This window comes from Schistocerca americana, chromosome 1 (genome assembly GCF_021461395.2).
Source record: "Schistocerca americana isolate TAMUIC-IGC-003095 chromosome 1, iqSchAmer2.1, whole genome shotgun sequence".
Lineage (NCBI taxonomy): Eukaryota > Metazoa > Arthropoda > Insecta > Orthoptera > Acrididae > Schistocerca > Schistocerca americana.
The window spans coordinates 20,858,368-21,885,370 of NC_060119.1; the positions used below are offsets into that span (position 1 = coordinate 20,858,368).

General features: G+C 43.5%; 4 protein-coding genes, 1 non-coding gene and 1 pseudogene across 10 annotated transcripts; 2 read left to right on the forward strand and 4 right to left on the reverse strand.

The window, feature by feature from the left end:
* Window positions 1-62,536: 62,536 nt before the first annotated feature.
* Trnap-ugg lies at window positions 62,537-62,620 on the forward strand. Its single transcript has one exon. It is a non-coding gene; the product is annotated as a tRNA-Pro (tRNA).
* A 66,967-nt stretch (window positions 62,621-129,587) lies between these two features.
* Window positions 129,588-545,329, reverse strand: LOC124623105 (carboxypeptidase E-like). The gene is made up of 13 exons (XM_047148899.1): window positions 545,268-545,329; window positions 544,930-544,966; window positions 431,707-431,887; window positions 297,417-297,613; window positions 267,444-267,605; window positions 262,000-262,062; window positions 247,704-247,867; window positions 232,246-232,385; window positions 216,633-216,772; window positions 207,784-207,910; window positions 199,489-199,673; window positions 172,960-173,045; window positions 129,588-129,966 (listed from the first exon to the last, which is right to left on the reverse strand). The coding sequence occupies exons 1-12, from the start codon at window positions 545,327-545,329 to the stop codon at window positions 172,965-172,967; spliced, it is 1,539 nt and encodes a 512-aa protein (XP_047004855.1). The 3' UTR covers window positions 129,588-129,966; window positions 172,960-172,964.
* Window positions 545,330-546,022: 693 nt separating this feature from the next.
* Window positions 546,023-546,140, reverse strand: LOC124558520 (annotated as a pseudogene).
* Window positions 546,141-555,271: 9,131 nt separating this feature from the next.
* On the reverse strand, window positions 555,272-619,526 carry LOC124623139. The gene is made up of 2 exons (XM_047148933.1): window positions 618,822-619,526; window positions 555,272-555,373 (listed from the first exon to the last, which is right to left on the reverse strand). Exons 1-2 carry the CDS (start codon window positions 619,524-619,526, stop codon window positions 555,272-555,274), a joined length of 807 nt encoding a protein of 268 aa, XP_047004889.1.
* Window positions 619,527-838,784: 219,258 nt separating this feature from the next.
* LOC124545857 (NAD-dependent protein deacetylase sirtuin-1) lies at window positions 838,785-894,677 on the reverse strand. Of its 4 annotated transcripts, none has more exons than XM_047124840.1 (12): window positions 894,498-894,636; window positions 893,621-894,089; window positions 888,006-888,165; window positions 882,272-882,432; window positions 877,639-877,883; window positions 874,168-874,361; window positions 869,201-869,307; window positions 868,942-869,100; window positions 868,663-868,821; window positions 852,593-852,710; window positions 849,353-850,278; window positions 838,785-840,361 (listed from the first exon to the last, which is right to left on the reverse strand). In XM_047124840.1, the coding sequence occupies exons 2-12, from the start codon at window positions 893,661-893,663 to the stop codon at window positions 840,129-840,131; spliced, it is 2,505 nt and encodes an 834-aa protein (XP_046980796.1). In that variant the 5' UTR covers window positions 893,664-894,089; window positions 894,498-894,636; the 3' UTR covers window positions 838,785-840,128. The 4 variants fall into 4 exon arrangements, with proteins under 4 accessions (XP_046980796.1, XP_046980790.1, XP_046980782.1 ...); XM_047124834.1 differs by having other exon boundaries at window positions 888,006-888,168; XM_047124826.1 differs by lacking the exon at window positions 893,621-894,089 and having other exon boundaries at window positions 894,498-894,677.
* On the forward strand, window positions 894,652-916,754 carry LOC124545887 (40S ribosomal protein S24). 3 transcript variants are annotated; one of them, XM_047124857.1, is made up of 6 exons: window positions 894,652-894,738; window positions 894,999-895,067; window positions 895,261-895,470; window positions 906,181-906,297; window positions 916,458-916,532; window positions 916,648-916,754. In XM_047124857.1, exons 1-5 carry the CDS (start codon window positions 894,736-894,738, stop codon window positions 916,467-916,469), a joined length of 411 nt encoding a protein of 136 aa, XP_046980813.1. In that variant the 5' UTR covers window positions 894,652-894,735; the 3' UTR covers window positions 916,470-916,532; window positions 916,648-916,754. The 3 variants fall into 3 exon arrangements, with proteins under 3 accessions (XP_046980813.1, XP_046980806.1, XP_046980821.1); XM_047124850.1 differs by having other exon boundaries at window positions 894,684-894,892; XM_047124865.1 differs by lacking the exon at window positions 916,458-916,532 and having other exon boundaries at window positions 894,684-894,892.
* Window positions 916,755-1,027,003: the final 110,249 nt, after the last annotated feature.

Consider the following 1,027,003-nt stretch of genomic DNA (forward strand, 5'->3'; position numbering starts at 1 on the left):
GTGAGCTGCGACAGTACACGTTTTCTGTGTGATACAAATGGTAGCTCTTAGCTCGTACCGCCAGATGGATGGAATACAGCTTACTGCTTTTTCTTCCACGACATCACACGCATTATCGCAGTACTCCATTCTGTTGCATGCAATGCATCTCCCCAAACGAGCAGGGTACCGTGAAGCCTAGTAAAGCTACTAACGTTGTTCTGCCTTGCAGATGTACTGCATCCCTGTACGTGCATAAATACAAAACAAAATTAGTAAAATAAATACTCTGAAATGCGCTGCTACTTTCCCCAAACTGGTAAGTAGCACTACAGGAAGCAGGTCAGCAGTCTTCCGCAACTCAGCATAAAATGGCAGGGTGCCACCTCAAATGGCTGAAACCGAATGAGAACAGTTACGTGTCTGTACTGGGATCCAGTGAGGCCATGTATCTGTGAAACTGTGCATTTGTACGCATTTGACATTTGAAGGTTAACGAATCCACAAGACTACAAAAGTACGAGTGGCTGATGAGGCAGCTGTGATCAGTAGATTTATGAGAGTCATAAATGAGGTATCGTTTGGCAAAAAGCTGCAGATTCCTAAAGGAATTGTTAAAACCCAGCAGACAGGACCAATGCACACTGTAGAAGTGGTATATCAAAAGTTGTAGTAGTTATGTTATCCAGGTCTTTGCCATAAGCTGTCCCATTCCATTTGCACTTCAATGACTGATGACAAAGGGAGTATGTATACAACAAAGAAACTTCCATTCAGGGAAATAAGACTTTGGTAAGTACCGTATGTTATGTTTCAAGCATATGCTTTGCTTTTTACCACACAATACCTCATTTGTGCCTCTTTGTGAATCTGCTGTCCATTACAAAGTGATTTGTGTGCTTGTGTTCTTTAGATGTGTTAGCCTCCAAGCATGACAGCATACAAATGTAGAGTCTTACAGATAAATGACCTTCTTTCTTGATGTCATTTGTTATCTGAGCTGGGGCACTCCCTGGTTTGCAGTCAACTACTTAACTTGTGCTGCTTGAGGTTTTTACCGCGCTGCATCTGCTTGATAGGTTCTCAGGAATTGCGCCGGATAGTATTGTAAAAACTGCACAATATTTCAGCGAGACAACTGCCCGCCGTCATCAGGTGCTACTGTCGCGTTGCTGAGAAGCTCACCAATTTATATGTTGGCTTCCTAGAACAGCACAGGCGCCTGCGGTGGCATATCGAAGACCAATCGTGGACAGCGTCGAATACCAGAGCCCTCTGCTGGACCCCGTATACGCGCATGAGGTGTTAGCGTGTGATTTAAGCATCTGGGCTAAGGTTTCCCATCTGCGTTGACTCGGCGCAGTTGCTAATCTGCGGCTGATGATTCCTTAGTGCCGCCAAAGCTGGCTCCCAGCCTTTGCTCAGGTGAAACCCCGTGTCTCTGTTTATAAGGTCACTGCTTATACATACACTCCTGGAAATGGAAAAAAGAACACATTGACACCGGTGTGTCAGACCCACCATACTTGCTCCGGACACTGCGAGAGGGCTGTACTAGCAATGATCACACGCACGGCACAGCGGACACACCAGGAACCGCGGTGTTGGCCGTCGAATGGCGCTAGCTGCGCAGCATTTGTGCACCGCCGCCGTCAGTGTCAGCCAGTTTGCCGTGGCATACGGAGCTCCATCGCAGTCTTTAACACTGGTAGCATGCCGCGACAGCGTGGACGTGAACCGTATGTGCAGTTGACGGACTTTGAGCGAGGGCGTATAGTAGGCATGCGGGAGGCCGGGTGGACGTACCGCCGAATTGCTCAACACGTGGGGCGTGAGGTCTCCACAGTACATCGATGTTGTCGCCAGTGGTCGGCGGAAGGTGCACGTGCCCGTCGACCTGGGACCGGACCGCAGCGACGCACGGATGCACGCCAAGACCGTAGGATCCTACGCAGTGCCGTAGGGGACCGCACCGCCACTTCCCAGCAAATTAGGGACACTGTTGCTCCTGGGGTATCGGCGAGGACCATTCGCAACCGTCTCCATGAAGCTGGGCTACGGTCCCGCACACCGTTAGGCCGTCTTCCGCTCACGCCCCAACATCATGCAGCCCGCCTCCAGTGGTGTCGCGACAGGCGTGAATGGAGGGACGAATGGAGACGTGTCGTCTTCAGCGATGAGAGTCGCTTCTGCCTTGGTGCCAATGATGGTCGTATGCGTGTTTGGCGCCGTGCAGGTGAGCGCCACAATCAGGACTGCATACGACCGAGGCACACAGGGCCAACACCCGGCATCATGGTGTGGGGAGCGATCTCCTACACTGGCCGTACACCACTGGTGATCGTCGAGGGGACACTGAATAGTGCACGGTACATCCAAACCGTCATCGAACCCATCGTTCTACCATTCCTAGACCGGCAAGGGAACTTGCTGTTCCAACAGGACAATGCACGTCCGCATGTATCCCATGCCACCCAACGTGCTCTAGAAGGTGTAAGTCAACTACCCTGGCCAGCAAGATCTCCGGATCTGTCCCCCATTGAGCATGTTTGGGACTGGATGAAGCGTCGTCTCACGCGGTCTGCACGTCCAGCACGAACGCTGGTCCAACTGAGGCGCCAGGTGGAAATGGCATGGCAAGCCGGTCCACAGGACTACATTCACCATCTCTACGATCGTCTCCATGGGAGAATAGCAGCCTGCATTGCTGCGAAAGGTGGATATACACTGTACTAGTGCCGACATTGTGCATGCTCTGTTGCCTGTTTCTATGTGCCTGTGGTTCTGTCAGTGTGATCATGTGATGTATCTGACCCCAGGAATGTGTCAATAAAGTTTCCCCTTCCTGAGACAATGAATTCACGGTGTTCTTATTTCAATTTCCAGGAGTGTATTTCAACCACCTCTTTGATGATGGAGTCCCAGTGTGTGGAAGCATACGAGAGGATCTTGGTTTCTTTATAGTTCATGCCGTGTCAAGGCAGTGTTCAGCAACCGCAGATTTCTCTGGCTGACCCAACCTCGCGTGATGCTGCTGAAGAAATAAGGGGAGAGGCTTGCAGATCAATAACCAGGATGCCTGCACCCAAGCAGAACGTCACCATTAAAGAAAGACGAGCGCTTCATTCTATAAAAGAAGACAATGATATAGTAATTTTACCAGCTGACAAGGGTAACACCACTGTTCTTCTGCCTGCTACATCTTATTTTGGCAAGATGATGGACTTACTACATGATACAGCATATCGTCGTCTCCAGAAAGATCCGACGGATGCCGTACAATGGAAGACATCTGCTCTCCTCAAATTCAGCCGACTTCCTGACCATCTGAAGAAGAGTTTAAGAGAACGAGTACCAGTTCCGCCACACCTTTATGGCTTGCCAAAGATACATGAGGAGAATGTTCCGCTTTGCTCTATTGTCAGTAATATAGGTGCCCCAACATACCACCTAGCTAAACATCTGGCTTCTCTTCTGAGTCCCATGGTGGGGAAATGTGAACACCATATTCGAAACTCAGAAGATTTTATACGGCGACTGGAGAACCTGCACCTAGCATCTACCGACTTGCTAGTGAGTTTCGATGTGGTTTCTTTGTTCACACGGGTGCCTCTGATGGACTCATTTACAACTCGTAGGAGCTAAGCTGGAAGAGGACATCGTATACCTTTTCAAACACGTGCTTACCTCGACTTACTTCTTATTTAACGACCAGTATTTTGAGCGGACTGACAGTGTTGCTATGGGTATCCCTCTGTCTCCCATAGTAGCTAATCATTTTATGGAAGATTTCGAGGACAAAGCACTTAAGACGGCAGTTTTGAAACCCAAATGTTTGTGGAGGTATGTAGATGATACGTTTGTGGTATGGCCGCATGGGACAGCAACACTTCCTTCTTTTCCGGAACATCTGAACTCCCTCCATCCAAGCATCTGTTTCACCATGGAGGTAGAGAAAGATGGTTAGCTCTCGTTTCTGGATGTTTTAGTTCGTAGAAAATGAGACGGCTCCTTGGGTCACAATGTGTTCCGGAAGCCTACGCACACAGACTTGTATTTACAAGCTACAAGCTGTCATCGTCCCTCATGGTGCAGCAGTGTATTACAGATGCTAGTGCAGAGGGCTAGAGCTGTCTCAGATCAGGACAGCTTATCAACAGAGCTTAGCCATCTCTGCTCTGTGTTTGCCCAGAACAGGTACTCCGAGAAGCAGGTCCGGAATGCATTTCGACCAGCACGCTCCAAACCTCAAGAACAGCCTGAAGAAGCAGAGAACACCACGGGGTTGTTTTCTCTACCATATGTCGGTGGCGTGTCTTTTAAGGTGGGCAGAATATTCAAGAAATACCAGTTTAAATGTATTTTCTGGCCTCCAGCACAAGTGTAATCAATGCAGGGCTCTGTTAAAGACTACCTCGGCCTGAGGAGACCAGGAATATATAAAATCCCGTGCCACTGTGGGAAGTCTTATATTGGCCAGACGTGTCATACGGTTAAAGATGCGAACATAAACGTCACCCATGGTTGGGTCAGCCAGAGAAATCTGCGGTTGCTGAACACTGCCTTGACACGAGACACGTCATGAACTATGAAGAAACCAAGATCCTCTCGTATGCTTCCACATACTGGGACTCCATCATCAAAGAGGCGGTTGAAATACGTATAAGCAGTGACCCAATAAACAGAGACACGGCGTTTCACCTGAGCAAAGGCTGGGAGCCAGCTTTGGCGGCACTAAGGAATCGTCAGCCGAAGACTAGCAACTGCACCGAGTCAACGCAGATGGGAAACCTTAGCGCAGATGCTTAAATCGAGCGCACATACGGGGTCCATCGCTCCCGGCCGCATTTTCCCGCGCCGGGGTGTGCTTCCGCAGACCGTGACCCGTTTCTCCAGCAGAGGGCTCTGGTATTCGACACCGTCCACGATTGGACTTCGATGACATTATGCCCCGCTGGCGCCTGCAGTGTTCTAGGAAGCCAACATATAAATTGGCAAGCTTCTCAGTGATGTGACAGTAGCACTTGAAGATGGCACGCAGTTGTCTCGCTGAAATATTGTGCGGTTTTTACAATATTAACCGGCGTTAATTCCTGGGAACTTATCAAGCAAGTAGTTAACTTGTTTTGCAATAATTTTTCTACCAAGTTTATTGCTGTCAGTGGCACAAGTATTTCAGTTTCCTCACTTCATTTGTCTAAATTCTAAGATCAAGACGCCACAGGAAAACTTTTAGTGTCAGTGTGTCCACCCAGAAATAATTTAGGTTTCGCATGACAGCCTACACTGCTGCAAATTCTGAGCCAAACTCCACCAGTTCTCTACCTTATATGGCACTTCACAAAACTGACAAAGTCCAGTAGATGTAGATGCCATACTGTTGCCCCAGATGACACAGCTTCCTCTCATGACATAGCATTGCACTATCTGGTCTGCCTTCACACAGGCTTCACATTATCTAAGTGCTACACCCCCTTGCTGTGTCTGGGCGCCCCACTCCCTTGCACCAGAAAAAAAAATTCTTTTGTTCTATAGAGGCTATGATAAAATACACCAAAATAAGTAAACTAATATGCCAATCAAAATGTTACCAATAATTTTTTTATTTATGTTAGTTTACGTATCCAGGACTTAGACTACAGATCTTATTTGATGCAAGGATCGGGCAGGTACTGCAGTCCAGATGATGTGTGTCCTGTAGGTCGTAACACTCCTGTAATTCCTCCTCAGTGGTGTAGCCACACTTCCTGAGGTTCACCTTGTATCTTAACACTTCTTGTATAATCTTAATCAAGAGTTCTCACTTGTTGTTTTCTCCCCCCCCCCCCCCCCCCCACCCCATTCCTAAAAAAAATTGTTGGAAATTAAAAATTAACGTCAGACAGACATACAATCATTGTGTTTCTTGTACTGCGATCACGCTGTACTTAATGGTTGTCATATATACTGAAGCACCAAAGGAACTGGTATAGGCATGCGTGTTCAAATACAGAGATATGTAAACAGGCAGAATACGACACTATGGTTGTCAACGCCTACACAAGACAACAAGTATTTGGCACAGTTGTTAGATGGGTTACTGCTGCTACAATGGTAGGATCAAGACTTAAGTGAGTTTGAATGTGGTGTTATAGTCAGCACACGAGCGATGGGACACAGCATCTCCAAGGTAGCAATGAAGTAGGGATTTTCCCATGCAGTCATTTCACCAATGTACCGTGAATGTCAGGAATCTGGCAAAACATTAAATCACCAACATTGCTGCGGCTGGAAAAAGACAACAGAAGAGATTTGTTCAACATGACAGAAGTGCAACCCTTCCACAAATTGCTGCAGATTTCAATTCCGGGCCATTGGCATGTGTCAGTGTGTGAACCATCCAATGAAACATCATCGATATGGGCTTTTGAAGCTGAAGGCTTGATGACTGCGTGACACAAACCTTTACACCTTGCCTGGGCCCGTCAACACTGACATTGGACTGTTGATGACTGGAAACATGTTGCCTAGTTGGACGAGTCTTGTTTCAAATTGTACTGAGCAGATGGACGGGTCCAGGTATGTACATAACCTCATGAATCCATGGACCCTGCATGTCAACAGGGGACTGTTCAAGCTGGTGAGGCTCTGTAATGGTGTGGGGCATTTGCAGTTGGATGATACGGGATACCTGTTATGTTTAGATATGACTCTGACAGGTGACACGTACATAGGCCCCTTTCTGATCACCTGTATCCATTCATTCCCATTGTGCATTCTGACAAACTTGGGCAATCCCAGCTGGACAATGTTAGACCCCACATGGCCAGAATTGCTACAGAGTGCCTCCAGGAACACTCTTCTGGGTTTAAACATTACTGCTGGCCACCAAACTCCCCATTGTTCAGCATATCTGGGATGCCTTGCAATTTGCTGTTAAGAAGAGGTCTCCTCCCCCTTGTACTCTTACAGATTGGTAGAGAGCCCTGCAGGATTCATGGTGTCAGTTCCCTCCAGCACTACTTCAGACATTAATCGAGTCCACACCACGTCGTGTTGTGGCACTTCTGCATGCTCGCAGGGGCCCTACATGATATTACACAGTTGTACCTATTTCTTTGGCTCTTCATTGTAGTTTCCAGAGTCAGTAATTATATCATAAACATATAAATCTTTAGCATTATTATTATTATTATTATTATTATTATTATTGCTATGTACTAATGGTATCACACACTGCTGTGTGTGGTGGTGCTTTTTCTTCATTTGTTGGGGTTAATGGTTAAAGTTAATTAGAATTATACAGTGTCTGACAGCTAATATATAGTGTTCCACAAATATATTTACTCTTTTACGGTTCTCGAGAAATGTAATCCATTGATATCTCCTTGACCACTTCCTCAGTTTCAAAAATTAGTGCCTAATTATGTATTGTAAAACAGCTTCAGAAATTTTTAATCTAGCTTAAAATTCCCATTCAGACAGTGTAAGTGGTTTCATCGTAGCTCAACAGATACTAACAGTGATGCATACAAATCCATATTGCAAATTTTTCTCCATTTTCCCCATCTTCATTATGAGACACTGTTGCTACTATCGTCACATCTTGCTACTGTCGTCACATCTTGCTACTGTCGTCACATCTTGCTACTGTCGTCACATCTTGCTACTGTCGTCACATCTTGCTACTGTCGTCACATCTTGCTACTGTCGTCACATCTTGCTACTGTCGTCACATCTTGCTACTGTCGTCACATCTTGCTACTGTCGTCACATCTTGCTACTGTCGTCACATCTTGCTACTGTCGTCACATCTTGCTACTGTCGTCACATCTTGCTACTGTCGTCACATCTTGCTACTGTCGTCACATCTTGCTACTGTCGTCACATCTTGCTACTGTCGTCACATCTTGCTACTGTCGTCACATCTTGCTACTGTCGTCACATCTTGCTACTGTCGTCACATCTTGCTACTGTCGTCACATCTTGCTACTGTCGTCACATCTTGCTACTGTCGTCACATCTTGCTACTGTCGTCACATCTTGCTACTGTCGTCACATCTTGCTACTGTCGTCACATCTTGCTACTGTCGTCACATCTTGCTACTGTCGTCACATCTTGCTACTGTCGTCACATCTTGCTACTGTCGTCACATCTTGCTACTGTCGTCACATCTTGCTACTGTCGTCACATCTTGCTACTGTCGTCACATCTTGCTACTGTCGTCACATCTTGCTACTGTCGTCACATCTTGCTACTGTCGTCACATCTTGCTACTGTCGTCACATCTTGCTACTGTCGTCACATCTTGCTACTGTCGTCACATCTTGCTACTGTCGTCACATCTTGCTACTGTCGTCACATCTTGCTACTGTCGTCACATCTTGCTACTGTCGTCACATCTTGCTACTGTCGTCACATCTTGCTACTGTCGTCACATCTTGCTACTGTCGTCACATCTTGCTACTGTCGTCACATCTTGCTACTGTCGTCACATCTTGCTACTGTCGTCACATCTTGCTACTGTCGTCACATCTTGCTACTGTCGTCACATCTTGCTACTGTCGTCACATCTTGCTACTGTCGTCACATCTTGCTACTGTCGTCACATCTTGCTACTGTCGTCACATCTTGCTACTGTCGTCACATCTTGCTACTGTCGTCACATCTTGCTACTGTCGTCACATCTTGCTACTGTCGTCACATCTTGCTACTGTCGTCACATCTTGCTACTGTCGTCACATCTTGCTACTGTCGTCACATCTTGCTACTGTCGTCACATCTTGCTACTGTCGTCACATCTTGCTACTGTCGTCACATCTTGCTACTGTCGTCACATCTTGCTACTGTCGTCACATCTTGCTACTGTCGTCACATCTTGCTACTTCTCAATAAGGTATTTGTCCTTTGCATTGTTGTGTCAGTCACTGTAGCAGTCAGGACTGTCACAAGCAAGGAAGAAGAGAACTGGCGATGGTCAGCGGCAAGAATCCAAAAGTGATGTGTACATTAAACTCTCAAATGATTACAATACTTCATTTCTAAACAGAAAATAATTCCAAAAGTGTTTGCTTCTGTCTTTGTCTTACTTGGTCTTCCACAAACTGGTATTGCAGCTTCATCAAGTGTTTGTTGTATTCAGTGTCTCCTATTCCTTTTTACTGTTCCAGGTTGATTTGTAGGTGTCTTATTTCCTAAGATTATCTCTTAGTTTTCTCTGGTTTCTTATTATTTTCTTTCCAGACTTACTTATCTCTCTAGTCCGTGTGTTCCATTCTTTCCATCACTACTCATGGTACTCTTCACTTTCACTCTTAGATACTGACAGTATTACCCTAATTTCAGTGATGTTCCTATTCAGTTCCCTGTTAAGGACGATGCTATCCACAAGTGTGTTCCTTTTACATTATGAACATTTCATTTCTTGTACCATGAATTGTGAATTGTCAGGCTGTATTTCTTGCAGAAATCCAATAGCCTTCTTTTTTCAGTATCTTGTCATATTCATTTCTCTCTGTGCCAGTCTGGGCAGAGATTTAACCTACGATGATCATATTTTGGCCATTTACTTATGTCAGTATTTCCTCCTCGATGTTGTATTTTTTCTGACTGACAGAGCATGTACCTGCAGTACCTAAAGATTCTGTCTCTTGATTGACATTGTAAACTACTTCTTCCTGTCACTCTCCTTTCTTTGCAAGTCCATTTCACAAGCCTCCACCCACTTTTCTTCATATTCTTAGTTCATTTCCAGTCCAGTACTGCCGAAAACATCTAATCAGCTTGTTTCTTTCTTGTCCCCCCCCCCCTCCCCCCTACCCACATTGTCTCTACCAATACTAAGATGTTAGGTTTTCGTCATTCAAGCAAATGTAAGATTTTCAGTTTTCCATATTAGACACTATAGGTTTAGCATTTCATTTCTTATCTGTTTGTACAGCCACGTCCTTTTCCTTTAAATCGAACATTCCCAAAGTGTTTTTGAATATATATGGAAAGCAATGCATGACTCTTACTATCTTGCAAGGCTGATGTAGCCTCACCAGAGCCCTGTCTCCTGATATTTTGTTTCGAGATTTCTGTGGGGCCTTTGCAGCTATCTTAGTGGCTGCAAAACATGTATGGTCACCAGTTGACTTCACCCCCTTTTGCTGTTGTTGTTCTCATCATATTGTGAATCCAAAATAGTTTCTCCATATCAAAATTATTATAAATCAAATGAATACTATAAACTTTCATAAAAGAAGACCAGTGAGCTCTGTACATGACACAGAGACAACCTATGTGCAGTGTTATGTTTGGGCGTCTTCTTTTAATGCTCTTTTTTCATCAGACGTGCCGGTACAGTGTATCAGTGCGCATCATCAGAAATCAAGCACTGCCTGATAATGTTATTCAAAGTTGTAGTTTGTATTTTAAATGTTGTTTCTCTAAACTGGATATGCTTCCATTGTGTTTACTGGCATCTGAACAGGAATTTTTTTCGCTCGTCTTCATTTTTCACAAAGGTCTCTGCTTCAAACATGGATATTGTGGGGTTGAAGTTTACAAATGAAAATCTTTCCTTCTTTCATATGTTGTTACAGTGCACATTTGTTTTGATATGATAGTTCTCTTTAGACACACATTTCCAGTTAGCCTAATTTTTAAAAGTTTGCTCTGGCATGTACTGCTTGATTTTCTTTACTACGTTGTCCATATATTCTCTTTCTGTCAAAACATATTTGTGAAAGTTGTAACTGCGAAGAGGCCTATGCCCACTTGTGTAACACGGCTCACTTACTCCACAGCTGATATGAGAGAACGCAGCTCAGCTCTTAAAGATTGTCAGCTCTCCCAACTGCATGTGTGAAATGAGCTCGTGGGAGAAGTAGAAACATATTTGAAGCTATTTTGTAAGATAGAAAATTTTTCAGCTGTTAACTGTGCCACACTTGAATTAGTCATTTTATAAAAATTGTGTTGTAATTATGTGATATAGCATTATGTGGGACATGAATGCACCAAAGGCAAACCCACCACTAGTCTTGTCAGAAGGGCAGTGTAAAATGGCCACTAGGTTCCAACCAGAATAGTAATCTACGAGGGTAAGTCAATTATTATCCGCTATTTAGTTCTATTTTTGTTTATTTTGGTAGTACTGTCCTTTTATGTTGATGACACATGTTTTGTTTATTTGTTGTTATATCTTTGCAGTTTTCAAGCTGCTAGGTTAGTTTCGTTATCGCTGGCGTGCTGTTAATCATGGCAGCTGTGCTGTCTATTTGCACCAAAGAAGAGCAACGTTCAGTGATCCGTTTTTTGTGGTCGGAAGGCGTATCAGGGGCTGAAATTCATTGAAGACTTTCGGTACAGTACGGGTACAGTGTTTTGTCACAATGGAGTGCCTACAAACGGATTGAAAAATTCCGAAGTGGTTGCACAGGTGTTATACATGATGAAGGAGCTGGACGACCGTTTACAGTCACAAATGAAGAAACCATTGAGCGTTCACATGAACTGATTCTCTTGGACAGATGATTAACTATTGACGAAGTGGCACGTCGTCTGCAAATTAGTCATGATTGTGTCTACGAAATCATCCCCAACAGACTTGAGTTTCATAAAGTTTGTGCAAGGTGGGTCGCAAAACAGCTTGCATAAACAAACGCACTAGGACATCTCCAAAAAGAAAGGAAAAAAAAAAAAAATTGGATCACTATGGTAATGAAGGGGATAACTTATTAGACAGGATCATTACTGGTGACGAAACATGGATCCATCATTACGAGCCGGAGAGTAAACAGCAAAGTATGGAATGGACACATTCATATTTGCCATGCAAGAAAATGTTAGAGACCCAACCGTCTGCCTGAAAACTGATGCATACGGTTTTTTGGGACGCACAACGTCTAGTACTGGAACATTATGGGGAACGGGACACAACAATATAAAGTGTATGTTACAGTGAGATGCTTACTGCCATGCTAAAGCCTGCAGTTCGAAGCGAACGCCGGGATTGCTGTCAGAAGGTGTTGTGTTGTTGCACGACAATGCCTGTTCACATACTGCTGCCCACACTGCTGAAATTAAGGTGCCATCGATTTGCCACAGACGAAGCAGTGGAAGAAGTGGCGCATTCCTAGCTCACAGCTCAACCGAGAACCTTCTTTTATGTGGGCATCAGGAAGCTTATACAACGATGCACCAAGTGCGGTGAAACGTAGGGAGACTGTCGAAAAATGATGTTCTTATAAGTTTCCTATTCGATTAAAATAAAATTTATAACTACTATGCGGATAATAATTGACTTATCCTTGTACACTCTCCCTCTAACAATAGGAAATTCAGAGTGGATTAAGAAAAATATTATGAAAATGGTACCAGTTGTATGTATAATGTCCACATCAATGTGGATAATGGTGTGCAGAAGGCAATGGAAACCTCTGCATTAAAGACACATAATTTTTATCCACAGGACATGTGGCCTGTAATTAAAACAAAGTGTCACGATGATCGCTCTGTGGGCAGAAGATTCTGGACTAGTCTCCCATTGGGATCACCAGGAGGAATCTGCCAAGGGGGCTGTGATATTGGGAAAAATATTAAATAACCAGTGAAAGGCTAATGTTCAACAAATTGTGTTGTGGAATGACAGAAGTTTGAACATGGTAGAGAAGCTAGAAACTCTGAAATGGGAAATTCTAAGGCTCAATCTAGATATCGTAGGGGTCGGTGAAGTGCAGTGGAAAGATGATTAGGATTTCTGGTCAGATGAGTGCAGGGTAATACCAACAGCAGTAGAAAATGCTGTAACAGGAGTAGAATTTGTTATGAATTGGAATGTACAGCAGAGAATGTGGTACTGTGAACATTTCAATAATAGAGTAGTTCTCATCAAACTCGATAGCAAACCAACACCAACAACAATATTTCTGTTATATATGCCAATGTTGCAAGCAGAAAATGAAGAGATAGAGGAAACAGATGAGGATACTGGATGAGATATTCAGTACATGAAAGGTAAAATCTAATAGTCTGGGGGGATTGGAATGTGGTTGTAAGGCAAGGAATAGAAGAATGACATAAAGGGGAATATGGGCTATGTGGTCAGAATGAGAGTGGAGAAGGACTAATTGAGTTTTGCAATAAATTTCAACTAGTAATAGTGAATACCCTGTTCGATTATCACAAGAGGAGGTGGTATACTAGAAAATGGCTGGGAGATTTGGAAAGATTTCAGTTATCTTACATCATGGTCAGACAAAGATTCTGAAATCAGATATTGGATTGTAAGGTGTACCCAGGAGCAGATATAGACTCAGATCACGATGTAGTAATGATGAAGAATAGGCTGAACATTAAGAGACTAGTCGAGAAGAATCAATGCACAAAGAAGTGGGATACAAAAGTACTAAGGAATGAAGAGATAAGCTTGAAGTTTGCTGAGGCTGTAGACACTGTGATAATGAATAGGTCAGTTGAAGAGGAATAGATACCTCTGAAAAGGGCAATTACTGAATTTGGAAAGAAAATCATAAATATAAGGAAGGTAACTGCAAAGAAACCACTTGTAACAGAAGAAATACTACAGTTGATTGAGGAAAGAAGGAAGTGTAAAAATGTTCAGGGAAACGCAGGAGTACAGAAATGCAAGTCACTTAGGAACAAAATAAATGAGAAGTACAGGGAAGTTAAGGTGAGGTGACTGCATGAAAATTGTGAGGAAATTGAAAAAGTAACAATCATTGTGAGGAGTTACTTAGCTTACAGAAACGTAAAAAAAGGGGTGAAATTAAAAGGAAGAATGGTATCATTAAGAGTGCAGTGGGTATTCAACTGTGACATGCAGAGTAGAATGTGGATTGGTGGAAAAAAGTAAACTGAAAGCCTCTGTGAGGGGGAGGACTTGTCTGGTGTCATGATGGAAGAAGCAGAAGTCAGCACAGAAGAGAATGTCATCCAGTATTAGAATCAGAATGTAAAAGAACTTCAGAAGACTTAACGACAAATATGGCACAAGAAGTAGATAACATTCCGTCATATTTTTTAAAATCATTGGGGAAGTGGCAACAAAACAGCTATTAACATTAGTATGTAGAATCTGAGACTGGAGATACACCATCAGACATTTGGAAAAATATCATCCACACGATTCCAAAGATAGCAAGAGCTGACAAGTACAGATTATCAGTGTATCCAAGCTGCTGACAAGAATAATGTTCAGGAGAATGGAAAATAAAACTGAGGCTCCATTAGATGACAATCAGTTGGGCTTAAGAAAGGTAAAGGTGTCAGAGAGACAGTTCTGACATTGCGATTGATAATGGAAGCTAGACTGAAGAAACATCGAGACACATTCGTAGTATTTTTTGGCCTGGAAAAAAGTATTCAATAATGTAAAATGGATGTAAGATGTTCAAAATTCTGAGAAAAATACGGATAAGCTGTAGGGAAATGACAGGTAATATCCAATATGTACAAGAACCAACTGGAAAATCAAGAACGAAGTGCTCAAATGAAAAATGATGTAAGACAGAAATGTACATAGTCCTTTGCCCCTGCTGTTCAGTCAGTATGTCAGTCAGATAAACAAAAACAACACATCATACTGAAGAATCCAAAAGCACCAACACTCAAAGCAATGGTTGGAATGAAAGAAAGGTTCAAGAGTAAGGTTTGCTGGCGACATCGCTATCCTCAGTGGAAGTGAAGGTGAATTACAGGATCTGTTGAATGTAATTAACAGTTTAATGAGTATAGAATCTGGACTGAAGGTAATCTGAAGAAAGATGAAAGTACTGAGAAATAGCAGAAATGAGAACAGTAAGGAACTTAACATCAGAATTGGGGATCACAAAGTAGATGAAAGTGAGGAATTCTGCTATGTAGGTGGCAAAAAACTCAAGATGAAAGGTGCAAGCAGGACATAAAAGGCACACTAGCACTGGTAAAACAAGGCGTTCTTGGCCAAGAGAAGTCTGCTGTTGGATTGCTACATAAGTTCAGTGTTTTTTCATAAGTTTAATAAACACAAGAGAGATTTTAATTACAATAATATATTCTACTTCACTATTTACAACAGTCTGCCAATGCTGGGGTAATATTTGATTCCGAAACTGTAGAAATCACATGGTTTTGACACGACAAACTTGTCAACCCATGTTCAGAGCAAATTTTCATCTGGAGAGAAAGTGCATCGATGGTTGTTAGATAGAGAGCAGAAAAGATGAAAATTTATTATTATTATTATTTTTTTTTCTCTTGGAAGCAATTTGCAATATACCACACCATTACTGCTCCACCAGATGCATAATGTTACCTTTCCTGGATGCGCACAGGCCTGACCACTACGGTCGCAGGTTCGAATCCTGCCTCGGGCATGGATGTGTGTGATGTCCTTACGTTAGTTAGGTTTAAGTAGTTCTAAGTTCTTGGGGACTGATGACCACAGATGTTATGTCCCATAGTGCACAGAGCCATTTGAAACATTTTGAACCTTGTTTGGACTCAACCATTCCTTTCTTTTCCTTGTGTGAGAACAAAAACATCATTTTTCGTCAACAGCAAACAAACAGGATAGGAATGGCCAGCGTTGTTCACGAACGAATTGCTGATGACCTAGCAAAGATGCACATATGGCCACCCACTGATTTTTGTGATTTTGGCTTACAGCATACAGTACCCATACACCTGAGTTTTGAACATTCTCATTGCATACAATGTAGTGGTGTACATGTTCCACTTTTAACCCGCCCATGCTTGCCTGGTGGCCAGGCGGGCAGGCCGCCGCGCGTTGTCAACAGAACGGGCAGGCTGCTTCACTCCCAGCCAAGCCAAGCAGAACCCAACCCTGGCAGGCTGCGGGAAACTTGCTTGCCTGCCCATATTACTGCTGAGCTGCGCTACGCAGCCGTTTAGTCTACGCGCGTCATTGTCGTATTATGAATGTTAATCAAAAGTTTTTATTTTACCTGAGCACCAAAAGACAAACCCCAACATATATACACAGGGTTATTACAAATGATTGAAGCGATTTCACAGCTCTACAATAACTTTATTATTTGAGATATTTTCAAAATGCTTTGCACACACATACAAAAACTCAAAAAGTTTTATTAGGCATTCAAAAATGTTCGATATGTGCCCCTTTAGTGATTCGGCAGACATCAAGCCGATAATCAAGTTCCTCCCACACTTGGCGCAGCATGTCCCCATCAATGAGTTCGAAAGCATCGTTGATGCAAGCTCGCAGTTCTGGCACGTTTCTTGGTAGAGGAGGTTTAAACACTGAATCTTTCACATAACCCCACAGAAAGAAATCGCATGGAGTTAAGCCGGGAGAGCGTGGAGGCCATGACATGAATTGCTGATCATGATCTCCACCACGACCGATCCATCGGTTTTCCAATCTCCTGTTTAAGAAATGCCGAACATCATGATGGAAGTGCGGTGGAGCACCATCCTGTTGAAAGATGAAGTCGGCGCTGTCGGTCTCCAGTTGTGGCATGAGCCAATTTTCCGCGGGCTACGTGTGAAACTTGCCCGCACGCGTTCAACCGTTTCTTCGCTCACTGCAGGCCGACCTGTTGATTTCCCCTTACAGAGGGTTTCAGAAGCTTTAAACTGCGCATACCATCGCCGAAAGGAGTTAGCAGTTGGTGGATCTTTGTTGAACTTCGTCCTGAAGTGTCGTTGCACTGTTATGACTGACTGATGTGAGTGCATTTCAAGCACGACATACGCTTTCTCGGCTTCTGTCGCCATTCTGTCTCACTGCGCTCTCGAGCGCTCTGACGGCAGAAACCTGAAGTGCGGCTTCAGCCGAACAAAACTTTGAGTTTTTCTACGCATCTGTAGTGTGTCGTGACCATATGTCAATGAATGGAGCTACAGTGAATTATGAAATCGCTTCAATCATTTGTAATATATATATATATATATATATATATATATATATATATATAAATTTCAGGTAAAAAAATATTGGGTTTTATTTGTATATTCTTCCTTTACGCGTGTATTTCAGGCTTCTTATCTATATACATAAAAATTATTTGCCAAATGTGTTGATAAGCGTAAAACTCGAGAACGGGTGGACCAATTCGGCTAAATTTTTTTTGCTGTGTTCGTAATTCTCAGGACAAGGTTTTTATGAAATAAAATTTTTCGAAAATCAACCGAAAAATTTGAAAATTTGACAAAAACTGAAAGTGCGTTTTCATTGTGTCCGTGTGTTTGTATTGCATACAATCTTGATGAAATTTTGCACACTATACCTTGAAACCAAGAGAAGGTCACAGTCTACATAAAATTTGGTATGGTGCATGGCAGAGGTTCCTTTACATAACGGAATTCGACAAATTGTACGTATTTATTCCGATCTTGATGAAATTTGGCACACTTGTTATTCAAAGCAGGAAGAAGGGCGCTGTCTGCTTAAAATTCTGAATGGTGCATGGCGGAGGGTACTTTACTTACACACTTCTACACCAACCTACAATTTTATTCCGATCTTGAAGAAATTTTGCACACTAGATCATCAAGAGGAACATCACTGTCTACATAATATTTCGGACAGTACATTGAGTAGAGTACCTTACAAAAGATTTTGACATCGTTTGCGGGTTACCATGAAAGTTCACTACGTACGCATGTTTCCATGGAGAAGGTTTTTGAATATTTACATGTGCATGTATATATGAGGGACGTGAAAGGGAAGCAGTGGTTGAGAAGAGAGTAAGACAGGGTTGTAGCCTCTCCCCGATGTTATTCAATCTGTATATTGAGCAAGCAGTAAAGGAAACAAAAGAAAAATTCGGAGTAGGTATTAAAATTCATGGAGAAGAAATAAAAACTTTGAGGTTCGCCGATGACATTGTAATTCTGTCAGAGACAGCAAAGGACTTGGAGGAACAGTTGAATGGAATGGACAGTGTCTTGAAAGGAGGATATAAGATGAACATCAACAAAAGCAAAACGAGGATAATGGAATGTAGTTGAATTAAGTCGGGTGATGCTGAGGAATTAGATTAGGAAATGAGATACTTAAAGTAGTAAAGGAGTTTTGCTATTTGGAGAGCAAAATAACATGATGGTCGAAGTAGAGAGGATGTAAAATGTAGACTGGCAATGACAAGGAAAGCGTTTGTTTCTGACGAAGAAAAATTTGTTAACATCGAGTATAGATTTAAGTGTCAGGAAGTCATTTCTGAAAGTATTTGTATGGAGTGTAGCCATGTATGGAAGTGAAACGTGGACGACAAATAGTTTAGACAAGAAGAGAATAGAAGCTTTCGAAATGTGGTGCTACAGAAGAATGGTGAAGATTAGATGGGTAGATCACATAACTAATGAGGAAGTATTGAATAGGATGGGGGAGAAGAGAAGTTTGTGCCACAACTTGACCAGAAGAAGGGATCGGTTGGTAGGACATGTTCTGAGGCATCAGGAGATCACCAATTTAGCATTGGAGGGCAGCGTGGAGGGTAAAAATCGTAGAGGGAGACCAAGAGATGAATACACTAAGCAGATTCAGAAGGATGTAGGTTGCAGTAGGTACTGGGAGATGAAGAAGCTTGCACAGGATAGAGTAGCATGGAGAGCTGCATCAAACCAGTCTCAGGACTGAAGAGCACAAGAACAACACACACACACACACACACACACATATATATATATATATATATATATATATTTGTGTGTGTGTGTGTGTGTGTATTTCTTTTAAACGAAATGTTTATGATCTTTTTGAAATTTGAGAGCTGTCTGACACATTCACAGTCATCGTGTTAGACAATTCGCGCACAGCAAATGTCGTTTAACAGTTGCAAACCATTTTTGGTTGAGCGAACGTGTTATATTGGCTGCAATAAACCTTGATGTTAACGAAATGAATTTTCAGGTTCAAAATATGACACCTGGCGAATTGCTGACATACAAGTCGGTTTATTCCATTACTAACCAAGATGATGTAGTCAACTATCCTACGGAATTTTTAAATTCGCTGGATTTCCCCGGATTACCGCCTCCCAATCTGTAATTAAGTCGGATTGGCAATCATTATGTTGCGAAAGGTAAACCAGCCACGTCTTTGTAATGGCACCCGGCTTGCGGGGAAGAAGTTAAAGAACAACGTAATCGAAGTCACAATTTTAAAAGGAAAGTACAGAGGTGAGGACAGTTTGATTCCAGTATCACTAAGATTCCGACCGACGTGCCATTCGACTTTAAACGGTTATAATTTCCAGTGCAGCTTACATTTGCCATGTCGATAGATAAATCGCAAGGGCAGTTGTTATATGTTTGTGGCATCAATCTTGAAAATCATGTTTTTCATATGGCCATTTGTATGTCGCATATTCCTCTGTCGGGACACCTTCAACTTCATTTGTTTACGCACCAGAAAACAAAACTATCAATGGTGCGTATCAAAAAGTATTAATAAATGCTACCTATCAATAAACTTTGACACTGATTCACTGATCACCACAAAAGTTGACAGATATATATGAGTTTTCATAGATAGGTGAAGAGGAGATGAACTGAGGTGGCGGTTTCCAACAGAGAGAGGACGAGGAGAAGGATAGAGGGTGGGGGAGATGGGCCAAGGGATGGGTTCAAAAATAGTTCAAATGGCCCTGAGCAATATGGGACTTAACTTCTGAGGTCATCAGTCCCATAGAACTTAGAACTACTTAAACCTAACTAACTTAAGGACATCACACACATCCATGCCCGAGGCAGGATTCGAACCTGCAACCGTAGCGGTCGCGCGGTTCCAGACAGTAGCGCCTAGAACCGCTTGGCCACTCCGGCCGGCCAAGGGATGGGGAGGGGGGCGGAGGTGATCAGAGAGATAGTAGGAGAGGACTAAATGGATAGAGAGAAAATAGGGGAGGGAAGATGGACTACGAGAGTATGGAATAAATAAATGCCCAGGCAACGCAATGCAGTCTGTGCTGCACTTTTCAACACCGAAACGGATGGATATTTGTACTAAAGAAGTGAACCTCCACCCCCCAAAAAGAAGATTGGTCACCTCCCCAGAAGAATAAATTATCTACGCCCCTATTAACCACTGTACTGCAATGAGAACCAAATTAAGATTTTGTAAGTCTAGATTCTTTAACTTTAGTATGTTTCAGCCAAGTATGACATCAATTATATAAATATTTAACTACGTTTCCAGGATGTATTTTACTGGTTCTGTGAATTCATTCGAAGTTGGCAAAATCATTCTAAATTGCCAAAATGCATTTTAACAAAATCGAAGGACTTGTTTCGTATCCAGTTCGTCTAAAAACTATAGTACTGGGAATACAATGGCGACCCTGAGCCATTTTCGCGGCTCCTACGTTTGCGTCATGAGAGTCCACACTTGTAGTCTAGGTCTGCGTCATGAGGGACCATATTTCGGACCATCATGATGCAGACTAAGACGACGAGTGTTTACTTGCATGATGCAAACCTAAACGACGACTGTAGACCCTCGTAACACAGACGTAAACGACGAGTCTGAATCCTCATGACGCAGATGTAGATGCTGTGGAGTGTGTCTCAGTGTTTACATTATATTCCTACTACAATACATTCATGGAAAAAGACGCTCTTCATTTTAGGAGTATTTGTAGTGTCTAGGTCTTCAGCATCTTGACTCTGCGTGTGGGATTCCCCTTAATATAGAAATACAAGAATAAAATTACATTTTGACGCCCAGAAAGCACAAGAAAGAAATCTGCACTCTTAATTAGTAAATTTACGCCCAAACTCATAGTTTCCTGTTTAATGTTCTACTGTATTCTTAATGTGTCTGCTGATTAGTGTTTGAATTAATTATGACGAGATCGTTAAGTCTGTCTGCATTAAGACGTGATCGTTTTTGCTAATTAGGTTTCCAGCGCAACTAAAAATTCTCTCACTAGAGACACTAGTGGCTGGTATATTTAACATTTTTCTTGCCACACACGCAAGTCGTTGGGAGTTATTTTTCCACCACTGTAGAATATCTCCCTCGTTCACACAGTGTTCTTGCATGTACCTGCTGACTTCATCATGTAGGAAAGGAGGCTCTTCTGCTCAGTCCTCAAATTTCGCCATTTTGTACGGCCCTGGATTTGTTTCTTGGGTGCTGTGATTGGGCACTTGCACTGAAACTGTACAGGTTCCAATTAATATTTGCCGAATAATGTGAAGATCGTACTACACATAGTTGAAATTATAATAGTTTTTAGATGATGCTCTCATTTATCGTCCAGTAAAGTCACCAGAAGATCAAAACTAACTGCAGGACGATTTAAATAAAGTATATATTTTTGGTGTGAAAATTAGCAGTTGGCAATAAATAACGACAAGAGCGAGGTTATCCCTGTGTGCCATCTTCCAACTCGTTTCGAATATTAGGAGCTTACCTTCAGCACACATCTGTCGTGCTGCTTGGTAAACTTCAATTTTTTCATCCTCAGTTAACTTTCTTAATGTGCGGCAGTTAGCCACCATAAACGTTGCAATTTTATGCAACATACTAACGCACATTTTCTGTTCTAGGAAGGCATCGGCGGCTTGTTTCAAAGGTTTGATGTCCTGAAAATACATTTTCTCTTCTCTTGAAGTACGAAACCGTAGCCCGCACTGTATTAAGAATGGCTAATATATTTGGAACATTTTCTTTCAAAAACTGTTCGCTCAGAACATGTTTCAAGACTGTGTTTATACTATGAGCCATGCATGGAAGACGCTGATATATTTCGGGAGCTTTGACAATGTTACTGCCCTGGTCTGTGACAAACGTAATTTTGGCAATGTCTTCACGAGAAACACCCATAGTTTCTAAGCCATCTTCCAACTCGTTTCGAATATTTGAGCCAGTTTTTGGGCAGTCAGGAAACGCAGAGCACATTAGTACATATTTATTCAAACGCCAGTCTGAATTTATGTAATGTATTGTCACGGACATGTAATGCACCCCTTTGTAATTGTCTGTCCATAGATCAATTGTACTGGCACATATACCAGAACTAATCGCATGCACTATATCTGGGAGCATTTTGCTGCACACTTTATCAGCTAAGGTTTGAACTTTCCTAGCTACTGTCACTTGGGAAGGCATAACATTTTTAATATCAACTGAGCCATATTTTTTACCTATGTCGATCAGTGTCTGCCCTAAATTAAGAAATCTTTCTCCCTCTATACTGCTAAATGGTCTCAGGTCCTTAGCACACATTTCGACGCACTTTTCGGCCACTAAATCTTTGTCCTCTTTCGAGATATTTACGGAGTGAGGGAACTGCTTGTCAAATTTGCACACATGTCGTAACATACTCGAGGTTCCCGAATAAGTACTTAAGAGCTCTTTACATAGTCTGCATTGAGACACACCTACCGATTTATTTGAAGCGGCCTCATAAACACACGAAAACGTTTCCCATGCGGCACTTGTGCACTGTTTCGTTACCAGCATGTATTCGCCAGTTGTCAATTTTTTTTCAATCTCACTAAAGTTCGACCTATTCATTGTGCTGCCTCCACCGTTGCGATAAATGAACTGCAGGCTAACTACCTGGCTACTCTGGTCACGGTAGCTTGACAGCGCAACCTGTTGTCAGGCGCAGCAAGCTGAGCGGGTCCCGTGAAGCTTGGCAGGCCTGCGGGAACCCAGGTAGCCCGGGCTTGCGGGAGCCCAAGGCGGCCGCATTGCCCACTATGCCTCAGTACGCGCGCACTCTTGTGTTTACGTCGCGGCAGGCTGACCTGCATGAATGGCTGCAGAGCAGCTAGGGGCAAGCAGGCTGCAAGGGGAATTTGTACACCTCTAATACAATGTTCATCACACTTGCCAGTTCTCGAATACATTGATGTGGATCATTGTGGATTAATGCATTTAAATGATCTTCATCAAACTCCAAACATTTTCCTGAATATGAGAACTTACTAATATCAAAACGATGCTCCTCAAAATGAGAGAACCATTTTCTCGACATGCTCTGTCCAGTCGCCTTTTCCCCATACATGACACATTTTTTATAGCTACCTCCGTTGCTGTCAACCCTCTATTGAACTCAAGCAGAAGAATATTTCGGACATGTTCTGATTTCTCCACTTAGCACCTCGTTTTGTGCATCCAAAGCTCCGCTCACTCTGTCCAAATGACAAAATGTAAACTCGAATAGCAACAGTAAACTAAATATAAAAAATGTAAATCAATAAATAAACCCATAGGAACCAGAATACCAACATGCTAAAGAGAAACACTACAAATCTATGCACCAATCCAATAGTATCAAACATAGACCATAATTTGAGGACAAAATTTCTGAGAATGTACATTTGGAGCACAGGATTATATGGTAGTGAAACATGGACTGTAGAAAAACCGGAACAATAGAGAATTACAGCATTTTTAGATGTGGTGTGTCAGACGAATGTTGAAAATTAGGTGAACTGATAAGGTAAGGAATGTGTAGGTTCTCTACAGATTCATTGAGGACAAAAGTATATGGAAAACACCAGCAAAGAGGAGGGACAGGGTGATAGGACATTTGATGAGACATCATGGAATAATTTTCATGATGCTACAGGGTAAAACTGTAGTAGAGGAAGACAGAGATTGGAATATATCCAGCAAATAATTGGGGCTATAGGCTGCAATTGTTACTCTGAGATGAAAAGGTAGGCAAAGAAGAGGAATTCGTTGCAAGTCGCATCAAACCAGTCGGAAGACTGGTGAACCAAGTACACACATTGTGTGTCAGACAAATGCAAAGTTGAGCACAGTCATAGATTGCATAAAAACTTTGACAGATTAAAACTAGTAATGTCTGAGTACCAAGCATCGTTAGTGAATTACACGTTGATGAAACTTTCCCATTACTGTGTCCTTAAAAACATATACCAATTCTGATACATGCTTCTCTCTGCCCCGCCATGAAAAATTGTGTGTGTTTTGTTTGTGTTCAGATCATTTTTTTTATATTTCGATTGTTGCTAAAATTTTATTATAATCCAATAAGGATAAATAAAAATTAGGACATCGGTCAACATCATCATTTGCAAACGAATCTGTTTGATATAAACGCTCAAATGTCCACAGTGTTACGCCTTTCAATATGATCCCAAGACAATACTTTAAGAGCGGAATTCGGCAGAAGATACGGAGTGAGCCCTCATGATGTCAGAGAGAAACAGAGCCTCTAAGACATTGGTAGGTGTACTGTGTCGTGATAAGCCCTGGCACAATTTTGACAATGTTATCCTCACTTAACAGTACGCAATTCATTCTTATACAGTATTTAAGAAATCTCGAGGCAGCATCATTTCTACCCCATGTGGATTCCTACAACTATGTTAGAATGCTTGTAGAAGTGGATAGTTCCTGTGAATTATTATGGGTGGAGGCTACACTCAACAACCGAGCTAGGTTAATAATTGGCTCCTTTTACCGACTTCCTGACTCAGCGGCATTAGTGGCAGAACAACTGAGAGAAAATCTGGAATACATTTCACGTCAATTTTCTCAGCATGTTATAGTCTTAGGTGGAGATTTCAATTTACCAGATACAGACTGGGACACTCAGATGTTTAGGATGGGTGGTAGGGACAGAGCATCGAGTGACATTATACTGAGTGCACTATCCGAAAATTACCTCGAGCAATTAAACAGAGGACCGACCCGTGGGGAGAACATCTTGGACCTACTGATAACAAACAGACCCGAACTTTTCGACTCTGTAAGCGCAGAACAGGGAATCAGTGATCATAAGGCCGTTGCAGCACCCCTCAATATGGAAGTAAATAGGAATATAAAAAAAGGGAGGAAGGTTTATCTGTTTAGCAAGAGTAATAGGAGGAAGATTTCAGACTACCTAACAGATCAAAACGAAAATTTCTTTTCTGACACTGACAATGTCTAGTGTGTATGGAAAAAGTTCAAGGCAATCGTAAAATGCGTTTTAGACAGGTACGTGCCGAGTAAAACTGTGAGGACGGGAAAAACCCACCGTGGTTCAACAACAAAGTTAGGAAACTACTGCGAAAGCAAAGAGAGCTTCACAGCAAATTTAAACGCAGCCAAAACCTCTCAGACAAACAGAAGCTAACCGTTGTCAAAGTTAGCGTAACGAGGGCTATGAGTGAAACGTTCAGTGAATTCGAAAGTAAAGTTCTATGTACAGACTTGACAGAAAATCCTAGGAAGTTCTGGTGTTACGTTAAATCAGTAAGTGGATCGAAACAGCATATCCAGACACTCCGGGATGATGATGGCATTGAAACAGAGGATGACACGCGTAAAGCTGAAATACTAAACACCTTTTTCCAAAGCTGTTTCACAGAGGAAGACCGCACTGCAGTTCCTTCTCTAAATCCTCGCACAAACGAAAAAATGGCTGACATCGAAATAAGAGTCAAAGGAATAGAAAAGCAACTGGAATCACTCAACAGAGGAAAGTCCACTGGACCTGACGGGATACCAATTCGATTCTACACACAGTACGCGAAAGAGCTTGCCCCCCTTCTATTAGCCGTGTACCGCAAGTCTCTAGAGGAACGGAAGGTTCCAAATGACTGGAAAAGAGCACAGGTGGTCCCAGTCTTCAAGAAGGGTCGTCGAGCAGATGCGAAAAACTAGGCCTATATCTCTGACGTCGATCTGTTGTAGAATTTTATAACATGTTTTCTGCTCGCGTATCATGTCATTTTTGGAAACCCAGAATCTAGTCTGTAGGAATCAACATGGATTCCGGAAACAGCGATCGTGTGAGACCCAACTGGCCTTATTTGTTCACGAGACACAGAAAATATTAGATACAGGCTCCCAGGTAGATGCCATTCTCCTTGACTTCCGGAAGGCGTTCGGTACAGTTCCGTACTGTCGCCTGATAAACAAAGTAAGAGCCTATGGAATATCAGACCAGCTGTGTGGCTGGATTGAAGAGTTTTTAGCAAACAGAACACAGCATGTTGTTCTCAATGGAGAGACGTCTACAGACCTTAAAGTAACCTCTGGCGTGCCACAGTGGAGTCTTATGGGACCATTGCTTTTCACAATATATATATATATATATATATATATATATATATATATATATAGACCTAGTAGATAGTGTCGGAAGTTCCATGCGGCTTTTCGCGGATGATACTGTAGTATACAGAGAAGTTGCAGCATTAGAAAACTGCAGTGAGATGCAGGAAGATTTGCAGCGGATAGGAACTTGGTGCAGGGAGTGGCAACTGACCCTTAACATATGCAAATGTAACGTATTGCGAATACATAGAAAGAAGGATCCTTTATTGTATGATTATATGATAGCGGAACAAACACTGGTAGCAGTTACTTCTGTAAAACATCTGGGAGTATGCGTACATAAAATTAATTGTTGGTAGGGCGGGTGCCAGGATGAGATTCATTGGGAGAGTCCTTAGAAAATTGTAGTCCATCAACAAAGGAGGTGGCTTACAAAACACTCGTTCGACCTATACTTGAGTATTGCTAATCAGTGTGGGATCCGTACCAGGTCGGGTTGACAGAGGAGATAGAGAAGATCCCAGGAAGAGCGGCGCGTTTCGTCACAGGGTTATTTGGTAAGCGTCATAGCGTTACGGAGATGTTTAGCAAACTCAAGTGGCAGACTCTGCAAGAGAGGCGCTCTGCATCGCGGTGTAGCTTGCTCGCCAGGTTTCGAGAGGGTGCGTTTCTGGATGAGGTATCGAATATATTGCTTCCCCCTACTTATACCTCCCGAGGAGATCACGAATGCAAAATTAGAGAGATTCGAGCGCGGACAGAGGCTTTCCGGCAGTCGTTCTTCCCGCGAACCATACGCGACTTTAACAGGAAAGGGAGGTAATGACAGTGGCGCGTAAAGTGCCCTCCGCCACACACCGTTGGGTGGCTTGCGGAGTATAAATGTAGATGTAGAACTGTGAATTTAAAATTGACCAATTTTTTTAGGCGTAATTATACCTTTTATTTCTTTACCTAAAGAAAAAGTATTTGTTGTTACCATGTCAAGATCACATATTGTATTTTGAATTTAACTTTTACAACTATTATTTCTGCTCTAGTTATCAGAAATGGAAATATTTAATGTTACTCTTTTACAATAAGATGGGATATGAACCTTCCCTCAAAGTCAAAAGTTCACGAAATACACACACATGCAGCATTTTTCTTTCATTGTAGGGTCATGATGACATAGAAGTTGTCACCATTCCCTTTGCACTCTTGCTTTGAGTTTTGTTCTTGATAAATTAATAAATTTTATTATTTTCCTTCGATCTTAAAGCTATTTTTCATATTTAAATATACTCAGTGGATCTGCAACTACCAAATGGCTACTGTATAATTACGTTAGAATTTTAGTCTCTTAATGCTGTATGGAAAATTCACTTTGTCACACACACCTCTATTTCCTTTACCGTGTTCAGTAGGAGGCAATAGTGCCCGAAAACATGCAGGGGTTTGTTACGTTTATTCCCTCTCTAAAGTATTCATTTCAAGCCGCACGTCCTCAAATGGTGCACGGGTTTGAAACGCAAACTGTTCCTCCAAACACTCAGTGAAGGCAATGCAAGAACATAGCCATGAAGTTCGCGCGTGTATTTCGGGTTGCTTGCGTTTCTTCCGCCAGTCACGTTTGTATTTTCATTGTGCAGCGGCTGAGGTTACGTTTTTAGCGTGTCCTGTCCATTAATACGGAACTTCAGAAGGTGGTGTGTTGGACAATTTTGAAGTTTAAATTATGATGGAGACAAGGGGTGGCTTCTGATATAGTACCGCTGTGTCGTGACATCATTTTTATGAAAAAGAAAGAAAGAGAAATCTATGCGAACTGCAAATGAAACATTGTTTCAGAGTACGTATTCTCTGATTTGAAGAGGCGCATTTGGCCGTGTTTGCTCTCGCGCCTCTGAAGCTTGGTGCCAACTGCAGCATGTGCACCGTCTGCCGTCATGAGTATCGTGTGAAAGGCTCAGCCGTCGGTTTATACACGCTCCCGTAAACAATCAAACGTGTTTGACAAAATCGCTTTTATCTAGCCACGGATTTGCCAAGCAAGCCCGTACACGTTCGAGCGATGTTCGTCAGTGTAACATCACTTTGAAAGAAACGCTGTTCGTGTGTGTTTTGATCCACAAATGCGAACAGAAGCCCTGGCATTGACTTTATCAATGTTTTTAAACAAAAAGAAGAAAACTAGGCTGTGGTCTAGGGAGTGGCTTAAAATGATATTTACCCATGAAAATATGCTGAAGGAAACATTACTCACAGTGCCTGACTATTATATCAACTTTCTTCGAATGAACGATAAAACTTTTTAAAACTTAGTAAGTCCTTCCTATGAGAGGAAACTTGCCTGTCAACTTCGCTATTCTAGCCACAGATATGTCAAACGAGGCGGTACACGTAGTAAGAAGTTTGTCAGTTGAACCTTATTTGTGAAGCAGACACTTTTCGTACATGTATTTTGGCACTATTGGGAGTAGCTACAAATGCAGATAAAGCATTTCTAATATTGCCTCTGGCACTGTATTTAAAGAACAAGAAATCAAGACGCCGTCCAGGGAATGATATAAAATTAGAAATATGCAACTGGACACGGGTTAATGGAAATGTTTCACTCAGAACCTGATGATTACATCAACTTTCTGCACGTGGACCCTTGAACGTTTAATAACTTATTTAGACACATGCGAAAATTTATTCTCGTCTACTTGGACTTTTAATGGCAGGTCATTAAAATACCGCAAAAAATAGCCCACATCGTCCATGGAAGAGTAGGAGAACTTCGATTTCTTTTATTTCATTCTACTGCGCTTATATGTCACTGTATGCGTAAAATATTGATCTTGTTCATAACCTCTTCATACTTTTATATAGCTGGGTATGATATGGTACCCCTACCATTTTGGCAATTATCAGTGGTATTTTGTTTTTATACTTGATCGTAGTTTTCATAGTAGCGGAAACTCACGATACAGTGGGATAAATTGTAATAAAACAATTTTTCGCTGAACATATGCGGCGAAACGTCAACACAAACAACGTCCGACATCTTTTGAAAGTTAATTAATCAAAATTTCTCTGAGTCAAACACAATCTATGCTTGACAATCATGTCAAACTGCACTGTACGCGGTCAAATACTTGGCAAGCATAATGAATTATGACAAAATGTCTGATCGTTTACGGGGCCTTTTTCATGATATAGGTGGAGCTGCAGAGATCTACGTTCCTAGTGCCAGAGAGTAGTGAAGTGCAGCACCTACAGCGGCATGATCTGCCATCTAGCGACCATCGGGGCTCACACGTCTTACGTCTTGTAATCCAGTGTTATAATCTTTTTGTAAGTTAATACGAATGCGAATCGTAATCGCAAATTAATGCTCAATTAAATCGAGTACAGAAATAATGCACTTAAATATCGTTCTAAATTGCTACATATAATTTGAATATAATTATGCCCATAGATTTCGAGACTAAGAGACGTTATTTGAATACCTGTATATTTCATATCATTTGGGTCATTGGTACAGAACAAAAAAACTAACATATTCACCACCTGTTGAGCATCTGTTTCCCAAACAACAGCGTAGTATGTCTGTTTATACTTACTACATTCCTGTAATACAGTTCTGTACAAACACGTTGTAGTTTAAAACTGTGAAGTTTCATATCAGCGCACACTCCACCTCATTCTGGAAACATCCCCAGGCTGTGGCTAAGTCATGTCTCCGCAATATCCTTTCTTCCAGGAGTGCTAGTTATGCAAGGTTCGCAGATGAGCTTCTGTGAAGTTTGGAAGGTGGGAGAAGTGGCACTGGGAGAACTGAAGCTGTGAGGACGGGTCGTGAGTCTTGCCAGGGTAGCTCAGTTGGTGGAGCACTTGCCCGCAACAGGCAAAGGTCCCGAGTCCGAGCCACGGTCCTGCGCACAGTTTTAATCTGCCACGAAGTTTCGTATCAGCGCACACTCCGTTGCAGAGTGAAAATCTCATTCTGGAAACGTAGTTATTGTGAGGTCAGGTATTTGAAACACTATAGTGTGTGTGTGTGTGTGTGTGTGTGTGTGTGTGTGTGTGTGTGTGTGTGTGTGTGTGTGTGTTACCTGTAAGCGAAAATTCAGTTGACTGTGAAAGCAGCAAACATGAACAAAATAACTGAGTTATTAAAAATGCCATTTAGCAATAGGACTCACAGTGAAAAATTTCAGATAAAAGCCCTGAATCTGCATCAGCAAACAAAAAAAATCGATGCCATCTGTTCAATCCAGAACTTACCAAAAGAACAAATGAATTTGTGGCTGTGAAGAAAACAACGCTGGTTTTCGGTTTCCTTGTGTGTTATTTGGAGACGATCAATGGTGTAATAGCAGAATAACTGATATTGGGTATACATGGTTTGAAATGAAAGTACATGAAAAGTCGAAGCGACACATCATTAATTTACTTAGTCATTCATTTCGGAGGTTCGAGTCCTCCCTTGGGCACGGGTGTGTATGTTGTCCTAAGCATAAGTTAAAGTTAGATTAAGTAGTGTGTACGCCTAGGGACTTATGACACAGTTTTGTTCCATAGGAACTTACCACCTCTACCATCACTTTCACTTCTAGGCAAAGCCAACATTTAGCAGAAAATAGATTCGTAATATAGACATACCATTGATAGCCACAACAAATGTGTAGAAAAGAATACAATTATTAAACTATACGAAATAAAATCGTCAACTTCTCAAGGGTTTGCATTAGGATGTTCAAACTGCATGGTTGGCCATGGGGCATGATGGGAATTAGTATGTGCAAGCATAGTTTGGTTTAACGACGAAGCCGACTTTCATTTGGATGGGTTCGTCAATAAGCAAAATTGGCGCATTTAGGTGACTGAGAGTCCGCATTTTCTGATCGAGAAGTCTCTCCACCCTCAACAGATGATACAGTGGTGTCATGTACAGTCACAGAATAATCGGTGCGATATTCCTTGATGGTACGGTAACTACCGAACGGTACATGAAGATTTTCGAAGATGATTTCATCCCCATTATCCAAAAGACCCTGATTTCGACAAGATATGGTTCATGCAAGACGAAGTTCGACCCATCGAAGCAGGAGGTTGTTTGATGTCTTGGAAGAGCACTTTGGGGACCACATTCTGCCTCCGGGATATGCAGAGGCCACTGGCATGAGCCTCGAATGGCCGCCATATACTCTATATCTGAACTCGTGTGACTCCTCTTTCTGGAGGTATATTAAACACAAGGTGAACAACAACAACAACAACAACAACAACAACAACAACACAACAACAACAAAACTATTGCCGAGCTGAAAACATCCATTCATGAGGTCATTGACAGCATCAATGTTCAGACACTTCAGAGCGACATGCAGAATTTTGCTATTCGTCTGTGCCACATCAGCGCCAATGGTGGCAGGCATATTGAACATGTCAGTAGTAGGGCGACGGGGGTGTCACAACATGCTGCATTGTTGCTAAATCTATTTAAGATGGCGGTGATGACGTCATCCAAGATGGCGGCATGTAGACTTGGCAACAGTGTGTGACATCATCCAAGATGGCGGATTTTGGCGGGAAAATAGGCCAATTGTGCTACGGTCACTAACCTAACCCTCAAGAAAAAATGGCGGTAAGTTTGAATTTTGGCGGGGAAAATTGACCAATTGTGCTATGTCCACTAACCTAAGCCTCCAGAAGCAAAAAATGGCGGTAAGTTTGAATTCCAACAGGATAATGCATGAAAAACCGTACTTGTCTTTATTATTATTCATTATTATTGATTATCATTTATTAACATTCATTATCAATTATTATTATTTAAATAGACCAATTGGGCTACGTCCACAAACCTAAGCCTCCAGAAAAAATAGGCGCCAAATTCCAACAGGATAATGCATGCGAAACCGTACTCCTCTTTTATCATTATTATTATTATTATTATTATTATTATTATTATTAGTCGTAAAGCTCCCAACATGGAAGACGCTAAGTAAAGATGGTTCACTTCTGGGGCGTCTTAGTCTTCTTGTTTGCCCACTAGGTCTTCATTCTTTGCGAGAATTCAGCTTTTCTTTCTTCGCTCCATTTTGTTCCAGTTCTCGGCGCTTTTGTCTCTGGTTTGACCTCCCATTTGTCAACTTTAAGTTTGAAATTGTTTCTTTTGTTCATGTCTTCAGTAGTAATGTTGGCTAATTCCAGATCTTTCTTTACATTTTTGATCCATTCTCCTCCATTAACAAGGGATGCTACGTATCTTACTATTTTTTTTGTAAGTCTGGGATCGGGAAGTCTCATTATGTGGCCATAGAATTTTAGACGCCTCTTCCTCATGTCTATCTCTATGTTAGAATATTCTTCAATTTTAGAATTTTTCTGTAATCTATACCCCTCTTTGGTCCATCTTAGTCCCAAAATTTTCCTAATGATTTTCCTTTCCTCTTTCTTCAGGTTTTCCATATCTGTTTTCCTTGTAAGTGTCAAGGTTTCGCTGACATATAGCATTATTGGTTTAATTACCGACTTATAATGTTTAATTTCTGTATTTATAGATAGACATTTTTTATTGTAAATGTTTTGGACCAGCCCTAGACCCCTACGAGCTTTTAATATTCTTTCTTGTTGCGAGTATTTTTCAGAAATTATCTCTCCTAAATATTTAAAGTATGGTACCCTCTTAATTTCTCCATATTTGGTTTGTAACTTAGAAATTTCTAGATTTGTTGTTGTAAACACCGTTTTCTCAAAAGATATTTGTAGGCCAACTTTTCCTGCACACTCTTTTAAGGTTTCTATCTGTCTGACTGCCATTTCACTAGAATCTGCCATTATTGCAAGATCGTCTGCGTAGGCTATGTAGGGGATTTGTAGGTCATCTTTTTTGGTTCCCAGTGATATTGGTTTCCAGTACTTTTCTTTTTTGAGTTCTTTTTCCCATTCTGCCATGACTCTATCCAGAACTAAGTTAAATAACAGAGGTGATAATCCATCACCTTGTCTAACCCCAGTTTTTATCTCAAATGATTTTGAAAGTTTTCCCATGAATTTCACTTTGCATTTTGTATTTGTTAATGTCTGCTCTATGATGTTCCGTGTCTTCTTATCCAGTCCTTGTTCTTCAAGAATTTTAAATAGTGTGGGTCTGTGAATTGAATCATATGCCTTTTTAAAGTCGACAAAGACATATACTGTAGGCTTCCTTCGCATTTGTCTCATCCTTGTAATCAATTTCAAGTTTAAAATTTGTTCTGGACATGATCTGTTTGGTCTGAAACCAGCTTGGAAATCTGAGATTTTGGGTTCTAGCAGTTTTCTTTCAAGAAGACAAGCTGATAATATCTTATATGTGACGGCAAGTAAGGAGATTCCTCTATAGTTGTTCACATCCGATTTATCCCCTTTTTTATGTAACGGATGTATTAGGGCACATTTCCAATCTTCTGGTATTTCTTCAGTAACCCATATGTTTTGAATAATTTTAACTAGCTCATTTCTTGAGTTAGACCGTAGACTTTTGAGAAATTTGGCTGCAATTCCATCTTCTCCTGATGCTTTGTTATTTTTGAGTTTGTTTATGTGTTTGATAATTTCTTCTTCAGTTGGCGGTACAGAGTCTTGCTGTTGCGGGGCAACAAAAATCTGTCCCAACTTCAAATTCCAACACCATAATCTATCACACGTACGAAATAGCCCACATTCCCACTCTCCCCCCCCCCCCTTCTTCCACTGCTAACCTATCAAAATCGCGTCAAATAATAAAAAATTGCACTTGTACTAACGTAAGTCACCTCCTGTGAATCGGCAGGAAAGGATGATCGAAGTCTTTATTTCAATAAGTACACTTGTTCTCCATCTCACTTAAAACACACATCTTGGAGATGGCAGCTGCACCCAATGTGCTCACCGCGACGTTCACACAAGAACTGGTTTAGTTGAAATCGTCACCAGCAGAGGGACCTACTCATAACTGCCACGGTCGCCGCAGGTAAGGGAGCGACCGCATACCCCCACGTCACGGCCGGTCTAGCGTTCTCGTCAATAACAACAACAACATATTTTGCCGGACAGGGGAGTGTACCCCCTCCCCAAAGCAGCACGTTGAAACCTGCACATCTCTACGCAAGAAAGAAAGAAAGAAAGAAAGAAAGCCAGCCAGCCAGCCATGCCACACGTTTCCCGCCAATTTTCTTCCTGCAGGACACGTTGCAGCCTGTCCATACCTACCTCACGACCACCCTCGTAAAAACTTGTTTTGCCCACAGATGCTGTGTACACGTTTCCCGCCAAAATTCTTTTTCCATAACAAGTTTGTACCTGCCAAGACCAACCGTTCACCATTTACCAAGTATGTTTCTCAGACAAAGAACGCACTGTCACGCTTTTCGCGCCGAAAGCTATTTCCTTTAGACTGGAAACTCCAACAACGGCACGTATGTTCGGCCCCAACTAAACTGATCACCCTATTCTCATTATCCACACAATATCCTTCCATTACCAACACACTTCTGTATACATGAGCGATTGCACGTCCCTAGTCGAGTGTACAATCAATTTAATTTAACACAAATGCCCATCACTACTTAATTAAATCGACCAATTAATTAACCTCTCTCGTCCGAAAATGCAAAGTCCACATCGACCTCGACTCAATTTTCGTCCCCCTGGACTTCGAATGAAATAGTTAAACTCTCCACCGACCACTACACCCCCTTACCGATCCATGTTTATTCGCTAACATGTACTAATGCGCACTCCACTTCTAGCAAACGGAGGCTAACCCAAGTCACCTTCGCCTCTCTCTCGTGCCACGAGCTCGAGGCCGCCCATGTCACAGTCTCCACTTCATACTCTCGTCCGACATACTCCTCTGTAAATATTCTAACTATGAGCCGAATACGGTTGTTCAATCCACGCCATCTAGGACATGGCCAGAGCACGCCTTCCTGTGCTTAAGCCGACAACATCGCTCGCTCCACATGTAGTTAACCGCGACAATGCAATCCATCGCGCGCTCGTAGCTACTCCCCTCTGCGAGTCGTTCTAACGCGAAGTTTGCAACTCAAATCCCCATCTGCACAAAATAAGGACAACCAAATTCTATATACCTGTTCACAAATACTTAACCTTCTCTTTACCAAGGAAAAAAAAAGAGCTAACAATATTCATCTCCAAAAACATTTGCTTAAGCGCCATTCTTAATACTGTCAACATCCAATTACACCTATATAACACACTTTTAATAATAAATCACCCATCCTAACACACTTTATTATCCCAAATCCTCAATTCACTCTCCATTCTGAATACGATCAATTATTTTTCGATAATTTTATAAAATGCTCTGCTCTCCCCCATGTCCTGGAAGCATCTGCGTAGTTCAGCTTTCAGCCACCAGAGTTGCTAGTGAACTCATTCACCACCACCACAGAATCCTCAACTCCCATTCGTTCATCCTAAGATCATGTGATACTACGTCATCACACTTATATCAGGAGTCACCCCCCCCCCGCTCATCTCTCTCACTCGTCCATGGTCCGCAACATCATTCGTTTGTTTTCTTGTTTTTTGCTGCTGAATAAGATGAAGAGAGCTACCTCTACCAGCATGGCCTGATCAGCCAAGAGGTCCAGGGTCCACGATACGCCATTACCGAGTAAGTAAATAATTTCCATTTTTTCATTATCCATTTTCCTGTATATCTTATCTACTTTCCTTATTAATTATATATCTCGTTGTTATAGTGGACCTCGCACATTTTATCCTCGATGGCGAGGAATGGACTGGAACGCAACAGGCTCCCCAGCCTCCAGTGCTCGACGGACAGCCTGACTTGCCTTGTGAATATAATTTTAACTGTAGCCTGTTCATCGTTTATATTAACCATTTAAAAATTTGTTTTCTTATTTCCTACTTCTTATTTTTTTTTCTTTCTTTCTAGATCACTTACGGCAATTCCAGCTAGAGTTATAAGCAGAGCTCGGGGCTTTCCCACGTAGCCCCCTACATAATTGGGTTCAGCCCCCAGCTCCAGAACACCACCACTCACTTGAGTATACTGAAAAATAAATCTTCTTTCACTCTATCTATCCTTTTTTTTTTCAAAATAACTAAAATTTTTATCTTGTTCTGTTACACGAAACCCGACTGATGATCTCGTAGTGTTGATCATGAGATTGAGGCCATTCAATGGCAAATAGAACAACAACAACCACAACAACAACAGCCCACTAGTAAGTTTTATTTTTTATTTAAAAATACCATTCTTTAATAATAATAATAATTATTATTATTATTATTGTTGTTTTCATTATCTTTCCTTTCTCAGACGTTATGTCTGGTTAAAAATGGAAAGTGACGCGGACCTTGATCAAGTGTGACTTCCTTTTAACTGTACAGTATATGTTACATTGCATTTAGGAACTTTCAGGTAATTGAACATTTATTAATAATTACAGATTTCTGTAGTTGTATGTATACGTTTGGATGTAGCTGTATTGCGTTGATGTACTGGTGGATATTGTGTGATATAACTCCTGTAGTTGATAGTACAATTGGTGTAATGTCAGCTTTATCCCGATGCCACATGTCCTTGACTTCCTCAGCCAGTTGGATGTATTTTTTCTCCTGTTTTTGTCTGTATATTTGTTGTATTGGGTATGGATATTTCGATTAGTTGTGTTAATTTCTTCTTTTTATTGGTGAGTATGATGTCAGGTTTGTTTTGTGGTGTTGTTTTATCTGTTATAATGGTTCTGTTCCAGTATAATTTGTATTCCTCCAGTACATTTTGTGGCGCATACTTGTATGTGGGAACGTGTTGTTTTATTAGTTTATGTTGTATGGCAAGTTGTTGATGTATTATTTTTGCTACATTGTCATGTGTTCTGGTGTATTCTGTATTTGCTAGTATTGTACATCCACTTGTGATGTGATCTACTGTTTCTATTTGTTGTTTGCAAAGTCTGCATTTATCTGTTGTGGTATTGGGATCTTTAATAATATGCTTGCTGTAATATCTGGTGTTTACTTTCTGATCCTGTACTGCAATCATGAATCCTTCCGTCTCACTGTATATATTGCCTTTCCTTAGCCATGTGTTGGTTGCGTCTTGTTCGATGTGTGGCTGTGTTAGATGATACGGGTGCTTGCCATGTAGTGTTTTCTTTTTCCAATTTACTTTCTTCGTATCTGTTGATGTTATGTGATCTAAAGGATTGTAGAGGTGGTTATGAAATTGTAGTGGTGTAGACGATGTGTTTATATGAGTGAGTGCTTTGTGTATTTTGCTAGTTTCTGCTCGTTCTAGAAAGAATTTTCATAAATTGTCTACCTGTCCATAATGTAGGTTTTTTATATCGATAAATCCCCTTCCTCCTTCCTTTCTGCTTAATGTGAATCTTTCTGTTGCTGAATGTATGTGATGTATTCTATATTTGTGGCATTGTGATCGTGTAAGTGTATTGAGTGCTTCTAGGTCTGTGTTACTCCATTTCACTACTCCAAATGAGTAGGTCAATATTGGTATGGCATAAGTATTTATAGCTTTTGTCTTGTTTCTTGCTGTCAATTCTGTTTTCAGTATTTTTGTTAGTCTTTGTCTCTATTTTTCTTTTAGTTCTTCTTTAATATTTGTATTATCTATTCCTATTTTTTGTCTGTATCCTAGATATTTATAGTCATCTGTTTTTTCCATTGCTTCTATGCAGTCACTGTGGTTATCCAATATGTAATCTTCTTGCTTAGTGTGTTTTCCCTTGACTATCCTATTTTTCTTACATTTGTCTGTTCCAAAAGTCATATTTATATCATTGCTGAATACTCCTGTTATCTTTAGTAATTGGTTGAGTTGTTGATTTGTTGCTGCCAGTAGTTTTAGATCATCCATGTATAGCAAATGTGTGATTTTGTGTGGGTATGTTCCAGTAATATTGTATCCATAATTTGTATTATTTAGCATGTTGGATAGTGGGTTCAGAGCAAGGCAGAACCAGAAAGGACTTCATGAGTCTCCTTGGTATATTCCACGCTTAATCTGTATTGGCTGTGATATGATATTATTTGAATTTGTTTGGATATTAAGTGTGGTTTTCCAATTTTTCATTACTATGTTTAGGAACTGTATCAATTTAGGATCTACTTCGTATATTTCCAATATTTGTAGTAACCATGAGTGGGGTACACTATCAAAAACTTTTTGATAATCAATGTATTCGTAGTGTAGCGACCTTTGTTTAGTTTTAGCTTGGTATGTCACCTCTGCATCTATTATCAGTTGCTCTTCACATCCTCGTGCTCCTTTGCAGCAGCCTTTTTGTTCTTCATTTATAATTTTGTTCTGTGTTGTATGTGTCATTAATTTCTGTGTAATGACTGAAGTTAATATTTTATATATTGTTGGTAGGCATGTTATGGGGCGATATTTTGCTGGGTTTGCTGTGTCTGCTTGATCTTTAGGTTTCAGATAAGTTATTCCATGTGTAAGTGTATCAGGGAATGCGTATGGGTCTGCAATGTAACTGTTCAATAATTTAGTTAGATGTGAATGTATTGAGGTGAACTTCTTTAGCCAGAAATTTGCTATTTTATCTTTTCCAGGGGCTTTCCAATTATGCGTAGAATTAATTGCTCAGGTGACTTCATGTTGCAAAATTATCACTTCAGGCATTTGTTGTATCATCTTGTATGTGTCTGTTTCTGCTTGTATCCACCGTGCATGTCTGTTATGTTGTACCAGGTCTGACCATATGTTGCTCCAGAAATGTTCCATGTCTGTTATGTTTGGCGGATTGTCTATTGTAATGTGTGTGTTATCTATTGTCTGGTAAAATTTCTTTTGGTTTGTGTTGAATGTTTGGTTTTGTTGCCTTCTATTTTCACTTTTTTTGGATCTTCTAAGTCGTTTGGCCAATGCTTGTAATTTCTGCTTCTTTTCATCTAATTGCTCTATCACTTCTTGCTGTGAGATTTTACCTAACCTTTTTCGTTTTTTGTCTGATATTTCATTTCTTATAAATTGTGTTAGCTGTCCAATGTCTCTTCTCAGTTTTTCTATTCTGATCTGTAGCCTGTGTTGCATTGCTGGTTTTGTGGGTTTCTTCTGTGTGTTGGTTGGTTCTGATCTCTGCCTAGTGTGTATATTTAGTGTAGTGAGTGCTCCTATATAAACCAGTAGTTGTAACTATTCCATAGTTGTATTTTTATTTATTTTGTTGTGTATGATTGTGTTGATACTCGTTGGTTGGGTTGTTTTGGGGAAGGCGACCAGACAGCGAGGTCTTCGGTCTCATTGGATTAGGGAAGGACGGGGAAGGAAGTCGGCTGTGCCCTTTCAAAGCAACCATCCCGGCATTTGCCTGGAGCGATTTAGGGAAATCACGGAAAACCTAAATCAGGATCGCCGGACGCGGGATTGAACCGTCGTCCTTCCGAATACGAGTCCAGTGTGTAACCACTGCGCCATCTCGATCAGTCATTGATAGTTGTTATAATTGTTTCGACTTGTGGGGTATTTGGTGGTCTATGCAAGAATGGTCTAATGTCTGTATTTGTGTCTTTGTATTCTATATATGTCAGCTGAAATTTTTCTTCTATATCTAACATGTGTGTCACTTTGTGTTCTATTTGTGCTTGTTCTGGTGGCTGTCTTAAGATTTTGTTTTCCTCTGATTGATTAATTGATGGGTGTTGTTCTTTGTTTGTTTGCTCTGGGATGTTTGAGTCCCTTACTGTATTTTCTTGTTCTTCTTCTGATTGCACATTATTTTGATCCAGTATTTGTTGTACTTGTTGTTTGATGTTTTCTAATTCTGACTGGGCTATCCTGTTATTTTTGATTATTACACGAATCTGATCAGCCAGTCGTTGTTCTGTTAAAAATGTTAATTCTGGGTATCTGGTAATAAATGTTGTGTATACTTGTGATCTGTATCCAGTTGTGTTGGTTCCTAAGTTTGTTGCTTGGTAATAACAGAACATGAGGTGTTGGTTAACTTCGTCTGACCATCTTCATCCTCTGTCTTTGTTTTCCTTCTAGGGTGGTTGCAGGAAGCATATCCTGCAAAACATCTCTAATTGGATTTAAATCATTTGCCATGGTGCTAGCAGTGTCGTTACCATTGTGGACGGGCATAGGGTTCAAGCGTCATCCCCGACCGTGACAGCGCTTGTCCGAGGCTTCATTAGTTCTGTCCTGAACCAACTAATCACACTAAAAGGGGGGTTAGACCTATTAGTGGTTTGTTCTTTTTGTCGCCTTTTACGACTGGCAGAACATACCGGAGGCCTATTCTTTTCCCGGGCCTCCACGGGATTTATTATTATTATTATTATTTCTGTTCCTCTAACAATTCTATTTATAAAATATCTTGTTTGTTTGTTCTATATGATTATACACAATTAATGGACGATGGACTCAATAAGATTTTTGAGGGGGCAGTAGACTGCCCTGATGAATTGTTCACACCTTGGAGTCAGTGCCAAAAAGGTAATTAGTCCCTCTCCTTATAACCATGTGTGTGATCGTTAGAATCCACGTACGTATACAATGTACTTATTTACTTTATCTCTACAGAGGTCGACTCTCAGCAGCGCCCCCGGAGACGTGCATCACCGGTCAAAGCGCCCCTGTTCGGCGCACGCGAAACTGCCGCCTCTGTCGAGGTCACCGAAGCCGTGCCCGACCGCTCCCGCGCTGGGACTCCCCCATGCCACCACGTGCGTCAGCCGCCGGCACGGCCCCGCCCCCGACTGCTCACACTGGGGCACGCTCTCTGCCCCTCACCATCGTGCGAGGTACACCACGCCTCACCTAGTTATAGCAATAGTATTAGTGATCATTCTGTGGCTTGTGGCAGTTTTCTAACATGCCCTTTTAGTCAAGTAGATCAGGTTGGTGACACCATACCGCAGTTACAGTACTTGGCAATTGCCGACGCCTTTGAGGAGCGAATTCAGTCACTAGGATCGAAAACTCGGCAGGGGGATACCACAATCCTGTTGGATTTTTTAAACGCGTGCCTCCCTGTCCTGGAAACCGAGCTCCTCAAGGTAGTCGATAATCCGTGTTACCCCACCGTTAAGTGCATTGCAGTGCTATGCATTGAGTTATCGCACCACCCCCCCCCCCCCTCCCCCCAAAAGATCAGTGTAGTGATGGAGAGACCGGCATTCATTATCTTTGGGGGGATAATGGCGTGATAACGTGGAGCACATCGATCGCCGAGTGGTTTCGTAAATCCACCTTGAGTGTCATATTGGGCCGGTTTTCCGAGATGGAAGTCAAAGGCTCAGCTAAGGCACTCAGCAGAATTCTACACCTGGACATCCATATACATGTCCACGGTCCGTTAAATGGAGATATAGCTCACAAGAGGGCGTGCATTAATGTCCAAAATAGAAAAGATCACGCTTGTTTTGCATGCTCAGTCCTGGCTTGCGAAAGAAAGTATAATTATAGAGATTGCCCTCATCGTCCAGGTACATACAAAGTCAGTGAACCCCCTGTGGGTCTGGGGTAAGAATAGGCCGGAGGTATTCCTGTCTGTCGTAAGAGGTGACTAAAAGGAGTTTCAACCATTTCGGCCTTCAATGTGATGGTTCCCATAGGGGTTTAACCTCCATTTTTTAAAATTCTACAGAAGTACGAGCCTTTTGGGGAAGGACACCTTATGTGGCGTGTCACCGGTCCTCAATGCACTAAGACCTTGGCACTCATCATCGTAACGGCGTCGTAACTGCACCCACTGTTCATCAATTTGGGCCTAAACACCTGATGGCTTGCACAAGTTGCGCCCATAGTGCGTCCCCATCTGCACCTACGATCATGATGGACTTTCCATGGCACCCGAAATCCAGCACGGTAGCCAGCCTGTTGTGGTGGGGTCGTCATGTACCGTCTAGGTTGTAGCCCCCTGACAAGACAGAGATCGTACTGCCGATACCTGCACTGCACCCTCCCCACGTCAGCCAAGGAGTAGATGCCCGTCTACCTGGGGCATCAGGACTCCCGTCAACGGTCATCCTGCCAGGTGGCCCTTGCTGAGGCTGGGTGGCGCCCGTGGGGAGAGCCCCTGGTTTGAGTGGGTGGTACCGGGGCGGACGTTTCGCAGATGAAACGTCAACATGCATCCGGTCACTCTGCGGCCGCATCTTCTAAGAGGAAAGGTTCTGTCTCTGGTTCTGGTACTTCTGCCTTTCCCCCCATGGCCACTTCCTGGGAGGAAGGACAGGCCCGCCGGCTTGGGGAGAAATACTTCCTCCGCCATTTAGTCTGTTCTCGAACCGATGGGGGGATGTTCGCCACCTCCAAGCCCATGTTCTTTGTACAGCATATCGAGGATATCTTCAGAGAAATTGAGGCTCTTGGTAAAATGCGTTCGGGGTTCCCTCTCATAAAGACCACCTCCACTACACGGCGCTCAATATTACACAGGGGATTATTTCCCATCGGGACCTCCTGCTGCAATCTGATGAGGAGCTCAGGGCCAACCTGGAGTGCCTTGGCGTGCATTTCGTCCGGCGAGTCCAGCGCGGCCACAAAGATTGTTGCATCGACACTGGAGCCTTTATCCTCACCTTCGAGGGGGATGTCCTGTAGAGGTGATGTGCTACCGGTGCGACGTGCGACCTTATGTCCTGCCTCCTATGCGATGCTTTCGATGTTTGCACTTCGGGCACATGTCGTCACGGTGTGAAGCTGAGCCCCTTTGTGGCGATTGTGGACGTCCTCTTCGTGAGGGACATACATGCACCCCACCACCTCGGTGCGTCAATTGTCCTGGTCTCCACTCGCCTAGATCTTTTGACAGCCCCGCATATCAGAAGGAGAAGAAAATACAAGAATTGAAAACATTGGACCGTCTGTCTTATTATGAGGCCAGGAAGAAATATGACCGGCTCCATCCTGTGATGTTGACAACGTCGTTTGCTTCGGTCGTGTCCACTCCTTCCCCAGTATCCTCACCCCTATCCTGTCTCCCCTCCACCTCCTAACCCCGTCCGGGGTCTATGCCTCCACCTCCCAAATCCCTCCCTTCCAAATCCTCCTCCCTTGCAGCCCCTACCCCAGGGCCCACCCTTCCTCCTCCTCCTCCGCCGCCGCCGCTCCCACTTGAAAAGCGATCCTCTTCTCAGGCGTCCATCGGGAAAACGTTACGGACCCCGGGGAGGACTTTCTTGGGGTCCAGCCCCCACAGCCCACCATCGCTGTGACTCATTGGTCTTCCAAGAAGGCCTCAAAGATGTAGTCTTTATACCCCTCTCCACCCCGGCTCGTTTCATCTGATTCTCCATACGACAGTCGCTGCTCCCGGCCGTCCTCAGTTTCGCCAGGACGATCTGCTCCCAGGCGCTCAGCTAGCCTGTCATTGGCAGATGATGCTGCCCCTCCTACGTAACCCAGGAATGTGGCCGCAGCTGGCGATGACTGGAACACGATCTGCCTCCCGACGGTTGTAGCGATGTTCCCTCGAAACCTTAAGAGTTTACTCCCTATTCTGTTGTCTGGGGTGGCCTGCGCCGGCTGTCAGGCACTAAGGCCCGCTCATCTATACCTGGCCTGACTTTAGGTAATGAGGTACTTGTGGGACCTGTGGATGTCTCCAATGCCTTCGGCCGTTTTATCACGGAGGTTTCAAGCTCCGCCCATTACCACCCTGCCTTCCTTCCCAGAAAAGAGGCGGAAAAGGCTCAGCGACCTTCCTTCCACTCGCTGGATCTGGAAGATTAGAATGCCCCCTTTACCATGCGGGAACTCTAACGTCCACTTACACTGTCCCATTCCTCTGCTCCGGGGCCAGATGCCATTCACTTTCAGATGCTGACACACCTTTCTCCGGCAGGCATATGCTTTCTTCTTCATACCTATAATCGTGTCTGGACCAAAGTTCAGGCCCCCATGCATTGGCGTGAGGCCGTCATTATCCTGGGAAGGATAGACACCTTCCTTCTAGTTACCGCCCCATTTCTCTTACAAGCTGTTTCTGTAAGGTGATAGAGCACATGGTTAACGCTAGATCGGTTTGGATTCTTGAATCTCGACGGCTACCTACCAATGTTCAATGCGGCTTTCGTCGACGCCGCTCCGCTGTTGACAACCTTGTCGACGTTCATCATGAACAACTTTTTGCGAAAGCGCCAAATGGTAGCTCTGCCCCTTTTTATTGATCCATTTTTAACATATCGAATGTGTAGGGTATGTGTGGGTTCCGTATTGCCCGACATCTTCCTCCAGGAGAATGGAGTGCCTCAGGGCTCCATTTGGAGTGTAGCCCTTTTTGCCATAGCGATCAATCCAATTATGGATTGCATTCCACCTAACGTCTCAGGCTCTCTCAGGGTCAATGACTTCGCAATCTACTGCAGTGCCCAGATAACATGCCTCCTGGAGCGCTGCCTTCAGCGTTGTCTTGACAGCCTATACTCATGGAGTGTGGCTAATGGCTTCCGGTTCTCTGAAGAGAAGGCGGTTTGCATCAACTTTTGGCGATATAAAGCATTCCTTCCACCATCCTTACATCTTGGTCCCGTTGTTCTCCCATTCGTGGAGACAACAAAGTTTTTAGGGCTCACACTGGACAGGAAACTTTGTTGGTCTCCGCATGTCTCTTATTTGGCTGCCCGTTGTACACATTCCCTTAATGTCCTCCGTGTTCTTAGTGGTTCATCTTGGGGAGCGGATCGCACTGTCCTGCTTCGCTTATATCGGTCCATAGTCCGATCAAAGCTGGATTATGGAGCCTCGTCTACTCGTCTGCTCAGCCACCCCTCTTACGCCATCTCAACTCCATCATTGGCGGTTACGTCTTGTGACCGGAGCATTCTATACTAGTCCCCTCGAGAGTCTTTATGCTGAAGCTGCCGAATTACCATTGACCTACCTGCACGACATACTGCTTTGTCGGTATGCCTGCCAGCTGTTGTCAATGCTCGACCACCCCTCTTATCAGTCCCTCTTCGATGATTCTCTCGACCGTCAGTATGGGTTGTATGTGTCTGCCCTGCTGCCCCCAGGAGTCCTCTTTCATCGCATGCTTCGACAATTGGATTGTGCCCTCCCTACCACCTTCAGAGAGGGTGAGAGCCTGACACCACCTTGGCTCCAGGCTCCAGGTCACATTCATATTGACCTCAGCTCGCTCCCGAAGGAGGGTACTCCATATGCATTGAATTGCTCATGGTTTGTCGAACTTCGTGTGCGACTTGTCAGTAACACCTTTATTTACACTGATGGCTCCAAAACTGACGATGGTGTCGGCTGTGCCTTTGTCGTCGGGGACACCGCCTTTAAATACCGGCTCCTCGACCAGTGTTCAGCTGTACGGCCGAGCTTTTTGCTCTCTATCAGGCCGTTCAGTACGTCCGCTGCCACCGCCATCCTCCGAATGTACTCTGCTCTGATTCACTCAGTGCTCTTCAGAGCCTCGGAGCTCCATATCCTGTCCATCCCTTAGTGTAACTGTTCCAGCAGTCCCTCCATTCATTTGCTGAAAATGGCTCTCCTGTTAGCTTTATGTGGGTTGCAGGCCATGTAGGAGTGCCTGGGAATGAGGCTGCTAAGCTGCGGCCAAGGCTGCAGTCCACCTGCCTTGGCCAGCCTCCCTTTGTGTCCCATCGTCTGACATTAGTGGGGTTGTTTGTGAGAGGCTTGTGTCATTATGGTGGGATACTTGGTCGTCACTTCAAGAAAAATAAGCTCTGTGCCATAAAACCGTTCCCAACAGGCTCGGACAACCTCCTCCCAACCATCTCGGTGAGAGGAGGTCATTTTGGCCAGGTTGGGCATTGCCGGTTTAGCCACTGCTACCTGCTGTCTGGTGGCCCCGCCCTGCAGTGCCCTTGTGGTCATGCACTGACAGTGCACTATGTCTTATTGTCAATTATTTTATCTGCATCTTTGTAAGAACTTTCTGGTGTTCCCCCGCTCCCCCCCCCCCCCCCCCCCCCCTTGAGTTTTACCAGATTATATGTGCACTTATATTTGTGACTGGCCGCTAATGACCTTAGTAGTTGAGCGCCCTAAAACGCCACAAATAATTAAAAAAAGGTCAGTGATATTAGCACACATTATAACTTTGATGGTATTGAGTTCCCCGTCAAGATCCAGGACATACCTAAATTCAAGGCACAAAATACCTGAATATCAGTACACGTTTATGGCCTGGAGAAGAAAAGCAAGTCAGACGAGCAAGACAAGCATATCGTAGTCGGCCCCCTCCATTTCTCAAAATTTGCCGGTGAGCATGAGCTGCATGTAAATATGCTTCTCTTTTCTGAAGGCGACATTTATCACTATGTCTGAATCAAGGACATGTCCCAACTCCTTTGTTCCCAGTTAAGTGACAAACGGTGTAAAAAGCATATTTGTTTAAGATACCTCAATTATTTCTCCTCTGAACAGTTATTAGCTACACATCTAGTAGACTGTACCTCCAAGGATGCGGTACATATTATTATGCCTACTGAGGAAAACAAATTCATAAAGTTTAGGAATGCTCACCACCAGGAGCGGTGTCCGTTTATAGTGTACGCCGACTTTGAGTGTCTCCTCGCTCCCGTGACCCGCTGTGAAGGCGATCCTACGGCCTCCCACACCACCTTTATAGAAAAACACGTACCGTATGTGGCAGCGTACCAAATTGTATCGTCATGACACCAACCTTAACCGATACAAATCTTACGTCAGGGATAATCCCTCAATGTGGTTGCTCTCTGAGCTTGAAAAATTTTCACTGGAAGTTGATAAGCTGTACAGCAAATCGAAGGAGAATGAAGATTTGTATAATAACGCCACCGAGTGTCATATTTGTGCGCTGCCATTGGACAGAAAAGCGGAAACTCCTCGTAGGGACCACTGTCATCTTACAGGGAAATTGCGTGGCGCAGCTCACAATGCATGCAATTTGAAGTACCAATTACCTAGGCACATACCAGTTTTCTTTCATAATTTAAGTGGGTATGATGCTCATTTTCTAGTTGAGCACTTGGCGGATTTCGGTTGGGAGAAAAATCAGGTGAGTGTCCTACCTGAGAGCGTCGAGAAGTATATATCATTCTCCAAGTGAATGACGTCAAGAATTACGCTGCGCTTCCTAAATACACTACGTTTTATGCAGGCACCACTACAGAAACTTGTTGAAACTCTACCTCCGGCAGATATGCATATCACTCGAGCTGCATTTCCCGACGAGGAAAAGTTTCAAATTGTGACTAGGAAAGGGGTTTTTCCATACGAGTATGTGAATAGTATGGCCAAACTCGACGAAACCAGGCTGCCCGACATAACTGCATTCCCCAGCAACCTCACAGGCGACACCACAACGAATGCAGAGTATGAGCATGCCGTGAATGTCTGGCAGGAATTCAATATTTCTAATTTAGGAGAGTACGCACGTCTTTACATGGACAAAGACGTGTGCTTGCTTGCGGACGTTTTCGAGAAGTTCCGGAGTCTGTGTATGACCACATATTATTTGTACCCTGCCTTTTATTACACGGCACCTGGATTGTCTTGAGACGCGATGCTTAAGAAAACGGAGTGCAGTGTCTAATTATTGACCGATCCTGACATGCTTCTTTTCTGTGAGCGAGGGATCCGTGGGGTCTATGCCAATGTATTCATAGACACATGAAAGCAAATAACCCACGGATGTGTGACAGGTTCAATGCATCCCTCGATTCAAGTTATATATTGTGTCTCAATGTGAATAACTTATACGGGCACGCTATGATGCAATGGCTGCCCATTGGCGAGTTTATGTGGCTGTCCGAAGATGAATGCAAGCGATTACGTGGAAAAATCAGGGGGGTATGGCCGCCGATTCTGATACAGGGTATGTTGTGGAGGTAGAACTCAAATACCCTATTAGTTTGCATGGCGCGCATCGCGATTTGCCGCTGTGTCCAGAGCAACTAGTTCTGCGAGGAGGTTCCACGCCGAAAATGATGACAACGCTGGGGGACAAACAGAGGTACATCATTCACTACCTTAACCTCCAGCAATGCCTCGGCTTGGGTATGGAGCTGGTTAGAATCACCCGGGCCGTCTCCTTCAGGCAGTCCCCCTGCTTGAAGGAGTATATTGATCTGAATACGAGACAGAGAACTTGCGTGTCGTCTGACTTTGAGAAAGATTTTTATAAATTAATGAATAATTCAATTTTCGGTAAAACTATGGAGAATTTGAGGGAACGACGTGAAGTTTTTATTAGACTGCAATGGGATGGGCGTTATGGCATACGAAAATGAATTGCCAGACCAAATTTTAAACGAGTCACCATTTTCAATAAGAGATGGCTAAAACTGCAGTAGAGTTTACTAAACCTATCTATGTGGGGATGTGCATACTAGACCTATCCAAACTCCACGTGTACCGCTTTCATTATGAGTTCGCGAAAACTCATTTTGCAGATCCTAAATTACTTTATATGGATACAGATAGTTTCATCTAATGGGTGAATAACTGCGATCCATGTGAAGTAATTAGGTACCACGCCAATGAATTCGACACGTCTTCTTATGCGGCCGATAATCCTTATGGTATTGTTCCTCAAAACAAGAAGGTTATCAGTCTCATGAAAGACGAGTCGAATGAATTGCCAATTGTTTGTAGGTCTTCGGTGCAAGATGTATGCATATCGCACATTGGAAGGTCCCACTCAGAGACGAGCCCTGTCTATCGAAGACTACCTGCAGTGCCTACGTGGTGGTGTTCGCGGTGCTGAGCTGCAGCCGCCGCATATTGTCCGGCAAACTAGTATTCGATCGGTAGCTGCAGTTTAAAATCGGTCTGCCACCTCATGACGATAAAAGGGTCATCTTTGATGATGGCATTGAAACTCGCCCGTACTCACACTACTCACTTGTAGCGAGAGAAGGGGTGGGGGACGCTGATTGAGAGGGAGAGAGAGAGGTAGATAGATAGAGAGCGAGAGAGAGAGAGAGAGAGAGTGAGAGAGAGATGGCAAGTGTGTCTGCAGAGTAGTAGTACGACCCCTTTATCATAGTGTAAATACTGGATGAGAGTGTTTTGTAGTGTGTATCAGCTTGCGTACTTCTGTGTATCATTGAGTGTGTGTGAATGTGTGCGAGCCTGTGTTCAAATGGCTCTGAGCACTATGGGACTTAACATCTGTGGTCATAAGTCCCCTACTTAAACCTAACTAACCTAAGGACATCACACACATCCGTGCCCGAGGCAGGATTCGAACCTGCGACCGTAGCAGTCGCGCGGTTCCGGACTGAGCGCCTAGAACCGCTAGACCACCGCGGCCGGCCGAGCCTGTGTTACGTGTGCATCTGTGTAAATATTATTTACTCTATCAAAGAAAACAAAAATCATAAAAACAGAAAAAAACTAAAATAAAACCATTTATAAAAAAGTCTTTATATGTATTTGTATATTTTTTCGCCACTATTACTAGTCAATGGCTATATGACTGAAAACAGATAAAATTTTTACATCTCTTATAATCAAATAGAAGAAGAAGAAAATACAATTTTTGCAGTTCGTATCTGCTTCGATCTTAGTAGTTGTAAGTTTCACCTGCTGCTAGCCATCCAGTCAGAACTAGTTTTATAAGAATGTGAGTTCCACCAATTAAGTGTGTGTGTGTGTGTGTGTGTGTGTGTGTGTGTGTGTGTGTGTGTGTGTTTTGAACTAAAAATACGTTTCCATTTAGTTAATAAAGTGTTTCCGGTGGAACTTCACTATCGATATAATTTACCTTGTAAGATACTATAATTACGTTCTAGTACCTCTGCTTTAGTTTTATATACATACATATATATATATATATATATATATATATATATATATATATCTGCACAATGCTTATATATTTATGAATAATGTAAAAACACCTATCTCCAAAGATCTGAACTTTCATATTTTTACTTGAAGACAAATAATGTATCTGTAAAGTCATATAACGTGAAAAAAAAGTGAATCATTTCACTGTAAACTGATATGTCGCAAACAATGTTAAAAAATCTGCATTGAATAATAAATTCAATTATTTTATTGTAAAAAAAATTGCCCAAGTTTGTTACTATTTCACCCTCATACGTTGCACTGGCACAGAGAGAGACCTATAAGGTTTCTACTGATTTAAAGACAGAGACGAAATCTGAATGATGCGTGCTGGACTTGGTCCGCCAGTCACAAACAGACCCCGCCACTCTCTTTGTGGTCCCGTCACTTTAAGCGGCGCAGCCGACCCCAGCTGGCACCCTCTCTTTCGGGTGCTGTCACTTTCAACGGTTGACTCATCTCAGCGACGGTGAGGTGGAAGCAGGTAAACTGGCTCAGACAGCTCCAGTGGAATGCGCTTCGCGCACGGTATCACCAGTAAACTTACTTCTATGGAAGTAGGTGTCACAGAAAGAAAACAACAAGAATCCTTATGGAAAAAAATTATTTATTTATTTGTAAGCCATTTTAACAGTAATTTTACATTTTCACGTGCAGACACAAAACTATTTTTTTCTTCTTCACACATTCGCTGTCTAAGTTGATGGATAGGTGGACAATCGTAGTATTCCGGGTTCTGGACAGCCACATATTTGAAAATTCGGCGCAGCCAGCTACTCTTCTCATCGCCTTTAACGTAGATTATTGTCTCCTTGTGATCAAAAACTGTCAGTACTTGCAGCAAATGTTTATAAGAGGTGCCAGGGTCATCCCACTTAATCCCATGATAGAATTTTGTCAGCCACATCGCGCTCCTGACTGTCTTGTTGCACTTGACGTCTTTAAATGGTTTTTTCGCAATTCAACTCTTGATACAAATGTGAATGCTATTAATGCACAGTCTTTAATTATGAAACGCCTGCACTCATCATAGTAAAATCCTTGAACGTCAGCTACGATCGTCACACCTTCAGGTAACAAAGTGATCTACGCTAGAGCTAGCAGAGTGCGTATCAATTTATACAACTCGTTGCACTACACCAGTGAGCAGACAGTAGTTAACGAGACGATCATGCAGAATGAGAGCATATGCCAAAGTGTGATCAGGGTAGTTTGCTGAAGATTCAAATTCAATCTGTACATCTATAGGCCCTGATTTAATTATCTCATTCTGTTTTGGACAGTCAATCACGATTATTAGCGCTAGCTTCTTGAAACTCTGTGGGCTGAGTAGGCATCCTTCATTTTCAACACCTCCGTAGTAAGATGCTCGGAATCTCGCATACACGTCAAATGCCAGACTGTGTACATTGCTGTCCCACTGTCGACGCAGATTCTCATATGGGTAGTATTCTGAATTCAAGCAGACTCTGGCGTTAGTTAACCTGCAGTGGTCTTTGATACATTAGCACGCCTTTGAGTTTGAAATGATGAACCGATGTGCTTCCAACTGCACTGATGTTTTAATAGCCCAAGTATGTGTGGATGCTGTAGGTCGGACTGCGTATTCGAAAAGCTCCCATGATTGGAAAGTTAGTGGTAGGTAGGTGCCAGCATTCAGAACTTTTAAGAGCTTCAAGAGCTCATCGGTAATGGTGATGTGAGGCATTTTCCATGATATGCTATTAAATTTGATTTGAACATCCTCTGCAGCTGTTTGAGAGAATGAATTCGCATCACTTGCAATTCTCACCAAAATAAGTTACTGTATAGCGTTGATAATTACTCGCTGCATATCCTCAAAATAACCCATAAGCATTTTTAGTGGCACGCACGCGGTAAATCGGCTTTGTCCACCCTCCCCATCCATTGCATCTATGAACCACCCAGCATTTTCCAAACTGTTTGAATCAGAGGGTGAGGCTGAAACGTACGTCTTAAGGGCTGATGTAATACCAATACTGCGTGTGCGGTCGATTTCATTTCCGTTGAGTTCATAGCGTATCTCTCGAAACAGGAATGGTACGGCATTTCGAGTGAGCCTTGAGAGCGCTACGGCAGCCCCGTCAGCTTTCTTAAACGTGCAGTCCAGACAGAGGGAGCTCTTGCTAGGCAGTGTTACCGCGTCCTGATGCTGGATAACAATCCTAATTTCATCATTTTTGTTAAATGTGCTTGAGGCGTAGGGTTTGTGTCGGTGGTATTCATGACGAATAATTCGGTCCTCATACTCTACTGACTGAGTTACGTTGAGCGACGTCATTCTGCGGTTTTAAACCTGCTGAAACGAGGAACTCGTAATTAAGGCGTGTTATCACCTTGCCCTTCCGCGTTGCACTGACCTGGTGTGCTAGCTTTATACCTTATTCCCATCTCGCCTTAGATGCAGGCGTACAATGATCTCTTCTCCTCTAAAATTAACAAGCTGATTATTCTGGTCCACAATACGCAGTTCAAGGTAGTCCAGTGTCTGAACAGTCACCGGGAGATATATAGCGTTTTTGGGGGCTTGAACTATTTTATACCCTGTGCCGACTGTAGGAAAGAATCCGTAAACTGAGTGAATCAATTTATCGTTCAGGTATGAGTTTGTTGCAATATTACACTCAACGTGGATTGTACTCACTGGGAGTATATCTACAGCTTGATCCGATGCGTAAAATTTACTTCCGTCCTTCACCAAAACACAATCCATCGCAAAACCTAGTAGTGGACCAATTAAATGTCTCTGTGTAAAATCTATCGTAGCACTCTCTGTCCGTTTTTCAGATTTAAGGGTATCAATGTTTGCCAGTAGTTCAATACCTTTTCCTGACTGTTTTAAGAGTTCGTTTTAATCATCAATATCGTAGGCACCAGGTTGTATTTGTAGAATCTCCTTCCGGCCGTCAATTTCAGGATGTAGTTTATTGTTGCTCTGTGTGATATTTGGAATGCTATTATACGTCTCTAGACCAATCAGGGCAATACTCCAGTCCCCTGCACTTAAATCAATCGGCGGAAAGTAATTTGCGCAAAATACTGATCCTCGCTCTTTTAAAGTCAGAGTGTACGACATTGCATCTGAACATGAAATGATGGTCATGTGTTCAATGACAGCTCTTTCATATATCGCGCACATGATCTGACGATGACGCAGTCTAGGGGGGGTTCGCCGTCGCTGTGATGAGGAACATAGCGCAGAGATGACCACAGAGATACGTGTTAAAGTCCTGATATCGCCGGACATTGTAGAAGACGCGTCTTTTGCTGGTGAAGTAGCGCTGTAATTCTTCAGGCGGCTGTAAATCGCCGAGTGAATCGAAATACTGAACTGTATTTCGACTTTTCTTAATATACGCAGCCCAATGGGGCCCTGGACCGCCAGCAACATCTAAATTTACAATTCCGCACTCATTAGTCCGCCACATGGTCTGCGGCGATGTATTCCGCATAAAGACGCCGCGGAATCCACAAATGTGAAGTTTTTCTTTAAGAATTTTAACTAGATCTTTATTCGTGAGTGCTCCGTCGGGTAGAATAACTAACGGACTTTTTTTTTATTTATGAAGAGACCTAGTCCTTTCCTGTATGGTTTCAAGTAGAGGCCTTTTCCGATAGCTGCTGCCTCCATAGCGCGATTGTGTCTTCTGGCTTCCTCTAGTTGGGCTTGTGCATTCTGTGCGTTTTTGACCGTTTTGGCGACAGCTGCGGCCCCGCCTGTGAGTGAACCTACAGCAGACAGGGCTGCAAGGGCTGGAATGAGGAACGGGATAATTCCGCCCAAAGTCTTTGGTAGTGGTAGGACCCTAGGTGGTTTAATTGAATTCGTGTTTTTCTTCTTGTTCCCACCATTCAACACACGTTTAGCTGCAGACATCGAAGTGACAATACAGTTTTTCAAACAACCGGGTTTGTTGTTCTTCTTCCTGTTCTTCTTCGCTCGCAAAGCTGTTTACGCTGCTTTCATAATTCGTTTGAAATTCATCACACCCAAGCCCAACTTAATTTTTCCACGCATGGTTTTATCAACCACGAGTGCAGCAACGCGTTGGCCTATTCCGAGATCTGTTCTTCGCCTTATTTGCTTGGCTTCATCTGCTAATATCCGGTCGGCGACGTGGCGTGCTGGGAGATCCTTATTTGCTGCGTATGCGAGGTCGTGCTCAAGGCAGGCTTCGTCTAGTAGGTTAATACCTTTATCACCTCGTGCCAGGCGTTTCTGAGGCTTTGTTCCAGGCCCACAGAAGTTACCTCCGGCAATGTGCAATTCAACAGGCAGCTTGTCGAGAACACCACCTGCACCTCTTATTATGATGTGCCTCCTATCGTGCATGGTACGCTACTGAGGAGATAGAGGTCTACTCTCCCTGTTATATACTAACTTGTCAGCTTCGATCCAACTGTTTTCTGATAATGGAAATCCTAGCCATTTAACCAATGCTCTACTCCCACGACGTCTTATCTCGCACTCGATGAGAAATACATCTGGTTCAGAACTCTTCTGCAATTCCCCGTGTAAAAGCATCCTGCAATTTCTTCGCCCTTTCCGTCCTTTAAGATATATGTCATAGAGTTGGTTCGCTGCACCTTGGATGCTGTGAATGTCTCAGCCGACCAATTTGTTAAGTACAATTTCTCGAACGCTGTCTTGTGTTTTGAAATACGTACTAAGTCGCCTATATTGAACCTCTGTTTGCGAGGGACGAGCATTTTAATTCGGAAATATACTGTGTCCATGAGTGAATTATCGCAAACATCGATCGGTCTCATTTTTATTGTACTATGTTTGGTTCGAATATACTTTGCAATTATCTGTGGGAGGATATCTACCCACTTGTACGAACCACGAAGATTAAACTGCATCCACATTTGAGCTTTGACTGTTCTGTTCAACCGCTCGACGATACTAGCTTTAAGGTGAGTAAACGTGGAGTAGTGGTGTATGGCCATACCGCTCCATTACAGTGTTGAAACGTTCATTGTAAAACTCTCCACCGTGATCAGTTTGAAGATTGGCCAGGCATCGATTCGTTCCTGTCTGCAGCAAGTGCTCAAACACCACAGCAACATCTCTACCGGTTTTCGTTTTCACAGGTAATGCCCATGCGGATTTAGAGTATGTATCAATGAAAGGTCTCTGTTGGATTCCTTTCATGTTACTTTCTTAAATCTGTTGTCATTTACGGCATAAATTCCTCTTCTAAATTTACTGTGGCGTTTCTGAGTATCTGGGAGGAGACTGAGTAGTGGAACGTGTTACTTTGACACACAAACAAGCACGATCTGTCACACTACTACACTTTAAAACACAGTTTATATGTAATTCATGTCACACAGTCTCATACGGAACCTACAGCCGCTTTCTTTTAATACTGTATATGATAAGAAACTGTCATCCCCCTTCCCTTCTGTGTGAAAGAATGAATGAGCAAATGTATTTCTAGTTGCATGCTGGATGGTAGCAGACAAGCCTGTCTGCTAGAGAACAGTAGGACCAACGTCGGAACAGGTAGCTACGCTTTCTAAAAGCAAAGAGGTTTCTATCCTTAGTATGGTCCTGTCCGTCCCTTGTCACGTTGGTATAGGAAGCTGCCTCTCTGGTCACTTCCGTTTGTATTTGTGAGGCACCCCTCAGGAAGGGACCAGGTCAGTCTGTCCGTGGCGAGCGTCTGAAGTGGTAAGATCTCCGGCTAAGCGCGTGTCTACTAAGTCCGTAGGACAATGGATTTCTTAAGTTCAGCCTAACTGAATATTTAATCACCTTTATTTCAGGTTTAGCTCTAAAATATCTAATGTTATCTTAAATTGCAGGGCAGTGTAACTCGAGTGTGAAGTTCAGGATATACTCCGGTAGTTGCTTTGTCACTACTTTGTGAGTAAAGTGGAACCACGTGTTGATCAGTAACTCTAACTAGCATCATCAATCTTCAACGCGAATGTGCGGGAGATTATAACATCTCATGTTGACAATATTTTTTGATATAGCAACTTTTCTTTATGTTCAACCCACGTGGGGTGTACTTTGTGAGACCAGTACCACGTGCTTATACAATTGTTTGACCCATCAGGTTATTAGTAAGACGATAGTAACCAGTTCGAGGTTTTTCTTTTGTAAATTGCGATTCGATATAATTTATTTTAATTATCAAAACTATTGTGGAGTTACACTCTTTGTGTAAACCAAGTTGACGACGTGAAGCATGTGGTGTAACCATCAAAGTAGCCCTCAGCTATTCTTTTCAGGAAGATTTCACGGAGAGTTAGTATGAATTTAGTATACCAGTGTGTGGTAATTACATGACGGACAGGATTGTGCTACGAATATAACTTCTTTGGGTGAAAATTGAATCGGTTGGTTGTGGTTAATTTCCTCTTGCATATGTTTCAACGTTCTTCGTGTGTTATTTTATGAATGCAGTGTTGTATGCAGTCTCCCAATCTTGGCTCCATATTTGATGTGTTCCGTAAGATTACAAACTCACATTTCCACAATCCTAAATAAGGCACCAGCTTAGTTACGACTCACGTTTAATATGCTGAAATTTCAATGATCAATGTTAAAATAAATTTCCAAATATAAACTGATTTATTTCTTTTTATTTAAATTCTCTTTTATATATACGTATATATATCACCGGTTGTCGTATGACTATTAAAAGATTATAATTAATGTTAGTCTGGTTGGGGACTTGGTAAGCTAGACTGGATACCTGGTGAAACAGTTGCGCAGTAATGCAAGGTTAACTTCCCCAGACAGCTCACAGTTTTAACCCGCTTTTATTGTCTATCAGCACCGCTTTCATAGCAAATTAAAGCAACAACGTTACACATGGCGACCCTGTTCTGTGATTCCGCTAGACTCTGGAATCTCTGAAACGTTAGATTGCGAGCGTTGTATAATCTTAATTTTTTTTTTTCCCTGCAGCGCTCAAACAACTTCTGCGTTGTTTCTGAGCAGACTTTCAAATGATTCACGGCGTTGTTGAGCGGCGTTGTGTTGTTTGTCTTGTTGTTTTGTTTTCTATATTTGTGTATTTCATGTGTGTGTGTGTGTGTGTGTGTGTGTGTGTGTGTGTGTGTGTGTGTGTGTGTGTGTGTGTTTTTTCTCGCTTGTAAATTGCACTGTTCCGATCAAAGATAAAAATTTGTTTTGCGTGTGAAAAAGTGCGTATTAGGTTGGGTACCTTTCATGTAACTGTCGTAATTTTTGGGGGATACATTTACCGGGTATAACTTGAACGAATGCAGACACGTAACCAAGCTAAAAGTAGGCAGTCCAACAACTTAAGCAACATGGACCAAGGGGATAATTTGATTTCGAATACTGACGCGTCGGACAGTTCCGAAAATGCAATGGGGAATACTTCAGACGAAATCCAAAACGGGACGAACGGGCTCACAGCAGAGCCAGAAATTAATTTGCCTCCTACTAAGCAAATTGATTTGGCAGAACTCATGAAAGCCTTATTGCAACAAAATAAAGAAAACGCAGAGAAATCAGAAAAATCGTTCCGAGAATAAAAAGAATCATCTGATAAATCGATCCGCGAGCTAGGCGAACAAATAGACGAAAAACTAATCCTGCAGACAAATAAAGTCGACAAGCCGGTGCAGAGAGTGTCCGATGATATCTCACAAAGAATAAACAATTTGGCAAGTGAAATAAAAAGTGATATTATGAAAGAATTAGGCCGTACATTTGAACAAATCGATGACCGTCTGCAAGCCTTAGAACAGGGCAAGCGGAGTCGCGATGCGGAATCGAAAGAGAGAGAGGTACAGCTACTTAGGAATTCCCAAGCGCTGAGAGAAGAATGCCAAAGAGAACACCAGCAGGTACTGTCGAGGGTGCAAGAGGCAGAAACGCATTGTCCCACGTCCGTTAGCAACACAGCAGCAGACAACAGTCAAGCGATTCACGCACTGGAACAGCAAGTAGAACAATTGAAGCAGACTGAGGCGGAGGACAACAGACAAACACATGATAAGATTGCGGCATTAGCGGACATCGTAGGCACGATGAAGGTGATGGAAAGCGAGAACAAAACTACACCGGTAGCGGCCGCAGAGACCGAAGAAGTGCGTTCACTTCTTAGATTTCAGAAGGGACAGTTCGAAGTGAACAGGCGGCACAAAGCTGTAACAGGCGAATTACAAGAACGCGTGGCGCATCTGGAAAGTCGCATTGGGTGTGATTCCGAACTCGCCAATAGCGCTAAAAATAGCCGTACGAACAGTGCAGAGAGGGACTCCGGCCACGAGGGAGATTTTGACGACAGGGAAGAACGTATTTTGAGGGGCAGACATGAGAAAAATAGAAACATTCAAGGACCTCGCCGGGAGGAAATGCGGGGATTTGATTTCAAACATTTCCTTACGGTGAGAAAGTTTGAGATATTTCGAAATTCGCAAAAAGGAATACATCCACGAGCATGGCTCGAGCAATTTGAGTTCTGTCTTCCCCCCGACTGGGCAAGTTCACATAAGATAGAATATATGTGTGGCTATTTGGAAGGCGAACCGGCGATTCGCATGAGGTCGGCAGCGCGTCACTGCAACTCCACTCAGGAGTTTCGACAAGCCTTTCTGTCCGCCTATTGGTCGGAAGCGGCACAAGATAGGGTCAAACATGGCATAATTATGCTGCCAAATTTGAACCAGTCTGGTTTCGGCAGCCCAGCACGACTGTTTGACCACATGCTGCAGGCAAATCAATTTTTAAACGACCCATACGGGCCTGCGGAACTAATTAGGATATGCATCACCAAATTGCCGATGCACTTGCGCCACGTCATTCTTGCGGGACGATGCAAAGAGGACGTGGAAACGTTTAAGACTCTTCTCCAAGAGTTGGAATATAATATAGCAGAATGCCCGCCTAATCGGGCACAAAGTTATCACGGGGCACAGAAGCGCGATCGCAGTCGTGGCCGTAGTACTAATCAACGGCGTGACTGGTCGTCGCGACGCGAACGAAACAATAATCGGGACCGGCCGTATAGAAACTGGGGTAACAGTCGCGAACACAGGTGGAACAACGGAAATGATCGAGGACGTGGACAGGATCGTGAACGCAACAGTTACGGCAACCAGAATCGATATTACGGTGAACACGGTGGGAATAGGACTGTAGGCGGAGCACCTCATGATGTTGAAATTCGGCCGGCTAACCCTAGACATAATCCAGCAAATGGAAATGAACAAAACCGGCAGTGACAAACGATCAGCGCAAAAGGCGCCCAATCGGAACAAATGAGCGACATGGGAAATGAGTGCGTACGGTATATAGAAAGGGAAGATATTAGAGAGGATTTGTTGCAAGAAACTAAGAGTGCGAAAATTTCGGGAATAAATCCAATCGTGACAGTTGCAGTAAACGAAATATGTTTGAGAGTGTCATTGACACTGGAAGCCCTTTCTCGATAGTGAGCGAGGCAGCATTTCAAAAATGCGAAGGGACTGGGTCTTGGCCCGTTTTTCAAGTGCGAGGCGTAAAGGTGAAGGGCGCAATCTACGGTAAGAGCGTAGAAATCCGAAGGCAGACTCGGCTTAATTTTACCTGCCAGGGAAGAGAGTTTGAGTACAACTTCTTTTTGCTCCCAATGCTGAGTGTGGCAATGGTTTTAGGAAATGACCTCATGAATGCCCACCATGCAGTAATTGGCATGGGTGGAGGAGTAATGACAGTTCAAGTTGGGGATCAGCCAATTAATTTAGTATTTGATGAATGCATATTACGTGCCGAGTCAGAAATTAGTTGCCTAAAATTTCAAGCTCAAACAGAGTCGCAGCCCAGATCGGAGCTACTCGTGCACTATGTAAGTGAGTCGTGCTCTACGTCTGGTGAGCAGGGGAAAGATGTTGTTTTTGCTGATGCACTGAGAAAGAGCATCGCGGGTGTTAGAACCACGGACAGGGAAAAGGAGAAATTGTATTGCCTACTTAGGAATCATGAACGGGTATTTTCTGAGACTCCGGGGGTGATTAAGGGTTTTACTTACCAATTCAGAGTACGTGACCATCAGAAGTTTTCTGTTAGATCATACCCTATTCCCGTGGCGTATAAAGCCCAGGTGGAGAAGGAAATAAACAAGATGTTAGAACAAGGAATAATTGAGCGGGCAGTAAGCTCGTACAACTCACCCTTGCTTGTCGTACCAAAACGCGACAACTCGGTTCGTTTGGTACTAGACTCGAGACAGATAAACGCAAATATTATGTCGGAAACGGACAGGCCTGAGAGCCTTGAGGAACTCTTACAACGTTTCCACGGGATAAAGGTACTATCATCTGTCGACCTCCGTTCGAGTTTTTGGCAAATCGCGCTACACCCATCTTGCAGATTATATACAGCGTTCCTGTGTTATGGAAATTGTTTCCAATTCCGGCGTCTCCCGTTCGGACTAAACGTCTCATCAGCTACTTTTATAAGGGGACTAAATAGCATTTTACCCGATGATTTGAAACAGCAAGTGACAATTTGCGTGGATGACATATTAATTGCGGAAAAGTCGTGGGAGGATCATAATGACGTTCTGAACAGACTACTGGATGTTTTTGAGGTGTAACAGTCAACCTAGATAAGTCACAGTTCGGACGAGAGAACATAAAATTCTTAGGCCATATTTTCTCAGCAAATGGAATACAACCAGACCCGGAGAAAATTGTGGCGATAGCGGAGTGTGCAATGCCGACAAATAAAAAACAGTTGCGAGCAATCTTAGGCCTGTGTAATTTTTATAAGCGGTTTATAAATTTTAGTGTACTTGGTACACCCCGTCTATGTGGACTAACAGGGAAGAACGCTTTGTGGGTCTGGGATCAAGAGGCACAGGATGAATTTTATAAATTGAAAAAGGCATTGGTAGAGGCTCCCATCCTCGTGCACCCCGACCTGACGCAAGAATTCTGTTTAATGACGGACAGTTCCTTGTCAGGATTAGGTGCGGTACTGTTTCAAACGGAAGGAAATGATGATATTATAACTTGGAAAACAATCTCGTTTGGGAGCAGGGTGCTCTCTCGATGTGAAAAAAATTATTCCGTGAGAGAACTCGAAGCACTCGCGATAGTTTGGGCATTCTCAAAATTTAGGTATTTCTTATTTGGGAGGACCACCAGGGTGTACACCGACCATCGTGCACTCCAATTTCTTATGAGCACAAAAATCACGCATGGGAGACTAGGACGCTGGGCACTATACCTACAGGAATATAATTTCACTGTAGAATACATTACGGGACAGAAAAATGTAATTGCTGAGGCTTTATCGCGCATTCCTATAGGTTTGGTTCACACAGAAGAAGGGGAACTCGGTGAAAACAATTTTAGCATCCTATACTTACAGAATGTAGCGTTCGAGAACTTTGTTACCACCTCTTTAGGGAGTATAGCGGACGAACAGGATAAGGACGCAGTACTGAAAGATATAAAGAAGAAGTGGGAGGACAAGGAGAATGTAGGAATACGCCAGTACTACTTAGTGCGCAATAGAATACTATTCAAGAAACGAGCCCCGGACGACTCCAGATGGGTGTTGGTGATTCCGGAGGAACTCGTAAACAAAATTATATGGTACATACATTTGAGTTATGGTCACTTCGGAGCACAGAAATGTTGTGAAAAACTGAAGGAGACATGCTATTTTAATAACATGCTACGGCGTATTCGTTGTGTACTTAGAGTGTGCGGACCTTGTCAGCGAGCAAAGGCGGCCACAGTGACGTATGCTGCATCATTGCACCCGATAATACCAAGCAAACTTTGTGACCTCGCGGCCGTGGATCTATTTGGGCCACTAATACGATCTAAAGCAGGTTTTGCATATGTTTTCGTAGCGGTGGAGCTAACCTCCAAGTTTGCGTGTCTGACTCCGTTGAGACGAGCCACAGGAAGGGCAGTGGCAACTGCATTTGCAAAGCAGTTTCTGCATGAAGATGGGCGTGTGAAAAGGGTTATCTCGGATAATGGACCACAATTTAGATCGCAGTACTGGCAGCGGATGCTTCGAAGGCGAAGAATTGATCCTATATATATGTATCACCCCAGCTCGAACCCCAGTGAGCGTATTATGCGTGAATTAGGAAAATTATGTAGGTTATACTGCAGTCGTGATCACCGATCGTGGGACACACAACTAAAAGGATTTCAGAACATAATTAATGAGTTGCCTAATACGTCAACAAACCTTCCGCCAATCACTGTGCTAAAAAACAAGGAGCCCCCGAGCAAAATCAAAGAGGTGCTGCCTTGGCCACTACAGCCGAGACTACGCCGGAACGCAATTGTTGACTTAGCTTTACGCAACATCAAGCGTGCAGCAGAAGCCAGAGTCAAGGCGTATAAGAAAAACGTGAGAAAAACAGTGTTTCATGTAGCACAAAAAGTTCTTATCAGGTCACACAAGCTGTCTAACAAACGGTCAGGTGTCTGCAAGAAATTTTTTAATCTCTTTAACGGCCCGTATCGGATAAGGAAGATTCCCCATGAAAACGCCATAGAAGTTGAAACTCTTCGATATATAAAAATCACCAGTTGTCGTATGACTATTAAAAGATTTTAATTAATGTTAGTCTGGTTGGGAATTTGGTAAGCTAGACTGGATACCTGGTGAAACAGTTGCGCAGTAATGCACGGTTAACTTCCCCAGACAGCTCACAGTTTTAACCCGCTTTTATTGTCTATCAGCACCGCTTTCATAGCAAATTAAAGCAACAACGTTACATCAATAACCATTAAAAAGTATTTGAATCCATTATTGCCGGCCCGAGTGGCCGAGCGGTTCTAGGCGCTACAGTTTGGAACCGCGCGACCGCTACGGTCGCAGGTTCGAATCCTGCCTCGGGCATGGATGTGTGTGCTGTCCTTAGAACTACTTAAACCTAACTAACCTGAGTTCTAGGGGACTAATGACCTCAGCAGTTAAGTCCCATAGTGCTCAGAGCCATTTGAACCAATCCATTATTATGAGGTGAATATCGATTCATATCTACACGATCAGTTTGCCAGAGGTCATCCAGCCCTTTAATCATGACATGCCTACGAGAGTATGTTTTGCGTGCTGGCTCATGTTCTATCTATCTTAACGGTCGAATACTGGCTGGTGAATTCTGCGATTAGGTCATTATTATGCAAAGCTATCTTGGCGATGGCTTCAGTAATAGGTTTAAATGTTTCGTTTAGTGTTTGCTCGCAATCTATATGTCCCAACTTCAGCAAACGTACTTTCTCTCGAACTTCTTTGCGCTCCCGAATGACTTTATGCTTTGTCAACATCTCGAAGGATACTAATCAGAGCTCTGAATATCACGTGGTTTTATATATGCTTTGTTGTACTTCTTCTTCTCCTTTTTTCCTGCACCACCTTCTTCAATAACAACGGCCGCGGCTTCTATCTTGCCCTCAATTACGCTAATTCTGTTCTCTATCTGGTTTTGGCTAATGGCAAGAAGTTTCTGGGTGTCCTTTAATTCCCTTGCAACTTTAACTAGTCTCAAGATTTTTAAATTTGATATCGGTGTACATTCGGGCATTCTGTCTTTGCACACCTAATCTCTCAGACTGAGCGTCTGGCATGCGTGCGAATTTGTCCATGGTGAAGTGTTAACTGATGGGATAAGGTTGAAAGGTCTGTTGGATTCCTTTCACGTTAATTTCTTAAAACTGTTGTCATTTACGGCATACATAGGGTCAAGCATGGCATAATTATGCTGCCAAATTTGAACAAGCCTGGTTTCGGCAGCCCAGCACGCCTATTCGACAACACGCTGCAGGCGAATCAATTTCTATACGATCCATACGGACCTCCGGAACTCATTAGGATATGCATCACCAAATTGCCGATGCACTTGCGCCACGTCATTCTTGCGGGACGATGGAAAGAGGACGTGGAAACGTTTAAGACACTTCTCCGAGAGTTTGAATATAATGCAGGAGAAAGCCCGCCTAATCAAGCACAAAGTTATTACAGGGCACAGCAGTGCGACCGCAGTCGTGGCCGTAGTACTAATCAACGGCGTGACTGGTCGTCGCGACGCGAACGGAACAACAATCGGGACAGGCCGTATAGAAACTGGGGTAACAGTCGCGATCACAGGTGGAACAGCGGAAATGATCGAGGACGTGGACAGGATCGTGAACGCAACAGGTACGGCAACCAGAATCGATACTACGATGAACACGGTGGGAATAGGATTGTAGGCGGAGCACCACATGATGTTGAAATTCGGCCAGCCAACCCTAGACGTAATCCAGCAAATGGAAATTAACAAAACCGGCAATGACAAATGGTCAGCGCAGAAGTCACGCAATCGGAACAAATGAGAGACATGGCAAATGAGTACATAGGGTATATAGAAAGGTCAGTGAGGAGTAGAGAGAACGGTGAAGAGAAAGAATTGATTAGTTTACATTTGTGATATGTGAATTTTGAATAATATGTTGGTAAAAATAATGATAAAGATGTTTCTATGTGATTGATTGAAGTGATGTTTTAAATTTTTTTTCTTTCCTTGTGCAATTAGGATTTAGGTTGGTTCAAATGTGAAGGTAGAAGGTTTCATTGTGAACGAGTGAAATGCTGTTTATGGTTTCTTTTGTGTAAATTGAAAAGAGTCGCTCCTGAGAGAAGCAGGATCAGTGTTGAATTAATGCAAAACTCGGGGGAATATTCGATCTGTGGGTATTATGGGTCTGACAAACCCAGGTCCCCAGCAGTTAGTAGCCATGTTTCCGATGTTCTGCTTTCAGTGCTACTATCTATCTATTACTATTCTATATCTGTCAGTATAAATGAGGATCTCTTACTATAGTATGCGTGCTGTATGAATATTTTAAGATAGGGGAACTCTGAGAAAGGAATGAGTAAGTTTAGAATCTTGAAAACAGGATGCAATAATACGATTGTTTAACCATTGGCTTCCCAATATGCGATTATATGTTAATGTTGATGATATATGTCTTTTTTGTTCTTTATAGCTGAGTATGTAAAGTGCTGTCTGTGGATTTCGTCAGTATATTGATTCCCTTCAAGGTGAAAGAATAATTGTGGTTTGTGTAATTTACGTGGCCCTGAAATATTATTGTGGTAGTCAAATACGAGCAGTTTTCCAGCAAATGGAGAATGGAACAGAAATATGGATCCTTTTTGTAGTCTTGATTGATGTTGAGCCAGAGCCTGAAAAATTACTCTGCGTTAGTACTTGTCCTAGAAAAGTGACCTTTATATGTTTTGCTGATGCTGTGAGCATTACAGCTTACTGTTTTCGCTGGTGCGGGATGCACTGAAGCCTATACGAGTTGAACTGCAGAAATTTCCCTCTAAAGGTAGAGGAAGATTCAATAATTTTTATTCTGGGACCGAAGGAAAGCTTGGTTTAATGTAATAAGGATGAAGCAAAACATTTGTCATTTAAACTACAGGAGGATTCGGATCTTTTGTGTCTGTTGTAAGTTCAATATGTTAAGATGAAACTGTTTTACAGAATAGAGGTGACCACAATTTTGCCATTCATGAGAAATGAATTCAGAATGACCACCACAGGCGAAATAACTGATTTGGAAGCGAAAGGTAACTTAAAGAAGGAACGAAATGGGTAAGAAAATGTAGTATAACCTTCTCAGAGTCATCTGTGTGATTAATTCTTGTCATAACGTAATTTTAGATGAAATTGTCTTACTGTTTTGTGTGTAAACATATGAGTATGATAAATGTATAATTGCGAGTCTCTTATCAGGTGTGTCAACTGGTATAAATGTTTTGACGTGTAAATAAGCATTGTTATTTTTACTATGTATGTTTAAGGAAAGTTTCTCCATATTTATCATGTGACAAGACAATTGCTGCGAGCATCAAGAAGAGGACGAATTAGAACAATGTTGTAGTGGTATAAACACTGTGTTGAAGTAGCATTGAAGTAGCTTGTTGGATTAACTAGTAGTGGATTGAAGTAAAACGTTGAGTAATTCATGTTTATGGGTAATTAGTTTGTAGAATAGACAATAGGTATGCATGTGTGTCTGTAAGTAACAAGTGAACCCTATGCTGTCCTGACCTATACTTGCACAAGGCATAATCCTATTCATTTTAGTGAATTAATGAGTAGCGTTTCATTTATTATAACATAAGTGAATTGTTTAAATTTGAAGCATACCACATTAGTGATGTGGATTTAGATATTATATTGTCAGTTCATTTAATTTTTATTTTTACACTGTCAAGTCACTTCACCTTTTTTTGCCAAGTCATTTAACTTTTAATTTATATTGTCGATTCATGTAACTTTTTTATTTGGGAAAAAATTAAGTCTCACTTTTGTTCTTAAAAATTGTGAAAGACAATACTAAGTGGTATTATGTATGACATTTTGTAATCACATAACTATGATGAACAATTTCTGTGAATGTAGTTTAGAACGTGAAAGCGAACCGGCTAAACTCTTAAGAGACAGCGCGAGCAGCGAGGAGGAGGACTAGTTGTAAACTGGCGGGTTTCCCAGCAGGACACACTGTCAACCGGGCCACTTCTGAAGAGCGCTTGACAACAAAAGAAGGGTGCGGGGCAAACACTTTCCCTTGCACCCGGAGCTAATGGCCGACTGCACCAGTGCGACCCTTCGTGGAGGCAATGACCTGAGATGGCCAAACGGCCCACCGCGTGGAAATCCATCTGCACCACACGCACGCGAACGTGACGAGACAGCCGCGGTGAAACGACAGAAGACAGGGGATAAAGGAGTGTGGAGCCTTTTGACAGGTACTGTCCAGAGAAACTTGCAGGTGTCGACGACGACTACCAACATTTCTTGGCGGAAGCCCATTTTCAGGCGACAGTAAATCATGGTTCGGTGTTCTCTGATTGCTAAGGGTGGCACAAATAAGAGCCACTAAGTGTTATCCTTGCCCAGGAATATCAAACCGCCGGCCGGAGTGGCCGTGCGGTTCTAAGCGCTACAGTCTGGAACCGAGTGACCGCTACGATCTCAGATTCGAAGCCTGCCTCGAACATGGATATGTGTGATGTCCTTAGGTTAGTTAGGTTTAATTAGTTCTTAGTTCTAGGCGACTGATGACCTCAGAAGTTAGGTTGCATAGTGCTCACAGCCATTTGAACCATTTGAATATCAAGCCGGCGAGCCAATTGAGGATAACTCAAGAATGTAACAACACAAGGGGCGTGGAGCCTTTTGACACGTACTGTCCAGAGAAACTGGCAGACTTCAACGACGCCTATCAACATTTCCTGGCGGATGCCCACTGTCAAGCAACAGCAAATCATTGTTCAATGTTCTCTGGTCGCTAAGGGTGGCACAAAGAACAGCCATTAAGTGTCATCCATGCCCAGGAATATCAACCTGGCGGGTAAAACGAGCATACTGCACAAATTTGACAACACAAACATGGAACCAAGTCGAGATGTACGTGACATGGGCCACTGAGAGAAACTTCATGAGAGGGCAGAGACGGCGGGATTGCACGGAACAGATGGACAAAAATCCCCACTACAAGCTGCGGCGACGAACCCCCCCCCCCCCCCTCCCCCTCATATTGTGCCTCGGAACAGTGGAATTGCTGTGTGTGCCAGGGAACAGTGATTATACGGTTCTTAGTCCACTGCATATACATGTGTTTCCTTCGGAGAAACCTTGACTCATGTATTTTGCAGGGGTTCGATTTATTGGTAGTTTTTTTATTAGACTGACTTGTATTTTGCAGGTGTTCTATTTATTGTTTTTTTTTAGGCTTTGACTCTTGTATTTTGCAGGTGTTTTATTTATTGGTGTTTTTCTTAGGCGTTGACTAATGTACTTTCAGAGCTGTTTTATTTATCAATGTTTGTTATTGTGTGATGTATTATATTTGTGATATTTTGTTTCATAAATTCATTCATGTGGCATTGCTTCGTTTATCAGTCAGATAGCTATTCATTCTCATTGGACTGCGATCGATTAGCCTTTGCATGGGGCATATTTACAGTGAGGAACCCCATAAGGGTAACAATCACGTTAACGACACAGTGATCACTGTTTGCTAACTAACTGAAATACAGTAGTGCTATTAAATTAGTGCCACAACGTTATTTTGATTCTACAAATTATTAGTTTAATAAGATTTAGATTTTTTTTGCGATAACCACTTTGTAAAACATGTTTTTTCTCTTATCAGTTTTTTGCTTTTGCGGATTGTGCATTGTAATGTTCTGCTTTATAATACTGATATTATTTTCATGTTTTTTTTAATTGCTGTGGAACCTTTGCTATTTTCATAAATTTTACTTGTTAATAAACAGTCATAAATTTTCCTGTGATCAGTTGGCTCTTGCAATGAGTAAATACTGGTGAACTCCATTACGGTAACAACCAGAAATTTTTTTCATATTAATGACACAGGGACCATTGTTTTTACTTGCTGACTGAATTAGGTCTACACTATCTTTTAAATAGGTGCCACAAATTTTATTTTTTTCTCTTTGAAATTGGTAGATTCTAAAGATGTGTTGAAATTTTTGTCTTTTACCAAACAGCTGGTGACCTTTTGCCTTTTATTTACATTATTGCTTTAAGTTGGGTGTGTGAAGCCTGCTTGGGAATGTCCTAGCATGGCCAGAAAATGCCCTGCACAGTCTTTTTCCGGAGCATTCGGGTTATGAATGGTCTCTGTTGGATTCCTTTCATGTTACTTTCTTAAATCTGTTGTCATTTATGGCATACATTCCACTTCTAAATTTACTGTTGTGTTTCTGACTATCTTGGAGGAGACTGAGCAGTGGAACGTGTTACTTTTATGCATAAACAATAACCATCTGTCGCACTACTACACCTTAAAACACAGTTTATATGTAATTCATGTCACACAGTCTCATATGGAACCTACATCCGCTTTCTTTTAATACTGTATATGATAAGATACTGTCATCCCCCTTCCCTTCTGTGTGAAAGGATGAACGAGCAAATGTGTTTCTAGTTGCATGCTTGATGGTAACCGACAAGCCTGTCTGCTAGAGAACAGCAGGACCAATGTCGGAACAGGTAGCTATGCTTTCTAAAAGCAAAGAGTTTTCTGTTCTTAGTATGATCCTGTCCGTCCCTTGTCATGTTGGTGTAGGAACCTGCCTCTCTGGTCACTTCCGTTTGTATCTGTGAAGCACCCTCGGTAGGGGCCAACGGCAGTCGGTCCACGGCGAGCGTCTGAAGTGGTAAGATCTCCGGCTAAGCGCGTCTCTGCTAAGTCCATAGGACAATGGATTTCTTAAGTTCAGCCTAACTGAATATTTAATCACCTTTATTTCAGGTTTAGGTCTAAGATATTTTATGTTATCTTAAATTGCAACGCAGTGTAATTCGAGCGTGAAGTTCAGAATATCTTCCAGTAGTTGCTTTGCACTACTTTGTGAGTAAAGTGGAACCACACGTTGATGACCCGTAACTCTAACTAAGATCATCAATCTTAAACGTGAATGTGCGGGAGATTATAACATCTCATGTTGACAATATTTTTTGATATAGCAACTTTTCTTTATGTTCAACCCACGTGGGGTGTACTTTGTGAGACCAGTACTACGTGCTTATACAATTGTTTGACCCATCAGGTTATTAGTAAAACGATAGTAACCAGTTCGAGGTTTTTCTTTTGTAAATTGCGATTCGATGTAATTTATTTTAATCATCAAAATTGTTGTGGAGTTACACTCTGTGTGTAAACCAAGTAAACCACGTGAAGCATGTGGTGTAAGCATCAAAGTAGCCCTCAGCTATTCTTTTCAGGAAGATTTCACGGAGAGTTAGTATGAATTTAGTATACCAGTGTGTGGTAATTTCATGATGGACAGGATTGGGCTACGAATATAACTTCTTTGGGTGAAAATTGAATCGGTTGGTTGTGGTTAATTTCCTCTTGCATATGTTTCAACGTTCTTTGTGTGTTGTTTTATGAATGCAGTGTTGTATGCAGTAAGATTACAAACTCACATTTTCACAATTCTAAATAAGGCACCAGTTTAGTAGTGAATCAAGTTTAATATGCTGAAATTTTAACGCAACAATGATCAATGTTGAAATAAATGTCCAAATATAAACTGATTTATTTCTTTTTATTTAAATTCTTTTATATATATATCACCGGTTGTCGTAAGATGACTATTAAAAGATTATAATTAATGTTAGTCTGGTTGGGAATTTGGTAAGCTAGACTGGATACCTGGTGAAACAGCTGCTCAGCAATGCAAGGTTAACCTCTCCAGATAGCTCACAGCTTTTAAACCGCTTTTATTGTCTTGAATATCAGCACCGCTTTCAGAACAAATTAATGCATCAACATTACAAGGTATTTTCGTACGTGTATACATGGAGAAAGTCATTCAGTTTACGGGTTTTATCAATAATGAGAAAGCCATATTGTGAGTGGTTCCAGCAATCAGCACATATCTTTACGAATTCATTGGATGACATGTCGGTCCCTAAGTGAGCATGGTAAATGTGCTTTAAATTGAGGTTGTCTTGTTTGATGCTATAATGAGATTTGTGTTGTCCCTCACCAGCTGGTTTGGGATCCTGGAATACGTCTGACTCAGATAAAATCAACACCCATATGACGGCCAAAGCTGAAATATTTACGGATTTGATCTTGCTTTTCAACAGAGACATCGTCAAATACGAACGTAGTGTTAGGCTTTACCTCTTCAGGTGGGGGGACGTCGTCGCTTTCACTGAAGGCTCTGTACGTTACACTGTCTATTCCATCTAATATTTTCTTCAGTAACTGGTACCTGGGCTGAACGAGTGTCTTGGAGAAGGTGCTCGAAGCAGACTCCGTCTATGTGCGTTAACGGAGCCATGAGGCCATTTGTCTTACCACAGCTGGATGGGCCTACAATTATAGCTCGTATGCTGTCTGGAAGGAGTGGTCCATTCTTGTTGGTCTTCTGGTCTTGGTCATCATCACATGACCAGTCACCTACAACAAAGCCCTTGAGGTGAGGGTGTTTCACCCAACCCGCCATGATACGTACTGTGGTAGGTCAAGGTGTGGAATACGCTTTTATATGATTAAAAATATGTGTGTGTGTGCAGTCACTAAAGCGCAGTCACCTAACCAACTGAGCTACAACGGCGACACAATAGAATGAACTCCAGATGGTGTATTTAAAGGGAAGGCTGTCATATAGATTAACGTAGGTGACATTTTGTCTTGACAAATAAAAAACACGCAATGACAAATTTAATATTATAAAATAATATATTTATTTATTAAATTATTTACAAATATGATCAGCATGAGAAAAAATCAGTACATTCTTCTTTAAGCGGTGCAGCAGAAGTACAGTATTTGGAAAATAGCTGCTTCTTGTATACTTGAAATTCAGCACGTATATCTCGTAATGTTATGGGTGAATTGCTATAGTCCAGTATTCCATCAGTAAATTTGAGTTTGACGTTTTCGACACTTATTCGAGGAATAGCACAAGACCTGTGCACTGGTGTTATACACATACTAAAACAATGTTCTATATCATCTATGTGGATGCTACGTGTGTGAAGCCAGTTAATGTCGGTGTATACTGCCTAAACATATGGGCACCATCTATTTAGTCTCTCTATCGTACTAGTTAGAGCCATGTCTAAATTGAACAAGTTATCAACAGTGGGGTGATGAATGAAAATACTATAACCATCAGCACTTTTAATTTTTAGTGTAGCATCATCATACATTGATAGAATACTCACAGTTACACTGCCACAGTACATGTCCTGGTAGTAGTGGGATGGATAATATTCGGTAGTCATATGATTGTTGATGTGTGTTTTTTAATGACACAGTTCATCCCACTCGTAGTCAGAAAATTTCACTTTCATATTTTTGAGCACATTTTCCAGCACTAACACAGTTGGGAGGCTACTGTATTGTGAAACTTCAAGTCCTACATGGATACATTTTGAACCACTAACTGTTAACACATTGCTTGAGGCGAATAGTGAAGCGGCGGTTGGTATCTACTCATCCATGACATCCACACCAACGCGGTTAGCCTGCTGTTCTTGCACTGATGGCGGGACGTCCCTTGCGAGATTATGATCAGTGGACGGTGCGTACAAAGGAGCCCAGTACTGTGAAGCCCCGTGAAGCGCAGCCTCTGGCACCGACATTAACACCTGGCTATCCTGCTCCAGCGTGCTGGGAAGCTGAGCTACAGGATGCTCCATGGACGAGTCCGAGGCCTTCACATGCGTGGACCAGGACATGCTGGGACCTGCTGATGCTGGCGTCACGGGCAGAGCTGCTGGAGGACCAGGTCGAATATCCATAAGAAATGATGTGATGTTGGTACAGAAATAATAATAATAATAATAATAATAATAATAATAATAATAATAAACGTCTGAGAAAGGAAAGAAATAATAATAATAATAATAATAATAATATTCCGCTGTGGTGGTGACTGACGCTCCATCTTCACCGACTGGAAAAGAGATGGAGGAGCTGCTGAGTGCTCCTTATATAGAAGCCAATTACATCATCATGATGCTGTGCTGCTATTGGTTGAATGAGGTGAACACGTAACCTATCGAAGTGCCCTCTAGCAGAGAACTCGTGAATTAACGAGGCTATGGACACACTGCTGCCAGCATACCACTCTCATCATGGTATTGGTCGCTCAGCTTCATAACGCATCGTGAACGATAATAGAAGTTGTCACGTGAAGAATAGCATTTCTTTAGCCAAAAAATTGAATTTTGTGTCTTAGTGTCTAGGGTATATATAGCATGAGACATTCAAATGAAAAGGGAATATCAAGTGAATTTAGCAAGTCAATTCAGTACCAAATGTGGAAGTGATTGCACTGTCACAGTGTTGCCTAATGTTCGTGACGATGTTGCCAATTCTCAGCTGTGCTAGGAACAGCTCTGTAGCAGTATCTGAGGAGAATCCCATGTCATAGGAGGATACGGACAGGAGGCGCGGGGTTTGGTTAATATGCAGCGTTTTCTCCTACCAGTTGTGTCAAACATTCAGGTGTAAAAACTTCCATCACGATTACAGTTTCCCACTAAATATATACGAATAAAACACTTACCCTGTTACTTTGTGACAAAATATTATTTCAGTACAATAAAAAGTCTTTGGAAATCAACTTTGCCCAACTGTCACGAGAAGTAAGAAACAAACACTTTGCACTTCGAAATCGATTGCATCTATGTGCAGTCTTGTGATCATACAAGTAGAATTTCATGAACTGGACGAGAATGCAGAAAAATGTTGGTGGGAATGGAAGCTATAAGAAACACAGTTAACTAATTATTCTGTGCCACGTAATAATCAATACATTTGAAAATTCAGAAGAGAAGAAACTAAAAATTATGCCCATTAAGACAGAAATTGATGTGCAGATGCGGGCACTGTGCAGATCTGCGCTTTTTCATCTTCAGATCTATACAAATAATGTATACTAACCAGCGTATTCATTGCTTTCGTAATGTTTCCCTCTTGTTTAGTCTTCTAATGATGGACTGGATTCACACCCATGAGTCTGATTGTTTCTTTGTATCCTTCCATCTACTATCTTTGTGTGTTATTGCTCGGTGCTCGAAAAGCAAAATGTTATGCCTGCTCCCACGAGGTATTAGAACGAGGTCGCAAGAAGGCTAACAAAGTATAATCAAAATACATTGAGATGCCAATTTGTCTGTCGTCATGGTGTTAAGTCGACAGAAATAGTTGGATATTATTGCCTGCATCACCGGCATCCCATTGTTGCCAGCTCTTACTGAGATTTTCATATTACTCTGAACACAAGACGCCGAGATAAATGTGTATATTCTCCGTGACGAAACATCCCACATTCCATTGATCCTGATCCATTCGTTACATGCATCGGTAGCAATGAGTGATAGGAAAGTTGTTGTGAGGTGACGAATAACGATAACAAAGGTAGTAGTAACAAATCAGTAATCAAGGATGTCTACTGCATTACAGGCTATTGTTAACGATTAACAAAATAACCAAGAAAGGCTGAGTGTTTAATTGGCGCACTGCATAGGTGTTCTTACCACTTCGTTACTGAATTCTGTTCTGGTTGTTTGCAGAGGGAAAAGACAGAACCCTGTAGCCATACATATCGCTAGTACAACCTATCAGCTATCCTTGCTTTACATCACGAGACGAATATGGCGTCACCGAGCTGATATTTGAAATACATTTCTGTTTTCTCTCTCTGTCTCTCTTTCTCTCTTTTTCTTTTAATTTTTTAGGGAAAGCATCAAGAAGCGCGAGTAATAAGCAAGCAGGCATATACTCTATTTACTATTATTTTCATCGGGTTATACACTCCTGGAAATTGAAATAAGAACACCGTGAATTCATTGTCCCAGGAAGGGGAAACTTTATTGACACATTCCTGGGGTCAGATACATCACATGATCACACTGACAGAACCACAGGCACATAGACACAGGCAACAGAGCATGCACAATGTCGGCACTAGTACAGTGTATATCCACCTTTCGCAGCAATGCAGGCTGCTATTCTCCCATGGAGACGATCGTAGAGATGCTGGATGTAGTCCTGTGGAACGGCTTGCCATGCCATTTCCACCTGGCGCCTCAGTTGGACCAGCGTTCGTGCTGGACGCGCAGACCGCGTGAGACGACGCTTCATCCAGTCCCAAACATGCTCAATGGGGGACAGATCCGGAGATCTTGCTGGCCAGGGTAGTTGACTTACACCTTCTAGAGCACGTTGGGTGGCACGGGTTACATGCGGACGTGCATTGTCCTGTTGGAACAGCAAGTTCCCTTGCCGATCTAGGAATGGTAGAACGATGGGTTCGATGACGGTTTGGATGTACCGTGCACTATTCAGTGTCCCCTCGACGATCACCAGTGGTGTACGGCCAGTGTAGGAGATCGCTCCCCACACCATGATGCCGGGTGTTGGCCCTGTGTGCCTCGGTCGTATGCAGTCCTGATTGTGGCGCTCACCTGCACGGCGCCAAACACGCATACGACCATCATTGGCACCAAGGCAGAACCGACTCTCATCGCTGAAGACGACACGTCTCCATTCGTCCCTCCATTCACGCCTGTCGCGACACCACTGGAGGCGGGCTGCACGATGTTGGGGCGTGAGCGGAAGACGGCCTAACGGTGTGCGGGACCGTAGCCCAGCTTCATGGAGACGGTTGCGAATGGTCCTCGCCGATACCCCAGGAGCAACAGTGTCCCTAATTTGCTGGGAAGTGGCGGTGCGGTCCCCTACGGCACTGTGTAGGATCCTACGGTCTTGGCGTGCATCCGTGCGTCGCTGCGGTCGGGTCCCAGGTCGACGGGCACGTGCACCTTCCGCCGACCACTGGCGACAACATCGATGTACTGTGGAGACCTCACGCCCCACGTGTTGAGCAATTCGGCGGTACGTCCACCCGGCCTCCCGCATGCCCACTATACGCCCTCGCTCAAAGTCCGTCAACTGCACATACGGTTCACGTCCACGCTGTCGCGGCATGCTACCAGTGTTAAAGACTGCGATGGAGCTCCGTATGCCACGCCAAACTGGCTGACACTGACGGCGGCGGTGCACAAATGCTGCGCAGCTAGCGCCATTCGACGGCCAACACCGCGGTTCCTGGTGTGTCCGCTGTGCCGTGCGTGTGATCATTGCTTGTACAGCCCTCTCGCAGTGTCCGGAGCAAGTATGGTGGGTCTGACACACCGGTGTCAATGTGTTCTTTTTTCCATTTCCAGGAGTGTATAATGCAAAAATACACGTTTTAAGTGTATTATTGAGTAATTTCAGTTATTGATAGTCTATTCGTGAGCTTGCGTGCATTCAGTGGGGTGAAACCTATCACAGAAGCAAGCAAAACATAAATATTACTTGCACCATGCGCAACCCACAAACGAAATCTCGCTGCACTGACATATTGTCTCATATATTGCTCGGAAAGCATATCTGATTCATGTTGCTAAATACAGCTCTATCGGATATCAATGTGGATGCGTACCAAGTGTATAAAAGTATATCCTGAAATACACAGAAAGGCACAAAGGGGTATTCGACTGAAACATGGGCATGAACAAGATTGTAACTGGGGTCGACAGCATCGTCGTCCACACCTTGACAACTCGAACGATGACAGTGCTCGGCCGGTTACTTAAGTTTACTGGTATCAAAGCTACAGCATGAAAACAGAAAAATGTTAATAACCTGAAGATCATTAACTTTGGAACCCATAGCAAAGTAAAGCAGTCATCAGTTAGAAGGTTGATTTGAACACCACAGTACTTTAATAGGCACTGTCCTGTTGGAGGTGGTATGCCGATGCTTTCCTCCGACCTTTTGAGTTGACTTGCCTAGGCAGTTAATAGGGGAACCTACAGTTTAACGTGGCTTACGGACCACAGTGCAACTCCGCATTTTTGACATCAACAAACACTACTCGTGGGGAAATAAGTGTAAAATGGGAGATAAAATTAGTGGGACTGACCAGTAATAGAACCCGAGACCTTCGTGCTCCTAGTCTTGCTATTTATCACTTTGCCGCCATGTAGCCACCACTGTGGCTTCTGCTTGGCAATAAAATTAAGGATCTCTTGTTTGTGCCTGCGTTGGCACTTGCGAGTATTAAATTTGAACTAATATAGCGAAAATTTTGAACTTGAATAGCTTACAATGAAAATCTTTGTTTATTGCAAAGGAAAACAATTGATTTTATAAAACATACTCTGTCATACACAACTTGAAACAGGTCACGTCGACCAAATCATATGGAATAACTGACAGCGACGTATATCGGAAGGCAGTAAGATCCCTTAGCTTTTTGTTTGGCAGTATGCGGCAGTCATTTCTAGGAGCAAGTAAATGAAGAAAGACAGAGCATTTTTGTTATCAAGTGACGTCTTCATCAATTACTTCAGTGTTAATGAAATCTACGAGTAACTGCTGATGTTTGATATTAACACGAAAAGAATTCCGTAGACAGGGAAAGAACCTGTACTTGGGCAACTACTTCTACAATGACCAAAAGGCATTAAATGATGTTCAAGCACATATGTTACAGCAGCACCATGAAGAAAATGATAGTAATAATGACGGTAATGATCGAATTATCCGGTAATTTTGTAGGCTAAGTATATGATCCTTTACAGCACACTCCTGGTGCTGGGAAATGTGGCCACAATGGTCTGGAGGAACGAACTATCACAGGTGCAATGCGTGGGTTCAGGCATTTACTTTTAAGAGGCACAAACAGATTTACTTTACCTCTGGTAACCTTAAGAGAAAGACGTTATAATCCAGAATCCGCATTAAACATCACGTTCCTTCAATACCAATGTGATTAGATTAGATTAGATTAATATTTGTTCCATAGATCATGAAGACGACATTTTGTAATGATGTGGAGCGCGTCATTTGAATGAAAGATTTCTTTACAAACCATGATGCAATTTCTTTATAATAATTATTTACTTTCTCTCTCTCTTTCTTTTTTATATTTATCTCTATCTCTCTTTCTCTCTCTGTCCCTCTCCACACACACACACACACATATTGTTTTTTATTTTTGTTTGTTGTGCTCGACTATCGGCTAACCACGAAAACGTCCATGAATGAGTTTCTTAGTTATGAGTACACTTACGAAAGAAATATAAAAACAACTATGAGAGTTACTGATTTATGATGCTTAGTTTACAGTCAGTTCTGAGTATTATTAATTACTACGCTCCAGTCCCTAAACCTAGTTATTGAAATGCGAATCAGACGCATTACGTATTCCAGGGGGTACCAGCCGCGTCTCTGAGGTACCACCTATGGTCACTTCCCAGCCCTCTCTAGGAACACATCGGTTCGTCCTCTTTCTGTTGGTACTGTAACTGACACTTGGCAACAAGGCAAGGTATGGTTGGCCACTCTGTGATCGACGAGTTACTTCCTGGTGTGCACGGAAGTAAGCCTCAAAGTTCACTTGATTTTTCCTGTCATTTATCGCTTGAGGTGTAACAAAAGATTGTAAATTTACGGTTTTCAGCCCAGGAAAGTCGTTGCACGTGGAAATCGCAACTAAGCGATTTACGAGTTCAAATCACCTTCGTCGTAAGGTTATCGTGGGTACTTTTATTTCATTTCTTATAATACAGTGCACAATTTTCCTAGGGTTTCTTTTAGTGTTGTTTAAACAATAGTAGACATGAGAGAGAAATTAATCAACTATATATGCGAATTCTCTGATGTTAACTATGTTTGGAAGGTAGGAGACGAGATACTGGCGGAATTAAAGCTGTGAGGACGGGGCGTCAGTCGTGCTTGGGTAGCTCAGTCGGTAGAGCGCTTGCCCGTGAATGGCAAAGGTCCCGAGTTCAAGTCTCGGTCCGGCACACTGTTTTAATCTGCCGGGAAGTTTCGTTATCTATAACAGTCTGACAATGCACATGCAGTGTCTTGATTACATGTAGAAAATTTGTTCTGTTTTAAAGCTGTCAAACAAGGTTTGAAGAAGAATAAAATGCCACTACCACACGGCAGCTAATGTAGAAAATACTTTTTTGACGTATTTTGGCACGATGCGCTCTCCCCATACATAATACAAAAGTTTCGAGATGCATCTGCTGCCTGGCCGTGTATTAAACCTGAAAGAACAAAATGTCGCAGTAGTTGGCCCTTTTTCCACATGCAACTATTTGTGTCGAAAAGTCAAGGGAATTATGTTCAAAGTTCCTTTAGATTGATAACTTCAGCAGACAGCAGAACTGTGTTTAAAAAATGTGGCACTGAATATATTCGAACTCGTGACGTTTTGTCTACGGTGCAATACACTTGCCATTACACCACTAGCTGAACCGTAGTCACAGCACCTCCAGAAGTCAACAACTATTTCTCCAGAACTTCTGCATTCCCATGTGTTGTGAGATAATGCGTATGGCCGGATGTAGACTTCTGAGACAAAGTCAGTTACAAAATAGAGTCGAATGTATGCACTGGGTAGCCGAGGCAGCTAGTTCATGGCGATTCGGTCAACCAAGTAAATAAATGTACTGAACATGCTGCAAACCACTACAGGGAGCCTGTGTGTCCGAATTCTCATCCAGTGTGGCACAACTGCGTTACAATAGAAAAATGAGCCACAGAGCAAGGGATTTGGTGGTCTGTTGGATTGCTGATAGATTCATATATTCGTGGTCTGGGTTCGATTGCAACTTCTGCCAATGAATTTTGATAGGGAGAGACAGATTCTACTCTCTTCTGGCTACGCCAAGTGAAGAAGGTATAATGGCATTGTGGTCCGAAATTCACATTAAACATGATATTCCTTCTCTACCAAGGAGACATTAGGTTGAACCACGATAAAGTCAGGAGTGGCGACATGTAGAAACTCTATCACCAGTAACCTTTCTTATACTAGTTATTTATTTCTAGTGATGAAACAAACGATATGTAGGATCACAGGACACTTACTTCACCTTTTATTTGAGCTTCTGTATGTCGATAAAATTGGTTTTGAACTGGGAATGCAACTCAGACCGCCCTTAACGCAAAACTGCAGATTCATCAACATCTCCACGTATTGCTCGTGAATGGGTTCGAATCCTGGACCGACACTAAAGTTTTCATTATGTATTATCAAGCTCTAGCATGAGAACACCTATCTGCTGGTGTATAATAATTTTGATTTTTAACGTATTTTCATTCATTGTCAACACTAGCGATATCTGACGTTTTGACTCCCAGTGAGAGACAGAACTATTTGCGAGATCACTATAAGTTCAAGGATGTTATTCCGAGCTGCTGGTGGAGAAAAATTCGGTAGCTGACGTCTCTTTGTGTGTAGTCAACAACGATATGTGTGGGGTTTCGGTTACCTGTCACCACTGAACTCTTCGTCATATTATTTCTAGTTCAAACATGCTCACATGTCGCTGCTGGTGTAACAAACCCATACTTAACGTTCGTTTTCTCTAGAATATAACAGCGATAGCTGCCGGGTTTGAGTCCTGGGAAGGAAAAAATTAATGTTTCGTCTCGTCATTTCAGTTAAAACATCTTGCTACTGCCGACAAAATCCGATATGTCAGAGTTGATTGTGCTTCGATAACAATCCGATTAGGTTCTGGATTCGAATGCCTGACCAACACAAAGCTTCACCTGGCGGCATTTCAAGTAAGTTACTTGTGAAGATGAAATATTTAACATCTCTCGTAGTTCGATAACAGGGACAATAGATTCTGGGTAGGAATTCGCGTCCGTTTACAATTTTTTACGCTATGTAATTTAAAGTTGATATTTCCTAACTGATACTGTCTAAACTCGAGGTATATATGCCTATTCAGGAATGACTTTTAGTTTCCGTCAGTCACGAAATCTTTGTTTTGTCTGCATGACCTAGGTTTGAATCCATACGCAGAACGAGACGGTTCGTTGTGTAATTCGAAGTTCATACATATTCTCAACTAGCATCTGGTGAATAACTTAAATTTTTAATGTCATTTTGTGTTAAATAATAAGTACGGTATGTTACTCTGAAGAGGAAATCATGAATACGACGAACTTACTACGTGCATTACCTATCTGACGTAATAATGAGAGTGGTAACATTTCAGGTATGTCATTTATTGTAATAAATGTGTGCTTACAAGCCTTAAGGACAGTCTTATCTGTGATAAGGTGTTCCCTGATATTTGTAGTGTCGTGGTATTACTTTACATCTTGAGTGATTGCGATACAGAGCAGTGTTTTCTGGTGGTGATTTGTTGGAACCAAGGAGCGTTTAGAGGACCTGCTAGACAGCTGTGTCATGAGGGTTGTATGCGAATCAGGCGAAGTGCAATTCAGGTCGTTCGGATACTTTTGAGCACGACTGTACATGTTTCACATTGTAACAACCGACCTAAAATGTTCAAAATTACCTTCGTTCTGTATTTTAATTTAATAACCTACATGTTACCAACAGTTCGTCAAAAATTGCGAGCCATATGTTTGTGACTATTACAGCGCCATCTATCACAAAGCCATAGAAGTGGTCCAACTAAAACATTCATATTTATTTACGTACTACACGAATATGTAAAAAAAATGGGGGTTCCTATTTAAAAAAAAACGCAATTGATATCCGTTTGACTTATTGCAGCGCCACCTAGTGGGCCAACCGTAGCGCCATCTCGTTTCCCCCTTCAAGCTAGACAAGTTTCGTTCTTTGCAGTTTTTTCGTTTGACGCTTATTTCATGAGATATTTGGCCCGGTCACGATCTACGTGTTCGGGCCAGAGGCAGTTAGCTCCGCGCTCTTGTATGTGCAAGTGCTGAATAAACCTTGGTTAAGTGAAGTTAGTGTTCGTCATTCATCTACTTACACCTTCCTCTACGTGACATTATTCTGGTGGAGACGCTGGGTATTGGAACTCGTGATAGCGCACATTATCGACGACGCAGTGGCTCCCATCAAGCCACGACAAAGCCGCCGTTTACGTGGCGAGAAACGCGAATTCGAGCCATATTCAACAGATAGCAATCCATCGGAGACAGAAGAAGAAGAAGAAGAGGACGTTACGATAACAGCAACTGTGTGCCACCACATGAGACATCCTTCCGGGTTCTCTGGTGAGGATGGCCAAGATCCAAACGAGTGGCTGGAGGTATATTAGCGTATAGCCAAATTTAACAAATGGGACGACGCCGTGTGTTTGGCTAACGTGTTTTTCTACTTGGAAGGCACTGCCAAGCAATGTTATCAGAACAACGCGGAGAAGTTCACAACCTGGGAAGTATTCCAGGCGGAACTACGCAAGTATTTCGGCGACACACAACGACAGAAGTGCAAGGCTGAAGATAAATTAAAATGCCGGGCACAACGTCCAGGAGAAACGACAGCATCCTACATTCAAGACGAGTTCGAGGTGTGTAATATAGTGGAACCTAGGATGGAGGGGGAAGATAAGATTGCACATCTCAAGAAGGGTGTTGCTGAGGACATGTATCAAGCCCTACTCTTGAAGGAGGTTTCGACAGGAAACGACTTTATAAAATGATGCCAGTATATCGAGACAATGTATCAAAAAAGAATTACACGCAAGAAGTTTGATCGGCCTCCAAACGTCGTATCGATGTCTGTGATGAAGGAAAAAACTCATTCCACAAGTGTTATTCGTCAGATAGTGAGAGAGGAAGTTCAGAAGGCACTTGGATTGCACGGCGAGCAAAAAACCGAGACGCTTCAAGAGGTCATAAGGGAGGAAGTGGAACAGACATTGAACCCAATCTCTCGTCCTTCATTTCCCTTTAAAACGGCGGCAAGGCCAAGACCAAGGCGGAGTTACGTTCCTACAATGCCGCATGAGGAGCCTGTTTGGGCACCAAGAAGACCGATGTCTGGAGGACCCAGGCTAACCAACGAGCATGTTTCCACTGCGGACGACCGGGACATGTGGTGCGCTGCGCTATTGTCGAGAAAGGCGGCGGATATTTGATGACGCCCGCGCCAGAAGACAGCAGACCGATCTTAGTCGACGCCAACTCCGGAACGACGAAGATGAACAAGAAGATGTGGGTGCAAGCCAGCCGCTGGAGAGGACGCTCCCCAACACGCCGATCAAGGTCTCCATTACCATTTAGAAGCTCCAGCCGATCACCTAGCCACCGCAACCTGGAAAACTAAAGGGTGCGACCTTTCTTGGAGGTGAGGCCGCCGAAGAGAAAAATCCTCCGCCGTCGATCACTACAAAAATGTTAGGAAACTACGTCGATATCCTCATAGATGGCCGACCAGCCCAAGCTCTTGTGGAATCTGGAGCATTATATTCAGTCATTTCGGAGAAGTACCGTCGTCAGTTGCAGAAAACCGTATTCGTCGACAGCAAAACATCTCTGCTGAAGGTGGCTTATGGGAAATATGTAAACCCTACAGGAAGATGTACCATTCGTGTGGGTATAAGTGGCCATACACAGCCCTTAGAATTCATCGTCTTACAAGAGTGTAGTCATGACGTCGATCACTACAAAAATGATAGGAAACTACGTCGATATCCTCATAGATGGCCGACCAGCCCAAGCTCTTGTGGAATCTGGAGCATTATATTCAGTCATTTCGGAGAAGTACCGTCGTCAGTTGCAGAAAACCGTATTCGTCGACAGCAAAACATCTCTGCTGAAGGTGGCTTATGGGAAATATATAAACCCTACAGGAAGATGTACCATTCGTGTGGGTATAAGTGGCCATACACAGCCCTTAGAATTCATCGTCTTACAAGAGTGTAGTCATGACGTCGATCACTACAAAAATGATAGGAAACTACGTCGATATCCTCATAGATGACCGACCAGCCCAAGCTCTTGTGGAATCTGGAGCATTATATTCAGTCATTTCGGAGAAGTACCGTCGTCAGTTGCAGAAAACCGTATTCGTCGACAGCAAAACATCTCTGCTGAAGGTGGCTAATGGGAAATATGTAAACCCTACAGGAAGATGTACCATTCGTGTGGGTATAAGTGGCCATACACAGCCCTTAGAATTCATCGTCTTACAAGAGTGTAGTCATGACGTCGATCAGTACAAAAATGTTAGGAAACTATGTCGATATCCTCATAGATGGCCGACCAGCCCAAGCTCTTGTGGAATCTGGAGCATTATATTCAGTCATTTCGGAGAAGTACCGTCGTCAGTTGCAGAAAACCGTATTCGTCGACAGCGAAACATCTCTGCTGAAGGTGGCTTATGGGAAATATGTAAACCCTACAGGAAGATGTACCATTCGTGTGGGTATAAGTGGCCATACACAGCCCTTAGAATTCATCGTCTTACAAGAGTGTAGTCATGACGACGATCACTACAAAAATGATAGGAAACTACGTCGATATCCTCATAGATGACCGACCAGCCCAAGCTCTTGTGGAATCTGGAGCATTATATTCAGTCATTTCGGAGAAGTACCGTCGTCAGTTGCAGAAAACCGTATTCGTCGACAGCAAAACATCTCTGCTGAAGGTGGCTAATGGGAAATATGTAAACCCTACAGGAAGATGTACCATTCGTGTGGGTATAAGTGGCCATACACAGCCCTTAGAATTCATCGTCTTACAAGAGTGTAGTCATGACGTCGATCACTACAAAAATGTTAGGAAACTACGTCGATATCCTCATAGATGGCCGACCAGCCCAAGCTCTTGTGGAATCTGGAGCATTATATTCAGTCATTTCGGAGAAGTACCGTCGTCAGTTGCAGAAAACCGTATTCGTCGACAGCAAAACATCTCTGCTGAAGGTGGCTAATGGGAAATATGTAAACCCTACAGGAAGATGTACCATTCGTGTGGGTATAAGTGGCCATACACAGCCCTTAGAATTCATCGTCTTACAAGAGTGTAGTCATGACGTCGATCACTACAAAAATGATAGGAAACTACGTCGATATCCTCATAGATGACCGACCAGCCCAAGCTCTTGTGGAATCTGGAGCATTATATTCAGTCATTTCGGAGAAGTACCGTCGTCAGTTGCAGAAAACCGTATTCGTCGACAGCGAAACATCTCTGCTGAAGGTGGCTTATGGGAAATATGTAAACCCTACAGGAAGATGTACCATTCGTGTGGGTATAAGTGGCCATACACAGCCCTTAGAATTCATCGTCTTACAAGAGTGTAGTCATGACGACGATCACTACAAAAATGATAGGAAACTACGTCGATATCCTCATAGATGACCGACCAGCCCAAGCTCTTGTGGAATCTGGAGCATTATATTCAGTCATTTCGGAGAAGTACCGTCGTCAGTTGCAGAAAACCGTATTCGTCGACAGCAAAACATCTCTGCTGAAGGTGGCTAATGGGAAATATGTAAACCCTACAGGAAGATGTACCATTCGTGTGGGTATAAGTGGCCATACACAGCCCTTAGAATTCATCGTCTTACAAGAGTGTAGTCATGACGTCGATCACTACAAAAATGTTAGGAAACTACGTCGATATCCTCATAGATGGCCGACCAGCCCAAGCTCTTGTGGAATCTGGAGCATTATATTCAGTCATTTCGGAGAAGTACCGTCGTCAGTTGCAGAAAACCGTATTCGTCGACAGCAAAACATCTCTGCTGAAGGTGGCTAATGGGAAATATGTAAACCCTACAGGAAGATGTACCATTCGTGTGGGTATAAGTGGCCATACACAGCCCTTAGAATTCATCGTCTTACAAGAGTGTAGTCATGACGTCGATCACTACAAAAATGATAGGAAACTACGTCGATATCCTCATAGATGACCGACCAGCCCAAGCTCTTGTGGAATCTGGAGCATTATATTCAGTCATTTCGGAGAAGTACCGTCGTCAGTTGCAGAAAACCGTATTCGTCGACAGCAAAACATCTCTGCTGAAGGTGGCTAATGGGAAATATGTAAACCCTACAGGAAGATGTACCATTCGTGTGGGTATAAGTGGCCATACACAGCCCTTAGAATTCATCGTCTTACAAGAGTGTAGTCATGACATCGATCACTACAAAAATGTTAGGAAACTACGTCGATATCCTCATAGATGGCCGACCAGCCCAAGCTCTTGTGGAATCTGGAGCATTATATTCAGTCATTTCGGAGAAGTACCGTCGTCAGTTGCAGAAAACCGTATTCGTCGACAGCAAAACATCTCTGCTGAAGGTGGCTTATGGGAAATATGTAAACCCTACAGGAAGATGTACCATTCGTGTGGGTATAAGTGGCCATACACAGCCCTTAGAATTCATCGTCTTACAAGAGTGTAGTCATGACGTCGATCACTACAAAAATGATAGGAAACTACGTCGATATCCTCATAGATGGCCGACCAGCCCAAGCTCTTGTGGAATCTGGAGCATTATATTCAGTCATTTCGGAGAAGTACCGTCGTCAGTTGCAGAAAACCGTATTCGTCGACAGCAAAACATCTCTGCTGAAGGTGGCTTATGGGAAATATATAAACCCTACAGGAAGATGTACCATTCGTGTGGGTATAAGTGGCCATACACAGCCCTTAGAATTCATCGTCTTACAAGAGTGTAGTCATGACGTCGATCACTACAAAAATGATAGGAAACTACGTCGATATCCTCATAGATGACCGACCAGCCCAAGCTCTTGTGGAATCTGGAGCATTATATTCAGTCATTTCGGAGAAGTACCGTCGTCAGTTGCAGAAAACCGTATTCGTCGACGGCAAAACATCTCTGCTGAAGGTGGCTAATGGGAAATATGTAAACCCTACAGGAAGATGTACCATTCGTGTGGGTATAAGTGGCCATACACAGCCCTTAGAATTCATCGTCTTACAAGAGTGTAGTCATGACGTCGATCAGTACAAAAATGTTAGGAAACTATGTCGATATCCTCATAGATGGCCGACCAGCCCAAGCTCTTGTGGAATCTGGAGCATTATATTCAGTCATTTCGGAGAAGTACCGTCGTCAGTTGCAGAAAACCGTATTCGTCGACAGCAAAACATCTCTGCTGAAGGTGGCTTATGGGAAATATGTAAACCCTACAGGAAGATGTACCATTCGTGTGGGTATAAGTGGCCATACACAGCCCTTAGAATTCATCGTCTTACAAGAGTGTAGTCATGACGTCGATCACTACAAAAATGATAGGAAACTACGTCGATATCCTCATAGATGGCCGACCAGCCCAAGCTCTTGTGGAATCTGGAGCATTATATTCAGTCATTTCGGAGAAGTACCGTCGTCAGTTGCAGAAAACCGTATTCGTCGACAGCAAAACATCTCTGCTGAAGGTGGCTTATGGGAAATATGTAAACCCTACAGGAAGATGTACCATTCGTGTGGGTATAAGTGGCCATACACAGCCCTTAGAATTCATCGTCTTACAAGAGTGTAGTCATGACGTCGATCACTACAAAAATGATAGGAAACTACGTCGATATCCTCATAGATGACCGACCAGCCCAAGCTCTTGTGGAATCTGGAGCATTATATTCAGTCATTTCGGAGAAGCACCGTCGTCAGTTGCAGAAAACCGTATTCGTCGACAGCAAAACATCTCTGCTGAAGGTGGCTAATGGGAAATGTGTAAACCCTACAGGAAGATGTACCATTCGTGTGGGTATAAGTGGCCATACACAGCCCTTAGAATTCATCGTCTTACAAGAGTGTAGTCATGACGTCGATCACTACAAAAATGATAGGAAACTACGTCGATATCCTCATAGATGGCCGACCAGCCCAAGCTCTTGTGGAATCTGGAGCATTATATTCAGTCATTTCGGAGAAGTACCGTCGTCAGTTGCAGAAAACCGTATTCGTCGACAGCAAAACATCTCTGCTGAAGGTGGCTTATGGGAAATATGTAAACCCTACAGGAAGATGTACCATTCGTGTGGGTATAAGTGGCCATACACAGCCCTTAGAATTCATCGTCTTATAAGAGTGTAGTCATGACGTCATTCTCGGATGGGACTTTTTGAAACCTCAGGCAATTATAGAGTGTGGTCGCTCGAAGATTATGCTAGATGTGATGAGATAGTGTGGACAGGAAGATGCGCATCCGAGTGTGTGGAGACTATGTGTGCTGGATGATCATTCCTGCAGTCAGCGCCAGAAAGGTAACTGTCACGTGTCATGCGATGCGTCAACCCTTTGATCTTGTAGTGGAATGTAAGAGAAGCATAGCACTGAAGAATAACTTGGTCATCCCAGGTTCTTGTCGTCTCGATTAAGAATGTATTTGGTGACCTGTGGATAGTTAACTGTCGCGGAGAACCGCAGATCCTTCCAAGACGCATGTGCGTAGCAAACGCTGAGCCCTTAAATGAAGAACAACTGAGCGTCATAGAAACCTCCCATGCCGAGTCTGTGGACGAAAGTAGCGCTACCACTAAGAGACAAGATCTTCTGGCTCGACTATCAGTAAGGAACATCAGAAAAGCTACTTGCCATTCTTCAAGAGTTCTCTGACGGCTTGAATCCATAGGTGAAGAGCAAATTAGACAAATCCACAGTGAAGTACCGGATAAGCACTGGAGACCAATAAGCCAGAGAGCATACCGTGTGTCAGCAACGGACCGTCGAATAATTCGCGACGAGGTAGAGAAAATGATGCAGAATGACATCATTCAGCCTTCGCGGAGCCCATGGTAGTCACCAGAGGTTCTCGTCAGGAAGAAGGATGGCAGTTGGCGCTTTTGTGTTGATTACAGGAAGATTAAAAAGATAACAAAAAAGGACGTTTACCCTCTTCCACGAATTGACGATACACTAGATTGTCTGAAGGGGGCTGAGTTTTTCTCAGCCGTGGACATGTACTCGGGATACTGGCAAATCGAAGTAGATGAGGCTGGTCGCGAGAAAACTGCATTCATCACCGTTGAGGGCCTGTATGAGTTTAAGGTAATGCCGTTTGGTTTGCGTAATGCACCAGCAACTTTTAAACGGATCATGGATAATCTTCTAAGCACCTGAAGTGGACGATGTGTCTTTGTTATTTAGATGACGTTACAGTGTTCTCAGAGACATTTGATGAACATGTAAAAAGACTGAGTGTCGTTCTTAAGTGTCTCCAACAAGACGGACTGAAACTTAATCCAAGAAAGTGTCTCTTTGGAGCAAAAGAAATCAAAATTACTTGGACACCTTCTGTCAAACGAAGGTGTGCGGCCAGACCCGGAAAAGGTGAGAGCTATAACGGAATTTCCTATTCCTAAAAGTATTAGAGATGTGAGAAGCTTCCTCGAATTGTGTTCTTATTACCGTCGTTTTATCAAAGACTTGTATCAAAGCCAGGCCACTCGAAGAGTTGTTAAAAGCCGATGCTAAATTTATGTGGAGTGGTGCTCAACAAGATTCTTTCGATGTGCTGCGAAAAGCTCTGACGACTGACCCTGTACTTGTTGTGTATGATGAGAGAGCACCTGCAGAACTACACACAGATGCCAGTGGGTATGGGATCGGTGCTGTTCTGGTGCAGATTTCGGATGGAAAAGAGAATGTTATAGCCTCTGCTTCTAGGACATTTACAAAAACCGAGAGAAAGTACTCAACTACAGAAAGAGAATGTCTTGCTGTGATCTGGGCCATGTGCAAATTTCGACAATATCTCTACGGAAGGCCATTCACAGTTGTTACAGACCATCATTCACATTGTTGGTTGACAGGTCTTAAGGATCCAACAGGACGACTCACCATGTGGACACTACGTCTTCAAGAGTACGGTATGACATTACCATTGTATACAAAAGTGGAAGAAAACACCAAGATGCCGACTGTCTCTCAAGAAACCCTGTGCAAGACCATCAATGCTTTGATCAAAATAGTGACTGTCTCGTCGCACTCCAGGATCTCTCTAATGAGCAGAAGAAGGACGCCAAGATATCTCAAGTTATGCTTGCCTTAACTCGGTCAGAGGATGTGAATGAACAATTTAAGGTAGTTAATGGATTACTTTGCTAGAAAAACTGGACCGGTTGAAAAGAGGTGGCTAACAGTGATTCCTTAAACACATGCGTTTGGATGTTCTACAGAAATTCCATGACACACCTGAGGCCAGACATTTAGGATTTATTAAGATATACGATAGAATCCGCAAAAGATTTTTCTGGTCAGATTTATTTAGGAGTGTCCGCCACTATATGTTGCACTGTCGAGAGTGCCAGAGGAGAAAGGCAGTTCCTCAGAAACCACCTGGCCGACTCATACCAATTCCACCAGCCGAAACGCCTTTCCAGCGTGTTGGGATTGACCTCCTCGGACGATTTACAACGTCTGCTAGTGGCAATAGATGGATTATTGTTTGCACCGATTATCTGACATGCTACGCCATTACAAAAGCAGTGAAAACAGCTGAAGCATCCGAGGTGGCCAAATTCATTGTATAAGACAATGTATTAAAATTATTATCCGTTAATTACGGATCGAGGGAAAGTTTTTCAATCGAATCTCGTGACAGAGAGAAACTTTCGGTGCAACATTACTCATCACATTACGACTGCCTACCATCCGCACACTAACGGGCTTGCTGGACGCCTTAATAAGACCTTGGCCGACATGCTATCAATGTTCAGCAGTGTTGAGCAGAGCAACTCGGATGAGGTTCTATCTTTCGTGACGTTTGCCTACAAAACCGCCAAACAAGACGCCACAGTATTTACGCCAGTTTTCGTGGTGCATTGGCGTGAGGCGACGACGATGGACACTGTGTTTCCGTTACATCCTGATGACGTGGACGACGACTGCATCGGCTAGGTGTTAACCAGAGCTGAAGAAGCTCGGCAGCCGGCTGCGATGACCGAGCGGTTCAAAGCGCTTCAGTCCGGAACCGTGCTGCCTCGGGCATGGATGTGTGTGATGTTCTTAGGTTAGTTAGGTTTAAGTAGCTCCAAGTTCTAGGGGACTGATGATCTCAAACGTTAAGTCCCATAGTGCTTAGAGCCATTTGAACCATTTGAATCTCGGCAGTTAGCTCGACTCCGCACGCTGGAGGCTGAAGAAAACGATCGCCGAAGGTACGACGCGAGCCACCGCCCTGTTGCCTACCAGCCTGGTGACCTCGTCTGGATCTTCACTCCTGTTCGGAAGGTCGGTCTCTGAGAAGCTCCTCAGGCACTACTTTGGACCTTACAAGTTGTAAGACAGTTGTCTGATGTTGCTTACGAAGTTGAAGATTTCGACCCCGACACCAGACGATGAAAGATGAGAGATACGGTCCACGTCCTTCGAATGAAGCCCTGCAAGGATCCTGGAACAAAGGGAAAATTCGAAGCTGCAGCCACAGGCAACAAGCGGAAAGGTAACGAAGAGCGTAGCGGCGAAGGAAGTTCTAAGATCACTGCCAGGGCGAACATCAGTCATCAGGAGTCGGAGTATGCAGGACCGATGACTCGGTCGCGGACTAGGAGGACGTAACACCGAGACGCACAAAAAGCTGAGTAGCACCGTGGTGTGGTAGTTATGATACTGAACTCTTGCATGGAGGGTCGTATGTTGAAAACTCACCTGGACAGTACAGTTTTAATTTCTGTATTCGGTTCGAGTACATTCTAGAAGTATCCACATATGTCAAGAATCATTATACTGGAAATTTCTGTAGCTGTATATATACTGTATGTGTTCTGGCCGGAGGTGGCCGAGCGGCTTTAGGCACTCCAGTGTGGAACCGGGCGACCGCTACGGTCGAGGGTTCGAATCCTGCCTCGGGCATGGATGTGTGTGATGTTCTTAGCTTAGTTAGGTTTAAGTAGTTCTACGTTCTAGGGGAGTGACGACCTTAGAAGTTAAGTCCCATAGTGCTCAGAGCCATTTGAACCATTTGTTCTGGCCGGAGGCAGTTCGCTCTGCATCTTATATGTGCAAATGCTAAATAAATCTTCGTTAAGTGAAGTTAGTGTTCGTCATTCATCTAATTACACCTTCTTCTACGTCACAATATAATGTATGCTCAGATAATGGATTCTATCATGAAAATGTTTGGGAAGAGTTACAGCAATGGGGGAAAAGAAGTAATGAAGTAGATCTGTTTGAAAAAATTCCGCACCTTTGTCTACACTACGCTTACCTTTTACTTATTGTGGACGGTGTCCTTCGAAATACACTCATCCAAAATTGATGCACCGCTCCGAATGCCATTTCCTCTTCGGTAATCAGTCTTCGTACGCCTCTTGCAGGATCGCAAGAAGCGGCATTGGCGAATTTTTTTTATCTACTGTATCGTTTCAAATCTTCGTCCTTTCGATGGGGATTTCAACTTTGGAAAAAAAAGTCCGCGCGGGCCAGGTCTGGAGAGTGCGGAGAATCATGCAGCAAAGTCATGACGTTTTTTGTGCAACAGGGATAAACTTGTAGGTGCGTTATCGTGATAGAAGAGCCACGAATTGCCTCCCCATATTTCGGGTCGCTTCCGTCTCACATTTTCCTGCAGGCATCGTAAAATGTCCCGATAGCATCATTGATGAACGGTTGGTCCCTGTGGCACGAATTCGTGATGAACTAGTCCTTCAAAGTCAAAGACAAGCATGGCTTTGACAATTGACCTGACCTGACGAGCTTTTTTGGTCTCAGAGAACATTTCTCAGCCGATTGTCCACACTGAGCTTGATGACCTAGTGCCCCATTTCAGTGGGGGAGGGTGGACGGATCCGGTACCCTGGCCTGGCCCACCAGAGTGCACGGACCTAGACGACAGCGGCTAGGCGGTCTCCCCCCCCCCCCCCCCCCCGCCCCCCCCCCCCCCCCGACAGAGCCGGGTTAACCCACGTGAAGACCTGGGCCTAAAAAAAATTGTGTGGCCTCTGCTTACTTCGTTTGTGTCCGAGACATTTCTGTGGTGGAAGTACAGTAGCAAAAGGTACGCACGTACTTCTACGACATCAACCGTGCCACGCGTTGGATGATATTATTCCTAATACAGCTTTCCAATTGCATTTAAAAAACACACAAAGTTACCCTATTGTATAAGTGAAATAAGTTTTTGAGGTACTCATTTTTTATTTCTTTCTGTGCGTTAGTCCTAGCAAAAAGTCGTTTATCACATCGTGAAAGTCAAGAGAACTGCATACCACAAGTTCAATTGATAACAAGACGAGAGTGGAAATGGCTTCTTCTTGTATTGTAATTTGATGTCGATAAGGGCTACTTTGGAGTATCCTCTGTCAGCTTCACAATTTGCGATTGGTATTGAGAGGAAAGTCCGGTAAGTTATCGTCACATTCGGGAAAACATCACCACGATCTTTTTCAACCATTGTTTGACATAGTTCGACTAGTGAAATGTTTAGCAGGTTTCCTTCATATATTCACTAAACTGAAGAATTTAGCAACGAAAAATTTTTCATAGATATCTCCTCGGTATTTTTCAAAAATTTTTGACGTTTCTGTTAAGAGTTCTTTACTATATTGTTTCTTAAACGTAGGAAAATATCGACTATTTCTCAGTATTTTTCTTCTCGCTCTTTTAGTCTTGCTTGTACTGTATCAACAACTGCAATTAACACCACACTCAGTTCTTCTGATTTTCCTCCACCAGGAAACCCTTTTGTTTCGCATTTTCTTTCGTCGCTGTATTCTTGTTCACTTAAGTTCCTAGCTCGGTATTCATCAAAATTTTCCCTAACATGGCTGAAAAATGGAATTAATTATCGCAATCAGCTGCTTAAGTCCACTCCAGGCTTTTGCAAATATTTGTTCGTTTTGTCCACTCGCGACAACACGTCATCGCGGAAAATAACCAATATTGCTGTCTCCAGTTTTTTAGTTTTCTTCCGAAGCGGTTCTGCCTCATCTCTTGTCGCTACTTTTTCTTTCCTATTCTCGACAAATTTTGCAACTGACACGTACAGCTGTATTGCTTCCTCACGTCACGACCATCTAGTATCGGACAATATCTTAAGTCGCCCATTATTATTCACAAGAATGCGCTAACGGTACGTAGAATCTACAAAAACCGATATGATCGTAGCAAATTTTCAAATAAAATAAAATAAAAACCAGCTGATTCTAACGATTCTTCAGCATTGTTTTGAACCACGAGGTTTAACGTGTGCGCAACACAGGGCATATACAAAGTCTTAATGAAATCAATTCCTTTACCTTTCGACTTAAACCCGAGTATTTCCCAGTCATGTTATTGGCATTATCGTAGGATTGAGTACAACAGTCATCTATCTTAATATTGTCTTTTCCAAACGGATCTAGGACACCTTCCTAAGACTGTATGGGAACAGAGCACAAAAATCTATCAATTCTTCCCTCGAACAGCACCTCACAACAACGGCTAGTTATCTTCAAGTGACGCGTCTACTGTTGAATGTACAACCAGTACGTAGTATTTTGCTGTTCGAATTTCTCCAACTATTTTACTCAATACCTCGTTTCCCATAAGACTGATGAATTCTTCACAAATAGTCTTGGACAAATATGACTTATGGCCACGACTGTCAGAGCCATGTTCTTGGATGTGTTGTTTCACAAAAGGGTCAAAATGGGCAATTAGCCAAGAGAACCTATATAGTCACCGTTATTTGGGGCTCCATAAGTTTCGTTATGGTACGAAAAGCAAGTCCTATTATTGCCAAACGTTTAACTACTTCTGTTTTAATTGTATGCTGCAGTCTACTGTCGATACGTCCCTCATTCTTCGTTATCAGAAACCACGTCATTGAATTTTTGTGTTGATTAGCGCTGTATTCATGAGACGTTTTTTCTTCGAATCACAAAATCCACGGGTTGAAAATGGAATATGCATGTTGTCTAAGTCCATGCTGTGACTGAACAATTTACAGAAAATACGAAATACATTTCCTGTAGACTCGGGACACATCTGACTTTTCTTTCATTTTTCTCTCCATTTAGCAGTTTTATAAAGAACAAGTTTTTGGAAGCGTACCTTTTTTGTGATTTGTAGACACAATCATATTTACTTAGACCATCTAAATTCTTATTAAAACAGTCTAAACCGTCCGCTAAACACAGTTGCACGAAATCGTTTTTTACATATTTTTTTTCTATTCCACTGGATCTCTCTCTAGAGTTGGGGACTTCAATAATGTACTGTTTGTACTGTAACTGGTTTCTGTTTTATGAATGCCTAGTTCAACATTTGCATTCATCACCGCCTCAGAAAATACTGAAAATACTGCTCCACAGCAATTTCAGACTCATCAGAACTTGCCAGATACTCCGTAGAAGTAGGCACAGGTGCAGGGGAATCTGGTTCAGTACAAACTTCACTAACATTGCTAACGGAATAGCGTTTCTTCATAAAATACGAAATCACTTTTGGCAGTAGTTTCACAAATATTTCTACGCTTTCCTTTTGCTGGAACCACCAAGAAACATTCTCACGCGATGAGATTCCATTTCGAGACCAGATAACCAGAAATGAAGCTTTAAGTTGAGTTACACACTAACTAATTAGAATCAACAACGTCACCCCACGTAGAAATAACAGCCAATCTGCAAATATAGTGAAGATCAGAACGGTCCAAACAATACTGGCATACGAATTAACAGTTCAGCTGTACAACAATAGAGCGGCGTACAAAAGAAGGGACGGGCGAGGGGTTACCGCATCTCACAACGCACAAAAGTTTTTAAAGTACACCCACCTACTGTTGTGGTTAGGGAAGTCTACACGCTCCACGCATACGGAATTTATAAATAGACGGAACTTGTTGATATGAAAGCAATGTATCCTACTTCGCAATTCTGCAGCGACTTAATTTTCCACTGGATTGGGACTGGGTATTTTACAACTACATGATACTGCAGAACACTTCTGTTCAACGAGGAAATATGAATCACGATTCTGATTAGACACCCAGCTGAGAACTCTATCAAGAGTGGGGGCCACCCCGTCCATCTGGAGGCCCGGGTCTAGAGTCCCACTGGTTCCCGATATTGTTATGTCTAGGCTCGTGTTTACATTCTGGACTTGTCATTCTGTCGTGTTGTCTTGTTCGTCCGTAGCCATTGTGAACTTTCGTGGTTTCGGTGACTCTGTCGACGCCCTCGGCCGCTCGGACTATGTGGAAAACACGGACATGGAAAAAGGACAGGTTGATAGGACGTCTACATCTATATCTACATAGATTATCCTCAAGCCACCGTAAGGTGCGTGGTGGAGGGTACCCTGCACTACTTCTTCTCATTTCCCCCTCATGTTTCACTCGCAAAGAGGGAGAAACGATTGTCTGTATGCCTCCGTATGAGTGCTTATTTCTCCTATCTTACCTTCGTGGCCCGTACGCGGGATATATGTTGACGGGAGCAGAATCGTTCGGCAGTCAGCTTCAAATGCCGGTAATTCAAATTTTCTTAATAGTATTTCCCGAAAAGAACGCCGCCTTCAACATCTACATCTACATTTATACTCCGCAAGCCACCCAACGGTGTGTGGCGGAGGGCACTTTACGTGCCACTGTCATTACCTCCCTTTTCTGTTCCAGTCGCGTATGGTTCGCGGGAAGAACGACTGTCTGAAAGCCTCCGTGCGCGCTCGAATCTCTCTAATTTTACATTCGTGATCTCCTCGGGAGGTATAAGTAGGGGGAAGCAATATATTCGATACCTCATACAGAAACGCACCCTCTCGAAACCTGGCGAGCAAGCTACACCGCGATGCAGAGCGCCTCTCTTGCCGAGTCTGCCACTTGAGTTTGCTAAACATCTCCGTAACGCTATCACGCTTACCAAATAACCCTGTGACGAAAGGCGCCGCTCTTCTTTGGATCTTCTCTATCTCCTCCGTCAACCCGATCTGGTACGGATCCCACACTGATGAGCAATACTCAAGTATAGGTCGAACGAGTGTTTTGTAAGCCACCTCCTTTGTTGATGGACTACATTTTCGAAGGACTCTCCCAATGAATCTCAACCTGGTACCCGCCTTACCAACAATTAATTTTATATGATCATTCCACTTCAAATCGTTCCGCACGCATACTTCCAGATATTTTAGAGAAGTAAATGCTACCAGTGTTTGTTCCGCTATCATATAATCATACAATAAAGGATCCTTCTTTCTATGTATTCGCAATACATTACATTTGTCTATGTTAAGGGTCAGTTGCCACTCCCTGCACCAAGTGCCTATCCGCTGCAGATATTCCTGCATTTCGCTACAATTTTCTAATGCTGCAACTTCTCTCTGTACTACAGCATCGTCCACGAAAAGCCGCATGGAACTTCCGACACTATCTACTAGGTCATTTATATATATTGTGAAAAGCAATGGTCCCATAACACTCCCCTGCGGGACGCCAGAGGTTACTTTAACGTCTGTAGACGTCTCTCCATTGATAACAACATGCTGTGTTCTGTTTGCTAAAAATTCTTCAATCCAGCCACACAGCTAGTCTGATATTCCGTCGGCTCTTACTTTGTTTATCAGGCGACAGTGCGGAACTGTATCCAACGCGTTCCGGAAGTCAAGGAAAATAGCACCTACCTGGGAGCCTGTATCTAATATTTTCTGCGTCTCATGAACAAATAAATCGAGTTGGGTCTCACACGATCGCTGTTTCCGGAATCCATGTTGATTCCTACAGAGTAGATTCTGGGTTTCCAGAAACGACATGATACGCGAGCAAAAAACATGTTCTAAAATTCTACAACAGATCGATGTCAGAGATATAGGTCCATAGTTTTGCGCATCTCCTCGACGACCCTTCTTTAAGACTGGGACTACCTGTGCTCTTTTTCAATCATTTGGAACCTTCCGTTCCTCTAGAGACTTACGGTACACGGCTGTTAGAAGGGGGGCAAGTTCTTTCGCGTACTCTGAGTAGAAACGAATTGGTATCCCGTCAGGTCCAGTGGACTTTCCTGTTGAGTGATTCCAGTTGCTTTTCTATTCCTTGGACACTTATTTCGATGTCAGCCATTTTTTCGTTTGTGCGAGGATTTAGAGAACGAACTGCAGTGCGGTCTTCCTCTGTGAAACAGCTTTGGAAAAAGGTGTTTAGTATTTCAGCTTTACGCTTGTCATCCTCTGTTTCAATGCCATCACCATCCCGAAGTGTCTGGATCTGCTGTTTCGAGCCACTTACTGATTTAACGTAAGACCAGAACTTCCTAGGATTTTCTGTCAAGTCGGTACATAGAATTTTACTTTCGAATTCACTGAACGCTTCACGCATAGCCCTCCTTACGCTTTGACATCGTTTAGGTTCTGTTTGTCTGAGAGGTTTTGGCTGCGTTTAAACTTGGAGTGAAGCTCTCTTTGCTTTCGCAGTAGTTTCCTAACTTTGTTGTTGAACCACGGTGGGTTTTCCCGTCCCTTACAGTTTTACTCGGCACGTACCTGCCTAAAACGCATTTTACAATTGCCTTGAACTTTTTCCATACACACTCAACATTGTCAGTGTCGGAAGAGAAATTTTCGTTTTGACCTGTTAGGTAGTCTGAAATCTGCCTTCTATTACTCTCTTCCGAAGCATCTTGTAACAGCTACGTTTTGTTCGAACTACCGGTAACAAATCTAGCGGCCTCCTCTGGATTGCTTCGATGTCGTCCTTCAATGCGACCTCGAACGGACCCCAAACACTCAAGCAGTACTCAAGAGTAGGTCGCACCAGCATCCTATTTGCGGTCTCCTTTACAGGTGAACCGCTCTTTCCTGAAATTCTTCCGATAAACCAAAGCCGACCTCCCTGCCACAGTTCTCACACGCTCGTTACATTTCACGTAGCTCAGCAACGTCACGCCCAGATATTTAAACGACTTGACACTGTCGCGCAGGACACTAGCAATACTGTACCTGAACATTACAGCTTCGACCTTCCCACTCATCCGCATTAACTTACATTTTTCCACATTTAGGGCTAGTTGCCATTCATCACACCAACTGGAAATTTTGCTTAAGTCGTCTTGTATCTTCTTAGAGTCACTCAACTTCGACACCTTACCGTACACCACAGCATCATCAGCTAACAACCGCAGACTGTTACCCACTCTGTCCTCCAAATCATTTATGTATATAGTACTGTCACAATTCCCTGGGGCACTCCTGACAGTAACCTTGTCTCTGATGAACACTCGCCGTCGAGGACAGCATATTTAAGAAGTCTTCGAGCCACTCTCATGCCTGTGAACTTATTCCATATGCTCATACCTTCATTAATAGCCTGCAGTGGGGCACCGTGTCAAATGCTTTCAGAAAAATCTAGAAATGTGGAATCTGCCTGTTGCCCTTCCTCCATAGTTCTCAGTATACCATGTTAGAAAAGGCAGCCTGAGATTGGCACGAGCGATGCTTTCGTGGAAATAAGCTGATTAGCCTCAAGAACATGGAAAAACATAGCAATAGAAATACATAGTCCATAACAATCGATAAACCCAGAAGGAAGCTCCAAAATGAAAAGGTCATTACTCCCGAAGCTGACAAAGGAAATACAATTGTCCTTATGGTCAAACAACACATCAACAATACACGAGAGTTTGTTTTACAAAATAACATTCAAAATTGATATCAGATCCGACAAACAGATTTCAGGCTAAGGTAAAAATATCTTTAAAAATATAAACTAAATACTAGATGACAGTGAAAAAGTTATATCCTGACCCATGTTGAAATTAATATCTCATACTTCTAAAACAGATGAAGACAGAACTGTAAGAAACACCTCACAATTAATACAACTTATAAAAGACATAAAAATCCCAGAAACATTAAACATCATAGAAGAAACCTGAAGAGTGATAGCCAACTACCAGATGAACACATCAGTTCCTGCAACTGATCACTGAACAGAATTTCTGTCGCTTTAATAATGAGTGCTATTTAGAAGAAGATGGGCTACCAATGGGATCGCCAGTGCCAGGTAACCTAGCCAACATTTCTATAAACCTTGTAGAAAACCTGATTTTTACAAACATTAGCAAAAAGAATTACAACATACTTTACTGGATCAGACACATGCATGATATCTTTTGTTTAACTGATGAATCTCCAACAAAATTGATCAGTTGCACACAGAATAAACACAATACACAAAGAGTAAGATTCACAATGGAAAAGACACACATAGATATCATAAAGCAGGAATATACTGTGATGGATGATATGTGGGACAAACCAGCAGAACATTCGATACCTGGAAGAAAGAACACATCAGGGCATGGAAACATGGGAATAAGGCAAGAAGCGTGTTGTATGAACCCGGAATAACACCTAACCTGCGATTTTTGGCTGGTTAGAGAACTTAACCGGGAATAAGTATTCAAGATGGCAGGAATAGCGACAGATGCAGTTGCAGACAGCAATGACGAGATTTTGTCTGAACTGTTAGTGAGAATGTGGAAGGATGAAAAAGTGAGGCGACGCAGATTCGGACTTTACATCCAGATTTCGCTTATCAAAGGACGAGGTACCTTCATATTTTCAATCTTGTACGTGAGAAACTGGAGCATATGACGAACTGATGACACTATGCCTCTGTGTTTTCTAAAATAATACTGCTTGTTTGTAGTATTATGCATTTGGTTTATTTACTTCGTGAATTCCGTCGTGTTATTGATGTAAATCAGGCACTATAAAATGTTGATCCGTGACAAAATGGTTTCATTTATCTGGTATGTGTTCTTACAATTCCTGCAGTAGTGGAAAGGGATGTTTTTTTTTTTTTTTATTTAGGAGTGTCTTAATAGACATAACCAAATCGAAGAACCACATCATTTATGGGTACTATTTGTATTAACTGCTATTTCAGTTTTAGACAAAACCATTGATTCCTCATGTAGCAAAACGTTTTGGTACATGGTTATGTTCCAATTTGTTTCAGCCACATTACTCTGTTTCCTATTAGAAATGACCCTTTTTTGTAAACACCACGGCAGTGTCAGAACAACTTTAGCCTTTTACTGAATCTATTAGGATTACAGGCCCATTAACGCTCCACAACAACAATCTTGTCTCCCAACAGTATTAAAAAAAACTGGATTGTTATCTTCTTATCTTCCCCTGAATGTTAAGTTATTTTGAGTGAGGTGACTTAAACTGATATATTCTATATTGTACCTCTGTGAAGTACCATTTTTCTGAAACTGGTGGGTTATTATGAACGATAAGAAAATGTTTGATAGTATTCTAATGTCCAGAGTTTACTCTGCCACATCTATAGCAGAAAATATCGTTCACTCTCATCAGAGCAAAAAAGTATGCAACACCTTGAATTATTCCTACAAACATATAAAGTATTTGTGCTTATGAAATTAATTTTAACACAGTAAAATTAGCAGGGAAGTCAGTATTCTTAAGAAAGCTATAGGATATGACTGTTGTGTTTCTCAGTTATAGCTATTAGCCACATTACCACATCCACACTTATCATAAAGTAATTGTTATGTGTGTCATTAGAACAAAAGTATTTGCCATCTGACTAACAGGGATTCTTCAGTTATTAAATCTGCATAATTGTAACAGTGGAAGGAGTGGCTAACAAGTTATGTTTTTAAATTTCTCTTGAATTATCAAACAAATTATCTCATATCATACCTTTTCTTTCTTTCTGAAATGACTGGTGGAACAGAGTTTCATTGGTGGAACAATGAAGTACCTACTACTGACACTCAAATATTTTGCCTTTGGTGGTTTTTTCTGTCCATTGGGGACTTCATTGACATTAGCAAGGGGACAGCCAGCAGGATTGTTAAAAGAATGTGTGTGACACCGGACAACATGTTCAAAGAGACATCTCTGTTAATTATTTCAGTTTCCTCATGTAATTAATGAAAATAAAACACACACATGTATTTGGAATAATGGACTTTTATTCAGAAATATTCTGTTTTATTTGTATTTTCTGATCCAAATTTCGAATTATTCAGAAATAATCTTTCATTTGTATTTTCTGATCCTAATTTTGAACTTTATGCTCTTTTTTAACTTCATGCTACTTTTGAAGCAGCACCTTCTGCAACTCTGCTAATTCTTTCACATTTGAGGGTATCTATTTTTATTCTGAAAACAACAGTGACAGTTTTGAGATGACTATAGAAAAGGAAGTGTCACACCTACAGTTACCTCCCCTTCCCTCCCAAATTACGTATAGCCGCTAAAGATGATTGCAAAAACCAAAGATATCTACGAAATCTTTACTATTTCTGAAACATTTACAGTGAGATACAATAACAACCTCCAATTTGGGTATTTTCCATACGCAAATTCTACCCTAGAATTATGAAAAAGATTATGGTTCTTTACTATAAATGTTGGCATCTTGTTCTTCATATACAGGGTTATTACAAATGATTGAAGCAATTTCACACCTCTCAATAACTTTATTATTTGAGATATTTTCACAATGCTTTGCACACACATACAAAAACTCAGAAAGTTTTTTTAGACGTTCACAAATGTTCGATGTGTGCCCCTTTAGTGATTCGGCAGACATCAAGCCGATAATCAAGTTCCTCCCACACTCAGCGCAGCATGTCCCCATCAATGAGTTCGAAAGCATCTTTGATGCGAGCTCGCAGTTCTGGCACGTTTCTTGGTAGAGGAGATTTAAACACTGAATCTTTCACATAACCCCACAGAAAGAAATCGCATGGGGTTAAGTCGGGAGAGCGTGGAGGCCATGATATGAATTGCTGATCATGATCTCCACCATGACCGATCCATCGGTTTTCCAATCTCCTATTTAAGAAATGCCGAACATCATGATGGAAGTACGGTGGAGCACCATCCTGTTGAAAGATGAAGTCGGCGGTGTCGGTCTCCAGTTGTGGCATGAGCCAATTTTCCAGCATGTCTAGATACACGTGTCCTGTAACGTTTTGTTCGCAGAAGAAAAAGGGGCCGTAAACTTTAAACCATGAGATTGCACAAAACACGTTAACTTTTGGTGAATTGCGAATTTGCTGCACGAATGCGTGAGGATTCTCTACCGCCCAGATTTGCACATTGTGTCTTTTCACTTCACCATTAAGAAAAAATGTTGCTTCATCACTGAAAACAAGTTTCGCACTGAACGCATCCTCTTCCATGAGCTGTTGCAACCGCGCCGAAAATTCAAAGCGTTTGACTTTGTCATCGGGTGTCAGGGCTTGTAGCAATTGTAAACGGTAAGGCTTCTGCTTTAGCCTTTTCCGTAAGATTTTCCAAACCGTCGGCTGTGGTACGTTTAGCTCCCTGCTTGCTTTATTCGTCGACTTCCGCGGGCTACGCGTGAAACTTGCCCGCACGCGTTCAACCGTTTCTTCGCTCACTGCAGGCCGACCCGTTGATTTTCCCTTACAGAAGCATCCAGAAGCTTTAAACTGCGCTTACCATCGCCGAATGGAGTTAGCAGTTGGTGGATCTTTGTTGAACTTCGTCCTGAAGTGTCGTTGCACTGTTATGACTGACTGATGTGAGTGCATTTCAAGCACGACATACGCTTTCTCGGCTCCTGTCGCCATTTTGTCTCACAGCACTCTCGAGCGCTCTGGCGGCAGAAACCTGAAGTGCGGCTTCAGCCGAACAAAACTTTATGAGTTTTTCTACGTATCTGTAGTGTGTCTTGACCATATGTCAATGAATGGAGCTACAGTGAATTATTGAAATCGCTTCAATCATTTGTAATAGCCCTGTATATATGCTCAATATAATTATTAATAATCACATCACAGAAACAAGATTTAATGTAAGCCAATAACTGCAAAAGTTGATGCAAAATAATTCAGCAAAGGTACTTTCTGTAGAAACCCCTTGCTGCTGTAATGAATTAGTAATTCTGAATAAATAAAACAGAAAACAGCAAGCTAGCCAATAACATCTCTCAGGATTATCAGCCAAATAAGTCTCAATGATGTTTATTTTGTCACAATTGGAGACTCTGAAACGACCAACAATTTCACAGAGCAGACCGCATTTCACAGTTATTTTTATATTATGTTCCTATTTGGACTATGGCGTCCTTCCCTTGAAAACTTTAGCAAATAGTAAATTTCATTGTACACGACTTGGAGCTTAACATTTCAGGTATGGGACGCCACCGATTTGTAGCCTCTGCTACCTTTTCTAGGCAATTGTTGTCCGCCCCCGGTAGCTGAGTGGTCAGCGCGACAGACTGTCAACCCAAAGTGCCCGGGTTCGATTCCCGGCTGGGTCGGAGATTTTCTCCGCTCAGGGACTGGGTGTTGTGTTGTCATCATCATCATTTCATCCCCATCGACGCGTAAGTCGCCGAAGTGGCGTCAAATCGAAAGACTTGCACCCGGCGAACGGTCTACCCGGTGGGGTGCCCTCGTCACACGACATTTCATTTCATTTCACTTACGTGTTTCTTTCTTAGTAGAAAAAAAATCGAACGTCTGTTGTAGCTGCTCTGTCGATCTGTGTGCAGTTGTTTATGAACGGAAACTTGCATATTTTTTTCCGAATTCTATTCTGAAGTCCAGAAAGATCTCTTATTGGTCAAACAACAAATACCTAATGCTTTAACTAATTTTACGATAGTTCGTTATACTGTTATACATGCAAGTATCCTACAAACTTAGTTAAATGTTTTGCACTAATGTTCTAAATGAATGAGAGAGCAGATGTCTTCGTGTTTTTATTATATTCTTGAACTCATCTATATTCTATAGCATTTACCAGCCTCGAAATATCCTCAAACCAATAATTTTGCAATCTGGAACGCGTATCGCTCACTTTAGACATGTTATTTCTGCAGACGACGACTAAGGTAAATATGAAATGACGTAGCGAAAATACCCAGTATGCTCGTAGGATGTTGCCAACTAAATTGGGCGGGAATGCTATTCCGGGAATAAATAAAGGGCGAATAAAATGGAGTACAACGCGCGCTGTGTTTAGCCTATTCCTCGGCTAGTTATCTCTTCATTTAACCCGAGATTGTACAACTGGCCCAAATAGTCGCAGAAAAAAACAGTTGAAAGGAAAATCTTAGAAAGTCGGCAACACTTAGAGAAACAGATGAAGTGCTGTATGTCGAAAACTGACAAAAAGGAAAAGCACAAACTCTTAACCAGTTTGCCACTTTCTAGCTGTTTCGCTTAAAAATAATGAATTAGACGCTAATCTGTAAATACTTTTCCTTATTAGACACCGATCTGTGAGTACTTTTTCTTTTTATTGTAAGAATCTCAACGAACTGTTTTAAATCTATATCCCATAAGCTCAAATGTACGTGCAAATTAAAAAATGGTGTAATATTTCGGGAAATCCGCTGAAGTTGCCTTGTAATTAAGGCGACACGCGTCTGACTGCACAAGATAAATACAAAACTTAATGTATAGCATGCTAATGCGTTTTTCTTTTGACCTACTGTAATATATTTACATATTTAGTGTCACGAGAAACTTCCGCGACCATACATTTGACATTACTAGTGTTTTCGCGTGCGTATTTGTTGTAGCAACTCTGCGAAGATAATTTTTTTGCTATCCTATTACACTGAAGCGCCAAAGAAACTGGTATAGGCATGCGTATTCAAATTCAGAGGTATGTAAACAGACAGAATACGGCGCTGCGGTCGGCTACGCCTATGTAAGACAAAAAGTGTCTGGCGCAGTTGTTCGATCGGTTACTGCTGCTACAATGGCAGGTTATCGAGGATTAAGAGAGTTTAAACGTGGCGTTAAAGTCGGCGCACGAACGATAGGACACAGCATCTCCGAGTTAGCGATGAAGTGGGGATTTTCCCGTACGACCATTTTACGAATGTACTGTGAATATCAGGAATCCGGTAAAACATCAAATGTCCGACATCGCTGCGGCCGGAAAAAGGTCCTGCGAGAAAGGGACCAACGACGACTGAAGAGAATCGTTCAACGTGACAGAAATGCAGCCCCTCCGCAAATTGCTGCAGATTTCAATGCTGGGTCATCAACAAATGTCAGCGTGCGAACCATCCCACAAAACATGATCGAGATGGGCTTTCGGAGCCGAAGGTCCACTCGTGTACCGTTGATGACTGCACGACACAAAGCTTTATGCCTAGCCTGGACCTCTCAACACCAACATTGGGCTGTTGATGACTGGAAACTTGTTGCCTGGTCGGAGAAGTCTCGTTTCAAATAGTATCGAGCGGACAGACATGCATGGGTATGAGGGCAACCTCATGGACCCTGCATATCAGCAGTGGACTGTTCAAGGTGGTGGAAGCTCTGTAAAGCTGTGGGGCGTGTGCAGTTGAAGTGATATGGGACCCCTGATACGTCTTGATAGGACTCTGAAAGGTGACACGTACGTAAGCATCCTGTCTGATCACCTGCGTCCATTGCTGTCCATTGTGCACTCCGACGGACTTGTGCAGTTCCAGCAGAACAATGCGACACCCCTCACGTCCAGAATTGCTACAGACTGGCTCCAGCACCACTCTTCTGAGATTAAACACTTCCACTGGCCACCTAACTCCCCAGACATATCTGGAATGCCTTGCAACGTGGTGTGATGCCCAGCGTCTTGTACTCTTACAGATTTATGGCCAGCCCTGCAGGATTCACGGTGTAGTTTCGCTCCGGCACTACTTCAGACATTAGCCGAGTCCATGCCACGTCGTGTCGCTGCACTTCTGCGTGCTTGCGGGGGCCCTACACGATATTAGGCAGGTGTACCAGTTTCTTTGGCTCTTCAGCGTAGAATTGTGATCACCTAACTACATTTATTTTTGGATAATTTTGTTTTTATGATTTAGGGCCAAAGACTGTGGTGGTCCATATAACACGACAGCACCTTTGTGAGGTATTAATACTAACAAAAATAATGAACAGTGCTTTCTGTTTTTTATGTTTTCTTTTACTTTGTTTATAAAATAATTGTTACCGATATCTAAGTTTACTTACCACAGTGTGAAAACAATCATTGAAACTTAATCACGCAATAAAGGTATGAGATGATACAGGTGACAACTGTGTGTACTGCAGAAGCGAAGCAATGTGTTCCGCCAACAGTGGTGATTCCACGACAAACAGAAACTGTTTTCATACACCTGATGCAGTGTACTACCACAAGACGGAGGTGGTGAGACGCGTTCGCGAAAACTTTGGGACACCCATAAGTAGGTGTTAAATGTGCTTCCCAAGGTCCATAAATGACAGATTAATTTTGTGGTAAGTATGCTTCCCAAGCCCTTCCAGAAACTACTTTGGTGGTAACCGTACTTCGTAATAACCAACACATACTTTCCACAGTACTGAAGGCTATATTTCATAACTAAAGGAAAGTACAGCTGGTGTAGCGGACTGCCACTAGATGCCAGGAGCCTACGCATTCCCTTAAACGCCATAAAGAAGTACATCGAGTGGGCGGTCGTGGCTATCGATGCACGACTCACGGTCAGATCCAAAGTTGCGTCATGAGCCGTACGGCTGTACCTAACTATGTAATTTCCGTACAGGGGAATGTTGCCGCCGGGCATCAGCGGATAAATACGATGCTGCTGGTGTTAAACAGGGAGATGTATTGTCACCATCGTTGTTCAGTATAGCAGTGGACGAAGTGATCAGGCAGTGGAGAGCAATAAACGGGGAAATGGGAATACCAAAGACCCATGTGGGGGACAGAACAGGGTTCAATTGGACCGCCTAGCCTTTGCAGATGACATAGCAATAGTAAGTGAGACGGAAGAAGACGCAAAGACACAACTCGACAACTTAAGTAAGGTAGCCAGAAAGGTGGGACTGAGGATCGCCTATAACAAGACAAAGACATTAAACACCACTGCAGACTGGGAAAGACCGGAAGGCACTGTGCAAATGGTGGACAAATTTAAATACCTGGGAGAATTTATAACAGGAAGGAACAGGAGCAAGGAGGGAATAACAGAGAGGATAAAGAAGAATGAGGTCAGCCTTCTGCATGACGAGAGAGGTATACAATAAAAAGAATATATCCACAGAGGCAAAGATAACCCACTACAAGGCAACAGTGAGGAATGCAGTATTATATGCTGCTGAGACGATGACACTAGGAAGAAATGGGGCAGAACAACTAGAGAAAGAAGAGAGAAAAATACTAGGTCTCAAAAGCGGTGGAGAGAGGTGGATGGGAAGACCAATGGAAGAATTGTACCGGAACATGAGAACAATATCCGGGGAAATCAGACTCAAAAGGGCAAGGTTTGCTGGGCATGTAGTTAGGATGAGTATGGACAGAATGACGAAGAGAGTGTGGGAAACAACAGGGAGGACAAGGGGAAAGACAGGAACCAAGTGGGTTGTTGAACTTCGGAAGGAGTGGTTGGAATTGGGGATCAAGGTCGAAGGAAAGGAAAATTGGAGGAACAAATATACACCGACAAATATGCCGGAAATCAATGACAGAGAAGAATACAGGAAAAGATTAGAATCTCACCAGCGGAGCCGCCAGAAGAAACGGAAACTGAAGATCCCGGAAGAAGAGCGGGAGAGGAGAAGAGAGAGAATGAAGAGGTTCTGGGAGAAGAAGAGGAAAATGCAGTCCACGAAGGGGCTACTCGTGGTCCTACAGAGGCCGTAACGCAAGAAGAAGAAGAAGAAGAAGAAGAAGATACTGCTGCGCCTGTATTGTTAAGAAGAACGAACGCTCTGTGATGACTACGTCCGTTGTGAAGTACATAATAGAATAAACCACAATAATACCAGGCAGCGACTTTCAATTAAAATGTCGTTCCCTGTAGAGAAATTACGTAATTTGTGCAAGAGTACAGGCTGTGAGCCAGGAATGTCGACGTATGGAAGTGTGGATACTGTCGTGAGTCGTGTACAGAAGGCAAGACGGTTAAAGCAAGGCAGGAGGTCCGGGTCCTCTTTCTCTTATACAGCTGGTGGCTGTTTGTATTCGTAACGATGAATACGTTTCATGGATAAAGTAGATGCCAACTGTCAAAGAGCGTGTCTTGTAATTTTTGTTCGTAATTGTGTTGCTTGCTTGAAAAATTTACCACTTAGTATTCTTATCGACTAAATGAACTAAAAATGTTTTCGCAGTTCAGATAACATATTTAAAAGGAAGTTTGCTATCAAATATAATTAAAAAGTTTGAGCAATGATGCCGATGGCTCACACTTGAGTTCTTGTAAAATCGTTTTTGCCTATGTCACTGCTAATGCACAAAATAGCAAGTAGGGGACTGATGACCATAGATGTTAAGTCCCATAGTGCTCAGAGCCAAAATAGCAAGTGTGTAACCCACCAAAAAAAAAAAAGAAGAAAAATCACGATTGGAATTGAAGAACGCCTACCACATGGCAATGAATGAAACAGATGCCGCTGAAGCGGAGAGAAGTAGCAACATCGCTGCGAGGAACTCGCCACACAGTCGCAGCGGCTGCGTCAGTGGCAATAGACTGTGAGGCGCGAGGCGCTGCTGGCGGCACTGTCGGAGAGTCTACCTGACGGAGCAGTAGGCCACAGCAGATCGGGTAAGGCCGACAGAGAGCACAAGGTAAAAACACACTCGTTGTCCGAAACATCGTTCGTTAAGAGTGAATTCCTCTGCTGTTTATTCTACTCACTGTAGGAAGTGATCACTGAGTGGCACTTTTTACTATAGGAGATGTCTGTCGCGAAACGTCCACTGTGAGTTCAGTAACGATGTACGTTTCCATCGCCCCGCCCCACTTGTTCGCGAGATGCCACTGATCAGAACCGGCCATTCTGTTCTGTAAAGTTAGTATCGTGCCCGGCAGGTAATAAGGAACACGGTAGCACACCCGGGGACTCACCGCCCAGTGGTGGCTGCCGCTCGGCTGCAGTGTACGCTGCCCGCCCCACCCACTGCTGCACTCTCGCTTTCCACGCAACCGGTCAGATGCCTCTCCAGCTCCAGCTACTGCTCGGTGTCGGGTGCTTCTACTCACTCCACACCAAACTTTCTTAATACAGGGTGGAGCACGAAATGTGTTACCGATTGTTTCTTTCACAATTTACGACGCACATTAGATATCCCGCTGGGATCTCTACAGCAGTACCAGCAGAGCTTGGAAAAACAAATGAGTTACGAAATGACGTGTAATTCGCGATACTGCCGCTAGGAGACTAGTAAGCAGCAATGGCTGACAATGGAAGACTGACGACACAGCAACGATCGGCAATTGTGTTACTTTTTCGTGAAACGAAAAGCCTTGTTGTGACTCAGAGGCGTTTTCGACGATGGGTCCCTTGCAAGAAGACCATCCACAGGTTGTACGATAAATTTGTACAGGAAGCAACAGTATTGGAAGCGAAGCGACCTCGGCCTAAGCCTGTTTGTTCGCCGGAGAATATTGAAGCGCTACGAGTTGCTGTACAGAGAAGTCCCGGGAAATCGTGAAGAAAGGCAGCAGTGCAACTGGGAATATCCAGACGCTCCGTTCAACGCATTCTTAAAAGTGACCTCCACATGGACCCATACAAGGTGACCTGTGCACAGAAGCTCACTGAAGAACACAAGCAGCAAAGACTACTGTTTGCTCAGAGGGCGGCGGATAGGGAAGAAACTCTCAACAACGTTTGGTTTTCAGACGAGGCGCATTTTCATTTAGACGATGTGGTTAACGCTTTTGGGGCACTGAAAACCCACAAGTGCTTCATGAACGGCAACATTATGCTCCGAGGATTACAGCGTGGGCAGCAATTTCCAGTCACGGACTTACTGGACCCTTTTTCTTTGAAGAAACTGTGAACAGCGAGCGTTATTTGAGCATGCTTCGCGATAGCTTCATTCCACAGCTTCTTGCTACTGCCTTGCCCTTCAACACGCAGTGGTTCATGCAAGATGGAGCAAGCCCACATACTGCACTGTGTTGGAGTTTTTACACGAGCATTTCAACATGCGGATCATTTCACTCAGGTTTCCAGGTCGCTTCGATGACGGACAAAATTGGCCCCCCAATAGTCCAAACCTCTCAATCCGTGTGGCTTTTTTCTTTGGGGGTACCTAAAGGAAAAAATTTTCCCGAAACGTCCACGTGATTTAATGGAGCTCAGAAGACTTATTCTTCAAGCTTGCAGTGAAATTACGGAAGACATGTGCCGTAGGGTAAATCAATAACTTCAGTGTTCGTTTCAAGGAAATTAGGAAACGAAATGGTGGACATATTGAGCATGTGCTGAGTTAGAACAAATCTCCATGGACGGCTCTTCATTGTACGATATGTTCCTTTCAGATTATATTGACAATAAAGTTTATATTCAAAAACAAAATGGTAAACATTTCGTGCGCCACCCTGCACTTTCTCCGTAATATTGCGCTTCTTTTCAACAATTCAATGCACTATTTTGAAATTACTGTTTCGTCAGCAATGTCCAAATTTATTCCTGGCTGTTGCACCACTCGGTAACCTTTTCAGTCTTCCCTTTCATATTTTATGCGAACGTATTTGACTTGTTACCTTTTCCGTGTCAGATACAATAAAACGTATCGGCGTGTTGCAAGAGGAAACAATGCCGGTCCAACCTCTAACAAACAACACATCGCATGTACACCGCCTGTATCAGATGTCTGTAGTCCCCCCAGGGCTGCACGTGTCTGGTGCGCAGCAGCCCACCTTTGTGGTTCTGCGTCGTCCAAATCCGACCACACAGGGCACAACTGTCGAACTCACCTGATCTTGCACGGAGGACACCTTATAGCCAGCCTATGAATTCTGACAACGAATGTACTATGAAAATAACGCTCTCAGGAAGCTATTACGCTTGCGAAAAATCACAGACAAATCTGGCGATGCTCTGCACCCTCCAGTTTCGCAGGTGTATATTCGTTACATCTGTTGCGCAAAGCTCGAGCTGCCTCGATCTGAATTTGCAGTGCACTCACAAACATAATTATCCACAAAACTGAGGCAGTACGACGTCGGAGCAGTAAAACATCCCACTTACCTGCACACAGTGTAGTAATGGCGTTGTGACTGGCGTAAGCTTTGTGCATTGTCTCGCATCGTGTAAGCCTGTGAATTTGCCAGCAATCAAAACTACTTGTATTCAACGAAATTTCTACATGGTCTTCCGTCAATACCTTCATGTGAGACTCTTTCAGAATAACATACGCCAGAATTTCACATCTCTCTTAACTATTATAACCCATAACTTTATCTTGCCCTACTTTCTGTCTGACCATTTGTATCACTTTGGACTCGTCCACCTATTTCGAAAGAAGATGTGTTTGCTGTTCCAAAGTACACAGTATTTTTGCTTAGGACACAGTTTGTACGCCGGCCGCTGTGGCCGTGCGGTTCTAGGCGCTTCAATCCGGAACCGCGCTGCTGCTACGGTCGCAGGTTCGAATCCTGCCTCGGGCATGGATGTGTGTGATGTCCTTAGGTTAGTTACGTTTAAGTAGTTCTAAGTCTGTTAAGTCTCACAGTGCTTAGAGCCATGTGAACAGTTTGTATCCATCCACCAGACTTTCCAAACGCTGTGGTTTCTCCCACAGCCCAACGAGTTACTTTACTTTGGCCAACACCGTACCACTGAGTCACCGCGGTGGACGCCGCTCGCCTCTGTCATTCTGCATTAAGATCGATCTGCTGAATTCAGACTTGAATGTCTCGTGATCCACTACTCGGATCACGTTGGCATTTGCACCAGTGTTGTTGTGATCTTCAGCCCAGAGACTGGTTTGGTGCAGCTCTCCATGGTACCCTATCCCGTGCAAGCCTCTTCATCTGCGAATAACAACTGCAGCCCACATTGTTCTGAATCTGCTTAACGTATTAACTTCTTGGGCCCCCTCTACGATTTTTACCCTCCACGCTTCCCTCCAGTACTAAGTTTGTGATACCCTGGTGCCTCAGAACATGTTCTACCAACCGATCCCTTCTTCTCGTCAAGTTGTGCCACAAATTGCTCTTCTCCCCAGTTCTACTCAGTACCTCCTCATTAGTTACGTGATCTACCCATCACCAGTATCCAAATAAAATTCCCTATGCAGCTAGATGTATTTATACTTGCTTAGTTCTTTCTTGCCTCAGTGATACAGATGGCCGTACCGTAGGTGCAACCACGACGGAGGGGTATCTGTTGAGAGGCCAGACAAACGTGTGGTTCCTGAAGAGGGGCAGCAGCCTTTTCAGTAGTTGCAGGGGCAACAGTCTGGATGATTGACTCATCTGGCCTTGTAACACTAACAAAAATGGCCTTGCTGTTCTGGTACTACGAACGGCTGAAAGCAAGGGAAAACTACAGCCGTGATTTTTCCCGAGGGCATGCAGCTTTACTGTATGATTAAATGATGATGGCGTCCTCTTGGGTAAAATATTTCGGAGGTAAAATAGTCCCCCATTCGGATCTCCGGGCGGGGACTACTCAAGAGGACGTCGTTATCAGGAGAAAGAAAACTGGCGTTCTACCGATCGGAGCGTGGAATGTCAGATCCCTTAATCCTGCAGATAGGTTAGAAAATTTAAAAAGGGAAATGGATAGGATAAAGTTAGATATTGTGGGAATTAGTGAATTGGCAAGAGAAACAAGACTTTTGATCAGGTGAATACAGGGTTATAAATACAAAATCAAATAGGGGTAATGCAGGAGTAGGTGTAATAATGAATAAATAATAGGAATGCGGGTAAGCTACTACAAACAGCATAGTGAACGCAATATTGTGGCCAAGATAGACACGAAGCCCACGCCTACTACAGTAGTACAAGTTTATATGCCAACAAGTCTGCAGATGATGAAGAGATTGATGAAAATTATGATGAGATAAAAGAAACTATCCAGATAGTGAAGGGAGACGAAAATTTAAAAGTCATGGGTGACTGGAATTCGACAGTAGGAAAAGGAAGAGAAGGAGACGTAGTAGGTGAATATGGATTGGGGGTAAGAAATGAAAGAGGAAGCCGCCTGGTAGAATTTTGCACAGAGCGTAACTTAATCATAACTTGGTTCAAGAATCATGAAAGAAGGCTGTATACATGGAAGAAGCCTGGATATATTAGAAGGTATCAGACAGATTATATAATGGTAAGACAGAGATTTAGGAACCAGGTTTTATATTGTAAGACATTTCCAGGGGCAGATGTGGACTCTAACCACAATCTATTGGTTATGGACTGTAGATTAAAACTGAAGAAACTGCAAAAAGGTGGGAATTTAAGGAGATGGAACCTGGAAGAAGAATGGGTAGCTTTGAGGGATGAAGTAGTGAAGGCAGCATAGGATCAAGCAGGTAAAACGATGAGGGCTAGTAGAAATCCTTGGGTAACAGAAGAAATATTGACTTTAAATGATGAAAGGAGAAAATATAAAAATACAGTAAATGAAGCAGGCAAAAAGGAATACAAACGTTTCAAAAATGAGATCGACAGGAAGTCCAAAATGGCTAAGCAGGGATGGCTAGAGGACAAGATGTAGAGGCTTATCTCACTAGAGGTAAGATAGATACTGTCTACAGGAAAATTAAAGAGACCTTTGGAGAAAAGAGATCCACTTATATGAATATCAAGAGCTCAGATGGAAACCCAGCTCTAAGCTAAGAAGGGAAAGTAGAAAGGTGCAAGGAGTATATAGAGGGCCTACACAAGGGCGATGTACTTGAGGACAATATTATGGAAATGGAAGAGGATGCAGATGGAGATGAAATGAGAGATATGATATTGCGTGAAGAGTTTGACAGAGCACTGAAAGATCTGAGTCGAAACAAGGCCCCAGGAGTAGACAACATTCCATTAGAACTACTGACAGCCTTGGGAGAGCCATTCCTGACAAAACTCTACCATCTGGTGAGCAAGATGTATCAGACAGGCGAAATACCCTCAGACTTCAAGAAGAGTATAATAATTCCAATCCCAAAGAAAGCAGGTGTTGACAGATGTGAAAATTACCGAACAATCAGTTTAATAAGTCACGCCTGGAAAATACTAACGCGAATTCTTTACAGACGAATGGAAAAACTGCTAGAAGCCGACCTCGGGGAAGATCAGTTTGGATTCCGTAGAAATCTTGGAACACGTGAGACAATACTGACCCTACGACTTATCTTAGAAAATAGCTTAAGGAAAGGCAAACCTACGTTTCTAGCATTTGTAGACTTAGAGAAAGCTTTTGACAATGTTGACTGGAATACTCTCTTTCAAATTCTGAAGATGACAGGAGTAAAGTCGGCCGTAGTGGCCGGGCGGTTCTAGGGGCTACAGTCTGGAACCGCGCGACCGCCGCGGTCGCAGGTTCGGATCCTGCCTAGGGCATGGATGTGTGTGGTGTCCTCAGGTTTGTTAGGTTTAAGTAGTTCTAAGTTCTAGGGGACTGATGACCTCGGAAGTTAAGTCCCATAGTGCTCAGAGCTATTTGAACCATTTTTTGAACAGGGGTAAAATACAGGGAGTGAAAGGCTATTTGCAATTTGTACAGAAACCAGATGTCAGTTATAAGAGTCGAGGGACATGAAAGGGAAGCCGTGGTTGGGAAGGGAGTAGACAGGGTTGTATCCTATCCTCGATGTTATTCAATCTCTATATTTAGCAAGCAGTGAAGGAAACAAAAGAAAAATTCGGAGTAGGTATTAAAATCCATGGAGAAGAAAGAGACAGCAAAGGACTTGGAACAGCAGTTGAACGGAATGGACAGTGTCTTGAAAGGAAGATATAAGATGAACATCAACAAAAGCAAAACGAAGATGATGGAATTTAGTCGAATTAAATCAGGTGATGCTGAGGGAATTGGATTCCGAAATGAGACACTTAAAGTAGGACATGAGTATTGGTATTTGGGCAGCAAAATAGCTGGGGGTGTTAGAAGTAGAGGGGATATCAACTGTAGACTAGCAGTGGCAAGGAAAGACTTTCTGAAGAAGAGAAATTTGTTAACATCGATTATAGATTTAAGAGTCAGGAAGTCGTTTCTGAAAGTATTTGTATGGAGTTAGCCATTTATGGAAGTGAAACATGGACGATAAGTAGTTTAGACGAAAAGAGAATAGAAGCTATCGAAATGTGGTGCTATAGAAGAATGCTGAAGATTAGGTGGGTAGACCACGTAACTAAAGAGGAGGTACTGAATAGAACTGTGGAGAAGAGGATTTTGTGGCACAGCTTGGCTAGAAGAAGGGATCGGTTGGCAGGACATGTTCTGAGGCATCAAGAATCACCAATTTGTTACTGGAGGGCAGCGTGGAGGGTAAAAATCGTAGAGGGAGACCAAGAGATGAATACACTAAGCAGATTCAGAAGGATGTAGGTTGCAGTAGATACTTGGAGATGAAGAAGCTTGCACAGGATAGAGTAGCATGGAGAGCTGCATGAAACCAGTCTCAGGACTGAAGACTACAACAACAACACAACAGTTCTTTCTTGCAGTATTTTAATTTATCCAATTATGGCCGATGAGTACTGTAAGCGTGGACAGCGGACCGCTGTACCACTGCCGTGTCTGAGTTCAATTCATTTAATCAGTAGCAGTTTATGAGCAACCTACGTGTTTTAGAAACTTTATTCGTTGAAGTTAGCTGCCTGTAGTTTTTGGTACAATGTTTGGATTTGGTGCACCTTAATGAACTTAACGTTATTTTGTATTTGGTAATACAGATTGCACGATTTTAAATTATCAGAATTTCTAACGTGCTACACGGACGAGCACTAGACGGAGGTGAGCGCAGTTGGCTTGTCGGAGGTCGAGCCCTTCTGGCTCCCTAGGTGTCGCTAGCTGTCTGCTGTTTCCCCACATGATGCAGTCTGGTGCAAAGCTAATGGAAATGATACCGTCTAACATTAAAACAGTAATTGCGATACCCAACCAGTTCAGCTTATTAGCTACTTTAACCATACATAACTCGGGATACATATTCGAGGACTGGGAGGTTCTGTTAGCTTCGCGGCAAGTAGCAGTGCTCACTATGAAAGTGCATCGCAAATAGTGTGGTAGGCTGCAGCAAACTGTGTTTGCAAACGCAGGTAGTTCTTTTTTTTTATTACCAGTGTAATCGAATAAATACTAACTCACCAGGAGCAGATAAACAGCAGGTTTTTTTCAAGTAGGAGCTTTAATCCTGATTCACTCAGTTTAATTTATATGGTGTACGCACGAATAGCACTAAGATATGAGGTGAAATTACTGTAGATGAATTTTAAATGATACGCTTAGTGTTTTTATGAATACACTGTCTTTCTACATCCCTGGATTTTCTCGTTCTCGATAAGGGATCTACGAAACATAACGTACGAATGAATGAATATGGCAGAGAATGCAAAAATGGAATCACACCAGTGACTCGTAGAAGTTAACTGTCAGTGGATTCTAAACAGGAGTAGACAGCTGTTGGTGTATGGCATTGTGTTATAGTTTTATTGGTCATCTTGTCTAATGTCTTACGAATGAGGTGCTTTTATAGACAACTCAATGTGTATAGTTACACTGCAGAACAATTTCGTCGTACGTGCTCCAGTTCTTTCAAGTTCTACCCAGCAATGTCAGAGCTGAGAAAACTCGCTTTGACGTGGTGTGCCGGTCGCAGTGTCCACAAGACGTACCGCTAACGTAACGGAGGTCAAGCACCAGGCGACCACTGCCGTATAACCTCCGAGCGGGGAAAGCGCTTCGCAAATTCCGCAGCGCCACGTAACGGGGTGCCACGAAGCGGCACATCCCAACTGGAGCGCCAGAGCGCCTGCTACAGTCACACGAAAACGCGCACCCTGCGATCCAGAATACTTACTGTTACCGCAGCGAGGCAAGCCCCCGGCCGACTAACGCCACCGTCTCCACGATAGCCGAGGCACCGCCAGCCCTTCTGCGTTTGTGCCTGGCCGCCATTCGACGCCCAGAGACACTTCGTAACTCTGTACACTCAGCCTAATTAAAAAAAATGTTGTTTCAGACAGCATTGTGTCACTGCCGCTTCTGGGCATAAACTGGACCGTTCCCCCACATTCCGCGCCCAGCTTCCTGTACAGAACACAATGTATAAGTCGAACGTGTTTTTTTGCGCACATTTTCAAATTCTGGAGGTGGCAGGGGTAAAATACAGGGAGATAAAGGCTATTTACAATTTGTACAGAAACCACATGGCAGTTATAAGAGTCGAGGGACAGGAAAGGGAAGCAGTGGTTGGGAAGGGAGTGAGACAGGGTTGTAGCCTCTCACCGATGTTATCCCATCTGTATATTGAGCAAGCAGTAAAGGAAACAAAAGAAAAATTCGGAGTAGGTATTAAAATCCGCCGGCCGGAGTGGCCGTGCGGTTCTAGGCGCTACACTCTGGAGCCGAGCGACCGCTACGGTCGCAGGCTCGAATCTTGCCTCGGGAATGGATGTGTGTGATGTCCTTAGGTTAGTTAGGTTTAAGTAGTTCTAAGTTCTAGGCGACTGATGACCTCAGAAGTTAAGTCGGATAGTGCCCAGAGCCTTTTATTAAAATCCATGGAGAAGAAGTAAAAACTTCGAGGTTCGCCGATGACATTGTAATTCTGTCAGAGACAGCAAAGGACTTGGAAGAGCAGTTGAACGGAATGGACAGCGTCTTGAAAGGAGGATATAAGATGAACATCAACAAAAGCAAAACGAGGATAATGGAATGTAGTCGAATTAAGTCGGGTGATGCTGAGGGAATTAGATTAGGAAATGAGAGACTTAAAGTAGTAAAGGAGTTTTGCTATTTGCGGAGCAGAATAACTGATGATGGTCGAAGTAGAGAGGATATAAAATGTAGACTGGCAATGGCAAGGAAAGCGTTTCTGAAGAAGAGAAATTTGTTAACATCGAGTATAGATTTAAGTGTCTGGAAGTCGTTTTTGAAAGCATTTGTATGGAGTGTAGCCATGTATGGAAGTGAAACATGGACGATAAATAGTTTGGACAAGAAGAGAATAGAAGCTTTTGAAATGTGGTGCTACAGAAGAATGCTGAAGATTAGATGGGTAGATCACGTAACTAATGAGGAGGTATTGAATAGAATTTAGGAGAAGAGGAGTTTGTGGCACAACTTAACAAAAAGACGGGACCGGTTAGTAGGACATGTTCTGAGGCATCAAGGGATCACAAATTTAGCATTGGAGGGCAGCGTGGAGGGTAAAAATCGTAGAGGGAGACCAAGAGATATACACTAAGTAGATTCAGAAGGATGTAGGCTGCAGTAGGTACTGGGAGGTGAAGAAGCTTGTACAGGATAGAGTAGCATGGAGAGCTGCATCAAACCAGTCTCAGGACTGAAGACCACAACAACAACAACAACATCATTTAAAATTACGAGTAATACACTTCATACATTTAAATGTTCTTCAATGGAGTAGAAGTAGTGGCAGTGTAAATATTAATTTAAATATAAGTTTTGACTGCAGAATTTGCTCTTATCTTTTTGGAAGTTTGTTATAAAGTTTAACTCTATATGGAAATTACCTCTTTGACTCATAGATGTAATGTAACTTTTTTCTTTTCTCTGATGCAGTGATCAAGTTTTTTTGCAATTAAATGTCCTCACCCATTACATTTATTTTATAGAAGATCAGGGTTCCCGTAATGCAGATAGGTGGTGAAGGAGGAATGCAGTGTCTTACGTGAACTGCAGGGTTGGCATCCAAACGCGATATTTTGCAGTTCGAAAGTACTTTTAGAGTTTTTCTAAAATATGACCTCACATTTAAAGTGCGAATGAAAGTAAGCCTGATACACATTTTTTCGCCGGCCGGTGTGGCCGAGCGGTTCTAGGCGCGACCGCTACGGTCGCAGGTTCGAATCCTGCCTCGGGCATGGATGTGTGTGATGTCCTTAGGTTAGTTAGGTTTAAGTAGTTCTAATTTCTAGGGGACTGAGGACCTCAGATGTTAAGTCCCATAGTGCTCAGAGCCATTAGAACCATTTTTTGTTATTTCTTCACTACCTAAGTATTACATGTTTTTATTAAAAATGAAACTGCTTTTTAATAAAAAATGTATCAGATGACATCCCACAATCATCCAATTTAAATACGGATGTACGAAGATATTACATGTTTATCTATTCTGCTCGTAGCGGTCAACAAATCCTGCGTAACTGGCGAGTAGTCCGTATTCGGGGCCGGTTTTTTGTGCGCCACCTCATATTGTTTCACTGCGATCAGTCACATACCGCTGCAGCTGGCTAAACGAGGTTTTGCAGAATCACGAAAATTACAAGTGTGTGAGAATTCTGTTATGAAGAAAAACTCTGTACTCCAGGGGGGAGGCAAGTGCCGCTCTTGGCGCCTTCCATCTTCAGTAACCTATGCTGCTAATTTTTCATAAGAACCATATAACAAGGGCAAATCAACGATGAAAGAGTAAAAATGAACGGTTCCCAAAAAAGACCGATCACCAGTGAATTGGTTCCCAAGGACGAACGTGTTTGCCCATCCTACCTCTCGCTGCCACTAACTGAATGCAACTTTCATGTAGAAAAACATCGAAGGCATCACTTCTTTATACTTCCTCGGATTTATGGGATCAAAATGCGCTCTGGAGTCGAAATATTTATTACTTTCGACTCAGGTTGAAATACAACATCACTTGAAAAAAATTTCGCTTACCAGGTGATGTCTGTGTTCTTGAGTATGCCTCCCCGTCTTTAAGCTTGCGCTTTCTGCAGTATTGTTCGCTGAAGTTTTTGTGCATGCGTTCGTGGGACGCACCTCTTGAAATCGTGTATGACAATTTTTCACCATTCGGCATATATCTGCATTCGGGTGACAAAGCACATCTCTCGGTGACGCACTGGCCTAGACAGCAATACACACACACACACACACACACACACACACACACACACACACACTTAGCTGACGAAACGAGATTTATTAGTGCTCACCCACGATGCGTCTGTAGATTGTTGAACGTATAAAACAATGTGTAATAATTATAAATTATATGCCATACAACCATGTGTCTGCCTCATTACTGCCGGCCGAAGTGGCCGTGCGGTTAAAGGCGCTGCAGTCTGGAACCACAAGGCCGCTACGGTCGCAGGTTCGAATCCTGCCTCAGGAATGGATGTTTGTGATGTCCTTAGGTTAGTTAGGTTTAACTAGTTCTAAGTTCTAGGGGACTAATGACCTCAGCAGTTGAGTCCCATAGTGCTCAGAGCCATTTAACTAGTTCTAAGTTCTAGGGGACTGATGGGCTCAGCAGTTGAGTCCCATAGTGCTCAGAGCCATTTTGCCTCATTACTAACATAAAAGTTCTTAATTAAAAAGTGAACAGGTTAATTTTATAACTAGGTTCTTAAAATATGAGGCCTATTGAAAGTTGAAAACTGTTTCAGCAGGCAGATGAAACCTGCTCACTGTCGAAGAACGGAGGGCGGACCCAATGGAGGTGTTGATGGCGAGTTACGATCCCGGTGGAGCCTTTTCTTCGCACCCGTTAGGGGCTCACGTTGGACACGTGAGCGAAATGCGGTAGGAAGCAGACTACTAGTGTAAACACAAGCCTAACCGAGGAAGAAATGCTTGAGAGTTTACAGTCTTTCCGGCAGTTGGCACTTCACCCCCCCCCCCTCTCCCCCCTCCCCTTCCACGGACGTGGCCTTCCCCTCCTTGCTAACGGTGTCGCGGACTTTGCAAACGTGGGTTTCGCCACCTGTGACTTCGACGTGCTGTTTCAGACCTCAAATCTTTAGCCGTGAATTTTCAGGCCGTTTTAGTAATAAGAACGTTTTATCCAGGCACACAGGAGATAGGTAAGCTAAATCTTTATTGTTATTAATAATAATATGCCTTGGCTCGGCCGAATCTCCGAACTAGAGCCACAGTGCTCGGTTGCCCCAATGGCTTCCCTTCTTGCTTTAACAGAGCAGTCTCTGAGTTCTCATAATTTGGTATTTTTACGAGGAAATGTACACATTTATCTTTCAAATTAGAAATCCCTCTTAAAAATTTGGTAAACAGCTCTCTTTTTCCAGCTAGGCATTCGTTTTTTTGATATCCATATCTGTTTCGTGAGGTGAGAAAGAATGTGTTCAGTCGCGATTGAGCCATTCGTAATTTTTAAACGACCTCGGCGTTTGCTCTCTTCGGAACTCACCCACAACCAGCTGCTGTACTCTCGTCGTGTTTTCTGTGGCCCGGTAGCGGTGAGTATCCTCGAGAAGACACGGCTTCCTTTTCGTTGTAATTATTTCCGTTACAGTGTGTACAACTCGAGGGACTTGTAACTTAGCTCCACGAAACTATACGGAACCGACGGCTGTCGGCGGGGCAACTCCTCTACTGGCGGCGCCAACGCGCCCGCTGCAGGGCACCGGTACATTCCCGCTCAGGCTGCGGAGAGGCGCGGATCGCTGCTGCCGCCGTTGCTGCTCGAGATGTCGGGACGCGGGAGGGGGCGCACAGCTGCAGCCCCTGGCTGCTCACGCTAGCGGGGGCGTCCGGCGACAGGGAGGAGAGGAGGACTGCAGCGCGGTGCCTTCGCTGCCAAAAGCTCGGCCACGTCGCCGAGCACTGCAGCGGCGCAATCGCGTGTTTGAAGTGTGCGCAAGCACACGACACACGCGACTGAAAGAAGGAGGAGGACACCCCTGCGCTCGAGAGTCCTGCGCCTACAAGAGGAATTGGCGCGGCCCGGACAAGAAGCGAGTGACCACCAGACATCGAGAGGTGGTCTGTCGTACAGAAGACGTCGTCTCCAGGCGTCTAAAGGACGCTGTCTTCAAATCCACCACGGCGGAAGAGAGGGCGGCCACGTTGGCGGAACTGGGCGAGGCTCGGCGTCAGACTGCTGTGCTGACGCAGGAACTTGGCCCAGCCAAAGAAGACTCCGCCGCAAGAGAAGAGACCGCCACCCAGACGAGTGCCGCTCGAGAGGAGGAGTTCGCAACGGTGGCCACGCAAACCGACGAGCGCGGCGAAGGGGAGGCGACACAGCACAAGCACACCGAGGCAGCTGCACAAGAGGAAGAAGATTGGGAGGAAGCGCCATTCCTCCCGCTTCCGGACATGTACAGCGCCAGTGCTGTACTGAAGAAGATTGCTAGTTCGATTCGCGACGGTACATACCCCCACCACGAAAATCCCTATCCTTTTGTCCCACCAAACCATCCAAAACCGCCACTCCCACATCGAGCAGTTAGCTATCCAGAAGGCCTTACAGGACTTTCCACGGAGGATTATGAGCTCATTAATTCCCACCCTATCTTCACTGCAACGCAGACGCATTGTGTAACCATTTACCTGGTTTGCGGAGAAGAACTGAAGGCAGAGTACGCTACGTATCAAGCCGACACCGAGGAACAGTCCTCAGTCAGCAGTAAGAAGAAAAAGACAAAGCCTCACATCGACAAGAACCAGAAATAGACTATCGGCACTCCCTGCCACTTCCAGATACAGTCAAATAGTCCAAGAAACAAGTCTCATCAAGATTCTTAGGGGAGTAAAGGCCAACAGGCCACAAACTTCCATTTAAAGTTCCTCACAGAGAGGAAAGTCAAAAAGGAGCAGAGAGAGAGAGAGAGAGAGAGGGCAGGCTGCCCCGGTGCAAAGTCTCCCGCGGTAGCTGCAGTAGAGTCGCAGGCGCCGCCTCTGTACAGTCCACGCAGCCTTCCTGGTCTTGACCGAGCCCCTCTGTGCTCCCTCCCACGGGGTGGAGGTAACACTTGTTCACTTTTAAATGTGTGTGTGTGTGTGTGTGTGTGTGTGTGTGTGTGTGTGTGTGTGCAGTACTGTAATTTCGTCAGATACTTGAGCACTCTTTGCACAGGGAGAGATGACGGACGACGCCTACATTTTGTATGATATTTATGAATTGGTTCTCCATTCAAAGAAAGACATAATTTTCAGCAGACTGTTCGATGCACAACTACGTTGCGCACAAACAGACGGTGCACACTGCACGCACTCCTCGGAAGTCGTACGCCGTTCACATTTAGACGTGGCGCGTTCCACAGGCGGCTGGCCAGGAACAGTGGTGTATGCCTCGGTTCTGGTTGTGCCGTGGCGTGAAACTTGTGACGTGCAGTCACTAGCAGCATGTGTGCACCTGAAGCCCTGTGGTTTGAAAGTCATGCACCACTCGAAACTGCGAAATGCGGAACTGCACTCAGCTGATGTTAAAACTGCTGCGACGGCATCCGAAAAGCCACAGGGCGACTCCAGGGTCGCACGGTGTACCACTTACCGCTGTAACATACTCGTGTCTGCCCTTCTTTCTATTCTCACTCCACGATGACTCTAGCCGAAAAGCCTCATGGGGAATAATCGACACATTGCGATCCAGACAAATTCTGACAATGACAGCCGACTCCTATAATGATTTCCTATTATGTGTAATAATTGGGAAGCAGACACTTTTTCGTTTTACACACGATTTTTTATTTCCTCTCCTTTTACTGAGCGCTATCCCGCCTAGTTCAAAAATGTTCAAATGTGTGTGAAATCTTATGGGACTTGATTGCTAAGGTCACCAGTCCCTAAGCTTACACACTACTTAACCTAAATTATCCTAAGGACAAACACACACACACCCATGCCCGAGGGAGGACTCGAACCTCCGCCGGGACCAGCCGCACAGTCCACGACTGCAGCGCCCGAGACCGCTCGGCTAATCCCGCGCGGCGACCGTCTAGAACGAGATGTGCTGTACACGAGAATTCTGCAAACTTATTTTTATTTAGTTCAGCTGTCTGTGAACTGTGTAAACGTCTTTACACGAGTGATCACATTGTGCACGTTTGTGGAGCGACCTGCTGAGCACGCGGCCACCACGTGGCCAACGTGCGCGGCAAAACTCCCTGCCTCGCGAGCTCGCGGGCAGCGCGTTACGCTGTACGAGCGGCTACTTACGATTTTTACTATGCCAGAAAATTATGCGCAGGAGGCATTTCTGAACACAAAAATGCTCTCTATTTTGAACTTTGCTCGCTATCAAATATTCCGGGGGTGGTGTTATTCCAGTTTGAATGTGTGGATCCTTTTAGCATTATGCACCTTTTAGCACAGCAGAAAAACTGGTTCAAATGGCTCTGAGCACTATGGGACTTAACATCTGAGGTCATCAGTACCCTAGACTTAGAACTACTTAAACATAACCAACCCAAGGACATCACACACATCCACACCCGAGGCAGGATTCGAACCTGCGACCGTAGTAGCAGCGCGGTTCCGGACTGAAGCGCCTAGAACCGCTAGGTCACAGCGGCCGGCAGGCACAGCAGAAAGATTCTAAAGTCTTTGTCAGGTGTGAAGATGACGCGCGCTTCAGTAGGTAACCTTCTACAAAATCGTGTCTCGTTGATGTTGAAGTGAAACCTGGTTAAGGGGACTTGTACGTAATAAGTGTAAAAAATTCGTTTTTGTTTTAATTTTGTCTTAAAACATCCTCTGAAGTTTTCTGAACGAGAAACAGTTTACTTCCAGGAAAGTGGATCACACAAAGTACCAAAATTAGAGGAAATTAAAAGTGGAAGTGGCTGCACGCACCACGACGTACCCATGCCACAGTCAGCTCTGCTAAAAATAACGTTTTGTTCTCGTGTGTTTCGCCTTTATGACGTTTTCGTGCCTTAAGTTGGCAAACCTGCGAAATCTGTACCGTTGCTTAACTTTGGTTTACACATAAAGTTTAGTCATTGTTCGCTGTTATTTTGGCGCGAATATTTTGTTTACAGCGAAGTAATTGTCTGCCTGAGTTTCTTATTGTGTTCGTGAGTTTCTTGTTCCGCTTGAAAGCAATGAGAAGAATTAAGAAGTTCGGTGTTAAACAGCGTGTATTTTATGGAAATCGATTCACCAAACTGAAATATTAGGACAATGACAATTGACATAGAGTCGCCAACTATTGATTCAGGTTGTGTTATTGTTGAACTATGCTCTCTCTGAACTAATAAATAAAGCTTTGCAGTGTAGGGAATGTGGCAACAGTCGTGTGAAGGTAGTTGTGGAGATACGTGCTAGAAGAGGTTGTTAATAAAAACTGAGAATTGTTTGAAATTTTTGTGATTTAAGCGAATGTGGTAACCAAACAGAGAGCGTGTAGCGCAGATATTAAACTTGCTTATGCTATGAAATGTATAGGCACAGGGTACTGAAACGCACAGATTTTGTAAGCTCCTCCTACAAGTTTTTACAGGTACAATAAAATTATTCTATAGACATTAGAATAAGTTGCAAATGATAGAATGAAAAATGCTGCTCAAGAAAGCGTAGACATCAAAGACAGCAATACATGTATGTCTGCAGCTCTGGCAAAGAAGAGGCCATGGTTGCCTAAATGGTGCGGTGACAGCTATCTCCTTGGACAATGGTAAAGTTCTAGATGTGGATTGTATTACCAAGTACTGTCATGGCTGTACTAGTGGAACTGAAAATCATGAATGTCTGATTAATTTTAATGGTTATAGTGGAGGAATGGAATCTGAAGGTGCTACGAAGATATTTTGCCAGGTCAGTGCAGAACTATGGCGTGATGTATACACCGTACCTAGGAGGTGCAGACTCAAAAACTTCGGAATCCAAACCTTATGCAGACACAAAAATTGAAAAAACAGAATTTGTTGGACATCTCCAGAAATGGGTAAGGGAAAGAAATAAGTTGATGGCAAGTGCATTACTAGACGTGATCGATTTACAAATGAAGAAATAGACAGGTTGCAGTATTATTATGGACAACCATGTTGTTGTTCTTGTTGTTGTTGTTGTTGTTGTCTTCAGCCCAGAGACTGTTTTGATTCTACTCTATCCTGTGCAAGCTTCTTCATCTGTGATTAACTGGCTCTGAGCACTATGGGACTTAACATCTAAGGTCATCAGTCCCCTTCTGCAACTACTGCAACCTACATCCTTCTGAATCTGTTTAGTGTATTCGTCTCTTGGTCTCCCTCTACGATTTTTCCCCCACCACGCTGCCCTCCAATACTAAATTGGTGATCCCTTGATGCCTCAGAACATGTCCCATCAACCGGTCCCTTCTTCTAGTCAAGTTGTGCCACAAACTCCTCTTCTCCCCAATTCTATTCAGTAACTCCTCATTAGTTATGTGATCTATCCATCTAATCTTCAGCATTCTTCTGTAGCACCACATTTCGAAAGCTTCTATTCTCTTCTTGTTCAAACTATTCAACGTCCATGTTTCACTTCTATACATGGCTACACTCCATACAAATACTTTCAGAAACGACTTCCTGACACTTAAATCTATACTCGATGTTAACAAATTTCTCTTCTTCAGAAACGCTCTCCTTGCCACTGCTAGTCTACAGTTTATATTCCCTCTACTTCTACCAACCTCAGCTATTTTTCTGCCCAAATATCAAAACTCATGTCCTACTTTAAGTGTCTCATTTTTTAATCCAATTCCATCAGCATCACCTGATTTAATTCGGCTTAATCCCATTATCCTCGCTTTGCTTTTGTTGATGTTCATCTTATATCCTCCTTTCAAGACACTGTCCATTCCGTTCAACTGCTGTTCCAAGTCCTTTGCTGTCTCTGACAGAATTACAATGTCATCGGAGAACCTCAAAGTTTTTATTTCTTCTCCATGGATTTTAATACCTACTCCGAATTTTTCTTTTGTTTCCTTTACTGCTTGCTCAATATACAGATATAATAACATCGGGGATAGGCTACAACCCTGTCTCACTCCCTTCCCAACCACTGCTTCCCTTACATGTCCCTCGACTATTATAACTGCCATCTGGTTTCTGTACAAATTGTAAATAGCCTTTCACTCCCTGTATTTTATCCCTGCCACCTTCAGAATTTAAAAGAGAGTATTCCAGTCAAAATTGTCAAAAGCTTTCTCTAACTCTACAAATGCTAGATACGTAGGTTTGCCTTTCCTTAATCTAGCTTCTACGATAAATCGTACGGTCAGTATTGTCTCACGTGTTCCAACATTTCTACGGAATCCAAACTGTTCTTCTCCGAGGTCGGTTTCCACCAGTTTTTCCATTCGTCTGTAAAGAATTCGCGTTAGTATTTTGCAGCTGTGACTTATTAAACTGATAGTTCGGTAATTTTCACATCTGTCAACACCTGCTTTCTTTGGGATTGTAATTATTATATTCTTCTTGAAGTCTGAGGATATTTCGCCTGTCTCATACATCTTGCTCACCAGATGGTAGAGTTTTGTCAGGGCTGGTTCTCCCAAGGCTATCAGTCGCTCTAATGGAATGTTGTCTATTCCCGGGGCCTTTTGTTGACTTAGGTGTTTCAGTGCTCTATCAAATTCTTCACGCAGTATCATATCTCCCATGTCATCTTCATCTACATCCTCTTCCATTTCCATAATATTGTCCTCAAGTACATCGCGCTTGTACACACACTCTATATGCTCCATCCATCTTTCTGCTTTCACGTCTTTGCTTAGGGTTGGTTTTCCATCTGAGATCTTGATATTCATTTCTCCACATAAGTCTTTAATTTTCCTGTAGGCGGTATCCATCTTACGCCTACTGATATATGCCTCTACCTCCTTACATTTGTCCTCTAGCCATCCTTGCTTAGCCATTTTGCTCTTTCTGTAGATGTCATTTTTAAGACGTTTGTATTCCTTTTCGCCTGCTTCATTTACTGCATTTTTATATTTTCTCCTTTCATCTGTTAAATTCAATATCTCTTCTGTTACCCAAGGATTTCTACTAGCCTTCGTCTTTTTACCTAATTGATCCTCTGCGGCCTTCACCATTTCATCTCTCAAAGCTACCCATTCTTCTTCTACTGTATTTCTTTCCCCCATTCTTGTCAATGGTTCCCTAAAGCCATAAGACAAAATAAAAATGACCTTCAGGGAATTAAAAAGGCAATATGGGCTACCTTCTTCCATAAATCCTCCACAGATGACAACCGATGTTATGCACTCTGCCCACCTGGCAGAGGGCTGTTACTCAAGGTGAGACCTACAGCCATAAACATTCTTTCCCGTTTGCTGTGATGGTAGGATTCAAAATCCAAATGGAAATTTCAACAATTGTACATGGGAACAGATAGCAAAAACTGTTCTTGTAGGACTAAATACTTGGAAAATAGGTGCGCTAGGTGCTGTTCTATGTTTCAATGACGGTGCAGTGTCAAGGCGTAATGTTACAGAACTGATGTGAGTGCCTGGTGGACTAAATATGCATAGAGCTCTAATAGCCATTGAACAAAGGAGAAAAATCGGTGTTGGAAAGCACCAAAGAAGCAAGAATGAGAAGAGGTGTGAAAAAGAGAAGGGAAACAAGATGAATATGGACCTGGGATGCATTAGTGCCGTGGAAGCAAGTTTTAACTTTAGCTTGAATTTTCCGGAAGTTCAATTATTTCATGTTCTGGTAGACTTTGGCTAATAACTATTGAAAATAGAGAGCTGAAATTTTGTATACTGTGTTTAAAACTTGCTTAACTAAAAATTACACAACTCTTGTGACTTAACTTTGAAAATAAAATGCTTATTTGAAGAAAAACGCTGAATTCATTTCCAAATTTTTTTATAATGGTAAAATTTTGTTGTACCACAATTTAAGACAGCACCACCTTTCAATAGCCCGCTTTAAAGATAATAGTGTAAAGGACTTACAGGCAAAAAAATAAACCTTCAATTTTGTTTGTATTTTAAGTAATGTGTATCTCCAATCTACATACGTAATGAGCATGGTTTATTTCACTTGAAACAAAAAATACAATTAGAAAAAAGTGTGAGAGCTTAAGCGCGGCTTATTATTGCTGTTGTTAGTGTGGACTTTGCTTTTCGCTCTTTAGCTGCAAGTGTAGAGAACTTTCCACCTCGTGATGTATTGGCTTATGTATTTATGTTGTGATCTTATTGACCTATATGGACCTATTTGTACAACAACGAAGTGTTAGTAAGAGGGCGTTTTGATGTTTCAAACAATAATAAGACAGATGAAATGGACTTTTTGCCAATACTGACAATCGGTGAATGCGTACTTGTTTTCATTCTCTCTCCTCCCCCCCACCCCTCCAGCTTTATTTCATGCAGGTGTGAATTCCTCTTCCTGCTCCATCACCTGTGACTGAAATACCAGAAAATTGTGGCAAGTAGTGCAACATTACAACTTTTGCTTTAACTACTTTTATCGATGTTCCTTCCCGCCAAGCAACTGTGTAAAACTTGTCATCACTTTTTCATCTAAATTAAAAATCACACAACTGATCCTCTTTTCTCTGCTTTTGTTAAGTATTGAGAGGAGTTTATTGAAATTATTTACAAAAGTGCTACCTTGGCAGGAAATCCTCTTTCCGTTCAATTCGACTTTCGGAATAATTTACACATTTTTGTATTTATTTTCCTCAACATGAAACAGTAAAACGAAACATTTGGCATTCTGGTCTCTTAACTTACTCAGATGTGTATAGGATGACGGCTCCAGAAGCGGGAGCCGCCAATTTCTTCAGGTCATCTGCCGGCATTGTTGTGAATTCAGTACAGTTGTACCACCTGGGATGCGTAGCACAATCCATTGGAAATAAAGTAACAAACGTCACAACAAAACAGTACCAGTCAATAATACACAACCAAACAATTCCACATCGTAGCATCCTACGTTACTTGTGGAACTTAAGCGTCTATATTTTTCAATAATATCTCGAGAGTGCTTCGGAAACAATATTTTATTTCGAATAATTTAAGAACGTTAACAATCTGTGTGGCTCACAATATCTTTCTCTAGTTGGAAAATACAACTCAGTACATGCAATTTGTGATGACTTTTTAATCTGTAGAAGGTGTGAATTAATGGCATCACAAATAGTGTAGTAAATAAGATTAAGTACCAGGGAAATGGTGTTGTGCGATCAAAGTTTGCACAGTTGCTACAGATCTGTGTTGGAGAGAAGGTGTCGCTGAAAGGGAAGTGTGAGGGCAGGGCAGGGCGTGGCAGCGCCGGCTGGCTCAGAGGGCGGCGGGCCCCCTCTGGCGAGCAGACGCCCACGGCCACAGCTGATCCGCCAGCTCCAGGTCCGCCGGCACCTGCAACGAAATGGAGCAAGTGAAGGCACGCAACCAGTACACAAACCGGGCAGCAATGGTTCAAAGGGCTCTGAGCACTGCTGTGGTCATCAGTCCCCTAGAACTTGGAACTACTTAAACCTAACTAACCTAAGGACATCATACACATCCGTGCCCGAAGCAGGATTAGAACCTGCGACCGTAGCGAGCAATTGTACAGATCGACGGCCGTGAAAGAGAGACAGTGGCTGAGGAAGCAGCTGCAAAGGGCGGCAGCGTCATCCCCGTCGCAATACCGAGGTTAACCCCTCACTCCTCTGCAGAGGCTGGTCTTAGCACGTACCGTGAGAAAGCAACTTCAAATTGACGATGGCTGAAAAGGCCGTCGCCGGTGGCGGCGCTCTGCTGTGAGACGGCCTCACCTCCCGCAGGAGTACGCGGTCCTGCCGCGCGGTGCGGTGTCCACACGTCCAGTTAGCCGCACTGCACGGACTCGGAGTCGTAGTGGCGCGGCTGCAGCGTGCCGCCGTCTTTTTATAACGACATCCCGACACAAATGGATTCCCGACGCACCACATCCCAATCGGCGTCCATCTGACCCACAGCAGGCCGCGGATCGGGCCACAGAAGACGTCGGACACGGCCCACAACAGACTGTGGATTTGACCCACACACCACACCGTGGATACGGTCTACAGCTGACCGTGGATTTCGTCCACGGTAGACCACGGATCGACCCGTGGCGCTCTGCGAAGGTGACACGTGTCTTTTTGTCGAGCATTCGATTCTCGAGTACAACCAATATTTAGCTATTCTGGAGCTGGGTTTTGATTTGGAAATTTGTACGATTGTGTTTTGTTCTTCGAGAAGAGTCTGGAGCCCAACGGATCTGAGGCTCTCGTTCTACGTGGCAGTTTTGACCTGAGACTGTGTGCTGATCCCTGTTTCGACCCGTCCCGTGGTTCGTGCCTTAGGGTGTCAGGCTGCAACACAACAGAAGTAATTAATGTTGCACTGTATTTTAATCTTATTAATTTTGTCATTTCACCTGTAACAGCCGTGTAGTTGGTTTTACTTATCAGTAGAGTCGCAACACGGCTCGTAGCGGGCCCGGGCCAGTGGAAGGAGCGACAGAGGGGGGAGGAGGTGCGGCCCGCCCACACAGCACTTCCCAGCAGACGGGCGGGGCCGCGCTCTGCCGTGCCAGTGGCGTGCAGGGTGCATTCCGGAGACGCGAGCTCAAACCCCTACGCGCTGTCCACACTTAGGTTTCCCGTGGTTTCCTAGAATTTTTAAGCCGAACGACGGTTCCTTCAACAAAGCCGTTGCCGATTCCTGGGTGCGCCTCCCTAGTGTCGTACGAGTGCTCCCATCTCTAATGTCCATCTCTGTGGACGAGCTCGCCCTCCCACGTTACAAAAGCACGCGAGCTTTTTTTGATACTTTGCGAAACATTCAAGTCTTCACAAAGCGCCAAGGAACAACTGACTGCGACAGTTACAAATAAAATGACAGTAGGAAGGTAATACAGAAATGAGTAGCTCGCCCTAAATACGGAACTAATGCAAAATGAGATTGTCACATTTAAGAAAGAACAAATCTGATTTTCATCCCTTAGTTTTCTGACTAATATAGACCTGAAGGTACTGGTGAAACTTAAGGAAAAAAAGTGACACTTATTTATACATTAATACCGAGCGAGGATACTGTCCTAGGTGATTAAATTTGCAGTTGTGCCGCCATAGATACTATGTGCAGGAAGTGAAGAAAGGTCCGTGCTTTTCAAGTGAAGGACGCTGGGCAAAAGTCGAATCTCTTTTTCGCTGTGCCAGGTTGTTGCCACAAGTCTGTCTGATGGGCATTTTTCGACACGTGAAAACCCCTTAAGCAAAACGCTCTGTCTCCATTTATAAGGTCACGTCTTAATTTAATATCAAGTGCTTGCTCAACAGCACCAACCCAACAGCTGAAAGTACACGCCACAACAACTGTGTTGATGACAACCCCTACCAGTGGTACGTCCTGCAGTGGCACATCTGTTCGGCTGCTGTCTGTAGGCGTGTGCGACGCTCGCGCCCTGCACGACGCACTCTGGGGATCCCCCGGTGGTGTGGCCAACGCCGGACGCGTCACAGCCGGGCGCAATACGCAGAAACCGGCCTCGCGCAAACCCACACCCTAGAGGGCCCTACTCCCACACTGTGCTCCAAACACACAGTTCACATCGTGTTTCTCCAGGGTACGATCAATCCGCATTCTCCGTAACGAAAAAAGGCCGTAGATTTATGTTTCTACCGAAATATTTGGGCTTCATTTGATGACTCATTCGACAATTTCGCCGTTTTCTTGGGACTGGCTGGACGGTGCTTCTCGGTCGAGTCTAACTGAAAATTTCGATGTCTCACACTCCAGCATTCGCTTAAGATTGAACGTTTCCGTGGCTCGGAGTGCTGTGATCGCTCGCACCGAGAAATTTTTGGACGACGCAGCTTTATCCGTGTTAAGGAGAAGTTTTAAGTTTTCGCAGACGCCCAAGGACGTGACTATTCTCGGTCGTATAATGCTGCTGCGTTCCTGTCTTTTTCTAAGCAGATTTGTACTCGTTTCTTTCGTCAGTGAATTGAAATACACTGGAGGAAGAAAATCTCAGTACGAAGAAGGACTTGTCCGACATAAACGAAAGTTTATTGGCTTGGCGCCAGCAGTACGGTAGTGGCGCCAGTAGCGCCACTATGAGGGCACAAATCAGGTTTGCTTCAAACACGCGTGAGCGTTAACTTACTTTTGAGACTGTACACGTTGACTTGGCGTCAGTCAAGAACGCCTTTAAGGTGACGAAGACGCCGTTACCGGCACCTCAGTGAGTTCGGACGAGGTCGTGTAACGGGGCTACGAGAAGCCGGATGTTCCTTCTGCGATAGTGCAGAAAGACTCAGAGTGAACGCAGCCGCTGTACGTGACTGCCTTCCGAGAAGAAGACCGTTGCGATCGGCGCGCCATGCTGCGTGTCTCAGCACCTCCAGCAGTGACACGACGAGAGCAGATCCGAGCCAGATCCGCTGTTGCGTGCACTCCACACACACACCAAATCACCGCCATTTGCGGCCTCACTGGAGGACAGGCTGGATGCCAGTTGTTTACCCAGTGCCAGTGACGGCGAGTTGAGAGCCTGCAACCATCGTGTCTGCAAGCTGGACACACTGGACCCACGCTTGCAGTTACGACCTGCAGGGCAATTTCGTATGACCGCAGGAAGCACTACGCGCACTGACTGCAAATTTGTACGTCAGTCTGGTGATTCTAGTTGTCGTGTTGCCATTCACGAACAGCGTGCCAGAGGGTGTTTTCGCTCGCCCACATAGCACTGTCTTAACCCGACCTGCCCTACACACTGAGGACTTGTCGCCTCGGGCTGCTCGATCACCAGATAGATCTGCCTGCAATCGAGCGCACACGGCACACCGTCAGAAGGCAACCCCGGCGTCATCCACAAACAGCGTCGACCGTCGCTGTATTGACTGACCGAGCGCAAGAGGAATGCAACTCCCAACTCACCTACTGACACCCGGTATATGTACAACACAATGCGCGCACAGTTGCATGCTTGCATTCGACATTCTGGCTGTTACACCGGTTATTAATGTACCAGCAATGGCTTATCTCGTGTGAACGACTTAAATATGTTACCTAGAAAAATGTATTCTAGAAATTTTATTGCTCTACATTAATAATTGTTTGGCGCTGCGTTTTTTCCGTTAGTGTATTTGTGCTATTACACAAACTTTCTTGTTAGCTGCCTTCGTCGTGCACGCACTCGTTTTCCCAACTTGTGTGGACACCCTTTCAGAGATGTCAATTCCTCTTGAGGTGAGCTGCCTACTGTGGTATTCGTGATCACAATCTCTACAGATACGCACTGCCTCGGTACTGTATTCCACTTTTTTGGACGTTGATACGTCTGGCCGTTTCATTTAAACTTCAGCCCATAGTTCATCATTACCAAATTGTGATTTGAGTCTATTTCTGCTATTCGGTACTCCTTACAAACGAATATTTGGTTTCTGAATCTGTGCCTCGCCGTGACATAATCCAGCTGTTTTCTACCCGAGTCCCCAGCCCTTTTTCTAAGTAGAGTATACCTCCTCTTGTCACTTTTGAACAGCGTATTTGCTATTACCAGACTGAGGTTTACTCCAGAACTCTATTAGTCTCTCTCCTGTCTCATTCCTCCCCCGTGACATATCTTCAGTTTCTTCCCGTCTCACAGGCATTCACTGCCCCCTGATTATTGGATTATCATCTCCCTTTACGTACTGATTTACCTCTATCTGTCTCTTCATGTTCTGCTTGTGACGTCATAACTGAATTACGGTTGGTTTTGTCTCCACTCTGATGAGAACAACTCTATTACTATATTGTTCGAATTAATTGAGTCTGCGACCTACCATTCTATTCATAACGAATTCTACTCCCGCTAGATCATTTTCTGCTGCAGTTGATGTTATCCTGTGTTCATGTGATAAGAAATGCTTATCTTTCCACTCACCCTTACTCCAGCGGCAGCACCGCGAGAAATGAGTGCTGGAACACGAACGCAGGTGCCAGGCCAGCCTGGAGGCTGCGCTGCTGTGTGTGGCCACGAACGACAGTGCCCTCAACAAGTTGCGAACGTCAGTCGTGGCCACAACAGCGAGCGCTCTGTGTATCTCTGAGGGCGTCACTGTAGGTCGCAGTTGACTGAATTTCAAAGTTGGCTAATTGTTGGCGTTCGCACGCTGCGTGCGTCCAAAACCGAGGGAGCCCAACTGCTCGGTGTTTCGAGAGGCACCGTATCGAAGATTTATATCGCGTATAGGGAAAGAAGTTAGGTTTGTGGTTTGTCCAATCTCTATATATCTAGACTGAGCCTTTGCATTTCCTAGATTCCCTGACACGTTCAAATTTCTGTCATTCCACGTTCCGTCTCGTGGAACGTCACCCTTTCCTACTTCTTCAGTCTCTTGCCCACGTTCACCTCCCCCGCTAGCAGTCCTCTCTCGGAGGCCCAAATGGGGCACTAATCGGCAAATCTTTACCAATGAAGAGGACATCGTGATATTTTTTTTCTTCAGTTGCAGGCCACACGATCTGTGTGTATTTCCGGCAGTGGTTGCGGTTGGAAGGCCTTTCGCCCCGCCCTTCACACGCGGCCATCTGGCAGCGCGGATGCGCAGCTGGGGAGGGGAGCGCGCAAACAGCTGACGCCTCGCTTAGCCTGGCCAATGTCACTATTGACTTGCGTGCTATTGCGCTATTTCTGCTATAAAAATGACTTTCGACGTGGAACTTTTCACCACTGAAGTAGAACGTCGCCCTCTAATTTGGGGTTCGAGAAACAAGCATTACAGTAATAAGATTGAAAAACGTAATGATTGGGAGGAGATGTGTAAGAACTTTGTTCCTGACTTCGAAAGTAAAACAGTTTCGGAGAAAAACGAAAGTGGTATGTATTATTCTGTTCATTTATCATTAACATATATCTTATATTTTTGGGAACATTTTGGGTAAACAGTGCTCTTTTCCTCTTACAATTTTTATAAGAAACCGTCTAGAGCGCAAACTTTGTTTTAATTTTCATAAGCAGTAACAGCACCTGGAGGCATCCGTAGCACATGCTCCATTCCACGCCAGCTGTGGTATTGCCTGAAGATATCCACCTATGGATTGAAACTAGTTGCTAATAAGTAAATAATTCAAGAACTTAATCGCATTTATTATTGTTATAATACCGTCAACCGGTTTCAGCCCGACGTAGGGGTCATCTTCTGGGCGTTTACACCATTGGTCGACTGCTGGTGGTGTCACTCCTGTCTACATAACGTCAGGAAACTATGAAATAACAGGTCGGCGGTATTATAACAATAATAAATGCGATTAAGACTGTTCTTGAATTATTGATTAATCATACTAATCGCTGCTTCTCTCCACAACCATGTTGTTCAAAAACAAAATAGTTGCTAATAAATTCAAAAGTTTGCGCTCTAGACTGTTTTTTTTAATAAAAATTAGAATACATTTTATATCTTGCTCATTTCCCAAGTAAGAGTACCTTCACTGCTAACAAAGTAATCAGAAAATTTGTCTCGTACACTCACGGCATAGCGGCTTCTTACGGGCATGGTGCTCTCTACATCGTCCAACCCAATAATTTCTAATGTTTCTTTTTTCTCTGTCAAATTTTTTTCACTGTATGGACGTTGGCATGTTTTCTTCCTGACCAGTGTCTCGCACATTTTTGATATAGTTGAAATGCCACATTTGAAGGAATAATGTAGCTCTGTAAATGTACAGTCTGTAGCGAGGTACCTCAAATCAGATAGTTTAGTTTTTTTGCAGCAACATAGTTACAGAAGAAGTGGAAAAACATTCGTGACTGTTACACAAGAGAACTCAACAAGAGAAGCCTCAAAAAGTGGTTCTCCTGCAGAAACCAATAAAAATACGTATATTTCGATATGCTTAATTTCCGATCACCTGTCACTGCCACTAACCACCAGAGTTGGAAGCAGCCGATGCGCGTACTGATGAAGCAAATAATTCTGATGTACAGCATGGAGTTGCCTCCAGTTCCCGTAAGAAACAAAAGATGACACACGAGGAGGAATTATTTCAGGTACTTCCAGCAAAGATCAAGAAAAAAACGCATCAATGGTCGAAGCAGATTTTCTACTATCATTATTAGATGATTTGAAATCTGTGCCACAATATTTGAAAATGGACGATAAATGTGAAATAATGTCAGTTTTGAGGAAGCACAGCAGACAGGTCTTACAGTTCACTAGACAACTATAATTTTCAGTTCACTTCACAAATACCAATGCGTGTATACTCATATTCACCCATAACTGTACCTGCATCTAATCCAAGCACATGTACATCAAATCGTGATGCCACACTTTCATCTGTATCATCTGATTCATCAGTGGTGGAGGAGGAGGATATTAGTGTTTTAACGTCCCGTCGACAACGAGGTCATTAGAGACGGAGCGCAAGCTCGGGTTAGGGAAGGATTGGGAAGGAAATCGGCCGTGCCCTTTCAAAGGAACCGTCCCGGCATTTGCCTGAAACGATTTAGGGAAATCACGGAAAACCTAAATCAGGATGGCCGGAGACGGGATTGAACCGTCGTCCTCCCGAATGCGAGTCCAGTGTGCTAACCACTGCGCCACCTCGCTCGGTCATCAGTGGTCACTGTCTGGGTAGCGAAATATCACATTTTTGGCTTACTGTATTTTAATATTACACATTGGAGCGAATTACTGATAAACCAACTTTAAGAATAACGGTATATGTAAAATAAGCATTTTATTTACCTTAAAGTAATCATCAGTCTTTGCTCTGGTGAAATACTGTTCCTCATTTGCGTATTTTGCCTTGTGAGATTTGGCCTCAGCATAGCACATAATTCATCAAAAGATGTCACAGACATTCTGAAATAGTTAAATGAATTTTGCAGGGTTGTCCGTTTCCCTTTCGAATATTCAGTAGGGGATGAATCCAGTATTTTCTCTGACGTCGGCCTGCGTCTGTATTTCCTTTTCAAGAACAGAGCGCAAAGCAACACTTGCTCGTCAGAATCCGTTTCGGAGCTGGCTGGCACGAGCGCACAGACAGCTCCCGCCACAGAGCAGCTGCTTGCTACCTGGCGCTTCAGCGGCACGGTTCAGCCGCGCGACAGTGGCGCGTTGCACCGGTCGAACCGGTGACGAAATTTCCAGTGTGAAAGCAGCTTTAGGGCGAGGCTGCCCTAAACCTCCGTTCTCTTTAACAAGGCCATTGCCGATCGTATTAATTGGTTCATAATATGTATCGTAAATAGTAACTGCAATAGATATACTCACAAACATGCAGATCTGTTTTATGGAAATAAACCAATTGTTCACGTTCCTACAAATGGAGGATGTAATGCTGAAGTCGTTATTAACTGTGAACGCCATACTGAAGCAAAATTATTTCACGATTAATAAAGCTGATGTACATAAATTGGTTAGACAAAGTGGCTGCGTTAACCAAGTCCGACAGGAATGTCTGGCGATGTGGGGTCAGTGGCTGTCGCACAGTGCCTTCCCTTTCCTCGCCGCCTTCCGCTCGGCGGGCTGCCGAGTGTGGCAGGCGTATAGTCCGCCTGCGTTCTGCTACTGTACCGCATATTAGGAGCCCTTCCCGTCCCATCCGTGAGTGGAGTAGGGCAGTGAGGGCGCTGTTGTCTTAGCGATCCCCACGTTAGTGATGCGTGGGCGGTTGTAGCATATTCCTAGGGCCGTCACCTACACTAGGTTCTAGAAACGTAGTAAGCAGGTTTTCACGGGACAGTTTGCGTCTGTGTGGAAGCGCCTGCCAGCTGAGTTCTCTCAGCAGTCCCCCACGAGCCAAACAAACCTGCCTCCATTTGCCTAGGTGCAGCACCCCCGTTAGTCCTGGCCAGTACGGCTCCTACACACTCGAGCGGTGTTGTACGACGGGTCGGGTCGGCCGAGTGTCCCGTTTTGTTTTGAAGACGGACAGCAGCTCAGCAGTGAGCCGGGGTCTCGCGCCTCCTGCTACCTGCCAGTCCCTGGGGCAGGCCGCCGCATCGATGCCGCCCCTCACGTCAGCACATCGATCGGTGACGTCAGCGACGCGGCAGCTGAGCGTCTGCGGACACTGCGCGGCGTGGCGGAAGGCGTGGGAAAAACCGACGGCGATACTTTAGCGCTGAATAACCGGTGTTTTTCGGTATTTCTTTGGTCTCAGTTGTAACAGGCTTTTAAAATTTTTCACTAATAACAGGAAAAAATCGGCATACGAGTTTCCCGCAGCAGAAGCGCAATTTTTTTTTATTTTTAGGTAACAATTTTTTAAATAAAACTATTTTTACAAATGCAGAATGTTCATTTTTAAAATTTCTGTTGCTTTGAAATACTGGGTTGTTATATGAGATGAAGAATGTGGTCAATGCTATTTTAGTAACAATGCCAACTGTTGGAAACTAGCAACAAACACAGTATTGCTGGGACAATAACGTACCTGTTGCTGTGTGTTGTGGCCTGTTACACGGTACGCAAGTGTGTGCAGTGAACGAGACCTGGCCTGTGCTGCTGTTTTTCGTTCTCGTCTTCAGATGGTCGTACTGCAGAACGGTGCGATACTTTGTAAGTGTTTTGCGAAGCACAGTAGCAGTGAAGTAGAACGCAGCATTCGCTTTACAAGATTAATAACGGGAGGGAGCATAACATATTTGCGACACGAAGTAAGCGGAAAACATCCAGAATGTGCCTTGGGAGAGAAAGTAAATTTGATTGGTACACCTAAAATGTTACTGATCTACTATAAACATTCGATAACAACTGAAGCCTTACTTCTGTGTTTGCTTTCGGGTGAAAAACTGATAGCATCGAAAAGTGACGTCACAGGGAAGTCAGCAACTCGTGACCTCACACAAAATCGATTATTTGAGAAACCGGTTATTTTGACCGGTTTTTAACAGTCAGGTTAAACTGGACACGGAAAATAACGGTGTAACCGAAAACCGGTCGATTCGGCAATAGCCGGCATCCCTGCGTGGCGGTGCTGCGTACCTCCAAGCATTCTGTGATGGCGCCCCGCTGAGGCCGATCGGCACAGGACGTGCAAAGCACCGCTTCAGCTCGCTGCTTTCTCGCGCCATAACCTACGAACCGCGGACGAAGGGCAACAGGCACGTCGTATGATCCTAGATTTCCGGAAAGCGTCGACACGGTGACCCACTGTAGACTGTTTAACCGATGTCCGATCTTACGGGACTGGTTCACAGATATGTGAGTGGTTGGTAAAGTAGTAGAACTCAGTGGGTTGTCCTTGAGGACCAGTGTTCGTCAGAGACGAGGGCATTGTCAGTGGAGCCCCAGGGAAGTGCGGTAGGACCGCTCTATTAGTCTGTGCACAGGAATGACGTTACCGACAGGGTGGGCAGAGGCTGTCTGCTGACGGCGCTGTATTCTTCGTCATCGCGCGACTTTAGGAGGATACAGGGTGACTGGAGAAAAATTTATAGCTGGAGTGATGAATGACAGTCAGGTCTACACGTAGGAAAACGTAAGTTGATGCAGGCGAGTAAGAAAAACAACCCTGTAGTGTTGGAATATTGTGTTACCGCTGTGATGCTCGACCCGGCGACGCCGTTCAAATATGTAGGCGTAACGTTGCAAAGCGATACGAAACGGAAGGAGCACGTAAGGACGGTAGTAGTGAAGGCGAGTGGTCGATTTGGGTTTACTAGGAGACTTTTAGAAAGGTGGAGCTCAGCTGTAAAGGGCTCCGCGTATAGAACTGTGGTGCGGGCCACTCGTGACTGCTGCTCGAGTGCCTGGGACTAACGGAAGACACCGGAGCTACTCTAAAGCGGGCTGCAGATCTCTCGCCGGTAGAGTCGGCCATCACGAGAGTGTTACGAGATCTTTTGTGGACTCGAAAGTGAATCGCTAGAGGGAAGACGACGTTCATTTCGCGAGATACTGCGGCTTTTGCAGCTGAGTGCAGAACGATTTTACTGCCGGTAACGTTAATTTCGCGTAAGGATGCGAAAAGGAGACAAGTTAGCATCGTACAGATGCAGACAGATAGTCGCTTCTTCCTTTGCTCCCTTTACAAGAGGAATAGCAGAGGAAATGACTAGTTAGGCTTCGGCACAAACCGTACCGTGAGTTGCAGAGTATGTGTGTAAGTGTAGACGTGCAAACATTCCACAATGTGACGTACGCGCAGGCTTCCGGCGAAACGGAGTATTACCGCCGTCAAGTTGTCTCGGCACGTAAGTTTCGACGCAGCTATCGGAAGGGTTGGCGAGGGGGAAGGGATGGGGGCGGGGCGGCGAACACTGGCGTCGTCTGCTGACGTCACAAACTGACCTGCTGCAACGTGCCACTGGTCTGCTCCACAAGCTCATTATGGACTCTGTTTTGGCCATTAATAAACTCTACTACCGTCACTGCTAGGTTCTTTTTAGCAGTATGCGTGGCGATTCATTCACCCTTGCCACGCGTTCCATTGCGTGTTAAGCGACTTTACATCAGGCGTTACCTCGACAGCTTAGCTGAGCCGATGAGGAGGCGTGGCGTCCGCTCCGAGAAGTGTGGCGCAGCAGCCACGTGCGCCTACAGCAGCAGGCGCCAGCGTGGCCTACACTGCCCACGTGTCACTGCTCGATGAAATTTGGACGACACTTACAAACAATTGCTATTCTACACCGTGCGAGGTAACTGAAAGAAACGCGTAGTGAGACGAACAGAAATGACGCTTTTATTAGGACTCAATAATTACACCGACCTCCCCCCATGAACCATGGACCTTGCCGTTGGTGGGGAGGCTTGCGTGCCTCAGCGATACAGATAGCCGTACCGTAGGTGCAACCACAACGGAGGCGTATCTGTTGAGAGGCCAGACAAACGTGTGGTTCCTGAAGAGGGGCAGCAGCCTTTTCAGTAGTTGCAGGGGCAACAGACTGGATGACTGACTGATCTGGCCTTGTAACACTAACCAAAACGGCCTTGCTGTTGTGGTACTGCGAACGGCTGAAAGCAAGGGGAAACTACAGCCGTAATTTTTCCCGAGGGCGTGCAACTTTACTGTATGGTTAAATGATGATGGCGTCCTCTTGGGTAAAATATTCTGGAAGTAAAATACTCCCCCATTCGGATCTCCGGGCGGGGACTACTCAAGAGGACGTCGTTATCAGGAGAAAGAAAACTGGCATTCTACGGAAAGGAGTGTGGAATGTCAGATCGCTTAATCGGGCAGGTAGGTTAGAAAATTTAAAAAGGCAAATGGATAGGTTAAAGTTAGATATGGTGGGAATTAGTGAAGTTCGGTGGCAGGAGGAACAAGACTTCTGGTCAGGTGAATACAGGCTTTTAAATACAAAATCAAATAGGGGTAATGCAGGAGTAGGTTTAATAATGAATAAAAAAAATTGGAGTGCGGGTAAGCTACTACAAACAGCATAGTGAACGTATTATAGTGGCCAAGATAGACACGAAGCCCATGCGTACTACAGTAGTACAAGTTTATATGCCAACTAGCTCTGCAGATGACGAAGAAATTGAAGAAATGTATGATGAGATAAATGAAATTATTCAGGTGGTGAAGGGAGACGAAAATTTAATAGTCATGGGTGACTGGAATTCGACAGTAGGAAAAGGGAGAGAAGGAAACATAGTAGGTGAATATGAATTGGGGCTAAGAAATGAAAGAATCATGAAAGAAGGTTGTATACATGGAAGAATCCTGGAGATACTAAAAGATATCAGATAGATTATATAATGGTAAGACAGAGATTTAGGAACCAGTTTTTAAATTGTAAGACATTTCCAGGGGCAGATGTGGACTCTGACCACAATCTATTGGTTATGAACTGTAGACTAAAACTGAAGAAACTGCAAAAAGGTGGGAATTTAAGGAGATGGGACCTGGATAAACTGAAAGAACCAGAGATTGTACAGAGTTTCAGGGAAAGCATAAGGGAACAATTGACAGGAATGGGGGAAAGAAGTACAGTGGAAGGAGAATGGGTAGCTTTGAGGGATGAAATAGTGAAGGCAGCAGAGGATCAAATAGGTAAAAATACGAGGGCTAGTAGAAATCCTTGGGTAACAGAAGAAATATTGAATTTAATTGATGAAAGGAGAAAATATAAAAATGCAGTAAATGAAGCAGGCAAAAAGGAATACAAACGTCTCAAAAAGGATATCGACAGGAAGTGCAAAATGGCTAAGCAGGGATGGCTAGAGGACAAATGTAAGGATGTAGAGGCTTATTTCACTAGGGGTAAGATTGATACTGCCTACAGGAAAATTAAAGAAACCTTTGGAGAAAAGAGAACCACTTGCATCAATATCAATAGCTCAGATGGAAACCCAGTTCCAAGCAAAGAAGGGAAAGAAGAAAGGTGGAAGGAGTATACAGACGGTCTATACAGGGGCGATGTACTTGAGGACAATGTTATGGAAATGGAAGAAGATGAAGATGAAATGGGAGATACGATACTGCGTGAAGAGTTTGACAGAGCACTGAAAGACCTGAGTCGAAACAAGGCCCCGGGAGTAGACAACGTTCCACTAGAACTACTGATAGCCTTGGGAGAGGCAGTCCTGACAAAACTCTGGGGAGCAAGATGTACGAGACAGGCGAAATACGCTCAGAAGAATATAATAATTCCAATCCCAAAGAAAGCAGGTTTTGACAGATATGAAAATTACCGAACTATCAGTTTAATAAGCCACAGCTGCAGAATACTAACGCGAATTATTTACAGACGAATGGAAAAACTGTTAGAAGTCGACCTCGGGGAAGATCAGTTTGGATTCCGTAGAAATGTTGGAACACGTGAGGCAATACTGACCTTACGACTTATCGCAGAAGAAAGATTAAGGAAAGGCAAACCTACATTTCTAGCATTTGTAGACTTAGAGAAAGCTTTTGACAATGTTGACTGGAATACTCACTTTCAAATTCTGAAGGTGGCAGGGGTAAAATACAGGGAGCGAAAGGCTATTTACAGTTTGTACAGAAACCAGATGGCAGTTATAAGAGTCGAGGGGCATGAAAGGGAAGCATTGGTTGGGAAGGGAGTGAGAAAGGGTTGTAGCCTATCCCCGATGTTATTCAATCTGTATATTGAGCAAGCAGTAAAGGAAACAAAAGAAAAATTTGGAGTTGGTATTAAAATCCAGGGAGAAGAAATAAAAACTTTGAGGTTCGCCGATGACATTGTAATTCTCTCAGAGACAGCAAAGGACTTGGAAGAGCAGTTGAACGGAATGGACAGTGTCTTGAAAGGAGGATATAAGATGAACATCAACAAAAGTAAAACGAGGATAATGGAATGTAGTCGAATTAAGTCGGGTGAAGCTGAGGGAATTAGATTAGGAAATGAGACACTTAAAGTAGTAAAGGAGTTTTGCTATTTGGGGAGCAAAATAATTGAGATTGGTCGAAGTAGAGAGGATATAAAATGTAGACTGGCAATGGCAAGGAAAGCGTTTCTGAAGAAGAGAAATTTAGGTGTCCATGTTTCACTTTCATACATGGCTACACTCCATACAAATACTTTCAGAAACGACTTCCAGACAGTTAAATCTATACTGGATGTTAACAAATTTCTCTTCTTGAGAAACGCTTTCCTTGGCATTGCCAGTCTACATTTTATATCCTCTCTACTTCGGCCATCATCAGTTATTTTGCTCCCCAAATAGCAAAACTCCTTTACTACTTTAAGTGTCTCATTTCCGAATCTAATTCCCCCAGCATCACCCGACTTAATTCGACTACATTCCATTATCGTCGTTTTGCTTTTGTTGATGTTCATCTTATATCCTCCTTTCAAGACACTGTCCATTCCGTTCAATTGCTCTTCCAAGTCTTTTGCTGTCTGTGACACAATTACAATGTCATCGGCGAACCTGAAAGTTCTTATCTCTTCATATATATATAATCATATTGTCTACGAATAAATGTGTCATTTCTGTTTATCTCACTGCCCATTTGTTTCAGTTACCTTCTGAACTGAACTTTGCACTCCTCGCTCTGTACGGTCTATGTTTCATTGAGCTGTGTTACTTGGCAGCGACGCATCACGCAAAACTTACTCGTCGTCAAGTTTTACACACCACTGTACCTCTAGAGCTCCAAACAGTTCAATAGCAGCGTCCGCTGTCGAGAAGTCAAGTTCGGCATGTAGAGACCACCGCCACGTGAAGGTGTGGCGAGTGAGACGCACGCCACGCCCGGGCCGTGTAGTGGGCGACCACTGGAGGAGTGGGCCGCGCGGCGCGCACAGCCGCGCTGGACGGCGAGCGACGCGGCGCGCGGGGCACGGTGTGCGAGGAGACTCTCTGTACCACACTCAGGGGGCCAGCCTTGTTTGTACAATTTCGACACACGTATTGTAATACTTTCAATTACATTATCAGTCGCGGCTGTCAGAATAGTCGGTAATGGGTAAGAACGTTATCATCCAGTTTCTTGTCACGTAATGCGACGCCTTCAAAAGCAGAATTCCAAAAAAATGGCTTTGAGCACTATGGGACTTGACATCTCAGGTTACATCAGTCCCCTAGACTTACAAACTACTTAAACCTAACTAACCTAAGGAGATCAAACACTTCCGTGCCCGAAGCAGGATTCGAACCTGCGACCGTAGCAGCAGCGCGGTTCCGAACTGAAGCGCCTAGAGCCGCTCGGCCACAAAGGCCGACGCAGAATTCCATTACGAATGATTTTCAAAATAGCTCGCAAATCAAAATCTCAATATATTTGTTCAGATCCTCGTATACTCTCATTTTCCATCAATTTCGCATCACAGGTCGAACAACATTTTACTACAAGTGTCTAGATTTTTATATACGTACGTCAACTTACTGTTTTCTTACAAGGAGACCGCCGGCCGAAGTGGACGAGCGGTTCTAGGCGCTGCAGTCTGGAACCGCGCTGCCGCTACGGTCGCAGGTTCGAATCCTGCCTCGGGCATGGATGTGATGTCCTTAGGTTAGTTGGGTTTAAGTAGGTCTAAGTTATAGGGGACTGATGACCTCAGCAGTCAAGTCCCATAGTGCTCAGAGCCATTTGAAACATTTACAAGGAGACTACAAGGCACTAGGATATTTGTTAAGTTTCCATACTTACTGTACACCAAGTTCAGATGTCAAATATTAATCACCGAGCGAGGTGGCGCAGTGGTTGGCACACTGGACTCGCATTCGGGAGGACGACTGTGCAAACCCGCGACCGACTATCCCGATTTAGTTTTCCCGAGATTACCCTAAATGTTTTCTTTGACAGGCCACGGCCGACTTCCTTCCTCATCCTTCCCTAATCGGCTGGGACGGATGACCTAGCTCTTTGGTCCCCTGCCACAAATCAACCGACCAACTAAATATTAACCCCCCCCCCCCCCCCAAAGCAATTAGATGCGACTCTCAAAAAGTCTACAAGAAATGGATTTTGCATTTTTCCGACGTTATCTAATATCCTCAAGAAAGGTGCAGTGTTAGGCAGGCAGCGCAGCACTGTGGTACGTTGTTCGCCTGCCATGCTCGGGGCCTGGGTTCTATTCCTGGCTGATGCACATTCTTAAACCAAGTTACATCTTTCGTGAGCACTTATGTGAAGCGTAAAATACGTAAAGATGGGGAAAAAATCGGTAGGTTTCGAGACTGGTAATTCCTGGATTGCTGCCTCGAGTCTCATTTTGGTCATTATTTTTTTCGTTTCTTCTTCGTTCACTTCCAATACCTTTGTAATTTATAAATAAAATTCATCAAATATATGCTGATTAACACGTATGTAATTCTCATTTTATAAAAACTCACCTATTCTTATTTATGACTACATACTGCACACAAAAATCCAGTTTTCACTACAAATGTAATTTCTCCACAACTGACTTTTCGTTTCAGATTTTTCGGTTAAAGAAACCATCACAAATTTATTTTTTTCATCTTAATGTATTTCACGCTTCACGGAAATTCCCTAAGGCCGTGTCCTACGCAAAGCGTCAGAAGCGACCGACAGCGAGCGACGTCTGGATACGCGACCCCCGGCAACGAGCAGCAGCATCGGGGGGAGAGCTCGGGTGTCCTGCGTGCGAGCGACATCTCCCGCTACAAGATGGTTTCCTACAGCCGACCAGCTGTTTCTGTAAAACGGCGCCCCTAAACTGTACAGTACTGTAGCTCGAGACTAAGGCTGCAAAAATAGCTTTACTTAGGAAAATAAAGTGAAAAGGAATGACGTTCATGAAATTTACAAATGGAGGAATCTTCCTGGAGCACGATCGAGAACTTTTAACAGCCAATAAACGCAAAAGAATGACTTACTACGTTAAATATTAGAAAAAGGAGTTGGGCACGCTAGAGCCATCTATGGTGTAACGGTAGCATACGGGGTTTGAAATTGCGATTCAAAGAAGGACCTGTGTTCGGTCCCGATGTTTCTTACATTTCAGCTGCCTCAGCTACAATTGTGTATACTAATTTTTATGTATATTGTTTACACTGCATCGTCAAGTACATTTTTAAGGTCTTCCGAAAGTACTTGATCTTTAAGTTTGTATCCCAGCACAACACAACATTAAATTCCTAATGAAATACAATGAACAACCACGAAATTTTATTTGAATTAATCTAAATAGCCTGTATAAGTAAAGCATACAAAATTTCCGAGAAGAAAGTCACACATTTTGTGAAATGATTTGTCTAGAAGTATGAAATCAAAAATATTAGAGAAACATTTGATGCACCTCATTTCCTGTTTATGATTTTGAGCATCATTCAAAGGCATGTCGAATGTTTCTCTGATCTACTTATTTCTTTCTTTCACATAAATCATTTCACAAAATATTTGACCGATTTCTTTCATTTTTTATTTTCACGTTTTGTTCAGAAAGCATGATCTTGTTGACACCTTATTTGCCTTCCTAATGTTTTCTGCTCTCGAAAAACCTAACTTTGGTAGTTGATTCGAAGGAAGTCTTTCTGACATTTAAATATCGCACCAATGTATCTTTTTATGTGCAAAATAGCTACGCCTTGTACAGATGAACTTTTCGACACTTCATTTACATAGCTTGCAGCAGCTGTTCGTGAAATATTTCAATTTTTCCTCTAATTAAGTTTTCCTTACTTACCGTGATCACTTTCAAGCAAAACTGGACCTCACGCTGGTCGCTTTGATACCCTGTCTGCCTGTTTCTCTCTCTTTGTTTGGCTGTGAAAATTCGGACAATATCTTATTGTATAATCTATAGGGAGTCTTGTTTTCGCTCTGCTCACACGTTTGACAAAAACGTTTCGAATGTTAACTATACGAAAAAATAGTTCTTTCTGCGTGCTGTCATAAACGGTTCAAGGTATCGAAACGCCGACGATTTTTACGACCACTCGATTCCCGATGTGCAGGAAAGGATTCGGACGTGCCGCGAGCGACGCGCCCGCGGAAATAACCAATATCTCAAGAATGAAAAGAGATATCATTCCGCTCACACCTTTAAATATAATTTACATATATTGGTTACATTTCATACGCAATAATATACGGCCTAAAATGAACTATACGGAAAGTCTACGCAACGCCATTTTACCTCTGCAAACTCTTAAAAATTTCGTGCAGACATGTACTCAGTTTCGTGCAGCACAGTAATTATGACGAATAACGAAAATAAATTCAGACTTTCATCGAGCAAACATATCAAGCTGCAAGATAAGGAGGAATCAAATTTTTCACCGAATAGTTTTCTTAAAATCGGATGATAAGTATTTCATAGCAGCCGTCGCGTCCGCTCCACTGCTTCGCCGAGAAGACACGTACGTGGCTGTCGCTGCCTCCCTGTGTCGCACGTGCTGCAGCGACGGGGTTCAAACGCCGCCAGTTGTAGCAGAGGACAGGCAGGGCGTAGGACACTTCCCTGTTCTGTCGTCTGAAGCTGTTGCGCTGTCGCTCACTTCAGTAGGATGCGGCCTAAGAAGGGGAGTCGGGTGGTTCTATCTTGGCCATGTTACGTTACATGACTTTAGAAACATTTTTCTCCCTAACCAATTGACATATAATAATGATTTTTTTTGTCGTGTTCCTTATATCTTTATCTTCATTTCAAACTGATAAGTCTTATAAACAATGAAAACATCCAGAATGAGATTTTCACTCTGCAGCGGAGTGTGCGCTGATATGAAACTTCCTGGCAGATTAAAACTGTGTGCCGGACCGAGACTCGAACTCGGGACCTTTGCCTGTTCTGCAAGGTTCGCAGGAGAGCTTCTGTAAAGTTTGGAGGGTAGGAGACGAGGTACTGGCGGAAGTAAAGCTGTGCTTGGGTAGCTCAGTTGGTAGAGCACTTGCCCGCGAAAGGCAAAGGTCCCGAGTTCGAGTCTCGGTCCGGCACACAGTTTTAATCTGCCAGGAAGTTTCATATCAGCGCACACTCCGCTGCAGAGTGAAAATCTCATTCTGGAAACATCCCCCAGGCTGTGGCTAAGCCGTGTCTCCGCATTATCCTTTCTTTCAGGAGTGCTAGTTCTGCAAGGTTCGCAGGAGAGCTTCTGTAAAGTTTGGAAGGTAGGAGACGAGGTACTGGCGGAAGTAAAGCTGTGAGGACGGGGCGTGAGTCGTGCTTGGGTAGCTCAGTTGGTAGAGCACTTGCCCGCGAAAGGCAGTCCCGAGTTCAAGTCTCGGTCCGGCACACAGTTTTAATCTTCCAGGAAGTTTCAATGAAAACTTATTTTTAAAAAAATATTTTTTTGAAGTAGCTATAAAAACTGTAATTTTGTTTCACTTTAATTAAATTCATACCATAGTTCTTTAAAAGATATTCATATTTCCTCAGTTTAAATCAACAACTAACAAATAAGGAACGACTTAAAAAATCATGTTGATAACATTAATAGCAGCCAACAAAAATGTTCCTAGCCATTGAAAAACACATTTGTCGGGGAAACGCAAATAAAGATGCGAGCAGGTGTGCAAAACTATAGGCCTATATCTCTGACGTCGATCTGGTGTAGAATTTTAGAACATGTGTTTTGCTCGCGTATCATGTCGTTTCTGGAAACCCAAATCTAAAAATGGTTCAAATGGCTCTGAGCACTATGGGACTTAACATCTGTGGTCATCAGTCCCCTAGAACTTAGAACTACTTAAACCTAACCAACCTAAGAACATCACACACATCCATGCCCGAGGCAGGATTCGAACCTGCGACCGTAGCAGTCGCGCGGCTCCGGACTGAGCGCCTAGAGAACCTACTCTGTAGGAATCAACATAGATTGCGGAAACACCGATCGTGTGAGACCCAACTCGCTTTACTTGTTCATGAGACACAGAAAATATTAGATATAGGCTCCCAGGTAGATGTTATTTTCCTTGAATTCCGGAAGGCGTCCGATACAGTTCCGCACTGTCGCCTGATAAACGAACTAAGAGCCTACGGAATATCAGACCAGCTGTGTGGCTGGATTGAAGAGTTTTTAATAAACAGAACACAGCATATTGTTGTCAATGGAGAGACGTCTACAGACTGGCGTGCACAGGGGAGTGTTACGGGACCATTGCTTTTCACAATATGTACAGGGTGAGTCACCTAACATTACCGCTGGATATATTTCGTAAACCACATCAAGTACTGACGAATCGATTCCACAGACCGAACGTTAGGAGAGGGGCTAGTGTAATTGGTTAATACAAACCATAAAAAAATGCACGGAAGTATGTTTTTTAACACAAACCTACGTTTTTTAAATGGAACCACGTTAGTTTTGTTACCACATCTGGACATATAAACAAATACGTAATCAGTGCCGTTTGTCGCATTGTAAAATCTTAATTACATCCGGAGATATTGTAACATTGGGGCATAGTCCGTGTCCAGATGTGCCTTCGTTGGTAGACGTCAAATGAAAACGTTCTGCCCCGACCGCTGCCTTCGTGTCCTTCAGAGTTTTTGTAGTATTCCTCCTTATAGCAAGGCCATAATATAGTTGTATTTGATTTACAGCCTCACCAGTAAGGCGACCACAACCCCCGATAGTTTTGCCGTCGGAAGTTTTGTTTTCCCAAGTTTCTATTTCAGTTTCCTGAGGCGACTACCCATCCGCTTCTGGACGTGACCGTAACATTCCAATTTCTCAGTTCAGAAGTCCGGACAATATGGCTTGGTCTCTCAAACCTTAGGGTAAGAAGCACTGTCCCCGTCTCCTAAATAATACTTGTACCGCACTCCGTATTTCGGCAGCGATTCTTGGAACATTTCCACAACTCGTTTTACCTCCATTCCTGCACTTACTCCAGAGTAGTTAGCTAGGAAATCAGGATAATGATTGTTGGTCATTCTATTTTCGCATCTGCAATACTTGGATAAAATTTTAACATCAATTACCTTGCCCGTCTTTTCGGCTATTGCAGTTACAATTCCATAGAGTGAAGTGTGGCGCCTACGTTACCACGATTCGTCTAATATTGCTGTCACGTCTCTATTACCATCATTTTCACCGACACTTTCTTCAACAGCAGCCTTCATACTCTCTTCAGAGATCTCTTTTGCAGCATCTCGAAGCATCTTATTGTAATATTTGAAAGCTGGCGGAGTCGGCAAGTTCATTACACCGCAGAAAGTTTTCGCTGCTTCTTCACATTTTCCAATACATCGGAATGCGTAGGCTAATCGAACATTCACTTCTAATTGTTTAGAGTCTGGTCAGCATGGAGAATTAGCAGTGGACACTTCAAAAGAACAGTCACTGCGCTTTATTACTACCGGTATTTGTAAGCCTAGCCTGGTTCCAGTAGAGACGTTATGGGATCCTCTACATTTTACGCACACCGCAATTTGGCTGACTAGGTTACCTAAACTGTTGATATTAACAATATCATAGCAACCTTCTTCTTTTCCATATATCTCACATTTAGCCAAGTTACAGGTACGCTTCTTAGAAGAAGAGCTTGTTTCAGAAACACAAGCAGCTTCAGTACTGGCACTATGTCTACGCTCACCTCCACAGTGAACTTCCACTTCAGATTCGCCACGATGCAAAAACTGTTTTTGGTTACATCTCCCCCCACTTAACTCACGTTTTCCTTTCATGTTTTGTACTCGCGGCATTTTTACATAATATAAACTTATTTGCTGAGGTCTAAACACTGAAATACGAATATCGTAAACAAACTTCACTTTCAATCACCACAAACAAAGAACTGAAAACAACAAAGTAAACTGGCAGCTGTTTTCATCATTGTTGCCAACAGTATGTGATCAGTGCTACCAACTGAGCTCTCAAACAGCTGTACTATAACAAGTAGTCACTAGCGAGTAAAAAGAAGGTCGAGTTCACGAAAAGTGTGCGTTGCAGGGTTTTACCAAAACGCTTGTAAAACGGAAACCACTCAACATAAATTAATAAATTTGGTAGGAATTTAAACCCAAATACATGCGTAACAAAAAAAGTGTAAAATACGAAATTAAAAAATTTTGAACCAAAGAACCATCCGACTCCCCTTAAAAATGTACACCAGCCGCGGATCGAACCCAGGTCGCCATACTATTTTAAACATATTAATTTAGCATTTAGTGATCAGGCAGGACATTACGACCACCTACCTAACAGCCGCTGTGCCCACCTTCGACACGGATAACGGCGGCAGCGCGTCGTTACGCGGAAGGCGGCCGGCTCTCGCTGAACAGACGAGGGGCGGCGAGCTCTGACGGACGCCACGTACAGGCACACCCCAGGTGTGTTCCATCGGCTTCAGACCTCGTGAGCTGTGGGGCCAGCTCGTTAACATGTTCCTCGAACCACTCCACCAGCTTCCTGGTCTCGTGCCGTGGTGCATTATCTTGTCGCAAAATGCCACTGCCGTCGGAAAACAAGATCGTCATTGACGTCAGGAAACACGATCGTCACGAAGGGGTGCGATACTCCTCGGCCACCACGGTGCCACTGCACCCACGGGTGTCCACGTGAACGTTCCCCACAGCATAACGGAGCCGCCGCCGCCGCCGACTTGCCTCCGTGCCGCAGGCGCTGCCCGCACGGAAGACGACGGATTCGGGCCCTCCCATCGGCACGGTGAAGCAGGTATCGGGATTCGTCACACCGTGCGACACTCTGCCAATGTCCGCTGCTGGTGGCCACGTGCCCGTTTCAGACGTAGTTGTGTCGACACTGTGACGTGGACGGGCCGTCGGCTGCGGAGGCCCATCGTTACGAGTGTTCGGTGCACTGCGTGTTCCTGTACACTCGCACTCTGCCCGTCATTAAAGTCTGGTGTTAGATCTGACACAGTTCGCCGCCTGTCCCGTTTTACCTGTCCGCCCACTTTAAGATGTCCGATATCTGTAATTCCACAACGTGTGGAATGTGGTCCCATCTTACTTTCGCCACGTGTTGAAGACACCCGCCACAGCACTCCTCGAACACTCGACAAGTCGCTCAGTTTCCCAAACGCTCGCGCCGAGCCCCCGTGCCATCACAACCTGCCCCCGGTCAGACTCACACAGTTCGCGCGCCTTCCCCATTCCACACACGACCAACACACTCACTAATACTACACGAACCGTGCGTGTGTCTGACTAGCAGTCATTCCTCGCCACGTGAGGTTTTACGTCAACATATTATCATAAACTTTACGTATTGGAATCTCGAGAAAATTCACGTACGTAATCCTGTGCTTAGGATGACGACTATTTTCCAGTATTTGTACCACAAGTGTGTCAGACAGTTGTCCGTTAATTTAAGTTCAAAAACTGTACATGAATTGCGTGCGCCATGATCCTCGTTGCCGCGCGTCGCTTTGCTTTGCGAAACTTTTTGCATTTAGGTATCGTGACGTTCGGAGCCTGCACATTGGGTAGGTGCGTTCTACTGATCGTGTCCCTTGCTATGTCGCGTATCGCGATAAATTTTGGGTACTCAAACGATGTTCGATTGGTTCTCCTGATTACAGCTTCCACATGCGGCCGACCGTTTTACTGGATGGACTAGAACTTGCAGTTGGTCGCTATTTTCCGGTTTATCACTTTTACCGAGTCGACCTGGCGCCTTCTGCTATTATTTTCATCGCTAAATTTTCCCACATGGTTTTCCAGTTGTGCTGCGGTAATCACAGCGCCCATTGTTAGGGACTGATACTCCTTTGTGAGCTGTGGCCATTTTGGAAAGTTTTCCTTGTGTTAGGACGTCTGCTGGTGTGTAACTTTTATTGAGACAATAACTTCGGACGGTGTTTACGTAGTGCGAGATATTTCAGTACGAGCCGGTGCTGGCTGTGATGCCGGCCGAGCGTGGCCCGCCTTCTATTACGCTTTTACTTCGGTTCACGAGCACTGCTGCGCAGTTTGTGTGCAAGCCTGTTAGTCCCACTCCATCCTCATTTTAGACGAGGCCGCATGTCTGGAGAGAAACTTAACAAATCCCACCCCTTCATGTAAACAAAGATATCGCTTCCTGTGTAGCCATTCCTATTTTTTTGGGCCCCCCTCCTACTTTTTGGGCACCGGGAGGACTTGGTCTAACTACCATGCTTTTGCGAGTATTTGCGTGACGTTTGAATTTTCCTTTCGTAGCTACATTTCTACCTGCGTGGATTTTTGCTAACGCAAATAGTGTCGTGCGTTATTTGTCATAATGACGCTTAAGCACTTGGTGTTGATCTTTAGCAACAAACCAATTGCGCTGTATATTCTGCTTATTATTTCAGTTGGCGAAAGACAAAACATTGGGCTTAACAATTGCATGTTTGATTTTTCGTACCGTCGGAGGACGTTATATAAACTGTGAATATCCCAATTCATCGGCGTTAGCTCTGCATATGAACCGTTCACTTCGTATTGAAACTCCTTCACACTCAAACATATTATGGTACGGAGGCTAGATAAGGGGCAACCTTGCCTGACCGATCTGTCAGTGGGAATTTTCTTACTTAGTCTACCGTCAATAATGATTTGTGACGCACCATTGCCCAAAATATTCTGAACTGCATTCGTGAACTTGGTGCCAAAGACCATTTTAATCATGACATTTCCAGGTATTTATGAGTAATCCTACCGAAAGTATTTTTAGTCTCTTAACAAATTCGCCACTTTCTCTAACATGTTGGTCTTTATGTACGAAATAAATATTTGCTAGTAAAGAGTCGAATATCTTTCTGTCCAGAAGCGCACATTTGATTCGGACTAATTTCATTGTTTACTTTAATCTCCTAGCGAGGCACGGAATGATTAGCAACAGTCAACGCTGAGTAATGGTATCGGACGTAGATTCTAAATCTTGTGTTTCCTTAGTTTTTGGTATCCTCTTCGAAATTCTTCCGGCAGTCGGCACAATTACGGATTCCATTAGCAATATCTAGTGAAATTTCCCCTAAAATATTACAGCGTTTCGCATAAAACTCAGTAGGAACGCCTGGAGATTTTCCTTTAGAACTCGCTTCGACTGCTTCCTAAATGTCATTTAAAGTGGAAAGCCTCGTTAAGATGCGTCCCATCATTCCTCTAAACATGTGAGGTGTTTCCTTGTGCGTTCGATCATACCTCGTAAGGATGTGAAGAAAACTGTTTACTGCGGATGGTTGACGTCGCTTTCCTTGAATTGGTTTGTAACGTGGATGGTGACTTCGGTTTTGAGTTCATACTCATCCATAGTTTTCTGGCCGTTAACTTTCTCCACGTTCTCATAAAGCAACTCCTGCGTCTCTCCTGTTCCCTGTCTGAGCAGCACACTGGAACAGGTGTTTCCACCTCGCCACCTGGCGGGTGACTTCTTATCCATTTTCTCTCGGAGGTCACATACAATTTTTACCTCAATTTTGTCTTATTTTCGGAAGTAAGTTCGTCATGACCGTTAGTATGACTCGGTTCTGTCGGGGTTCAAAATTCGCCGCTTCGAGATGGTAACTGTCAGCCAGTGATTTACACTCACTATACTTGTTTGGAAGGGGTTTCTGATCATTATTACTAATTACACAGTTAAAATCGCCACCGATGACAAGTTTGTTATTATTTCTTCGAATTAACTGGCAAAGTTCTTGACCGAAGAAACGGCTTTTATTAGATTTGTTTTCACGACCGGATGGAGGATAAACGTCCACTAGTGTTGGGTCATGATTGTAACAAACGATACCGTGTCCACTCGGCGGAAGTTCTACTTCTTTACTTCAGTGTCACCATGTATTACAATGGCGGTCGATGTTAGAAACTACTGTGAAGGCGACAATTTGATTGACTGCGTGGATTGTGACTTCTTGTACTAATGCTATACCACATCTGACCTCCCTTAACAAGTTTTTAAGGGCTGCTGTCTTAGCAGCATTGGATATCTTATTTATGTTAAGACTGAGAATATTGCACCTAATGGTGGCTATGCCGACGTGTCATTGTCTGCAGCACCCTCCACACTTGAACTGTATTACCGAATGGAGTGGAGATCAGGTGCCTGAACAGGTTTCTTGGCATATCGGTATCCAGAATTCGTTTTCCATTTTACCTGATGGGAATCGTGATTCTTAAGTTTGCCTGATAGAATTTGACTCGATTCCCTAGCAGACTGTTCGTGGGTGACATCTTTAATTTGACGTGGTTCTGTAACAGGTTGTTCGAGTGCATCATTTTTTAATTTCAGAGGGCGCAGGGACTTTACCGCGCCTTTCTGCCTTTTTCTGTGCGGTTTCTCTGCTGCATTTTCGACGTCTCGGGCACGTCAGTTTCAGAGGTACGCTACGCTGCGCCTGTGGGACCGGTTCGTCACAGTACGTCTTAGTTTGCTCTGTGTTTCCCTTTCTGTTTTCAACTTTCAGATTAGATTTTGTTTCATTGGGTGTATCTTTGGCTTTGGAGTGAGTTTCTGTAACGTTCGCAGCCGATGATGGGCTCCGTATTGAGGGTCGTGTGGTTTCTACACTTGCTGCTCCTGGTTTCTCAACTTCCGTTACCATATCGTGCCTCGTGCACTACAGCCTGTAAGCATTACATTATCGTTTCTACATCTGCATACATACTCCGCAATCCACCATACGGTGCGTGGCGGAGGGTACCTCGTACCACAACTAGCGTCTTCTCTCCCTGTTCCACTCCCAAACAGAACGAGGGAAAAATGACTGCGTATATGCCTCTGCACGAGCCCTAATCTCTCTTACCTTACCTTTGTGGTCTTTCCACGAAATATAAGTTGGCGGCAGTAAAATTGTACTGCAGTCAGCCTCAAATGCTGGTTCTCTAAATTTCCTCAGTAGCGATTAACGAAAAGGACGCCTCCTTTCCTCCAGAGACTCCCACCCGAGTTCCTGAAGCATTTCCGTAACACTTGCGTGATGATCAAACCGACCAGTAACAAATCTAGCAGCCCGCCTCTGAATTCCTTCCATGTCCTCCCTCAATCCGACCTGATAGGGATCCCAAACGCTCGAGCAGTACTCAAGAATAGGTCGTATTAGTGTTTTATAAGCGGTCTCCTTTACAGATGAACCACGTCTTCCCAAAATTCTACCAATGAACCGAAGACGACTACCAGCCTTCCCCACAACTGCCAATACATGCTTGTCCCACTTCATATCGTTCTGCAATGTTACGCCCAAATATTTAATCGACGTGACTGTGTCAAGCGCTACACTACTAATGGAGTATTCAAACATTACGGGATTCTTTTTCCTATCCATCTGCATTAATTTACATTTATCTATATTTAGAGTTAGCTGCCATTCATTACACCAATCACAAATCCTGTCCAAGTCATCTTGTATCCTCCTACAGTCACTCAACGACGACACCTTCCCGTACACCGCAGCATCATCAGCAAACAGCCGTACATTGCCATCCACCCTATCCAAAAGATCATATATATAGATAGAAAACAACAGCGGACCTACTACCACACTTCCCTGCGGCACTCCAGATGATACCCTCACCTCCGATGAACACTCACCATCGAAGACAACGTACTGGGTTCTATTACTTAAGAAGTCTTCGAGTCACTCACATATTTGAGAACCAATCCCATATGCTTGTACCTTAGTTAGGAGTCTGCAGTGGGGCACCGAGTCAAACGCTTTCCGGAAGTCAAGGAATATGGCATCCGTCTGATACCCTTCATCCACGGTTCGCAAGATATCATGTGAAAAAAGGGCGAATTGCGTTTCGCAGGAGCGATGGTTTTTAAAGCCGTCAGCAGCTGCACGCGTACTCTTTCTAGAACAACCAGTACGCAAGTGGTCAGTAGAATGACAAATGAAACACGTCTGCGGCTGCCCGCTGCACGTTACGAACGCTCGGTTTTCCGCAGTTAATACGCGACACGGAATGTCTGTTTTTAATTCGATTCGAACGTTTCGTACAGCACTGTCGGTTTGAAATGGCCAAGTGCCAGACCATTTATCATTTTGAGTTTTCAAAACGGTGCCGCACTGTTTAAAGTTCCACGCTGTTATCCCATTTGGGCATTGAAGACATGCATATATTTTGGATTCCAGAACCTAATGCACTACAGCAACATTACTGGCAGATCCATTTTTTAAGGTGCTTGAATCTCCTCGAACTGCCACCTGCAGTCACGAGTTTGTCACAGTTTTCAACACCTTCGGATTTTTCTTTTAATATTTTATCTCATATTCTCTGCAATGTGTTCTAACAAACCCAATGTATGCCCTTTATTTTCTCGGTGTATTACTCTGCTTCTGTCATATATTGCCTATGTGTGGGACGCTACATATACATTCGTTTTTGTCTTTTTATTCTACGGTGTACTTCGCGTATGGGTCTTTCTTCACTTTCTCTAGGCCTGCATCAATCATGAAAGCAGTGTAATCGTTACCAACAGCAATCTATTTCACTACGTTTCAGTTCTTGTTGTATGTTTTCTTGGTTCAAATGTATTTTAGTTTGCCTATGTAGCACTGATCTATATGCTGCCTGTTTATAGATGTTTGAGTGACATGAGGTTGCAGCGATTGTGCTGTTGGTCATTGTATTTTTCCTATAATACACTCTGTTGAATACGTGGAGGTTAAAACAAGGGAGGCGGCGATGCAGACTGACGCCGAATGTCGTCTTGAAGTCAGAGTGGCCGGCGCCAGCCGCCATCTTAAATAGCCCGAAGCATTACCAGAATACTGAAACTTGCTGGCAGATTAAAACTATACGTCAGACCGAGACTCGACCTAGGGACCTTTGTCTTTCCCGGGCAAGTGCTTTACCAACTGAGCTAACCAAGCACGACTCACGCCCCGTCCTCACAGCTTTACTTCTGCCAGTATCTCGTCTCCTACCTTCCAAACTACAGAAGCTCTCCTGCGAACCTGCAGAACTAGCACTCCTGAAAGAAAGGACATTGCGGAGACATGGCTTAGCCACAGCCTGGTGGATGTTTCCAGAATGAAATTTTCACTCTGAAGCGGAGTATGCGCTGATATGAAACTTCATGGCAGATTAAAACTGTGTGCCGGACCGAGACTCGAACTCGGGACCTTTGCCTTTCGCGGGCCAGTGCTTTACTTACTGAGCTACCCAAGCACGACTCACGCCCCGTCCTCACAGCCCTACCTCTAAGGCAAAGGTCCCCAGTTCTAAGCTAAGAAGGGAAAGCAGAACCACCTGTATGAATATTAAGAGCTCAGATGGTAAACCAGCAAAGAAAGGAAAGCAGAATAGTGGAAGGTGTACTTGAGGGCAATGTTATGGAAATGGAAGAGGACGTAGATGAAGATGAGATGGGAGGCATGATACTGCGTGAAGAATTGACAGAGCACTGAAAGACCTTAGTAGAAACAAGGCCCCGGTAGTAGACAACATATCGTTAGTACTACTGATAGCCTTGAGAGAGTCAGCCAAGACCAAACTCATCCATCTAGTGGGCTAAATGTATGAGGCGAAATGCCATCAGACTTCAAGAAGAATATAATAATTCCAATCCCCAAGAAAGCAGTTTTCGACAGGTGTGACAACTACCGAACGGTCAGTTTAATAAGCCACGGTTGCAAAATACTAACACGAATTCTTTACAGACGAATGGATAAACTCGTAGAAGCTGACCTCGGGGAAGATCAGTTTGGATTCCGTAGAAACACGCGAGGCAGTACAGACCCTACGATTTATCTTAGAAGATAGGTTAGGGAAAGGCAAACGTACGTTTCTAGCATTTGTAGACTTGGAGAAAGCTTTTGACAATGTTGACTCGAATACTCTCTTTGGTTCAAATGGCTCTGAGCACTATGGGACTTAACATCTGTGGTCATCAGTCCCCTGGAACTTAGAACTACTTAAACCTAACTAACCTAAGGACATCACACACATCCATGCCCGAGGCAGGATTCGAACCTGCGAGCGTAGCGGTCACGCGGTTCCAGACTGAAGCGCCTAAAACCGCACGTCCACACCGGCCGGCTATTCTTTTTCAAAAGCTGAAGGTGGCATGGGTAAAATACAGGGTGCGAGAGGTTATTTACAATTTTTAAAGAAACCAGATGGCAGTTATAAGAGCCGAGGGCCACGAAAGCAATTATGTGAGGCCTGATATTGGAAACCTTCAAAATTATCACGCATTTATGACTTACGCAGCAACCAAGTCAGCCTACATTCCTGTACACAATAGTACGAGATTTGAACACTATGTGTTTTGTTTTGCGTGGTCAAGTCGTTAGCGCGCTGGAATGCCATGCGAGAGGTCACGGGTTGGCGCACGGATGGCTTAAAAAAAAAAAAAAAAAAAAAAAAAAATTCCGCTTCATATATGCAACACGTTCTGAGACATTGTTATTCGTGTAAGTTAAGATTTTTCTGCAATATTCGTTATTACTTACGTGTAAGAGCGCACTTGCTCAGTAATGATTTCGTGATTTCTGTGTGTTTAAAAAACGAAATACGAAATTGCTGTGAGTGGAACAACCGACCTTTATATTTTTTCTTGTCAGAAATAATTCACTATTTTTCCGAATATGTAGCGATTTCCTAGCATGCGGTTAGACAGGAATCTAAGAGCACAACTTAAACTGCTGGGAATGTAACTAGCAGCAAGCATTTCATAATCTTGTTTGTCACGACTGTAAATGTGCGATCGAATCCTCAACAACAGTAGACAGAGATGAAAGATCACCGACGTATATTTTTACACTGTAGCACCATACACGAAAATTTCCATTCAGGAGATGTATGTTACAAACTTCGACGAACTGCAGGAGCTCTCGTAAATGCGTTTTTACAATTTTGTTTGTAAGACCCAAATCATTGACGTATCATATAGGGAAGTGGGCTACTTAATCATTTGGATCTCTAGGAGCGAGTTATAACCACATTCTGTTTATCTTCTTATTCTTTGAAACTCTCAGAATCATTTTTTCGGGTGTTTTTATAGATGTATTAGTACAATGTGGTACTACACACTATTCCTAACTAATTTTCCGAAACGTAAAATCCAAAACACGATGTCAGTGCGAATGAGAATAAGATGACATAATGCGGCACGGCATTTACAACAATCTGCAGAATACTCTATCGTTATTCTGCATGCACACTGCGCCTGACACTGTTAAGGAAGAGGCAAGGGCGATGAAGGCGGGCACCTCAGCTCGATGGAATGCGGCGTCATGCGTTACGGCAACGTAAACGCAATTTTCGGTACTTCCAAGAATAGCGCACCTGTGTCGTCTGCTAGCCGCTTTGTGTTCGTGGCGCTGTACGCGCTGGAGTGCGCATGTGCGGCCGCTTGCTTTTGATTGGCTTGCGCGACGTGAACCGACAACAGCGCTTCGGTTCTCTAGACTGAACGGTATCGCTTCCGAAATGCATACTGAATGATGCAGGAGCTCTAATTCGAGTACTAGACCCATCGGTGCCCTTGAGTACCGAAACGATCGGCACAATGGCGGAAAGTAGAACTGTCTGAACTCTAGTAAAATGGTTCATTCTAACGTGCGATACACTAGGAGGGGTCCGTGTGATACACTGGAATGTCATTCGTTCAAACTATTTCAGTGAGCTGAAGCTTCCCATTTAATAACAAATTGTTTTCTTATCATTAATTCTTAATTAATTGTTATTCTTCTATTTAGGTTACCACTGTTCTGAATTGCAGACTCAACAGTTAGTTTTTTTATTACGACACTAGTGTAACCGTATATATACATATAAAACTACAAAGAATGAAACTCGTCTAGCTTGAAGGGGGAAACGGCGCTATGGTTGGCCCGCTACATGGCGCTGCCATAGGTCAAACGGATATCAACTGCGTTTTTTTTAAAAATAGGAACCCCCATTTTTTATTACATACTCGCGTAGTACATAAAGATATATGAATGTTTTAGTTGGACCACTTTTTTCGCTTTGTGATAGATGGCGCTGTAATAGTCACAGACGTATAAGTACGTGGTATCACTTAACATTTCGCCAGTGCGGACGGTATTTGCTTCATGATACAATACCCATGTTAAAATGGACCGTTTACCAATTGCGGAAAACGTCGATATCGTGTTGATGTATGGCTATTGTGATCAAAATGCCCAAAGGCCTGTGTGGTGTGTATGCTGCTCGGTATTCTGGACGACATCGTCCAAGTGTCCGGACCGTTCACCGGATAGTTACGTTATTTAAGGAAACAGGAAGTGTTCAGCCACATGCGAAACGTCAACCACGACCTGCAACAAATGATGATGCCCAAGTAGGTGTTTTAGCTGCCGTCACGGCTAATCCGCACGTCAGTAGCAGACAAATTGCGCGAGAATCGGGAATCTCAAAAACGTCGGTGTTGAGAATGCTACATCAACATCGATAACGCCCGTACCATATTTCTACGCACCAGGAATTGCATGGCGACGACTTTGAACGTCGTGTAGAGTTCTGCCACTGGGCAGAAGAGAAATTACGGGACGTCGACAGATGTTTTGCACGCGTTCTATTTAGCGACCAAACATCATTCATCAACAGCGGTAACGTAAACCGGCATAATATGCACTATTCGGCAACGGAAAATCCACGATGGCTGCGACAAGTGGAACACCAGCGACCTTCGCGGGTTAATGTATGGTGCTGCATTATGGGAGGAAAGATAATTGGCCCTCATTTTATCGATGGCAATCTAAATGGTGCAATGTATTCTGATTCCCTACGTAATGTTCTACCGATGTTACTATAAGATGTTTCACTGCATGACAGAATGGTGATGTACTTCCCACATGATGGATGTCCGGCAATAGCTCATGTGCGGTTGAAGCAGTATTGAATAGCATATTTCATGACAGGTGGATTGGTCGTCGAAGCACCATGGCTCCCACGTTCACCGGATCTGACGTCCCCGGATTTCTTTCTGTGGGGAAAGTTGAAGGATATATGCTATCGTGATCCACCGACAACGCTTGACAACATACGTCAGCGCTTTGTCAGTGCATGTGGGAACATTACGGAAGGCGAACTACTCGCTGTTCAGAGGAATGTCGTTACACTTATTGCCAAATGCATTGAGGTTGACGGACATCATTTTGAGCATTTATTGCATTAATGTGGTATTTACAGGTAATCACGCTGTAACAGTATGCGTTATCAGAAATGATAAGTTCACAAAAGAACTAGTATCACATTGGAACAACCGAAATAAACGGTCAAAATTACCTACGTTCTGTATTTTAACCTAAAAAAACGTACCTGTTACCAACTGTTCGTCTAAAATTGTGAGCCATATGTTTGTGACTATTACAGCGCCATCCATCACAAAGCGAAAAAAGTGGTCCAAATAAAACATTCATATTTCTTTACGTACTACACGAATATGTAATAATAAACGAGGGTCCCTAATTAAAAAAAACGCAGTTGATATCCATTTGACCTATGGCAGCGCCATCTAGCGGGTCAACCATATTCTGAAATTTTAATACGTCGTAGAGTGAAGAAGTTAACGATATGGTGAGGCTTTCCTTAAATATTTGTGCCACGATCCACGTCAGAGGTGGCAAGCGTTCGTGTCAAGTCGTTAAAAAGTTCCATCAGTTGCTACACAGGGCGATACGCTTTACTGGGCTTCACTCGCGGAAAGATCATCTTCCGGCAAAAGAACTGCGTGACGGCTGAAGAGTCACGAATAGGAAGGCAGGGATCGACTGTAGCGACGTGGAGGGGTAGGGGTGGGGGTGTGGACGGGTCGCGGAGCGCGGCGGTCCGCGCCTGCAGGCCCTCTGCAACCCTGCTGCACTCTGCACGTGCACCGGACACGGATTCTGTGAAACGTCTCGTAACAGTCGAGTAAATGTTTTTACTGTCTGACTTGCGTACTGCTGTCCCTGTTACAAACCGCGTGCCAGCCGGAATGTTCTGTGGATCGCGAACAAAGACTAGACTAGCTGATTGGGCATGTTAAACGACTGGACTTTACTAATATTAGGAAGGGATATTTTTATTGTTCTAGTTTCATGCGTCCTAGTGTTTATGACGTCTGTGTTGTGAACTATGTTTCGTACAGTGATATAATTCTGCACGTACATTCAGTGACATGTGGAGATACCGTCTGCAAAGTCTGTCGCGAATGGAATTAGTAGTGAAGAACTAAAAAAATAAAAGGTCGTGTTGGAAGATGCTAAGTGCTCTCATTCCCAGATCATGGATGAAGAAAGTAGGGGCATTTCTGTGCCGTCAGTTGGCGCTGTCTCGAGATAACCGCACGGTCTCTAGCTGTAGTCCTTGCCTTATTGTGTCAAACTCTAAACATAAGCGCATGACTTTAAATGAGTACATTATGAAAGCATTTTCAATTTTTAAAGTCGGTCAGTGTTAACATGTAACATTGAAAATCAAAGTTCTGATGGCGCTCGAAACTGTCAGACAGACGAAGTGCAGCACGCGGTACACGAAAATGTTCAAATGTGTGTGAAATCTTATAGGACTTAAGTGCTCAGGTCATCAGTCCCTAAGCTTACACACTACTTAACCCAAATTATCCTAAGCACAAACACACACACCCAGTCCCGAGGGAGGATTCGCACCTCCGCCGGGACCAGCCGCACAGTCCGTGACTGCAGCGCCTCAGACCGCTCGGTTAATCCCGCGCGGCCCTGATACACGGCGGAGGCAGAGCCGCGACCAGTGGTTCTGGACGAAAAACTGCAAATGAACATTTTACACACATCAAAAAAAGTTTAGCATCACCTGGGTTCCGAGTGTACCGGAACCTATACAAAAAATTCCGCCATTTTTATTGCTCATGAAAACCACACATTACATGTTGCACCGCCATACAGCGAGACCTTCAGAGGTGGTGGTCCAGATTGCTGTACACACCGGTACCCAGTAGCATGTCCTCTTGCATTGATGCGTGCCTGCATTCGTCGTGGCATACTATCCACAAGTTCACCGAGGCACTGTTGGTCCAGATCGTCCCACTTCTCAACGGCGATTCGGCGCACATCCCACACAGTGGTTGGTGGGTCGCGTCGTCCATAAACAGCCCTTTTCAATCTATCCCAGGAAAGTTCGATAGGATTCTTGTTTAGAGAACATACTGGCCACTCTAGTCGAGCGATGTCGTTGTCCTGAAGGAAGTCATTCACAAGATGTGCACGACGGGGGCGCGAATTGTCGTCCATGAAGACGAATGCCTCGCCAATATACTGCCGATATGGTTGCACTATCGGTCGGAGGATGGCATTCACGTATCGTAAAGCAGTTACAGCGCTTTCCGTGACCATCAGCGGCGTATGTCGGCCCCACATAATGCCACCCCAAAACATGAGGGAAGCTCCACCTTGCTGCACTCGCTGGACAGTGTGTGTAAGGCGTTCAGCCTGACCGGATTGCCTCCAAACACGTCTTCGACCATTGTCTCGTTGAAGGCATATGCAACACTCATCGGTGAAAAGAATATGATACCAATCCTGAGAGGTCCATTCGGCATGTTGTTGGGCCCATCTGTACCGCGCTGCACGGTGTCGTCGTTGCAAAGATGAACCTCGCCATGGACGTCGGAAGTGAAGTTGCCCATCATGCAGCCTATTGAGCACAGTTTGAGTCGCGACACCACGTCCTGCGGCTGTACGAAAATCATTATTCAACATGTTGGCGTTGCTGTCAGGGTTCCCCCGAGTCATAATCCTTAGGTAGCGGTCATCCACTGCAGTAGTAGCCGTTGGGCGGCCTGAGGGAGGCATGTCATCGGGAGTTCCCGTCTCTCTGTATCTCCTCCATGTCCGAACAACATCGCTTTGGTTCACTCTGAGACACTTCTCTTGTTGACAGCCCTAGCTGGCACAAAGTAACGATGCGGACGCTATCGAACCGCGGTATTGACCGTCTAGGCACGGTTGAACTACAGACACCACGAGCCGTGTACCTCCTTCCTGGTGGAATGACTGGAACTGATCGGCCGTCACACCCTCTCCGTCTAGTAGGGGTAGGGGCTGCTCGTGCGTGGTCGTTTACATCTATGGGCGGGTTTAGTGACATCTCTGAACAATCAAAGGGACTGTGTCTGTGATACAATATCGACAGTCAACGTCTGTCTTCAGGAGTTCTGGGAACCGGGTGAGGCAAAACATTTTTTGATGTGTGTATATCCTGCTCTTAAGAGTTTCAGAAGGAAACTAGTGAAAAGGACAGATATGGGTAACAGTAAACGAAAGAGTGTGCGCAAATGTAGTGTTGAGTTGTGCGCACTTGCTGAGGCCGCGCACCCGGCTGATTTGTTGCCGGCCTAGGCTCAGCTGGTGGAACACACGGGCGTCAGCCGCGCGTACTCGTTCGCCAGCGCGCACTCGCCGATATGGCGGGCGGCGTCGTGTCGTCTCTACTGAACATCTGGGCGCGCACTTGAATCGTGCGTGGGCCGACGGTAGAAAGATCGGGTGACCGCGGTGGCCGAGAATCTACTGCACGGCGATCGTTCCAATGCCCGATGTAACTTCCAGTGACTGGTACTACGGATTTTCAAATAGCTGTATGTCGGATTTTAAGAAATGGGAATATCTTTACGTTTTTTGTTCAAAATCGTCAGAAGTATAACCCTTCACAGCGTATAACTCTGTTCCTGCCTCACGCTATGGTCAGCGTTTGCCTGCATCGTATGCACTTGTAGTCCAGAGTCGCTGTAACAAAAAAGTTACAGATTTCAGGCAAGGGACCTGAGAGACACCTACGGTGGACCGTCGTACGGGGACAGCCTTCATTCCAGAACGTACGAAGTGTCACTTGCCGACTGTATGCGCTGTCACTGCACACTGGACAGCAGCGGTAAATGTCGTAGCGCAGCAATTAGGTAGCTCTGGACAACGGTAGGCAGAAGAAGACAGCTTATAAAACACTAATACGACCTATTCTCGAGTACTGCTCGAGCGTTCAGGATCCCTATCAGGTCGGATTGAGGGAGGACATAGAAGCAATTCTGAGGCGGGCTGCTAGATTTGTTACTGGTAGGTTTGACCACCACGCGCGTGTTACGGAAATGCTTCAGGAACTCGGGTGGGAGTCTAGAGGAAAGGAGGCGTTCTGTTCGTGAATCGCTACTGAGGAAATTTAGAGAACCAGCATTTGAGGCTGACTGCAGTACAATTTTACTGCCGGCAACTTACATTTCGCGGAAAGACCACAAAGATAACATAAGAGAGATTAGGGCTCGTACAGAGGCATATACGCAGTCATTTTTCCCTCGTTCTGTTTGGGAGTGGAACAGGGAGAGAAGATGGTAGTTGTGGTACGAGGTGCTCTCCGCCACGGACCGTATGGTGGATTGCAGAGTATGTATGTATGTAGATGTAGATGTAAGAGAGCTTGCGTCCACAGCTCGTGGTCGTGCGGTAGCGTTCTCGCTTCCCGCGCCCGGGTTCCCGGGTTCGATTCCCGGCGGGGTCAGGGATTTTCCCTGCCTCGTGATGACTGGGTGCTGTGTGATGTCCTTAGGTTAGTTAGGTTTAAGTAGTTCTAAGTTCTAGGGGACTGATGACCATAGATGTTAAGTCCCATAGTGCTCAGAGCCATTTGAACCATTAAAAGAGCTTGCACTTGAACAATTTATTCAAGTTTCAATTTATAAATGATGAAAAAAATTCCCGTTCCCCGGTATTGCGTCCTGTGAGTAGAGTGCAAGACGCCGCTTCGGACAGCGCCCGTTTGCTTGCGTCCGTGGCTGCTGTACACGGAGGCGACGGAAGGCACTGGGCGGCGATACGCACGTGCGTACGTGGCGACGGTGCACAGGCCGAGCTGTCGTCTGCACTCGGACGGCTCGTACGAAAACGTACGGCTGCCGCACTGTGGGAATCAACACAATTTGAACGCGGAACTGTACTTGCAGCTAGACGCACGGGACATTCCACTCTGGAATTCGAAAGGGAATTGAGTATTGCGAGATCCGCAGTGTGGACAGTGGCGAGATGGGCGGACTGGAGGCGCCGCCTGCCAGCCCGGAGGTCTCCACCTGGCGATCGAGGGCAGCGGCGCCTCCGTAGGGCTGTCAGTGCGTGAAGCCAACCCCACAAGTGGACGGGGCCGTCTCTGTCGGACCCTGGACGACTGGAAAGACGCCGGCCCGGCGAGACACGGCCCCATACCAGCTGCTCGGGGCTGACCGTAGAGTTTGGGTGTGGCGCGGACCCGAGGAAGCCGCCGACCGAAACTGTCGACCAGGCACTGTGGAGGCTCCGTAACGGCGAGGGCTGTCTTCACGTGGAATGGACTCGGTCTTGTGGTACAACTCAACCGATCATTGACTGCAAAAGGCTGTGTTCGGCTACGTGGAGACGTAACGACGATGGAATTTTTACCGACGACAATGCGCCACGTCACAGGGCCACAATTGTTCGGGATCGTTTCGCAGAACATCTGGACAATTCGAGCGAACGGTCTGGCCACCCAGAGCGGCCGACACGAATTACGCCGAACATTTGTGGGACGTAATCGACGGGTCAGCCGGTGCACGACATTCTGCACCGGCGACACTTCCGTGGCTCAGCAAGTCTGCAGAGAACTCGCGACGACTGGTCGAGTGCCCGGCACGCCGAGTCGGCGCGCTACGGCTGGCTGCAGGAGGGCTCCCACGCCGGCAGCTCTCCCTCACGACTTCGTCCCACCTCGATGTATGGCTCTGAGCACTATGGGCCTTAACATCTGAGGTCAGCAGTCCCCTACACTTACAACTACTTAAACCTAACTAACCTAAGGACATCACACACAGCCACGCCCCTAGGCAGGATTCGAACCTGCTACCGTAGCGGTCGCGCGGCTCCAGACTGTAACGCCTAGAACCACTCGGCCACTCGAGCCGGCTCGGTGTGTGCGGCAGGTCGGATGTGACGGGCTGGTGTTTTCACGATGCTCCTAAATCGGCGGTTGTCGGAGGCCGTCGGGCTAATTTTGGATTTTCGCGTGATGATCGATGGAACCCATTTCTGGGAAAGTTACTAAGGCGTTCTCGAGAAGCGATATAAATGGGAATAGGAAATGCGCAGTGGAAATGCCTTTACTCAGCTCCCGATTCGAACTGGCTGAAAGGCCTAAATGTTACACGATTTCGTAAATCGGTCTGGAGACTGGGAAGTGGAGGTCGGTGCTCGGCAGAAGCAGAGCCCGCCGCGGCGTGGCCGCAGTACACGGCACGCCCTCTCGTCGTCGACGGAGCTGTTCCTTCCAGCAGGGGGGACGCACAGATCGAGAAGGTGCCTCCGCGTCAGTCGTCGTGCGCTTTGAGGTGAGTCGTTCGCATATTCTAGGCGACTCTTGCCGTCTCGGACGGTACAGAAGCTTAATAGGTGGAGAGTTGAAATTAAGTTGTGTAGCCAAGCAGCTGGGCGGAAAGCGACATCTAGAAAGTGTTCTGAACAGGAAAAGAACTCGAAAGTGGGGAAACATAACGTTCACCACATTTGTGAAGGCTCTGGTACATCAGGATGACTGGCAAAAGAACGCTAGGAAGCAGTTACGAAAACTTGTACGTTTGCGAAGCACCCCGTGTACCAGAATCACCTCCGTCCTGGCATAAAAAAGCCAGTAAGCAGTACTTGTAACTTGTATATAGCTAATGCCCACCTACCACAACCCAAAAAAGACCCAGTACAGTGATTTTAGCTACAAGGTCTACCATCCTTATCACTCGAACGAATTATTTTTGCGAGTTGTAATTTACCCCTAAAATTTGAGATAACATTTTGCCTACTTGTGGTTTCCAGTAATACTGTAATTTCCGACCATAGATGTCGAAGTAGATGGCGATTGCGAAATCTTTCACTGTCAGGAAGCTACAGACTACTTTTTCGGGTTGAACCTATCAGCATCTCACAGTCCGTTTTTCCTGGGTCAGAATGTCGGACGATTTGACCGACGAGAACAAACTGACCCGAATTGACCCACGTACGGTCGGCGGGCGAGATGCGACTGCACTGTGCCCGTGCGTACCGGCCTCAAAGTGCCGGCGCGGCGCGGCGCGGCGCGGCGGCCAGCCGGCCCCTCTGGACCTCCACTCTGGACTGGCAAGGAGTCGGCCTGCCCCGCAGTGCTGGAACGACGGCAGGCCTGCCAGCCGCCACTCTGTGCAGCGGCGCGTGCCGGCCGCGGGTGTCGGGGCGGCCGCGGCCGAGTTATAACACTGTTAACGCGCAACACGCGCACAGTCTGAGGACGGCGGCGGAGGACCCGGACGAGCGATGCGACGTCTTCCCGGCGCATTTCCAACTTGTAGTATTCTCGCGTCACTTAGTAACTCCTCGACTATACTGCGGCAGGCAGACTTTTGGAGACGCTCACGTCGTTCCTGTTGACGTACTGGAGCGTGCGCCTCAAGGAGCCGGCACACCTGTCTGTCCAAGTATCGCGGACAACCTGACGTGCGACCCGGGCGCACATCCGACAGTTCTGCAGCCCACTACCTTCCTTAGTGTGTTCTAATAATGAAACTGTAAAATGGTCGCGTCCCATTGAAAATATATCCGATATACTGATTGCAGGTAATGTACGCACCGTAACACGGAAGAATAAGCTTACTTGTAAAACTTTGTCTGCTTGTTTATCGCCCGCAACAAGCTAATCTCAAAAAATACTAGACGGGTTTTCGTGCATTTATGACAGGTAACTCGATAGAGGCTTTATTTCATCAGAATCGGATTACGGGAAAAGAGATACCTCAAATGGAATGGTTCAAATGGCTCTGAGCACTACGGGACTTAACATCTGAGGTCATCAGTCCCCTAGAACTTAGAACTACTTAAACCTAACTAACCTAAGGACATCACACACAGCCATGCCCGAGGCAGGATTCGAACCTGCGACCGTAGCGGTCGCGCGGCTCCAGACTGAAGCGCCTTTAACCGCGTGGCCACACTGGCCGGCATACCTCAAATGGTTCCATTGGCTCTGACAAGGGAACCTCCCCATCGCACACCCCCTCAGATTTACTTATAAGTTGGCACAGTGGATAGGCCTTGAAAAACTGAACACAGATCAATCGAGAAAACAGGAAGAAGTTGTGTGGAACTATGAAAAGATTAAGCAAAATATACAAACTGAGTACTCGATCGCCAAGATAAGCAACATCAAGGAGAGTGTGAGCCAGGTGCGCCGTGGTCCCGTGGTTAGCGTAAGCAGCTGCCGAACGTGAGGTCCTTGGTTCAAGTCTTCCCGCAAGTAAAGACTTTAATTTTTTATTTTCAGACAATTATTATCTGACAAACTCTTATGTTTTCATCACTTTTCTGGGAGTGATTATCACATCCTCAAGAAAACCTAAATCGGGCAAAGTAGAAGAATGTTTTTACCCCATTCGCCAAGTGTACAAGTTATGTGGGTCGACAACATATTCCTGTCACGTGACGCACATGCCGTCACCAGTGTCGTTTAGAATGTATCAGATGTGTTTTCCTGTGGAGGAATCGGTTGACCTATGACCTTGCGATCAAATCTTTCCGTTTCCTATTGGAGAGGCACGTGCTTTCGTCTACTAATCTACGGTTTTGCGGTGCGGTCGCAAAACACAGACACTAAACTTATTACAATGAACAGAGACGTCAATGAACGAACGGACAGATCATACCTTTGCAAAAATAAAAAAAGTAAACCTTTCGCTCGAGGGAAGACTTGAACCAAGGACCTCTCGGTCCGCAGCTGCTGACGCTATCACGAGACCACGGCGCGCCTGAACTCACGCTATCATTGATGTTGCGTATCTTGCGCATGGACTACCCAGTCTGTATATTTTGCTTATTTTTTTCATAGTTGCACAAAAGTTGATCCTGTTTTCTCGATTGATCCGTGTTCAGTTTTTCAAGGCCTATCCACTGTGCCAACTTATAACTAAATCTGAGGGGGGTGCGATGGGGAGGTTCCGTTGTGAGCACTATGGGACTTAACTTCTGAGGTCACCAGTCCCCTAGACCTTACAACTACTTAAACCTAACTAACGTAAGGACATCACACACATCCGTGGCCGAGGCAGGATTCTCTCGGCGACCGTAGCGGTCTCGTGATTCCAGACTGTAGCGTCTACAACCGCTCGCCCACTCAAGCCGGCAAAAATACCTCAATTTAAAGTTTCGGGAGCTCTGGTCGGATAAGTAGTTGCGACGTTTATCCCAGCGACACGATCGTCACGCCGCAGTGGACGGCATTGCCAGTCTCGCGTTTTCCCCTACTGACAGCAGTACTTTCGAACGTGTACGTCAGTGACCTAAATAAATGCTGCAATCTCATCGTTACGAATACGAGCCGACACTATATTTACTCAGCTATAATATACGGCTTTACTGATTTCGCTTTGTGTATCGAAAACGTAACGAAATTGCTTCGCTTCTTTCGATAAGTCTATTTATATTTCACTTGTTGCCTAGAAAAAAGTTTTTTCACTTTCGTTTGTGATTTCTGTTCCTACTTCTTACATTTTGATTTTCTGTTTTTTACGAATAAAAATGCCTACAAGAGAGTCGAGGCTTTCGGAATACACCAGAATCGCTAAAAGACTGAGCACTATGCGCCTCGAGGATCGAATGGTGATCGCGAGGGGGACATTTTGCGGCTCGGGAGCATCAGCTCTGTGGAAACCCCTACCGAAGGAGACGCACGACGTGACCCTGGTCGAGAGTGACGCGCACTACCTCGCTGTGCGACGTGCCACGTGCAGTGTCACCCCGCCGCAGCCACCTGGTGGCGCTGCCGCCCGTGTGGACCGGGGGCTCACCATATCAAAGTAAGAGAGTATACCGTAGCAGCAGAAACCGAATGCGAGATGAATTTTCGTCTGTACCTTTCCGTGCAGTACCAGAACGTAACAGAGTTAGAAACTGTGAAACAAACGAAGGAAATGCGTTAAAGCTGGTGTTATTTTTGTTATGCTAGACGTGCAGTAGGCAGGGAACAGCGGCACACTGACGGCACGGAAACGGGGAGGGAGGGAGGGAGGCAGGGAGAAAAAGAGAGCTGAGACAGAGAGATACAGAGAGCGTGTAAGCGCAGGTGCAGTGCGTTGGCGGGGCGCGCACACGGGTGCAGGGCTGTGCGCTGTGCGCTGCACGGCAGTCTGCGGTTTACACCACCTCACTGAGCTGGCCTGTCAGTTCCGGCTGCCGGCGCCGCTCCCACGGGCCGTATTTCTGCCGGAATGCGGAACACGGCGGCCGCTGTTTCCCTGTAGCTGCAAAGCGAAACACTGCCGTTACGAAAAGGCACACAGGCGAGCTGGAGCTTCCCGCACCAGGCTGTCTTCCAACTGTGCCAACTGTATCTCGACTCGTTGAGAAACGTGCGTGCTGCGCGAGGGCGGCGGCCGGGTCACCCCCTCCCACTCCACCACCCGCACACATTCACTTTCACGAAGCTCTAGTACGCTCTAGTACAAGTTAATTCTTACAATAAATTAAAAACAACAAAATTCAGCCAACACCACACGAACACCGTAAGCTTGGCGTAATTTCGAGCGCGAAAAGATGTCCGATGACCGGCAACAGCGCCATTTGTTCCTCAAATCCAGTATGGAAGTCACTTACTGAAGCAATGTCTCATTGTTAACACCTGCAGAGCTTAGAACGAAGTTGGAGTACCTCGATGTGTAACAGTAGGTATGCAAGGGGCGTTCTGGGGCACAGTACGTGAGTGATGACGTAGTCGTAATGATCTTGACCCCGGACCCGTCACGGCGAGCAAAACTCGGTCGGCTGCGCTCTCTGCGTCGGCTGGCTCGCGCCTACGTGCCCTCCCGTGGCTCTGCTGAGCTCAGTACGGCTCCCCTGACCGTACTATCCGCTGGCTCAGCAACGCCGGCCGCGGTGGCCGAGCGGTTCCACGCGCTACACTCTGGAACCGCGCGACTTTTTTTTGGGACTATTTGTAAAGCTACTCCATACGGAATGCTAACTGCGAAGGATGGTCAGTGCAAATGTGCCAAAATTGGAAAGCAAAGATTGCAGCTAAAAAGAAGAACCACTTTAGATATATAGAGGAAATCGTCCATAGTGCTTCGAAGAAAAATGACATTGCCTTGCTTGGTGTCTTTTTGCACGTAAATAAAAATGTACGGATGACTTCTGACATTTCTCGTTCTCGACTGAATAACTTACATTAGAAAATGAGCAGTTAGAAACGTAACATTCTACGTTTCATTCATAATCCACCATGTCATTACATCGAAAACATACCAGTGTAGAAGTAAAATTTTTTCCTTCCAACACATCATCGCGTGTTCAGCCTCTTGACCAATAAATCATCCTGCCTTTTAAATAAAATTACTACAAAAAGCTTCTGTGTTCCCTAGTTGCGAAAATGGACAGCGTCACATTCGTGTACGTCCTAGCCAACTCTGCTACCGTAGCTGATGCTGTCGGCTGGATTAAAAGTGCTTCGAATGAGGTGAAAAACGGAACAATTATAAGATGCTTCATTAATTCCAGTTTCCAGTCTTCAGAAAACGTCACAGTGGAGGAGGAGCAGCTGGTGGCACCAGGGGCACGAGCGCAGTCAGGTAACGCGGGTTGCCTACACTGGAGGCAAGCTTACGTTCAGGGACCACCCTGCCGTTCTCTACCGATTGACGGGTCTGTCCCTCTGGGAATAATTCACCCTTCAGAGAAATCCCCCCAACCCTTCCCCTCCACCTCCACACCCCCTATGGGAACTCCCCTCGCCAATACAAGCACACTTTTGATATCAAATTAATTAAAAAAATGAATTAAATCGATCAGTTAGCTCACCGCCCCCTACTCTAGGAAAACCCCAGCCGTCCCCCTCCCCTCCCCCACCTGGAAATTGGCGAGTTCACTGGCTATTTGCAGGGGAATTGATTGCAGTGTATGGAATATTGTTTAAACAATTTTGGGTAGACAAGGCAATGTGTAGAATATTGTTTATTTATTTATTTAAAGCATTTGTCAGGAAATTGAGTGCAGCCTATGGAATACTGTTTATTGAAACGTTTTGAGAACTGACAAGGCAGTTTGGAATATTTAAACTACTGCGGGGCTTTTTCGTTCTGATGACCGTCAGTATGACTCAGGCCACGCAGTTACAGTGTTGTAAACCTCGGGACTGCGAAGCGCGCGCCGTTTCCCCAGCCGCCAGGCCGCACCACGCGCCAGCCACGTTGCGTGCACGTGGCAAAACCCAGCTCTGGCCGTCTTGGAGATATTCCCTCACTCTATCGCAATGACTGGCTAATTAATTAAATCAATACCCATTAAGTGGGAGAAGTATTCCTCGCATCGTATTGATGGATACTAGGATAGGAATATTTAGCGGGATCTGATTCTGCAACAACCCGTTTTCCATATCCTACTGGCTCCATTTTTCCCGTTGCCTCCTGTCGGTGGATTCTGGTACGAAGTCCATAACGTTCCATGTAGCTGTGAAATTTGAAATTTTACCTGAGTTGCATGCTACACCCATAATCGATCTGTCAGAGGGGCTGGACTGGTGCGTGTGTTCGCGATACCACTTTCGGAAACAATAAATTGCTCTATCAGGAATCTGACATCGTGATTGAGTTTTTAAAACACTATAGAATTGCTAAAAGGTATCCCCCACCTGGGTGAAGCTCATGTCTGAACCCTCGACCCCTCCCGGCCCCCACCCCCTTTTCTCATCACCGAGGAATGGAAAGAAGTGTGGTTAGTAGCCACCGCTTGACGTCCCCTGCATATGTGACTATCGCAACCGCACTGCCACGCAGGACAGAACCCCCCAACGTCCTAATCACACATCGCTTTACTATATGCCACCGACTGTGGACCGCATATCGGCCTCCTTCGATCTCGCGGCCCCACTCGCTTTCTGTCTCTTCTGGATTTCTCTAGAGACCACTCTCTGATTGTGCGAACCAACATCTCCAAACATGCACACAGAGGTTTTCGTCTCTCCTGAGAATACTGCGTCCCTATTGGGTGATGCTGGAGACAATTTCGATATCAAAAGTAGAGTGAAATAATCTGTTTTGCACTACCGTATCAAATTAGCTGTTCAACAACTTTACAGGAGTCTAATTGATCACTTAAAACAGGCACCTCCAGCTTACAATGACCCTTCTTCATAATAAAACACATTTTCAACATTTGAGTATCATAAGCAAACAATAAGGAAATCAAGTCATGAAATTTCCGCCAAAAAGATATCGCAGCGCTAATTACATCCGAGATCTTGTATGCACTGACGTTTTGAAGCAGAAACACCCCCCTCCACCACAACGTTTCCTCTAAACATGTCAGCTGAAAAAATCCTACTGATCTGACAAAGTCGTGATCGCGAAGATGTGCCATCTGCTGACCGCTTGTGGTGAATATTCGCTGATACACCCACCACACTCAGTCTTCCCGCGCAGCACACACGTGCCCTTCCCGCACCCGGCCGCCCGCCACAGGCTGAGCTGACCCGCAACCTGCAACCCTCAACCTGCAACCCTCGACCCGCAACCCTCGACCCGCAACCCCCAACCTGCAACCCTCAACCCGCAACCCCCAACCTGCAACCCGCCACCACCGGCCGCCGTGCACTCACCGGCGGCTGCGGTCTATACCGTAGTTCCGTCCCCGGCACAGATTCCTCAGTTTAAGAAAAATCCGTGACAGGGGCGCAGTTTTGTCGATACACCTACAACTTCTGACGTGAAATGTAGATTCCTCCCTTTTATGCGAGTTACTTTCCGAGATAGAACAAGTCGGGGTATACACACGTTTTCGCATTGCTGAAGTATAGTCACTTGTTGTGAAAATCCTGTACAACACTATGGCATAGGCTGTACTTCCTCTAAGTACTTTATCATCACGTAGAAAAAAATCTGTTCTGTGTCACAGGACAAGAATATTACATTCCTTTTTGGCTGTGCTGGGATGCACCTGTGTCACTGGATGCCGTCCTCACTTTCGAACTCTCTCAAAGTAACCAAATCTCTCATCACACACCGAGTCTCTCATGGCAACAGCAGAGAGAAGTCGTAAATATCGGGCTTATGCTGTGAATTATTTTATAAATTCGGCAGCATATCTCGTTTCATTGCATTACATTGGTCACGTCTCCCTGTGTAGGTGATGGACTGAACCTTCGTTAGAGGATATGGCCACAGCGATAAAACGCCCGATCACCGCTCCCACTCCCACTGCCAAATCGTGTGTGTGCTGCCCGAGCCGTCGCTGCCACCCACCAGACGGCGCGTCTCTAATATCAAATCGACAGGCTAGCTAATTAAATTGACCACAAGAGTCACTTTGAACGGCGAGTAATTTCGTTTTTTCAACAATCAGAGTACACTCACCCTGGAGGGAAGAGAATGTTCTTTTCGAGGAGCGCTACTGACAACTCACATTGTAAGCTAGCTGTAGAAGGATTTTGCCGCCGGCAGCATACATTTTGCGTAACGACCGTGCTATTAAAAACACAATCACAACGACTGTGTTACCGTCACCCTGCATAAAAAAACTGTCATGGTTCTACAAACACACACAAGACTGGCTGACATTACCTATGTTAAAAAATATACATACTTTATAAATGAACGTATGGTATTGGGGACGAATGAAGTGCTGTCCCACACAAATACCGCAACATTACATATATACAGTCATCGTCGGGTGTGTATTAACAGACCGAAAGTGTGGATGCAAGTCACCAGCAGTGAAAACCCATAACAAAATTATTATTATCACGGAATTTAGAAAGTGATTCGATTATGCAACGTGGTATTAAGCCGATATTTTCAACTCCCTCTTGCCGATGCTAGATATTTCCCACAGTAACAAACACCATTTCTAACGCATTCTATCACGAGACCATGTAGACAGTGTAACAGAGGTTCTACGATATATCAACGGCGTTATAGGTGAGGGAAGCTGATAGTTGATTGAGAATGATCACATACAGTAGATGGTGTGCTATGTGAGGAATCACTTAAAAATGCAACGCTACATTGAGATGATAAGAAAGGTACAAAATCCAATGACCAAATACACTGGCTTTTCAGATTTCTGTCAGAAATGGTGTCTGCGATTTGGAATCAAGTCTCTCCAGTCAACTACATACTTGCGCTGGACCCTGTGAAGATGTTCAGTGATTACAGGCACTGGTGAATCATATTCATAAACGTCTCATGTCTCGAAACGAGACATTTTCAATCAACTATCATACTCTCTCGGCTATAGTCCGTGCGTATACTGCAGAACCTCTGTTACACTGCCTACATGGTATGGAGATAGAATGCGTTACAAATATTGTTTGTTAGAGTGGGAAACATATAGCAGCGGCAAAGAGGGAGTTGCAAATATCGGCTTAATCCCATTTCCTTTAGCCAAATCACTTTCTAAATTCCGTGATGAGGGTGATTTTATTACGAGCTTACACTGCTGGCGACTTGTATCCACACTGTTGGTCTGTTAATACACACCCCACGATGACTGTATGTGTGTAATGTTGAGGTATTTGTGTGGGACAGCACTTCATTCGGAAGCAATACCATACGTTGGTTTATAAAGTACGTATAGTTTTCACCACGAACATCGTCGTCCACTTTTGCGTGTGCCTGTAGGACAAAGATCGCTTTTACGCTGGGCGCAAAGTGAGGCGCGCAAAGCGTGTGTGTCGCGGCTCAGGGCAGCCAGCGCACATCACCAGACCAGGTCCGAGCAGGACCGCGACTGCGCCAGCCTGCTGTGGCAGACTTCCTGGCGCCGTGCAGTGCTGCGGGAGGTGTCGGGGGGGGGGGGGGAGGATAGGCGGGTGGGAGGCCACTCCTCCCCCCCCCCCCCCCACGTGCTAACGTCGACAGCGTGCGTACGGGAGTACTAGTATTGGCCATCCCAATGATACAGCCCTACTGTATATTGCACTTGTCACTGAGTAGTGCTGCATTTTTTCGTTAGTCATAATATTTTTCACTTATTTACGCCTGTACAGTTTATGTTTTGTTTTTTCTTTTGTCAAAAGAACGCCCAGATGAGCGACTCGCCAGCCATTTGCCACTGGATTATATCTTCTGCCTCCACAATGTTTTCGGGTCGCAAGAACGTACGGACGATTCATCGCGAGGATAGTAAATAAGGATTTAAGGAATATTAGAAAATCATGAAGCAAGGCAGGAAAGCAAAACAATGTTATCTACATGCCGCACACTATGATATCGTATCCACACGATCTGTTATAAAGATTCGAGAAGAGGGAATTTCCACATGTGTATTCCCGGTAAAAAGCGTCCAAGATTTGAAATATACAATCCTCACTGGATTACTTGGATATGGATGTTATAAGAGACATTACACTACATACATGTGGGCATCAGACTTCCTTAGATATCGATGCAATAAGAGACATTATTATAGGGTGGTCCACTGATAGTGACTTGGTATCAAGTAACATTCCGCCAGTGCGGACGGTATTTGCTTCGTAGTACATTACCCGTGTTAAAATGCACCGTTTACCAATTGCTGAAAAGGTCGATATCGTGTTGATGTATGGTTATTGTGATCAAAATGCCCAACGGGCGTGTGCAATGTATGCTGCTCGGTATTCTGGACGACATCGTCCAAGTGTCCGGACCGTTCACCGGATAGTTACGTTATTTAAGGGGCTCCGGAAAGGCTCAAAATCATGAAAAGTTCAATTTTTACTTTTTTGCGTTTTCCGAATCTGCAGACTATTACCTTTTAATAGATATATAATTTATTCAATTCCGAAGACTACAACTATTTTTAAATTTTTTTTTGAAATGTGTTCTACATGAGCGTGACCCACTGTGGCGCTCTTAAAGTGCTGTCAAATGGTGTTATTATTAACGTCTGTGTTCATCAGGTACATTTTAGTGATGTGAGATAAAGTATGTGTTGTGGCTAACCTGTGATGGTTCAATATATATCGCTGGTGTGATTGTCGATTGTTTCATGTTTATTTACTCTGTCGTTATCTCGAAAATATTCGTAATTAATTCTGTTTCTTGAGTCTCTGTTTTGTTGGAGTATAATAATGAGTAAAAGTAAAGTTATTAGATATCCTCTGAAGGCTTTTAAGAAAAGGAGAAACGTTGGAAAGCCAAAGGTATGTGTGATTACTGTAAACAATAAAGACGATAACCAAGTGAGTGAACCTAACCTCTCAAGTACACCTGCCCATAGCAGTCAAAGTGGGAAAGAAAATACTTCACAGAAGAAGCTTGGTTCAATGAGTGAAAATTATGAATGTTTTATGGGCGAATCGGACGTGAATGAAATATTTGATATGTCGGTTCTCAAAGGAATTTTTTCAAACTGTGTAAGATGTATTCATTGTAGTGAAGTTGGTCTGGAACTCTCCATAATAAAGCACGTAGGACTTGCTAGTGAAATACAACTGAAATGTGATAAGTGTTCATACATGACCACCTTTTGGAACAGTGTTGCAGTAACTGCAACTGAAGAAAATGGTAGCAAACTCTACGAACACAACAACGAGCGATGCTTGCTTTAGACAAGGAGCGCCTTCGGGCTGCAGACAGGTCTGTAAAGAGTCTAGAAATACAAGCAAGAGTAAACAGGAGGAGGAACAAGAAGAAGCTGGAGGAGGAGTTTGCAGAGGATGATGATAATCCATCCTATGGACCTGGAATGCACTAAAAAGTTAATCCAATCTTTGTCGCTCGATTCCCAAAACTTTTATTTTCTCATACTAATTACATGTTTTCTAAGGATCTTCCAAACATATTTATTTCAAACTTTCAGTAAATATTACACAGTACATTCTGCATAATTTAACACAGCCTTTTTCCAAAAAACTGTATATTTTTGAATATATAAATAAACAATTGCAAAAAAATGTTGTGAATTTTCATTACAATTGAAAAAAAACATCTTTAATAACTGAACTAAAATTTTGTAAAATCCCTGTGTTAAGTTGTAGCCCATAATCCAATAAATAATCTGTACAAAGTTCAACTTCCTACCTCAAATACTTTGTGAGGAAAGATGTAATTTATAAGCGTTATTTTAACATTGCAAATATAGGGCGTTCCGGAGCCCCTTAAGGAAACAGGAAGTGTTCAGCCACATGTGAAACGTCAACCACGACCTGCAACAAATGATGATGCCCAAGTAGGTGTTTTAGCTGCTGTCGCGGCTAATCCGCACATCAGTAGCAGACAAATTGCGCGAGAATCGGGAATCTCAAAAACGTCGGTGTTGAGAATGCTACATCAACATCGATAACACCCGTACCATATTTCTATGCACTAGGAATTGCATGGCGACGACTTTGAACGTCGCGTACATTTCTCCCACTGGGCACAGATTTTTTGCATGCGTTCTATTTAGCGACGAAGCGTCAGTCATCAACAGAGGTAATGTAAACAGGCATAATATGCACTATTGGACAACGGAAAATCCACGATGGCTGCGACAAGTGGAACATCAGCGACCTTGATGGGTTAATGTATGGTGCGGCATTATTGGAGGAAGGATAATTGGCCCCCATTTTATCGATGGCAATCTAAATGGTGCAATGTATGCTGATTTACTACGTAATGTTCTGCCGATTTTACTACAAGATGTTTCACTGTATGACTGGCGATGTACTTCCAACATGATGGATGTCTGGCACATAGCTCGCGTGCGGTTGAAGACGTATTGAATAGCTTATTTCATGACAGGTAAATTTGTTGTCGAAGCACCATACCACGGCCCGCACGTTCACCGGATCTGACGTCCCCGGATTTCTTTCTGTGCGGAAAGTTGAAGGATATTTGCTATCGTGATCCACCGTCAACGCCTGACAACAAACGTCAACGCATTCTCAATGCATGTGCGAACATTACGCAAGGCGAACTAGTCGCTGTTGAGAGGAATGTCATTCACGTATTGCCAAATGCATTGAGGTTGACGGACATAATTTTCAGCATTTATTGCATTAATGTGGTATTTACAGGTAATCACGCTGTAACAGCATGCGTTCTCAGAAATGATATGTTCACAAAGGTATATGTATCACATTGGAACAACCGAAATAAAATGTTCAAACGTACCTACGTTCTGTATTTTAATTTCAAAAATCCACCTGTTACCAACTTTTCGTCTAAAATTGTGAGCCATAGATGTTTGTGACTATTACAGCGCCATCTATCACAAAGCGAAAAAAATGGTCCAATTAAAACATTCATATTTCTTTACGTACTAGACGAATATGTAATAAAAATGGGGGTTCATATTTTAAAAAACGCAGTTGATATCCGTTTGACCTATGGCAGCGCCATCTAGCGAGCCAACCATAGCGCCATCTGGTTTCCCCCTTCAAGCTAGGCGAGTTTCGTTCCTTGTAGTTTTTTCGTCTGACGTTTATTTCGTGAGATATTTGGCCCGGTAATGATCAATGGACCACCCTGTATACTACATACATATGAGCATCACATTTCCACTGCAAGCAGTCGAGAAACCGCCACGAATGACACTGTTTTAATTGGCTTGTCGTGACGAGAAAAAACATTTCAGTGGCTGCATATACAATATCAGCATTACTACACTAATTATACAACAGGCTACACAAATGAAGACGTGGTCGGTATTATTCGATAAATAAAAGTATCCTGAAAGAGTGTTGTATTTGATTTATTTACTTTTTTGTAATGCAGTGCTGACAAAGCAGAGCTACATTCATTTCTTGTTGTCGCGTGCATTATTCTCTGCTACTGATAGTACACAGACCATCGTGTTGTGCAGAAGAAAAGTTAATAGAGACATTCAGGGAACGCAGAAAGCTTTATGATGCCTTTTGCATCGGGGGTGGGGGATGAAAATAAAATACCTAGATATATGGCTGCAATGTTTTATAATTCCTAAAATAAAGAAAACGGATGTTCGATCATCGCCTGTCTGAAAAATACTCACAGTTTCTGTTTAGTTGCAGTCGGCTCCTATGCATTACGTACATTTGAGTCAATGGCGTGTTATATAATTCCATGTACTACATAAAACTGCTTTCTAGTCGTTTTGAATTAATTTGTGAAATCAGCATCACACAACATAGTTTCAAATTGTCTACATCTTTTCTTTTCAAACAAGATATACATTTGACGATTTCAATCTTTTATTCATTGCCGAATGAAGCAACACTTCATTTTCAGCATTAGTATCCGAATCTGATTCGGAACTCGAGACTAACGATATCAACTCTTTTATTCGCTAATGGAATATTTGATGTTTTCAAGCAGTAGCTCAGTGGCAGGCGTGTGGCACGCGTGCGTCACCCTGGCTGAGCGTCACGCTTCACACGCGTCTCGGTGTGCGCCGGTCTGCACGACACGTGGCGACCGGTCGAAGCCCTGGCACGTGACACGTGTTACACGCGTCTCCAGTTGTGCTTAGGCTTATGCAGAGCGACAGTAACACAGTCGTTGTGATTGTGTTTTTAACAGCACAGTCCTTACGCTAAATGTATGTTGCCGGCAGTAGAATCCTTCTGCGGTCAGCCCAAAATGTCGGTACTCAGTAGTGTTCGTTGCCAAGAACATTGTCTTCCCTCCAGGGGTTCCCACGTTAGCTATCTGGTCAGTATCCGCTGATTGTTGAAAAAAGGAAATTACTCGCCGTTCAAAGTGACTCTTGTGGTCAATTTAATTAGCTAGCCTGTCGATTTGATATTAGAGACGCGCTGCCTGGTGGTGTGCCAGCGACTGCTCGGGTAGCACAGATATGATTTGGGAGTGAGAGCAGGGTGGGGTTCAGACATGAGCTTCACCCAGGTTGGGGATACCTTTTAGGATTTCTATAGTGTTTTAAAAACCCAATCACGATGTCAGATTCCTGACAGAGCAATTTATTGTTTCCGAAAGTGGTTCAAAAAATGGTTCAAATGGTTCTGAGCACTATGGGACTTAACATCTGTGGTCATCAGTCCCCTAGAACTTAGAACTACTTAAACCTAACTAACCTAAGGACATCACACACATCCATGCCCGAGGCAGGATTGGAACCTGCGACCGTAGCAGTTGCGCGGTTCCGGACTGCGCGCCTAGAACCGCGAGACCACCGCGGCCGGCTCCGAAAGTGGTATTGGGGACACACGCACCAGTGCAGACCCTCCGACAAATTGATTACGGGTGTAGCATGCAACTCAGGTAAAATTTCAAATTTCACAGCCACATGGAACGTTATGGACTTCGTACCAGAATCCACCGACAGGAGGCAACTGGAAAATGGAGCCAGTAGGATACGGAAACTGGGTTGTTGCGGAATCAGATCCCGCTAAATATTCCTATCCTAGTATCCATCAATACGATGCGAGGAATACTTCTCCCACTTAATGGGTATTGATTTAATTAATTAGCCAGTCATTGCGATAGAGTGAGGGAATATCTCCAAGACGGCCAGAGCTGGGTTTTGCCACGTGCACGCAACGTGGCTGGCGCGTGGTGCGGCCTGGCGGCTGGGGAAACGGCGCGCGCTTCGCAGTCCCGAGGTTTACAACACTGTAACTGCGTGGCCTGAGTCATACTGACGGTCATCAGAACGAAAAAGCCCCGCAGTAGTTTAAGTATTCCAGACTGCCTTGTCAGTTCTCAAAACGTTTCAATAAACAGTATTCCATAGGCTGCACTCAATTTCCCGACAAATGCTTTAAATAATTAAGTAACCGATATTCCACACACTGCGTTGATCCCATAAACTGCTTAAATAAACAATATTCCACACATTGCCTTGTCTACCCAAAACTGTTTAAACAATACTCCGTACGAAGCTAACTAGACACTATAAGGGAGGCCGTTTCCGGCGGGTGTGCGGTCGAGTCTGCCACAGTGGCTTTCGCGCCGTGACGTCATGCGGCAGACAGCGGACAGTGTGAGAACGGCGCGTGTACAATCGAGACGGAACGCGACGCTAAATAATTATTGTAGCAGCGTAGCGAGAAACGAAATAGATGAGTAAACATACGAGTAACCGTTCAGTTGCAAACTGTAACAATTATGGATGTAAAACTAGTCGCGTAATATATAATCGATTCCCTAAAAATGCGGTACAAAGGGAGTGGGCAGCCCATTGCAAGCCATCAGGTAAAATGAACTGCTCAATTCATTTTGTTCTGGAAGAATTAAAGAACGAGCCCCTTGGTTTGCCGAGAAAAAAGAAGCTGAAGCTAAAAGTAGTTTCATAACAGTATTTGCCAAACTGGTTTGGATATGTACGTACAACAGTGAAGCTGCCGATGATGTAAGCGGGATAAATATACTGCCATTTATTGTTGAACTGGTTAAACTAAATTACAGTGCTGATTTCGTTAACTTAAATCTCATCAAATGGCATGTGTTTAGTGTGTGGGTAGATAGTTATCATTCCTCACGTGTCACTGATAAACAGTTAACCACATTTTTTGTTATTCCTGCAGGCCGTACGTGGACGAGCTCCACGCTGTGAAAATAGAGATGTTCGGAAGAGATCAGTTGGAGCCTTGGATTCTGTGTCCTCAAGAAGGAAGCGGGTCGAGTAACAAATACGGTGCCGATCTGTGAATTCACTGACGAAGAAATAAAACGACTGAAAACAGAAGAAGAAGTTTTGAAGAAAAAAAATCCAGTGTTAGAAATGATCCTAAAAGAACGAGATGGAACCCCTGAAACGGCTCAAAGCTGTCAAGGCGCGTTGTTAAAAAAAAGAAAATTAAGTCAGGTCACCTTCCATTCAGAAAGCTGTACCACTCAGCGACTGTTGTATTGACTTGTAAATTATAAATTCCAGCGATCAGTCGCCCTTTTCTGAATTTTATTGTGCAGATCTAGATTTCGGCTAGAAGCTAGCCATTCTCAATGCTAAGAATACAAGAAGTACATAGTTAGATGATGTCGTAAAAAGTTGCAAGTAATGACTTAACTCATATGGTTTGTATACATGCAACTATTATTGTCGCTCAATGCACGTAATGCCTGTTGGTCGGGCTTCATCAACAGTTCATTCAATACTTCTGTTTGCGGAAGGCAGGCTGTATGGAGAACAATCTAGATCTCCACAATAAATTTTTTTTAAAAAAAAGGACGACTGATCTGTGCAATCTATAATTTACAAGAAAATTAAGTGCAATTGTGGAAGAAAGTATGAAATGTTTCACTCTGAGACAAATTCGCTGATTGTTACAAGGCAACAGACGGGTTAAATGGAGTTCCCAGGATATTGCCAATGCACTAACTTTAAAGTCACTTTCTCGAAAAGCTTACACGTATTTGAGGAAGCACAGCATTCCGTTGCCCTGTAGTGCGCAACGCATCAAAATTCAACTAGAAATTATAAGTGCAAACCAGGCGTCTCGGAAGAAACTTTCATAATTTTGAGAGCAAATACTGTGCTAGAAAAGAAAACTGCGCTGTTGCGCAAAATTTCGGGAGAACTACCCGATATCTGTAACTTCCTGCCACAATATTTCGGAGCAGAGTCTTCTGGCTATCTTCGGGTGATACTGGCAAAAACGCACGGAGCTCTGGTACTTAAGGAAGTTACTGACAGTTCTTCCGAAATTTTGTGGAACACTGTGTACGTCGGGAAGGTTTTAAACCTCACAAAACCGTGCTGTCTTTTGACGAAATAAACGTTGACGGCCGCATCTGCTATGATGCGGCGGAAGGCAAGATTTTAGGACCGCACAGCAATGTCCTACTTGTGATTATTCGTGATTTAAGTAAGTCTTGGAAGCAGCCATTTAATCATGATTTTGATGTGACAATGAATAGTAACCTGCTCCGAGATATAATAATCAAAGTTGAAAGTTCAGGGTTGCATGTTGTGGCCGTAACGTGTGATATCGGAGGAAAAAATTCTAGAGTGTGGAGCGAGCTTTGCGTCGACACGTTCAAAACATCTTCCACAAATCCAGGGAACAAGGGAAGGAAGATACGGGTTTTCTACGATGTGCCTCACTTACTGACGCTTCTTAAATGGCCCTGAGCACTATGGGACTTAACATCTGAGGTCATCAGTACCCTAGAACTTAGAACTACTTAAACCTAACTAACCTAAGGACATCACACACATCCATGCCCGAGGCAGGATTCGAACCTGCGACCGTAGCGGTCGTGCGGTTCCAGACTGTAGCGCCTAGAAGCGCTCGGCCACTCCGGCCGGCCTGAAGCTTCTTAGAAACCACTTTTTGGATGAAGGAGTAATCCTACCTAATGGAACTTCAGTAACGAAGAAGTTAATCGAGGGCCTTTTAGACAGTCCGAAAGCAACCTGCATATAACACACCACTTACCAAAAGCTCACATCAGTGTCACAGTTAGAGCGTGAGTAAATGTTAAGATTTATTTCCACAGCGCATGGCTAAAGCTCTGTTGTACGTTCTAGGAAAGGACGTTCTAGGAAAGGAAGTCGATGATGTGTTCGACGTTTCGAACTCTAGAGTTCCCTTTGAGCATGGCACCCCTCTTCGTAGTGGGTTTGGTCCGAATCTTCCAAGCCAGAAGAACACTTTAACAAGATTTAGAGATTTTTGCCATGATTATCGCTTTGTAAACAGAAAGGCTTTGTTGGCGTTTCAAAAGGGGTTTATTATTTACATCACATCACTATTAGGACTGTTTGAAGAAGTAAGTAAAGACAAAGGAAGGCATATCCTAACATCCAGACCGTTTTTTTTTTCTATAACAACCCTTCAGTAGTCGAGGTCAAGAGCAGAATTCGACTTCTTCTTTTAACAGGAAGTGCACACTACGTGCCTTTATCAAGCAGTACATCGATGAGAGACTCAGTAGCACAGCTGCTACAGACGCCGAAACGCACGATGACGAATTCGTGAAATTCATTACCAGTGAACTTTTGTGTCGACGTGACAGAGGAATGCTCAGCGTGCAGTAGTTGTCACATTGCGCACATTACGGAAGAGGAAGTGTGGTGTCACCGCCAGACACCACACTTTTTGGTGGTAGCCTTGAAATCGGCCGCGGTCCGTCAGTATACGTCGGACCCGCGTGTCGCCACTATCAGTGATTGCAGACCGAGCGCCGCCACACGGCAGGTCTAGTCTAGAGAGACTCCCTAGCACTCGCCCCAGTTGTACAGCCGACTTTGCTAGCGATGGTTCACTGTCTACATACGCTCTCATTTGCCGAGATGACAGTTTAGCATGGCCTTCAGCTACGTCATTTGCTACGACCTAGCAAGGCGCCATATTCAGTTACTATTGATATTGATATTGTGAATCATGTACCTTCAAGAGCGACGTTCATCATTAATGGATTAAACTTAAGTATCAAACTAATTATGTCCGCTTTCTGAATTCTCATTCCTTGTCATGTTGCAAACAAACTGAATTATTATATCTAGTGTGGAATTACTTTTAGTTATGTATTTGTTAGGGGAAATTTATTTATCACTTCAACAGCGTTTAAATTTGTTTCCGGAAGGCACATGCTATATAAAGCTTCGTGGAAGTTTGCTTTGTTATGGCGGCCGGCGGTTATCTGCCTGCTGACGTCACGCGAGAGTGACCAATCACTGTTTCTTTGTCGTGCTGGCCCCCCTGATTCCATCCACTGGATTCCCTGGAAAATAGCTGCTCACATGAGTCTTTTTCCTCACAGATTTCCAGGTGGAGAGGAGAGTTTAGTTAATCCATTGATTTAATTAGTAAGCCAAGTAATTTGATGTCAGAAGTGTGCTTGCATCGACGAGGGGAGTTTCCAGAGGTGTGGGGGAGGCAGAAGGAGAAGAAGCGGAGGGAGGGGTGGGGGGTTTCTCTGAGGCACGGGCTATCAGCGGGGGGTCATAACCCACTAAGCAGAACATTAGGTTTCCTGCTGAATGTATGCCTGCCCCTACTAACAAACCGTGTTCCTGCCGCCCGTGGCCCACTACTGGCGATCAATCAGTAAACATCCCCAGTGACCTGTGCGACACTCCCAGTGTTGAGCTGGACGTTTCTAGAGCGAATGAGGGAACTGAATGCTTTAATAGTGGTTACAATTGGGAAGATGTTGCTGCTGAAATGGAACATAAATTCTCATTGTAGTGTTTACTGAGAATGTCTCTATTACTCCAGAATTTTGTGTTAACACTACAAACACAACATCTTTACATATGAACTGTCTATGCTCACCATCATACAAACTCTGAGTGTGTGCAATGATTCACACCTTGAGACTCCATTGTGAAATGGTCTAGGTACGGTACCTGTTCATTTATACAGCTCGTTGCACAACACTGGTGAGTGGGCAGTAGTTGATCACACGGTCATGTAGAACTAGAGCATACGTGGCAGTGTGCTCTGGGAAATTTGTGGAAGATTCAAATTCAATTCGCACATTTATAGGTCCAGACTTAATTATTTCGTTCTGTTTCGAGCAGTCTATTATGATGATCCGTGAAAGCTCCTCGAACTTATGTGGACTGAGTAGACACCCTACCTACTCCCCTTTGGCAGTTTCATAGTAAGAACCATGAAACCTTGCATACAAGTCATAAGCTAGACTGTATACATTCTGATTCCACTGCAGATGTAAATTGTCATATTTAGAGGTATGCATGCAGTAAATCGCGTGTACTCCACCACTGTTCTATCATCTGGATCGTCTATGAACCATCCCACATTTTCTAAACTATGCAACTCGGCGAGTGATGCAGAGACGTATGTTTTAAGGGTCGATGTTATGCCACCATTGCGTGTACGGTCGATCTAAGACCCATTGAGTTCATAGTGTATCTCTTGGAACAGGAAAATTAAAACATTACATGTAAGCTTGGATCCCACTATATCACTGCCGTCGATTTTCTTGAATGATCCCTCTAGATATATGAAACTCTTGCATGGAAGCGTGAGTGCGTCCTGGTACTGGATGATAATCCTAATTTCATCGTTCTTGTTAAATGTGGTTGAAGCGTGCGGTTTATGAGCGACGTATTCCTGATGTATAATTCTCTCATCATACTCTACCGGACTCGTTATATTGAGTGAGGACATCGTTGCGCGGTTTCAAGCCAACTGATTTAAGAAACTCGTAGCTCGCACGTGTTATCACTTTGCTGTTAGGTAGCGAAGTGACGTGCTGTGGATTGTGTGCACTTGTTTTATACTATATGCCCATCCCCCTTAGATGTAATTGTACAATGATCTCCTCACCACATAAGTCAACAAGTTGGTTATTCTAGTCCACAACACACAGCTGCAAATAATCCAATGTCTGAGCTGTCACTGGAAGGTATATTGCATTGGCATGGGTCTCAACAATCTTATACCTCATTGCAACTGAGAGGAAGAAACCGTAAATAGTGTGAATCAATCGTTGAGACAGGAGTTTCTTGCAGTGTTACACCCGACTACGATTGTGCATACAGGAAGTATGTCCACAGTCTGATCTGACTTGTAAAATTTACTTGGATCCTTCGTCAAAACCTGTCCTTTTGTGAAACCCAGCAGGAGCCCTATTGAACCTTTCTGGTTAAAGTCAGTCGTTTCATTTACAGTCCTTATTTCAGATTTAACTGTATTTATATTTGCATGTAGTTAAATACCTTTTCCAGACTGTTTTAAGACTTCGTTTAAATCGTCGATATCGTATGCACCCGATTTTATTCCAAAAATATCTTTTTCACCATTAATATCCAGATGCAGTTTGTTGCTAGTCTCAGTGATATTTGGGATGGTGTTGTATGTCTGCAGTCCAATCAATACAGTACTCCAAACACCAATACTCAAATCAAATGGTGGGAAGTAATTTGCATGCAATACAGATGATCGTTCTTTTAACGTCAAAGTGTACAACATTGCATCTGAACCTCAACTGATGAAGGAATGTTTAAAGATCCCCCTTAAACAGCATGCTTCTTCTTCTTTGCAAACGTCAAGAGAAACATAATGCATAGATGTCGCCAGAGGTATGTATTAATGTCCTGATAGCGCTGGTAATTGTAGAACACACGTCTTCTAAGAGTGAAGTATCTGGTGGTTGCAGTTCAGCAAATGAGTCGAAATAGTAGACGGTATCTACATTTTTCAAAATAAATGATACCCAGTGGGTGCTGGGGCCTCGAGCAATATCTAAATTCACAATACCACATTAACCAGTTTTCAACATAGTCTTCAGTAATGTATCCTGCATAAACACACCACAGAATCTTGGTATGTTGAATTTGTTTCCAACAAACTTAAGAAGATTGTAACAATACTAGAGAAGGAAAGCTGCTACTTACCATATAGCGGAGATGCTGAGCCACGATAGGTACAACAAAAAGATTCATACAATTATAACTTTCGGCCATTAAGGCTTTTGTCAGCAGTAGACAAACATACACAATACACACACACACACACATACTCAGGCAAACGCAACTTGTACACACGTCTGCAGTCTCAGAGAACTGTAAGCACACTGCGAGCAGCAGCACCAGTGCATGATGGGAGTGGGGACTGGGTGGGGGTAAGGAGGGGGCTGGGACGGAGAGGGGGAGGGGTAGGATAGTATGGTGGGAGTGGCAGACAGTGAAGTGTTGCAGTTTAGACGGAGAGTAGGAGAGAAGGTGGGGAGGGGGGAGGGGGTAAGTAGTGGAAAGGAGAGAAATAAAAGAAATAAAAAGAAATTAAAAGACTGGGTGTTGCGGTGAAATGATGGCAGTGTAGTGCTGGAATGGGAGCAGAGAGGGGATTGGGTAGTTGAGGACAGTGACTAACGAAGGTTGAGGCCAGGAGGGTTACAGGAACGTAGGATGTATTGCAGGGAAAGTTCCCACCTGCGCAGTTCAGGAAAGCTGGTGTTGGTGGGAAGGATCCATATGGTACAGGCTGTGAAGCAGTCATTGAGATGAGGGATATCATGTTTGGCAGCATGTTCAGCAGGAGGGAGGTACACTGGTTTTTTGGCCACAGTTTGTTGGTGGCCATTCATGCCAACAGGCAGCTTGTTGGTTGTCATGCCCACATAGAATGCAGCACAGTGGTTGCAGCTTAGCTTGTAGATCACATAACTGGTTTCACAGGTAGCCCTGCCTTTGATGGGATAGGTGATGTTAGTGACTGGACTGGAGTAGGTGGTGGTAGGAGGATGTATGGGACAGGTCTTTACACAGACATACAGAAAACAAGAGCAAACGCTCTCCAAATGTGGAGGTGACTGCATACAATCGAGTACAATGCTATACTATGCCTCTCGCTCAGCGCATTTGGACTGAGTTATATTGGTTACACATACTATTACTGTCCCTTCAAGTGTATCTTTCTATATATGCCACCTACTTGTCAGTAGCTGGCGTAGTGAGTATCATGGCAGGGTGGGTGAAACATCCTCGTCACAAGGACTTTGTTGTCGGTGACTGGTCCTGTGAAGATGCAAAAGAAGACCTGAAGAAGAAGAACAGAATTCTCCTCCCCGATAATATACAAGCAATTACTGTAGGTCCATCCAATTGCAGGAAGACTGACGTCCTCATGACGCTGCTAACACATGTAGATGGAGTCCGATTTGAACATGTTTGTGTATTCTCAAAATCAGTTTCAACCCAAGTATCAGCTATTACAGGAGATATTACATACACAACATTCGGTGAATGCGGTGCTACCCCTCCACCTGAAGAAGCAAAGCCAATCACTGTCTTCATATTTGATGATGTTGCTGAGGAAAACCAAGAGCAAATTCGAAAATATTTCTGTTTCGGTCGTCACATGGGTGCTGATGTATTTTATCTAACCCAAACATATTCCAATATCCTGAAGCAGTTGGTTAGGGATAATGCAAACCCCATTATAGCCTTCAAACAAGACAATCTGAATTTAAAACACATTTACCAGGCAAATGTCGAACTGACAGGTCGTTCAATGATTTTGTAAAGATATGTGCTGATTGCTGGAATCATTCACAGTATGGTTTTCTCATTACTGATAAAACAAGAAAATTGAGTGATGGTAGGTACAGGCGAAACTTTCGAGAGTTTCTGAATATATAGCACGGTAAGAGAGGATAGTACATCAGTATACGCTGCACCATGGACAAATTCGTGCGTATGTCTACCTCTCCACCCGAGAGAATGGATGTACACAGACAGAACATTCGCCTGTACCTGGATGCGAAAATTCAGGCTATTGTGCATAAAGTTGGAGGTATGCGCAAGGAACTAGAGACGTATTACCAGACTCTTCTGAGAATGGTGAATGTGTTAAATGAGTTAGTTAATGAAGTCCGCAAGTAAGTAGCCGACTTAACTGAAAAGGTTGAGCCTATTGAGGGGGAAACAGATGTAGAGTTTCTTGTTGTTGAGAAAGGGCAGCAGGCACATAGTAAGAGGAAGAAGAAAATGAGCGGATGTATAAAGCCTAACGCTGCGGAGATGTCTGATTAGTATACACCAAGATGTCAACAAAGCAGAAACTGATTCAAATGCCGGAAGCAGTTTGTGACAAATTACAGTTGCTGAGGTTAGGGCACATGGACCGACAGCAAACACTAAAGAGAGACCTTTAAGCTGGTTGCTGAACCTCTCGCCCGCCCCCGGTTAGCCGTGCCGTCTAACACACGGCTCTCCGGATTGGGAAGGAGCGCCTGGTCCCCGGCACGAATCTGCCTGGCGAACTTGTGTCGAGGTCCGGTGAGCCGGCCAGTCTGTGGATGGTTTTTAGGCGGTTTTCCATCTGCCTCAGCGAATCCGGGTTGGTTCCACCTCAGCTACACTATGTCGGCGACTGCTGCGCAAACAAGCTCTACACGTACACGTTCACCACCATTACTCTACCACGCAAACATAGTGGTAAAATGTAAATGTAAATGTCATGTTACTAGGGCCTCCCATCGCGTAGACCGTTCGCCGGGTGCAAGTCTTTCGCTTTGACGCCACTTTGGCGACTAGCACGTCGAAACATAAGGGTTACACTCATGTGGGGTGAGATGTTCCCTGGTGGGGGTGGGAAGGGGGGGAGGGGATCCAGCGGGGGCCAAAACGCATAATAACCCTGAAAGAGAGGTTCGGTGTGGGGCGGCAGAGGAGTAAAGTGGACTGCGGTAGTCGTCAGGGGGTTGTGGCGGGGACGGAGCCTCTCCGTCGTTTCTATGCCGCCAGTTAACATACATACATACATACATACATACTGAATCTCTCCGACAGCTCTCAGCAAAAACAAAAACGCACGATAACGATGATGTTGCAACTGGCGAATTCATTATCCATCACGCCCCTGGTGAAATAGATAGAACATTTGCCATTAGCAGGGGAAGACCGTACATGTTGGGTATGCATCCTGTAACTGTAACTGATGACATAATACAATTGGTGATTTGCGGTTTGAGAGAACACCTGGCTTAATGAATCTTATTTCCCTAAGACCTACCAAGAAACCTGTAAATTATTCAGTTAATGATAGGGAAATGCGCTGTGAAATATTGCACATTACTGATGTACATAAGATCGCGAAAAGCCTGAGCAACAAGAAATATAAAATCACTATAAAATCAATACTTGAAGGCGAAAACGGCAACAACAACAACAACCACTACAGCAGCAGCAGCGATGACTTTATTGACATATTGCATAAAGCAGTGAACAATCGAATCCCGCAGTATACATATTATGACGACCCCAACGAGCTACTAGATCGACTACGGCTGCTCATGGCATCAGCTGGTGCAGGCAGTACAGCTCATTCGAATGAGGCTGTTTCAATAATCTCTGAGCATAGAGAGAGAGGTATCGTCGAATAAGTATGGAGACAGTAGTTCGAGAACTGCACAAGAAAAACATACTCTCATAGGCATGTTATGATTAAAGGTTTGGATGACTTACGGCAAGCTGATCTCGTAGATATGAGGGAATATTCACATGAGAATAATGGATTCAAATATATTTTAATGGTTATCGATACATAGTCCAAATTTGCTTGGGCATTACCTGTTAAAACAAAAACGGCTAGAAATGTCGCAGATGTTTTTGAGTGTTTGCTACAGACAGGGATGAATCGATGCCCAGACAACCTCCAAACTGATCACGGCGGCGAGTTCTACAATAGGTATTCCAAGACCGTGATGCAGCGGTATGGAATACATCACTACTCGACATTCACTCACCTGAAGGCGAGTATCGTGGAGCATCTGAACAGAACAGTAAAAGGTTGACTGTGGATGCGTTTTAACCTTCGAGGCTCATACAAATGGACGGATATCCTCCCAGAAATAATTGCTCAGTTTCATCGAACCAAACATACCACAATAAAAATGAGACCAATCAATGTTCGTGGTAATGGACTCATGGATACGGTGTACTACTGCATTAAAATGCTGGATCCACACAGACAGAAATTTAATGTAGGTGATTTGGTACGTATCTCAAAACGCAAGATGGCATTTGAGAAATCATACCTACCGAACTGGTCAACAGAGATAATTACAGTTTCAAAGGTGCAAAGAACGAATCTTAGAACATATAGATTGAAGGATGGCGAAGGTGAAGAAACTGCAGGCTGCTTCCACACCGAGGAGTTGCAGAAAAGCTCAGAACTGGATGTTCTTCTCCTGGAGAGACTCGTAAGACGCCGTGGAAACAAAGCAGTAGTAAAATGGCTCGGTTTTCCTGCTACACAAAACAGTTGTATTGATGCCGACTATTTGCTATATAATGAGCATGCATAGTCCACAAGCACCGCAGTAGCTTAACATGTGTGCTAGGAGATGCATTACAGGATGTAGTGGTATTGTAGACAAACTGTCAGTGGGATTACACAACTACTGTGGACCTGGGACACAGCCTCAAAAAACGCTTGGCACAAGGTGATAAGGGGCTTAATCTGCTTGACGGAGCATGTATGGAACATGACACTGCAAATAAAGATCTATCAAGTCATCACGTTGCAGATGCGATGCATCGCAGCATTTGCAGTTGATAACACCTGCGAGGAAAAACTAAGTTGGGTTCAGGAGTGATGAATATCAATTGAGTTATGAATGCTGCACGTTGTGCACTAAACAAGAAGAAGGACAAGGGTGGGAAGCAGACCTGTTTGAAGAACTGTAATCTGACTGCGATGTATGCAGCTAAAAATGTACTGAAGCAGAAAGATGTGGGAAGAAGAAGTCCCTCGCTGCTGGTGCTGCAGCTACAGCCCGAACGGTCAAGAACGTACAAAACTCCCAAGCACATTTAGAAGAGGCAAGAAGACATAACCTCATGACGGAAGCCGCAGCCATTGGAAAAGGACTAAACTTGAAACCATACACGAAAGGGCTTAGTCTATTCATAAATTAAAAAAAGCCCATTAGCGGTCCTACCAGATCGACCACTCACAAATACTAATCTTACAAAGTTTGTTAGAAACAAATTCAATATACCAAGATTCCGTGGCGTGTTTATGTGGGATACATTACTGAAGATTATGTGGAAAACTGGTGAATGTGGCATTGTGAATTTAGATGTTGCTGGAGGCCCCAGCACCCACTGGGAATCATATGTTATGAAAGATGCGGATAAAGTCTACTATTTCGACTCATTCAGTGAACTGCAATCGCCAGAAGAATTACAATGATACTTCACTCACAGAAGACGTGTGTTCTACAATTACCAGGACTATCAGGACTTTAATACGTACCTCTGTGGACATTTATGCATCATGTTTCTCTTGACGTTTGCAAAGAAGAAGAAGCATGCTATATACGGAGCAGCTTTAAACATTCCTTCATCAGTTGAGGTTCAGATGCAATGTTGTACCGATTGACAGTAAAAGAAAGATAATCTGTATTGCGTGAAAATTACTTCCCGCCAATTGATTTGAGTGTTGGTGAATGGAGTATTGCATTGATTGGACTGCAGACATACAACACCATCCCAAATATCACTGAGAGTAACAACAAACTGCATCTGGATATTAATGGTGAAAAAGATATTGTTGAAATAGAACTGGGTACATATGATACCGATGATTTAAACGAAGTATTAAAACAGTCTGGAAAAGGTATTAAACTAAATGCAAACATCAATACACTTAAATCTGAAATAAGGACTGTAAATGCAACGATTGACTTTAACCAGAAAGTTTCAATAGGGTGCCTGCTGGGTTTCACAAAAAGCCAGGTTTTGAGGAAGGATACACGTAAATTTTACAAGTCAGATCAGACTGTGGACATACTTCCTGTCTGCACAATCGTAGTCGGGTGTAACACTGCGAGAAACTCCTATCTCAGCATTGACATTGACATTGGATTATTTGGAGCTGCGTATTATGGACTAGAATAACCAACTTGTTGACTTTTGTGGTGAGGAGATCATTGTACAATTACATTAAGGGGGGATGGGCGCAAGGTATAAAACAAGTGCATGCAATCCACAGTATGTCACTTCGCTACCTAACAGCAAAGTAATGACACGTGCGAGCTACGAGTTCCTTAAATGAGTTGGCTTGAAACCACGCAATGTTGTCCTCACTCAGTATAACCAGTCCAGTAGAGTATGACGAGAGAATTATACGTCAGGAATCCTTCTCTCATAAACTTTATGCTTCAACCACATTTAACAAGAACGATGAAATTAGGATTGACATCCAGCACCAAAATGCACTCACGCTTCCATGCAAGAGTTTCATATATCTAGAGGGATCATTCAAGAAAACTGAGAGCAGGGAAACAGTGGTATCCAAGCTTACACGTAACGCTTTAGCATTCCTGTTCCAAGAGATAAGCTATGAACTCAATGGGTCTGCGATCAACCGTACACAAAGTCAGCATAACATCAACCATTAAAACATACATCTCTGCATGACCATGTGATCAACTACTGCCCACTCACTGGTGTTGTGCAATGCGCTGTATAAATGAATAGGTGGTGCGCCATACCTAGAGCAATTCACAATGGCATCTCAATGGGTGAATATCATTGCAGAGGCCCAGGGTTTCTATGATGGTGAGTGTAGACAGTTCATATGTAAAGATGTAGCGTTTGTAGCATGCACACAAGATGCTGGAATAATAGAGAAATTCTTAGCAAACTTTGCGTCACCAAGTTCTTTCAAGTACGTGAAGTGTGCTAAGACATGGAAGAGTGCAAAGTGATTAAGAGATTTCTACCATGCAATTCACTGGGATGATCCTGGCATACCCTATAAATGTATCGTGACAGCGCTTAATTTATTCGATCACATGGAATATACATGAAGGGGAAGAAGACATAATGGATGCATCAAATGTTTAAGTTTGCTGTTATTCAAGACCTGGAATTCTAGCGGTGTCCTTCTGTCCATCAATTCAAGAACATGTATTAAAAAAGTGTTGTTGTGTCTCCTTATGAAAATGTAAAATTACTTTTCAGTTCGATCAGAAAGAAATGAATTTTTACCTCACAACCTCTGTGTTCTTTTTTCTTAACCTTGCTCCCATTGTAGCAGTGTACAGTTTTTTTAACGCTGTGGTTTTGTTCAAGTACAGGGTGCGCGGCGTGAACGAGGCTGCAGAAACGATCGTACTTTGTAACTGCCGCTCTCGCCGTGACGTGACTACAGACAAAACAAGTAGTGTACTTGCTTCCCGGTGTTGCGACTGGAACCGACCGACTGTGTGTCTCACTCCGCCGCATAGGCTCGGCGCATGCCCGGTTGCTTACGTTTTCGTGGGTGTCGATCGATTGACAACCACGAACAGCGTGAGGCACCGTGTTACACATCCGACGTCAGCGTTCACGAGCGCTCAGGATCGACGTCGTGCTACACTTTTTTTGGTGTGTATGTACGTTTATTTCTAAGCCTTTACCACGACATTTTAATTATCCTATTAACTTTTTATTCACTCTCGTTTTTTTCTCGTTATTCTTTTTTCATTTAGAATCATTGCACACGGTATTTTACTACTGTATGTGTGCTATCTGTTCTTCTGCACTTGTCCACACCAACAGACGCCACACATTCGTAATTCCGTAACAGTATGACGAAAGTGAAGTACCGATGTCAGCCGCACGAGGGCATAGAAATAATTGAGTGACGACAGGTGAGAATTTGTGGTGGGGCGGGTCTCGAACACGGATGTCCCACTCGACGTGAGCGGTCACCTGCCTCGAGCACGTCCGGTATCCGCCCACGCCTCGCCATCGTCCCCAGGTCTTAACTTGTAGCACACCACTGCCGGAATACTGTGCGAGAAGTTGAGGAATTGGCGCGCATGGGAGGCGTGCTCGGATAGCGGACGTGCTGGAGGCAGGCGAGCGCTCACGTCGAGCGGGACATCCGTGTTCGAGACCCGCTCCACCACAAATTCTCACCTGTCGTCACTCAATTATTTCTATGCCCTCGTGCGGCTGACAACGGTACTTCAGTTTGGTTCAAATGGCTCTGAGCACTATGGGACTTAACTTCTGAGGTCATCAGTCCCCTGAAACTTAGAAGTACTTCAACCTGACTAACCTAAAGACATCACACACATCCACGGCCGAGGCAGGATTCGAACCTGCGACCGTAGCGGTCGCTCGGATCTAGACCGTAGCGCCTAGAACCGCACGGCCACTGCGGCCGGCATTATGCAGACATACTGCTATTAATTTGGCCAGCCGATACATAACGATTTATACCAGAAACCTGAAAACAATTCGTGTCGAGAGTAAGACGGAACAGGGGCGGAATACTGAGAGAGCGGTGCGTCGGGTGGTAGGCAGTCGCCCGCTTGCTCACTGCACGACTCTGTGAGGCGAGCAGTCCACGAGCTGCAGGCCGGTGCAACTGACCTGTGTCCGCGGCATGGGCGGCCCCTGGGCCAGCGGCATGAGCGCGAAGTCGAGGCGGCGCGCCTCCGAGTGCGGCGGCAGGTTGGTGACTATGGCGCGGCGGCTCTGCGGCTGGTAGCCCTGGCGAGAGGCCGTCACCACGTAGGCGCCGGGCGTCAGCAGCCGCCAGTAGTCGCCGCCGTGCACTGCGGACACACACATGTGCTGAGCTCAACCCACAAGCTCTGCACACACGCACAAATTACTAGTATTTAGTGCACTCGAATGCATCTTATCGATTCCTTTTCTTCTACAGGTGGAGAAAAATTGTGTCACCATATTTTAACCCTGGATAGCTGATGCCAGTTGTTGTTGTTGTTGTGGTTGTTGTAGTCTTCAGCCCTGAGACTGGTTTGATGCAGCTCTCCATGCTACTCTATCCTGTGCAAGCTCCTTCATCTCCCAGTACCTACTACAACCTACATCCTTCTGAATCTCCTTAGTGTATTCATCTCTTGGTCTCCCTCTACGATTTTTACCCTCCACGCTGCCCTCCAATACTAAATTGGTGATCCCTCGATGTCTCAGAACATGTCCTACCAACCGATCCCTTCTTCTAGTCAAGTTGTGCCACAAACTCCTCTTCTCCCTTATTCTATTCAATACCTCCTCACTAGTTATGTGATCTACCCATCTAACCTTCAGCATTCTTCTGTAGCACCACATTTCGAAAGCTTCTATTCTCTTCTTGTCTAAACTATTTATCGTCCACGTTTCACTTCCATACATGGCAACACTCCATACAAATACTTTCAGAAACGACTTCCTGACATTTAAATCTATACTCGATGTTAACAAATTTCTCTTCTTCAGAAACGCTTTCCTTGCCATTGCCAGTCTACATTTTATATCCTCTCTACCTCGACATCGTCAGTTATTTTGCTCCCAAAATAGCAAAACTCCTTCACTACTTTAAGTGTCTCATTTCCTAATCTAATTCCCTCAGCATCACCCGACTTAATTCGACTACATTCCATTATCCTCGTTTTGCTTTGGTTGATGTTCATCTCAGGAACCAAAATTACTTACGATGTGTAGGTCGACAACGCACCATCTTTAAACTACGGAAACTTGGCGCCGAGCGCTCCGATTGGCCGCGGGGTCGCCCCGTTGCCCGTTCGTTAGTTGACCGGCAGCGCTACGGCTGTCTGTTCACACATACAAATGCCCCTCGGCCCGTCACTGCCCCAACGTGATACGCGCACGTGTCGAACAGTTCTGGCTGTTTTCTCCACCTCACGTCAGAGGCATTCGCAAGTAAGCTTCACTTCGGCACACACGCATCACCTGCGATTTAGTCACACAGTAAGCATGGTGGTACGATATTCGTTTGAGGAACAAATAGATATGGTTTGTTTGCGTGGCCATCCTCCGCAGCAAGCATAGAAATACTTGTTTTGCAAATAAAACCGCCTTTTCCTCCTGCCACATAATTTATTTATCCCTTACGCATTTCGCCTTTTTCTTGTTCTAAGGCATCATCAGTGGGGTCTATCACGATACAGTTTTGTTATTTTTAGATTATTAAAGAGTTCACGTGACGATTATTTATTTATAAAGTAATTACTTCCGACTTGCTCATCTGCGCTTCCTCTCATCTGGTTTGGAGGCCGCCCTACCACTTTATTACCGACATACAAGCACAGCTTTGCGTTCTCAACTTCTTCACGCTGTTCACCATGTTTCTCCTTCTTTTCTGTGGTGTACTATCGTTTTTTTGCCACTCGATATAACTATTTCGTCGGACACAGCTTTTAACAACGTAAGTATTGCAACTCCATTACGTGTTTCCTCTTCTTTGGCGTGTCTACCTACTAGTTGTCAACTTAACGAAGAATATGTTCAAGACTAACTTCTATTCATGATGTTTATACCGTGTGTGTGTGTGTGTTTGAGAGAGAGAGAGAGAGAGAGCTAAACAATTTTTTTTTTTTTTTTTGGAGGTGTGGGTATGTTGGTGGTTTGAATTTTATGGTGTTGAATATGAATGTACTAGCCCTTAGCGAGTGGTTGAAAGCTTTAGTGACAGCTGATTTGACTTTTCGTTTCAATATTTTGCTTTGGTATTCTGTACGTGGTAATTTCCTTGCAGAGTTAGGTGTTTTTATTGTTGATTGTAATTATTTTCCTGTCATCTTCTCTAGTGGTTGGTTTGTAGTCATGTTCTCTTAGGTGTTCTACATATGTGTCCCATACTTCCAGGCTCTCATGTGTTCTTCGTATCTGACATCAAATGTTCTACCAGTTTGTCCTATGTATCTGCCTTCACAAGTGTTATACAGTAGAAGTAGATGATATATACCTACTTTCTGGCATATGTCTCTGTTTTTGTCAGTTTTGGGGAGTATTTTTGTATAGAATAGTCTGTTGTGTATGCTATGTATATTCCTTGTCTTTTGAAACTGACCGAGCGACGTGGCTCAGTGGTAGCACACTGGACTCGCATTCAATCCCGCGTCCGGCCATCCTGATTTAGGTTTTCCGTGCTTTCCCTAAATCGCTCCAGGCAAATGCTGGCATGGTTCCTTTGAAAGGGCACGGCCGACTTCCTTCCCCATCCTTCCCTAATCCGATGAGACAGATGACCTCACTGTTTGGTCTCTTCCCCCAAAACGACCAACCAACCAATTTTGAAAATGTTGCTGATTTTGTGAGTGAGTTTGTGTTTGTATGTGATTGTGTACCAGCTTGTGTTTTCTTTCAACTTTTTCTGCTTCTCCTGTGTAGTTGTTATAAGACTGCGTCTTTCTGTTTGGTTCTGTTGTGTTGTTGTCTGTGGTTTGGTGCTTTCTGCTTTTATTTCACATTTAATTTTGTTGTTTAGCTTTGTGACTATGTTTTTCTTGTAACCATTATTTTGTGCTATCTCTGTTATTATGTCCAGTTGTCTTTGGTGTCTGGCACTGTGCTGAATCTAAGGAGCATGTGTCGCACTGCTGCTTGCCTTTGTGAGTGTGGGTGGTTCTGGGATTGGGGAATGATGTAATGTCCGTTGCTGTAGGTTTACGGTAAATTTCAAACATATGCTTATTGTTTTGTTTTTCGATTGTTATATCCAGAAAGTTAATTAGCCCCAGGATAAGCAGAAAAAGATGAAAAAAAACCACAAGATGGTACATAATGATATACAATACAAACTCACTCATAAAATCGCCAACATTTTGAAAAGACAGGGGAATAAACGTAGCATACACAACAGACAATTCTATACAAAAATACTCCCCAAAACTGACAAAAACAGAGACATATGCCAGAAAGTAGGTATACATCATCTACTTCTACTGTATAACACTTGTCAAGGCAGATACATGGGACAAACTGGTAGAACATTTGATGTCAGATACGAAGAACACATGAGAGCCTGGAAGTATGGGACACATACGCAGAACACCTAAGAGAACATGACTACAAACCAACCACTAGAGAAGATGACATGAAAATAATTACAATCAACAATAAAAACACCTAACTCTGCAAGGAAATTACCACGTACAGAATACCAAAGCAAAATATTGAAACGAAAAGTCAAATCAGCTGTCACTAAAGCTTTCAACCACTCGCTAAGGGCTAGTACATTCATATTCAACACCATAAAATTCAAATCACCAACATCCCCCCCCCCCCCAAAATAAATTGTTTAGCTCTCTCTCTCTCTCTCTCTCTCTCTCTCTCTCTCTCTCTCCACCTCTCTCCCTCCCTGTTGAACATATACTCCGTTAGGTTGACAACAAGTAGGTAGACACGCCAAAGAGGAGGAAACACGTAATGGAGTTGCAATACTTACGTTGTTAAAAGCTGTGTCCGACGAAGTAGTTATATCGAGTGGGAAAAGAACGATAGTACACCACAAAAGAGAAGAAGAAACATGGTGAACAGCGTGAAGAAGGTCACAACGCTAAGTTGTGCTTGTACGTATGTCGGTAATAAAGTGGTAGGGCGGCCTCCAGACCAGATGAGAGGAAACGCAGATGAGCAAATCGTAAGTAATTACTTTTTAAATAAAAAATCGCGACGTGACCTGTTTAAAAATAACGAAACTGTATCGTATAGGCCCCACTGAAGATGCCTTAGAACAAGAAAAATCGAAAAGCGTTTGAAATAAATAGATGAAGTGGCAGCAGGAAGAGGCGGTATCATTCACAGAACAAGTATAACGAGACACGGCTAGGCGACGGCGATGCGCGTCAAGCTCGACGGTGGTACGAGGGACGGTACTCTGCAAGACGCCACCCACACCCACAAACGTTTACAGCAGTCCACCGACGACTTAGCGAAACAGGCTCGCTAGCAGGATGTGACGGTGATGCTGGAAGTCCTCGATGACGACGGGATGCTGCACTTGAAGAGACTGTTCTCCAGCGCTTCGAGGAAGTACCTGACACAAGTACTCGAGCTGTCGGACACGAGATGAGGGTCACTCGTCGCTTAATCTCGATGTTTTGAGGGCTGACGGCCAGCACCCATTTGCTTACCACCCTGTCCTATGGCGGACTATCAACACAGGCTAGGGTTTTGCCGACGGTTTCTGCGACGGGTTGCACCAGATGCTGACTGCCCCGCCATTGTGTTGTTTACCGACGAGACGGCCTTTACGATACTCGAAACTTTCATTACTGGGCGAGGGGAAATACTGACGCCACGTACGTCCACGGACACCAGGAACGGTTTTTGCTCAACATTCGGGCAGGCATTGTGGGTGACCATCTGATTGGGCCGGTCCGTCTACCTTCTCGACTTACTGGGGCAAATTATCTTCACTTTTTGTAAGAAACTCTACTCGGTCTGCCGGATATACGGCTACGCATGTGGTTGCAGCACGATGGGGCGCCTGCACATATCGGTCGTGCTGTATGCACATATTTAAATGAACTCTTCAAAGGCGGGGTAACTGGCTGAGTTGAACGCAGGACGTGGCCCCCGCGGTCACCAGACCTCACGCCATCGGACTTTTTCCTGTGGGCATTCTTCGAGGTTCCAGGTTCCCACCTGGATGACAACCACCTAGAAACGAAGAGGAACTAATGGATCATATTCAGCATACCGCCAATCGTATCAGGCCAATGCCAGGAATCTTTGAAAGAGTTCGGCAAAACACCGTTGGACGTTACCAAGCTTGTATCGCGTCAGAGGGTCGCCAATTCGAGCACCTGCTTAAAGTAAACAATGTCCTAGGTACAAAAAAGGCCCTTTTCAGGGCCGACCTGATTTGTAACAGACTTCCTGTACGCGAACTAACAGCTGTTGACGAGTTTGTTCCCGGTACTTCTTATCACGAAGCAACAGTGGATGTGTCGGGACGCCGGCGGATTCGCCCCCAGGCCCCCAGAGTGGGAGGCTGGCGCGCCGTCAGCGAGCGTGCGGCCCGCCGCCATCTCCGGCAGACAAAGCATTCGCGGTCACGCGTCGTCCAGAGCATCCGGCAACAGGGCAATCCGCGGCCAATCGGAGCTCGTGGCGCCAAGTTTCCGTACTTTAAAAATTGTGCATTATCCACCTACACAACATTAGTAATTTTGGTTCCTACAGGCATCAGCTATCTAGGGCTAAAATTTCGTGACACAATTTTTCTCCACTCTGTATAGGTCTGCTAACTGTAGTTGTGTTCCGGTCTTAGTGACTGTTAGTAATCACGCCATCTTTCAAAGGAACTGTACAGGGTCGTTTTGATTCTGTGTTGGCACACACCAATCTCTGACCGAGGACGTTTGCCAAGCTTTACAACCTTCATTGTGTCAGGGTTAGCAAAACCCTCGTTTTGTAGCTTTGTGCACGTTATCCGTATACTTGTATTCTGAATGTTTCGACGAGAGTATGGTTTCCTCCATGCTTAAATGCGCTACGAGAACTTTCTGCTCATTGGGTTCCTACAAGCTACCGCTTTACCGATTTAATAGTGGGAATGTATTGCACTTTCTTATTGTATCAGTACAATAGTACATAGTGCAATATGAGTAATGTTTTGGCACTTTCACTTTTTAAAATGTCGCTAAAGTGTTTCATTGTCGCCATTGTATAGAGTTATGATTTAATGTCTGATTCGTGCCTCCTACTTTGTACACTGGACGACTGCAGTAAGGTCAGTTTGTCTGTGTTATGAGACAAGTAAAGGTTGTCGTGGCGCTATCACTCTAGCGTGCTAACAGTCGCTGCTCCAGACCACGCCCCAGCACTGCCACGTCTCGCTCCTCCTGCCCACGTGTGACAAGTGTGTTCTGTTCTCGTGGGTAGGACAGTGTCCTCTGCACCACTGATTCGTTGGTGATGTTAAGATCTATCTTTTGAGTGGATGCCGTCTCACTTAATTCGTGTTCCTTGTAACGAGACAGAACAAGACCGTACAATAAATAATATTAAAATATTGACTGTCTTGCTCACAAACCGGTACCTGTTAAACTCTCTTGATATTACTTAGATGATTGATGCCGATCATAAGAGGGCTGAAATACGTACATTGCCAGTTTCGTGGATAACGCTTCGACGTAGAATTTCCTCGACGACTCCCCTTGCCCAGTTGTTTCAGTTAAGTGAATTGCCAGGTGTCTTCCTTATAATTCCTGTTTGTTAGGAGTTGTAAGTAGTTGAACCAGGCTACTTGCTACACACTCATGTACCGTCAGATCTCATTATCAGCCCAGTAATATCCAGCTAGATGAGCTGGAAGAGATGCAACGTACCGTCAAATCTCATTATCAGCCCAGTAATATCCAGCTAGATGAGCTGGAAAAGATGCAATCTCTTACTGGTGTCCACGGAGTTTTGGTGCATCGTTCAGTGAACTAATCTCTACTGGCCACAAGTTTCGAACTTTTTCAGCTGTACATAGTAGCTTTGTTGTCGTCCCACGGAGGAGGGGGGGGGGGGGAGGGGCGACCGACAATCTGTACCCACAGTGTCGGTCTGCTGGCAGTGAGCCGAATGGTGCGCCGCACGGCCACCAGATGTGTGCTGCGCATTTGGAACAATAACAACGATGATCTATTACGAGTCGCGGGGTTTTATGCATTATATTGGCTGATTCGACAAGGAGCTCTCTGTCCCTTATATACGGATACTGTGCTAGAGCAACTTTCCATTCCGTCCCTATATTTCACGACGAATTCACTTATTTGGGAACGAAATCGCGACCTCGTACATAAGACAGCAATGAGTTATCAGATAATGGAAGTTGTGTAATCGAGGGTACTATACATTCTCCGAAAGTGCTAACCAGATTTTAGAGAGTGAAACACCGCCAAATTTATCCCTTTTCGGATCTGCGATAACAGAAGGGAAATCACAGGACAATGTCAAGTTCATTCCAGTGTCTCTCTAATTAATATTGCTATTGCGAGAGGCTTGTCGTTGCTTAGCGACTACTTTGTCAGAATTCATCTGCGTGAAAACAGAATTAGTTTCCTCACAGGTACGGAAGGCACATTACCCGATCGAGATACCTGTGCAGCGGTGTGACGAGTGACAGCACGGCCTGTGACGGGGGCGGGCAGTGAGCTGAAGCGACGGCAGGGGGACAGGGCTCAGTCACTTCCACTCAGCTGGGTGTTCCCAGAGGAGGAAACCCATCAGGGGCGTCTCAGCCCTTCTGAAGCTACCCCGGCCGACTACTGGTGGCGTAAGTGTCGAAGGAACGACCGTAGCTAAACCGAGGCCGGGCACACCTCAGCACACCTCTGGGGCCATCGAGCATCCCAGAGGGAACGTGTAAAACATCACCAGGAAGAACCACTCGCGATTTCCGACGTGCTACCAGCAGTCCATCTCGCATCACGACTTGACGAGTCTCGCACTCGGCGTGACGGTACAGGGGGCAGTGTGTGCTCCCCTCATAGTGCCGAATACGGAAGGATGGGGACACACTTTACAGCACAGAGCAGGAACTGTCCTGACACCGCGACTGAATCAGTATTACAATCCAGCCTGTCACAAAGCGGCATCTGTCAGCGAACGGTTTGTGGACTGTGATGTTCCTGAAGTGCACCGGCCTGCCCACAGTCCCGACACGAATCCGGCAGAATAGGTTTAGGATGAGTCGGGAGGTCGGCTTCACTCGAGACCCCGACGGCCGGCGTCAGTGCCCTTCCTCCGCCTTTGAGGCGCAACGGGTCACCATTCCCAAGCAGAGATTCGGGCACCTCACCCAATGTATCGTCAGCAGAGTTCGAGCCACCGTGTAGGTGAAGGGTGGGCGCATCCCGTACTGATGTCCGAGCACTTTTCGTGGACACAGTACGCTTTTGTTTTTGAGGTAGGGCCGCTCACCTGAGGTGACGTCGTGTCGGATGTGGACGGGCTGTCCGCTGGTGACGTTGGCCACGTGGATGACGGCGTTGGCGAGCGGCTTTCCGGTCAGCGCGTCCGTCACCACGCCCTTCAGCCCGATGTGCGCCTGCAACAGACACACACACACACACTCAGCCGGTCGTCGTAACAACCAACCTGACGCACTCAAACACAAACACAAACACCACGATCCGTCAGCAGCCGTAGCATACGCGCGCTGCCGTCGTTACGCTCTCGGAGGCAGGTCCTACTTATGTACAACCCCTGATAATGAAGTCAGAACAGTCTATCGGGCAACACTGGCCACTCACAACGCTGCACCTGCGTAGCGGCCGCTGTTGGCAGCCCGCCCCCACCGTAGTTCGGCTAAGCTCCGTGTGTCTTCCGTGTTAAACCTGTCGGACGAAGTGCCTGTTTAGTGCGCCGGTTCTGAACCGAGAACAGGACGATGAACGAGCAAAGGATTTTGTTTCGAGCTTGGCAAGACAGCGAAAGAAACGCGTGCACTGCTGGTACGTGTTCGTGGGCTGAGGCACACCCCGTGAAGTTTGTGTACGAGTGGTTCGCCGGTATTCGAGGAGGCCGGGAAATTGTTTCTGACAGTCCCCGTAGCGGAAGGACATCAATTACGAACGACTGTCGATTAACAGTGCGCACCATAGCGGATGAACTGCAGATGAACCGTCAATCCGTGCGACAAATCCTTACCCACGGGTTGGGGAAGAGGAGAACGTGTTGTCGTCCTGTGCCACATCACCCGACTGACGATCAGAAGCGGGCACGTTCAGAGGCTCCACACGATCATGTCCAAATGATGGCTGCCACACCCAATTTCTCGAACCGTATTGTCAGAGAGGATCAAACCTCCTGTCTCCGGTACGACCCTGAAGCGAAACGGCAAAGCATCGAATGGCGTTCTCCGATATCACCTCGTCGGTAAAAGGTAAGAGCCGAAAAATCACGCATCAAAACGATGTTCGCCACGTTCTTCGACAGTGAAGGCATTACCCCCGAGGAATTACTACCCGTAGGTATGACGTTGAACGCTGCACGGTAGGATTTTGACCCGTTTCGTGCAACGTCTACGCAGGTTACGACCTTAGTACGCACAACAAGGTTACTGTCTTTTTTATTCATTACAACGCTCACCCACACACAGCCAATATCGTCAAACAGTTCATGGCAAAAAAGTTCCACCATACTCGCCGGATCTCAATCCTCCAGACTTCTTCCTATTCGCTCGACACAAACTCGCGTCGAAAGGAAAGAAATTTGACGATATTCCTGACATCCAACGAACATGGCGCGGCTTTTGAACACCATCCCCAAGGAAGACTTCGTACAAAGTTTCCAGGGCATGTATCGCAGAGCTCAGCGGTGCATAGTTATGGAAGGTGACTATTTCGAAGGGCAGTAAGGTAACTGTAGTTCATAGTTCGTCTATGTTGGTATTACAGGACTATTAACCGAACTTTATTGTCAGAGGTTGTATCAGATAGCTTATCACTAAGTGTAAGTTACGATAAATGGAAACGTGAGATATTGTAATGTACAAACAGGTATCGACGTTTTTCTTAATCGTGCATTAGTTACGTAGCTTTTTTTCCTACAATCGTTTACAGTCGCAGTCTCTACAGTGTTGCGTTCTGATTGCCGCGGTGTTGATACGCAGTGTGAAAACAGCTGACGCTCTATCCTGCTCCGTAGCGAAAAACGCGCGCCGAACACATTAACAAGTTCACGGAAAAAACTGCTCTGAAGGTTTCCGAGGAAGTGTACTCTTAACAAGTTAGGGTGTTCTTAAAACGGGCTGCACAGATGACTCGGTAGTATTCTAGAATGGTAATGTGGAACAGTCAACGGACCCATTGTGTCTCGGTTTGGTCTTTCTTTTTTTTTCGTTCAGTTTTAAATACATACATACCTTAAATATAAAATGCATTGTATTTACGCCGATTAAGAGCTATCTAGCCATCTTTTTATCAAAGATGCCCATCTTCTTGCATATCAAATGAAAAATTCCACTTGAAATTTAAAACACAAACTAGGAATCCTTGATATTTTGTAAAAGATTGTCAATAAAAGTTATTTAAATTAAGAAAACATAATAAATGTTTGGGACAAAAATGAAAAATCCAAGTATGGAAAATAGAGTACTTCTCTTTGGACCGTGTCTACTATTTTATACGACAGATGTGGTCTTATACGAACCAGAGAGATAAGCGTCGTAGAAATATGGAAAACAATAATTTCCACCGCATCGAGCACTCGGTACAAATGCTGCATTTATACATTTGCCACCGTACCAGTGCAATATGAACCCAACAGAACTGATCTGGAGCCATGTTACGGGATAGAAATAACGAGAGCTAACGCACGAGGCTTTGTGACACAGCATTGCCGAACGCCGACGGGACGCAGAACGGCATGTCCAAACAAGAGGGGAAAATTTGGCGCTCGGGTGAGATTACCAGACGACTGATTCAGTACTGGTTTCAGTAGCTTCAGTACTTAACTATATCGAGAAATCCCTGCAATAAACTTTTCCTCCACACACAGCTGGCTCAGAAAAATTACCCTGTTTTCAAGTTAGGAGTTTTCATCGCAGCTGTTTTTAATTACAATACTAAGATACCTAAGAACGAGAGCAGGCTGTGCTTGTCATCTGGCCCCCTAAGAAGCGCGCGCAAGTGCTGGAGTTCCGCAGAATATTATTTCATTCTCTTTAAAAATTATATTGTATTGTATTCTTTCTCTGATCGTCACATTTTACGTTTCACATGACTGCAGGTTAGTCGCCCCAGATGGCCGGCAAGTGTTGTTCTCTGGTTCGATGCGGCGGTAAAGCCGTTTCCCGGTGTTATCGCCCGGTAGATCTAACTGTACTCGCGACACCTTGGCTTCTGCCCCACGTGAAACGAAATCCAATAGGATTCCAGCAGACACGGAAGAATAGATGCTACAGAGTTAACATCTGGTTCATTCTTCTTCTTGGTCGGCTGCGCGACATGCATGCGGGGAACGCAGTAAGTGCAGTAATGTCCACGTGCACACTGGGGAAGTTAATGCTACTGATGTGTATAAACACGACCCGTGGCGGTCTCATTAACATTTACTTCGCAAACAAAATGCACCGGCAACATCAAAGCACACTCCGACGCGGCTTCGGCCTACGCGCTGCCTGAGTTACGGAAAGGGCAGCTGCGTAAGGCGACAGCGAGAGGCGCTTCTCACGACGGCCACTTGCGGCTGGCCGATGCAGCCCGTATTTTTCACGTCGCTCGAATGCAACTTGAAATGAACAACTCTACGAAATTTTTTGTCCCAACAGTTTCTGAGCAAACCACCGCTAAAGTTGAGAACGCACAACCGATAGATAACTTCTTTCCTCATCATCATATATTTTGCTACAAATCGAGGAAAAAATTGTTACTGCTAATGCTTACGTACCCACAAAGCAAACACTGTTCAACGAAACTGCCGCAGGCGGTGCGAAGGAGGCGAAGGCTACGACAGGGGAGCAGAGGACCTATGTTCGATTCCCGAATGCACTGTGCTTTTATTTGATTTTAATTATTTATTTATTTCTTTTATCTCTCAGCACTGACATTGGGACTAATAGGATGATTATAAAGTTAGATAAATCAAAAAGGAATAAGAACGAGGTCGGCAAATCAATTTCTCAAACGGCTTGGATTAGCGAAGAATTAAAATTTTTAGCCTCGATGTAGAAAGCAATTCCGAGTAAGACTGCTGCGACTTGGTGACGACGCAGAAAAAACAGCCGAAGTGCGCAGCTCGTTTGCAGCCTGCCGCCCAGCGGAGCTCTAATAGCGAGGCTTGTGCAAACCCAGCGGCAAGTGGCCAGTCGCGCGGATGCTACAACGATTCACAGCATAGTTCACGATTAACTTGCAGCTTCGATTTTTCAGGCGACGTTATCCTATTCGCAGTATTCAGTAACATTAAATGCAAAAGAAGAAATATTTTAAATGTAAAACCGGATTGTTTTCCGCTTAATCTTCAGACGGGACGATAAACACGCACCAAAAAATGTTTTGCATCACCCCGGTTCCCAGAACTCCTGAAGACAGACGTTGACTGTCGATATTGTATCACAGACACAGTGCCTTTGACTGTTCAGAGATGTCAGTAAACCCGCACAAAGATGTAAACAACCGTGCACAAGCAACGCCTATTATACGAAGGGGGTCCGATAGCCGATCAGTTCCAGTCATTCTACCAGGAGGCAGGTACATGGCTCGTGTTGTCTGTAGCTCAACCGTGCCTAGACGGTCAATACCGCGGTTCGATCGTGTCCGCATTGTTACCTTGTGTCTCAACAAGGGAAGTGTCCAGGTGTCTCGGAACCAAAGCAATGTTGTTCGGACATGGAGGAGATACAGAGAGACAGGGACTGTCGATGACAAACCTCGCTCAGGCCGCCCAAGGGCTACTACTGCAGTGGATGACCGCTACCTACGGATTAAGCTCGGAGGAACCCTGACAGCAACGTCACCATGTTGAATAACACTTTCCGTGCAGCCACAGGACGTGGTGTCGCGACTCAAACTGTGCACAACAGGCTGCACGATGCGGAACTTCACTCCCGACGTCCACGGCGAGGTCCCATCTTTGATACCGCGACACCGTGCAGTGCGGTACAGACGGTCCCAACAACATGCTGAATGGACCTCTCAGGATTGGCATGACATTCTCTTCACCGACGAGTGTTGCATATGCCTTCAACCAGACATTCGTCGGAGATGTGTTTGGAGGCAACCCGGTAAGTCTGAACGCCTTAGACACACTGTCCAGCGAGTGTAGCAATGTGGAGGTTTTGGGGTGGCATTATATGGGGTCGACGTACCCCGCTGGTGGTCAGGGAAGGCGCCGTAACGGCTGTACGATACGTGGATGCCATCCTCCGACCGATAGTGCAACCATATCGGCAGCATATTGGCAAGGCATTCGTCTTCACGGACGGCAATTCGCGCTCCAATATTGCACATCTTGTGACTGACTTCCTTCAGGATAACGACATCGCTCGACTAGAGTGGCCAGCATGTTCTCCAGGCACGAACCCTATCAATCATGCCTGGGATAGATTGAAAAGGGCTGTTTATGGACGACGTGACCCACCAACCACTCTGAGGGATCTGCGCCGAATCGGCATTGAGGAGTAGGACAATCTGGACCGACAGTGCCTCGATGAACTTGTGGATAGTATGCCACGACAAATAAAGGCATGGATCAATGCAAGGGGACGTGCTACTGGGTATTAAAGGTACTGGTGTGTACAGCAATCTTGACTACCACCTGTGAAGGTCTCGGTATATGGTGGTACAGCACGCAACGAGTGGAACACGGGTTCCGGCCACATGTCGCGCTAGCTGCGCCACTGGTGATTTGTTGAACAGCGTTCACGTTTGGGGTATACAAGTGGCAGCCGTAACTGTCTGTGGTTACCACACTGGATTCGCATTCGCGAGGACGTCGGTTCCAACACGCTTCCGGCCACCACGATATGGATTATTCGTGATTTCTCTAAATCGCTTCAGGCAAATTCCAGAATAATTCCTTTGAAAGGGCGCGGCCGTTTTCCTTCCCCATCCTTGATAGCATCCGAGCTAATGCTCCGTCTCTAATCATATCGATGTCGATGGAACGTTAAACATTTTTTTTATGCCGCGTCAGGGATTTTAGGGGTAGATCGAGGTTTCCACAAAAACATGAGGGTGTCGAGCGAAAATGTCCTAGAATCTTGCATATTAGGTTCTTCTCATGTGGACGCCAAAAATGAGCCGAATCTGTAGGAACCGCTGTTTGTGTCGATGGCGCGCTGCAAAGAGCCCACGCGGCTCTCGGTCGGTGCTTGACGACGACCCGTCTCTGTAGAAGAACGTCGCAGAATATACATGAAGCCCATCACCTCTTGACGCAAGGGCTAGAAGCTCACGCTCGGCATAGCCAGATATTATTTAAACTGAAGGTGGAGGAGAGAGGATGGAGAGGAAAAATAAAAAGAGGGAACTGACGGTATCAGCTGCGTCAGAAATTAATGGGGAGTGAGCGGTGACGAGTGAAGCCAGACCTCCCGCTCGCTAGGCGGCCGCAGATGCCGGACTGCCCCGGCGCTAGGCGTCCCCCCTCCGCCCCCCCCCCCCCCCGCCAGATATGTTTATTTTCACGAGTGCACATCATAATAGTGTAATATGGAGCTATAGTTGGTAAAACTGATATATGGACGTGAAAATGACCGTAAGTGCGCAACTAAGTGGCAAAACTATCACCACAGCATAACTCTAATAATGGTGCTTCATCTTTTTTGATCTCCAACAGTACAAACATGTACATGAGTGTATAGACACTTGAAGATGGGCGCAAGCCCGAAACCGGTCGTGTGACGAATGAACAACCTTTTATTGTGACTGGTAGCGGATATTTTTCTACAACACCATTAAATACAATGTCATGCGAGTAACAACGCGAAAAGGCCAAATATTTTTCTTTATGTCGTCACAGGAATCAGCCGCAATCGTTGTATACCCGGTGGAGAAGCCGTACGTGAAAGACCGGATACACGTTATCTTCCAGCAGCCGAATACCGTGCTGGCGTTCATCGCAACAAATCGCAGGCGCATCGCTGATAAACTCTCGTCCGACTGGTTGTCAGGTTTTGTTGGCGCCGCGATCGAGTCTCGCAGCAGGTGAACGCGCTCGACGCGAGGCGTGCCGCGTGCCGTGCCGTGAAATCACGAGCCTGCCTCCGTCGTTTCGCTAAGGCATCCCTCACACGGGGCGTAGAAGCTCGTGCGCAAGTGGAGCTGTACAAGTTTTGTGACGCCAGTTCCCGTGGTTGCGCGTTGACGAACCACTGCCGCGTGTGAAACACGAAACGAGTCCTACGCCTTTTCGGCCAAGTCCGAGGAAACGTTTAACCGATAAGTCGAGAAGATTCTCTACGTCATAAGCAGGACTTGGGAGCTGCCGTAATGGATTTTCTCGGTTTCTGTTAAAGCCCGTATTTCATCGGTTTTACACTGTCAGAAAAAAATTTCGCAGCACGAGTAAATAATTAATGTAGAATAATGAAATTTCGTTTGTCTAGGTAAGATATTTAAGCGATTAACATGGCAACATCGCAGCTTACTGTATGTGCGAGATAAGCCACTGCAAATGTGAAATGCTCGTACATTAATAACGGATGTTACCACTAGAATGTCGAATGCAAGCATGCAACTGTGCACGCATTGTGTTGTACATATACCGGGCGTCAGTATGTGAGTTGGGAGTTGCATTCCTGTTGCGCTCGGTCGGTCAATACAGCGACGGTCAGTGCTGTTTGTAGATGACGGTGTCCCGTGTGTGCTCCATTGGAGGCAGCTCTGGTGATCGAGCAGGCCGACGCACTCTGTAGAGCAGATCTGGTTACAAAAACGGGCGAGCGTCATCCTGTTGGAAAACGCTCCCTAGAATTCTGTTCACGAGTGGCAGCACAACAGGTAGAATCACCGTACTGACGTACAGATTTGCAGTCAGGGCGCGCAGATAACCACAAGGGTGCTTCTGCAGTCACACGAAATCGAAGCCCAGAGCACAAACCAGGTGTAGGCAAAACCGAGGCAGCCGCACAAAGAACTTTATCACTATGAGGTCGCACCCGCACTCGTCTGGATATACGCATTGATCCGGTAGCTAAGGGTGTCCTAAAGCTGATTTATCCTCGCCTGAGTCTACTCGGTCCTCGATTTCCTCTAAACTGCCACTGGGAGAGAGTAGATGTCCGAGATGGGGACAGTCGTGCAACGTGTGGACGAGCGTTGTCCTCTTGAAAAATTGCACTACGATACTGTCGCGTGACAGGCAACACACGAAGACCCGTGCTGTCTGCAACGTACAGCTGCGTAGTCAGGGTTCTCCCAACCACAGCCAGCCGTGAAATGAAGTCACATCTGATTCTTCCCCACGCTGTGCCTCTACAAAACACTGGAAGTACAACAATACGGCGATCCCCGCTCGTGGTGGTGAGACGCGGTCCACTACAACCTTAGTGTCGAGCACACTCGCCGTCACGTTCTCGTGCGGTCCAACGTCCGGCCATTTCACATGCCACTGGCCCACAAGTCTGGATCTGCCCCTATTAGACCTACTAGCCAAATGAGACCCGTTTCAAACTCTCTGGTGAGTGTCGATAATGCTGTCTCACACGAGTACGCAGCACCTCGCGTTTCTTCAGTGTGACCAGCTGACATCTGACGGCGCCGTTCACACCCCTCCAGCACCCTGCCAGGCCTGGCAATGGCACTGAACGAGGACAGCGGTGACACACCGTGGGGGCCGTTCTGTCTGTCGCGGAGAATCGCGTATCCATCATTTAGACACCTGCCGATGGTCTGCACGTGTTTGAAGTTGCACGGGCATCTGATCACGTCTTCTGTGAGCTTCACTTTTGTCACAGCCAGTGGGCCATCGTGTGCAAGCCTTGGAACATTGGATCGCAGCTCAGTATTGATTTGTTGATCCCAAAAAAGTTCTATATATTGGGGTGCATAACACATTTTTAAACATTGCTTATGAATGTGTGTGTACACACCCACACACACACACACACACACACACACACACACACACACACGACGTGCCATAAATGTGACAGCAATACTGCAGTAAACAAATGGTCATTTTTATTTTTGCAAGAGGGCTTGCACTGCTTAGAGTATGACATTTTGCGCTTTCTCGTTTCAAATCTCGCATTTTAGATTTTCTGAAATTTCTTGTAGTGAACAGAAACACAGATATAGAGGCGACAGCTGGCGTCGACCCACCTGCCAGATGTAGTGGATGAGGGCGTCCTTGTTGTTGAGCCACTCCTGCTCCAGCGTGTCGGCAGGCGGGTACTTGTCGCAGCCCAGCTCCAGCGTGATCTCGAAGTCGTTGGTGGCCAGGTAGTTAAAGTCTTGCATGCCTGCAACAGACGCCCGAGTCACCAGTTGCCGAGACGCCTAGCACTGTGGCACTCAGAGGGGTGCAGTTCTTAGTAATGTGACTCAAAGTTACGTGCAGTCATACGGTTCAGCAGTAAGTTATTACTTAATACACTCAAAAGTTTGCATAACTATTTTCTATGTACTATCAAGTCGAGAGAGATTCAGAAGTTATATAATATTATTACTTAGCCACTAATGTATGTGTGGGTTATTTTAATTTTGAATTGTGTAGGTTAGAGTCATAACTCACATGCTCCAAAATAATGAAAATTGAGATGCCGACATATTCTGATACAGCTTTATACATAGAACATAGTTCACGAAACAGTTATTCACATTTGGCACAAGATTCCTGAGAAAACCGGTGTTAAACTTCATGGTTAGTTTCAAATGTCTCATGATCCGCGGGATCTTGTGAATTTTGTCCCGTACCTCATCTTGACCAATCAGCGATTAACTCACTCGTCGCCATTTTCTTTTGTAATAGTAAATATTGATGCCAGTGGAGTGTGTTTTCTGTTTTGTTTAGTCATTCTGGAGAATATAATCCAAGATAGCTGTTGGAATAAAACTGATTTGAGACACAAGTCATGGAAGAAAACGTTTCACCCGTTGGAGAAAGAGGAACGCCAAGGTAACGTTCACACCATTCAGAAATGTGGAAAAGTCAGGAAGCCAAACGAATGAGGTTAGAATATCCTGTTTTCTTCATTGTTTTCAAATTAAACTGATTCTTGTTATTGGCTTCATTTGTTCCTCCACGTAAGAATTTATAGGACTCTTTCTTTGGAACACTGTAGAAGAGAAAGTGGCTTGCAGTCTGAACCAAAAAGTGTTGCATATCGAGTCGCAATACGATAGGTGCCGCGAAACCAACATCGTCCAAACAGCTCAGTATCAAAACTCACAAGATCCAAAATGAGGATTGTGAAAACGTACATGTTCCATAGCTCATTAACAAAACTCACATGATCCATAATATAACCTTAAATAATTGTAATTTCTCAATAAGCAAACATAATCTGAAATATACATAATGATTTATAGCCATTGTTCTTGCACATACTGATGTCTATGTATGGGACATGCGCACGATGCATCTATAACACGTTTTTAGTCATTTGTGAAAATTTATGTTTTTGGAGCATGTGAGTTATCCTTCTAACCTACTCAATTAACTCCTCACAATATATAATTATTAATTTTCAACACGATGGTGGTCACCTTTATATAGGTTCCTTTGTACAGAAGGGGGTGCTGTGAGCCCGAGATACTGCTGCCGAGAGGTAAATGGCAGTTAGGACCAGCTAGGTGATGGAAACCTGTGTCACGTTTGGCCGCTACAACACGTGCCTCAGCACACTTCAGGCTGACACAGGTCGGCAGGTGAACCGCCGCGACCTGCCACACTCGCTTCCCCGTGCTCGCCCCTCGCTCTATTGTCGCTCATCTCCACTCTATTGTCGCTCATGTCAAGAGACGGCCACTTTGTAACTGTTTTAACTGATACTTTTGTTAAAAGATGAAATCTGATAGCCAATCCTGGAACACTCATTCTCTCCCGTTTCAGTGCAAAAGGTACTGTGTGCTTCGTGCTTCTTTGGCGTGCAATTACCTGGTCAAATCAGCTCTCCTCCTGGAGTTGTGACTGTGGCGTGGACCCCGATCTTCACCTGCGTCGCTATGACTGACCTTTAGTTATTAGTAAACAACATAATCACTCGAGTTAAATCTTGGAACCTTGCCGTATTAATAAGTAATCCCCGACATACAAAGCGTAATACAATCTGAAGACACTTCGCAGGCCGGCCGCGGTGGCCGAGCGCTTCTAGGCGCTACAGTCTGGAACCACGCGACCGCTACGGTCGCAGGTTCGAATCCTGCCTCGGGCATGGATGTGTGTGATGTCCTTAGGTTACTTAGATTTAAGTTGCTCTAAGTTCTAGGGGACTGATGACCTCAGACGTTACGTCTCATACTGCTCAGAGCCATTTTGACACTTCGCACGTATGTTTTCAATCACTGTACTAGCTACATTATGAAATATATAAAGGTAAAACGATTTATAGACAAGTGTCCATTTTGTTTTCAAGTGTTAACAAGTTGAGATACGTATACGATTAGTGCATGCTGATGCTATATCGTACATTGCATTGCACCTATAAATTACTCATCTCACTTGGTGAGCTACACAACTTAATCGACATTTGTATTACTTTACTGAACTAATTAACTGATGTTAATATAAATATATTTCCGAAGGGATATATGAACTTTCCAGATACTAGTGCAGTGGAATAGTTCCATGTTTATCTGGCGACAGAAACAATTGAGACGCTGAACACATATTCTATAATTCAAAATGGTTCAAATGGCTCTGAGCACTATGGGACTTAACTTCTGAGGTCATCAGTACCCTAAAACTTAGAACTACTTAAACCTAAGGACATCACACACATCCATGTCCGAGGCAGGATTCGAACCTGCGACCGTAGCGGTCGCGTGGTTCCAGACTGTAGCGGCTAGAACCGCTCGGCCACTCTGGCCGGCTATTCTATAATTATTTGTCTAATTATACTTACGAATTTGCACTTTCGAGGATGTTATTCTACATTTTGACTTACAACATAATGATTTTACTACGGTACATTGATAATCTTTACTTATGGCCGTCTGACAGCAACTGAATAAAACACAATTGTAGTGCCATACGCGTTTCGTCTTTATTTTCTGCGAGGCATCGTCAGTGCTCTGGAATATGTACATATGTTTGCTATTTAATTTACATTTTGGTCACTGTACGTTTAGGTTATAAACAGTTCTGCTGGTTGGTATTTCCTATTAAGTAGTAATATTTTGAACTGTACTTACAGGTTGCGTGGATGATTTCCCACATATTACGCTCCTGTTGCATTTTTGGTGTTGTTCTTCTTCTTATAAATGCCAAATTCCGGTTTTTCCCACATTTCACAGCTCTGTGAACTGAACATGCAATGTCTTGGTTTGTGTTGCCGACTGTCAGATGTTATTGCCAAAGATCGAATGTTATTCCCAAACTTTCGGGTGTAATTATTGAAGTACCTGTGATCTGTTTGTGTATGCATTTATGTGTATGTGTGGTTTTTGCTTGTTTTGTGGGCTGATATTGTGTGTGTGTGTGTGTGTGTGTGTGTGTGTGTGTGTGTGTCTGTGTGCACGTGTGTGTTTGTGTGTCCAGAAGGCGAAGGGGGAAGAGTGATTTTTTTTTCCCTGGTTGTGTGAGAGGAACTATTTTTTCGATTTTTTTATACTATCATTTCCTTTATTAAGTGTAGTAGGGAGCCTGTGCTGATGTGTGTTTGTTCATTTATCACGTGTTTGTTTTCTGCTATGGCTTTCTGGATGTTCAAGTTTTCTTGCGTTTGTATAAGATGTTTATCATGGTTGCTTATTCTCATTATATTCATTTCTTGTTCCATGTTTGTAGGATGGTGGTTGTGGTGTTTTAAATGTTCTGCAAATGTGAAATGGTTTGTTTCGTACTTCCAACAGCTGGTATGTTCTTTGTATCGTGTTTTAAAATTCCTGTATGTCATGCCTATGTATACTGCATCACAACTTTGACATTCAAGATTATATATTCCTGGTTGTTGGAATTTGTCCCTCTTCGTAGCTGGTTGGCTTAGGTGTGACTGGAGGGCTTTTGTTGGAATTTGTCCCTCTTGGTATGTGATTGGAGGGTCTGCCCAGACTTACATGCTATTTGGAAGCCCTGGCTCTTTAGGATGTTTGCAACTCTGTGTGTTAGTTAATGTGTGTAGGTCATAGTGTACCATCTGGTTCTGTTCTGTGTGGTGTTATCTTTGTGTGTGTTTGTTGAGTGTGTTTGTAAGTTTTCAACTTGTGAGTTCTCCTGTATTCTAGAAATGTTGTTTTTGAAACAGCGCGACTGTCTTGCTTGCTCTCTTCGACTGGTTCAAAATTCAGCTCGGTAGTTTTAGGAAATGTTTGCAGTAAAGTAGCTATTGTGATCAATGAAACTTCTACATCCAAGACTGAGGAATTTCCGTGCCATGCAAGCAATGTGGACGGACGGTGATAGATTTCTTTTTTTTTTTGGAAGCCTTATTTTGACTTATTTGTTTTCAGTCACATAAAATAGGAACACGATTTGTTAAACATTATTCTACTAGTGAAGTGTAGAATTTTAAAGTTTTTTCAGAAGTTTTTGATGAGAAAATAGCTAACGAACTGAATGTGGACCCCTGTGAGAAGAGTGATGCAGAGCCTAACCCAGGATAAGGACAAGGAGAATCTGCCGCACAGTGTAGTCGATCAACCTCTTAATCAGCCTTGCTGTTTCAAAAAATGGATGCAGTATCAAGGATGGCGTCCGCAGTGTCGACGAAATTCTGTCAACACTGTGTCCACAGCACACGCTAGGATTTCAAGAAAACAAGACGCTCTGCCGTTGGCACAATACGTTACAGCGAGGGAAATTTTGGAGCAGCACAACGCACTGTACTCCACTAAAACTGTGATGTCCCCTTTAAATTTGAGAACTAAAGTTAGCTCAAGCAGGCTTACCAGAAGGGGAGTGCGTTTTAGGTAATGAAGTTTTATCAAAAACCCAAGCGCAAGATGCGCTGTCCAAAACTGCCCGTCAGCTTTCTGACAAAGACAGCAAAAGAAAATGATGCATGATCAGTTCGAAACATAGTGAAAAATTCCTGCAGACGAATTTGTTGCTTGGCAGTCTGAAAGAAACATGTAAAGAACCAAAGCTATTGATGTGAAGGTGGTAGGAGTAGTTTCGTAGACAACAAATGAGGTCGCATTTGAACGGGACTGTTCAATAAGTAAGCTTCAGGCTGAATTAAGTAACAGTAAGGACAAATTAGGACATTACTTTTCACGATGACGTGATGCTGAATTAGCTGAAGTAAGGAGCGTGGTGCACGACAGTCAATTGGTTGCACATGGCTTAGAGGTTGTGCTCTGTTCCAAACTACCCGCTAATAGGCAACAGGAAGCACAATATGAGCTGATGTGTCCGTCATTGAGTGAATCTTTATAGAAGCTGCGCTGATTTCTACTTGATCACTGCTGGAAGAAGATTTAATAAGATGTAGATAGTATCGAGTGTTTTTACCTAGCAGAAAGATTTTTAAGGTAATTCTGTGTAGTAGAAACATACTCATGCTCGACGTTCAGAAGTTTGGGGATTGGTTGTACGTAAGGGAATCCTACCCTCTGGGCTACGGAGGCAGGTGAATATCGCCACACCTACGATACATTTGAGAAGTCCTTGGCAACGTTCCACACAATTTTAGATGAAAGTTCTGCTGGTGATGTGGTCTGATCAAAAGAGTGTGAAATTATTAAGATGCCCAACTTACCCATCAGTAACTGTAAGACCATGGGCGCTGAAGGCAATAGATCTCAAAATAACAATACAGCGCTCCCTCCTCCCCCCCCCCCCCCCCCCCCCCACATATGAAGCTGAGTAATGTAGCAATGTAGCGACTGAACACACATTTGTAGTACTTGAGAGTTGGGCGGTGAGCTGTATTACACGCTTTGGACGCCTGTAGAAAAGGAACACAAATATCGTCGTTTCTTCCGCAAAATCTCACTTGCTAATAACTTACACTGACCGTGGTGAACTCTGCCAGGCAATAAAAGTGAAGTCGATCAGCAATGAGAGTGACAGTGTAAGTAAACTGCAACCTGACTTAATTAGCGTTCTGTGAAGTGAGAAGCACATTATGGATAAAGTAAATGTGTCTTCGTATTTGACCCTAAACCACCCGGTCTGATTTAATAAGAATTTTGTTAACATATTTAGATCCCTGTTTTCTGCATGTCGTGCATACACATAGACATGCAGAAAACGGGGCTAACGCTCTCCGAATGTGGAGGTGGCTGGACACAGTCGAGTACAGGGCTGCATTACGCCTCCCGATCAGTGCATTTGGGCTAGGTCTTGGCGGCTGTGCTACATTTACAGTCAAATTTAGAACACAGAAAGAGGTTCTTATGTCGTGATCGCATGGCTAGATCTGACCTAAAATCGATATAATTCCGAAAAAAGACGACGGATTAGGTATAAATTGACAGAATATACACCGAAGTGCTGTGAAATTGAGGAAGTGTTTGGGTAGCTTCCTGTTCGCGCTGAACAATTTGAGCATCTGAGCACGTATGCGGCAACAGGAGGAATCCGGGAAAACGTCGAAACGAATGGAATCAGAGAGATGGTCAATTTTTTTCCGTTGAGGCAGTACTATACTGTATGCGTATTGAGGAACCAATGATACACGCGAGTTGACTACTGTATTTGATGCTTTTCAGGAGGACAAACAACGATTCACGTCTAAAATTACTAGCATCTGCATTGAAGGATAACTGAGAGTGGACGGGGTGATCGACTGGGATACAGCTGTAACGAGGTACGATTTAATGGTTGACTGATATCATTCTAGAAAAGGAGGAGTTGCCGCAGGTTAATTTTTTTCCAGTGTGACATAGCCTTCGTTCTACTCGTATACAGCCACGTGTTCTGTATGTGGATTAAAGCACTGTCTACTTGCGATCGTTAACGGTAAACCTATCGGTCATCAGAGGACTTCCATCTCATGTGTGATTAAACGTGACACATTGCTCTAAACGAACTTTGATTTAAGCGATCCTCCTGTCGCATCCTGGGTGTAAAATTGAGACTTCAGCGCCATAACTAAGTAAGCGATAGGAGCTTGTGAGGCGCTGCAATCCTCGTGTACACAAATGGCCGACACATGTGCTGTTTACAGAGTTAGTGATGGAAAGACTTGTAATTTTCATATGGCGGAGGCTGCTGCTATGTGTTTATCTGTTTCGTTGTACGAGGTATCCCCCGCTACTAACCATCATTTTATATAGGTCCGATGCAGGCATAGTATAATTTCTGAATCGTGGTCAGATGTGCACATTGGACACTATACGTCTCCGTAAAGCTATGTAGTGCTCGTATCATGCAGAGCAAATGTTTTACGGAAGTAGTTTTGTCGTTTTACGGTTCGATGACATAGTTTATCGTAGAAAAACATCAATAGCTTTGGTTCTTTACAGGTTTCTTTCAGACTTCCTGGCAACAAAGTCATCTGCAGGAATTCTGCTCTATGTTTCGAACTGATCATGCGCTTGAAATATATTTCTCACACTGTAACATTAACGATGCTACAATTCCATACGTCTGATAAGTCGCAAACGCACACGAGCTAACACGTTGTATCGTTGTATCCTTAGGAGTGCGTGTGTTTATGTTCTCTCTCTTACAAATATCTCCCCGGAGCCGATCCTAGACTGTAGAGTTGATAGCTTGGTTGATTTACGTAAAGATGCGTCGAACTCCATCCGTCTGGGGCTCCATCGCGTATAAAAATCAATCATTTGTTGTTCATCTTAACTGTCTGCTATTATATGACGGCACTTTGAAATCTGTTACTATACATCGATAAGGAGTGCTAAGCTCCTCGACATGGTTGCATCTCGAGAAATCTCGTGCACTTGGACGGGATAGGAGTCGGAAAGCTCAATTTTGTTCACGAGACGTGGAGTATAGCGGTCTTCTTCTGGTTGGCTGCAGATTAATTCGCTAACGGTGCTGCAGGTAAGGTTGGTCAATGACAGTGTGATGAGGGTCTTTCACTCTCTAATTTTGCCCGAAAACAGCGAGAATGCTCTGTGACTCCCATACGCAGAGAGATAGATCGTAAATTAAACACTATGCACGAGGTGATAGAGATTGTGGAGTGCTGTCAGGTATACTTTGACGATTTATGTGATAGAGAATTAAGACTGAATGGACGTACTGCTCAGTCATCTATCCATGTTCGCAATGACACTCACAACGTGGATAGGGCATGGTTTAGCTACGATACTGAAATTGGGGAAACATGCTGTCACATCATTGGCCGCTGTTGAACTTAGTGTAAAATTCTTCGGGCTATCAAGTGTGCTTCTTATTATTAGAGTACATAGATGGTGCCTTTTCCATCCCATCCTACCATTCGTTAGCAGGTAATGATTGACTGATATGGCTTGTTTGAGTTGGGGAAAAAGTTTTGGTGGATGGACAGCAACTTCTGGGGGTTGCTACAGCGAAAATAAGAGGAATGAGTTGAAAGGGAACGCATAGCCGTCAGCTATTCCATCAGTGTGAGCGACGAGTCTACATGTAGAGTTCGTGAAGCACCTTCGGACAATAGTTTGGAGACCTACAGCAAGTCTTCCAGTTTGCTTGTGTTGTAAGTCTCTTTTATTTAAAATCAGCATATGTGTGGCATGTTATGGGTCCTGCCGTAAGACACAGAAGGCAGTAGCAGCAGCAGTTTGAGGTGTAAATTGGGAGAGGGACTGTATATGCCGCTAGGGATGCTTGGCTGGCTGCGCGCTGTGCTATTCTGGGGAGTATTGTGCATTCTCCTTCTCTGCACTAGATCGCAGAGCAGCTGGTCGTCATTGCACCAGGATCGGTGCCTAGTTGACTTCTAAATGGGATGAGCTTCTATAGTTCGTAATATTTTTCTGTTGGGGGGTAGAGAATAACTATGTTAACATGGTGGGCTGACTGATTTGAATGGGCGCGGATCTGTAGTACTTGTATGTAGTTCGGGGACGTGCCACATTGCGCGCATTTCCGCCGAATGGTCAAAACACGCTCCTGTTGCACTAACTAAGGTCGTTCTGTTTCTACATGGGTTGAAGAAGGTGGTGGATATGTCTTTCTCCGACGTTTGCTCAGTTCCGACTTAAATTGGACGATCACATTCACAAAGCTGTAGAAATGGAATCAGTTGCAAGATGCGTACGGGGTCACTAAAACGAAGTTGGAAGTTTACTGTAGCAGCTACGTTCGGGAAACGTTACTCGTTTCGAGATATGACAGTGCCAGAAATATCATTCAGTAGCGGTTTTAATAATTAAAGGAACTGTCAGTGGGATCGAACGCGGGTATGTGCTTGAATGGAACGACCAGATTCCAAATGACTGGCAACATTTCTAGCGGACAGCGTGACACTACAGATCAGGGAGACTAGTGTACATTTTTACGATCTCAATCAGCACATCATCTACTACTACTACTGTTTGTGTTCCTTCTCAGTCAATCATCGGCTATAACTCAGAGGATATATCGCTGAACATCTGATATGATCTCGAGACAGAATGCGCTAGAAATGCTATAGAATTATTTACCTTGGGCTGTGTCATGGAGTCGCAAATACCGCTTACATACCACGTTCCTTAGCCGATTGACTTTCGAATGCGGTAATTTTATCACTAGGTTGGATCGTGGGCTTACACATTCCTACGATCACCGCTACGGTATTTGTCCAGAAAAAAGAAAACTAGCTAGTTCAGAGGTAATGTCATACCACAATTTGTAAAGCGGGTATAGCTTTTAACATGGATACTTGTGTGCACCTGTAGAACCAGGAGCACGTGTGGGAGGAACATGCAATAGTTGTTGCGATCGGGTTTTTCTCTTTAGCATCTGGTCGATAACGTCTCTCTTTCTATGACATGCTGGTAGGACTCGCAAGAAGAACATAAGGGACACGCACACACATCTCTGATTTCTGGTCCGTATTATTTCACATTGTAGGCAATGATTTATTGACCAAATATTATAATTAGTAGTAGTGGTGGTTGCGTGATATGTCCGTATTTGAGCATCAGGTTTATAAAGTATGTGTTTGTGGAAAGGAGATGACTATGCCCTGTTGTAGGGAAGGTATGGATTTGATTTGGAATACTGTGATAGCAAATGGAAGAGTATGTCCAGTCATAAGGCAGGTGCAGATATTTCCATTTCCAGAGGCACCGCCTTCAGTAGGGTGTACTTCCGATACTTAGCTCATTGTCGAATGATGTTCAATTGAGACCGTGATCATAAGATGGGCAGCTTTCGTGATCAAGTAGAAATTTGAGAATATTGTGGATGGAGATGCATTTGAGGTGGACTGTTATTCACTTCCATGTAAATTGTTCGGTTGACTGCTTCTGTACATTTCGGGCCTTTATTTAGTTGAAAGAAGATCGATTGTGGTGTATCCATGTGGCATGTGGAAAACATGTTTTCCTGTTCTCTAGACATGGGAACGACCTTAGTTGGCTTGTAAATTATAGGGATGTTTTGGAATTTGTTAGATCAGCGAGATCAAAGATCGGGCTTCTACTGCCGTGTGCTTGATATCGAGAAGTACGCGAAAATGATCTAATATTATGGCCGAAATAGGTGTGTTCTTGTAATACAAGAGTCTGCCTGGAGATGGGTGTAGAAAAGCAAGTAAGCATACAGGGCCGGACCAGAAACAGTAGCTCGTTTGTACCGAGGGGAAACGAGATTGTCTTTGCACATAAGTTGTGAGAGTGACTTCGATTGAGTGACGCCTTTCTCATGTAAAAGGGGTGATTTTGCATGCCACAGGATAGGAATTGTATGTTTACTACATCGAGACGGTACGCATTGACATATTGCTGAGTTGGAGATCGGTTTCACACACTAATATTCAAGCTCCTGCCATGAGTGGGAGGACAGCGTACATGAGTAGTTTTCTTTACATATTTGATGATGTGTATGGCACTTTGCGAGGTTTAGTTGTTGGTGCAATATGGCGAACAGTGTAAAATAGTTTATTGCGGCTGAATGTCACGTCTGCAGAAAGAAAGAAAAGGTGGATGGTGCTTTCCTAGGACTGGGGAGCATCGTGACATACAGCTTGTACGAGTGTAGGCATACGATAATTTTTCAGGTGCTGTACAGATACAAAAGATAATTGCAGTGTTAGTGTAAAATGTGTATATACTGGATTGTTAAGTTAGTGTTGTTTATCTTGTGGCATGACTAGAGAGGATGACTGTGTGTGCTACAGTTAGGGACGTATAGATTGATCACATGGATAATCGAGAGAGATTTCTTATGTTGAGAATTATGTGTGCTATAGACAGTAAAATTGGTTCGAGAAGCACAGCCGTCAAGGGGAGACATTAACTGTACAACGATGGGTGTCAGACTGTAGCAGCAATAGTAATATTTAATTGTAGTTACACCAGCACATATGTTCCTGGCTTCCAATATCGTTGTGGGTATGGTGTGTATTTGATGATCTATAAACAAGTTTAAGGGTTTAATTGTAATGGAATTTAGCCATCTGTGGAAAATAATTTTACCTCTGAAAGTCCCAGAAAGAAGAGGTGGATGGTGCTTGGATACCAGCGGCATCAGTAATTCGGCGAGTAAATTCGATAAGAGCAAATGATAATGCTGGATTCATTCACATGTTTTGTGCTGGGATATGGGAGCCTTTACACAGCTGTGTGAACATTTGCATATGTTGAGAGCAGGATGGGTATCACGTGATGGAGTGGGTATCACGTTAGGTCCGCGAGGAAGATTGCATTGGACGCTACTGTGCGTTATTTTCGTAAAGAGGTTCTGTTAGGGCAAGAATTTCCGTGCATACAGGCTGAGAGAAGACTACTAAAAAAGAGCACGCTAAGTATTTCTGGGGGACCATGGAATTTACTAGAGCTCGACTTGGTTATTATTTCAGATAGCAATGTGGCTTGAATGTAAGATTAAGAATGTTGTGTTTGCGATGGTAAGTAGGTATGCGCGGCGAGCATCAGTAAAACGTCGCGTATGGTCCATTACGATCGCTAAAAAGAAAGCAGGTTCTGCTATTCTGGAGTGGATTCCTGCAGTGTCTTCACCGGATCGCACGGTTAGAGTGAGGGTAACGAGGGAGGTCCCATGCACGTGGCCCTGCGTGGTGTGCGCACACTGTAAACAAGATCGCATCATCAACGGCGCCGTCATACGACTTTCGCCTGTCACGTGTGTCTAGGTGAACACGTATTTGGCTAGGAATTTCTCAGAAATGAAGTACGAATGAGATGTCGCCACCTCATGCTTGCGGGGCCTGTGCGTGGTTTGACAGCTGAAGACCGCGCCACGTCGTTGGGGTTGCCTGTGCGCTCTACTGGACAGGGGTTGGCGGAGGGTGCTTGCACGTGTTGGTTGACTTATTTTGCGAGCAGGTCTGTAGGCTGTGCTATGCGTTATTTGGACAGCTTACGTGTACTAAGTGTGTTTAGACATAACTGTGCTGAATTATTTAGGAGTAGTCTGAATGTCTGTACTTAAATTGTTTGTGTAAATTAGGAGTTGTTTGTGTGTATGCAGACTGTGTATTGTGGCCCCAAGCATAACATTGTAAGATAGCAGATTTTGCACCTTGCATGATGCTAAATCAGTACTAAAACACCGAATAATAATTGATAATTGGCCCACCGGTAGGAGAGAATGGACACAGAAAAGGAAGTTGTATGTGTCATGTCAGACTAACGAGATGGGCTCAGCGGCTGCAACACGGCCGGAACCCCTAAGGAAGTTGCTTATGTCACGTCAGACTAACGGGATGGCCGCGGCCGGTCCCCTTTGTCGGCTGGCACTTCAGACCACCAAACACGTTCGGAGAGGCTGGGCCATCACAACAAGAAGCGAGAAGGAGCTATATGCGAAAGAGAGAAAGACGATTTCGCGCCACAGTGGAAAATTTGCGGAAGACTGTGACGGAATTGGCGCAGAGCGCGTAGAGATACGTGTTAAAAGTTTGGCGGCAACAGTAACCGCGGGAGAATTCTGTGTCGTGGTTGGGTACAAACGCGCACGGATACATGAAGTCTGTGTCGTGATTGGCTACCAACGCGACCGGGTCCATGCGGCGAAGAACGGCCAGGTTTGCAAAAACTCTGAAGGAGGACTCTGGGGTCGGCTGTGGAGGAGAGCAGTCGCGGTGTCTTGCTGCCCTGCTCGGGGAGCGTGGAGAGAAGTAGGTTTGAGAAGTTGCCGGCATTGAGTCCAGTGGTTACTCTCCAAGTCTGAGTAGTTCAGAGCATACGACTCCACATCTGTTCCTCTGAGGAGGGAAACAGATTTGTACTAACTTGTGGTGTTCATATGCAATCTGAAGAGTACCTTTGCTGCCGCGCACTTGAGTCGACCAACTACTCTTGGCATATGTGCAAGTAGCTTGAGTATTGACTAGTGACGAACTCCGCAATTGAACACTTACGTACAGGAGTTTACGGGCGCAAACCACGTCCACGTTGGAGACTAAAGCCAAGCTCGCTCACGGGAAAGACGGCACCACGACGTTGGCTGGGCCGACCGTCGTAATCATCACGGAGAATTACGCTGATATTAGCAATCATCAGCCAAAGTAGGGAACTGTAATTCTAAATGAGTTCGTATTCCGCCAGCTCTTTGACTGGCGCTCTCTGAGTCTGTGCCCGTTCAGGCAGAACTGCAATAGAGTCACTTGCGGGTTCAGTGTTGACTTAAGAGTTAGGAAAAGAGGATGCATTGTGCCAATGATAGGTTACTTAGGTTAGCGAGTGTATTGTATTCTCATGTTGTGCTAGAAATATTGCTCATCCTGTTCTGAATAAATCTTAATTTGGTATCATATGCTAATCACCGCACTATTGATTTCGTAGCTAGCAATCACCATTTTTTGTTTAATAATTAGAGTGTAATGATAATTTCGATGCAAATGATACTGGGGGCATAACCGCGCGTTTAAACAGAGCCAACTTAAGTCAGATAGCAACTCATGGTCGACTAAGACTACCAATAGATATTTTTCAATATGTCGATAATTATACAATAAACCCCTCATAAGTTGCAACGTGACGAGTATTTTGCGTCAGTATGATAAATATATTCGATCCCTAAACAAAATATTCCAAACTAAATAGAGTGCACTACTTCTTTACTCTCCCCAGCAGCCCAGCGGAATCTGAGCCATTTTCGCGCCATTTTCCTCCTACAGACCACAATCTGGGATTAGGTCACAGGAGGGATGACAGTATCCTGTGGTGGCAGTAATGTGTAGTAGGTCAGTTGGAGTCTAGATCTTGTGGTGAAGACATTGATTGGAAAATAAAAAGTTATGCCCTTAATAGAGAGAGTCGTTTCCCCGCTATTTTGCCCCACCATCTTGGATTACGTCATGCACTATGCACGTTAGCACACGTTAGTGCACGTTAGCCCGACAACATGGGCTGGTGGGGGGATGTGGCGGATGGTTGATTCCAGGTCCTAGGTTCTATGAAGTCGAATCACGTGACTAATGGAGTATCGAACAGGAGTGCAGCATTCTAAGGATGGATGGGAGGAGGGGGGGGGGGTGCTAGGTCACGAATGAACACCGCGCTGATAGTGGAAAAATGTGGAACTTCTCATTTGATCATTGAATATTGGAATTGTAAATTGAGTTATGAATATGATTAAAACTGAAATGGAATTGAGTAGTTAGGTAATTGATAGGTTAGATGCGCAATGTTGGTGTCACTTGTGTTCAGTTAAATTAGTTAGCATATTTACAGAATGCTGTGTCCGGTGCGACTATTAAGGTGCGGGTCTGAGGCTGTGGCGTTATCAGTCGCTACAGAGATAGCAGACGATGTCGTGTCGTCACGGTAGCGCCCTCTGGGCTCTGGAGCTCGTGGTGAACACACTGCGTGCCGCCATCTCGAATAACGGTGCTTGCGTCATCACCTGACACCAGGAGAGCGCCCTGTGGTGGCAGTTGGAGTCCAGACCCAGTGGGGAATAAAGACAAGTACTATTTTCCCGCCATTTTCTTTTTTCTTAGTGTAGATAAGAGTGGTGTGGTGCATTATCCTGCTGGAATTTGAACTTCGGGCCATCTTCTGGAGGAGGGGGGCGTGGCACTTTCCCGCCAAAATTCAAACTTCCCGCCAAAATGCGAAATCTCGATTGACGTCACAGCCGCCATCTTGGATGACGTCATCGCCGCCATCTCGGATAACGGTACTTCGGAATGAGAGCGGTCTCGTTCCAATACTCCCATCGCTAATGTGGCTGAGAATTCTCATCGCTTTCTGCCGCCACTGCCATTCTTTTTGAAAGGCCTGTGACTGTAGATCGCTAGACTGTCTTTTCTCGTGCGAACGGACACTGGACCTGTGAATGTCCTTTGTACCAGAAACAAAAGCGAAGGGTAAACAGTGCTGACATCACGATTCTGCCGAAATGAAGAGAGTTGTGCCGACTGAAAAGTGCCACACTGCAGTACTCACCTCTCTGTGACCGACAACTGGTCCGGGAAAATTTAATAGACGTAGTAGCAGATAGTTCTGTTTCTAATTGCAACTAGGGATGTACATAACTTGTCGTATATTTGTGGTTTAATCATTATGACACACCAACCTAAGCTACTTTGATGTACGAATGTGCCTGAGGTCAGAAATAAATAAACGCCTCAGAAGGGTCGACGGCGTCATCCTTGTTACTGACAAACCTCTCTAAATGGTGACCACCACCGAGCTGAAAATTAATGAACAGGAAGGAGACACACCGCAACTGGAAGTAAGCGAGAAGTGCTCGTCGGCTACTGACCTCCCTGGACGCTGTACCAGGCTGCGCCGTTGGTGATGCCGCCCTGCTTGCCGAAGCTGAAGTCGTCGCCCCTGTCGCAGCCGGGGCGGCTGCGGTTGGCCATGGTGGCGTGCTGCTGCGCGTAAGACAGCGCCAGGTGCCTGCGGACACGCAAGCGCACCGACCAGGGGGCTGTAGGGGCTGCAAACTGGAGGCAAACGTCACAAGACGGAGCAACGAGAAGAAAACGACCGATAAAATATCTCGTATGGATAGTGATCCCACGGGCCTCTACGAAACTGTTTTGAAAATTTAATGCCGTAAGTGAAAAATGTACCATTTTTATAAGGGTGGTGCACACCAGTAGCCATCCATCTGACTTTTTCTTATCACTCCGTACCTCGTTCTATCCACGTTTCTGAATTGGCACGTACGAATACATTTTATGTTTACACAATTGTAAGTAGACAGTCTTTCTCTGAACTTAACAAATGCGTATTCCATTTCACAGTACCATTAACGTATCTCATCATTAATACTGACAGTCGCCCTAAGGGAACTGACAATCAGGCATTTTGCAGACTGTACTACCTCGGTTGTTCTCAATCTATAGCTGGGTTCACTTGCTGCAACGCTAATAGTGTAAGATCTAGGAAGGTGTTAACAAATGCGTCGCTAATTTGCTCTCTGTCAGATGCCTGACGTGTGTGCGGTGGGTGCCTGTCAAGTCACGCTGTGCTGTTTCTGACACGTGTTGTAGTGTGTGCTGTGGGACAGACGGCTGCCCACGTGCAGCATACACGGCCCCGTGGCGTACGTCACAGCACGTGCAACTGCCGGTCGTACCAGTTGCAGCTACCGCCTTACACTCTCGGTAACGTACCACAAATGTAAGTGCTCTACTTTTTACATGTACACTGAGACAGCCGGGCGTTGGCGACATTTGTCGGGCGAGGCAGCTGATGTGGCGCCGCGAGAGGCCCCGACCAGTGGCTGTCTGAAGCTGCAGCTGCGCCCTGTTGAGGGAGAGTGACTCGAGCAGGCTGCGTCTGAGTAGCGGCGGCGGGGCGCCGCCAGCCTGCCCGGCTACGTCCGCCTGAGTACCGCTGCCACAGGTCTCGAGCTGGAAGCGAGGGGAAACGACGGCCGGGATTTTTCCCCAGGGCACGCAGCTCTCCTGCATTATCGAGGGCTCGGATGGAAAACCAGCACCAAGCAAAGAAGAGAAAGCTGAAAAGTGGCAGGAATCTACAGAGCACGTGTACAACCGAAATTATCTTCAGTGTAGTATTACAGAAAGGGAAGATACGATACTGAGAGAATAATTCGACACAGCAGTAAAAGAACTCGAAAAGTGGAAATAACACCAACGAATGAGACGACATTCATCCAGAAGCACTGACATCTCTGGGGGAGTCAAATGGTTCAAAATGGTTCAAATGGCTCTGAGCACTATGGGACTTAACATCTATGGTCATCAGTCCCCTAGAACTTAGAACTACTTAAACCTAACTAACCTAAGGACAGCACACAACACCCAGCCATCACGAGGCAGAGAAAATCCCTGACCCCGCCGGGAATCGAACCCGGGAACCCGGGCGTGGGAAGCGAGAACGCTACCGCACGACCACGAGATGCGGGCGCTGGGGGAGTCAGCCGCGACTAAACCATTCCACCTGGTGTGCAAATTGTACTAGACGGGCGAAATACTCTCAGAGGTGAAGAAAAAGGTTATAATTCCAATCCCTACGAAAGCAGGTGGTGACAGGTGTGTATATTACCGAACTATGGTTGTAGAATAGCGACACGAAGTACAGGTATTTACAGAACATTCAAAAATCTGTCAGAAGCCAACATCAGGGAAGATTAGTTTGGGTTCCGCAGAAATGCATGAAGACGCGAAGCAATACTGACTCTACGAGTTCTCTTACAAGATAGCTCGACCTACATTTATAGCATTTGTTGTGTTACAGAAAACTTTTGACGATGTTGGCTGTAATACACTCCTAGGAATTGCGAAGGTATCCAGAATAAAATACAGGCAGCAAAACGCTATTTACAACTTGTACACAAATCAGATGGCAATTCTAACACTCGAGGCACATAAAAGGGAAGCAGTGGTTGAGAAGCGAGTGAGACAAACCTTCGAGGACTGCCAATGATCGTGCAGTTCCGTGAGACAGCAAAGAACTTGGAAGAGCAGTTGAGCGGAAGGCGTAGTGTCTTCAGAGGAGCGTATAAGATGAGATAAACAAAAGCAAAATAATCAGATGAGTGGATTTATATGAGACGCCGCTAAGGGAATTAGACTAGAAAACGAAACACAGAAGTAGATGATTCTCGTTATTTGAGCAGCCAAATAACTTCAAAAATGCTTCAAATGGCTCTGAGTACTATGGGACTTAACATCTGAGGTCATGAATCCCTTAGAACTTAGAACTACTTAAACCTAATTAACCTAAGGACATCACACACACATCCATGCCCGAGGCAGGATTCGAACCTGCGACCGTAGGGGTCGCTCGGTTCCAGACTGAAGCGCCTAGAACCGCACGGCCACACCGGCCGGCGGCAAATAACTGATGGTGGCTGAAGTAGAGAGGATATAAAATGTAGACTCTATTGACAAGAACAGCGCTTATGAAGGAGAGAAATTTGTTAACATCCAATATAGATTTAAGTGTTAGGAAGTCTTTTCTGAATGTATTTGTCTCCAGCGTAGCCACGTACGGAAGTGAAACATGGACAATACACGGAACAGAAGAGAAGAGAAAGGGGATTCTGAAATGTGATGATACAGAAGATCCCACGCCCGGGTTCCCGGGTTCGATTCCCGGCGGGGTCAGGGATTTTCTCTGCCTCGTAGTGACTGGGTGTTGTGTGTTGTCCTTAGGTTAGTTAGGTTTAAGTAGTTCTAAGTTCTAGGGGACTGATGACCATAGATGTTAAGTCCCATAGTGCTCAGAGCCATCTGAACCATTTGTCACAGAAGAATGCTGAAGATGGGTAGAGCGCGTAATTAGTGAGGAGGTGCCGCGCTGGGTAGCCGCGCGGTCAGGGGCGCCACGTCACGGTCCGCGCGGCTCCCCCCGTCGGGGGTTCGAGTCCTCCCTCGGGCATGGGTGTGTGTGTTGTCCTTAGCGTAAGTTAGCTTAAGTTAGATTAAGTAGTGTGTAAGCCTAGGGGCCGATGACCTCTGCAGTTTGGTCCCATTGGAGCTTACCACAGATTTACAACATTTTTAATGAGGAGGTAGTGAACGGAAGTGAGGAGAACAGAAATTTGTGGCACAATCTGAGTAAAGGAAAGGACCAGTTTACACGACTCTTTAATAGACGCTGACGGATCACCTATTTAGTAGTGGACGGAACTGTGGGGTGTAAAATTGCAGAAGGAGAGCATGGGAAGAACACAGTAAGCAGGTTCAAGAGTATGTAGGTTCCATTAGTTATTCGGAAAGGAGGACCCACAGGATAGGGTAGCACGTAGCACTGCATCAGAAGACCACAACGACAGCAACCTGTCGACCGCTAGACTGAAAGTGATGTCCTGGAATGGCGTGATCCGTTTAGTATCTCATACTTGGGGCAGCGTCGATCGTTCGATTCGTGGCCACCAGAATACAGTAGGCAGAGTGCGGGGTCTGAACCTGCAGAGTACACCCAGCTTCGTCGGCTAGAGCACTATCTGCTGCCACGGACACAGCCCAGACAACTGTGACACTGCACAAGAAAGCCAACATACTGCTCTAAAAGGGAACAAACTCCGCGTGTACACGCATTTTGACGCTCAATATTTCTTTTTCTGAGATGACCGTCGAGACGTTCCAAACAATTTCTCGTGTTGCACACGTAAACACAAATGTCGGTTATTCACTGGACTTTGTACCAGGCTGTGAGCAGCCACGAGCGGACCAGACCGTCACAACCCGGACTGAGGCGGGCCCGGCAGGAGTCGAGTCTGTGGCGCTGCCGCCGGTCGCAACTCTGAGCAGAGTTTGTCGGCGCCGCGGCAACTTCACAAGCCCGTGGTAGGCCGCGAATCCAATAGCGAGCAGTTGCCCTGCGGGACGCCGGTACTACACTATATCAAATTTCTTTCACAATTTGGTTTCCCAGATATATTTCTCAGTTTTATCCATTTCTACGAGTATTTATTCTGTGACTGTACTACTTTCGTAAAATAAAGAACAACCGCCTTCAGTCACAATCATTTCAATGCACGATGCATATCGAGATCTGGGGTGCTTCAGGTGCTTCCACCATCATGTCGATTATTTTTCCAGATTTAGATTAATTCTGCTCCTAGTAAGGTTAACAAAGCGGGTACATTGTAAATATAAGTTTACAAAATTAATACAAATTGAAAAATAGCTTGCCATTTCCATTGAAGCACATACGATTTCTGAAGCACAGTGTGAATAAACGTGTTTGTACGTTTCTAAACACTTTTCGTTCTATAGCACACAAGTAGAAACAAGTCAAGACGTTTAAAATGTAAAAATACTGCATTTCTACAAATACATAAATGTTATTCTTTCAGCGGGATTATTAGTTATACAGGATATCATTTACAAAACAATATCTGTGAATAGGTCAATATGGATTATGTTATCGAGTAGTTGCACTATTAAATATTTGTTTTATTCTTCGTACTGTGTGTGCAAGACGCTGATGCTTTTAGATTTAACCACTTTGACACATCCACAATAGCCAACCACATGTACCTTAACTGAGTCTTCTGAAAACATGTTGATTGAACAGCGCTTAGAAGACACAATTTTTTCAGTAATTTTAAAAGCTGATTTTTTCCTGAAGAAACAAATACTTAACAGTGCAACCATTTGATAACACAGTCCACATTGGCATATTCACGAATATTTGTTTTGTAAACGACACAGTAATATAATGGCTTTGTATCTCCTTTGAAGCAATAACAACTGTGTATTTGCAGAAAGGTAACATCTTTACATTTGAAATTCTTTGACTTCTTTTCACTTCTATTTACAAAATAGAGAACGAAAACTGTATACAAGCTTATAAAAACGTATCCTTCACTGGGAACAGTAAGCTGCAGACAGATGTGATTGATTTGCTGTATTTCACTGCATGACTGAATACCATTACTGTTATTCTACATGGTAATTATTGAATTATCATTTTACTACGTATTACAACAGAGAATATTTTGCAATTAAGTGTGTAAAGTATGTTTTGAAAATGGGTACATCTTTTTGTATAAATCTTGTATCTAAAATGATTAAAAAATTAGCTCAGAGCGTTATCGCATAACGAAACATTTTCCTTCATCCAAGCGGTAGCACGAAGGGGGTATGAGGACACATAACTTATTCAAAATGGCAGCTGGGTTTTCCCCACCCCAGTGACATCACACTCCCCTTAATCCCCTGGAAATGGTGGGATATCTTGGCAGAACACAGGACAATTGGCCCCGCCTCCACTTACCTAACTTCCCCTTCTCCCGCCCCTCCTGTGGCGTCACCCCTGAAAGTGGCAGGAAAAGCTCACCTGGGCCAACCTAATTAGTGGAAATGTAGGGAAATGGTATTCTGTGCTGAAGAGGTAGGCAGGGTATTTCACTTATTTATTTAATATTTTTTTTACAGCTAAATTGAACTACCTCCAGTAATCTAACTCAGGGATGTGTGCATTCACTTCGATGTGCAGGGATCGAATGAGCTAGTTCGCCCTACACCCACCAGAGAGTGCTGTTGGCCTCCCCCCTCCTCCCCCGCCTCTCTGCCCCACTCCCATGCCGTCATGCACCCCCCACCACCACCTCTCTCGAGCCAGTGTCATGACACGGTCAGACTCTGACCAGCTGTCAGAGAGGATGGTCAGGTCAGGGTACTTCACTGATTTTCGGAGGTAACCTGAAGTAATTATACACCTACCAGATGTCAATTATGGAACTAGATGAAATAAAATTGTCATAACTTCTGAACGGTTTGCATCACGACGTCCAAACTACAAGACTGGCCACGGGGCAAGATGGGAATTAGTATCAGCATGCATATGGGCCTTGTTATTATCGGTCATTTGCCTGTAAAAATGTCACGTTACAGCGTGCCTGAGCGTGTAGCGTTAGTGAAGAGCTACTATGCGAGCAGTAACAGCCCAGCTACGACTCAAAGGAAGTTTGTGACCGTGTTCAAGCTGAAGACAACCGGTCCAAGTGTGTTAACAATCAAGAATTTGATTCGCAAGTTTCAGAGAACGGCTAGTGTTCGTGAGGACTGTGTTGGCAATGTCGGTCGTCTGAAACGGATGAAAACGCCTGAAAACATGGAGAAGACACGCACTGCGTTTCGAACCAGCCCCAGAAATTACATCAGATGAGCTTCACAACAGAGGGGGGGGGGGGGGGGGGGGTCCAACCGGCAGAGACTGTGACAAATTGTTGCTGAAGGCCTGCATCTCTTCCCACACAAAATTCAAACCCGTCAGCGACTGAGCCCCAGGGCCGCGGAACAGCGGTTGTGTTTGGCCAACACTATATTGTCTAAAGAGTTAACGACCAGGACTTGATGTGAATATGGTTTGGTTTAGCGACGAACCTCACCTTCATTTGGACTGATTCGTCAATCAGCAAAACTGGCGCATTTGGGGTACTGAGAGTCCGCATTTCGCGGTCGAGAAGTCTCTTCACTCTCAGCGGATGGCTGCCTGGTGTGCAATGTCCAGTCACGGAATAATCGGTGCGATGTTCCTCGATGGCACGGTCGCTGCTGAACGGTACGTGAAGTTTTGCAAGATTATCCCATCCCCGTTATCCAAAGTGACTCTGATTTCGAGAAGATACGGTTCATGTAAGATGGAGCTCGATCACAGCGAAGCAAGAGAGTATTTGATGTCGTGGAGGAGCACTTTGGGGACCGCATTCTGACTGTGGGCTACCCAGAGGCCAGGGGCATGGCTCTCTATTGGCCGCCATATTCTCCGGATCTGAACACATACGACTCGTTTTAGTGGGGCCTCGTCTATAGACAACGTGTACAGCAAGAAAACCAAAACCATTGGCGAGCTGAAAAGAGCCATTCAGGAGGTCATCGACAGAATCGATGTTCCGACACTTCTGCGGATAGTGCAAAATTTCGCTATTCGTCTGCGCTACATCATCGCCAATGACGGCAAGTACATCGAACATGTCATAACCTAAATCCGAGTACCTGTAGTGACGTTTACATGTTGAATAAAGTGTGTGCACGCCTGAGTTTGTAACTAATTTACATTTTTTTCATACAGTTGAATAATTGTCGCCCTGTACACGCACAGAGCTACGGGACAAGTGCCTGTGGTCGAGGTACAGCTCAGAATTGACGGCATCACACAGCTGGTGTTATCGTGCCGGAAAAAATTCAGAAAACCACTCGAAACTAGTAGGAGACGGACTCAAAGCAAACAGACCCTCTACACAGGACGCTCCCTTCACCTGGAAGTCGAAATAAATGAAACACTGAAGGAGTTTAGTTTATATTTTCTGCTGGAGTCAGGGCTGTTAAGGCATTTATTTTTTATTTTCTTCACTTTTCGAATCAAAGTTCTACAGTGGGAACCCCACACTGCTGTCTAAGCACATATGGGAAAATCAGGAAAACAGATCGTGAAAAAAACGCAGCAGATCGGATGTCCAAAAGATGCTCCTAGAATTCGAAGCACTGTCCTACAGACGAGAAAAATGGCTGGAATTTTCGGTATCCTACGACTGCTGGTCTGGAGATGCTCTAAAACCACAATGGTGGGTGGGGGCAGCGCCCCACCTGTCTGAACAAGAGGAGGATAGTCTGGCTGGAATCACCTCTGGAGATTCGAACAAAGAAGACGTCACGTGACTCTCATATTGCGCGGCTCTTTCCGTAGGTGCCGTGTTCTGCCCCTGTCTTGTTCAAACCAGACTGTCACAAAGGATGTCTTGTGGCTGACTTCCTGTGAATGAAGCATCGTGATTGGTTCTTACTGAAGTTACCCCCCAAAATGTTGTTGGTGGTGTGCGAGCACTGTTCTCCACTTTCTACAGACGGACAGATTACGAGAACTTCAGAGGAAAAGTATTTTTATACATCGGAAAAAAATACAGCAGTCATATTGCACTGACAGTTAAGCAGTGTAAAAGTGGTCTACATATCACGGATATGGAGACTTGCCAAAGACAGTCAATAACACTGCAATGTTACTGTCGAAGAACGATAGAATTTTTCGCCGTGATACCGATCTCTAACCAGGCTGTATCACCATAGACAATTATACCAGCACGCCATAGTAAACACAAGTCACGTCATCACTTCCGCATATTGCATATAGCTACCGACCGCCAGGCACTCCTAGACATATGGCGAAGACACACAGGTCGCAAAAAAAGAAGCACATCCGCCGTATGCAGCCGCAGTGCTGGGTATCCCGTGCCTTGCGAAGTACGTCTCGAGGCTGCTCTTCTTACTCCTCTGCCCCCCCGCGGCACCCACAGTGGACAGCAGCGACCACTGTGCGACCTGGTGTAAGTAGGCTGGGCGGCTGGGCGGCTGGGCTGGTTCCCCCCTCTCCGCCAGCGCTACTGCTCCGGGCCGGGCCTGCTCGCTGCAGTGGTTTCTGCAGCGAGTTGCGACCATCCCCGGACTCTGGGACTACAACTATATTTACGTTCTGAGCTCTGTCGACGAGAAATGCTTCATCAATAGCGAATTAATGTATCCATCTCGAAACACATTATCAGCTGCAATATCTGATTTTACACGCCAAAAAATGTTTGCGACACTTTTATAGTAAAATCATGAATTGTAAGAAAATTTCGAATACTTCATTTATTTTCACATGGTTTGCGCAAATGTCACACTACTTATGCGATTGTTCTCAATATCAACAGCATAGCAGTACGCTACCGATCGCCTGCACAGTATAATTTGAAGATAAACAGCGAAAATTAAGTCTTTAGAGAGGCGAAACTTGAACGTGGGACGTGCTGCAAACCACTTGTATCATCTTTGTAGAGTTTTACGTGAAAAGTTGAAAAAGGTGAAAACTGGTATTCCACACGTACTTTTTTAACGAATATCGATGTCAATGATATAACAAGTACTTTACAAAGTCAACTAAAGTTTTAATACTCATATGTGTTCCTCATGTCTAGAGCTCAGCAAATGTCTGTTTCACTGCGATGCAAACAACACATCACTGTCGATGTTCTCTCAACCAAATAAAGACGGCTTACGCGTACTGTAGGTTGTGGCAGTATATCTCACACTCGAAAAGGAGGCTTCTGGAACTCTCGCAGCTGCGGCACGGAGAGAGAGAGAGAGAGAGAGAGAGAGAGAGAGAGAGAGAGAGAGAGAGAGAGAGAGAGAGAGAGATACTTGTAACACTTTGTCTCAATACAACCGCAACAAAGAAGTGCAACGTCATTGATCACACCACGTCACAGTCGAACAAGAGGCTTCTGTTTCCGGTCTGCAAAAATCAGTCACAGAAGGATAAAAGACTCAAGAACAGGACGCTTCCTGCAAACCGTTAAACGTATTTCTCGGAAACACTCGCCCCCTCCAACTGGAACAATGGCGAAATTGCTGACTGTTCGTCACGGATGAAGAACTGAATGGACAGCAGCGGTGTGCTTCAAACATTCTGGGTGTGCTGGCACTGTATGAAAGTGATCCTCCACTAAGTAAAGTCACGCTCGTGTAGGAAAGACATCAGGCTGGTCAAAGCTGCTCTATGATGCTTCTCACTGCCGATACCTAACGTTTAGCACTGAAATATCGCTTCCTGTGCATATTCCCGTTCGTCGGATTCAGTTTTTCACATTATCAAGCGTTACTTCCTGTTAAGGTTTTCCAGAACAATTCCACTGCAGCCTTCAGCTAAAATACCTGCCGCAAACTTTTATGGTCTGTCGTTCATTCGAATTAGCATCACGTGAGTGCTGTTCACAATATTGCTTTCGAAAAAATTAGTAGGAACGCTGGGTTGCTCTGTAAGCTAGTCCACATCAATCTGACGACGGACTTCACTCGAAAATGCCTCCTAAATGCGCTTACAGATGGTTTACAGAGGCGGCGCGGGATTACCCGAACGGTCTGAGACGCTGCAGCCATGGACTTTGCGGCTGGTCCCGGCGGAGGTTCGAGTCCTCCCTCGGGCATGGGTGTGTGTGTTTGTCCTTAGGATGATTTAGGTTAAGTAGTGTGTAACCTTAGGGGCTGATGACCTCAGCAGTTAAGTCCCATAAGATTTCAGGCACATTTGTTTGGTGCGCAGTGACTGCCGGGCCCGAGCAACAACGGCCACCAGCGGTCGTCAACGCAACTGCTGGCTGCGCCACATGGTTTGCGGAGTGACAACAGCCAAGTATGTACTCAAGCTCACCTCACGTGTACAGATGGGCGACAGCAAACACAGGCTGTCTCAGCCCCAGAACAACAGCCGTGTGTGTGTGTGTGTGTGTGTGTGTGCGCGCGTGGTGAGAGGCCAACAGTCGTCTCCGTTCATAAATAACGGACTCTGTCGACCATTTCCACAGACAAACTCCTTCCTGAGCTCTCTAACCTTCAAGTTGTCAAAACTTTCGACAGCAGCCTTCCGTAATACCGATACTTCCAGAGCAGTCTGCCATTAATTCTAAAACCCTTCTCGGAACCTGCAGCAAAGAAAACGAGGCAATACCTGTCGAAACCAAACAATTCTTCGCAAACAAAATTCCTGTCTAGAATATCTCACGAAGAGTTAACCGTTAAGCGTCCTGGCTTCAAAGACACTCCTGATCTCTGAGGGCCATGCTTTCCGTAAACCAAAACATTCCTGCCTTGTGAACAATAGCAAAATAACTGTCCACTGACCATTTCTTCTCAAATGCATATTCCCGCGTCGTATTCGTACCGACCGAATAAGCACACGTTTTCACACCGCTAAAGTATCGTAAAAGTCAAGTACAACTGTATGTCATCAGCTATAACGGATGAAAAAAAAATTCTCTCATCCCGACTACATACTGGCAATATAAAAATGTCTCTAACAACATTTCGTCCTGCGCACATTTCGGGCAGTAAATGGACGTTAAAGGTCGGCAGGCTGGCAACACTGTAATCACGTGAACGGTAACTAGCTCTGCCAGGAGACAGAAGTAGGGCTGTGCTGTTGGTGCACTGAAGAGTGTTTGGATTAGCAAACAGGAGGTAGTGCATTATTTGTTTTTATTTGCTCGGTATCTGGCTGGCGTCTTAACTGTCACAGCGATTACAGAGGGTCTTTTTCGAGAACAGCTGCACTTGCATATTACGAACACCGATTTGGAAATACAATCGTTTTCATTGGTCAGCTTTTAAAGAAACATTTTCCATGTCGTGGACGCGAATTGTTTCACATCACCTACAAGATTTTAAACCTGTTTTCTGTGAACCTTCCGCAAATGGTCTAATGGTTCTAATGGCTCTGAGCACTATGGGACTTAACATCTGAGGTCATCAGTCCCCTAGAACTTAGAACTACTTAAACCTAACTAACCTAAGGACATCACACACATCCATACCCACGGCAGGATTCGAACCTGCGACCGTAGCGGTCGTGCGGTTCGGGACTGAGCGCCTAGAACCGCTAGACCTCCGCGGCCGGCCGCAAATGGTCCCATCGATTAATACCAACTTACCACATTCAAGTCCATTACAATCCGTTAGGGCATTACGTCACCGGTACGCTAGCGACGGGATTTGCAAATAATTTCGATGGGACCAGTGGCGGAGGGTACACAGAAAACAGGTCTGGAATCTAGTGGATGCAGTGACACTAAACAATTCGCGTCCACGATGTGCAAAAGGCTTCTTTAAAAGCTGACCAATTTTTATTGGTCGGACTTGCATTTGTCTGTTGGTAGCACGAAATTCCAAATGTTTTGTAGAAGACCCACTGTAATCGCTGTACGACCATTAAGACGCCAGATACCGTACCGCTACTACTTTAAGCAAATAAAAACAAATATGCCTGAACCCAGAATAGGACCCCCAACCTCCTGCATGCCAACCCAGAAAGACTATCCACTACACCAATTGCGCAGCACTACTGCTATATCCTGACAGAGATAGTTACCGTACATGTGATTACAGTGTTTCCAGATTGCCGAGCTCTAACGGCCATTTACTGTACGAAATATGCGCAGGACGAAATTTTGTGAGAGACATTTTTGTATTGGCAGTATGTGAGGAATGGCACAAAGTCCGGGTGGGCGAGTTTTTCCTCACCCTGTACATTACTTCTATGCTTACTACACTAGAAACACGACAGTGTGCGGTGTCGGAATCTTCGCTAACAGCACAATGATTCGTGGGAAGTACTTCATCTTTATTCGAAATGGAGGGTACCTCCCTAATACGAACCTAACAGTTTGACAGAGTTTGCATTCCATCATTTACATTGCTGTAACAACCTGTCACGTCCGCGCATAATTCAGAGCTATGGCGAGAGATTAAGGGGAGATTCAGGACTTAAGAACAGCATTGCTCATGTGTTACCTCCACGCACTGTTCGATAATGAACCAATCGTGATACTGTATTCCATCTACAGCAGGGTATATGCGCAAGGGCAATACGCATATGCATGGTGGTAATTGTTTATTTAGAAGTAAACCCAGTTCCTACGCACTTATCCAACTATCGTACATTGAGAGCGAATTAAGAGACGAGTAGAAGCCGGAAGAAATGAATGTCAATGTTTCCTCCGGCAAGAGCAGTCGTCTTACTGCCTCCTACACTTCGATCCAAATTGTAGCGCCACGGCCAGTGTCAAGGATTTGCGTTCATTCGCGTGCTAGACAGTCACTTACTTCTTAGTGGGTGGATCACACCCGCCTTAAAAATCGGTGCTGATGAATTTCATCGTGATATATTGTTCTTCAGCTGTAGTAGAATTACAAATTCATTTACTGGAATCTTAAGCAAAGCAAGACGAGCACGGGGAACTGAGAAGTCAGAGAGGTAAAGCAGAAGAATATGCCAGGCTGAGATTCATGTGCCGCTTCACCCTGAGCCCACGGCCGTCGCACGAGGCGGAGGGCCTGCCGCGTGGTGGTCGCCGTGGCGGTGTGGCGCTGTCCTGCCGGCTGCTGTCGGCTTCCGTGGCCTGAGGCCGGCAGTGCCCCGCACGCCCAGACCACCACCGTCCCAGCGCTGTCGACACTAGCACCACTGAAATTTGACGACTACTGCTGTCAGCTGTCAGCTGTACACACATTACACTGCACTGGGGTTTCGTCACTATGTCTTGACATCAGCAGGAGGTGGGATACTGGTTTTATTACACTTCTTATTCACTTTGGAAAAATGAGTGACCGGTTTAGTGACTGTGAAATATGAAAGTGACAACATTCAGAATACAAACTTCTCACTCGATATCCTGGTGTTCTTCTGTTATCCCATTCTGAAGGAACAATGACGCTGTGTTTGATAACAAGGTGGTACCCGTCCTTACGCCACGTCGCAGATCTCCGCCTAAGAAATGTCACGAATGGTGAACAAATTTCTTTGCGAAAGTAATTTGATACAGTACCACCAGCCTTATCCATTACTCTTTCTTAGTGCACTTCCTCGTCTCGTACAAATTTTCAGTTTGTCACAGCAGATTCATTACATTTCATCCAATCTGATTCAGTTCACAGATCTTAAAAGTATTGCTGATACATAGAGCTGTAGTATAAAACAAAAAGGAAAAGATGAAATAAGTGTAAAACACGGAGAAAGAGCAAACAGAAGTTTTTTATGTGAGATGATATGGAAGATAGGATGCGTGAGAGAAGTGTTATGCAGTGGTATAAAGCAAGAACCAGAGGAAAATCCGAGACAGACAAAGAGATTGCGAGGCATTCTGAGTTTTCAGCGGCTGCTTCTGCAGGTAAAATTGCCACAGTGTTGAAGCTGGCTCGTGATTCGGGGGACCGATGCGTCTCTGGAGCGACGCTGCCTGCAGTGGGGTCGGTGTGCGCAACAGCTGCGGGAGACGGGAGACGGGTCGCACTGCAAAGAGCAATTAAGCGCCTCTCCTCCCCCCCCACTAACACGTCTGGGTCAGAATTAGGGGGAGGGGGCCGGCACGGGGCATAACCGAGGCAGCAGCGCGGTCCCTGCAGCCGTCCCTCCGAGGCTGCAGCCGCTGACCGCACTCAACTTGCTGGCGCACACCCACTGTCTTACCGGCTCTTCTGGTAACGCGTTCGAGGAAGACTACGTAAGATTCGCTTTGATGACACAGACACCTTCTCCCGTGGTCGCCTAACTGGCACCGCGTAACACAGGGAGTGGCAGCTGGTGTAGGACGTGGACCACCACATACGACAGACAGGCGCACACAACTCTGCCTGGCGAGAACTGCCCGTCCTGTGAGCCGTCTCCCTTCTTCTCCGGCGCCGTAACCCCGGTCGAGTGCGTACGGTGAGAGAAGGGGGGCAAATTGTCATTTCCTGCAGTTCTCACGCACATGTCGTCCCAGGCGACATCATTCCACCAATACGAAGACAGTCCTGCGCTGTGTAAGAGACACACACACACACACACACACACACACACACACACACACACACACACAGGTGCAACAGTTTGCGTGCCTCGCTCCTACGTCACCGCTGAATCAGTTTACGATACTCACCTTCCTGTCTAACAGTCGATACATTCGTATCACTAACACATTAAACTTTTTAGGACTAATTCTTAGCAACTAATTAATATGGAACGAACACACAGCTGGTAAATAACGGAAACTGCTAACAGGCTGCACCTGGTGTCTACATCCTTCTACCACTGCCCTCATCTGGCCCGTCCTAGCTTGTGTCGACAGCGACCAGGTGTCTACAGATTCCCCGAAATCGTAGAGATTCCCCGACAAACCTTCTCTTCTCGGTGCCGGCACACACGGCACCCCAGCAGCCCCAGTGTCGGCCTGAGCCGCCCACCTATCCCCCTTGCGCACACATCCGTGCCTCGTTCATCCTCTCCCGCCGGAATCTGAACCGACCCCTGTATCCGGCGATGAAATCCGCCCTGGGACGGACGTACTCTTCCACTCGGACCCTGTCGACAGTGCTCCATCTGACGCCACCACACAATTTTCTCCCTCCAATATCCCCCCACTCCACAATAGCTGTTAGTCGCTTCCTGCAGCTCTACAGGGTAGAAGTCCTCATTTCATTTCCATTTTGAACACGACCATTTATTATGCACCCCCTACATCACGTTTCACCACTGCAGCAGCATGATAAGCTCTGATCATATTTTTCACTATTCTGCAGTCGCCTAAAAATTTTAAAACGTACACTCTTTCACGAATATGTATTTTCAATAATAAAATCTGCCAGATGTGGGCTGTATGGCTAAAAGTTTTGTGAGACGTGTGCAACTGGTGTGTGGAGGGTGACGTTGGCTGGCGCCAGTGCGCCCCCTCGTAACGGGAACGCAGAGAGAACAGAATGTGCCAGGCCGGCCAGCACCCACCTGAAGGTCTCGTCGTCCGGCGTCTCGGAGTACTCCTGCGAGGCGCCGGAGCGGCTGTAGTCGAACGGGTAGTTGGCGACGAGGTCGCCGCCGTGCATGTTGGCCGACAGCACGAACGGCACCTCCATGATCAGCCGCATCACGGCGCGAGTCTCAGGCTGCACCTGCGGGCAGGCGGGCAGGCGGGCGGCCGCGTCAGCCCGGGGGCTCTTCGCTTTCATACTCTGATGCCTGTCTCAGCTTATACACAGGACGAGGCACTTATAGTGTCGTGACCATGTTGCTCCGCAACAAAAGGGAAAGTCAAAAATCTTTTCATACCAAATTACCAGCATTTTTAAAATAAATGGGATTTTCCTCTTCGGAAATGGAAAGCATATTCAGTTTTCAGTATAAAAGTTGTGGTACATTTACCTGCTAAAGGTGACAGATGACGTCATAAGGGCAGCTGCAGTTTGCATCAAAATTCTCTGACACGAAGCGGCCATTTCTTGTGTCTCGACCACACTTTTATTATTTCCGAAAACACCTTACCCGTTTCGACAACCGGTCATTTCCAAAGGCTACAAAATACAACACAAAAAATGGCTCTGGGCACTATGGGACTTAACAAATGGTTCAAATGGCTCTGAGCACTATGGGACTTAACTTCTGAGGTCATCAGTCGCCTAGAACTTAGAACTACTTAAACCTAACTAACCTAAGGACATCACACACACATCCGTGCCCGAGGCAGGATTCGAACCTGTGACCCTAGCAGTCGCACGGTTCCGGACTGAAGCGCCTAGAACCGCTCGGCCACCGCGGCCGGCAAAATACAACGCAGAACTGATATCAGATGACATGAAAATGTGTTACATTTCAACAGTGGTAAGAGACATAGTACGACGACTAGAAAATGGCTTTCTAGCTCACCGGTGTTATATTAAACTGATGGTTATATACATTGTATCACGTCAACATTTCCAATCGCGAGGCAAGTGCAAACTGCTACCGAGATATAATTTTGGAAACCGAGTGGACTAAACCGCTGAACTGACGTATGGGGGTTCCAAGACTGCGCCTCTCATACTGTGTGAATTTCCTGTCTAGACATTCATTTGCTCCCCCTGGCGGATCCAGTGACGCAGTCGCGCCACCTCTTCCTCAGAAGTGAATACCACATGCCTCTACAGTTTATAGATTCTTAAAAAAGTGACATTTATGAACTTTTACTCGTACTACTGATTTATATGTTGTAAGTTGTCAAAAAAATTGTTTGTTGACAAATAGTTGGCCCCAGCGCCAATCAGCGCGTTCTTCCAATGTACTGATTCCGACCACTCAAAAGATCTGTTACACATTACTCTGTGAACAAATATCTTTTTGTAAAACACTGCAAAGTGATTTCCATGTTTACTGACGAATTTGTTTTCTACGATGTAAAGATGAAAATTGCTGTAAACAAAACAAAACGTGCAGCATGTGTACCACGTATCCAGCGACCCTAGAAGTTTACTCCATTCGGTTGCCAAAGTTTTCCCTCGGTAGCAGTTTGCAAAAAATGGTCCAAATGGCTCTGAGCGCTATGGGACTTAACTTCTAAGGTCATCAGTCCCCTAGAACTTAGAACTACTTAAACCTAACTAACCTAAGGACATCACACACATCCATGCCCGAGGCAGGATTCGAACCTGCGACCGTAGCGGCCGCGCGGTTCCAGACTGTAGCGCCTAGAACCGCTTGGCCACCACGGCCGGCAGCAGTTTGCACTTGTCTCTTGATTGAGAATGTTGACGTCATACAATGTACCTAATGATCTATTTTACAATGATTGACATATCACAGGTATGCCTGAGAGCCACATTCTAGTCGTTGTACTGTCCCTTACCAGTGGTGAAATGTAACACACTTTCATATATATCGGTACCAGTTTTGTGTTGTATTTTATAGCCTTTGAAAATGACCGAATGTCGAAACGCTTAAAGTGTTTTTGGAATAAGCCAGCAAATAGTTTTCGCACACTGCGACTTCTCTCTCTATTTTCATTTTGTTATTGTTATTCAAGGGAGGAAATTTATTTTTAAAGTGGTTTGTTGATATTTTACTTGTAATCGCATAACGATACTCATTTTTATACAGGGTTGTTGACATCGCTACGAGTTTATCCAGCGCCAATTTAAATCCCACAAGGACATTACGTACTCTTCTCAGTTAGCCCCACTTCGTTTTGTACTCACGAATGTTTGATACACTATTAATGGCAGAACAAATATGATTCACATTTATAGTGAAGCTCGTAAGAACGCGAACTTATTCTCTGAATCGGAAGGTCTCGCGCCAAGAAAACATAATGGAAGACGAACTGCTACTGGGGAAAATTCGGAAGTCGCTATATTGGCTGCAGATGCCACCAATCCTTACGTTTTGTTCGCGTCAGTTGGAACATCATTCGGGAATTTCACAATGTAGTCTTCTTCGAATGCTTAATCGTAATAAATTACATCCACATCACATTAGTCTACATCAAGCCCTTCATGGGGACGATTTGCAGTGACGTGTTGAATTTTGCCAACGCGCTCTAGTGCAAATTGAAAATGGTACGTTTTCAAATATTTTATTTTCTGATGAGTCGATATTCTCCAACCATGCTCGAGCGAACCGACATAATATGCATTATTGGTCAGTGGAAAATCCGGGATACTTGTGGGAACTTGAAAATTGAGCATCAAAGGCAATGGAATTCTGGAATTACGTGTGATTGTACCACACTTCATTGAAGGTAAACTAAATGTCGGGAAACACGCAAATTTTTGGGACCAAGAACTTGCAGTGTTGCTTGAGGACGTGGCTCTTGTGGAACGGCGTGCCATTTGGTATCGACGCCACGGTTGCCCATCTCATAACTCGGCTGTACCTCGAGGAATCCTGAAGAGAGACCAACCTGACCGACGGATACGACGCAAGGCCCTGCCCCCGGACGTCTCCCCTGCAGACTTTTTCTTACGGTGATACTATAAGGACAAAGTTTACCACGAAATGCCGACCATACCAGAGAATCTATGTCACCAATTTAAGAACGTCTGTGCAGGAATCAGAAAAGAAATGTCGAGGTGAATTCAAATCTATTTTGAAGCGCGTTTTCGGAAATGCATCAATGTTTTGTCGTAACTCTGAGCATTTACTACACTGAAATTGATTTTAGCGTTAGCGTGCAGTGTACGAGTATTGTACATACTGTGCGTGAAAACCATTTGCTGACTTATTTGTCGCGTTTACATCACCTCTCACCCATAGGGGGTAAATGTACTGCAGCTTTTATACTCAAAACTGAATGCCCTTTCATTTTCGTAAAAGAAAATACACCATCGCATTTTTAAAAAAAAGGAATTTAATCTCGACAAAAACACGGAGAATGGCATTTTAAGGACCAGTTACGATGTAGAAAACATTGTCGATTTTCCTCTTCGTTTAGGAGCAAAATGGCTAATACACTATAAATTACTGTCATTCTCTATGAGCGATAGAATTAAGCACTTTTACTATTTACTATTTGTTATTAATATTATTATTTTGTAAATATAGAGTGTCAACAAGAGCTGAACAGCGTAAAGCATCGTACTGTAGCTGTGAATATTTAAACTTCTGCTTGTCTCATCCAAAGGTGACCCTCAAAAATTCCGAAAATTTGTTGCTCACAGTAAAGATATAGTTCATACGTGACTTATTATTTTATGTTTTTATTTATAGATTCTACTACACTTTATAGATACAATAACTGACCGTTGCACGTGGAAATTACCTTTACGGGAATTTTTATGCCATTCTTTTTGTTTTTTCTGTTCTGGAAATTGAACTACTTGAACCGAGCTTAGCGCACTATGTTCCCTTAACTCCATTGTTCCTGTTGCTATTGGTCTAACGTTTAGATGGCTACCTATACGCCACTCTACATGTAGTTATCCTGTGGTACCTTTTCCAGTGTGTCGCTTTACCGTGACAGAATTCATTTTGATTCTTCAGTTTCTCCCGGCGTATTTGTTGCTCGAACAGTCGACGGGTGTACTGCCGGTCCATAGTGTCCAACGGGCACAATATTTCGGCGATCAGCCGTGTCGCCATCGTCAGGTGCGCTGACGAACTGAGCTCCCGAGGGCGGGCGGCCGTCCTAAATCCCCTCCCCGCGCGGGCCGCTCTCTCTGCCGTCCGCGCCCGCGCGCCGGGGGTCGCGAAGACGTGGCCGTCGGAATCTGTCGTAGCGTCGATGTGCTTGCTACGTCCGCCCTGGTCGCCAGTTCGTACTTCCTGCTGACAGTCTCCTTAATTACATTCAATGCCGGGTTGGACACTATGAACCGGCAGTATACCCGTGGACTGTTCGAAAATTCATTTTGTTTTAACAAATTTTGCAACTGCCTTTAACGCCTGGTGTTGTTTGTGCTATTACAACTGCATATACTACTACTGCTGCTACTATTATTATTATAACCATTACTACTGCTGGTAGTACGAGAACAAGGCAAGTATTAGAAAGAAAAGAACGCCCTATTACTAACGCCACCACCGCTACTGAGGCTCACGTCGACCAGTGCTGGCTGGTACCACTGCGACCACAGTGTGGCTGACCACCAGCGCACAGTCAGCTCCTACCTGCACGTAGCTGGGCTCCTCTTCAAATTCTGCGCCAGGTCAGCCCCGCAGTCTCTCGCTGCCTCCAGACCACACAGCACGTGCTCGTCTCCCTCCCCGGGTCTTCTCGTTGTTATCGGGCAGGTTTGCACGCACAACCCTCCCGTAGAGCCACCGTAGAGCTGTCGTTTCCTGTTGCATTTCCAGTCGCGGATGGTCCGCGGGAACGACGACTGGCGGTACGCCTCTGTGTGGAGTCTAACCTCTGTGATTCTTACCTTCGCGCTCATTTACAGGGACATACGTCAGGAAGAAATATGTCCGCAGCTCGTGGTCTAGTTGCTAGCATTGCTGCCTCTGGATCACGGAGTCCCAGGTTCGATTCCCAATCGGCTTGCGGATCTTCTCTGCCCGGAGACTGGGTGTCTGTGTTGTCCTCATCATTTCACTCTCTTCAACATCATTATTCGTGGGTGGCGACAGGAAGGCCATCCGGCCACCCCTTAAACTAACAACGCGAAATCCTTTCCTAACACTGCCGACCCTGCGCTGATGCAGGGTACGGGTACAAGGGAAAAAAAGGAGAAGAAGACACGAGGAAGCAATATATCGGTTGACTCTTCCAGGAAAATGCGATTCGGAACTTTAACAGTGAACCGTAACGCGATGCAGACTGGCTCTTTCCAGCCTCTGCCACTGGGGCTGGCTGAGCATCTCCATGACGTTTCCGTGTTCCGTAAGTGAGCGTGTAACGAAACGCGCTGCTATCCTTTGGATCTTCTCCGTTTTTTCTATCAATCCTATGTGCATGGGACCCAAATTGACAAGTAATTTTCAAGTATTCGTGGGACCAGTGTTTCGTAAAGCACCTCTTTTGTTGATGGACAACATTTTCTGAGATTTCTTCCAATGAAACTCAGTATGGATGGAGTCTGTCTTCGCTGCGATTAGTTTAATGTCGTTGTTTCTTTCAAATGCCTCTGTACACGCACTCATAAATGTTTTGTGGAAGTAATTTCTTCCAGTGATTTTCCTGCAATCGTGTGATCATACAATAACTAACATTTCTCTTAACGTATACGAGAAACGTCACGTTTGTTTAAGCTGAGGCTCACTCCACCGAGCTCAGGCCCCCTGCATTTCTTCCTGCATTTTGTCAGAGGCTCCTAGCTTTGCGATACCTCTGTGTACAGCAGCAATATCAGCGAAAAGCCTCGTGCAACTTCTGATGCTAGGCCCTATCACATTTATATATACAATCAGGTTACAAACGTCACGGTACAGCGATATGCACACATACAGATGGCAGTAGTATCGCATATTCCGTATACAAAATATAAAAGGGCAGAGCTGTCGTCTGTGCTCTGGTGATTCATGTGAAAAGATATCTGACAGCAGTAGGGCAACAAGGAGACGAGAACAATTCGGCAGTGCGGGTTGCCTACATTAAGGGGCAAGTTTACATTCAGGGGCAAACCTATTGTTCTCTTTTGATTGACACGTTAAGGTCCCTGGGCATAATCCATCCTTTTGATTGGCAGGTAATGACCCCCCCCTGGCGAAAACCCATCCTTTGGATGGACAGGTCCTTAGCATATTGTTCTACCCTTCCGCCTTCTCCTCTCAAACCCTCAGGAAACCTCCAACCCTCACTCCCCCCTCGCCAGTATAGGTGCACTTTCATGTATGAGCCCCTTCCCATTCTATAAATTTGATTGCCTACTTAATTAAATTGATGTACTGATTAACTCCTCCCCCCCTGACAATTCCCCAACCGCCATTCTTCCTCTACCTAGAAATTGGCGGCTCTATAGTGGAGAGGAAGGATGACACGACAGGAAATTCAATGACAGAGCTGAAGGTATATTGTTAATTTATAAAAGATTCAGTTTGCAGAGGCTGAATGTCTCTTGCTCATCATTCTCAAGTGTCTGTTGAATATGCAGGTGTTGTAAAATTCATCAAAAAGAAGTAATTAAATCGATCGCTTTTCTTTTTATGTGATCACGCTAGTAACACAGTACTGAAACACCCATCACAAGTAATTACACGGTTGAAAATCTCTGGATCATGAACCACGCACCGTCCACTGGACTGCACCCAGTACCGGTTCGCGCCACTGCACTGCACTCGGCGGTCTGCGGAGCGGCACGCCACGCACCTGTGCTGCAGACCGTGATAACTGAGGAAAGATACTCTTCTACCTGACTAAAGAATACTTAGAGGGAACACATCCTATGCCACAGCCCTGTACAGGATTTTCGCAACAGTTAACGATACTCTGACGATGTGAAAACTCGCATCAGCGGGAGAAATCAACATTTTGCGTCAGGAATTCGAGGTGAATGGTCAACGACATCTTTCTCTCGGATTGGGTACTTTTTTTTTTTAACCGGGTGGACTATGTGGGGGTGGGATTGTTTCGAACTACTGTATACATCCATGCTGCAGCTGCTCCTTTCGCAGTGCACCGCGGCTGCCTGCAAGGGCGGTCTCGAGGAGTCGGCGACCGGAAGACCCGGATTTCCTCAGCAACTGAGGCGCCTACCTGCCTGACCTGTCCCGCGACAGCGGGGGCTGGCCAAGTGTCCAGCGTGGTGGGTGGGCGTGACACAAGCGGACGCGTGCGTGTTGCGTGAGGGACGTGTGCACTGGGCGTGCTGGCGACACCTCAATTCCTGCCACTGCAGCCACCCCGGAAGCCCTCCCCGGCGGGCCGGTGCTCTCTGCCGCGCACGCGCGCCCGCCGCTGTGGCCCCGGCTGCGGCTGTAGTTTGTCCCAGGTGTGGGGCGCGGGTGCGTCGCTTTGCCAGTGTTTCCACCTGTCTTCCGTATCTAGCGTCACAGGGCACGCAGAAATATTTTCCAATAAGGCCACACCTTCGACCTGCAACAGTGTAATTACGTAATTAGGACATGTAGTTTCTGCATGTGAACTTTTCTCACCAATGAAAAGTGAGATCCAGCTCCTGCAAATCGAATTTTATAAATAAACGGTGTATCCTGTGCTATTTAATTGAATTTGTTGTCGCGAGATGTTTTGTCTCCAGCACATACAGCAGCTCAGAGCCAGTGGCGGGATCCATTTTCAGTCAGGAATTTCCCTCGAAAGAAAGGCATCACGCGTGCGTCGGTATTGTGCAGGGGTTTACCGGGTAAAGGCTGCGTTGTTTGCAGTTCGGCCCGACTGCGACCGAAGGCACGTGCAGACCAGGCAGTGGCATGTTACAAAAGCAGAACTAGAGAGATAGAGAGATAGAGAGAGAGAGAGAGAGAGAGAGAGAGAGAGAGAGAGATAGCACGTGTTTCGACGGGAATTTATCGGATGCCTTAGCCAGCCATCCGGTCTGTCAGTCGCGGGATGCGAGCAGTCACTGCTGGAGAGGCGCGTGGCGTGTCCCTCTGCAGACCGCCGAGTGCAGTGCAGTGGCGCGAACCGGTACTGGGTGCAGTCCAGTGGACGGTGCGTGGTTCATGATCCAGAGATTTTCAACCGTGTAATTACTTGTGATGGGTGTTTCAGTACTGTGTTACTAGCGTGATCACATAAAAAGAAAAGCGATCGATTTAATTACTTCTTTTTGATGAATTTTACAACACCTGCATATTCCACAGACACTTGAGAATGATGAGCAAGAGACATTCAGCCTCTGCAATCTGAGTTTTTCATAAATAAACAATATACCTTCGGCTTTGTAACTCAATTTCCTGTCGTGAGATTCTTCGTCTCCACCAGAGAGCCGCCATTTTCCAGGTAGAGTAATGAGAGAGACGAGGGAAAGGTTGCGATGTTTACCAGAGGTGGAAGAGTTAAGTAAGTGATCAAGTCAATTAAGTAGTCAATCAAATGATAAAGTGAGAGGGGGCTATTCGAATAACTCAGACCTGAAGTTGTACCTGTATCAGCGAGGCGGAGGGGGAGGGTTGGTGGTTTCCTGATGGTCTGGGAGGAGGAGGCGGTGCGGAAGGGGTGGGGAAATAACAGGTTAAGGCTGTATCAATCAAAAGGATAGGTTATCCCCAGGGGTTCAATACCTAGCAATCAAAAGGATGAATTAACCCATAGGGGGTCTTAATGTGTCAATCAAAAGATAACAATAGGTTTGTCCCTGAATGTACTCTTGCCCTTGAATGTAGGCAACCTGCACTAGCAAACTGTCCTCATGTCTTGTTGCCCTACTGCTTGTGAAGTGAATATGGATGCACAGTGGGATTAACAAAATTTGAATGCGGAGCGGTACTTACAATTCGACACGTGGGACACTCCATTTCGGAAATTAAAAGCGAATTCAACATTCCGAGATCCACAGTGTCGAGAAGGTGCGGACAATACCAAATGTCAGGCATTACCTCTCAGCAGTGACAACGCAGTGGGCGACGGCCTGTACTTAGTGGCTGAGACCGTCAGCGACTGCGTAGAGTTGTCAGTCCTAACAGACGAGCAACACTGAGTGAAATGGCCACGAAAAAGAATGTGGGATGTACGGCGAGCGCATCCGTTGAGAGAGTGCGGCGAAATTTGGCGTTATTTGGCTACGGCAGCAGACGGCCGACACGAGTTGCTTTGCTAGCAGCACGACATCGCCTGCAGCACCTTTCTTGTTCTCGTGACCATATCGACTGGGCTGTAGACGGCCGAAAACCGTAGCCCGATCTGATTAGTGCCGATTTCAGTTGGTAAAAGGTAACGTTAGGGATCGAATACGGCACGCTCCCTGCGAACCCCTGCGCGCAAATTGTTAACAAGACACTGTGCAAGCTTTAGGTGGCTCGCTAATGGTGTGGGCTGTGTCTACATGTCTCTGGTCCAACTGAACTGACCATTGACTGAAAACGGTTGTGTTCGGCTAGCTGCAGCCCATTTACAGCTATTCGTGGACTTGATGTTGAGAAACAATGATGGAATTTTTATGGATGACAATGTTTTATGTCATTCTGGGCAATATCAACGAATGATTTGGTCGCCCAGATCGCCAGACACGAATCCCATGGAACAGGAACGTAATGGAGAGGTCTGCTTGTCCAGAACATCGTGCACCGCAACAGTTGCGCAATTATGGACGGCTGTAGAGGCATTATGAGATGTTCCAAGACCTTTGTCATATCAATGTACTGTGAGAGATAATGGACCTATACCTTTCCGTTTGTGCATACCCGAAGTTTCTTGTAGTTCTGAAGGCTTCTCTCTGTTTAGACTGGCGTTCTGTGTGCTGTTTGCTAGAAACTTGTCAGTCCAGTCACGCAGTTGGTGTGATATTCCGCACGGTCGTATTTCGTTCGTCAGGCGGCAGCACGGAACTGTGACGAACGCCTCCTGGAAGTCGAGGAAGACGGTACCCACCAGGTGGCGTCTGTCTGGTGCTTTCTTTGTCTCGAGGGCGAACAGAACGAGCTGGGTTCTACACGGTTTCCTGTCTCCAGGAATGTCGCGATCCGCGAGCGTTAAACGTGTTCAGAAATTCTACAACAGACCGAAATGATACAGGCCTATAGTTCTGTGTGTCTGTTGGGAACGCTTCTCGAAAACGGGAATGACTTGCGCTCTTTCCAGTCATTAAGAACAGTGCTGCAACCATAGGATCGAACTGATATCCCATTAGGTTGAGCGACTTTTCATCTGTTTAGCGATTTCAGTTGCTTTTCTGTTCTGACTTATTTCGATATCTATTATTTTGTCGTCCGTGCGACGATTTAAAAGAGGGACCACAGTGCTATCATCCTACGTGAAACAGTTTTGGAAGAAGACGTTTATTATTTCGACGATTTCTGTGTCATCTTGGGTTTCACTGCAATTACGGCCACAGAATCTCTCGATACACGGCTCGGGATCCGTTTACTGATGTAACATACGACCAAGACTTTCTGGGATTTTTTGTCAAGTCGGCAGAGAGAACTAGGTATTTTAGTTTCTCTTTCTTCGGATCTAGGACTTCAGAGCAGTTTCTCTAACTTCCTTGCTACCTTACTGTTTTTTCTGTTTCATAAAACCCGTCGCGTCTCGCTCACGTTTCTGTACGTTCCTTCAGAGTCTGATTTGTCACTCGTATGCCACGCCATTTTAAATAAACGGTTAGTTCTAATTAGAATTATTTAACCAGTTTTATAGAGCAAGCTACCAACACCAGGAACGAAAAAAATGTATTTAAAGAGTTTATTTAATTTTAGAAAGTGACATTCCGACACCATTAGCAGAAGAGGCTTACGTCAAGCACGCAAAGCATTGCGGGCCAGCCAACCAGTGCAACCCGAAGACGTGAAACACAACACAACACAACACAACACCGCGGCCGTGCGAGCACCACCCACACCCCAGACACAGAGGGACGCGCGCGGCTGCCGCTGCTGGAGCTGGAGAGGGGGAAGGGCGGTGGCGGCGCGTCTGCAGAGCACACCAGAGCTCCGCAACAGGAGAGCACACGCACTCGGCGAACGACACGCCTCAGAGTACACGGTAGCGTTAGCTGCGCAACTTATCGCGATACAGAGGGCGTCTCACGTAAGGCACGACCCGCTTTTGTTGCAAAACGGTTCTAGATGTCGAAACAAGATTGTCGCCAAATGATAGTACTCACGGGGGGCGCATAATTTTGTTAAGCTGTTGATACATGTAACTCTTATATCGAGCGAGTTAAGTTACTCGGGTGTTTGAGGTTCTTCGGTATACTGTTCTACAGGTTGTTAATGTTGGCACTGAAGCGTTTGGCAAAACTACCTCAGGAATACGCACGAAATATTGAAATTAGGTAACGAAAGAGGAACATATGAAAACGCAACAAATGAAGCAGTGACAGGGCAATACAGACGTCTAAAAATGTGCCTGACGGAAAGTATAAAATGGCAAAACAGCAATGGCTAGACGACAGATGCAAAGATGTAGATGTACGCATCAGTAGGGCGAAAGATAGAAGCGGCTTATAGGAAAATTAAAGATACACTATGTGATCAAAAGTATCCGGACACCCGCGAAAATGTACGTTTTTCATATTAGGTGCATTGAGCTGCCACCTACTGCCAGATACTCCATACCAGTGACGTCGGTAGTCATGAGACATCGTGAGACAGCAGAATGGGGTGCTCCGCGGAACTCACAGACTTCCAACGTGGCAGGTGATTGGGTGCTCACTTGTCTCATACGTCTGTACGCGAGATTTCCACACTCCTAAACGTCCTGTTTCTGATGTGATGGTGAAGTGGAAACGTGAAGGGGGCGTGTACAGCACAAAATCGTACAGGCCGACCTCGTCTGTTGACTGGCAGAGAGAGCCGACAGTTGAAGAGGGTCGTAATGTCTAATAGGCAGAGATCTATCCAGACCATCACACAGGAATTCCAGACTGCATCAGGATCCACGGCAAGTACTATGACAGTTAGGCGGGAGGTGAGAAAGCTTTGATTTCGTGGTCGAGCGGCTGCTCATAAGCCACACTTCAAGCCAGTAAATGCCAAACGGCGCCTCGCTTGGTGTAAGGAGTGTAAACATTGGACGATTGAACAGTGCAAAAACGTTGTGTGGAGTGATGAATCACGGTACATAGTGTCGCGGTCCGATGACAAGGTGTGGGTATGGCGAATGCCCGGTGAACGTCATCTGCCAGTGTAGTGCCAACAATAAAATTCGGAGGCGGTGGTGTTATGGTCTGGTCGTGTTTTTCATGGAGGGGGCTTGCATCCCTTGTTGTTTTGCGTGGCGCTATCACAGCACACGCCTACATTTATGTTTTAAGCACTTTCTCGCTTTCCACTGATAAAGAGCAATTCGGGGATGGCAATTGCATCTTTCAACACGATCGAGCACCTATTTATAATGCACGGTCGTTGGTGGAGCGGTTACACGACGATAACAACCCTGTAATGGTCTGGCCTGCACAGAGTCCTGACCGGAATCCTATAGAACACATTTGGGATATTTTGGAACGCCGACTTCGTGCCAGGCTTCACCGACCTACCGACATCGATACCTCTCCCCAGTGCAACACTCCGTGAAGCGTGGGCTGCCGCTCCCCTAGAAACCTTCCAGCACCTGACTGAACGTATGCCTGCGAGAGTGGAAGCTGTCATCAGGGCTAAGGGTGGGCCAACAGCATACTGAATTAACAGCATTACCGATGGAGGGCGCCACAAACTTTTAAGTCATTTTCAGCCAGGTGTCCCGATACTTTTGATCACATAGTGTACGTCTGGAAAAAAAGAAGGAGTTGTACGAATATGAAGAGCTCAGATGGCAAACCCGTATCAAGCGAAGAAGGGAAAGCGGGAAGAAGGAAGCAACGCACGGCACGGCTACGCGTGGGAGATTAACTCGAAGAGAATGTTGTAGAAATGGACGAGTAACAGAATGAAGACGAGGTGAGAGATATACTGTGACATATACTGTGATGAAAACTTCACAGAGCACTGAAAAATAAAAGTCGGAACAAAGCATGGCACTGCCTACTAACTACTGAGATCTTTGGGAAACGCAGTATAAATACGTATTTTAAAACGGAAAAGAAAAAATAGAGAGCAATGAGAAGACGTTAAATTTCTGAACATTTGTTTGTAACGGGTGGAAACTGTTTAAGAGTGCACGTCGTCTAATATTAATCGGAAAAAAATTATAGCAAGTTAAATGGAACAGTCTAAGAAGGAAGGGAAAAATATAGCAGGTTCAAGTAGAAGAACGAACATATTTTTAGAATTGAGTTGTTTAAACAATAAACGTTTATGGAGTACAGAGATTGAAAAGAAAGGTACATACAGCAAAACGGCTCACTGCAGCTAAAGCGTCACACTTATCTTTGTAGAAGAATTTGCTGTCTGAGAAAATATTCTGCTTCAGGGCATCCGCACGTTAAACGACGTGTTTTCTATACGATTTGTTGTAATAAAGTGGTCATAAATGTCTGGATATGCTACGGTAGCACGAACACATCTCTGCAGATGCTCCACTCGACGAAGGCGTGAGAGAGTGTTTCTCTACTGTGTGTCTCCGAAACTGGAACGGAAGCATAATTTTAGTTCCTGGCTAGTATTCGAAATTCGGTTCGCATGCTCGAATTTGTTTTCGACGACATGTTGCCTACGAGTTCTCCGTAGCGCGTTAACCGCCCTCGAATGCATCGATGACTTCACACTGCTCTTCGGGGCTTTCTCCGTGCGTTTTTGAGAGTCGGTACTCGAGTGAACGCCGCCTTCGGAAGGGAAAGCCCTGTGTCTGCAGCACTGTACACACGCGCCAGTAGCTGCTACAGGGCGAGTAATCAAAGTTCAAGGACACGACAGGGACTAGCAGAAAAGTCCGGGAAACGTGGGTCCTGAACGCCATACCGTACGAGCTGCGAGCACTTGTCGGAGTAGAACAGACGTGTTGAGCAGTGGCGCAGACGAACAAGTGCTCCTGGTTCTTACGATACGCACTTGGCAGCCCAGGTTTACTGGACAATTTTTTCTCGTTTCGGTGGAAACTCGTAACTCTGAAAGTACGGAAAACAGAGAGGTTGCATTAGTAGAGGTTTATTTCACAGCATCGAAGACGAACAAGTGCTCGTAGCTGTTACGGTACGTACTTCGGAGGCCACGTTCGTTATACTCTTTTGCTTGGAATGACGGTTCCTGCCGTCCCTCCGGCAGCAGGGGGTGGGAGTGCGGGGTGGGGGACCAGTAGCGGCAGCCGGGCTGGGTGCTGCGCTCTGCTCTCCTCTCCTCTTACCTTCTTGCAGCGCGAGTCGAAGCCGTAGTAGATGTCCCGCGGCTGGCCCTTCAGCTTGGCGCACTAGAAACGAAATGACACAAATACAGCTGGTTACGGCACACACCTCGGCCGCTAGGTTCGCTTGTCGCTCAGACCTGCAACACGACTTTCCACGGTGAGAACACTGTTAAGTTGTACTCTACGCTTGGACAACATGTCACGTAAATGGCCGATACAGTACGTTTGACACCGGAAGATATGAAAAGGAATCTTTTAAAGGCGCGTAGACGCTACGCCAACGGAGGCCGGGATCTGCTCTCCGTGTGCTGGAGGAAACCGGGCGGGCCCGTCTAAGCGGTCGGCCTCGGCTGGAATCCCCCCCCCCCCCCCCCCCTCCTCCTGAAGCTGCCTACGGTGTCGGCTGCTGCGGTACACACCTGTTGCTTTTCCAGAACGGTTCTGTTTGTTCAAGTTTTTCAGGACAGTCACAAGTCGCACGTACTATCTTTTATTGACCGGTTTCGCTCCTTAATTTAAGAAGAGGAAGTGTTTGATGAAACTCTGGAACTTTTAAAGTACAGTGGTTGGCTGCTAAATTAAAGGGCGAACCCAGTCAATGAAACGTACCCAGTGCGACGTGTCGTTGCACGAAAATTCCAGCAGCTGCTGCTTCCGCCTGCTCTGGCTAACGGCCTGAATTTACTGCGTTTTAAAGTAGTGTAGCATAGCGTGGAATATGGAGAGAGCATTAAAGCTGATACGGTTTTGTCGTGAACGGGAATGGTTATGAGACCGTACGGACTGCTATTATAAAAGTAAACCAAAGAGACTAGACGCTTGGAAAGTGATGTGCACGATGTGAAAAAGGAAAAGCTGTCTTCATCGACATCTTTTCGTCACGAACGACAAAGAGAAACAAATAAAACTGGGGGCAACTATTAACTTTGTGCTGCAGGCAGAGTTCTCCTAAAAGACGTCTAGTCTTTCGAAATTTCAGTGTGTACACAATTTAAGAACAGTTTCAAATTTGTAGCCTCAACTGGGAAAGCATTAGGAGGTAGCCCATATTCCAATTCAGCTCTGACCTTAATTTTGTCTCAGCACACTGCTTCCTACTTTTTAAATGAGAGATCGTCCACCAGCGTCGTCTGTTCTTCTCCTTCTTTTTCTGATGATGAGCTTCTTCCAGTAACATAAATACTGCAAATGCGACGAGCGCTAAATCCTCTTCTCCGCTCACAATACCGGCCGGCGAAACTCTCGTTAAAACGCTACTTTGTAACGATAATAGGACGGCAGCAACGACGACGAGAAGGCGAACGCGAATGCACTGGCGGCCGACGACGCTGTGCCGCCGCGTCGTCGCCGGCCTGCGCTCGGCTCCTGTGTGCGCGAAGTAAAGAATGCCGCACTCTGAGCTTCAGTGTTGTATTTCCTGGTGCACAGACCGTCTTCTTCTGAAGACGTACCGAGCGAGGTGGCGCGGTGGTCAGCACACTGGACTCGCATTCGGGAGGACGACAGTTCAATCCCGCGTCCGGCCATCCTGAATTACGCTTTCCGTGATTTCCGTAAATGACTCCAGGCAAATGCCGGGATGGTTCCTTTGAAGGGGCACGGTCGACTTCCTTCCCCGTCCTTCGCTAATCCGATGAGACTGGTGACCTCGCTGTCTGGTCTCTTCCCCCAAACAATCCCATCCAATCTGAAGACACCATACCGTGTACTGCGATCAGGATGAGACAGTCGTTCTCGAAATGTCTCCCCACGCCGTGACTGCCCATTTTTCGGCGACATAGTTTCTTCAAGTAGTCGTCGTCCAGCGAGGCGTGGTGGAGAGCTTCTGCGACGTCCCGGAGAGCTACTGGCTGCCTGCGGCTGGGGCTGCTTCGTGCCGTGATGCGGCGGACGTGCCTCTTCCGGCACTCGGTTCTGTTAATAGTGTGTCGGCAAGTTCCGGCGCTCCAGACTCGAGTAATCGTCCTCAGATTCCTCGAGATCGCAAACAGCGCTCGCGAGATGATAAATGAGACTGCAGGCGAGAGAGAGATCAGCTGGGCGGGCGTGTAGGTTAGGAAGGCACGGGCCGAGAACTCGAAAGCCTCGTACGTGAGCCCATTCCACTGCTTTTAGTCGGCCACAACTATTCCGATCGTACTTCACTGTAAACAACTCGAAGCCATCGCGTTGCAAAGGCGCCTTGTCTGGGCGCCTTGTCACGGTCCGTGCCGCTCCCCACGTCGGACGTTCGAGTCCTCCCTAGCGCATGGGTGTGTGTATGTGTGTGTGCGCTGTCCTTGGCGTAAGTTGGTTTAAGTTAGGACAAGCAGAGTGTAGGCTGAGGGACCGATGACGTCAGCCGTTTGGTCGCATAAGATCTTACCACACTTTTTTTTTTTTTTTTTTTTGCCTTGCAGAGTGTGGCTCTGCAGATTAGACAGGCTTTTTGAACAGGCATCTGCTTACGTCGTGGTGTGCTCGCTTTCGCCCTAGTTGGATCAGCCTGCTCGAGTGCACTACACACCAACGTCCCATCCTGCCCCGTCTGCCCGTGTGTACTCGCCCTCCCACGCTGGGGCGTATATCAGCAAACAGGTGCGTAGCTCAGCCCTCGCTCGCTCGGCAGAATCCAGACAACTCGCCGCAATACGGTACGAGAGCGTCGTTCACTGTCTGCATTACGCCCCCACCCCAGTCCGTTTCCGCTTCGTCTGGGTCTCTCTCGCTCTCGCGACGGGGATCGGCCTGAGCGGGAGCGCTGCCGCAGCCTCTCGGCCCACAGACGGCCGCAGACTGACAGTCCGTAGTGGCGCGGCGCGTCTCGGCGGCCACAGTGTTGTAGGACGAGGGCTGCGGCACGGCCCCGCGCGGCTGCCGCTCGCTGCATTTGTTTACTGGAAGGATGCGGTTTTTACAGTAAACGGGCACCATTTCTGGACTTTGCCAAGTCCTCGCGCGACTTGCAAAACACTCCCGACGTACAGTTTTGATTTCTGGCACGAAAGACGTTATTTCGTGCACGAGTGTCGAAGACTTGCCCAGGCTCCTGACGTGGTCTCTGCTGCGGCGAAGCAAAAATCGATTCGATATTCCGTGCTCCTGAAGGATGGAGAAAGTTCAGTTGTTGGGGATGGATTAAAATAATAAAATTTTCTCGATCTGCACTTACTTGTGATCCATTTTCTAGCGACACGTTTCTTCATCGGGCACCTGTGTACCGACAGTCTACCAGTTCCATACCGAGCGAGGCCGCGCAGTGCTCAGCACACTGGACTCGCATTCGGGAGGGCGACGGTTCAATCCCGCGTCCGGCCATCCTCATTTAGGTATTCTGTGATTTCCCTAAATCACTCCAGGCAAACGCGGAGATGGTTCCTTTGATTCCTTTGAAAGGGCACGGCCGACTTCCTTCCCTCATCCTATGAACCGATGACCTCGCAGTTTGGTTTCCTCCCCCCAAATCAATCCATTCGGGCTCCACCATCAGTGTGTGATAACCAAACGCTTTTACGGTTTATGTAAATATGAAAGGATTCGATTTTTAGCGAGGCAACTGATGCAGAAATGAAACAGTCTGTAAGAGCAGTGTTGCACTTCCGTGACTTTAAACTGGCCGAGGTCGCTAGCGCATGCTTGTGCTATGGCGCTCCACCTGGCGCTAAGCTGACTCGAATGGTGGTGGCGTAAAACAATGTTCGCTCCATTACTTGGTCGGCAAGGGCAGGAGAGGTGGTGGACAGCGTCCCGCACTAAAGTCCCAGCCTCTGCGCAGCGCCACACCAGCTAAGGTCGCGCGGCGACCACCCGCCTGTCGGACGGGGAGGCACCCTTCTGCCACCCTCTGCCTTCTGTCATCATCATCACACGGCACAAACATTACACTACACTCTCCACCCACACAATACATACCTATAGTGTTACAAATCTTTCATGGAGCATGTTGCAAGTAAATAACAAAAAACTCAATATTGCATGTAACGACAACGTCTACTTTTCAAGTTCTCATTTTAGTTGAATGACGTTCACTGATTCATTTTTTGCCTTATAAATACAAAAATTTGGTTAAAATCTTTTGTCGAATCATTTCACAATATGCTGAAGTTCTGCGAACCGGAGTAATTTTCACGCCTGAGTTAAAGAGTCGAAACTGAGTTACTGGCAAGCAGACTCCTTTCCGGGCAGTTGAAATGTCGCCTCCTCTCGAAACACACACACACACACACACACACACACACACACACACACACACACACACACACTGACGATATTATTCCTGCAGGCTGGCGTGTTATAATTGTGTAAAACCTGTTTCAGTACTTTTTGGCACAGTTGATATAACGTTATCAGTAACGAGGTCAAGTACAGCGAATCGACGGCAAGGTGGGTCACGAAAAAGTTAACGCGACAACATAAGGCAGCAAGATTCAAAGTGTGTATAAACTTGAAAGAAGGCTACGAAAGACAAGGTGACGCTGTCCTAAAAAAGATTTAGTATGTGACGGACCTCGGAGTCAACTTTTCAACCGGCGTTCAGCAACAACAAGGAGGTCGGAGAATTACTGGAAAAGTGGCTCACACAACAACACGAAGACTTCTTTGCATCGACATCGATATAGTTCATCCCGACTCCAAGTGTAGACATATACCGGGTGATCAAAAAGTCAGTATAAATTTGAAAACTTAATAAGCCACGGAATAATGTAAATAGAGAGGTACAAATTGACACCCATGCTTGGAATGACAAGGCGTTTTATTATAACCAAAAAAAAAAAAAAATACAAAAGTTCAAAATATGTCCGACAGATGGCGCTTCATCTGATCAGAATAGCAATAATTAGCATAACAAAGTAAGACAAAGTAAAGATGATGTTCTTTACAGGAATTGCTCAATATGTCCACCATCATTCCTCAAGAAAAGCTGTTGTCGAGGAATAATGTTGTGAACAGCACCGTAAAGCAAGTCCGGAGTTATGGTCACGCATTGGCGTCGAATGTTGTCTTCCAGCATCCCTAGTCGGTCGATCACGATACACTTGCGACTTCAGGTAACTCCAAAGCCAATAATCGCACGGAGGTCTGGGGACCTGGGAGGCCAAGCATGATGAAAGTGGCGGCTGAGCACACGATCATCACCAAACGACGCGGGCTAGAGATCTTTCACGCGTCTAGCCATATGGGGTGGTTCTAATAAAACCCCATGTCATTCCAAGCATGTGTGTCAATTTTTATCTCTCTATTTACATTATTCCGTGGTTTATTAAGTTTCCAAATTTATACTGACTTTTTGATCACCCGGTACGTGGGCATTATGTTAACAAGTAGTAACAGTCTCATCTTGTAAAAAAAAACCACTTTTTTCAGCATCTATTTGCGTCTTTAACTATCGAATGTCCGTACAATACGTGAAACGTTCTTTACTCATTGTTAAAGCTAAGGTAATTTCGCTGGCTGGCTGTACTCACGGGCTCGGCGAGGCGCCGCAACTGCAGCTGCGCGAGCAGGTGGTTGTTGTAGTCGATGTGGGCCTGCTCGTAGCTGAACATGACGCGGTCCAGGTCCGGGAAGTTGCGGTTCAGGTCCACGCTGTTGTTGTTGTAGCGGCCGATCAGGTAGTCGGTGCCGCCCTGTCACAAAGAACAAACCCAGCTGACGGCCGGCAAACTCTTCTCAGAACCCGAGCTCCCGGAATGTTAACACTAATGCAATGCTGCACAAGGTCTGCGTTCTGGGAGAGTTAACGGGCGCACCTGGTCGGTACTTTCTCGACTAAAGTTTCTACGACAGATTTTTGAGGGAAAGTACGACTCGTTGTCCTGAAAACGGTATCGGATCTTAAAAGAAAGCCATTCTCTAATGCAACGCGAAGAGCTGCTAATAAACAACACCTTTAAGAAATTGTTACAGCAGCGTAGTTAAGGATGGAATGAACTTGTGTCGCTGTTACTCAGTGCTGCAACCCGCTCGTATGAGTGAGCTGCAAGACACTAGGAGTGGAGCGGGCTGCCCGGGATCTCGCACACACAGCAATTGCAACAGTGAGGAACAATATTTTTCATTGTCCGTTTCTAGGGGTGGAATGCCACTAACCTGAGTACAACGTCCGTTTCTGTGTTCCCTGGACTCACGCTATTATGATGCCACACACCGTGCCATAACAATTTTATGTTGCCTGATGACAAGTTCTCGGAAGAGAATGTTTGTTTTCTCAGCAGCTCTCTCTCTTACGTAAGAATGATTTTCTTTACGTATTGGCGCGCAATGTTGGACCACCTAGTGTCAAATCTGTCATTAATGGGATCATCTGCTTTCGTTTTTCATAACTGGCGTAGTGGACAAGCAGTGCTTTGCAAAACAGCAAATGAGAATTCGGGAAGGAAGTGTACATTCCTCCTCTCTTTCATTTACTCTCGGGACTCCCGACCTCCCTTTGCTATTGTCTCACCTGAAGCCCAATGTCGAGTCGTCTACGTGATCGAGAAACAGACGGAACTGCATCATATTTATACAGAAAAAGGAATATCATAAACCTGAGAGTCAGCTCGCAAACACTACTTAAAAGGATACGATGGACTGCATTTCCAAAATGTAGAAAACCTGTATGGGATGTGACTATCAACTATGCGTAAAAGCGAGAGTGAAGAAGAGGCGCCAGAAGGAGACGCCGCTGGAAAGCGCTGCAGTCAGCCGCCACTGCTGCACATAATGACGAAACTACAGCTCCAGAGAGGGCTGGGGTGGGGGTGGGGGGTGTTTGGGCGTCGCGAAACCTCACCGCCCGCCCCCAGACAGAAGGCGGGCACTGCAGTAGCGCCCCGAATCCGTCTGAGCCACACCCACCCGCCCCTCGTTCAGTGCACTCGCCTGGAAAATTGTCACAGAGGCAGGAGACGGACACCTCACGCTGTACGGCACCCACACAGTTTAACTCGACACTCACGCCAAGTTCACGTCTTCAGGGTTCAGTACGTTAGTCGCTAGAAACAGAACCCTTATAGGATCAATGTTTGTCCATCCGTCTGTCTGTCAGACTGTTCAAAGCCCTTTTTTCCGGAACAGGTCGACGTATTAAGTTGAAATCCGTGTGACTTAATGAGGTCAATGGTCTCTCGGTGGTGTAATAAAAGTTAGCTTCTAAGTCTAAGCACTGAAAAGATAACGCCATTTGTGTCACATATTTTGATACTCACAAAGACAATGTTCAATACGTACAAGGTAATTCCTGTTGGCCCAGATTCGTGAAATTTGACAAGAAGGAGGGCTCCGCAGTACAACCGAAGGAAAAAAAACAAAAATTGCAAATTTGTAATTATATTACACGAAAAAATTGTCATTTGTTGTTAGACTGTCTGTCTGTCTGTGTGCGTGTCCGTTAAGACCCCACCTTGCCACGTACCGGCAGCCGCGCTCGCCTCGCCGCCGCGACGCCGCTTCGGTACGGGAACACCAACTCTCCCTAGTTGCTGTCGTATGACGCAGGTGGAGACTCGTTTGGCGCTGCAGCATTTCTGACGAGTCTTCGTACGTTTTGAGAAACACGACTTGAGTAAATCTCCCGTTTGCCGTGTTGCTCGTTCGCTAAGCACCTCTGCTCCCCCCGCCGCTGCTTCGCTACGACGCCAGGTGCCGCACCGCACCCCTCTTCACCACAGAGTACCGAGTACCGAGTACCGAGTCGTGCACCGCGTGCTGCCTTCCGAGTACGTGTCACGCACTCTGATACTCGCAAATTCAGTCGGTAAAACGTGCAGGGTACTTCCCCTCCATGTAGAAACGTGAAATCTGGCACGAACAAAGGCTCCACGGTACAAGTAGAGGAAAGAGATCGCGTAACTGTTAGCCTATGTCCGACGGAAAAATACTTGTCTTGTCATCTGTTACCTGACTCTAAAACTGAAATTAAAACATTCCGGAAAGTGTTGGAATTCGTGGTATCGATGCCTTGCCGGTTTTAGTGCCGATGACAGGCAAAAATCGTCGTCATCTTCGACTCGCGGAATGGGTGAATTGTCTGGGTACGTAATTAAGTTTGTACGGGACCCTCGGTGTGCGACTTCTATTCAGACCTCCTGGCCAGTTTTTAGGGTTGCGTGCCTCAGTCGCTGAAAGGGGCACACTCACACGATGACTGTGCTGTCCCTCCACCCGACCGTCTATCTGTCGGTCGGTCGCTCCGGATCCCTTCCTTTCGGGATCGAAACATCTGTCGCGTACTGACTCTCGCCCTGTAAAAGCTTGTAACACAATGCGATCCAAAGATACTGCCATTTGAGTCACACATTTTGGCAGCTTCCCAGTGGCCATGTCAACAACAGGCGAAAACAGTCGAAGTTCTCGACCCTGCCACGACCCCCTGGTGCTGTGACGACCGCTTCACCTTCTGCCTTCTGTGCAGAACTAACAGCCAACATTCTCAAGTATTTGTTAGGTGTATTCCAGTGTCTGTTTTCCCCAACAGTTTTTGCCCTTTACTAACACCGCGGAAGTTATTCTCCGATGTTTTAAAACATTAGGAGAAAGGCCAACATGTCCACAATTTAAAACAAATGAGATACAAAATGGAAGGTACAAGTAGGATAAGAAAAACTAAATGCATCACGGGACACAAGTGAATCTAAACACGTCCCATAACATAAGCCCACGAAAATACAAAGTTCAGAATAATCCCAATCTATCAGTATATACATTTCGTACAAAGAATATCTAGTCCATTACGAACAAAAGGAACCGCTAATTCCAGTCACGTCAATTCTGTTCCATTTATTGTAAGATATTCCAGTGCAGACCACCTGTTACCATCAGTCTGTGTTTCTGCGCTCCTTCCTATTAATATTAATAATTATTTTACGTCAGTGTTGTAGTGAGACAGTAAAATGGATGTAGAACGTATTTTTGTGAAGACTACAAACAAGACTAGCAGAACGGGGAAGAAGAATGATTCACAAGAGGAACATTAATGTTTCACTTGTCAATTTGTAATTTTTCCCCCTGATGTCACATACCAAAATTGTGTATTATAGCAAGCTTTATAAAATAAGATGTATGGCATTTTCAAAAAGAATATATTTGCTTTGAACATCATTCAAAGCCGAACATGTCCAAATGGTTCATGAAAATGAGAGCATGGCCATTTTTAAATGTACTGTTTATTTTCATTGCAGATGTGATTTACAAATACGAACTGCATTTTGGCACTGAACTAAAGGTGTTTGCATTGCAATATGTTATTTTCAGTCATATATAAGTTCAAGTAAATCCTACGTTCACTGTGAAAAACTGCATTTGGTACACACGTTCGCCTTTGCATGTCACCTCTTCCCCACACATCCTGTCACCCTGCCTCTACTACGACTCACAGTGCATTTCCCACTTGTTAGTTCCCCACCGCTTCTGCGGAGAAGCTCCTCATTGCTCACATTTTTATCAGTCCACTTAACAGTCACAGTCCTTCCGTAACACCACAGCACACCTCAAATTCTGTGACACTCCACTGTGCTGGGTTTCGCGCAGTCCACGATTCACTGCCACAGAATGCAGTGCTCCAGGCGCACGTCCTCACAAACTTCAGTAGCTGGACAAAGTGGGCAAAACTCCATGTTGCATTGTTGTCAACTGTACTCAAGATCGCGGATCCAACATGGCGGACACAAATGTGGCTACATGACAGTGACGTCATGGTGGGAAGTTCAAATTTTGGCGGGAAAATAGCTCATTGGGCCACCTCCACCATCCTCCTGCCCACCCCTCTCTCTCTCCTCTGGAAAAGGACTCAGTCTGTGCTGGGTTGCCGGATAGGATGATCGTAAGTACGCACTGTCTATTTAAACGATTTGAGTTGTCATAGATAGTGGCTCCATCCGGTGTGTTCACCATGCTGAGGTCCGGAGTCCAGCTGACCTAATTCACAATACCACCACCACGCGACTGTGTCGCCCTCTGCCTCTCCGCTCGCGTGACGTAATCCAACATGGCAGTCTGGGGAAATATTGCGGGGAGAGGACTCAGTCTGTGTCTAGTCGCTGCACTGCAAGGACGGACGCAATTGCTTACTGTGTCCAGTGGACGAGATGTCTGTGCTGGACACAGACGAGTGTATTAGGTGTAACCGTGCATCTGAGGATAGAGTCAGTAGCAGTGACATTTGGTGAAGACGAATTCGCTTCATGAAACAATGAATATGCAGCAGGATGGGGCTAAGTTACACTTCGCAACTCACGCTGATAAATCCGTGTGCTGTAGCTGTAGATCATTCGATAAAAGTCCAGTCTTCCGAAGCGCAAGAAGCAACCCGTCCACCCCAGCGCCTCAGCTGCCCGCTGCAAGAGAGGCTAGAGGCTACTCGCCGGCTGACGGCGCGGCCACGCAGTAGCCTCAGGGCTAAGGTCTTCCTATCACGTTGGAAATAGCCGCGGGCCCTCCTCCTCCTTACCAGCCCCGCCGCACTGACACCCTTTATCATTGAGCATGAACTGCTTTGGGAGGTACTAGACCTGCTGTTGTGCAACATTGTCACATACATAACTTGAAGATGGCACGGGAGCTACATGTACCACTGCACAAAGAGAGGGTGAGAGATAGCTTTGCAGATGATGCGACAATATTTAAACAATCACACGTTTTATTCCATGGAATTCCACCAACGTCACAACTGAACACAGACCCAAAAGAAAAGACCGCGGTAAACTTCTAAAACCGGCCCTGAGACACTTGACGTGCTTTTGTGGGAAATACCCCTACGTTGATCACGAGTTGCTTCAGGATTTACTAAATCCAACTGAACATGTCTCTGAATACACTTTCAAAATAGATCAGTGCACAGTAGTTTGCGTCAATTTTGCGATGTATAACGCCACTGACTATAAAGAAAAGGTCGCTGCACACTTGTGAAACCTCCCTGACACACTTCACATACTTTTCCGGGAACGGATCACAAAACCGATATCAGCTGCAATATCTGATTTTACACGCTAGAATGACGATATTTGGAAGTCGAAATAAATATCTCTGTAACTCTAGAAACAGCACGCTTTCCTCTTCTCGAGTTTTAGCTGCTTGCTTGAAGGCACTGCCAGAGACAGAAAAATGTCTGTATCCTACAGCTGCTGTGGTTTTCATCTCTTTCCTGAAACGGTGAGTGGGGTAAGTTTATATTTTCTGTTCCTGCAGTCAGGGACGTTATTTTCCTCACTTCTCGAAGCACACACTGACGTCCAAGCACAGACGGAAAAATCAGAACAAGCACACAAACAGAATTCGAAGCACTGTCCTACAAAAGAGAAAAGTGGCTGGAATTTGACGTAAATTTTCGGTGTCCTACAGCTTCTGGTCTGGAGATGCCCTAAAGCCAGTGGTGGGGCGCAGCATTCCGCCTGACCAAACAGGACGAGGATGGTCTGCTTCGACTTGCCTCTCAACACTCGAACAAGGAAGACAGCACATGACTCTCAGATACCTTGCCCCTGACTTGTTTGAACCAGTCTCTAGAGGTTCCTTAGTCCTGCACAAAGCATGTTTTGTAAATGAAGAATTCTCGTTGGTACTTATTGAATTTACCCGCCGAACTGCAGCTGCTGCTGCCGGTGTGGCAGCACTATCCACCGTGCCGTTTTCTGCAGATGAGACTTTCAGCGGCAAAAGTATTTTGTACAGATCGAAAAAAATGGTTCAAATGGCTCTGAGCACTATGGGACTCAACTGCTGAGGTCATTAGTCCCCTAGAACTTAGAACTAGTTAAACCTAACTAACCTAAGGACATCACACACATCCATGCCCGAGGCAGGATTCGAACCTGCGACCGTAGCGGTCTTGCGGATCCAGACTGCAGCGCCTTTAACCGCACGGCCACTTCGGCCGGCGATCGAAAAAAAACTGCAGTCATATTGCACTGACAGTTAAACAGTGCAAAAGTGGTCTACAGAGCATGAAAAATGGAAACTAATGCCAAATGCACTTACTCATGTACACTGATCTCATGCTGTCGAGGAAAGTTTGAATTTTTTCGGTACGGAACCCGCCAAACTGCTGCTGCTACCGGTACTATTTTGAACAGATCGAAAAAAAAAACAACATACAGCAGTCATATTGCACTGACTGTTAACCCTGCAAAAGTGATCTACAGATCATGATATGCAGAAACTTTTGCCAAAGACACTTCCACAATTACACTGCTCCGGTACTGTCGAGGAAAGCTCGAATTTTTCAGCGTAAAACCCGTCTCCAACTGGGCTATATCACCACATACCATATCGACGTAGTAAACACATTTCGTATCCTGCACCAAACAAAATCATCACGTCTGCATCCTGCATATAGTTATAAGCATAAAGTTATAGTACTCGGGCGTGCATATGATGCAAAGACAAATTCGAAAAAAACCACAACCACGTGCACCGTACACACAGTCGCAGCACTAGGCATTCCCCGCGAGACTGGTCAGAAACCCACCGAGTCAGCCGCCCACGCAACGCGAACACCCTGGCCTGACGCGCCATCAGAGCGCAGCCACTCTCCAAACTGGTGTGCAAATGCTGGGCTGTTTCCCCTCGGCACAAAGGCGTTACTGTTTGCGGCCGCGACCTGCACGCTTGCTTGCTGCCGTGCTTTCTGGGATTACAAGAACATATGTATTTTCACATAGTTTTCCACAACGTAGACAATTTACGCGATTCTTGTCCATATGAAACATAAAGCAGTGTGCCACCGATCGCTTGCACAGTACAGTCCCGAAGATCAAGACTAGGAATTATACGGAAACCCGAAACTTGAGCAAGGTGCAGCAAGATGGGACGTGCGGCAGTCCACTCAGTAAGCGAAACTCTCGTCTCGTCTCGTCTCGTAGTGAAGTGGCGCAGGGCCGAGGGAGAGCGGCGTGCCACCCACACACGCCTCCATATCCGCACCCAGTGACGCCTCTGCATGTGAGGATGGCACGGCGGCTGGTCGGTACCGTTGGGCCTTCGTGGCCTGTTCGGACAGAGATAACTAGAAACTTATCTCGTCTGCGAAGATCTTTACGTGAAAACTCGAAAATAGAGGAGACTGATTGTTCCACTTGCGAATACCGATGCCAATGTCAATTCCAAATCATCCTTCTACTTCACTAGGTGTTTCTCATGTCTTAGAGAACTACCAAACATCTCTTCCACTTGTCTTTCACCATCTAGATGCACACAACACACACTACAATCGATGTTCTCTCAACCAAATGAAAACAGGAAATGTGCAGAACCAGTCTGGCAGACAGTTTATATGGGAGGGAGTAACTGTCCAGCGCAAACATTCGCCCGTATTGAATCATCTCAAATTCCCACGGAGAACAAACGCGATCACGAAGGCTGCCCGACACACAATGAGTTCGCTATTCACCCGCCTGGAGGGCGGCACGGTTAGGTCAGCTACGTTCCTGTACTCCAGCTGGCTTCTCCAGTTCGGATGCCTCCCTCCGTAAGTCGGAAATGTCAATCGTTCCGGGCACAGCCCACCGCTGCCACGTACCTCCACCCCCTCCCTCCACCCAGCCAGAATTGTCGTAGAAAACCAGCCACTACATTTTATCACTGAAGTTACAGTTAAATATTACGATTGCAGCCTCAATCTGACGACATTCGACAATGAGCGAAGTAACGGTAATACCTCCTTCTGACGACTGTGGCTCTGGAAACACAAATATCTGTACCATTCTTATGACTGGACATAATTTTCCACATAAAAAAATCTTTCATTCCGCTTAAGGTTATCACTATTTTCCACGTCAAATCCACACGACAGGACAAAGCCATTTTATTTGCACATGTCGGAATACACACACACTTTATGAGCCCGCTGATCACAGCGAATCTATCACACATTAGGGGACGACGAATAATACTTCGCCAATAACTGAACGCTGGTGACACCAAACACTAGTGAGCAATGGATAGGTCTGTCTCATTTGTGTTTCGTGTTAGTGGTACCAGTGTGTCTTGGAAAGAGGTGCGTAATCATTTTATAAGCGACCACCTATTAAGAAAGCACTACTGCAGCGGTTATGTTACTGTCACAAAGGTCTTGGTTCTGCCGACGCACACAAATATCCGTGTTAAAAATTATACAACCTTTAGAAATCGTGGTATGGTATTGCTTCCGAATGAAGTGGTTTCCCCACAAATACCGCGACACTAAATGTGGACGGTGATCGCTGGGATGTGTGATAGCAGTGTGAAGGCGCGAGGTGCTCGTGGCCGGCGGTGTAGGATCGTAACGAGACGACCGAATTCGCAAAGCGATTCAGCTGAGGAGTGGAATGTGATATGACGCCGGTATTTGCAAATCCCTCATGCCGCCCCTACAGGGTTTTCCCATCTGTGCTTACACCCCAGTGTGTGTGTTTCGAGAAGTCAGGAAAATAACGTCCCTGAATCCAGCAGCAGCAAATATACACTACCGTTTCAGAAAAGTGATGAACACGACAGCAGCTGTTGGATTCAGACATTTTTCTCTCTCTGGCAGTGCCTTCAAACAAGCAACTAGACTCGAAAAGTGGTAAGCGTTCTGTTTCTAGAGGTACAGAGAGATTTATTTCCACGAGCAAATATCGTTGTTTTGGCGTGAAATTCAAATATTGCATCTGATATCTGTTTCGGGGTCTGTTTCCCGCAAAAACGTGCGAAATGTCTCAGGGAGGTTTTACAAGTGTACAGCCATCTTTTCTTTGGAGTCAGTGGCGGTATACATCGCAAAATTGACGCAAACTACTGTGCAGCGATCGATCTCGAAAGTGTATTTGGGGAGATCCTCAGTTGGATTTAGTAACTCTTGAAGCAACCCATGCTCGAAGAGAAGGGCATTTCCCACAAAAACGCGTGATGTGTTCCAGGGATGGTTTCACATGTGTTCCGCGGTCTTTTCTTTTAGGGCCTGTGTTCAATTGTGGCAGTGGTGGTATTTCTCAGAATAAAACGTGTGTTTGTTTAAATATTCTCGCACCATCTGCAAAGCTGTCTCTCTGTCTCTCTCTTTGTGCAGTGGTACATGTAGTTCCTGTGCCATCTTCAGTATGTATGTGACAATGTTGCACAACACCAGACGTAAAGCAGTTCGTGTTCAGCGACAAAGGGTATCCTTGCGCCGGGGGTGGGAAGTAGGAGGGGGGACGCGGGTACCTCCAACGTGACAGGAAGCCAGCAGTTCCGCGGAGCCTCCGCGCACATGGGTAGCCAGGCGGCCTCTCTGCGAGCGGGGCGTCTCGCCTGTTGCGCTTCACAACACTGACTGCACTTTTATCTGCACTTGCAGCACACGCACTTATCAGCAAGAGTTGCGAAGTGTAGCTTAGCCCCATCCTGCTGCATATTCATTGTTTCATGAAGCGAATTCGTCTTCACCAAATGTCACTGCTACTGACACTGTCCCCAGATGCACGGTTACAGCTGATACACTCGTCTGTGTCCAGCACAGACATCTCGTCCACTGAACACAGTAAACAATTGCGTCCGTCCTTGCAGTCCAGCAACTAGACAGAGACTGAGTCCTTTTCCTGTAATTTTTCCCCAGACCGCCATTTTGGATCACGTCACGTGAGGGGGCGAGGTAGAGTGGTGTGGTGGTGGTATTGTGAACTAGGTCGGCTGGACTCCGGACCTCGGCACGGCGAGAACACCGACCGAACCTCCTACTGTCTATGACACCACGAATTGTTTAAATAAACAATGCGTACTTACATCCATCCTACTCGTGTCTGCCAGCCCAGCAGAGACTGATTCCTTTTCCTGGCAACTTCCACATGGGCGAGGGGAGGGGAAGAGGGGTGGAGAGCAGGATACTGGAGGTAGTCCAACTGACGTAGTTTCCGGCCGAAATTTGAAGTTCTCTCCATGACGTCACTGCGACGTTGCCAGATCTATGCCCGACATTTTAAATAAATTTGGTAATAATGCAACGTGGGGTGACGCCCGCTTTGTCCCCTACAAACGTCTCCCTCAGATTAAGCCTTACGTTGCATGCTAGCAGACTTCTCTTAGCGACAAATGGCCTCTCCGCACATGCTGCTCTGCTTCGTATATCCGTCTCGCTTCCTAAAGTGGTTCAAATGGCTCTGAGCACTATGGGACTCAACTTCTGAGGTCATCAGTCCCCTAGAACTTAGAACTACTTAAACCTAACTAACCTAAGGACATCACAAACATCCATGCCCGAGGCAGGATTCGAACCTGCGACCGTAGCGGTCGCGCGGTTCCAGACTGAAGCGCCACGGCGGCCGGCTCTCGCTTCCTCCTTCCGAGGCAGCACAGATCGTGCACTTGGCCTACTTCGATGCTGAGGAAAACGTTGGTAGGATATTCAACGGCGATATGGTCCCAACAAATTGGAACGACGAGGCATACATATCTACAACTGTATCGGTACCTTCACCGCAGAAAACAAGACATTCAGTAAAATTATCACAAACCACACTGAAAAATATATTTTTTGATCAACTAAAGAAACAGTCCGGCTTTAGAACTGAACCGTTTGCAAATGCTGCACGAAATTAAAACAACTGAACAGAGAGTATGAACCAGGACCGTGTCTGAAAACATATTTTTTGCGAAGGCTTCTGCCTCAGGCCCAATTAAATCTCTACCCACGTCCTTGACAAATAAGGTATCGATTGAGACTGCGTTAACCCACTGAGAGAACTGCTATAGCTCACATCAGACTCGGTCAGTGTACTGAGAAACGTACAACTGGAAGATGAGTCAGACATCGAGGGTCTGTACCAAGGAAACTATTCTTAGGATCCTCCTTCTGATCTTTAAAAAGCGAATGCGAAGAAGGCACACTTTTTGGTGGAATACATTCGCACCTTCTCCGTTTTGCTGATGATACCGTAACGCTTACCTCCAGTGCAGACCAGTTTCGACAGCGAATGGGGAGAGCTTAATGGAGAGTGTTCGAAAGCAAACTTTATAATCCCTTACAGTAACTTCAATATTGTGTACAAGTTATACACTGAAAAGAAGGCAGCGCAAGTTAACAATGAAGTTATGCAAGCAGTTGTTGAGTTTCTGTTTTTTAATTTTTAGAGTAGTTAAAGACAGTGAGTCAGCGGACAGCAAAAGAAGTTAAGAGAGGAGTAAAACTGGCCTCACGTGCATCGCTAAAACTAAGCCTGAGACGCGCCTCATAGCGAACTTGCGCGTCTTCAGCCGATGTGCTGTTTCCACCTTCTGTACAGTGTTTCGGCGACCAACCCAGTCGTCTTCCTCAGGTGCTGCGAGTTTTGCCGTTCTGTGTACTCGCTGTGTCGACTAGGGCTGTAGGTAAAATATCGATACATCGTTATAACATCATTTTCCCCCACAAAGTATCGATATACGTCGGGGATATTTTCTCCGATATATCGATATCAAAACGGCAATATGAAGTGCAGATATTTTTGCTTTACATTTTTTTTTCAGTCTTCGGTACATATTTGAAGTTGTTCTTTTGAAATTTGGTAGAACATAATTTTACTTTTTACCGTGTGAAGGAGTTACTACTTTTTGAACCTTCAACGCGACCAATCTTTCTCTTTGACTGTGTGAAGCAAGTATAGGTGGCACAAAAGCAGAAGTCAGTTTGCAATGGGTGGGTGGGGGGGGGGGGGGGGGGGGTACCGTAGTGAGTGGAATAACAAGATTTCCAGTGTGAAGAATTTTTAACGCAACTAGTGCGTTGTTTCTTCACATCGGCATTCTTCAAAAACAATGGCTGAAAACGATGACCGAAAATCTAAATGACAAGATTGGTCTTTGGAATGGGCGGAAACGTGTGAGAGGAACTGCAACATTTAGCTTCGCCACGCAATTTTGACACTACAACTGCTAGGTCGCTGGTGTTGACAGAAACGAGAAAAACAGGTATGTCAACATAAAGTGTTCCGGGCAAATTCGATATGTGACGAAACCGAGCGACGGACCCATCGTACGTCTTCTGTTGTGCCAGTTACCTGCACTTACCTTTGTCAGCAAAGTGGTTGTCTGCGAAGTGTGAAGGAGCACCGTTTTCCTCTCAGTTCTTCAGAATAGGGAGGGCTGCTAGTTTGTTGGCGTACAGAATATCTAATAATAAATCAATACTTAAATATACAGCTCTGAAACCGGCAGTATATTTACAATGTGATGCCGATGTTGTTAATGGTCGGAACGCCGATATTATCTCTGTCAATACATCGATAGTTTTTCTTGATATATATAGAGATCCGATATTGATAATTTTATAAATATCGATATATCGGACTCCCGGTATTTTTAAAAATATCAACAGTCCTAGCCTGGACTCCAGCCAGACTGTCAGCTGTTGACTGATCGCAATGCGAGGGGTTCTAGACCCAATGTGTCAAAAGGCTGAAACAGCAGGGTTGCATTCCTTATGTCGGAGTCTCGGATTACGGAATGAGAGCAAGACATCGGAGAATATTCTTTAGAAGTGAACGAAGTAAGAGGTCGAATGTCAAGGAGGGTTAGAAGTCGAACTGGCAGTTCCGGATCGGCCTGGGGAATTCAGATGGGGAATCGGGTGGCTTGTGACCTAATGGGTTGGTGAAATGGTGCGGTGAAGACTGAGCTTTTTCATAAAATGTCTGTGCTTGTTGGTGAATGATAGTACGAATTTTCGGAATTCGGAGGTCGGCTGAACGACTAAATTTGGTAAGTAAAGGGGAGCATCTATTGCAATGTGGAGAAATTTATTCTCTATAATTTGAACTTTCTTGAAATTGGTGCCAGCTGCTAAGAAGCAGATTGCAGAGCTATAACTGATTTTGGACAGTAGAAAGACTTTGTAGATACGAAGTTATGTTGTGACGGTGAGTGACTGCCTTTTGACTAGAGGATGCATTTGATATAGAAGGAGATTGTGCTTATTGCACACATGATCGACGTAGTGTTTAAATGTGAGTTTTGAGTCGGTAACGAGGTCAGGATATCTACTGTTTGATTTCCGCGGTTCGATGGTTCCTTCTGAGGTGATTTCTACATCCTGAGGTACTCTTATGTTGGCAACCACATTACAGCTTGAGTTTTTGCCACGAGTAACACCTACATCCGGCTAGCCCGAACTCACAAATCGAAGACGAGTCGAACAGGACGGAGTCGGATTAGTGTGTGTGTGTGTGTGTGTGTGTGTGTGTGTGTGTGTGTGTGTGTGTGTGTGTTGCAACTAGTGTCGGTCTCACGGCGCTATTTATAGCCAAGTTCGATTTCCGACGTTCACTGCTCCCTTTGATGCTCTCCTGTTGTACAGAGCACGGACTGATATTCCGTGAAACGCAGATTTCCTCGACGTTTCGCAACTCTGACGAATGTGACGGTAGTCGAGCTTTAAATACATTGAGTCTTGGACCCCAGGCGTTATTCAAACCGAAAACGCATCCCTGTGTGTTACGGTTTCTGACGTTTGCCACGCCGGACACTTGCCACGATTTTACCTGCTCCGAAGGGTTGGGCCCCTTGCCTCCCCCTCCTCCTCCTCACCCGCGCCCGACCCCTGAAACCGCATTTACTAACTCCACTTTAGTGACACTGTCATCAGTAACACTGCCGTCGCTGTCGCTCAGTAAAGGTACTTACTGAGCCTTTCCGTTGGTTTACTTAACATAGGACGAGAATCTCTTTGGATTTTCCGCCACATTCCGTTGTGGAAACTGTTAAATACATCTCGCACTGATATCCGCCGCAAATTGCGAGCATCAGTAAAACTTCGCCAATCTTGGAGGTTTTGCGTTCGTCTAAATTATACGTGCCTTTTTCGGTGCTATTGCAGCAGCTTTCTGTCGTGTTTTGTGTACCGTGGGGGATCAGTTCCGTATCTTATTAATTTATTTTATATGAATCTCTCGAGCGCTGTGATACTATTTCTTTGAACTTAAGCCACATGTGGTCTTGTTTGGAAGGATCGGAGGCTCTCTTTTAGAAAGACGCCAACCGAATTTTTAGCTACTTTTATAAACAGATATATTTCGCGTTTAGTTTTGGTGAATTTCTTTGTTACGGAGTTGAGCCTCGTTACGACTGTGTTCACTAATCCCTATATCCGTCGTTATGCTCAGGATTATTTGTGGCTAAGAGGTCAAGTGTGTTTCGTAACCATTTACAATTTGAATGGCCTCGTGAACTAATTGTTCAATTTAAAAAAAAAGTATTTAGAACAATTACAGAAGTTGTTTTTTTCTATCTACAATAGGGTCTGACAATGTATTTTTGTCAACATACGGAAGGTAGATTGAAGTCACTCCCAACTATAATTGTAGAATAGGGTTCCTATTTGTGATGAGACTCAAGTTTTCTTTGAACTGTTCAGCAACTGTTTCATCTGAGACCGGGGGTCGCTAAATGGAGCCAGTTATTAATTTATTCCGGTTGTCGAATATAAACTCTGCTCATACTAACAAGGGAACCTCCCCATCGCACCCCCCTCAGATTTAGTTATAAGTTGGCACAGTGGATAGGCCTTGAAAAACTAAACACAGATCAACCAAGAAAACAGGAAGAAGTTGTGTGGAACTACGAAAAAAATAAGCAAAATATACAAACTGAGTAGTCCATGCGCAAGATATGCAACATCAAGGAGAGCATCAGCGTAGGAGTTCCGTGGTCACGTGGTCAGCGTGAGCAGCTGAGGAACGAGAGGTCCTCGGTTCAAATCTTCCCTCGAGTGAAAAATTTATTTTCTTTATTTTCGCAAAGTTATGATCTGTCCGTTCGTTCATTGACGTCTCTGTTCACTGTAACAAGTTTAGTGTCTGTGTTTTGCACCGCAAAACGGTGCGATTAATAGACGAAAGGACGTGCCTCTCCAATGGGAACCGAAAACATTTGATCGCAAGGTCATAGGTCAACCGATTCCTCCACAGGAAAACACGTCTGATATGTTCTATACGACACTGGTGACAGATAATAATTGTCTGAAAATAAAAAATTAAAGCTCTTCACTCAAGGGAAGACTTGAACCCAGGACCTCTCGATCCACGGGACCACGGCGTTCCTGATCTCGCGTTCTCCTTGATGTTGCCTATCTTGCACATGGACTACTTACTTTGTATATTTTGCTTATTTTTGTCGTAGTTCCACTCAACTTCTTCCTGTTTTCTCGATAGATCTGTGTTCAGATTTTCAAGGCTTATCCACTGCGCCAACTTATAACTAAATCTGAGGGGGGTGCGATGGGGAGGTTCCCTTGTAAGTCACAGGAACTATCTGCTTCAATGTCACTTGTGAGCTGGAACACACATTACATTATTTTTCCTTAAGTTGTACTTCTTGTTTCTGTTGTGCAGACCATTACAATTACGGCTTTTCCCTCAAAAACCGAGGATGCTTTCTCTGTGACCTTATAAATAGCAGAGCTAAACAATGTAGAACAAGAACGTACGTTACAAGCACAGCATTGTGTATTACTTCATTTCTTTATTTCTAACATTTTAAAATTGTACGTCGACTTTAGATGACATGTCAGTCATAGATGTTCTTATCTCTATTTAGTGAACGTATCTTCAGTCACGTTTTGAACATTGTCTCGCTACACCTTATTAACTAATGTTTCGCCGCAAGGGATATCGGATTTTAGAGAATAAATTAATATGGAGTATGTCGTTCTTATTTTAAAACATTCACATACCCATTTCTTCTTTCCTTATTGCCTTTTGGGCGTGCAGTTGTAGTAATTAAAGTAGGCACAAATGCAGTGATCAAAAAGAAATGATTAGCGTACATTCGCATTCTCTTTACATCGTTCCTTTCTTGTTGCTCCTTGCTGATGGACTGTTTCTATAACAATCAGTAAACGTGAAAGGAAGCTACCGTACAGACAGAGGGATCTATATTTATACTTGGCAGAACTAATTACATACTGACATAATCGTCGGTATTGCTTTCGTTTCCCAAAAGTTATAAATATTTCGATTTCGGAAAAGAAACTCTGTATTTCGCCAAGATGTCGAAGAAGAAGGTCCCTTACGCACTGGGTGTATCGAGTAAGATGTGGAGACGGCGGTTTGAAAGCGGACAGAAGAAGTACCAGGAAGGGCGTCCCTTACCTGAGGGATCGCTACTCAAGCTAGCTGGAGAAGGGGCAAGTGTGGCAAATGCCCGGCGTGGTAAATGTACGGCGTGGCAAATGTCCGGCATTCTTCCTGACAGACTGGGCACTTGCGCCGCCTCCGCCGCCGCCGCCCCCGCCGTGACCCACTTCACGACAGCCGCTCTGTTCGACTGTTTCCCTCCTCTGCTGTCGTGACGGACTGCTCCACGCAAGGCATGCCACATTCACACCGAACGCGGCGCGCACCGAGCTTTCCGAGACCTATATCGTCTTTAACATTACAAATAATACTTTTTATCTTCGTCGAAGGGAGCGATATAAACTTGATACTGGGCCAGCACGGGACACACAAGCGACTCTCCGTCCCTCTTGCTCGGCCTCAGTCGCATGCTCTTACTCGGGCGTTCTCCGTTCTGACTGCACCGCCGGTTCAGTCCGATGTTCTGAGCAGTCATTTTCCCTCGGAACGCCAGTCGCAGGCGTTGCGATTCACCGACGCGGCTCTCCTTGTCTGGAAGTGTTCGAGGTCTCTAACACACAAGTTCTTCGCGACGGATGTCGATATCTCGAAGCGTGGGTCCTGGGGTCAGCGTGTGTAGGTCTACTGTATGCACGGTGACCTGGGGATCTTTCCGGTCTTCTCTTAATTAACAGACCAAGGAAAGGTGTTGGACCTCTCGTCTGGAGCTCCATCGTGAATTTTATGGTACGACGGACAGGATTTAAATGTTCTAATAACTCCTAAGCTTTTCCGCTCCATGTAGTCACACCACAAAAGTGTCGTCCAAGTACCAATAGAAACACATCGGTCTCAACACGGAACACAGCGCATTCTAGGGCCTTTGCTCCAGAGTGTTCCGTGTACAGGTTCGCCACGACCGGCGATAAAGGAGTGCCTATCGCCAATCCATCGCTTTGCTCTAATATTTTCCGTCGAACAGGAAATACGTTAATGTCAGAATGTGCCTAAAAAGTTAAGCGAAACAATCATCGAACTTTCCGTGACGAGTTCCGAAGAACCAGAAAGCTTAACTCCCGTAAAGAGAGAGAGAGAGAGAGAGAGAGAGAGAGTATCAAAATATCGCCGACTATCACGTCTCTCTCGGCTGGAAGACTCTGGAGCACCGGTGTGGATCCTGTACATGTGCCGCCGCCCCGCCCTGTGTCTACGGTTTCAGATGTCATAATGGCCGCACGACCACAATTAACAGACAACGGTCGCAGACTGATAAGTGGAACTAGATGCGTGGGATTTTCCATTTTGGAAATCGTTAGAGAATTCAATATTTCACGATCGTCAATGTGAAGACTGCGCCGAGAGTAGCAAACCTCAGGCAGTGCCTATCCTCTCCTCTCACCGCAGGCAACACAGTGGCCGACTGCCTCCACTTGACGACCGACAGTAGAGGCCTTTGACCAGGGTTGTCAGGGTTGACAGGCAAGTAACAGCGAGTGAAATAACCGCGTAAATCAACGTGGGACGTACGATGGACGTAGCCGTCAGGACATTGCGGCGAAATTTGGCATTAATTGGGTGTACCGTCACGGACTAAAATATCCCGTGACGAAGCGCGCCGCCCTTCCTCGGATCTTCTATTAATCCAACTTGTAAGGGGCCCCAGCAGATCAACAATACTCAGTAATCGGCCGAGCGAGAGTTATGTAAGGCACTTCTTTCCTCAACGATTATGTTTCCACGAATTCCTTCGACGAATCTCAGCCTGTCATCGGCTACTCCTGTTATTTGTTTGATGTAGCCATTCCACAGTAGGTCACTGCAAATGTCTCCAGTAATCCGCCGACTACAGAGCACAGGACTTCTTCTTCTATGCGTGCGCGCTATGTTACAGCTACATTCGTGGTCGATTTGCAGCCACTGCACACTCACTGACCCCCTGCAGTTCATCAGACTTCATTGTTGTTACTTTGTAAGAGAGAGCAACTGCGCCATCTGCAGAGCCTCGTGGGATTTCCGACGTTACCTACTGCTTTGTTTATGCACAGATTATATATGATTAATGGCATAAACGCATGCAGTTGAAAATACACAATATTATAAGCAAAAAAGTCTCAGTAAATATAGGTCGCAAACGAACCATTTGCAAGAGAATTGCGACTTTGTGGCAACCAGCCAGAACTGACGTGGTCCTGTTTAAATACCACATACCGGTCCATGGTGTATTCTTTGTTTATATTTTCGAGAAGTGGAGCTGTAAACAGAACAGATACGTCAGTACAGTACAGTACAGCACAGTCTCAGAGTGCCCACTCATGTCAGTTGTTTACAGAGAGACATTTTGCTGTACGACTCTCAGTGCTAACACGGAACATAACAGTAATGAGGAGTATGTGGATACACATTTGACGTACTGCAGGGCAAATGGCAGTGCACAGGAGACCGAACACAGTTGTGCCGCGAAGGGTAACGTATACGAAGGCACGACCAAAGTCCACTGTTTGTGAGGGCGAATCAGTAGTTGGGCAATGCATTTTCTGATACAATCTGTTAGTGTGGGCCGCATACATTCAGGGGCAGATTTGACTGCTTTATGATCCCCTCCCCATCCCCCTCCCCTTAATCTATTGTTCTGCAAAGTGGTTTACGACCCGCCAGTGATTGATTTATGACCCTCTGGGGACAGTCCATCTCTCAGAACCCTCTCCCTCCACCTTACCACATATCCCCTTTCTCTTCTCCTCTGGAAGCTTCCAACCTTCACCCCTGATGCAAGCATAGCATAATTTCGGAAGCATAATTGGATGTCAGAACTGGGCACCACACACCTCCGGAAGTATATTGTGCGTATATCACAGAGAATCTATGTTTTTCTTTCGTGTAGAAGGAAGTAGTTGTATTATCTTAAAGCTTGTCACGGTAGGGAGTGGGACAGAAAACTTGCAGGGTGGTCAGACGATCCACATATATGCTCCGCATTAGAGTATCGGGAGCGTTGCACCCCCCAAACGTCTAATATTTCGGAAACCACGTGGGTTTAACAATATAGCACATTTAAGTGCACAACTGTGTAGTCTTAGTAGTGCATGTATATATGTTCCTCTCTTGTCCATACTTTCTTGGTACTGACCCAAGACACTAGAACGATAACTTAGAATTGATAGCACAACTGATTTATGTAAAATGCTTCAAACTCCATCTGTCTGGAGCTCCATCATGCTAAACCACACATTCTTCTTAACTGTCTGTCATATCACAGCAAAACCCTCATATGTAGCATACACCGACATGGCTGCTAACATCCTCAACATGCACACATCTGGAGACAACTTGTGCGCTGTATAGTTGGTGTGGAGAGTCTTTGCTGCACAGCAATCGTGGACTCAGCTTGCACTGTTCCTTCATGAGACACGGAACGTAACAGGTATAGTGCCCTCCTACTTCTGGTCAGTTGCAAATTATATCGACGACAGTGTTGTGGGGAAGGTTGGTCAGAGGCAATGTGGTGACATCTCTCAATCTCCAACTTTATGCTATGAATGCGAGAGTACTCTGTGACTCCCATCCACATAGCAAAAGGTGGGAAATCATAATCGTAAAGTACACAATGTGATCAAAGTGCTAGAAATATGTAGATAACCTAACTGCATCAGTATAGGACGCTGTCAGGTAGACTTTGGTGTATATATCCAAGAATTAACAATGAATGGACATACTGCACAGTCATCTATCTACATTCGCAATCTAGAATATTGTACTCACAAAATAGTGCAGTGGTGGTTTAACAATGACACAGAAATTTCGAAATACGCAGCCGTGCCGCTGGTTGACATTGAAATTACGGAAAGCTACTAAAATTGCTAAAACTGGTCGTACCATCAACTGCGGTACACTGCTCCATATCGACAGCGTCTTTTCAGCCTCATTTGTCTACTGGCACGGTGTTGATTACCGCATAATGATTGACTGACACCAATTGTTTGAGATGGGGAGGATCATGGTGGGAGCAACGCCTTCAGGGGATGGGCAGCACCGAAACAGTGATCGCATATATGGCTGCAATATGAGCAATGGATGCTTTTGGTCTGTTTGAAACGGAACGCCAAGAGATCTGCTTCCCACCACTGTGCAAGATGAGACTTAGTGTTGAGGTCATCACCTTTGGACAGCTATTTGGAAACGCTCCTTAATGCCACAAACTGTTCCAGTTTCCATATGTTGCGACGCTTTCCACATTTCTGTCAATAAGAAACACCGACTCTGTCTATTATTCCAACCACCCTGTGTGTTGTGAGAGCAGCACGATTTACACCAAGCAATGTCCAGCAGTCTGTGATAGCCAATGGATCGAAATGTGTTAATGTCAGATCTCGAAGTCATGTAGAAATACAAAATGTCTGGCTGCGTACACAGCTGTAGTCATACACTGCTTCGACGTGGTACAGCAAAAAAGATGTATCAAACTGCTTATGAAACAACACAAGAACACTCTCCCTGCGACTGATAGTCGGTATGGTCTTCCTCCAGTACAAGTGACAAAACTTTACACAGGCCCGTGGAAGCAGCTTCGATCACTGGTCGTTGCTCCAATGGACCAATACAAATATATTTAATGGGATAACCACATATAGTCGATATCATCACGCAGATGGTATTTGTTTGCTCGATATATCAAAAGAGAGAGTACAGTAAAATCTTATTGAGCTTCCTATCAGATGACGTTAGCAAAGTTATTATAGTTCGTAGTTTTAATCCACTGGATGTTACAAAAAATAATGAGGGGTGGGGGGGGGGGGGAGAGAGAGAGAGAGAGAGAGAGAGAGAGGGAGAGAGACAGTGTGCTGTCAATCAAGACTCGGTCACCATTACACTGTCACATTTGTAGCTGGTAATCACAGGAATACGATAAAGGAGATTAGGTCATGTGCAGAGTGATATTTATAGCCCGTCATTTGATATTAGTGAATTTTAGGTGTTATGCTTCTGAATTTCTTTGTGCAGTCTGCGTTTACTCTAGATGGTTGTGAATTTCCTTTCAGCCTTCTAACAAATGGAACAGTGCTGTTGGAACGCGATGGGTTTTCGAGAGAACTAGCAGGTGTCTGTAATTTGGCAGGGGACATCTCTTACTGGTCGAAATCAGCTGCACTCAAATGCTATACATCGAAGACTGGAAAATTTGTGACATTACGACAGGAGAGCGATACTCTGATGGAAGGGGAGTTGATAGGTGAACTCCTATACCGTTTCTTGTAAGTACTGTGGGCAAACATATTACAACTTCACATTTGTCTTGCAAAGTGACTGCAATGAGAAAGTTATGGGCTAATACGAAGGTTTCTACAGAGAGACAATCAGCAGCAGAAGTTCCGTCTTTTGTTTTCTAGATAAATGAGAGACTACATTCGTCTGTGACTTTGTGTGCATAGAGGTAAATGGGTCGAATACCATCTTAATAGGTAGACTACATTTACATTCTATACGCTTACTTTGCAAGCCATGGTGGAAGGTATCCTGTACCAATAGTAGTCATTCCCTTTCCTGTTCTACTCGCAAATAGCGCGGGGGAAAAAGACTGCGGATGTGCCTCCCTATGAGCCCAATTTCTTGTATCTCATCATCACGGTCCTTACGCGAAATAAACGTTGGCGGCAGTAGCAGCCTCTTGCAGTCAGCTTCAAATGCCAGTTCACAATAGTGTTCCTCGAAAAGAACATCATCTTCCCTCCAGGGATTCCCATTTGTATTCTCGAAGTATCCGCCAACTAATTTGGTGGGAGTCATTAGGAACGCTTTGACAGGGCTGTATTCTGAGGGAAAACTAGGTCTGCAGATTCACATACGTTTGGTTGAAATGGTTCAAATGGCTCTGAGCACTATGGACTTAACTTCTGAGGTCGTCAGTCCCCTAGAACTTAGAACTACTTAAACCTAACTAACCTAAGGACATCACACACATCCATGCCTGAGGCAGGATTCGAACCTTCGACCGTAGCGGTCGCGCGGTTCCAGACTGTAGCGCCGAGAACCGCTCGGCGATCCAGGCCGGCCATAGGTTTGGGATGTGGGAGTAAGTAGAGAGGTATTTTGTTATTGCTCACTGCATCAGCCTTTGTGGGGTATTTCGAAAACACATATGAGAACGTTTTGGTTTGCAGGAGGGGTGAAGGAAGCATATCGTTCAACATCCCAGCGACATTTAAGCGTCCAGTTCTGTGAAGGATGGGAAAACTTTTGTGACTGTGGAATCATTAACAGCTGTCCAGCACAGTGAGCGGTGGGTTGTTGGCCAGGAGCGGTAAAGCCCTGAGACGCGGGTGTTCACGATTCGGTAGCAGCTGTTCACATTGAGTCCGGTAGTGGAGGCATTGTGGGGGTGGAGAAGAGAGTGAACATCCTAGAACTCCCCGTAGACTGACAGGTGTCAGCATGATTAGTTCGGGTGCAGTACACCAGAATTCTAACACAGGACACACAACAGGACAACTGAGAGACAGAACTCAATTAGCATGGGATGTCTTCAGCTATTTGACGAAGGAACCACTGGTTTTGGTATCAGAGCAAGTGACTGCCTAGCCTGTGGGAAGTCTGCTGGGACTTGACGGAGGCACCTGTAACCGTTGCCGGCTCACTCTGTGGCCAACTGCGGCCACTGGCAGGACCATCAGTTCGCAGGTTGAGGGTTACAACGGTGCCTCGTGCAGAAAACTTATACGCTAGTGTATTTAAGAATGTTTTTAGCTGCTGTAGGATCGTCTTTAGAGTTTTAACGCGATGTATTTGCGCTCATTTATTTTATTTTCAATTTATAAACAATATTCCTGCACAATTTATTTTCGAGTGTATTTGCGTTGATTTGTTTTTACACTATGTACTTGTGTTCCATGTGGACCTGGGAATACTGCGGCGACAGGAAGTGGGCACCGGAACTGAACCCTCGAGAGCCCTGCCGTGCACTCTGAGACACATGCCTGCAGCCCGGTGTGCTGTGAATTCGAGCGACAGTGCAGCGTCTTATGTGCAAGTGTATTTCAAACAAATTATTTAAAGCAACATTTGCAAGCTTACTGAAGCGTCGAACGCTTTACCTAATTTGTTAATCGCCTAAATGCGACAGCCGGCTGTGTGGCAGTTGACAGGGGCGGCCGCCGCGTGCTCCGCCACCGCAAGATTTGCGACAGTGGTCAGTTATGTCGACCATTTTCCTTGTGCGATTGGAATAAAAAGTGATGTATTTAATTGCTTCTTTTCGATGTATTGTACACTACAGAATGACGAGCAAGAGAGATCCAACCTTCGGAATTTGAATTTTATAATTAAAGCATATACTCTCTGCTATGTAACTGAATTTCCTGTTGTGAGATCCACCCCTCCAGCACAGGCCCGCCAATTTCCAGGTGGGGCAGGAGGATTTGAGGGGAGGGTTAGGAGGTTTCCGAGAGGGAGAGCGGTTAATTAATTGATTGGTTTAATTAATCAGTCAATCACATCGATAGAGTGGGAGACCGAAAGTAGACTTGAATTGGTGAGGGGGAGAGGGGAGGGTTGGAAGTTTCCAGAAGGATGGTAGAGGGGGAGGGGTGGGGAGTGGGAGGTTTCTCAGAAGGGAGTATCATCCCCAGAGGGTCATAAATCGACCCCCAGTGGGTCACAATCCACTTAGAAGAACAATAGGGTAAGAGGAGGGGGTCATTAATCACTCAAGTTTCCCGTGAATCTATGCAACCGGCACTAACAAAATGTACCGAAAGATACATTGCCCTATTACTTATATCAATGTCTCTGAAAAACTGGAAGCCTTTGACACGTTGTGGGAGCCGGTAGGTCCGGACGAATTACACGTGTGCTCGAATTTGTAGTGCTGGAAACAGTTGAACACTCACAGACAGAGAGACTTGCCACACAAATTCCTCAACCGACCCACAGTAGTTTTTGGACAATTATGCATCACCAGGCAATGTACCTGGACCACCTCCAATGAGTTCAATGTCTTAGTGAGGCAGACTTTGTTCCTAGACTAACGTTCTATAAGTGGATGGCAGGCCGCGGTGGCCGTGCGGTTCTAGGCGCTGCAGTCCGGAACCGCGGGACTGCTACGGTCGCAGGTTCGAATCCTGCCTCGGGCATGGATGTGTGTGATGTCGTTAGGTCAGCTAGGTTTAAGTAGTTCTAAGTTCTAGGGGACTGATGACCTCAGATGTTAAGTCCCATAGTGCTCAGAGCCATTTGAACCATATAAGTGGATGTAGCAATAAGTTGTAGGCAACACTACATCTGAGAACATTTTATTTACAGGTGAAGCACGCTTAGCTTGTGATGGTATATTTAATTACTGTATTATCACAGTTCTCATGTTTGGAGTCATCTAGGCTCCTACCCACACGCTGCGCATGAGGTTCACATCAGCTACGTTACTCATCGAATGTGTGGTTAAGGATAACAGAGTGTCAACTTATTAAGCCATATATGTTACCAAACAAACTGCCGTCAGTTTCTGTGGCATCGTCTTGTAGTACTGCTTTACGATGTCCCCTCAGAGCAACGCCACAGGATGTGGTACGTGCACGACAGAGCACTGGCAAGCTCTGTTGCTACGGCCAGATGACATCTGATGCAGTGAATGCCAAAAGACGGATTGTGCGCGGGGGACCTGTGCCGTGGTCTCCGAGGTCGCCTGATATGAACTCCACGGACTTGTGTGTTTGGGACCAGCCTAGAGATGTAGCGCGTGCCGCTGCGGCCGACACGGCTGAAGAACTGGAACAGAGGCTTCTCAATGCTTGTCAAGAGTTTCGAAATGATACAGGCGTGCTTGAAAGGATTGGAAACTCATTGTGGCTATGGGAACAGGGCTGCATCCCGGTACGAGGACAACACTTTCAACACCTCGTGTAACTACGAGTACAGTCACGTAAATGCTGTCGTGTTCCCTTCAACCGAAGTATATCTGATGACGTTGCTTAATGTTGTACACTAATGTCTTCTTAATGTTGTTCCAGGCTGGTATGAGTTTTACGCAGAGTCAGCCCAGTGGTGGCTGGTAACCAAAAAGTCGCAGCCAGCTAGCAAACGGTTCCTTTGCGGACTTAATGTTTACTGAGACTTTCAGCTGTGTGCGTTTACGCCATTAATTATGGCAGTGCACACTCTGTGTGTTACAAACAGTAACTATCCGATCACACTTCCCTGGAGCGCTCCTGAACTACCTGTGCATCTGTCGATTTTGTTCCGTGTCCGTCTGCTTAGCCGAGTGCTAACGTGTTTGCGTACTACGCAGCGGGCGCAGGTTCGATTCGTGCCCGGGTTGGAGATTTTCTGCGCCCGTGGGTTGGGTGTTGTGTTCTCATCCTCACCGACGCGCAACCTGGCGCCACCTGGGGTAGCACTCAGCACTCGCAGCCCGGCGCCGCCGGTCCAACTTCCCGGTCAACAATGCCACACGATCTCCCCCGTTAACAGCGAACTGTTGAGCTCTGATCGCAAGGAAGTCTTAAGTCCAGTCACAAATCTGGTCCAATACTCGCCGAGTTCGTATGCCTTTCAGTGACGACAGCACGGAATCGTGTCAAATGCCTCCCTGAATGAGGCACCAACGTGAGCGCCGTCGTCCAGGGCGCGACGGATCTCGTGGACGTGAGTTTCACAGGGTCCACGTTCGTTTTTATAGACGAGTTTTTCGTTGACATCTTGGGTTGTCGGGTGTTCTGCCGGATATCAGCGCCGTACTTGCACGATATTTCGGTCACGTAGCTCGTGGCCTTCATCAGGTGCGACCTGAGACAACACTTCGCACCTGATGAAGGCCACGAGCTACGTGACCGAAATATCGTGCAAGTACGGCGCTGATATCCGGCAGAACACCCGACAACCCAAGATGTCATTAGATCGCCGGGAAAGCCTGAAGAGTTACATCAAGAGTTCTTCGTTGTCTAACAACATCATAACGCGCGAGCATAAAACGTTTTCTATAATTCTACAAAAGATTGAGATCACTGACATGGGCCTATAATTATGTGCATGTGTCGTACGATCCTTGCTGGAAATGCGAATAAACATGACTTTGTTCCAGTCGCTAGGTACACCTCGTTACTCCAGAGAACTACAATAAACTGCTGCTAGAAGGGGAGCACATTCTTTCGCACAACCTCTGTAGGATCTTACAATTGTCTCAGATAGTCCGGATGCCTTTCCAGTACCAAGTAATTGCAGTTGTTTTGCTATTCTGCAATCACTTACCTCTGTGTGTGCCATTTCGGCGTTAATGCGATGACTATGCAAGGCGGCGTTATTTTACCTCCTTATATGATCAATCATAATGGAAGAAGTAAAGTCTGCCATAGCTGCAATGAAAAATGGCAATGCGGTAGGTACAGATACGATACCGGGAGAAATATTAAAATGCTTGAACCAAGATGGAATAAGAGAAATATTGAGATTATGTAATAAAATATATGACAGTGGTGAATGGCCTGAGGACTTTCTGACAACAGTAATGATTCCATTACCGAAAAAACAAGGAACCAAGAAATGCGGCGAGCACAGGACAATCAGCCTCATTCCACATGAAGCCCAAGTGATGTTAAGAATAATTAATAAAAGACTTGAAAAAGTAATGGAGGAGAAACTTGGCGAGGAGCAGTTTGACTTTAGACGGAATACGGGCACCAGAGATGCAACAGGTCTCCTACGAATCTTGGGAGAAAGGTTTACCGAGAAAGGAAGAGACCTATATATGTGCTTCATCGATTTAGAAAAGGCATTTGACAATGTGGTTTGGAACAAGGTGGCGACTATAATGAGGGAAAAGAGAGTGGACTGGAAAACCAGAAGACTTGTAAACTCATTATATCTTAATCAAAAAGTTTCAATTAAAGTGAGAGGAGAAAGTACAAACTGGAACAGACTAGGTTCGTTTGTGGGATTAAAGGGACCAGACTGCGATGGTCATCGGTCGGAACAGACTAGGAAAAGGAGTAAGACTAGGATGCTGTCTATCACCAACTCTTTTTTTGAACCTCTACTTGGAAAATATGATTGACCAATGCTCATCAGATGACAATGGCTTATAAATTGGACGAAGAAGAGTAGGGTGTTTCAGGTTTGCTGATGGCATGGTCCTTTTAGCCACAGGGGAAAAAAGAATTACAGGATTTGGTGGACACCATTGAAACTAACGGAAAAAAATATGGAATAAAAATTAACACAAATAAAACAAAAGTATTGGCACTAGGAGGAAATAATGAAATAAAAATTATGCTGAATGGAGAAATACTAAACAAGTGCAAAATTTTCAGTATCTTGGGAGCACGATAGACACCGACTGGAAGCGCATCACAGAAATTAAAACAAGGATAGCAAAGGCAAAAGAGGCGTTTTATAAGAAAAGAAGAATTTTCAGCAGCGGTCTGGACAGAGAACTCAGGAAGAGACTCATAAAATGTCTTGCATGGAGTGTTCTTCTATATGGCGGTGAAACGTGGACTATGAGCAAGAAAGACAGAGGAAGGCTGGAGGCTTTTGAGATCTGGACAAGGCGGAGGATGGAAAGAATAAGTTGGATGAACAGAGTGAAAAATGAAGAGGTACTGAGAAGAGTGGGAGAGAAAAGACAGTTACTAGATGTAATAAAGAGAAGAAAAAGAAATTGGATTGGGCTTATATTAAGAAAGAATGACGGACCGATAAAAACAGTTTTAGAAGGTTATGTAGAAGGGAAAAGGAAGCGAGGAAGGAAGAGATTCCAGATACTGGGTGACATGATGGACGGTAAAACATAACAGCAGCCTTAAGAAGGAAGCAATGGATCACAGAAAATGGAGAGGCAAAGGACCTGCTAATATAGCAGATAACTGATAATGATTACATGATTAATAAACATAATTACTTTGGTCTATTAGATTAAAATAGTTATATTAAGTGGAATTATCAGTTTATTTATCATATTGGCTGACACTGGACAGTTTCACAGTAACAATTGTCGCACTGCATGGTTTAGAAAAGTGATTTTTTGCGTTGGCTGGTACAGAGAGGGATGCTGAGGAAGCAACGGACTTTGGGCAGGTCAGGGGCGCGCTGGGAGTTTCTAAGCAGCTGAAGGGCAGACTACTACTGGCCGTCCTGTGGAGTGGCTGGGCGAGCGCGGCCTCCTTTTGTCAGGGCTGTAGGCGGAACTTGCAGTGGGGCAGTAAAGGCAGCCCTCCGACGAGAATCATCTGCAGTTTTTCAGCCCCGTCGGAATGCGTCTCCTATTGCCACACAGGCACCTGGGAGTCAACGGTTAAGAATTCCTCCCACGCAGAATGCGTAGCACATTCCCACCGCTGTATGCGGGGGCCTCGTGATAGGCTAAACTGACAGGTGGATACTGCTTTAAACTGCTCGAGCAGCTTCTTGAATATTTTATATGAACTGCTCGGGTTTGGTCAGTGGTCTCGCGTCTAGAAAGAGCGGGCTGAAATCAAGTTGTGGTGAAAACCGTCACTGGCTGAGTCGAGAGTCCACACTAGTCAACTGGGGAGTGTCTGGAGGGTGTCCAGCTGACTCACATCGCTGGAGAGCATATAATTTGTTTGAGACATTGCTGGCAAAGCGTCCAGTGATTACTCTCAACCTCGGCCCGAGAAAGTGCCGACTGTGACACCTGAAGCAGAATGCAAGCGCAGGAACAAACTGGTGCTTCTCCGTGCAGCTTTAGGCACTCCGAAGTGCTCACTTAGGAATGTGCACGCGAGTCGAGCGTCTGCTCCTGGCAAGTATACAACCAGACTGTCTCGACTCTCGAACTGTCTCTTTACTCGAATAACTCCGAACGCACGATTTTGGAGATTCAACCGCGAGTACTCTGTGTAGTTAAATTCATATTTCCACATCACATCACATTCCGCCCCAAGGACGACCGCAGCTTTTCACAGGCGACAAAGCACACGTGCTTTCCACTCGACTAGTCCAGGTGATACACGCGCCATGGCTCGACAAATAGGGAACCGTAATAATAAATGTATTCAGTTCCACTAGATTGTTGTCTGATTTTGCAATTTCCTCGAGTTTTTATAATACATTTCTCGATAGCATCCTACTATTCTTATTTAAGTAGGCTTAATCTTTACCCCCACTGGCCCTGAATAGGCTATTCAAGAACATTAATCAGTTATGATCAGTTAAATATTTTTTGTCTAATCTCCGAGGGCGGTCAACCGCACAGGCCGTGTCATATCGCGAGATGTTAAAATCACGACCCACCCCAGAGTTACAATTGAAAGGAGATATTGTATTACAGTCTTCAGTGGTGAAACAGTTTCAGAAGACTGAATTCAGTATTTGGGCCTTTCTTATGTCATCCTCTACTCGGGTGACAGTACGGTCACAAAGTCGCTGAACAGATTATTTAGATTCACTTGCTGATTTTACAGAAGACTTTTTTAAGGTGGCTGGCTGTCGACTGACCGTGTCGGTGGCGAGCTGCCAGCCGTCGGGGTTCATGCTGGGCAGCAGGTGGATGCGCGTGGAGCTGATGAGGCGCGTGATGTCGGCGTCCTCGGCCAGCCACTGCTCGCACAGGTGGTCGGCCAGCTTGAGCAGCAGCTCGCGGCCCAGCACCTCGTTGCCGTGCATGTTGGCGATGTACTTGAACTCCGGCTTCACTGCAACACACCGACGACAACTCCGTCTAGGTTACTGCGGCGACGCTGAGGCGGGCAGTGGTGGATAGCGTGCAAGGTGGTGTACCGTTCCTGCCACTAGGTTAACCTCTGAACCTGCAATGCTTCACTCGTATAAACAACGTTCGTATAGGACCGAAGAAATGAAACAGGTGTTGTGACTGCCCTCTTCCCTGACAGATGAGCTGTCCTTTATTTTCAGGTCGGTCTTATTTGTTTTCAACTTCATCATCTGCATATAACTTACTTTACCAAATATTGACCCTTTCGCTATCACGCATCTCGTTAATGCTCGAGCACCTTATACCAGATCGTATGAGTCCATTTTACCTAGCGTGCTTGCAGCGATGCAAGCCGAGTTTCTTAATTTACCAGTAGTCAGAGTGGTCCGAGGCTAAATCGCTGGCCTACTCAGGCCGTCACATAATCTTATAGGATGCTGCGAAAACCTATGGCAGTGAGAAGGCAATGGGGTTTCTCGATACAATTTGACCTCAAAATGCTGATGTCATCGTTGACCTCGAACTGTTGGCTTGACCTGGATTGAATGCCATCATTGACAACCCAGAACTTCCAACTTGACCTTCATCACACGATACACGTGTTCCAGCTCGAGCCGACGGTTCAAGGTCATCACCGATGTCGAGCATCTAAAGTCAGCGATTATCTTCATGCAGGTAAGAAATGCTACACGCAGGTAGGAAACAAGGTTATTATACTGTCGAATACCCCATTTCGAATACTTTAAATATCACCTTGGGTGGTGATGTTTAAAGTATTCGAAATGTAGTTCACTGTCAATAGAAGACTCTTTAAATTTTTGGTATGGTAACGAATAAGAAAACAAATATTCTTCTACAAAATATTAATTTATGTAAATGCATTTTCACAAAGATAAACTCTTCATTTATTTTTGTTTGATGTGATTTTAATAACATCCAGCTTGATTTTTAACATGTAATTTAAAGCTATACCTAAATCATCTAATTCTCTTTCTAACCAGTAAATTGACAGAAAAACGTATGTTCTCAAATTCTTACACACATCTAACTTTTTCCCTATAAAGTATCTCTGTTATGGCTTCAACAATTAGCACCATGCCTTCCTGCAATTCTTTTAACCAAAAGCCAACAGGGATTTTATTTCCCGTATTATAATATCATTAAAGAATTCCATCTCTTCTTGGGTGCACGTTCTCTTACATATTCGTCCAGAATTTCTCCATAGAATAGTAAGTTTATACCTGCAAACAGGTTTTCATTTCCAGAATGAGATTTCCACTCTGCAGAGGAGTGTGCGCTGATATGAAACTTCCTGGCAGATTAAAACTGTGTGCCGGACCGAGACTCGAACTCGGTACCATTTCCTTGATGGCAAGTGCTCTACCATCTGAGCTGCCCAAGCACGACTCAGGTGCCGTCCTCACAGCTTTACTTCTGCCAGTACCTCGTCTCCTACCTTCCAAACTTCACAGAAGCTCTCCTGCGAACCTCTCAGATCCAGCACACCTGGAAGAAAGGACGCTGCTTAGCCACAGCCTGGGGGATGCTTGCAGAATGAGATTTTCACTCTGCAGTGGAGTCTGCGCTGTTCTAATCTGCCACGAAGTTTCAGGTTTCCAGTTGCTAAATGCACGATGTCCAGTCCATCACATTTAGATACAATGTAACCTCCTTTGAAGCACAATGGATGTTTCTCAACACAGTGTTCATGTGTCGTTTAATATCGTAAACAAACCTCACATCCATTATTTTCTGCGAGTACTCCAAGATATGATAACACTGCAGTACTATTTGCAGTAAATGCTGGTATTTTGCATCCCTCATTCCATATTTACTCATATAATGCATTTAAAGTAATTTGTAAGCCTTGCCTGGCCCATTGTTTTCACAATAGCAGTTTATACTCTTTCTTTCCGACAGTTGTTTTTACCAATACTTCTGTTTTCTTTTTTCCGTTTTGGCCTCTTCCATTTCCAGTTTTCCATTGCTCATGTGTAACACATTAATTGCACTTAGGGAACTAATTTCTTTAATAGGAAATGGCTTAAGCGTGTTCAATGACTTTATTCTGTTTCTTAACATCTGCAGCATAACATTTTTCGTCCCCGCATGGACGTCCACATCGTGCACTATTTCACCTCCAAGTATTTAACATAAATGGATGTCGTCATCGTTAAGTCATACACAGTAGATTCTACTTGCCCTTGGGGAAAAAATAGCTGCGCTAGTTTCCCTTTGCTTTCAGCCGTTTGCAGCACCAGCACAACAAGGCCATGTTGGCTGATGTTACAAGGTCAAATCACGCAATCATCCAGACTGTTGCTTCTGCAACAATTGGAGAAGGTGGTGTCCCTCTTCAGGAACCACAGATGGTATGCCTTCTTCACATACAACCTTCCACTGTGGCTGCAACTATGGTATGCTAGTTTGTATGATTGAGGTACACTCGCCTCCCCACCTCAGGAAGGTCCTTGGTTCATGGGGGTGTCCCATTTGTTACCTATCAAAAATCCTGAAAAGTCTCCTATTTAGATGATCTACAAGTGTTTTTTCAAGGGTATGGTGAAATTACTTGACAGTGGGTAGTTTAGCAATCCCGAACAGCTTTTAAAACTAGGTAATAGTAGGTATGTATATATGGACACCAAAAAACGCCTCTCTATCGCTGTCTGATGAATTTAGTAAATAGAATTCAACTTATCTTACAGGTCGATAATTAAAAAAACTCGAAACTTTCCAAGTTCACGATCCTGGTTGGCTGTTAGAAAAGATCATGAAATTATATGTTAAGATTTTATATGGGAAAGCACAGAAATTTAGAAAGAAGTGATTGTAAAGAAAAAAAGTCGTGATAAATGCTGAGTCACAGAGTAGTATTTGATTGCTTCAGATGGTAAATTATAGCTGGATTGCACTAAGCAAATTATACTCTCAGCCTCATCTCTAATTATCCTAAGTTATTACTTTACAAATATTTCGTTTCCTATTGAACTGAAGCATGTTGTAATATTTCAGAACAACAGAAATGTGTCTGTCAATGTGAATGGTACTCAGTACTCTGAGCATAAGTGGATCGTTATGGGATGGACAGAAGAACTTAAAAAGAGTTAATGTAACTCCACTGTATGTCTCAAAATTTGATAAACGTGAGCTACATGTGAATCTGTTAATACTGCAGGTCGAAACTGTGGAAATTTTCCATTTTTGTTACAAAAAGACCTTTCGAGGCTCGCACATAGCACCATAATTATATGAGTGCTGCTTGTGTTTTTTCATTCTAAAGAGATGTTGGCTGCATATTTAGTTGATTGTATTTATTTTAAACCAGTTATCAGTATCATGCCCAAAGAAAAGAAAAAATACATGAAATTCGACTCATATAAGAAGCGACTAAATATTTAAACACCGAATGCTTGCTGCAGCTGTGTGTTAGTGACAAAATTCACAGTTAGCTATATTTAGGTTTTGAACTGTACAGAGGTACTAACTGTGTGAAATGGTTTAGCAAACTGCTGTATCTGATTGCTGACTGGATAAAAAATTCTTGAAGCAAAACATGCACATGATTATTAGCCTCGATGATGAAAAAGCGTTCTAAACAGCAGAAATTTGCCACATCTGCAAGGAATGGTTCAAGCAAACTAATGTGAAACATAAACATCATTGTCATATTGCAGGCAAAATTCGGGAAGCTGTAGATGATAGCTGTAATTGAAATTTACGACCTAATTCTAGAAAACCTATTATATTTCACAATCTGATGAATTATGATGCTCATTTTATAGTTAAAGAACCTATGTGAATGAGAGAAAGAAACTGACGATAATGAAATGATAAAATTGCATTGAGGTATCGTTTCTGTGATAGTGGAAAACGTGGTAAAGTATTAAACATTCAGTACATCTATTACAAAATTTTGGTTTACAGATTCCTTCAAATTTCTGGTATGCTCTGTAGAAAAATGTGCCTCACATTTACAACCACGAGAGCTGAAAACAACGCGGAAGTATTTCCCTGACAGTACGAAATTTAATTTTTATCAGTAAGAAAGGCGTATTCGCGTACGAGTATGTAACTGAAAAATTCGTTTTGCTGGATGAACACTGTCGCCAACTGAAACATTCAAAAGCTTGCTCAGCAGCGAAACACAACCAAAGAAATATTTTGTGCAGGCGCTGCTGAACAGCTTGTAGGAGGGCTGTGAACTGCGTCGTAAGCCACACAGCTGTACCACTACTTTTATTTATGACAGTCAATTTCGACCGAACACCAGACTAACTTCAAATCTCAAAAAGCAACTCAGGTAAACACTGTCACACGTGTAACTTACATAATCTTCCATTACTGTAATTAAATGTCTGTGACTAAGAGTTACGTACTGACAACATCAGAAACGATTATGTCCACCCTGTTCTCACATTCTGAACAATAGAAATTCTAAACAATCATAGACTTTGAATATCAGAGACTGTGAAAAGTGTGGAATTTATTTCAATGCAAGCCATTAGGGGATTACTCTGACCTATATCTAAAATCTTACGTCTTGGTTTTGTCCGAAGCGTTTGACAACGTCTTTGCACTCTGTCTTAAGATATGCAAACTGGAGCAGCCCATCAAGTGACTTCATTTCGGTTAGCACGGGATGTTGTTGTTGTTGTGGTCTTCAGTCCTGAGACTGGTTTGATGCAGCTCTCCATGCTACTCTATCCTGTGCAAGATTCTTCATCTCCTTGTACTTACTGCAACCTACATCCTTCTGAATCTGCTTAGTGTATTCAACTCTTGGTCTCCCTCTATGATTTTTATCCTCCACGCTGCCTTCCTATACTAAATTTGTGATCCCTTGATGCCTCAGAACATGTCCTAAAACCGGTCCCTTCTTCTTGTCAAGTTGTGACTCAAACCCCTCTTCCCCCCAATTCTATTCAACACCTCCTCAGTAGTTATGTGATCTACCCATCTAATCTTCAGCATTCTTCTGTAGCACCACATTTCTAAAGCTTCTTTTCTCTTCTTGTCTAAAGTATTTATCGTCCATGTTTCACTTCCATACATGGCTACACTCCATAAAAATACTTGGGTATCTTCTGGTTGCTGCAGAACAATTTGTACATGCTGCAGCAAGAGGAATCCGAGAAAACGTCGACATGGAAGCAAAGGGAAGCAGTCAATTATTGTCCGTTGAGACAGCATTATACTGTATGTCTATTGAGGTATCAGTGTTACACGCGAGTTGATTACTGTATATGACGCTTTTCAGGAAGACAGAGAACCATTCATTTAATGCATTTGCAGTCACGTGACATAGTCTGCGTTCGACTCACATACAGCCATGTGTTCTGTACATGATTTAAAGCACTGTCTACTTGCGATCGTTCACTGTAAACCTCTCCTGTATCAGATGTAATGTGACACATTCCTCTATACAAACTATGATTTATGTGATGCACTCCACCCCCCCCCCCTCCCCTGTCTCATCTTGGGTATAAAATCGAGACTTCAGCTTCATAACTAAGTTAGCGATATGTGCTTGTGAGGCGTTGGAATCCCCTGTGTATACATTTGCCTGACAGAATGAGTTGTAATTTTCACATGTCGGGCGCTGCTGCTATGCGTTTATCCGTTTCCTTGTAAGAGGCTTTCCCCATTAGTAACGGTCATTTTATATAAGGGTTGATACACGCATAGTATAATTTCTGAACTGTGATCGGATGTGACCAGTGGTCACTACACGTAACTAGAAAGCTACGCTGCTGGCCATTAAAATTGCTACACCACGAAGATGACTTGCTACAGACGCGAAATTTAACCGACAGGAAGAAGATGCTGTGATATGCAAATGATTAGCTTTTCAGAGCATTCACACAAGGTTGGCGTCGGTGGCGACACCTGCAACGTGCTGACATGAGGAAAGATTCCAACAGATTTCTCATACACAAACAGCAGTTGACCGGTGTTGCCTGGCGAAACGTTGTTGTGATGCCTCGTGTAAGGAGGAGAAATGGGTACCATTACGTTTCCGACTTTGATAAAGGTGGGATTGTAGTGTATCGCGATTGCGGATTATCGTATCGCGACATTGCTGCTCGCGTTGGTCGAGATCCAATGACTGTTAGTAGAATATGGAATCGGTGGGTTCAGGAGGGTAATACGGAACGCCGTGCTGGATCCCAACGGCCTCGTATCACTAGCAGTCGAGATGACAGGCATCTTATCCGCATGGCTGTAACGGATCGTGCAGCCACGTCCGGATCCTTGAGTCAACAGATGGGGACGTTTGCAAGACAACAACCATCTGCACGAACAGTTCGACGACGTCTGCAGCAGCATGGACTATCAGCTCGGAGACCATGGCTGCGGTTACCCTTGATGCTGCATCACAGACAGGAGCGCCTGCGCTGGTGTACTCAACGACGAACCTGAGTGGACGAATGACAAAACGTCATATTTTCGGATGAATCCAGGTTCTGTTTACAGCATCATGATGGTCGCATCCGTGTTTGGCGACATCGCGGTGAACGCACATTGGAAGCGTGTATTTCAATTACTGTGGACGCTAGTGAAGACGATGTGCTATGGAAGGCCACTGGCGGTGCTGCAGGAACTGCATCTGTTTCTGATGTGGACTCCTTCGAGGATACCAGTAATAATGACATTAGTGAATAATGATGAGCAATGCCTGTAATGTACGGTACGTTTGTTTGCATGTCATGTAGGTTACGACGTTAGGCGTTCTTTTTTGATAACGACTAACTCACTTAGCAATCGGTCACTTAAAAATTGGTTTTGTTTTGAAACTTCATATATACGTCCATTCCTGTGTCAAATAAATTTAGTCTACCAGTGATGCGGCCAAAGAACTCTTTTTTTTATGATTTTAATTTTTAAAATTGGGATGCGCATTACATACGATGGCGCATTACAGTCACGTAAATACGGTAAAGTGTAAAGCCAGTAGTTCCACATCATCTGAAAGAAGTAATCGTTGAAATGGTCACTCTCCCAGTCATTAACATTCGTTTTTCCCTCGACACGGGTAACTCGGCTGGACAGGGCAGCAGGCCGTCTACAACCTCGAGATCGAACCACTCTGGCACCCACATCGAGCTAATCAGGAAAACGTCGGCCGACTTAAAATTAGAGCAGTGGCGTTATCCTGTTGGGAGAGAGGGTAGGGGTGGGGAGGTGGGGGGTGGGGGACGGGGTCGCACGCGCACGTGGCGTGTTTGCAGGTCGGCGGTGACGTCGGTGGCTGCGGCGTGTGGGCGTGTGGGAGCGTCGTGCGCGGGCGGCTGGACCGGCGAAGCCCTGCCAAGCGGGCCGCAGCGTGCCAACTCTGCAGAAGTGAGAGCAGCGTGAGGAGCACCCCGAGGCAGTGTAGCGTGGCGGTGACGGTGGTTCTTGAAAATATGTGTATGCAGGCTGCTTCACTAAGATACATGCAGGGTGAAAAGTATTTAAACCGACAAACTCTGGGAGGTTGTAGGGGACATCAAAACAAATATTTTTCCCCGAATGGCATTTTTTCCTATGAGCAGTATTTAAACCCGTAGAGGAAGATTTCTCTGGTAGCAAATTAATTAAACCAACAAACACTTTTCCATTTTTTTTATGACCAAGAGACAACACACTAGCACAACGAAATTTCAATTAAAGTAGATTTTCTAAAATGCCCCCATTGACACGTAAACAAACGTTACACCGTCGACCCACGTTCTGTCTGACACAGGGCAAAAACCCCAGGAGTATCCTGAATTGTTCCTGCCGCTGCTACTATACTGGCAACGAGATCCTCTTCTGATGGAACAGGAGTTGCATAAACAAGGTTGCGCATCTCTCCCCACACAAAAATGTCCAGAGGGGACATATCTGGGGATCGAGCAGGCCACGGTACAGGACCACCTCTGCCAATCCACGTTTCTGGGAACCGTCGGTCCAGGAATCGACGCAGACGACGACTGAAATGTGCCGGCTCCCTGTCATGTTGGAACCACATGCGTTGTCTTGTAGGGAGCGAGACGTCTTCCAGCAATTCTGGCAATGCTCTGGAGAGAAAATTGTAATAGTGCCTGCCATGTAATGGCCTAGGTAGTAGATACGCCCCAATTAAACAGTCCCCAACAACACCGACCAACACATCAACGAAGAACCGCACTTGATGAGCGCTAGTAACTGTGGCATGTGGGTTATCCTCACTCCAGACATGCGAGTTGTGCATGTTGAAGATTCCATCATGCCCGAACGTTGCTTCATCGGTAAACAAGACAGAGGATTGAAATGTAGGATACATTTCACTCTGTTCCAGGTACCACTTCAAAAACTCTGCTCTGGGTGGATAATCAACTGGCTCCAGGTTGTGGACACGCTGTAAGTGAAATGGACATAACAATTGCTCCTGGAGGACTGTTCTTCCATTCATCTGATTCATCCCCACGTGACGAGCAATTGCACGAGTGCTGATTGTAGGATCCCTCTCCACATGCTGCAAGACAGCTTCCTCACCTTGCAGCGTTCTTACCGTGCGACGGCGTCCCTGTCCAGGTAATCTGCTAAATGACCCGGTCTCAAGCAGAAGTTGGTACACAGCAGCAAAGGTCGCATGATGCGGGACACGGCGATTAGGATATTGTTGTTGATAAACCCGCTGTGCAGCTCGTCCGCTGTGGTGCGCTACGTAGTACGCAGCAACCATATCAGTGTACTCACTCCAGGTGTATCGCTCCATTAGTAAACAGAGACAATGCACCACTACACTGGTGGACAGCAGTTGCCTACAACTGAAAATCGTAATACGGCCTCTTTAAATAATCCTCATAGGAAAAAATGACATTAGGGAAAAATATTTGTTTTGATGTCCCCTACAACCTCCCAGAGTTTGTCGGTTTAAATAGTTTTCACCCTGTATAAGCGAAACGGGCTGCTAGACAACGATGAATGTGGAAGGCCAAGTTTATGCCAATGCTGCCAACTCTGAGAAATATTTTATGCAAAATTTTAATTTACAAAATGCCAAAAATATAATAAAGTTTATGGGAAAAGCTGAAAAATATCTTAACACAATTACCTCAACTACAAAAGGATAACTACGTCAATAAACTACTTCCAGAAAGGTGACAGCGATTTTCTTCACCGATTTTCTGAAACCTCACACTGATACGCCTAATACACTGCCAGTCTACATCGTACGTCCAAACGACCGTCTCTTGTGTGCAGGCAGAATCTACTTCCATTGCTGAAGACCGCTGCGCGCCGTTCCGTAGTCCCACGGCCGACGACCAGTTCAGAAGACTCGGTGTGACACGCCTGGGCCCACGAGCCCTCTCACCTGTGCTGTGGTAGCCGTGAGACCCGCCGCTGCTGTCCTCTCAGTACGACGATCCCGGCGGCCGCCTGTGCTGCTTCAGAGCCCGGACCCCCGTCCAGAGGTGCGAGAATCTTCGCGATACCACCGACGCCAGCCAGCACTGGCGCAGAGTGTCCAGCTCCGGACGGGCCAGCCCGCCACTGGGGAGGCCGGAGTCTGACCGCTTTCAGACTCGTTCACTCGGCTTTGCTCGCTCAACACGTTTGCACCGCACCGAGCCTTCCGGCTGCCAGCATTCCGTTTTAAAGGGCAGGCACAGGTGGCGCCCTCGTAGCTGTGCCGCTGCGCCGTCTGTCGGCGGACGTGTTTGAAGTCATTGTCACTACATATGGTGTCCCCCAGTGTGCCGTCGTCGCATCAAAACCGACCTTGTCTTTCCCAGGTGTACTAATTCCTTTTTCTTGCAGTGTAGTTTCCTCACTGAAATATCTGCCGACCCATCAGTTAAAATACCGCATTCGTGGTCTCGAAGGCCGTCAACTGATTCTCGATGAGATATCGTGTCAATACTTTTTGTTACACTTGTACATTTTGTTTTCTGTAGTCGCTAGTCGGCATTCTGGCTACCGCTATTTCTTTTCATTTTACACACTTGTGATAAATGGTCAGTGGTCGAAACTGAATGGCGTTCAGTCATGTATAAGGGACACTGAAATGAGAAAGGGGCAGACGAAAACAAAAACACATGCCGTAACATTAATTCATCAATCCCACTGTGAGACGAGACGGTCGATGCCTTCGTGGAAAAATGTTTGTGGCTACCTACAGAACCGTGGTTGTACCCAGGCGTGCACGTTTCCGTTCGAACCAAATCAGTGGCGACTAATTCAGAGCTCCAAAAATGTGCGCTGGTCCACATGCTGCCGAGACTGTTTCGACTACTCTGCAAAGATTTCTCTGAGAAGGCTTTAAGCATCCTCCACACAGTGCTGGTCTCCCCCTGCGACATTTCCGTATTTTTGGGGCCCTGAAGAAACACATTTGTGGCCATCGATTTGCTTCGGGGGAAGAGGCGAGAAAACGTATTTCCACGAATGAATCGTGTCCTGTGTGACAGTGGGATAAACGTATTAACAGTTATGGCGATTAGTTTTGAAATATTGAACAGATTACTTAATTTTTGTCTATCTGCCTCGCTTTCATTTCACTGCCCCTTATAGCTAGTATTATTTCAGCCTTTTTCGTGTTCAACTCCTTTCTATTTTGGAGAAATGAATCTTTGCCTGACCTTTTAATTATTTAATTCGACTGACCTTTTAATTATTTAATTTGAAATTTAACGTGTTCTGAAGGTGAAACATATTGTTTTATGAAGCAGATTTTAGCCACAATATTGCACTTGCAAGACTTACAAAACGCTTTTGTGGAGTTGTTTGAAGGTGAGTTAAACCAGTCTTATCGTTCACACACGAACTCGAACTCTGAACGACTTCATTTCGCGGTCAATGTCGAAATATTACTTGCGCAGTGTAATTACTAGTCGACGTCACCAGCACACACGAATTAGTTGTTAATAAAGAACAAATGACCTCTGGGATTGTCCTATCGAACGACAACGAACGACGTCGGATGTCAGAGAAGCACGACGTTATGGCACGAGCGCCGCGACACGTCGAATGTCGATAAAGCTGTGCGGCGGCGCCGTGGAAACTAAAATCTTTCTAATGGCGCAATTTCTCTTTTTTTTAACCAAAAAACACGTACTCGTTAACTTATCAGAAAAAAATATTAATAAAATTACGTAACACTAAACTGAATTTATTTCACGCTACATCGGTCGAAAACGTGCTAAACGTAGCCATAAAAATGCTAAATTCCCAACAATGGTTTATGCTGCAACTTCGCTGCTCGCACATCGCTGTCGGTTATTTGAGTGTGTTACTTTCAGTGGTGTGAAGAGGAGGGTGGCACCGAAGCAACCAATCACACCTGAGCAGTCGCAGTTGGCCAATAGCGTGGCCCGCCACGTCCCCAGAGTTCAGTGCTTTGGATTTTTCTCTGTCTGTCGCTAGTGCGAATGTGGGTGCTTCTGAGCGCATTCGGAGCACGCCCACAACATTCTCACACGATCTGAACTGTGCGGCCATCAAAGAGGAGAGCCGCTGAGGGCTCCCTTCGCACGGGCGGTGGCCACGCCGAACGTTCGTGGTAAGCTTGTCCCAGTGTCGATGTCTGCCATTTCGATCCTTGGGGCCTGTCACAATCTGTTCGTGTACTGAAGCACAGTACGTGGACCGACGTTTATTTGGACTATTTGCTCGTTTCACTGCTCTCTATTCGCCGCTTTCGTTTGTACCTGTAAGAATGAAACACCGACTATAAATGACGTAGTGGGTTAGGCCGGCCGAAGTGGCCGAGCGGTTCTAGGCGCTACAGTCTGGAACTGCGCGACCGCTACGGTCGCAGGTTCGAATCCTGTCTCGGGCATGGATGTGTGTGATCTCCTTAGGTTAGTTAGGTTTAAGTAGTTCTAAGTTGTAGGGGACTGATGACTTCAGAAATTAAGTCCCATAGTGCTCAGAGCCATTTTTGACGTAGTGGGTAACAAGTTCCACGGGGCTTCTCGCGTACGATGTCGCTATACAGGGTGTTACAAAAAGGTACGGCCAAACTTTCAGGAAACATTCCTCACACACAAGTAAAGAAAAGGTGTTATATGGACATGTGCCCGGAAACGCTTACTTTCCATGTTAGAGCTCATTTTATCACTTCTCTTCAAATCACATTAATCATGGAATGGAAACACACAGCAACATAACGTACCAGCGTGACTTCAAACTCTTTGTTACAGAAAATGTTCAAAATGTCCTCCGTTAGCGAGGATACATGCATTCACCCTCCGTCGCATGGAAACCCTGATGCGCTGATGCAGCCCTGGAGAACGGCGTATTGTATCACAGCCGTCCACAATACGAGCACGAAGAGTCTCTACATTTGGTACCGGGGTTGCTTAGACAAGAGCTTTAAAATGCCCCCGTAAATGAAAGTCAAGAGGGTTGAGGTCAGGAGAGCGTGGAGGCCATGGAATTGGTCCGCCTCTACCAATCCATCGGTCACCGAATCTGTTGTTGAGAAGCGTACGAACAAAAAATGGTTCAAATGGCTCTGAGCGCTATGGGACTTCACAGCTATGGTCATCAGTCCCCTAGAACTTAGAACTACTTAAACCTAACTAACTTAGGGACATCACACAACACCCAGTCATCACGAAGCAGAGAAAATCCCTGCGTACGAACACGTCGACTGAAATGTGCAGGAGCTCCATCGTGCATGAACCACATGTGTCGTACTTGTAAAGGCACATGTTCTAGCACCACAGGTAGAGTATCCCGTATGAAATCATGATAACGTGCTCCATTGAGCGTAGGTGGAAGAAACTAAAATGAGCTCTAACATGGAAATTAAGCGTTTCCGGACACATGTCCACATAACATATTTTCTTTATTTGTGTGTGAGGAATGTTTGCTGAAAGTTTGGCCATACCTTTTTGTAACACCCTGTATACGGAACAGCCGCGACGGTACGAAATTGATTAGCCGAGCGGTCTGAGGCGCTGCAGTCATGGGCTGTGCGGCTGGTCCCGGCGGAGGTTCGAGTCCTCCCTCGGGCATGGTTGTGTGTGTTTGTCCTTAGGATAATTTAGGTTAAGTAGTGTGTAAGCTTAGGGACTGATGACCTTGGCAGTTAAGTCCCATAAGATATCACGCACATTTATTTTGGTATGAAATTGTTGCGACATACGAGAAGAGCTGCAGACGATCTACACCTGCTGCAGGGAATGGCAGCTGATCTTCAACATAAACAAGTGTAGCGTACTTCGCGCAAACAGGCAGAAAGATCCACTATTCTAGGATTAAACAGGCACTGGAAGCAGTCGTAGCCATAAAATATCTACGAATCCGGGTACAGAGCGATTCAAAGTGGAAAGAGCACGTAAGACCCATCTCAGGTAAGCCAGACGTCAGACCGTGTTTCCTCGGAAGAATCCTCAGGAAGTACGGTCTACCGACAGAGCAGTACTCGAATGTCGGTCGTCAGTTTGGGATCCGTACCGGACAGGTTCGATAGAGGAAACAGAGGACATGCAAAGAGCAGAAGCGCGTTTCGTTACAAATTCCGCAAGCTCCAGCGGCGAGCGTTCTGCACCGCAGGGTGGTTTACTTTTCCAATTGTGGCAGCATTCGTGGTGGCAACGCACAGCCAATCGACATAGCGCTTCTGCCTCAGCTGGCAGGCGCCGGCAGCCAGTGCCCTCTGCGGCTGCGGCCTAGAGAGCCTGTGTGGGGAGGGAGGGAGTGGCCAACCGGACGATACGGCGGCCATTTTTCTGCCAAACTGCGGGCGGGACTTTTGAGTGGCCAGTAGTGGAGTACACACTCACCGAATCAAAAGCACAAGACAATATGGCGAAATCATTCGTTAAATGCCTTTCTTTACAGCTGTAATATACTCATAGTAGCCTACTACGCACAGCACACAATTCGATACAGTGGCTGTAAAAATTATTCGTTACTTGCATTTATCTCCTTTAAAGTTCGTTTACTAGACATCTTGCAATGAAAGTAACGTAAATAAAAAAATATAGTGTGTAGCATTTGTTTTGTATCGGAAGTGCATAATGCTAAACATTTGACGTACTTTTACTGCGTCAGATGAATGAAAGTCGTAAGCAGTTGTTTACTTGTGATATGCAAAAAGTGGGAGACGTATTAGTACCTCTTGTCACGCCTTCAAACTTTTTGCATGACACAAGTAAACAACTGCTTACGACTTTCTTTCATATATATACTCAATACCTCTTGTAGATAACAAACGAAAAATGTTAAATGCAGGCTACTGTAATAACGACTAAATACAACAAGAAAACTACTGTATCCCTTATACCCCAAGTAAGTAGGCCTATTAAAAACTGTCTTCAAGAGTACCTACAATTATTTACTACGAATAATGGTTCAGCAACCACGACAACTGCGGAAAACGTGCTTACAACTTGACTGCGTCAACAGACAGGCAATAATACTGAAACCAAAATAATGCCTAGTGATCTGATTCGGAACGAAATAAAGTTTGACGCTATAAAGTCGAATGAGAATGCACAACAACTGCAGGAACTTTCCGTTTCCAGCAAGGACTGTCAGATATCGGCTTCAGAAAAGCTTGTGATGCTACCAGTATGCACGAACTGTTAAAGAAATCACAAAACGCTTCATTATTTCAACTCGTATTCAAGATCGCAAATGCTAATTACGTACGAAAAACGATATACAACTAAATCGAACACGCATGCACAACGCATAACAAGTCTCTCAATAATTGAAATACCTTTTAATCGTTTCCAAAAGTCCTCTGAACTTCAATTCAACTCAAAAGCACGGCGAACATAGGAAGCGCGAGAGACGTTTGGCAGAAAAATGGCGCCGACGCTAATCGACCAGTCACGGGCAACTTCACCTGTGGCCACTCTCTCTGTATACAGGCTCTCTACCGCGGCCCGTCCTCAGTCGCAGTGTTCCCACAGTCTTCAGTCTCAGTCAGCCTCCGACACTCCGCTCGTGCGTCAGCAGTGGGAGCCTCTCATTGCACGAGGCTCGCTACTTCTTGTAATAACTCAACTTTACACTGCTGTTTGTCCTTTCCTAATACTTCGGGAAAGCCGTTAAATAAATAAAACTTGTGTCTACCGTACTGATCTGCTCGCTAGTGCTCGTGTGCAGTCCCCCTGCACCACTGTGCGGCCCACCTTCCTCCACATGACAACTTCCCCGCGTGTACATCTCCCGCAAAGATCACGAAGACAATACTAGAGAGATTCGAGCTCACAAGGATGCTTACCAACACTGGTTCTTCTCACAAACAATTCGGGACTGGAACAGGAAAGGGGCCCAAGTGACAGCGCTACGCGAAGTGACTTCCGTCACACAGTGAGAGCAGAATGTCAGCTGCGAGCCTCACCGCGAAGCAGGTGGTTCTGCCTCAGCAGTGGGACAGCTGCCTGCAGCTGCATCTTCGAGCCATCAGAAACTCTTTGACTTCGACTGCCCTATGTCGCCTGCAGCAGCGCCATAAGCTACTCCTCGCAACAGACATTTTTCCGAGCGAAGTCTACTTTCAACAAACGCCACGGTAAAGTAATGGTATGCGAAACTACATCACCTTGCTGACTTCATCTGAAAAAATACGTGCATTTAACGGTCTCATGGCAAGGAGAGGAACAAAGCTCGCCAGTGCCGAATGGGCGCCAATGAAGATAAGTTTTGTGCTATATAATGGGGCAGCCTTTGAAACAAAAAAGGGATACAGACACACACACAAACACACACACACACACACACACACACACACACACACACACACACACAACGGCTACGAAACCTCTAATCGCATCCTAACACAGGCCAAATGCACTACAGCCAGCCGCGCACACAGAAAGTGCCATAAAATCTGTTAATTAAGTCCGAATCTATCTGAAATCTACTGTCGCGATACTTTATATAATGATTCCAAGAGGTCTGGTACTACAAGGTGAACAGGTCGACCTACATCCACGTCGTACAATGCACGTAGAAACTGACAATCTACTAACTGAATCGGAACCGCTTAGGTTGGTGACTAAGTCTGTAGTGTTTCCTATAAGTTTAGTAAGAACAACGATACTCTTCAGTTACTTTAGTCATCGATAATTCTTTCTCCTTCACTATTTACAAAAGTCTGGCAACAGAGGGTAAATTTTCGATTCTCTCACTGTACAAATCACCTGGATTTGAGGCGAAGAATTCATCGACCGGTGTTCCGTATACATTTTCATGAAGAAAGCAAGTTCCTCGAAGGTAGTTCAGCACAGTGCGGAAAAGGTAAAAAGTTAAGGGCGCGAGATGTGATCGTCTGTTTTGTCACTCCGGCAGAATGCGGGCAGGCGTTCACCCAGCCTGTTCTTGTAGTGTGATGGCATGACGTCTCGATTGTCGACAATAAACGTCAGCAGTGACGGCTACGCCTCGGGGAAGAGCTCGTGGTACATCACACTGCCACTGTTCCATCAGATCTCCCACATTATCGTTTGTGGGTGTGCACAGGTCTTTGCATGTGCAGCTGCTGCTTTGTTTGGGCTCAACAATTCCCTTCTTTTCCTTATCTTAGCATAAAGACACATTTTCTCCTGACCAGTAACGGTACAGGATAGGAACGGTCAGTGTTGCTCTCGAGCCAGTCAATGACGAGCAAGCAGAGATGCACATATGCCCCCCCCCCCCTTACTTTTTGTGATTTTGACTTAAGACTCTGCGACAGTACTGGAGCAACAATGGAACCGCCCCACTTTGTTTGTGTGGGTTGCGTACATTCGGGAGCATATGCCCCACCCTTACCCCAATCCCTGAAGACACAATGCGTTTTCCACAGCTGGACTGAGGGCATCTTCCCCCTACACTACCCTATCCACCCCCATCTGCCCCTTCATCCCCACCTGTGGAAATGGCAGGTAATTGAAATTTTGGCAGGAAACTAAAAAATGCTGGGAGTTTCAAACTTACTGGCAGGAAGATCCAATTTGTCTGTTCACCTTGAGGTTGAGAGACCAGCTGACCTAGTTCACAACACCACCTCCAGAGAGTGCTGCTGATCGTTCACTACGACACTGTCCCATCCCGTCCCGTCCCATCCCATCCCGTCCTGTCTAGTCATGTCCCCTCCCTACCACAACTGGAAACTGGCGGAAAAGGCCTCGACCAGTGCTGGGCTACTGGACAGGATGGATGTAAGTCTTTATTTCCATATGCAGCGCAGTATATCGTTTATTGAGACAATTTGAGTTGCCATTGGTCAAGCACTAGGCAGGAGCTCCATCCAGATTTGCCGATAACTACTACATGTGGAGTGGATATTCTCGCCATGAATCTAGCGTGGGTGCTCCAACCAGTTTAGCCAATAGCCCTATTAGGTTAGGATGGGTGGTGGTAATAATAATAACAGGACAGCAAGCAATCACTGAAGTGCACAGGAGTAGCCTCCTTCTGTTCTACAGGTGAATACCTGCTGGAGGTGGAGAGACCTAGCACTAGAAAGTTGCTCCAGCCGGTCTAGCGAATACCCCTATATGGGAAGGACGAGTAATACTGACAGGACAGCAAGCTATTACTGAAGTACAGGGGAGTAGCCCTCTGCCGATCTACAAGTGAATATCTGCTCCTGGGATCCGTAATAATAATATTAGAACAGCGACCCACAGTCCCATTGCGTCTGTAAAACTCTTACTCTACTTACAGTACACCTGTAGCAACATCATTTCAGAATGAAGCTCACTTATAACTATTTACAAGTCGCAAGTCGGACCCTAGGAACATGGGAAATACATCGTAAAATATTTTCTATGAATGCAGTGCTCGTTACCTTACCTCAGCAGGGTGGCGAAAACAGAAAGCTGAGCAGCCAACTACAGTCACCTCTGGTCTAGGTCTAGGTCGAATCACCCACACGAAATGTAGATTTATCCCACTTCTACGACTTATTTTCGAAGATAGAAGAAATCAGTCTGTACACATGTTTTCATATCGCTGAAGTATCGTTTCACGTTGTGTAAATCCTGTACAACACTACGGCATGAGCTATATTTCCTCTAAGTATTCTCTCAGCTCGTAGAAAAATCTGTTCTTATCAGCTTAATATCTGCAACGTCCTGCATCACAGGACGAGAATATTAAACTCATTTCTGGCTCATGACAGAGTGCTAAGAGCGTATGTTCCACAATCATTATTCTCTTTCTAATACCTTCTTGCTATGGACACCAGATACTGGAACAATACTTCAGAATTGTTAGCACAAGAGATTTACATAAAATGTTTCAGACTCCTTTTCCAAGACACTGGTAGAGATTTGTGAGGCACTGGAAACCTTGTGTGTGTGTGTGTGTGTGTGTGTGTGTGTGTGTGTGTGTGTGTGTGTGTGTGTCTGTCTGTACATTTGCTTGACAAGTGTCCTGCTTATGGAAATAGTAGAGGATGGTGTGTAATTCCACATGTGAAGCACCGATGCTGTGTATTTGTTTCCTCATAAGACGCATTTTCGATTGCTCTTGTTGTGGTTGTTGTGGCCGTTCATCAGTGTTGCCTGTCGGTTGTGTAGTGCTTCGGCGTGCCTGCGAAGCGGGCGACCCGCGGCTGCAGGCTGTCAGTTTGGTTGCTGATACTCTAGGCGCCGTGATGTCTGGTGGAGAAGGCCACAGCACAATACCCACGGTCTCTTTGAAATGGAACACCGATACATCTGCTATGCTGTCACTGCGGAATACTACTGTATGAAAAAGTTCCACAACGCCAAAAAACTCTTCCACTTTCCATATGTTGCGACGTTTTCCACATTTTTGTCAATAAGTAACGCCGTTTCCGTCTTTTATTTCAACCATCCTGTTGTTGTGGTGGCAGAATGGTTTACACCATGTAATTTCCAACTTTCTATGACAGCCGATAGATGAATACGTTTGTATGTCGGTTTAGCACCTGACACAGACGTCGAACTCATGGTAGAAAAACAAAATATATGGCTGTGTACACAGCTGTAGTCATACACTGCTTTGATGTGTTACAGCAAAAACATGTATCAAACTGCTTATGGAACACAACACAAGAACTCTCTCTTTCTGATTGATGGTTGATATTGTCTTCCTTCAGTATAGGCGACAAAACTTTCCACAGATCCGTGGAAGCAACTTCTATAACTGGTCGCCTGCTCCAGTACTGGACCAGTACACGAATATTTAATGGGATTACCACATATGGCAAATGTTACCACGCAGACAGTATTTGTTTGCTGATATATCAGAAGAGAGAGGAGCGGTAAAATCTTATTGAGTTCTCTACCGGGTGACGATAGCGAAGCTTATTCAGCTGTGTGTTACAAAAATAATGAGGACGGAGGTAGAGGGAGAGACACCATTGTACTGTCATATTTCTAGCGTGGTAATCATAGGAATTATATAAAAGAGACTACCTAATGGACAGGAGGGATGTTTATAGCCAGACATTCGATATCAATGAATTGTAGGTATTATGCTTCTGAATTTCTTTGTGCAGTCGATCTATGCATGGTTATAAATTTCCTCTCGTACGTTAGTGTGCTGTTTTCCTCGTTCTGAAAGCTCGCTACCTATTCAGCGGCACGCAGATGATTAGACGGTCTTCTGGCTAGTAGAACAGTGCTGTCCGAGCGTGATGGGATATCGGGTGAATTAGCAGAGGTCTTTATCGTGGCAGGGGACATCTGTTACTTGTCGAGATTAGGTGGATTCAAATGCATTCTATCAAAGACTGGAAGATGCGAGAGAATACGGCAGGTAACCGATAATGTGACGAAAGGGGAGCCGCGTGGTGAGCTTTATTACATTTCTGCTAAGTATTGTAGGCACACATATTACACCCTTACTTCTCGCGAAGTGACTGCAATGAAAATTAAGCACTAATACGAAGGTTCCTAACACAGAGAGAATCAGCAGCAGAAGATCCGTCTCTTGTTTTCTCGATAAATAAGCGACAATATTCGTCCGTGACTTTTGTGTGCCTATAAATGGATGGCCTGACATCTTAAGAGGTAGACTAAATTTACATCTATATGCAAACCACTGTACAGTGTGTGGTGGAGGGTATCCTGTACCACTACTGGTCATTTCCTTTCCTGTTCCACTCGTAAAGAAATGGTTCAAATGGCTCTGAGCTTTATGGGACTTAACTTCTGAGGTCATCAGTCCCCTAGAACTTAGAACTACTTAGACCTAAGTAACCTAAGGATATCACACACATCCATGCCCGAGGCAGGATTCGAACCTGCCACTCGTAAAGACATCGGGCGAAAACGACTACCTCTATATACATCCCTCTGAGCGCTGATTTCTCCAACTTAACCTCGTCCGCAGCTTGTTGTCTAGTGGCTAGCATTGCTGCCTCTGGATCACGTGGTCCTGGGCTCGATTCCCAGCCGGGTTGGGGATTTTCTCTGCCTGGGACTGTGTGTTTGTGTTGTCCTCATCATTTCATAATCATCACCACCATTCGTGACAGTGGCTACATTCGATTGTGTAAAAATAGGACTGTGTGAAAAAACTGGGACTTTGTGCGAGCGCTGATGGCCGCGCAGTTGAGCGCCCCACAAAACCAAACACGATCGATCTTAGCTTCGCGGTCCTTAAGCAAAAAAATGTCGTCGGGCGTCAGCTTCAAATGCCAGTTCTCAGTGGTGTTCCTCCGTAAGAATATCATGTTGCCTCCAGGGATTCCCATTTCAGTTCTCGAAGTATCTGGCCACTAATTTGGTGGAAGCGAATAGGAACATTTTGAGGTGTGGCAATCAGTGGACAGGTATTTGTTATTGGTCACTGTGTCAGCCTTCCTGGGATATTTCGAAAACACATATCACTACGTTTCGGTTTGCAGGAGGGATAAGGGAAGCATATTGTTCAACACAGCGACATTTAAGAGCCCAGTCCTGAAAGAGATAGGACAACTTTACCAAGTCCGGAATTATTAATAGCTGTCCAGTACAGTGAGCTGTCGGTTGTTGGTCAGGAGCGGTAAAGCCCCCACGCATGGGAGGAGGTTTACAACGTGGTCGCAGCCGTTCACATTCAATCCGGCAGCGGAGGTGTTGTGGGGCTGGAGAAGAGGGTGATTTGTTCAGGAGCAGCATGCCAGAATTCTAAGTGGCTTACTTCCACTAGCATGATAAAACAACCAAGAGACATCACGCAATTAGCGTTGGATGTCTTCAGCTATTTGACGACGGTTACCACCTATTTTGGTATCAGAAGAAATGACTGCCTAGCCTTTGGAAAATCTACAAAGACGTTACGGAAGCGTCTGTAATGGTTACCTGATGAGTGTTATCTGACTGCAGCACACAAAAAAGAAGAAGTTTTTTCGTTGCAGGGAGATATTTTAACGGAATTTCAATTTCCCACATACACAGGAAGAGATGATCATCGTAATAAAATCAGCTATATTATCGGGTTTTTATATGTTGCATAAACCTGATATTCAAAACTTCTCTGTGCTGTTGCCTCGAGAGGCTTTGTATGTGCTGAGACATTTGTTTACTTTAAGAGAGTTTGAAAATGAGGAGGCACCCTGTGATAGGGTAGAGCACGCTCTTAGCACTCTGTCACGAGCCAAAAATGAGTTTAACATTCTCCTCCTGTGATGCGGGACGCTGCACATAGTAAGCTGATAAGAACAGATTTTTCCACAAGCTGAGAGAATACTTAAGAGGAAATATAGCTCATGGCGTAGTGTTGCACAGGATTTACACAACGTGAAACGACACTTTAGCGATATGAAAACATGTCTACAGACTGATTTCTTGTATCTTCGAAAATAAGTCGTACAGGTGGGTTAAATCTACATTTCGCGTGTATTGTTAACAACATTCCTGTCGCGGGTTGTTTGAACCAAAGAGTGGCCGCGCGGGGTAGCCGCATGGTCTGGGGCGTCTTGTCGCGGTTCGCGCGGCTCCCCCCATTGGAGGTTCGAGTCCCCCCTCGGGCATGGGTGTGTGTGATGTCCTTAGCGTAAGTTAAGTTAAGTCAGATTAATTAGTGTGTAATCTTAGGGACCGATGATCTAAGCAGTTTGGTCACATAGTCCTTACCACAAATTTCCAAACGGAAGAGTCTACGCCAGGGATGGGACTAGTGTATACATCCCACCCGCTGGCGCTCGACTCGCATCGTGCCGCGGTCGCTGGTGGTAGCGACGAGGGGCTCAGGCAGCGACAGGAAGTTCCAGACCAGCCTGGCCTCCAGCGAACAGTGGCTTCTCAGCTGGCCGACTCTCCAGGTACACAATACTGTCGGTAGATGGCGCTGACCTAGACCAGAGGTCACTGTAGTTGGCTGCTCAGCTTTCTGTTCTCGTCACCGTGCTGAGGTAAGGTAAAGAGCAAAATATTGTACGATATATTTCCCATGTTCCTATTTGCTTGGATTCGACTTGCGACTTGTAAATAGTTACAAGTGTGTTTCATTCTGAAATGATGTTGCTACAGGTGTGCTGCATGTAGAGGAGAGCTTTTCAGGTGTAATGGGACAGAGGGTCGCTGTTCTAATATTATTATTACCCATCGTTAAGTTCCTTCCAGCAGCCGACGTTTGACTGATGACTTTGTTAGACGATGAGTCACTCTCTCGTCTATTTTCATATTCAGGACTACTCTTAAAGTTGTTAGTACATCCTGGTCTTTTTTTTTTTTGTGAAACGACAGTAAGTTGTCGATATGAGCAGGCATTAATGGGCGCATGTACATTGTTAATACATGCAGAATGTTAATTGTGGCTTTCTTTTGAATAGTGTTTTCTGGAGTTCAGAACCGACAGACAGTTAGGTTGTTTAACAGTATATCTCACAGTAGACATTTTGACCTTGGAAGCCATGTACAGCTATTGAGCAATATGTCGAAGCACTTACCGGGGACAGCATGCTGGTCCCAAGAATTTGTCGCACCTGTGTGTAGACAAAAGAGGCGAAATAACTGCCTACCTGGGTTTACCTCTTGGGCGGCTCTCGCCACAGCAGGGACAGGGACACAAGGGAGGAGTACGTCAGCTGGCCAAGGGGTTTCGACAGAGTCGTAAATGCCCATTGTGCAAATGAATGGCGGCCATAAAAATTCGTGCGTTGCAATGTTCACAGAGGACAAGACGCCATCACGGGGGCTGTCTGGCGTTGTCGTTCCTGGGAAGCCTCGGGCCTTCAGAAGCACTTTACAATGGAACACAACATTTATGCCGCCTCTGAAACTGACTATGTCGAGGCACGAAAGCACTTCTCTTAGTTTAGTCGAGGCTCCTGCTCTGACATGCTGTAATGTTCAGCCTGTCCAGATAATGATCTCTATGATAAATACGTTTTTCACTTTAGGCGTAAATGGAAACTGGAAACACGCTACCAAAAGCGGCCACGGGAAAAACAAGTTCACAGCATAATGTCTTCTCCTCCTTGCACATGAATTTACGAGTCAGGGATTGGTTGTTCCTCCAGAAAAAATAATATTATTAACTTTGATTAGGACTGGCTGGTGGGTAGAGCAGACGAGTTAAAAGGTAGACATGGAGCTTGTGGAGTCTTGTGGTTGGCGCGAAACTCTTGCGAGGATGGCTGCACGAGTGCTTTTGGCAAGTTTACCGCGGGCCGGGGTGGCCGAGCGGTTCTAGGCGCTACAGTTTGGAACCGCGCGACTGCTACGGTCGCAGGTTCGAATCCTGCCTCGGGCATGGATGTGTGTGATGTCCTTAGCTTAGTTAGGTTTAAGTAGTTCTAAGTTCTAGGGGACTGATGACTTCAGAAGTTAAGTCCCATAGTGCTCAGAGCCATCTGAAGCAAGTTTACCGAGCTTTGGTGAATAGCGAGAAGTGGAGAGACTTGGTCTTCAAATTCGGACTCCAATCTGTAAAGGAGATTCTGGCCTTGTCTCTTAATGTAAGTGGGTTGCTCTTGGGACTCTCGTCCTGTGCGTGACTTCACACTGGCATTGGTCTTGATTGACGACCTGTGGTGGAGTCTTAGCTGTACCAACAGTTTAGACCTGTCATTTCGGACAACTCGCTGTGCTGAGAACAGTCTTATTCATAACAGGTCTGCCGCCTTGACATTTGATCTCCTTGTGTGCACTACCATATGAGTTAGTAAAAGTCGTCAATTCTATGATCGGCAAATGGGAGAGTCACGCTGGAATGAGCCAAGACTTTTAGGGCTCAATCAGAGAGTAACTGCAATCCGCCTAACAGGTCACCGGCCCACCACACAGCATAGTTTGAGCTGCAATAGCGAACTGCAGGCGCCGGACATCGCTATGCTACAGACGCTTGCACCATAACCGTCACCTAAGACAGCGCTACGCATCGAGAAAGGGGTAGAGCATTGTTGCTGACTTGTTACGGCAAACATAATCACAGTCTCACCACCTGTTCTCAGCTGCACCGACGTAGTATAACTTCTGCGTAGAATAAACCCATCAAAATCTTTTCAGCGTTAGATAATTTCAGATTGCATTATCCCACTTTTGAGAAAGGGTAAATAGATTAATGAGACAAACCTTAGTCTTTGCCAACTAATCGCCACCCATTAGAGTACTAACTATTTGTAAAAGTCTATTTGCATTGCCAACAGTTCACGATTTATTTGTCATCTCGCTTAACTTGTGTTGTTTATCCTATTTTACGATCAATAAAGTTTGCCCATAATTTTTATAAATGATTAATACCATGCTGATATATTAATCACCTTTCCATCATTGGCTGCAATAACGTCAGGGCCATAACGACAGGGCCACCAGTTCATTAAATTATTTCAGCATTAAAGTTTTATTTAGATTCTGAAAGCGATAACTTGCAATGCAGGCGAGCAACAGCAATCACTGTCAAAGCACAGCATCAATTTAGCAGATACATGGGTCAGGTAGACAAGTTACGAGTTGACGTGATTGCTGTCACGGCCTGCAGCCTTTCAAATCAAACTGCAAGACCAGTGTAGTCTTTCAATTTTTCTGTCGTTTCAGCAGCAGGAGTGGTGGTGGCGCGCGAGGCTTCGGCAATGCCAGCCACTCACGATGGCGCGACAACAGGAAAATCGTCCGGCAGTTTCTCAACCAGTGGCCACGTAAGCGTCAAGAATTTCGCACCGTGTCCACACTCTATAGAGCAAGTCTGGTTACAGCAGCAGTATGTGGGCGAGCGTTATCCAGTTGGAAAACACTCATTAATGGCAGCACAACAGGTCGAATCACCAGAGTGACGTCCAAATTTGCAGTCAGTGTGCGAGGGGTAAACACGACAGCGCTCCTCCTGCTCTCATACGAAATGGCTGCGCAGGTAGACTGGAGTTATCTAGCTGTAGGTCCAGTGTATCCAGCGTGCGAGCCCTCAGCTGGTCTCCTCGTAGCCCGTACACGGCCGCCACTGGCACCGAGGCAGAACCGCCTTTCTTCAGAAAACATAACAGGCCTCCACCCGCACCCCCACTGGGCTGTCGCTTGACACTGCTGAGGCTGCAAATGTAGGTGGTATGGGATCAGTGGAATGCACGCTACAGGGCGTCTGCTCGGAGCCGTCCTTGAAGTAACGGATTCGTAACAGTTCCTTGTTTCGCTGTGCTGTCAACTGCTGCTGCAGATGCAGTAAGATGCGCCACAGCCATACGCCGAACACAGTGGATGGTCTTCCCTCTCGGTAGCGCCATCTCACTGTTCGGAGCCTGTACTTGTTGCGAGCCGGCCGAAGTGGCCGTGCGGTTCTAGGCGCTGCAGTCTGGAACCGCGAGACCGCTACGGTCGCAGGTTCGAATCCTGCCTCGGGCATGGATGTGTGTGATGTCCTTAGGTTAGTTGGGTTTAGCTAGTTCTAAGTTCTAGGGGACTAATGACCTCAGCAGTTGAGTCCCATAGTGCTCAGAGCCAATTGAACCATTTGAACTTGTTGCGACCATAGATCATCGCGATCAGCACTGTCATAAAACGAGTACAGTGCCTACATTCCTGCCAAGTCTTCCTGCAGTACCGCGGAAGCAACATCCACCTCCTCGTAACCTTGCTACACAATCTCGTTCAAACTCACACGGGACATATTGGGTGTGAGGTCGCAAAAGGCCAATAATCTACACGCCATTTGATACCCAACATATTGTTTACCATGCAAGCACAATTTTGACCGCTGATGGCAACAAGGGGCGGGAGTGGACGTAACCGATGGTGAGCACAGCATGAGGGGGCTATGGAGCGTAGTTGAACTGCTTAGTCGACGAGAAACTCACAACAGTGCTGCAGTGCTAGTGGTGTCGACACAAAGCGATAAACAAAGGAACGATAAACAAAGCAAACATTCCAATACATTTACAACAGTTACCAAAGTTGACGTTTCGTCAGAAAGGAACCTGAAGAATTTCGTAGAGTGAGAAGGGAGAAGCAGATGAAATACTTGCGTTCCTGCAAGATGAGTCAGCGGTATGTGTCGCTCGACTGTGCAGACAACGTACATGGGGAGTACAACGTTGATGATACGTGTTTAACGAGTAGAAGTGATATTTAGACATGTAGTTGATCATCCTGGTCGGACAGGGAGTCACAAATCCCGTCTCAAGTGAAACGAAGGAAAGGACAATCGTTGTCGAAGCAGCGGATACCAAACATAATTATGTACATTGAAGATCATCCTCAGCATATTGAAAGAACAGTTACCAACAGATTTCGATGAAGTCCGCAGCAATATGACCGTCTAGCGCATAAGAAAAACCACGGATATTCGAGGGAGGACAAGGCGCGCTCGTTACAAAAATTGGTGTTTACATCTTTCAAGGATGTGCATGATAGTACATCAGATTGCGTGTGACATAGACTGCACTGATTGCGAGGGAAGACAACGAAATTTCAAAAACATCGTCAAACTGATGACGCACAGCCAACTGCGGAATCGGCCTAAAAATTTGTTGATGAGATAAACAAACCTATTTATGTCACGGCAAGCAAGAGTGGGTAAACGGGCGTAAAATAACTACAGCTATGGCGTGAACACGCCTTTTGGCCAATAGCTCGTTAAAACAACTTGTTTTTGCACGATTCCTGGCCTGCACATAAAAATCATACTCCTTTAGAGCAAACTATCCCTCCAGAAAAGTGTGTGACACTGCAGTTGGTACTACTGAACCACTGGACATATCCAGCCTCTGCTTATTTAGACTTCCATGCCTACTAAACGTATTATCGCAGTACTTCCAGCTATGCCTTAAAGAATAGCCAGTTCCACGATATGCTCCACAACAGACTGTTTCACATTCAACTGCATGCCATCACATTTCATCAGTTCTCAAGAGCCCGTTACACCAATGGTTCTATATGCCTTATTTACGAGAGGATACCTAGCTGAACAGTTAGTAACTGCCAAGAAGTTCGCCTTCGATCTCGACGGTGTGAACATTTCCGATGACTGTAGCGCATCGTTTTCATTTGGTGTTCGTGGTGCAAGTTACTGGTTTCTTTTCAACATTTCTTGAATGTCGACAATATGCCATTTGTGAGGTGTAATACATAAATCCCACAGAAGTTCGATCTCTGCACCTTCTGCACACTCATTTCTGTCGCCCTCCCGCTGCAAATGGTGAGTCGTTGGCAGCCACAGGCGCGTCGTTCTAAAGGGCCAGAGGGGCCTGGCGTCACGAAAAATTTTGTGAGGTTTTTTTTTCAGTTTTATATCGAGCAGTTCGATATGATATAAGTGTGACGCAGTAGGACTCTTTGGCGCAGAGACCCACAGAGTGTATCACTGTGCAGTGATGAACCAGTTTTTCTTCCCCCACAGCATTCGTGGAAAGATGAGGGCTTGACGCAGGTGAACACTAGCCCCGTACTCCCCCCACACTGCCGGCCTGGAGTCACAGTGATGCGACAGACAATTCCCCTCATTCTCCTCGCCGAAGCACAGCCGTGGGGCAGCCAAGTTGGGCCCCGGTGGCCGGCCACCGCACGTGGGACCTCGTGGCAAATGCCCCTAAACCTGCAGCCGTAGTCACGTTTCCCTTTCCCCCCTACCTCGGCCATCGCCCGTAGTGCAGCTTATTGCCGGCTCGAGTGAACCCAGTGAGCGGACGGCCTCACCCACACTCCTCCTCCCCCACCCCAGTGAACCCCACTGCCCTGCCCTGCCCTGCCGCTTTCCCACCTGTCAAGTCTTCGCCACGTTTAGGGCCAGCTACCTAACAGTAGTTACTGTCATGTTCGTTACTATACTCCCTCCCCCCACCCTCTACTGCCATTCATTCATCAACGGGATATGTGGAAAACAAAGAATAAGGGCACCTCTCAATGTTGTTGTTGTTGATGTTGTGGTCTTCAGTCCTGAGACTGATTTGATGCAGCTCTCGATGATACTCTATCCTGTGCAAGCTTCTTCATCTCCCAGTACTTACAGCTACCTACATCCTTCTGAATCTGCTTAGTGTATTCATCTCTTGGTCTCCCTCTACCATTTTTACCCTCCACGCTGCCCTCCAATACTAAATTGGTGATCCCTTGATGCCTCAGAACATGTCCTACCAACCGATCCCTTCTTCTAGTCAAGTTGTGCCTCAAACTCCTCTTCTCTCCAATTCTATTTAATACCTCCTCATTAGTTATGTGATCTACCCATCTAATCTTCAGCATTCTTCTGTAGCACCACATTTCGAAAGCTTCTATTCTCTTCTTGTCCAAACAATTTATCGTCCACGTTTCACTTCCATACATGGCTACTCTCCATACAAATACTTTCAGGAACGACTTCCTGACATTTAAATCTATACTCGATGTTAACAAATTTCTCTTCTTCAGAAACGCTTTCCTTGCCATTGCCAGTCTACATTTTATATCCTCTCTACTTCGACCATCATCAGTTATTTTGCTCCCCAAATAGAGAAACTCCTTTACTACTTTAAGTGTCTCATTTCCTAATCTAATTCCCTCAGCATCACCCGACTTAATTCGACTACATTCCATTATCCTCGTTTTGCTTTTGTTGATGTTCATCTTATATCCTCCTTTCAAGACACTCTCCATTCCGTTCAACTGCTCTTCCAAGTCCTTTGCTGTCTCTGACAGAATTAGAATGTCATCGGCGAACCTCAAAGTTTTTATTTCTTCTCCATGGATTTTAATACCTACTCCGAACTTTCCTCTTGTTTCCTTTATTGCTTGCTCAATATACAGATTTAATAACATCAGGGATAGACTACAACCCTGTCTCACTCCCTTCCCAACCACTGCTTCCCTTTCGTGTCCCTCGACTCTTATAACTGCGTGGTTGGTTGGTTGGCTTGGGGAAGGAGACCAGACAGCGTGGTCATCGGTCTCATCGGAGTAGGGAAGGATGGGGAAGGAAGTCGGCCGTGCCCTTTCAGAGGAACCATCCCGGCATTTGCCTGGAGTGATTCAGGGAAATCACGGAAAACCTAAATCAGGATGGCCGGACGCGGGATTGAACCGTCGTCCTCCCGAATGCGAGTCCAGTGTCTTACCACTGCGCCACCTCGCTCGGTCTTATAACTGCCATCTACTTTCTGTACAAATTATAAATAGCCTTTCGCTCTCTGTATTTCACCCCTGCCACCTCAGAATTTGAAAAAGAGTATTCCAATCAACATTTTCAAAAGCTTTCTCAAAGTCTACAAATGCTAGAAACGTAGGTTTGCCTTTCCTTAATCTTTCTTCTAAGATAAGTCGTAGGGTCAGGATTGCCTCACGTGTTCCAACATTTCTACGGAATCCAAACTGACCTTCGCCGAGATCGGCTTCTATTAGTTTTTCCATTCGTCTGTAGGGAATTCGCGTTAGAATTTTGCAGCTGTGACTTATTAAACTGATAGTTCGGTAATTTTCACATCTGTCAACACCTGCTTTCTTTGAGATTGGGATTATTATATTCTTCTTGAAGTCTGAGGGTATTTCACCTGTCTCATACATCTTGCCCACCAGATGGTAGAGTTTTTTCAGGACTGGCTCTCCCAAGGCTGTCAGTAGTTCTAATGGAATGTTGTCTACTCTGGGGGCCTTGTTTCGACTCAGGTCTTTCATTGCTCTGTCAAACGCTTCACGCAATATCAATCCTCCCAATTCATCATCTACATCCTCTTCCATTTCCATAATATTGTCCTCAAGTACATCACCCTCTACATACTCCTTCCACCTTCCTGCTTTCCCTTCTTTGCTTAGAACTGGCTTTCCATCTGAGCTCTTGATATTCATGCAAGTGCTTCTCCTTTCTCCAAAGGTCTCTCTAATTTTCCTGTAAGCAGTATCTATCTTACCCCTAGTGAGATAAGCCTCTACATCCTTACATTTGTCCTCTAGCCGTCCCTGCTTAGCCATTTTGCACTTCCTGTCGATCTCATTTTTGAGGCGTTTGAATTCCTTTTTGCCTGCCTCATTTACTGCATTTTTATATTTTGTTCTTTCATCAATTAAAGTCAATATTTCTTCTGTTACCCAAGGGATTCTACTAGCCCTCGTCTTTTTACCTATTTGATCCTCTGCTGCCTTCACTATTTCATCCCTCAAAGCTACCCATTCTTCCTCTACTGTATTTCTTTCCCCCATTCTTGTCCATTGTTCCCTTATGCTCTCCCTGAAACTCTGTACAACCTCTGGTTTAGTCAGTTTATCCAGGTCCCATCTCCTTAAATTCCCACCTTTTTGCAGTTTCTTCAATTTTAATCTACAGTTCATAACCAATAGATTGTGGTCAGAGTCCACATCTGCCCCAGGAAATGTCTTACAATTTAAAACCTGGTTCCTAAATCTCTGTCTTACCATTATATAATCTATCTGATACCTACTAGTGTCTCCAGGGTTGTTCCATGTATGCAACCTACTTTCATGGTACTTGAACCAAGTGTTAGCTATGATTAAGTTATGCTCTGCGCAAAATTCTACCAGGCGGCTTCCTCTTTCATTTCTTAGCCCCAAGCCATATTCGCCTATTATGTTTCCTTCTCTCCCTTTTCCTACTCTTGAATTCCAGTCACCCATGACTATTAAATTTTCGTCTCCCTTCACTACCTGAATAATTTCTTTTATCTCATCATACATTTCATCAATTTCTTCGTCATCTGCAGAGCTAGTTGGCATATAAACTTGTACTACTGTGGTAGTCATGGGCTTCGTGTCTATCTTCGCCACAATAATGCGTTCACTATGCTGTTTGTAGTAGATTACCCGCACTCCTATTTTTCATTCATTATTAAACCTACTCCTGCATTACCCCTATTTGATTTTGTATCTATAACCCTGTATTCACCTGACCAAAAGTCTTGTTCCTCCTGCCACCGAACTTCACTAATTCCCAGTATATCTAACGTTAACCTATCCATTTCCCTTTTTAAATTTTCTAACCTACCTGCCCGATTACGGGATTTGACATTCCACGCTCCGATCCGTAGAACGCCAGTTTTCTTTCTCCTGATAACAACGACCTCTTGAGTAGTCCCCGCCCGGAGATCCGAATGGGGGACTATTTTACCTCCGGAATATTTTACCCAAGAGGACGCCATCATCATTTAATCATACAGTAAAGCTGCATGCACTCGGGAAAAATTACGGCTGTAGTTTCCCCTTGCTTTCAGCCGTTCGCAGTACAAGAACAGCAAGGCCATTTTGGGTAGTGTTACAAGGCCAGATCAGTCAATCATCCAGACTGTTGCCCCTGCAACTACTGAAAAGGCTGCTGCTCCTCTTCAGGAACCACACGTTTGTCTGGCCTCTCAACAGATACCCCTCCGTTGTGGTTGTACCTACGTACGGCTATCTGTGTCGCTGAGGCACGCAAGCCTCCCCACCAACAGCAAGGTCCATGGTTCATGGGGGGGGGGGGGGGGGGGGGGGGGAGGGCACCTCTCAGTAGAGTCCTGTATTCTGGAGCTGTGTGGTCGAAGCTCTACTACTCATACAGTGATTTTAAATTTAGTAAAGTAGACTGTTTACTTAAAAAGCCCTTTGATTGGTAGAAATGATAATTAATCGAAACCCCCAGCTGCCAACAGGTGTTGTTGATATACTTCAATGGGGACAGCTGAAAATGTATGCCCCGACCGGGACTCGAACCTCGGTTTCGATTTATTACCATTTCTTTCTAGAGAAGCTGCCTGGTCACCGTTGGTTTCTGTTCTTTCGGAACAGTTAGGATATTCCTTTTATTTGTTAAGTATGAAAGGGAAGCTGGAAATCGAGCAGTTAGGCACACGTCAACCAAAAGATTTCTTGGTGTCTCAACTCGACAGAAAAAAGAAAAGAACTTTCTGCAGCAAGTGGTTCTGTGAAAAGTCTTGGTTAACAGTGAGTGAAGAGAAACAAAAGCTATTTTGTTGCTGGTGTTGGTTATATGGTGGTGAAGGATTGTGGGCAACAGTTCTCTGTAAGGATATAAACCATTCAAGTGAATGAATTAAGGGACATGAGGAAAGTGGACTACATTTAGAAAGTGCTTGTAACTACAAAATGTTTGGCACAATTAACATTGCTGCTCAGATTAACACGTCATATGAAATGTCAATGCAGAAACCTGATGAATGAGTTACGAAGAATACACACATATTACATAGAATCGTACAGTGCTTATTGTTTTGTGGAACTCGCGAATGAGCGCTAAGGGCTGACTCTGAGAAATGGGAGTCAGCAAACTAAGGCAATTCCTTAGATTTGTTATCTCTTCTCGGAAATCTTGACAGTGTATTAAATAACCACTTAGGAGTTGTAGTATTTCCGTATGTAAATACGTCACACATGAAACAAAATGATCTTTTAGAATGTCTGTATCAAATTTACACTGAAGAACTGATTACACATAGTAATCATTCCATTTTTGTTTCTGTACAGGTAGGTGAAACAGCAGATATTACGTGCAGAAGTTAATATCTCATTATACTGCGGTATATCAAGGGGATGCAACCTGTTGAAAGATTCCTTTCCTTTGAAAATGTTAATGATGCGACAGTATGCGGGCTTAGCGAGGTTCTAAGGGGAAGTCTGACACCGTTCAGTGTTCAGGGAAGACGCACAGCTCAGGCGTGCGGCGGCGCCCACTCTGGTGCTGAGCACTTCCCTGCATGCTAGCTGTGTCCACCGCCGTGTGCACCAAATCAATTTCGTTAGTCATAATGCTTTTAATGAAAACATAAGGTCTGTTAGGTCGTTTTTCGCAAATATTTCTAGATTCACACCATTTTACTCTTCGTTGCCTAAACGAAGTGATCTATTACAGACACTCTGCAACTAGACAATTCCTTCAGGCTTTTCATCTGAATGGAACTTTGAATCTCCCATAGTAACTAATGTTCAAGGAAATAAATTACACTGATTGGAATGCTTTGATAAGATTGAAGAAGAAAATTCTTGGGATGATGTTACAATAAGAGAAGTACTTCCTGTAAGAAATTTGCTTCACAGTCACGACTTTTTGGTCCTTCTAGATTTTTCTACGAGATTATAAAACATGTTGGTATTTTATACAACACAGTTCAGATGCAGAGTACAAATTCCATTAGTATGTCCAATGCATTACGTCATTTTGAGTCAGCTGTTTCTGAAATACGAGTGAACGCTGATGTTGAGTTTCTGAAAACGAGTCTTGTTCCTTCAACGAAACGTTCCAAATATAGCACTGAAGTGTGTGTATATACTATCAGCAATATAATATAAATGAAGGTTATATAATGAGCACCTCAGAACCATTACGTTATAAACTAAGTTCTTATATGGGCCCCACTACGACAGTGAGCACGAGATGCCACTGTTAGCAGCTAATATTTCTCCTGTCACGGTTGTTAATACAACGCTTTCAAATGAGCCTTACTAAAGAAAGAACTTACGAGTACGGGGGGAAACAAGGACACTACGTCACTCTGCATTGTTGCTAGATGTAGCCAAGATGGCGGCGATGAAGTTTGTATTCCTTTTTGCCTGCTTCATTTACTGCGTTTTTATATTTTGTCCTTTCATCAATTAAATTCAACATTTCTTCTGTTACCCAAGGATTTCTACAAGCCCTCGTCTTTTTACCTAACTGATCCTCTGCTGCCTTCACTACTTCATCCCTTAGAGCTACCCATTCTTCTTCTAATATATTTCTTTCCCCCATTCCCGTCAATTTTTCCCTTATGATCTCGCTGAAACTCTGTACTACCTCTGGTTTAGTCAGTTTATCCAGGTCCCATCTCCTTAAATTCCCACCTTTTTGCAGTTTCTTCAGTTTTAATCTTCAGTTCATAGCCAATACATTGTGGTCAGCGTCCACATCTGCCCCAGGAAATGTCTTACAATTTAAAACCTGGTTCCTAAATCTCTGTCTTACCATTATACTCGTATAATCTATCTGATACCTACTAGTATCTCCAGGATTCTTCCATGTGTACAACCTTCTTTCATGGTTCTTAAACCAAGTGTTAGCTATGATTAAGTTATGCTCTGCGCAAAATTCTACCAGGCGGCTTCCTCTTTCATTTCTTAGCCCCAAGCCATATTCACCTACTACGGTTCCTTCTCTCCCTTTTCCTACTACCGAATTCCAGTCACCCACGACTATCAAATTTTCGTCTCTCTTCACTACCTGAATAATTTCTTTTATCTCATCATACATTTCATCAATTTCTTCGTCATCTGCAGAGCTAGTTGGCATATAAACTTGTACTACTGTGGTAGTCATGGGCTTCGTGTCTATCTTGGCCACAATAATGCGTTCACTATGCTGTTTGTAGTAGCTTACCCGCACTCCTATTTTTCATTCATTATTAAACCTACTCCTGCATTAGCCCTATTTGATTTTGTATTTATAACCCTGTATTCACCTGACCAAAAGTCTTGTTCCTCCTGCCACCGAACTTCACTAATTCCCACTATATCTAACTTTAACCTATCCACTTCCCTTTTGGCGCCTTTTCATAAACTCATCAATTAGAAGTTTGAAAGCTGCGTCACTCCGCATTTGTAACGTTATGGCTTCTGTTCTACTTGGTCATTCAGTACAAATGAGTGAGACCTATGGTAATATGGAACATTACGCAACTGCCCTGAAATATGAACATCACAACTAAACGACATGTGGAGACTTAAAAGTATGTTTTTGAACTTAATACACTGTATACTTAACGTGTTAATTTTAGAAATATGTTACACCAGACATAGGTACATATTACCATTAGTTATTACAAGTTGAGGCCATAGTTCTGGGTCTACCAAGTGGCGACATGAAATATCCGTATTTTCTACTCCTATGTGGAAATAGAACAGATAAGAAGCACTTTGTACAAAGTAGAAATTTCCACGAGTCACCTGAAGCCAAACTTAATGCAAGTATTTTTGAAGGTGCTCACGTCAGGTAGCTTATGAAACATCCATAATTCGATGAGAGTATGAAGGATACAGAGAAGAAAGCCCAGTTAGCACTGAAAACAAAAAAAAATTTCTTAGCAGCTATAGCAGCCCATACTATGAAAATGTGGTAGAGGAATTCTTGCAAAACTTCCAGATTATTGGCGTTCATATGTCAATAGAGAGGCACTTTCTCAGGGCACATTTACATCACTTCCTGGACGAATTTGGAGATAACAGCGAGGAGCAGGGTGAGCGCTTCCACAGAGAGGTGGAGGAGAGGTACCAGGGTTGCTTGCATGAGAACATGCCTGTGGTGTTTCAAACCAGATATTACAGATGCACAACACATACGGAAGTCCTTGAAAAGAGCCTATCTTTTATAAAATGATGTTAATGTTTGATCTTATATTCGTAATTTAGGCTTCATCCAAAGTCAAGACCGTTTTCAAACAATAATGAGGACAGCTATCAAAAAAATGTTAAATGTCGTATTTTAAAAAGTGAAGGAGCAATAAAATCTGAGCTGACTCAACAAAATAAGATACATTTCTGAATTCAAGGTGCACGAAATATTGAGAATCAGCTTGTTAACCTCGAGCTCAAAAATGACGCAGACTAGAGAGATGTCTCAATTAACGATCCAGTTTGACAACGCTGTAGACAGAGAACCGCTGCTCTAAGTGACGTCAAACCTGAACAGCATATTACTGACGCAGGGCGAAACGTCAAGGAATGAACAGATTTCAACAGAAATTTGACCAATAGGTAGCGCTGTGCAGTGACAAGCGCGCGTCAGACATCCAACATGGCTGTCTCCACGACGGATCGCGGGCTCTTTTTACACTACTGGCCATTAAAATTGCTACACCACGAAGATGACGTGCTACAGACGTGAAATTTAACCGACAGGAAGAAGATGCTGTGATATACAAGTGATTAGCTTTCCAGAGCATTCACACAAGGTTGGCGCCGGTGGCGTCACCTACAACGTCTTGACATGAGGAAAGATTCCAACCGATTTCTCATACACAAACAGCAGTTGACCGGCGTTGCCTGGCGAAACGTTGTTGTGATGCCTCGTGTAAGGAGGAGAAATGCGTACCATCACGTTTCCGACTTTGATAAAGGTCGGATTGTAGTCTATCGCGATTGCGGTTTATCGTATCGCGACATTGCTGCTCGCGTTGGTCTAGATCCAATGACTGTTGGCAGAATATGGAATCGGTGGGTTCAGGAGGATAATAAGGAACGCCGTGCTGGATCCCAACGGCCTCGTATCACTAGCAGTGGAGATGAAAGGCATCTTATCCGCATGGCTGTAACGGATCGTACAGCCACGTCTCGATCCCCGAGTCAACAGATGGGGACGTTTGCAAGACAACAACGATCTACACGAACAGTTCGACGACGTTTGCAGCTGCATGGACTATCAGCTCGGAGACGATGGCTGCGGTTACTCTTGAGGCTGCATCACAGACAGGATCGCCTGCGATGGTGTACTCAATGACGAACCTGGGTGCACGAATGGCAAAACGTCATTTTTTCGGATGAATCCAGGTTCTGTTTACAGCATCATGATGGTCGCATCCAGGTTTGGCGACATCGCGGTGAACGCACATTGGAAGCGTGTATTCGTCATCGCCATACTGGCGTATCACCCGGCGTGATGGTATGGGGTGCCATTGGTTACACGTCTCGGTCACCTCTTGTTCGCATTGACGGCACTTTGAGCAGTGGACATTACATTTAAGATGTGTTACGACCCGTGGCTCTACTCTTCATTCGATCCCTACGAAACCCTACATCTCAGCAGGATAATGCAGGACCGCATGTTGCAGGTCCTGTACGGGCCTTTCTTGATACAGAAAATGTTCGACTGCTGCCCTGGCCAGCACATTCTCCAGATCTCTCACCAATTGACAACGTCTGGTCAATGGTGGCCGAGCAACTGGCTCGTCACAATACGCCACTCACTTGATGAACTGTGGTATCGTGTTGAAGCTGCATGGGCAGCTGTACCTGTACACGCCATCCAAGCTCTGTTTGACTCAATGCCCAGGCTTATCAAGGCCGTTACTACGGCCAGAGGTGGTTGTTACGGGTACTGATTTCTCAGGATCTATGCACCCAAATTGCGTGAAAATGTAATCACATGTCAGTTCTAGTATAATATATCTGTCCAATGAATAGTCGTTTGTCATCTGCATTTCTTCTTGGTATAGCAATTTTAATGGCCAGTAGCGTACAAGAATGGTGACTGTGCAGCAGTAGCCTTGCGCAAGTTCCAGGCATTCGTGTGATGCTTGCTTATGGTCTGGAGAAAATAATTACAAAATTCGAAAAGACTTGTTCTATTAAAGTGCAGTGTGGCAGATGGAGGAGAGCAGATGATCTAACGTCTGTCAAAGATGTGGCCACAGCACTGCAGGAGCGGGCGAGCAAACGTGCAGCGTACGGAGAATTGCCCGAACGCTGAACAGGGTTGCGGGCACGGTGAACAAAACACTGCATTGCTGTCCATGAAAAACCACCCGCGTGCAGCAGTTGCTTCCTGTTGACTTGCCAGCAAGACAAACGTTCACCCTGGAATTTCTTGCTTGTGTGGAAGTGGACAACGAATGGCCACGAAAGATTCTGTGGAGAGACGAAGCCCGTTTTCATCTCCAGCGACACGCAATTACGCAGAAATGCGGAACATGGGAAACAGAAAGACCGTACACACGTGTTGTTTCTCTATTTCAACTTGTGGCAGAAAATGGGTGACAGCATACTGAACACGTCTTGCGCCAGTCATTTTGATTTATATGCGGTTTTTGGTAACAGGACAATCGAAAATCGATGCCATTTTGCTTATTATGTCGTTTTGACCTCAGGACAGTTAAAAACCGATTTTTTTCCATGTGGTACGGCGCTAGCATGGTGGATGGACTTAGCTAATTAACTGTGGTACAACTCCTGACTGCCGGACTTGTGCACTCACACACATTGAACATCACGCACACGGAACAATGAGGATGATGATGTGATGCGCAACTCAAACCGTAGCCGTGGTATCGCAAGTCATCCGTCATTTGTAACAGACCACATTCACGTTAAGAGTCTTACGGCGCTATCCACTGGGAAAATTTTCGTTAATTTTTTTGCTTTTTTTCTATGACACGCTATTCTAATTTTTCATCAGTATGAGCGATGGTTCTCTTTCTACAGAGTTTTCAAAGCGGAGTTTTAATTATGGACACCGTATTTGTCGGCATCTAAAGTAAATTTAACTCTTAGGAGTGCTTTGAAGAAGTTAATGATTTTGAGTACAACCAGATCAGCAAGTGAAACATTCGATAAAGAGCACAGACAACAAAACGACGCAAGCTTTCGAAATGTGGTTGAGCCAGATCGCTGGTCGATCATCAGCGATCGGCTTGTTGTCTTTGGTGCGTCCCCGGGCATGAGCATCTCTGCGTTTTCGGCTGGGGCGCTCGTGACGGAGGGGCAGTCGGTTTGGGGCGGCCGGTGAGACTGGCCGAGTTGTGGCTCGGGCGTAAGCACACGTGTGATGTGTGTTACGCTGGGGCTGTTTGCTAACCGTGAAACTCCTGCGGCGGTTACTGGTTGCCTGGAAGGCATTTCGTATAAACTGTGCCGAGCCTCGCAGTGAGAGAGGAGTCCGGAGTTGGTGTTGGCCGAGATGTTTGTACAAACTGAGGCGCCCGTGTGAGAAGCACGGCGTGGGCCTGTTGGCTGCTTCGCCCTTCTGGCAGCCACCGCGAGCGGATGTTCGGCCGGAATGTCTACAGGTTGTGGTGAGCGTAGTGTGAACAAGTTCCCGTAGGATGTGCCCCCAGGCTGACTCTTAGCCTGTGTTATTTGTGGGTGCCGACCCCTTGTCTGTTACTGCTTCCGGGTGTCCTGTAAGATTTCACAGCAAAACTGTGTTTTTGGGGCATTCTGTGTTCGTGGTTCAGCCTTCGCCTAGAAAGGGGAAAGATTTGGAATTCCTTAATCCAATTAAGAAAAATTGTTCTTTCAGAATAAGCGCCTGTTTCTTTGCGACACTACAGTTCAAACAGGAGTGGCGTAATGTTAATGAGTATTTGTCAAATGAAGTGTATGAATGTCTTGCTGTTTTCTGGGGCACGCAGCTGTGTTATTGAACTCATTTTGAAATGTTATGTTGGTTGAACGACTGCTCCCCACTTCAGTGTATTCTTTTGAGTAGTATAGTAAGGTTTTTTGGATATTTGTCAGTGGGGTGTATTGATTCAGTTTTGTTTTTCTCTTTCTTTGAATTACGGTGAATTCTTTAGTTTATCTGGTTATTGGCTTAACTCGCGCTTCACGCATTAAATCAGCTGTTTTTAAAATTGTTCTTTTGTTCTTGTTTAATGTCAGACAGATTCAACTGTAACTTCATTTACGTTATTTGAAATAAATGTGTTGGACTGACCTTAATGAATTACGTGCAATCGAAGTAAGGGACCGAGTCCTTCATTAGTGCTTAACAGTGGCGCGTGGTTCGGGTTGCGAGCTCCGTGCTCGTACCAGTGGTGCTACAGGAAATTATTGTTTCTAGGAATGGTGGATCAGATGACGTTGGGAAAGTACTGAATGAGAACGAAAACAAACGATATTATGGACGAGGTTTACTAAATGAGAGACACACGTTGGTGTGTGCTATGGTCGACGCCGACGTGCAGTAACCTCTCACAGACGGCAGGTGGCAACACTAGCAGTGGAGTGTGGCAGGGGGGACGCGGAAAACAGTGCAGACGTTGTCACTGTGCTGAAATGGAGCGATGTCTCTGACGTCTGAAAGGACGGCAGGATTGGCTTTTGGGCCAATAGTGGAAGCATTTCCAAAACGGCTGTGTTTGTAAAGTGTTCGCCTGCCGCTGTAGTCAGAGTATATCGTGCACGGCAAAATGGCGCCATCCGGAACCGGCAGCGAGACATCTGTGGTGTGCCACGGCCCACAGAACGACAGCTGCGGAGGCGTATAGACTAGGGAGCAGCTGACCGCGCAGATGAGCCGACACCCACAGGGGCCAGGTGTACTGCTGTGCACGTGGCGTCACCAAAGACTGGCTTTCTTAAAGTAAGTAAATTACATCACAGATATAGCGTAACTAAGAAATCACAAGGTTATCATTAGGGAAGGAACACAGCCATGCGACCAGCTTTTGATTTATTGCAGGAAAGTTGCATCGTCACGACGGACAACGCCAAGTCAGTACGGTTCGGTAGCCACGAACTCAGTGAAACAGGCGAGGCGTGGCCAGCCGACAGCGACGCCGCCGCCTCGCCTGCGGAGGCGAGAGCTTAAACGTGGCGTGAGGTTCGTCTAAACAGTGGAGAACCTATCTACGAGCCAGATATACTGGCAAATGAAAAGAGGCACCAAATAGTACGCTTACCGCCTTACCGTTGCCAGTACGATCCGACAGATCTCATTTCAGCCCATGTTATGGGAGAAGTAGCAGCGAAAAACAACACGTTTAAGATCGCATATGTTGAGTGCTTGCTTCTTGAGGCTTTGGAAAACGTTACAAAATCGAACACTGGCAGAAATGTATTGAATGTGCAGATAGTCTACGGAAAGAAGACTTAGAAACAGAAGTCGTTTGAGACACCGTAGTCCAGCGTATAGTCATCAACTGCAATGATGACTGTACAGCTACAGACGATGAGATTATCGAAGAAAAATGCGGATAAGAAAGATGTGATGAGGAAGATGACACAAGTGAACAAAACTCAGATGGGACATCTGAGACATTTCGCATTCTTTTCTCAATTTACTGTGCATGAACATTTCGTACCTAACAAAATATTTTATTGTAAATGAATTGTATTGTTAATGTCTTGTATTCATTCGCAGCCAAAACCCACATGCACAAACAAGTCAGAGAGGAGTCCATAGCGTACTGGTATGCTCAGTGGCTGTGTAATTATTTAGAAAACATGGTAGGTATTTACTGCAATGAAAGTGCTGCACTGAATATGTCAAAAAATATGGGTCACGCAGCAGTGGCCAGAAGACTGGAAAAGATCAGTATTCATCCCCATTCCAAAGAAGAGAAGTTCTAAAGAATGCTCAGATTACCGAACAATCGCACTTATCTCACACGCTAGCAAAGCCAAGTTGAAAATCGTACAAAATAAACATCGCCAATATCTAGATCGACAGCTACTAGAAGAACAAGCTGGATTTAGGAAAGTAAGAGGAACTAGAGATCAAATTGCTAACATTCGGTGAATTATGGAAAAAGCAAGAGAATTCCAGAGAGATGTGTACCTCTGCTTTATTGACTATGCCAAAGCCTTTGACTGCGTCGATCACAACAAATTATGGAACGTATGAAGAAGATGGGTGTACCAGATCACCTCATTCATCTGATACAGAGTTTATACCTTGACCAAGAAGCCACGGTGACAACTATGTATGGAACAACGAAATGGATAAAGATTCAGAAAGGGGTCCGGCAAGGCTGCATACTGTCACCGTACTTATTCAATCTGTATGCAGAACATGTTACGAGGAATGCGAGGCTAGATGAAGGAGGAACAGGAATTAAAATAGCTCGAATAAATGTAATCAACCTCAGGTACGCGGATGATACGATCCTGTTGGCGGAAAGTGAAGAAGAATTGATAACACTCTTGCTGAAGGTGAAAGACGAAAGTGGAAAGGCCGGTCTTAAGCTGAATGTAAGGGAAACGAAAATTATGGCAACTACACCTACCAATTCGTGGGATATAGCAGGAGAAACCATGGAGGTAGTGACCACATTCAGTTATCTCGGTTCCCAGATCTCTGCTGATGGCGACTGCAGCCATGAAATACGGAGACGCCTGTTGCTCGGTAGACAGGCGATGTCAAACCTTGACAAGGCTTTAAGGTCCAGAGGTATAACAATAGCAACAAAGATCTGTATTGTGAGGGCTATGGTCTTTCCAGCTGTGATGTATGGATGTGAGACCTGGACCATTAGAAAGGCTGAAAGGCGAAGAATTGACTCCTTCGAATTGTGGTGTTGGAGGAAACTTCTTAGAGTTCCCTGGACTGCAAAGAGAACCAACATATCAATACTGGAGCAAATAAAACCAGATTTCTCCCTGGAAGGTGTAATGTTAAAACAAAAGCTCACCTACTATGGACACACAATGCGAAGGCATGCTTCGCTGGACAAAACATTAATGCTGGGGAAGATTGAAGGAACTAGAAGAAGAGGACGTGAGAGGATGAGATGGATTGATGGCATCACAGAAGCAATGTGTTTCAACCTGGAAGGTGTACGGGAGAAAGTGGAAGACAGGAAGAAGTGGCGTGATTTGGTTCATGGGGTCACGAAGAGTCGGAACCGACTAAACGAACAGAGAGAGAGAGAGAGATAGCGAACAGCAGAGCTTTTACATGTACCACAGAGGAATGTTGGTGTATATCCCGCAAAAGCGCGTTGCCCCAGCGTGGCTTGCGGCCTGCCGGCAGCTGCACGTGGCACGATCGGTGTGCCGCAGAGAGAGACAACGAGCCAGGGAGAGAGAGGTGTGGGTACTCGCCGTACGTCGGGCGGGGCTCAGCGCAGTCGTGTGGCCGACGCCACGGCACCAGCACACGGCTGCTTCCAGAGAGCGCGGAACTCCGGCGGACGGAGCGTGTGCGAGAGTTTTTCAGATACGCATAGCGCAATCTGTGACAGTGTATTTATGTCGATCCTTTCATTATCGGGATACAGAATAGTACTGCAATTGTAACATTGTCTAAATTGATTAGGCAGTATCCTAAACTGTAAATAAACCACTGCAGTATTGCAACAGCAGCTCATAAACAATATTCCACACATCATTTAATTTGTTTAAACACCAGCGTGAATTTCGAGGTGTACTGTAATTTCAGAGATGAATATACAATAAATATAAATAAACTGTTTAAACAATGCCTTATGCACGTCATATTAGCCTACTGTCACGAGGTTGTACCAATCCAAGACCCCAACGCAGACTGAGCGAGTTTTCCTGCCGCTTCCAGGGGCAGGAGGGGGTGGTGTCACAGGTTTGGGGGGCTAATGTCGCACGAAGGAAGGAAGGGCTGGGGAAAACCCACGACGTCATAAGCGGGTGGGCGTAATTAATCGATCAATTTAATTAGTTTGCATAATTATATTGACATCAAAAGTGTCCCGGAGCGTAGGTCGTCCCACCACTACAGCTTCCTTTGCCGCCCGGTCCCGGCGACGCCAGGTTCCCCCGGCCTTCCCGCGCACGCGGCCGCTGTTCAGGCAGAGGCGACTGTGCAGCTGCAGTCCTATAACCGTTCGTGTGTCGCTGCACTGTCGTAGTGGACAATGGTCAGCTGCCGCATTCTGGGTGTTTCAAACTGCGCAGGTGTCTATTTCGTGAGGCTCCAAGTAATGTAAAGTACCCCAGAAGTTGCTGAGCATGCCGTAGGTCTTCCTCAGAAATCAGCTCCAGAGCAAAATGATATCGTTCTGAGCGTTATTGCTGAGGAAAGTTTCTTCGCTAGCCGACGAACTGCAGGGAGCGGAAATTGTCGCGGCGCCACTGCCCCATTAGGTGACGGCTAACGATGACGCCTCGCCGTGCTCGGCAGCTGTTTGGCGATTGGGCGGCGTCGTTAGTCGGCCGAGGGCAGATAAGCTCTTATCTGTAGGACAGCGCGACGCCCGTGCGGCCGTGACGTCAGCAGGGGGGAAGTGCTGCGGCTCTGCGGGAGGGGTCACACTCCCTGCACGGACACGCGGCACTGACTACAGCTGAGTCGGCGGCCATTGAGCCAGCTTTCCAGTACACCACCTCGCTCGGAATTAACAGTGTCTTCAACCTGTCGGACTCACGACGTACTCCACCGGCTCTCTACACGTCAGCGACACATAGGGGCAACGGGCTCCATCGTACGAATACAATACGGACGTTTTTAAAGAATCAGTAATTGTTCACGCGGCGCACACGAACAGCGAGAGATGTACAGTGGAGTGACAAAAGCCACGGCACCACGACGCGCACACGTGTGCAGATGGCGCTAATATCGCGTGCACAAGACATATAAGGGCAGTGCATCGGCGGAGGTGTCATTTGTAGTCAGGTGCTCCGTGTGAAAAACTTCCCGACGTCATGATGGCCGCAAGAGGGGAATTAACAGACTTTGAACGCGGATTCGTAGTTGGCGCTAGACGCACAGGACACCCCGTGCCGGATACCGCCAGGGGACTCGGCGTTCCGGCACCGACAGTGTCGAGAGTGCGCCGAGAACAGCGCAGGTCCGGCGTCGCGTGCCACCTCCCAGCACGCACCGACACCCGCCACTCGACGGCCGACAGCAGCGGCGTCTGCCTAGGGTCGTCAGTGCTCAAAGACGAGCTACACTGCATCGAGTAGCCCCACAAATCAATGTGGGGAGTACGACGGACGTATACGACAGGACAGTGCGACGAACTCCGGCCTTAGTGGGTCACGGCAGCAGACGACCGATGCGAGTGCCTTCGCTAACAGCGCGACACCGTCTGCGATGGCCGTGCTGGGTTCGTTCGGAGGGCAGACGCCTGTCACACCGTGGCCCGCTCGGATGAGCCCCTGTTTCAGTCGGTGGTAAGGTTCGAGGGTGGCGCTGACCGCACGAGGGCAGGTTGTCAACAAGGAGCCGTGCAAGCTCGTTGTGCCTCCATAATGTTGTGGAGGGTGTTTACACCGAATGGACTGGTAGTCACTAACTGCAAATGGTTATGTTCGGCTGCTGCGGGGTCGTTTGCAGCCATTCGTGGACTTTACTTTCGCGCACAAAGATTTTTATGGATGTTACCAGCTCCAGTTGTTCGAACATTTATGGGAGATAATCGAAAGGTCAGTTCGTGCACAAAACCCTCCACCGGCAACACTTCCGCAGTTATGAACGGCTATACGTGGGGCACGGCTCCATATTTCTGCGGGAGACCTCCAACCACGTTTCGACTGCACGGCACGTGTGGCTGCTGCAGTACGCCGGGAAATAGCAGGTCCGACACGATATTAGCAGGTCTCCCACGACTTTTGCCACCTAACTGCATATTTTATGAATACAGTACGATTTAGAAGGTGTGTGAGACGTCAGAGATTCGAGAGTAGGGTACAGTTTCTTAGACCTTTACTACTACAACTTGCAGGTGCACTTTCCGGAAGATTCTGGCTACGGACTGCACAAGCAGCACTTGCTATGAGATCTTAACCTACACACGCAATTCTCAGTTACTGTTTGCTTCCTATTCGATAATGTAAGTTCGATGTAACCGTGACACGTACTACTCGTGTAATGTAAACGTGATGCACTCTCGAGACGCAACACTGACGCAATATTGTGTTCGTGGTACGGTGTGCACGCCAAGATACCAGTAAAGTAAAGTCAGGTATAGGAAAGGAAAAAAGCTAACCTGTGGCAATCGCGTTAAGCTGCACTCCGTGGTTTGTCGCAGACGATTCAGTAAAGCCGTGCTCACAAAGGACGTGAAAGCGCTCGTTGGTGAGGAAGTGGAAAAAGCCATAATGTAGAATTTCACCTTACACAGGATTTCGCTGCTCGGAATTCTGAATAGAACAAACTCAGATTTTTGATTTATGAAGAGGAGAATGGTCAGTGAGATATGAGATATCCTTCTACACCACAAACAGAACTCGGCGGACCCCATATTCGATTTGGTGTTGTTTCAGTCGAAGGTCACGTACGGTAATGTTATATTATAACTTATGTCCTATCAGTATAGAATTGTGTGCAAAACGCAATGGCGGAAGTATACGGGGCAGTGAAACGGAAACCGAAAGGCCGCCACAACGGCCCCACGGAGTGGCTCCGTCCAAGCGTGATCCACGACACGACACGCGTCGAGGCGTCTGTCCCACTGGGGGGGGGATCGCCTCCTGCTTGGCAGAACGCGGCACGCCGGTGCCGGTGCCGGTGCCGGTGCCGGTGCCGGTGCCGGTGCCGGTGCCGGTGCCGGTGCCGGTGCCGGTGCCGGTGCCGGTGCCGCTGCCGGTGCCGGTGCCGGTGCCGGTGCCGCGCGGCCGCACCCTCCCTCGCACGACCTCGCCTCAGTGAAACCGACGTCGTCGCACGTCTCTCTCAAAGCAGCTGAAGAGGAGCGAGTCGCACGGTGAAAGACGAGGGCGGCGCGTAGCATGTTGCACCGTCTGCCAACCACATCGGTGCAGCGCAGCCTTCGTGCAGCCGGCAGGGTGCTTCCGTCCGGCAGTATTCCTGTGCGTTTCGACTTGCGGCGCGTTGCAGTTTCTGCAAAGTGTCTTCGTGGCGCTGCTCTTCAATTGTGGTTCCACACTCGAGGAGCGGAGCGGCCGTGCAGTCGAAGGAGGAGGTGACCGTGACGGTACCGGAACCTGCGCGGACAGCTCTGGATTTGTTTGGCGGAGAACACGTGGGATGTTCCCACTGTCGCCTTTTCCGCTGGCCCTCGGGCTGTCGGACGGAATCATCCCGTTGCGAGGTAACATCCGCCCCCACACTGCAAATTGGGCACAGTTGCGCTTCAGCGATTTGGTTGGGAAATCCTCCGTACAACCTGTATCTCTGACTCCGTGGTTTTCAGATCTTTGGCAAACTGAAGAAAGACACGCGTGGAGATCGGTTTCACTCAGACGAGGAGTGGAAACGGTCGTACATCCGGCAGCGCAGACTGCGTTCTACGAAACAGGAACTTCAAATGGCTCTGAGCACTATGGGACTCAACTTCTGAGGTCATTAGCCCCCTAGAACTTAGAACTAGTTAAACCTAACTGACCTAAGGACATCACATACACCCATGCCCGAGGCAGGATTCGAACCTGCGACCGTAGCGGTCTCGCGGAAACAGGAACTAATCGTCTCGCCTCCCAGAGCGACAAATATTACTTTCCAATGGGACTATTCCGTGGTTTGGTTTTCATCTGAGTGCCCTTCATAATTTCTGCACGACGTGGCACTGCGGAGTAACATCGCTCGATAAAAATTGAACCGTACACAGAACAGTTTCAATATAGTACACACGGTAAGTGAAAGAAATACACAACACGACGAACACAAATGACTCGTTCATTCGCAGACAGTAATTTCAGTCAAGTCACCACGACTTATGAACGTCACCTGGACGATATGAGAAACAGGACGTGGTTCTCAACAGCGTGCTCGGCCACCACGGACGGCAGAGAGTGCTCTGCAGAGTGGTCCGGAGCTATGTTCTTGTGGTAGGGCGTTCCACTGTTCCGGCAGAGCGCTCGGACACTGCCGAATGATCCCCCCAGCACAGCCCACACACACTCGGTGGAACTGGAGTTGGAGGAACGGGCAGGCCATCCATCTCCCTTAATATCATCTCGTACGGAGAGCTTCTCTGCCTGCGGTGTTCTGTGCTGTCGCTCTTTCTCATTTGTAAAAACCAAGTCGGGGCAGAATGCGCCCCTTAAAAGAAGCACACAGGGAACGAGTAATTAGTAGGGAGTTGGGGTTACGAGGAAACTTTTGATTTCAAATTGATATGCAAATCAATTAAATTGATCAATTAATGACTCTCAACCCCGCCCACCATATCGCCCGACCACGCCCATCCCCACCCCCCGATGACGTCACGAGTTTTCTTCAGCCTGCACCTGTGACCCAGCCCCCTCCCCCCCCCTCTCCACCCTCCCCCTGCACCATCCTACCTTGTACGCGGGAATTTCGATTTTTGGCGGGAATTTCGAATTTTGGCGGGAATTTAACTGTCCCGGGGTTGTGCTGACATCCTACCCCACCTCCCACTGGGGAACTGACGGGAATTTAAAGCTGGCAGTGCTCTTCTGGGATGCGAACCCTGGTCCTCCTGTACAGAAAGCTGAAGTGCACACAAATAACACAAACCACCAGAGGAACTTGGCATTGACAGAAATTAAAATGGCGGTGCCCTTTCCGGGACTTGAACCCTGATTCTACTGGATGGAAAGCCCAAGTGCATGCCCCCCCCCTCCCCCCCAACACATAGAAACTGTCCAGATGCCGCAGAGGAATGTTAGGTTAGTGTACTTTATTTATTTTGGTCTGCAAACTGACGCAAAGATCGACCCTAATTACGTAACTAATCAGCGATATTGGGCATAATTACGCAACTATATGCATAGCGCTACACAAGGAAGGCCTAAAAACGCAATACACTTCAAAAACTGACGATACCATACAAGTGGTGTTATCCTGCTGGGAAAAAATTTCGCAATACCACTCGAAACTAGCGACACACACACTCAAACTCTACCCTACACCTACAAGCTGGCGGAAAAAAGGCAGGGGTGTAAGGCACTATCTTTATTCTTTTTGGCAGAAACGACGGTCAACTGATGAGATGCTGGTGTTGGACAGAGACGAGTTTAAAAAGTGCATACAATTTAAAACGCATACAGTATCTATCATTGTTTGACATCAGAGTTCGCTACAGATGCCTGCTCAAACACCACCTACAGCCCACGTAACCGATGCCAACACACGATACCTCAACTGATGGAAAAAAAGTGTGTCACAGTTTAAATTACACTTCCAAACTGTTGTGAAAAAAACCAGCACTTGTAATGAACGGGTCATAGTGCAGCACACGTTCTGTGGAAAATCGTCGTCCTAAAAGACTGCAGAGGGGGCTGTTGTTGAACGTGCGTTCTCCTCGGTAGGCGTCCGCAAACTGCCGAAAATCGAGGCCCTCTTCCTCCCTCCCTCCACCCCCTTCCCTCCATCCACCTACAGGGGCGACAAAGGTTTCTTGAAACGGCCAGATGTTCCGCCTCGCGCCTCGCGCCCCCGCTACCACCCCTGTAAGGCCGCTGCCGGCACTCGGCTTACCACCATCTGGCCTCCGCCTTAAGGCGACGCTCCTACACCAACACGATAGCGTGCAAAGTCAAGTAAACAATTGCAACTTGTTTCGTCTAAAATATAGCGACAACGCATCTAGAATCAAGCATCTATTAAAAAACAGCGAAACACAATTTCGACGATGAGAAATGTCCTCTTTCCACGAAAATAGGCGCAGTCCATTTACTTTTTGTTGTATGGGTATCACGGCCGGGTAGTGCGCAAGAAATTTTGGGTCAGTGAACTAAATCGAAAGAAACGTCTTCATTTTGCGGTGGAACATAGATTCAAAAAGGAAGCTCCTGTACAATATCCCAAAACAAGTTAAGGCCGCTCCTCAGGGTCCAGACATTAATCCTATTGCACACCTTTGGAAAGTACTGGAAGATAGCATCACTAGAAGACGCATTTCTAACAAGAAAGACCTAAAAGAGACACTTCAAGACGAATGGGACAACATTCCAGCCTCTCTGACGGCAAACTTGGGCAAGTTGATGGCCAGACGACTGCAGGCAGTAATAGCTGCAAAGGGAAACCCCACTAAATATTAATTTTTGTAATTGAAATCACATTTTCAGATCGTAAATTACGAAAATATGAGTGGGCGTGAGGACCAAGAAGATGAGATAGGAGAAACGAGGGCGCGTACGGAGGCGAGTGGAACAGGGGGGAAAGTGACAAGTAGTGTTACAGGGTACCCTCCGCCGCCACGCACCGTACGCTGGCTTGCGGAGTGACTACGTGGATGTAGGTGTAGAACTAGGAACGGGCCTTAGTTGCGCGTCCCCTGCCTCGTCGCTAGCAAAAGCCGGGCAGGCGGGGCCGCCCCCACCACCTGCTCGGCTGCAGGCGGCCGTGAGAAGTGCGGCCAGACTCTGCCTGCCGCAGCTCGCCACGTGTGTCCAGACTACCTGCGTCACGCAGCGGTGCTCTAGCACCGGCTACGACGTTTCCCGGCCACGTGCTCACTTTACTAACTCGGCGACCGTACCGACTTCGCATCACCGATTTGGTCCTTATTGACAGGGTATGTAGGCCACCACTAGGACTTCAACGTACAGTATGTGAACGGGAAGACGCAACTCTCAACCGTTTTCCAGAATATAGAGTTTCAAAATTTTAGGATTCTTGTATACTTTCTATGGTCGCAACTGTCGAGGATCTCGAGGGTCTCCGCAGCGGAGAGTCTACGCACTTTGTTCCACAAGCGCGACGTCTCTGAATCGAATCTCGGTGCTGGTATTTCTTTTCATACCGACGTAATTCTGTCAACAGATTTATTATTACGGTGCAAATTATCAGCCTCTAATGAAGCATTTAACACTTTAAAATTTTGGAAATGAGGTCCCACTAAACGTGCAGCATGTAGCAACAGTTATTATTCTCTATGTTTCCATTGTCAATTTCTTGCCGATTCCCGCAGTCCTCCGTAGGTTACACATTACACTTGTCACTAAAGTAGATACAGCAACATAAATACAATGAGTATGCCGCTTTGATTGAAAGTTCTCGGCGTATCTTTTCTTCCATATCTCCTTATGGAAATCTTTTTTCCCCTTTTTTCAGAATAAACTTTATGAAAATAGTAAATGAACCATTAGATACTAATGACTTTCACAATTGTAATAAATCTGTTGTTAGAATTACGTGACAATAAAGAAAAAAAAAACACCAGCAGCGAGATGCGACGCAGCGACCTCGCGCTTGTGTAACTACGTGCATACTCGTTAGGCAGCGGACACCTTGAATACCAGCGACCGTACATAGTATGTAGTAAGCACGCCTAAAGTTTTGAAACGCGATCGCCTCGAAAACAGTTGAGAGTCGCGTCTTCCTGTTTACACAATATGTCGAAATCCTACACATACTATCGATAGGAATCAAAGACGGGGAAGTCCGTACGGCCCTCAATTAAGCGCCGGCAGGGAACTGCATCGAAGTGTTTCCGTGAAGTCGGCGTCAGCCTGGGCTTCCACTGCGTCGCTGTCGGCCGCGTGTCCTGCTGCTGACGTGGGGCGCGGCCGCTGGCGACACCACACGTCACTACCTCCAGCTGACTGGCGGGTTTCCTTGTTCTTCCACACTAGAGGGAAAAGACTCTAAACGAACTTCAGTTTCTTTGCTTATTGTTTTTGCAAGAGATCTTCTGCGCTTTTGTACTGTGAGCTAACCAGTGTGTTCAAATGTGTGCGAGTTCCTAAGGGTCCAAATTCCTCAGGTCTCGAACCTCCGGCGGGAAGGGCCGCGGAATCCGTGACATGGCGCCTCTAACATCGCGGGAACTCCGCGCGGCTAACCAGTGTCGTTCAACTACGTCACCCAAAACACGTCGTGCGAGTTTCGTGAATGGGACGAGGCGTGTGACTTGAAAATATGGTACTGAGAGTATGCGAGTAAACAATAGTGTTTTTCGCACGTTGGAGATGACTGTACGTGTGAATAAACAAAACTAATACAATAATTTTTAAAAAAATGTGCTTATGAAGCGCGATTTTCGTAGCTACGTCACTGATTAATTTTCCTCCTTTCATCTAAAGTAGTCTAGCGGTTTTATGAATGTGATGTTCGGAGAGGGCGTGGGGATTATGGTGAGCAGGACAGTTACGCGAACGTTTCTTCTCTTCACATGTAATTGTACAGTGTCGCCAGAGAGTAAGGACTCTGATGAAATCAGTGTGGGCCACTTCTTCTCTTCCTCTATCTTCATCATAATCGAATACAGTTATGTGTACAACATAAAACAGTTGTGCTTTATTATTTCCCTGCGGTTGACATTCTTCTTTCTTCCTCATCGGTATTTCGTCCGATTTTCAGCCTGTGGATTTTCTATCTTCCAAGGCGACATTACTTCTTCGTTTTGATTTTAGGGATTGCGCTTATCGCTGAAACAACCGGATGTCGGTTATATAGGTTTTTCAACGCCACTTCAACATGAGTATTACACCTGACTAGTTTCTGAAATAACCGGCTGACGGTGATTTATTCGTATTAGTTTCTGTATTAAATATAGAAAACCGAACAAAGACGGAAAGTTTTGACTCCCTCAGTTTTATGACAGACAGAATCAAAATATTACATTAATTGGCAAATAAAAGAATAGTCTCTGCTTTTCTCGAAAACTTTCAAGTGCTTGACTACAACATTCTTAAACTGATTCTAATATCATGACGTAATCGGGGATCACGCCAGTATTGCGACATTATGAATCCTCAGTGCTAAATGCTAAAGAGTGAAACCCGGGTTCAAGGACTCTATTTCTCGTGTTAATTTGTCCGTTTTCATGGGCTACAAGCAGATAACGGCATGTTGTGTAGATACAGGCACCAAGTCAGCAAAGTTCTATTTTTATCATAAACTGTAAATGAATTGTTAAGTTTCACGTTTTCTCCTCACGTAACAACGCAAGTGCGTTGTGCCCCCTCCCATTCTTAAACTTTTAAAGCAAATGCAGCATTGCCCTTCACTGATTTCACACTTCGCAAAATACTTCCAGACTAGGGATAAGGGCAGGGCTATTATATTGTCACATAAAAGAAGGTGTAATTAGATGAAGAACACTAACTTCAATTGTTGTTGTTGTGGTCTTCAGTCCTGTGACTGGTTTGATGCAGCTCTCCATGCTACTCTATCCTGTGCAAGCTTCTTCATCTCCCAGTACCTACTGCAACCTACATCCTTCTGAATATGCTTAGTGTATTCATCTCTTGGTCTCCCTCTACGATTTTTCCCCCACCACGCTGCCCTCCAATGCTAAATTTGTGATCCCTTGATGCCTCAAAACATGTCCTATCAACCGATCCCTTCTTCTGGTCAAGTTGTGCCGCAAACTCCTCTTCTCCCCAATTCTATTCAATACCTCCTCACTAGTTATGTGATCTACCCATCTAATCTTCAGCATTCTTCTGTAGCACCACATTTCGAAAGCTTCTATTCTCTTCTTGTCCAAACTATTTATTGTCCATGTTTCACTTCCATACATGGCTACACTCCATACCAATACTTTCAGATACGACGTCCTGATACGTAAATCAATACTCGATGTTAACAAATTTCTCTTCTTCAGAAACGCTTTCCTTGCCATTGCCAGTCTCCATTTTATATCCTCTCTACTTCGACTACCATCAGTTATTTTGCTCCTCAAATAGCAAAACTCGTTTACTACTTTAATTTACTACTTCAATTAACGAAGGTTTATTCAGCACTTGCACATAGAAGAGCGCGGAGCAAACTGCCTCCGGCCAGAACACATACAGTATATATACAGTTCCAGAATATTCCAGTACAATGATTTTTGACATTTGTGGATACTTCTAGAATGTACTCGAACCGAATACAGAAATTAAAACTGTACAGTCCAGGTGAGTTTTGAACACACGACCCTCCACGCAAGAGTACAGTATCATAACTACTACACCACGGTGCTACTCAACTTCTTGTGAGTCTCGGTGTTACGTCCTCCTAGTCCGCGACCGAGTCATCGGTCCTGCATACTCCGACTTCCGATGACTGATGCTCGCCCTGGCGGTGATCTTCTTAGAACTTCCCTTGCCGCTACGTTCTGCGTCACCTTCCCGCTTGTTGCGTGTCGCAGGAGCTTCGAAGTTACCCTGGGTTGCAGGATACTTATAGGGCTTCATTCGAAGGACGTAGACCGTATCTCTGATCTTTCGTCGTCTTGTGTCGGGGTCGAAATCTTCAACTTCATAAGCAACATCAGACAACTGTCTTACAACTTATAAGGTCCAAAGTAGCGCTTGAGGAGCTTCTCAGAGAGACCGACCTTCCGAACAGGAGTGAAGATCCAGACGAGGTCACCAGGCTGGTAGACAACAGGGCGATGGCTCGCGTCGTACCTTCGGCGATCGTTTTCTTGAGCCTGCAGCATGCGGAGTCGAGCTAACTGCCGAGCTTCCTCAGCTCTGGTTAACACCTGGCCGATGTAGTCGTCGTCCACGTCATCAGGATGTAACGGAAACACAGTGTCCATCGTCGTCGTCGCCTCACGCCCATGCACCAGGAAAAATGGCGTAAATCCTGTGGTGTCTCGTTTGGCGGTGTTGTAGGCAAATATCACGAAAGGTAGCACCTCATCCCAGTTGCTCTGCTCAACACTGACGAACATTGATAGCATGTCGGTCAAGGTATTATTAAGGTGTTTAGTAAGACCGTTAGTTTGCGGATGGTAGGCAGTCGTCATGTCTGAGTAACGTTGCACCGACGGTTTATCTCTATCACAAGATTCGACTGAAAAACATTCCCTCGATCCGTAATTACCGACCTTGGGGCAACATGATTTAATAAAATGTCTTCCACGATTAATTTGGCTACCTCGGATGTTTCGGCTGTTTTCACGGCTTTTGTTACGCTTAGTGTGTCAGACAATCAGTGCAAACAATAATCCATCTATTGCCACTAGCAGACGTTGGAAATCGTCCGAGGAGGTCAATCCCAACACGCTGGAAAGGCGTTTCGGCTGGTGGAATTGGTATGAGTCGGCCAGGTGGTTTCTGAGGAACTGCCTTTCTCCTCTGGCACTCTCGACAGTGCGACGCATAGTGACGGACACTCCTTAATAAACCTGGCCAGAAAAATCTCTTGCGGATTCTATCGTATGTCTTAATAAATCCTAGATGTCCGGCCTCAGGTGTGTCATGGAATTTCTGTAGAACATCCAAACGCATGTGTTTAAGGAATCACTGTTAGCCACCTCTTTTCAACCGGACCAGTTTTTCTAGCAAAGTAATCCATTAACTACCTTAAATTGTCCTTTCGCATCCTTGGGCCGATTTAAGGCAAGCATAACGTGAGATATCTTGGCGTCCTTCTCCTGCTCAGTAGAGAGATCCTGAGTGCAGCGAGACAGTCACAATCTTCATCAAAGTCTTGATGGTCTTGCACAGGGTTTCCTGAGAGACAGTCGGCATCTTGGTGTTTTCTTCCACTCTTGTACACTATGCTAATGTCATCCTTTTGAAGACGTAGTGCCCACCTGGTGAGTCGTCCTGTTGCATCCTTAAGACCTGTCAACCAACAAAGTGAATCATGGTCTCTGTAACAACTGTGATGGCCTTCCATAAAGATACTGTCGAAATTTGCACATGGCCCAGATCACAGCAAGACATTCTCTTTCTGTAGTTGACTACTTTCTCTTGCTGTCCAAGAAGCATAGGCTATAACCTTCTCTTTTCCATCCGAAATTTGCACTACAACAACGCCGACCCCATACCCACTGGCATCTGTGTGTAGTTCTGTAGGTGCTCTCTCATCATACAGACCAAGTACAGGGTCAATCATCAGAGCTTTTCGCAGCACATCGAAAGAGCACCACTCCACATAAATTTCGCATCGGCTTTTAACAACTCTTCAAGTGGCCTGGCTTTGATACAAGTCCTTGATAAAACGACGGTAATAAGAACACAATCCGAGGAAGCTTCTCACATCTCTAATACTTTTAGGAGTAGGAAATTCCGTTATAGCTCTCACCTTTCCTGGGTCTGGCCGCACACCTTCGTTTGACACAAGGTGCCCAAAGGGACACTTTCTTGCATTAAGTTTCAGTCCGCCTTGTTGGAGACACTTAAGAACGACCCTCAGTCTTTTTACATGTTCATCAAATGTCTCTGAGAAGACTATAATGTCATCTAAATAACAGAGACACATCGTCCACTGCAGGTGCCTTAAGAGATTATCCATCATCCGTTTAAAAGTTGCTGCTGCATTACGCAAACCAAACGGCATTACCTTAAACTCATACAGGCCCTCAACGGTGATGAATGCAGTTTTCTCGCGATCAGCCTCATCTACTTCGACTTGCCAGTATCCCGAGTACATGTCCATGGGTGAGAAAAACTCATCCCCCTTCAGACAATCTAGTGTATCGTCAATTCGTGGAAGAGGGTAAACGTCCTTTTTTGTTATCTTATTAAGCTCCCTGTAATCAGCACAAAAGCGCCAACTGCCATCCTTCTTCCTGACGAGAACCTCTGGTGACTACCATGGGCTCTGCAAAGGCTGAATGATGTCGTTCTTGATCATTTTCTCTATCTCGTCGCGAATTATTCGACGTTCCGTTGCTGACACACGGTATGCTCTCTGGCTTATTGGTTGATGGTCTCCAGTGCTAATCCGGTGGTTCATCTTCAATTTGTCTAATTTGCTCTTCACCTGTGGATTGAAGCATTCAGAGATCTCTTAGTGAGATCTGGTGATAGTCGAGCTAGAAAATCTTGTGTCGTAGCACTAATTTCGCCCACAGATTCGGCATGGGAGGTTTCTATGACGCTAAGCTGTTCGGCAATTATCGGCTCAGCGTTTGCTACGCACATGCATCTTGGAAGGATCTGCGGTTCTCGGCGACAGTTAACTATCCACAGTTCACCAAATCCATCCTTAAACGAGACGACAAGAGCCTGGGATGACCAAGTTATTCTTCAGTGCTATGCTTCTCTTACATTCCACTACAAGATCAAAGGGTTGACGCATCGCATGACACGTGACAGTTACCTTTCTAGTACTGACTGCAGGAATGATCACTTCATCCAGCACACACAGTCTCCACACACTCGGATGCGCATCTTCCTGTCCACACTATCTCATCTCGTCTAGCATAATCTTCGAGCGACCACACACTATAATTGCATGAGAAGCTTTCAAAAAGTCCCATCCGAGAATGACGTCATGAGTACACTCTTGTAAGACGATGAATTCTAAGGCCTGTGTATAGCCACTTATACCCACAAGAATGACACATCTTCCAGTAGGTTTTACATATTTCCCATTAGCCACCTTCAGCAGAGATGTTTTGCTGTCGACGAATACTGTTTTCTGCAACTGACGACGGTACTCCTCCGAAATGTCTGAATATGATGCTCCAGAGTCCACAAAGCTTGGGCTGGTCGGCCATCTATGAGGATATCGACGTAGTTTCCTATCATTTTTGTAGTGATCGACGGCAGAGGATTTTTCTCTTCGGCGGCCTCACCTCCAAGAAAGGTCGCACCCTGTAGTTTTCCAGGTTGCGGTGGCTAGGTGATCGGCTGGAGCTTCTAAATGGCGATGGAGACGTTGTTCGGCGTGTTGGGGAGCATCCTCTCCAGCGGCTAGTTTGCGGTGATGGTGATCTACGTCGTCCTGCATCCACATCTTCTTGTTCATCTACGTCGTCCCGGAGTTGGCGTTGGCTAAGATCAGTCTGCTGTCTTCTGGCATGGGCATCATCAATTATCCGCCACCTTTCTCGACAATAGCACACCACATGTCCTGGTCTTCCACAGTGGAAACATACTGGTTGGTTATCCTGAGTTCTCCAGATGTCAGTCTTCCTTGGTGCCCAAACAGGCTCCTCAGGCAGCATTGTAGTAATGTAACTCCACCTGGGTCTCGACTTTTTCACCGTTTTACAGGGAAATGAAGAACGAGAGATTGGGTTCAATGTCTGTTCCACTTCCTCCGTTATGACCCCTTGAAGTGTCTTGGATATTTTCCTCACCGTGGAATCCAATTTCCTTCTGAACTTTCTCTCTCACTATCTGACGAAGAACACTTGTGAAATCAGTTCCTTCCTCCATCACAGACATCGGTACGACGTTTGGAGGCCGATCAAACTTCTTGCGTGTAATTCTTTTTTGATGCATTGTCTCTATATAGTGGCACCACTTTATGAAGCATCTGCTGTCGAAACCACCTTCAGGAGGTTGATACATGTCCTCAGCAACACCCTTCATGAGATGTGCAACCTTTTCTTCCTCCTCCATTCTAGGATCCACTATTTTACACATCTGTAAGACGTCTTGAATGTAGGCTGCTGTAGTTCCTCCTGGACGCTGTGCCCTGCACTTCAATTTATCTTCAGCCTTGCACTTCTGTCGTTGTGTGTCGCCGAAATACTTGCGCAGTTCCGCCTGGAATACTTCCCAGCTTGTGAACTTCTCCTCGTTGGTCTCATACCATTGCTTGGAAGTGCCCCCCAAGTAGAAAAATACGTTAGCCAAACACATGGTGTCGTCCCATTTGTTAAATTTGGCTATACGCTCATATACCTTCAGCCACTTGTTTGGATCTTGACCATCGTCACCGGAGAACCCGGAAGGATGTCTCATGTGGTGACACACAGTTGCTGTCATAGTGACGTCCTCTTCTTGTTCTGTCTCGGATAGATTGCGATCTGTTGAATATGGCTCGAACTCGGGTTTCTCGCCACGTAAAGGGCGGCTCTGTCGTGGCTTGATGGGAGCCACTGCGTCTTCGATAATGTGCACTATCACAAGTTCCAATACCCGGCGCCTCCACCAGAATAATGTCACGTAGAAGGAGGTGTAATTACATGAATGGCGAACACTAACTTCACTTAACGAAGGTCTATTCAGCACTTGCACAAACAACAGCGCTGAGCTAACTGCCTCCGGCCCGAACACATACAGTATATATACAACTACAGACCATTCCAGTAGAATGATTCTTGAAATTTGTGGATACTTCTAGAATGTACTCGAACCGAATATAGAAATTAAAATTTCACAGTTGACGTTAGTACTGAACTCACGAGCCTCCATGCAAGAGTCTAGTATCATTAACCACTACCGCACTATGACTGAGCTAGTAAGCTGCTTCTGTGACAATATACCGCAACTCATGTGGGACGACTCCACCGTGAAGCCGGGCGAGACGAGGCGATCCACACACTGCACGCTCACGCATACCGTCCTGAAGAGTAGAACATGCAGCACGGTAACAGGTTCACTATTGCCTCAGCAACGGTGCACCAGTTCTTATAACACCTGTCTGCTGCTCGTCTCTGTCGGCATTGTTATTACAAATAGCACCACCGATCGCTTTCCTCATTACCTACAATAACGCAATAGTTTTTCTATAATAACGCAATATTTGAAAGCAATCAGAATTTTAGATATAAAAATTAACCGTTCTTTAAAACAGGTTTATTTAAAAACAAAAAATTTTAGCTATTCTCCTTTTGCTAATTGATATGCCGGTTTTTTTTTACCCGTTTATTATGAAAAGTTAAAACACCTGTTATAATCGAGAGCAAATACCGAAAAATATCGGTTATTCTGAATTACAATACCGGTATCGGTTTTAAGCGGTACGGTTTGCCCGCTCGTATTGGATTTCGACCGACATGCGAGGACTTCGACTTTCCTCTGGCTCCTAACGACGCGCCACCCGAGTTTCGGGAAGTACCGTAGCACGTGACGTCAGCCGGTCGCTTCCTGGAACTCCAGCAGACCTCTCCGACTTTCGTCACTGGCTGCACGGGACGGCGGCGGCTCCGGGGCACTCTTCTGCTCTTCTGTGCTCACCTCCCACAACCCACGGCGTCGTATCCACATGTTTCATTTCCTACTTCTGGGTGCTTTACTTATCCGCTAAGTTGGAAACGACTGTGACAATCGCAACTGAAATGGATGAACGTGTAAATGTCGGTTTCAAGAACATCGTAAACTATTCTGACTCAAGCGCTTTAAAAAATCTGAAGTATAGGCAGGCGGGATAAAAGTTACAAAACACACGAGACAAATAAAACACGTGACCATCCTCCATACCGCAGTGAACACCAAAAACCTCCATTTACCAGTGTAGCTGAAAATAATTTTTTTTCTCCAATGTATTTACATAAATTTAAGGAGCCACCAAGAATGGTTAGTGAGAAGAAAGAGCAAAAATCCCAGCACCAAAAAATAATTAATGTAGTGTAATGAAATTTCGGGAATCTATTTCTCTAGGTAATATATTTAAGCGATTAACACTGCAATAAAGGAAACAAAAGAAAAATTCGGAGTAGGTATTAAAATCCATGGAGAAGAAATAAAAACTTTGAGGTTCGCCGATGACATTGTAATTCTTTCAGAGACAGCAAAGGACTTGGAAGAGCAGTTGAACGGAATGGAGAGTGTCTTTAAAGGAGGATATGAGATGAACATCAACAAAAGCAAACCGAAGATAATGGAATGAAGTCCAATTAAATCGAGTGATGCTGAGGGAATTAGATTAGGAAATGAGACACTTAAAGTAGTAAAGGAGTTTTGCTATTTGGGGAGCAAAATAACTGATGATGGTCGAAGTAGAGAGGATATAAAATGTAGACTGGCAAGGGCAAGGAAAGTGTTTCTGAAGAAGAGAAATTTGTTAACATAGAGTATAGATTTAAGTGTCAGGAAGTCGTTTCTGAAAGTATTTGTATGGAGTGTAGCCATGTATGGAAGTGAAACATGGACGATAAATAGCTTGGACAAGAAGAGAATAGAAGCTTTCGAAATGTGGAGCTACAGAAGAATGCTGAAGATTAGATGGGTAGATCATGTAACTAATGAGCTAATGAGGGGGTATTGAATAGAATTGGGGAGAAGAGGAGTTTGTGGCACAACTTGACTAGAAGAAGGGACCGGTTGGTAGGGCATGGTCTGAGGCATCGAGGGATCACCAACTTAGTACTGGAGGGCAGCGTGGAGGGTAAAAATCGTAGAGGGAGACCAAGAGATGAATACACTAAGCAGATTCAGAACGATGTAGCCTGCAGTAGGTATTGGGAGATGAAGAAGCTTGCACAGGATAGAGTAGCATGGAGAGCTGCATCAAACCAGTCTCAGGACTGAAGAGGACAACAAGAACAACATTGCAAGATCACAGTTTAATGTATGCACCAGATAAGCCATTGCAAATGTGAAATGCTGGTACATTAATAACCGCTTCAACCGACAGGATGTTGAGTGCAAGCATCCAAACGCGCACGCGTGGTGTTGTACGGGGCCGGAATGCCAGTTTGTACGATGGAGTTCCGCGGCTGTTGCACTCGGTCGCTCAATACAGGAACGGTTAATGCTGTTTGTCGATGACAGCCGAGTTGTGGCGTACGTGCTGGACTGGCGGCACGTCTGGTCATGGAGCAGGCCGGGGCAGCGCGGCGACGCTCTGTGCAGCGTGCCGAGCTGCGGTAGCGGCGCGGGGGCGAGCGCTATCCTGTTGGAAAACACCTCCTCGAATGCTATTCGTGAAAGGCAGCACAACACGTCGAATCAGCAGACTGATGAGCAAGTATGCAGTCGGGGCGCGTCATACGAAGTCGCACCCCACTCCATAACTCCAGTGTGTGTAGCACGCAGACAGTGTGGCTGCAGGCGTTCCTCTAACCAGCACACAGCCATCAGTGGGTCCGACGCAGAAGCGGCTTTGGTCAGAAAGCACAACAGACCTGCACCGTGCCCTCTGATGAGCTCTCTCTGGACACCATTGAAGAGGCAAATGGCGGTGGTCGGGGATCAGTGGAATGCGCAGTACAGGGCGTCTGGCTCGGAGCCGTGCTTGAAGTAACCAGTGTGTAACGGTTCGTTGCGTCACTGGGCTGCCGGCGGCTGCTCAGACTGTTGCTGGGGCTGCAGTGCGGTGTGCCACAGCCGCGTGCCGATCACGATCGTTCTCCCTCTCGGTGGTCCGGTCCTCTTGCGCCCGTACATTCTCGTGACCGCCGCTCCAGCAGACACCCACAGTGACTACATTTCTGAAAAGTCTTTCTGTAGTATCGCAGAAGGAACATCGAACTTCTAGTAGCCCTGTTACACAATTTCGTTCCAATTCAGTGAGGTGCTGATAATGCTGTCCTTTTTGCCTTGAAGCCATTCTCGAGTAATAACGGCTCACCGCGGCCACTCTCAAAGCTAACTAACGCTCTCCACTGTTACACTGTGCATTTAAAGCAGACCTTTATTCGCATCCTCACAGTGGCGTTACTAGCGCCAGTCTTAGAAGACTGGCGCCAAATCTTCATAGACACCAACTTTCAGATGTAGAAACATGCGTACCAACTCGTTCTTCGTGTGAGATTTTTTTCCGCGGTCAGTAGAATTAACCATTTTGGACAAAGACCAAAATCCCTAATTACATACTGGATCTATCATAATTAATGGTGTAAACGTATAGAGTTGAAAGTACAAGATACTAGAAGCAAGAAGTCTAGTAAACTTGAGCTGTAAAACGCATAACTTAAGAGCTGTGAGCACTTAGCACCAAAATAATAAAAAATTGTGCGGTAAACATGAACTCTAAAACGCATACTTTAAGTGCTATGAGCAGTTGTTCAGTAGAACAGACGTGTTTCCCACTAACGAAGATGTCCGGGTCCGCGTAGCCCTTAAAGTATGCGTTTTACAGCTCATATCTACTAGGCAGCTATTTCGTGTTTTGGTCCATGGTACCACCTCCCGAAATATGGAAAGCAAAGAATCTGCTGTAGAAGAGAATTGTTTCGCGATATCGAAGATGTGCTCACAGCTCTTGCAGTACGCATTTGACAGCCCACGTTTACGGAGATTATTTTGCTTCTACGAGAGTGTACTTTCAACTATATGCGTTTACGCCAGTAACTACGATACATCGTGTATTCTTTGCAACTGATTAGAATGTACACTACTGGCCACTAAAATTGCTACACCAAAGAGAAATGCAGATGATTAACGGGTATTCATTGGACAAATATATTATACTAGAACTGACATGTGATTACACTTTAACGCAATTTGGGTGCATAGATCCTGAGAAATCAGTACCCAGAACAACCACTTCTGGCCGTAATAACGGCCTTGATACGCCTGGCCATTGACTCAATCAGAGCTTGGATGGCGTGTACAGGTACAGCTGCCCATGCAGCTTCAACGCGATACCACAGTTCATCAAGAGTAGTGACTGGCGTATTGTGACAAGCAGTTGCTCGGCCACCATTGACCAGACATTTTCAATTGGTGAGAGATCTGGAGAATGTGCTGCCCAGGGCAGCAATCGAACATTTTCTGTATCCAGAAAGGCCCGTACAGGACCTGCAACATGCGGTAGTGCGTTATCCAGCTCAAATGCAGCAGCATGGACTATCAGCTCGGAGACCATGGCTGCGGTTACCCTTGACGCTGCATCACAGACAGGGGTGCCTGCGATGGTGTACTCAACGACTTCCCTGGGGGCACGAATGGGAAAACGTCATTTTTTCGGATGAATCCAGGTTCTGTTTCATGATGGTCGCATCGGTGTTTGGCGACATCGCGGTGTACGCACATTGGAAGTGTGTATTCGTCATCGCCATACTGGCGTATCACCCGGCGTGATGGTATGGGGTGCCATTGGTTACACATCTCGGTCACCTCTTGTTCGCATTGACGGCACTTTGATCACTGGACGTTACATTTAAGATGTGTTACGACCCGTGGCTCTACCTCTCATTCGATCCCTGCGAAACCTTACGTTTCAGCAGGATAATGCAGGACCGCATGTTGCAGATCCTGTATGGGACTTTCTGGATACAGAAGATGTTCGACTGCTGCCCTGGCCAGCGCATTCTCCAGATCTCTCACCAACTGAAAATGTCTGGTCAATGGTGGCCGAGCAACTGCTCGTCACAATACGCCAGTCACTACTGTTGATGAACTGTGGTATCGCGTTGTAGCTGCATGGGCAGCTGTACCTGTACACGCCATCCAAGCTCTGTTTGACTCAATGCCCAGGCGTATCAAGGCCGTTATTACGGACAGATGTGGTTGTTCTGGGTACTGATTTCTTAGGATCTATGCATGCAAATTGCGTGAAAATGTAATCACATGTCAGTTCTAGTATAATATATTTGTCCAATGAATACCCGTTTATCATCTGCATTTCTTCTTGGTGTAGCAATTTTAATGGCCAGTAGTGTATTAGTGCAGCGTGTGTGCGTTCTACCTGTCCCCACCATAAGGGGCAACGCCAGATGCCTGTGTGTGTGTGTGTGTGTGTCGTGCTGCGAACTCTTCACCGGTAGCCCGATTGTGCGTTGAAGTAGAGGGAACACTAACACTGTAGCAGTATTTTGTCCGTAACTATTGCCGTTGGTTTGTTGACAACTGTACTGTGAGTTTACAATAAATATGTTACACCGTTTTCTGTGTTTCTGCCGCTATTTTACGTTGCCACAGTGGTAAGAAATGCTCCTGTCCATAACATTAACCTATTTTTATCGTAATATTATTTGTCTACACTTTGTATAATGTAGTTTTCGTTGACAGATGACACAAAAGAGTGACATGTAAGCGCTGGAGGACCGAAAACACCTAAATGTCGTAGTGCACAGTTTAGATAAAGTGAAGTGAAGTAAAAACAACGGATGCTGAGAGCCGTTCATAGGAATTATGCCAAGTTGCGCCAACGGAACCGCCTCGTTTTCTGGTTCGCTGCTGTAGTACAAGGTGGAAGTGTTACGCTCTGGCCTGCGCGCCAAACCTCGCACTTCCGACTGTTAATTACTCGAGTTACGAAATTTATGTCCATATTTGGTTTACAATGGTATGGGCGAACCTGCTACGCAAGCTAAACATCGTTTCAGTATGAACTTTTAGAACACATCTGAGTTTCTAGAATGAGCCAAATCGCTTCGTATGCCGTCGGCTTCAGTCGGGTAGAGCGACGTGGGAGGAGGTGCGCGGAACGGCTGCGTCAGCCGGCCTGCCGGCCACGTCTCAGACGGCGAGTCCGGTGCGGCTGCAGTGTAACCTGAGATACTTTAGTGACATCTGCTGCTCTGCTGGAAAGCGAGAACCAATACTAACTTCCTGTGCGATTACTACCGTAGACGCACGTACTACTACGCAACAGTATTGTTGAGTTTGCAACTTTGTTTGAAGCAGTGTGCGTAATAAAAAAATAGCTGGCATCTCTTTCAAGTACAGACTTTATTATTTCAGCAAGAGACGGGCTCAGGCTGTCTACTGGTAGTTCCGTTTAAACCGCGCAGCGAAAGCAGCGGACTCGAAGATCTGCGTGCTACCTCTGTGCTGGGAGTGCGGCGTGTGGCATGTCTGTGGAAATTTTTAAAAGATTGAACACCTTGTGGACGGAGCAGCGACAGTTAGCCAGGCGGGACGCTCGTGCTGTCCGCAAATATTCGCAGCTGGCGGTGCGCCCTCTCTCGTGGCTTACGGTTGCTGAGCCGTCTGTACTCTGCTTCGACTCCCGCGCTGCCCTCGCCCGCCACGTGCACCCCCGCTGGCCCACCGGTCGCTCCAGGCACACACTGCGCACCACTATCAGAGGCTCCAGCAACTGTCTCCAACTGCGACGCAACTGTGCAGACGCGCGCCGCCCTGCGACCTCACCGTCGGACTGCCACGTTCCACACGGCAAGGCTCTTGACGCCATTTTAGGAGAGTCTTCACTCCATCCGATCTGATCGTGTAAGCGTAGAAAAGTTGTGGGATGATTTCAAACACATAGCATCGACAGCAGTTGAGAGATATATATACCACATAAATTAATAAGTCACGGTACTGATCCCCCCATGGTACACAATATGAGTCAGATCGCTGTTGCAGAAGCAGCGAAAAAAGCATGCCAAATGTAAAAACACGCAAAATCTCCAAGATGGTTCAAATGGTTCTCAGCACTATGAGACTTAACATCTGTGGTCATCAGTCCCCTAGAACTTAGAACTACTTAAACCTAACTAACCTAAGGACATCACACACACCCATGCCCGAAGCAGGATTCGAACCTGCGACCGTAGCGTTCACACGGTTCCACACTGAAGCGCCTAGAACCGCACGGCCACACCGGCCGGCAATCTCCAAGAGTGGCAAAGTTTTGCAGAAGTTGGAAATATAGCGCGCACTTCAATGCGAGATGCTTTTAACAATTTCCACAACGAAATTCTGCCTCTAAGGCGCTGCAGTCGTGGACTGTGCGGCTGTTCCCGGCGGAGGTTCGAGTCCTCCCTCGGGCATGGGTGTGTGTGTTTGTCCTTAAGATAATATAGGTTAAGTAGTGTGTAAGCTTAGGGACTGATGACCTTAGCAGTTACGTCCCATAAGATTTCACACACGAAAGAACATTTTTGAAATTCTGCCTCGAAATCTGGCAGAAAACCCAAAAAGATAATGCTCATACATAAAGCACACCAGTGGCAAGACGCAATCAATACCATCACTGCGCGATAACATCAGTGAAGTGACTGATAACAGTGCCACGAAAGTAGAGTTATTGGATATGGCTTTTATAAACTCCTTCCCCAGAGAAGGCGAAATAAATATTCCAGAATTCCAATCAAGAACAACTGCCGAGATGAGAAACATAGAAGTAGATATCCTCGGTGGCGCAAAGCAGCTTAAATCACTTAACAAAGGCAAGGCTTCCGGTCCACATTGTATAACAGTCAGGTTCCTCTCTATGGTGGTACAATAGCGCCATATTTAGCAATAATATACAACCGCTCGCTCACAGAAAGATCCGTACGTAAAGACTGGAAAATTGCTCAAGTCACACCAATACCCAAAAAGGAAAGTAGGAGTAATTCCTTGAATTTCAGGCCGATATCACTAACGTCGATTTGAAGTAAGGTTTTGGAATATATACTATATTCAAACATTAAGAGGTACCTCGAAAAAAACGACTTATTGACACATAGTACGGATTCAGAAACTATCGTTCTTGCGAAACACAAGTAGCTCTTTATACTCACGAAGTAATAACTGCTATCGAGAGGGGATGTCAAATTCATTCCATATTTTAAGATTTCCAGAAGGCCTCCGACACCGTTCCCCACTGCGTGCCTATGGAATATCGCCTCACTTGTGCGGCTGCATTCGTGAGTTCCTGTCGGAAAGATCACAGTTCGTAGTAATAGACGGAAAGTCATCGAGAAAAACAGAAGTAATATCCGGTGTTCCGCAAGGAAGTGTTATAGGCCCTCTATTGTTCCTGATCTATATTAACGACATAGATTGCTTGCAGACGGTGCTGTCATTTATCATGTTGCAAAGTCATCAGATGACCAAAAGGAGTTGCAAAATGATTTAAATAAGTTATCTGTAAGGTGTGAAAAGTGGCAAATGACCCTGAATAAAGAAAAGTGTGAAGTTATTAATATGAGCACTAAAAGAAATCCGCTAAATTTCTATTACGCGATAAGTCACACAAATCTAAAGGCTGTAAATACTTAGGGATTACAATGAAAAATAACCTAAATTGGAACGGTCACACAGATAATGTTGTGGGTAGAGCAAACCAAAGACTGCGATTCGTTGGCAGAACACTTAGGAGGTGCAACAGGTCTACCAAAGAGACTGCTTACACTACGCTTGTCCGCCCTATTCTGGAGTACCGCTGTGCAGTGTGGGATCCACATCAGGTGGGACTGACGGATGACATCGAAAAAGTACAAAGAAGGGCAGCTCGTTTTGTATTATCGCGAAATAGGGGAGATAGTGCCACAAACATGATACGTGAACTGGAGTGGCAATCATTAAAACAAAGGCCTTTTTCGTTGTGACGGGATCTTCTCATGAAATTTCGATCACCACTTGCCTCCTCCGATTGCGAAAACATTCTGTTGGCACCCACCTCCATAGGGAGAAATGATCATCACGAAAACATAAGAGAAATCAGGGGTCGCACAGAAAAATTTAAGTGCTCGTTTTTCCGGCGCACTGTTCAAAAGTGGAACAGTAGAGAGACAACTTGAAGGTGGTTCAAAAATGGCTCTCAGCACTATGGGACTTAACTGCTGAGGTCATCAGTCCCGTTGAACTTAGAACTACTTAAACCTAACTAACCTAAGGACATCACACACATCCACGCCCGAGGCAGGATTCGAACCTGCGACCGTAGTGTCTCGCGGTTCCAGACTGTAGCGCTTAGAACCTCTCGGCCACTCCGGCCGGCGAAGGTGGTTCATTGAACCCTCTGCCAGGCACTTTATTGTGAATAGCAGAGTAATCACGTAAATGTGGAAGTAGAAGGTGTCGATACGTGCGAAGGAAAGGCCAGAGCACACTGGTTCACGTGCGCTGTAACGTGGTTTGGTGACGTCACGCTGCCACCAAATTCCACTTCACGCCGCCCACGCGCGTCACCCAGCCCTCTGCGGCGTCGAGAGCACGCGGGTTTCCTACGCTGGTCGAGGGAAGCTCCGAACACGCCGCCGCTCAGAATGGACGGGAGGTGGTACGAAGGGCGTCAGTGATACCGCCCCTCCCACGAGACCGCTCGTTTTCACACAAACGACATTTTGCAGTGCGATGAGAGACAGGACGAGGTTCGTGACAAATTTTGCCCCTGCCGACACCGGCGGACGATTCGCCGTTTTCTACGGACTTCTTTGGGATACATCTCTTGCAGAATCTCGCGAACTCAAACGTAATCAGGTATTTCCAATGAAACTCGACTCGACCGCCTTTCACACTGTATCTTCAAAGCTAAGGATCAAAGCAGCCAGCTAACTGAAGTAAGTATTTCTTGCCTCCAGCGAAGCAGCTGATTCGGTTCCAAGCTTATTAACGAAGGTCAGATAATGTGGGGTATCGTGGAAAAGTTTTTACTCGAATCGACGATTTCATCGTATGTTATCTTGCACGAACTATCATTCGCAGAAGTAGAAGTAACTTCAGGTGTTCTCCAGGGAAGTGTCTTGGGGCCCTTGTGGTCATGTTCTATATTAATAGCCTGGCAGCCAACAATAACACCAGACTTTTTGTATATGACGCAGTTATCTATAACGAAGCGCAGTCTGAAAAAAAGCTGCATTAATATTCAGGCAGATCTTGAAAACATACAGGGTGTTACAGAAAGGTACGGCCAAACTTTCAGGAAACATTCCTCACACACAAAGAAAGAAAATATGTTATGTGGACATGTGTCCGGAAACGCTTACTTTCCATGTTAGAGCTCATTTTATTACTTCTCTTCAAATCACATTAATCATGGAATGGGAACACCCAGCAACAGAACGTACCAGCGTGACTTCAAACACTGCGTTACAGGAAATGTTCAAAATGTCCTCCGTTAGCGAGGATACATGCATCCACCCTCCATCGCATGGAATCCCTGATGCGCTGATGCAGCCCTGGAGAATGGCGTATTGTATCACAGCCGTCCACAATACGAACACGAAGAGTCTCTACATTTGGTACCGGGGTTGCGTAGACAAGAGCTTTCAAATGCCCCCATAAATGAAAGTCAAGAGGGTTGAGGTCAGGAGAGCGTGGAGGCCACGGAATTGGTCCGCCTCTACCAACCCATCGGTCACCGAATCTGTTGTTGAGAAGCGTACGAACACTTCGACTGAAATGTGCAGGAGCTCCATCGTGCATGAACCACATGTTGTGTCGTACTTGTAAAGGCACATGTTCTAGCAGCACAGGTAGAGTATGAAATCATGGCGGTGAATGGAGGAAGTACAGTACATACTGACGAAACTAAAATGAGCTCTAACATGGAAATTAAGCGTTTCCGGGCACATGTCCACATAACACCTTTTCTTTACTTGTGTTAGGAATGTTTCCTGAAAGTTTGGCTGTACCTTTTTGTAACACCCTGTATAATAGTGGTAACGTATTGACAACTTGCTTTAAGTGTTCAGAAGTGTAGAACTGTTCGCTTTGTAAAACGCAGAATCGTTGTACCCTACGACTCCAGTATCAACAAGGGCACTTCCAATCACTCTGTTCCTATAAGCACCACGGAACCATCATAACTGTAGGATCACAAGGCAGCCGTTGACTGGGAGCTCGTAAAAGGGTCATCACGCTTGCGTCACTCGGCTGCCCACGTACTGTACACCGTGCACCTTCAATATTGGCAGCTGGTGGCAACAGGAGGCGGGGCTAAAGCACAGCGCGAGGCTACGGTGCCCGAGTAGCTACAGTGCCAACGGCGTTGATACAAACCAGAGCAATGGCAACGACAATCAAAAGAAACATTGCGTTATATGTACAACAACAGTCCCCGAAGGTGACACTCACTCAGAAAGGAACCCAACGAATTTCGCAGAGTGAGAATGAAGTGGCAGATAGAATATTAGTGTTTCAAGTGAAAGTGATACTGAGACGGGTGTCGATATATGTAGTTCTTCATCCTGGTCAGACAGGGAGTCACAAATCCCGTCTCCAGTGAAACGTAGGAAAGGACAACCGCTGTCCACGCGGCGTGTACTGAACATAATTACGTACGTTGAAGATCACCCTCAGCATAGTAAAAGAACATTTATCAACAGATTTCGAATAAGTCCGCAGCACTATGGCCGTGTACCGCATAAGAAAAACCACGGATATTCGAGGGAGGACGAGGTGCACTTGTTATAAAAATTGGTGTTTGCGCGTTTCGAGGATGCTCAATAAAATTTACAAGATGTGCCTGATAGTCACCCTCTGCGTTATGCACATCAGATTCCGCGTGACACAGATTACAGTGATTTAAACGGAAACAGTGGATGGTTGCATAACTTCAAACAGTGCTACGGAATTGGAAGACGTCAGATGACGACGTTTGAAAGAAAACGTCAAGTTGAGGATGCACAGCAAACTGCGGAAACGGCCCCAAAATTTGTAGACCGGATAAGCAAATATATCCCGTCCTCCAGTAAGGAATTTGTTTTCAACTCAGAGCAGTCGGAATTCGAAGAGGAAAGCTGTATGAAAGGCACTCAGGAAATTAGAGGTACCAAGACAGTTGCATCGAAATCAACTAACATCAATGTCTCAACGCATTGTATACAATTACGCCGACTGTACATGTGGATTGTAAACTGGCTGGAAAGTTATTGGAGATGTTCTGCCCCCTACGATTGTTTCCCGTGTGCGTAATCTTGCAAGGGCAGTATGGAATATTTACGTCAGAGCAGACAAGAGTGGGAAAATGGGCGTAAAAAAACCACAGCTATGGTATGAGCAGTGCTTTTGGCCACTATCTGCTCAAAATAACTTGCTTTTGCCCGATTCCTCGTCTGGGTATAAAGGTCAAGCAAACTATCCTTCCTGAAAAGTGTGTGACACTGGAACTCCGGACACATTCAGCCCTCGGATATTTGTACTTCCGTGCCTATCACACTGTCTGCAGCTACTTCTTAATGGATAGCCAGCTAGACGACAAGAGCCACGACACACTGCTTCGCTTTCGGTTGCATGCCATCGCATTCCATCAGTTCTCGTAAACCCGTTACATCAATATGACTCTATATGCGTTTTTAAAGAGTGGATAGGTAGCTGAACATCCTGCACAGTTAGTAATTCCCAAGGAGTTCTCCTTCGATCTCGATGGTGCGAACCTTAGATCAGTGGGGCACGCCACTTTTCATTCGGTGTTCGTGGTGCACGCTAATGGTGTGCTTGGAACATTTCTTTAATATCGACAGTGTGCTTTTTGTGAAGTGTTATAGATACACCCCATAGAAGTGATTTTGTGTCGACTTCCCGATGCAGGAAAGTAAATCAGGTGTCAGACATGCGGTTCACTGGTAGGACTTTGCGGAAATGCAGTGACTCCACAAAAGAGATGGGTTACAAAACAGTAGCGCGACACACTCTGTGTGAGGGGGTTGTGGACTGACACAAAGAACGGCCACCGGCTGATCGGCCGTGGCGGAGGTGGCTGGCGGGCTGCTACCAAAGTGTGGCTGCAGACTTTGAAGGAGGAGTCTAGGACTCAGCACAGCCCCTCGCGTGTCGTGGGAGTCACGACACGCGGCGAAACACTGAGTGGAGCGCTTTTCCCGCGCCCCGGAAGCCAGTGGAATACGATGCAGCCCTGATGAGCGCTACGATGGGAACTACCCAGTGCCGTGGAGTACAGTTATAAACGCAGATGAGTAGATTAGCTTCTGCACGAGATTTCTAATAGTGTGTCTGGTGTTCGCTGTTGTAATAAAATACGGTGGTACGGAATATGGTGAGCTGCTGTAAGGGGTATGAAGAGCAAACCTGCAGTATGGCTTCTTTGATATGCAACTAGCATACCTCGGTGCTTAAGGCTACAAGTCTTTCTTGCACTAAAGCCCACTTGTTCTGGGATCACGAATAGCTCTGTTTTCCCCCCTCAGTCATTGTAAGATACAGCACAGCTACATATTTCTCAGTGGCATACCAAGGAAACGGGCCGATCCTGTTTGCTCTCGTCCAGTGTCTTACACGAGCGGACGCAACTACTCGGCAACTGCAGCAGCGGGTTACTTCTTATGGGCCAACAATGTTATTAACTTGCCTGTACAAGTCCTCCTCCACCACCAATTCCAAAAGTCAAACGTTTGGAAAACGGCTGTGTTTTGTTCTCCGTGTTGCCTCGTGGCTTTCTTATCTGTTTTCATGTCGTTCAGTAAAAGTTTTGCCCGGCCGGCGAGGTTGGCCGGGTACTCGGGGCCAGCTGCCTGCTGCTTGCCCGTGCTCGCGTCGCCTTCGTCGATCGTCCCCTGCTCCGGCTGATCCTTCTGTACACGGAACTCGGTACGTACCGTACTGTTTGGGGCGTTTTCTGCGAAAAGGATTCTCTGTTTCTGACTTTGTAGTATCATTTTAACATGGCAGACGTTGTTTCACACGTTAAACCTTATAGGAAGATTGTTCTGTAGCGCCTTGCAATAACTGTCCTCGAGCAGTATCTGGTAATGTCCACAACTCTAGTCCAAAACTGGAAAATCCAGAGTCGGCGTTATATTTTTCGGGACATTCTGCCCTAAAATCCATAGTACCTATTTTAAATAAATATGTACGGTGTTCAAATATTGCAGTTACAGAGTTGTAGGACTTGTAGAGGGGAGTGAGTACATAATATTTTGAACAGAAAACCATCTCCGGAAACTCACTACAATGGTTTCAGTTCGGATGTGTAACGCACCCAGTCTGCTGAGGAGAAAAAAATTCAGAGCTCTGTGTCCTGGTATACAGTAGGGTAGACAGGATGACGTGCCCTACGTCAGACGTTGACGTCACGGCACATAGCGTCTGCCTCGCTGCGAGCCCTATTCAGTGCGTGTACATCTGCGACACAGTAAACGCGGTCCGGAATGCACAGACACGCTTCTCGTGCACGGGGAAGCTCTAGGCAACGGAAGAGCTGCCGGTCGGCTGTACCACGAACGTTTTCCGCAACGCAGCACGCCATCGCACAAACGCCGGCCGGAGTGGCCGAGCGGTTCTAGGCGCTACAGTCTGTAACCGCGCGACCGCTGCGGTCGCAGGTTCGAATCCTGCCTCGGGCATGGATTTGTGTGATGTCCTTAGGTTAGTTAGGTTTAAGTAGTTGTAAGTTCTAGGGGACTGATGACCACAGCAGTTAAGTCCCATAGTCCTCAGAGCCATTTGAACCATCGCACAAACTTTTTTCTCGAGCCACGCAGCGGCTCCGACAAACAGGTACCTACCTACAGCCTGAGGAGGCGGGACTGCGGTGCTGCACGAGACCGCCGCACGCCCCACTTTGTTGCAGACGTACCGCGCCGCGCATCAGAGACTCGGTGCAGGAGTACTGCAATAGTTGCGCGTCTGGGACGTTCTGCGTGAGCAACACTTACATCCGTACCACTTACGAAGGGTACACGCTACGGGTCCGGTCGATTTTTCGCAACGCGTTGCCTCACAGACGAATACTGTGTAAGTTCACCAGGGACTGCGTTCTGAATTCGCGTTAACAGCCATGTCTGGCCAGACGAAAACACTAGTCCCACACGTGTCGATCGACGACGGCGCGCCGCCCCACTCCTCTGGTGCGGCTCACAGACAGCTCAGTAGGCGGCACGCTGGCCGAGGTGGTCCAGCCGCGTGGCCGCCGCGATCGCCCGGTTTAGCTTGGATAGACCACTTCTCGTGGGGTGGTATGCAAAGTTCAGTCTACGGGACTCCTTTGGAGCCACAGGAAGATCTGCTGGCCCGAGTTGTGGGACCTGCGCTGGAAACCGAGCAGACACCAGGTGGCTTGCAGAGTGTCTACCAGAACACGCTTCGCAGCTACTGTGTCACGACGTTGCAGCCGTCAGTAGTGTTCTGTACGTACAGTACGCTGCATCCTTTTTTGTTTCGGAATAATGTAAACACGTAAATACAAACAATTGTGCTTAACTGATAAATGGATGTTTCGTTGAGTTTTCTTTCGAATTATTACCTAATAATTATACTGCGCCACACCTACGAGGAGAAGTGTATGGCTTAAACTTCTGAACTGAAACCGTCGTAGAACGGAAACGCTACGTTTCTGGACATGGGTCGCTTTTCAAAATATTTTGTACTCACTCTCCCCTCCCCCCCCCCCCCTCCTCCCCCTGCTAGTCCTAGAAGTTCGTAACGGGAATCTGCGAACATCCTGTAGAGCCAGTTGCCTATTTGCCCCAAACGTTATCAGTAACCACCAGACACTTAAGTTTTTTGAGACCAGCCTTAAATATGCTTACACTAAATAAAATACGAAGTCAAAGCCTATCCTAGCGGCGGTGCGGCGCAGACTCCGCACTGCCGGGCGGGACTGGGGCGCGAGGCCGGCACACTGGTACCGAGCGAGGTGGCGCAGTGGCTAGCACACTGGACTCGCATTCGCGAGGACGACGGTTCAATCCCGCGTCCGACCATCCTGATTTAGCTTTCCCGTGATTTCCCTAAATCGCTCCAGGCAAATGCCGAGATGGTTCCTCTGAAAGGCCACGGCCGACTTCCTTCCCTAATCCGATGAGACCGATGACCTCGCAGTTTGGTCTCTTCCCCCAAACAACCCAACCCAACCCGGCACACAGCGAGCGGTACTGTGCCGCTCTCTCTGCGCTCCTCGCATTCCGTTCGTTCGGCATACAGAGAGAAACAGAATACAGATGTAAAAATACCATCGGTTGCTGTATCTGTATATTCGTGCAGTATGCTTCCTTAAACTTCTTTATACTTCTTGCTTGCGCTTACGTCATTAACTTGGAGCGGTCCTCGGTTCTGACCTCTCTACTAACAAATGCCCGACAGGCCGGACTCTTGCACATTCGGCCGAACAAGGCGGCAAAATGCCGCACACTGGCAACCCTACCACTAAGCCAGGAACGGTGCGCGGTCGAGGGTGCCTCGTACCGGTACTAGTCGTCTCCTTCCCTTTCCTGCCTGCAAACAGAGCTGTGGAAACCGACTGTCTGTAAGCCTCTGTATGAAGCCGTGGCAGCACCGCCTGTAACGCTGAGATGTTGCTGAAGTCGTTCCACCGCATTTACGAGATACGGATGGTACCTGTAGAACGGCTCAAGCTTATCTCGATAAACCTAGCAAAGAAGCCTAATGCCATCACAGTCAATACACAGCAGTCGGCTTAATGAAGCGTCAGAGTCTGAAACCGCCCACGCCCGTGGGGATAGAGCGGAGACTGGGGCAAACACCGGCGAAGCACAGCCCGGCTTCGGGAGAGGTCTCCCAGCAGAGGACGCCGCGTCTCGACCAGCGAGAAGATACTATGGGAACCCACTTGGCAGTCTCGAACACCACATACTTACTGATCAGCACCGAGTAACAGCAGCCGACACAAGTCTGTACTAAATTCAGACGGCTCGTATCAATGTTCGAGACATCGTAACTCTAAAAGGACGTATAAATTGTCGGCGACCCTTCTGAACTGATATTCTGAAGCTGTTTTTCAAAAAACACTGCATTACATCGAGACAGGAATCGAGATCAATGGTGCGCAGATAAACACGAGCTACTGAGCAGATGCCTTACAGACCTCCTTCAGCTGCTGATGAACAGAATTAGCGTCTCAGGTAAAGATATTCGTCTTAAGGTGAAAAGTCAGGTTTTTCAGTCCCAGTTTCCTTCCATAACATATATCTTCCGAGAAGAATTTGCTTTGATCAAAGCAGACATTCTTCTTTTAACAGCTGCACAAGTTTCGGTGGGCTCTCCTTTTTCGGCAGTAAAGAGTTTGAACGTGCAAAAAACAGAAATTATTTGCACTCGTATCAGGGGAATGAATCTGATATTGATGAACTTGAATGGAAACATACTCGAAGGTATTAGTAGAAACAGATATTAACTACATGGGTAACCGCGATAAAGGTATATAATAGCTGGAAACGGCGACATTACAGTAAGTCAGACAAGCCACATTCAGTCGTCTTCTTCACTCAAAACACTTTGGCGAGCTGTGACATGCTGTGTATTACTGGTGCCACTACAGTGAGCGGAATCTCGGACATTTGAAACCGCAGTGGTAAGCATGCCGAAGGCTTTTGTAGTGTCGTGTATAGCTGCGCGCTAAAGATCCGGCGAGTACGCCACGTTAGCGTCGAAGAGGTACTTAAATGTGTTGAGGAAAGTCTTAAAAGTCGTGTCGTTTGTAGTTAAGTTGCTCGATGCATCGCTTGGCGCTGGTGTGTCCTGCACGAGTCTGTGAACCTCTGAACAGCTACTGCCGCATCCACCCAGCTGAACACGCGTACCGCAGCCAACCCCACACTGCACCTAGAGGTTTTTTTTTTTTCACTCTTCCCTCAATCAGTGAATTGACGATTCCTAATGCTTCGGGGTGCGTCCTCCAAAACTGTCCGTTCTTTCGGCCAAATTGAGTCTCGACTTTCTTTTCTCCCAATTTCGATTCATTCTATGTAATATTCAGCACCGACATGTAGCACCAAATTTCAAATGTTGCATTCGCTCCTTCTCAGTATCGTACTGGTCCAGGTTTCACTGCCTTACAAGCCTGCACTCTAGAGAAACAGTTTCAGAAACGGCTGAAAGTCAAATGGTTCAAATGGCTCTGAGCACTTTGGGACTTAACATCTGAGGTCATCAGTCCCCTAGAACTTAGAACTACTTAAACCTAACTAACCTAAGGACATCACACACATCCATGCCCGAGGCAGGATTCGAACCTGCTACCGTAGCGGTCGCGCGGTTCCGGGCTGCAGCTAGAAGTCACCAAAAGCAGGAAAGCACCGCGTTTTGGGTACACCCTTCGAAACGAGAAGTACAGTTTCGTGAAACCCGTCACAAAAGGGCAGGTATAAAATGAACGTTGAGCGGACGCGGGGAAAGTTTCACGGTGGCAGTGAGTCGGAGGGGGCCACACGCGGACGTGTGCCACACAGTGCAGTTTAACGCCCAATCAGGCGGCAGGTGCGGCGCCAGCTGTCGCTTGTTTGCGCAGCGGGTCCGGGCCGAAGGCTGCAGTGACGCACGCGCACCAGCTGCCAGCCGCCGGCGCTCCGCGGCCCTCGTCCGTCTCACCTTACGTGCCGCGCTCCAACGCGCATCCGTAGCAGCGCTACACAAAACAGGCGGACACTTTAAATTAAGGCAGGCACGTGGAGACCGACTGCGGTGTGCCGCGTCACTTGCCGCTAGAGACGGCAGCCGCCGAGCACAAGTGTCCTCTGCTGCTCCTCATCTCTGCGGTACACACACACTGAGGTGACTAAAATCGTGCGGCAGAGATAGGCACGTATGAGGATGGCGGCAGAGTCGCGCACACGAGGCACGAGTGGGCAGTGCATTGACGGACCTGCCATTTGCACTCGGCTGATTCACGTGAGAAAGCGTCCGGCGTAACTATGTCCGCACGCCGAGATTTAACCAACCTCGAACGCAGTACGGTAGTTCGAGCTAGATGCGTGGGACGTTCCGTTTCGGAAATCGTTTCGGGAATTCAATACTCTGATGTCCACACTGTTAAGAGAGTGTCGAAAATACCAAATTTCAGGCGTCGCCTCTCTCACCGACAAGTCGGCGGCCGACGGCCTTCAGTTAACGACCCAGAGCGGCGGCGTTTGTCCAGAGTTGTCAGTGCTAAGAGACAAGCAAAAATCAATGTGGGACGTACGACGACGGCATCCGCTAGGACAGTGAGGCGAAGTTTGGCAGCACGCCATCGCTAGCGGCGGCTCTCCTGGGCTCGTGACCGTATCGGTTGGAATCTGGAGGACCGGCAAACCGCGGCCTGGTCGGACGAGTCCCCGTTTCTGGCGGTAACAGCTGACGGTAGGATTCGAACGTGGCGCTGACCCCACGAGGCCGTGGTCCCAATTTCTCAGCAAGGCACTGCGCATGCTGCTGGTGACCGCATAATGGCGTGAGCTGTCTTTTCGTGGAATGCACTGACGATCATTGACTGGAAATGTTATGTTCCCACAGTCGGAGATCATTCGCATGTTTCCAAACAAAGATGTTCACCTTCCCAAACAACGATGGAGTTTTAATCACGCCTGCAAAACAAATACTGCGTGTAGCACGAGCCCTATTTTCGGATGCATACCGATTTCCATCCACGAGTTTATCTTGTTCCACGTAGTTCATATTCAGTAAGCGACGTCTATTTTTTGTGCTCCAAACTCATGTTCTTCGTACAGGATAACAGTTCCATGAGACATTTCTATTTTCAGCCATACGCAGCTTTCCCTGTACTCGACGGATCTGCGGAAAATGACGGTTTACACCAGTGGATGTCCAACGTTTCTCCTGAAGACCCAACACTGGCGTTGACGGGCGGCACCTAGGACCACGTATCTACAGACTCCATTATTACTTAGTAACGTACATACACTACTGACCATTAAAATTGCTACACCACGAAGATGACGTGCTACAGACGCGAAACTTAACCGACAGGAAGAAGATGCTGTGATATGCAAATGATTAGCTTTTCAGAGCATTCACACAAGGTTGGCGCCGGTTGGGACACCTGCAACGTCTTGACATGAGGAAAGTTTCCAACCGATTTCTCATACACGAACAGCAGTTGACCGGCGTTGCCTGGTGAAACGTTGTTGTGGTGCCTCGTGTAAGGAGGAGAAATGCGTACCATCACGTTTTCGACTTTGGTAAGCGTCTGGTTGTAGCCTATCGCGATTGCGATTTATCTTATAGCGACATTGCTGTTCACGTTGGTTGAGATCCAATGACTGTTAGCAGATTATGGTATCGGTGGGTTCAGGAGGGTAATACGGAACGCCGTGCTGCATCCCAACGGCCTCGCATCACTAGCAGTCGAGATGACAGGCATCTTATCCGCACGGCTGTAACGGATCGTGGAGCCACGTCTCGATCCCTGAGTCAACAGATGGGGACGTTTGCAAGACAACAACCATCTTCACGAACAGTTCGACGACGTTTGCACCAGCATGGACTATCAGCTCGGAGACCGTGGCTCCGGTTACGCTTGACGCTGCATCACAGACGGGAGCGCCTGCGATGGTGTACTCAACGACGAACCTGGGTGCACGAAATATTTTATAATTATAAATCTTGAGAATTAGAAATCTAAAAGGATTCATTTTTTCGAATGAATCCAGGTTCCGTTAACAGCATCATGATGGTTGCATCCGTGTTTGGCGACATCGCGGTGAAGGCACACTGGAAGCGTGTATTCGTCATCGCCATACTGGCGTACCACCCAGCGTGATGGTATGGGGTGCCATTGGTTACTCGTCTCGGTCACCTCTTGTTCGCATTGACGGCACTTTGAACAGTGGAAGTTACATTTCAGATATGTTACGACCCGTGGCTCTACCTTTCATTCGATCCCTGCGAAACCCTACATTTCAGCAGGATAATGCACGACTGCATGTTGCAGGTCCTGTACGGGCCTTTCTGGATACAGAAAACGTTCGACTGCTGCCCTGGCCAGCACATTATCCAGATCTCTTACCAAAAAATGGTTCAAATGGCTCTGAGCACTATGGGACTTAACTACTGTGGTCATCAGTCCCCTAGAACTTAGAACTACTTAAACCTAACTAACCTAAGGACATCACACACATCCATGCCCGAGGCAGGATTCGAACCTGCGACCGTAGCAGTTGCGCGGTTCCGGACTGCGCGCCTAGAACCGCTAGACCACCGCGGCCGGCTATCTCTTACCAATTGAAAACGTCTGGTCAATGGTGGCCGAGCAACTGGCTCGTCACAATACGCCAGTCACTACTCTTGATGAACTGTGGTATCGTGTTGAAGCTGCATATGCAGCTGTACCTATACACGCAATCCAAGCTCTGTTTGACTCAATGCCCAGGCGTATCAAGGCCGTTAATACGGCCAGAGGTGGTTGTTCTGGGTACTGATTTCTCAGGATCTATGCACCCAAACTGCGTGAAAATGTAATCACATATCAGTTCTAGTATAATATACAGGGCTATTAAAAATGATTGAAGCGATTTCATAAATTCACTGTAGCTTGATTCATTGACATATGGTCACGACACACTACAGATACATAGAAAAACTCATAAAGTTTTGTTCGGCTGAAGCCGCACTTCAGGTTTCTGCCGCCAGAGCGCTCGAGAGCGCAGTGAGACAAAATGGCGACAGGAGCCGAGAAAGCGTACATCGTGCTTGTAATGCACTCACATCAGTCGGTCATAACAGTGCAACGACACTTCAGGACGAAGTTCAACAAAGATCCACCAACTGCTAACTCCATTCGGCGATGGTATGCGCAGTTTAAAGCTTCTGGATGCCTCTGTAAGGGGAAATCAACGGGTCGGCCTGCAGTGAGCGAAGAAACGGTTGAACGCGTGCGGGCAAGTTTCACGCGTAGCCCGCGGAAGTCGACGAATAAAGCAAGCAGGGAGCTAAACGAACCACAGCCGACGGTTTGGAAAATCTTACGGAAAAGGCTAAAGCAGAAGCCTTACCGTTTACAATTGCTACAAGCCCTGACACCCGATGACAAAGTCAAACGCTTTGAATTTTCGGCGCGGTTGCAACAGCTCATGGAAGAGGATGCGTTCAGTGCGAAACTTGTTTTCAGTGATGAAGCAACATTTTTTCTTAATGGTAAAGTGAACAGACACAATGTGCGAATCTGCGCGGTAGAGAATCCTCACGCATTCGTGCAGCAAATTCGCAATTCACCAAAAGTTAACGTGTTTTGTGCAATCTCACGGTTTAAAGTTTACGGCCCCTTTTTCTTCTGCGAAAAAAACGTTACAGGACACGTGTATCTGGACATGCTGGAAAATTGGCTCATGCCACAACTGGAGACCGACAGCGCCGACTTCATCTTTCAACAGGATGGTGCTCCACCGCACTTCCATCATGATGTTCGGCATTTCTTAAACAGGAGATTGGAAAACCGATGGATCGGTCGTGGTAGAGATCATGATCAGCAATTCCTGTCATGGCCTCCACGCTCTCCCGACTTAACCCCATGCGATTTCTTTCTGTGGGGTTATGTGAAAGATTCAGTGTTTAAACCTCCTCTACCAAGAAACGTGCCAGAACTGCGAGCTCGCATCAACGATGCTTTCGAACTCGTTGATGGGGACATGCTGCGCCGAGTGTGGGAGGAACTTGATTATCGGCTTGATGTCTGCCGAATCACTAAAGAGGCATATATCGAACATTTGTGAATGCCTAAAAAAACTTTTTGAGTTTTTGTATGTGCGTGCAAAGCATTGTGAAAATATCTCAAATAATAAAGTTATTGTAGAGCTGTGAAATCGCTTCAATCATTTGTAATAACCCTGTATTTGTCCAATGAATACCCGTTTATCATGTGCATTTCTTCTTGGTGTAGCAATTTTAATGGCCAGTAGTGTAAGTTAGTGTGTGGTGAACACCCAAGAGGCTATATAGCTGTAGTAAGTTCCCCACCGGCCCCCGACTGCCGACCGTCAGAATTCGGTAAGCAACTGTTCTCTGTCTGAGACTGCTGCCGCCGTCAGCGACGCCAAACTCCCACGCCCCACTCGCCTGCTGTGTTGCCGGTGTGAGCGAATGGTTAATTGGTTAGAAACTGTAGCTGTACCCTCCTGTCTGTGACTGCAGGCTTCCTCGGCGGCGTCTGCTCGAGTCATCGGCCGAGGGGCGCAACGTGTCAGTGGATTCCACGTCCGCCACCTTCAAAGCGTGGTGCCGGCGTGACGCTGACGCTCCCCAGCTTTCCCTCCTCGGCACGTTTGGAAGTATTGTAAGTAGGCTGTTTAGGTTTTTATGTTGGTAACGCCACGTAGCGCTCTATATGTAAATCACTGACTGTGCTGTGTGCAGTCGTCTGTGGCTGGTTTGCATTGTTGGAATTTGCTATTGTAGTGTTGGGCAGTTGGCTGTTAACAGCGCGTAGCGTTGCGCAGTTGGAGGTGAGCCGCCAGCAGTGGTGGATGTGGGGAAGTGAGATGGCGGATTTTTTAGAGCGGACGATGAGACCAAGAGATGAATACACTAAGCAGATTCAGAAGGATGTAGGTTGCAGTAGGTACTGGGAGATGAAGAAGCTTTCACAGGATAGAGTAGCATGGAGAGCTGCATCAAACTAGCCTCAGGACTGAAGACCACAACAACAACAACAACATATATATATAATGACTTTTGAACACTATTAATGTAAATACATTGTTTGTTCCCTATCAAAATCTTTCATTTGCTAACTATGCCTATCAGTAGTTAGTGCCTTCAGTAGTTTGAATCTTTTATTTAGCTGGCAGTAGTGGCGCTCGCTGTATTGCAGTAGTTCGAGTAACGAAGAGTTTTGCGAGGTAAGTGATTCATGAAAGGTATAGGTTATTCTTAGTCAGGGCCATTCTTTTGTAGGGATTTTTGAAAGTCAGATTGCGTTGCGCTAAAAATATTGTGTGTCAGTTTAGTGTTGATCTGAATAGGTAAAGAGCGAAATGTCTGAGTACGTTCAGTTCTGCTCAGCTGTTGGAAAAATCAAATAATGTAAGAGGTTTATCAGCACAGTCATTGATAAATTTTTCTAAGGGGACGTTTCAGTATAAGCATAAAGACGCTGTTCCAGTGGGGGAGAGAAGATAAACCTTACGTATACGAATTGTCGTTGGGTGATGCGACGCTGATACCCTGTGTCTTCTCCGAGAAAATTATTTTCGCAGCAGGTCACACCAAAGTGTGAGTAGTGAGCGGGTTGGCTGGGGATAATCCTTCCTTTTGACTGACACGTCCTTAACCTATTGTTCCCCCACTCCTGCCCCTCCACCTCCTCCTCCTAGTTTGATTGAACGATTAATGAAATCCATCCTCTGCGAAACCCCATCCCTCTCCCTCCCGGAAATTGGCGTGAAAATACTCAGTTGATTGGTCATTTGGAGGGAAATCCCTTACAGTGTATGGAATATTGTTTAAACAATTTAAACAGTGCGTGGAATATTCTTTATTTAAACAATTTATGGAATTGAAGGTGGTATTTGGAATATAACTCATTTATTAAGTTAAAGAATTTGTCGCGAAATTGACTGCAGTCTATTGAACACTGTTCATTGAAACAATTTACAGGATACAAGATCGTGTGTGGAATACAGTTTTTTAAAAAAAAGAATTTGTCAGAAAATCTATCGCAGTATGGAATATTTAAATATTTGCGGCGCTTTTTTTTTATACTGGTCGCGCTTGGGAATCCTGAGGAGGCTTAGTTTATATTTCCTGGCAGAGTCAGGGATGTTAATGCTCTTATTATTTATGTTCCTCCCTTTCCAAAGCACACTTGCGTCTAACCACGGGAAAATCAGAACAATTACATATCTAAAAGTTCATAATATAACTCAAAACACACCGTGACTCTCTGCACATGGACAAATTACTGCAATCTCAGCGGCAAACTATTTTGTACAGATCGAGAAACATACAGCAGTCATATCGCCCTGACAGTTAAATCCTACAAAAGTAGTCTACAGATCGTAAATGGAATGAAGTGCAGTACAGCAGCCGCCATATGGGGTCTCCCGTGCACGTCTCTATCGTCAGGGCACCGCAACGAAGGTAAAACTGCCCAGTGTCCTAATTAGAGATCACGTTATTAAATACCACCGACCACATATCGGCCTCCTTTGATCTCGCGGCCGCCTAACAAAGTATCAACTGGCGGCATTGTGTTGATCGGGAAATTCGGGACTTGCTAGCTCTCTGTCTCTCTCAGTTTCGATATTAAAAACCTTTCAAATTAGGTGTTTAACAATTTACAGCAGTCAAATAATATTGCGTATCAGAAAAAAAACACACTATGCAAGTCAAGTAATGAAATTTCCACCACAAATGGATCGCATCGCTAAATACATCTTGTACGCACCAACGTTTGAGAGCACAAACACCCTCGTCCACCACAACGTTCCACTAAACATACGTGATTTTTTTAAAAAAAAAAAAAAAAAAAAGAAATCCCTACCGACCACCACGCAAACCAGCGAGCGAGCACGAGGCGCGAGCCGTTCGCCGTCTACAGGGCGCGCGCAGTACAACTGTCGGAAACAATAAACTGAATCAATCGGCGATTTCACATCGGGATTGGGTTTTTCAAAATAAAATAAATTCCCAAATTGTTTCTGTCCGCTGCATTCGTAACGAGGGAGGAAGCTCCGTGATAGAACGGAAACATCAAATACCACTGCAATACAGAGTCCACTGCGATGTATTGAGAAGCACTAAACGCGACACAGTTAAACCAGAATCCAATCTGAGGTCGTCGTGGCTAGATGTTAGAGATCGTTACTAATCGGAAATCTGAGTTCGCGACCGATTTTGTTCAAGCACTATAGAATTCCTAAATTGGTTCTCTTCGCCTCATTCAGAAGGAGGAAGGACTACTGCGCGACAGAATAGAGACAACAGCAAGTACCACGGCAAGACAGAGTCCACGGGGATGTACTGAGAAGCACTAAACACGACACGCTTAACCCGCGACCCAGTCCGTTGCAATAAGCTCTCGTGGCCGGATGCCGGAGGCAGCTGAAAACACTCGCATACCACGCGCGCTCGTGTCCCCCACGCCCACACGGAGCGCACCACCGCAACGTCCAGGGCTGGCTGGAGTGGTAGGAGCAGGTCCGGCACAAACAAACACCTCACACTTTCAACCTTCTCCCGCGCCACGCACGCGTCCGCGTCTATTCCCATTCACACAGCACACTGGTCACTCCGCTGCCGTGGCACAGGTCACACACATTGGTTTGTACCTCGAACATGTCAAAGGCTGAGCTAATCTGTTACTTCCGGTGACCGCCCTTGCAGGCAGCCGCGTTGCACTGCGAAACGAGCAGCTGCAGCTTGGACGTGTACAGTAGTTCTTATCAATGCCACACCGACATAGACCCACCAATTTAAAAAATATAATTTACCCAATCCGAGGCAATGTTGTTAGTTGACCATACACCTCGAATTTCTCACACGAAATGTAGATTCCTCCAGTTCATACGAGTTATTTTCGAAGGTAGAAGGAATCCGACAATACACACGTTTTCACGTCGCTACAGTATCGTTACTTGTTGTGTAAATCCTGTACAGGACTATGGCGTAGGCTATATTCCCTATAAGCATTCTTTCATCACGTACGAAAATATATTTTCTTATCTGTCACCTCACGCATCACAGGACTAGAATATTAAACTCATTTTTGGTTCATGACGGAGTGCTAACATCTACCACCGTCACAGGACGCTTCGTCACTTTCGAACTCTCTCTTAACGTGTCCAAATGTCTCAGCACATACGCAGTCTCATAAGCTAACAGCACTGAGAATGTTTTGTACGACATATCACTTAATAAATTCAGTGACACATCTGATTTCATCACGATGGTTCTCTCTGCCTGTGTAAGTTGACGGTTAAAGTATAGTTAAAAGATATCGCCGCAACGAAAAAAACACCAAGTGTAGAATCATATCCGTGGTGCCCTAGCCACCGCCAGGTGGCATGTGAGATTGATCACGGGAGTCACTTTGCATGACGAGTAATGTTTCTTTCCAGTAGTCGGATTACACTCACCAGGTAGTTCAAAGGGGAATCCCTGGAGGGAAGACGATGTTCTTTTCGAGGAACACGACTGCGGACCGACATTTGAAGCTGATCACAGAAGGCTTCTACCGCCAGCAACATACATTACGCGTAAGGACCGCGCTATTAAAAACACGATCACAACGACTATTTTACCGTCACTCAGCATAAAAAAAACGGTCTTGGTTCTACAGATACACGCTGACATTGTTACGCTTCGTGGCAGAAATGCTCTATGTGATTTGGAATCAACTCTTTCCATTCAGCCACATACTTGCATTGCGTCTTATGGAAATATCTTTCAATGATAACAGCCACTAGTGAATCATATTCGTTGCACTATGATATCTCCAAACGAGTCACCTTTTCCGAACATATCATATGTCGAAACGAGTCATCTTTTTCGACCCTATCTTCTACGCAGAGTTAATGTGAGAGGACCGTGTTTTCACCACTCGGTGGAAATGAGGACATGTTGTCGTAGTTCCGCCAACGGTGTATGACGGTAAGGTCAGCACCAAAACGAAGCTTTCTCCTTCAACAAAGGTAGTATAAACGACGCTATGAACTGTTACGGTGGTGTTTGTTATCGGGTAAATTAGGAAGCCTCCACATCACACGGAAACTGGAAGACGGACTTTTGAGGTTCAGTTTTATTGAGGTTCTAATATGTATACCACAAAGGTCTGTACCCACCTTGTCTAATATAGTAACTAATAGCACATGTTATATTATTAGGCATAAACATATATTCACTGTACACTTCACTACATTGTTCAATCAACTCTTCCACGTTAGGTTTATAGTACCACAATTCTTCCACGATAATTACAGCTGCTGACGCATTAATTTTGTTTCCATAAAATTTCCTTGCAAGAATATCAATTCGTGCATCCGTATCAGGCGATGCATTCACAAACTACATAAAGGTACAACAATCTCAATCAGATCTGCGTCCCTCAGAATGCATTCAATCTGTCACCCAAACATTCTTTCACCGTTATTTTGTACCATCCCAACAGAGAAAAACTACGAATTATAGGAGCTACGCTAACTTCAACCGACAGAGAACTCGAAAAGATTTTTACCACATCTCTCTCTCCAGACACATCTAAAACAAATACCGTCTGCGCTCCAGCGTCGAGCACACGTGGTGATCCTATTAAATATAGAGGTATTAATCCACTGAAGCAAGTGGCCAGTGATCAATGTCGCATGCACGGACCAGTGTGAAGATTCATCCCCTGCACCGCAGGAGGGCCCTGTCCCACAGACTGTGTGTCGCTGTTTTGCTGTGTGATACACTGACTTTTCCTGCTGTAACACGCTTTGTACATTGCCATACATTTTGTTTTTCCCGCCACAACTTCCAAATCTGTGTCAGGTTCTAAAGTGACGTTAACACGTTTCTATCCATTTGCTACCACAGACAGCTGGACATCGCATCTCTCAGAGAAATTCGTGTTGCTGCTGCTCCAAAATCACACACACTGGGTCACTGAAATAAAAGACAGTCACAACGTAAGGAAACTGGAAAACTTCTGCGCCATTTTGGAGCGTTTGCAAAGTGACGAGGTGGTGACTGACGAGCTCTACATGTAAACTCATTTTTCACGCTGACGGGATAGCTGATGGTTCAGTGTTCTGTTTCGACTGATTCTTCATATGGCAGTCATGAACGCGATCACTGTTTCGGTGCTAGTCATCCCTGCAAGGTGTTGCCCCTCCATCAAGACCCTTTCTCCATCTCAAACAAGTGATGTCAGTCAGTCATTATGTAGTAATGAATACCATACCAGTGGGAGGATGGGATGGAAAAGAGACCAATTGATAATGTCATCAATTTTAGTAATTTTACCAGTTTTTTACAACGCCTACCAGTGACACGGCAGCATGCTTCCCAATTTCTGTATCATCGCTAAACCGCCCCTCCTCTACTTTGCGAGGACCACTTCAATGTAGATAGATGACTGTGCAGTATGTCCATTCATTGTTAATTTTCGAACATATACACCACAGTATACCAGACAGCAATCTATATATTTCTAGCAATTCGATCATAGTGTGTAATTTACCATTACGATTGCCCATCTTTCCCTATGTGGATGTGAGTAACAGGGAATTCTCACTTACTTAGGATAAAGTTAGAGACTGAAAGATCTCATCGCATCGTCTTTGACCACCGCTCCCTCCAAACTGTCACGGATTTAATGCGGAGCTGACCAGAAGTTGCCCGCTACGTTCCACGTCTCGTGAAGCAACAGGGCGAACCGAGTCCGCAACTGCTGTCCCGCACCCGTCCAAGAGCACAAGACTTCTCCAGATGCGCGAATGTCGAGGAGGTGAGAACTCCTTACCGGTGTATAATAGATATGAAACTGTTGTGATGATATAATAGACGGTTAAGAACAAGAAGTGAGTGGTTTTTATGCCTAATGGAGCTCCAGGTGGACGGAGTTTGAAGCATTTTACGTGAATTAACTGCGCTTTCAATTCTAAACTATTGTTCCAGTTTCTGGGGTCAGTACCAAGAAGGTATTGGTAAGACAGAACATACACACATACACTCCTCAGGCTACACATTTCTGCGCTTAAAACACTCTATAATGTTAGATCGTTGCGGTTGCCTAATTATTAGTCGTGTGGAATGCAACACTGTTACTATTACAATGTAAAAAAATGTATTTCCAGCGCGTGACATACATTCTCCTTGCAAGTTTCCGTACGATAAACTATGGTAACAAACTGTAAAATGAAAAAACTGCTTCCTTAAAACATCGATTCTTGTGGTACATAATCGCACTATAGCTTTGTACAGCTGCACAGCGCCCACTGTTCATATACGAAGACGTTTCAGAAAATTATACTATGCTCGCATCAGTCCTATACAAAATGATCGTTAGTAACGGAGAACACGTCTTACAAGAAAAGAGACAAGCGCACATCAGGGGTGTTTGTCACGTGAAATTACACGTCATGCCACCACTAACTCTGCAAACAGAAAATCTGCTAAGCAGGTGTATATACGGGGACTGTAGTACTTCACCAACACCTGTCACTAACTTAGAATCACTGTAGTTTTGACAACGAAGGCTCGATTTTGTGCCCAAGATGCAGCAGGGGGGTGGAGTACGTCGCATAAATCTGCGTTCGTCTAGACTCCAGAGAAAGGCACCGAAGCAGGATGGACATGTTTCATCATCACGACATATGAGATCGAAGTCCTCGGATGACTGAGAGGTTTCCTGTTAACGATCGCATACAGAATACGCAGCTGTGTACGAGTCGAACGCAGGTTGCGCCACACAACTGATGCATTCCGACACAACAACGGAAAAAAGGTCAGGGACCTGCAGCAACATCCTCTCTCTCTCTCGAATGCGTCATCAATCTACCACGAAACCATACCTCGTTACAATTCCATCTCAACCGACGACTCCAGTCAGCACCTGGAATGCAAACCGCATACATACCCGAGATGGTGAATTCGAGCAGTTTCTCTGAGACGGGGCAATCCGTATATGCCTAGTCTCGGAAACGAAACTTGAGCCAGAAACACAGTTACGTGTAGCGAACTACATACGCCACCACGCAGATAGGCTAACACGAGGAGAAGGCACAAATATAGGGTGTTACAAAAAGGTACGGCCAAACTTTCAGGTAACACTCCTCACACACAAATAAAGAAAAGATGTTATGTGGACATGTGTCCGGAAACGCTTAATTTCCATGTTACAGCTCATTTTAGTTTCGTCAGTATGTACTGTACTTCCTCGATTCACCGCCAGTTGGCTCAATTGAAGGAAGGTAATGTTGACTTCGGTGCTTGTGTTGACATGCGACTCATTGCTCTACAGTACTAGCATCAAGCACATCAGTACGTAGCATCAACAGGTAAGTGTTCATCACGAACGTGGTTTTGCAGTCAGTGCAATGTTTACAAATGCGGAGTTGGCAGATGCCCATTTAATGTATGGATTAGCACGGGGCAATAGCCGTTGCGCGGTACGCTTGTATCGAGACAGATTTCCAGAGCGAAGGTGTCCCGACAGGAAGACGTTCGAAGCAATTGATCGGCGTCTTAGGGAGCACGGAACATTCCAGCCTATGGCTCGCGACTGGGGAAGACCTAGAACGACGAGGACACTTGCAATGGACGAGGCACTTCTTCGTGCAGTTGACGATAACACTAATGTCAGCGTCAGAGAAGTTGCTGCTGTACAAGGTAACGTTAACCACGTCACTGTATGGAAAGTGCTACGGGAGAACCAGTTGTTTGCGTACCATGTACAGCGTGTGCAGGCACTATCAGCAGCTGATTGCCCTCCACGGGTACACTTCTGCGAATGGTTCATCCAACAATGTGTCAATCTCCATTTCAGTGCAAATGTTCTCTTTACGGATGAGGCTTCATTCCAACGTGATCAAATTGTAAATTTTCACAATCAACATGTGTGGGCTGACGAGAATCCGCACGCAATTGTGTAATCACGTCATCAACGCAGATTTTCTGTGAACGTTTGGGCAGGCATTGTTGGTGATGTCTCGATTGGGCCCCACGTTCTTCCACCTATGCTCAATGGAGCACGTTATCACGATTTCATACGGGATACTCTACCTGTGCTGCTAGAACATGTGCCTTTACAAGTACGACACAACATGTGGTTCATGCACGATAGAGCTCCTGCACATTTCAGTCGAAGTGTTCGTACGCTTCTCAACAACAGATTCGGTGACCGACTGATTGGTAGAGGCGGACCAATTCCGTGGCCTCCACGCTCTCCTGACCTCAACCCTCTTGACTCTCATTTATGGGGGCATTTGAAAGCTCTTGTCTACGCAAACCCGGTACCAAATGTAGAGACTCTTCGTGCTCGTATTGTGGACGGCTGTGGTACAATACGCCATTCTCCAGGGCTGCATCAGCGCATCAGGGATTCCGTGCGACGGAGGGTGGATGCATGTATCCTCGCTAACGGAGGACATTTTGAACATTTCCTGTAACGCAGTGTTTGAAGTCACGCTGGTACGTTCTGTTGCTGTGTGTTTCCATTCCACGATTAATGTGATTTGAAGAGAAGTAATAAAATGAGCTCTAACATGGAAAGTAAGCGCTTCCGGACACATGTCCACATAACATATTTTCTTTCTTTGTGTGTGAGAAATGTTTCCTGAAAGTTTGGCCGTACCTTTTTGTAACACCCTATATATATATATATATATATATATATATATATATATATATATATATATATATATATATATATTAAAGACTGCCTTAAGCACCATGTTGTGGAGCTGCCAAGACTTGGCAAGGTAGAAGCCACGCCTGTATCATCGGATCACGGGGTCCTGGGTTCGATTCCCGGGCGGGTCGATTCCCCGGGCGGGTCCCCGCATGAGGATTGGGTGTTTGTGTTGTCCTCATCATCTCATCATCATTCGGGTAGTGGCGAGATTGAAAATGGAAAGACTGGAACTTTTACAGGCGCTGATGACACGATGTTGAGCGCCCCACAAACCAACATCATCATAATCACGGCTGTATCAGTAAAGGCATCGTTAGGCGGAATCACATTCGTGGCAGCATACCACCACCAGCCAGACTCCTGGATCCAGTGGTCTTTGCGGCCTTGTTATCCGCCCGCCACAAAATCTATATCGCTGGTGACGTCGGTGGCGAACACGTCGAATGGAACTCCCGAGACTAACCGACGCAGGTGGACGACGTCCGGCAGCAGAGGGCAGTGCAGCCGCGGCGTCCCCCAGCCCTCACCCTGGAGGCGGCGGCCGCCCACAAGTGCTGAGGGGGGTGGGAAAGCACACGGCGAGTCGCCACCTCACGATCTGGACGTCAGAGGGGAGCTAGTGCGCAGCCGTCGGTGGCTGCTCAGAACAGTAAACTGGCAACAGTTGAGAGGGCTCGCTCGACGACGTCCCACAACTTGGAGACACAGGCACGGAGGAGGCTGTCGGAAGATTTACTGCTGCTATAATACAGGCGGTGAAAATGCATCCCCCAGAGGCCCACACTTCTGGAGCCAGCCCCCCCCAGAGCTGTAGTCCACAAAAATGGAGTCTCCCGCGAGTGACAGATAACTAGAAATGGAGCCGCTCAGCGCCACCTAAACAGGCCCCCAGGAAAGAGCTGCAAGTGGCTGCGGAAGAATGGATAGGGAAAATAGCCACCCTACAAATAAATGATGGGTCGACCTGGTAAATGACCAAGTACTTCCTAATGAAAGGTCGAAGCGCCCCTCACCTACAATTCGGCGGCGGTCTGCGAGCCTGACGCCAAAGCCAGTGCCTTGGCCGACGTTTCACACCTGTAGAGGATCCCACCGAGGAGGAGCACATACGTCTAGTGCAACAACGCCTTCCAGTCTCCTTCGAGTGGAACCAGGAGCAGACTTTAGGGGGAAGAACTAGAGTCCCAATTCAAGCAGTTAAATCCCAGAAAAGCCGGCAGCTAGAAAACGCGATACTTACGCAGCTTCCTCAGATAGCCCTTCGCCCCATCACCGCAATATTCAGTCAAAATATACGGACTGGTAACTCCGTTCTGCACGGAAACATGCCCTAACAGGGAAATGACATGCGGCTACCACAGAGCAATAGGCCGATTAACCTTCTAGCAGCAGTCTCGAAGCTATTCGAGCGCCTATACTCTAAGAGGCTAGTGTTTCACGTAAACGCCGTGGAGGTGATGGCGCCGCAACAATTCGCCTTGTGATGCGGACACAGCACTAAACAACAGCTGCTGCGTCTGGTGGGGGAAGCGATGAGTGCCCTGGAGTGTCGAGAGCACGTAGGGGCGCTGCTCCTTGACGTCTCCAGGGCTTTCGACTACATGTAGCACGAGGGCCTCCTCTACAGACTCCTGCCTCAGTGGACGAACGTTCAATGTCCGTGCAGTAGTGGCCATATCTACAGCGAGGCTCGTACTGGTGGCAGTGCCGCAGGGGTCTGTTCTCGGCCCCCTGCTATACTCCCTATACACCTCCGACACGCCAAAGGCGAACACAGTTTGGCTAGCACTATACGCGGACGACACCGCGCTTTGCACTACAAGTACGAATGCGAATCTCACGCGCCGCCGCCTGCAGACGGCATGTGAAGCGCCCGAAATATATTGCTTATAAAAGTCAGCCAACCATCTTTACGAGGAAAAGGGCCCCGATTGACTTGGAGCCGGCGAGGATCACAGGAGGCCCCATCCCACGGACCTGCGCCGCAAAGTACCTCGGAGTGACCTCGGACAGACCCGTCGCATGGGGGCCGCACGTCAGGGAAGTTAAGGGAAAAGCGCACGGAAGAGTGTATTGTGGCTGTACCGTATGAAGAAGCCCTAGTCAACCCTACCCACACGCTGCGGTATCAGTCTACTTCTCGCCCTCACCTCACAGGTGATGGAATACGAGGAAGTAGAATGAGGCAACGTGGCAGACTGCCACATTCGAAGGCTGCAGGGCCTCCAGGCTAGAATACTTACGATGACAATGAAATTCCCACGTGACTTCTCCACTAGGGAACTCCGTAAGTCAATAAAGGAGAGAATACAGCAGAATATTTAACTGCATTATCAAATAACTGCATTATCAAATATGAGTGCATTCCCTGTCAAAACAAGTCTACTGATATCACGCAGATGCTTCAGTTTCTGGCCGGCCGTGGTGGCCGAGCGGTTCTAGGCGCGCAGTCAGGAACCGCGCGACTGCTGCGGTCGCAGGTTCGAATCCTGCCTCGGGCAGGATGACCTTAGCAGTTAAGTCCCAAAAAAAAGAAAAAAGAAAAAAAAGGAGGAGGAGAGAGAGAGAAAAGGAGAAGGAGGACACGGTCACGAATGTTTACTATGTTCTTGTTGTTGTGGTCTTCAGCCCTGAGACTGGTTAGATGCAGCTCTCCATGCTACTCCATCCTGTGCAAGCTCCTTCATCTCCCACTACCTACTGCAACCTACATCCTTCTGAATCTGCTTAGTGTATTCATCTCTTGGTCTCCCTCTACGATGTTTACCCTCCACACTGCCCTCCAATGCTAAATTTGTGATCCCTTGATGCCTCAGAACATGTCCTACCAACCGATCCCTTCTTCTAGGCAAGTCCAAATGTTGTGAATGTCATTTTTCCGCGACCTTTTTACGTTCTATTACAACAGACTTAATTTAATTTCATATTCCTTGCCATAAATAACTACCGCATTTAAAGATGACGGTATCTACAATGCGCATTTACGAATCCATGCTATTTCCGTCTGAAATTTATATCATAGCAGCTGACAAGTACCAGGCACGTGAGTTATCAGCACTGGAACTGGCTGAATCCTTCTGAGCAAACTTCGGAAGACCCGAGGCTACGACCGACAGCCGTGTCGTCCTTTGCCGACTGGTATCACTGGATGCGGACATGGAGGTGCACGTGGTCAGCACGCCGCTCTCTCGGCCGTTGTCAGTTTTCGTGACCGGTGCCGCTCTATTTCACTCAGGTAGCCCCTCAATTGCCCTCACGTGGGCTCAGTGCAGCCCCGACTGCGCTCGGCCGACAACGCCGGCACGGGAAGACAAACAATCATAAAATAAAACCGCCCCCCCCCCCCACCCTCTCGCACTCTCTAGCCTCGCAATGGCCATGCTACGCTCCTCTCTGCCCCTGAGGTAAGCGGCCAACTTCACTTTGCTCACGGCCGAAGTCTCCAATGTCATTTAAAATTAGGCACCTTGGCATTTTTATTTGTTGCTGAGCAGGAAAAGTACACCGTTAAGAATCTCTCAACTCTAGTTGACGTTGTTGGATGCTGCTGTTAGTTGCTAGATGGCTATTATTATGAGATACGTCTGAGAACCGCGCGCTACGCGAAAACTTGATTCGGGAAGCATGCAGTTTTACGCCCAGTAGTCTAGAGTGCCGCTACCACGCCCGCAAATCCTGTACAGAAATGACTTGGGGCTTCACCTGCATCCTGGGGCCTTACAGCTGTTAAACAACTGAAGCCGCTTTGCGACGCACGTGGTGCCGAACTGGTTCCTGTGTCACTGCGGCCGCCGAGTAATGCCGAGACTCCTCGTGAACAAGCACTTGAAGGCACAATTTAACATTTCGGTTTTTGTTTTTCGTTTTTACATTTCGCTTTGTGTCTCGTGTGCATGTGTCCATTTTTCTTTACTTTTTGAGGGGGGCAAAGTCTTTTCCCTCATTGTTAAAAAAAAAGTACGCAAGAAGCACCAAGTTATTAACTACGATAAGAATAGGCTCGCTTTCGGGGAGATCGTGCTATGAACAAATATTTGTTCTGCGAAACGTAAAAGAACAGTGCAAAAAGCTCAACTGTCAACAGCACCTAAACCTCGTTAATTACAAAAAAACCTTTATGAGCATTCTCCGAGAATTACTATGGAATATTCTAAATCTATATGGAATCCGTGAGCAGGTCACTGATGTTTTCAGATACCTGTATCCAGATTCGTGCTGTTGTTTGTAAACAGATGTTTCTTTAGCATTCTGCGAGGCGACAGAGAAGAATGCGTTTTCTCATATTTTCATATTAGTCGTGTATTTCATAATGACAAATACTATGGACAACTCCAACACGGGCAGACGTTGGGACGAGCAATGTAGGCCTACGGATCTGGATTTTGCTGATGACATCGTTCTTCTGTCAGAAACACGCCAAAGTTTCTAATGACTACCAAGCTACACGTAATGGGCCACTTCTGTTGGCGCAAAAACATGGAGACAAGACGAACACACCGTGTATAAAAAATGGAAATATATCTAAATAAATTACAGTGCAATATAAGGCACAATAAGTTGTCGACCGATTTCCATACGTCGGCAGCCTTGTCTGTAGTAACGGGGACGTATATGCCGACATCTGCAGTCTTTCACTGAATCCCATCCGTACGGCGTTTGAACTCTGTGTAAGTACGTTCACTATGCTACGGCTCAACTCCGCTATCATTCCATCGTGTAAGATGTGGAAATGTCAGGAAAATCAGAACAGGAGCTCCATGCTTTCGTGAATGTTGAACATCCGTTATCCCGACCACGTTTCAAATGCCGAATTGCTGAGAAGACGTGGTCTACGCAACCTGCACAAAATCATTGCTGATAGAAGACTGCAAATTCCGGGGCATGCTCTCCAGACGGAAGACGAAAGAATCCCCAAGTCAGCACTGTCGTGTACGAACAATAGTTGGATACACAAGTTGAAATCTACCCGCAAATAAACTTTTGCAAAGGATCTTCAATGCCTGGACACGAACACGAACTGAATTCTGGAACACATTCTCATTTCGCATAGAATAAAATCCTTCAGACGGAGGAGGTTCTACCGACGAATCAGCACGCTTTTAGAAAGCGCAGCTCGTGGCAAACCCAGCTTGCCCTCTTCTCGCACGATATCCTGGAAACCACGGAAGAAGGGCAAGAGGCAGATTCCATATTTCTAGATTTCCGAAGAGCGTGTGACACAGCGTCCCACTGCTGACTCATAACGCAGATACGAGCACAGGAAATTGGTTGTCAGACACGTCAGTGGCTGGAAGATTTCTGAAGTAATAGAAACCGGTGCGGCATGCTCGACGGCGACGGAAACTTCAGGAATGCAGAGGGAAGTGTGATTCATGATACACGACCGCTGTTGTTGTCTGTCTGCGTAAATGACCTGACTGAGCGACCTGCGGCTGTTTGTTGACGACGGCGCTGCGGTGTCCGTGGAGGTGGTGACGTCGAGTGACTGTAGGAAGACACAATAAAATTTAAACAAGATGTCGCTACTTGGTGCGATGAATGGCAGCTCGTTGCAAATACAGAAAAATTTACGTTAATGCAGATGAGTTGGTAAAACAATGGCATAATGTTCACATAAAGCAACCGTATTGTGCTGCTTCACACAGTTATGTCGATTAGCTATTTATGTAAAACACTGCAAAGTCATGTGAAAGGGAATGAGTATGTAAGGACTGTAGCAGGGAACGTGGATGGTCGACTCGGGTTTACTGGGAGAGTTTTTGGAAAGTACTGTTCATTTGTAAAGGCGACCGCTTACAGGGCACAACGGAAACCCATTTCTTGAGCACTGCTCGAGTGTTTGCGATCCGTAACAGGTCGGACAGAAGGAAGACATCGGAGCAGTTTGTTGCCGGCAGCTTCGAAGGAAACGTGTTACGGAGATGCTTCGGAATCCGTGGAGGGAGTCTGACGTTTCGAGGTAGACTATTGAGAAAATTTAGAGAACCGGCATTTGGAGCCGACTGCACATCAATATTACTGCCGTGAATGTACAGTTCAGCTAAGGAACAGGAAGATAAGATACGAGAACGGAGCGAGATATAGACACTCGTTTTTCCTTCGCTCTGTTTCCGAGTGCAACAGAAAAGGAGACGGCTACTGGGCTGCAGCCACTGTGGCGCTGCACAAATGTCGACAGCGATTGTTTTCACTTGGCACCCTCTGTTTCTCCTCGGCGTCCTTTACGGAACCGTCGAAACGAGTACCGTCACAACTCATTCATTTTGGACAAGCTATCTGATGAGATGGCAGCAGTATTATAAGCTACAAGTACAGAATACATTTCCTTAATCTCCCATTTCGTTCGTTGTCATGAAACGGTAGGCGATAATAAAGCTGAAATAGCACAGCTGACCAACACGTAAGAATCGTGTTCTAATTTGTGAAAGAATGTTTTCAAAATCGTCTCATTTGGACAGCTTCATTTGAAGCTCTGTTAAAGTCTCGTCCCGTGTGATAAACGCCTCCTACACAACGCTCGGTTTCTGCTGTACGTTGCTCGTCGACACTCGGGGTGCCCTCTAGGCTAACGACAACATTGTCGAGAATGGACATTTCATAATATCGCCAGCAGATTCTGGTCGAGTGTGTACTGGCTTCCAAAATATGCTTCACTTAGCGCTCATCATTCCCAAAGCACATTCAATTAATCGTCACAGTCTGGAAAAGTATTCGTAAAAATATTCTTTCCCCGGACCTAAAGCCTATCGACTGTAATAGTTGATAAAATGGATATGCCTCATCTCCGATGAACACAGAAGGCAACACACCGCATGTCTTTGCTAGTGGAGAGGCTGGCAGTATAGTAATATCCCCTTCCTACGTCGGGCGAGATTCACTAGATTCTAATTACTAGAAGAATTAAATGTATGACATCTTTACTTCCCACATCACCCGGCATCGATTATAATGAATTTCCTGTAAGGATCAGCATCTGCTTGTGAGACTATTGACGAAAATGTCTCTTAATCTTTAACACTGTACGAGAATTTTCTGCGAGTTTTAGATGAATGTGTTTTCTGTCACTATCACTCACTGCGTGTGGAACGTTCCGTAATTTGTATAAATCATTAACAGTATTTACAAAGTCATCTTCAGAACGCACTCGTGAGTTGTGGCTGGAGGCAATCCCACAATACTTTGGTAGTTGACTGCCCAGTTCTCACAACGGCTACGAATTACTTTAAGAATGTCGGAGCCATGTCTTCTGGGTTCTAACAACCCGTGACAATTCTTCTTTCACTGGCTACCGATGGCCCTTAAAAAATTACATTATTCCACTGTAAAATATCTGTAGTTACTTGAATATGCCACTACATAAGGAAGTTACGGACAGTAGCCTCCTCTCCTCTTTGTGTGCCACAATTTGCCAAAATCTTGTTTCGATGTCTCAAACTGTTACGAATATTTCATTCTCTCTTTATCATCTGGGTGTGCTAGAGGAACAGGGTGCACTACATACGGCCCATTTTCTCGAGAATTCAGTATGCTATAGAGCCCATCGAAAGTGTAAAGAACACTTCATGATGTTTCCTACATTTGGTACGTAGCAAAATATGATCTAACCGTGCACCAAACCCAGATTCATGATGGCCTCTATTTTTCGTTTCAGTCTATTCGCTTTGCAGTACCTCGTTTAATTTTGAAATATCACAATAAGTACGACGCTTAGCGGAATGATAAGCAGTTCATAACAGAGGTGCCGAGTGAAGCTACGACATACATCGGGCGGGCGGCCGGGCCGGCTCGCGCGCACCTCACGCCTGCTCCACTGCAGTCCGGGACCACAGCCGCTGCCACCAACTGCCAACAGTGCACCAGCTCTTCCGCACAACCCGAGTACAATCTATTCATTTAAAGTGCATTTGCATCGGCTGAACTTTCGCTTGGCTCTCCTTTGACCACTCTCCACGCACTTATCATTAGCAGCGAGGAAGTAACATTTGGCTACTCGGAACACAGCAACATAACAGTGCGTATGTACAGGTAGATGCAGAAGCAGAAAACATGGCGATTAATCGAGTTCTCTGCAGGAAACTCGTTGTCCGATGTGCTATCCAGCACTGCAGGAACAATGTCAAATTTATTATTTCTTTACTCCTGGCTCTATTCGCAATACACTTTGTATACAGTATCTGCAATGAAGAGCCCAAGAAACTGGTACACCTGCCTGATATCGTGCAGGGCCCCCGAGAGCACGCAGAAGTGCCGCAACACGACGTGGCACGGACTCTACTAATGTCTGAAGTAGTGCTGGAGGGAACTGACATCGTCAATTCTGCAGGGCTGTCCGTAAATCCGTAGAAGTACGAGGAGGTGGAGATCTCTTGTGAACAGCACGTTGTAAGACATCCCAGATATGCTCAATAATGTTCATGTCTGGGGAGTTTGGTGGCCAGCGGAAGTGTGTTCCTGGAGCCACTCTGTAGCGATTCTGGAAGTGTGGGGTGTCGCTTGGTCCTGCTGGAACTGCCCAAAACCGTCAGAATGAGCAATGGACATAAATGGATGGAGGTGATCAGACAGGATGCTTATGCACGTGCCACCTGTCAGTCGTATCTAGACTATCAGGGGTCCAGTATCACTCCAAGTCCACACGCTACTCACCATTACAGAGCCTCCACCAGCTTCAACAGTTGCCTACTGACATGCGGGGTCCATGGCTTCATGAGCTTGTCTCCATACCCGTACACATCCATCCGCTCGAAACAATTTGAAACGAGACTCGTCCAACGAGGCAACATGTTTCCAGTCAACAACAGTTCAATGTCGGTGTTGACGAGGCGTAAAGCTTTGTGTCGTGCAGTCATCAAGGGTACACGAGTGGGTCTTCGGCTCTGAAAGCCCATATCGATGACGTTTCGTTCAATGGTTCGCATGCTGGCACTTGCTGATGGTCGAGCACTGAAATCTGTAGCATTTTGCGGAAGGGTTGTACTTCTGTCAGTCTTCGTTGGTCCCGTTCTTGCAGGATCTTTTTGCAGCCGCAGTGATGTCGGAGATCTGATTTATTACCGAATCCCTGATATTCACGGTATACTCGAGAAATGATCGTGCTGGAAAATCCCCACTTCATGGCAGATGCTGTGACCCATCGCTCGTGCAACGACTATAACACCACGTTCAAACTCACTTAAATCTTGATAAACTGCCATTGTGACAGAAGTAACCGATCTAGCAACTGCGTCAGACAATTGTCGTCTTATAGAGGCGTTGCCGATCGCAGTGCTGTATTCTGCCTGTTTACATATCTTTGTATTTGAATACGCATCCCTGTACCAGTCTCTCTGACGCTTCAGTGTATAGAAATCACTTAACAGACGTGTAAAATTATATCATTGTACGACACAATGTTCAGGAGATACGATGTTAGCAACATGTAACAAATTTTAAGCGTTATCGGGAAAAGTGATACTGACAGCGAATTCTAACCTCACTTGTATACGTTTGACTAGCGCAACCTGCGAGAGTTAACAGTTAAGCAAACGTAAAATACGTGGTAAATTAATGTTACACTACAATATCTGAGTAAATCAGTGTTACAATACAACTTCGGTTTACTTAGCAGAAAGCTAAAACTCACCTCGCCGTCTGCTTAAATTCCTTAGCTTGTTGTGGGCTTTTGTGATCGTATTCTGTAAGCCCATCGGTTTCTATAAAGTAGTGTTGTGCTTTACATTCTGAACTCTCATTGCTAGCTAAATGTTTTGTTTTTTACCTGCATCTGTCAGTGTACAATACTCAGTATTTACGTTTATTAGTGTCATTTAGACTCGATACATTTAAGGTAGCAGTTTTTATAGTTTTATTACGTCATTTTCGCGTGTACGTAAACGATTGTTTACATTATAAATACCAGGGATAATCAATAGGTGTAGCTTACCGTAGGTTACAGTTAAATTCGTTAATAATGTTCTGTAGATAGCCCATTCCAGTTTACTGTAGGTCACTATTTTTTTATATAGTATTCACTGGATAACCCCTAGCAGGAGGAAAATAAGCACCAGATCTAGCTTCTATCACACATTTTTATTGTTTTTCATTGTTGATTGTCCTTTCTGCCAACTAAAGTGTAGCTGTTAACGTTGTGTGGCAGTAGGTTTCCTTAAGTTTCTTATAGTAAGTCACATATTAGCTAGATGGATAGGGACTGTGTCTGTTGTGTGCGGATGCAGGAGTTGGCCACAGTCCAAACGCAGCTGGAAGCTTTGTTGGCCACAGTCAAAAGGCTCCAGAGTGCCACCTTGAGGTGCAGTGGGGATGGGGTGCCTGGGGCAGCGTCTGCTGCACTAGATGTGCAGGGGGGATGTCACAGGCCTCTGTCACTGAGCCGACCTCAGGTGCGACGGAGCCGGCCGGCTCACTCTCACCTCAGTGTGGGAGGTCTCGAGCCCCAAGGCGAAGGCTGCATGGGGGACACAGGCTCCTACCAAATCCCATGCACTTTGCTAACAGATTCAGTGTGCTATCTGAGTCTGGCGGGGAGGGGGGAGGCTGAGCGGGATCAGAAAGCACCTTCTGCCAGGATAGTGGCCACTCCTTCAGCAAGGTCCGGACAGGCACGTGGGGATAGGGGTTTGTTACTTATTGGGAGCTCCAATGTTAGGCGGGTCACTGAGCCCCTCAGGAAAAAGCGGGTAGGGCGGGGGCCGCGCGAGATTAGCCGAGTGGTCTCAGGCGCTGCAGTCATGGAATGTGCGGCTGGTCCCGGCGGAGGTTCGAGTCCTCAGTCGGGCATGGGTGTGTGTGTTTGTCCTTAGGATAATTTAGGTTAAGTAGTGTGTAAGCTTAGGGACTGATGACCTTAGCAGTCAAGTCCCAGAAGGTTTGACACACATTTGAACATTTGGTAAGGCGGGGAAGAAGTCCAACATTTACTCGGTGTGCTTGTCCGGGATGTGGAAGAGGCTCTTCCGGCAGCTATCGAGCGTGCGGGGTGCAGCCAGCTGCAGATCGCTGCACATGTCGGCACCAACGATGCCAGTCGTCAGGGTTCCGAGGAAATCCCTGCGCCCTTTCGACGGCTCTCGACGAGTGGAAGCCAAGCTGACGATCTGCAGCACCGTACCCTGGGTCGACAGGGGTCCTCTGGTTTGGAGTCGAGTGGAGGATCTAAACCAGAGGCTATGTCGACTCTGTGACGAAAAATGGTTATAGATTCCTCGACCTGCACTATGGGGTGGAAGGTTGTAGGACGCCCCTCGATGGATCAGGGGTGCACTACACACAGGAAGCAGCTACAGGGGTAGCACAGTACTTGTGGCGTGCACATGGGTTTTTTAGATTAGGTTCCTCCCCACGAGAAACAAACTGATGGCCCGAAAAATTACCAGTTCATGACACTGATGTTGGTGTGCCAACTATAAAAATTGTTAGTTCGCCTAAACAGGTCATTCCAAAGGATTTAAATATGCTAAATCTCTTGTTAGTAAACTGTTGAAGTGTCTGTAGCAAGATCCCCGAGTTACTCTCCGAAATAAACGGTAGTAATGCCAATATTGTATTAGGTACCGAAAGCTGGTTGAAACCAGACATAAATAGCAGTGAAATTTTTAACTCGCGCTGGACAATGTTTAGGAAGGATAGGACTGGCGCTATAGTAAGTGGTGTGTTCATTGCAGTTAAAAGCTGTTTAAACGCAGTTGAGATCCATACTGTATCGGACTGTGAAATAGTCTGCATAAAGCTGTCATCAGACAAGGAGTGACCATTGTATTAGGATGTTTTTATAGACCACCAGCATCCGCAACAAACGTCGCAGAACGTTTCATGGAAAGTCTTGAGTACATAGGAAATAAATATCCAAATTATCCATTAGTTATAGATGGAGACTTTAATCTGGCGTCATTAACTGGGAAAATTACATGTTTATCACAGGGGGCAGAAGTAAAGACTCATGTGAAGTTATTCTAGGAGCGCTCTCAACATGCAACCTCGAGCAACTGGTTAGGAAACCAGCTCGAGATGGGAACATATTAGAGATCTTGGCGACAAACAGACCTGATCTTTTTGAGGTAGTTAGTCTAGAAGAAGGTATTAGCGACCATAACGTCGTTATGGCTTCTATGTCAGTCGAAGTTGCAAAAAAACAGCTGAAACTTCCCTTTTGAATGAAAAGAAAGACTGTGCTGGTAAACTTCTATGTTATTTGATACAGAAACAGCTGAGTAAAACTGAACGTACTCAGACATTTCTCTCTTTACTTATTCTGATCATTTCTAAACTGACACACAATATTTTAGCGCAACGCAATCTGACCTTCAATAATCCCTACAAAAGAATAGCCCTGACTAACAATAACCTATACCTTTCATGAATCACTTACCTCACAAAAATCTTCGTTACTCAAACTACTGCAATACAGCGAGCGCCAGTGCTGCCAGCTAAATAAAAGATTCTAACTACTAAAGGCACCTAACTACTGATAGGCATCGTTAGCAAATGAAAGATTTTGATAGGGATCAAACAATGTATTTACATTAATAGTGTTCAAAAACTGTTCACATCCAATTGCTCAACACTACACAAGCGAATATTCCAACAATGAGTCCAACCAGCCACAGACTGCACACAGCGCAGTCATTGATTTGCATACAGAGCGCAACGTGGCTTCACCAACATAAAAACCTAAACAGCCTACTTACACAGCGTAGAGTTTTCTTGAATGAGATTTTCACTCTGCAGCGGAGTGTGCGCTGATATGAAACTTCCTGGCAGATTAAAACTGTGTGCCCGACCGAGACTCGAACTCGGGACCTTTGCCTTTCGCGGGCAAGTGCTCTACCACCTGAGCAAATAACATAGATGTTTACCAGCTTTACTTCTGCCAGTACTTCGTCTCCTACCTTCCAAACTTTTAGAGTTTTCTTGTTTGGGAAGGCAAATAAAAGTGTCAATATTGAATATCTTCATAGTCAGCTCCAAGCATTCACCACGGGACACAAAGATGTTGAGCATCTTTGGTCGGAATTTAAAGGTATTGGCCACCACGTGCTAGAGAAATATGTGCCTAGCAAAAATATAGGGGAGGGAAAGGAGCCACCTTGGTTCAACAAACATGTTAGGAAGTTGTTGAGAAAGCAGAGAATTTTGCACAGTCCTTTTAAACGTAGTCAGTTCCACTGAAAAACAGAAATTATGCGAAATGAAAGCAAGTGTCCAAAGGTCAATGACAGATTCTTTTAACGAATTTGAAAGCAATACTTTATCTGCAGATTCTAAAAATAACCCCAAAATATTTTGGTCAAACGTAAAGTCTATGAACGCTACAAATAATTCAATACCTTCTCTTGCTGACAGTACGGGTAATGTAACGGATGATGACAAACAGAAGGCCAAAATTCTAAACCTAACTTTCAAAAACTCGTTTATGGTGGAAGACTGCAGCACCATTCCTCCTTTCAATTATCGAACAAACGCAAGGATGGCTGACATAGTGTTTAGTGTATCTGGGATCGTAAAACAGTTAAGACCCTTAGACGCCAGGAAGGCATCTGGCCCAGATGGTACCACTGTAAGATTTTATGTTGACTAGGCTACAAATATAGCACCATTCTTATCCATCATCTATCACAGATCATTGGAGCAGCGGAATGTTCCACGGGACTCGAAGAAGGCCAAGGTCATAGCAATCATAAAAAGGGTAGAAAATCGGATGCACATAATTACCGGCCAATTTCATTGACATCCATTTGTTGTACAATCATGGAACATATTTTGTATTCGGACATAATGACCTTTCTAGACTCTGAGAAGCTGATCTGCAGAAACCAGCACAGTTTTAGGAAACAGAGGTCATGCGAGACACAGGGCTACCTCCTTGTGCATGATATACAACAGGCTCTAGATACAGGCTCCCAGGTCGATGCCATATTCGTCGACTTTCGAAAGGCGTTAGATTCAGTTCCGCACTGTCGCTTGCTCCAAAAAGTGCGCGCTTATGGTCTATCCGATGATATATGCGATTGGACAAAAAGTTTTCTAACAGACAGAGAGCAGTATGTCGTCCAGAATGGGGAGACTTCAAGAGAAACAAGCGTAACATCAGGTGTGCCCCAGGGCAGCGTAATAGGTAGCTGCTTTTTACGATTTACATAAACGATTTGGTTGATGGTATTGACAGCGGCATTAGACTGTTTGCCGATGATGCTGTAGTCTACAGAAAAGTTGTATCACACGAAAGTTGTGAACAAATCAATTTGGATTTGCAGAAAATGAATGTGTGGTGTAATGGTTGGCAGTTATCTCTCAATATAACAAAACGAAAATCCCCATTAATGTACAAGTACAAAATATATGCCCAGTCTTTGTAAGCAGCGGCATCCATCAAGTATCTGGTTGTGACTATTCGAAATGATCTCAAATGGAACGATCAGATTACACAAGTAATGGCTAAGGCAAACTCCAGATTGCAGTTTATTGGTAGAATCCTGGAGTGATGCATTCCTTCTACAAGGGAAATTGCTTACAATACGTTAGTTCGCCCAGTCTTGGAGTATTGTTCATCTGTATAGGAGTATTGGGGCAAAGAGAATTCTACCCCACACTCCATTGTTGCCAGATGTAGTCAAGATAGCAGCAATGACGTCATGCAAGATGGCGGTGTGTAGACTTGGCAAGAGTGCATGAAGATGGCGGCCATGACATCATTCAATATTGCTCATTTTGGCAGGAAGTTTGAATTTTGGCGGGGAGATCGATCAATCTGGCTACCTCCACTAACCTAACAACCTCCCCTCCCCCAGAAAATGGGGCAACAAATTCCATCAGGATAATGCATTACACCACAGTTAGCTCTACAAACCAAAGAAAATGGCGGTAAAGAAAGGTCACTTGGCTTACCTCCACAAGCCTAAGTCATCCGACTGCCACCTCTTCCTGGGGATTGGCGCAAAGTTTGAATTTTGGCGGTAAAGAAAGATCACTTGGGGTGTCTCTACTAACCTCAAAAAACGGCGGGAAAGAAAGGGTGCTTGGGCTACATCCACTAACCTAAGTCTCCCGACTGCCACTTCTTCATAGGGATTGGCGGTAAAAGGACTTGGCCTGTGCTGGAAATAAGTCTTTATTATTTTAAAGGACTTGGCCTGTGCTGGAAATAAGTCTTTATTATTTTGCATTCACCAGTCTTTATTTAAACAATTAGAGGCAGTATCACCATCCAGTGTGGTCGCCAGGGGTCTGGACTCTGACCCAGTATACAGTACCTCCACCAGAGAGCACTCTCATCTGTGACTTAATCCAAGATGGCCGCCATGACGTCAGATGATAATGTAAGTACCGTTATCCAAGATTGCAGGAAACAGTGTGTTCGCCACGAAGTCCGGGCCACCAGAGGGCGCTGTCGTCCCTTCCGTGATGTAACCCAAGATGGTGCGGGAAAAAGGCGGGAAACAATGTGGTCACCATGAGGTCTACACCTATTACAAAGTACTGTCACCAGAGGGCACTGTCATCTGTTCTGTGAGATAACCCAAGCTTACTGTCTGGAGGGGAAAATCACTCAGCCTGCGCTGGGCAGCTGGAGAGAGGAAGGAGTGCGCTTTATTTATTGTGGAACAATTTATTTAGGGAGGGATTTTGAAAGATAGTATATTTATAACACTGATACAAAATACATGCTCTGTCATGCTTGTGGTCATGCCACACAGCCCGCAGACCTGTAAACTACTCCTAAATAACGCACTACAAACGACTCCTAAATTACCAAAATTATTTCTGTACACAGCACACAGACCTGCATTATTTAAATGCAGCACACTGATGTGTGGACACACTCAGTACTTGTAAACTGTCCAAATAATGCATAGCGCAGCCTACAGACCTGCTCGCAAAATAATGCAACACACATGCACAGGCACCGCCTGCCGCCCCTGTCCACTGGACCGCAAACCTCCCAGAAGTCGAGATGCACCAGCAGCCCCCATGAAATCACACACAGGTGCCGCAAGCATGAGGTGGCAGCAACCTTTTCAAACTTGACACCTGAGAAATTCCTCTCTAAGTATGTGTTCACCTAGACATCGTTCCTAATGCAAGCGGATGGGAGCGAAGACCTATTTGCAGAGTGCAGACCCTCCAAGGGGTGCGCACCCATTGACTCCATCTAAAAACACTCCTCAAACATGCTTGCTGATCGTCAACTTACGAAATCATGCTCTGCACACCCGTTCACAAAATAATGCAACAAACACCAAAACAACTAAGAAATTCTCAAACCATAATGCATGTCTAACGCTCACAGCCCTATAATCCTGCCAGAATTCAAATTTCCCACCAAAATCAGCCATACTGAATGATGTCATGGCTGCCATCTTGGATGAAGTCATGCACTTTTGCCATGTCTATACACCGCCATCTTGTATGACGTCATCGCCGCCATATTGGATGCATCTGGCAACAATGGAGAGTGGGGTAGAAACCTCTTTGCCTCAATACTTATGGGACCCCTACCAGATGGGTCTGATTCAAGAGATTGAGATGGTCGAAAGAAGAGCGTGATGATTCGTGACAGGTACATTTACCCATCACAAGAGTGTTTCTATAAGATTTGTAACACTTTCTATAAGTTTGATGTGAGACATACCTGCTGCTAGACGACGTGCTAAATGGAAGGGGCTGCTCACTAAATTCGAAAATCCGATTTTTGCCAAGTACTTTCAAATCACGCAATGATCACCATTCAAAGATAAGGGAAATTAAAGCTCGTACTGAGGCATTCAGACAGTCGTTTTTGCCTCATGTGATCCACGAGGGGGGGGGGGGGATTTTTAATTTGGCGCGAATAGTGTCTTACGCCACACACCACATGGTGGCTAGCGGAGTACATATGTAGATGTAGATTTAAAACCTTTCCTAAATGTCTTCTCACTTACATACTTGAAGGGAAATAATTAATAAATTATTTCATTTATAAAGGATAGTTGCTACTCACCATATAGTGGACATCCAAAGTCACAGATAAGCACAACAAAAAGACTGTCAGAAAGTAAACTTTCAGCCAACAAGACCTTCATCGAAAATACGCTATGTATACACACACACACACATACACACACACCCAAACACAGGATAAGGGGCAGGACGGTAAAGTGGTGATTGTCAAAGTGTACAGGAATGAGGTGGCGAGAGGGTAGGGTAGCTAGGTGCAGTCCAGATTAGACAGAGGGCAGATGAGGGTATTGGAAGGGGAGGGGGGGTAGCAGAAAAGGAAACAAGTAAAAGGACTGAAGATGCATTGGTGGAACAGAAGGCTGTGTAGTGCTTGTATGGGAATGGCGAAGGGGCTAGATGGGTAAGTACAATAACTAACAAAGGCTGAGGCCAGGGGTTTTTGGGAATGTAGGATAGATAGACTGCAGGGAGAATTCCCACCTATGAAATTCAGAAAAGCTGGTGTTGGTGGGAAGGGCCCAGGCTGTGAAGCAGTCACTGAAATGATGAGCGTTGGGTTGGGCAGCATGCTCACCAACAGGGTGGTCCGGCTGTTTCTCAGCCACAGTTTGTCGGTGGTCATTCATGTGGAAAGACAGCTTATTGGTTGATGTGCACATGTAGAATTCAGCACAGTGATTGCAGCTTAGCTTGTAGATAACATGACTTGTTGCACAGGTAGACCTGCCTTTGATGGGATAGGTGATGGTTGGCTGGGTTGTTTAGGAAAAGAGACCAAACAGCAAGGTTATCGGTCTCATTGGATTAGGCAAGGACAGGGAAGGAAATTGGCCATGCCCTTTCAAAGGAACCATCCCGGAATTTTCCTGGAGAGAATTAGGGAAGTCACAGAAAACCTAAATCAGGATGGACGGACGTGGGATTGACCGTTATCCTCCTGAATACGAGTCCAGTGACTGACTGGAGTGGGTCGCTTGCAGGGATATGGGCCATGAGACAAGTGGTTGGGAGCTCCTCAGTGCGAGTACACTGAATGCAATGGAAGAGTGGCACAATGGTTCTATGCCTTTTTCTACAGCGACACCAACCATGGCACAATATCCTCATCCATCCCTATTCAACCTCTGCTTCTGTCCTGGGTCATACTGAGTCATGAGGGGAACGCTCCTCTGTGGCCAGATGGTGAGATTTTGGGAGGTAGTGGGTGATGGGAAAGGTAAGGCGCAGGAGATCTGTTTCCGTACAAGGTTAGAAGGGTAATTACGGTCTGTGGAGGTCTCAGTGATACCCTCAGTATATTTTGAGAGAGGTCGCTCGTCACTACAGATGCGACAGCCAAGGGCAGATAGGCTGTATGGAACGGACATCTTGTACAGAATAGGTGACAGCTGTAGAAGTGAAGGTATTGCTGGTGGTTAGTAGGTTTAACATGGACAGAGGCACTTATGTAGCCATCTTTGAGGTGGAGGTCAACATCTAGGAAGGTGGATTATTTTGCTGAGCAGCACAAGGTGAAACGAATGGGGTTCTGAAGGAATGTGGATAGGGTGTCCTCATCCTTGATCCAGATCACAAAGATGTCATCAACGAATCTGAACCTTGTGAGGGGTTTAAAATTCTGGGTGTTTAGGAAGGATTCCTCTAGATGGCCCATGAATAGGTTGGCAAAGTATGGTGCCATGTAGGCGCCTGTAGCCGTATCCCAGATTTAATTGTAGGTAATGTCCTTAGAGGAGAAGTAACTGTGGGTGAGGATATAGTTTGTCACGGCGACTAGGAAAGAGGCTGTTGGCTCGGAAACTGTCAGGCACTGGTAAAGGTAGTGTTCAGTAGTGGTAAGGCCATGGCCGTTAAGGATGTTAGTGTAGAAGGAAGTGGCATCAATCGTGACGAGCAGAGCACTATGTGGTGAAGGAACAGGAACTGTGGAGAGTCAGTGCAGGAGGGAGGGCGGCTGGCGGGGTCCTTCTGCCAGGTAATCCTTGCAGTTCGAAACAACAGTGCTGGAGCCTTTGTCATCAGGTAGGACTGTAACGTCGGTGTTGTGCTATTCTGCGACTCAGCACCTCCGCCATAATATTGTTATATTCCATCCTGGATTTATCATTGTTTAATTCATTTGTAGAGTAGAGCCACACATTTGAATCTGTTTCATACACGGGAGTTAGATTCTTTAAAGAGTCAGGGTTTACTTTTGATCAAGAGTGGGGCAAATGAGTGTTTTGTAAGGGATTTATGTCGTGGATGAATTAAAGATATGCTTCACATTCTTCCAATGCATCTCAGTTTTTCCTGCACTTACCACCTTTACCTCAGTCTATATCGCTCCGGACGTTAATTGCTGGGTATTTTACTGTTATTACTGGGTGCAGTGATTTATTACGAATAGAGGATTTCTCCGTTCGTTTACGCGCAACACGTTACACGCACTCACGTTAGACGGCCAGTTGCCACCTCGGTGACCCTGCCCCTGCTGCTCGTCCCATATTTCGCTGCAGCCGTCTCGTCTGGCGTCGTAACTCTGCTACAGACATCAGCGACGTTCACGAAAATCATCGCGGAGCCTCCCGCCCTATCAGTACATCGAGTATAACAGTACGTAGAAAACGGTAGTTGTGCTGCAAGTCTCATCTGGGGTATCCTCGAAGTTACGTTTGCAATCTATCTGCAAGCAAAGCTCGAATTCGACCTCAGGATGGTGAAGAAAGTCTGGTTCGATGCAAAACAGCTCACCGAAATACGATGGACGCCGGATTAATGTGATGGCCAACGGTGAACGACCTGTCGGGGGATCGAGACACTGTACCGAGTAACTGTGAAAAGTTAACTGAAACGCTTCTGACTAGTCGACGGACATTGTGTGAAGCCTTCAGTAGCCGGCCGAAGTGGCCGAGAGGTTCTAGGCGCTTCAGTCTGGAGCCGCGCGACCGCTACGGTTGCAGGTTCAAATCCTGCCTGGGGCACGGATGTCCTTAGGTTAGTTAGGTTTAAGTAGTTCTCTGTTCCAGGGGACTGATGACCTCAGATGTCAAGTCCCATAGTGCTCAGAGCCATTTGAACCATTTTTGAAGCCTTCAGTAGCTCGCGTACTGTGGTAATGTTGTCAAATTATTTACTGTGAGGACGAAAGCACGCATTACAGCTAGAGGATCAAAGCACACATTAAAACCAACAATGAAATAATATATAGACCCCACATTGTTCGAATACATCGTTGTTTTGTTTAAAACTGTGTGTATCGGTCCAGTACATTTCCCTCCGAAAGAATTTTTAAAAGGCTCTATCAGCGAATTTTAGACAGCGAGACGGTGCATCAGAGCGACAGTGGGAAATAACAGCAACTGTTGAGAATTAATTTGTTCGTTTTGGAGACAACTTATCAGCGTCTTCCTGCAGATCGAGGTACACCTGAGGCGCCACAGGTCCTGCGACAGTCAGCTGCACGCCTCAAGCGAGCAAGCCGGCACACTTTTCCGGTGGCAACCATTATTCCCGACGCGTCAGTGACTATTTACATCGAAACCAGACATTACGGTGCAGCTTTCGTGTAAAGATAAATGACAGTAAAGAACGTTCAAAATGAAGCAGTTACATCAGAGCAACAACAATAAAGTCAAATTTATATTCTAGTTCACACTCAAACGCACAGCTCTCTCACGTCGCATAACCCCATCAACGGCTGGATATTTGTAGCTTCATTTTCCTCCACGCCTGCTTCAGACACACAGTACTTTACTTATCTTTATTGACTGCCACAATAAATCGCCTTGCGAAACACGTATGGGAGCGAGCCCCGTAAAAGATCCATAATCGGCGGGACCACCCTTGTAAAGTCGCCAATGAATCAAGTCGGTCGTAAATGCGCAGTGGCAGAGAAACGCCCCTCTACCCGCCACACGGTTACCGTACCTCGTCCTACACAAACCGCCCGTCACGGCACCAGCCACAGCCACCCGACGACCACTGCTGCTCAAGTGCCAGTGACGTCCGCCCACCGTGAGCCACGTGGTCGTTCGGACCTCCTTTGTCTCCTGAAATCCAGCACACAATTTGTTTGCGCCGGAGCCGCTACCGGCACAGGGCGGGATGGAGCAGTGGACAACACGCAATATTCGCATGCGTGAGGTCGTCGGTTCGAATCCCCATCCAGCCATCCAGATTTCGTTTTCCTGTGACTTCCAAAAATCGATATTATGGCTGTTGCAGCTAAAAGGAGAGGGACGATTTCTCTCTCCTTCTCTGCCCTATGCGCACTCAAGTGTCTCCGTCTCTTAGCAGCGTGGCGGCGCCGACGCGACTTGAAACTCTAAATTTACTTCTTCTCACATCGGCTACTCGAGCTAGTTTCCGCTAAGACAAAGGCACTTCTAACCACTATCGGTTTCAAATGGCCACCTTCCTCCGCAGTACGTTACGCTCGTTGCACGGCCTCATACATACTTGATCTGGGAACGTAGAGCTTCCGACGGCATTCTTCTCTAACACACTTTCAGTAAACCGGATGATCAAAAAGTCAGTATAAATTTGAAAACTGAATAAATCACGGAATAATATAGATAGAGAGGTACAAATTGACACACATGCTTGGAATGACATGGGGTTTCATTAGACCCAAAAAAATATAAAAGTTCAAAAAATGTCCGAGAGATGGCGCTTCACCTGATCAGAATAGCAATAATTAGCATAACAAAGTAAGGCAAAGGAAAGATGATGTTCTTTACAGGAAATGCTCAATATGTCCACCATCATTCCTCAACAATAACTGTAGTCGAAGAATAATGTTGTCAACAGCACTGTAAAGCATGTCCGGAGTTATGGTGAGGCATTGGCGTCGGATGTTGTCTTTCAGCATCCCTAGAGATGTCGGTCGATCACGATACACTTGCGACTTCAGGTAACCCCAAAGCCAATAATCGCACGGACTGAGGTCTGGGGACCTGGGAGGCCAAGCTTGACGAAAGTGGCGGCTGAACACACGATCATCACCGGACGACGCGCGCAAGAGATCTCTCACGTATGAGGTGGAGCGCCATCGTGCATAAATATCGTGCCGGCCGGTGTGGCCGAGAGGTTCTAGGCGCTTCAGTCTGGAACCGCGCGACCGCTACGGTCGCAGGTTCGAATCCTGCCTCGGGCATGGATGTGTGTGATGTACTTAGGTTAGTTAGGCTTAAGTAGTTCTAACTTCTAGGGGACTGATGACCTCAGATGTTAAGTCCCATAGTGCTCAGAGCCATTTGAACCATAAACATCGTACGTTCCAGCAGGTGTTTATCAGCCAGGCTGGGGATGATGCGATTCTGTAACATATCGGCGTACCTCTCACCCGTCACAGTAGCAGTTTTGCTGTCCATCGCCATCTGTCGGACATTTTGTGACCTTTGCTTTTTGTTTGTTCTTATAAAACCCGATGTTATTCCGAGCATGTGTGTCAATTTTTACCTCTCTATCTACATTATTCAGTGGTTCATTACGTTTTCAAATTTATACTGACTTTTTGATCACCCGGTACTTCCCGAGACAATCAGAACAAAATGTGCAATTTGTGTGACACTCTACCTCGTCTTGTTGCACATTCTGACCTCTGCAGCATCTCTGCACGACACATATTTCAGGAGATATGAGGTCATAAACACTGAGAGGCGTAAAAAGCTGCTGCATCACGTATGACGTGTGTATTTATTGTCTCTCTGTTACTACCTTGATTCGCAATACATTTCGCGGACAGTATCCACACACACTGCTGAACGTACCTACAAAATTATATCATTTTAATAGCCTTAGATGAGGAGATACACGTATGACGCCGTAAACACTGACATGCATAAAAATTGCCGCATCACGCATGACGTTTAAATTTATTACGTCTTTCTTACTGGCTCTAATTGAAAAATATTTCGCAGACAGTATACACATATGACGCTGAATGCAGATACAAAATTATATCATTTACGATACGTACTTCACGAGATATGATTTCTTAAGCACCGAGCTGCGTGGAAACTGAATGGGGAAAATTGGTAGAGATGCACGTGAATCATAGGAACAAATATGTGTGAAATGTGTTTAACATATGTGAAATATGTGCGAAACATACATACGACGAAAAAGTCACAGGTAAAAACCTCCTGCTAAACCCATCTATCGATTTCAACTAAAGTTCGTACACATACACACAGCTGACTACAGTCATCGGATAGGGATACGCACATATACATACAGATGGCGGTAGACTCGCGTACAACAGGTATTGCACTGGTGGAGCTGTCACTTGTACTCAGGTGATTCACGTGAAAAGACTTCCGACCTGATTATGGTCTCACGACTGAAATTAATACACTTTCAATACAGAATGGTAGTTGGAGCTAATCGCGTGGGAAATTCCATTTCGGATATAATTAGGGAATTCAGTATACCGCGATCCATACCGTCAAGAGCGTGTCGCGAATAACAAATTTTAGGAATTACCTCTCACCACGGACAACGCCTTCACTTAACGACCGAGAGCAGCGCGGTTTGTGTAGAGTTGTCAGTGGTAAGAGACACGCAACGCTGCGTGAAATAATCGCACAAATCAGTTTGGGTCGTACGACGAACGTCTCCGTCTGGACAGTGGAGCGAAATTCGGCGTTAATGGGCTGTGGCAGAAGACAGACAAGGCGAGTGCGCCTGCTAACAGCACGGCGTCGCGTGCAGCGGCTGTGCTGCGCTCGTGGCCGTGTAGGTCGCACCCAGACGACTGGCAAACCGTGGCCTGGTCAGATGGGTCCCCGTCTCAGTGGGCAGGAGCCGATGGTAGGGTTCGAATGTCACCAGAGCAGAGCCCACGAAGCCGCGGACCCACGTGCGAGGTGGTGATGGCTCCGTAATGGTGTGGGCCGTGTTTGTGTGGAAGGGACTGGGTCCTCTGGAGCGCCTGAATCGGTCACTGACTAAGAATGGTTACGTTTGGTTACTCTGAGGCCACTTGCAGCCATTCGCGGACTTCGTGTTCCTACATAATGATGGAATCTTTATGGATGACAATGCGCCATGTCACTGGGCCACAACTACATCTACATTTATACTCCGCAAGCCACCCAACGGTGTGTGGCGGAGGGCACTTTACGTGCCACTGTCATTACCTCCGTTTCCTGTTCCAGTCGCGTATGGTTCGCGGGAAGAACGACTGTCGGATAGCCTCCGTGCGCGCTCTAATCTCTCTAATTTTACATTCGTGATCTCCTCGGGAGGTATAAGTAGGGGGAAGCAATATATTCGATACCTCATCTAGAAACGCACCCTCTCGAAACCTGGACAGCAAGCTACACCACGACGCAGAGCGCCTGTCTTGCAGAGTCTGCCACTCGAGTCTGCTAAACATCTCCGTAACGCTATCACGCTTACCAAATAACCCTGTGACGAAACGCGCCGCTCTTCTTTGGATCTTCTCTATCTCCTCTGTCAACCCGGCCTGGTACGGATCCCACACTGATGAGCAATACTCAAGTATAGGTCGAACGAGTGTTTTGTAAGCCACCTCCTCTGTTGATGTTCGCGATTAGTTTGAAAAGGACTCTGGACAATTCGAGCAAATGATTTGACTACCCACCGAACATTTACGGGACATAATCGAGCTCAGTTCGTGCATAAAGTCCTACATTGTCAAAGCTTTCGCAATTATGGACGGCTAAAGAAAGAGGTAGCGCGGTTCAGTATTCACGCAAAGCGTTTTCGGCGACTTCTTGAGTCAGTGTCAGGTCTAGCTGCTGCACTGTTCCGGGCAAAAGGGGTCCGACACGACAGTAGCGTGAATCCCGTGACTTTTGACACCTCAGTGTACTACGGGGGCGAGGATCAGCGACATCATATTGGGACAGGGTGATAACGTGGACAGAGAAGAGGAGACGAGGAAGAAATGGACAGAGCGGGGAAGAAATTGTTCAAATGGCTCTGACCACTATGGGACTTAACATCTCAGGTCATCAGTCCCCTAGAACTTAGAACTACTTAAACCTAACTAACCTAAGGACGTCACACACATCCGTGCCCGAGGCAGGATTCGAACCTGCGACCGTAGCGGTCGCGCGGTTCCGGACTGAAGCGCCTACAACCGCTCGGCTACACCGGCCGGCAGGGGAGGCTGGTTTTGAACACCAGGCACGACATGCTGTGCTCCTGCGATGCAGTCCTGCAGATCGTGCGCCCCAGTCACGTCTTGTAGGCGACAGGGCTGGCGAGCGTTCTACGGGGAGGGCGGGAGAGTGCCGAGACTCTGGCGACTGCACGGAGCTGTTCAGGGACCGCCGTCGCCCACTGCCCTGACACTGTGTCAGCTCGCCCGGTAATCAAGCAGAGATCGAGAGGCAGCTACGCCGTGCCGAATGCAACAAGTACAGTTCCCAGAGGTGTGAGCTTTAATAGTTTTACGGTTTAACAACTGAAGACAATTTCGCCATTTCCGCCGACTGTCTTAAGCAGGCTTTCTTGGTACTACACAAAGAATGGAACATCGAACGGCGCTTCACGCCTACCACGCTAGTAGGTCACTCCCAAACTTCAACGAAAATTGTGGGTCTTCGTGTCTGCAGATAAAGTCGAACATCATTCATTTCCCAGTCATAAGATCCCGCAGTACTAATGAGTTCTTTGAACGATAACCGTTATTAGCGCCACATGTGGGCCGTTATGTGTAAATGACATGCGCTGTGGCGGTCTAACTGTCCACTCGAAAATGGCTTTGTTAGCGGCGAAATTAGTCTGTCGCCCAAATAAAGCTAGTCCTCGCAAATGGCAAAAATGAATTAGTACAGATGTAGTTACGAGTCCTTTGGGTAAGCAAAACTTAATTTTTTGAGTAGACCAGTATTCAATTGTCAGTGAACAATCTGACTCTCACACACAATTAGAACCCTTTTTCTTGTCTGCGTTAAGGGCACAGACAACTGGCCGTACCACAGCTGCAACCACAATGGAGGGGTCTCAGTGGAGGAGCGGGGCAGATCTGTCGTTTCTGACGACACGCAGCAGCCTTTTCAGTGGCTGCAAAGCCAGCTGTCTGGGCGACTGACCGATCTGGACTTGTAAAGTTAGCCACCGTCGCCTTGCCTGGCTGATACTGCGAACGGCTGAAAACAGTGGCAAACTATGGCCGTTATTTTTTTTTCCTTACCACATGCAGTATGGTTTAATGAAGACGGCATCAAATGGTTCAAATGGCTCTGAGCACTATGCGACTTAACTTTTGAGGTCATCAGTCGCCTACAACTGAGAACTAATTAAACCTAACTAACCTAAGGACATCACACACACCCATGCCCGAGGCAGTATTCGAACCTGCGACCGTAGCGGTCACGCGGTTCCAGACTGAAGCGCCTAGAACCGCACGGCCACACCGGCCGGCATGATGGCATCATCTCCGGCAAAATATTCTGCAGATACAACAGTTCCCCATTCGTATCTCTGCGGGGACTACCCGGGAGCATGTCATCATCAGGAAAAACAGAACTCCATAAAACGGGAAGTAGAATGCTGGATCCATTAATCCAGTAGGCAGGTTAGAGACTGAAAAACGGAAATGGTTACATTAAAGTTATGGTGGTAGTTCGGTGACCGGCGGAACAGGATATCTGGTCAGGTGGGTTTACGGTTATCAACACAAAAACAAATAAGTGTAGTGCAGCAACAGAATTAACAATGAAACATAAAAATGTGGGTAAGTTTCTATGGGCAGCATTATCGTAGCGAAGGTAGACTAAGCCAGCACCCATCAAAGCGCCACAAGTTTATATGGTGACTAGCTCCACTGATGATGACACTGAAAGAATGCATAAGGAGAGAAAAGAAATTATTCGGCTGGTTATGACAGACGGGAAGACAATAGCAATTAGTAAGAAAGAATAGCAGGAGAACGTGGACTGCGGGACGGGAACGAAGAGAGATGCTGCCTACTAGAATGTTGCACCGAACACAATTTAATCATTGCTAATAAAAGTTCAAAAAACAATTCATCTATGTCAGACACTTTTTATTTACTCCCGCAACGCGTTTACAGAGTTTATACCCTCATCTTCGGTGGAAAACAGCAAAATCTTCTTACATGCGTACCACCTGGATGCTGCTAGTTATTTGTATTGCTTTCATTTTGCAACAAAAACTATAACAGACATTTGTTATCATCATATGGCACTACGATTATACAGTTGACATCGTGATAGAGTTACCTACAATATGTTCCAGTGTGCAGTACTCTGCAGTTCGTCATAAATGAACATTTTATACTTGATTTTTCATACAAACTACTAATATAAACACAGCAAAGATCGTAGCGATGTAAAGATATGGTACCTTGCCTCAGAGATCATTCATAGCTAATGAACATTGTGGATCCGAAGTACAATAGTAATTATAAAATTATTTCTTCAAAATGGTTCAAATGGCTCTGAGCACTATGGGACTTAACATCTATGGTCATCAGTCCCCTAGAACTTAGAACTACTTAAACCTAACTAACCTAAGGACATCACACAACACCCAGTCATCACGAGACAGAGAAAATCCCTGACCCCGCCGGGAATCGAACCCGGGAACCCGAGAATTATTTCTTCCTTAGAACATCTGGTTAAAAGTATTACATTGCAAAATATACACTGAAGCGCCAAAGAAACTGGTATAGGCATGCCTATTGAAACACAGGCAGAATACGGCGCTGCGTTCGGCAACGCCTATATAAGACAAGAAGTGTCTGGCGCAGTTGTTAGATCGGGTACTGCTGCTACAACGGCAGGTTATCAAGATTTAAGAGAGTTTAAACGTGGTGTTCTAGCCGAACGATGGGACACAGCATCTCCGAGGCAGAGACGAAGTGGGGATTTCCCCGTACGACCATTTCACGAGTATAGTGTGAATATCAGGCAACCGATAAAAATTCAAATCTCCGAATCTCTGCGTCCGGAAAGAAATCCTGCTAGAACGGGACCAACGACGGCTGAAGAGACGCCTTCAACGTGACAGAAGTGCAGCAGTTCCGCAAATTGCTGCAGATTTCAGTGCTGCGTCATCAACAAGTGTCAGCGTGCGAACCATTCAACGAAACATCACCGATATGGGCTTTCGGAACAGAAGGCCCACTCGTGTACCCTTGATGAGTGCCCGACACAAAGCTTTACGCCTCGCCTGGGCCCGTCAACACCGACATTGGACTCTTGATGACTGGAAACATGTTGCCTGAAATACTCACTAACTACCTTGACATAAATTATTCAATAACAACAGCCCATGTATACAAGACATTAAGTTTTACAAAATATATGTTGATGATATTCTAATAACAACAGAAGGGGCAAGCAGACAAAATGTCAGTCAATTTACCGGCACGAACAAGAACATTCAGTTCACTTGTGAATATGGAAGCTAGAACTAAATAAACTTTTTGGACCTCCCCATCACTAGAAAAAGCAATGAATACATGTTTATTATTTACAGAAAATCCACAACTACACACGAAAATATCCGTGCTTCTCCATGCCACCCACACACACACACACACAAATTAGCGGCCTACAGATCCATGTTGCACACAGCACATAAAATGCCACTAAGTAAGGAAACACACCAAAATGAAATTGATGTCATCAAGCAGATATCATCCGCAAATGGTTTTCAACTTACACTCATGGAGAAAATGTCTAAAAAAGTCAGGAAAGGAACAGACAGATACATAAATAAGAACAACAAACAGACAGACACCAGGACAGTATGCCTTCTCTACTTTGGTACTATTTCACAAAAAATTGTTAATGTACTGATCCCATGCAACGTAAGACTTGCTTTCCCCACAAACAATAAATTAGATAATAGATTGCCACACATCACAAAAACCAGTAAAGATAAATTCTCCAACTCAAGTGTATACAAAATAAAATGAAATGCAATCAAAGTACTGTACAATATGTAGATCACAGTAGATGAAGCTTTCGAAATAGATTCAAAGAGCACATTAATGCATTTAGATACAACACACCCAATAAATCTGCCATAGCTACACACATTCAGGACACAGGGCATTCATTTGATAACATAGAGGACTATCTAATGATACTTCACAGAATAAACAAAGGCCACAAACTCAAGCTTTATTAAGAGCTGGAAATTTTCATTCACAGCAGAGTAAAGGACAAAACACACTAAATGAAAAAACTGAGATGGGGCAATGAACTTCTTTAAGAGCTTTGGAGGTATACTTGATAATGCACTATAACTCTTTCTGCCTTCCACTTCCTGAATCAGAGAGAGAGCCGGCCGCGGTGGCCAAGCGGTTCTAGGCGCTGCAGTCTGGAACCGCGTGACCGCTACGGTCGCAGGTTCGAATCCTGCCTCGGGCATGGATGTGTGTGTTGTCCTTAGGTTAGTTAGGTTTAAGTAGTTCTAAGTTATAGGGGCTGATGACCACAGATGTTAAGTCCCATAGTGCCCAGAGCCAGCCAATCAGAGAGAGAGAGAGACAGATATTATGTTCATACTAAATCCACAAGTTTTATGTAAATAGATACTTAGTTTATCCATTGTATTTTATGTTACTGTCATATGTTTTGCAATGTAACACTTTTAACAAGATGTTCTAAAGAAAGAAATAATTTTATAATTACTATATGTATCTCTGATCCTCAATGAAAACTAGCTATGAATGACCTCAGAGGCAAAGTACCATATCTTTACATCGCTACAATCTCTGGTGTATTTCTATTAATGGTTCGTGTTTATGCGTGAAAACGCGAGTAAAAAATGTTCATTTATGACGAATTGCAGAGTTCTGTATACTGGAACATATTGTAACTCTATCACCACTTCAAATGTATAATCTTAGTGCCGTATGACGACAACAAATGCCTGTTATACTATTCGTAGTTACACTTGTAATAAGTTATTGCTATTTTCCCCTGAAGATAAGAGTATAAACTCTCGAAACGCATTGTGGGAGAAAATAAAAAATGACTGACACGTACAAATTGTTTTCTTTGGACCTTTATTGTCAAATGAGTAGCAGTTTCCTTAAAGAAAACAGTCCAATATGAACGACATAACGTTAATCAATGTTAAAAATTGGTTGAGGAATCGTGAAGAATTGTGTATACATGAAAGAGACCTGGAGAGACCAGAAGATTTCACAGCAGTTTAAAGGTGACAATTATTGAAATATATGAAATGAATCGTCATACCTTCTGAACGGTTAGAGTTAGAAGCTTCAAACTGCACGGTTGGCCGCGGGGCATCATGGGAATTAGTATGCGCTGTATGTTCTACATCTACCTGATTTCTCTGCTATTCACAATAAAGTGCCTAGCAGAGGGTTCAATGAACCACTTTCCAGCTGTCTCTCTATCGTTCCACTCTCGAACGGCGCGCTGGAAAAACGAGCACTTAAATTTTTCTGTGCGAGTCCTGATTTCTCTTATTTTATCGTGATGATCATTTCTCCCTATTTAGTTGGGTGCCAACAGAATGTTTTCGCAAGCGGAGGAGAAAACTAGTGATTGAAATTTCATGAGAAGATCCTGTCGCTACGAAAATCGCCTTTTTTTTAATGATTGCCACTCCAATTCACGTATCATGTCTGTGGCACTATCTCCCCTATCTCGCGATAATACAAAACGAGTTTCCCCTTCTTTGTACCTTTTCGGTGTATTCACCTGATGCGGATCCCACACCGCACAGCAATACTCCAGAATAGGGCGCACAAGCGTAGTGTAAACAATCTCTTTGGTAGACCTGTTGCACCATCTAAGTGTTCTGCCAATGAATCGCAGTCTTTGGTTTACTCTACGCGCAACATTATCTATGTGGCTCAAATGGTTCAAATGGCTCTGAGCACTATGCGACTTAACTTCTGAGGTCATCAGTCGCCTAGAACTTGGAACTACTTAAACCTAACTAACCTAAGGACATCACACACATCCATGCCCGAGGCAGGATTCGAACCTACGACCGTAGCGGTCGCTCGGCTCCAGACTGTAGCGCCTAGAACCGCACGGCCACTCCGGCCGGCATTTTCTATGTGACAGTTCCAATTTAGAGTATTTGTTTTTGGAATCCCGAAGTATTTAGTTGAATTTACAGCCATCAGCTTTGTGTGACTTATCGCGTAATCGAAAATTAGCGGATTTCTTTTAGTACTCAAGTGAATAACTTCACACTTTTCTTTATTCAGGGTCAATTGCCACTTTTCGCACCTTACAGATATCTTATCTAAATCATTTTGCAACTCCTTTTGGTCATCTGATGTCTCTGCAACATGGTAAATGACAGCACCGCCTGCAAGCAATCTATGTCGTTAACATAGATCAGGAGCAATAGAGGGCCTATAACACTTCCTTGGGGAACACCGGATATTACTTTTGTTTTTCTCGATGACTTTCCGTCTATTACTACGAACTGTGATCTTTCCGACAGGAAGTCACGAATGCACCCGCACAAGTGAGGCGATATTCCATAGGCACGCAGTGGGGAACGGTGTCGAAAGCCTTCTGCAAATCTTAAAATATGGAATGAATTTGACATCCCCTGTCGATAGCAGTCATTACTTAGTGAGTATAAAGAGCTAGTTGTGTTTCGCAAAACGATATTTTCTGAATCCGTGCTATGTGTCAATAAGTCGTTTTCTTCGAGATACCTCTTGATGTTTGAATACAGTACATGTTCCAAAACCCTACTTCAAATCGACGTTAGTGATGTCGGTCTGAAATTCAACGAATTACTCCTACTTTCCTTTTTGGGTATTGGTGTGACTTGAGCAATTTTCCAGTCTTTACGTACGGATGTTTCTGTGACCGAGCGGTTGTGTATAATTGCTAAATATGGAGCTATTGTATCAGCATACTCTGAGAGGAACCTGACTGGTATACAATGTGGACCGGAAGCCTTGCCTTTCTTACATTTTTCGTCATGTTGCGTGTCGGGTTGGTGTCTTCATCGATGGCTATCCAGTGTACTGTTACCACACAGTTTTTTTTTCACAATTTTTGCTCTCTGGTTCGATTGTGCGAAAAACTGTGTGGAAACAGTACACTGAATAGCCACCGATCGAGACACCAAACAAACACGCAACGCACATAACCTCAACCCACGAAACAGTTCTTGATTAATACGCATTACTTTTCGTCATGGCTAGTTTGCAGATGACATGCTGTCAAAAAAGACGAAAAAGAAAACAAAAACAAAAAAAGATGTATAATAGTGCAGTTTATTTAGCGATGTACTTTTAAGGTAGCGTCTAAACAAAACAAATCAAATTGCACATATTGTAATTCTTAGACATACACCAGTTAAATTATTATAAATTTCATATTGTAAATTACAGAATAAATAATTTAACCCACAGAAGATAACACACAGGTGTCGAAACATGTCTGGGTAAATACAAAAATAAGCAAATTGTGTTTGCATAAGGCTGATTTTCAAAACAACCCAGTTGTAAATCGCACACACGGAAGAACATCAGAGGAGCTTCAAACCTTAGTAAAATTAGTATGCACTGTACGGTTTGGTTTAGCTACGAAGCCCGCTTTTTATTTGGATGGTTGGTCAATAAACAAAACTGGAACATTTGGGCGACTGAGAATCCACATTTCGTGACCGAGAAGTCTCTTCACCCTCAACAGGTGACTGTGTGGGGTGCAATGTGTAGTCACGGAGTAATGGGTGTGATATTCCTTGATGGCACGGTGACTACCGAACGGTACGTGAAGGTTTTGGAAGATGATGAATCCTCTTTATCCAGAGTGACCCTGATTTAGACAACATGTGGTTCATGCAAGACGGAGCTCGACCCCATCGAAGCAGGAGAGCGTTTGATGCCCTGGAGGATCTCTTTGGGGACTTCATTCTGACTCTGGGGTACCCAGAGATGAGTGGCATAGGCCTCGACTGACCGCCATATTCTCCAGATCTGAAAACGTGCGACTCCTTTTTGTGGGTCTATATTTATAACACCAAAACAATTGCTGAGCTGAAAACAGCCATTCAGAAGGTCATCGACAGCATCGATGTTCAGAAACTTTAGCGGGTCTTGCAGAATTCGTCTGCGCCAAATCATCGCCAATGATGCCGAGCATATCGAACATGTCATAACCTAAATCCAAATATCTGTAGTGACGTTTACATGTTGAATAAACTGTGTGCACGCTGTAGTTTGCAACTAAGTTACGGTATTTTTTTTCATACAGTTCAATAATTGTCACCCTGAATGTGGGGCATAAGGGTAAGAAACATATTTTGCAACCAGACTTTATTCGACAAATCATTTCCAGAAGTTGACATGGGCCATATTTATTGGTATTGTACTGCAGTGTAAAAGTGAATAAATCGCAAGGGGGTAGGAAATTAGGGAAATACGAACCTGTGCAAGTCAAAATATCAGAGGTTGTTGAGAAACGAGGAGGAAAAACGAATACAATGTAAGATCAATTGGAAGCTTTGAGAGACGAAAAGTGAAGGCAGCAGACAATCAAATAAACAAACAGAAAAGATCTAGCAGAAATTCCTAGATAAGAAACAACATATCGAATACAACTAGTGAAAAGGGAAAATATAAAAATGCAGAAAAATTTAACAGGCAAAAACGCAGGTGACCGAAAATTGAGGTTACCAGAAGCCCAAAATGGCAATGCAGGAATGGCTAGAACAGAAATGGAGGGCTGGAGAAAGATCCACGATTATAGGAAAAATAGATAACGCCTATAGGAAAAGCAGAGGGATCGTTGGCGAGAAGAGAAGCAACTGTACGAATATTAAAATCTCAGGTGGCAATGCAAAACTAAGCAAGAAAAGGGAAGGATCAAAGGTGTAAAATATAAATGTCTGACTAAAAAGGCGAAGAACCGAGAAGGCGAGTAAGAAACGTAATGAAACTTGACGGCCTGTGAGTGTACTAAAGTTATTTTAGTGATTCAAAATAGAGTCTACATCTACATCTAGATCTACATTTATACTCCGCAAGCCACCCAACGGTGTGTGGCGGAGGGCACTCTACGTGCCACTGTCATTACCTCCCTTTCCCGTTCCAGTCGCGTATGGTTCGCGGGAAGAACGACTGCCGGAAAGCCTCCGTGCGCGCTCGAATCTCTCTAATTTTACATTCGTGATCTCCTCGGGAGGTATAAGCAGGGGGAAGCAATATATTCGATACCTCATCCAGAAACGCACACTCTCGAAACCTGGCGAGCAAGCTACACCGCGATGCAGAGCGCCTCTTTTGCAGAGTGTGCCACTTGAGTTTGCTAAACGTCTCCGTAACGCTATCACGCTTACCAAATAACCCTGTGACGAAACGCGCCGCTCTTCTTTGGATCTTCTCTATCTCCTCCGTCAACCCGATCTGGTACGGATCCCACACTGATGAGCAATTCTCAAGTATAGGTCGAACGAGTGTTTTGTAAGCCACCTCCTTTGTTGATGGACTACATTTTCTAAGCACTCTCCCAATGAATCTCAACCTAGTACCCGCCTTACCAACAATTAATTTTATATGATCATTTCACTTCAAATCGTTCCGTACGCACACACGCAGATATTTTACAGAAGTATCTGCTACCAGTGTTTGTTCCGCTATCATATAATCATACAATAAAGGATCCTTTCTATGTATTCGCAATACATTACATTTGTCTATGTTAAGGGTCAGTTGCCATTCCCTGCACGAAGTTCCTATCCGCTGCAGATCTTCCTGCATTTCACTGCAATTTTCTAATGCTGCATCTTCTCTGTATACTACAGCATCATCCGCGAAAAGCCACATGGAAGTTCCGACACTATCTACTAGGTCATTTATATATATTGTGGAAAGCAATGGTCCCATAACACTCCCCTGTGGCACGCCAGAGGTTACTTTAACGTCTGTAGACGTCTCTCCATTGAGAACAACCTGCTGTGTTCTGTTTGCTAAAAACTCTTCAATCCAGCCACACAGCTGGTCTGATATTCCGTAGGCTCTTACTTTATCAGGCGACAGTGCGGAACTGTATCGAACGCTTTCCGGAAGTCAAGGAAAATGGCATCTACCTGGGAGCCTGTTTCTAATATTTTCTGGGTCTCATGAACAAATAAAGCGAGTTGGGTCTCACACGATCCCTGTTTCCGGAATCCATGTTGATTCCTACAGAGTAGATTCTGGGTTTCCAGAAATGACATGATACGCGAGCAAAAAACATGTTCTAAAATTCTACGACAGATCGATGTCAGAGATAGTGGACACCGGCACCGCGACAAGGTCCGCGCGCCACGTGGTGCCACACGTGTTGTATTGCCCAGGGGCAGTGCTGGGGATCTCGCTAGCTGCGGGAGTACCTCAAAGTTTGTAGTGTCACGTGCCACGTATGGAGAAGTATTGTTCTGTTGAAAAACGGCACCACAATACTACTGCACGAGGAGTGAGGGCGGCCAGGAGGTAGCCGCAGAGCTCCCTCAGTCGCTACGCAGTCCCGATCTGACGTCGCATCCGACGGCTGCGCAGACGGGGAGGCCGCGCCCCTCCACAACGCTGGAGATCTGGGGTAGAGCGCAGCTACGATTCATCGCTGAACACAACGCGATCCCGTTTATAAGCAATCTACGCTTCCAGATTGTGGCACCGTTTCAGATGAAGCCGTTTGTGTTGCAGTGTTAATGGCAGCCTACGCACGAGAAGGTATTTCACAGTCCGGCTGGGGCAACACGTAATGTTGCATTTGCAGTGAATCCCTTACTCGCTCTCGTACTGGCAGAGGCGGGTACGGAGCGGTTACAACGTGCTCGGTGCACAATACGGAGTTTCTCCTTCGTGACGATCAGACACGATTGACCGTAACCTTGACGATAAGTATGACTGACATTGTAAGTAGGCTGTTTAGGTTTTTATGTTGGTAACGCCACATAGCGCTCTGTATCAAAATCACTGGCTGTGCTGTGTGCAGTCTGTGGCTGGTTGCCATTGTTGTAATATTCGCTATCGTAGTGTTGGGCAGTTGGATGTGAACAGCGCGTAGCGTTGCGCAGTTGGAGATGATCCGCCAGCAGTGGTGGATGCGGGGAGAGAGATGGCGGAGTTTTGAGAGCGGACGATCTGGACGTGTGTCCGCCACTTACAATCTTTCATTTAGCTGGCAGTATTGGCGCTCGCTGTATTGCAGTAGTTCGAGTAACGAAGATTTTTGTGAGGTAAGTGATTCATGAAAGGTATAGGTTATTGTTAGTCACGGCTATTCTTTTGTAGGGATTATTGAAGGTGAGATTGCGTTGCGCTAAAAATATTGTGTGTTAGTTTAGTGTTGATCAGAATAAGTAAAGAGCGAAATGTCTGTGTACGTTCAGTTCTGCTCAGCTGTTTGAAAATCAAATAACGTAAGCGGTTTATCAGCACAGTAATTGATTAATTTTTCTAAGGGGGTGTTTCAACATCACGTTCCCATACAGTTCGATACATCTGAATGACTCACAGATCTGGATATTGTGAGGTTCGACCGTCTGGTGAAACGGAGACCCACCTTTTTTCAAATTCTGAGAACTGCTGATAAGGCTGTCTCACACGACACTTGCGCCTGCTAGCCACGCGCGAAATCTGACGGCTACCGAAAGCGCCGCCTGTCCCAAAAGCACGGAGGAACGGCTGGACGGGTTTCTCTGTACAGAGACATTTTTAAAGCTCCCAACAAAGCCGTGCGGGTGGCCCGGAGAGTGTTGCCGAACTGCGAGGGTGGGTCTCGCAGGGACCGAGCCCGAGGGTTACGTCGCAGGGCGCTACGTTGTTGCACCATTAGAGAGGACGGCTGTTGGCACGTTGGAGACAGATTTCGAACTTGTGCATCGGAATGGGAGAAATGTGTGGCCGTTTAATTTTGTGACCTCCACAACCACCTCCCTCTCCTGTAGAGAGAAGAGGCGGCTCGGTGTACTGCGGGGTCAACGGCTGTCCCCGTCCACCGGGGGTGCGCGCGCCGCAGGGGATGGGGGGTTAGATTGACCTATTTTCACACCAAAACTTGAACTTCCCGCCATGATGGCACTGTGCCACATCTATGGCCGCCACATTGGATCCGCCATCCTGAATAAATGCCTGTAAAAAATCTTTGTCAAAGATGTCGTTAAACTTCTTTCACCGAGCTATTTCACTGGAGTTATTTACACGATGGAAATTTTTTCGTCATAGTTGTTCGGGAATAGCATTTGAACAGTCAATCACCTGTCCAACAGTATATGTTAGTCCTGAGCGCCCTGCATGAAAAGAACGAGAAATGAAACAATTGAGGTTAAAACGGCGGATAGCGAGAAGAGTAGCTCGAAGTGTTCATCAGAATTTGCTTCGTGAGCAACAGTGCGAAGACTTGAAAAACAACTAAAATTATTTGAGAATGGGCGAACGCCCTTACCGCAGTGGTAACACCTGTTCCCGTCAGATCACCGAAGTTGAGCGCTATCGGGCTGGGCTAGCACTTAAATGGGTGACGATCCGGTCTGCCGAGCGCTGTTAGCAAGCGGGATGCTCTCAGCCCTTGTGAGGCTAACTGAGGAGCTACTTGACTGAGAAGTAGCGGCTCCGCTCTCGCAATCTGAGATACGGCCGGGAGAGCGGCGTGGTGACCACAGGCCCCTTCACATCCGCATCTAGTGACGCCTGTGGGCTGAGGATGACACGGCGACCGGTCGGCAACGTTGGGCCTTCCCGGCCTGTGCGGGCACAGTTTACTTTTTAGTTTAGAACAAACATTTCAGTTTTCTCTCATGAAAGTCGCTTGCAAATGTGTCAATACGTATATATTTTTTCCTACTTAATGTGATGCATATCGAGAATATATTCTCATTATCAAGGGGAAATATTTACACAGGTAGATTAAGTGGTGTTTTTTGTGTGTTGTTATGCCTCTCTTGCTCAGAAGTTGCGTTTTTATGGTTTACTGCGATCGGACATATTTCTTTTGTCCCACTTTCCAAAACTTCACGGCCGGTCTTTGTGGCCGAGCGGTTCTAGCCGCTTCAGTCCAGAATCGCGCGACTGCTACGGTCGCAGGTTCGAATCCTGCCTCGGGCATGGATGTATGTGATGTCCTTAGCTTAGTTACGTTTAAGTGGTTCTAAGTTCTAGGGGACTGATGACCTCAGCAGTTAAGTCCCATAGTGCTCAGAGCCATTTGAAACCTCACGAAATTGTAAATATTTGTACCTAATCATGAGATAAATTGTGGCAAAACATCGTGCAAAACGTGAAGAAATATATAACTGGTCCACTGCTTCATTATTTAAATCACGGATGCTATTTCTGCTAAATATCGTCTCACGGTTGGGTGAAGATCTTTAGCAGCAGGCGAAAGCTTGCAATATGGAACTGGGATCCCACAGTCTACAATTTTACGTGTTATTCCAGAAACATATGAGCCGATATACAAATCACGCAAAGAGGATGTTATAAGGTTAAGTGATGTTATTTAGAGTACAAATACATACATTTGTTTCACTTATGTAGGCTCTGACACACTTGGCTTTTCACGTTTCCCTCTTCTTTCACATCCCTTGGTTCAAATGGCTCTGAGTACTATGGGACCTAACATCTGAGGTCATCAGTCTCCTAGAACTTAGAACTACTTAAAACTAACTAACCTAAGGACAGGACACACATCCATGCCCGAGGCAGGATTCCAACCTGCGACCGTAGCAGTCGCGCGGTTCCGAACTGAAGCGCTTAGAACCGCTCGGCCACCGCGGCCGACTTCACATCCTTTCTTTTCATGTCTAAGCTTAACATAATCAACAGTGGAGCCACGTAGAGTGCAGCCGACTGCTGCAGCTAGTACTTCTTTGTACGATTCCAACCGCTTATTATTCTCTTCGTAGTCAATGTTCTTTGGATTATGGAGAATTTCGTATTATTCATTCTTTGCAACGGTCAGTGTGATGGTAGACACGCGCCACATATAGACACATCAAAAAAAGTTTTGCGTCACCTCGGTTCCGAGAGTTCCGGAACCTGTACAGAAAATTGGAATAGAGATCAACATAAACATCGTTTCCGCCTTTTTTATTGCCAATGAAAACCACACATTGCATGTTGTACCACCATACAGCGAGACATTCAGAGGTGGTGGCCCATATTGCTGTACACACCGGTACCTCTAATACCCAGTAGCAAGTCGTCTTGGATTGATCCATGCCTATATTCGTCGTGGCATACCATCCACAAGTCCATCAAGGCACTGTTCGTCCACATTGACCCACTCCTTCAAAATGGCTCTGAGCACTATGGGACTTAACATCCATGGTCATCAGTCCCCTAGAACTTAGAACTACTTAAACCTAACTAACCTAAGGACAGCACACAACACCCAGCCATCACGAGGCAGAGAAAATCCCTGACCCCGCCGGGAATCGAACCCGGGCGTGGGAAGCGAGAACGCTACCGCACGACCACGAGATGCGGGCTGACCCACTCCTCAACGACGATGGGGCGCAGATCCCTCACAGTGTTTGGTGGGTCACGTCGTCCATAAACAGCCCTTTTTAATGTATCCCATTCATGTTCGATAGGGTTCATGTCTGGAGAAGATGCTGGCCACTCTAGTCGAGCGATGTCGTTATCCTGAAGGAAGTCATTCACAAGATGTGCACGATGGGGGTGAATTGGCGCGTCTCAAGAATAACACGGGAAAGAAACGTAACCAAAACAGTTACAAGCTGAATTGGCGAGAAGATCCTACTGAGAGAAGGGGCAATAAAATGCTGCATTTGGGACCACGGCGACGCAAAAGAGGCGTTGAAAGACCACAGAGGTGATTAATCGACGATAGAAAGACTGCTGAGACAGGTTGGTGGCTGACATCATAAAATCAAGTCAAGTGGAAGAGTGCAAAAGAGGCCTCCATTCAGCTTTGGACGGATAGTGGCTAGGCTGCAGAAGAACTGGGCTGTCAGTGTTTGACGTGCTGCCAGGCGGAGAAAAGCAACGGCAACTGAACTGTTATTAGGTCTTTTATTGCAATGGGAACTGGATTGTTACGAAGTCTTTTCCTGCCCTACACTGCCAAACTCATTTGCAGAAGGATCACCGGTTGTTCACAATACAGAAACCCTTCAGATGGACCGTAGTTGTAGAGCTGCCAGTCAGTCAGAAGTGCCGCACACCGCGCTGTACGTGTCCAGCCGAGAACTACGGCGCTTGTCATCTCTGTCTGACAAGTGACACAGTTTCTTTGCTAACATGGACGCGCGTACAATTTCTACGTTATCTCTATTAAAACGGACATTCCTTCTCTTGTCATCGTACTAGCCACTTCGTTATCTCTGTAATAGAGGTAAATACAATTTTCGTGTATAGCAAAATATAATATACAGTATATGCCCATTAAGTTAATAAGAAAGAGTCAGAATTTTTTTTAGAAAATAACAAGTAGAACATACGAATATTTACAGATAGCAGGAGATAAACCAACTAAATTTGACTTGACAACTGCAAGTGTCGATCCAGTCGACTGTGGAAAACTGGTGTCGCGTATGACTGTTTATGACGTTACTACATCCTCCGGTAATACATTAACTGACAGTTCTAACATACACTACAGTGAATGACGCCTTCTGGTACACTCCGTCGGGCTGTTGCCTCGAAATGGCACACTGCCGTACCGGGGACGTTGTAATACGAAAAAAACCTAATACCAAAGACCTTTTAATCACCATTACGGACGTATCTCGTCATTCTGTTACACAAAATCGTACCGAAAGCGACTGGTTCTTGTGAGATTTTCAGTCTACAGCATATATTCATAGTGCATAAGTTATAATGATATAAAAGAAACTGAGTATGGGCTCGAACTGAAAACGAGGAAATCAATATGGAGCTGCGACCAGCCAAAAGGGAAATGCTAGGACCCCAGGAAATCGTGTTTGATGCCTTGTCGAAAGCCGAACTGTTTGCGGACACGTACTAGGAGCAAACCACAACACCATGGATCGACCTCACAGCCGCTGACCAGCTTCAGGAAGAAATATCACACAAGCAGTACAAAACCTCAGAGACACACCGACACAAACAGCACCAGAACTCACAACACCGACACAAATAAAGAAAATACTAGCCTGCAGAAAGGGTAGATCCGCACCAGGACTACACAAAATTTCAAACATACACCTTAAGAACCTCTCTAGGAAACCACTAGTCCTGTTAACACGTATAATTAATAGCTGCATGCTGCTACAAAAATTCCCTGCGGCCTGGAAGGCACCAAAAGTTATTACAGTCCCAAAGGCAGGGAAAGACCCAAAAGTACTGGCGAACCATCGCCCAATCAGCCTACTCTTCACAATGGAGAAAACGCTTGAGTAGTTTTGAACAGAACAAAAAATGTGTCAGACGATGAAACCATCAGACCGGAACAATTCGGGTTCCAGAAAAAGGTCTCTGCAGAGTTACAAGTCCTTCGACTGACAGAACACATCACACACAATTTCAACTACACAAATTCAACAGCAGCAGTTTTCCTCGACTGGGAAAAGGCTTACGACAAGGTTTGGCACGACAACCTGATCTTCAAGATACAGCACAACACAACGATCCCTGATGTGTAGGCGAAATTGATAGACAGCTTTCTGACAGACCGGAAGTTCCTTGTTGACGTAGACGGAAAACGCTCCTCATAAAACACCCTGAGGGCGGCATCCTCCAGGGGTCGGTACTATCACCCACACTTTTCAACATCTATGCAAACGACATCCCGCTGTCACCGTATGCCAGGATAGCCCAATTCGCGGACGACACAACCTTCTACACAAGTAGAAGGCAGCACCACTCAAACATAGCACGCCTCCAAAGGCAGTTAGACGGTAGAAGACTGGTGTAGTGAAAAAAAATGACATTAGACGCAGGTAAAACTACAGTTGTACTTCACAAGAAAGCGCCCGGTACTCAGAAACCAGCTGTCTCTAAACGCCCAGGAATTACCGTGGAGAGACTCCGTGAAATAACTGGGTGTAACATTAGACAAAAAAATGCTCTTCCACCTCCACATCGGGGAAAAAAGGAAGAGAGGTATAAACCTCGCAAAAGCTGTCCTGCCCTTCTACCTCAGCAGGGAGATGTGGATGGAAACCAAGAGAGCACTCTACAAGACAACAGTCCTCCCAGCACTAACGCACGGGTGTTCTGCGTGGGGAATCACGTGCGAGACCGACCACAAAAAACTGCAAAGAGTGCAAAACAAAGTACTAAGGTGGATTCTAGACGCTCCACCATGGACACCAATACGCGAGCTCCACGAAACAGTGGAAACTGAAACCATACACGACACTGTGAAAAGATTAGTGAATACACTGTATAACGAATTAGAAACTGTAGGAGGCAGTTGTAGACAAGTGAGGGACACAGGTGCTGTGGTAACCAGAACATGGCACAGGCAGACAGTACCACGCCTAATCATTCAAGACCCTGTAGGGTAGTAACCACTAGTGAACAGGTAAATGCTTAATATGTTTTTGTCCTTGTTTTGTCCATTCGTGTTCCCTTTCGGTATAATATACTTTTGTGATTTTGTCTACCTATATCGTGCTCCCTTGTTGGGATCCAATAGTGAACAGGTAAATGTTTAACATGTTTTTGTCTTTGTTTTGTCGTATCGTGTTCCCTTTTGGTATAATATGCTTTTGTTATTTGTCTTGCCGATTTCGTGTTGCTTTGTTGGGATAATTATGTGTTGTTTAGTTAGTAAGACCTGGCATAACCACTATAGCCAAGGTTCCCTTGGAACTTAATTGAACCGCGAAATCCAAGTAACTAGTACTTTAAGAATGCAAACTAACCTAAGACGTAGCGACTAAGTCCAATCCACACTCCACCCCCCCTCCCCCCCGCCCCCCATATTCTGTGTCGGCTGTGCGACCACCTTAGCAACACAGATTTACCTAGAGATAACCACAGCTAGGCTAGCAAGTATAGAGTTCAAGTTAAAGTGTAGACGCAGACCAGCTGCGGACCTACGCACGCACGACGCCCGTACTCGGCGGGCAAGTGGCGGCGACGACCATCATCCTGCAACAACGAGCACAGCGGTCGCCACGGAACGACGACAACATCTCGCCGAGCGGCCGACTGGCGCAACTACACAAAAGGAAGCAGTGGGGAGCAGCACCCGCTGCACCCACTGCACAGGACCCAACCACCCTGAACCCACGCTCCATAAATCGAGGATGGTCGGGGGCCGCAAGGCGTTATTTGTTACCGACCGTGCGCTCCAAAGCCCACGATTTGTTTTGTAAATAAAAATGAAATCCCAGACAATAACAACCAAAACTACACACAAATACACGTAGATTCGGCGAAGCCGAAGGCACTGTAAAAGACCACGTGACACAAAAAAAAGCAGGTAGAAAGGTGGGTGGGGTACTCACGCAGCTGGTGGTAGCCGGGGCGCGTGGAGAACTCGATGACGTGGAGCGGCAGGCCGCGCACGGAGCGCTCGCTGAGCGTGTAGAGGCGCGTGACGCGCGGGCAGCGGGCGTGCACGGCGCGCAGCGCGGCCGCCAGCTGCGCGTTGTCGTGGTGCCGGAACTCGAAGCAGCGGCCGCCGCCCTGCAACAGCCGGCGCCGCGCCGGCCACTTGTAAGCGCCTGCCTGCCAGGGGGCTCGTCCAGTCTCGTGTAGCGCGCTCAAACAACCAACATCTACATCCTTACGTGCGAGCTCTGATTTACATTATTTTATCACGCTGATCTTTTGTCCCTATGTACGTCAGCGTTAACAAAATATTTTCGGATTCGGTGGAGAAAGTTCGTGATCGGAATTTCGTGAGAAGATTCCTCCGCAACGACAAACGCGTTTCTTTCAATAGTCTCCATCCTAAATCCTGTATCATTTCGGTGACACTCTCTCCTCTAATTCGCGATAATACAAATGTGCTGCTCTTCTTTGAACCTTTTCGATGTACTCTGTCAGTCCTGTCCGGTAAGAATCCCAGACTGCGCAGCAGCATTCTAAAAGACGACGGACAAGCGTAGTGAAGGCAGTCTCCTTAGTAGATCTGTTACATTTTCTACGTGTCCTGCCAATGAAACGCAGTCTTTGGTTAGCCTTCCCCACAAAATTTCCTGTGTGTTCCTTCCAACTTAAGTTGTTCGTAATTCTTATTCCTAGGTATTTAGTCGAATTTACGGCCTTTAGACTTGACTGCTTTATCGCATAATCCAAGTCTAACGGATTTCTTTTAGAACTCCTGTGGATGACTTCACACTTTTCGTTATTTAGGGTCAAAATGCCAATTTTCGCACCATACAGATATCTTTTCTAAATCGATTTGCAATTTGTTTCGATCTTCTGATGACTTGACTAGTCGATAAACGACAGCATCATCTGCAAACAACCTAAGACGCTGCTCAAATTGTCTCCTAAATCGTTTATACAGATGAGCGGCAAAGGGACTGTAACACTACCTTGGGGAACGCCAGAAATCATTTCTATTTTACTCGATGACTTTCCGTCAATTAATACGGACTCTGACCTCTCTGACGGGAAATCATATCGACGTTAATGATGTGGCCCTGTAATTTATTGGATTAGACCAACTACCTTTCTCGAATATTGGTGTGACCTGTGCAACTTCCAATCTTTGGGTACAGATCTTTCGTCAAGCGAACGGATGTATATGATGGTTAAGTATGGAGCTATTGCACCTGCACACTCTAAAAGGAACCTAACTGGTATACAGTCTGGACCAGAAGACTTCGTTTTATTAAGTGATTTAAGTTGCTTCGCTACTCCGAGGTTATCTATTTCTACGTTAATCGTGTTGGCAACTGTTATTGATCCGAATTCTGGAATATATACTTCGTCTTCCTTGGCGAACGAATTTGGAAAGCTGTGTTTAGTAACTGCTTTGGCAGCACTGTTGTCCATGATATTTCTTTCCTTTGCTGTTGCGCAGAGAAGGCATTGATTGTGTCCTGCCGCTAGCATACTTCACATACGACCAGAATCTCTTTGGATTTTCTGCCAGTTTTCGAGATAAAGTTTCGTTGTGGAAACTATTAGAAGCATTGTGCATTGAAGTCCGCGCTAAATTTCGAGCTCTGTAAGACATCGCCAAACTTGGGGATTCTGCATCTTTTTGAATTTGGTATGTTTTATTCTTTCTTTCTGAAGCAGTTTTGTGATCCATTTTGTGTACGAAGCAGGATCAGCTACGTCGTTTGTTAATTTATTTGGTATAAATCTCTCAATTTCTGCGGATATTATTCGTTTGGATTCAAGCCACATCTCGTCTAGACTTGCGTTATTAATTTGGGCGGAGTGTCTCTCAGGAAGGTGTAAAGTGAATTTTATCTGCTTTTCTCGAATAGGTATATTTTTCGTTTGTTTTTGGAGAATTTGGAGGTTAGAATATTCAGTCTCGCTACGACAGCCTTGTGTTCACTAATCCCTGTGTCGGTTTTGATGTTCGTTATTAGCTGAGGTTATTTGTTGCTAAGAGATCAAGTGTGTTTTCACAACCGTTTAGTATTCGTATGGACTCATGAAGTAAGTGCACGCAGTAATTTTCAGAGAATGCATTTAGCACAATTTTGGATGATTTTTTAGGCGTACCTCCGGATTTAAACATGTATTTTCGCCAAGATATCGAGGATAAATTAGAGTCACCACTAACTATAATTGTATGAGGCGGGTACGTCTTTGAAATTAATCTCAAGTTTTCTTTGGACCTTTGAGCAATTTTATCATCTGAATTGGGAGGTTGGTAAAAGGATCCAATTATTATTTTATTCGGGTTGCCAAGAACGAACTCTGCCAATACTGTCGCACAGGAACTATAACTAGTTGAATTTCGCGACTTGTAACTGGAACAAACACGCCACCGCAAACTGTGTTTAGCCTGTCCTTGCAGTTGCCGCACTCGGCATCGAGCCGTTTTCAAACTGAAAGCTTTTAAAAAATACTGCACGGAGTGCGCCACGCAGTTGTGCGTCGCGAAGATGCCGCCAGGGGACGGAACTCGCACTGCGGGGAGAGCGCTGGCGGCGCGCCGACGCTCCTCGTGGCCGCGAGGAACGAACGATGCGCGTGCCTCGACAAGCACGACTGAGACTTGACACGGTTGCACGGTATGTGACGTTACATGTGGTGTTACTGCCGTGATTAGAAGATCGAGTCAAATTTACGACGATTTCGGCAGTAGGACGTCGCAGCCCCTCCGGCACGGGTGGGAGCACGCTCCGATCGCTGGGGAATGGCGTGACGAGGGCACCGTGTCCTTCTCCGAGGCACACTGCCCCACAACTGCCGTAACGGGGCCTCGACACCCGGGATGCAGTTTACGGCGATCCTGGTCCCACACGTGTCCTACCGCGGATATTTGTAGGGCGCGCTGCCGGCCCCGTGCCTGGACGAGTGGTGTCTGCGTTCCCTCGGTCACTGCCCGACGGTTCCCCCACACAACGTCACGCTGGTTTTCAGCCAGCCCGGAAGTCAGCTCGTTAACTAATACATGTATTGGGGATCGTGTACATTTGTCTGACAAAATGAAAAAGGAACACAGCTGCCCTTCTCCAAAACACTGAAGAAAGGCGGCCTCCTTACACGCCGACGATTCCTTCCGGGATACTGCAGAACAACTACTCATTAGCGAACACGACGTGGCGCCATTTGTGAGCAGCCGTACGTGCCGGCCGCGGCACTACTCGAGACGCGGCCCCTTGCGCTGCGGTGGGGTGTCGACGGCAGCCCGCGCCGCACAGTTACGACTGCCTGGTCCGGCTGCTGCCCACCTCGAACCGGCGGCGCGAGGTGTCACTTGTTCTGTGCAGTGCAGAGGTGCTCGGAGACTTTCGACCGGAACTTTGGCGGCGTGCGCGCCTGCCCCCACGTTCCCGGCCTCTCTCACTTCCGAACGCTCTTCAAATACCGATACTGCACAAACTCGGACAGGCCGGCGAAACGGAGAAACACGGCGAGGCTCCTTTCGAATTCTGTCGACTGCTAATAAAGCCGTGTCACACGCGTACGTAGGACCTTCGTGTCCGCCACAGTGACGTGACGCTGTCCGCGCCCCCTTATTCACCCCACCGCGCCTGGGAACCACACTAAAGGCGGGCGAGACTGACGCACTCTGCTGGCCGTTCTGCCACAGACAATTAAAATATCGACAATTTACACACTCGGCAACGGTGCACAGTTGCACAAAGTTACGTCCCACATACAACTCTGTGTTCTAGGTGCTTTATTTCTTTTGTCGTGCACTGTAATTTATGATTCAACACGACAGACAGTCTTGCAGGTATCGCCGAAATTACTATTACTCGTGATTATGCGTTCTCGATGAGTTTGAGATCGCGTTAATGTGGGAAAAAACGACGAATGTTGCTAACGATTAATTCCAGTGGCGAGGCAAAGATCCCGAGCTGGTGAATCGAATGCGGAGACAGGAGCAGAGCGGGGTATCGGAGAACATCGAGGAGCGGGCTCCACACGACGGCCGCCGCCATAGCCGCGCGCTGCAAAACAGGGCAGCCAGTCGGCGGGCGGCGGCCGCTCGCACACTGCACCACCTCTGCCAGTGTGCCGCAAACATCGTGCCACTTGGACATTACTATCTCAGAAGTTGTGATACGGAAGTTTCAACGACAATTCGTGGCCGCTATGAACGTTATTCCCACACAGTGAAGAAAACGAAGGAAGATGGGACTATGATTTGGCGCTGTTCACAACAGAAAGAGAAGCATTAACGAGGAACGCTTAAAACCGAGGATTCTACAGTGATCTTTTCGCACGAGCGTCAATGTAGACCTCCGGGTTGCCAGAACAGAGGACTCTGAACCAGGCAAAGAGGATATAGGTAGCTTGCATAATCGAGGGTACGATTTTGTGACAGAAATGCCAGACCAGCGAACAACGGAGAAGACATTATACGAGCAAAGGGCAAAGTCGCAGGGAAATGAGAGGGATCCAGAGACGAGAGAACAAATTGAACTTAAAGCAGAGCTATTACCTATGAATGATGGCAGTGTTGTGTACATAGTTCCGCATAGTCAGCGCGTACACAACTTTCCCACTAGAGCGCGCCCCGCTAAGCACAACAGGGCATGGCGCAACGCTCGTCCGTCTCCGCACTACGAGATGGCGCTGCCTTAGGGACGGACCAAATTCTCCTTCCGCCGATCCGCGTATTAATATGTAACGCAGCCAATGAGATTTCTGCTAACGTAGAACCTTTTCTCCTCGCGGATCACACTCGCGCAGTGATACCTGAACACGCGAGGTATTATAACGAGTGTACAGACCTCCGATTAGTCAGTCTGCATTTGTCTGCACCAGTCTGTACCAGTCTGCATTTGTCTGTACCAGTCTATGGTTAAGTTTCAGTCTGTGCTTAATAAGATTATCATATTCCTGTACATAGCCATGAAGATAAATGTATAGACACTTTGTCAAGTATCAGAGATATGTGAGAATAAGATTAACGTACCAAGACCAAAGGAACTTCAGATTGTCAATTGTAAATAGCATCCAGAATCAAGTTACGTAAGCTTTATGCTTGTTATTATTTTAATAAATGTGTGTGAAAATTAATCAAGTTCTGTTTAAAGTTGGTCACCGTCAATCTGCTAATCTAAGCGTGCAAGTGGCATTTCTATCGTCTCATCTAACGGCAGAAGATAAACACGCCACGATAAGGCCATGAGACATATTGCTGACACTCGCCTACTTCGTTAGAGTGACAAGTCAAATAGTCTGATGGTGTGTGTACTGAAGGTCTTACGGTATGCACACCACAGTAAGCAGTTTCCTGTTAAGCGACGATAAATCAGCAGACAAGATAATAATTTTTTTGTGGAAGAGAAGAGAGCGAGGCTCTACGAAGTAAACGAGACTTTTTTACGGATGGTACGTTCAAGTGCTGTAGCAAACAGTTTGCACAGATATATACAATTCATACAGTTTTTGGAAATAATAAAAATGAGAATAATATCTACCCATTCGCATTTGCTTTATTACCAAATAAAAGGAAAGAGACGTCATCCGACATTTCAGAAATGTGCTGGAAAATATTCCAGAATGAAACCCTGAAAGTTTGACTGTAGATTTTGAGTCAGCAGCTATTTCTGCAATTATGCATATGTTACCAACTTCCTCAGTGCATGGGTGCTATTTCCACACGAGAAAGTCTCTCTGGAGGAAAGAACAGGATCTTGGACTCATTCGTGAACATAAAGAAAATGAGGAAGTGAGACAACAAATTCCCATGTGTGCCACGCTGGCGTTTCTACGGCCTGAAGATGTATGTGATGGCTGGCTGGAGATACATTCACAGGCACTGGATTTTTCTTGCCTTTTTGACTTTTTCGACTATTTTGTAGAGAGATGGTTGGAAAATGAAGAGAACCCTATAAGCCATTGGAGCTGCTACAAACGGCACCATCGCACAACTACTAACTCTGTAGAGGGCTGACTTAGCAAAATTATGAATATGCTTTCCAAACCAAATCCTAAAATTAGTGATGTAATTACTTGCATCAAAACAAAAGCAGAAAATTCAGCGTGCGCGTTAATGGGAACAGAGCTGAGTATGGAAGGTAAAAGAAAGAAAACAGTGTACATGAAACGGGATGAAAGGCTGGAGAAAATATTGAAAAAGTATGAGGAGGATGGTGAGATAAGGGCTTGCTTCAAGGCTATCTCCCACCTTCAAAAACTAGACTAAATAATGTATCATAACATGTATATAAATAAAAAATTTATGAAATGTTAATAGGAATCTTAAAATTTTTTTTAAAAATAAATAAAAAAGTTTGAGGAAGCTTATAAACTGATTTTAAACACGCCTAAACGACAATAAAATTACTTTGACGTTTAGCCAGTCCAAAACCTGGATAAACTGCGATGGGAATCAAATAATTTTTAAAAGTGTAGGTATGTGGTTTCTAACGCATCTAAATCCAAAGCGCCAATAGTCCCATGCCTCAGTAGTGTAAACAAATTAACAGTTAAAATTAAGCTACACTACACATGTGTGAACATAATACCACTTAATATTTCCGTGTATTTAATAAGTGCACTTTTATGAAAATATATCTATTGACAATGACTTCTGTCTGGCGCTGTAAAAGAACGGAATCTTCTTTATGCACTGAAATATTCTAAAGTCTCTGTGAAGTCTTACTTTGTCCTCTCTACTGTCTATTTCTTGTATGTCGTACCAAGCGATGTTAGCGCAGTGGCTAACCAGGGCTCAATCATCTGGCCGTCCATACTCTACTGTATTTGGTTCTCCTTGTTTAAGCAAATGCTGTGAAGGTTCCTTAAAGAGGTCATGGTAGCTCCCCCCCCCCCCCCCCCCACGTCTCCCATAACCAACTATCCAAGCAAAATCTAAATCTCTAATTACCACACTGTGGACGTGACATGAAACACCAAACGAAAAATTGGTTTTCTCTAGGTTGTAATGATGAATGATCTGAGCTAAAATTAAGCATATCTTTGGAATGTAAACTTGCTTTTTGTGAATTCCCATTCACTTTAGAAAGATGCCCACTAATGATGCAGAGATGAGACTCCTGAGCTATTTAAATATTAAGTTATTCAATGATTTGACGATATTTGTCGTGATCAATTTCGAGTTCACACAGAACTGTATTAATTACCTATTTTGTTGCCTACATGTCGAATATTTTGTTCTGCTTCAGACTGACGTTTACTCAGTGGTTTAGCTATGTATTTTGGAACCTAACCCTGACTTCTGTTATTCTCACCAGTTACCATCCTCACAAAAACATTTATTTATTTACTAATTCCGATAGGACCATTCTTCCGTTTCAGGTGCTGTTTAGGTAAGGTATTTCTGTTTGGAGATAGACTTGTTCCTAAGTTTTTAAGGTTTAAAAATTCAACCACGCTTGAGAACTTTTAACAAATTTGTATGTGTTGTTCAAACTCGTGCCTGTGGTAAAGAGACTACAACAAGAATAATACAAACTGTGATTTTTAGTTGAATGTGCCATCAAAGTTCTAAAAACATTCTCACGCTGTGGATGATATAGAAGGAGTCAGACGTTAACTATTAGTTAACGCTTTTTTTATCTCATTGTCTGTTAAACAAAAGCGAATGAGTAATGTTTGTTTTAAAATTTTTGTCACTTACTATTTTGATGATTGAACTGTCAGATTTCCAAGACAGTCAAAGGTCATTGACAGATGTCAGAAAAGAAAATATTACAACTACCGTCATTGGATTGTTCTTCATTTGCTTTTTTCATCTAATACACTGTCTTCATTTGCATGACGGTTATGTGCAAGATTTTTTACGTTTTCTTTAAGTCCTTCAGTTTTATCAAGAACCATCTCCTTAACAGGTTCTTAATTTTTGTTAGTCTCGTCAATTTTTTGACCATCTACAAATGCACTCTTGAACTATAATATTCTTGCGCCTTCTTTCACGTCCTTTGGGTCGATTGCTTTTCTGACATAAGTTTATCAAATTTCAGCATAGAACCAGCCAACAAATGGCCCTTCAAAACCTGTTGGCAATTTACTTGTTTATTTATTTATTTACTTATTTGTGCTTCACTTGGGCAACGTCGCTGTGTATGTGTTCTAAACCAAATTTCTGCATAAATTAATAGAATCATTTTTTTTTACTTTTAATCAGTAAGAACTCTCTACGTAAAAACATATATTGTATCAGAACTAATAACATTGAAGTTGTAACTTGCAACATATAGTATGGCTAGTACAGTAAGGCTTGAGCATGCTAGCTTGCGTCCTCAGGGTATTAGTGGGCCCTTCCTCGACCTTTTATGGGCGGAAATTTCACAAGGCGGAAAATTCACAGGGCGGAGAATACACGACACCCTCCACCTTACCTCTCCCGTGACGTAAGGTGGTGGTCTGGGGAAATAATGGCGGGAAAAGGACTCAGTCTGTGTTCAGCTACTGGACTGACAGGACAGACGTAACCGTTTGCTGTGTTCAATGCATGAGATGTCTGTGCTGGAGAAGGAGTAGTATATAGCTGTAGCCATGCATGTGAGGACTATATCAATAGCAATGATATTTGGTGAAGACGAATACGCTTTATGAAATAAAGAATATGCAGCAGGACGGAGCTAAGTTACCCTTCACAACTTATGCTGATAAATGGGTGTGCTGTAACTGTGGATGATTCGATGAAAGTCCAGTGAGTCACTCTTCCAAATCACAACTCGAGCGCGTGCCAGAGACTCGGGCAGGCAGCGGGCACGGCCACGCGGCAGATGCAGGGCCGCGCGCTGCGCTCTGCACTCCCTGTCGATACCCTTTGTCGCTGAACACTAACTGGTGTTGCGCAATGTTGTCACAGGAACTACACGTAGCACTGCACAAAGACAGAGAGAGAGAGAGAAATTTGCAGATGACGCGAAAATATTTAAACAATTACATGTTTTATTCCGAGGAATACCACCAATTCCTCAATTGAACACAATCTCTAAAAAGATCACGACACGCTTGTAAAACCGTCCCTGAGAGACTTTTGTGGGAAATACCCTTGTGTTTGAGCACAAAGAGCTTCAGGAGGTACTAAATCCAGTCGAATATCTCTCTAAGTGCACTTTCAAAAAGATCGCTGCATAGTGGTTTGCTTCAAATTTACGGTGTATACCGCCACACTTGGACACAGACTCTAAAAAAAAGATCGTGACACACTTTTGAAACCTCACAGAGACACTTCGCGTGCTTATGTGGGAAATACCATAGGTTTCCCATGTCTTCGACCACGACCTGCTTAGTGAGTTACTAAATTCGACTGAATAAGTCTCTAAATACACTCTCAAAAAAGATCACTTTAGAATAGTTTGCGTCAGTTTTGCGATACATACCACTACACTCGAACACAGAATCCAACAAAAAAAGATCGCTGCGTGTTGTCAAAACTTCCTTGAGACACCTCACAAGCTTTTCTGGGAAACAGATCCTGAATCCGGTATCAACTGAAATGTCTCAGCTTACACGCCAAAACAACCATTTTTGGAAGTCGAAATAAATATTTCTCTAACTCTAAACGGGACGTGTTCAATTTCTCGTTTGAAGTCACTGATACAGAGAGAAAAATTTCTGAGCTCTACAGCTGTAGGCTGAACAGTGAGCGGGCTAAGTTTAAATTTCCTGCTGCTGGAGTCGGAGACGTCATTTTCCTCACTTGTTCAAGCGCACACTGATGGCTCAAAATGGTTGAAATGGCTCTGAGCACTATGCGACTTAACTTCTGAGGTCATCAGTCCCCTAGAACTTAGAACTACTGAAACCTAACTAACCTAAGGACATAACACACATCCATGCCCGAGGCAGGATTCGAACCTGCGACCGTAGCGGTCACGCGGTTCGAGACTGAAGCGCCTAGAACCGCACGGCCAAACAGGCCGGCGCGCACACTGATGTCCAAGCACAGACGGGGAAATCAGAACAATTCGAAGCACTCCAGCGAGAAAAATGGCTGGAATTTTGGGTGTCCTACAGGTGCTGGTCTGGAGATGCTATAAAGCCACAATGGCGGATGGGGAGCAGCATCTCCCCAGAGGTGGGTGGTCTGATTGGACGTGTCTCTGAACACTAGAACACAAGAGACATCACATGGCTCTCAGAACTTTAGGCAGATACCAGGCCCTAGTCTTGTTCGAACTGGTCTGTAGAGGCTTCTAAACCCCGCATAACGGATGTCTCGTCTCGTGAATGGAGCATTTCTGATCGGTTCTCACTGAATTTGGGAGAGGGGGGGGGGGGGGGGTGGAAGCTGGTGTGGGAGCACTGCCCACCATTTTGTGCAAACAGACAAATTACGAGACTTTCAGCAGAAAACTATCTTGTACAGATCGAAAAAAAATACAGCAGCCATCTTCTACTGACAATTAAACTATCCAATAATGGTCTACATGTCGTGAGGTACAGAAACTATCGCGAGAAACACTTCCTCAATTACAATCTCTGCTACTGTTGCGGAAAGCTCGAATATTTCAGCTAAAACCGATCTCCAACCGGGCTGTCAATGACCTAAACACAGTGGGCCGTTGCTGGCTCATGCTATGCGCTGGACTGAACCTTCGTTGCGATTCTGTGTTCAGTCTCCCGCGGTTATCGCGATTATGCGGGTGGCAGCAGCGGTGTGTATCGATATTCGCACCTTGGACTATCTCTGACCTGGAGCTTACTGTTTCCAGCTGGGTGGTGTGCGACGAGTCGGACGGTTGGCGCGGAGCAGCGAGGAATTCCCCGCGGGACGCAGTTTGGCCGGGGCCACTGGCGGTCTCTACGCAGTGGCGGAGTGTGTGGGGCTGTTCCCACTGCTACGAGGTCCGTGGCTCACCCACTCTGGACACGGAAGTTGAGTTTTGATTTCATCTACCAGCAAGTCGAGACTGTTCACACTGTGTCGTTTGGAGTTCATTGTCGGCTGTTGGGATATTCCCACGAGCAACAACGTGGTTTTCAAGTTGGAAAATTTTAGCCACCCTCTGGCGGAGTTTCACCGTATTTGGTTATTTGAATTGAAGTGCACTGTCTTGTGGCCATTGACGTTCCGGTTACCTGCCCTGGCCGTTGACGTAAATTTCAGGCAGTGTAGTTTCCTTATCCTGTTGTTGCTGTGCAGTACGGTGTGTAGTTTGGCAGCTCCATGTATGATTGGTTGTGGGCGCCAATATGTTCTACATTGTTCCATTGAACTCCCTGTTGTGCCCTGGTCGGGTGAAGTGGAAGTTATCTTGTCGGTGGGTCCGTTGACTGTCGGTCGGTTGGGTTGTCGTCGGATCGTGAATGGTTGGCCGGACTGCCTGTCTCACCTAAGCGAGCGTTAGTTTCTGAATTCCAGGCCGACCCTCTAACATCTGAACAACCTTGGGTGTACTGCCTTTTTTTATTTGTTCTTGTTGTTGGTACTCATATGGCTTCTAGCCGATATTTTTAAAATTAAGATTGTTTTGCCCTTAAGGCGTAAGATTCTTTAGGCCGTCAGCCTAATTTAAAGAACTATTTCATGTAAGACCTTTCACTCTTTAAAGGTTTTAATGTTGTTTAATTTTAAGTGTTGGGCCTTCAGCCGATTTTGAGTTTGAGTTGCTTTGCTCTTAGGGCCTTCAGCCTAAATTAAAGAACTGTTTCACATAAGGCCTTTGGTATTTAAAAGAAAATTAATGTTATGGAGTTTTAAGTGTTATGCCTTCAGCCGATTCGAATTTAACTTGTTTGTTCTTGAAGTGTCTGATTCTTTGGGCCTTCAGCCTAACTAAAGAACTGTTTTAAGATAAGGCTTTGCCTTTTAAATTTCCGTTTTGGTTGAGTTTTGCCTAATCAAGAACTGTTTTACGTAAGGCCTTTTTTTTTTTTAAAAAAAAAAAAAAAGAATTTAATGTTGTTTAGCCTTAAGTGTTGGGCTTTCAGCCGATTTTGAATTCAAATTGTTTGCTCCTAAAATCTCAGATTCTTTGAGCCTTCAGCCTGAATGAAGATAAGATGTGGTAAGATAAGGCTTCCCTTTCTAATTTTTGATTATGGTTGCGTTTTAAGTTATTGGCCTTCAGCTGTTTTTAAATTAAAGTGCCTTTCAGCCGGTAATTAAGTCCCAAAGATTAAAAAAAAAATTTTGGGCTCTTGTAATGTTTGATCAAATAATAAAGTTGTATGTTTGAGTGTAACTGACAGCTCCTTATTTTGGCCCCTTTGCACAATTTAAACTACATCTACATCTATACTCCGCGAGCCACCTTACGGTGTGTGGCGGAGGGTACTTATTGTACCACTATCTGATCCCCCCTTCCCTGTTCCATTCACGAATTGTGCGTGGGAAGAACGACTGCTTGTAAGTCTCCGTATTTGCTCTAATTTCTCGGATCTTTTCGTTGTGATCATTACGCGAGATATATGTGGGCGGTAGTAATATGTTGCCCATCTCTTCCCGGAATGTGCTCTCTCGTAATTTCGATAATAAACCTCTCCGTATTGCGTAACGCCTTTCTTGAAGTGTCCGCCACTGGAGCTTGTTCAGCATCTCCGTAACGCTCTCGCGCTGACTAAATGTCCCCATGACGAATCGCGCTGCTTTTCGCTGGATCGTGTCTATCTCTTCTATTAATCCAACCTGGTAAGGGTCCCATACTGATGAGCAATACTCAAGAATCGGACGAACAAGCGTTTTGTAAGCTACTTCTTTCGTCGATGAGTCACATTTTCTTAGAATTCTTCCTATGAATCTCAACCTGGCGCCTGCTTTTCCCACTATTTGTTTTATGTGATCATTCCACTTCAGATCGCTCCGGATAGTAACTCCTAAGTATTTTACGGTCGTTACCGCTTCCAATGATTTACCACCTATGGCATAATCGTACTGGAATGGATTTCTGCCCCTATGTATGCGCATTATATTACATTAATCTACGTTTAGGGAAAGCTGCCAGCTGTCGCACCATGCATTAATCCTCTGCAGGTCCTCCTGGAGTACGTACGAGTCTTCTGATGTTGCTACTTTCTTGTAGACAACCGTGTCATCTGCAAATAGCCTCACGGAGCTACCGATGTTGTCAACTAAGTCATTTATGTATATTGTAAACAATAAAGGTCCTATCACGCTTCCCTGCGGTACTCCCGAAATTACCTCTACATCTGCAGATTTTGAACCGTTAAGAATGACATGTTGTGTTCTTTCTTCTAGGAAATCCTGAATCCAATCACAAACCTGGTCCGATATTCCGTAAGCTCGTATTTTTTTCACTAAACGTAAGTGCGGAACCGTATCAAATGCCTTCCTGAAGTCCAGGAATACGGCATCAATCTGCTCGCCAGTGTCTACGGCACTGTGAATTTCTTGGGCAAATAGGGCGAGCTGAGTTTCACATGATCTCTGTTTGCGGAATCCATGTTGGTTATGATGAAGGAGATTTGTATTATCTAAGAACGTCATAATACGAGAACACAAAACATGTTCCATTATTCTACAACAGATTGACGTAAGCGAAATAGGCCTATAATTATTCGCATCTGATTTATGACCCTTCTTGAAAATGGGAACGACCTGCGCTTTCTTCCAGTCGCTAGGTACTTTACGTTCTTCCAGCGATCTACGATAAATTGCTGATAGAAAGGGGGCAAGTTCTTTAGCATAATCACTGTAGAATCTTAAGGGTATCTCGTCTGGTCCGGATGCTTTTCCGCTACTAAGTGATAGCAGTTGTTTTTCAATTCCGATATCGTTTATTTCAATATTTTCCATTTTGGCGTCCGTGCGACGGCTGAAGTCAGGGACCGTGTTACGATTTTCCGCAGTGAAACAGTTTCGGAACACTGAATTCAGTATTTCTGCCTTTCTTCGGTCGTCCTCTGTTTCGGTGCCATCGTGGTCAACGAGTGAGTGAATAGGGGATTTAGATCCGGTTACCGATTTTACATATGACCAAAACTTTTTAGGGTTCTTGTTTAGATTGTTTGCCAATGTTTTATGTTCGAATTCGTTGAATGCTTCTCTCATTGCTCTCTTTACGCTCTTTTTCGCTTCGTTCAGCTTTTCCTTATCAGCTTTGATTCGACTACTCTTAAACCTATGATGAAGCTTTCTTTGTTTCCGTAGTACCTTTCGTACATGATTGTTATACCACGGTGGATCTTTCCCCTCGCTTTGGACCTTAGTCGGTACGAACTTATCTAAGGCGTACTGGACGATGTTTCTGAATTTTTTCCATTTTTGTTCCACATCCTCTTCCTCAGAAATGAACGTTTGATGGTGGTCACTCAGATATTCTGCGATTTGTGCCCTATCACTCTTGTTAAGCAAATATATTTTCCTTCCTTTCTTGGCATTTCTTATTACACTTGTAGTCATTGATGCAACCACTGACTTATGATCACTGATATCCTCTTCTACATTCACGGAGTCGAAAAGTTCCGGTCTATTTGTTGCTATGAGGTCTAAAACGTTAGCTTCACGAGTTGGTTCTCTAACTATCTGCTCGAAGTAATTCTCGGACAAGGCAGTCAGGATAATGTCACAAGAGTCTCTGTCCCTGGCTCCAGTTCTGATTGTGTGACTATCCCATTCTATACCTGGTTGATTGAAGTCTCCCCCTATTACAATAGTATGATCACGAAACTTCTTCACGACGTTCTGCAGGTTCTCTCTGAGGCGCTCAACTACTACGGTTGCTGATGCAGGTGGTCTATAGAAGCATCCGACTATCATATCTGACCCACCTTTGATACTTAACTTAACCCAGATTATTTCACATTCGCATTCGCTAATAACTTCACTGGATATTATTGAATTCTTTACTGCTATAAATACTCCTCCACCATTGGCGTTTATCCTATCCTTGCGGTATATATTCCATTCTGTGTCTAGGATTTCGTTACTGTTCACTTCCGGTTTTAACCAACTTTCCGTTCCTAATACTATATGCGCACTATTTCCTTCAATAAGAGATACTAATTCAGGAACCTTGCCCTGGATACTCCTGCAGTTTACCAATATTACGTTGACTTTTCCTGTTTTTGGTCTCTGAGGACGGACGTTCTTTATAAACGATGATAATGTCCTCTCTGGTAAGCCGTCAGGTATTTTATCGTTTCGCCCAAGGGGGGGTCCCTCTAACCTACCTGTCCTGTCCTGCGGGTTAAGCGTGGCGTTTCACACAGTTGGTATCCTGCACGATACAAAATCATCACTTCTGGATCCTGCATGTAGCTATCGACCACCAGACACTCGTACATATACCACGAAGACACACAGACCCCAAAAGAGAACATAAGCACATGTATCGTATGTAGAGTCGCAGCACCAGATATTTCCCGTGAGGTCGGCCAACCATCACGAGCCCTTGCACATAGTCTGGCCCAACGTACCATCGCAGTGCCCTCCACGGACAGCGGTCACCCTTCGAACTGTTGTACAAAGCCTGGGTTGGTCCCGCATCCCCCCCCCCCCCTCCCCCGCGACACAAAGACTTTCTTTACAGCACCGACCTGCTTGCTTGCTGCCATGCTTTCTACACCCATCTCCATCCTTTGGGATTACAAGAATATATATATTTTCACATGGTTTGTAAGAATATCATTCCATTTACGCGATACTTCTCGATATAAAGCATGTATCAGTATGCTACCGATCGCCTGCATAGTATAATTCCGAAGATGAAGAGTGGAAATTCTGTCTCTAGAAATACGAAACTTTAATGAGGTGCAGTGAGGTGGAACACGCTGCAGACCACTGAGTAAATAGAAACTCGTCTCGTCTGCAAAGATCTTTATGTGAAAACTCGAAAATACAGGGAAATGGTTGTTCCACTCGCGAATACCGATGTCACAGTGACATAACAGATTGCAAATCATCTTGCTGCTTTACACAGTCAACTAAAGTGTTCCTCAAGTCTAGAAAAGCAGCAAATGCCCCTTCCAGCTGTTATCGCCATCTAAATGGAGACAGCTCAAAGCACAAGTGACGTTGTCTCAACCAGATAAAGAAAAAAAAAAGTGCAGAAGCAGTCATCAGAATATTTACATGGGAGGGAATAACTGTCCAATGCAAACACATATCCATGTCGAATCTTTTCAGATTTCCACGGAGAACACACGCTATCATGAACGCTGTCCAACACATACTGAGTATCAGTACGCTATTTACCCGCCTAGAGGGCGACAGGGTTAGTCAGCTGCAGTCTTGTACTCCAGCCCGTCCAGTTCGGTTGGCTCCTGCCGTAAGCCGGAAATGTCAATCGCTCCAGCCACAGGCTACTGCGAAGTGCGCTCCCGCACCCCAGACAGAAGCGTCCTAGGAAATCATATGTTTTATCACTGTACTTACATTAAGTATTACGACTGCAGTCAATCTGGCGACATTCGACAATGTGCGAATTATCGGATACCCGTCTTGACGACCTGGCTCTGGAAGTCCAAATATCTGTACAATTCTTATGACTGGACTCAATTTTCCACATAAAAAGAGCTTTCATTTCCCTTACGGTAGCGCAGCTTACCACGTCAAATGCACAGGCCTGCCTTCCTTACGACAGGACATAGTCATTTTCTTTGCACATGTCAGAACACACACATACTTTATAAGCCTGCTGATCACAGCGTATCTATCACATATACTCTGCTAAGAATGACACCTCGCCGATAACTCAGAATTGACGATACCAAACGATACTGAGCGAAAATCCGCGATGGAGAGATATGTCTCAATTTTTTTTTCCTTGCCGGTGGTACCAGTGTGTCTTCGGAAGAGAGACGTCCTCTTCATATAGGCGACCAGCTATTAAGAAACCACGATTGCAACGGCTATGTTACTGTCACAGGCAGTCTCGCTTCTAAGCGCGCACACAAGTATTGGCAACGATATCCATGTTAAAAACTGTACAGGCTTTATAAATCGAGGTATAGCGTTGTTCCCGAATGAAGTGGCTTTCCACACAAATACCGCGACAGTGAGTTCCACTGGCGCCACGGGCGGCCCTGTGGATGAAGACATCGACTTCGCCTCGGCCAGTTGCCGGCCGAGTACGATCCACCAACGACCGGACGACAACGGACAGAAAACTACTCGGAAGACAGAAGAGCAGCTCTCGCCCACTTGGTTATACATCATCGTCCAGGGCTGACTTAGACAGGGAATGTCGTTTAGTGAGCACTTAAAACTGAACAGACAGTTGTTTTAATTGCATTTGGTATATACTATGAAGTTTACCTACGATTTTTGCACTTAGCCACTGAGGGTCATTTTTTGTGTTACGTTACAAGTTATGTTGCAGACTTCAATATTCAACTACTCACAAAGATAAGTAAACCTTTCAACACATTTGTGTGACTTTGTTCCTAATTTGATGGTGTGATTCAGAAGCACGGTTTCCTATCCTGTAACCTGACCCTGGGGCATAGCTGTGTACCAGGGGCGAGGAGAAATAGTCTTAACAGTGTGTTTGCATCAGCAGCCGTTTCACAACCTCACAAATTCCGCCTAGCGTAACAACAGCGGCAATTCGGCCTCCAACAGCAGTCCGAGGCCTTTACAAAACTAGCGACGAGGGTTCAGAAAACTAGCTTCCCGAGCCAGATGCACCGCCGACAACGGCTGGAAGGCTTTCGCTTCGAATTTAAAGTGTTCTTATTTGCCTTGTTTCTGCTAATGCAACACTGCGTATTTGACATTTTTTGTTCAAGTTGTAGGACCACATCGTGTACGTCACACCTTTTGCTTTTGTGTCATTGCTATTGTCTAACCAGTTACGATGTCAACGCCACCCACTACCCAACTACAATTTATAATTCATTTTCCCGTGACGCAACCGTCACATATGCCTGCACCGACTCCGGCACCAAATCCACAGAATCCGCAAACTGTAACTGTTCCTGCCGAACCTTTGCCCATCGTGGATGTACAATCGCCTCAGGATCTTAATACGTTCCTTCGACTTCAGATGCAGTCGCTTCAGAAGCTGGCCGAAGTCGTGACACAACTCGTCACACGTCGAGCGGCAGCGCGTCGCCAGCCGCGCCTGCAGCTTCCACGTCACACTTCCAGCCGCCATATCACGCCTTCGACAAAAACGCAGAAGACTGGACGGAGTACATTGTACAGTTCACGGCTCACCTAGCAGCCCGCCAATTATCAGGTACTGTGACGCACGCTTCCTTCCTTTCCGTCGCTGGTGTATCAGTGTAGAGGACTCTTACAAAACTCTTGCCTACATCAAGGCCTGATAACGTTCCCTTTGAGACATTAGTCAGTGCATTACATAAATACTATGACGACCGTAGCAACATTGCGGCTGCTGGGTTTAAGTTTTTCGTTTAAAGAAGCAGCCAGGACAAACGTACCGTCAGTGCGTGACTTAATTGCAAGGGTTAACGCGGAAATGCAAGTTGTGAATGTGCACAATATTACATAGATTATATGATCGGGAACACAATCACACAGAATGTGTCAGGCAATAGGATCAGACAAGAGACTCTGAAATGTTCCGATCCTACTCTTGAGGAGGTACTGCAGATGATTGATTATCGAGGCTCTTGTGATTTTGCTGTAGACAGTTTTCGACAGTCTGGTAACATTTGTGCTGTCGAACAGAAGGTCCCGGAACCAGCCACACAAACAGCCTCGCGGACAGAACGTCGTAACACGTCAACAGCTTAAGCGCAGGATACGGGTGTATCAGTGTCCTTGTTAAACTATGAAACTTATGAACTGTTAGGCAAACCAAAACTGTGTCAATCTACAAATACGCTTACAGCGTGCAATGGCCAGGACATTGCAGTGGTGGGATCACTTAACAATGCGGCCACGTATCATAATCTGCAGGAGGCACTTTCCTTTCAAGTGCTACGAAGCAAACAATCAGTTAATATTTTTGGCCTCGAGTTGTTAGACTTGTTTGGACTAAAAGTTATGGCCAGTGTGCTAGCTGAGTCTCATTTCAATTCAAGAGACATTGCTGCTAAGCTCTGTGGCGAATTTGAAGAACTGTTTGCTATCGGCGTAGGTGAAGCCAATAACACTGTAGCGCACGTCGTGCTTAAAGACAGCGTGCAGCCGCGCTCTTTCGAAACAGGTGCAGCGCCTGTGTCACTTTGTGAACAGGTTGCAAAAGAACCGGCAAACCGGCTCACGGGCAAGGAAATGCCATATCGCACCAGAGTCTGCAAGTCAGTCATCTTCCTCATTCGTTAATGATGCAAACCGCCATGAATAATTGGGATCTGTGCTGATTTTAAAGTAACTCAATCTTCAGACAGCTGGGGATACCTACCCATTGCCTCGCTCTGGCGAACTCACCGATCGCTTAGGCGCAGGTCGCTATTTTTCAAAAATTGTCTTCGCTATGCCTACCTTCAGATTCCTTTTGCCGAATCTTCGCAAAATGTGTTTGCCATCAATACAAATTTAGGCCTTTTCAAGTTCCTTCGTTTGCCTTTCGCTAGCGCATCAGCACCTACCATTTTCCAACGCTACCTAGAACAGCTCACAACTTCCGTACCCTCATGTACCATTACCTGGACGATATTGTAGTTGCTGTCCGCACAGCAAAACAACATCTCGTCAACTTGCCCACTTTATTTCAATTTTTGTCTCAGGCCGGACTCAAGTGTAATAAAGACAAGAGTGTCTTTCCAGACAGAAATAGAATATTTAGATCATATTATCAATTCTTGAGGTGTTCATCCGAGATAGGTACATTTGCAAGCAATACGTGATCTCAAATGCCTGATAATGTCAAAGAATTCCAATCTGTCTTACGGAAGCTCAATTATTACATTCGCTTCATTCTTAACGCGGGTTATATAGCGGCTCCCTTGCATCGCCTTCGCCGAAAAATGTTCCTTTCGTTTGTTCCTTTGATTGTGGTTCAAATGGCTCTGAGCACTATGGGACTTAACATCTATGGTCATCAGTCCCCTACAACTTAGAACTACTTAAACCTAACTAACCTAAGGACATCACGCACATCCATGCCCGAAGCAGGATTCGAACCTGCGACCGTAGCGGTCGCGCGGTTCCAGACTGAAGCGCCTAGAACCACTCGGCCACTCCGGCCGGCACTAGTAGAGTTATGGTCTCAATGGATATAATTTTGAGCTTATGTGTCCCATCAACACAAACACAGTCGTTCCCATATTTCTTTAATATCTCGCCTTGGGCATTGTTCATAGTTATCAATGCAAAATCAGAGCGCTTTAATTGTGGGTCCGCATCAAGGACGACATCTTGTGGTTTATAGAAAAGCACACAAGGATTGTCTCCACCATTTACTTCATTTACCCATGCTTCTACACTTATTGCATGATTATGGTGTCTTATTGACGGCCGCGTGGGATTAGCCGAGGGAGTGGTCTAGACGCTGCAGTCATGGACTGAGCGGCTGGTCCCGGCGGAGGTTCGAGTCCTCCCTCGGGCATGGGTGTGTTTGTTTGTCCTTAGGATAATTTAGGTTAAGTAGTGTGTAAGCTTAGGGACTGATGACCTTAGCAGTTAAGTCCCATTAGATTTCACACATTCTTATTGACGTGAAGGACAAATTATAAGATTTATCTATATTATGTAGATCCTGTCTCGTAATCAAATGTATCCTTTCCAAGTTCGAATCTACAACTGTATCTCGAATTTTGTCTAATATGACAGAGAACGGTATGCCACTTGCTATATCTGCAGCTATACAAGCCCTTTCTCTATTTGTTAGTTGCAGATGACATAACTCGGATTTGTGGCCAACATGGGTTGAAACATATTTCACACAGCAGGTTCCTTTCTTTTTCATATCTACTCTCATCTTAGCAGGGCACAGTGCACCAATCTTACTACCACCTTGTAATCTAAGACATCGCACGTTTTTCCTCTAGACACAAACTTGCCAGCCCCATGACAAATATAAGAAACAACTTCTGAATCAACCTTAGCATGGGAACCACGACGTTTGCTGAACTTTCAGAGCGTTCTCTGCTCACTTTCCTCCTTCCACTTCTGAAATTCATCAACGGTGCTAAAATATAATATTTCACATCTACTTCATGTGCTGACTGTAAATGTTCTAAGAGGCACTGACGCTTCCGTTGACCCTAAATCCGAAATGAGGTTGCTGGTTTGAAAGAGCCACTGCCGTTTTTGTTGAATTAGATCGCTGATTTTTGTCATCTGTTTGTAGCTAAACTTTTACGACTTCATTACAATAACATCATGAAAGAAAATTTTTACCTGGATTTGTGAAAGTTCAGTCCTAATTTCAGTACGTCACTCCCTGTCAGATTTTACAACGAACACTGCTGCTTTCCATGTAGCTAACGGAACATTTTTGCTCGTGATAACGTTTTGCAAATGTACGCTGCTCTGGCGATCGTAAAATGCGATAGTCCTTTAACGCTAGCGAAGCATGGCGAAAAAGCTAACCGATACACACCTGGCAATCTTCCTAGTCGGCCTATCAATTGCAGATATCGTCCTACAAGTAACGAGTTACTGAACCGCCGTGGAAACTTGTATACTTTGCTTACGATATCTCTTATCGAATTATTCATCACGTAACTGTTACGTCGTAGGGAGGTTTAGCTTTCGCTGGAAATCTAAACAGCAACCCAGCTGGATAAATTAGAACCCAGAATTATGCAGATTAGAAGTTTCGAACCCCACTCGCTGAATACAACCCGGCCCCGCTAACTGAGGCGCCGCGAACACGTGATTCGGGGATGTGACGTCACAAGAGCTTTCTAGCCAATACGGCCACAGCTCGCAACTTTTCGAAGCGCCCTACACACGTATCCAATCGGCCGAGCGACAAATTGGATGCATTTGGCGTTTAGACGGACTGAGCGATGAATTTCCTTGTCGGGATGTCGTGCGAGTAGTAGTAACCGACGGACGCATGCACGCACGCTCCCCCTCCCCCCCCCCCCTTACCACTTCTCTGGAAAAGTGCAAAACATCCCCACCAACACCTGAGGTTTTGTGGACCTCCTACCACGCCGTGCGTCAGCGCCGGCACGGAGACCTGCCTCTGAACTAGCAGAGTGCTCCATTGATTCGGGCTGAAACACGCCTCCTCTCTCTAGGACGGGTTCAGGACCCACCCGAGGCAGGCGATGAGTCGCACGGAGGTGAAGGTGTGGATGTTTTACCAAATAGACGCGCCTCCACTGACGGAACAGTTTCTGTCAACCTGCAGATTATGGGGCCCCTCATCATACAAGATATTTCCAGTCAGCGTTTGGTGGGGGAAAAATCTTCGACACCTAGTATATATGTTAACAGCTCATGTCTAAAACTACATTTGAGAACATTTCTGATATCTTTTTCATAATTTCTTGTAAGACAAAGGAAACGTTAACATTATTTTGAGAAGCAAATTTCGCACCAAACTGAAGAAAGATACTGATTCAATTCTATATATTTTCAGAAAAGTGAGTTGGTTATATTTGGTATGGCCAAACAGCGCTCCGAGCGCCACGGCAAATGGCGCTGAGGGGCGAGCGGCGGGGAGCAGGAAATGCAAAGCGAGTCAGCAGCCGGACGCCGCTAGAGAGAGCCAGTCGCCCTGTCACAACACCGACTGTGCTAAATTAGATTTACGTTCTGAATCAGGAACACCGCTGCGTCTACGCACTTGTTAAAAGAAAAAGTGGAGAAGTCACATCATTCAGTGCTAAATGGAAATTGCTCTTTGAACGCCATGCAAACGGCTTAATACACCATCGCACTATTATGAGCTGGGAAAAACCTTCATTGGAACGTCGTTACACCACCAGGCACAAAGACGATGTGATTAGGCGAAGAAGAGTTAAGGCGAAAATAGGGCAGTGACAAAATCTTTTATGGACGACGTCACCACTTATTTGATTTCATCAAGTCTTTTAATGCAAGGGGAGAATGATTTACATATATGGCGACTATATTGATGCTAAAAAACAAAGGTTAATCCTGTGGAAAAATCAGATTCTAGTTCATGACATGAAACATTTCTCAAAGCTCAAGACAGTCATTTCTCGACCAGACATGATTACCTTCGTTTCAGTAATTGAAAATTTTCGCCACGAGTTCTCAAAGAAATGTCAACACTTTGCACGTTGAACACTGATTTCCATTTATTTGTACGACCATTCATGTTTGTGGCTGCTGGTGTACCTGTGGTGTCACCGCCAGACACCACACTTGCTAGGTGGTAGCCTCTAATCTAGAGAGACTCCCTAGCACTCGCCCCAGTTGTACAGCCGACTTTGCTAGCGACGCCACACTGACAAATACGCTGTCATTTGCCGAGACGATAGTTAGCATAGCCTTCAGCTAAGTCAATTGCTACGACCTAGCAAGGCGCCATCACCAAGTTATATTGAGATGATGATACTGTATCAACAAGACCAATGTTCACCAATTATGGATTAAAGTTAAGTATTCCAGAAGCTACGTACTTTTCTTTATAGCATTCATTACGTATCCTGTTTCAGACCTCACGCCAGCCTGTGTGAGTTTAAGCGCGTGCCTTTCGGCTTCCTCTCATTGTGTCTAGGCTGTCTTGCCTAGACACAACATAACACCTCTCAGGTTCCTCTCCGTTTGAACTAAAGTGATTACCGAGTGTCCTTACTGAAAGAACATTGCAGCCCAGTGTTTTACTAATTAATGTCTCTTGAACAGACTAAAAAGAAAGTTAAATGTGGCAAGAACGTGAACTAAAGTAATTGATGCTTGCAGGAAATAATTTTTCTATTAAAACTGCTTGTTAATATATTGTTGCCAACTTGAAAATTTAAAGTTCTTAATACTAAGGCTTGTAAAGTTTTGTTTAGTAAATTATCACATTGCTGCTTGTAAATCGCAAAAGGTGAGTCAGTATCTTACAAATATGTTAATTTTGCGTCTCACTGTAGTAAAAGTGGAAAACTGCAATAGTGGAAAGTTATATACTCATGCTTGCTAAGCACTTGTTTCTTTTGGGTATTGAAAGTGCATATTAATAGTGTAATAGCATCCACAGGTTATCCTTTATGCTCATGATAAATAACAACTAATAGAAAGAATAATAACTTCTTTATTCAAAAGACAGTGAGAAGTAAATTGTTAGTGAAACACATTTAACTTTCATTCTAAATAGAAAAGTATTTAGCTGAGAGAGGCTTTACCAGTTCATAATTTTACATTTATAATTTTATGTCAACTAGGAAAGTGTTTGAAAAATAATACTTAACCTATGTCCAATTTATGATTCTGCAGTGAATATTAATAGTAATGTTATAAAACTTATTCGGTTTGAATAAGCCCTGAAAGTAATAGTGTGTTCCGTTATCTGTTACAATTCTGCAAATAGTTTGTGCTGCTCTAGCTGTTAGTTCCAACCTTAACGTTGACATATGCAGATGTCAGAGTCATTGCACTCGCATGTGGTAAAGTATAGGTTGTGTCTGTCCTTTAAAGTTACTAATAACTATTTTCTTGAACAAGAATGTTAATCATTCTTTTGCCTAATTAGGCTGGTGACCGTTTTCTTTATCCTTTAAACAGTGTGGATAGGTTAAATATCATTTATTACTGTTTAAATATTTACGTATTTGTGACTTTCGCTTCCGATACGCCACCTCCGTTAGGTACAACACGGTCAACATAACAAAGTTCCTCTGAGAGGGTAACACTGCTCTGTTGCTTTATACCATAATTACTCTAACAAAATAGTTCCATTTAACAAACTGCCTCCAGCTTTGAGGTTATGGTATAGCAGTAGCAGGCAGGAGTGTTACAGCATGTCTGAACGGAGTCAAGCGTGTGCGGAGCCTCAGGCTGCCCCTCCGCCTCGGCAACGCGCGCACGTACACTTTGCTGGCCCTTACTGGAACACACGCTGGTTCGTTGTCCACCCATATACGAAATTCCCCTTTGCTGTTCACACGTCATCAACGTGTCGCTCCGCTTTGCAAGCACTTCACTCCGTATTCTGCATCGGACGTCTGCCTGAGTGGCTCGTCACGGACAACGGACCCCAATTTGCCTCTGCAGAATTTGAAGATTTCTGTACGGTGAACGGCATACGCCATCTCACCAGCACCACCCCACCGACAATAGAATGGTGAGGCTGAACGTTTTGTTCGCACGTTCAAACAGCAGACGGACAAACTTGGCCCACACCGTCCACGCGAACGAGCCTCGCTTCGCCTCTTGCCCTCTTGCCCACTTGCCGCCCCCAGCCCCCGCCACGGCCGCTCGCTCACCGAACTGCTACACCGGCGACGCCGACGCACGCTCTTCCATTTGCCCCGTCCCCCGCTGCGGTCGGCGCCTATGGACTCCAGTCAGCCAACGTATCATTCATCGCGAATCTCTTGCCTAACGTAAAGTCCTGAGCGACTGGAAAGAAGCGCAGGTGACGCCTGTATATAAGAAGGGTGGAAGGACGGATCCTCAAAATTACAGACCAATATCCTTAACATCGGTTTGTTGCAGGATTCTAGAACATATTCTCAATTCGAATATCATGAATTTCCTTGAGACAGAGAAATTGCTGTGCATGCATCAGCACAGCTTTAGAAAGCATCGCTACTGCGAAACGCAATTCGCCCTTTTTCCGCATGATATGCGAACCGTGGATGGAGGGTATGAGACGGATGCCATATTCCTTGACTTCCGGAAAGGGTTTGACTCGGTGCCCCACTGCAGACTCCTAACTAAGGTACGTGCATATGGGATTGGTTCCGAAATATGTGAGTGGCTCGAAGACTTCTTAAGTAATAGAACCCAGTACGTTGTCCTCGAAGGTGAGTCTTCATCGGAGGTGAGGATATCATCTCGAGTGCCCCAGGGAAGTGTGGTAGTAGGTTCGCTGTTGTTTTCTATCTGTATAAATGATCTCTTGGATAGGGTGGGTAGCAATGTGCGGCTATTTGCTGACGATGCTGTGGTGTACGGGAAGGTGTCGTCGTTGAGTGACTCTAGGAAGATACAAGATGACTTGGGCAGGATTTGTTATTGGTGTAAACAATGGCAGCTAACTCTAAATATAGATAAATGTAAATTAATGCAAATGAATAGGAAAAGGAATCCCGTAATGTTTGAATACTCCATTAGTAGTGTAGCGCTTGACACAGTCACGTCGATTAAATATTTGGGCGTAACATTGGAGAGCGATATGAAGTGGGACAAGCATGTAATGGCAGTTGTGGGGAAGGCGGATAGTCGTCTTCGCTTCATTGGTAGAATTTTGGGAAGATGTGGTTCACCTGTAAAGGAGACCTCTTATAAAACACTAATACGACCTATTCTTGAGAACTGCTCGAGCATTTGGGATACCTGTCAGGTCGGACTGAGAGAGGACATAGAACCAATTCAGAGGCGGGGTGCTAGATTTGTTACTGGTAGGTTTGATCATCACGCGAATGTTACGGAAATGCTTCAGGAACTCGGGTGGGACTCTCTAGAGGAAAGGAGGCGTTCTTTTCCTGAATCGCTACTGAGGAAATTTAGAGAACCAGCATTTGAGGCTGACTGCAGTACAATTTTACTGCCGCCAACTTATATTTCGCGGAAAGACCACAAAGATAAGGTAAGAGAGATTAGGGCTGTAACAGAGGCGTATAGGCAGTCAGTTTTCCCTCGTTCTCTTTGGGAGTGGAACAGGGAGAGAAGATCATAGTTGTGGTACGAGGTACCCTCCGCCACGCACCGTATGGTGGATTGCGGAGTATGTATGTAGATGTAGATGTAGATATCAGATTAGCCAACCTGTGTTTTACAGAATTTAAGGCAGAGAGGAGTCGTGGGGAGCGCGGCGTCATTACTAATTCCACTGGTTCGTGTACGTTGCAGATTCGAAATCCCGCTGGACTGCAGAAATTCGTCCTTGTCGCGCGCCGCTTCTCGTACGTTCACAGATTCCAGGTCTTGCCGGTCGACGCAACCCGAGCACCGTCCATCAGAGCGGGGCCACGCGACGCTTTCTCCGGACCTCGAGCCGACGGCCGTGGATCCTGCGTCGCACCCACCCTCTGGCGGCTGCCACGCCACAGCATCGCGCCGAGGCCCACCTAGGGGCCTCCCGTCTCAAGGGTGCCGTTGCGGATTCGCGCCATAGAGACGACGCCCTGCCGGTGGATAGTGTGCGGACGTGTGCCACGATCTTAGCTGCTCCGAAGGGTTGCCTCCCTTGTCTCCCCCTCCTCCTGCTCCTCACTCTCCGCCCGACCCGCAGTAAAAGTACTGACTGAGCCTTTCCGCTGGTTTACTTAACATGGGACCAGAATCTCTATGGATTTTTCGCCACATTTCTAGAGAGAGTTTCGTTGTGGGAACTATTAAATGCATCTCGCATTGAAATCCGCACCAAATTTCGAGCCTCAGAAAAACTTCGCCAATCTTGGAGATTTAGCGCTCGTCTAAATTATACGTGCCTTTTTCGGTGCTCCTGCAGCAGCTTTTTGTCGCGTTTTGTGTACCGTGGGGGATCACTTCCGTCCGATATTAATTTATTTGGTATGAATCTCTCGAGTGCTGTTGATACTATTTCTTAGAAATTAAGCCACATATGGGCTTCACTTACATAGTTTGGAAGGATTGGAGACTGTCTCTTAGAAAGACGTCAACCTAATTTCTATTTGCTTTTATAAATATATATATTTCGCGTTTAGTTTTGGTGAATTTCTTTGTAATGGAATTGAGCCTTGCTACGGCTGTGTGTTCACTAATTCCTCTAACCGTCGTGATGCTCATGATTATTTGTGGCTAAGAGGTCAAGTCTGTTTTCGTAACCATTTACAATTTGAATGGCCTGGTGAACTAATCGTTCAAAATAATTTTATAAAAAGTATTTAGAACAATTATCGAAGTTGTTTTCTATTTACAGTATGGTCTCAAAACGTACTTTTGTCAACATGCAGAAGGTAGACTGAAGTCACTACCAACTATAATTGTATGAGTAGGGTACCTATTTGTGATGAGACTCGAGTTTTCTTTGAAACGTTCAGCAACTGTTTCATCTGAGACCGGGGGTCGGTAAAAGGAGCCAGTTATTAATTTATTCTGGTTGTCGAATACAGATTCTGTACACATTAAGTCACAGGAACTATCTACTTCAATGTCGCTTGTGAGCTGAAACACACATTACGTTATTTTTCCTTAAGTTGTGCTTCTCTGTTGTAGTGCAGATCCTTACAATTACGGCTTTTCCCTCCAAAACCTAGGATTCCTTCTCTGTGACCTTATAAATAGCAAAGCTAAAAAAATGTAGAACAACAACGTACGTTACAAGCACAGAATTCTGTATTACTTCATTTCCTTATTTCTAACATTTTAAAACTGTACGTCGACTTTAGATGACACGTCAATTACAGATGTTCTTATCTCTGTTTATGAACGTACTTTCAATCATGTTTTGAACATTGTCCCGCTACACCTTATTAATTACGGTTTCGCCGCAAGGGATATCGGATTTTAGAGAATAAATTAATATGGAGTGTGTCGTTCTTATTTTAAAACATTCACATACCCATTTCTTCTTTCCTTATTGTCTTTTGGGCGTACAGTTGTAGTAATTGAAGTAGGCACAAATGCAGTGATCAAAAAGAAATGATTAGCGTACATTCGCATTCTCTTTACATCGTTCCTTTCTTGTTGCTCCCTGCCGATGGACTGTTTCTACAGCAATCAGTAAGCGTGAAAGAAAGCTACCGTACAGAGAGAGGGACCTATATTTATACTTGGCAGAACTAATAACATACTGACATAATCGACGGAATTGCTTTCGTTTCCCAAAAGTTATAAATATTTCGATTTCGGAAAAGAAGTTCTGTATTTCGCCAAATGTCGAAGAAGGAGGCCCCTTATGCACTGGGTGTATCGAGTAAGATGTGGAGACGGCGGTTTGAAAGCTGACAGAAGAAGGACGAGGAAGGGCGTCTATTACCTGAGGGATCACTACCTGGCGAAGGGGCAAGTGTGGCAAAGGTCCAGCGTGGCGAATGTCCGGCACTCCCGATGGATACTGTGGCGCACCCTCTGCGTCGTATTCCGGCCGGTGTTCCCCCGCAGTCTCAACATGGATGTGGGGGTGCGAGCAGCGACTCGGAATCGGCCACAGCGACGGTCGCCGTTCCAGCACTCGTTCCGACGTCCGCGTCTCCCACTCACTATCGGTATGGTGCTCCGCCGTATGTGACGACGGTGCGCCAGTTTGGGTGGGGAGGAGTGCTGTGTCGTCCGAACACGACACAGCCAGAGTAAAAGCACAACAGGCGCAAAGGTGACAGCTGGTGCCAGTCCCCTAGAGACTGGCCACTTGCGCGAGTTCCACCGGCGCCACGGGCGGCGCTGAAGGCGAAGATATCGACTTCGCCTCGGCCAACTGCCTGCGGAGTACAGTCTGCCAACGACTGGGCGACAACGGACAGAAACCCACGCGGAAGACAGAAGAGCAGCTCTCGACCACTTGGTTATAAATCATCGTCCAGGGTTGGCTTAGACAGGGAATGTCGTTTAGTGAGCACTTAAAACTGAATAGACGTTTCAATTGCATTTGGTATGTACTGTGAACTTTACCAACCATTTTTCGCACTTACCCATTGAGAGCCATTTTTTGTGTTATATTACAAGCAGTGTTGCAGACCTCAATATTCGACTAGTCACAAAGATAAATAAACCTTTTTAACTCATTTATGTGACTTACTAATTTGTGGGAGACTTGTGGAACCTTCCTTCTCCTATTCTGTTAACTGACGCTGGGCATAGCTGTGTAATAGCGGCAGAGAGAAATTGTCTTCGCGGTGTACTACGCCAGAAGCCGTTTCGAGAACTCACAAACTCGTCCTACCGTAACAACAGCGGCAACTCGCCTCCGTAGCAGTGGCGACGAGGCCTTTACGAAATTGACAGCGAGAGTTTACTAAAAAGAGACCGAAAGTGCGAGTGCAGTGTAACCTCGCAATGAAGTCACCGAATTTAGAAAGTTATTCGGCTAAGGAGCGTGGTTTGAAGCCGATACTTGCAACTCGCTCAAGACCCTGCTACCTATTTCTCGACTATTAGTAACGCCTCCTATCTCGCTGCCATGTCACAGGCGATAGTTCATTGAGAATGACAACATACAGTAGACGGTGTACTATGCGACGAATCACTTAAAAAATACAACGCTACATCCAGGTCGTAAGAAATCTACCCTGGCTTCTTAGATCCATAATTTTACGCTTTCTGGTAAAAATGCTATCTGCGATTTGGAATCACGTCTTCCCATTCAACCAGATACCTACATAGGATCCGATCCAGTGAATCGTATCCGTGGCACTCTCATATCTCCAAACGACTTACCTTCTTCGAAACTATCTGCTACAGTAAAATTCCAACGTGGTTTCAGACAGTCCCTATGCATCTTCTAAATGTTCCTCAGACTCTGCCCCGCCATCCCTTCAGCTTCGTGCATGTGATCGTTCCAAATTCAGTCGGAACTGAGCAGAAGTTGGAGAGAGCTATATCTACTACCTTCTGCAGCCCACATAGACACAGGATGAGCTAAATTAAAGCGACAGAACCGTCTTTTGAGCACTCAGTGGAAATGGGAACATTTTGTCGTTGCTCTACCAACCAGTGTTCGATGTGTAAGCTCTGCACCAGACGAAGCTTTCTTCTGCAGCACCAGAGAGTAGTAGCAAAGACACTGTGGGAACTGGGAAAAGGACGAGATTTTTTTGCTGCACTGTGGTACGTTTCCAAACTACATACAGGTACTGCAGTTCGAAGATGATCTGCATTTCTCAGGGTGCATTAACGTCTGTCACCCAAACATTCTCTCTGTCATCGTTATTATGTTCCATCCAACAGAGAATGAAAAACTACGAAATATAAAAGCTCCACTAACGGCATCCATTTGAGCACTTGATAACATATTACTGCGTCCCTGTCTTCCGATGTATATATACACTCCTGGAAATGGAAAAAAGAACACATTGACACCGGTGTGTCAGACCCACCATACTTGCTCCGGACACTGCGAGAGGGCTGTACAAGCAATGATCACACGCACGGCACAGCGGACACACCAGGAACCGCGGTGTTGGCCGTCGAATGGCGCTAGCTGCGCAGCATTTGTGCACCGCCGCCGTCACTGTCAGCCAGTTTGCCGTGGCATACGGAGCTCCATCGCAGTCTTTAACACTGGTAGCATGCCGCGACAGCGTGGACGTGAACCGTATGTGCAGTTGACGGACTTTGAGCGAGGGCGTATAGTGGGCATGCGGGAGGCCGGGTGGACGTACCGCCGAATTGCTCAACACGTGGGGCGTGAGGTCTCCACAGTACATCGATGTTGTCGCCAGTGGTCGGCGGAAGGTGCACGTGCCCGTCGACCTGGGACCGGACCGCAGCGACGCACGGATGCACGCCAAGACCGTAGGATCCTACGCAGTGCCGTAGGGGACCGCATCGCCACTTCCCAGCAAATTAGGGACACTGTTGCTCCTGGGGTATCGGCGAGGACCATTCGCAACCGTCTCCATGAAGCTGGGCTACGGTCCCGCACACCGTTAGGCCGTCTTCCGCTCACGCCCCAACATCGTGCAGCCCGCCTCCAGTGGTGTCGCGACAGGCGTGAATGGAGGGACGAATGGAGACGTGTCGTCTTCAGCGATGAGAGTCGCTTCTGCCTTGGTGCCAATGATGGTCGTATGCGTGTTTGGCGCCGTGCAGGTGAGCGCCACAATCAGGACTGCATACGACCGAGGCACACAGAGCCAACACCCAGCATCATGGTGTGGGGAGCGATCTCCTACACTAGCCGTACACCACTGGTGATCGTCGAGGGGACACTGAATAGTGCACGGTACATCCAAACCGTCATCGAACCCATCGTTCTACCATTCCTAGACCGGCAAGGGAACTTGCTGTTCCAACAGGACAATGCACGTCCGCATGTATCCCGTGCCACCCAACGTGCTCTAGAAGGTGTAAGTCAACTACCCTGGCCAGCAAGATCTCCGGATCTGTCCCCCATTGAGCATGTTTGGGACTGGATGAAGCGTCGTCTCACGCGGTCTGCACGTCCAGCACGAACGCTGGTCCAACTGAGGCGCCAGGTGGAAATGGCATGGCAAGCCGTTCCACAGGACTACATCCAGCATCTCTACGATCGTTTCCATGGGAGAATAGCAGCCTGCATTGCTGCGAAAGATGGATATACGCTGTACTAGTGCCGACATTGTGCATGCTCTGTTGCCTGTGTCTATGTACCTGTGGTTCTGTCAGTGTGATCATGTGATGTATCTGACCCCAGGAATGTGTCAATAAAGTTTCCCCTTCCTGGGACAATGAATTCACGGTGTTCGTATTTCAATTTCCAGGAGTGTATTTCGAAAACAAATACTGTGTGTGCTGTCATCGAGCATATGCACTGATCCCATTAAATATACAGGTATTGGTCCCTCAGTGATCGAATTTGCGTGCACAAACCACTGTTAAAGTGTCATTGCCTGTACTGTAGGCAGACCGTATCCCACAGACTACCAGTCGCAAGACAGGGCTCCTGTGTTGTTGTTTGATACATTGCCTTTTAACACATCCGAGGATCGTGTGACATAGCTTTGTACACCACCATACATTTTGATTTTTCCACCACGACTTCGAGGTCTGTGTAAGGTTCTAAACTGCCATTAATGTGTTTTGATCCTCAGGCTCTACATGAAAGCTAGACATATCATGGTATAAATCATGTTGCAGCTCCTCCCACAACACAAACACACTAGATGATTGAAATAAAAGACAGTCACAACATAACGAAACTGGAAGAGTTTTGTGACATTGTGGAACATTTCCAACAGCTGTCCAAAGGTGATTGACGACCTCTTCTTTAACTCATCTTTCACAGTGATAGGATAGCTGATGGCTCAGTCTTCCGTTTCAACTGATTCCTCATATTGCAGTCATGTATGCGGTTACTGTTTTGGTCCTAGCCATTCCCAAAGGTGTTTCCCCTCCACCAAGACTCTCTCAAACAATTGATGTCAGTCAATGATTATGTAGTTATCAACAGCGCACGAGTGGACGGATGGGATGGAAGACACCATCAATCTACTTGCAATAAGCATCAAAGTTGACAGTGCGATAAATTTCAGCAATTTTACCAGTTTTTCAACGCTGACCAATGACGCGGCAGCATGGTTCCCCGTTTCCATATTATCTCTAAAGCCGCCCCTCCTCTACTTTGCGAAAACCATTGCGAATGTAGATAGATGACTGTGCAGCATGTCCAGTCACTGTTAATTCTCGAACACATAAGCCAAAGTACACCAGACAGTGTCCTATATGTTTCTGTCACATCGATCATAGGGCGATCTTTCTCTATGCAGATGGAAGTCACAGAGCAGTCTTGCATTCTTACAATGAAGTTAGAGATTAAAAGATCCCCTCACATTGTCTTTGGCCAACCCTCCCTGCAACACAGTCACCAATTCAGTCTGCAGCTGACCAGAAGCAGACTGCTACATTCCACGTCCCATGACGCGGCACAGCGAGCTGAGTCTGTAACTGCTCTTCCGCACCAGTCTCATTCACGGCACCCATCCAAGAGCACAAAATCTGTCCAAATGCGCGCATGTCGAGGATGTTAGCACCCTTTATCGGTGTGTAGTAGATATGAAAGTCTGCCATGATTCACTCCTAAGGCAACATGGTTTTGCACTTAGAAACGGATATAATGTTAGAGCGGTGCGACCTGTTAGTCGTACGGAATGCAACGCTTTTAATATTCCAATGTGAGAAATATATTTCGAGCGCATGGCATACGTTCTTCTTCCAGGTTTCTCTAAGATAAACTGTGGCGAGAAACTGTAAAATGATAAAACTACTACCTCTCACATCAAAGAAAACGTCGACTCTTCGTGAAACAAGCTCAATATAGCTTTCCAGATATGTGTGGCGCCCACTGTTCACATCCGATCACAGGTCAGAAATTATACTATGCTCGCATCTGTCCTATAAAAAAATGATCGTTAGTAACGGAGAATGCCTCTTACAACGAAACAAACGCATAGCAGCTGTTATGCTGCCATTTACTCTGTATACAGCACATCTATCAAGCGTATGTATAGATGGGGATTGTAGTACCTCACAAACACCTGTCGCTAACTCGCCATCGTTGGCCATGGTGAATGACCGTCCGACCTTGTGGAAAATATCTACTGCTGGGAGGACTATATATGGTGCATGTGCTTATGTTGTTTGGTGGCTAGCGGAGTGTATATGTAGATCTGTCTGTCTTTGTGGTATATTTACGAGAATCTGGAGGTCGATAGCTATTTGCAAGATGCAGAAGTGATGATTTTGTATGGTGCAAGAACGAATTGTGTGTAAGATATCGATATGGTACGTGGTGATATAGCCCAGTTACACATCGTTTTCACGATGAAAAATTCAAGTTTTCCTCGACAGTAGCTGAGCAGTGTAATTGAGGAAGTGCCATTGGTGATAGTTTCCGTATTACATGATCTGTAGACCAGTTTTGCAGGGTGTAAGTGTCAGTGCAACATGAATGCTGTACGTTCTTTTTGAGATCTCTTCAAAATAGTTTTGCTGTCGAAAGTTTCGTGTGCAGAAAATGGCGGACAGTGGTCCCACATTGGCAGCAGCAGCAGTTGGGTGGGTAAATTCAGTACGGACCAATCAGAATGCTCCATTCACAAGACATCCTTTGTGTGGGATGGAAGGAGCGACTACAGACCGGTTCGAATAAGAATAGGGCCCGGTATCTGCAGAAAGTTCTGAGACACATCCAAACAGACCACCCATCTCTGGCAAGGCGCTGTTCCCCATCCGCCATTGAGGCTTTAGAGCATCTCTGGAGCACCAGCTATAGGACACCGAAAATTCCAGCCATTTTTTTCGTGTGTAGGACAGTGCTTCAGATTGTTCTTATTTTCCCATCTGTGCTTAGACGGCGCAGTGCACTTCGAGAAGTGAGGAAAATGGTGTCTCTGACTCCAGCAGCAGGAAATATAAACTTGGCCCACACACCGTTCGGAAAAGTGACGAACACCACAGCCGCTGCAGAGCTCAGGAATTTTTCTCTCTCTGGTAGTGCCGTCAAACCAGTAGTTAATATTCGAAAATTTGTCCACGTCCCGTTTAGAGTTAGAGAAATATTTATTTCGACTTCCAAATATAGTCGTTTTGGCGTGTAAATTCAGATATTGCAGTTGATATCGCATTTAGGATCTGTTTTCCAGAAAAGCGTGTGAGGTGTCTCATGGACGTTTCACAATGTGCGGCGATCTTTTTACTTTTTTTTGTGAGTCTGTGTTCGTGTCTAATGATATACGTCGCAAAACTGATGCAAGCTACTGTAATACAATCTTTTTTAAACGTTATTTAGGGACACATTCAGTTGAATTTAGGGGAAGTATCTCTGGGAGGTTTCACAAGTGTGCCACCGTCTTTTTTGTAGAATCTGTGTTTAATTGTGGCGGTGGTGGTATTCCTCGGAATAAAACGTGTAATTGTTTAAAGAGTCTCACGTCATCCGCAGAGCTGTGTCTCTCTTTGTGCAGTGGTACATGTACTTCCTGCGACACTTTAAGGTTAAGTATGTGACAACATTGCGCGACACCGGTTGTAATAACTTCCGAAGCAGTTAGTGTCGAGCGACAAAGGGTATCCGTGCGCTGGGGCTGGGAAGGAGGAGGGAGGGCCGCGGGTACTTCAAACGCGACAGGCAGTGCCCTGCTGCGCTGCGGCCCCGGCGTGGCCGTGCCCGCTCCCCGCCCGTTGGAAGGGCCCACGCGTCCCACTGGCTGGAAGGACGTCTCGCCTCTTGCGCTTCCGAACACTGACTGACTCGACTTTTATCTAACGATCTGCAGCTACTGCACGCGCATTTGTGATTACGAGTTGCCAAGCGTAACTTAGCCTCATCCTGCTGCCTCTTCGTTATTTCATGAAGGGTATTCCTCTTCACGAAATATCATTGCTATCGACGCAGTCCTTACATGCACGGTTACAACTAACACACTCTTCCTCCTGCAGCAGAGACATCTCATCCACTGAACACAGTAAACACTTAATGTCCGCCCTCCCAGTGCAGCAGCTAAACACAGGTTGAGACCTTTTGCCGCCATTTTTCCCCAGACCGCCGTCTTGGATTACATCGTGGGTGGGGAGAATGGGAAGGCCGACTACAGTCTACGACAACTCAAAGTGTTTATTTAAACAATGCATACAAAATAAAGATTGCAATTGAGCAACCAAGTCTCCACTTAGCTGGCGCAACCACAAGTAGTATTTGAACGGTACAGCGATAGTTTAATGAGTTTTTAAAGGGTTCCTCGTCTTTTAGTCCACCTCCGTAGCCGAGTGATCAGCGCGGCTGACCACATTGCGGAATGCCGGGGTTCGTTTCCCAGTACTGCCAGAGATTTTTCCTCGGTGGGAGGACTGGAACGGGGTCGATTCAGCCTCGCGATGACAGCCGAGGAGAAGCAGCGGCGCCACGTCTGCCAACCCGACAACGTACGGGAGAGCCGTGTGCCGATCCCGTCCCTATCCACACGGCGGCCGACTGGCACGGAACCCCCGGCTGTACCGTCTTTGGCCGAAGCGCTGGCTCGGGCGCCGCGGCAGCTACGTATGGAGTACTTACCTTACCATCCGATTTCGGTGAAACTATTAGGTGAAAAAAGTTGATTCTTCTACATCTTACAGCCTGATATCTTCGCTCGATAAAGGACTGAATTTATTTTCGTCATTCGTCGTGGTTACTTGCTGTATTACTTTTAAGTGAACCAGTACACGATATTTTATTGGGTGTGCAGAGATAAAAACGCACTGCGTAGACTTTGCGTATAGTTCATTTTAGGTAATACATTATTGCGTATGAAATTTAGCCAACATATCGAAATTGTTTTTAAAGCTGAGAGCAGAACGATAGCTATCACCGTCGGCGAGGTGCAACCGATACTTCGCCCTGCTCGCCGTAAACATGTGGTCGTATCAGCCCCAAATTTCGCAAACAGTTCAATAAATAGTTTTTTTTGCAAATGATGGCTCTGAGCACGATGGGACTTAACATCTTAGGTCATCAGTCCCCTAGAACTTAGAGCCACTTAAACGTAACAAACCTAAGGACATCACACACATCCATGCCCGAGGCAGGATTCGAACCTGCGACCGTAGCAGTCCTGCGGTTCCGGACTGCAGCGCCTAGAACCGCACGGCCACCGCGGCCGGCTTTTGCAAATGATAACTCATAAATGGTCACATATTATGTCGCAACGTAAGTATGCAAAATCTATTTATCTACCGAGATGTCAAAGTAACTATACTTTTCCACTATGGATCGATGAACTTTTTTAAACGGAATTTAACAGCATTTGAAATGAGAATTACAGTGACATGGGACACATTAATATCTACCATATCCTATATAGACCTACAGAAGTTAAACCGAAACTAATTTGCTAATATGTCATAAGATGTAAGTTGCTAAGTCTCTTTCGTTTTGTAAGTAACAAACGCTTTTTTCCTTGCTGCAATGTATGTTAATTGTCCCAGATGCGTTTCGCCTGTTACTTTGAGGTATCTTCAGTGGAGTCTAGAATAATTCAGTTTTCTTTTGATATGCGATATTTGTAGTTAATTAAAAGAGTTCACGTCTTATTTTTTTTTTACGTAAATAAGTGACTACTTACAGTTCATCCAGTTTTTGGCTGACATCGACGTTTCTTCTCATCTGGTCACTTGCTGGAGGTCGTACTAAAACTTAACTTACGGAACATAAGCACATTTTCACGTTTGCTCTTTTTCCTTCGTAATTTTCATGTTTTTTGTGCTAATTGGTGTGGAGTCCTATTGTTCCTCTGTCACTAGCTGTAGACATTTTCCCGAAAACTGTGATTTAAAGTCGTAACTGCAGTGCGTTCACTTCTGGCCCTTCCTACATGCTTTATCTGCATGTTGCCAGACTAACGAATTATATGCTGAAAATTGACGTCTGTTCACTTGTGTTCTCCTTATATCTGTATGTGTGTGTTAGTTAGTCAGGCCGAGTTGCAGAAAGTCGAGTGTCAATGTAGTAGCTGTCAGAGAGTGTCTGCAAGGTTTGGTGTTCAGTTGATTTGACTTTTGGTTTAAATGTCTTGTGGAGGGGTTCATGCTCACATCATATGAAATAGTGGAATAACAGTCCAAAAGACGATTATTATCAGAACATTATCACCCAAGCCCTTTGTCCTCACTTTTACACGAAACTCTCCACTAAACATTGAAACAAAAATTCGAATCAACTGAATACGAAAACTTTCAGCCAGTCTCTGACAGCTGTTACATTCACACTTAACTTTCTACAACTCGCCCTGACTAACTAACACACGCATACACAAAGAGAACAGAAATGAACAGATTTTTCAGCATATACTCTGTTAGATTGACGACATGTACATACACAAAACCAAACAAGAAGAGACATAAACTGAACACACGGTAGTTACGACTTTAAATAAGTTTTCGGTAAAATATCCGCAGCTAGTGACAGAAGAGTAACAGTGCTCTACACCAATCAGCGCAAACAACACGAAAATTGTGAAGGAAAAAGTTTGTAACTTCAAACTGCGCTTATGTCTCGTAAGTGAAGTTACGGCGCGCCCGACAGCCTGCGGCCAGATGGGAGTAGACGCAGACGCCAGCCAAAATCTTGGTTAACTGTAAGCAATCACTTAGTCACATCAAAAATACGAGATAAACTGTTTTATAATCTACAAATTTCGCAATTATTCCACTGGAAATGTCTGAAAGTAAAACGAGAAACACGAGTGGAACAAATTAAATACATCACAGGACGCAAAGGGCGTTTTGTTATTTACGATACGAATATTTCTGTGCTTGCTGCTGGTGACGGCCATGTAAAAAACTCGTTATCAATTATTTCGTTTTGCCTTAAGACATTTTGTTTATTTTCAGTGTTCAAAAATGGCTCTGAGCACTATGGGACTTAACTACTGTGGTCATCAGTCCCCTAGAACTTAGAACTGCTTAAACCTAACTAACCTAAGGACATCACACACATCCATGCCCGAGGCAGGATTCGAACCTGCGACTGTAGCAGTCGCGCGGTTCCGGACTGCGCGCCTAGAACCGCTACACCACCGCGGCCGGCTTTTCAGTGTCTGGAATGCTTTATAGTTATATGTAATAACACCAGACTGCCATTACTCTTTCCAGAATCGCCAAAATAGTCTTCACAGGCGATTTCTTTTAAAGAAAGATTTTACATCTCTGATCAAATCTTTGTGTCAAATACCTTGGCATAAAGTACCAAATATAATATTATGCGAATCGCTTTCAATATCCATAAAGTCTCACTGACCCTAGTCTTGCAAGTTGTTATGAAGCACCAGTCATAATAATTAGTTTCACAGTTACCACTTTACAGTTACCACTTTAGGTGTTATGATCCAATTGCCGATTCGATATGTAATTGCCAAAATGCCCTATTTATTTTTTGATTAACTTGCTTTTCCGACACAAACAATAATTAAAAATAGTTTAATACAATGTTAGTGCACCCTTTAATACGTCTGAGAAATGTCACGTGATATTTGAAGTCAGTGGAAAAGCCTCCACTGCACAAAAAACGTGTGGCAGCATATGCAGAACTCCACTGCAATACATACATTTGCCCCTGATGTCTTCTACACAGTTTGCGAACTGCCAGTGCATTCTAAAGTCATGGTCACTCGTTGGCTGATGAAAGAATACACGTTCTGTGGAAAATGCCACAAATGGCAGAGTGGCCAAAACAGTAGTTCAGCTTTATCATTTGCTGATAGTCGCCATAAGAAAACTGCATTCAAATTGTAATTTTTCGCTAACATAAGGCTGTCTGCAGTGAGTAAGAGAGATGCATACACAAATACATTACAACTGATATGTGCTGCAGGTTATATTAAACAAATATTCTGGCTATAAATACGCAACTGACCTATCTAATCAAAGGTAATGTTATTTGCTGCTGGGCTGCATTAACAAGAAATACAATTCGACTCACTATTCTTTTGTTGTAGTCTCCAACCTGAAGACTGTGTTGATACAGCGCTCCACATTAGTCTATCCTGTGTACGCCTCTTCATCTCTACCGAACTATTGCAAGCCTTGCTCTCTCTCTCTCTCTCTCTCTCTCTCTCTCTCTCTCTCTCTCTCTCTCTCTCTCTCTCTCTACAATTTAACCTCTATTACCAAACTGACGATTCCCCGATGCCTCATACTATGTCCTGCTAACTAATCCCCTCTTTTAGACAAGTTGTGCCGTAATTTCGTTTTCGTCCTCAGTTTAATTCAGTACCTGTTCTTTAGTTATACGATCTACATATCTAGTCGTCAGCATTCTTTTTTAGCACCACATTTGGAAAGCGTCCGTTGCCATCTTGGTGATCGTCCACGTTTTCTTACATACACACAGTCCACACAAATAGCTTTATAAAATACTACCCAACCATTTAAATTTGTATTCTACGACGGTTGTAGCAATAGTAAGGTTTCCATATTTTTTACAAATAGGAAACATTGTTTATTGTTATTAATTTATACATAGTTGAAAAGATTACACTTTTGTCTATTTTTCAACACAGTCTCCATTTTTTTTGACAGACTTTAGAAGACGGCGTTCCAGCGACTGTCGTCGGATTTAGCCTAGCATCTTCCTTCGAGGCTGCAGCTCATTGGGAACTTTACCTTTGGTACGACCCACGTATGTCAATAAATTTTCTTTTCCAGACGCTTTTCTTGCTATTGGCTGTCTGCATTTTATACCCTCGCTGCCTCTGCCTCCTGAATTACTGTTTCCCTTTCATGTGATTAACGTCTTACAACTGCAGTTTAGGTTCTGTACAAGTTATCATCACGTGTCCCTGTGTTTTTCCCTGATACCTCCAGAGGTTCAAGGAGTGTCTTTCAGTTAAGATTCTCAAAACCTTTCTCTAAATATACAAATGCTATAAACACTGGTTTGCCCTTCTTCAGTCAGTCTACTAAGTTAAGTGGCAGGATCAGTATTGCCTTGCATGTTCAAACATTTCACAGTAATCTAACATTGTCCTCACGTTACTTTATATAGCCCCTCCACCTCTCCTTTCTACATATTCATTCCACCTTCTAGGTTTCCGATCTTTGCTTAGATTTGGCTTGCCAAACGAGCTCTTGACAGTTGCTTCTCTTCTCAGCAAAGTTTTCTTTCCGAGTTTTCTTATTTGGTTTCGGCATCTATGTTTCCTGAGTGGAGTATCGCAGCTCCAATTTTGGATTCTGTCAACGTCACTTTTTAGACATCTCCATTCCCTATGGCCTACTTTATTTGCGGCATTTTTATATTTCCCCTGTTGTCAATTAAATTAAATTCATCGTGTTTTATCCTTTCTCCCATTTACATCCTCTGCTGGCTTCACCAGTTGTTCTCTCAATGATTTCCATTCGTATTGTAGTGGATTCCTTCCTCTACTTCGGTCAGACGTTGTTTGATGGTCCCTTTAAGATTATCGATCTTAACTTATTCAGGCTCTGTCTTCTTAATTTGCTACCGTTTACTATCTGTTTAGTCGTGAACTGCAGTTCATATCCAATAAATTATCGTCGGTCTGCGTCTGCACCGGGAAATGCCTAACAAGTTAAAATCTGGTTTCGAAAACTCTGTTCCAAATATGCATCCTTCATTCGCGATTATTAAGCACACTTTTGGCAATGATTAAATTACACTCTGTGCAAAAATTCTTTCAGTTGGCTTCTCCTTTCATTTCATACCCCAAGCCTACGTTTTCCTACTATTTTCGTTTCCTATACCTGCTATCGAATCGCAGTCTCTCATCAGATTTTAAAGTTTTGTCTTTCTTACATGTCTAAATAATCTCTTTTCTCGTACATTGTTTCAATCTGTTGATCATCTGAGGTGTAGCGAGGCATGTAAATGTGCATCACTGTCGTGTGGGTGTTCGCTTTATATCTATCTTGGTAATGACACTATTAATGGCAGTTTAGAGAAGGAGCTGAGTTTGGTGGTACTATTTCATTAGTAGTTTCACAAAGTGGTTAAAATACTGAGGGTCAACTATCAGACGTTTTCAGTTACGAATAAATGACTACGACGTAACAGGTAATGTACTGTCGTTACAGTAAACTGCGTTTAGGTACTGCAATTTGCAATATTAAATGGTGTTATGAAAGTAACAATAAGTTTCTGTTCTGGGGCGATCGGTTTTCTAAATGAGACAGTAAACAGTTATGAATAGTAATCATCAAATGTGTTTATAATGAAATAAGAAAACACGAGTAACGAAATATGTGAAAGAGCATATCGTAAAGAAAATAAAACATCGGTACGTCATCATCCAACTCGGTCTTTCCTTCGTGCAGGTTTGCGGTATAGTTTACGACAAGCAGCCGGCGTCTCAGTGGGTGGCCGGCCGGCCCACACCCTCACCGGCTGCCACAGCTGCCGCTGCTTCCAGGCAGGGGCGCCCGCCGCTCCAGCGCCGCAGTGTGGCGGGAATCCGCCTCCAGAAATACTGCGCCGTGACGAAATGTGAGCACACGTTTGTAAACTATTAGTATATATTGACTCCAGTCTTTTGCTATGTACCGGGTGATCAAAAAGTCAGTATAAATTTGAAAACTCAATAAATCACGGAATAATGTAGATAGAGAGGTACAAATTAGAACCAAAAAAAGACAAAAGTTCAAAAAATGTCCGACAGATGGCGCTTCATCTGATCAGAATAGCAATAATTAGCATAACAAAGTAAGACAAAGCAAAGATGATGTTCTTTACAGGAAATGCTGAATTTATCGACCATCATTCCTCAACAATAGCTGTAGTCGAGGAATAATGTTGTGGACAGCACTGTAAAGCATGTCCGCAGTTATGGTTAGGCACTTGCCTCGGACGTTTGCCGCCATTGCGTGTTTTAACGTCAAATTTCGCAGGACTCTCGTATCGGATACGTTCATCGCACTTCCCACATTGGTCTATGCGGTTATTTCATGAAGTGTTGCTGGTCTGTTAGCACTGACAACTCCTACGCGAACGCCGCTGCTGCCGTTCAAGTGGAGGGTGTAGTGCGCTGCGTTGTCCGTGGTGGGAGGTAATCCGTGAAATGTGGTGTCTCGGCGTACTCTCGACACTGTGGGTCTCGTAATTTTGAATTCCACAACGATTCCCGAAATGGAATGTTTCACGCGTCTAGCACGGACTGCCATTCCACGTTCAGAGTCCGCTAACTGCCGACGTGCGGCGATTACCACGTCGGAAGCCTGGTTCCCCACGAGTGGCCTGACTACAAGTGACAGCCGCGCCCGTGCACTGTCCTTTTAATGCCTTGTGTACGCCACGGTACCGGCATCTGTATATTATGTGCACATCCCTATCCCGTGTCTCTTTGTCACTTCGATGTACCAGGTGATCAAAAAGTCGGTATAAATTTGAAAACTGAATAAATCACGGAATAATGTAGATGGAGAGGTACTAATTGACACACATGCTTGGAATGACACGGGGTTTTATTAGAACCAAAAAAATACAAAAGTTCAAAAAATGTCCGTCAGATGGCACTTCATCTGATCAGAATAGCAATAATTAGCATAACAAAGTAAGATAAAGCAAAGATGATGTTCTTTACAGGAAATGCTGAATATGTCCACCATCATTCTTCAACAATAGCTGTAGTCGAGGATTAATGTTGTGAACAGCACTGTAAAGCATATCTGGGGTTATGGTGAGGCATTGGCGTCGGATGTTGTCTTTCAGCATCCCTAGAGATGTCGGTCGATCACGATACACTTGCGACTTCAGGTAACCCCAAAGCCAATAATCGCACGGACTGATGTCTGGGGACCTGGGAGGCCAAGCATGACGAAAGTGGCGGCTGAGCACACGATCATCACCAAACGACGCGCGCAAGAGATCTTTCACGCGTCTAGCAACATGGGGTGGAGCGCCTGGTTCTAATAAACCCCATGTCATTCCAAGCATGTGTGTCAATTTTTACCTCTCTGTCTACATTATTCCGTGGTTTATTAAGTTTTCAAATTGACACTGACTTTTTGATCACCCAGTATATCAACCACAATCTGTTTAATTTTTTTGACCTTTTTACAATGATTTTTATTGTAATTTTTTGTCCACACGACAATTAGCTTCCATTAGTACGTTATAAACATTTTTATTTTTTATTTATTGATTTAATCGATTTGATTAGGGTCACAAGGCCTTCTCTTACATCGAACCAAGGTTTCCGACGTACAGAATATATCACATAGTAGTTACCTAAGAAAAGAATAGTTTTGGTATGACATCTAGTATTAAAACGATCTGAGTGTCTGCAGTGGCGATGTGACTAAACTATTCTCATCATGAACTAAGAAAGTTAGTACTGTTGTTATTTGTACTACTGCAGCTGCAGTCACTAATAGTGTTATCAGTAATAACGATAGTAATAGTAATAACCTAGTATAATAATAATAATAATAGTCGCGACATTAATAGCACTAATGATATTGTAAAGAAAAAAATAGGTCTACAAAACAGATGTTTTCTGATCTAACGAGGTCTGGGAAGAGGGAATTTCTGGAGATTACACCGGCTAAGAATACTGGGAAGTGAGGAAGATCAAGTTGCAAATAGGGAATTACAAGGGCAATGAGTGCGTACAGGGACAATGGTAACCTTATTGTTGCTTTAGTAGATATGTCATTGCCTGTCTTCTGAAGCCGACGCTGTTGTTTAGTTGTGTGACATAATGCGGGAGATTATTCCGGTGTCGGGTTGCTGCTACTGACAAGGGAAGCTCCCCATCCCACGCCCCTCAGGTTTAGTGGTGAGATGGCCCAGCGGACAGCCCGTCAAACACTGAGTACAAATCAAGCACGAAAACAGGAATAAGGTGTACTCAACTGCGAAAAGATGCAAAATAGAAACAGCGAACGGTCCAAGTACGAGATGTGCAACATCGACCGAACTGCAAGGAGCACGGTGTCGTGGTTGTGTGCTCACACGGTGTTATACGGGAAAACACAAGATCCTTGTTCAAATCTCGCTGATGCGCCACTCTTTTTTTTTGCACATAATTATGAACATTCGATCCGGTCACTGACGTGCCAGTTCTTCTGTAGTCTCGGCAACTGTCACACTACAGAATGGTTCCAGAATATCACTCGAGTGGTAACAATATACTACCGTCGCGAGTAAATGTGACGAACAGCGAAAGCAGGCGAGACGTCAGATAGACGTCCCACAGAAATGAAAAAAAAAAGACAAATAAAAAGGTGTGAACTATGTTACAACAAAGGAATTCGACAGTCAAAACTTCCAAAACGAAACGCAGGCCTCATAATACGTGGTACTTGTCTGGAACAAATAGCAAGTACATACGTCTGGAGGACCCTTCATAACAACGTTGCTGTTGCAAACGGAGGTTACAGCACGACACAGACACTGAGAGATGGCATGAGCCCCCTCTCATATTTCTATCTTACTCTGAGTAATTCGATTTTCTTCTCTAATTGCATGCGGTGAAAAGTTGCTATTCCTTCACACGCGGACTTCCCACGAAGCGTCTCTCGTCACCCGGGTCGTCCGGTGACAGGCGGGTTCTCCTGATTTTGAAAGGGTTAAGCCGACGGGTGTGAGGGACTCGAGCGGATGCTTTCCAGACGCCGACATTGTCATGAGACACGCCCACAGGGGCCTGACGGAGCGGCTGGGCTAGAGATTCCGTTACTTCGCAGAAACTTAGTGGAAACACTTTCTGGCGGGCTACCAGCGAGGCGTGGGAATGACTTGTGTTCCCAGGCAGTCTTGGCGGGCAATCATTTCTGCAAAATCATAACTGTGATTGGCTTGCTCACGGGATAGCTCCGTGACGTAGCAAAATCGCCGCAGAAATTGGCGCCAAGTGTCTCCATTGGTGGACTAGTAGTGCGTCGGCAATAGAGTGGAATTTTCCGCCGGTTTTCGAGTTGCTGATTGGAACGTTTAACCACGGCCACTGTCGTGGGGGTCGGAATGTTCTGTGTTCGGCTTGTACGGGTGCTCTTGAAGGGTCGGCTCTCGCCTTTCGGTCGGAGTAGGTTACAAGACTGACCTCTCGCTGCTCTGGACAGCCTGCCTTCCGCTGGCTGTCTAATATACTTTTATTTAATTGAAACTGACGAAGCTGCTGAAGTTTCGACTCCAACGTAACTTTCCGAGTACAGTTGGCAATTGAGTGTTCTGCGTACAAGAGGCCTATGTTGTCCATCTTGAGAAGTTTTGGCTAAAGTTTACTGTATCGGAGCTACTGTGTGACTTCGCTTGTTAAAATCAATCACTGTACCGTCAGTGATTGTGTAGCGAGCCTTCTTCGTCTCCCTCAGAGGCGCATTTGTATTGCTAGGAAGTCTTTAGTCTGGAACAACCAGACCAGGATAATTTGTTTCGGGCTATACTCGCGACATTATCATCACCACAACGGGACGTCGAAGCAACCAGCCATCGCCTCCGGTACGCCAGATCGTGTTCTTGCAGTTAAGAAGACAGCTTGGTAATGTATGTCCGCAGCTCCGGGAGATCAGGGAATTTGCTCTGTGATAATCAGAGCTCAGCAGAGCGCGCCTGTTCGTCTTTTCTAACTTTGTTCTGTCTTGGGTGTTCATTGTCTGAGTTCTCACTACTGTAGCAGCAGTTAATGTTGGGTTGGCTGGGTGTTTCTCTTAAGATTTGAGTTCCAACCACTTGGTCATAAATGTCACAATCTAGTTTATGGACAACTTCACCTTCACAGCATTTATTTGAGTATCCAATTTGATCCAATTTGATGTATTGTAAATGATTCATGTGTTTTGTTTATTATTTTGAGTTTAGTCATAATAAATCACATCGTTATTTAGGACAGAACTTTCATTCTGTTAATCGGTAGAGCAACCCTTTCATTTCTCACTAAATTAATGAAAGTTTCCTTTATTTAATTAATTTCTATCACATTAAATTATTGCAGGTGCCAGACTCTTTTCTACTCCACTTGCAGGGTCGATTAGTCAGTTCGCGTTTCTTCTTCATCCATGTGCAACAGTAAAAGTTGGAGTTACAAAAGGAGGGGCTTAGAGCATCATTTACATATGAAGATTCTAGAAGAATTTAGTGTTAAATACACTGCTAGCCCCGGCACCTCGCAACACAAATTTGAATATAACGAACAGACGCGTCAGCGACCGGACGGACAGGTCATAACTCTGAAAAAACAACAACAACAACGATGGTTCACGACGGAGGTTAGAACACGGCTCTGCCCCTCCGCTGTTCCACACCGCGACGCCGTGGCTCCTGAAATGCGCCCGATGTTGCACGCCTTCAAGTTGGACAGTTCAGTATTTCTACTTCCCTTCTTCTTTCACAGTTCGGTACACCTTCTTCCTGTTTCCAAGCTTGACCTGTGTTCAGCTTTTGACGCACTACATGTGGCCACCTTGCCACTAAATCTGAGAGGGTTGCGATGGGGAGATTCCCTTGTGAGAAGGACTTTCATAAGGTGGCTGAACGATGGTGTGGGATAGAGGGTTTTGCTCCGATAGGAGCGAGCGCTTCTTCCGTGCTGTTCAGACGAGAGCGTTATGGCCGACGAGAGATACGACGGGCAGTGCTCTTTGATAAGACCGTAGAGAAGACACGGTCTGCGTGCGAACACATTGGGCACTCTGTGAGTCTCCCTGAATTCTACACTCGTGTTCAGCAAACGCAGTACACCTCGAAAGACTAGAGACAGGAACTTGATACTTTCAGGACATATGCATTGGTATGTTCAGCAGAAATGATTAGCATTTCAGTCACCTCGGTTCAGTGTGTGTCCTGTTGCCTAGGAGGCACAGGGTCCGCCACGGACCCTGACAACTTGTCCGATGTGTGACGGCATCGACGCGTATACGTCCTGTGGTATAGCCATTCGTACTGCGTTCACCTGGTTCTGAAGATCATCTGTGGTGGTCGGCACTGCCCCTGTCGCTTCACCACATCACTCCCACACATTTTCGATTGGCGACAAGTCTGGTGAGCCGTCGGGCCAGGACACGTGTGGTCGTGCACTGTCTCGCTGAAAAATGGAGTTTGGGGTGTTGTGCAGAGAGGGGCGAGGCTGCGTGACGCAGCACGTCATTCACGTGGGTCACACTGGTCGCAGTGCCCTGGACACGCGCCGACTGTGATTTGTGGCTGCACCAAATAGCATTGACTGGAATACTCTCTTTCAAATTCTGAAGGTGGCAGGGGTAAAATACACGGAGCGAAAGGCTATTTACAATTTGTACAGAAAGAAGAAGGCAGCAGTGGTTGGGAAGGGTTGTAGCCTCTCCCCGATGCTATTCAATGTGTATATTGAGCAAGCAGTAAAGGAAACAAAAGAAAAGTTCGGAGTAGGTACTAAAATCCATGGAGAAGAAATAAAAACTTTGAGGTTCGCGGATACATTGTAATTCTGTCAGAGACAACAAAGGACTTGGAAGAGCAGTTGAACGGAATGGAAAGTGCCTTGAAAGGAGGGTATAAGATGAACATCAACAAAAGCAAAACGAGGATAATGGAATGTAGTCGAATTAAGTCGGGTGATGCTGAGGGAATTAGATTAGGAAATGAGAGACTTAAAGTAGTAAAGGAGTTTTGCTATTTGGGGAGCAAAATAACTGATGTTGGTCGAAGTAGAGAGGATATTAAATGTAGAATGGCAATGGGAAGGAAAGCCGTTTCTAAAGAAGATAAATTTGTTAGCATCGAGTATTGATTTAAGTGTCAGGAAGTCGTTTCTGAAAGTATTTGTATGGAGTGTAGCCATGTATGGAAGTGAAACATGGACGATAAATAGTTTGGACAAGAAGAGAATAGAAGCTTCCGAAATGTGGTGGTACAGAAGAATGGTGAAGATTAGATGGGTAGATGACATAACTAATGAGGAGGTATTGAATAGGATTGGGTAGAAGAGGAGTTTGTGGCACAACTTGACTAGAAGAAGGGATCGGTTGGCAGGACATGTTCTGAGGCATCAAGGGATCACCAATTTAGTACTGGAGGGCAGCGTGGAGGGTAAAAATCGTAGAGGGAGACCAAGAGATGAATACACTAAGCAGATTCAGAAGGGTGTAGGCTGCAGTAGGTACTGGGAGATGAAGAGGCTTGCACAGGATAGAGTAACATGGAGAGCTGCGTCAAACCAGTCTCAGGACTGAAGACCACAACAAAACACAACCAAATAGCACTCCAAAACACAAGGCCTCGATCTGGTGCTGTATGTCTTATGCGAATGCAGTCACTGTGATGCCGTTCCCCTACCGCCACCATTTTCAAACCAACAGAACCTGGATTCGTCCTAAAACAGTATCTGATGCCATTCCTGTCTACAGTTACGTCGTTCTGTGCGCCACTGTCACCCAGCATGTTTCTGCACATTCGGCAGTGGACGACGTATACGTAACCCATACCCTAGTAAATGGCGACGGGCTGTCACCCCTGATACTGTGCAGTGTGTTACACTGTTCCATTGTTGCACCAGAGACGAGGAGTACACAGGTCTGTCCTGCAATGCCATTCTGACGAGGTGTCGATCTTCTCGGAGGCGGTGGATGGTCTGGGTGTTGCGACACGACCCAACTCCTCGTGTTCTACAGTCTTCTGTGAACATTCTGCACACACTCGTTGCACTGCTAAAACAATTCGTTCCACACGAGCAGCAATTTCCCAGATGGATGCATCACATTCTCTTATGCGAATAATGTTCCGTCTTTCGAACTCACTGATTTGGCGGTACGGTTAGGGCATGTCTGCCAGGCAACTGTCACGTCTGCTCCAGTCACACTGGTTTGCAGCGACAACGAAAGCTGCTGGCACATTTTACCGGCAGATAGTGTTGTGCCACATTATCGACGTTGACCTCAAACCGACGCGGTACAAATACTAATCATTTGTGCCAAACATACTAACGTACATGTCCTGATAATATGAACGTCCTATCTGTAGTCGTTAAGGTGTTCTGGTTTTTGGTTTTTTTTAAGAGTATTTTGGTCCACCGAATCATACTGAACAGTCAACTTCAACGTCATCTGAGATTGTGCCTGGTATTTTCGATGAATCGTTAGGCTGACACTATGAGAAATACTTGACAAGCCGTGATAATAAAAGCCGAAATGTGTCGTCGACATAGAGCAGACTTGTAGCGCCAGGAACTCCGGCACTGTTTTGGAGCGATAGACTCGTATTTTTACTGTGTGCTGGCAAATAATAAACAAACGTCGCGCAAAGTTTCTGTTTGTTATACACAATTTCAAGTCCACCCCAGATATTATGGGGAGGCACGGGCCTGCAACCTTGGAGGAACCGACGACCACGACACAACAATATCGGTGCAAGTTGTGGGTTTGAGAATATACTGGGAGGGGCCCATCTATTGGTCCAAAATAATTTACATATGTTGGCCTCAGGGTGACTATAGTCCAGATATTCTTGTCGAGAGTATCAGCAATTGTACTGACATTTAACAAATTCTCATTTATTCTTCAGTTTCCGTTGTACATTTTTAATTACATGACATGTTACGATCGCTCTGGACGATGTTCAGACGTGAGGAGTTGCATCAGCAAGCGTCTTCTCTGCCAGAACCCCGTGTACTGACATCGGATTGTGACAGAGAGGAAGGGCTGCTGACGCGAGTGCTTACATCGAAGATGATACAGAGAGAGCGACACGATGCCTGGTTAATAGCGGAGAGTGGCAATATGGCAGCGACTGGCTTCTCTAGTTACGTATTAAGCGCGTTGTTGTGTAGTTTTGTTTCGTTTCGTTTTCGTCAACGTTCCGTAAGAATTTCACGTTATAGTTTATAGTTGTTCAGGGACCACGGAATGGCCTGAGAAGTGAAGTGGGCCGTGGGGTTGCCATTCATAAGGGCATTTCAATGAAAACGAGACTGGTGGCAAAAAGGTACCTGAATTGTTTATTGCTTCAAAGATTATCGGCATACGTTCTAACACATGTAACACGCTGTGAGACAAGGCGGTCGATGCCATCGTCGTGCAAAAATATTCGCGATTGCCTGCGGAAGCAGCATTCTACCCAGGCGTGCGACTCTTCGCCCGAAGCCTTCACGGCACCTGAAAGTGGAAGTCGCCCGGCGGCAGGTCGCGATTGTGTGGAGGACGTGTAACAACTCCCCAGCGAAACTTCTGCAGCGTGCTGGAAACAACCTCGGCAACATGGGGACCCGCGCACGTGTATTAAGAGCTATGGCGATTTTTTGCTTATGTACGTAGTTTTTTTCCATCTGTCTTTTTTCATCTGAATACGTCTCATATGTTAAGAAATAATACGAAATACACCATCCGATTCAGCAGCGATTACCATCTCGGAGACTGTGTTCTACAAGTAGAGCTGATGGGAAGCTGACAGTGACGGGCACTACACACTGGTTCAAATGGCTCTGAGCACTATGGGACTTGACATGTGAGGTCGTTAGTCCCCTAGAACTTAGAACTACTTAAACCTAGCTAACCTAAGGACATCACACACATCCATGCCCGGGGCAGGATTCGAACCTGCGACCGTAGCAGCAGAGCGGTTCCGGACTGAAGCGCCTAGAACCTCTCGGCCACAGTGGTCTGCCTACACAATGGGCTCCATCTGATCGTACTGAGTTATTCATTAAACGACTTGGCGCATTAATCAACGTTTTAAGTTCTAAACAGAATGATGTACCGTAGTATAATGTGCACACTTTAATTTAAATGTTCTCTGCAAATCTATTATACAGGTATACTGGAGTCGCTTACCATTTCGTACAACCAAACTGCCGCCCATACGATTTATAACAAGAGTTTTGGTAATCGGCAATGGTTCCATTGACAACATTTCTATAGACACGACGAGATTTCAAAACTAATTCTGTAAGTACTTGCAGTTAAACATAAGGCTAAAGAGTGAAACAGGAACAGAGGACTTATAAACGGACAACAAATGATGTTTAACACAGTGAAAAGATGTACACAACCCACTCGGCGTCAGTGAAAAATGGAACATAATCTGTAAGCTACGCTACAATTGCCAGGAAAATCGTTTCGAAACAACTTGAATAAATCACGATCGCCATTTTTTTAAAAGTTACTTGGTGCAGAGATGAGCTGCGGCCGCAGTGCCGGCGGAAGTGGCTCGTGTGTGGCGGAGTCGAGCGGCGCGGCGCGGCGCGGCGGGGCGGGGCGCGTGATGAGAGGGCCGCAGGCAGAGGGGTCGCCGAGGCCGCTGCTGCCGCTCCGTCGCGTGCAGTTATCGCAGCGACGAAACGAGAATGACTTTGAGTAAAGGGGTCGAGGCTGGACGTGCGAGTAAACCTGTTTAGGAGAGAACAGCAGTCCGAGGTGTCCCTCAGCTCTGAGACGGTAACTGGTGTCACGGTCCTTCAAGTTTTTCCGGCGCGGACTCAGACTGTATGTTACTGACTATCGACTGCAGATTAAAACTGAAGAATTTCCAGGAAGGTAGGAAACCGAGGAGAAGCAGTCGGATAAATTGAAAGCACCGTCGACTATTGAATGTTTTGAAGGCAGCATTACGTAGCGGTTAGCTGAAAGTAGAGAAAAGAATGCAATAAGAGAAAAATGGGTAGCTTTTAACAGGAGATGGAACCTAGATAAATTGGAAGAACCACTAATTACTGAAAGTTTGTAAGGCAGCATTAGGCACGGTAGAGTGTAACGAGAGAAAGGAATACAATAGCACGAAAACGGGTAGCTTTGACGAAAAAAAAAAATGGCTCTGAGCACTATGGGACTTAACATCTCAGGTCATCAGTCCCCTAGAACTTAGAACTACTTAAACCTAACTAACCTAAGGACATCACACACATCCATGCCCGAGGCAGGATTCGAACCTGCGACCGTAGCGGTCGCGCGGTTCCACACTGTAGCGCCTAGAACCGGACGAACAAAACAAAGATAACAATGTAGGAGATACTATATTATATCCAGGAAAGGAGAAAATTAAAAAACGCGACAAACTAAGCAGACAAAAGGGAACGCAGACTTCCGAGAAATGATGACGGAGGAATGGCGAGAGAAGAAATCGAAAGCTGTAGACGTATAGATATTATGGGGAAAGTAAGTATTGCAAACTTAAGCAAAGTTCTAGAGAAAAAAGAAGCGGGTGCGCGAACACCAAGAATCAGAACGGAAGGTAGTACTAAGTAAGGAGGGCCGAATGGTGGAAGGACTGTGCCAAAGGGCTATACAAATGAAAAGAACGAGAATACGAAATTAATGAAAGGGAAGTTTTGGGCAATAAAGCGAAGGAGGTCGTGTGGCGCGAATAGCTGGGCGACAGCAAAGGGTAGGTCCGGCCGCCCGACTGGAAAGGTTTCCGGTAGCCTTGGCGGCCGCACACATTTTGCCGCCGCCAGGTATCAGCTGCGTACGCGAGTGTAGCTGAACGTAGCGGGCGGCTGTGTGCCTAGCGCGGTGCCGTGCTGGCAGGAGGGGGAGGCTGACATGGGGCGCCGGCACACAGCAGCGGTGGGGCCTGCCCGGCCCACACGTCCCCACCTCGTGGGGCTCTGCGGAGAGGTGGCCGGCCACTTTACGCCACCACGTCCTCTCCCCTTGCCGATCAAATACGGGCAGGGTAAATTTCATCCGCCACCAGGATTCGAACTGCTTACCTCCGAGTCGAGCACCAGCGCACAGGCACGCTTTCGCGATCCGTGTCGTGGTGACGGGAAAAGATCAGAGGCACGATACTGCGAGAAGTATTTCACAGAGCACCGGAAGACGTCGACAAGTCGAAATAAGGCACACACAGCAGATGTCATTCATTCAAAATTACTGTCATCCTCGGGAAAACATATCGCGAAGAACCCGTTCCACTTGCTATGCAACACGCATGACACAGACGAAAAACCCCCATACTCGTGCTCAGTAAATATTTTGTGCAACGATAAAGACACGCCGGCCGTTTTGGCCGAGCGGTTCTAGGCGCTACAGTCTGGAACCGCGCGACCGCTACGGTCGCAGGTTCGAATCCTGCCTCGGGCATGGATGTGTGTGATGTCCTTAGGTTAGTTAGGTTTAAGTAGTTGTAAGTTCTAGGAGACTGATGACCTCAGATGTTAAGTCCCATAGTGCTCAGAGCCATTTGAACCATTTTTTTTATAAAGGCACACGTTTTCAATTACAATTGAGATACGGTTATTGTCGTTTCGATAATGGTCGGGAAACATGCACTCGTGCAAAGTGGGAAGCATAACAGTGTACACACAAGATACAGTCTATTCGTTTTATAACGCAGCTTTAACTGAAGAGATGTATGGAGGGTGTTACAAACTCTCACGTATATTGGAGAAGGCCGAATGTATCAATTTGTGGTAAGAGACCCTGTCGGGGGACGACCGAGTCGAAAGTTATAAGCAAAACTCGGCCTGATAACTCTGACATTCGACCTCTTCTGCTGCTGCTGCAAGCTCCTTACTTTCCATATTTTGGGTGGAATCAGTACGGTCCAAAACAAGAAAAAGGTGTTGAGTAAACCCGGGTTCTTAAGTGCATACCTTGAGAGCTAAGAGCACTTGTTCAGTACAAGAGATGCCTTTCACAATAACAAAGGTGAACGAGTGCTCGTAGTTCTTACGGTATGCCCTTTAGAGCCCACGTTTAGTCAACATTTTCTTCTTATTTTGGTAATTACTACCTTCTTCACAAAGACGGAAAACGAGGAGATTGCAGTCCGAGAGCCGCACTGCCAGAAGCACCAGAATGATCTTCGCTCACAACTTTCGACTCGGTCGTTTCGGGACCAGGGTCGCTTACATCAAACTGATATGTTCGGAATTCTCCAACATACCTGAAAGTTTGTAACATCATCACGGAATCACCCTCTATAACGAATTCATTGAGTATACAAACAGCATTGCTGACTTACAGAAGTTTGCCACACGAATTAAGCAAAGTCGCTGTGTTTACTGCGAGACCACTCATCTGAGCGTGGGATGTGCGGTGTCACGTGCTCTCACTGACGAATTACGCGTGCGATCGAAAACTGTGTAGGAGAGCACGAGTAGTGAGCAGAGTTACTGCCGCGGCGCGGCGGCACGCTGATATCTGAAAGTCACTGATCACGATTGTGGACAATACGTGAAATATATGTTTGAAAATTTTGTGTACGATTATTTCAGAAAGTAGAAGTTGATGTGTTACAGTTCGTTACAGCGAGAAAAGAGCATCGAGGAGACCAAGTGTACTACGTCCGCATCGGAGGCAACAGAGAGATAAACTGAGAAGAAAGGCAGAATAACCGCAAGTGTCCACTGAAACAAGTACGTACAATCCACCCGATACACTGCAGATCCTGAGCCAGGCGCTTCTTCGTTCGCGGGATACTGGTGGACTGCAATCTGTCTGTCTGGTCTGGCACGACGTCCTAGAGGAGGCATAACAACGTCAGGCATCTGTCGATTAGTTGGAGCCGGCCGAAGTGGCCGCGCGGTTCTGTCGCTGCAGTCTGGAACCGCGAGACCGCTACGGTCGCAGGTTCGAATCCTGGATGTGTGTGACGTCCTTAGGTTAGTTAGGTTTAACTAGTTCTAAGTTCTAGGGGACTAATGACCTCAGCAGTTGAGTCGCATAGTGCTCAGAGCCATTTGAACCATTTGATTAGTTGGACACTGTCCGATTGCAAGTTGTCCGGTGGGACGTCCTTTGGAATGCGTAACTGCATCCGTACTGGAAACACTGTCGAAGCGAAAGGAACGGCTGTAAGCAAGCCCCAAAAACAGGTGCGGAACAGGTACGAGGGGGGCAGTAAGAACACGAGTGTCTCCAGGAACAATGGAAATCTGAAATAGGTCAAGTAGGTAATGTTTGGATGGCAAAAAAATCCAATACTTTCGCAAACGCTGCGCGTCCTCTTTGAGCAGCGGTAGGTTCTGTTTGCGAAACCCAGATATTTTTGCATTTACTACGGTGCAGACTGGTACATTTCAGCCACAAACGCGTATGAGGACTTGTTCTTAAAATGAAAGCATGTGTCGCGTGAGTGACCGTACGGCAGAATTTACTAACAACGTGTGTGGCAGTGATGTACGGAACTAACTCAGGGCTCCAACCAGCCACGTTGCTGCTGCTGTTGCCGGGGTCCCCAGCTCTTGACGCACGTCTCCTCCTGAAGCCCCTCGGTTCCTGCCCTGCACACATCATCAACTTGACCTCCTTACTGTAGCCAAGTCTTTGACTCCTACAAATTTTACCCTCCACACTTCTCTCCATCACCAAACTGACAACTCATCGATGCCTCACGATTTGTGCCGTAGATTTCTGGTCTCCCCAATTCGATTTGGTACCTCTTCATTAGTGATTTGATCTTACCATCTAAAGTTCGAGGGTTCTCCTGTTGCGCCAAAGCTGAAAAGCTTCCGTGCCCTTCTTGAAGCGGTCGCCTCACTTCTACAGAAGCGCACACCGACATTCCAGACGAATGCTTTTACGCGAGAGTACATAAGATTTAAATTTATATGCCATGTTAGCATATCTCTGTTTTCACAAGACATTTTGTTGCTGTTCTCACTCTGCAATTTTTTGACTATTTCAGCCACGATGACTCAGGCTTCGGCATCTGATTTTCCAGTTTAATTTCCTCACAAGGGCACCGTACGGACGGACTTGTCCTCTCCGAACTTACAGGGTCTCCAGGCCGCGACCAGGGCAGCGACAAATGTAAACAGGAAGAAACAACTCGCGACTGATTTCGAGAAGATTGAGATCGAACATTTTAGTCGTGCTTACATTCTTTATACGGCCGCAAATATTCGAGGACTGTGCAGCCGAGCGAGTAAGCGCGTAGTTTTCTACAGTCTCTGGGCCAAATCTCGCTACAAGTACGCGTAATTCTAACTACAAATTTATTACGGTTGTGCAAATAACCGACGTTTAGTGATTAATTTATTATTTACACGATACTGATCCTGAGAAAGGGAGAAAAAGCTTTTATCTCGAAGACATTGGAAATAAAAAAAAGGACATACGAGAACCTCAATCAAACCACTATAGTCATTTCATTTGTATTATTGTGTGTACGTTTGCTAAAAGTGTAATGTGAAATGTGCGGAGCACTGCGCGAATCGGGATGACACTGATAATAGAAAATGGTTCAAATGGCTCTGAGGACTATGGGACTTAACATCTGAAGTCATCAGTCCCCTAGAACTTACAACTACTTAAACCTAACTAACCTAAGGACATGACACACACCCATGCGCCAGGAAGGATTCGAACCTGCGACCGTAGCAGTCCCGCTGTTCCAGACTGAAGCGCCTAGAACCGCTCGGCCACACCGGCCGGCACTGATAATAGAAACGTGGAAAACAATAATTACTGCGACACGCGGCACGTGTGATGAACGCCGAATTTTCAGTGTGTCTGTTGTAAAACAAAACTCGGTTTACATTCACAAAGAGTTCTGGGTCACCACACAAGTTAACGGTCCGTCACGGCTACCGAAGCATATCACCGAGTACTGGTGTGCACGGAACTGTCGGTATACAAGTGTCTGAATTTTTATGCAGCAGTCTCTAGAAGCTCTCTCTCTACTCTGCTGGACGACGCGGCCCTTTGACGAGGTCCTCCAGCCGCCTGCACGGACGGACGCAGGGCTGCACCAGCCGGGTGAGTGCATTTCCTGCACGCTGTCAGCATGGCGACGGGATCGAAAAACAAGTCTGCGTACCCAGTTTCGATCGAGTGATGTTGCGCTGGTAAAACTAACAGCTTACTCGGTCAGCTGCAGACTCCTCGAATGCTAGCGGCCATACAAAGTATGGTCTAAAATTTTCAAAACCGTTGTCAGTTGCATCTTGCTCTTTAGATATGTTCCAAGTCCGAAGCATGCCCTACACACCTTATCAATACGAATCGACTAGACGAGGAGAAGTTGGTACGGTCACGTTGTCAGTATCGTCCGATTTAGTTCGACTGCGCTCTACTATCCTTCTTTCAATTTTGTCGACGTCTGTCGTGTAATTTGTTTTACGCCTCTTAATCCGAACTAGAAACGTAGGAACGCTTTGAAAGGCACAGAGTAACTTGGTGTTAGGGCGTCGCTGCAAAACCTCGTCGCGTCGAGAATAAGGAGTGTCGACGTCATCCCAGGCCAGGGGGGGGGGGGGGGGGGGGGGGTGCTCCCAGGTGGGCGAGGGCGCACCGCACGCCTACGCCTGCGGCAGCGGCGCGTCGCGGCGGCAGGGTCTCGTTGCTGTCACGGCCGTCTTTGCGCCTGGAAGAGCAGCATATCCTGTGCCCACTTTCCACCCGAAGCGAGGGCGCCAAATGCTGGAGTTTAACGTAAAAAAGGTGAATGTTCCAAATAATAGGCCTAGTCTATAAACGAGGATAAAACATTGTTTGGCCTCAGTATACGACTGAAATACCGGGTGATGAAAAAGTCAGTAAAAATTTGAAAACTTAATAAACCACGGAATAATGTAGATAGAGAGGTAAAAATTGACACACATGCTTGGAATGACATGGGGTTTTATTAGAACCAAAAAAAAAAATTGCTAGACGCGTGAAAGATCTCTTGCGCGCGTCGTTTGGTGATGATCGTGTGCTCAGCCGCCACTTTCGTCATGCTTGGCCTCCCAGGTCCCCAGACCTCAGTCCGTGCGATTATTGGCTTTGGGGTTACCTGAAGTCGCAAGTGTATCGTGATCGACCGACATCTCTAGGGATGCTGAAAGACAACATCCGACGCCAATGCCTCACCATAACTCCGGACTTGCTTTACAGTGCTGTTCACAACATCACAACATTATTCCTCGACTACAGCTATTGTTGAGGAATGATGGTGGACATATTGAGCATTTCCTGTAAAGAACATCATCTTTGCTTTGTCTCACTTTGTTATGTTAATTATTGTTATTCTGATCAGATGAAGTGCCATCTGACGGACATTTTTTGAACTTTTGTATTTTTTTGGTTCTAATAAAATCTCATGTCATTCCAAGCATGTGTGTCAATTAGTACCTCTCCGTCTACATTATTCCGTGATTTATTCAGTTTTCAAATTTATACCGACTTTTTGATCACCTGGTACATCGAAGTGACAAAGAGACACGGGATAGGGATGTGCACATAATATACAGATGCCGGTACCGTGGCGTACACAAGGCGTAAAAGGACAGTGCAAGGGCGGGGCTGTCACTTGTACTCAGGCGACTCGTGGGGAACCAGGCTTCCGGCGTGGTAATCGCCGCACGTCGGCAGTTAGCGGACTCTGAACGTGGAATGGCAGTCCGTGCTAGACGCGTGGAACATTCCATTTCGGAAATCGTTGTGGAATTCAAAATTACGAGACCCACAGTGTCGAGAGTGCGCCGAGAACACCACATTTCACGGATTACCTCCCACCACGGACAATGCAGTGCCCGATAGCCTACACCTGACGAACGGCAGCAGCGGCGTTCGCGTAAGAGTTGTCAGTGCTAACAGACCAGCAACACTTCGTGAAATAACCGCGTAGACCAATGTGGGAAGTGCGATGGACGTATCCGATACGAGAGTCTTGCGAAATTTGACGTTGAAACACGCAATGGCGGCAAACGTCCGAGGCCAGTGCCTTACCTAACAGTACGACACTGCCTGCGTCGCCTCTCCTGGACTCGTGGCCGTATCGGTTGGAACCTGGACGACTGGAAAACGCAGGCCTGGGCCACATAAGTCGCTACTTGAGTTGGTAAGAGCTGACGGTGAGGTTCGAGTGCGGCGCAGACACCACGAAGCCACGGACCCGAGTTGTCAATAAGACACGCTGTGCGAGCTGGTGGTGGCTCCACAATGGTGTGGGCTGTGTTTACACGGAAAGGACTGGCGATCGTAGAATGGAAATGGTTGTTTTCGGCTACTCTGCGCCCATTTGTCTACTTCGTGTCCCCAAACAACGATGCAATTTTTATGGATGAAAATGTGCCATATCACCGGGCCACAGCTGTTCGCGATTGGTTTGAAGAACCGTCTGGACATTTCGGGCGAAGGATTTGGCCGATCAGATCGTCCGACATGAGTCCATCGAACATTTACGGGACATAACGGAGAGGTCAGTGCGTCTCGGGACCCAAACACTGTGGAAAGAGACCGAAATGGACGAGGATACCTAACACTGTGGGTAGGGATTATGTTGACCACTCCAACATTTCTTCGTGAAATTGTACGAATGAATCGGCAAGGAGTAACAGTTGTCAGGTATCGTAACGTGATCTCGGGACCACCTGTGCGGTTGTTGCGAGGTGCCACGGGCCCAGACTTTGTACTCGAGGCCGATAATGCTCGACCTCATAGAGCGTGGGTGGTTGATATTTTCTCTAAAACGGAAGATATTCCACGCCTGGCGTAGCCTGCTCGCTCTCGCGATTTAAATTTCACACAACACGTCTGGGATGCACTAGGAAAACGGGTTGCGTCACGTCACCATCCACCAACCACTCTCCGCGACTGCGAGCTGCTCCGCAGGAAGAATGGGCGTTACTGCCTCAACATGAGACTGATCACATCATTCACAGCATTCCTCGCCGTTGCCAGAGGTGGTCGCAATCCCTACTGAGCACAGCAACCAGTTGTCGGAATGTGTGTGCAAATTCGTTAAGTTGGGGAAAACGAAGAACTGTCTACGGCCATGCATTGTTTCTATCTCACTGCCGTCTTTTTACATTGTTTTGTGGCAAAATAAAGGCAACCTTCCAAATTTTCCGTTTGTTGCGGATACTACAATACTACAGGGAACTTGGCTGACACCAGAAATTTCAGTTACTCCTAACCTCTTCTCAAATATAGTTTCTTTCCGAACTTGTAAGGGCGCGCGAAATTATCGGAGCGGTCTAAGGCGCTGCAGTCATGGACGGTGCGGCTGTTCCCGGCGGAGGTTCGAGTCCTCCCTCGGGCATGGGTGTGTGTGTGTGTGTGTGTGTGTGTGTGTGTGTGTGTGTGTTTGTCCTTAGGATAATTTAGGTTAAGCTTAGGGACTGATGACCTTAGCAGTTAAGTCCCATAAGATTTCACATACATTTGAACAACATTTGAACTTGCACGTTTTCTTCTTTCCCACGATACCATTGATAATTTTTTGTTAAGCCGCAAGAGACATTGGATGTCAGAGTGAAATTAACACGTACTATCTTTTCTCAGCGGTTGACGTATCTACCTTTTTTTTCCTTTTGTCACTGTTCCTCTTGACGGTGGCTTCAGTATACTGAAGGACCGACAACAGAGTGTTGTTAATAAGGAGTGGAAACGGGCAGGTCCCTCACGCACCGGCGGTGTCGGGAGAGCTGCGGACCCGGCGGCTTCCAGGCGGAGGTCCGGGCGCACAGCACAGCAACGCCACCGCCGCCCACACTGGCTGCCCCGCCCCCGCCGTCTCGCGTACGCCTCGGATGTACGGCGACGGCGCCTCAGTCAGCCTTCCGGACCTACACAGCAGGTGTCACGGGGCGCCCTCCACTGCTGGTTTACGCCACTCGGAGCTACTGAGTCCCGGCTTTATATCGGAGATTGACCTGAGCGAAGACGTTTTGAAATTAACTGAACGTAATAGTTTCTTGATAATTGACGATGGGTCTTTCGCGACAAAGAATCAGTTGCGAAGAAGCGGAGCCAATCCTATGCGAAAATGGAACTGTTCTTACGGACGGCATATTTGGCAGTCGTTCGACACAGTTGAAACTAGTGTACACAATACGTGGCGACATCGGAAGCACCAGGGAGCACACGAAGGTATTTCCTGCTTTATTTGCTTCGCTTCCAGACAATATTCGAGTTATATATGAAGCATTTTTTTTTCCGTATTGAAAAGTAGCATGCCTGGATGATCACCGAAAACTGCAGGGCTAGACATTGAAATGGCTACAATTAAAGCTATAAAAACAGTGTCCTCCGGAACACGCCATTCCGGTTGCAATTTTCACGTCTACGTATGTGTGTGGACGAAAATACAACAGCAGGGATTAACAGAGGAATGCAAGGACAGAGAACAAGTCCTGTCGTTCTGCCGCATGTTGGCTAAACAGTGATGGCCAAGCGTGGATGGTAATAATCGCGGAAATGCCCAGCGGAGAAAAGGTGACGAAATTCTTAGACTATCTTGTGAATCGACTGAGCTAAAATTCCTGTATGCCAGTAGAAATGTGGAATGTTACTAACCTGCGTCACAGAGTCACGAAAGCCGCGCAAGTGTGGCACAGTTAACTTAGCAAATCGATACACCACACACACACCCGAACTCAAACCTTGAGATAAATGAGCTCGAGGAGGAAGCAGTAACTCCCTGTGTGCTCTACAAAGAAGAAACAGGACATATAAATCTCGACGAAAGATTAAAATACACCACAGAAATACGTAACGACTCACAAGGAGACCGTATCTACTCGCCATCAGCGCTTTCGTCCACATTCCTGGTATATCCAGGGCTCAGCCGCAAATACACGTGACGGAAGTGGAAGCACTAACCGGCCAAGAGTTTAGGGAAAAATAGCGTTTGTGCTGCGGGCCGAGCGGGACACGAACCGTAGTGCTCAGCAGGCAGCGGAAACAGCACCTGCCGGTAACCCGACGGTCACGAGGTCGAGTTCCCACAAGATAATACTTTTTTCTTTTGTTTTTTTCGAGTTTTAAATTACTTCCACATCTACATCCACACTCCGCAAGCCACCTGACGGTGTGTGGCGGAGAGTACCTTGATTACCTCTATTGGTTCTCCCTTCTGTTCCAGTCTCGTATTGTTCGTGGAAAGAAGGATTGTCTGTATGCCTCTGTGTGGGCTCTAATCTCTCTGATTTTATCCTCATGGTCTCTTCGCGAGATATACGTAGGAGGGAGCAATATACTGCTTGACTCCTCGGTGAAGATATGTTCTCGAAATTTCAACAAAAGCCCGTACCGACCTACTGAGCGTCTCTCGTGGAAAGCCTTCCACTGGAGTTTATCTATCATCTCCGTAACGCTTTCGCGAATACTAAATGATCCTGTAACGAAGCGCGCTGCTCTCCGTTCGATCTTCTCTATCTCTTCTATCAACCCTATCTGGTACGGATCCCACACGGGCGAACAAGTGTACTGTAACCTACTTCCTTTGTTTTCGAATTGCATTTCCTTAGGATTCTTTCAATGAATCTCATTCTGGAATCTGCTATACCGAGCCGGGCGATGTGGCCGTGCGGTTCTAGGCGCTTCAGTCTGGAACCGCGTGACCACTACGGTCGCAGGTTCGAATCCTGCGTCGGGCATGAATCTGTGTGACGTCCTTAGCTTAATTAGGTTTAATTACTTCTAAGATCTAGGAGACTGATTACCTCAGAAGTCGCTTAGTGCTCAGAGCCATTTGAACCATTTGCTTTACTGACGATCAACTTTATATGATCATTCCATTTTAAATCACTCCTAATGCCTACTCCTAGATAATTTATGGAATTAATTGCTTCCAGTTGCTGACCTGCTCCATTGTAGCTAAATTATAAGGGATCTTTCTTTGTATGTATTCGCAGCACATTACACTTGTCTACATTGAGATTCAATTGCCATTCCGTGCACCATGCGTCAATTCGCTGCAGATCCTCCTGCATTTCGGTACAGTTTTCCATTGTTACAACCTCACGATATACCACAGCATCATCCGCAAAAACCCTCAGTGAACTTCCTATGTTATCCACAAGGTCATTTATGTATATTGTGAATAGCAACGGTACCGCTGCAAATAAACAGAAGTATTGCTCAATGTACTGCTATATAAATCAAAAGGTAAACGTTCGTTATCTTGTCTCTCCAAAAGCTCTTGGCCTATTGCTTTGAAATTTTGACACAACGTTCCATTCTTATACAGACGAGTTTTTAGGTACGTGTTTCTTTAATACGTAATATATACATCTACAACTTTTTAAAATTTTTGTAACAACGTTCTCCTGTTATTAAATTTATAAAAAATTCTATATTAGATATATTGAAAGACAGATATAAGACATACGTGGTCTGTGCAACCAAAACTAGCCCATTCGTTGCGTATGAAGGAATACTAGGCGAAAATGAAGGCCAATAAATGTTGACTACTTGTGGTCCTAAGTGATCCATCCGCGAAGAAGAAGAAGAAGAGATACACTTATAAAATCACAATTGTATTCCAATGCAAGTGTCAAAATTTCAAAGCATTCGGTCAAAAAAATTGCGATTAGGAACATTTACATGTCCTAGTGAAGTACAAATGCAGATGTTCCCTTCTTCAAAAACTCAAATCTCCGGAAGTTATTCACGGACATATATTCAATACATATAATACATAAATATTTATGTATAATATATAGAGCGAAAATATTGTTACCAAAAATGCCACAATGTACATTTCCGATTTACTTCAAATTTTATACGTTCTGTGGCGCTCGTAAAAGTTTAGACATTCATACACTATACACTTTTTAATATATGAATGTGTACATAAGATATACAATAGCGAAACGTTGTTAGCAAACAGGAGAGTTGTACTGACAGTTTATTTGTTTATGATTACACAACTACTACAGAATCTGAATTTCCGATAACAATGAACAACGATCAAGGTCAGAGAGAGAGGGGGAGAATAGATGGACTGAGGGGTGGGAGGAAATAAATGGAAGGAGGAGAAGGACAGAGAGGGGAGGTAGGCAGAGTTGGAGTGAGAGGACAGAGGAGGAGGTAGGGTGAGAGAGGGAGCAGTGGCAGTTGGAGTGAGAGGGTGGTGGTGAGATGGACACAGCAAGTGATGGACTGAGAGAGGGGACAGATCGAGTTGGAGAGAGAGGGGGAGAGGAGGCGATGGACGGAGAATGGGGGAGGAGGTGGTGCTGGATTGAGAGAGGGGGAGAGAGAGGGGCGAAGGAGGCGATGGACATGAGAGGGGGAGAAAGTGATGGACAGATAGAGGGGAGGCGGTGGAGAGGGACAGAGAAATGGGAAGCGTGGCTACCCCGTCGGTACCAGTCTTTATCCTGGTGGCGGAGCCAGTGCTTCACTGCGTGAATCACCTCCTCATCGTCCTCAAAATGTCTTCCACGAATGGCATCCTTCAGTGGCCCAAACTAGTAGAAGTCTCAGGCGCCGGCCGGAGTGGCCGAGAGGTTCTAGGCGCTACAGTCCGGAACCGCGCGACTGCTACGGTCGCAGGTTCGAATCCTGCCTGGGGCATGGATGTGTGTGATGTCCTTAGGTTAGTTAGGTTTCAGTAGTTCTAAGTTCTAGGGGACTGATGACCTCAGAAGTTAAGTCCCATAGTGCTCGTAGCCATTTGAACCATTTTCGAAGTCTCAGGGGGCTAGGTGACGGCTGTAGTGCGGATCGGTTAACACTGTCCATCCCTGTTTTTCGATGTGTTCAGCAGTCCTCAGACTTGTGTGGGAGCCGACTGTTGTCGTGTTGCAGCAAAACATCTCCTGGGTTGCTGCAGCGCGGAAGTCCCCTGAAGGGCGTCTTTAGTTTTGTTAATGTCTTGACATATGCTTCTGAAATAATGGTACCGGCTCTTGGCATCACATCAATGAGAATCACACCTTCACAGTCCCAGAACACGGTGATCATGACCTTACCGAAGGAAGCAGCTGCTTTGAATGTTTTCTTGTGTGGGGAGTGGAAACGGCGACATTCCATCGACTGCCGTTTTGTTTCGGGCTCAAAATGGTGAACCCAGGTTTTCTGACCAGCCACAATCCGGGACAAGAAGCCCCCCCCCCCCCCCCCCCTCAGCTTCAAAATGTTGCTGCAAATCGAGAGAAATGTTTCTCCTGTGCGATTTGTGATCCACCGGTAGACACCGCAGGACCCACCTTGCAGACACCTTTGCATATCCAAGAGTGCGGATAATTGCAGCCACGCTTCTTTTTCTGATTGGCAGATGCAGCACCAATTGCCGAGTCGTAGCGCGTCTGTCCTCGCGAACGACATCAGCTCGCTGCAACACGTCAGGTGTGACAGCCTTGGACGGTCTCCACCCGGCCGCTGCAAATCCTGGTACTCCGCCGAACCGCCTTCTGATGACCTCACCCTCCGTGCCCAGAGACTAACTGTATTTCTGCCAACAGCAGATCATCCGTAGACCTTGCACAGGCGTTTGTGAATATTCCCCATAGTTTCCTCCTCTTCAGTGAGAAATTCAATGACGGCCCGTTCCTAATAACGTACATCACCTACAGACGCCATTTTGAACGTGTCCTGCAGCTACGCTGTCTGTCGAAAGTGACGGAAACTTGGCCCGCTCACTCAGGAGACATCAAATAATTCATACGCAAACGTTTCGCATCCGTACCATTGTTTTCGGCCGAGAAAAAAAAAATGCGGTGCATTACTTTCTGGGCAACCCTGGTGTATACGAAGTTCGCGTGTACACTTCACAACGCCTTCCTGGAAATTGATTTGCCATCCCAAATTTTCCTTTGGCTTTACTCTTCACGCATTTTTCAAGACACTCATAAATACAATATACAAACTGAGCATCATTTCAGTTTATTTGCAGAGCATGTAAGGTAAAAACTGAAAACGAAAAAGACGTTAGCGCACAGGGACTCGACCCTGCGTCCGACGCATAATCGTTGTGTACTATTCCCTGTGTGCCAACCGCTAACTGGAAACTAGCCTAACATAAATGGTTGTACCTCTTCCCACTCGCACCACAGACGCTGTTTTTTCAAGATGCTTGGCAGTGTGGAGCTCCCAATTCCGTCACTTACCTTTCTGGCGAAATCCTGCATACACCAAAAATTTGAACGAAATCGGTAATGACGAACAGGCGTGGTCAGTCCGCTTGTCAGGTGACTTAAGAAGAGATTTAAAATATCTGACTTTCTTACGAGAAACTGAGAAGGAAACTAAAAATCATACAATGGTAGAAAAAATTTATTCACTTGGCGCAGTGATGCTGTAGAAACAAAAATTAAATTCACAGGAGAACTCTCGACCCTTTTGAGATAAAAACTGATGTAGGACAATGAGATGGACTCTCTCCACTGCTGTGTAACTGCGCCCAAGAAAAAGTAGTGAGAGCGTGGAATACGAAGATCCACAGTGGAATTCAACTGGCAACAAAAACCAAACGCAGCAAAGTCAACAGCCTAGCATTTGCAGATGGAGTGGCCCCTACTAGCCTAGACCTGCCAAGAAGCCATACAAGAGACCCTCGAACTAGAAGAACAAGCTGAAGAAATACATCTCAAAATCTCCTTTGAAAAGATAGAGATAAAGACAAGCATAAGAAACCCGCCAAAACAAACTAAAGTTGAAGAACAAAAAAAAATTGAGACCGTCAAAGAAATCAAATATCTTGGGGGAAAAATCAGCTGGAACGCTTTCGATAAAAAAACAACGGAATTTAGAAGAAGTAAAGTTGATCTGGCGTTCCATCTCACAAAAATACATATAACAAGCAGTCGCTCTCATGGAATTTAAAAATAAGGTATTACAATACGGCAATCAACTGGGGAGCCCTTTGTGAAGCCGAGGCACTGTCGGTCACCAACGATGCCCCAGCTGAAAGGCTGGATATCAAAGAAAGTTCCCAGATTCCACAACAACAAAGTAGTTCAGAGCAAACATGAACCCTTTACCAAACTGCCGAAAAACTCTCGAACACGATGAGGAGCTGAAGAATTGATTTTTATGGACACATCCACACAATGAACCCAAATATATCAACAACAAAATTGTTTTGGATACTTGCAACAAAAAAACTCAACCACAGTGGTTTAAGGAAACGGAGAAGGACTTAAAAGAACTCAAAATCACAAAATATGTTCACAGATAAAACTGCAAAAAAAAAAAAAAGACAAGAAATAAGACAACGTACATCTCTGAAGAACAAAAGATACCAAGATCAGAAAGAATGAAACAATACTGGGCTCACAGAACGGACAGATGTTGAACATAAGCATCTGATAAAAGGTAGTTGGAATTTTTAATTAATTTCTTAAGCTGAGCTTGACAGTTAGGTGTGGGGGCGGTCTTCAGCTCTTTCATGTTGTTTTGAAGAAAGAATTTTAAGTCTTTTTTATGTAATCTCCTTCACACATAACTACCGTAGTGTTACTTTTATCTGCCTTAGCAACAAGGGCTTTGTTGTCCGTAAGTTTTTTATCAACGCTAGTGAATATTTTTAAATTGTTTTTCCCAGAACTGTTGTTGGATGTAGATTTCTCGCAATAATTTGTTTGGCTTTTGGACCTACAGTATTTTGTTCACTTGGCCTTAACCTGCCAATATCACATGAAATTTTTGTGCTCACAACTAATTCTTTGATGTTTTTGTCATAAGTTATTAGTATAGTCTTACGTCTGAGACCTTTGTTTGATAAACCAAGCTCAGCTTCATCAAGTAAGATGCCGGTGGAGTTTACTACTCTGTCATAAAATTCAAATTCCGAGGTGTTAGGGGTGTCAGTAGGATAATGAGTTGATTTTGAAATAAGTGACTGAATTTTCTTTTTGTTTCTCATGGGGATAATTTGGTATTCTTTACTTAGCTGTCTATTGATGTTATCTAATATGTCCACGAAGTCTGTAGGAGGCATCTGTGGCAATCGCCACAGTTGTTTGAAACGGACGCTGTTGACAGTACGTTTACTCTTTGGAATTGGTCACTGCTCTTAGATTAGTTAAGTTCACTTTGACAGTTTGTTAGCGCGAGTTACGTACGAACAAAAACTTTTGTTGTGGCATCCCCAATAGTGTTTTCATTGTGTAAAATGATACAAACTGGTGTCCCTGAAAACGCAGAAAAAGTCCCAGGCAGCAGAGACGATACAGAGTCATGCGATATCGTCATATCAACAAGTTGATCGAGCCCAAGAAGCGCTGCAGCTGTTAAAGGTGCGAGACGGCTCGCGGAAGCAGACTAAAGATCTTGAAGGCGTAATAGGAACGAAGCAACCCGCCGGCCGGTGTGGCCGTGCGGTTCTAGTCGCTTCAGTCTGAAACCGCGCGACCGCTACGGTCGCAGGTTCGAATCCTCCCTCGGGCATGGATGTATGTGATGTCCTTAGGTTAGTTAGGTTTAAGTAGTTCTAAGTTCTAGGGGACTGATGACCTCAGATATTAAGTCCCATAGTGCTCAGAGCCATTTGAACCATTTTGAGGAACGAAGGAAGATAGAGCAGAGACGTACCGCTGAGAGAAGACAAGATTCCGTACGCAGACAGGCCGACAAATACGAGTTGCGAGTCAGGCCTACAATGAAAGCGCAGACTCTGAGGTTCTTGCTTGAAAAACCGGAATCATGGTTTGCAATGTTAGTCCTAGCATTCATTTGTCCTGAACGAAGTGTCTGACGATGATGTAAAATTCGTGCTAGCAATAAACAGCTGCCGTTATGGTCGCGGACGTCATATTGGAACCATTGCAAAAACAACAGTGTACACAGCTAAGGAAAACGCTAATTTATGGGTTGTGTACGTCAGTAGAGCAACGAGTGCAGCAAGTATTGCGCAGCGAGCAGACAGCCGACAGAATTCTGGCGACGTTCACGAAGTGGGGCGGAGTTTTCAGCCGCCAAGCTGCGACACGTGTGGACGGCACAACTGCCAGTTACGGTGCAATCAGCTGTTGTTACCTGCGGTACTACTGACATCAACGCGATAATTCCGGTTGCAGACAAAGTGTATGCAACGTTAGACAAGGCTAACGCATCGAGTGCATTTAAATTGCACGAGGGAAGCATCACGCAAGAAACTGTGGCTATACGGAAAGAGCGACACACAGACGTTATTAGACAGTACGAACACTTGAAATAGCAGACAGTAGCGTAGCAGAAACAGGAGGCGGCACTCGTAGAACACACGAAGGATACACACCGACAAGATACTGAAAGTAAGAGTGAACAATATTTCAAGAAGAGGCACGATTCAGCAGGTTGGTATCATCGGCGTTTTGTGGAGCGGGCCACGAAGTGAAGTGTTCATACTCAAAACGGCGCCAGCGGTCGGCAAAAGACGCGGCAGGCAGTGGACCTCAAAAGAAGCGCCCTACTGAGACAATCGACGACCTGAGAGAACCCCCACGAGTGAGTGACCAGACCAGTCTCCTGGCATTGCCGCGCAGATTGTATCTAAGAGATGTTAGGGCGGATCGCTACTATCCCGTCGATTCCGTCTCCGATGTTAGCATTAGGCACAGAAAAAAGAACGTCACGGCTGCAAACAAGTCGCCCATACCGACGTATGGACGTCGGCAAATAGAAGTGGATCTCGGATTCAGGAAACATTTATGTGGAATTTCGTGATGGCAGATGTCTCAGAGCCTATCCTGGGAGCGGATTTTATTTCTCAACAGTGTGTAGACATAAACCTCAATGCAACACAGACAAAAATGGACGGCGAGGTAGTCACGGGATCTCTGGGTCGAAGTGCTGTGAGCACCTTGGGTGGTCGAGAACAAGTAAACGCAGTGTTGCATAACACAGTACACCGCAGTAAGACCACACGAGGATAATCGGTCTGCCGGCGGCCGAGAATCCTGACTCCTGATCGTTTCGCGGAGTTGGAAGATATGCCACAAACTGGCATCTTCCGCAGCTCAGATACCCCGTCGGCGTCCCCGCTACAGCTAGTAAAGAACAAGGATGGCACTTGGAGGCCCTGCAGGCATTACCCGGCCCTGAACAAACGCTCACTCGCAGACCAGTACCGCGTTGCAAACGTTCACAAACGTATTAGCGGGATCGACAACATTCGAGGTAATCGATTGCAATAAGGCATAGAACCAAATGCAAGTGGCACATGAAGACACACCAAAGACGCTGCTGTGATAACTAAATTTGGGTGTTCGAGTTTTTACGAATGCCCTTCGGATTAAAAGAGTGCTGCACAGACATGGCAACGTTTTGTGTATGAAGTCCTCAGAGAGCTGAATTTTTGCTTTGCGTACCTCGACGACATCTTGGTATTTTCCAGAACTACCGCAGAGCACGAAGAACACATGAAAGCAGTCCTTGACTGAATAAGAAACTATTGCGTTGTGGTAACGACGCAGATAAATTTCCTTGGCTACGTCATTTCACCGTCTGGCATCCGACCTTTGAAAGACAAGATTGAAATCATAAAGGACATTCGTCTCCCGACGGACTTCCATCAGCTCAGAAGATCGCTAGGAGTAGTAAATTTCTACCGGCGGCAGCCACCAGGAGCAGCTCTGACAGGCGAACGCGCCGCAGTGGCGGCGAGCTTCCGACCAGGTAAAAGCCAGCCCGGAGAAAGCAATTTTGTTAGAACGTGCTGTACACGGCGCACCTTAGCGGTAATTGTAGACGCCACTCACCAGTATGTTGACTATTGTTGGCAGCCCTTGAGTTTGTTCTCCCGCAAGCTCACGACATCCCACACCCAATGCGGCGCCTTTGATCGCCAGCTGTTAGCCGCGTATGAAGCAGCGCGGCACTTTCGCCTGTACATCGAAGCCAGACCATTCATCACATATACGGACCACCAACCTATAACTTTCGCCTCCAGCACACATGAGGGCAACTGGCCCTCAAGACGGTGCAAGATTTGCATTCCTGGACATTGTAAACCTTTATACAAATATACCTGTTCATGAAACTATTAAAATAATTAATTGCAATTTAATAAAAAAACAAACAGCTTTGCAAGACAAGAGATATATGAACTCATAGAGATGTTACAATTAATTCTAGCACAGAACTACTTCTCATTCATGTAGCCAGATAGCCCAGCAATGGGATGCAGTCTTGCAGACTTTTTAGTTGACATTTACATTAACCATTTGGAAATTAAATTCCTCTCGGCCAATACCCATTTAAAACAAAACAGTTTTATTACAAGAGGTAGGTTGATAAAACAATCATCTTGTTGAATGGTGCAGTAAATGTGAAAGGGTACAGTACCGCCCGACATTGAAAATAGGTACAACATACTTCATTCTTCTTGTCTGAACAACATATTTTTTCTAATAATAACTCAATTTCAATTAACACAGCGTAGCCGGATACCACTGTAGGAAAGAAGGACAATTTATTTATTTAATTGATCACATGTGCACTCCCACAAAATAAATCCCTACATCCAGTTTGGTGAGATCTGTGAAATGAATGAATGTATGGTCGTCTGCTAATCGCAGATAATGAATGTGAATATATGATCATCTTTGAGACGATCCTTTGGCCACCTTTGGTGGGACCAAAGAGATGAAATTTACCTGAGCTTTGAGCGCCTGAAATGTGGCTGACCAATATGGTAGCATGGTCTTCCCCCACCTCAACAGAGGTGCGAGATGACCTGAAGAACGGCCATGTTTCAGCACTCTGCCGCTGGATCTTGTGTTGTTAAGACCTGTTTTAGGTGTGCTCCGTAAAGACAAAAGAGTGCAGACATGGTATGCATGTGGAATATTTAAGAGTAGTTTGAAATAATAATTTCTCTATTTCAGGAACTTTTGTGGGGAGAATTAAATGTCAGGCAGGTAATATTAATGGGATCGTAGTAATCTTCGGAAGTGACAACGGTCACAATGAAACCACGTGTACCAATAAGTTGAAATACTTCCGTGTGCTTAAGTTAAGCTGAATTACTAGCGTGTGTACAATAAGTTGAAATATTTAAGAAATAGCGTGTGTACCATAAGTTGAAATATTCAAGAAATGGCGTGTGCAGGACTTGAAATTAGAGACGAGTACTTCCACGTGGTGAGTACTGTGTGAGTCTCAATCTGTGTATGAGACAAAGGATAAAGAGAAGTACTCGTCCACGGTATCAGTTGAGGACTCGCGTGTGTGATGAATATGTTCTTAATATTACTTTGCGTGATATGATTTCGTGTGACGCTAGATTCAAACTCTGAGAGAGAAGCAAGGTGAGTCGGCCGTCTATCCAGCAACGCCACTTGGCTTGCATTGCACAGGAAGACGTGCATATATCTCCAGAGTTCATAGTAGGAAAGTAGAATTACGAAGTGGGGCAGTGTCGTGTGAAACTGGGATAAATATTAATTGAAGTGGGAAAGCTGAAAGTGATAATGTTGTGACTATTCCCTGTCTTGTATTTCATGTTGCAGTGTGGTGTATGTCATGTAATTTAAGTATGTGTGATTTGCATGGGAGAGTAGCAAGGTAGTTTCAGAGGTAGTGGGTTATGCGTGTTCCTTTTGTACTGCTCGGTCTGGAGGAAAGTTTCGTGATGATGATTGTGAGAGTCGAAGTGTGAGAAATAATAAAAGCTCCACCATCCTATTTAGAAAGTGCACTGTAGCGTTAAATAATTACGAGACCATAATATAGAGATTCACCCATGTAAAGCCATGCCCACTGGGCGGAATTTCTCATGTGTTATTGTTGTAGGTTATAGAATGTGTGTGTTTAGGTTATAGCATTTATCGGAATAAATAAAATAGTGAAAAGAAAAAGATTGGTGGCCTTTTCCTTCGAATTGTATGTTGTCATGATATCCAGAATTTATAATGCGTGCGCCATTCTTGTTCAGTGCGATGGCCACGTGTTGATAAAAGCCGTTAAATAAAAAAAAAAAAAAGAAAATGTGATATTGCCAGTGCGTAGTGAACAGTCAGAGTTCTGTAAATTACTGATAGTCAGAAGTGCTTTTCCGTTGCGTATTATTCATACAGGATGATAATTTGTAACTTTATTGTGCGTACGAGAGTTCATATTAGTCGATAAATAAGAATGAATCCACTCGCTTGGCAGACCACTCATCTTGCAGGCCTGACTGCTTGATGCCACAGTATGAGCAAGGCATGTGGGTGCCTCTCAAATGAAATAGAATTACTTACAAAAGCCATCAATAACATGCACCCCGACATCAAATTCACTGTTGAGCATTAGACAGAAGAAGGTGTCAGTTTTCTTGATCTTAGAATAAAAGAGCCGAATCGAAAGCATAACATCAAATGCACTGTTGAGCTTCAGACACATGAAGGCATCAGTTTTGTTAAAAAAAAGTATGTGATATCTTACGGGACTTAACTGCAAGGTCATCAGTCCCTAAGCTTACACACTACTTAACCTAAATTATCCTAAGGACAAACACACACACCCATGCCCATGCCCGAGGGAGGACTCGAACCTTCGCTGGGACCAGCGGCACAGTCCATGACTGCAGCGCCCTAGACCGCTCGGCTAATCGCGCGCGGCAGGCATCAGTTTTCTTCATCTTTGAATAAAAAAGCTGAATCGAAAGCATAACATCAAATTCACTGTTGAGCATCAGACAGACGAAGGCATCAGTTTTCTTGATCTTATCTGAATCGAAATCGTTACGTTAAATTCACTGTTGAGCATCAGACAGAAGAGGATATCAATTTTCTTGACCTTAGAATAAAAGAGCTGAATCGAAAACATGGCTTCTAAATTCATTGAAAACCCTTGCAATTATAAATAATTCTTATGCCATCCTACACAGCACAAACTGGCCTATTTCAGATCCATGTTAAACCATACAAATGAAATTCCCCTTAGATCATCTGCCACAGAGAGAAAGAAATCAACACTACCAGAACTGTAGCTAAAAATAATGGATATATTAATAATTAATCGCCTATACAATAAAATTAAAGATAGCAAATCACCTGCAGTACAGCCACAACCAGCAGCAGGAAAGAAACGACCTGCAATTATTCCCTTCCTAGGCACAGTGTCGTACCAAATTGCCAAGGACAGGAGTTTAAATAAGTTTCCGCAATAATAACGCTGTACAACAAAACATTATCCACAGCAGCAAAACCACCAGCCTAGGTCTAGGAAAATCAGGAGTTTACAATGCTATTCGTAACAATTGCCCCTTCTTTTATCTTGGAGAGCCCAGCAGAAGCTTCAGTATAAAATATCGACAACACATCGATGCCTTTAAACTAAAAAATTTAAATAAATCTGCAATAGCCACTCACATGAACCAATATGAACACTGTGCTTCTAGCATGAATGTCAGCTCACTACATATCACTAACAACGACGAGAAAATGGACCTCTTATATGAACCACCCTCAGCTCACCCCAACACATTCTAAATGAAAGCTGGAGATAGCCAATAAGCATTTTGTGAATAATTTCCTTGGGCTGTTCATAGAAATCAAACACAAATTGCATCCCTAATAGTCACACCAATGCAGTCTGAGATACCAGTACATAATTGTGTAAATATAAACTAGCATGATTTACAAGTGTGTCGCTCTCATCCCACCTCCCAATTTATCGTTTTGTACTCCTGCAATTAACTTATGAACTGTAGTGATATCCAAATATATATATAATACAGGTCAAAACAATTTATCCTACCTTCTTTTAATAATAAGTTTTCGCTTAAGGTGCAAATATTTTTCTGTTATTAACATGTTACATCTTGCACATCCAACATCATCTTTGTATCTTTGTTTAATGATAACCCTTGCACTGTAAAGAAAAACATCAAGTGTATAACACACGTACGATGAGCAACAGGCTTTTTAACAATATTATGAAGTGTGCCACAGTAACTTTTGTACAATATGTGTGTTGTGGTGGAATTCACGAACATATACCTCGAACTAGAAAGCATTGACCACAACAAAACGAACCGCCATCTACTGTAATGTATGTAAGCGAAGACAACGACTATATTGCCTCACACACAAACACACAAACGCGCGCCCCCCCCCCCCCCCCCCCCACACACACACACACACACACACACACACACACACACACACACACACACACAGAGAGAGAGAGAGAGAGAGAGAGAGAGAGAGAGGTATTATTATTATTATTACTACTACTATTATGTGCGATTAGACCCTGTTGGATCACGCAAAGCTTCTTGATCCTTTTTCCTTTTCTTCCTCACTGCTTTCATTTTTTCTGCATGGACTCTCTTTCCTTCCTCTGTCCATTTTGTTCCTGTTTTCTTCGGAGCCTCGTTCTCTGACTTAACTTCCCATCTGTCAACTTCCTGCTTAAGTATCTTTCTGTCCAAAATATCTGATTAATTTATCTGAGCTTTTTGTAGGCCCTTTTTGACCTCTTGTGTCCATGGTATAGTTTTAAGTCCTATGTATTTAAGTCTCGTTTCGGAAGTCCTAGAGACTCGCCCATAAAATTTTAATCGCCTTTTTCTAATGTCTGCTGCAAGGTTGGACAATTTCTCAACAGTTTGACGAGATTGTAGCCTATAGCATTCCTCCGTTTTCTTTGGCTATCTTTCTGATGATTTTACGTTCTTCCTTTAATAAGTTTTCTAGGCCACCTTTTATGTGGACTCTCTGGGCCTCACTGGCATACAGGACTTCAGGTTTTAATACTGTATTATAGTGTATAATTTTAGTGCTTTTAAAAAATTATTTTTTATTGTGCACCTTGTAGGTTCTTCCATAGGCTCTCTTTAGTTTTAGGAGGCGAACTTCTTGTGCTATTTTCTCTCGCCCCGTACGTTCAAGGACTTCATCTAAGTATTTAAAATATGGGACTATACTAACAATTTTGTAAACACGTTGTGGGTGTCAGGGAAAATATAATGCTAATGCTAATAATGAACTTAAGAACTAGGAATGGAGTTTTTGAGTCTGTTCATCACCTTCTCCAAATCAAAGCAAAATTTATATCCAACAGACAAATCAAGAGAACCAGCAGACCTTTCAGAACAGAACCAAGCACCTGCAACTAAACAAGAAATTACGAAAATCAGCAGCAACAACTGGCTCGAACTGTCAGAAAAAATGAGAGAACTGATAAAATTGGGGCAACCACCGAGAAAAACGAAACATCGATGGTGGAACATGACATGCGACAGAAGCATAAAAGACTAATACAAGCCTGGGAAAAATTTAACAGGCATAGAAAACAAGAAAAATGGGAAGAATTCAACAGGATACAGAAAAACACATCAAAAATAGGGAGGTGGCCTGTCACCCATTTTATTTAACGCAGTTTTAGAGAAAATAATCAGGACGTGGGAGAAAGTAGTCAATGGGGTAAAGACGGGGACACTCAAAAGTAGAACCATCAACATAAAATGTCTGGCCTTTGCCGATGATATAGCCATCACAACAAATAACAGAAAGGAAGCCAAAGCAGCCTTAGAGACACTATGTGAAATCGCAGCCAGAGCAGGACTACAAATTCTGTATGAGAAAATGCAGTACACGGACACAAATTCCGCAGACAGGAACACATTGGCAACAAAGTAGGGAAAGATAGCACAAGTAGAAAGTTTCAAATACCTGGGAGAGATTATACAGAAAAAAGGACTAAACTCGACAGCCAATGAAGAAATAGTTGCAAAGCTACAAAAAGCTTACAGACTTACATGGAACCATTACAACAAAAGAAGTATTTCCGTTAATGCCAAATTAAGACATTACAAAGCAGCAGTCTTACCAGAAGCCTTGTATGCCTCAGAAACGAAAATCAAGGAAATGGAAAAGAAAGACAGGAAAATTCTGAGTAAGATCTGTGGGCTAATTCAGAGACGGGGGATCTGGATAAAAAGACCGACAAAAGAACTGTACAAAGAGACAGAGACAATTACAGACAACATCAGAGAAAGAAAGCGTCAATTCTATGGGCACATTTATAGGATGAACGAAAATAGGCTGATCAAGAAGATTTTTAACATAGCGATGAGTAATACGATGAAAACTAAGTGGGCAAAGGAAACCATGAAAAATCTCAAAAAACTAAATATCTCGACAGAAGAAATAACAAACAGAGAAAAATACAGAGAAAAAATCAGGAAACAGAAATTCGAGGAAGTACCAAAAGAGAAGGAAACAGGAAAGAAGTGGCCAGAAGAGAGGAAGAAGAAACACAGTGAATACATGAGAGGTTTTTGGGAAGAGAAAAGAAAGAGAAAAAAGTGCCATGAAAACTGATTGTATTTTAACGCTCTCTTAAATGCGGAATTAACGATAATTATAATAACAATACAGGGTGAAAATTATTTAAACCGACAAAGTCTGGGAGGTTGTAGGGGATCTCAAAACAAATATTTTTCCCTAATGTAATTTCTTCCTATGAAGATTATTTAAACCGGTGGAGGCCGTATTACGCTCTTCAGTTGTTAGAGGCCGTATTACGCTCTTCAGTTGTAGGCAACTGCTGTCCACCAGTGTAGTAGTGCATTGTCTCTGTTTACTAACGGAGCGATACACCTGGAGTGAGTACACTGATACGGTTGCTGCGTACTACGTAGCGCACCACAATGGACGAGCTGCACAGCGGGTTTATCAACAATAATATCGCAATGGCCGTATCCCGCATCATACGACCTTTGCTGCTGTGTACCAACGTCTGCGTGAAACCGGCTCATTTAGCAGATTACCTGGACAGGGACGCCGTCGCACGGTAAGAACGCTGCAAGGTGAGGAAGCTGTCTTGCAGCATGTGGAGCGGGATCCTTCAATCAGCTCTCGTGCAATTGCACATAACATGGGGACGAATCAGACGAATGTAAGAACAGTCCTTCGAGAGCAATTGTTACGTCCATTTCACTTACAGCGTGTCCACAACCTGGATTCAGTTGATTATCCACCCAGAGCACAGTTTTCGCAGTGGTACCTGGAACAGTGTGAAATGTATCCTACATTTCCATCCTCTGTGTTGTTTACCGATGAAGCAACGTTCGGGCATGATGGAATCTTCAACATGCACAACTCGCATGTCTGGAGTGAGGATAACCCACATGCCACAGTTACTAGCGCTCATCAAGTGCGGTTCTTCGTTGATGTGTTGGTCGGTGTTGTTGGGGACTGTTTAATTGGGGCGTATCTACTACCTAGGCCATTACATGGCAAGCACTATTACAATTTTCTCTCCAGAGCATTGCCAGAATTGCTGGAAGACGTCTCGTTCCCTACAAGACAACGCATGTGGTTCCAACATGACAGGGAGCCGGCACATTTCAGTCGTCGTCTGCGTCGATTCCTGGACCGACGGTTCCCAGACACGTGGATTGGCAGAGGTGGTCCTGTACCGTGGCCTGCTCGATCCGCAGATATGTCCCCTCTGGACTTTTTTGTGTGGGGAGAGATGCGCAACCTTGTTTATGGAACTCCTGTTGCATCAGAAGAGGATCTGGTTGCCCGGATAGTAGTAGCAGCAGCAGGAGCAATTGAGGATACTCCGTGGGTTTTTGCCCTTGTCAGACAGAAGATGATCGGACGGTGTAACCTTTGCTTACGTGTCATTGGAGGAATTTTTGAAAATCTACTGTAATTGAAATTGGGTTTTGTTAATCTGTTGTCTCTTGGTCATAAAAAAAAGGGAGAGGTATATGTTGATTTAATTAATTTGCCGCCAGAGAAATCTTCCTCTACCGGTTTAAATACTCCTCATAGGAAAAAATGACATTAGGGAAAAATATTTGTTTTGATGTCCCCTACAACCTCCCAGAGTTTGTCGGTTTAAATACTTTTCACCCTGTATAATGCAAACTCGTTAGCGCATTTTTATTAATGAAAGAACTGATAGAGTGGCCTAAATGCAGAAATGTTCTTGTGGAGTGTGGAGCAGACGACATCCTGTTAACCAAACCATGTATATAACGAAAAATGTCACCCATCTGAATGTGGGCATGGTAGCCCCAAAGCGGTTATGGCAGTAAAATAAAATATTCGAAAAGTATTTGTGGCTGATTACGTCATTCGCCAGTTAAAACAAAATATGTCAGCTAGTGTGGAGCACGAGCACTTGCAGTCTTTTGTGGAGAAGGCGAATGACTGAGTACAGTTTGTGGGAGACTTGTAGGCTTGTGAGGAGAGAGTGTCGCGGCGGTAAAGCAGTGTGCCAGCCACTGCCGAGTATTGGTCAAATATCTGGGGTCCCCACCGGGCCGCTTTAAAAGGTGGCGTCGAAGCAATACGAGGCGTGCTGCTAGATTTGTTAACGGTCGCTTCCGTTAGCGGGAGGGTGTTAGGAAAATGACAGCGTGAGCTGACACGGGCATCCTCGGAGGGTGGAAGACGACCCTCCCGGTTAAACGCTACGGAGGAAGTCGAATGATCGATCGTGGGGGGGGGGGGGGGGGGGGCGCCTAGGGAAGGGCCGGCAAAGAGGCGTGCGTACAGTCGTCCGTCCCTCGCACCGTTTTGAGGGTGAGTGGGGAGTTCCAGTGAGTAGCGGCCGTGCGCGCTGCCGCCCACCACGTACTGAACGGCGGTTTGCGGGCAGTGCCGATGTCGACGCAGGTGTGCGGGCATCATGTCGGGGCTACGTGGGCAGATTGTCGGTGCTGGTACAATGGCCGCTTCTGTAAATCTTTGCTCTCCCGAGAGGCATTCTATCGAAAATGTATACCGCATGCGAGGAAAGCTGGAGAACGTGATACGTTAAGTGAGAGTAGGGGCGGAAGTGTGTCTCCAGTGATCGTCACGGACGGCCAGTGGAGAGGACTGTGGCGGAAAATAAGAGGAAGGCAGCTGGAAAAAAGTGGGTGCACAACTTAACGTCGCACTCTGAACGCAACAGGAAGGGTGCTGCACGAGCAGGGCGTCGCCGGGCCAGCTGCAGTTCCGAAACCACTTATCAGTTATGCAGATGCCTCTAACAGGAAAACTCTGTGCTGCAGCCATAGCAACTGGACTACACAGTAACGGAACAATGTCATTTGGTCCGATAATTCTTCTTTCACAGTTTCCAACTTCAGGTCGAGTTTACGTCCCAAGAGTGAAACGTGGCGGGGGTTCGCTGACGTTCTGGACAGCCGTATCGCGGTGTTCCATCGGCGCCACTGTCGCACTCTGACGTCGCATTACCGCCGAGCATTATGTGGCCGTTTTGGCCGATCAGGTCGTGATGTGGCTTCCGAGACGACGAGGCCGCTGTTCACGCAGTCGGATAGTGCGGGGCTGGTTCTGTGAGCACGAGCACGGACTGCTGCATCTCCGATGGCCACCACAGCCGTCAGATTTCAAATGCTACTGAGCCTGCCAGGCCTGCCTTGGAGAGAAGTGTGCGCGACCGCTATCGATCTCCATCACCGTTCTCTGAACGTGACTGGAAGCTGTTTTGCATGGCAACGTCTTTTGTACGTCATATTAGGCGTGTTTTTGGTGTCCTCAAATTTCGCCCACGTCCTCCCGCAGTACAGAAGCAGGTCGACGCTGCACGACAGTGTCCGCTGCCTGGGGAACTGGACCCATTTCGAGTTGGAGGGGCGGTGCCGGCTGCAGGCTGCCTCCGCCGTCCACAGCTCGCTGCCGATGTAAACATTCTCACCACTTCCGGAGCGTCCCATGATTACGGGACGGAGTGGGGCTACAGCCGGCGCATCTGCTTCAGGCCAGGAGAAAAAAATGTTCAAATGTGTGTGAAATCTTATGGGACTTAACTGCTGAGGTCATCAGTCCCTAAGCTTACACACTACTTAACCTAAATTATCCTAAGGACAAACACACACACCCATGACCAACGGAGGACTCGAACCTCCGCCGGGATCAGCCGCACAGTCCGTGACTGCAGCGCCTCAGACCGCTCGGCTAATCCTGCGCGGCCAGGACAGGAGACAACGGAACTGTCTCCCTCGCGTGCCCTAATGTACAGTCTGGGGGAGACGAGGCTAGCTTACCGAGTATCAATCGGGCGAGGTCTGTGACTGCGCTCAGGATTTTCAGTAGATATACGTCAACAACTACTCTTGGCGAACCAAAACTGAAAGACATATCTGTAATTTCCCAAGTTCGACAAAAGAGTATAGTATTATAGGACCGTTAGTGTTTATACGATCTGATCAAAAATGTGCTGAGACGTATTAGTGGATGCGAACACTGGGTGTGGCCAACCGTCGTCCTTAAGACGACGCGATCTCTGTCCAGTGTCTGAATGTCCGTGCACGAATGGCAGCCAGGTCTTCCCAAGAGGCCAAAACGGAGAAGGCCGCAATGTTCCACGCTGGGGGTTTGGAGTTGTTTTGGGAAGAAGACCAGACAGCGAGGTCATCGGCCTCATCGGATTAGGGAAGGATGGGGAAGGAAGTCGGACGTGGTCTTTCAAAGGCATTTGCCTGAAGCGATTTCGGGAAATCACGGAAAACCAAAATCAGGATGGCCGGACGCAGGATTGAACCATCGTCCTGCCGAATTTGCACGCTGGGGTCTGGAGTGAAGTAGGTGTTCTCACTCGTCCCACAGGTATTCCATTTGCTTCAGTACGGGAGTCTGAGGAGGCCGTGTCACATCAGCAAATGGATTGCCCACAAAACACTGCCTCACAGTCGCTCTTTTATAAACAGGGTGCACTGTCGTACCGATACAATCGACGTCTCCGAACTGCTCTCTCCTCCACGCACTGCGAAACGCTGTAAAATGTACTCGTACCCTTGCGCATTTAGCGACTTCAGCAATAAGGGGACCGAACGCTAACCGCGAGAAACGCCGGTGTACCGTACCACTGCCTCCTCTCCTCTCCATTGCACCGGCTGCACCTAACGTTCTGCAGGAATCTGCCAAACCCAAACCGTCGCGCCGGATTGTTGCCGGACACAGCGCCATCCGTCACTCCGGGTCTGTTGCTTCCAGTCACGCAATGTCCGGCGCCGTCGCTGTTTTCATTACCTCGAGCGTCGCCTGCTCTGTGAAGAACGTACAGAATGCAACGAGTCACTTTAGCACAATACGCAATTTAGTGCTACCTACTTGCTCTCTGTTTTGTACCTCATTGGATGCAGACGATGTTACTGTAGTCACTATTATTTCCTATTTGTGTCGTGGACAAAAGAAAGTGGTCGTTTACGTCTGTAAGAAGTTCGTGTTGTGTTTTAATGTTTAAATAAAGTTAACAGTAAGATTGGAGCTGTAAACTGGTCACCATGTGGTGCTTGTGTTTGTGAGTGAAATCACTTACCGGCTTCCAGATAACTTGAACCGCAATTTCAAAGTTCAAAATGGTTGAAATGGCTCTGAGTACTATGGGACTTAATTTCTGAGGTCATCAGTCGCCTAGAACTTAGAACTACTTAAACCTAACTAACCTAAGGACATCACATACATACATGCCCGAGGCAGGATTGGAATCTGCGACCGTAGCGGTCGCGCGGTTCCAGACCGTAGCGCCTAGAACCGCTCGGCCACACCGGTCGGCTAATTTCAAAGTAATTCTAAACTTTTTCTCGCCTACTTGCTTAACGTCAGATATTTCACACATTGACTTATTTGTAATCGGACGTTTGAAGCTGTTCTCTTCGATATTGCTCGTGACTCACTGGCCTTTTGAACTGGTAAGCTCAATGGAACTTGTACTGAACACAAAAAGAAGAGTGGCGGACTCCGTCGCCGGTTCGTTAAGTGACGGCGACAGCACAGCACGTCGCAGGTGTACGTCACGAACTCCATCGGCAGGCGCTACGAGAGAAGCGCACTGCGTCACGGGTAATCCCGGGAGTGTGCGTCGCAGGAGGAACCGACTGCGGTGGCGCGCGGCGGTCTTCGGCGGTTTGCCTGCACCGCTTTGAAGGCGCGTGCCGCGACGGCTCCCCTGAAAGGGCTCCCCGTCCTCGCCGTCGACTCGACGCTACACCGCAGCCCAGCCCAGGCCGGGCCAGCTACTAGTTCCTCCCAGACACAGCTGGCGATGAGGAAATCAGATAAATTATCTCCACAGGGGGGGTTTCCCACAGCCGTTCTCCGCCCCCGGCCACACAGGGTCTCCCAACAGCGTGCCGCGCCCGGTCACCTCGGACGGCCCGGGGCGAGGTAACGTCGCCCTGCAACGCCTTCTGCACCAGTAGACAGTGCCTAGCGAGACAGTGCTCCGCACATTTCACCGATTACGAGTCTTCTCGCAGAAAACTGCAACGTACTACAGTCACCGACGGCAGCACCGAGAAACACGTGTGCCGCATAAACGAAAGTTGGAAGGCGGGTTTCTGCATCTCAGACCCGATGTCTGCTCAGATTTCACAGCACTCACACAAAACCGCGCTTGGAGCGCCACTCTGTGGATGTGAATTCGCTTTAAACACACGCTGTAACGATCGTGAGCGTTATTTACCTACGAGACTGGACCTAGTCAGTTGATGTTAGACACGAATACCTCTAAAGCGATAAAGACTACGAGAGGCCGGCTCCTCCTTCTGCAGTACTGCGAAAAGACTCGGGGGAATTGCGGCCACTGCACACGGCTGGTGGCAGCGGTGTTCGCGAGAACGCACGAGGAGGGGAAACACCGTCGTGTTCGGCGTATGGCTCTCGCACATCCTGGTACACTTGACATTTGCAGCGGGTTATCTCACGCCCACATTAACCAGTCATCTGGCAGTGTTAATCACTTAAATATGTTATCTAGGCAAATACATTCCCAAAAATTTCATTACTCTAACATTAACTTTTTTTTTTTTTTTTTTTTTTTTTTCAAGAGTCTTGTCTGCAGCAAGGTATCACCGTTCGACGAACGTAAGCAAACACAGAAAAAGTTTGAGAAAACTTACATTTGGCGTCACGAATAGCAGCTCACTTTAATTGTCGATAAATACGGTATAACTCTTACAACAAAGAGAGAGAGAGAGCCCATCATATCCGACAACAGGTTACTGCCGGACACGGACAGCACCTCGCATCGATTAAATGTTTACCGCTAACACAAAAAATCGACGTGAAACATGGATCGTGAACGGAACTGAGGTGCATCTTCACAGCAGACAGCAGACTAGGCGCCACTGTGACCGGCTGATATGGACGAGCGGTTCTAGGCGCTTCAGTCAGCAACCGCCAGACCGCTACGGTCGCAGGTTCGAATCCTGCCTCGGGCATGGATTTGTGTTATGTCCTTAGGTTACTTAAGTTCAAGTAGTTCTAAGTTCTAGGGGACTGATGACCTCAGATGTTAAGTCCCATAGTGCTCAGAGCCATTTTGACCGAGTTCAGAATACTCTTCCACGATTGCGAATCCTCATAAAATGCGCTGTAAATGTTGAAATGTGGTCCTGTTTTCGTAACAGACCAGTGCAGCTCGTACAAAAGCGTAGTGGAAGGGAAGTGTCTAAGGCAGGGCGCACATGACCGACGACACACGCTCCCTTTTCCCCCTGTCTCGTCCCGGCCCAACTGTGGCCGATGACAGTGAAACGTACACAGTGAAACGCCTTAAGCACACGACCGTCAGTTCAGCAGTCACGCTACGATGATCCGTTATTGATACAGAGGGGCTGATTACTGGAGTGCAGAAACGTCGTCCTTTGTGTGATGCTTCCAGCGCAGAATATCACGACGGAAACATAAACAAGAAACTGTGGAAGGAATTGTGTGTGGAACTGGAATGGTCTGGAGTAGAAAGATAAACTAAACCGAAGTAAGAAAATTCTAACGTTTTTTATTTATTACCTTGCTGCACTCTAATATATTTCCAATGAACTGGCCCTTGTGGTGACCTAAAATAATCGGCGAAATAATACCCACCCAGCAATCAGTTATTTGTACCTCTTATGCATTACAATGACACACTTCCAAAGGGCAGTCCACGTAGTGTACCTTCAAAGTAAATTCCGTCTTTCTTCCTTACAAAGTCGTGTAGAACACAACGTGCTGCTTTAATTACGGTTACGTCTTCCTTTGCACGCTACGTGGCTCTTTAGTGAATACGGGACCGGAGAACAGAAGCCGTTCATGAACAGAGAATTCTGATATTAATTTATTCTACACCCAGTATCACATAGTGAAAATAATACATAACTCTGTTGCTGTACTTGCCGTGTCAGTTGCTAACACTAGATCTGAACGCAAAAATATATACCGATACGAAAGATTTATAAATTTGACACTTTTCAATACAATGTCTATTCATAAGATGTAGAGGCCTCGACGCACCAAAAGAATACTGAAAGGTACGAAGGAGCTTCCTGCTGCCAAGTAACATCAAAGAAAGGAAACAGAAACTAATACGTATGGACGTGTATTTTACCTTACAGATACTGACATGTAGAAAGAATGGGGTTCTCTCCGCGACTGCTCTGCAGAAGAAATCACTGCAAAGAAAAGGCGAGAGTGCATCTGTTTCGCCCGGCTATTACTCCTAGAGTGTCGTTCACAAACATTACCAGAAGATCACCAGGATATAGAGGAAGCTCAGATAACGACACAAGATAATGGAAGTAGCGTTTTTTTAAAATCATTGTAAGAAATAAACTACGACGAAGAAATTTTGTAAGTCCATAAAGAAGGAAATACTGTCAGACTCGAACTATGCCAGGAGTAATTGATGCTCTTGCTCGTTCCATTTTTCAAGAAGTATGAACACGAAAAAAAGTTACTGTTGAGAATAGGAGTTATGAACACTATTGTCCGTTTCGGGCAGTCTCAATAGGTTTCATTTCGAGGGTCAGGGACAGCACAGCCACGAGCACGACTACAGGGCACACCGACAACTGCCACACCCGACACACCGAACGAGCAACGGGTTCCTGGGATCAACGGCATGGCCACCGAAGGCAGTGACAACACCCACCTGCACCTGCAGCGAGTCCTGTGATTTCGACACTGGATCCCCCACTCACAGGGATCAATTAATAGCTAGGAATTGTTGAAGATGGTTCAAATGGCTCTGAGCACTATGGGACTTAACATCTGAGGTCATCAGTCCCCTAGAACTTAGAACTACTTAAACCCAACCAACCTAAGGACAACACACAACACCCAGTCATCACGAGGCAGAGAAAATCCCTGACCCCGCCGGGAATCGAACCCGGGAATCCGGGCGCGGGAAGCGAGAACGCTACCGCACGACCACGAGCTGCGGACTCGACACACTTAATCTAAGATGCAACCAGAGTCTCTTCAAATACACACCATGTGTCGTGACGTTGAGGCAACACTGAAAACTGTGTTAGAATGTTACATGAAGGAAAGTTATCTCGAATCAACTCTCTTGAAAGAAGCTCAGTATCAAAATCCGACTCATTTTAAATCCCCTGATGAGCAACATTTTGGATCAAAGGTTTCGTTGAACATTGATAAAAATATAGATCAGACATGTGACCAATTGAAGAACTTTAAACTTCGATCCTTGGTCTTTTTGATTGAGTGTGCTCAGCTGATATAGCGCTAGAGGCGGTAGAATTCCTACTGTTGCTAGTCTTGCATCAAAGTTTCCAAATTTAATAAAAATGACATTCCAGAAACTGAGAAATACAGAGGTAGGACCGAAGAACACACATCCGAGTGAACTCGGGAGCGCCGTCCGCAAGCTAAGACGGAGAGGTGGCACGCCCACCTTAGCCACGTCAACAGCCACGGCGACGTCGCTGCGGCGCTTGCTCCACTCGTCGGCTGGTGCAGAAAGAATGTTCTCGGCAATAAACACAACGAACACAAAATTGGGAAAGAGACTCAGCACTAGAACGGTAATAGCACTTTTACACTACTGGCCATTAAAATTGCTACACTAAGAAGAAATGCAGATGATAAACGGGTATTCATTGGACAAATATATTATACTAGAACTGACATGTGTTTACATTTTCACGCAATTTGGGTTCATAGATCCTGAGAAATCAGTACCCAGAACAACCACCTCTGGCCGTAATAATGACCTTGATACGCCTGGGTATTGAGTCAAACAGAGCTTGGATGGAGTGTACAGGTACAGCTGCCCATGCAACTTCAACACGATATCACAGTTCATCAAGAGTAGTGACTGGCGTATTGTGACGAGCCAGTTGCACGGCCACCATTGAGCAGACGTTTTCAGTTGGTCAGATATCTGGAGAATGTGCTGGCCAGGGCAGCACTCGAACATTTTCTCTATCCAGAAAGGCCCGTACAGGGCCTGCAACATGCGGTCGTGCATTATCCAGCTGAAATGTAGGGTTTTGCAGGGATCGAATGAAGGGTAGAGCCACGGGTCGTAACACATCTGAAATGTAGCGTCCATTGAACAAAGTGCCGTCAATGCGAACAAGAGGTGATCGAGACGTGTAACCCCATACCATCACGCCGGGTGATACGCCAGTATGGCGATGACGAATACACACTTCCAATGTCCGTTCACCGCGATGTCGCCAAACATCGATGCGACCATCATGAAACAGAACCTGGATTCATCCGAAAAAATGACGTTTTGCCATTCGTGCACCCAGGGTAGTCGTTGAGTTCACCATCACAGGCATCCCTGTCTGAGATGCAGCGTCGAGCGTAACCGGAGCCATGGTCTCCGAGCTGATAGTCCATGTCGTCGAACTGTTCGTGCAGATGGTTGTTGTCTTGCAAACGTCTGTAGACTCAGGGATCGAGACGTGGCAGCACGATCCGTTACAGCCATGCCGATAAGATGCCTGTCATCTCCACTGCTAGTGATACGAGGCCGTTGGGATCCAGCACGGCGTTCCGTATTACCCTCCTGAACCCACCGATTCCATATTCTGCTAACAGTCATTGGATCTCGACCTACGCGAGCAGCAATGTCGCGATACGATAAACCGCAATCGCTATAGGCTACGATCCGACCTTTATCAAAGTCGGGAACGTGATGGTACGCATTTCTCCTGCTTACACGAGGCATCAGAACAACGTTTCACCAGGTAACACTGGTCAACTGCTGTTTGTGTATGAGAAATCTGTTGGAAACTTTCCTCATGTCAGCACATTGTAGGTGTCGCCACCAGCACCAACCTTGTGTGAATGCTCTGAGAAGCTAATCATTTGCATATCACAGCATCTTCTTTCTGTCGGTTAAATTTCGCGACTGTAGCACATCTTCGTGGTGTAGCAATTTTAATGGCCAGTAGTGTACATTCTCGAAGGAATACGACATTTGTGCCCTTTTACCACTTTCCTATTGGCACGGAATTTCTACGTCTGATGACGAATGACATTTACGAGGATGGTGGGGCAAAAGAAGAAGAAACATAGATTGGTGAGTGAAAATAATATAACTTTGTCCCAACGTTGTTGTTTGTTATATTAACTGGTATGGCGGGGTCATGTGGACTAGACTTTTTTTTAATGTTTGCAAGACTGTAGCGCTGCACGCCTCACGAGAGAATGGTGCAATCCGACATGTCGAAAGCCATCCCGAACTTATTTATGCAGGAAGAACACAACGAAAAATGTGCACTGTAAACATTTTAGCCGCTAAAGTAACTTGTAAAAAACCGTTTAAGTTACCCATTTTTGGCTCTCGGTGGAGCGCTTGTGACAGCGTCCAGCGCACGCACGCCCGGCCCCCCTGCGCAGCGCGCGAGCCGCCCTCGACAAGTGTGTGTAGCGTCGCCTCGCGCAAATATCCAGGATGACACGCGACAATTCTTAGCACCTAAACCATACAAAAAATGGCACGTATCGTTAACAGTTTGAGTAACAGACGGTTCATATCGACAGCTAAACTGTTGAAGATGTAATTTTTACTAACATGATGAGTAGAGGAAAATAAAGGCAGTTCTCGATGTTACATTACAACATACCATGCCGACTACGAGATTTTTCTAACGAATTATTTTATTCTATCCTCAACTGAACGGCATTACCTTCTCGTGAAGTATCCGACCCTAAACTCGATGAATGTGTACAGTCAGTACCTGTTGAAGTAGAGAGTGAGCTCACCTTCAGATGTTGATCAGAATTATAGAACCAAACTCGACAGTGATCCAGAGTTAGGCGAGCAAGAGGGAAACGAGGTGAAAAAGAAGGAAAACGAAAGTTAGCTGTTTTAGTTGTAACAACCCAATATGCAGTGAGCGCTGAAAATTTTTTTGTAGGAACTGTGTATAAAACTCGGTTTGGTTTTGTTCATTCCTAGTTGAACGAGTTTACAATTTATATTATTTCATTGCTAATGATCCTAGTGTTATAATCTACTAATAATTTCTGAGTCAACAATATTGTGATAGTAAGAAACACTCTAATTCTTTCCACGCAGAATTTTTGTTACTTTAAATTATTTACTTAAGAAGAAAATGTTTACACTTCATTGTAACTAACATTTTTAAAGAATGTTCACCAGAAAACAATAATGACTATTAAGATTACATTGATTACAAGAGATTGCTTTATTTTCATCCCCTAGTTACAGGTAAAGGGTATATGCATACTAACATCCGAAATTTTTCCTGCATCTTCAGAAAGTTTTAAACTCCATCTTCCGAAAAAAAAAAAAAAAAATCTGTTCTAGAACACTGGCACCAGGTCTGGGGGGGGGGGGGGGTTCGTCCTGGGCAGCTGCCTCCTCCCACACACCGGTCTGGAAGTAAGCCGTTTCGAGCATCTCTTGCTACTTGTGCATAGAGGGCAACATGTGCATGATGTTGGAACCACATCATGCAAGCTCGGGGAGTAGACAACATTCCATTAGAACTACTCATAGCCTCGGGAAAGCCAGCCATGACAAAACTCTACCATCTGGTGAGCAAGATGTACGAGGCAAGCGAAATACCCTCAGACTTCAAGAAGAATATAATAATTCCAATCCCAAAGAGAGCAGGTGTTGACAGGTGTGCAAATTACCGAACTATCAGTTTAATAAGCCACGGCTGCAAAATACTAACACGAATACTTTACAGACGAATGGAAAAACTGGTACAATCAGAAGATTAACGAAAGGCAAACCTACGTTTCTAGCATTTGTAGACTTAGAGAAAGCTTTTGACAATTTTGACTGGAATACCCTATTTCAAATTCTTAAGGTGGCAGGAGTAAAATACAGGGAGCGAAAGGGTATTTACAATTTGTATAAAACCCGGATGGTTATAAGAATCGAGGGGCATCAAAGGAAATCAATGGCTGAGAACGGAGTCAGATAGAGTTGTAGCGTATACGCGATCTTACTCATTCTGTATGTCGAGCAAGCAGTAAATGAAAAAAAAGAAAAATTGGAGTTGGAATTAAAGTTCAGAAAGACGGAATAAAAACTTTGAGGTTTGCCGATGACATTGTAAGTCCTTTGACAGAGACAGCAAAGGACTTGGAAGAGCAGTTAAGCGGAATCGATAGTGTCTTGAAAGGAGAATAAATGATGAACCTCAACAAAAGCAAAACGAGGATAATGTACAAAAAATGTTCAAATGTGTGTGAAATCTTGTGGGGCTTAACTGCTAAGGTCATCAGTCCCTAAGCTTACACACTACTTAACCTAAATTATCTTAAGGACAAATACACACACCCATGCCCGAGATAGGACTCGAACCACCGAGGATAATGGAATGGCCGGCCGGAGTGGGCGAGCGATTCTAGGCGCTACAGTCTGGAACCGCGCGACCGCTACCGTTGCAGGTTCGAATCCTGCCTCGGGCATGGATGTGTGTGATGTCCTTAGGTTAGTTAGGTTTAAGTAGTTCTAAGTTCTAGGAGACTGATGACCTCAGCAGTTAAGTCCCATAGTGCTCAGAGCCATTTGAACGAATTTTTGATAATGGAATGTAGTCAAATTAAATCAGGTGATGCTGAGGGAATTAGGTTAGGAAATGAGACACTTAATGTACTAGATGAGTTATGTGATTTGGGGAGCAAAATAACTAACGATAGTCGAAGTAGAGCTGATATAAAATGTAGACTAGCAACGGCAAGGAAAGCGTTTCTGGAGAAGAGAAGTTTGTCAACATTGACTATAGATTTAAGTGTCGGGAAGTCTTTTCTGAAAGTATTTGATTGGAGTGTAGCCATGTATGGAAGTGAAACACGGATAATAAATACTTTTGACGAGAGGAGAATAGAAGCTTTCGAAATGCTGAAGATTAGATGGATAAAATGTTTCAAATGGCTCTAGGCACTATGGGACTGAACAACCGAGGTCATCAGTCCCCTAGACTTAGAACTACTTAAACCCAACTAACCTGACATCACACATATCCATGCCCGAGGCAGTATTCGAACCTGCGACCGTAGCAGCAGCGCCGTTCCGGACTAAAGCGCCTAGAACCGCTCGGCCACAGCGGTCGGCACTAGATGTATAGATCGCGTAACTAATGAGGTAGTGAATGGAATTAGGGAGAAATTTGTAGCATAACTTGACTAGAAGAAGGGATCGGTAGATAGGACATGTTTTGAGGCATCACGAGATCACAAATTTAGGATTGGAGGGCAGCGTGGAGGGTAAAAATCGTAGAGGGAGACCAAGAGATGAATACACTAAGCAGATTCAGAAGGATGTAGGTTGCAGTAAGTACTGGGAGATGAAGAAGCTTGCACAGGATAGAGTAGCATGGAGAGCTGCATCAAACCAGTCTCTGGGCTGAAGACCACAACAACAACATTCATCAGAAAATTTGTGCACGTCTCCCCGTCCAGTGTACCATCAACGAAACAACGACTGAACACGTGCTATCCGGTTATGCCACAACACACATCCACACACCACCCCGCCGAAGCCAACGTGGATTTTCCGTTGACCAGTAGTGTGTGCTTCTCAAATTTGCATTCCAAACATACGCGGCAACATCAGTAAACAACGCTTTCCTCGTAAAATTATTGCCTCTTTGCGACAGTATTAGAAACGTTGTTGAAAACGACTGCCACGTAGCTCTCCGTGCAGAGAAATACAGAATTGATGATATTTATGAAACGCTTCTTTCGCCGGCACAATCTTTATTAGTATGGGACGAGAAGTATCGTGAGCAAACAGTTATCGCAGCAACCGCAAGAACGGCTACTCTCTCTCGCCAAATGATGGAGTTTTCGGAGGTAGGACGAGCTGGGTAGCGTCTATCTGGGAACCCTCGTGCACACGGTTCTGTTGCTGCTGACGCATTCTGCTGACGTTCGCCACAAGTTGAGAGCATGTCGAGCAATTCTTCATCAGTAAATGGCATTGCACTCGTGAAAACGGTTTATGGGGATGTTTAAAAAGCAACACACTGTACAGACGTGTTTAAATTATTACACTAAACGATTATTTTCGATATTCTTAAGTTTTCTGGTGTAAAAATAGGAGAGAAAAGTGTAATAATTATTTTGTTTTAGTGGTTTGATTGATGCTACGAAATTACCCTTCCAAGCGACTCACGGATCACTGAATTTTTCACAGTTGACAACATTTGTCATTTTACCTCCAAATCGTGTTGGTGTTAGTTGTCTGTGTACATGCTTTAAAACTGCGTTTACAGTAATGTTTTATCTTTCTGTGGTGTACTTCAGCATTTTATGTATTCTGTCAACTTCTTGCTACATTAACAAGACATTATACTAGCTTGTGGACTTGCATGTCTTTAGCTATAGGAATAAATCGTGGAGTTTCCAAAGAAAGTAACGTTATGGGGAACACAAAAGATGTTTCACCTCGCAAAGTTTCAAAGTTTCGGCTGTGGTAACACTCCTTGATGAAAATCGTTACACACAGTTGCTGACTGAATGAGAATATCACATAAAATTGTCAGCAGAATCAAACTTTCAGTGCATAACGGTGGTGGATACAAGCCGAACAGGAAAGAAAAATGTGGACATAAAAGGAAAATCAGTCCTAGAACAATGAGAAGACTTACAAACACGGCAACAATTAACCGTAAACTCACTTCTACAGACACGAGCCACATCAGCTGAAAGGTTTGGGAGTTGAAGTTTCACCTGTGACAGTGAGAAGGAGGCTGTTTGAATGTGGTATAAAGACATGCGACCAAGGCAAAAACAGAAAATCACACTTGCCACGAATACCAAAAGATTGCAGTGGGCTGAACAGCTTCAGGAGTGGACAAGTGAGAACTGAGCTAGGGTATATGCGATCATATGGTAAATTAAGCGGGTCTGATCTCTAAAGTTAGGAGTTTTGGCTCGAAATTGTGATTTTTTATTGATACTGAATAAATGCACATTGGGTTTTGGGACTGTTGACGTCTCCTACGCTACTATTCCCAACCTTTCTAACTTTCAGTTTTGTACACACGCTTCAGGTACGCTTCAGTGACGAATCTGTATTCACTGTGATGGAAGAAAGCAGCCATTATGTTCATCGCAGACCTGGAGAACAGTTCAAAGCTGAGTTGTGCAGCAATGTGTGAAGCATCCAACTTCCGTTATGGTCCGGAGTGTGATGTCTGTGAAAGCTCCTGGCAGATTACACATTGTTCATGTGACAATGAGGCAAGAACAATATAAAGGAATCCTTGAAAAGGAACTTTTCCCCCAAATAAATGAGTGGTTTCCTCACAAAAAGCCGACGGCTTTGCCGCAGTGGTAACACCGGTTGCCGTCAGATCACCGAAGTTAAGCGCTGTCGGGCTGGGCTATTACTTGGGTGGGTGACCATCCGCTGTTGGCAAGCGGGGTGCACTCAGCCTTTGTGAGGCAAACTGAGGAGCTACTCGATTGAGAAGTAGCGGATCCGGTCTCGGAAACAGACATACGGCCGGGAGGGCGGTGTGCTGACCACATGCCCCTCCCATATCCGCATCCAGTGACGCCTCTAATCTGAGGGTGACACGGCGGTCGGTCGATCCGTTGGGCCTTCATGGCCTGTTCGAGAGGAGAGTTTTTTCCTCATAAAGATGCCATTTTTATGCATTATGGGTCACCTTACCACAAAGCCAAAAGTGTTTCCAACTACTTGGAAGAAAAGCAACTGAAATTGTTGCCATGGCCAGGGAAAAGCCCTGATATGAACCCAATTAAAAATTTATGGGCTATTGCGAAACAAACGATAAGGAACCTTCCTGGCAGATTAAAACTGTGTGCCGGACCGAGACTCGAACTCGGGACCTTTGCCTTTCGTGGGCAAGTGCTCTACCAACTGAGCTACCCAAGCACGACTCACGCCCCGTCCTCACAGCTTTACTTCCCCCAGTACCTCGTCTCCTACAGGTCCAGAGTTCGAGTCTCGGTCCGGCACACAGTTTTAATCTGCCAGGAAGTTTCATATCAGCGCACACTCCGTTGCAGAGTGAAAATCTCATTCTGGAGACGATAAGGAAATTTACAATAACCACCAAACAAGATCTCATGGAGCAACTAGAGAAAATCTGGCACCATGACAATGATATTAAAATGTTACAAAAACTATTCCAAACAGGACACAAATGTTGATTAAGAATAAAGGCATGCATACAAAGCGTTGAATGTATAAATATATTCTGTATGTGGATGTAAACGTGTGATAAATGTAAAGTTTTGGAAAAAATGTCTTTAGTCTAATAATTTGAACACGTCTGTAAATTAATTCCACCCGTTCTCATAACACGTCTTGTCTACGTAGACAGTGGTTCCACTGCGCTACACGTGAGTTAACTGCTGTCGAGGGCGACGCGCAGCTGACGACACGTTTCTCGTGTCGGCAACACAAGGCTCTGTCAAAAGCACCGTAAACAGCGTGTACCTACTGCCCGCAGCCACTTTCCCCGAAGAGTGGCGCAAGCTCGCTGCTGGTGGGGCAGTGGCAGTCAACAAAACTCGCTGTATTCTTGCTCCGTGGTGTCTTGTAAGATCTACAAAGGAGCTCTGTCGCTCAACTAGTCTCATCGAGATGTGCTAGTCTGGTGGCAAAAAATAGCGTATTTCCTTGCCTGTATCTCAGCTATTAATGAAGAGTCCAGAACGTATCCCTGTTTGATTCAAGCGCCCCTGGTCACTGTTCGTGCAAGTCATTACAAATATCCTCAACGGGTCAACTGAAGCACCTCATCCCGTGTGTAGTAACTTTTCCACTTTTTTTTTTCTTTTTGCGTTTGAAGCGCTTAACATCTAGATTCTTTGTGCCCGTAAATATATTTCGTTTACGAATGTGCTTAAAAACAAAATTTGTATTGCGCATTCTTTCAAACAACAGTGTTAGCTGTAGGGTAAGATAATTCCCAATGAAGGATGGAATAACAACATAAAAGTTTTGTTAACTGCGGCTAGCTGACAAGTAATAAAGAATGGAAAAGAATGCACCACTGTGACGCACGTTACAACCCACGGATGCGTGTCTGGCCGATCACACCAACACTCGCACACACAAGGCCGGTCACTCACTGTTAATGTTACGCAGAACGTAAAAGTATTAAAAATGCAATACTCAAACAAGATACGCTAAAACTTTTTGACAGGCGTTTATGGCTGACTAACCACTCATATAAAAGGAATGGGAAAGAGACAGCCACTTGGATGCCAGTTAAAATGTTTACGAGACAATCCTGGTATCTTAGCACACTGGACTCTCACTCGGGAGGACGACGGTTCAATCCCGTGTCCGGCCATCCTGATTTAGGTTTTCCGTGATTTCCCTAAATCTATTCAGGCAAATGCCGGGGTGGTTCCTTTGAAAAGCGCACGGCCGACTTCCTTACCCATCCTTCCATAATCCGATGAGACCAGTGACCTCGCAGTTTGGCCTCGTTCCCCAAAATAACCCAATCCTGGTATCACAGAAAAAAAAAACAGAAACAAAATCCGCGCTACGCTCGTCCGACAGTTAACGAAACCAGAGGCCAAGCCCGCAGATCGTTGCAGAACTCCCCCCTGGAGAACAGACAAGTGCAGCCGACCTGCTTTCGTGTCGCACAACGGCACGCTGATCATCAGCCTCACCAAAGACGTGTATTTAGTGAGAAATCTTCCTGGGTGGTCGCCCGCGGGCACACGTTGCAGCGCAGACACAGGTAACGTATCAACGAACTGAAATCAATACCGAAAATTACGCATGGCTGTCTGCGTCTCTACATGCCCATTCCTTTAACATTCTACACGCTTCAATAAAAGTATAACATAGCCATGACGTAAAAGAAAGTGTTAAAGCTTTTTCCTAGGTATAAGTCGCTCGTTGACCACTAATTAAAGAGTACGAAGAAAGCCAGTCACTCTGAGAACGCGCAAAAATTAATTAACAGTTCTGCAGGTGAACTCGCAGTCAAAATTCTAAAACTACGCTTCAGTTACCTTTGGCTGGTCAGATGGCTGGCTACGGAGGAACGAACCGGTCATTCTGAACTACAGTCCGATTAAAATTATTCGATAGCCGACAGTTCAGTTCACGCGTTGGAGCTGGTTTCCTCGGATCAGAGCGCTCAACGTTCGCTGTTGACAAACAGCCACAACAATACGTCAGTTCACTTCCGGTTCCTCGTCCGGCATTCTTGCCTGATGGATCTGGATCCCAAACTGTGGGTTGGCACGTTTATTTCGCATTTCATGACACACGATAACCACACCAAAAACGACGCACATACAAAACGATGCTAATGAAATAACCACGTTTCATACATAGCGCTCACCAAACGCTGTATACTTCCGCACAAGGCGCACTTCAGCCTCACAGAGATCGGATACATTAGATAAGCCTCGCAGGACATTACGTGAAGCCGAATTTTTGAAGGCTGAAATTGGTCTAACTCCAGTAAATTCCATAGTCCCCCAGAAATACTTAACGTGCGCTTGTGTACTAGTTTTCGTCTTCTCCCACATTTTATGCACGGAAATTCTTGCCCTAACAGAACCTCTTTACGAAAATAACGCACAATAACGTCCAACGTAGTCTTCCTCGCGGACCTAAACCCATCACGTTATACAAGTCCTGCTCTCAACATATGCAAATGTTGGCACAGCTATGTAAAGGCTCCCATACCCCAGAACAAAGCATGTTAATCAATCCAACGTTCTCATTTGCTCTTATCGAATTTACTCGGCGAATTACTGATGCCGCCGGTATCCAAGCACCATCCACCTCTGCTTTCTGGGACTTTCAGCGGTAAAATTGTTTTGCACAGATTGCTAAAGTGCATTACAATTAAACCCTAAGCCTGTCTACAGATCATCAAATACATACAATACTCACAACGATATTGGTAGCCGGGAACATATTTACCAGTGTAATTATAATTAAATATTACTATTCGTGCTATAGTCTTACACCCATCAATGTACAGTTAATGTCACCTCTTGACTACTCTACTTCAGTATCTATAGCGCATATAATTTTCCACGAAAAAAATTTCTCACCATTATCGATGTGCTCAATCTATACCTCCCTCCCTCACACAGTCGTCCTCTCTAGTCATGCCATAACATAAACCACACTAACTTCACAATACAATATATACACATTTTACACAAACAGTGCAATTATCTTTTGTATCTATGCAGCACCCAAAAAAATTATCCTATGCGTACACTCACGCAGGCTATATGTCACGATGCTGCCCAGTACTAGGAAAGCACCGTCCACCTTTTCTTTCTTTCTACAGACGTGACATTCAGCCGCAGTAAACTATTTTACACTGATCACCATTTCGCACCGACAACTAAACCTCGCAAAATTGTCTACAGATCATCAAATACATACCAGACTCGCAAGAATATTGTAGCGTGAAACCAATCACCATCCTAGCAATATATCACCGAGTACCGTGTCGATATAGTAAACTTACAGTTCGTATTCCCCACCATACAAAATCACCGCTTTTACATCAGGGGCCGAAGTCACTCTCAGAACTGTTCTACAAATTCGCGATCGTTTCCCCTCGACACAAACGCGTTACTGTCTCTGCTTCCTTGCCTGCTCGCTTATCTATACACATCTCCAGACTCGGAAATTACAAGAACACACTTATTTTTGCCATAATATTATACCATTTTTGCGATACTTCTCCATATCAAGTACTAGGTGGCGTGCTACAGATCGCTAACGCCACATAATTCGCAACATACAGACTCGAAATCATTTCTCTATAAACATGAAACTTTACCTACGTGGAGCGTGCTGTAGACCATTGACTAACTAGAAACAAACACATTAAAAATCATATTTCCACCCCCGAATACCGATTTGGCTGATCTAACATACTACAAATCATCCATATAATTCACATGCCAACTAATGTCTTTTCCCATGTCTAGACAACAGGCAAACGTATCTTCCACATGTCAGATGGACACACCACAATCGATCTTCTCTCAACTAAATAAAGACGCAATATGTGCAGAAGCAGTCAACTGAACAATTTACATGCGAGGGAATAACGGTACACAGCAAACGCACCATCTCCTCAAATTTCCGCTTGATCACGAAAGCAGCCCATCTTATGATCTCGATCTCAATTGAACGTCATTCGACAATGAGCCAAGTATCGTAAATACACCCTACCGAAGGCGGTGGCTCTGGAAATGGAAATATCTGTACCTGCCTCACGACTAGACATACTCTTCCCTTTGCTATCACAGTACTCAAAGTCAAATCCATACCCTCCTTACGACTCGACATAGTCATTTCCTTTACACAAACACACATACTTTATAAACCTGATCCTCAAATGCGAACATATCACGCATCCAGCACTAAGTATAATATTTGGTCAATAACTGTTTGCCTACAATACGAAATAATACTGACCCAAAATCAACGATTCGTGTGCACGTCTCTTAAGTTCTTCTTGCGAGTCCTACCACCGTGTCATAGATGTAATCGACCAGATGTTAAAGAAAAAAACTCTATCCCAACAGCTACTGCATGTTACTGCCACAAGCGGTCTTTGTTCTACACGTGCACACAAGTATCCATGTTAAATGCTAAACCCGCTTTACAAATCGAGGTACGACATTACCTCTGAATGAGGCGGTGTTTTCTGGACAAATACCGTGACAGTGATCGTACGAATACGTATTATCAGCCAACGATGCAACCTCGTGATAAAATCAATGAACTTTGAAAGTGATTCGGCTAAGGAACGTGGTATGTAAGAGGTATTTGCAACTCCCTCAAACGCATAATTCTATACTGTTTCCATCGCATTCTGTCTTGAGACCATATCAGAGGTTCCACGACATATCCACTGAGTTATGGGCGATGACTGATTGACAAGGAGCTCAAACAGTAGTAGCAGATGATGTGCCGATTGTGGTTCTAAGGGGAGAAATACCCTATATACAGATATACCTGAAGCTGGGAGAGAGCAGTGGCGGATGCCGTGTCAGAGCACAAGCCCACGTGAACACCATAATTTTTGACACCTTGGGGATTTGTTGGATATTGACTCTGAATGCTGTTAAACGTGACATAGCAGGTGCAAACTGAAATATACAGCACTTAAAATCTAGTTCGCTACTGCTGCTCTAGATTCCGTGACACCTGGCACAGCTTCAGTTGTGCACGTTTAAAGAAGCTCTTGCGCAAGCGCAACTCGCGCGACGCAACTGCCTCAAGGGTCAAACACACACGGATTCGATAAACGAGATGCACGGTGCACGATGTGCACGGCTATCCCTTGCCACACTGCTCGAAGTTTATGTCGGTCCGACCCTGTGGCAGGCTTTTATCCCCTTCGTTCGGTCGGCAGAAATCCTGCTAGACGACAGCACACTCCTCACATATTCTAATTCACTCACTGTATAGTCTAGCAAAATTAGATCGGACGGTTGTACTGACAGTCACTGAATTATTTGTTCTCTTTCTGTAGTCTTGGCAACTGTCATACTATATACTGGTTACACAATATCAGTCACGAGGTAAGAATACCTTACTTCGCACATAAATGTGATGAGCAGTGAGAACAGGTGAGATACGACATAAACACCTCAGAGAAATGAAAAAAAAAAAAAAAAAAAACCGGGCGTGAACAATGTTACAACAGAGGAATTCGAGAGTCCAAACTTCCAGAAAGGAACACAACTTCAAAACCGTTAAAAAACACATGTTTCGATAGAGCTCAGTTGAAAACTAACTGACTGTGAAACTGTTGCGTTCATTTGTGTCAGCTTATATGACAAACTACTACGTTTTCATCATTTCCTTGGGAGTAGTTACATCTACATTCATACGAATACCTATATCGGCCAAGGAGGCATTTCACACTCTCATTAGGCGAACAAGTCGGGTGCGGTGATAAGAAATTCCTACCACATGACACACGCATTGTCGCTAATGCCATGTATGACATACCAGACGTGTTTTCCGGCGCAGGATTCAGTTGACTTGTCGCATTGTCATCAAACGTTTGCGGTTCCCATTCGAAAGCTACTTCCTTTCGGATGCTAACGCACTAGTTGTGCAAAATCAACTTTCATTATAGGTCTCTTTCTTATATTTCGCTGTTGCAGACGGACGTTACACCATGACACAGACATAATTTTCAGTGTAACTAACAGACACGTTAGTCACCGGACGGACAGTTCATAATTTTGTGAAAACAGCACGATGGAGTTTTGAACACGGCCTCGTCCGTCAGTTCATAATTTTGTGAAAACAGCACGATGGAGTTTTGAACACGGCCTCGTCCGTTTCACAGTCCAAAACCGTCACCGCTTAACATCGACATCGTAGCTAATGTCGGTGCTCGATGCTGTACTTCTTGAGCTTCAGCCGTTCACAGTTTGTAATTTTTTTTTCACAGTTCAGTACACCTTCTTCTCGTTCCCGTGCTTCTTTTTTCATCCGTGTTCAGTTTTTGACGGCCGGTCCTCCACTGGGCCCTCTTGTCACTAAGCCAAAGGCCCGAGGGGGCGTGGGGGGAGGGGGGGGGAAGGGGGGGGGCGAATCTTGCGGCCTTTAAGCACATTGCAGTCGATTGTGAGTCGTAGAATTCATTCGTGCTTCTGAAATCTATTGGTCTTATGGTGAGTCACGTTTATCTGTGCTGTAGCCATGTTGTTGTTGTGGTCTTCAGTCCTGAGACTGGTTTGATGAAGCTCTCCATGCTACTCTATCCTGTGCAAGCTTCTTCATCTCCCAGTACCTACTGCAACCTACATCCTTCTGAATCTGGTTAGTGTATTCATCTCTTGGTCTCCCTCTACGATTTTTACCCTCCACGCTGCCCTCCAATACTAAATTGGTGATCCTTTGATGCCTCAGAACATGTCCTACCAACTGATCCCTTCTTCTAGTCAAGTTGTGCCACAAACTCCTCTTCTCCCCAATCCTATTCAATACCTCCTCATTAGTTATGTCATCTACCCATCTAATCTTCAGCATCCTTCTGTAGCACCACATTTCGAAAGCTTCTATTCTCTTCTTGTCCAAACTATTTATCGTCCATGTTTCACTTCCATACACAGCTACTTCGAATTTTTCTTTTGTTTTCTTCACTGCTTGCTCAATATACAGATTGAATAACATCGGGGAGAGGCTATAACCCTGTCTCACTCCCTTCCCAACCACTGCTTCCCTTTCATGTCCCTCGACTCATAACTGCCATCTGGTTTCTGTACAAATTGTAAATAGCTTTTCACTTCCTGTATTTTACCCCTGCCACCTTCAGAATTTGAAAGAGAGTATTCCAGTCAACATTGTCAAAAGCTTTCTCTAAGTTTACAAACGCTAGAAACGTAGGTTTGCCTTTCCTTAATCTAGCTGCTAAGATTAGTCGTAGGGTCAGTATTGCCTCACGTGTTCCGATATTTCTACGGAATCCAAACTGATCTTCCCCGAGGTCGGCTTCTACTAGTTTTTCCATTCGTCTATAAAGAATTCGCGTTAGTATTTTGCAGCCGTGACTTATTAAACTGATAATTCGGTAATTTTCACATCTGTCAACACCTGCCTTATTTGGGATTGGAATTATTATATTCTTCGTGAAGTCTGAGGGTATTTCGCCTGACTCATACATCTTGCTCACCAGATGGTAGAGTTTTGTCAGGACTGGCTCTCCCAGGGCTGTCAGTAGTTCTAATGGAATGTTGTCTACTCCCGGGGCCTTGTTTCGACTCAGGTCTTTCAGTGCTCTGTCAAACTCTTCACGCAATATCATGTCTCCCATTTCATCTTCATCTACATCCTCTTCCATTTCCATAATATTGTCCTCAAGTACATCGCCCTTGTACAGACCCTCTATATACTCCTTCCACCTTCCTGCTTTCCCTTCTTTGCTTAGAACTGGGTTTCCATCTGAGCTCTTGATATTCTTACAAGTGGTTCTCTTTTCTCCAAAGGTCTCTTTAATTTTCCTGTAGGCAGTATCTGTAGCCATAAACTGACGTAAAGCTGTATCACTGGTTTCTCTGATATTCACTTAAATGTGGGATCGACAGCGGTATGCTTTAGGCCCTTTTGGATCTCAGCGCCTCATTTGTATTCTAGTCAAGTCATCATGTTGATAGACATTAGCACTTGAGTTTAATCATATCCACAAACGGCACTTTGTGTTTGGTGTTGGTTGTTTACTATGCGGGAATCGGCTGTTGTGTGCAGTGTAAACATGAACTATGTTGAATCAATTTTAAACGCTAACCGTAAAATAAAGCTGTGAGGACGGGTCGTAAGTCGTGCTTGGGTAGCTCAGTTGGTAGAGCACTTTCCCGAGAAAAGCAAACGTCCCGAGTTCGAGTCTCGGTCCGGCGCACAGCTTTAATCTGGCAGGAAGCTTCGTATTAGCGCACACCGCGCTGCAGAGCGAAAATCTCAGTCTGAGAAGAGAAAAGTAAATTAACAACAAAAGTCAGCCGCAAAAAAATCTAAGGCCGCCGAGAACAGGTCCTTTGATTGAGAGGGTAAGGAAATTAAATAAGTGTGACTACAAGCGAACATTTAACAAGGAAGTGTGCAGTTAACAAAAGTTGTGACGCTGCAGTGTAATAATGACTGATTTTCAGCCCGGAAGGAAATTAGTGAACTAATGCACTTGTTAGGGATCTTGTACATTTGCCCGAAAAAAAAATGGAAAAGCACGAAAACTCCCACTTGCGCAAAAATGCGAAATGCAGAGTTGCCAAAGCTTACACATTATTTGGTTATTGCTGTAAACTATACTTTATTATGTACAAAACAAAATTCCAGAAATACAATTCTTTCTTTTGTCAGATAAGTTAAGCATCTTATTATTATTAATTACTATTATTATCATCATCACTGTTGTTATTAGTATTGGCAGTGGGTGGTAGCGTAGAGACTTCAGTCAATAAATAACTGTACAACTGTAGCAGATGTTTTAAACGTGAACATTAAATGGAACGGTTGTGGATGTCCCACGAGCAAAAATTCATATAGGAGCATCAGATATTTCCAACAAAAATACAGACAAAAAATTAGCAAATGGGAAGTCACCACCAGATGAGGGACAAAGTGGAGTGACGAAGGTAAAAGAAGCCACGGAGGAAAAATGAGAGGTGCTTAGCAAATCTGAAGACTGAAACGTAAGAGGTTTATGCGACACAACAGCGTCCAAAGGCACCTAATGATGATGATGATAATGACAATGTACTGTACAAAGTCGCAGAAGTGGCGTCAAATCGAAAGACTTGCTTGCACCCGGCGAACGGTTTCCCCAACAGGAGGCCCTAGTCACACGACATTTACATTTTACTGTACAAATTGTAGTGTCGAGTGACTAGGGTTAGTTACTACTGTTCATATAAGTCCTGTTCATGACTAAACATCCACTCAGTATTATAGTTATTTCCTGACTGAAGTCTTTACAGTAGCAGGTTCCAGGGAGTAAATAGTTACTAGTTAGAAGTGAGAGACGGCCTGGAGGCGCCGATCGAAATAGGTGGATAAATAAATGAAAAGTGTTTCTGTTTCGTTGTTCATGTGAATACCTAAAAGGTGCTGCATTAATGTGCAGAGTGATAACCAAGTCCCGTGACCCTCTATCTATTACACACATGTTAATGAATTGTTGTGGGTGCTGATATACACTCATGTTCAGAAAAGAAACAGAATACCTTGAACTAGAGGTAGGACGTTCATATTCGCAGGATATCTACATTAGTATGTTTTGCAGAAATTATTATGAATATCAGCCAGCTCCACTGTTCTCTAAATGGGTTTTGTTTTATAAACCACTCACGATAAGCCCATTTCAACATACTGTCATCATCAGGTGCTCTGCAAATACATAAGTAAGTGATCGTCTTAATAACTATGATCAGAAAAATTCTAAAACGTTCGTCTGGTATTTTTTATCTTACATGTAATATCGTTGCTGCCATGCCCAATCCTTCTTTAGAATTCCAAGTTTTTCCATAGATGTACGTTGGATATTTTTGCATATGCTATTTTTCTCTTGACAGTTTGGGTGACAGTGGATGATACGTTTACCTTGTTTCCATTATAAGTAAGTGATGCGCGGAAATTCGGTTTTTTTTTTGTTATTTTTATAGGTTTGGTTCTAGTTGTTTTTGCCAGGAATTTGTTTCAGATTTAGTTGTGGTTTTTATGTTACATATTTTTGTTGTTGTCTATGATGTGTTATGTTTTCTTGGTATTAAGTCTTCGTTGTACACTCTTCATGTTGTTATCGATGTTACTATGGATATGTATCATTTAGTGTCTCTGATTTATTACTTTACCCGTTTTTTGCTTTGTAATGTGAATAAAGTTTTCTATGCACTTTTTGTCCGTTAGGTCCGTTTGTTCATTCAATAAATATGTATATTAGAGGTAAAATTAACAACTCGGGCAATAAAATCAAATCAGTATGGAATCTTGTTCGAAGAGAGACAGGAAAAGTAACCGCAGGGGTGGGTTGTATCACTATTAAAGAGAATGAGACCATCTTAACCAACAGTACACAAGTAGCTAATGCATTTAACAACCATATCTTAAGTGTACGACAAAAAAATTAGAGAGAACAGTTCAAAATAAAAAGCCAGGCAGTACATGGAAGAGTCAGTTTTCAGAAATCCTAGTCAGATTAATTTTCATCTAACAATCTCTTGTGAAATAAAGAAAATCGTTACATCATTGAAAAATAACTGTTCTGTTGCAGTAGTTACAACTAATGTTCTGAGTCACTTCTGTAATGCATCACTGACTGAAGTTAATTTCCTGGGCAGGTTAAAGTATGCCGTTGTCGAGCCTCTCTATAAAAAGGTGACACCACAGGTGACAAAAATCACCAGTCAGTAACCTTGCTTACAGCATTTTCAGAAATCGTCGAGAAAGTAATGTACTGAAGAGCGGTTAGCCATCTCAACAGCAATGGGATACTCAGTAAATCACAGTTTGGATTTCAAAAATGCCGTTCCACTGAGAAAATGTCACCAATAGGAATTTTCTGTGACTTATCCAATGCGATTGACTGTGTGAACCACGACATTATGTTACAGAAATTACAATTCTAAGGTATAAATGGAACAACACATGAGTGGTTCAAGTCATATCTACAGGACAGGAAGCAAACGTTTTCTTTATATAATTTAACTGATTTAAGGAAGTCTCTCACATCATCTAACTGGGGTGAAATTACATTAAGTGTTCGATAGGGTTCGATCATGCGTCCCCTTCTTTTCTTGATAGATGTGAATGACCACCCTTCTTATCTGAAACAAGAAGCTAAACTGACAAAGTTTACTAATGATATAAGCATCATTATTAATCCCGTAAAAGAAACTCCAATAGAAAATGATACAAATAATGTCTTCGGAAAAATTATTGATTGGTTTTCCGCGAATGGGTTTGTTCTGAACTTTGAAAAAACACAGTACATTCAATTTTCTACTGCAAGGAGTACAGTTCCTTCAATAAATATAACACATGAACAGAAGTCAGAGGCCACAGTACAGAATACTAAGTTTTTGGATGTACATGTAGATGACAATCTTAACTGGAAAATTCATATTTTGAATCTCCTAAAGCGACTAGATTCAGCATATTTTGCAATCAGAATAATTGCTAATTTTGAGGATATAGAAATTAGCAAGCTAACATACTTTGCATACTTTCACTCTCTGATGTCATACAGAATAATATTTTGGGGTAACTCAAACCAGAGGTTGTACAGAGTTACAGGGAGAGCATAAGAGAACAATTGACAAGAATGGGGGAAAGAAATACAGTAGAAGAAGAATGGGTAGCTTTGAGGGATGAAGTAGTGAAGGCAGCAGAGGATCAAGTAGGGAAAAAGACGAGGGCTAGTAGAAATCCTTGGGTGACAGAAGAAATATTGAATTTAATTGATGAAAGGAGAAAATATAAAAATGCAGTAACTGAAGCAGGTAAAAAGGAATACAAAGGTCTCAAAAATGATATCGACAGGAAGTGCAAAATGGCTAAGCAGGGATGGCTAGAGGAAAAATGTAAGGATGTAGAGGCTTATCTCACTAGGGGTGAGATAGATATTGCCTACAGGAAAATTAAAGAGACCTTTGGAGAAAAGAGAGCCACTTGTATGAACATCAAGAGCTCAGATGGAAACCCAGTTCTAAGCAAAGAAGGGAAAGCAGAAATGTGAAAGGAGTATATAGAGTGTCTATACAAGGGCGATGTACTTCAGGGCAATAGTATGGAAATGGAAGAGGATGTAGATGAAGATGAAATGCGAGATATGATACTGCGTGAAGAGTTTGACAGAGCACTGAAAGACCTGAGTGGAAACAAAGCCCCGGGAGTAGACAACATTCCATTAGAACTACTGACAGCCTTGGGAGAGCCAGTCCTGACAAAACTCTACCATCTGGCGAGCACGATGTATGAGACAGGCGAAATACCCTCAGACTTCACGAAGAATATAATAATTCTGATCCCAAAGAAGGCAGGTGTTGACGGATGTGGAAATTACCGAACTATCAGTTTAATAAGTCACGGCTGCAAAATACTAACACGAATTCTTTATAGACGAATGGAAAAACTACTAGAAGCCGACATCGTGGAACATCAGTTTGGATTCCGTAGAAATATTGGAACACGTGAGGCAATACTGACCCTACGACTTATCTTAGAAGCTAGATTAAGGAAAGGCAAACCTACGTTCCTAGCATTTGTAGACTTAGGGAAAGCTTTTGACAATGTTGACTGGAATACTCTCTTTCAGATTCTGAAGGTGGCAGGGGTAAAATACAGGGAGCGAAAAGCTATTTACAATTTGTACAGAAACCAGATGGCAGTCATAAGAGTCGAGGGACATGAAAGGGAAGCAGTGGCTGGGAAGGGAGTGAGACAGGGTTGTAGCCTCTCCCCGATGTTGTTCAATCTGTATATTGAGCAAGCAGTAAGGGAAACAAAAGAAAAATTCGGAGTAGCTATTAAAATCCATGGAGAAGAAATAAAAACTTTAAGGTTCGCCGACGACATCGTAATTCTGTCAGAGACAGCAAAAGACTTGGAAGAGCAGTTGAACGGAATGGACAATGTCTTGAAAGGAGGATATAAGATGAACATCAACAAAAGCAAAACAAGGATAATGGAATGTAGTCGAATAAAGTCGGGTGATGCTGAGGGAGTTAGATTAGGAAATGAGACACTTAAAGTAGTAAAGGAGTTTTGCTATCTGGGGAGCAAAATAACTGATGTTCGTCGAAGTAGAGAGGATATAAAATGTAGACTGGCAATGGGAAGGAAAGCGTTTCTGAAGAAGAGAAATTTGTTAACATCGAGTATAGGATTAAGTGCCAGGAAGTCGTTTCTGAAAGTATTTGTATGGAGGGTAGCAATGTATCGAAGTGAAACGTAGACGATAAATAGTTTGGACAAGAAGAGAATAGAAGCTTTCGAAATGTGGTGCTACAGAAGAATGCTGAAGATTAGATGGGTAGATCATATAACTAATGAGGAAGTATTGAATAGGATTGGGGAGAAGAGAAGTTTGTGGCACAACTTGATTAGAAGAAGGGAACCGCTGGTAGGACATGTTCTGAGGCATCAAGGGATCACCAACTTAGTATTGGAGGGCAGCGTGGAGGGTAAAAATCGTAGAGGGAGACCAAGAGATGAATACACTAAGCAGATTAAGAAGGATGTACGTTGTAGTAGGTACTGGGAGATGAAGAAGCTTGCACAGGATAGGATAGCATGGAGAGCTGCATCAAACCGGTCTCAGGACTGAAGACCACAACAACAACAACTCAACACTTAGGCAAAGTAGATACAGCTCGAAAAAAAAGTGGTTAGAGTAATGTGTGTGTTTCATAGTCGCACGTCTTGTAGGCATCTGTTTAAAAGGGTAGGAACAGCCTCACAGTACATTTACTCAGTAATAAAATTTGTTCTCAACAACATAGACCAGTTTAAGTCAACACTGCCATCATGTTTATAATACCAGAAGAAAGAAAGACTTACACTATCCTCTACTTAACCTGTCCTTCGCACAGAATGGGGTAAAACATGCTGCTGTAAGATTTTTAAATATATTACCAGATGAAATAAAATGGCTGAGAGACATCAGTAACAAGTTTAAAAATAAACTGAAATCATATCTCCTTGAGAACTCCTTCTGTACCATAGATGAATTCCTGAATAGGAATAAATGAATCTATAGGTATAATACATGCATTTTATGCCATTTAAGGGGATGGGGTAGGGAATAAAAATTTTATGCTTAAAAAAATAACCCGTGGTTCATGTGTGCATTTCTTATGCACCTGACACATGCCACATCATAACAGTTACCGTGAGATTGATCAATGGAACACGTCACTAATTACATTTGTGGGGTTGCTATATACGTGTGAATATATCTCTATTTCCTCAAGAATGTTAATGACTGCTCCTTTTTGCATAATATGGACGACTTCTAGTGCTTCGTTTATGGGTTTTACGTCGTGTTTTTCTTTTTGTAAGTGTTGAATAAATGTGGACGGGTTGTTTTCACTCTCTCCGATATGTCATTTGTCTGATGTTGAAGTTTCCACCGGTCTGCCCTATGTAGAGTTTGTGGTATTTGTTACACGAAATTTTGTAAACGCTGTGGTTGTTGTGTATGGGAATTTTAGAGCTGCCTTTGTTGATTTTATGTTTGAGGCTGTATGTGTTTTGATATGCAAAGGCGATATCGGTTTTGTGGAATAATTTAATTTTGTTTGAGGTGTTTCATAGATAAGTTGTGGTTACATATGTTTTTTTCTTCTTTCTCGTTGTACGTCTAATGTTATTTCTTTATATGTCTGGGCATTTTTGGTTGTGTTTTATTGTGGTGTGATTGTGCTACAATTTTGTTCTATGATATCTATTGTTTGCTGGATTTGAATGTTCGTGTTTACATCAGTAATGTCAAAATATTTAAATCTTGCATTTGGGAGTATTTTTGTGTCTTTAATGTTTTTGGCTATTGTTCTAGAATTTGTGATTTTATATTTTTTGTTGTATGTGTAAAATTTATTTAGGAGGTTGTTTAATTTCTTGCTTATGTAATATGTGGGTCTGTTAACATTGTGTATTACAGAACATACAGGAACAGATTTTTTATGTATCCATGGACCATTGGTGTTCTATGGTTCAGTGATGTACATGTACTTTTCTCATATTCTGTAAGTTTTGTATGACATGTTTATATGGTTTTATTGGTTTGGCCTACAAATTTGTTTGTGGGGTTTCTATTGCTTTGTGTGATACCATTATTACCAAAAAAATCATGAACTGTTGTCTGTAGTCGTTTTTGTTTATGATGACTAGACTGTAGCCTTTACCTGATCTAATTGTTTGGGCATTGCTATTCGTTAATTTTTCATTAATTTTGCATATTATTATCTGAATCGGTATTGTAGCTTTCCCTGGTTTTCAGCAGTCTTTCTGTTACCTTTCCTGTTTTGATAGTAATTTCATTCTGTAGTTTTATAGATAAGTTTACTAAATCTATTGCTGCTTTTGCAGATGCTATTAGTTGTTTTTGTTCAATACTGTGGAATCTAGGTTCGGTAGCGTACTTTAATCCTTCATACAATGGCTTTTACTATTGGTCAATTAAAGTACTTTCAGACATGGTGACTGTTCTTTTGTGAAAACTGGAAGGAGATATTGTGTTGTCAGTTTTGGCAAGGGGGAATTGTTTTTCCAGGAGGCGTTTGATTTCATTTTTGTGTGTAGATCTAATTTGTGATCAGAGTGACCTCAGTGAATGAGATCCTTCGATCCGTAGCCATATCCTTTCTGCACAATACACCAGACGCCATTTTTCAGTAAGACAATGCACAATGACATGTTGCTGCACAAACATGTGCCTTCTTGGTAGCTCAGGACGTCAGCCTTTTGCCCTGGACTGCTAGATCACCAGAATTGTCGCCAATGGAAAATGTGTGGGGTATTGTGAAATGAATGGTGCAGCGCTGTGACCCAATGCCAACCAATACAGAAGTGAATGCAGCATGGATGGCTATACCACAGGACGCCATCTGCACTGTATACGTCGAAAGCACCACACGTCCTGCAAATATGAATGTTTTATCTCTGGTCGTTCAAGGTGTTCTGTACCGGTACATCTAAATCATGGCTCATGAGGTCACTTACATCGTGGAGGAACGGATCCAAATGAGCGCGTGGGCTCACGAACGATCCCATACAGGAAAATCAACACGAGGTATTCAGTATCATATCACTGTGACATTTGACAAAACCTTCACCACCAAAGGCCAACAATTTTGCGGTGGGAAAATAATCTCTTTGCGATTGGTTACATAAAAGATAAGCCCCCACCCCGCTCAGAACGTCCAGAAACACAAATGGAAATGTGTATTGAGGCTGCAGCGTCTGTCGAACGTCCGACAAAAATACTCCATTCGTAAGCGGTCACAGGAATTGGGAGTTGCATACTCGACATTACAAAAACATGTGAAGGATGATTTGGAGTTTAAGGCATTTAAACGTTCGTGTCTAAACAAACTGAGTGATAATGCCATAGAAAATCATCATCAGGCTTGTGGGCGAATGTTCGATGTCTTTGCAACTGTTCGTGCAAGGGGGAAAGTATTTTTGTCGTACGAGTGTGCAATATTCCGCAAACGAGAAACATTTATTACTGGAGTAAAGAAAACCAATATTTTTATGAATAACTTAAACACAACCCACCTCATTCACGATCTGGGCTGCAGTGTCTGCAACACACTCGGAACGTCCGTATTTCTTTGACGGTGGCATTGCATATCTCACGACATCACGTGACTGCTTTATTCCACATCTCCTGGGGACTGCCGGGTGGCATACAGTTAGAGCACGATGGAGCACCAACGTATTGTGGTGTTGCCGTTAGAGAATGTCACGAAGAGGCGTTTCCTGATAAATGGATTCGACGAAGTTGTGTCCATTTGCGTGCACGTTCAGAATGGCCACTCCGAATTCCTGATCTGTCATCTTGCGAGAATGCATTATGGGTTTTCATTAACGGAAGCAAATTCTATATTACGCTATGAGACCGAGACACTGCTGTCTTCGATTATATTTTTTTTATTACAGTAGGCCTAATTCAAAGTGATTGCCACCTTCACGTTATATCGGGTGGTTTCGACATCTGTACGACATCTATGTCTCAGTTGCTGTTACTATTGTGTAAGTATGCTCCTTTGATCTCGGTGGAGCTACAGCAGGTGTTAAACTTTAGCTGGAGCAGTGATTTCTGAAGCTGTCCGATTATGAAAGTTTGTTTCATAAATAAATAATTTCAGAAATAACTGCTCCAGCTAAAGTTTAACACTTACTATACACCAATATCAAAGCATCAAGTACAACAGTAACAGCAACTGACACATCGATGTCTTACGGTATCGAGACCACCCCATATAACACGAAGGTAGCAATCAGGCCGAAATAGGCCTAGTGTAAAAATAATATAATCGAAGACAGCAGTGCCTTTGTCTCGTAGGATAATATGTAATGTCCTTATACGATATATACGGTGCAGGAGGCCCAGATGAGTACAAACTGAAGGCAAATTTATTTGATTAAACCACCTACGATGGGTTTCAGACAGGATCCCCCGCTTCGTTCCATCTCAAAGCGCTATTCCGATACAGTCGGACAGCCTCTGCAATGCTGTTGGAGTGTAGGGGGATACTGAGTGGGCTAAGGCACGAATTGGAATTCAGACTGAGGAGGGATGCAAAGGCACTGTGCCAGGGTGGCGTACTGGTTAAATCATCTGCCTAATGAGTACGGACCTGGATTCGAATCCTGGCCCCAGTACAAATTTTCATTTGTCGCTCAGTCTATACATATGCACATGAGTAACAGAAGTTTGCCCCCATATTGTTACGAGACGGTCGACAAACCTAAGGACGCTGTTCGATGTGCATTCACTGCCATCAGCAGAATTTCACGATGTGCGTGAAGGACAATCATCCTCTATTGTGAAAACGATGGTGTACAACCGTAACGCGATATTATTGCAGTTGGCCCCCACGGACTTTATGGGAAACGTGCGGTGACATTACAGTAAAGAAAAACTACATCAATTTTTTCGACTGTCGTATACAGAGTGGAAGTCTGAATAACTCCGAGACCAGGTTGTCCGGTCGTTAAAACAGTAGAGCACATCACGATCGGTTTGAAGGGCACGGGTAAACACACGCATCCTCACTCCCAGGTGCAAAAATGTTGCGCTCGCCTGATACACAGACACGCTCTGGAATAAACGCGAAACAATAGTGACGCTGCCTGGAAGTTATGCTCTTACTAGGTGCCACAGTAATGCAATGCGTGGGCGGCAGCGGCGGCGCCGGCTTACCGTGGCGGCGAGCAGGCAGGCGGCGGCGAGCAGCAAGGCGGCGGCGGCGTCTCGCGGGCCGGCCATGTTGTCTGTGCAGCACTGAGCGAGCAGTGGCCGGCCCTCGGCGCTCGGCCCACGCCGACACCTGCCGCTGGCCGCCCGCCGCACTGCGCGTGCGCAGCCAGACACCCCACCCCGGCCGCCGTATGGATTTTGTGGGGCCGGGTCAGCCGCCTCTGTGGCGGTACGCTATCAGGAGCAGAACGAGCACCACCAGCAGGCACAACAGGTACATGCTCCGCCGCGACGGCACACTCGCTCCCCGGTTTCTCTACCCGAAGGCCGCCGCCGCTCACGGTTCCTGCGGCGACAATAATTTGAAGACGACCCCTCTATCCGCTCCCGTCCAGACTGCCATTTCGGCCTCTGTTGCCTAGCACCGCGCCCCGCCGAGAACCTCTTGTTATCTGGAAGTGTCGAGGGACTCGGCACACGCGGCCAGGTCGCGCAATCTCTCCGATCGTACGTGTCCGCGTCACGTGTCGGCGTTTCCCCGACAGCCCGACGAATCGCTGCTAAGACTTCATTTATTAAGCGTCGCTGTGCTGTTCTTTTTTTTTTTTCTTTCGTTATCATTCCAGAGAAATGTCTGAAAAGCCGAAGCCTTACTGACCTTTCGCTTCGTCTTAGAAGATAAAAACCCTTACGAATATTTACAGCCTTTGTAGATTTAGACAAACTTTCGACAATATTGACTCGAAAACGCTACTCGTAATCATCAGTATGTTGTATTTGTTGTGGTTACGTCTTTTTCTTTTTTCATTTTGCATTTGTCACTATACATGCAATAAATTTCAAATAGTTGTTAGAAATATGACCTCAAATGTCCATTTCCGGAATAATGACGTGTTACAGATACAAAAAAGCACTCCGTCAGCAGGCCACGACTGGCCCAATGGGACCATCCGACCGCCGTGTCATCCTCGGCTGAGGCTGCAGCCCAGCCCATCGCTCTCCCGGTCGTTACGATGGTTTTCTTTGACCGGAGCCGCTACTATTCGGTCGAGTAGCTCCTCATTTGGCATTACGAGGCTGAGGGCACCCCGAAAAATGGCAACAGCACAAAGCGACCCGGTTGGTCACCCATCCGAGTGCCAGCCACGCCCGACAGCGCTTAACTTCGGTGATCTGCCGGGAACCGGTGTATCCACTGTGGCAAGGCCGTTGCCGCACTTACAGATATAAACTATACGTAATTTCAGAAGACGTCAAGAATGTAAACAATGTCTCACATACACAGGATGATTGCTTCATGATGTTATAAACATTCAGGTATGATGGAGAAGGGTAAATGTATCAATTTCACTTCAGGGACCCTGGTCCAGAAACGACCGAGTGGAAAGTTATAAGCAAAAATCTTTCTGATACCTCTGACAGTGGAATACATGTGCTGCTACCGTTGTCGCTGAAACTGTACCGTAGGCAGCTCTCACAGCTGTTAGTGTCGACTAAAACAAAAAAAATATAGTAAACACGGGCTCTAAAACGCGAACCACTCCACCTTCCGTATTCCAAAACACATCCCTTCTACTGCGAAAGCTCTTTGGTTTCTATATTTGTGGAGCAGGTAGTATGTACCTAAACAAGTTAAAGTAGCCCAGTAAATATTGTCTCTAAAATGCGTACCTTAAGAGCTGTGGGCGCTTCTCCAGTAGATGAGATCTGTATGACAGTACACACGATGAACAAGTGCCCTTTGCTCTTAAACTGTGCTTTTAAAGTCCATATCTACTGGACATGTTTTTCCACCTCCAGTCCACACTACCACCTGTGAAAGTTGCCTACTCTACGTTCTTAGCAACAACACTAGCCGTACATCTATTCCATTGACAGATGTGCCAAACTTTCGCCTCAATCGTTTCCACACTACGATCCTTTACGTCAAATTAATACATTCATCTTTCTACATCAGCCCTGGAAGTTTGTAACAACATCGCGGAACCAGCAAAACTGTAAGGTGTCAGGCAAATCCAACACCTTCCATGAAGACCCTGACATGATAGCAAATCCGACAGTATCTCACATAGTTCCGAATAAATCCTGACATTAAATTAATCAACGTAATACGATCAACGAGTGAGCAAATGGAATACCACAGACTAACACAAGAACGCCTAAATGCATGTCATACCTTCCCACCGTGAAACAGACGCAGTTCCGAGGGGAGAAACGAGAACAGAAGACGAGAGCAGAATCGTGTAGGCTAGGAGGCCCTACGATAAGGGACGGACACCCACATTTCCGGCCGACCGCGAAGACCACCCCCCAGCCCATGTTAAAAGATAGAGCCCTCCTGAAGAACAGTATATATCTTACGATAACACTAAAAGGGCCACACCAGCTGCAAGTTTTAGCGTGAGACTTTTTCGCGTCTCTGTTACGTTGCAAACTTTAAAAACATTGCCCCACCACGAAAAGTATAACGTTTCTCATTGGATAGACATAATTTTTGTAGGCGAAGCTTAAGGTTAACATTGAGACCCTGATTGGTCAGTTGAAAACACAGCCAGATAGCTTTTTTAAACCAACTTCGGTAAATTGTAATAAGGAGAAGTTAGGAGAGAGTTGCTTCCGAGATGGCGAGGTGTGGAGCTGTGCCGCCCGCCACCCCCTGACGCTGCCTAAACACCGACAAGGTAATGGACGCACGCGATGCCGCATTTTTGGGCGCATAAGGCTTCACTCAGAACTGCAGAAGTCTCATCTGTTACATCCCCTTTTTACGTAATACTAGTGTCGATCGTCAATTAAATCTCATGGTGTTCACATTTGCTACTTGAAGTAAAAATCTGAAACGCAATGATTTTTCTGTTATATAATTATTGAGAAGCCACATCAGCCAGTGTAATTTACGACAAGTTAGATAAGTAATTAAAGATAATTGAGGGTCACTGTAGACCATTTTGATAGTTTTCTCTTTTATGAAACTTAACTTAAATCTAGATTATAGATGTGATATGTCATAGGTCATCCTTCGATCCATTGTAGAACTTGGAAACCCATTCAGGGAATATTCGTTCACATTTTTGTTGAACGCAGTTGGTTTTTATCATCCTGTATTAAAATATTTCCTTTTATCAATAGTGCAATTTATAAACAATGTTTTGTGAGTAGAATAAAATTTCCATTGGAAAAGTTAACAGCTTTTTCGACGTTATTTTACCAGCTAACTAAAAATAAGGAAGCCTTGAACCCCTTCCACTAAATTTAGTTAGTATTAAGATTCTTTTACAGGGAGTGCAGTCGAGCTGATGCTGAAATCATTAAGTATTTGATTATATCATCGCTAGTCTCACTGAACTCTTCTGAACTCTACATGTCATGTGTGGTCTGGCGTCTCCTTACCAGCAACAGGCCCCAAGTTCAAACTAGTCAAGTCCCTAAAAAACTCGCTCAGAGCGTCGCTGCGCGAAAGTGGTAGGGAGACACGATATAGAACAAACAGACACCACGCACAATGTTAGAAACCACTACGTACATGCAGGCCACTGTTTCTCAAATCCTTAAAAACCTCTCCCTCCCCATTCTATTTGGGACAAGCTAAGAAAGTATGGTTGAGATCAGCATAGAAAGTATTATTATCACAATCACACTAAGGAGAATTCGAGATATATATTGAGCTGGAAAATATCAGTCAGACTGAGGAGCGGTTCGCTGCAGCTCTGCACGCTACAGTGTTCTGCGCGAAGGCTCTCCTGCCAGCCACATCTACAGCATCTGGACCTGCCTACTGTCCGGCCGAGCTTGCATATTCCTCTCCAGTTTCTACCGGCCATCTTTGCTTCAGTAACCAAAATGACTACTCTTAACGGCTCTGTATGTCTCCTACCAACCGATCCGTCATCTGTAGTCAAGTTGTGCCATAATTTGTTTTCCTCCAAGTTCGATTCAATGCCGCCTCCTTTCCGGAGGAACAAGCAGCTCTGCTTGGCTGAGATGTCCCAGAGGTAAAATAGTCCTCCATCCGGACCTCCATGCGGGAAACACTCAAGAATATGTTGACATCACGTCAAACAAAACTGCCGTTATACGGGCCACAGCATGCCCAGATAGTGAAACTCATCGATTGCTCTTCCTGTCTCATTTCTAATCTAATTCCACCAGCATCACCTGATTTAGTTCGAATACTTTTATTATCCTTGTTTCATATTTTTTGAACATCATCTTGTAATTGCTTTTCAAGATACTTCCATTCCTTTTAACTGATCTTCAGAGTCATTGCCCTTCAACGGCAAACAGCAAACTTTTAATTTCTCCTCCCTGAACTTTAAAACCGTTTCCAAATTTCTCCTTGGTTTCCTTTACCTCTTGCTCAAAGTACAGACTGAAAAGAAGGTGGCCTACAACCTTCCCAACCCCCGTCTTAACCATTAAATGCCATTCCAGTCTTATAGCTGCACTCTGGTTTCTGTAGAAGTTTTAGATAACCTTTCGCGCACTGTATTTAATCCCTGATACCACAGAATTTCAGATAATGCATCCCAGTCAACATTTTCAAAAACATTCGCTAAATCTGCACATGCTATAAATGCACGTCTGCCTTTCTTAAGGTAAATCGTGTTCTTACATTTCTCCCAGAAATCGGCTTCTACTAGTTTTTCCATTCTTCTGTAACTAATTCGAGTCAATACCTTGCAGCCACGGTTTATTAAATTGATGGTTCTGTAATATTCACACCTGTCACCACGTGCCTTCTTTTAGGTGGGAATTGTTACATTCTTCTCCAAGTCTAGCGGTATTTCGTGTGTTTCGCATATCCTGCATACCAGGTGGAATACTTTTATCACGTACCCCCAAGGATGTCAATAACTTTGAAGAAATACCGTTTACCACAGGGCTTTGATTTAACTTAGGTCTTCTAGTGCTCTGTCAAATTCTTACTGCAGTGGTATCGTATCTCCCATTTCATCCACATCTGTTTCGGTTTCTCTTTTTATAACATTACCTTCACTTTTGTTTCCCTCGTACAGACGCTCTATATATTTCTTTCCCATTTTCAGCCTTTTATTTTTGACTTAGTACAGGCTTGCCACCTGAGCTCTTGATATTCATACAACCGCTTCTCCTTTAGCTGATATTTCATTTATCGGCATAATGCCGTTGTCCAAGGCGTAATTCTGTGCCTAACGTGACGTCTTACACTGCTGGACGCTTTAACGACTAAGAAATCTGTTACACATTCAGACAAGCTCAACAAGGCGAACTGTTTATGTACACTCCTGGAAATGGAAAAAAGAACACATTGACACCGGTGTGTCAGACCCACCATACTTGCTCTGGACACTGCGAGAGGGCTGTACAAGCAATGATCACACGCACGGCACAGCGGACACACCAGGAACCGCGGTGTTGGCCGTCGAATGGCACTAGCTGCGCAGCATTTGTGCACCGCCGCCGTCAGTGTCAGCCAGTTTGCCGTGGCATACGGAGCTCCATCGCAGTCTTTAACACTGGTAGCATGCCGCGACAGCGTGGACGTGAACCGTATGTGCAGTTGACGGACTTTGAGCGAGGGCGTATAGTGGGCATGCGGGAGGCCGGGTGGACGTACCGCCGAATTGCTCAACACGTGGGGCGTGAGGTCTCCACAGTACATCGATGTTGTCGCCAGTGGTCGGCGGAAGGTGCACGTGCCCGTCGACCTGGGACCGGACCGCAGCGACGCACGGATGCACGCCAAGACCGTAGGATCCTACGCAGTGCCGTAGGGGACCGCACCGCCACTTCCCAGCAAATTAGGGACACTGTTGCTCCTGGGGTATCGGCGAGGACCATTCGCAACCGTCTCCATGAAGCTGGGCTACGGTCCCGCACACCGTTAGGCCGTCTTCCGCTCACGCCCCAACATCGTGCAGCCCGCCTCCAGTGGTGTCGCGACAGGCGTGAATGGAGGGACGAATGGAGACGTGTCGTCTTCAGCGATGAGAGTCGCTTCTGCCTTGGTGCCAATGATGGTCGTATGCGTGTTTGGCACCGTGCAGGTGAGCGCCACAATCAGGACTGCATACGACCGAGGCACACAGGGCCAACACCCGGCATCATGGTGTGGGGAGCGATCTCCTACACTGGCCGTACACCACTGGTGATCGTCGAGGGGACACTGAATAGTGCACGGTACATCCAAACCGTCATCGAACCCATCGTTCTACCATTCCTAGACCGGCAAGGGAACTTGCTGTTCCAACAGGACAATGCACGTCCGCATGTATCCCGTGCCACCCAACGTGCTCTAGAAGGTGTAAGTCAACTACCCTGGCCAGCAAGATCTCCGGATCTGTCCCCCATTGAGCATGTTTGGGACTGGATGAAGCGTCGTCTCACGTGGTCTGCACGTCCAGCACGAGCGCTGGTCCAACTGAGGCGCTAGGTGGATATGGCATGGCAAGCCGTTCCACAGGACTACATCCAGCATCTCTACGATCGTCTCCATGGGAGAATAGCAGCCTGCATTGCTGCGAAAGGTGGATATACACTGTACTAGTGCCGACATTGTGCATGCTCTGTTGCCTGTGTCTATGTGTCTGTGGTTCTGTCAGTGTGATCATGTGATGTATCTGACCCCAGGAATGTGTCAATAAAGTTTCCCCTTCCTGGGACAATGAATTCACGGTGTTCTTATTTCAATTTCCAGGAGTGTATATCCACGCAACGGTTGGTTCGGGACGTCATCACACCGCATCTTAAAGGGATTTTCTGGTCTAGACGTCTGATTTTGAACTCATTTTCAACATTTCATCTTGTTTTAGCTGCATTATAAAATTTTTTTGTCCGAAAATATCTGGAGGTTATTAAACAAAATGGCGCTGAAGATCGAATTGCACGCTGTGCATTGGTAGGCGGGTCCGTGGTTCAGGTAACTGAGTGGTCTAAAACAGACCAGACCAAAAATTATTAAAATTAAGAATGTAGATACGCTCAGAACTTCGGAAAAGTGAAACAATGTTATTTTTTCACAAAATGGCGGCAATTTGAAAAAAAGTAAAAAACATTTTTTGGCATTCAAATGCACAAAACAAATCGATATTCCGAAAATTGTTTAATTTTTAGGGGTTCAGAACATAGCCAGGTCACTTCTCTACAAAAATACACTATCTGATCACAAGTGTCCGGACACCTGGCTGAAAATGACTTATAAGTTCGTGGCGCCGTCCATCCGTAATGCTGGAATTCAATATGGTGTTGGCGGCCCACCCTTAGAAGGCATGCTGAAAGGTTTCTTGGGGAATGGCAGTCGATTCTCCACGGAGTGTTGCACTGACGAGAAGTATCGATGTCGATCGGTGAGGCCTGACACGAAGTCGGCGTTCCAAACCTTCCCAAAGGTGTTCTATAGGATTCAGGTCAGGACTCTGTGCAGGCCAGTCCCTTACAGCGATGTTACTGTCGTGTAACCACTCCGCCACAGGCCGTGCATCATGAACAGGTGCTCGATCGTGTTGAAAGATCCAATCGCCATCCCCGAACTGCACTTCAACAGTGGGAAGCAAGAAGGTGCTTAAAACATCAATGCAGGCCTGATCTGAGATAGTGCTATGCAAAACAACAAGGGTGCAAGCCCCCTCCATGAAAAACACGACCACACCATAACACCACCGCCTCCGAATTTTACTGTTTACGATGGCAGATGAGGTTCACCGGGCATTCGCCTTACCTACACCCTGTCATCGGATCGTCACATTAGTATTGGGGCTAGGCTGTTCTACCCCAAAGTACCGTTATCCAAGATGGCGGCGATGACGTCATCCAAGATGGCGGCGCTGACATCTTTTCCTCAGTTAGTCTTTTACTTTGTTTACTCTGTTAGTTAATGAGTTCACTTATTAGTAAGCAGGATTTTTGGTTAGTTGGTTATATAGTCAGATGATTTGTTTGATAATTAAAAGTTGTGTGGCCTCATGACCACGTAACAAACAAAACTTATTGGAATCTGCGGAAGAAATTAATATTTGGGTCAACACTCGTCTCTCTCAAACCCCACCCTATGGGGAGAGAGGGAGAATTTTAGTTTTAGCAAATCAAAATTTACGAAGCAACAAGTATTTTTTATTTATCCATAAGTATTGGAATAAGACAGGCACCAGTCCAAAGTACTGTTATCCGAGATGGCCCATTTTGGTGGGAAGTTTGAATTTTGGCGGGAAAGTGACACGCCCCCATTGTCCAGAAAAATGGAGCAAAGTTCAAATTCCAACATGATAATGCATCACACCCCATTTGCCTCTACTAAGCAAAGAAAATGGCGGGAAAAAAGTACTAGTCTTTATTATTTAACGAATTTGAAGCAGGTGTGTTCTCCACTGGGTCTGTACTTCATATTGTCGCCACCAGAGGGTGATGATGCAAGTACTGTTATTCAAGATGGCTGCACCCGGTGTATCCACAAGGAGCTGCAGAGCCCAACTGACTTAGTTCATATCGTCAGCACCAGAGGGCGACACCGCGGCGTCGAGTGATGACACAAGATGGTGTGCTTTCTTTCCCTCTCGCAGCGCGCCAGCGGCCCCCGAGTGCGAGACTGCTGACGTTACAGCTCCCCTGCCTGGACCTTTACGCTCACGTTGGACATGGTGTTCCGTAAATATTCTAATTAAACTAACACTCACATCGCGCATCTAATGTATTAATTACCCAAATACTTAATTCCATTTCACTTTTAATTTACGACGTCTATATTCATATAGGCAAGAAAAGTGGTTCACTATATTTCAACTACCTAGTTTCAACTACTTTTCAAGGTCCAGACTGCCACCTCTTCCTAGGAAACGGCGCCCAGTTTGAATTCTGGCAGTAAAGAAAGGTCTCTTTGGCTTTCGCTACCAACCTAAGAAAACTGTTGCAAACGAAGCTCACCACCACAAACCTAACCCTGCAAGGGCGCAGCCTCTTCCTAGGGGTTGCTGGAAAAAGGACTCAGCCTGCTCTAGGCTGATGGAGAGAGGAAGGAGTCTACTTTATTTATTTGGGAGCAATTTATTTAGGGATGGAGTATATGTATCACGGAACACACGCCCTGACATGCCCCACAGCATAAAGACGTGCAAACTACTCCTACATAACTCATGTGTAAGGCACTACGCACACGATTGCTACTTGTAAACTGTCAAAAATAACGCCCTGCACAGCCTACAGACATGGGAACCACTCGCAAATAATGCAATACATTTACGTCCAAATAGCCAAACAAGTCGTAAATTGCCAAAATAATAATCCTTCTAAAAGACTCTGCTTGCTAATCGTCAACTGTCGAAATCATACACCAGCCTTTATTTAAACAGTTAGAGGCAGCACCACCACCCAGTGTATTCGCCTCTGTGTCCAGAGCCCAACTGACTTTGTTCACATCCATGCCACTAGAGGACGCTGTAGTGACGTCAGGTGATGATGCAAGTACCGTAATCCAAGATGGCGCCACCTAGTGGGTTCACCACGAGCTCCAGAGCCCAACTCGCTCAGTTCATATCGTCGCCACCAGAGAGCGCTACCGTTACGTCAGGTGATAGTGCAAGTACAGTTATCCATGATGGAGTCAAACAGCGTGTTCTCCACGAGGTCTAGCACCCAGTACCACCAGCAGAGGAAGCTCTCATCTGTTTCGTGACGTAAACCAAGATGTTGGGGGTAAAAGGTGGGAAAACGACTCTGGACACAAGTCTTTATTTTGCAGGCAGTGTCTCCACCACGAGATCTAGACTCCAACAGGCCTAGTGCACAATACTGCCACCAGATAGCACTGTCATCCATCTTGTGACATAATCCAAGATGGTGAGGGAAAATGGTGGGAAAACGACTCAGTCTGCTTTGGGCTGCTGGGGAGAGTGGGCATGGAGTGCGCTCTACTTATTTTGGAACAACTTATTTAGGGATTGAGTATATCCATCACACTGATACAAAAAATCAACCCTAATATGCCTGCGGCCATGATGACAGTTCACAGACACATAATTTCAGTACACAATAGGTAACTGCTCCTAACTAATTCTTCAGACTCAAGTGTAGATACACTCAGTACTCATAAACTGCCCAAATAGTGCATAGCACGGCCTACAGACCCGCTCGCGAAATAATGCAATCAACGAGCGCATGCACAGTCCACCGCCCCCTGTCCAGTAGAGTACAGAGCAGGTAGTGGTAAGTGACGCATCCCTCATATGTCAAACCGTGCACAGACCACAGCTAGACTTCCGCAAGCATGAGGTGACGGCACCCCATTCATACGTAACACCTGAGAAATTCTATCGCTAGACACCGATGATGATGCGACCAGACATATGGCCCACACGGTCATCTGCTGTCAAAGCACTCAGAGACGTCCATTTAGGGCTGCGCACGCCGCAACCCCCGCAGAGTGGGGTGGCTGCAGCTGGGTCCCGTGCGCTCGGTCACAGTCCTCGAGCCGGTGTCGCTGAACACCAGTGAAAGTTGTATACCTGTATACAGTCACTGTTATACTGATGTCATAGCATTCCAAAGCGTGTTCATGCCAGTCTCATATTCGAGGCATCTCCAGGCACCACCTGTCTTTACCACTGAAGGCAGAATAGCACAGAGAGTGTTGACACGCGTTCAGCCGCGTGTACCCGCCCCCAGCGTGACTGACACCTCGCCATTTCAAACATTCTCATTGTTATTCTTACATCACATGGCTACGTGAAAAAAAAAATCAGCCAAGTCCCGCTCTTTGTAATTTTATAGTGCCCCAGAAATAGTTTTCTTGTTGTCTCATCTTGCATGCGCGAAAATTCCTACCCTAACAGAATCTGTTTATGAAAATATCGCCGAATCCAGTCTTCCTCCCAGATATAACGTGATGGCCTTCCTGCTCTCAACATATGCAAATGTTCTCACCGCTCCTACAGCCCATCACAATCAATCTAGCATTCTGATTCGCTCTTATCGAATTTACCAGTCGAATTACTAACGCCGCCGGTATCAAAGCACCATCCATCTTTACTTTCCGGGGCGTTCTATGGTTATTTTGCACAGATTGCTAAATTGCATCGACAGTTCCCTCAATCTATACGTCCCCAACCTGTTCTTTCTACAGACGCTACACTCACACGTAATGAACCATTTGACACTGATCACCATTTTGCACCGACAACTAAACATTCCAAAGTTGTCTACAGGTCATCAGATACATTCGAGACCGCAAGAATATTGGAGTGTCAAACCAATCTCTAACGCAGGAAAGTATCACCGCCTACTGTATCGATGTAGTAAACATACAGTTCATATCCCCCACGACATAAAATCATCCTTTTTACATCAGCGGACCGAAGTCGCTCTCAGAACTCGTCAACAAATTCGGTATAGACGCATTACTGTTTCCACTTTCCTGCTCGCATTTCTACAGACATCTCCAGACTCAGCGATTACAACAACACCCATATTTTCACCATAATATTATACAATTTTCGCCGTACTTCTCTATATCAAGCACTAGGCAGCACCCTACAGATCGCTAATGCAACATAATGAACAAGATATAGACTGTATATTATTTCTCCACAAACACCAGACTTCAGTGGGGTGCAGCGTGGTGTAAACCATTTACTAACTAGAAACAAATAGAGTAAACCGATGTTTGCACTATCGAATACCGAGTCGGTGATGTCACAGATTCCAGATGATCAGTATCGTTTACAAACCAACTATAGTCTTTCCCACGTCTAGAGAACAGGCAAACATGTGTCCAACACACCACAATCGATCTTCCCTCAACTAAATAAAGGAGCAAAATGTGCAGAACCAGTCGACCGAACAATTTACATGAGAGGCAATAACGCACCACAGCAAACACTCCATCTTCTCAAAATTCCACTTGATCACGAAATCAGCCCATCACATACTGAGCATTAGTTCGCTATTCGGTCGTCTAGAGGATGGTAAAGTTAACGCTGATACATTACTACACTCCAACAGGCCTCTGCATTCGGAAGACCGCTACCGTTAACATGGGAACGCGAATCAATACCAGCACAGACTTTGATTACACGGACACATCCTAGAAAACCCCTCACATATATCTTCTATCATTATATTTACAATTAAATGTTACGATCGCAGTCTCAACTGAACGGAATTTGGCAATGAGCGAAGTACCAAAAATACACTCTGATGACCGCTGTGGCTCTTGAAAAACCTGTACCTTCCTCACGACTAGACATACACTTCCCTTCACTATCACAGTACTTCAAGTCAAATCCATACCCTCCCTAGAACTGCACATAGACATTTCCTTCACACAAACACATATACTTTATAAACCTGATGCTCAAATGCTAACATATCACACACCCATCACTAATACTAAGTATAATATTACGTCTTCAATATCTGGATGCATACGATACCAAATAATACTCACCGAAAATCAACGATGGGTGTGCATGTCTCTTACATTCTTCCTGCGAGTCATACCACCGTGTCATAGACGTAATCCAGCAGATGTTAAAGAAAAAACCCCGATCCCAACAACTACTGCATGTCACTCTCACGAGCGCTCTTGGTTCTACGGGTGCACTGTGATGGTGATTGTAGAAATGTGTGTGTTAAGAGCCAACGATGCAACCTCGTGATAAACTCAATGAACTTTGAAAGTGATTCGGCTAAGGAACGTGGTATGCAAGCGCTATTTGCAACTCCATCACACCACACCCAACTAGATAATTCATTAGTTGTTGCAACACATTCTATCTCGAGACCATACCAGAGGTTCCACAATATATCCACTGAGTTATAGGCGATGACAGACATTAGTAGTAGATGATGTGCTGATTGAGGTCATAAGAAGAAAAATATACTCTAACTTCTCAGATCTCTAGCATTACACTATATGTTAGAAATTACGTCCATTCAAACACATACTTGCATAGGCTCAAACCAACAAGTCAATCATATTCCACGCACTCTCATATCTCTAAATGAGTCGCCTTCCTCGAACCTGTCTGCTACAGTAAAATTAGAGCCAGGTTTTGATCACACCCTACACATCTTGCAGTCGCACCCATTTCTACAGTTTTCCACGAGTGCTAGTTCCAATTTAAGTCGGAGAAAGACATATCCAACACCTTCTGCAACCCGTGTAGAAACAGATCGAGCTGAGTTACTGCAACAGGACCGTGTTTTGAGCATTCAGTGGAAATGCGTGCAATGTGGTACGTCCCCAAACTAGATACAGTACTACAGATCCCCAACATGCTATCTTCGTTATTCTATACCCATCCCAACATAGAAAAATTACGAACTATAGAAGTTCATCCTATTTACAACTCACCTAGGCGTCGATGCAGGCGCAATGTCGTCTAGGCATCCAGTGCGAAGAAAGAGATTTCACAAAACTTCCCCAGAATAGCGTAGCATGCAGCCATCCAGGCATTCCTAACAGTTCACCCAGTCCGACACCTCAAACTACAGCTGCCTATGTGGACACGATCATATTAAATATACAGACACTGCATAGAGCACTTTAAAGTCTCATCACCTATACTCTAGGCGAATTAACGTATGAGACGCTCCCTTTGGTCCCGATTCAAATACTGTCTTCTAACACGCTTTTGTACATTGCCAAACATTTCGTTTTTTGCCACGACTTTGAGGTCTGTATCAGATTCTAAACTGACATTAAGAAGCTCTGATCCACGACCTCTCACAGAAAACTAGACATCGCATGGTGTAAATCATATTCTTACGGCAGATAGCATAACACTGGATGATTTTTAAATAAAACACAGATACAACATAAGGAAACTAGAAGAGTTTGGCAGCATTTTGAAGAGTTTCCAAACTACCGTCCGAAAGTGATTGACGACCTCTACATTTACACTCATATGTTACACTGATGGAATAGATGCTGGCTCCGCATTCCATTTCGAGTTATTCCTAATTTTGCACTCATGTACACGATCGCTGTTTAGCTGTAAGCAACCCCCAGAAGTTGTCACCCATCCACAAAACTTCTTCCCCAACTCAAACAAGCCATGTCACTCAATCATTTTGTGGTAACCAATGCATGGAAGTGATAGAAAAGACACCGCCGATGTACTGTAATATTAAGTAACACACTTGATAGCGCGAAGAATTTTACATTAACTCCAACACGAGCCAATCATGTGACAGCATGTTTCCCCAATTTCATTCTCATAGCTAAACAATCCCTTCTCTACTTTGCGAGTATCATTACGAACATGGATAGATGACCTCTCAGCACGCCCATTCACAGTTAATTCTCGAACACATAAATCATCAAAGTATACCAGATGGCGCTCTACATATTTCTAAGACCTCGAGCATAGTACTTAATTTACGATCCATCTCTCTGCGTATGAGACACACAGAGCATTCTCGCCATCTTAGGGTAAAAGACCATCCTCACACAGTCACTGACCAACCCGCCTGCAGCACCGTCATCAAATTAATATGCAACCGATCAGAAGAAGACTGCTGCACTCCACGCCTCGTGAATGAATAGAGCTTTCCGAGTCCTAACCCGTCCAAGTGCATGAGATGTCTCGAGCTGTGACCAAGTCAAGGAGCTTAGCACTCCTTATCGATGTATATTAACAGATTTGAAAGTGCCGTGATGTAACAGCATACAGTTAACAAGAAAAAGAAGCGACTGATTTTTATACGCGATCGAGTTCCAGACGAATGGAGTTCCACACATTTTAGCTTATCGAATCGTAAAACGAAAAAACTACGTCCGTAAAACATTTGCTTTGCATGATATGAGCACAATATAGCTTTGCGGAGACGTATAGCGTTCACTGCTCACATCCGATCACAGTTCAGAATTTATACGCTGCATGCATCAGGCCTATATAAAATGATCTTTAATAGCGGGGGATACCTCCATCAAGGAAACAGATAAACGCACAGCAGCAGCTTCCGACATGTGAAAATTACAAGTGATTCCATCACTAACTCTGTAAACAGCACATCTGTTGGGCAAATGTGTACACGGGGATTGCAGTGCCTCACAAGCCCCTACTGCTAACTTAGTTATGACGCTGAAATCTCGATTTTACACCAACGATGCCACAGGAGGGGTCACATAAATCAAAGTTCGTTTAGATGAATGTGTCGAGTTTTATCACACATGAGACAGAAGTCGTCTTATGACTGACAGGTTTATCATTAACGATCGCAAGTAGGCAGTGCTTTAAAGCACATACAGAATATGTAGCTGTATATGAGTAGAAAGCCATCCATGTCACGTGACTGATGCATCTGGACAGAACACTGGAAAAAAAGTGATCTACAGCAACTTCTCCTTCTCTAGAATGAATCAGGCTGCCATTAAATCGCACCCGTCCACTCTCTGTTATCCTTTAGCGCAGATGCAGGTAAGTGTAGAGGTGAATGGATCTCTATCATCCTGAAAAGCATCGAATACAGTAGTCAACTCGCGTGTATCACTGGTACCTGAACACACATACAGTATAGCACTGCCTCAACGGAAAAAAATTATCTTCCTCCCTCATTCCCCTCATCTCGATGTCATCATTTTCCCGGATTCCTCTTGTTCCCATGTAGAAATTTTTCGGCGCGAACGAAAAGATACAAGAGAACTTCCTCAATTTCCCTACATTTCGGTGTATATTCGGACAATTCATGGCTGTGCTCTCGTCATTTTCCGCAATTCTATCGATTTTATGTCTGATCGCACTCTATGTTCTCAAATTGTTGCATGTAAATGTAGCACAGTTACCAACACCTAGCCCAAATGCACTGATCGGGGCGGGGTGGCGGGGGCGGGGGGGGGGTGTAATATAGCACCGTACTCGACTGTAGCCAGTCACCTCCACATTCAGATCAGAGAGCGTTTGCTGTTATTTCCACTAGAACACACAGGAGGCTAACGGCAGCCCCTGCGAAGTGGCGCGGCCGACACCTGTCAAACCGCACACCGACGCCCGTTAAGGTCGTGCACACGTGAGGTGGTGGCGCCCCTTCCATACTCGACACCTGAGAAATTCCTCGTCAAATACGTTATCACCTAAGCGCCGAACGTAGGTGAAAGTTGCCTCTACTTTCGAGTAAACAGCTACTATTATACTGACATTACAGGACTCCAAGAAGCACTCACGCAGCCCACATATGCGAGACACCTCCGGGCAGCACTTGTCTTTACCGTTGATGACAGAATAGCACAGGTTGCTTTCCCCCTCACTACCGGAACATACGAGCTGCATCCAGCCGTGCGTACCAGCCCCAGCATGACTGACACCTCGCCGCATAATGTCCGCATGGTGACTGGCAATCTAAAAGGTTCTCAATGTTATTCAGACGTCACATGGCTTTGTAAAAAATGAGAACCAAGTCGACCTCGTCGAAATTGTATAGTGTCCAAGAAATAGTTAACACTCGCTTTCTTGATGTCTCAGCTAATATGCATAGAAATTCTTGCCCTAACAGAACCTGTTTACGAAAATAGCGCAGAATAACGTCGAATGCACTCTTCCTCGCGGACCTAACTTGGTACCCTGTCCATGACGTGTTACCCTTCCTGCTTTCAACAAACACAAACGTTCCCTCCGCTATATAGAGGCTCCTATATCCCAGCACAAAGGCTGTGAATGAATCGCGCATTATCGAATTTACCTATCGAACTACTGATGCCGCAGGTATCGAAGCACCATCAACCTTTTCTTTCTGGGACTTTCAGCGGTAAAATTATTTTCCTCAGATGGATAAATTGCATTGACAGTTAAAACAGCAAAGTTGTCTACATATTATCAAATACATACCACACTCACAAGGATATAAGGAAGCCAGGATCATATTTATCACAGTAGACCTGAGTTTGCATTCGAATGTGGATCCACTGAGCGTTATATCCGGAGTGATGTTGAGATTCGGATCCACAATATGCCATACACGTGCAATGTACAAAGTGGTGTTGGGATGTAGATCCACAATATACCACATCTGAGTTAGCATTCGAGTGTGGATCTCCCACGACAATATATCCGGACCTATGTTCGGAGGCGGATCCACCATATGCTACATCTGCGATAGAGGTCGCAGGTGGACAAACCACGCGTTACTTCCGGAGACGTATTCTATGTTCGAAGTTTGGTCCACCAGCGTAGGAGTCTGGGTCCTGGGAGCCATCCATGAGGCATGCATATACACTGACGTACAGAAAACAGAGCAAACGCTCTCCAAATGTGGAGGTGACTGGATACAGTCGAGTACAGTGCTATAATTACGCCTCCCAAGCAGTGCATTAGGTTAGATGTTGGCAGCTGTGCCACATTTACAGGCAATTTTAGAACACATGGTTATGTTATGATCGCATGGATACAACTGACATAAAATCGATAGAATCGCGAAAAATGATAAGGGAATAGGTATAAAGTGACAGAATATACACCGAAATGCGGGGAAATTGAGGAAGTACTTACGTATCTTCTGGTTCGGGCCGAACAATTTCTACATGGAAACAAGTATGCGACAAGAAGAAGAATCGGAGAAACCGTCGACATTGAAACGAAGGGAATCAGGGAGGCAGTCAATTTTTTTCCGTCGAGGCAGCAATATACTGTATGACTATTGAGGTATCAGTGATACACGCGAGTTGACTACTGTATTTGATGCTTTTCACGAGGACGGAGGAGCATTCATCTCTAAACTTACTTGCATCTGCGTTAAAGGACGACAGAGAGTGGATGGGGTGATCGATAGAGATGGAGCTGTGACGAGGTATGATTTTATGGTTGACTGATGTATTCTAGAGAAGAAGAAGTTGCTGCGGGTCAGTTTTTCCACTGTTCTGTCCGGATGCATCAGTCGCATGACATAGCCCGCGTTCTACTCATATACAGCCACATGGTCTGTATGTGGTTTACAGCACTGTCTACTTGCGATCGTTGACGGTAAACCTGTCGGTCATCATAGGACTTGCATCTCATGTGTGATGAAACTTGGCACATTCCTCTAAACGAACTTTGATTTATGCGATGTAATCCATCCCCCCTGTCGCATCTCGGATGTAAAATCGAGTCTTCAGCTTCATAACTAAGTTAGCGGTAGGAGCTTCAGGGGTGCTGCAATCTCCTGTCTACACATCTGCCCGACAGATGTGCTGTTTACAGAGTTAGTGACGGAATGACTTGTAATTTTCCCATGTCGGACGCTGCTGCTATGTATTTATCTGTTTTCTTGCAGGAGGTATCCCCCCACTACTAACAGTCATTTTATATAGGCCTGATGCACGCAGCGTATAATTTCTGAACCGTGATCGGATGTGGACAGTGGACACTATACGTCTCCGGAAAGCTATATTGTACTCGTATCATGCAGAGCAAATGTTTATGGAAGTAGTTTTTTCGTTTTACGGTTCGATAACATAGTTAATAGTGGAGAAACCGGGAAGAAGGATGTATGTCATGCGCTTGAAATATATTTATCACAATGCAGTATGAACAACGCTACATTCCAAATTCAGGCGATCTAACATTATAGCCCGTTTTGGAAGTGCAGAACGTTGTAGCCTGAGGAGTGCGTGTGTTTATGTTCTCTCTTACCAGATCCTAGACTCTAGAACAATACTTTAGAGATGATAGCTTAGTTGATTTACGTAAAGATGCGTCGAACTCCAACCATCTGGAGCTCCATCGCGCATAAAAATCATTCGTTTCTTGTTCTTCTTAACTGTTTGCTATTACGTCACGCCGCTTTGAGCTCTGTTACTATACATCGATAAGGAGTGCTGAGCTCCTCCACATGGGCGCATCTCTAGACGGGTGAGGACTCGGAAAGCTCCATTCATACACAGTCATCTATCCACGTTCACAATGATACTCGCAAAGTGGAGAAGGGTTGGTTTAGCTATGATACCGAAATTGGGGAAACATGCTGTCACATCATTGGCCGGTGTTGAAGTTACCGTAAAATTGCTAAAATTGTTTGCGCTATCAACTGTGATGGTTATTATTAGAGTACATCGATGGTGTCTTTCCGATCCCATCCGAGCACTGGCACGCTGTTGGTTACCACATGATGATTGACTGACAGTGCTTGTTTGAGTTCAGGAATGAGTTTAGTGGATGGGTGAAACCTTCTGGGGATTGCTATCAGCGAAACAGTGATTGCCTACATGACGGCATATGAGGAAACGGTCGAAACAGAACGTAGCATTATCACCTATTCTGTCAGTGTGAGATACGAGTCTAAATGTAGAGCTCGTGAATGACCTTCGGACTGGAGACCTATGACAACGCTGTAAAACTCTACCTGTATGCTTATGTTGCAACTGTCTTTTATTTAAAATGAGCCATTGTGTGGCATGTTATGCTATCCGCGGTAAGAATATTATTTACACCGTGCTACGCCTAGTTTCCTGCAAATGGATTAGAACATCTTAATCTCAGTTTAGAACCTGGCACAGGCCTAAAAGTCATGGCAGGAAAATGAAATGTTTGGCATTATACAAAAGCGTGTTAGAAAACAGTGTTTCAAACAACTAAAAAGAACCTGAGGGAGCGTCTCTTGCGACTTAGTATAGTCTGTAGGGTTATGATCATTCGCCTAGCTGATCAAACTTTAAAGTGGCCTCTGCAGTGCTTGTATATTTAATAGGATTGTGCCAAACAGATAGCAGTAGCAGTTTGACAGGACTGGGTGACCCGTTAGGAATGCTATTCTGGGAAGCATTGTGACAAATCTCTCTCTGCGCTAGATCCACATCACAGCTATGTGCCATTGCGTGAGCAATGGCGCCTAGGAGACATATATCAGGTGAAGTTAGTAGAGCTTTAATAGTTGGTAATTTTCTCTATTTGGGGGGGGGGGGGGGGGAGAGAATAACTATGATAGTATGTTGGGCTGATAGATTTGAATGGACGCGGATCTGTAATACTTGTATGTACAGTAGTTTGGGGATGCACCACAATGCGCATATTTTCACCGAATGGTCAAAACATGCTCCTGTCGCACTAACTCAGGTCGCTATGTTTCTACAAGGGTTGTAAGAGGTGGTGAATATGGCTTTCTACGACTTCTGCTCAGTTCCGACTTAAAATGGAACAATCACATGCGCAAAGCTGTAGAAATGGGATCTGTTGCAAGATGCGTAGGGACTGACTAAAACCAGGTTGTAATTTTACTGTAGCAGATGGGTTTGAAGAAGATGACTTGTTGCAAGGTGTGTGAGTGCCGGAAATATGACTGAGTAGTCGTTGTAATCATTAAATGAATTGTCAATAGGAGACAATGCAGGTATGCGCTTGAATGGAAAGACCTGATTCCAAATCATGGACATCATTTCTAGCGGATAGCGTAACACTATAGATCTGAGAAGCTGGTGTACATTTTCTTATCACCTCAATCAGCACGTCATCTACTACTACTACTGTTTGTGTTCCTTCTTAATCAGTCACCGCCTATAAGTCGGTGGATATACAGGGTGGTCCATTGATAGTGACCGGGCCAAACATCTCATGGAATAAGCATCAAACGAAAAAACTACAAAGAATGAAACTCGTCTAGCTTGAAGGGCGAAACCAGATGGCGCTATGGTTGGCCCGCTAGATGGCGCCGCCGTAGGTCAAACGGATATCAACTGCGTTTATTTAAATGGGAACCCGCATTTTTTATTACATATTCGTGTAGTATGTAACCAAATATGAATGTTTTAGTTGGACCACTTTTTCGCTTTGTGATAGATGGCGCTGTCATAGTCACAAACGTGTAAGTACGTAGTATCACGTAACACTCCACCAGTGTGGACGGTATTTGCTTCGTGGTACATTACCCGTGTTAAAATGGACCCTTTACCAATTGCGGAAAAGGTCGATATCGTGATGATGTATGGCTATTGTGATCAAAATGCCCAACGGGCATGTGCTATGTATGCTGCTTGGTATCCTGGACGACACCATCCAAGTGTCCGGACCGTTCGCCAGATAGTTACGTTATTTAAGGAAACAGGAAGTGTTCAGCCACATGTGAAGCGTCTACCACGACCTGCAACAAATGATGATGGCCAAGTAGGTGTTTAGCTGCTGTCGCGCCTAATCCGCACATCAGTAGCCGACAAATTGCGCCAGAATCGGGAATCTCGAAAACGTCGGTGTTGAGAATGCTACATCAACAACGATTGCACCCATATCATATCTCTATGCACCAGGAATTGCATGGCGACGACTTTGAACGTCATGCACAGTTCTGCCACTGGGCCCAAGAGAAATTATGGGACGATGACAGATTTTTTGTACGCGTTCTATTTAGCGACGAAGCGTCAATCACCAACAGCGGTAACGTAAACCGGCATAATATGCATTATTGGGCAATGGAAAATCCACGATGGCTGCGACAAGTGGAACATCAGCGACCTTGGCGGGTTAATGTATGGTGCGACATTATGGGAGGAAGGATAATTGGCCCCCATTTTATCGATGGCAATCTAAATGGTGCAATGTATGCTGATTTCCTACATCATGTTCTACCGATGTTACTACAAGATGTTTCACTGCATGACAGAATGGCGACGTATTTCCGACATGACAGAGGTTCGGCACATAGCTCGTGTGCGGTTGAAGCGGTATTGAATAGCATATTTCATGACAGGTGGATTGGTCGTCGAAGCACCATACCATGGCCCGCACGTTCACCGGATCTGACATCCCCGGATTTCTACCTGTGGGGAAAGTTGAAGGATATTTGCCATCGTCATCCACTGATAACGCCTGACAACATGCGTCAGCGCATTATCAATCCATGTGCGAACATTATGGAAGGCGAACCACTCGCTGTTGAGAGCAATGTCGTTACACTTATTGCCAAATGCACTGAGGTTGACGGACATCATTTTGAGCATTTATTGCATTAATGTGGTATTTACAGGTAATCACGCTGTAACAGCATGCGTTCTCAGAAATAATAAGTTCACAAAGGTACATGTATCATATTGGAACAACCGAAATAAAATGTTCAAATGTGCCTACGTTCTGTATTTTAATTTAAGAAGCCTACCTGTTACCAACTGTTCGTCTAAGATTGTGAGCCATATGTTTGTGACTATTACAGCGCCATCTATCACAATGTGAAAAAAGTAGTCCAACTAAAACATTGATATTTCCTTATGTACTACACGACTATGTAATAAAAATGGGGTTCCTATTTTAAAAAAACGCAGTTGATATCCGCCATCTAGCGGGGCAACCATAGCGCCATCTAGTTTCCCCCTTCAAGGTAGACGAGTTTCGTTATTTGTAGTTTTTTCGTTTGACACTTATTTCGTGTGATATTTTGACCAGTCACGATCAATGGACCACTCTGTATAGTGGAACCTCTGATATGGTATCGAGACAGAATGCGCTAGAAATACTATAGAATTATCTAGTTGGGGTGGTGTGAGGGAGTCGCAAATGAAGCTTACATACCACGTTCCTTAGCCGAATCACTTTCAAAATGCGGTAATTTTACTGCGAGGTTGCATCGTGGGCTATGGGTTGGTCTGATAATACGGTCACGGTCACGGTATTTTTCCAGAAAAAAACCACCTCATTCAGACGTAATGTCGTACCTCGATTCGTAAAGTGGGTATAGCATTTAACATGGATACTTGTGTGCAGCTGTAGACCCAAGACCGCGTGTGACGGTAATATACAGTAGTTGTTGCGATCGGGTTTTTTTACCATCTGGCCGATTACGTCTCTCTTTCTAAGACACAGTGGTAACATTCGCAAGAAAAACCTAAGAGACATGCCCACCCATCGTTGATTTTCGCTCAGTATTATTTTGCATTGTGTGGAATCATTTATTGGCCAAGTGGGGGGTACAGGATATGTTGGCATTTGAACATTAGACTTATAATGTACGTGTTTGCGTTCCGACATGTGTAAAGGAAATGACTATGTCCAGTCGTAAGAAAGGTACAGATATTTCCATTTCCAGAGCGACAGCCTTCAGCAGGATACTACGCTCATTGTCGAATCCCGTTCAGTTGACACCACGATCATAGCGTTTATATGTAAGTACAGGGATAAAATATATATGTGATCGATTTCTTAGGATGATTGATTCTACCTGTGTGTGCTCGGCCTGCAGCGCCAGACACCTGCGAGTGAATGATCCATGTTTCTAGTTAACGGCAGCAGCCAGCCGAATGCAGAGGCGTGTTGGAGTGTAGGAATGTATGTGAGTTAACTTTCGCCTCCTCTAGACGACCGAATAGCGATCTAATACTCAGTATGTGTTGCGCGGCTTTCGTGATGAAATGGAAATTTGAGAATATTGTTTATGGAGGTGAATTTGCGCCGTATCGTTATTCCACCCATGTAAATTGTTCAGTTGACTGCTTCTGCACATTTCGCGCCTTTATTTAGTTGAGAGAAGATCGTTTGTGGTGTATATATCTAGCATGTGAAAGACGTGTTTGCCAGTTCTCTGGACATCAGAAACACCTTAGTTGACCTTGTAAATTATAGTGATGATTTCGAATCTGCTACATTACCGACATTGGTATTCGAGAGTGGAAATATCAGTTTCCTCTATTTGTTTCTACTTACTCAGTAGTTTACTGCACACTGCACTTCGCTAAAGTTTGGCGTTTGTAGAGAAATAATTTCCAGTCTATATCTTGGGAATTGTGTTGCGCTAGCGATCGGTAGGATACAGCCTAGTGCCTGATATGGAGAAGCAGCGCGAAAATGGCATAATGTTATGGCGACCCAGGCGAAAATACATGTGTTCTTGTAATCCCCGAATCTAGGGATGTGTGTAGAAAAGCGGACAAGGAAGGAAGCAGGTTCGGAGCAGAAATAGTAGTGCATTTGTGCCGAGGGGAAACAATCCCGAATTTGCAGAACAGTTCTGAGAGTGACTTCGGTCCGCTGAGGGTGCTCTGATGTAAAAGGGGTGATTTCATATGGCGGAGGATGTGAATTGTATGTTTACTACATCGATACGGGTACTCGTTGATATATTGCTGGGTTGGAGATCGGTTTAACGCTCTAATATTCGAGCTCCTGCCCTCAGTGGGAGAGCAGTGTAATTGAGTAACAGTCTTTCTGTATTTGACGATATGTATGACACTTTGTGAGGTTTAATTGGCGGCGCAATATAGTTATCACAGTAAAATAATTTATTGTGGCTGAATGTCACGACTGTAGAAAGAAAGAAAAGGCTAACAGTGCTTCCCTAGGACTGAGGAGCATTGTGACATATAGCCGATGTGAGTGTAGGCGTACAATAATTTTTTCGGGTGTTGTACAGATATAAAAGCTAACTGCACTATTTGTGTACATCTACTTACATACTCCGCAATCCACCATACGGTGCGTGGCGGAGGGTACCTCGAACCACAACTAGAATCTTCTCTCCCTGTTCCACTCCCAAACATAACGAGGGAAAAATGACCGCCTATATGCCTATGTACGAGCCCTAATCTCTCTTATGTTATCTTGGTGGTCTTTCCGTGAAATGTAAGTTGACGGCAGTAAAATGTATATATATTGTATTGTAAAGTTACTGTGGCTTACTCTGTGTAAAATGTGTATATATTGCATTATAAAGGTACTATGGTTTACGTTATGGTGCTTCGATACCTGCGGCATCAGTAAATCGGTGGGTAAATTCGATAAGAGCCAATCATAATGCTCGATTCATTCGCATCATTTGTGCTGGGATATATGAGCCTCTACATAGTGGAGGGAACGTTTGTGTGTGTTGAAAGCAAGAAGGGTAACATGTGATGGACGGGGTACCACGTTAGATCCTCGAGGAAGAGTGCATTCGATATTATTCTGCGCTATTTTCGTAAACAGGTTCTGTTAGGGCAAGAATTTCTGTGCATACAAGCTGAGACATCAAGAAAGCGAGCGTTAACTATTTCTGGGACACTATACAATTTCGACGAGGTCGACTTGGTTCTTATTTTTTACAAAGCCATGTGACGTCTGAATAACATTGAGAACCTTTTAGATGGCGGGTCACCATGCAGACATTATGCGGCAAGGTGTCAGTCATGCTGGTGCTGGTATGCACGGCTGGATGCAACTCGTATGTTCCGGTAGAATCGCTAGGGGGAAAGCAAACTGTGCTATTCTGTCATCAACAGTAAAGACAAGTGCTCCCCAGAGGTGTCTCACATATGAAGGCTGTGTGAGTACTTCTTGGAGTTCTGTGATGTCAGTATAACAGTGGCTGTATACAAGAAAATATAGGCAACTTCCACCTGCGTTCAGCACCTAGGTGATCACGTATTACGTGAGGAATTTCTCAGGTGTCAAGTATGAAAAGAGCACCACCACCTCATGTGTGCGGGACCTTAATGGGTGTCTGTGTGTGGTTTGACGACTGACGGCTTCGTTACTTCGCAGCGGTTGCCGTCAACCTCCGGTGTATTCTAGTGGGCAGGGGGTGGTGGAGGGTGCTTGCGCGCATCTGTGGGATTACTTTGCGAGCAGGTCTGTAGGCTGCACTATGTGTTATTTCGACAGCTTACAATTTCGTGTCTGCACATCAGTGTACTGAATTAATTAGGAGTTGTGGAACACTTTTTGTATAGCATGATCTGTGACATCCGTATATGCGTCACACACACACACACACACACACACACACACACACACACACACACACATCATGAGCAGTGGAACAGCACTATCTGTGATGTCGGTGTCCACACGTCAGAAGCGTCTCACTGGACACTGGAAGGACGGTAGAGAGAAAGCAGTCGAACAGATGAGAGGGATGATACAGAGCTCTGGTGGTGGTGCTGTGCACTAGGTCAGTTGGGCTCTGGACCTCATGGCGAACACACCAGATGGCGGTAGTGGCTCAAACTGTTTGAATAACGACTGGTGCATGATTTTGACAGTTGACAATTAGCAAGCATGTTTGCAGAGTCTTTTAGTGGTTAACATGTCTGTAGGCTGTGTCACATGACCCCAAGCATGTCAGAATGTGTGTTTTGTAACAGTGTAATAAATATACTCCATCCCTAAATAAATTGTTCCAAAGTAAATAAAGTACAGTCCTTCCTCTCTCCACCAGCCCAGTGCTGAGTCCTTCTCCCAAGAAACCCTTGGAGGTGGTGGCAGTCAGGTGACTTAGGTTAGTGGAGGTAGTCCAATTGTCCTTTCTCCTGCGCCATTTTCTTAGGCTAGCAGAGGTAGCCCAATTGACCTATCTTCCCACCAAAATGCAAACTTCCCGCCAGGGGGAGGGTGGCATTTCCGTCATCAACTGACGTCACGGCTGCCATCTTGGATGACGTCATGCACTGTGCACATTAGTACACATTAGCCCGCCAAAATGGGTTGGTAAGGGGACGTTGCAGTTGGTTGAGGATTGTGGTGGAGACTTTAACTATTTGCTTCTAAGTCCAGGTGGAAGTGGCACTCGCAGAAATCTGACACAATTTGAATTTCCTGCCTGGGAGGGGGTGTGGCACTTTTTGAATTTACTGCCGCCGCCATCTTGGATTTGGGGTGGTAATCCTATCAATGTGTCGGTGAATTCACAGGTCTAACGGTACTTGTGTCGTCAGCTGAAGCCACGGCCGTCAACTTGGATGACAGCGCCCTCTGGTGGTGGCGCTGTGTACTAGGTCAGTGAGTTCAGACCTCCTGGCGATACATTGTTTCCCGCCATATTGGATTACGTCACAGATGAGAGTGCCCTGTGGTGCTGGTACTGTGTACTAATTCAGTTGGTGTCCGGACCTTGTGATGAACGCACTGGATTGCTGTACTGCATGTAATTGTTTAAACAAAGACTTATGTCCAGCACTGGTGGACTTCTTTTCCCTCTCCTTAGGAGAGGGTGGCAGTCTGGTGACTGAGATTAGTCCAAGTGTCCTTGCCTTTGAGCCCTTTTTTTCTTAGCTTAATAGAGATACCCGAAATGACCTTTATTTACAGCCAAAATTCAAACTTGGCGCTAGGTTCAAATGGCTCTGAGCACTATGGGACTTAACTGCTGAGGTCATCAGTCCCCTAGAACTTTGAACTACTTAAACCTAACTAACCTAAGGACATCACACACATCCATGCCCAAGGCAGGATTCGAACCTGCGACTGTAGTGGTCGCGCGGTTCCAGACTGTAACGCTTAGAACTGCTCGGCCACTCTGGCTGGCACTTGGTGCTAGTTCATAGGAAGAAGTGGCGGTCGGGTGACTTAGGTTAGTGGAGGTAGCCCAAATGACCTATCTTCCCGCGATTTTCTTAGGTTAGTACAGATAACCGCGTTGTGATACATTATCCTGTTGGAAATTTGAACTTCGTGCCATTTTTCTGGGGGAGGGGGGGGGTGTGTGGAATTTTCCTGCCAAAATTCAAACTTTCTGCCAAAATCGGCCATCTTGGATGACGTCACAGCCGCCATCTTGGATGACGTTATGCGCTGTTGCCAAGTCTACATGCCGCCGTCTAGGGTGACGTCAGCGTTGCCATCTTGGACACATCTGGCAGTAGTGCAGAGTGTGCCCCTACCCCTCTTCCCAATACTAATCTCTACATCTGCAATGTGATCAAAAGAATCTGAATGTCCTCAATTATTTATCAAAATAAAATACACCATACACCTCCTCTCCTCCAGTCAGAGACTAATGTTACTATTATCCATGTAGCCTATTCTCAGAAGTATCTGAAATTTTTTTCACAAAATAAGCCGAAACATCTGAACTGCTTTTTCATAACTAACTTCAAAAAAACCGTTTATGAACTGGCTCTCCCACCAAATCAATAAATTTCGTTAGAAACAATGTATGATTCGCTGAGGAATGATGGAACGACAATATAACATGTTCTCTATAAATAATTAAAAACCAACATTTGCTTATAAAATACAAATAACGAATTCGGAATTTGTAACTGCCAAACATGAGTTTTACCTTAAATGCTATTCCTGAAAACGCCAAATAAAATCAACTGCTGTTTTATAACTCAGTTGCTTACTATCAGCAGCAGATGGCTCCAGTTATAAAAAGCGTCACATTTTCCATCTCGGTACCACGAGTTGCTCTCTCTCACCAACATGTGCCTGCACTGGTAAACCGTTCAAATTTCGATCTATGGACAGGACTTAGTTTAAGACGCAACACTGAATTATCTATTTTCCACATCTACGATGCTTGTCAAGTGACACAGTATTGTAAAATGGTTGCAAAATACGTCGACAATGCAAAAAGTGCTATGTTATGCCGACTATCACAGTGTTAACGTCAAGTTACTTTCCACACATATCCGTTTACAGAACATGATCGTGAACTCTGAAGTATGTGGCAGGGTATGGGAGAGCGAAGATAATTTATCACAAGAAAAATATAATCTCTGACAGTTATTGCAAATAATGGCACCTAGTTGAGGTTAAGTACAAAACTTTGTAAGACACAAATCAATTATTTTACATCGTCTATGAAGTATGATAAATGCCACAATATTCAAAAACGCGTCATCTGTTGCAAGAAAATGTAATGTCTTTGCTGAGACAGTATCTAAATATATAAAGTGGAGTCAGTCTGATAATGTTTACTGTCATCACCTAGCTTTTTTAATCACAGATTTAGGAGGAGAGCAAAGATAATGCATCACGAGAAAAAAATGCAAACGACGACAAGTATTACACGAATTTTTGCTGTATTGGAACTGCGGGACACTAAAAATCTGTAATCAACTACATCAACATCTAATGAAAGTCCCACCAGGAGCACAACACGTATTTTGGCGAAGGAAGGAAGGAAGGAAGGTGTTCACTTTCAGGAAGGAATAAGGTGTTTTGTTACGATAAATTCATTAACTCCAGAACAACATCTATTCTTTATACACAGACTCATGAAAGACGACCAAAGACTGTAACAGTGAGATATGTAACATCTACAAAGACAATGAAAGAGCCTATACCTCAAAAATAGCTCTTTAAGAGTTACACAAGTGTGTTACACCTAAATAAAATTCTTTTAAAAATAGTGATGTATTTTTGATAGTTAAAGTACGAAAATAAATATTTACAATCTATTTTACATGTCAAGACTGTTTGTTGATACTGAATTTATAATGACAAATACACTCTTACTGTAGCTAAAAAAACAAATCTGACACACAGTATATGACGAAAGGGATGCTGCACATTTAACGCCAAAAGCGATGTGTCTGTGCAGAAAGAGCAGCATTGTAACATTTATGTTTGTTACCGATGGTTATTTACTTTGTGTAACTTTGATGTTCTCTTATGCTTAATACAATATCTTTGTTGATATGTTATTTGTTTAATTACATAAGTAAATAATTATTCTTATTTCTTGTAAAGTTATTTAACAAGAATTAATCTGCGAGTGGAACTGTTACAACTACGTTCTTTTATATTGCGAATGTTAAAATGGTAGACCGCAGCTCGTGGTCGTGCGGTAGCGTTCTCGCTTCCCGCGCCCGGGTTCTCGGGTTCGATTCCCGGCGGGGTCAGGGATTTTCTCTGCCTCGTGATGACTGGGTGTTGCGTGATGTCCTTAGGTTAGTTAGGTTTAAGTAGTTCTAAGTTCTAGGGGACTGATGACCATAGATGTTAAGTCCCATAGTGCTCAGTGCCATTTGAACCATTTGTTAAAATGGTAAGTGCGAAACTGGTTCATGCATAGGATTAGGCTAGTACATGTAAAACCTGGAGGGAAATGCCCCTGCAACGAAGGTAGGTAGGCGGGAAGGGAGTAAGTGGTTTGGTGTGAAGTACTGTAAGAAGTCTTTGTGAGACAGATAGTGGCTAGTCTGCTAACAGTGGACTTCCTAAGAAGCAGAGGAGGCGAGGATAGCGGCGAGATTGGAGTACTTGTGCCTCTCGTGTAGATGTATTACCTCATGGCATTTATTGGTTTGCTTTGAATCACAAAATTTTGGCGCCAAGAAAATAATTAACGGAGCAATATTGCATCAAAAGCCATGATCACGTCTGACAAATTTATACCAGTGCCACAGAAGGTCACAACAAAAGTTTTTTGTTGTATTTATTTGCATGGTAGAATAAATTATTTTATTGCAAATAATAAGTCCTTTCATCTCAAATTTGTGTCGAGAAGACCGATTCATCCTCAGTCATGTACCTGGAGTGGTTCCTTTTCCCAGCACTAAAGTTAATGCGGGTGTCTGATTTGCAATGAACTACAGAATTAATGCTCCTGAAAATGTGTTATATAGTTTCGTGGAGCATAAATTTATTAAGTATTTTGTTAGCTTTTGTTATTAAATGCACCCTAACATTGACGATGGGCACAAACATTGCCTCGCCATTGCATACTACAGTATCTCTACCGACGTCTATCCAAGACATTGACGTTGCCCTCGGGATTTACCTCCCCATTAGATGGGTGGTGCGCTATTACATATGCCTCAACGACATTGTTGGAGGCTTTCTGCTAGTGTATATCTATGATACTGGCGATGGAATTCGGCTACGGTCACTGCATGGAACCTCTCCTGGGTGTCCAGTACCTTGAAACTGATGTACCGCTGCCGGTTTTCTGTAACTCTCGCACCCTCACATTGACAATAGGACACAGAAATTGCTTCGCCACTGCACGTCTCCCCTCAGGAACTGCATCTCCATCAGACGATTGCTGCACTACTGCATATTAATCGAGGTCATTGTCGGAGATATTCTGCTAGTGTATATATATGATACTGGCGATGGCATTAGGCTATGGTCACAGCACTGAATCTCTCCTGGCGTCCAGTAGCTTGTAAACGATTCGCCGCTGCCAGTTTACTGTAACCCTCGCACGATGGTGAGACAGAGAAATTGGTTCGCCATTCCATACGACAGGCTCACTGCCAACGTCTCTCCAAGACACTAATGCACCCCTCAGGAACTGCATCTCCATCAGACGGGTCCTGTACTACTGCATATGCATCGAAGACATTGTCTGAGAATTTCTAGTAGTGAATGAATACCTATGATACTTGAGGGGGGGCATCTGGTTACTGTAACTGCATGGAACTTCTCCTGGGTGTCCAGTAGCTTGTAACCGATGCAGCACCGCCGGTTTACTGTAAACCTGGCTCACTAATATTGACGATGGGACACAAAAATAGCTTCGCCATTGTATACTGCAGGCTCCCTGCTTAAATGAATCCAAGACCCTCAGCAATTGCCTCACCATTTGACAGGCAGTGGCTATTACATATGCCTTGAGGACACTGTGGGAGTCATTCCACTAGTGTATATCTATGATACTGGCCACGGAATTCGGCTACTGTCAATACATGGAACTTGTCCTGGGTGTCAAGAAGCTAGTAACCAATGCATAACTTTGCCATTGCATACTAGAGGATCTCTGCCGATGTCTCTTCAACACACAATTGCTCCCCTCAGGAACTGAATCTCAATCAGACAAGTGATGCATTACTGCATATGTATTGAAGACATTGTCAGATATATTCTGCTAGTGTATACTGGTGCTGGCATTTGCCTACAGTCACGACATTGAACCTCTCCTGGTATCCAGTAACTTGTAACCGACGCACTGCTGCCAGTTTACTCCAACCCTCACACTGACGATGGGACACAAAAATTGCTTTGCCATTGCATACTACTCAGTCTCTGCCGATGTCTCTCCAAGACATTAAATCAACCCCCACGAATTGCAACTCCATCAGAGGGGTACTGCATCACTGCATATGCCTCGAGGACATTGTCAGAGATAATCTGCTAGTGTGTATCTATGATACTTGCGCTGGGATTTGGCTACAGTCACCGCATGCAACTTCTCCTGATTGTCCACTATCCTGTGAACGATGGAGCACTGCTGGTTTCTGTAACAATCACACCCCCACACTGACGATGGGACACAAAAATTACTTCGCCATTGCATACTACAGGCTCTCTGTCGACATCTCTCCATGATACTAATGCTCCCCTCAGGAACTGCATCTCCATCAAACAGGTGCTGCCCTACTGCATATGCATCGAGGACATCGACGGAGAATTTCTAGTAGTATATACCTATGATATTGGTGGGGGGGGCATCAGTCTACAGTAACCACATGGAACCTCTCCTGTCTGTCCAATAGATTGTAACTGATGCACCACTGCTGGTTTACTCTAAAATTCCCACCCTAACATTGATGATGTGACAAAAAAACTGCTTCACCATTGCATACTACACGCTATCTACCTACATCTATCCAAGACACTAATACTGTCCTCACGAACTGCCTCGCAATTTGATGGGTGGTGCACTGTTACATATGCCATGATGACATTGTTGTAGACTCTGCTATTGTATATCTATGATACTGACGATGGAATTCGGCTACGGTCGCTACATGGAACCTCTCCTGGGTCTCCAGTAGCTAGTAACCAATGCATAGCTTTGCCATTGCATGCTATAGGCTTTCTGCCAACGTCTCTTCAACACACTATTGTTGCCCTGAGGCATTGCATCTGCATCAGATGGGTGCTGCACTAGTGCACATGCATCAAGGACATTGTCAAAGATATTCTGCTAGTGTATACATATGATACTGGTACAGGCATATGGTTATGGTCACGGCATTGAACGTCTCCTGGTACCCAGTAGCTTCTAACAGACACACCTCTGCTTGTTTTCTGTAACCCTTGCACCCTCACATTGATGATGAGACACAAAAATTGCTTAAGCTTTGCATACTACAGCCTCTCTACCGGTGTCTGTCCAAGACATTAACACTGAACTCAGGGATTACCTCACCCTTCGACGCATGCTACGCTATTACATATGCCTTGAGGAGGTTTTTGGAGTCATTCTGCTAGTATATTTCTATGATACTGGCGGAGCTACAGGTGTCCAGTAGCTTGCAATCCATACACTGCTGTCAGTTTACTGTAACATTCGCACCCCCACATTGATGATGTGACACAAAAAATGCTTTGCCGTTGCATACCACAGGCTCTTTGCCAACTTCTGGCCAAGACACTAATGCTCCCCTCATTAATTGCATCTCCATCAGATGGGTGCTGTGCAGTTGCATATTCCTCATGGCCATTTTCGGCGACCTTCTGTTGGTGTATATGCATGACACTAGGGCTGGCTTTTGGCTACAGTCACCCCATGCAACATCTAGTAGGTATCCATGTGCTTGTAACTGTTGCACCACTTGTAACCCTCACACGCCCACACTGAGAATGGAATACAGAAATTGCTTCACCATTGCATATTACAGGCTATCTGCTGACATCTCTCGAAGATAATAATCAATGCCGTGACCATAGCCAAACGCCAGCGCCAGTATCATATGTATACACTAGTAGAATGTCTCGAACAATGTCCCCAGTGCATATCCAGTAGTGCAACATTCGTCTAATGGAGATGTAGTTCCTAAGGGGAGCATTAGTGTCTCGGAGAGGCGTCGGCAGAGAGGCTATAGTATGCAATGCGGAAGCAATTTTTGTGTCCCATGTTCAATATGCACAACGCAAGGGTTAGAGTAAACCAGCAGCGGTGCATGGGTTTCTAGCTACTGGGCACCCAGGAGAGTTACCATGTGGTGACCGCAGTCGAATGCCAGTGCAAGTATCATCGATATACACTAGCAGAACGACTCCAACAATGTCCTCGAGGCATATGTAACAGCACAGTAAAATGTATGATGGCGAGGCAATTCCTGAGGGCAGCATTACAGTCTTGGATAGGAATTGGCAGAGAGCCTTTAGTAAGTGAAGGAGAAACGGTTTCTGTTTCCGATCATCAATGTGAGGGTGCAAGGGTACAGTAAATGGGCATCAGTTACAAGGTACTAGACAGCCAGGAAAGGTTTCATGCGGTGACCATAGCCAAACGGCCGCGCTATTATCATTGACGTACACTAGCTGAATGTCTCCAATAATATTCTCAAGGCATATTCAGTAAGGGAGCATTACTTTCTTGGAGATACGTCAGCAGCGAGAATGTAATATGCAATAGCGAAGCAATTTCTGTGTTTCCCATCATCAATGTGAGGGTGCGAGGGATACAGTAAAGTGGAAGCAGTCGATCAGTTACAAACCACTGGACAGCAGGAGAGATTCCATGCGGTGACCATAGCCAAATGCTAATGTCAGTATCATAGATATACACTGTCAGAAATTGTCCAACAACTTCCTCAATGCATATCCGATTCACCACTGCCTGTTTACTATAATCCTCGCACCCTCATATTGACGATGTGATACAGAAATTGCATCGCGATTGAATAGTACAGGCTCCAAGTCGAGTCCTCTCCAAGCGAGTGACACGGCTATGGTCACCGCATGGAAACTCTTCCGGGAGTCCAGTAGCTTGTTTCTGATGCACCACTGCTTGTTTACTGTAACCCCCGCACACTTGCATTGACCATGCGACACAGAAATTGCGTCGCGATTGAATGCTACAGGTCCATGCCGACTTCTCTGCAACAGAATAACGTGGCAACAGTCACCGCATGGAACTCACCTGGGAGGCGAGTACCTAGTATCCAATGCCACAGTGCCTGATTACTGTAACTCCCCCACCCTAATGACACACAGAAATTGCGTCACGATTGAATATTGCAGGCTTCGTGCCAACTTCTCTCCATGCCACTGACAGGGCTACTGTCACCACATGGGACTCTCCTGGGAGTCCAGTATCTTACACACGATGCACCACTGCCAGTTTACTGTAACCCTTGCAGCCTCCATTTACAATTCAACAAAGATATTGCATTGCATTTTAACACTACAGGCTCCATGCCGACTTCTCTCCATGTGGCTGACTCATCTACGACCACTGCGTCCAGTAGCTTGTTATCGATGCACCACTGCCTGTTTACTGTAACCCCCACACCCTCACATTGACGATGCAGCACAGAAACTTCGTCGCAATTGCATACTACAGGCTCCATGCCGCCTTCTCTCTAAGCGAGTGACTCTGCTATGGCCAGTGCATGGAACCTCTCCCGGGAGTCCAGTAGCTTGTATTCGATGCACCACTGCCTGTTTACTGCAACCATCGCAGCCTCACATACCCAGAAAACTTTTATGTTGACATTGCTTGTTGCGGTTATCTTGAAATGGATGATGCACAATGCTGTATTAGAGATCTGCCCCCTGGAAGTGCATTCTCGCCTGTTCAATACATTCATTTCCTGGCTTTCTTATAATTTTGTTTGATCGCATGGACATTCACCTGCTGCATCGACCACTCAATGTGTACTTTTGATATGATGACTTGGTGCTACTTCAGTCAACGAGTTCAGGGACTTGTGGAGGTTTTGAGCAATACCTTCACAAATCCCTGAATTCAATTATTCAAATACCACTAAAACCAATTTATATGCAGTTTTAACTGCTAATCAGTTACAATTAATTTCTGACATACATTAAATAGACCTGTCAAATTAGATACAATGAAGAAAAACCGGCGATTACCTTTATAATTATCAACAAGCTTCTGACAGAGAAATTAGGCTAGTAAATTTTCACTAATGTAAGAGATTTCTTATTTCGAGAAATATCACTGCACAGTATAAGGCTTCCAGGTAATTCGTTTATTACTCCCATCATTACTTTTCTTTTCTACGTTCAGCTGCTCCTAATGGTATGTCTGAAGAAATCAATAAATAGTTTTGCCAATTTTTAGAAACATTTGTTCAAAAACAAGTAAATTATTTAGTTGTTTCCATATGCAGACAATACTTTTCAATTTAATATTGCACAATTACAATTATTTGTTGATTTCATCAAAACTAAATTAATTAATGAAGACGTCTCTTGATAACAGAAATCTCGTTGCATTACTTCATTTGCTTGCGCTTGGCAACTACTCTTGTAAAATGCTAAAATGCTGAAGAATTATGACGTTCTTGGAAAATGAACATCTCCTCTATAAGAATCAACATGGATTCCGCAAACAGAGATCCTGCGAAACTCAGCTCGCTCTGTTCCACCATGAGATCCACAGCGCAGTGGACAACGGTGCTCACGTTAACGCCGTCTCCCTTGACTTCAGTGAGGCGTTTGACACCGTCCCGCATTGCCGTTTAGTGAAAAAAAAAACACGAGTTTACGGAGTATCGGAGTAGACGCGCGATTGGATTCAAGACTTTCTTGCAAATAGAACTCAGCACGTTGCTCTTAACGGAACCAAATCGACAGATGTAAAAGTAATATCCGGAGTATCACAGGGAAGTGGTGATAGGACCGTTGCTGTGTTCAGTATATATAAATGCTGTAGCAGAAAGCGTCGGATACTCTTCAAGGCTATTTGCAGATGATGCAGTTGTCTATACCAAAGTAGCAACGCCAGAAGATGGTAGGAATTTGCAGAAGGACCTGGAGAGAACTGGTGACTGGTGAAGAGTCTGGTAGTTGACCCTGAACGTAAACAAATGTATCATATTGCGCATGCATAGGAAAAGAAATCCACTGCTGTGCAGTTACACTACTGATGACAAAGAGCTGGAGACAGCGTCTGCCGTAAAATATCCAGGCGTAGCTATCCAGAGCGATCTAGAGTGGAATGACCATATAAAACAGATAGTGGGAAAAGCAGACACCAGACTCAGATTCATCGGAAGAATCTTAAGGAAATGTAACTCATCCACGAAAGAAGTGGCTTATAAGGCGCTTGTTCGCCCGATTGTTGAGTATTGCACATGTAACTGGGATCCCTGTCAGGTAGGACTGATAGAGGAGATAGAGAAGATCCAACGAAGAGCGGCGCGTTTCGTCACGGCATCGTTTAGCTGGCGAGAGAGCGTTGCGGAGATGCTGAACAAACTCCACTGGCAGACGATACAAGAGAGGCGTTGTGCATCACGGAGAGATTTACTACTGAAATTTCGGGACAACACTTTTCAGGAGGAGTCAGACAATATATTACTCCTCCCCACATACATCTCGCGTATTGATCACGGGGAGAAAATTCGAGAAATTAGAGCCAATACAGAGGCTTACCGACAATCGTTCTTCCCGCGCACTATTCGCGAGTGGGACAGGGTTGGAGGGATCAGACAGTGGTACCGAAAGTACCCTCCGCCACAGACCATTAGGTGGCTTGTGGGGTATTAGGTAGGTGTAGATGTAGATGTAAAACACTTGGTAAATGCCAATGCAAAACACAGAGAAGGTTAATGTCTTCCCTTAAATGTGACGGTCATTCTTTGCACATGACTGTCGATATTACTCATTTCAAGAAGTATAAGCAATAAAATAATCCAGAAGTTCAACTGTTTCGTTACAACAAACTCAAATTTTAGCATTCTACGTGGTCCAAGTTCACATTTTCGCGGAATTATTTTTAACTGAGTATAACGTATAAAAACATTGCAGACTTGGAAACCTCACATCCGACTCTTGAGACTCTACATTTAGTCGTCATCCAGGTATTTTAACTCTGTGGAACACAAGTTTAGTAATCTGATGTAGCGGAGACTATTAGCCATTGCCCTTTCTCGCCTTCAAATACGCTTTTGACTTATTGGGCTCCATAACTATGTGATGTATGGATATTATTTTGGTAACACTGTAAATTCTGTTTCTTGTGTAAATATCGTTATGCATAGCTCACACAGAGCAAAATCATGTAGCTGAGTAATCTTCGACTATTGCTACTACTGATGAAACTAGAGAATGAATACCTTTGATGCAATTATGGAGACTGAAGCTAAGAAGATTACCTGTGAGTTTTTCTGGAATGCTGAGAGGTTGAGGTAAAAAAAAAAAAATGGTTCAAATGGCTCTGAGCACTATGGGTCTCAACATCTGAGGTCATCAGTCCCCTAGAACTTAGAACTACTTAAACCTAACTAACCTAAGGACATCACACACATCCATGCCCGATGCAGGATTCGAACCTGCGACCGTAGCGGTCGCGGGGTTCGAGACTGAAGCGCCTAGAACCGCTCGGCCACAACGGGTTGCGGTAAGCGGGGAAGTTCGTAGCACTGTTCTGTATTATTGAGATTGTGGTAACGAAGCTCGGATAGTAGGGTTATGTCGTGTTATGTAAATACTACTGTGAACATTACGTTGATTTTTTAAAGCATTAATTTTGAATATAAAGTTTCATTTCAGTTTTCACGCAAGTCATTTCTTACCAGTAAAATTCTCGCCTTTCATTCAGCTTGTTACGTACGTACGCACTATGTACGTTGTGGTACGGAATTTCCAGTTGTGGTTTTAAGGTCGCTTTGTTGCTGTTTGCACTGCACTGCTTTCGACAAATATGAAAAAGTAAGACACGACGTAAGTGAAAATACAATTTAGGGACAGGAATTTCTTTGTATGTTCAGTTGCGCATTTATTTCTTACGTCAGGCAACATTCAGAGTATCATTGCATTTTTATACAAAAAGTTAATTTCAATTTGTAGACAGTGTTTAGCAAATCATATTTAGTCGTTGTATAATTAAGTATAGTCAGAGTTTCGCCAGTAAACGAGTTAAAGTTAGGAATCTGTTTGTTTGGTAATAGTGTTTTAGAAGTTTTGGTAGGCAGTTTTAGGAAGATTCACTCAAACAGAGAGAAGCAGACAAGAGGTTAAGTTAACATTTGTCGCGCTTTCTGCCTAGGATAGATCACTGTATGTTTGAAAGCAAAAATACCGCTGCGCCTATTTTTACTAATGTTGCACTTCTTTCTCAGGCACTGTTATATACACTTAAAATTTGTGTGTGTGTAATTTGTGACATTCCTGTCAAAATACTTGTGACGGATATTGAAAACTTTGTTACGTGGACAGAAGGCATAATTCCGCCTGGGATAGTTCACTGGTACTTCTTTCTCAGGCACTATTATACACTTAAAATTTCTGTGTGTAATTTGTGAGATTTCTGTGAAAACACGTCTGACGATTATTGAAAACTTTGTTACGTGGACGGAAGACACAATAGTACAGGGTCTATAAATATTTACTTATTGCTGGGAATTTGTGTAGATTATAGTATCAAAAACACTTTCTTTCTTTGGTTATTGTATAACAATTTGTTTCTCACGTAACAGAATTTCATTACATTTCGCACGACGGATAACGACACGACATTTCGTCGTAGCAAAGATAATAGTGTTGCAAAATAATGATTCATACACAGGATGAAATTAACAACACGAAAACATGAAAAACGAACCAGCGTAAAGATATGGACGAACTGTTAGTTGAAATCAATACTGTAGTTCCGAGTAAAAAAGTTACACAGATAAAAGAACAGAACGAACAGCTTAATAAAACAGTAAAAGAAATTATCAACTAATTGGAAACTTTGTCTCTAAATTCTGATGAACAAAAGGAGTACTTAAGCACAATTAAAGAAAAAGTTGATGACCTGAGAATGAAACTGGAAAATTTATCAACCAGTGCAGATAGAGATGCAAATGACACACCGCCAGTACAATTTTCAGATACAGCAGAATAACAGTCACTGAAAACCTTTAAAGACAAGCAGGCGAAAATCAATCAGCAACAGAAGATTAAATCGAACACTGCGCATGAACAACTGAAACAGACAGAAAGAAAGCTTAACCTTAACGACAAAAATGAATAATTTGACTATTTACATCGCAATCAGAAAATGTTGAAGACAATACAAATTGACGTTTAGTTGATTTTCCGCTCCAACAGCTCTACACATCCAGATATGATAATGAACTGTCGACGTGGCGCAACAGTGAACAATGCGGTTCACATAAATTTTTTTTAACATCGACTACAAACACTTTTGACAGCACTCAGAATGCGTTCGATCGTGAGAGATTGCCAAAGCGTAAGTGATTTTTACCAGCTTACTGTTCGCAAGGATCGCGTAAAAACAGCATTATGACTTTAATTTTGAACAATCAGAATTTTCCAGCTCAGCAAAATATTTTGAAGATATAGTATGCAAAAATCAGAACTTAACAAACCAACACAGTCCGTCAGAGTTTGTATAGTACGGTATTTGTTTAAGAGAATTACCTACACATTTTGACTCGAATCATTACCTTTGCAAGATCAAAATGAATTTCATCCCTCTACAGTAGTAGAAGTTTATATGCCAACTAGCTCTGCAGATGATGAAGAAACTGAAGAAATGTATGATGAGATAAAAGAAATTATTCAGGTAGTGAAGGGAGACGAAAATTTAATAGTCATGGGTGACTGCAATTCGAGAGTAGGAAAAGGGAGAGAAGGAAACGTAGTATGTGAATATGGAGTGGGGCTAAGAAATGAAAGAGGAAGCCGCCTGGTAGAATTTTGCACAGAGCATAACTTAATCATAGCTAACACTTGGTTCAAGAATCATAAAAGAAGGTTGTATACATGGAAGAACCCTGGAGACACTAAAAGGTATCAGATAGATTATATAATGGTAAGACAGAGATTTAGGAACCAGGTTTTTATTGTAAGACATTTACAAGGGCAGATGTGGACTCTGACCACAATCTATTGGTTATGAACTGTAGATTAAAACTGAAGAAACTGCAAAAAGGTGGGAATTTGAGGAGATGGGACCTGGATAAACTAAAAGAACCAGAGGTTGTACAGAGTTTCAGGGAGAGCATAAGGGAACAATTGACAGGAATGGGGGAAAGAAATACAGTAGAAGAAGAATGGGTAGCTTTGAGGAATGAAATAGTGAAGGCTGCAGAGGATCAAATAGGTAAAAAGAAGAGGGCTAGTAGAAATCTTTGGGTAACAGAAGATATACTGAATTTAATTGATGAAAGGGGAAAATATAAAAATGCAGTAAGTGAAGCAGGGAAAAAGGATACAAACGTCTCAAAAATGAGATCGACAGGAAGTGCAAAATGGCTAAGCAGGGATGGCTAGAGGAGAAATGTAAGGATGTAGAGGCTTATCTCACTAGGGGTAAGATAGATACTGCCTACAGGAAAATTAAAGAGACCTTTGTGGAAAAGAGAACCACTTTATGAATATCAAGAGCTCAGATGGAAACCCAGTTCTAAGCAAAGAAGGGAAAGCAGAAAGGTGGAAGGAGTATATAGACGGTCTATACAAGGGCGATGTACTTGAGGACAATATTATGGAAATGGAAGAGGATGTAGATGAAGAAGAAGATGAAATGGGAGATACGATACTGCGTGAAGAGTTTGACAGAGCACTGAAAGACCTGAGTCGAAACAAGGCCCCGGGAGCAGACAACATTCCATTAGAACTACTGACGTCCCTGGGAGAACCAGTCCTGACAAAACTCTACCATCTGGTGAGCAAGATGTATGAGATAGTCGAAATACCCTCAGACTTCAAGAAGAATATAATAATTACAATCCCAAAGAAAGCAGGTGTTGACAGATGTGAAAATTACCGAACTATCAGTTTAATAAGTCACAGCTGCAAAATACTAACGGGAATTCTTTACAGACGAATGGAAAAACTGATGGATGCCGACCTCGGGGAAGAACAGTTTGGATTCCGTAGAAATGTTGGAACACGTGAGGCAATACTGACCTTACGACTTATCTTAGAAGAAAGATTAAGGAAAGGCAAACCTACGTTTCTAGCATTTGTAGACTTAGAGAAAGCTTTTGACAATGTTGACTGGAATACTCTCTTTCAAATTCTAAAGGTGGCAGGGGTAAAATACAGGGAGCGAAAGGCTATTTACAGTTTGTACAGAAACCAGATGGCAGTTATAAGAGTCGAGGGGCATGAAAGGGAAGCAGTGGTTGGGAAAGGAGTGAGACAGGGTTGTAGCCTCTCCCCGACATTATTCAATCTGTATATTGAGCAAGCAGTAAAGGAAACAAAAGAAAAATTCGGAGTAGATATTAAAATTCATGATGAAGAAATAAAAACTTTGAGTTTCGCCGATGACATTGTAATTCTATCAGAGACAGCAAAGGACTTGGAAGAGCAGTTGAACGGAATGGACAGTGTCTTGAAAGGAGGATATAAGATGAACGTCAACAAAAGCAAAACAAGGATAATGGAATGTGGTCGAATTAAGTCGGGTGATGCTGAGGGAATTAGATTAGGAAATGAGACACTTAAAGTAGGAAAGGAGTTTTGCTATTTGGGGAGCAAAGTAACTGATGATGGTCGAGGTAGAGAAGATATAAAATGTAGACTGGCAATGGCAAGGAAAGCGTTTCTGAAGAAGAGAAATTTGTTAACATCGAGTATAGATTTAAGTGTCAGGAAGTCGTTTCTGAAAGTATTTGTATGGAGTGTAGCCATGTATGGAAGTGAAACATGGACGATACATAGTTTGGACAAGAAGAGAATAGAAGCTTCCGAAATGTGGTGCTACAGACGAATGCTGAAGATTAGATGGGTAGATCACATAACTGATGATGAAGTATTGAATAGAATTGGGGAGAAGAGGAGTACGTGGCACAACTTGACAAAAAGAAGGGACCGGTTAGTAGGACATGTTCTGAGGCATCAAGGGATCACAAATTTAGCATTGGAGGGCAGCGTGGAGGGTAAAAATCGTAGAGGGAGACCAAGAGATGAATACACTAAGCAGATTCAGAAGGATGTGGGTTGCAGTAAGTACTGGGAGATGAAGAAGCTTGCACAGGATAGGGTACCATGGAGAGCTCCATCAAACCAGTCTCAGGACTGAAGACCACAACAACAACAATAAGGCCAGTGAAAACCGGACATAAAATTCATAAATATGGCGTAACGAAGCTCAAAATCAATCAAAACGTATTGGAACAATACCACCAGCAACCGACATTTGAATCCCATAAATGGACGGACATTGCCTCCTAGATCCAACAAGCAGCTAATGCTTCAATCCTGACAGCTAAATTAAATACGAATGTTTTTTACAAGAACTTTTAAGAGCCAATAAATGCGGAGGAATGATTATTACACGATTAATTACTAAATACGAACATAAGCATACAGATTGATGCTCCTGAACAACAGCTAGCTGTTTAGGGATAGCGTATACGGTTCGGAATTACGTGTTAGGAAAAGGTCCTACGTTCGATTCTGGGCTTATGTTATATTTTACTGACTCAGTTACGATTCTGTATATTAAATTTTTGTATACTGTTTACACTGCATCGCTAAATATATTTTAAGGTCTTGCCAAAGAACTCGATCTTCACACCTATCCCAGTATATCACACTCATTTAATTCCTAATAAATTACAATGGTAATGCGTCTAAAAGTATGAAATAAAAAATATTAGGGTAACTTTTGGCGCACTTCATTTTCTGTTCATGGTTTCGAGCATCATTCAAAGGCAAGTAGAACGTTTCTCTGACCTACTTATTTCTTTTACACAAATCATTTCATAAAATGTTTGACTGATTTCTTCCATTTTTGAATTTCAAGTTTTATTCAGAGAGCATCATCTTACAGACTCCTCGTTTGCCTTCCTAACGTACTTGATTCGAAGGACGCCTTTTTGACATTTAAATACCGCACCAATGTATCCTACGTGCAAAATAGCTAGGTCCTGGAACAGATGAAATTTTTGACACTTCATTTACATAGCTTGGCAGCAGCTTTTCGTGAAATATTTCGATTTTTCCTCGGCTTATTAATTAAGTTTTCATTCATTACCCTTATTACTTTCAAGCAGTTAAACATTTTCATGCCAAACAAGACCTCATGCTTATCACTTTGATATCCCGTTTACCTGTTTCTCTCCCTGTGTTTGGCTATGAAAATTTGGACCAAACCTCATGGTGTAAGTCATAGGGAGTCTTGTTCTGCTCTGCTCACGCGTTTACAAAAACGTATCGAGTGTTAACCATATAATAAAATAGTCCTGTCTGCATGTTGTCATTTCCAAAATTCGTCGTTTCGATATCTTGAGCCTTTTATGAGATATGACCACTTGATTCCCGAAGCGCAACCCGTCCGCGGATATAACAACCAATATCTCAAGAACGAAAAAAAGATATCATTTCGGCCTCAACTTTAAATACAATTTAGATATATTGGTTACATTTCATACCCAATAATGTATGGCCTTAAATGAACTGCATGGAAAGTCTACACAATGTGATTTTACCTCCGCAAATTAAAAATTTCGTGCAGCCATGTCCTCAATTTCGTGCAGCACAGTAACTACGACGATTAACGAAAATAAATTATGACCTTTATCATTTAAGGATATCAAGCTATAGGTTGCGGAAGAATCAAATTTTTTCACCGAATAGTTTTCTTAAACTCGGATGTTAAGTAATTCATAGCTACCGTCGCGTCAGCTCCACTGCTTTGCCAAGAAGACACGTGGCTGTCGCTCTCTGTCGCGCGTGCTGCAGAGACAAGATTCAAACACGTTTGACTTCGAACGTCGCCAGTTGCAGCGGGAGACAGGCAGCGACACAGATGTCGCTCACGTGGGACACTTCCTTAACTACACCTGGCCGGCCGAAGTGGCCGTGCGGTTAAAGGCGCTGCAGTCTGGAACCGCAAGACCGCTACGGTCGCAGGTTCGAATCCTGCCTCGGGCATGGATGTTTGTGATGTCCTTAGGTTAGTTAGGTTTAACTAGTTCTAAGTTCTAGGGGACTAATGACCACAGCAGTTGAGTCCCATAGTGCTCAGAGCCATTTGAGCCATTTGAACTACACCTGCAGCTGTGTTTTGTCGCCTGAAGCAGTCGCGTGCTGTCGCTCGCTTCTGTCGCTCATGTAGGACACGGCCTTAGCTGACGGATTCCATGACGTTTTTGAATCTGTTAACCAACCAGTACTCGCACTAAAAGACTCATCACCATTGATTAACTTGTTCAGGTAAACTGCCTTCACCTGAAGCAGTGCTCTACTCAAAGGAGTTCCCCTTTCTCTTCCTGCGTAAACCAAAGGAAATCAGCTTCATCCACTCTATCCTACTGGGATTGTTTCAAAGTCTGCCGAATTTCGAGTGTTTTTCCCGAAGACGTTACACAGAACTGCTCAAGCTTCACTCAGTTCTTCTTCCAATCACAAATGGTTGCTTTACCAACACCCAGTTCCGTTGCCAGTTTAGATACATTCTCACTATTGTCTAACCGCTTCAAAGAATTCAGTTTTTCTTTGAGAGTTAACGTTGTATGTTTCCGTTTACTCTTGAAGAAAATACTTACACCACTACACCTGAACGAATACAATACAACTGTTACGTGCCAGCGACCGATAACTAACATAACCAAGCGAGTGCTGTGACTTCAGACACTACAAAGGTCTCAACAATGCACAACAAGGGCAGGGAGCGAGAGGGAGCCATTATTCCCACACTTGTTCCCATATGTTAGCATGGTGTACCTACTTATCTGCTTGGTATACTTCATTCTAAAAACTCCTCACCGTAATTCCGACTAATCCGAACAAATCGGTAATCTGAACAAGGTCAGGTCGCAATTAGTTCGGATTAACGAGACTCTAACTGTACTATTTCACATGTTTTGCTTGTCTTATTTCTCTGTAATTCATTATTGTAGGCCTATTGTGTTCAGACCAAGATACCATATTTTCTCTTTTATAGACAGAGGACTTTGCAGAATCGTAATATTATTGTCTTAGGTTTCTAGATAGAGATTTGTAAAAATTATACAGTTTTTCTCATCTGTAGAATTATTGAGTTTTTTATGTACACTAATGATGCAAATGTTACCGCTATGCCACTTTCTTGTATCACATGAAAAAAATTTTTTCACTGGAGATTGCCAGGGATATGTAACACAAACACGCAATGAACTGTAAACTTTTTAATTTCCATACTGAACTGTTCAGAATGAAGCATAGACTCTCTTCAATCATTCAGTGACTTCAAAACAACTTATTGAGTCCATCTGAGGCTAATGATCTGTCAGTGAAGCATCGCTTACCTGAGCCTGCTCCTAGTACTGTGATGTGAGCTATAATTTGCCTCACAATTACTACTAGTGGTTGTCTGCTGAGCACATACATTCCTCGCTGAGTCTCCCATTACCTACATCTTTTTGTGATACTTTAAATGATTAAGGTGCTTCATATTCAGTGAAATGTGTAACTAGTTAGCAATGAAAACAGACACGGAGAAACACTGTGAATACAATTTTGTGCTGTGTGCTTTCGAAAACAAAAACATTTCTGTCCTATGCAAGTCAATTTATTTACAGCTGATTGTACTGTAAATAATCTATTCTACACTTTGTATACATCTGTATAAAACATCCTAAATAACTGAGGACATCTTAAGCAATTTTTTTTTGCTAATGACTGTAACTGAAGAAATATGTACTTTCTATAAACATATATTTGTTATTACGTTAATTCTTTTTCAATGCCTCACTCTCGTAAAATTTTTTAGTACGTGTTTACTTAGTACTAATCGAATTTTCCACTCAATCCTTCACTATTTGTAGAACATTTCATACAAAATTCTGGTTGCAGAACCAGGAAGACATGTGAGGTACCCATCTTATTTTCGTCACTCTGTAAATTCTGTTTCGTCCACAAATATCGTTTCTAGCATTTGTAGACTTAGGGAAAGCTTTTGACAATGTTGACTTGAATACTCTCTTTCAAATTCTGAAGGTGGAAGGGGTAAAGTACAGGGACCGAAAGGCGATTTACAATTTGTACAGAAACCAGATGGCAGTTATAAGAGTCGAGGGGCATGAAAGGGAAGCAGTGGTGTGGAAGGTAGTGAGACAGGGTTTTAGCCTATCCCAGACGTTGCTCAATCTGTATATTGAGCAAGCAGTAAAGGAAACAAAAAGAAATTTCGGAGTAGGAATTAAAATCGGGAGCAGAAATAAAAACATTGAGGTTCGCCGATAACATTGAAATTCTGTCAGAGACAGCCAAGGACCTTGAAGAGCAGTTAAACGGAATGGACAGTGCCTTGAAAGGAGGATATAAGATGAACATCAACAAAAGCAAAACGAGGATAATGGAATGTAGTCGAATTAAGTAAGGTGATGTTGAGGAAATTAGATTAGGAAATGAGGCACTTAAAGTAGGAAAGGAGTTTTGCTATTTGAGGAGCAAAATAACTGATGATGGTCGAAGTAGAGAGGATATAAAATGTAGACTGGCAATGGCAAGGAAAGCGTTTCTGAAGAAGAGAAATTTGTTAACATCGATTAAGATTTAAGTGTCAGGAAGTTGTTTCTGAAAGTATTTGTATGGAGTGTAGCCATGTATGGAAGTGAAACATGGACGATACATAGTTTGGACAAGAAGAGAATAGAAGCTTTCGAAATGTGGTGCTACAGAAGAAGATTGGATGGGTGGATCACATAACTAATGAGGTGGTGGTATTGAATAGAATTGGAGAGAAGAGGAGTTTGTGGCACAACTTGACTAGAAGAAGGGATCGGTTGGTAGGACATGTTCTGAGGCATCAAGTGATCACCAATTTAGTATTGGAGGGCAGCGTAGAGGGCAAAAATCGCAGAGGGAGACCAAGAGATGAATACACTAAGCAGATTAAGAAGGATGTAGGTTGCAGTAGGTACTCGGAGATGAAGCTTGCACAGGATAGAGTAGCATGGAGAGCTGCATCAAACCAGTCTCTGGGCTGAAGACCACAACAAAAACAACGTAAATATCGATGCACATAGTTCACACAGAGCAAAACCACATCGCTGAATAATCTTGGACTGTTGCTACAATTTCTTTATGTTACTACATACAGCAGAAATGTCACTAGAGTAAGCAATCAGAACTGATTCTGCGTTGTCACCATACATTGCCACCGTGATCTCGGGACAGTGTAGGTCTGTCTGTAATGCGTCCCATAAATTTTGAATGTCGTTTTATCAATAGTACAGACACATAACCTTTGTAGGTACTGTGGATTTGCTAAGGCATTTCTTGACACCGTAATAATACCTGGAATAAAGTGGTGTCTTAGCTTTGAAGAGCGAAATGAACCAGCATCAAATAACAGAACTATCACATCTGCATGCATTTACACTGTCACTTGAGTTCACTTAGCCCAGTACTGAATGGCGAATGTGAGGTTACGAATAAGCATACATTATACTAGAAGTCAGAGTATATTATCGGAACTGAGGAACTAACGACGACATTATTAATTAATGGCCAAAGCAAACTTTTTGATCAATTTTGTTTCTTTAAGTGCTGAGAAGTGGAACATTTCAAAATATCGACATTTATTTGCTAGGGAAACTCTATATGTACAAACACCTCAAACAATAGCTATAAAGCAATAAATGGTGCGTGTTTACTTTATCCATTACGTTTTTTTCCTTATGTAACTAATTACGTCACAAAAAACTGTATTTTTCTCCCTCCCTCCCACTACAGCTGACTTTTTTCCACTTAAAACGTTATTTAATGGAAACTGCTTCGTTAACACACATGAGTGTCAGCTCTGTTCTGTTATTGTAAAATTTTGCGCTTTCCAATATTTGACCACGCGTGACTAAGAACGCTGAATGGAAAAAATATCCAAGTCATTATGGAAAATTTGCAATTTCCCACGAACACAAAGCATAATAATAAAATAAGACAAAAACGCACAAAATCCACTATTTGAAAGTGAGTGAGCGCGGCGAAAATAGTTTAACTTACGTTGTCAGCAGACGATTACAACGTCAAGACTTTCTTCCCGAAAAACCTCACATGCTGTGATGTAATGCGAAGATATTTCCACTCTGTATTGCTAAACTGCTTGTGCCTGCGAGCGCTAGCAAAGTTGCACACATTCTAAGTTGAGTAATGCACGGTAGCAGACGTATTTTGAAGAATGGTCACGAAATTTTGTTTATAAGTGTGATAAGAGATTAATGAAACTGAAGTATGAATATCTTTGATGCAATTATGGAGAGAGAAGTTAAGGAGATTATTTGTGAGTTTTTCTAGAACGTCGAGAGATTGAGATATGCATGGAAGTGCGTAGTACCGTTCTGTGTTATTGAGATGGTAGTAACCAAGCTTGAACAGTACAGAGGCTCTGATAGGAAGATGCGATTCCCCTTGCTTAAAGTTATTTATTAAAAGTCATGTTATGTAAATACTATTGCGAACATTAAGTTGATTTTTTAAAGTATTAACTTTGAATATAGAGTTTCATTTCAGTTTTGACACAAGTCATTTTTTACCGGTTAAAACTGCCGTACCATCAAATATGACTTTGAAAGAAGGTGCATCATTGGCATGAAAGAATGTGAAATATCCATCCGGGAAATTGCTGCTCGTGTGGGGCGAAGTGTTTTGGCAGTGCAACGGGTGTGTCCGGAGTGGTTCACGGGAGGCTGAAGAACACGACGACATGGGTCAGGTCGCACCACACAGACCGCCCACCAATAAGACCTCATCCGAATGGCAGTGGCTCTGGAGCAACTGTGGAAAAGTGATGTAACGCATCGTTCACTATCAGGGGTGACAGTCCGTCGCTGTTCATAGTGGAATGTGCTACGTGAGCATCATCCACTTTGCTGCCTACAGTGACGAATTCGCAGAAACATGTTAGACGACAAAGGTGTACGGAACGTCGTCACTGGGGACAGGAATGGTATCAGATAGTGTGTTTGTACGAATCCAGATTCTGTCTGTTTGAAAACGATGGCCGCATTCTGGTTCGACACACACAGGGGGACTGTATTCGTACAAGAATACAGCGCCAACTCGAGGCCTTATGGTACGAGTTGCTATCAGGTATAAACACAAATCACAGTGGGTGCGTGTGCAGGGCATTGTGACCAGTGAGGCCGACTTGAAGGACATCCTGCGACCCGTAGCCACACCCTTTCTGCACAACACTCCAGACGCCATTTTTTCAGCAAGACAACATACCTCTATGTGTCGCCGCACGAACACGTGCCTCCCTGGTGTCACAGGATGTCAGCCTTTTGCCCTGGTCCGCCAGATCACCAGACTTGTCGACAATCGAAAATGCGTGGGATGTGGTGAAACAACGAGAGCAGTACTGTGTCGCAGTGCCAACCACAGCAGGTGAACTTCAGAACCACGTGAATACAGCATGGGTGGCTTACGTCACAGGACGCTATTCGCGCCTTATACGCATTGACGCCACCACGCATTGGACAAGTTATCAGGACTCATGGCGGACCCTGTGCCTAATAGGCAACAGGACACACGCTGAACCGAGACAACAGAAATGTGATCATTTCTGCGGAATCCTATCTCTAGTCGCTCAAGGTGTCCTGTTCACCTTGGTTCACTATGTAGAAAGTACCAGAAATTAGTCGTATGTGCTGACTTTAACATAAATTTTGTATATGATGGTGCAAGAAAAAGGGTGCTGTTAGATCTCCTAAATTGATATAATCTGATACAGACTGTATCTTTTCCAACTAGGGTGCAGCGGAACAGTAGCGCAGCCATAGGCAATATTTTTATTCATTCTTCATTACTACATGGGCACTCTGTTAGTAAAAGCGTGAATGGCCTTTCAGACCATGATGCACAAATTTTCTTTTGTACTCAAACAAATGTCACATATAATTAAAAACTCTGTAGGAAAGTTAATCCAACAGCAGTAGAAAGTTTTTTAAACCTCATCGTGGAACAAGAGTGGCAGGATGTTTATAGCGACGATAACATAGATGATAAATATAATGCTTTCCTTAACACATTTCTCATGCTCTTTGAGAGTTGATTTCCATTAGAACATTCTAAACGGGGTACTAACAGTAATAGGCAGCCTGGGTGGCTGACTAGTGGGATAAAGATATCGTGCAGAACAAAATTGGAATTATATCAAAATGTTAGAAGTAGTCACAATCAAGCTACAGTAGCCCATTGCAAACAGTACTGTAAGGTGCTTAAAATGTTATTAGGAAGGCAAAGAGTACGAGGTATGCAAATAGAATAGCTAATTCACAGGATAAAATAAAAACCATATGGTCAGTTGTGAAGGAAGTGTCTAGTCAGCACCACAAGGTCGACAATATAAGGTCAGTTTGTAGTAAAAACATTTCTGTTACTGATAAATCAGATACATGTACAGTATTTAACAATCATTTTCTGAACATTGCTGGTTAATTAAACAAAAGTTTAGTTTCTATAGGGAATCATATAACTTTCTTGGCAAATGCCTTTCCGAGATTGATGTCTGAAATACTCCTCTGTGATACAGACAAGGGGGAGATTGAGTCAATATTTACATCACTGAAGACTAAGGATTCTCATGGTGATGCCGGAGTGCCTAGTAGAAAATTAAAGTACTGTGCTGCCCATGTTAGGCCTGTACTTAGCTATATTTGTAATTTTTCCTTTAGGAAAGGTCAGTTTCCTGAACGATTAAAGTACTCAGTAGTAAAGCCGCTTTATAGAAAGAAAGAAAGGGATAATGTAGATAATTTTAGATCTATTTCTATGCCGTCAGTGTTTGGTAAGTTCATTGAAAAGGCTGTGTAACTAAGGACAACTGATCATTTTATATCACACAATTTGCTATAAAATCTAACGGTTTGCTATAAAGTCTACAGTTCTGCTTTAGAAGTCGTTTAACAACTGAAAACGCTATCATCTCTTTTCTCTGTGAGGTATTGGATGGGTTAAACAAAACGTTTCGAACGCAAGGCATATTTTTTGATTTAACTAAGGTGTTTGCTTGTGTTGATCATAAAATATTGCTCCAGACGTTGGACCACTATGGAATACCGGGAGTAGCTCACAATTGGTTCACCTCTTACTTTAGCAACAGACAGCAAAAGGTCATTATTCACAATGTTGAGAATGGCTGTGATGTGGGGTACAGTCAAGTGATTGGGGGGGGGGGGGGGGGTGCCCCAGCAGGGATCATGGTTGGGCCACTCCTGTTCCTTATTTATATAAATGATATTCCGTCTAGTATTACGGGTAACTCTGTAATATTTCTGTTTGCTGATGACGCTAGCTTGGTAGTAAAGACTGTTGTGTGAACACTGGCTCGGTTTCAAATAGTGCAGTTCATGACCTAACTTCATGGCTTGTAAAAAGTAAACTCATGCTAAATCACAGCAAGACTCAGCTTTTACAGTTTCTAACACACATTTCAACAAAACCTGACGCATTAATTGAAGACATAAAGGCTGTAAATGAATCCGCAGTCATTTTTGGCACTTTATTTTCACAAATCCGCCTTGATCACACAGATTTCTTACACTTAATTACCGGTTTCGGCATACTGCATCTTGGGAATAATGTAATATTGTTAGCAAGAAATGGCTGTAAGGAATATATATACATCGAGAGACCAATGTCAAAATACTCAGACTCAAGAACAGGGGTCGACAAGAGGTTCGTGAACTTACACCACTTATTGCCCGAACCATCCGTTTCTGAGCCAGAAATATCCTTTTAGAATGGGAAGAGTTATCCCAAAATATAATACCACACCACATAAGCGAATGAAAATAAGCAAAGTAGACAAATTTTTGTGTCGAACGGTCACTCACCTCAGATACTGTTGGAATAGTAAAAATGGCAGCATGAAGTCTTTGAAGAAGATCCTGAATGTGGGCTTTCCACAACAGCTTACTATCTATCTGAAATTTCAGTTTCACTAATCATATGCTGATTCTGTGAAATTAAAACATCAGTTTTTTTTATTTTTTACAAGTCCGTCTTGATCACAGAGACAGATTTCTTACATTTTATTACCGGTTTCTTGTTAACAATATTAGCTTATTCCCAAGAATAAGCAGCTTTCACTCAGTTAATACTCTGCAGAAATCAACCTGCATTTGGATCGGGCTTCCTTAACTCTTGTGCAGGAAGGTGTGCAGTATACTGCTGCATCCATTTTCAATAAGCTACCACTTAGCAGTAATCCACGCGCTTTCAAATCGGAACTGAAGAGTTTCCTCATGGGTCACCCCTTCTATTCTGTCGAGGAGTTCCTTGAAAAATTAAGCTGATTCTTATTGTATTGCTGATAGCGTTTACTTAAACTTATGGACTGACTTTTTTTCACGTTCATTAACATTTATTTTTATCTGTTATTACTGACACGTTCCATGAGGAGCTGGTTTCAAATGAACGGAGACACTGATATGGTGGGCTATCCTCCCAAAGGCGATGACCTGAATCCTATAGCACACTTATGAGCACAGATACTAGGAGTAGAAGACAGCACCAACAACTAACGCAGCGCTATCCACAGCAGTTCATCATGCATGTGGATAGATGTTCCAGAATAACGGATTCATCCGGAAACTTATCTGTATCCCTCAGTGGCTAAATGCTGTTACAGAGGAGGACGGAAACTGGACACTGTAACGAATCTGATATGGTATTCTACTAGATTTCATCAGAACTGCTTCTATTTGTCCCAAATGTGGGAGGATGTGACAATCTGTGGAAACTGCTTGTGCAGCAAATGGTGTGAGAATCTTTCAAGCATAAAATCTACCATCATGATGCAATTGAATTACGCATTTATCATATCCATCTCGCGACTAAAATAAGTTGTAATGAAAAAAAGGTATACTGAGTGTTCCGTCGGTGTTGTGAAATGATTCAAGTGATCCCAACCGTTTTCGGCTGCTGCAGGCCTTATTCACATCTGTGCTAGTCAGTTTCACTTAAATCAGTCGCACTTGTCACCGATATGGTTGACGCGGTCTTAATCGCTTCCATGTCTTTTTCAGAGCCTGTCTTGTGAAGCAACTCAATCATTTCAAAACATATACTTCTGGTTACTCCTAAAAGGTGAAACGAGGTTGTTACTGAATTTGGTTCTGGCCGTTCGCCGATCGAATAAAGAAAAGCAGAAGAAAAATTTAGCAGACACAACATATCCCCAGCGAGCGATTCTGACAGACACCCACAGCAACCAGCGCATGACCGCTGCGCCAACGACAAATAGGGACTAGGCCTTCTCCCATTGCAGCTTTATTCTGTGTGTTATCTCCGCATGTGTCCGTTGAAGAGATGACACTGTCTTGGATAAAGATACATGACAGTCCTTCCTTCATTTTCTTTGCGACAGATGAGGAAGTGAAATCAACAGATCGCAGATGGCTATACTGTAAGCAAACGGACTTCTACGAACACGGTATACTGAAACTGGTACCTCGATGGGAGAAATATGTTGAGAACTTTGGTGACTATGTAGAAAAGTAGGTGAAAGATGTAAGCTCGTTCGTGATTTTTTTTTCTTACCTATTACATTTTTTGGTAATAAAGTTATTTTGCGTTACTTTTCCGCCGCACTTCCGTCCGCAGAGCCGAGTGGCCTGTCTGTGTTTGGCCTCGAGCCTGGTTACCACGGACCTTATCAAGTCTGCTACAGAGTTCTCAGCAGGCTACAGTGGACCACGTAGAGTACATCTATTCCACGCTTAAGGACTCTGCCGTCACTGAGTAGTTGCTTGTTGGTTTGGAGAGAAAGGGGCCAAACTACCGGGTCATCACTCCCTTCTTCCACATTCAAACATGTCGTGGAGTAAAACCATTCCCCAAAAGAGTCTGCGAAGTGAAAAAGGGGAAAAACTAACTGGGAAACACAATGAAAGAGAAAGCAAAAGAGGCAGCGCAAAAGGGCAAAACGTGCACTAAAAGGAAAAAAAGTGGTAGAAGGTATTAAAAGAATACAGCTGATGGCCTGGGCTGGCTGATCGCAAGAAGAAAAAAGGATGAGCCAGCCACTCAGCAACACACTAAAATCTCCAGCCTAAAAGACAAGCCTAGCGCAACACAAGTAGAGAGAAACGAGTACCAAAGTGAACAAACAGCAAATAAAGAGTGAGGAAGAGTAAAATGGAGAGAGGGTGGAGGCCTGGGAGGCCAGACGCCCACCCTTAGATTGTGTGAGAAAGACCCCCCTCATGACGAAAACGTAAAACGGTATTAGCTGTTGAGGCATTGTCTCCAAACAGCACGACAGTTAAGTGGTAACCACAGCGAAACTGAAGTGGGTCCTTGCGATAGAGAGGGTGACTGTGAGTTAGACAAGTATGGCCAATGAGAAACCGGAGCCGGCAAGGGACAACGGAGACTCTGAGAGTGGCTCGCATGGATGTGCACCACGGATTCGTTGGCTCCTTGATAACACATAGTTTATTTTGCGTACTAAGGGTGTGCCATTCAGTATCCCAGGTACCGAAAATTTTATGGAGTAAGACCGATCGGAGATCAGTGTCCAGCAGGGCGATCTCCAGAGTTGGTTTACCAGTAGCATGTTTGACCGGTCTGTCAGGAAGTTCATTGCTCGGGATCCAGACATGTCCTGGTGTCCAAATGAAGAACACTGAACGTCCACTGTTTATGAGGGCATAAAGAGACTCCTGAACAGTCATTACCAAAGAATGGCGAGGGAATCACTGGTCGAGAGCTTGTAGGCTGCTTAAGGATTTACTATAGAAGATGAAGGACTCACCTGTACAGGAGCAGATATGCTCAACAGTGCGAGAGATGGCTACCAAACCTGCAGTGAAAATACTGCAGCCATCCGGCAAGCAGTGCTGTTCAGTGTGTTCAACGTGAGTGCAAGCGAAGCCAATGTGAACATCGACCATCGAGCCATCAGTGTAGACAATTTCTGAGCCCTGGAACTCGCTGAGATTAAAGAAAAATTGCTGATGGAGAGCCTCAGGTGGAACTGAACCTTTTGGGCCTTGTGATAGGTGCAGACAAAACTGTAGCCAAGGTATCTAACGTGGAGGTGAATGTGAGTGGACCCACAGGAAAGGTGGTAGAGGGAAAGTGTCAAGTTCAGTGAGAAGCAACCGGACACAGTCTGCAATTGCAAACCCTGATCCCGGCCACCATTGCGGGAGACGAATTTCCGTGTTTGGGAAAAGGAGACAGTAATTTGGATGGTGAGGAGAACTATGAATAAAGGCAGTATATTTACAAGCAGTTGTCGCCTGGTCTGCAATGGCAGAACACAAGCATCCACGAGGAGGCTGTTCACTGGGATTGTTTGAAAAGCTCCCGTCGCAAGTTGAACTCCACAGTGGAATATAGGATCCAGCAGCCGCAATGTTGAGGACCATGCTGAACTATACACCAAGATCCCACAGTCAATATGCGATCGCACAAGGGCTTTGTACAGCTGCAGCAGTGTAGGGCGATCAGCATCCCAGTCGGTGTGGCTCAGGCATCCAAGAATATTAAGATGCCGCCAACAGTTTTCTTTAAGCTGACGAAGATGGGGAAGCCAAGTTAAATGGGCGTCGAAGACCAGTCCAAAAAGCGGTAACTACATTAAGTAGTTGGTCGTTGAGGTAAAGTTCCAGATGTGGGAAGATAGTGCGATGATGACACAAGTGCATGACGCAAGTCTTGGAGGGTGTAAACTGAAGACCATGAGTGAGGGCCCACGAATGTCCTTTTCGTATGGCTCCCTGCAGTCGACATTCAACCATACCAATAGAAGAGGAGCAGGAGGAAACACAAAAATCTTCTGCCCATAAGAAAGGGAATACTCAGGACCCCACTGCTGCTGCGAGTCCATTAACGGCAATTAAAAAGAGTGGGACACTCAATACAGACATTGCGGAACCATTCTCGTGGATGAGGGGCGATCTGTGTGAAGCACTGACTCGAACTCTGAAAGCGTGGAGCGACAAGAAGTTCTGTATAAAAATAGGGAGAGGTTCCCAGAGACCCCACTTGTGCACAGTGATGAGAATGTGGTGTCACCAAGTGGTATCATAGGCATTCGTCAGGTTTCAAAGGATGGTAATAACGTGTTGACCCTGGGAAAAGGCTGTTCAGGAGCACGCTCCAGGTACACCAAGTTGTCAGTGGTGGAGCATCCTTGGACAAACCACACTGGGATGGAGCCAGAAGGCCCTGAGACTCAAGGAGCCAAATACAGCTGCCAGCTCACCATCTGTTCGAGCAGCTGCCACAGAACAATGGTGAGGCTGAGAGGACGAAAGCTGTCCACATCTAGCGGGTTCTTACTGGGTTTTAGCACTGGAACAATGATACTTTCTAGCCATTGCAAACTGGAATTCGCCATTGCTCCAGTTGCAGTTCAAACAGCAAGGATGTGGCGCTGGTAATCCGCTGACAGATGTTTAATCATCTGGAATTGACGTGGTCTGGTCCAGGGGATGTCAGGACAATTGGCGAGGGCACTGAGGTACCAGGGGGGCGTCGAACAAAAGATACGTGTTGTTCCAGTCGCTGTTTTAGGAGACGAAAAGTGGGGCGGTAATTCTAAGATGCAGAGGTGTGAGCATAATGTTCGACAAGATGCTCTGCAGTTGTCTGGATCGGGATATACAGCTCAATGTGTGGAAATTCCAGGTATACCTGCAGAGGTCTGATGTCCGTAAAGGCGACTGAGGCTGGTCCGAACCTGCGAACATGATTTGTGTTCCAATGGTGGAGATGTGCCATTCCCAACAGTCCTTCTTCCATCGTTTGGTGACTGATGGACCCGGGCATGGAGCCGTTTGAAGGCAATGAGGTGCTACTGGGACGGGTAGCACTTATGATGTTGGAGTATCTGCCTACAGTCTCTAATGGTTGCCGGTAACATTAGGTAGCTGAAACACTGTCTGAAGTAGCCATTGTTGTCTACTCTCTTACTCTTTACTGCTTCACTCTTCAGAGTCTTTTTACCTTGTCATTACTGTACGGAAATGCTGCAGTTAGTACCTTCATTAAGCATGTCAGTACAGGACCATTTCAATACTGTTTACCGATGGCGCCCATACGAATGTTTGTAGGGGAAGGGGGCAAGACCGAGGGATATGGGGTAAAGTTAATGTTTTGGAAGGCAAATGGTGACTTTTTAGAGGTCATAATAAATTAAAATTATTTATATGTGTAAATAACGCTATATAGTTTTGTGTTGAGCCACTTGTGCATAATACTGACATTTAAAGCATATTTAATTCACAGGAAGAAAGACCAGAAAGGACTGAAATGTCTTATGATATAGGAAGAGCTGTTAAAAGGGGCCTTACGTGATGATGAGAAGCTTAAGTTTTTAAAAGACTACTTGGAAGTCTCCTGCAAACTTTTCTTTTCATACTCAATTACAAGGGAAGCAAAACCAAAGATTTAAGCATGAATGGATGAGCCAGTACAACTGGATCTCATGCAGTAAAATGTTACATGGTGGATTTTGTACTACATCTGTTCTGTTTTCTCCTCCAGGTGCCGGAATCGGCTCTCAGGTACTTATTACAGCTTTCCATTATTCTAAATAATTGAAACTTTTAACTGGCTTGGTAAAAAACATAAATAACTTGTAGGTGTCGTTTTTAATCGGAAACACTTCAGATACAAAAACATAATTATTCAAATAGTTTTCAGGCTTGGTTGTTCAGCAAAAATTTCTATGTTGCTAACATTTCGAGTGCTTACAAGGTTTTATGTTTGTACTATTTTTTCTTTACTTAATTCTTTACCAAAGACATTAATTTATTTTTATAGACGTTGAAAACACTGGTAAAAGAACCATTTGTCAAATACAAAAAGGCTACAGAAGATCTTCGTCATCATGAAAACACAAAATATCACAAATTTTGCATGGAGAAGGCTATAGAGTTCCCCAAGTCTATGGAATCAAGCAAAAAAAGTATTGCCATTGTCCTCGATACCAATAATTCTCAGTTATTGAAGAAAACCGGAAATCCTTAAGTCCTATTATAAAGACTATAATCCTGTGTGCTAGAAATAACCTAGCTTTACGAGGACATAGTGATCATGGTTTAATTCCTCAGCTAAAAGAAGAAAAAACTGATGATTTTCAAGAGGGAAAACATGGATTGTTTCAGAGTCTTTTGGCTTTTCGTGTGGATGCTGGAGATGAATATTTAAAACATTTCAGTACATGTGGCCGAAACAGTTCTATGATAAGTAACAGTCCAAAACGAAGTCATACATTGCATTAGTGCCGCTATTCGCTCCTCATTATCGAAGGATGTGAAAAAGGCTAAATTTTTTTGCGTTATATGTGATGAAACAAATGACGTCACCACTAAGGAACAGATGACATTTGTATTAGGTACATTGACATAGAGACCTTTGTTACCAAAGAAGACTTTCTGGGTTTTACCGAGCTTAAATCAACTACTGGCACCTCGATTGAAGAAGCCATCGATGAAGAACTCAAGACACTAACTTGCGTGTAGGGGACGCCGAGGAATTGGGTTTGCTGATTGGCCACGTCGTGCCATGACGTCGTCTCCCACACCAGCCAATCCAGATCGTTTCTGCTTTCTGAAACGCGGTGTTCTTTAAACGAAGCCATATTATTGTCGATACGTTGTGTGGCTAACTCGTTGTAGTACTTCACTGTTCTAGGACTATGTCTATAATGGCAGATTCCAACACGTCTTTTGTGTGCGATAAAGCATTTCAGCTTCGAAAAACTTTATACGCGCACATGAGGAAAATGCATGATGTAGAGCCAAATACAGAAGGTAAGATTAAGTGCCCACAAGACGACTGCAGCTATTCCTTCAATACATTGGCTAGTTCGAGAGCACATGTGGAGAAAAAGCACATGGTTCGAACTGCGGATGAAAATATTGTATTCCAGTCAATGTACGGTAAGAAATACCGTATAATAATTAATTTTTACTATTCAATAGTAGGAATGTTTCTGGTAAAACAATATAATTTCGTTCTTTGTGCATTCAGTAATCCGGTGCAATGTTGTACTGCACCGGGAGATAGTGAGCAAATTCTGAAGCTGTGGGAAGAAATTGCTGTCGCTCCAAGAAAGAAGATCAACACTGTGCCAGCAATGAAAAAGTGCCAGTGCAACGAACATCTAATAAACAGAACTTCAGTCCAAAAAGTGTCTTTGGTAAACCAATCCTGTCGGAAAAAAATGTTGCAAGTGCTTTGGTGCAACCTGACAGTGACGTGTTGAATGTACATGTTGGCTTTGATCACACGTATTCTAAGAATTAAATTTATCTGTCGGACAGTTGTGTGTGCATGTTTGTGTGCTACTTTTCACAGGTAAAGTATGAGTATTCACCAGAATCCTCCAGTACGAATGTTTTCTAGTTGACAACTGAAAGAAGTCAAAAAGCAAAATCTCCTTGGACAAGCTGAAAATTGTTTATTCAGTTCCAGTTATTATTTCTTATATTAAAACAGTCCACGAGAATTTATTTTGGCGACTTTCTTGGTCTAATTTTCTATATTTAACATGTCGGTTATGACATGCTTGGTGATGGATGTTTTGTCACCAGGCATATGGCATCAGGTGGGTGTCTTGTAGTGACATTACTGCAGTTTATGTGTTGACAACTTTTCGGGACCATGAGCATGAAGTATATGCATCTAGAAGTCTTGTTTAAAAAGTGCAGCCAAAATTCTAATGTCTGCTAATTACTTAACATGGTAAGTGCTGTGAGGCCAACACCAGCCACAGTAGAGCCATCTGCCATGACTGCTGGCAACTTTGTGACAGTTAAAGGATAATATACAAACGTGGGCTGTGCAAGAGGTTCTCTAGTTTTATTTGGTTAAAGCAATTAAAATCAAACTTATGAAGCATATTAAAAATAGCATACTCCTCACCATAATTTAAATGTTTACATTGAAATGGTTCTGACATGTGCATAATATATGGAAATGTTATATTTTCTTGAAACCTTAAGAACCAAACCTGTCGGTTGAATTAACATATGAGTAAACTCATCACAATAGCACTATCTTATGCATCAATTAGCTGTAGTTACAGGATAAGTAAACATCTACAGAAAACTTTTTCACATAAATTTTATTATAAAACTTGCAAAAGTTATAGAAAAGATGGACAACGAAGATAAACTTGTGCAGGCATCATTGTAAATACATTTTTACTTTAAGAAAGCTGAATAGGATAATAATCTCAAGAGTGCATTAAATTGCATGACGTATATCACAAATGAGGTATTTTCTGTTGGAGAAATAGTCTGGTTTTTCAAAATTTTTTCATTTATTCTTGTGAAAAACCTTGTATGAAACAGCTGTTTTTCTACAATCAATCCATTGATGCACATGCAGATGTCCTTGCATATAATTGTAGAAATATAACTAGTTGTCTTGCGACTGAAGTGTCCACATCAGTCTGAATAAGTCCATGGAAACTAGTAAAAAAAAACTGGTGGCACCTGCACAATGCAGACCAACTATGTGATATATTTATCCAGTGGTTTACATATAGCCTTAAGATTAATGAGATGCCGAAACTAGTTGCATATAGTAAAGGATTTATAAAAAGAAAAACAGCTGTTTGGTACAAGGTTTTTCACAAGAATTTGAAGCCAGCTGCAGTCCTATATCCCACCTCTGAGGGATTGACAAAAAGAAGAAAAAATCATTTATTGCCCTAAGAATTTCTCTGAAAATATTACCCATTACATGGAATGACCAGATGCTGCATTCAGAACAAGAATTTTGTAGACCTATGCAGGACCAATGCCTGATAAGTGCTAGATCAAAATATGACCTCTTCATTTCCTACCTCATTTTCCTTTTCTTCTTCTTCACCTAACTCTGAATTACTGTCATGGCTGCTATACAGTCCAGATAAAGGTCCGACTCGGAGTTGTAGCTGATTACTTTCTGTAGAAGAGGGCAAAAGGAAGGCAGAAGTCCTAAATTTTGCATTTAAGAACTCTTTCACACAGGATGATCATACAGACATACTTGATTTTGCCCATCATACAGACTGGCATGTCATTGAACTTTAACATGGCATCAGCTCATTCCCCAGAATTTCCAAGAATTAGGTGACTTTTGTGTGCAGATGTGGTGCCAGCTCCCTCCCAGCGACCTATCAAGGCTTCATTGATTCCGTGCAAAAACGCATCGTCACTGTTATCCGTGCTGAAGATAGACATACTGGCTATTAGGTAGATGGTCAAAAGGTTCTGTTTAATCAGTGTGTGTAGTTGTACTTAGTCAAGGATAGACTGTAGCCATTCATCGAGTTGATCACTTATTTTCAATTCTTTACGAGAATATAACATTGTTTTCAATCTGTAGGAACAGGAAACAGTTCGTTAGAGAAATCCCATGAGCAGTATGGTGGGGTCTGTCTGGCCCCAAACTAACCTGCTCTAAACACAACCACTTGGTTTTACACTTCAGAGTGCAAAGTATGCAGACCTACAGCAGTACAATTTTACAAGCATTCAATCTAAACATAAACAAAATTTCCTGGCATCCAAATGACCAAACCACACTGGTTATGGGTTAGATAGGATATGACTGATGACTTGGCAGACATTTGTAAAATAATGAAATGAAGGAAGTTAACTGAGGCGATGGAAAAAAAAGAGGTAAGTGAAAGTAAAGAGTAAGTATCATTGGAGTAAACATGCACTTGAAAATTGCATAAAAGAAGTACATTCCGTGAAAACAGAAAAAAATTATAATAATTCAATTAAAAATAAATACAAACTGAAACACCAGCAGGACCATGAAACAAAAAATAAAGATTGAATTTCCAAGTACAATGTACCATTATATCTGTATAGGAAGTTACATTTATTTTTTAAAATAAATCCAAAAGGAAATAGTGTGCTAGGATTAAATTATTACGGGTAAATCACCAGAAAATGTTAAGTAAACAACAGTATATGTTTTAGCTACTTTTGACCACTAATTAGTAATGCATTTCAGATATTGCTCATCATCAGAATATCTGCCCAGAAACATCATAAAATATGTATGACACATTAAGCATACTTAGATTCATAGACAAATAAGTTAACATACCAGAGAAAAAACTGTATTTCAGAGTATCATGCCAAATGTTATCTATCATAACACTGGAGCTCTCAACTCTCAGCATTCTGCCATCAGATAATTAGCTTTTATAACATACCACTAATTGACTTGGTTGTAGAAGTGCTGAGTTCATTTGTCATATTTTGACAGATAATTAACAAAAATCAACTGAAAAACCATAAAAACTGTACATCGTGCTAAATGATTTTTATTCCTCTAGGAAAACTAATAATCGCAACTGAGAGTGCAAAGATCACATTGGAAAAAAAGTACAGTATTAAGATGGGTGGAATGGGAAAGAGACGGAGGGATGGGAAGGGACAAGGGGGATGTGGTGAGAGGGTTCCAAATTAATGTCAGCTTATGTAAATTAGAACTAGCAATCTCTGGTATTAATAAACTTAAAACAAGGAATAGAGGCTTACTCTAAGTCTATTAGGTATTGCATATACACATAATAAGTTGAAGGTGAAATTTCTTTAATGTGCATAAACAGGTTATTTAATTATTCCAGCACTTAGGTAAGAACACACAATATATTCAATATAATGTTATTAGAGTGGGGAGAAGCCATCAGCCTCTGTCAAACAGTAGTAAGTCACATATTTAGTTTTTTTTGTTTGTTTTCATAGTTTAATTCTCAAGTTAGAAATGGTAGGATGGATAGGGTGTGTGTTGGACACAAGAGGAGCTGGCTGCAGTTCATGATCGGCTGAAGGTGCTTTTAACTACGGTCAGCTGTCTTCAGGCTGCTGCATTCAGGTATAGTGGTGGTGGAGAAACTGGTGCATTGCTTGGAACAGCTCAGGCATCATTTGTTTCACCATAGGCTCTGCTGTTGAGGCACCTTCTAGTGTATCTGATGTGGTGGGTCTGCCCTGACCATAGGGTGAGTGGCGGTCGGCAATACATTTGCATCGCTTGAGGCAAAGGGGCAACATTGAGCATTGAGAAAGATCATTTGGGGGGGGGGGGGGGTTGGATTGCACATCGTAGAGTGAGCATTCATTATCAAGGAAAGACGTAAGAAGAACATGGATTAAAGGGTCAGTGGAAGGAGAGTTGGGACATCGAGGTGTACAAAATAAGAGCAGAAGAGAGGAATATATTTGTTTGATTGTGGAACTACCCTCCAGAAAATGCCCTCTATATGTTTTGATGGCTATCAATATCAACACTAATAGGTAAATTTGGATATCCTCTTATAATGATTGGTATTAGCAGTCATTAGGTGTAGTATGATGGCCTTTGTGATACTAGTCTGCCCTGTGATTTTGGAATCAGCTGAAGGCATTTTTGATGTATATATATATATAGTACAAACAGTGTTTTTATACTCATGATTATTATTGAATTGTTGTGTGTGTTTGCATATTCAGCAAAGCATGATATTGTTTATAATTTTTGCAGTATGAGGTGTGTAATATATGTATTGGCTATCTATCCAAATTCCCAGTTGGAAGTCAGTTTGCTATTAATTAAGATAGAACACTGCTGTATAAATTGGGATCATGACTTGTAGTCCGTAGTTTTGTCATAATGTTGTGACATAATCTCTTCTGGTTTTGTATTTATTGTGACTCCAAACCACCCCCCGCCCCCTTGCCACCACCATTTAGTCACTATTTATCTTACTTAAACCCTTGAACACACCTCCTCACCTTCCCATTGCTCTTGCACAATCCAACTCTTCCCCCCTCCCCATCCCTCCAAACAAATATTCTGTATATGAAATTAGGTCAAATCTGTTGAAGGAATCATCAGCCAAGTCGTGAGGACTAAGACAGCATGGTTTCCATTCTGTGGTGCAATGGGTAAGTTTGAGTGTAAACAGGCAAGGAATCAGAGGAGTCTTTTTGTCACCAAGGAAAATTAAAGAAAGGTTGCGACCTAACAAACATACTCTCAGGCTCCCAGGGATTTATGATATTCCTTGTGATTATGGTATCAGTTATGTGGGGGAGCCTATACAAACTACTGCTTGCTGTGTTGATCATCACCTCAAGCATAAAAAATGAAAATCAGCAGTTTCCAAGAACTGTTTAGAGAGTAAATGCAAGATAGCCTTTAAGCAGATGAGGATCTGGCCCATATTTCTAGCTGTTGGGTATCTGTAATTACAGAAGCAGCTGAAATTAGACTGTATGATCACAACAATACACACACTGGCTATGTAATTATCAGTTTATTTATTTGCTGATTCTAATACATGAGCAGACCACATGTTGCACATGAGGCAGTATATATGAATATAACACAATATTTTCACACAATTTCAAATTAATTAGTATAATTAAGTAATGCATGGAAGCATGCACTTCAGAAAGAAAAATTACAGAGAAAAACTTCACTTAGTTCACCATCTATTACAAGTGATGGCACTGCAAGCTATGCTGGACAGCTTGCAAAAATGTGGCCTACGGATGCAGAGGGTGTTGCTTCAGCATATGCTTTCTCCATAATGTAATTTAGCCAATTGTATTGTGTCCACTGGGCATAAGTGTGAACCTCATTAATTTTATGACAGTCAGAGTTGGCCCCTGACAATGGTGATGGAGGTAGTAATCAAAGGCATGGGATCCTATTCAGATTTGATGTGGAATCTTATGAGAGAACTTTTTATCCACGTGAGCAAGATAATTATGTAAAAGTGATAGTTTGACATCTTACAGAAGCCTCCTCATTGTCCTTGAGTTTTACACTACCATGTCAATATATTAACCCCCTAGTTTTATTTGCTGTTAATAAGAAGTGTGAATTTAGGATTATTTGTGAAATTAAATGCCATAATACTTGCACAGAATGCTTCTCTGCTGGGATTCAGAATAGAAATTTACATTCTGGTGCAAAATTAGAATTTTACCTGTGCTGGATGGTGCTGATCTCCATGATTGTTCCTTTATTCTGCACCCTGTAGTTTAGCAGGTTGCTGGCAGGCATCAGACAGAAAACTGGAAACCCCAGACATTAAATAAATGTAATTATTTTTGAAACAGTGATTTACTGCCATATGGAGTTCTGCTCCACTGACAACCATTGCTAATGGGTCTGAAGATGACCACAAATAAATTCAAATTGTGATCGATAATGATTTAAAGTAAATTATCCAAAATAAATATAAAGTAAAAGAGTATCTCATTAGCCTCCTCGCCTATGATTAATCATAATGTTAGGATAACAGTAATGTTCACATTAAACAGATATTTAACTTTACAGTTATATGAACAGTTAATGATGCTCTCTAAAAATTATAAAATGGTTTGTATGAACTATTAGAGGAAACAACAGCTGAGTAAAAAAAAACTATTTCTAGCTTTCTGTACTCGTAGTTCCTTCCTCTGGGAATATGAATACATTTGGGAAGATTGGGAATGAGGAGAGTGTCACTCGGACCACAAGTTGAGAGAAACCCACCAGTATTGACCACTGCTGCAATTCATTCTGAAGTACCACTTCAATTTTCGGGATCCCCACCAGGTCAGTATAAGGAAGAAACCAAGCAGTTCAGAAGTGGGCTTCTAGATTTCTTACTGGTAGACTCAATCAACATGTAAGTATTATGGAGATGCTTCATGAACTCAAATGAGAAAACCCTGGACGAGCATGTTCTTTACATGGAATACTATTGAGAAAATTTAGAGAAATGTCATATAAGGTACCTATCACTACATACTGTATTGTAGCTAGCAGACTAGGCCCTATGTTTGTAATATAGAATATGGAAAAGTACTATGAGTGAATGTCTAATACATTAAAACATACAAGATCACTCTGAAACTTTGTGATTTATTTTGAATGCTTTGTTACACATTTCACTGTAACTGATAAACTGTGATTACCAATGACCTACATCTATAACAGTCTCACGATTCGGAGATGTGAGTATTGTCTAGGCCTATTAATCTATTAATAATTCCTCACTCAGCTTTGTTTATCACAATGCCATATGAACATAACCTGGATTCTGAAAACTAAATAAGGTATAGGAAGATGCAGTTCGTGCATAACATTGACATATAGTTCTTTGTTTACACAACAACGACCGAAGCTGATGCATAACACATGCTTTTCCAGGAGCACAATATTGGGATCCCCCCTCCCCTCTGGAATTCTATGGACTTCTCTGTAATGTTGTCTGACGCCTAGGTTAGTTGAAGGGTGATTATTTCGTTAGTTGTGGAATTGGTAAAGTTTGAGTGCGGAATAATTGTTGTGGTGACAGACGGACATATGGCATTGCCTAATATTTACGTTTGCATTATATTTGAAGGTACCATATTTATCGCTAGTCTCGCAATAATACCTAAAAGAACGAGGTAAAATCAGAAAATAAAGTTAATGAATAAGCATTCAAAGATTATTTTGATACATATTATGAACAATATCATACATAAACCGCAGAAAATGCAAGGAATATGTATGTAACTTTTACATATATTTGGTCCGCTTTTCCGCATTTGCTACAGCTGCAACTATGTTAGTCTGTCACCGCATTCGCGATTATTCGCATTCGAACTGGGTTTTTACATTTAATTCCCATAAGTTGAGCTCCGTTGAATAACCTGGACTTATTTGACGTTCCAAAATGACAGCTGTGTGAAGATCTACATGTAATGACTTTTTAAACGATAGGTGAGCGACGTCGCTAATGTCAATGGAGCTCATTACAGTTCTCGTCACCAGGCAGCACTGCTACACACGTTCTGTCTCCCTCATGATGTCATGAGCCTCATCCAGTCAGCAGACCCAATTCTTTGGCGTCCCCTAGCCGCAAGCAAGACACTAGGGCTGAGCTATCAATATCTTTGTGGACAGGGCTATGATGGCGGCTCAAACATGGCCGGGAGATTTAAAGGAGTTCATGCTCTTATTTTAAGTAAACAACCGCTGGCTATTTATACACACTGTTTTAGCCACTCTTTGAACTTGTGCATTTCTAAGTCTTGTGATACTCCAATAGTTAGAAATATGATGGGAATTGTAGGATCAGTTTCAGCACTCTTGCCTGCCTCTGCAAACAGAAAATGTTCCATAGAGGAAGAAATATCACGACTACCGTTCACAGAGTCAAAGAAAACAAAGTTGAAGGTAATGTGTCCAACAAGATGGGTGGAAAGACACGATACTTTCAAGGAGCTATTTGTCCCAGTCGTGACATTGCTTGACGAACTTTCAAGTAGTCGTGAAACCAACGTGGAAACGGCTAGTAAAGCTTGATTAGATTAGGTTAGATTAATACTTGTTCCATAGATCATGAATACGACACTTCGTAATGATGTGGAACGTGTATGTTTAGTTCTGCTGTCCGAAGAGGAGACTTCGTAGTAGCTTTAGCAACTGCAGCATATTGCTTCTCTTTAGCTCTAAGACTAAGCGAACAGTTCGAAAATCCTAAAATGGATTTAACAACTGCCTTAAATCATGTCAATGATGTGCTTCAGGTGTTCAACAATGTAAGGACGGATTCGGAAATAGACTACGGAAGTAATTTTGAAGAGGAACCAAAAGAGACAACGTTCCTACTTCAAATGCCGAGGAATACTTCAGGCGAACAGTATTTTTACCTGTTGTGGATCGTTTTATTGCCGAGCTAAAAAACAAGATTTCCCCAAGATTTTGGCACCATATTACCACTTGAAGGTCTTATTCCTGCATACTGTTTAAAATACAGTGAGGATGAAGTGATCCAGGTATCCGAGACATACGAACAATTTTTGGAGAGTTCTTAGCTTTTAATGGAAGGAGAACTGAAACTATGGAAGAAAAGGGGGGTTGATGAAAGTAAAAGACCTGAAAGAGTAACAGAAGCATTAAAAAACTGTGACAAGCAGTTTTCCCAAATGTATATGTATACTTCAAATATTTGGGACTATTCCTGCCACCACAAGCACTCCTGAACGAAGCTTCTCTACTTTGAGACGAATAAAGACTTGTTTGCGTAACAGAATGGGGCAGGTGAGACTAAATGCGGAAATAAACAGTGAATTTTGTTACAGAATTATTTTTATTTTCCTGTCAAGTTCAAGATTTTACATTAATGTCACCTTCTGTATCCAGAAAATTAATGTAAACGTATTTGTTGTAAGTTGACCTTTTTCATGGTTTATGTAATTTATAAAATCTGCCATGTGAAAATAAGTTTCTTTTACCCTGAACTCCAAAACAGTTACAAAAAACTACTTTAAGCAACACCAAATTTTACCAGTTTATCGCCAGCCGCGGTGGTCTAGCGGTTCTAGGCGCCCAGTCCGGAACCGCGCGACTGCTACGGTCGCAGGTTCGAATCCTGCCTCGGGCATGGATGTGTGTGATGTCCTTAGGTTAGTTAGGTTTAACTAGTTCTAAGTTCTAGGGGACTGATGACCACAGTGCTCAGTACCATAGTGCTAAGAGCCATTAGAACCATTTTTTTTACCAATTTGTCGGCGGAGGACCCCAACTCTCCTTTTGTTAAGCGATATTCCACTGTCACAACCCTCGCCCCCCCCCCCCTCACGTCCCCCAATTAGCCACCCCCCTCCCCCTTGACCGACTTCTTGAGCCGCCCCTGGCTTACATAGTACACATACTTAGATCAGATCGTATCACCATTACTTAATTTTTTAGGATTGCCCATTCCTGTCTCTGAAGAATGACACAACAGCAGGGGTGTCATGACTGCTCATATTACACCAGCGTTTGTCAACCGCCGGGTCGCGACACGTTGGTGTGTCGCGAACTTCCAAGATTTTTAGTGTCCTCTAATCTTTCCCAGATAGAATACCTAGACCATAAAAAAACCGTAAAATTTCCATGTCATAGTCGTTCCAAAATACCTCATGTGTTTCCTTTTGTGCATCCAGGAAAAAATCGGAGGTAGGAGTGTCGCAGAAGTTTGAAACGTACCTTGTTTTGTCCCATACGAAAAAAAGGTTGAGCAACGTGGCGTTAGACCACGATTGCAGTGGAGTATATGCATTCACCGGGGGGCCACCCACTAACGAAAGCCGCCCTTACAGGTAGGATGATTGTTTGTAGTATCTGGATGGGAGAGCAGAACATGGCACTCACTGTACACGTACGCGGTGCCCAGGCAGAATACGGTACCAGACGCTCTACCTCAACTATGTGGCGCGCCGCGTGCTTCTCTGGATACAATACCCGGACTATACGAATTAGTAAACAATCTACTTGTCAAATGAATGTAATTTCTTTCTCATTGAGCGATGGAGCAACGGTCATTGTCGATGGTGGCGCGCATTCTTCCTACTGCATATAAAGAGAATGCAAAGATCTCACAATAAAGTGGCTCTTGAAGTTTTTACATTTACGAATTTAACGCCACCATGACTTCAGCGGGGCCTGTAGCTGACTGACGCGCGACCAGCAGACTCGCAGTCCAGGAACAACGGCCAAGTCACGAGTAATTTCAGCTCGCTCAAAGTGATCGCGTATCACTGTTAAACGCTCTGCAACTAATCTCAGCGGCGCGCTTTGCTTATAACAGAATGAAATCAATGGATGAATGCGAACTGCATTCGGCACATTATGTCTCGTTGCCACGATCTGGTGAGCTCGCGGTTGCAGCTAGTTTCTCTGAGGAAAAACTATAACTGATGTACAACTTATTAATTGCGGAGAGAACTGTTAGCCACAAATAATAACAACATATGGAAACACAATTCTCCCGTACGTTTCAGCCATAGGCTGGTTTCTGTGATATCGTTGATCTGAATTTACAGTTCATGCACGGTTTATTAACTAAAATTTTCACAGGCAACTTGAAATATTTCTTTAATAAAAGAGCATATATGCGCGAAAGGAAATTACTTTGAAATCATTTATACATAAAAAGAGATGACTTTCTTCAAGTAACGCGTCATTATATAAGGTGATTCTTACTAACGTTTCAAAAACCCCAAAGCAACGTAGAGGACGCTGGGGCATGTAATTTAATACAACACACAAGGGGCCGCCACTGCCGGGAAATAACTCCAACTGTGGATAACAAATGGTGAACGTGCGACATCAGCAGATGTAACCAAGCAAAAGCTGTTCTTGCCTTTCTTTCCTTTTCTCTCTTCTTTCTTTGTTTACAGACGTCACTTACTAAAGAAAATGTCGGTCATTAACTGATAACGACGCAGTTCAGAAGCTTACAGTCACTGACTTTGGATGCAATACGGTATGTTTTGGTTGCACTCCACTTTGCAATAAACAGTGGGCCTGTGAGACCAGTAAACAGAATAATACGTCTTACCTCAATGTAAACACACAGTTGCCTAACCAATGAAAAATATACTGCCCATCAGACACGAGACTCGAACCGTGATCTCCACGTTTTAAACTGGCGCACATTGGCCCGATGCCACACTGACGCAAGTGCCTGACTGGGGTTGGGATGATCAGGTGCAACAGACCGATAGGCTCAACTGCTGCACGTGCTGCGAGGCACGTCATCCGGTGAAATCACATGTTCAACATCTGTCATCCACTTTTGGAGTTATTTTCCGAAATTTGCGACCTCGTGGGTCTCAAATTAAATTACTTGTCTCAGCGTCACATAGGTCGCTTCGGGCTCTGTAAAGGGGGATGTAATGTATTTTCATCCAAAACATCGATTTTTCAAAAACATTATTTTCTTGATCTACAAAATGTTCAAATGTGTGTAAATTCCTAAGGGACCAAACTGCTGAGGCCATCGCTCCCTAAGCTTACACACCACTTAAACTAGCTTATGCTAAGAACAGACACACCCATGCCCGACGGAGGACTCGAACCTGCGGCGGGAGGGGCCGCGCAATCCGTGACATAGCGCCTCGAACCGCGTGGCCACTCCGCGCGGCTCTCTTCAGCTACACAGTTTAATCTGTGTCGTGTGTGAATTTCATCGTGATTAGCAGCTTTAGAAATGCCTTTTAACTGTTAAACTGATTAACTCTGCACCTTTTCCGACATTTGGTTCAGATGTTCTCCAGATCTGACTTCCAGTATGATGTTAGATATACCAAATACCTTGGTGATGGGGACTCCCCTTCGAACAATAGGAAAGTTGGAATGTATTGGTCATATCGAAGGGAGGCTTCGTCGCTTGCTGAAAGAGAAGGTGAAGTACTTGAGGATGGAAAACCACTAGGAGGAAAAGGCAATCTTACTCTGAAAGATATTGATTCTCTTCAGTTATTTTATGGGAGAGCTATCAGGAAAAAAACACATAATTTACAGGCAATGAGGCATGCTGTGAGGGCAATTTTTTTCACAAACTATCCAGTGATCAAACACCAATGCACAATCTGTGTCCGAAAGACTTTTGGGGTATGTTCAACAACAGAAATGAGACGTAATCACATAAACACTCATTACGAGAACCTGTTATGAATGCAATTAAGCCCACTTTCAGGTTTCTTTCAAACCCTGATTTACTGAGAAAGTGTCTTCACGAAAAGACATAAATTCAAATGAAAGCCTCAGTAATTTAATTTGGAGTATATGCTCAAAAAGGACATTCTGTGGACTCGAAGAACTCAAAACAGGTGTCTATGGTGCAGTTTTATGTTACAATAACGGAAATAATGGCAGAGTTGAAGTCCTGAAGAGAGTTGGTATATCTCCTGGTGCGTTTACAACAAAAGCATTTTACACCATCGACGAGAGCAGGGTCAAGAAAGCTAACAGATCAGTGTCTGACCTGCAGATATACAGGCCAGGCAGACTCGAAGAGGAGAGGAGAGAAGAGAAACCTGGAGGATGAGGACTATCAGTACGGAGGATTTTAACCCTTTCCAGCCTAACTTTTATTTACTAGTGGGAAAAATATTTTTTCGCGTATTTCTCTTCATAATGATCGGAATAACATATATTTATAAGAAATTTTGTTATTTTTTTGTTTTTGGAGGGAAATTTGGGATGACTCCATATGGCATCATTGGGCTGGATTTGTTTCCTTCAGTCAGGTGGTTGGAATGTCACAGTGCTTGGTAATGGAACTTGAATGAATACTTTAATTACACAATTTGATGCAGTTTATTAAAGAAAAATTAGTACATACAATAATGCAACTGCCATTTCAGGACAATTTTATGTTTTTTTACAGCATGATTGTTACTTTACATGAAAATTTAAGAAACAGTTCCTGTCTTTGGTAAAGCAAAGAGGTTTATTACATTTAATGCATTTCGTTCGAGAATATGCTGCAATGCACAATTTACATCTCTGTTTGTTTCCTACATGCTGTGGCCAACGTCCAATGTTGTCATACCTTACATCATCAACTGGGCTACGAACCAATGGGGCTCATTTCTTCACAACTGTAGGCGATGGACTGTCATCTGATGGCCGTCTTCGTCTTCTTACCAAAATGTCTCCTGCTTTTGGTAGTCCATGAGGTACATCAGACCGAAAAATCAACAGAGACATGTGTTTGGTAATTCCTCTTTGTCTACAATGTCGGCGGTATAGGAGCCACGCATTCGCAACACACATGTCAAGTAGGTGGAATACGATCCTTAGATAAGATCTTTTCACACCAATATTACTCCTATACAAAGCAACCAGTATGTCGTGCTGATCAATTCCTCCCATCGAACGGTTATATTCTCTAACAATGTCTGGCCTTGGAACAAAAATATATTTTCGTTCTCCCACTGACCAACGTTTCACTGGTTCTACTGGACTTACTCCTTTGCATGATGATGCAAGAACGACAGACTTGTTATCATACCACATCAGCGCTATGATGTTCCTTTCTGTTTCAGTTCCATAATCGTATGATCCTCGTCCCTGCTTTTTCAGCTCACTGTCTGCTTTTAGATTGAAACCTTGAAGTCTTGTGGGTCTAACAGTTCTAACAGCCAAAATGCCATAGAAATAAGATTGTAAGACGTGAACCAATTGTCTGTAAACACTTCAAATTTTTATATTTTGGCAGTCCTTCCACAAGCCTTATCACAATGTCACCACTCACAACAATACCAGTATCAGCCGGCTGAAGTGGCCGTGCGGTTAAAGGCGATGCAGTCTGGAACCGCAAGACCGCTACGGTCCCAGGTTCGAACCCTGCCTCGGGCATGGATGTTTGTGATGTCCTTAGGTTAGTTAGGTTTAACTAGTTCTAAGTTCTAGGGGACTAATGACCTCAGAAGTTGAGTCCCATAGTGCTCAGAGCCATACCAGTATCATTAGGTACAGTTCCTTTCCCTCGGTATACTTCAAAATCGTACACAATTCACTAGAACAAGCACAGGCAAAAACTTTTATACCCCACTTGTGTGATTTGCTTTTTACATACTGTTTCAGGGATGAATAACTTTTGAAAGGAATGATTAATTCATCCACTGAATGATATTCCTCAGGTTCAATAATTGAAAAACCTTGTTTGATTTTGTCAACAAATGGTCTCACCTTGAACAGCTTGTCATAATCAGGTTCCTCTCTTTGTTTCATTTTAGTGTTGTCATTCACATGTAAATAATTTCTTAGCTTATCAAACCTATTTCTAGGGATTGAGTCAGCTATTGGAGAAAATCTTGTAGCCTCTGCCCAGTACATTCTGTAACTAGGCTTTTTCACAACACCTGCTAGGATGTTTATCTGTATATACTTTTCTATTTCACGAACATTTGTATCTAAAGATGCACCTGTTTTCTGTGTGCAGTATAGATTAGATTGCTTGACTAGGTTCTGGATAATGTCATCTCTACACATTGTTCTGAAATACTGCAAAGGTGTCAGTTCATCTCCTGGAGGGTCAGAAAAAACTGCGTTACCTGATGTGTCCACTTCTTCAATGTCCTTCATTCTCCACCGAAGATCCTGGTCTGTATCACACTGAAATTTCTGAGCTGAATGACTTGGTGCAAGGTTTCGCTCAGCAAGTAATCTTGAAGCTAAGGAAACATCATCTTCATCATTGGCTTGAGGGTCCTGAATATCAACCATATCAAGGTCCATTCCTTGAAGAAACTGTATATCCAGTGTAGTAGGGTCCTGCTGCCGAGCATTTTCAATCTCTTCCTCCACATCAGACGTATCAAGGTCCAAATCAGATAAATCACCTTCGAGAAGCAGCAATATTTCTTCTGATAATGATTTATGATTTCGAATCATCTGGTAAACGAACCACGAATTTTTTACTAATGCAGCAAAAAAACTGGTAAATTATATCAATAAAAATTTTAACATATTAATATTAGTTAGCACAATAAAGCTTCGAAAGAAACTTGAAAATATTAGAGTTACACATTATGGTAAACTTTAGCCGAAGTTATTGCATGCAATGGAAAAACTGGTAGAAGCAGACCTTGGGGAAGATCAGTTTGGATTCCGTAGAAATATTGGAACACGTGAGGCAATACTGACCTTACGACTTATCTTAGAAGAAAGATTAAGGAAAGGCAAACCTACGTTTCTAGCATTTGTAGACTTAGAGAAAGCTTTTGACAATGTTGACTGGAATACTCTCTTCCAAATTCTAAAGGTGGCAGGGGTAAAATACAGCGAGCGAAAGGCTATTTACAATTTGTACAGAAACCAGATGGCAGTTATAAGAGTCGAGGGGCATGGAAGGGAAGCAGTGGTTGGGAAGGGAGTGAGACAGGGTTGTAGCGTATCCCCAACGTTATTCAATCTGTATATTGAGCAAGTAGTAAAGGAAACAAGAGGAAAATTCGGAGTAGGTATTAAAATCCATGGAGAAGAAATGAAAACTTTGAGGTTCGCCGATGACATTGCAATTCTGTCAGAGACAGCAAAGGACTTGGAAGAGCAGTTGAACGGAATGGACATTGTCTTGAAAGGAGTGTATAAGATGAACATCAACAAAAGCAAAACGAGGATAATGGAATGTAGTCGAATTAAGTTGGGTGATGGTGAGGGAATTAGATTAGGAAATGAGACACTTAAAGTAGTAAAGGAGTTTTGCTATTTGGGGAGCAAAATAACTGATGATGGTCGAAGTAGAGAGAATATAAAATGTAGACTGGCAATGGCAAGGAAAGCGTTTCTGAAGAAGAGAAATTTGTTAACATCGAGTATAGATTTAAGTGTCAGGAAGTCGTTTCTGAAAGTACATGTATGGAGTGTAGCCATTTATGGAAGTGAAACATGGACAATAAATAGTTTGGACAGGAAGAGAATAGAAGCTTTCGAAATGTGGTGCCACAGAAGAATGCTGAAGATTAGATGGGTAGATCACATAACTAATGAGGAGGTATTGCATAGAATTGGGGAGAAGAGGAGTTTGTGGCACAACTTGACGAGAAGAAGGGACCGGTTGGTAGGACATGTTCTGAGGCATCAAGGGATCACAAATTTAGCATTGGAGGGCAGCGTGGAGGGTAAAAATCGTAGAGGGAGACCAAGAGATGAATACACTAAGCAGATTCAGAAGGATGTAGGTTGCAGTAGGTACTGGGAGATGAAGAAACTTGCACAGGATAGGGTAGCATGGAGAGCTGCATCAAACCAGTCTCAGGACTGAAGACCACAACAACAACATTGCATGTACTACATTTGGTAACATAACAAATCCCAATATTGCCAAATGGAATCACACATGTTTGTGACTTCCAAGCAGAAAATTACCGAAACTAGCATTATTTTCAAAGTATTTACTAATTAATTTACACTTTCAACAATAATTTATTAGTGAAACTTTTATATTAGTTTCCTTCCTTTACCTTGATATAATAGTTTGAAAGTCAGCTGGGTGCACTGTATCGTAGACACCATGCAACAATACTTTTGTCAAGGCATTGTAGCCTGGTGCTCTCTGTTTTAGCGAATTCACGGTAGCCAACCTAAGAACAGTGAACTTTAGAAAGCCCTGCACACTTGTTTATAATCTTTGGACAAATAGTTTGGCCTTGGTAAAAAGTTAAATATGATGATGCCATATGGCATACTGGGCTGGAAATGGTTAAAATGGAGGCAAGCTTATTACATGTAGAAATATGAGAAGAAAATCTTTGAACCTCATTTTCTCTGTTTTACATTTTTCATATTATTGGAAGCCTTTTCCAAATAGTATATGCCCTAATGCTATTAAATTTTCAGGAACTGTCCGTAACTTGTTTCTGTGTCCCTGGAACTAAAAAATACGAGATTCTGCAATTACATTATGATTTTCCATAATTGTACTTAAGTGGTATTATAACCTTCTCAGGACACTGGAATAAAATTTTCAGTTTAATTGCATGATTAGAATTTGAGTTACGGCTTTTTATAAAAAACACTAAAAAATTAAAATTTCAAATGTCTGGCAATATATTAAATCTGCATATTTTATTATATTTTTCTGTTACAATACAGCTCTTTTGCTTTACACATGCAAAATTGTATGTTTGTACATTAATATATACGGCTGTAATAATTTTTTTATGTAAATGTTCACATTTTCCGTTACATCCTCCCTTAAAAGGTAATAAGATTTACCCTGTATCGCGTGCAGTGCAAAACACCGGACACAATATCTGAGCTACGCAACTTGCGGTGTCATGCTCCTAAGCGATACCCCGTGCATGCGGAATACCCAAGCTATGCAATGTGTTGCATCATACCTGGAAGCTATACCCGGTGCGACACAAAATGGGGTGCCACTCGTGAGTGGGCGGCCTCCCTCACCCCCACAGACATCTTGCACAGTTCACTTGTTCATACTTCAGTTACTATCTGTTTGATATTCCAGTTATCTATGATCGTGATTCGACATGTCACACGGTTTAGGGCATGCGTTGGGTGGCTATACTCCACGACCACAAGTCTGTCACAAGAGGTGTTACCGGTTTTGACTTTGGAGTATATATGAGTAGCCTTAGATCATGAACACGCATTTTGTTACACCTAATAACAAGGAGGAGAAGAAAGTGTAGTTTGCAGAAAAACGCTCTGAGTCAGTTCGCACAATACTTCCATAGGAGCTTTGCCTATTGTGCTGCACATGCTGGTGCTTGGGAACAGGTTTGCCTGTGATTGTATCGCTTCCACTGATGCATCGAAGACTGAGCAAAAGTTCGTCACCTGTACGGGATGAATTCCATAAACATCATAAGTAGGGTGAATTCCACGAAAAAAATATTTTGTAGATACTATATGTCAGAACAAATACATGTTAATTACAGCAAGGAATGTATGTAATATTAAACTTCAGGAAGCTGCAATTGCTGTTAGTCGTAAAGCATAAAGTGGATTGTCATCTGAACAGCAGGTGAACATAAGTGTCGTCGACATCATTCGCCTGTGTAAAAATTTGCTTCCTTGAAGAGATGCGAGTTCTATTCTTTCCATGAAGATTCATTGCTGTTTGTGTTAGATGTAAATCTTCCATTTCATCATGTAATGTGTGTTGCAATTCTATTTTAACTAGAGTAACTGCTATTTTTGCGTAATGAATTTAGTATCAACAAACAGTTTTCACATATATAATCTTTAACTTTATAATCTTCATTCCTCATTTGACCTCTCTTTAATGAATGAACTGCTAGACAACTACAACAGCTGAGCTTATAAGTTTCATATCATGTAAAACGTGCTAAGTCTCTTTGACATAGCAACCATTCGACTGTAAAGTCTCTCTGACGCTGGAAACGTTTGAAATTAAGATTCTGTCTACAGCAGCTGCTCTGTTAACTCTGTCTCTTGGGATATGCATATGATGGAATAAAACATACTAGTATTACAACTTATATATACACACTACCAGGCCATAGGACCTCCAGTAGGGTCAGTGTGTGTCGGACGAATGCTTTGTATGAGGGAGCACTCACCAGGTCCACATTGTATGCACAAGCGATCATCACTTGCATACAGGCAGAATCTGCTTTCATTGCTGAAGACCATGGCGCGCCATTCCATCTTCCACGCGATCCTCTCACTTCACCAGACAAACTGTACACATCATGCTGTGGTGTGAGTGGAAGATGGGCTAGAGCTGTGTATGCCCGTAGCCTCACTGCTACTAACCAGTCCACGACAGGTCATCTTGCCATGTCTAAGGCCTTATCTGTGCTGTGGTAGCTGTATGATCCACCACTGCCACTCTTACACTATGATGATACTGGTGGGCTCTGTGCTGCACTGACATCCAGAACCTTATCTACAGGTGGGAGAACATTCACGTGAACACTGATACCATCACCACTGATGCAGCACTTCCAACTTGTGTGGCAGTTTTCTGAACGGCCCATCCCACGTCTCAGAAGGTCACAATTGACCCCTTTCAATCTAGCTCAACTGGCTGCAGGAAGCACAATGTGACTCTGTGGTATGGTTACCTGCTTGCTTCACACTTTTGCACTTGACTGAGCATTCTGGCTGTGAGCATTCCCTATAAAACGGTAGAAACAGATGGCGCTCTGGTAGCTGAGCCACTACGCTATGTATTAGTAGTATTATCACATAGGTGGCATATGCCATCATCACATCAAAATCGACGTCCTTTTTCCAGATGTACTAATTTTTTTTCATGCAGTATATACTGATACAACTTTTGCACATTGTTAATGAATATTTTCTGAACTTTGTGAATTGTCAAGCACTACTTTCATGCCAGTAAATCGTAGACTTCCAAAACCTTACTACCACATTGCACTCTCAGTCCGATAACAAGGTCTGTAATATCATGTTTACTGTCACTTGTATTCAGCTTGCACTTTTTGGACAATGACATCACATTCATCGAATGTGCTGTGTAGTGTCAGCCGCTCGAGAAGCAGTGCAGACGTTGGAGACAGTGGAATCTCAAAGTCTAGAAACAGTTCTGCGTGCAACATTCATTTCTGTTCCAACATATCGGCAGATAATCAGAAATCCCTTCTGCATGCTGATTTGATTTCTGCTCTGATGTATTAGGGAGCTGTTTTACTGAGGGAGACAGTCCTCTGCACACAGTAATTTCGTTAAGCATTCACTTAATTCTGCATGAACATCATGCAATGATGCTGGTCCCTCACACTTAATAGAACATGCTACCACACAACAGCTGTCGAAATTTGTAGCAATGAATCCTTCTTCTTGTGAACTGTTCCAGTGGGCAGGATCTAAAAGACTTCACCAAACAATTCCATAAAATCTGTACATGTATGGACTCTATCCAATACGCTCATCCTCCAAATGTTGGATGGCTGTGCTAGCAAATGCACTGAATGTTGAATAGAATAGAATAAAATAGAATAGAACAGGAGTTTATTGTCTCATAACATACAATTTCAAGCCATTGACTTAATGTACAGGATATTCGTCAAAACACAAAAACTGGTTCACAATTTTCCTTATAATACCTGTAATATAATACACGGTACTAAATAATTACTTAAATAAGCAATTAGTAATTTTTCTTCAAAAGTCACAAACTTGTAGAAATTAACAGTCCTAAATACTTGTTCTCTCCTACTCAAATTTTCACGTTGTCATTTATGAATTCTACTACTGAATAGTAACATTTCTGCACAAGAATTTTTTCAGTGTTTCTACATTTATGCAGAGCAATTCTGTTCCTTTCACTTTGTTATAAATTTTCATATCCATATAATGTGGAGTTTGAGCATTAAGTTTTAAATTGTGGGTGGGCAGCATAAAAATATTTTGATCTCTGGTGTTCTAATCATGTTGAAAATGATTTGCTATGCATAAATCAGTATTACTGTGTACAAAGATAATCAGCTCATATACGTACAGTGAGGGAACACTTAACAGATTTTTTAGGAACGGGCGACATGATTTTTCTACATTGTGCATATTTCTAATGATAGCTTTCTGAAGTTCTAGGATTCGTCACATATAGTTTGAGGTACCCCAAAATACAATTCCATACCTGATTCCCGACTCAAAGTACCTATACTGGTAGCATTGAGCAATATCCTCATCGCAAATGCTAGTCTATTTGATTTATTTGCCATTGACTGTAAATGTGAGCTCCATGATAGATTTTTATCTAGTTGCATTCCTAGCAATTTCACACAGCTAGCTTCCTGCCAAACCTGGTATCTGTGACTGACATGAATATCATTTAATTTTACTTGTTTTGTTTTAAACTGCATTAACTTGAGTCTTTTCCATGTTTAATTTTAACCCATTTCAATCAAAACAGGTATCTAATTTTTCTAAAGGATTTAATACAGTTTGTAGAATTTGATTAGTACTGTTACCTTAAATGATTAAAGATGTGTCATCTGCAAATAAAACTGAGTGACACTCAATATTAAGTGGCAGATCATTTATGTAAAATAGAAACAGAGTGAGACCTAAGACAGGACCTTGGGGTACTCCATTTGAAATGCATTTCCATTTTTAGTATAAGTTCCTGTCTCTGGTGATATAACCACTCTTTGTCTTCGGTTGGTGAGACAGAACGTAATAGTGCGCCCTTAATTCCATGCTTTTCCAGTTTACAGAGTAGCGAGGAGTGTTTCACATTATCACAGGCCTTTGATAGGTCACAGAAAATTCCTGTGGCATGCAGTGAGTTGTCTAGAGACAAGCTAATTTTATCAACTAAATTATTTATAGTACATACTATGGTTTTGCCTTTTTGAAATCCATACTGATTTTTTGAAATTATTTACATTTTTCTATGAAATTTTGAATTTGTATGGTGACTACTTTTTCAAATATTCTTGATAGTGATGGAAGAAGAGAGACTGCGCGATAATTTTCCATATGTTCTTTTGTGCCTTCTTTGAATAGTGCTTAACTAATGCATACTTCAGTGTGTCTGAAAAATAACCTTCTCGAAGGGACTGTTCACGTATGTTGTTAGTGGCTGCACAATTATTTTAGAGACTGTTTTTGGCACTTTTCTTGGTATCCTATCCCATCCTGCTGATATTTTACTTTTTAGTGATAGTATCACATTTTCTATATCTTTTACAGTAGTTGTGGAAAATAAACTGAAAATTCACCTTCAAATTGCTCACTGTTGAAGAAATTTACCTAGTTTGGGTAATCTACTACATTGATGTTAGATTTGCTTACCTTTATAAATTATTCAGAAATCTGAGCAGGATTAACAATAGTTTTATCCCGTATCTTGATTTCATAAATATCATGGCCTCTACCTGTGGCACCTGTTTCAACTTTGATCACTGACCATAATGTCTTTGATTTGTTTTAACTATCCAATAGAAATCTATTGTTTGCCAGTTCTTTGGCTGCCTTTGCATCTTTTTAAAAAATATTTTTGTTATCTTTTACATAGGTAACAAAATCAGGACTTTTGCTATGTTTTGTTCCCTATGTAGCCGCCTTTTTCTTGCACTAGAGATTTTTATTCCTTCGGTAATCCACTTTACTTTATTTCCTACTTTTTTATGATGATCAATATAGGGGAAAGTTTCATTAAAAACGTGTACAAAGTTTTTCACGAAAGTAGTAAAATTTTCAGAGGAGGAAATACTATCATCTGTAGCCCAGTCCACCTTATTTATTCTATGATAGAATAAGTTCGTATTTTCTTTGCTGAACTGGCGTTTGGTGTAGGTTTTTTTCGAGCAATGTTCCATCGTTTTTGGTAACTCCATAAACATAGCACAATGATCAGAAAGTCCTAAATCTAAACAAAACTTATTTGCCTCATTATAAGTGTAACTGGTTAAAATATTATCTATACATGTTGCAGACATTTCGTTTACTCGAGTAACATCTGTGAAATTTGCGCTGAAACCCGATATTTGAATCATATCAACGAATTTTGTTGAGTTATTGGCTTCACTGGGTAGATATATGTTGAAATCAGCAGTTATTATGACTCCTTTCTTGGTTTCTTTTTGAAGTTTCTGCAACAGACACTGGAATTTCGACAAAAAGTGTTTCGTTATTTCTGCGCCTAGAATTCTATACAGAATTACAATATTTTGCCATAACTCTACACAGCAGCTTTCAAATATACATTCTTCATTAAGGGAACCCAAATCATATCATGTTCCATATTCCATTGATGTTTCCACAAGTATGCATGATCCTCCTCGAGTTAAATTACTCCTACAAAAGCTGCTGGCAACATAAAAATTATCAAAGTTTTTTAATAGTTTTGATACTTTCCTTTGTAAGCCAGAGTTCATTCAAGCATACAACCTTGATATTTGGTGTTCGATGAGATTTCGGGATAGTAGCCGGATCATGTTAACTTCTTGCCACGATATTTCGGCTGGCAATCGTCCAGCCATATTCACGTGAGTGTCTGTCACTGAAGATGGCTGGACGATTGCCAGCCGAAATATCGTGGCAAGAAGTTAACATGATCCGGCTACTATCCCGAAATCTCATCGAACATTCAATACGCCAGGAAAACTTCAAGAATCACTTAATATTTGGTATTTTCGACATGATTTGCAAGTCGTTAGGTTTTCTTTCTCTGCCATTTGTGTAGTTTGAACTTAACACATTTACGATCAAGTGCATTACGAAAATATTGTTACTTTTTTGAATATTCCTAATGCCATCTGTTTTGAAACGCTGTTTTTGTAGTTTCGTTTCAACGCCCTTCCCTGCATACTAGTTTCCCTTACTAAGTATGATCCTACAAATATCACTATACATATTGCTGAATGCTGTCGATCCTAGCCTGTTTCGATGCAGCCCATCTTGTATACACATTTGTCGCCGATAAATTTATTCGAATCCACGAAAACTGCATCAAGTCTGTATATTTTCACTGTTCCTGGGTAGCTCCCACAGATACTGCATGGTAATCCAGTAGCCCTCCCAGCCTTTGAGTGTTGAACACTGCAGTTATTTGCATGGAGTTCTGATATAATTGGTACCATTCACATCTTGACAGCACTTTCTTTCATGTCACTAAATAGTTGTTGTTGTTGTTGTGGTCTTCAGTCCTGAGACTGGTTTGATGCAGCTCTGCATGCTACTCTATCCTATGCAAGCTTCTTCATCTCCCAGTACCTACTGCAAACTACATCCTTCTGAATCTGCTTAGTGTATTCATCTCTTGGTCTCCCTCTACGATTTTTACCCTCCACGCTGCCCTCCAAAGCTAAATTTGTGATCCCTTGATGCCTCAGGACATGTCCTACCAACCGATCCCTTCTTCCAGTCAAGTTGTGCCACAAGCTCCTCTTCTCCACAATTCTATTCAATACCTCCTCATTAGTTATGTGATCTACCCATCTAATCTTCAGCATTCTTCTTTGCACCACATTTCGAAAGCTTCTATTCTCTTCTTGTCCAAACTATTTATCGTCCACGTTTCACTTCAATACATGGCTACACTCCACACAAACACTTTCAGAAACGACTTCCTGACATTTGAATCTATACTCGATGTTAAATTTTTCTTCTTCAGAAACGCTTTCCTTGCCATTGCCAGTCTACATTTTATATTCTCTCTACTTCGACCATCATCAGTTATTTTGCTCCCCAAACAGCAAAACGCCTTTACTACTTTAAGTGTCTCATTTCCTAATCTAATTCCCACACCATCACCCGACTTAATTCGACTACATTTCATTATCCTCGTTTTACTTTTCTAGATGTTCATCTTATACCCTCCTTTCAAGACACTGTCCATTCCGTTCAACTGCTCTTCCAAGTCCTTTGCTGTCTCTGACAGAATTACTATGTCATCAGCGAACCTCAAAGTTTTCATTTCTTCTCCATGGATTTTCATACCTACTCCGAACTTTTCTTTTGTTTCCTTTATTGCTTGCTCAGTATACAGATTGAATAACATTGGGAATAGGCTACAACCCTGTCTCACTCCCTTCCCAATCACTGCTTCCCTTTCATGCCCCTCATCTCTTATAACTGCCATTTGGTTTCTGTACAAATAGTAAATAGCCTTTCGTTCCCTGTATTTTACCTCTGCCACCTTGAGAATTTGAAAGAGAGTATTTCAATCAACATGGTCCGAATTTTTTCTAAGTCTACAAATGCTAGAAACGTAGGTTTGCCTTTCCTTAATCTTTCTTCTAATATAAGTCGTAGGGTCTGTGTTGCCTCACCTGTTCCAATATTTCTACGTAATCCAAACTGATCTTACCCAAGGTTGGCTTCTATGAGTTTCTCCATTCGTGTGTAAAGAATTCGCGTTAGTATTTTGCAGCTGTGACTTATTAAACTGATAGTTCGGTAATTTTCGTATCTGTCAACACCGGCTTTCTTTGGGATTGGAATTATTATATTCTTCTTGAAGTCTGTGGGTATTTCGCCTGTCTCATACATCTTGCTCACCAGATTGTAGAGTTTTGTCAGGACTGGCTCTCCGAAGGCTGTCAGTAGTGCTAATGGAATGTTATCTACTCCGGGGCCTTGTTTCGACTCAGGTCTTTCAGTGCTCTGTCAAACTCTTCACGCAGTATCATATCTCCCATTCATCTTCATCTACATCCTCTTCCATTTCCATAATATTGTCCTCAAGTACATCGCCCTTGTATAGACCCTGTATATACTAAATAGATTTTCAAAAATTATCGGTATGCTACTCCTGAGATGATGACATATCTACAACAACACATTTACTATTACTCTCCTTCAGCTTGTGTGTTGCAGAGAATAATAACACGTCCTTCCTCGATGCACCATGCAATGCTAGTGACTTGATGACTAGCGCAAGCATTAGATATGATGGAAACTCGAAGTCTGCAAACAGTTCTGCATGTTCACTTGATTTCCAGTCTGAAGTGTCGGGAGCTACGCCAGTGTGTGTCTAGTTACTGACTAGATTTCTGCTGCTGCTCTAGTGCATCAGGTGCTGCGTAGTCTACATATGGGAGCCGTTGAATTGAGCGATAAATAAAAGAAAACCATGAGAACACACCTACATATGCATACATAATGAATAACAATAACAATAATAACTACTGAGAAAGAGAGGAATGGTTAGAACTGTCTGGAGATAGCAGATCTTTAATGACACTTAATGCAGGTAATCAATCTTTCACTATGGTGTATAAAGGAAAAGTGGCGATGGCTGGTCAGCTTGGACAGTGGAGACGAATGGAAATTGGAACAACCATGGAACTGGAAATGTTGCAAGTTCACCATCTTGGATTACAATGTAATCAATAACGTCACTGATCGCTGTCTTGGCTGTTAATCTCGAATTATGAATTTAGAACCACACAGACTGTGCTGCAACCCTCAGGACGTCATCCTGGATTGCTCAACATACACCCCATACTAAGGTCAGTCATCATGTTTACAGTTTTGGGGAAATTTGATATAGATTGTAGGTACATTGTTACAGCTTTGGGGCACTTCATTACAGTTGGTGGGGGGGGGGAGAGTTTGTTACAGTTCTGTTATACTTTGGAGGCGATAATTTGGTACAGTTTGGTGGGCAATTCATTACAGCTACACTATAACACAGAAGTATTTTGTTACAATTTTTCTGAAAAACAGGGTGTTTAGCTGTACACTTTGTGGTTTGAGTCTGTTTTTGAGATTTGTCTATGCAAAGCTATACTCTACCATTGCAGTGACATTGGAACAATAACAAAATTCATTGTATGTTTGCATTGTACTTCCAGCAGGATGTGTGTCTATGCTACAAGACTTGAATCATGCTACAACTGCCTTAGGGTATATACACAGTGAAGCGACATTGGCGCACTTGGTCTTCGCAGCGCGACTCCTCACATGCCAGCGATAAAGAAATGTCTTTTAAAAAATTTTGTCCGGTGAGTATATCCAACAGGAAAAAGGACGTTAAAGAGTGGCAGTCTGGCAACACTGTAACCACATGTATGGTTACTACCTCTGTCAGCACATATTTATCGTGCTGAACAGTTAGCGCAGTGGATAGTGTTTTGGGTCAGCATGCAGGAGGTCAATGGTTCGATCCTGGGTTAAGGCACATGTTTTTTATTTGGTAAATGTAGTCCATGTGGTATGGTATCTAGCATCTTAATCGTCAACAGCGATTGCAGCGGCCCTGTAGAAAACATTTGCACTTACATACTACAATCGTAGAAATGGAAGATTGGTCAGCTTTGAAAGAATCCCTTTCTAGGTCATCGGCGTGGATTTATTCGCACCACTTCGTCTACTAGATGAGAAACCTGTCTTCTTTGTACTCTCCTCCAATGGTCCCATAGATTAGTACGAACGATTATCCTTGCCTCGTTCAGGTCCATCACATTGCGTTAGGGCCTTACGTTGCCAGTAAGACTAACAACGTGCTTTGTGAATAATGTCCAACTCGATTACGGTTTGTGTGTGTTACCACCATGATCCCACTAATTATGCCTTTGAACGTTGAGTCTGGTGGACACATGCTGTATCTCAATGATATATTATTATTATTGTATCTATGGAATTATGGAAACATTACATCTGTTACCATTAGGGAAACAGTGTAATTCGAAACGGGAAATTTAACAGTTTCGCAATTAGTGGTGTTGGGATTAATCATACTGAACAATATCTGTCAGAGAGGCAATGCGCGTTAGGTGGAACAGCGCTCGGTACTGACGGCGTGCCTATACTGTACGTGCTGTGCGCACCAGGCGGGAACTAGGTGCGAGCAGAGCAATGCGACTGTGACAGACCGCATTGTACATGCGTACACGCATCAAATTTTCTCATTGTAAACCTCTAAACCAGTGTGGCAGATGTATACACAAACTATCACGTGACAGAGGTCGTACATGGACTCGCCACACTCCAGCTAGTGAAGAAGCTATTCTGGGGTCACATACCAAGAACAACAGCGAAGTACACGTAGCATAGCAAGGCCGCTGCGTGTCTCGCAATGCACGGTCGTTAATGTGCTGCACGAGCTATGCTATCACGCAAACCTGCAGACCGCCATCAGTGGATGCACTTCTGTGAATGGTTCCAACAACAGGAAGCCAACGATGACTTCGTGAACACCATAATATGGTGGGATAAAGCAGTATTCACTTGAGAGAGTGTCTTCAATGTGCATAATGCCCACCATTCGTGTGAGGTTACCCTGCACGTCACTCATGACCGTGGATTGAAAGTTTGCTTTGGTATCAACGTCTGAGCTGAAATACTCGGCGGAGGTGTTTGGACCCCTAGATGTTGCCTCACCGGTTGACTGCATAATTGCAGCCATTTCCCTCAAACTATCTGCCAGATGCACTGGAAGTTGTTCCACTACATGTTCAGCAGAGGATACGGTTCCAACATGATGGTGCACCTCCACTCTCTGGAATTAATGTGCGACAGTATTTGGACAGAACAGATGTGGAGGTCCACCTGTATGGCCACCATGTTCACATGACCTAAGTCCCCTGGATTTCTTCCTGTGGGGACAACTGAAGCGGCACACGTACTCTACTCCACCGACGAATGTGGAAGAATTGGTAGCGTGTGTTCGTGCTGCTCTTGTTACTGTGGGTGCAGATTTGCTGCGAAGGACCCAGACCTATATGACCCGGCGGGTTGCGCTATGTTTGGACGACAGGGAGGTCGCTTCGCGCATCCGTTGTTCTGAGGACAACGTATTTGGTTGTGGAGGCCATGCAGTCATTAATATGCACTTTATTACTGTCACTGGTTGCTAATGTGCGACATGTGAGCGCTGATATTACATGTAGTATAAATGACAAGTTGATGTTGTGTTTTTGTACTGTGTTATCATCTTTAGCATCTCGAAATTTATATTGTTTTTGTAGTTATTCTGTCCTATAACAGATCATTTGTTTCAACTGTCTATTTCTTATTTGTCTAACCACGTATTTGTTGTGTTCAGCGTTACAAAATGTTGTACATTTCGGACGCATGTGACCTAAGAAACGGTGTATATTTAAGTATGAAATGTCAGAACGAAATCAGCAAATAAAAAAAATGCGCCCCAACACAAGATCGAACCTCCGACCTCCTGCATGCTAATCCAAAACTCTATCCACTACATCAACTGTACAGCTTACAGAGATAGTTACCATACATATGGTTACAGTGTTGCCAGATTGCCACACTTTTGCGTCCTTTTTCTGCCGGATGTACTCGCTGGACAAAATTTTGTGAGACTTTTTTTGTCACTGGCATGCGAGGAGTCGCGGTGCGATGCCCGAGTGAGCGAATTTCGCCTCCCCCTGTATAGTTCACACTAACGATAGTCTAATAAATACACCTGTTACTTCCTGCGTTAACTGTGTTTGCTATTGGATGTAAGGTGCTGTGTAGATGAACTGTGAGGAATATACTATCATGGAAAGCTGTATGAGACTCCTAAAAGAATCTTCTCTGTGGCATCAGGTAGACTTGCAAACATTTTGGTGTTAAACCGAGTTGTTCCGGTACATAGCTGTAGCGACTCAGAGTCAATGACAGGAATTGGTGAAATTCAGCTGGCACTACATTCTGTCACCTATGAAAGAAGTGTGTGGTCACTGTGGTACAGGTAGTTGACAACATGTGGTACGAATCAACTACGACTAGTACTACTACAGCTAGTTGGGAAAGTATTTGGACCTATAGTATGAAAGAATGTCACTACCTTAATGAACTTGACGTAAGACCTATTGTTTGAATCTATGGAAATTATGAAGTATTAAAGTGCTTTTGCCTGCACAAGTGCTCTTATTATTCATTGCGGTGTAAGACATAAAAAGTGCTACAGTGGTTTGAGGAGCACTCACCTTAATATCTTAGTGGTCAAATACTTGTGATCCAAATGCATCTGGGGTGAAATCAGATGTCAGCTTTACACCTGTGTGTGTGTGTGTGTGTGTGTGTGTGTGTGTGTGTGTGTGATGCCAGATACCTCTGGAAACTTAGAAGACTTCACCATAGCATGTTCGATTTGCCAGCAATCCTAAACTGTGATGTGGAGTACATTCTAAATGCAACAGCTGACCCTTGCAATTGTTAGTCTCCACAACCCTAGTCAACAAAAGACTACCAATGCAAGTGCTTTGTCGAATGATGCACACTCATACTCATCAGAAATGGTTTAGAAATCCCATCAAAACATCAGATGTCTATATTGGCACATATCCCGCAGACCAATCTCCAACACCACAGTTTTACCCTTGCCAGGTCTATCAGTAAAGTATCTGTGTTCGCCTTCCTTATAACGACACTGAGCTCCACGGATCACAGGTCCGCCTGATGATCAACATCAGAAGACAATACCATTTTAAAACTGCTGGAGATGTTAGATGTGCTATGTACAATGTAAATCGTTTATACGTTAATGGAAAAAAAATCGCACCGCCAAGAAGGAGTTGCGCGACATAAATGAAAGTTGGTAGGTGTGTTTTCACATCTGAAATATGACGTCTACTCAAAGTCGCCAGGTGCATAAGGGTGGCGCTGGAAACACCACGGTGAGGCTATAATTGAGGCCAGCTTTAAATACACGCTGTAACTGTCGTGAGCGTTCGTTACCTCTGAGACTGGACATGGCGAGTTGTGTCATTTAAGAATGCCTTTAAGGCGACAGAGACGCCATTAACAGCACCTCATTGAGTTTGAATGAGGTCGTGTAAGAGGGCTAAGAGAAGCTAGGTGTTCCTTCTAGTATTCTGCAGGACTGTAGCCACTGTTCACGATCACTGACAGCAGTGCTCGCGAGATCGTACGGTCGCAACAAGACCGGGCTCCAGACGGCCATGTGGCACTGCCGGGAGGGAAGACCGCCGTGTTGCGCGTACTGCATCTGCAGCGGCAGTCTGGACACCAGTTGCACAGCGAACTGTTACAGGTTGTTTACATCGAGGAAAGCTCCGAGCCAGACACCCTGTAGCGTGCATTCCACTGACCCCTGCAGTGGTGTCAAGCGAGAGCTCATTACAGGGCACGGTGCAGGTCTGATCTGTTTCCTGATGAAAGCTGCTTCTGCCTCAGTGCCAGTGATGGGTGTGTGTCTGTTTGAAGAAGTCCAGTTAAGGGACCTACACCTCAAGTTATGGTCTGAGGTGCGATATGGTACGGCAGCAAGAGCACTCTTGTGGTTATCACACGTAGCCCGACTGCAAAATTCCACATCAGTCCGGTGATTCGATCTGTTGTAATGCGATTCGTGAACAGCACTGAAGGGGGTGTTTTCCAACAGGATAACGCTCACCCACATACCACTGTGTTAACCTAACTCGGTGTACGGTGTGCCGACACGTTGGCTTCGCGTGATCGACCGCACTGGGCATCACTGGACGGCAAGTCCAGTGCCGTGTAGCCGTGTACAAACAGAGGTACGCAACTGAGTCTCACAATTGACATCCAGCACTTTCACAACGCGATGCTTACACGTTTGCGTGCGTGCATGAGCATTCTGGTGGTAACACCAGATATTAATGAACCAGCACTGCACAGTTGAAATGGTTTATCTCACGCTTAATTACGCTTAGTTGTTAACTACTTAAGTATGTTACCTAGACAAATGTATTCCCGAAATTTCATTACTCTATATTAATTATTTTTTGGTGTTGCGACGTTTTTTAGTGGAATTTATGTGAGGAACTGCTTTATAAATTACTATATCTCTTTCTGTTTACAGAAATGACTACCGCTACACATCCGAAATTATCGTTTCAAGGTCTTAAGTATTTGTTAAGTATCTGTTATACTGTGCTACTATATGTCTTCGTTCATCTAGCATGTAGGTAGATGAGACTTTCATCAACTGAAATGGATAGTCCTCCAAGTCAGTCATATCTGGTATTCCTGCAGACATTTTGGGTATTATCTGAGTCGTTCAGTTTCATAACTGCAGCGGATTCAGAGTCCGTGGCAGGACGTGGTACGTTCAGACATCGTAACTTCCAAACAGAAAGACGAAATTAAGTTCTTGAGTGCTCATCAAACAGCTCTGAAAGTTTTATATACCTGTACATTCGTTAAAAATGTACCTTGCCATCAAGTAATCATACTTTAACGATGCGCAAGCGACTGTGTGCTTCTGTACGACATGTAATTTATCTTGTCTTCGAGGTCCTTGCGTTCTTGTCTTCAGCGAGATTAGGACTGTTGCGACCAGACGAAACTGCTTTCGCATGGCCATAACTGTGGATTTCTTGATTGCTCAGTGACATGTCACATAGCAAATATAACACATAAAATATTAATTCACTTTAGTACATTAATGAATAACAGATTTACTTAAATTTGCCACACTTCTTTGTCACAGGAGTACTGGATAATTTACAACTGTCATTGACAAGCAAAGCATCACTTGAGCCACTAATCAGCCCCGGATCTACGATATTTTCAACCGGGGAAAAAACTTGATGTGGCGCCCCCCTCCCCTCGAGCGCTTGGGAAAGGTCGTCAAAATTTTTTAAAAAATCGATTTTTCAAAAATAGGTTAATTTTGTAGCGCATATCTTTCTCAAGAGTTTGACATATAAAATATATACGTTCAGGAAATGTAAGACATGTTACTTGGTCTTAAGTGTTACAAAGTGCAGTGCCACGCCTCTTCTCCAAGCATTCTTCTATCGCACACCAGTGTATTTAGCTCTGTGGAAATCAAACCTGTATATTTTGTAATGGAAGCCATCAAATCTACATTCAGGACGGTGGAAATTAAAATGTTCAGTGGTGTCTCTGCTGCTTCCAGTCAGCCACTTTCACATCCTACTCCCTCAATAAAAATAAACACCCTCACAATTAATACTAGGTGGGATTATTTGTGGCTAGGAGAAAAAGAAAATTTTCGCTCTTTCTTCCCTATTAGCTAATAACTTTCTCTTTTGTGTGACATAAAATTAAATGTAGGAAACATAAATGCAGTAAAGACAAGAGATATTCAAGGCAGTACACATTTCTTCGATCATTAGGTCACAGCATTTTTCTCTCTCTAATCTTGCTACAGCTTTACACAGTGTGCTTTCCTTTCTGCGAAAGAGTCTATTACCTCGTGGAAGTTCGTCAAACGTTTTGCAATACAAAAAATCAAAATGTCGTTGTCCAAAACTGAAAAAGCTCTTAATACGAACAGTACACAAGACTGGTGTGGTTTCTCGATTTGATTACGTCTATTTTGTAACTGTCTGCTGGATAAAACGATACATACCTTTCTAATATTGCAGGAATTGCAGCATAAGCCAAGTAAGCGACACTGGTTTGGCACAAATGGTCATTTTTATGTACCTCATTTACGACAGAAAATAATTCAGGAAGTACCAACATTAAATGCCTATTATGGGTACGACAAACAAAAAGTTTTACATTTGAAAATAGTTGAACATTTTTTTCATATGGTCCAGTTTCTCCAGCACGAGATCGAAAAGTAGTAGTAGTACGAAATTTTTATGTAAATTCAGAATCGTCATATTCTTCCATATAATTTGTATGATGTCCCCAATTCTTCTCCTTCCTCGTTCTAACAAACAATCTTGTCGTCACTAATTCTGTAACTATTCCCGTCATCGTCAAAATTTTTACCACAGTTAACTTCACTAAACCTGCCAGAATCACAGTTTTAGTTATCCTGCGTTTATTCTCCGGTTAGGCGTTATTACGTGATCGTACAACGCGTTTTCTGCGCTCTTCCGAGACTGGAACAAAGGTGGCTGCTAACCTCTGACTGTGCAACTGGTCCTTAGTAGTGTAGCGTTCTGGCAAAACTTTTCTCTCAAAATTCCGTTTTCTTGGATTCAATGAGAAGATAATACGCAATCTTTCTTACCTTTTATTTCTGTTAGTCGTTTAATTCCACTCTGATAGTCTGAATCTACGGATTTCGGTAATAATTACAGCAGCGTTTATAATAAGCACACCCAGTCGACCATATAAATAAACTGCGATCGGCATTCTCTCGTTCGGGTTTATTCGGCTCAGCTCTTATAGCCTCGTCCCTTTTAATCTACGGGAAAATTTTTGATGTCTAGTTGCGATAAGGAATACCATGGCAGAGACATCACATACACTACGCACGCATTCAAAAATCAGCTAATGATTCGTTCACAAATCAACTCAGAATGTGTTGAAAAATGTTCAAAACCCAACAGGGATGCGTTTCAAGATCATATGAACAATAGACTGATCGAAGTGCTCTACATGCTGGGCGCTTTCTGAAGCAAGGTTTTTTTCTTCAAGAATATGAATTTGGTGCCCCCTGAAATTGCAGCCCGGGCAACTAAAGAGTAAAACCAGGTTGATAAAACTGACTGAAAACATTCATTGCAATGACAATGTTACAGCAGTACCAAGAGGTGAAGCTGGCTATGATCGACTGCACAAATTACGCCCAATAATTGAAGCTGTCCATAACAATTTGAGAGAATCGTACACTCCCTCAAGGATCATGGCTGTTGACGAAGGTATGGTCTCATTCAAAGGGTGTTGTTCTATAAAGCAGCACCTTCCAATGAAACCTGTAAAACGAGGTTACAAAATTTGGTGTCTTGCCGATTCAAAAACAGGTTTCATAACCCAGTTTGAGGTGTATACTGGAAATAAGGACACCCAAGACTCATCGTTCAGTTTAGGAGAAACTGTTGTGCTCCATCTTACTGAGTCATATATGCAGTCTCGCCAACTAATTGTGTTCGATAATTTCTTTATGCCGTACAATCTGATGAAGTCACTAAATGAAAGAGGGCTTTTTGGAGTTGGAACAGTGAGGACAAACAAGAAGGGACTTCCAGGTATGATGAAGAAACAAGACAAATTACAACAGGGGAAGTTTATGTTCAAAACAAAGGGATGTGTCTCAGCAATAAAATGGCAAGACAACAAGACTATGACAATACTAAGTACTTAACATAGCCCAAAAGATGTAACCTTTGTCAATAGGAAAAACAGAGACAGCACTTCATCGGAGGTCTTGTGTCCTACAGCAGTTGCAGAGTACAATACATTTATGGGAGGTGTGGATCGCTTTGATCAGATGCGTGAGAGGTATGCAATTGGAAGGCGATCTCTAAAGTGGTGGCATCATCTTTTCTTTTTCGTAATTGACCTGAAAATTGTTAACAGTTTCATAATGTGGAACAGTAAGCATGGAGGAGGACATAACCAGTTATCCTCTCGCCTTTCGCTTATCAGAAAACTAACAGCACGTCACGAAGTTATAAGAAGAGGAAGACAAAATTCTCTAAGAAGAAACAAGTTGGGTGTCAAAAGTGTACCAGACGAAGTTTGCCTCCAAGCTGGAAAACATTTCCCAGTAAAAGACACAAAGCAGAAGGAAGTACAAACCAACATGATGTGCATACATTGCAAAGTTCGTCTATGTGCACATCCCTACTTTGAAGAATTTCATAGGAAATAAATGTTCCTGATATCGGCATTGGTAAAATCAACATCTCTGTTTTTATCCAAACCTTTGCAATACTCCCATCTAATTACCAATGGGAGACATAAGTCCCACTTAAAATATTAAAAAAACTGGTCATAGCAACCATACACTTTTTATAAATTTCACTTTAGAAGCTATTCCTTAAGCAAAATACAAAACAAAAATTTAAAAAAATAAGCAAAAAATAATTCGGTCATGAAAGGGTTAACAAACAGCTGCCTTGAGCTACATTGTTCGACCTTTACTAACGTACAAGTTCATCAGAAACTTTAACAACTGGTTGGTCCTACACTATGATGACACGAGGCCACGAACTCGGTGCTCTCGCGTGCTCGACACTACACTGACTTGAGTGTGAAGGCACTATCGGATACTGTGCCGTGCTGAGAGGGAGGCCCCGTCTTCCGAGTGCCTCTGCTGCTTGTTGCGGAATGCAGTGACCCATCGCTAACGTCTACGGTATACATTAGACTTTCCGGCTTTAACGTGGCACCACAATCTCTGGATGACCACAAGAACCAGAAACTAATACACCCTGCGCACTTGACTGGCGAACTCCTTACCGCTAAACTACACTCGTACTCATAAATTAAGGATAACTGCAGAATGTGGTGCCACACAACGTGACACTACACAAAACTGGCGCTAATAGCATGGGCACATAGAGAACACACAAGACACAGATCTGTAAGTCTACGTTATTGGAGATAATTTGAGAAAACCGTCCCAAAACACATGTGGTACAAAATGCCACTGTTTCCTGCGCATGTACCTCGAAATCAATATGGGATACGATCACCGTGCACACGTACACAGGCCGCACAACGGGTTGGAATACTCTGGATCACGTGGTCGCGCAGCTGCTGGGGTATAGCCTCCCATTTTTGCACTAGTGCCTGTCAGTGCTCCTGAATTGTCCTAGGGGTTTGAAGACGTGCAGCGACACGTCGACCGAGAGCATCCCAGACGTGCCGATGGGGTTTAGGTCTGGAGAACAGGCAGGCCACTCCATTTGCCTGATATCTTCTGTTTCGAGGTACTCCTCCACGGTGGCACCTCGGTGGGGCCGTGCATTATCATACATCAGGAGAAAGGTGGGACCCACTGCACCTCTGAAAAGGCGGACATACTGGTGCAAAATGGCGTCCCGATACACTTGACCTGTTACAGTTCCTCTGTCAAAGACATGCAATGGTGTACGTGCACCAATCATAATCCAACCTCGTACCATCAAACCACGACCTCCATACAGGTCCCTTTCAAGCACATTAAGGGGTTGGTATCTGGTTCCTGGTTCACGCCAGATGAAAACCTGGTGAGAATCACTGTTCAGACTATACCTGTACTCGTCTGTGAACATAACCTGGGACCACTGTTCCAATGACCATGTACTGTGTTCTTGACGCCAGGCTTTACGGGCTCTCCTGTGACCAGGGGTCAGTGGAACGCACCTTGCCGGTCTCCGGGCGAATAAACCGTGTCTGTTCAGTCGTCTGTAGACTGTGTGTCTGGAAACAACTGTCCAGTGGCTGCAGTAAGGTCCATAGCAAGGCTACCTGCAGTACTCCGCGGCCGTCTGCGGGCACTGATGGTGAGATATCGGTCCTGTTGTGGTGTTGTACACTGTGGACGTCCCGTACTGTAGCGTCTGAACAGGTTTCCTGCCTGCTGGAATCGTTTCCATAATCTTTAGATCACACTTTGTGGCACACGGCCTGCTGTGTTTCACCAGCCTCCAGTCGCCATAGTATTCTACCCCTCATAACGTCATCAATATGTGTTCTTTGAGCCATTTTCAACACAAACGTCTGCACACTTACTCGCTGCACCGTACTTAGACATGCACCAACACACCTCTGCGTATGTGGACTGCTGCCAGCGCCACCGTGCGACGACGACAGGTCAAATGCACCGCATGGTCATACCCCGAGCTGATTTAAACCCGAAAACTGCTCACCAGAGCGCTGTTTCACAATGTATCAGCATTATCCTTAATTTATGAGCATGAGTGTAGTATGCAGCAGCGCTCTCTTGAGGTCCTCATAATGCCTGACACAGGAAATTCCCAATGTTAATGACGATGGTAACAGCAGTTGCTATTGGAATAATCTTCCAAGACTCAAAATCACATGCCATCCCTTAAGTGAGAATAAATGAGAATACTTAAATTAAATGACAAGAAAAATCGAGTGACGTAATGCAATAGATCTTTTAGGGAAAAAGAAAACTTGTGTATGGAATAAATACGCCGAGTAGGGGCAAAGAATAATTTATATGTATCTGATCTCTGTTAATTTTTATTTCTAAAACAAAAGACAAAAACTTTCTATTATTATTCTTCTGTTCTGTCAGTTAAGAGTTTTGAAACGGACGTCGCAGCGGATTCTACCAGACGCTGTACGATTATTTAGTTGATAAGTCAAGTCATCAAAAGTATCGGTGTTTCACTTAAATGACTATGTACCGAACCTAATAACTTCTGTCATAAAAGTTTTGTATTTGTGTATCAATATTTCGCAGCAATCAGCGCGTCTCGTATTGTAATATGTGTCCTTTCAGACCATCAACCTTTATCTTTTAAATATCGAAGTCTTATCTCATTACACAAATAAGCCAGCCTTTACTGGCGACTTTCGTGAAAGGACTATTGTAATTGTGTACTAGTGTTTATTTTATTTGTTGTTTCATGCTACAAAACTGTTGATATTCGGAGAACCACTGCAACCGAAAAGTGATATTTATCTGACGAGAAAATTAAAAGAAGTAATTACGAGAGAAGCAGAAAAGGTAAGGTGCAGCAATGCTTAGCGGCAGCACATTAGCAACAGCGCATTTGTGTCGCAGATTTTATAATGCAAAATGTCTTTTAGTTTGAAGTTGATGCAGCACATTTCAAAATTCATATAACGCTTACACCACGACAAAGTATAACAGGGTTGCCACAAGTTTCCCCTCATATTTCCGTGATTTCCAGACAAGTTTTAGCATTTTCCTCTGACAAATTTTCAGATCTCAAGCGTAATTTAAGGCGTAAGTTGACAATCTGTCTTTGCAGCTACTAACGTCAACATCTTTTGTACTGAACTGTTTTTAGATGGAGAAAGCAAGCCAAATGGTATGTGTGTTTCATTAAGACCACTGATGTTATTTTATTTCAATAAAACGAAACACATTTGGTGACAAAAATACACATTTCCTTGGAGTCGCAAGACACATTTAAAATACCTTCATTGGTTTCAGAAATAAACTCAGAAGAAAGTAAGCCTCTTGAAAGAAGTGTATAAGACAGGCAAGAATTGTGTAAACCAACACTGTAGGTGACCACCAATAAAATGTTCGTTCTATTATGTCCGTTATTGTCGGCTGTTACTCACTGTGTTATATATATCATTTTACAGGTATTGTGCGATTTTTCTTTCAAGAAACACGTGAGTACACAGCGTGCAAACCACCAGCGACTGACAATTTTCTTCACCTTGTTGTCCATGCTTTCTAACGTATAAACTACTTTTGAATTGCCAAAATATACTGGACCAAATAAAATGTCTATGAAACAACACGCTGTACAATGTTCTTGCAATGAGGCAGTCGCAATTCCTGAAATCCATGGCCCATGGCCTCTGGCCTGCTGAGGAGCACCACAGACCTAGGTCCACGGATAAACCACGAAAATCCGCTGCACTATGCCACACACAAACAGTCCCCGCCTGCGGACTGATCGGTGAGACTAGATTCGACAGACAGAGCCTGAAGATCAGTGGGAACCGAATGGCTTCAGATAGGCAGGCCCAATCCATTACAGATACCCTCAGAAACAGTATGTGGCCATGGTGATCAGTCCATTCAACAGAAGAGTTGTCCATATAGCTGAGATCCTGAGTCGCAGATAGGCACAACAAAAAGACTGTCACAAAGCTTTCGGCCAGTAAGGCCTTCGTCAAAAATAGACGACACACACACACACACACACACACACACACACACACACACACACACACACACACGAGCGCGCGCGCAAACGCAGATCACACACACGACTGCAGTCTCAGCCAACTGAAACCACAACTTAAACCACAATTTGGTTTCAGTCACAGTGCAGTTTCAGTTGCCTGAGACTGCAGTCACGTGTTATTTATTTATTTATTTACACGTCAAGTTCCGTAGGACCAAATTGAAGAGCAAATCTCCAAGTTCATGTAACATGTCAGTACATGAACTTACAACATAAAAGTAATAACAGATAAAAATAGATGTTCATGAACCTGAAAAAAGTCAGTCCATAAGCTTAAGTAAACACTATCAGCAATACAATAAGAATCAGCTTAATTTTTCAAGGAACTCCTCGACAGAATAGAAGGAGTGACCCATGAGGAAGCTCTTCAGTTTCGATTTGAAACCGCGTGGATTACTGCTAACATTTTTCAATTCGACTGGCAGCTTATTGAAAATGGATGCAGCAGTATACCGCACACCTTTTTGCACAGGAGTTAAGGAAGTCCGATCCAAATGGAGGTTTGATTTCTACCGAGTATTAACCGAGTGAAAGCTGCTTATTCTTGGGAATAAACTAATATTGGTAACAAGAAACGACAATAAGGAATATACATATTGGGAGGCCAATGTCAAAATACCCAGACTCGTGAACAGAGGTCGACAAGAGGTTCGTGAACTCACACCACTTATTGCCCAAACCGCCCGTTTCTGAGCCAAAAATATCTATCTGAACACCTAGAAATTTGAACTGTTCAGTTTCACAAATCATATGCCCGTTCTGTGAAATTAAAACGTCAGGTTTTGTTCAATTGTGTGTTTGAAACTGTAGAAACTGAGTCTTACTGTGATTTAACGTTAGTTTATTTTCTACAAGCCATGAACTGAGGTCATGTACTGCACTATTTGAAACCGAGACAGTGTTGCACACAACATCCTTGACTACCAAGCTAGTGTCATCAGCATACAGATATATTTTAGAGTTACCCCTAATACCAGAGGGCATATCATTTATATAAATAAGGAACACGAGTGGTCCCAACACTGATCCCTGGGGCACCCCCCCACTTGACAGTACCCCACTCAGATCCCACATCACAGCCATTATCAACATTGTGAATAATGACCTTTTGCTGCCTGTTGCTAAAGTAAGAGGTGAACCTATTGTGAGCTACTCCCCTTATTCCGTAACGGTCCAACTTCTGAAGCAATATTGTGAGAACAACACAGTCAAATGCCTTAGTTAAATCAATAAATATGCCAAGCGCTCGAAACTTTTTGTTTAGCCCATCCAGTACCTCACAGAGAAAAGAGAATATAGCATTTTCAGTTGCCAAACGACTTCGAAGCCGAACTGTACATTTGATAGCAAATCGTGTGATATAAAACTATCAATTAACCTTATATACACAGCCTTTTCGATAACTTTTGCAAACACTGATGGCATAGAAATGGGTCTAAAATTATCTGCATTATCCCTTTCACCCTTTTTATAAGCTGATTTACTACTGAGTACTTTAATCGCCCAGGAAACTGACCATTCCTAAAGGAAAAATTACAAATATGGCTAAATACAGGGCTAACATGTGCAGCACAGTACTTTAATATTCTGCTAGACACTCCACCATAGCCACGAGAGTCCTTAATCTTCATTGATTTAATTATTGACTCACTCTCCCTCTTGTCTGTATCACATAGGAGTATTTCAGACATCAATCTCGGAAAGGCATTTGTAATAAATTTATATGATTTCCTGCAGTAACTAAATTTTTGTTTAATTCACCAGCAATGCTCCGAAAATGATTGTTAAATATTGTACATATATCTAATTTATCAGTAACAGACATATGATTACTGCGAACTGACTTGATATCATCGAACTTGTGCTGCTGACCAGGCACTTCCTTCACAACTGACCATATGGCTTTAATTTTATCCTGTCAATTAGCTATTCTATTTGCATACCACATACTCTTTGCCTTCCTAATAACATTTTTAAGCACCTTACAATACCGTTTGTAATGGGATACTGTAGTTTAAGGGGATACGGAATCACCTATCCCCGCAATGTTAATATATGCCTACTATAGGGAACATTTTCTCACAAACTACTGGAGACAGAGAGGTAAAAATTTTACTGTATGTGCATTCATATGTTACAACAATACTGAAACAACAGTTTATTGTCAAAGTATTTTCTTACAGAGATATTGTACATTTATTTTTAAGTAAATTTTTTCCATCGCTTTTTACTAGACTATCACCCCTAAGTCTTTTGTAAATCAAGTAATTACAAAATCGTTGTTTCAGTATGTAATAGGGACCTATGTCACTACGTCATAAAAATTTCAGACTTCTAGGTTGACCAGTACCTGAGATAATGTTCCTAGATGAAGTAAAAAGTAAACTTACGGGAAACGGAGAAAGAAGATTAAAATATTCCTGATCCGTAGCTAATACCCCCTTCACAGTCTTCGTAATCATCTTCAAGTCTTCTTTTGGCACCCCTCTGCACCTGTCTTGCTTTTTTCACTAATGTCTTGATTATATTATCAGCATGCCTTAGTCTGTGCTGATCTAAAAAGAACATAGCACGTACCGTACGGGAACCAACACACATACCCAACTTTTGAAGGACCTGGCATTTAGTTATATTTCCAAGACTGAAGGTTGCCACAGCATCATACACACCAAAATGTAGTGTATTAATTCCGACAAACACTGTTTTTGGGAGACGATGCCATATCACACTATTCAAGCACTCGTTGGGGTTCTGCGTTTTTCCGTGAAGACATTTCATCAGAAGACTTCTGTCAGCCAGATCTCTGAAAATGGGCTTTATTTCTGCCATGATGGCTGATGGTAGACTGTGGTGGTGAATGTATTTCTCTCCTGTTGTTAGTCCCCTATTGTATTTACACCAGCTGTTTTCACCTTTGGGGCACAAACCATGTTGTGGATGCTCATCCGTGGATGCGGTGTGGAAATATAAAGCCCATATAGCTCTCCTCATTTCTTCAAGATTGCCTGTATTTTGCCTGATTGCAAGGCCATAGCAGTTCTGAATGTGGTCTATTATGGAATCAGTCAATCTTCCTCTGCCATCCAAGGTTTTCCCATCATCTAGTTTTTTCCCTTTCATAACTGATTTTAACCTTCTCAGCCTGGCACCCATTCTCTTCTGCACATGTCCTATACATTCAAGTTTGCTTATATTTACACTGTTCCCATATGGTTTGCTTTCCAAAACTTCTTTGAATGCTTTAGAGTCACCATCTCCCAGATATTTGACATAGCGAACATTATACCACTGTGAAGAGCGATGAAAAATTTTCTTCACCCCAGCAACCTCCATGCCACCACTACTACCATAATAATTAGCAATACAGTCATCACTGTGTTCATTTTTCAGCCTGCCTGTGCACCTACAGTATTTAGACATTATTGCAACATCAATAACCTTGCCAGTATCAACACTAGTTGCTGTTACAACACCATTGTTGGAGGTGTGGCCCCTTTTCTGCCACGTGCCATCAAACGCCACTGTGAGGTCACGACTGCCGTCATTTTCTTCCACTGCTTCTTCCACAGCAACCTGCATTGACTTCTGTGCTACATCTTAAACTGCAGATCCTAGTACATAATTGTAAGCTTCAAACTTTGAAGGTGCACTTGGAAGATTTAGAACACCACATAGCATATCACCAGCTGCTTTGCCCTTACCAATTGCTCGCAATCCATAAACTAACCTAATATTTACACTATAAAGTTCAGTTTTCTTGTATCCATTATTTACAGTTACTGAAACCGATCTTGGAAACTTACAGCTGTATTTACAAACACTGCATATTAAATTAAACTGGGCAGCCAGGCCAACATGGGATTCTACTTTCAGAGAAACGTTTCCATGACATTTTTTGCAGCACAAACTGTTTTCAAGAGCTTCACACAATATATTCGTATCAATGAGTTCAAAAACTTCATTCCCTCTATCAAGTAAATTATATTTCTCTTCCAAATCTCTTAGTTTTTTATGAGAAGCACTGTTTTCATTTGGTGTAAGTTCGTTCGGCAAATCAGTAATAAGTGGATTCACATTTTCCAACAGTGATGATGATGAACTGCTTTGCTTTGCTAATGAATCATTATTTCTTTTCTTTTGCCAGTTCACACGCTTTTTAAATACTTTTGCTTTAGCTCTAGGCATTTTCACTGCGAAAAATGAAGCACTAAATACGAAATAACTCAACAACAACTACTTTCTTATATCACACTGTTTACAAAACAGTCCCGCCACAAAGTCAAAGAGTAACTTGAGGAAACCAGAGAGAAACATTTTCGGGCAACTAGTGTATAAATAGTCGCTGGAAACCGGGATATTTGAATTCATGTCACTTTAAAGGTACTGCCAAAAAGTTCATGGTCAGCCACGAGAGACGTGTATAACTAAAGCGCAATACCCGATCTCACAAATATATAAAAATAAAATAGTTATAATTGTAGTAGAGCTATGTATGATACGTCATTTTAAAGAGGAAACATGGCAGAATATAATACGCCAATAAAAAAAATTCGATTTTTTATCCCAAAATCCGATTCCGTATCCCCTTAATTGTGACTACTTCTAACATTTTGATATAATTCCAACTTTGTTCTACATGATATCCTTATCACACTAGTCAGCCAACCAGGCTGTCCATTACTGCTAGTACCCCGTTTAGAATGTTCTAATGGAAAGCAACTCTCAAAGAGCATGAGAAATGTGTTAAGGAAAGCATTGTATTTATCATCTATGTTATCGGCACTATAAACATCTTGCCACTCTTGTTCCTCGACAAGTTTTAAAAAACACTCTATTGCTGTTGGATTAACTTTCCTACAGAGTTTGTAATTAAATGTGACATTTGAGTACAACAGAAAATTTATGCATCATGGTCTGAAAGGCCATTCATGCTTTTACTAACAGAATGCCCATCTAGTAATGAAGAATGAATAAAAATATTGTCTATGGCTGTGCTACTGCTCCCCTGCACCCTAGTTGGAAGAGATACAGTCTCCATCAGATTATATCAATTTAGGAGATCTACCAGCATCCTTTTTCTTGCACCATCATATACAAAATTTATGTTAAAGTCACCACATATGACTAATTTATGGTACTTTCTACAAAGTGAACCAAAAATCCTCTCTAGGTTGAGCAGAAATGCTCTGAAATTGGAGTTGGGGGACCTATAAACAACAACAAAAATTCAACTACCCCTGCACAACATTCAAATATCTGTTCAGAGCAATGTGTGTTACGTCAATGGACTCAAATGGAATATTGTTTTTTAAGTACACATCTTTGCCTCTCTTGTACTCATTTATTGTCAACCGTCGCTCTAGTTACGTTGAGGAAAAAAAAAAGAACAGGACACCTTGAGCGACTAGAGATAGGACGCTCATATCCACAGGATTCTGCAGAAATGATCACATTTCTGTTGTCTCGGTTCAGCGTGTGTCCTGCTGCCTATTAGCCTCAGGGTCCGCCATGAGTCCTGATAACTTGTCCAATGCGTGGTGGCGTCAATGCGTATAAGGCGCGAATAGCGTCCTGTGATGTAAGCCACCCATGCTGCATTCACGTGGTTCTGAAGTTCACCTGCTGTGGTTGGCGCTGCGTCACGGTACTGCTCTCGTTGTTTCACCACATCCCACGCATTTTCGATTGTCGACAAGTCTGGTGATCTGGCGGACCAGGGCAAAAGGCTGACATCCTGTGACACCAGGGAAGCACGTGTTCGTGCAGCAACACATAGTGGTATGTTGTCTTGCTGAAAAAATGGCGACTGGAGTGTTGTGCAGAAAGGGCGTGGCTACCGGTCGCAGGATGTCCTTCAAGTAGAACACAAAAGCTGCACTCTCTTCTTCTGGAGTCCTTCCAGGCGTCGCACTGTTTAAGTGTTGTTTGACGACCACATACTTCAAGTGGAATGAACAGTTTTATGAGCAAACGGATGGCGTGGCTATGGGAAGCCCCCTAAGTCCCGTAATTGCAAACTTCTTTATGGAGAAATTCGAAGAACAGGCGTTAGGTACTGCCAGCAAAAAACCAAATGTATGGTTCCGATACGTGGAGGACACGTTTGTGCTGTGGAGACATGGTAGGGAGGAACTAACCCGGTTCCACGAACATCTGAGCAGTATAAACTCGAGAATTCAGTTTACAATGGAGGAGGTGGTAGACGGCAAATTACATTTCCTCGATGTGCTTGTTTTTAGAAACGAAAATGGTAGTTTGGGCCACTCAGTATACCGCAAACCCACGCACACGGATCGTTATTTGGACCGGGATTCGAACCACCACCCACAACAGAAGCGGGGTGTTATCAAGACGTTAGCGGACAGAGCTAGAAATATTTGTGAACCTGAGTTGCTCGACGCTGAGATGGAACATCTCCACAACGCACTAATGAAGAACGGATATTCGTCCGCCGAAATAAAACGTGCGTTGAGGCAGCCACGCAGAAATCATACTGACGTACTGGCTACTGCAAAATCTAAGGTTTTCCTGCCGTTTGTTAAAAATGTAACAATAGGGAGGATCTTGACGAAGCGGAATATTACGGTAATTTACAAGCCCACCAGGAAGATACAGGAATACCTTAAGCCTGCCAAGGACGCTCGCAAACCATTGGAAAAAGCTGGAGTGTATAGGATCCCATGCAGCTATGGTGGTGATTATGTGGGTACCACTAAAAGAACTGCTTCAAAACGTTTGGAAGAGCATAAGGGAAACTGCAGAAGAGGAGAAACGGAACGATCAGCTATTGCAGAGCATGCTTTCCAGCCAGGGAACCACAATATTCGTTTCGAGGAGACGCAAGTACTAGCGGTCACAAGCGGATATTACGGAAGGCTCTACAGGGAGGCAATCGAAATCGCTAAACACCCAAATAATTTCAACCGAAAGGAGGAGGGCGTGAAATTAAACGGTATATGGATGCCGGTGTTAAAGAAGATGTGTACCACCCGTCCACTACTGGGTGATGGCAACGGCGATCGACGGCGACGGACAGCGGCAAATTGCACTGACGGTTTCAAAACATGTGACATCACGCCGCGGCGCGGGAGCGCGCGGACACGGAATTTAGCAGCAGTCAGTAGCGAGCCAGTGTGTGTGTTGGACCTTCCATCGAGCTACGGACCCCCTTGAAGATGTCTCCCGCAGTCGGAGACGAAACGTTGGGAATCGACACAGAATTCATCAACCGACCACGGCATAACAGCCCGGATAATAATAATGGACATGCCTAGTGAAACTCCATCTACTGATAGACCCAACTGGCACCATGCCCTTCGCCATCAGTGCCCTCCCCAGCCCCACATTAACGCGCCTAACAGCCGCATTAAGGTGAGGCCGATCATGACGCTGAAACAGTGGCACGAAATGCACATTAGTGCCACCAGTTTGAGTAGCTATCTTAACCAAGTCACCACCGACATCATATTCCCCGTCCCTATCGAGACTGTTCCCTGATCCCCTTCGTAAAATTCTTACATAACTCCCCTATGCTTTCACTCACCTGAGCCAACCCTGCATTAGACTTCACAATGCTGGTGACCTGGTACTCACTCCCCAACACTTCCTGCAACTGCTGGCCCACACCTCTACCGTGGGAACTACCTAGCAGCAGAACCTTTCTGCTAGACTTTGCAACTAACCTAGGCCTCCTAATTGCTGGGGACTGCTGCAAGTTCCCTACATCTACGGCTACACGAGGCTCCTCTCCACTCTGACAGTTGGTCGTATCTATTACATGTATGCAAAGTAAAACTGTCTGAACACCTCCTCTTCCTAGCTACCTTCTTGCAAACTGCCAGTTCCCATTCCCCACCACCCTTCACCCTCCTCAACCTATCTAGTTCCTCCTTTGCGCATTGTAACTGCACCTGAAGGGCACAGATCTTACTCTCCTCTATTAACTTGTTTCTACTACAGATTCTACATTCCCAGGAGAAGATCTCCCTAAAATGACCAATGGCTTCCCCACTGCATTCCCCCCAATGAAAATATTTTGAACAAATCCCACACCGTAATCCACTACTCACAAACCTACGACAGAGCCCACACTTTTCACTCATGGTAAAATTTTACAGTTACTGAAAAAAAACTATTCGTCTACGTTACCAAAGTTCAGTTACACCAGTAGAACTATTTAAGATTTAACAATAATGGTCTCGAAATTCTCTGCCTACTAAGAATGCAGCTACTTGTATTAATACTATTACAACACAGTCGATACCAATACCAGCAAAACTTCACAAAATTATTAGCTAAAATAAAAAAATTAAAACGACCACTGTAACACTAAGCGAAGTTAAAACACTGAATGAAAATTTTACTGAAATATTTCACTAGAAAGAATAATAAACGTCAGTTGAAAACTAAAGCATGAAATTTACTACACGACTTCAACGGAGAGACAACTCTAAAACACACAGCGAGCGAACGATTACGAAAGTTTATTAAGTCGTTATTTCGCCACAGACGGCACTCAACACCGCTGAAATCTATTAAATTTAATAACTGTATTACAGAGCACAAATAAGTTTCTCAGTACTTAGCATATAACCGCTAAAGCTGCAGTGCACGCCACAAAATGTAAACACACTACTGAGGCGCGACGCTTAGACGAACGACGAAAGCACACTCACAAATAATAGACCACTCGAGTCAGTAACACAGGAAGAAAGACTGAGATTAATGAAAATCCACTGATAAGTTACTTTTACGGCAAATATTAACATAAATAAACTTTAAAATAAGTAAATGAAGTCTAAAATTTATAAAATATTAACGAGCTATTTCAACAGCAGTGCAGCATACGTGCGTCACACCAAAGATCTGTGTGTGTGTGTGTGTGTGTGTGTGTGTGTGTGTGTGTGTGTGTGTGTGTGGTCTATTTTGACGAAGGCTTTACTGGCCGAAAGCTCTGTTAGAGACAGTCTTTTCGTTGTGCTTATCTCCGACTCAGCATCTCCGCTATGATGGTGAGTAGCAACTTTCCTTTTCATAATATCGTTAAATTCCATCCTGGATTTTCCACTGTTAGATAAGTAGTTCAAATACTCTGAGAATCAATTATAATGAGAATAGGTAGCAACTCGCCGTAAATAAAATTGCTGAGCTGCAGACGGCCACATAGAAAACACAATCACACACACACGTGCACACATCTGAGAACCAGATACAACAAACGACTGCTGACGCCTCCCTGCCTCTCGTCGGCAGCTGCCAGGCTAGCGACGAGAACTGGTGGCACCACTGACCGCAAGCTGAGGGGAGGAAAACGACTCTACCTCACACCTCACTACACAAACCATTTCATTTACTCACACAAAAACGACATTTTTCCAGTGCTTTTTTTCAGATTTGCTTGATATTTCCCTGATGTGCTTCAAATTCACTGATATTCTCTGATTTCCAGAACTTGTGGCAACCCTGTACAACAATAACACGTACAACATTGTTCTAACAAGATGGCTTCGTTTGGCTATATCATTCATAAAATGGCGAGCCGCCATTAAGAAGATAATACTGAGACGGAATTTTTTATTTTTTTTATTTCAATTTACGAATTTTTGTAGAAGGGGATGTTTAAAAATCAGACGCTTCCTACCAAAATAAATATTTATTAACAGAATTTTTGTACTGGGATGGTTAAAACGTGTATACAATACGCGAAAATGGAGCATAAAATTGAAAATGCAGATTCTGACGCGAACAGTGTTGTAGATAATGGAAATGAACAGTGTGAGTCACAGAATATCACAGTAACTGCACAAAACGTAGACAATAACGAAAATCTGTTCGGGAACATGTTTAGCAGGATGAATGAAGGTGCGTCGGAGCCTTTGCTGGGGGCTGACGTATTACTGTGAGGCGCGACGGCTGCGGCACAGCCTGCGCCGTCGTCAAACGTCACCCACCCATTGCAAATCGTAGATATTATTGTGAGCCCATTCAGGAACAACAAGTGTACGAACATGTTGGGTTGGGTTGATTTGGGGGGAAGAGACCAGACAGCGAGGTCATCGGTCTCGTCGGATTAGGGAAGGGTGGAGAAGGAAGTCGGACGTGCCCTGTAAAGGAACCTCACCGGCATTTGTCTGAACCGATTTAGGGAAATCACGGAAGACCTACATCAGAATCATGTACTGCCGTCATATAGCAATAATATAAATAATATACCGCTACCAATTTATATGGGAAACGAGCATATTTTGAATCAGTGGCAGGATGAAAGTTTATTAAAATACAGGCAATTCCAAGTCTTTATTCATGAAAAGAGAACAGTACATCCAATTGCTTTTGTCAAAGCTTTTACAAACACTTTTCCTCGTACATGGACAGATAGGCGAAAGATATGTTATGTCATCGGATTCGTACAAGACGAAGCAGCCATATGGGCATGTAACTTTGCCCATCGTTGTGCTCATTCATATTATGAACAATTCGAGCAAGCTTTTCCGGATAAATTCTGGTCAGCTTCGGTTCAGGAGAGGCTTCGAAAAATGGTGTTCGAACCAGAACCGTTCAAGTCGAGGTAAGGCCATCTTCGTCGTTACTTTGAAAAGATTTTGAAATCATACATTACTGGAATGATCCTGTCTTCGCGGAATGTAATCTGTGTATTAAAGAAACAATTACCATTTCACATAAGGGTAATACAGGTACCAGATCATTGTTTAGAACTTAAATTCATTTGATATCGTTAATGAAGACATACGGAGCGCGCAGGGAGTATAGGCGGACAAGGAAAAATAATTCCCGGATTTCCCGGTGAAAAACACACTTTCTCCCGGGTGAAAAACACGGGTTTTCCGTGTTAAGTGACAGTATATTTTCCCTTAGCAATCCTTTGAATGGTTTTATACAAGGGAGTAGATTTTCTCGGCACTTTAGAAAATGAAACTCAGAGAAAAAGACACGTGTTGGAAATATGTTTGATGTGCAGCAATATGTACGCTGCATATTTTCGTATTACGAAAGTACACATTGGAATTCCACCAAACACCGCATGTTACTTTCCGAATCATTGACATCGAGATTGCGATGCGCTTTTGTACGCCAGTCATAGCTCATGTCACGTGATCTCGCCAGCCGATGGCAGCGGATATTCAGAGCATAGGACACATGATGTAGTCAGCCAACAGCAACATTACTGTTAAGTAGCACGAACACACAAACAGGGAAAGTTAATAGTTTCAATTAATATACATAGTGTTGCTACAAGAAAAGCAAAGCTTTCACATATAATATTGGTCTCTTAGGTTATTAAGCTGCAAGAGAAGCTAAGCTTTCACATATAATGTTGATCTTTTTCCCGCCTGTTACATTTAAGATATATCACACAAATGTAGCAGTAAAATTTTTAATAATGACATAAATGTCTGATCTTCAGGGTTCGAAATTCTAAATGGCTCGTCATCAAAGATTGATTTTTAAATGCGAGTCAAACGCTCTGTGATTTAATAAATTCATGGTACATTCTCGCACATAGTTCAACTTACGTAAAAGGATATTTACCGTGAAAGTAACGCTTTTCAAACCACCATTCGCAATATTTTCCCGTGACCTGTTAGAAACAGGTTCAAAAAAAGCGTTCAAATGGCTCTGAGCACTATGGGACTTAACATCTGAGGTCATCAGTCCCCTAGAACTTAGATCTACTTGAACCTAACCAACCTAAGGACATCACACACATCCATGCCCGAGGCAGGATTCGAACCTGCGATCGTAGCTGTCGCGCGGTTCCAGACTGAAGCGCCTAGAACCACTCGGCCACTTCGGCCGGCGAAACAGGTTCGTTTCAGCAGTTGCCAGAGAGCGCAGATAACAGTCGACACCGCGCTTGCGCAGCTATCATGACGTAGGAAGCCCGTATGCACGTACGTGTAAAATATTAGAAGATCATACATTACGTCATAAAAGAAACAAGACATCAGAGGATACTCCAAGAGCATAGGAATTTTGTGAACCATAGTAAAATGTCCACATTTAAAGTGCATACTTAAAGTGCACGTTCGTGTGTTCAGACCTAGTATTAAGCTGTTAGTGTGGTTTTCGGGATGTAAATTTTCTTGGAGCACCAGTACTGTATTGTATCATGTTTGGTTCTTTATTATGGCATAATGGCATACGTGCTAGAAGATGAAAGCGTGCACTTGAAATGCAGCGAACAGTTGAAACTTGCCAGTACTGCGGAATTAAACATTTCGTTTCAAATACATTGACTGCCTCTGCGGAAAAAGTTTATAAAAGTCAAATTTCTTTAGCAAACAGACAAAAATAACTTCATTGTTCCGCAAGGCGATTAATGCTTGGCTGTCAGAAAAGTGGAAATAAAATAAAATCTGAAACTAATGACAAATTTTAGCCTTCCGTAATTATGTGAATGCATTTTAATTCACTTGATAGCTCCCAGTCACAGATATCCGTTTTGTTTTCATTTGACGTGAGAGTAAACGAGGGGGAAACCGCAAAATCACTAAATGTAAACACCGGCCACGTGGAGACTACCCACTGTTAACTCAGACTGCTCTGCGCATCAGCACCGGATCTACGATATTTGCGAACCGGGTCAATACTAAAAAAATCGAATTTTCAAAAATATGTTCATCTTGTAGCGCATATCTTTCTGGAAAGTCTGAAACATGTATGTTCGAGGAAATGTAAGACATATTATTTGGTCTTAAGTATGCCAAAGTGCACTGCCACGCCTTTTCATAAAGCATTCTTCTACCGCACGTCACTGAATTTCGCTCTGTGGGATTGAAACGTGTATATTTTGTAATGGATGCCATCAAACGTTTTGCTACATGAAAAATCGCATTGTCGTTATCTAATACTGAAAAAGCTGTTAACACAAATAATACCCAACACTGGTGTGATTTCTCGATCTGATTACGTATATTTTGTCACTGTCTGCTAGATAAAACAAAATAGGCCTTTCTAATATTGCAGCAATTTTGTAACACACACCAAATAAACGAGACTGTTTTGGCACAAATGGCCATTTTTATAACAAGACAATATAGTTCACGAAGTACCAATTTCAAATGCCTATTTGGCCTACTACAAGCAAAAAGCTTTATGTCAGGAAATAGTTTCACATTTCATTCATACGCACCAGTTTCTCAAGCATGAGATCGAAAAGTAGTATTACGAAATTTTTATATAAATTCGGAATCGTCTTATTCTTCTATAATTTGTGTGATGTCCCCGTTTCTTCACCTTCCTCGTTCTAACAAACAGTTTTGTCAACACCATTTCTGTAGCTATTCCTGCCATTGTCAAAATTTGTTCGCCAAGTAACTTCACTAACCCTACCAGAATCACAGGTTTAGTTATCCCGCGATTTTTTTCCGGTTAGGCGCTATTACGTGTTCGTACAACACGTTTTCCGCGTTACTTCCAAAATTGAACTTAAGCGGCTGCTAGCTGGGGACTGTACAACTGGTCCTTACTAATATAGCGATCTGGCCAAAAATTTTCTGTCAAAATTTCATTTTCTTGGATACACCGAGAAGGTAACCTGTTATTCCTGTCAGTCGTTTATTTCCATTGTGGTAGTCTGAATCTATAGATTTCGCTAGTAATTATAATAACGCTGATTGTTCGCAAACCCAATCAACCACGTAATCATAAGCGATTGGCATCCATCCGTTCGGCTTTACTCCGCTCAGCTCGTACAGCCCCGTCCCCTTTTGTCTGCGGGAAGTTTATTTCTAGATGCGACGAGGATTCTCCTGGCAGAGACATCACGCATTCAAAAATCAACTTATGATTCATTCAGAAATCAACTTAAAATGTGTCGAAAAATGTTCAAAAACCAACAGGGAAGCGTTTCAAAATCATATGAATAATCTATAGACAAACGTGCGCTGGATGCTAGGCATTTCGTGAAACAAGTTCTTTTCCTCATGAATATGAATTTGGCGCCCCCTTTTCCTGGTGGCATCTAGCTGCTTGCACAGCCAACAGCCACATTCCTGTAGCCAGAAGTGGGAGAATCTACAACTCAAACGCGACTCAACTGCGCATGCCCGCTCGTAACTCTAAAACGAATCTAATGTCAACAGTTGTGACTTCACGCTCATCGGAGGCAATTTGTTGTTATGAAGCATTGCATAGTCTTCCTAAAGCCTTCGACATTTTGCTGTTGGCAGACGCTTGCATTAGCACTGTGTGTCGTTGTATATGGCGCATTTCCTTTGCAATTTATTTTAGTTTTTTCTCTCGTTTATTTTTTATTGTTGAAGTATTATTCTGCAGTAGCGGTATACAGTAATATCCTTTGTTACAGTATCGGTTCTTACCAGTCAAATTTACAAAAATTTAACTGAAAACTAAAACAATGAAAAATTCCCGGATTCTAAAAATTCCCGGGTTTTCTCCCAGATGAAACAATTCCCGGGTTTTTCCCGGATCTCCCGGTTGTACCGGGTCGTATACACCGTCTGTCAGAAATGTGGACAGCGCAGATTAGCCAACCTAATCCACACGCGGAGACTGTCAACTGCATGGCACAACAAAGCGTGCAACCACAGCTGAACGTGTACAATGATAACAATGGCGTGCATTCAAATGGAGTCAATCCAAACAAAACACAAAAAGCTGGTAACAATAACAACAACTATCGACGTGGAAATAGTCACAATTACAGTCGATATAACACGCGAAACTCGCCGTATCAAAACAATCCGCAACCACAGTATTATGGAAACCATTACGGACACGGTGGTTTTTCATACTTTAATAACCAGCAAAGTCATTGGCAACGACCACGAAGTGTCACGCAGCAAAACTAACTTAATGAATCATGGTCACCCAGAACAATAATATGACATGATTCTTCAACTTCTCCCGGCGTATTTCTTGGTCGGACAGTCCACGGGTGTGATGCTGGTCCGTAGTGTCCAACGGGCACAATATTTCGGCGATCAGACATGTGGCCATCGTCAGGTGCGCTGTCGAACTGAGCTTCCCCCGCGAGGCGTTCTCTCCGCGGTCGCTGAGAGGCTGGCGTCGGTGTCTGTGGTGGCGTCGGTGTAACTGCCCCGTCCGCCCTGGTCGCTCGTTCGTTTTCTTTCTGAGCTTCTTTTTAATTAGACTCAGTGCTGGTTCGCATGCCTTGCTGAGGTTATAGCCGCAATCTCTGTTGACGAGTCCGTCCCTGGTACGCCCGCCTTCAGGAGCTCAGTTCGTCAGCGCACCTGACGATGGCCACATGTCTGATCGCCGAAATATTGTGCCCGTTGGACACTATGGACCGGCAGTACACCTGTGGACTGTTCGAGCAATAATATGACAAATCAAAAAACACACACACCAAGACAGAAAAACGGTGACTGGAATAGATAGTATCTGACTGTAAATATTGTGGAGGTGGCGAGTGAAGTCACTCCAACAACCGCACATTCGACAAACTAAATAAGGTCAAAACTCACCCCCAAGTGGTGACAGGAATGCGTGGGGGACGACGATACAATAACAGACAATGAATGAAAAACAGTACACAAACACAAGTATAACTATGGATGTAAACGAACCACACATACTTTTACTAAGGTACAATCACGACGCAAGTTTAACAGACGAGCAACTTGGGGATCACACTCAGTGCCAATCACCAGTAAAAAAGATCGCTCTGTGGGTGGTATATCGTCGAGTATTATGATTGATACGAGAGCGGCGATTTGTGCCGTATTTCACAATTTTTATAAACAAATGGTTGAATTAGGTTCGATACCTGAATTTCCTGTCCAAAGATGCCGAATCTTAACTGCAGTTGGATGTAGATCAAAAAAGGTAAGCAAGCCAATATTTGCGACTATGGAATAGGAAAAGGTACAATAGAATGGCCGTTCCTTGCAGAGAACCTGGTCATAAATTGCCTGATTGGCGTAGGTTTATTAAGAGAGAAGGACAGTATAACTGACTTCTCACAAGGTAAATGTTTTATTAAACACAATGGCACTCATTTCGACATTAGTCTGGATAAGCATAACCACAATAAATGCTGTTCAGGATACAAGATCCAGTTAGTACGTGGACAAGATGACACTACCAGCAAAGAACCTGTATTTGATCATGAGGTGGAAGACCTACAATCCCTAATTAAAGATAAAGTAAATTAAACTACAGGTATTAACAAGCAACAACAAGAATCACTACACAAACTATTGCTAAACCACATCTACCTATTTACAAAGAAACAAGGTGTGATCAGTACGTTTGCACATAAAATGGAAGTTAAACCTCACGAAATTTTTTGCTATAACACATATAAGATTCCTGTCTAAGCAGCCTGCGGCTCATGAACAAATCGAGAAAATTCTTCAATGGAATATCATAGAACCAGCAATATCTCCTTATTGCAGTCCATTGCTAACTGTAATCAAACGAAACAGAAATACACGTATGGATTTGGATGCGCGTGCGATCAACGAAATCATCGGGCCAGTTCGCATTAAACCAGAAAATCTCGAAGAACAATTGCAGAAATTTTTAGGAGTAAAGTATTTATCAACTGCGGATTTAAAAAATTCATTTTAGCACGTACCGTCAAGCAAAGAGTCAAGGAAGTATACTGCATTTATTTTTTGTGGCCGCAGTTACCAATTTTGCGTACTACCATTGGGACTCAATGTACGTTCATGTGTTTTCATTAATGATGTAGCCACAGTTCTAGGCACAGAATTACTGGAAGAGGTAAAGTTGTACGTTGATGATAGTCTTGTGGCCACGCAACACGGGAAATCACACATACATTTTAGAAAAGACTTTAGGCCTACGTAAATTCGCACAAGCTGGTATTACAGCAAATCTACAGAAATCAACATTTGCACGAAATGAGATTAAATACTTGGGACACATAATCGGTTGCGAAGGCATTAGACCAGATCCTAGTCAACTAGATACAATTAAGAATTTTCCTTACCTGTGTGCCAGAAAACAATTAACATCTTTCCTTAGTTCAACCTCATTTTTAGGCCCTTCGTTCCAAATCAATTACTCACCAGCAAGCACGTACTGACACTTTTAAATACGAATTATGCTTGAGTTTGAACGGAACAATGTATATGAGATTTTAACAGAATAAAGGAAGCATTGATAAACTCAAATATTTCGAGTCATCTTGATGTTAACCAAGATTTCTGTACTGCAAGCGATGCAACACGCGCAGCGCTTGGATCATGACTTTTTTAGGTAAAAGGAACTGGAGACAACCAAGAGGTAAAAATTGTAGGTTTTGCTAATCGAACTCTACGTGAGTGCAAACGTACTTATTCAGCCACAGAGTTGGAAACCTTGGGAATTATATGGGCTTTTAAGAAATTTAAATATTATATTTTTGAAAGACATGTGAAGGTATATGTTGACCACAAGACGTTAACCTTTTTAATGGCATGCAAACTCGTACATCCACGATTTTCGAACTACTCGTCCGAAATAGTGTATCTTCCCCATGAACCATGGACCTTGCCGTTGGTGGGGAGGCTTGCGTGCCTCAGCGATACAGATGGCCGTACCGTAGGTACAACCACAAAGGAGGGGTATCTGTTGAGAGGCCAGACAAACGTGTGGTTCCTGAAGAGGGGCAGCAGCCTTTTCAGTAGTTGCAGGGGCAATAGTCTGTATGATTGACTGACCTGACTGACCTGGCCTTGCAACATTAACCAAAACGGCCTTGCTGTGCTGGTACTGCGAACGGCTGAAAGCAAGGGGAAACTACGGCCGTAATTTTTCCCGAGGGCATGTATGGATAAATGATTATGGCGTCCTCTTGGGTAAAATATTCCGGAGGTAAAATAGTCCCCCATTCGGATCTCTGGGAGGGGACTACTCAGGAGGACGTCGTTATCAGGAAAAAGAAAATTGGCGTTCTAAGGATCGGAGCGTGGAACGTCAGATTCCTTAACCGGGTAGGTAGATAAGAAAATTTAAAAAGGGAAATGGATAGGCTAAAGTTAGATATAGTGGGAATTAGCGAAGTTCGGTGGCAGGAGGAACAAGACTTTTGGTCAGGTGAATGCAGGGTTATAAACACAAAATGAAATAGGGGTAATGCAGGAGCAGGATTAATAATGAATAAAAAAATAGGTTTGCGGGTAAACTATTACAAACGGCATAGTGAACGCATTATTGTGGCCAAGATGGACACGAAGCCCATGCCTACTACAGCAGTAGAAGTTCATATGCGAACTAGCTCTGCAGATGATGAAGAAATTGAGAAATGTATGATGAGATAAAAGAAATTATTCAGCTACTGAAGGGAGACGAAAATTTAATAGTCATGGGTGATTGGAATTCGAGAGTAGGAAAAGGAGAGAAGGAAACATAGTAGGTGAATATGGATTGGGGCTAAGAAATCAAAGAGGAAGCCGCCTGGTAGAATTTTGCACAGAGCATAACTTAATCATAGCTAACACTTGGTTCAAGAATCATAAAAGAAGGTTGTATACATGGAAGAACCCTGGAGACACTAAAAGGTATCAGATAGATTATATAATGGTAAGACAGAGATTTAGGAGCCAGGTTTTAAATTGTAAGACCTTTCCAGGTGCAGATGTGGACTCTGACCACAATCTATTGGTTATGAACTGTAGATTAAAACTGAAGAAACTGCAAAAAGGTGGGAAATTAAGGAGATGGGACCTGGATAAACTGACTAAACTAGAGGTTGTATAGAGTTTCAGGGAGAGCATTAGGGAACAACTGACAGGAATGGGGGAAAGAAATACAGTAGAAGAAGAATGGGTAGCTTTGAGGGAGAAGTAGTGAAGGCAGCAGAGGATCAAGTAGGTAAAAAGACGAGGGCTAGTAGAACTCCTTGGGTAACAGAAGAAATATTCAATTTAATTGATGAAAGGAGAAAATATAAAAATGCAGTAAATGAAGCAGCCAAAAAGGAATGCAAAAGTCTCAAAAATGATATCGACAGGAAGTGCAAAATGGCTAAGCAGGGATGGCTAGAGGAGAAATGTAAGGATGTAGAGGCTTATCTCACTACGGGCAAGATAGATACTGCCTACAGGAAAATTAAAGAGACCTGTGGAGAAAAGAGAACCACTTGTACGAATATCAAGAGCTCAGATGGAAACCCAGTTCTAAGCAAAGAGGGGAAAGCAGAAAGGTGGAAGGAGTATATAGAGGGTCTATACTAGGGCGATGTACTTGAGGACAATATTATGGAAATGGAAGAGGATGTAGATGAAGATGAAATGGGAGATAAGATACTGCGTGAAGAGTTTGACAGAGCACTGACAGACCTGAGTCGAAACAAGGCCCCGGGAGCAGACAACATTCCATTAGAACTACTGACGGCCTTGGGAGAGCCAGTCCTGTCAAAACTCTACCATCTGGTGAGCAAGATGTATGAGACAGTCGAAATACCCTCAGACTTCATGAAAAATATAATAATTACAATCCCAAAGAAAGCACGTGTTGACAGATGTGAAAATTACCGAACTATCAGTTTAATAAGTCACAGCTGCAAAATACTAACGCGAATTATTTACAGACGAATGGAAAAACTGGTGGAAGCTGACCTCGGGGAAGATCAGTTTGGATTCCGTAGAAATGTTGGAACACGTGAGGCAATACTGACCTTACGAATTACCTTAGAAGAAAGATTAAGGAAAGGCAAACATACGTTTCTAGCATTTGTAGACTTAGAGAAAGCTTTTGACAATGTTGACTGGAATACTCTCTTTCAAATTCTAAAGGTGGCAGGGGTAAAATACAAGGAGCGAAAGACTATTTACAATTTGTAGAGAAAGCAGATGGCAGTTATAAGAGTCGAGGTACATGAAAGGGTGGCAGTGGTTGGGAAGGGAGTGAGACAGGGTTGTAGCCTATCCCCGATGTTATTCAATCTGTATATTGAGCAAGGAATGAAGGAAACAAAGAAAAGTTTGAAGTAAGTATTAAAATCCATGGAGAAGAAATAAAAACTTTGAGGTTCGCCGATGACATTGTAATTCTATCAGAGACAGCAAAGGACTTGGAAGAGCAGTTGAACGGAATGGACAGAGTCACGAAAGGAGGATATAAGATGGACATCAACAAATGCAAAACGAGGATAGTGGAATGTAGTCGAATTAAGTCTGGTGATGCTGAGGGAATTAGTTTAGGAAATGAGACAAAGTAGTAAAGGAGTTTTGCTATTTGGGGAGCAAAATAACTCATGATGGTCGAAGTAGAGAGGATATAAAATGTAGACTGGCAATGGCAAGGAAAGCGTTTCTGAAGAAGAGAAATTTGTTAACATCGAGTTTAGATTTAAGTGTCAGGAAGTCGTTTCTGAAAGTATTTGTATGGAGTGTAGCCATGTATGGAAATGAAACATGGACGATAAATAGTTTGGACGAGAAGAGAATAGAAGCTTTCGAAATGTGGTGCTACAGAAGAATGCTGAAGATTAGATGGGTAGATCACATAACTAATGAAGTATTGAATAGAATTGGGGAGAAGAGAAGTTTGTGGCACAACTTGACAAAAAGAAGGGACCGGTTAGTAGGACATGGTCTGAGGCATCAAGGGATCGCAAATTTAGCATTGGAGGGCAGCGTGGAGGGTAAAAATCGTAGAGGGAGACCAAGAGATGAATACACTAAGCAGATCCAGAAGGATGTGGGTTGCAGTAGGTACTGGGAGATGAAGAAGCTTGCACAGGATAGGGAAGCATGGAGAGCTGCATCAAACCAGTCTCAGGACTGAAGACCACAACAACAACAACAAGGTTAATGACAACATTATTGCAGACGCATCGTCATGTCTACCACTGAGACTATCTCATGGCGTACATAACCTGGAACATATGGACGATAATCGCATCATAATGATGCAGCAGAAGCAATACCGTCAATATTGTCTAGACTTGTGTAGGGAAACGCCAGCACTGTAAAAGGCTGATGGTAGGTGGAGCAAAGTACGAGTAAGATGGGCAATAGCAAACAACCCTGACCATCTATTGGAAAGCATTATAAACTACATCAGAACGTCTTATACTACCGTCGGCGTATGGTACATCTGTAACCACATGAATCAGAAGCAAATCAAATCTGGTGTACACATTTTACTTGCGAACACTACAGCAGAAAGAAATGTATTCAGAAACTTAGCTCTTACTGTTATTTCACAAATAGCGGAAAAAAATCACAAGCCTATCAAAACTTGTACCATTTGTCAAAAAGCAAAGCCTGAGACTCTAGGTTGTAAAATAGAATTGCATCCAATTATTTTCAGTAAACCTAAAGAAATTTACGTACTCGCTCTGCAGGACCTTTTCTCAAAATATGTGAAACTATATGCCATAAAATGCGCGACAGCCAACACAATCCTTAAACGGATAAGTAGAGATTATATGACTAGTGTTGGCAAACATGTCATTACCCTTTCAGAAAATCATATTACACAGGAAATTTTTGAAAATTAATGATATCAAAATTATCCTTATCTTGGGATTTAGCTCTCAATCTAATCCGTGTGAAATGGTATTAAAGGAACTAAACCGTTGTATGAAAACGTACATATCATGAAATCATTCCACGTGGGTGAACTATTTGTCTCTTTTCGAGGACGTTTACAATAATTTGCCAATATATGAGTTTAATTACACACCTACAGAACTTATGTTAGATGTAACGGAAAGTAACAAATAGTGTGATCCCCTTCCGAAGATTCCTGGACAACTGGAATCCTACGACAAGATACAAGATGTATTAATTACCCTAGAAAAAAAAACGCTAGAATCAGAAAACACGAATTTAACAAAACTATGAAACGTACTCAGGAATCTACAATAGGCATGCAAGTACTTTTGCATACTCACCTAAGATCTTGTGCATTGAAGCGAAGTAACGATATGTGGGCGCTTCTTTGTGAAGGTCCGTACAAAACTGCTCGCATTCCACATGCTGGGTCGTATTTGTTACAAAATCCTAGAACAAACAAAATAGTTGCATTATATTATCATAAAGATTTATGTAAGCTTCATACAAAAGCATACACAGTCATTAAGTGACAAGCAGATAAGTGAATCACAGACCACGAGTGTCTATATTTTACAAATATACAAAATCGTCCAAGATATTTTATTTCAGGTTAGCAGCTAAGAAGAAAAAAAGAGATTGGGAGGAGGAAAACTTTATTATGATTTAAATGATCTCTATATGATAAATGATTTATTTAATTTCTTAGTATGCATAACGAAGGTTATGCCAACCACCCAGGAATTTTCTATGTAACAGTAATGACAGAAGACTGAGCACGTATAAACCTGACAAAAACAGAAATCGTTCCTAGAAAGGAACTGCGTTTCAAAACACATTATGAAGCCACATACTTTCATAATATAATGGAAGCAGACAAATGATGTAAATGAACGAAACCATTTCATAACTTTCGAAAACAGATTAGGGTCCACAAACACTTCAAGTACTGTATCTTGTAGCTCGATTTTGAGCAATTTTAATTTTTGGTTTAACTGTAGTATTTGATTCATAGATATGCGCTTGAGATAATGTGTTGTTGCACGGCTTGTGCTGGGACTAATCTTTTCTTTCAGGTTTCAGTAGTAATTAAACAAATTCTATGGTAACATAAAAGAAACAAAGAACTGCTGCAAAAACAAACGTATAGTAGAACGTTTAGAAAGACAACTGTGAAACACGTGTGAGGCTAAGAAAAAGGAAAAAAAAGAAGAGAGAGAGAAAACGAATGAATACTACAGATGTGAGACGTAGTGTGGAATTTGGAGGGTGAATGTTCTCGGAAACGCGATGACAACCCACCCGCCAAGTACAGCATCCAAAACTGCGGTCGATGCAGAATTTCTACCACTCTCACGCACGACCCCACAAAGAATGATTGCGTTATGGCACTTTTTTCCAAATGAATAGCAAGCACGAAGACAACCAGATCGATATCGTTGTGTGCATGTGTTATTCTGAAAAAAGAGCACCCTAAAAAAACAAACATTGTATGGAATGGACATGGATTATGAGAACAGACTCTTAACAATGACGACGAATAAACAGTTAACTTCAGAAACACTAACCTTAGAACGATTTTAAGTTTGTCTGGACCCTCAGCTCTCACTGCGTGCCACGGACAATCTGCAAAGACATTAAAAATTATTAAACTGATGACATCAGTATACGTATTGCAAACATAAGCAACATATATTTTGTGTCTAAAAAAACGAATTGGATTTATTGTAGTATCTGTTATATATTTACCTTGTTATTTCTATGTTACAGTGTATGATTTCCTCTTCTTGATGATCTTGATGTAACAAGCAAAATATTTAACCACATATGACGAAGTATTAAACCGTTACGCACTGTATTTTGGTAAGACGCATACAACGAGGTACTGTGCATATAACAGACGGTTGAAATATGAACGTTGTGTGACGTCGGCTGTGACATAACGGGCCTCGTGACGCATTCTTCTCGCACTGACGTGAGACTAGAATAATATGTCGAGAAGAGCCGGGCGAGAATTTAAATTTGATTATCGTATATAAATGTAAAAGAGAGCTGGTGTACGTCTGTTTCTGAAGCATATTGTAAACAAAACTTAGAAGTAAAATAGTTCGACTGTAGTTTGAAACTCAGCCTCACTATTTAGGGGGTAGTGTAATTGATCTTTAAAAGAAAAGATTCAGTATTGGAATAAATATGACTAGTACCGGCCAAGAATTAATTTATATACATGTGATAGGCGTAAGAGATAATATCTCAGTTAACTTTTATTTCTAAATCAAAAGACAAAAACTTTCATTATTATTCTTCTATTCTGCCTGTTAGAGTTTTGAGACGAACGTCTTAGTATAATATACCGGAAGCTGTATAATTGTTTAGCTGATAAGTAAGTATCGGTGTTTTACTTAAAATGACAGTGTACCGACCTCATAACTTCTGTCATAATAAATTTGTATTTGTGTAGTAATATTTCACAGCAATCAGCGAGAGGATAACTGATGAAGGATAATGGCGTTAACTAACATTTTATTAGCGGTCTCGTATTCTGTGTTCTTTCAGACCAACAACTTTTAAATATCGAAGTCTGATGTTTCCTTATCCGGCGACAAAATAATATTTCAATTGTTTTAATTACGGGAGCCATTATTTTGAGGCTATGCAAAAATCACTAAAAATAAAAGTCAAACAAAGTTATATTAATATTAAAACTCAAATTTTATTTGAGCGACCGCAACTCAAACCCGTAATACGAATATTTATCTCATTTCACGAATAAGCTAACCCTTACTCTCCATGTTTTATACCTCTTGAAGAAGCCTTCCCAAGTACTAATTTTGTTTTTCTTGGTTTTATTTACTGATATAAACTGTTATGTAGGCATGCTTTTCAAGCTTTGTGTTAAGGTTTTTTCCTGTTTGTTCCCTTTATTTATTGTTCACCTTTTTACATTTTACATTGCATTACCACCACCCCGTCAAAGAAGTATATCTGTAACTTCTTTGCCAATGTCGTTTGCAAACATTGTGTCTTCTTTGGCGACAACAGTCAGTAAATGTGTGATGATGGCCTTGTAACCGAAAACCGGTTAACGCAATAAATTAATACTGTAGAACAAAAGCTAACTAATGCTTTTCACTTACTATTTAACTTCTAATAGCTCAAATTTCATCTTCCAACCTTATCGAGACCTCCGCCTACGCTAAAGACCAGTCTGTCACCACAGACACGTTTTTTGTTGTTACATTCGTTGCCTTCGCCAATTCACAATCATACTGTCGCATTCCAAAGTAACCTAGACCTCGGGCTACGCTACAGACCAGTCTGTCACCAAAGACACAGTTTTCGCTATTACATTCGTTGTCTTCAGTGCACCACAACAAAATTGCTCCATTAAAATCTAATCCAGACCACGGGCTACGCTACAGACCAGCCTGTCACCGCAGAAACGTTTTCGACTACCACCTTTGTTGTCTTCGCGGCCTCTCAATCTGATTGTTGCATTCCATCCCAACCTAGCATTCAGGCTACGATGCAGACATGTAATTTGCACTCACGCCTATCAATAATTTCATGTTTTTTACCAATCAGTGACGTAACCATAAGGTTGAAAATCTGCATCCTCATCCATTGTATTGCTTTGTAGATGGTACTTCCGGTTGAACAAGTTATTAGGGTTTAAGGGCACCCATGTGGTAACTGGAGGGTAAGAAGTATTTTTAATATTTTGCAAGACGAACAGCGACTTGTACTTCGTTGAAGGGAAAACACCTGGAGCAATGTTTTTTAATTAAATCATAGGGGACTGCAGGTGGATCAATGTTTATTAATAATAAAGTTGGACGTACGATATATACCGTTAGGAGCCCGCACATCGTTCTAGGAAATTACCGCCTCCGGGAACAGGCGCCCTTGTCAAGGCTTCTTTCAGTTCCATTCGTGTACTGACGATCCGAAGAATGACGTTTTAAATGTCTCTGTGTGTGCTGTAATTTATCTAACCTCCTTCTCACCATCCCTACGGAAGTGAAAAAGGACGGTTGTGGTACAGTCCTAGCTAGTTATTGAAACTATGTCGTCCGCAGCTCGTGGTCGTGCGGTAGCGTTCTCGCTTCCCGTGCCCGGGTTCGATTCCCGGCAGGGTCAGGGATTTTCTCTGCCTCGTGATGACTGGGTGTTGTGTGATGTCCTTAGGTTAGTTAGGTTTAAGTAGTTCTAAGTTCTAGGGGACTGATGACCACAGATGTTAAGTCCCATAGTGCTCAGAGCCATTTGAACCATTTGAAACTATGTCCACAGGATTTCTCAGAACTCTTTGCAGCTATCGCTTGCGACATTTTGAATAAACTAAATCCAGTAGTCATTACAACTACGGGTATTTTCTTTAAGATTAATTTTCAGTACTACAATATATTTTACAACATATGAAAGATAACCCACGAAAAAGTATAATATTTGCGACACAATTATTTTGTCTTGCACATAATTTTTATTGACAATTACCACTGTAAAATACATAGAATATAAGGAAGACACTATCAGAATTAAGTCAAAAGTGCTTTCTAATTTTATTAATTCCGAACAATATAAACTGTATTCCGTTTGGAATGTAATTAGTCCATTGATCAGATGAGGGTCTCTCTAAATCCATTCAAAGATATGGCAACAGTTAGTTATTGGACTTCCCCCGCATTTCCCATAATTTACATGCAGTATATATTTGTATGATGCATCGAAATAATCAGAAAGGTTTTTTCTATCGCTTACAACGACATTTCTCCATTTATCTTACACTTTTATTAATTTATAATGAAAAGAGTCTTAAATACAGAGTGAACATTGGCAATGACAGATAGGTCTGGAATTTGGAAATCATGCAAACAATAAGAAAGCTCGGTTCCTGTCTTGTCATGACGGCGTCACATGCAGCGGGAAAACGAAAAGGAAAGAAAACCATTAAGTCCCGATTTCACAACGCACCTTGCAGATTATGAGTCAGCTTCGCACACTGGCAGCACACTATTGTGATTGTAATTTCAACTAATGACAAAATGAAAAAAGGAATATTATATATTGATAACACAGCACAGCATACTCTTACAGGCTGAAATTACAAAACGAGAGGAACAGCATCTGATAGGTCAATTCCCATTCGGGGGACAAAGGAAATTTTGCACTGCGATGCAAGCCTAGTCATTATAGATTCGTTATACCATTTAATATTTGGAACAAGCATTTCCAACACGTTTCATATGGCGTAATTATTACTTAAACTCCATCAGCTGGAATGTGACCTTCCAGTATAGGCTAGACAAACTAATTTAAAGACCAGCCTGTCACCACAGACAAGCCGTATTCGTTGGCTTCGCCAACTCACAATCAAACTGTTGCATTCCACCCTAGCCTATACCTCGGGCCACACTACGTCCAGTCTATAACCACAGACACGTCTTTCGCTATCACAAATCGTTGGCTTGCCATTCACAACTAAACCGTTGCATTCCAAGTTAACTTAGAACTCGGGCCAGCCTGTCACCACAGACACGTTTTTCGCTACAAAACTGGTTACTTTTGCCAACTCACAACCAGTCTGTTGCATTCCAACGTATCCTTGACGTCGGGCTACATTACAGACAGTCTGTCACCACAGACACTTTTTTCGCTATAACACTGGATGGCTTCGCCAGCTCACAATCAGTCTGTTGCATTTCAACCTAACCTAGACCTCGGGCTGTGCAGCAGTTCAGTCTGTTGCCACAAAAAGGTTTTTGTACTCACGCCTATGCTAACAATTTCATGTTATTTTAGCAGTCAGTGACACAACCGTAGGGTCACAAAGCTGCATCTACATCCATACTTTACAAACCACTACGAACTTCTTCGTGCCGCTGAACAAATTATTAGGACACAAGGGGCGGGTAGAGTAGGGGGAACTGGGGAGGAAGTATTTTTTAAAGTTTACAAGGCAAATGGTGACTTCGTTAAAAACCTGCATAATACCGACTTGTAAATCATTTTCTTGAAAAATAAAAACACCTAACTACACTATACTGTCCTCTCTGCCACCCCCTTGCCCCTGGGGTAGTTTGCAAGACGGATTGCCCATCGAAAGCGCGAGCACACTAAGTAAGTGGATTAATACTTTTTTATGTTTAAAGCGTAGGGGAAGGTAGGTGTACCAATGTTTACCTATAATAGTGTTAAAGTCGCACATTGGAGCCTCCTGCCGAATATAATATTAATTAACATGAAACTTAAACCATGACGTAGTAACACAGAGCTGCACGAGCACAGTGAGTAAGTGGACCAAAGTTCTTCGAGTAATGTAGGTGGATCCATGTTCATTAGTAACATAATTGCACATTCGATTTATACAGTTATGGGCCCGTGCATTTGATTGGCAATCATTCTTGGAATTTATCACCCCCAGGTATAGGCGTCCTTGTCACGACTTCTTTCAGTTCCATTCCTGTGCTGATGGTTGGAAGAATGACTTTTTAATTGCCTGTGTGTATGCTGTAATTAATCCAATCTTTCCCTCACTATTCCAATGGAAGCGATATGTACACAGATGTAGTATGTACAGTCCTAGCTAGTTCTAGAAACTTTCGTTTTTCTGGACTATTAGCGTCTATCTGTGACGATATTTTGAATGTATTTAATCCAGTACTCATTACAACTGCCGGCATTTTTTTTTAGATTAATATTCAGAAGCATCTCATGTTTTTCAACACACGAAAGATAACTCACGAAAAACGTATATTTGTGACACAACTATTTTGCCTAACACATAATTTTTATTACTAATTACCACTATAAATACATATAGTATAATAAAGACACTATCGGAATTCTATCGAAAGTGCTTTCTAATTTTATTAATTCCAAACAATATAAAATGTATTCCGTTTGGAATTTAGTTAGTCCATACATCAGATGAGGGTCTCTCTAAATCCATTCCATGCAGCTAGGCAGAGGAGGTATTCAGACAGTTTTACTTTGCGTATATGCAATAGATTTGACCAACAGTCAGAGTTGAGTGGAGAGGAGCCTCGAGTAGCTGTAGATGTTGGGAACATGCAGCAGTCCTCAGCAATTAGGCGGCCTAGGTTAGTTGCAAAGTCTAACAGAAAGAAGAAGGTTCTGCTGCTAGGTAGTTCTCACGGTAGAGGTGTGGGCCAGCAGTTGCAGGAAGTGTTGGGGAGTGAGTACCAGGTCACCAGCATTGTGAAGCCTAGTGCAGGGTTGGCTCAAGTGACTGACAGCATAAGGGAGTTATGCAGGAATTTTACTAAGAAGGGTCAGGTAGTGATAGTGAATGGAGCAGGGAACATTCTTCACAGGGACGAGGAATATGATGCAGGTGGTGACCTGGTAAAGATAGCTACTCAAACCGGTGGCACTAAGGTGCATTTCGTGCAACTGTTTCAGCGTCATGATCGGCCTCACCTTAATGCGGCTGTTAGGCGCGTTAATGTGGGGCTGGGGAGGTCGCTGATGGCAGAGGGCATGGGTCACATCTCAGTGGTGCAAGTTGGGTCTATCAGTAGATCGAGTTTCGCTAGGCATGGGCTGCACATCAATAGGTATGGGAAGGGGAGTCTGGCTAAGCTTATATGTGACAGTGTAGTGGGTGGTGGTGGTGGTGGGGACACTCATAGAAAAATTCCTGTAGTAGTTGGTGCTAGAGCTGCACCTTTTTTTAGATTGACCTCAGGTGATAGGTATACCTGCTTAAAGGAAGTCCCTCTGACTAAGGGCTCACCATCCGAAGATGTAATGTTTCCAAGTAGAAAAGAAATTAGCGTATTTCATGAAAATATACGAGGTGTTAGAGATAAAGTTAGTGAACTGCTTATAGATGTTGACTCCGAAATTATTGGTATATCAGAGCACCACTTAAATAATTTGACAATTTAGAGGCTTCCTTTACCAGGATACAGATTAGCTGGCTGTTTCTCATTGAGTTCCTTGCAGACTGGGGGAGCGGCTACGTACATAAAAAAACAGTATTCCATTTGAGTCCATAGACGTATGACGACACAGCACTGAACAGATATTTGAATGTTGTGCAGGGGCAGTTGACTTTAGTGAAACTAGACTTCATATTTGTTGTTGTTTATAGGACCCCTAACTCCAATTTCAGAACATTTCTGCTCAAGCTAGAGAGGGTTCTTGATTCACTTCGTAGGAAGTACCAGAAACTAGTTATATGTGGTGACTTCAATATAAATTTGCATTTGCATTTGCATTTGTATCGGACTTCCTTACCTCTTGTGCAAAAAAGGGTGCAGTATACTGCTGTATCCATTTTCAATAAGCTACTACTCGAATTCAATACTCTTAGCAGTAATCCATGCACTATCAAATCCAAACTGAAGAGTTTCCTCATGGGTCACTCCTTCTATTCTGTCAAGTTCCTTCAAAAATTAAGCTGATTCTTATTGTATTGTTGATTGCATTTACTCAAATTTATGAACTGACTTTTTACAGGTTCATAAACATTTTATTTTTATCTGTTATTACTTTTATGTTGTAATTTCATGTACTGACACGTTCCATGACTTGGAGATTGCTCCTCAATTGGGTCATATGGAACTTGACATGTAAATAAATAAATAAATAAATAAATATTGCACTGAACGGCGCTGCACCTTCAATAACCTATTCAAACTCATTGTTACTGCAGTAGAGGCGCCATAAACGCTTTTTTCTTATGAGGTTTGTTATTTCATCCCCTAGAGGCGTCGCAAACGTCATATTGGTTCTGACTGGATACTCTGAACCTCTTAATAGGAATGTTCGAGACACATACCCACAACCTTCTTGCCAATGTACGATCTGTATTTCGCAGAATACCGTCAAAAACTATTTAATGTTTATAAAGAAGTGTATAACACCACGTTAGACTCATGGAAATGTCAGTGCATATACTTCAACCAATTTCATGTTAATTGCATAAAGAATTGTTATATTCGACAGGGGATGAATGGTTGCATTCGATCTTTCTGTTGTCTCGTAGCTAACACGTGTTTTTCTACAGTTACAAGCCTGGTCGTAAGCAGGGGGTGCTTCATGCAGAGTTTTCGGAAGCCCGTCCCTCCCGTCTCCTTCGTGCCCCTCTTTGACCTTGGCATGTAGCAGGACTTCATGATCCCTGGAATGACCTTGCAGATAAGGAAGCAATGATTCTGGTGTCAGCGAAATATGGCAAGTGGAATTCTCTCAGCTGTAGTATGACACCATGATAAAAAAGTGCTCCCAGTTAACGAGTTAGCATTTTTGGCCAGAAACAGCCCTGCTCTACTACTAATGTCACTCTCGCTGAAAGAGATAAGGAGCTAGCATTGCAAATTTCTGCACAGGTAAATATCACACTTGAAACGTGAGACGAAGACTTGGCCGTGCAAATGAATAATAGCCCATCAGATCAGTGGCGGATTCATACGGCGTGCCGCGCCAATCAGTCCGCAAGCTGTTCATTCTTTTCTTTCGTTAGTAAACTCGACTGAATCGAGTTACCGAGCACTTGTACTTTCCTATGTAGCACGCGCGTCCGCGTCATCGCATTTTATACGCTTGTGTCTCGCACATAGATAGCTAATACTTACCTACGAGAAAAGTCGCGGCCATTCTAGTGATCTCGATACGTTATTCTGTCTGGCATTTGTTCGAGAAAAGTCGCGGATATTCTGCTGTTTTCTTGTACAGAGAACCTCCGACACGTAGCGTTATAAATACGGACTATTCTCGAATAGGAAGCTAGTTTACATTCAGAAGCAGTAATATTGAGACTGAAGAATGAATAAGTAAAAGTCCTAGTTGCACCAAATGCGAGTGTGAAGGTTAGTCAAAAGTGAGAGTGATCAGTCGATTGTGAAATATTTATAATAATGATTCATAGTAATTTCTCAGTAAAAATATTGTTACGATACCCGTAACAATATTGTGTATAATCAGTTTAAATAAACTTTCTTAAACTTTGCACCTGACTTTATTATTTTTCATTACGGTAAAAATAAAGGTAGCTCAAGATATCTTCAGGTTTTTCTTAGGTTTTTCTGTATTCGCCACTGTATGAGATACGTCAATTTCAGACCTGAGGGAAACCTGCAAAGGTATGCCTACAGCGATAGAAAAATCATCAAATGAAATTCAGATACTGCAGACGATTAAAACTGCATGAGTAGAAAATCAGCACATGAAGTATTATGAGTGTGCCTACATGATGAAGGAGAAAGAATTACCACTGAATTTATGAATTCACTGACCATAGTAAGTCAAGTGACGCTGTTCAAACATAACTACGGAACATTACACGCCTGTTAAAGGATGATGTTCGACAATGGCGAAACAGTTTCAACTCTCAGGTCTCGGACCTGCATCACGTGAACAGGAGTGTGCAGAACCCGCAGTGTGATACGTCACACGCCACTACTAGTGCTCCGAACATATACGAGAGGGACGCTTCCTACCACCGATCGTGTCGTAGAGAAACTGACCAGGTTAATCCTAACACTGAATATTCTAATTAATCGATGGGGACAACACCCACTCTGATAGGGTTACCATTAACAGGTGCAAACATGTGTGAGATACAATTAAAAGTTCTGCCAAATACTCTGTTTTCTAAGTTGAGTCCTGGGAGTAGAACTGAGAAGTAAAATAAATGAGTATGCAATCAGTTTGCTTGTTGCTACTGAAAAATGCAAGGCCTATTTTCAACTGTTCAGAGATATATTTCAGCTTTAATGAAAAAACAGAAGGACCGTACAACAAGCAAGAAAAGCCAATCAATAAGGCCCATCTACCATGAGAGAACAATGTATCTGGAGACAATCTTTATTATGTTCTATGTTAACAACGTCTCTTGTTAAATCTTGTTGTCCACGTGAACCTTGTAAGCTATAAGGTAAATACTGCGCGAGTGTATGAAACTGAGAGCCTCTGCTACACTTTTGACAATCAACGATGAAGAATAACAAATGTCAGAGCCACTGTAGAGATATGTTTATAAACAACAATGGTGTGTTCCTACGAGACTTTTGTCGTGCACGAAGCAACGAAAGAAATGACGCTGCCACGTCACGCAGTGTTTGTAAATAATGCAAGCAGTCATCCATGTGGACGCACGTGCACGCCTTCGGAAGTCTGACCATGACAATGGGCTGTGTCGGATACAGGAATTTCTTGTTGGCGAGAAAAGTATATTGAAAATTATATTGAAAACGCACCCAAAGCCCTCACTCTCACAGAAAAGAAACAAAAAATGGCAAGTGTTACACACTGGAGCATACTCACTACGTTTGCATGCGACACATCTTCCGAGAGACGAAAACCGAATTTCGAAAATCGTTTTTCACTGTCATATTTACATGTTAGTCTGTGGTCATAGTGGCACTGATATCATTGAATTACGCCGACGTCCAACATCGGCCCAAGACGGCCGATCTCTTTCAAACAAGCACACCACTATCAGCGCAGACACACTGTAGCCAATCTCCTCAGCCGAACGTAGAGATGTCGGACGACAATCGATGAGTTTCAAATCAGTTTGTTTTCTTCGGCCAAATCGATCGATGATTTCAGATATGAGCTGCCAGAAACTGATGTTTAGTCCAAGAAGGAATCAGTTTGTGACACCTTGAGGATAAAAATATCATAATGGGGATACAGTTTGTAATCTACTCAAATCGCAGGTTTATTAGAAACCACAAGTTGCCAAAATCTTTTTCAGAATTTTAGGTGTGAATTATAACCTCAAAAAAATAATTTGCTCAAATGACAAGGATGGCGTAAAGTTACTATAATGGATCTTTATTTGTGTTGTGGTAGGTACATCGATTGTCTACAAATTATTATTAATGCTCACTGACGTTTTATGCCAGTAGGGGGTGGGGTGGTGATTCCGTTACATGAAGTGGTTTGCAAATGTGATGCTACATGCGTCCACTTTTCAGTGCTTCATGTGTTCAGAGTATCTTATTCTAAACGTCGTTTACCTTTCACACGTATGTTAAATGGCGATCACTGAAGGTCAAGGATACAGGACACTTATAAATGCAGGAAAAATCGAATTTATTATGACTTTATTAAATTCTATAGTCTTTCTTGATTATGTTGACATATACATCATAGGGTCTCAAATGAAAAATGACCTATATATACCAAATTTTAATGTTACGGTCGTGTATCCGCCATGCTCCCATTATTTCTATTACAGAAACCAGTAATATTTCAAAAAGAGCTGGGAACTTCAGCCATTATACGTTTGATACATTGTATATGTCGGCAACAGTGCAGGTTTTTAGAATCTGTAAATGATTATCTTTTCTAGTATTTACTTTTGTTTCGTTGAAGCACTTTTTTCAAGTGTTACAGAATGTTTGTTGCCCAAGTGCTACATATATTTGTGGCAGTACATGTCCTGTAGTGTGCAATAAATACGAACTATGCCACACATCAAGAAATCCAATAAAAGGAAATTCCGTGGTAACCAGTTCACAAACAAAGCAAGCCACACTGTTGAAAGTAACCTATGTATCATTTCTTCAGGGAAGAAACTCTCACATGGCACAGCTCCTCGTAATTCAAATTTTTGTGTTAACAATGACGCTGTTTGTATTGGATCTTCTGTTGTTGTTGTTGTTGTTGGCATCTTGTCTTTTTTGGTAAAGGAAGTGGCGAAATGTAAACAATGCGATGGTGTACGGTGTCTGGAAATAACTGAACAACAAAGTAGCAGGACGAGTTTAGTGTCAAAATTTTGTGCATAATTCATATGATGTTAATTTGAAGTTAGTGTATGCAGTGAGTGCAACAGGAAAAGGAAAAAAGGCTGTTTTGTGGTTTGATGGACCTTCCTCCTCGTCCCAGTAGGTTCAACAAATACATAAAAATACTTCTAGGTGCCTTGACAGTCGTATCTAAAGCGTCTATGAAACGTGCTGTAGAAGAAGCTGTAAATATCAGTGGAACCATAGACAGTGCAGTTGCACTTGATAGGACATGGCAACGTCAAGGGCATCGTTCCTTCAGTGCTACTTCACTGCAGAATGGAAAAGTTGTTGATGTTGAGAGTGCTGGGGCAAGGGTGATTCTATCCCACTTTCCACTGTGGCCAGATGTATCCAAGGTAGCTGTGATGACGCCATGCAAGATGGCGGCATGTAGACTTGGCAACAGTGCATGACGTCATCGAAGATGGCGGCCATGACATCATCCAAGTTTACGACTTTTGGTGGGAAGTTTGAATTTTGGAGGGAAGATAGGTCAATTGGGCTACCTCCACTAACCTAACCCCCTTCCCTTCCCCCCAGAAAAATGGCGGGTAGTTCAAATTACAACAGGATAATGCGTCACACCTCTACTAAGTCATTTAATGGTTGACCAATGCATTCTAGAGAAGGAGAAGTTGCTGTAGGTCAGTTTTTCCACTGTTCTGTCTGGATGCATCAGTTGTGTGACATAGCCGGCGTTTTACTCATATACAGCCATGTGTTCTGTATGTTGTTTAAAGCACTGTCTACTTGCGATTGTTAACGGTAAACTGGCCGGTTATCAGAGGAATTCCATCTCATGTGTGATGAAACTTGACACATTCCTCTAAATTAACTTTGATTTATGCAATGTGCTCCACCCCCCCTCCCCCTATCGTCTCGGGTGTAAAGTCGAGACTTCAGCGCCATAACTAAGTTAGCGATAGGTGCTTGTGAGCCGCTGCAATCTCCGTGTACACATTTGCCTGACAGATGTGTTGTTTACAGAGTTGGTGGTGGAATGACTTGTAATTTTCACATGTCGGATGCTGCTGCTATGTATTTATCTGTTTTCTTGCAGGAGGTATCCCCCCACTACTAACGGTCATTTTATACAGGCCTGATGCAGGCATTGTACAATTTCTGAACCGTGATCGGATGTGAACAGTGGACGCTACACATGTCTGGAAAGTTATATTATGCATTTATTACGCATAGCCAATGTTTTAAGGAAGTATTTTTCCCGTTTAACGGATCGATACCGTAGTTTATCGTAGAGAAACCTGGAAGAAGGATGTATGTCATGCTCTTGGAATACATTTCTTACATTGGAATATTAACAGTGCTACATTCCATACAACTGATGGTTCGGAAGTGCAAGCGATCTAACATTATAGCCCGTGTTAAGTGTAGAACGTTGTAGCCTTAGGAGTGCGTGTGTTCATGTTCTCTCTTACCAATAACTTCCAGGTACCGATCCTAGACTCTAGAACAATACTTTAGAGTTGATAGCTTGGTTGATTTACGTAAAAATACGTCGAACTCCAACCGTCTGGAGCTCCATCGCGCATAAAAATCATTCGTTTGTTGTTCTTCTTAACCGCCTGCTATTACATCACGACACTTTGAAATCTGTTCCTACACATCGATAATGAGTGCTAAGCTCCTCGACATGGGCGCATCTTGAGAAATCTTGTGCTCTTGGGTGGGCAAGGACTCTGTAAGCTCCATTTGTTCACGAGACGTGGAATGTAGCGGCCTAATTCTGGTCGGATGCAGATTAAATCGGTAGCGGTGCTGCAGGGTGGGCTGGCCAATGACAGTGCGAGAGGGTCTTTCGTCATCTAATTTTACCCTAAGACAGCAAGAATCTTCGGTGACTCTCATCAGCATAAATTATGTAGTATGCTTGTGGTGTTAGAAATATGTGGAACGCTGTCTGGTATACTTTGATTATTTTTGTGTTCGAGAATTAACTCTGAATGAATGTGCTGCACAGTCATCTATCCACGTTCGCAATGATACAAAGTGGAGAAGGGGTGGTTTAGCTATGATACTGAAATTGGGGAAACATGTTGTCACATCATTGGCCACTGTTGAAGTTACTGTAAAATTGCTAAAATTGTTCGAGCTATCAACTGGGATGCTTATTATTACAGTACAATGGCGGTGTCTTTGCCACCCCATCCGTGCATTGGCGTGCTGTTGGTTACCACACAATGACTGACTGACAGCGCTTGTTTAGGTTGGAGAGAGAGTTTTGTGGATGGGTGACCCCTTCTGGGGGCTGCTAGCAGCAATATAGTGATCACGTACATGAGTTCAATGTGAGGAATCAGTCGAAACGGAATGTGAAGACATCATCTATTGCATCACTGTGATGGATGACTTTAAATGTAGAGGTTGTCAATCACTTTCCGACATCAGTTAGGAATCTCTCGACAACACAGCCGAACTGTTCTAGTTTCCTCATGTTGTAACTGTCTTTTATTTAAAATCATCCACCATGTGTCGCGTGTTATTGTAGCTGCAGTAACAAAATGATTTACACCGTGAAATGTCTAGCTTTCTGTGAGAGGCCGTGGATCAGAACATCCTAATGTCAGTATAGAACCTGGCAAAGGGCTCGAAGTCATGGCAAAAAAACGAAATGTTTGGCATTGTACAAAAGTGTGTTAGAAAACAGTGTTTGAAACAACTAAACAGGACCAGAGGGAACGTCTTTTGCGACTTAGTATAGTCTGTGGGATATGATCATTCGCTTAGAGTATAGGGGATCAAACTTTAAAGTGGTCTCTGCGGTGCCTGTATATTTAATAGTATCGTGCCACACAGGCAGCAGTAGCAGCAGCAGTTTGAGGTGTAAATTCGGTGAGGGATGGGGTATACCGTTACGAATGCTTGGAGGGCTGCACGCTGCGCTCTTCTGGGTAGCATTGCGAAATCTCCCTCTCCATGCTGGAGCCCTACCGCAGCTTTGCGTCATCGTGCAAGCAATGGTGTCTAGGTGAGTTCTATATTGGATGAAGTTAGTGGAGCTTCTATAGTTCTTAATTTTTCTCTGTTTGTGGGGTAGAGAATAACGATGATAGCATGTTGGGCTCATAGATTTGAATGGACGCAGATCTGTAGTACTCGTATGAGGTATGGGGATGCACCACAATGCGCGCATTTCCACCGAATGTCAAAACATGTTCCTGTTGCACTAAGTCAGGTCGCTCTGTTTCTACACGGGATGCAGAAGGTGGTGGATATGGTTTTCTCCGACGTCTGCTCAATTCTGACTTAAAATGGAACGACCTCGTGTGTGCAAAGCTGTAGAAACGGGAGCCTTTGCAAGATGCGTAGGAACTGACTAAAATCAGGTTGTAATTTTACTGTAGCAGACAGGTTCGAGGAAGTGACTCGTTGCGAGATATGAGAGTGCCAGAAATATGATTCACTTGTGGCTGTGATCCAGCGCAGGAATGTGGCTGGATGGGAGGACTTGATTCAAAATCGGAGGCAGCATTTCTAGTGGATAGAAACACTAGACATCTGAAAAGCTAGTGTACATTTCTTACAACCTCAATAAGCATACGATTTACTACTGTTTGTGATCATTCTCAATCAGTCATTGCCTATAACTCAGTAGATATATAGCAGAACCTCTGACATGGTATCGAGGCGGAATACGTTACACATACTGGATAAATAGCTAACGGCGTGAGGGCGTCGCAGATACCTATTTCATACCATGTTCCTTAACTGAATAACTTTCAAAATTCTGCGATTTTATCATGAGGTCGTGCTATGGGCTGCATGTAAGCGCGCTGCTAGTCTGACAATATACACTCCAGCGATCACCGTCTTGGTATTTGTCAGGATAGAAAAACCACCTCATTCAGATGTAATGTCTTACCTCAATTTATAAAGCCAGTATAGCTTTTAACACATATACTTATGTGAACCTGTAGAACCATGGCCGCTCGTGACAGTAAGATACAGTAGTTGTTTGGATCCAGTTCTTTTAACATCTGGACAATTATATCTCTCTTTCTAAGACACGCAAGAAAAACTTACGAGACATGTCCACCCATGGGTGATTTTCTCTCAGTATTATTTCGTATCGCCAGCGACCAGTTATTGACGAAGTATTATACTTAGTAGTAGGGACTGAGTGATATGTTCGAATTGAGAATCAGGCTTATTAAGTATGTGTTTGTGTTTGTGTTTCGACATATGCAAAGGAAATGACTATGTCCAGTTGTAAGGAATGTATGGATTTGATGTAGAGTACTGTGATAGCATGGGAAGAGTATGTCAAGTCATAAGAATGGTACTGATATTTGTATTTCCAGAGCCACAGCCGTCAACAGAGCGTATTTCCGATACTTTGCTCATTGTCAAATGTCGCTCAACTGAGACCACGATCGTTACATTTAGTTGTAAATACAGACATAAAATACACTCCTGGAAATGGAAAAAAGAACACATTGACACCGGTGTGTCAGACCCACCATACTTGCTCCGGACACTGCGAGAGGGCTGTACAAGCAATGATCACACTCACGGCACAGCGGACACACCAGGAACCGCGGTGTTGGCCGTCGAATGGCGCTAGCTGCGCAGCATTTGTGCACCGCCGCCGTCAGTGTCAGCCAGTCTGCCGTGGCATACGGAGCTCCATCGCAGTCTTTAACACTGGTTGCATGCCGCGACAGCGTGGACGTGAACCGTATGAGCAGTTGACGGACTTTGAGCGAGGGCGTATAGTGGGCATGCGGGAGGCCGGGTGGACGTACCGCCGAATTGCTCAACACGTGGGGCGTGAGGTCTCCACAGTACATCGATGTTGTCGCCAGTGGTCGGCGGAAGGTGCACGTGCCCGTCGACCTGGGACCGGACCGCAGCGACGCACGGATGCACGCCAAGACCGTAGGATCCTACGCAGTGCCGTAGGGGACCGCACCGCCACTTCCCAGCAAATTAGGGACACTGTTGCTCCTGGGGTATCGGTGAGGACCATTCGCAACCGTCTCCATGAAGCTGGGCTACGGTCCCGCACACCGTTAGGCCGTCTTCCGCTCACGCCCCAACATCGTGCAGCCCGCCTCCAGTGGTGTCGCGACAGGCGTGAATGGAGGGACGAATGGAGACGTGTCGTCTCCAGCGATGAGAGTCGCTTCTGCCTTGGTGCCAATGATGGTCGTATGCGTGTTTGGCGCCGTGCAGGTGAGCGCCACAATCAGGACTGCATACACAGGGCCAACACCCGGCATCATGGTGTGGGGAGCGATCTCCTACACTGGCCGTACACCACTGGTGATCGTCGAGGGGACACTGAATAGTGCACGGTACATCCAAACCGTCATCGAACCCATCGTTCTACCATTCCTAGACCGGCAAGGGAACTCGCTGTTCCAACAGGACAAAGCACGTCCGCATGTATCCCGTGCCACCCAACGTGCTCTAGAAGGTGTAAGTCAACTACCCTGGCCAGCAAGATCTCCGGATCTGTCCCCCATTGAGCATGTTTGGGACTGGATGAAGCGTCGTCTCACGCGGTCTGCACGCCCAGCACGAACGCTGGTCCAACTGAGGCGCCAGGTGGAAATGGCATGGCAAGCCGTTCCACAGGACTACATCCAGCATCTCTACGATCGTCTCCATGGGAGAATAGCAGCCTGCATTGCTGCGAAAGGTGGATATACACTGTACTAGTGCCGACATTGTGCATGCTCTGTTGCCTGTGTCTATGTGCCTGTGGTTCTGTCAGTGTGATCATGTGATGCATCTGACCCCAGGAATGTGTCAATAAAGTTTCCCCTTCCTGGGACAATGAATTCACGGTGTTCTTATTTCAATTTCCAGGAGTGTATGTATGTGACCAATTTCTTATGATAAACATTCTACCTGTACGTGCCCGTCCTGCAGCGCCGGTGACCTGTGTGGGGGTGATTCATGTTTCCCGTTAAAGGTAGGAGCTGTCAGACTGGAGATGCCTGTTGGAGGGTAGGAGTGTAGATGAAATAACGGTGTTGTCCTCTAGACGACCGAATAGGGAACTAATACTTGGTATGTGTTGGATAGCTTTCGTGATTGCGTGGAAATTTGAGAAGCTTGAATATGGAGGTGCGTTTGTGCTGGATCGTTTTTCCCTCCCGTGTAAATTGTTTGGTTCACTGCTTCTGCACATTTCACGCCTTTATTTAGTTGAGGGGAGATCGATTGTGTGGTGTGTGCATCTAGCGTGTGGAAGACACGTTTGCCAGCTATCTAGACATGAGAAACACTTTAGTTGACCTTGTAAATTATAGGGATTATTTGGAATCTACTATATCTACTGACATCGGTATTCGAGAGTGGAAATATCAGTTTCCACAATTTGTTTCGATTTGCTGAGTAAATGTCATCACAGACGTGACAAGTTTCTAGTTAGTCAATGGTTTACAGCACGCCCCACCTAGCTTAAGTTTCGCGGTTGTAGAGAAATAATTTCCAGTCTATATCTTGGGAATTATGCTGTGCTAGCGATCGGTAAGATGCTGCCTTGTTCTTGATATCGAGAAGTACCGCGAAAATGGCCCAATATTATTGCGAACCATGCGAAAATATATGTGTTCTTGTAATCCCCAAATCTGGAGATGAGTGTAGAAACAGCAATGTGTCTGTGCTGAGGAGAAACGAGCCCGAATTAGTAGAACAGTTCTGAGAGTGACTTTGGTCCGCTGTGGGTGCTGTGGTCGCGCATTGGGGGTGGATGACGTGTGTTCGTTGGATGCGGGTAAATATCTAGCGCTGTGAGGAGTATATAAGATACTGTCCATCTTTGTGGTATATGTACAAATGTTGTAAAAGGGATGATTTTGTTTGGCACAGGATACGAATTGTATGTTTACTACATCAAAATGGCACACGGTGATATATTGCTGGGTTGGAGATCGGTTTCACACACTAATATTCAAAATCCTGTCCTCGGTGGGAGAGCAGTGTAAATGAGTAAGACTCTTTCCATATTTGACGATATGTATGGTAGTTAGTAAGATTTAATTGCCAGTGCAATATGGCGATCTGTGTAAAATAACCACTGAAAGCCTCATCTGCAGAAGAAAAGAGGCAGATGGTGCTTCGATACCGACAGAAACAGTAATTCGGCTGGTAAATTCGATAGGAGCCAATCATAATGCCCGACTCATTCACATCTTTTTTTTTTTTTTTTTTTTTTTGTCATCAGTCTACTGACTGGTTTGATGCGGCCCGCCACAAATTCCTTTCCTGTGCTAACCTCTTCATCTCAGAGTAGCACTTGCAACCTACGTCCTCAATTATTTGCTTGACGTATTCCAATCTCTGTCTTCCTCTACAGTTTTTGCCCTCTACAGCTCCCTCTAGAACTATGGAAGTCGTTCCCTCATGTCTTAGCAGATGTCCTATCATCCTGTCCCTTCTCCTTATCAGTGTTTTCCACATATTCATTTCCTCTCCGATTCTGTGTAGAACCTCCTCATTCCTTACCTTATCAGTCCACCTAATTTTCAACATTCGTCTATAGCACCACATCTCAAATGCTTCGATTCTCTTCTGTTCCGGTTTTCCCACAGTCCATGTTTCACTACCATACAATGCTGTACTCCAGACGTACATCCTCAGAAATTTCTTCCTCAAATTAAGGCCGGTATTTGATATTAGTAGACTTCTCTTGGCCAGAAATGCCTTTTTTGCCATAGCGAGTCTGCTTTTGATGTCCTCCTTGCTCCGTTCATCATTGGTTATTTTACTGCCTAGGTAGCAAAATTCCTTAACTTCATCGACTTCGTGACCATCAATCCTGATGTTAAGTTTCTCGCTGTTCTCATTTCTACTACTTCTCATTACCTTCGTCTTTCTCCGATTTACTCTCAAACCATACTGTGTACTCGTTAGACTGTTCATTCCGTTCAGCAGATCATTTAATTCTTCTTCGCTTTCACTCAGGATAGCAATGTCATCAGCGAATCGTATCATTGATATCCCTTCACCTTGTATTTTAATTCCACTCCTGAACCTTTCTTTTATTTCCATCATTGCTTCCTCGATGTACAGATTGAAGAGTAGGGGCGAAAGGCTACAGCCTTGTCTTACACCCTTCTTAATACGAGCACTTCGTTCTTGATAGTCCACTCTTATTATTCCCTCTTGGTTGTTGTACATATTGTATAAGACCCGTCTCTCCCTATAGCTTACCCCTACTTTTTTCAGAATCTCGAACAGCTTGCACCATTTTATATTGTCGAACGCTTTTTCCAGGTCGACAAATCCTATGAAAGTGTCTTGATTTTTCTTTAGCCTTGCTTCCATTATTAGCCGTAATGTCAGAATTGCCTCTCTCGTCCCTTTACTTTTCCTAAAGCCAAACTGATCGTCACCTAGCGCATTCTCAATTTTCTTTTCCATTCTTCTGTATACTATTCTTGTAAGCAGCTTCGATGCATGAGCTGTTAAGCTGATTGTGCGATAACTCTCGCACTTGTCAGCTCTTGCCGTCTTCGGAATTGTGTGGATGATGCTTTTCCGAAAGTCAGATGGTATGTCGCCAGACTCATATATTCTACACACCAACGTGAATAGTCGTTTTGTTGCCACTTCCCCCAATGATTTTAGAAATTCTGATGGAATGTTATCTATCCCTTCTGCCTTATTTGACCGTAAGTCCTCCGAAGCTCTTTTAAATTCCGATTCTAATACTGGATCCCCTATCTCTTCTAAATCGACTCCTGTTTCTTCTTCTATCACATCCGCCAAATCTTCACCCTCATAGAGGCTTTCAATGTATTCTTTCCACCTATCTGCTCTCTCCTCTGCATTTAACAGTGGAATTCCCGTTGCACTCTTAATGTTACCACCGTTGCTTTTAATGTCACCAAAGGTTGTTTTGACTTTCCTGTATGCTGAGTCTGTCCTTCCGACAATCATATCTTTTTCGATGTCTTCACATTTTTCCTGCAGCCATTTCGTCTTAGCTTCCCTGCACTTCCTATTTATGTCATTCCTCAGCGACTTGTATTTCTGTATTCCTGATTTTCCCGGAACATGTTTGTACTTCCTCCTTTCATAAATCAACTGGGGTATTTCTTCTGTTACCCATGGTTTCTTCGCAGCTACCTTCTTTGTACCTATGTTTTCCTTCCCAACTTCTGTGATGGCCCTTTTTAGAGATGTCCATTCCTCTTCAACTGTACTGCCTACTGCGCTATTCCTCATTGCTGTATCTATAGAGTTAGAGAACTTCAAACGTATCTCGTCATTCCTTAGTACTTCCGTATCCCACTTCTTTGCGTATTGCTTCTTCCTGACTAATGTCTTGAACTTCAGCCTACTCTTCATCACTACTATATTGTGATCTGAGTCTATATCTGCTCCTGGGTACGCCTTACAATCCAGTATCTGATTTCGGAATCTCTATCTGACCATGATGTAATCTAATTGAAATCTTCCCGTATCTCCCGGCCTTTTCCAAGTATACCTCCTCCTCTTGTGATTCTTGGACAGGACATTCGCTATTACTAGCTGAAACTTGTTACAGAACTCAATTAGTCTTTCTCCTCTTTCATTCCCTGTCCCAAGCCCATATTCTCCTGTAACCTTTTCTTCTACTCCTTCCCCTACAACTGCATTCCAGTCACCCATGACTATTAGATTTTCGTCCCCCTTTACATACTGCATTACCCTTTCAATATCCTCATACACTTTCTCTATCTGTTCATCTTCAGCTTGCGACGTCGGCATGTGTACCTGAACTATCGTTGTCGGTGTTGGTCTGCTGTCGATTCTGATTAGAACAACCCGGTCACTGAACTGTTCACAGTAACACACCCTCTACCCTACCTTCCTATTCATAACGAATCCTACACCTGTTATACCATTTTCTGCTGCTGTTGATATTACCCGATACTCATCTGACCAGAAATCCTTGTCTTCCTTCCACTTCACTTCACTGATCCCTACTATATCTAGATTGAGCCTTTGCATTTCCCTTTTCAGATTTTCTAGTTTCCCTACCACGTTCAAGCTTCTGACATTCCACGCCCCGACTCGTAGAACGTTATCCTTTCGTAGATTATTCAATCTTTTTCTCATGGTAACCTCCCCCTTGGCAGTCCCCTCCCGGAGATCCGAATGGGGGACTATTCCGGAATCTTTCGCCAATGGAGAGATCATCATGACACTTCTTCAATTACAGGCCACATGTCCTGTGGATACACGTTACGTGTCTTTAATGCAGTGGTTTCCATTGCCTTCTGCATCCTCATGTCGTTGATCATTGCTGATTCTTCCGCCTTTAGGGGCAATTTCCCACCCCTAGGACAAGAGAGTGCCCTTAATCTCTATCCGCTCCTCCGCCCTCTTTGACAAGGCCGTTGGCAGAATGAGGCTGACTTCTTATGACGAAAGTCTTCGGGCGCCAATGCTGATTATTTATCAAAATTTAGGCAGTGGCGGGGATCGAACCCAGGACCGAAGACGTTTTTGATTATGAATCAAAGACGCTACCCCCTTTTTTTTTATGGAACTAAAAAAAAACAAGTGCCACCGCCACTTTTCATCCTATAACAAAAAAAAAAAAAAAAAAAAATCTGGGCCACTTCAGGCGTTGGCTCCTGACTAAACCTACCCCAGAGAGCTGCCTATATACCAGGGGAAATATGGGAAATCAAGGTTAGGGCTATCCTTAAAAACAAAACAAAATCTTCCTTTTTCTGAATTTTATTTTAATTTTTTTTGTTTTATATTTATTTATTTATTTTATTTTTTTATTTTTATTTTATTTTTTTTTTTTTTTTGTGTAATTGATCAGAGGCCTTCTGCGCCCCGCTGGTAATATGTTGAGTCACGTCTTCTCGAAATTGATGTGTTCCGTTCAATTCTTCAGAAATATTCATTGGTTCAAACAGGAAACCTTCTTCTCTCTTGGCTTAACACATTCCAGCTGCGAGGCGGCTCGTGGAAAGCACTCCCAAGGAAGTTCGAGAAAAATTGTCTGTATTATGGGTGACGGACAACGACATAATGACGGTCATTGAGGTATGTCCAAAAATCGAGTACAGAGTCTACAGTTTGTCCAAATAAGTAGTGAATGGCATGTCCGCGAATCCAATTCACAGCATTGGTCTTTGTCCGAGGAAAATAGTCACGTTCCGGAAATAATAATGAAAGGGGAGTAATCCGATCCGGAATGTCCCGCGTTAGAAAAGCCACAATACGTCGAACCAAGTGCCAAACCTCCGCCGCCGGTCCGCAAACAAACCGATGTTCATCATTGTCTGGCACTCCACACGTGGAGCATAGAGGTGATTGGGTGAGGTGGATACGATGTAGGCGAAATTGGTTGATTTGCTTACCATTGACAGGTATGTACCAGACAGATTGAACATTCGTGTCAAGGTAACAGGCGAACACCGCGCGCCATACATGACGCCAGTCAACCTGGGGGAACTTTAGTTCAATCGGGTTAGGTGGACGACCTAATTGGAGGACATTGTATACTGCCTTTGTCTGGAGCAAAAGCTGTCTTGGTAAGGCGAGGCGTAGATAACTGAGCTCCAGAAAGAAGTACCGCATATAATGGAACTGGGCCGGAACATCCGAGATCATCACTGGGGCTGACAGTGAGACCGGCGAGTATGCCGACAGGAGGAGACCAGTGAGGCTCGTTGGGCAACGTCTCCATACCGTCATCTGGGAGCTGACAAATAGGGCGCGAGCTCTATCCGGCACGTGAAACAGACCTATCCCACCTCGTTCACGGGGAAGAGTAAGGGTCGCATAGTTAACTTTGAACAACATCCCAGAGCTGACGAAAGATGCCATCGCTGCCAACATGCGACGTGCCACAGTAAGCGGGAAAGGTAGAACTTGCGCTACATGGGGAACTCGGGATGCGATATATGTATTGACATATCGAGCTCGTTGGAGAATATCTAGGGATCGAAGGCGATAGTCCATAAGACCTGCTCTGATCATTAAAAGGAGGCGTCGGCAGTTGATGGTGGCTGAACGCCGGAGATCAGATGAAAAATCTATTCCCAAACTACGAATGGTATCAACGGTGGTGAGAGGTGTAACGCACTCCACGGGAAGTCCCGTGCCAATGAACATAACTTGTGACTTACGTACGTTTAAAGAGCTACCCGACGCCTCACCATAAGTCGCTACCCACGTCAAAACAGCTCGAACTTCGTCGGCATTACGTAAACAGATGACGACATCGTCAGCATAGGCCGTGCAACAGAATCGGTAGCGATCTATGGACAACCCTACCAAACGTTGTCTTAGTCCACATAGCAAGGATTCCAAGGAAAAGGCGTACAAAATTGCTGATAGAGCACAACCTTGACGTACGGATCGACCTATTATTATCGGTGGAGTGAGTCTGCCATTGTACATAATCCTGGATGAGGCACCCCGCAGAAGGCGCATCACTACCGTGATAACGGCGACCGGGAAACCCATATGGTGGAGAACGGCCGTAAGGAACGAATGGTCAACCCTATCAAAAGCTTGACCAAAGTCCAAAGACGCAAGTGCCCCAGAGAGGCGTTGTGCCTGGGTAACAGCGATCATATCCCTGTAGCGGCATAAAGCCGTGCGAATATTGTTGTCGCCTCCCAAAGATGCTTGGTCCGGCGACACAACATAGCGGGCAACGTTTTTAGGTCGTGCTGCCAAAAGGCGAGTGAAGATTTTCATATCACTGTTAAGGAGAGTGAGGGGCCGATAATCACTGATATTGTTGCCACCGTGCGGTTTATGTACAGGAATAATAATTCCTTCCATGAAAGCGTCCGGCACAGGTACTTCCGGAGACATCAGTTCCCGACAGATGGAGGTGAAGGTGGACTCTAACAAATCACGGAAGGTGCGATAAAATTCGAGGGGAAGACCGTCGGGGCCCGGGGAGCGATTGATGGTTCCTGCCCGGATCGCATCGCGGACTTCCTCATCAGTCACCTCCGACATCAAGTCAATCGCCGCATCTCCTGGGATACCACCGAAGTTGAGCTTTGAGACTTCCTCGATCAACTCTGGGGAATGTGGAATTGCGGCGTAGAGCTGCCGGTAGTGGGCGTGAAGCACATTCCCTATGCCAGATTGGGTTACGTAACGACGCCCTTCTTGATCCGTTAGGACGTGAATCAATTTTCGGCGTCGATTTTGTCGTTCTTGGATGATATGGTACATCGACGGATGTTCGTTAGGCATGCGATCAGCAGTACGAGATCGTACGATCGCCCCTTCCAAATGCCGTCGCATGAGATTGGAGATTTGGGCCTTAGCTTGGTTCATCCTTGTATGGCGCTCAGGGGAGGCTGGCATCGTGGAGCATTCTCGTAGGATCCTGTAGTAAAAGTCCATAGTGCTCTTCCTCCAGGCGGCAACATCTTTGCCATACCGGATTAAAGTTTTTCGAAGAGCAGGTTTTGCACACTGGATCCACCAGGATATGGTAGACGGATACGTGGGTCGGCGTCTATTACATGTGATCCAAGTGTCTTCTATTAGAAGTCGACAGTCAGGTGAATTAAGAAGTGCCGTGTTCAGTTTCCATAAGCCACGTCCGTGCCATACTGCCTGTCTTGTGAGAACAACATCACAGAAGTAAGCCTCATGGTCTGAGAAAGCAACAGGCCAGATTTCAGCCTGTCGAGTGTGTTGAATTAGGGATCGCGAGATGTAGATGCGATCCAGTCGGCTAGAGGAGTGCGCAGTGTGGTACGTAAAGCCCAAAAGATCACCGTGAACATGTCTCCACGTGTCGACAAATTGTAGCCACGTGACGACTGTTTCCAGAGCTGCGCATGGTGAGTGACGCGGCAATTGATCCTGAGGTCGCTGGGTGCAGTTGAAGTCTCCACCCATGATCCAGTCATCGTGTGGTCCCATAAAAAGGGGTGTGACTTCATTCGCGAAGAAGGCATTGCGTTCACGACGGTAGCTGGAGCCCGACGGCGCATAAATATTGATGATGCGTACACCAAAGAGAGTAAGGGCCATACCTCTGCCGCTGGGGAGGTATAGGACATCTTCGGCAGGAAGACCTTCGCGTAAGATGATGGCAACACCACTACCGGTGTCCGAAGCTGGAGACAGATGCACCGTGAAGCCATGTGGTGGTGAAAAATCGGCGACATGCACTTCCTGAAAAAGCGCAATATCTATGTCCGCATCATAAATCATATCGCGGAGCAGCGCTAGTTTGTGGGGCGCACGAATGGTCGCGAGGTTAATCGTTGCGACACGATAGTGCTGGTGTTGGAGTCCCATAGGCACAGGCGGGGCTTCTTCTTCAGGAGCGAGAGGTCGTCGATCTAGCCGGTCCGCTGAAGAGGCTGCTATTGTAGAGAGTTTGCGGGCGCGGGCGCAACCGATGGGGGTGCCCCATCATCAGCAGCGTCCACCCCAGTCCCTTCGATCTCCACGTCGCCTGCCCAGGAGACTGATGCTGCGGTAGGGCATCGGCTGTGCACGTCATCCACGTGGAGAGGAGGCGTAGTTTTCGTCTCATCGGATAGGCTCTCTTCAACGTCGACCTGTGGGGGCGAAGGCGTCAGTAAGGAGGGGTGTTCGTTGCCAGTGGTCGCCTGTGGCGGGTCTTTCTCATCAGCCTTTCGATCATCAAAGATCGGTTTGTCGTCCATCTTCGGGTCTGCATCCCCGGTATCCATCCGTAGAATGGATTCATCAGGGGGTGTACGGCTACGTTTCTTTCTCTTTCGTGTCGACCCTTGTTTTCGAACAAGTCGTTCAGAGTCCGATTGCGGGTGGCTTTCGTCTGACTCCGGACCAGTCTGAAGGAAAGCAGAAGTAGGTACCACTCCCGGATCAACGTCCATCTCAGTAGCATTTTCAGTCACAGTGCTGCGATGATTCGGCAGGTTAGGATCTGGCGTCTGGGGCACCTCAGAAGGAATCTCAGGAGCGGTTGCATCTACCTGATCAGACGACGTCAACGGAGCAGGAAGACTCTGTGTAGACGTGCTACCTTCCTGGGCAACCTTGGCGTATGTGACAGGGATCTGAGTCATCACCGCTGGGGACGCTTCCTCGCCGACCGGCGTCTGGATCAGGCGGCGTCGCATGCAGGCGGATCTGACGTGGCCTTCTTGTCCACAACCCGCACATGTTCGGGGTTGGCCGTCGTACATGACAATGGCTCGCACCCCGCCAATGGTCAGGTATGATGGAATATGTTTTTTCAGTTCAATTTTGACCTGACGCACACCATTAAGGACATGGTAGGTCGTGAAGGTTTGCCATTTTTCCTCTACGTAACCGATGACGTTACCGTATGGTTGTAACGCAGAGACAACTTCGTCCTTCGGCACTTCAAAAGGTAGTTCAAACACCCTAATCGTGCGTTGACCGTACTCTGCGAGTTCAAGTGTTACAGCTCCGACGTGACCATCAGAGTATTTGAACTTAAGTCCATTGGCATGGCGGTGAATAACGTCTTCACACACCTCGGTGTTTGTCATTTTAATATGAACGACACTACTCGTGATCGAAAAATGGATTCCTATAACGTGGTTAGGATCTAAACGAACTTCTTCACGTATGAACGTTTCAACTTCATGTGCACGAGGTCGCGCATGTTCAGCTGGGAAGGAAACTTTAAGGGTCGCACGGCGGTAAGCGCTCGACATGTTGTTCACGGTGGACGGACGCAAGCCTGAAAGCTACGACGCGGAAGTAAACAACGCCTGCAGCGGAGCACTGGCCGGCGCGCGGGGCCGTCCGCACGCTGCCACGGCTGAGAGCCGACCTCCCCTAGACCACGGGTCCTATCATTTGACATCCTTTATGCTGGGATATAGGAGCCTCTACATAGCGGAGGGAACGTTTGTGTGTGTTGACAGCAGGAAGTGTAACACATGATGGACTGGGTAGCATGTTAAAGTCCTTGCCAGAGGGTTCATCGAACTACCTTCACAATTCTCTATTATTCCAATCTCGTATGGCGCGCGGAAAGAATGAACACCTATATCTTACTGCACGAGCTGTGATTTCCCTTATTTTATCATGGTGATCCTTCCGCCCTATGTAGGTCAGTGTCAACAAAATACTTTCGCATTCGGAGGAGAAAATTGGTGATTGGAATTTCGTGTGAAGATTCCGTCGCAACGTAAAACGCCATTTTTTCAATGATTTCCAGCCCAAATTCTGCCTTGCTTTGAACTTTTTCGATGTACTCCATCAGTCCTACCTGGTAAGGATCCCACACCCCGCAGCAGTATTCTAAAAGTGGACGGACAAGTGTAGAGTAGGCAGTCTCCTAAGTAGGTCTGTTACATTTTCTAAGTGTCCTGCCAATAAAACGCAGCCTTTGGTTAGCCTTCCCCGCAACATTTTCTATGTGTTCTTTCCAATTTAAGTTGTTCGTAATTGTAATACCTAGGTATTTAGTTGAATTTACGACTTTTAGATTAGACTGATTTATCGTGTAACCGAAGTTTAACGAGTTCCTTTCAGCACTCATGTGGATGACCTCACACTTTTCATTATTTAGGGTCAACTGCCACTTTTCGCACCATTCAGATATTTTTTCTAAATCGTTTTGCAGTTTGTTTTGGTCTTTTGATGACTTTATTAGTAAATAAATGACAGTGTCATCTGCAAACAACCGAAGACGGTTGCTCAGATTGTCTCCCAAATCGTTTATATAGATATGGAACATCAAAGCCGGCCGAGGTGGCCGTGCGGTTAAAGGCGCTGCAGTCTGGAACCGCAAGATCGCTACGGTCGCAGGTTCGAATCCTGCCTCGGGCATTGATGTTTGTGATGTCCTTAGGTTAGTTAGGTTTAACTAGTTCTAAGTTCTAGGGGACTAATGACCTCAGCAGTTGAGTCCCATAGTGCCCAGAGCCATTTGAACATCAAAGGGCCTATAACACTACCTTGGGGAACGCCTGAAATCACTTATGTTTTACTCGATGAGTTTCCGTCAGTTACTACGAACTGTGACCTCTCTGAAAGGTAATCGCAAATCCAGTCACATAACTGAGACGATATTCCATAAGCAAGCAATTTTACTACGAGCTGCTTGTGTGGTACAGTGTCAAAAGCTTTCCGGGAATCCAGGAATACGGAATCGATCTGAAATCCCTTGTCAATAGCACTCAGCACTTCATGTGAATAAAGAGCTAGTTGTGTTTCACAGGAATGATGTTTTCTAAACCCATGTTGACTGTGTGTCAATAGACCGTTTCCTTCAAGGTAATTCATAATGTTCGAACACAATATATGTTCTAAACTCCTGCTGCATATCGACGTTAACGATATGGGCCTGTAATTTAGTGGATTACACCTACTACCTTTCTTGAATATTGGTGTGACCTGTGCAACTTTCCAGTCTTTGGGCACGGATCTTTCGTCGAGCGACCGGTTGTATATGACTTAAGTATGGAACTAATGCATAGGCATACTCTGAAAGGAACCTAATTGGTATACAGTCTGGACCAGAAGACTTGCTGTTATTACGTGATTTGAGTTGCTTCACTACTCCGAGGATATCTACTTCTACGTTACTCACGTTGGCAGCTGCTCTCGACTCGAATTCTGGAATATTTACTTCATCTTCTTTTGTGAAGGCATTTCGGAAGGCTGTGTTTAGTAAATCTGCTTTGGCAGCACTGTCTTCGATAGTATCTCCATTGCTATCGTGCAGAGAAGGCATTGATTGTTTCTTGCCGCTAAAATACTTCACATATGACCAGAAACTCTTTGGATTTTCTGCCAGGTTTCGAGACAAAGTTTGGTTTTGGAAACTGTTATAGGCGTCTCGCATTGAACTCCGTGCTAAATTTCGAGCTTCTGTAAAGGATCGCTAATTTTGGGGATTTTGCGTCTGTTTAAATTTGGCATGTTTGTTTCGTTGTTTCTGCAATAGTGTTCTAACCCGTTTTGTGCACCAAGGAGGATCAGCTCCGTCGTTTGTTTGGTATAAACCTCTCAATTACTGCTGATACTATTTCTCTGAATTTAAGCCACATCTGATCTACACTTACATTATTAATTTGGAATGAGTGGAGATTATTTCTCAAGAAGGTGTCAAGTGAATTTTTATCTGCTTTTTTGAATAGGTATATTTTTCGCTTATTTTTCGACCTTAGTTTCGTAAACAGGTTTTGTTAGGGCAAGAAATTTCGTGCATACAAGCTGAGACATCAAGAAAGCGAGCGTTAACTATTTCCAGGATACTATACAATTTCTACGAGGTCGACTCGGTTCTTATTTTTTACATAGTCATGTGACTTCAGTATAAGATTGAGAAGCTTGTTAGATGCGCTTGCGAATTTATTTCGCGCCGGAACTTCACTGTTTTGCGTCAGTCACGCTGGGTAGTTGCGCAGGGTTAGATGCGTCTCTCGTGTCACGCTAGGAACAACGTGCCCTGTGCTACTCACAAGGGGAGGCCGCCAATTGTGAAATTCAGATTCGATTCATACTGCGCATAATAAAACCTCATGGCCAGAGGTGTAATGTGGCAAAGCACCAAGATGCACTTCTCAGCCATTGTCGAGAAAATCGACAGTTAAAACAAACCGTTGCGGTGAAATACTCTCTACAATTACTAATTATCTGTAGCGTCGTGGCGCAGGGGTAAGCGCTCAGGTTCGTAATCCGAAGGTCGCCGGATCGAATCTCGCGCCATGTAAATTTTTTATTTTGTTTTTTTGTAATTCAAATGTATACACACACACACACACACACACACACACACACACACACACATATATATATATATATATATATATATATATATATATATATATCCAATCCATCGTCCACCATCCACCATTTTCTCCAATTTTTGCCGATATGATACGATACGCGTGATATGCATCAAACCTGACGAACGATAGAATAATTTTTTCAGAATGTCAATCAGGTGTGTTTCCCAACAGATATTTAAAAAACAATTGTTCTTGTAAAAACGCAACGTTTATCAGATGTGCTCGATGTCACGCTGTTTTCTGCTTTCCATGTTTCTATGATAACTATCACTCTGGTTCGTGCGATACTCCGGCTACTTCTGGTCACTAATTGTTAATTATGTGCGAGTGTATACCGAACTTTTCAATAAATTGTATCCACTTGAATACTATTTGTGATATTGTGTTTTATTTCAAGTTTTATTTTTCCACGACAAACGACTTTCAACAACTCATTATATGCATAATTGTTGCAACTGATTGCCCGGAATTATATATATATATATATATATATATATATATATATATATATGAATTACAAAAAAAAAATATTAAAAAACAGTTGCATGGCGCGAGATTCGATCCGGCGACCTTTAGATTATGAACCCAAGCGCTTACCGCTGCGCCACGACGATATAAAAAAATTAATAATCGTAGAGAGTATTTCAGCGCAATGGTTTCTTTAACTCGATTTTCTCGACAACGGTTGAGAAGTGCATCTTGGTGCTTTGCCACATTACACCTCTGGCCATGAGCTTCTATTATGCGCAGCATGAATCGAATCTGAATTTCACAATTGGCGGCCTCCCCTTGTCAGTCATCAACAGTAAAGACATGTGCTGCCCAGAGGCGTCTCACGTATGAGACCGGCGTTAGCGCGCCTTTGAGTTCTGTGATGTCAGTTTGACACTGACTGTATACTCGATAATAGAAACAACTTTCACCTGTGAAACTTCCTGGCAGATTAAATATTTTTGCCGGACCGAGACTAACTATGCCTTTGTCTTTGGCGGGCAAGTGCTCTACCAACTGAGCTACACAAGCACGACTCACGCTCCGTCCTCACAGCTTTACTTCTGTCAGTACCTCGTCTCCTACCTTCCAAACTTTACAGAAGTCTCCTGCGAACCTTGCAGAACTAGCACTCCTGAAAGAAAGGATACTGCGGAGACATTCTAGAAACATCCCTCAGGCTGTGGCTAAGCCATGTCTCCGCAATATCCCTTCTTTCAGGAGTGCTAGTTCTGCAAGGTTCGCAGGAGAGCTTCTGTAAAATTTGGAAGGTAGGAGACGAGGTACTGGCAGAAGTAAAGCTGTGAGGACGGGGCGTGAATCGTGCTGGGGTAGCTCAGTTGGTAGAGCACTTGCCCGCGAAAGGCAAAGGTCTCGAGTTCGAGTCTCGGTCCGGCACACAGTTTTAATCTGCCAGGAAGTTTCATATCATCTCACACTCCGCTGTAGAGTGAAAATTTCATTCTAACTTTCACCTGTGTCTGCTGCTGGCTCACAGCTGTGACGCCTCGCGCTCCGCTGGAGCGTCTGCACCGGGGGCCCGGTCTGTCAGCAATGGTGCCTAGGTGAACACATATTTCGAGAGGTATCAAGAATGAAAAGGATGTCGACACGTCATGCTTGAAGGCAGCTGCGCATAGTTTGACAGCTGACGGGTGCATCACTTTGCTGGGGCTGCCTGTAGCCCCCTGTGCGGTCTAGTGGACAGGGGGTGGCAGAGGATGCTTGTGTGCGTTGACTGCGTGTCTGTTGCATTAGTTTGCAAGTCGGTCTGTAGGCTGTGCTATCCGTTATTTGGGCAGTTTACGAGTTGATTTTGTGTCTGCGCATCAGTGTACTGCACTATTTAGGAGGAGCTTGCATGTCTCTGCTGAAATTATTTCGGTAAATGAGGAGTTGTTTGCGGCTGGAGAGCGTTATTTAGACGTAACTTACAGGTGTGCAGACTGTGTATTGTGACCCCAAGCACATCAGGGCGAGAGTTTTGCGTCAGTGTGATAAATATACTCCATCCATAAACAAAATGTCCCAAAATAAATAGAGTACACTCCTTGCTTACTCTCCCCACCAGCTCAGTGCAGGCTGAGTCATTTTTGCACCATTTCCCCCCCCCCCCCCAGACCACCATCTTGAATTACGTCACAGAAGGGATGACAATACCCTCTGGTGAGCAGTACTATGTACTAGGTCAGTTGGACTCTATATTTCGTGGTGGAGAGGCTGCCTGCAAAATAAAGACTAATGTCCAGCACAGGCAAAGTCCTTTTCTCACCATTTCCCCCACCATCTTGGATTACGTAACGAAACGGACGACAGTGCTGTCTGGTGGTGGTACTGTGTACTAGGGCTAGGCCTTGTGGTGTATACACTATTCTCCGCCATCTCAGATAACAGTACTTGCGTCATCAGCTGACGTCGTGGCTGCCATCTTGGATTACGTCACAGAACAGATGACAGTGCCCTCTGGCGGTGGTACTGTGTACTAGGTCAGTTGGAGTGCGAACCTCATGGTGAACACACTGGATGGTGGTGCTACCTTTAATTGTTTAATTAAAGACTGGTGCATGATTTCGACAGTGGATGATTAGCAAGCATGTTTGCAGAGTTTTTTAGATGAATTATTATTTTGACAATTTACGAGTTGTTTGGCTCTCTGGACGTAAATGTATTTCATTATTTAGGAGTGGTTTGCATGTCTGTAGGCTGTGCAATGCGTTATTTTGACAGTTTACAATTAGCAAGCTCATGTGTAGAGCATTATACATGAGTTAGTTAGGAGTAGTTTGCAGGTGTGTATGCTGTGTGGCATGTCAGAGTGTGTTTTCTGTATCACTGGGTTAAATATATTCCATCTCTAAATAAATTGTTCCAAAATAAATAAAGTACACTCCTTCCGTTCTCCAGCAGCCCAGTGCAGGCTGAGTCCCTTTCCCACAAATCCCTAGGAAGAGGTGGTGGTCAGGTGTCTTAGGTTAGTGGAGGTGAACTTTGTTTCCCGTAATTTTCTTAGGTTGGTAGAGAAACCCCAAGTGACCTTTCTTTGCCGCCAAAATTTAAAGTTGGTGCCAGCTCCTAGGATGAGGTGGCAGTCGGGTGACTTAGGTTAGTGGAAGTAGTCCACGATTTTCTTAGGTCAGTAGAGCTGTAATGCATTATCCTGTTGGAATCTGAACTTCCCACAATTTTTCTGTGGGAGGGGAGGGGGGTTAGGTTAGTGGAGATAGCCCAATTGACCTATCTTCCCGCTAAAATTCAAACTTCCCCCCAGAAGTCGCCATCATAGATAACGTCACGGTCGCCATCTTGGACAATGTCATACACTGTTGCCAAGTCTACATGTCGCCATCTCGGATGACGTCATCGCCGCCATCTTGGATACATCTGGCAACATTGGAGAGTGGGGTAGTATCACCCTTGCCCCAATACTGTTGTGCACTTACCTAAGTACTGCAGCATCTGCCATGGTAACACTGAAGGAAATATTGAACATCAGTGATCTAAGAATTATAATAGTTACAGTGGAGGTACGGAGTGTGATGGAGCTCTAAAAATATTTCAGAGGTCAGTATCCATTTATAATGTTAGATATATGAAGGACCTAGGCGATGGGGACTCTAAAGCTTTCATTAAAATTAATGAGTTCACTGTTTATGGTGATACCTTGGTAACAAAACTGGAGTGTTGTGGACATGTGCAAAAGAGAATGGATGCCAGATTGAGGCAGCTACGAAGAAATGAAAGGAAAGTTGCTATCTGATGGAAAATCTCTGTCTGCTCGAGGCAGACTGACAGAAACTTAAACAGACCTTCTTCAGAGTTATTATGGACTCGGCATTAGACGAACTGCACCTCTGAATGATGATACAGTAATGAGAAAAGACATATGGGCCACCTACTTTCACAAGTTGTTCACAGATGACCACCCTGTTCATGGACTTTGCCCTGAAGAAGCAGATTCTTGTAATAGTTATCAAAAAGCAAAAGAAAGTGGACAAATATACCATCACAAGCATTATGAGATTTTCACTCTGCAGCGGAGTGTGCGCTGATATGAAACTTCCTGGCAGATTAAAACTGTGTGCCCGACCGAGACTCGAACTCGGGACCTTTGCCTTTCGCGGGCAAGTGCTCTACCAACTGAGCTACCGAAGCACGACTCACGCCCGGTACTCACAGCTTTACTTCTGCCAGTATCTCGCCTCCTACCTTCCAAACTTTACAGAAGCTCTCCTGCGAAACATGCAGAACTAGCACTCCTGAAAGAAAGGATATTGCGGAGACATGGCTTAGCCACAGCCTGGGGGATGTTTCCAGAATGAGATTTTCACTCTGCAGCGGAGTGTGCGCTGATATGAAACTTCCTGGCAGATTAAAACTGTGTGCCCGACCGAGACTCGAACTCGGGACCTTTGCCTTTCGCGGGCAAGTGCTCTACCAACTGAGCTACCGAAGCACGACTCACGCCCAGTACTCACAGCTTTACTTCTACCAGTATCTCGTCTCCTACCTTCCAAACTTTACAGAAGCTCTCCTGCGAAACATGCAGAACTAGCACTCCTGAAAGAAAGGATATTGCGGAGACATGGCTTAGCCACAGCCTGGGGGATGTTTCCAGAATGAGATTTTCACTCTGCAGCGGAGTGTGCGCTGATATGAAACTTCCTGGCAGATTAAAACTGTGTGCCCGACCGAGACTCGAACTCGGGACCTTTGCCTTTCGCGGGCAAGTGCTCTACCAACTGAGCTACCGAAGCACGACTCACGCCCGGTACTCACAGCTTTACTTCTGCCAGTATCTCGTCTCCTACCTTCCAAACTTTACAGAAGCTCTCCTGCGAAACATGCAGAACTAGCACTCCTGAAAGAAAGGATATTGCGGAGACATGGCTTAGCCACAGCCTGGGGGATGTTTCCAGAATGAGATTTTCACTCTGCAGCGGAGTGTGCGCTGATATGAAACTTCCTGGCAGATTAAAACTGTGTGCCCGACCGAGACTCGAACTCGGGACCTTTGCCTTTCGCGGGCAAGTGCTCTACCAACTGAGCTACCGAAGCACGACTCACGCCCGGTACTCACAGCTTTACTTCTGCCAGTATCTCGTCTCCTACCTTCCAAACTTTACAGAAGCTCTCCTGCGAAACATGCAGAACTAGCACTCCTGAAAGAAAGGATATTGCGGAGACATGGCTTAGCCACAGCCTGGGGGATGTTTCCAGAATGAGATTTTCACTCTGCAGCGGAGTGTGCGCTGATATGAAACTTCCTGGCAGATTAAAACTGTGTGCCCGACCGAGACTCGAACTCGGGACCTTTGCCTTTCGCGGGCAAGTGCTCTACCAACTGAGCTACCGAAGCACGACTCACGCCCGGTACTCACAGCTTTACTTCTGCCAGTATCTCGTCTCCTACCTTCCAAACTTTACAGAAGCTCTCCTGCGAAACATGCAGAACTAGCACTCCTGAAAGAAAGGATATTGCGGAGACATGGCTTAGCCACAGCCTGGGGGATGTTTCCAGAATGAGATTTTCACTCTGCAGCGGAGTGTGCGCTGATATGAAACTTCCTGGCAGATTAAAACTGTGTGCCCGACCGAGACTCGAACTCGGGACCTTTGCCTTTCGTCGGCAAGTGCTCTACCAACTGAGCTACCGAAGCACGACTCACGCCCGGTACTCACAGCTTTACTTCTGCCAGTATCTCGTCTCCTACCTTCCAAACTTTACAGAAGCTCTCCTGCGAACATGCAGAACTAGCACTCCTGAAAGAAAGGATATTGCGGAGACATGGCTTAGCCACAGCCTGGGGGATGTTTCCAGAATGAGATTTTCACTCTGCAGCGGAGTGTGCGCTGATATGAAACTTCCTGGCAGATTAAAACTGTGTGCCCGACCGAGACTCGAACTCGGGACCTTTGCCTTTCGCGGGCAAGTGCTCTACCAACTGAGCTACCGAAGCACGACTCACGCCCGGTACTCACAGCTTTACTTCTGCCAGTATCTCGTCTCCTACCTTCCAAATTTTACAGAAGCTCTCCTGCGAAACATGCAGAACTAGCACTCCTGAAAGAAAGGATATTGCGGAGACATGGCTTAGCCACAGCCTGGGGGATGTTTCCAGAATGAGATTTTCACTCTGCAGCGGAGTGTGCGCTGATATGAAACTTCCTGGCAGATTAAAACTGTGTGCCCGACCGAGACTCGAACTCGGGACCTTTGCCTTTCGCGGGCAAGTGCTCTACCAACTGAGCTACCGAAGCACGACTCACGCCCGGTACTCGCAGCTTTACTTCTGCCAGTATCTCGTCTCCTACCTTCCAAACTTTACAGAAGCTCTCCTGCGAAACATGCAGAACTAGCACTCCTGAAAGAAAGGATATTGCGGCGACATGGCTTAGCCACAGCCTGGGGGATATTTCCAGAATGAGATTTTCACTCTGCAGCGGAGTGTGCGCTGATATGAAACTTCCTGGCAGATTAAAACTGTGTGCCCGACCGAGACTCGAACTCGGGACCTTTGCCTTTCGCGGGCAAGTGCTCTACCAACTGAGCTACCGAAGCACGACTCACGCCCGGTACTCACAGCTTTACTTCTGCCAGTATCTCGTCTCCTACCTTCCAAACTTTACAGAAGCTCTCCTGCGAAACATGCAGAACTTGCACTCCTGAAAGAAAGGATATTGCGGAGACATGGCTTAGCCACAGCCTGGGGGATGTTTCCAGAATGAGATTTTCACTCTGCAGCAGAGTGTGCGCTGATATGAAACTTCCTGGCAGATTAAAACTGTGTGCCCGACCGAGACTCGAACTCGGGACCTTTGCCTTTCGCAGGCAAGTGCTCTACCAACTGAGCTACCGAAGCACGACTCACGCCCGGTACTCACAGCTTTACTTCTGCCAGTATCTCGTCTCCGCAATATCCTTTCTTTCAGGAGTGCTAGTTCTGCATGTTTCGCAGGAGAGCTTGTGTAAAGTTTGGAAGGTAGGAGACGAGATACTGGCAGAAGTAAAGCTGTGAGTACCGGGCGTGAGTCGTGCTTCGGTAGCTCAGTTGGTAGAGCACTTGCCCGCGAAAGGCAAAGGTCCCCAGTTCGAGTCTCGGTCGGGCACACAGTTTTAATCTGCCAGGAAGTTTCATATCAGCGCACACTCCGCTGCAGAGTGAAAATCTCATTCTGGAAACATCCCCCAGGCTGTGGCTAAGCCATGTCTCCGCAATATCCTTTCTTTCAGGAGTGCTAGTTCTGCATGTTTCGCAGGAGAGCTTCTGTGAAGTTTGGAAGGTAGGAGACGAGATACTGGCAGAAGTAAAGCTGTGAGTACCGGGCGTGAGTCGTGCTTCGGTAGCTCAGTTGGTAGAGCACTTGCCCGCGAAAGGCAAAGGTCCCGAGTTCGAGTCTCGGTCGGGCACACAGTTTCAATCTGCCAGGAAGTTTCATATCAGCGCACACTCCGCTGCAGAGTGAAAATCTCATTCTGGAAACATCCCCCAGGCTGTGGCTAAGCCATGTCTCCGCAATATCCTTTCTTTCAGGAGTGCTAGTTCTGCATGTTTCGCAGGAGAGCTTCTGTAAAGTTTGGAAGGTAGGAGACGAGATACTGGCAGAAGTAAAGCTGTGAGTACCGGGCGTGAGTCGTGCTTCGGTAGCTCAGTTGGTAGAGCACTTGCCCGCGAAAGGCAAAGGTCCCCAGTTCGAGTCTCGGTCGGGCACACAGTTTTAATCTGCCAGGAAGTTTCATATCAGCGCACACTCCGCTGCAGAGTGAAAATCTCATTCTGGAAACATCCCCCAGGCTGTGGCTAAGCCATGTCTCCGCAATATCCTTTCTTTCAGGAGTGCTAGTTCTGCATGTTTCGCAGGAGAGCTTCTGTAAAGTTTGGAAGGTAGGAGACGAGATACTGGCAGAAGTAAAGCTGTGAGTACTGGGCGTGAGTCGTGCTTCGGTAGCTCAGTTGGTAGAGCACTTGCCCGCGAAAGGCAAAGGTCCCGAGTTCGAGTCTCGGTCGGGCACACGGTTTTAATCTGCCAGGAAGTTTCATATCAGCGCACACTCCGCTGCAGAGTGAAAATCTCATCTGGAAACATCCCCCAGGCTGTGGCTAAGCCATGTCTCCGCAATATCCTTTCTTTCAGGAGTGCTAGTTCTGCATGTTTCGCAGGAGAGCTTCTGTAAAGTTTGGAAGGTAGGAGACGAGATACTGGCAGAAGTAAAGCTGTGAGTACCGGGCGTGAGTCGTGCTTCGGTAGCTCAGTTGGTAGAGCACTTGCCCGCGAAAGGCAAAGGTCCCGAGTTCGAGTCTCAGTCGGGCACACAGTTTTAATCTGCCAGGAAGTTTCATATCAGCGCACACTCCGCTGCAGGGTGAAAATCTCATTCTGGAAACATCCCCCAGGCTGTGGCTAAGCCATGTCTCCGCAATATCCTTTCTTTCAGGAGTGCTAGTTCTGCATGTTTCGCAGGAAAGCTTCTGTAAAGTTTGGAAGGTAGGAGACGAGATACTGGCAGAAGTAAAGCTGTGAGTACCGGGCGTAAGTCGTGCTTCGGTAGCTCAGTTGGTAGAGCACTTGCCCGCGAAAGGCAAAGGTCCCGAGTTCGAGTCTCGGTCGGGCACACAGTTTTAATCTGCCAGGAAGTTTCATATCAGCGCACACTCCGCTGCAGAGTGAAAATCTCATTCTGGAAACATCCCCCAGGCTGTGGCTAAGCCATGTCTCCGCAATATCCTTTCTTTCAGGAGTGCTAGTTCTGCATGTTTCGCAGGAGAGCTTCTGTAAAGTTTGGAAGGTAGGAGACGAGATACTGGCAGAAGTAAAGCTGTGAGTACCGGGCGTGAGTCGTGCTTCGGTAGCTCAGTTGGTAGAGCACTTGCCCGCGAAAGGCAAAGGTCCCGAGTTCGAGTCTCGGTCGGGCACACAGTTTTAATCTGCCAGGAAGTTTCATATCAGCGCACACTCCGCTGCAGAGTGAAAATCTCATTCTGGAAACATCCCCCAGGCTGTGGCTAAGCCATGTCTCCGCAATATCCTTTCTTTCAGGAGTGCTAGTTCTGCATGTTTCGCAGGAGAGCTTCTGTAAAGTTTGGAAGGTAGGAGACGAGATACTGGCAGAAGTAAAGCTGTGAGTACCGGGCGTGAGTCGTGCTTCGGTAGCTCAGTTGGTAGAGCACTTGCCCGCGAAAGGCAAAGGTCCCGAGTTCGAGTCTCGGTCGGGCACACAGTTTTAATCTGCCAGGAAGTTTCATATCAGCGCACACTCCGCTGCAGAGTGAAAATCTCATTCTGGAAACATCCCCCAGGCTGTGGCTAAGCCATGTCTCCGCAATATCCTTTCTTTCAGGAGTGCTAGTTCTGCATGTTTCGCAGGAGAGCTTCTGTAAAGTTTGGAAGGTAGGAGACGAGATACTGGCAGAAGTAAAGCTGTGAGTACCGGGCGTGAGTCGTGCTTCGGTAGCTCAGTTGGTAGAGCACTTGCCCGCGAAAGGCAAAGGTCCCGAGTTCGAGTCTCGGTCGGGCACACAGTTTTAATCTGCCAGGAAGTTTCATCACAAGCATTGTCTTCCTGAGCCTGTTTTGAATTAAATAAAGCCAATTTTTATAGACCTAAGTGACCCTGTTTTGCTTAGTAAATTTTTCATGGGGGCACTCATAATACAAATAAAAGTTTCAACCACTGCATATGGGAAAGGATACCCAAGAATGTTTTGGTAGAACTAAACACATTAAACGTTGTGCAGTGATATGTTTCATTGATAGAAGGATAAGTAACTTGGAAGTCCTGAAAAATTTAGGCATAAAATGTGGCTCTAATATGGAAGATCAATTGCTTGTGTATGACATACAACAGGTGCACGAAGCTGAAAGATTCGCTCTTCAGGTTACCAAAGAAGCAAGAAGTGCTAAAAGGAATGCAAGAAGAAGCTTGAAGATGAAGAAATGCTCCAGGATGAAGACTATTCTTCAGGAATGGCTGAGGGAAGGTTTAATTGGACTCATGTCTTCATTTGCAATTTCCTGCAAGTAGTATTTTTCGTTATTCAGGTACAAATATTTCCTAAAGTTTATAAAGCATTGCTCTAATTTTTTTCTGTACCTTGCAATAGTTCATACTTATGTAGTAGACTTAAGCTTTATTGCAGAATCAACTAAATTATAGAAAAAATAACGTTTTTATTAGGAAAAAATTTATAAAAATTAAAATGTAAGATGTGATATTTTTTAATCCTTGTAATATACATAATAGGTGGAATTAAATAGGTCTAGTAACTCAGCCATCATGTCATGCATATCTGGTAAAAATTTGGTCTCCTTCAAATCCATAGCATTGGATTAAATGGTATCTCAATTTGAGGAAACATTTTGGAAAAAAATGCACCAATTTCTTTGTAATTTTTTTAATAACCCTAAGCAAAAATATTAAAACTACTTATAATTTGTTTAGAAAGTGTGATGCATTACCTGATATTAACAAAAAATCTGTAAAACATATACATTATAAAGAGTGCCTGAAAGAAATAGTTACTGATTTTTACATAATACTAGCTGACCCGGCTAACTTCGTACCGCCTAACAGTCAATGAATGTCGTGTTACCTTTTAGCTGAACTAATTTAGGCTTTGATGAACGTAATACAATGATACAAAATAATATTAATATAGATAGAAATATAAAAGTATTTTATTTTGATGAATGATGATGAATACATACAGAATGAGAATAAAAATTTAAAAAATAATAATAATTAAGTATTTCAAACACATGTCAGAAAAAAATCATTGAAAACTATGTTGTGCAGGTTGGGATACACTCTGATTAATTCATTAATCGGGTTTTCATTCAAGCACCTTGTGGTAAACGACATTCTTTGTTTTTTGGTCAGGAGCAAGAACAAATAATGCGGATGGTTTGCCGACACGTGAGCATGCCACGTACAATTGACCATGAGAAAAACACACATTTTCTAGATTGAGGCCACAAATAGTCAAGGATTGGCCCTGTGATTTGTTGATCGTCATGGCGAAGGCAAGACGAATCGGGAATTGAATTCGTTTGAACTCAAAGGGCATATCTGTTGGGATCATCGGAATCCTTGGAATAAGAACTTCCTCATCTTTAAATTTTCCTTTAAGTATCGACGCGTGAATCACATTGCTCATCAGTTTTCTTATCACCAAACGCGTTCCATTGCACAGTTTTGGTTGGTTTAAATTTCTAAGCATGATGACTACCGAGCCAACCTTCAGTTGTAAATTGTGCGGTGGTAAACCAGGCACATCCAAGGAGTTCAAAAATTCATTTGGATAATTAGTGGCTTCTTCTTCGTTTGTTACACAGTCGACAGATTTGAATGAATACAGAGTACCTACGATTTGATTTTGAATTATAAAATTGAGGTCATCTACATCTTTATTTTTAGCCGTCAAAACTGCTCGCTCACTTAACCATTTAGTATTTTTGTGGTTAGCAATGATATCCGGAAATACTTTGTTGATAAGCTCGTCTTTTGATGAGACGAAATTGCAAAAATTTGGAGGAAATTAAATCAAACCGCTCGATTCGTCAACAGGAACACGGCCATTACCGATAGTCAGCAATTGCTTCGAGAAATCATTAGCAGATAGATCGTTCAACAATGCAACTCTCATATTTACAGACAGTTGAAGTTTGTTTACATATCGCCACAGATTTGATGCTTTGAGGCAAGCGTTTATTTCGTCGGCACCAGTAGATCTTGGAATTACTGGTAGTGATTGTCGGAAATCGCCAGATAATAAAATCATTGAACCACCAAAACATCTCGAGTCATTGCGCAGATCTTTTAATGTTCGGTCTATTGCTTCCAATGCGCGTTTGTGCGCCATTGTGCATTCGTCCCATATGATGATTTTTGATGCTACTAAAACTTTGGCCATTGCGGAGTGTTTCGAAATGTTACATGTCGGTTGTTCAGTAGTTTGAAGGTTTAATGGCAATTTTAACGCTGAGTGAGCCGTACGGCATCCGTCTAACAATGTGGCCGCTATTCCAGAAGAAGCAATTGCTACCGCAATTTCGGATCTCGCACGTACAGTGGCCAAAATCAATGACATGAGGAATGTCTTCCCAGTTCCACCGGGGGCATCCAAAAAAAATAAGCCACCATTTCCATCATCAATTGCATTAATCAGTGTATCATAGACTTCCTTCTGCTTAGGATTCAACAGTGGTACATTCGTTTGAACTGATTGGATTAGTTCATGTGGATCATATTCACGTTCACGTTCCAATTCTCTATTAAATGCGTCATTCATTCCGCGATCTGGCGCTGGCATTCCTAACCTAACTAACAAACTGCCGCACATGAGGTAACACATATCTTCGATCAAGAGCAAAGCCTGGTTATGCATCTCCTCATTCGCCTCAAGATCGGGATTTCTTGAGCTGACACGAATTCGATATAAAATGTCTTCTGACATGTTATCTTTGTATTTGTTCCACAGGTCACGTGGGTTCGATGGGAAGCATGTCGAAATGATGATAGCAAATAATGTGCGTATCTGACTTGGAGATGCAGAAATAATTGCTTCAGCGATTGTCGTGTCCCAATGAGTATCGTTTTCAAGCAAATTCAGCTCTTGACATGCTGCACGAAATGTGGGGCACACTATACCATTAACAGTTCGTAGTGATTCAAATGATGTTGGCCCTCGAACATGTACCAGTAACAACCACAAATAGAAACATTCATCATTCTTCGGATGAACTGTGTAAATACGACCAAGAGCATCAGCAGAACGCATATCTGGATGACCAGGAACTGCATCGCCTTGCTTCCGACGTTGAAATTTCTTCGATGTAGCGTTCCAAGTGTAATAACGTGGCATTTCCGAGTAAAGCAACGTTCGTGCGAACGGATCGTTTTGACAAATCGCAAAGAAACTGGTCAGTGTTGTCGCTGGAGGTGTTTCGGCACGTTGAGCAGCATTCGACGCTGTGAAATATACTCTCTGACCGTTCTCTAGATGCACCCCCAAATGTACAACAGTGGGATAACGTTCGTGAGTAGGGAATGAGAATATACGCCAAATTGCTTCATTGCAGTTCACATATCTACCAACTTGATAGCGCGTGATTTCATCTTTGATATTGGATGTTTGGATACCAAAAACCGCCATGTCGCTCCCTTTCGTGACATATTTGCAAATGTATTTAATAGATTTGACCGAATTGCAATACTCAACATTACAATGTGTCTTGAATGTTTTGGAAAGAAGTGGCGAATATGGAACAATCCAACTGTTGTCAACTATGAAATCGTTTCCTTTCACTTTAGTTGTGATAGTTCTACCATTATCATCGGGCAATCGACGCCGATACAATGGATAACCATCGTTGCCTGTAATGATCTCTGCCGTGAATTTTCGCGGATACCGTTTGGAACACTTGCCGTCGACCATGCACGGTGATAGGCGGTTGATAGTGCCACATGGTCCATGAATCATATTCGTGATTACAACATCATGTAGGTCTGGATCGGTTTCAGGAGCAGGAATCTCCGCACGTATGATGTCATCTATTTGATCTGGCCGAATTCTGTCTACTAACCAAATTAGAATGTGAGCATGCGGTAGGCCTCGTTTTTGCCATTCGACTGAATACATCCAGCATCGAGTAATCCCAAAGACGTGTTGCTTAACAATGTAATTTATTAGTGACCGAATTTTTTGCTTGAAAACCCGTGCGGTGATGTCGTGTCGATCACTTGATGTTTGTCCGGGAAGCAGCAATTGAATAATTTCCATCCATTTCGGATTACATGTAAATGTAATGAATAGATCTGGCCGACCATAATGACGAACATATGTCATTGCATCTTGCGCATATTCATGCATATGACGCGGGCTACCTGTGTATGTCGCTGGTAAAATAGTCAATCGACCAACATTTTCTGAATCTCCTTCTGTGCTTACTGCACCGCGTAAATGAATATACTCTTCCGAACGCAATTTAGCTTGATTCAACCGGATGAAAGTCAGGCGCTCCGTTTCGATTTTAACGTACATGTCAACGCAGTATTGTTGAAGCAGTCGACGAAATCGCAACAAATAATTGTCAGAATTTTCACGAATCATCAAACGATATGCGTAATAATTCATCGAACTGACCTTCTTGGTAGTTTCCTCACCTGAAACAAATAGAGTAAAAATTGTATTTTAGAACCCCTAATAGGTTAACGACTCTTACAGCTACTCTCTACTAAATTAGGAGTGACAACTTTTTTTGTGTACCAAAAGCAAACAGAATAAAATGTATATCAAGTTAAAATGAAAACAATGGTATTGATCTTACCATTCAATGGATTAATCATTTTGATATTAAAGTGATATCCATCGTCTCCTTGCCAAAACATCAGCGGGTATTGTAACGCGTCATATGAACGGTGTGTTTCATATATTCTTTGTAGTTGCCCAGTATTGCGTTGTGTAAGCACAATATCACGTGTTTCCAAGTTTTCACCAACAATCAGGATTGCCACTTCATCGATTGTTGGAGCATTAAATGTGCGTTCATGTGTTCCAGCTGGTCTTTTATCTGCTCAGATTACAACTTTATGGTCATTACTTGGCATGCGCTCTAAAGCAGTCTTGAACAGCCTGACCAATGCATGATGTTCATGAAGCATTTGCTTGGAGAATTGCTCTTTTCGTAGCTGTGTTGATCCCTTGACGCCGGTCAAGTTGTTCTTCCATATTGCCCATGAAGTATATTTGCAAGAATTTGTGCTGTGTACCTTCAATAGGTTGCAATGATCCAATGCGATGGCAAATCTGGCCTTGAATCTGTAAATTCAAAGCCATAGTTATAGTTAGATTTACAAACACTTCTTTTTTTTCAAATAATAACATACCATTTTTATTTTAGAGACAAATACAGAAATCTAACAAACTACATTCCAAATTTTTTTTACAATCATAGAAAATGAAGTTTTTAACGTAAATTACCTTAAATGTCGGATTATATCCGCGTTCTTCGATAATTTCCGCCCCAAATGAAGTCATTTGGAAACAGACATTGTATTTTTGAGTGTTCGCTAGAAACTGTCGTGATTCTAGTGTTTCGCCATAAAGCAGGGAACGCAATGGCTCTGGTGGCGGGACCACTAATGGCAATGTCACTTTACCACTAAGGCAGCACAAACCAGGCGTTTCACCAACAAACTTCAATGCGCCACAGTGCTGGCAAACAACGTCCATTGGACCAATTCAAACTAAACGATGCAAGCTGTAGTCGATGGTGCAATCATATCGAAACGCTGCTCGATTCAAATCAATACTTGAACCATTTCTTCTTGCACTTCGAAGATTATTCCTCTGTTCATCTGTACGATAAGCTCGACGATTTCTCGTTTCTAATCTAGCCGTTTCACGGGCTGCCTCTCTTTGCTCTTGTGTTTGAGAAGCACGAATTAAGGCCCTTCTTTGCTCCATCCTAACGCGGCGCTCTTCTCGGGCAATTTCTCGTTCTTCGTCAAATAATTGACTCGCGATATTCCGTTGCCTAATTGCATTACGGCTCCGCTGGGAAGGATTAGATCTTCTAGGACGCGGCATTTTTATTAATAGTAATACTGAATATGCACTCACACAAAACCACATAAAACAATCGAGAAATAGACAATAGCTTATCAAGAAAAATCATAGACAACCTATGAAAAGACATTTACATTTTTGTTAACCTGTAGAATAAATCTTTAATTAATTTAATAAATAATTTACACAAATTAATGTCTAAAACCAACAAATATAACAGTATCTACCTGAACTTTCGAGACATTTTACACAAAATAAATTTCTGAACGCACACATAAATAGTTGTTACAGTATTTGACAGGATTGGACAACAAATGTTTGACATGCAATAAACAAATGAGCATTTATTGAAATGATTAAGTATTCATTACACATTTCTGAACGCACGCGTAATATTTTTCAAACTTTCTTTTAAAAAAATACACATAATAGTTTATTCATCCATTTTAAATAGTTTATGAATGCATGCATAAATGTCAATCATTACTTACAGATTTTGACAAAAAAATTTGACAGCTCCGAAACTAAAGAACTTTTAGGGAAAATAACGCATTTTTCAAGTATTCGTCAATTTTTCATTATTTTTAAGATGTATTCTGCTATTCGGGGAGGAGACAAATCCAACAAATCAAAAACCATGAAAATTTTTATTCGTCAATTTTTCATTATTTTTAAGATGTATTCTGCTATTCGGGGCGGAGACAAATCCAAAAAATCAAAAACCATGAAAATTGGTCCAGCAGATCTCGAGTTATAAGTGTTGTAACAAACCCGACTTTGATTTATATATATAGATTGAGTTGGAAAAATACCCAGTATCCTTAATAAACATGTGCCTCACATGGGTGACTACGAATATTAAAGCGTTAAGCTGTGACAAGAGTTAAATACATGGAAGATTAAATCCAAATGATGGATCCGAAAAGAGATTTCCCACGGGGATAAGTCAAGGGAAGGAAACACATTTGTAAAAGAAATAACACTCGGAGACGAAAATGCTGTCCACAACAGCAAACTACCCAACAACTGGCATGAAAATATCAGCTGCAGATATGCCACCCTTCCAAGATTATAGAATCTTATTGTATTAGTTGATTAGGCATTTCGAATAACTAATTTTTACTTTAACAGCTGCCGCTTCATACTACAAAGCATTGTATAATTAACAATCCAAAAATTACAAAGTTTATACAATTCGTTTTTTTTGTTACATTTATGAAGTTTATTTATTTATTCCTTCGTGAAATATGTCATTGGCTTACACACACACACACACACACACACACTCACACACACTGCTGCAGAAAATCACACATAGGTTGCTTTTCTTGTACTCCTAGAAACTACGAAAGTGTACTTTCCGACCATTGTTTTCACTTTTTTCAGAAATAAAATAAAAACACACTGAAATCGAATGGAGTACAGCAGCAATTACTGCACGATAAATGCGACAGAATGCTCGTGTTTCGCATAACTGCCGCCAGGGAGCAGCAGTGGTAGGAAAGTGGCGCAACAAAGTACAACCAACGTGAACTTTTTGTGGTGTGACAAAGTGTTGTCTCATAAGTTGCGCCACTAAAAACTGGGAGTTCACACATGCAACTGCAGTATTCCACTAGCTGTGGCGACACTTTTGTTGCGTGTGTGGAACTGGCTTAAAGGTCTGAAGCAGATTGGCTAGCACAGTTAAATATGTCACTGGAAAATAGCTGTTATAGTTTATGATTTCCCACAATCGCTATTTCTCTTCGACGAGATGTAAACAGCTTCTGTCTAATATGTCTACTTATCCTCCACTGAACGAAAAGTCACTCAGTCCATATCAGGCGAAAGTTTTTCAATATTTTGAAGGCAGCGTAGGGGAAATCTGTTTCCGAAATTCGGTTTTGGGAGCCCTGTGTAAACGGATGACAAGATAGTCAGGATAAACCAGGAAGTGTGTTACCTAACTGCACACACTGAATCTCTAAAAATTAAAAGACTTTATCATCAAAAGGACTTAAAAAACCGAGTGCAGTAGGAATCTTCACACATTCCAAGAAACTGTGCAAGTATTTACTTTTAAATACTTTGTTTTTTCGAATATTTGTGTATATGACATAAAATGAGATTTCCCATGACCTAGACTAGATGGAATACTAATTGCTCTTTGGAAACTAAACATATGTAATAATACCTCTCTTTGTACAAATATTAACGTTTGACAGTGTTTACTTTAAAACGAGCAGTTTGCACTGACATGATATAAATTACTGCTGTTTATGAATGGCTAAAATATGGTGAAGGACTGCAGAGATAACTAGTTGTAAATTGCAAACAAGTTCTTTGTGAATGAGTAACCACACCTCCTATATAAAAAGCTGTCTTAATGTTTACTGAAGGAAGACGTTTCCTCTAACTCCACAAACAAATGGCATGATCATCGAACGAACAGACTAGAAGATGACAAAATTATAATGGAGAATACCACCCATGCACATGGAATTTTGAAGCGACTGATGCTAAGTGATTCAGAAATGACAGGGAAGTCATTCACGTGACATGTGTAAGACGAGTAGAGGCTATATGGTACTGGTAATAAAAAAACAGTATGACTGAATATCATATAATGCCTGTCTACTTAATGTAAATAACATAAGATATACATTTTAGTAATAATTTATGCTGAAGCCAAAACAAAATTACTTCTTGTGCAAGTTATGCCAAATGATGTACTTCCTCATAATTTTCTACTTATTTTATAATTGGCAAATTTAGTTTGATTCTTACAATTTTGAATGTACTACCTAATACTTTACATGTAAATGACATTGTGCTAGATGTAACGATGAAGCATGGATTATTCAAGACATGTTGCGCCTTAAGTATAGAACAGGATTTAGCTGTTTTATGAGTGCTATTTGGCGCATGTTTCCTTCTGTGCATGCGATTCTGTTGGGCTTCCATTTGTTCTTTCTCTTTTTCTGATATGTGGTTATGTATCAGGATGTTAACTTTTCACTCACAGTGATAAGACAATGGTGTACATAACGCCACTGAATACAAAATGATTTCATTTGTATCAGGGCTCTGGTGGAGTTATGGTGCAATGAAGTAACACCAAGTCCACTTCACTTTAGAGGTATACAACACCATCTGGACGTAGTGCTGTATAGAGAGCATTTATACAGAGAGAGTGGCCATAGTTGAAGTTGTCCGTGATTGGTTGATTGGCTTTGGCAGAAAACTGGTGCCAAATGTCTCTCGTGCTTCCTATGTTCGCTGTGCTTTTGAGTTGAATTAAAGTTCAGAGGACTTTTGGAAACGATTAAAAGGTATTTGAATTATTGAGAGACTTGTTATGCGTCGTGAATGAATGTTCGATTTAGTTGTATATCATTTTTAGTATGTAATTAGCGTTTGAGATCTTAAATACGAGTTGAAATAATGAAGCGTTTTGTGATGAAGGGGGTAGGCCTACATGTTTGAAGTAAACACCTTAGTAATTGTACAGTATTGTTTTTGACATCTGTAATTCGTTCTACAGACGTTCGTAAACGATGCCAGGTTGTGCTGCATTTGGTTGTTCCAATAGAGGCGAAGGTGGATTTCGCATGTTAGCATTTCCAAGCAATGAAGAAAGACGAAAGCAGTGGGCAATCGCAGGGCTGACATAAATCAAACAGGAGCCTTGTGGAAATCAACCAAGTACTCTTATCCATGCGAAGTAAGTAGCTTTTGCTTTTTACTACATATAAAACAACTTACAATATACATAGTTAAATTTGAAAACAGACCTGTAAATTGGCTGTGTGAAAATTATTATAATACATTACTCTTATAAACAAAGGCATTTAACGAATGATTTCGCCATACTGTCTTGTGCTTTTGATTCGGTGAGTGTGTACTCCACTACTGGCCATTCAAAGGTACCGCCCGCAGTTTGGCAGAAAAATGGCCGCCGTATCGTCGGGTTGGCCACTCTCTCCCTATACAGGCTCTCTAGTGCCGTATACTTCTGCACACTCTGGTGGCGCTAGCGTGAACTAAGGTCACTCCAGTCATTTTTACAAGGGATTTGATAGCGTTATCTCCAGTGTGTGTTTTGTACAAGTTAATAATTATGAATCCAAACTCTTGTGGGTACAAAATTATGACATTACTCAAAGGCAGTAATAGTGCTGCCACAATAGCTAAGTTATAATGTTTTCTGCAGTCGTTGTATTAATGAATAATGTAGTTGTAAACATAACCTAGCTTATGAGGCATTTGTATTTCACCAGATGAGGAACCATTATGTGTTCTGTTTTGTTTCAGAATCAAATAGTAATCCAACTATTAGCAGCGAAGAAGATGTAGGGAAGCATTCGAGTAATGACGAAAAGGATGACTCCGATTGTGACAAAACCTGTGAACCTTCAAGTGGGACAAGTTCTCATTCGGATGACAATAACAGTACACGGAATCAATCAAAGAATAGGTTAGAAAACAACAGTAATGTTCAAACTGTCGCAAATGAACAACAAATACCGAATATACTAGAGGGAGATTTATACTTCAGCAGTGATAGTGAAAGTGCTGAAAAAAGTTGTGCAGCTTTAGAAATGAACGAATGTGTGGGAAGGAAAGTAAACAATAAAACTAATATTCCACAGCATGGTAAAACGCGTGTAGTTCATGCTGATGAATGGAAATGTAACATCTGTAAATGCAAATTAGCTGGGGAGGAAGGAATATGTCAATAAGAAAGGTAGGACTGTTCCTGCTAAAGTACTGCAGCCTCCGTGCATGTGTAGTAGAATGAAATGCTCAGAAAAACTGCCTGAAACTGAAAGACTGGAGGTTTTTCATTCATACTGTAACGAGGAAATGTCTACAGATATGAAAAGGCAATTTCTTGGCGCGTGTGTTGAGCAACGTAGTACAACTCGTTCAAGAAAAAGAAACTTAACCTTTTATGAGTGTAAAGAAAACACTCTAAGCTACTATTTTACTGTAAATGGTGGACGAGTAGTGGTGTGCAAGATTATGTTTTTGAACACACTTCCTATCTCAAATACATTTGTAGTAAGCATTTTAAAAAACATGGAGACAGGTGGAGTAGTAAGAAAAGATCAAAGGAGTAGGCATACTCCAAGCAGAAAAACACCTGATGAAACCGTTGAAAAGACATATTTCTTCTTTCCAGCATCATAAAAGTCACAACAGTAGAGAACAGAGGTCAGGAAATATTTAGGACCAGAACTGAACATACAAAAAATTTATGATCTATACATAGATGACTGTATTCAAAACAATATTGACCCAGAGACAAGGGGTAAAAAATGGCTTTACGCAGAAATCTTTAATGTTACTTCCAGGCAGATTAAAACTGTGTGCCGGACCGAGACTCGAACTCGGGACCTTCACCTTTCACAGGTAGAGCACTTGCCCGCAAAAGGCAAAGGTCCTGAGTTCGAGTCTTGGTCTGGCACAGAGTTTTAATCTGCCTGGAAGTTTCATATCAGCGCACCTTCCGCTGCAGAGTGAAAATCTCATTCTGGATCTTGTTGTTGTTGTTGTTGTTGTCTTCAGTTCTGAGACTGGTTTGATGCAGCTCTCCATGCTACTCTATCCTGCGCAAGCTCTTTCATGTCCCTGTACCTACTGCAACCTTCATCCTTCTGAATCTGCTTAGTGTATTCATCCCTTGGTCTCCCTCTACGATTTTTACCGTCCACGCTGCCCTCGAGTACTAAATTGGTGATCCCTTGATGCCTCAGAACATGTCCTACCAAGCGATCCCTTCATCCTGTCAAGTTGTACCACAAACTCCTCCCCAATTCTATTCAATACCTCCTTTACATAGATCTTTAATAAATAGTTCAATTTGTTAGTCACACCACCTGAAAACGGTACCTGTCATATGTTTCAGGCAAGGCTGAAAAGTAATCTGACTCCAGAAGAAAAAGAACGTGTTGAAGCTGAGCATACTGCTCATCCGGATGAATCAAAGAACAGGTATCCTCTAAAAAGTAATGACACTAACAAGGCAAGAGGAACACCAACACACAAAGTGTTAACCGAAGGCCTTCAGAAAGGTTTTCCATCCTCACGCATATCAAAAAGTATTAGTTTCTGTAAGGGAAAACTTTGGGCCTTAAATTTGACCTTGTATGATGCATCAGATTCCTCAGTTCACTGTGTGATGTGGGATGAGTCAAATGAAGGGCGGAGCGGAAACGAAATTGCATCAGCAGTTTTGAGGTGGGCAGATAGTGTCATACCTGACAGTGAGGTGGAGGAAATCACACTTTGGGCAGACAACTTCTATGGACAAAATAAGAATGTGAATATTATAATGTGGTTTTTTCCTGGTTACTGCATAAGTATCCACAAATTAAAACCATAACTCAGAAGTTACTACTAAAAGGCCATGCCAATATGAAGGCTGACAGTGTTCTACATCTACATTTATACTCCGCAAGCCACCCAATGGTGTGTGGCGGAGGGCACTTTACGTGCCACTGTCATTACCTCCCTTTTCTGTTCCGGTCGCGTATGGTTCGCGGGCAGAGTGACTGCCGGAAAGCCTCCATGCGCGCTCGAATCTCTCTAATTTTACATTCGTGATCTCCTCGGGAGGTATAAGTAGCGGGAAGCAATATATTCGAGACCTCATCCAGAAACGCACCCTCCCAAAACCTGGCGAGCAAGCTACACCGCGATGCAGAGCGCCTGTCTTGCAGAGTCTGCCACTTGAGTTTGCTAAACATCTCCGTAACGCTATCACGGTTACCAAATAACCCTGTGACGAGACGCGCCGCTCTTCTTTGGATCTTCTCTATCTCCATCAACCCGATCTGGTACGGATCCCACACTGATGAGCAATACTCAAGTATAGGTCGAACGAGTGTTTTGTAAGCCACCTCCTTTGCTGATGGACTACATTTTCTAAGGACTCTCCCAATGAATCTCAACCTGGTACCTGCCTTACCAACAATTAATTTTATATAATCATTCCATTTCAAATCGTTCCAACGCATACTCCCAGATATTTTACAGAAGTAACAGCTACCAGTGTTTGTTCCGCTATCATATAACCATATAATAAAGGATCCTTCTTTCTATGTATTCGCAGTACATTACATTTGTCTATGTTAAGCGTCAGTTGCCACTCCCTGCACCAAGTGCCTATCCGCTGCAGATCTTCCTGCATTTCGCTACAATTTTTAATGCTGCAACTTCTCTGTATACTACAGCATCATCCGCGAAAAGCCGCATGGAACTTCCGACACTATCTACTAGGTCATTTAAATATATTGTGAAAAGCAATGGTCCCATAACACTCCCCTAGGGCACGCCAGAGGGTACTTTAACGTCTGTAGACGTCTCTCCATTGAGAACAACATGCTGTGTTCTGTTTCCTAAAAACTCTTCAATCCAGCCACACAGCTGGTCTGATATTCCGTAGACTCTTACTTTGTTTATCAGGCGACAGTGCGGAACTGTATCGAACGCCTTCCGGAAGTCAAGGAAAATGGCATCTACCTGGGAGCCTGTATCTAATATTTTTTGGGTCTCATGAACAAATAAAGCGAGTTGGGTCTCACACGATCGCTGTTTCCAGAATCCATGCTGATTCCTACAGAGTAGATTCAGGGTTTCCAGAAACGACCTGATACGCGAGCAAAAAACATGTTCTAAAATTCTACAACAGATCGACGTCTGAGATATAGTTCTATAGTTTTGCGCATCTGCTCGACGACCCTTCTTGAAAACTGGAACTACCTGTACTCTTTCCCAATCATTTGGAACCTTCCGTTCCTCTAGAGACTTTCGGTACACGGCTGTTTGTTGGGAGGCAAGTTCTTTCGCGTACTCTGTGTAGAATCGAATTGGTATCCCGTCAGGTCCAGTGGACTTTCCTCTGTTGAGTGATTCCAGTTGCTTTTCTATTCCTTGGACACTTATTTCGATGTCAGACATTTTTTCGTTTGTGCGAGGATTTAGGGAAGGAACTGCAGTGCGGTCTTCCTCTGTGAAACAGCTTTGGAAAAAGGTGTTTAGTATTTCAGCTTTACACGTGTCATCCTCTGTTTCAATGCCATCATCATCCCGGAGTGTCTGGATATGCTGTTTCGAGCCACTTACTGATTTAACGTAAGACCAGAACTTCCTAGGATTTTCTGTCAAGTCGGTACATAGAATTGTACTTTCGAATTCACTGAACCCTTCACGCATAGCCCTCCTTACGCTAACTTTGACATAGTTTAGCTTCTGTTTGTCTGAGAGGTTTTGGCTGCGTTTAAACTTGCAGTGAAGCTCTCTTTGCTTTCGCAGTAGTTTCCTAACTTTGTTGTTGAACTACGATGGGTTTTTCCCGTCCCTCACAGTTTTACTCGGCACGTACCTGTCTAAAACGCAATTTACGATTACCTTGAACTTTTTCCATAAACACTCAACATTGTCAGTGTCGGAACAGAAATTTTCGTTTTGATCTGTTAGGTAGTCTGAAATTTGCCTTCTATTACTCTTGCTAAACAGATAAACCTTCCTCCCTTTTTCTTATATTCCTATTTACTTCCATTTTCAAGGATGCTTCAACGGCCTTATGATCACTGATTTCCTGTTCTGCGCTTACTGAGTCGAAAAGTTCGGGGATGTTTGTTGTCAGTAGGTCCAAGATGTTATCTCCACGAGTCGGTTCTCTGTTTAATTGCTCGAGGTAATTTTCGGATAGTGCACTCAGTACAATGTCACTCGATGCTCTGTCCCTACCACCCGTCCTAAACATCTGAGTGTCCCAGTCTATATCTGGTAAATTGAAATCTCCACCTAAGACTATAACATGCTGAGAAAATTTATGTGAAATGTATTCCAGATTTTCTCTCAGTTATTCTGCCACTAATGCTGCTGAGTCGGGAGGTCGGTAAAAGGAGCCAATTATTAACCTAGTTCGGTTGTTGAGCATAACCTCCACCCATAATAAGTCACAGGAACTATCCACTTCTATTTCACTACAGGATAAACTACTACTAACAGCGACAAACACGCCACCACCAGTTGCATGCAATCTATCCTTTCTAAACACCGTCTGTGCCTTTGTAAAAATTTCGGCAGAATTTATCTCTGGCTTCAGCCAGCTTTCCGTACCCATAACGATTTCAGCTTCGGTGCTTTCTATCAGCGCATGAAGTTCCAGTACTTTACCAATGCATCTTCGACAGTTTACAATTACAATACCGATTGCTTCTTCGCCCCCGCATGTCCTGACGTTGCCCCACACCCTTTGAGGTTGTTGCCCTTTCTGTACTTGCCCGAAGCCATCTAACCTAAAAAACCGCCCAGTCCACGCCACACAACTCCTGCTACCCATGTAGCCACCTGCTGCGTGTAGTGGACTCCTGACCTATCCAGCGGAACCCGAAACCCCACCACCCTATGGCGCAAGTCGAGGAATCTGCAGCCCACACCGTTGCAGAACCGTCTCAGCCTCTGATTCAGACCCTCCACTCAGCTCTGTACCAAAGGTCCGCAGTCAGTCCTGTAGACGATGCTGCAGATGGTGGAACCGTCTCAGCCTCTGATTCAGACCCTCCACTCAGCTCTGTACCAAAGGTCCGCAGTCAGTCCTGTAGACGATGCTGCAGATGGTGGGCTTTGCTTTCATCCTTCAAGCGAGCCTGGCAGTGTTCACCAAATCAGATAGCCGCTGGAAGCCAGAGAGGATTTCCTCCGATCCATAGTGACACACATTATTGGTGCTGACATGAGCGACCACCTGCAGATGGGTGCACCCTGTACCCTTTATGGCATCCGGAAGGACCCTTTCCACATCTGAAATGACTCCCCCCGGTACGCACACGGAGTGCACATTGGTTTTCTTCCCCTCTCTTGCTGCCATATACCTAAAGGGCCCCATTACGCACCTGACATTGGAGCTCCCAACTACCAGTAAGCCCACCCTCTGCGACCACCCGGACCTTGCAGACTGAGGGGCAACCTCTGGAACAGGACAAGCAGCCATGTCTGGCCGAAGATCAGTATCAGCCGGAGACAGAGCCTGAAGCCGGTTCGTCAGACAAACTGGAGAGGCCTTCCGTTCAGCCCTCCAAAATGTCTTTCGCCCCCTACCACACCTTGAGACGACCTTCTACTCTACCACGGGTGAGAGGTCGGCTTCAATGTGGGCAGTATACCGGGCAGCCACAGCCGTAGTCTGATCGGGGGTTGCGTGGGACGAGCTGGCCATCCCAGACAAACCCTCATCCGGACCCCCACAGTGATGCCCATTGGCAACAGCCTCAAGCTGTGTGACTGAAGCCAACACTGCCTGAAGCTGGGAGCGAAGGGATGCCAACTCAGCCCGCATCCGAACACAGCAGTTGCAGTCCCTATCCATGCTAAAAACTTGTGCAAAGAACGTCTGAACTAATCTACAGAGACCGCAAACAATTCGACACAAACTTTAAATGGTTATTAAAATACAATATTGCCTAGCAAATGCAATAATGCTACTACTTGCGCACTGCTGACACACTGCTCGGAGATTACGCGATTCTACACTATTCAGGTACTAAAGCGCGATGCTACAACTCTCAAATACTATAATACGCCCGAAATTTATGAATTAAATAATGCAAGTACCCAAAAACACGCAAAGAAATTAAGGATTGAACTATGTAACAAATAAGTGAGCTAAGAGTATACGACTTGCTGCTGGCAGCTGCTTATCCAACGGCGGCAGGGAGCACACTGGCTGCGACCAACCGACACTGGCCTTTCAAAACAAAAAGGGAAGACATGTGTTGATAGAGAGGAAACGGAAGAAATTGAATAATATGATCATATTAACACTCTGGGACTGGCAGCAATTGGTAAGACACACTTTCGGGCAGTACATGGTTCATAATATGGAACTTCAAGATATCAAAATTTTTAATTCACTGTATGCCACAAAAGACTCTGAAATGCCACCCTTTGTTCAGAGGAAAATGGATATGGAGAAACGGCCATGTTTGCTATCAAAGTGTGTGCAATTACAAGTGAAACAGGAAAATGGGAATTCTGTATTTCAAAACATCTTTTTATGGTGACAACAAATATGCCGACTTCGTTAGGTTACTCAGACATGGACTTGTTGTCCAGCAGATTTGAACCAACTCTCAGATGTCCCAAGACCTATTTCGCTGCAGAAACATAATGATTTAATGGCACTGTTGCCATATATCCCTTCAGTTTGTCATGCATTTTATAAGAACCTATAACATACACGTAATATCTAACTATCCAGAAGAAAACATAGATGTGATTTAGGACCAAATGTGACACTTATGTTCGTACAGCAAGTTGTATCACAAAGTGAGTAATGTTCTGTTCACATAATATATTCTTACAATGAAATTAATGTGATTGAGTAATATTATTCGTTAAATACCAAGAGCACTATGCCACACAATGCAAAACTGGTACAAAATTAAAAAAAGGCTATTGCATGTGAAGCAAGATACTGAATGTTCAAAGGGAAAACTGACCAAATTTCGTTACGGTGATGCTATTAATGTTGTTGTTGTTGTGGTCTTCAGTCCTGAGACTGGTTTGATGCAGCTCTCCATGCTACTCTATCCTGTGCAAGCTTCTTCATCTCCCAGTACCTACTGCAACCTACATCCTTCTGAATCTGCTTGGTGTATTGATCTCTTGGTCTCCCTCTACGATTTTTACCCTCCACGCTGCCCTCCTATACTAAATTTGTGATCCCTTGATGCCTCAAAACATGTCCTACCAACCGATCCCTTCTTCTAGTCAAGTTGTGCCACAAACTTCTCTTCTCCCATGCTATTAATAGGCAAGATATTTAAGGGAGAACACAGTAAAACACCTTCAAACTGCTCTCCTGTAAAATTTAGGAAATGTGACATATTGCTCTATACCTCCGACCCACAGATATGTAATTTCCATGGGCGTACCCAGCGAGGGGCAGGAGGTGGGGCAGCTGCCCCCCCCCCCCCCGCCCTAGAAGGTATTCGCAGGTTTTCACTAGTTTACTGTTTTATTTAATAAGAAATGCTGCATGTTTTCTCGGATTGTACAAGAGCATTCTTGTATTTAAAATGTTTATTAAAAGCAGTTTTTCACTGGTTTACTGTTTTATTTAATAAGAAATGCTGTATGTTGTCTCGAGTCCTTGTTTCCTGAGACTAGTATGACCTGCCCCCCCCCCCCCCCCCCCAAGTTGAGACCCTGTGTACGCCCTTGGTAATTTCACTTTTGTATTGTAAAGAAGCTATTTATGTTCCGAGGATATAGAAACTCCGTTTGTTCCTGAGTGTAAATAATTACGAATGACTTACGGTTAGAATGAAGTACTAAGCTAACGCATAGTACCACACAAAGTTATAGGGCACCAATGCGCATAATGATATGTGGCAGTGTGCAAACACTTATAACATATGAAAACAGAAAATGCAATGGTACTCACCCCAGGCGGACTGGACACTGGGTGCAGCGATGTGGATAATCCCTGGATGCCTTCTGTCCCCCGAAGTTTCTTCACGAAGTTGTGTACTCACACACACTCAACGCTAACTTATAAAGCAGTGCGGCCGTTGTCACGGACAAAACAACTGTTTTGTCGATGAACACCAAGAATGTGACTGCACAGTCAATTGTTACCCTGTGCTAAGTAAGTGTGAGAAGTTGTATGATTAGTGTAAAATTTAGTATTCCACGACACTACAGGGGTATTTCTTTACTGCCTTTAGTGAACGTTTATGAACATACTAAATGTTGTTGCAGTGAACACTAAGCGAACGTCTTCATTAAAGCAAATAACAGTTAAAGATGATAGCGGAAACTTTCGAAGAATGCATTAGTTCATATGATACAGCGCACAGCTATGACATCTAGCGGTTCGAAATGGTAGTATTAATCTTTTCGTTTGGTAGCATGCGTGAAATACGAGTATAAGATACCTTGGCTTTGGCTCTCATATGTGCAGTAATGACTATTACGACAAAATATACCGTTCATAGGATGAGGATTTTAGCATAAAGGAAATATTTTACCTGTGGAATAAACAGTTTTATTTGTCAGTAAACTGGGTACAATAAGCTATATAACTATTTATACTCGACGTCTTAGAGAAGTTATTTGATCACATATGCATAATTTTCTGTAGTCTGACATTCTCTTTTGATAATCAGGATGCAGAAGAGTTGTTTATTTTATTTACATATGTTTTCATCAGCACCGCGAAGTTGCCCAATAAGAGGAAACAATTTTCGTCAACGCCCTCTACAGCAGCACACCGACTCATCACATAATGACGAACATTTCTTTTGGCACTTCATTACTTTGCGTTTTAAATTACGCAACGCGGATCTCAAAGCAAAAATCACTCTACACGTTACCACCAATGACAGGCATTTTTCACAGTTGTATTCAACTTTGAAACTGGCACCGTTATCCACTTCAGTCTGAACGTCGGCGACTGATTCTTGTTGCTCCACTTTTTCTCTCTGTCTTTTCTTTGGGCCTGGTCTGAAATTACAGTTAACATCTGCACAAAGGCAAATAAAACGTGTGGAACAGATTTTTGTTTAAGGTCGTAGTTGCTCTGAAATTAATTTTTCAGTTTTGTGCTATCCGGAACTGTTCTATCTTCTTTTCAAATTTTAAGGGAGAACTTTTCTCAGAGAAAAGATCACGGAAAAGTACTGCCCAGGATTATTCAGTAATTCTTAAGAACTATGCCAAATTTCAGAATATTGGTTTTTATAGTTCCTGAGCAAAGTTTTCAGTTTTTGACAATATTGCTACGGGATACTTCTAGTGGCTGGTGCTGCCCATGATCTTTATTCCCTTTCTCATCTCAGTCTTCTTCCCCTGCCGTTTTCGCCTAACCAACTTTTGGGTTTTTCCTTCTGCTACCTGAGTTTCGTCCAGTCGCACTTCATCAATGCTTCTGAGTATCTGCAGTGTGAATGGATCTGGATGTAAGCCTAGTCTCTAAAGGCAATTAATCCTACCTACATTTACACTACTGAACACTAGACAGGCATCACATGCAGTTATCTTCACAACAATTGAGGACACAAATAATGTTTCTGGACTATGCGTTCATATAAGGTGACTGTAGCTCTGATTTGTATTCCGTGTTATCGCATCTATACATTTTTTCTGCAGTTCAGGATCGGTTACCTCAAAGTTGATTTCATAACATGTAAAACAGCAAGTGGAAAACCATGTTTGTGGGTGTATGGCTTTCCACTGGCTTCTGCTGAAGATATTTGCACAATGATGTGTTGCAATGGGAATGTTGAGGATGAGTAGACAACATTCCATTGGAACTACTGACGGCCTTGGGAGAGCCAGTCCTGACAAAACTCTACCATCTGGTGAGCAAGATGTATGAAACAGGCGAAATACCCTCAGACTTCAAGAAGAATATAACAATTCCAATCCCAAAGAAAGCAGGTGTTGACAGATGTGAAAATTACCGAACAATCAGTTTAATAGGCCACAGCTGCAAAGTACTAACACGAATTCTTTACAGACGAATGGAAAAACTAGTAGAAGCCGACCTCGGGGAAGATCAGTTTGGATTCCGTAGAAATACTGGAACACGTGAGGCAATATTGACCTTACGACTTATCTTAGAAAAAAGATTAAGGAATGGCAAACCTACGTTTCTAGCATTTGTAGACTTAGAGAAAGCTTTTGACAATGTCGACTGGAATACTCTCTTTCAAATTCTAAAGGTGGCAGGAGTAAAATACAGGGAGCGAAAGGCTATTTACAACTTGTACAGAAACCAGATGGCAGTTATAAGAGTTGAGGGACATGAAAGGGAAGCAGTGGTTGGGAAGGGAGTAAGACAGGGTTGTAGCCTCTCCCTGATCTTATTCAATCTCTATATTGAGCAAGCAGTAAAGGAAACAAAAGAAAAATTTGGAGTAGGTATTAAAATCCATGGAGAAGAAATAAAAACTTTGAGGTTCGTCGATAACATTGTAATTCTGTCAGAGACAGCAAAGGACTTGGAAGAGCACTTGAACGGAATGGATGGTGTCTTGAAGGGAGGATATAAGATAAACATCAACAAAAGCAAAACGAGGATAATGGAATGTAGTCGAGTTAAGTCGGGTGATGCTGAGGGTATTAGATTAGGAAATGAGACACTTAAAGTAGTAAAGGAGTTTTGCTATTTGGGGAGCAAAATAACTGATGATGGTCGAAGTAGAGAGAATATAAAATGTAGACTGGCAATGGCAAGGAAAGCGTTTCTGAAGAAGAAAAATTTAACATCGAGTATAGATTTAAATGTCAGGAAGTCGTTTCTGAAAGTATTTGTATGGAGTGTAGCCATGTATTGAAGTGAAACGTGGACGATAAATAGTTTGGACAAGAAGAGAATAGAAGCTTTTGAAATGTGGTGCTACAGAAGAATGCTGAAGATTAGATGGGTAGATCACATAATTGATGAGGAACTATTGAATAGGATTGGGGAGAAGAGAAGTTTGTGGCACAACTTGACCAGAAGAAGGGATTGGTTGGTAGGACATGTTCTGAGGCATCAAGGGATCACCAATTTAGTATTGGAGGGCAGCGTGGAGGGTAAAACTCGTAGGGGGAGACCAAGAGAGGAATACGCTAAGCAGATTCAGAAGGATGTAGGTTGCAGTAGGTACTGGGAGATGAAGAAGCTTGCACAGGATAGAGTAGCATGGAGAGCTGCATCAAACCAGTCTCAGGACTGAAGACCACAACAACAACAACATCATCTGTTATTTAAATTTCCTGTTCCTTTCACACGTGAAATTCGACATCTCAATTTTTGATTATGTGTCCACTGTTAAGACCCATTTCGAGCAAAAAAGGTTGATACTTACAAAACTAAAAATGGGAATAAGTTTGTAGCACATACGAGGGTCGGTCAAAAAGTAATGCCTCCCATTTTTTTTCTACTTAAAGAAATTAAGTTAAGTGAAAAATTTGAATTTGGCGCCATTCCTCAAACCTTCTTCTGCAATCCACTGCAGTAGTAACTTTCTGTGTCAACAGGTGGCAGCACAGCAGAAGTTTGTAAGATGGCCGACATCGATGTTTGTTTGAGACAGCGTTGTGTGATTGAATTCTTGAATGCAGAAGGTGAAACGCCCATACGCATTCATGAAAGACTGAAGAAGGTGTCTGGTGTTGTGACAGTGGATGTCAGCACTGTTAGACGATGGGTTCGTCGTTGTAAGGAAGCTGAAGGGCAAACACCGTTGACTGACGAAAAGCAGAGCGGCAGGCCGGTGAGCGCAGTGACTCCACACAACATTCAGCAAGTTGATGACATCATTCGTGGTGACCGTCGGGTGACTGCAGATGAAGTGTGTCGCATTATTTCTCTTAGTAAAGGCAGTGTGATCACGATTATTAAACAATTGGGGTACTCAAAAGTTTGTGCACGGTGGGTTCCAAGAATGTTAACCGATCAGAATAAAGAGGCAAGGAAAACAATAGCCTCCCAACACTTGCAGCGCTTCCGTTTGGAGGGAGATGAGTTTCTGAAAAAAATTGTGACCGGGGACGAAACATGGGTGCATTTTTTTTAACCCGAATCAAAGAGGCAGTCAATGGAGTGGCGTCACACAAGCTCGCCGAGGAAGAAAAAATTCAAAACTGTGCGATCGGCAGGGAAAGTTATGGCAACAGTTTTCTGGGATACAGAGGGTGTGATTCTGGTTGATTTTTTGGAGCAGGGATGCACAATAAATTCTGTTCAATACGTCACAACCCTCAACAAACTTAAAGCACGTCTTCAGCGAGTTCGCCCAACAAAATCAATGGCAGATGTTCTTCTTTTGCATGACAATGCAAGACCACACACCAGTCGTCACACCTCTGACGAGATTGTCAAAATTGGATGGGAAGTTTTGCCTCATCCCCCATACAGCCCTGACCTGGCACCATCAGACTTCCATCTGTTCGGGCCACTAAAAGAAGCTCATCGTGGGATTCATTTTGAAGATGAGGAGGCCGTCAAAACATCCGTGCGTCAATGGCTTAGGAAGCAGAGCTGTGATTTTTACCGTGCTGGGATACATGCCCTTGTTCAAAGATGGACCAAAACTGTAGAGATGGGCGGAGATTACATTGAAAAATGACAAAATGATCCTCAATGTTGTGGTTTTCAACCTATGTAATTGCATTTAAATTTCCTGACAATTAAACGTAGAAAAAAAAATAGGAGGCATTACTTTTTGACTGACCCTCGTACTATTACAAAAAACCAAGTTGTATACAAGGGAACAAATAAAGATAATCTTTCTGACAGCCTTCTAGACGCATCTACAGTTTGTTTCAGTTGTGTGAACGAAAACTTAACACACAAAAAGTTTCTAGCATATAAAAGGTGTGGATCACAGCATAGAAAGAGGGGGCATGGCACGCACAGATGCCTAAATAAACTTCTTTTAAATATATTTCTAGCAAGAGTTTGATCATGAAACTTTGCGATTTATTCTTAACAAATCAATCTAATAAATTACGCAACAAAAAAAATCGAATTTTTCAGTTTTTTCCCTACATCTGCCCTTAAGGATCCCCGATTCTTCGATGTAGATTCCTCATTCTTTTATGAACAAATAACAGTTAAAACGTTTTGGAGGATATTTGGTTGATTGTCTGGGCGGGAGGCGGGAAGGGGGGGGGGGGGGGTTCCATCAGATTTCGGAAGGATGGGGAAGGAAGTCGGCAGTGCCCTTTCAGAGGAAGCATACTTGCCTGAAGTGGTTCACTGAAATCACAGAAAACCTTAATCAGGATGGCCAGACGCAGGTTTGAACCGCCGCCCTCCCGAATGGGAGTCCAATGTTCTAAGCACTGCGCCACCCAGTGGTGGACACATATGGGGCGGGGGGGAGGAGGGGTGCACGGGGGCGCGCTCCTCCCTTGGAGGGCCTCCCACATTGCCACCCACGCCGCCCCTCCAGTCAGCTCGCACACTAATCCGGGGTTGCCACACATACGAGGCTCCTCTTAGAAATACGAGATTTGTGGTCTGCTGTATGAGGTACGAGGACACGGTCAGGCTCGTATAGACGTACGAGATCCCAACATAGGAAATTTTATAACATGATTTTTTTATTGTGGGCAACAATTCATAGCGTAAATGTGTGTTTACATTTTGGCTACAATGGGTGTGCTACATGAAGAGTAGACACATTGGTTATGTTTGCGAATACATCTCATTTTAATGTACCTTTCAAAGTTTTCCTAGTGCCCTTAGCTCCCTCAGTTTTCCTCGGAGCTCATCGGCAGAGTCCAGAACTTTCCGTAGTTTTACACACTGTTGCCAACGAATGTGATTTGCAATGTGCGGTACTACAAGGAACACAAGTTCAGTGTGCAGTGGATGCGATAGTGTTAATGATGATGATAGTGATGATGATGATGATGACGATGATGATGACACCGAACTCTACAGAATCCAGAAGAATGCAGTGCCTGCGACTGACTTGTTAATGATTATATCCGTTCTGACTATTAAAATAAATTTTTACATGGTTTTCAATGTAATTAATGACACACTCATTAAATAACTGTGTGACATCATGATTTACTTTTTTCTATATTTCATAGTCACTGATGTATAAAGTACCCTAACTTAATATAAACTTGCAGAAATACACTCTGTCAGCAAATGTGTTTACTTCCGTGCCGTTTACACCACAATAAGCGAGGAGTGCGTGCCCATTGGCAATACTGCGAAGCAGCCTTTCCGCTGTTCGCGTTGGCTTTTAGTTCCGTTCATCCTTGCTTCGTGTTCCTCTCATCCCAGGAAACTAGGAATAGGGGCCCACGCCCATGTGTATTATAAGTTATACTTCTAATTTGCATGGAAATGACACATGCCTAACAGATTGTTACTCAGCAATTAAAAAACTGTTAAATGTAATACTCAAGGAAAGTAGATCTATTCTCCATGGTAATACTATTACGACAAGGAAAGTTGCTACTCTATCTTGGATTCTCCATGGTAGTACATTAGACTCGTTCATTTCCTAAATATGGCGCAATGTTCTCTAAAATTAGCGCTTCTGTTGGTAGATTTTTGTACTTTCTGGTTACAATTTAAATTTCTAAAATTTTGACATAAACACAACATGCCTGTGAATTTCTCATTACTAAAGAAATTAAATGTTTTATTGTATTGATGACATTAATCAATCTTTTTTTACTTGCCATAATTAGTTAATAAAGCCTATGTCTGAAATTCATTTTAACGAAGTTTCGAATTTTGAAGAATAGAGTACGTGACAGTGAACACGAGAAAGTCCAGTGGAAATAAAATAATTTTTTTCTCATTGATATTCATTTTTGATTCAGTGGCGTTCAGTCACACAAAAATTGACGTAACACTTGCACTAGTATACTGAAAGTGTAGTCTGAGCTATCACTAAATAAAGAGGTCATCATTTAAAAGAAAAGGCAGTCTACTCTGAGGTTAACTGCCGGGAAACCGCGAGGAAAAAATTCCGCTCTTCGTGTTTGTCGTCTATCACTATCACAAAAGCGAAAGTACTACTCAGCCAAGAATAGATGGCCCCTTCCTCCGACGCTTACCGACTGTTACCGAACTGAAATCGTAGCGCTGCCAACATACGCAGTCTGTCTAACAATGTGTCGTGCTGTGTTATTTCAGTAGGTATTTTTAATGAAGTAGCCACACAGTTGAACATGAACACATATCCAACGGTCTTCAACGAAACCAGGCGATCGTTGCTCCGCTCTAAGTTCATAGTGGGTTGGGTTGGGTTGTTTGGGGAAGGAGACCAGACAGCGACGTCATAGGTCTCTTCGGATTAGGGAAGGACGGGGAAGGAAGTCGGCCGTGCCATTTGGAAGGAACCATCCCGGCATGTGCCTGGAGCGATTTAGGGAAATCACGGAAAACCTAAATCAGGATGATACCTTTATTAAAAGAAGTTGTGACGCGTGGTTGAACCGTCGTCCTCCCGAATGCGAGTCCAGTGTCTAACCACTGCGCCACCTCGTTCGGTAAAGTTCATAGTGCGTCAGTAGTTCAGAGCAGGTGTGTTTCCTGCACTGGCAGTAGCCCGCCTCGCCGTATGTAGTATCTACTTTTCTCTGTTCCATTTGTGTATAACTGAGTCTCTTGTGTAACTGTTTGTGCTACCTATTTACCTATAATTATGAGAGACTGTGAGGAAGACAGTGACCGTTCGTGTACTCTTACTCCACCAAGAAAAATAACCATAAGCTAGCTGGACAAGAAAACTGGAAAGTAACACATCATCGCCTCAAAAAATTTTAAACATCTGAGGTTAAAGAACCCGGATTTTAAGGACTGGCTTTCGCCAGACACCGATGATGCAACTAAAGCTAAGTGTGCATTTTGCTCGGGAACATCGATGGTAGCTGAAATATCTAATTTGTAATTCACAACACTAGCAAAAAACATATAAATAACAATCCTGGTTCTAGTGTAAAACCGCAAACATTAACATCGCTTGGATTCCAAAAAGATGTATTGTTTGTTGTTGTGGTCTTCAGTCCTGAGACTGGTTTGATGCAGCTCTCCATGCTACTCTATCCTGTGCAAGCTTCTTCATCTCCCAGTACCTAATGCAGCCTACATCCTTCTGAATCTGCTTAGTGTATTCATCTCTTGGTCTCCCTCTACGATTTTTACCCTCCACGCTGCCCTCCAATACTAAATTGGTGATCCTTTGATGCCTCAGAACATGTCCTACCAACCGATCCCTTCTTCTAGTCAAGTTGTGCCACAAACTCCTCTTCTCCCCAACCCTATTCAATACCTCCTCATTAGTTATGTCATCTATCCATCTAATCTTCAGCATCCTTCTGTAGCACCACATTTCGAAAGCTTCTATTCTCTTCTTGTCCAAACTACACTCCTGGAAATGGAAAAAAGAACACATTGACACCGGTGTGTCAGACCCACCATACTTGCTCCGGACACTACGAGAGGGCTGTACAAGCAATGATCACACGCACGGCACAGCGGACACACCAGGAACCGCGGTGTTGGCCGTCGAATGGCGCTAGCTGCGCAGCATTTGTGCACCGCCGCCGTCAGTGTCAGCCAGTTTGCCGTGGCATACGGAGCTCCATCGCAGTCTTTAACACTGGTAGCATGCCGCGACAGCGTGGACGTGAACCGTATGTGCAGTTGACGGACTTTGAGCGAGGGCGTATAGTGGGCATGCGGGAGGCCGGGTGGACGTACCGCCGAATTGCTCAACACGTGGGGCGTGAGGTCTCCACAGTACATCGATGTTGTCCCCAGTGGTCGGCGGAAGGTGCACGTGCCCGTCGACCTGGGACCGGACCGCAGCGACGTACGGATGCACGCCAAGACCGTAGGATCCTACGCAGTGCCGTAGGGGACCGCACCGCCACTTCCCAGCAAATTAGGGACACTGTTGCTCCTGGGGTATCGGCGAGGACCATTCGCAACCGTCTCCATGAAGCTGGGCTACGGTCCCGCGCACCGTTAGGCCGTCTTCCGCTCACGCCCCAACATCGTGCAGCCCGCCTCCAGTGGTGTCGCGACAGGCGTGAATGGAGGGACGAATGGAGACGTGTCGTCTTCAGCGATGAGAGTCGCTTCTGCCCTGGTGCCAATGATGGTCGTATGCGTGTTTGGCGCCGTGCAGGTGAGCGCCACAATCAGGACTGCATACGACCGAGGCACACAGGGCCAACACCCGGCATCATGGTGTGGGGAGCGATCTCCTACACTGGCCGTACACCACTGGTGATCGTCGAGGGGACACTGAAGAGTGCACGGTACATCCAAACCGTCATCGAACCCATCGTTCTACCATTCCTAGACCGGCAAGGGAACTTGCTGTTCCAACAGGACAATGCACATCCGCATGTATCCCGTGCCACCCAACGTGCTCTAGAAGGTGTAAGTCAACTACCCTGGCCAGCAAGATCTCCGGATCTGTCCCCCATTGAGCATGTTTGGGACTGGATGAAGCGTCGTCTCACGCGGTCTGCACGTCCAGCACGAACGCTGGTCCAACTGAGGCGCCAGGTGGAAATGGCATGGCAAGCCGTTCCACAGGACTACATCCAGCATCTCTACGATCGTCTCCATGGGAGAATAGCAGCCTGCATTGCTGCGAAAGGTGGATATACACTGTACTAGTGCCGACATTGTGCATGCTCTGTTGTCTGTGTCTGTGTGCCTGTGGTTCTGTCAGTGTGATCATGTGATGTATCTGACCCCAGGAATGTGTCAATAAAGTTTCCCCTTCCTGGGACAATGAATTCACGGTGTTCTTATTTCAATTTCCACGAGTGTATTTATCGTCCATGTTTCACTTCCATACATGGCTACACTCCATACAAATAATTTCAGAAACGACTTCCTCACAAGTCCATACTCGATGTTAACAAATTTCTCTTCTTCAGAAACGCTTTCCTTGCCATTGCCAGTCTACATTTTATATCCTCTCTACTTCGACCATCATCAGTTATTTTGCTTCCCAAATAGCAAAACTCCTTTACTACTTTAAGTGTCTCATTTCCTAACCTAATTCCATCAGCATCACCCGATTTAATTCGACTACATTCCATTACCCTCGTTTTGCTTTTGTTGATGTTCATCTTATACCATCCTTTCAAGACACTGTCCATTCCGTTCAACTGCTCTTCCAAGTCCCTTGCTGTCTCTGACAGAAATACAATGTCATCAGCGGACCTCAAAGTTTTTATTTCTTCTCCATGAATTTTAATACTTACTTCGAACTTTTCTTTTGTTTCCTTTATTCCTTGCTCAATATACAGATTGAATAACATCGGGGATAGGCTACAACCCTGTCTCACTCCCTTCCCAACCACTGCTTCCCTTTCATACCCCTTCGACTCTTATAACTGCCATCTCATTTCTGTACAAATTGTAAATAGCCTTTCGCTCCCTGTATTTTACCCCTGCCACCTTCAGAATCTGAAAGAGAGTATTCCAGTCAACATTGTCAAAAGCTTTCTCTAAGTCTACAAATGCTACAAACGTAGGTTTGCCTTTCCTTAATTTTTCTTCTAAAATAAGTCGTAGGGTCAGTATTGCCTCACGTGTTCCAACATTTCTACGGAATCCAAACTGATCTTCCCCGAGGTTGGCTTCTACCAGTTTTTCCATTTGTCTGTAAAGAATTCGCGTTAGTATTTTGCAGCTGTGACTTGTTAAACTGATAGTTCGGTAATTTTCACATCTGTCAACACCTGCTTTCTTTGGGATTGTAATTATTATATTCTTCTTGAAGTCTGAGGGTATTTCGCCTGTCTCATACATCTTGCTCACCAGACGGTGGAGTTTTGTCAGGACTGGCTCTCCCAAGGCTGTCAGTAGTTCTAATGGAATGTTGGATACTCCCGGGGCCTTGTTTCGACTCATGTCTTTCAGTGCTCTGTCAAATTCTTCACGCAGTATCGTATATCCCATTTCATCTTCATGTACATCTTCTTCCATTTCCATAATATTGTCCTCAAGTACATCGCCCTTGTATAGACCCTCTATATAGTCCTTCCACCTTTCTACTTTCCCTTCTTATCTTAGAACTGAGTTTCCATCTGAGCTCTTGATATTCATACAAGTGGTTCTCTTCTCTCCAAAGGTCTCTTTAATTTTCCTGTAGGCAGTATCTATTTTAGCCCTAGTGAGATAAGCCTCTACATCCTTACATTTGTCCTCTAGCCATCCTTGCTTAGCGATTTTGCACTTCCTGTCGATATCATTTTTGAGACTTTTGCATTCCTTTTCGGCTGCTTCATTTACTGCATTTTTATATTTTCTCCTTTCATCAATTAAATTCAATATTTCTTCTGTTACCCAAGGATTTCTACTAGCCCTCGTATTTTTACCTATTTGATCCTCTGCTGCCTTCACTATTTCATCCCTCAAAGCTACCCATTCTCCTTCCACTGTACTTCTTTCCCCCATTCCTGTCAATTGTTCCCTTATGCTTTCCCTGAAACTCTGTACAATCTCTGGTTCTTTCAGTTTATCTAGGTCCCATCTCCTTAAATTCCCACCTTTTTGCAGTTTCTTCAGTTTTAATCTACAGTTCATAACCAATAGATTGTGGTCAGAGTCCACATCTGCACCTGGAAATGTCTCACAATTTAAAACCTGGTTCCTAAATCTCTGTCTTACCATTATATAATCTATCTGATACCTTCTAGTATCTCCAGGATTCTTCGATGTAGACAGCCTTCTTTTGTGATTCTTGAACAAAGTGTTAGCTATGATTAAGTTATGCTCTGCACAAAATTCTACCAGACGGCTTCCTCTTTGATTTCTTAGCCCCAATCCATATTCACCTACTATGTTTCCTTCTCTCCCTTTTCCTACTCTCGAATTCCAGTCACCCATGACTATTAAATTTTCGTCTCCCTTCACTAGCTGAATAATTTCTTTTATCTCATCATACATTTCAGTGAAAGCGAAGAAGAATTAAATGATCTGCTGAACGGAATGAACAGTCTAATGAGTACACAGTATGGTTTGAGAGTAAATCGGAGAAAGACGAAGGTAATGAGAAGTAGTAGAAATGAGAACAGCGAGAAACTTAACATCAGGATTGATGGTCACGAAGTCAATGAAGTTAAGGAATTTTGCTACCTAGGCAGTAAAATAACCAATGATGGACGGAGCAAGGAGGACATCAAAAGCAGACTCGCTATGGCAAAAAAGGCATTTCTGGCCAAGAGAAGTCTACTAATATCAAATACCGGCCTTAATTTGAGGAAGAAATTTCTGAGGATGTGCGTCTGGAGTACAGAATTGTATGGTAGTGAAACATGGACTGTGGGAAAACCGGAACAGAAGAGAATCGAAGCATTTGAGATGTGGTGCTATAGACGAATGTTGAAAATTAGGTGGACTGATAAGGTAAGGAATGAGGAGGTTCTATGCAGAATCGGAGAGGAAAGGAATATGTGGAAAACACTGATAAGGAGAAGGGACAGGATGATAGGACATCTGCTAAGACATGAGGGAATGACTTCCATGGCACTAGAGGGAGCTGTAGAGGGCAAAAACTGTAGAGGAAGACAGAGATTGGAATACGTCAAGCAAATAATTGAGGACGTAGGTTGCAAGTGCTACTCTGAGATGAAGAGGTTAGTACAGGAAAGGAATTCGTGGCGGGCCGCATCAAACCAGTCAGTAGACTGATGACCAAAAAAAAAACCATTTCATCAATTTCTTCATCATCTGCAGAGCTAGTTGGCATATCAACTTGTACTACTGTAGTAGGGGTGGGCTTCGTGTCTATCTTGGCCAAATAATGCGTTAACTATGATGTTTGTAGTAGCTTACCCGTACTCCTATTTTTTTATTCATTATTAAACCTACTCCTGCATTACCCCTATTTGATTTTGTATTTATAAACCTGTATTCACCTGACCAAAAGTCTTGATCTCCTGCCACCGAACTTCACTAATTCCCACTATATCTAACTTTAACCTATCCATTTCCCTTTTTAAATTTTCTAACCTACCTGCCCGATTAAGGGATCTGACATTCCATGCTCCGATCCAAAGAAAGCCAGTTTTCTTTCTCCTGATAACGACGTCCTCTTGAGTAGTCCCCGCCCGGAGATCCGAATGGTGGACTATTTTACCTCCGGAATATTTTACCCAAGAGGACGCCATCATCAATTAATCATACAGTAAAGCTGCATGCCTTCGGGAAAAATTACGGCTGTAGTTTCCCCTTGCTTTCAGCCGTTCACAGTACCAGAACAGCAAGGCCATTTTGGTTAGTATTACAAGGCCAGATCAGTCAATCATCGAGACTGTTGACCCTGCAACTACTGAAAAGGCTGCTGCCCCTCTTCAGGAACCACACGTTTGTCTGGCCTCTCAACAGATACCCCTCCGTTGTGGTTGCACCTACGGTACGGCTATCTGTATCGCTGAGGCACGCAAGCCTCCCCACCAACGGCAAGGTCCATGGTTCATGAGGGGGGAAAAAGATGTAACTACACAAAATAAAGAAAAAGCACTTGCAGAAATTAAACTTGCTGCTTTTCTTTTTTTTTTTTTTTTTTTTTACGGAGCATAAATTGCATTTTCGGTTGCTGACTATTTGATACCTTTATTAAAAGAAGTTGTGACGCATTCTAAATTAATTAAGGAGACAGAGCTCAAACGAACTAAAGTAACAGCAGTAGTAAAGAACGTTCTTGGAGAATTTCATAGAGCAGAATTAGTCCAAAAACTACAAAAATATAAGTTTTTGGTCATGACGGACGAGACAATTGACATTTCAACGGTCAAAACTGCTTGCATTGTGGTACGCATTTTGATCAAGGAGCTCAAAAAATTTGCAGCATATTTTGGGAGTTGCACAAAGTTTTTAAGGAAAGAACCGATGCTGATGATATTCCCACAGCCAGTGCCGAGAATTTATATAGATCTTTTATCGATTCATTCACCAGCTATAATGCCCCACTGAAAAATTTTATAGGCATTGGCTCAGATGGGTAGGCTATAGCGTCGTGATTGGTGAAAACGACTCCGTAAAAACTAGATTACAAAGTGATTTTAAAGGAATCACAATAGTGAGATGTGTGTGTTACTCAGCCCATTTGTGTGCCAGCGAAGCATGTAAATAGTTACCTGAAAGTGCAGAGCAACTAGCTCGTGATATTTATAACCTTTTTAAACATAGTGCTAAACACCAGTTTGATTTTCGTAACTTCCAGTCAATTGTTGAAGTGAGTCCCACAAAATTCTTAAGCTATCTCTGACATGATGGGGTTCATTGTCAGCAGTGATATTAGAGTAATGGGAAGCCCTACGTCTATTTTTTATCGATTTCATGACAAATCGTGCACATAAAGCCAAAGCCGATGTTCGAAATCGGGCAGTATTTATTTCTGAATAACTCAGTAACCCATTCTACAAACTTTAGTTCGTTTCCTTGAATGGTCGCTCTCTTTATTTAATAAATTAAATCTGTAATTTCAAAGCGAGAAAGTAGTTATTCACAATCTACATGAGAAAATACATGAATTCTACCAGAATATTCTATTGTGTTATTTACAACGCGAAAATAGACCCTGAAAGCCAGCGACATCAACTCCATAACACTAAACTGTATCTTGGAGTCAAAATGTACGAGTTCTTAAAACATCCAGATGTGGTCAGACATCCTGCAGATATTGAACAATTCTTCTCATGTTGCAAAAATTTCTACAAAGTTGCTGGCACAGAAACAAAGAAACGATACAACATGGAGCACCCTGTCTTGTCAAAGTTACATGTTTTCAAAACAGAATCAGTGCACTCTCACAATTTCAGGAGCCGTTTCCCAGTGCTACAATACTAACGCCTCTTACTGAAGTGGTTCCGCTTATAATTGCGCCAGATGATCATGAAAAAAAAAAGATAAGTTTTGGGACCTTTTACTGAAAACTGAAGCTTTTTCTGAGCGGGCTCCTTTTGCTCTAACTGCACCGTCCCACCCTCATAAAATGCTGACTGCGAGTGAGTTTTCAGTAAAGTTAATTTGATAAAAACAGACATAAGAAACCGGCTAACTGTGGATAGAGTGAACAGGACACTTCTTGCTGCAGAGGGCGTAAAAGGACCAAAACCTACTGGAAATTGTGGCAATTTTGCACTGAGAAAAGACATATGTAGCTGTATGAGTAGGGAAAAAATATATGGCAACATAAATAAGAATGATGACAACCAGGCTGAGCATATACCTGATGTTTTATTTGGAGACAGAACTAAGACTAGAAAATACGACAAAAAATTTCATAGTAGTATGCAAATGTACAGTCTTAGACAATAAAACTGACCGCCGGCCGGCCGCCACAGAGACTAAGTCCGAGTCATTCACTTAAGGTTGCCAATAAAACTGACCGCCCCTGACAACTCTAAGTCCAGCAATCTGCACAATCTGGCAACATTGTAAGATGCGGAAGTGTTATCTACTTCCGAGACGTTGTCGGACTACGTGAGCCCGTGGTCTAGTGGCAAGCATCGTGCGTTCTAAACTTACAGTCGCCTGTTCGCGTCCAACTGTATATATATATATATTTTTTTTTCACCACAGTCGGTCTAAAGTTATGAGTCTGACTGAACATCGCAGACAATTCGCTTAACATTCTACCCACCAGCAATAACAAATATCCCAGAAACAATTCCGCAGGATAGCTAGTGGCTGCGCGCGATCATAACAGCTTACGCTCGAGCGTTTCCTCGCGCTGCAGCGGCCACCGGCCACCGGCCAGACGCCACCCGCCGCCTGAAATCCGGCGCCGCCCAGGTGAACGCGTCGCGACGCTGTCAGTGTGTGTCTCAACTGTCATTTTCGAGTTTGAAGTTCTAGTTATCATCTGGCAGTTAAGCAATGGATTTTGCCAAATTGAAAATCATGAACTACAGTTAAGCATTGTAAAATTGAGTCGCAAGTGGAAACAGGTGAAACATCTGCAACACAACGTTTACTTTTGGTACAACAGGGGGGTGAATGCAGAGGAGGCAGCTAGAAAGATTTGAATTGTGTGTGGAGCGACTGATTTTGGGAAAAATACGCCAGAAAAAGATATTCTTGTTTCAACAAAGATCGTTCTGGCATGAATGATTTTCCACATTAAGGAAGTCTCGACTACTGATATATGTGATAGATTACCATTTTACCATCATGCGACATTTGCATTCAACAGGCAAAGTTCAGAAGTCTGGTGCAGGAGTACTGCATGCTCTAATTCCAAACAACAAAAATCAACGGAGTGACTATTATTGAACGTCATCAGGTCGCTCATTGAGCATTCGTATGCATCAAATATGACTGTAAAGTATTTTAATGCGATGGGAAGTTACAAACTGAATTTTTATCCATCCCACGTCCTGCGTATTACATTAAGTAAGATGTATTAGTTCCATAGTATCGTTAGCAGAGACAGTGCGCTCTTGTTGTCGAGGCTCGCGACAAGTGCAGCGATCAGTAGTGCCCAATTTCGCCGCGATTTGTTTATGTTGGCTGAGCGTGGACACTGCTGCAGACGCTTCGCCCTAAACAGAGAGAAATCACCTTGGCTCTGACAGCAGTGAGCGGATATCACTGCCTGCGTGTTCTTATAGTAACCAACGTGAGACTCTACTTACAGGTGCCATGGAGCAATTGCAACGGGTATCATGTCATTAGTCATCAGAATATTAACCAGTGATGAAATGTCCACTCTATTTGAATCCCAAGAAAATAGGAACCTTCTCACAAAGGAATGTGAGGTGATATCAAAATATATCCAACATACAAAAATTAATTGGAGGGCTTTCATGTATGCAGTAATAGCACACAAGGAAATATTATATCTTGTAAGCGTATATTTGATTTCCTCTTCTCATATTAACGCCCTTGTTTTAATATGAAGTGAGAAAATAAACACGAAAAAATAAAGCTCCTGAGAAGCATATAAGTCATTTCCTCTTCTCATATCACAACTTTTGTTTTAGTATGAAGTAAAAAAATAAACAGTTTAGAGTTCTGAAGCATAATATGACACCAGATTCTTATCGTAGGCGCCAAATGCAGGGAGCTGTCCATTCTTTTGTCCAACAGTCTGTTTCCTTTCATGTATTACTCCCGCTAGGAGATTCTTATTTAAGGACTTGTGGGCATCAAGTTCTTCAGCAGAACAAGCCTTACGTTATAGTGCTAATTACGGTATGGAAAAAATGCAACAAAGACGATTTCCCCTAAAGCAGTGGGGATATTTGCAAATGTCTGTATTCAGCAATGACTGCCAGCAGCCACAACACTTCACAGAATCCATGCGGCAGGCAACACAACTGTGCGTGCACTTCAGACTTCATTCAGTGAGACGTCAGGAGATGGATGGAAACGTCAAATTAACGTCGCTTTCCGAGTCGTATTCAATCCAGAATGAGGTGTTACTAAGGTAGTTGAGCGTTCTAGCAATTACACTTTTATGATTCCCATGTGAGTATTTCGAAAGCCAAAAGAACCCGTTAGTGTGAAACTATCGGGAACTGCATTAATATCAAACTGCAAGAACTTGAGACAATACGTGGACTCTTCTCTTCGCTGGGTGACCTATTACTGTTATTTAGCATTCTCTCCGTCCTAGTCGTAATGCAAATGGAACTTCAGAGGCGCTTTCCGCTATTCTTGATAAACATCAGCAACCTGTAACCACTGAGAGTCACAACTGCGTGATGATAATGGTTCAGGTTGTCAGTAGTTGTGGTGGTGTTATGCTGTCAAACTGCTTACAGTAACGTTAATGGTGGCCCACATAATTTAGCGCTGACTACCTACTTAAGTAAAGATAGTGTTGTGGCGTCATCGCTTGTCTTTATTTGGCCTCAGCTTGAGTAATCCGATTCAACTAACATAGTACTCCAATCGCGGGCTCCTGATACAGTATGACAGCAGATATTATCGTGCGGGTATTATATTATTTCTGCAATGAAATGCTTAACAAATCTTACCCTCAGCTATGCAGCTGGAATGACTCATTACACAGGTACTCCATGTTGCACTTGGTTATGTCATCAGTTCGCTGCAATCCTGCTTGTACTGTTCGTAAATACTCGTATGCTTCCGAAATGGTTCAAATGGCTCTGAGCACTATGGGACTTAACTTCTGAGGTTATCAGTCCGCTAGAACTTAGAACTACTTAAACCTAACTAGCCTAAGGACCTCAGACACATCCATGTCCGAGACAGGATTCGAACCTGCGACTGTAGCGCCTGGAACCGCTCGGCCACCCCGGCCTGCATACTTGTATACTGACCATTCGTTATTTGACTAAATATGAACTACAATCTGATTCGCATGTGTATGACATGGGTTAGCGCCGGCACAAAGGTATGACTAAGGGTTGGATGCCGTTGAAGTCCTGTTACATTGATGGCAAGACAAATGTTCGCAAATCACCTCTATTGCCTCAAAAAACAATTGCATCTTAAATATCGAAGGACCGACGTCCACACTGTCACAGCGCGTTGAAATACAGCAACGACGGCAGATGAAAATTTGTGATCGACTGGGCTTCGAACCCAGACCTCCTGCTTACTATACAGACGTTCTGATGACTAGACTATTATTTTTTTGTTTAAAGTTTGAGAAGACTTTCAGCACCAGGTAGGCGGAGGCAAAGAGGGCAGGGGTCGAAGACCTGAGGCCTGGCCACAATGCCTCTCCCATACCTGTACTGAGCAGCTGCTATTATTCCCACGTATTCCATGCTTGCACCCGTATATTCTTTTAAATTGTAGAACAAAACTGAAGTAGTAATTTAGGTAAAATAAATTACGGATTGCCGCCTCCAGTGGAGTGCGTTCCTTGTAGAACATAACTTATAACAATGGAAAGGGTGACGGAAAAATCCATAACAACATTCATTCAGAAATATATTCATATTTTAATTTATTATGCACTGGATGCATATGAGGTCTGTAAGGAAGCCATATATTTTTCAACAAATAAAAGAAATTTCGGAGCCGGTGGGGTTTTGCCAAATTAGAACAGTTCTGATTTTAGATCCAACGTAAAAGAGTATTCCAGGAATAAAAAAAGTGAAAGTATAGTATTCCTCTTTTAATGAATAAAAGTGCCCACCTCTTTGTAGATAAAAAATTTAAAACCATTCCTTATATTTGTTATTCTTTTTCAGCTTGAAATGTTCTACTGCAATATAGAACATATACTCTACTAAGTTTTGTTTGTTATGACGTAAAACACAAACTGTCCCAGAAGCCACGAATAACTGTTATTCTTTGCGGACGGGTAACATTTCCAGTCGGGTTGTAAAGCTTCAGTTATCGGTATTTGACTTTCTGCGGTTCTATTGACAGTGCTAACTTCTTCGAAGTCCAGTTCCAAATCCTGATTCTATTTTCACATGAGAAGATGTGCGCTACACTTTCTACAAGCCGTCATTTGTCGCCGTATGGTGATGGTCTCAATTTGATTTTACATAATCGTTCCGCTGTGGGTATGGTTTCGTTTACAAAGTCGCACCATACGGCACTTACTCTAGTTGGTATAATTTTATTGTTGATATTTTTCCAGACGTTCCTCTAGTTTTTTGTAGGTTAAGTTACCGTAATTGGTTTGTGAAGACGATGTCTGGTAATATAATCATAAACGGTTCTAGTGTTGGTTTGTGCTGGTGGAAATCTTATACAGCTCCAATTGCCATGGTACTTTCGGACGTAATCTAGGCTGGCATACTACATTAACAGGAGCGTTCCTAGCCCCAGCATCTAACGAGAGGAACAGCAGTTTCGTGATGCCTGTCTTTAAGTGGCGTGTATTAGTTTAAAAGCACGTCTTTAATTCCAAGTCCTCCGTTTTGCCTCTGCAAAGTCACTGTGTCGAAGGATACTTTGATGATATTTTGTTTCCACAGATACCAAGAGGCTACAGCTTATATTTTTATGTGCAGTGACCTGCAGTATCGGTAAGACTGCTCCGACGTAATATATTTTTCTAAGTATGTATGTATTTATAATCTGAACTTTGTGCAGTCGGTCTAACGATCGCATGTCATGGTCCTTCAACAAGGTTCCGATGACATTAAGTTTCCGCTCCAATTGTTCGTGGCCTTGCGCTTGGGATTCGCCCTTAACTACAATCCGAGTTGGAGTCTCTCTTCAGTTACATCCAACCAGTGCGCACCTGTTGCACTATTGTAAGAACCGAGATGCAGTATTTTGTAAATCCGGGTTCGAATCTGGTCAGGCACAAATTTTCATCTGACGCTGTTGTTCTATTTTAATGCCCATGACAGCCTGGACATCTGTCCTTCAATCTTTAATTGATTAAGAAGTCTGTCTATTTCGATTCGTAGTGTCTGTTCTTTCGGAAATGTCCTAATAACAGACACACACACACACACACACACACACACACACACACACACACACACACACACACTTATATCATAAGTGCTATTCGGAAAACGTTTGGCAACTCAGTGATAGTGCCAGACTGGAGCTGCATCAACCTACTCATTTCACTAGATATTGTTGTAATTTTCTGAACAATTCCTGTTTAATAAGTGACAGCGACAGTGTCTCTCATCGTTTACTTTGTCGGAAACCTGCTTCTTTCTGCCCTAGGCTATACTATAGCAATGAGTGATTGCTCACATTCTTGATACCTCACTGGACGTGCTACTGCAACCGTAACCAAAGATTCAAATCCCACTGGAAAAGTATGTTTCAAGTCAGATGGTTTTGCTCCTCCCCTACTGTCATTGAAAACGATCACAACGAAATTAAGTATAGGTATTCTATGAAACCCTTGAGTTCATACTGCGGTGCTGTGAAGATGAAAAAGTAGTTTTCACAATTATCAGATGACAGATGGAACTTGTCAGATTCCACTAATTATGATTGCATCATTAACTGTTGGTTCACAGGCGCTTTCTGCCGCTTATTGTAACTGTTATTTGTATGTTAGAGCTGGAAGAATAGAATTATCACATTTTCGCCATATGGAATGTTCTAATTCACCTTAAGTCTTCACGTTTCGAGCAAAGGCAGAATATCCATCAGGAAAGCTGACAACAATAAGCCAGGCCATGCCTGTCTTCTGGTGGATGTGCCAATGACAGTGATTGTACAGCAAAGAGGCATTGCCAACTCAACCACTAGAGAAGCCCCAAAATTGTGAATCGCGTATGGTGAATACGCTTTCAAGGTTTCGATCCGATTAAGACAGTAAAACACAAATAATTGTCGCAGTTATTAATATATGACATTTACTTTGCATTCAGTGCATCGATGTATTACAAGTAATTGCACTCTAGCCTCTAAACCTAGTTACAGAAATGCGAATAAGGCTCATGGGCATATAATGAGGATCTTGCGGCCCTTGCCACCCGCAACTTTGAGATGAAGCTATAGATAGTCACTTCCGAGGTCACTCACAGAACACATCAGCTGGTATCCTTCCTGGCACTATAACTGAAACTTGGCAACAGCGCAGAATATGTTTGGCAACACTGTGAGCGACGAGTTACTTCCTTGATGGCACAGAACTATCCTGCTAAATTCACTTGATATTATCGTGTCATTTCAATTGAATACTGTAAGTGATTTTCTCTTGAGACGTGACATAAGGATATCAGCTAATGCTTTTGAGTCAACGAAAGTGATTTCACACGGGAAATACAACTACTCTCGTCTCTTATGTTGCGACTTATTTGCCATAGCGGCTACTGAGCCAGTAAGTACGTCAAAGACCCGCACCTGTTCGCTAGCTCCTAGGTAAATTTATTTCCCTTCTTTTTTATATATGATTTTTCTTTTGGACATTAAAATTAAATGAATAAATAAAATATTATTGTTACTAAAAAAAAAAAAAAAGAAAATTACAATATCAATGTTTCCTTCCTGCTGCCTCTCCCTTATCCTGTCAGGAGACGGGGACACCGTGGCCAGGCCTCCAAGTACGACCCCTGCCCACTCTGCCCCCTGACCTACTTAAAAAAAAAAAAAAAAAAGTGGCCGTGCGGTTAAAGGTTTTATAAAAAAAAAAAAAAAAAAAAAAAAAGGTAACGTGCTTGCCTGTCAGGTGCACGCTGCCTTTGTTCGCCTTTCGACACTCGCTGAATGCAAGATTTTTAATTCTTTTGTAGCAGAACTACAAGCAGGCAGATACAAATTGGAATGGTAAGACAACGCTCTAGCAAAATTCGTCTTGCTACTTTTAGTAACCCTTAGTGTCAAAGCGAAAAACCTTATGGTACTGCCAAATTCATAATGCCACTTTTATTTTCTGCCGACATACTTTTTTGTTGTTGTGAATACGTAATTTTATCTATGAACTGCCACATTTTCATAATACTTACGAAGCAAATCATGTGAGGTAACACTTCACCAACTTGTCGGGAAGGTGGAAAAAGCACTACCCTTTCTGGATGCTCTCTGTATCTTCCTGGATGTCGAGGGGGTTCTAGTAATACGACCTTCGAGTAAATGGTTAGAGATGAAGAACCTAGTGGTGAATGAACTCATAGATGAGCTGAATGCGAGAGACTACTCTTGAAAAGAATAAGTAGACGATTTATTCACAGTAAGACTTAGAAAATTTGATAGTATTGTTAAACCTATGTGCACTGAACATTGTGAAAAAGTATTTAAAGACAAGCCGCACGAAAATTAGTGTAGTATTATTTATGGGGAAGCATGTCCAGCACATATACTGAAAAATTATGTTTCTCGATGAAACTTTAGAGAGGGTTGAAGTGTATCTAGAGGTAGCCCTGGATGGAAAACTATTATGAACACCTCACATAAAGAATATATTCCACTGCGAAAGATAATCTTATAAGCACTAGAAGCTGCTGTATGGTAAACTGGAGTCTAAACCCAGTACGTACTGGATATACACCTCTGCAAAAATACCAATGATAATTTATTGTCATATAATATGAACAAAGTCGAACAGAAGGTGGCTGCTAGGAAGTCTCGCAAAGTGCAGAGACTGGCCTGCTTTCACAAACAGACGGAATTAGCAGGACATCCACTCTTGGGATGGATATTAGGCTATACATGCCCGCCTTACACCTGTGGCTTAAAATGGAGGCCACAGCAGGGTCATAAAGGCTAAAAATTGTAAATAACTGGATATAGTTAGAATATACGGAATCCCAAATCAGTATGGCGATGGCTGGGGAAATGCCGACTAACTATACAGCAACTTCTAGCTGTTTCAATACACCTTGCCATGTACCAGTTGGAAGCAGGGAGCAGTGGATGAACGAACCACTACACCGTTCAGGAGACATAATATAGTTGTATACTGACAGGTCGAAAACAGATGAAACCACCGGGTCTGGTGTACTGCCTAGAATCTCTTTAGGGAAGATGGCCGCAATATTACATAGTATCTTCTATCAGCATGTGCGCGGAGGAGAATTAGAGCAGACCCTACAAAAATCGTAGCATCTACTTTTATTCAGACAGCCAAGCAGCTCTGAAATCTCTATCAGCCCCTGCGACCGAAGGTCGTTGCAGAATGCCATGAAGCATTTTCTTTCGGACATGTCCGAAAGAACAGACACCACACATGTATCCATACACAGAGTGTTTCAGGAGGAATATTAGATATTTTAGTAGGTGGTAGTACAGACGAATTGCATAAAAAAAATTCCATATAAATGCGTCCACTTTTTATTTTGTACAGAGATACAGCTGTTAGTACGTAACCCTAACAAACTGAAAGCAAAGGCAACGAGGACATTCAAAGTTGATTTTCAAAAATTCCCCCACCAACTTCAATGCACATTTGACTTCTCTTGATAACACCACGTGTAGGTCGTCTTTGCGTTCTTTTATGAGGGCTGCACTATTCATAATCCGAACGATCAAATCGGCTCTTGGGTTTACTTTTTCTTTGTAGACTTCGCCTTTAACCATCCCCGCAAGCAAAAATCGAAAGAGATAAGGTCCGGGGACCTTGAAGGCCAAGAAAAGTGCCCATATCCAATGATCCATCTTCTAGGAAATGTTAGGTTTGGATAATGTGTCACCTGACGACTAGAATGTGCAGGAGCCCCGTCATGCTGGAGGAACATACGTATTCTTGTAGCCAAATGAACCTCTTCCAATGACGCTGGAAGCTCATTTTCAAGGAAGTGTAGACAACTGGGTTCTGTAAGGACCAACATACGAAACGGAAATGCATTGAACCCAGCTATCTGTATGTTCAATAAAAATTGGACGCATGTTATATGTCATTATTTCAACAATTTGTCTATACTACCATCTCCTAAAATATTTACTATTCCTCCTGAAACATCCTGTATAATTATTTGGGTCTCCACGGGTCATCGAAAGTTTTCAGTGCTAGACGCACAACATCGTCCGACCCTCGCGGGAATACAGTGTGGACGCAAGTTAGTGGAACAATGGCCGGGGGGTACCGCGCATGTGGTATGCGGCAAAAATGGGAATTCGCGTCTGACGAGGAGCGTGTGTAGATAGGTGCTGCAGAGAGGTTGACTGCTGTGTCATCATAGTATCCACCGTCGGAGGTTCGAATCCTCCCTCCGGCATGGGTGTGTGTGTTGCCCATAGCGTAAGTTAGTTTAAGCTAGATTAAGTAATGTGTAAGCTTAGGGGCCGATGACCTAAGCAGCTTGGTCTCATAAGTTCTTACCACAAATTTACAAAATTTTAATACCAAAATACTGCACCTCGGTTCTTACAATAGTGCAATAGATGCGCACTGGTTAGATGTAACTGAAGAGAGTTTCCAACTCCGACTGTGGTTAAGGGGGAATCCCAAGCGCATGGCCACTAACAACTGGAAGCGGAACCTTGTTGAAGGACCATGACAGGACCGGATCTTCGACCCCTGCCCTCTTTGCCTCCGCCTACCTGGTGCTGAAAGTCTTCTCAAACATTAAAAAAAAAATAATAGTCCAGTTATCAGAACTCCTGTCTAGTAAGCAGGAGGTCTGTGTTCGAATCCCAGTCGGTCACAAATTTTCATCTGCCGTCGTTGCTGTATTTCAACGCGCTGTGACAGTGTGGTCGTCGGTCCTTCGATATTTAAGATGCAATTCTTTTTGAGGCAATTGAGGTGATTTCCGAACATTTGTCTTGCCATCAATGTAACAGGACTTCAACGGCATCCAACCCTTAGTGATTACTTTCAAAATGGCTCTGAGCGCTATGGGACTCAACTGCTGAGGTCATTAGTCCCCTAGAACTTAGAACTATTTAAACCTAACTAACCTAAGGACATCACAAACATCCATGCCCGAGACAGGATTCGAACCTGTGACCGTAGCTGTCTTGCGGTTCCAGACTGCAGCGCCTTTAACCGCACGGCCACTTCGGCCGGCAGTGATTACTTTGTGCCAACGCTAGCCGATGTCATATATATGCGAATCAGATTGTAGTTCATATTTAATCAAATAACGAATGGTCAGTATACAAGTATGCAGGCCGGGGTAGCCGAGCGGTTCCAGGCGCTACAGTCGCAGGTTCGAATCCTGTCTCGGACATGGATGTGTCTGAGGTCCTTAGGCTGGTTAGGTTTAAGTAGTTCTAAGTTCTAGCGACGTTAATTTGACGTTTTCATCCATCTCCTGACGTCTCACTGAATGAAGTCTGAAGTGCACGCACAGTTGTGTTGCCTGCCGCAAGGATTCTGTGAAGTGTTGTGGCAGCTGGCAGTCATTGGTGAATACACACATGTGCGCTAACACACACACACAAACACAAACAGTCATTGATTCCAGTGAGGGTGACAACTACTGTGGGTTGAACAACACATGCACCAGTCAGTTCCTCAGTTGGCGTAGAGTTGATGAGATTTTTCAATTACCTTGCATTGCAAGAATTGTAAGGAGGGGAGTGAACGTAAATGGACTTGTTGTATGCTAAAGAGCTGCGACAAAGCATAGCTTGACCGATTATCAGATAGTTGTCCACATGGGCTTTGTGGGCTAGTATACTTTTAGTAACCAACCCACCCACGATAATTACTTAAGATTTCTCGAGGGCGTAGGGGAATTGATTTCATTAAGTCGTCAACAGTGTAGCGTGATGGTTTACTTCCCACCATACGTTTTCTATATTCGTCCAAAGGTCGCTTGCATTTGTAGGGACACATGGCAATGACCTTGTTACCTCTGCGTTAACACGAAAACACACACACACACACACACACACACACACACACACACACACACACACACACACGCACACACACACACACACGCAAATAGTCATTGATTCCAGTGAGGATGACAACTACTGTGTGTTGAACAACACATGCACCAGTCAGTTCCTCAGCTGTCTATCTGGCCCTGAAACGAATCTCACACTGCCCTGCTATGATGGATGGGTCTCTGCACCTGTAAATAAACTGTTATCTCGTTAGTTCATATATTTATATTTAAATAACGTATTTGTAATAATCACATTGGATTATTATTTTCCACAGTGTTTAAGAATTCAGGCCCTGTCATAGATAAGTGATCTGGATTCAACAGTGCGATTAAGAATGTGGTTCACCCAGTCAATCATATGATGAGAGTCGTAGTCGGATATCCAAATTAAGACAGGACTGGCTGAATACGATTAGGACGATCTTGTATCGAAATGAAATTACAGAAATCGGATAATTTCAACGTCTGTATTGCTACAATGCTGCGCACATAAATACCTATGATGGAGTAACAGCTAGCAACTGTCTAAGAAAAAGTGAGAAATATGTCAACTAGCAGCAATGTAACGTAATTATAACCCATATTTATCTGATGGAAATATTGAATGGAACAATACACATCTATTTCAGTGGAGGGAAGATACTCCATATCAGATTTGCTGATGACATAATAATAATAAAAATCCCGTGTGGCCGATAGGGGAAACCGTCCCCCATATGGGTGGTACCGAGGAAATCAAATACTTGGGGTGAACCAAATACTAACACAATCCTGAACGGCTACTCACCGTCTGTTATCTCAATGAGCTTGGCTGAAACTATTTGCTTCCAAAGGCTTCAACGCCCTCTGGTCCTGTCCGGTCCTGGTATCACCCATGCCAAACCAATGAAACACAAGAAAACATGAACTACGCAAGCAAAGGTAACTTTACCCCAGGTGGTACACAACCTGGCCCCCGATAGGCGGCAGTTGGATTCTCGCACTCTGGGGAGTCCAGGTTAGCACGGCAGAGAATATCGAAGATCTCTGGTAAATTTCCCTACAAGCAGAAAACATTCATTTGAAAACTAAGCATCGATACATTGACCCAAACAAGAAACCTCAATAATCTCACAAAAGAAATCGTCCGCCAAAAAATACAACGGAAGGTAGCGAAAGGCGTACCAATCTTCGGCACTGCATTTCTCGAACACAGATCTATCATCAACTCTGTCAAAGAAATCGCATCCATCAACAATCGACTTATGACTATGCTCATTCAGAGCCCCTATAAAAGATATACACTCGAAAACACTATGAGCAAAATTCACCAAGATGACGTGAAAATACTAATGGGAGACTTCAACTCTCTATTTGGGACAGAAAAAACCTGTAGAAAAATAATTGGTACAAATTCAACACACCGAAACGCTTAGACCAACGGCACACGTCTGACTGACATCTGCCAACAATTCAACCACAAAAGAATGTCTTCCCACTTTAGGAAGTAGCCTGTTCCCAAGAAACATGTTTGGCTACCAGGTGCAAGCTGCTTTCGTTCGCCTTTCGAGACTCGCTGAGAGCCAGATTTTTAATTCTTTTGTAGCAGAGCTACAAGCAGGCAGATACAAACGCAATAAGGGAATCGTAAGACAACGCTCGAGCAAAATGCGCCTTGCTACTTTCAGTAACCCTTAGTGACAGAGCGAAAACCTTACGGTACCGCCAAATTCATAATGACGACATATTTTTTGCTGTTGTGAATACATAATTTTATCTATGAAATGCCACATATTCAAAAAATGGTTCAAATGGCTCTGAGCACTATGGGACTCAACTGCTGAGGTCATTAGTCCCCTAGAACTTAGAACTAGTTAAACCTAACTAACCTAAGGACATCACAAATGTCCATGCCCGAGGCAGGATTCGAACCTGCGACCGTAGCGGTCTTGCGGTTCCAGACTGCGGCGCCTTTAACCGCACGGCCACTTCGGCCGGCCCACATATTCATAATAATTGCGAACGATACAGGAAATGAAGTAAATACAGATCTTTTCGAAGTCAAAAGTCGGTAATGTCCTACTAATTCGTGTTAAAATAGGCTCAATCGTCTTACAGATACTTAATGCTTTATTAAGATAGTCTGCCGTCGTGATGTTTCTGTAGTAAGCTGAATTTAATTTGCATTAGTACAGTGAATATTTTAATTGGATTTTCCATTAGTTTACTAAACACAACAGTAATCATCAAAGAGAAATTAATCAGCAAAAGAATTTTCTTTCACGATATCTAAAACGATCTGACATGCTAAAGTTGTTTACAAATTCTACGCCAGTAGAAACCTACTGATTCCAACAATATCATTATACCAGAGTAGTTTTAAGAGTATTTTCGTCTAGAAATGAATTGCGTTGACGGTCGATCGATCAAGAGCGGGAAAGGTAAATCTTTACGAATATATGACGAGTGGGACAAGTGCTTGAGAGAGGACATCTCTATCAATACAAGTGCTTGAGAGACGACTTTAATTTAAATCTCCTGGATAGTTTTGTTTCTCAAATCAAGAAGTGCGTTATCATACAGTAGCACATGTGATGTAGTTGTGTTGCTCGATTTTCTTTCGCTAAGACCGAAAGGTGTCTCAGTTGTTGGCAACAAATTCCAGCTGTGTTGCACACAGCCCTTGGGGCAGAATTCGTAGCCCAAAACACACTTTTGGAGCTATCAGATGTAAAATATTATGTTCATACTACTCTTTGCTCGAGTTTATGTCTTTTGGAGAGGCTCAGCCTTTCATTTCTTCTTAGGAAGTTAACGATAAAGGCATCATAACACGTCACCAGTAACAGTGCTGCATACGAATGCTCAATGAGCGACCTGATGACGTTCAATAATAGTCACTCCGTTGATTTTTGTTGTTTGGAATTAGAGCATGCAGTACTCCTACACCAGACTTCTGAACTTTGCCTGTTGAATGCAAATGTCGCATGATGGTAAAATGGTAATCTATCACATATATCAGTAGTCGAGACTTCCTTAATGTGGAAAATCATTCATGCCAGAACGATCTTTGTTGAAACAAGAATATCTTTTTCTGGCGTATTTTTCCCAAAATCAGTGGCTCCACACACAATTCAAATCTTTCTAGCTGCCTCCTCTGCATTCACCCCCCTGTTGTACCAAAAGTAAACGTTGTGTTGCAGATGTTACACCTATTTCCACTTACGACTCAATTTTACAATGCTTAACTGTAGTTCATGATTTTCAAGTTTGCAAAATCCATTGCTTAACTGCCAGATGATAACTAGAACTTCAAACTCGAAAATGACAGTTGAGACACACACTGACAGCGTCGCGACGCGTTCACCTGGGCGGCGCCGGATTTCAGGCGGCGGGTGGCGTCTGGCCAGTGGCCGGTAGCCGCTGCAGCGCGAGGAAACGCTCGAGCGTAAGCTGTTATGATCGCGGCGCAGCCACGAGCTATCCTGCGGAATTGTTTCTGGAATACTTGTTATTGCTGGTGGGTAGAATGTTAAGCGAATTATCTTCGATGTTCAGTGAGACTCATAACTTTAGACCGACTGTGGTGAAAAAAAAAAAATATATATACAGTTGGACGCGAACAGGCGACTGTAAGTTTAGAACACACGATGCTTGCCACTAGACCACGGGCTCACGTAGTCCGACAACGTCTCGGAGGTAGACAACACTTCCTCCTGACACTTCCGCATCTTACAGTGTTGCCAGATTGTGCAGGTGGCCGGACTTAAGAGTTGTCAGGGGCGGTCAGTTTTATTGGCCACCTCAAGTGAATGACTCGGACTTAGTCTCTGTGGCGGCCGGCCGGCGGTCAGTTTTTTTGTCTAAGACTGTACATTACATGGCGCCACAGTTGAGTGAACTGTGGCGGTGTCATGGCGTAAGTCGCACCTCTAGTGGCAGACCAAGAACGAAAAACGCTTCGGCATAACCAAATGTTAGCTAAAGCAACGGAGAGGATTTTCCCCGCCAATAAGAGGCGAATATATTCCAGTCAGACAAAAACACAGTTAACTACAGTGCCTTGAAGATCGTCTAAATAATAATAATAATATATCACGTATCTGTGTAATTTTATAAACTAATATATTAGTTACTTCCGAGAGTGAAATAAAATTATATCATAGTTGTTGATCGATATTAAGCATTGACGCATTCCAGTACTTCTCATCTCACCATCTCTACGGCCCTCACCCCCCTCCTCTCCCCGGCCCAAACAGCTGAGATTTGTTTTTTTATTGATCCATTTTCATCTACAGCAGTACAATGTGCGAGAGATATTTGGATTTTTATGTTAATATTAACAGTTTTACATATAATATACCTTTGTACATAACAACACACATTAATATATCAGTTAATGATGAATACTTAAATAAATGTTGTTGTGCTACATACAGAGAAATAAAATACAAATGTTCTTCTGAATGAGACTACATTGGGTTAACACAGAAGAATTTAGTTTTTCAGGTATTCATTTACTGTGTAAAAGCAGTGATCAACCAAGTACGACTTCAGTTTAGATTTGAAGTGACCAATGATTTGTATGTGTTTAAGCGTATCTGGTAAGGCATTGTATAGTTTGATACTAGGATGGATAAGGCCATTTGAAATAACTTTCTGTTGGCACTTTCAGCATGTACATCCAATTTTTGTCTTGTATCATAGCTGTGGATTGTGTGATTTTGAGTGATGAGTAGTCTTTTTGTATGTAAGTTTTGCTTTAAATGCATTATATTTTCAAGTACATATATGCAGGGAAGTGGCAGGATCATCCTTTTTTGAAACAGTGGTCTACGTGATTTGCGATTATCTACTCCTTCCATTATTCTTATAATTTTTTTTGAATTTGGAATGTTTTGATGGCATCTCCAGAATTTCCTCAGAACATAATCCCATACCGGAGGTGAGAGTGTACAACTGCATAATATACACACTGAAGGGTGTTGTAGCTGGTACATTTTTTAATGTATGTAACACAAAACAAGAAGTACTTAATTTTTTCTTCATTTGCTCAATATGTGCTTTCCATTTCAAGTTGTCTTGTAAATGAAGTCCAAGAAATTTGGTACAGGGTGTTTTGGCAGTTGTTTGTCCATATAGCTCTAGATTGGGTGATATTATATTTTTTGTTTCTGCTGTGTGTGTATCCATAGCTACAGTTTTTTCAGTTTTTATTATTAAGTTATTGTCATCAAAGTAACATGTTAGCCTGTCAGTGGCTTCTTTTATGTTTTTTACAAGAGTTTCTTCCGAATTTCCTGTAATTAGAACACTCCTATCATCAGCAAATTGAAATATTTTACTGCTGTCATTGCTTATGTTTAGGTCATTTACATAAAGTAAGAACAGAACAGGACCCATTACTGATCCTTGTGGCACTCCGTATTTAACAGTCAGTAGCTTGGAATTATATTTCCTAATGACATTGTCCCTTTCTTGATCTATTTCGACATATTGTTCCCTATTCTTGAGATAAGAGCTGAGCCAGATGCAAGTTGTTCCCCTAATGCCAAGATTTTCTAGCTTGTGTAGCAATTTGTAATGATTTGTGGTGTCAAATGCCTTTGACAAATCTAAAAATATGCTCATGGTAAGTTTTCTGTTGTCTAATGCTATCAGTGTCTCTAATAGAAAGGAGTGAACTGCTGAATCGGTTGAGTGGTTTGCTCTAAATCCATGTTGAGATTCTGACAGAATGCCATTATCCTCTAAGGAGTTTGTTAGCCTTTCTTGTGTAATGGCTTTACTTTTGCTATTTTCAAACATGAAGGAAAAGCTCCTGTAGCAAAAGATAGGTTACAAAGGTGGGTTAAGGGCTCAGCAATCAAGTCTCCACACTTCTTTATAATGAAATCAGGTATATCATCTACACCTGCAGAGTGTTTCATTTTGAGGCTTTTTATTGTAACTTGTACTACTTCTACATTTGTTGGGTACAGACTTTTTTCCCTGTTTCTGTATGCGGTTTTCCATTAGAAGTCTGTTGTAGTAGTTTCCCTGTTACATTTATAAAATACGTTATTAAACATATTAGCTACTTCCTGTGGGTTATTAATGTTTTCCAAGCCAGCCTTTAATACTATATTATTAACTCTATTTTTGTAAGATTTGGTTTCTTTCTTTACAACTAGGCAGATTACTTTGGTTCTGTTTGAAGCATCTTCTATGTATTTGTCACTGTCTCATTTCTTTGCCCCCTATATTATTTTATTTAAGATAGGTTTATATTTTTTAAAGTAACTATCAAACTCCTGATTTGTGATGTAGCCTCTTGCAATATTGTGAAGTTACTGTTTTCTAGCACAAGATTTCCTTATACCAACTAGTAATCCACTTGTTGCTTTTAATGGTTTGGGTTGTTTTGGCTTTCAATGGAAAAGCAAGATCAAAATAATATTTAAAAATATTCATGAATGTCTGAAACTTATCAGAAATATTTTCTGTGCTATACACTATCTGACATGATTCTTGTTGGAGATAATTCTGGAATGTTTGTACTGCAGTATTACTGAAAGTTCTGCCCATGTGTGTAGTCTTCCTCATATAATTATAGGATGGATTAGTGTTTACACAAAAGCTTATATCCTGTGCATGATGGTCTGCCAGTCCAGCTTTAATTACAACTGATTTATATTTTGTTTTGGAGCTAATTATTATTTGGTCTATGGTAGTACTAGAATGATTCGTTTCACGTTTAGGGGAGCGGATTGTAATCTCCAAATTATTGGCTATTAATATGTTCATCAGCTCAGATTTTGAATTGGTTCGCTTATTAATGTCTACATTTAGGTCTCCACATATAAGAACTGTCTTTCAATTTGTTACTACTTTATTTAGTAAAGTATCAAGCCGAGTGTTGAATTTTTTTAGGTGGGTATCTGGAGATCTATATAAACATATTACAATTAACTTGAATGCTGGAATTTCTATGCCTGATATTTCAAAATCTTTCTCAGTGTTTAAGGATTCAACATTGTATAAGTTATTGAATTCAATATCTTTCTTTATGTATATGCAGTTCCCTCCACATGTAAACTGATTTCTACAAGTTTGTGCTGCTAACACATAATCCGTTATTTTCACTGTCTTTAACTCATTTTCTTTCAGCCAGTGTTCAGTTACGCACAGTACATTAACATATCTGAGTTCACTTGATAGCAAGATTTCAAGCTCTCTTTCTTTATTCCTAAGTGACTATATATTCTGATGAAGAGGAGTGACCTGGTGAGATTTTAGGTTTGTTCTGATTGTACTTGGTTGATCATTTACCTTTATTCCCGAATTTAAATTGTGTAGGAAATCTTCGTTCTCATCTAGAAGCATGAGTTGGTTTTTTACATTGGTTATAAGAAAATTTCCTAATGGTGAAAAGGGACAGTTCTCCATCTCTCTGGTCATTTTACTTGTGAGGTCGATGTTGAGGTGGTTTCTGTTTTTGCTGCAAGGACTGCTACTGGAGGTGGTGTTGATAGGTGCACTAGCTATCCTAATTTGGTCTTGAGGCTTTTTGGGAATAAAAAATTTTGTAGATGACATGGTCACCTTACATTTCTTCTCACTGGAATTGCTGAACTTCCTCCTGTTGCTGGGGTGGTAGTAGCTGATTGTTGGTGTTCACTGATAAATGTAAAATTAGATGCCCTTGGTGATACTTTTGAGACTGGATCTGCTGATGTCCTTGGTGGGTCTCTTGTAGGTACTGCTTCTGGTTTCCAGTGCCCAGTTCTTCTTGTTGTATCTTGAATATCTTCTGGTGTGGAACTTCAGACGAGTAAATGTGTCCAGTATGACCACCATAACATTTTATTTGTTTAATTCAAAATTTTTAGATTAACAAATGCCTGCTAAATTCACGCTCATTTAATATGTTTTATTTTTTGTTTTATAGCATTTTAAATGCTTGATAAATGTACGAGGTTTGAAAGCCAAAGTACAGGACTTGTAGTTGTTTATGTACAAGGGAAAAGGTTCAACCCTGCGCTAATCGTTCGTTTCTTTCGTCAGTCGACTCGACTGAATCAAGTAGTTGTACTTTCCTATGTAGCACACACGTACGCGTCATCATATTTTATATGTTTCTGTGTGGCACGTAGAGATCGACTTAATGGCTTAGCTCTCGTGAACACTCACCCTGATATTGATTGTCCTATTGACGACGTAATTAACCAATTTGCCAGCTAGAATAGGCGCATAGAATTCATCATTTAACCCTTTCATCCCTGAATTAACATATGCGATTTAAAAAAACATTTGCTTTGAAATATGTTATCTAGGATGTATTTGGAAATATAATTTGAAGTTCTCCTAAATGTCCCCCTTACCTAGTTTTCAAAAAAAAAAAGTTGCCACATGGCAACGTTAGTACTCAACGAAATGATTTTCAGGAATTTGATAAAATCATTTATTTTTAAGAATTGAACACAAATACAAGATATGATTGTGATACAAAGAAGAATATCAATGCAACAAGGAGAATATATCTTTACATGGATGACATGACCATTTCTAAATTTTTCTTAGACAACATAACAAACATGCTGTCAAGGTAAGCTACAGGAAACTTCATTTATTATTTGGTGTGGAAAAACATAAAGCAATTTTATTCACTTGTTAGATATAGGAACACTTTTTACATTTTATGCAAGACACTCTGCTGAATCCTTTAGGGCATCGCTTGCAGTGGCCTTTCTGGTGGCTCTGTTGTGGCCAGTGACCAACTTCATCATATCTGACATTTGCAATAGGCATGGAGGATCTTCTTTGGAGCTTGTATATCTTCTGTACATGGTCTTCCTCTTTTGTGACGAACAACATTTCCTGCCATAGTAAGACCGGAAGCAATATGAATGCGAAAATCCAGAAGAGAAAGATGAGGTGTTGTTTCCAGAATGAGATTTTCACTCTGCAGCGGAGTGTGCGCTGATATGAAACTCCCTGGTAGATTAAAACTGAGTGCCCGACCGAGACTCGAACTCGGGACCTTTGCCTTTCACGGGAAAGTGCTCTACCATCTGAGCTACCGAAGCACAACTCACACCCGGTACTCACAGCTTTACTTCTGTCAGTATCTCGTCTCCTACCTTCCAAACTTTACAGAAGCTCTCCTGCGAACCTTGCAGAACTAGCACTCCTATGTGCATATAGCGGTGACATGGCTTAGCCACAGCCTGGGGGATGTACTTTGGAAGGTAGGAGACGAGATACTGGCAGAAGTAAAGCTGTGAGTACCGGGCGTGAGTCGTGCTTCGGTAGCTCAGATGGCAGAGCACTTGCCCGCGAAAGGCGAAGGTCCCGAGTTCGAGTCTCGGTCGGGCACACAGTTTTAATCTACCAGGAAGTTTCATGAGGTGTTGTGCCTTGCTGATTCAACTGATGTCTGTAAGGCAACCATGTATTTACAACTGCAACATTGAAGCACCAATAAACTATTTGCATATACCACTTTTTGAAATGGACATTTATCCTATGAAGTTCTATGTGCATGTCTGCTAAATGCACTCCTCCCACGTGTTCATTATATTCCTTCACAATCAGTGGCCGATTTACCTGAATTGACTGATTATCCTTTTTACTCAAACTCTTGCATTTATCCTGTGGATTTATACCTGCTATGATGTTGGATGATTCATCAATGCTATAATCCAGTGCCCCTCTTCCTTTCTTTTTTAGCTCCCTTTCTTCTGCTACGGGAAATACCTTTCCGTTTGAGAACGTCTAAAAGTTCTAAAGAGCTGAACCAATTATTAAAAAAAGCCTTGTAGATCTTGCCCTCTGGTAATTCTTCACACAGTGGCAGAACAATATCTCCTGAAACTCCTAAACCGTGCTCATCACATGTGCCTTTACCCACATAAATTGCAAAGTCATATATTAGGCCTGAGACTCCAGCTTGAATAAACACTTTATATCCCCATTTATGAGGTTTGTTTTTGAGATACTGAACTAAAGAACTTCTTCCCTTGATAGGGACCATCTGTTCATCAGTGCTCTGTTTCTCTTCTGGAGAGAGTTGCAACATATTGTTCTGTAAAGAATCTATCAGGAGCCTTGCTTTCAATAACTTGCCATGCTTGGGATCACCTTCTGGTTTCTGGTTGTTGTTATTACGTAGATGGAAGTATGACGTTAGGGTTTGAAACCTATTCCTACTCATAACATCTGCAATTGTTGGAAAGCGACACTGTTGTGACCAGTACATTTGATATTGTGACATTGGAACTGCACCCATAAATAGTAAAATACCAATATATTGTTTTATTTCATTGCAAGAAACATCAATGAAAACCCCATCTTTGATGTGGGCATAATGGTTTGTTTCAAGGACAATGGATTTGCATATTTCATCATCAATGAACATCTGGAAATAATTCATTGGAGTCAGGTCTTCATCAGATGGTGGTGGAGGTATATTGTCTTTCCATGTGGCGTCTGGCGGAACGAAATCACCTTTCTTCCATGAACAATTTTTCTTCTTCTTTTTTGCGGGTTGAGCTGCTTCCTGTAGCATAATGTACGCATAAACAATCAGTTATGTGCATTTTGAGGTTACACTATGTAATAATTTTTCGTGCTGAAATGATATAATACTTACCTTACTGGTGGAAGGTTGTACACCATTACTTTCTATGTTTGTTACTTGCAGTTTAGAGATGTCCTCATGTTCAATAGTATAAGCCTTTCCTTGCATGTGTATTTCAATATGATTACTTTGTGGAGATTCTAGGACACTGTTGGAGTCATTTTAGATGAAGTCAGACTCATTATTTTCTTCATCTGACAAAAAGCTAAACTCTGAAATATCGACATCTGGAATCTGCAGCAGCTCTCATATTTCCTTATCAGTTAGACTTGTTTGGGGGAATGCCATTCTCGTAAAACTGTGAAACAGGAAGCAGTTTCTGAGGTTATGTAAATGCAAGACATGAATTCCCATAGTTGCCAAATGGCAACAGTCACATTTCAGTAAGTGATCAGAGTATAAATCAGGGCCGGCCAGAAATTCTGCACGCGTGCGGTGCTCCTGCACGTGTGCAACTTCCGGGTCACAGCGTGCACGCCGCAGCCGTCAGCGTTCATGCAGTGCAGGTTTCTACGCACAGATGTCGCTTTATCCACTTGCTGGGATACTCTGTACCGACGCATTTTAGTACTCTTTCCACAGCTTGCAAGCCAACCATGGGAAGGTATTTCACGTATTAAACATTTAAAATACTGTCACAGTCTACTCATTGAGACGTCTACTTTTATGTTTACAGTTTAACCCAGTAAAACAAGTAATACAATTAACAACAGTGGGTTTTTATAGGCAGCTTGACTGACGGCACGTAAATACGCGTAATGTTTTCGATCTAGTATTAAAAAAAGGGAGCACTTAGCGACTTCCAATGAACCTTAGTCATGATTTCAAATAACATTAAACTAATGCAAGGTTTCCTATAACTAATTATCGGTGCCCTCAGTTACACCCACATAATTTCTGTCTCACTGACCTCTGAACAGAATGATAACCGCAAACCTCTCGATGATCACCTGTTATTTCAATACCATTATTGCTATATCTTTCATCAGTTCGGTCTGAAATCTGCATAATAACTGACAATTAGATGAATGTTATGTTTTATCGACTTCAGCTGAGCGTACCCTTCAGACATTTAAAAAAAAAAACCTAAATGTAAGTACACATTGGAACAATCGGTTTAATGACCAATTTTCCTGATAATAATCTAACATGGAGCCAAATGAGGCAATATTGCACAGTTAGTAAACAATATTTTTTTAATTATGAAAGGAATAAATCCAAACACGTTTATCACTGGTCATGAGAAATGATATAGTTAATATCGGGCACAAAGGCACGGCTCATTGACAAACGCAAGCAGTTGCGAAGATTTTCATCACTTATGCTTGACCGAAACCTTGATTTATTCATTTTCATCACCGAGAAAAATCTTTCACAAACATATGTCGACCCGAACATGGACATAACTCTCGCGGCTTCTCGGTGCAGGCGTCGAAATTCTTGTTGTGAAAAATTTTCGTTGAATTCTTTTGTACTTCGCACTGCAAAGAACTTGTCCATCTGTCTTGTATTGCACTGTAGGTCCATCAGTTCGATCTGTAGATCATTCGGAGCATCTTCAACTGATGACGAGAACGGTCAAGCAAAGAGGCGAACGACAGCAGACAAACTCGTAACATCTGCAAATCGTGCTCGAAATTGTTCCTTAATTTTTACAATTATTGACACTTATTCTTGAAATCTAGCACTTCCATGGACCAGTCCAAGAGTCGGGAAATGTGCAGTGTTTTCTGTCAATAGTTGGCTCTCCCAAAGCGCAAGCTTCCTTTCAAAGGCATTTACTTTTTCCAACATGTCAGAAATTAAATTATTTTCACCTTGTAAACTGACGTTCAGGCTGTTCATGTGAGACGTAATGTCCACGAGAAATGCAAGGTCTGATATCCAACAAGGGTCTTCCAACATAGGGTCACTTTTTCCCTTCTCATGCAAGAATGTTTCTATGACCAAAAGTAAATAAAAAAATATTTTCAGCATTTTACCTCGACTGAGCCAGCGTACTTCGATATAGTAAGGTATGTCGCCGTACTCCGCTGCTAATTCCTCCAAGAACCGCCGAAACTGTCGATGCGTAAGCCCACGTGTCTTCAGATAGTTTATGGTACGCACAACAAGTTGCATGACGTTTCTAACGTTACTAATTTTGCAGAAAGCGCCTCTCGCTGCAGAATGCAGTGAATTCCATACAACGTCTCGTCCGTGCACCCTAGCTTTTTGCGCATACGTGCTATGAGTCCTCTCTGATGGCCTTGCATTGACGGTGCTCCGTCTGTGGTTACTGAGACTAACCGATTCCAGTCCACACCGACACCATCAATCGCTTGCTCGGCAGCTTGGAGTAAGTCCGCACCTGTAGTAGTCCCTTTCAAAGGTACTAAGTCCGAAACGTCCTCTGTTGCACAAAGGGCGTTGTCGACACCTCGTATGTATATCACAACCTGGGCTGTATCTGTAAGATCTGTTGCTTCATCGAGAGCAACAGAGAAAGCAACAAAGTCTTTAGCCTTATTTATTAGCTGCCTGTGCACATCGCCGGCGTCTGATACGTCTTGTCACTGTTTGTTTGTATATACTGATTTCTTGAAACCTGCTGACGTTCGTGGGACACACAAGTTCTGCAGCATCAATCAGACGCCTTTTCACAAGCTCCCCTTCGGAAAAGGGTTTCCCAGATTCTGCAATTTTAGAACTTGCTCGCAGTGAAAATTTAGTGTGGTTGTCATTCTGGAAAATTGAAAACAGTACATTGTACAGCGTACAGTAAAATAGACATAAATGTAACCCAAGAAACTAAGAGTTCAAGAAGTATCAGTTTCTTGTACGTCCAGTAAAATCGAGTTGATGTGTCTCATCCATTTTCTTAAGGACATTTAATTTTGCTTGCCGTTCTACACTGTTGAGTACACTACAATCGTTTTTGTGATATGTATTGTAGTGTTTTTCAATTGAAAACTTACGCTGGCCGCCTATTATTCGGCGGCACAGCAAACACTGTGAGTTTTCGCCGACGGCTACAAAAAAGAATTGCAGTTCCCAGTCATTTTTAAACGACTGAGAACACAGATCTAACGTCCTTTGCTTTTTCATAGTACCTGTCATTTTTCAGTACTTCTCTGTTAAGGTTACGGTCACCAGGAATAAACGAGACTGGGTATGTTGCGCTCTTGCTTGTACCACATAAACAGGGAAGTGGAGCCGTCGCCGTTCATTTAGGACACATGCCTAATAACAAATGTCGCTGTCGCACACGTGCGCACATGTGCAGCACTTCCTCACGTCTGCACATTGTGCAGCGTTTGGCCGACCCTGATATAAATCATTACAAATGTGTTATTATTTTACAGTTGGTGATACATTGCATTTTAACAATATTATGCAAAACTTACCTTATAAATATTCGTGGAGAGAGGAGTACAATCCAATTGCACACAACAGCTGATCGAAACATCAGAATGGCAGCTCATACCAAAGATTACTTTTAAGACTCATAGGTGGGCATTCTGCTTCCATCTGTTGCTGATTTCTCAAAACACATATGTGTGGCCACAAGGCAATTACAGGATAAAGATTAGAGGTGGAAAAATCCAAGAGTGGCCCATAAGAAAGTAGTGTTGCCACATGGCTACACTGGGGATGAAAGGGTTAAGGAAGAGAACCACAATTGTAACTTTTTTATATCATAAGATGACATTGTCTTGTATATGTTATAATCATTTAAAATAAAACTTTCTTAGACTTTGCATGTCACTTGATTATTTTTTTTTTTTACTGCGGTAAAAGTAAGGGTAGTTCCAGATACCTTTAGCGCCCCCTCCTCGAGGTTTTTCTGTATCCAGCATTGACGCCACCTTACTTTGTTTTTATGTGTTACTCAAAGACAACTTTATTTTGGCTAAATAGTGCACTTATGAACACAGACAAAATGTCTGGTTTTGGACCACGTGTAATGTGTGTGATCTCTGCAGAACATGTAGTGCCTTCGACAAACTTTATGGTCATTGTCAAAAGACCGTATCACATATCTTGATTTCTTACAAATATTTCAGAAAGCAAAGATGCATTAAATGCTGCACTTTTTTGTCTGTTCGTTATTTTCCCATCTGCCCTGCCCAAGTTGGGAGAGCAAGAACATTAACGTGTCATTCTGAATGAGCTGTATAATCAAACTTCATAATCAGATTTTTCATCCATCAAATAAAACAGTTCATCTATAAGTTACCCCGGCACTAATACAGTCATAACTGTTATCGGAAAAACTTAATCATTCTTTCAGAAGAAACAGATCAGTTATAATTGAATTTATTTACTTTACAATCTAACAAACGTTTGAGAAAACTTGATGTTAGAAAATCGAGGAGAGAATGTAATAATATTATGAAAAAGATAGTTGCTACTAACCATATAGTGGAGATGCTGAGTAGTACATAGGCACAAGAAAAAGACTGTCACAAAATAAGCTTTTGGCCAAAAAGGGCTTTGCCACAAATAGACAAAACACACACACACACACACACACACACACACACACACACACAAGCAAATGCAACTCACACACACATGGCCACAGTCTCTGGCAGATGAAACCAAACTACGAGTAGCAGCAACAGTCCATGATGGGAGAGGCAACTGGGTGGGGGTGAGGAGTGAAGAGGGGGAGGGATAGCAGGTTGGGGGTCGGAGACAGTAAAGTGCTGCTGGGGAGCGTGCAGGGACGAGGTGGAGAGATGGTAGGGCAGCTAGGAGCAGTCAGGAGGTTAGGCAGAGGGCGGGGGGTTGGCAGAAGAGGAGAGAGGTAAAAAGACTGGGTGCATTGGTGGGACCGAGGGCTGTATAGTGCAGGAGCGGGAACAAGGAGCTAGATGGGTGAGGACAATGACTAACGAATGTTGAGGCCTGGAGGGTTACAGGAACCAAAGATATATTACAGGTAGAGTTCCCACCTGCACCGTTCAGAAAAGCTGGTGCTGGTTGGAAGCATCCATTTGGTACGGGCCGTGAAGCAGTCACTGAAATGAAGAATGTCATGCTCAGCAGCGGAGTGTCCAGTTGTTTCTTGGCCACAGTTTGTCGGTCGCCATTCGTGCACACAGACAGCTTGTTGGTTGTCATGCCCACATAGAATGCAGCACAATGGTGTCATAGGTTGTCCCGCCTTTGGTGGGATAGGTGACGTTTGTGACCGGACTTGAGTAGGTGGTGGTGAGAGGATGTATGGGACAGATCTTGCATCTGCATCTATTGCATGGACATGAGCCATTAGGTAAGGGGTTGGGGGCAATGGTTGTGTAGGGATGGACAAGTACATTGTGCAGGTTTGTCATACCACTGTGAAAGGGGTGGGAAGGTTAGTGGTCAGGAAATTTCTCACCTCACGGCATGACGAGAGGTAGTCAAAACCCTGGCAGAGAATGTAATTCAGTTGCTGAAGTCCTGGGTGGTAATGAGTTACTAGGTGAATCCTCCATTGTGGCCAGACGGTGAGCTATTGAACACTTCCTTTCCAAGCATCCAATGGATTCCAAACCAACAACCTCCTTCCTAGCTACCATGACCAAGTATATCCTCACCCAAAATTACTTCTCCTTTCAAGGCATTACCTACAAACAATGGCAATGGGCACCCGCATTGCACCATCCTATGCCAACCTATTCATGGGCTATTTAGAGGAATTTGGCCACACTGAAGCATTACCCTCGTAACTCAGCACCACCCAGTACTGGAGAAACTGAATTAGATTCTCCATCAGGGTATCGACTACCACTTATCGTGTCCTGAAATGAGAAATGTCCTGCCGACTAACCTTCCCACTGCATACTACACAGCATTTTTTCTTTAATTTAATTTATTGAACTGAGAAGATGAACATAAGAGATAAATAAATCAGCAGCAGTATAATCTTCCACAGTGTCTAAAATCATCCGACAATGTTCCGATAGCTTTTCAACTTCACCTCTACAGACAATAGATCGGTAGCACTTCATGTTCTTGCATGTTATACCGTGTTAACAGATGGTAAAACTGTGTAGTTCAGCTTAATGATGAGGTGAGGGGTATCTCAAATTCTACTGACTGTACATAAAGGTTTTTGACCATTATTGTTGTAAAATATTCTTTATTTCATTGTATATATGTGTGACATTTTTGAGGGTTACGGTTCAACTTTTTAATAAGTATTGATGTGTTTCATTCTCAAATGTGTGTCATGTGTTCTTGTTGTGCATACAAATTTGTGTGTCTGATGATTCTGTCGTAGCTGGCTATGACCAAGGCAAGTTATTGCTTGTTTTCATAGCTGCAGTCCATAATTTTTTTATTGTGAAATTTACCAACAAAGAACCTAAACATTTCCTTTATTTTAGCTCTGAGCCACTCCACAAGTCCTCTTCTCTAGGGAGGACAAGTGTGCATCACCCTATTCTTTGGATTCTCTCTGGACAGTGTATGTGTGGCATAGAAGTCTTTTTAAACTTGAGTGAATGTTCAGATTTTGACTGTCATTTTAACTTGTCATTGGCTGATGATGGCACAACACATGGGTGGTGATATGCCAGACTTGTTTGTCTGCTGTAGGCTGTGAGGTGGTAGTGGTATGTTGTTTTGACTGAAGTTTAAGCAACTCAGCTCCAAACTTAGGGTGATAATTATTTAAATTATGATGTCAGATAGGTGAGGGAAACCTTTAAACATGCAGGCTGCACTGTTTTTAAACTTACAGCAAATGATCTGTAATGTCAAAGGAAAACTAATAATTTTAGAATTTCCCACCATTTTAAACTGAGGACTGGACTATATTCTTAACACAAATGGCCTGGCACACACGCAAGCTGCACTAGTGAGCAGGGAAATCTGACGACTGTGCCTGCTATAAATAGCTCTGCAGGTCTTTTCATACTGGAGAGAATAACAGCTTTCTGCTGCATGGGGAAAATATGTTTTATGGTTTTTCTTGTCATTGAAAGTAGGTCAGCAGGCAATTACACAATGGTTACTACCTTCATTGTGAAAAAACATGTTTACAGGACCTGGTAACAGCCAGCATGCTCAGGCTGACAGTAGGAAAACATCTTTTGTCTAACAGGCAGGCATGGACCTGCAGGGGAAATAAACATCTTGTATCCTGTCTGTGAACTTCCTTTGCAGGTTCAGACTGGCATGAGGGCTGGGGAAAACCCAGCAAATCTGATAACAGAGCAGATCTCTTCATGTGGCCAGATTGCCACCCTCACTCTAACATGCAAATGTCACATTCTTGGGTTCTGACATCATATGGCTGGGGAAACCGAGGAAATCTGCCAACAGTGCAGAATGTCCAAGCATTCCAGGGCAGTCATCTTGACTCGACATGTTGTATTTTGACAGGAAAATGTGTAATCTTGGATTTCTCACCAAGTTATACTTAGAACAATCTTGACTTCATAGGAGTGCAGGGAAAACCCTCTAGCACTACTGGATTGTTTTTAATTCCCAGCTACTTTTTATTCCCTGCCATTTGATGGATAGGACAATTAGCGTAAGTCAGAAGGGATGGGAAGAAAGAGGAAATATGGCAACAGCACATGGTGTCATAAGGGTGTGAGGTTGAGGTGGAGGGGTGTGGGAGATCTGGCAACACTGCATTAATGCTTATCCCAAAATAAAATGCTGCCTCATCAGTATATTTCATATATCTCTGTTTATGACAAATAATATGTGTGTCTTTGTAATATATTATTGAGGAGATGGGAAAGGGAGGAAGAAAAAACATCATGTAAATAATAAATGATGAACAATGTACTTATCAAGTTTATCCAACTATCTGCCTGTGACTACTTTTATGAATCACTATTCCACATACACATGTAGATCGTTTTAGAGGAGGATAGTTTTTAGGGTGTTCACAGTGTAGCAAATAATAATAAATATTCTTGTACAAAAGCTTTATTAATTTTGCATGTAAATTTACATACAGAAAACAACTATTTCTTAATTCTTGCCTGTTGTTGTCTAAGTAACATCCACCTTAATTTTCAACTTAGAATTTAAATCTATGCCTGAATCATCCAATTCTTTTTTCAACTAGTAATTTGTGAAAAACAAAGAAGATATGTTCTCAAATTCTAATACACATCTAATTTTTTCCCATAAACTATCTCTTGTATCAACAATTAGCTCTGTTCCTCCTTGCAGTTATTCTAGTGAAGAGCGTTGAGGGATTTTAATTCTGACTTTTACTTCCTGCTTTACACTTTTGTGAAAGCATTCCACATCTTGTTGGGTGTATGTTTTCAACACTTCTCTTCCAAATTCTTGTGGAATTCCTGAATGTAACTATAAATTTTTTGCAAAGAAATTAGCATTAAATATAATTACTTCATCAGCTTTAAATTCTGGGTATGGTGTTTCTGTTATGAGACACACAATGTCCAACCCGCCACATTTACATACAATATAACCTTTCTTCTTAAGTAGGTCCAAATGGCAACGTAGGTTCAGAAACAGATTTTTTGTGAAGTCTTTAATATAATGAACTTTTATGGGTCTATTGCATTCTGTAAGTACCACAACTTACAGCCACTTTCCATTGGGATTTACACTAAATGCTGAGATCTTGTATTCCTCAATCATAATCATATTTTTACACACACTGTGTTTAAGGTAATATGTAAGCCTCGCCTGCACACCTGCAAATGGCTTGTTCTTTTCCAATAGCAGTTTATATTCTTCCATTATGCTGATTGCTTTCAATGTATGTTCCAGTTTGCATTTTTTTTTACTTCAGTCTTTTCTATTAACAGTTTTTGTTTGTGTATGAGAGAGAGAGGAGAAGATTAGAATTTAACGTCCCATTGACTATGAGGTCATTAGAGACAGAGCACAAGCTTGGATCAGGGAAGGATGGGGAAGGAAACTAGCCATGCCCTTTCAAAGGAACCAGCTTGGCATTTGCCTGAAGTGATTTAGGGAAATCACAGAAAATCTAAATCAGGATGGCCGGACATGGGTTTGAACTGTTGTCTTCCTGAATGCAAGTCCAGTGTGCTAATCACTGCACCAACTCACTCGGTTTTGTGTATGCCTAACACATTAAGGAAGTAATTTCTTTCATAGAGAATGGTTTAAGTGTGTTTGAATACATTGGATCTTTTTCTTAAGAACTATGGAATAACACTATTCATGGGAATCAATCCTAATTTCGTAATTTCTGTGTCAGATGATACTGTGGAGAACTGTATCGCTGACAGATGTGGCCGAGTGGTTCTAGACGCTATAGTCTGGAACCGTGCGACTGCTACAGTCGCAGGTTCGAATCCTGCCTGGGGCATGGATGTTTGTGATGTCCTTAGGTTAGTTAGGTTTAAATAGTTCTAAGTTCTGGGGGACTGATGGATGACCTCAGATGTTAAGTCCCATAGTGCTCAGAGCTATTTTTTAGAACTGTATCCTGGATTGAGAAAAACATATCCTCTTGCTTTAGTATAACACTTATGTGTAATGCTTATGTTGTCTTTGTTGGATTCTGGGTTAAGAATTTCCAAATAGTTTACAAGCAAAAAATTAAAACTATGCAGACAGAACATAATTTGTGGTGAAACTTCCTGCCAGATTAAAACTGTGCGCCCGTCCGAGACTCGAACTCGAGACCTTTGCCTTTTGAGAACAAGTGCTCTACCATCTGAGCTACTGAATCATGACTCATGCCCAGTTCTCACAGCTTTACTTCTGCCAGTATCTCGTCTCCTACCTTCCAAACTTTACAGAAGCTTCTGGCAAAGGTCCCGAGTTCGAGTCTTGGTCGGGCACACAGTTTTAATCTGCCAGGAAGTTTCATATCAGCACACACTCCGCTGCAGAGTGAAAATCTCATTCTGGAAACATCCCCCAGGCTGTGGCTAAGGCATGTCTTCGCAGTATCCTTTCTTTCAGGAGTGCCAGTTCTTCATGGTTCACAGGAGAGCTTCTGTAAAGTTCCGAAGGTAGGAGACGAGATACTGGCAGAAGTAAAGCTGTGAGGACCGGGCGTGAGTCATGCTTTGGTAGCTCAGATGGTAGAGCACTTGCCCGTGAAAGGCAAAGGTCCCGAGTTCGAGTCTCGGTCGGGCACATAGTTTTAATCTGCCAGGAAGTTTCATATCAGCGCACACTCCACTGCAGAGTGAAAATCTCATTCTGATAATTTGTGGTCTTTTCTCAACCTTGATTGTCTGGAAGTTGTCCATCAATCAGTTTTTGTGAACTCTTGTTGCCTCAGTAAACAAACTAAAAAACACTGTTAAACAAAGCACAATAACTGTCCTGCAAACTACCCAGTAATTTATACCGCCTACAAGAAAATGCCACAGGGTACAGAGGGGCACAATGTAAATACTGTTTGTTAGCATTTATTACACTTACACACTTCCACAGTGTCAAACACGATCTATTCTCTAGTAGTATATTGCAGTATCCAGTCTGTTTTTTAGCCAAGAAATATGTAAAAGAAACGGAATATGTAAAAGAATATTGATGTAATGATTGCTGGGCTTGTGATCTGACATAAAACTTCACTCCATATCTTTATTCTGCAATTGGAACACATCCATTTTAAACAGTCTATTCTAATTGTCTTATTCTTGTTCACAATCTGTGCAATTGGAGCACACCTGTATTAAACAATCTGTTCCAATTGTCTTATTCTTGTTCACAATCACACTGATATTTCCTTGGTGGTCTCCTTGCACATGAAAGTTGTGGTTTGAAGTTAAGTAATCATGTATCTCCATTTTGTTAAAAGTCCCAGCAAAATCTTACATTATGTTCAGGTCCTTAAGGTCAGCTAAACAGAGCTGCTGCAATAATGCACCTCTTCTGTTATTACAGCGACTTTAGCATTAGTCAATTGCACTTTATATGGTATAACAAAAGGATTTTTATATTTCATTGAAATGGTTTCCAGTGCTTCCTTGCCACTTTTTCCAATAAGCCTCTTGCTGCCACATTGTAGTTCCAGTGAAAGAGAAACGGTAGTTTTACTTTGATGCTGAGTTTTACAGAGATGAACTTCAAGAATTAATCATGAAAATATTTAATGCATCACACATTTACTTTTTTAATATTACAGCCAGTCCAGTCTCTAATTGTTCTAGGCTGTCCACATGATCATATATTTTAAAAACTCTAATGTTGTCACAAAATGGTTCTATAATGGGTGTAAGCTCCTCACAAAGGAGAATACCATTTTTGGTGTAATTTATGTTACCAATGTTAGAAACAAGATTATCCAGTTGCTCCAATAGTGACACACCAAAGTGTTCATTTGCTGATCCTGTTTCATCCATAATAGTTGAAGGTTGTTTAGCCATGTTGACGCTTCCTACTGTAAGGTGTGGGCCAAGGATTGGGCTGATAAGTTTCATGTTTCATTTTTCCATTGCAATGACTTATGGAAATACACTGATCAACTAGAAATTTATGACCACCTTCTTAATAGCCAGTATGTGCACCATTGGAGCAGGTAACACATCATGGTATGGAAGCAATGAGACCTTACTAGATCACTGGAGGGAGTTGGCACACAAGTCACCAAATTCCTGTAAATAGTGGGGAGGAGGGCGGTGAGCTCTAACACAGTGTTGAATCACATCCCAGATGTGTTTGATCGGGTTTAGATCTGGACTGGCAATATCAACTGGAACTCACCACTGTGTTGCTTGAATCATCACATCACACTCCTGGCCTTTTGACATGGTGCATTATCTTGTTGAAAACTGCCACTGTCATTGGGAAACATTATTGTTATGAATGGGTATATGTGGTCTGCAACCAGTGTATGATACTCTTTGGCCATCATGCAGTTTTGCAGGAGCTCCACTGGATCCAAGGTTGCCCATGTGAATGTTCACCAGGGCATAATGGAGCCGCCGCTGTCTTGTCTCCATTCTGGAAGATGGCGTATTTGTGCCCTCCCATTAGTGCGATAAAGAATGTATCAAGATTGATCAGACTATGAAATGCTCTGCCACTGTGCCAATGTCCATTGCCGATGGTCACATTCCCATTAAAGTCGTAGTTACGGATGTCGTGGTGTTAACATTGACACATACGTTAAAGTCTGATGTTCATTCTGCCACAGCTCACTGCTTGTCCTGTTTTATCTGTCTGCCCAGCCTATGGCATCTGTAATTTGTAATGAAGGTTGGCCGCCCAACCCCATGGCGTCTGGACGTCGCTTCACCTTGGTTTCACCACTTGTTGAAGACACCCGCCACAGCACTCCTTGAGCACCCAACAAATCATTCAGTTTCTGAATTGCTCATGCCAAGCCTCTGGGCCATCACGATCTGACCTCAGTCAAACTCAAACAGATCGCGTGCCTTCCTCATTCTACACACAGACAGCACGCTCACTGATAATACGTGCACAGTGCTTCTGTCTGGCGAGCTGTCATTCCTTGCCAGGTGACACTGCTATTGACTGGTTGGTTTTATATAGATATTAGGTCAGTGGTTGTATTGTTCTGACTGATCAGTGTATGTGTGAGGAATGAGCCGGTTTATAGATATCTGTTTGTTAGTAATGATAATGACTGAGAAGACCGAGCTACTAACTCCCATCTTATTTTGTTCTCTTATCCAACTATCCAGTAGCATGTTCATTTCTTAAATGAAGTTGGAGTCTTTGCAGAAGAAATGGATGAGCCATAGAGCATCGAGTCTGGAATGCCACGTAGGGCAGCAAGTGAGTGTCTACGGATAGGGCGAATTCTACACAAAGGACTGATCGAGATCAGGTAGTCTCTGTGAGCCACACTGCTTTGTCACTGTGGTGCTGGGTGGTCATGTGCAGATTCAGGCCCTTAAGCCGTCCATTCACAGGGTGACCAGTCGGCTAACCTTCTAGCCGAGCTAGTCTGCTCCGAGACATTCGTCTTTATGGTGTACGATTTTACAGTGGTTGGGTCCGGGGTCCGGGTGCATCAGTTGCAGCAGTGCACCACTTCCTGCTGGCCCCGACCTCTACCTGCTGCTCCATACTCTGTCCTTTTCCCTACTGTTTTGGCACGGTGATAACTGCCACGAGACTGGGCGCAGATAGAGTCATGACGCAGTCCCAGTGTGCCCACACATTCTCAGTGGCGACCCACTGAGTGGTAGGGGGTGGGGGCATTGACTGACTCATTGGCCTGTGAATGGGTGGCTTCAGAAATGTCAACATCATTCCACATGGCAGAGGTGACTTTCTAGAAAGCTCGGTTTGGTTTGGCGACAAAGTTGTGTGTCTGGCCAATCCAAAATAAATTATTTTACAGCCACTATCACCGTTAAAAAGAGCCTGTAGTGGTGCCTATTCACTTACAGATCTTCTAAAAAAAGCTGAAGAAAGTCATCGCAGGCAAAATATAGCAATTTGCATTTTTTAAATGGGAAAGTTATCTGGCACTTAGTGTTGAAGTTTTTCTCTTTTTTTGTGGGGAGGAGTGGTGCCATCCAGATGCAAAAGCACGCAAACTACAAATTTCTCTCTCATGATGTGGAAAGGAACCTCAGTGGGTGACTTAAAAATATCTGCTAGGTGAAATGTTGGAGCTTAGTTCTAAAATTTCATTGGACAGTCTTTGGCCAAGCAATGGAATAGGTGTAGTAGAGTTCATGTGAACTATTGTGAGAGACTCTGTGGCAGACAGGAATAAAATTTGGAAGAACACACTTGTTCAGTGGATGTGGAGAAAGGTAGTTAATCAGAAGACCCAGAAGACAGGCGCAGAGTTGCCTTCGAGAATCAGGTCATCAATCCATGACATGAGTTGTAGCTTCCAGCGGGCTGCAGCAGAGACAGGTCTTGTTGCTCTGAACCGTTGGTTCTGGTGAGAACAGCTTGAAGTGTAGCCTGTCACAGAAGGGGAACAGTTAGATGTTTCCAACTCATTTCATTTGAAGTTGATTGGACATTGCAACTTGAGATTTCACCTCATAGTAAAGGGCTCATTCGTGACTGAGAATGATTATATATTTATATGTGTAACACATATCTTGTTTCCAGGTGTGATCGGAGCAATCATTGCGCATACAACAGCCATTATGCATGTTAGGCGATACACCCTGTTGAGATGATCGTCACTCTTGCCTTATCTATTTCTTGCTGGCCTGTCAAGCAGAACTAAGAATCTGTTAATTTGTACCAATGTTTGCTACTTGTATTTTCTTTTATTTTTGTATTTTCTTTTTGTATGTGTGCTCACAAAGAGTAAATGAAATTGGGGTAATTTGGACTAATGTTATGAATTCAGTAGTATATTACCTACAACAGTTGTTAAGCTTTAGTGATTTTGTAAGAACTGACACCGAGAACTCACTTAAAAGTGTCCTTCTTTTTCTCATTATGCAGTCCATTACACGAGTAATTCAATTGCTATCTGAGTTTATGCACACTGATCTGTATCTTGGTTGGTCCAGCTGGAACAGATCACAAAAATGACCAAATGCTTTGCAGCTTGAGTCAGCATCTCACATTAAGTGGCAATGCTTCCATGATTCACTTTTTTGAGATATACTGATGGGCAGTTATAGCTCGCTTTTCTACTCAAGATCTATCATGGCAGTCAATGTCTTGCATAAAAAGAACATGCTGCCATTGATCCAACTACTACGGGGTTTTCAGTGAGAAGGGATCACTTTAGAGCCAGATCTTTGATACATAAAACAAAATTGAGGAAGCTAAGTAATTTAAATTACTGATGCATTTAGCTAAACTCGTGTTTTTTTTACTTCAGGATTATTCTTGGATTGTGTTTTATTGTGACTAGAATGTTACTTGTCACCACTGAAACCTTTTGGAAGTGTTTTAGTGCTGATGTGCTTGGTTCAGTGTGCTGCTATGTCATGTGTTGTCTAGGATAGTAGAGGCAAAATTTCTTTCTTATATTAAGTCACAAACGAATGAAGACGAAAGTCAGAATAGGTCAAAATAGAGAGCCAGGAAGAAAAGACCATGAAAAAATATGGAGATATCACATAGCAGACAGGAAATGGTAGCAGAAGAGCAGGTAACATTTCCTGTAGGACATGGGTACTGTTAAGTGGGTATAGGCCTCTGAACATTGTGCTTACACAATATTTGGCCTGACATTAATTTTATCTTATGGTTTGAAATTTTAGGGATTGGACTATAGTTACATCCAGAGAAACTAAAGAGGTAATCGAGGTTATTGGGTGTGTGTGGAGCGTGCTTCTGATAGAGGTTTGCCAAGGGATTTTTTTGTTATCCAAATATGAAGGTGCTTTAAGCAAATTTAAGATTTTTTTCTGTGTGACATAATTTTTTGCTGTAATCACAGTTTTGTTGGTTCTTGGTAATGTTACTGGCAATGTTACTGGTCAATGCATAATGGCACAAGCTACAATAAATATGAGAGAGATCAGGAGCACTGATTCACTATTTTCTTGTATGGTACTTTTTAGGTTGCTGAATAGAGGTTTGGGCACCGCAGCAAAACATTATTTTTCTCTTGTTCTCAGTTATTTGACTTGTAAGTATTGTATTTGTGTGATTCAATGCTGCTTTCTAAGGGCATGTCACATTCTAAGGATTTTCTTGATACTTTCAATTGTTATTGTAAAATGAAGATTATTGGAAATCAGATAGATAAAAGGGTAAAATGATGGAATATTGTGATTCTAGTCTCTTGTGCAGCATAGCTAGTTAGAGAGTGATAGTTAAGGGGACTGTGGTGCAAACAATGAGGTAAATATTGAAAGTCAGGAAACTAGTGGTGTAAATGTGGCATGTGTTGATATGAGTAAGCAAGAGGATGCTCTTAATTTAGAGAATAGAGTGGGAGTCATGGAAAATAGAAACTGAAGGTGCAAATGAGAATGCATCAATGCAGAAAATGTAGATGTGATTGTGATATCTGAAATTTCTGATGTAGGAGATAACACCAGTTCAAATTTTACCACACCTGGTGAAGCTCAACAAGCCAACCCAGGGCATCATCGGCAAAATCCTTTGGAGAAAAGGAGAAGTTGATGGATTACTCAAACTTATAGTAAAAATAAGTTATGATACAAAAGAGATATTGAGTATGCAGAAGTGCATTTGTTTGGGGACCCAACTCGAACAAATCTAAATAATGTAGCAACAGATTAATTATCTAGAACTTTGACGAGGGGATCAACAAAGCCATGTTGATAGCATAGATGACCTAGAGGATCAAATTAATGAGGTATCAGAAGAGGTTGAAAATTGGTTGTGTGAAGTAATGGAACAACCTAAAATCAGCAGCCTTGAAATAATAGACCAGGAAGTGAGAAATTTGCATGAATAATTGGATGGTACATGTCTGGTATCAGTAGCAGAAACTGTGGAAGTACAATTGGTTCTTGCATCTAAACAGAGACAAGAAGGAATAAACCAAATACAGCACCAAAGGAGTGAATCTTTGGATAATGATTGATAAGATTTCAAGGCAAAGGTTGCCCAGGTTGTTTGGCTGACAAGAAGATGCAAATAGTGCACATAATTGTGTGTAGTTTATGGAAAACTATAGTTGTTGAATAGGATACGTTGGCCCAGAAAAAAGCTGTTGATGGGTTGTTCTCCCACACTATGTGATCACAAGGAAGAGCAATATCCATCAACCCACAGTTGAACAAGATCACAAGAAGATGAATCTTTTGACTACAAGCACTTACATTCGGTGAGAAAATTCCAGATTTTTAGGTATAATGGTAACACCATACACATAAAGGCTAGGATTACACAATTTGGCCATCTTTTGCCCTCACTTGGCCACTAAGGCATTTACAGACATATTATTGGTCTAGATCAGTCCATGACATAGTTAAACAGGATATAATAATCTAGAAAGGTGTAACTTCCAAAGTCTAGTGAAGTTTTTTGAGGCAATGTTGAGGAAAAATCAGTGTCTTGGTGTGCTGTTCAGCTCTGCAGTAATCATATGGGTATGCTACAAACAGTTTCTTGCTGTGTAAGGATAATCTCAAAGAGTTCAAGAGGTTATTGTGAGAGATATAATATGCAAGTTACAGTGAGGAGGATGATCAGGTTCATAAGGATAATCATTTGTCTCCCGTAAGGGGATACAGAATCGCCTATCCCCGCAATGTTAAAATATGCCTACTACAGGGAACATTTTCTCACAAAGTACTGGAGACAGAGAGATAAAATTTTTACTGTATGTGCATTGATATGTCATAACAATACTGAAACAGCAGTTTATTGTCAAAGTATTTTCTTACAGAGATATTTTAAATTTATTTTTAAGTAAATTTTTTCCATCACTTTTTACTAGATTATCACCCCTAAGTCTTTTGTAAATCAAGTAATTAAAAAATAATTGTTTCAGTGTGTAAAAGAAACCAATGTGACTAAGGCATAAAAATTTCAGACTTCTAGATTCACCAGTACTTGAAATAATGTTCCTAGAAGAAGTAAAAAGCAAACTTATGGGAAACAGATAAAGAAGATTAAAACATTCCTGATCCATAGTTAATACCTCCTTCACAGTCTCCATAATCATCTTCAAGTCTTCTTTTGGCACCCCTCTGCATATGTATTGCTTCTTTCACTAATGTCTTGATTATATTGTCAGCATGCCTTAGCCTGTGCTGATCTATAGTACATAGCACGTACTGTGCGGGAACCAATACGCAAACCCAACTTTTGAATGACCTGGCATTAGTTATATTCCCAAGATAGAAGGTTACCACAGCATCAAACACAACAAAATGTAGTGTATTAATTCCGACAAACACTGTTTTTGGGAGACGATGCCATATCACAATATTCAAGCACTCGATGCGGTTCTGCATTTTTCCATGAAGACATTTCATCAGAAGACTTTTGTCAGCCAGATCTCTGAAAATGGCTTTATTTCTTCCATGATGGCTAGTGGTAGACTGTGGTGGTGAATCTCCAGTTGTTAGTCCCCTATTGTATTTACACCAGCTCTTTTTACCTTTGGGGCACAAACCATGTTCTGGATGCTCATCTGTGGATGCGGTGTGGAAATACAAAGCCCATATAGCTTTCCTCATTTCTTCAAGATTGCCTGTATTTTGCCTGATTGCAAGGCCATAGCAATTCTGAATGCGGTCTATTATGGAATCAGTCAATCTTACTTTGCCATGCAAGGTTTTCCCATCATCTAGTTTTTTCCCTTTCATAACTGATTTTAACCTTCTCAGCCTGGCAACCATTCTCTTCTCCACATTTCCTATACATTCAATATTGCTTATATTTACACTGTTCCCATATGGTTTGCTTTCCAAAACTTCTTTGAATGCTTTAGAGTCACAATCTCCCAGATACTTGAAATAGCAAACATTACACCACTCTGAAGAGCGATGAAAAATTTTTTCCACCCCAGCAACCTCCATGCCATCACTACTACCATAATAATTAGCCACACAGTCATCACCATGTTCATTTTTCAGCCTGTCTATGCATCTACAGAATTCAGACATTATTGCAACATCAATAACCTTGCTGGTGTCAACACTAGTTGCTGTTACAACACCATTGTTGGAGATGTGACCCCTTTCTTGCCAAGCGCCATCAAAAGCTACTGTGAGGTCATGACTGCAATCATTTTCTTTCACTGCTTCTTCCACAGCTACCTGCATTGACTTCTGTGCTACATCTTCAACTGCAGATCCTAGTACATAGTTGTATGCATCAAACTTTGAAGGTACACTTGGAAGATTTACAACACCACATAGCATATCACCAGCTGCTTTACCCTTACCAATTGCTCGTAATCCGTAAAGTAACCTAATATTTACACTATTAAGTTCAGTTTTCTTGTCTCCATTATTTACAGTTACTGAAACAGAACTTGGAAACTTGCAGCTGTACTTACAAACACTGCATATTAAATTAAGCTGGGCAGCCAGGCCAACATGGGATTCTACTTTCAGAGAAACGTTTCCTTGACATTTTTTGCAGCACTTACTGTTTTCAAGAGCTTTGCACAATATACTCGTATCAATGAGCTTAAAAACTTCTTTCCCTTTATCAAGTAAATTATATTTCTCTTCCAAATCTCTCAGTTTTTTATGAGAAGCACTGTTTACATTTGGAGTAAGTTCATTCAGCAAATCAGCGGTAAGTGGACTCACATTTTCCAACAGTGATGATGAAGAACTGCTTTGCTTTGCTAATGAATCATCATTCTTTTTAAACACTTTTGCTCTAGCTCTAGGCATTTTCACTGCGAAAAATGAAGCACTAAATACAAAATAACTCGACAACAACAACTTTCATATAGCACACAGTTTACAGACAGTCCCATCACAAAGCCAAAGAGTAACTTGAGGAAACTAGAGGGTAACATTTTCGGACAAATAGTGTATAATGAGTAGCTGGAAAGCAGGATATTTGAATTCATGTCACATTAATGTACTGCCAAAAAGTTTATGGTCAGCCGTGAGAGACTAAAGGGCAATACCCGATCTCACAAATCTATAAAAATAAAATAGTTATAATTCTAGTAGAGCTACATATGATAACGTCATTTATAGAGGAAACTTGACGTACTATAATACGCCAATAAAACTAAAATCGATTTTTTAACCCAAAAACCGATTCCGTATCCAAGACCATAGGGAAACGAAAATTTTATTGTGGGTGCACAAGTCACATATGAGGCAACACGGCAATCGCAGAGGGGGGTCAGCAAAAATATACCCCAAGCAGAAATAAGAGTGGTACTTTTAGCAGGGAGAGGAACGATTGGAATCTTCTCAAGTATAGTGGTGTAAGTAACGTTTTAAATTGTGTTTTAGCTCACAGTTTTCAGCCTGTAGGTAGGCCTTATTTTATTATGTTTCTAATGCTATGATAATGACTTTTTTCTTATGTTTGTTGTGGCCATTTTTTGTGCCTTTATCTTCCTTTACTGTTTCTGGGAATCCTTTTCTCTTTTGTCATGTTAGGTATAGTTTGTGTTTTTGTTATACAATGGCAAATCAAGTGTGGAATGATGACAGTATTATGAAAAGGATAGATTGCTTCTCACTAAATAGAGAAGTTATTTAATCACAGAAAGGCACAACAAAAAGACTGTAAACCAAGAGGCCTTCTTCTGAAGTAGACAACACACACATTCACACGAGCACAGCTCACACACACATGACCACTATCTCTGGCCACTGCGAACAAGTGCACATACTGAAAGAACCAGTCTTGGTGGTGGGGGCAAGGACAAGACTGTGGAGGAGAGGGGGAGGGATATCAGGGTAGGGGTGGGGGATGGTAATGTGCTGCTTGTGGAAGCATGCAGCAGGAGCATAGTGGGGACAGAATAGGGAACCTAGGTGTAGTTGGGAGAGAGGGGTGAAGGGGAGTGAGAAAGGAGAGAAGTAAACAGACTGTGTGTGTTGGAGGAATAGAGGGCTGTGTAGTGCTGGAATGGGAAGAGGGAAGAGGCTGGATGGGTAAGGGTAATGGCTAACAAAGGTTGAGGCCAGGGGTGTTATAGGAATGTAGGATATATTGCAGGGAGAGTTCCCGCTTGCACATTTCAGAAAAGCTGATGTTGACAGGAAGGATTCAGATGGCACAGGTTGTGAAATATTCATTGACGTGAAGAATATTCTGTTGGGTAACACCCTCAGCAACTGGACAGTCCAGCTGTGTCAGCCACAGTTTATTGACGGCCATTCGTGCAGACAAACAGCTGGTTTGTTGTCGTGCCCATGTAGAAGGCAACACAGTGGTTGAAGCTTAGTTTGATGTTCACGTGACTTTTCTCGCAGATAGCTTAGTTTTTGATGGTATAGCTGATGCTGTTGACTGGTGTTGAGTAGGTGGTGGTGGGAGGGTGTATGGGACATGTCTCACATCTAGGTCTATTTCAGGGCTATGAGCCACGTGCATGGATGTAGTGAAGGGGGCTCCAGGGGGTCTGCATCCCTATATGGCCTAAATGAAATTACACACCACCTAGTTACTGTGTAGTGAAATTAAAAGATATTTTTATTTTCAGTCATACAATGGAAAGGAATATTCACTATGGATAGTCAGCAAGGTCGACAATACATTTAAACTATCTCTACATCTGTAGCACTATTGATGGTCGCACATTCCTATTTTAGCCGAGACCAATTGTTGGCCTTGCTTGAGCTCAGTTGTTGTTTTGTTGATAAGTTCAGTTCTTACTTGCAGTTGAATTTAACATAGGTGTTACTGTTTATCATTTTTATGCTGTGTGCTGTTGGGATAGTTTCTAATTATGGATAAGTTTGTAACAAGAAAGAAGAGGAAAACTGATGTCGATTAGTCCGCTATTATTGTGGTAAGGTAAAAGTATGCGCACACATCTGTAATAGCCTAATTACCTATCTATAGCAATTTAATGTTAGCAATTAAGTCATTATTTGGAGTCTTCTGGAACTTTGGGGTTGCAATATTTCAGATTTCACAAGGCAGCGGAGCAGTAAAAATCATTACAAGTACATTAAATTGAAGTTATTGCATAAGAATAGACTTGGATCTGTCCGTGTAGCCCAAAAACCATGTTAATCAACAAAAATATCATCCAGATGGCAATGGTTACATTTCTTTAACAGATGTGCTCAATATTCTATCATTAGGAGCCAAAACAGCAAAACATCACCCAATCTGGTCATCTGAACAGTACTCAATTACGGAAACCAGTTTCAATATGGAATGTTGGGGAGAGATTTGAGGGCAGAAGGAGTATGTAATGACAGCTCATTCTATAGTTCATTCATTTGTAAATGTACAATGACCAGTTTACCAAATTCTCAACCAGTTTGGTGTAGCTCTGAGCATTGCATCACTAAGTTAGCAATCCTTGGATCTGGGAGGTGAGGTGGTTTGAATCCATCTGCCAGCACCCTTGAAAATGCTTTTGTCGGTTTCAGTTTAAGCAAATGTTTGTGTTGGTCCCTTACTATAGGCCACAGCCAACCTTTCCTGTCAGATTCTTATTCCATTAAAGATGCAACCCATCTGCTTAAATGAAAAGAGCTGAGTCAAAGGCAAGCAGAGCACCTCTTTGGAGAGTCCCAGCATTAAAAGTCGAATGATAAATAAATAACAATCCAAATTCCCTCATTTAGGTGCATTTGTCTGCTGAGACATTCTTCTATACAGAAAATGCTCTTTCTTACTCTGCAAGATGTGACAGATGCATACTTAAATGAGGAAATATAGGGAAATGTAAAGCTGAAACCTTTGAATTTTTGACACCAAAAACTTTTCTGGATCTCTGGTGAACAGAGATCTCTATATTCCAAAAGCTGTGTCAGTTATAATTGTGGTGACCCAAAAGTTAGCACTCATCCATTCCTGATCACTTCTTCCGTTTAAACCCAGACTGAAAGAAGAAGAGTGTAAAATGACCTTGGAGAGTGAAGGGAGATTGGATCATGACTGCTTCTTAGTGGTTTGGCAAAATCAGCACTCCTAAATAACTAGATAATATCACCACTGGATGAAAACCCTGAGATCATTATTTATAGAAATTTTGAAAATAAATGAAAAACGTGAGTGTTTTTAAGGTGCTCTGTAACAAATCAGATTCCCACTTCGACAAAATCCTGGCTATGTCCTTGCCATGAGGCAAGGGGTTGAGAGCAGGGATGCAGTGTGGATGGATATTGCATAGGTTCAGTGGGTGGTGGAATACCACTGTGAGAGAGGTTGGGAGGATAGTGCACAGAGTATTCCTCATTTCAGGGCACGATGAAAGGTAGTCGAAACATTGGCAGAGAATGTGATTCAGTTGCTCCAGTCGTGCACAGTACTGAGTTGGGAAAGGATAGTGGCTGGATAGTGGGTGACTGGAGATATAAGGCATGGGAGATCTGCTTCTGTACAGGGTTGGGAGGATAATTTTGGTCTGTGAAGGCCTCCTTTTTGTGTATATGGAGAGGGACTGCTCATCGCTACAGATGTGGCAGCCATGGGTAGCTAGGCTGTGTGGAAGGGGCTTCTTGGTACGGAATGAGTAGCAGCTGTCAAAGAGGAGGTATTGCAGCTGGTTGGTAGATCTGGTCTGTAGCAATCTGTGGCGGAGGTCAACATCGAGGAATGTCCTGGTGAAGCAAATGGGAGAGAAGGTGTTGAAGTTCTGGAGGAAGGTGAATGGGTGTGCTCACCTTCAGTCCAGATCACAAAGACATCATTAATCAGTCTGAACCAAATGACAGATTTGGGATTCTGGATGGTTAAGGAAGGTTCCTCTAGATGGCCCACGAATAAATTAACATAATATGATATCCTGCAGATGACCATTGCCATGATTGCCATGCCACAGATTTCTTTGTAGGTGATTCCTTCAAAGGTGAAGAAATTGTGGGTGATGATATAGTTGGTCATGGTGACCAGAAAGGAGGTTGTTGCTTCGGAATCTGTGGGGCATTGTGAAAAGTAGTGTTCAATAGTGCAAAGCCCATGGACATTTGGATGTTAGTGTGAAGGGAAGTGGCATCAACAATGACAAGTGTGATGATAAAGGAACAGGAACTGTGAAGAAATGGTGGAGGAAATGGTTGGTGCTCCTTATATAGGAGGGTACATTACATGTAATAGGCTGAAGGTGTTGATCTATGAGAGCAAAGCTTCTCTCAGTGTGGACACAGTGACTGCCCATAATGGGGTGTCCTGGGTTAATCAGTTTATGGACTTTAGGAAGCACATAGAAGGCAGAAGTGCAGGGACTGATGGGTATTAGGAGAGAGATAGACTCAGGAAAGAGGTTCTGGGGTGGACCTACGGATCTGAAAAGAGACTGGAGATCCTGTTGGATTTCTGGAACGAAGTCACTGTTGCAGGGTTTGTAGCTGGACAAATCTGTTAGCTTTTGGAGTCCTTCCAGTATACCTCAACCCATCTCTCACATTGAAACTCTTGTGCTGCAGGAACTAGAGAGGCATGCACAATGCCACCCAAAAGCACTCCAGCCTGTTCATCTCCTACTCCTGCCTTGGACTACCACCATAAAAAAATCTCTAAAACAGTGTGAAATCCTATACCACTATGCCATCTCCCTTCACAGTAACATCCATAATACTTGTGGTCTTGTCACTATTCAACACTACCTTTCCCAACGACCAACTAATTCTAATCGCACATAGCTGAAAAATCCTGTCTCACAGTATTATTACATTTACCACATCCTCAGAAACTCCCTCCCACCACCATACAGAATGCAGAATGTGGCGTCACTGCCAGACACCACACTTGCTAGGTGGTAGCCTTTAAATCGGCCGCGGTCCGTTAGTATACGTCGGACCCGCGTGTCGCCACTGTCACTGATAGCAGACCGAGCGCCACCACACGGCACGTCTAGAGAGACGTACTAGCACTCGGCCCAGTTGTACAGCCGACGTAGCTAGCAACAGTACACTGACAAATACGCTCTCATTTGCCGAGACGATAGTTAGCATAGCCTTCAGCTACTTTTGCTACGACATAGCAAGGCGCCATAGCTTTGATAATTAATATTGTGAAGCATGTATCATCAAGAGCGATGTTCTACAAATGTGGATTAAAGTTAAGTATTACAGCAACTGCATCCATTTTCTAAGTTCTCATTTCCTTTTAACTGTTCCAGACCTCACGCCAATCTGCGTGAGTTTAACGCGTGCCTTTCGGCTTCCTCTCGTTGTGACTTGGCTGTCGTGCTAAGTCACAACACAGAACCTAAACAGACCAAAAACACAGCCATGAATGTTTCCTACAAAAGCCTTAGTCTCATAGAAGTAGCAGTCCTTTTCAAATGCCTTACCTTTTGCCCCACTACCAAATTCAATCATGCTGGACTTGTTAAAGACCTTCTCTCTTTATCTTGGAACCTATAGAGTGCAAACACTTTTTGACACCAACTCTATCAATCAGACTCAACCCATAACCAATATTGAACTCTGTCTGACTCAGTTCACTCCTCCATCCAACCACGATCCACCCCCACGGCCCCCAATTTACCCGCTTTTAACATTCCAGAATTTCTTAGTCTCGAACCTTGCCTCACCATCATTCCCCAAGTCCTCAATATGGAAGCTAACGCTATTTCTGTGGAAATAACCACAATTCACCTCCTAAAAGCTGATACTGACCTTATAATACTACCTGCTGACAAAGGCTCCATCGAGGTGATTTGAACCACAGGGATTACCTGATAGAAGGACTCTGCAGGCTGTCAGATTCATCCATCTGCAAACCCTACCACAGTGACTCCATTCCATAAATCCAACAGGGTCTCCAGTCTCTTTTCAAATCCTTAGGGCCACGACAGAACCTCTCACCTGCATCTATCTCTCTCCTCATCGCTACCAGTCCCCACACTTCTACCTTCTATATTCTTCCTAAGTCCACAAACCCAATCACCCAGGGGGCCATATTGTGAGGCAACACCTTCAGCCTAGGACACCAACCATTTACTCCACTGTCTCTCCACAGTTCCTGTTCCTTTACCACACAGCACCCTGCTCATCATTATTGATGCCATCTCCCTTCATAGTAATATCCACAATACTTGTGGTCTTGTCACTATTCAAAACTACCTTTCCCAATGACCAACTAAATCTAATCCCACAACCTCATTACTGGTCACCATGACCATGACCAAATATATCCTTCAGGCTGCATATCTGTTGCCAAGTGATTGTCAACAAACTTTTCCCACGGGGTGAGATGCTATGTGCCAATGATTTGTTGATTATTGTGTCATTAAGCTCGAGGCTGGTAGAGGCCAATGAGAGAAATCTGAAACATGAAATCAAAGACATAATGCAGGTTGGCCACTGTAGATAGTAGCATTTGAGTTATGAGAGGTAAATAGTAATGGCAGAGGCCAGCGAATTGCATATGCTCCAGGTGGCTGTCCCACGGTAGGAGTTTCAGTTCAGAGAATTAACTGGTAACTTTATACACCATTTAGGTGCTGTTGTAAGGTGTCACAATAGATGGTGATTGCAAACAGGCATGTTAGCATATGCACCAAGCTTCATACTTGACCCTGAGAACTGCAATGTGAGTGGATTCACAATAGTTAGAGTGAGATGGGATATGAGTAAAACTTTACATGACAAATCACACAAAAATATAAAGGCTGTGAGTTCTGTTAAATACTTAGAGATTGTCATTAGGAAGAACTCAGAATGATCATGTGGATAAATATTGTCAGGAAAGTGAACCAAAGATTGTGATTTATTGGCAGAGCATTTAAAAAGTGCAACAGGTCTTCTAAAGAGACTGCCTACACACTGCTTGCTTCTGGACCATTGCTGCATAGTGTGATATCAACATCAGATAGGATTGTTGGAGGACATAAAAAAAGTTCAAAGAAGGCCAGCATATTTTGTATTATCATGAAATAGGGGAGAGAGTGCCACATATATGATATGTACATTGGGGTGGCAATCATTAAAACAAAGGCATTCTTCATTGCAGTAGGATCTTCTCATGACATTTCAGTCACAAACTTTCTCCTCCAAATGCAAAAATATTTTGTTGGCACTTACATGCATAGAAAGTAATGATCATCATAGTAAAACAGGAGAAATCGGAGCTCACATGGAAAGATTTAAATATTCGTTTTTTTCTGCAGACTGTTTGAAAGTGAAATGACAAAGAAATGGCTCAAAGGTGGTGTTTGATGAACCCTCTGAAGTGTAAATCACAGGGTTGCGATGTGGATGTAGGTGTAGATGTATAGCAGAGGTCCCCACTCCCAAAAGAGTCCTACCTGTAGGGTTGGCAAAGAAACATAAAACACTGTGGTTGCTAGCTGTATTAGGAAGGGAACTGACATTTAGATTTCAGCTGAATGCTGTTACTACCAAACATGGAGTTTGTTTGTGTAAAGCCCAGGAACATTCCTATCTAAAGAGTAGAAGGAGGGAAAGAATATGAACATGATTGGCCAGCAGCACAGGGGAAGTTCAGAGTGACATGTCAGATTGGCCGATGCCTTAAAGTGCTGATGGATTGGTTGGCCATCTATGGACAGGATGAAACTATATGGCACCAAAATCCTTAAAAAACTCCCAATTTTCAAACTCAAAAGAGTTCTTGATCAGATCGTTGGGATATCCACTCTGTGTTGTTCGACAACTGGCCTCAGGTTCCTTCTGATACAAGTCTGTTTTCTCAGTTTGGGTGCTGCTCAAATGTTTGACTTTATGACATTGCCAGTGATTGCTACTTTTGTTAGCTCTCACTCCATGGACTCAGATAATCACTTCTGTTGCTTTTTCTTATGTTTACAAATAACCTTCAGTGTAGTAGTTAGTCTCAATGCAAATCACAACTGTTATTCAGACCCTTGTGTTCCTTGAGTCTTTTATAACAAGTATCCCTAACAACCTCAAAATCCACACCTCTTATAGACGGCCTTTGACAATGTTTGTCATTGATTCTAGCAATCACCTGCCATGACTGGAAGTTTGTCTTTATGCATTTGCTTCTGACTGCTCAGAATCTAATCACAGATAGCAATCGTCAAAAACATCACAAATTGGTTGAGGTTTCAGTAGGCATCACTTTAGGACATTATTCTCCACAGTACCATCAAGTACAGACATTACTGAATTATGACTGGTTCCCACAAGCAAAGCTCTTGCACAGGTGTTAGGAAAAAGAACCAATGTGTCAAAGAGACTTAATACATTCCCCATTAAAAAAAATTGCTGCTCTAAGTGCAGTTAATATGTTAAGCATGTATAAAAGACTTGAGCATTGTAAGAAAAGAAAACTGGAAGAGACACAACAAGTAAAGAAGATGTAAATAAAATCAGATATCAAGGTACCCCAGTAGATAACCCCAAAAGTGTGGCTGAGATTTTTAATAAACACTTCCTATCAGTAACTCAGCAGATTGGTTGCAAGCCCAATGTTGATGAAGCTGTAACTCTTTGTCTAGCAGTATATTCAAACACAAGAAATGCACCTTAATCCTGCCTCCTGGACAACCTGTGAAAATATATGAGTTATAGCCCATGTTTCCTTATGTTGCCTCCAATGGCAAGTCTGCTATAAACATGCAAGTGGGCCTAGTCTGTTTTTTTAGGTTCAACACAAGGAGATTAGAATTTATAAAGATGGCCTAACACTGTAGATGTGAAGCCAACAACTTACGCACACTGCCAAATTTTTGTGACTGAAACATTGTGAATGGCATGTATGTATTGTAGCGTTATTCATCAAAATACAAACGTAAATTTGTGTAAACATCGGTACTTGTGTTACCTACACATATGTAAGCCTATGTTACTTTCTACAGGTAAATACTGTAACTACACTAATTCTTTTGGTTTAAATGTGGACTGTTCATTCTGATGTTTTCACTCACTGCCTTATTTACAGTACGTTCATTGATCAAGGATGGCACAAGGAAAAACTCATGGAACGAGGCTTTGTGACAAAATATAGCACATCAGTGAAATACAACACAACATGTTCAGAACTTTTCAACAAAACTCACTGTGATTGTATTTCAGCATCATGTGATCACATCAAAACCTCAAATTTTTATCATTGTTTCCCTTGTACGTGTAGAATGTAAGTTTCATTAGGGTTCCATAAATTATTACAATGTTTCAGTTCAGAATTTGATGTTAAACTTATTTTCCTTTAGCTACAATGTAGGAAATATTGCAGCCCGTCACAAGTGGCTGGATACTGTATTTCCTGCAGAGTAATTTACGAAAATGGTTGCAGTGCTCTCTAACCAAAATGGGTGAAATAATGTTGTCTTCCTTTGCCTTTGGCAGCTGTATGTACTGTATGTTATACTTAAATGTTTACATTTGAATTAACACAACAACATATTAATTCTTTTTTGTGGATATGCAATTATTCTGTACTTTGCTAAATATTATGTTGGAAGAATGTTCTTTATTTTTGGAACAGCTGCTCCAGAAAGCAATAATAATTTATGCACATCAAAAACTGTGACATGTAGCATAATGATAATTTTATGAATATGTTTATTTTCTGGTGTTGCCAAGAGACATGTCCTTCAGTCCAGATGCTGCACTTCATGAAGCTGTTGCCCACATCAAAAGAAAGTTGTGCACTGTGTGTGAACATGCACAGGACGTGGAAAAGAAAATCAATCTTCTTCAGCAACCAAACTGTCACCCCGAGCAGCAAGATAGTAATTTGAATTGTATCATAGAGGTCTTGAACAGTTCTCAGGTACACAGCCGAGTGGCACCATCTACAAGGTGTGATATTTTAGCAAGCCAGCTTCTTGCCATCTTCAGACGTTCCTGAAGACAGTGATAACTGCTGCACTCGCTCTCTCCCCCCCCCCCCCCCCCCCCCCGGCCCCCCTCCTCCTCTTGCTGCCACCAGTCAGTGCCTCTGAGCACAGACTTGGTACAGTTGTATTGTGGTTGGGGGGGGGGGGGAGGGGGAGGCAGGTGAGGCATGGCATTGAGCATCAGTCCAGGGCCTTCAGTAGTGCTGCGGCTGGAGCCGGATGCGGGTCACTGCCAGTGTAGTGACAATGTGTCTTTGCCCTCTTCAGTTACTGTGATGGCAGCAGACCTCCACATAGACTGCTGCTATGCTCTGGTCATGCTTAAGGCTGGGTCCCAGGCCAGGCGGAATTGAAACCTGCTGTCCTTATGTATTAGTCCATCATGCAGTTGGATCTCTCTCTACAGCTTCTTCAAGAATACAATCCTGGAAGATGTCGGATTTTTGCAACAGCTCAGTGTCATCATAATTCGTGGTACGTCTCTGAGAGATGCAATGCTCTGTCACAATGGACGTTTTTGGTTGAACATTGTTCATGTGGCATTTATGCTTAGTGCACCTCTCCTGTACTGTCTGGATAGTCTGGCCTACATACATTTTTCCACAATGGCAAGAGATGTAGTAGACTCACGGTTTCCAGAGTCTTAGGTCATTGTCGACTGATCCTAATAACGTTTTTGTTTCAGTTGGTGTGTGGAACACACACACACACACAGTCGAATGTGTGTTCTGCCTACCAGCACTGAACAGGACCACCACACAGATAATGTTCAGCTGACAAAGTCTGCTGGGGCAAAGCATTTCATCTTCCTTGAAGGTACTGTGAATTATGACGACACTGAGTTGTTGCAACAGTCCGACAAATTCTGAGATTGTATTCTCAAAGAAGCTGTAGAGATCTGATTGCTTGATGGACTAATAAATAAGAACAGCAGGTTTCAATTAAGCAAGGCCCGAGACCCAGGCTCGAACGCTGTCAGAACACAGTGGCAGTCTATGTTGATGCCCGCTCCTGTCACGACAACTGGAGAGGACAGAAACCTGAAATTGACACCAGTTGCAATACTACTGAGGGCCCTGGATTGAAGCCCGATGATGTGCTTCCTCCCCCCCCTCCCCCACCTCACCATGTCTGTCCCTGGTGGTGCTGGCTGGAGGTGAGTGGAAGGGGGGGAGGGGGGGTTATAAAGATGGATCCCAGTAGATATCACTCAGTCAGGAATGCCTGAAGATAGCAAGAAGTGAGCGTGCTGAAATATCATGCCTTTTAGACGATGCCACCTCGCTGAACACCCAAGAACTAGTCGAGATTTTCCTATTCTAGGAAAAATTAAAATCACACATTATAAAGGCCTTACAAAAGAAGAATTACATAGGTGAATAGTATTACAGTTGTTAGCAGTATATCCAGCATAAATGAATGAAGTTTTGTAACATCAGTTTGCTGAGACATGTTCAGTTGTTCTTACAAAATTTCAATCAGCTTTGAGGCCTTTTGCATCAATGCTTAACTTTTACACTACAAGAGCTTATGATTATGTCAGGTTTATATTTAATATTTGCTTGTGACATTATAGAAAAATAAGTGGTAGCAAAGTGGGGCACCTCATTACACAGGTGACGCAATATGTATGTCCATGGAATTCCACTGATTTAATGCTTAGTAAAGTTATAAGTAAGTGTTTAAACAAGATTTTATTTCTGAATTAGTGCTCAAATGAGACATCAATGCTTGCTTGATAATCACTTGGTATTACAGAATAGTATAGTTCATGCAGTGAGACTGCTCAAAATCATTCCTCACAGAAACAAAAGTGAGTGTAAATACATCAACCTAATTATCTCTGAAAGTCAGTGAAGTATATTTTTGGTGAAGTACACTGCTTAATTATTTGAAAGTTTGTTTTCGTTTTGAAAGTGAAATGAAGATTTACCTTTGGAAAAAACAAGTACTGTTTTGTTGCAAATAAAATTATAATTTAAGTGTATAACACATTTGCTGTTGATATCTCTTTTTTTTACAGCAACAACATCTGAATATATATGCACTAATGACTGTAATGGTGAATTAAAATCATGACTGAAATATATATTCCTGATAGAGCAAAACTGCCAGACTAAGCTGATAGTATGTAGAATGATTTACACATTCTTAGAAGGAGAAAAATATGTGAGAGAGACAATGACAGACTTTACATGGAATATAGCAGAAGTTTCTGATTTTAGTGGTAATGCCAAACTGCACCTAAGTTCAATAAATAATTTGATACAATATTGCATTGACAAGAATGGAGGAAAGAAATGCAGTAGAGGATGAATGGGTAGCTTTGAGAGATGAAATAGTAAAGGCAGCAGAGGATCAAGTAGGTAAAAAGATGAGGGCTAATAGAAATCCTTGGGTAACAGAGGAGATATTGAATTTAACTGATGAAAGGAGAAAATATAAAAATGGAGTAAATGCAGCATGTGGAAAGGAATACAAACATATCAAAAATGAGATCGACAGGAAGTGCAAAATGGCTAAGCAGAGATGGCTAGAGAACAAATGTAGGGATGTAGGGGTAAGATAGATACAGCCTACAGGAAAATTAGAGAGGTCATTGGAGAAAAGATAACTACTTGTATGAATATCAAGAGCTCAGATGGAAACCCAGTTCTAAGCACAGAGGGGAAAGCAGAAAGGTAGAAGGAGTATACAGAAGGTCTATAAAAGGGTGATCTACTTGAGGGTAATATTATGGAAATGGAAGAGGATGTAGATGAAGATTAAATGGGAGATATGATACTGCGTGAAGAATTTGACAGGGCACTGAAAGACCTAGGTCGAACTAAGGCTCCAGGGGTAGACAACATTCCATTAGAACTACTGATAGCCTTGGGACAGCCAACCATGACAAAGATATACCATTGGGTAAGCAAGATGTATGAGACAGGCGAAATACCCTCAGACTTCAAGAAGAATATAATAATTCCAATCCCAAAGAAAGCAGATGTTGACAGATGTCAAAATTACTGAACTATCAGTTTAATAAGTCATGGCTGCAAATTACTAACACGAATTCTTTACAGACAAATGGAAAAACTGATAGAAGCCGACCTTGGGGAAGATCAGTTTGGATTCCGTTGAAATTTTGGAACACGTGAGGCAATACTGACCCTATGACTTATCTTAAAAGATAGATTAAGGAACGGTAAATCTATGTTTCTAGCATTTGTAGACTTAGAGAAAGCTTTTGACAATGTTGACTGGAATACTCTCTTTCAAATTCTGAAGGTGGCAACTGTCAAGTGCAGGGAGGGAAAGGCTATTTACAATTTGTACAGAAACCAGATGGCAGTTATAAGAGCCAAGGGGCAAAATGGAAGCAGTGGTTGGGAAGGGAGTGAGACAGGGTTGTAGCCTATACCCGGTGTTATTCAATCTGTATGCTGAGCAAGCAGTGAAGGAAACAAAAGAAAAATTTGGAGTAGGAATTAAAATCGATGGAGAAGAAATAAAAACTTTGAGGTTTGCCAATGACATTGCAATTCTGTCAGAGACAGCAAAGGACCTGGAAGAGCAAATGAACAGAGTGGACAGTGCCTTGAAAGAAGTATATAAGATGAACATCAACAAAAGCAAAATGAGGATAATGGAATGTAGTCAAATTAAATCAGGTGATGCTGAGGGAATCAGATTAGGAAATGAGACACTTTAAGTAGGAGATGAGTTTTGCTATTTGGGGATCAAAATAACTGATGATGGTCAAAGTAGAGAGTATATAAAGTGTAGACTGGCAATGGCAAGGAAAGATAGATTTAATAGTCAGGAAGCCCTTCCTGAAAGTATTTGTATGGAGTGTAGCCATGTATGGAAGTGAAACATGGATGATAAATCGTTTGGACAAGAAGAGAATAGAAGCTTTCGAAATGTGGTGCTACAGAAGAATGCTGAAGATTAGATGGGTAGATGACATAACTAATGAGGATGTATTGAATAGAATTGGGGAGAAGAGGAGTTTGTGGCACAACTTGACCAGAAGAAGGGATCGGTTGGTAGAACATATTCTGAGGCATCAAGGGATCACCAGTTTAGTATTGGAGGGAGTGTGGAGGGAAAAAATCGCAGAGGAAGACCAAGGGATGAATACACTAAGCAGATTCAGAAGGATGTAGGTTGCAGTAGTTGCTTAGAGATGAAGAACCTTGCACAGGATAGGGTAGCATGGAGAAATGATTCAAACCAGTCTCTGGACTGAAGTTCTTAACACAACCAAAAAGTAACAATATTATGAAAAGGAAAGTTGATAGTCATCAGATAGGGACAAACAGCAGTGCATGATGGTGGAGGCAATGTGGTGGGGGTAAGGATGAGGTTGGCACATAGAGGGGGAGGGATAGCGGGGTAAGGGTAGGAAATGGTAAAGTGTCGATGGGAAAGCATGCAGGCAAGAGGTGGAGAGAGGATAGAGTAGCCAGGTGCAGTTGGGAGGTTAGATGGATGTTGGGGGTGAGGGGAAGCAGGTGGGGGGGTTGGTAGAAAAGGAGAGAAGTAAAAAGGCTGAGTGCATTGGTGGAGGGCTGTGTAATGCTAGAATTGGAACAGGGAAGGAGCTAGATGAGTAAGGAAAATGACTAATGAAGGTTGGGACCAAGAGGGTTACAGGAACATAGGATTTATCGCAGGGAGAGTTCCCACCTACGTAATTCAGAAAATCTGGTGTTGGTGGGAAGGATCCATAAGGTGAAGGCTGTGAAGCAGACATTTAAATGAAGAATATCATCTTGGGCAGGTGCTCAGCAACAGGATGGTCCATTTGTTTCTTGGGCACAGCTTGTCAGTGGCCATTCATGTAGACAGACAGCTTGTTGATTGCCATGCCCACGTAGACTGTAGCACAGTGGCTGCAACTTAGCTTATAGACCACATGGTTGATTTCACAGGTAGCCCTGCCTTTGATGGGATAGGTGATGCTTGTGACCGGACTGGAGTAGATGGTGGTGGGAGGATGTATTGGACAGCTCTTGCATCTAGGTCTATGACAGGGATAAGAGCCATGAGGCAAAGGTCTGGGAGCAGGGGCCTTGCAGGGATGGATGAAGGTATTGTGCAGGTTCTGCGGGTGGTGGAGTAACACAGTGAGGAGGGGGTGAGAGGGGGGGGGGGATAGTGGGTAGGACATTTCTCATTTCAGTGGACAGCAAGGGGTAGTTGAAACTCTGGCGGAGAATTTAATTCAATTGCTCCAGTGTTGGGTCAATACTGGGTCATGAAGGAGAATGCTCCTCTGTGGCCAGACAGTGGGACTTTGGGAGATGGTGGGTTACTGCAAAGATAAGGCAAGAGAGATCTGCTTTTGTACAAGTTTGTGTTGGGGGGGGGGGGGGGGGGGGGGTAATTACAGTCTGTAAAGGCCTCAGTGAGACCATCAATGTATTTTGAGAGGAACCGCTTGTCACTGGGTGGCTAGGTTGTATGGTGGGGACTCCTTGATATGGAATGGGTGGCAGCTGTCAAAGTGGATGTATTGCAGGTGATTAGTAGGTGTGATATGGACAGAGGTACTGATGTAGTCATCTTGGATGCAGGGATCAACATCTAGGAAGGTGTTTGTTGTGTTGAGTAAGGCCAGGTGAAGTGAATGGGGGATAAGCTGTTCAGGTTCTGGAGGAATGTGGATAGAGTGTTTAGGAGGGATTTCTATAGATGGCCCATGAATAGGTTGGCATATGATGGTGCCACACGGGTGCACCTAACCATACTCCAAATTTGTTTGCAGGTAATGCCCTCAAAGGATAAGTAATTGTGGGTGAGGGTATAGTTGGTCATGGCGACTAGGAAGGATGTGATTGGTTTGGAATCTGTAAAGCATTGAGTAAGATAGTGTTCAATAATGGTAAGACCATAGGCATTGGGGATCTTAGTGCAAAGGGAGGTGGCAACAATAGTGACGAGCAGGGCACCCTGTGGTAAAGGAACAGGAACTGTGGAGAGTTGGAGGAGGAAAAGGTTGGTATCTTTTATATAGGAGGGCAGGTAGCAGGTAATAGGCTGAAGGTATAGGATTCTGAGAGTAGAGATTCTCTCTCTCTCAGTGGAGCACAATAACTGGCCACAATGGGGGGTCCTGGGTGATGGGTTTATGGACTTTAGGAAGTATGTAGAAGGTAGGAATGCAGCGGGGAGTGGTTGGGGTGAGGAGAGATATGGACTCTGGGGAGGGGTTCTGGGATGGTCCTAAGGTTTTGAGGAGAGACTGGAAATCCTCCTGGATTTCTGGATCATGGTCACTGTGCCAGGGTTTGTAGCTGGACAAATCTGACAGCTGGTGGAGTCCATCTGTCAGGCAAGGTTAGTTTGCACATTGAGGGATCAGGGAATGGTGGTGAGGCAAGGTTTGAGTTTAAGAAATTCTGGAAAGTTAACCGAGGATGATTTAGGGGCAGTGGGGGTGGACGACAGTTAGATGGAGGAGTGAACTGAGTCAGGCAGGGTTCAGCATTTGTCTTTGGTTGTGTCTGATGGGCAGGGTTGGTGGCAAAAAAGTTTTTCCACTGTACAGACCACAAGAATGGTGTAATTATAGTAGGTCTGCAAGACTGGATTTGTCAGCTACGAGGGGATGTGGGATAGGTGGTGGACAGTGGTAGTCCAAGCTGGGAGTAGGAAGTGAGCAAGGTGGAGAGTTTTTCAGGTGACATTGTGTATGTTGCTCTAGTTCCTGGAGGGTAAGAGTTTCAATCTGTGTTATGAGATCCAGGGATTTGGGATTGCATAGCAGGAGTATTTTACAGATGGAAAGGAGTTATTGCAAGAAGATTTGAGCTTGATTGATGTGGTTTTGCAGGACTATGTTGGTGAGGGCTAAGAATTTGTGCAATTGGAACAGATGGAGATCATTGTGGAAGGAAGGGTGGCAGCTGGCGATGGGTAATTTGATATTAAGGCGTTTGGTGGGATTCCGTGAGCCAACGAACAATGCAGCAACAGTTTGTGGGATTGGGTTCCGGAAACTTTCCTGTATTGATGCATATGGAAGGAGTAAGGATCCATGGTAGTGCCAAAACAAGGTGAAAAAATGTGTAAATAACATAGAATTGAATCCAAAAAAATAAGAAAAGCCACCCAACTACATAATAAAAATCATGAAAATGATGAAATGGCTTGAAATAAGGGGAAACAAGAAAAAATCTGAGAGAGTACTGCAATAGTGAAAGGTAAAAACCAACTGAAATCGGTGTGAGGTCACAATGAGATAAAAAAAATTAATAAAAAATTATGAGTGTCTTTTTTTTCAACCACCAATAGGCTATAAATAAAAGATAAGTTCATGGAAATCAATTATTTTATTACCAAAAGTTTTGTATACCTATGGTTACTTTTCAACATAATCACCAAAAAGAGTGAGACACTTATCATACCTGTGGACAAGCTTTGCCATACCCTCTTCAAAAAATGTTGCTGCCGATGATTTCAAATGAGCATTGACATTGTTTTGAAGATCTTTGGTTTGAAAGTGCTGTCCTCCTAGCCATGTCTTCAGTCAGCATTCCTCTTCATTTGTTTTGAGCCGGCCGGTGTGACCTTGCAGTTCTAGGCGCTTCAGTCTGGAACTGCGTGACTGCTACGGTCGCAGGTTCGAATCCTGCCTCGGGCATGGATATGTGTGATGTCCTTAGGTTAGTTAGGTTTAAGTAGTTCTAAGTTCTAGGGGACTGATGACCACAGATGTTAAGTCCCATAGTGCTCAGAGCCATTTCATTTGTTTTGAATGACCAAATTTGCATTTGACTTGATCCATGATAATGCTCGTTGACACAACCCAACAGCTCCTTGAACAATTCCAATGGGACATTTTACAATCATTCACCGTACAGTCCTAACCTGGCACCCAGTGACTTTCACCTTTTCCCTGAACTGAAGGGCAAGTTTCACACAAGGTTTTAATGGAGAAATACTTAGTTTAGTCACAAAAAGATGGCGAAATGTACTGCTATCTGGTTTCAATCAGTGCCTGTTCTCAGCATAGGTAGTGCCATCTCCTTTAATTCCAACCTCCTTGAGTCAGCATTGGTTCAAATGGCTCTGAGGACTATGGGACCTAACCTCTAAGATCATCAGTCCCCTAGAACTTAGAACTACTTAAACCTAACTAACCTAAGGACATCACACACATCCATGCCCGAGGCAGGATTCAAACCTAGGTACGGTAAGGAATTTTCGCCAGTCATCCATCCTCGTGGGAGAAGCACCGGCTGTTGACATGGAGCCGTGGCACAGGAATTTTCACCAGTCATCCATCCTCGTGGTAGAAGCACCGGCTGTTGACACGGAGCCGTGGCACACTGCTAATAGTGTTCTCTGGTGGAGGGGAATTTGTGTTTTGTTTTTATCTCAGATTTTTTACCAGCCACATATTTATCAGGAGAAGTCAGATTATCTTTTGCTATTCCTCTTTACTTATTGCTACTTACTTACTGCTCGTGTTCCGTCCATGCAGTTTGTCACTCTGGTAACTGTCAGTATGTCACACACTCGTTACACTGGCACCCGTGCTGCTCATGTGGGATGCATCCTACCTGCTTCTCTTGGTTCATGCAGTCCTTTTTCTGGTGGCCTTTGTTTCCACATTACTCACAGTCTCATGTTTTCTTTCAGAATTTGGCTAGGTGACCTAGATCACAAAATTTGAAATATTTTCAGATGTGAATGAAATCATTGACGTTTAGGGCTTGAAAATGTCCAATATGTGTCCCAGCTTCAAAAGGATATCTCCAAAATGGGGGTTACCTCACTGAAGCGATAAGCATACCTCAGCCTTGGCCTCATTTTTTTTTATCCTTACTCATTACCTTAGTTAAGTTTAGTTCGTAACAAAGTCTTCCTCTGCTATGGTGTACAGCACCCTCCTCACATTTAATATTTTTTATTTTATTTGACTTTTCTATAAATTTTTGAGTGTGTTCTTGGGATGTTATCTCAATGATGACTGCATTAGTTGTGCTTATTGATCTGACCTTTAAGTGGGCTTTATTGGGATATATCTCTTTGGTGTGGGCTACCCAGATTTGCCCAGTGTCCTGCTCATTCACAGATCTCACAAAGAGTGTTGCATCTTGCTACAATTTTGCCTATTACATCTTCATGACTGCGAGAGCTTCCATTTTGTTTCTTGCATCAGTTGCTGCCACAGATGCATAAAAGGGAGCTGGTTGCTGTGGCTCTTCCTGTCTCCACTGAATTCACATTTCTGCTTCTGACGATGAGACTGGGTGACTTCATGTCACTGCCTTATATTATCCACTCTTAGTTCCTGGAACTGCTGTCCCGTTTCACCTGGTGGTGTGTCTACAGAATGAGTTTTTGTCAGACGGGGATCGTGATATTTCATATCTCGTCACGAGTTTTTATCTCTGCAGTGATTTCATTCTCCATTTCGTGTACAAAGTTCACCTATGCCTTAAGAGGGAATTCCAATTGGAGGTCTGTGTCGAGGCAGGGGACTTCAGTACTTTGTTCTGTCACATCGTTCTGTGAACGGTGTCCGTAGCTGCAGTGTTACCTCTTTCCGCTACAACACAGTAGTGCCACAATAGCAGTGGCTCCACTGTCCCGTCACTCGTAAGATAGCTCGTCTCATCAAACTGTGAAGCTGCAAGTGCACCACCCACCGCTGCAGATGACGTGGGCCGGAGAACCGGCGAGCCCGACGTACCGCGTTGTCGGACGGAACTGACGAGCACTGGGCACGAAGGAGGGTGACGACCTCTCCGTGCTGACGGGCGAAGGCACTGCTAAACTTTAATCACTCACATCGTCTGTCAATTAAATGAGAAACGAAGTGGGTCACAAAACATTTCCGGCACCCACTAACACAAATACCGACAGTCAGTAAACGGATCAAACCTACGAGAATGACGTGTGAATGTGGAGCTGCATCGTGCTGCAATTGACCTGGGAGCTGTCTTCTCACTGTAGCCCCACTAACAGTGTCAGCCTGTAAACGAATGGACACAAAGCCTTCACTCAGCTCAGACACTCTCCCCAGACAATCGGCCTGCAAATGCACCTGGTGAGCTGGCCACGGAAAAGGTGCCAGTGTTAAACGTAGCTCGTAATTTCTAGAGTCCCCGATTTTTTAGACTTTTCATGCTCTTTATGTTCTGCAAACTATGTGAGGCACTTGGAAATTGATGTAATTAAAGTGTAATTGCTTTTAGTAGAATATTCTCCGGAACAGGGGTGTGCGGTAGTATCGTGACCCATCCCACGGGTATGAGACACTTAATTTCCACAATTCTCTTAGTGAATGTCCGGACTCCATCAGGAACCCATCACTGGCCATAATGTGATTACAAATTAATTACTCGGAGGGATGTGGAGAGCAGTGAGTGAGTGTGCTAGAGGTGCTGGTGCCCCTCACTCGGCACCGTGAGGCCGACTGCCCTGAGGCCTCTGGCAGCCACAGCAGAGGGAGACTTCACTGGTGCCTCGTGATATCAAAGGAAAGTCTTTTTCAATCTAAGGTTTTGTTAGGAGCTGATTTGACAATGGTTGGAGGCACACGGGGTGGGGGGTGGGGGGTGGGGGCAGGCCTGGTGGTGGTGGTGGGGGAGGGGGGGGGGGTGTACTAGCTAATATCTGATTGGATTCAAGTGTAATGATTTCAGAAGGGTTTGCAACCACTGCTCTAGATGGCCTGTAAACAGATTGCCATAGGAAAGTGCCATTCGGATGGCTACAGTCGTGCTGCAGATTTGTTTATAAATCTTCCTCTACAAAGATGTATGTCTGAGGGTGTAATCAGTTAGCTGTACGAGAAATTAGATAGAGGGTTTGGAGTCTGAAGGACATCAGAAGAGGTAGTTTTTGATAACAGCGAGGCCACAGGTGTGGGAAATATTGGTGTATAGGAAGCTGGCATCTGCAGTGACAAGTAGGGATGCCGGTTTGCCTGTTGAGAACTCAACACTTCCACTGCTCAGTGAGTTGCTGCTCGTGTTTCTAAATTATTTACTTTGTGCCAGAACTTTCCATAACATATGTATGTAAAGGAGAAGTATTTATTTTATGCCTTCAGAGGATCACTAATGCCAGGTACCAGTGTTTTATTGGATTTCAATGACTGACATAAACCTGAAGCCAGAGATTTGAATAAGTCCAACAGTACTACATGGTCATCAAATAATGCAAGGAGAAGAGAAAGATAAGTCAACAGCAAATAGTCTTTCTTTAATGAAAATGTTAAAAAACACTGATCCCTCCTGACAGGCACACGTGTGATGGCTCGAGGTTATGTGGAGAGGATTCCTGTCGGAGCATTGTCACTACGAAGAGTTTGGTATTCCTCTCTACAAAACTTTCACGTATAACTCGTACTAGGCCAATACCTATATGTAAGTCACAGGCAGAAACAATATCCTGCACAAAATTGTAGGCTTAAATTAGGGTGGCAAATGACAAGTGATAAAAACAATACTAGCAGTTCGAAGTTCCACGAGTAAATATGCTCCTCCTGTCTGGTAATAATTCAAGCATGCTAAGCCAGATGGTGTCACACTCAGAGATGACTGCAGCACGAAACCTGGTCCCGCAGGTGTGTTTCGCCGACTGGCTGGAATCGCTCTACCCACAATTTGACAGGAGCCGACTCCCTACAAAGGGAGAGTGAAGTGCTCCACATCTGAACAGGACTGATTACATGATATTCAACAATACATCCAAGTTCCTCGGAGCAACCGAGGACTGTGAACACTGAACAGAGCCTAAAGTGAAGATGTGGCCAAGTTCAAAAGACCATTACTGAATGGAACCATCAAAAGAGCTAGCCCCTGATGATCAAAAAATTGGGAAGTCTGGAGATCGCTTAACAGTCTGCAGACAGGAATGACAAGTTCCTAAGTGAATGCTCTGAAATATCAGTACGCCGTACCACCCAACTTGTGTAACTGAGGCAAGGTCCAGATAACCCAATAAGTTTCTTGCCCTGACTGCCTCACTCGCTCAGTACGGCACAGAAGAGCATGTGTCAGCCAGTCCTCATGTGATTCATGTCACCTGTTTTTGGAATAAAATGGTCTAACTAATCGGCTCCATTCTGAACATACACTGATCAGCCGGGACATTATGACCAACAATCTACTACTGCTATAAACGCTTCCAGGTGATAGCAGCATCACTGGTGAGGATTGACCAGACACACACACACGTGCACACACACACACACACACACACACACACACACACACACACACACACATACACTCTCTCTCTCTCTCTCTCTCTCTCTCACTCTCTCTCTCTCTCTCTCTCTCTCTCTCTCTCTCTCTCTCTCTCTCTCTGTAGCATCCCTCATGTAGCATCAAGTGAGTGTGCTATCCATGTGTAGAATGGGGGAAGGCGTGTGATCTATCTAAGTGACTGAGGGCAGACTGTGATGGCCCGGAGGCTCGGCACGAACGTTTCAGAAACTGCATAACTTGTTGGGAGTTTGAGGAGTGCTATGGTGAGTGCCTTCAGCATGTGGCAAAACCAATGTCCAGACATCGTGGGGTTGGGTGCCACCCCTCATTACGGATGTCTGACATCGTAGACTGGGCAGACTGGTAGAACAGGACAGGTGGAACACTGTGACAGAACTAACATCAGACATTAATGCTGGGCAGAGCACAAGTGTGTCTGAACACACATTTCACCAAACTTTTCTACCAATGGGCCTCCGTAGCCAATGAGTAACACATGTGCCAATGTTAACAGCACGACATTGGTAACTACGAGTGAAATGGGCACATGACATTTGGCGCAGTAGCAGAGAGAGTTATATGGTGTGATGAATCCTGATACCTTCTTCATCACGTTGATGGGAGGATGTGAATCCATCGTCTTCCAGGGGAACAGCTCTTTGACACCTGTATGACAGGACGGAGATGAGCTTGCGGCTGCTCCATTATGTTCTGAGGAACATTCGTGTGGGCATCCTTGGGTCCAGTGGAGCAAGGCACCATGATGGCCAAAGAGTATCATACACTGGTTGCAGACCACATATACCCATTCATGATGATCACATTTCCTGACAGCAATTGCATTTTTCAACAAGATAATGCACCGTATCACAAGGACAGGGGTGTGATCAAGTGCTTCAAGGAACACAGTGACTAGTTCTAGTTGGTATGCTGGATCCCTAACACACCAGATCTGAACCTGATCGAACACATTTGGCATGTGATTGAACTCGTGTCAGAGTTCATCACCTCGCTCCCTGGAATTTATGGGAATTAGGTGATTTGTATACAGTTGTGGTGCCAACTTCCTCCAGTGACCTGCTAAGGTCTTATTGCTTCCATGTCATGTCGAGTTGCCACTGTTATCCGTGCCAAAGATCGACATACCGGCTTTCACAATTAAAGCTTTCGGCAATTGGCCTTCGTCAACAATAGACACACACGTGCACACACACACACACAGACACATGCATGTGAGTTGCATTTGTGTGAGTGCATGTGTGTATTGCTGATGAAGGCCAATGGCTGAAAGCTTTAATTGTGAAAGTATTTTTGTTGTGCCTATCTGTGACTTAACATCTCTGCTATATGGTGAGTAGCAACTTTTCTTTGCACAATATTGTCAAAATACAGATAGGTTATCAAAGGTGCAATCACAATAGAAATATCTGTTGAGAGGCGAGACCAATATGTGGTTCCTGAAGTGGGGCAATGGCCTTTCCGGTAGTTTCTGAGGCAGCAGTCTGAATGATTGACTCGTCTGGCCTTGTAATGTTAATCAACATGGTCCTGCTATGCTGGTACTGTGAATGGCTGAATGCAAGTGGAAACAATAGCCATTATTTTTCCTGAAGGCTTACAGCTCTACTGCATGGTTAAATGATGATGGCATGTCCTTGGGTAAAATATTCTGGAGGTAAAATAGTTCCCCATTTGGATCTCCAAGTGAGGTCTACTCAGGAGAATGTTGTCATCAGGAAAAACAAAACTGGCTCTCTACAGGTTGGTTAAGATATCTTAATCAGGCAGGTAGGTTTGAAAATTTAAAAAGGTAAGTGGTTAATCTGAAGTTAGATATAGTGTGGATTAGTGAAACTTGGTGGCAGAAGGAATTGGACTTCTCGTTAGGTGAGTACAGGGTTATAAGCACAAAAGCAAATGGTGGTAGAATTTTGCACAGAGTATAATTTAATCATTGCTAACACTTGGTTTAACAATCATGAAAGAACGATGTATATGTGGAAGAGACCGGGAGACAATGGAAGTTTTCAGATGGATTATACAATACATCTTGCTGAAAATGGAATCACATGGGACTAAAATAATTTTCCAAATTGAACAGGTGTCTGGATTACACAAAACTCACTAGACTACACTACATAAAATTTGTCAGGTCATGCACAAAAGTAAAAATGTGTAATTCTGCACATATTTACGTAGTTTCACTCCTGCACAGTAGATGTTCCTTTACTGTATATTTAGAGTTGCACACTCGACTATTACAATAATTGATAAATAATAGAGCATTTCTTTATTTTTACTCTAAATTTGTTTATTGTTGTATATACATATATAATATTCTTGTGTTTAATTGCTTTGCATTTCTTTTTTTCTCCACATATCGATGAGGGAACCTGTTTGAATCTCCCATTCAAAGCTGTTTTTTCTTTCTTGCACTATACAATAGTTCCAACAGCTTGGGAGAATTTGTGTGTGTGTGTTTTGCAAATTGCATAACATAGTTTATGAATGCAGTAGCTTCTTCAGGCAAATTAATTTTTATACACACATCATTTTGCTCTTCTTCCTCATTTGTTTCTTCCTGATCATCTTCTGTGTTGCAGATTTCTATTAAATATGTTGCTGAAGTAAAAATGAAGTGAGTTGACAGAAAGTGCTGCTGCATTTTCTTAAGCATCCTGTTCTTGACCCCCAAACCCACTTTGTTGATGTACTTGGTAACAGTTTCAGATTTTATTTCCCTTACTGCCATGCCAGTCCAGTTTACTACATCCAGGACAGAAACTGACTGTGCAAGAGCAAATGCTGTATCGACTTCATAACAATAACAATAAGAAACTGTAACAATAATTTCCTAAATGGGGCTCTAATGTCTAAATAACCCCTTGGTCCAAGGGGTTGTGTGAGGCTGGTTGAGCCTGATGGGGATCAAGCCAATTTCATGTTTGGTAACTTGACTTTTGCGTGGCAGGTTGCATGGTCTAGCAAAAGGAGAATTTTGCAATTTCAATTTTCCATTTTGTCATTGAAAAAGCACAGCTTTCCTTCCATAAGGTCACTCACCATCCATGGCTTTTTATTGCTTCGTCATGTGACTGGATACTTAGTGACAGCTATGTTTTTGAAATAACGTGCTTTTGCTGCCTTTTCAATCCCCAGAAGATTCTCCAGTTCATTCATCATGTTTCCACACAGCAGTACAGTGAGTCATTCCTTGGACAATTTTCCATGGTCCACTTTTCACGTCTAATTGCTATAGATTTTGGAGGCAATGCACAATAAAAGAGTGCTGTTTCATCAACAGTGAACACATCTTTTGGATCATAATTCACAATTAGGTTGTTAGGTATTGTTTTCCACTCTATTGTTACACTTTCCTAGCTTTCCCACACACTGCATTCCACACGACATTGTGCCTATCTTTGCAACTATCCAGACATACTGTTGACACCTTAAACTCCATATTTCCAAGCTCTTTAGTGACTTTCAGAGCCTCACTCTGCAATGTGGATCCAGACAAAGGTAAGTTCTTTGCCCACACAATTATAAACCATTTCTACACTATCTCGTTAATTTCTTCATTTCCTGTCTTCTTCAGCTTTCTTTTCATTTGCCCATTCCATTTCACCCATTCATCCTGTATCTTATTGTTGTTTCTTAAGATATCATATATTTGTGTTTTACCGCATTTGAAACACAACATTATTTCGCACACAAAGTGTCTGCCTTTCTCAGTCAACTTAATCTTTCCAGTAAGTGTCAGTGCCACATAATTTTTGTTTGACATGATGTTACCACTTAAAGTGCTATCAGTTAACTGAAACTGGCAGAAAATAGTGCAGGCAGTGTATTTCTTCGGGATGCTTGATCTTGCTGGGTAAAACCACTGTTTAACAGAAGATCTACCTCTTTCACTGAGCAGATTACAGCACAGTGTTTGTAGGTGCACAATAATGTTCTAGTGTGCACCCCTGCGGGTCAATAATAATGGAAAACGAGAAAAGTCGACAAACAGCACCAACAGTTTCATTTTAATGTATTGACACTGCACGTAACTTGGTCGTTACTGCACAGAGCGGTGCAGTTGGATGTCCGCACCTGTTTTCTCGGCTTTGCTCCACTGAATAGCATTGTCAGGGCTGTACAGTTTTTGTGTTCAAGGTTATTTTGGTATCAGTTCAGTCGGCATCCATCCGTTACAGCAGGATCATCTCTGCGCGTCTGGTTTTTTTTATATTCGAATTTGAAATGTGTGCTGCAATCAAAAATCCTGCCAATTGTGAGGTGCAGTCTGCGATACAGTTTTTGTTGGCAAAAAACCTAAAACCTCAGAAATTTATCATGAACTGTGCGAAGTGTATGGAAACAATGTAATGTGTGAGTGATCCATCCGGAAATGGTGCATTCAGTTTAAAAATGGCCTAACCAACGTTCATGATGAAGAGAAGAGTGGACGCCTGAGCATTGTGACTGACGATCTTGTCACTCAAGTTGATGACACAATTCGTGAAAACCGTCACTTCACAATAACGGAGCTTTCATTTTCTTTTCCTCAAGTTTCACAGACTTTCTTGTTTGAAATTGTCTCTCAAAAGCTAGGCTACCACAAATATTGTGCATGATGGGTGCCCAAAATGCTTACAGATCATGATAAAGAACAGAGAATGAGGGCAACGTTGACATTTCTGGAGGCCTACCACAAACATGGTGAGTCATTAATGGATCGAATCGTAACCAGTGATGAGACTTCGGCAAAACACTTCAATTGTGAGACAAAATTATAGTTCATGGGGTGGGGGCACACTAGGTCCCCCAAAAACCAAGAAAATGTTTGTAAACATTGTCAGCAAGGAAGTTGATGGTGACAGTGTTTTGGGATATGCAAGGTGTGCCTCTTATTGATTTTCTTGAATGTGGAGCAACCATAAATTCTGCCTGGTACTGTCAAACTTTGCACAGCCTTAGAAGAGTAGTTCAAAACAAATGCCGAGGAAAAATTTTGTTTTTGCGTGACAATGCCCAACCTCACGTGGTGAACCGCACTAAAGAACTCCTTAATTCATTCAAATAGGAAATTTTCCCTCATCCACCCTACAGGCCCGATCTTGCACCAAGCGACTTCCACTTGTTTCCCAAGATGAAGAATTGGCTTGCAACACAGCACTTTGATGGCGACGCAGAACTCCAGGCGGGCGTGACTCACTGGCTGAAGTCTCAGGCGGCAGAATTTTATGACAAAGGTCTTTGAAAGCTTGTCCACCGTTATGATAAGCACCTTAATGTGTTTGGTGACTATGTGGAAAAGTAGTATGTCAGTCGCTCTTTCAGATTTATATAATAAAATGTATTTCTTGTACTTAGTTTTTTTTTAATGCCAAAACGTTTCCTACTTTCTGAATAGCCCTCGTATACTATAATACAGTAGTATTTTGCAAGTTAAAATTTGCATTCCATGTTTGTGATAGTCACATTCTGCTTTATATGAAAAATTAGCACATAAATACGTATTGAATGTGTCATGACTGAAATACTTGTATGGTTTGGGCAGTTTTCCGAGTGATACATGTTCTGTTTTGATCAAGTTTTACTGTATAATGGGAAGTCAGAGATTTCAGACCCAGGGACAAGGCTGGACTCTGATCACAATGTAGTTATGAGCTGTAGATTTAAAATTAATAAACAGCAAACAGATAGGTAATTTAGGTGATGGGACTTGGATAAGTTGAAAGAACCAGAGGTTGTAGAGAGTTTCGGAGGGAGCATTACGCAATGGCTAAGGGTCATTCCATGTCAAGTCACCCAGGCCTTGACACCAACCATGTCAGATTTTGATGAAACTTGGTATAATTACTTCTTTTATCATCTTGAAAGCACTTGTAAAATTTTTTTGCTCTATCTCTTATAGTTTTTTTTAATAAATTTTTAAAGTTTTTAGATTTGGCGTTGTTTCAGCAGTCAGAAATTGTAACTTAAACATGTCCTCACAACTGAAAAAATGTGTATATTAAAGAATACTCAAGTTATCAGTATGAAATTTTGGAACGGATGTTTAGTTTTACAAAAACTAGAATATCTAGAGTCTCAGACCTGATAGAAAGCTCAAATTTGTTTTAAAATACTCTTAATTGTATAGGCTATTAGATAAAAGAAACATTATGTTGGCTTTTTAACATGTTTAATAGTTATCTAATTTTTAAAATAATATTAATTATATTTTAAAAATAAAAAGTACCAAGTGACTTAGACACCGAAAATAAGTTTTTGTCTTCTTGGAGTAACAATGTACGCTTGGATTTTGTTTTGTTACTCCTGTGTTTTGAAGTAAAAAATTATTACAGTGTTAAATAGTGCTTGGATAGTATTTTATTAAATTTATTCAAACTTTCAGTAAGTACTGTTACTTAGTTTACTGAGATTCTTTTCCAATATCCTACAAAAGTAACCAGAACAGTAATCAGACCAAAAGTGAAATCAGTATGTCAGATATTCAAACCTGTAGTGTAGGGTTATTTAAAAAATCTGACTGTTTCCAAACAACCTACACACCTTCAAAAAAGTTACAACCGGTATCTGAATTGAGTGAGGAAGAAAAAGATATGATCCACTTACGATCTGGAATTAATCTGTGTGAATTTAAGAATATATGTTCACACCACAGCTACTACTTTTTAAATGTTTTTGAAAAGTATCAAACAACATGTGTAGACCCATTAAAAAACACAAAAAGCTCATCAAAAAATCGTTGAGAAGTGTAGGCTTGGATCTTACTAAACAATTACTGACAAAAAATATTAGCATAAAACCTGGACAAAAGCTTTGCTCAACATGCTGTAACTTTTGTGAGGAAAAATTAAGAGTTGAAGTCAATGAAAGTGAAACAGATGATGAAGTCATGGTTGAATTAGAATCACTGGAATCCAGAAATGAATCCCTCGTACAAACAAACATTGCTCTTGACAATTTAGGTTTAACACCGATACAGCTTCATGGCTTGTCAGAACAAAGTAAAGGGTCTTATTTTAAAAGGAAGATTAGCAGTATTGAAAAGACTGCAAAAAAGGCCGTTTCCAAAGCATTAAAATATGATGCAACAAGTTCTGATGATGACGAAGAAGATACAAGTGTGGTTGAGAAAGCAAAGGATTTTGATGTAATGGTTTCTCTTATGAAAGAGAAGATTTCATCTGTTGGTAGGTCTAGAAAAATCCAGATTCTGACCTTGGCTCCAGATTCTTGGAGTCGAAATAAAGTGATGAAAGAATTTAATGTGAGTGAGTACATGGTGCAACAAGCTAGAAAGCTAAAATCTGAAAAGGGTATTTTGGAAACTCCTGGTCCAAAAAAAGGTAAAACTCTTTCTGAAAATACAGTAAGACTTGTAACAGATTTTTATGAAAAGGATGAAAGTTCCAGAGTGATACCTGGAACAAAATACAAAGTAAGTGTTCAAAAAAATGTGTACATGCAAAAAAGACTCATTTTGTGTAACTTGAGAGAACTCTATTATTCTTTCAAATGGGAGAATCCCGAGGTAGAAGTAGGATTTTCAAAATTTTGTTTCTTGAGACCTAAATGGTGTATCCTTGCTGGTGCTGCAGGCACACACACTGTTTGTGTATGCAGTATCCACCAGAATGTTAAACTATTACTGGATGCTGTGAAAATTGAAGAATCTTATAAAGACCTAATTAAGATGCTTGTGTACAACACGGAAAACCAAAACTGCATGCTACATCATTGCGACAGCTGTCTTGCAAATACTGCACTAACTGAGTAATTAACTGAAAAACTAAATGAAGATTATGATTTAGAAGAAGAAATTGTAATCAGTCAGTGGGTTAACACAGACAGGGCAGAAATGATCAAACAGTCCATCAGTGTTGAAGACTACATTTCTTTATTGGTTAGGTCATTGGAAAAGTTCACCCCGCACTCGTTTATAGCAAAATCCCAATCAGCAGCCTTTAAAAGAATGAAAGAAGACCCACCACCCAAAACAGCAATTATTGTGATCCAAAGTTACCACTGGAATAGAGGTGGCTGTACTCTACACCCAGTTGGAGTTTTTCTAAAAAATGAGGAAAACAATGTTTTTGTTTCCAACCACTGTTTTATTAGTGATGACCAAGAACATAACACTGGTTTTGTTAACTTTGTACAAAAAGAAATTACAAGTGGCTGTCATTACATCATATTGACATTGACTCAGTTCACTACTTTACAGATGGTTGTGCTGGGCAGTACAAAAATAGAAACAGTTTTAAAAATTTGATTGAACACTTGAGATACTTTAATTTGAAGGCCCAACACTCTTTTTTGCAGGAGTCATAGGAAGTCAATTTGTGATGGCCTAGGAGGAACTATTAAAAGAATTTTAAGGAAAGCCAGTCTACAGCTTTCAGACAAAGAACAAATAATGACAGCAATTGATGTGTACAAGTTTTGTGAAAAAAATATTGAAAACATTCATTTTCACTTTATTGACAAAAAAGAAGCTGATTTGCTATGGTTAAAACTAGAAAAACATTTTTCAGCAACCCAAACCATTCCTGGAACAAGAAGTTTTTATAGCTTCAAACCACTTCCAACAAACAACCTTGAAATTAGAAGGACTACAGATAGTGTAAAACCCTCCTTAGTCTTTTCTTTCCATTCTTCTTCTGACTGGGTTCGTGTTGAACCATCCATAAATAGCTATGTGGCTGCAAATTATGATGGTAACGGGTATTTTGTACTGGTAAAAAAAATATTCAATGATGAATAAGATGCAGAAATTCTATTTCTACATCCTTCAGGACCAGCTGCATCATTTTATTGGCCTGAAAGAGAAGATTCTTGCATAGTGCCTTTGGAGTACATAGCCTGTGTAGTAGACGCACCTCAATCAAGCGGCACTGGAGAATGTATTACTTCAAAAAAGACTGTATCAAAAGAACTGAAAGTTCTTGGATGAAGTGGAAAAACAGTTTGAATCAGCATTAATGTTTATTAAAAAGACAAAATTACTCAAAAAATTCAATGTTTTAAGCAATCAGTGTCGTAACTACACTATCTTTGGACATAATTCTAATGTAATCTACTATAATTAATAAACATGTTAAAAAGCCATCATTATTTTTGTTTTATCAAGTGGCCTATATGTTTAGGAGTAAATTAAAACAATTTTTTTTTCATAGAGAATATTAATATATTTTAATAGTATCATTTTTATCTTCAAATATGTATAATAAATAAACTTGTTGCAAAAATTCATGATGTTATCTAAAAGAGTTTTTAAGATAAGCAATTTTAAAGTTCTGAATACTCATTAAATTTACCATTTCCGAAGGTTCTGAAAATGCAAAACATAAAAACTTTAAAAATTTATAAAAAAGCTATAAGAGATACAGCAAAAAAAAGATGCAGGTGTTGTCAGAATGGTATTAGAACCATTTGAGCCAAATTTCATGAAAATCTAAGGAGGTGGGTGTAAAATTTATTTTTTATCGGGTGATTTGATATGGAATGACCCCTAACTGAAATGCGTTAAGGAATACAGCAGCAGATGAACAAGTAGTTTTGAGAGATGAAATAGTGGAGGTAGTAGAGGAGCAAAAGGGACAAAGACAAGGCCTAGTTGATATCCTTGGATAACACAGGGGATATTGAATTTAGTCGATGAAAGGAGACAGTACAAAAATGTAGCAAATGAAGCAGGTGAAAGAGAAGACAAATGTTTAAATAATGAGACTGACAGGAAGAGCAAAATGGTTAAGCAGGAATGGATAGAAGACAACCATAAGGATACAGAAGCACATACAACTAGGGGATGGATATCGCCTACAGCAAAATTAAAGAGACTGTGGGAGATAAGAATAGCAGCTGTCTGAATATCAAGGGAGAGGACATGGATGAAGATGAGATGGAATACACGGTACTGTGAGAAGAGAGTGCACTGAAAGACCTAAGTTGAAACAAGGCCCTTGGAGAAGGCAGAATTCCATCAGAACTACTGATATCCTTGGGAGAATCAGCAGTAACAAAACTATTCTACCCAGTGTGTAAGATGTACGAGACAGGTGAAATATCCTTATATTTCAAGAAGAATCTAATAATTTCAATTCCGAAGGCAGCAGTTGCTAATAGGTGTGAATGTTAACGAACCATCAGGTTAATAATTCAAGGCTGCAAAATAGAAACATACATTATATTTAAAGAAGAATGGAAAAACTAGCAGAAGCCGATATTGAGGAAGATCAGTTTGGATTCCAGAGGAACATAGGAATAATGAGGCAATACTGACCCTACGACTTTAAGATAGGGTAAGGAAAGGCAAAGCTATGTTCATAGCTCTTGCAGATTCGGAAAAAGATTTTGACAGTGTTGACTGGAATAGTCTCTTTCAAATTCTAAAGGTGGCAGGGATAAAATACAGGGAGTGAAAAGCTGATTAAAATTTGCAGAGAAACCAGATTGCAGTTACAATATGTAATGTGTCCTATTATATTATTATGTTTCGCTATTGTTATTGTTAGAAAAATCTTTATTCAGTCGGTCGTCGAAATTTTGAAATAAAAGTTATTGTGGATGTCGCGTAAAAAATACTTCGCGTGAAGCGCTCTTGCGACACAGGCAAAGATCAATTGTGGAAACTAAGACACTGAATATTCCAAATGGTAATTTCCAGGAATGACTGCCTATCGAAGTCGCTGGGTCCAAACGATACATATTGAACGTGCGATCGTAAATCGATCATGCGGCTCTGGTGGCGGGTGTTATGAGTATGTTTACGTTGGTCACTACAGCAACGACAAAAGAAGGGCGTTACAAAAATACTTGTAATTGCAAAGGAGACGACTTACCTTACTCGTCGTCGGTGTTGTCATGTTAAAGTCCATTACGGTGGTCTGGATGGATAATTTGGAAGAGTCGAACCATGTATTCTTTCTGACACTCGTTCGTTTTCCGCACTGTCCGCAATGAAATTGTAACGGTATTTCAGCATCGAAACTGTTCTTACGAAGTTTTACACACTCCGCACCACCACAGTGTACACAGTCCCTTCTTTCCTTCTCTGGTAGTACTCCATATTTGCGACAAAAAGTCGAACAATTTTCTACGCTGGATATACAAGGAACTAGAGTCTTCCATGTGACAGGATTCGCAGAAGAAACGTCAAGAACACCACAAATCCCACTCACTAACGACATAAATCGTCTGGTAGGAAATGAGTCTTAAATATAGTTACGCTTGTACATACTCAAATGTATGTAAACATACGAACTGGATAGAAGCATGTACATTTTGATTGCAATCATCCCCCTTGGCCTGGATAAAAAGAATTACAGTTAAACGCATTTATTCATCGTAACAACGTAAATATGTGGACTTCAAAATTAAATCAAAAGAAAGACTGCAGGTTCTGAATGTCGTGGCAAATATATTGAAGTTGACGGTTGCGGCAACGAAAGGAAAAAGATGAACACACTCACGTACCTCTATTGTGGAGCAGTGTTGCCATGAAGATCGACGCCTCCATCTAAATTCTCTGCATAAAATTAAAATAATAGTAATAATTTTCCAGAATTTCAGGAGCTGGGACCCATGGTATCACAAAAGATGAAATCGCTCTGGTTCAAAATCAATTCATCATTTCACCCAATTTTATCGGTAAGAAATAGCACAACATGTCTTAACACTGGGACAGGATAACAGCGAAAGGTAACTTATTCTTAAACTAATAAACGAAGAGCGTAGAGCTTCTTTTGTTCAGCAAATGCTTTACGCATTAATATCTGATAGTTGAACTAGAGTCTATATATTCATTTAAAAAAAATTTACATAATTCCTTTACATTTCCCCCTTTGGCGAATTCTCCGAAGAAATGTCAAATTCCAGGCAATGGGCCCAACCACTTTACACACTGGTAGTTCTTGACTCCTCTACACATGTACTTAAATGACATTGTTCATTTCTTTAATGGAGTTCTCTTCATCACTTAGTTTATATATTTCTGGTGCTGGCACTGGTACTTAGCAAGGAAAACAAGACGTCCACACTAGGGCACACAAAATACTCACATACTAGATACAAAAATTACTACATCGTCCTTTATATTAAATACATGGATATTATGTTACATCATCTTTTACATAAAATACATGGATATTACATTACATCGTCTTTTACATCAAATACAAGGATATTACATTACATCGTCTTTTAGATCAAATACATTGGATTTTACATTACGTCGTCTTTTAGATCAAATATATGGATTTTACATTACGTCGTCTTTTAGATCAAATTTATGGTTCAGTTCTTTATGATGACTCACAATGTCATTGTTCCTACGTAGAAAAAACATCTTCAATCGCACGTTGACAATAACATTACGTTTCACAAGTCTTTTCTATGATACTGCAGTTACATTTTTGCTGAAAACAAGAAGTTGTACAAGAATGTCGTATATTTTAGTGTATCGATCCAGGCTGTATAGCTGCAAGGGTATCTGGAGTAGTAAGTGGGAGAAATTCTTCCTAATAGTCGCTTATGCTCTCCACTTCCTCCCTCATTTATACCAGGATATTTGATAATGTCCTTTCTGGGTTTCATAGGTGTCTCATCATGGGCAAGATAAACAATTAACAATGACATTCACAGAGATTAGTACTTATTCTAGCTTAACACTAACATTTACACAAACGTGGGACGTAGGCCTAAATCATGAGCTGTAGTGATAAGACTTTATTTAGTAGGTCAGGAAATCGAGTCTCTATGCCTCTTTGCACTATGGTGAGCGTCCATTTGAACGTAGATTTTTAGCTTCCTATTCAAATTGCCCCCCAGCTTCACGCTGTCAGTGCCAGTTACAAGCAACCGCACGCGCAACAATGAGGCTGGAGTGTGAAGTGTTTTGTGCAGCGTTAACGAAACTACTGCATCTGCTTCCACTCGCCGTACACCTCGGCTGTGAGAAGAGACCACAGGGCAATTCCTACGGTCACTGCACGAAGCTAAGTACTGCACTTTATTATTTAGCTTGCCAACGGCACACCGTCCTATACTTTGCACAAACACTCGTGCCATAACAGACTTTCTCGATTTACCAAGTCTTCTTTACTTCGAAGGAGAAAGCTTGTGGTATAACGGTATTCTCACTGATTCCTATGCGTATATCTCACATGTCACTGACACTGAATAACAACCTGTCGGTGGGTAACTGTACACTGTCCCGTTGATTTTCTTTCTGTCCCAAAAAAAATAATAGCTCATGGGACCACTGGCTGGTTTTTAGTAGTTTATATCTATGCTCGTTATTTGCTCCTGTATTCTCTTTCAAAACTTTACTGGGGTATATATTGCTCAAAATATTTCATTATAGAAGTTGGTAGTTGAATGTGTGAACAGAACATACGTGCCTCTAGTACTACAGTTCGCAATCACGATACCATCTGACATCTCACAGGGCAGAAGAGAACACGTTTTCGTGAACAACAGCACTCCCCTATCTTAGGACCATGCTATAGACGCACTCACACATTGAAATGACACTACAAAAAATGAATGCACAAAAAGTTCTTATAGAAATTGTCTCCAAATGAGGCGAAACCCGTTCATTAGTTACTGTGGGGGGAAGAATTTCATCTTTACATCACCCAAGATTGTAGCAACGCATAGTGCACATCAAGAACAAGTAGAAAGAAATAAAAAATATCAATAAATAAATCACTATACTAAAATTCATACATAAATAGAAAAATTAAAATGTTAGGCACTACGAACAACAGACTGATAATGAAGCTTGGCCGCTATACGCTATACTGCTGAGTCTGTGTCTGTGTTTGTTCATGTTTACTTGTGTGCATCATTGTATCACTGACACGTATACATATATGATGTTTAAAGCTTTCCCGGCGTACTGATTGTTCCATAAAAACACGGGAGAACTGCCGGATATCAGTAGTGACTGAAGTCGACTGATAAAATCACCAGAATTCTTTATGTGATGTGCACACTTGCCTATCATTGGTTTGAACAAAGATGCCAAGAATTTTGCTACAACTGCAAAGTAGTGACTTATTGGTCAGTCTTGATATGGTTTCACTGTTCACAAAGGTGCCTCTGGTGGACTCACTACACCTCATTGGCAATATGTTTGGTGCATACATTACAGCGTTGTTTGAGCACACTCTCTCCTCTACATATTTTATACTTAACAACGAAATTTACGAACAATCTGATGGTGTCGCCATGGGGAGTCCTTTGTCTCCCCTGGTAGCCAATCTTTTTATGGAGGATTTTGAGGAGAGAGCGCTCGACTCTGCCACATTTAAACCGACAGTATTTTGGCGGTACGTTGACGACACTTTTATAGTGTGGCCTCATGGTCTGGACCGTCTCCAAGAATTTTTACGTCACATGAACTCCATACATGAAAACATAAAGTTTACCACGGAGACAGAGAAAGATGGTTGTCTGCCATTTTTAGACGTCTTGGTGTGACGGAAGAGTGATGGCACACTTGGTCACTCGGTGTACAGAAAGCCCACTCATACAGATCTATATCTACAAGCTACTAGTTTCCACCATCCAGCACAAACAATGGACGTTCTCAAAACCTTGGTCCACCGTGCCCATACTATCTCTGACGCCGACAGTCTTCAAGCGGAACTGGAACACCTGCAAAAAGTATTTTGGAGAATGGCTTTTCACCTAGGCAAGTGAACAGAGTGATGAAGACCTACAAACGACGGAACAATGAAGAGGAAGAGGCTTTCAGGTCGACTGTTTATCTACCATGTATTGGGAATATTTCTTCACAGATAGGCAGAATATTGAGAAAGTATCAAGTGAGAGTCATCTTTCGTCCTCCTTCCAAAATTTCATCACTGGTGGGATCCGTTAAAGACGACCTGGGCCTGCGTAAACCAGCTGTTTACAAAATTCCGTGTGAATGCGGCAAATCATCTATAGGGCAAACGACACGAACTGTGCAGGAACGCATTGTGGAACACCCACGGCATACTCACCTTCTCCAACCCACCAAGTCCGCAATCGCCGAACATTGTATTTCCACAGACCATTCCATGAATTACGACGACACAAAAATTTTGGCCCATACATCAAACTTTTGGAGCTCGATTATCAATGAATCTGTGGAAATAAGATTGCCTGACAACGAGACTCTCATCAATCGTGATAGCGGTTACCAGCAAAACTCTGCTTAGAATGCTGTTATAGAGACACTTCGTAGTCGACGTAGCTATCTGCATAAAGATGGAAATCGACCTGACACCGATACGCCAGGCTTTCACAGTGGAGGGCGCGAGGCGCAGCGCACGGAGCCGTTATGAACGGCCACGCTGAGCAGCGCATGCGCAATGTCACCTCAGAAGGCTTTAAATAGCGCAGCTCAGTGCATACTCGCCAGTACTGCTACAGTGGCACTCACCTGAAGATGGCCAGAAGACTCTGCGCCGAAATATCGTGGCAGGACGTTACTGATATCCGGCAGTTCTCACGTGTTTTTATGGAACGTGTACATATATTTTATCGAACGTGACCCAAGTCCTTTCTTACTCTAATTCTTCACAAAACGTTTCCAACTCAGATTGGACAACATATTTTAAACATAAGAGAGAATCAGTGCATACATTGCTCTAAAGTCAGCATAGATTCTTGGTACTCTCATGCCGAAGATAAGACCAATTATTAAAACTTTCTGGTGTTACTGAGCGTCAAGTAATGTACTTCTAAGTGATCTTGGTAATATTCTGTAACGTAGATCGTAAGTCGTAGTGATGTAAAAGTAATACAATTGCCTCTCTTCGCCGACTGAAATCTCGTTGCATCTCGATGAACGCCGCCTGTAAAGAATTAAGGTTGTTTTGGCATTGTCCAATTTCTCTGCCCGTCAATTTCCTGTAACCTACCTCGTACATACTTCTTTTACTTTATTCTAGAAGAGACGGTATTAAGTATGCCTCATATCATGTTTACAAATTGTACCTCACAGTCAAACGTGTGTATAAAGTTTAAAAATTATTTTTATTTCAGTAAGATCACACTAGTTTTTTTTTTTTTTATTCTTAAACTCTATCTTTGGATGCACTTTACTTAGACCAGGTTGTCGTGCATATGGTGTATAACACGCTAAACTTTCATTAGCAGCCAGAAATCATATCATCATCGGAGAAAAAAAATTAATATCGTTTTGCTCGATATATTCATAAATAAAGCCTAGTGATGTGGTCACGTAAAAAAAAATATTCTCTCTGCAACATGGCGTGTACTTGCGTGACCGTATACTTTTGTACTTTAGGGAGTCCAATATTTTCTGTAACTTACCCTGTGCCTTATAATCTTGAAACACAAGTGAAAAAAAAAAACTTACGTTTACTTTGTTCCGAGGTCTGTGCTAATTGTTCGCTCCAGAATGCTTTGTACATAAACTTAATAGTAAAATATCACTGTGATCGGAAACTATTCAGTCAACCTTCCAAGTACATCCTATGTTAACATTGCTAGTCATCAATTGACGGGTATGTCCTAGCTTGCTTGTGTATTGAGTCCACAGTCACTGACAAATGTAAACAGAAGTAGTGAAATGCTCTGATTCACGTAGCTGCATAGGAAGATATACCTACTTTAACCTAATCGTACTTCTTTTTTTCCCATGTTGTTCTTGTTGTGGTCTTCAGTCCTGAGACTGGATTGATGCAGCTCTCCATGCTACTCTATCCTGTGCAAGCTTCTTCATCTCCCAGTACCTACTGCAACCTACACCTTTTTGAATCTGCTTAGTGTATTCATCTCTTGGTCTCCCTCTACGATTTTTACCCTCTACGCTGCCCTCCGATACTAAATTGATGATCCCTTGATGCCTCAGAACATGTCCTACCAACCGATCCCATCTTCTTGTCAAGTTGTGCCACAAACTCCTCCCCAATTCTATTCAATACATCCTCATTAGTTATGTGATCTACGCATCTAATCTTCAGCATTCTTCTGTAGCACCACATTTCGAAAGCTTCTATTCTCTTCTTGTCTAAACTATTTATCGTCCACGTTTCACTTCCATACAAGGCTACACTCCATGCAAATACTTTCAGAAACGCTTTCCTTGTCATTGCCAGTCTACATTTTACATCCTCTCTACTTCGACCATCATCAGTTATTTTGCTCCCCAAATAGCAAAACTCCTTTACTACTTTAAGTATTTCATTTCCTAATCTAATTCCCTCAGCATCACCCGACTTAATTCGACTACATTCCATTATCCTCGTTTTGCTTTTGTCGATGTTCGGATGTTCATCTTATAGCCTCCTTTCAAGACACTGTCCATTCAGTTCAACTGTCCTTCCAAGTCCTTTGCTGTCTCTGACAGAATTACAATGTCATCTACGAACCTCAAAGTTTTTATTTCTTCTCCATGGATTTTAATACCTACTCCGAACTTTTCTTTTGTTTCCTTTATTGCTTGCTTAATATACAGATTGAATAACATTGGGGACAGGCTACAACCCCGTCTCACTCCCTTCCCAACCGCTGCTTCCCTTTCATGCCCCTCGACTCTTATAACTGCCATCTGCTTTCTGTACAAATTGAAAATAGCCTTTTGCTCCCTGTATTTTACCCCTGCCACCTTCAGAATTTGAAAGAGAGTATTCCAGTCAACATTGTCAAAAGCTTTCTCTAAGTCTACAAATGTTAGAAACGTAGGTTTGCCTTTCCTTAATCTTTCTTCTAAGATAAGTCGTAGGGTTAGTGTTGCCTCACTTGTTCCAATATTTCTACGGAATCCAAACTGATCTTCCCCGAGGTCGGCTTCTACCAGTTTTTCCATTTGTCTGTAAAGAATTCGCGTTAGTATTTTGCAGCTGTGACTTATTAAACTGACTGTTCGGTAATTTTCACATCTGTCAACACCTGCTTTCTTTGGGATTGGAATTATTATATTCTTCCTGAAGTCTGAAGGTATTTCGCCCGTCTCATACATCTTGCTCACCAGATGGTAGAGTTTTGCCAGGACTGGCTCTCCCAAGGCTGTCAGTAGTTCTAATGGAATGTTGTCTACTCCGGGGGCCTTGTTTCGACTCAGGCCCCCAGTGCTCTGTCAAACTCTTCACGCAGTATCGTATCTCCCATTTCATCTTCATCTACATCCTCTTCAATTTCCATAATATTGTCCTCAAGTACATTGCCCTTGTATAGACCCTCTTACTCCTAGTGAGATAAGCCTCTACATTTGTCCTCTAGCCATTCCTGCTTAGCCATTTTGCACTTCCTATCGATCTCATTTTCGAGACGTTTGTATTCGTTTTTGCCTGCTTCATTTACTGCATTTTTATATTTTCTCCTTTCATCAATTAAATTAAATATTTCTTCTGTTACTCAAGGGTTTCTACTAGCCCTCGTCTTTTTACCTATTTGGTCCTCTGATGCCTTCACTATTTCATCCCTCAAAGCTACCCATTCTTCTTCTACTGTATTTCTTCCCCCCATTCCTGTCAATTGTTCCCTTATGCTCTCACTGAAACTCTGTACAACCTCTAGTTCTTTCAGTTTATCCAGGTCCCATCTCCTTATATTCGCACCTTTTTCCAAAAGAAATGGTTCAAATGGTTCTGAGTACTATGGGACTTAACATCTTAGGTCATCAGTCCCCTAGACTTAGAACTACTTAAACCTAACTAACCTAATGACATCACACACATCCATACCTGAGGCAGGATTCGAACCTGCGACCGTAGCAGCAGCGCGGTTCCGGACTGAAGCGCCTAGAACCGTCGACCTTTTTGCAGTTTCTTCAGTTTTTATCTACAGTTCATAACCAATAGATTGTGGTCAGAGTCCACATCTGCCTCGGGAAATGTCTTACATTTTAAAACCTTGTTCCTAAATCTCTGTCTTACCATTATATAATCTATCTGATACCTTTTAGTATCTCCAGGGTTCTTCCATGTATTTTTACCATAGCTTACTTATTTCACTCGTGTGCATAGATAGATATAAAGTGTGATACTTAAACATGGTGGAATTTCCTCAAGTCTCTGTGTGCATAGTGTTCTTTGATTTTACCATTGTGTAGATACGCAAGTAAATAACATTCGTTATGCGGAATATGTACAATAATATACGAACCAGTATATCTTTTTTGCCACTTAGCGTTTTTCTTGGTTGACAGAGAACATTTCACATTGGGTCTTAAGTAATGTATCAACTCTTTAAACTCGGGTAATCCTTGGAATAACTGTGACAGTGCATCGGCGATTACGTTGTCTTTGCCCTTCATATATATAATTTCAAAATCATGAGAAGATTGCAAAAACAAAGTCCACCACAAAAGACGATTATGTAATAACTTACATATGAGTAAAAAGCTTAAGGCCTGGTGGTCACTGTAGACTCGTATATGTTTGCCAAATAGGTAATAATTAAATTTCTTGAATGCCCACACAATAGAAACGGCTTCTAACTCTTTGGTGGAATATCTGAATTCACATTCTGATAGTGTGCAGCTAGCAAAACCAATAACTTTAACATCGTCTGTGCCCCCACCTTCGTCCAGACAGGCTCTTAATCCTGAAAATGAAGCATCTGCCACTATACAAAAATCTTTGCTCATGTCAGGATGTCCTAAAATATTGGAGTTTACCAAAGCATGTTTTATTCTATCAAAATCAACTCGGCACTGTTGCGCCCAGTTCCACTGTTTGTCTTGCTTTAACAGGTCTCATAATGCAGAGCTATTGAGCAATTGGTTCGGAACGAACCGGCGGAAAAATGAACACAAGCCTACGAATGCCTTTAGCTGTCGCTCTGTGCAAGGGGCTGGAAAATTTTTTATCGCTAATAGTTTCTTAGGGTCAGGCTTTATGCCAGCGGGCGAAATTATGTGACCGAGAAATTTAATGTATTTTCTTACAAACTTAGATTTCTTAAGGTTCGCTGTAACACCAGCTGCTGAAAACCTCTGTAACATTCTGTCAAAAAAGTTCTGTATGTTCATCCCAAGTAGGTGTTGCTATTAAGATGTCGTCTATATATACTGTGATACTGTGAGTTTCTCTAAGCTGTCAGGCCGGTGTCGAGTGCAGTGATGAAAACACCAGCACTCACGTTTAACCCGAACGGCAAAACGCAATAGGCCTACTGGTAGGATCTGCCGGCAAGTATGAATGCTGTGTGTTTCCTACTTCCAGGTGATAGGGGAACTATGGAGGTCGACACTATAGTTCAATTCTTTTATCTTGGCGGATCGCGCATTCCCGCCCAGACGCGGGAGATTGCTGCGTTGCCAGTTGCACACGACGCACGCGCCAATAGAAGCAGCGCCATAGTATAGCATAGTTCGCAAGCTTACGTTTAGGGGGGAGCACGCAGTTCATGAAGTAAAGCCACCACGGCCGCATTAACCCATTCGCTGCTACAAAGACGTGTTCCCTGCATTCCGCGCTGTGCGCGATTTTGTCACTGCACTGCTCGCCTGTGCAGACACATCGTGTTCCGACTGCTTTGAAACTCTTATCATTCGATTCCACAAAAACTATTTGGCCCATGGAGGTAAGAATAAGGGGAGATGGCGCTACGTATCCCAGCCGTACTACGTTTTGAAGCCATGGGGGCGTGGCTCGCTGCCATGACACTCTGACCAAAACATTGCCAGTGTGCTATAGCGCTGCGTGTATTACAGTCGCTAATTGCACCACATACGCATGTAACGTCATCAGATTGGTTGTTTCAAAGTTTTTGTTTAAAATAAAATCTCGCAAAGGCGAAATTCCGCGTTTCTTCTAATTAAAAATAGTTTTTAATGTAATATTACGAATAGCTAGCCTTCAATGTAAACGATACAATTTTGTTAATTCAGTAATAAACGTGTATCACAAACTAAATAATAGAAACTGAAAACTAAGTTAGCTATACCCTCCCTCCAAAGCCCCATAAATACACCTTGTTTGTAATACGTACTGGGACATTTCAGCTACGTTACACTACTGGGAAACACTGTTCATTACCACCAATATTTACTGAAATACGGTACACAGAATGGCAAATCTACACAGTGTCCTGTTTAGGCCTATACTTTACGCCAGTTAATGTAGTGTTAGCTTTTAATTTGGTACATGATGAAGACAAAGTGAGTTACGCAACACTTCGATTATCGGCGATACGTACGTATTATACTGAAACGTGAACTTGAAAACTAAGAATTCGTACACCCGAACACCACACAAGTCACCATAATAGCCCAAAATCCTTCCAAAAACGAGCGACAAGCCTATGCACACAAGCTTACAGCAGCAATGTTTTGGTCGGATTGAGATGGTTACTCTCGGCTTCACATAGCTTCACAGCTGTGACGTCATGTCGTTTCCCTCTATTCTTACCTCCATGATTTGGCCCAAAAATTAGATTTTTACACATCTTCTTGACTGATACCTTCCCCCCATAAATGACTTAATTTTGTTTCGATTTTCAACGCAGTTATTATGCAGCATTAAATATAGTAAACCATTGCACGAAATTTTGAAGAGTTTCCGTATGGTCGATTTAAGTTGCCACAATGTTGAGAATGAAATGTGGACAAGGTACCTAAATTTCATATAAAATTTACTGTATAACAATAGCTCATTTAAGTACCACATAGGTGCCGTATGTAATATTGAGAAATATCCCGTCTTTCGTGACTGTAACAAAAGTTTTATTTACACTGAGCACGTTTGGCTTTATTTTAAAGCACTTCAATCAACCAAAAGTAAGTAGACAAAATACATTAAACAAAACTGTGGACTTACAAAAACATTAGGACTTGAATATACCGTCTATCAGTGAAGTGCTCTGAGCTATGTCAAATATAATTTTTGTGTGTGGCACACACAAACATCATTTATTTGCTAAAACACTGATCTGCCAACACAAACGTTGAGTATTGTGTTATCGCAGCACAAAACTACGAAAGGTGACTTGGCAATGGAGGAGACAAAATACTGTCCACTAAAGATGCTTCAAAAGAGAGAAACGCGTCTGGTCTAAATAAGCCCCTTATTAAAGTTGCAGAAGAGGAATATATTTCAGTACCATTGGTAAAACTGCAACTGTGGAACAAAACCAAGAAAGAGAACATGAGTACCATTGTGTATGTGCCATACCTTTCCTTGATTGAAGTGCTTTAAAATAAAGCCAAACCCGTCCGGTGTAAATAATACTTTTATTACAGTCGCGAAAGACGGAATATTTCTCAATATTACATACGACACCTATGTCGTACTTAAATTAAATGAGATATTGTTATACAGTAAATTTTATATGAAATTTAGGTATCTTGTCCACATTTCATTCTCAACATTGTGGCAACTAAAATCGACCATACGGAAAGTATACGCTATGGACTTCTACCTCTGCAAACTCTTCAAAATTTCGTGCAATGGTTTACTACATTTAATGCTGCATAATAACTGCGTTGAACATCGAAACAAAATTAAGTCATTTATGGGGCGAAGGTATCAGTCAAGAAGATGTGTAAAAATCAAATTTTTGGGCCAAATAGTTTTTGTGAAATCGAATGATAAGTGTGTCAAAGCAGTGGGAACACCATGTGTCTGCACAGGCGAGCAGTGCAGTGATGACAAAATCGCGCACAGCGCGGAATGCGGCGAGCACGTGTCTGCAGCAGCGAAAGGGTTAATGAAGAGACAAAGCACTAGAAATTTCAAAAAATTGCATTCAAACGAATATAATTCGTGAAGTAAGGCACTTCGATATTGTTTTTAAATAATGAAAATATTGAGCACCACACAAGGTTTGAACTCATAACCCTACCCATAGCAGCCCAACACCTTAGCCATTACGCTAACGCACGTCGCCTGATTACCTAATGCCATGAGGACTATAACACGTACGCAAAATACTGACAAACACTGTTGGTATGACTATGAATTATTCACGTTTTGTCGAAGTACAATAGGAAATAAATAATTACCGCTGTTCTTTATTGCGAAAAAGCGGTTCGTGAGAGTGATACAAACACGTTTCCTCGCTATCACCTGAATTAGGAGTCTTATTGCTTGTCTGGTTTAATTAATTAATAGAATATGAAGCAATTGGTATAAAGAATGCTTTTTCAAAACTGTGTATAAAAGAATGTCTGCTATAAGACATTGCTTTTGTTCTAGTACTTTATTTATGACTGAACGTTTCTAAAACTGAAGACACTCTTCCATGCTCTGCACTGCAGTCGAGATGTGGCAACGTTGTTCTCTGTTCATTGGCTGACTGTGTTTTGTGACGTCAGATGCGCAGAACGAACCTAAACTCGGCCGCCAACATAAATGACGCGCACTTTAGTTAAAAATTGTACTCCGTGGAACCGCTGCAATTGTTCTTCTAGGTTTCCAGGTCGGGTGGTTACTGGAACAATAATCTTTCCTTGGCATCGAGAACAAGTCTCACCGATTTATCCGCTTTCTTTACTGCAAGCAATGGACTGCAATATGGCGATAAGGAGGTCTCCATAATATTCCATGCAAGCATCCTTCTTATCTCCTGGGCCACTGCCCCTCTTTGTGACCACGGTACGAAATAAGTGTTTCTGCTGAACGTGTTGTGGGGCCGGACATCTGTGCGATATTGATACGTTTCTTGTTGAACACGCGTACATAACGTAACAATACAATTCTGAGGTCGTTCTTTTGTTGGTGAGAGATTCCTGTGCATTCTGATATTTTATCCTCAAATTCGTGCTGCTCTACTTGGTGACACCACATCTTGTACGTCGTGGCGTCGAAAGGTGTTGACTTTTAAAATTTGGATGTGTATAACTTGACAAGGCCTAGCATTGCTTCTTTTGACTTTTATCATATCTACAGTACAGTTCTTTCCATTTATAAACAGATAACACTTCTCAGTTTTTAGGTCAATTTTTGCACATTTTCCCTTAAGAAATCCACGCCAAAAATACACTGTTCCGTCAGTCCTTCCACTACTAGAAAAATTGCCTGAAAAACAATTTCTTCAATTTGTATTTCGACCATGGTTTGTACCTTAATTAATTTAGATTTTCCACCTATGGCTCCTAATATCCTGCAGTTCTGCACTGGTTAGGTCGGTAAAGCTTTGTGGCTGTCAATCTCGTTAAACAATGCCTTCGACATAACACTAATTTTTGCGCCAGTATCCACAAGGATACGAGTGGGTATTTTTCCTACTATAGCCTGTGGGCTAGCTTGCACTATACCATCTTTTTTGTACAACTGTGGTTCTCCCTCATTGGTTAACAAAGCCCGCATATCCGTTTCATCTTGATATCTTACCAAGTTATTACCGTGGTAGCATGGATCACCCCAACGACTATTCATGGCCAACATTGGGGAGCATAATGAGGCCACGTTTAGTTTAATACCCCATTATTACTGTTTGTAGGTGTTCCATTCGTCACTTCTATAATATTCACTCCCGATGTGTTGTTACTCCATTGCACGCTGTGACTATGATTTTACCCGAGTTTACAGACGTAATGTTACTTTGAGCTTGGGACTGGTAGTGTTGATTCCTAATCGGGTACTGCCACTGCGTATTTCGTGGGTTAGCCGTGTTGTTGCTAAATTGAGGATGAAAATTACTGTAAGCGTTACCCCACTGATTTCCGTTATCGTTGCTATTCCAGTTTCGCTTCCGGTTACGGGAATAGCCAGAGTAGTTTCTGTCCCCATTTTTTCCTTTTTCTTTTAAATCCTGGATTAAAATTTTGATTGTAGTTGTTATTGCAATTGCCTCCCGAATTTGGGTCTGGCATATGCGCTGCTGGTGCAGGATCGACAAAAGCCGGTCGTGACTCAACCGCGCATGCTATATTGTTGGCGCCGTACTACGCAGGCTGGTTGCCACCGCTGCTACAGAAATTATGTTGATTGCTGTGGCTTTGTCTTGCATCTTCATTAATTAAGTCAATAGAGTCCAAGACAGATAGAAAATATTCCAAATTGCTTTTGGGTACTTGTACTAGATTTTCCCGAATATTTAGCGGTAGTTTAGCTTTAAGAATGCGTAGGACATCCGCGCGTGTCACTGGTTCATCCCAGAATCTTGTTTTATTTAAATATTTCTCAAAGTACTTTTGGAGTGACCCAAATTTTGGATTATATTGTTCAGTGTTGAATAAGGCTTTTCTTTATCCCTCTTGCACGCCATGTGACCAATACTTTGAAAGAAATGCGTTTTCAAACTGTTCTAATGTCTGACAAGTTTCTGATATTTCCGTCGCCCATAACGCTCCATCGCCTTGGATATAACCCGTAACATATTGTATTTTTTGCTGTTCCAGCCACGTGTTAGGCAATACATTTTTGAATTACTTTATAAAAATTGCCGGATGCACGGATTTTTTTTCCGGGATAAACACTTGAAATTGGCGGTGTTTATAAGACTCTCTTCAAACAAAACTTATGACAAAGTGGGTTCAGCTATCTGCTGTTCCCTTCTTGGTCGTTGGTTACCATACACCTCATAGTTTGGTGAATACACATGTACATTCGGCGTAGGATATTTACTGATCGCACTATCGCTCTTACCTGTGGGTATGTTGTCAAGTTCTTCTGCTGCATGTAGGTTTTGTTCTTTCATTGTACCAAGTTTCCCGCTTAGTTGCTCGACTATTTCATTCTGCCAACCTGGCAAGTCCTGTGTCAAAGTTTTCTGTATCTGGCCTATGTCAGCTTGCAGTTTAACTACAGATATGTTTTGTGTAGTGTGTACTTGTTCCATTGTGTTACTTATTGCTTTTTGTAGCTTTGTTTCTGGAGTACAGTTTATGTGTGTATCTTTCTCTTCTAAAAAGTCCTGGAATTGCTGTTTCTGCTGTTTTGTCAAGTCCTCAACCTCATTTACAGCTTCCTCCATTTTTGTATTGAGCTTGGTTTGCTGTACACTCATGGCACTGAAATTTTCAGTTAACTTACCTCTCCGATTTGGCACACCCTTAACTGTGGTTTTCAAATTATCAGTGTCCCGATTCATACAGTTTAGATCTTCGTGCACCACTTCTATTACCTGATCTGCTACCTCTCTTTTTTGTAGTGTCGTCAGCTTATTGTGCATTTCAGTAAGGGTTTTTACATTGCTGTCGAACTTGTTCATTTGGTCTGTTACATTCCCTATCTGTGCTGTGATATTTTCTATCTGCGTTGTGACATTTTCTATCTGCGTTGTGACATTTTCGGCCTGTGCGTTCATTTGGGCTGTTACATTCCCTATCTGCGCTGTGACATTTTTTATCTGTGTATTCATTTGGACTGTTACATTTTCTATCGGTGTTGTGACATTTTCTGCCTTTGCGTTCATTTGGGCTGTTTCATTCCCTATCTGTGCGGTGACGTTTTCTATCTGCGTATTCATTTGGACTGTTACATTCCCTATCTGTATTGTTATTATTCTTAACATCTGCGTAATGCCTGGCTCTGCTGGACCTGGTACACCTGCGGAATCCAGTTTCTAGAGTTGACATATTTTCGTCTGTTGCTTGCGACTTAGTCGCTGCGACTGCGGTATCTGCAATGTTTTCTCTCTGATTCCTCATCTGACGAATTATCCGTCGTTTTGGTTTGTGATCTCAATTTCACCATAGCTGTATGTAATTGTAAACCAGCGTTCAGCCGAACTTCACTACTATTGCTGCTCGTACTACAAGTAAACAAATCACAGATGACGTCGTGCTCTTTCGCGTAATTCAATGTAGTAAAATATGTCTCTGGTAAAACAGTAGACTCATAAATGACTTTTACGCATGCAATCAATGAAAATGATCCGCCATCTTGTGACACATTCACGTATATTTTACTAACAGCAATCTACAAATCACCACGTCTTAACACTAGGACAGGATAACAGCGAAAGGTAACTTATTCTACAACTAATAAACGAAGAGCGTAAAGCTTCTTTTGTTCAGCAAATGCTTTATGCATTAATCTCTGGTAGTTGAACTAGTCTCTATATATTCATAAAACAAAAATTATATAATTCCTTTACAAATAGTAGAGGGGATTGAAAAAGAAGCAGTGGTTGAGAGGAGAGTGTGAGAGTTGTAACATATCTCTGTGCTATTCAATCAGTATAATGAACAAGCAGTAAAGGAAACACAAGAAAAATTTGGAGAAAGCACTAACCTTCATGGAGATGACATTGTAATTCTGTCAGAGACAGCAAAATACGTGGAAACCGAACAGAACTGACAGCATCTCGAAAAAAGGATATTAGATGAAAACCAACAAAAGCAAAACAAGTGTAGCCCTACTGGAATATGGCAGAACTAAATCAGGCAATTGAGGGATTAGATTAGGAATTGTGGCACTTAGAAGTAGTAGACCAATTCTGCTATTTCAGTCCAGTCAATGAAGACCAAAACCAGTAAGTTACAGGGAAAAAAATCGTGTAGTAGTAATTTTTGCACAGTGCCAGGAGTTAGTGTCACGAACAACATATCAAAAATACTGATCAATGGGGTGTGTGTGTTAGTGTCGGTGATTGTATAAAGATTGCTTTTTGTGTTATATAACTCAAAAACTGCTGCTCCTAACATAAATGTTTCCCAGTACAAAAGAACTACATTAAATTTCCTACAAAAAAGGTCTTACTCATTTTTCCACTTGGACTGATAGTTTTGGCATTGCAGGGGATGGAGAAGTTGCGGATTATTAAAAATATTGTTGTAATGGTACAAAATTAATGTGCTGAAGAGGAGCTCATTTTTAATCTTCCTGTACAGCAGTTGTTCTGGGAAAGGCAACTTCCCCACTCCCCTGCATTTCGTGTCCAGTTCTCTTATGCGAGTAGAGAAAATAACTTCGATGAGCTCGTGTTTAAATAGTGGGGTTATTTTCAAAACTGGTTCAAATGGCTCTGAGCACTATGTGACTTAACTTCTGAAGTCATCAGTCGCCTAGAACTTAGAACTAATTAAACTTAACTAACCGAAGGACATCACACACATCCATGCCCGAGGCAGGATTCGAACCTGCGACCGTAGCGGTCACGCGGTTCCAGACTGAAGCGCCTAGAACCGCACGGCCACACCGGCCGGCGGTTATTTTCAGTTTATTAAGTAAGTACTTATTCAGTTTTTACGTGAGCTAGTATGTAAATAAACTCAAACAGCTGGAGCTGTCTACTGCCTACCACACTGAAGAGCCTATACGAACTGTAACATGCTGTCAATATGTATTCGACAATATCAGTTACACTGGCTCCACCAGTACTGTTTGGAATGCTTTACACATCGTGAGGGTTATCAAATCCATCTCCCTAACCTCGCACCTCCCAACATCTGAAGAGAACCAGAGGCTTAAATTGCATACCTCTACAACAGAATTCAGTCACCCATGTGTTACGGAACTTCAGATATTTCATCACAAGTCAAACAATGTGTTGCAGCAGATTACTGTTATAGGTCCTGTTCAATCACACGTACGGACACTCTCCTTGCAAGATAAACTATGTATGCGTGGCGAGTGGCTCCTCTCCACAAGTGCCAGCTATTCCCGAATGGGAAAGATTTACCGTATTTACTCGAATTTAAGCCGCACTCAACTCTAAGCAGCACCTGAAAAATCAGACTCGAAATCGAGGAAAAAAAATTTCCCGGATCTAAGCCGCACCTAAAATCCGAGACTGGAAATTCAAGGGGAGAGAAAAGTTTAGACCACACCTCCAAATCGAAACAAAGTTGGTCCAAAATATGAGACACGATTTAGGTCGAATGAATGACGATACAGCTATAGTAGTTTGGTTCGAGTCGTAAGCTTAGCAGTTAAGCTTTACCAGGTAGCCGTTGCTATGCATCGGGCACTCCGTCCGTATTTATACGAGTACCCTTCCTTTTTCACGTGCTTGGTCTGGTTTGAATTGATTGCTTATTTTTCTTTGATCTGATACGTGCCGTTCTCTTTGTTATAGGTGTTTACGTCACTCAAAGCTGAAAATGCATTACTGTACTGTGTCATGCATTGTTTGTCGCTTTCTGATAATGAGTGTTTACGGCCTGTCGCTGCTCGCGACATGGCTTGCTTTTGTGCGCACTACCGCCGCTTTAAAAAAAAGAGAGAGAGAGAGAGAGAGAGAGAGAGAGAGGAATCGGATCATTAGCGAAACAATGGCAAGAGACCGCTATTTGTTGTTACTTACACTGCTGTTTTCTTTGATAATGATCAACAAGAACCAAATAATAGACTGCGTATGAGAGAAGATGTTCTGAACGAGAGTAAAGTGAAAATTTTTCTCCGTTTGAAAATCTTTGCAGACGCCTCTTTAGTACATTACATATTGCACAGAAATTAGAATCATCTTAAATTTAAAAATCTAATCAATTGCCGCGCTTCATTTCTGACTGTATCACTATTCGGCATAAGAATAATAAGAATATAAACATGACATGACATGTATATTCTTCCGCGTTTGCTGTTGTCTCACTCTAGTTTGACAGACAGAATGTAAATGAGATAGCAGCAAACACGAAAGAATACATGGCAAAATGTTTATATTCGTATTATTATTATGGTGAAGAGAATACTGCATGTGATTCACAATTCATAAAAGTTCCTATTGGCAACCATCTCTTCTCACAGGTAGGAAAAAATTCAGAACGCAGAGTTGGCCATACTGATAAACATCCCAAACAGTCCTGCCAGTTGGATTTTCGCAATACATTGAAATGCTGCTACATTCGAAGATGAACAATACGGAATTTGTATTTACTTCGTTGGATAATGTATGAAAAGGCAGTGGTCGAAACTCAGGGCGGAGAAAGAAAGCTCGTCTTCCTCCTTTTTTTAATTTATTTACTGACACAGAGGTTTTGGTGCCAGTATTTATCTTTGTGCCTGCGAAGCGCTGCATATATTCGACGACAGAAATTAGTTGTGGCGGCACCTACCAACATTTTTCAGAACTTCCGCTTTGCACTTGATTCTAAGCCGCAGGCGGTTTTTTCGATTACAAAAACCGGAAAAAAGTGCGGCTTAGATTCGAGTAAATACGGTATGCAGCCTACCAGTAACACAATTAATGGTCATTCACAAATTCACCACCAAGTGACTACAACACTGCTTCAAAATATGCTGTCAACAGACAACGGCGATGCAGCGCATTTCCCAATCCAGTTCCTTTGCCACTGACGATACAAATTTCATGGACATCACCACAGTTACAAATTAAGCACTTCTCAGCCAGTGTTTACAGCAACGTATTTTACGCGAAACCTCACCTAACACCACAAAAAAATACTCAACTATATAAACACAAGCGTGGTGAAGTTATTTTGTCTACTCACGTAAGAGAAATAGACAGGAAATGTGAGGGAGATAGTGTCTGTAACAGGAAAACGAGCAGCACTCGTGGCGGAGGAAGTTGCCTTTCCTGGAGGGACAGTATGTTGTTGTTGTGGTCTTCAGTCCTAAGACTGGTTTGATGCAGCTCTCCATGCTACTCTATCCTGTGCAAGCTTCATCTCCCAGTACCAACTGCAACTTACATCCTTCTGAATCTGCTTGGTGTATTCATCTCTTGGTCTCCCTCTACGATTTTTACCCTCCAATACTAAATTGGTGATCCCTTGATGCCTCAGAACATGTCCTACCAATCGATCCCTTCTTCTAGTCAAGTTGTGCCACAAGCTCCTCTTCTCCCCAATTCCATTCAATACCTCCTCATTAGTTATGTGATCTACCCATCTAATCTTCAGCATTCTTCTGTAGCACCACATTTCGAAAGCTTCTATTCTCTTCTTGTCCAAACTATTTATCGTCCATGTTTCACTTCCATACATGGCCACACACCATACAAATACTTTCAGAAACGACTTCCTGACACTTAAATCTATATTACATGTTAACATATTTCTCTTCTTCAGAAACGTTTTCCTTGCTATTGCCAGTCTACATTGTATATCCTCTCTACTTCGACCATCATCAGTTATTTTGCTCCCCAAATAGCAAAACTCCTTTACTACTTTAAGTGTCTCATTTCCTAATCTAATACCCTCAGCATCACCCGACTTAATTCGGCTACGTTCCATTATCCTCGTTTTGCTTTTGTTGATTTTCATCTTATATCCTCCTTTCAACACACTGTCCATTCCGTTCACCTGCTCTTCCAAGTCCTTTGCTGTCTCTGACAGATTTACGTCATCGGCGAACCTCAAGGTTTTTATTTCTTCTCCGTGGATTTTAATACCTACTCCAAATCTTTCTTTTGTTTCCTTCACTGCTTGCTCAATATACAGATTGAATAACATCGGGGAGAGGCTACAACCCTGTCTCACTCCCTTCCCAACCACTGCTTCCCTTTCATGCCCCTCAACTCTTAGAACTGCCATTTGGTTTCTGTACAAATTGTAAATAGCCTTTCCTCTCTGTATTTTACCCCCGCCACCTTTAGAATCTGAAAGAGAGTATTCCAGTCAACATTGTCAAAAGCTTTCTCTAAGTCTACAAATGCTAGAAATGTAGGTTTGCCTTTCCTTAATTTAGCTTCCAAGGTAAGTCATAGGGTCAGTATTGCCTCCGTGTTCCATTATTTCTACGGAATCCAAATTGATCTTCCCCGAGGACGGCTTCTACTAGTTTTTCCATTCGTCTGTAAAGAATTCGCGTAAGTATTTTGCAGCTGTGACTTATTAAACTGATAGTTCGGTAATTTTCACACCTGTCAACACCTGCTTTCTTTGGGATTGGAATTATTATATTCTTCTTGAAGTCTGAGGGTATTTCGCCTGTCTCATACATCTTGCTCACCAGATGGTAGAGTTTTGTCAGGACTGGCTCTCCCAAGGCCGTCAGTAGTTCTAATGGAATGTTGTCTACTCCTGGGGCCTTGTTTAGACTCAGGTCTTTCAGTGCTCTGTCAAACTCTTCACGCAGTATCATAACTCCCATTTCATCTTCAGCCTCTTCCATTTCCATAACATTGTCCTCAAGTACATCGCCATTGTATAGACACACTATATATTCCTTCCACCTTTCTGCTTTCCCTTCTTTGCTTAGAACTGGGTTTCCATCCGAGCTCTTGATATTCATACAAGTGGTTCTCTTTTCTCCATAGGTCTCTAATTTTCCTGTAGGCAGTATCTATCTTACCCCTAGTGAGATAAGCCTCGTCACGGGTCTCCACACATACACACAGTCATCACCTCGCTTCAGAGGATGTCGAGACTCGTCTGTAACACATTTCACCCCTGACGATGTTGTCGGTTGACACGGGAATGGCAGAACTGTAGGAAAGCTGCAAGACGTCATGTCGTGTCAAGTGGAGCACTCGAACGGGATGTCTGGGTAATACGGCTTTTTTCTTGTAGCCTGTTCATTACAGTCTGATTGGAATAGAGGCTTCAGTGGCCGTTCTGAGATCGTGTAGCAGTACTTTGGCAGTATCCGTACGATGCTGCAACACAGGGCGGGCCAGATATCGGTCTTTACACGGGGTCATAATGTGTTGTCGAATTTGTCCGACTCGCCTTGTGTACGAACCTGTCTCCCTGTAACGTGTCCACAACCCGTGAATGACAGACGGAGAGGCACTGGTATCTGCAGCAACGTGACAGAAAGTCTATCCTTGTCGGATCAGACTGGCTTTGCAAATGGCAGTGCATTAAGATGTTGCATTGCAAGTGCTCGGTCGAATAAAATGCCCGCAAATAACATGTCAACTCACTAGAAAACACTGGGATACCAGTACTCAATTCCTTCTAATGGGTCACCTGACACTATGATGCATGATGCAGCTAACAGATGGTGAATGATTTTAATTGTTGCACACATTGAAAGCAATGATCTCAAGCCATACTGCCTGTTTCAAATGGATTTAACATACCAGACATTGATCTACGTGTTCCCCTAATTATTTTGAACAGTGTACGTTTGAGATAAAAGAGGGGTTTTCATTCAAAACAATTAAACAAAAAGACAAAGAAACTTTATAGAAAAGTTTAATATTTGTCAGTCACTTCTATGAAATAATAGAAAAGAGAGGAAATTATAAACTTAACAATTCATTAATTGTTTATTATAAAAATAGTCAGTAGCTGATCTGCTGGCTGTGCCTACATACTACACCTTTATCTACTTTTGTAGCTCTTGTAAACAACAACATACCATGAAAAACAGAGTTTTCCAATCTCTGTTTTCACCCTTCAACACTGACTATTCATAATGCCCAAATAGTTGTATGACCCTCTATTACAACACAATTTTTGTGATGAGTTTTAAAGGTTAGATTAAATAGCAAAATACTGATGACTTTGTCAAGTTCAACCCTTATTGCTTTTTGAAAAAAAACAACAGAGTATATGTACTGTTTTCTTTTGCCTCCCCGTTTTATTTGATATTTTGATTCTAGGTATCTGGAAACATATAATACAAAAGTCTTAGAATTTTTCAATCTTTGATGCATACATTTATTATTGGAATTAATAGGAATAAGAAACCAAAAATATGTTCTTTCAGAAACTGATTATTCCGAGCAGGTTTTACAGTCAGGTTAAACTGGGGATGAAGAGAGCGGGAAAACTGATACAACCGAGAACCGGTTGTTTCAGTCGTAGCTGCAGTCACTACCTCAAATTTGCAAAATAATGAAGACTCAAATCTGACAATACAATTAATGTTAGAGAAAAAGCATAGACTTCCTTCAGGTTTGTTACTAAAAACTTTCTAGGGTGTATAAAATAGCCCAATAATAAGAACACTGTCAAAACCATGCTGGAATATTTCAAGAAGTTGGGTTGTAGCATGTGTGTAAAGTTTACTTCCTACATGCCCATTTTGATTATTACCTTAAAAATCAGGAACATTATAACAAAGAGCAAGAAGAATGCTTCCACTGAGATGGTTTCAGGATAAATGACAGGTGAAGGTGGAATGAAAGTATGATGACCAACTATTGTTGAATATTTAAAGTGAAGATGGAAATTCCTAAAGAATTTAAAAATGGAGAACATTTGAAATTTAAATTTAACAGAATACTCATAATGTGGCTAAGATAAAGATTTGTACTACTTTAAGTATATGGCTGAAAGATAAACTAATAATTATAAAAATATGTATCTTGATTGAAATTTCAATATTTGTGCTTCAGCTTTTAAAATATGAGATCTTATTTTGTGAAAAATCCTGACATGATAGTACATTTTTTAAAAGTCATCTGAAAAAAATTTAGAAACACAGGCCTGTGTAACTTTTGGCTTATGTTTCAAAGGCAGTAGCCTTTTCTAAATTTGGAATACAGAATAAAAGTACAGGCTAATACAATTCAAGGGAAAGACAAAGGGAAAACATGGCTCATACACAAAACTACAGGCTGTTTGTAAAAAAAAAAGTGTATTTTAAACACAGAGGGGTAAACAATGTAGGGAAGAGAATGCAAAAGGTAAACATATTTTTAAGAAAGTCAATATACATGAAACTTTCTATGTACACAAAACAGACAATATTAAATTAATAGTTTTTTGCTACAATGACAGGAGACATTTTCATTATAAAACAGACAAGAGACAACATTAGAGATGTAAAGAAATGAGGTACCACTCTACTTATTGCTCTCAGAAACTATCATATCCCATATTGGTTTCCACCCACATCAATTACTCGATGACAGATGAACAAACAAGGTACAGCAGACTTATAACACAATGATTATAACAGCAGCTGCTAATCAACAAGAAATATGTTTATAAAACTGTCACATGCATTCAACAGTAATTGCCTCAGAAAGTGCCCAGCAGTTGGTAACAGTTTCTTTCCTTGAATATTTTGTCACTCACATTGTTAATAGGAGGTGAAAGTAAGTTCACACATCACACAAATTGACACTTTCTCTATTTATCCTTTAGCAACATCAAGTCACAATCTATTCATACAAAAATTAAAACCATAGTTACACAAAAGCCAATTTTTTAAAAGTGATACAATGGAATGATGGTAGAAACTTTCGTTACAGTGTATAACGGAACCACAATACTATTGTAATCATACAAATATACCCAATAGCAGAGCTAAGAAAATTGAAGTCTAACAATTTTATGTTCTATGGCCTTCACATGAGCAAAATGGACATGTGCACAGATTACATTAACACTGTACATTGTGGTATCTAACAAAAACATAAATAATCATCATTATCAAAACTATATACACAACAAGTGATATAAAATAGATAAATGGTTGTATTGTGTATCTGACAGTTAAGGCCATAGCATACCTGCATACTTAAATTTATTTATACAGATGCCTGCTGTCATATATGAGAGATTCTTCCTTTACAGTGCAACAAACTTCATAAAGATTTTAGAACCTATTCTTCTGCAACAGATGTTGCAGATACTAAATGAGTATACAAAACTATACACTTGTATAGTATTATATGCCATTTGACAGATAAAGAAATGCAAATAATGAAGTTCGTACTGCATTCGTTTCTCCCTTTTCTTCCATGTCATGCATTTACATTGCTAATTTTATACAAACATAATACCTGAAATTATTTCAGTTTGTAGAAAAATATGACGATATATCTTTCATAGCTGTTAAGCCTATAGGATCAAAAGCAAATTATATACACTGAATTATTCTACTTTTTTCATCAAGCCTGCATTAAAATATTGGATGTGGCATTAAATATAATACCTATATTTTAAAATTACAATTATAAATTTATGAGATCATTAATTAAAATTAGCAGCTTATTAAAGTACACACTGATGATACACCTAGTATGAAAGTGATTTCATTTACAGTTTTTTACAAACAGTATTGAAACACAATCTGTCTCTATTTACAAAACACCCATACAGGAATATTCTCTCTCTCTCTCTCTCTCCCCCACCCCCCACCCCTCCCCCAAAACACACACACACACACACACACACACACACACACACACACACACACACACACACACAGAGAGAGAGAGAGAGAGACTCTTAATGTTATGTTTCAACATGTATTCACATATTTTGCTTTCAAAAATAAGGAATCATTAATCCCTAAAGTACTATCACATAACATGTCCAATTTAGACATCTAATAATTACACTGTAAGTTTATTTACATTTTAATATCTAACACAGGATCTGGTACTCATCCCTGTGTGGCTCAATTTCTGTTAAATCAACTGTTAGTGTGTCAGTGGAAACTAAAACTTCTGTGGTTTCCACAATGAAGAGGATAATTGTTTTCTATTAAACTGCTATAACTCAGTAACAGTCACGTTGCCACAAGCAAAAGTCAAAATAAATAAATTAATTACTTTGTGTAGGAAGGGTTTTGCTATATACCCACCATCCTCGATTACAGGAAATCTGCAACAAATAATCTGCTTCCTTAGCAGGAATTAGAGTTTACAGTGAGTGTCAAGCTAGTTTGCATAATGTTTTCTTTAAATTAATTTCAAATCTCTTCTACAATGTCAGTGTTCAATAATGAAGCAATATTCTTGGAAAACAAAAAATTGCTACAGGTGATGAAAAAAAAAACCCACACCTAAGTCATGAAAAAGATTTGCTGATTTAATAGTGAAGCAGTGCCTGACCGACATTGCAAAATATGATTATACACAATTCTCTCTTCAAAATAATTTTTTCCATTAAAGCAGTGCCATCCATTAATAGCAGCAACCATTTACAAAAATATTTGAACTTTTTTCAATGAGCCACATTATTTTATAAGATGATAAGATGATCTTGTAATATGTAGGTATTATAAGATGACTCTTTAATATGCAGAACAAAATTTTTCTGAGTTAAATGAAAAATATTATACCTGGCAGAAGAGGGACTTAATTTTACCAATAACGGGTTGTTGCTCTAAATAGTAAATATCTCCAATATGCTACATATGTATCTACAAAATACTGAAATAACAAGTAACATGTAACTACCCTGAACAATAATAAATAATTTTTTACAATATATTATTATTCACATATATTAGAACACAGGTCACACTTACATTTCAAAATCCAAAGCTGTATTTGATGGTAATATATAGCAGTTCCAGATAAATGAAAGAATTGTAATTCATTTTCAGTTCTTTACATGCAAGCATTGTTTGTTTATGTAAAGAATCTGGGGTATGCGATTTTGCATATTTAAAACTGCCAGGTATAAGTTAGCCACACCTTTAACTACAGATTACCAATTTTTGCAGTAAGAATTAACAATGCACCATGTCCCACAATAATGATTACTACAGCTTCCCAATTTACATCAAGGACACCGACCATTGGTGGGATTATCATTAGACACCGAGAGGTGCTCCCAGTCGTCCACCTCACCCTCGTCATTGTCACTCTCTTCCGACAAACAACCTTCAGAATCGCTCGAGCTCGTGCTGCTTCCACTGCTGCTGCATGACGATCGCTGGGTGTCATCTGGGTCGTAGAGCACCTCAGCCCCCGGAAAAATGTATCGGTTTGGATGTACAAAATAGTAAGAATTATCTGAAAAAGAGAAAGAACAACCTATGTTTAAATTTTTTCTGATTGCCTGAAATATCTAACAGGAAGTACAAAACAAGAAGTTTTATTTGTAGTGGATGATTTCATTGTAAGTCATTACTTTATTCAACAATTTGGGTCTTCTGCACAAACTACCATACTTTTTATAGAACTTATATTATTTTAAAAACTTTCATAATACATGAAGGGATTTGAAATTTAAAATTTTCCCAGCAAATTAAATGTTCGAAAAGATTTCGGGATTGCAGCTGATTGTCATAAACTTCATTCAACAACATTTCAACTTGATGCATGCCAGTCATCTTCAGGTGAGCTGTCGAAGACTGACAGACATGTTCTCCACTCCGCCTTATATAGAGCGCAGATAGTATTGGCGCACATGCATCAGGGTCACGGTGACAGAAGAATCACACCACTTGGCGGCAGCGTCCTCACTGGTGGAACTGCAAGAACCAGCTGTCTTTGGTGTTGTCACTCGTCGCAGTATTCTGGTGTCTTCATCTGGAGCACATCTCGGAGATGACGAGATTCCACACATTACCCAACTGGTAGCCGCTTTCGTGGTTCATTAGATTTTCTGTGATGATTTCAACAGATTTTTTTATAACAGAGTCCCAAAAACATGTTGCTGTGGTCAAAATTAATGTTTTCTCTTACTCCATTGAATGTCTGTCAGAGATCTAAGATTTCGGACTTGCTGGGATCATTGAAGGATAATGTGTTATGCAGAAGGTGGGAATTTACAAAATACCTTGCCAGTGTGGTATGGCCTATAACAACACACACAGTGGAAGAACGTTCCACAGAACATAAACTCTACACTCGCCTTCTGCAACCCAGCAAGACTGCAGTTGCGGAACACTGTATCTCCGACGGATATTCAATGGAGCATGACAAAACATTAATTCTGGCCACAACAACTTCTTTTTGGGACTCCGTTATAAAAGAATCCGTTGAAGTACGCATCGTTGAAAATCTATCGAAATGCGACAGCAGCTGCCAGCTGGATAATGCGTGCAATCCCGTCATCTCTGAGATTTGCTCCAGACGGAGACACCAGAATACTCCGATAACTGCACTGAGTGACAATGCCGAAGACAGCCGATCCTTACAGTTCCACCAGTGAGGGAGGTGGAGTCCTTCTGTCACCGTGAGTCTGACGCATGCACGACAATACTGTCAGTGTGCCATATAGGCGGAGCGGAGAACGTCTTCAATGGCTCACCTGAAGATGAATGGCAGGTGTCCAGTTGAAATACCGTGGAATAAAGTTTACGATGGCCAGCTGCAATCCCGAAATCTCTTCAAACGATGAGGTGGTTCTCAGCCAAAAACATGGTCTGAAATCTGACTTGCTAAGTGTAGAGAAGAGACTTGTGGCGTAACAACTAAAAATTGCATTTTTCATATTACGACAGACAGAAGACATGACCTATACAATAAAAAATAAGCATGATTAAGAACTTATCAAAGTTTGGTGATCAATCCTCCCAGCTTCTGCTAAGCCTCTGCCCCACACCCACCTTGGCCTGCCCCAGGACCCTAACCTCCCTCACCCTACTCACCAGTATCTCCTTCCTCTGTTCTGTCATTCCCTGCCAACCCACTCCTCCTCCTCCTCCTCCTCATCAATGCTGGTGAGTCGCATCCCTATCCTGTGCAAATGTTGCCTCACTGCACGCTGTCGGCCGTCCTTCCCTGACCCTACCTCTTGCTACCCACCTCCTTTCTACCTTCGCCTCTCAGTCTTTTTACGTGTTCATCAAATGTCTCTAAGAACACTATAATGTCATCTAAATAACAAAGACACATCGTCCACTTCAGGTGCCTTAGAAGATTATCCATCATTCATTCAAAAGTTGCTGGTGCATTACACAAACCAAACGGCATTACCTTACATTCATACAGGCCCTCATGATCAGCCTCATCTACTTCGATTTACCAGTATCCCGAGTACATGTCCACGGTTGAGAAAAACTCAGCCCCCTTTAGACAATCTAGTGTATCGTCAATTTTTGGAAGGGGATAAACGTTCTTTTTAATTATTTTATTAAGCTTCCTGTAATCAACACAAAAGCACCAACTGCCATCATTCTTCCTGACGAGAACCACTGGTGATGATCATGGGCTCAGCGAGGGCTGAATGATGTCATTTTTAATCCATTTCTTTACCTCGTCTCGAATTACTCGTCGTTCCGTTGCTGACACACGGTATGCTCTCCGGCTTATTGGTTCATGGTCTCCAGTGCTAGTCTGATGCTTAACTGTTGATTTGTCTAATTTGCTCTTCATCTGTGGATTGAAGCACTCAGAGAGCTCTTGAAGAATGGCAAGTAGCTTCTTCTGTTGTTACTTAGTGAGATCTGGGATAGTCGATCTAGAAGATCGTGTCTTGTAGTGGTAGCACCAATTACGCCCACAAACTCGGCTTGGGAGGCTTCCATGACGCTCAGCTGTTCAGCAATTAACAGCTCAGCGTTTGCTACGCACATGCGCCTTGGAAGGATCTGCGGTTCTCGGCGACAGTTAACCATCCATAATTCACCGAATCCATTCTTAAATGAGATGACAGAGGCTGGAATGAGCAAGTTATTCTTCAGTGGTATGCTTCTCTTACATTCCACTACAAGATCCATGGGTTGATGCACGGCATGACACATGACAGTTACCTTTGTAGTGCTAACTGCAAGAATGATCACTTCATCCAGCACACACAGTCTCCACACACTCGGATGCACATCTTCCTGTCCACAGTATCTCATCTCGTTTAGCATAATATTTGAGTGGCCACAATCTATAATTGCCTGAGAAGCTTTCAAAAAGTCCCATCCGAGAATGACGTCATGACTACACACTTGTAAGACGATGAATTCTAAGGGCTGTGTATGACCACTTATACCCACACGAATGACACATTTTCCTGTAGTTTTCTATTTCCCATTATCCACCTTCAACAGAGACGTTGTTTTGTTGTCGACGAATACGGTTTTCTGCAACTGGTGACGGTACTTCTCCGAAATGACTGAATATGATGCTCCAGAGATCACAACAGCTTGGGCTTGCCGGCCGTCCAAGAGGGTATCGCGTAGTTTCCTATCATTTTTCTAGTGTTCGACAGTGGAGGATTTTTCTCTTCGGTGGCCTCACCACCGAGGTAGGTCGCACCCTTTAGTTTTCCAGGTTTGCGGCAGCTAGGTGATTGGCTGGAGCTTCTAAAAGGCGATGGAGGCCTTGACTGGCGAGTTGGAGAGCGTCCTCTCCAGCGGCTAGCTTGCAGCGATGGTGACCTACGTCATCCTGCACCCACATCTTCTTGTTCATCTTTGTCGTCCCGAAGTTGGCATTGGCTAAGACCGTTGTGCTGTCTTCTGGTGTGGGCGTCGTCAAATATCCGCCGCCTTTCTCGACAATAGAGCACCACATGTCCCACATGTCCACAGTGGAAACATACTGGTTGGTTATCCTGGGTCCTCCAGACGTCAGTCTTCCTTGGTGTCCAAACAGGTTTCTCATGTGTCATTGTAGGAACGTAACTTTGCCTGGGTCTCGACTTTTTCACTGTTTTAAAGGGAAATGCAGGACGAGAGATTGGGTTCAATATCTGTTCCACTTCCTCGCTTATGACCTCTTGAAGCGTCTCGGTTTTTTGCTCGCCATGCAATCCAAGTGCCTTCTGAACTTCCTCGCTCACTATCTGAAGAAGAACACTTGTGAAATCAGTTCCTTACAGACATCGATACGTCGTTTGGAAGCCGTTCAAACTTCTTGCGTGTAATTCCTTTTTGATGCATCGATACTGGCACCATTTTATAAAGTCGGCTGCTGTGAAACCTACTTCAGGAGTAGGGCTTGATACATGTCCTCAGCAACACCCTTCATGTGATGTGCAACCTTATCTTCCTCCTTCATTCTAGGAACCATTATTTTACACAGAATACAAGGTGTCTTGAATGTAAGATGCTGTCGTTTCTCCTGGACGCTGTGCCCTGCACTTTAATTTACCTTCAGCCTTGCACTTCTGTCGTGTGTCGCCGAAATACTTGCGCAGTTCTGCCTGGAATACTTCCCAGCTTGTGAACTTCTCCTCGTTGTTCTCATACCACTGCTTGGAAGTGCCCTCCTAGTAGAAAAATACATTAGCCAAACACACGGCGTCATCCCATTTGTTAAATTTGGCTATACATTCATATACCTTCAGCCACTTGTTTGGATCTTGCCTAACGTCACCAGAGAACCCGGAAGGATGTCTCATGTGGTGGCACACAGTTGCTGTCATCATTAACACCCTCTTCCTTCTTCTGTCTCCGATAGATTGTGATCTGTTGAATATGGCTCGAACTCTGGTTTCTCACCACATAAACAGCGATTCTGTCGTGGCCTCATGGGAGCTACTGTGCACTGTCACAAGTACCAATATCCAGCACCTACGTCACGTAGAGGAGGTGTAATTAGATGAATGACGAACACTAACTTCACTTATCGAAGGTTTATTCAGCACTTGCACATACAAGAGTGTGGAGCGAACTGCCTCTGGCCAGAACACATACGGTATATATACAGCTACAGAACATTTCAGTACAATGATTCTTGATATTTGTGGATACTTCTAGAATGTACTCGAACTGAATACAGAAATTAAAACGCTTCAGTTCAGGTGAGTTTTGAACTTACGACCCTCCATGCAAAAGACTAGTATCATAACCACTACACCATGGTGACTGCTACTCAGCTCCTTCTGTGACAATCGTGGGAAAAATGGTATCATCATCTAGGTGGTAAACTTAAAATGCTGGGAAATATTGATTTTGCTGAGAAAGTCTGAAAGATTACATCACTGCTATCAGTTAATTGCTAGGACACTGTAGCCAAGTAGACTAACCAACCTGACTAACCAACCTAATAAACTTTCACAGAAGAAGTCTCAAAATTCAAACTACTTTTGTTAATCTGGTCAGCCTTTATTTCCTTTAAAGCTTAAAATATTCTTGAAAAACAAAAAATATACATATTCAACTTCAGCAAATGTACTTATATTACACAAATCAAAAAAAGTTTGCATCACCCCGATTCCCAGAACACCTGAAGATAGACGTCGACTGTGGATACTGCATCACAGACACAGTTCCTTTGACTGTTCAGAGATGTCACTAAACCTGCCCAAAGATGTAAACAACCAACCATGAGCAGAGCCTATTAGACAGGGGGGGGGGGGGGGGTCCGACAGCCGATCAGTTCCAGTCATTCCACCATGAAGGAGGTACACGGCTTGTTTTTTCTGTAGTTCAACCATGCCTAGACGGTCAACACCACTGTTCGATCGCGTCCGCATTGTTACTTTGTGCCAGGAAGGGCTCTCAACAAGGGAAGTGTCCAGGCGCGTCTGAGTGAACCAAAGCAATGTTGTTCCGACATGGAGGAGATACAGAGAGAAAGGAACTGTCGATGATATGCCTCGCTCAGGCTGCCAAAGGGCTGCTACTACAGTAGATGACCGCTATCTACGGATTATGGCTCAGAGGAACCCTGACAGCATGTTGAACAATGCTTTTCATGCAGCCACAGGATGTTGTGTTATGACTCAAAATGTGTGCAACAGGCTGCATGATGTGCAACTTCACTCCCGACATCCACGGCGGGGTCCATTTTTGCAACCACGACACCATGCAGTGCAGTACAGATGGGCTGAACAACAATGCCACACGGACCACTCAGACTTTACTTTTCCCAGCGAATTGAATGCTCAAATAACTTACGGGTTTGCTGCCGGGTGACATCGTCGAACACCGCCGATATTTCGAAAGGAGCACACCCTGCCATTCTCAAGGCACAAATGCAAGGAAGAAGAAATGTGCAAGGAAATTTAATACCTCGGTTCACAGAGGAGAACAAGGAAGACAACACACACAGAACAAGTGTCAACACAAACAAAGATAACCAACATCAGAAACATCGATAGTTACTATTAATCAACAGGTGAGGTAGCACTAATTCTGTCCCTCTGTTTTTTGATGAGAGAGAGAGCTGGATTCCAAGCAGCATTTAAACAAAATCCACCATCTCTGTTAATAAGGTTGCTTGATAGTTTGATTTAAACAGCTTCCTTAATAACACTATCCCAATAGCTGGACGTGCAAGCCAGAATCTCCGTGTTGTTGTATTCCATAGGATGACTGGTGTCAAGGCAATGTTCTGCAATAGCGGATTTGCTCGGCTGTTGTAAGTGTGTGTGACGCGTATGTTCAATACACCGGTCTTCCACAGTCCTGATTGTCTGACCAATATATGACATGTCACAACTGCAAGGAATACGATAGACCCCAGCCTTACTCAAGCCAAGATCATCTTTTACGGACGCCAACAGGGCCTTAATCTTAGAAGGTGGTCGAAAAACACATTTCACATCATATTTCTGCAAAATATGGCCAATCCTGTTGGAAATGCTTCCTGCGTAAGGCAAAAAGGCCGTAGACTTAGGTGCCACTTCGTTGCTATCATCACTCACCTGTTGCACAGAAGGCTGATAGCACAACGCACGTTTGATCTGCATCTCAATATAGCCATTCTGACGAAAGGTGACTTCGAGATGTGATAGCTCAGCTCCCAATCTTTCAGGGTCTGAGATAACGCGGGCCCTGTGAACCAAGCTACGAAGTACTCCTTCACGCTGAGCTGGATGGTGATAACTATCAGCTCGCAGATACAAGTCAGTGTGGGTAGGCTTCCTATAAACAGAATGTCCCAACGTACCATCAGTATTCCTTTTGACCAACACATCAAGGAAGGGAAGGCATCCATTCTTTTCCACCTCCATTGTGAACTGAATATTCGGGTGGATTGAATTCAGATGTTCCAAAAACCGGTAAAAATCTCACTACCATGAGGCCAAACAACAAAAATATCGCATATATATCTGAAAAAACACGCAGGTTTTAAGGTCGCTGACTCCAATGAACGTTCCTCAAAGTCCTCCATAAACAAATTGGCCACAATAGGTGACAACGGGCTTTCCATTGCAACTCCATCAGTCTGTTCGTAGTACTGACCATTGAATAAAAAGTAAGTGGAAGTCAGTACATGTCGAAACAAATTTGTTAACTCGACACCGAACTTAACCTACATTAGCTGCAACGAATCAGAGAGAGGAACACGAATGAAAATAGAAACCACATCAAAACTGACTAAAATATCAGAGTCATTCAAACGCAATCCCTGCAATCGACGTAAGAAAGCTGCAGAGTTCTTAATGTGGTGTTCACACCTACCTACTAGTTGGCTCAACAAACTAGCAAGATGTTTAGCTACAAGATAGCATGTGAAATGTGTTTTTCGACCACCTTCTAAGATTAAGGCCCTGTTGGCATCCGTGAAAGATGATCTTGGTTTGCGTAAGGCTGGGGTCTATCATATTCCTTGCAGTTGTGACATGTCATACATTGGTCAGACAATCAGGACTGTGGAAGACCGGTGTATTGAACATAAGCGTCACACACGCTTACAACGGCCGAGCAAATCTGCTATTGCAGAACATTGCCTTGACACCGGTCATCCTATGGAATACAACAACACGGAGATTCTGGCTTGCACGTCCAGCTATTGGGATAGTGTTATTAAGGAAGCTGTTGAAATCAAACTATCAAGAAACCTTATTAACAGAGATGGTGGATTTTGTTTAAATACTGCTTGGAATCCAGCGCTGTCTCTCATCAAAAAACAGAGGGACAGAATTAGTGCTACCTAACCTGTTGATTAATAGTAACTATCGACATTTCTGATGTTGATTATTTTTGTTTGTGTTGACACTTGTTCTGTGTGTGTTGTCTTCCTCGTTTCTGTGTGCTGTCTTCCTTGTTTCTCCTCTGTGAACCGAGGTATTAAATTTCCTTGCACATTTCATCTTCCTTGCATTTGTGCCTTGAGAATGACACGGTGGGCTCCTGTCGAAATATCGGCGGTGTTCGACGATGTCACCCTGCAGCAAACTTGTAAGTTATATGGACCACTCAGGTTTGGCATCACGTTCTCTTCACCGATGAGTGTCACATATTCCCTCAACCAGACAATCGTTGGAGACGTGTTTGGAGGCAACCCAGTCAGGCTGAATGCCTTAGACACACTGTTCAGTGAGTGCAGCAAGGTGGAGGTTCCCTGCTGATTTGGGGTGGCATTATGTGTACACTGCTGGAGGTTGCGGAAGGCGTCATGACGGCTGTACGATATGTGAATGCTGTCCTCTGACCGATGAGCAACTACATCGGCAGCATATTGGTGAGGCATTCGTCTTCATGGACGACATTTAGTGGCCCCATTGTGCACATCTTGTGAATGACTTCCTCCAGGATAATGACATCTCTCGACTAGAGTGGCCAGCATGTTCTCCAGACATGAACTCAATTGAACATGCCTGGTATACATTGAAAAGGGCTGTTTATGGATGAAGTGAGCCACCCACCACTCTGAGGGCTCTACGTTGAATCGCTGTTGAGGTGTGGGACAATCTGGACCATCAGTACATTGATGAACCTGTGGATAGTATGCCACAAGCAATACAGGCATGTATCAATGCAAGAGTATGTGCTACTCGGTATTGGAGGTACCGGTGTGTACAGCAATCTGGACCACCATCTCTGAAGGGCTCGCTGTATGGTGGTACGACATGCAACGTGTGGTTTTCATGAGTAATAAAAAGGGTGGAAATTATGTTTATGTTGATCTCTATTCCAATTTTCTGTACAGGTTCCAGAACTCTTGGAACCGAGGTGATGCAAAACTTTTTTTGATGTGTGTGTTAATCATGTAGAGCATAAATGGAATTAAACTTTTATGAAACTCGTTATTTTTACACTGTGTGAAAAACAAAGACTTCTCTGTAGGGTGCACAACAACAAAATGTGTTTATTCAGTGGTGTAATTCAGTCTAAACTTTATATTAATCTGTGAACATTTAACTGTTCCATATTTATCAAACAGACTAACCTGGTAACCTCGTAGCCAAGCTCTCTCTGATCTTCGGCTCCCAGCACGATCGCAGCATGTCTAAATTGTCTTCCGATTTCTGATGTTCATCACAAGAGTCTAAAGACATATGTCTTTCCTTATTCATAACGCCACTTGCAATGCTGCTGCAACCGTCCCCTATGCCACTGTCCCTGGTCGAGTCGACTGACATGTGACGACAACTAATGCTACTGCTCCTTCCGCCACTGCTACACTCCACCTGTGCACAGGAAGAATCGGCAGCTTCAGTACAGAATCTTGACGGATCGACAAGAATTGTGTTCTGGCTACTGCTCAGTGATGTGCTGTTGGGTTGCAGTGAAGGCTCGTTACACATTCTCGGAGCATGTAAACTACGCCCGCAACTATTATTAATGCCTATATTTTCAGCAGCTCTCTCACGAGTGTCTGTTACAAGAACCTGGGCATTGACATCTCTGGATGAATCTGCTACCAGGTTATCTACAGGACTGTCCACAGATAAGCACACTCCACTGTCCCTTGTTGAAGAGTCAATAGACATATGTCGTTCCTTATGGACCACACATTTTGTGCTATCAGCTGTCACTGCTAAACTGCTGTCTACAACCATATGCAACGAATCAGTTTCAGATGTTTCCGCATACTGGCCACCGTCACTGCTCGATACTGGATTGACAGCGAGACTGCTTACTGAAGACGTGGCCCGAGTGACAGTTTTTGAGTTTAGTCTGTCTCGGCCGCTGTGACCAGAAGGATGAACTTTGGCACTGTCGAGGCTGTAATCTGTAGGACACTGGTCACTGTTCCTCTCTTCCCACGTGTCATCAAAATTTGTCCTCCAAGACTTCTCACGTGTCAGAAGATGCTTTGCTTCTGTAAGAGGTTTAGGGGTACTACACACTTCGAGCCAATCTCCGCCGAGCCTGAAAAGAAAATTTGGAAGAAAAATTGTATTATGGTAAAGAATAGCTAAACCGCTGATATAACATGAAGCAGTTGTTATTACTAAACATATATGACCAAATGAATAACTATAAAAATGAATACAAAATTATGACAATAATGGAAATTCCGGATGAAAAGATATATAAAATAAGGAAAAGGTAATCACTTTCCTGTACAGGACGGGTAAATGGTGCACAGGAAAACATAATAGAATCGAGTTAATAATAGCTTTTGAGCTCTTGCTCTTTTTGCAGTAAGAATGCACACAACTACACTGACAGCCAAACTTATGTACATTTCGGTGCCTGGGTGGTTGTGTGTATGAATGTGTGTACTTTTACTACAACAAGAGCAAGAGCTCAAAAGCTACACAAATGTTTCCTATTATGTGTTTCTGTGCTCCACGCACCAGTCCTCTTTAGATACCTATGTATACCTCTCCTGTATTTCATGTACAAATATAAAATTAAAATTTTAAAATAAAAATATTATGCAACAACAAAGTTGTAATAATATGGAAGCTTTTATTCTACAAAATTTTACTACTTTCTCCCACCATTGACTTTTACTGTGTCGGCACTGCGGCCTCAATAAATTCAAAGATGGCACAAGGTTGCCAGTAGTCTATTAAGTGCTACAGGCTGTTTGTGAGCATGTGCTAGTTTTGAGGTGTGCAAGTGGACAGGAATACAGCACCCACCGAAACATGTGCCATGCACAAATGTACACGGCAGTGTCATCAATGGACGTAATCTTGGAATAAACTGTGCGAACACATCTGCTGGCAGTTCAGTCGCCAGCCACAGTTGCACTCAAAAATAAGTGTGGTCTCAAAACTGGTCACAGGCACATCACAAAGCAGTCACAGACTGGTGGAAACAGTGCAGTTCTTTGAATCTACCCAGTACACTGAGGGTACAACTTACAAAGCATGAAAACAGTGGACTGATGGTACACAGCAGTTCCACATCAAAATTAAGATACTTCACACTGAAACAATTTTTTGTTATATTAGATGGAAAAATAAACACCAAATCAAAATATCATTCTTAAGCTATGAAGAATACTTTAACATTGCCTACTTCAGGGAACTACTATTGTAATTTTTCAGGGTTTGACACTCCCAGTTTAGCCTCATTCTCTTTCAAACCGCCAACTACTTCTTACTGATAGTGGAATATATTGCACTGATAAATCTTTATAAATTGTGCTGTGTTTCCATCATATTATTCAATACAGAATGTTATCTCTTACTATACCAACATGCACTTGATAGTCTCTCTTTTTAAACTTCTAATTGTTTTGTTCATTGTGCAGCATTAAAAAAATGTAAAAAGTAATCCAACTTAGGTACATAAGTGTCGCTGGAATACAGCCACCTGTACTCGGTGAGGCTTTGCGTGTGCTAGCTATTGGTGTGTCTACAACATTTCCTATTGTGTATCACACATTTCTGACGTGACTCAACTCTTGAAACTTGAGGAGGTGTGACATGCGTGCCATTAAAATTCAAGCACCGGAAACGATGGCAAATAACAAAATTTTACTTACTGTAGGTAAAACAGTACAATAGGAAGAATACCACAGTAAAATTAATAGGAGATTCAAGAGTCTGCAAATTGCAAAATTGAGTACACAGAGCCGCCATCTTTTGCAGCGGCAGTGACTCTAACCCTACTGGGTACAGAGTCGAACTGAGCTCGGATGACAGATCCCTACGCACAGCAGAGGTCATTAATTGTAGTGACTTGTACTTCCATCTCTCTTGTCTAAGAATATGTATGCGCATAGCACAAATCAATTACACAGGAATTGAGCATCCAATACTATGGATAATATTGTAATACATTTTTTGTTTAGTCGATAGGACCATCTGCTCGATCTATGTTAACAATGGTACACTTCAAGTGATACTGGGATGTGTGACGAACAAAGGTACTGAATAAAGATCGTCTCTCCCCCTTGGCACGACTAGCACAAATGTGACAAGCAGAGAGAACTACTCTCACAACATAAACTACAACATGTGTTTAAATGTGGGTTATAAAAGGTAAAAGTGAAGAATATTTGGTATATATCCTTAGGATTCAAGGTTGAATCACACTGGAAATACGTAGTACATCTTTCAGCCTCCACTCTATTAAAAAATTTAACAATAATTCTTTTGGAGGTTCTATGAAAGTAGACTTCTAGAAAGAGAAAAAGAAACCCATACAACACACAAATTCACGTTTGATTCCTTTTCTCTTTAGAGACATACAGAAAATGTACAAGAAGTATTTACAGACTTACATATAACATATCTGACTGATAATCACATCACTGTCCCCTAGCAGCTGAACATCAAAGTTGAAGTTCGGTAGTGGTTCTCGATTAATCAGAATCTGGGGGACATGTGGTGGAATAGAACCTGGAAAAAAGACGGAAGTTTTTAATTGTAATGATATTGTGTATAAAATGCTATATATACCAATTAAATTACATAACACTTCACTACAGAGCAACAACAACTCTTGCTAGAAAATAACCTTGGTATGCAAGATCCCAAAGCTATACATGTTCCCACTTACAACTGCTCTGGTCTCACAAACGTACAAGGTATATTAAGAAAGTGAAGTATACTGTATGTTTAGATTTTTCTTTAGAAAAAGTGTAATTGGAAGAGGAAGAGAGAGAGAGAGAGAGAGAGAGAGAGAGAGAGAGAGAGAGAGAGAGAGAAGAGAAGAAATACAGGATACTGTTGATTAACCTGTAGAGTATTTTTCCACATAATTGCCATAACGTTCAGTGCACGTGCTGAACTGTGGCAGAAGCTTCTTTAAGCCCTCCTCGAAGAACTCTCCCGCCAGTTCCTTCCCTCACACTTCAGAACCTTTTTGTGCATCTGCACCGATGGTTGAAAATTTAACTCCACACGTGTGCCTTCAATGAGGTGAAAATGTAAGGCACCAAGTCAGGGGAATATGGGGGCAGTTCAACACATCCCTACTTATGAGACCGAGAGTGTCTCAGTGTGGTGTCATGCAACAAGCACACTCCTCCTGTCAGCATTCCCCTACTTTTGTACTGAATGGTCATTTTGAGTTTTTTAAGATCTCACAATATTGTTGTGCACTGGTGGTCTTCCCATGAGGCAGAAATTTGACTCAAATGATGTCTTTTCGATCCAAAAACACTGAGGCCATGATTTTTTTTTGCCCGAAATAGTGGTTTTGAACTTTTTGGCTGATGGGGAATTGGTGTGATGTCACCGTGATGAACGTCTTTTTGTCTCAGGCGTGTAATAAGCCACCTACGTTTCATCTTCAGTAACAATAGAATTCTGAAAATCCCCACCTTCCAATTAGAGCTGCTCAAAAAACTTGTGGGCACTACTGACTTAACTTTTCTTGTGCTGCTCCGTCCATTGTTTTGGGACCCATCTTGCACGCAGTCTCCGGTATCCCAGTGTTTCTGCCAGTGGCTCGCCAGTGATGAGATATTATACCTTAATATTCCTTCTTTCACTATCCAAATCAAATTTGTATTAAATTTTAATATCCCTTCTTTCTGGATATAAACCAAATTTATACGATAGACTGATGAGGTTTCGCTTGAGTGCGGGTTTCGGACAGTCATCTTATACCTGTCTAGCCAGACATTCAGCTAGCTGCCTATCTCCAGCGCAAAAATAGAACAGGAAAACAGTTCAACGTCAACCTGCAACACAGTGCATTTTGTAGCTTCCTAAAGGGTATTGGGGGGGGGGGGGGGGGGGGGGGGGGGGGGGGGGAGGAATATTCTTTTGGACTCAGTTATTCTACAATACAAATCCAAAGCAAGGAGTAACTGGCAAAGCCATGGTGCAGGTAACCAACTGCATCAAACATAGGGACTCCTACGTACAAACACTTTTTGTAGAAATTGTAAATAGCCTTTTGCTCCCTGTATTTCACCCCTGCCACCTTCAGAATTTGAAAGAGAGTATTCCAGTCAGCATTGCCAAAAGCTTTCTCTAAACCTACAAATGCTTTGCCTTTCCTCAATCTATCTTCCAAGATAGTCGTAGGGTTTTCTACGAAATCCAAACTGATCTTCCCCGGAGTTGGCTTCTATCAATTTTTCCATTCATCTGTAAAGAATTTGTGTTTGTATTTTGCAGCCATGACTTATTAAACTGATGGTTTGGTAATTTTCACACTTGTCAACCGTTCTTCCTTTGGGACTGGAATTATTATATTCTTTTTGAAGTCTGAAGGTATTTCGCCTGTCTCATACATCTCGATCACCAGATGGAAGAGTTTTGTCATGGCTAGCTCTCCCAATGCTATCAGTAGCTCTAATGGAATGTTGTCTACTCCCTGGACCTTGTTTCGACTTAGGTCTTTCAATGCTCTGTCAAACTCTTCACGCAAATAATATCTCCCATTTCACCTTCATCTATGCTCTCTCCCATTTACATAACACTGCCCTCAAGTACATCACCCTTGTATCTGTATTTATGATACAAAAATAGTCAATTTTATATGATTTTAGAGGAAATGTAATAGTGTAGCAGTCAAACAGTGGCCTTTGTGTGTTCTCCTGTATTACACAAAAAAAATGTTCATCTACCAATGACATCCAGGCACAGAACATATAAACCAAGCATCCAGATAGAGTGGCATAAAACAGAATAGGCTGAAGTTCAAGAGAGCCATCAGGAAGAATTAACATACAAGGAAAATGCAGGATGAAATAATGACAATATTTCAAAAAGGATAGACTGTTTCTCACCATACAGTGGAGACGTTGAGTCACAGAAAGGTGCAACAAAAAGATTGCTGAAAAAATAAGTTATCAGCACTTCTTTTCAATTAGACAACTCTCTCTCTAATGCACGCGCGCGCGCGTTCACACACACACACACACACACACACACACACACACACACACACACACAGGCCAGACAGATGTAGGACAGACACATGTGTGGCTCATAAGCCAGTATGTGTGGGGTGGTTTGAAAGACGACATGAAAAACACAGAAGAGAAAGAAAAGGATGGACACAGTAGAGTAATGTGTTAGCAACTACTGTAGTAACAAAGAAAAACACCACTGGGTTACAAGATGGGAGTCTTTTTGTTGTGCCTTTCTGTGATTCAACTTCTCCACTACATGGTGAGTAGCAATCTATCTGTTTCATAATATTATAACATACAAGGAAGTGTGGTACTGAACTACTGAGGAATGATGACGTGCATTTGAACTTATCCAAGGCAGCACATACTGGAAGTTTAGTTCAGAATAGTAGGAAAGACATCTCTAAAAAGAGTAGGCACAGAAGTTGGACAGACACATGTAATCATAAGAAATGTAAATCTGAAGAAACTGTGGGTAACCTGTGAAACATTTCAACTGATCCAACAAAAATGGCAAATATGAAAAAGTGCAGGAAAAGGCAGGGGCAAAGAAATGTACGTTGGTTAGAAATGAAATCATTAAGTAGTGTAAGGAAACTAAAGAATACTGAAAAGTGAAACATAATTTAAGGAGAATTTAAAAGCAAAAACCAGGATTAAGAGTGGACACACAATTCCACCGTTAAACTCAAAGGAGTGAGTGGACAAGTGGAACAAGTACATTATAGTTTCTACAAGGGCAAGGGACTGTCTGCCAATTTGGTAGAAGAAATGTGTGTCAATACGAGGGACATAGGTAATCCAGTATTAAGAGTAAGAGTTTGACAGAGATTCAGAAGACAAAGCAGAAGGAATAGACAACATTTCCTTAGAATTTCTAGTGCCACTGGGTAGCGATCAAAGGTTCTTCAAATTAGTGTAAAATTACGAGGTTGGAGACATTTCATTAAGCTTTCACAAGAATACACACATAGTGCCAATGACATCAGGGGCAGATAAACAAAGAAATATTGTGCTATCTGCTTGGCAGCTCAAGTGCCTGAGTTGCTGGCCAAATGAATAAAGAACAAAATTCAGAATATATTATAGTATGATCTGTTTGACTTGAGGAATCGTAATAGCTTTTGAGAGGGAGTTCTAATGTTACATCTGATACTGGAAGCAAGGCTTAAAACAAATCGAGAAACCTCCACAGGTCTTGTTAACAAAGGAAAAGCAACTGACAATATAAAGCAGTACAAGAGGTTTGAAATACTCAAAAAAACAGATAAACACTACAGAAAAAGGTAATATACAACATGTGTGTCCGCTGCTTGTGGTCTCGCGGTAGCATTCTCGCATCCCGAGCTCGGGGTCCCGGGTTCGATTCCTGGTGGGGTCAGGGATTTTTCCTGCCTCGAGATGACTGGGTGTTGTTGTGTTGTCATCATCATCATCATTCATCCCCATTACGGTCGGAGGAAAGCAATGGCAAACCACCTCCACTAGGACCTTGCCTAGTACGGCGGTGTGGGTCTCCCGCATCGTTCCCCTACGCTCCGCCATGGAGTACGGGACTTAATCTTTATCATCACAACATGTGTACGAATCAAGGAAGAACAATAAGAGTGAAAGACAGAAGAGAGGAATGCACAAGGCAGGGACTAGGTGTTTCTCCACTATTATCCAAGAAGCAATGAAGGAAATAAGAGATAGCTTCAGAAATGTAATCTCACATTATATTCTGGGTGAAAGGATTTCACTGATAAGATTCACCCATGACATTATCATCATTCCTTACAGTGAAAAATAATTACAGGATTGCACAGATGAACAGTCTACTGAGTACAGAACATAGATCAAGAGCAAAACAAAGGAAGATGAAAGTACTGAGAAATGCAGCAGATTAGTGACAAACTTAATGTCAAAACTGCAGGCCACATAGTACACACAGCAAAGGCAGTTCTGTTACCTCAGAAGCAAACTAACAATGACACAAAAAGCGTGGAAGACATTGGGAACAGCCTAACACAAGCAAAGATTGTACTCCTCAGCAAAAGAAGGCTATACTATTTAAAAATACCAAAACTCTCCATGTTATTCTGCCGGGAGCTTCTAGGATCTATACAAGCCCCAAAATTTTGTTCTCGTCTGCTACAGGGATTTGCAGGGGTCACAGTAACTTTGATGTTGGCCTGGAGTGCATGGTACACTGTGGCGAACCTCTGTGTGCTCCAAAGAGAGGTCAAAGCTGATTCTCACCCCTGCAGATGGTTGTCTGGTTTTGAGTGAAAGGGAATAAACTGCAAGGTCATCAGTTCCTTCACCCATTAAGTGGAAAACCAGGAGTAGTCATCAAAGGACAGAGGTGAAAAGCAAATCCTGGAGAGCCTAAGTGTAACTAACATAATAAAAGCCAATAAGGTTAAGCGGCCCTCCCTTAAAGAGTGTGGTAAAAGTCCGCTTCATGAGTAAAATGAAAAACTAAGTCAACCACTGGGGCATCGTCTCCTAACACCATTGTAGGGTGGCTGGGTTGGGACAGTTGACCAAAATGTGGGCCAACATCAAATGGGCACCACAATGACAGTGGGATGAGTCATCGAGCCTATGGAGAAGATGACCACAAGTCAGCCAAGTTTGGCCAATGCGGAGACAGCAAACGACGGTAAAGCCCTTGTGAGATGCCTGTGTGGAGGGCCTTCATAGATTTGTAGTCTCATTTACAACCCATTGTTTGGGTGAAGTCAGAGTGAGCCATTCGATACTCCAGGCTACTAAAACTTGATGGTGTAATACCAATAGGAGGTCTGTTTCCAGAAAACTGATTGCAAGAGACGGTTTACTGGTAGCCTGTTTGGCCAGGCTATCACCGAGTTCACTCACTAGGATCCTGACATGGCCCACGGTCACTGAATGTTCACACAAGTCAACAGCATACAAGGAATGCTGGTCGGCAATGACTAAGGGATGGTGAGGCTAGCACTGGTTGAGAGCTTGAAAATGCTCAAGGAGTCACTGCAGAAGAGAAAGGACCCACCACTGCAGGAATGCATATGCTCAACAGCACGAGAGACAGCTACCGACTTTGCAGTGAAAACACTACAGCTGTCCAGCAAGGAGAGCAGTTCGGTATATCCCAAATGAGTATAAGCAAAGCCTACACGACCAACAACCATCAAGCAATCAGTATAGATGACTTGTCACGAGTGTCGACGACTTGTAAACCCTGGAATGCACCAAGGATGGAGAAGAATTGGTGGTGGGGGCCTCAGGATGAAACAACGGATCCACCACGGAGGTGTATGGTGATGGGTACAGAGGAGAGGTGGAAGAGGAAACAACTAAAGTTCAGAGGGGATAGACTGGATGCGGACTGTGATTGTAATCCCTGAATGGGGCTGCCATTGCAGGAGATGAATCACCATGTTAGAAAACAGGAAATGATAGTTTGGATGCCTAGGGAAGCTGCGAACGTAGGTAGCATAAGCTGCTGTTGGTGCCTGACCTGCAGTGGAGGAACCTCAACTTCCATGAGTAAGCTGTTCACAGGGCTAGTTTGATAGCCTCCTGTCACAAGTCAAACCTCCAGATCCGGTGTCCGCAATGCTGAGGGTGATGCCGAACCATATGCCAGGCCCCCGAAATGAACGTGGGATTGTATCAGGGTTTTGTAACGCTGAAGAAAGGCGCTGCGACCTGCACCCAAGCTGGTGTTACACAGGCAGCGAAGTGTATTAAGGTGCAGCCAGCACTTACACTTAAGCTGGCGAAGATTGGGAATCCGTGCTAACTGAGCAGTGAAGACCAGTCCTAAAATGTGAAGTCTCCACCACAATGAGTAATTGGTCATTCAGGTAAAGTTAGTAATTGGTCATTCAGGTAAAGTTCTGGCTGTGGGTGAACAGCACAACATTGATGAAAACGCACGACACAAGTCTCGGCAGCTGATAACCGAAAGCCATGGGTAGGGCCCATGCTTGTTCCTTCGGTATGGCACCTTGGCAGTCTACATTTAGCAAATGCTCACACTAGAGGAGCAACAGTAGAGGCAAAAGTTGTCAGCACACAGTGAGTGTGATACTGAGGACCCCACAGACACTGCTAGACTATTGATGGCTACTAGACACATAGTACAAACCTTGCAGGAACCCACTCCCTTATATACGGGGAGAACTGTGTGAGGCACCAACTTGAATTCGGACAATACAACGAGACAAAAAGTTCTGGATAAAAACTGGGAACACACCCTGGGAACCACATTCAGTAAGGTAGCGAGGGTGTGGTGTCATCATGTGGTGGTGTAATCTTTCACAGGTCGAAGAAGATGACCATAAGATGCTGAGATTGGGCAAAAGTTGTATGGATGGCAGACTCCAGGTAAACTGGATTATCAGTAGTGGAATGGCCTTGCAAGAATCACCCTGGGACAGAGCCAGAAGACTCCAAGACTCAAGGGGCCAACACAGCCGCCAGCTCATCATGCATTCAAGCAACTTAAAGAGAACATTGGTGAGACTCATTGGGCGATAACTGTCCATCTCTCGAGGGTGCTTACCCGATTTCAGTATTGGGACAATGATACTTTTTCGCCATTGCAATGGGAACTTGCTCTCGTTCCAGATGTGGTTAAAGATCTCAAGTATATGATGCTGACAGTCCACTGGTAGGTGTTTGATCATTTGATTGTGGATGCAGTCTGGCCCTGGAGCTGTATCAGCGTAGTGGGCAAGGACATTGACAAATTCCCACTCACTGAATAAAGCACTATCGGCTCCAGGTGGCATGCAGTAAAAGAAAACTGCTTTCACTCCAACTGCTGTTAAGAACACAAAAGGCAGGTTTATAATTCTCAGATGCTAAAGCTTGCGCATAGTGCAGACAAAACGTTCGACGACAGCGTCTAGATCAATGCAGACAGTCTCATTCAAGGTAATATCAGGTGCACCTACAGGTGTCTGGTATCTATAGAGATGTCTGATCTGGGGTCAAACCTGGAAAGGATAGGCACACAGTCCAATGGTTGAAACATACTGTTCGCAGCATTCTCGCTTCCGTCTTTCTACTAGGTGGCTCACCCGTGCACGGAGCCTCTTTAAGGCAATGGAATGCTCGATCAACGAGTGCCGCTTGTGATGTTTGAGAGTCCGCCTATGATCTCGAATGGCCTCTACAATTTCCGAGGACCAACAATGTGCTGTCTTCCGTCAGGGCGGGCCTGAGGAGCAGTAGTTCACAAAATCAGCTGCCGGAAAAATGGCTGTAGTTGTATTCTGCATGACCTCCTCATCATTATTTCCATGTGGCAGAGTGTCAAGGTCACCAGCAGAGGTGAAAGCATCCCAGCCCATCTGGACAGGCATCCAGGGGAGTGACACTGAGGGAGGGACAGGAAGAACGGGAAGTTGGTTGGTTGGTTGGGTTAAAGAGTAAAGGGACCAAACTACAAAGGTCATCGGTCCCTTGTTTCATAAAAACACAGAGCACAGTGAAACTATCCACCAGTCAGGCGAAGCACTAAAAGAAAAATTCCGGGGAAGACAAGCCCCATAGTCCATTGGAAGACAACACGGAAAACAGAGCACAGCAACAAAAACAACATAGAGAACAAAGGCAGAAGGAATTAAAACTGCACAGCAGAGGACTGTGGCTGGCTGATCACGAAAATAATAGGATGAGCCAGCCACTCTGCAACACGTTAAAACCTCCAGCCTAAAAGTTTAGGGAGGAGTCGAATCGCAACACAAAACTAATTAGAAGAGACAGCTCAAAAGAGGGTGATGTTAAAAAAAAATTTAAATGGACTTATAAAAGCCGCTTGCGCAAATAAAACTTAAAACCCGATCTGCCATACCATAGAGACATTGTCACCTAAAAGAGACGATAAAGCACCCTGGAGATTAAAAGTTCGCCTGAGGGCGGTTAAAAGAGGACAGTCCAACAATATATGGGCCACCGTCAGATTCGCACCACAGCGACAATGAGGGGGGTCCTCTCGACGCAGCAGATGACCATGCGTCAGCCAAGAGTGACCAATGCGGAGCCTACAGAGAACAACAGAATCCCTGCGAGAGGCCCGCATGGAGGAACCCCACACGTTCGTGGCCTCCTTTACACGCCGCAGCTTGTTGGGTACAGACAGAGTGCGCCATTCGTCTGACCACATTCCAAAGAGCTGACGATGTAACACCTATCGGAGATCAGTTGCCGGGAGGCCGATCTCCAACGGCAGTTTGCGGGTGGCTTCTTTAGCTAACTTGTCGGCGTGGTCGTTTCCCGCTATCCCAACGTGTCCCGGGGTCCATATGAACACCACTGAACGTCCACGCTGTTCAAGAGCATGGACGGACTCCTGGATGGCAACAACAATGGGATGGCGTGGGTAGCACCGGTCAAGAGCCTGCAGACTACTGAGCGAGTCACTGCAAATGACAAAAGACTCGCCAGTGCTGGTACGAATACGCTCAAGGGCACGAAAAATGGCTGTTAGCTCTGCGGTGTAAACACTGCAGCCCTCCGGCAAGGAGCGCTGGTCGACATAGTCCGCATGAGCGTAAGCGTACCCCACACGGCCATCAACCATCGAGCCATCTGTATAGATAACCTCCGAGTCATGGGATGCGTCAAGAGAGCAAGAAATTGGCGGCGCAAGACTGCAGGAGGAACTGAATCCTTGTGCCATTGTGAGAGGTCCAGCCGAAGCTGCGGCCGACGAATGCACCAAGGTGGTGTACGTGGGTGGACCTGAAAAGCAGATGGAAGAGGCAAAGACTCGAGTGCACTAAGGAGTGACCGAACACTGAACCCAATTGCGAGGCCTGATCGCGGCTGCCGGTGTGGGATATGGACGGCCGCATCAGCGAAAAGGAGACGGTAGTTAGGGTGACGGGGAGAACAACGGACGTGGACAGCATAGTTGGCTAAGAGTTGTTGACGCCGAATACGAAGTGGAGGAACCCCCGCCTCAGCAAGTAGGCTAGTAACAGGACTGGTGAGGAAGGCTCCTGTCGCCTGTCGAACCCCACAGTGGTGAACGGGATCCAGCAGTTGCAACGCTGAGGGCGACGCTGAGCCATACGCCACACTCCCATAATCCAGTCGGGACAGCACAAGGGCTTTGTAGAGCTGCAGCAGCGTGTTACGGTCTGCACCCCAAGTTGTGTTGCTGAGGCAGCGGAGGGCATTCAGATGCTGCCAGCACTGACGTTTGAGCTCACGAATATATGGAAGCCAAGTAAGCCAGGCATCGAACAGCAATCCCAGAAAACGGTAAGTGTCAACAACCCTGAGCATAGCATCCTGAAGATAGAGCTCAGGGTGGGGATGGACAGTTCGACGCTGACAAAAGTGCATAACACAAGTCTTCGCAGGAGAAAACTGAAACCCATGGGCGAGGGCCCACGCCTGCGCCTTGCGTATGGCTCCCTGTAACCGACGTTCTGCAACACCAATGGTGGAGGAGCTGAAAAAGATGCAGAAATCGTCGGCATATAACGTGGGTGAGACAGACGACCCTACTGCTGCTGCAAGGCCATTAATGGCCACAAGGAAAAGGGGCACGCTAAATACAGACCCCTGTGGAACGCCGTTCTCCTTGATATGAAGTGAACTATGGGATGTGCCAATTAAAACGTGGAATGTCCGAACAGATAAAAAATTCTGAATAAAAATGGGGAGAGAGCCCCGGAGACCCCACCCGCGCAACGTGGCGAGAATATGGTACCGACACGTCGTGTCATATGCTCTGGAGAGGTCGAAAAAGACGGAGACGAGGTGTTGGCGCCTGGAAAAAGCAGTGCGGATTGCAGACTCAAGGAAGACCAAAGTATCGGCGGTGGAACGGCCCTGACGGAAGCCGCTCTGGCACTGAGCCAGAAGACCCCGAGACTCGAGCAGCCAACACAGCCATCGACTCACCATGCGTTCCAGTAGCTTGCACAGAGTATTTGTCAAGCTGATGGGCCGATAGCTATCCACAGTAAGCGGGTCCTTACCAGGCTTCAGCACCGGAATGATGGTACTTTCTCGCCACTGCGACGGAAAGACACCATCACCCCATATGCGGTTGAAGATGGCAAGAACACATCGCTGACAGTCCGGGGAGAGGTGTTTGAGCATCTGATTGTGGACGCCATCTGGCCCAGAGGCTGTATCGGGGCACTGTGCCAGGGCGCTCTGGAGTTCCCACAAACTAAATGGGGCGTTATACGCCTCAGGGTGGCGAGAAGCGAAAGAAAGCCGTTTGCCTTCCTCCCGGCGTTTGAGCGCGCGAAACGCAGGCGGGTAATTCCCTGACGCAGAGGCCCGAACATAGTGCTGTGCGAAATGCTCGGCGATTGCATCGGCATCGGTGGATACCGCCCCGTTGACGCTAAGCCCTGGGACACCTGTAGAGTACTGCAATCCAAAGATGCGCCGAATCTTCATCCACACCTGGGAGGGTGAAGTACGGGAACCAATGTTGGAAACGTACCTCTCCCAGCACTCCCGTTTCCGCCGTTTGATAAGCCTCCGTACCTGAGCACGGAGACGTTTGAATAAAATGAGGTTATCCAAAGACGGGTGCCGCTTATGTCGCTGAAGAGCCCGCCGACGTTCTTTAATGGCGTCAGCGACCTCTGGAGACCACAAAGGCACCGACTTTCGCCGGGGGCACCCTAACGAACGAGGAATGGTACGTTCCGCAGCTGAAACAATCGCTGCAGTCAGTGTCTCAACCGCCACGTCGATGGTACCATGGGGGAGAGATACAACAGTGGCAGCAGAGGAGAACGTGTCCCAGTTTGCCTTGCTAAATGCCCATCTAGGCAAGCGTTCATGGGAGCGACGCTGGGGTAGTGAAAGGAAGATGGGAAAATGGTCACTAACACACAAGTCGTCATGGACTCTCCAGTGGACCGATGGTACAAGCCCTGGGCTGCACAACGACAGATCTATGGCCGAGAACGTGCCACGCACCACAATGAAATGTGTGGCGGCGCCAGTGTTTAAGAGGCAGAGGTCGAGTTGGGAGATGAAATTCTCGACCTCTCGGCCTCGGCCAGAAACACTCGTTCCACCCCACAGGGAATTGTGGGCGTTAAAATCCCCCAGGAGAAGAAAAGGCGTGGGGAGTTGGGCGACAAGTGCAGCCAATTCGGTCAGGGAGACTGTACCACCTGGTGGGAGATAGACACTGCAGACGGTTATGTCCTGGGTAGTCCTTACGCGTGCAGACACAGCTTCCAATGATGTTTGAAGGGGCACAGGAGCACTATATACAGAGGTAAGGACATACACGCAGGCTCCACCTGACACACAATTGTAGGTGCTACGGTTGCAGTAATAACCCCTGTATCCACGAAGGACAGGGGTCCGCATTGCCGGGAACCAGGTTTCCTGGAGGGCCATGCAGAAAGCAGGTGTCAGGCTTAGAAGCTGTCATAGCTCAGGGAGATGGCTAAAATAACCGCCACAATTCCACTGGAGGATCGTACAAAGTGTGTCCTGTAAGGGCATGAAGGTACTGAAAAAGCAAATTACTGCACAGGGTCACATGCTGCCACCGACTGAGCGACGGACGTCACTACGGCCATCGTTTCTGAGGAGACTGCGAGATCCAGGTATTCAGGGGACGCAAAGAGCTCGACCTCATCCTCAGAGGCGGAGCTGACAGGAAGCGTTCGTGCGGGAACCACTGGGTCCTTATCCTTGGAGAGCTTCCTCTCCTCTCTCTTGTCTTTGGGAGGAGGGTTGGCATGCTGGGAGGGCTTTCCTGACGCATTATCGGGAACAGATGAAGAGCGGGAAGCCCTTCGACCAGCAGCTGGTGGCTTCTTCAGCCACTGGCTAGTGTCTTGGGAGACACTGGGGAAGTCCTTGGAAGGGACTCCCCCAAGGGATCCCTTCCGAACAAGTGAGGCCGGAGGAGGCTGTTGCGTCTCCGGCTGAGCAGCCGGAGAGAGCTGTCGCTTCTCCGGCTGAGGAGCCGGAGAGGGCTGTCGCCGCTCTGGCTGAGAGGTGGGGACTGACGTCCCCGGTTGCTTGGGGCGCACTGCTCCCAAACTGGGTGTTTTGGGAGCAGTGGAAGAGAGAGTGGCCTGTCCCAGCGGTGGGGCAGACGTGACTTGAGTTCTCTGTGGGCCAACAGAGAAGAGAGAGTGTGCAGGAGCTGGTGGCGGCAGTGTGACGGTAGCATAACTCCTCAACATAGGTGTGGGGTTGAGGCGTTCTAGCTGAAGAACGGGAAGTGGTCACAATGCCACATAGGTCATTGTGGATCCTCCAGTGGTTGGATGGGAGAAGACAAGAGATGCAAATGGCAGAGAAAGTTCCGTGTGCCACACTGAAGTGTGTAGGTGTACCAGTATTCAAGTGGCAAAGGTCAAGTTGCACCAGTAAATTTGTGACGTCTTTACCACAGCCAGTGTCCACAGTTCCACCTCACAAAAGGGTTATGGGCACTGAAATCACCCAAGCCAAGATTAGGAAAAGGGGGGGGGGGGGAGGGGGGAGACTGGGAAACCAATGAAAAGTACGTTCTGAGACACTTCACCATCATGAGGATGGTAATATCCTGAAATGCCCTTACTCGAACAGCCATATCATCTAAAGGGGTATTAAGAGAGACAAGTTTGCTATAAACGTGTAGTGTGTCTTGAACATACGTGCAAGCTCTGCCCGAAACCCTGTCATAGCACAATTCTTAAAACACACCCGGTAAGGACTGCGGTCTGTGTTACTGAAAACCAGGTCTCCTGAAGTGCTTAAAAGATGTCATAGCTTAGCCAGGTGAAGGAAAAAAACCACTATAATTCCACTGGAGAATAATGTTGATGATGTACAGTGAGGCCAGGATGGAACAAGGAGTGCAGGTTATCCCTTAGAGTCACCTGCTGGCATTTGCTGAGGATTACAGCATCAATATACATAGGTTTCTGGATCTGTTGGTGGTACAAATCAGGGCTTCAGTGGCTGCCGGAATCTCCACTTCAGCCACAGAAGTGGAACGGGCAGGATCAGTGGGCACGGGTGGCCACCAGAATGCCCTTCTTCTTGGAGGATTTTGATAATTGCGATGGCTTCGGTGAACCAGTTTCAGGTAAAAATGGGGATCGCGAAGCCCTGGAACCAGCATCCTGTGGCTCCATTAGCCCTTGCTTCCGAAAGAAAACTGATTTGTCTCTGGCTGGGAGGTGGGGACCAATGTCCCTTGTGGCTGGAAACCATTGATCCCAAAACTTGTGTGGGGGAAGCAGCAAGAGGGGAGGGAGGGGGCAGGCAATGAATCATCCTCAAAGGCCAAGATGAAGGCACCCGTTCAGTCCTATTGTCTTTTGGCCTCCTTTGTACACTATGTACAAAGTGCACACCCCGTCACACCAAGCTGGCCCATAAATCATTGTCAGATTGTAACAGCTGGTTTTTGTAGAAAATGATGCCCTGAACTAAATTTAGACTGTAATGAGGAGTGACAGTCACCTGTATGTCACTCCAACTTGGTACAATCGAGCAGTGCCCATGAGCAGGCAAGGGATGCCGTTTTGATCAGAACTGATCCACTTTTCATTTTAGAGATGTCCGCCACTTCCCCAAACTTGTCTACTGAGTTCTCCACAAAGAACAACGGCTTTGGGCCATGTAAGAATAATTATCAATCCTTGTACAAACCAAGTATTGTGGGGAGCATTGCTCTGCTTGCCATTTAGCCCTACGTTCCTCCCACAGCGTAGCCTGGGAAGGGAACATTTTAGGGCCGTATCTCTCTCTGCACTGAAAGAGGACTGTCCTTTCATAATAGAGACTGCTGGAGCTGTATGGTCACCAGCGGGAAATAACTTCATCCACTTCATTTGCGGCTGATCCGCCGTGGTGCCACCCATTCCAAACTGGGGCTCTCCCCGTGGGCGCCACCCAGCCTAAGCAAAGGCTACTTGGCCAGTAACCCACTACTCGGAGTCCCGGTGTCCCAGTCACGGTGAGCACATACTCCTTGGCATTCATGGGAAGTTTTCAACTCAGGCACCCTGAGTCGTGTCAGGAGGCTTACCACCATGCAGGTACTTGATGACCCCCCCCCCCCCCCCCCCCCCCACACACACACACACAATGGGATGGCTACCAGGCTGGTTTTGGGTGTATTACTGTATTAAAGGGAAGAGTGCACAGATGGAAAGGCACGAAGATGGAGCGCACACCTCATTGGGCGACCATCCCTGCGGGTTCTGCATTTTTGGAGAATTTTGAAAATTGGTGGAAGGTCAAATCCAACAATGGGAACCATGTGTTTATTTAACGAAAAGTTGTAGAATGTGCCGGTGTGGAAACTTGAGGCCCAATCATAAACCAGGTCCAAGCAGGGTCAGCATCAATAAAACGATTTGATGGAGAGGCAGAGGGAGAAAGGGATAGTGGAAGTATAAGCACGCAGCACAAAAGGAAGTAATGCTGCAAAAGCTGAGGCCCCACGGTATCCAAGCACATGCTCACAAAATAGGTGTGAGCCCCCTGGGGGGGAGGGGCGGCTGCAGATGAGCTCCAAAGATGGGCATGAAACACTGGGTTACCTAACAAATCTCAGAAGACCATGAAATAACAGCCCAGAGAATTTTAACCTGTCTGGCTGTGATAGTTTGCATTTTTACAAGTCTGCTAGTATCAAATATGGGTTTTAATTTTAGGAAGAAATTCTGAGAATATACATCTGGAACACAGCACTGCATGGAAGTCAATTATGCATGCAGTGTAGGAAACTAGAAAAGAAGAGAATAAAGAATCTCAGATCTGGTGTTACAGATAGATGCTGAAAATCAGTGAACTGTTATGATAAATGAGGAGATTCTCCACAGAACTGACAAGGAAAGGAGCAGGTGGAAAACCAACTAGAAGAAGATAGGATTGAACTTGCAGTCTAACAAATTGATTATTAATGTAAATTGAAACACTGATTAAAAACAAAACAAAAAGTAAAGCAATCATTATTTACAAGAATCATGGTTTTACAGCTGTTTACTTGTTTACCGATGATAACGTGTGTTTGGCAAATATGTAATTTTTTATAAAACCCACACACAAACTGAGTGACTGTGGAGGCCAAACTCTGGGACACAACTGGTCCTAAACCAGTCGTATCTGAACACTTTGGTCACACACTGCCTGCACCCAACTGCTCACTTTAGGCCCTACATGTCTTTGAGCACCTTTCTTGGGCATGTGTGGTGAGTAATGTCCATCTGGCAGCAGCGAGGTTGCCTATGTCATTTGTATACAATAAAGAGAATTAGTATTCAGAACAATATTTTTATGAGAGAAAGTCCTTCTTTTTGAATGGTTAGCAGAAGTAAAAAACCACTTTGTATCTAGCTTCTACTTCTACGATAACAGTACTACGGAAACTCCGCATGGTTAAGTCAAATACAACAGTACCACAGAAGATCTCAAAAGTTGACATGCAGGCAGCACATCTCACCATGGGTCATCATATGTTCATATAAACTTACCACCAGAAACAGAAAATTACTTACTTGGTATAAGTGCTACAGGCCGCACTTTCAAGGATGATCCAATGACAATTAGCAAGTCACACTCGTCTTTGTCTTTAGCCATTGATTCATGGAATATCTCCGGTAAACCTTCTCCAAAGAAAACAATATCTGGTTTCATTATACCCTGAGATACCAAACCTGTGGATAAAAATTACCTGTAAGTACAATACTTGAATATATACGTTTATTTCATGAAGTTTTCAGGTCTTCTCCAATTAAAAGTTTCTGTGCAGTGAGTCTTATAATTAAATGTCTCACTTTTATAATGTTCTCCATTAGCAGAATCGATCAAAGATGGCAACGCGTCAGTCGAACATTTTGGGCACAGTGGTATTCTCTGAGCAAATACATCTTCACGTATAGCATCAGCTGTCACTTTATATTTGCAGCGAGTACAAGACGCTGTGGCAAAGGATCCTAAATGTAAAACAAAAGAAAGATAAAAACAGATTATAGCACTGAAATAACATAATACTGTAAGATACATCTGAAAAGGCGCTACTTGACTAATACTCACCATGACATTCTATGACATTATGAATACCAGCTACCTGCTCCAAAGTATCTATGTTCTGCGAATAATTTCGAAGCAGTTTATTGTGTTTTTCTAGCATTTTAATGAACCTGCAAAAAATATCATTTTTGACTCTGATTATGTAAGCAAACAAATTGATAAAAGATGCTAACACATAATTTAGAACTACAGGACTCTGAAATGTGTGCACAGTGCACATGCAGAGAGAGAGAGAGAGAGAGAGAGAGAGAAATTAGTTTAATTAGTTTCTTATAGTTATTATGTGCTTCACAGATCACATTCACAAGTAATGTTATTATTTGGAATGTCTCAATTAGGCAAAAGTTCACATACTTCTTAAAATTATTTATTTATATGGAAAATGCTGGCCATATAACAGTAGTAATAGTACTTTTAGCCCAGAAATCTTATAAACAATGGAAACTCCAGGTTGGAGTACCAACAATATGAGGAAAAAGACAGATTGCTACAAACCATAAAGATAACACATGCTTTATTGCTACAAACCATAAATATGACACATTGAGTTGTAGACATGCACAACAAGAGGTTACACATTTAGCTTTCAGGAAACACACACACACACACACACACACACACACACAGAGAGAGAGATAGAGAGAGAGAGAGAGAGAGAGAGAGAGAGAGAGAGAGAGAGAGCAATCACATCTCATACACATGACTGCCATCTCCGGCAGCTTGGACCAGAACGCAAGGGATTCTTCAGCACATGGAGGAGCCAAGGATTATCCAGCACCTGGAGAAGCATTCCAGCCACCACCTCCATGCATTATCCAACCTGCTGATGTCCTACTGCTGACTCAGGGCACCACTATCCACCCACAGTGTTCCTCCTCATGAACCCCTCATAGCACTGAGACCTTGCCTTGCTGATCTGTCCAACACTCCATTAAATCCAGAGCCGAAACACTGAACCTGCCTCTTCCAGTTCATACCACAATCCAACCGTGATCCCCCCCCACCAATTACCTACCTACCCACCCACCCATCCCTGGTTACCTTCCAGGAAGTCCTGATTTCTAACTTGGCCACATCATCCTTCCGAACTCTCTTCCTAAGAACACCAAACTTTCAGCAGAAGAAAGAACAGCCACACACAACCTCAATACAAATGAATCACAACAACTATCTGGCGGAGGGCCTCTGCAGTTATCTGACTCCTCTGCCTACAAACTCTGCCAGCCTACAAACTCTGCCAAAGTGATCTCATCCCAGAAGTCCACCTTAAACATCCAATCCCTGCTTAAGGCCTTAGGCCCTTCCCAGAACCACTCTCCTGAATTCATTTCCCCCCTCAACCCTATGATACCCGCTTCACTCACCTTCTACAAGCTACCCAAAATCTGCAAACCTAACAGTCCTGTAGCTGGATTGTGGCCTCAATGAAAGAATTTCACCCCTCATTAACCAACATCTCCAACCAATTGCCTGTACTCAAACCTCTCGCATTAAAGATACCAACCACTTCCTTCACTGACTTTCCACCATTCCCACCTCTTTACCTCCTGGGTCTCTACTCATCAGTGCAGATGCCACTTCGCTGTATACCAACATCCCTCACGCCCACGGTCTTGCCACTAATGCCCGCCTTTCCACCATCAACTGTACCGCATAGCAATCGCTTTCATACCTTTCACCCCAAAAAATCTATCCCGTATAGCCTCGCAAGCCGGAGATGATGTATCTGCAGTTGCCCAGTACGCTGAGGGTGTCACCACGGCCTTCGAAGATTATCTATCGTTGTGTCCTGAAATGAGGGACATCCTACCTGAGATTCTTCTTGCCCCTCCTAAAGAGGTCCTAGCCCATCCCTATGCCACATCCCTTGCCAGCGGGATCTGTCCCTGTAGAAGACCCAGGAGCAAGACCTGCCCAATCCACTCACTCAGCACTTCCTATTCCTGTGCTGTCACGGGCTTACCCTATCCCATCAGAGGCTGGGCCACTTGTGAAAGCAGCCATGTCCTGCAATCCTTGTACATTATATGGATATGGTTGCATACCTGATGAATGGCCACCAACCAAATTGTGGCCGAGAGCAAAGCAGACCACCCTTTGTCACAACATGTAGCTGAACACAACCTGCAGCTGAACATAACATGCTCGACTTCAATGGTTGCTCCACAACGTGGGCAATCTGGATCGTCCACTCCATCACCAGCTTTTCTTAACTGCACACACGAGAGTTACCCTTATAACACATTACGTAAACTACTGTCCCCACATGCTTCACTCGGCAGTTTTCGCCCCCTCTGTCCTATCACCTCCTTCCTATTGATGCCCCCTCACCCTCTTTGTGTGCCACCCTCTCCCAATACACCCACCCGTCTTTTCTCTTCCCCTCCCCCTTGTTTTCCCACCTTGCTATCTCACTGCCCCACAGACTCCTGACCCTGCACCTATTGGCAGTCTTGTAATGCCTTGTTCTAGTCCCTTGCCTCTCATCCACACCCTGTTAGCCCTTCCCCTCCCTCCAGACTGCTGCAGTCACATTCGATCAATGGCGGTGCAGTCACATTCGATCAATGGCGATCGAGATGCAGGGGATGGCGATCATGTGAGTGTGAGGTGTGCTTGCTTGTGTGAATGACTCTCTCTCTCTCTCTCTCTCTCTCTCTCTCTCTCTCTCTCTCTCTCTGTGTGTGTGTGTGTGTGTGTGTGTGTGTGTGTGTGTGTTTCCTTTTCTGAAGAAGGCTTTGACCAAAAGCTAAATGTGTAACAGTCTTTTTGTTGTGCCTGCAATTATTCAATGTCATATATCTGGCGAGTAGGAATCAATCTTTTTCCTTTTATACCAGAAATCTTTTAAACAGTCAAGGAGTCAACAAAGAGAGAAAACTTTCAAGCTTCACCCCCGTGTGTGAGGTACATTTTATTTCTACAGGCTGAGTGTCAGGGGGTCTTACTACTGTGTATTTCACTCCTTCCTGTCAAGTTGCATGCAACAGCCAATGCAGGTCATCCATCCCTTAGTACTGGATATTACCAAATGGTTCAAATGGCTCTGAGCACTATGGGACTCAACATCTGAGGTCATCAGTCTCCCACAACTTAGAACTACTTAAACCTAACTAACCTAAGGACATCACACACATCCATGCCCGAGGCAGGATTCGAACCTGCGACTGTAGCAGTCGCGCGGTTCCGGACTGAAGCGCCTAGAACCACTCGGCCACCGAGGTCGGCTATCTATTACCCTCAAACTAGTAAATAAATTCACTGTAAGGCCGACACTAATATTCCTAACTCTAACAGATCCCAAGAAGTTGTATATGTGTGGGCCTCATAATTCTAGTTACTTTCTTTTGCATAGTGAATTTTCCTAAGTGAGGAGTTATCCCTAAAAATTATAATAAATGATAACAATTAAGGAAAATATGAGACACAAATTACTTTACTAATTTTTATGTGATCCAAGTTGACAGTTAGTATCATGGTAAACACCTTTACAGGTCTACTTTATGCATTCCTGTTGAAATTGTCATTAAAATGTACACCCAGGAATGTGTAACATGTTACCTGATCTATTATTTCTTGTATTACGTAGACCAAGGTGGAGTAATTTTAACAGTAAAACTGGATGAATGATGTGCTCTTTCCTTTGACAAAACATGTCAGAGACAAGCATTTGTGCCAAACTACTTAACTTACACATAAATATAATTTATGCCTGTCTCTGTGACATAAATTTAACTTGTAACTAACTCTGTTTTTCTGAGTTGACAGTAGTAATTCTGTAGAAGAAGCAATACCATCTCATCACAGGCACAAGATCAAACTACAGAATGTCCATTGTGATTTGTTACCATGCTAATACAGTAGTGTCCCTCTGGAAACCACTTCAACACCCTTGCACAAAACAAAATAATTGCCAATGCATGTGTTGAACCATGTAATACATAAAACCATAACTGTTGTAATAGAATATTATAACTGACAACATCAAGTGTCTACCATAAATGGCAGATCAGTGGAGCAGCCCCCTTTGAAATACAGACTGTGATTGATATATTATCCATTTGCTGTTCAGGAGGTGAAAATGCTTGGTTATATTATCTGGAAAACGATATAAAAAGAGAGAGACTAGAAGGTATTTATTACGGTTATGGGGACCCTCTCCTCATGCAATGGCTAAACAATGGCAATTTTAATTTGTATAAAAACACACTGAAATAATTACATTTTGAGAATGTCATGAAGAACATTACATATTACAGAAGCACAGCTATTTATAGTTGATAGAAAGAAAAGATTAACATTTGGGAGGGCTGATTTGTCTGGTCCTCTCTTACCATATGTATTACAGAAGACTTTGCTTGGAATGGTTAATCTAGAAAATTACTTTCCAAATTTGGAATTTAAGGCTTGTAAGTGGGCAGGATGGGTATAGATGGCCACAGTGGGTTCTGCAGATGAATCTGCCTGCAGAAATAAGCAGCCTGTAGTTAATGGTAAATGACAACAACTGACTCAAGCTGCCCTCAGGTACAATGTAGTTTTTTCTGTGCCCGCTAGGTCTACACCCAATGACACAGTGAGCTGTTACCTTTACTCTTTAGATTATTTATATTCGAGCTGTTGCTACACCACAAATGTGATCCATTAACATATGAGTACCTAAATCATGGAGCAACCAAACGAAAGGTCTTACAAAAATTATTACTGACATAATTGTGGTATCTTCATGAATATATTTTATGTGCAACCATCTACTGCTACTCACTTACAAAATGGCGCCAAACAGCATTCTGAATCATCTGATCTGCTTGCATCTCCCCCCTTCCTCCGACACCCGCCCCCTCCTACACACACACACACACACACACACACACACACACACACACACACACACACAGAGAGAGAGAGAGAGAGAGAGAGAGAGAGAGAGAGACTTAATTACTACAGGTAAATGTCTAGGCATTTCTTACCTGTGACATGGAGAAGGTTTGAACTGTCCTGGATATATTTCACGAGCAAATTTGTAAAATGGGCGAGGGTCTTGACTGAAATATGCTATGTCAAACATTGCCTGGGGATCTGGCAGGTCAGGAAAGTCAACTGAAAGTCTTGCATAAATACCATCACGACTTCTAAAATCTGGGATTCCACATGATACAGAAACCTATAAACAACATGAATATATATTTTACTACACTAAACACATAAAAAGTTACATTTCTCATTTACTGAGTTTCTTACATTTCAATTAAAATCAATCAAACACTTGTTATATAGAGGCATTACATTCTAATTATACACTAGTTAAAGAAAAACAATGAAAAAGTTGCCATGAAGCAAACAAATTAACATTATGACAGATTGATGCCCACCGCAAAGTTGGGAAAAGAGACAGGCCCAGCTATGGTAGAAGAAAACTACAAGAAGCTCAAATGGAATTAAAACACAAAATAGCTGACACACTAATGGTGGAAGAGGAAGAACTATCTGCTCCAAAGGAACAGAAATCATGCCAGAAATGCTCTAATTTGGACGAAATTGTGCATAATTTGAAAGAAAAATGTGCCATATCCACACGTCAGAAAAAAGTAGCTATTCTTACCCTTGCACCTTCCAGCTGGTCTATTGACTACACTGCAAATGAATTCAATGTTTCTACATATATGGTAAAGCAAGCTAGGAAAATAAAAGCAACCCAAAGGGGGCTTCCACAACTTCAGCAGGCTCAGGGTAAGCAATTGAGTTCAGAAATAAAGGTGCTAGTGTCGGAGTTTTATGAAAATAATGACTACAGCCGAATAATGCCTGGAAAAAAAAGACTATGTCACGGTGAAAATGGGAAATGTATGTGTATAGATGCAAAAAAGACTGTTGCTATGCAACATATCAGAACTATAGTAGAATTCAAGGAAAAGTATCCCAATACCAAAGTAGGTTTATCACCTTTTTTTCAATCTTCGGCCAAAGTGGGTTGTGCCTGTAAGTGCAAGGGGCACACACAATGTTTGTGTATGTGAGACCCATCAAAATGCTAAGCTGATGTTTGCTGCTATAAAGGATTCTGGTCTGGATTACAATGGTGCAATGAAATGAAGCTGCTAGTGTGTGACATCAGTTCCTACCAGTGCATGATACACAGGTGTGAAAAGTGTCCTGGTAAGGCAAATCTTGGAAAACACATGAGCAACAAACTGTATGGTGAACTCCTTATGGATGATGATGAACTTGTTTCTTATAAACAATGGCCACACATGGATCGCACATAAGTCTTGAAACAAAGCAAAGTACAGTGAGTGGGAGATTTTGTTGAAATGTGTTGTCAAAAAACGGACAAACTGACCACACACAGCTTCACAGCAACAGCACAATTGGCTTATCTCCAGTTTCGTAAGGATGATTTGAAACAAGATGAAATTATAGCAATACTAGACTTTTCTGAAAATTATGCATTTATAGTTCAAGATGCCATCCAAGGATATCATTGGGACAACAGTCAAGCAACTCTCCACCCATTTGCGATTTACTATAGAGGTGTATCAGGTGATGTGTCTGTTATGAACCTGTGCGTTTTTAGTGACTGTTTAATTCATGATGCCATTGCAGTTCATGCCCACAATCGCACTGTCATGGCATAAGTGAAAAACAAGCTGCCTCACATGTATTTTGTGAAATACTTCAGTGATGGGGCAGCTAGTCAGTACAAAAATCTCAAAAATTTATGCATGCATTATCATGATTTTCAGATTCACGTAGAATGGAATTTTTTCGCAGCAAGTAATAGTAAAAATGTATGTGATGATATTGGTGCTACCATTAAGCGCATGGCATCACGAGCTAGTCTGCAGCACCCTACAGAAGGTCACATTCTAACACCTCTTCAATTATTTACTTGGGTACAGAAAAGTATCTCTGGCATACAATCATTCTATGTTTCGAAAGATGAGGTGAAATCAGTCGAAGAGTTGCTAAAAAGCAGACTAGAAACCGTTAAAACTGTTGCAGGCATGAGGAGCCATCATCACTTCTCTCCAGCAGACTCTGACAATGTGCAGATGAACAGACTGTCCGGTTATAACTAAAGGTTCGTGCACAACATGTGTGTTCACAGTGTGTGTGACTCAGGATTCAGAAGCAAAAGCAGCAGCATACAACCAGGTTGCTATGTTATTGCTGTTTATGATGACAAATAGTACTTAGGATGTGTTGCAGAGTGCTGTGAAGCAGAAGGTGATGTATTTGTGAACTTCATGGCACCAGCAAGATCATTTCATTGGCCACGTTTGGCAGACAGGTGTTGGATTCCTTTTGAACACATTCTTATGACAGTTCCAGTTCCTACCACAGTGTCAGGAAGACAGTACAATTTGTCACTCAATGTACAGAGTACAGTAGCTAAAGTGTGAGAGAACTTCTGTTTGAAGCACAATCAACTGGTTTTCAGCAGTTAAGGTGCAGTAAACATTAATGATAGGTTGTGTTAATCTGTCTGTATGTTGTTGCTTAGTGATTACACAGTTGTGGTAGAGGATAAGAGGCAGATATGTTTTAACAAAATTGTGTTGTGGAACAACGGCCACATCACCAAAAACATCTGCCAACTTCCATTGTACACAAATGTCTTGCAATAACATACTGAAATTTTGAGATATATCATTATGGTCTACTAATGCAATGTGTGAAATTTGGCTTGGATACCACTTGTCCCTTTTGTGCTACCACATTTAGAAAACCCATGATTTTCAGGTAATTTTTCGAATTTTTGTATTTGCATGTGCATGTAACTCAGTTTTTGTGACTGATATGGGCAAGATAAGTTCTGTGTGTGTTTAGGCCACATTAAGCTCACCACAAAAAATTTATACCCTTTTTGAGTGATTTATATTTGGCATAGAGGGCACCTACAATATGTACCTTTTAACGTATTACATTTTTTAAATCACATTTTGGAATTTTTTATTTTCCTTCAGAAATATTTTGTTGGTGTTTTGATTCATGGAGTGTGTTCTCTAAATGGATGTTACTGGGTTGTAATAATTTCACTGGACTGTGTGGAATAGTTCCAAAGTTATTAAGACCTGAAGTTGATTGCCAGATGCGGGTTGCAATTTCCGGGTTACGCCACCTTCTGTCACAAGTCATAATTCTGGAACTAATTGGCAGGGGAAACTAATACTTTGTACACGAGTGTTCCACACATGGTAGAATTAGTGTACTGAATTTCAGTCAAATCTGAGACTATGAGCTGGAGCCCCTGGTTGAACTGACATGGAATGACCCATTAGCGTAAAACACATTTTTAAGGCATCTCTGGGCAGCTAAAATTTTTCCTTGCCTTCTTATGTTCTATATCATCGTAAATTACATACTGACTTTCAAATCGCAAGTTATTAACAATATGTAATATTTATCAATCAGCTAATAAGCAGAATTAGAATACTTACCCCTGCTCCAGTAAGAATAATGACTTTCCTGGCACCTCTCAACAAGCGAACGACATCTGTTAAAGTATTTATATGGCGTAATTTTTGTCTCCTTGGTATTTCACTGAGAAAATTAACTATAATCTTCCAAAGGCTCAAATCATCCATTTGCTCTGATACAGGAACTCCGTCACCTACTATCTGGTTAAGAATACAACGTGGATTCACTCCAGTAAGCATCTGCTTCTGAACCCAGCTCATCGTACCTAGAACACAAAAGAACTGTGTAAGCAAGTTCTAAAATAGAAAGAATGATGAATCACACAGAAAAAAAAACTTCTAGTTTTGCAACTGAACTTCTTACTAAAAAAATACAGGCAGGAAGGGAAAAACTGTTTAGTTGGGCACTGGAGGTTTCAGGAAACTAAACAGCACAATTGTCGGTCACCCTCAGCAGATACTAATGCGTATCTATCCAAAGTCTTGCCTCTCAGGCAATAGTACTGTGATGAAATTAACCACATCACAGAGCATGTAAGTCACAGTGTAGGCAAAATTGTGTGATTCGTCAGGTTGCAAAAAGCGCGTCATCTGCATCAGAAATCAAATTTCCTGAGCAACATAGTAATTCCAGCAGGTAGTTCACTTCCAAAGGATCAATGGCCTTGTGTGTCTTCCCGTGTGATTACAGTTATTTTCACTGAATATTTTTTGTTTTTCACATACACTTTATTATTTAGGAAACATGAAGGCATACACTCATTCTAAAGACTTATAGCACCGCAATCATTCACACACAGCTCCACTGTTTGTGGTACACCAAGAATCAGTTCTCATCAGTCATAAATATTCACACAGTGTAGTTGTGTAGGATAGATGTAGAACACTGGTTCAAATGGACAACTTTAGACATGTTACATCAAAAACAGGTTACCACATTTTGCTCTCAATCATAACAAACTTTGCAACTTCTAGAGGGAACAGTTTTCTTCTGATCTGGAATTATTTTTGATAGAAAATGTTCCCTGCTTCTTTCTTGAAGCCATAATGGATTTTCTGCTCTCCTCGGTCATCTCTTAAAAGTGTAGACATGGAGAGTTACACTCGCTTTGCCACAATGAGCCAGAATGTTGTTGACATCATCCTCTTGGGTGCTGGGTTTAGTATGTCGTAAATTACAATTGCATTTATAATTGCTATGTCCAGGAGATAGAACTGTACCTTCTTTCACTCCTAAAAACCTCTTCTCATAAGTTGATATGAGGGCAGAAACTGGTCACATATTGTCAACTTCACACATTCCTCAGCGGTAATTGATAAAGCAATGACATCATAGCTTTGTTTTTTCATGTTTATGTACCTGTAAATACTCTGGTGCATATGGTAGCATTCACAGGAGATGAACATTTTTGCTATTAGACCATTCCACTGCAAGAATATCGTTTGATGATGTGAACATTTCCCCTTCTTTAGGTTAGTTCCACAGAACACGAGTGGCACACTTTTTCCTGTCGGTATTACAGTCCTGACTGCATGAGTGCTGCTCTCTAGCAATTCTCAGAACAAGTTGGAGAGCTGTAGCACTTCTCCATGTAAAGAGTACTTCATATTCCAAATAAAGTCTTCCAGAATCTTTTCACTTGCTGGAAATATGACAGCCACATCACCACTTACTTCCTCTTTCCCAGTACCTATCTTCAGATTATAACATTACCCATTCTCTGGATAGCATACTTTATATATCCTTATGCCCAGTCTGGCTTTGATGGATTATATTAAACATACAAAAGTTTTCCCATATGCTTCATCAGGCATTTGGCAGGAACACATACCTTTTCAAATTTGGGGCTTTTTCAGTTTCTTCTTCATTTTTTTGGTGAATTGACAGCGAAGTGCAAATACCAGGAGATAGCTTCAAACATTCTCCGTGTCATTGTTACAGCAAATATTGCAGTCACAATAATATTTCTTTTTGACCATTTGTCTCATGTACGTGGTTTTTGTGTCTGTTACACAAAGATGCATAGAGAAATGTGCGCCTTTAATTTGTCAATTGTTACGGTAAACCGGCATGTTTCAGTGCTTGAATTGATAGCCAACGATTTTGCAGCATAACAGTTTGTTACTCTTGCAACTGGCTCAAAAAATGGTGTCATCAAAAATTCATTTACAAGTTTTTAAGTACTGTAGAATTTTGTCCCTAACACCTTAGAACTGTCGCTTTTATTTTGGATATCACAGTGTACTTTTAGAATGATTAGCTACATTGTCCCAGTCTTGACAAATCACTTCCAAACAGTTTACAGCACACTCCCTCAGTGCACCAACACGTTTCTCTCATCACCGCACACAGTAGCGTACTTCCAGTTTTCTGGTCACACAAAATACTATCCTTTTCACCACTCAATGAACTATTGCTCGGAATTTCACAGTCTGCACAATTACACGAATCACCAAAATCACTTTCTTCCAAAAAGCACTGAATTCTTGTGGTTCAAATTCTGTAGGGGTCAGCCACATCAGCACTCATGGTGCTCACAAAAGCAGACTGAACGATGTACATGAGCTCCAGTTTCACAAGCTAACAACTAGTGCCATCTAACTGTATTGCTGCACAACTATTGTAGAAATGGCAAACTACAGAAGAGTCGCATATCACATTTACGGTGCTGTGACAGGCGTACCCATCACTGTACCGAGATAAGGATTGGGACTTAAACCTGGAACCTTGTCTTTTGCTCTCATCAACTGAGCTAGCTGGACACAACTTGTGACCTGCCCCCACAGTTTACTTCTGCCAGTACCTCTGTACTACTTTCAAAACTGCCTTTTCTCCATTATATCCTTCCTTTTACGAGTGCCGGCCTAGAAAGGTATGCAGGACAGGAGCTGTGAGATTTGGAAAGTAAAAGAGAAGCCCCAGCAAGGCTACAACAGAGTGTATACACAGACAAGGAAAAATATTCCCCAATTTTCCCCGGATTGCCCAGATTTCCTGGGCTAACATACACTTTTTCCATGTCTAGTGACAGTATACTTTCCCTTGGAACTGTAAAACTTGTCAATCTTTTCAATGGTTAAGGTTTTATATACTGGCATAGAGCTTCCTGAAACTTTAAAAAACAAACTCCCCCCTCCTCCCGTAAAAAAAAAAAAAAAAAAAAAAAAAAAAAAAAAAAAAAAAAAAAAAAAAAAAAAAAAAAAGCAGCAGCATTTTGGAAAGAAGTTTTACGTGCAGCAACCAGTACGCTGCATATCTTCATATTACGAATGTATGAAGTCGAATCCCACCACACTTAGCACGTTAGTTTCCGAAGCATTGAAATCAAGATTGTGGTGCGTTTTGTAAGCCAAGCACAACTCATGTCAAGTGATCTCGCCAGCCAGCCGATGACAGCAGATCTTCAGGGCATAAGTACATAAGATACAGTCAGCAAAAAGCAGCACCATTGTTAAGTTGCATGAACACACAAACAGGAAAAGTTAATGGTTTAAATTAATATACAAAGTGTAACTACAAGAACAGCTAATCTTTCATGTATAATAATTCCCCCCCCCCCCCCCCCCCCCCATGTGTTTCACTTCAAGATACATCACACAAACATTCCAGTAAAATTTTAAATAATGACTGAAATGTCTTGTCTTCTGGGCACGAAGTTCTTGTAAGTATCTGGTCCTCGAAGTGTTAAGTTTTAAGTGACAGTCAAACACTTTGTGATTCCAGAAATTGATTGCACATTCACACATGTAATGTAATTCATCTTGCATAAAAGGAAATTCACTTTGAAAGTAATGCTTTTAAAACCACCATTCACATTTATTTTCCAGCAGCCTGTTAACAATAGGTTTGTTTCAGCAGTTGCCAGAGAACACCAGAAAACAGGCATTATTGCGCGTGCGCAGCTACGATCATGCAAGAAGCCCGTATGTTTGTATGTGTATAGCATTAAGAGATCTTACATTAGAATGATATTTTCACTCTGCAGCGGAGTGTGCACTGATATGAAACTTCCTGGCAGATTAAAACTGCGTGCCGGACCGAGACTCAAACTCGGGACCTTTGCCTTTCGCAGGGAAGTGCTCTACCAACTGAGCTACCCAAGCACGACCCACGCCCCATCCTCACAGCTTTACTTCTGTGAGTACCTCGTCTCCTACCTTCCAAACTGTACAGAAGCTCTCCTGCGAACCTAGCAGAACTAGCACTCCTGAAAGAAAGGATATTGCGGAGACGTGGCTTAGCCACAGCCTGGGGGATGTTTCCAGAATGATGTTTTCACTCTGCAGTGGAGTGTGCACTGATATGAAACTTCCTGGCAGATTAAAATTGCGTGCCGGACCGAGACTCGAACTCGGGACCTTTGCCTTACGCGGTTTTTGTACTTTCTGGTTGGTATATGTATAAAAAGTGATACTTCAAAAAATCAGAAAATACTACTTTTCTGATGTATGTTCTTTCCTATTCATTAAGTGGAGACATGACACTTCCCTTATTGTTGGTGAGATGTCAATTTCTTTTTGTCACTGGGTTTCGAGATACAATTCCTACTAGAGCAGGACATAAACAGCAATGTACACACTGAATTGCGCCTGAGTCGTCTCTAACATTGTAAGTAATGAACAAGAGATTACAAATGTAATAGCATAAACCAACCTGCTATTGGTTTCCACTCTTGTCCACTTAAATCAGAAAGACCACTCAAGTTTGAAAGATTGCTAACAGTAGACGAGATTTCATCTTTATCATCACAGTCATCTTCCTCTTCTTCTTCTACTTCATTTTCATCACTTGGTCCAGGTAATTGTCTCTTCCTCCTGTAAAAATAAAGTAAAATAAAATTAAAAAGGCAAATTTAGTAGTTACAGAAACATGTAATACTATCTAACACATCATCAGGTGCCAGTTTAAATATGCCTTAATTACAATCCAGTTATGCAAGAAATATCTGGCCAGGTTTTTTGTGGAAACCAAGTCAGCAGGAAAGTAAAGCAACAAGAATAATCAGGACATACACGGCACATTGGAAGCAGTGAACTTGCATGTTTTTTTGCCTCCAAGAACCTGTGTCAAAGTGAGACGTGTTTTCACTTGGGACACTGGGTGAGCGACATCAGTCTCTCCACTTAACAGTAGGACTGGGTGAACTAACAGCCACTGCTAAATTATATTTACATGATGGCAGCATTTGATCTACTGTAATCTGTCACAATAAATTTTAATAATTTACAACTATAGAGAAACTGAGGAAGAGTTGACCTCCATTATCTTACTGTTCTGGTATTCAGGAACTTTCAGCCGTCGGTCAACTGCAGTACGAAATGAACTTTGGGACTGGCTGAGGATTTCTTGGCAAGGAAGAAGCACCACATTTTCTTGGACAGAGTGTGATAAATGTGCATGGAAGTAACTTCAGATGTGCCCCAGGGAAATGTTTAGGGAGGCTTGCTGTTCATGTTTTATGTTAATGACATGGCAGACAATATTAACAGTAACCTCATACTTTTTTCAGGTGACACACTTGTCTATACTGGAGTACTATCTGGAAAAAAAAAAGGTTGCGCAAATTTTCAATCAGATTTAATACAATTTTTAAATGGTGCCAAGGTTGGCAGCTTGCCTTAAATATTCCAAGATATGAAATTGTGCACTTCACAAAAAGAAAAAAAAAAGTAGTATGATATGTCTACATCATCAATGGAAACAGTTGACTCTCACAAATATCTGGGTCTAACAAAATGGATACAAACTGCAATAAATATAGGTAAAGCAGTTGGCTGGCTTCAGCTCACTGGTTGGATAATAGGGAGAATGCGTAAGTTTACAACCACAAAACCCTATTTGCAATGTTCCAGGCACAGGAATTAAGTGTGGAATCTAAGGATATTTTACAGCACACAATGTATTGCACTCATATGGGTCACACGGACATGTTAGATTTAACAGGGTGGATAAACATTTAAGTAATCATTCTTCCTCATTTGGTACACAAATGGAATGGGAAGAAAGCCTAATACAAGGCACAACACGAAGTATCCTGTGTTATGCTCCTCACACCAGTAAGTAGAGTACAGATATAGACATATCTGACAAGAAAAGATAAAGAAAAGATATGTCTTACAGCATTTGATGTCTGGAACTATTTTTACCATCTAATAATGATCACCTAAAATGTCAGAATTCAATTTCCCTTCGTACGTTTGCCCTGCCAGTGAAGTGTTCTGTTTTAAGTGCTCACCATGTCCACTGTTCATATCATCACAATTTGGCAGGAAGAAATGCAGGTGTGATTACAAAAAGTGAATTTTAATGACATGTTACATTGTTATTGTTAATACTGAAGATGGATGAACATTAAGAACAGCATATACAGCACCCATTTATTTGTTCAGACCCCTACCTTGTAAAAAAAAAAGATCTTTCACCACAGAGAGAATGGCAGTGCTGAAGCCCAACTGCAGTGAGTAGTTTTCCTGGTAGTGAGGGTACAGAAGACACATCAGGTGGGGAGAAAGGGGGACAGAACGGTAGGGATTGGAAAAAAATTCTGGACTGTTACCTCTAGGTGTGAGCAGGAAGGGGGTGGGGATATGTTGGTGGGCTGCCAGCAACAGCATCAGCTGGAGGGCAGCATGCAAGTGTGAGGCTGGAGCGAGTGCAGGGCAGGAGATAGAGGCAAGTGGAGGGCAGGAACTAGTGAAGGCTGAGGCCAGGGGTATTATGGAAACAAATATATTGCCGTCTGTGCCATTCATAAAAGCTCGTGTTAGTGGAAGAAACCATGGGGCAGAAAGCTTGTTAGCAGCTGTATGCATGTAGAATACCATGCAATGGTTGCAGCTAAGTTAGTAGACCACATAGTTGCTCTCGCAAATGGCCCCACAAGGACTGGAGTAGTGGCAGTGGGAGGATGTATGGGATAGCTCTTGCATCAAGGTCTGTTATAATGACATTAGTAAGGGGACAAGGGGTTGGGAGCAGGGTGAATAGGGACAGACGAAGGTACTGTACTGGTTAGGTGGGCAGCAGAATACCACTGTGGAAGAGACAGGAAGGATAGTATGCAGGATGTTTCTCATTTCACGACACGACAAGAGATTGCTAAAACAATGGCAGGGAATGTGGTTCAGTTGCTCTAGTTTTTGGTGACACTGAGTCACGAGAGGGGGCTAGTAGAGGGCATGTGGGGGATAGGAGGTAACTGGGGATATGAGGTGCACAGCATCTGGACAAGGTAGGAAGAGTAATTTCGGTTCCTAAAGACTACAGCAAGACCCTTGGCATATTTGGAAAGGAACTGCTCATCACTGCAGATTCGACAACCACAAGTGACTAGACTTTACATAACAGCCTTATAGGTGTGGGATATCAGGCAGTTATCCAAATGGAGGTACTATCAGTGTTTGGTAGGTCTGATGTGAACACAGTTGTTGTCAGTCTTCAGTGAGGTGGAGGTTGATGTAAAGGAAAGTCGCTTGTTGGGCTGAGCAGGACCAAATGAAGCAAATGGGTGAGAAGGTGTTGCGTTCCGGAAAAATGTGGATAGGGTATCCTCACCCTTAATCTAGATAATGGAGATGTCATCAACAGATCTGAACAAGGTGAGGGGTTTGTGATTCCACACAGCTAGGAAGGGTTCCACTATATAACCTACAAATAGGTGGCATGGGGTGGTGACATGTGGCTACTCATAGCTGTACCACAGATATGTTTGTAGGTGATGCTTCCAAAGGGGAACCACCACTAGGGTTCGAATCACCTACACTGCCAAGCTTTCAACTGTATCTACTCTAGCTCGAAATATCCTCTCTGCTCATCTCAAAGTGGTATTTGCCCTCTCACCCAACATACACAATATCCTTATTCGTCCCTATCCCACACATGCCACCATCCCCTTGACCAGAGACTCACGAATCACTATAAAAGTCCAAGATGCAAGACATGTAACCCATGTGTGTCATTCTACATGTGAATGACCACTAGCAAGCTGTCTGTGTTTACAAATGCCCACCACCACACTGTGTTAGAGACAGCTGAATCATCCAGCAGATGAACATGCCACCTGATACGATGTACTTGTCGGCTTCACAGCCAGTGCCATCCGGATTCTTCACACCAGCACTGTCTTTCCTGAACTGCATGCGTAAGGATTCCTCCTGCAACATATCCTCCCTCTTGGCTTCAACCTCCACTGTGCCTGTCCTCCAAGTCCCACTATCTACTTCCTTGCTCTCTACCCCTTGCCTCCTCTGTACTTCATACAAAATATCATTTCAACGTAAATATAGCAAAAGTTATCTGAACTATTAACACATTTACAAGACATTATACATGCCCGTTAACAGATTTTCGCATGGAAGTATATCAAGACAAAAATAATGCAAGGATTTTGAGGAGTACCAATACAAAACTACATTACTGTACCAAATCTTAAGAACTGAATTTCTTCATCTGGTCACATCACTACTGATGACATGAACACATACAAGGCATTCAGCTTATCATGTTACCACATGATAAGCTGAATGCCTTGTATGTGTTCATGTCATCATAGCAAACTGAAAATTATGATATGCTCAATCACTGCTGCCAGCTGCTCACATGTAGTGTCTGACATCAAGTAAAAATGTGCAATTACAGCTAATGGCAGCAATTCAATATTTAGTGCTAATATCTGATTTTCAATAGCAATTATAAATTCAGGCCGGTGCTGACATGTTAAAGAATCATCAGTTTAATAGGTCACGAGTGCAAAATACTAACAAGAAATATTTACAAAAGAATGTAAGACTGGTAAAAACTGACCTCAGGGAAGAATAGTTTGGGTCAAGGGGAATTTTAGGAACACAGCAGGCATTACCGACTCTACATTTTTCTAAATGTAACAGGTTTAAGATACAGAGATCAAAAAGTTATCTACTACTTGTACAGAAAGGTAAGTGTAGTTATAGGAGTTACAGGACATGACAAGAGAGCAGTAGCTTAGAAGGGAATGAGACAGTTATTCAACCTACCCCCATGTTATCTATCTGCATATAGAGCGACCAATAAAGGAAACCAAGGAGAAATTTGGAAAAAGAATTAAAGTTCAAGGTGAAGGATGTTTGTCAATGCAAGTATGGCCAAAGACTTGGAACAGCAGGTAAATGGAAGGGATACTGCCCAAAAGAGTTTATAAAACAAATATCAATAAGCAAAAAACAAGGATTTTGATATGTAGTTGAATTAAATTGTGTGATGCTGGAAGAATTAGATCGGGAAATGAGACACTAAGAACAGTTAACAAGGTATCCTATTTGAACAGCTACATAGCTTCATGATGAGCAAATTAGAGAGAATATAAAATGCAGCCAAATATGAAGAAAACTGTTTCCAAAAGAGATATCTGTTAACACTAACTATAAACAAGTGTTAAGAAGTATTTTCTTTACACATTTACCTAGACTATAGCCTCCTATGGAAGTGAACCACAGGTGATAAAGAATTAAGGTGAGAAAAGAACAGATGCTTTTGAAATGTGACACTACAGAAGGATACTGAAGACCAGACAGATAGCCCATATAGCTAATGAGGAGGTCCTGAATCAAAATAGGAAAGTAATTAATGGCATAACCTGCCTCAATGAACACATCCCAAGGCATCGAGGAATTATCAGGTTGGCAATTGATGGAAGTGTGGTGGGCAGAACTGTAGAGGGAGATCCACACTAAATTAGAGTACATAGATTCAAAGACGTGTAGGTTATAGTAGTTACGCAGAGTTTAAGAGGCTTGCACAGGAAAGGCTAGTGTGGAGACATACATCCAACGAGTTTTCAGGCATAAGATCATTACAATAACAGCAGAAGCAGCAACATGAATTCTGTATCACTAAATTAACAAAGTTTAGGTCATTTTCTTTCCATTATATTTTGTGAAATGAACAGTGTAATATTTCACAGTTGTAAAGTGGCCTCGATTGTGAATCTGGTACACAGCAACTTCATGTAATTTCGTATTACCCTTCTGAGACAACTGGTTCATAAATTCATGCATGCAAGGAATCTTATTGAAGATGTAATCTGAGAAGCAACTAAACTCATAACTGGACTTATCTGCAGTTAAACTAGAAACAGTCTTGCTGTATAGTGAAAGGAGAGAGCTGCTGCTGTCTTTCATTAAGTAAGTAAAAATCTGTTTGCTTCAAAGCTCAAAATCCAAAATGGTCTACCAGTAGCTTACCTTCAAGGATTGAACTATTTCATGCTGCAGAAAGACACATAAAATATAGAAGTACTTAACTCTATCATAGCTTTTCAAACTAATAGTCCCTTCTTGAGAAGGTGGAAAAGGTAGGTTGAGAAGGTTAATAAGCCAGTATTTGTTAAAATAAGGAACAAAATAAACCATACCTGCCCTCTCCAGTAACATCACATTCTATTTCTGTTGCTGAAGAAGAGTCCAACTGCTGGATACCATTGACATTTAAAAGATCATCATCCTCGTCTTCATCATCATCAACATGACTTTTGCTATTCTCTGAACTAAGCGCACAACTGGAAACTGGAAATTCTGCTGAAAATGCAAACAGATGGGAATAAGATCATTATCGCAACAAAGTGAAGGAATTATGTCCACTGTTCCCCTCTTACCCTACTCTTTCTTTTTTGACAAAGTTAAAGAGACCCATAGCTCCTAACACGTTTATCTCCATTAATGTTGACCACACTAATAACGCTACAAAAATTATTTAATTTACAAAACATTCAAGCTCATTACAAGTGGTGTTACATTTTCCAGAGCTGAAAGTTCGCTTCAATGTTTGAGAATAACACAGGAGACAATCAAAACCAATTATTTCGTGTCCCTGCCACAAAAAATCTAAAGATTAGTATTTTTATAATGAACACAGTGGACCACCTAACAATATCTTCAGGACAATAAAAACACCACACTTCTGTCAAAAACAAAGCTTATTTGAATTATGTCATTATCAGCGATCCTGAAATTATAACTGATTAATGTACTGCAGCTCGAATGGGTCTTGGTCCTGGATTCAAAGTGATTTTGATTTCTTTGCCACATCTGTGCATTAAATTTTTCTATTTGATGTAAATCATTTCTTCTGTCATAATACTGTAAAGACCATAGAATTGTGTTTGTCTCTGCTTCCAGCTACACCACAGGGCTCAAACACCATGAGTATTCATCTGAATACATCCTCGTAGCTGTCCATTAGGTGTCGGCTATCGACTTATTTCTGTATACATATATTTGTTATGGCACCACTAGTGCCTCGCCCACAGCCATACAAGGCCTCCCCCACACCACTTTCTTTCACTGTATGTCCACTGTGTCTGCTCATGATAGATGGGTCACTAGCTTTACTCATCTGCAAGCCACTATATTTGCTGACGATGTTATCTCCCATATTAACATGTACTACAGCATCTTTCACAAAGCTACCCCAGACACTGCTTGTTAATCTGATGATTGACATAGTAACAAATACAGTTCAATGTCCATTTTCTGCAATACATTTCACTATACATTATTTTTTGGGATAGCACCAGCACATTCGCCTTTCGTGTTCCTTCTGCTACTGTTTTACAAAGTGCACACACAAAATTTCACATGGAAATAGGCTGTTACAGCCATAACTGGATATTGTCAGAGCATAAAAAGAAGCAGCCATTCATTCACAAGCACACTGGGAAAAAAACCACATTATTGCCAGTGTGGTTTTCTCAATATGCTTGTGGACAATGTGATTTTTCAATGTCCTTGCTGGTTTGGTACCAAAACTTGTTTTGACTTTTCATTTCTTATCAGTCCACCTAATTTTCTAGATCATTCAGCGACATCAAATCTCTTAAAGACTTAAATTTTCTTCTTTTCCAGTTTTCTGACAATCCATGATACACTCATAAATGCTCTGCTCCAGACGTAAATTTTGGCCTTCAGTTAAGGCCTATGTTTGATACTAGCAGCTGTCTTTAAACTAGGAATGCCCTATTTGTCTGTGCTGAACTATTTCTTACATCCTCCTTGCTTCAAAGGAGCAGAAGACCTTCACTTCTACTACATAATCCCTAATTTTGATCATATTAACAGAATCTTCCGTTGGTTCTTGGTAGAACAACATTATAATAAATGAAAAGCACCAGTGTGTGTGAAATCTGCAAATTGTTTCGTTGCTTTCTTTGACTGCTTCACATAGGTGGTTCAGATCTTCTAAAAACTTTTCATTGTATGAGAATGCTTTGGCTTGGTGCATAATTATAATTTTATATCTCCTCCAATGCCAATAAATTTAGCAAATGACAGCAACTGACATGAGAAAAAAAATGGGAGGCAGGAGGGGGGGGGGGGGGGGGCAGGGGGGAGTGGTAGAACACAAGCACTGAAACGACAAGAAAAATTTAAAATGCTGTAACTGACTGAAAAATGAAAGAAGTGCATTTGTGAGACGAGTGAGCATTTGCTTAGGACAAGAAAAATTTTACATGCTGTAACTGACTGAAAAATGAAAGAAGTGCATCTGTGAGATGAGTGAGCATTTGCTTCATCATTTGACAAAGATGAATAGCCATACATGAATATAGGTAGGCCTACTGTTAAGTTGAAGTCTGCAAGTTGCACTTTATAATTTTATTGGTTGCTTTTGTGCAGTGAAAATTATCTTTCAAAAGAAGTAAGCTAACACAGAATAGGATGCTGTACGACATGGGACAAGAGCCAATGGTGAATACATTGGGAAACAAAAAGTGAAAAATAATAAGCATATTTTTCACCACAGAATCAAATTTTTCCATAAATTGCTCAAGACAATTACCAATAAAATAAAATCAATATTTAAGAAGGCAAGCTTCCTTACAAAATTGTTGGGTTCCTGCGGGATATGATGTTTTAAAGATATTTGACCACTGTTTTTTCTGCCAAGGAAGTGTGTCAGGTTTTGTTGGTGCCACAACAGTTGTTTAATGAAGAGCTTGCAAACATTTTTGTACAGTTCTTTATTATCTGGCAACTGAAAATATCTGTAACAATTGACCAGGTCATAATTTACTTTCAACCACTTCTATGAACATGAAGTCTCACAATACAATGACGCAGCATAGTACCTTTGTCTCTACAACATTTCACTGCTGTTCTGTTTTGGACAAAAATACAGGATGCTGTGCTAATGAATTCTGGGACTCTTGTCTTCAAAGATGCAATGGATATACTTCTACATCTACACTTTGGAAACCACTGAGAAGCATGTGGCAGATGATACGTCCCACTGTACCATTTATTAGGGCTTTTCCCCATTCCGAGTAAACTATGACCTCACACATGGGGACAACGATTTTCAACTGCCAGATAATGAAGAATTATTTCATTTGCTTTATGGTGGAGATTCTGATGATTTCTTCCCACAAGTGTGGCTCTTGATCCTAACCTAGTCATCAGTAGAAAAGCCAGGAACAAATACTTTACCAGTACTTGAGTGAAATCACAACACACAACAGAAATTTGAAGTTCATCCATCATCATTCAGCATGGTCTTCCCCCTGAGCTCATGACTTTGCAGTTCTAGTGAAACAATTAATAGGATTCTAGCTATGACCACTTTTTACCATGTATTATCCCATATCAAGCCTTTACTCTGCATTAAGGAAAGCTGCAACAAACTTCACTGACTGATGGCACCTACCTTACCAGTAACGCTGGCTGTTTCTTGTTGTTATTCAGTACTCATGATTTTCGTAACTGGTACAATACAAAGTAGGCTCACTACATACCAATCTAAGCATTACTTGAGCATTCATCTGGGAAATGGTTCTTTCTTTAACTTTTACTATAAAATAGGCCTAGTGAAATGTGTGTCTGTGGTGCATGCACACACATACACATGCACCCAGAACTTTCCATTACCATAATTATGTACACAACTATGGAAGCCAATGGGGGGCAAAAAAAAAAATCAGATGTGCCTCGATCTGACAATTTCAGTGTCCCTAGAGTACACAAATCATTTTGCGCACAAACAGTTACAGTCAAGCACTGATCTCATATACACCAAACTTCACGGTGAAGATAGTACTTCCGAAGCTCTAATTGAATCATGTCTGTCTCTTGATCCACACTGCAGAGAGTACAATGAAAAACTGGCCATGTCGTTTTCAAATGAACCAATACCAGCATTCACATTTCGTGATTTGAGGAAACCACAGAAAGCACGGATCTCGATGGTTCATTGAATGTTAGCTCACCTCTACATCATCAGATTTCATGAACAGGCATAATCACCAAAGCTTTCTATATAGTTTTCTGTTATATTCTTTCCTTTCAGTTGCCCAAATGCTCATTCCTCTTCCCACGAACTTATGCTGGTCCATACATCATCAGAAAAAATTAGAGATAAGACATAATTGTTTCTCATAGTGATTCATATAAAATGTCAGGTTTTACAAACACTTTTCATGGATAACACATTCAGCCTCAGAGACCCATTAGAATTTGTTGACCATGGGTGTTAACCTTTCTACACCAATTTGTAATACTTGTTTACCAATTAAAGATGTTCCACAGTTGCACTAAGGATTTAAAAATTTCCATTTTGTTACAAAACAGAACTCAACCAGATTAAAGTCAGGCTGCTTGGAAAAACCTTGAAAACTTTTCATTTTTCGGGGAAGCTACATTTCTAAAAGACCCCCCCCCCCCCAAGTCTGCAATACATTGTTAAGAATCTTAGTGACTGAGGCTTGGTAATCACCTAATGAATAGTCAACAGGAGCCATTCTGGATTACTTACCTGAGACACGCTAGATGGAATGGCCACTTCCAACAAGGAGCCATACCTTCAATAATTTATTGGGTTTAATGTGACAGCAAAAATTTGTCAAGTCTTACAGTCAATTGTATATCACACTTGGGCACTACATCAACAGATATCAAGGAAAAGTAGGATGGGGACATCTGTCTGCCACTCTAGCAAAATTTGTGAAGTCTTACAGTTGATTGTATATCACACTTGGGCACTACATCAACAGATATCAAGGAAAAGTAGGATGGGGACATCTGTCTGCCACTCTACAACTTGACCTGGTAAATAGCTGACTTCCTGCCCACCCTTCCCAGGTCCAGCCCATTACACACAAGTTGCTTACAAGTGTAAATACATTTAACATGTCCTATGGTACATGGTCAATGGGCGAATAAATAAACATACAGAGCTAAGGAGAGGGACGAGTTTAACGAAACAGTCTCATTGACAAATACATACTGAAAATACAGGAATTGATTTACCTTAAAGCTCTTACTCCACACTTGCCTCTACACATTTTTCATAGCCCTGTTCTAAATTAGCACAGATTATCCTGTGGTGCTGCATACCTTCTTTTCATGCTTGACTGTCGAAAAGCAGGATGTGGACAGATTTAAACACATAATTACATGAGGCTTCTAAAAAGCCATAGACAACTGTAAGTAAGGTTACCTTGGGTATTCAAGTAACACGTAATTTGTCTAGTCGTCCTACTTTCATTTATAACAACTATTACCTTACCCTGCTTAGTTATAATAGTTTTCTCTTTATATGCAGTTTTTCGTGCCGTTTAAAATTCTTATCCAATTCACACGACAGTAGCCGCTCCCCCAAAATACCCACGAAAGTCTATGTACTTGAAGGTGTTGCTTGCTGTCTCTCGTTCGAATGATTAGAAAAGATACGGCGAATGCATACATTAAGAATCTTTTAATGAATACACATTTATATTCTTCTGAATCACTTTGAATTTATCATTCATGCTTTACATTTGTAATTGACGCACACCAGACTAACGACAAGGGTTTCAACAAACAACGTAAAATTTATTAATCAGCATTTTTTATTGTTTATACTTTACATCACAGTTCCAACAATATGTTTAAGAGTAAATAATGGTATGAGGTCTAAAAGACATTAACATAATACATAAGCAGTCAACTACTATTAAAATAATGGTTACATTTTTGTGCAATATAACATGGCACTTACTTTGACGTACAGTTACAAGTATCCCACAATACTGCGCAACCATCTATCTCTGTCGAAATCTCAGCACATTCTATCCAGTTTCTTTAGATATTTCAAGGACATGAAGTGGATTGTATGGGTTGAAATTGGTTAAATTACAACGTATTCGGGCTAATTTTGGTAAAGCATACTACTTATTAAGTTTCCGGAAGGCCAAAAACCTTTGCCGAGTCAGGTAATATTAATCTGATATTGACTATGGAGTGTCATTATATATACTTGCTTCAAACGAAAAAAGTAATTTTTTTTCTCTCGGTATTAACTGCAACATCGTCCATACATCATGTATGACAAGTGCTTTCTAACGTCAACAGTATTTTCCCGTGAAATAGTAGTACTAGACGCCATTGCTGTCGCTATACTCCATCTTAGAAATTGCAACTAACGTTGCTCAAATCACAAGCCATCGTCGTACTTCTGTCAATAACTTCTGCAAAATAAAGACTCCTCAGAAAATTAAATTTGTTAAACTGGTACGAGAGGCAGAAAATAGACAGTTTATAATGATGCAACATAAAAGCTAAGAATCGATACACAAATCCATATCGAGTACATCACATTAGCCGAGATTGCACTGTCTTAACTTTCACAATAACATAACATTAGAACTTCGAGCATTAACATCCAGCATACCAGAATCACAATTCTATGAAAAACTGATAAGTAAATACTATTTATGAAAATAAGTTGTATATTCGACTTTGTCCTGCGCCATTTTTGCTGTCATGGCAGCCCCGCCCACATAACATAACTTTACTGAAGAGCTTCACGCCTAAAGTCCGCCATCTTTGAGCACAAGTTTTACACGATTAATTGAAAATATTTATTATTTGCTTACCTGAGATTGAACTGCATATATCTTTCGTAGAGGCAGAATACCTCCCTAAGTCAATATCAGTGGTGTAATTCGATAGCTGTTGAACGTGGTCAAGTTTTATTCGTTTTGAAGGAGAACAATATTCCTGTCCTTCCGAAACCAACGCCATTTTCAGCAGCTATGACGTAGTTTCCCTGTAGGAAGTAGAGGGCGCTTTGATCCTTTTGCTGGAGACAACGTGCTAGTGTATGAGGGCAGCATGGTATGCGCTTGTTGAAATTGTATATCCGCTGTAGGAAACTCCATCGTTCGTGTGTTTAATATTTTTTGTGTTCCTTTCTATTGACATATATTCGGAATTGCACTTTTAGTGTGCCGTTTGTACTTGCAGTTAAATTTACATTGTACCAATAATGGTAGGATATTCGTGAATTAAGTATTTTGCGAAACAATTACATTTCAAACATCAAGAGTGAAATTTGAACCAGAGGATTCATCGATATTTGTACTTTTCTTTTGCAGAGTGAGGGAACAGCAACTATTCGAACAAGAAAGTTCATGACAAATAGGCTCTTATGCCGAAAGCAGATGGTAAGTAGACTAAAATTTCATTGTGGAAATGTTTGGAGAGTTTTCACTTATTTGGCAAGTTGAAACGAATGCTCATAAAATACCCTCGTGTTTATTTTATGCGTAGCCATTCAAAATCGTGAATCTGTGCTCTTGTTTTGCCCTCAGACTACAGTGCACCAGTAACTTTTTTTCATTAACTTATTGCTTGCAGGTTGTAGATGTTTTGCATCCAGGGCAGCCGTCTGTGAAGAAAACTGACATAAGAGAAAAACTCGGTAAAATGTTTAAAGTTACACCAGATACAGTGTTTGTATTTGGATTTCGTACAGCATTTGGAGGTGGAAAATCAACTGGGTTCGCCTTGATTTATGATACACTAGATTTTGCCAAGAAGTTTGAACCGAAATACAGGTTACAGAGGGTAAGTCTTGCTTATTAGTATTTGTAGCTGTTTGGTTAGTATCTATCTAGGCTCTTGTATGTTCGAAACTCTGTTGACGTAGTAAGACGGAAAGATTGGAAGTAATTTTTATGCAGTGTACAATGTCTTTATCAATAATTGTCAGAATAATCGAAGTAATCCAATACTTAAGGACCGTAAAAATCTTAGATTTACATTAGAACGCATGATACTGACGTTTTTCAGTTAAAATTGTTCTGACGATTTGGCTGGTGCTCATGCCTCGCGTTCAAATGCTGGGAAAATACTTTGCAGCACTTAGTAAATAGTAGTAAATGCATGTTGAACATTTGTTTTCAAAATAAGCAGTTTATTGTACTGTGTATATTATGAAAGTCACTGTTTTCCCCTGAGGCAGCATGCCTAGCCTGTGTGTTATGCAGTTACTTCACCAGCAATTAGAAGATGTGAACACAGTGGTGATCTCATCATACCACATGAATTGCCACATACTATAAAGTTGAGACTAACTCATCCATTTCAACATGCAACATCTCCATTTCCAATCTTGGGAGTGGGGGGGGGGGGGGGGGGGGGTGAGAAGCATAGGGAACTTGTCTACGCATACTGCTATAGGGATATAGGGACAGAATCTAGCCACAAGGGAATTAATTCAGTCATCCTCTTGTAACACTTTAAAACTTAGATGCAGTTATAACAAATGTGTGCGTATTGCATATACAGTGTGTGTGTGTGTGTGTGTGTGTGTGTGTCAAGAGTTACTTTGCGCAGTAATAGATAAGCTTACACATAGCCGTAAGGAAAGTTCTGGTAGAATGTAAGTAAATGTAGGGATAAAGGGAACCACTCAAGAGTAGAAGCATTTAGTCGATATGTGTGTGTGCAGGCAGAAATGATTTTTTGTTCCCTTTGTTTTGTGCTGTGTGGTCTGCACATAACACAGTATATATGTGTAAGTTGTCTCAAAAATATTATACCCGATAAAAACTTTGCATGAGGGATAGATATTTCAGTGAAATGGTAAATTTTGTTTGATAGGTAACTTCCTGGTGTGAAGTTTGTGAAGTATTGTTGTGATCTTCAGTCAAAGACTGCTCAACTAGTTACGTGTTCCATAAAAAAAAAGTGATAAACATTATGCTGAACATTTCAGCCAAATACAGAACACTCATTTAAAAATGTTAGTATAGAAAATACTTTATATTCATGTACTCCTCTGTTACGTAGCAGCTAAGGTGAAATGTCTTCAATCTGCATTGGAAACCACATTCGCTATCTGTCGAACCTTTAATTTCTGTAGGTAGATTCAGTTCAGTAACTGCGTGTTTTTTGTGTTTTTCTGTGCCATAACTAGAGTCATTAAAATGTAGTTGTTCTGGTCTTCAATCTAGAAACTGGTTTGATGCAGCTCTCCATAGGTTCGTATGAGCAGTTGCCAGTGGGCTCATGTGCATGCGCAGAGCTGAATTCGTGTATGAGCAGTGCCTTCCTCCCGCTTCTGGCTACTTGGAGCGTGGCTGTTTGGTGTACGAGCAGTAGCAGCAAGTAGCCAGAAGCTACCCGGAAAAATTTTCCTGGCGCGCCCAAGCTGCCAGATTCGCGCATTCGCAGAGCAAGCTGAGTTATAGTGGGGGGTCCTTCCTCACGTGACCCGTGGCCGTGTCTTCGTTTACAGCTCCCACGTCAAATGAAAACAAAACAGATTTCTGTGGCTGGGAGCCATCAAGTGAATTAATATACATTCTCATAACCATGAAAGACCAAAATAAGTTAGTAGTTTCAATTTTCTGATTTTATATTATTTCCTGGTTATTAGTAATCAACCATTGTCTTAATGAAGCTATTTCTGTCTGTTTTATAGAGAAATTTGCTTCAGTTAATTTTTTTTTCCGCTGAGGTAGTTAGTTTATTTGAAACGAAACGAAGTGTTTCATTCCGCGCTATTGGTTACTTTCAACCTCGTTCAATTTAAAGTGAAAATTTTCATTTTCTGGGACGAATGACGTTATACCATAATAAAGAACCAAATATGAGAATACAGTACTGAACCTCCAAGAAAATTTGTATCACGAGAACCATATGAAAAGCTGAATATCAGGAACTTCAGAGTCCATCTGGTCATAGAAATGTGCAATTAGAGCGGAATGAAGCATTTGGTATGGTTTATGGAATTCTGATGCTGCTGGAGTAGTCTCTGATGTCCTGTTCCTTGTATGACACTGTAAGATCTCTTAATGCTATATATGTACAAACATACGTAAACATTGACTTGAAGCTAAGTAGGCAAATTTGGTCAGTGGTTTTGAACTAAATATTTTTTTTTCAAATATGACAGCTGTAGCAGAATTTTATAGATCTGCCTTCTGTGAAAGTGTTTTTCGATCACAAGGCACTTGTCTCGTACTTCCTCTGGGCCTGAAGTTATTTCTTAATTTGTGTTTACGTCTTAAATTTATAGAATGCCATTCTATGCTAAATTTTAGACTTGCAGCATACCATGTTTTATCGTTTTAACTCCCCATAAGGCTTCATATTTATTCCTAGAGTAGAATATAAACTATCAGTTGTACAGTTTCTTTGCCTCATAGACAACCATGTTAATTTTTTCACATTTTGAAATAGTCATGAAATTTATTGTCCTTTATTCCGGTGTAAGCTACACAAGAAACTCTCTCTTTTTTTGTTGGAAGTAATTTGGGAAATACGGAAGCGTCCGATCTAACCCGTCGGCTTTGACCCATGACGTCACAAATATAGCGTAAACGACAATTCCAATATGGCGGGTATAGAAACGTTGCATACGTATCACAAAGACGAAAACATATAGAAAAACAACACACACAAAGGTTTCACAAGAACAATCTGCTAACATTGATAGCAAACAAAGATAATAATAAACAAGTGGTACTCAAGGCCAGGCAGGGGGGGGGCTGCGCCCCCCCCCCCCTTACCCCCCCCCCCCTTACCCCGCCCCCCCCCATTACCCCCCCCCCCCTCCCCGCCAAAAAAAAACTCCCAACCTAACCTCGTATTCAGGACTACGCTACAGATCAATGTGTAGGTCAATTAAAAGATTAAAAAAAGAAACAAATAAAAAAAAACAATATTGATTCATTAGACATAACGAGTAGCGACAAAACATATAGACCATAAAGATTGAACAATCTAATGGCAAACTGATAAAAGCCTCATAGACGACGTTAAAACAAAAAGTACAGTAAAAAGGTAAACTATATATTACAGGCCCTAAAACTCCTACTAAGGTAACGTCAACGAGGCAACATCTACAAACACGCCACACTCACAAACCAAACTCCGCGCCTTAATGACGTCACACACCACAACAGCCTTATGTCACGGGTCAAAGCCGACGCGTGAGATCGGATGTTTCTGTTGACCCGTAATTTGTATTCCATCCTAGTAGCTTTTTGCAGTGATGTGTAGATGTAAACGTGTTTGAAATGCTACATAACAACATTGCAGAGCACGAATTAAAAAAAAAACTGTCAAAAATTTTATGGTACTTCGAGCTGTGGAGTCTAATTTTCAAATGACTCAAAAGCCAAGAACTGCTTCCTTATTTGCATCCTTTATCTGTGTGGGATATGATAAAACAATTTCTCTAGGTACAATTCAGCATGTCCTCTCAACATGCCGCACGGGCGGCACGGCTACACATGGTCATGTGATGCCCCACCAGAAATACGACGAAAAGCGTATGAGCAGAGCGAGCACCAAGCACGGGCTGCCTACATCATCGTAGCTGCGCATGCGCAGTACAGCCTGTTGTCTGGCGCATTCTGGTAACTGCTCAAACGAACTTCATGTTACTCTGCCCTGTGCAAGCTTATTCATCTCGAAATGACTACTGCAACCTACATCCTTCTGAATCTGTTCAGTGTATGCACGTCTTGGTCTCCCTCTATGATTTTTACACTCTGTACTTCCCTCCAATACTAAATTGATGAACCCTTGATGCTTCAGAACATGTTCTACCAACCGGTCCCTTCTTCTAGTCAAGTTGTGGCACAAAGTCCTCTTCTCACCAATTCTACTCAGTACCTCCTCATTAGTTACGTGATCTACGCATCTAATCTTCAGCATTCTTCTTTGGCACCATATTTTAAAAGCTTCTATTCTCTTCTTGTCTTAAGTATTTATCATCAATGTTTCACTTCAGCACATGGCCAAACTCCATACAAATACTCTCAGAAATGACTTCCTGACACTTAAATCCATACTCGATGTTAGAAAATTTCTCTTTTTCAGAAACGCTTTCCTTGCCATTGCCAGTCTACATTTTATATCCTCTTTACTTTGACCTTCATCAGTTATTTTGCTCCCCAAATAGGAAAACTCCTTTACTACTTTATAAGTGTCTCATTTCCTAATCTAATTCCCTAAGCATCACCCGACTTTAGTCGACTACATTCCATTATCCTAATTTTGCTTTTGTTGATGTTCATCTTATATCCTCCTTTTGAGACACTGTCCATTCCATTCCACTGCTCTTCCAGGTACTTTGCTGTCTGACAGAATTACAATGTCATTGGCACACCTCAAAAGTTTTTATTTCTTCTCCACAGATTTTAATTCCTTCTCCAAAATTTTTTTTTTTTTTTTTTTTTTTTTTTGTTTCCTTTACTGCTTGCTCAATATACAGATTGAATAAGATTAGGGATAGGCTACAACCCTGTCTCCCTCCATTCCCAGCCACTGCTTCCCTTTCATGTCCCTCAACTCTTATAACTGCCATCTGGTTTCTGTACAAATTGTAAATAGCCTTTCGCTCCCTGTATTTTACCCCTGCCACCTTCAGAAATTGAAAGAGGGTATTCCAGTCAACCTTGTCAAAAGCTTTCTCTACGTCTACAAATGCTATAAACATAGGTTTGCCTTTCCTTAATCTAGCTTCTAAGATAAGTTGTAGGGTCAGTACTGCCTCATGTGCTCCAGCATTTTTACAGAATCTAAACTGATCTTCCCTGAGTTCAGCTTCTACTAGTTTTTTCATTCCTCTGTAAAGAATTCGCGTTAGTATTTTGCTGCCGTGACTTATTAAACTGGTAGTTCGGTAATGTTCACACCTGTAAACACTTGCTTTTTTGGGTTTGAATTAATTTATTCTTCTTCAAGTCTGAAGGTATTTCGCCTGTCTCATACATCTTGATCGCCAGGTGGAGGAGTTAAGTCATGACTGGTTCTCCCAATGCTATTAGTAGCTGTAACGGTATGTTGTCTATTCTCGAGGCCTTGCTTCGACTTAGGTCTTCCAGTGCTGTATCAAATTCTTCACGCAGTATCGTATGTCCCATCCAATCTTCATCTGCATCCTCTTCTATTTCAATAATATTGCCCTCAAGTACATCGCCCTTGTATAAACCCTCTCTATACTCCTTCCACCTTTCTGCCTTCCCTTCTTTGCTTAGAACTGGGTGGCCATCTGAGCTCTTGATATTCATACAAGTGGTTCTCTTATCTCCAAAGGTCTCTTCAATTTTCCTATAGGCAGTATCTATCTTACCCCAAATGTGATATGCCCCTACATTCTTACATTTGTCCTCCGGCCATCCCTATTTAGCCATTTTGCACTTCCTGTTCTAATTTTTGAAATGTCTGTATTCCTTTTTGCCTGCTTCATTCACTCCATTTTTATATTTTCTCCTTTCATCAGTTAAATTCCGTATCTCTTCAGTTACACAATGATTTCTACTAGCCTTCATCTTTTTATCTACTTGATCCTCTGCTGCCTTCACTATTTCATCTCTCAAAGCTACCCATCTTCTTCTACTGTATTCCTTCCCCATGTTCTTGTCAGTTGTTCCCTAATGCTCTCTCTGAATCACTCTGCAACCTCTGGTTCTTTAGGTCACATCTCCTTAAATTCCCACCTTTTCCAGTTTCTTAAGTTTTAATCTACAGTTCATAAGCAATAAATTGTGGTCAGAGTCCACATCTGCCCGTGGAAATGTCTTTCAATTTAAAAACTGCTTCTTAAATCTGTCTCGCCATTACATAATCTATCTGAAACCTTCCAGTTTCTCCAGGCCTCTTCCATGTGTACAACCTTCTTTTGTGATTCTTAAACCAGTTGTGAGCTATGATTAATTTATGCAGTGTGCAAAATTCTACCTGGTGGCTTCCTCTTTCATTCCTTTAACCCGTTCCATATTCATCTACTACTTTCCCATCTCTTCCTTTTCCTAGTATCGAATTCCAGTCCCCATGACTATTAAATTTTCGTCTCCCTTCACTATCTGAATAATGTCTCTTATCTCATTGGACATTTCCTCAGACTCTTGCCATCTGCAGAGCTAGTAGGCATGTAAACTTGGACTACTGTGATAGGTGTGGGCTTCGTATCCATCATGGCTACAATAATGCATTCACCATGCTGTTCGTAATAGCTTACCCATGTTCCTATTCTTTTATTCATTATTAGACCTACTCCTGCAATTACCCCTATTTGATTTTGTATTTATAACCCTGTATTCATCTGACCAGAAGTCTTGTTCCTCCTGCCACCGACCTTTGCTAATTCCCACTATATCTAACTTTAACCTACCCATTTCCCTTTTTTAAATTTTCTAACCTACCTATCCAATTAGGGGATCTGACGTTCCACGCTATGATCTGTAGGATGCTAGTTTTTTTCTCCCGATGACGCCGTCCTGAGTAGTCCCCGCCGGGAGATCCGAATGGGGGACTATTTTACCTCCTGAATATTTTACCCTGGAGGACGCCATCATCATTTAATCATACAGCAAAGCTGCGTGCCCTCGGAAAAAATTGTCTGTAGTTCCCCCGTTTTGGTTCATGTTAAAAGGTCAGATCAGTCAATCATCCAGACTGTTGCCCCTGCAACTACTGAAAACACTGCTGGCCCTCTTAAGGAACCACACGTTTCTGGCCTCTCAATAGATACGCATCTTTTGTGGTTGCACTTAAGGTACGGGTATCTATTGCTGAGGCACACAAGCTTCCCTATCAACGGCAAGGTCCATGGTTCATGGGAGGAACGTGATGCATATTATTTCCCGGGTCAACAGAAGTGTCTGATCCCATGCGTCGGCTTTGACCCGTGACATACAGGTGTTGTCGTGTGTGACGTCATGACGGCACTGAGTTTGGCCTGTGAGTGTGGCGTGTTTGTAGATGTCGTCGTGTTGTGGTTTGTTGTGCTCTCTGGTGGTATGTTCAGGGTTTTCGTTTGTGTGGTGTAATGGGCTCAGTTTGCTTTTGCTTATTATCCAGAATTGTTAGTGTCAGCTGTGTTTGTAGTGGAATTCGTTTCAGTGAGTTAACGATTTTTTGTGAAGGTTAATTTAGTGTTCGCTGTAGATCGAGTGGTAATTTTAGTAAAATTAATCGGTTGTTGTTTTTTCTTCAGGAATGGATATGACGGATGAAAGTAACAGTGCGCAGGTCAAGGGAAGTGTTAGATCCCAATATGTGGCTGTGTATTGGTATCAGGAGATGTTTTTGTGTTATATAGGTCAAGGGAAGTGTTTGATCCTAATTTACGGGACAGGAGCTGCTGTTGAGCTATATAGGTCAAGGGAAGTGTCCGATTCCAGATGATATTGTGTTTAGTGGTATATGGGGAGTTTTGTGATGTCGCTTTTTCTCGTCGTTTTGTGTGGTTTTGTACGGGGGTGGGTGTCTAAATTTGTTTATATTTATATAATAGAGGGAAACATTCCACGTGGGAAAAATATATCTAAAAAGAAAGATGATGAAACTTACCAAACAAAAGCGCTGGCAGGTCGATAGACACGTGCGAGTGTATACCTGTCCTTTTTTCCCCCTAAGGTAAGTCTTTCCGCTCCCGGGATTGGAATGACTCCTTACCCTCTCCCTTAAAACCCATATCCTTTTGTCTTTCCTTCTCCTTCCCTCTTTCCTGACGAGGCAACCATTGGTTGCGAAAGCTAGAATTTTGTGTGTATGTTTATGTGTGTCTATCGACCTGCCAGCGCTTTTGTTTGGTAAGTTTCATCATCTTTCTTTTTAGATATATTTGTTTATATTTATATATAAAAACAAAGATGAGGTGACTTACCGAACAAAAGCGCTGGCAGGTCGACAGACACACAAACAAACACAAACATACACACAAAATTCAAGCTTTCGCAACAAACTGTTGCCTCATCAGGAAAGAGGGAAGGAGAGGGGAAGACGAAAGGAAGTGGGTTTTAAAGGAGAGGGTAAGGAGTCATTCCAATCCCGGGAGCGGAAAGACTTACCTTAGGGGGGAAAAAGGACAGGTATACACTTGCACACACGCACATATCCATCCACACATACAGACACAAGCAGACATATTTATATTTAGTTTGCCCCCACCCAAAAACACCCCATTTCCCGCACTTGTCCCGTTAGTGTCATTAGACTTTTTCTGGAAAGTGTGTGTGTTTGTTTTTCGATGTATTTTCGTCCTCATAATGTGTATGTACCGACTATATATGTGCCATATTGGAATCGTGGTTTATGGTCGTTTCCGCCATATTTGTGATGTCATGGGTCAAAGCAGACGGGTGGTATCGGACGCTTCCGTATTTCCCATTTCCCGAATAGTGTCATACTTGTTGGTTTATTTTATTTATCAAATGGTTTTCAATTACACGAAAGTATTGTCATGTCGGGTTGTAGACACTCACGTAAAGCTTTCGGCCACAGCCTTCATCAGTACAGAGATACTGCCAACTCCAGCATCTTGGGCCAGAATGTAACATCACATGGGATGCAAGCTACAATCTGGAGGAGAAGGGATAATAGTGTACAGGTCAGGTGGGGAGAGAGGTGAACACTGTCTGGTGACGTGTGCAAGGACTAGACTCACAGGTGCGGTGTCAGGAGGTTGTGGGGCAGAGAGCTAGGGGAAAGAGGAACAGAAAAGGAAAGGAGTGGGGTGAGACAGGAAGATATGTTGGCAGAAGGCTGCAAGGAAACAGGGTGAGATATGAGAATGGGGAGATGATAGAATACAGGGGGTGGAAACTGTAGGGTGGAGAGTTTTGGGGCAGTATGTTACCATAAGTTGAGGCCGGGATAATTACAGGAGTGGAAGTGGCCATCTGGACCCTTCCTTCCACCACCAACTTTCTGAACTGCAAAGATGAGAGTTATCCTTACAACACATTCCCCAATATACAGTTCCCCTCCATTGAGAATGAAGGATGAACGTGACTAGTGGAATTTCAGTATCATAATGTGTTACGATTGGCCTATGCTTTGTGTGTGGGAGAGACGTGATGAGCTTTTTGTCTGTTTCTTCCAAATACTCAAATCAGCAGAATTGTCCTTTAGGTATCTACCAGATTGAAATGTTCCTGGATATTTGGTGTTGTACACAGACTGGAGATTGAATGTATCCATCCATTCATTTAGAATAGCTCCATTGCTGTCTTCTTCCTGATATCCACAGATGTGAATCACATTCTTTTGGTGAATTTGGCCAACTGTTTTGTGGAGGTTTGTGAATTGTTTAGTGTAGTTGGGGAGTCTGTTAGAAGATGGCATAAGAGGCATACAGTATGGCTGGCTGTATTTTTCCACCAGGAACTTTGAGGTTATGACAACTCGTCCTTGGAGTTTGTAGTCACACAGAATTTCCTGGACAGTGCAGTTGTATATCCTGTAATTTCAAGATGATGAAAGAGGGGAAACTATATTAGTTGAAACATGTTCTTGGGTGCTGGTATGAGGTATTTTTTTACAAAAATATCTTTAACAGCAGTGAAACGGTCACTTTTCATTCAAAACTGGATACTTCCTGAGAGCATATTCAGACAGAACTGGGCCTAAAGGCATCATATCTGCCACTGGCGACTACCGCACAATTTAGATCTGCTGTTTGTGCAACTTTACCTTAAGCATTATTCATCAGGTTATTGAAATGACTACTTACTTGTGTTGTAGGTGTTGTAATATTGTTGTAAGAAAGTGTTTCTCACCAGTAGGGTTCTCGTAATAGCTGTAGTGGAAAAAGTTACTTTTATTAGTAAATATTTATCAAACAAAATTACTTGCTTTGCTTCGGAATGCCTGTAGTCTTCCCAACATATTGTGCACTGGTGTAACTGTCTTTCTCTCTGTTAGCCTCAGCATCTCGTGCTAGTGGCTAAGGAAATAAAATGTTATCTGAAAAAGAATGCTACCTTACATGGTGCTGACAATCTCTACAGCAAAAATTGACATCTGATGTTATGTCTTGATTATAAAGTAACGTATCAGCAAGCTGAAATCTGAAATATGTTGCAGTGCTGTATTGTTCATCATTTATGGGCCCAACCAGAACACATCCACATATATTTCCTCTCTCATAAAGAACTGTGTCATCCTAGGTGTGAGTCTCTACTTGTTACTTACTATTATGGGTACGGTCAAACTTGAATTAATTGTTAACAAATTCCATAAGTGAATAAATTATGAGCAGAAATGGTGGGTTGTTGATAGGCGCACACACAAAAAGAACAAAACTTGCTAGCTTTTGGACTAATCCTTTTACGAGGTAGAGTAAAAAACACACATACACCATGTGGGAGTATCGAGATTTCTTTGGCACTTCAGTGTATATTACTGCAAAATGTGTGCTTGTCACACCCATAAGCATGGAATGTCTCCAATGATAACACAAGATAATTGGATGTACAGTGAAGCTATAAAGTACTGCAACATTGGCTAATCTGTGTGAATTTAATTTTGCAGCATGGTTTGTATGAGAAACAAAAGGCAACAAGGAAGCAGCGCAAGGAAAGGAAAAACAGAATGAAGAAAGTACGTGGTACAAAGAAATCCAAAGTTGGTGCAGCATCAGGAAAGAAGGTATGAAGCTCATCCAAACTGTATTTTTAAGGCTTTCACATTAAATGCTTAAAATGTATTTGATTAAAGAAAACTACTTTGCAGTCATAAAATGTTATCAGTTTTTCTAAAGAAAGCATTGTGATAACTTGAAAGTTCTCATCTGAGGCATTATGCTGCCAATCTATCATTGCAAAACAGCCACCTGGCATCCATATTTGACCATGGAAACAAACTGTTTTCATTAAAACATCAGGTATTTGACAAGGTCTGCATTTCTTGCTGGGTTGGAAAGTACAATTGGGATATGTAGACAGCTGACTCATGCCAGTACATGCATAGCAGAACAGGGTCTTTGTCATGTCAGTACTAAGACTTCATCATTAAAACCTTGTGTTGAAACAAGAGCCTATGACTGAACACAGACTTGCATGGATCTGTGGCCATATGAGTCGTTAGCCTAGTTTGAAGGTGCAGCCCAGTGTGTTCCAATGTTTTCTTTGCCTCTGCTTAAAGTATGTATCCCTTCATATTCTTAGAATCTACAGATGTCATCACCAAATATTCCTTTTACCACATATTGGAGACTTCAAACACTTACTTGGAATACTTTTTGTCATCAGTCTACTGACTGGTTTGATGCGGCCCGCCACGAATTCCTTTCCTGTGCTAACCTCTTCATCTCAGAGTAGCACTTGCAACCTACGTCCTCAATTATTTGCTTGACGTATTCCAATCTCTGTCTTCCTCTACAGTTTTTGCCCTCTACAGCTCCCTCTAGTACCATGGAAGTCATTCCCTCATGTCTTAGCAGATGTCCTATCATCCTGTCCCTTCTCCTTATCAGCGTTTTCCACATATTCCTTTCCTCTCCGATTCTGCATAGAACCTCCTCATTCCTTACCTTATCAGTCCACCTAATTTTCAACATTTGTCTATAGCACCTCATCTCAAATGCTTCGATTCTCTTCTGTTCCTGTTTTCCCACAGTCCATGTTTAACTACCATACAATGCTGTACTCCAGACGTACATCCTCAGAAATTTCTTCCTCAAATTAAGGCCGGTATTTGATATTAGTAGACTTCTCTTGGCCAGAAATGCCTTTTTTGCCATAGCGAGTCTGCTTTTGATGTCCTCCTTGCTCCGTCCGTCATTGGTTATTTTACTGCCTAGGTAGCAGAATTCCTTAACTTCATTGACTTCGTGACCATCAATCCTGATGTTAAGTTTCTCACTGTTCTCATTTCTACTACTTCTCATTACCTTCGTCTTTCTCCGATTTACTCTCAAACCATACTGTGTACTCATTAGACTGTTCATTCCGTTCAGCAGATCATTTAATTCTTCTTCACTTTCACTCAGGATAGCAATGTCATCAGCGAATCGTATCATTGATATCCTTTCACCTTTTATTTTAATTCCACTCCTGAACTTTTATTTCCATCATTGCTTCCTCGATGTACAGATTGAAGAGTAGGGGCGAAAGGCTACAGCCTTTTCTTACACCCTTCTTAATACGAGCACTTCGTTCTTGATAGTCCACTCTTATTATTCCCTCTTGGTTGTTGTACATATTGTATATGACCCGTCTCTCCCTATAGCTTACCCCTACTTTTTTCAGAATCTCGAACAGCTTGCACCATTTTATATTGTCGAATGCTTTTTCCAGGTCGACAAAGCCTATGAAAGTGTCCTGATTTTTCTTTAGCCTTGCTTCCATTATTAACCGTAACGTCAGAATTGCCTCTCTCGTCCCTTTACTTTTCCTAAAGCCAAACTAATTGTCACCTAGCACATTCTCAATTTTCTTTTCCACTCTTCTGTATATTATTCTTGTAAGCAGCTTCGATGCATGAGCTGTTAAGCTGATTGTGCGATAATTCTCGCACTTGTCAGCTCTTGCCGTCTTCGGAATTGTGTGGATGATGCTTTTCCGAAAGTCAGATGGTATATCGCGAGACTCATATATTCTACACACCAACGTGAATAGTCGTTTTGTTGCCACTTCCCCCAATGATTTTAGAAATTCTGATGGAATGTTATCTATCCCTTCTGCCTTATTTGACCGTAAGTCCTCCAAAGCTCTTTTAAATTCCGATTCTAATACTGGATACCCTCTCTCTTCTAAATCGACTCCTGTTTCTTCTTCTATCACATCAGACAAATCTTCACCCTCATAGAGGCTTTCAATGTATTCTTTCCACCTGTCTGCTCTCTCCTCTGCATTTAACAGTGGAATTCCTGTTGCACTCTTAATGTTACCACTGTTGCTTTTAATGTCACCAAAGGTTGTTTTGACTTTCCTGTATGCTGAGTCTGTCCTTCCGACAATCATATCTTTTTCGATGTCTTCACATTTTTCCTACAGCCATTTCGTCTTATCTTCCCAGCACTTCCTATTTATTTCATTCCTCGGCAACTTGTATTTCTGTATTCCTGATATTTTTCCGGAACATGTTTGTACTTCCTCCTTTCATCAATCACTGAAGTATTTCTTCTGTTACCCATGGTTTCTTCACAGCTACCTTCTTTGTACCTATGTTTTCCTTCCCAACTTCTGTGATGTCCCTTTTTAGAGACGTCCATTCCTCTTCAACTGTACTGCCTACTGCGCTATTCCTTATTGCTGTATCTATAGAGTTAGAGAACTTCAAACGTATCTCGTCATTCCTTAGTACTTCCGTATCCCACTTCTTTGCGTATTGATTCTTCCTGACTAATGTCTTGAACTTTGCCTACTCTTCATCACTACTATATTGTGATCTGAGTCTGTATCTGCTCCTGGGTACGCCTTACAATCCAGTATCTGATATCGGAATCTGTCTGACCATGATGTAATCTAATTGAAATCTTCCCGTATCTCCCGGCCTTTTCCAAGTATACCTCCTCCTCTTGTGATTCTTGAACAGGATATTCGCTATTACTAGCTGAAACTTGTTACAGAACTCAATTAGTCTTTCTCCTCTTTCATTCCTTGTCCCAAGCCCATATTCTCCTGTAATCTTTTCTTCTACTCCTTCCCCTACAACTGCATTCCAGTCGCCCATGACTATTAGATTTTCGTCCCCCTTTACATACTGTATTACCCTTTCAATATCCTCATACACTTTCTCTATCTGTTCATCTTAGCTTGCGACGTCGGCATGTATACCTGAACTATCGTTGTCGGTGTTGGTCTGCTGTCGATTCTGATTAGAACAACCCTGTCACTGAACTGTTCACAGTAACACACCCTCTGTCCTACCTTCCTATTCATGATGAATCCTACACCTGTTATACCATTTTCTGCTGCTGTTGATATTACCCGATACTCATCTGACCAGAAATCCTAGTCTTCCTTCCACTTCACTTCACTGACCCCTACTATATCTAGATTGAGCCTTTGCATTTCCCTTTTCAAATTTTCTAGTTTCCCTACCACGTTCAAGCTTCTGACATTCCACGCCCCGACTCGTAGAACGTTATCCTTCCGTTGATTATTCAATCTCTTTCTCATGGTAACCTCCCCCTTGGCAGTCCCCTCCCGGAGATCCGAATGGGGGACTATTCCGGAATCTTTCGCCAATGGAGAGATCATCATGACACTTCTTCAATTACAGGCCACATATCCTGTGGATACACGTTACGTGTCTTTAATGCAGTGGTTTTCATTGCCTTCTGCATCCTCATGTCGTTGACCATTGCTGATTCTTCCGCCTTTAGGGGCAATTTCCCACCCCTAGGTCAAGAGAGTGCCCTGAACCTCTATCCGCTCCTCCGCCCTCTTTGACAAGGCCGTTGGCAGAATGAGGCTGACCTCTTATGCCGGAAGTCTTCGGCCGCCAATGCTGATTATTTATCAGAATTTAGGCAGTGGCAGGGATCGAACACGGGACCGAAGACGTTTTGATTATGAATCAAAGACGCTACCCCTAGACCACGGGTATTTCACCTTGGAATACATGTGAAAGTTTTATTGGTGAATGTAACCCACAAAATTTTTCACCAATAAATTGTACAAAAATGACACAGTTTTAAGAGTTCGTTCATGTGGTGCATCAACTAAACTGTATATTTTTGTAGGATGCAGGTAAATATGAAAACCACCAAATACACCACTTTAGCTCCACAAACATGTAACTAACAGTTTGGTTCCAACACCCAGTTACGGTACAGGAGCCAAGACATCATGTAAGTTTGTTTCTACCAGTAAAACAGAACAATGAGTTTATTTGATTTTCACTATTTCGTGGATTAAGTTTGTAATGGTAGCCAGATGTGTAACTCAATGTCTAGGTTAGGTAGAAGGGCAACTTGGTTGCAGTTTTCGTATACGTGTGTACTGTGAATATTTGTGGTTTAATTAATGCGCCACATGAAAGATATCTTAAAAATGGGGCATGTTTGATATGATTTGTTGTGCAAAATTGTTGGGAAATGTGATGTGGGTGACTGAAGCTTAGTAGAATGGAATTTCACTACTGGAAGTAGGGCTGGTTTTTTTATGTCACATCTAGAATTGTGTTGTTTACACAGGAACTAAACTGTCATTCTAACATTATATATGAGCATGAGACTTGAAAAAGAGTTAAAATCAAATTTCAAACACAGTATTTGTAGGTTACCATTGTCAGTACACTGGTACATCTTTTCACAGGAATGTGGGAAATGCTAAATTTTTCAATGTTTCTTAAAACCTTTCTGTTTAGCATTATGTTGCTAAAAGCAGCAGATTTCATGAAGTTTCAGCGATGGCCCTTTATTATTGCTTTAAAGTGTCTAAGGTGATAATATTTGCAACAGTATTGTTATGTATACAAATTATGTTCAGAATTCATTTGAAACTGCTCCACACTAGTCAGAAATGAATGTTACCACTTTCAGTGAGCTAGCTGCAGGTGCACTTTAAATTGTGAGGATTCTGCATGTTCACTAACTAAACTCAAGAGTACTCTACGCATTTGTATTTCCCTGTAGAGCATTATTTCAGATTATTTGTTCTGCTTGACTAATGTTGTTGTTGTGGGTGTTCAGCAGGGTTGTAGATTCCATTTTTATGCACTGTACGTAGAAAGCTGATGAGATAAGTGTTGTTTAAATTGAAACCTCTGTGCCGGCTTACTATATTGATAAAAGAAGTTGGAAAACTTATAAACTATAGCAGATGTTTACTCAGTTTATTAAGATCTCACCTGTCATCTGAGTGACTAGAGCTGGAGCTGGAAATGCTGTCTGTGGAAACATGGATATCAGCCAGCAGCCACTGAAGGAGGTTAGGCACATTTGTCACAATTCCTGGAAGTCGGAATTTCGAAGATATCAGGGAAATACCGAGGGGGGGGGGGGGGGCTTTTGGCAAATCTCGTTTTTTTTGGCTCAACGGTGAAACTGTTTGTTTACAGAGGCATTAAGTGTTGTCGCTGTCGGGGCGAGGTGGAGTGGCTGTTGGGTGTCATACACTTTTTCCCTACTCAATCGTTCCTGTTGCTTCTTCCCTCCCCACCACTCACTTCAGCTTGCAGTCAGTATCAGGAAGGTTTGAGGAATGGTTTTTTGGACCTCGGGGTATTTGCCCAAGTTGCCTGTTGCACAGATTGATCACTGGGTCTTACGCCACATGCAGAGGGTGACTTGAGACTATGGACGTGAATAGCTGGGCTACACGAGTGGATTTCTGAGTAGTTCAGTTCACTGGTATCTCTGACTGATCAGGCTGCTAATCTGAGGCCAGTTGTTTCCTGCTAATATGCAGGCTCTGCCCATTGGATCTAGTCTCTCCAGTCCATCCACAGGGTAGATCTAATCGTTTGTGGAGTACATCGTTGAACTTTCCTGATTATCTGCAAACCCGTGGACTTTGTGATCAAAATGTGCCCAAACCACCACCTAAAGTCACTCGTGAAGTATAGCTTTTGTGGATACCTAAGCTTTTCAGATTCAGGAGTAATAAATAGCAGCTCAAGAACTAGAAAGAGTAGAATCTCAAGTGCCTTGCAGAAATTCATTTTGCAGAATTGAATGAGTGGTAAGGACTGTTACAAAGTTGAGAAAGAATGTGCAACTTCTTGCTAAGCAGGGATTTTGTGATCTCCGTGCATGCTACAAGAGAAGTGAGACTAGAATCAGTTGCTTTTGAAGTGACTTTTTGGATGGTTATACCACCTGTTGACATTTGTAAAAGATTCTCAGTGTGAACCATGATCAAGCCATCGTAGAGCAAGGTTTTTCCATTAATAGTGTATGATAGTCAACCAAGAAACGGAAGTCATTGGTTAGCTATACGTCAAGTATATGACAAAATTGGTAAGGTGAGGCCTCAAAACAGAAGCAGTGTGAAGAATATGAAGGAACCGAGAAAGCTAGATGGAAGAGGTCCATCGACCAGCAAGTTAATGAACTGAACACCAAAAAGTCATGACTACTCACTAAGTGGGCCACTGAACTGAGTGGAATTTTATGAGATTGCTGCTGTTATGAAGAAATTGACTGGTTTTTGTTGATTGATTTTAATTGTTTGACAAGAGACTGAATATTGGCTGAAAAAATGTCACCATACATACCCAAGTGCTGCTGTTCAAATTTCTGAAATTTTAATGGTTTGCTATACAAAATATTCCTGTTTTTTCTTAACTGGTCTGGTGCAGAAAGTGTGGGAGAAGGAGAAAAAGCCTACTGTTAATTGAATGAGTCAACTTATTACTAAACATGTAAATCCTTTGTCTAATTTACACAAATTACCTGTTTACTTACCCTTCAGATATCAAATGTTTTCAGGGGAGATGTGCTAAAACTGTGGGAATCGGGGAATTTCACTTGGGAAACTTCTAGCAACCTTATTATGTCAGCCGTCAAAATACTATGCATAAAAATGGTATGAACTGCACTGAACATCTGAAAGCACACCATTAATCATTGTGTTAGTACTGTGTGGTCAGTAATTTCTGGTTACTGATTTTATCTGACAGTATATCAGCATTGAGGTAGTAGTACTCTGTACTGTAAAGTCAGCTGTGCACAAGAAGCAGTTTGTCTGCTGAGCTGACTGGTGTTCACCATAGGGCAGGCTACCACCACTAATACTAATGGTATCATACATAGTTTCATGCCCTATTTTAAGTACCAAAGTACATGGAAATGCTGAGGTTTGTGGTTTTAAGTGGGACTTTTCTTATGCCTTCAAACATATTAAAAACTAAAAATATCTGACTGCAGTGGGAAAAGAGTGGTTTTAGTTCCGAAACTGATGTAGGTATGGCTGCACTACAGATCTTTGTCACAGCCTACATTTAAAACAAAAGCTAGTTTTTATTGCACATTTCAACTGAACTTGTCTTCTGATCTATCACAAATTTTGAGCTTATGATGTCACTCTGGAAATATTTTAAGTGCACTGTTGCTGATGATTGTTTCCATTAACATTGCTACAAACTTTTGGAATTAATTAAATGACAAGCACCTTAGTTCTTTGTTACATGAAACCTTAACACATTCAGGGAGTTAAAGAAAGACATCACTTTGTTGCCCTGCAGTTATTACACAGAATTGTGGTTGGAAACATTACTGGAAGCTTGAGTATATTTATATCACAAAATCATAAATTATTTGAATAGGCTTATTCCACAGAATCCATGTCAGTGCACATTCAGTTAAAACAATGTTTCTTCAACATTCCATGTACTTCTGTCTTTCCTCCTGCAGTACTATTTTGCTCCATTTTCACTTCATGTATTTCCCTGACATAAACCTATTGAAATCCTTCCCACAATCAGATTTTTGTATTGCAGTTATTAGTAATATTAAGTCAACATTTCTTTGTGCAATCACATTTATGACTTATCAATTTTCTGGTGTTAATTTTCTCACAAGTTGAATATGTCACAGTATTTTTTTTTATTATTACACTTCATATCACATTGTGTAGGAGTGTGCCCTTGCCTGTTCTCAGACAACTGTATTCAGTTTCTGTTCCAGTTTGCTAAGTCTTTTTGATAGACATGGCCATTTGTTAAATTAGTATGTAACTTTGATTTTGATGGTGTGTTATCTGTAAGTAATTAATTCTTAAGGGATTGGCATGGCATGTTTTGATGATTGCAATGCTGCAGAAAACTGCAATATTTCACTAATATCGGAGAATGCTTATTTCCAATTTTACATTCTGTTGCTCTTAAAATTCAGTGAAGACATTTACAAAAACTTGCAGGTGTCTTTACACTTTTCACTCTCTAATGTAGTTCAACAGTAACACATAGGCAATAAATTTGATTTTTTTTTGGGGGGGGGGGTGTTGCTTGGAATGGAGGAATAAGTAGAAATTTACCTGTTTACACTTAGAACCAGCCTTAGTTAGCTGTACTGTTCGTGGAAGTATTTAGTAATTTGCAGCAACCAGATTTGTTTCGACTACATACACTCTCCATGTCAGAAATTCTTCTGTAGAAACATTGGTGAATGTTTGTCATATGTTGCATGCCCTGGAGTAGCAGTGAATGTTTGAGTCAGGAACTACTTGAATCTCCTTACAGTGCCAAGGCCGGTATTACACTATCAAATTTCTTTGTCAAAGATTTGATCAAAGATGCGATCCAATATTCCGTCCAATATATTTGACAAAGATCTTTGACATAGCGCTACAAGGGGTATTACACTGTCATCAAATTTTTCGTCAAAGTTCAAGATGGCTGACAACAACTTGTTATTAACCACAGCAGTTCTATGTACTCCAATTGCATTGTGTGCACATGCGGAAAAGAAGTGGGGGGAAAAATGGAACCATACATACGAGGTTGACAGTCTTAAAAGTCCTGGGATTACAACTTGATAATAAATTCAGTTGGGAGGAGCACACCACAGAACTGCAGAAAGGCCTTAACAAATCTGTTTTTGCAATTCGAGTGTTAGCAGACATAGGCAACATAAAAATGAAAAAGCTTGCATACTTTCATTCCATATGTCTTATGGGATAATATTTTGTGGTAAATCTTGAAGTCAAACAAAAGTTTTCAAGGTCCAAAAGCGTGTAATACGTATTATTTGTGGAGTAAATTCACGGACCTCCTGCAGAAACCTCTTCAAAGAACTGGGTATACTAACTACTGCCTCTCAGTGTATTTACTTCTTAATGAAATTTGTCGTAAATAATATCTCTTTTTTCCAACAAACAACTCAGTTCATACATACAATACCAGGAACAAAAATGATCTGCACAAGGACTTAAAGCACTTACTTTAGTTCAAAAAGGGGTCCACTACTCAGGAACACTCATCTTCAATAATTTGCCAGGAAACAAAAAAAATTTAGTTAGAAATAAAGATCAGTTTGAAAGGAGCCTGAAAGACTTACTACTGGCCAACTCCTTCTACTCCATTGGCGAAATTTTTAATAGAAAGAAATGATGTATTGTATTTATTCATACTATTAGTATTGTTATTTCAGCTTTAAAAAAATCGACATGTTCCACATCCGCGAGGATCTCCTCAGCACGGATCTATGGAATGAAAAACTAATCTAATCTGGGTGAAGCCGTGGGTTTTATGACGACACGATAAAAGCATTCAACAAAACTTGTTACGTGAGCTTACAGTGGAAGACGTCAAGTCGTACATCAATTACTTAAGAATGGATGAGCATACATTTCTGTATGTGCTCAATCAGTCAGGTGAAAGATCAGAGGAAAGCGATTGCATACCATCTTCAGTCGGACCATGCCTAATACAGGACTGGCATTCAGACCGATCTTCAGATTGATGATGACTACCTTTAGCAAGAACATCTCTGTACGGTATAGATTTGGTTAGGTTCAGCAAGTAGATTGTAAGATATCTTATGTTCCTGTTATACTGTGAAAATGTTCTCAAATACATGTCATTTGTTATACGATTCTATATAGGGATTTTTTTTAGAGGTTATGCTTAATTTTTGTAAGATATTGTGCTCTCACCTAAATATTAAACCAACTTCAAACTTTCTCAGATAACCTTTGTTGCATAGAAGACTTTGTCTTGGTTTGTTGTTAATTGCAATGAAACGGTACTAACTATTCTCCCCTCCCTCTGTGTTCTAAGAAATAGAGGTTTCTTCCATGATGAGCATGGTTATGCATGCAAAAGTGTGCAGTAGAAACCCCAAACTGGAGTGTGCTGAAGACTAACCAACACATTTTCAGATGTTTCTACTGTTGTATATCTATATTGTTTTGCAGGGGAAAAAGTAAAGCTTTCATCTTTGTTGAGGTGTCTGTATCAGAAGATTGCCGTTTTATTGATTTGATTACAAGGTATTAAACTTACATGGTATAGGGTGTGTGCTGAATTTAGTAATTTGCATTTATTTGGATAATACTATTAGCAGCTATGCTAAATACTTACTGATATATAACTTTTCTTTTCCAGTAATTGAAATGGTGCTGTCCTTCCGTGTCATCAGAATTGGAATGAGAATGATGTATGGATGTAAAAAAAATTGTGAAATAAAGTTGTGAGTTTTTATAATTCGTGAATATTCATGGTATGTTTTCTTCCATGGGGAAAGGAGAGTGCTTATGTCGTCCCATGTAGAAAATGTCATTCTCCTAAACTCCAATGGAGGTTCCAGGATGTAAAAGGATAGATTGCTACTCACCATGTAGAGGAGACAGTCAGTCACATTACAGGAGCTGCCGCCCACCACACACACACACACACACACACACACACACACACACACACACACACACACACACACACACACAGTAGAAGTGTCTGGACTATTAAATGTGCCTGTCTGCTGCTCCACGTCGCCTCGATGTTGTGAGTAGCAATGCATCGTAATCAATATTGCCTTCACAGAAGTTCACATTTTAGGCTTAGAGATGAATAAGAGTACAATTAATATATGTCAGGTACTGCTCATCTTATCAACCAACCTGTTTTGTATACTATTTCATTAAGCACAATTCCTGACACAAGAGTAATTGTCATGTAAATTATTTTTTTTTCTGCTGCTGTCTGATAAATGCAGACGATGCAGTGTGTGGCCATTTCATTATTTTTTTGTGACTTGGGCATGTGCTGAGTGTAAGTATACAATGAGAAGTGAGTACAAAATTAGTTCTGCATACGTCAAGTGTAATACACTCAATAAAAGTATCATCAATGCTTTCAATGAGTCTGTGATTTCTTACTATCTTAATTCTCAAGAGCATACCATCTTTTACCCACAATTACATAAGCTTATACTTTCTACACTTTCAGGGGGCAGTTCAAATTGTAAACACTTCCGTTAAATGATCGTACAGGTTGGAAGAAAGAGAGGCTGAAGAACTGTTGTTGACATTTAGATTGGGGACACACTTAACCAAAACAGTTAGGTACATTGGTACTCCAGAGACTCCAGTCACAACCTGTCTGAATATTTATACTCCTGAGAATGTGAACACCAGTGAAACTTCATGTGCTCCTGCAAATTTCTTTTACAAAACGTTTCTAACTTATTAATTTCTTTCCACAACCTGATTTGATACCATTACTGTTGTTTTCCATCCCATGATGTTCCTCTTATAGCTTCTTTTCAAGACATTTCCTCTAAACTGTGTTTCAAAGTCGTGTAGCATCTGGCCGAGTTAAAATGCCATCTGTAAATCTCCCTGAACTTTCTCCAATTGCATTCTTGGTTTATTTTACTGTTTGCTCAGTGTACAGATTGAATAACTACGGGGAGATGCTGCAGCTGTGTCTCACTTCCCCATCTCAAGTACGATCCATTTCATGCCCTTTGACTTGTAAAAAAAAACTGGACTACAGTTGTAAAAGTTGTAGATACACTTTCGTGTCCTTGATTTTATCCATCCTATCTTCAGAATTTTTAAGAATGAATTCTATACTTCATTCATCATAAGAATAAACCCAATGCAAACAAACACAAACACAATTATGGTCAACATGCGTACTACACATAGGAAGTTGGTCCTACTTATGTATTAGATATTTCAGTACCATGTTACTGTAAATGAAACCTTAAGGTATTCTAGTGTATTAACAGCCAACAACACTTTTCTTGATCGTACCTCAGCTGTGTAGTTTCTTATTTAAAAATCTCTGTAAATGCTGGTTGTGCTCAGATTGTCATGTTGTTAATACATGCTGCTAAAAGACTGACTGTGCTTCCTGCTTATAGTGAAACACCATTAAAAAGGTGAGAAACAAGTCATTCTTGAAACTTCCTGGCAGATTAAAACTGTGTGCCGGACAGAGACTCGAAATTGGAACTAATGTACAGAGCCCTTTTACACATCAGTGCCAAATGCCGGTGGTGTGCTGAACAACAAGAGGGGAAAATTCAATACAGGGTGTACATAAAGTCCGGGAACACCTTCAATTATTTATTGCACAAGAACCAAACGACATACTGATGTCATACATAAGTCATTTTGAAGACAAACCTTTAAAGTATTTCCCATGTGTACTGCCACAGTGTAGTTCGGTAATTTGCCGATAGTCAGCACTAGTCGCAATCATGGCGAGTTCAGGTGTGGAGCGAACTTCCTGTGTATGACACCACCAACAAGGAAGGTCATTTACCACTGGCACAACAAATTCGTTAAGACGGGTTACTTGTGATCGGCAAAGAGAAGCAGAAGTCCCAGTGTGAGTGAAGTGAATATGAAGTTTGTGCGAGAGACATTCATAGGGAGTCATTGGGTATTCCTACTTGGATATGTTGCAGTAATGGCTGATGCTTCAAATGCAATCGGACTCTCCATTCATCTTTCAGCAGGATGGGCTCCACCCCATTTTCATCGTGAAGTTGGTGGGTACCTGAACACAGAGCTGCCGCATCAATGGATTGGCTGTGCTACGGAAGAGGACACCTGTTTCCTGAAATAGCCTCCTCAATCACCCAATCTCGCTCCATGTGACTTTTCTGTGGGGACACATTAAAGATCTGGTGTATGTACTGCCTCTACCACATGATGTAGCAGAACTCCGGGATTGAATAAGGGAAGTGACTGCCACAGTCGACGATGCCATGTTGGGATGGGTGTGGCAAGAATTACATTACCATATTGACATCTCCCGGGTCATTCATGGCTCGCATATCAAATATTTGTTTAAAAAAAAGTACCTTTCAGGCTTTCTCTTCAAAATCCAATATGTATGACATCTGTTCAGTGTTTAGTTCTTATGCAATAAATAATTGAAAATGTTGCCGGAGTTTATGTACACCCTGTATTTGACTAAACGATGAAGTTCGTGCAATATGCTTTTATGTCACACTTAGCTGACACACAAATTACTCTGTATTTAAGTTACAGGGTGTATATACCTTGTTCCAACTGGGAAATTGTGGAAAAACACTTAAGACATATGTAAGTGCAGCGTCAAATTCTTCTTGCAGTATTGTCACCCATCATGTCATCCACTTCCTTTTCCCTGTATTTAATACTGAGATACCATAAATCTCAATATATTGAATTATACTTGAAAGGCCTGGATGGTTAATTTGATCTTACAAGACACGTGCTAAAATTGACTAAAATTATCAGTCCCTGAAGAGTGAATTACTAGAGAAACTACTAGATGAGGATTGACCACTTTAATAAGTTGGAGGCAATTTGTTTCCCATGGTTCTGTAAGCCATACTGGGTCAGTGTGTAGCGAAGTCAACAAGTACACAAATTGGGGGCCTGTCCTTGTCTTCTCTTCAGGTGAGTACCCCTCATCTTGTGGTTTGAGTGATATGTCCTTCCTTTCACCCTTCACATATTGTCCTCTCCTCCTCAAGGAATCCACTATTAGTTCCAAACACTAGAGTGTGTAATTTTTACTTTTATGGGTGTGTGGATAGTACTGCAGATTTCACTTTCTAAAGATAGGTGCTAGCCAACAATTCTATCTCATACTGTATTACCAGGGTTAAAAGTATGACAGGAAAAGGATACAAGTAGCCAGCAAACATTTGCTGGACTCATTTGTTCCCTCTGACACTTGTGCTGCTTGTTCATTTTTGTTCTTCCCATTCTCATAGTGTCATGTGACTAGGGCCTCCCGTCAGGCAAACCGTTTGCTGGGTGCAAGTCTTTCGATTTGACGCCACTGCGGCGACTTGCGCGCCAATGGGGATGAAATGATAATGATTAGGACAACACAACACCCAGTCCATGACTGGAGAAAATCACCACCCCAGCCGGGAATTGAACCCAGGCCCTTATGATTGACATCTGTCGCACTGACCACTCAGCTACCGGGTGCATACATTCTAACAGTGCAATGTTTCTTTACAGAAAATATACTCTTAATGATGGTACATATTGAGCTGATATGTAAGTAAGTAATTTTATATATCTAAAAACAAAGATGATGTGACTTACCAAAAGAAAGCGCTGGCAGGTCGATAGACACACAAACATACATACACACACAAAATTCAAGCTTTCGCAACCAACGGTTGCTTCGTCAGGAAAGAGGGAAGGAGAGGGAAAGACGAAAGGATGTGGGTTTTAAGGGGGAGGGTAAGGAGTCATTCCAATCCCGGGAGCGGAAAGACTCACCTTAGGGGGGAAAAAAGGACGGGTATACACCCACGCACACGCGCGCGCACACACACACACACACACACACACACACACACACACACACACACACACACACCCACACATATATATATATATATTCAAAGGCAAAGAGTTTGGGCAGAGATGTCAGTCGAGGCGGAAGTGCAGAGGCAAAGATGTTTGAATGACAGGTGAGGTATGAGTGGCGGCAACTTGAAATTAGCGGAGATTGAGGCCTGGTGGAAAACGGGAAGAGGTGAGTCTTTCCACTCCCGGGATTGCAATGACTCCTTACCCTCTTCCTTAAAACCCACATCCTTTCGTCTTTCCCTCTCCTTCCCTCTTTCCTGACGAAGCAACCGTTGGTTGCAAAAGCTTGAATTTTGTTTGTGTCTGTTTGTGTGTCTATTGACCTGCCAGCGCTTTCTTTTGGTAAGTCACATCATCTTTGTTTTTAGATATATTTTTCCCACGTGGAATGTTTCCCTCTATTATATAAATACTTTCATAAGATTCCAAAATTTCGTGGCAAACCTTATTTCGAATTAGGGTTACAAATAGGGACTGGCTGAAGAATTGCAAGAAATTTTTCAATACAAAACAGCGTTAAAACTATGTAATGTCTAAACGTGTAGGTGGAAGAGAAAGTTTCAAAATTACTTGTGTAGCTGTGTGATGTTTAAAGCTTTCCCGGCGTACTGATTGTTCCATAAAAACACAGGAGAACGGTACTTGTGTAGCTCTCAGCTAGTGGTTGACTTAGACTTTATCCACTGTAGAGTAATGTCATCTTGCTTCTGTATGAAAGATGCACCATGTTATCAGAACTGCAATCTGGTGAAAATTGGTACAACAGTATGTGCACCTTGTAACGATATTACTTTCAGCATTTGATTTCAATGAGGTGTATCACATCTCAAGGCAGTGTATCGGAAACAGAGTAACTTGGGCAGCAAATGAGATATGGGAGCAATCATTTATTAAAATAATGTTTATATATCAAAAAATATACTCATATTTCGCCTTGTTGAAATAGTGTGGCACAGATATAAATGATCTGAAGCTAATCTGATCCAGAGTAACTAATCTAATTAAAGTTAGGTTTGGACTGCGATTATTGTTTTTAAACTCTCTCTCTCTCTCTCTCTCTCTCTCTCTCTCTCTCTCTCTCTCTCTCTCTCTCTCTCTCTCCCCCCCCCCCCCCTCCCCCCTCCCCCTCCCCCCAATAGATGAAGACTCACTTTGACTGACCTTAGACACTCGGCACTGTCAGTTGACTGGAACTGGACAGCAACTGAGGTAACTTGCTGGCAACTGCTGGATGATTGTTGTAGGCCACTGTCTGTCTCAGCAGGCAGCCGTTTAAATCTTGTGCTCTGTGTATTAATGTGGAGGACACATGCAGCAGGGTGTGGGTGCAGTGGAACAACTGGAAATGTATGCACAAGTTGAAGTATGTGGGACAGTAAAACTCTTTTGGGCAAAACATCTAAATTGCACACACTTTAATCGTAAAACTCTGGGGTATCTGGACCAAATACAAAGCTACCTGCAATGTTTGCGGTGGCCCGGTGTAATGTTAAGCGTTTTCGTGGACTTACTTGTTGAAGAATGCGGGTTCTGCTTTCTTGCAGCGCCAATGTCTTCTGCTAGCACCGGACGCTTCTCCGAAGATTTCACTGCTAGGAAGGGGAAATTTTCACCCTCTCGCTCGCTCTCTTATTATTTAAGAAATATTGTTCAATGCACCCGAACATATTTATTTCCACTTTGCACACAAAAACAACTAAACTTCATGACGAAGTCCACATATTACTGGGCACCCGAGATCAGTTAATTACACATTTTTGTACACAATTAATACACGAGCTATTATCGTGGCTGACTATCGACATCCAGTCCACGTACTCTCAACAGCAGTTCGATGTCTAGTTCAGAAAAGCTAGTGGGTTGAGGGAAGGATCCAGGTGGCCTAGGTTGTGAAGCAGCCATTGTAATTGAGCTTGTTATACTCATTAACTGCATGTCATGCTGGTGGGTGGTCAACTTTGTCCTTTGAAATAGTTGTGGTGGTGGCCATTCATCCTAGCAGACAGGTGGTTGAGTCATACCAACATAAAAAACCTGTGGAGTGTGCAGCAGTGCTGGTTATGTGACAAGATGATTTTCATAGGTGTCCATTCTCTGATGAAGTGGGATGGTCCTGTGAGAGGGCTGCAGTAGGTAGAGCTGGGTATTTGGATTAGGTAGGTTTTGTGCCTTGCTCTTCCACAGGGATATGATTCCTTTGGCAAGGGGGAGTGTGCTCCCTGCCGCCGTTGGATAAGCAGCTGCCAGCAGCAAGTTGTATACCCCTAGCTTACTTATTTGTTACATAGTTTAATTCTTAATTTCTTTGCATGTTTTTGGGTACTTGCATTGTTTAATTCATAAATTTCGGGCGTATTATAGTATTTGAGAATTGTAGCATTGCGCTTTAGTGTTTACTTCGTAGATTCTTACTTAAATTGCCTGTGAGTTTCGTATAGGAGGTGTAATTTCGAGTTTTAGTTACTGTAATAGCAAATTCAGGCAGATTGTAGTGCAGTCGTTAGGCATTTGTACAGGTTAGATCATACATTCTTTGCGTGTTTCTCTTGCGTTATCTAGGCACGGACTCGTGTTTCAGTAACTGTTGTTCATCATCGATTAGAATGGACAGGGACTGTAATTGCTGTGTTCAGATGAGGGCTGAATTGGCATCCCTTCGCCCACAGCTGCAAGCGGTGCTGACTTCAGTCGCGCAACTTGAGGCTGTTGCCAATGGGCACCACTGTGGGGGGCCGGACTTGCATATCACGGGGATGTCAACCTCGTCCCGTCTGTCCCCAGATCGGTCTGCCGCTGCGGTTGCCCCGGTTGCTGCCCACAGTGGGGCTGAGCCCTCGCCTGTGGTTGATTAGGAGGTCGTTCCAAGACGTGGCAGGCAGCAAAAGACGTCCCCGGAGGCTGATCAGGAAGCCTCCCCGGTGCGTCTGACAAACAGGTTTCAGGCACTGTCTCTGGCTGAGCCAGATGCAGCTGCCTGCCCTGTTTCAGAGGATGATTCTCAGCCTTCAAGGTCCGGGCAATCGCAGAGGGTGGGCTTATTAGTAGTTGGGAGCTCCAATGTTTGGCGCATAATGGGGCCCCTTAGGGATATGGCGGCTAAGGAGGGGAAGAAATCCAGTGTGCACTCTGTGTGCATTCCGGGTGGAGTCATTCCTGATGTGGAAAGGGTCATTCCGGATGCCATGAACAGCACAGGATGCAGCCAGCTGCAGGTGGTGGCACATGTCGGCACTAATGACGTATGTAGCTTTGTATCTGAGGAAATTCTCTCTGGATTCCAGCGGCTATCTGATTTGGTGAAGGCTGCGGTCTTGCTTACGAGATGAAGGCAGAGCTCACCATCTGCAGCATCGTTGACAGAACCGACTGTGGACCTTTGGTGCAGAGCTGGGTGAAGGATCTGAATCAGAGGCTCAGACGGTTTTGCGACCGTGTTGGCTGCAGATTCCTTTACTTGCGCCATAGGGTGGTGGGGTTTTGGGTTCCGCTTAATAGGTCAGGAGTTCACTACACTCAGCTGGCGGCTACACGGGTAGCGCGGGCTGTGTGGCATGGACTGGGCGGTTTTTTAGGTTAGAAGGCCTCGGGGAAGTACGGGGTGGGCTGCAATCTCAAAGGGCGCATGGCAAATACAGGGCGTGCTTGGATCAAGGAACAGTCGGAATTGTAGTTGTAAATTGTTGTAGTTGTGCTGGGAAAGTCCCTGAGCTACAAGTGCTAACAGAAAGCACAGAAGCTGAAATTGTTATAGGTACAGAAAGCTGGCTAAAGCCTGAAATAAGTTCTGCAGAAATTTTTACGAAGTCTCAGACGGTGTTCAGGAAAGATAGATAGGCAGAATTGGTGGTGGAGTGTTTGTGTCTGTCAGTAGTGGTTTATCTTGTAGTGAAGTCGAAGTAGATACTCCGTGCCAATTGGTATGGATGGAGGTTATATTTAACAGCTGAACTAAGTTAATAATTGGCTCCTTCTACCGACCGCCAGACTCCGATGATATAGTTGCTGAACAGCTCAGAGAAAATTTGTGTCTCGTAACAAATAAATACCCCACTCATACGGTTATAGTTGGTGGGGACTTCAACCTTCCCTTCGATATGTTGGCAAAAATACTTGTTCAAAACCGGTGGTAGGCAGAAAACATCTTCCGAGATTGTCCTAAATGCTTTCTCCGAAAATTATTTAGAGCAGTTAGTCCACGAACCCACGCGAATTGTAAATGGTTGCGAAAACACACTTGACCTCTTAGCCACAAACAATCCAGAGCTAATAGAGAGCAACATGACTGATACAGGAATTAGTGATCACAAAGCCGTTAAGCTAGGCTCAATACCGTTTCTTCCAAATCCACCAGAAACAAACGCAAAATAATTTTATTTAAAAAAGCTGATAAAGTGTCACTAGAAGCCTTCCTAAGAGACAATCTCCATTCCTTCCGAACTGACTATGCAAATGTAGACGAGATGTAGCTCAAATTCAAAGATATGGTAGCAACAGCAATTGAGAGATTCATACCTCATAAATTGGTAAGAGATGGAACTGATCCCCCATGGTACACAAAACAGGTCCGAACGCTGTTGCAGAGGCAATGGAAAAAGCATGCAAAGTTCAGAACGCGAAATCCCGAAGATTGGCTAAAATTTAGACACGCGAAATTTGGCACGGACTTCAATGTGAGATGCCTTTAATAGGTTCCACAACGAAACATTGTCTCGAAATTTGGTAGAAAATCCGAAGAAATTCTGGTCATATGTAGTCAATACCTTCGCTGCGCAGTGCCGATGGTACTGTTACCGACGACTGTGCTGCTAAAGCGGAGTTGTTGAACGCAGTTTTTCGAAATTCCTTCACCAGGGAAGACGAATAGAATATTCCAGAATTTGAAACACAAACAACTGCTAGCATGAGTTTCTTGGAAGTAGATACCTTAGGGGTTGCGAAGCAACTCGGATCGCTTGATACGGGCAAGTCTTCAGGTCCAGATTGTATACCGATTAGGTTCCTTTCAGATTACGCTGATACAATAGCTCCCTACTTAGCAATCATATACAACCGCTTGCTCAACGATAGATCTGTACCTACAGATTGGAAAATTGCGCAGGTCGCACCAGTGTTTAAGAAGGGTAGTAGGAGTAATCCATCGAACTACAGACCTATATCATTGACGTTGGTTTGCAGTAGGGTTTTGGAGCATATACTGTATTCAAACATTATGAATCACCTCAAAGGGAACGATCTATTGATACGTAATCAGCATGGTTTCAGAAAACATCGTTCTTGTGCAACGCAGCTAGCTCTTTATTCGCATGAAATAATGGCCGCTATCGACAGGGGATCTCAAGTTGATTCCATATTTCTAGATTTCCGGAAAGCTTTTGACACCGTTTCTCACAAGCGACTTCTAATCAGGCTGCGGGCCTAAGGGGTATCGTCTCAGTTGTGCGACTGGATTCGTGATTTACTGTCAGGAAGGTCGCAGTTCGTAGTAATAGACGGCAAATCATCGAGTAATACTGACGTGATATCAGGTGTTCCCCAGGGAAGCGTCCTGGGACCTCTGCTGTTCCTGATCTATATAAATGACCTGGGTGACAATCTGAGCAGTTCTCTTAGGTTGTTCGCAGATGATGCTGTAATTTTCTGTCTAGTAAGGTCATCCGAAGACCAGTATCAGTTGCAAAGCGATTTAGAAAAGATTGCTGTATGGTGTGGCAGCTGGCAGTTGATCCCTTCTACTGCTCAAGTTGTGCCACAAGCTTCTCTTCTCCCCAATCCTATTTAATACTTCCTCATTAGTTATGTGATCTACCCATCTAATCTTCAGCATTCTTCTGTAGCACCACATTTCGAAAGCTTCTATTCTCTTCTTGTCCAAACTATTTACTGTCCATGTGTCACTTCCATACATGGCTACACTCCATACACATACTTTCAGAAATGACTTCCTGACACTTAAATCTATACTCGAAGTTAACAAATTTCTCTTCTTCAGAAACGCTTTCCTTGCCATTGCCAGTCTACATTTTATATCCTCTCTACTTCGACCATCATCAGTTATTTTGCTCCCCAAATAGCAAAACTCCTTTACTATTTTAAGTGTCTCATTTCCTAATCTAATACCCTCAACATCACCCGAGTTAATTCGACTACATTCCATTATCCTCGTTTTGCTTTTGTTGATGTTCATCTTATATCCTCCCTTCAAGACACTGTCCATTCCGTTCAACTGCTCTTCCAAGTCCTTTGCTGTCTCTGACAGAATTACAATGTCATCGGCGAACCTCGAAGTTTTTATTTCTTCTCCATGGATTTTAATACCTACTCCGAATTTTTCTTTTGTTTCCTTTACTGCTTGCTCAATATACAGACTGAATAACACCGGGGAGAGGCTACAACCCTGTCTCACTCCCTTCCCAACCACTGCTTCCCTTTCATGTCCCTCGACTCTTATAACTGCCATCTGGTTTCTGTACAAATTGTAAATAGCCTTTCGCTCCCTGTATTTTACCCCTGCCACCTTTAGAATTTGAAAGAGAGTATTCCAGTCAACATTGTCAAAAGCTTTCTGTAAGTCTACAAATGCTAGAAACGTAAGGGCAGTATTGCCTCACGTGTTCCAGTATTTCTACGGAATCCACACTGATCTTCCCCAAGGTCGGCTTCTACTAGTTTTTCCATTCGTCTGTAAAGAATTCGTGTTAGTATTTTGCAGCTGTGGCTTATTAAACTGATAGTTCGGTAATTTTCACATCTGTCAACACCTGCTTTCTTTGGGATTGGTATTATTATATTCTTCTTGAAGTCTGAGGGTATTTCGCCTGTTTCATACATCTTGCTCACCAGATGGTAGAGGGGCTATGACACTGGAAATGTGTTTGTGGACTAGGTTTGGAAGGGGGGGGGGGGGGTAAAGGGTAAAGTGTATCTTTGAAGATCTGTACTGGTCAAGGGAGCTATCATCACTGCAGATGGTCTCCCATAGATGGTCAGGTGGTATGAGAGGGATTTTTTTGGTGTAGAAGGGGTGGTAATGTTGAAATGCAGGTACTATTCGTGCATAGTGAGTTTAATGTGGACAGAGGTGTGTACGAAGCTGTCGGAAAGGTATTCAAATGTCCAGGAATGTGGCATGTTGGATGGAGGAAAAGGTGAAGCGGATGGGAGAAAAGCCGTTAGGGAGGTTATGGAGGAATAATGATAGCGCATCTTGGCCCTGAGTCCAGGTCATGAAGAAATCATCAATGAACGTGAACCAGAGTAGGTGTTGGAAGTTTGAGGAGGCTAGGAAGGTTTCCTCTAGATGGCTGGTAAACAGGTCTGCATTGGAGAGTGCCTTGTGGCTGCAGAAGGGCTTACGGATTTCGATGGAGATTGTATATTATGTTGGACTTTTGGGATGGGATCACTATGGTAGAGCTTGTAGGTTATGTTAGACAGTTGGCGGAGGCTTTCTACCAGATAGTCACTGTGACTTACCACAGTGGTGGCAGAGCCTTTGTCTACAGGGAGGATGATTTGGTCAGGATCTGTTAGAAGGTTTTGTGTGGTTAATATTTCTTCTGCTGAAAGGTTAGTGTTCATAGGAAAGGACATGGGGAGGATGATGAGGCGGAGTTGGAGGTAAGGAATTCATGAAAGGTGACCGGTGAGTAGTTAGGTGGGTTGCAGGTGGATCTTGGGAGAGGCAAGGTTCTGTGTAGAGCTTAGGTTGGCTTCACGTGGAGTGATTGGTGAAAAAGAAGTGTTTCCACTGTAGGAATTGGGAGAAAGAGAGTAGTCTTTGACAAGTCCAGTATGGTTAAACTAGTGTGTGGGGCTGAAGGCAAGGCGTTTGGATAGGATTGAAACTTCCGTGGGACAGAGGTTTTTGGTGGAAGAGTAAACTGCTGTTTTTTTGGTTTGCTTAGGTTGTAGATTATGTGGAGTATTTGGAGTTTTGGAGGATGTAAATTGAAAAGTCAGCTAGGCAGTGTCTGGGTTCTACGAGGTGTTGGCAAAGGGGTCGTTTACAGTGGGTATGGGAGGTGTTGACGGAGAGTTGTGCCCTAAGGTGTGAGCAGGGTTTGTACAGTGGAATGCTCTTCCATGTGTTGGAGTGCAAGGGTTTAAGATACAGAGATTCAGTATACGATGCCTTTGCCTTTTGCCATGGAGAGGCATTTCTGCAGTACCAGGTATAGGTATAATGACTGGCAGAATTGTGAAAGGAGATGTGGGCTACAGAGAAGTGGATTTTCATGGTTAGGTCATGATGGAGAGGGGAGAGATTCTGTGGCTTAGACAGCATTTAAGAAACAGGATGTGCAACTAGATTTCAGACATGCAGAGGGATATTTTTCTGAATTGGTGCAGATAGATGGAGCAGGAGTCTGTTGGTGTAGGGATGCTGTTAGGAAAACAGGAAATGAACAAGTGAAAGGATTTGGTGGTTATAAGAGAAACTGGATAACAGTGCGAGTTTTTGAAGTGGAAACGATGCTAGTTTTATGATGTGGTGACGTGTAAGTTAATGTCAAGTACGGGAAAGAAAAAGGGAAGATCAAACCTTTAATGTTTAGCTACCATATTATTAGTGTCCTGCTTGACACAGTCAAGTCATTTAAATATCTGGGCATAATGTTGCAAAGTGATATGAGGTGGAACGAGCATGTGAGAACTGTGGTAGGGAAGGCAAATGGTAGACTATGGTGTGTTGGGAGAATTTTAGGAAAGAATGGTGCACCTGTAAAGGTGACTTCATATTGGATACTAATGCAATCTATTCTTGACTACTGCAAGAGTGTTTGGGGTCTATACTAGATCGAATTAAAGGAAGACATCAAAACAGTTCAGAGGTGGGCTGCTAGATTTGTTACCATACGGTTCGAGCAGCATTTAAGTGTTAGGGAGATGCATCGGGATTTCAAATGGGAATCTCAGGGGGGAAGGCGACGTTCTTTTCGAGAAACATTATTGAGAAACTTTAGAGAACTAGCATTTGAAGCTGCCTGCTGAACTATTTAACTTGTGCCAACGTACATTGTATGTAAGGACCATGAAGATATTAGGGCTATCACAGAGGCATACAATCATTTTTTCCCTTGCTCTGTTTGGGAGTGGGGCAGGAAAGGAAATGACAAATAAATTCAGGGTAGCCTCTACCACTCACCACACTGTGGCTTGTGGAGTATTGGTGTAGGTGGAAATGAGAGCATTGTGTGAGGAGAGGTGGGTGGGTATGGAGACAAAATGCAGTAGGTACCTGCTGGAAAGTGTTTTTAACTGTGGGTAGATGTTATACGGAACAGTGTGCGACGCAGTCACAACAGCCGTGATCAACGGCGCACAAGTGCTGCATTTTTGCAGGTGGAGTAGGCTGCAGTGGGGGTTGTCACATGTGGTGGGTAGAGGAAGAGGGGTTGATTGGTGGCTAGCATTTCAATTTCAGAGGGGGGAAGCTGGTTTGCCAGCTAGGAATGCGGGAGGGAAAAAAAAGTGTGGTGGGTGCACAGGCTAGGCATATGATGGGTGGTTGTTGGAGATGGTGAGGAGTAATGCACACTGAAGGTAATGTTGGGAAGTTAATTGGGGGAGGGGAGAGGTGACATTAAGAAGGAAGGGGAAACTGTTGGGTGGAGGGTGTTCGAACAGTGGGTTACTGGAGATTGAGGCCAAGGTGATTACAGAAGTGTAGGATTTATGGCAAAGTTAACATCCATCTGCTAGTTGAGAGAAACTGGTGATGGTGGAAAGGAGCCAGAGGGCCTGGGTTGTAAAGCAACTATTGAAATTGAGCACTTATGCTTAGCTGCATGGGTGGTCAACTTTGTTTTTGGCAATAGTTTGCCAGAGACCATTTGTCGTCATGCACAGCTGGTTGGTAGTCATGTGGACATAAACTGTGCAGTGTTTGCTGCCGAGATGTGACATGGCTGCTTCCACAGGGGGAGTGTCTCTGGAGGGGTAGGATAAACCTGTGACAGGACTTGAGTAAGAAATGTTGAATTGAACAGGTCTTTCAGCCTGGTCTTCCTCTGGGATGTGACCCCTGTGGCAAGGTGTTTGGAGTGGCAGTGGCATAGGGATGGACTAGGATGTTGCATAGGTTGGCTGAGTAGCAGAACTTTAGGAGGGGAGGGAAATATTTGTGTGGGATTATCCTCATTTCAGGGCACAATAATAGACAATCAAAACCTTGACAAAGGACAGAGTTCAGTTGTTTCAGTGTAAACACTTTTTTGCCACCAATCCATCCAATTATAGTCAACCAAATCCCATCATTGAACCATGCCTCTCTAAGTTCATACCACCATCCAACTGTGACACTCCCTCCTCCCACACAACCATCCCTTCGTCCCTTCCAAGAGTTCCTTACCTCCAACTTGGCCTCACCATCATTTAATAGGTCTCTTCCAAAGAACACTAAAGGTACTTGGCCAAGATGTTGCTGTTACCTATGGCGTTACTTAAAATCCGTCAGAACCATCTTCGGATCTGATATTTCAGTTACAGGAGTAACCCGTCCAAATCCAGCAACTTTCACATGCTACGTCACATAAAAATGTGACGGATTTTAAGTAACATTATAAAATCACTGATTGCTGTTATCCCATAAGACATTATGTCTGTTTTTGTTACCTATGGCTGCAGCTAGTCTTGCCCTGCTTTTGTTATTCAAGTGTAGTTCGTCAGTAAACTCGTGAGCGAACAGCACTCTCGGTGAGGGAAGTGGCCTTTTCTGGAAGAATTCTGCAACTACCTTATAAGATGCGTTTCCACCTTGTGGCAAGAACTCAGTGTGCTGTACTGTTAAAATCAAAAGCACTGAGAGTGTAGCCTACACATATGCCCATACTTCAGTCACGGCAGTTGTGAATGTGTCTACAGCGACGACTGAACCGTACTTTCAATGTCATATCGCTCAACTCGTGTTTCGTCACATTATGACCTGTTTCGGTAATTCTACATTGTCCAGTCACATTAATGTGACCACCACCTATGTTCAGCATCAACCTATATTAACTACATACAGATGGCTGGTGGAGCACTAGCAGTGAAGGGTATATCAATTGTGTGTGTGTGTGTGGGGGGGGGGGGGGGGGCAGTGTGCATGTGTGTTGCAATGCAAGAAGGGAATATTTTATCTGACGTTCAAAAGGTATGATCATTGGCTTTTGGGTCAAGAGTGGAAGCATTTCTGAAATGGCTAAGTTTGTAAACTGTATATGTGCCGCTATGGATAAAGTTTACTGTGAATTGCAAAATGGTGCTGTCCAAAACCAGCAAGGAGGCAACTGTGGACCATAGTAGGCCATAAATGATGGGTGCATAGTGGCTGCAGGGATGTGTATGGGTGAATAGATGTGCAGCTGTTAAGTAACTGACTGGCCAGATGATCCTAGGGGCTACCAATAATGTCTCCTCAACGTCCATTGACTGAATGTTTCTGCGTTTGAGTCTCTGCAGCAGGTATCTGGTTTGTGCCAATTGCTGTTCCTTACCATTGAGCACAAGTGGTCGTCAAATGAGTGGCGATGGGTGGCCTCAGATGAATTATCCTACAGTGGTGTCAATCGGAAACCAAACACTCTGCAACAATCACTGGAAGGGTCCAGGCTGGAGGAGGGAGCTCTCTGGTCAGAAAATGTTTTTGTGTCATTCCCTGGGTGGTTCCATCATTCTGGGAGGCACAAGGGATCAACACAAGCTTGCATCTACCATATATGCATGCAAGTATGCTTCTACCACATCCACCCCTACATGGTGACATCAGCAGGATAATATATTGTGTTACAGCTCAGTGTATGTGCAGGTTTGAAGAGCACCAGGATGAGTTTACTCTACTTCCCTAGCCACCAAACATTTTGGATTTAAACCAATTGAGAATTTAATGGGACCACCTCAATTGGGCTGTACATGCCACAGACACTAAAGAAAGAAACCTAGCATAACTAGCTGTAGCACTGGAGTCAGGATGATTCCACATCGCTATCAGTACCTTCTGTAACCTCATTGACACTTTTCCTGCATATCTGGTAGTGGTCCATCCTACAAAATGTGGTTATTCAGTATTTTGGCAGGTGGTCACATTAATGTGCCTAGGCAGTATGTAATTAAACAACTTTGGAACAAATTTACTCGGAACAGTTTTATAGGATAAGCCAATTGATATGCCTACAGCATCAATGACCTTTCTGATTGTGATTGGGCAATTTGTCATTTTTCACTTTTTTCTATTTCATAAATCGATTTGCTGAAGCATAAAAGTTGTTCATCTTATACGTCTTTACAGCCTTCTGCAAAACTCTTACACCACTTGTAAACCCTTGTTTTACTCATAGCAGACTCCTCAAAAGCAGTAATTAACATTTCTGAATTTTTTATGCAAATGATCCTGTTTCTACAATAAAATTAAATACAAATTCTGAGTCATTGTTAGATAAAATAAATCATTGCTGATATCACCAAAACACCTGTAATCTTTCAGTGGACTAAACATCCGACATGGCTAACACTGTAGTAATACATTTCCAACGTGTTTACCAACAAAATGACAGTCGTGCGAGTTGGACTAATAAACAGCATATTATAAATTCCCCATTACTTTTTAAACACTCCTCATGTAGGATGATTTGTGCAGTTTCACTGCTAACCTTAAAAAATTCTACCCCTGAGTGGAAACACAACACTAGAATAAGCCTTAAATTTTACAGAATAATTGTGTTAATTATCCTTTCAGAATATGTCCATCACTTTAGAAGTAGATTGTGCACGAACATGCCTCCAGATAAATAGATGGTTGGTTCTATAATTATAGTAGATATATGAATTCTAATTTACTACTTCCATTCCTGCATTCATGTAATTGACTGTGTATTACAGTATTTTGGAAAAAGGCACTCCTCTTCTGTATTCCATAACGCATTTATCTAAAAATAAATTGTGCCTGGATGTATCTGCACCCTGTATGTGCTGGACTCTGTTAGCATGGGAGATACGTGGAAAGCGGTGCATCAGCTGATGTTAAGAGAAAACCTTAGAGAGGAAACACACTGCATTCACTAGTGGAGGTTTTTTGTCTCCAAAAGTCTGCACCTAAGGGGTATACTAAATTCGCTCACGATGCCAACAAGAGGCTGCTGCATTTAAATTGAGAGGCACTGCGCCCCCAAAGGGAGGAACTAATGGACATGTCTGGTCGTGGACTGATCTGGCAGGCAAGAGAGCATTCTGAGTACCAACTCAACAGCTGCGTGCCCCGTACGACGACTCCCCCGTCTTCCCTTTGGTGAGGCAGAGGTTGCTTGAGTGGATATCCTTCCATCTGTGGTGCTCAAGTGTAGCATCCCTAATTAGGTACTATTGTGGGAGGATGCTCACGTGGGCTGAATAGGAGTGTTATGTGAAACAGCAGGTATTGTGTGAGCCCAGGCTCAGCCACTGCCTTGCCAAAGAGGCAGTCATACTTGTGACAATCAAAATGGAAAATTTGAGAAGTTTTGAAAAACTATATTTCCTCTCAATAAAACTGATCACCACACGCATTTGCTCCTCCTTCCATGGGGGCCATTTTATGGATCCTAAAATTTACATATTATAAAATCAAATGCAAATTTAAATGGCTCCTGTGGGAAGTTCTGCAGACATTTACGATACTAAGGGACCTTAGAAATATTGGGGAGGTTCAAAATGTAGCAAATTATTCAAAAAGTGCCACAGTTTACAAAACGTTTATGATAATTGAAGGGCCCAGTGAGATAAAGTCATAAGTCACAACTTTTTCAAAATTTTTTCATGCTGCAGCATTCTTAACAGTGCCTTCTTCATATTCTGTTCAAAAAGTTCCATCTTTCTGCAACAGATGGTAGAGACCTTTGGAGAAAAGAGAACCACTTGTATGAATATCAAGAACTCAGATGGAAACCCAGTTCTAAGCAAAGAAGGAAAAGCAGAATGGTGGAAGGAGTGTATAGAGGGTCTATACAAAGACGATGTACTTGAGGACAATATTATGGAAATGGAAGAGGATGTAGATGAAGATGAAATGGGAGACACTATACTGCGTGAAGAGTTTGACAGAGCTCTGAAAGTCCTAAGTCGAAACAAGCCCCCAGGAGTAGACAACATTCCATTAGTGCTACTGACAGCCTTGGGAGCGCCAGTCCTAACAAAATTGTACCATCTGGTAAGCAAGATGCATGAGGCAGGCGAAATACCCTCAGACTTCAAGAAGAATATAATAATTCCAATCATGAAGAAAGCAGGTGTTGACAGATGTGAAAATTACCGAACAATCAGTTTAATAAGTCACGCCTGCAAAATACCAATGCAAATTCTTTACAGACGAATGGAAAAACTGGTAGAAGCCTACCTCGAGGAAGATCAGTTTGGATTCCGTAGAAATATTGGAACACACGAGGCAATACTGACGCTACGACTTATCTTAGAAGCTAGATTAAGGAAAGGCAAACCTACATTTCTAGCATTTGTAGACTTAGAGAAAGCTTTTGACAATGTTGACTGGAATACTCTCTTTCAAATTCTGAAGGTCGCAGGGGTAAAATACAGGGAGCGAAAGGCTATTTACAATTTGTATGGAAACCAGATAGCAGTTATAAGAGTGAGGTGTATGAAAGGGAAGCAGTGGTTGGGAAGAGAGTGAGACAGGGTTGTACCCTCTCCCCGTTGTTATTCAATGTATATATTGAGCAAGCAGTAAAGGAAACAAAAGAAGAATTCGGAGTAGGTATTAAAATCCATGGAGATGAAATAAAAACTTTGAGGTTCGCTGATGACATTGTAATTCTGTCAGAGACAGCAAAGGACTTGGAAGAGCAGTTGAACGGAATGGACAGTGTCATGAAAGGAGGTTATAAGATGAACATCATGAAAAGCAAAATGAGGATAATGGAATGTAGTCGAATTAAGTCGGGTGATGCTTAGGGAATTAGATTAGGAAATGAGACGCTTAAAGTAGTAAAGGAGTTTTGCTATTTGAGGAGCAAAATAACTGATGATGGTCAAAGTAGAGAGGATATAAAATGTAGACTGGCAATGGCAAGGAAAGCGTTTCTGAAAAATATAAATTTGTAAACATCGAGCATAGATTTAAATGTCAGGAAGTCATTTCCGAAAGTATTTGTGTGGAGTGTAGCCATGTATGGAAGTGAAACATGGACGATAACTAGTTTGGACAAGAAGAGAATAGAAGCTTTCGAAATGTGGTGCTACAGAAGAATGCTGAAGATTAGATGGGTAGGTCATATAACTAATGAGGAGGTATTGAATAGGATTGGGGAGAAGAGAAGTTTGTGGCACAACTTGACAAGAAGAAGGGATCGGTTGGTAGGACATGTTCGGAGGCATCAGGAGATCACCAATTTAGCATTGGAGGGCAGTGTGCAGGATAAAAATCGTAGAGGGAGACCAAGAGATGAATACACTAAGCAGATTCAGAAGGATGTAGGTTGCAGTCAGTACTGGGAGATGAAGAAGCTTGCACAGGATAGAGTAGCATGGAGAGCTGCATCAAACCAGTTTCAGGACTGAAGACCACAACAACAATGGGAGGCTATGACGGAAAGCAGTTCTGTGCTCTGCCATCTGGTGATTTTCTTTTTTTTTTAGAAGATATAGTCACAAGCCACACCAAAATGGCAGATGGCTCAGAACATGTGTGAAGTGTCTTCACATCTTCACCAGATATATGTGGTAGACAGCAGTGAAGCTGAAGAGCTTTATTATTCGGATACGGACAGTGAGGAATCTTGGCATCCATCCATCAACCAACAGTTCCAGATGAGATGATTCGGTAAGCATATAAAATGGTTTATTTCTGGTGACTAACATCCTTTGGCTTGTGACTCTCTCAATGATTCTAATACATTTAATCGCTGCCCTTTGTGTTGGTGATGAAACTTGATGGGCACATTCCTGTGACTGCTTACTGCAGCAAGAATGTAGTTTCAGTTGCAACAGACGTGTAAAAATATTTGTCTCGTGAATGCCATTTTGGTGATAGATTATTTTTTGTGTGGCTTATGACTATATCTAACACGAATTGAGAGACTATTTTGCTCTTGATATTACAACTTGAAATAAGTAGAGTAAATGAAGAATCACCAGAAAAACCAAAGTCTTCACAGAAAAGAAAAAGAGATATTAATCTAAGTTAAAATGAACAGTTGAGATAGCAATAATATTTATTTATTTACTGGTTTTGACTTATGCAAAAGCCGAAACCAGTAAATAAATAAATAATACTGCGCTCTCGACTGCTCATTTTAACTTAAATGTAGCATCAGGTCGCTGCTATCCATGGACTATGTGGTCTAAATTTATGAGCAATCTTCTGAGTCAGGTATTTGGAGACCTGAAGATGTTCAGGAACATCAGAAGGAAAATCACGAAATTACACGCCAACATTCATTTTAACAACCAGTTCTTAAATTTAAAAATCATTCCAAATTATGCAGAAAGAATAATTAACATGAGATCTAATGTCAATAAAATTGTGCAAAGGAAAAGCAGTATCCTTTAGATCAAACATGAAATTAGGGATGTTTTTAAACAGGAGGATTTTTTGAATCTCTGGATGTATAAATTACACCTCTCATTAAGTAAATTTTTGTCTCCTCTTATATTTTCTACTGTCCTCAACTTAATAGACCAGAAAAAAGATTACATTTGTAAATGCATTGCTACTACTCATGAAAAGAAAATTAATGCTCTTATTAGTGAACAGTTAGATTCACCCATTGAACCATATCGACAGCACCATAACTTTTTTCCATGGTGTGTTAATGTAACCAACATTTTATTCTCTGCCTCTGAAATGTCACTTCTCAACAAAGGTATGTGGTATAATCTTCCCCCTGTACTAAGTGGTGCAAATACTAGATGCATTGTTGCTGATATTAGAGATGCAGCAAAAAGAGCTAAACTTAAAAATATGATGCCTGAAGATTAGATTGGTAGATTGCATAACTAATGAGGAGGTATTGAATAGAATTGGGGAGAAGAGGAGTTCGTGGCGCAACTTGACTAGAAGAAGGGATCGGTTGGTAGGACATGTTCTCAGGCATCAAGGGATCACAAATTTAGTACTGGAGGGCGGCGTGGAGGGTAAAAATAGTAGAGGGAGACCAAGAGATGAATACACTAAGCAGATCCAGAAGGATGTAGGCTGCAGTAGGTACTGGGAGATGAAGAAGCTTGCACAGGATAGAGTAGCATGGAGAGCTGCATCAAACCAGTCTCTGGACTGAAGACCACAACAACAGGAAGTAAGGATCCACTTCCAAAATTTCAAGCGAAGATTAAGAAACTAATTGATGAAAATGAAAACTCACTTTCACCAAAAGAAAAGCAACAACAAAAAATAATAAATCCAGATGCCAAAACTTAGGGTGCAGATAAAGCTTCATAAACAAGGTTGGCCCATTCGTCCAATAGTAAATAATATTGGTTGTCGCTCATAAATCTCAATAGAAAACTGGATGACGTTTTAAAAGTTATATATTTTCGAACAGAATTTCTCCATTAAAAACACTTATGAACTGGCAGCAAGTATATATAATGTTCCAGTTATCTAGATGCATGCTTTGCTTGATATAAAAAATCTGTATACAAATATTCCGTTAGCTGAAACTATTAATATCAGACAATATAAAAAATCTGAATACAAATATTCCCATAGCTGAAACTATTATCATCATAAGAGAAAATTTTGTAAATCATAGGCTGCTTGATTCTGATGAAATCTCCAACATCTCTGAGCTTCTGGAGATATCCTTGGATTTTAATTACTTTTCTTTTAATAACAATATTTTTGCAGAAAGATGGCCTAGCTATGGGGAACTTTGTGGCTGGTACCATTGTTGACAGCTTTGTCAGTCACATTGAAATTTCATTTTGAGGGACAATCTGCATATTTTTAAAAAAAGTCATCCAACCGTGATCTACCCCCTGTTAACTTTCCAGAATTTCTTATCCGCAAACCTTGCCTCACCATCGTTCCCCAAATCCCTCAACATGCATACTAACCTTACATTCGCAGAAAGAACCGCAGTCCACCATCTAAAAACTGATCATGATCTTATAATCCTACCTGCAGACAAAGGCTCCACCACCGTAGTTTTGAACCGCAAGGATTACGTGGCAGAAGGACTCTGTCAGCTGTCAGGTACTTCCACCAACAAACCGTGCCACAGTGATCCCAGTCACCACTCAAATCCTTAGGCCCATCCCAGAACCTCTCCCCAGAGTCCATCTCTCTACTTACCCCTACCACTCCCCGCACTCCCACCTTCTACATGCTTCCTAAAGTCCATAAACCCAACCACCCAGGACGCCCCATTGTGGCCGGTTACTGTGCCCCCACTGAGAGAATCTCTGCTCTCGTAGACCAACACCTTCAACCTATTACCCGGACAGAACCTATCCTCCTATATAAAAGAACCAACCATTTCCTCCACCAACTCTCCACAGTTCCTTTCCCTTTACCACATGGTGCCCTGCTCGTCACTATTGATGCCACCTCCCTGTACACCAACATTCCTAATACTCATGGCCTTACTGCTATCAAACACTACCTTTCCAGATGCCCTATGGATTCCAAACCAACAGCCTCCTTTCTAGTCTCCATGACCAACTATATCCTCACCCACAATTACTTCTCCTTTGAAGGCATTACCTACAAACAAATCCGCGGTACGGCTATGGGCACCTGCATGGCACCATCCTATGCTAACCTATTCATGGGCCATCTAGAAGAATCCTTCCTAAAAACCCAGAATTCTAAACCCCTCACCTGGTTCAGATTCATTGATGACATCTTCGCTATCTGGATTGAAGGTGGGGACACCTTATTCACATTCCACCAGAACCTCAACGACTTCTCCCCCATTTGCTTCACCTGGTCCTACTCAACGCAACAAGCCACCTTCCTAGATGTTGACCTCCACCTCAGAGATGGCTACATCAGTACCTCCGTCCATATCAAACCTACTAACCATCAGCAATACCTCCACTTCGACAGCTGCCACCTGTTTCATACCAAGAAGTCCCTTCCGTAGAGCCTAGCCATCTATGGTCGTCGCATCTGCAGTGACAAGTAGTCCATCTCTAAATATACCGAGGGTCTCACTGAAGCCTTCACTGACCGTAATTATCCTCCCATCCTTGTACAAAAACAAATCTCCTATGCCTTATCTTTCCAGTCTCCCACAACCTCCCAAAGTCCCACAGTCCGGCCACAGAGGAGCATTCCCCTTGTCACTCAGTACCATCTGGGACTGGACCAACTGAATCACATTCTCCGCTAGGGTTTCGATTACCTCTCGTCATGCCCTGAAATGAGAAATGTCCTACCCACTATCCTTCCCACCCCTTCTACCATGGTATTCCGCTGTCCATTGAACCTGCACAATATACTCGTCCATCCTTACACAACCCCTGCTCCCAATCCCTTACCTCATGGCTCATACCCCTGTTATAGACCTAGATGCAAGACCTGTCTCATACATCCTCCTACCACCACCTATTCCAGTCCGGTCACTAACATCACCTATCCCATCAAAGGCAGGGCTACCTGTATAAGAGTCTTTATTAGCCGTTCAGTATTTTCTTATACAATGGGCTTTGTCAATGAGTTCAATTACAGTATATTCTTATAACACTGTATATATAAATCCTATGAATGTTAGTGTAGTACAATAGCACACATTTTATATATTGTTAATTTTACAATAAAAAAGAAAACATTATACAAATTTATATTAAGTGGGGAGTATTCATGTTGATGACATTATGTCATTATCATATACATGTTGATAACATATGTCATTATCCTAAGATATTGATATAAATATAGAGCACTCGAAATAGGTCTATTATGCCTATATGTTAGATATTGTATTTCCAAATTTAGGTCCTACTACAGGCACGGGTATCTTTCTCTACGTTAAAACAGCAAATCTGCCATATTACAATCTTTATATTCATAAACTGAGTAAAACGCTTTGCCATTGACCCAATGTTGTCTTAAATTTATTTTTAGATACTGTTTGTACAATTTTAGGGAGCATATTAAACAGTTCGAGGCCTACATATTTATAACTATTATGTATCTTGGACGATCTAGAGTATGGCAGATCAATTGTGTGGTTTTGTCTGTGAAACCAGTCGTGATTTACAAGCCAAGCTCCAACCACTGTGTTGCATTCTTTGTAGGCATGAAAACCAACAAGCTGTCTGTCCGCATGAATGGCCACCGGCAAACTGTGGCTAAAAAACAAGTGAACCACCCTGTTTCTGAACACGCTGCCAAATATGATATCCTTCATTTCAATGACTGCTTCCCAGCCTGTGCCATATGGATTCTTCCCACCAACACCAGCTTTTCTGAACTGCGCAGGTGGGAACTTTTCCCTGCAATACATCCTACGTTCCTGTAACCCTCCTGGCCTCAACCTTCGTTAGTCACTGTCCTCACCCATCCAGCCTCCACCCTGTTCCCATTCCAGCACTACACAGCCGTCATTTCTCCGCCACACCCAGTCTTTTTATTTCTTTTTATTTTTATTTCTCTCCTTTCCACTACTTGCCCCTTCCCCCCTCTGCACCTTCTCTCCTACCGTCCATCTAAACAACAACACTTTACTGTCCGCCACTCCCACCATACCATCCCTCCCTCTCCACGCCCCAACCTCCTCCTTACCCCCACGCAGTGTAGTTTCAGCTCTCTGAGACTGCAGACGTGTGTGTGTGTGTGTGTGTGTGTGTGTGTGTGTGTGTGTGTGTGTGTGTGTGTGTACTGCTGCTGACAAAGGCCTTAATGGCCGAAAGCTATGATTGTGTGAATCTTTTTATTGCGCCTATTGCGACTCAGCATTTCGACTATATGGTGAGTAGCAACTTTCCTTCTCTCGTATTGTTACATTCCATCCTGGATTTTCCATTGTTTGATTTTCATCTATTATAAACATAATGTGGATTATACTCTTATTTAATGGCTTTGATGAAGAACTTAATGATCTCACTGATACGTTGAATAATATGCATCCAAACTTTGTTTTTACTATTGAACATGAACAACAAAAAACCATGACTTTTTCTGGTTTTAACAATTTCCAGTAATGAAAGCCAACATACTTTTGCCATATATTCGAAAGCCTACCACGACTGATGCAATTGTACATACTAAGCCATGTAAAGACAAATATCAAAGGGCTTTTTTCTGTTCAGTGTTTAAGAGACTGAATAAGCTACCTTTTCACCAGATCAAAAACGAAGAGAAATTTCTGTTCTCAAACAAATTGCAGCAGCTAATGGTTATGACATTAAAATGGTTGACTTTCTTTTTCAGAAGACACAGTTGCAACAATGTCAGGCACCTACAAAAAAGTATTTCTCGCAAATGGTCTATTTGGGAACTGTGTCTGGTAAGGATAAGCAGGTACTTTAAAAAATACTGGCATAACACTAGCTTTCTCTATCACAAATTTACTTGCAGATAAACTAAAGCGCACTATCAGAAATTCAAAACATCAATTCTCAAGATCTGGGGTGTGTAAATTAACATACTAGGATTGCCATAATACATGTGTTGGATAGACTGGTAGGAGTTTTCAAACAAGGTTCAAAGAGCGTTTCGAGGGTACAGACCGCAGAAAATGTGCATTTGGACAATGTCTGATGAATATTAACCATTTAGAATGTGATGTAGAACATGATATGTGACTCCTACATACTGTCCAAAAAGGCTTTCTGTTAGATACTTCGTAAGAACTTGAGATTTTTGTCTACCTTGAAACGATCCATCCCTTCTTCTTAAGGAACACAGAATTTCAGGATGAAGCATATTTGGAACTTTTCAGAATAGCATTTGAACCCAAGGATGCTGCTTTCCCTCTTTTAATTTGCGACTCGTGCCGTATATTCTTTCTTGTGGTGGTTTTCATCATCATCATCATCATCATCATCTTCGTTTCCCTCTATCCAACATCTGGTCGGGTTGGCGTATCAATGGTACTTCGCCACTTTACTCGGTCTTTCCACCATTCTTCTTCCACAATTTGGTTCCATAACAGATTTCTCCTCATTAAACTTATCTTTATTATATCAATCCATCTTGTTCTCGGTCTTCCTCTTGCCCTCAATCTTAAAACTCTGTCATTCTTCTTGGTATTCTTCCCTCTCCCGTCCTCTTAACATGCCCAAACCATTTTAATCTATTCTTTTCCATTTTCTCAGTCAACTTCTCCACTGTAATTTCTTTCCTAACGTCTTCATTTTTCACTCACTCTCTCTCTCTCTCTCTCTCTCTCTCTCTCTCTCTCTCTCTCGTCTTCCCCAGCATACTTCTCAGAAACTTCATTTCACTGGATTGTATCCTACTCTCCTCTCTTCTAGTCATAGTCCAAGTCTCTGAGCCGTAAATTGGTATGGGTGTGAAGTAAGTCTTGTATAGCACCAACTTGCACCTCATTGGCACTTCCCTTCCCCACACCAAGCCCCTCACACACTGATAAAATGTACTACTCTGATGTATTCTTTTGCCAATTTCTGTCTCCAAATGAGAATTCCCCATTAATACACTTCCCAAATATTTAAAGTTGTCTACTATTTTAATATCCCGTCCCTTAATATGAATTTGTTCCTTGCCCTCTCTATCCCCTCTGGTTACCACTATAGTCTTGCTTTTCTCCACACTAAATTTCATTCCATATTTCTCAACCTTATAATTTAGGATGTCTATTTGATTTTGTACCTCCTTACTGCTTGTTACCGACACCACAATATCAGCAGCAAATAGTAACACCTTCATCCCCCTTCCTCTATGGGCTTCTTTCGTCTCTGTGACTATTTCATCCATCACCAACATAAATAGTAGTGGTGATATTACACTTCCTTGTATTAGTCCCGTAACATTCTTAAACCATTCAGTTCTTCCAACTGGTGGCTGCACACAACTAGAACTTTTAAATTGCCTGGATGACTTCAAGTGTTTGCTTTCCAATTCCCTTTCTCTTCAAGGTTGCCCATATCTTTTCCCTGGGAACACTGTCATATGGTTTCACTAGGTCGAGAAGTGTCATCACCAAGTCTTCCCCATACTCCCAATGTCTGTCCATCAACTGTCTCGTACTAAAGATTGGGTCAACTGTAGATCTACCATGACGAAAGACATACTGCTCCTCTTCTAACTGCTCTTCCACTTTGGGATATGAGTGTGATCCCTCAATAGTTGTCACATACTTTCCTGTCACCCTTCTTGAAAACTGGGATTATTATTCTTTTTCCTAACATCGTTATATCCTCCTCTTCTTCCAGACCCCTGCCCCCTCTGCCATACTTATATTCCCTTTCTCTATCCATTCTTCACATTGAGTAATTTATCAAACTACTCTTTCCATCTTTTCCTTATCTCCTCTGGTTGCATTAATAGCTCTCCGCTTTCCCTTTTCACTAGCTTTGTGTATGTTTCTCCTTCCTCATACTCTTTGTAATTCCATATTCATCCTCTTACCAGTAGTACCATCTTTTTCCAACTCTCGGGTGAATTTCTCCCAGCTTTTCCTCTTTGCTTCTGCTACCATTTTCTTAAACTTATTTTTACTATCCTGGTATTTCCTTTTACTTTCAGCTGTTCAGTCTCTGTTCCATTCATGCCAGGCTTTCTTCTTTTCTTTTACTGCCTCCTTCACCCTCTCATTCCACCATGGTGTCTCCTTTTCCTTTACCCTTCCGGACACTCTGCCGCAGGTCTTCTCAACAGAGCCTACAAACACTTCTTTGAACTTACCCCATTCCTCTTCCACATTGCCATACTTGGTGTTAGAGATTTTACGCTTAAGTAAATCCTTAAACTTTCCTTTACCATGCCATCCTTTAGTTTCCACACTTTTATTTTCCTTTCCATTTCTTCCGTTGTCTTTCAATTCATCAAATCTCATCTTTGCCACCGCCACTTGATGATCTTGATCAAAAGCCTCTGCTGGGAGTGCAGTTACATCCGTCAATTGTCTCCAATTTTTCTTTTCACCAGAAAGTAATTGATGACAGTCTTCGTCCGTCTACCACCTCATCCGTATCTCATTATCTTTTGGCTATTCTTTTTATGGAATCATGTGTTACCCACAATCAGCTCGTTTCTGTCACAGAAATCAACCAGTTTATCTCCTTCCTCATTTTTACTCCCATATCCATATGGGCCCATTATCTCCTCCTTCCCTAGCCTTTCTTTGCCTACCTGTGCATTTAGGTCACCCATTACTATTGCTTCCACGTCTGTAATTATACTCTCTAATACCTCTACAAAATCCTCTATGTTTTCTTCTTTATTTCCTGTTTGTTGTGCTTGTATTTGGATGAAGTCCTTAACTACACTCCTTGTCCTCAGCTGAATCCTCATTACCCTATCACTTGTGTATTCTACTGCTTCCAAATATTCCCCTAGGTTTGGTTTTACTATGATACCTACTCCATTTTTGGCTTCTGGTCCACCACTCCAATAGTGTGTGTAGCCTTTCCTCATTTTCCTCCTTCCTCTTCCCTTCCATCTAACTTCACTAAGTCCCATCAGTCCTATGTTCTCGTTTTCCATGAAGTCTGTCAACTCTTCCGCCTTCCCAGTAAGGGTCATCACATTAATCATACCCACCTTCATAGTGTTGGTGCCTAGTCGCCCACTTCTCACAGTTCTACCAGCACCCCAAGAACTGCGCATCGCCTGCAGGGAATGCCCTAACCTTTTCCGAGGCTGGTTTTGAAGTACCATTTCATGTAAAGACTATTATTACAATGGGGTCGCCACTCCCAAAGGCATTTTAGAGCTGCTGCCAGATTATGTTTAGGCTGCTCCTTACATGGAGAACAGACGCTGTTTGTAGCCGTCCCTTTGGAGTACAGACGCTACGGGAATTAAGATACGGAGACAGTTCTTTTGCTTTACCACCATTGGGACATGTAAAATCCTCTTCCACTTTCCATCTGTTGTCTGTCTTCACTTGTTACCCTGGCGAGGGGCTCTTACAGGGTACTGCCATCCGGAGCCAGATGGACCCAGGTTTCTTAACGAGGTTGTTACTCCTCCCCTCCTACTTCCTCACCACTTGCAAGGTGAGTTCGCAGGCTTGGGACCGGCACTGGTGGTGTTTCTTGTTTTTCCCCTTAGGAGGGGTGTGCGTAGCTCCTGTGGTGGTGGTCGTCCTCCTTTTGTTTGTCGTGGATGCAGTAGAAGCTTCATTCAGAGCCGCCAATTCGTCATCTGAATCTGGCAGCAATACTTGTAATGCGTCTGTTGTGAAATCAATTTCTGTGACCATAGTCTTCACCTGTTTCATCTTAGGTATGGGGAAGGGGGCAGCGAGGGGGGGGGGGGGGAATGGGGAGACTAATGGGGCCACCGGCAAAGCGAACTCTGCCGAGCGACGATCCGCCACACCCTTCGGGGTACTGAGATTGTCACGCTCTGGCGTCACAACTCGGAATGTGCGTGCGTGCGACTGACTGATGTCAGTGGAGCCACGGGTTAAATAGTGTGCAATCCGTGTGCCAACTATGGCTTAAGTCATCATCAGCCAATGCAAATGCTTCACAAGAGCTCTCGTATCCCACATATGAGTACATAAGATGTTAATACATTATCGAGCATATGGGAAGTTGTCATTTATGTTAAAATAAAATAAACCAACTTACAAAACAACAGAAGAAGCAGTGTAATCTATTGACATTGGTGGGAAAGACGAACACACTGTTCTTACAAATGTTTTGTCGATAAGAAAATAGACAAGAGAGTGGTAATTACACGCACATAGATATTACATAAAGAGATAATGAGAGGTAAAATTACATTAAAAATATAACCATATAAAATATATACACGCCATGTACATTTACTAGTCAGTGCTCTCTGGTAACAATTCAAAGTGATGCCATTACCTACACAATATGAAAGTTTAGATAGCCACTACGATGTCATAGATGCATATACTGAAAAGGACGCTACTGACTTGGGAATGTAATGGCCAAAGTGGTTATCGAGAGGGAAACCAAAGTAGTACACCTGGGGATGCCAACTACAATCGACGTATTTATTCAGGTCGAGATCATCAAAGATGTTTGTGCAGATGACATAAATAAACGCTGTTGAAAAGTTAGTTAGTATTCTCCAGTGTCATTGTGAGCAAATGTGGTGACATCAACCACGAGAGCAGCTGCTGTTGTCGAGGTGCCATAGTGATAGAGTGGCAGCTCTGTGTGGACGTTTTTATGGCATGGGCCTCTAGAAACTTGAATACATATTCGACATCATGTCATTAGTAATATGATACCTATACAGGTCTTAATAGCATTAGGATACATTAATTTATGGGAAACATTAAAAAGGTAGATATGTGCCAATACATTTTAACTTAGATGGTCACAAAGTATACTACAAAATGAATACTATGTGAAATAAGAAGCTTTTTCGTAACAAAGTGGCGTTAACATACATGCGAGATGTGAATAAAAAGGAGTATAGTTAATTTTCGTAAAACCGAGACACGACAACATCGTCATCAATCCGGCAGGAGCAAATCTGTATAAGGTGACTGGAAACAGTGTACGATTACCAAAGGGTCACGGCCACGTTTGGGGAGCAACAGAAGCCTTTCTACACATATCCGTCTGCAACAGATGAGACTCTGAAGATCGTTTTTTGTGGGCTCCTGCAAAACTACATTCTGGAACACATCAGGCAGCAATTAGATGATAGGAGTTACTGATTTGGCCTCACACTGGTAGCCCGTTTACTCTCATCAGACCGAGGAGACAACGTCGGTTCCTTACAATCGTGGGCTCCGGCAAGACACGGAGATCACAGTGACATCTGTCACAACGGAAAAAGTCAGATCTGAGAGAGGTGAACCCCAATGCTACAGCTGCCGAGCTGTCGGACGTGTAGCAAGCCTGCATGCTGTGTTAAGTCTGCTGAGGAGCATTCCAGTCGTGACTGCACTCAGAAGAAGACAGACAGACCAGCCAGTTGTGCCGGATGTGATGAGGAACGCGTCGCTTCTTACTGCAGATATCCCAGCTTCCGTCGGGAAGCGGCAAGGAGCCGTGGCAGACAGCATTTTGCTGTCGAGCAACCTACACCGGTCTGACCAGGAGTGAGTTTTGGTGTTGCTGCTACCTCTAGCTCCGTTCTGCAGAGACACACACGTGCAGCAGCACCTGTCACCGATGTTGCAGCTGCAGGCACTGAGAAGGACTGCCACCCACTGAACCGAGCAGCGCTGCTGGGATGACGTGCCACAGATCGGCAGGGTCACCACCGGTGACACCACGACCGCACCCGGCAGGGATGTCAGGCCAGTGTTGTGGCCACCCTGTCTCACCACCTGTGAGCTGCACCCGCACCCTCACAGGAGGCCGCCACAAGTCTGGATGGAATGAAGCTCCTCCTCCAGGAACTTTGGGAGCTTCTTAAGGACATCCCACGGCAACTCATCACCGCCATCACTGCAGCTGTTTAGGCATCCTTGACCAGGCCTCTGACCACCTGGCATGGCCCGTAGTCAGCAAGGTGTTATTGTATGTGTGAGGCATGCCAAGGGTGCCTGCACCCGAGATGGTGATTTTTGGCACCTGCTGAGTGTAATGGAACTGACAAATAGACGTCATTTTATTTTATTATACACTAAGGTCATGTTAAAAAAGCTTTTGCTTAAGATAATACTAAGTTAGGTGTTGCGATCAATAATCGATATTGGAATTGTATGTTCTTTGTAGCTTATGACCGTGATCTATGGTCTACAACGGGTTTTCGGCACTAGAGTGTTGGCCGCGGTTGAGTGTAACTGTGTATATAGTTTTGGCAATAAATGTGTTTTTGATACAAAGAAACCGTGGAATACTGCTTCATTTTTCGATAGTCCAGTAATAATTTAAAAAACCCGCACCTTTTCTTGGACCCAGAGCAGCAAAGGAATCATCGCCTAGACAACGAGAAGCCACATGGACAACGCAGACTCAGCAGCATCAACAAAGGAGACATCATGGCCAGCTTTGCTAAAGTACTATACAGCCATTAGCCACACCATAACGGTGTCCTTATGGAGATAACTTTTCCTGCACAGTAGAGCGGGTTCGTGACAACTGGGGGCTCTTTGCCGGGATTAAGACATTTATATGTACTGGATTGACAAAATCTGTTGTGCAGAAGTCTAATGACCACATAGTACAAAGAAATGCTATACATGGAAGTCAAGGGAGACAAAACGAAGCAGTAAATTGGACTGACCACATGTGTGAGGATCCAGACTGAAAAGATAAGTACATTTGTGTAGTGCTGTTTATTCCTTTTATTATTTTGTGTGTGAAATTTCACGAAAATGACCATTGTGAAAGAGGAAAGTGGTGCTGAATCTGAGCAGGATTGTGAAAATTTCTTAGTCTTTGGGGACGTAGACATGCAGATAAAAACGGAAGATGAGTCAGTCAAAGAAGCGGATCAAAGCCTTAATTCATCAGAACATGAGACGTCGGACATTAAATCACTTTTAAAAATGATGTAACAATCGTTAGCTTTAAATCAGACTGTTGCAGCCCGCTTACAAGCTAATGAAGAACAATTGCAAAGCATGCATCAGACGGTCGCGGACAGTTTTCGGGTTATAAATGAGAAAGTGTCGCGTCTAGAGGGAGCTATGAACAAAAAATTTCGTAATGTCTTACTTTGGGGTAATAAACTTCGCAACGATATATCAAAGATAGACAAGAAACTTAGCAAGGCAGAAACAAAGATTTTGGCGGTAGAATCTAAAGTGGGAGAAGTAAAATCTAGTCTGAGTAACAAAATTCAGTCTGTAAAAAATGAACTGGTCACAGACAGAGAGAAAAATGCAAAGTGTTTTGTTAATGTTAATAGTCAAATAGATACAGTTTGTGTAAATGTAAAAGCTATGGCAGTAGAGCTTGAAAGAAGAGTAGATTCGAAACTAAATGTTGTGAATGATAAAGTGGAAAAAGTCAGTAACACAGTAAAACTCCACGAGATTGAAACTAAGACAGACGTTAGTGAATTAAAAAGTACAGTATCAGAGTTAAACCAGAAGTTTGAAATATTTAGCAATGATGTAGCTATCAAAAATTTTCCTATGAACACATGCACCTTATTATCCAATGTTCCAGTTAAAAACTTTTCTAATGAGTGTAGTTTGCATTCTGTTGACTTTCCGCAGAGTTGTAGAGACAATTTTTTTTGCCCAATATGAGTGAAAGTTTCAAAATTAGGTTTGTTAAAAAAATTTTGGAGGGGGAATCTTTGTCATGGGCCAATCAAAATTTTTCTATGGACATGTCTTATGCAGAATTTGAAATTGAGTTCTTAAAATGGTTCTGGTCTGAAACTGAACAAGCCAGGATAAAGAGCGAGTTCCTGAATGGACCAAATTATGGAGAAACACAGGCGACTGTGAAACAGTTTTGTAAGAATCAACTGAAGAAACTTGTACATTTGAGTAAACCCTTTGATGAGCTCACACAGATAGATGCTTTAAAGAGAAGGTTGCCAACAGATGTGCAATGGGACCTAGTGTATGGACCAGATGACAACACTGAAGAATTTTTAAACTATGTGGACAAACTTGACAGGATTATAGACAAAGTGGGGAAACCAAAAAACTATTTCAATCACGCGCAAAGAGGTGGGGATCATAGTTGGGAAAACACTAATTGTAACAGGAGGGAAAACAGTAGGCCCAACAACCATAGTTTTCATCATAGGGAACAAAATAGTCACAATATTAATAATAATTTCCATTCAAGGGAAAACTATAATTTCCATTCAAGAGGACAATCTGGGAACAATTGGAACAGAAGTAATAACAGGGAGTCTGAAAACAGGAATTGGCGTGAACATAGTGACACCAGGAGTCAATATGCTATGGGAAGTCATGAAGTAAAAAACTAGCATGTGCTCCATTGTCGGTCCACAAGGTATGGGCGAAAAGCACAGATATTAGATGGACCAATAACAGTGACTACGCTGCAACAAAAGATACATATGGAGTAATGAGTAGTTATCTTATGAACGTGTACTACCCTCTAAACACAGTACCTGTTAAGAATGAACACATTGGTTGTAATAAAGAGCCAGAGAAAATAATTGACCTAGTTGAATTTTATGAATGGGCAGAAGCTTGTAGTTTGTCAGAGGACCAGCAGGTTAACGAGTTAAATGATTTAGGAATTGATGGACTGATGAAGGAACCAGGTGAGCAAATTGTTGACACTGATTTAACGAGCAAAGAATTAAGTACTTTTGGGTGTGAAAGCAACGTTTTAAGTTTTCGGGAGAGAGAGGTTGATGATTGTAGTATTTGGGAAAATGAAGATTTAATGATACATGATGATGGTGAAAAATATTTTGTTTGCTTGAAAGAGGAAATGGAAGCATTAGGTGTTGTGGGAGAAACTAATATGCATGTTGTAGATATACCCAAGGATGTTATTAACAGTTTAAGTGGTGTTAATGCCAGTGTCCCAACCAATAGGCTCTGTAATCCAACATCTTATGAAGGAACCTGGGCAGTTGATAAAGATTCCCTGAACAGTAAAACTGACTGTGCAAGTAGGCTACCATTTGCAGTGAACAAAGATGAATTATTTCTTTATAATATGTGGCTAAATAGTGATGCAATTAAAAATGATAGCAATTTTAGAAAAATGATTCTTAATATGTCTCAAATATTATATCCTGATTGGTGGCAAAACACTAATCATATTATTGTTGAATAACTGAAGGATAAATACCTTAGTGGTGAGCAATGTTATATGGGTGAAAATATTTGGATCAATGAAATTATCAATGCAAGCGACAGTGCTAATGATGTGTGTGTTAATGTAATGACCGTAGATAGTAAAGGTGACAGTAATATAGGTACTCGTAAGTCAGAAAGTCATTGTTTCAGTGAAATTCAAAATGATTTTTTGTATGAATATGTTCAGCCTGAAAAAGGTGATGATACAGGTAGTTCGTTCATTAGAGCAAAAGTTGGTACCTGGGAAGGCAAGTGCCTTATAGACACAGGGAGTCAGGTGTCAGGAATATCTGAAATTCTAAGCAAAAAGCTGAAGTGCGAGAAATGCCAGTCATTGGGGTGAAAATAAGAGGGGCTACAGGAAAACATAGTAAAACTGTGAAAAGACAAACTTTGTTATCTTTTACAATTGAGGGAGTCACATTTACACATGGATGCCTAATTATACCAGGCTTCAGTGAGGACTGTATTCTTGGGATGTCATGGATTCGAAGTGTAGATGCAAGATTTGACTGGGGAGGACAAAAACTTATCATAACAACACCAAATGGGGGGTGTATCTCCACAGAGTTTGTCAGATCAAATACAGTTTTGTGTAATGATAAATTTAACACTGTAAATCTTGTAAAGGAGAAAAGATATGTTGACAAACACATAACAGAGCTAGATTTAAGTGAAGTAGATTTCAACACACTGGTAAACACAAAGATTTCCGAAGCTAGCGGTCTAAACAATAAGCAAAAACAGGAACTAGAGTCTTTGTTATGGGAATACAGTGATGTCTTTAGCAACATTCCAGGGAAAGTTAGGGGTTACGAATGTACTTTGCAAGTAAGACCACATGACCCATTTTTCATAAAACCATATGGTGTGCCCATAGCAAAACGTACAGCAGTTGAGAAAGAATTACATAAGATGGAAGTGTGTGGCATTATTGAAAGGAGTATCAGTGCTTATAATAACCCTCTGGTAGTTGTGTCAAAGAGGGATGGGGGAGTGGGAATAGTTCTTGACTCCATGCCTTTAAACAAGATCTTATACAGGGAAACAGACCACCCTGAAAACATTGAAGAGCTGTTGCACAAGTTCAAGAACATTAAATTAATGTCAAGTCTAGACTTAACCTCAGGCTTTCACCAAGTACCCCTGGCACCCAAATCTAGGAAATACACTGCTTTTCTTTACAATGGCCGTTGCTATCAGTATTGTGTAGTCCTGTTTGGCTTGAACTCATCAGTAGCAGAATTCATTAGAGCTTTAGACCATGTGCTTGGGCAGGAACTTGTATCCAAATTAGTGATTTATGTAGATGACATTTTAGTAACTGGACAAGATTGGAATGAGCATGTTGGGCTTTTAAGATAGGCATGTGAGAAACTTATACGAGGGGAATGACACTGAAACTGGAAAAATGCAAATTTGCAGTGCCAGAGTTAAAATTTTTGGGACATGTCATAACAGAAAAAGGAATTTTGGCTGATCCAGACAAAATTAAAGCTATTGCAGAGTTTCCTATACCCCGTAACAGAAAACAACTGAAATCATTTTATGGGCTATGTGGCTTCTACAGAAAATTTGTAAGTAAACAAAGCTTAAACACACCCTGTCTAAGTAACTTGTTAAAAAAGGACACTGTTTGGATATGGAGTAAAGATTGTCAAGAGGCTTTCGACATAATAAAAAAGGAACTGAATAACCAGAACCTGTTACACAGACCAGATTTCAATTTACCTTTCTGTTTACATACTGACAGCAGTGACTATGGGCTAGGTGCTGAATTATTTCAAGTAAAAGAAGTCAATTGCATTTGCAAGCAGAATGTTACTGAAGCATGAAAAGAACTATACAGTAACAGAAAAAGAGCTATTAGCCATACAGTGGTCATTTTCAAAATTCAGGACCTATTTACTTGGACATAAGGTAATAGTGTACTCGGATCATAAAGCCTTAAGCTATATACAGGAATGCAAGCTCTATCATGATAGGCTTACAAGATGGGCATTGTATTTACAACAATTCAACTTTGAAATTAAGTATATTAAAGGCACTGACAACATAGTTGCAGATGCTCTATCAAGGCTACCAGTAGGAGGGGAAACAGAAATTTTTGATCAGAATGAAGAAAAACAGCTTAAAATGAGGTATATTAAAGGGGTCACAGATGAAAAAGTTGTTAGATCATTGTGTGATAAAATCAGGAGGAGCCAGAACCATGATGCAAATTGGAAATTAGTAAAGAGCTGTTTAGGGAAAAAGAACTATGAAAAATTAGACAAGTACTATAAGGTGTTTAAAGGTACTCTGTTTAGGAGAACTGATGAAGACTTGGACAATTGGAAACTATGCTGGCCTGAGGAGGAAGCTGAGAGGTTAATTAGATATACTCATGAGAGCTATGGTCATAGTGGCATACAGAAGTGTATGCAGAAATTACAAGAAAACATATACTTCTACAATATGGCCAAGAAAGTTAGAAAAGAATTGTCAACTTGTGACAAGTGCCAACCAGTCAAAGTAAGTAACAGAAAATGTCAAGGTGAAATGCAAAACATTATTCCTGCACAACCTCTAGACATAGTCGCTGTTGATTTCTATGGGTCTCTTCCAAGGAGTAGGAGTGGCCACTGGTACATTTTTGTCATGGTGGATGTATTTTCTAAACTAATCAAGTTGTATCCTGTCAGAAAAGCCACAGGTAAAGAGATAGTTACAAAAGTTGAAAAAGACTATTTCGTAAATGTTGGGAGACCAAAAGCAATCTTGTCGGATAACGGTTCTCAGTTTTTGTCAAAAGTTTGGAAAGCCTTTGTTGATAAATCGGGAGTCAAACATGTTCAAACATCTGTATATAATCCATCGTCAAACCCAGCTGAGAGGTATACGCGCGAGATTGGTCGCTTATGTTGTACATATTGCAGTCATAAACATCCTACATGGTACGACCACGTACAAGACTTTGAAGATGTTATGAACAGCTTGCAGCACACTTCCGCAGGATTTTCACCTTATGAAATTATGTTTCATCTAAAACCAGACAACATTATCACTGAACTTGTAGAATTTCCACCATGCACAATGATGACTATGCGTGAACACGAAGCCATAGTCAAAGAAAGCATGATAAAACAGGGGGAAATAAGAGAAAGACGACATGATGGCAAGATCAAAGCAACCAAGTTTAAAGTAGGAGATTATGTTTTAGTAAAATCACATGAGAAATCAAAAATTCTAACTTCTGAAATAAAGAAATTCTTTGATATATACACTCCTGGAAATGGAAAAAAGAACACATTGACACCGGTGTGTCAGACCCACCATACTTGCTCCGGATACTGCGAGAGGGCTGTACAAGCAATGATCACACGCACGGCACAGTGGACACACCAGGAACCGCGGTGTTGGCCGTCGAATGGCGCTAGCTGCGCACCATTTGTGCACCGCCGCCTTCAGTGTCAGCCAGTTTGCCATGGCATACGTAGCTCCATCGCAGTCTTTAACACTGGTAGCATGCCGCGACAGCATGGACGTGAACCGTATGTGCAGTTGACGGACTTTGAGCGAGGGCGTATAGTGGGCATGCGGGAGGCCGGGTGGACGTACCGCCGAATTGCTCAACACGTGGGGCGTGAGGTCTCCACAGTACATCGATGTTGTCGCCAGTGGTCGGTGGAAGGTGCACGTGTCCGTCGACCTGGGACCGGACCGCAGCGACGCACGGATGCACGCCAAGACCGTAGGATCCTACGCAGTGCCGTAGGGGACCGCACCGCCACTTCCCAGCAAATTAGGGACACTGTTGCTCCTGGGGTATCGGCGAGGACCATTCGCAACCGTCTCCATGAAGCTGGGCTACGGTCCCGCACACCGTTAGGCCGTCTTCCGCTCACGCCCCAACATCGTGCAGCCCGCCTCCAGTGGTGTCGCGACAGGCGTGAATGGAGGGACGAATGGAGACGTGTCGTCTTCAGCGATGAGAGTCGCTTCTGCCTTGGTGCCAATGATGGTCGTATGCGTGTTTGGCGCCGTGCAGGTGAGCGCCACAATCAGGACTGCATACGACCGAGGCACACAGGGCCAACACCCGGCATCATGGTGTGGGGAGCGATCTCCTACACTGGCCGTACACCACTGGTGATCGTCGAGGGGACACTGAATAGTGCACGGTACATCCAAACCGTCATCGAACCCATCGTTCTACCATTTCTAGACCGGCAAGGGAACTTGCTGTTCCAACAGGACAATGCACGTCCGCATGTATCCCGTGCCACCCAACGTGCTCTAGAAGGTGTAAGTCAACTACCCTGGCCAGCAAGATCTCCGGATCTGTCCCCCATTGAGCATGTTTGGGACTGGATGAAGCGTCGTCTCACGCGGTCTGCACGTCCAGCACGAACGCTGGTCCAACTGAGGCGCCAGGTGGAAATGGCATGGCAAGCCGTTCCACAGGACTACATCCAGCATCTCTACGATCGTCTCCATGGGAGAATAGCAGCCTGCATTGCTGCGAAAGGTGGATATACACTGTACTAGTGCCGACGTTGTGCATGCTCTGTTGCCTGTGTCTATGTGCCTGTGGTTCTGTCAGTGTGATCATGTGATGTATCTGACCCCAGGAATGTGTCAATAAAGTGTCCCCTTCCTGGGACAATGAATTCACGGTGTTCTTATTTCAATTTCCTGGAGTGTACATGGGTCCATTCGAGATTGTAGAGCATCCACACCCAAATGCATACCGGTTGGTGTATCCTAAATCCAGGAAAGTTCTTGGGCTGAGGAATATTGTTTCATTGAAATTGTATAAACAGAAGGGATAAGACTAGTCTGAGAAAGTTAAAAGGTGACTCAAACAAAAGTTTTTCACTAGAAATTTTGTATATAAAAAATTGTCTGATTTTGATACAGTTTTGTGCCCTTGAAAATGTTTATTACTTGTTTAATATGTATTCACTGTATGAAGTGTTTGCAATGAATTTTCTGTGTAATATGCTAGCCATGTTAGTTTTTGATATTTCTGTATGTTTATGCAATTTGATTGATGTTTGATAATTTGTGTAATCTTAGTTTGTGTAACTCTCACACCACACTTGTTGAGAAGTCATTTAAAATGCAAGCCACTAATCAGCACTAAATCTGTCTTGCAACAATTAAGTTTTTTAAATTTTTTACTCTTAAAGGCAGAGTCCTAATTACTGCACACTTAAAGTGCTTGAAATGTCCAACTCTACAAGGAGACAATCATTTTCAGTAAACCACGTGAATTACTGTATATTTCTCTCTCAACCACTGCAAATGCATAGGCAGTAATTTTTTAATTTTGATAGATACATACCATTCCAAAACCTTCATCCATGATTCTACCTTTGCACTTTTACTGTGAATATGAACCCTTGTAACAAACTGCCTGTAACTTTACTTTTGCAAACAATTTAATTTTTTTTATCCTTGGAGTAATGTCTCTGTGATAAGACATCTTACACCCAATAAGTTAATGCATTTGTATTACATGTTTACTGAATTTATTAGTATTTAAAGAATCTTTTTTTGGACCAGTTCATATCTGTGTAGTATTACTCAGACAGATACCGTAAACTTGTCCCACTAGATAAACATTACCAGAAGGGTAACTATGTATCCTAACCATGTACTTACATATAAACATTATGTAACCAAAAGGTGATCTCTGTATGTGATTTTTAGATAACATGGCATTATAGTCAATGAAGTGATACAAACAGCTAAGCTTTGGAAACAGACCCACTGCAGGACAAGCAGAAATCAGACCTTTTAACGGAAGTCACCTATGTGCAGATGGACAATGTGGGACACACTGTGAGTAGTGTGAAAAGTGGGCAACAAAAGAAATAAAAACAAGCCTGCAGTTAAAAGTTACAGTCTTTCAATGGTTTCATGTAAAGTGCTACAACATTATGGACTCTTCTAAGTGAAAATTGTGAATCTTCTTTCGTATGTCATTTACTCTAAGGTTAAAAATTGTATGTTTTCCTTTACTGATTATAACAATTTCAGTGTTAAGCATAATTCAAAGGAAACAGTCCTATTAAAAATTTTAATTTATTTAAAAACATATTCTTGGCAGTTCCATTATTCTGGTGTCAGAATTTTGTTCGCATTTTCATACTTACAAAATTCTTGGGGGGCTATTGTAATGGAACTGACAAATAGACGTCATTTTATTTTATTATACACTAAAGTCGTGTTAAAAAAGCTTTTGCTTAAAATAATACTAAGTTAGGTGTTGCGATCAATAATCGATATTGGAATTGTATGTTCTTTGTAGCTTATGACCGTGATCTTTGGTCTACAACAGGTTTTCGGCACTAGAGTGTTGGCCGTGGTTGAGTGTAACTGTGTATATAGTTTTGGCAATAAATGTGTTTTTGATACAAAGAAACCGTGGAATACTGTGTCATTTTTCAATAGTCCAGTAATAATTTAAAAAACCCGCACCTTTTCTTGGACCCAGAGCAGCAAAGGAATCATCGCCTAGACAACGAGAAGCCACATGGACAACGCAGACTCAGCAGCATCAACAAAGGAGACATCATGGCCAGCTCTACTAAAGTACTATACAGCCATTAGCCACACCGTGACGGTGTCCTTATGGAGATAACTTTTCCTGCACAGTAGAGTGGGTTCGTGACATAGGGATGAAGCCATTGATGCTTCCCTGGTATCCGAGCCTGGAGTTCATGTTTGTGCTGCAAATTGTGTATGTTATCAGACTGACATACCCACGCACGGTGGCGGTATAGCCGTCTGTCTATGACCGAACTTCGCTGGTGCACTATGAAGTTCAACTCCCACCACTGGACGCACTGGAGGCCACAACTGTCACCATTGAAACATTGCATGGGCGAATCATGTTTGTGACAGTCTCCTGCCAATCCAGCCGACTGTTGCTCCTGCAGGAGATTGAGGTGCTGTTAGCGTTACCTGGGAACATCTTTGCTGGAGGAGATTTCAACACTGAGCGTGCCGAGTAGCAATACCATCTCACAAACCAACATGGGAGAATACTTTTATAAGCAGCTTAATGGTGGAATGCAATTGCCCTCGGCCCCCATGAACCCGTCCACTTTCCCGACAATGGTGGCTTGACATCGCTTTGGTGAATAGGGTGCCCTACGTTATCTGATCCAGCACTCGCAATGCGTTATCGTCGGACCACGTCCCAGTTATTTTTGACATCGATGTTGATGCTGAGGAATCCTAACCTGAAACACCGAATGTCCTCTCTATCAGGAGCTGTTCAAGGAGAGCAATGTGCCTGCAGCTGATGATCTCAGCATCGATGGCTCTGCCCAGTTCCTACAGGACTGTGCTCTACAGGCGGTATGCTGGACCATACTTCGGCGTGGTCTGCTCCACTTGACAGATCGCGGCAGTTACCACCGTATCTTTTGGAAGCAATAATGGCCAAATCTGCATGTTACACAAATGGCAGCTGATACAAAATACAGCACTGAAGAGGGCTCTGAACAGGATCAGGATGGAGATGAAGGTAGCTGTCGCTGACCACCACCATGAAGAATGGTCCAACTGACTATCCACTCTTAAAGGTGATGAAGCTATTGTCTGGAAAGCCATCCAGGTCTTCCTACGTCAGCGATGGAAAATAACACTCGTTCGACCTATACTTGAGTATTGCTCATCAGTGTGGGATCCGTACCAGATCGGTCTGACGGAGGAGATAGAGAAGATCCAAAGAAGAGCGGCGCATTTCGTCACAGGGTTATTTGGTAACCGTGATAGTGTTACGGAGATGTTTAATAAACTCAAGTGGCAGACTCTGCAAGAGAGGCGTTCTGCATCGCGGTGTAGCTTGCTCGCCAGGTTTCGAGAGGGTGCGTTTCTGGATGAGGTATCGAATATATTACTTCCCCCTACTTATACCTCCCGAGGAGATCACGAATGTAAAATTAGAGAGATTAGAGCGCGCATGGAGGCTTTCAGACAGTCGTTCTTCCCGCGAACCATACGCGACTGGAACAGGAAAGGGAGGTAATGACAGTGGCACGTAAAGTGCCCTCCGCCACACACCGTTGGGTGGCTTGCGGAGTATAAATGTAGATGTAGATGTAGATGTAGATGTACCAGCCCAGCAGGTCAATCGCCACATCGCCAGTAGCCCTGCGGCCAAGGCAAATTCCATTGTTGACGTCTTTGCGTGCAATTTTCAACCAATCATTGGTCTAGATCACGTTTGCCTGATTGGATGACATCTCCCGGTGTTTTTCATTGCCCCCGTGGATGACAAACAAATTGAAGAGGTGGATGGTGCCAGTCTCAGAACAACTTTGCCGGCTCCAGAAATGCAAGATTGGAGGTCCAGAACCTCTTACCAATGAAATGCTTCGAAGAATGCCGCAGACAGCTACCACCCTACTAGCTCAGCTCTTCGATGCAGTCCTCCATATTGGGCACTGTCCAAAGGTCTGGAAACGTGCTGGGGTTGTCCCTATACAGAAATCTGGGAAGGACCCTTGTCTGCCTAGGAGTTACAGGCTGATCAGTTTGCTGCCGGCGGTCAGCAAAGTTTTTGAATGACTCCTATTTCCGACGCCTCTTGCGCCATAACCGGGAAGAAGATCTCGTGCCAGACGAGAATTTGGCTTTCACCCAGCTCACTCGACAATGCACCACCACCTTTGTCTCATCAACGAAGTCCTCGATGCCATCAAATGTCAGGAGTATTTTGTGGCGGTGTTCCTGGATGCTTTGCAGGGGTTCGGCTCTGTGTGGCATGAGGGACTCTTCTATAAGCTCCTGGATCTCGATGTGCCTCTGCCTCATGTCCATCTACTGAAATCGTAACTTGCGCCAGAAGCTTCCATGTTAGGACTGAAGACCTGTCGACATGCCGCCGTGTCAGTGCCGGAGTTTCCCAAGGCTCTGTACTTGGCCCCATACTGTATGTTCTATACATCTCTGATGGGCAGAGTACACCCTGCCTCCTATGCTGATGACACAGCACTCTTTATGAGAAGCAGGAACGCTGCACTACTGCACCGTTGAATGCAAGAAGCAGCTGACACCCTCAGTCAATGGGTGAGGAGACGGCGACTTAGCTTCAATGGAGCTAAGACGCAAATGCTCCTCATCACCAAGAAGCGAGTCCCAGCCAACCTCCCACAGATTACCATCAGGGGAACCGCAGTACCTTGGGGCACTAAAGTGAAGTACCTGGGAGTAATGTTGGACAGGATGCTAACGTGGAGACAGCACATCGATGATGATGTCCGAAAGGCCAGAGGTCAACTGACACAAATGTTTCCACTCCTCAACTCATTGATGGCACTCCCTCCAGAACTACATGTGGTGCTTTACATCATGCTCATCCAATTGATCTTCGATTACACTGCAGTGATTTGGGGCAATGCAGCGGTGACTTACGTTGGCCACCTGCAACGGCTCCAGAACCGTGCTCTGTGGCTGGCATTACATCTGTCTCGGGGACTACCCATCAGCCACCCTCATTTGGGTCTCCAATGTACCTACCATCAGAGATAGGTTCTGGCAGGCTGTTCAGCTCATGTACGAGAAGACCGCCCAGTCAACAAATTGATTTACCCGCACTCTGGCCCAAAGGGCGCAGCGTCTCAACACTTCCAGATGGACTCGCCTGCTTCGTGACCACTAAGTCACAAGTACTCCTGGACGAAGTTGCTCATGCTGACCATTAGAACCACCAAAATTGCAGGCTCATCCACCTGTATTGTCAGTTTGGAGGCATAGCTCGCAAGCTTGAACTCCACTGGAGGAAAGGGTGCATCTGTCTCTGTGATGGAGTAACAGCAGCCATCAGTGTACGATTGTGGTATCACGAGAAAACCGAGGTGCTGCCAGCACCAGCCATAGGGGGAAACGCTATAAATTTCTATTTTTTAACGCCATGTACAATAGTACAGCTTGTAAATTTTACTACAGTTTCTCTGTATCTTATTTTAAGGCCCTATGTAATTGTACTGTTTGGAACTTTGCTGTTCCTACCCTTGCAGGACGAAAAAGAAAAAAAATCTGAAGCTGGTTTTTGAATAAGCGGAAACTGGTAAATAAATATCATTGCGATCTTGACTGTTCATTTTAACTTAAGTATGGCATCAGGTCGCATCTCTCCATAGACTGTGTGTTCTAAATTTATGAAATATTAATCAGTGGAAAAAACAGTACATCGACGAAATGTTGGTCAGCAGTATATGCCTTCAAAATCCAATAAGACTTCATGCAGGCTCTATAGCAAGTCCCCGTATTTGTTCAAATAAGTGCTACACAAAACCACTTGGGGAAGAAGAAAACATTTTACATTCATTTTGGAACATAAGAATTTTAATGTCCAGAATAGTTACCTGACGTGTTGCATAAAAATGGTACTGAAAAAGCAGAGGTTTGTTCAGTCTAATATATTGTAAATTTATTTTATTTTGTTCTATTTTACCGTAATTTCTTTCACGGCTACCCCAAAAAAGACTACCGAGTGATTTCATCTCAAAGCATACAGGTCAAGAGTGAATGTGTCACATCACCATTCCAAAGTTTGCTGAAAAAGATATATGTTGAAGTTCCATGTACCTCCTCTCCAAAACTACAATATTTTGATTTTATGATGATTTGTTGAAACACTACAGACCTCTCTAAATGAGAGTATTTGTGAAAATGTCTTAACAAAAGGGAAAATTGAAAAAAATTTAATAAAGAAACTGAAGGTGATAGAGATCTTGAATTATTTTCAGTAAATACTTTGTTCCCAGTACTATGAGCCATGATTAATACACACACACTTATGAGCTTATTTTCAATTTTTTAAATAAACTATGAAAATTTGTAACTTTCTATGAATTTCCAAATTATGTTTTGAAAATATGACTAGTCATATGATGTTAACTGTCCTATGGAATGATGAAGTGAAAGGACTGCTAACGGTTAGCGATGACATTAATTCGTGAAATTTTTAAACTGTCAAAATATTTGTACACAAACATGAAAGAATCGGAAATGTTGTGGTTATTGAGAAATCCTCTCCAAAACCCCTACTAAATGTTGTAAAAATTTCATGGTATTTTAGATGGTCATTGTATTTGGTGAACATGCAGTCAGAGTGGGCAATACTTGTCTGTACAAAATGTGAGAAAATTTTTTGGTAGACCTACCTCTACTCTCAAGGTCAGAAATCACGAACACTTTAAATATTTAAATTGATCACTGATTTTAAGTAAATGTCATCCAAAACTGGCATTTCTAATCAAAATAATTACAATGTTATGAGTGAGTGGGAAAACAATTCATAATTTTGACAAAAGCATTTTATAACAAAAATGAGATACAGAACATTTATACCAGTTTTCTTTTTGTGATGTTATTCACAAATTACTATTGTCTTCTGTCCTGATTATTATTGTATTCTGTCCTGATCCTCCCCCCCTGAACCATGGATCTTGCCGTTGGTGGGGAGGCTTGCGTGCCTCAGCGATACAGATAGCCGTACTGTAGGTGCAACCACAACGGCCGGGTATATGTTGAGAGGCCAGACAAACATATGGTTCCTGAAGAGGGGCAGCAGCCTTTTCAGTAGTTGCAAGGGCAACAGTCTGGATGATTGACTGATCTGGCCTTGTAACAATAACCAAAACGGCCTTGCTGTGCTGGTACTGTGAACGGCTGAAAGCAAGGGGAAGCTACAGCCGTAATTTTTCCCGAGGGCATGCAGCTTTACTGTACGATTAAATGATGATGGCGTCCTCTTGGGTAAAATATTCTTGAGGTAACATAGCCCCCATTCGGATCTCCGGGCGGAGCCTACTCAAGAGGATGTCGTTATCAGGAGAAAGAAAACTGGCATTCTACTTATCGGAGTGTGGAATGTCAGATCCCTTAATCGGGCGGGTAGGTTAGAAAATTTAAAAAGGGAAATGGATAGGTTAAAGTTATATATAGTGGAAAAGAGTGAAGTTCGGTGGCAGGAGGAACAAGACTTCTGGTCGGGTGATTACAGGTTTATAAACAAAAAATCAAATAGGGGTAATGCAGGAGTAGATTTAATAATGAATAGGAAAATAGGAATGCGGGTAAGCTACTACAAACAGCATAGTGAATGCATTATTGTGGCCAAGATAGATACGAAGCCCACACCCACTACAGTAGTACAAGTTTATATGCCAACTAGCTCTGCAGATGACAAAGAAATTGAAGAAATGTATGATGAAATAAAAGAAATTATTCAGATAGTGAAGGGTGACGAAAATTTAATAGCCATGGGTGACTGGAATTCGGCAGTAGGAAAAGGAAACGTAGTAGGTGAATATGGATTGGGGCTAAGAAATGAATGAGGAAGCCGCCTGGTAGAATTTTGCACAGAGCACAACTTAATCATAGCTAACACTTGGTTTAAGAATCATGAAAGAAGGTTGTATACATGGAAGAACCCTGGAGATACTAAAAGGTATCAGATAGATTATATAATGGTAAGACAGAGATTTAGGAACCAGGTTTTAAATTGTAAGACATTTCCAGGGGCAGATGTGGACTCTGACCACAATCTATTGGTTATGACCTGTAGATTAAAACTGAAGAAACTGCAAAAAGGTGGGAATTTAAGGAGATGGGACCAGGATAAACTGACTAAACCAGAGGTTGTACAGAGTTTCAGGGAGAGCCTAAGGGAACAATTGACAGGAATGGGGGAAAGAAATACAGTAGAAGAAGAATGGGTAGCTTTGAGGGATGAAGTAGTGAAGGCAGCAGAGGATCAAGTAGGTAAAAAGACGAGGGCTAGTAGAAATCCTTGGGTAACAGAAGAAATATTGAATTTAATTGATGAACGGAGAAAATATAAAAATGCAGTAAATGAAGCAGGCAAAAAGGAATACAAACGTCTAAAAAATGAGATCGACAGGAAGTGCAAAATGGCTAAGCAGGAATGGCTAGAGGACAAATGTAGAGGCTTATCTCACTAGGAATAAGAGGGTCTATACAAGGGCAATGTACTTGAGGACAATCTTATGGAAATTGAAGAGGATGTACATCAAGATGAAATGGGAGATACGATACTGCGTGAAGAATTTGACAGAGCACTGAAAGACCTGAGTCGAAACAAGGCCCCCGGAGTAGACAACATTCCATTAGAACTACTGACAGCCTTTGGAGAGCCAGTCCTGACAAAACTCTACCATCTGGTGAGCAAGATGTATGAGACGGGCGAAATACCCTCAGACTTCAGGAAGAATATAATAATTCCAATCCCAAAGAAAGCAGGTGCTGACAGATGTGAAAATTACCGAACAGTCAGTTTAATAAGTCACAGATGCAAAATACTAATGCCACTTCTTTACAGACAAATGGAAAAACTGGTAGAAGCCGACCTTGGGGAAGATCAGTTTGGATTCCGTAGAAATACTGGAACACGTAAGGAAATACTGACCTTACGACTTATCTTAGAAGAAAGATTATGGAAAGGCAAACCTACGTTTCTAGCATTTGTAGACTTAGAGTAAGCTTTTGACAATGTTGACTGGAATATTCTCTTTCAAATTCTAAAGGTGGCAGGGGTAAAATACAGAGAGCGAAAGGCTATTTACAATTTGTACAGAAACCAGATGGCAGTTATAAGAGTCGAGGGACATGAAAAAGAAGCAGTTGTTGGGGAGGGAGTAAAACAGGGTTGTAGCCTCTCCCCGATGTTATTCAATCTGTATATTGAGCAAGCAGTAAAGGAAACAAAAGAAAAATTTGGAGTAGGTATTAAAATCCATGGAGAAGAAATAAAAACTTTGAGGTTCGCCGATGACATTGTAATTCTGTCAGAGACAGCAAAGGACTTGGGAGACCAGTTGAATGGAATGGATGGCGTCTTGAAAGGAGGATATAAGATGAACATCAACAAAAGCAAAACGAGGATAATGGAATGTAGTCGAATTAAGTCGGGTGATGCTGAGGGAATTAGATTAGGAAATGAGACACTTAAAGTAGTAAAGGAGTTTTTGCTATTTGAGGAGAAAAATAACTGATGATGGTCGAAGTAGAGAGGATATAAAATGTAGACTGGCAATGGCAAGGAAAGCGTTTCTGAAGAAGAGAAATTTGTTAACATCGAGTATAGATTTAAGTGTCAGGAAGTCATTTCTGAAAGTATTTGTATGGAGTGTAGCCATGTATGGAAGTGAAACATGGACGATAAATAGTTGAGACAAGAAGAGAATAGAAGCTTTCGAAATGTGGTGCTACAGAAGAATGCTGAAGATTAGATTGGTAGATCACATAACTAATGAGGAAGTATTGAATAGGATTGGGGAGAAGAGAAGTTTGTGGCACAGCTTGACCAGAAGAAGGGATCGGTTGGTAGGACATGTTCTGAGGCATCAAGGGATCACCAATTTAGTATTGGAGGGCAGCGTGGAGGGTAAAAATCATAGAGGGAGACCAAGAGATGAATACACTAAGTAGATTCAGAAGGATGTAGGTTGCAGTAGATACTGGGAGATGAAGAAGCTTGCACAGGATAGAGTAGCACGGAGAGCTGCATCAAACCTGTCTCAGGACTGAAGACCACAACAACAACAACTGTCCTGATTTTAATTCTTCATGACTTTCCATTAATTAAAATTGCCTACAACATAACAGTCAACAGTGTATTGTTTAAAAGAGTTCATTTTTTTATCTGCTTCTCATTGAACTTGGGTAGCCGAGCTGGATTTGCACACGGACAAGGATGACCCAACAAAAGCAGTACTTGGGAAGTGGGAACTGAGCACTAATCTTTTGGTGATGGCTATTTGGCAGCATCAGCAGGACCGTGACGTGTCGCAAAGGAGACGGTTATATCTTGCAGCTGATGGGAGATACTTATTATCTGTTGCACCTACCACCAATGGTCATACACAGAAGAAACGAAGTGGCTCACTACAAAGTCTTCTAATGTATAGTGTGTTCTCGGCATTTCATGGAGAACTGCTCTTGTAATGTATGTGCAACTCCAGGGCGCAATCCAGTAGTGACTTAGTCAAATTCCTACCATAGGCTTAATAACGGGTCACCCTTTTCTCTTTTTTTTTAAAATAGAATTCTCAATTGTTCTTTCATTTAGACCCCACCCTGCGGGTCCAGGGGTTAGAATAGGCTCGAGGTATTCCTGCCTGTCGTACGAGGTGACTAAAAGGAGTTTCACACGTTTTGGCCTTTATGTGATGGTCACCTGTAGGGTTTGACATCCATTCTTCAAAATTTTCCCGAAGAGCGAGCCAATGGGTGGAAGGGCGCCTTACAAGGTGCATCGTGTCCATTCTGCATTGAGATCTTCAGCCCACTTTCTCGTCATTGCATTGCAGTCCTGCCCATTCTCCATCTCTTGGGCGAGGACACCTTCCTGGGTGCGTTTTCCACCATGCACTATGCAGTGTCGATTTCTACGTCGATGATGACCATGTACCTCTTTGCACTTGATATCCAGCACGGTAGCCAGTCCATTGTGGTGGGGCCGCCATGTAGCCTGTTGGTTGTAGCCCCCTGACCACACAGGGATCACTCTGCTGATGCCTGCACCGTTAACTCCCCACGTATATCAAGGGGTAGATGCCTGTCCCCCTGGGGCATCGGGACTCCCGGCAATGCCCATCCTGCCAGGTGGCCTTTGCTGTGGCTGGGTGGCCCCTGTGGGGAGAGCCCCTGGTTGGAGTGGGTGGCATCAGGGTGCATGACACAGGATCACGCGTAGTCAGTCATCTCTTGCTGGTCGTGAAACACCAGCAGTCTCTAAGCAATCAAGAGCTCAATTCAACACACAGAAGTACGATCCCAAATCATTCCCCTTCCTGGCCACACCATGGGAGGAACATCAGACAAAGGATGGCAGTGGATCTTATTCGCTCCAGTACCTTGTATGTTTGAGAGCTGATGTGAAATCTTTCATGACGATGAAGCCTCAGTTTCTTGTTGAGCATGTAGAGGACAAGTTTGGGAAGGTGAAGGGCTTGTCCAAAATGAGGTCTGGACCACTCCTGATCAGAACAGCATCCTCTGCCCAGTCACGGGAGTTACTCGCTTGTGACAAGCTGGGGGACGTTTCTGTAACCATCACGCCCCATAAGACCTTAAATATGGTCCAGGGTATCATATTTCACAGAGACCTTCTTGTGCAGTGCGACGATGAACTGTGTGTCAATTTAGAGCAGGGAGGTGTACATTAAGTCTGACATGTTCACCAGGGTCTGAAGGATAATCAGGTTGCCACTGGTGCCTTCATCTTGGCTTTTGAGGGTGATACATTGCCCGAGAAGGTGAAGGTAATGGTCTACAGGTGTGATGTAAAACCCTATATCCCTCCCCCGATGTAGTGCTTTAAGTGCTGGAAGTTCGGCCATATGTCTTCCCACTGTACTTCCAGCATCACATGCCGAGATTGCGAACGCCCACCACATGCCAATACTCCGTGTGCCCCGCCTCCCATCTGTGTCAACTGCAGAGAGCACCATTCGGCTTGCTCGCCAGACTGCAGGATTCTCCAGAAAGAAAGGAAAATCATGGAGCACAAGACCCTGGACTGACTGACCTACACTGAGGCTAATAGAAAATTTGAACACCTCCATCCTGCACGTATGACATCGTCTTACGCTGGTGCTACAACAGTTCTGGCACCATCAGCTCCACCAAACCAGGTCACCTCTCAGAGCCGGCAGATTACACCTGCCCCCTTCTTGGTGGGGGGCATTTCCCTCCCTGTTGCTCCTGTACCATCTACTTCTGGAGCAACACCCCCTAACCATTGACGTCCGTCCCCACTTCTAAGACGGAGAAGCGTAAGTCTTCTTCAGCTTCTCTTGCTAGGAAGGGGCCCCTTGGGTCACTCCCTTCCCTGCTAGTGGGAAAGATGACACACGCCAGTGGCTGAAGAGCCCAAAAGCGTCTGGTGCCAGAGTCTAAGCCAGTGAAATCCTCCCAGCCAGGGAAACCCAAGAAGGAGCGAGAGAAACCCAAAAAGGAAACCCCTAAGACCAAGGAAATTGCGGTGGTACCCACACCACTGTTACCTAAAAGATCTGTGGCTGAGGATGGGTTGGGAGAGTTTGGCGTCCGCTGAGGACCTAGATCTCACCAGACCCTCAGACACAATGGATATAGACTGTTCAGGCAATAAATCGGTGGCAGCAGGTGACTCTGAGTCGTAAACTGCCTCATTGAACGTTCCATGTCTTCCCAGTCTCACGATGTCATCCTCCAGTGGAATTGCAGTGGTTTTTTCCACCGCCTGGCTAAGCTACGGCAACTGTTAAATTTTACACCTGCTATCTGCATTGCCCTCCAGGAAACCTGGTTCCCAGTAATGCGTACTCCCCCCCCCCCCCCCCCCGTTCCACCCTCCGCAGCAGTAAGGGACATTACAGGAACCGTATTGACTATAATCAAGTGTCAGGTGTTCAAACCCCTCTTGAAGCTGTGGCCGTCAGAATAAGGACGACGCAGGAAATAACTGTGTGCAATGTATATCTTCCTTCAGATGGTGCAGTAGCCCTGAATGTATTAGCTGCACTGATTGGTCAACTCCCTAAACCTATCCTACTTCTGGGAGATTTTAATGCCCATAACCCCTCGTGGTGTGGTACCATGATTACTGGTCGAGGCAGAGATGTCGAAACTTTACTGTCACAATTCGACCTCTGCCTCTTAAATACTGGGGCCGCCACACACTTCAGTGTGGCTCATGGTAGTTACTCAGCTATTGATTTATCAATTTGCAGCCCAGGACTTCCCCCATGTATCCACTGGAGAGCCCATGACGACCTGTGCGGTAGTGACCACTTCCCCATCTTCCTGTCACTTCCTCAGCGTCAGGCACGTGGACGCCTTCCCAGATGGGCTTTGAACAAGGCGGACTGGGAAACATTCACCTCTGCTGTCACTGTTGAATTCCCCCCACACGGTATCATCGATGTGATGGTTGAGTAGGTGACTACAACAATTGTTTCTGTGGCAGAAAATGCTGTCCCTCGCTCTTGAGGGTGCCCGAGGTGTAAGGCAGTCCCTTGGTGGTCGCCGGAAGTCACTGAAACAATTAAGGAGTGTCGCTGAGCTCTACAGTGGCATAAGCGGCACCCTTCCCTGGAGCACCTCAAAGCCTTTGAATGGCTCCGTGCCCGTGTTTGCTGTCTTATCAGATGACGGAAGCAGGAGTGTTGGGAAAGATACGTCTTGAGCATTGGGTGCCATATGTCACCTTTACAAGTCTGGGCAAAGATCAAACGTCTTTTTGGGTACCAGGCCCCAACAGCTGTCCCCAGTGTTACCATAAATGGCAATTTATGTACCAACACAAATGCAATGGCCGAGCACTTTGCTCGAGCCTCTGCATCGGAGAATTACCCCGCAGCCTTTCTCACACTCAAACGGTGGCTGGAAGGGAACGTCCTCTCATTCACTACACACTGCAGTGAATCCTATAACGCCCCACTTACAGAGTGGGAGCTCCCCAGCGCCCTTGCACATTGCCCCATCACAGCTCCTGGGCCTGATCGCATCCACAGCCAGATGATTAAACATCTCTCATCTGACTACTAGCAACATCTTCTCGTCATCTTCAACCAGCTCTGGGGCGATGGCATCTTTCCATCGCAATGGCGGGAGAGCACCATTATTCAGGTGCTCAAACCCAGTAAAAACCAGCTTCATGTGGATAGCTATCAGCCCATCAGCCTCATGAACGTTCTTTGTAAGCTGCTGGAATGTATGGTATGTTGACAGTTGGGTTGGGTCCTGGAATAACGTGGCTTGTTGGCTCCATGTCAGGGCTGCTGCCGCCAGGGTCGCTCTGCCACTGATAATCTTGTGTCCATCAAGTCTGCCATCCGAACAGCCTTTTCCATACATCTTTTTTGACTTACATAAAGCATACGACACGAGTTGGCGACATCATATCCTTGCCACATCGTATGAGTGGGGTCTCTGGAGACCACTCCCGATTTTTATCCAAAACTTCCTGTCGCTCCATACTTTCTGTGTCCAAGTTGATGACTCCCAGAGTTCCATCCAGATACAAGAGAATGGAGTCCCACAAGGCTCTGTATTGAGTATCCCTCTATTTTTAGTGGCCATTAATTGTCTAGCAGCAGCTGTTGGCCCTCCGTTTCACCTTCTCCGTATGTAGACGACTTCTGCATTATGTACTGCTGCTCCAATACTGTTGTTGCTGAGCAGCACCTCCAGGGAGCCATCCACAAGGTGCAGTCATGGGCTCTAGCCCACGGCTTCCTGTTTTCAGATGCAATGTCATGTGTCATGCACTTCTGTCGGCATCGTACTGTTCATCCGGAATCCGCACTTTACGTTAATGATGATCCACTCACTGTAATGGAGACATATCGATTCCTAGGACTGGTTTTCAACACTCAATTGACTTGGCTCCCTTATCTTCATCAACTTAAGCAGAAGTGCTGGCAGCACCTCAATGCCCTCTATTGCCTGAACAACACCAATTGGGGTGCAGATCGCTGTATGCTGCTGCAGCTATACAGAGTCCTTGTCCAATCCCAAATTGACTATGGGAGTGTGGTTTATGGTTCAACAGTGCCTTCAGCATTGCATTTACTCATCCCTGTGCACCACTGTGGGTTTTGATTAACAACAGGAACTTTTAGGACGAGTCTGGTGATCAGTGTACTGGTAGAGGCTGGTGTCCCTCCACTGCAGATCAGATGTGCGCAACTGCTCCCCAGTTATGCAGAACACATTTGTAGTTCCTCTGAGCATCCGAATTACCATCTCCTTTTCCTGCCCGCGTCAGTCCATCTCCTGCATTGGCGGCCCAGATTGGGGCTAACGATTGCGGTTCGCATGCGGTCCCTTCTCTCCGAACTGGAGTCCTTTCCTTTACCACCTCTACTTGCAGTCTGTTCACGTATGCCTCCATGGTGTACGCCTCAGCCGCAGCTTCATCTGGACCTTTTGCATGGCTGTCACTTCCTCTCGATTCCAGACGTGTTCCGGGGCTCTGAAGCTGTTTACACTGACGGCTCAATGGCTGATGGTCATGTGGTATTCTCATTGAGCAGCCTACAAGCTATTGACCAGTGCTACCCTCGCCACCCTCTGGTCCCACGAAAAGCAGAGCATGATCTTGGAGCCATGAATATTCAATTTGGCTGTCGACGTGGAAGCACAGCCAGGATATCCCCATGATTTTTTGCGTTTAGGGTTATCATAATGAACCCATTTTTTGTCCCCGGTCACAATGCAATGCAGAAATACCTTCTGTTTATGCCTCTGAAGCAACTGTTCACAAACACGCAAATGCCATTCAACATCTCTTGGTTTCAGCTTATACGGGACCCAAGTTCCTTCTTTCTGAATCATGCGCATAGGCTTGAGACGTTTTGAAATGGCCTGCTGTGTCACTCCCACTAATTGTGCCAATTCTTTTTGTGTTTGATGTGAGTCTTCACTCAGCAAGTCTCCAGTTCTGCATCTTGGAAAACATTCTCTCTTCCACCACCATGCCAGTCTATGATGTTAAAATCACTGTTCTTGAAGGATGAAACCACTCAAAACATGTTCTTTTGCTAATAGCATCCTTACCATATGTACTTGAGAGCATTCAATGAAACTCAGCTGCTGTTTTCTTCATATTGAAACAAAACAGTAACACCACCTGCAAATGACAAGAATCAGTCTTGTAAACTGACATTTTCAATCAAGAACAACTTTGTGATGCAGACACAAATCGACTAATGTTTTAATGATGTTATGTTGACCGAGGTCCAAGCTAACTGCCTGACGTCTGCGATCTGTTTCTTTTGTACTGCTACTTACCATTGTTGCCATCTATCAGCAAACGGCAGAAGCAAAGTTGTACACCTTGTAATTAGCATCAGATTGTGCATTTAATAATAGGAATTTTAAGTGTGCTGAATATTTTGTAATTTCAAATGTTTCTAAAACAAAAAGAGTAATTTTAACAGTACATATAGAGCTAGTACATATTGATAGTAACAAAAAAATTCTTTTTATACATTTTAACCTGAAAATACCACATTATATACAAAATCGCATGAAAGTCTTTTAGTTAAACAGCTGAGATAGTATTCATGCACACAAGATTCAAAAATATTTTTGGTATCGATTACTTCTGTTGAATTAAGATAATGTTTTGTGACAGACAATAAGCTTTACCTAACCGTGTACAAAATGATGCCAAAAGTTAGAATACAGATGTATAGAAGTATCTGATACATAACATGTTATAGAAAACATAAGAAAAAATCTACTATACAAGGCATAATGTGTACATATATCAGTATATGGCATTCAGATTTTCAGATCTGTATAACATACTGTCACAAGACAAATGATACGAAGTCAAAACTACAACATTGCAACACTAAACTGTAGAAATAAATGCAGGGACAATGTGAATTACTAGAATTAGAAATTGTAAGTTTACATCAATACAATCACACCTGCAAAATCTTCAAAAGAGAAGAGACAAAATTCAGAGCCTAAGTGTAAGACGAGTGAGCTGAGTCGAAAAGCTCATGACGACAGGTACAGACCAGAAGTATATACTCAGTCATAAATGGGAATATAGTACAAAATCAATCAACCACATAAACCAGAGTATTAGAGGATATTTTGACTCATGAAAGGCCAAATAATGAAAAAATATTAGGGTCTAAGCTTACGATGTGGAGAGCAACCCATTAATCCAAACCACTCTGGGTACAAACCAGCAAAAAATTTTTGGACACCACAAAATGAATAAAGCTTATTATTATATGAATATAGATAGAGAGAGAGAGAGAGAGAGTGCGCATGCGCATGCGCGTGTGGTGATCAGGGGTCCCCAAAACAGAGTTAAGCATGAGTCTGACTACAACTCAAGTTCCAATACAATATTGCAGGACTCAAGATAAATACAGGTAAACAGAGTCAAAATTAGCTTTGAATGATGACATAATCCAGTTGCTTGAGAACCAAAACCAGTCTATGAAAGCAGACATGTATACATCTTGTTATATTATCTATGTCTTCCACACCATTTGCTAACTGTCCATACAAACTAACCTACATACATGAAGACCTAGAAGATTCACTTACAATTGATGGAGGAAAAAGAAAAGCACTTAATTAAAGGTACATAATGTATTGGGAAGTCAATCCCCCTACTTGAAAAAACATGCATTTATGTAGAATAACACTGTCTTTAGCAGTCTTGGCTAATCTCAGTCACAACACTGATGTAGTTGACAGGTGCTTGAGTACATTACCCAGCACCTATGATCTCTTTTAAGTCGACTGATCCAACAGGGTACAGCCATACAGCAGTGTGGGGATCCACTCACATCTTTCAGTTTCCTCCCTAGAGTTCTCGCCACACACTCCAATGGATAGGTAACATCCTGTCTAGCATTCACATCAAACCCTGAAATATTGTTTTGCGTACTAAATATGCTGATCAATACCTTTTTCGCATCACACAGCATATGCTCACCCTATTTATATTCCAAAAGCATTTATGTAAGATTTACTTCAGAAAAGATTAAAAAGTGTTAACATATGAAACATTAAAAAATGAACTAACAAGGTGATAGAGATTCTTTTTTAATTTTAAAATGGGACAACATCCATAATTTGTACTGCAAAAATTAGGAATCTACTCATTTAGTCTCATGGCATATATGTATCAAATTCTATAACACAAATCTAGTACAAAACATAAAGTAGTGTATCATAGATTTAAACTCAGGTAATAGATAAGACAAAACTGTAGAAATCGCATCTTATATGCTAAATTCTTGACAAATAAAAGACAATTTTATAGTCTTGTGAATCTATCAACATAGTGTGTATTTTCTTCTAGACTAGGGATCATTATGCATCCATGTTCAAAGGTCTTGTCCTCTATACCAAACGTTAATAGTTCTTAACATTTTACATACTTGCTTTGCTTACCGGTAGCTCTTCTTATCTTTCCACATGCAACTGACATTTTCACAAAATTCATACTATACTGGATCTTGTCTCTCTAAATTGTTCAAATATACCACAAAAATCAATCAAGCAGTTCCCTTCGCACTGATCAATCTTAATCTCAATGTAAGGGCACTCAAAATCTGAATCATCACCTCTGTTATAGGACACTTCATGTAAAAGAGCACTTTCAGTTTCATCAAATGCTACATCCACACTGTTTTTACAGGATTTTACCAACCTTACTGGTATTATATCATTACTTTGGTTACTCAAGTTGTCAGGTAAAGACTGAACACAATGAATGGATTTCATAGCACAACTAATATCACTTATTACATAAGGAACATAAAATGTATTACTGTCAAAATTACATTTCCTACTTAGATCTTCTTTCACTTCATTTCACCAGTTTGGCTACAAAATTTGACTAACCACAGCTAACGTATTCCAGAGTACACATTTATCTGTGTTATTATCAATCTTGTCCCAAACCAAACTTCAAAAAGCTTTCAACTTTATTCTCTAGGCTTAGAGATAACTCACCTTTACTGTTTGTATCATGGCATTAATGAAAAACTGCTTTGGCTGGACTGGTATACTACAACTCTCCCTTACATCAACACACACATTACTTACCATATCTGCATTGTCAGCATCACTAATAAATAACTCTGAAACTTCATTATTCTTAAACTCCACAAATACCTCATCATCATCATCAAATTCTTCCAAAATTACTTCAACAGCAACATCATTATTAACAACACAAGTCTCATCTCCATCAAAGTCACCTACATTCATTCGCAATAAGCTACCAATCTCAGACTTACCAATGTCAGTCATTTCACAGCTCTCATTCACATCTATATAAAAAATATCACCTAATTCAGATCTAATACTGTCATCACCTGTTTTACATATATCAGTAACACTGTATTCTGACCAAAAGAGGAAATCATTAGTACAAAGTACATCAAAATTCTCATTACTCTCACATTCTGGTTTGTGATTAGCACCTGCATCACTATATTTAAATATAGCACCCCAAAACTTTTGATCAAAACATAAATAAGAAATGTGATAATCCTTCTGTTCAACTACATATACCTGTGCCATGTCATTAACATTGTTATTGTCTACATGCAACTGTAAATTGGGGGTCCTGTACTTATTATTTTTCCTCTCCCCAAAACTGTGGACCTTCATTGAGGCAGACTACCATTTCCCAAGTAGTTACCTCTATGATTATTTCTTCTATTTAATTGCACATAGTTATCTCCATTATTCCTATTCTGCTCATGTTCAAAATTTCTGTCTCTGTTACCATTTTGACTCTGATAGAAGTTACCATTATCTCTGTTTCTGTAGTTATTACCATTAGGATCTCTCTCAATCCTATTGTTATAGTACGTACTTCTTTCTACTGCCCTATCCAGCCTGTCAACATATCATAAAAAATTTTCAAGACAATCATCAGCCCCATGTACTAAATCCCACTGCAGCCTTCCTGTTAATCTCCTTTTGAGTGCATCAACCAATGTCATTTTGTCAAATGATTTGTGAAGGTAGCTAATTTCGTAAGTAGATTCTTCTGAAACTCTTTCAGAGTACCGTCTCTATTCTTGTATTTAAGACCATTCAGAAATTCACTTTCAATTCTCACCTGTTCAGCTTCTGACCAATATTTATTTAAAAAACTTTTTTTGAAACTGATATTTTTCCCACTGACTTAAATTTTGATTTACGCAAGACAGAGCTTGGCCTTAAAGACATCTTTTAACAAATTTAATTTTTTGATTGTCACTCGTGCCTGTCACAACACTATCTCTACAGTGATGCCGAAAATCCACTAGATGTAAATTGTCTGATGGAAAACTTTTCATTGGTGTGTTGGACCACACAGTGCCAATGTTTAAATACAAATTTTTGTGAATACAATTTTCCTGAACTGCTGAATTTTTTTGATCTAAATAATTTACATTAGTTTGCATATTGTTTTCAACAAATAAAATTTTTTGATCTAAATACTAGAGTTCTGTTCCATTTATTTCTGCTACGGCCTTCTATTCAACTCTGATGTCATTAACATTCTTTGTCTATCTTGCAGACTCGGCAATAAACACATTTTCCAAAACAATAAATTTATTTTCTAAGTCTTCAACTTTTTCGTTTACACTTTTTAACTCCTCTGACAACCCATTTTTTTAGCTCTGAAACCTGATTATTAAGTTGGTCTATTTGGTGTTGTACCCTATCCATACATGGCCACACTCCATACAAATACTTTCAAAAAGGACTCCCTGACACTTAAATCTTTACTCGATGTTAACAAATTTCTCTTCTTGAGAAACGCTTTCGTTGTCATTGCCAGTCTACATTTTATATCCTCTCTACTTTGACCACCATCAGTTATTTTGCTCCCCAAATAGTAAAACTCATTTACTATTTTAAGTGTCTCATTTCCTAATCTAATACCCTCAGCATCACCCGATTTAATTCGAAACGTGGACGATAAATAGTTTGGATAAGAAGAGGATAGAAGCTTTCGAAATATGGTGCTACAGAAGAATGCTGAAGATAAGATGGGTAGAGCACATAACTAATGAGGAGATATTGAATAAAATTAGGGAGAAGAGAAATTTGTGGCACACCTTGACTAGAAGATGGGATTGGTTGGTAGGACATGTTCTGAGGCATCAAGGGATTACCAATTTAGTATTGGAGGGCAGCGTGGAGGGTAAAAATCGTAGAGGGAGACCAAGAGGTGAATACACTGAACAGATTCAGAAGGATGTAGGTTGCAGTAGGTACTGGGAGATGAAGAAGCTTGCACAGGATAGAGTAGCACTCAGAGCTGCATCAAACCAGTCTCTGGGCTGAAGACCACAACAACAACAACAACAGCCTTATCCATTTTACTATTGTTTTCAGTTTTTGAGTCATTTGATTGTTCTAATAGTGAGGTAAATTTGGTGTCATTGTCTGCCCTTACTTCAATTAACTAACTGCACTAAATTTGCTATTGTCATCTGTCTTTATTTCCTCTAGTTTTGCCAAAATTAACTGCAAAATATCAGTTTTTACTGTTTGTTTGCTTACTACGCTTTCACTCAGTTCAAACACATCCTGACTGGATCCCACAGCCACATCACTACTACCCTTGGCTCTGTTTATTTTGTTAACAATCACAAGACTCCACAAACAAATTAATTTCACTAATAGTTTGTACTTATCTTTCCTTTTTTGATGTCCCTGGTCATAGTTGTGAAGTCCTCTTTCAATTGATCGAGTCTGCTATTGTTGGTAGTACCTCGTCCACTGGTGATACATTCTTCTTCTTCTTCAACAGACAAAACTTCCTGGATGATGCCACCAATTGCAGTCTTACTCTCCCTCACATCACCTGTTGATTGTCACTCATTTCATAATTAATTTCTTTTAATAAGCTTCGAGAGGAGCAATATTTACAAATAAACTTTTTTACTTATGTTCTTTTCTTGTAGTTGGCTCCAGTTTGTGACATTTAGGGTTTGATTCTTGAGGCTGCAATTTTTGCAATTGTAGGTTCCAAATGACATGATAATGTTTAAGTAAGCCTGCTCCATAATTTCTGTTGCTGCACTTTTTTATTATGTCACATTCTTCTGTATCACTCTGTCTTTACAATTTCCACTTCATTTTCAAAAATTTCATAGTTATTGCCAAACATAACAACACATCTGATCACATCAAAGGCATGCCCACTGCTAACTTATTCTGTGGTACTAACAATCTTCCAAAGAGTTCACTAACTTTCTTGACAAACGAAGAATCTTCATCAAGTTATATCATTATTTCATAAATGAATCCAGAAATAAATTTAATAATTAGCATCATATCGTGCAATTGATAATAGGAATTTTAAGTATGCCGAATGTTTCATAATTTCAAATGTTTCTATATAAAAAAAGGAGTAATTTTAACTGTGCATATAGAGCTGGTACATATTGCTTTGTAACAAAAAAAAGAGTAATTTCTTTTTATACATTTTAGTCTAACGTATAAAAAATAAAGTAATTTCTTTTTGTACATTTTAGCCTGAAATATACCACATCATGTAAAAAATCATATGATATTCTTCTAATTAAACAGCTGAGATAATATTAACATATACAAGATTCAAATATATTTTTGGTATTGATTGCTTCTGTTGAATAAAGATAATGTTAGAGGAGGGTCTGCCTTTACAACTTCTTTCAGAGAAGTTAATGACCATGAGTTGACACGACCTGTATGATTTGAGATGAAAGCACCCTACCAAGAAACTGTCATCTAGGGCTGTTAAGTTTTCATATAACATGAAGGTGTGTGGAATGGAGGCATGATCTGCTAGCATGCTTTCATAAGGGTTCATGGCGTACAGAATGATGCGGGAAGAGTGAGTAATTTACAACAGCAAATGATGCAGGGTTTTGCAGCTCCAGAGGTTTGTACGTTACACTGTACTACTATGTTAGGCATTTACTCAAACATAATATTGTAGAAATATTTTTATTAGGAAGAGAATATAGACACTTTTTTTTCTCATGAAAACCTGGTAACTACCCACATAAATTTCAAGATGAAGCTGTACAAGGTGTCAGAGATTTTCTCAATGCCATACCAAAATATAACAGTTATTACAGTTGACAACAGAACTCCAATAAAGTGTGTTTGGAATGTGATCTCAAAACTGCATCCTTATTTTGTGATAAATACTCAGAATACTGCAAATAAAAGCAGGTTCCTACAGTATCTCAAAGTAAATTCATAGAAGTTTTTTATCTGAATGTAACACAGGCTTCAGATGGCCAAAGTGAGAAGTATTGTAATGGCAATGAATAATCCAGAATTATGTGCATAAGAAGTTGCAGAAACGAAATAATTTTGCGAACTGCACCTGAGAAAAGCGGACAGTGAGCAAAATTTGACTGTCTCTTTAACTGCTCTGGCAAAAGAGGACTCAAAAGAGCATCATGCGATAGCAACGGTCATGCAGTAGATGTTCCCCACACCTCAGTTGGTCCAGCATTCTACAACAGGAAAATATAGACCTACATAAAACTATGGTATCCACGACTGCAGATCAAATAAGGGTTATCTGTTTCTGCGGAGCGAGAAAGATGGACAAATGGGTTCAGGTACTTGGAGATAACTAACCGTCAAACAAATTATTTAGGAATAAAGAATACAACTCGCCGTAAAGCAGTACACCCCCCCCCCCCTCCCCCCCCCCCCCCCCCCCCCCCCCCCGCCCCCTCCCCAGCTTCTATATAAAAGTTGCAAAATAACCATTGTGCATGATATGCAGGACATTTAGGGGTCAAATACTAACAATCTTGGTTACACAATTATTCTCTACAGTGATTCTACATGACCTCATGCCAAGACATAAAATTTGATCACCTAAAAGGGACATGAATGCAATAATATAGACCACTAATCTTTACATCTTAATTTAAGGGCTGGCCTTGCCTGCAGAGTGCCTAAGTTATAACCATAATATTAGCCTGATAGCTGTAACTAGGGTTTTGCTCGAGATTGTGGCTTAAAATATTTACAGTAGTTGCATGTATAGAAGATCCATACAATACATGACTGAGATTGAATTTTCCTTGTCCCTTAGCTAATTTGTTAGTAGAATAACAGTTACCTCAAAATTATTGGGTAACGCTGGCAAGCTGTCTGAGTGTTGTTAAACAGTAGTTACTTCAGTCAGGTATAACATAAAAGGCTTAAGACTAGCATTGTGGGAGTAGGCTACACATGAGTAGAGAGCTTAACAGTGAGTGTAAATATGTCACAAGAAGAAATGTTAAACAAGAGCCCATTATTAGCTACAATGGCCCAATGAGTCTGAGACACGAGTGTAGACCAATAGCAGATCAAAACTACTGAGCTAGGTTGTGGTACAGAGTATATCAAACTGTTTCTGACAAGGCGAACCAAGATTCGTGTATCGAAGTGGTGGCATGAGGACAAGGAGGCATTATGGTCTTCTAGCAATAGTGTGATTTCACAGTTTCTTACTCTAGTATTAAGTCATAGTGTAGAGCACTTCTAATAACTGGTGCAGGTACAAGACTGAAAAGCATTAAGAGATATTATCATATGTCTTTGACGATCTTTACTAAGGACCAGGACATCCTTGGTTTGCTAGAGGACATGTTTCTGGCCAGTCAACCACAAAAGAGTGTAAACAGTGACACTTGAAACTTCCTGGCAGATTAAAACTGTGTGCCCGACCGAGACTCGAACTCGGGACCTTTGCCTTTCGCGGGCAAGTGCTCTACCATCTGAGCTACTGAAACACGACTGACGCCCGGTACTCACAGCTTTACTTCTGCCAGTATCTCGTCTCCTACCTTCCAAACTTTACAGAAGCTCTGCGAACCTTGCAGAACTAGCACTCCTGAAAGAAAGGATATTGCCGAGACATGGCTTAGCCACGGCCTGCGGGATGTATCCAGAATGAGATTTTCACTCTGCAGCGGAGTGTGCACTGATATGAAACTTCTTGGCAGATTAAAACTGTGTGCCCGACTGAGACTCGAACTCGGGACCTTTGCCTTTCGCGGGCAAGTGCTCTACCATCTGAGCTACCCTCATTCTGGAAACATCCCGCAGGCTGCGGCTAAGCCATGTCTCCGCAATATCCTTTCTTTCAGGAGTCCTAGTTCTGCAAGGTTCGCAGGAGCTTCTGTAAAGTTTGGAAGGTAGGAGACGAGATACTGGCAGAAGTAAAGCTGTGAGTACCGGGCGTGAGTCATGCTTCAGTAGCTCAGATGGTAGAGCACTTGCCTGCGAAAGGCAAAGGTCCCGAGTTCGAGTCTCGGTCGGGCACACAGTTTTAATCTGCCAGGAAGTTTCATATCAGTGCACACTCTGCTGCAGAGTGAAATCTCATTCTAGTAACACTTGAATTCACAACTGGCACAACTAACATGTAGAGATATTAGTGCACGTAAAACATCTACCAATCGTGATAAGTACAACTTGACAACGGAATAGTGATACGGCATAGCCCATATGGGGTAAACTTCTCACATTGGTGATAATACGTGAAAAGAAATGTTGGTAAGTGTCTGTAAGAACAGTTCAGTGGGTAATAGGTTAGAGCTAAGTTTTTGTTGTTAACCTAGCTGAATAATAGCATATGACTGGGTTGTGTGGCTGTTATACAATTGAATTTGTAGTGGCTTATTTATTCGCAGAGTAACCAATTCAGGCTGGATTGAATTCTTCAGGAACAAGCGTCACTGTATGATAAGTTGATATGCCCTGGATGCTGCCTCTAGCGCATTGTTTTAGATATGACCAACAATAATAAACTTACAGTTAACTACTGCCTGTTCTTATGCAGATAATCTGCTCTACAATGTGCTCAAATTAGAATTGTTGCTGTAATCCAGATCAAAGGGCAATGAGGCAGTCCATATCAAGGTGTGGGTTTTTCATTTCAAATCCAGCACCCTAAGAGGGTACACGCATCCCCAAGAGAATCACTTACAATGAGGGGAGTAACAGTAAAGTTAGAGGAAAGCTTTCCCCTAACAACGTTACTTATAAATGGACAAATAAAAATTGACACACTCTAGCTTCTTTTATTAATATATGTTCACTCTCATTGAGCAGTAGCCTTAATGCAGTTCCTTTCATTAATTATCAATATGTACATTACACAAAATTCTCTTACAATGAGGTGACAAAAGTCATGAGATACCTCGTTATATCGTGTCGGACCTCCTTTTGCTCAAAGTAGTGCAGCAATCTGACATGGCATGGATGCAAGTCATTGGAAGTACCCTTCACAAATATTGAGCCATCCTGTATCTATAGCCATGCACAACTGTGAAACTGTTGCAAGTGCAGTATGTTATGTACAAATTGACCTCTCAGTTATGCCCCATAAATGATAAATGGGGCAACCTGGAGGCCAAATCATTCGCTCGAACTGTCCAGAATATATTTCAAAACAACAATCATGAACAATTGTGGCCCAGTGACACGGTGAATGTCATCTGTAAAAATTCCATTGTTGTTTCGGCAACATGAAGTCTTCAAGTAGCCGAACATAACCATTTGTAGTCAATGATCTGTGCAAACACAGCCCATACCATTATGGAGCTGCCACCAGCTTGCACAGTGCCTTGACAACTTGAGTCCATGGCTTCATGGGGTCTGCACCACATTTGAACCTACCATCAGCTCTTACCAACTAAAACTGAATGTTGTCATGAGCCCAGGTGAGGCACTGCAGTTGATGTCGCACTCTTAGTGGAGGCACCCGTGTCAGTCGTCCGCTGCCATAGCCTATAAATGCCACATTTCACTGGACCGTCCTAATGGATAGGTTTGTCATATGTTCCACTTTGATTTCTGCAGTTATTTTATGCAGTGTTGCTTGTCTGTTAGCTGTGAAAACTCTACATAAACGTGACTGCTATCAGTCATGATGTGAAGGCCATTGGCCACTGCATTGTGTGTGGTGAGAGGTAATGCCTGAAATTTTGTATTCTCGGCACACTTTCAACACTGTGGAGCTCAGAATATTCAGTTCCCTAATGATACCTGAAATGGAATGTCCCATATGTCTAGCTCCAATCACCATTCCACATTCAAAGTCTGTTTATTCCCATTGTGGAGCCGTAATCACGTCGGAAACCTTTTCACACAAATCAGCTAAGTATAAAGGACAGCTCCGCCAATGCACTGGCCTTAAATATCTCAGATATGTGGTACTACCACCATCTGTACATGTGCGTATTGCTATCCCACAACTTTTGTCATCTCAGTTATGTTGACAGCCAAGTTCAGAGGGAGGGTAAGCATATTACAAAGGAATTTTGCGTACGATGTGTGCTAAGTAGTGTACAGTGGCTTATATCAGCAAAGTTTCTGAATGTGGATTACACTGGGTCACCGGAGCACTCTGCAGCACTCGGCTTGCGGTGTGGTTCACTGCTAATCGACGCTCAGTATGTGCCATCTTGGCAGAAACAAGTACAGAATCCATCCAGTTGACTAGTGGCTGTGCATTGCTGAGGCCTCACAGATGGCTGCTCTGGAGAATATCCACAGCTACATAGATGCTGGGACAGTACTCTATTTTATTACTTGCCATTAGCACTTATGTGGATTCGTGGTATGCGCAGTAGGCATACACAATTTCGAAGTTGAAAATCGATAGCATCAGTGGCTTTGTAGGCCAAACACAGTACTTCTGGAAGTTCAGAGTTGTAGTATGGCACTAATAAATAAACAACCTATATCACCTTGATCTGATTTAAAAATTATGGTCTGTAGTCAGGAATAAGTATTGTTTGGACTGTAGCTTGAATAATGTTTCATTATAACCATAATTTTATTTATGATGTTGTTAAGTGTCAGTTGTTTCTAGCAGAGTTTGAATGTTTGAACAGCAGATGAATCACAAAAATGCACACAGTAGCAGAGCCCTCACTATAATATGGGACTCTATTAATCCCTGCACCACAGTGATAGATGTAAGCCAACTGGAGCAGCAGAAATTGGATGTCTTAGCAGGGTGGACAAGCTAATGTTTAGCCAAAGCTAAACTGACCACAGTATTAGTTCTTATAGATTAAACAGCAAAATCAAATTACTTGTGTAACCCAATAAAATCTCAAAGAGCCACGAATAGTGGACATTATTATGAAAAAGCTTACAAGAAAGTCTCGAAAGAGAACTGATCATTCCCAGAAATGAGTGATGAGTAGTTGTTCATTCAGCTTATAACTTCATTTCAGAATAATGTTATAGCATTTTCTAGGTAATCCATGGGTGCATAGTGTGAACACATTTCTAGTAATATTCTTTGTAGTACTGTAGGCCTTCTCTCAGCATTGGTGAAAATAAGCTTAACTTGTTTGACTCCCTAGTTCATAAACAGGTTCCCATTACTGCAAAGACATGAATTACTGAGCATGGAAAATTTGATCAAGACTAATTTGTTGGTAAACAGTTCATTAAAGAATGTGTTGTATCATGCTGCTAGTGAGCTGGTGTGAGTGTGCTGAGGGTAATGTTACCACGCATGTCTACTTAACCCTCTCTGACCTGGTGTCCAATATATTTTATACATTTTATAGCAATAAATCATTGAGTACACCACTGAAACCAAGTGGCCTCTTTATTGGACATCTGTCACTTTTAGTTTCGTGCTCCTTGCTGCCCTCTGTTGCTGTAATAGTGTACTTCATCAGAAAACAACTGAGTAGGCAGACCCATTGCCAAATGCTCCAGGTAAGTGATATTTATGTATTAATTATTGCAATATACAAATTTTCTTATACTAAAAAAAATATATTGAGAGGGCCATCTGTAAAGAGAGAGTTTAATGTAAGATATGAGAGACTTTGAACATAATTGAGCTGTTATGACACTAAGTGTCGTCATCCAAAATTCTAGACATCAGAACTGGTGGCAATATTTTTTATCTAGTAAGCTGCAGCAAAGACTTCCGGGTCATTCCATGTCAAGTCATCCAGGCGGTGACACCTATTATCTAGTTGTGAACTGAGATTTTGTGTACTTCTTTTGTATCTAATATCATCAACTTTTGTCAATTTTTATTGTTTTATACACATTCTGTTGGTAGCAATTGCTGTAAGTTTGATGCAATGCATTACTTCAAATCAAACTGTAAAAATTTGAAAATTGGCTGCAGTTTTTAAACAAAAAAACGGTATGCTGACAGTTTTTTCTGTGAATATCCTTCTGGACATGTAGTTTCTGAAAACATGTTAGAGTTGTCCAATTAAATTTTTGTAAATTAATTTTATTTAATGTACCCACTGCAACCTACATCCTTCTGAATCTGCTTACTGTATTCATCTCTTAGTCTCCTTCTATGATTCTTACTCTCCACGCTGCCCTCCAATACTAAACTGGTGATCTCTTGATGCCTCAGAACATGTCCTACCAACCGATCCTTTCTTCTAGTCAAGGTGTGCCACAAATATCTCTTCTTCCTAATTCTATTCAATATCTCCTCATTAGTTATGTGATCTACCCATCTAATCTTCAGCATTCTGCTGTAGCATCACATTTTGAAAGCTTCTATTCTCTTCTAGTCCCAACTATTTATCGTCCATGTTTCACTTCCATACATGGCTACACACCATACAAATACATTCAGAAACAACTTCCTGACACATAAATCTATACTCGATATTAACAAATTTCTCTTCTTCAGAAATGCTTTCCTTGCCATTGCCAGTCTCCATTTTATATCCTCTCTACTTTGACAATCATCAGTTATTTTGCTCCCCAAATAGCAAAACTCCTTTACTACTTTAAGTGTCTCATCTCCTAATCTAATTCCCCCAGCATCACCCGACTTAATGCGACTACATTCCATTATCCTCGTTTTGCATTTGTTGATGTTCATCTTATATCCTTCTTTCAAGACACTGTCCATTCTGCTCAACTGCTCTTCCAAATCCTTTGCTGTCTCTGACATAATGACAATATCATCAGCGAACCTCAAAGTTTTTATTTCATCTCCATGGATTTTAATACCTACTCTGAATTTTTTGTTTGTTTCCTTTACTGCTTGCTCAATATACAGATTGAATAACACCGGGGATAGGCTACAGCCCTGTCTCACTCCCTTCCCAACCACTGCTTCCCTTTCATGTCCCTCAACTCTTATAAGTGCTTTCTGGTTTCTGTACAAATTGTAAATAGTCTTTCACTCCCTGTATTTTACCCCTGCCACCTTTAGAATTTGAAAGAGAGTGTTCCAATCAACATTGTCAAAAGCTTTCTCTAAATCTACAAACGCTAGAAACGCAGGTTTGCCTTTCCTTAATCTAGCTTCTAAGATAAGTTGTAGGGTCAATATTGCCTCACGTGTTCCAATATTTCTACGGAATCCAAACTGATCTTCCACAAGGTCAGCTTCTACCAGTTTTTCCATTTGTCTGTAAAGAATTCGTGCTAGTATTTTGCAGCCATGACTTATTAAACTGATAGTTCAGTAATTTTCACATCTGTCAACACCTGCTTTCTTCATGATTGGAATCATTATATTCTTCTTGAAGTCTGAGGGTATTTCGCCTGTCTCATGCATCTTGCTTACCAGATGGTAGAATTTTGTTAGGACTGGCGCTCCCAAGGCTGTCAGTAGTACTAATGGAATGTTGTCTACTCCTGGGGCCTTTTTTCGGCTAAGGTCTTTCAGTGCTCTGTCAAATTCTTCACGCAGTATAGTGTCTCCCATTTCATCTTCATCTACATCCTCTTCCATTTCTATAATATTGTCCTCAAGTACATCGCCCTTGTATAGACCCTCTATATACTCCTTCCACCATTCTGCTTTCCCTTCTTTGCTTAGAACTGGGTATCCATCTGAGCTCTTGATATTCATACAAGCGGTTCTCTTTCTCCAAAAGTCTCTTTAATTTTCCTGTAGGCAGTATCTATCTTACCCCTAGTGAGATAAGGCTCTCCATCCTTTCATTTGTCCTCTAGCCATGCCTGCTTAGTCATTTTGCACTTCCTGTCGATCTCATTTTTGAGACGTTTGTATTCCTTTGTACCTGCTTCATTTACTGCATTTTTATATTTTCTCCTTTCATCAGTTAAATTCAATATTTCTTCTGTTACCCAAGGATTTCTACTAGCCCTCATCTTTTTACCTACTTGATCCTCTGCTGCCTTCACTACTTCATCCCTTAAAGCTACCCATTCTTCTTCTACTGTATTTCTTTCCCCCATTCCTCTCAATCATTCCCGTATGCTCTCCCTGAAACTCTGTACAACCTCTGGTTTAGTCAGTTTATCGAGGTCCCATCTCCTTAAATTCCCACCTTTTTGCAGTTTCTTCAGTTTTAATCTACAGGTCATAACCAATAGATTGTGGTCAGAGTCCACATCTGCCCCTGGAAATGTCTTACAATTTAAAACCTGGTTCCTAAATCTCTGTCTTACCATTATATAATCGACCTGAAACCTGTCAGTACCTCCAGGCTTCTTCCATGTATACAACCTTCTTTTATGATTCTTGAACCAAGTGTTAGCTATGATTAAGTTATGCTCTGTGCAAAATTCTACCAGGCGGCTTCCTCTTTCATTTCTTACCCCCAATCCATATTCACCCACTACGTTTACTTCTCTTCCTTTTCCTACTGTCAAATTCTAGTCACCCATGACTATTAAATTTTCGTCTCCCTTCACTATATGAATAATTTCTTTTATCTCATCATACATTTCTTCAATTTCTTCGTTATCTGCAGAGCTAGTTGGCATATAAACTTGTACTACTGTAGTAGGCGTGGGCTTCATGTCTATCTTGGCCACAATAATGCGTTCACGATGCTGTTTGTAGTATCTTACCCGCACTCCTATTTTTTCATTCATTATTAAACCTATTCCAGCATTTCCTCTATTGGATTTAGTATTTATAACCCTGTATTCACCTGACCAGAAGTCTTGTTCCTCCTGCCACTGAACTTCACTAATTCCCACTATATCTAACTTTAACCTATCCATTTCCCTTTTTAAATTTTCTAACCTACCTGCCCGATTAAGGGATCTGACATTCCACACTCCGATAAGTAGAATGCCAGTTTTCTTTCTCCTGATAACGACGTCCCCTTGAGTAGTCCCCACCTGGAGATCCAAATGGGGGTCTATCTTACCTCCGGAATATTTTACCCAAGAGGACGCCATCATCGTCTAACCATACAGTAAAGCTTCATGCCCTCAGAGAAAATAACGGCTGTAGTTTCCCCTTGCTTTTCAGCCGTTCGCAGTACCAGCTCAGCAAGGCCGTTTTGGTTAGTGTTGCAAGCCCAGATCAGTCAATCATCCAGACTGTTGCCCCTGCAACTACTGAAAAGGCTGCTGCCCCTCTTCAGGAACCATACCTTTGTCTGGCCTCTCAACAGATCAGATACTCGTCCATTGTGGTTGCAGCTATGGTAGGGCTATCTGTATCGCTGAGGCATGCAAACCTCCCCACCAACGGCAAGTTCCATGGTTAATGGTGGGAGCGGAGGGGGTGGGGGGGGGGGGGGGGGGGGGGGAGAGCAGCAGAACAAGTAATTAGATAGTGAAAAATCATTCTATCCCATTGTTTCATTACAAAAGTATTTCACATTATTATTGTAACATTAGGGAACTTACTTTTGTTTTGGAATGACTAGTTTAAAGCTGCAACAACTGAATTTTTAACCAATAATTGATCTAGGTACAACTCTGTACAAGAGCTCAGAACTGCATGCTCAGTGAACACATGACTCAAAACAAAGGAACTGGATGATGCAATACATGTAGTGCCAATCAACCACTTTTCTCAGATATGATTTGTTCCTAGGGAAATTCAGTGTAGCCATCTTCAGCAATTTAGTGGTGATGTGGTAGTCATGAATTAGCAACTTCAATATTTCTCTTATAATGAAGTTGTTTTTCACACTTCCCATTATTTCTACAAACTGATTCTTTTGTGTGACATAATGGAATCTTTATAATAATATTGTAAAATTTTCAAAAGTATCTATGATGGGGGAAATACCTTAAAAATATTATAATGTCCATGCATAGATTTTGTTTAAAAGAAATTACTTACAATTTTTTTGAGATGTAGATGATGGATATTCACTACAAGAAGCAGGATTTTAAAAATATAAACCTTCCTCTTTCACTAAAAAAATTCAAGCTACCACTGCAAAAACTATAGGAATTAATGCATTTTTATATTATAAAGCAGCTCGTCTATGAAAGCCCGAATTCCTCAATCAGTACTTATCACAAGTGAAAAAGTAGCTGACCTGCACCATTTACATTTTGGAAATGTGAATATATCTAGGTAAACTTCACTACCCAAAATTTCAAGTATTTGCATGACGATTGGTGTCATTTCCTAAAATCTCTGGATGATTTGCCATGGAATGACCCTTTAATATAATGGCTGTTTTCAACCAATGACACCCTTATAATGTTCTTTCAAGTAATGTGTTGTTTCTCTTTTGCTTCATAGCATAAAATATTAGCTAATAAATTATTTTAGAGACATTTTCCAGTATAAGCATTATATTTTATGACATTTTCATCTGTATCACACATAGTTGTTCACTAAAATTTGGCTTTGTTTATAGATCACAGAAAGCTCTATGATGCAACAAATCCAGATCGCACCAAGGAGATCCTGGACTTCTTAGCAGAAGGAGATGTTTCTGATATTGGTATCAATATGTTAAATGATGAAGATAATTTTGAAAACATTCCAGCTGCTGTTTGCCAAGCGCCAAAGATAGGATACGAAGAAATATCAGCAAAAGATGATGTCTTGGTGACACAAATGGAATTCATGGAAGATGCACTGCAGGTAGTTTCATTTCAAAATAAGGATCTTGAAGGTGATGAAGAGCCAAATGGGATACCTGTACTTACAGAGCCTATATGTTATAGTGAACCACAGTATGACTATCTCACTAGGAAAGAAGAAATAAAGTATAGACATTACCCTTGGCCATATCCTTCTATTCACTTTGAGAATCAGTGCTTTATTGGTCATGAAATTCAATTAGACCCCATCAGTTACTTTACAAAATACATAACTGAACAAGAATGGGAAGTGTTGTCGAGAAACACAAATATATATGCATTAGAGCCTTGTAATACGAATTTCAAAACAACTAACCCAGATGAAATAAAAGCACTCATTGGTCTACACGTAGTGATAGGAAGCATAAAATTTCATTGAGTGAGAAAGTATTGGGACAAGTTAATTGCAAAAGATTTATTCTTAGATACTGTGACTAGAGATAGGTTTTTCCAGTTGTGTAATGCTCTGCATATTGTCAAAAATTTAGAACGCCCTGCAGACTCAACTGACAAATTGTATGAAGTTTGTTTTTTATACAATGCCAACAGAAGGTGATGATTAGAATTTTCCTTTGAAGAACAGATGGTTTCATTTAAAGGTCAGTTTTCAATCAAGCAGTATGTGAAAGGCAAACCATGTCCTTGGGAGTTAAAATATTTGTTTTGGCTGGTAGAACTGGTGTTGCTTATGATTTTCTAATTTATCAGGGTAGTACAACTGAGCTTGGTGGAGAAAAAAACAAGAAAATATTTGGTTTAGGTGCATTTGTCTTTCTCCATTTGTGTGACAGAACAAAAAGTGATGGATACAAGCTACCTTATGACCATTACTTTTCATCTTATTGTCATCTTCAAGTATTAAAACAAAGAAAACTTTTTCCTGGTGGAACAGTTCATGCAAACAGGTTTTTCTTCTGTTAGTATTTGTTGAACTGTCTATCATAATTGCTGTGTCATCAGCAAACAAAGTAAATTTTGCCTTTGCCCTTGTACTCATTGGAAGGTCATTTATGAAAGTAAAGAAAAGTAGAGGACCCAGAATAGAGCCCTGTGGGACTCCACAGTTTATTGTGCCCCAAGAAGAGGACACTGGTTCCCCATTAGTGTCATTTATCATGACTTTCTGCTTCCGGTCCTTTAAATAGGAGGCAAGCCACATCCCTGCTTCTCCAGTTATAAAATTCTGCCTTTCTCAAAAAAATCTCATGGTTCACGCTATCGAACGCCTTAGAAAGGTCACAAAAAATTCCAGTTGGAGACATTTTATTATTGATTGACTCAAGAATTGCATTGGTGAAAGAATATATTGCATCTTCTGTTGAGATGTTTTTCTGGAAAGCGAATTGACTTTTATTGAGAATATTGTATTTACTAAGATGTTCAAGAATCCTTCTGTGTATAAGTTTCTCGAGAATCTTGGAGAAACGAGTTAAGATTGAAATAGGATGATAATTAATTACTTCATTTCTGTCACTCCTCTTGTACAATGGTTTCACAACTGCATATTTTAAGTCGATCAGGGACAATTCCTAGTCTCAGTGATTCATTAAAAATGTGGCACAGGACTTCACAAATGAAAATGTGTGTGTGTTTCAACACTTTGATGGAAATACCATCAATACCAGTTGAGTTTTTGTTTTCCATGGTCCTTATTATCTTCTTAATAAATGACAGTGGTGTCAGAATGAAGGGGAGAAGATTTTCTGACCAGTTTGTCAGCAGAGATAATAATGTAGTCTGACAAAGTGGCTTGATAACAGAACTATTTTGTTGAATTCAGATTTTTTTGGGATGGATGAAGAAGACACTGATGAGTGATGGGAAAAAGCGAGATCATATGTAAAAATCAGGCGCCCCAAAATTGTTAAACAGTAAAAACCAAGCAATGGGTGGAGTGGACTTGTTTGAACAGCTGACTGAACTGTACAGAATCTTGGTTAGATCTAGAGAATGCACTCTAATGGTGCTGATGCATGTTATTGATTTTGCTTTAGTCAGCAGCTAGTTAGAATATCAAAAACACTGTTCAATAAAAGAAAGAAAAAAATATATAACAAACTACTTGACTTTGTTATATTTTTTTTTCTACTACTTGACTTACAGCATTTTTGAAAGGTTGTAGCTGAAAGTCTTGTGAGGGCAGGGACAAACACAAAGAGAAAAAGACGTATGTCTAGCAGTGAAGAAGGTGAAAAACAGGGGAGATCCAGAGCAGAGAGCTGACCTTCATCAAATGTACGATATGATGGTATTAACCATCTGACAATGGTAGATCAATGCAATGATTGAGGCAGATGGAAAAACGCCCTAAATCAATGGAAATCAAAAATAATTTGTTCAAAATGTGATGTTTACCTTTGCCTAAAAAAAGGTGCAAATTGATTCATGGCTTTTCATACAAAATGAATGCTAAAATATTGTTTTCTGTAACTGTCCTTAATTGTTCTGCAAATCATAATACCAGAAGTTATAATTATTAATATTATGTATAGATTCCTGTATTTTGTAAAAATTCCACTTTTGGAAACATTTTTTTTGCAATTAATAATATTGTAAAGTGTGTAACTACCTACAAGACATGATGCCCAACCTATAGAACACTATTATTTTTAAGAACCGAGTATGAAAAATTTCAGTTTTGTCCAAATATATTATAAATAGTTGCATATAGACATGAAAAATTGCAAAGATACTTTTTTCTATTTTTTAAATAACTCAGGACTGAAGGGGTTAAAATCATGGGCCAACCAATAGAGGCCCCCCGTAAGAAGTGTGCACCACATGGGACAGTCTCCAGCATGCCATCTACCAGTGACTAGCATCTATATATGTGCAGATTCAGACTCTGTTACACTATGTTCTTTTAGTTTGTACCACTCACATCAGTTATTCTGTGCATTGCTTATGTTGTACCTTCTGTATGATTCTTTTGTCTTGTTATGTGTAGAGTCATAAGAGGTTTATTTCCGTTATTGTTCAGAGGTTTATGAATAAAGCCATATTTGTCTTACTTGAATCGATTTCAGGTCTTACTTGGTTATAACACTATTGGTGATGAGTTTGGAATAGTTTCCACGTGTGCAGTCCTTAACTGCAGTTTCATCAGGTGTAGTCATTATGGACACTGTGCTACTAGCCCTGACTGAACATCTTACTTTGGCAGTGACCTTGTTGTCGGCTTCCATTACCATACCATATCATTACACCAGTCTATCCACTCCTTACCCTTCATACAATGATTCAGCCAAGGATTAGAAACCTTACGAAAAAAGACTCAGACAGCGTTTTTTGGTTTGATAGTCAAACTTCACAGCCTTAGTGATAAGTGTCAATTTGTCATTGATACCTCTAATGAGTATTGTGCAGACTCTATTGTGCATGAAGCAATTATCTATTTAGCTCTGGACAAGACAGTGCCAGAAGGCTTTACTCTGTGAAACAATCCCCCCCCTCCCCCCCCTCCCCCCCCCTACCCCCACCCTGTTGGCAGAAGTTTCACAAACAGCACAATCTTTTGAAGTTACTCGGCCACCGGGTGATCGAATTAAAGTGTGGGTTAATGTGGCAGTAGTGTCCCAAGATGTGACCACTAGGACGACAGATAGCTCACACGAGGGAGTGGCAATGAGAACGGCAAACACGCAGGCCCAGGCTGAGGCTGGCTTGAGCAGCCATGATTGTTTACAGCACCAGGGTCAGCATTCCCTGTTTCTGTTTTGCCCTTTCTGTTTTGTCCAGCACAATCGTTTGGCAAGTCCTAAGCACTGGGGTACTTGTGATACTTGCCGGAAGAAAGGCCACACCACCTCCGTGTGTCATTCACCGAAGACTGCTCAGGACACGGACACGGACGTAAACTGTCTGACTCCAGTGCTTGTGAATTCTCCCGAGCTGTTTGTTGGGTTAACAATTTTTCACCACGTGCTCTGGCTACAAGTTGGCACAGGTGCTGCAGTGATTTTATTGAATTCTCAAACCTATGTGAGTTTAGGCTCGCTGCTGTTGACACTGGTCACACGGAAGTTATGGCTAGTGAATAGCCATCTCTGCTGCTTGTAATTTGGAATCCGTCAGGTAATCTTCACCTCTGTGGTGACTTCGGTACTACTGTCAATGTGCAGTCGATCACGGATATGTATCCGCTCCCACATCCGAAGGCAGTGTTGGCAAAAATATCTGGTGGCCAGTACTTTCCTAAAACTGATTTGTCTAAAGCATATCTGCAGGTCCCTGTGGATGAAGAGTGTCAGTGAGTTCTGGTTTTGAGTACCCCTTTTTGCCTGTCAGTATCTGCACCTTCTTTTTGTTTTGTCTTGCACCCATGATTTTTTCCAATGATTGTGAGAGCAATTGACTATGCCTGTCCTGTGTTGCATTAATTATCTGGATGATATTGTTGCCACAGACTCCTCCGTGGCTGATCACTTGAAAAATTTGTGCGCTTTGTTTTCTGTCCTACTGTCAGCAGGTTTGTGGTATAGCCTTGTGGAATCTCAGTTTTCTCAGCCTTCTGTTCTTTATTTGGGGTTTGAGGTCACACAGGATGGTGTTTGCCCTCACTGCCAGAAATTCCTGCCTGGTTGGCCAGACTAGCTTACCCCCGTTGCATCCCGTGCTACGTAAGAATGTACCTATTTGCTGGAACCCAGATTGCGAATGTCCTTTTAAATCTTGAAATCCAAACTACTTTTTATTAGCTATGTTCTCTCCAGACCAGCACATATTTTTGGTGACTGATGCCACACACTATGGCCTCAGCACAGACCTAGTGTACCGATAGGCTGACAGCTCAGAATGAGCTGTTGCTTTCACCTCTAAATTTCTCACTCTGGCCCAGCAGCGATTGTTGCTGGTCGAAAAAGAGGCTCTTGCCATGGTCTATGCTCTCCAAAACTTTCTTGGTTTTTTTTGTATGACCTCAAGTTTCATCTTGTTACTGACCGTAAACCCTCAATTTCCTGCCTGACAAGGCAGCACACTGCCTACAATGCTGGGTGGTGTTCTTGTCTTGCTACAGTTCTGAAATCTGTTTTCAACCTGTGTCTAAACATGCCAAAGCGAACACCTTGTCCCACCTTCCTGTGGTTTCTGGTCCCAATTTTGCCAGCCGGGGTGGCCGAGTGATTCTAGGCGCTACAGTCTGGAACCGCGTGACCGCTACGGTCGCAGGTTCAAATCCTGCCTCGATCGTGGGTATGTGTGATGTCCCTAGGTTAGTTAGGTTTAAGTAGTTCTAAGTTCTAGGGTACTGATGACCTCAGAAGTTAAGTCCCGTAGTTCTCAGAGCCATTTGAACCATTTTGGTCCCAATTTTGATCGTGTCAAATTGCCTTGCTCTACTGCAGTTGAGGGTTTGCTAACTAGGAACTCGCGCATAGCAGCTGCGGTTGCTGCCGACATTGTTCTCTTCTGGATGGCTGAGTTTGTTCAACAGAGCTGGCCAGATGAGCCACCAGGCTTGGCTTTGGACCTGTTGTCTAACTATTTTTCCTTACAGTATCATCTCTCAGTTTTTGGCGGTGTTTCGCTGTTGTCCACAAAAGACTTCTCTCCAACAGTAACCATTCCCATCGTGTTACAGCATGAGGTTCTGTGACTTCTCCAGCAGGCCCATGTGGAGTTTTGTGCACTAAAACTATTAGCTAGGAGATGTGTTTCTCGGCTGAGGACTGATGGTAAAATTGCCCGTTTTGTCGCAGCTTGTGAGCAGTGACAACAGACACCTCCCAAGGCTTCTCTGTACCCCTGGCCAACTCCATGCCAGCCTTGCAGATGCATTCGTGTAGAATTTGTGGGACCCTTCTCAAATTCCTATTGGCTCTCAGTTATTGATGCATTTTCCTGATTTCCTCAAATTGTAGGGTGTGCATCAACATCTGCCAAGATCACAATTAATACGCATTTAAGGGCTTTTTCTATTGAGGGGTTGTCTCGTACCTTAATTTCCAATAATGGGGCCCAGTTTGTTCCTCACATCTTTCAATTGTTTTGTTCCCATCACGGTATTCGTCCTGTTCTGGCTCTGCCATTCCACCCTCAATGAGATGGTGAGGCTGGAATGAGTATTGCATATGTTCGAGTCCCAGATGAAAAAGTTTGTTGTGGATCCTTCGCTGGATGATAGCCTTCTCCATTTTCTGAGCACCTGTTGCTTTACGCCTGTGGGGGAGCAGAGCCGGGCCGAGTTGCTTCACCTCCAGCAGCCGTGCGTGCCCTTCCACCTGCTGCGGTCTGTGCCATACCTACTGAAGTCACGTTTGCCCGGTGCTTCCTGCCAGGGTCGCTAGTGTGGGTGCAAGTGTTTGGTCGCTGGTCCAAGTGGATACTGGTCACTGTTGTCCACTCCCAGGGACACAGTCTTTGTGGCGTACGGCCAACAGCCAGGTCGCATGGCAGTTTCATCTGTTGTGCAACCATTTGCTGCCAGAAGCTAGCGGTTCGTCAGTGCAGCCCCCATCACCACAAGCCTGCCCTGTCGCCCTCCGCCTCGAGCCCATCACAGGCACCCCTGTCCCATTGGCTGCCACCTCCACGTGCAGCATCCTGGGGTTCTAGCTTCTTGGTGCTAAGCGGTGGTCTGTCTCCAGCCTCAGATGCATTGCCACAGCGTGCTGTTTATGCCCTCTGTTGAGTCGTTTGTTGAATGTTACCACCCTTAAGTGCCCATAATGGGTAAATGTGTTATGTGGTTCTCATAAGCTATTCCTGTTCTGGCGCTCTTTCCTCATGCCGGTCACACTAGCATAAAAAATGTGAATATTTAGAGGCCATTTGTATTCCTTCTGGAAAATGCTAGTTTCTTTTCGATGGTTTTCTGACAGGAAGACTAAATATAAATATATTTTCCTTTATTTGTCATTGTTCTTGTTAAAGCAAGAATATAAACGAACTAGCAAACAATCGATGTGTGCCACTGCACATTCACTTGAACATTCACATAAAGAGATACCATACAAACTGTTTTAATTTTAGTGTACAAGCAATTTTTTTCTCAAATTCTATAAACTGCCATTACTTTGTGGCTAGATGTAGGTTCATTTGCTCTAAACCTTTATAATGCTGGAGCCACACCTGCATCTATCATTGAGAAGCTTCACACAGTCATACAATACACGCAAATATAACCCGCCACCATTGGCTGTCAGCATGAATATTCAGGCTGTATATCAGTTATTGCCCTGCTGGGAATAACTTAGTGGATTAGCATGCTAAATATTCTGCTGCATGGATAGACTAGAGTAGCTCGTTTTGACTGTTGTCCTTGGATTGACTACATGTTTTGACTAAATAAAAAGGAGTTATTGTACTACAGTCATACACACATGAAATAATTGTTAGCAGACTTATAGAAGTGAAGTAACTTGACAAAAGTCTGGAAGTAGCATTGCAGCTATCGTGGATAGTTGCAGGATACAATTAAGAAGCTAATACTGTGACCAATGCATTATTGCACTTTTTAGTGAGCAAGATATATGAAGCTTGAGCACACATTGCTATGTCACGATAGATGCAGGTGCAGCCCCAGCATGACAATTGCTTTGTCCAATGGGTTTGTGTTAAGGGTTATGATGCCACACTTAATAACTTGCTATACCTAAAATTATGGCTCAGAACAGACAGGTTTGTGAGTATGTTTGATTCATTGGGTGCATTTGAATGGAAAAATTTTATACCAAGTTATTGAGGCAGAAAACTGTGAAACAGGACATGAATAGTTTGACTCTGAAGTGGCACACATAGTGTGATCAATCAGCAGGAGACAAGAGACAAGAAGAATACAGATGGTTCTTATGAAATGAGAACTGCACCCTTAGTACGAGGGTTGCCCAGAAACTAATGCACCGCATTGTTTGTTTCTCAGCCAAAATAATTTTACGAATGTGAAATGTTATGTATGTATTATTTGAAGTCTCCTGAGTGAGTGCGCCAAGTTTCTGTCGCTTCTGACAGCGTAGCTGCAGGACATTTCAAAATGGCATCTGTAGGTGATGTACGTTATAAGCAAAGTACTGTCACTGAATTTCTCACTGCAGAGAAAGAAACTGTGGGAAATATTCTCAAACGCTTGTGCAAAGTCTATGGAGCATTTTCTGTCGATAGAAGTACAGTTAGTCACTGGGCACAGAGTATGAGGTCATCAGAAGGCTGTTCGATGGAACTCCACAATTTGCAGTGGTCGGGGGGCCATTCGTGGCTGTCACACCTGTTACATCTGACCTAGCCCCCTTGCTCTTCCCCTTGTTTGGACCATTAATGAAACCCATTTGTTGAAGATATTTGGCGGACGATGAGGAGGTGATTCACCCAGTGAAGCACTAGCTCCACCACCAGGACAAGGTTTGGTACCAACAGGGCATACAGGCCCATGTTTTGGGGTGGAGGAAGACCATAGAATGGGATGGAGGTTATATTGGAAAACAGGGTGTATAGATAAAACACCATTCTTTCGTGTGTGTAAGTCTCATTATGTTCAATAAATAAATGTTGAAGAAAAAGATGCTGTGCATTACTTACTCAGCAATCGTCATAGATGAAACTGGAAACTGCGACGTAAAAATTTGTGCTCAGCGGGGGACTGTAAATCTCATTGCAGTCATTTATGGACAGTATAAAATCCAATTTGTTAATCCAGCAGTACTGTACACAGGACATTGTAGTAATTGCAGTACATGATTGTCGGCTTCAGTCCAGATTTGAGAAGTTATACTGTACAACAGAAATTTGATTGAATGATTGGACTGTATGATTTTTCAGAAAGAACCTTAATAGTAAATCTGCACCCAAATCAGAAACTGCCTTAATAGTAACTGTGTATCCAAATTCAAATTCCTTTCATGAAACTGCTCATTCTCTGGTGTCCAAAATTAAAGCAACAAACATAAATTTTTCAAGATTGCATTTATTTTGCCACAAAGCACTATAAACAAGTGATAGTGAAGTAGGAACAATGCGTAGAATACAGAACGTAAACAACTGGAACAAGCATAATGGTAGAGAAAAACCTTCTTCATTTTTTCCAATTCAATGGGTTTGTGCACACATTCCGACAACTGGTTAATGGATTATTTGGCACCCCTGACAGGAGTACAGGCCTGACAATGATGGGGCATGCTGTGAATGATGTCATCAATCACATATTGAGGCAATAAGGCCCATTCTTCTTGCAGAGCTGCTCGCAAGTCTCGGAGACTGGTCGGCGGATGCTGACGTGATGTAAACTGTCTCCCTAGTGCGTCCCAGATGTGATCTATGAGATTCAAATCAGGAGAGTGAGCAGGCCATTCCATGTGTGGAATGTCCTCCATTTCCAAGAAAATATCAACTACCCATGCTCTATGAAGTCAAGCATTATATTCCTCGAATATGAAGTCTGGGCTCACAGCACCTTGCAACGACCATACATGAGGTCCCAGGATCTCATCACTATGCCTGACAGCAGTTAAACCTTACCGATTCCCCCATTCAGTTTCATAAAGAGGTGTTAGAGTGGTCAACGTAATCCCTTCGCACACCATTAGGAATCCTCCTTGATATCAGTCTCTTTCCATAATGTTTCGATCCTGAAATCATGTACTGTGTGCCCTCCATAGAGAATCACATTGGCCCTTTGTTCGACCATTCAGATGGCACATTGATGACTCCACTCTAGATGTTCCCTTCTTTGAAGATTTATCAGAGGTAAACATACAGCAAGTCTCTGACAATAAAGGGCACTCTCCGAAAGCCTTGTGTACATCTTTTGCCTCAGAACAACATGTCCAGTAAGTGCTGCAAGGTCAGATGCCAGCTGCAGTGCAGTACTAAGGTGGTACATTGTGCCCTTACAGCCAAATAACAGTCCTCTCATACTGATGTCACACGTGGTCAGCCCTGCACCGGTCTTCTGGATACAGAACGATTCACATTAAGCCATCGGGCCAGTGTGCGACTGTCCTGCTTTCATTCTTCCTACAGCCCTCCACTGCAGAGTGACTGTGCCATACTGCACTGTCTGTGACACTGCACATAGCAGTTGTGGTTGTGGGACTACATGGCAAACACTACCCCGTTTGATAGGTGTCCTCACGTCGTCGTTGGTGTGGTTTTCCGTCGAACAGAAAGCTGTCTTCTGTGCAGAACACAATCCTACAGACATCCCTTGACAGTTTGTATTACTATATCATGCATTAGACATAGGACAGGGAAATATTGGTTTGTTGCTTTAATTTTGGGCACCATTGTACATACGGTAGCTAATGAAAATTACATTTTCATTTTCTGTTTTAGATAAGAAACATATGATGTTAATGATGGCCAAAGAAGCAGCTGTTGTGAACTTAAAATAATTTTTAACCAAAAATAAAGAAGGAACTAAAACACTCAATTCTGTCATTTCCAAACAAAAAAGAAAAAAAATATTAACAAAGCAGTAGAACAAGTGGCTACTCTGTCAAAATACACCTTTAGTAATTCAGTGTTAGATGTCAAAATAATATGGGCAATAAAATGTATGGCTAATAATTTTTCTTACCAGGCTTGTAAAGATATCAGTAATGTCTTTCAGCAAATGTTTCCAGACAGTGACATTGCAAAACAATTTTCATGTGGACAAACTAAGTGTGCATACTTTTTCAGCTTTGGGTAGCACCATATTTCATGAATGTACTGCATGATAAAATTAATACTGTGGATAGTTTCACACTATACTTTGATGAAGCTCTACATAAATCTTTACAGGCCAAACAAATGGATTAACATGTCTGTTACTGGGGTCATGTAAACAATAAAGTAGAAACATTATATATAATGAAGATTGAGGCCAGGAGGGTTATGGGAACGTTAATCATTGCCCTTAGCCATCTAGATCCTTCCCTGTTCACATTCCATCACTACACAGCCCTTTATTCCACCAATACTTCTCTCCTTTTCCACAACCCCCCTCCTCCCCCCCTACTCCCTCACCATTGCCCTCCATCTAACCCCCTGACTGCACCTAGCTCCTCCAGTTTCCACCGGCCCTGCACATTCCCAGCAGGACATTACCATTCCCAACACCTACCCTTATATCCCTATCCCTCCCCACCACAGTCTTCTCCTCACCGCCATCCAGTTGCCTCTTTGCCTCTCCCACAATGCGCTGCTGCTGCTCGTAGTCTGGCTTTAGCTGCCAGAGATGGTGGTTGTGTGTGTATGTGTGGGCTGTGTTTGTGTGAGTGTGTGCATTTGTGTATGTTGTCGACTTTTGACATAGGTCTTGTTGGCCAAAACTAACTCTCCAACAGTCTTTTTGTTGTGCCTTTCTGTGACCCGGGATCTCCACTACATGGCGAGTAGCAACTATCCTTTTCAAAAGAAAAGCATTGGTAGATGAAATAGGATTGAAAACCAAAAAGATGAAATTAGATAGAAGATGCTATTAGTGAACTACAGAAATATGCTGATGATTTGGCAGAAAAAGCTGAAAATAAGGGAGATACGTAATATATTTTCCAAACGTAGTTTCAGATCGGCCAAAGAAGAATTGACAGGAATAAATGCTGAAATTGAATACATACTGAAAGATATGAAAGTAAATTAGAACATATAATTAATAGACACACACACACACACACACACACACACACACACACACACACACACACACACACACACACACACCCCTTTCACTTTCCCCTCATTGGGGAAGTGTACGGAGGAGTTTATAGCCTGTTGGCTTTTACTCCACAATGTATATTTTGTATGTGTGTGTGTGTGTGTGTGTGTGTGTGTGTGTGTGTGTGTGTGTGTGTGGTTGTCTTGGATAGTTTTGGCTGTCTGTGTATTGTGGTGGTGTCTTGTACTTGCCTGAAGTTTGCGAGATGTTGGGTATTTTAAGGATTAACGATTGGTATTAGGACTTGGAGATTTTGGGATTTTTCTCTTCAACTTAGTCGTTGAAGATCATCATAGGATTTTTGTGCTTATCATACCAACCTAGGGAATGGATGAGGTTATTTCCTGACCTGGAGGAGCTCTCATAGAAAGCCCTTGCCAGATTTTGCACGCTTTCTATGAGGAGGGGGATTTCGGCAGCGGTGTGCAGATCGACGGTGGGGAATCTCATGGGTAGATGTAGTGCCTTCCTGAGGGCGGGGTTCTGCAGCCACTGGAGTTTGTCCAGATGCTGGTTTGCCGTGTATCCCCAAACAGGGCAATCATACACCATTACTGGCCATATAAGGGACTGATAGACATTTACTCCTACAGAGCAGGGAAGGAAGCTGACTGTGTTGAGGACTGGGTATAGGATGGACATTCTGGCACAGACCTTCCCGTGGACCTCGTCTATGTGGGGTTTCCACATTAGCCTCAAGTTCAAGGCTATGTCAAGATACTTGACGGATCTGCGACAGGGGAGTCGGGATCCATGTAGGTGCAGGAGGAGGGGGTGATCAGCATAGCCTGTGCCTTTTCAGGTTTGATGGTGATGCGCCAGCAGTGGGCCCACGTTTGTGTGTCATCTAAACCCCTTTGTAGCCTACAAATGACCAGATCCTTATTCACATTACGAGTGTAAAAGGCTGTGTCGTCAGCACTGTGCGGTGTGCACCAGGTGGGTTCTGGGAGTGTCTGCAGTGTACAGACTGAACAAGATGGGCCCCAGGACCGATCCCTGTGGCACTCCAGCATGAATATGCCGTTTGGTGGAAGTGGCTATTTCTACCTCGACAGAGAAATTTCTGTTCGTGAGATAGCTTTGGATTAACATGACTAAGTTCCCAGGGAACCCCCTGTGTGTATAACTTGTGTAATAGCCCTTTATGCCATACTGATTCGAAAGCTTTGGCTACATCAAGTAGCACAATCCCACAGTAGCCTCTGTGGTTGAAGCCCTCTGTGGCTGCTTCCACCAGTCTCATGATCTGTTGTGGGGTGGAGTGCTTGTGTCGGAATCTAATTTGGAAATCCGGCAGAAGTTGCTTGTTGGTGATGTGATCTCGTATGGGTTTTAGCAGGAGGCGCTCATAGATCGTGTTGAGAGTTGGCAAGAGGCTAACAGTCCTGTAGTGCTGCAAGAATAAAGGGTCTTTCCCTGGTTTGTATATCGTGACCACTTGTGCATGTGCTGGGAACTCGCGGACACGAGTAATCTCATTGAAACACATTTGCGAGGTGTTCGATAGCCGAGGGCAGATGGTTTTTAACTAGCTGGTTGGTGACACTGCCATATCTTGGCGCCTTTTTTTGTAGGGAGGAAAGTAATTACTTTTGCCACGTCTTCGGGTGTGAAATGTGGGTGTTTGTCCACTGGTTCCCCCTCAGCATTGAGGAAGACAGACAGCTGATGATGGACTACCTCTTCATGTTCGTCATCCTGGGGTTCTGCACCTTGAAACTGCTTCTCAAAGGTGTCGGTGATGGCATTGGTCTTTTCATCATGGTTGTTGGCCAGATCCTACTCGACATGCAGTGGTAGCATCCTAACACGTAATTTGGTGAATTGCTTGGTTCCTTGCCATAATGTGTGATCATCTACTTCGAGAGCTGTGAGGCGGTTTTGCCATTGCTGACTTTTGTGCTCATTGAGCGCTATGTTCAGCTCTCCGTGTAGACGATTGAGTAGCCTCATGGTGGCCTGTTTTCTGGTGATCTTCCACTCTTTTGCCACTCAGTTCTTGTGTCGGTTTTCTGTTAGAAAAATGTTCCGAGAGTTGTACTTGCGGGGGCGGGCTGTCCTTTAATGGGGGAGTGGCGTCTTCCATTGCCTACAAGACGGTACCTGTCAGGTCTTGTAGCGCTTGTTCTACTGTATCGGTAGTAGGTGGCAGAACACGAGCGATATGTTGTTTCTTGGTATCGCTCCCAGTCTGTAGGTTTGTAAGACGTCTGGTATTGTGGGGATGCTACCCATTCTCCCACATCGACCTCTAGAATCACTGGGTTGTGGTCGCAGGACGTTCTGTTGATTGTCCTTGCGGCCACAAACCCTGTGATCCTTCTAGTGAGGGCTATGTCTAACACACTGGGCCTACCTCCATTTTTCGGAAAATTGGGGGCTCGACTTGTCCCCATGTTTTGAAGTGGTGGTTACACGTTAGTTGTCGTAGTTTGGCGCCTGCTATGGAGGATACTCTAGAATTTGAATTGGGGTGTTTGGCATTGAAGTTGCCTCCTGTTATTAGTTTGCATTCAATTTGCCCTATAGCAGCTATATATCTCTTGTCTATCTCGTCTTGTGGGGGTCGGTAGATAGCAATAGTTGTTTGGGGTCCGGTGGCAGTGGTTACTTCCAACACCATTGCTTCGATTTTATTGTTAGTTATTAAGAATACTTGGTGGTGTGAGATCTCTCTTTTGATGTATATGGCCACTCCTCCACCTTGGGTTGGCCTGTCTTTACAGTAGCTAACGTAGTTTGGAACTGTCTCACTTATTTCCAGTTTTAGTTGGGTTTCTCCCATCATACATATGTCAATGAAGAACTCCTTCATGAGTTCTCTGAACGCAACCTCTTGATTAACAATGCTGTTTGCATCCAAGATGCACATTGTCAGGCCTTGGATATCTGGTCATCTGTCCATGATGGGGTTTTGCAACTACTGAGGAAGTTGCAGAGGTTAGCGACTACTGGACTGCTGCCTGAAGGACAACGTGGACCTGAGTGTTCTGCCTCTGGGCCTCCCTGAATTCCTTCATCATTTCCATGATGAGGTTCATGGTCTGGACCATAATGCCAAACAACAGATCCGAGAGGCTGGACTGAGTGTGGGGTTCCCCAGAACTTCCTCTGTCTTCGTGTACTTTGTCGTTGTTGTGTTTTTCCTGGTGTTGTTCCTGCATGTGTGTCTGGTGTTGTGGTGACTGGGCTTGAATTGGTTTGTCGAGAATTCCGTGGTTTTTTGGTGGAAAAACCATTTCCGCATATGATTACCTTGGTGTGTCAGACCTTGGTTTTACCCTTGTTTTGTCTGGGCTATGTCTGTTGGGGTGACTTGAAATAATGGCCACTTCCTCGCTGCCCAATTTAGACCATCTGCTCAACAATTTTTCAACAAGTCTGTCGGCAGTGATTTGGCAATGGCGTTTTCACTGCCTTGGTGGAAAGCTGTCTGGAGAGGTCCCTAATAACGATGTATTTGTTTCTTGTCTTGGCCGTGGGGAATGTGTTGTTGTTGTTGTTGTGGTCTTCAGTCCTGAGACTGGTTTGATGCAGCTCTCCATGCTACTCTATCCTGTGCAAGCTTCTTCATCTCCCAGTACCTACTGCAACCTACATCCTTCTGAATCTGCTTAGCGTATTCATCTCTTGGTCTCCCCCTATGATTTTTACCCTCCACGCTGCCCTCCAATACTAAATTGGTGATCCCTTGATGCCTCAGAACATGTCCTACCAACCGATCCCTTCTTCTGGTCAAGTTGTGCCACAAACTTCTCTTCTCCCCAATCCTATTCAGTACTTCCTCATTAGTTATGTGATCTACCCATCTAATCTTCAGCATTCTTCTGTAGCACCACATTTCAAACACTTCTATTCTCTTCTTGTCCAAACTATTTACTGTCCATGTTTCACTTCCATACATGGCTACACTCCATACAAATACTTTCAGAAATAACTTCCTGACACTTAAATCTATACTCGATGTTAACAAATTTCTCTTCTTCAGAAACGCTTTCCTTGCCATTGCCAGTCTACATTTTATATCCTCTCTACTTCGTCCATCATCAGTTATTTTGCTCCCCAAATAGCAAAACTCGTTTACTACTTTAAGTGTCTCATTTCCTAATCTAATACCCTCAGCATCACCCGACTTAACTCGACTACATTCCATTATCCTCGTTTTGCTTTTGTTGATGTTCATCTTATATCCTCCCTTCAAGACACCATCCATTCCGTTCAACTGCTCTTCCAAGTCCTTCGCTGTCTCTGACAGAATTACAATGTCATCAGCGAACCTCAAAGTTTTTATTTCTTCTCCATGGATTTTAATACCTACTCCAAATTTTTCTTTTGTTTCCTTTACTGCTTGCTCAATATACAGATTGAATAACATCGGGGAGAGGCTACAACCCTGTCTTACTCCCTTCCCAACCACTGCTTCCCTTTCATGTCCCTCAACTCTTATAACTGCCATCTGGTTTCTGTACAAGTTGTAAATAGCCTTTTGCTCCCAGTATTTTACCCCTGCCACCTTTAGAATTTGAAAGAGAGTATTCCAGTCAACATTGTCAAAAGCTTTCTCTAAGTCTACAAATGCTAGAAATGTAGGTTTGCGTTTCCTTAATCTTTCTTCTAAGATAAGTCGTAAGGTCAGTATTGCCTCATGTGTTCCAGTATTTCTATGGAATCCAAACTGATCTTCCCTGAGGTCGGCTTCTACTAGTTTTTCCATTCGTCTGTAAAGAATTCGTGTTAGTACTTTGCAACTGTGGCTTATTAAACTGATTGTTCGTTAATTTTCACATCTGTCAACACCTGCTTTCTTTGGGATTGGGATTATTATATTCTTCTTGAAGTCTGAGGGTATTTCGCCTGTTTCATACATCTTGCTCACCAGATGGTAGAGTTTTGTCAGGCCTGGCTCTCCCAAGGCCGTCAGTAGTTCCAATGGAATGTTGTCTACTCCGGGGGCCTTGTTTCGACTGAGGTCCTTCAGTGCTCTGTCAAACTCTTCACGCAGTATCATATCTCCCATTTCATCTTCATCTACATCCTCTTCCATTTCTATAATATTGTCCTCAAGTGCATCGCCCTTGTATAGACCCTCTATATATTCCTTCCACCTTTCTGCTTTCCCTTCTTTGCTTAGAACTGGGTTTCCATCTGAGCTCTTGATGTTCGTACATGTGGTTCTCCTATCTCCAAAGGTCTCTTTAATTTTCCTGTAGGCAGTATCTATCTTACCCCTAGTGAGATAAGCCTCTACATCCTTACATTTGTCCTCTAGCCATCCCTGCTTAGCCATTTTGCACTTCCTGTCGATCTCATTTTTGAGACGTTTGTATTCCTTTTTGCCTGCTTCATTTACTGCATTTTTATATTTTCTCCTTTCATCAATTAAATTCAATATTTCTTCTGTTACCCAAGGATTTCTACTAACCCTCTTCTTTTTACCTACTTGATCGTCTGCTGCCTTCACTACTTCATCCCTCAGAGCTACCCATTCATCTTCTACTGTATTTCTTTCCCTCATTCCTTTCAATTGTTCCCTTATGCTCTCCCTGAAACTCTGTACAACCTCTGGTTCTTTCAGTTTATCCAGGTCCCATCTCCTTAAATTCCCACCTTTTTGCAGTTTCTTCAGTTTTAATCTACAGGTCATAACCAATAGATTGTGGTCAGAGTCCACATCTGCCCCTGGAAATGTCTTACAATTTAAAACCTGGAACGTGTAGTGTGGTATATTTTTGTTAGTGAGGGTCTTTTTTGTGGCGTTGTAGTCTTCTATGTTGTGTAGTGTGATCTTTATTTTGCTCACCCCCCCCCCCCCCCCTCCCCCTTTTGGTTTAGCTTTGAAGTTGTCCCCCTTGATGTGAGTTTTGATCATGTCGTGGAGTTCTTCATAGTTGCGGGTGAACTCCGTGACGATTGGTGGGAGGCGGTGTGATGTGTGATTCTGTGTTGTTGTTTCATGTGGTTCCTCTGACACATCGACCACGCCTGAAACCTGTTAGGGGTGGGTTCCACTTCACAAGTAGGTGGAAGTCTCGGTTGGTGGAAGGTTTTCTACTTCTGGTGGCTCAGGAACCATGAGATCCTCAGGGTTAGAGAGCGCAATTTGGTTTGCGGAGTTGGATTACAGCTCTTCTTGTGTCTGTCCTTCCTGTTCTTCTTTCCATGCCGCTACTTTGTGAATGTGTACATGAGTGGCGTTGATTTGTGGAACTGGGATCGGGTGGTGGGTTGTGTCGCAGTTGTGGGTTTGGGGAGGATTTTAGTCATTTGACGGGTCTTCTGCTTGCCATCGTTTAGGTCGAGGATGTGTTGGGCGAGTCAGTTTTTGGCGTTGGCAAGCAGGAGTGGGCTAGGAGAGTGGAGGGAGGGAGGGGATCGAAGATACTGACAATGTATTTATTTATCTGTGCTCTTTGTATATTCGCATTTTGTGTCGACGTCGCAATGTCTGGAGGGGAAAGGGGGGCTGCTGCTTGGGGATAGTCAGTTACAACCATAGTTGGCACCGTTGGATTTCCCAGTTGCATTGCTGGCCCTAATAAGATGATTGCAGGTGCAGAGTTCTGGACGTAGACGGCAGAAAACCTCTCTTTAGTTCCGCAGCCTGCTTCCGTGTCCTGACTTACTTTTCCCTATTCTTGGGGAGGAGCCGAGCCTGGCTCTGCAGCAGCCGAGATGCTCAAAAAGGAAGGTGGCGCGATCTGCAGCAACAAGAGAACGCGTCTCATATTGTCAGTGGAATGAGACCACTGTGACCCCAGGGCACCATCTAAGCTCGACATTCTGTTTCGAAGACAAGACACGACAATTCTGCTGTCAAGTGACACCACACAAAACTTTCCAAGTGCCGTTTTGCTACACTGCGGGACCTTGTGGCTACTGCCCATCAATGTTTTGATAAAAACAAAGCCAGTAATCACTCCTGGTTTTACTCCCGTGCAAGCGGGGGCCTATGGCTGATCGTGCACGAGTAAGAGGAACCTATGCTCCACGCTTGACTGCCACTCAATGAGTGAGCCACTCAGCGACTGGTCTGTCTGCTCATTGTTGGTGTTATTTATGTCCATCGGCCGACATTGGTCCCTGCACCGACGGTCCGATTGTGACAGCTGACATCCCGATAGTGAGCCCTGATGCTTTGACTGCGGCTGCCGACAATCTGTTTGCGGGCGCCGATCCAGGTCTGCGCCGTCCCCGGCGGCCATTGTGAAAGGATCTTGTGTCCGCTTGAGGCATGATTCCTTGATGGAGCTGAGTAATGGTTTCCATGCCTTGCTGAGTTTAAAACCTTTGTCTTGGTTTATGAGATTGTCCATTACGCGAATTTCATTGGCCTCATTGAAGATGATGTCCCAACAGAAGCTGGTTGGGGCCAGTCTTGGTCTCTTCATATTTTGTGTTGTGTCCAGTTTCCAAGCAGTGTGCTGCAAGTGCTCATTTGTTGGGCTGACATAGGCGTGTGTGGCGTTGGTGTTCTTTGCAGTGGGCTTTGACTGTTTGGATTGTTTGAGCGATGAAGGATTTGTCGCAACCCACTTTCTGGATGCCAAATCCATCTTTCACTGTCCCCCTTGAGGTGCGTATCTGGGTCAGTGGTCAGAAGACTGTGTCAATTTTGTGTTGTTTTAGCAGTCTCCCAATTTTTGACATCATGTTGCCTGCACACAGTAGAAAGGCAAGAGCTGGTTCTTCATCTTTAGACTGTTCTTCATCAGGATTTCTGCTGTGTTTCCATCGTCTGAGGGCTGTCTGGATCTGTCGATTGCTTTACCAGTTCTTGTGGAACAAATTTTCTAGGTGACTGAGTTCTTTGTGCAGATTCTGTTCATCCGATATTGAAACAGTGTGCTGAGCATCCCATTGAGTTGTGCAGGGAATGTAAATATAAGTCCATATGCGTAGGCTGGCGGTACACGCCATGGGCCAGTGTGCCATTTGATCTCTGCTCTACAAGTACATCAAGAAAGGGTAATTTCCCTTCCTTCTCGATTACCATGGTGAACCGTATGTTGTCACGGATGGAATTTAGATGTCCTAAAAATGTTTGTAGATGGTCAGGGCCATTGGGCCATATAACAAACGTCTCATCCATGTATTGGAAAAAACACACAGGTTTTCGTTCGGCCATTGTAGTGCCTCCTCTTCAAAAATCTCCATAAATAAATTGGCTACCACTGGTGAGAGAGGGCTCCCCATACCCACTGCTAATAGTATTGGTCATTGAAGATGGAGTAGGTGAATGTAAGTACATGCCTGTAAAGCTGTGTCAGCTCGGGACCAAATCTATCGCTGATAAGGCAAAGCCGACCATCAGCAACATCTCACGGGAAGAAAGAGCAGCACTTTGGGCCCTCAGAGAAGACAAAGAGACTGTCGTCCTGTCCAACAAAGGGAACACCACAGTCGTTCTGAGCAGACAGGTCTGTGAACAGAAGGTGCCCCAACTACTTGATGACGCAGCATACTGGAAGATCAAGAGCAACAGGATACTCCCACCCTACTGAAAAATGGTGCAGTTGAGGAGAAGGAAGTCAAGAGAATTCGACAGCACTCCTCAGTAGCTCTGAGAATATATGGCCCCCTAATACACATAAGGAAGGGGTGTGTCCCATTGTCAGCAACATAGGGACATCCACTTACCCTCTCGCACAACACCTGGCAGTCCTGCTCAGACCATATGTGGGAAAAGTGTGAATACCATATTCGGAACTCAACGGACTTCATTCGTCGTCTTAAGGTGCTAACTCCGACATCACAATCAACTTTGATGTCATGTCACATTTCACACAGGTTCTGCTAGAAGATTCAATTCACCTTTTTAAAAAGAAATTTGGTCCCAAGTTGATGCAACTTTTCAGGCATGTACTTATAGCCACCTACTTCGTCTTCAATGGCCAATACTATGAGCAGACCGACGGTGTGGCTATGGGGAGCCCTCTCTCACCAGTGGAAGCCAATTTATTTATGGAGAGTTTTGAAGAGGAGACACTACAAGCAGCTGGAAGAAAACCTGTGCCTTTTTTCTGATATCTGGACGACACTTTTGACATCTGGCCCCATGGGCCTGATCATCTATAGAAGTTTCTAGAACATCTGCACAAAGAACTCAAACACCTAGAAAACGTGTTCCGCAAGAATGGGTACAGCAATCAACAGATCCAGACAGCCCTCAGACGATGGAAACATAGCAAAAACCCAGATGAAGAACAGTCTAAAGATGAGGAACCAGGCCTTGTTTTTCTACTGTACGCAGGTAACGTGATGTCAAAAAGTGGGAGACTGCTAAAACAACACACAATTGACACGGTCTTCCAACCACTGTCCAAGATACGCACCCTAAGGGAGACAGTGAAGGATGGATTTAGCTTCAAGAAAGCAGGTGTATATAATATACCATGTGGTTGCGGCAAATCCTACATCAGTCAAACAAATCAAACAGTAGAAGACCGCTGCAAAGAACACCAATGCCCCACGTGCCTATTTCAGCCCAACAAATCGGTACTGGCAGCACACTGCTTGGAAACTGGACACAACATGAAATGCAAAGAGACCAAGATTCAGGCCGCTACCAGCTTCTACTGGGACAGCACCTTCAATGAGACCATTGAAATTCACGTAACGGACAATCTCATAAACCGAGACAGAGGTTTTCAACTCAGCAAGGCATGGAATCCATTACTTAGCCCCATCAAGGAGTCACGCCTCAAGCAGACACAAGATCCTTCCACGATGGCCGCTGGGGACACTCCATGTGATTCTGCATCATCCACCATGTGGCGTGACACAGGGGACGGCGCGGACCTGGGTCAGCGACCGCAAACGAATTGCCGGCGGCCGCAATCGGACCATCGGCGCAGGGAATCGAAGCCCGACTGATGAACATAAATAACATCGACAATGAGCAGAACGGCACTCGCTGAGTGGCAGTCAAGTGTGGAGCATCAGTCCCGCTTACTCGCGCACATTCAGCCATAGGCCCCCGCTTGCACGGTAGTAAAACATGGAGTGTTTAGCGGCTTTGTTTTTATCAAAGTATTGACAGGCACCAGCAACGAGGTCTCGAGGTATAGCAAAACGGCACTTGGAAGGTTTTGCGTGACGTTGCCTGACAGCAGAATTGTCGTGTCTTGTCTCCGAAATGGAATGTTGAGCTTAGATGGTGCCTTGGGGTCACAGTGGTCTCATTCCATCAATGGCACGAGATGCATTCTCTTGTTGCCACAGACCATGCCACCTGCCTCTCTGAGCGTCTCCGCTGCCACAAAACCAGGCTCTGCTCCTCCTCAAGAATAGGGAAAATGTAGGCCAGGACCTGGAAACAGGCCGCGGAACCAAACAGAGGTTTCCCGCCGTCTCAGTCCAGAACTCCGAGCCTGCCATCATCTTATTAGGGCCAACAATGCAACTGGTAAACCCAATGGTGACAACAAAGGTTGTAACTGGCAATCCCCCCGCAGCAGCCCCCCTTTCCACACTGGATATTGCGACGTCGACACAAAATGCGAATATACAAGGAGCACAGACAAATAAATACATTGGCAGTATTTGTAATCTCCTCCATCCGTCCCCTCTTCTGAGTCCACTCCTCCTTGCCAACGCCCAAAACGGACTTGCCCAACACATCCTCGACCTATATGATGGCAAGCAGAGGTCCTGTCAACCGACTAAAATCCTCCCCAAACCAGCAACAGCTACCCAACCCTCCATCTGATCCCTATTCCTTAAATCCCCCCCCCCCCCCCCCACTCAAGTGTATGTCCACGAAACGAAGCAACGGCGTGCAAAGGAGAACAGATAGGACAGACACAAGAAGAGCAGGAATCCAGCTTCCCCAACACGAATCGCCCCTCCTCCCCCTCCCGCCCCCCCCCCCCCCCCCCCTACTCAATAGGACCCTGCAGTTCCTGAGTCACCAACAGCACCTGTCGTCATCCGGGAAGGGAACCAGCAAACCTCTGCCCAGGAAGGAAACCATTAAACTGGGGAGGATTTGGATGGATTCGTGTTGGCGAGAAAAACCTTTCACCAGCTGAGGCTTCCACCTGCTTGGGGAGTGGAACCCACCTCTAACAGGTTTCAGGCAGTGGCTGAACCACCAGAGGACCGACACGAGACAACGATAAAGAATCACACATCATACCGCTGCCCACCAATCATCACGGAGTTCACCCGCAACTATGAAGAACTCCACGACATGATCAAAACTCACATGGGGGACAACTTCACAGCAAAACCTTTGAGGGAGGGGGGGGGGGGGAACAAAATAAAGATCACACTACACGACATAGAAGACTACAACACTGGGAGGGGGGGAACAAAATAAAGATCACACTACACAACATAGAAGACTACACCACCATAAAAATGCCCTCACTGAAAAAATATACCGCACTACACGTTCCCCATGACGAAGACAAGAAACAAAAACATCGTCATTAGGGACCTCCGCAGACGGCTCTCCCCCCAGGCAGTCAAAACAGACCTGGCTGCCTGTGGACTTGTCATAAAAACTGATTAGAAGATGGGCAAAATGGGGCATAGATTAAGTGGCCATTATTCTAAGTTACTCTGGCAGACATACCCCAGAACAGGCATGAGATCAAGGTTGTACTGGCAGTCCCTGTCACCAAGGAGCCGCTCTGCCGCAAGAACAAGGTGGTGCAATGCTTCAGGTGTCAGGGACTGGACCACATAGCCACCCATTGCCAAATGGCTGTGTGCTGGACAAAATGCGCCGAATCCCACAACACCAGGACTTGCAACATGAAACACATGGACCTGCACATACGGTGTGCGCTGTGTGGGAAAAACCACATGGCAGGGTACCAAGGCTGTGATGTCCACAGAAAAGATACAAAGAGGGTAAAGTGTGTGAAGCCCGCCCCTCCACACAAGAAAACAAGACACCACCACCCCATCAAACCACACAGAGAGACAAAACAGAACACACACACAGACAACACTTGGCTACCACCGAGGTCTGACACACCAAGGGCAACATACTCCGAAGTGATCTTTCCACCAAAACACCACTGAAACGTTGAGAGATCGACACAAGCCCTATCACCAGAGCTCCAGACACACACGCAAGAAATAACACCGGGGAAAACACAACAACGACCAGGTACACCGGGACGGAGGAGGCTCTAGGAAACCTCACACTCAATCCATCCCCTCAGATCATATGTTAGGCATTATAGTCCAGACCATAAACCTCATCATGGAAATGGTGAAGGAATTCTGGGAGGCCTGCCCTTCAGGCAGCAGTCCAGCAGTCACTCTCCTCTGCGACTTCCTCAGTAGTTGCAAAACCCCATCATGGATAGATGCCCAAATATCCAAGGCCTGACAATGTGTGTCTTTAACACAAACAGCATTGTTAATCAAGAGGTCACATTCAGAGAACTCATGAAGGAGTTCTTCATCGACATATGCATGATGGGGGAAACTCACCTATAACTGGGAATAAAAGCGACAGTTCCCAACTACATTTGCTACCGTAAAGACAGGCCACCCCAAGGTGGAGGAGTGGTCATATAAATTAAAAGAGACATCCCCCATGACCAGGTATTCTTACCAGGTACAAATAAAATCTAAGTTGTGGCCACTGGAACTCAAACAATTGTTGCTATCTACAGACTCCCACAAGACGAAATAGACAAGGGAGACGTAGCTGCTCTACGGCAAATTGAAGGCAAACTCATAATAGGAGGCGACTTCAGTACCAAACACCCTGATTCGAACTCTAGAGTAACCTCCAGATCGGGTGCCATACTGCAACAGCTAGCGCGCAACCACCACTTCGAAACATGAGGTCCGGTTAAGTCCTCACATTTTCCAAAAAATGGAGGTAAGCCTGATGTGTTAGACATTGCCCTCACTAGAAGGATCACGGGGTTTGTGGCTGCAAGGACAATCAACAGAATGCCTGTGACCACAACCCAGTGATTCTAGAGGTCGATGTGGGAGAATGGGTAGCATCCCCACGATGCCAGACGTCTTACAAACCTACAGACGGGGAGTGATACCAAGAAAATATCACCTCTGAAATCACTCGTGCTCTGCCACCTATACATTAGAACAAGCGCTACAAGACCTGACAGGTACCATCTTGCAGGCAGCGGAAGATGCTACTCCCCCACAAAGGGACAGCCTTCCCCCACAAGTACAACTCCCAGAACATTTGCTAACACAAATCCGACACAAGAACTGAGTGGTAAAAGAGTGGAAGATCACCAGAAATCAGACCACCAGGAGGGTGCTCAATCATCTACATGGAGAGCTGAAAGTAGCGCTCAATGAGCGCAGAAGTCAGCAATGGCAAGACCACCTCACAGCTCTCTCACACACTATGTCAAGTAACCAAGCAATTCACCAAAAGAAGCATTAGGATGCCGCCACTGCATGGCGAGTGCGATCTGGCCAACAACCGTGCGGAAAAGGCCAACGCCCTCGCCGACACCTTTGAGATACAGTTTCAAAGTGCAGAACCCCAGGATGACGAACCGGAAGAGGTAGTCCATCGTTAACTGGCTGTCTTCCTCAATTCTGAGGGGGAACCAGAGGACAAACACCCACTTTTCACACCCGAAGACGTGGCAAAAGTAATTACGTCCCTCCCTACAAAAAAGGTGCCAAGACACAACAGTGTCACCAACCAGCTAGTTAAAAACCTTCCACCCTTTGCTATCGAACACCTCATGAAATTCTTCAACGAGATTACTCATACCCATTAATTCCCAGCTTACTGGAAACACGCAGAAGTGGTCGCGATATACAAACCAGGGAAAGACTCTTTATTCTGACGCACATTTGCAATCCATTTCGTTTGCGTACAGGAAACATGTCAGACATTTATATAACAATTACAATGATTTTTACATTAATAACTAATAGTACTATAATAAATAACAACACTATAAGGATAACAAATTGTACCCAGCTCAAATGTCCAGTTTGTCCTGCATGAATTCATTCACCGAGTAATAACACTTCAGAGTCAGTACCTCATATAGCTTTCTTGTAAGTGAACCTAAATTCATCTGCATCAACTTGTACCCTTTTAATTTATTACAAATTTTCATTCCCATGTATTGAGGTCCCTGGGCATACAGTATGAGGCAGTGGATGGGGAGCATAAAATTTTCTTTGTTTCTGGTATAATGTGAATGGACAAAATGGTTTCCCTCATATAATTCATGTCTGATGTGCAAAAATATAATAATCTCATATATGTATAAGGATGGCAGAGTCAATATTTTAAGTTTCCTAAATAATGGTCGACATATTTCTTTGTGATTTGCAGTGCACATATTTCGTGTGATTTTTTTCTGTATTTTTTGTATCTGCACTATGTTTGTCGAGTTACCCCAAAAAACAATACCATAACTAGTAATGGATTTGAAGTATCTTGTGTATGCTACTATTTGTGTGTCCATGTCAGTTGCAGTTGACAATATTTGCATTGCAAATGTAAATCTGCTCAGTTTGTCTGCCAAGTATTCAATGTGTGCCTGCCAGCTCAAATTGTTATCTACATTTAAACCTAATAATTTGACTGAGTCAACTTCTTATATACCTCGGTTGCAGTGTACAGTCTTAATCTGCTCACGTTTTGACTGTTTGGTTCTGAACTGCACCACGTACTTAGCTGAAACCAAGTTTCTAAGGTTCTGAGGGTACTGATCACAGATTTGGGAATTTTTTTCGAGTCCTGATCTTCAACTAAGACAGAAGTATCATGTACAAACAGAACTGATGGGGAGCTGATAATTAATGGTAAGTCATTAACATAAAAGAGAAATGGGACTGGGCCTTATATGGAGACTTGTGGAACACCCTGAGATATTTTTTTTCAGTCAGAAAAATAATATGTGCCATTTGAAGAAATGTTAACTCTTTGCTTTTTATTGGATAAGTAGGATTTAAGCCATGTAGGGCACTGCCGCTAATGCCATACTTTTCAAGTTTGTAAACAAGCAATGCAAGGTTTACGGAATCAAACGCCTTTGCGAGCTCACAGAAAATTCCTGCCACCTTATTTCTCATGTCTAATGATGTGCTTATTTTCTCAATGAAACTGTTTACTGCATCAATGGTGTTTTTACCCTTTTGAAAACCAAATTGATTGTTTAGAATAACAGAATATTTTGCAATGAAGTTTGGGATTTGTGCAACAACAAGTTTTTCAAATATTTTAGATAGGACTGAGAAGATCGAGATAGGACGATAATTTCCCATGATCTCTCTTGATCCCTTCTTGAAGAGTGGTTTGACTTCAGCATATTTCAGTACCTCTGGGAAACAGCCCTCTTAAAAACATTGAATTATTGTCTTAGCTAGTGGGTTACAATTCTATTGTGTACCACTTTAATAACTTTGGTGGGTATTCCATCCCAACCTGCAGATTTTTTGTTCCTTAATGTTAGAATAGCATTTTCTATATTCTCGACAGAAACTTTTGAGAATTTTGTAAAGTTTTCATAGTTTTCGCCTAGGCCAAATGGATTTACTTTGTTGTGATAATCTATTACATCTACATCAGACTTTGCTACATTTATAGAGAATTCATTAAAGTGCTCTGGTATTTGAGTTGGATTTACAATGCCATTTCCTCTAATGTCAACTTTTGAAATTTCTTGGTTACAGGCTTTAACACCCAACTCAGATTTAATGACAGACCACACAGCCTTTGTCTTATTTTAATGATTTAAAATTATCCTGTTATTTTCCAGTTGTTTTGCTGCCTTGACAACTCTTTTAAATATGGTTTTATAGAGTCTAACATATTTAATGAAATCAATATCTTTATTATATTTTAGTTCTCTGTGCAGTTGCCTTTTCCTTACACTGGAAATTTTTATGCCCTGGGTAATCCACTTTACTGTATTTGTTATTTTACTGCTGCAGGGTCTAGCTGGAAATGTTCTATTAAAGTCTCCAAGAAAACTGCTTAGGAATTTCTCAAAGTTTTTGTCACTTGAGTTACAATAATCAAAGGGCCATGTTTTATCTCTTAGCATCTCACTAAATGTTAGCAAGTTTTCTTTGCTAAAGTTCCTGCTCATATGGGTTCTCATATGTGAAATGTTCCTGTCTGTCTGTGGCAGCTCAATGAACAATGCACAATGATCTGAAATACCTAGATCTAGACAAAATTTATAAACATTTTCATATACATAATTAGTTAGAACATTGTCAATGCATGTTGCTGTTTGCCCATTGCCTCTGGTAGATTCAAAGAAATTCAATTTGAAACCATATTTCTTTACTAAGTCAGTGAAACTTGACGCGTGGCTACTATCACGTGACATCCATATTAAAATCAGCAGCTATTACAACTTTTTTCTTTTTCTCTGTGCAGTGGCCTTCTAGCATAATTTGAATCTTAGATAAGAATAGTTCTGTTGTTCATGTCCCTGGAATTCTATATATTGAGATTGTTATAACATTTCCTAGTGAGTCCACTATTTCTACACAACAGCTCTCGAACACACATTCTTCATTTAAATAATTAAAACAGTTTCTGGTCTCATAATTTATATCACTATGTAGAAGTATACATGAGCCTCCACATGACTTATTTTTTCTGCAAAAGCTACTTGCTAATCTGATGTTCCCTATTTGATTTAGTATTTTAATCGTGTCTTCAGTAAACCAGTGCTCATTTAAACAAACAACTTTAATATTTTCACATTCTGACAATGATTTCCAATTCATCTATTTTGGAGCTTTTATTGTTAGAAGCATTGTATTGTGGTTATTGCTGTATACCTTTCTTACTATAGCCCCACAAAAAAGGTGTCACATGTGCTCAGATCTGGAGAACATGATGGCCAATCGAGGCCCATGCCAGTGGCCTTTGGGTATGCCAGAGCCAGAATGTGTGGTCCCTCAAGTGCTCCTCCAGGACATCAGACACTCTCCTGCTTCGATGGGGTCAATCTCCTTCTTGCGTTAACCACATCTTTTCAAAATTGTGTTCACATTGGATAATGGGGATGAAATCATATTCCAAACCCTTCACGTACCATTTGGTAGTCACCGAGACATCAAAGAAAGTTGCACCGATTATTATGTTACTGGACATTGCATGCCTCACAGTCACCCATTGAGCATTGACGGTGAAGAGACTTCTTGATCATGAAATGAGGATTGTCAGTCCCCCAAATGCGCCACTTTTGCTTATTGACAAACCTGTCCAAATAAAAGTGGTCTTTGTCATTAAACCGAACCGTATTCACATCAAAGTCCTATTTGTCAATTCTGTGTACAATAGTGTTGGCAAAACACAACCACTTTTCATGGCCCTGTGTCTTAATGGCTGACATGTTTGAATTTTGTGTGGGAGGAGATGCAAGTCTTTGACAACAATTCGTCACAGTCTGCCGGTTGATCAACCCCTGTTGTGCAGCTCAACTGATCTATTTCCTGTGGCTGGTTTGAAACACAACACATGCCTTCTCAATGTTTTCAAGTGTTTTCACCCTTTTTGGATGACAGACATTGCTAACACTGTCATCACAAACACTACTCCTTCTCTCAAACTTGCGAATCAAATTCTTGATTGTTAGCACACTTGGAGGACCAGTTGTCTTCAGCTTTAACTCTGTCACAAACTTGCTTCAAGCTGCAGTCGGGTTATTATTGCTCACACAGAAGATCTTCACAAGCTCTGTACACCCAGGTGACCTGTACTGTGACATTTTTGTGTGCAAATGGCTGAAAATGGTAAGGTCCTTGCACATGTGCATACTAATTCTCATCACACCTCATGGCCAACCGTGTAGTTTGAATGTCCTAACGCGAACTGTTTTCAGAAGCTATGATGATTTTATTTCATGTAGTTCAATAATTGTAATCCTTATTTTAAAGTGGCTTGTAGTGCCTTTTAATTGGTTTTACTAAATAAAGAAAAATTTTGTAGAACTAGTAAATACTTCATTTTATCTTAAATTTGCAACTTCTTTTTTTAAGTTTTCTGTTTATAATGCGGGTATTCATAAGCCGTAATTTTTAGATCAGGGAAAGAGAGGGAACTGTGTGGCCCTATGCCACGCACATCAACCTGGCCCCCAACTCCACATGCGACGGATGTGTCTCTTGTCGGGCTGCTGACATCTCCTCCATCACCTGGGCACCGTCATCACACAAGGGGGATGTGTGCTATATCCTGCTAGTAGTGCATGTGAGTGTGACTTCTAACAATACCACTACTTGCAAAGTAGGTTAGAAATCAGATTAGTAATGTTGCCCACGCAGCATATGTTTGCTTTATCGGGCGACAACAAAGTTATTGACTGTCGGTGGTATCGTCAGAATGGAAATAATGAAGTCACTGTAAAAAAGTCATTAATTTTGGCACTTATCTTGAATGGATTCTCACGTAGATTTCGTCGAAGTTGTTATGGCTCATCTTGTTGATTCTAGGGTGATCCACCTTGGCTGCTAGAAGGTCCAGATCTGTATTTTAGCAATATTTGAAGACCTAACAAATGCGTTTTCCAGGAAATTCTTAATGATCAAACAATCCCAGATCAGAACAATGGTATGGTAGAAATAATTTTTGACTTGGTGTTCATGATCCACATTTTATTAAACTTCTTGTAAATTCACATATACTTCTTCTTCATTGTCACATCATCAAGAAAACAGTTTTGTATCAATCTTCATATGTTTAATTTCCACTTTAACCAAACACAAGACTTGGATCTTCTTTTACAAAGTGGAACCATATCACTGTAATATATCGATACATCGGAGTACCTATACATTAATAAAACCAAATGTGAATATTGTCACAAAAATCTGTCTTTTACTTTGCAGAAAAGTAGTACGATATTACTGGTATCGAGAACTGGGGTTGGAGTGCTGTAATGGTCACATAAATAAAGAACCATTACAGAGTGCACCGAGTGTAGTGTCACTGCGCATGTGTACATAAATCGACTGCCAACTGTATTGGCACAGGCTGGCCACTAGAGGCTGCCTGTAGCAAGCGTGCACACAGCACAGTCTCTACCACACCACCTATCGGTGACCCACATTGATATACGTGCGGAGCAGTGCTGACTCACTCTCACTACATTCGTTTCATCTGTAGCGCTCACATCAGTTGCTCCGTATATCGCTTATGTTGCACCTTCTGTATGATTCTTTTGTCTTGCTACGTGTGGCTCATGAGAGGCTTACCTCTGTTGGTGTCCAGATGTTTATGAATAAAGCCATATTTGTGTTAGCTGGATCAGTTTTGTATGTTAGTTGGTTACTACAGAATGTAAAATGATTGACAGTTATGTCAGCTACTTCAGAGTTGATTTCTTAAATAGTTCGTGGTGTGGACCTTCTGGATCCCCAAATCTCATGGGACCAATATGGACATGATTAAAGAAAATAAAGAAAAACAAACTAAGGGGCAAATTGAGACCTCAGATACCCTAACATTGGGGTAAGGACCAATGGAAGGCATTCCCACTACTGAATCAGTGTCTAGACCGGAGCCGGAAATGGGAACTGTAACCGAGAAGCTACATCATATTAAGATCAAAGCCATGTCTGGGGCCCAGAGGAGGAAGCTACTAACGTAACAGAGAAAAAAAGGAAGGGAAAGAATGGCTTCCTAAAGATAAGTGGAGGGAAGTAAAAGGACTAGAACCTAAGACCCCCAGGAAGAAACTTACTCAGGTTGAACGGGATGCACAGACCCACACAATGTCAAAGATAGGTAGTAAGCAGATAAGGGAGGAATCAAAGACTCCCTCCTCCCTGGACAAGCGAGACCAGAAAAAACCGAGGCAAGAAATAGGGAAACAGACCTATAGTGTGGCCATCACCTCACAATAGGAGGAACTGGTACAGATGGCCCTCTTTGAAAAGATTGGAGGGCGGCTGGCCCAGCATCCAACTTCAGGAGGGTCTATCTAGATCGTGGTGCGCTCATTTTTGTCTGTGAGGGGGTGCACACAGTGGAATGGCTCAAGGACAAGGTGCCCATGATATCCCCGTGGGAAGATCCGAAGCTGCTGGTTAAGACAGCAGTGGAGCTTCTTAAGACCACAAAGATATCATTATGCATACCTAAGATCCTTAAGGAACTCTCTCCTAAGACTCTGTTTGGGAAAATAGGGGCCCAGAACCCAAAAGTCTCGACAGAAGACTGGAGAGTGATTAACCAGAAGGTTGCTCCAGAAGGATGAACCCTGGTGGTGGAGGTTGGAGAGAAGTCCCTGAAGGTGATGATGGAGCAGGACCTGAAACTGTTTTTAAGGTTCTCGCAGGTCACTCCCAGGGTTCTCAAAGACTTCAAAGATGGCAGCAAGACGGATCCTGGAGATGCTGCAGATTAATCTGCAGCACAGTAAAGGGGCCTCTGCTGCCCTGAGTCGCTGCCTGGGGAGGCAGGAAGTGGACGTGGCCCTGATACAAGAACCCTATTTATACAGAGGGAGTATATCAGGGCTCAGTGGCATTGGAGGTAAGCGGATCTATGCTAAGAATCTAAGAAACTCCAGAACATGAATCTACATAAGAAATGGCATTTCTTTCATGCCAATGATGGATTTCTGCCCTAGGGACTTATTGACCATTAAAATGCAGCATTGTAAGGAAGGTATAATGAGGAAAACTATTTTGGACTCAGTATACCTTTCTTATGAAGACAGCTCTCCTCCTCCTTTAGAGGAGAGGAGACTGGTAGAGACTTGCCATTGGCAAGGTGATCAACTGCTGGTGGGATGCGACGCCACTGCCCACAACCTAATGTGGGGCAGCAGGGACACCAACAGTAGAAGTGAGTACCTTCTTGAATTTCTTTTAGCTAACAACTTAGAGGCCCTGAATAGGGGCAATGAACCTACATTCAGGAATAGCAGAAGGGAAGACCTAATTGACATAACCTTTGGTTCCATGACGATGGGTAGCTATGTCAAAAAATGGCATGTGGTGTTGAAGCCATCCTCATCAGACCACATGTACATCAAATTCAAGGTTTAAATGGGAATCAGACAGACCATGACCTATAGGAATCCCAGGAGAACAGACTTGGAGACATAGGGGAAGGACCTTGACTTAAGCTTATCAGAAATTAAAACCTCAGTAAGGAATCCAGTAGAATTTGAGGAAGTAGCAGACTGCCATAGTGACCTCATATCAGGACAACTGCACAGTCACCAAGAAGTGTACAAATAGGAGTGTTCCTTGGTGGAATGACGAACTGGAAAGGCAAAGAAAACAGGTATGGAGACTGTTTAATATCGTGAGATGTAAGGACAATGGGCTAAATATCGTGAGGCCCTTGCCAATTACAATCTTGCAATGAGGCAAGCAAAGGGGGCATCCTGGAAGGCATTCTGTGAGGAGGTGGAGGGCATGGCTGCACAAGCCAGACTTTACAAGATTCTCATTAGAGTACCAACCAATCCAGGAGGTACGTTGAGGAAGGAGCATATGAGATGGTGGAATTGCTCCCCAAAACTCACTTTCCTCAATATGCTCTGTCAGACAATACAGACCAGTATGTGACCCCAGAGAGACAACGGTTCTCAGGCACTCCGAGAGAGGACTGGAAATCGGCCAAGGACTGTGTGAACTTCAATAAACTCCAGTGGATGGTGGGAACATTCCAACTGTTCAAGTCACCTGGCCCAGATGGAATTTTTCCAGCTTCCTGCAACAAGCAGGAGCGAAGCTTATAAGAGTCCTATTCAGACTATTCAGGGTTAGCCTAGCAGTAGGAGTCATTCCCAATGCTTGGAGGGCAGTGAAGGTTGTCTTCATTCCAAAGCCAGGGAGAACTGAGCATACCAAGGCTAAGAATATGAGACCAATCAGTCTGTCCTCCTTCATTCTCAAAACATTGGAAAAACTGGTTAATGTATATGTTGAGGAGAGGATGCTAAGTAGGGTCCCTATACACTCGAACCAACACGCATACCAACCGGGTAAATCGCGTGAGACAACTCTCCACCAACTCATTGGGAAGGTGGAAAAAGCACTTCACTTCCAAGAAATAGCCCTCTGCATCCTCCTGGATATTGAGGGGGGCCTTCAGTAACACGACCTTCGATTCCACGGCAAGGGCAGCAGAGGTGGATGACCTGGGGACCACTATATGTAGGTGGACCAGGGCCATGCTTAGTGGAAGGAAGGTAGAACCTACCAGGTTGAACGAAAAGATGGTAATTAACACCAGTAGAGGCTGCCCACAAGAAGGAGTTTTGTCTCCTCTATTGTGGAATCTAGTGGTGAATGAACTCATTGAGAAACTAAATTCTAGACAATGCTTCTGCAAAGGATACACAGGTGACCTTGTCATAGCAGTACTGACACAGTTAGGAACATGGCACAAGGAGGATTGGACATTGTGCAAAAATGGTGCAGGACCTGAGAATTAATCCTAAGAAGACTGTTGTGGTGCCATTTACAAAGAGACATATTCAACACTCAAGCTGGAATCTAAAGCTCTTTGACGATACTCTACCTGTGAAGGGGATAGTGAAATATCTAGGGTAGCCTTGGATGAGAAGCTAACTTGGACTCCTCACATTAAGAGAATGTGCACCAAGGCAAAAAGTACTCTATTGAGTACTAGGAGAGCTTGTGGCAAAAACTGGGGCCTAAGCCCCAAGTGTGCGAACTGGATATGCATCACGGTGGTTAGACCTAGGATTTCCTACGGGGCAGTAATGTGGAAGAAGGAAGAAGGTAGAACAGTGGGTTCCTGCTAAGGAGCTTGCTAAGGTGTAGTGATTGGCCTGCTTAGCCATTACAGGTGGAATTCGCAGCACACCAACCGCTGGAATGGAAGCTGTGCTGGATATGCCTCCACTTCACCTTTGGGTCAAGATGGAGGCAGCAGCTGGGGCACACAGAGTTAAAACTGGGGCTAATTCGGATATCCATAATCACACACTAACATAGTGAGTGAGGTAAATATAGGAATGTCTGGGGAAATGCCTGTCGACTATATAACAACTCCAAACTGCTTTGACAAGCCTTACAACATAATAATTGGAAGTAGGGAGTAGTGGGAAAAAACAGTTCGACACTGTATGGGGGGTATCGTTTGGTTCACCGATGGGTCAAAAACAGACCAAGGCATTGGGCCAGGGGTGTACAGGGTTCAGCCAAGACTGGAGAGCAGCATCTCTCTCTGTATTCCAAGCTGAAATTACTGCAATCAGGGCACGTGTGGAGGAGAATATGCGTAGGTGCTACAATGACCGTAGCATCTACATCTATTCAGACAGCCAGGCAGCCCTGAAATCATTGGCAGCTCCTGCAACAAGATCTAAGATTGTTGCAAATTGCCACAGGGCTCTGGTGGAGCTAAGGGGAAGCAATAGGGTAAATCTAGCGTGGGTCCCTGGCCACTCAGGTATCTGTGGCAACGAACAATCCGATAGATTGGCTAGGATGGGGGCGACAACTCCATTTATTGGACCGGGGCCTGTCCTGACAATCACCAAGGCTATGATCAAATTACAATCATGGAACTCGCTTAGTAAACAGCATGTAGGATATTGGACCCAGGTCCATAAACAAAAACTTGGTAAGGTAATGATGCCAAAGCTATGTTTTACAAAAATCTCTGTAATCCTGGGATTGAACAGGAAAGAGATCAAACTCATGACTGGACTGATGACCGGCCATGGGAATTTCAGAAAACACCTACACACAATGGGTATATTGGATGAGGACCCTAAATGTAGGATCTGTGATGAGGGTGAAGAAACTGCATCACACCTAATCTTCGAATGCATGGCAATGGAGAGTAAGAAATACAGAATCATTGGGTCAGCCAGACCTGAAGAAATTGTGTCTAACAAAAAACTGGTAGAGGGACTCCTTGCATTATTTAAGGGCACTGGTTGGCTTTACTAAATATACAGGGAGCGATATCGCACAATAAACCTAGTTTTGGTGCGGGCAGTGGTGGGTCAGACCTAAGCTGTTTTAGCTTTCTTGTTAAAATCAATCAATCAATCAATCACTCTCACTACATTCTTTTCATCTGTACTGCTCACATCAGTTGCTCTGTGTATCGCTTATGCTGCACCTTCTGTATGATTCTTTTGTCTTGCTATGCGTGGATTATGAGAGGCTTACCTCTAGTGGTGTCCAGAGGTTTATGAATAGAGCCATATTTGTGTTAGTTGGATCAGTTTTGTATATTATTGGTTACTACAGAATGTAAAATGATTGACAGTTACGTCAGCTACTTCAGAATCAATATCCTAAATAGTTTGAACAAATGTTATTACTTTACATAATGTTAGTTATTTCAGTGGTTTTACTTCAATTAACTGTAAGTCTTCCTAACATTGTTATTTGTGTGTGGCCGTCTACTTATTCAACTAATGGAATGTACTAATTCCACAATGTAGTTTTACTTTTCTGAAGTTTTAGTGTGTCCAGTAAGTCATTGCTTAGCAGTGGAGTAGATTGTCTGAAAATGAATAATTAACTGTGCAGTGGTGTAGTGCCAAACTTGCTATATGTCAGTGGTGCCAGTGTGGAAGCTCAGCACCACATCTTTCTGAATGTATCATGTCCAACCAGATTTGGTTCACTCCCCCAAGTCAGCCAACAAACCAAGTGTTCAAGCAGTTTTATAATAAATTCATTGAGTGTCACTGAGAGTTGAATGAAAAGATAAAACTAGTAGACTTCCTACCAGAAGTGCCTCATTTGTGCGTACACAGACAGTTGAGCGGTGGTTGTACAGCACATAAGTGTTCTTGTGGAATTAATTACTGGTAAGTATATGAGAGGCACTCCATAATATTTGAATAACTAATCTCTTTTACTTATTTGCAGCAAATCAACTCGCTCACAGTATTGTATTCTGTCTCCACATGATAAATTCAAAGTCTTGTAAATCAAACAGCATAAATGCTGTAAAACTTGAAAAAATTTATTTTCCGTTGTATGGAGCTTTGATAAATGCAATCTAGATCATTTGTAATGTGGCATTTGATATTTGTTTGACTTGTCAGTGAACGTTCTCCTAGCCTAATAGTACCTTCACAGTTTTTTCTCTACTACCTGGTACAAATTGCCAAAATAGTAACAGCTTCTACTGATCAGTAGATCACCACTTATCTCGTTTTCTCCTTTAAAACAACACAGTTTATTTTCAACTTCTCTAGTTACTAATCCTTAATGTTACAACTTATTCTACAGCATAGTACACTTACATGTGATAAAGTGGCTCAAGCGTCTTCTTCTATCATTTTTAGGGGCAGCATGCACCTCTAATGCAATTTAATCTGTCCATCTGGTACATGTTCATGTACAAAATACAAATAACAAAGCAGATCAGTATTTTAGACTGCCTCATACCTATGCATAAATTATTCCTCATATCT

Bases quoted from the DNA above. Each gene is read 5' to 3' on its own strand.
- LOC124623105 (XM_047148899.1), bottom strand. From the start codon at position 545,329: ATGGCAGTCTGGACGGGAGCGGATAGAGGGGTCGTCTTCAAATTATTG. The intron at 267,606-297,416 runs GTCAGTCGACAG...TCTTTGTGACAG, and splicing joins GGCAGCTCGCCACCGACACG to GGCGGCACCGACTACCTGAT. The intron at 262,063-267,443 runs GTGAGTACAGCC...TTTCGTTTCTAG, and splicing joins TGCGGCGCCTCGCCGAGCCC to TGCGCCAAGCTGAAGGGCCA.
- LOC124623139 (XM_047148933.1), bottom strand. From the start codon at position 619,526: ATGATTCGAAATCATAAATCATTATCAGAAGAAATATTGCTGCTTCTC. The intron at 555,374-618,821 runs GTGAGACCATTT...ACTGGTGTTCAG, and splicing joins ATTATGACAAGCTGTTCAAG to CGACACCGGCTCGAGGACTG.
- LOC124545857 (XM_047124819.1), bottom strand. From the start codon at position 894,645: ATGGCGTTGGTTTCGGAAGGACAGGAATATTGTTCTCCTTCAAAACGA. The intron at 868,822-868,941 runs GTGAGACATTTA...TTTTATCCACAG, and splicing joins TAATGGAGAACATTATAAAA to GTTTGGTATCTCAGGGTATA. The intron at 840,362-849,352 runs GTTAGTCTGTTT...TCTCTTTTTCAG, and splicing joins CTTGGCTACGAGGTTACCAG to ATAATTCTTACTATTTTGTA.
- LOC124545887 (XM_047124857.1), top strand. The intron at 895,068-895,260 runs GTAAGTAGACTA...TATTGCTTGCAG, and splicing joins TCTTATGCCGAAAGCAGATG to GTTGTAGATGTTTTGCATCC. The intron at 895,471-906,180 runs GTAAGTCTTGCT...TTAATTTTGCAG, and splicing joins CGAAATACAGGTTACAGAGG to CATGGTTTGTATGAGAAACA.